Source organism: Paroedura picta, chromosome 9 (assembly GCF_049243985.1).
Source record: "Paroedura picta isolate Pp20150507F chromosome 9, Ppicta_v3.0, whole genome shotgun sequence".
Lineage (NCBI taxonomy): Eukaryota > Metazoa > Chordata > Lepidosauria > Squamata > Gekkonidae > Paroedura > Paroedura picta.
Genome location: NC_135377.1, coordinates 14,713,341 through 15,866,773, shown reverse-complemented (window position 1 = coordinate 15,866,773; position 1,153,433 = coordinate 14,713,341). Strand labels below are relative to the sequence as shown.

At 42.8% G+C, this 1,153,433-nt stretch overlaps 1 protein-coding gene and 3 long non-coding RNA genes across 12 annotated transcripts; 2 read left to right on the top strand and 2 right to left on the bottom strand.

Moving 5' to 3' along the window:
- Positions 1-418,626: 418,626 nt before the first annotated feature.
- CSMD3 (CUB and Sushi multiple domains 3) lies at positions 418,627-1,093,846 on the bottom strand. 8 transcript variants are annotated; one of them, XM_077351631.1, is made up of 72 exons: positions 1,093,605-1,093,846; positions 963,806-964,028; positions 928,826-928,938; positions 882,606-882,800; positions 842,797-843,004; positions 805,586-805,698; positions 781,306-781,620; positions 763,366-763,443; positions 748,264-748,351; positions 746,914-747,038; positions 734,756-734,877; positions 715,645-715,748; positions 712,499-712,611; positions 690,047-690,229; positions 687,047-687,373; positions 682,737-682,931; positions 678,124-678,262; positions 668,502-668,689; positions 664,871-665,059; positions 650,454-650,570; positions 647,129-647,344; positions 646,327-646,515; positions 639,886-640,055; positions 637,655-637,811; positions 633,049-633,240; positions 631,183-631,309; positions 629,352-629,554; positions 618,039-618,230; positions 611,437-611,575; positions 608,993-609,180; positions 606,498-606,692; positions 600,617-600,733; positions 576,076-576,189; positions 570,917-571,012; positions 569,801-570,004; positions 563,328-563,452; positions 560,848-560,944; positions 559,600-559,704; positions 553,941-554,059; positions 550,773-550,842; positions 549,110-549,226; positions 541,177-541,386; positions 539,900-540,088; positions 538,071-538,248; positions 535,226-535,371; positions 532,990-533,070; positions 532,045-532,158; positions 526,709-526,897; positions 525,938-526,084; positions 523,826-524,014; positions 516,067-516,252; positions 512,316-512,510; positions 511,062-511,235; positions 498,625-498,798; positions 495,671-495,844; positions 494,197-494,382; positions 484,643-484,816; positions 479,917-480,099; positions 476,387-476,563; positions 473,575-473,754; positions 468,174-468,347; positions 464,171-464,344; positions 463,014-463,087; positions 454,598-454,709; positions 453,822-454,001; positions 449,912-449,977; positions 436,731-436,889; positions 433,958-434,070; positions 431,067-431,154; positions 427,286-427,421; positions 420,099-422,171; positions 418,627-419,975 (listed from the first exon to the last, which is right to left on the bottom strand). In XM_077351631.1, exons 1-71 carry the CDS (start codon positions 1,093,798-1,093,800, stop codon positions 422,012-422,014), a joined length of 11,145 nt encoding a protein of 3,714 aa, XP_077207746.1. In that variant the 5' UTR covers positions 1,093,801-1,093,846; the 3' UTR covers positions 418,627-419,975; positions 420,099-422,011. The 8 variants fall into 8 exon arrangements, with proteins under 8 accessions (XP_077207746.1, XP_077207747.1, XP_077207749.1 ...); XM_077351632.1 differs by having other exon boundaries at positions 553,941-554,053; XM_077351634.1 differs by lacking the exon at positions 763,366-763,443.
- On the top strand, positions 1,053,428-1,075,661 carry LOC143844479 (uncharacterized). 2 transcript variants are annotated; one of them, XR_013233996.1, is made up of 4 exons: positions 1,053,428-1,053,567; positions 1,056,561-1,056,727; positions 1,062,237-1,062,299; positions 1,075,647-1,075,661. It is a non-coding gene; the product is annotated as an uncharacterized LOC143844479 (long non-coding RNA). The 2 variants fall into 2 exon arrangements; XR_013233997.1 differs by lacking the exons at positions 1,062,237-1,062,299; positions 1,075,647-1,075,661 and adding an exon at positions 1,058,501-1,058,515 and having other exon boundaries at positions 1,053,429-1,053,567.
- A 2,272-nt stretch (positions 1,093,847-1,096,118) lies between the features above and the next one.
- On the bottom strand, positions 1,096,119-1,106,684 carry LOC143844193 (uncharacterized). Its single transcript, XR_013233847.1, has 3 exons — positions 1,106,583-1,106,684; positions 1,101,939-1,102,008; positions 1,096,119-1,096,348 (listed from the first exon to the last, which is right to left on the bottom strand). It is a non-coding gene; the product is annotated as an uncharacterized LOC143844193 (long non-coding RNA).
- Positions 1,106,685-1,106,825: 141 nt separating this feature from the next.
- Positions 1,106,826-1,113,417, top strand: LOC143844191 (uncharacterized). Its single transcript, XR_013233845.1, has 3 exons — positions 1,106,826-1,106,999; positions 1,110,408-1,110,573; positions 1,113,111-1,113,417. It is a non-coding gene; the product is annotated as an uncharacterized LOC143844191 (long non-coding RNA).
- Positions 1,113,418-1,153,433: the final 40,016 nt, after the last annotated feature.

Below are 1,153,433 nucleotides of genomic sequence, written 5' to 3'. Positions count from 1 at the left end.
GTGAGGTGGGTGAGGCTGAGAGAGCCCTGATATCACTGCTCGGTCAGAACAGCTTTATCAGTGCTGTGGCGAGCCCAAGGTCACCCGGAGTGCCAGATTAGAAGTCCGCACTCCTAACCACTACACCAAACTGGCTAACGAATCTCATATGGTCCCCAGATTTAACATGTCACAAAAATAATCACATGCCCCATGTGTCTTCTGCTTTTCCTTATCCACTCTCAGTCCTCATGCAGACAAGAACGGCGGCACCTTGGACCAGCCTGGAATGTGCTGTCTCTATATAGATCCAAAGACTGCAAGGCATCACACTATTATTGTGCTGTCATAACCATTCACTTGTTTATCTCGTCCGCCTGAGAAAATCCAAGAGGTGAGTAATTACGATAGTGCAGTGTCAAACAACGCGTGGCTCACACTCAAGATGTTCTGCCAGAATGGATACTTCTGAAACCATGTTACATTTTATTTAAGCCCATTCCAGACTTCCGATTTGGCACTAAAATATCAAACAAGGGAAGTGACAGCAGACCCAGTCCTCCATAAGAAAAAGAGCGAGTCAATGGAACAAAAAGAAGGCATAGGTAGATTGGAAATGGCAAGCACACAAATCTGTGTAAATAATGAATTGCAATAAAAACTCAATCTTCTCCAAGTTTCTATAAAGCTTAAAAACAACCCTCCTGGGACAATCCATTTTTGTATTTCAGCAATACACTGGGATTTTTTTTTTAACCTTAGTCTTATCATTGCTCTGGTAAAGTTGGAAACAATTCTTCTACTTTAATTCATTTAAATTCTTCTATAACTGCTCCATTGTTCATGGGAAATCATTCAAGGGCATACTTGGGAGTGCTGAAAAATTGTCTCCTCTCAGCAGGCTTTTCTCTGCAGTTTTCTGCGAAAAGTAAAGGGAGGGGGGAAGAACTTTCTTATTTGTCTCATCTAAGAGTTTCCCAGCCCAACCCATCCAGGCAAAGAGAAACCAGGCGATAACATCTATGCGCACAGTGTGAAATCTGATACTACCCCCCAGGAGGATGCTGAACTTTGAGGCGTTGGGAAAGTTGGATTGGATAAAAGGACTGTAGTTCAAGTCTGCTATGAGAAAAAGGCACTGGGAAAGGATGGCATTTGATAAGCTTCACTTGTTAGCCTTGGTCTGTGTGAACTGGGGCTATGTCAAGGTGGATAGAATGGGTAAGCCGGATGAAAGGTTGACTGACACACATATCGAAAAGCAAGAGTTCTACGAGAGGAGGAGGAGAAATGCATGAATGCTTGTCAAGGTTTGACATACCCAGGTAATACTCACTAGAAATATCCTGTAGGTGCACCGCCTGAACAAATCTTTTTTTTTTTTTTTTTGGCAAGCAATGCTTCTCATTATTTCTAATGAAGAGCCAGTTTGGTGTAGTGGTTAGGAGTGAGGACTTCTAATCTGGCATGCCAGGTTCGATTCTGTGCTCCCCCACATGCAACCAGCTGAGTGACCTTGGGCTCGCCACGGCACTGATAAAACTGTTCTGACCGGGCAGTGATATCAGGGCTCTCTCAGCCTCACCCACCCCACAGGGTGTCTGTTGTGGGGAGAGGAATGGGAAGGCGACAATAAGCCGCTTTGAGCCTCCTTCGGGTAGGGAAAAGTGGCATATAAGAACCAACTCTTCTTCTTCTTCTTCTTCTTCTTCTTCTTCTTCTTCTTCTTCTTCTTCTTCTTCTTCTTCATTATTTCTAATAAAGAGGTGATAATGGGAAGCTTATTGCCATGCCAAAGATGGACATGGATAGAAGGTATGTCCCCTAATGCCTCTTAAGGTGTATTCCCAAGCAAAACACACCGAAGACATATGCGGGATCTTGTAACATATATCCTTGCGATTCTAGGACGAGAGAAGAGGGAAATATGTCACTGGATTCTGCTGGATAATCACACCGCCATATACCGTTTTCGCACTGGGAACTTCACTGCCCCAACTCCCGTGCAGGAGCACAAATTGGGGGTGGACGAGGTGCACTGGGCCAAATGCTCCCCCACGTGGGTGCAGGAAGAGGTGGGGCAACCTGGCACGACCCAAACTCCAGCCTGCAGCCTGGCATGAAACCTCCAGTGCTTAAATGGTCATAGACTGGTAAAGGTTTTCTGGCACTCCAAAGGAAACTTCCCAGACTAGGAGAACTCCTACAAGACACTGCACAATTAAAAACCATCTATAAAATGCTGTCCTTTCCTCGTTACTCTTTTGCAATATTTAATTCACTCGTCATACTGAATCACTAGGGTGATTCCACAGTTGTAAAACTATGGATGGTCCTTTGCTTATGATTTGAATGAGGCTTATGTTTCACATCCATAACTCTGCTTAGAGAAGCAAGAGCCATCGGTTAACTGTAGAAAGATTAGCACAGAGAGCGTACTAATTGCAACCTTGTATCTGCAGCAGGGGTGTAAGGATGCTTACAAAATTTCTTTCCCATTCAGAATTATGTGAATATGCAATAATAATAATAACTTCAAAGAATATGGAAATTGATATAAGCGTTCAATCAGTTCACAGTACAGCAGAGTTACGGCCTTCTAAGACCATTGACTTCAGTGGAAATAGGTGTGCATCTGCAGAGGATTGCACAGTTGGTGATGACAGAGGCCGTTAACTTTGCTCCAAGCACACTTGCCAGTCTAATTCACCTTGTTCAATGGCAGCAATCAAGATGCTCAGAAGCCCATATTTATTTGTTACAACAGTAAATGGCTTGATTTTATTTTGTAAACCAACTATGCAGACAATGTGGTTCTAAAAGTCTTGAATTCCCAAAAATCATTGCAATATATAACCGAGCATTTGGAAAATCAGAAAATTTGGAAATCAATTCAAGCAGATTTATTAAAATGGGAGAAAATACTTAGAAAAATATCATGGCTGGGAAGAACCTCTACAATTTAAATGAATATGCTGCCAAAACTGAACGTTTTGGTCCAGTTGTTATCCAGATACACAAAAGAAAGAATACTGAAAGACTGACAAAGACAGATAAATGCATTTATATGGAATATCAACAAAATCAAGAATAAGCTTCAAAATATTATGAGATGAGAAAAAGCGAGGAAGTTTAGCAGTTCCAAATATAAAATTATACGTGTGTGTATGTGTATATTTATATTATATTAAGGTCTGGTCTGGATTATGGACTTCATCAAGATCTGCTGATTCTAATTTTACAATCCTTTATTTTAAGAATCGTAAAATTAGAATCAGCATATCTTGATGAAGGCCAACACACTTATAGATTAAGAAAGCAACTAGAAAGATCATAACAAGAAAGAAGTAATGTAATCAGATATGAACTTTTTAGAATGTGGTCTACATGCTGGAATTTAATAAGCCCTTCAAATGCTCTGCTTACATCCCTTGTAAAAGCTCATTATGATAAGAAATACAAATGATTTTTTTTAATATAGATTTTCACTCAGGGGAAAATCAATTTTTGGCAAAATATTAAAGATGAAGGTGTAAATATCCAATGGCTGATATAGTACAAATTAGTCTCTAAACTAAAAGCAATCATGAGTATTGAAGGTAGAGTTCTAAGAGATTAGACTGAATTTGAGCTGCTGATTATAAAACAAAAAAAATATTTGCTGCAGTGGATATATAAGTGTTTACTACAGATAAAAATAGAAGATGAACAAATGAAATAATGTATGAATAAACTGATGAAAAAACCTTAAAGAATACTTGTCTATGCAACAATGGAAATGACTGTGGGAGATGCCAAATTTACAGTCAGCACAATACTAAGAGAAAATGGTTACAAACTGTTTTTTTTTTCAGATAGTATACAGCTCCTAAGAACATTGAGAAAGCATAGCAAAATGTTAAAGGAAAATGCTAGCCATATAAAGACATAGAAGGAATCTTCTTTCATATGTGGTAGACGTAAAAAAGCAACAGGATATTGGAAAGACATACACCAAAATCCAGAATATATAATATTTTACATTCTCAATTAAAGATTTAGCAGGCTATTAGATGTTCTGCCTAACAAATTAGTACAAATTGTCAAATACATGGTAATATAAGCTAGAAATATTTATGCAGCAACATGGAAACTAGCCATCTGCTTACATTTAGACAAATTGAAAAATAAACTTGTTGAATGGCAAAATTAACAATATATCTGAGAAATAGGTCAACTGCAAGATTTAAGGAAAGATGGTGCCACTAGGAGACAATTTTAAAGACAGGAAATATAATATACAAATATATGACAAATAGGCACTATGCAGGACACTCACAACCCTATTGCTCATCCACTGTAACCTCCCACGCCCTTGAACCTTCACAGAATCAGCCTTTCCATCAGATGGTTATCCAGCCTCTGTTTACAAATTTCCAAAGATGGAGAACCCACCACCTCCTGAGGAAGCCTGTTCCACTGAGAAGCCGCTCTAACTATCAGGAACTTCTTCCAGATATTTAGACAGAATTTCTTTTGCATAAATTTCATCCCATTGGTTCTGGTCTGTCCCTCTGGGGCAAGAGAGAACAACTCTGCTCCATCCTCTTCATGGCAGCCTTTTAAATAATTGAAGATGGTTATCAGATCCCCTCTCAGTCGTCTCCTCTCCAGGGTAAACAGACCAAGCTCCCCCAACCTTTGCCTCATACATCTTCATCTCTAAACCCTTCACCATCTTTGTTGCCTTCCTCTGGACACATTCCAGTTTGTCTACATCCCATTTCAACTGTAGTGCCCTAAACTGAATACAGTATTCCAAGTGGGGCCAAACCAGGGCATAGTAAAGTGACACCAATATCTCCCATGATCTGGACATGATATTCCATTTGATACAGCCCCATTTGCCTTTTTAGCCACCAAGTCACACTGCTGTCTCATGTTCAATGTGTGGGCTACTAAGATCCCTAGATACTTTTCAAACATACTACTGCCAAGACAAGTCTCCCCCATCCTATATTGGTATAAATGGTTTTTCCTATCTAAATGCAGAACTTTACATTTGTTCCTATTGAATTTCATTTTATTTAGTTTAGCCCACTTCTGAAGCCTATTGCTTAATTATTGATTGGATTTATAACCTAACTCTCTCAAAAATCGGCTCACGGCAGGTAACATAAAAGAAAACCCATACAATAAAACTCAATAAAGCCCCCATTAAAACCCAATCACAAAAATCCCATCACCCACCTCGAGACAGGAAGACCCTTGTGAGGGCAGCATGGGGGGGAAGCAAGATTTTTAGAACCAGAAGTTCAGGTACCAGTGCCAAGGGGGACCCATATCATCTGCTCTGTTACTAGTCCCGACCATAAACCTGGCAGAAAAGCTCTGTTTTGCAGGCCCTATGGAAAGCAGTAAGCTCTCTGAGGGCCCACAGCTCCTCTGGGAGCTCGTTCCGCCAGGTAGGGGCCAGGACTGAAAAGGACCTGGCCCTGGTCGAGCCTAGGCGAGCATCCCTGGGACCAGGAATAATCAGCAAGTTGGTACCTGCAGAGTGCAAGGCCCTGCAAGGGGTATAGGGCAGAAGACGTTCCCTCAAGTATGTGGGTCCCAGACCATTAAGGGCCTTGAAGGTCAACACCAAGACCTTGAACCTAATCTGGGACACAACAGGCAACCAATAGAGCTTCCTCGGCACAGGCTGGATATTAGCCCTCCAAGGTGTTCCTATGAGGACCCTAGCATCTGCATTCTGCACCAGCTGCAATTTTCAGGTCAGGGTCAAGGTCAGGCAAGCGTATAGTGAGTTACATAAATCAATTCTGGAGTTGACCGGTGCATGGATCATTGTAGCTACAGTATCTATACAGTATCTGCGTTTGCTAGCAGCCAACCACAGCAGCCAAAAGAGTTTCTAGATAACATTTTATTTATACTTTGAAAAAAATGGCACAATGGTGAGTGAATGTTTGCAGAGACAGTAATCAACAAGGGGGGGGATAACATCTTACTATTTTTAATAGACTCACCCCCCCCACGCACACACATACACAGATATCTGACATTTTTATTATTGAATTCGCATCTCAAATGTTTCTCAAAACACCAATTTTAATCAGAATTCTGATCAAGGAGTTTTATTGTTTGTGATCATGTTCATTTGTCTCTTCCCATTATAAATCAGTCTGTAACAGTGTCTCCGAGATGAGGAAAAGAAAAGGAGGCTGCAGATAATTAAGGAATGGGGCATGGCACAAATATTCACTAAGTCTAACAGCATAAAAGTTGACTTTTGCGATAATTGATACATCTAGATTTTATAAGGCCTGAGGTGATCTTATATTTGCATTAAGTAAACCCAGGAAGCACATAACACGCAAGGTACAGCGAGCTCTAGCCAGCAATTAGCTAAATAATTATGCTTCATTAGAGAGTGAAAAAAGCTATTTGCCAAGGATATTGAAGCAATCTCCCACTGTCATTAAGATAGGCCTGGGCTGTTCAAAGTCAAAATTTATCCCCAAGTTGTGACTGGCCATGGCACACTTAGCAATGGTGAGCTTATAGCACACTGTTTTCTATGGCTGGAACAACTTGAACTAGCTTCTCATCTCACCCCCCCCCCCCATTAATATTTCTGTTAGAAAGGTTGTTATGTGTATTCAGAGTGATGAGCTGTTAGCTTGCTACCTCATGAATCCATAGCCACTATAAGAGTTCCATATCTCCTATATCCTATGTTTCCTTTAGGCCACTAATCTCTGTACTCTGGAGAGGAACTCTAATTGTAGTAGTAGTAGTAGTAGTAGTAGTAGTAGTAGTAGTAGTCGTAGTAGTAGTAGTAGTAGTAGTAGTAGTAGAAGAAGAAGAAGAAGAAGAAGAAGAAGAAGAAGAAGAAGAAGAAGAAGAAGAAGAAGAAGAAGAACCACTTTTCTCTAGTGGTTTACATTTGCCTGCCCTTTCCTCTCCCCACAACAGACACTCTGTGAGATAGGTGAGGCTGAGAGAGCCCTGATATTACTGCTTGGTCATAACAGCTTTATCAGTACTGTAGTGAGCCCAAGGTCACCCAGCTGGATGCATGTGGAGGAGCAGCAGGGAATCAAACCTGGCTCGTCAGATTAAGAGTCAGCCCTCCTAACCACTAAACCAAGATGGCTCTCTGTAGAATTCTAGATCTCACCTGGAGGCTGGCAAAACTTTATCTATCTATAGAATCATAGAATCATAGAATCATAGACTTGGAAGGGGCCATACAGGCCATCTAGTCCAACCCCCTGCTCAACGCAGGATCAGCCCTAAGCATCCTAAAGCATCCAAGAAAAGTGTGTATCTAACCTTTGCTTGAAGACTGCCAGATATCTATCTATCTATCTATCTATCTATCTATCTATCTATCTATCTATCTATCTATCTATCTATCTATCTATCTATCTATCTATCTATCTATCTATCTATCTATCTATCTATCTATCTATCTATCTATCTATCTATCTATCTATCTATCTATCTATCTATCTATCTATCTATCATTTTATACCACCCTCCCATACGGCTCAGGGCAGTTTACATAGTGGGGTGATACATGGAACAACCTAAATAGTCAAAATAACATCAACAACTTGAGGTGTACTCCCTGAGAAATATTGCTAGCTGCCTGGTTTCCTATGACATTCTTGAATGTTTTACCTGTTTTACCTGGCTCTCCAATGTCCATGGACCAAATGTCCATGTCCATTACCATGAGCCGCTGTTGGCTACCCCTGATGGCAGGGGCTCGTGGTAACTGTAGTCCACGGACTTCTGGAGAGCTACAGTTTGGCCACCCCTGAACTATTGTTACACCACTCACTGCTGAACCTCTGTCGTAAGCTACAGCTTTTAACAGCAACAAACAACCTCACTGTAGTTGTTAAGTCTGAGAAGATGCCCAGTCAAATTTATCTCAACAACAAATTTACGAGGCTATTACAAGCCATGGTTTGCTTCCTTAGTCCCTCTTTCATAAATTCTAGGTTAATAATAAAAAACAATAATTCCTTGAAGGGATGGTCTTTGGATTCCCAGTATAATGTGTATGAGGTTCATTGACATACATGTAAAGTTAAACATCGTCTGTGAAAGTGTTTTGTGCTTATTGAAATGATTTGTGTAGCACAACAATTATTCAAAGGTGTTGAACAGAGGATCAGTAGAGAATGGTCAAACTGGTATATGTCATTCTTTCCGGTCCTAATTCAAAATAGTTCGAATAAAACTCTTTATGTAATGTGGAACAAAGGCAGAATATTAAACAGTGCTATCCTGTTCCCTAACTTTCATGCAATTCCATTTTCTATTTCATTAACTTTTGGCTTTACATTTTGGTTCACAGGTAGATTTTAAGCTAGCTGATATTCACACCATTACATTAGGAAGGTGGGATTTGAATTTGCATAGAAATACTTCCTGTGGAACGTTGACAGATTTACCTTCTCATAGCAATGGGCTCTACCCAAGAATGAATGGAAGAAGCAGCTGAAGAAGAGACTGCAGTAATGATGGTTGGAAGTTCTTTTACAGCCGCCATTTTACACTGAAGCTCTTCCATTGAAGGTTGTTTAATGTTACCGTACACTGAAAGGGGATCTGGTGAGATATACGTTATTCAACAGCTAGATGTGTCTCCTTTCTTTCTTCTACCCACTCTTGTCTTCCCTCTCTATACTATCAATTTTTATGTATTCAGATTATTTATATCTGACCTTTTTGCATGACAACATGGCCACAATGAGAGAACATTAATGGAGCGCCGATGCTCTGCTGCCAACAGGAACTTTCTTGCCTTCCTCCAAGTGACAACCTTTCAAATACTTATAGTAATCATGTCCCTTCTCAACCTCCTCTTCTCCAGGTTGAACATTCCCAAGTCCCTCAGTTTTCCTCATAGAGCTTGGCCCCCAGGCCACAGATCATCCTTGTTACTCTCCTTTGCACCCTCTCAATTTTGTCCATGTTCTTTGTGAAATGAGACCTCCAAGACTGCACACGGTACTCCAAGTGTGGTCTGACCAGTGTGGTATACAGCGGGACTATGACATCTAGTGATTTGAGGTGAAGTCTCTGATGATACAGCCCAAAACAGCATTTGCCTTCTTGAGTGCTGCATCACGCTGTCCGTATTTAGCTTACAGTTCACAAATAACTCAAGATCTCATTCACACATGCTGCTACCGAGAACTGTATCTCCCATTCAGTATGCATGCTTCTAATAGAACTCTGCACTTATTGAATTGCATCTCATGTTCTCACTTTTCAAGCATGTTCAGATCTTGTTGAACTCTCTCTCTATTACTGAGTGGTCCCACATGGGAGCCATTTTGAGGCTCCTTTCCTGCCTGCTCATGAGATAGAAGCAATGCATGTTTTTTTTTCCCCCTTACACATGACACTGGAGGCCAGTATCTGGATAAACATGCTTTTGCAGTTACACAATCAGTTGCAAATGTGTCGAATGTAACATGAGAATTACTCAATGGACAAATAAAGGAATATCAAGTGTACATGGAGTTGCTAGGTGTGGGTCAGAAAGTACCTGGAGATTTGGGGCGTGGAACTTCAGCAGGGCTGAGATCTCATGCCAGGCATTAGCCCCTCTCTCCAGGGGATCTGATCTCTGTCACATGAAGACCAGTTGTAATCCTGGCAGGTTGTTATTTTTTTATTGAGGGGGTTGAAGAATTTAATTTTTAAGCTTATATTTTTTGTGGGTTTTATCTTATGTAACCCACTGCAAGACGGCTTTGCTGGTAGCGGCAGGCAATAAATATAAATATAAATGTAAATGTAAATGTAAATGTAAATGTAAATGTAAATATAAATATAAATATAAATATAAATATAAATATAAATATAAATATAAATATAAATATAAATATAAATATAAATATAAATATAAATATAACAGAAGAAGAAGAAGAAGAAGAAGAAGAAGAAGAAGAAGAAGAAGAAGAAGAAGAAGAGTTGGTTCTTATATGCTGCTTTTCTCTACCCGAAGGAGGCCCAAAGCGGCTTACAGTCGCCTTCCCTTTCCTCTCCCCACAACAGACACCCTTTGAGGTGGGTGTGGCTGAGAGAGCCCTGATATCACTGCTCTGTCAGAACAGTTTTACCAGTGCCGTGGCGAGCCCAAGGTCACCCAGCTAGCTGCATGTGGGGGAGTGCAGAATCGAACCCGGCATGCCAGATTAGAAGTCCACTCCTAACCACTACACCAAGCTGGCTCTCAGCAAAAACCCTGCATGTATACTGTACATAGATTGTATGAGCATTTACTGTAACTTGTTACCAAGGCTACTCAGTGAACATGGTTGTTAGGTGACATCTGTATCCTCTGCAGCTTGCCTGCATTCATACCTGCATGTCCACCCCGGAGGTGTTTCTGCCCAGCTGAAGCCATTTTGTTTATGTGTACAGCCATGCTAACTGCTTTCTTGGAATTCTAAACACTTCTCTGCTTACACTTTGCAAATGTGAATTTTAATTGTTTATCAAACAAGGAGGCTTTCTCTTGCCTGAAATTTCACAGACAGCACCCATGTGTCAAATCCTGAGGAGTCTGATCCTAAAATAGTGAGGAGGGGTGACAGGCAGTGATGTATTTCCCATTAGAATTGGTAGAATGAGCTTGAATACCAAATGGCCAACTCGATGTTACATTTTATACAAGTTTGCCATGCAATTCTATTTAGAAACATGGCCAGGGACCCACTTAAGATTGAGAGTGGATCACAGCATGGGAGGAGGGAATCCTGGTTCCTTGCCATGCTGTTTACCTTACCAGAACTGCAGCCAGGGGCTGTCTTTTGCCCCTTCGGTCGGAGGTGCAGTACACTGAACACATGTAATTAAACTCCAATAACGCTTTCAAACGAGGTTGCCATTAGGAAGTAGGAGCTGAAATGTTGCCATTGTTGCAAGATGTTGCAAGACTTCATGGGGAACACCTGTTTGCCTCTAAAACAAACAGCATTAATGAACATAATGAAATGGAATCTATTTGTAATATATACAATGAACCAAGAAATCAAATTAAAAATTGTTCATATGTATTGTTTCCTTTCATTGGGAAGGGGAAATCCAGTTTCTCCTAAAGTAAAATGTGAAGCAAATGATAATGATGATGATGATGATGATGATGATGATGATGATAAGGAGGATGTAATTTATTATCCACCAGTCTGGGACAACTGGCTTGTGGCAGGTTACAATAAGATATCTCCACTACAAAACATAGGAACCCCAGCCATTAAAATACAAGGCAATCAAGCAGATGGCAGCAATCTCATTCCCCACCTCTCCCTAATCTCAAACTCCAGGAACTTGTGCTGGGGGGAATAAGTAGGGAGATCATATAATTGTACGGTGTTGTAGTTATGCAGAGGAGGGCCCAGATCTTAATCGCACTGGCCTCAACCAAATGCCTGGTGGAAGAGCTCTATTTTGCAGGCCCTGCATAACTGAGAATGCTTAAGCAGGAGTCTAAATTCTTCCAGGAGCTGATACCACCAGGTCAGGGCCAGGAACAAGAAGGCCTTGGCCCTGGTTGAGGCCAGACACACCAACTTGGGCCAGGGATCACCAATTAATTTGTACTCACAGAGCAAAGGGCCTTGCAGGGAGCAAAGGCAAACAGATGGTCCCTCAGATATGTAGGAACCAGACCGTGGATGGCCTTAAAGGTCAAAACTAGAACGTTAAACCTGATCCCGAACACCACTGGCAACCAGTGCAGCTGCTTCAGCACAGGCTGGATGTGGGCCCTCCAAGATGAACCTGTGAGGACCCCAGCCACTGCATTCTGGACCAGCTGCAATTTCCGCATGAAGGATAAGGGAAGACCCACACAGAGTGAGTTACAGATATCAAGGCTGGAGGTGACTGTTGCATGGATCATATGGATTTAGAAGCACATCTTAAAAAAACAAAACAAATTCAAGCATTTCAGAAGAACCCCGAAACAATTCAGTGGTGTTATTACAGCACATATAGTATTATATCTCAGCTACAATGGGGAAAGATAATTGGTATCCTAAAAATGGCAAGAGTCAAACTGAATAGAGTTCTGAGTAAGCCAAAGTCTATGCAGTAAAAAAAGATGAAATGAAAATTTTGCTCTGGGACTGAAGCTGTTTCTTTCCCACCCTGATGATATTGTGAGGAGAGGTATTTCCATCTTAGTTCTCCCGGATATTGCCATATATGAAAGAAATAAAAACATAAATATCTGAAGAAGTAGCAGAGAGCTCTTCAGCAAGGTTTTCTGATTGCCGTTTTCCACTTTAGAATAATTGGATTTCAACTGAAGATGTTAGAGTTTACCCTCATGCAAAAAAATAAAAGAAAAGTTTTCTTCATTGTCAAGAAACAAACTTTTATATGTGAAGCAATCTTTAGGTACCTCTGTGCAGATTTCCCCTAATGACTACTCTATCATGAGCCCAAACTGAAAACCATGCTGAAGATTAACACAACTTCAAGCAAACATAATAGAAAGGAGCACAATAAGTCACTGCTCATCTCAAAGATGCCACTCATTTTAGCTCTAAAATTAACTCTACATTCATTTCTCAAGAGAAGATGCTTAAATTCCCTTTTCAAACAATACAGAAGCAGTAAATCCTAAGGAGTATGAACTGTGCTTACAACAAAAGATGGCAGGTACTCTTTTTATAATGTGTTAGAGCTGTGGTTTGTGGCCATATTAGCTTCAAATCATAGACTCATAGAGTTGGAAGGGACCTCCAGGGTCACCTAGTCCAACCCCCTGCACAATGCAGGGACTCACAACTACCTGCCCACCCCCAGTGACCCCAATTTCATGTCCCAGTGACCTCCCCCACCGAAAATCTCCAGGATCCAGCCTGGCCTGGAGGAAATTCACCTATTATTGCACATTGTCAATCAGCAATTCCTTGAGTATGCAAGGAAGAGTCATTACCGTTCATAATTGTGGTTTTATCTTTAAACGAGTCGTGTCTCAATGTCATCAAGTATTTCATATAAACAGTCCCTCAGGCCCAGCGTTTCATGGAGGTCTCTTAACTGCTCTATGGCGCCACAACTCATTTAAAATTAAACCACTGAGGAAGAAGGAAACACTGAAAATGGGCTATGGAGAAAAAATTGTGTTTATCCAGACCCCGTTTTGGTTTGATTTCTGTTTTCATGCCTATAACTATGAAGATATGAAGAGAGCATCTATTGTATATTAAATATTGAAGTTATTGATTTTTTTTTCAATAAATGGGAACAATTAAACCATCTTCTTTATTTTCTGTACTGAGATTTAGCATCTCTCCCTCCCCCCCCAGATTTAGTTTAGTCTGAACAAAAATCAAGGAAGCTCTCCAAATAAATGCATAGAGACTGCACAATGACGAACTGTTCTTAATTATATGTTATCTGAATAGCAAGAAAGACCATATGGTCAAACATACCCCATGTCTAAAGGGCAATGAATACGTTTAATGGGCCCTATTAAAAATCACATTTTAATTTCTCACAAGTCTTGCAATAGATCAAATTAAAACGAATTTAGATGGTAAACAATGTCAGTTGCAGAAGGTCTTTCAAACCTGTCAGCAGGTAGCCTGAGGACCCAAATGCCTACAGTAGTATTTAAGGTAGTACCTAAACGGAAATTTTCATCATCCCATTGTACTGATGTATTGCCTCACAATGAAGACAGGGCCTTCAAAAATGACTGCGACCACCACCACCACCACACTTACTGTCATAGTGGGTGATGCTGTCTGATTTCGAGGAGGAGACAAAGGAATTAGCTTTTTCATGATAATTGGCTAATTTATTCAGATTATTTGCTCTCTGGAAAAATGTCAAGGATGTGTGTGAATCTCTCCACTATGAAAAAAACCGGAGGATGAGCAGAGAGGCTTATCTAAGCCAGCCTCTTGTGATTTACCAGTTGGTAGACCTGGAATAAGGACTGGCTTTTAAAGGCCTGAAGAATCTGTTGATTTACCAATGGGGATAAGCAGCTCTTGACCCTTGTTGGGTCTTCTCAGGACTTTGAGGTAAATGTGCAAAGAATGACAAGGAAATAATAGCTTGAGTCCTATCATTCCTTTCCACAAAGTTGGATCCTATGGCTGTCCTCTGTCAACTCTTCATTCAAGGGAGAGGTAATTCCTCCAATAGATAAATGCAACCATCCCCTCATTGTAGGCTGCCAGATTGTGGCAGCGTAGGTGCCATAAACCACAAAACAGGGTGGAGGGCTGATGAGAGGAAGAAGAGTTGGTTCTTATGAGACACATTTCTCTACTCAAAGGTATCTCAAAGCAGCTTACAGTCGTCTTCCCTTTCCTTTCCTCACAACAGACACCCTGTGAGGGACTTGAGGCTAAGAGAGCCCTGATATTACTGCTCAGTCAGAGCAGCTTTATCAGTGCCATGGAGAGCACAAGGTCATCCAGCTGGCTGCATGTGGGGGAGTGCAGAGGCATGCAGGGCATGCAGGGGCTGCTCAGGGGTTCCAGGTGCTTGGCATGGCAGTGTGACCCTGGGAGAGGAGAGGCCAGGGAGGCCGTGGTGCATGTCCTTATAAGGATTGTGTATGTGTCACTGAGCCTCCAGGGTCATCTAGTCCAACCTCCTGCACGATGAAAGAAACTCACAATTAGCTGCCTATCTACAGTGACCTCAATTATTTGCCCAGATGATGCCCTCCCCATATCCCTGACCAATCTGGCCTGGAGAAAATTTGCCTTCTGACTCCAAAGTGGCAATCGGCTTCTCCCTGGACATGTTGCATAATTTAGCTATGTTTCTATGTATTTAGTGTGATGGATCGTTAGCTCTATTATATGTACTGGTTTTGCTGTCTTTTCTTTGTCACAGCTGGCAGATTTTTTCAAGGGGTGGATCCTTTGGGGGCCAGTCCAAGTCTGTACAAAATGCTCACTATGATGGGGGCTTCTATAAGGGGCTGTGTGTGCATGGAGCTGCTGCAGCGCTACCCCTACTCTGGAGGCTAAGCAGGCTCACATTTCTGGGTGTCAGGGGGAGCCAAATCAGAGGCTCGTGCCACAGGGTTCCCCATGTTGAATGTCACTCCCTGGAGAGGATTCCAGTTGACAGAAGGAGCCATACTCAATGCGAGGGTAAGCACTCTCAGCTAGTCTGGGTCACTGTCGGAATCCTGGTTTTCTTGTAGTCCACTAACTGCAAGAGGACAGGATCCTTCCCATGCTGCATCAATGCTCCTGCTGGAGATTAATAAAGCTGTGGCCTTATTTATGCCCAAAGTACCTTGGTATGTGTGTCTTCTTTGTAGGCCTCTATATCTGCCCTACTGCTGTGCAATTACTTTTCCAGTGGAGGAGGGCTTTCTCTATGGAGTAAAATCTTTCTTTACAACAAGACAGACCACAGTTGACGCGGCAGATGGGCGGAGCCTGAAGACACGACAACGCCAGTTGCATCATCGTGTTGATCGGCATCAGCGTGGCAGGGAGGCGGCCAGGCACGTTATAAGTGCCACACGGTCGTCGCTCACCCTCTTTGCCGCTTTTGGAGTCGAAGGACAGAACCCACCCACCTCATTGTTGGTTTGGAATTCTTTTTAATCACAGCTGCGGAATAGGGAGCACAAGGTTGAGTATATGGCGCAGGGACCAGTTTGCATACTGGGACCTGAGGTGGGGGTCTCCTTAAGAGATCGGCTGACACCGAGCACGGCCTTACCTGGCTGGGAAGGCCAGGGGCTTGGAGCCAGGAGATGGGGATAGTTATATGTGGTGGATGCCCAGTAGCCGTGGCTCGACTCCTCCATGGGGAGGGCGTCAAGGGGCAAGGGATCCTTCCTCCCAGCTGGGAGGAAGGGGGACCCAGGGTGCCCCTTGAGCCCGTGTCACCAGTCGGACCACTGCATGGGGAATACGCTTCACCTCGTTCCAGGCCAACCCCTGGTTGTTATCAGTTAATAGAACTGTGGCCTCGTTCATGCCAAAGCCAACTCTCGTCTTCATTGGCCAAGTACATCATGCCAGTCAACTGTCTAGCAGTCCTAATTGTCTAAAAATTGTTTCCTGCAGTCATCCTTCTGTTCTGGGGGCAAGCAGGGAAGAAGTGAGCTCATTGGAGCAGAAAGTTTCCATTGAGCCAATCAATATTTGAAAAATTCCAGGAAGTTCCTATTCTAACTATGCTAAATATACAGCTTCTCTGATGCCTCCTGAAGGATTTTTTTTTTGTGCTGTTGAATCATGCACACTACAGTTCTTGTATTTCGTAACATATACCACATCAAGACAAGGGAAATCTGCTTAAATTTGCTAAGTGTTCTGCAGATGATATATATAAACAATTGTTTTTTCTGGGTGCTTAGAGGCAACTACACTGTTTCTATGAAGACAATAATCATCAGCAGAGCTTTACAAACTTTCCTCCCCTGCTGGGTTTCTTCCAAGAAACTGCCTGGGATATAAAAAGCAGTCAGTCATTGCATTACGGAATGAATTTAGAAACAAATCAATAAAAATATTATCAGAGACATTTAAAACAAATGTATGCATAACTTTTATAAGGGAAAGCCATCTAGGAAGCCCATCTGATAATAGTCATCCTGTGATGAATGATGGATGATGTCATGAAGACAGTTTGTCTTGATCAAGATTTTGTAGAGCACTTAATTTTTAGAGGAATGCACAGAATGGGAATTCATAGCTTCGATGGTTCTAGCTCTACAGAACTTAAATATCTGAAAGCTACAGTCTATAGCAGGCTTTCTTGAGGGCCCCGTAAGGGTTTCCAAATTATTTTTTAATATATTTAAAATATTTTAAAACTTTGTTAAACATTTATTGGGTGATATGACCATATATGGTCATGTTGACCTGCCCCCCCCTCCCCAATGGCCCATGATGAGTCTGGAAGGGGTGGGGATGGGAAGGGCTCCAGGTGGGCATGTCCACAGCTATGCTTTCCAACCATATTCTGGACAATTACACCGCTTCTTGGGTTTCTTGAAGTCTGAAGAATGTTTCAGGGGTTTCTGAGTGGTAAAAAGATTGTCAAAGGCTGGCCTAAAGATATCTTTTAGTATGTCATTCTGTATGCCCTGTTGTGGCATCCTTAAAGAACTCTTAAATAGATGCTAAGGAAATAATCAACACTTGAAACGAACTTTTAAAAAATATAATTTACAAGATTATTAATCAATAAATATATCTTGCATTCTTCGAACCATACAAATCTTTAGTGTACAGGTATGATAAGCACTGCAATGACATGTCACTGTGTGGTTGTGATATATTTTGCAGGACAAAAGCCCGCCAAATCTTCTTCCTTTTTTCTGAGCTACGAGGAATAAAATTTCTTCTTGAGATTATTTCAGTGAACTGGATTTGTATACATCTAGGGCTTTACTATTTGTCATGCTTGGAAACTGGAAGCAAGTTTTTCATGTGGCTGGTCTAAAAACTTTTTTTCTCTTTGTGTTTCTGCATTACTATTTGGCGTAGTTTATTTTCCCAAATTTCCCCATAAGAATTTGAACCACAGTTTGGTGAAGGGGTTGGTAATTTGGTGTTCTTTCTTTCTTTCTTTCTTTCTTTCTTTCTTTCTTTCTTTCTTTCTTTCTTTCTTTCTTTCTTTTTTGATTTTCTTTTATTATGCCAGATTCCCAACTCCTTTCATAAAATTGAAATCCCTAGATGGAAAGGGTGACTATTGATTCTTTAATCCAAAAGTGTAAATGTTCCCTAAGGTAGGGTTAATCAACCTGTGGTCCTCCAGATGTTCATGGACTACAATTCCCATGAGCCTCTGCCAACGTTTGCTGGCAGGGGCTCATGGGAATTGTAGTCCATGAACATCTGGAGGACCACAGGTTGACTACCCCTGCCCTAAATGTTATGGTCTGTCCTCCAAAAATCTAAAGAGGAATTCAAATGAGAAGAATTTCAGAAGTGTTCCTATATAGCCCTTCCCAAGCCATCATTTCACAATAACTCTCTCAAAACAGACAGAGGCTACAATATATGAGCTGTTTCTCAGTCTTGTCAGCATTTGTGTGGATGACTTCTTTAGAAGCCTAATGTAAGTCACTTTCTGAGGAAAACAGTGGATATGAATAATAATTCTAAACAAACATGCTTATTTGCTGGTGCAGCCAAATAAAGCTATTGACTATATTCTTGTTGACTCAAAGCTTAAGTAAATCCAAAATCCAAATCGAGTCAGTTTACTTTGAATTACTCTGACTTTTCTAGCATAATAGAAACTCACACAATCCAAGGGTGACATCATATTTATTTTGACACACAGCATCTTTGGAACAGTTATCTCATAGCAGGTGATACATTCATCTGCTACTGTTCCCCCCTTACATTCCGGGAATGGGTTTTTTTGATGATGTCATAATTATTTGCCAGGCAGAGAAAGGCAGAAGGACAGGTATGCATACATTTCTGTGTTGCCAGTAGAAAACCACTGTATCAGCCAATTCTTATCAAAAACTATAGGTTTTATAGGATTGTTCTGGAAAATACAGTATAACTAAGCAACAAAGGTGATGAAAAGAGGTGTGTGTGTGTGTGTGTGTTTAAAAGGAGACTTAGGCAAGAAAGTTCATTAGAAGAACCTTCCAAACACCATAACGAAAATGAAAATCGTAAACTGGTGAAAATACAGTGAAAATACAGTCAGCAAGGGAACAGAAACAGGTAGTGTGTAAAACAATTTGTAGACATAAAGAAACTGAACTAATGTGAATACATAATGCTGAGTGCTGAATAGGTCTTTATATGCTACAAATCAGTTCCAAAGAGATATGGAAAAAATTAATTTCCTCCCCTGCAATGGAAAAACCACAAATGGTTCTATTTGATGTTACAGGAATTATACTTTTGTGAAATGATCTTTAATAAGAAGACAGCTCATTGCTGGGAGCCATTAGTACTAAGTGGAAAGACATATAGGTATCAGCCAGAGAAGAAGGTCCATCTGATTGCCATGTTGAGTTTAAGTTTTAATTATTAGGTATTATCAGGAAAGAGTAGAAAAGGGTAAATACAAACTGAAGAAAGGGATGGTGGAAATAAAGTGCAATCCAGTGTAAAGGTACTCTAGTCTAAACCCATGGAAGTACAGAGTTCAACAGATATCACACATGTACAGTATGTGCTTTGTGTGCGCATCCAAACCAATTCACCAAAATGAAAAAGAACATAATATGTGATACCACTCAACTGCTGGAAAGTTGAAATAGAAACAATGAATTTGTCCAACATATTCACTGCTTCTTTCTGGGCTTGAGAGGCTGTCAAAGTCCCATCATATTTCTCACAAGCAGACTCTTGGTACAAAAGAAATCTCTTTATTGAAGAAATATGTGAATAGGTGCAAGGAGTTTCCTTGCTGAAACTAAGTTACAATTATCACAGAACCAAAGGAACAAGCCACACAGGCAGAGAAACAGCTCATGGCAAGAACATTGGTCTTTTGAACAGCCTGGCTGTTTGCAAAACATGGCTGTAAGTATGTTTCTGATCACTGAGAGATAATCAGTCCAATCCTAATCATATTTCCTCTTTTCTAAATATACTGAGCCAGCCAAGTGTAGTGGTTGAGAGTGGTGGTTTATAATCTGTCTGGGTTTGATTCCCCTCTCTTCCACATGTAGCCAGCTTGGTGTCCTTGGGCTCATCTCAGCCCTTATAGTCCTGTTCTCACAGAGCAGTTATATCAGGGCTCTCTCAGCCCCGCATACCTCACAGGGTGCCTATTGTGGGGAGAGGAAAGGAAGGCAATTGTAAGTCGCTTTGAGCCACCTTCAGGTAGAGAAAAGCAAGATATACAAACCAACTCTTCTTCTGAAGTCAGCAGTGGATTTGGAAGGGTGTAACTCTGCCTAGAGCTACAGTGCTTAGCCTGTAACCTCCAGAAATATCCTTCCAAAGAGGCACAGCCTCTGTCCATTATATCTGCTAGATTTATTTTAAGTACAGGTACTTAAATCTTCACCTGGGAGAGGAAGGAGATGAATGATTTTCTTTATTCTTTAGTGCATAATACAGTCCTTTTTTTTCGGGGGGGGGGGATGAGCATCTCATTTGAGCATTCTTATTTCTTAGCCATCCACCTGGAGGAACAAAATGCCGTTTTCATAAATTTGGCATTTGCAGTTCTGTACAGCTATTTGGTAACAACCCATTACCTCGGATAACAACATACAAGATGGCCATGCCCACTGGTTCAGAAGCAAAGTAAAACAAGAGAGCCGCATCTAACTGGATTAAATCAGTGTTCCATTGAAAGGAATGCAAATATGTCTTATTTTCACCAGCTGGGGAGGATCCGGCACTGAGTTTCATCTGGATGCACCTAAGCATTCCTGCAAATTAAATGCTCCAGGCCAAACATCTCCAGTGTGCCCCATTAAATCCTTGTATCATGTATAAAAGTAATATCATTTCTGAAAGAGATGATAACGCAAAAGGTATGTGATATGGCAAGAGATTTTTTTTTTACAGTTTTCCATTTCATTCCCCCTTTGCATCTGCATTCTATTTACATTTTGTACAAGACTCCATGGAGATCTAAATGTCATGCTTGGATCTGAATTAACTGATCATATTTTAGGTATGTCCAAAGTTCTATAGCTTCATTGGCATGCACATTTGAGCCATATTAGTGTTGCTGAAACCGATCTCCTTTATCAGCTTTTGTTTAGGCTCAGGGCTCATCAGGGCTCATCAAAACCTCATTTAGGCCTATCAAAATGCAAGGCTTATTGAATGCTTTGGGAAGATGAATCTGATATGAGCACCCAGGCCCTACAGGTCAGGCCTGCACATCTTGTGACTTACTGTAAGCCAAGATGACCATTGAAGCATTTGACTGCCCCAAAGATTCTACATTTCTAGAATAGCTATAAAAACTGGAGGTTTCTGAAGGGCTGTTGTGTGAACAATGCACTGTACTTGACTCAATGGATTGTAAAATGTGCAGGCCTGCTCCAGACAATCATAGCTGCAATGTCTTAGGTAAATACTTGCCCGTCGATCCTGGCCCTTCTTTTGGTGAGTATTATTGGCCTTTGATACAACAATCTGCAACACAATTTGCAATGTTGATATATATGTTGCACAGGTTTGTCCTTCTAGGACTTTTGGAAGGACCCCGAGTCATGTCCTATTAGTTCAGCTTGAGGGTGTTACTGATTTTATGACTCAAAATACCCCAATCCAGCTCCACTTCTTTCTCATAAAAGGTAAAGGTATCCCCTGTGCAAGCATGTCTGACTCTTGGGGTGATGCCCTCTAGCGTTTTCTTGACAGACTCAATACAGGGTGGTTTGCCAGTGCCTTCCCCAGTAATTACCGTTTACCCCCCAGCAAGCTTGGTACTCATTTTACCGACCTCGGAAGGATGGAAGGCTGAGTCAACCTTGAGCCGGCTGCTGGGATTGAACTCCCAGCCTCATGGGCAGAGCTTTCAGACGGCATGTCTGCTGCCTTACCACTCTGCACCACAAGAGGCTCTTATAAAAGGGTTTTTTTCATAGCGACGTTTAATTTAGGAATAAAAATAGTCAAAACAAAAAAGGCTCCAAATGGTAATATACTATAATAAAAATATTTATGATATGACAAAGGTAAGGTTAATTTTGGATTTAAAAAAAAAATCATTATATTTGATGTGCTGTTTTACAAGTATGGAATAAATATAAACTCAGATTGTATACGAAAACACCTTTATGGGTTTTTACCCAAGAAGCCTTTTGCAGCAGAGGACTGATGTCTAAAGATAAACGGTTGACATATGGTGTTATAGTGGATTTCTCACAGGAGGACTGTAAAAGGCAGACAAGAGAAAACTTGATGGCTGAAGGGCGTTCCTTGTCAAGGTTTCAATGCACAGCTATTAGAGAGGCTTAAGGCAGATAGAAAAGCACGTGATTTTGATCGAGCCAAGACTGCTTTTGAAATACAGTTGTGTACAAATGATGACCATGTTCTAACTCAGCAGTATAAAATGTTGAACTTCCCTGGGTAACCTTACGCACTCATTCTCTCTCTCCGCCAAATCTATCTCAAAAACTTGGAGCAGGGATAAAATAGAGGGAAGGACCATACACGTAGTCCTCATCTCCTTGGAGGAAGAGAGGGATACAAATGTGACAGAATAGATGAAGGAAGCCAGCTGGTGAGACCAGGATGCTACTCATCCTCAGGCCAAACAGTTGGCCAAGGACATCTTTACAGTGAGCAGATATGACAGAAAGTGCAACTCTTGTATGCCTAACACTGAAGTCATCAAGGTTGGGTGAAGGTTTCCACAGAGCTCCTTACAACAGTTCTTGGAGCTAAAGGGCTAGAGAGACCGGACTCCAGGTGGGACCTGGGGATCCTGGATTACACCACATCTTCAAACAACAGAGATTGATCCCTCTATATAAAAATCGATGCTTTGGGAGGTAGACTCTTTGTTGTTGTACCCCACTGAGGTCCGTGTCCTCCTACGGTTCCATCCTGAAGTCTCCAGGAGCTTCCCAGTCTGGATCAGGCAACCCTACCCTCCCATCCCCAATCAGTAGTCAGGGGAACCTGGCCACCCTACTGAGGAAGAATAATAAACTGAAAAAAAACTTCAGCTGACAGCAGTGTTTTTACCAGGGCAGTAAGCCTGGGAAGTCTTTTAATGGAAAAATGTTTCTTTAACCTTAGAGTAATCTCAATTGTACTTTGTCTGATGTTTCTTGTGGGGAGTGAGGATAGAGTCCCAAGGCATAGAGAGGCCTTCTAACCCTGGGAATTGAACTCAGCCACGTATACAACAACAATGTGTAAAGGCCAGATAGATGGGGTTGCCATGCAAGTACAGACTGTTGCCAATCTATTGATTTCTCTTTGTACTCCATTGTGATTGTGTACAGGCCAACAACTTGTGAATGTTCTCTGTTCATGTCTCTAGGTCTTTGCTTGTTCATCTAAAAATCCACATGGGTTTCAGTGCTGCAATACTCCATCTTCAGAGCTTTCCTTTCCCTTTGTGGAATACCCAGGTTGCATTTTTTTTTCTTCATTCCAAGCAAATCCTTTTGATGGGGTTTTGTAAGAACAGGTCAGCCAACTGTCATCCTGCGAGTGAAAGTTTTAAAAGGGATGACAATTGCTACACTGGTGGCTCTACAGACGGCAACTCATTTGGGAATACTTAATTAAATCATAATTACAAAAAATATCCTTGTCAGACTCTACAGGACTACAGGGAAAGCAAAAGACATGTAGAGGAGAATCTCATTATCAGAGATCTGTTCTCTGCAAATTAAAATTGACTTCTTCCAAATAGACTAGATGAATAGGAAAGCTGGTGTCTATGAATTTACAAAGTAGTTCAAACATACCATGTGTAGGGGAGAAAGAGAGAGAGAGAGAAAAAGTGAAAGAGAGAGGAAAAGGAATATTTTTAATTAAAATACAAAAACCGGTGCTTGATTAGGAGATTAAAAAAAAAAAAAAAACCAGGCTGGGAGGTGACCCTACAATGATCTCTAAAAATACAGAAACAACTCCCCCCCCCCCCACATCTCATCAACCTCTTCCTTAATCTTGTAGCGGGAGAACACTCCTGTTTCCTAAGCAGAGTACAGTTAAATTGCATTAATGCTTTGACCTTATGTAATGACAGCTCAGTGGAAAACAGTGTGACTAGCATAATGCCATTGTCATCACTCATTGTAGACAAACATTTAACCATTCGGGGGACTTTAGTCCTGAGCACACGGTCAACAGTACTGACTAAAATATGTGGTAGGGCAGAACAGCATCAAGTTTATTTCATTACTGTCACACTTTAAAGCTGCTCCCCCCCTGAAAGGACCTAAAACATCTTATAAAAGGTAGTGAGTTCAAAATTCCAAAATATAATAGAAGAGGGGTCCCCAATCTGGATGCCATGACACCTGCAGACCCCTTTCTTGGTGCCCAAAAAATGTTTTCAGAAAGTGGCCTGGACTAGTTGGGGATGTTTCCTATCAGAACCTCTGATTGGCTCTGCAGATGAAAAGGAATCCTGTCCAACAGAGATTCTCCAGACTGCCCTGAGATCCAGGCTCTACAGTTCTTTAAGAGAAGAATGTAAACATCTCAACAGACCTTAAAGTATATGCATTAGTCTATACATTTTTTGGTTAATGTGTTAAGAACAGATGCAAGGGTAGAAGTCTTCTTTTTTTCTCTACATGTTGTCAACTATACATAGCTTGATGTAGAATACAGGTCTCTTGTTAATGCACCAACAGTTGACAGAACACTGATCTAAAATGCTGAACAACAATTTGGGTGGACAAGGGCACTGGAGCACTGAACTATGATCTGGAGGAACTATGATTAAGCCCCACTCTCCATAGCAAGTCCCTAGTTGGCTTTGGACCAGGCATGCTTTCTTGGTGAAACCTAACTCAAATGAAAGAGTAGAGTACAATATTGTATGCTGCTTGTTGTGTGGAGGGATACATATCTAAACAAATAAACAAAACCTCTACCATCATGCATGGAAGAGAAGGTCTAACCTACCTTATGAGATTTATTTATTTATTATTAGTCTTGTGTACTGCTCCTCCTGGCCAGCCAACTTGGGGCGGTTCATAGCAATGGGAAATACAATCTAAAGCCAAAACAAGGAAGAACAAACAACCCCAACCATTCCCCCCATCTCTGCTGCCATGCAGTGGTTCAAAACCATAGGTGGGGTGGTTCAGGGGGGAAGCCCAGTGGATGTTCCCCCACCCAGCCTCAAACAAATGCCTGGTGAAAGAGCTCCACCTTCAGGCATTGCAGAACTGCAAGAGCTTTGTCAGAGCCCTCAATTCTTCTGGGAACTCATTCCACCACATGGCCCTGGTGGAGGCCAGGTGGACTTTTCTTGGGCTGGGAAGCACTAGCCTGTTTGGATTTGCAGACTGTAAAGCCCTGATAGGGGCATAAGGAGATAGGCGGTCCCTCAGGCACGCTGGACCCAGACCGCAAATGGCCTTAAATGTCAAGACCAAAACCTTGAACTTCATCTGGAACACCGCTGGCAACCAATGCAGCTGTCACCACACCACACATAAGCCCTCCATGGGGGAGTTTAGAGACAAATCGGTGAAAAGGCATGCACATTTAACTAAGCGATTCTTCTGAATTGTATTACCTGCCTTTCAGGATCTTATAAGCATTTTGGGGGGAGGGTCATGCCCTCTCAGTATAGCTTATATAGTCCTTTGGATGGGTCATTTGGATCTCAGAGAATGGGTTAGACCCAAACAAACTGTACCAATGGGAGAATGGTACTTCCCCATCTCCATCCTCCCACTGCAGACCTTCTCCAACTGGCAGTCAATGGGTCAAGGTACTTACCAAGGGGGGCAGTGATCATCATTGCCACACAATGACATCACTTTTGGCATGAGTTGGAAGCACTGGCATCCCACCCGGGGCAATGCTGTCGCTTTTGCCCCAGTATTTAGGTGGGGGCTAGAGCGTAGCCTTGGCCCAATGCCAACACTTCCGTATCCTGGCTGCAGTGATGTCATCGCACTGTGACAATTATTGCAGCCCTTCCTGGGCAGTCGGCCAATGAGCTAAGAGTCAGTGGGAAACACCTGTAATTTCCATGAGTTTGCCCATCATTAGTAAGTACCTGACATCCCTATGCAGGCCAATGATCTTCACAACACACTGCTCCTAGCGGACAGGGGATGCTGAGGACTCTGTGTGTGTGTGTGTCTGTGGGGGGGGGGTGTCCGCAACCAGAAGAGGAAATAATCGGGAATTGTTCATTTAGTTTGTATCTAAACCAGCTCCCCCCCAATCCTAATTAAGCCTTTGAACTGTAAACAGAGAACAGTTCCAATTATCCACTTTTAAAATATATATGTATATATAAACTCTCAAAAGCATGATAAAAGGATTTTTTTTCTCCTTGTGCAATTAAAACGACCCTCTGACAAGTGCTGCGTGAAGAGGCGCCTTTCGAAGTGACAAGGCTGAGCAACAAGTCAGCTGACGTACTGCAGGTTACAAGAGGCATCTCTTGCCGAATTCAGTAAACTGTTGTTTTTTGTTTGTTTGGTTTTTTGGGGTTTTTTTGCACTGTTTTGTTCTAAAGCTGAGGGAGCCCAAAGCCTGTCTTTCAAGGAAGAGACAGATAAAAGGGCTTTAAAAACGGTTAATTATTGAAGCTAATTGTTTATTAGCTAAAATAACCCCAGGCACAGCAATTCAGAACTCTGGCTAAAGTTCTTGAAATTAGAATACAAAAAAAGGGAGGGTGGGGAGGAATATCTCTGTGAGTTTCAAAGGGACTGTGAAGGGCATACCTTGATAGCACTTTCCAGCCAGTTAACCATACACGTTACAAACACCAAATGGGCAGGGCAGTTTCCTCGATATCATGAGAGACTTCATTGTCGACACTCAGGAATCCCAGTACTGGTAGCAAACCCTGTTTTAAAAATGGGCTGTAGGAGAATGAAGGGCTCCTGCAGAGCCGGACAGCCAATCTGGCACAGCACAGCAGAGTGTGGCTGGCCGGCCTCCCTGACTCTCTCAGTGGCCGTTGGAGTGCAGCAATGCAGTCACCAGGGTCAGCAGTACAGCAGCAGTGGATTGTGGCTGGCCAGCCTCCCCCAGTCTCCTGGTGGTAAGGACACATGGGACCATGGCAGCATAGCCATGGGGACTGGGGACCTGTCCTTCACTGCTGCAGTGGAGCACTGTGCATACTGCCTTCATTCCTGCTGCCATGATGGGCCTCGGGCCACATTCCTTGCATAGAGCCAGCAAGGAGGTGTATGCTGACTCCCTGTGCTGCCTGCCCTACAACTACAGCCCATTTACTTGGCCAGGTGAGCCCCAAGAGAGGGGCACCTATGTGCTTTTGGGGTGCCATGGCATGTGGGCTGAGGGCAGGCAGAGGGGTTCCTGGAGAGTAGGGCAGCCCAGCTGGTGAGCTAGGCTGCCCGTAGGAGAGCAAAGGTAGGAGGGAAGTGAGTAAGAGAGCTCCTATGGCCCAGCAAGTGAGCTGGGCCATCCACAGGGGAGCAAAGGCAGCAGAGTGGAGGGTGGGAGAGATTTTGCAGATCAAGGCAGCCAGCTGGCGAGCTGTTGGAGACAAGCATTGTTGGAGACAAGCAGAACACAATGTGTTCTGGCCTCCTTGCCTGCTCCCCACTCCTACCACCCTTGGCAAATAATAATGGAAAATGTACACAGCCAACCACATTGCGATGGTGGAAAGTGCTATCCAGTCACAGCCAACATACAGTGACCTCAGGGGGGTTTCAAGGCAGAGACAAACAGAGGTTATTTGCCATTGTCTGCCTTAGTATTGTAACCCTGAAAATCCTGGCTGGTCTCCCATCCAAATACTAACCAGGGCTGACCCTGCTTAGCTTCTGAGATCTAATGGGATTGGGCTAGCCTGGGCCATCCACATCAAGGCAGAAAAAAACCCCTACAAACAGAGCACTGTATAATAAAATATTAGAATCCGGATGGTTTGATACTTGATGAAAAACAAAAAGGGAACAAAACCCCTACCTGGGGAAACAAAGCAGGAACCTGAAAGCTAAACATCAAAATAGATTAAAATTAAAATATTTATTGCAAAGTGCACATTAAGGTAAATTGTTTGATACTTACTCAAAAGAGTTTGTCCTTTCTGATATTAACAAACAGGGTGGGGTTAGTTAGGATTTTGACTAGCAACACTTCTAGTACATCTCGGTGATCAGTCTTGTGCATGACTGATGTCCCTTGCAGCTGCAAAACAGACAGAGGTAGACAGACTTCCGCATAGACCACGTCGCTACCCAACCCTTCCTCCAAAATGCTAATTAGTAGAAAGACAGCCTATCAGTTAGTTTTTCTTTTCTTGCAAGTTCTGTGTCACTTTGATCATTGGGAAGCTTGGATATCAGCTTCATGTTTCGTGACTCTCTCCCCCTCCAAGATGGAATTCTCCTTGAAGTTTCCAAACTTGAGGGCAAGGCACCATAGGACAGAGGGAAATAAACTTACTCATTTATCTTTGATTCCCATTTATTCTCATTACTCTAATGGAAGTAACAAAGAGACAAGGGTGCCATTGATCTCATTCATTTGGAAACACATCCAAAGGCTTAGCAAAGTTATTTTATGCAATGTTAGTTAACTTAATTTTTGTTTGTGTGAAAAAAAAAAACCCAGCGATGCCAAATGTGATGTTGCTCAGCGGTGTGTGTGTAAAGCACCACTCAGTCACAGCTGATTTTTGGCAATTCTTATAGGGTTTTCAGAGAAGAAGCAAACACAGGAGGTTTGCCATTAGCTGCCACTGCAGAGTGACCCTGACTTTCTTGATGGTCTCCCATCCACAGAAATTTAAACATAGACCATTTCTGCACGGAGGGGTAAAACACGAGTGGCCTGTTGCTTGCAAAAATGGGATGGTAAACCTCATGTTTGCAGCCCTCCATGCAGGAGACCCCTCCTGTGTTTTCCCACTGCCCCATCAATAGCTTTTTGCCCCCAAGGAGGCTGCAAGGGAAAACAAGCTGAACTTCATCCCCTGATCTTTGGCTTGTCAATCACAGCAAGCCATCCATCACAGCACAGCGGTTCTCTCCTGGACTGAAACTTTCTCCCCCACTACACCCCAGAAAATTATTTTTTCAAAGGCACTTCCACATTGCTATGCAGTATTTCCATGAAACAGATGCATTTTTAATTAAAAAACTAGCACTTCTGCATTGCTATGGAGAAATATCTAGAGTGGCACCTGGAGTTCTATCACTTGATTCCACTCCCGATTGATCTACCAACTGATCTCCAGACAAACAAAATCAGGTCCCCTGGACCAGGGGTAGTCAACCTGTGGTCCTCCAGATGTTCATGAACTACAATTCCCATGAGCCTCTGCCAGCAAATGCTGGCAGGGGCTCATGGGAATTGTAGCCCATTGACATCTGGAGGACCACAGGTTGACTACCCCTGCCCTGAACAAACTGGCTGTTTCGGGCGGTTGGCTGTCTGGCATTATACCCTGCTGAGGTCCTTACCCTTTCCAAACCTCACCCTCCCCAGTTCCCCCCCCCCCAAAAAAAAATCTCCAGGTATTTCTCATCACAGAGCTGATAAGCCTAGTAATCAGGCATGAAAATGAAATGGAAACTCCATATTCAGTAGCAGCATATCTTTGCCTACCACACAGGCAAGAGAGACCCAACAAGGGATAAACAACTTTCAATCCTTGGATGTGTTGATTTTTCAAAGACGAGATGGCCATTGTTAGAACCTCGGACATGGTACTTGATTCATGGGCAATGAGTCATTCTGATTAAGCAGGATTCTTCTCCACTGATCTGCTGATTCCACTTGCTGATTCCAGTTGTGTTTTGTCATTTCCACAGATATTTGGCTGGAAGAATAACAATAGTTTGGGCACGCCAACCTGAGAGAACAGATTGTCAGCAAATTATGAAGAGTGACTCATCTCTCTTGCATTGAAAGTCACTCCATTTACCCCTGAAAATTTGGAAGGATAAATAAACAATTTGGCTACTTGCTTCCCTGTATCCTTTATACCTGAACAGACCTGCGCAATATATAATATTGTAAATCGGTCATTCCTCCCCCCTCCCTATGCTTTGGCATAATAACAGCTTTTAGAAGGTTTGTTTGCCAACACAGAATGAAAGCCTAACAAAATCCCAATAAATGATAACACTTCTTCTTGTTTCAGCTATAACAGTGTCATATTCAAGGAGACGGGGATGGTCCAGGATCATTTCAGTGGATGTACACAAACACACCGGGGGCAAAAAAAAAAAAAAGCTGCTTGTCTCAGAGTCTCTGCCATTCTGTGCAACAACAAAGCACAGAATGATGCACTTACAAATGCCACACATTGTGCTGGTACAGAGAGGGCATTACAAACATAACAGGCCACTGGGAAACAGAACACAAGAACAGCAACTATCACCAGCTGACTATCCCCAGGTCCTTATGCACAGGGCTGTGAATAAAATAATTAATTAATTAATTAATCTTTGAATTTATATACCACTGCTCTCAAACTGTCTCACAGCAGTTTACAATAAAACAATAAAATACAATATAACCCCTAAAAAAATGGTGATACAATAGAGGTCTAAACTCCCACCCCCTGTCCAACTTACGGTCAAAGAGCTCTCTCATTAGGAATGAGGGTCCTGATCTAACCAGATCTAACACTAAGGGATCCCCTGATAGTAACTCCGGGATCTCACCCTGACCTCAACCATTCACCTGGCAGGGCCTGCAAGAGCTCCATCTTGCAGGCCCTGCAGAAAGTTGACAACTCCAATAGGCTATGAATACTGGAGTTTCATTTAGACTTTGGGGGTAATACTTTGGTCACTTTTGTGCCATTGTGTAATGGACTTAAACAACAGCAGACTTCATTTAAGGTCAGATCCAACTGACTTTTGAAACTTAATCTGACCTGATTTCCCTTCTTAGCACAGCCCCTATATGCCGTTTGGCCATGAAAGTATGCATGGAGGGGTTTCTTCAAGGTTGTTGAAAGAACGGTCTTATCTGTTCATGGCTCTATACTTTTGGATTTAAGTATCTACAGATCTGGCCATGTTGGGAAATAGATATATCGATGATCCATATTTTGCAATGTGTGTTGGATGCTGGGAACTTATGTCTGGCGACAGGAAGACAAAATGGACATGCACAACTGTGACACAATTTATAAAGTGAATTCTTCCCCCAACCCCCCAGCCCCCATGTTCTGGAGACTTCCTTTTAAACAGAAATTATGAGGGCTGCAAAAATGTTGATGCGTGCATGTGCACATACACATGCGTATGGAAGCCCACTCACGTCACTCATTTGAACATCATTCTTTCATTCTTCCTGACCTTGCTTAACTTATACTTAGCAGCTGTCATATATTTTTCACAAGACGATAAAGCACAGAAAGTTGCAAACTTTACCTGTTTTTGCTCACTTACTTCAGATTTGTTATATATACACTCACCCCTGACCCCAGAACAAAGTTGGAGTCCCATGGCACCTTTAAGACCAACAAAGGTTTATTCAAATTAAAGACTTCCAAACGCATGCATAGAAGAAGAAGAAGAGTTGGTTCTTATATGCTACTTTTCTCTACCCGAAGGAGTCTCAAAGCTGCTGACATTCACCTTCCCTTTCCTCTCCCCACAACAAACACCCTGTGAGGGAGGGGAGGCTGACAGAGCCCTGATATTACTGAAGAAGAAGAGTTGGTTCTTATATGCTGCTTTTCTCTAACCGAAGGAATCTCAAAGCGGCTTACTGTTGCCTTCCCTTTCCTCTCCCCACAACAAACAACCTGTGAGGTGGGTGAGGCTGAGAGAGCCCTGATATCACTGCTTGGACAGAACAGTTTTATCAGTGCCGTGGCGAGCCCAAGGTCACCCAGCTGGCTGCATGTGGCGGAGTGCAGAATCGAACCTGGCTCACTAGATTAGAAGTCCACACTCCTAACCACTACACCAAGCTGGCATACTTCTTCTGAAGGAGTGTGCATGCACATGAAAGCTTGTAGGAGACTGGAGTCCATTTCAGATCATTTTTTTAAAAATAATAAAGTATGGCAGCCACAGAGCCTCAACGAGATTAGGGACCCCTGATCTCTGGGATCCAACCCAAGGAATTTATAATGAAGAAGAACCAAAACTGGGTAATATGTCTCTCTATTCTCCATATTATTTCAAGTGCACAGTTAGCTTCGGAAGGGCTACTGTGCAGCCATAACAGCATCCCCCTGGTGCAGTAGCTAATTTCCAATGATAAGTGGGAGTAAAAAAAAGAAAAGAAGGAAGGTTTGCATAATTATCCCACTGTACACCCAGTCTATTCCATAAATGTATGTATGACCTTTAGATTTGATCTAGCTCACTGCCTCCTATTTTTCTATGGGGGGCAGTCAGGAAAATGAGTTTTGATGGCAGAGCAAGAAAAGCCTTTTCCCTCTGATCAAATAATGCTAATGTCATAAACACAGGAAAGCAACAGCTACGGAAAATAAGAGCTGAGTTGGTAGGTGCCACATTCTTCTGCCTCCACCTCCGGACGACCTTTGAATCGTGAAGAGTCCCATGATGTGTTATTAAAGATTAAGAGCAGGTTTTTAAGAGCAGGTAGCTGAGCGGTCAGATGCCACCTGAGGAGGAGGCTTAAATGAGAAAGTTCAACCCTGTCAGTGTGAAAGCCTGCTATTTTTAAATATGAAAAAGACTGGGAAGGGAGAGATGAGTTTTTGGTAGAACTGGCAAAATGCCCATTGCAAACTCCGGACTTCATGGTTTAAGCATCTCACAGTCATGTGAGAATATAGGGTTGCTCCCTGAATTCCAGCAACCTGCCCCACCCCCTTTGTAGGAGTTCAGTTGTAGGAATCAATTCCATTCTGCAGATGTTCAGATTCAGATACCTTTATTGGCATAAGATTTGATATAAAGGTAAAGGTATCCCCTGTGCAAGCACCGAGTCTTGTCTGACCCTTGGGGTGATGCCCTCTAGCATTTTCATGGCAGACTCAATACGGGGTGGTTTGCCAGTGCCTTCCCCAGTCATTACCGTTTACCCCCCAGCAAGCTGGCTACTCATTTTACCGACCTCGGAAGGATGGAAGGCTGAGTCAACCTTGAGCCGGCTGCTGGGATCGAACTCCCAACCTCATGGGCGGACAGCTTCAGACAGCATTTCTGCTGCCTTACCACTCTGCGCCAGAAGAGGCAAAAAGACAATAAGAGGGATGGATGGCTGTATATAAAAAAGAAAATTGACTTCCCATAGAGGAGTCAAAGTGCTAGAGTGATTTAGAAGTTATTAGTGAGGAAAAGACTACTCCAAAGTGATCCGAGATATCAGTCTATCTTCCTTTCTCCGGATAAGAAATAAGTAAAGTATGTTGATCAGGGGTAAGGATCACAGATGTAAGGGGTCAGATCCCACCTAGAAAGACCTCATCTCCTGATACAGTGGCAGACCTCCTGCTCCACTGAGCCCCAGTCAGTAGGAATTGGTGGAGGAACTGACATCACAGCAACATTTCTGGCAAAAAACAAGATGTGATGTCACTGTCTTGTCACAAAGCTCTAGGATTCCACCAAAGTTCTATGGTAAAATCACAGAATCCAAGTTCATTGACCAACTTTCTGAGGTCACTTTCAAGTTTGTACTGGAAGGAACATTGTGGCATTGCAGTGATGACAATACAGCATCCAAAACCTCCTCTCAATTATCTGCATTCAGCTGGCAAGCCTAATCCTAGCTAAAATTCCCATGCACACAAAGGAGGAGTAACTGATTCCCCTGTCTTGTGGCCAACCTATAGTTCTTCCCCCAGCTAGTTGGGGGGCATCCCTCAGGAGTCACATTTCAAAAAGCATTTAGGACTGCAGGAGGAGAGGGAAAGTAGAGAAGTTTGACTTCTACTGACAGAAATCCTTTTGTCCATGGAAACTGTAGGCAGGCGGTATCCAAATTGAAGCAGCTTCTAAAATGAAGGCTAATGACACCCAAACCTTTGTAACAATCACATATCTACTGATGAAAGCTGTTCTCTTAAACCCATGCATTTGTTGGTTCTCAGTGCGCAAACCAAAATACATTTCATCTGTTTCAAAGGATTGTTATTAAGTACAGCTTCTAAGTACTGGATGCAAACACGATGCAAACTGTACTCCAGTTTGGTTGTTTACAAATAGCGAATTGGGCCCTCTAAACCAGGGGTAGTCAACCTGTGGTCCTCCAGATGTTCATGGACTACAATTCCCATGTGCCCCTGCCAGCAACTGTGAGATGGGCCACAAGACACAAACACTGGCACGTACCTTCCTTCCTGCTCAATCACAACCTGCCTAATTTCATAAAATCAACATTTCTGTCGGATGACTATCTAGCCTCTACTTAAAAACTTCCAAAAAAGGAGAACCCACCACCTCCTGAGGAAGCCTGTTCCACTGAGGAACTGCTTTGTCAGGAACTTCTGGATGTTTAGCCAAAAAATCTTTTTAATTAATTTCAACCCATTGGTTCTGGAATGATCCTCTGGGGCAACAGAAAACAACTCTGTTCCATCTTCTATATGACAGCCCCTCAGGTATATGAAGATGCTTATCATATCACCTCTTAGTTGCCTTCTCTCCAGGTTAAACAGACCAAGCTTCCTCAACCTTTCCTCATAAAACTCTCTAAACCCCTCTCCATCTTTGTAGCCCTCCTCTGTACATACTCCAGTTTCTCTCTATTTTTCTTCAATATCTTTCTCCTGACACATATGGTATCAGAACTAGGATAGCCGACTCTGGATTCAGAAATATGTGGTAATTTGTGGGTGGTTCTTAGAGAGGGCGGGCTTTGTAGAGGGAGGAAGCTCAGTATTGCCAGGGGTCTGCTCTCCAAACCTGCTATTTCCCCCAGGGCAAGTTGGTGGCAGCTACATAGTCATTGAAACAATGCGATAGATGGGAAGGAACTGTGGTTTGACCCATCGGACTGGACTTACAGTACATTCTTATGCAAAAATAGGGAAAGTCCATAATTCTTGTGTCCATGGATAGCAGGGGTCCAAACCATCATGTGTATAAATCTGATGAAAAAATACTATTGGAGAGGGCAATATTTTAATTCAAAAATTCCAGCATGCAGAAAAATAAACTCCTCCTCCTCCTCCTCCTCCTCTTGTTCTTCTTATTCTTCTGAATCTAAACTGGCAGCTCTAGGCTGAACTTTGAGCTCTTATGGGTTCTTCAGTTTAGCACACTGGAGATGTTGGCTGCTGCCATGTACACACTGTGTGGTTTTTATTTTAGATCATTTTTTTTCCAGAGCATCTGCACTGTGCTTTAGGATGCTTTGGGGTGATCCTGCGTTGAGCAGGGGGTTGGACTAGATGGCCTGTATGGCCCCTTCCAACTCTATGATTCTGTGATTCTGTAATTCTGTGATTCTGTGCTGTTTCTGGCTTTCTACCCAGTTTCTGGTGATCTTTCTCACACCTGCTTTGCTATGTGCTTCCTCAAAAGATCACTGCTGGTCAACTTCTGTCCATTCTGGGCTGGCTACACAGGGCCCTTCCTCTTGTGAGGAGTCCTCTGTGAAGCTGATCCCTCTCTAGTCCAGGACACTAAGTGTTATACTGACACTATTGCCTAGTGCAGGAGTAGTCAACCTGTGGTCCTCCATTTGCTGGCAGGGGCTCATGGGAATTGTAGTCCATGAACATCTGGGGGACCACAGGTTGACTACCCTTGGCCTAGTGTATTAAAGAACAAACATAGTGTTTTACTGGGATTTATACTCTGATAGTCTCTAGTTCTAGCCCTCAAGTGGGGGGAAAAAATCAAAACCTGAGCATCCAAATGAAAAGAAAATTAAGTTAGGCAAATATTTATTGTGCAAGAAACAACCTGCGCCAATTGTACTGATAACAATGCTCATTCCTCGCCTTCTTCTATTACAATTTAAAACACCCTTTTTGAGAACTATCTTCCAGGAAGTGTTGTGAAAGATTATTTTTATTAGGCGCCGTAGTTTAAGCCATATTTTATTGATTCCGCCTTCCTTTGATGGCAATGGTGCGATCTGAGCATTCAGCGCACGAGGATAATAATAGCGTTCAGACACTAAGCAATGCATGCTAATGAAATTAATCAGCACACCACATTTGCGCTTTCGGGTATAAAAGAAAGATTTCCTACTGCTGGCAATAATATGACAATACGACGCTGCCTCAGTGCATTTCTCACCGGAAAATAACAGAAATAGATTTTTAGTTAACAAGGTGTTCAGATTTGTTTCCACAAATCCAGGTAAGGTTTGGATTCGTTCCTTCAGATTTACCTGATTATTGCCAAGACCCAGGGGAAAGAATTAGGTTTGTACAATACTTCATACATATTCTCTAATTACCTGGGAGAAGGAAGTTTCAAGGAAATGTACTTGAATCTTAGTTATTCAGTTAGGGCTGTGAGGTCTGGACAGGGAAATCCTCAGTGATTGGGGAGGGAGGGGAGTGGCGTAGAATGGAGTTTATACAGACATATGAGTGGGGTAAAATGGGCCCCCATAAGATCTGATGGGCCACCCTAAAAGGAAGACACTCCACCACGCTCTGTACTATCGGTGGTCGCCAGAAGATGTTGCCTGTCGCCCCAGTGGGGGAACCATTGCGGAGTGGGGGGAGGGCTTGTTTTTGCCACTGTGCTAGTGTGTTGTGTTAATTTTAATTGGGTTTTAATGGAAATTTTATTGTATTATAAACCAGCCCTCAATATGCATGCTCACTGAGCATGCATGCAGACCATAAGCCACATAAGTGTGAAGGTCCCCATAGATATTGGGACATTGCATTCACACATCCTGAGAGGGTTCAAGAAACAAAGAGGTAGAAGGTGCCCCACCGTTATTTGTGCAGCACAGATAACAGCAGCAATTGTGCTCTGCTAGGACCCCACAAATCTTTAAACCAAGCCTGATGGAGATCAGTTGTAATTCTGGGAGATCTTCAGAGTCCACCTGGTGATTGACAACCTAATAACCTGTGGTCAAGCAGTTCTTATGATGTTAATTAATGATGTAAATCTTCAGTCAAAATTTGGTCCCAAAATGGTTTTCTGGGATCCTGACCTCATAAATGTTGCAAAGTTCAATGTCAGTCATTCCTCGGGGAGGTAGATTCACAGTTGAACTGAACTGAGGCCCAGAAAAGGATTTTTTGGCCTTCTTTCTGGACTGTCTCTGTCATCGACGGAAGATAAATTCTGAATGAAAGACGCATTGCTTCTTAGATGCCTCATCACACTGATCACACCGACTTACGCTGGTATGATCCGTATTGAGTCTTAGTGAGAAAGACGGATTGTCAATATAGCAAAGAAATAAAAGGTGTCAAAGCTGGATGGGGAGGTGGTTGGCTCTTTTCAACCTGTTCCAGTTTGGTACCTCCTGAAACTCATTCTACTTCTTAAAATATAAACTCCGGGAAGCTGTGAACAACTACATTTCCTATGAATGCCCATTGCATCTTTTTCAAGTCCAGAGAAGCACTTCACCAGGAAGTCTTGATCATCTGAATGGGTTCAGTAGGAAACCTCTATATCGGGGGTAGTCAAACTGCGGCCCTCCAGATGTCCATGGACTACAATTCCCATGAGCCCCTGCCAGCAAACGTTGGCAGGGGCTCATGGGAATTGTAGTCCATGGACATCTGGAGGGCCGCAGATTGACAACCCCTGCTCTATATCAATGCTCCCTGGTTTGCGAATAGTCATCCTTATCACACTCTCTGGATTTCGGCAAGTTGGACACTTGTTTCTGCTGGAAACTTTATTTTGATTCTTCGGGTTGGATCCAGCCAGCTTATTAAACTCAACAACATCTCGTTACTACATCCATCATCCCTCTTGCTTTCTGTCCATGTACATCCTACATTCCACAGAATAGCCTTTCTTAGAGGAATCCCCTCCACACACCCTTTTTTAAGCAGTGGAAAAGCCGGTGTGATCCGTGCCCCTTGCCTGCAAAAGCTCTTGAAATAGTAGGTCTGAAATGCTGGCTGGCTGAATTTCAAATGGGCAGCCTTGTTTGCTGCAGGCTAACAAACAAAGCATTCCCTAGGCTTCATGTCCGACAATATATTGCAGCATGCTTCTTCATGAGCTCACTTCTGCCGATGCATAATACCCAGGTACAAACAGAAGAAGGATATCAAAATGAGAGGGGTTATAGAGTCAGGCAATCTTTCCTTTATTCCTGCGGAGTAATGTAAAGCACTTGGAGTGCTGGGTCTACTTGTCATTTGTAACCAGCCAAGGATTTTACACAGATCCCATTTGGGGGAGGGGAGTAAAAATTGTGTGTGTGTAATTTTGTAATAAGAGCCTCTTGTGGCGCAGAGTGGTAAGGCAGCCGTCTGAAAGCTTTGCCCCTGAGGCTGGGAGTTCAATCCCAGCAGCCGGCTCAAGGTTGACTCAACCTTCCATCCTTCCGAGGTCGTTAAAATGAACACCCAGCTTGCTGGGGGGTAAATGGTAATGACTGGGGAAGGCACTGGCAAACCACCCCGTATTGAGTCTGCCATGAAAACGCTAGAGGGCGTCACCCCAAGGGTCAGACATGACCCGGTGCTTGCACAGGGGATACCTTTACCTTTACCTAATTTTGTAATAGCACACTGACCTTAGAATAAGTTCATTGGTTGCTGACTCTGGTTTTCTCAGGTTGCATTATACCTCCGGGTGCCAGGTCAACACCAGCAAATCTACAATACAAACTTCCGTGGTCAAATCAGCAAAAGGGAGCTAAATAAGAGAGCGACACCACGCCAAAACAGCAAAAACAAACAAACAAAACCCAAATACTGGGATGAAATGTTACTCATTAAGTGGCAAAATGGAGCTCTTCTGCCAGGTTTATGGTTGAGACTGGCGTGGCGAGGAAGATCTGATGGAGCCCCTGGGCTAAGAGGGTATGCATTCGCTATGTCATCCGTGCTCCCTCTTCTTACTTCTCTCCTTTATATAGATTTTTTTTGGTTGAAGACTGCCATGGGTTTCTTTTAGGAGTCTGTTTTTCATTGTATGTACATGTGTGTCTGCAATTGTTTCAATGGGGTTTTACTGGGTTTTTATATGGACAGATTGTGACCCGCCACGAACTGGTTCGGGAGAGGTGGGTAATAAGTCTAAATAATAAACAAACAAACAAACAGATGTCTGGCTTATTTTATCTCAATTTCCCAAGAATTTTACTTCAAGCAACATCTGATGCTAATAGGATTTCCTGCTCTGGGTTGTGAAATATCTGGAGGATCTGGAGCAGGGGAGAATTTCAATGGGGTGTAATGTCACAGAGGGGCAGCTGTTTTCTCCAGGCAAATTGATCTCTGTTGTCTAGAAACGAGCCATAATTCCAGGGGATCCCCAAGTCCAAAGCTGCATTGTTTCTGAAGCTGAAGAACATTCTTAACAGTTCATGAATGACTGGTGGATAGCCAGTACTGTGGATCACTAAGAGTCAAACTGCCTTACATTTTTTTAACAAGTTGGATCTGGGTCTTCCCAAGCAGCTTATTTGGGCTCAGGGTGATTGCACAGGAGGAAAGCCAAAGCCTCCTCTCCCCTCAAGCCATCATGTTCGTTTGTTTGCTTGTGCAATTTACTTACTGCCCTCCCAGCATGGCTGACTCAGGACGGTTTCCAACATTCCAGTGCAAACAACATTCAGTTCAAGAAACCAGTAGAACAACATCAGTGTTAAAACATAATAAGAAAACCTATTCAAACAATGAAACCGATTGATGGCCCTTGTTGGTTGTGCATTTTGGACTGCTTCGGTTAAAAAGTACCGGAATCAGGCTTGATTTGGGCATGGATCATCTCAAAAAGGTCTGAATCAGCCTTCCCCAGAGGTTTGTGTGGCTGAATCATGGCCGTCCGAATCACCCAGATCATGATTTGGCACTTTGGAGCCATCCGTTTAGCACTTAAACGGACAGTTTCTTGCCTTGTTTGATTTCTCTTTCTCGCCTTTGCCCTGCTTTCCAAGGCAAGGGGGGAGGGGAGAGGAGGCAGACCAATGGCTAAGCACCCTACTGGAGCTTATTCAATCATTGCAGTACATTTCTGCAGATGCATTGCGATGTTGTCCTACAGCATGCAAAATGTGCTGCATGTCAAAGTCAGGGGAGGTAGGGTTGGTGAGGAGGTTTCAGTGAATAGGGAAGAAGGTTTTTTTGTTTTGTTTTGTTTTTCCCTTTTTTGGGGGGGGGCAACTCTTGGCCAATCACAGAAGGTTTTTTTTTTAAAAAAAAATCTTCTGTGTATGGCCAAAGGGACTATAAGTAGTTAAGGGTCTCACCTGACCTCCAGTTCTCCTTGCTGTCTTGTTTGGCTGAGCTGCTCTGGTGAAGAGGAGATGTACACTGAGCCATCATTACTGGTGATTCCCAGGTCCTGCCTGGAGGCTGACATCCCTGAGCCTTTGTGCAGTGTAATGCCACAGGTCCCCCCCCCTTTCTGGTAAGCATCCCTTCTCTCAAGGGGGCCTGATCTCTGTAGTCTGTAAAGATGAGCTGTCATTTCTGGTGATCCCCAGGTCCCATCTGGAGGCTGGCATCCCTGAGCCTCAGTGGGTTAAGAAGCCATAGCCCCACCCCTCTTCTATTTATCCCTGTTCTCCATGGGGAACTGATGGGAATTGATCTGTGTGAAGATGAATTATAATTTATGTTGATCCCCATTGTATATTGCTTGGAGGACCACATCCCTACCCTGGCCCTCTAGGCTGGTGTACACAAGATTTCCGCCCTACCACTTCAGGACCCTGTGAGACCTAAAACAGTTCCACAGGGCCTGTAAGATAAAACTATTCCATCAGGCCTAGGGTGGAGGCCTACAGAACACCAGTAGTGTATCATCAAAAACTGGCCTCCCTATGGATGAACAGCTATAGATACTGGAAGTAACAAACTGTACACCACTGAATTAACATCAAACTCAGCCCTTTATCCCCTTCCCCCATTAGAATGGAACATTAGAAATAAGAAAAGTGCCCCTAGGTTTTCAAAATGCATTGATCAAATGTTTTAATGTTCCAAGCTAAAATGTTTTAACTTTTAAAATGAATTACTGTGAGCTGGCCTGAGTCCCCGGGGAAAGATGGCATACAAATTGAATTATAAATAAATAAATATGAACGCGTGGTTACGGTCATTAGCTCCTAGAGAAATGGTGCAGAATAGGGGGAAACTGATACGAGCAGAAAGAATACAATCAACCAATTCTCTCCTTCTTGAGAGTATTCCCTGTGAGGATCAGTTTTGCTTGCAAATCAAGAGGAGGAGACTTACACAGGGTCCTGCTCTTAGGTTCACACAGGGAAGAAGGAGGAGAAGAAGTGTTGGTTCTTATATGCTGCCTTTCTCTACATACAGGAATCTCAAAGCGGCTCACATTCGCCTCCCCTTTCCTCACACCACAACAGACACCATGTGAGAGAGGTGAGGCTGAGCGAGCCCTGATATTACTGAAGGAGTGTTGGTTCGTATATGCCGCCTTTCTCTACATGCAGGAGTCTCAAAGCAGCTTACAGTCGCCTTCCCTTTCCTCTCCCCACAACAGACACCCTATGAGGTGGGGTGAGGCTGAGAGAGCCCTGATTGTCCTGCTTGGTCAGAACTGCTTTATCAGTGCTGCAGCAAGCCCAAGGTCACCCAGCTGGCTGCATGTTGGGGAGTGTGGAATCAAACCCAGCTCGCCAGATTAGAAGTCCGCACACCTAACCACTCCACCAAAGTAGATATGTTCCAAACAATATCCATTAAGATACAAGGATGAGAGCAAATGGTTTCTGGACAAGGGGCCTTACACAGTCTGCAATTTTAACTAGTAGAATTAAGGCAGCAGGGACTCCACCCCTATACAATAGACCAACACACACAAATAGCAGCATGGGGAATCAGATTGTAATATTGTAATCCATCCAGTACTTAAACCACATCCCTGAACGTGGCTGTTTTCCTGGAAAGTACTAGTAAGAACACAAACATTGCCTTGCTGAATTCTCTCAAGGCTCCATCTGCTCCAGCATTCCATCTCTAACTGTGGCCATTCCAATGCCATGGAAGGGTAACAAGAAAAAGCATGGTAGAAGAAACTCTAATAGGGGCCAAGTTAAAAAAATAAACATAGTTGAGTTCATGTAAGATTTGGTTGCTGCATTCATCCAACATGAAGATGGAAAGGTCATATTCAATACACTAATCACTAGGGACCAAGCATTCAGGAATACAATGGGCACTAGATTGGGGGGTGGGTGGAGAATTCTGCAGATGGCCTCTCCTCAGAGAACTCACTAGCAGGGGCATCTCTCATGCAGCAGGGATCTACAGCCTCTGAGCCTCAGAAGGAAGTGGAATGAGGAGGGGGTGGTCAGGAGTATGGGACAGAAGGTGATTGGATGGCCACTGGACAGACAGGCAAGCTGGTTGGAGGAGGCAATCAGGGGCAGGACAGCTGCCCTGAGTGAGTGTTAAGTGCTGATTGGCACTTAAATCATGAGACCAGCTCCTCCTCCTACGACTTGCCAGAAATATTAAGTGGGACAGATATTGGTTTTTGAGCTATTGTGCTGGACATAAGGACTGAAATCATTTAAAACAAATCTGCCCCTATCGATAGATTCAAATGAGTAGCCGTATTATTGTGCTATCTTAAAAGTTTCTTGTGGTACTATCCTACCTTATAGAATGGAACCCGGAAAAGTTTTCGCTGGAACTATTTTCTCTGCTTTAGAAATAGGAAATAGTTTCTTGTGGATGCATTTGTTTCCAACTGTTATGTTCTAGCACCTTTTGGGTATGGTTTGAACGATTGAATTTTCAGACGGTGATAATTTTTGAGCACAGTGCGGAAATAGCTTGACATGTGGGGTTTCAGTTATGCTTCTGCTATTAAACATTAATAGGGAAATTGCAGGAGGGGGAAAATGTAAAAGAAATTGCCTAATGGAGAGATTATTTCTGCTAGTCAAAATATTTTGTCCTAAACCTAATTGGCGATGTCTAAAACAATTTCTACCGTAAATATTTCACAAGCAGCCCTTTATGATTTGGCTACAAAGATGTGGATTTCCGCACACAGTGGTTTAAATGCTTAGCTTAATAGCCATCTTTAGCTGCTTCTGTTCAGTCCTGTTAACCTTTCTCCCCACACACACACACCTGATTAGGCATATGCCGCCAATTTAGCCTTCCCTGCTATGTTAAATCGAATTGTTATGGAGCTAGAGCAGTTTGAACACCAAACATGAGCTCTTTGAAAATACACGCGTTACCTCTACCTCAGCCGTCTGTCAGTAGATTAAAGGCTGCCACAAGGGAAGGCTTCAACTGGAGACCAACTTGAGGCAACTGTCTTCAACCATTGGTGAGAAACACCCCACTGAAAGATATATGAACGTCTGGTACCTCAGAGAGCCCAAAACTCCTTACAAGATAAGAATCATCTTTCTCTTATAGTTTTAAGGAACATATGTCACACAACGAGAGCCTGGAATTTCTACTTCTAATTTTAAATTAAAATATGTAATTATGACCAATAAATCCCATCCCTGTGAATGTAATCAGAGTCACCCCTGGTGTTCCCAGTAGGTGCTGAACAGGTAATTATTATAATGCTTTCTGTGTGGAGGACCGGCAGAGAAGATAAAGTTAATTGCCCCAGCTGCCATCATCTGCTCCTGCTGTCCTTCCCAGCTGTGCTTGGTTCTCTTTGTCTCAGAGCAGAGTATGAGGAAGTTCTGGTCTCTAAGGCTCCGGCGACATATTCAGCAAAGCTAATTCTGAAGGACCCGAGAATTGTCTGTGCTTGAACATATATGCAGCTGCCTTGGACTGAGTCAGATCATCAGTCTATCCAAGTCAGTACCATCTACGTTGCCCAGCAGTGGCTGTTCAGAGTTTCCACAGAACTGAACCAATGATCTTCTTCATATAGAGCAGATGCTGTACTAATGAGCTACTCTTCGGACTGTAAATGGGAGGATTCCCTTTTTTCCCGCCCATTCCTTCCTCATATAAACTCTTTGCAAACAAATAAGACATCGGGCTCCCTATCTGGTGGGACGCTTGTCCAAATGAGAGCTGAGCCTGGCGGGACTTTGAACGACTCTGCAGGGCTTGCAAAATGGAGCTGTTTCACCAGGCCTGTGGTTGAGGCCTAAAAGCGTCTCTAACTAGAACTGGCCTCCCTCTCGAAGCTCCATTTACACACCACCTTCCTCCATGCCATTGTAATTCTGAATGAGTCACAGCTTATAATTGACTGGCATATGACCAAACAACACATGACTCAGGCTTGGTGATAATGAAGGCCACCACTTAATTTTGTTTGCGTAGCCCTTCTCCAGCCGGAGGATTGGCCAGTCATGAGAAATAGAGCCTGCCCAACCACAGCCATTCAGCTGCTGTATACCTGGGCTCCAGAGGCACCTTGAGACCCAGCTGGACAGGCAGGTCCCTTGCCCCTGAGGAGGTGGCCTAATTGAGGTCCAACAGGTGCTCACTTCATTCAGCCCCCATAGCTGCCTGGCTCCAAGCCTTCCCAGATGGGTGAGTCAAGCTCATTCAGAAGCCGATCTCTCCCTCCTCAAACTCCACCCTCCTGAGGCACCACTGCCAGACCCCCAGGAATTTCCCAAGTTTATGGCATGCCTAAGCATCTTTCTCTAATGCAGGGAAAGCATCACTCTGGTTTTATCTGCATTTCCTGCCCCCTGCAATATTGCAGCTGAGCATTATTATTTTCAGCTTCACCCTTACCCTTTGGTGACTCATCAAACTATTTCTTGTAAGGTCTTGACACAGGCGCCTCACTTTTGATGGTAGGGGGGAGACCTAGAAATGAACTAGTCTTGACATTCCATATCTAATCTATTGCTTCAGTTTTCAGCTAGGCAGAGTATACAGGATTGAAATCCCTTAATGACCAGCCTTTTTTCCTGAATAATAGAAAAGGTGAGCTACCGGTAACTAAAATATTCTCTCTCTTCTCTTATTCTCCTGTTCCCTCTTGCCCTTGGCTGCGTTAGATTTTCTGTATTTCTAATGTACCCTTATTTCTTCTCTTCTGCCTCCTCTGAAATTATGTTTTAAGAAAAGCACAGTTTGCTTCATTATGATGAGGCCAATAGTTAGGGACTAACCTCAAAAGAATGAAATTACAGGAAATTTTCTTGACAAAGCTCTTTAAAAATCTGTTTTAACTTTGCCTTGGAATTTGGGTTCACTTGAATATTGATAGATTTATTCTGAAGGCACAAAGAAGGAGGATGTCTCCACAAAGCAAAGAGGAATGGCTGAGTGAAAGGAGAACTAGATTTTAAAAGGGCCAGAGAGACATTACTTGTTCCATGTCTGAATTGATTCCTATTCTGCTGGGGGGCACTTCTGTGGTTAACTCGCTAGAAGATTCTAGGAAAAATGCAGACTGGGCAGAAATATTAGGATGAAACACAGGAGGTAGCAGATTGGACCTAGCTAGTGTTTCAAGTGTTCATAAAGGAACAAGGAGGCCTCTTCAGCTACCAGAAGTATTTAGTGGAGGATCATGGAGGGTAGTCAGGTGCTGACTCATAGCTGATCAGCTGGAAGTCAGGTTCTTTTCATCACTCAGCCTGAAAAACTGGCCACCTCCTCTCCTTCTTGCAATGTATGTTCAGAAGACATGCTTCCGTCCCTGCTCAGCTTGGAGGAGGGTAAGGATAACGGACTTCATTCTTTCACATTTGTAATGCAGAAACTGAAAGCATCGCTTCTGACTTTAACCAGCTTGGAAGGAAATAACATGGGAGGAGTTCTTCTTCTGGAAACTTCACTGAGTAGCCACCATGATGAGTGGGTGGGGTCAGAATCTGATAGCCAAGGGCATTCATGTTGTGCCGCTAGAGGTGAAATTCTGGGACTGGTCCAAGATGAACCAGAGCAAAAGCATTTGCCAAGAATGTTTTCATTAATCAAGATGGAAAGTCAGAGATTCGAACCATGGTGCAGGGGGGAGAAGTGATTCCTGCTCATCCCCCCCTCAGTATTGTGTTCAGCAGCTTAAATGATTCAAGAGCAATGGGAGTGGAGTAATTCAGTCCATGGGGAGACGTTGCATGCAACTAAATGCTTGCATTTGCCATTTCCTAATGGGGCAAGCAATGTTTGACCCTGCAGCCCCTGGTTAATTTTGATTGCTGAACTAAATGGGCATGTGGGGGGAGGGGGGCATGAATCAGGATCACATAGAGCAGGAAGAGACCACAAAGGGCCATCCAGTTCAGTCTCCCACCTTGTCAGGGACTTAAAAACACACACCCTCCTAACAGGTGCACATCCAATCTCCTCCTAAAAACTTCCAACAGAGGAGACCCCATCATCCTCTGAGGCAGCAGATTCCATCTATGAACAGCCCTTACAGTCCCAAAATGCTTTGTAATATTAAGTGGAAAATTCCATGCCTATAATTTGAACCCATTTCCTCTAGTCCTTGCAGCTTCAGAGACAAGGGCTGATTATGCACTTACTTTGTTTTTTCTGCTGTGGATCCTGCTGAATTCAGATTGATTTGAACTCAGGTCTTCCTCTGCCCCCCCCCAATTGAAACAGAAAGTGTTCTGCACTTGATTGGGGAAGCTCAGAATGGGAAGAGGTGTCAATTGCAGCTGGGATCTCTTTCTTTTCTTGAATGGGGAGGGGGAGAGGATTGGAGACAGCAGAGGAGGGAGAATAAATCCAAGAAGCAAATCTCTGCTGAGAGAACTTAGAGCTTCTGGAACGCAGTCACTTTACAGGAAGCCTTGCAAGTGAGACCCAGAAACTCTGCTTTGCTTCAAGACACGGAACAGTGAATTAATTTGAAAAAAGCAAAAATCTGCACATTTACTCATGGTGTTTTGTTTTGTTTTTTAAAAAATATTGAGGCTTATATACACTCCAGGATATTGCAGGTGAAAGGTAGGGTCACCACCAATCAATCATGCATGTTGCAGAGGGAAAATGTAAAGAGAAAATTTCCAAAATCTCTAGAAGATTTCAAGAAGAAACAAAATAAATAGTTACCCACTGCCACACATCTGTTCTCATGCTCTCAGCGTGATTCATGTAGAAAGAAATGGCCTTTGACATATTGAAAAAAAGATGGATTAATTCAGCAGTCAAATGGATCTTTTCAAAAAAATCAAGATATGTCCCCTTCCTGCAAGGATCATATACTCTGTCAGACCCAAGCATGGAGTTAATCAGTGGCAGCTGAAGCCATTCTTTTGCACAGATAAAACTAGATGCCCTGCAAATAAGGAACCAGCGTCTGATTTGAAGGATGCAGAAATAAACCAGCCCAAGCATGAAAACATAAAACATAATCACAATTATTAGTACACCATAGTAGAGGGACATTTTGACTGATGAAAGCCATTTCCTGTTTCAACTTGAAATACGATACCTGGGAATCAATCGTTTCATATCTACAATCAAAGGTTATGGCCTGGGTGAGCTAATTTTCACATGAAAAGGCTATTAGCAAAATCTTTAAAAAATGTTAGACTTGAAATACATTCTCAAACTCTCTATTACATAAAACAATATTGTCAACGAAGGAGGAAAGGTCTCTAAACATTATCTTTTAACTGCGTTTAATTGTACTATATAACAGCCAGACATTCACTGAACCATTAAAGTATTAAACTACTATACAAGTAAGAGACCTCGTAGTAGCAATTGGAGCCTCAGGGCTGGCATTTGATAGGTGAATATATGCATAGATGTTACACCACCTGGTGTTTTGCCTAAACACCCATATATCACTGGTGTGATGACATTACTTTCTGTGTATACTGGAAGTGATGCTACCACATAACTGGTGTCATGGCCTGGGCCTTCCTCTCTCTCCCAGTAAGTCTCTCTGCTGGCCAGCTGAGTGGTCGTTGAGGGGTGAGGCCTGTCAGCAGGGTATCTCCACTACCATCAGGGGTTCTCAGAAGCAGTAGGCATATAAGGCATGTCATGGGTCCCATGGTTCCAGGGGCTCCATTGTGCTAGACCAGGGGTAGTCAAACTGCGGCCCTCCAGATGTCCATGGACTACAATTCCCACAGACTATCCCTGTGCTAGACGGTTAGAGGGCCTTCACAATGGGATTGTTACAGCAGCTTCACAATTATGCAGCTATTGACGCAAATGCATGAAAAAAGCATGATACTCATGCTCCATTAATAATACATGTTCATCGCTCATTGAACATCAGTGCTGACCATAAGCCACATTAGTGTGAAGGCTGCCTTAGATATCAGCGCATGCTGCTTGAGCACCCAGCAACACAAGTAGCAGTTTTGCTCTGCTAAGGCCCTGCAAATCCTTAAACAGGCTCCAGTATGACCGTTTATGCACTGGGAACTGTACTGGCCCAGCTTCCATGCAGTAGCACAAATCAGGGGCGGATGAGGCACGCCAGACCAAATGCTCCCCCGTGTGGGTGCAGGAAGAGGTGGGACAACCTTCCACAACTAAAACTCCAGGCTGCAACCCAGCATGAAACCTCCAGTGCATAAACAGTCTACTGCAGGCCCTGTGAATCTTTAAACCGGGACGGGAGGTGTTGGCTACCCCAAAAAAAGACTCTAACCAATATTAAAATCTAGAATCGGCCATGATTTTGATGGGTGTTCATTTGTATCCTGTTAGCAGGTTTCTAGGGGGAAAGAAACTAGATTGCCGGAATTCTCATTATTTCCTTTTCCCCGATCAAATGATTCTCTCCTAGCTTCTCATTAGCGGATCATATGTATTCTCCCCTTTTACTCTAGATTCTTTCCCCCAGATGTTTAATACCTGTAGGGAATGGCTGGCATCTGCCTTTCCTTTTAAGTAAACAGATTTTTGTATGTAAGGCACCGTATCCACGTTTCCATATAAATTAGAATGTTTAGCAAAGCATAGCCTTCTGATGTTTCTGAATATTACACTTCGCATCTCTCATAATGAACAAAGTACACATACACAAGCAGTTCAGTGAGAGACGACACCCCATCCCCACCCTCCCCCATGTGCTTAGAGAGTTTCATATTCCATAACAAGCCCCTTTCCTTTTAGGAGGGGGTCTGAATTGTGGCTGAAGAGATGCGGTGTAAATACAAGGCAACCAGGTAACAAACTTCCTAATGAGCAATCCATCAGCTGCATTTTAATGTCCTTAAGGAATTGTAAGGGTTAGGAAAAAGCTTAGACAAATTCTCTAAAGAGCACAGCTATAAATAAAGGTTGGGGCTGAAAGGTTCTAAGATCTATGGTGTAAATCAGCCTTTCTCAATTTTTTTTTTACCATTGAGAAACCCCTGAAATATTCTTCAGCCATATTTTCCTGGAGTTTCTGGAAAAACTCCAGATGTGGCATGATCATGCAGAATACGGTCAGGAAGCAGAGCTTTATACATGCCCACCTGGGGCTCCTCCCCTCACGGACCCCTCCAGGCCCACCACTGGCCATTTTTGGGGGGGAGCTGACATGACCATATATGATCATATCACCCAATACATGTTTAAATATACAATTAAATATATAATTAAATCAATGCTATATTAAAATAGATTTTATTTATTTATTTATTTAACTGTTATACTGCCGTTCCCTTAGGCTCACAGCGGTTTACAACATAAAACATTGCAATAAAACCCATAGTTAAAACCATTAAAACCAATCCACAATATCAATGTTATCATTGATAACCCCCCCTAGGAGTTGGAGTGTACGCTACTCCCCTATCCTTTCCTCTTCACCTCTTAATAATTGGGGGAGGGATGGGATTTTTAGCCGCCATGTTAGTAGAGTGATGTTTTAATGGGAATTTTAATGGGATTAGTTGTTGTGACCCGCCTTGAGCCTATCGGGAGAGGCGGGAAATAAATCTAATAATAATAATAATAATAATAATAATAATAATAATAATAATAATAATAATAATAATAATAATAATAATAATAATAATAATCAACATTAGGCAACAGGTGAGCACTAACTAACCCCACTAAACACCCCCCCCCCAGCTAGCCCCAGGCCCAGATATCTTGTGAGTACATCCAAATATTTGTACAAGACGTTTCCAACATAATACAGACTGAGAACCCAATGTTGTTAGATGCAATCATGAGCAGAGCAGAATCTTCCCTTTTTAATGGATAAATGTGCTTCTGGGGACAAATGAAGACAAATATCTGGATTTCTTCTCCACACCCGCCTACCTTTCCCATATATTTCCCATTTTATGTTGAGACGAGCTGCATTTAATCAAGCTTTTCAGAACCTTCTTTATTCTGATTGACGCTTGATAAGGCAACCTTGGAGCTGAGTCCCAAGACAATATTAGTACATTTACTTTAATGGATGGATGATCTGCATGCGCCCACTATCTCCTCCATAAAGGAAGAAGACGAAGAAGAAGAGTTGGTTCTTATATGCTGCTTGTCCCTACCCGAAGGAATCTCAAAGCGGCTTACAGTCCCCTTCCCTTTCCTCTCCACACAACAGACACCCTGTGAGGGAGGTGAGGCTGAGAGAGCCCTGATATTATTGCTTGGTCAGAACAGGTTTATCAGTGCTGTGGCGAGCCCAAGGTCACCCAGCTGCATGTGGGGAAGTGCAGAATCGAACCTGGCATGCCCGATTAGAAGTCCGCACTCCTAACCACTACCCCAAAATAGCTACATTCCTACCCACTACACCAAACTCATGCTACAAGTCCCCTCTCGGTTTTCAGAGAAACCCCCTGATGGTGCTGCATTTTTTTAAATCGTCTTCCCTTTGCTGATGCGATTACAACCCAGAGCAAAGAAAAGCACTCTGTCTCCACAAGCAAAACATCCAGATACAGGTGCCTGTAAAGAACTTTCTTCACCTTTTTTTTGTGTGTTCTCCTTTTCAATACGTAGTCGGTGCTTGTTTCGTAAGTACAACCTGTTTCCTCTTTCCCTCTCTCTCAAAAAGACCCTGTGCAGCAGTTACTTTTGTGGGCAGTTTATTATTTCTGACAGGCTAGTCAGTCTGCTGGAACTGATATATCCCCGAACCCTCTGCAGGAGCCCACTGAATATAATTTTTTATAACGTTTCGAATCCTTTCGCTGTGGGTCCTTCTCGCTGCCACCCCCGCTGTGCTCTCATTCTTTCATTTATCGTCCACCGGAGCAAATGGGATCGGAAGAAGTAGCTGGCGAGTCCGGCTCCTCGGTGGGTGAGAGACACCTCCACGTGCCCTGGAGGAGTGAGGAGCAATCAACGCGGAACAGCGGTGGAAAAGAACAGTGGTCCTTTCATTATCCCACCTGTTTGAGTGCATTATTGATGGATGACTCCAGCCCAGATCTTCTCCAGCCCTGTCTTCCTCTTAATGCACGGCAATTGATTTCCTTTGTGTGTTTAAGGCAAAATAATCATTTATTTTTTCATACATTTACCAGCGGAAAGGTGATGCCTGCCGCAATTGGGACATAAATTACCATATAATCGTCAACAGCATCATTAATCCTTCCCTCCCTTTGCTGACTCATTTGTCTCGACTAAATCAAGCACATGGAGGGAAACCCGGCTTTGGAAATAATGGCTGACAATTGCTCATTTGCTTTCCATAGCAGTCTCCCCCTATACAGAACAAAAGAATTTCCACCAGGCTGGTTTTTGCATTGTGAGGAATGGACAGTCCAAGGTGAACCCAGTAAAGTCGGGACCCATGAGCCCTGTGTGTGCTGAACTGCTACACAGATTCCTTCTCCACTACAGGACAATTGCTTCGGCATTACATAAGCAGGTCCTGCATGGTAAATATATTCAGATTCTGCTAGCACTGTGCAGTGAATAAGAGTGGTGACTTTTAATCTGGCTATCTGGGTTTGATTCCCTGCTCCTTTTCCAGATGCAGCCAGCTGGGTGACCTTGGGCTTGTCACAGCTCTGATAAAGCTGTTCTGAGCAAGCAATAATATCAGGGCTCTCTCAGCCTCACCCACCTGACAGGGTGTCTGTTGTGAGGAGGGGAAAGGGAAGGCGACTGTAAGCCGCTTTGAGACTCCTTTGGGTAGAGAAAAGCGGCATATAAGAACCAACTCTTCTTCTTCTTCTTCTTCTTCTTCTTCTTCTTCTTCTTCTTCTTCAGTAATATCAGGGCTCTCTCAGCCTCACCCACCTCACAGGGTGTCTGTTGTGGGGAGACGAAGGTAATTATAAGCCGCTTTGAGACTCCTTCTGGTAGAGAAAAGCGGCATATAAAAGCCAACTCTTCTTCTGGCTCAGTTGCAAGTCGCTGCTCCAGGTTTTCATCCCTGGGCAAATATCTCAATTGCTGTATGACTCAGTCCGCCCAACAGTAAAAGTAGGCTGATGGGGGATGATCCTAGCCTTAGATACAGGATTAGTTCATTCCGATAGATGAGTAGAGGAGAAGTCAAGGAAATTGGTTTGCACAAAAAGGATCAGTGAGGCTTTCTTTCCTCCCACACATATTGGATCTCCACAAAGACAGCTGTGCAAAGGGGTTTACAGCTTGCTCAGATTCAGCAAGAGTAATTTGATCCCGATACAGGAGGGACACACACGTCCTGAAAACTCCAAGAAAGGTTAATGATAAAGTTTGGTAACTTGTTTAAGTGACTGATCACAAATTGGCAACCTGTTTAAGATCATTTCAAATCATCTAATCCAATAGGGAGGAGCAAGATTGTGATCTCAGGGACTGGTCTAGCAGCATCTAGTGATAAGGATCTCTCCATAACAAAGTATATGTTGTAAAATACATCACTCTGTTCACATGTATACACTTACATGATACCTATAACATTCAAAAGACACAAGAATGCACGAATGGCCTTGTTTAATGCAGTGGCTCACCAGTGGCCAATCCAGTTTGTGGATTCGGTGGACCATAGACTTGTAGAATCAGGTATCTTCTCTAAATTACCCATTTTCCATTCCTTTATTGCTCCAGAATTTTAGACTTTTCCACATTCAACACTATCTAAATTCAGGTTTAGCTATGAGAACTGCTGTGTTTCTTTCTGAAGTTGAATCATTCACAGGTTTGGAATTCCTCCAGTTAATTTGTATTTTTGTTCCCTTCTATATTATTTGGGGGAGAGGGAATAAATGAAAAGGAAAGTCTGAAATCTAGGGCACACATGCACACATCTATAACTGATCACACTTTTAAAATTTTATAGTACTGGAATAATGGAACATCCTTTTGTTCCACTTTACAAATCATGTCAAATAATCTGGAATTCTAAAACTGGGGATGAAATTTGGACTGGAAGAAATCTGTAAGCTTCCCTACTACGGATGGGTACAAATCAGCTCACAAAGTTCGTGATACATTTTGGCTGGTTTGTGAAGTGAACTTTGTGGCAGGTCATGAAGGAGGTTTATGAAGGTTTGGGAATGGATTCATTTTCAGACTGTGCTTCATCTAAAATTCAAAGCAACAGGGGGTGGAATTTAGAGGGCATGTAAGGATGCATCTAGGGAAGTGAGTTTGGTGCATCTTGCTTGCACAGGATCCTGAAACGCTCCTGAAACCACTTTCATGGGGGTACCTACTTTTTGGGACTGAAACTCAGACCCATAAGCCCAATCCTCACCAAATTTGAAGAGCAGATAGAGGAGAGTCGGCTGGAGATCTGCTGTGAGTTTGGTGATTCTACTTCATTATGGACTTCATGAACTAAACCAGTTAATCTGGCAGTTAAACATTCTTGACGGTTCATAATTTGTGAGCTGGGCACGACATGAACCATGAAACAAACCAAATGTTCCTGGTTAATGCCCATCCCTAATATACATATGGAAAAGACTCAGGCATCTGAATGAAAACTACTTCAATAATCACATCAGTTTTTCAGGCTGCCAGTTGGCCATCCTGGTACAGTGGAATAACGGGGAGGGTTTTATAATGTATTCATCAAATATTTCTTTACACGTCTCTGGTAAAAGCATTGATGAAGAAGATGGTCATGATATTTTTGAGGACAACTCAGTTGGCTGGTTGGGTTGCTTTGTATTAGGCTTGTTCCAAAGACAAAGGCAATATCTCCATTTTGTTTTTGTTTTTTTGTTTTTTTTAAGTCTTACTGGTTTTGCTGTGAAAGTCACTAAGTGGCTTCTGCTCTGCAGAGGAGACCAGTAGGCATCTTGCAGAGTGGCTGTGTTGTCCTTCCCCTTTGCATTGAACACTTCCTTGAATCTGTATTGAAAATTCCTGGTTCTCCCTTTCTGTCATGGGAATATTATGTTGGTTATGAAACATTGGGATTCAGTCCAGAATCTGTGACAGACATTTTACTCCTCTCCCAAAAAATTCAATGTGGAAAAAAGCACTTGGTCACTCTCTAAATTTTTACTTTTCTGAGTTAATCCACCAATGAAATCATTGTGTTTAGGAAACTGTATGAGAACATTAAAAGATAACGTACCTGGTTGGGTCAAATTCCATCATTTTCTTTTCAACAGTATACATGTTTTTGGCAAGACCTTAAGCAAAACTTGAAGGTAATTTCTCTGTGTTTCTATAACATCTATTATTCAGAGGCATGGTGCCTTTGAATATTGCCTGTAGCTGTCATGGACTTACAGTACAATCCTAAGAAGAGTTATAACTTTCTGAGCCTACTAACTTTAACAGGGACAGTCTTAATGATTCTGGGGTTCTGGCCAAAATTCCATGATGGAATCTCTGCTCTCTTGACCAGGCCAAGCAGGGGCAGCCCACAGCCCAGGTGAGGTGGGTAGTAGCCATTACTGAAAGCTACCTGCCCAGATCTCAAATAATGTGGGCATGCATGTCTGCTGCTACAATCCAATTATCCAAGCCCTGGTTAGGGTAAGAACAACTAGCTGCCACTACAAGCTGGTTGGCCAAGACCCAGATGGAAGAAGAATGAATGATGGTACTGGAAGATCACTGTTTTTTCTCCCCTACTCTTTCAGGGGAGTGGAGCTTTGGGTAGTTTGGGGCCTTACCAGCTCATAGCCCAAAGAATCTGCCCCTGATGTCCATGAGTTTATATTGCCCATGAAAACAAATAGTTCCAGTGTGGTATCTCTCCAACCCCTTTACAACCAATATTATTTCCTTCCCTTGGTTATCTAAAAGTCCTACCACTTCTGCACCTGTTTTCCTGCTCTTGAAATATTTGCCGGGTGCTGCCTTTTGAAACTCGTGTGTCTGTCTTATCTGAGTTGGTGCTGTTCAAATTTTCCTCTTTTGGGCAACATTCCCACTTCGTAAAGGAGGCCTTCTTGCATCTGATGGCTTCCTCGACAGCCCTATTGAAACACATGGCAATCCTCTTGGGCTTGTTCCTACCTTAGTTGATTTGATGTTCGCAAAACAGGTGTTCAGAAATCAGACTTACAACAGGGAAATGCTTGCTCGTTACTGACTGGAGCACCTCGTTTGATTGCCTCGGTGATTTGCTTGCAATTCAAAACAAGCAGCGTTTCAAGTCATTTGGAGCATCGGTGGCATTCTGCATGGCAGCTGGCTGAAAAATGGCTGTTGCCCCATATTCAGATTTTACTGATTGCTCAGAGGACGTGTGCTCAAGGGTCATTGCGAGTGTCTTAGAGTGCATGTGCTGTTTCTGCTCCTGCACCTTTTGCAGCATTAATCATGTTGTTACATGCTCAGATTGTAGTGGAACTAACTTTGGGTATGAGGTGGCAGTGTGAGAATAACGAAAGATGATCCTATTAATACATATGAGCCTGTTCAGCTTTGAGACACAGGCAGAGAGACAAAACAGGCAAGGCTGAAATACTCAAAAGTTAAGCCATGCACCTCTTCGCTCCCATCTCACTAACCCTAACAAGAATGAAGGAAAGGAAAACACCTGTTTTGTAAATTAATACTTTCCCCCCTTTATTAGATGAGAAGGGAGAGCAGAGCCATGGGGAAAGCAATTTAAGAACTTTTACATTCAAAATATTTTAGATAAAATCAAGCCTGAACTCTCCCTAGAAGCTAAAATGATTAAGCTGAGTCTATCAATTTTGGTCCCATTATGGGATGACAAGAGTCAAGGGAAAAGACAACGATGCTAGGAGAAGTTGAAGGCAACAGAAAAGTAGAAGGTGACAGGAAAAGAAAAAGATATGTGATGGATTGCTATGGCCTTAGGCTTGCCAGACTTGAGCAAGGCTGTTAATGATATGAGACTCTGGAGGTCACCAATTCATAACTTCGCTATAAGTCAGAGGTTACTTCATGGCCCTTACAACATGCACACATGTGCAAGATGTTTTCAGTAGACCTGAACACTCTCATGAACCAATGCAAAGGTGGCCAGGCAAAATGGACAAAGGAACAAAAGTTCACACAGATCAGAAGAAGAAGAAGAAGAAGAAGAAGAAGAAGAAGAAGAAGAAGAAGAAGAAGAAGAAGAAGAAGAAGAAGAATTTGGGTTTCCCCACTTTTGACTATCTAAGGGAGTCTCAAAGTAACTTACAATCACCTTCCCTTCCTCTCCCCACCACAGCCCCCCTGCAAGGTAGGTGAGGCTGAAAGAACTGTGACAGGACTACTCTGTGAGAACAGCACTATCAGGGCTGTGATGAGCCCAAGGTCACTCAGAAGACTGCATGTGGCAAAGCGGGGAATGAAACCCAGTTTTCCAGATTAGAAACTGCCACTCCAAACCACTACACCAAGCTGGATCTATCACCCACCTCCTTCAGAGTTTAAATATCTCTGACATTAATAACATATTTTTGGCAGATCAGTTTAAATAGTCCAGAATAGTGTGGGCATGCCAGACTTCAGAAGCTAAGTAGCATTGGCCATGATTAGTACTTGGATGGGAGACCATTAGGGATACAGCAGAGGAAAGCAATGGCAAATCACCTCTGCTCAGCCTCTGCCTTGAAAACTTTATGAGGCATTGCCGTTAGGCAGTTACAACTTTTGTGGCATTTTATCTTTTGCAAATGAGAGATGGGGATCATCTTTGGGGGAAGTACTATAAGCGCAAACAGATGCAAACCATTTGTCATTGCATCCAAATACTTCTGTGAGCATCATATTCCATTCCACCAGAAAATGATAGAATAAAGACACTAAGACGCAAGGCTTGGCCCTTCCAATCCCAGCAATATCGATAGACCCCTTTAATTTGATTTGAATTGATAACAAAAGCGGGAAGATGAGGAACGGTGGGAGAATGTGAACGTGCAAAGCATTTTTGATCCAATTAGGAAAAAAAAATCTTTACAGCCTCCCCCCCCCCCAAAAAAAAAAAAAGAATTCCAGTGTTTGATGGTGAAGTTCATATTCAGAGAACAAACGACAAACTGAACAGAAGGGGTGATTGAGTATTTCTAGATTATATCCTAGCATTTTCTGGTCTACATTTTACTTGAGTGTCTATTTCAGTGACTTTATATAATCTTCTAACTTTCTATCAATATTTCATCCTCCTGACTCTCTCCCTTCCTTTTAAGGACTCTGGCTATTTTTCAGAAAATTCACCATCTGAAATCAAATGTGACGATGTTTGTACTTTGGGGGCATTTTTCACACATTTGCGTGTCCTAGTCACTGTTTGTTGCCCTACTTCAATATCATTTCTGTGAATTACAATTTTAGTTACAATCTCTAGATCCAGCTGTTTGAGCACACTTTTGAATATATTACTCATGCTGCCTATTTAAAAACAGCTGTGAAAATGACCTGGAAGATCCACAAAGATATGAAGGGCAGATAGAAAGAATTAAGGCAGCTTTAACTAGTAGAGCTACTGCACAGTTTGGTGTAGTGGTTAGGAGTGCGGACTGCTAATCTGGCATGCCGGGTTCGATTCTGCGCTCCCCCACTTGCAACCAGCTGGGTGACCTTGGGCTCACCACGGCGCTGATAAAACTGTTCAGACCGGGCAGTGATATCATGGCTCTCTCAGCCTCACCCACCCTACAGGGTGTCTGTTGTGGGGAGAGGAATGGGAAGGCGACTGTAAGCCGCTTTGAGCCTCCTTCGGGTAGGGAAAAGCGGCATATAAGAACCAACTCTTCTTCTTCTTCTTCTTCTTCTTCTTCTTCTTCTTCTTCTTCTTCTTCTTCTTCACATTGTTAGATTTAGGTACACCGTACACCTTCCACTATTATAATACAGGACAGTTTTGTTTCCTTAGCAGGACTTTGCTTTGAATCACACCCATCATCTCAGGAAGGCTTTGCAGATCGGATGGGAATGAAAATAAGGCAGTTCATAATCAGATTATTGAGATCTCAGTAATTCCCTCCCCGTACCAATCCTGCATTATATATCTCAATTAGTCAATTCCTGGCGGTATTCCTCTACTCTTGCCAACCTGTGTGGTATTTACAGCACCTTCTGATTTAGCATAATCTGTTAATTAAATTAATTAATGTTCTGTTTACCTCCTTCCTCGAGATCATTAATGGAGATATTAAATAAGACTAAAACTAACACCTGTCCTTATTAGACCCCCAAGGACACTGCTCTCACATCCGACAGCCCCACTTATCATTAGGAGAACTGGATGTCCCTTCAGCCAGCTTATATGCATCTTAAATGGGAAATTCCGGAGGGTGAATGGAGCTTTTCCAGAAGTTCGTTCAGCTGTAGATTCCCCTGGCTTCCCAACATAGTGACTTGAAACCAAAATTGCCCCTCAGTCCATCCCCTTCCTCAGCAGTACCACTAATGACAGCAATGCTTTCAGGAAATGCTTTCAAGCTGGTGATGGCAAAAACTGTATTCAAACAATAAAAACTGTTATAAGCAGAACGAGTTCCTAGGTACAACAGCCTCTTTTTCGTTTTTACTTCATCCGTGAAGAAGAAGAAGAAGAAGAAGAAGAAGAAGAAGAAGAAGAAGAAGAAGAAGAAGAAGAAGAAGAAGAAGAAGAAAAGTTGGTTACGAAGGAGGCTCAAAGTGGCTTACAGTCGCCTTCCCTTTCCTCTCCCCACAACAGACACCTTGTGAGGTAGGTGAGGCTGAGAGAGCCCTGATATCACTGCTCTGTCAGAAAAGTTTTATCAGCACCATGGCGATCTCAAGGCCACCCAGCTGGCTGCATGTGGGGGAGCGCAGAATCGAACCCGGCATGCCAGATTAGAAGTCCGCACTCCTAACCTCTACACCAAACTGGGTTGTGAGCCCTGCCATTTTCAGGCCTCTTTCCCTGCTCTTCCTATATGTTTGCGATACTAATACTTACCCGAGCATCAGGTTCCTCTTTGCACATCCACCTTTTTGTGGAGCAAAATCCATGGCTTTGAAAACGGAAGGGAGATACTGTGAAGTGTAACTGCTGCTGCTTTCTCCTTCTCCTCATCTTTCTTCTGTCAACAATTTCAGCTGATAAGTGCAAAAGGAGAAAATTGATTGGTGCTTCCCCTATCGATATCACAGTGACCCTTGACTTGGCTTTGAGAGAGCCTTTGTTTCATTGGGTTTCCTAAGCACACGGGGACAGTTTGAGGGCTTTTTTAAAAATCAGGTGAAAGGCTTGAAGTTCACCAACCAGCCTATTACCTTTCCCCACTTGCCTGCATTTTACAGGATTCCTAGATCCCACTTGTTTCTGCATCTTCCTCCAGCCTAGATTACTTGTATGCAGTTTTATCCTCCCAATTTATTTCATTCCCACAACAAACCTGAGGGATATTTGTTAAGCTGAGAGACAGGGGGTTGGAGCCAGACGGCTTCTTTACACAGCCTCACCTGATTCCTCTCCTTGCTACAGCTCCATTACACACGGATTTTGCCCAGGATGGTCCCATGATCCCCAGTACCGTCTTTATGTTGCTCAATGAGTACTGTTTCAAACGTTACTCCTCAGTGGAAAAGCTGGTCTTCTAGCAGGCTTTCTAGCTGAGCTGACTCTCTGCCAAACCAGCCAATCAAACCCCTCGAACCCATTTGTAGTTCACAAAGACATATTAGAAATAAAATATTTTCATTTCTAATATGTCTTTGTGAACTACAAATGGGTTCGAGGGGTTTGATTGGCTGGTTTGGCAGAGAGTTATCATGTGGCTGTGTTTGGATGCTGTGACACAGTTTACTAATGTAACAAGATTAACTTTTGCTTTGATATTCCTACTGTTATGATAGTCAGTTCTTAGTCTGACGAAGAGTGCTTGCACTCGAAAGCTCACGCCTTGAATAAATCTTTGTTGGTCCTAAAAGTGCTACTGGACTCTGATTTTATTGTGTTACTTCAGACCAACATGGCTACTCATTTGAATCTATCCTCATAAAAAAAACTTGTGGGATTAGTATAGGAAGACTGTGACCTGTTGGCCCTTTCCACCATGAAGGGTCAAAGGGACAAGATGAACATCACACATCTGAGCCCATTTCTCCAAACCGTAAGCTCTTTGATTGATTGATTGATTGATTGATGGATTGATGGATTGATTGATTATGTATTATGGTCATTGACCAGCATCAAGGTAAGCTCTTTCAATTTGCCTCAGATCCATGCAGGAGAAGAAGAGGAGTTTTTACTCATCAACCTCCATTCCATTTCGGTATTCAGAACAAGTTTCTCTACCCTGGTATTAGCATCTTAAAGGAGAAAAGATTCCAAAATTCTATTCATTACTTCCTGTTGTGATTGATTTGGGGATATTTTGCAATGGCATTCCAAGAACAGACAGGATCACGCAAATGCAAAAGACCACGATCCATAGTAAACCATTCTGTTTGTAACCACTTTATCTCTGCTGAATGGCAGCACACCTAGCAGCATGCACATTTTAAAGCTATGCCACTTGGGGTTTTTTTTTGTGACTGATGTACAAGCACATCCTGAAATCCACTTGGCAGCACATCAAGGACAGAAAGTGAGGTAACTGAGGTAGCAGATACTTCAATCAAGTTCAGGCCGTAGCTTTCCAACTGAAATTCTTCACAGTGCCTTTAGAGTTTGGCTTTTTGCCTTGCGTAACAAGGTTAGCGCTGTGATAAGAAATGCTGTGAACACTCATTGGCCTACTATATATTATTTATTGTGTCCTGAGTTCTGCAACAAATAAGACAGCCATGGCTATATTTCAGTCTTCTGAATGTCTCGCACAATGAGCCAGGCTCTTCCTGTAACTGCTACGAGGACCCGGGTCATGCAACGATCACATCCTATTATCGAGATATAATAGTATCCTCTGCCTTTCCAACAAATTTATCAGCTGTCTTAGTCGCCAATGTCAGTTGGTGTTAACAATCTGGAAGCTGTGTTTTCCCCATAGTGTGCTGACTTCTTTAACAGGATTCCATAACACCTATCAGCTCAGAATGAGTTATCCTGCTGATCAATACTCTGCCGAGAAGTGAGAGTCCCATAAGCATCCAGACAGCTATATCTGAATGTTCTGCTTTAGAAGGGAAGTCAAGAACCTGATTGTTTCTGTTCTCACTTTGCTCCCTTGTGGGCTGGACTGCTCTCTCAGCATGTGTACCAATTCACAGCATGAATTTCAAATGTTTTGGACCTGTTACCTGCCTTTTCTGATTACGTATGTTCATCTTTAGGGGAATAAAGACATGCTGTTTATGAATGCCTAGTTAAAAAAATAACTAGAATGAGTTCAAGCATTTTTATGGTCTACCTCTTCCATTATACCCCCCCTAAAGTGCATTAAGATCAGGTGATCAGTACTTGCCTAGAAATCATGGCCAGAAGAAGTAAAACTGGTTTTGACCAGGGCCAGGGCCTTCTTGGTTCTGGCCACGACCTGGTGGAATGCTCATCCTGGTGAGACCAGGGCCCTCAGAGGCCTTCAGTAGTTCCAGAGGGCCTCTGGCTGTGGCCAGTAAATTACCACCAAGAAAAAATAGCCCCCCTGCTTGAGAAATCTCATTCACATAGCATCAGTCTGCCCAGCAGAAATTAGTCCCCCCTCTGTAAGGTTTTTAAAAGGTAAAGGTATCCCCTGTGCAAGCACCGAGTCATGTCTGATCCTTGGGGTGATGCCTTCTAGCGTTTTCTTGGCAGACTCAATACGGGGTGGTTTGCCAGTGCCTTCCCCAGTCATTACCATTTACCCCCCAGCAAGCTGGGTACTCATTTTACCGACCTTGAAAGGATGGAAGGCTGAGTCAGCCTTGAGCCGGCTGCTGGGATTGAACTCCCAACCTCATAGACAGACAGCTTCAGACAGCATTTCTGCCGCTTACCACTCTGTGCCACAAGAAGGTTTTTAGGAGACAGCTTTAAATAATATATATTTCAACTTAGATTTGTATAATATCATTTTAATTATGTAAAATTAATTATTTGTATTTTTGTTGTTGTTCTTATTCACCCTGAGCCAGCAGGGAAGGATGGGTTATAAAAATAAAGTTGTTGTTATTGTTATTATTATTCTAAAATAGTAATATAAAACCAGCATGGTTCAGCACACAGCTGGGATAAGCAGCCTGTGAAACCAGAGAGAAAGAGAGAGAGATAGACAGAGTTGAATTCTTTTTGGTCTGCTCTTCCAGAAGACTAATGCCACATGAGCCTTATTCCCATCAGTAAGTCTTCTGTAGAATGTCTGCTATAACACACACAAGTGTATGCTTGGGACAAATTGAAAATGAAGCATGAAGAAATCCATATTAAGAACTAAGAATGATGCTGTAGGAAAGACTGAGTTCTCCTCAATGATCCCCCCCTCTCTTTCCCCCTTCTATGATACCACACTTCAAGTACTATGCAATTGGGTAAATGCATTGTAATTTCAGAGACACTAATTGCCACTTAATAGGTAATTAATTGACTGTTCATTAAGTTGACATACTTACCACCCCTACAGGTTAGCGAAAACCTAATCTTAACTGTTTCTGTTTGATATATAGTTATAATTATATGTCACGTGGCAGTAAAGCACCCTCTACACCCTACAGTACATGACATTTATGTGTGTGCATGCAATCAGGGTATTTTAAAGGTCAATTTAAGTTACCATTGGTTTGGAGGTTGAATTAAAGGCAAGAAAAAAACTCAACAAAATAGTATTTTGGCCAGGGCCTGTCAAAAGCTCCAAAAGCCAGAATCCTTAATGACTTCATTGAAAAACTGCATTGCTTAGCAACAAAACTAGCAGTCCCTTTTTTGTCCCTAGAAGTGCTCTGATCCCCATTCCTGGAGAAATCCCATTCCCAAACCAATATTAAGTTTTAAGATGGCATGCCTGGTCATCAGCTGAAGGCTCTCCGTTCTCACAGCTTTTGGGAGAAGGAGCCCTGACCTGGGTGACCCAGGCTAGCTCAGTCTGTCTCTTGGAAGCTAAGCAGGATCAGCTGTCATTAGTACTTGCATCGAAGACTTCCAAGGAAGTCCATCCTTGCCCCCAAAGGCAGGCAATTGCAAAGCCCCTTTATCCATCTCTTGCCTTGAAAACCCTCTGGGCTTGCCATAAGTTGTCTGTGACTTGACAGCATTTTCCACCACCATTGGAAGAAGCAGCAGTGCTGGGTTTTATACCCCACTTTGCACTACCTGAAGGAGTCTTAAGGAGGCTTACAAATCGCCTTCCCTTCCTTTCCCCACAACAGACAACCAGTTTGGTGTAGAAGTGCAGACTTCTAATCTGGCAAGATGGGTTTGAATCTGCGCTCCCCTACATGCAGCCAGCTGGGTGACCTTGGGCTCGCCACAGCACTGACAAAGCTGTTCTGACTGAGCCATAATATCAGGGCTCTCTCAGCCTCACCCACCTCGCAGGGTATCCGTTGTGGGGAGAGGAAAGGGAAGGCGACTGTAAGCCACTTTGAGACTCCTTTGGGTAGAGAAAAGTGGCATATAAGAACCAACTCTCCTCCTCCTCCTCCTTCTGCTTTAAGGTAGATGGGGCTGAGAGAACTGTGATGGGCCCAAGGTCCCCCAGCTAGCTACATGTGGAAGAGGAGTAGGGAATCTTATCCAGTTCTCCGGCTTAGAGTCCATTAACCACTACACCACCCTGACTCTCGAAGAAGGCGAAGGAGTGTTATTCCACGGTGAACTCCTCCTTTATTGACTCTTCAATAGGCCTCAGCTGGGCCTAGAATTACCCCAAATTCACTGAGGCTTTCTTGAAGAGTGAGGACGAAAGCATTTATCAATCATATTTGCATGCTGTTGGATCAAGGACTGTTCATGTGTCCAGATACATTTTGCTCTTCTCCACATCATTCAGTCACTGGTGCTTTTTCAACTTCATCAGCATTCAAGAAATGTGTTTTTTTGCCCTTAAGCTACTGTGAATTAGAACATGAACTGCACAGTACAAATGAAGATGTGCAAATCACACCAAACGGACTACAGTTTAGAAATTTCAACAAATATAAAGGGGAGGTAGAAAGTTACTTTTCAGTTCCATGTTCCATTCTCTAAATTATATGTTTAGATTCCTATAAATCCAAGGGACCAAGCCCTATGAAGATAGGTTGAGGGACTTGGGAATGTTCAGCCTGGAGAAAAGGAGGTTGAGAGGGGACATGATAGCCCTCTTTAAGTATTTGAAAGGTTGTCACTTGGAGGAGGGCAGGATGCTGTTTCCGTTGGCTGCAGAGGAAAGGACACGCAGTAATGGGTTTAAACTTCAAGTAAAACGATATAGGCTAGATATCAGGAAAAAAAAATTCACAGTCAGAGTAGTTCAGCAGTGGAACAGGCTGCCTAAGGAGGTGGTGAGCTCCCCCTCACTGGAAGTCTTCAAGCAAAGGTTGGATACACACTTTTCTTGGATGCTTTAGGATGCTTTGGGCTGATCCTGCGTTGAGCAGGGGGTTGGACTAGATGGCCTTTATGGCCCCTTCCAACTCTATGATTCTATGATTCTATGATTCTATGATTAAATCAATTTTGATTGTTTGAGACTAGACCGTAGCATTTTGTTGTAGACGGCCATGGTTTAAACGTGGCAACATCACATCCTTTCGGGATACGAGAATTGCATGAAAACCCTTCTTGAACCCAGTTGCTTCTTATTCTTTAATATTTTTGAGAAATCCATGACATTTGAAATTCTTTAACTTGGAAATTGGCTACTACATTTTAATTTCAATTTGCCATGGGAGATTTCCCAGGTTAAATTACTCCTGCAAAATCCTGAACTCCATCCTTTAAATCCAAAGACATAATCTCCCAATAAAGATGTCAAAAGTTTCACTTAAACTTCTGATCTAAGGAGGAAAGCATGTACAAGATTTCCCTCCCCCCACCCCCCTTTTTTTGCTACACATTGCTTTGTCTATCTTGTTCATTTCCTCCTCAGAAAACCTTTCCTCCTAATCACAGCTCTGCGAAGTTTGACTGCAGATTACCTGAACGTAAATATGGTTGGTCAAATTGCCATCAAATCACACCAAGGCTACCAGCTCTTTTTAAAGCCTTTAAAAAAAATAATCGATTTTCCATTTGGGCAGGTCTGAAGAGAAGGTTCGATTCAGTATCCAGTAGGTGGCAGCATTTCACAGTGATTGGTAGGAGACCCACTGTGCAAAGGAATACCACCCATTAAAGGGTTTATTTATATGTCTCCCTCATTGCTAATCTAGTTCAGTATTTTTCTTTTCAATGACTTTGCTGTCTCCGATGAGGGATCGCCGGAAAGTGGGCCCACATATCTGCAATACTGCTCTCCTGTGCACTCACACCAAGAGTGCAAAATGCAATTAGGACTCAGTGACACTATTAAGACTGTGAGACAGCTGATGTCTCTGGCAGTAACTTTAATGCTCGAGATGTGAGCTAAGGACAGCATTCACCAGCTATAATTTCAAAACACGGGCCAGGGTGGATTTAGACTGGATATTTTACACAGATGATATGGAGATGCTCTAATTCTAAACCCAAACTTCCAATTCATATGATTTCTGAGATCCTTCTTTGTATGAATGAAGAGGATGTTCAGCCTGGGGAAGAGGAGGTGGAGAGGGAACATGATTACTCTTTTTAAGTATTTGAAAGGTTTCACTTGGAGGAGGGCAGGGAGTGGTTCCTGTTGGCAGCAGAGGATAGGATCAGCAGTAATGGCTTTAAACTATGTGTAGAATGTCACTGGCTAGATATCAGGGGGGAAATCACAATAGTTCAGCAGTGGAATTGTCTGCCTAAGGAGGTGGTGAACTCCCCATCACTGGTGGTCTTTAAGCAGTGGCTGGACAGATACTTTTCATGGATGCTTTAGGCTGATCCAGAATTGAGCAGGAGGTTGGACTAAGTGGCCTGTATGACCCCTTCTAACTCCATGATTCTAAAGCATGGCCATCTTAAATGCCTCTATAGTGTTGGCTGAATTAGATGGTGGTATGGAATTTGAAATCAGATTAATTATTCTGGCTCAGAATCATTAGGTGTTGGAACAACTGGACCAGATGTTCCCATCTTGCTTGGTCCTGTGGCTATATAACAAGATGCCATCTTTTCAGGCTGATCAATGGGCACCTTTCCCTGAAAACTGTCATTTCTAGATTTGCAGGCAATTGTTTGGCACCGTGCCTGCTGAAAGGTTAAGGAGTGACCCTGAGTTTGCATACCTGCACTCAACTGTCTTTTAACAATGTAGCCTCTCTTTATAGGGTCAGACAATCCCTAATTTCATCCCAGCCAGCCCTCTCATCTCTCCATCTCCTGTATGAGCTTCTCTGTGATTGTTGGGTCCTAAATGGGCAGCTATGAAGCCTCTTCCACTTGCATACAGGATTTATTTGAATACTTCAACCGAAGATGGAATAACTTCCAAACCTTCCATGACCTTCTTTCATATGCTTTAGGATGCTTTGGGCTGATCCTGCGTTGAGCAGGGGGTTGGACTAGATGGCCTGTATGGCCCCTTCCAACTCTATGATTCTATGATTCTATATGTAATTCATTGTAAGTCAGCTGTAGTGTAGCCAGGAGATCTGAGAGTTGTCTGGCAGCCCAGCAAGGGATGTTCAGATGCAGTTTGCCATCTCCTGCCTCCATGTCATGACCCCTAGTGTTCCTTGGAGGAACTGCCCCCCAAATCCTTGGAGGTCTCCCATCTAAATACTAGCCAGGATTTCCACTGCTTAGCTTCTGAGATCTGATGACATTGTTCTTACCTGAGCTCTCCAAGATAAGGTACTTTCATACATGGCCTCATTTCTATCTCATGGTGGAAGTGGCCTCAAGTTAGAAGGTAAGCAATAAGAATGAGAGATCTTAAAGGGATTGCTGCTTCGAACTTTGAGTGGGATTTGAAGTCTAGTCAGTTTTGTTCCCTCTTGTGGTTGATCCAATGTTACATCACTGTATGTCCAGCATATTTCCCTGATTTTGCTCCTTCTAATCAGTGATCAGAAGGAGCCAAACACAGGCAGGAAATAAGAACAAAGAAGAAACAGGGACACAAGAGAGATGAAAATGAGAATGTGGAAGAGTTAAAAACACTGGCGGTAATAGCGCTGAGCTACCACCACTTCCTCAAGGTAAATCTTTGGTTAACCAAGTGTTCCTTTTCCCATTGTTATGAAAGTCTAGAAGCAACTCTACCTGAGTTATGTCCTTTATGACTGAGACAGCTCTGGAGTCTTATTAGCAAATATATAGTTAGAGTGAAGGTCTCCTACATGGTAGTAGATCTACTGTCCCACATGTGCAACACAAGGCACTTTCCCTTCCAGCCAATCAATACTTCTTTTTAAATATCAATAATAATGTTAAAGAAACACTTTTTATCTGACTAGTTTTCTATCCAATCCAAATGGAAAAATGTAATCTATGTGCTCATTCACGTATAAAATTAGGGGCAAAGCCCTTTGCATTCAGGAATACAACAGGCTTTTGATTGGGGGCCTGGGGTGGAAGAACTCCGCAGATGGCCTCTCCCTCCCCCCAGGACAGAAAGGCTGCAAGCTGGAGGTCTCAGGCAGGAAACTCACCGGCAGGGGCAGCTCTCATGCAGCAGGGATCTGCAGCCTCTGAGCCTCAGGGAAAAGTGGAAGGAGGAAGGGGTGGACAGAGGTGGGGGGACAGAAGGCAATTGGCTGGCTGCTGAATAAACAGGCAAGCCAATTGGAGGAGGAGGCACTCAGGGGTCGGACAGCCCCCTGGGTTTTAAGCACTGAGTGGCACTTAAGCCATGAGACCATGCTCCTCCTCCAAGGCCAGTGGAACAGTTCAGGTGGGAAGAGTCATCCATCCTGAAGCTCTCTTTTTAGAATGCCGCTATCAGGAGATTTCCGGCCTGCTGCTGAGGAAATATCCACCAACCTAGCGATCCCCAACCTGTGGGCCGCGGACCACATGTGGTCCTTCGACTAATTGGAGATGGGCCCCGAAGGAAGCCTTCTCCCCCCCCAGCCCTTTTCTTGATCCCCCCCCCCGGCCCTTTACAACTCACTTCGGGTGTCATTGTCTCCTATCACTCCCAGATGGGACTATCTTGATGCAGAGAAACAAGCTCAGGGTTCCCATTGATTTGTCATTGTCCAGAGTTAAAATTTCCATGAAAATGAAATGTTCCTTATGTTCATTGTTGTGGCTTGTCTGTATCTTATTTTGAAGGGATGTTTAAACATTACCATAGCGATCAGAGAGCGTTAGGGCAGTGGTTGAGAGTAGAGGAGTAAACTACCCCCCCACCGGGCCTCAGTAAAAGGCGTTGAGTGGTCCCCAGTGATAAAAAGGTTGGGACCAACCAATGAAGAAACAGTCAATGTATAATACATATTATGAAGGACTGAAAGAAAATGGCTTTCCCATTTCTTCTCTGAGGAATTACAAGCAGCATTTGATGGACAGCAGCACTGCAGAAAGTTTGAAAACCCCGGCTGCTCTCATTTGCAGCTTGCTGAGCACGGTGGGGACTTGAACGAAAACCGACTACTGTAGCACAAATAATATAAATCACAATGGACGGTCTTTATCACCTTGCAAGCCACGTCACTTTCATATCTAGTGTAATTAAGCATTAGGTAGGTCTCTAGACCCCCAGGGTGAACGGATGGTATTTGACTTTAAAGTGCTACGTTAGTTCAGTCCAATTTATTTTTAATCCTTATTCCCTTTGAAATTCAAATAATACAAATTAACGAAATCTGGCTGCGGTTGCTGTATTCCCTCCCCGCCCAAGGAAATAATGCCCAAAGTCTCTTCCCCTACCTTCTTGAACAAATGAGCCGTCCTTTGATTTGTATGTAGCTTGTTATCCTAAAACCGTATCATGTTTCCTAATCTGTTAATTGTCTCAGATATGGTTCCACTGGTGATCCTCAGGACCTGCCATGGGATTTGTCTCCGAGTCAAACAGGATTAACATGCACAGTTAATCTAAGGAGGCCCGATCTACGGATTCTGCTAAGACTGTATTGCTTTAGGAGCAGCCACAGTCTGCTTTTTGGTATTAAATAGCTATTTTGAAAAGGCCTGATGTAAACAGTCAGAAAGTATCTAAGCCGAATCGGCATCCTGCAGTTTTGGGTACTATACTTGTACGAAACAATAAATGAGATAAATTAAAGGTGATTTATGTTTACTGTGAAGATATATGTTTATTCTCATTAAATATAGGAAGAATTACTGCTCCTCCAAGTCCTTCCAGAGACAATAATCCTAATATTGAGTAAAAGCAACCATCATGTCCTTCCCCATTCCCATGTAGAATTAAACCAGGAGAGAGAAAGGAAGAGTCCCAGTGCCATTCAGGTGTGGGCACCTGTGTCCTGTTATTTTTGAAGATTCCATGGCTTCCTGCATTGAGTAAATATATCTCTTTTCCTCCTGCTATTGTACCCGCCCTTTTTGAATGCAATGTATGTGTTTTCATTATCTCCTCATTCAGCCCAGCTAGCCAAAGAGAAATTTGGAGTGGCTACTCATAGAATCATAGAATCATAGAGTTGGAAGGGGCCTTCAGACCATCTAGTCCAACGCCCTGCTCAACGCAGGATCAGCCCAAATCATCCTAAAGCATCCAAGAAAAGTGTGTATCCAACCTTTGCTTGAAGACTGCCAGTGAGGGGGAGCTCAGACCAACTCTGCCCCAGCACAGTAGGCATTTAAAACAAGCTGGACCATGGCTCCTGCTTATTGAAATATGTGGCATTAGCGAGCCAAACACGTACACACACACAAGATTTACAGGGTTGCCAACTTGCCATGAGTCAGAGATGGCTTGATGGCACATTATATAGTTTATTTTTTTATTATTATTCAACATTGACTGCCACTCTTGGGCCAACCAGCTCACAGTGGCTAACAACAAAACCATAAAATCACAATAGAATCACAACTCTCAATAAAACCCAACCCCCCCTAGTGACCCCACTGAGAGCCAGTTTGGTGTAGTGGTTAGGAGCGCAGACTTCTAATCTGGTGACCCGGGTTTGATTCTGCGCTCCCCCACATGCAACCAGCTGGATGGCTTTGGGCCAGTCACAGTTCTCTCAGTGCTCTCTCATCCCACCTACCTCACAGGGGAGAGGAAGGGAATGGTGATCATAAGCCACATGGGACTCCCTCGGGTCGTGAAAAGAGGGATATAAAGAAAACCCAGCTCCTCTTCTTGTTAAACATGAATCTCAGATGTGTTTGTGTTCCTGCAATAAACATATAAAGGTAAAGGTATACCCTGTGCAAGCACCAAGATATGTCTGACCTTTGGGGTCATCTAGTGTTCTCTTGGCAGACTTAGTACAGGGTGGTTTTGCCATTCCCTTTCCCAGTCATTACCGTTTTACCCTCCAGCAAGCTGGGTACTCATTTTACCGACCTCGGAAGGATGGAAGGCTGAGTCAACCTTGAGCCGGCTGCTGGGATCGAACTCCCAGCCTCATGGTCAGAGCTTCAGACAGCATGTCGGCTCCCTTACCACCCCGCACCACAATATTAAGCATGCCTTCCCAACATTCTGATATGGAATCAACATGATAATTTCTGAAGTAGGATGACCATGACAATACCTCTCATCAATATTGACAAAAGGCTTGGGAAGATACTGACCGTATCACAGCAGGAAAAAAAAAAAATTGGCAGAGTTATATCCACATTACAAAACACGCTCTTTGAAAACAGTGTAATCAATATGAACAAAATGGTAACGGTGAATTCTGCCCTTTGGCTTCCCTCTAAGGTATTTCCAACAATAAAAAGGATTATGGCTGTTTATATAGTGGTTCAGGGGTGTAAAACGACTAGAGATTCTATCCCCCAGCATCTGTTTTCCCAAGGGAAACTGCATCACAGAGGCCTATTATGCACGGCCGCTGAAACGGTGGCATGGAGAACGAGGAGGAGGAAGAAGCGAAGCAAACCGATTATGCACGGGACGGAACACAACGGCGGCAAAACCCAGAGTATCCAATTATGCACGCAGATACTCCGGAGTCGCTTCTGGTTTCACCCTGGTCCCAGGAAGCTCCACTTTCTTCCGCATCTCGCTAATGTGGCTTTTTCGGCGGCATACGTTGACTCTGCACCTGGTTGCCGCCTGCAGCGTGCATAATTGGTGATTTTAGCCGCTGCCATTCTACCCCGAATGCAGACTTTCCACTCCGTGCATAATGGGCCAGAGATAGCAACTCCTTGGGATAGGGCCTTCTGCCAAGCTTGCCCAATGTCGGTTCTTAAGTGGTGTAGGAATATAGCCAAATCTGACCACTGTTCACTGGCTCTTTTACAGGTACAACTTTTCTGTTCATGATTAAGCTTCTGTTTAATGCTGCCAGTTCCCCTTTCCCTGCTTTTCCCCTCATTTAGCTTTTTTTTTTTTGTCGTTTGCTGGACAATAACAAGCTGTTCTTGTTCCATCAACCCAATCCACTGAGGACACAGAAAACAGCCCCGTTCACAGGTCTCTGGGTTATTCCAGTGCACGAGGCTTGAAGCATCCTGCCAACCCTCGGCTTAAAAAGAGTTTATTAACTTTTCCATGGTATAGTGCCATGGAAACAACAAAAGGACAGGGCCAGTCTGCTAATGGCCACATCTCCTGCTATTCCATGCTTTCAGTCTATCTGCCATTCAGTCCTGTCTTTACCTTCCAGATGTTGCCATCACTGCAAAAGAAAATATTGTATGCATACAAAGTAATCAGAATAAACCATCACTTCTTACCTATTGCACAATCTGGTATTAGGCTATTTCTGCTTCTTGCGCCTACAAGAAGAGTGGGTTCTTATATGCCAATTTTCTCTACGCAAAGGAGTCTCAAAGCAGCTTACATTCACCTTCCCTTTCCTCTCCCCACAACAGACACCCCATGGGGTGGGTGAGGTCGACAGAGCCCTGATGTCACTGCTTGGTCAGAACAACTTTATCAGTGCTGTGACTGGCCCAAGGTCACCCAGCTGGCTGCATGTGGGGGAGCGTGGCATCAAACCCAGCTCACCAGATTAGAAGTCTGCACTCCTAACCACTACACCAAGCTGGCTCTCTCAGGGGCAATTCAAACAGAACACAAACATCTGCAGAGGTTTTCCCATTTTGCCTTGAAGCTAATACACATTCCATGTCCAAAGCAACCTGTGTACAGATATGAGCTGAAATCCACTGGAAGTTGTCCATTGCCAGTTTGGTGTAGTGGTTAGGAGTGTGGACTTCTAATCTGGCATGCATATAAGAACCAACTCTTTTTCTTCTTCTTCTGGTTGAAGGGATGGCCATTCATAGCATGTGACTTCCCTACCTCCCTTCTCTTACTGCAACCTAAAATCCCCCCAGAAAGATGCTCCAGGAAAATGAGGGTAGACTTCAAGAGGTTCCACGAATGGGAAGAATTGGCACAAGCACACATACATTATCTAGCAAGTCCAATCCATTGTATTTCACATGGCCAGATTTCAGTACATGCGGATGCTTTTATTAAAGCTGTCTGGGGAAAGGTCACAGCAAATTTCATTTTGCAGCGGCATGCCCCATTTTGATCCATGACTGTTGTTGCAACAACTTTGAAATTTTATTTTCCAGTCTTGATATGTTGGAATGTAAGGCATTCCATAGTGGAGACTTTCCTGGGCTTTTAATGACTCAGTCAAAGAAACTAGAGGTGCACATAACAAAAGCTAAAGATATGCACAGATATTGCTGTTTGGCGTCTCATCAGATCTCACCACCCTGTAAAGTCCTCCTAGAAGCTTCAGAATAGAAGCAACAAGATCGGCCTCTTGTTTCAATATCCTGACAAAGAGATATCAGCACTACTTCACCATCAATTCTCCGCAGCTTTCAGCCTGGAGCCTCCTTTTATATTCCACCACTTCTTTCCTTTGTCCCTCCACCATTGCAGTTCTTCAGCTTCCCTAGGTCCACCCCCCGGCCCAGCTGCCTTTTATGTCTAACGTTCTTCCCTTGGGACAGGCACAGTTAGCCTGTTTAGCTCTGCTCCTGTTTTGATGTGCTGATAACGCATTGTTTGGCTGCTCCTCCTTTTCTGGTTGCCCTTCTGTCTACTGGTGCTTGGTAGATTGCTTGGGTTGGATAAGTGCATTCAGGGTGGCTGGAAGCCTTCATCTCGTCCCTTGCTCCCCTGTCTAGTCTCCTCCTGAGGACTCTAGACCGCCTGACTTGTTCCAGGCCACGGCTCCAGGGTGCTGTTCTCCCTGTGGACTCTATGTTGTTGGGATAAATCCCACTTCAAGCACCAACGTGTCATTCTCACTTCTTCTGGACTCAGAGGAAAGGACCTGGGCCCTTCTCATGGAATCAGGATTGACATACTCTAATAGGTCATTACTGTGTTGTTCTGGAACAGTATTAGCAAAGCCGGATTCTTGGGTGAAATAAGACTACTCCCCCTGAAGAAATCTGTGTTCTTCTGTGACTGGATAAATAGAGAGGCCAGGGCAGGATGTACTAAAATAAATGACTATTGAGAATAATGGGAGAAGCCCAAAGAACCATTGCATATAATGAGAGCCAGAAATTCCAGATGACTTGCATGGATTCCATTGAAAATATTATGACACACAAAAGTGGCATCAAAGATCTGGGCATGGAACAAAAACTCCTAGAGTGGAATGATGGAATCTGAACCCAGAAAAACTGCTCTGGGACTAGAATGACAACATGTGGGTCTAGAAACTGAAATGATAGCCCCAGTCATTTCTACCCCAGAGCTTTTTATCTGAGAGGCTACTTTTCCACTTCTAGGGATTGTCATGCCATTCTGGAGGCTGTCATTCCAGGGCAAGGTTAGATTTCTTGTAATCCATTCCACATTTTCATTACAACTTTTGGGAGCTGTAACATATTTCAATGGAGGCCTGTGGTCAGAAGGTCCATGACACCAAATATCACTCTATGAAGGTATCAGTGCAGGGTCCTGCACGTTGTCTTCCGAGAAGATCTGATTGACCCCCATTATGCAGGAATAGATGGATATGAACCTTGGCTCGGTCCTTCCTGGCTCTTCTCATATCATTGGCACCACTGCTGAGATGAAAGTGTACATTTCCTTGTCGTAGATTCTGACCAAAGTCTCAGCCTCCAGCTGGTGAACCGGAGCACCTGGGGACTCTTAAATCCAACCAAAGGCGACATCCTCAGAGGCAGTCAATCCCTAGAGAGGTAGAACTTGTGACAGAATGAGTAGTCAGTGGTTTTATCTGGCCTTTTGAGAACACAGGGACAATTTCTGCTTTGATACTGGGGGGTATTTGAAGCAGCCATGTCTGTTTCACTGCACCATGCACAAATACAGTATATTCTGACTTTGGTTGCTCTTTTCACAATGGTAACCTGGTGGTGTGAGGGTTTTGCTTTGCAGTGACTTTAGGTAAAACATTTGACATTGTGGTTTGTTTGTTTTTCAACCCGACAGCTATATTTCAAACCATCTTTGAAAGGGGTCATCTCAAAGGGAAGGAGCTGCTTTGCGACAGAAGGAAAACCTTCCTTCTACTCCGTCAAAGCCCGTTTAGCTGGCTTGCTAATATTATTGTGCGCATATTCGGTTAAAAAAAAAAATCAGTATTCCGGGTGCTTAACAATCCCAGCCCTCGTACTGCATTTGAATTTTTCACCGTTAATCTTATGAGTTGTAACCCGGGAGTTATTTAAAGTCAGGTCAGATTTTAGCTGAATTCCAAAATTAGACATCGCCATGAATGCATTCCAGCGCAAACTAGGGATTGTGCTAGTACTGCTTTGTCGCCTGGAGCGCTGATAAGGTCTATGACTCCGGTGGCTTCCTTATGAACCAGATGTGTCCTGCCTCCTCTGTTTCCACTTCACTGCCCTTTGTGAAGATGCAGCCTTGACAGGAGCAGCCAGAATGGACAGCAGGCAGCTTCAACGGAGACGCAGCCAAGAGCATGGCAATCAGAAACCCAAAAGCAAGAGGTTTCGGGGAAATCGCGGTGAAAGCATTAGCCGCGAGTCTGCTGTGGTACAATTGATTGCTAGAATGGGGACAGAGGAGGAGAGACTATTCGGTAGACTACTTTTTTCTTCTTCTCCCCAGCCCCTGAAGATTACTTAGGCTGTTTCCAAAAAGGAACAAATTTGGCCCTTGGCTTATAAAAACCAGGGAAATTGGCAGAAACACAGTGTTCACAGACAAATGGTTCAGCATACACGCTGGAATTGTTCAGATTGTGATTTAGGCACACATTGCAATCAACACCATGAACATTCATCAATGTGGTCTCCTTTTTAGACCCTGGAAATGGGATCACAAATTACAGATGCTACGTTGCATTCACTCTGCATTCCCTGTCTTCTTCCTTCCTTCATCTCTCTGTGCTTAGCCCAGTCTTAGCCCCAGTCAGATTTATGCACACCTAGGAAGAGTGGAATTCAAGAATAGGAACCTACACCAATCTGGCAATGTTATCTCCTCTCTGCAATGTTTTCTTGACCTGGAATAGGTCAGGGGTGCTAGGTGGCTGTTAAGGTGGCTGCAGAGGCATTATATGCTTTTTAGGCCCCGCTTCTAAACCTCAAGGAATATTTCCAGACCAGGGACAGCCAACTTCCAGGTGGGGCCTGGAGATCTCCTGGAATTGCTGGTCATCTCCAGACTATAAAGATTGGCTCCCCCAGCCAAACAATAATGGCAGCTTTGGAGGGGTAATTCTTTGAAACCTTCAGCGTATTGTCGGAAGTATGAGTCACTCTTTATGTATATAGATGATGTTATCCTTTTGTATGCTGACCAAGTTGTTAAAATATTTCATCTTTGCTCTATGACTGTAAAGAACTTTGATGTGTTCTGGGGTGAATTTTCTCCCCAAGTTATACTTTTTTTTTGTGGGTAGAACTCAGTGAAAGGACATGTAGAAACCTTTAATTTTTGGTCATTTTCACCTGTTCAGAAAGTAAATCATGGCCCCCAAGTAGAGATACATACCACATTAGTTTAATTTCAGGGTGTGGGGAGGAAGTATCTGAGTGGGAAATGAACACCAGATAAGCTACACACCAAGAGAGCCAGCTTGGTGCAGTGGTTAGGACTGCGGACTTCTAATCTGGCGAGCCAGGTTTGAATCTGCGCTCCCCCATATGCAACCAGCTTGGTGACCTTGGGCTCCACACAGCACTGATAAAGCTCTTCTGACTGAGCAGGATCATGAGGGCTCTCTCAGCCTCACCTACCTCATAGGGTGTCTGTTGTGGGGAGAAGAAAGGGAACATGATTGTAAGCCGCTTTGAGACTCCTTTAGATAAAGAAAAGCGGTATATCAGAACCAACTCTTCTTCTTGTCATTGGGGTATTATTTTTACCACTATGGGGCGCTGAAATACCCCGTTCAGCTATTTTTATTACACTAAACTTTCATGAAACAACATAACAGTAATCCAGGAATCCATTTTAAGTGCTCCGAAGTGATACAGCTTTTCATGACAACCACACACAAATAAAAGTTGATATGGCATTTCAGCAGCACTGCCACAGGGCCTGTGGTTATCTGAACATGACTGTGTAGCACCAGCTCCTGCCAGCCAGGCTAAAATAAGGAGTAAAAATTCTATGGTGGTATAGAAGGTCTTATTTTTTTGTTTAGAACATGATCTGACATTTCAGGCTTTACAAGTCTTTTTTCCGTGGTTACAGGGGGAAAAAAATGCATTACAATGCAGTCATTTTATACAATGCACTTAAATCGGTGCTATACACAATACAAAACCCATTCTTTTATTACAAAGCCAGCTTGCTCACATGGCCTAATAATTTCTAAACAACAACAGCAACAACCGTGTCTCTGAGACTTATTACTTTTAAAATGAAGAATTATTTCTATTCTTCTTCAAATGCTTGGTGCCAACTATTGTATAACAAAAGATCTTATCAGAAAGAAAAACACAGTATGCTTAAAATAATATATACATTTCTTTAGCAGAATGCCTTTCTTGTTTGAAACCCTCTCCAACTAATTTTAATCTGAGTTTAACCCTTACATCTCTTTGACAGACTGATTTGGCTGTTTTGGCTCTCAACTACCTAAGTCTAAAAACCAGTGACTATCTATGAACAGATGACAAGAAAGACCTGAGATCTTCAAAATCCGCTTCTTATCAGAGAAGTTCGTAGATAGCACTGTCCTTGATAGACCAAAAGTGAGAAGTATGTAAATAATAAATGAATGAATATAAGCAGATCACTCTCTTCAGCAGAGTTGGCTTGGATTTTCTGGATTGACACTGGATATGTTGAGCTCGCCACATTGATCTGTGGTTCAGCTGAAATTCACAAATTTGGTATTGGTTCTATTGGGATTGCTTGGTTCTGTTTGCATTGGGAGGCTTTTGGCCAGTCCCCTCTAGCTCTATCTTATGTCACCTCTTCCTGTAGCCAAGTTCCAATTTTCGTAGAATAGCCTAAAATAGAATATGACAAAAGGCAGATGGTTAAAGGTGGGCACGTGAGCCAACCTTTGAGCTGTGTAACTATAGCTGCATATATTATCATCTATGACCGTTTACGCACTGGAGGTTTCATGCCAGGCTGCAGGCTGGAGTTTTAGTCGTGGCAGGTTGCCCCACCTCTTCCTGCACCCACACGGGGAAGCATTTGGCCTGGTGCACCTCATCCACCCCTGATTTGTGCTCCTGCACCGAAACTGGGGCAGTCTATGTGATACAGCTGAAACAAATCAATAGATGTCCTCAAAGTTTTAGACAAGCAAAAATACATATATACTGCTGTCTATTAATCTTGCCTATGGATTTGGTTTTTGTTGTAGATGGCATGATGGAGCCTTTTTGGAGCAATGCATGAATTTCTGTGGCACTATTTGGGAATTTCATACAGATACAGAGAACGGTTGCTTTCTCCAACAGAACATCTCTGTTTCCTGCAAGCTATTCCTGTGAATCCCCCTTCCCATGGGAGCAGCATTTCAGGGGTATTGTGGGCAGTTGCAAGTGGGGGGGCATTGGCCAAACTTTCTGCTGGCATCCAGAATGATTCTAAGCAGGGTCCAAGCTGGGTGCATAAACAAGAAAATAATTTCTACTTCAAAATACTTAGTGGTAAATATAATATGGCGCCCTCACTTTCCACCAGTTGAATCTATTTAAAAAAAACAAAAAACAAAATGCTACACTTGATTTAACAATCTTTCCTTAGAACTGGATTTTGTCCTATACCATTAAACTCATGGTGGGAGAGCTGAACAATGTTTCTCAGTCCTGTTGCAGACAATTGGATTTGGTTTCCCATTTCCCATCTGTGTCTTTTCCCTCCTTCCCCCTTCCCCAACTTATTGCTATGAACAAACTGGGCTAGGGAAGTATTGCTGCAGTCAAATGTTGTTTTGGTGGACATGTTCATCATTCTGACAGATTCTTTCCATTATGCATCTGACTTGTGTGTGCGTGTGCATACATGTTAGGAATAATGGACTGGTAGATTTGAATGTCTGGAAAGCTGTCAACTTTACTTTGAGCTGAAATGACTTGGTTAGCCTTATGCAATGAACAGACCACGACACTTATGGGTATTTTGCAATTGCTTTGTTCCAAGGATATGCAAAACCATTTAGGAATGAGTGAATGGTCCCTATGTCTTTTCATTTTATGTGCTTTTACGGCTTCAGTTTTCCTGTTGGTTTTGTAGATTCCTTTGTATTGCTAATACATGTTGCATGGGATTTATTCTCAATATATATGTTTATCGATAGCTGTCATCCATTTATCTTGCATAATGCCGCTTTATTGTTATTTATTATTGTTATTATTTTTCTTGCATAATTCTGCTTTATTGTTATTTATTATTGTTATTATTTTTCTTGCATAATGCTGCTTTATAATTATGAAAATGTACATTATGGACAACAGCATGCAGAGACAAGGGGCTGAAACCTTTTCCTTCCATGCTGTTGTTCTGACCTCAAATGGTCCCTGAAAGTCAATATTTGTGCCAATGTAGGTTACATGTGTTCAGAATAACTTGGCTACATTTCATTTTTACAATGGAACAAATAATAGCTCTGCTAGATTTGATTTCAGTAGCACCTTAAAAACCAAGATTTTGGGGGTATACGTTTTCAGTAGTCAAAGCTCCCTTTGCCAGAGCTTTGACTCTCAAAAGTTAATATCTTAGAATCATGGAGTTGGAAGGGACCTCTGGGGTCATCTAGTCCAAATCGCCTGAACTATGCAGAAAACTCACAAATACCTGCCCACCAACAGTGGCCTAATTTCATGCCCCGATGATGCTCCCCCCCCCCCTCAAGAAAGCAAAATTCTTGGCCAGTCTGGTCTGGAGGAAATTTGCCTCCCTACCCCAAAGTGGTGATCAACATTTGCTGACACAACCCATCCTGTCCATCCACTCTAATCTGCCTAAGTTTATAGTAAATATTGGAAACCTTGTTGCTTTCTAAGAACCAAATGGACTCAAATCTTGTTGCTCTATTGCAGATATCCACAGCTACCATCTGGAGCTCCCCTGGGCCATACTATCAGCTTGTGATAGTACAGGTGGTCTGCGCACCACAATCCATCCCAAGTTCCTCCTGACCTGTTGCATAACTTGGAGAGATATCTGAGGCAACTGTAATATATGTGAGAACTGTGTTCTCTGTGGGAATTCATGTCCAGTACTTCTTGGTATTGTACTTTTGAAAACCACTAGCCTTGTGTAATTTGATTTAATTCAGTATTCTGCAGCTTCAGGGTTAAGCAGCCACATGGGCCTGCAAGACAGAGCTCTTCCACCAGGTATTTGGTTGAGGCCAGGACACAGGGAACATCTAGGTGCTCTCCCATTCTCTTTCATAACACTCCAGAGATGCGGATCTCTAATTGGACTTGTGAGAAAAAAGATGCCTGACTGCTGCTCCTGATGTCTTTAAGAGACAGAGTTCAATGAGATCTGAACACAATGGAAAAATGGGCAAATGAGAACAAGATGCAATTTAATAAAGATAAGTGTAAAGTTCTGCATCTGGGTCAGAAAAATGAAAAGTATGCCTACTGGATGGGGGATACACTTCTAGGTAACACTGTGTGTGAACGAGACCTTGGGGTACTTGTGGATTGTAAACTAAACATGAGCAGGCAGTGTGATGCAGCAGTAAAAAAGGCAAATGCCATTTTGGGCTGTGTCAACAGGGGTATCACATCAAAATCACAAGATGCCATAGTCCCATTGTGGTCCTATAAACATAATAGCAAATCAAACTTGTGGCTTGGTTTGGAACCAAGGACAGCTCCTTACAAAAGAAAATGAAATGTTCCAAGTTAAGAGGTAGGCAGGATGCTAGAATAATCCGTATGCATAGACAATGGCAAGCCAAGTTTTCTTGTGGGACTAAAAACATCTTCCTCCATATGTGCAGATTTATGCCAGTATGCTAAAAAAATTCTGCAAGGCATTCCCATATATTTTCATAACTTTCGGTGATACCTCATGTATACCACTTCCTAATAACAGACTCTCAACTTCCAGTGTTTGGGCTGTAGAAACGATGTCAATTATCAGCAAGGATACGCTGTATATGTTCAGTATGGACTTTCTCTGATTGATTCTTTGTTGATTTCTTGCTCTGAATTTTGATGCACTTGAGCTCTTTAATTATGAAAGGGTGCTGAACCATGGTTTAGATAATACCCATAAAAACATGCCTATTAGGATATGCACAAAACATTTATTTGGATTCCCACTGCTTTTATTTGCTAACAATTTTATTTGGTTTCTTTTAAGATCACAACAGCATGTGTCTGGATTAATCCACCTCCCTTGAAACTCTTTCGTCACTATTCCTTTTGCTAGTCAACTGACTTGTCTCCCTCGCTGAAAAATTCTAGAACTTGAGGGCATCAAATGAAGCGGACGGGCTGAAGATTCCGGAGGAACAAAAGGAAATACTTCTTTATGCAGAGAGCAAATAGAATATGGAATTTGCTGCCGGAGGATGGAGTGATGGCCACAGGATTAAACAGCTTTGAAAGGGGATTAGAAAGGATTTCTGGGGAAATGGTGTCCTGAACATAGCTGCTTATAACAACTCCTGAATAATCTTGCTGAATGCGTATAAATGCCACAATAGAGAGATTTATCTCTCCATATCATAGAATCATAGAATCATAGAATCATAGAGTTGGAAGGGGCCATACAGGCCATCTAGTCCAACCCCCTGCTCAACGCAGGATCAGCCCAAAGCATCCTAAAGCATCCAAGAAAAGTGTGTATCCAACCTTTGCTTGAAGACTTCCAGTGAGGGGGCACTCACCACCTCCTTAGGCAGCCTATTCCACTGCTGAACGACTCTGACTGAGAAAAACTTTTTCCTGATATCTAGCCTATATCGTTGTACTTGAAGTTTAAACCCATTACTGCGTGTCCTCTCCTCTGCAGCCAGCAGAAACAGCATCCTGCCCTCCTCCAAGTGACAACCTTTCAAATACTTAAAGAGGGCTATCATGTCCCCTCTCAACCTCCTTTTCTCCAGGCTGAACATTCCCAAGTCCCTCAACCTATCTTCATAGGGCTTGGTCCCTTGGCCCCAGATCATCTTTGTCACTCTCCTCTGTACCCTTTCAATTTTATCGATGTCCTTCTTGAAGTGAGGCCTCCAGAACTGCACACAGTACTCCAGGTGTGGTCTGACCAGTGCCGTATACAATGGGACTATGACATCTTGTGATTTTGATGTGATGCCTCTGTTGATACAGCCCAAAATGGCATTTGCCTTTTTTACCGCTGCATCACACTGCCTGCTCATGTTTAGTTTACAATCCACAAGTACCCCAAGGTCTCGTTCACACACAGTGCTACCTAGAAGCGTATCCCCCATCCAGTAGGCATGCTTTTCATTTTTCTGACCCAGATGCAGAACTTTACACTTATCTTTATTAAATTGCATCTTGTTCTCATTTGCCCATTTTTCCATTGTGTTCAGATCTCGTTGAACTCTGTCTCTATCTTCCGGAGTATTTGCCAGTCCTCCCAATTTGGTGTCATCTGCAAACTTGATGAGTAGTCCCTCCACCCCCTCATCTAGATCATTAATAAATATGTTAAAAAGTACCGGGCCGAGCACCGAACCCTGAGGTACCCCGCTACTCACCTCTCTCCAGTCTGATGAAACACCATTGACAACAACTCTTTGAGTGCGGTTCTCTAACCAATTCCCTATCCACCTAACGATCTGAAAATCCAGATTGCAGTCCTTCAACTTATCCATCAGAACATCATGGGGAACCTTGTCAAAAGCTTTACTAAAATCCAAGTAAATGACATCAACCAAATTTCCCCGATCCAGCAAACCTGTTACTTGGTCAAAAAAGGAAACTAGGTTGGTCTGGCAGGACCTGTTGGAGACAAATCCATGCTGACTTCCTTGGATCACCAAATTGTCCTCCAGATGTTTGCAGATCGCTCCCTTTAATATCTGCTCCATTATCTTCCCCACAACAGAGGTCAGACTCACTGGTCTGTAGTTTCCCGGGTCATCCTTCCTCCCTTTTTTGAAGATTGGAATAACGTTCCATCCTTACATCTCCTCTCACAGGGGAAATCTATCTGATAGGTGAATCCATGGTGGGCACCCAAGCTGTATGGATTCCACTGGGGTTGTTGATAACATCAAAACCTGCTGAAACAAGACAGCTTTTAGCTTTTCACAGTCAGAGTAGTTCAGCAGTGGAACTGGCTGCCTAGGGAGGTGGTGAGCTCCCCCTCACTGACAGTCTTCAAACAGCGGCTGGACAGATACTTATCCTGGGTGCATTATGCATGTACAGGTTTTCACTGAAGTCAGCACACTGATCTTTTTAAATTGTCATTTTTCCAAATGATGGCATTTATGCATGTGCTCTAATACTGCATTGTTTTTCTCAGTGCACGGATTATGTATTTGAAAGACTCGCAATAGCTAATCCTCAAGTAGGTGGGCACTTCCTCCATTGTGGCTTGATGCTAATTGGCAGGCCATGGTCAACTGCAATGTCACCTGACCATCACTCTGGCACATGCTGCTGGCAGGGCCTCATGGGAATTCTAGTTCATGGACATGGAGACTTCAACAAGAAATTTCTTTGAGGGCACACAACCTTTTGAATGCCAACACTATAAACTTTCCCCTCACAGGCATAATGTTCCTTGTAGAGAATGGATTGAAATGCCCCTGAGGGAATGAATACATTAATTTCTGTGGGTGTAATGTTGTCATAGCACAGGTGGGAGGGTCTGTGCCAAACAAGTTGTGCCTCAAGCTCCTACTGGTGGATGAAGGACTAAGGGCTACCCCTGCATCCACTGCTGTATGGAGGCACAGGCGAGGAGACAAAACCATGCTAGCATTTATGAATGCAGAAACTGGCATCTTCAGCACCATCATAAAAGAAAAGTCATCATAAAACTAGTTTCAAATACTGTGCAGAAACCAATGGAAAAGGTACACTCATTGCTACAAGGAAGAAAAATGCATAATCAAAAATACTAGGGTGGTGAGAACGGCACCACATGCATAATAAAAAAGGTCCCTCCCCCAGACTTCTTGTGATGTTTCCTGCCATGCATAATATATACTGAATACTTTAGGCTAATCCTGCATTGAAAAGGAGGGTGGACTAGATAACCTAGATCAGGGGTAGTCAACCTGTGGCCTTCCAGATGTCTATGGACTACAATTCCCATGAGCCCCTGCCAGCATTTGCTGGCAGGGGCTCATGAGAACTGTAGTCCATGAACATCTGGAGGACCACAGGTTGACTACCCCTGGCCTAGATGACCCTTTCCAACTCTATGATTCTATGACTTTTGAAAAGGATGACCTCCCCAACATATTTTTTCCTTTTTTTGTGTTCTGTTATTCTCTTTCCTTTTTTCCTTTTTCTGCTGACTCATTTCCAAAGACTAATTTTTGATATATTGGATTATTTTGGCTGCCTGAGTTTTCCTGGCTTCTATGGAGGAATGTCTTTACATGTTCAGGTCCATGGGTAAGGGTGTTTTAGAAAAGGTTTTTCAGACTCTGAGTTGCAAACTGATTTATGTCACTATAAAGATAAGCCTTATACAACCATGGAAGTTAAGCTTTGATCTCCTCTTAATTGCATTCTGAACTGTTTTGAACTGTGCCCATTAACATGGGAGCTTTTAAGGGAAATTATCCATCTAAGACAGGACTCATTCTGGAAACAAAGAAAAGGTGTTTGAAGCAAATGAAATGATTTGTATTCTTGCCTCTCAGGTGGCTCTTATTGAAAAAATCTTGGACATCTGAATACCTTTTAAAATGTATCTATTATTTCATTTTTACCCTACCATTCCCAAGAAGGGCTCAGGGTGGCTTGCAATAAAAACTGGGTACAAAGTAAGTGACATAATACACTTTAAAATTTAAAAACAGGACTTAAAATTCAACTAGTCCAAATAAAAACAAAAAGCCCATGGCCATCTCCTTGTATACATTTCTTCCTTGGGAGGTGTATGGAGTGCTTAGATGTTACCTACCTGTGTACTTTCAGGAAACTGAGACCACTCCCACCTCCTGTTTACATTCTCTGGGGACTGCACTTCTCTTGTGCTGCCCACTGCTGTTTCAGAGCTCTGTGCTTCCTCAGAAGAATTTCCCAACAGAGCAGTTTCTCAGTGGAACAGGCTTCCTCGGGAGGTGGTAGGTTCTCCATCTATGGAGATTTTTAAACAGAGGCTAGATAGCCATCTGACGGAGAGGCTGATTCTGTGAAGGCTCAAGGGGGTGGCAGGTTACAGTGGATGAGCGATAGGGATGTGAGTGTCCTGCATAGTGCAGGGGGTTGGACTAGTTGACCCAGGAGGTCCCTTCCAACTCTATGATTCTATGATTCTTGTGAATTTTGAAATGTAAGCTGTTTCTTAGCAAACAGATGCCTCTATAAGGCTTCTTCATGCAGACCACAGACCAAATAATCATACAAAATCTGCTCTAGGTTTGGAAAACTGCCAAGCAGCACCAGCAATATAGGTAGGAACACCTCTTTTTGGGGACTCTGGTTGTGTTTATAAAAAGCATTGCATTGTGCTATCTCAGATGGCCGAGGTGAAAACATGTTCTCCCCAAACGTTCAAAATGTCCCCATAAAACGTATCAACAACAAGCTCAGCCGGTGCTGGAAGGGCTTGGGCTAAATCGAAGGTATCTGCTGCACAGGCACTGAGCAGCACAGCATGCTTTCCTTCATTAGCAGCTAAATAAACCTCCAGTGCAGCTGCATAATTTCCCCGCTTCCTGGGACATACAGGATTAAATTCTTCCATATGTCCCTGGGTTGTCACACACACCCTGTGTTGTCAACTGACCTGAAACTGTTCTGCAAAGAATTCCCACACAGTCCAGGCAATCACATCAGCTCACCTCTGTACTTTCTTTAGGCTACAAGAAAAAAGAAATCTTTCTGCATGCCTCAGGCTAATCCCACCCTCGTCGCCAGTGTTAAGTTCTCTGAAAGGAGACCGCCAAGTTGATAAAAACAACACCTTTCCTGAACTTCCCAAATCAACCACATTTTTCAGACAGCTGCAGCTGCTGGCAAGACGAAAAGTGAAAAACTGAAAATGAGGCATTGGATGTAATCAGCCCATTGAAGGGCTGAGCTTCAACAACATCAGGTATGGCAAGCCAGAGGGGACAATACACTCCAAGTAGTGGTTTGCATTAAACAGGTGCAGAAACCTGCAAACAACCTGAATCTTGCACTAGGTTCATGTACTTCATTACTTTTCTTCTTCTAGTCAAAGCAAACTAAATTTGATTTTCAGTACAGACTCTTGGATCAGCTGCTACGGTACAGTAAATATAAGCAATTCAGTTTCAACTTTATTATGACGGTCTTAGACAAGCCATGGGGAAACAGCCTCATGAGCCATTGCCAACAAGTAGCTCACCATGTAGAAAGTGCTAGCACACAGAGACCAGTCAGAAATGGCCACTTAGAACCAGCTGTGACATTTGCACAGGCCCAATGTGAAAATTTATTTTCAACAAAACAGCTTATATTCATCGGAAGTCAGCTCATATTATATCAGGATTGACATCTAAAAACTCTCATTCACTCCAGTTGCCAGCCTGCAAGGAAATAGAGACGCGGGCAAGACATGCCATTTGGGGCAAGGGTCAATACATGATATCCTGAAAGTAATTTTTCTATAAAGTTATAATGCTGGATATGGCTCTATTTATTTAAAGGTAAAGGTATCCCCTGTGCAAGCATGGGGTTATGTCTGACCCTTGGGGTGATGCCCTCTAGGATTTTCATGGCAGACTCAATATGGGATGGCCTTGCCAGTGCCTTCCCCAGTCATTACCGTTTTACTCCCCAGCAAGCGGGGTACTCATTTTACCGACTTCGGAAGGATGGAAGGCTGAGTCAACCTTGAGCCGGCTGCTGGGATCGAACTCCAAACCTCATGGACAGACAGCTTCAGACAGCATTTCTGCTGCTTACCACTCTGCGCCACAAGAGGCTATTTAGTTAGCTTCCCAGAAAAGGTTCTTCACTGCTATCATTGGCAAAATGTTTTACAGAAGCTTAATATAGGCAGAAGGACCAACAACACTGAAGGATAAAGGTCACTTTGAAAAGGAGAATGTGTGGGAAATGTGCCTCTGTGTTTTCTTTCTAAAATATGCTTCTTTTTTCAGTTGTCATTTCATAAAATACAAGTGTAATTTTGCCTAGATTTCCATGCTAGCATTTTTGCTATAGATAACAGCATGAGGCAGATTCATATGTTATTTTGGTCTGCCTTATGTTTTTTTCTCCCTAAATTTCCAACTACTTCAACAAGAAAAGAAAAAAAAGAAAGATTTTAACATATGCAGGCAAGACTTGCTAGTTTGCTGCCCAATTTGTGTGAAAATGTGAGATTCCTTCTCTCTTCTTTTCTCCTGTTGGCAAAGTTTGAAGAGATAATGCTGAAGTCATTAGCAGGGTTTTGTTGTTGTTGTCATTGTTATTTTAGAGAAATGGCTGAAAGGAAGGAGAATTAGTACCATTGTTTTCACCTGATGATGAAATATCAAAAACATCGAAACAGAATCTTATATATACTACTCACCCTTGTTTTTACACATACACCGACACACACATTGTGGGGAAAAAACCTACCTACATGGGACGATGAAGATAGTAATAGAGGAAGACTGTGGAATCTCCCTTGAGAAATTATTCCATATTTTTTTATATCCATGAGACTCCATATGGCTAAGGGAATAATGGTCTTCAATTAGGAGACTTTTTTTTGGGGGGGGGGGTGGTCCAGAGACATTAAAATAATAGGAAGATACTGATTTCATAGAGGTGGATTTAATCAAATAAAACTAACAGCGTTGAAACAGAATTATGTTAGCAAAGGTATGTTTTTAGCAATGTTGATTTAACTGTATTTAGATAGATATGTGGAATGTAAGCTTGAGGAAAATTAAGTTATTCAGAAACTATGTTAACACAGAGTTAAACAGGGGCTACAGTTTCATCCCACACTGGGAGAGCCAAAAGCAATATGACTTTGCATCCTGATCTTTCCTAAATATAAAACTTACTAGCATCAACTGATTTCCCAGCTAGCAGTTAATTTCTCTATCATATGATGATGATGATGATGATGATGATTGACTTAACTGTTTCCATTGACTTTCCAAGAAACTTCAGCTTTGCAGAGCAAGGCTAGGAACAGGAAGAGGAGGAGGAAGAGAGTTGGTTCTTATATACCACTTTTCTCTACCAGAAGGAGTCTCAAAGTGGCTTACAATTGCCTTCTCTTCCTCCCCCCACAACAGACACCCTGTGAGGAAAGTGAGGCTGAGAGCGCCCTGATATCACTGCTTGGTCAGAACAGCTTTCTCAGTGCTGTGGCGAGCCCAAGGTCACCCAGCTGGCTGCATGTGGGGAAGCGCGGAATCCAACCTGGCTCAATTCATTAGAAGTCTGCAATCATAGCTACACCAAACTGGTTAGACAATGTTTTGAAATATGACTTTAAAAAGCTATAAAAATCACAAATAAAGACTTTGGTCAATGGCTAGGATGCAAATATTTGTTTAGACTCACACTTTCATTTTCCCAGGATTTTTTTTTAAAGAGAAACATTTTTTTGGGTGAATGGTTGACCATACACAATATTATAAACTGTTTTTGAAACTCCCGTCATTACTAAAATGAGTAGTTGTCCAAAGGGGCTAAAGTCCCTTTGGGCCTCAGGATCTGGTGGTGATACTGGTCAACAGATTTTATTCATTGTTGTCTAACCTTTTCTTGAAGTATCACAACATTTCCAATGGAAATAAATAAGTTAGAATGCTCACATGGTTTGGTTCCTAGCATCGTGGAATGAATAAGAAAATAAAGTTGTCTCTTACATTATTATCCATGGCATTGCTCAACAGAAAGTAATGATGATGAATTACAGTATTCCATTTGTTAGGGCAGCTGGGTGGGAGAAGGAACCAAGGAGCATGTAAATGCATTGCTCTACTTGATGTGTATCACAGAAGTAACCAATAAATATTTGATGGCATTTTCTTACTGGGAAGATGCTATATTGTAACGAGGCTTTGTAAACACTTGGATTACTCAGTTGAACTGTTCATTGCTCAGGAAGATATAAAGACATTCATCTTTTCATGCTGTCTACCTGACCTCAGGGCTACAAGTTGTTGATTCTGAAAATCAGAAACAAGAGGGCAGAGACAGGGGATGATCCTAAGTGGAATATAGCCGTTCAGAAGAGATAAGTAGCAACAAAAGCCTTTAGCTAGCTCCTATGCTAGTTGGCTGAACCTCCAAATGTTTGAGCCAGTTTGGTGTCGTGGTTAGGACTTCTAATCTGGCAAGTAGGGTTTGATTCTGCACTCCCCACATGCAGCCAGCTGGGTGACCTTGGGATCGCCACAGCACTGATAAAACTGTTCTGACTGAGCAGTAATATCAGCCTCACCCACCTCTCTCAGCCTCACCCACCTCACAGGGTGTCTGTTGTGGGGAGAGGAAAGGGAAGGTGACTGTAAGCCACTATGAGCCTCCTTCAGGTAGAGAAAAGTGCCATATAAGAACCAACTGTTCTTCTTCTTGATGTCACAAGACTCTTCAAAGGTGCCACAAGATTCTTATTTGCTTTTGATTTAACAGACTAATACATTTACATGTGTGGATTTTTCTCCCAGTGAAGGAACAACTAATATTATTGATTCATTTCTCCTATGCTTCTGTTTTCTCACAAAGGCTCAAGAGAGATGGGAACAACCAAGACCCCAACAATATGCACTCTATGAACCATTGACAAACTCTCAACAGTACTGGAAATGCAACAATACCCCCTTCACAGAAATGCATTCCTCAAGATTTCCAATTTTTATATTTTATGGAATGCTTTCCATGTAGATGGCTTCCTGACCACACTTGGAAACTTAGGTGGGAGTCCTCAAAGTATGTTCAGGAGCATATAATATGGAATGCTATATTGGGACTAATTTCAATATACTTTGCTTGATATTCAATGTGTGGGTTACCCAGTTTTTATCTTAGTGAAATGATGTGTTGACTTTTATTCAAATACTTTGCCCAACTGGTCCAAATTTCTGCCTTCTGGTAACTTGGATAGGACTGTCAGTTTCCAGGATTGTTAAAAATGTCCCTTCATGAGAGGTTTAATGGGATTTTGTTTATAAGGTGATGTTATTTATCTCCATGCTCTAGAAGCCCATGCATGAATCCCTCATTTCACATACAGGACATTTTTTTTTCCAGGCCTGTTGACAACTCTAAACCTGGACCAGATATAAAGGGCTCAAACACATCCAGTTCAGAGTTTTGGAATGCAAGCACATTTGTTCTAGTGTTTTAGCAACCCTACTGTCTATTCCTGTGATCTCATTTCAGGCTTACATTGTAATATTGAACACAGATAGTGGGGATTTCAGAGAATTTTATGGCTTGGTCTTGTTTTCTGGACAGGACAAAGGTCCAGTGGAGGAAAGTTCATAGAAGGTATTTGTGAGCCTAGTAAGATTAACCATCCATTAGTTCTTCAGCTAATCAGCCTTAATTTAGAAAAATAAGAATTCTCACAACATACCTACAACCATGTAATATAGGCACTGAGAGAATTCAGAGTCAAATCATCTTCCATTGGTACCTCATTGATACAATAACACAAATTTAAAGGCTGATGTTGAGTGGTAGCTATTGAAAGGAAAAGCCTTATATGAATTGCATTGGCATTTATCATAATTCTATTATTTTGTAGATAATGCGAAATTATTTTAGGATGGATCTTACAATCCGATTTTATTGCTCTCCATCAGACTGCTATTCAGATTGAAATTCAGTTTGTGAAAAGTCCAACAAAAAGTCCAAAAGGGATTCAGACTTTTTGGGTTATATTCCCCCCCCCCCCCAAGGTCTGTTTGTTTGTTTTTGCCTGCAGTGACTGCATAGATGCTGAAGCTTTTTCACTTTGACACCAAAATTCAGCAATCACTGGAAAAAATATGCTGGTGTGCTGCAAAACAGAAACCTAGCAGAATCTTAATGGTAGAGGACAGAAAGGCCTGCAGGATCATTGTCCATGGGGTCGTGATGGGTCGGACAGGACTTCGCACTTAACAACAACAAAGCAGGAAGAAAAAAGCGTCATTGAGTGGCAATGAGCTCATGACGACCCATCCATGGGACATTTGGGCAACTGAGGAGCAGAAGTGGTTTGCCATTGCCTTCTACATAGCATTCCCAGTCTTCCATCATGGTACCCAATACAAGTACTGACTATGGCCAGCCCTACTTGATTCCTGAACCGTGAGGATCACTTGCCACACTGGGCTATTAGGGATGCTAATGGAAAGAAGCCTCCTCAAATCCATGCTTTAAAAATTATTTTTGGCACAAATAGGGCTACTGTCTGTAGCAGTAGAAAAGAAGAAGAGTCTAGTAGCACTGGAAAAACACAAAATGTGTGGCAGGGTATGAGTTTTTGTGAGTCATCACTCACTTCTTCAGATATCTGACTCGTGAAAGACTCACATTTTATGAGTCTTTCAGGTGCAATTGGACTCTTACTCTTTTCTACTGCTGCAGATAGACTAACATGGCTACCTATATCAGGCTAGTTTTGATGTGTTGCTGTTATATATAGCAGCAGTGAGAAACTGTAGTCTACTGTACTACTGGACAAATAAACAAATAAAACCATTAACCTTTGAGTATCCAGAAACATATTATATATCAATATTTTCCAGCTAAAGGCTAGTTTTGAAGGCTCTTTATTTTTGGTTTTGTGTTACAATTGAGTATCCAGAAACATATTATATATCAATATTTTCCAGCTAAGGGCTAGTTTTGAATGCTCTTTATTTTTGGTTTTGTGTTACAACTGATAGATGTAATTTTCCAGATCTCGAGTTTGATGGCTTTCCACGAAACGATTCTCCCCCTCTTTGTCGCTGCTTTTGAGAGGCACCATGTGATACGTTATCTCTTTATTCCTTGGATTCTGCTCTGTGAATTTCTGTTCAATTCAAAAGAAGATTAGCATAGCAAAACCCTTGGATTGAAGATGGAACAAATTCTAATCAGGACAAGCCTAAATGAGATTGCTCATCCCAAATTCCAATATTTACCTCTTGTATCAACTGAAAACTTCTTCAGTTCCAAATGGCGCACCTCACCAGGGTTTTGCAAATCTGCTTTTTGTCAATTGCCACAAGTTCTTATTAATTCAAAGCACATTCATTATATGCAACATAGTTCTGATGTGAGCTTTGGGGAAGACATATATTACAGTATTGATGCCCAAGACACTTTTGACTAGAAAATAAATGATACATGAGGTGGAATGTAATTGACACTGGAAATATAAAATGATTTAATTATTCCATTAATTATCTGTAGTGATGGAACCCTTTATTTAGTATATGTATGGTGCATGAATGGGACATTGCACAGCTATGGGAAACCCATACTGTCCTCATGATCACACGACGGGCTGAACAAATGGAAGATATATTCATAGCATTAAAGCTGGGAATCTAATTGTCCCAGTCCCTCTTCACTTACGGAATGAAGCCCCACTTGGACCACTGAATGTAGGCTGTCCAAGGGAAGGCTTTATAGCCAAAGCCTTTGCGGCAGGCTTTTGCAACCTGCTGCTGTCTCACCTATCACCCTAGAGCAGGGGTAGTCAAACTGTGGCCCTCCAGATATCCATGGACTACAATTCCCATGAGCCCCTGCCAGTGAACGGAATTAGGAAGGCACTGTTCAGGAGGACCAGAGAGCACCCTGAGTCACTGGGCATCATGGAAGGCATGACCTGAAGAGACCATCATTAGTTTTATGGGGGGATGTTGTTAGGAAAGGAGTGTCCCTCGTGCTGAGTAATATCTTTCCAAACCTGAAGGTGGCTTTATGGAGCATCAGGGAAAAGAGATGCTCCCTGGCCGGCTGCCTGACGCGGCGAGAGAGGGGCTGCTTGTGAAGGAGCCGTGATCAGCGGAGGTGGCGGGCCCAAGCTCTCTGCCGGATCAATCAGCGGCAGCAGCCGAGGAGCCGCGATCAGCGATGGGGGGCCCAAGATCACTGGCGGTGCGATCGGCGGCGGTGGCCGAGGAGCTGCAATCCGCGGCAGCGGTCCTGAGATCGGCACCGGTGGAGGAGGAGCTGTGATCGGCAGCGGCAGCCCCAAGATCGGCAGCGGAGTGAGCAGCGGTGGCGGTGGCGGCGGCGGCGGCGGAGGAGCCGCGATTGGTGGTGGCGGACCCGCGAGCGGTGCTGGCGCCAGAGCCGCAATCACCCGCAGCCGCACCACCCTGCCCCTGCCCTGCCCGCACACAGACTTTGCTGACTGAGGTAGGCCGTGCCGCGGGCGGGGGGGGCAGGACTAATATCTAGCACCCACTGTATTCCTACTACAGCAGGCCTATTTTCTAGTATCTTTAAACCGCCCGTGGCGCCACGGGCGCCACGGACTATATAATTTGGTAAGGGGGGTAGAGGTGGGATTAGTCCGTGATGAGGAAGGGTCCGGATTGGACCCTTCCTCACGACAGACAATCGGAGGGACCAATGGGCAGGCGCGAATCGCCTGCCGATTGGTCCCTCCGATTCCCAGCTCCAGGGACTGCGAGCCGCGCGCAGCGCGGCTCGAAGTTCCTCCCGGCCTGACGCGGCGAGAGACACGAAGCGCCTCTCACCGTGTCAGGCTGCCGACCCAGGGAGCCCCTGGCAGTCGCGCAAAGCGCGGCTGCCGGGGGTTACCTGCCTGGCCTCTCGCCGCGTCAGCCCACCGCTAACGAAACAAGCTCGCCGCCGCCGACCAGCCCACCGCCGACCAGCCCACCGCCGCCGCCGACCAGCCCACCGCCGACGACCACCAGTCCGCCGCCGCCGCCGACTGAGGTCAGGACCTAGCGCCCGCTGCATTCCCCTGCAGCGGGCTTGATTACTAGTCTGATATAATTCTCCACATAGTTTAAACGCATTATTGCAGTTCCTATCCTCTGCTGTCAATATGAACCCTTCCCTGCAGTCCTCTAAGTCAGTGGTCCCCAACCTTTTTATCACCGGGGACCACTCAACGCTTGACAATTTTATTGAGGCCCACTGCCCAAAAGCTCTCTGACTCTGGTCGCTATGGTAATGTTTAAACTTCCCCTCAAAATAAGATACAGACATGCCACAACAATGAACATAAAGAACATTTTATTTTCATGGAAATTTTAACTCATGGCAATGACAAATCAATGGGAACCCTGAGCTTATTTCTCTGCAGCGAGGTAGTCCCATCTGGGAGTGATGGGAGATAATGACACTTAAAGTGTGTTGTAAAGGGCCGGGGGGGAGATGAAATAAAGGGCCGGGGGGGGAAGGCATCCTTCACGGCCCACCTCCAGTTAGTCGATGGACCACATGTGGTCTGTGGCCCACAGGTTGGGGATGGCTACTCTAAGTGGCCACCTTTCAAGTACTTAGACAGCAATCATGTCCCCTCTCAACCTCCTCTTCTCCAGGCTGAACATTTCCAATTCCCTCAGTTTTTCCTCACAGGGCTTGGTCCCCTGGTCCCAGATAATTCTTGCAGCTCTCCTCAGAACCCTCTCATTCTGTACATGTGTTTGAAGTCAGGCCTCCAGAACTGCACACAGTACTTCAGATGGGGTCTGACCAATGTGGTATACAGTAACTATGACATCTTGTGAAACGTGTATCCCCAGTATAACCAGTGATGTGAGCTCTGTCTTAGGTCCAACTGGATAGATTCAAATGAGTAGCCATGTTGGTCTGAAGTAGCACAATAAAATCAGAGTCCAGTAGCACCTTTAAGACCAACAAAGATTGATTCAAGGCGTGAGCTTTCGAGTGTAAGCACTCTTTGTCAGACTCTTAGTCTGACGAAGAGTGCTTGCACTCGAAAGCTCACGGCTTGAATAATCTTTGTTGGTCTTAAAGGTGCTACTGGACTCAGATTTTTTAGGTCCAACTGTTCATCAAGAACATTTAACATTCACATAGTGCATTAAAAGGCTTCCTTATAATGAATCATTACAACCAGAAGTTGTCTTGGGTTAACCAGAAGTTGTCTAAGATTTCTTCTGATCTTTTATAGAGGTTTTCCAGGGATTCTCTGGAAGACATTCATGCATGTAAATCTCTGGAATTACAACATCATGCCATAGAAGTCAATGGAGCAAATCAAGAATTAAAAAGGGGTCAGAGAACCCAAGTTCTGCAATAGATCACTTTTATAGTCACTACTAAGCACACTTTGACATCTGTGTGTCACTTTATCCAGTGAACTCTCAATGTTAATTGGAATTATAACCTGCTGCTTTCCAATTCCAAATTCATTAGCTCAAAATAAAAGACTAAATACAAAATACAACTGATAGATAAAACCCTTGATTTTATTGGAAGTGCAGATTGAATAATTAAAATGTGATTTTCAAGAGAGGCAATTATATTTTAATTAGTTATTCTGGTGACAAAAGTATCCTCCCTGCTTGGCAGTGATAATAAGACTATGCCGGTAGATAATCTTAGGCTTTTGTGAGCTGTGGCGGACTCCACTTTTAAAAGCTTAGGAGTGTTGCCAAAACAAATAAAGGACTGTGAAGGGTTAATTCTTAACGAACCCAGAGAGCCTTAAATGGCAGGCTGTTCCAAGGGATCTGATTAGTTAGCATCTGCTAAGCAGAGACAGATGTCTGAACTGGATGCTGAAGAGGATTCAGTCTGATTTCAGCTCTGCTGAGAAGAGTCGAATACTGACAGTTTTGGAATTCAGCCCTAACTGAGAGCAGTATAACACAGACAGGAGAACTGGGGAAACTAGGTTAGAACAAGTAGGACCATCACTCAGACCAAAAAAATGGGATAGATGGTCTTGTGGGAGGAAAATACCCTGCCTAGTCAAACAGGAAATCACCTCTGAAGAGTGATCTGGTATGGTTAGAAACTGCTTTTGGATGCCTCAAGAGTCAATTAAAAAGCAAGTGTACTGAAATCTTTGAGGAAAACATGGGAACAAAAGCCTTTCAACATAAAGATTTAAATCACTGTAAAAAGTTTAAGAAATGTTCATTAGTCTGAAACATAAGAACCAAAGAACTGTGCATGTAGTGACATTACCTCAGAGTTATCTAAATCAAGTTTTATTTTGTTTATTTTTAAACATTCATACCCCACCCTTCCTTGGAGACTCGGTTACCCCAAAAATGTTACCCCTGATTTCACCTGACCTTTCCTCTCTGTTGAATTAACTATTTAGTTAATTTGAATTTTTAAAAAATCTTCTCAGATGCCACTTAAGTCATATAAGGGGATTTCAATTCCCTCCCTCAGGTTTATGAGCTGAGCAAAAGCCCCCATATTTACTGTGATGGAAACACAGGAAAGAAGGAAAGAGGAAAGAGACATCTAGGGTGGCTCAGTCACAAAAGGGAAAGAAAAAGTGAGGGCAAATTGAGAGAAGTGGATGGGAGTGTCATATAAGCACTTTCTATTTCTGTGTAAGACTGATGAGACCATCTATTGATAGTGTCAGTGGAAGATAAGTAGTGTGGGATGCCCTTGTTTTTTGCTTTGCTTCGCTTTTTTTTTTTTGTATCAAATACACTTTTTTCTCCTGAACGGTAAGCAGCTATTTGTCACATGTACACTAAGGGTTAGATGCCAGAATTGGTTCTTGATCATTGCCTTATCTGAGGGACTTAAGAAACATTTCAGGCAAGATAAATATGGAGGTAGGAGCTGGGAGGAGACCTTCTGACATGATAACTTAGACCTAATTCCTTTCCTTAGCTCGAGTACAGATGACAGTCTAGAGAGAAAGATAAAGGTGAGATCAGGGTTACTAACAGCACTAAGACTTCCGCACATATCAGGCAATTTCTATATAAAGACTATAAGTTAGATCCAAACAATTTTTTTTTCCAATTTGAGGAGAAAGGAAGACTATATGGATGAATTCAGGTGGAATGGAAGCTGTAATAAGGAAAGAAAAAGGCAGAACATAAGCAAACAAGTTGGTTGGATGCAACCCAAAGTGCATACAACTGGAACATCCATGTGCAAACATGCAAACATACATGCCCCCAGACACATGCACATACCTGCTACAGAAAACCAGATAGAGGCTTGAGAGAAGAATATAAATACAGTATTTACTCCAATACAAGGGCAGTTCCCTTCTCCCAGTTATGACATTAAAAATGTGTTATATTTCATTATCATACAAGCTGTAATAATGTCCATTAAATGAATTTTGGTATCAATAATGTTTGGGGAGAATTCTTACATTCAAAGTCATCTTAATTTTGAGTAAATGTGGTAAAACTAGCTAATTACATTTTTCTAGCAAAAGCAATGGCTATTTAGACATACAAAAGGGATTCTCACCAACTTCCTTGATTTGAAGATTAGTCACCAGAAAATTTCATGTGAAATGACTTTCTGATCACAGGATAACTTCTCAGTGCTTTATATGAGTCTCCTGAAGAAGAAGAAGAAGAAGAAGAAGAAGAAGAAGAAGAAGAAGAAGATGATGATGATGATGATGATGATGATGATGATGATGATAATTTGGTTGCTGTTTTTCTCTACCCAAAGGAGTCTCAAAATGGCTTACAATTGCCTTCCCCTTTCTCTCCGCACAACAGACACCCTGTGAGGGAGGTGAGGCTGAGAGAGCCCTGATATCACTGCTCAGTCAGAACAACTTTATCAGTGCTGTGGTGAGCCCAAGGCCACCCAGCTGGCTGAATGTGGGGGAGCGCAGAATCAAACCTGGCTTGCCAGATTAGAAGTCTGCACTCCTAAACACTACACCAAGCAGGCCAAACCATTGAATGCCACATGTTTGTTTGTTTGTTTGTTTTTGGAAAGCATCTTGATTTGAAGTTGTGGTGATGATTCTAATTTCTCTCATTCCCAATGTATTATCTCTCCAAATTCACACAGTCCTATGTGGAGTTATTCCAGTCTGAACCTATTGATTTCCATAATCCTAGGTAAGAATAACCCTGGATAGGGTTAAATTGCAAATCACATAGGGGTTGAATCTAGATTATTTTTCTACCAAATGGAAAGGGGTGTATGATTGCCACCAGTTCTCTCTTTCCATTACAGACCCCCCCCCAATTTGCCCTGCTTGCCATTCTCAAGGGCCCCCTGTCATTAAGGAGCTACATTTCTGAGAGAGCAATGAGCTACAGTGGAAAGGCAACACAAGGTCCTGCCACTTTGTTGATGGAAGTACCTTCCATTAGCAGAACATTTAGTCCGGATCCAACGCACGGTCCATATCCGATCTAAGGTAAGTTGTAGAATGCATTCATACCATCTTGGAGATGATGTTTGAGGAGATGGGGCACTTGAAGCTTTTAGTACAAAAGCATGTTGAATTTTTTGGAAAAAAGAAAAGGGCAAATGGCTGATTTAATCATTTGAAAGATGTTCTTTGCTCATAATAATGGCCACAACGGCCTTAAATATCTTTTGTACATTACATCAAGTTGCTCACAGCTTCACAAGCAGGAACATTTTAACTTTACTTTGGCTTTTACCTCCCACAGTAAATTCTGATGAGGTGCTTTACCGTGTAAAATGATGATAGATCCCCAGTCAAACATAAGTGGGTTTTTAGGGGTTTTTTTATGGCAAAAGTGCTAGTGGGCTAGGTCCATTATAGAATAATAGCCTCCAGAGCCCTGCTGGAAAATGAAGGGACACAGCCTAAGCTGATGTGACACAACGCAGAGTAACGTGATTCATTTAGCCGAAAAGAGGGAAGAGTTTCATTTTCAGGAGGCCTTATTCTGGGTGTCACGATGAAGAATGAGAAACAAGCCTAATCCCTGTAGTAAATAAATGGCAGATGGCATAAACTACCAGTTTCCTTTTCTTGCTTTAACAGTCTGTCATAAAAGGTTTTATTTTCAGGCATAAAAACAATTTGATGGTGACATATCTGTGGTCGGCCAGTCAGAGTCTGTTTGAAGGATTTATGATGGAAGGTCTTACTTGCTGAATGGTGTCAGTGGATATCAGAAACTTCATGGATATGGACACCAATCAATTGTGTTCAGTTTGTATATGTATTTTTCTGGGTTTTTTAATTGCTCATAAAAACACAGGGAAAAATATTTTAGTTTTCTGAGAAGCCATGCCTTGACTGAGCAAAACTGATGTGCATGGTGGGAACAAATGTGTACAATGACTTGGTATAGGGGGAGATATAGTATAACTGTTCTGTTTATTCTGTCTGTTGTGGACACAAATAGGGAGGACATATGGCCAAAGGAAGAGCCTCTTGTGGCGCAGAGTGGTAAGGCAGCCGTCTGAAAGCTTTGCCCATGAGGCTGGGAGTTCAATCCCAGCAGCCGGCTCAAGGTCGACTCAGCCTTCCATCCTTCCAAGGTCGGTAAAATGAGTACCCAGCTTGCTGGGGGGGGGGTAAACGGTCATGACTGGGAAAGGCACTGGCAAACCACCCCGTATTGAGTCTGCCATGAAAACGCTGGAGGGCGTCACCCCAAGGGTCAGACATGACTCAGTGCTTGCACAGGGGATACCTTTACCTTTACCTTTATGGCCAAAGGAGCAGGAAGTCTTCCCATGAGTCAATCAGGGCACTGTAGGAGATTATTTGAAAAAAAAAAAAAACAGGACGTTCCTATTCTAAATACACGATGCCCCTGTATTCTTCACATGCTGCTGACTCATGCACACTGCAGATCTTACATATTCTAATACCCCTTCCCAAGATCTAGTCCGCAAAGTCCTTCAGGTTAATCTTCTTTTGTAAAGTCCCAAGATAAAGTTGAAGTCAGAAGAGCTGTTGTTTCAATGCAGAATGGTGCATCAGATGTAGCAGTTCGTGTTAGACTAGGATCTGAGAGTCCCAGGTCTACAATCAGATTCATGTTTGAATTCCAAGTCTGTCACAGAAGCTGGCTGGGTAACATTAAGCTGAGCAGCATATTCTCAACCTAAACTATCTCACAGGGTTCATGGATGCTTTAAACTGATCCTGCATTGAGCAGAGAGTTTAACTACATGGCCTGTATGGTCTCTTCGAACTCTGTGATTCTAGGATCCTAAGTATATATGATCCCAGCCTCAATTCCAGGGATCCCATTGTAACTGTAGGCTTCCTTGAAATTCCATGGATGTCTCACCTGAGGAGGAGCTTCAATGTGATGTATTAAAATTCTTATGGAATAAATATGACCAAATCCTGATCATCTTGCCATAGGAAAAGTTTTAGTGGCAGCTGTTGGTAGTTCCTGAAGAGGAGGCATAAGTTTTTCCTAAATAAATAAATACATTTGAATCTCAATTATCATAGCTTGGGCAGATCCCTATCTGGGGCCTTGAAGATCTGCTGATTATTAGAGAAGACAGTCCTAGTCCTAGACCCATTCTGCACACATAGGATAATGCACTTTCATTGTGCTCTGGCAGCTGGATTTACCTGTGCAGGACTGGAAAATCCATTTCTAAAGTGCATTGAATGTGCATTATGTATTGTGTGCAGAATAGGCCCTAGTCATGGCTTACCATGATAACTCGCCCCAACATGGTCTGTTTATGCTTACATGCCAGATGACCTAACTATATTTGCCCATGATGGACTGGTGTGGTGAAGCTATGATCGTGAATAAGCATGCATCTAATACAGGGGTAGTCAAACTGCGGCCCTCCAGATGTCCATGGACTACAATTCCCAGGAGCCCCTGCCAGCGAATGCTGGCAGGGGCTCCTGGGAATTGTAGTCCATGGACATCTGGAGGGCCGCAGTTTGACTACCCCTGATCTAATAGATATCCTGAAGTAGGACTCTAGCACCACCTTGAAAATTAACAAAATATAGTCCAACATAAGCTTCCGTGAGCCACTTTATTAGATGCACAGAATATTCATCCAAAGAAACTACATTTATATTTTGAGTTCAAGCAATGGAGAATGTAGGAGGAGAATTTACAAGGATAGATACAAGGATAGACTACTCTAAAACAAGAACCAACCAAAAAATAATCTGTTGTGAAATTGTGGAAGATCATTGTCACTTCCGTTTGTGCCTGAGTTGCCTTGCAGACCCAAACACTCCTCTCTATACCGCTGCTTAATGGACTGAACTAGGGAGAATATTGTTTCTATCTCTAGGCAACTGGTACCTGGTACATCTTTACTGGATGCCTGTCACATACCAATGATGATTAGTTGGCCTTGGGAAAGTAGTATTTATCACTCCTGTCAAGGTCAGTTATATATTATTAAAAATACTGATAAAATGAATGACTCTTATCTAAAGTATCTAAAGGCTTGGGAGTTGCCCTGGGATTGGAAGCTCAGTACAGATATAAACTGGGGAACAGTGGTGTGCAGTTGGCCATTTCCAAGGGGTCAATCTGATATCACTTTCCAGGAGTTCCAGACAGATAAAGGGACACAAGTGCATTCTTTCTTCTGTAGATGCGATTTTCTTCCGTACCCTTAAGTTACACTTTAAAATGAAGCTATGTTCCTTCACCCTTTGCATCTTCATTGCCTCTGTGTCCCTTAGAACAGGGGTAGTCAACCTGTGGTCCTCCAGACGTTCATGGACTACAATTCCCATGAGCCCTTGCCAGCAAATGCTGGCATGGGAATTGTAGTCCATGAACATCTGGAGGACCACAGGTTGACTACCCCTGCCTTAGAAGAAAAGAACCATTGGCCCCTGGTAAAACATCAGTCCATTCAGAGAGGCTGAGGACCACATCCATATCTCTATAGGCAAGGTAGGGTTAGCATAAAGTCAAATTATTCTGTGTACGATGCATGAAGCCAGTTCAGTAGGGCAGTACAGATTCATATGAAAGCAGAGTTGATTTAATTACATTAATTAATCTGTAAATGGTGGGTCATTCCCTATAATGACTTGCTCAAAGTCCTGTGAACTTTGCAGCTGCTGTGAATTAGAATCAATTCCTTCCATGTTTAATTCTAATAATACTAGCATTGGTACCCTGTGTAATAAAAAATAGTGATTAGCAATCAATATTTATGTTGCTAATACTGCAAAGAATTGACACTATTCTTTTTATTGGCTAGTGCAAAGAATCGTTGGAAAATACATTGCACAATTGTAAGACTATACTCTTTGGCCTCAGCATCACCTGGAGGGCTAAACCCTTGGATTATGCATGAAAGCTTCATTCAAAGAATGACCAGGAGTATGAGAACAACAAATTATAGTGTCAATCAGTATCTGATTGTTTGAATTTGCAGTCCTGTTCCATTCATATTTAATCTGGAGTCAGGGTCATTTTACTTAATGAAGTTTCCTCCTAAGCAAATCTGAAGAGCCAATGATTAATTTTGTTACAATTTAACGTGTTTTTCTGAATGGGCATTCTTCAAAGCAAAGCAAAAAAAGGGAAGGGTCCTTTTATCACCCTCTCTTTCCTCAATATCTGATCAACATTTTTTTAAAAAAAAGAAATAAAAACATCACATGTAGTTTACACATACATATTCAGTGGCTTGGGTATGCATTTGGATACGCTTGAACTGAAAAATGCAAGCCAAAAAGAGCTTATCAGTATTTTCCAGGTATGCATCCTAAATATATCTGGAAAACTTGAAATTGTTGGTTATTTAAAGCAGGGGTAGTCAACCTGTGGTCCTCCAGATGTCCATGGGCTACAATTCCCATGAGCCCCTGCCAGCATTTGCAAATGCTGGCAGGGGGTCATGGGAATTGTAGTCCATGGACATCTGGAGGACCACAGGTTGACTACCCCTGATTTAAAGAATGGACACCAGTAGCATCATGGGAATTTTTGGTCCCTGTACTTAGAAGAAGAGTTCGTTTTTAAATCTCTCTTTCCTCTTCCCAGAGGAATCACAAAGCAGTTTACAATCTCCTTTCCTTCCTCTCCCTACCACAGACACCCTGTGAGGTAGGTGGGGCTGAGAGAGTTCTGACAGGAATGCTCAGCCAGAACAGTTCTATGAGAGCTGTGATAAGCCAAAGGTCAACCAGCTGGCTGCATATTTATTTGTTTGTTTGTTTATTAAACTTTTATACCGCCGTTCCCCTAGGCTCACGGTGGTTTACAAGATAAAAATTGCAATAAAACCCATAGTTAAAACCATTAAAACCAATCCACACTATCAATGTTATCAACGTTAGGCAACAGGCGAGCACTAACTAACTCCACTCCCCACACCCTTCTAACCCCATATAGAGGAACAGGGAATCAAACCCAGCTTGTCAAATTAGAACACCACTCTTAAACATGCAGACAAAAACTTGGCAGGAAAAAAACCACCCAAATCTGAATTGTCATTTGGAGATATTTGGAAGACCAGTATTTTGGGGTCTAATATTCTTACTGCCAGCCCCCCCCCAATGATTTTTTGCATGAACCTAATTAGATTTAGTAATGGGCAAGCAGAAGCATAAAAGGATTTAGTGTAGCTTCATTTGTGCATGATTTTGTCCAACACCCAATGCTTTCCGTGTGGCATATAATATTGCCCAGAAATTGATCACTCAAGATCTTGACCAAAGAAAAATCATGTAGTGATACAATGTTTAACTTAGTGCAAGTGACCCCTAGTCTTTTCTTTGCATTTCTACTTGCATAAGAGCTCTAGCACAAATAGACTATTTTTTTGCACTGGATTCATTCCATTTTTCTCAAGAAATCCTCATGCCCTGGCCATGGAAATCAGTTGGAATTCTCACTTTGAATATGGGGTTCAACATTTGTTTATGCTACTGGATCTCTGCAGCTAAACGAACTGCGCCATCGTGCCCTAGGAATATGCCTTACCTTAACAGCATTCAAGGTTTATCATCCAGAGAGTTATCAAAGCAATTCGGCTATGTCTGGACTGCAGCTAATGGTAGATAGGTTTGCACAGAATATAATTGAACAGTGAAATTCATTTCAGCAGAAGTGGTTGGATTAAAAAAGCAGCTGGAATAATTTTGAAATGATCAGTGATAACATTTGTGATTTTACAGCCCCAGGCAGTAATAATTCAAGGGACCGGCTTCTAACAACAGAGGCCGGGGAAGTCGATTCCAAAGTTGGCCTCTAACTCCTGCCTTAGAAAAAGAAGATGAGTGTTTTTATATGACCGATTATGCATGCGTGCCCCGCTGCTTCCTGCGTATGCACAAGGGAGGGAATTCCCTGGAGTAGGCAGACTGCCCCAGTGTAGCACACACAACACCAGGGCTGGGAAGCCCAGAGTGCTCCCTCGCAGTGGCAGTGAGGGGAGGAGCGGGAGAGAGGGTATTGGGCAAAGCCCCAACTCTTCCAATTATGTACAGCACTAGCCCAACCTAGCCCCTGATGGCATCTGCAGCATCTCAGGAAACATGGAAGAATCTGCATTCCCTTACTGCGAGCCATCCGAGGGTCTGAGTTGGGTCAGAGCTGGATGGCAGCCGGGATGGCAGCAACAATGCCCTGCCACCTTTCTCTACCAGGAATCTCAGAGCAGCTTATCTCCTTGTAAGGGAGGAGGAGGAGGAGGAGTAGTAGGAGGAATTGGTTCTTACATGCCGCTTTTCTCTACCCAAAGGAGTCATAAAGTGGCTTGCATTCACCTTCCCTTTCCTCTCCCCACAACAGACACCCTGTGAGGGAGGGGAGGCTGAGAGAGCCCTGATATTACTGCTCGGTCAGAATGGCTTTATTGGTGCTGTAGCAAGCCCAGTGTCACCCAGTTAGCTGCATGTGGAGGCATAGGGAATCAAACTCAGCTACACCAAGCTGGCATAGGCATTCCTGCCTGGTTAGCAGTGAACAGATGTACGTGTGTGAGCGGAGAGAGTTTTTTGGTGGTATTATTGTCTATGGGCTGTTGTTTCAGTCATGTGTTTTCCTAGGTAGGGCATTATCACAAAGCAGGGACAACACATGGAACACTAACATAGAAAAGTCTGAGTAGCAGGTGAAGTCTATTTCTAATCCAAATGAAATAATTATTCTCAAATAAATGCATAAATAAATAGAATGTTTGCATGAAAAGTCATAAACCAGAAAGGAATTTTGACACAATTGATTAAGTTCAAATGCTTATGCAGTAGTCGCGGCTTACAGTATTAATCCTTTGGAATACATTTATTTATTTATTTATTTATCTCCCTTCCTGAAGGCATGTGCCTCAGTGTTGATTGGCTGAGGCTTGTGATCCCACTTCCTGTATCAATGTTGATTGGCTGAAGTTTACTCCTAAGCAAATCTGAAGAGCCAATGATTAATTTTATTACAATTTAATTTTTCACAGAACCATAGAGTTGGAAGGGGCTATACAGGCCATCTAGTCCAACCCCCTGCTCAACGCAGGATCAGCCCTAAGCATCCTAAAGCATCCAAGAAAAGTGTGTATCCAACCTTTGCTTGAAGACTGCCAGTGAGGGGGAGCTCACCACTTCCTTAGGCAGCCTATTCCACTGCTGAACTACTCGGACTGTGAAAAATTTTCCCCTGATATCTAGCCCATATCGTTGTACTTGTAGTTTAAACCCATTACTGCATTTATATATTCTTGATACTTTTCTTTGTACTCATTCTGCCTGTATATATGTGAAAGAAACAACCATTTATGTATGTATTTTACTTGATTTATAGTCTGCCTTTCTCACTGGGACTCAAGGTGCATTACAAAATCAATACATGAATCAATTCAGATAATCAGTAAATATAAAAATCAATTTAGAGCAACAGCAAAGACCTCCACTAAATAACATGTTAGCACTGGGACTACAGAACCAAAAAATAATGCAAACAAAAACTGTATACTCCAAAAATTACCAACAACAACAAAGAAAACCTCTGTTGAAGGGCTGTGGGTCACTGGCAGAGCATTTGCTTGCTGTGCAGAAGATCTCAGGTTCAATTCCTGGCTTATCCAGTTAGGCAAAAGGTGATGTGAAAGATTTCAGCTGGAGACAATAGACATTGTATGAATTAATCCGTTTATGCACTGGGAACTTCTCTGCCCCAGCTCCCGTGCAGGGGCACAAATTGGAGGCGGATGAGGTGCACCGGGCCAAGTGCTCCCCCATTCAGGAAGAGGTGGGGCAACCTGCCATGACTATAACTCCAGCCTGTAGCCCAGCATGAAACCTCCAGTGCATAAACGGCTTTAGAGAGTACAGTGAGTGATTTCTTATAATATCCTGCATATTCCTTAAAGAATAATTGTTTTATTTGAATTACATATAGTTCCTAGTTAGAGCTTCTTCCCAAGTGTCCCTAGGCAATGGGGTCATATATTTACTTAATTTATCAACTGTCTACCTGTCAAAGACTACAAGTGGATCATAAGATTAAAAGCAAAACAATAAGAAAAGTGTTATACATAATCTACACAATACAACAGGATTGCAAATTTAAAGAACGGTGCAATAAAAGCAATGCAGTATAAACCATCTACTTGCAGATTCATACAGTGCAGAATATACAGGTTGGGTCTGGAGACCCTAGCCTGTGCACCACATAACACATATGAATGTTATGTTTTTCTCAATTCTTATATATGGTGCATCCAACTCAGAACATATTAAAGACTTAGTGTAAGATTACCCATTCATCACTGGGCTTGTTCCCAAGTAAATTCATCAGAATAGGTAGGTATCTAAGTTTACTCATAGATAAGTCCCTCCCCTTCTAATTTATGTTCTCCATCTTTGGAAATTTTTAAACAGAGACTGGATAGCCATCTGTCAGAGAGGCTGATTCTATAAAAGCTTAGGAGGGTGGCAGGTTACAGTGGATGAGTAATAGGGTTATGAGTGTCCTGCATAGTGCAGGGGTTGGACTAGATGACTCAGGAGGCCCCTTCCAACTCTATGATTCCATGATTCTATGATTCCTCTCCAATAGTATCCTGAAATGGACCTGAAACAACAGTAGTATTGAAATCATGGCAGGCACAGTAGTTGCACAAGGAACTGAAGCAGAAATTACGGCACTAAGTACTTCCCCCCCAAAATCAAGGTCTGTCCCGAAGCATGCCCATTCATGAACACAGTACACACTCCAATTTATTGCTAAGATTAAGGAGAAGCTGGATTTTGCAGTCAGCTCTGGGGAATATTTGGAAGACTAGAAACTGAAGATTATTCTGATGGGATAAGAAATACCTCTCCTCTCCTTCGTAGCTATGTGGATGTCATTAACAAAAAATCTATACATGCCTATAAATAAATTGCAATGCAAGAACCGTGAATGGGTTGGCTATTCATTCTATGTATTAAAAATCCTCTGCTAATCTATGACAAATCAGATAAAATTAGAGGGCAGGCCTGTTTGCAATATAGAGAGTTATATCTAGATAACATGCTTTATGATTCTTCGCTGTACAATTATGTGTATGTGTCATTGCCAGGCACTTCCCACTGGCATTCCTGATTCATTCACAATGTCTGTAATCATCGGCTCCAAAGCAAGCGACTGTATAATGCATTAGGCCAGGGGTAGTCAAACTGCGGCCCTCCAGATGTCCATGGACTACAATTCCCAGGAGCCCCCTGCCAGCAAACGCTGGCAGGGGGCTCCTGGGAATTGTAGTCCATGGACATCTGGAGGGCCGCAGTTTGACTACCCCTGCATTAGGCATTCAGTGAGGAGCAAAACACTACTTTGTAGAAACAAGCCACGAAGAGATCCCCATTCATTACTCCTGAAAGAAGCAGTATGTTAGCGAAGGTGAATATATCCTTCCTATCCGGAGATCAAACCATCAGAAATGTATTGCTGCTTGTTAATCAGCCCAGGCCAAGGGACGTTCCTTTTCCCCCCACCTCATTCGGTGATATATTCTAGTGACTTGGGTTGATAAGGATCTATTAACAAAGACCCGATGTTGCTAGGAGCTGCGAATCCGTCTTGAATGCAAACAGAGAGCTCATTTGTAAGACCATTACTAGAGATGAATTCCTGGTCTCAATTAACTACCGACTCCAGTCAGATCAAGCTAATATGATTCATTGGAACATAACAAGAGTAAATAGTTTTTGCCACCAGAACAAATTTATTTCAGAAGCCTGGCAAGCCTTACTTAAAATGTCAGATAGATTATAAATTCATGCTAAATGAGTTAATGAAAAGATTAATATCGGTGCCATCCTTGTTTTCAGATATATGTCTTTATTCTTTTCAGACAGAAAGCCTCATCTTTTCTTTTCTTTCTTTTTTTTTTTTACATTGGATGTTTCTCTTTGAAATATAGAACGTTGTTCCCCTACCAGAAATTAACTGGTGGCTTGCCAGTGGTAGTTGGCTTTTCCAGATGACAGCTGAATACCATGGTGCACACACAGTTGAGAGAAATGTCTTCTCTTTGATAGAAGACCAGGCGTCCCACTTGCTGACGACAGCATGACAGAGAAGAGACCTGTATGCAGAATCAGGCCCACACAACTCGTGTCCCACAAAGCCTTGTAGACAAGAGGATTCATAAGCATTCAATGCATATAATAAGGGCTGGCTAATCTCAACCAACTTATAGTGACACCAACAAGGGGCTTTTGAAATGCGTGAGAAGCAATGGAAGTTTGCTTTTGCCATCTTCTAAAGAGTGTTCCTTGGTGGTCTCCTATGTACATGGTGACCCTGCTGAGCTTCTGGGATCTAATGAGATCAGGCTATATGATGCTCCCTTCTATCCCAGATGTTCTGTATAGGATTCTAAATCTTGCACTGAGCAGGGGTTGGATGAGATGGCCTACATGGCTTCTTCCAACTCTGTGATTCTATGATGCCAAATGAAGAGTTTTTCAAGAACTTTAGAAGGAGCTGTATGTTGACTTACAACTTGCATGATTTTATGCACTGCTCATGCCTAGGCTAGGATATTTGGGCCGACATGGTACCCCACACTGCTTTCATGGTACCCCACACTGCCAAGCGGGGCTTAAAAGAAAATGAATAGAAAGCCAGCAAGGTATGTGGATTCATTTAAAAATGAATGTAGATAGTCTCTTTTATTTGGACATCCTTTTAGAGAGTGAAAAAATGGGAATCAAAGCAAATGAACCACTCCCTCTTTTTAAAAAATCCCATTCATTTCAATGAGAAATCTATTCCCTGTCCTGATCTTCTTGTTTCCATACAGATGAGGTAGAGGATTGTTGGGGGTTGTACTCTGATGCCTAAGTATTTTCTCTGCCAAATATCAGGGAGTTGGTAAAAAGGATCTCAGTTTTAGAGACAATTAAAATAAAGTCTTGTGAATGCAAAAAACGAAACAAAAATAAATAAAGAAGTGGTGTCTAAAAAGCATCTTATCTAATTATTGGGAAAGTAGAGGAAAGTAGAACCTCTTGTGGCACAGAGTGGTAAGGCAGAAAACATGAAGTCTGAAGCTCTGCCCATGAGGCTGGGAGTTCAATCCCAGCAGCCGGCTCAAGGTGACTCAGCCTTCCATCCTTCCGAGGTCGGTAAAATGAGTACCCAGCTTGCTGGGGGGTAAACGGTAATGACTGGGGAAGGCACTGGCAAACCACCCTGTACTGAGTCTGCCAAGGAAACACTAGAGGGCGTCACCCCAAGGGTCAGACGACCCGGTGCTTGCACAGGAGATACCTTGACCTTTTTAGAGGAAAGTATGGGAGAAGGGAAAGTAGAGGGAGGGGGAAATCAGACATCAAAGTAAACAGGAAGTATTCCATGTGTCACCAAATTAAACAGGAAGTATTAAGTCAGCAAACATACTAGAAGACCTGTTCTTTTTCTGACGTATTGTCACAGAGTAAGTGGGAGTGACCATTATCATCATAAGAAATAAAGAGAAATGATCCTGACATACAGGGGCCATTCAGCATACTATCAATATAAACATATGTTTTGATTTAATTGCCTAAAAACCTTGGACCCATCTTCTCATCTGAAATTTAGCAGGCTTTAGTCTTTTCATGAATGATATATTCCTGGATAAGGTCATCCAATTTGGATAGAAAAAAATGTGTTTCCAGTTAGAACTAATGGGGGGGGATTAGTATGGATGCTTAAACATCAAGTTTGAAGCTGCAAATAAAGAACCAGTTTTGCAATGGACAATCTGACTGCTAGAGGAGCTGTTCATGACTCTTCATCAGCAGGTAGTTTCACTGTATTCTTTCCTAACCAAGAAGTATAGCACAGTAAGGTTTTTGGAAGAAGAAGAGTAGAAGAGTTGGTTCTTATATGCCACTTTTCTCTACCTGAAGGAGTCTCAAAGTGGCTTACAGTCACCTTCCCTTTCCTCTCCCCACAACAGACACCCTGTGAGGTGGGTGAGGCTGAGAGAGCCCTGATATTACTGCTCGGTCAGAAGAGCTTTATCAGCGCTGTGCCAAGCCCAGGGTCACCCAGCTGGCTGCATGTGGTGGAGAAGAGGAGAATCAAACCCAATTTACCAGATTGGAAGCTGCTGCTGTTAACTACTACACTAAGCTGTCTCTCTTTTGCACATTTGCGTTCTCCTGTCATAAAATACATCATAAATTCTCTGCTTTAATTAAATCCTGCTCTTGGTATTCATCTAAGTAGTCTCTTACAGTGGTTTGTATCAGTACCATTGCTGTCCATGCTGTGTAACCATCACCACCACAACAAAAATTATTTGGCAGGCTGTTTGGCATGAATCACAAGTCCAGGTGAGAGGCTCAGGTCTGATTAAGATTTTCAGAGGTATTTAATTTGACGGTTGGCAGAGACATCCCTACAAAATGGGTAAACATAATGAATGAAATGAATACATTTGTAACAAAAAAAGGGAAAACAAAAAAATCCCATCTGTACACATTATAAAATAGCCATTTTTGTTTTCAAACTAAGAAATGTCTGAAACCCAGTCTTGGTTTCTTGTGTATTTTACTGTTCATGAATCATAGAGAATCTTGACTGGACAGAATTAGGTGGGTAATCCCTACTCCTGTCACACTGGAATATGGAGCACCAGAAACTTCAGCTAGCATAAACATGGAGGATTGCTCTGGGTGAGCCCAGGGAAGAGCGATGTCTCCTTGTTTTGCTCTGTGTTTTCCAGATTCCATTATGTATACAAGCTGTGTGACTTTTACATGCAATTGACATAGTGTTTCAACACATGTTGCTAATGCATGAAAAAGTATAATATATAATGCAGATCCAATAATGCACAAATCATGTTGAACACATTTTTATTTTATGGGGAAAACTCAGTACAAAGAAACAGAAAAGGGAACAATTCACACCAAAGGGAATCAAAATGGACAGTGTTGACAGAGTGGAGTGGAAAACTGTACCAGTTAATGTAACGCACCAGGGAAAGGACAAAAACAATGTCTCCTCTAAATCCCCCCAACACACACACACATAGAATCATAGAGTTGGAAGGGACCATACAGGCCATCTAGTCCAACCCCCTGCTCAACGCAGGATCAGCCCAAAGCACCCACAGAGTTCACATCCTGAGCAGAATATGGCTGCTGTAATCTTAAAATGAAGAAATTGACCAACCAAAATGGCATTCCAAATAAAAATAAATCCATCTCAAATATAGTCTGGGTCCTTATTTTATTGTGTTAGAATATATTTTAGGTGGACCAAGCCAGAATGGTATCCAGATTTTCAAAAGCAATTTTTCTTCAGTGGCCTGTCCCTCCGTATGTATTTCAATGAGTGCACTTCACCAAAATTCCAAATTCCTGCAGCCTTAGAGATCAAATATTACAGTATAAATTGGCCATTGGCTCTGCAACATAGAGGGGATCCATCTTAGTATACAGGGTCCCTGTAGTTGGTCACTTTCTTCTTTTTGCTGCATCCACGGACCAGCTTCATAATTTTAAAATGGGCAATGGGCGGTTGAAGACTCTGCGTGGCTCCAGAATACTGCTGAGCAGGGGTTCCTGTGTTAATTAATGACCACTCATATGCACACAACTTAGAGGGAACAATGGACCAAACATACAGAATTGCCATCAGGTATCCAAAAAAGAGACAAGTCAATTTAATTTAATGAGATGCTTCTGTAAATACTTATAGGAATCAGTTTCCTTTAGGGCAGGGGTAGTCAACCTGTGGTCCTCCTGATGTTTATAGACTACAATTCCCATGAGCCCCTGTCAGCAAACACTGGCAGGGGCTCATGGGATTTGTAGTCCATAGACATCTGGAGGACCACAGGTTGACTACCCCTGCTTTAGGGAATTTGTTTGTATTTGGCCATCGAATCAAAGTTGGCATATTGCAACCCCATAGGGCAGGTAGTCAGCCTGTGGTCCTCCAGATGTTCATGGAAAAGCAAGAGATGTTCAAATGTGGTTTGCCATAGCCTGCCTCTGTGCAGCAACCCTGGTATTCCTTGGTGGACTCCCATCCAAATACTGAACAGGGCTGAGCCTGCTTAGCTTTCAAGATCTCATGAGATCAGGCTATTCTGGATGATCCAGGTCAAAGGAATCAGTTTAGCAGTATACAGAAATCAATGTCCTTGCTAAATGTGCTGTCATTTTCCATGTGTTTGGGTGTCCTTTCTTCAGTCGCTGCTGTAGCCTTTCTTCATTTCCTCTTTTACCTTTTAATACATAATCCCGAGCAATCTGCAGGTGGGACACAGGTAGATATCTTATTGAGACCACAGAAATTGGAAATAGTGATTCAGGAATTAGGGGAGGATGTTGGAATGGAAATCTAGACAACCCCCCCCTCCCATATCTTGTGATTTGTTTCCCAAATACTGCAAGCACTGAAAGAGGAGTTCTCCAGACTCATTAAATACCCAAGCGGTTTGTATTGCCCCCATTCTTCTAAATGTAAAACATATTGGAATGCTCTCACAAGGTTGTGCTATTTGCAACTTAGATGGAAAAGCAAAGAACATTGTGTTTGGCACCTTCCATTTTTCCCGAACGCTATAATTTTTCTTTGTAAGTTTCCCTATTCCACTGGAGAACTGTGGATTTGGGGGAATGTATTATGCACAGATATTAAGCCTTATTTGTCTTCCTGAAAAAAATAAAATGTGCATATATATTGCCAAGGAAGGCAATGATTCATAGATGACGGCTACCTACCTACTTCAGAAATGAACATTCAAGTGCAAAAAGTGCTCAGGGCCTGTAAAGAGGAAGGTGCCCTACTGTGAACTAGGCTGGAAGGGCAGACCTGAGCTCTTCCAAATCCATCTGAGAGTGACCCATAAGGATAATTTGAAAGGCACAGGCGCTAGGTCAGGGGTAGTCAACCTGTGGTCCTCCAGATGTTCATGGATGACAATTCCCATAAGTCCCTGCCAGCAAATTCTGGGAGGGGCTCATGGGAATTGTAGTCCATGAACATCTGGAGGACCATGGGTTGACTGCCCCTGCTCTAGGTGATGGAAGGCAGGATGCAGGATAAGCAGGGGAACAATGAGCAGATGGCTGAGGACTATAGCTTGTGCACAGGGCTGCATGGGGAAAGGTGGTCCTTTCAACATGCAGGTCCTAGGATGTCAAAGGATATAAGGAACATGACTTGCATCTTCAATTGGGTTGGAAGCAAACTGGCAGACAAAGTAGCTGTTTTAACATAGGTGAGATATTTTTTTCCATTAAGGATTGCTACATTCAGAACCAGCTGCAGTTTCCAGGGTGGCTTCATGGGCAGGCCAACCTGAAGCACTTTATAGTTATCCAGCCCTCAAGGATGGCCAAATCTGCTGAGTTCAGGACAAGGAAAAGTGGGTGGATTAATTCAGCTGACACAGAAGTCACTGGCCACCACACCAATCAGGTTTTTTACAGTGCACACCCCCAGGCAATTAACTTGATCTGCAAAACTTGATCTGGTGCACTTCTTGAGAGGGAAGTTGTGGCCATGGGAGCCTCAGCACAGTCATAATGGGCAGCCAACCAGCCAGCCTTCCTTCCTTCCTTCCTTCCTTCCTTCCTTCCTTCCTTCCTTCCTTCCTTCCTTCCTTCCTTCCTTCCTGATGGCTATTCCTGCGCCCCCACTCCATTCTTAATCTCATTTATGTTTAATCCCTAGGGGACAATAATTTACAAAACAGGTCCTTTTCTTGTTTGTTTCAGTCATGTTGGCCAGGTAGTGATAGGCAGGAAAGAGGACTATTCATCTCTAGCCTTGCCTCTTTTGTCTGCTTGAGTCCCATAATTCTAAATCCTAAATTAGATTAGCAGGGCTTTGTGTATTATTAGGTTGCCACTTGAGATCTGGAGTTTGGTCTAATGAGCTCTCAGCATGCACCAATGTGATGAATGCATGAAATCTAATTGATATTGAATGATGTGTGACCCGCCTATTGTGACAGTGGGGCATACATAACCTCAGAATTCCAGTAAACCGTGAGCATGCACAGAAGCTCTATGACCATCTGTTATGTGCAACTATGCCACTGTGCTGTAGTGGCTAGATTGTTGGACCACAACAGCCTTTCCCAACTTTTTTTTACCATTGAGAAACCCCTGAAATATTCTTAAGGCTTCAAGAACCCCCTAGGACTGGTGCAATCTTATAGAATATAGAAGGAAGCATAGCTGTTTATGTGTCCACCATGGGTCCTTCCCCTTCCCACCCCCTCCAGACCTTTCATTAGCCACTTTGAGAAGTGGGTGGGTCAATGTTTCCAATATGGGTATGATTTTTTTTAATAACAAACTTTTTCCTTTCCTCTTCACTCAAAGCTGGAAACAGCAGGCACAGGGTAGGAGGGCTCTCCCCACCACCATTTTGAAAACATCCATACCATGGTACCAGTGAGGTGCCTTTGTGGTTTTGTACATTGTCCCATTCCCATGGTTGGAAAATCCTGGGTCAGATTCCCAGGTTCAGATCCCCACTCTCCCATGGAAACTTGTTGGGTGATTGTCAACCAGTCACCCACTCTTTGCTGAACCTACCCTCCCAGAATAAAATGGAGGAGAAGGAAATAATGTAAGCTGCTTTGGGAAAAGTTTCTTTGAATATTAAGTAATTTAGGCTGCCATTATATGTTTGGTCACCTGGAAATAAGCCCCATTGAATAATATGGAACTTACATCTAAATAAATCTTCTGCAAATTGCTTCCTCAAACACTTCAAAAAGTGTTTCTTAAAAAATAAAATCCAAGCGTTGTTATTTTGTGGGAGGGATGGGAACACTTCCAGCTCTGTAGGTCTCCATTAAAGAGTTTTAGAACAAGCGTTATAGTTATTTGAAAACTGCTATGTGGTGTTTTTTGAAGCAGAAAACAACGAAACTCAGGAGCTTTTACATTTAGACACTTGTCACACATTTCAGTGATTTGTGACACAATATGAGAAGGTTTTAATTCCAGTCTTAAGGCCTGTCTTTCAGGGAGCCTGAAATGCCTGTTAAGCCAAACAAGCAAAGGCAGCCAGCTGAACAGACAGGCTATCCTGAGATGACTGCTACTAGTTCTGCAATGAGATTACAGAGTGACACCAACATGGATAAGGTTTAGGACAAGTTGTGTGGGATTGGCCAAGCAATGAGTGTTATGTTTGGATTACCAAAGATGTGAAGCTTTCCCATCCGTTTATCTGCATGCAAGGATGTATTTTTTTTATTTGCTCATTTTCTCTGCATTTGTCACAGGAAGAGAAACAACTTTGAATTAAGAACCTGAAAGGTAAGAAGATCTGAATGTCTAGGCCCAATAGTTCTGTGAGTCAAAGTATAAAAACATTAAATATTGACAGATATACAAAAGTATGCATGTATTTATTTCAAAATAGATTAAAAATACATAGATTTGTCCTGGTGATAGCCTCAGTTAAGAATAAAATTGTACAGTGACAGCCAAAAATGACTGGTATTGACCCTTACCATATGTGTTTTGCCTCATTGGTGTAGTGGCTAAGAACAGAGATTTTGGCCAGTCTGATGTAGGTTAAGAGTGGTGGTTTCTAATCTGAACAGCTGGATTTGATTCTCCATGCATCCTCCATGTGCAGCCAACTGGATGACCTTGGATCAGTCACAGAGAGACAGTTTGGTGTAGTGGTTAGGAGTGCGGACTTCTAATCTGGCATGCCAGGTTCGGTGCTGTGTTCCCCCACATGCAACCAGCTGGGTGACCTTGGGCTCACCACAACACTGATAAAACTGTTCTGACCGAGCAGGAATATCAGGGCTCTCTCAGCCTCACCCACCCCACAAGGTGTCTGTTGTGGGGAGAGGAATGGGAAGGCGACTGTAAGCTGCTTTGAGCCTCCTTTGGGTAGGGAAAAGCAGCATATAAGAAGCAACTCTTCTTCTTTCTTCTTCTTTCTTCTTCTTTCTTCTTTCTTCTTCTTCTTCTTCTTCTTCTTCTTCTTCTTCTTTCTTCTTTCTTCTTTCTTCTTTCTTCTTTCTTCTTCCTTCTTCCTTCTTCCTTCTTCCTTCTTCCTTCTTCTTCTTCTTCTTCTTCTTCTTCTTCTTCTTCTTCTTCTTCCTTCTTCCTTCTTCCTTCTTCCTTCTTCCTTCTTTCTTCTTTCTTCTTTCTTCTTCCTTCTTCCTTCTTCCTTCTTCCTTCTTCCTTCTTCCTTCTTCCTTCTTCTTCTTTCTTCTTTCTTCTTTCTTCTTCTTCTTCTTCTTCTTCTTCTTCTTCTTCTTCTTCTTCTTCTTCTTCTTCTTCTTCTTCTTCTCACAGAGCTCTCTTAGCCCCAGCTACTTCACAGGCTGACTGATGTAGGGAGAGGCGTTTTGAAATCCCTTTGGGTAGTTAAAAGTGAGGCATAAAAAATAGTTCTTTGTGTTATACTTCCCAGTGTTCGAGCACATCATATTGCAGAACGGCTTGTGCCACTACAATATAATAATTATTTCTTATAAGTTGACCATGATGCATTATTAAATGATTCCTGTATGTGACTAAAGCCAAAGGTATTCATCAGAAGCTTCATTTATGATAGTTTGCTCCCATGGTCAGGTACATGGTTCAATTGTGTACCTTTCTTGCTTGGTTTTTGTTTGCAAAAAGAGAAAGAACAGGAAACAAGACAGTCCTCAAAAACTGATATATTGACTTGTAGCTAGACTTAGTCCCAAACATTTTGGTTAGAAAGCCCAGAAACCCAAGTGTTGTTTCTTGAATCACAAAATATAACAACAACTGAAAACTCCCCACCCTTTTAATTGCACACCAAAATCAAAGGGCTGGATGCATTATACTAAATAAGGTAGACTCAGACTACCTTTATTGGCATACACTAAATAAGGTCTTGTCCTCAAGTGCAACAATCCTTTTCCTGATACTAGAATTGTTAATAAAGAACTGAGGCAGCATTTGCAAGCAAGCGATGTTTTATAAACTCTTTCATTAAGGGTTTCCATTGCTTTCCAAAGTTTTGATTAGCCTCTGTGTTGACCAGAAGGGGAATTCCCTTGGTCAATGTCTAGGATAAAAGGCACTGGAAACCCTCAGGAGTCAATGAGGTGGTTTTTTTTCCACGCTGTACACAGCCTCCAAAATGAGGTTGATAAAGACTATCCACTGCTATAGATTTTTGCTCATTCAGGACCCTGGACAGCAGTACCTCACATGCAAAACACCAGAGACCTTAGTGATGGGAGATTAACCCTTCTTTTGGTTCCTTGAGACAGAAAGGCTGAAGGGTTTGTTTGAAATGTACAGAGAGCTCCATGTGCATGTGTGGGCTGGGAATTGTAAGGGGAAATAAAGAATTTATTCAGGGTATCAAAAGTAGAATGGATGGATATGAGAAGGGGGGAACATAAGTGCAGATTGAGGAGCTTAAAAGGACTTGGACAAATCCTCAGTAAAATTTAAACACATCAACCAACTGGATCCATTCCCTAGGAATTTTTGTGCCAGTGTTGTTGAATGTGCTTGCCTCACTACGCCATTAGGGTAAACCAGCATAATACAGCTGTAAACCAGGCTGAACAGAATTGTCACGACTAATTTAAAAGTGTAGTGGAAACCATTCACATGTCATCCTAGTAGCTGCCCATGTGATTTTGTACTGCCATTCTGTGGGGTACCTCTGTCTCTTCCCCAGGATATGATAGCATTTGACAACTCCCTGGGATTTGGGTAACACACATTGTCCTGCCTTCGATCCAGAAGAATGGAGGGGGTAGAGAGAAATGTCTGGCCACTTTCCACAGCATCTGAAAAAAAACCTTATCTTAGAGAAGTTTAGGTTCCCTCAGCAGGTATGCCCAGGGGGACAGAGAGGGAGGGAAACCCCTCCCTGCTGCCCCAAGCAGCCCCATCCACAGCCTTGCCAGGCCTTGGGGGGGCGGGAGGGAGGGAGACCATCTCCATCAGCACTTGCCCCTGCCCTGAACACCCTTTCCATGTCCTCACCAGGCCTTGGCTGGCCTGCCAGGGAGGGGGTGGGGAAGGCTAGTGTATGTTATATTGCTGAATGCAACAGGCTTTTTCCCTAGGCTGTTCCACTATATATTTCTCATAAGGCTGTGGAAGAGAAGCAGGTCTCATGGGTTAAGTACCACTCAACACATACTCAGGGTGGCTGTCCCACCCCTGAGTGCCTCCTCTTCCAACTAGTTTGCCTGTCTGTCCAGTGGCCAGCCAATCACATTCCGTTCCCCACCCCTGACCACCCCCTTCTCCTTCCACTTCCCTCTGAGGCTTGGAGTGTGAAGATCCCTGCCGCGTGAGAGCTGCCTGCAGCCTTTCCAGGACCTTTCCAGGCAGAGTTCTTCCACTCCACCCTCCTAATCTAGCACCTATTGTATTCCTGAATGCAATGGGCTTGATCCCTAGTATTGTAAATATTACCTTAATCACTGCCTTCATACATGCCATTTAAACCACAATTAGTTGTCTATCTGATTTGCCATCAATTTAATCATACAGAACATATCTCTTAACTTCTCTAACCACTCTCTCTTTTTAACTAGGGTTATAATTTTCCTTTCAGCATTGAGCAAAGAAAATATGAACAATGGTGTTTGCATATAGGACCAATTATTGAAGAAAAGATAGGATACAAGCAACAAAGTTTGACAATTACAGTTTTGGTGTGTGAACCATCGTATAGCCTATACCAGATCAAACACTTGCTACTATTACTTCTCAGTATTTTACAACTCATGAGTACTCCCACCACAAATGAAAAAGGTAGTCCTATCTTTGCCACAAAACCAAAAAAAAAATATTTGTAGTATTACAAATTTTGGAGAGTCTAGTTGGTGTCTGGTACCATTGTTTGGCCATTTTCATGATGTTCTCTCTCAAAGAGAGATTCACCAAAAAGACTGACCTTCTTATAAGCAAATGGTTCCATAAGACTGGGTTTAATTTATGACCTAAATCAGTCTGCCAATTTTATTCACAGCCTTTTCTGATTTTACAAGCTGAGTCTCTCTCTTGCAGGTCCTCCCCTGTAATTCTTTACATTTTGTGAACCCGCTCAAAAAAATTTACCCTCCTTAGCTGTGCTGCAAGAATGCTTTTCATTTGAAAATATGGAGATACTGCAACAGTGAAACTGAAACATATATTAAATTAGAACCCAAGGGAAATGACAAACAGTAAAATAAACAACAGATGCAATTTCATAATTCTTTCCTAATCAAGGTTCAAAAAAATAAGGGTCACATATATTTGGCGTCTAAAGGCTAACCCTTGTAGCCTTGTCTTTCTCCGGTGGATGAATGCTTTTTATTTTCTCTGGCATTCCGTTGATGACACCTCCTTCCTGCCTTCTGTTTTAATTGCTGTCTTATATGTGTTTTAATTTGGGTTTAAATTGGTCTTCAGTGGATCCCCATGACATAAAGAATGCCCAGGGTTTGTTTTCCCCAATGCCCGGCTCCTACATTTAGTAGGCAGATATATAAAAGTAATGTAAGTTTTACTGTTCCAGCAAGTGAAAGGACGACATATCCCAGGGCCGAAGAATAGAGGCATTATAAATGCATATGATTAAGAGAAGCTGGCAAAGTATAGAGAATGTCAACACTAATTTGATCAAGAAGACCTCAGACTTTGTGCTTGTGTTTGAGCCTGCCCAACATTAATTAAGGGAAAGCAAAGATTGGCAACAATTTATTCATTCTCATTTCAAGGGTGAGGACAGGAATTAAAATGGGGGAAGGGGTTCATATAGATAAACTATGTGCACTAAGATACAACAGTGTTACTCATGTGCAATTGTATGCCTGAAAAGGACCACACCATCTATAGCAATCATTAGAAAAATTACATCAATGTAATGATATGAAAAAGATATATCTGATTCCATTGGAAGGTTTAACGGCATTCTCCTTGGATGGAAAAAAGTGTACTTGTGCTTCTGGAGCAATAGAAAAAATCTCACAAGTATTGTTAACATTTTCCCGTGTTTGTTAGAGCCAGATATGGTGGGAGTTTTTGTTAATAGTGCTGTTCAGTGTTCTAGTTAATTACTAGATAAATAATATTCTATAATGAAATTCTTGTTTTCCAGTGATATGAACTGGTTATTGCTAAATTTCTTGCATGTGGTTTTTAAATAAAATAGTTGTGATATTTAATGATTTATTGATCCCCACTCCCCCTTCTGGTTGGAGGAATAGGACATAATAAAAGTACACTTTTGACATAGATATTGAGATCAAATATGGTGATAATCCTAACAGAAATATGAAGGGATTCCCCTGTTATTTTTATGTGGATAACCCACCTTTGGGAGAGCCAGTTTGGTGTAGTGGTTAGGAGTGCGGACTTCTAATCTGGCATGCCAGGTTCGATTCTGCACTCCCCCACATGCAACCAGCTGGGTGACCTAGGGCTCACCACAGCTCTGATAAAACTGTTCTGACCGAGCAGTGATATCAGGGCTCTCTCAGCCTCACCCACCCCACAGGGTGTCTGTTGTGGGGAGAGGAATGGGAAGGTGACTGTAAGCTGCTTTGAGCCTCCTTCGGGTAGGGAAAAGCGGCATATAAGAACCAACTCTTCTTCTTCTTCTTCTTCTTCTTCTTCTTCTTCTTCTTCTTCTTCTTCTTCTTCTTCTTCTTCTTCTTCTCTCATGGTGAGACCTACTGTTTCTTATCAGACAACTATACTGAAAATAAACACTGTTGTGGTGGGTTAGATGAGTGGTCCATCAAATTCATGTTCTGGTTACATACACTGGGCCAAGTAATCACCCAGCAGGGTCAACCAACAGTATAAAGAGGTCGCAGACTTCCTTGATGTTACCTTCTAGCACTGGTATTCAGAAGTGAACTGCTCTGGAGGACCCATTAAGCATGGGCTGGAATACCTGCACTGGTGGTGGCAGGGCATTGGGGAAAATTCTGGGTTTCCTAGAGATGGGGAGCACCTGCAGAGTAGGGTCTTTGAGTACAAGCTTAAGAAAAAGTGGCAATTATTTAAATTATTATGCTGGCTGGTATGCCCGTGCTACGCCGGGGCATCAGCGTATGCCAGGGGAGCCCTGCCCCCATGCATACACGGGGAATGGTGCGTCATCTTGCCCTGTCATAATGACATGGTGGCCGCCAGGCGTAGCATCCGCCATGCATAATAGGTCAAGGTGGAGCTTCCCTTTGATAGCTGTTGATGGACATCCTCCATGAATCTATCCAGTCTCTTTTAAAGCTGTCTCTGGTAGCAGCTATTATTACTCAGAGTCAGTTCCACAATTTAATCACCATATATTATGTGTGCTTGTGTGCATATCTTTTTACATGGAGAGGCAACTAGAAGTAATTGAAGAAAAAATGTCTCTCCGAGCTTCTTAACAATGATTCAAGAAGAAGAAGAAAAGCTGATTTTTTTTTATATCCTGCTTTTCACTACCCAAAGGACTCAACTGTAGTGGGTGCTCCCACATTCTAGTGTTATGAAAGAGAAAGAAAGTTCTTTATAGCTCTGAAATCCCAATTACTTTGATATGCTAAATATAATATCTTGAGCTTTGGGATGAAGACCTAACAATGTTAGGAAGATGCGGGTTAGCTGTGACATGCCTAATTTACAGGATTAAACAGTACCCTATGATCAGGCCTAAAACTGGACTGGGAGCCTGCATCTGTGTGGGACGAAAGGTATGTGGATAGCAGCTAGACTGCATAAAGGCCTTTGACTTAAACATTGGCCTTCCTACAGCTCAGGTGATGGTACTAAGTCAGACTGACACATTCAGTATTACCCTGCTGCCTTTTCCTTGGCTCAGGAGACTAGAGTCAAGCCCAGACAGAAGTACAGGAGGCTGTATATACATTATTTATAACCCATCAGCAAGAAAATCAATCAAGGAACAGCATGAGACAAGGGGCAATTCATCAAGGAATGGTGGAAGCCATGAAGCTACCTGAGTGACCTTGGGGCAATCTCTCTCTCCTCTCTTTCTCTTTCTTGTGCTTTCTTACCCAGCCTAATAGTATCTCCTGCACAGTAGTTGTTGGTATAAAAGAGGAAAAGTGGGGAATAATGCATATCACCCCGGGTTCCTTGAAAGCAATGCACACCAGGGGCCCATAAAAGAAAGTTGGAATTGAAAGGAGATAGGCAGGTCACTACCACCCAATGTTTAGGTAAATAAAAATGCTATCTGAGCAATATCGGAATGGGTGTGATAAAGGCATTGTGTTAGCTACGAGCCAAAACAGAGAGCTGTCTCTGTTAAGTGCCTGCTTCCTAGCGATGGGGAGTACCTGCAGAGTAGGGTCATTGAGTACAAGCTTAAGAAAAAGTGGCAATTATTTAAATTATTAGGTTGGCTGGTAGCATACTGGCAAAAATTATGGGTCAGCCTTAGAATGAGAAGTGCAAGAGACTAGTGCATGTGTTCATTATTTTTTAGGTATAGTCTATGGTTCTTTCCCATTATTAGTTATTTCATTCATGGGAGAGGTCAGTGATGCAACAAATGACAATATGCTTTGCATGCATATCAGGTCTTGGGCAGCTATGTCTGGGCTAATGAGATATTACTAGATGACCTGAGATGTGAGGCACCTTTATCTGTTTAACTAGCAAACTGTGAAATTATAACTGTTCATGAACGTAATTCCCTCCCCAATAGCTAGAGAGCACCTCACTGAAAGTACTTTGAAAATGCTTGTTTACATCACATTTGAAAATGGTTCTCAATACTGGAGTGGATCCAAAAGCCTTCTTCCATCAGCAGAAGAAGGGGAAACGTCATTGATCCCACCCTCCCCATAAAGACATGCACTTTGCCGCCATACTGTTTTTCTAAGTGCTCTCCCTCTTCCCCCAGAAAAAGTATTTTACTGAGCTCATTGGACTGAAATAGGGGGAGCATGGGAAAAATCTTCCTGCTTCCATGGGTGATGTTCCACCAGTAGAAAATGACCCTTACCTTCAGTCTAATGAGCAGAACCTTTCAAGTAAGACTCTTGTAGGACATTCCACAGACTTCCTCTTTCCTCTCCCCTTGTGTTAATGTTTTCCTCTACTAATATGATGTGAAAGACACTAACACAATTACACTGGTCTATTATATTAGAAAGCAAAAAAAATGCTAATATTCTATCCTACAGTTTGAAACTAATATCATTAAGAGAATTTCCCATTACAACCAAAATTCATAATATATTATGAAGGGGCTCCTTCTTATGCTTTTTCCCCCATCGGTTCATCAGCATTAGCTTTCAAAGCCAATAAGCAATGTTTCTCTCCAAGCTTCTTCACAATGATGCTTACAGAGAAGGAGGAGAAGAAGAAGAAGAGCTGTTTTTTTTAATCCCTGCTTTTCTCTACCCAAAGGAATCCCAAAGTGGTTTACAACACCTTTCCTCTCCTCTCCCCTATTATTATGGGCAAGAGCCCTCATTGTTGGACTGACAAGGCACATCATGCCACTGCATTGAGCTGCCATCGATACCCATACTGGTCTAGGTGAAGGCAAGCCAGATCACCAGCACATGGCATTCTGTAGAGCACCAGTAGCCATGTTTGGACCCATTGACCTTACTCCTGAAAGATACCTTTCAAAGACTGGGTGTCACGTAGACCAGAGGTAGTCAACCTGTAGTCCTCCAGATGTCCATGGACTACAATTCCCATGAGCCCCTGCCAGCATTAGCTCATGGGAATTGTAGTCCATGGACAGCTGGAGGACCACAGGTTAACTACACCTGATGTAGACATTGTCAATCAAAACAAAGAGCACCCGTCCTTCCTGGCACTCTCCCCATCTACCATTGTATTGCTGAACCGTGGCTGACTTCTTTCTCAAACTCCCATCCTGAAGCTAAATCTTTTGCCTACCCAAAGACTCTCTTCATCCCCCAAAGCAGTAAGCCAGCCTGCCAGAGTTTGATTACTCTCATCAACCAGAGATTAGGTATCAATCGTTTCCAGAGTCATCCAGAAACCTTCCATTTCCCCCCTCAAGTATCCCCTTTTGTTAATCCCACCACCGTGATCAGAGAGCAATCACAACTGTTGTCTAACTGTTCCCCCTGTCTGGGGAAAGGGTATAAAATCCCTTCACTTGGACCCCCTAATTTGCCTCCCCAGTGACCAGCGTTCTTGGTATGGATCCTGCCCCACACGCAACTCGATTGTAGGTTCAGTCATGTAGCTCTGCTTTTTTCCAGTGCACTCCACATCTAGATCGCTAATTCTAAACCTTGCTGACCCTCATTTCACCAAATCTAGTCATTTTTTCCTCTTTGTTTCCCCCTTGCATAAATGTAGTAGTGTAACTACATATCTTGGATCATTCTATCCTTCTCCCATATCCACCCCAGAGGTATTATTTTAAGGGGGGAGGGGTTCTTAGTTGTTTTCACGCCGCCGTGTTACAGATTATATATATTACATCTTGGACTGGATAGGAGATTCTGGATTGTGTGTGTGTGTATTAGGGGAATTTTATCCGGGGTTTTTATCTGTTGTAACCCGCCACAAGCCTTGTGGGAGTGGTGGGCTAAAAATCGAATAAACTAAACTAAATTCAACTATCTGTTAGCCCCAGCTATCATTTGTCTTGTGAGTCAGTCCCAATAAAATTGATTACTTTTAATATCTATTGTCTGTCTTGGATTCCTAAAAGGGGACAATCACCTCATTTAATATTGGAAAAGGGTCTTGCTCATTACTCCTCTCTTGCATTGCTATTCCCCAAAATCAGAGCATTTCAGGGAACACCCCACAACAGGCACCCTGTGAGTAAGTGGGGCTGAGAGAGCTCTAACCGAACTGCTCTGTGAGAACGGCACTATTCTGTGAGAACAGTCCTAAGAGAACTGTGACTAGTCGAAGGTCACCCAGATGACTGCATGTGGAGAAGTGGAAAATTCTGCAGATAAGAGCCCGCCACTTTTAACCACTACCCCACACTGGGTCATCTGCTACTCAAAAGTGGTCAGGTCCTGAACAATTGTATTGCCCATTCCTCTGATTTAGGGCAGGAGTCCAAGCACCTGACCCATCTCCTCCTTTGTTGCTGAGTTGTTGGCTGTGCTGTGCTGTACATTGATTGTAACTGAACTCGACACATTCTGCCTGTTCCTTGATGAGCATTGCACACAAACAAATTCTGTGAGACGCCTGCAAGCTGCATGGCATACCCTGTACCCCCTCACCCTTCCTTCGCAATGGGAACTGAGTACAATTCATTGACCTTTGCAGTCGTTCATATTCCACTGTTGGTCACACCACTAACATTTTCCCAACAGCCCCCCCCAACTTGATTTTCATTATTTTTTCATTATTTTCATTATTATTTTCTTTATTTTTCTATGTGCAAGTTGAGATGCAGTTAAACCTCCACTCGAAGGATCCGTTTCAGTTTCAAAAATATCTTTAAGAGTAATGAACTCCCACCCTTTGAATGTTTTGTCTGCGTGATTGTTACGGCTTCGGCTTCAACAATAAAATTCAGTTCATTCATTCAACTCCCACCCATTTGGGAAACCCTTCTAGGGCTGTGAAGAAACCTCAGGATTTCAGGAAATCCTGCTCAGGAAAGCCCGATCTAAGTTGTCAATCCACCCAGTCACAGAGGAAAATATTCCTCGCCATCTGTTCAGCCAATTGATTTCCAGGTAGATGTCTGTTTATAGCTCAAATGCCTGGCAATGGAGAAACACTTACCTGGAAACTATGACTCAGTATTAATAGATGCAGGTGGATTCCAATGGTATGTTTTATGCTCTGGCAGTGCAACTGCAATTCTCATGTGAATGCAATCTTAACCAAAAAAAATTAAAAAATAACCTGTAAATGGGGATTTTGTTTTGTTACTATGCATATATTGGATGGATGGTCACAAGATCTGCTCTGACCCATAGGGCTTTGCAAGGGAACTTTAATGATTAAGTTGCTTCTGGATGAGTAATTACTCTTACTGTGTTACCACACAGAAGACAACCAGTTTTGTGGAACATGAAAAGCTTTGACGATGCACTGTGTCTAGCATATCACATAAGCAGCCATTTGCAGTTGCTGTGACATTCTGACTCTCAGCAAACTGCCCTCAGCAAACTGAAAAAATCAGAATCTCATCTGGCCTTCAACCAAAGTCTGGGTCATTGCAGCAACCATTCGAAGTCTACCAACCAAGAATGATGTAGCAGGTCAGGGGCAGGTTTACAGTGCGTGCCCAGGACTGCAAAACGAGAGAGTTGTCAAGCTGAATCATTGGCCAGGGGATGAACTGTGTTGGTGGGTCACAAGTTATGGAGGCCTGACCAAGAGGAAACTTCAGCACGATCTGAGCCTTCTTAGGGACCTGCGAATGTCCGTGTCTTAGTGAGCCACATGAATTTATTTTATATTAGGATTCTCCACATGCCATAAAAACCAAAAGATTTCCCTAAATGAAAGAAAAATCCAACAAAGCTGGTGCCTTCTTAGACCTTGGGAACGTTCTATTGTTACTGAGATGTATGCAGCACCATGCGCAGCAAGGAAATTTCTGAGCATGCCATCTTCAGGTTGTGCTCACCAAAGTCATTGTGATTGCACGTACATGCTGCAGTGATAGTAATGGGGTAATCATCTCATTTCGGAAAAGAGGGAGATGATGAAGTACCGACAGACCGTAAGTCTGTCAACTTTGAGAGGACATGCAATGAATATAAAAGAGGTAGCACTAGACGTTGAAGAGGCCTTTTGACAAAGTGTGAATGGTAGTTGAATTAAAAACTAAAGAATGTCCTGGCTCAAACAAAGGGAACAATTAGTGGTGCTTTGTTCTTGTTTGCATTCGTTAGTAGGAACTGACAATATGATACCCCGTTTACATGATTCCACCTCCCCCCAATGATAATCAGACTCTACATGTGTGAATGAAAATCAAGGTGTAACAAGAGTAAGTATTAAACAGCACCTTGAACATCCAGTTCATCCATTAAAATGTAATTTACAGAACGTATTCAGATACCCAGATATTCTTTACTTGGATGCTTTCTAAACCGGCAAGGCCTACAGACCCTAGAATTGCCAACTCCCACTTGGGTAATGTCTGGAGATTTGGGAGCAGTGTCAGAGAAGAGTAGATTCTGAGGAGGGAAAGGAGCTCATCAGGGATGTAATGTCATACAGACCACTATCCAAAAGCTGCCATTTCCTCTAGAAGATCCGATCTCCTTAGCCTGGAGATTTACTGTAATTGGTGGAGAACATCAGGCCCCACCTGGAAGCTGGCAACCTTTGCTAACTAGACTGGCTGCTACACAACCACAAGGACTGCTGGCAGGAGGCCTCCTACCATCGAGGGACACTAGACAGCCCTATTGTTTCTTTACCACATTAAATTTGGAAGGGAGCCTTCCTTGGATAACAGCCACAATGCCTGAAAAATCCCCCTTTGGGAAGTGACAAACCGATGCATGTGTTCTTGTTGGAAACAGCTACAAAGCTGATTAATCAGGACAGATGCCAGGAAATGGTGGTGGTTGTGTGTTGTTGTTTTTTTTTTTAATTCTGTAGACCTCCTTCTTTTGAAAGTGCTGCTGGCAACCTTTCCTTATAGCTTCTCCTGCCTCTCCCTGGGCTATTGGACGGCAGTTTCTTGAATTCCATGGCACCACCTCTGTTTTAGCTTCCCTTTGTCTTCCAATGGAGCTGTCTTAATTGTACTTTAATTGTATGTCTGCAATTTTGTGATGGTGCACATGTCTTTGAGTGGTTTCTTCTTAAACCGAAAAGCGACTAATAAAACAGGGCAAACTGACAAAGTGCGACAGGAAAGACGGAAACTGTTCCGAATTGCAATCGCTAGACAATGCAACCCATTGAATGAACATCTTATTCAACTGAAACTAAAAGGAACGCTGGGTACACTCAACAGTTTTTAATCAGTCCTCTGGGGTTCTGCCAAGACATTAGCTAGCACCTTCTGGCTGCAGCGTAAATACTTCTTAATATTGGCACATTCGGCCTTGGCTGTTTATAAAACTGTTCTTTTTTATTTTGGAAGTTGCAGCACTGCAATGTGCCAGGCTGGGTTAATTTTTATTTTATTTATTTTATTTTATTTATTTAGATTTATATACCGCCCTCCCCGAAGGCTCAGGGCGGTTTACATTAAAACTAATCAACGATACATGAAACAGTCTTCGTTAAAACATACAGTAAATAATAACAGTGGTTGTAACCATATAACAGAATAATGTAACAGTATAACAGTATAATAAAATAATATAACGATGGAACGGTGCAATACCACAACAGGTCCAGAGCGCTCTGGTGGAGTTCTGGGAGGAAGGGGGGAGCGGGGGCCCTTCATTCGCTGTTGGTGGTGCCTGGTCTCAACCAAATGCCTGGCGGAGGAGCTCCTTTTTGCAGGCCCTGCGGAACTGTTTAAGCTCCGACAGGGCCCTGATCTCCTCCGGGAGCTCATTCCACCAGGTGGGGGCCAGTACAGAGAATGCTCTGGCCCTGGTCGAGACCAGGCGGACTTCTTTAGGGCCAGGGACCATTAGCCGGTTGGTGGCGGTGGAGCGCAGAGCTCTTTTAGGGGCATAGGCAGGGAGGCGGTCCCTCAGGTACTCTGGGCCCTGACCGTGAATGGCCTTGAAGGTAATTACCAGAACCTTTAGTCTGATCCGGAATTCAACTGGCAACCACTGCAGTTGGTGGAGAATGGGCCGGATGTGGGACCTCCACGGTGTTGCTGTGAGGATCCTGGCCGCTGCGTTTTGGACCAGCTGTAGTTTCCGGGTCAAGGCTAAGGGCAGGCCTGCGTAGAGCGAGTTACAGAAGTCCAGTCTAGAGGTGACCGTCGCATGGATCACTGTGGCTAGGTGTTCCGGGGCCAGGTAGGGCGCTAGTAGTTTGGCTTGGCGGAGATGGTAAAATGCCAGCCGCGCTACCTTTGTGATCTGGGCTTCCATTGTAAGGGAAGTATCCAGAATCACGCCTAGGTTCCTGGCGGAGTGAGCCGTAGAGAGCTGTACTCCATCCAGGGCAGGCAGGCACGCTTCCTCGCATGGGCCCTTCCTACCCAGCCACAGGACCTCCGTCTTTGAAGGATTGAGCTTCAGACGACTCTGCTTCAGCCATCTCGTCACTGCTTCCAGGCAGCTGGCTAATGCTTCTGGGGGGGAGTCAGGGCGGCCATCCATCAGGAGGAAGAGCTGGGTGTCATCGGCATATTGATGACAACCCAGCCCAAACCTCCGTACCAGTTGTGCGAGAGGGCGCATAAAGATATTGAATAGGATAGGAGAGAGGACCGCTCCTTGTGGGACTCCACAAGTAAGTTGACGACGGTCTGATGTTTTGTCTCCAATTGCAACCCTCTGTCCACGATCCCGGAGGAAGGAGATCAGCCATTGGAGGGCTGTCTCTCGTATTCCGGCATCGGTGAGGCGGCGAGCTAGAAGCTCATGATCGACTGTGTCGAACGCTGCTGAGAGGTCTAGTAATATCAGCAGTGCCGACCCGCCTCGGTCCAACTGGCGACGGAGGTCATCCGTCAGGGCGACTAGCGCTGTCTCTACCCCATGGCCAGGCCGGAAGCCTGACTGGGATGGGTCTAGGACCGAAGCTTCTTCCAGGTACTCTGTTAGTTGGTTTGCGACAGCCCTTTCAATCATCTTCCCCAGAAACGCTAAATGCGAGACGGGTCGATAGTTGTTGGGCTCTCGCGGGTCTAAGGATGTTTTTTTCAGCAGTGGGCGTACCACAGCCTCTTTCAGTCCCTCCGGGAATTCTCCCGTTGTGAGAGATAGATTGATTATCTCCCGGAGGGGGCCCTTTATCCTTATGTCCGCTGTTCTTAGGAGCCAGGATGGGCAAGGGTCTAGTGGGCATGTGGTTGGCCTCGCTGTTGCTAGTATCCTGTCCACTTCGGTCAGCGTGAGTCGTCTGAAGTTACTCAAGGTATTCTCCAAAGACGGCCAAGGGGCCTCTAGTTCACTTTCTGTATCTAAGGTTGGAGGGAGGTCATGGCGGAGTGTCGAGATTTTATCCGCAAAATGACTCGCAAATGCCTCACAGCTGATATCCAATTTGCTACTGTTTTGTTGCCCTTCAGCCAGGGCAGTAAGAGACCGAACTACCTTAAACAATTGAGCCGGGCGTGAGTCTGCGGATGCGATGGTAGCCGAGTAAAAATTGCGTTTCACTGACTTCACCGCCATCTCATAGGCCTTCATCTGCATTCTATAAGATGTTCTCGAGGCTTCGTCACGAGTCTTCCTCCAAACTCGCTCTAGCCGTCTCAGTTCCCGTTTCTTGTTGCGAAGCTCCTCGGTGTACCAAGGGGCCCGCTTGAGACGGGGCCGGAGAGGGCGTCGGGGGGCTATCTCATCAATGGCAGCCAGCAGTCTGTCATGCCAGTCGCTGACCAGGCCATTGAGAGAAGTGCCAGGAGGCATTGGCTCCCGCAGAGCATTCAGGAATCCAATTGGATCCATAAGTCTCCGCGGGCGAGCTAAAATTTGCTCGGCGCCCAACTGAGGTGGGAGTGGTAGCCATAGCCGAGCCTTCAGGGCATAGTGGTCTGACCATGGCACGGCAGTTGCCGTGACCAGATCCACATTCAGACCTACGCCGAAAATAAGATCCAGGGTGTGACCTGCTTGGTGGGTGGGGCCAACAACAAACTGCGAGAGCCCTAGTGTCGCCATGGTTGACACTAGGTCCTGCCCAGTTCTAGAAGACGGCAGCTCAGCATGGACGTTAAAGTCCCCCAGGACTAATAGACTGGGAAACTGTAGCGTCCAGGCCGCCACCAACTCTAGCAGGGCAGGCAGGGCATCTGGTGGTGCATTGGGCACGCGGTACACTAACCAAATGGCCACGCTCTCGGTTGATCCCCATCCGAGGCCAACACATTCAATGCCTGGTATTGATGGCGCAGGAAGGGCCCTGAAGGAGAAAGCCTCTCGGATCAGGATTGCCACACCTCCTCCCCGCCCCGCTGTCCGGGACTGGTGGAGGACAGAAAACCCGGCAGGGGCTAGATCTTTGAGGGCGACTGTTTCGCCTTTCCTGGTCCAGGTTTCTGTCACGAACGCCAGGTCCACTCTTTGCTCTGCAAAATAGTTTTGCAGGGTAGAGGTTTTGTTGTTTATTGACCTGGCGTTGCACAGCACCAGTGTCAGAGGCGGGTTATTCACCTTTGCCTCCACCCTAGTGTCGCGAGGGATGGGGCGGAGTCTGGAGGGGGCCCGTGTATGGTTGATTTCCGGGCCCCTTGGTCGCCGCCATCCGCTGTCTCTGCCTCTGCCCCTTATTGTTGGGATCCCTGACCCTTTCAGGGCCCCCGCTTTCTCCCCTTCCTCCGTTCTTTCAAATATGATGGGCTCCATGGACAATGTTGGTTTTAGTTCTTGGTTTTGCGGTTTAGCTAGGGTTGTTGCCCACCCTGGTTCTGTGCTTATTGCTGGTTTCTAATGTAGGTGTAGGGTTTTGTGTATCTGTGGAAGGTTGGTCCCGATCGCTATTTATAGCCTCTCAGGACTTCCCAGTTCCAATTGTGACAGTTATGTGCTATGTGTAGGATGTGTATCTGGAGGGGTAGCCCCGATCGCCTGTTGCGGCACCTCAGGGTTGCCCAGTCCAGGGTGTGTGGTGTATGTGTGGCCTCTGTGTTATTTCATGTTGTGATTTGGGACTGGATGTTTGTGGGTTGGGTGGAATTGGGTTGGACAGTTAGCGTTGTTTGGCAAGTGGAGGGTGGATTGTTAGGTATGGTCTGAATTAATTAGTTGTTAGAATTGGTTGATTGGGGTGGGTTTGGGTGGTTCAGTTGGTAGTTGGGTAGTTCAATTGGTTGGTGGAGTTGATTGATTTGGGGTGGCTTGGGTAGTTCAGGCGATAGTTGGGTAGTTCAATTAGTTGATAGAATTGATTGTTTGGTAGAATTGATTGTTTTGGGGTGGGTTTGGGTAGTTCAATTTTAGGATTTAGTTGATTAATTGGTGGAATTAATTGTTTTGGGTGGGTTTGGGATAGTTAAATTGATGGTGGGGTTGTGGTAGATCAGTTGATGATAATTGTTCGGATGGGTAGATGGGTAAGGTGTTAATTTAATTTGGGGTCAGTCAATGGTCAGATGGGTTGTCGTTAGGTTGAGGGTTGGGGGTTAATTCTTCTCCCTTTTTTATAATTCCTGTGCATAGATTGTTGTCTCTTTCCCTCCCTTTTAAAAATTTTTCTCCTTTTTCTATTCCCCCCCACCACCCCTGCTCTTTCCCTCCCCCCCTCTTTTTCCCCTCCCCTTTTCTGTGCACACCACAATGTTTCCACTTGATTCTTCTCTTAGTTTGTTTGAAGTTTTCCTCTTATTCTCCCCCTCCCCTCCGTTTTCTGTCTGTACAGTTTTTCCCGCCTAAATTCTTCCCGCTTTTTTTTTCCCGCCTAAATTCTTCCTGCTTAATTTCTAATTTCCCTCCCCTTTGAAATAGGCATCAACCTTAGTCAGCTCGGTTAGTCCGTTTGATTTCCCTTCCCCCTTCTGAGAATGTCTGTTTGTGCCTTCTTCCCTCCCCCCTGCAGATGGGATATTTATGGCAATCCCCCCCCCCCCCCAGGATTTGGTATTAATCTTATTCAGTTCGTTAGTCCGTTTGATTTCCCTTCCCCCTTCTGAGAATAAATAAATGGTCCGTTTGTACCTTCTTCCCTCCCCCCTACAGATGGGATAGTTATGGCAAGTCCCGTTCCCCCCCCCCCCAGGGCTTGGTACTTCTCTTTCTTTATTGTTCTGCAGGTGAGTGTTCCTTTTCCTTTCCTTCTTCTTTCTTTTCTGTTTGCTTCTTTTCCTTGTCGCTCGGCTGTAGTGCAGGGTCGGCGCTGGGCAGGCAGCAGCAGCAGAGGGTCAGGCTTTGTTTGGTGGTGGTTGGGCACGGGTGGTGGACACGGCGCAGCTATGGCGAGACGGAATCAGTAGAGGTCCAGGCTCCGTTCCTGCGGGGTCCTGGCTCTGATCGGGCGGCAGCTGTGGGCTTGAATGGAAAGCGAAGCGTGGTAATGGCGTCCTGTCGACCTTCGGCGGTGGAACAGCCGCAGCAGAGGGTCCGGCCCCGTTCACGTGGTGGCCGCGGTGCTGATGGTGGGCGTGGCACAGTAGCAGCGGTCAGCTGTGGCTGAAGTCCGGCTCCGCTTGGGCGGCTGCAGGAGGGTCCCTCTGCAGCAGGCTGCTTCCCGCAGCGACGCTGACAGGCCGCTCCAGTGGATCTGCTGGTCGGCTCTCCCTGGCTGTTCTCAGCAAGCTCCAGGTTCCTCCGGCCGTGGGGCTGTTCAGGCTTGGTAGATGGTCAGTGGGCAGCCCCAGCACAGTCCTTGATGGCAATCCCGGAGGGCTTTGTTGTTAGCTAGCCGTTGTTGTTTTCGTTTGTTTTGTTTTGGTTGGTTTTCTTACCGTTTCTGTTTTTCTTTCTTTGGTTCTTCTTATCTGTTCTTGTTTCTATTTGTAGTGGTTTTGTTGTTTCGATTCTTTTGCGTTTCTTCAGATATCTGTAGTTAAATTGGTGGGGTTCTTTTTGTTTTTGTTTCTTTTTTTAGAGTGATCAATTCTAGGTGCTTTTTGGCGGCTATTTTTGGGCTGGGCCTGTTTAGTTTCAGGAGCAGTCTGATTTCATGACTGCTCCAGCCGCCCTCTTGGAGGGATTTTAGTTCTACTTTCAATTAATTTGCTCTCAAGCAAACTGAAATAGGCTTAAATAGAGTCTTGGTAACCCATATCCCTTCCTAAACCATTTCTGCAAGATTTTATTTTCCTGGAACACATATTGACTTCCTATAATCAGACTCTGGTTTTACCAAGGGAGCACCAAAGCATGACTCTTCTAAGACCTTTTCCTGGAATCCTGACAGACTATTTTCTTAGAGGAGTTTTCAGCCAAAATAATGGCTACATTATATATATATATGTAGAGTCATTTACCTTTTGTGTACCCATCCCTAATTTTCTGGAATTCTTATATGTCTGAGCCCCAGACTCAAATTTAGGAAGACTCTGGCATTTGGTAAAATAAGCAGCAAGACCAGGTACACTATGGCATCAAGAACAGTAAACGTAACCAAGGGAGATGAGGACCAAGATGGTTCAATGAGTCGGCAGTCCCACCACCAAGGGACTGATTCTCACAGAAATAACATTGAAACACCAAAGAAAAGTAGAGAAAGGAAACAGTAAGTAGTGAGGAAATACCCACAGGAGAAGCAAAATCTGGAAGCAAAACATAGTAAGAAATTTGAAACAATCCCTATTCTCATGCCTATACTACATTGGATCTTTGAAGATGTCCAGGACTGGACCACTGTCTTCTGCAGATAGCATCTACATGGTGCCATTTCCCTAAGACCCTCTTCTCAGAATTGAAGAGCTAGAGGTATTGTATTGCATCTAGTAGTTTACTGTATCATGGCTATGTGTGGCTATACTTTTGAAAGAGTTTGGAATGCTCTCTTTCCTCCCCCCATCTCTTCCAAGCTGCCTCTCTCTATTATAATGTTATCTTTGCTTGATATAAAAAAGCACATTATCAGTCTACTGGATTCTGCAGCTGGCATCATTCAGATGGATTGCAGCCATACATCACCAACTTATTGTTGGACTCGTAATGTATTAGTGCAATGCATCATCCGAACGCCATCGTTCTTTTGATACCAGCTCTTCGATGATTCATCAGAACAGCGCAGGCAAGGTACACGGGAACGACTGGCAGATTGTGTACATTACAAAATAACAAGTTATTTTGCAGTTGGGAAGAAGAAAAGAGTAACAATAGGCGGCAGAGGTGGAGTAAGATTTGTGCCCTTGAGGGCAATGTGCATAAAGCACTGGTGCAACATGACCCAACGTGACTGCATTGCATGTTAGATCCAGATCCATGGCTTGCACATGGTCAGCATCATTGGATATTCAATAAAGAAATAGGCAGAGAATGCAATTCTTTGAAGAACAAGGAATTCTTTTTTCCCCAGTGTTGCCATGAAGAAAGATATCTAGTCTCCCCTAATCTCAAAAGGGTAGAAAAGATTCACTGAAATTTTCACCAGGATCTCATTTTACTGTATGAAGCTGGTGTGGTGCAGTGAAAGCAAGAAGAAGAGTTGGCTTTTCTACCCTGTTTTTCACTGTCCAAAGGAATCTCAAAGTGCCTTCCCTTCCTCTCCCCTCAATAGGCACCCTGTGAGGTAGGTGAGGCTGAGAGAGCTCTGAGAGAAAGTGCTCTGTAAGAACAGCTCTAACGGGACTGGGACTAGCCCAAGGTCACCCAGCTGGCTGCATGTGGAGGAGTGGGGAATCAAACCTATCACTCTTAACCACTACACCAAGCTGGCAAGTTTGAAAAAAGGATTAGAGCATTGCTCCCCAATGCTTTTGAGCCTGTGGACATGTTTGGAAGGCTGACAAAGCTCAGTGGGTATACACACAAAGTGCTGGTTGCAGGAAGCAGAGCCAGCCACCAAACAGAAGGAGTTTTGATTTAAGCTTTTCAGCATTTCAGCTCTCTTTAACAGACTACTGTCTAAAACGAACATGTTGTTTCATAGTGTTTACTTGGGCATTCATAGATACGAATAGATTTAAACAGTATATACATTGTAAAGCTGTGGTCTCATTTTATGGTGAAATATGTCACCAGACTGCAATCTGTATATACAATGGCACAGTTCACAAATGGTCCGGACTTGGGGATGCTTGTGTGAATGTCCATGTAGATGTGCTCCCGTAAGTGCCATGTTGGTTGAAATAACATAGGGATTTCCAGTTTTAGTGCACCTGAACTGGGGCTATATGCAAAGGCAAATCCATCCATTCATCCATTCCCAGAAAACACAATCATAGCATCTGGGGGAAAAAGAACATCAACACTAGAATGTACCTAAAATGCTTTAGTAAAACTAGATGATGCAAAGTTCATGTATATTTTTATGGCAGGAGTGATTTTTTTAAAAAAAAGAATCATATAACAGAACTGGGAAAGCCATAATCAAATGAGTATGAATGGTTGCATAATGTCAGCAGCACAATTTCTTCTCTGGAAACCACACAATCACATTTCAGGCCTCTGCTGGAACTGTTATTATTGAAGTCATCTATTTAACATCTCATCTAAAACGTGCTGCCTCTGACTGTGCTTCCTTGACTCCCTTACTGTATTTGACACAGTCAGGTCAATTCTGCACTGCAGTGCAACTCTGGGCTGCTGCTGGTGCATTGCTGCAGAGATGCATGCTCTGCAGCATACTATATTCCCATGGGACACGCAATCCCACCCTTCTGAAAAATAAACAAAAAATGCCCTTGTCCGCCTAGCAGTGCCATGAAGCACCGTGAAGCTGTCTAGGGCAGCGATCCCCAACCTGTGGGCCGCGGACCACATGTGGTCCTTCAACTAATTGGAGGTGGGCCCCGAAGGACGCCTTCTCCCCCCCCCCCCGGCCTTTTACTTCATCCCCCCAGCCCTTTACAACACACTTCTTTGTTGTGACGTGTCTGTATCTTATTTTGAAGGGATGTTTAAACATTACCATAGCGATCAGAGAGCACTAGGGCAGTGGTTGAGAGTAGAGGAGTAAACTACCCCCCCCCCACCGGGCCTCAGTGAAAGGCATTGAGTGGTCCCCAGTGAGTGGTCCCCGGCGTTGAGTGGTCCCCGGTGATAAAAAGGTTGGGGACCACTGGTCTAGGGCATGTTTTGTCCCCTGCAGGCCTCTGTCGGACGGGGTGGAGGCCCGGCAGTTCCCATTCAGGCCTGGCTCTTCCTATCCAGACAGGCCTGCTGCAGGACAAGGCCCTATTGGCCCCTGCAGTGCCAAGAGAGAACACAGAAGAATCCACACGGTTATGCTTGGTACCGGAATAACAGTTTTCCTTCCATTGAAGGGACCCAAAGATCTAGCCAGCCAACGATTTACTGAAGCTAAATTCCTTGGCAAATGTAGCACTTAAAACTGTATTTACTTAAAATGTCAACAGCTTTAATTGTAAACCCATCTGCTATGTCCATTTGCCACTAATCGCTTCAGTTCATTTAATGACAAACCGTCCAAAGTGTCTATGGAACTCCGGGCAAGTGAAGGCTAAAATAAAGGGGAAAGAGGAAGGCTAATCTTTTAAAATGAAATGGTGTGAGAGAGAAATTAACACATGACATTTCTTATATTGATTCAATCCACTGGTCTCTCAAAGTCAGCACTGTCTATTGTGACTGGCAGTAGCTCTCCAAGGTCTCAAGTGGAGGTCTTCTGCATTACTCACTACTTCATCCTCGTAACTGGAGATGCCAGGGGCTGAATCTCAGAAGATCTGTATGCAAATGAGGTGTTCAGCCTGTGAGCCAAACTCAATACTGGTGCAAGTGCATCAATGTAGGACTCAAAACAGAATGGGAAGAAGCAGGACTTATCATCCTGATCATCCATAGCTCATGTATTGCCCTATCTATCAACAGGGCACATTATGCAGTAAGGGCATGATAATATACAATTGGTAGATGGCTTAAGAATATACATTTCAATTGAACTGAATGGGATAAAACACAGCCTTTCCCTCCTGTGTGCATCGCACCACAAATTTGTCCACTCTGCTTTTTGAAGACAACTCAGGTAGGGGTCGACATGGCTTCCTATGACCGTGCATATGGTAAGGCAGGGGTGGACAAACTGTGGCCCTCCAGATGTCCATGTACTACAATTCTCATGAGCCCCTAACAGCACTGTAGTCCATGGATATCTGGAGGTCCACATTTTGCCCACCCCTGTGGTAAGGTATTTACTCTTTGAATGACAAGCAAATTCCTTTTTTCTGTCCTTAAACTATCAACTGCTGCATCCACTGCTGCATCCAGGCCCCACGGTGAGTGGATGGGACTATATGTGCCAGCTCAGCAATGAGGGGAGAGCTGGGATTCCCCCAAGAGTTTTGTGGGGCCCCTTATGCATATATACATCCCTCTTTAGAGTTGTATAAGCCATGCAAAAGCCATGCTGATTGTTCCTCAGCAAGGCTTGTACTTCTTTATGCTTAATAATCCTATTGTTCATAGTAATTCCACAAATGTACTTGGACAAATTCTAGGCTAAAATATCTGTAGTGTCCTGGACCCTTCCCAGGTATTTTTTAAAATAGTGTTTGATTGCTCCCTTCCGGTCTTCTGTCAAGGGCCGGTTTCAATAATCCATTCTAATTTTATTTTTGTCAGAACAGCAACAATTCCACTCTTTCTTTAAGACCTCTTTGTCATGCACCATCTGGACCTGGTGGTGTTAATCTTTAATTAGGCAATTAACCTTGGGAAGTAATTTCTTGCCACCTTTATCTGACTTAGTTTTTCAGAAGCCCTACCCAAATAATTGTCTCAGATATGGGCTTCTCTCCTGCATCTTCTGTAAGCACACAGCTTACATTCATTTAGCTTCGAAGCAACATCCCCACTTTTTTTTCTGCTAGATTTTTTATTCCTTTGCTGTCCAATAGCCTCTCTGACTGGTTTGCTGCTTCTGATGTATTTAAAGATACTGCAAGTGGTGTGGGAAAACACATCTCTGCTTGAATTGCAACTTGCTCAAAAATTGTAGGCAGCAACCTTGAACAATGAGTGCTTTAGGATGCTTAGGGCTGATCCTGCGTTGAGCAAGGGGTTGGACTAGATGGCATGTATGGCCCCTTCCAACTCTATGATTCTATGATTCTATGATTCTATGATTCTATGATTCTAACATAATATTTTAAATTGATTAGATCGCGAATACTTTGCACATGCATGTTCTCACACAGTTGGGACTGTACATTCATATAAGGAGACTAAGCATGTTGTTCCCTGGAATTATTCCACCACTTCTGTCTGTTCCACTTTTGGAGAGGTTCTAAAATTGGTTTCAGAAGGGGCCCATGCACATTTTGCCACAATTTCAAGCCTTCTTTTTACTCCTGGGCACTGGAAACTTACACACATGGAACAAATCCATGCAAAGAGGCAGCCTGATGCACTCATGCTAGAACTGTTAGAAAAAGAAAACTTGTAAGAAAAACATATGAACCGAAAATGGAACTAATTGCATATACTCTGTGGTTCTAATAAAGTATGGAAATAAATTGGTGCTTCTCTAGTAACAAGGTCAGGTCATTTGGAAGCCAATCATTTGTGATGAAATTCGGTAGAAGAGAGATCCTGATGTGATCATCTTAAAAGTACTTATACTTGTTTCCCACGTTTTTTTTTCTTTTCTTTTTCCATATTACAATCCTGCGTGAAACAAACACATTCAAACGGTCTACGTATTCTATAAACATCAGACAGCGGACAGATTTTGCTGCCTACACACTCTATAACAGGGGTAGTCAAACTGCGGCCCTCCAGATGTCCATGGACTACAATTCCCAGGAGCCCCTGCCAGCGAATGCTGGCAGGGGCTCCTGGGAATTGTAGTCCATGGACATCTGGAGGGCCGCAGTTTGACTACCCCTGCTCTATAATCATCAAGCAGCAGATGATGGAGCAACCAACACAAGATTATCATCAAGAGTAATTTTAAACCAATCCAGTCATAATATATTAGGGCAGGGGTAGTCAACCTGTGGTCCTCCAGATGTTCATGGACTACAATTCCCATGAGCCCCCTGCCAGCAAACACTGGCAGGGGGCTCATGGGAATTGTAGTCCATGAACACCTGGAGGACCACAGGTTGACTACCCCTGTATTAGGGGTTCACAGTGATGTCCCCTGCCCCTTCCTTTGTTCTTATGTGAATTCCTTAGCTCACCAAGAAATCCCCCCATTACCCCCAATAGGACCTGTGAAATGCCTCTTCCATGTTTCCATAAATTTTAGGAAGTGAAATGATTCTATTGCTACAAGTACTGTTATGAAAGTATTAAAGCATGCAAAGCAAGCAGGTGCCGAAGCCAAACAAATCTGGCACCTGAAGAAACATTCATTAGGGAGAAGTACTTCTTCAGAATTTTTACATCATTAAGGAATCATCAGGAATGCATCAATAAAGAGACATAACTGATTACTGTACATCTGCTTCCCCCTCTCTCTCCTTTTCTTTTCATGAAGCTTTGCTCTGCCAGCATCCTTGGTAACAAGTGCAAAGTGCAAACACCTCATTGCACTATGGAAAAAGAGTAACACGCCTGCCATCAGGAAGGAAATAGATTAACTAATCAAAACCCAAACTGAAAACATCATGTTCTGTAATATCGTAATGATAACTATTCTAAATTGAGAACAAAATAAAGGGAATTGGCAATATATCTAAAAACATGCAGATCAAGCTGCAATTCCAGCTCCCGGTTCTCTGGCATAGAGATCAAGTAAGTTATGGTGAGGGACAGGGATTATGGGGGTTGTATTTTATTATGTTTTTAGGTTATGTTGTATTTTCATAGAATCATAGACCTGTAGAGTAGGAAGGGACCTCCTGGGTCATCTCGTCCAACCCCCTGCACCATGCAAGACACCCACAACCCTGTCACTGACAGTGTAACCTGACACCCCCTTAAATCTTCACAGAGCCAGCCTCTCCATCCAGCCTCTGTTTAAAAATTTCCAAAGATGGAGAACCCACCACCTCCCGAGGAAGCCTATTCCATTGAGAAACCACTCGAACTGTCAGAACCTTCTTTGAGACGTTTACACAGAATTTCATTGGTTCTGGTCCGTTCCTCCAAGGCAAGAAAGAGCAACTCTGCTCCATCCTCTATATGGCACCCTTTTAAATACTTGAAGATGGCTATCAGATCCCCTCTCAGACGTCTCCTCTCCAGGCTAAACAGACCAAGCTCTCCCAACCTTTCTTCATACGTCTTGGTCTCCAAACCCCTCACCATCTTCGTTGCCCTCCTCTGGACACACTCCAGTTTGTCTACATCCCTCTTCAACTGGAGTGCCCAAAACTGAACACAGGACTCCAAGTGAGGCTGAACCAGAGCAGAGTAAATGAGATATTTTATTATGAACCACTGTGAGCCAGTTTACTGAGAGTGGCGGTACAGAAATTCAAAATTACATAAATAAATAACTGATAGGGAGTGTCACCATTCAGCAGAATTACATGCAGATCGTGCTGGCAAAGAGAATTGCTCTGGCATTCCAAAGAGGTAAATCACATTGTTGGCTCAACAGCTTACAAAAAGCTTTGGGTTGATTGTGTTAAAGCATAGATGGCTCTTGTTCACTTGTATTTTTTATCCTTTATGCAATTGTGCCCCTGCTAGATGCCTGCTGCCTGCTGGGAGACTAAGCAGTGAAATGGCCAAGTTTGCAGATGACACTCAAGTTGTTCAGAGCAGTAAAAACAAGGGAGAACTGTGAGGCACTTCCAGAAGGATCTGTCAAGGTTGGGTGAGTGGGTGTCAACACAGCAAATGAGATTCAGTGTGGGCAAGTGCAAACTAATGCACATCAGAGTCTAAAATCCCAACTGTAAATCCATGTTGATGAGATCTGAACTGGAGGTAACTGGCCAGGAAAAAAGATCTTGGAGTCAGGGCCATTAAAGGTCAAAACCAGTTTCTTCTATTGAACCTAGAAAGAAATAGGGAGCTAGTATACTGGAATACTATTGCCTTAAGATAATCACCACCATAAGAACCCCAGCTACTTTACTTTGGATCAACTGAAGTTTCCAAACATCTTGAAAAGTAACTGCACAATATGTTAGAGAAATTAAGTCTGGATGTTACTAAAAGCATGTGGGACTCTGGCCAGGTCACACATTCTTGGATTTCTCCGGAGAAGGTTGAACCTAACAAGCTAGCTTCTGATTGTTACAGGGATTCTGAGCTACTTCTGATACTTCTGATGCTGCTTTAAGCAAAGTTATACTCTTTGAAATCCACTGACTTCTATGAGCTTAAAAGGCTAGGTCTAAGCAACACAGAGACTTTTTGATACAGAAACACATCTACTGGCATGCTCCTTGTAACACAAACGATAACAGAAGTGACATCTGTTTGTCCTGCCCCTCCCCCTGCCCATGACAGGCAGATGATGGGGAAACAGGGGATGTACCAATACATTCAAGCAAAGACAGGCAAAACTGCAGCTATGTTGGAAATTGCTCTGTTTAATAAAACCTTCTTCAAGCCCCTCAATGACCCTCAATGACCCTCAATGACCGATTATGCATGGCAGCAGCTACGCCGGGCTGTTGCCAAGTCCTTGCATTGGGGTGGCATGCCCTGTGCTTCCCACATATGCACAGGGGAAGGAATCCCCTGGTGTACGCAGACAACCCTGGCACAACACTGGCGCTGGAAAACTCAATGTGCTGCCCAGTGGCAGCAGTGGGCAGGAGCAGGGGACATGGGGCCCCCACCGCACAATGGCAGGGGAGTGTCATGCTGCTCTCCCAACAAGGTGAGAGTGGAGAAATGCCCCGGCCAACGCTGTGGCTCTGCCTAGCTGACAGAGGTGTGTGGTGTCCCTGCAGAAACCTCTGAACAGGGGAAGTAGGTAGATGAAGAAGCTTTCTATGCATCCACCAGTAGGCCACAAGGCCTGATAACTTACTTATTTTGTTGGCTACAGCAACGGCTACCACAAGATAATGGTGTGATGTAGAGGAGAAGGATGGCGAGGGTTGTTCTTCTATTTCATAACCTCAAAATTCAATTCCTCTTTCCACCTGACCTTTCCCTGTACATTAAATGAAATCTTATTTATTTTGTTTGAGGCCCACTACACCTTCCCCTGATGTTCCAGAGCTGAGCCAAAAGCCAAATTATCTTTCTGTGACATGACGGGACAGTCAGCTTTCTTAATCTCAATAAAGAGACCATGTTACTTGGGCTGCTCAGTCAGTGAGGGAACAGCATTTCATTTTGGAAGGGAAATTTGCTTCAGTGTGGGGAACTGGAGAAGAAGCTGCCGTAGCAAGACAACAAAAAGGAAAATATAAATATGTATAGGGGAGGTGCTAGAGCTTCGGGCCATATCAAAAGACCTAAATTGTTTTTTTTTTCCTGGCCAGATTCCAGAAGACCAAGTCAGAAAGCTGGATTTCTAGCTCCTTTCTTAGAGAATGTACATCTCAGTAATGAAAGCCTGGTGAAAAATTCAATATCCTTTCTCATTCATACAAATGTACACTGTGGATAAGAGGACTGCAATTCCTGGGGGGACAGAGGGCACTGTTGTGTAATTTCAAATATCTTGCCCATGTCCCCCCAAAAGAGATGGAGATGACTTGCAGATAAGTAATTCCTATTGCAATCCTTAGCAGGATTATGCCATTCTAAGGCTGTTGAATTCAGTGAATTTAGAAGGGTGCAACTTGGTTTCGGATTACACCATCAGTGGGCTAAGATAATCATGTTGGCAGCCTGGAGTCCAAACATTGCTATAAAAACCAGGATTATTTGCTAATGTAAACAAGCAAAGTTTCATGGAGGATTGTTGAGAAAGGTGGTCCAAAAAAAGCAAACGACTTTAATACATTATGCATCTCTGAACTCGCCTTGGGCATATGGCTGGTTTAGCTTCCATCTGAGTTCTTTTTTTCCCCTCTCCCCCCCCTCTTTTTTTTTAAAGTTAGCCTGGCAAAACAGACATCTCTGCCTTTGCTGCAACCACAAACCGTGACTTTGTGCCTCTGGTCAATCCTGCCCTATGGCAAAACATTTGAATCTTCTATGAGAAAAGGTAACCATGATACATTTTTCAAAAGACAGATGGGTGTGAATGAAGAGTGTGTTTGTTCTAGCATTTGGAATTGTATACTGTTGGTGCTTTTGACAGGTTGGAAGGTTTTTGTGGCTTGCGCGGCGACTAAGCCTGCTGCAATTTAAAAAGTGTCAACTATCGTTCTGTTTAAATAATATTTTGGATTGGTCATTAGCAGACTTTCTTTCTCTATCTGTCTGTAACATCCTGCAAGAGTGTATGCCTGGTTAGAAATTTAGCTTCTACCCCATGCTAGGTCTAACCAGATGATATAGTACTGCCCTTCCTCCTTCTTTAATTTGCTATATATAGGGCTAGATTGTATACTACAGAAAGATTCCCCTATTTTTACAGCTTTGGTCATTTCAGGATATGGTAGAGAGAAAGGTATGGTATAAGATGATCTCCTCAGATCATGGAAGCTAAGTAGGGTGGGAGACCACCGAGGAAGACCATGCAGAGGATAAAAGGAAAGGGAAGCATTCACTCCCTCTTCTCCCTACTGCCTGTCTCTTTGCTCCTGTCTGCTCAGGAACTCCCACTTAGCTACTCCTATCCTGGTCTTCCCCACATCAGGCTTGACCTTGCCTTCTGGCCAAACTCCTCAATGCTCCTGCTTGACTCCTGGCTGCCTCTTTCTCCTAGCCTTCCTTGCGTGTCTGAGTCAGGGCCCTTGCTGTCCTGACCTTAGTCGACTGGGGTGGGGTCAAGTCAAGGCTGGGTGTTGGCTCCTGGCAGCTGATGGCCTCTGCTTCAACAGATCCTCATTTGAGGACCACTTGAGTAGTCCATTAGGTTCAAAAATACATGTTTCCAAATGAACCTGATGATGCTTGGCTTTTGTAACATTCTTGGCTTCTTTTATTAGACAAAATTTCATAAAACAATACTCATACTAAATGCACTATGACTAAGCTTTCTGTTGGTAACATGGCATGAACCAGGAAGCGGGGTTAAATGAACAGTCCTTGCAATGCAGTGAGGGGGCCTTGGATATCCAAAAAGATCAGGATTGGGACCGGTGCTGTTTAATTTGTTCATAAATGATTTAGAATGGAAGGCAAGCATCAGAGTAGCTTAGTTTGCAGGTGATACCCAATTATTCAGTTTGAAAGCCAAGAAGAGTTCCAACAAGAACTCTCTAAACTCGGTGTGTGAGGCAATAGTGTGGCAATTGAAGTTCAACACGAGTAAGTGTAAGGCGATGAATACCGCAACCACAACAAAAAAATGCTGAATGAGGTCTGAAGAGGTTGAGGTTGAGATTGAAATAGATCTTGGGGCTGTCATGAAAAGCTAAAAAAAAAAAATCAACCCAGTGTACGGCAGCAGTGAACACTCTCAGCTAGAAATTATTAGGAAAGAGATCAAAAATGAGGGCCAATATTGTAATGCCCTCACATCGAGCTCTGGTGTGGCCTCATTTGGAATACTCTGGGCAATCCTGGCCACCTAATCTCAAAAATAATATTGTACAGCTTGCAAAAAAAAATAAGATGACTGGGGGTGGTGCACCTTTCCTTTGCGGAAATGCTGAAGAGTCTGAGAAGTTTCCATCTAGAAAAAAAGATGGCCGAGGGAAGAAATGATAAAATTATGCATAAAGTGGAGAAAATGTATGGAGGGAGTTTTTCCTCCTTCACCCATAATACTAGAACTCGGGGGCACCCAAGGCGTTTTGGGGAGATTGGTTCAGGACAGATAAAAGGAAATACTTCTGTATTCAACAGGTGATTTGACAGTGGAATTCACTGCCAATGAAGGTGGTGATAGCCTTGAAGACAGGTACGTTTAGAGGTTAGATTGAATCTTGAAGGAAATGCCTATCAGTGACTGGTACATAGTGAGACCCTCCATATTCTACAATTTTATATTATTTTATTTTACTTTATAGATTTATTGCAAACCCATATCTTGTTGGCAACCTCTAGATACGTAAGGGGCAGGATACAAATGAAATAATAAACCAACAAGCAAACCTCTAAACACCAGTACTGGGTAACACCATCAGGAGAGGGCTTTTGCCTCTATGCTCTCTTTGTTTGGCCCTCCAGGGCAACTGATTGGCTATTGTGTGAAATGATATGCTGAACTAGATAGGCCACTGTTCTGAACCAATCGGCTCTTTCCTACCCCTTTTCCTACTTTCTGTTCCTTAGGAAGTTTGCTTCTCACTACTCTTGTATTCCCTTATGGAATTACTAACATACTCCTCAAAGTGACAATTTCCCACAAAGAATCAGCTGGAAATCGTTGATAACAAAATTGTGAATGGCAAGAGTTTGGGGTTTACAGCTCCTAGCAAATCATGCCATCTGGTCTCCGGATTGATGTACCAGAGTATAACCACTAATTTTCTGTGTTTCTCTGCATTCATTCATTCATCACAAACTGAAGGAGATGGGAACATCTTGGTAGCTTTTTCTATGAGTTTGTATCTGACTTTTTAAATAGGGTTAATTCAGTCATAACACCATGAAGCCCATTTGATTTGCAGTGTCAAAAGCGGCTTTAGATTAATTTAATCAGCTCCAAGGGTTTTTATGTTATTTTCCCCCAGATAATCCACAGGCCACGCTGCTGTGTACAAAATCTAAGGATTTAAGGCTTTTGAAAGTGAAGGGCCTTGAATCAAACATATAAGACCACCTGTACACATTGTGTATTTTCAGATGCTTATGACACGAAATTCTCGTGAAGAATGATATTCCATGACAAATAGCCATTAGCACTCAAGGAATCATAGCTCTTCAAAGAGGCCTAACAGAGTCAACAAATATTGATACTTTCTCTGTGTGAAAGGCCGAAAGCATTTACCCAAGATATTAATACCTCAGTTTCTACCACATGACACAAATTGCTGCCCTGTGAGAGTACAGGATCACTAGAACTGTTAATCAAATCTTCTCTAGTATTTAAACTTGGAAATTGCTTCACTGATCAGAGAAATAATGAGGCTAAAACAAAACTCTTCTACTTCTTCAGTAATATCAAGGCTCTCTCGGTCTCACCTCCCTCACAGGGTGTCTGTTGTGGGGAGAGGAATGGGAAGACGACTGGAAGCCATTTTGAGACTCCTTCGGGTAGAGAAAAGCGGCATATAAGAACCAACTTTTCTTCTTCTTCTTCTCTTCTTCTTCTTCTTCTTCTTGGTGGTCCAACGGGGCCTTCCCTCCACCTTTTTTCATCATTGGCAAAGCATGTTGGATACAATTTCTTGATGGGGAGGGGTATGCATGTGTAAATTCCTATATTATCTATGGATTCCATCTGAAGGCTGTGATGTCTGAAAAAAAAGTTAGAAATGCCTCCCCCTCAGACCCTACTTCATATATTCTCAGAATTGACCTTGTTAGATTTTGGGACATCCACAGTGACACTGGTTCTGCTGTTGGCTTTGACAAACCATCCCTCCCCCCAACTTTACTTTTTACCCGAGATATTCTCTGAAACAATTTTCTTGGCTTGTATTGCATTGCTATTCCCCCACTCCCATTGAAAACATTGGAAGATGGGGGCACCCTATGTGGGTGCCCATAGAATTGGATCCCCTGATATAACCTTTTGGAAAATGTGGGATTCTTTTGAGCAGAAACTCTAGCAGTTAACCTGCAGATTGGTCACATCTGCCTCAACCCCCCCCCCCCACCTCCCCCAAACTACGGAATATACTCCAGAGATCCTGATAAGGTATGGTCCCTATAGAGTATAAGGCTTCAACAAATTTGGGATTAATGAATAGTACTGAATCCCAGTACCAGAATATCATGAATATCAGAAAATACTAATATTTTTTTCAGGATGAATGTACCCAAATCATTTTTTAAACGACTTTTTCCTTATACACCCCTAGCTATGTATTGTTCTTCTACCTCTTGTCATAGTACTGTGGATAAAAGAACAATGTGATCTTATGTGACACCAGCATCACATTTAATATATTTCTACTCTCCATTTTAATAAAATATTAATTAGCATAAAATGCATCACTTATCGAAAGAAATACTTGGATCTGGGCAGCCTTTTTAATTTATTGATGACTTTCCTTGGGGTGTACATGTTCCAACTGATAACTTGTCCAAATTCCACAGACAGCAATTCTTGCAAAGGGGAGTTTGGAATTATTTCATTGTGCAAGGAACAGAAATAGGTTATCATAGAATCACAGCATTTGGAGTACAGTGCCATAGGTTTCAGGTAGGACCAAGAATTTATCATCTTCTTATAGAAAAGTTCCACATCTTTATTGATGAAAGATTCTGCAAAAACTGGACTGCATATGGTTTGTGGAATGATATAAAATATAGCTTTCTACGTTTTGTGAAAAATAGTAGCAAAGTGAATGAATGCAACCACTTTATCCTGTTTTCTGGCAGGAGCTCATGGGAATTGTAGTCTGTGAACATCTGGAAGACCACAGGTTGACTACCCCTGCCCTAAGGAGCATCAAGATCCAGTGAACAACAATTGCTCAGGATCCCCAGCCCGAAAGAAGTAAAACAACAGGGCTTTTTCAAACCTGGCTTCAACCCAGTGGAATGCTCTCCCTGGTGAGATCAAGGCCTTCCAGGACCTTAAACTGTTCTGGAAGCCTTGCAAGACAAAGGTGTCCCACTAGGCCTACAGTTGAGGCCAGGAAATTAACACGAAGGAAACACTGGCGTCCACATCCACAAAAGAACAAATATACCATCTGTAAAACACCAACCTGCTCTATGTGGTTAAGAAGGCAGTTTACATAATTTAATATGAATTGGTTAACATGATTTAGTTGGAACATTTAAAAAATAGTTTAGCAATGTATAATAAATTGTATAAATCCTGGTACCAGTTTGGTGTAGTGGTTAGGAGTGCAGACTTCTAATCTGGCATGCCGGGTTCGATTCTGCACTCCCCCACATGCAACCAGCTAGGTGACCTTGGGCTCGCCATGGCACTGATAAAACTGTTCTGACTGAGCAGTGATATCAGGGCTCTCTCAGCCTCACCCACCCCACAGGGTGTCTGTTGTGGGGAGAGGAATGGGAAGGCGACTATAAACCACTTTGAGCCTCCTTCGGGTAGGGAAAAGCGGCATATAAGAACCAATTCTTCTTCTTCTTCTTCTTCTACTCATCCTAAGCCAACCAGGAAGGGTGGGTTATAAAAATAAAACTGTTGTCATTGTTGTTGTTGTTGATATATTGAATCAGACCATTGGTCTATCAAGGTCAGTATCATCTTCTCAAACTGGTAATGATTCTACATGGCTCAAGCAGAGATATTTCATAATTGATCCTTTTAAACTAGAAAACCAGGGAACTTCTCTATGCAAAGTTGACTCGTATGATCATCCACCCATGTGTGATGCATCCATGGTGACAGTTAAAACCCGTCCCAGTTGGCCCACATTGGGGGACATGCATCCAGTAGGATGAGGGCATTCCTTCACTGAGGGCCAGTTGCAGATCTTCCCCACTCCCATCTTCCTCCTCCTCCTTTGTGCTGCTTCCAGGCACTTGAGAGAAGGAACAGCTGACAGAAGGTAAGCTGGGGACAGGAAAGAGGCTTGCCAGACACAGTCCATTATGGGTGCAGTGCCAGCCCCAGCTGTCCAACTCCCATGACTGGGCCACCAAACCCAGGCCTCCTGCTTGCTGGGGTGTGGAGAGAGGCTGTCCATGCTCCAGAATGCCACAGTGAGCTTGGCAGCCTGAATCAGTGGCTGGGCTGATGCACTCTGTAGGAGCCATCCCACCCACCAGGGAGAGGAAAGGGAAAGCAAATATAAGCCACTTTGAGACTCCTTCAGGTAGAGAAAAGCAGCATTTAAGAACCAACTCTTCTTCAGAGAGCAGGGGAGGGTGGCTGCCCCTTTTAGAGTCTGTATTTAAAATGAGCTTTGATGGTAGTAGGAAAATAAGTGTCAAAAGTTAGAATAGTGGAAGTGAGTGCTTATTCCCATATTGTTCTGTATGCTTATATAGTTAGGAAGACTGTCAAATGTTCACCCTAAGAGAGCCATAGCAGAATTACTTCCACAATCATTCTTGTCTACTGTCATATAAAAACCTAAGAGTAACCATGTTGAATCAGGTCAATGGCCCATCCAGACTAACACTCTGTGTCACCCACGGGCCCAAAACCCATGTGCCATCAGGAGGGCCACCAGTGAGGCCCGATTTCCAGAAGTACTCCCGCTGTCTCGCCCCCCCCCCATGCCAATTAACAGAGTCTCTACTGATTTTCCTGTCCTACAGAAACCATGTTGGGGTCCATTCAGGAATTCTGAACATATGATTCCCAAGTTTGACAGATTTATTTATTGACTTAATTAAATAGTTATACCCCTCTTTTCCCCATGTCTCTGAATGTTTTACTGACCACAATTAAAAACATAGAAAAATACAATAAAAACAAAATAATTCTCCCCTAAAGGTAAAGGTATCTCCTGTGCAAGCACCGAGTCATGTCTGACCCTTGGGGTGATGCCCTCTAGCATTTTCATGGCAGACTCAATACGGGGTGGTTTGCCTTCCCCAGTCATTACCGTTTACCCCCCAGCAAGCTGGGTACTCATTTTACCGACCTCGGAAGGATGGAAGGCTGAGTCAACCTTGAGCCGGCTGCTGGGATCGAACTCCCAGCTTCATGGGCAGAGCTTTCAGACTGCATGTCTGCTGCCTTACCACTCTGCACCACAAGAGGCTCTAATTCTCCCCTACAAATATCTTTTCTTCTCAACAATATATCATCTGTAAGATCCTAGTTAAGGCTATGAGATAACATAGGCCCAAGGTCACCCATGATGGGGAATGGGGATTTAAACTTCTGTCTCCTTTGGCCAAATATAATACTCTGTCTACTCCACAATACTTGCTCTTAGTTGGCTTCCCAAATTCAGAGAGCAGGTTGCCCAGTCACAGCAGCCACCACAATAAATCACAAACAAAAAGATTTTACAACTGGACCCACATTTTATGTCATTTCCAAATGGCAGCAATGAACTGGAAAATTGTTGTACCTTTCAGTGGGAGGCATGCCAGTCGCTGCCATAAATCACTTTGCCGAGGATTATCACATTTTAAATTAAAATCATTTATAATCCAGTTAAGGCAATTTGGGATGGTATTGTTTGATCTCACTGGGAGAAAGTGTCCAATGTGAATGGTTGTTGTGATTACCTATGCTTTGCTATAAAAGGAGTTGTTTTTCACCAGTACACATTTTGTCACAAGACTGAAAGAAACGTTCCTTCGGATGTGAGATTGGTTCCAAATTACTTATCTGCTTGCATTTAATATAATAGCACCCATCCATCCATCCATCCATCCATCCATCCAATTCCGCCAAGCGTTTGGTTGGGGCCAATGAATCTGCTGAACATCATCTATAAAGGCCCTCCTCTGCACTCTTCTCCTTTCCGGGACGGACTATGGGCAAACGGACAGACTATTGTTCTTGGCAGCTACAGTGACTGGATTCATTTTTTAAGGAGTCAAACTTTTCAACTTTGAATTATTTTTTTAGTGTTTATTGAATTGTTTTACTGAACTGTTGTAAAGCGCCCTGAGATGGCTATGCTGAGAGGACAATCATAGGTATTGAATTATATATATTTTTAAAAATGGCTTAAAAGGCAAATGGGATTTGGGGGTGTATCAAACTGAGTATTGTGTCCAGGTCACGGGAAGTGATGGTACCGCTTTACTCTGCTCTGGTTCAGCCTCACTTGGAATACTGTGTTCAGTTTTGGGCACCACAGTTGAAGAGGGATGTAGACAAACTGGAGCATTCTCAGAGGAGGGCAAAAAGATGGTGAGGGGTTTGGAGACCAAGACATATGAAGAAAGGTTGGGGGAGCTTGGTCTGTTTAGCCTGGAAAGAAGACGACTGAGAGGGGATTTGATAACCAAGTATTTAAAAGGGTGCCATATGGAGGATGGAGCAGAGTTGTTCTCTCCTGTACTGGAGGGATGGACCAGAACCAATGGGATAAAATTAATTCAAAAGAAATTCCAGCTAAACATCTGGAAGAAGTTCCTGACAGTTAGATCGGTTTCTCAGTGGAAGAGGTTTCCTCGGGTGGTGGTGGGTTCTCCATCTATGGAAATTTTTAAACAAAGGCTGGGTAGCCATCGGATGGAGAGGCTGATTCTGTGAAGGTTCAAGGGGGTGGCAAGTTACAGTGGATGAGCGATAGGGTTGCGAGTGTCCTGCATAGTGCAAGGGGTTGAACTAGATGACCCAGGAGGTAGCTTCCAAATCTATGATTCTGTGTCTATAGGCCTTCTTCACATACCCATCCACCACTGTGGAAGTAATTCCCGTTACTTTGTTGACACAACAAAGGTAACAGCTCTGCCAACAAAATCCATTCGAACCAGTTCCAAGTCACATGGGATCATTCCACAGGGCAGTTGGTCCAAACTAATAGCTCTGTGTGTGAAGTTGACTTATGTGTCTAGATAATTGAGGCTGCTCTGGAAGCTTCAGGTGGTTCAGAATGCAGTTGCCAGATTGCTGGCTGGTGTAACCTGTGATGCACATATTTATCCTATGCTACTGCACCTATTCTGGCTACATCTCCATTTCAGCATCCAGTTCAATGTGCCAGCACTCACATTTAAAACCCTAAACAGTCTTGGAAAACCATGCTGGGGGAGTTCCCTACCAGATAAGGTTTGAACCCTGCAGGACCTTCCATGCTTCTGTAGGGCTTGTAGGCAGGTCTTGTTCAGGGAGGCCATCTTCCGATCTTGTTCTGTTGGGCCTCCTGGAACTCATCCATTTATTCACTTCTCTATACTTTATTATTGATGAGTGACCAGTGTCTGATTTCATTATCTTACCTATTATGTAATTTAATATGCAACTGTAATTCTATTAGATTTCATTTCCGCCCTTTCTAAAAGGCTCAGGGTGAATTACAACAATTGCATATTAAAATACATAATATATTAGATAATGAGATCAGGCACAGTCATTCATATACCATATATATTCACATATAAGCCGAGTTTTTCAGCCCTTTTTTTAAGCTGAAAAAGTCCCCCTCAGCTCATATGTGGGTATTTAAAAAAAAAACAGCTTCCAGAAAAGACAGGAGGGTGGGAGACAAGTATACTTGCCTGAAGAAGCAAAAGCAGGAACAGCAGAGATGCAGCAAGCGTCTGATGAATATTCCAAGTCCTATAATTTTAAGCAGATATTCTGCCAGAAAAAAAGAGGATGAAAAGAATTTAAGAAGAGGTGGGACTGCCCAACATGGTACAAAAATTAGGAGATATCAAGGAGTAGCATGTTATGGAGGACTCTGGAAGATGCAAGATGTGTGGGTTCCTAAATAGGATCAAGATGCATTGTTCAAGTGAAGAGTCACATTTGGACTTGGGCCACCCCTCCTCTAGATGGAACTGTGAATGGACAGTAATTAAGGATAATATTGTGAGTTGAGGAATAGAAGGCTTTAGAGGTGATTTTGGCTCTTGATTTTACAATTGGTTCAGAACCAATCATTCTGTTCATGTTCTACAGTTTGGCTTCATCCTTCCAATTATCTACTGTAATTTCAAAGAACATCATTGCTGAGGATCTTCACACAATCTACATTTTGCTATGTAGTTAACATTGGTTTATACATTATTACAACCTGTGGTTGCTCAATGATAATTGTATAAAAATGCAGCCAATGCCTAGCTGACTCTTCCAAAAAAAAAAAAAAATCTGAGATACAGCAAAGGGAAATTGGTGAAAAAACACATATGTCCAACTTGAACTGGAACAGCATATGATTATATGAACTTAAATTAGGAAATAATATAGGAACAACCTGCATTCCTCTGTGGGTTTTTATGGGCAACAGTTGCTAAATTTAAAGAAAGTTACTTCCTAATGGTCTTCAAGCAGCAACTGATCCTGCATTGAGCAGGGGGTTGGACTAGATGTCCTGTATGGCCCCTTCCAACTCTCTGATTCTATTATCCTACATTTATGGTGTTTTGGATTAATATGGTGGGATTAACATTGCTACATTGATCAGCCCCAAAGTCTCAGATCCTTGCATTAAACCTTGACATGCCTGCTTATAACGTATGATTCGAACAATGATTATGTATGTCCCTCTGCTTAAGTTCTTTGCCATTCATTAGCAGTGCCTGCACTGCAAAAAAAAAGCACACACACAAAAGCTAGAATTTAAATAAATAAATGAAATACATTTTTAAAAATATGTCGCACGTACAATCAGGAATGCGGGCCAGCACGCTAAAGCCTGTTCTCTCAGAGGAATTCACTCTAGATAACCAGAAGAGATACTCCAATCTGTTTTGTTTGGGGGGGGAGGGGGGAGATCAGCCGCTAACATTACAAGGAGAGGCACTATTGTGCTTTGAAACGGATTATTAAAGGGTGCTAGAAAATGAATTTCCTGAAGTAAGATTAATTAGAAGAAATTTCCTGCTTCCCACTCAGTGCGCCAGCATACAATACAAACCAGCAGTTTCACAGGGGATAATGATATTTTTATTTTCTTTGGCGTAGAAGAAAACTCATCATCAGATTTAATTAGCTAATGTTTATAAAAACCCATTGGATCTTTAGTTATAAGATAGTAGATAAGTACGCCTGTCATAACGAGACATTTTCCACAGAGAGCCCGCTGAGAATCACATAATTATGTCGGCATTTCTGTCCATAGCCATGGCAAAAAAAAAAAGCAGGTTAGAGAGACTGTAGCAATCGGAACATTTTTTAGTATCGCTGTTGCAAAGATGGGGAAGCTCAGGGGAGCTAATTATTCACGCACCACCTGGTTGTCCTCAGAGTCTTCTCCATGGTGGCACCAGCACTTTAGAACGTGGTCCCCAGTGTGATTAAACTGGCCAGCACTGCTAGATTTAAAAAAAACAGTACACACCAACAAAATTAGACCAGATAGGTTCCGCACCCCCCCCCCAATGTTCTTCATTCAACCCAGTTTAATATCACAGTATATGAAGAAATCTGTGTCATAGTTTGTCATGTAAGGCAGGGGTAGTCAACCTGTGGCCCTCCAGATGTTCATGGACTACAATTCCCATGAGCCCCTGCCAGCAATCGCTGGCAGGGGCTCATGGGAATTGTAGTCCATGAACATCTGGAGGGCCACAGGTTGACTACCCCTGATGTAAGGTATTGTAGGGACATTCCAAAGTATATATTGTGGAACAGAAATACTCTGTAGGAGCATTACATCTGGTTCCTGATCTTTATAGACCAACCAAGAGATGGTAGAACCATACTGAATACAGCAGTTCTTTCACTCACAGCGTTCATATTTGTGTTGCATTGGTAAATTAAGAATCAAACTTGTGCTTATAACTTCAGTCTGCCAGACTTACAAAATTGCTCTGTAAGAACAGCACTATCAGGGCTGTGACAAGCCCATGGTCACCCAGCTGGCTGCATGTGGAGGAGTGGAAAAATCAAACCTGGCTCACAGGATTAGAAGCCACCACTCTTAATCACTATACCATGCTGGCTCTATGCATATACCTTTTCCATTCTAATATTGTTTGGTTATTCTAGCTTTTGATAACCCTTTAATCACTGTATCAATTTGGTCACTACATTGAAGTCTAAAGTTACTACAAATCTGATTTTCAGCCTGTCACTCTCTGGGGACTTGTGACAAGATACAATACTCTGTTGTATTGTATCCCTCCACCCTCCACCATAAAACATGAAAAATACCCCATCCCATAACAGAACAACAAAACAAAAAACAAATGTGCAAGGCAAAAATTATTTAAAATAGCATTTTCTCCTACGTTTGACCTTCAGGAAAATATATGTCTTTGAAAGTTTTCACCATCACGGGGGAAATCAGTAGATGCTGCAGTTTTTAAGTGTGAAATACGGCTATTATTATGTGGACCACTGGTAAGCAGAAAGTCTGCTGAAAGCCTGTTTTAAGCAAATTCATCTTTGCTATTATCTTTGTGCACTTTTCTGTATAATAATTATAGCTTTTTAATTTCTCTGTCATTATCAGCCTTTCAGTTCTAACGTTCTAGGGCTCCGACACAAAAATGTTGTCCCTTGACTTTCAACTCCTGTCCTCTTGTTATCACCCTCCATTTATGAAATGATTTCTCTGGAGTGAAAGTTCTGTCTTGCAACTGAGAAGGAAGTAACAGGGAGAGCAGAGTTTGCATGAGACAGTGTTTATTTCACCCATGGAAAGTGAAATGGGGCCTCATTATAACCTACAATGATAGAGTATTCTGTTTTAATTTTAACTACTTCAAATCCTGAATAGTAAACTACTGCCCAAAATATTAGCAAAAGAAAGGAAAGACAAGAACAAGCTGCAGCATAATGTAATGTTTTGTCTCAGGATAATAGGTTTTATGTAAAGCTCTATGAACATTACATTTCATTGTTCCATACGAAAGAAGGTTATGCTCAAGGTCAGTCACAGAATAAACAAATGATTCCAAATGATTGTAATATGCAGATAATTCAGCAAAGAAAAAAATCAAAATTTTAAAACCTCATGGTAGAGAACATAGTTATGTTACATGACACCTTTAAAATAACTCCATAACGATTCTCAGACCCACCCCTCTTTGTTCTTTGTTGAACATCCCATTATTTCGTTTTTGTTCTAAGTTTTTCTCTTTCTGTCTCACCCAGTTATTTGAATGTATATCATTAGATGCTTACTCATCCTAGGAAACTGAGAGGAGAGACTAAAATCTTTATTTTTTGTCCTGGGCCCATTATGCACATATTGGATAATCCACATTCAATGCACTTTAGAAGTACGTTATCCTACTCCGTACAGGAAAATCCAGATGCAAAAACACATTGAAGATGCATTATCCAACATGTGCATAATGGGCCCTGGTTTGAAAATGGCACATGAGAGACTGATGGTAAATGTTAAAAACAAATTCTTTTATTTCATTTTGAGGGAAAATGATGAGGTAGGAATCAGGTTTAGGACTTATGAGGTGAACAGACAATAGGAATGAGGTAGCTTTGTATAAAAATAAACACCAGATAATTTGTCACAAACAAGTATCTGTTTCTGTTATTCCAACTGGTCTTTAAAACATGAGGAAAGATTTTTTTTTTGCAGTTTTTCTTACATGAACTAGCATAAGCTTGGTCTAACAGACATTGAAGTTGGTGAAATTAGGAACATTCACACACAAGTCCCAGTTTCCTTCCTTATCCACTGGGTAGGGATCACCCCATCTTCCCTCAGACTTGTTAGGGATGAGCTAAGTTCCCACTTTCCTAAGTTAGGATCTTTCTTGATCCTCTCCCAGTCTACTTTGCTCTCTCACTGTTGAAACTCAGCACTCAGCTGCCCAACTGACATTCTCAACTGAGGAATTCCATTTGAATCTCCTGGTATTCAAGTTTCTCAAACTGGGTAACCATTTACCGTATGTTATGTCCTGTCTCTAAGAAAAAATGTGATCATAAAAGAACTGGGCTCCCACTATAACAGCACAAGGCATTCTTTCCAGAATCAAAAAAGATTAATGAATGTTTGATGACTATACATAGGTGCTGCAAAATAAGGAATTGTACATTGTCACTATTGTACATTGTCAATGCCAGAAAAGAAACATTTTCTTGACTTCCTTCTTGTTGCAATTCACTTTTCCTTCCACTATTAAAAACAAAGCAGGGACCTAAAGAAAGATCTTTTGTAATAGGGAAACCCAGCAGAAATACGGGATCAAATTAGTTTAAGAATGCATCAATCCTAAACAGAGTAACACTGAAGCCCACTGAAGTCAATGTTATTTAGAAGGGTGTAATTCGGCTTAGGATTGCATGGTATCATTGGTCCAGGAAAAATTGCAGGTAAGAGCCATAAGCATAAGGTCTACACTTGTTGCCTAGGGAACTGGTCATTTAGGACTAGCAAGCCTTGTATGTGATGCTAGACATGCTGGTATCCATAGAGAAAAATCAATTGGTATTCAGCTCTGAAATTCCTATAGACCAAAAATACTTCAGAGGTAACACTGTATTTTGAAGCCAACCCAATGAACTTTGAAAAAGGACCCATGTTGAGTGTGTTCAATTTTTCAATGACTGATTCACACTCCTCTAATATTACCGTGGATGAAATTGGACTCTCATGTAAAATACATGAAAGGTTCTTGTGTGGTTCAACCATGTTGTATTTTTGGGACATCAGTTCTGACCTTTCTCATCTTTTTAAAAATTCTTACAGGGAAATCAAGTCCAGGAAGCTGAGGACAGTCTTCAAGGATCCAACTGCTAACTTTACATCTGTGGGGAAATGGTTCATTGGGGAAAGTAAAGCAAGAAACTTTATTGAGAGAATGAAGAACTTGAAATAACATTTCAAACATTGGGGAAAAGATATATGTTAGCAAAAGGTTTACTAGTGCCATTGGCATCCAAGAGCCAGCTTGGTGTAGTGGTTAGGAGTGTGGACTTCTAATATGGTGAGCCGGGTTTGATTCCCTGCTCTTCCCCCTGCAGCCAGATGGGTGACCTTGGGCTCGCCTCAGCACTGAGAAAGCTGTTTTGGCTGAGCAATAATATCAGGGCTATTTCAGCCTCACCTACCTCATAGGATGTTTTTTTGTGGGGAGAGGAAAAGGAAAGCAGATGTAAGTCACTATGAGACTTCTTCAGGTAGAGAAAAGTGGCATATAAGATCCAGGTATTCTTCTTCTTCTAAATTTCCAAGTTAAAAATCCCATGTTTAGGGACTCTGAGTGCATGCTACAAAATAAAAGCAAGAATCCATACGAAATTTAAAAGAGTCATGGCAGCATAATTAAATGCTCATTTGCAATTATAAGAAAGCAAAATGTAAGTCTTTAATTCAGTGTATTAATCTGTTTTTAAATAACAACAATAAAAATGACGTGAGCCAGCAAGGGGATAGTTGAGAATTTTGCTGTACTGAATCCATTGCTAGATGAATTCATTGCTAGCTTGCTGGGAGCAGCAGTATATAAATCTGATAAATAAATAAATGAACGAACAAATGAACGAACGAACGAATGAATGAAATAAAGTCTGCTACTCTGTCAGTATATTTTGCAGTACATGTGATATACCTGGCTTGCATGACTGAAACCTGGACTAGGGAGAGTGTATCTCACTTGCCCCTCCAGGTTTCCTGGTTCAACATCAGTTGCAAACCTCAGGCCAGAGTGGGTGGTGATTCTGGTTCATGTAGGTTTACACCTACAGGGCACCCCACACACCAAAGATCCCAGAAATTGAATGTGTTGGGCTTGGGTGGGACTCTGTTGAGGGACTGGCTTATACATCCTCCACCTTCCGCATCAAAAATGTGCTCCAGAGCCTTCTAGAAGGGATGCTAGACCACAAATCAGTTCACCTGCTACTCTTTTTGTAAGCTGAAGTCCCTGAGATTTCTTCTTGTGTTCTGGCCAAAGAAAGGAAGTATTTCTGTTGATCTATAATTACTTGTACTAACAATTCTCATTCAATTATTTAAGAAATAGAGAAATAACTAAAACCCCATAACAATGGTTGAATTAGTATTTTTTTTTAAAGAAAACATAGGGGGAAATGTACAGTGAAATGTGCAAGCAGCAAGCCTTCAGGTTTAGTCTCTGTCCTGTGAGCAGATGTGGTTCAGTGGTCTAGCATCTGATTTTTATTCACAAGTTTCCCATTTCAATGCTTGGTATCCCTGTAGAACTGGATCGAGTAGCAGTTGATATACAAAGCCTCTACCTGAGATCCTGGAGAACTGTTATTATACCAACTTTGATAAGCCATTGGGTTGTTTCACTATGGGGCATCGTCATTTGTTCACTGGTCCTAATAAGCCATGTTCCCCAGCCCTGTTCCTACACGGTGCAGCATAAATTATTCATAGAAATTCAGAAACCTTTTACAAAGGCACATGCACAAAAAATCATTAAAGTGTCTGAGACCAATTTGACATCCTTGTTAACACAGATCACAGGGCTGTTCTAAGACCAAAGGCCTTCTGTTAACTGTACTGAAATGAAAGCACTGGGTATGTATTTGAATGAGCCATAGAGAGGGGTAGTTGGTTCCATTTACCAACTCAGCCATATATCCATAACTCCCTCCCCCTTTATTTGCCTCACTGTACTTGTAACAAGTAGCTGTATTTACTGAAAAAGACTATCTGGTATCTGATGATAAAGAGAGTGGGTAGCATATTATTTATTGAAAACATTTACCTTGAGAAGCTCAAGGTAACTTATTTCCATGTGGGGGGGGGATATAACATTCAGTTATTGTTTTACCAGTTGCCTGCCCCCAGCAAGCAAAGTCCCCGCCCCTTCCTCAATCACCTATGCTCTATTAGTTGAGTCAAGGTAGAATCACCGAAAAAAGACATCACAGCATCTGCAACACTCTAGGATCCCCTAGTTTCTATGGTTTTTACCATAGAGTTTGAGATAATTTTGGGGTTATAATGGGAGGGATGTGACACTTACCTTCATCAACCTATATTCCCCCCAAAGGTCCCAGGATCTGCTGATAGAGTATTGGCAGCCCTATAGTGTAGGACAGCAGTTATACACAGCAGATTGTTCATTTTACATTGCTTTCCCCATAGCATATGTCCTCTTTTCACAAGTGCCTCTGCACATTGTAGGAACATAACATGCAAAGAAGCCTCATCCTCCTGAGAGCCACTTAATTACATAAGGGAATTTTCAAGACTTTGTTCATTAGCTTTCATTTCTTATTCAGCATGATCATGAAGCAAAAAAGACCTACTACTACTATGTTCTTATGCAGAAGGAGGATTTGCAGCTCACCTGGAGCTCCTTTCAGATCCTTTTAGGAGAAAAGTAAGAAAAAAAACATTTAAAATGAATTTTAACATTCTAAACAGAACATAGTAGCCCATCACAAGGATTAGTCGGCTGAGATCCTTTGTTCCCTTGTTGCTGGTAAGTCTCTCTTTGGTTCATGGAATCGCTTCCATCTTCATCCTCTAGGCCAGGGGTAGTCAAACTGCAGCCCTCCAGATGTCCATGGACTACAATTCCCAGAAGCCCCTGCCAGCGAATGCTGGCAGGGGCTTCTGGGAATTGTAGTCCATGCACATCTGGAGGGCCGCAGTTTGACTACCCCTGCTCTAGGCTTTTGCCTGGGTCAGTAATCAGAGAGAGGAGAGCTAGAAAACAGCGCAGCCTGGACATCTGCCAGCTGCCTCACTCTCGCTGACACCATGCCACACAGATAGGGTGACACCACAGCTGCTGTGCCCTCCCCCCACTAGCACCCATTGCTAGTGCAATGGGCTTTATAGCTATTAATAATAATAATACTAATATCATTAAAGAAGGCTAGCTGAGCAGACAGTTTACTGCAGCAGTAAAAAAGACAAACACAGTTTTGGGCTCTATCAACAGAGGCATCACAACAAAATGGCAAAATATCATAGTTAGGCTGTTTGTCACATTGGTCAGACTGCACCTGGAATACCGTGTACAGTTCTAGAAACCTCACTTCTAAAAGGACATGGACAAAAATAAAAGGGTGAAGAGGAGAGTGGCCAGGATGATCTGGGGACTAGGGACCGAGACCAGTGAGAAAAGGCTGAGGGAACTGGGAATGTTCTGCTTGGAGAAAAGGAGGTTGAGAAGGGACAGGATTGCTCTCTATTTTCTTCAAGGGAACTCATGTCTGTTGTCCTGGAGATCAGCTGTAATTCCCAGAGATCTCCAAGCCCCACCTGGAGGCTTCCCCACCCCCAAAATGGATTTTCAAACAAAAATGGTTGGGATTTCAAGAATATAAAAAGTTTAAATAAAATGCATATATAATAATACAGTGCACTTAAATAGTTCATTAAAATATAATATTTTGGAATGTAGACTTCTTTCAATTCTTTTATTTTATTAATACTTTTGAAAAGTATCAGTATTAATTTTAAGCTAACAAAATACCTTATATAACTAGCTATGATACAGAGTTGTTCATATACTGTGTATGTGGTATTAAACTGGAGCCACTGAAAAAGGCCTTTGTGACTAAAGATGCTGGTCCCTAGGTGAGCCCTGAGAATCCCCCAGTTTTATAGCTCATCTCCAGGTCACATAAGTCAATTCCCCTGGAGGAAATGGCTGCTTCGGAGGGTGGATAGAATTACACTCTATCAAGAACCCTGCCTGCCTCATATCCCACCCACTCCCAACTCCACCTATAAAGTCTCCGGGTATGGCAACCCTATTGGTCAGCAAAATGCATCTGATCCAATTTTATTGGTTTATTTACTGATTCCAATCAGTGCTACAGAGAGTATTCTGCATTGTATGAAATATGTACTGCTAAGTATACCTGTCCCCCTTCAAGGATCGCTGCCTTGTTGTGGCAAGGGGGCTTGCGTAGTTCAGTGAAGCTATGAGCTATGCCGTGCAGGGCCACCCAAGACGGACAGGTCATAGCTGAGAGCTCTGACAAAAGGTGATCCACTGGAGAAGGAAATGGCAAACCACTCCAGTATCTTTGCCATGAAAACTCTATGGACAGTTCCAATAGGCATAACGATATGACGCTGGAAGATGAGCCCCTCAGGTCGGAAGGTGTCCAATATGCTACTGGGGATGAGCAGACGGCTAGTACGAGTAGCGCCAGAATGAATGAAGCGGCTGGGCCAAAGCCGAAAGGACGCTCAGTTGTGGAAGTAACTGGTGGCGAAAAGACAGTCCGATGCTGTAAAGATTTTTATTCCATAGGAACCTGGAACGTCAGATCCATGAATCAAGGCAAGCTGGACGTGGTTAAACAAGAAATGAGAAGACTGAACATCGACATTTTAGGAATCAGTGAACTAAAATGGACAGGAATGGGTGAATTTAATTCAGATGACCATCAGGTATACTACTGTGGACAAGAATCTTGCAGAAGAAATGGAGTAGCCTTCATAATCAATAAGAGAGTAGGAAAAGCAGTCTTGGGATACAATCCCCAAAATGACAGAATGATCTCAGTTCGAATCCAAGGCAAACCATTCAACATCACAGTGATTCAGGTCTACGCCCCAACCACTGCTGCTGAAGAGGATGAAGTTGATCAGTTCTATGAAGCCCTACAACACCTTCTAGAAGCAACGCCCAAAAATGATGTGCTTATCATCATGGGGGATTGGAATGCTAAAGTAGGAAGCCAAAAGATAACCGGGATAACAGGCAAGTTTGGCCTTGGAGTACAAAATGAAGCAGGGCACAGGCTGGTAGAATTTTGTCAAGAGAATACAATGGTCATAGCAAACACTCTTTTCCAGCAACCCAAGAGACGACTCTACACATGGACATCACCAGACGGTCAACACAGAAATCAGATTGACTATGTGCTCTGCAGCCAAAGATGGAAAAGTTCTATCCAGTCAATAAAAACAAGACCAGGAGCTGATTGTGGTTCAGATCATGAGCTTCTTGTTGCAAAATTTAAGCTTAAATTGAAGAAAGTAGGGCAAAGCACTAGGCCACTCAGGTATGAACTAAATCATATCCCCGACGAATACACAGTGGAGGTGACAAATAGATTTAAGGAATTAGATCTGATAGACAGAGTGCCTGAAGAACTATGGACGGAGGTTCGTAACATTGTACAAGAGGTAGCAACTAAAACCATCCCAAAGAAAAAGAAATGCAAGAAATCAAAATGGCTGTCTGAGGAAGCTTTACAAATAGCTAAGGAGAGAAGGGAAGTGAAAGGCAAGGGAGAAAGAGAAAGATACACCCAAATGAATGCAGAATTCCAGAGAAAAGCTAGAAGAGATAAGAATGCCTTCTTAAATGAACAGTGCAAGCAAATAGAAGAAAACAATAGAATGGGGAGGACCAGAGATCTTTTCAAGAAAATTGGAGATATGAAGAGAACGTTTCATGCAAAGATGGGTATGATAAGGGACCAAAATGGTAGGGACCTCACAGAAGCAGAAGAGATCAAACAAAGGTGGCAAAATTATACAGAAGAACTATACAAGAGCGAGCTTAACATCCCTGATGACCACAATGGGGTAGTTACTGACCTGGAGCCAGACATCCTGGAATGTGAAGTCAAATGGGCCTTAGGAAGTCTGAGCAACAATAAAGCTAGTGGTAGTGACAGCATTCCAGTTGAACTATTCAAAATCTTAAAGGACGATGCAGTAAAAGTGCTACACTCAATATGCCAGCAAATTTGGAAAACTCAACAATGGCCACAGGATTGGAAAAGGTCAGTTTACATTCCAATCCCAAAGAAGGGCAAAACCAAAGAATGTTCAAACTACCGCACCATTGCACTAATTTCTCATGCTAGCAAAGTTATGCTCAAAATCCTACAAGCTAGGCTCCAGCAATATGTGGACCGAGAACTTCCAGAAGTACAGGCAGGATTTCGAAGAGGCAGAGGAACTAGAGATCAAATTGCCAACATACGCTGGATCATGGAGAAAGCTAGGGAGTACCAGAAGAACGTCTACTTCTGCTTCATTGACTATGCTAAAGCCTTTGATTGTGTGGAGCACAACAAATTGTGGCAAGTTCTTAAAGAGATGGGAATACCAGAGCATCTTATTTGTCTCTTGAGAAATTTATATGCAGGTCAAGAAGCAACAGTGAGAACTGAACATGGAATCACTGACTGGTTCAAAATTGAGAAAGGAGTTCGGCAAGGCTGTATACTGTCGCCTTGCCTATTTAACTTGTATGCGGAGCACATCATGAGAAATGCGGGATTAGAGGAGTCACAAATTGGGATCAAGATTGCAGGGAGAAATATCAACAACCTCAGATATGCAGATGATACCACTCTAATGGCAGAAAGTGAAGAGGAACTAAAGAGCCTGTTGATGCGGGTGAAGGAGGAGAGTGCAAAAGTTGGCTTGAAACTCAACATCAAGAAAACAAAGATCATGGCATCCGGCCCTCTCAATTCCTGGCAAATAGAAGGGGAAGAAATGGAGATAGTGACAGATTTTATTTTCCTGGGCTCCAAGATCACTGCAGATGGGGACTGCAGCAAAGAAATTAAAAGACGCTTGCTCCTGGGGAGGAAAGCTATGGCAAATCTAGACAGCATCCTAAAAAGCAGAGATATCACCCTGCCAACAAAAGTGCGTTTAGTCAAGGCTATGGTCTTCCCAGTTGCAATGTATGGCTGCGAAAGTTGGACCATAAGGAAGGCCGAGCGTCAAAGAATTGAGGCTTTTGAACTCTGGTGCTGGAGAAGACTCTTGCGAGTCCCTTGGACTGCAAGGCGAACAAACCGGTCAGTCCTCGAGGAGATCAGCCCTGACTGCTCTTTAGAAGGCCAGATCCTGAAGATGAAACTCAAATATTTTGGCCACCTCATGAGAAGGAAGGACTCCCTGGAGAAGAGCCTAATGCTGGGAGAGATCGAGGGCAAAAGAAGAAGGGGACGACAGAGAATGAGGTGGATGGATGGAGTCACTGAAGCAGTAGGTGCAAACTTAAATGGACTCCGGGGAATGGTAGAGGACAGGAAGGCCTGGAGGATCATTGTCCATGGGGTCGCGATGGGTCGGACACGACTTCGCACATAACAACAACAACAAGTATACCTGTATGAGATTTATCAGAGCACTGAGGAAGTTCAACAGAAGGAGGATTTCCCATGGAATTTCTCAATGAATATCAGTGCTCAAAGAATGACAGCTGAAATGCTTCAGTCAGGTTATGCAAGTTTGTACGCATAACATTATCCGTATCACATAATCTTTCCATAAATATTGTTGTTGTTGTTGTTAGGTGCAAAGTTGTGTCCGACCCATCACGACCCAATGGACAATGATCCTCCAGGCCTTCCTGTCCTCTACCATTCCCCGGAGTCCGTTTAAGTTTGCATCGACTGCTTCAGTGACTCCATCCAGCCACCTCATTCTCTGTTGTCCCCTTCTTCTTTTGCCCTCAATCGCTCCCAGCATTAGGCTCTTCTCCAGGGAGTCCTTCCTTCTCATGAGGTGGCCAAAGTATCTGAGGTTAAATCCATTTGTTCTCGATAAATAGCATGGGAGAAGAAGGGGGGAAATGGGCCACACACCTGTAGTAAGACACTACAACCTTGTCACTCTGAGAAATAAATGTATATTGGGAAGGGATTCAGTCACTCTGAAGCTACTCCTTTCCTTGAGGAAAAATAAAGCTGTCTACCTTCTGTCTTTTAATCAGACATAACTTGGTGAACTTTGCTAAACAATCTATTCTAAGCCTGGCATTCTCTTTCTAATTAAAACTAGTATCCCCATGAGTTCACTGGAAGCCTTGTTAAGATTAAATCTTCAGTGGTTGTCTGTTTCTCTTGTTGACTGTGATTTAAAAAGTGTCAGGATGCTTACCACACTGCAGCAGTTATTTGAGGACGGATTTGCCAGGAACAGATGTTGGTAACAATCAATCATATTTGGTTCAGTGACAGGATTTAATTAGCAGACAAAACGGAATTTTCTCTCAAATGAGTACTAATATTGCGAGCATGCAGAAAATATGCTTTTGCACGTTTTAAAAAGGGGACGGAGAAAGAAACGAATGCTCTGAAACGTCAATTTGGGCAAGACAATTTGATCCATGTCTGGGCTGTGTATGCAGTTAGGGGTGGTTCCTGTTGAGAAGAACATGAGGAGCTGATATCATTAGAAGTAGGATTGCAGCCATCTTTGCACGCTAATAGTGGCAAAGCGCCTGATTGGCATGTGGACGGTCCCAAGTACAGTTCCCAGCATCTCCAATCACAAGGACAAGGTAGTAGAATGATTTTTCCTGAGACACTGGAGAGTTCAAATGGACTGAACTGACCTGGACAGAACAATGGTCTGACTTAGTCAACTTCTACTCTGTGGATAAAATGTTCAATAACTTTTGCTTCTGGATGACCTGGGCTGATTCTGCACTTACTTTGTTTATTCTGTTGTGGATCCTGCTGAATTCAGTTTGGTTTGAATTTGGGTCTTCCTCTATTCCCCCCTCCCTAATTGAAATAGAAAAGTATTCTGCATGATTAGGGAAGCTCAGAAGGGGGGGGGGAGCCAAGCACAGCAGGAGCCTCTTTCTTTATTTTCTTGAACAGGGAAGCAGGGAGAGGATTGGAGACAGCGAGGAGGGGGATAAATCCAAGAGTCAAATCTCTTCCAAGAGAAGTTAGGGCTCCTGGAGCTTTTGCTGAGAGAATTTAGGGCTTCCTCTTTAAGGGAAGCCTTGCAACCTGGGAACTAGGAAGCCTTTGAACTGATACCCTGGCTAATCAGGGCTTTTCTACACCATTGGAGTCTTGGCAGCAAGTTGTTTCGGGGAAAGCAGACAGCTGCATGATTACTGATGGTGGTTTTTTCAATTATCAAGGGTTATATCCACTCCAGGATAATGTGGGGGAAAGGTAGGGTCACCCCGAATCAATCATGCTTGGTGCAGATGAAAAATTTACGTCACACAAAATCAAAATGGAAATCGCATTCAGTGTAGACAGCAGGGACTAAATCGACCTGGGATTGGAACAAAAGCTCTTGCAGATTCAGCCCTGGTCTTTATGAGCGACTAACTATCAACATTTCATATTTGATAGTTATTTACATTTATCCTACTTATGGACTGCATGTGTTTGGCAATAGCAAGACTGGTTGTTCTCTGATGTCTCTCCTAGTTTTGTGTGTGTGTGAGACTGAGTCCTCCAGTTAAAAAAAAAATCACCTATTGGCATTAAACTCCAATTCAAATAAACAGGAGAAAAGTAATTGCAGTACCTTCAAATGAAATACTGGTTCTCCGGGATCAGAACTCAAGAAATGTGGCTTCATGAAGCCACTGCAGAAACTGAAGCTACAGCTCTGATATCAGCTGATATAAAAAAAAAAGGGTGGTATTCTTTTAATAATGATAATGCAATTACAGTCTGTTGCCTCCTCCCCAACTTGGTTATTAGCACTATGTGGAAGGCATTTAAAATAGCTCCTTTGTGTGGAGTAATTATGTATGTTTGTTAGTCATTAGCATCATTTGGTTTATTTTGGGGGGGATCACAACTGTTTTACTGTAGCCTGCTTTCTTTCTTTTTAATGCCTTTTCTAATGGAGAAATCAGACATCCATGCATGCTTGCCAGAGCTTGGACAACACCTCTCTTTATGACAATTTGACTTTTGAACTTGAGGCGTATCTGAAAGATGGCTCCACGCAAGATAAATGCATCCTGACAGGCCTTTAGGGAGACTCAAAAGTATTAAAAGGCAGGCAATGACATGTTAAAATATTGAAGCACGAGAGCACAAACTTCTAACCCAAGAGTGAACAATGTGTAGTCATGAAAAATGTATCGCTCACTTGACATCCTTGAACAAGTTATTATAGTTTCAACCTCAGTTTCCCTCATGTGTACAGTCAAAATGCTAACTATGTGTTTCTGTTGAGGATTTCTCAGGTAGAAAACATGACACAATAGTGTCATATAAATGATAATAGGATAGGCCAATCAAAATTCTGTTCTGCATGGTGGGTCCTGACCGTCCTCAGGGATAGGTTCATGTGGAGCATGGAACCAATGAGTGGGGCCCTTTGCGGATGCAGCTGCAGCTTGTGGGTGGCAATTTCCTTGAACATGGGCTTCAGTTTTTAAGCCACTATGAATTGCTTTCCCACCTCCTTGGGGAATTCAGGTTACAAATTGTTTTCTCCCTGTGAATAATCTCTGGGGCCAGTTGGGATTTATTCATATTTTTTGATGGAAAAAATATATGCGATTTTGGAAACCAAGCCTGAGAAACAATATGTGAATTGATGGTGTATGAATGTAGATTTTAACATGGTAGCTGTTTTCAGTGACTCGTCTCTTCCCCCCCGGGGGTCGCAAACATAGGGTAGCAATAGGAGATAACCATTCACATTGCTGGCAGCTCCACTGTGGAGTTCCGTAAGGAGCAGTTCCCTCCCCAGTCCTATTTAATATCTTAAATGGGATGGGATGTCATCAATATACCGATGACACCCATGATGGACGGCCATCCTGGTTCACCCCCAGACTCATTAGCCAGATGTCTGGAAGCAGTGATGAGCTGGCTCAAGCAAAGCTGTCTGAAGTTTAATCCTGCAAAATGGAGGTCCTGTGGTTTGGTAGGAAAGGACCAAGCGAGGAAGCATGACTGCCCAACCTGGATTTGGTGCAACTATTCGTTGCATGCTCTGCAAAGAACCTGGGCGTGATCTTTGACACCTCCTTTTCCATGGAGGAACAGATCTCAAAAGTAGTCCTGCTGGCATTCTTCTACCTACGCTAAGCCAAGCTACTCACCTACCTGGCCCCAGAACACCTAGACACAGTGACCCAAGCAACAGTCACCTCCAGGATGGATTTCTGCAACTTGCTTGATGCAGGCCTACCCCTATACCTGACCTGGAAACTCCAACTGGTGCTGAATGTGGCAGCCAGGGTTCTTATGAGAACACTTTGGATGGCCCATGTTTGGCACGGGCTACCAGTTGACTACCAGATTATGCTTAACGTTCTGGTAATTACTTTCAAGGCCATATGCGGTCTGATCCCTAAGTATCTGAGAAACCTCCTCTCCACCTGTGCCCCTCAAAGAGCTTTATGCTCCTCCAAGACCAATAAATTGGTGATCCTTGGCCCCAGGGAAGCTTGTCAATGACTAGAGCCAGGGATTTCTCAGTCTTGGCCCCCTCCTGGTGGAACAAGCTCTCAAAAGATATCAGGGCCCTGCCAGAGCTAAAACAATCTGCAAGGCCTGCAGAAGGGAGCTCTTCCCACCAAGCATTCGGCCAAGACAAGTGAACAAGCCACTAACCAACAGCCAGAAGCCCCATAATCTGCACTAATAGAAAACAGGACCACAGTGCAGGAAACCAATATTGAATATTGTTGTTATATCACACTGTTTGATACAAGTTTCATTGTTAAGCAAGTTTTATATTGAACGTTCATTGAGCTGTACTGCATATGAGAGTTATAATGTTAATCACTCTGAGCTGAATGGGACGGCGGTATATAAATATAATATTTGTTTGTTTGTCATATTTATATACCGTATCTGAAGAAGTGAGCAGTGATTCATGAAAGCTCATACCCTACCACAATTTTTCGTAGTCTTTAAGGTGATACTGGACTCCTACTCTTTTCAGTTGCAACTCATTGAAACTTCTATGATAGCAGTCTTAAAGGGCAATCCTAAACAGACACTTCAAGAGAAAATTTTGATGCATTTTTCACTTAAATTTCACCAAACCTGCTTCTAATTGAGACAGCTTCCTGTCCAGAAGTGGCTGGATAAGCTTGCTGCGGCCTGTGGAACACAAAGGGCAGTGGGGAAAGACGTTTTCAGTAATTTCCACCTCCCTTAATGGGCTGATGCACAGTTTCTATGAGACTGGATTTCTTTTATAGCCTTGAAACTCTCTTGCTTAGATCATCATTAAGTCAGTTGTGGCTTGCTGGCACATACATACATTCTTGCTAGGAGTAGTAAATACAATCTCCCATGCAATCCTAGATTTTTACCATTGCTCCCAGGTTACTCTAAGCTCATTGTGATGGGGCCCTGAGTTTCACCTTACAGGGCACAGCAAAAAATCAACCCCAGGGCCTGTTTTCTATAGACCAGACTTACAGCCTGTTGAGGCCTCACTGGCCAGAAGAAAATATACAAACTTTGGCCTAAGCAGCAGCTGAATTTTTACAGCCTAAACTTTAACTTTGACAAGCCACAAGCTTTTAACTCCTGTGGTTCACTTCCTGGTTGGAACAATTAGTTTATTATTGCCTAGCAGTGTGCTTCTTGAAAAGGTGTAATTTGATGAAATTCGGAAACTCGCCTCGAAACAGATTCGTGAAAAGCAATTTCTGCTTTTATAAAGCCATTAGTATTTAATGATTTGCAGTCTCTCTTCCGCAGGAGTTCCAGCTATTGAAAAGCTTTTATACAGCAAGGCATTACATCCATGTTATGTGAATAGTATTTAATCAACTGCTTTTTTAGTATTATTAATAAATAAATAAAGCCTCACCAAGTGAACTAGCTGGGCTTGCAATGTTTCCCACTACATCTTCTTGGTTGTAGTGGGAAACATTGTTGTAGTGCCAGCTTGGTGTAGTGGTTAGGAGCGTGGACTTCTAATCTGGTGAGCTGAGTTTGATTCTGCGCCGCTCGCCCATACGCAACCAGCTGGGTGACCTTGGGCTCGCCACAGCACTGATAAAACTGTTCTCACCAAGCAGTAATATCAGGGTTCTCTCAGCCTCACCTCCCTCACAGGGTGTCTGTTGCGGGGAGAGGAAAGGGAAGGCAATTGGAACCAGCTTTGAGATTCTTTTGGGTACAGAAAAGCGGCATATAAGAACCAACTCTTCTTCTTGTTCTAATGACATTTGCATTCATTGTATTTGGCCATTGTAGTTCCTTACATGCAATTTAAGACAAGGTAGGGGAACGGCTCCTGATCAAGCCAGATACAACAATTTGGATCTGCAAATCTCCATGCAACACAGTGGTGGACCAATACAATATTGTGGTCTGCACAAGCTGGCCTTATTTCCATACACTTTCATGTGACAGGAGCCAATGCTCAGATACTTATGATTATGTTGCAGTATGCACCAAGGCAGAAGTAGCATCACCACAGGAACATCGTCCACCACAGCAGAGAAATTAAGAAATGCCTCCAGATCTTTTCCTCCATTTTCTGCTACACTGGAGTAGAGGGCATGGATAGCATGCACCTACCCTTAGGGTTGATCCAAATTTATTATTCCTCCTCCACTGCTGAATACCTGCAAAAGAAACAGCTTTTTAAAAGCTGGCAAGGAAAACATACTGCTGTTTGTCCGCTGTTGCCAGAACTTTCTTTCAGTACAATTTTTGTAATTGATGTGAATTCCTAATTTTCACCCTGATGCAGTAGACGAGTGTTAATAAAGAAAGACCATTATAAGACAGCATTAGACTATAATGACTTTCAATGCTTTTTAAAAATGCAGTTCTGATGGTTATAATGGCATGAAGGGATTGAAAAAAACTTGCTTGGATCTTACGAACTGGAGCAAAAGGGTGGTTGCATGCACAGATTTTTTCCTACCTGGCTGTGCTCTCAGAATCTTTCCACTATCATATTTCGTTAAGGGGTAAGTGGGCGGAGAGTGGACAGGGCCGGTCCGGGTGAGGGGCCAATCGGAAGGCACGAAGCAACATCAGGGAGCAGGCCATGGACAGGAAATCTAAGGAGCAGTGGAAGCATGATCAAGGTCACAGCCCATGTGGCAATCCAGAGCAGAGACAAGAAATGCTGTATGTCTCAGGGAAACTGGAAGACTGGCAGGGTACTTCTGGATGGAAGCAGCTCAATTGTCTACACTAATTAATCCAATCTCCATCTCGATTCCAAAGCCCCGCCAAATCTGGCATAACATGTTCATGTAGGTTTGCAAAACAATCACTACAAGCCTCTGAACATGTCAATGTCTCCCAGCTCCAAGTCTGGTGCAATTAACCATCTTCCTAAATGCCTGTTGCCCTCCAAGGCAATACAAAACCTCATCACCTAATGGGGAAGAGTTGCTGTACGTATTGGACACCCTGGCTAATATAATCATGTATATTCCAACCCCTCATGGGTTAGCTGATAAGTTTCAAGCATTCCAATAAAATCTAAGAGTTTAAACTTTAGATCCAGTCCCAAAGAGAATCCTAATTCTTTCTCTAAGTTTGGCGATGATATACACCATTGACAAGCTCCAGGTTCAGAATTCATGAAAAAGACCTCCAAGCGTCCAAAAATTCACAGCTGATTTTGCTTCCTAAGCCTTCCATCCCAACCTGAGGTTGGCTCTATTTGTGGACCTATTTCTTGCCGAGATATACAGGGTCAGGCTTTATATTTATATTTATATATTGCTTTCTCTCTTATAGAGCCTCTTGTGGCACAGAGTGGTAAGGCAGCATACATGCAGTCTGAAAGCTCTGCCCATGAGGCTGGGAGTTCAATCCCAGCAGCCTGCTCAAGGTTGACTCAGCCCTCCATCCTTCCAAGGTCAGTAAAATGAGTACCCAGCTTGCTGCTGGGGGGTAAACGGTAATGACTGGGGAAGGCACTGGCAAACCACCCCATATTGAGTCTGCCATGGGCAGAGGGCATCACCCCAAGGGTCAGACATGACCCAGTGCTTGCACAGGGGATACCTTTACCTTTACCTTTACTTTCTCTCTTTTATTTCCTCTATGTGGTCTCAGAATGTCTTGCTCCTAGCCAATATCTTCCCCAGGTTGACAGACTGGAAGGCTTTAAAAAAGGTTATATAGATCTGCTGCTGTTTTATACTAATATTTAGGGAAGGACACAAATCACATTTTTACAGTTTGGTTTGTAGTTCATGTCTGAACCACAAACTGAACCATGAACCAATATGCCAGTTCACAAACTAAACCAGTTTGGATGGATTTGGGGAGCCTTTAAAGTTTAACTCCCTGCTTTCTACTCACAAGAACTCTTCATGGGGAGCAGGGATCTTAAAACAGCTGAGTGGTAGAGACTGTTGCTCATCTGTTTGGATTAAATGGCTCTGAGCCATTAAAACCCCTTTTTTTCTGTTCCCCATGAAGAGCTCACATACTGTTACTGTGGCAGATCAAAAAAATACCCCCCACACATACACCCCTACTCTGGTGGATCAATAGATACAATTAATAATATACAAAATCTTGCTCCTTTCTCTTTCCCCATGAGGCCTTCATAAATGATGCAAGATCTTTTCTGAATATTATCTAAATGAGGGATTTTCTATAAACACCCAGAAATCTGAAATCATGGTCTTTTCTAAAGCAAGAAATATTCCTGAATATAAATGGCAAGTTAACGGAAATAAAACTGACCAAGTTAGACAATTTAATTATCTGAGAGTTATATTTCAATCAAATTTAAGCAGGGAATTACATCTGAAAAGCATTAAACATAAAGCAAAAATATCCAGCAATGTTCTAATTCACTTTTTTCATATCCAGGGTAGAGATTTTATACCTGCAGCAATTAAAGCATTAAAAGCTAAGATAGTATACAATGATATTGGGATGTGATAAATGAAGCAATTGACCAACCTTTAATGCAATTTCTCCATAGCATTTTAGGCATGCAAAATTGTGTCTCTGGGGTAGCCTTAAGAGCATCAATGGTTACTGAGGGCCAGTATGCAAGTATTTCTTTTTCAAATAGAAGATTTGAGTTGGGGGATGGTCATATTGAGACTTTGGCACATGTTTTTTGTTCTGTTGTTCTGGAAAGGATCTGAGGAAGAAGTATTTAAGGCGGCTTATATTTTATCAATTTTATTTTTTCCCTCAGATACTAATTCAGATGTTACTATTAGATACAGACAATAGAGTCACATTATTAGTAGCAAAAATTCTTTCAGTAGAAATGAAATACAGACGAGGATAATAGAAGGCTGTTTCAGTGTGATACTACTTGTGGCCATTTGGGCTCCAGGGAGAATTCAGAACTTCTTAACTAGAAAGACCTGGATGGATCCAATTATCTTTTCCATCACTGCAAAATAGATGACACAGTGCCCTTGGACCACCAAAAAGGCCAATGCTAAGGATTTGACGTACGTGTGGTGTAGTGTTTAAAAGTGGAGGCTTGTGATCTGGCAAGCCGGGTTTGATTCCCCGCTCTCCACATGCAGCCAGTTGGGTGACCTTGGGCTTGTCACAATCCTGAGAGAGGGGTTTTGACCAAGCAGTAATTATCAGGGCTCTCTTGGCCTCACCTACCTCACAGGGTGTCTGTTGTGGGGAAAGGAAAGGGAAGGTGATTGTAAGCTGCTTTGATAGAGAAAAGTGGCATATAAGAACCACCTGGTAGAGAAAAGTGGCATATAAGAACCACCTCTTCTTCTTTATAAGCATAGGCAAAAAGCCCGTTAGTCAAGGTCTCTGATAAGTAAGGGAATCAGGTTATATATGAGTGGAAAAGCTGGCTGGAACCAACCCAATAGATTCTTTCCCTAACTCAATTACAAGCCTAAAAAAATAACCTATATTTGTTTTAAGACTGGACATTTGACGTCTTCTTTTTGCACATTACAGTAGGAGAATATTTGAATAGACACACAAATGATCCATATTTGTGGAAGTATAAATTCTTGTTTCAAGTTTGCCATTGTCACATTTCACAGTGAAGGAGAAACAATGAACAGTGTCAGCTGTAAATAGGGAAAACGAGTATTGCTATAAATTTAGTCTCAATGGCTGAAATTCACTTTCAGATTCAATTTTGCTTCCCTTTTTTTGAAGCAAAAAGATAAAAGAAAACTTCTGTTCTTTTCAAGATTGCGTATTTCATGAATGTCTGAAATAATGCTGCTTTGAGAATTAGATACGTTGAGATTCAATAAATTAATTGAGTTCACGATATACAAAAGGGAAGTACGCATTTTCATTAGCATTTAGACATATATGTGTCCATGTACGTCTTTCACATTACATTTTCACCCCCAAATTTAATTCTCTTTCTGAATTAATTGCTTGCTTGCCAACTGCCTTGTGGGAATCAAAGAGATAAGTTTTCATTAGCTGAACAGCATATCGCTTGTAATAGACTTTTCTTTTGCTTTGATGATGTCCTGAACAAATTTACTGTACATGACATCCATCATGTTTACAAAACACAAAGAGGCCATAATGCAGTCAGAAAAATAAAATATTTATGGCTTATCACAACAACAACAACAAACAAACAAACAGTTGAATATTCTCTATTAAGAATTGTGATGACTAGAAGAAGCTGTTGTTGGTTTCCATGGGTGGTGCTGAATTTCTTCCTCCTTTCTTGCCCCTTTCCACTGTGGCTATTGAGTGAGCTGAATACTGGATTCAGAATGTGTGCAGGATGTAATCTGAGGGTGTGTGTTTCCTTTATTTATTGATTTCAGTCATTTTCTGGCAGCCATCTTGTTGCTGCATTCAAGATGTCCATTAGAATTCCAAATATCTGCATAGACTCAAAAATATTGGAGACTCCCACTTTATGTGCTTGTAACTCAATTAGCTCTGTCAGGGCCCTGATGTCATCAGGGAGCTCATTCCACCAGAGAGGGGCCAAGACAGAGAAAGCCCCAGCCCTGGTCGAGGTTAAATTAACATCCCTGGGGCCAGGGATCACCAGCTTGTCGGTGTTAGCAGAACACAGAGCTCTCTGAGGAGCGTAGGTAGAGAGGCGGCTTCTCACATACTCAGGGTCCAGACCCCATATGGATTTGAAGGTGGTTACCAGAATCTTAAACTTGATCTGGTAGTCAACTGGTCTCCAGTGCATTTGTTGGAGTGCAGGCCAGATGTGGGCCTGGTTTGTTTTTCCCCTAAAGGTTCATGGTGGTTCATGGTTCATTAACTGGGCATGAGACAAACCACAAATCAGACATCATTTTCTCAGTTCTGCCCATCCCTACATTCATCATCCCTTTTATTGTTGTTGTTCATTCATCAAAATATTGGCATCTTTTGTTCAATAATTTGGTGGCAATAATTCTAATCATTCAAGTGTTAATACCTGGGAGTATTCATACCACACATATGGTTTTTTTAAAAGAAAGATGTGGTGTATAATGCTGCTGTTTTGGTTCATGGTTACGTTAACAAGATTCTGCTTAAAGTACCTTTAAGCTTTTCACTTTTTACTACCAGTTGTTACTTTTGTTAGCACCATGGTTATTGAATTAGGTAGAGCTGGTTTTCTTTCCATTTTAAGTGTGAGAAGAGATATGAACATAACTAATGAGCAACTGATTCAGCTAAAACTTTTTAATCCACACGGTTGCTGTGCAGTAATTTCCATTATTATTTTTGAGAGTCTTCTGGGATTATAAGTGGAATAATCATATTAATATGATCAGAGATTACATTCTTGTAATCCTGTGTTTATTAAGGAGGAATCTCAGCAAAAGAATAAATGTATTTACAGTAACAGAAAAGCAGGAGCATCAATACTTTAGGAGTTTGGGGCCATAAACTGCAATTCTGTACAGACTTGCACAGTTATAAGTCTGCTGAAGTCAACAGGTTTGGGAGGCTGTAACTCTTTTAAGGATGGCCCTGTAAATTTTAAACAATCTTAGTAAAATTCAGATTTTGCTTGCAGTTTTCCTAGCCATACACAGTATGGATCCAAGAATATTCCTTTTCACATGGAGTTCATCTCTATCACATTCTATTCTTCCGAAGTGCCTGAAAGGAACAAGATACTGTATATTAAGGGCTAGTATGGCATAGTTGCTAACAGACTGAGATCTAACCCAGGAAATCTCATTTTCAATTTTTACCTGTGCCAGGAACTTATTAGGTCGAAGAGCTGCCATCTGTTTCTCTCAGCTTATTGCTACATATGCAATATGGGGATGATAATAGTTCTATCCAGGATATTGTCCATGATAACTAGATGGATTATCCAAGTACAATGCCAGTATTTCACTAAGAGGGCAAGTTTCTGCTGATGCCTTATAAACCCATTAATTTACGTAGGCTTAGAAGAGTGTTTAGGGCTGAGCTGTAAAGTATCAACTTGGGGAGTGGGAGAACACTAGGAGAGGACTAGGAGAGCCAGCTTTGTGGAGTGATAGGGATGGAACAAGCCAGCTGCTTCACTCTACCCTGTTTAGTCCCCCCGTCTCTATTCCGTAAGTCCATGTGGGTACCATGATCCCCAGTATAGCATTTTTGGTGGCCAAGAGGCCCAAAAGCTGGCATTGTCTCCCCATCCACACTTCCAAGGCATGTGACAGAAAGATTTACTCGGGGGTTTATCCATGTGTTTAACCGTGAAGTTGTAAAGTCAAGTTATTCCCCCATCCATCTGAAATCCATCAATGCTGAAAGCTTTATTACTTTATTTGTACAGCCATGCACCATGTAAGTCTAAGACAAGACCAATGCATTTGAAAATGTCTTGATACACATGGAAATGTTATTCTATAGTTTTGCTCCGGAGAGCATCCAAACAGGGGAATAAAAGGAATAATCAAATAACATCAAGCAAGGCAATCATTCATTCCTGCAATGAATACACAGTGATCTCAGGATCCATCCATTTCATAAATGAAAAGCTTCCAGTCTGGAGTTGTTACATTTTCCTCAGCTTTCAAGTGGCATTCATTTGGAATGGAGAAAATGTGATTATCCTCTGCCCTGGTGTGTCCATTGTTCTTGCTAATATTATGAATGAATGGAGACACTGATCTCCATGGGGTTCATTACTGATTATTAATAACACACATTCCATACCCCCATCCTGTGATATTTTGTGTTCCCTTGCAGGTTTCATTTTAGTTTAGAGGCTTAATGGACTCCTGTTCTATTGCTCTAGCAGGGCACACGTATCTGACATAAGGAAGATCGATTTCTCTCAACATTTGATTTTGCAATATAATTATTGGTAGGTTAATTTCCTGGTTAGCTGCGGCTGAGAATTTTCAGCCTCTCCTCCACAACACGCATATAATGCATCAACCAGTACTGAAAATGCTAACACAGCCATTAGTCTACCGCTAATGCCCTTTTTGTCTTCTGGTGGCATTTGTGGAGCCATCTGTTGTTCATCAGATGTAGAAATAGGCATCATTTTGAACCTGTAATAAGTACTCTTTTTTTCCCGCATTACCTTGTATGACTTTGCTCAATGGACTTTTGATTTGTGATCCTGGAGAGATGAGACCTATTACAATTGTGAACAAGCAGATTGTGAGTAGGTGGGTGGAAAGGCCTGTGTTGGTGCTTGGTACTTGTGGTCCTTTCTTGCATGACCAGGGAAATCGCCAATCGCCACTATGAGATCAGGAAGCAAATTTCTTCCAGGCCAGAGTGGCCAGGGATTCTGGTTTGAGGGGGCTTCTCCCTGGTTGGGCTTCTCCCTGGTTGGGCTCTTGGAAGCTGACTCTGGCTCTTTCTCCTCCTTTCCAGCATTTTCCATCTACTATTTCCTCTGGCCACATCCATTGGCCTGTAGCCCCTGAAGTCTTCGCAGAGCTCTAGTTTCCATTGCAAGCCCGATGGCATTGAATCCAACAAGTGTCTTTATGTTTGTTGGGAAGATGCTCCTAGTTAGCAGCAGCTGAATAATACCAAACTGAGTTTGCTCTCCTGGCTGCACACAGGCACACCCTGGGTTTCAAGGCACAGGGCCAGATCTGAGAGCTAGGTGGAAAATCAGCTAAAAGAGAGAGAAGCCCTGCTTTGCAATTGGAAATCTCCCCTAGTTTTGTTCTGTTGCAGTAATTCTTTCTGTATTTCATGCCTCTGTAGATCCCAATTGAACGCAATATATGTATATAAATATAGTAAATAAATATCTTCTTTTTTTGGCTGATCAGCATGTTCAAATTCAGGTACATTTGCATGGAACATTTATACCATCAGTTGTGTGTATGAGCTCTAACCTCATAATTTACACTTGGAAATAGCGGATTGCATCATCAGAACCAACATGCACTGGGGCTATGAGCATAAGTCACTATGCGTATATGTCCTCCCATGCAGAGTGACTGAGTGTGCCAAAGGGTCAACCAGCATGACCAGTATCGCCAAGCATAAACATATCATCCACAAAAAGTTTATGCACAGAACTGGGCAACTAATTCATTTGGGCTGATTCTAGTTTAGAAACAATGCATTCCCCAACTGTCAGTGACTGTGCTCTAGGTTTTGGGGAGAGGTTTTGTCTAGGGTAATTTGAAGATAGCAATTACGACTACAATCTGCAGGCAAAAGCCAACATTGTTACAGGACAATTTCAGACACATCTGCTTCATGCAGATTTCTACTTAATCGTTCTACAGATGGCTCAGTAAAACCCTGCAGTCTTTATTAGTGACTCCGGTGGTGAAGTCCAGAAATAATGGAATAATGTGGAAAGGAAACCAAAAAGAGTGGTTTGGCCACAGTGAGAAGAAAAGAAATTGACTTGGAAAGAAATTGAAAGCACACTAGAAATGTCGACAGAAAACTGAAGTTGAGTTATGTCACTCAGAAAGACCCATGCATTGTAAGTGGTTTCCGTTTGCCTGCATAATCCAGTTTGATTAGCAGGGTGGCAATTCTGCCAATAAAGACTCAACTCGCTTTTTGGCGTAAATATGGCCACAGCCGATTTTATCATACCGCCCTCCACAGGGTTGGCCTTGCATGGTAAGTAGCCTGACCTCTCAGCCATCCAGCTGCTTAACTCAAGGGTCCATAGACACCTTGAGAGCCACTCCATCCCAGCTGGGAGAACGGGTCCTCCGTGCCCAGAATCCCTCACCAGGAAGCAACCCTATCAAAGCCCACCAGACAACCACCTCACTAAGCCCCATGGGTTGCTTAGCTAGGAGCCCCTGGCCACCCAGCTGGGTAGGCCACATTCAATCTTAGCTGATCTCATTAAGGAGACTCCCAACCTCCAAGAAGTCCAGTACTCAGACTGGGCTCCCTGCCAACAAGCTCTTACTGTGCCTGAACCAACTGTGATGTAGAAACACACAACAGGAACATGCAATCAAACCATTAACAAAGGGGAGAGAGGTAGGGAAGCTTCTTGGCTGCCTGGAGCAGAAGAGCTCAAGGGCTGGCGCACATGGTACCTTTAAAGGCACATGTGTGCCCCCGCCCCCTGTGCATGCTGCCAGTGGTGTGCACCTGCATGGCTCATCCATCTTCATCATCATCAATGGCAGCCATGGTAAGTCCACAGCCACTAATTGTTAGCTTCTCATCTGGAACCTGGTGGAGTTTCCAGTGTGTGGACAAAAGAAGCAGAAACATCTTATGGAACTGTGGGAATACCAACAATTGGCAAGAACAGGATTGCTGAATAGATCGGAGGAGAATTCTGATTGTTCATTCTTCATAAAAAATAGATAAAACTTATACAATATGTGAGCACAAGGCAAACAAATCTGAAAGACAAAGAAATATGAGTTTTTTTCTCTCTCTCTCAATGACAAGAAACCTTTAAATTCACATGAAAATGTCATTCAAAGAAAAATACTGTGACAAATCTACATGGCAGGTCATCATATGCATAAAAGTGGTTCTATATAGCTATCCTTAGCAGGAATGTACAAATGTATATATGTTCCTTTTATTTTCACGCATGGTTGGAAAAAAACATTTCTGGGTAGCGTATTTCCTTTGACAAATTGCCTTTTCGCTTCTTTGTTGTTTGTTTTTCATGCAATTTGAGGCTATTTTTATACCACTCTTACATTATATGCCATTGGTGACTTTTTTCCCACCATTTACCCATTTTATGCCTTTTTATCTATTTGTATACAATTGCTATAAAATGGCATTGGTTTTAACAGCAATGTTGCATGCCATTAAAATGCAGTTTTATAGGATCATAAAGTTGGAAGGGGACATACAAGCCATCTAGTCCATCCCCCTGCTCAATGCAGGACAAACCTAAAGCAACCATGATAGCTAGTTGTACAGCTGCTGCTTGAAGACTGCCAGTGAGGAGGAGCTGACCTTAGGCAATTGATTCTATTCCTATGATAGCAGAAGTATTTTAATTGAAAGCACTAGAGCTGGGTGGTGCCAAAAAGAAGAAGAAGAAGAAGCCGCTGTCCTAAGGAATTGTTTGTATTGATCTGGCCCAAGAAATGAGTGCAACAAGAAGAAATATGGTGCAACTAAACTTCAATGTCACTTCCCAGTAGTTTTCTGAGTTCACAAGCAACCAACATTTCTGGGAAACTGATGATGGAATCAGCGCCTATGGCAACAATCCAACATAGACAAAAGCATACATAAGCCCAATAAAATCAATAGACTCAATCATGTTAAACCTGCGTTGGAAGGTAGCCAGTTTCTGCATTCTAATCAGATTGGCTTCCTCATGAGATAATAAGTGGGATCCCATGGATCTCTGCTACTAGCAGTGACATTTCCTTCCTGTTCAAAGAAGCTTTATAGTGAGCCAGGGATGAAACAAACAAACAAAAAAAAAAAACAGAGGGTGAAATCTGTTGATTTTGACTCAATTAAAATGATGCATTTGTTGGTCTGTCATTCTGTCTGTCCATCTATGGCAGGAACGATTCACCCAAAAATAAAGCTAGGAGGCCCTAAACTGGGCACAAGCTTCAGAAAGATTGCAGGCACTCCAGGGTGAAATCTGAAAGGAACTAGCCTCTTGTGGCGCAGAGTGGTAAGCAGCAGAAATGCTGTCTGAAGCTGTCTGCTGATGAGGTTGGGAGTTCGATCCCAGCAGCCTGCTCAAGGTTGACTCAGCCTTCCATCCTTCTGAAGTCGGTAAAATGAGTAACCAGCTTGCGGGGGGGGGGGGGGGGGTAAAACGGTAATGACTGGGGAAGATACTGGCAAGATACTGGTATTGAGTCTGCCATGAAAATGCTGGAGGGCGACACCCCAAGGGTCAGACATGACTCGGTGCTTGCACAGAGCATACCTTTACCTTTACCTTTAGAACACCTTGGCCCACATTATCTTGAGAATCTCATGGCTTGCAGTGGAAGCTAAGGTTCTTTGTGGCAGGCATAATTCCTCAGAAAATAAAGCAATGGGTCATAAAACCCAATTTCAGGATGATGGTGAGATTGTAATATGAAAAATTAGCTAAATTTAGGATTTTGTTGCCCCAATTTCCATTTACATAGCCTCATTTCATAATCTATTGCCTGTTTATGACGTTTGGAGAGATTTTTCTGGAGCACTTCCTACTCTTTAATAATTCAGTATCATCTGAAACTTTTCCAGATTTAACTAAGAGAACTGGAGTTTTCTGGATCCCCTCTTGATCCCCTTTTTCCCTTCTCGAAAAAAGGTACAGAAGGAAGAAAAAAGGAGCATCAAATTGCATATTTCATTGGAAGACAAGTAATTTTGCATCTAAAGTTCCTTAAGAATTCTCAGATGAATGGTTTCATCTCATCTCCCCTTTATTTGACTCAGTTCTTTCCAAGACGTTTCCTGAAAATAGAGGCTCCAATGTGGGTAACAGCCCTGCATTTCCCTTAGTACTGAATTTTCTCAATGCTAAAATAATATTTGGCAAAGATTCTAAGGAACACTAGATGTGATCTATCTGACAAGCTAACTTGCTAGTCCATGGTTTCAGCACTACCAGAGCCCAGCAGCAAATAGCTCCCTATCCTTCAATGGCCCCCAGCCCCACAAAACAGTATTCTTATAACATAAGTTCATAGGCACAGGTATGTACCGTCACAACTCATCTTTGTCATCCAGCAGAAAAGCATGATAATTGGTCCTCAAGGCACTGAACCTGTGGCCAGAAATAGTAATGGAAGAGAGAGCATGGATGTCTGGAAGTCAGTGGAAGCAGTGTTGAGTCAGAAGGCAACAGGAAATGATAAATCTACCTGATGAAGGGCAGCTGACCAAGGGAACACTCTCAAAATCATTTAAGGCAGAGTGTAAATTGCTACAACCTTCCAGCACTCTGTCATGTTCACAACCAGGGTAGATGTGACAGAAATGAGAAGCCTAGGTAATTGATCCATTAAATTCTGTCTATTGGAATGTTGTTTTCCACTTGCAAGGGAAAAGATTGCTGAACATCCTACACAATGCTAATAAGAAAGTCTAGCAAGCAAACATTGGTGCCGGTACTGTGTTGTCCTCTGGAGGATCACATCACTGTATTCTCAGCATACCTGACAACCTGTGACAGGTACAGTTCAGCTTCCATATGGCTCAAGGGAAAAACCATAAGGAAAAATGTCTGTGTTCCTCTCATCATCTTGCAAAGGTGAATGTTTTTTTTGAAAGCTCTCTTGCTCAGCAGGAAGTAAGTGGATGACCTTGTTGAAAATAGCAGTGCATTGTCACAATGTATTCTTGTTTTGCCCAGGAGCCTAGAGAGATAGACATGGTGAGTGTGCACCAGAACCTTACAACCACACACAATGGGCAACAAAACAGATTATATGGGAAAGTATCATAGGTACAAACTTCACATATCGGAGCTGCCATATGCCACTATTGGGATATTTAGTTAAGATACCTGTTTTACTCAGCCACAGAAGTGTGATGCTAAGTTTGGTAAATAAATCTACCAAGAAGTACATTGCAAAAGGTTAAAAAAAACTTACATTTATTCAAATGGATCCAGTTCTCACTCGGCTTGCAGTCAAAAGACGAGAAAGAAGCTGCATCTAAAGAATACTTCCCCTCCCACAAATGACCAGCTTGTTTGGTATCTTGTGTGTAGGAGTATGAGAGCATCATATATATAGAAGGGACCTGTAGAGACACATGCCATGAAAGGCCATGTAGAGAGACTGAGAGGAAAGACAGGAAGAGTCCAGGGGCAGCTTCCATGTTAAGACACAGACCATTTCCACATTCCTCACTTTTGCTGAACACAAAGTGCTGAACTTTGTGTTCATTTCTGCACCTAATTTTGCCTTTCCAGCCACAGACCCAAATTACATGCTAACTTACCTCATAGTTAAGGATTCCCCAGTTGCAGAAATTTCATTTTTTTTAAGGCAGATACTAATTCAGGGATGCCCAATAGAGAAATCCTTACATTTGGGTTTTTTCAGGCCTCCATTCTGATTTGTTTGTGCACTCCCTCTTCCTTATTGCCATCCTCCCTTATCCTTTCCCCCATCCCTTCCTCCCCTCTCTTTGCCTCCCTCCATCCCGAAACATCTGACTTTCTTTTTTAACAAAAGAGGGTGATCACATTACAACACTTTCTCTAGCTGTAAAAAATAGTGTCTTGTTTGTTACCCTGCAGTGTTGTAATGCAATAAGCTGTTTTAAAAAGAATCGCACCCAATATACTTGGGGAGGAGTTGGGGGGAAGGTGATCAGTGGTTGATAGAGGGCACAGAATGGTGGAATTAAGGGTTAGAGCAACAGCTACAACAAAAATGGTTCAAGCAGGCACTCTTTTGCAACAACAACAAAAAGAGACTCTTTGGCAAAGGGGAAGGGAGCAAAGCATAATGGGAAGCTGCCTCCTTCTGAATCAGATGTGAAAAACGTATGGCAAATTTCAGCCTGGGAAATTAATTGAGAAAGGCTCAAACGTGGAAAGCAAAGTGTCGACTCGCAGCATCCAATGGGAATCCAAGGTATGTTTCAAATACGGAAACAGTCAAAGAGAGACAAAGAGAAGTATCCCTATACACACTCAGTGACACTCAGTTCACCAGCCACACATCTTCAGATTTTTTTTCCCTCACCATTAACTGCTTGGTGTCATTAATTCCTTATATAAACTCTTCAGGTATTAGACTCTTCAACACTGCTTCCACTGCACTGAAGAGGGTCACACAAGCTCAAACTTTAGCCATATTTAGCTGTGTAGTACAATTTTAAAAACCGGACACAATTTTTATGTCTCAGTGTGACTGTATGATCATCAGAATGGTTGTTGTTTTAAACACTCTGGTCTGTGGCTCTGACATCTATATTGTTGTTGTTATGTGCGAAGTCGTGTCCGACCCATCGCGACCCCATGGACAATGATCCTCCAGGCCTTCCTGTCCTCTACCATTCCCCGGAGTCCATTTAAGTTTGCACCTACTGCTTCAGTGACTCCATCCATCCACCTCATTCTCTGTCGTCCCCTTCTTCTTTTGCCCTCGATCTCTCCCAGCATTAGGCTCTTCTCCAGGGAGTCCTTCCTTCTCATGAGGTGGCCAAAATATTTGAGTTTCATCTTCAGGATCTGGCCTTCTAAAGAGCAGTCAGGGCTGATCTCCTCGAGGACTGACCGGTTTGTTCGCCTTGCAGTCCAAGGGACTCGCAAGAGTCTTCTCTAGCACCAGAGTTCAAAAGCCTCAATTCTTTGACGCTCGGCCTTCCTTATGGTCCAACTTTTGCAGCCATACATTGCAACTGGGAAGACCATAGCCTTGACTAAACGCACTTTTGTTGGCAGGGTGATGTCTCTGCTTTTTAGGATGCTGTCTAGATTTGCCATAGCTTTCCTCCCCAGGAGCAAGCGTCTTTTAATTTCTTTGCTGCAGTCCCCATCTGCAGTGATCTTGGAGCCCAGGAAAATAAAATCTGTCACTATCTCCATTTCTTCCCCTTCTATTTGCCAGGAATTGAGAGGGCCGGATGCCATGATCTTTGTTTTCTTGATGTTGAGTTTCAAGCCAACTTTTGCACTCTCCTCCTTCACCCGCATCAACAGGCTCTTTAGTTCCTCTTCACTTTCTGCCATTAGAGTGGTATCATCTGCATATCTGAGGTTGTTGATATTTCTCCCTGCAATCTTGATCCCAATTTGTGACTCCTCTAATCCCGCATTTCTCATGATGTGCTCTGCATACAAGTTAAATAGGCAAGGTGACAGTATACAGCCTTGCCGAACTCCTTTCTCAATTTTGAACCAGTCAGTGATTCCATTCAGTGATCCCATGTTCAGTTCGACATCTATATAGGAAAGACTATTACAACAAATGTATTTTTCTCCATGAAAATGTGCTGCTACATTAATACAAGTGAGCTATTGTTTTTTATACACTAATTTTCTCTACCCAAGGGTGTCTCAACATGGCTTACAATTGCCTACCTTCCCTCTCCCCACAACAGACACCTTGTGAGATATGTGGGGCTGATAGAGCTCTAACAGAATTAATCTGTGAGAACAGCTCTAACTAGCCCAAGTTCACTCAGCTGGATGCTGGTGGAGGAGTGGGGAATCAAACTGAGTTCTCCACGTTAGAGGCTGCCCCTCTTAACCATGACACCAAGCTGGCCCTCAGCATCTCTTTTGTTGACACAGGTGCCCCATCCTTCTTTCTATTTAGGTACTGCTTACTACAGGGAATTTGTTGTGGGGCTTAATTTGTAGTTAGCCATGGGACAATCCTTTTTCATTTGTTTCATAATGTCTTGGGGAAAGGTTTTTGTTATTGTTTGTTTTTTTAAGAATAAACAATTAAATAGGTCATGTCAAAGGAGACTGGTAAGACTCCAATTAAGATGCCATGTTTACCACTCAGGCATATCCTAGGACAGGGAGTGGTAATCCGATCAGATGCTTGAGCTGACCAACTCAGGAACCTAGGATCCTCATTCTGGATGTCAATGCCTGACCTCTTGTGCTAATACAGGATTGCAAGGCCATGGTTCCTGTTTCCTACCACTGTTCCAAGTTGCAGAGAAAGAAACATATTGAAATGGCTGGCAGGCCAAAGGCATGATGTCACTTCTGGGAAACTAACTGAAGTGATGTCAGTCATCTCTAGGAATCACCAGAAACTCTATGACTTTACTATAGAGTTTCCAGAATTTCATAGAGAATTATGACAACAGACCCTTTCCGTGTCTCCATACCCCAGTCTCCCAGTGGTTGCCCAGCCAGACCTCTCAACCTACACTGATGGAACTAGGAAAATGGTTGTGATGGGCAGCACCTCTTGTCCCAAATTGCGTGGTAGGCTGGGATAAGAAAGGAGTGGCTGGATTATCACTCTGGGTATGAGTGGGATTGTCCAAATGCAGATGAACTCATCAGATAGCCTCTTTAGCCTATATGGCCACTCAGACATCAAAATTAATAAATCAAAGCCTTCCTTTAATCCAGTCATTTTGTCCTCCTTTGGAGGGATGAAGAAATAATACATAACAGTAGTGGTAATAGGCATTTGCACAATAGCTGTAGCATAACTCCATATGTTAAAGAGAAATGAGAGGCTCATGCCATAAGACTATTAGGATCTACCCCCCACCCCTACCCCCCACCCCTGCCCCCCTTTATTCACTAGAACAGAGAATCTGATTCCTGCTTTTGTCTAAAAGGAATAACATCGACTAGATGTCTGCTCTTTTCTGTAGGAGCTGATTCACCATTATAGCCTTGGAAAGTGAGACCATTACCATGAGTGACTCAGCAGCTGTCCAGTGGAATGAGGTTTCGATGCCAATAAAGAGCCCTGAATTTCTCATTTCTGGAACATTGACAAATGGTTTTTTAACTTCTCTACTAATGATTCTTGGGCGGACATCAAATACTGCCAGTGCAAACTTAAGAAAAGTTATTCTGCTAATTTTGGCAAATCACGAGAGGGAGGGCAGGAAGAGATAGAATCATAGAGTGGGAAGGGGCCACACAGGCCATCTAGTCCAACCCCCTGCACAATACAGGATAAGCCTAATGCATCCAGGATAAGATGAACCAGCACTCAGCTTTTGTGGTCCTTTCTAATATACCAAGGTAATGTTGATAGCCACTTTGAGTCAGGAAGGAAGGATCCTGGAGGCCTGTTTTTGTGTTTCCTTCCTTCCTTCCTTCCTTCCTTCCTTCCTTCCTTCCTTCCTTCCTTCCTTCCTTCCTTCCTTCCTTCCTTCCTTCCTTCCTTCCTTCCTTCCTTCCTTCCTTCCTTCCTTCGAGCTCCTTTGCCAGCTCTTTTATCCAATTCCCCTTTATAATTTTTATCCTGATAAAAAGTTAAAGGTAAATGTATCCCCCGTGCAAGTACCAGGTCATGTCTGACCCTTGGGGTGACACCCTCTAGCATTTTCATGGCAGACTCAATACAGGGTGGTTTACCAGTGCCTTCCCCAGTCATTACCGTTTTACCCCCCAGCAAGCTGGGTACACATTTTACCGACCTCGGAAGGATGGAAGGCTGAGTCAATCTTGAGCCGGCTGCTGGGATTGAACTCCCAGCCTTATGGGCAGAGCTTCAGACTGCATGTCTGCTGCCTTACCACTCTGTGCCACAAGAGGCTCTTTTTTATCCTGGTAGAAGAACTCAAAAATGTAATTCCCTGTTAAACATGAAAGAAAAACAATTTCTCAGAGAAACCTAGCCATTCTGAGGAAAAGAGAGCACTCGCAAAATGTACACACATGGCTATAAAACAACAAATCCTTTTTCTCCCCCTACCACTCTCCTGAGCACAGTTAAAGAAAGAATTCATACCAAGGTACCCAACCTTTATCAGAGGTCAGGCATCATCCACCAGCTCATAAATCCCAGATTCATACATTGGAAAATTTGCTACAGATCAATTTTCAAGAGCAGGAATGCCAAAAGCCATTAAGAGATTTGGCAAACTCTCGATTGTGTGTGTGTGATGAATTCAGCATGATGGATTTCCCAGTGATTTACCGAAAAGGAAGGGACAGCCAATCTAGTTCTTTTGCAGCCAGTTCTTAAACTATATAAGCTTACATGATGATAAATCCAGATGATGAGATGTATCCTGTGGAACCTTAGAGTTATAAGAAAGCTGAAAGTGATTCTCTCCCCCAAGAATTACTTAGAGAAATTATAGTGAAGTTTTATTTATTTAGTTTATTTAGATCAGTGGACAATGGGTACTTGATAATACACATTAAAAACACAGTTTGACAGGTTTAAAAATCAATTCTAAAACTCTAAATATTCCTCAGGGGTAAGGAACTAGAACCCAGGTCGGGGGTGCAATAATAGAGGGAGGCCAATTAGATATCATCAGTTTTTCTGGCCTCAACCATAAGCCTGGTGAAAGAGCTCTGTTCTGCAGACCCTGTGGAACTCACTGAGCCTTGACATGGCCCTGGTGTTTCCCAGAAGCTCATTCCACCTGGCAGGAGCCAAGGACCTGTCTGTGGTTAAGGCCAGCTAGACTTCCTTGGGGCTGGAGTTCACTAGCTTGTTGATATTGACTGAGTACAAGGGGCTCTCCTCAGGATATATTCAGAGAATTCACAGGGCCTAGACTGTGTACAGCCTTAAATGTTAAGACCAGCACCTTAAGGGGAGAGGAATGTGAAGGCGACTGTAAGCCGCTTTGAGCCTCCTTCGGGTAGGGAAAAGCGGCATATAAGAACCAACTCTTCTTCTTCTCTTCTTCTTCTTCTTCTTCTTGACCCAGAACATAATCATTGGCCAGTGTTACTGCCGGAAGACAGAATGCAGGGCCTACAAAGTAATACATAATTTATATGAAGGGAATACGTTCATCACTATTTTTGACAAGCAATCCAAATTTGTCATTCTGCTTACTATTGAGCATTGTTCCTGCTTGTGCTTCAGCATTGTACAGAGGGCCCTTAATAAGGAGCATGGCATTTGCTATAATTAAGTAGCGCTACTTATTTGTAATAATAATTACACTTATTTATGGTCCCCTGTTGACATCTTTTTACAGTGAAATAAATTACTTAATTAGAGCAATAGGCATGCAATGCTTAAAATACCCCCATTCAGTTCTTTGAACGTTTTAAAACTATAAGTACACACTGAGAGGGAACTGTAGATAAAATACATTCAGCTCATCTTCGAACATCTTTGCGGTTCATGGATAATGTGGGATATTTTGTCATGGAACTGCATTTCAGGTTCACTGAATGTTTGCATGTTAATTGAGCCAAACAGTTGGTATAATTAAGATATTTTATTCAAAAGACTGAAGGCAAAAGTTATCATACAAGAATCAATATAACAACATGAAAAATAAGAAAACTAACTAGCTGGACAAACTCCAACTGGTATAACATCTACCGTACCTAAAAACAAGCCAACTCTCCTTCCCCCATTCTTGACCCGGTCCAACTGTCAAGGCAGTGTGCACATTTCACATCCTCCCTCATCTCTCTTACTGCCTTACCTTTGGTCCATAGGATAAGATGATCACTCAGGACCAATCAAATCCCCAACCCAATGGAAAAAGTCAGAACTCAGATCAAGTCATACCCCCACTTCCACCCTCTTCAATTCACAGGCAATTAACTGCATGGTTTATGACCTAGGGAGAAGCTCCTTAATGTCCTTGCATCCAGAAATAGCATCAACAAGCCCCAGCTGATACTAATTCCCACATCAAACACTTCACAGATCAAAGAACAATGGCAAAAGCCTGAGGTGGAAGAAATCAAAGATGCTTTTCCTTCACAGTGATGTATGAAAAAGACTATTTATAATTATTAAACGTATCTATCACTATAATCACTATCACTAAACATCGTAAAGTTGAAGTTGCATGCGGACAACTTAGTCCCTACCTGGTTGGCCACTAGTAGGGAGAGAGCACTCTGCCAATGAAGGAAAATCAGTTCAAATTGCACTCTGCCAATGAGGGCTCTTCAGTTCAAATGATGTGAAGACAACTCACTCCCTACCTGATTGGCCCTCCTTGGGGGTTGGCCACAAAGAGAGAGAGAGAGCACTCTGCCAACGAGGGCCAATCAGATCAAATTGTACTCTGCCAATGAGGGCCAATTAGTACAAATTGTGCACTCCCTACCTGATTGACCCTTCCTGGGGGTGTGCTGTTAATAGGGAGAGAGCATTCTTCCAATGAGGGACAAACATGGGGCTTATCTGTCTTTTTCTTCCTCTTGCTGCTTCTTGCCAGGTGAAAGGGATGCTGGACTCTCTGAAAGACCCTGCTGCTGGTAAGTTGTCTCATCCTCAGCCACTTTCCGTCCTCCAGCTCCCCCAGGCAAGGGAGGGAAGCCAGTTGCTTTGTTTGCCTCTTGTATTGGTCTCAGGTTTCAGCTTTCTGCTGGAAGGAAGCACAGATGAGCTGCTGAGAAGGCAGAGACAATTTCAAAGACAGAATGCCAAGGGACAGGCAGAATGCAATGAATGTCTTAACGTAGTCCAGTGAGTCAAGGGTTTGTTCAGGTAGTCAAAAGGCATCAGCAAAATGCATCACAGCCCAGGCCTCCCAGCTTCAAGTTAATATAGGCTGTCAGCAGTCTCTCAGTCCTCACTCTATGATGACTCACAGTCTTCTGCAGTCAGCAACTGTCTTGCTAAAATGGTGTAGTGCCTTTTAGACTGGAGTTATCTTCTAGCTTATAGCTGGCATTGCTTAATTGGCTCAGGTAAGCCAAATGGGATGACAAGGAACCTGGGTAGAAGAATGAGGAGTTCCTGAACAACTTTGGAATCTAAGCCCTGGTTTGTCTGCAGCTCCATTCCCTCCTCCTGGTCAGAGCTCTCTTCCTGTTGAACATCTGGCTGGGCTAAGTTTCCATCCAGCTGAGGCTCAGGTGAAGCTGGGAGCTCCTGGCAAGGCTTTTCCCCCAAGGAGTTCTTCTTAACAGGACCTGGGCTCACAACACCTCCCCATGCAGGTGGCCATTGGAGTGCTTTTTTGCTTTTTCCCACCTGCCCTCTCCTCACAGGAGCTGGGGGGGGGTGAGAATCCAGCAGCCATCTCCACCCACACTGGCACTTCGGAGATGTGGGTAGATGGGAAGGAAGCAGCCCTCCTCACAGCCTTACCTGTCCAGCCTGTCCTTTGTGAGATATGGAGGTTGGGAAGGAGACAGCCCCTACAAAACCTTCCCTGCCTGGCCTGGCCTTTGGGGAGATGTGGATGGGAAGGAGGCAGCTCACTGCACTACTACCTTCTCTATCCAGCCTGGCCCAGCCTTTGGGAGATAAAGGGGTGGGAATGAGGCAGTCCTCCCCCTTGTGCCCTTCCCTTCCCTTTGGGGCATTGTGGTGGATTGAGAAGGAGGCAGCTCACCTCCTGTGGCCTTCCCCACCCAGCATGGACTTTGGGCATTTTGGGGGAGAAGGATTTGAACCCAGAAGGTGCAGGTATATGTCCTAGCACCCGTTGTATTCTTGGCTGCAATGGGCTTTGCCTCTAGTTTCTAATAAACACTTAAGTATGCCATCCAGAATTAAGTCAACGCTACCAACAATGAAAACAGTAGTTTAGCACAGCTGCTGTCACACAAATCATAACAAGATAGGGGAGACTAAGCCTTAGCGTCTACCCTTCACTATACCTTTTCCCCTTAGCTAGCATATTAATGTGCATCACGCTAGTACAATACATCTATTTGATTGCTTATTAAAGATCATAGCAGGATATAGATGACCCGTGGCAGTATGTTTCCACAACCAGCTGTGAAGTGTCTTGCCAAATGATGAAGGAAATATGATTCAGCTAATTCTAGAACTATGCATTCTAGAACGAAGTATGCTAAATATTTCCAAGCTTCCAGTCAATCATTTCTCCTATTTGGGATCATTCTGCATAGTCAGACGCCTGTTAGCTCCTACAGAAGTCAAGCTATATGGCCTGAGAAACAACCATAAAACCTTCTCTAGACAGCAGATAACCAAAGTTGGTGGGAGCTGGGTGCTGAGTCTCCTCTGCTTGGTAGAACCTTAAGATTATTATTTTTTTATAAGAAAGAGCATGGAATGAAGCCTGTGATTTTCTGTGTTATCGGAATGCTGAAGCAGGAACAGATGACAAAAAACACTGGCTCTTGTCCAGGTGAAAGGTGGACATAGTTACTTAACCACTGTTGATTAAGCCACTGCATTCACCCTAAGTGCATATGAACCTGCCTTATACTACATTGTTCCATGATGGTCAGTGAAGGCTACTCAGACTGGTGGTGGCTCTCCATGGTCCCAGGCAGAGGTGCTTTCCTATTGGATCATTTTAAATGGAGATGTTGGGGACTGAATTTGGGACCTTCTGCATGCTGTGCAGATGCTCTGCCATTAAGCCATGGCTGAAACAGTCTTCCCTGCATCCTTTTGTCCAAGCATCTCATCCTACATCTGATTCCTATTTTAGCTTTCCAGGTTTATGTTTTCTTAGTGCTAATTAATAAGATGAATTCATTACTATATTAATTATAGAATCATAGAATCATAGAGTTGGAAGGAGCCATACAGGCCATCTAGTCCAACCCCCTGCTCAACATTGGATCAATTAGACTGTAAATTAATTTGGGGATTTTATGTTTCATTTAGACCCCTTGGGATAGTAGATCAGGTAGCTGCTGTTGTGTTCCTATCCCATACACTCAGATTCTTGGGGTTGAGAACTGGCTTAAAAAAATCAGGGCACAAAGGGAACATTTTTTAAGTACTACCTTGTTTTCAGTAGGAAGCGTTTGTTTCCTATGACATTAATGGTACTCTGCATATCCAAAACATTTGACATTATGAACACCAAACCTAAATTCCATTCTGTATTTGGGGGCTGATTCATATCCCTACTTGGTTCTGTGTGCATTATTTATTCTGACAGAAATAAATAGTAAAGTATGCAAGCATACAGTGAGAGAAGGGCACCATTACTTGCATGCTCTGTTAAATTCAGCATTGATATTCCATGAACTTTAGCCAGTATTGGTTAAAAATTAAGATCCCTATTGGGTGTCAAGGCATCCAATGAAAATTTGATCTGGAGTAAAGTCCCGGAGCAGTTATTGAGCTGCCAGACTGAAGAAAGGTAGGTGATTACATGAGTACATGGCACAGCCAAGGGATTACCACATACCTCCTATATGCTTATTTGCCCTCCTGGCTTTTACTACCAAAATACAGCCTGCAGAGATCCTGTGAATGTTGTAGGTACTGGGATAGAGGACTGAGCAGAGAGAAGCATCAAGTGTGAGGTGCAGGAACTCGAGTGACAGAGTAAGTATGGGGGAGCACAGATTCAATTTTGTCCTCAGCTGTAATGGCTGATCTTTGGACAATCAATCTCAGTTCAACCTACTGTTATGCTGATGAAATGAAGGTATCTATGCATCACCACAAGTGCTTTGGAGAGCAAATATAATAGACTAGACTGATTTGCCCCATTAGCCATTCAGATTACAGAGCAGGACAAGACATAAAAAGCCATGTGATTGGCTCTGGTCAGATCTGTCTCATCCTTTATTTCTTCAAAGTCTACACTTTAAAGTAAGCTGTTTATGGCACTGCTGTTTGTTGGAATGCATGTCTTGCTGCCAGCATAATGCTCCCTGAAAAGGTTTTTGTTTGTGTGTGTGTGTGTTTTTCCTTCCTTGGACACTGAGCATACAGTTTACTTTGATTCCAACCCAGATGAGGAACAAAGGGCATAGCGTTGAGGGAACAGTGGCTAGGCTGACCGCACAATTGTCAAATAATAACATTGTGGAACTGTGCAGGAGGCAGTGAAACAGAATCCATCGTAGACCAATCGTGACTTGATGCCTCTCTGTTTTGGGGTAGGGAAAGAAAGTATACACACCGATAATAAACCATTTGGTAAGTAATGATGTGGAGAAAAGACCTGATGACTGTGAAGAAGGGGTAGACACCAGCAGCAAAGCAGGATACAGATGAAGAAATGCCTCAGAGGGAAGGAAAGGTAGCTACTAAGAAATTAGAAAGGACTCACGTTATTATGTGGAGGAAAAATTTGGTTTTTGCTTTCTTCCTAAAATTCTTTTCCTTAAAGATATAGCCTCTGATTCCTCTTATTCTTTTTTTCCTTTCCAAAGAAATATTGTCTCTCCTTTAATTTCACTCTGATTTCTCCTTGTAGCTGTTTAACTTTAGTTTTATAACCCTTTTATAACATTAGCCTTTTCAGGGTTTTTTTAATGTGGTACAACACAGGGACTGTGTATCCACTGGAGGTTTCATGACGGGCTGCAGGCTGGAGTTTTAGTGGTGGCAGGTTGCCCCACCTCTTCCTGCTCCCATATATGGGAACATTTGGCCTGGTGCTCCTCATCTGCCCCCAATTTGTGCTCCTGCATGGGAGCTGGGGCAATGAAGTTCCCAGTGCAGAAACGGTCAGGGTGTTGCTTCAGTAGCAGAATGTGTATATGAATATGAGTGTGTGTGCGCACACACACATATGCATACCTATACACATACATACTCTACCTTTCTACCCTCACAAGGGCCACCAAGGCAGCTAACAAATTAAAATTTACCTAATAAAATCACATTATAAAACCCACTTCTATCCCCTCCAAAGAATGCACATCATAAAAAGAATGAAACTGCTAAAATACAGACATAAACATCAAGAGAGAGCTCATTTTACACCCCACTTTTCACTACCCCAAGGAGTCTCAAAGCAGTTTACTAACACCTTTCCCTTCTTCTCCCCACAACGGAGACCCTTTGAGGAACGTGGGGCTGAGAGAGCTCTAAGAGAACTTATTGATGACAATTCTAAAAGAACTATGACTAGACCAAAGTCAGCCTGCTGACTGCATATGGAGGACTGGGGAATCATGACCAGTTCTCCAGATCTGAGTCTGCTATGCTTTACCACTACACAACACTGACTAAAAACAACAATTAAATACATGGGCAGAAAGGAGGAGCAGTTAAGGGAATACCAAGTGAAAACCCAATGCAGTACATCAAGATGGCAGTACAACTAGAAACAAAATTTTTTCCCAGCCTCCAGTGCAGTTAACCCAATGGGATGGAGCAGTGTAGTGCCTTCCTTCCTGTTCCCTTTTTATACTGCCTTCCTTCCTGTCCCTTCTTTCTTTCTTTCTTTCTTTCTTTCTTTCTTTCTTTCTTTCTTTCTTTCTTTCTTTCTTTCTTTCTTTCTTTCTTTCTTTCTTTCTTTCTTTCTTTCTTTCTTTCTTTCTTCCTTCCTTCCTTCCTTCCTTCCTTCCTTCCTTCCTTCCTTCCTTCCTTCCTTCCTTTCTTTTTTGTCAGACAGAATTGATTGGAAGCAGACACTAAATTTTTTCTTTTTCCTTTCCTTTCCTTTTTTTAGGAAAAGAAGCACAACATTGAATCTCAGGGACTAAACTGGGTAAACTGCAATTAAGATAACTTCTCATATCAATGCTAAATAGGACTTGTAACAAGGAGAATTTCAAAACAATCCTAAACAAAATTTCTTCCTTCTAAACCCACTGCAGCCAATGTGTTTAGAAGGGCACACTTCCATTTAGGATTGCACTGTTAATGCGTAGTCTTTGAAAAAAAAGAAGATCTTGACAGGCAATAAGAGAAAGAGACGTTCTGAAATGCACTTTTAAAAATTTACTTACTAACTTTATTACACCATACTAAATACCGTCTGAATTGCTTAATTGATAAAAATGATTTGCACATCTTTGCATGTCAATTCTTTCACAGTAAAAGTTACTGGAATTAATTATCTTGCAAAGTCTGAAATGAATCTGTCGATTTCATTAGCAGCTCACCTCAAAAGACATAATAGCTCCTTTATTTCTCCATAAAAATACTGTCTGTCCCACCAATAAATTTTTCTAGTTTTCTAAACCCCATAATATCCCTATTAATGAACCTCTCTCTTGTCAGAGACAAATGAAGACTAAAACAATCCATCAATTCAACCACTGGTCCGTTATCCTTCTTCCCTTCATTTTGCAAAACAGACCTATCAATTTCTCAAGTGATTCCGGCCCTCCATAGTTTTCTGTGGAAGAGCTTTTGTCATTATCAAGAGGCACTAGGGGATACAACAGTAACATTTTCCATGCATTGTAAGTCAACATATAAGATGTTATAATCAACACATAAGTGTTAGCAAATGCAATAGGGTTTGTAAGGAAGCCTAGTGTAAATTTTGCTGCCTTGGAGACTGGAAGACAAAACAGGAAGACTGCATTCTGCTCTCCCATCCTACTAAAGGTGGAACATTCCCCTGGTGCCAGGAAATGCCTTCGCCACCCACTTGCAGCAGGGGAAAACTCTGCTGTTAGTAGAAGAGATTTACTGAATGCAATACTGGCTCCTTCATCTCACATAGTAATAACAATGGAACTGCTTGTCTGAACTTCTGCCTCTTACGGAGGGTGGTGTGGAACAGCTTCCCTCTGTACGCAAGTTCTTGGTTCACCAATTCCCATTTCATGCCACAATATTTTGTGTCTTCATTATTTATGTTTTGTGAAAAGTGGTGCATTGCTAGGGGACTACATGGGGATTTGGGGTAGAGCCTGAGGAAGGTGGGATTTGATATATATACAATGATATAGAATGCCACTGTCTATAGTGGCCATTTTTCTCCAGGTGAATTTATCTCTGTCACCTGTTGTCATAGCGGGAAATCCCCAGCCACCACCTGAAGATTCGCAACCCTATTGAGGTCAGCTACTACTACCTATTCTAAAATACATTTCTAGCATCATCAGCTCTGTTGTGGTAGTTGGCGTCCTCCACCCCTGGGTCCAGCCCCCCCCAGCTGTAGCAGAAGAAAAAGAAACGCCTAGGCATCATCACATTGGAATTGATGTCATCATGCCAGTGACATCTGGGTAACACTGGTATTTGGGCAAAATCTCCATGGTAAAAACCTCTATGGTTTTGCCCAAAATCTGAGCATCCCAGTGATGTCTCAGCATGGTCATGTGTGATAACAGCGATGAAGGCTGTGATGATAAGTCTCTTGATAAGTCCCCCTTATCCCCCCACCAGTGGCTAGGAGGGATCTGGTAACTCTACCCAGCATGCTAACTTTTTGGAATGAGCCATAGGAAAGAGAAGGCTTGATGATATTTCTCCTGACAGAAGCTTATATACCTGAACACTCCTAAGTAGAGATTCAGCAGGCACAATTCTTCCTAGCATTGCCTCTCCAAGCTTGGAAAAGTGGTTGACTCCACACCCAGCATGTATCAGTTCTTTCTTTGGAAACAAAAAGGGAGAACTTCATTGCAGTGGAATAGTTGTCAGAGCCAAAGTTGAAGGACTCTATGGCATTATTCATGGACTGATACGTCTTAAAGAAACCATCCTCCAAGAACAATGTACAAGGAATCCAGGTGAAAGAAAATAACACTCTTCAGCTTTGAAGCAGCATTGAGTGTGTCAAACGAGAGGAATGGGATAGCTTCAATGGTCCTTCATTCAACAAGGTTCCATGCATATAACTAGAGATACCTGTCTGCATATGCACAGCAGGAAGCTTTCTGGGGCCTGTGGATTTCATAAAGAATGCATTTATCTGCTGCTTGATGTTTAGGACACTCTAGTCTTCTTGCCAAAAGTACCCTCTGCCAAGCAAATATTGAGAAGCATCTGTAGATATCTGTGACCTTGGCAGTCATTAAATGGCTCTCAAACTGTCTAGCGGGCAAAAGCTGAATAGGTACTCCAGGTGGCAAACGGTTGTTTCACCAACTTGGACCTTGGGGAAAAAATAATAAGGGCAACAAGCATTGTTTTGATAGCATTCCTCTTTCTTTTTATTCTAGAGGTGTCTCAACAAAGCTAAGAAATCTTCACTAGTGTGGTATACCTGTCAGAGCATTTGGGAGACTCGGTTCAAATCCACACTCTGCCATGGAAGCTCAATGGATATGATTGGGTAAAACACAGGTGAAGGATTGAAGTCACCTTGGGCCTGCTTTGGGAAGGAAGGTGTAGCATACACAAAATAAGTCAGTGAACGAATAAAATATGCCAATATGAGTGATAGGGATGCCTGTCCTTAGGTGGGACCTGGGGTTTCCCTGGTTTTACATCTTACTTCCAGGTGACAGAACAGTTCCCCTAGATAAAATGGCTGCTTTGGAGGGTGGACTCCATAGCTTTATATTCCATTAAGGTCCCTCCCTGACCCATATTCTACCCACTCTTGGATCCACCCCCCGAAGTCTCCAGGTATTCCCCAACCCAGAGTTGGCAACCCTAATGACAGATTTGTGTGGTGGTGCCTGGGGACCATGGAGTTTGGGAAGAGGAAGAGTCTCCTGTTGGTAACCCTACACTTGAATACATAGTCATGGGCTTCTTATGATCAAAGATATGTGCAGAGTGAATCAGACAGCAAAGGCAAGAGTGTTGCAAAAGTTTTGTAGTAGCAAGCCAGCTTCACAGATGGAATTGAAGAGGGTCAAAAGGGCAGGTTGGTGCATAGATTTGGTGCATAGACTTGTGGGTGGGTGGACAGAAAGGACCATGTCGATGCTTGGCTCTTGTGGTCCTTTCTTGCATGCCCATGGAAATGCCACCACTTCGGGATTGAGAAGTGAATTTCTTCCAGGCAAGACTGTCTTGGGATTCTGACTTTTGGGTGGTGGCATCATCTGGGCATGGAATTGGGGTCACTGTGGGTGGGCAGGTAGTTGTAGATGGCCTGCATTCTGCAGGGGGTTGGACTGGAGGTCCCTTCCAATGCTACGATTCTAGAACAAAAGATGCAGCTGGAAGACACAACGGAGAGAAGGGGTTGAAACAATGGAGGAGAAAGAAGAAAAGAAAGAGTGGAATGAGGCAAGACAAGTAATTATGAGATGCCTTAACTGTAAAGGCAAAGTGGTTAGAGGCAGATGCCCAAAACAACAAGGAACTTGTGCCTTTCCACTGCGATAAAGAGAGGAGCTATTTTAAGAAACTCATTTTAAGGCAATTAGCAAGATTTCGGCATTCTTAAAATAGAGAGACAGATGTGTGTGGGCACCCAGCCTCTATGCTAGTGCCTCTTCCTCCTCAGTCTCCCTTACTCTCATCACTCCCATACTAGATATTTTGCATCTGTTTAGACCTCTTATTCCTTTTCCATCTAGATTGGGCCAGTGACAGACCTGGGAAACAGGAACAGTGTTCTTTTTTTCTCCTTGAATTCAGTGTATATCTGAAAGTGACTCTAGCCTTATCAGGGTGGGGTCTGGTGATGTTCTGGAATTATAACCAATCTCCAGACCAAAGAGAGCCATTTCCCTGGGGAAAATGGCTGCTTTAGAGAGGACACACTACAGCAGAGGTCCCCAACCTGGGATGTCTTTGAAATTCTGACACAAAATGGCTGCCCCAGGAGGCAGCTCCAAAATGATTGCCACAGCTGGAACTTCAGTCACACAGTGCAGGTCCTTGTGATGTGTTGGCAGCTGCTGTTGGAGTAAGTTTTTAACCATTTCTGCACAGCCAATCAAGAAGAAGAAGAAGAAGAAGAGTTGGTTCTTATATGCCGCTTTTCCCTACCCGAAGGAGGCTCAAAGCGGCTTACAGTCGCCTTCCCATTCCTCTCCCCACAACAGACACCCTGTGGGGTGGGTGAGGCTGAGAGAGCACTGATATCACTGCCCGGTCAGAACAGTTTTATCAGTGCCGTGGCGAGCCCAAGGTCACCCAGCTGGTTGCATGTGGGGGAGCGCAGAATCGAACCTGGCATGCCAGATTACAAGTCCGCACTCCTAACCACTACACCAAACTGGCTCTCAAAACTCCAATAATCAGTCAGAAGGACTCCTGAGTGAAAACCTACCAGGCCCCACCCTCTTCCCAAAGAAACACACTTGGTGGGTGCCAGAAAAGGTGCTGGGGGGAACTGCATTGGGATCCCTGTTCTATGGCCTTATATCCTACTGATGACCATTAGCTCTCCGAAATCTGCCCTCCCCTAAATCTTCAGAAATTCTAAATAGCAACAAGAAATTAGACCCCAATCAGTGGGTATATATGTATATATTAAAACAGTGGTCCCCAACCTTTTTGAGGCTGGGGAAAGGCAGGGCAACTTCCTGCCTGCGCATGCTGTGCATGCGCGGGTGCAGCCGCGCACTGCACAGGCGTGACCCTGATTCCCTCTCCCCCCCCCTCCCACAGTAAGAAGCTTCCCGGGCTGCAAGCTTGTGGCCTGGGAAGTTTTTTACTGTGGGGGGGGGCAGGGAGAGGGAGCAGCGGCCCGGCACCAAGGCTTTCACGGCCCGGCACCGGGCCGCAGCCCGCGGGTTGGGGACCACTGTATTAAAAAACAAGGCTAAGGCTGATGGTGCAAAATAGGTGAAAATCTTTTTTTGCTCAGTTGTTCAGTCTCCCAAATTTCCCTATGCGCTTCACCCAAAAAGGCTTCTCCAGTGGAATAAGTTCATCTTTCAGTGATACATCCTAAAGAATAAAAACAAAAACAAAAAAAAGTAAATAGTTGATTGGCTTTGGCCTGTTTTTTTTAGTACTCAGGAATTTCCAAACATGGAATTGACAACCCTCAGGATGCAGCAACTGCTTCGGATGTAGAACATCCCAGTTTGATACCCAGCATCTCCAGCTACCTCACAAGGTTTCCATTGCGGGGACAGGAAGGGAAGGTGATTATAAGCTGCTTTGAGACTCCCTCAGGTAGTAAAAATCAGGATACAAAAATCCAGCCTTTCTTCTCAGCTAAATGGGCCGATATGAACTCTTGTCTACCCCTCTGCCACAGGCCCCTCCCCTGAGCTACAACCTTCTGAAAATAATGTACCAAAACTTGCTTCAAGTATATGATTCACTTGAAGAACATGTAAGGTTGAAACCCTTTATATTCAGCCATTCTTCGTTACAGACCCTTGTCTGGCCAACCAAGACTTCGGGCAAATGGGTAGCAATTTTTATGGAGTCTGTCATCTCTGCTTTATCTCATGGTGCTATTGTCTGTCATAGATTGTTGCAAACAGCCTGCCTGGGGAATGTACACTGGTGTCACATACGTTTAAATAACCTAAGTGGTCCTACCGCTCTAATATATGTTGCCAAGAGGCAGTCATAAGTAACCCGCAAATCTATCTCTTCCTCTGCTGGCTGTCAGAGATCCTTGGTTTTCCGATATGTGATAAAATGTGTATTTGCTATTTATACCCTGTCCAGGCTCCTTCCTTCCAGCATGATGACTTCTGAGGATGCTCATCGTATGCTTGATAAAACGAGCCGTGTCGCGAAAGAGAGCCGGGAGATTTGGGTGGCTTTGAAAAACTCTCTCAACCCAGGTTGCAACCTAGGTTGAAAAGATATATTATCATCATAAGACTTTATTGTTTCCAGCCATAGGCCATTACAATGCAATGCAATCAATATATCAGTTGATATAAAAACAGTAAAAGAATTAGAACAATACATGCGGTAGTCTATAGATAATAAAAGACAATAAGAATTCAGGTTTCTAGCTCTCTGGTGGCATAAGTTTGGCTCGAATTTTCCTTGCGGCTAATGCAAATAGGGAAACATTATAACTAATTAGGGGGTTGGTATCTGATAATAAAAAGACTATTTTGTCCAAATTCATAGGGAAGTTCTGGCCTCTCAAACATCTCTCAATATATTTGGTTCTTGGCTCCAAGTATAGTGGGCAATCCAAAACATAATGATAAAGGTCTTCAACAGCAGGTTCTCCACAAATACATAGGCGAAGGGCAAAAGGTACACCAGAAAAACGGCCTGAGAGTAGGGCTGATGGCACGAAAAGATATATTATATACATATATATATATATACCGAAACGTGCACTGCATGTACACATCCACTCCCAAAGAAGGACACTGATCGTTTGCCAGATGGGTGCAGGGCTGGAAATTCAATGCAGCAAAACTACAGGCCAAGAACAGAAGAAGTGACATTTGTCCCTCCCTGCATGGAGCAGGACGATGACTTTTCGCAATGTGATCTGAGACCATTTCCAAGGCTTCCCCGTGGCGAGAATAATGTGCACACCAGCTTTAACGTTAAAGCGAACTGAAGCTGAGGAGTAATACTGTTTGCCCCAAACAGCCATAAGCCTGGCTTCAAGGCCTCCCCCTGCCTCTAATCTTTTCAGCGAAAGTGAGCTAAAGCTCCCACAGGGTAATGCATCCAGAGAGTTTGGGGAAAGTTGAACAAGAGACAAATGCGAACACTGGAGCCTTACCCAGATCTCGGCCTTCGCTTCATGCTTCCGTGGGTTTTGCTGCCGCCACTTTACGTTGCAGCCGAGGAGTGTGAACGACAGAAGATTGAACTGAGATTTACTGTTTTCCACTTCGGTCTCATTGGTATAACTTCAGTACAGATGATGGTGGGGCTATTATAGGTGTGCTTTATACAGATGCCTGTAGCAATTATGAAGATTGTTACAAGGTTGCCCCACTGATTGCAACAATAATCCACTAAAATCCAGGGTTGTTTTTCTGCTTTTTTTCATTTTCTTTTCTGTTTTAAAGGAAATGATTTAACTGAACGTCTTAGCAAGGAGGTTACAAAGCATCTGATCTTTCTAGCACGCGGGTTGTCTTTCCCTAAACCGGATGGACCCATGCGTTTTTGTCAATTAAATTATATAGCATACATATCAAGACATAGAATAGTCATGCTGGAGGCATTCCATGACTGTGAGAAATTGAAGCATTCCCTGAACTATAAAAGGAAAAAAAAAACCCTGGTGAGGGAGAAAGGAAATAACCATTGTGGGGAAAATATATTCTGGATGGGCAGGACCAGGGAAACCCAGCCTTTTTCCACCCATGAAGCGGAAATTCAGACTTTGCTGCAATCTTTTGCAAAACTTCAGAGAAAATCAGATCTGGGAAAGATTAGAGACAAGCTCGAGAAAACCTGGAGATTGCACAAAAAGGATCATGAAGCTATTGGGTACCAGAGGGGAAAATTTCCGAAATGCATCAAATTTGGGGTGAATAATAACCAAGAGGGGGGAACCGTATACATTTAACATTCTATATGGTGTTGTCTGATGGAATTAGATGATTCATAATTATTCATGGCACCATTATTTTGTGATACAAAATTGGTGATAGCCACCAAGAAGGATTTGACTGAAGGTCGAGACTGGTTTTGTCCCAAGAGAAAAACTCTTTTTCTATCTGCAGCATTACTGCATCGTGAGCTGCAGTATTTGCCCTACACAGAAGGTCATTATCCCAAGAAAGATATTTCTTTACTCTTTCCAGATAAGGTGAAAACTCAACAAATGCATTTGCTCCTTGCCATTCTTGCAACATGCTTTATGTCCTTGCACAGTGGCTGGATTTGGGTATTACATTAATAACCCATTCCTGCTTCGATAGTTTCTGTGTAGAGATGCTTTCTCCCCATTGACCTATTACTCTGAGGTCAGGTGATTCTTCTCTCATGGTGGTGTCTACAAAATACTCAACATTTGGATGAAAGTAAACTGGCTTTTATTGTATTGAGCATCTATCGGTAAGGTAGTCAACATGGTATGATGATTAGAGTATAGGAGAGACTCTGAAATGTATTGTCACTCTGCTGTTGAAGCTCCCTGGTGGCCTTAGGTCAGTCTCTCTACTTCTTAGCTTAACCCACTCACTTGGTTCTTCTTGTCATGGTATAAAGAAGGAAGGGGAAATGATGTAAGCCAGTGTGGAGACCTATTGGAGGAGGAGGAGATGTCAGTGAGTTGCAGCTGACATATTGTGACCCCATGGAGGTCAGAGTGATATTTCACAACTTTGAGCCCTCTACACCAGGGGTAGTCAACCTGTGGTCCTCCAGATGTCCATGGACTACAATTCCCATGAGGCCCTGTCAGCATTTGCTGGCAGGGGCTCATGGGAATTGTAGTCCATGGACATCTGGAGGACCACAGGTTGACTACCCCCTGCTTTACACAAAGCGACACACTCTCCACAATATATATATTATTTCTTTTAGATTGATAAACATTCCTCTCTATGCAAATGGATGTTTCTTTTAGCTATTACTAAAAAGTATGGGCAACTCGGTTTGATGCCCAGACCTTTCAACCATTTCTTGACTTTTAGCATATGCTCGCCTCTATCCTCTGCTGGTGCTAGTTCCGATAGCCCAGAGATCTAGTTTGCATCATCTATTACTACTGTATGGAGATGACTATATCCTTTCTTCTGCCTGATAGAATTCTTTAAAAACAAAAACCTTGACTGCTTTTTGTTCTCTGCACTGCTATAGCTTCCCCCCACCCCCACCCTGTCTGTCTCCACTATATTAATGGCAATATGAAAAAAATTCCCCTTTTGTGATTCAGTCCTCCTTGAATATCTGCATATGGCCAATTGATCCACTTCATTTGGCAGGGTGGCTCCCAGAACTGCAGGAGAAGGCTGAAGCTGCTGTTATTTATGGAAACAAGAAATACTCTGGTTTAATCAAAAGACACTTCAGCCTCTCCTAACCACCAGTGTGTATCATTAAAAAAAAAAAATTAGCTCAGAGTTTGGGGGATCTCTGGGGAGGAAAGTGGTAAATAAAAATGAGCTGACAATCTACTGTGTGATTGTGGCTGCAGAAATCCCCCCCCCCCCAAAAAAAGAAATAATTAAACACAAACCAGTGTATGGGGTAGAAAGGAGAGGGTTTTATTATCAGGATTTACAGCTCTGGGAAATCATTGCTTCCATCGTATCAACACAATATCTGGCAAAATCGGCATAACTGAATAGTCCACAGCTAGTTTCCCAACTGACCCTCTGTGCAGCACAGTTTAACAACTCGTTATCCTAGCTTCACAGTTTCATAACACTGTTTTAGGTGTTTTAGGAACAGAAGTCAGTCTGTGGCTTGGATCCAGACTACCGTATATACTCGAGTATAAGCCAAGTTTTCCAGCACATTTTTACACTGAAAAAGCCCCTCCCCCTAGCTTATACTCGAATATATACTATGCGGCAGGTGTTTCCAGACATTTCCACAGACTGCCTTCCACAGATATGGGTTATCCTTTTTCTTCTCTCCTGAAGTAGCCTGAAAAGCTTTTATCCCCCCCCCCTCCAGTTCTTGAGAGAGAGAGAAGGGTACCCTTAGAAGCAGGGGTATGGATGACGTTTCAGGGTGGCAGGATTTTGGGGGGTGAGAAAATCATGTTGCATCTGGAAATATTTGCACCTTTTGATCAGCTTCAGCACTGCAATGTGAACCATGGGGTATGCATGGGCAAAAAGCCATAGGGTGAAGTGGGCTGTGCTAAGCGAGAACTTGTGTGAGTCTGAACAGAGAAGGAGGCTGGATCCATTACGTCTATAAGTGAAATCAATTTTTGTAAGAGTTAGCAGTGCTTATTACTCACTGACATTCATAGATATATACTCTAGGGGATGGTAGAGGACAGGAAGGCTTGGAGGATCATTGTTTATGGGGTCGCGATGGGTTGGATACGACTTTGCATCTAATAACAGCAACAATCATTGGAAAATGTTTGGCCTATGGTCATACCATTGCGACTGTGCATGCAACATTGCACAGACTCTGATTCTTCGGTTTTAATGTTGCTTTTAATTTTTTTTAATGTGCCTATTTGTATTTTAATTTTAATCTGCTTTGGAGCTCCAATCCCCTTGCTGCCATGAAAACTTTCCGGATGACCAGTCACACACTCTCAGCCTAATCGCTGCAGAATTGTTTGTTGCTTTTGGATTACTAGGAAACATCTCCAGGTGCCTGAGTGGTTGCCAAGCAACCCCACTGTGCTTTGGCCCAGTCACGTTCATCTGTTGCTTATCCTTACCTTGTTGTGCTCAGCCAGTATGAACCCAGTGAGATGCTCCATGTAGCTGTCACCAGATTGGGGGTGCTGTTGAATTCCCCAAGGCTGTGGATTCCATTTAAGGATTCTTGTTGCCATTTTGATTCCCCCTTGCACACATCCAATCAATAAGTCTTTCTTTTCATGTCATCTCATTCCTCTGTGATACATTTTTCATGCACATTGCACAGTTTTTTTCCCCGGAATTATTTGTATGTTGTTAAATCATAATACATATACTGCATGGAACAAAACTGCATAGATACGCTGTGCGAAGTTAATTTAAATACATAAATGAAACACTGACAATGGGGAAGACTGATGCTGTTCACCATGGCAACATACAGAAACCAAAGTTAAAAAGGTCATATGTATCCATCCATCCATACGCCAATGTACTATAGTTTAAAATGATAAAGGTAAAGGTATCCCCTGTGCAAGCACCGAGTCATGTCTGACCCTTGGGGTGACGCCCTCTAGCGTTTTCATGGCAGACTCAATACGGGGTGGTTTGCCAGTGCCTTCCCCAGTCATTACCGTTTACCCCCCAGCAAGCTGGGTACTCATTTTCCCGACCTCGGAAGGATGGAAGGCTGAGTCAACCTTGAGCCGGCTGCTGGGATTGAACTCCCAACCTCATGGGCAAAGTTTTCAGGCGGCTGCCTTACCACTCTGCGCCACAAGATAAATGATAAAATGATAAATGATAAAATGATAGCGGCACAGAAATTGGGTCAGTATCATCAACCTTCTTATACGGTGACATGCATTCAATGAGTCAACTTCAAGTGTAGTCCTAGACACAGTTACACCCTTCTAAGTCCTTTGAATTCAATTAGAAGAGTGTAATTTTGCTTAAGATGGCACTGTTGGTACCTAGTATGAGTAAGTAGCATGGGGAGTAGGGCCCATTCCGGACATGTAGGATAATGCACTTTCAAAGTGCATTGGGAAAGATAGTCATTGCCTTTGCACTTGATGCTAGATTGGTTTGTTGGTCAACTGAGTAGAGGGCAAGTCCTTAAAACATCTTGCTTTGTTCTCCCTTGGCATCATTCTTCTTTCCTACCTCACCAGTTCTTTGAAAGGACAACAAATAGTGGGAAAGACTAGTCATATAGAGATACGATGCAAGGAAAATGTGATGTTTCAGTCAGTTGAGCACCTCTGAACTTATTCTGTTGGCCTTCCTTTTGTTTTTATTGATAACTGTCTCCCATTTTTATTACAACTCCCCCCCCCCATGACCCACACTCCTAAGGGGGCACATCTTACATGTACTGTTATTTTGAATTTTTTCGTCACTTACGCTCAAATGGAAACCACTGGGGAGCCCTCTTTCTCTCTGTGAAGATTGCTAGAGAAAATCACTTTTCACTCTTACAGTCAAATAGAAGTGCAGTCTTCATGTGTGAAATTATAGGCTAGGTAGAGAAGGAAAGGGAGGGGGACGGTGGTATCTAGAGCACTATAACAACAGGGGGAAAAGAGACCAGAAGGTGGTCTATGTTTGTTTTTTATCTTGAAATAAATATTCTTCAGCCTTGAGCCCAAGAGCTGTTTAAAATAACAACACCAAATTCTCTAATATTGTGGAACCAAGTGAAGAGAGAGAGGAATATGTAGGGAACAAATGCTGCTTCTGTTTAAGTCACTGGAACCTAGGTGCATGTGATGTCAAGTCACAACTGACATAAATCAGCCTCAGCAAGTGGAGTTCAAGGTAAGTGAGAAGCAGAGGATGTTTGCCATTGAAGAGGAAGAAGAAGAGTTGGTTTTTACACGATGCTCTTCTCTACCAGGAGTCTCAAAGCAGCCTACAATTGCCTTCTCTTTCCCCTCCTCACAACTGATACCTTCCTCTGCAGAATCTGCCTTCCCACACAAGTACCTATGCATAGCTTCTGAGATCTACCAAGATCCATCTGTACTCATGCTGCCTTCCCTACAAGCCGATGAATTAGATGCATATCCAGATGTAGATCCAGATAATGTTGAGAGGAATGATAGGGGAGAAGGCTGGTGGAAGGAGAGAGTGGAGACTGGGACAATCTAGAGCAAGAAAAGGACAGATGAATGGTCTGCGGACTGCAGTGAGTTGCTGAGAAATGTTGGGAACCCACAACAGCTGCAGGAGACAGCCAGAATGCAGAAGCCATTGGGCCCAGCAAGAGAACAGGCTCCCCTGTTACAGGAGGCAGGCAAGGGCTTGGGATGGGTCCTCAGCAGCATTTAAACCTTCTAAGTCCAATAGGTTTAGAAGGGTGTATTTTTGTTTAAAATTATACTGTAAATCCATATTGTTTACAGTTCAAGGATTTAGAATGCTCTTTTTATAGAGTTCAGAAAAGCAGAGGAGAAGCAAAGGAAAGAAGGAGGTTTATATTTCTGGCGTCACCTCCTGTCCAAAGCAGGCAGCTGGGGAGTAGTAGGGCATAGCTGTGTGAAGAGGGTAACCAATGGATTTTTGGTATACTTACAGTTTCTGCACATGTTGTACAATTTTGTAACATGTAATACAACATAGAAAACCCACACAATCCTACATGTGATTAGAAGACCTGAAAAGGGCTCATATATTGTAAGCACTGATTTGATAATGCACACTTCATGTATAAAGACCATATAAACTGTAAAAAGACTTACAAAAGACTTACAAAACCAGCAGTGAAAAGCGGAGAATGGGTTCAATACAAAAGGGAAGGGGGAAGAGAGAACCTGCGTCTGCTTAGCCCATGGATTTTTATCAGTTGCTTTCCAATATGCAGTTTCATTCATGATCCAACTATATCAACCATTAAAAATAAAATATCTGTTATCTCAGTGCTTATTTGGTGGAAAGATTGTCCTGGCAGATTTTATAGTGAGTAAAGTTCACATTTTTACTCTTCCATGCCTTGTTAAAGTTTGTGTCTGTCTGTCTCATCCTTTTACATTGGTTATATTTTAAAATATCAACCATAGCTTTGTGAGCTTCATACAGTTCATGAAGCTTTGAGACTACATGGAAATGTTCTTTCTTCCCCCAAAGCAGAGGAAACTATGGCTTCTACTTACATCAGGTATTCAGTGAAGTTGATGTGTTAGTGCTTTACTCTAAATTCTGTGCCTGCACTAGGTATTTCCCCCCCCCTCCGATTTTCTCCCAGGCTGAATTAGAGATTAACACCATGCTCAAGGACACCATGAAGAAGGCAAGAAAAGGCTCCCTCCCTCAACAATTTGAGACTGGCCTCCAATATTCCTGTTTCGCCCCTTGACCTTGGAATCCCCCCAGTTTATAGCTCATCTCCAGGCAACAGAGATCAGTCCCCATGGAGAAAATGGCCGCTTTGGAGGGTCAATTCCATAGCATCATATTCCAGTGAGGTCCCTCCCTGCCCCAAATCCTGCCCACTCCTGGCTCCACCCCCAAAGTCCCCAGGTATTTCTCAATCCAGGGCTGGCAACCTTCGCCCCAACTGCTTCCAAAGGGAGGGCAGATTATTTAATTCAGAAAAAGCCTACAACCAGAGCAGGGCAGAGCTCAATAGCTTTCCTAGCACCCTTCCGATTGGCTGTTCCACAAGGTCGTATCTGGCTCACCCTGAGTCAATCATTCTTTCCTGCCTTAATTAAAACTGAGGGCGGCATAAGGCAGCACCCCTACCATATGGGTTGGGAACTAAATTTCATAGAATAATAGAATCATAGAGTTGGAAGGGGCCATACAGGCCATCTAGTCCAACCCCCTGCTCAACGCAGGATCAGCCCAAAGCATCCTAAAGCAATTCCAGTGCTCTCCTTCTATCCCAACCCTCGATTCAGTGACTAAAACAATCACAAATCTTCCAAATGTAGATACATTACAGATTTAGCCAAGGGTATTACAATACTGGTCATCTTCTTTTCTGTCCCTTTCCCAGTAGCCAGTAGTATGCAATGTTTCTTCTCCCCCCCCCACCCCTTCCACACACATAGAAAATGGGTAAATATCCTCGTCTGAAGTTTGAAATCCATCTGCATTTGAAACTGTAGAAGCAAACAAAATTCTGGGCAACATGAATGGATATCTTGTCTTTTCCACCACAAATTATGATATGGGAAAACACTGATAAAACTCAAGCTTCATTTATGCATGTTTGGCTTTATGTGATGATATTGGTAATTAAATAACTGCCAGGATTTGAAATAAATTAGGTTATTATGCTAAATATCCTACTAAATATTCTAATGAAACGAAGGGGCTGTAATGTGCTGATAATGCGTACAATTATGTTGTGTGGTGAGGCTATAGAGCACAAAATGAGCTAGCAAAATGCAATTTTGCAATGTGTTCTTATTAGCATATAGCCACATCTCTACTCTTTATCATCTTAGTATTGCCAAAAGTTGTGGGGTTTCCCTCTAAGGAAGTCTTCAGGAAAAAAAATCTACCAAAAGAAGTTGGATGAATTCTACTGGTTGACTATTAGGCTCCCAGGAAACATTTCCAGATCTGGAAAAGAACAGCAGTTTCCCAATTTCGCTCCCTGTTGTTTATTCATTTCTCCCCTATGGGGACCCTCCTGGCAGAGTATAAATATGCAAGAGAGTGATGTGCCAGCTGTTGAAAAGGGTAAAATGGTTGTATTGAGAAGAGAAACAAACTTTGTAAGAAAGGAGATAGTCCTAACAGTCCAACGGACTAAATGTTCTCTGGGGAAAGAGGCAGGAAGAGTCTCCAATTGAGCCAATCAGTACAAAGGGGGAGAATATTTGAAAGTATCATTAAGTCCCTAACCTAATATGCTAAGTACATATCTCCTCTGATGCCCCTTCAATATATTCTTCCTCAATGAAGTGATTAAGATTGGTGGCCTCTAGTATTTTAATTCTTCTCCCCTGCATCAAAGGTTCCATTTGTCTATTCCATGTGTATAGGGGGGGGGGGGCTTAATATTTTCCCACTTAAGGACAATTAAAAAATAGTCAGACTTTGCTTTGAGAAAGGAGCAGAGGAAAGCTTTGCAGACACTCAAATACGATGTGATTTTTGTACAAGCCATGTTTTCAAGATGGCTCTATTCAGCCAGCCACCATTTTGTTACTGGTAGATCCCAAGGCTCTTGGAAGAAGAAGAAGAGTTGGTTCTTATATGCCGCTTTTCTCTACCTGAAGGAGTCTCAAAGCGGCTTACGGTCGCCTTCCCTTTCCTCTCCCCACAACAGACACCCTGTGAGGTGGGTGAGGCTGAGAGAGCCCTGATATCACTGCTCGGTCAGAACAGCTTTATCAGTGCTGTGGCGAGCCCAAGGTCACCCAGCTGGCTGTATGTGGGGGAGTGCAGAATCGAACCTGGCTCTCCAGATTAGAAGTCCGCACTCCTAACCACTACACCAAGCTGAGAACTATAATAAGTAGCTCTCAGGAACATAAAGTCTGCCCTCTCAGGACTAAATCTCTAGCGGAGGCATGTATTCATTGGGATCATGTTTCTCAACTATGGACAAGGAAGCACAAGAGTAGGAAGAGAGCCCCCAGGAAAGATGTGGGTGCTGCCATGCCAACTTGAAACATGTTAGGGACCCTTGCTGTAGAAAGTGATGATCAAACACGGACTCCTGTAAATACAAGACACACCCTTCACCTTACTTTATATAATATCTCCTTAAGAAACTGAAGCACTATGACATAGCGTGCATGCAAGGGGGGGAAATCACCATGGAAATGAAGCACCCAAGTGATGAGGTTATTTTTAAATACATGTAATATATTATGTTGCATGATTATTCAGTACCCATAGTGCAATTTGAGGGTTAAAAGGAACTGACAGATTGATAAGGTGTTTAACTCAAGTCTTCTGCTGGCAGTTTAAATATGGCCCATTAAATAATAAATTAATGTTACTGGCATTCCCAGTTAATCATAATGAGCATAGACCCTGTGAGAATTTTAACTAGGCTCCATTTGTTCCAGCACTGAATAATTGCAGAATTAATAATTTAAATTGGTGCTCTTTTGAAGATTGTTCCTGGAGCAGGTAATTGTTGATGTTCAAGACTTCCAGTTATAATATTGATGCCTCATAGTAAGTTTATGGTTGCCAGTATTTTATAGCATCTCCATAAAGCTAATCATGAGATGATACATATCACTGATTGAACTAGGGGTGTATACTCAGTATATCTGAGCTGAAACAATAGCTGAAAAATACCTTATCAGTATTTTCTGGCTATTCTTTCAGCTGGATATAGACTGAGGCTGAATTCTGACTTCCCCAAATGGCTACTCCCCTCAAAATCCAAAAACAAAAATTCAGAATTGTTCAAATTGGCTAGATAGTTAAATTTAAACAACATTGAAAGGGATTGTAGTCCTTCTGGGTGAACTTGTCACCTGCAGGGGGTGTTTAAAGGGACAGCAAGACCCTTAAATGCCTTGGAAGTTCACTCACAATTTGGAAAGGCATTTAGAAGAACCACATTTTCCATCTTCCTTTGAAAGCAATAGAGGATAGGGGACCTTTGGGGGGCATCATAATATTGGAAACCTTGTCCAATATTTTTTAAACTTGAGGATATTTTTGAGGAGAGGTACCAACATCTATCCTGCAAATTTGTTGCCTCTACATCATACAACAAAGCGCCAGATACATGCAGAGCTATAGATAACTCCAGTTTGATTCTCCATTATATCCTGTGTGGACCATTGAATATAATGATTCTCATAGGACATAGTGGAGCTGAAAAATTTGGGTTTCCTGAATATTTACTGAATCTGAATAGCATTCTGGTATTGGAATTCAGGAATAGCGGTAAATACTGATGTTTTCCAGGTTCAGTATATCTGAACCCCCAAAACCTTTTTGAACACCCCTATATTGAATGTCCTGGAAGGTTAAAATGTTTCCCCACTGGTTTTTGAATGTTGTGATTTCTAATGTCCGACTTACATCCATTAATTCTTTGTCAAAGGGAATGGCCTGTTTGTCCAGTGTGGAGGGCAGAAGGGCATTGTTGACAGCTGATGGTGTAAATTCCATTAGAGGATGAGCAGAAGTATGAACCTGAGATGATACGTCTGATGTTGCTGGATCCACTGATGGTGTTGCTAGGAACCATATGGTTTGTTGCAGACATTGGTACCAGAGTCCTTGTTACTGTTAAACCATGTATTATTGTAAGTGATGAGTTGCTTTAGGTGAACAGGCTGTCTGTAAGCAAGAAAATGTTGGCCCCTCAGTGCCTATATGAGGGAAATGTCACTATACAGCACGGGTTGTAGTTAATTAATGATGTGTTGAACTGGCTTGAGTTGTGAGCTGTAGGTGACCACCAGTGGTGTTCTGTGGATATTTTAATTTGACTTGTCTTATTATAAGTTCTCCTTGGATATAATTCTGGCCTTGCCAATCACCCTTCTCACCATATCAGGAAGATATTGTAGTTGGTGAAAGCTGAAGAAGAAGAAGAAGAAGAAGAAGAAGAAGAAGAAGAAGAAGAAGAAGAAGAAGAAGAAGAAGAAGAAGAAGAAGAAGAAGAAGAAGAAGAAGAAGAAGAAGAAGCCACTTTTCTCTACCCGAAGGAGGCTCAAAGAGGCTTACAGTCTTCCCTTTCCTCTCCCCACAACAGACACCCTGTGAGGTGGGTGAGGCTGAGAGAGCCCTGATATCACTGCCCAGTCAGAACAGTTTTATCAGTGCCGTGGCGAGCCCAAGGTCCCCCAGCTGGTTGCATGTTGGGGAGTGCAGAATTGAACCCGGCATGCCAGATTAGAAGTCCGCACTCCTAACCACTACACCAAGCTGGGTTTCAAGCATCCCACATTCTGTTGCACTGAATGAAAATTAACTTTTTCATCTTTGGTGCTCTAACTTTTATTACAGATTATAGGAGAGTGGAGGCGGCATATAAAAAAGACTCAATAGGTAGGCTATAACAAAGCTTACATATGGGGTTTCTGTTATCAATTCTCTTTTGAAGCATCATAGAACCTAACTAGCCCTAAAGACAACTTTCATGGTAACGCTTGGCTTCTCTGTTCCAGCTTAGGGAGCAATTATCTCTTTAAAAGGCATTTCAGAAAACCTGTTGGACCTGTGTGAAAAGGGAGAATTAATAAAATCAGACTTTAAAAAAAATGCTAAGCTCAGCAGCTATACAGTGTTCTTCAGGTATTTATTTCCGCACCCTTCTGAAAAAAAGCGAATATGTGTGATATTGAGTACTGAGATAATTTAATACTTTGAGAGTGTGTTATTAAGTTTGTAATGGCTGAATCCCATCACTTTGATACTATGTGCTTGCTCTATATAGTTGATAGCACAAAACCTAGATGTAGAATGGACTTGGGTACTACCATATATAACATTTTATTAGTCCTAACTGGCTAAAAATCTTTAGAGATTGAGACTTTCTTATCTTACTTTCTCTTGAAATGAGTTCTAACATAACTCAATCTTCTTTATGAAAAGAGGATCTTAGAGAGAGTGGGTGTAGGAACCTGACAACTGCAGCTGTTTGAGAAAGTACTTGGGGAGATAAAAGAGTCTACCCATACAAGGCATGGATAAAAGCATGCATGTGAAACACACTAATATCTTAGAGAGAAAATGATTAAGGGCCAAATAGATGTAATCTGGGAAAACCATGATTAAGATTTCTTGCAAGTTTAAAGGACTCACAGCCATTGGGGAGAGGGAAACATGAATCAAATTTAGCACCTCACTCATACTTTCTCCCAGCGCAAATCATCCAATCTCTCAAAGCTGCCTGTATGATTCTTTCAAAGGGCTGAAAAATAATTTTCAAAGAATTTGTGTTGGGGGAAATGGCTGGGGCTTGTCAATACTGCTTCCTCGTCATTGGCAGCATCACCATCCCTTACTTTTTCTTGACTGCACACCAAGAATTTGCTCAAATGTATTGCTGATCAACAGTATTTCCCTTCATGGGAAGTGTGTGGGTTCAGATGAGGATGGGCAGCAGAGAGAAAGTTCTTATACTAAATACTTGAGATAACTGGCACTGATTACAATCTAGATTCCAAAGGAGATTTATAGTAAACCTTAAACAGGCACAACAATTGCTGCAAAATCAAATAAGGCATCCAAGACCCAAGTCAAAATTCCACTGTCCTACTTCCTGTCTGATAATACTACATTTTCCAGCATGCTAATCATAGATCTTGAAGGCTGCAACATACCTAGTCCATAGCAACCCTTTCTAGGACTTAACCGTTAAAACAAGGCCTATTTAACTACTTCTCTCCAATAGCAGTATGAAGACATTTTAAAAATAGGAAAATCACATGGCCTACTTCAGAGACACTTAAAAAAAATCAATTTCAGCTTTGAAGCAACCATCTAGTTGTACAAGGGTTCAGAAGGGAAGGAAGGTGAGTCAGTGCACTCTTGCAATAGCTGAGAGCAGGAGCAGCCAAGGCTATTTAAAGCCTCAGAATGTCAACTTTGATTAGCCCAGAGTAGCCCTAGCAACCGGGATGGCCAATCAAGTTGGCATCTACATCCTGAAGGGTGGTGCCTTCCAGCAGGAAAGCATCCCATTTACTTGAGATCCTTCCTAACCAACAGCCTCCCATGTTACATTCCACAAATAACTAATAAAAGTGCTGGCAGGATTTGTACTTCTTAGGTTTCCTGTTTGAGAGGGAGTTGATTCATGGGTTTAGGCTTGCTAAAGATTAGACATATTGATCTAGCCCTTTTGACAGAGCCTGAATTTCCCAAGTAAGTGAATCTGATGGACGGCGAAATGTGAGCCACTCCAACCACTGTTTGAATCCTTGAAATGGTTGTCTGACTGAAGTCAATGAGATTGATGCTGTTCCAGAGCAGCTGTGTCCAGCCAGATGAAGTGGGGTTTATGGACTGCATACAGGGATCATCCTCTGGAGGAAAGGGTCCTTAGTTTTGATAATTAATTGCCTATAAAATATGGTTTGTTTTTTGTGAAATCAAATCTCATCCAAATGGCTAATAACAGGAATGGAAACCAAGCAATTGCATGTGTTGTCTTAATAAGAGCCGGCAGAGATGATTTCGTGTAGGGAAGGGAGCACAAGACATTGTGCTAATTAGCTTCATTACAAAATCACTGCTTTAGCACTGTTAATTAATTTGCCTAATTGGGAAAGAGAAGTAATTGTTGTTACTGCAGCACCATTCATTCGAGTGAAGTTACAGCCATTTTGGATGCCTCTTCAGGTGGCAATTTATGACACAGTTGTTAACTTGGTGTTGATGGTCCACTAGTTGTTATTGCACTATGCCTTGGCACAGGGGTAGTCAAACTGCGGCCCTCCAGATGTCCATGGACTACAATTCCCAGGAGCCCCTGCCAGCGAATGCTGGCAGGGGCTCCTGGGAATTGTAGTCCATGGACATCTGGAGGGCCGCAGTTTGACTACCCCTGCCTTGGCATGAGAGATTTCGATGAGGGAAACTTTTTATTGCAAGATTGTTCTCCCTTGTTTCTATCCTCATCTATCCAGCTAGATTTGTTTCATTCCCCCTCATGACCTTCTTAAATAACAATTGTGTATACGCGGCCCTGGGGAAAATCTTCCTCTCTGCAAGCTAGCTTGCAGCCTGCAGTCATGTGAATCAGCTGCCTTGTTTCAGATACAGGTTTCAGAGCATCAAAATTAATATGTGGCTGTAATAATACTGAACATCGGGATATTGCAGCTGAGAGTACTCAGAGTGCTTCACAAACATTGTCTCGGCAATATTTATAGTCACACAGTATGTAAAGTACATAAGGTTGTTTGGATTTAATGAACCTCCTATACAAGAATTTTGCCATGACAAATGCTACTCTCGTATGCTGTCTCTCAGCAGCCCCTTGTGACTTCTGAAAAGAACTTGCTGAAGGCTGAGGGATTCATGTAGACAAAATACCCCCTTCCTCCTTTTGCCACAGGAGGGGGGCTAGAAGACGAAGAAGAAGAAGAAGAGTTGGTTCTTATATGCCGCTTTTCCCTACCCAAAGGAGGCTCAAAGCGGCTTACAGTCGCCTTCCCATTCCTCTCCCCACAACAGACACCCTGTGGGGTGGGTGAGGCTGAGAGAGCGCTGATATCACTGCCCGGTCAGAACAGTTTTATCAGTGCCGTGGTGAGCCCAAGGTCACCCAGCTGGTTGCATGTGGGGGAGTGCAGAATCGAACCTGGCATGCCAGATTAGAAGTCCGCACTCCTAACCACTACAACAAATTGGCTCTCTAGTGCAAGAGGAAGAGAAGGGTTTTTTTTTTTTTTTTACTGATTCTGATTTACTAATTTTACTGATTTCCCCTTTGTTGATGGACCCCCAGCTCATGTGGCAATTTCTTCTACAAGAGTTCCCTGACCCTTGGTCTTCAGTGGCATATAGGAGGTTGCCTGGATCATGGGATCTATGTGAGGGCCGGAAGAAGAGGCTGAGTAGTTTTACTTTCAAAGTTTATGATTTTTGGTTGCTGCAACCTATAGATCCAGCTTGTTCTGCTTCAAATGGAGAAGTTGAAAAAGAATGATTTGTGGATTTGAGGGCACAAGGAATAAATATATAGCTCTTAGAGTTGTTAAGAAAGATTTTCTTAATTCTGTTTACCTACTGTTTTTCTTGAAATCCCACAATTCATTTATCCTACCTTTCTTAGGAATTCCTATCAGTTTCTAATCAATTCCATTTTGATCAAAGGGAAATTCAAGGACAGGAGGGGCTGGGAGGTTCTGCAAAAATACAGAATTTCACTCAATGTTTTACTGTCAAGAAACCCCTGAAACTTCCTTTGGGCTTTAAGAAACCCCAGAAGTGGTATGATTGTGCAGAATATGATTGGGAAGCATATCTGAGCACATGCTCACCCAGGGCCCTTTGCTCCCCACCCCCTTTAACGTCTGCTCATTTGAGAAACCCTTCCAGGACCATCAAGAACCCCAGGGTTTCACAAAACTCTGGTTGAAAAAAAACCTGCATTAGATGCTCAGAGGCAAGCAATATCTTCACAGCCTTTGCAAGAGCATCATTCTATGTTTTGAAACATAACCTTAGGGACTGAAATTGCAAAAGTGTGCACTGATTTCTATATGAAGAGAAAGGAAATGGAAATCTCTTCTTTAAGGAAAAAAGAGAATGAGATAATCCAATCACTATATCTAGAAAAAGCTAATTGCAGGGGAAAAAAAAAAAGAAATTCCCTTCCCTGTAATGAATCTAGTTAATATATTCTGCAAAATGGACAGCTCAGATTGGAATGGAATCTGGAAACATGCCTAATTATATGTCACTCCATAACATTTATTTATGCCTCCATCAGGGTGGGCGTATTTTGCCCGTAATTTCTATCTTTAGACACTTTGTCTCTCTTTGCTTATTAAAATTAGTTGCAATCCTATGCATAATGGGTTGCCAACTTCTTGGTGAGGCCTTGCAATCTCCTGGGATTACAACTGTTCTCTGGATGAAAAAAAATTAGTTCCCATAGAGCAGGGGTAGTCAACCTGTGGCCCGCCAGATGTTCATGGACTACAATTCCCATAAGCCCCTGCCAGCGAATGCTGGCAGGGGCTCGTGGGAATTGTAGTCCATGAACATCTGGAGGACCACAGGTTGACTACCTCTGCCTTAGAGGAAATATCTGTTTGGGAGAGTGGACTTTCTGGCATTATAACTTGCAGAGTTCTCCAGACCTCAGTCTCCCCAAATCTCCAGGAAATTATCATCCCAGAGTTGGCAGCTCTGTAAGCACATGTGCTGAGAAATGAGACCCATTGAATGAAGTGGACCTGTTTTTACATAAATGTGCATAACACTTTAAAACCATGTGGGAAAGGATGTAATGCCTTTTCCTGCTTTTCTACCACCAAGCATTTGAATGTGAATTTTGAAAATATTGGGTTTGGTTCAGCCAGCTTTTCCACTGGTGAGAAAGGAGGGATGACCACCTCAAAAGGCTATGCTGGATGTCATGGGACCAGTATGGTTTAGTGGTTAAGAGTGGTGGCCTCTAATAGGGAGAACTAGGTTTGAGTCCCCACTCTTCTACAGACTAGGTGAATTTGGCTGGTTCTCAGAACATTCTCATCCCCACCTACCTCACAGGGAGTCTTTTGTGGGGAGAGGAAGGGTAGGTGATTATCAGCTGCTTTGAGACTCCTGTTGTCCCAGAGGGTCGGACCAGAACCAATGGGTTGAAATTAATTCAAAAGGATTTTCAGCTAAACATCCAGAAGAAGTTCTTGAAAGAGGGGTTCCTCAGTGGAACAGGCTTCCTTGGGAGGTGGTGAATTCTCCCTCTTTGGAAGTTTTTAAGCTGGGGCAACATAGTCATCTGACAGAAGGGCTGATTTTATGAACTTAGGTAGATTGTTCATGAGTGGGCAGGAAGGGATGTGCCAGTGCTTGTCTCTTGTGGCCTTTCCTTGCATACCCAGGGAATTCCTAATCGCCTCTCTGCGATGATAGATGAATTTTCTCCAGGCTGAATTCTGGAGATTTTTGGTGTGCGTGCGTGTCTGTGTGGGGGGGGGGATCACTTGGGCATGACATTGGGGTCACTGTGGGTAGGTAGGTAGTTGGACAAGATGACTCTGGAGGTCCCTTCCAACTCTATGCTTATGTTGTTGTTAGGTGTGAAGTCGTGTCCAACCCATCGCGACCCCATGGACAATGATCCTCCAGGTCTTCCTGTCCTCTACCATTCCCCGGAGTCCATTTAAGTTTGCACCTACTGCTTCAGTGCCTCCATCCAGCCACCTCATTCTCTTTCTATGCTTATATGAGTCTATAATTCTATGATCCTTAGGGTAGTGAAAAGTGTGGTATAAAAACCAAATCTTCTGCTTGGACAAAAGACAAGGGGGGGGAGTGTTGTAATGAGGAAGGGAATTATATGAGAATCGGTGTAAAAACATGCTGGATCCAGCCCACTCTTTGTGGTTTGCATAGTTCTTACACCCAGTGCTTTTCCCTCTCTTTGAACAACTGGTCTCATGTCATATTACAAAGTGCTTGTGAAAGTCTCCTTGGTTTCAAAAGCAGTTTGCTGTGTAACCAGGGAAGCTGTTGTTTAAATAAAGCAAGCTAAGGGCCCCCTTGGGCACAATGAACTCATTCCTTGGTTCTTTGGCTCCTAGCCCTGAAGTGTTTGTTTCCCATTTATATTTCTGATACAGCTGTAACTAATCTGGATACTACTACGATTGAATAACATATTTAAACAGGATGGTGGGGGTGGCTTGCCAAGTCTTCGCTCTGTGGCTTATTTTACAAAGTCAGAATTAAAAGTCTATGTGTGATCGGGGAGCTTTGCAATCGTCACTCGAATTAAGGGAAATCATATAACACAATCCAAGTGGAGCGCTCAGCAGAATGTATCTCTCCATACCAGGAGCTGCGGTTCAAGTACCCGCATTGTTCAGAAATAGCAAGCCTACATTTCTCCAAGGATTAGAGCACTCTTGGAGGATCCTACGTTTGAGCAGCGGGTGGGATGCGCGCCAAAAAACAAAACAAAAAGGCCTTCACAAAAACAAGTCATTTCGGATGCTGTGCAACAGTTGGAGAGGAAGAAAGAAAACCTGAAATTTTGTTACGGACGGGCTGAGGCGTTTTTTGGCTTCTGTGCAAAATGGAAAATAGCATGAGATGGCCGTGTAAGAGCGAGGAGCCAATGTATTTCTGGTGGAACAATGCATGGAGGTTTTTCAGCTAAAGCTGATAAGAAGGCGTTAGGAGGGCCAGCAGAAAAAGAACACACTTCAGCATGGGATGGGCTGTTCTATAAACAGGTACAGACAGGAAGGGCACAGCCAGGGTCACATTTCAGGGATTCATTACCCATGCCACCTTTTTGTTAATTCCTGCAGTTCTGAGATGAAGCCAAAGCTTCAAGTCCAATGACTAACAGAGCAGTCATAAAGAAGTAATGCAAAATTCAACACTTTGAACATAAAACTGTATGTTGGCACAGTTCTAGTGTTATTGTCCCATATGGAGTTGGACTGTCCAGGAGCAATCTACACCAAGTGGGCCCTCCAACTGTGGCAGGACCAGGGTACCTGCTCATCTCAGCTGTAGTACTTCAGATGAGGACTGTGAGGTTACCCATGGGTCCAGCCTACACCTCTTGGAACTAGGGCTGCCAAGCCACAAGTTATGGCCGATAATCCCCTACCTTCAGCTCCTATTGCCCACTGTCACTCCAAGAGACACAACAAAAATAGAGTCTAGTAACTATTGGACTCTATTTTTGTTGTGCTACTTCAGGCCAACATGGCTACCCACTTGAATCACTCCAAGAGACAGTTGGGAAACGGGTTTCAACTCAATGGTGTCATGAGCATGATGACCTCACTTCTGGGGGAAGTTCAGAAGCATTAGGAAACAAACTGTGAAAAAATAAAGAGTACTTAATTTCAATTTGTATAGAGCTGTCAACTCAGGATTGAGAAATTACTATAGATTTGGGCAGTGTCTATATAAGGAGAATCTGAGAAAGGTTTTTTTTTTTTAACCTAAATCTAGGGTATGCCATAGATGTGTCCTCTGAGGCTGCCATTGCCCTACTTTAGGGAAATGTGGCTATTTCCTGTGTTCCTTTAAGTGTTCCAGGAGCCAATGGGGCCTGGCCCAGCAGAGGCCCTTGTGGAAGGGGCCCAGGGGAAAGGGCCTGGGGGAAGACACAAAATGCCCCACTTGGCTCTGTAGCACTTTGCAACACTGTGGAGCCAAATGGGGCATTTCTGGGGGTTTGTGCAGGAAGGTAGAAATGTGTTCTCATAGAATCCCACCTTCCTGAACATCCTTCCCCCACTGCCCCTCTGTACGACCAAACTGTTCCACCACAGTTGCATTCCCCAAGGGGGGTTACATTTCATCACCAGACCAGGTGTCCCACTGAAATGTGTCCCCCGCAAGACACAGAAAGCAGCAAACCAGCTGTGACACCAAAATGCATCCCCCCCGTGGAGAAACAAGAAATAGTGGGGCTTGCTGTTCTGCAGCACCCCAGAGTGGTGCCACTGGTGTAGAATTGACCTCAGTGACCTTCATAGCTGCAGAATCTGAACTCATATTCTTGTGATTCACATTGTGATTCATAAATGATGTCACTTGTCCATTATTGTGTTAATCTCAAACCCCTTATTTTGGTCCAGTATTTAATTAATGTTTTGTATTCTGGTTAATTCTATATTACTTATTTTGTTTTAAATAATTACAATCTCAGCATTTTCTATATACTGGGCATCTGCCCTGCTAAATCTGTAGACATGTTCAAGGTCAGATGCCAGGCAGCTCAAGAATTTTTTTTAAAGGTATGTGTCTGTAAAATGGTATGAGACCTTGAAATATATATATTTTTTGTCCTGGATAATAAATGCTCCTTAATTCCTATTCAGATTGGGGCATTCGAAAGACTTTCATAGGATTTGAAAGAGTGAGAAAAATATGCACTAAACCTGAATCAAAAAAGGAGCTTATGTTAAGGGACAAAAGAAGGTAAACTGTCAAATCTTTATTTGCCTGACCTGAATGAATGGTTATTATCAAAAGACAAATACAGATGGGACATGTATTCTTATGATACAGATATTGTTTGCAGCAGTGAGAGAACTGGCAAAATTACTCATAGAGTTGAGTCCTGAAGAAACATACTGTGATATATAGAGATAGAGATAGAGATAGAGATAGAGATAGAGATAGAGATAGAGATAGAGATAGAGATAGAGATAGAGATAGAGATAGAGATAGAGATAGAGATAGAGATAGAGATAGAGATAGAGATAGAGATATATCCCCTCCCCCACAAGAAAAGAAATAATATGTGAGAGGAGGTCTCAGAATTTTCTTTTACTACAGTTAACAAAGATTGCACAGCATCCAATGATTTTGCACAGCACCCAGTTGTTCAAGGTGATTCTACAATGAAAAATTATCTCTTAATGTCCACACTCATTTTTGTTCATAAGCGGAGAGGTAATTTTCTTTTACTTCTGTAATCATACAAAAATGTTTTAGTCTGTGGTGACAGTTTTGAAGAAATGGTAAAAATAAGTCTTTCTGAGGGTATCTGTAAGGGGACTAAACAGGGACAAAAGCAGCTGATATCTGCAGGGGACAGAGGTCAACACCTGGAAGGTATTTATGAGGTATACTTGGGTATGTCATGAGGGCACTTTTAACATGCCTAACAATGTGCATCCAGTCCACTTTCCATGCACTTCGGTGACTGGGTTTTCCATATTCTCATTTTCCTCACTAGTTGCTGGCAGGGGGGTGGGGAAGTGGTCTTTTCTGCTCTTGGTCTGCTTCCTCAAGTGGTCAATTCAATATTTACATTGCTTTATTTTATGTTTTATTTATATTTCAGTTTATATACCATCCTCTCCTGACCAGGTCATTTCAAGTCCGTGTACAACATTTAATAATTCCCAATTTGTCATAAATTAAAAGTAAAATTATAGAATTAGAAAACTATAAAATCATTTTGACCTAATGTACATTTACATTGAAAGTTTAAAGAATCAAATGCTATCATCCAGTTTCAAATTGATGGTTAAAATTAGACAGCCCCCCCAAACAAAAATGGGGGAGGAGAAGGTAGAAAAAGGTGGGGAAGATCCAGCTGGATGCTTATAATGTACAATATTTCCTAACCCAGGAAACTTGTGCTGATAGGAGGATATGGCATAAAGAGTTCAAGGTGATTTGCACAGCAGAGACAAAAGCCGTAGTAGAGCCCAATGTAGCTCTGGTTGAATCAAAGTATAGTAGAGTTGGAAGGGACCTCCTGGGTCATCTAGTCCAACCCCCTGCACCATGCAGAACACCCACAACCCTATTGCTGACACTATAACCTGCCACCTCCTTGAATTTTCACAGAATCAGCCTCAGATATAGATGTTCTGAAGTCTAATCCAAAATAGATTGGAAGGGGAAATCCTAAAGTGGATCAGAAGGGAGAATCTTAAGATTTGGCCTTTCCTTTTATCTTTTTTGTCATTGACATGCTGGTATATTGTACTATTGATTTAAGAACGACTCCCAGAGACATTCTGGGAAATTGAGGTTCAGGTCTTTTGACCATCACTGGAGGTGGAGCTACTGCGGCAGAAGAGTGGCCTGTTCTGTTAGTTGACAGTCGAGTTCCATTAAATACAGTTCTTATGACCAGTACTGTTTCCAGCACTGATCTGTTCCCTAAAGATGTAACAGTTGTTAACTGAAGTATTAAGGTGACATAAACAACTGCACATCTTGACTGAAATAAGAAGCATCCAAATTGCATTCACGATTGGCAGCCTTCGCGTATGAAAACAGCATATGGTATTTCATAACTGTTGGCAGTCGTGCCACCATTAAAGGGAGGCAAACAGGGAACAAAGAGGTATCTTTTATAGGCCCGAAATCTACATAGTTATTACATATTGCTGGAAGAGGCCATTTAATTATTTTTTTCATCCCTTTAACTTTGAGAAAAGGCATCAAGTGCTTCTCTTGGTTTATGGCTAGAGTCACATTTGAAAAACTTTGTTTATAGAAACTTTGCCTCAATTACATTTATCTCCCATAAATTACTGGCAGCATGAGCAAAGATGTAGATTTCCCCCCCCCCCTTCTCCAAGGGCATTTTTGCTGCTCAAGAGTAGGAAATGTACCTAGTAAATTTGTAAGGGGCCTTTCAGACACCAGTAGCTCCTGTGGAGAAGGCCTAACCTAAGCTGGGAGATGCTTTTATAGAACTGGCAGTTTGGGGTCACGCACATTACCTAGTTAGGATGGAGTCTGATCTGTGAAACAGAAATATTTCTTTTGGGAGAAATCGGATAAGAAGAAAAGGTTGTCGATGCTGCAAAAGTGAAATTAGTTTCAAAGGGAAAATCCATATATTAACACGTTTTTCCTTTCAAAAATGAAAATGCATTAAAATGTATAATAACCAGTTCAAAACTGTAGTCCTTTTACATTTCATTCCTATTGAATGAAGAAAGGAGACATGGACTATTACCGCACCAGTGATATCACTCAGATCTGCATTTTTAAAAAGCCAACTTTCCCATCCATTACTGAATTAAAATCTGCCTTTCCAGGCACAGACACAAACGGCCCTCTCACTTACCCTATGGTTAAGGAACTCCTGGTTATTGTGATTTCACTTTTTGAGGTGGCAGCTAATTCAGAATGGCTGAATGGAGAAATGCTTGCATCTGGGTTTTCCCCCACGGCTGCCATTTTGAGTCATTTGTGCACACCCCCTTCCTCATCACCACCCTCCCTCTGTCCCAGAAATCTGACTCTTTTTTTATTTATGTATTTTGTTTATTTATAATTGGATTTATATACCGCCATTCGCCAAAAGGTCTCACGGCGATTCACAATAAAATATAAAATCACAGTAGAATCACATAAACCCCCATAAATACCCATTATTACAATAAAAAGATGGCATTCTATTCTATAACTCTCCCCACTTGTTCAGAGAGAGGTCAGACATTAGTTCCATAAGAGAGAGGAGAAAAACTGGCCGATGATTGTGTAACAATTATTGTGTTACAATGATTTTTCTAACTATAAAGATATAACATGAGTTTTGCTCATTACACTGCAGCAGTATTGTAATGTGATAACCTACATTTAAAACATCCAGTATATTTGGAGGGGGGGAGGGGGGTGACTGAGGGCACAGGATGGTGGAACTAAGGGACACAGTGAAAAGAAAGGTGCAGGAAGGCATTTTTTTGCAGAGGGGAAAATAGATAAGGGGAAGAGAGCAAAACACGATTGGCAACTGCCTCGTGGAGAATATATGGTGAATTTCAGCATGGGAAATGAGGGGTAAAGGTAAAGGTAAAGGTATCCCCTGTGCAAGCACCGAGTCATGTCTGTCCCTTGGGGTGACGCCCTCTAGCGTTTTCATGGCAGACTCAATACGGGGTGGTTTGCCAGTGCCTTCCCCAGTCATTACCGTTTACCCCCCAGCAAGCTGGGTACTCATTTTACCGACCTCGGAAGGATGGAAGGCTGAGTCAACCTTGAGCCGGCTGCTGGGATCAAACTCCCAGCCTTATGGGCAAAGCTTTCAGACAGCTGCCTTACCACTCTGCGCCACAAGAGGCTCTTGGGGAAATGAGGGGAGGGAAGTCCAAATGCAGAAAGCATAGTGTCAAATTGCAGCATCCAATGGAAATCCAAAGGTATGTCTCAAATGCAGAAATGGTCATGGTTATCAGAGCTGCATTATACACACATTTGAACTTTTGCTGAATCCTAGTCATTTTTAGAATTCAATCTAAGAATCATTTCTAATATTATGTCCAAGTACAGGAAAGGGTAAAAGAGGGAAAACTTACCCAAGGCTAGACTTGTCCTTGACATCTTTTTCCTTCCTAAAACACTCTAAGACCAAAGTGATAATTGTTTCCAAAAACAAATGTCATAACCTAAGAAACACAGGGAAAATTCTGGGTTTTTTTTCCCTAAATATTGTTGGTCTAGTACCAGCTATAGAACAAAATCTCCAGAAAGATTTAATCTGTAAAAGACTCTGAAGGTCAATATTGGTACTAAGGCTGAAGAAAAACATTGTTTCCCACATTGTTTCAAAAACTACATAAAAACTAACTTCAGAGCCAGGCCTTCAAGCAGGGAGAATATAAAATAAAATTGTATTAATTGGTAAATGTATGGAATTTAAAAGTATAAATGCCTTAGCTTTCTATAAACAACACTGCAACTATGCCAAATACTAAAGTGAGAAAGCTGCCAATTTCTGTGCCCTCTGCTGTCTTGTTTCTCTCTTTTTTTCTGATGGAAAAATGCAGGGGGGGGGGAGTTCTAGACCTTCTTATGCTATTCATTTTGATCAAATAAAAACCTCATATTTCAAAAATAGCAGAGGTAGTTTTTCAGTGCCTTCCTTGGCAAAGTCTTTATGGTGGTCTCCCTTCCAAACACCAACTGTACTTAACTTCTGAGATTGGGCTCTACCATTCTCCTTGGTGGGTGGGTGGGTCGATGGATGGATGGATGGATGGATGGACGGACGGACGGACGGACGGACGGACGGATGGACAGACAGAGTAGGGATGTGAAGATATGTATTTTCGATTTCCCTTAGTTTTCATGAACAATTAATGTCCCCATTTTTTAATAGCATGCTTGTGCTGTTTTGACATTGTGCATTGTATAGATAGTTTTATAATATTATAATTAGTGTTGCACCATTTATGTGCAGATAACTGGCACCCATTTTAAGACAAACATAACTGCTGTATTTCATTAATAGTGATGGCAGGAAGCATAAGGAAACTTTAACTTTCAAACCAAACCAGAGTTATGAAATTCAGTAAGATCAATCATTGAGAAGTTTTAGTGATCTGCTATATAACTTTGTATTTCCTTTTTAGTTCCAGCATCGAAAATCATTTTCTTTTCTTTTTTTTGTACTGCAGAATTGCTACAGAATGTCACTTCAACAGACTCTTCCTTCAGGAAAGTAAGCAATCACTAATAAACAAGCTGGACATTTCAAATGATAATTAGTACAGCTTTAAAAGCAAGATATGCAAATTAGCAATGCTCCAGTAAATTGGCTGCCAAAACTCAGATTTGTGTTTGTTGGGGGGGGGGGTGAAGAACCATGGGGTAAACCACAAAATGAAATGCAAAATACAATTTAGTCACTGAAGTAAGAGCTTTAACAACTGACTTGACAAAGTGACAGGGCTTATTACGATAATTTGATGGCACTTCTTGTTTACAAGGCAATAACCATAGTCTACAAGGCCAAAAGTATATATTAGCGGAATATATAGTTATTATGGAGTCAGGAAAAGTCTCAAATTATTATTATTTTGTAATAACACTAATTGTATATTATTGGAATGTCTAAATGGCTAGACATACTATAATTGACTTAAGAACAACAATGACTTTAAGTAGAAGAAAAATTAAGTCAGCCTTCGGGTTTGTGACTTTCATATGAGACCAGTGAAGAAGTAAGAGCTCAGCAAAAGCTGAAAATTCAGGCAAGCGAGATTTATTCTCATTCAGTAGCTCTGGTGGATGTGGCAGGTATCTGGTGATTATAGAAAACTAGGGGCCAAGCCCGTTGCATTCAGGAATACAACAGGCACTAGGTTAGGAGGATGGGGTGGAAGTACTCTGTGGATGGCCTCCCCCCAGGACCTGGAAAGGCTGCAGGCAGCTTTAATGGAATTCACCATCAGGGGCAGCTCTCACGCAGCAAAGATCTGCAGCCTCCAAGCCTCAGAGGGAAGTGGAAGGAGGAGGGGGGTGGTCAGAGATGGGGGAAAGAAGGTTGGCTGGCCACTGGACAGACAGGCAACCTGGTTGGAGGAGGAGGCATTCAGGGGCAGGATAGCTGCCCTGAGTGGGTATAAAGCCCTGAGTGGCACTTAAGCCATGAGACACACTCCTCTTCCAAGGATTTAACAGACATATTAAGTGGAATAGATTTGTGAACACATAAAGCTGTTTTATACTGAATTCAGTATACTGCTGTTTTATACTGAATTCAGTCAGTGCTCAGACTGGCAGCTGCTCTCAAGAGTCTCAAGTGGGAATCTTTATTGTTAGCTACTACCTGGGGTTGAACCTGATGCCTTTTCCATGCCAAGCAGATGGTCTACCACCATACCATGGCCCTTCCCCAAGTCTGTGCTACCTAGGATTGCTACTACTATGAAGATAATGTCCAGAAGAGTTTTTGATCCAGGGCCTGGAACTTGTGCAATGACTAGAGAGTTGCGAGCCCAGCTCTGGTCAGTGAGGCCTCCAGCTTCACTTGAGGTGTCCTCAGCTGGATGAGAGCTTAGCTCAACCAATGTTCAACAGGCAGAGAGCTCTGATGAGCAGGAAGAAACTGACAAACCAAGGGTTTCCAAAGTGACTCCAAAGTGGTTGCAGAAATTCCTCATTCCTGTGGCCAGTCTCCAGCTGCAGCTCCCAGTCAGCCCACCTGGAGTTGATTAACCCACGCAGGCTATGTGCCCGAAGATACCTCTAGCCTAAAAGGCACCACACCTGGTTATCAAGATGCTTGTTGACTGCAGAAGTCTGTGAGTTGTCTGAAGATGAGGAGTGAGAGGCTGGTGGTGGCCTATATGACCCTCGGGTTAAGGGGGCTCCATTACAGATGCAACTTTGCAGCTTAATTTGTGAACTAGCTTGCCAGTTTTCCTGGACTGCCTAAATTAACTCTTGAACAACTGCCTGGCCTTGAACTCTGTCTGTCCCTCCAGTGATTTCTCTTGGGCACTGACTTTTTGCCTGCCTTCAAGTCAGAGTTGAAAACTGATAGCAACACAAAGATCATGGCAGTATTCTCTTCTCACCTCTGTCCCTTTTCTTCTCTAACTTGGCTCACCTATTATTTTTGTGTAGGGATAGAGAGGAAAGAAAGGATAGAGAGAGAAAAGAGACCTCTGTCTCATCACAAACTGGAAGTTCCTTCTAATCTAACATTCTGCTTGAAAGCCCTTGTGATCTCCTTATTAGCCACTGTATGTAAGTTTTCCTTAGGATTAGTTCCTTTTTAATGGCCTGCAGGCCATAATGTCTATTGTTTCTGTAAACCTTTGCAATTGTAAATGCAAATGATCTGGATTTGGGAGTGCTGCTGCTTTGTGGAACCTCATTATAAAAGAATAGCAACCAAGCAAGAGGAAGTTGATTGAAATAGGCAAGGATTTTTCTTAGAAACAACTCTCTAATAGAATTCTTAGTATTGTGAGGTGTGTGTTGGTGTTTAGTTGGCAAAGAAAATAATTGAAAGGGCCATTCACCAGGATTTAGGGTTGCCATCCTCCAGGTGGTAGCTGGGATTCTCCCCTTATTACAATTGATCTCCAGGTCACAGAGATGGACAAAATGGGCAAATTGGAAGGTGGACTCAATCAGATTATACCTCTTTCCAAATCCCACCCTCTTTGGGTTCCACTCCTCAAATGCCCAGATATTTCCCAGCCCTGAGCTAGGATTGGGGAGGACATGTCTAACTGTAACAAAGAAGAAAACAGATAGTTCCCCTCCATGCTTAAGATGTGGACACAACTTACTGTAGCTGCCGATTGATGACATGGGGGCTGGCAGGCCGGCGCAACAATGCTTGCTGGGATCATGTGCGCCTAGCTGGACGCGCATGGCTCTGGCAGCTGGGAGTGGGCCCAGAGGCACCTATTTAAGGCACCACATGCAAGGGTCTGGCCTTTCTACCAGCAGCTTCCACCGGGACAGCTTCCAACCCTCCCGGCCTTGTTTCTTGGTCGCATGTTCCTGTTGCTATATTTTTCCGTTACACTATGGCCAATGAGGGGGAAAGGCTGGGTGGGCATTCATATGGCAGTGGGGCTAATCCCCACTTCCACATGACATTGCCACTAGCTCAGCTCCCTTCTGGGCCTGGCATGTTTTAGGGCTCTGTTGTCCTGTGTTACGGGAACACAGTTTCCTCATTCCCATAGCCACCCCAGGGTCCAACAGGGCCTACCCAGGTGCAGGCCCATGTGGACACGGAAGAGCCAAGCCTTCCAGGCCTGGCTCCTCTCCACATACAGCATGCCAGAAGGGGGCTTCTTTTTTTGTTTGAAGGAACCTAGGATTGTGTTATCATATACTTTCCTGCACATTAACCCTCCTTCGAGGCATCCCTCCAGACAGCAGAATCTTTTTGCCCTGGCTGTGTCATCAGGATGTAGAAATCTGGGGTGGATCAGGTCCACTGTGGTAAAAGGACCCCCACTGGGACACAGGAAGTGGTGGAGCATGCAGCTCCAGTGTGACACACCACCGGTGGCCAGGAGCTCTGCCGCCATGCAGAATCAGCCTACTTGAAGCAAATCCTAGCCAATACAGATATTTGAAAATTAGCAAGACACAGATTCTCTGTAAGTCTTCAGGAAGTAGCCGAGCTCCTATATTTTGCACCAATTGAAGTTTCTGAAGCACTTCTGACACATTTAGGGGAGAGGCTATGGCTCAGTGATAGTCTGCTTGATATGCAGAAGGCCCCCAGGTTCAATCCCCAGCATCTCCAGTCCTAAAGATCTAGTAGTAGGCAATATGAATGCGCTCTGCCTGAAACTCTGGAGAGTGGCTGCCAGTCTGAATGGACAATACTGACTTTGTTGGGCCAAGGAAAGATAGTTTAGGAAAGGGGCTGATTCAATATCAGGAAGCTCCATGTGTTCAAAGGAGCCAAAAGCGCATTGTTATAATGCAGCATCATGTACATGTAAGACTCAACATTTCAATCATCACTGGCATCACTGGACTGAATGTGAATAGTCTCCCTGCTCATGTGGTTGGATCCATCCATCCATCTTTATTTTTACTGCCATAAGCCAGCACAATATGGCTGAATCTGCTTTCACAGAGATAGGGAAATCTACATGGTGATTAGCATCTCCCTACCTCCTTGCCCTTGTTGTTCTTCAGTAGCTAACTATGCACTGTGAAAGGCCATCCTGGTCACATGTTAGTTATGAAGTGCTGCCTAGCATATCTTTAAAAAGTCAATAGTGGCCAAATGCCCTTTAAATCTTCTACCAAGAAAGAGAGAGAACATGTTGCCAGGCGAGAACAAGTGTTCCAACAATATTAGCATTTCCTATGCTAAAGCAAAGAGCCTCTTGTGGTGCAGTGTGGTAAAGCAGCAGACATGCAGTCTGAAGCTCTGCCCATGAGTCTGGGAGTTTTATCCCAGCAGCCTGCTCAAAGTTGACTCAGCCTTCCATCCTTCCAAGGTTGGTAAAATGAGTATCCAGCTTGCTGGGAGTAAACAGTAATGACTGGGGAAAGGCAAACCACCTCATATTGAGTCTGCCACAAAAACGCTAGAGGGCGTCACCCCAAGGGTCAGACATGACTCGGTGCTTGCACAAGGGATACCTTTAACTTTACCTTTATGCTAAAGCAAACACACACACACACACACACACATATATAAACAAAAACTTTCCATATCACTAGGCATAAATGTAGCAGAATGACAATTTTGGGGGGAATACATGTGTTGCAACATAAGAAGTACAAGCACTTGATCTGATTTTGCAAGGAATATGGTTAGGAGCTCTTCCCGTTGAATTGCAACAGATGCTGTGGCCTGTGCTGAGAATTCCAGATCATTTATTAGAAGAAAATCAGGCAAGTAAGAATCCAGAGCCTAAAACTGCACTGAGCTGAATGTCTAGCTCTTGGTTTCAAGAATGTTATTAAAAGAATGATGAGATTGGGCCTTAACTTCTGCCCTGGGTTATCCATATAGTCGTCATAGCTGCGAGGTCTCCTCATATTTGGTCATTTGTTCTGGAGAGTTCAGGCATCCGATAGGATCAAGTATTAAAAATATTGTGACAGTATCTCATATTCATGGGTGGGGCCAATATGTGTCGAGCATCCAGAGCATGCTCGCCCCATGGGATAAAGCCATGGCTCAGTAGTAGAGCACCTGATTTTCAGGCAGTATGCCCCAGGTTTAATCCCTGGCATCTCCTGTTAAAAATGGGTCAAGTAATAGGTCTGAGACCCTGAAGATCTGCTGCCCAGCAGAACAGACAATATGACTTTGCTAGATGAATAGTCTGGTTCAGTGTAAGTTGGCTTCTTCTACTCATGCATTCACCCTCTGCCCATGGCTGAGCACACTGGCCATAGTATGTGCGCACAGAAAGCACATAAATACAAGTGACACATAGGAAAGCTCCACCCTCATGTTCAGGAAGCATATTTCTGGCCAAATTCTGACAGGCATTTTTTTTTCACCTGTCTCCCTCAGAAAATGGAGGCACTAGATGTTGGAAGTGGGGGGAAGAGGAAAGGTTGCCTTGCACATGAAAGAGCTGAGATCAAAAGTCCAAATCATTCAGTTGACTTTGGAGCACCTGTCTAAAAATGGTCTATAACATACAGAGGAGTATGCAAATGCATACTAATGCTATTCTGCGAGTATAAAATGGAACATAACATATACATATAGCATAAAATTTAATAAACACAAAGGCCCATAGAAAGGCACAAAATAAATGGACAAATTTGGAAAACTAACAACAAAAATAGAAGGAATAAAAATGCTTGTGACCAATATAATGTGAAAGATACTTGATATACGAACTCTAAAAGAAGTGGAATTTTTTTTTGGGTGCATCGCTGTTCTGACGGTGTAGGAAATCTGAATGTATAGGGAGGAACTACCTACAAAATATTGCCCCACTCAGTAGCCTGGTTAATGCTGGCATAGCAGAAAATGTGCACATATTTTACTTTTCCAAGAAGACTTTGGGTTTCCTATATGGAGAAGAGTCCCTGACACCAAATAGTTTTCCTGGATATATGCCCTGTCTAGTTTCTTCGTTGAGTCATCGTGTGGCTGTGTAGAACGTAGCCCTCCCCTTTATGCAATCTTTCAGATCTCAGCATCTCTTTATTTAATTTATTTACGTTTATGCTTTCTCCACAGATTCAGGGCAGATCCCTGATCACAGAATGACTGTTATGTGTGCTGCCATTTTGACTGGGGGAAAAATATTTTACCCATCATTATTTTGTTCAATTGTGGCATTGAAAACCCATCAAATTGCATTACAATGGAAAGGAGATTGCTTCCTTTGTTAAAGCAATTCTTATTCAGCATACAATAAATATTTTCAAACTAGCTTGGAAGCATACGGGAAGGGGGGAGGGGAATAAAACCTTTCCAAGGTGCCCCCTTTGCAAAGTTAATAAAATGTGATTTTTGCAACTTCTTGCGGAACATTTCTGGACTCGTGTGTAGGTACAATTGGAAATTACACAACAGCTGGGAGGGCCTTCATAACCCTACAGCTGTGGGTTCATCAGGTGTGGCTCCAGTAATGCTGATGTTATAGGGCAGGGGTAGTCAACCTGTGGTCCTCCAGATGTCCATGGACTACAATTCCCACGAGCCCCTGCCAGCAAATGCTGGCAGGGGCTCATGGAAATTGTAGTCCATGGACATCTGGAGGACCACAGGTTGACTACCGCTGTTCTAGGGGACTTGGGTGATAGTTCAAGTAATATTAAATCCACACAGAATCTCAGAGGCTCACTTCAGCATCCCACATGCTATTCAGTGTAAGTGCTGAAATGTGGGGTAAAAGGTAAAGGTAAAGGTATCCCCTGTGCAAGCACTGGGTCATGTCTGACCCTTGGGGTGACGCCCTCCAGCGTTTTCATGGCAGACTCAATACGGGGTGGTTTGCCAGTGCCTTCCCCAGTCATTACCGTTTACCCCCCAGCAAGCTGGGTACTCATTTTCCCGCCCTCGGAAGGATGGAAGGCTGAGTCAACCTTGAGCCGGCTGCTGGGATTGAACTCCCAGCCTCATGGGCAAAGCTTTCAGACGGCTGCCTTACCACTCTGCGCCACAAGAGGCTCATGAAATGTGAGGTACATTTACAATAAACATTAATGGAATGACGTTCATAGTGATTGGAGTTTTATGCTCTTGATCTAAGGAAAATCCCAGATTAAATGAATTCTCACTGATTACTTAGAACATACACACTCTCTTTTAGAAGAACGGGCTTGGCAGTTGAAAGCTGATACTGATTAAGTTAGGCCTATAACTAGCAAGTACTGTATTTCATATGAGGAATGCATTTCTTTATTATTGTGATAGTTACAAAGATCAATTCTTTAAGAGAACAGAGTCTACATAGATTTCTAGTTACTAAATGTTATTTCAGAGAAATCTGTCGCTATGAGATAAATGAGCACAGGATTTCACATTCAACGATCTCATTTTTATTGATTGATTTTGAGATTTATATGCCACCCTGTCTTCAAAACCTCGGGGTGGTTTACAAAGTTTTAAAATGCATATACAATTCAAATATATCATAAGCCTTAAATTTAAATTTTGTATTTATTGGATTTTTATACAGCCCTCCCAGTGAGCCAGCTCAGGGCGGTGTACACCATAATTGTAAAAATACATTAAAAAAACTATTTACAGCATCCTAAAAAACCATTATAGAATGCTCATGATTAGCAGCAACGTCAACATGGTTGTCATTTCTGGTCAGATGTTTTCAAGAGAGTAACTTTTATTATTGTTGTTGTTGGTGGTGGTTTGTTCGTTATTTGATTTGTTAACTGCTGCTCATTGGGCTATCTGGCTGGAGGTTCCATGCTCTATGAGAGATTCCCAGAGGCTCCCTGGCACTTGGGAAAATGTGAATTCTCCTCCTTCCCTCCCCTCTTCAGCTTCATGCGCCGTCTGGCCTGGTGGGTAATAAAGCTGTGACCTCTATTAGGTGATGCTTCAGAGGGAGGAAAGGAGCTGAGAAACTCTGGCTTGGACACCTACTGCTACCTCAAACCATTTCTTTTCTCTCCCCTCCTCAGTCTTTCTCACACCTGCCAAATGCTCATTCTCTTTGGATTCAAGGTTTGGATGTTCCTTAGCTGTATTAGAAGTTGGTAAGTTTCTTGTGTGCAGGAAGTAAATCCCCCTCCCCTTTCCCTCCCAACTCCAGATCCTGCCTTAGAAGCCACTGAGATTTCAGTGGGTGAGAAGGGAAGGGAAGGAGGGTCTGGGTTTGGGAGGTTGGCCTGGGGGGAGGCCTACCTACTCTTTTTCTCACCCCTTCCCTCGGTGTCACATGAGGCCCAGTGACAAGCTGTGAGTGAACTTCAAAAACAGTTAAGGGATTCACAGTCTGATTAAACAACTGCTCTAACTGGTGAGGAAGGTGTTTAAAGTGACTGTGATCCCTTTAAATGCCCATTAACTTCAGCTATCTGGCAGTCCTAAAAAAAAAACAAATATTTTTGGGATTCTTGGGTCTCAGCTGTTTTGGATAGCCAAAAAGTACTCAGATCTATATCTGGCTGGAAGAATTCATCTTTTTCTTTTTTCTTTTTGGATCTACCTAAATGCATACCCCTATTGGTAAGATATTTAGAATAAACATATTACCTGAGAGTTTGTATGTACAATGGTCACAACCAGGCCATTATAATAAATAAGATCAATGTCCTTTATTAGAGTATCACAATAATAATAAATAAAAACCCGATGCAAGCATTTTCCTTTTGCTTTCGAAGTGTACACACTGGAATTATCACATAAATACTAACTCCTCTAAACTATATTGAGAAGAAGGTAAGGACAGCAAACCCAAATAATGAATTAATAATGCTGAAATGAAAGGAACTGACCAATAAAATGTATTTTAGAGAAGCATTCAATTAATTTTTAATATGCCATTAAATGTGAGAGCATGTGAGAGGAATACTATTAACCTCTACAGCAGTGGTCCCCAACCTTTCTTCGGCTGGGGACCAGCAGGGCAACTGCCCCGCCCATGCCACACGCATACACAGCCACAGCGCGCATGTGTGCATGCGCGGCCAGGCCGCGCATGCACGATGCGCGCACGCGGCCCTGATTCCCTCTCCCCCCCTCTCACAGTAAGAAGCTTCCCGGGCCACAAGCTTGTGGCCTGGGAAGTTTTTTACTGCGGGGGGGGGGGCGGGGAGAGGGAACTGCGGCCCGGCGCCCTGGCCTTCGCGGCCCGGCACCGGGCCGCAGACCGCAGGTTGGGGACCACTGCTCTACAGCTTAGTCATATACGTTAATCATACAATAATTTTATTATCCTCCACAAGTTCTAACCTGTAGTATTCCAAGCAGGGTCCAATGATGGGTTTTATTGCTGTATTATTTGTTGTTACTTGCCACAAGAGCATAATGGAAGGCTGAGTCAACCTTGAGCCGGCTGGTCAGAGCTCTGCTGGTCAGAGCTCTGCGGCCTTACCACCCTGCGCCACAAGAGGCTCATTTTGAATATACATCTGAATATAAATGGTCATGAAGAATGACACAACCTGTGAAAAAGCGGTGCAGATGCATCAGGAAATGTCTTGGATTTGCAGTTCTCATCCAGTGCTCTAACATTGCATTGCCCCAGTCCTCTTCAGCAAGACAACCCCAACTTTATTGAATTGCAAAAACAAAATTAAAGACAATGAACCATTGTAAATGGATGCTATCATGCTCAGTATACTGGAGCTGAGAAAATAATTACTTATCTTGCTGAGATAACAGCCCCAGGCAATCCAGTGTTTTCATAGTCTGAAGATCTTGGCTCTTGCAGACGATAAACATGAAAATTGAGTTCCTTCTGGGGGAAAATGCACTCTGTTCAGCTTTGGAGGGTAACAGCCTACAAATTTTAGAACTAAATAATTGAAACCTTTATATCAAGTAGAAATTGACGTAAGGATGCCCACATTTATTTTCCTGGCTAGAGCCAAAATGGGTTGTGCTGCTATTGTGAAGAGTAGGTTCCTCTCCCAAGAAATGAAAAACTTCAGTGAAAGAGGCAATAGGATAGCTTTGGTCCAAAGGCAATTCAACAAAAGTGCTTGGATTATATGGGAGATGAAGAGACCCATGGAAATTCAAAGGCACATTTTTACATAGGTATGTCTGATGCTACTTTTCTACATTTCCCCTGTCTTTCCAACATTTCTTCGTTCATAATGTTCCAGTGTGCTATTCATATTCCATTGTTATGCACACAGAATATTCTCACACATTGTCGATCAACTCCTGAATAACACTTTATATTCCTTTTTCTTCTGAATTCATACACCAGTAGCATATGACCACGTCTGTTCTTGAGACATTGTGTGCTGATGGGTTGTTTAAAACAAAAAAAGTCTGAGCTCCTCAGGAGCTGAGCAATGGCAAGAGAAGGGCGAGAGAATCATATAATAATAATTGTGTGCCAATTTCCATAGATAATAGAAGATAGATAGACAATATCTATCTAAAGGAGGTTGAGAGGGGACATGATAACCCTCTTTAAGTATTTGGAAGGTTGTCACTTGGAGGAGGGCAGGATGCTGTTTCCGTTGGCTGCAGAGGAAAGGACGTGCAGTAATGGGTTTAAACTACAAGTACAACGATATAGGCTAGATATCAGGAAAAATATTTTCACAGTCAGAGTAGTTCAGCAGTGGAATAGGCTGCCTAAGGAGGTGGTTATCTCCCCCTCACTGGCAGACTTCAAGCAAAGGTTGGATACACACTTTTCTTGGATGCTTTAGGATGCTTTGGGCTGATCCTGCATTGAGCAGGGGGTTGGACTAGATGGCCTGAATGGCCCCTTCCAACTTTATGATTCTGTGATTCTGATTCTAATATATAGATAGAATAGATAAATCATAGATAGGAAGTCAGGGTAAGTTAGTCTGTTTTTAAGGGGGAGTTGACCAGTTTAATTTGGGATTTTATCTGTTTTACATAACCTGCCACAAGTCTACAAAAAGTGGCAGGATAAAAATCCAGTAAACAAACAAACCTTCTCTGGTGTTATGGGCCCTGCAAATCTTGAACCATTCTTTGTGTGCGTAGGGGAGGAAGGGGGGTTGTTTGTGATTTCTCCAATGAAGAAATGGGCTAATTATGCATCCTTGGCAAAGGACATCTATGCAAGAGGACTATCAAATAAGAACAAGTCAACTATTGTACTCTCTTGCCATAAGGTGAAGAGACAACATAAGCCGAGTACATCTGCAAGCTAATATTTCCAGGCAGATAATGACTTCTAGTGGCATGGCTCATCATAAAGCATGAAAAATAGCAGTAATTAATGAATGCAGCACAAATCTCACGCCACTAACTTGTCAAGGCATGTTTAGTAGCCAGAACTGTAGGGGAGTGCAATTTGACCCATAAACCATGCTAGGGAGCACATTTGACTGGATGTTAACAATTTGATTCATTCAAATGGATTTGGGATTCCTTTTTTATCCACAAGAGAAATTAAGTAAAAGTGACAAATGTAGACTGAGAGCCGACTGCTGTGATTTAACATGTATTTAGCATCAGAAACATGTTGCAGAATCTTCTGGAGCAGGGGTAGTCAACCTGTGGTCCTCCAGATGCCCATGGACTACAATTCCCATGAACCCCTGCCAGTGTTTGCTGGCAAGGGTTCATGGGAATTGTAGTCCATGGACATCTGAAGGACCACAGGTTGACTACCCCTGTTCTGGAGCACGCAGTCAAAGAGACGGTAGTGAGGATGAGCAAAGCAGCACTGAACAGGGGTTAATTAATTTTTCAGATTTTTAAAAAGTTTGTTAAATAGTTATTGGGTTATATGACTATATATAGTCATGTCAACCTGCTTTCCTTCCAACATGGCCAATGATGGGCCTGGAGATGGTGGGAAGGGGAGGGGCTCTGGGTGGGCATGTACTCAGCAATGCTTCCCAGTCACAATCTGCATGATCACATCACTTCTGGGGTTTCTCAAAACCTGAAGAATGTTTCACGGGTAAAAAAGTTGAGAAAGACTGAGCTAGTGACTTACTTAAAACAGAGAGCTGAGAGTTTAGAGGGATTGCAACAACTAATGACAAGGTTCAGGGGGAAAGTGGTGGAAATTTTTTTAAAAATGGTGGAAAGAAGAAATGGCTGTTACAGGAATAAAGTAAGGCAAAAATGAATGCCGTGTGAACTGGAATATCTGAATTTCTCAAAACATGGAGCATTTAAGCTTTATTGACTTTACTAAAACTTCAGGAAAAAAACAGGGGTGAGAAAAACAGAGAACAAATGAGGAAAATCCTGAAGGTAAAGAAAGGTACCATGATACTGTGGCAAAACTGTGTGTGTGTGGCGGGGGGACACTTCTCAAAAACATTGAACTTGGGACAGACCAAGACAACCAAAGTAGAAATGGCCTGAGTTCAGCTGGTCCATTGAATTTGAATTGATGACTTTACACATGTTTAATGCTTGTCATTTTCAGAAGTTAGCATTTCTTGGTTGATTATAATATTCCCTGATGTATAGATTGCTATCATTTTTAATGATTAAACCCTTTGGGAAAATGTCAGTGGAATTTCCAAGCTTCCTTTAAATCCAGCATATCTCAATTATGGAAATAATTTCTTTCCTCCCCCTTGGAGATCTTATCCCTGATTTCCAACCCAGGAGACATTATAGGAGAGCACAATAAAAAGAATAGCTAGTTTAGACAAAGTTTTTTTTTTAAGTTTAAAAACTTTTTTGAATCTCATTCTTTCTGATTGTTCAAAGAATTGTACAGGGATAGTGACTCTAACATTCTCCTTAGTAAAGGTCATTGAGAAAACGTAGCAAGTTGTAGAATAAGATCCTACTGAAAACATCAAGCTATATTATTCTGGTCTATCAGGATTCTTGCCCTGACCTGAATGGCCCAAACGAGCCCAGTCCATCAGATCTCTGAAGATAATCATGGTTGACCTTGGATGGTAGATCACTAAGGAAATCTAAGATCACTGCATAGAAACTTGAAATGGCAAACCACCTTTGAATATCTCTTGTCTTGAAAACACTACAGTCACTATAAGTTCGCTGTAACTTGACAATGCTTACTACCACCATCAGTATCTCCTTTTGGGCAGCATTCCTCCATGTTCTCCAGGTCTTTCACATCTCCTAATACCTGATCCTGTAAATTGTAAATACATTGGACTGATGCCCTACCACTGAACCAGGGCAAAGTTTTCAGGTGGAAACAAATTAAATTATAAAGAGGACAGGGAGAAGAATTTAAGTACAAACTGTTTTCCATGTAATCCAACATCTCCAAAATGCTAGGAGGAGGGAACTTTTTCTTATATCTTCAGGCTATTCTTATGTCCTAATTTATAGTTTAGGAGAGATTTTTGATCATTTCTAGTTGTCAGTATGACAAAACGGCAACAGAATAAGTCAACATAGGTGCATGCGAGGAAAAATGCTATGATCAGCAAAGTTTGAACAGCAAGGCGTCCAAAGTAATGCCCCCCTTTTTTTGTTGTAATGTATAAGTTTATAAGTGTATCCAGCATCAACGTTCATTTCAAATGTAGCTGTCATTTTACTCTTCATCTTAGAAACAAAACACTCAAGCCATCAGAGTGTGAATTGAACCAGCAAATGTGCCAGATTATTTTATATCCCTAATCAAAAGGAAAGCAAGAGGAAGGGAAGGAGAGAGAAAGAGGCTCATACAGGGGTCTCAAAAGGGCTTTATTGCATTAATGATTTTTATCAAAGGCTTTAGTGGAAGGAAAGGGTCTATGGTTCAGTGGAAGATCCTATGCTTGACATGCAGAAAGTCCCATTTAATCCCCAGCTTCTCCAGTTGAAAGAATCAGGCAGACCTCCACCCAAGACTGTGGAGGGCTACTGCTACCCTGAGAAGTAAACACTGACCTTGATAGACCAAGAGTCTGATTCAGCATAAGACAGCTTTGTGTGTGTTCTTGTGTGAAGCAGTCCACTGGTCAGAGAGAAAAACACTTCATGTGATTTGCATCCCATTCCAAAGGTTTTGTTGATATAACAACAACAAGAGCAAATTTCTTATAGCCCACTTGTTACTGGAATTGCACTTACATGTGTCCTGTGACATGTGTATTAAGCCATGGGGAGCTAGCACAGTGAGAGGGAGGTAACGTAGTGTTAAAGGATCAAATGCCAATGTTTACGAAGTAATTGAACCCTTAAGAACTCAAGGCAGCCAATATTTGTAAACTGTGAAAATAATTACAGCCTTTATTAGAAATAAAATAATAAAAGCATAAATATATCTAACACACCTATCAGGCAGTCATATAGAGAAGAATCAGAATTGGGAAAGAAGGTTCAGTATAATTACCGTTCCTGTAGAGTAGAGAGTCAGAGATCAGTGACACGAGCCAGTGTGACGGGAGGTTCCAATGGATCCTGAGTTGGAAAGCACTTAGGGTAGCTGTGTACAGCCACGGTTTATAGAGATTTTTGGGAAGGGGGCTATGTGATGTGGCCTAGGTGAGCACATGATGGAATTTTCCATGGGGCTGGGTGTTGGGTAATGCCAGGTCCTGAGATGGCTGTTGATAGGCTTAGACAAAGGCATTAATGGGTCTAAGAAAAGGGAACCATCATGTCCCAATAGGTCTAGCTGCAGGGTTTGGGGAAGAGATTTCCCATGGCAGAAGGGCCAAGTAGGAGTCATATGAAAGACAAAGAGGTTTGCCTAGAAGGCCCTGGGCAAATAGGTTTTAGCCAGTCCACTAAATCAGCAATACAATGTGGTGGGGTGGGGTGGGGGGTTAGGAGGAGAGCAATCTTGCATCAGGGGGTACCTGTTTCATACAGAGATTGCCATTCAGAACCTGTGGCCAAGAGCAAGCCCTTTAAGATGGAGTCTGACCTGGCTTGGCAGACTTTCATATTGTCATGGCTTTGGCTGAAACCTAGACTATAGAAGGGTACCAGTGGTTGTAGAAGACAGTATGCCAGTCGGTGAGGCAGGAGTCCTGCCATGCATAACACACCCCTCATTGGTAGAATCAATGTGGGTAGCATCATTATCTGACCCAATCTGGCTAGGAGAGACATGAGCATAGAAAGCCACTTTAGTGTTTTTGTATCTCAGTTTAGATAGGAAATTATGCATGGAAAATGCCTCACCTCCATCTTATATGGTCTGAATACCACTCACCTTGAATACTACAAGGAGCTAAGTATACATGCAAATGCTCTTGTTCATAAATTCTACCCAGTCCAGGATGCACCCATTTGGCTTTTTGTTAGGAAATGATGCTGGGGTGCTCGTATAACCTGGATTATTTTAAAGCTCCACTACTTATTTGGTCCTATCAAAGGGGATAACTTGTAACCTTCAGTGGTTTATATCACACGAACTGATTCCACACAAAGGATAAAGGCCAGATTGGCACTTGTATGGCAGTGGGTATAATCCCTGCTTCCACATGATATCAGCACCGAACAGGTCCTGGCCAGGGCCTGGCTCACTTTAGGTCCTCCATCATCCCACATTAAGGGAATGCATTCCCTTTTTTTGCCCCAGGGGCCAATGGAGCCGGACCAAGTGCAGGCCCTTGTGGACAAGGAAGAGTTGGGCTCTCCAGGCATGACTCCTCCCTTGTCTATGGCATTCCAGAAGAGGCACAAAGTGACCCAGTGGTACTTTGCAGCAATGCAGAGTTGACTGGGGCATCTTTTTTTTTTATTTTCATGAAGGTGCAATTGCATTGTTCCAAAGGTGGGATTATATGAAAATTTAAAAAACACTGCCCCCCTGGGTAGTGAAACCTTTTAACCCCAGCTGCTTCATGTGGAGGTGGAAATCCAGAGAGGACAGGGTCTGCTGGCCAAAATTGACCCCCATGAGGACACAGCAAACAGCCCCATCACAAACTACCAGTGACAACCTGGTGCCAGGCTGCCACCATGCAGTAAAAGTAAGGGAATAGTTCATGTAAGTAACAAGACTTCCTGCGGATTGAAATCAACTGGGAATTAGACATGTTGCATCAGCTGCCGCTGTACAAAAAAAAAAACAAGTTCTACAATACAGGTTGGACCTCTGTTATGGAACTCCATCTTCAAGAAATTTGCCAGACATTTGAGATTGTTAGATGATCACTTATAATATATGTATTTCCTTGCTGGCCCTTGTACAGATGCTAACATTATCGATTCGTGTAATTGAATTAGCTACTATTATTCTTACCAATTAGTTTTTATGATATTCTAATTGATGGGCTTTAATTCTGGTTTATGATGTATTAGGGAACAGTGGCTATGTTTTCCGGTATTGATTGTAAGCCTCTTTAAGTGCCTTTATGACAAAAACTAAAATCAGCATTTAAATCTCACCCTAACTATAGGACCACAGCCATCTTTCTTCTCCAGGGCTCCTGCCATATGCTGAAAAGGGGCTTCAAAGACACGAATGGGAGAATAAGTGTTCTCACAAATGGATTAAAGTTTTATGGAATTCATGGCTGCATTGTCATACATCTGTAAACTGAATGAGATTATTTCGGTTTCACTTGGAATGTTCATTCATAGCACATTAAAGGGTTCAAGAGTCTTGATTAGAGTCCATGGTGATCTTGTAAAATCTACTAATGGGGATCTTGGATGGACAGAGCTAAACAGCTTTTGAACATATAATGCCTCTTTTCACCATATTAGCCACCCACCAATTTTCCAGTATGGTGAAGTGGTTAAGTGGGTGTTCTCTAATCCGGAGAACAGGGTTTGATTCCCCACTCTTCCACCTACAGCCAGCTGGGTGATCTTGGGCTCATCACAGCCCTGATAGTGTTGTTCTAACTGAGCGGTCCTGTCAGAGCTCTCTCAACCCCACCTACTTCAGAGGAAGTATGTTGGGAGTGGAAGGGAAGGTTGCTTTGAGACTGTTTCAGGCAGTGAAAAGCAAGTATAAAACCAACTTTCTTCTTCTTCTTCTTCTTCTTCTTCTTCTTCTTCTTCTTCTTCTTCTTCTTCTTCTTCTCCTCCTTCACCTTCTGCTTCTCCTTCTCCTTCTCCTTCTCCTTCTCCTTCTCCTTCTCCTTCTTCTTCTTCTTCTTCTTCTTCTTCTTCTTCTTCAAAGTAACTTCCTTCTACTCTTTGTTCTACGCATTTGCTACAGCTTTTCCTACCCTCACTGTTCCTTTTGTCAGTATTTAAATACTGTATACTTCCGTAATTTGTTATTTATTTATTTGCTTTATTCATACCCCACCCCAATCAGGCTCCAAAGCACACTGCTGGGTCTTTTCAGTGGCGTCCAAGGAACAAGTATACGTGGATATGTGCATGTGTGAGACCTTTCTCCTGAAGAGCACTCAATGTTTGCATAAAGCACATGCATATATGCATGAAATATTTTTAAAACACTTCAGTAACCTTGACGGTAATTGTTAGTGCTGTGTACTTTTTGAGCAACCATATCATTTGGTTGGTAATGGGAAGGGGGTGGTCACGGCCTTTGTGATTATGAGCTAATGGGGAGCAGCTCCCTCTGTTACCGTGCTGCACAGAATAGCTGCAACGGAAAGAAGTGCCCCCTGGGCATTCAAACAGCACGGTGAGCACCTGCTACAAAAGCTTGCAATTAGGGAGCAAGTTAATGGAGAAAGGACAATAGAGCCACAGTATTTAAAAGTCCGAATCCCCTGAAATTAGTTCCGATCTGTAATTTAGGACCAGAGAGGGAATTATGAGCAGAAGCAATCTGTCTGGCATTAAAGCAATAGTTTCCTTTCCTGCAACTACTTTGACCATAGACAGCCCTTAAACTTTATGCGGCATGGACATTTTTTGCATTGAAGGAAATTCATTCTGATCCTTTCCCAATCGTTTGTCAGTTAAGGTAGCACCCTTGATATCCAGGGTGGAGCAGTGATGTCTAGTGTGGCCATCTGCTTCTCCCAATTACTGACGGAGGTAGCGGTACATGATTGTATCCCCCTTTATTGATCAAGGTCAACAAACAAGTCTATAGGACTGATTGTAAAGGATGATGGCTGGCTCAGTATTAAGGTTGACAATTATGGTTGCTAACCTCCAGGTGGTAGCTGGAGATCTTCCAGAATCGCAGCTGTTCTCAAGACTGGTCAAATCCCAATATGTGATCTACTGGATGTCCCACTCTGTTGATTTTATTGACTTTTCTGTGTACTCCATTTCGAGTCCCAGAGAAAAGCTGGACTATAAATGAATATATATATATTTTCCTCCAGGAGAAAACTACACATTTCATTGAAAAAAAGAACTGATTTTTTGAATCCTGCTTTTCACTACCTAAATGACTCTCAAAGCAGTTTAGAGTCCCTTCCTTCCCCTCTCCACAGCAGACACCCTGTGAGGTAGGTGAGGCTGAGGGACCTCTGGGAGAACTGTGAATGACTCAGGATCACTCAGCCTGCTGCATGTGAACAAGACGGGAATCAAACCCAGTTTTCCAGAACAGAGGCCATCGATCTTAATGACGCCAAGCTGGCCTTACTGGAGACCAGCAAAAAGATCTTGGTGGGACAAAATTCCCTGCAAAGTCCTGATCTCAGAGACAATCTATTTTTAATTGCAAAATAAATTGTATTTACAAAATAAAAATCCACCACATTTATCCTAGCTACTTCTTAAAGGTAAAGGTAAAGGTATCCCCTGTGCAAGCACCGGGTCATGTCTGACACTTGGGGTGACGCCCTCTAGCGTTTTCATGGCAGACTCAATATGGGGTGGTTTGCCAGTGCCTTCCCCAGCTACTTCTTAAAGCTTCATAAATGGATTGAATCAGGTTGCCGGCATTTTGAAAGAACCATTGCCTGCGGCTGAAGGGGGTTTACACTGTCCTTGGTTGACTGGCGTTTTGTTCAGAGCTACACAATCTAGACCAGAGGTAGTCAAACTGCGGCCCTCCAGATGTCCATGGACTCCAATTCCCAGGAGCCCCTGCCAGACTGTGCATGAAAACCTCATTTGTTGTGGAGATTGAAGTCTGATGGAACTGAAGTCTGCGATGTGTTGCAGACATACGACAATAAAGGCTTGCTCGGGGTTTTCTACAGGTTCAAAAAAAAAAAATCCAGTAGATCATGTTTAATTATAGCTTGGTAATTAATCAGGCACATTGTGCCTTGTTGTCATGAGACTGAAGTGAGGGATTGGAAGTATTTTCAGCAACAGTGAAAGAAGAGCGAGAGATAATGGGAGGCAAGCAGCTTCTGCTATTGTTAATAGGAAGCCAATGAGTTTTTTTCTTTTCTTTTCAGTGAGGGAGTTGTTCTAGAATTCCTAATCTGACTTCAGGACACTTAAGAGAGACAAATGTTCTACATGTAGCTATCAGCTGCAAAGCAAATGTTGGCACTGTACTGAGAATTTCGCCTTGAGAAGATGTGACGTGGATGGAGAGAGCTGGGCGAAAGGGGAGAAAGCAGAAACATTCAAAATGGGCTACATAGCAGGATTGACTGCCTAAGGCATTGGTGAGTTCCCCCTCACTGGTGGTCTTCAAGTAGCAGCTGAACAGATATTGATCCTGGATGTTATGAGCAGGAAGTTGGGTTTGATGGCCTGTCTGGCCCCTTCCATGATTCTATTATTCTAAGCAGCAGCTGGACAGATACTTATCCTGAATGCTTTAGGCTGATCCTTCATTGAGCAGAAGGTTAGGCTAGATGGCCTGGCTGGCCCCCTCTATTTTTCTATCCTTACGCAATTTAAGCCTCACTCAATGATTTAAGAAACATAGTTTTAAAAAATATGTTTTCAATGAGTTTGGATCTCTAAGTTAATTAAAATGGCATAACGGAAAGGGAGCACTAGCTAGCACCTGAATACTTTTCTCCTACCAAGACATCAGGATTAAACCTTCTTCTGTCTCTTGCATTATTTTAAGGAGTGCAAAGGGAAAATAATCTTGCTCCAAAAGTGGTCTTACACATCAAGGTAACAAAGAGTCCGTCGTTAAGGGAGGGATGGTTTCAAATGTTTTATAGGTGGTATATCAACCCTAAAGTGCTGGGTAAAATGAAGCCAAATGCAGATAGCAGATGCTGGAGGTGTAAAAAAACAGTAGGATCATATTATCATATGTGGTGGAGGTGTGAAGTTGTTCAAAAATTCTGGGTGAATGTACACCAGGTGATGCAAAGAATGATGAAATATATGTTTCCTATGAACGCTAAATATAATTTGTTATGTTGTTGTTGTTGTTGTTGTTGTTGTTATGCATTGGACCATTGGTCCATCAAGGTCAGATCATCTATTCAAACTGATAGCAGCTTTCCAGGTCCTCAGCCATAGGTCACTCACAGTACCTACTACTAGATTTTTTTAACTGGTGATGCCAGGAGTCGAACCAGAGATCTTCTGCATGTCTGTCAGATGCTGCTCCACCAAGCCCCATGAGGATAGTCTGTAGTGGGAATGGGGGGAAAACAATGGAACTTACAAGCTCATCCTAGATGAGCCAGTTTGGTGTAGTGGTTAGAAGTCGGACTTCTAATCTGGCATGCCAGGTTCGATTCTCACTCCCCCACATGCAGCCAGCTGGGTGACCTTGGGCTCGCCATGGCACTGATAAAACTGTTCTGACCGAGCAGTGGTATCAGGGCCCTCTCAGCCTCACCCACCCCATAGAGTGTCCGTTGTGGGGAGAAGATAGGGAAGGCGACTGTAATCCGCTTTGAGCCTCCTTCGGGTAGAGAAAAACGGCATATAAGAACCAACTCCTCTTCTTCTAGATCCAGGCCACAGAATACTGAAGAGGTCTTCCATCCAGATACTGACCTGACTATATATCCGCTTAGCTGCTTCAAGTTGCTGAGCCATGCATCTTTCAACTACACTCTGGAACCATACACTCCTGATGATATCAAAGTAACAAAACCTATTCTACCTTTCCCAAGATGCCTCTTCCCACAATGAAGGGAGTGTCTGTTCCGTGACTAGGTAGAATAGAGTAGGATACAGGAAAATCCTTATGAAACCAGTTAATGTGATCATTGTTAATAGGGGGTGAGGAATGAGGACAATGGCTTTGTGAATAGTTCATGCATAGTCTCCAAAATACCTAAGTGTTCATCATTATTCTTCACAGCACAGCATTCAAACACTTCCAGTGTGTGTGTGTGTGTTTAAAAAAACTCAACCTATTAGTACCATAATTTATTAGAACACTTTATCACATCATGAACATTCGCAATTAAAACAAAATGTTAGCCAAACAGCTGGATTTATATGGATTTGTGTCCACTTTCATTTCTGCCTTGAAGAAAATTAACTGAATATGGTTTCCAATAAAACATAGCATAAAATGTGATAGCTTCCCTAGCATGCCAGACCTCAAAATTAACACATTACGGCTACAAAGAAAATACTCTGCTTTCTTGCAAGAGGATTCATGAATTAGTGGTGAGGAGACATTAACAAAACCACAATCAACAAAAGGCAGGGTAAAAAAGGTTTCTTCTGAACATTCCCCAACAACGATAGGTGCAGTTGAGCTGGGGCTATTGTTCCAAGAGACCCAGTGAGATGTGACACATGGAACAAGTGGAGTGTAAGCTAATGTATTTTTAAAGGAGTTGCATAGAACTCTGAATTTCATTGGGAATGTTCAGCCTGGAGAAAAGGAGGCTGAGAGGGGACATGATAGCCCTCTTTAAGTATTTGAAAGGTTGTCACTTGGAGGAGGGCAGGATGCTGTTTCTGTTGGCTGTAGAGGAGAGGACACACAGTAATGGGTTTAAACTACAAGTACAACGATATAGGCTAGATATCAGGAAAAAAATTTTCACAGTCAGAGTAGTTCAGCAGTGGAATAGGCTGCCTAAGGAGGTGGTGAGCTCCCCCTCACTGGCAGTCTTCAAGCAAAGGTTGGATACACACTTTTCTTGGATGCTTTATGATGCTTAGGGCTGATCCTCCATTGAGCAGAGGTTGGACTAGATGGCCTGTATGGCCCCTTCCAACTCTATGATTCTATGATTCATTGGAGCAGTAGTGGAGCAGGTGGGGCTTAGCTGTTTGCCATGGGCTGTTTCCCCAATCAAAAGTGTGTCACTTTGCAAGGGTAAATGTAGCAGGTCTTTTTCCTTAAGGGTCTTGGTACTCATATAACTCCTGTAATGACCCAGAGCTAATAAGCCCCACAACACAGAATTTCTCATGACTGTCATGACTACAAACAACGGCTCCTTAGAAGGTGAATTTCAAGAAGAATGTGGAGGTGATACCTCCTGATCTTATTCGGCCTCAGGGTTTCATTCAGGTAGGAAAGCACTGAAAGTATAATGACACCTGTTAACTGAAATGAGTACAGGCTTAAAATGAGCTAATTCTGGAAAAATTACCCCAATTTTTGATCTATTTTACGGTATTATTTATTTAATTATTATTAAAGCATTTATATCCAGCCTTTCTTCTCGTTTTAAGGCAGCTTACAATTATAGTTAAGACCAATACCGAATAGCAAACCTCAACTCGCTTCCCTCTTCTTCCTTAAAAGCTCTCTCCCTGTCAAACTACCTCAAAAGCCCTGGCAAATAAACTGGCCTTATACTGACTCTTGAAGATCTTCAAGGACAGTCCCCTTCACCTCTTCACCTCCACAGAGCCAAAGCTACAGTGCAAAAAGCCTAGGCCATGCTTTCTCAACCTTGACCTTTGGCTATTCACAGTTCTCTCAGAGCTCTCTCAGCCCCTCCTACCTCACAAGGTGACTATTGTGGGGAGGAGAAGGGGAAAGTATCTAAGCCACTTAAATGGTAGAGAAAAGTGGGGTATAAAGATCTTCAGATTGCATTTGTATTGGCGGATCTGTTCATTACCTAATGATTAATTTCACTTTGAAGACATCGTTTTACTTGGTGAATTTTGTATTCTTGTGACATCCCAGATCCTACAAATTGATGTGTTTCTTTAAAGAAACCAGCTTGTAGATTATGCTAAAACCACAAATGACTTTTCTAGTTTATTCTGATCATTTCATGTGTCGAAACCGTAGTTGGGTCTCGAAATTCATTTCTTTTTTTAAATCAAAGACACTTTTTATACATTTTAATTCTCATATTCATGGCAATGTTTCTCAGTGACAAGCTGAAATAACCCACTGTTCTTTACCCGAAATAATTAATAGGAAGTCACAGAAAGAAAAAAGGAAAAGGCAGAGGAATCCGGATGGAAGGCATTCTAGTAATAAGTGTAAATGAGCATGCTGCGACCATACAGTATCAAAGGCTATGGTGTCAGCTTGCCGCCATGGTAGTACCCAGTGAAAGTGTGGATAAATGGCTAGTGTATCTGTTTTACATTTCATGCTGTACCTAAAATGTTAATGCAGGGGGGGTATTTTATGCAGATGGGAAAGGCTTTTACCTTCCCAATCTGCAGAAATAACTTTCCCTCCAAATACCAGATGGAGCTGCCTTCTACTGAGCCAGACCTATCTAGATTAGGATTGTCTGCTCTGACTGGCAGCAGCTCTCCCACACAGGCCAGTTTGAACATGCATTTTTGCAGAAAATTATAGACTGTAAATATTCGATTCAGTAAAGAAAATGCAGAGGTATTTTGCCCTTGAAAAGCATGGCGCTTCTCTTAGCTATCCAAGCCTAAATAGAGTTCCACCCTCCTAACTTGAGTAAACTCAACAGGATTGGGCTATAAAACTTCTTGCACAACAGTCATGGTCTACTCCAGGACTGCTTTAGGTCATGTGATCTTAGAACAAGACCCCAGATTATTTATTCTACAATTCTGAAAATAGTGTGGTGGTGGGGGGGGAGGGTTTGCTAGATACATGGGCCCAGGACACAGACACTGGAATCAATGCAGCTCTTCATTGCTGACAGCTCATACAAAGTTCAATACAAAGTAGCACCAAGTCTTCACTGAAAAATAACCCAACCAACCCAACAATAATCAGTAAACAATAGATCGACCCTCGGCTGTGGGTTTAAACTGATGGCATCCACAGAGGATCCTGCCGCAAGCCAACCAGTCAGGTTGAGGCTACCCAGTATGAATCCCCTGGCTCCTGTGGGGAAGTCAGATAGCTACAAGCCAGTTAGTAGCTCTACATCTCAATCCCACCTTGGACCTCAAGCTCTCGATCCTTGGCAGGGCAGCACACACAGCATTTTTATTGTTGAAGTGTTGTACTTTGTGAGTCCTCTCAAGTGACTTTCTGGAGAGGTAGCTCAGACATTTCCCAAAGACATAAATACATGCAAATGCTTCACTAGAGTTGCCAGCTCCCAGTTGGAGATTTTGGGGGTGGAGCCAGTAGTGGATGGGATTTGAGGTGGGGAGGTACCTCAGTGGAATATGGAGTCCACCCTCCAACGCAGCCATTTTCCACAGAGAAAATGGTCTTTTTCATCTGAATTCCTTAAGATGAGTGTTTGCTTTGTTGCCAGGCTCTGTAGAATAGCAATCATCCATATACTATATTTTTAAATTGTGCTTTGTAGGGAGTTTCACAATACTTTTGGTAAGTCATAATATTACACTACTGGTAGACCTGTTTCTCTAGAAAGTGAGAATCATACTAATAATTCAATGGCAACAGGGAAAAATTGCCCATAAGAAGGGTACCCAAACACAACAAGGTGGTGAGACACAAGCAGGAGCACACCTGCACTTCCAGGTGGCAAAGGACCACCAAGCCATGTTCCCCATCAGTACTGCCCATCTTACTCTCATTCTTGCTGTGGCCAGAACTGTACACTGGTAAAATATGGTTCCTCATGCTCACAACCCCCCAGTTTCAATCGTGAACGTTTCTGACCAAAGCACAAATCAAAACCATTGTCAGCATTGGACCGTTTATGCACTGGGAACTTCACTGCCCCATCCCCCTGTCAGGAGCACAGATAGGGGGTAAATGAGGTGCACCAGGCCAAATGTTCCCCCAAGTGGGTGTGGGAAGAGGTGGGGCAACCTGCCACAATTAAAACTCCAGCCTGCAGCCTGGCATGAAACCTCCAGTGCATAAATGGTCTTGGAAACCACTGAAGCATTAGAAACCATTGTCAGCATTGGAAACCTAACATTCTGTTTAGTTGGCTACCCCAAAATAAATATATGTTTGCAAAACTGGCCAATGAGGAGATTATTGCTAATCATGATGTGCTAAACTGAGGCAAGGAGTACACTGACCCCTATCATAATGGAACCATGCAGCTATGATAGACCAACAACACTGCAAAGAAATCATTTAGAAATTTCAGTGCCAAACCACAATGTCTGGTTTTTCTTACTGGTATGAAGAACATGTACTCCGCAATGCCTAAGACTGAAATCAGAGAGCTAAAATGGTGCAGAGTGCACGCCCAGCATTCGAAGTCAAACCCTACAACTCGACTTCAGTGAAAACTGAAAGTAAGCTGTGTGTGCATAATGGCCCTATGCTACTTTAAAATACTGTGCAGCTGGTTTGGTGGCTTATAATTAAAATGCCATTGCTTTAATGATGCTAATAAGAAAATAATATTGCCTTGCATGAAATGTGAATCAGCTTGAATGACACACATTGTGTTTTCGATTAGTAGTTTTGGGGGGGAAAAGAAGTAATCCTGGAGCTTGTGGCAAGAATGTTAGAAGATATTATGGCTTTATCTGCTAGCTTGGTGTCAAAAGCTCCTTCAGAGTCACAGTTTGAGACCTTATTAAGCTCACAGAAAGGTTAAGCCAGCACTAAGGGGTTCTAATTTAAATCCCATGAAGAAAAGGAATCTCCATCATTACGTTGCAAAGAGTTTAAATTGAGAGGGCAAAGGCTCCTAAAGCTAATTCCAGGGCTTGTGATCGTGGGATATGGTATGTCTTTCAGTAGGTCAGAAAGTCAGTTGTCACCCCCTGTTGCCCCTTGCTTGTTTACTATTTGTTTTAATATGGGGCTTGTGCACAGACACTCATTCTGATCAGGGCAAGGAATGAAGAATGAGGAAGCTCAACTGACTTGCATGTTGTCTGTGGCTTTTAAGGCCATGGGGGAAAAAGCCCTTAGAAGAAGAACTGGTTCTTATATGCTGCTTTTTCTCTGCCAAAAGGAGTCTCAAAGTGACTTACAATTGCCTTCCCTTTCCTCTCTCCACAACAGACACCCTGTGAGGGAGGTGAGGCTGAGAGAGCCCTGATATTACTGAAGAAGAAGAGTTGGTTCTTATATGCTGCTTTTCTCTATCAAAGTGGCTTACAGTCACCTTCCCTTTCCTCTCCTCATAACAGACACTTTGTGAAGTAGGTGAGGCTGAGAGAGCCCTGATATTGCTGCTCGATCAGAATTAGCAGCGGGCATGAACCTTGAAAATTTAACTTCAATGGATTTGTGGGTGGTCACAGTTTGGAGGGAAGTCACGAACCCAGAACCCCGAACTTGCACAAAGTCTTCCATGTTCATGAACCTTTGGGTTTGCTTGAGTTCATTAGCTATTTAGTTGTTTCCTCGGGTTCACCTCTTGCCTTGCAGCTGATGATTGCCTGCAGTAAAAGCCTGGTGGGTTGGAGAAAACCAAATTCACCATTTCATCAGAGGTGTGTAGGTATTAATATTGGTGGCAAATACATAAAAGAGTATATCATTTTCACATGATTCCTGGGGAAGAGAGAGAACCCTTGCAGCCATGGAAACAGGTATACTGAATTGTCAGAAACAAGCCTGAAGTTTTCAAAGGCCAAGTGCAAGCTAACCTTTACTCTTTGCTCCATCTTAACAGTCTGATCCCATCTATTTTAAACACTATATACCTGAACTCGAAATAATATGTGCTCTTCAGTACTTTCAGGACAAATCAATGCAAATGAGACAGATCAACAAATTCTTGTAGTAGTTAGCTGCATGTAAATCTTGTGACCCTAAAAATTGTGGAAAGCAAGAATGCTAATTACAAATTTAAAAAAAAACACCTCTTGTTTGTATCTGTTCTATGCCTAAGTAGAGATATCATGAACATTTATGATTTACAATGTTCAAGTTATATATTTGCTTTTATAGACCAGTGTCCTGGATAGACAGTATTATCATTAACAAATGGGCCCATGGCCCATTTCATCCCCCATCTTTTCTCATACGGTGGTCAGCCTATTGTCCTGGAGAGATAAAAAGGCTAAGCATTATAGGTCATGGGCAGCTGCTGTGAGAAATAATGGCATAGGTTTCTGTTGTGTTTCTTACAAAGAGCCAGCTTGGTGTAGTGGTAAAGAGTGCAGACTTCTGATCTGGTGAGTTGGGTTTGATTCTGTCCTCCCCCACATGTGACCAACTGGGTGACCTTGGGCTCACCACAGCACTGATAAAGCTGTTCTGACCAAGCAGTAATATCAGCGCTCTCTCAGCCTCACCTCCCTCACAGGGTGTCTGTTGTGGGGAGAGGAAAGGGAAGGTGATTGTAAGCCGCTTTGAGACTCCTTCGGGTAGAGAAAAGTGGCATATAAGAACTAACTCTTCTTCTTCAAACAGTAGCAGAGTAATAGCTTAGAGTGATGTAACTCTGCTTAGAATTACTCTGTAGGAGATCCATGGTTTTCTAGAAGAGTATAATGCATAATGTTATTTATTGAATCAATTGTAGCAGAGGACTCCAGGAATTGTTCTAGGCTCAGAGTGGCTTCCAGGAACTATTGCTGCTGGGATCTAAAGTGGGTGGTAGGGCTGGAACCATTCCAGGCTTGGAGATGGGGTGGAGATGGGATTCCCCCCCCCATGAGTCTCATGGGTTGTCTCACTTGTTAAGCCTATTGTTCATAATACCGGTCACATAATGCACAACAAAGAATAACATCTGTGGATCAAAACTGCATACGTTCCTCAAAGGACAAAAAGACAGTTTTGCACATCCCTGTTTTAAATAACGCTAAATGGTTGAATTTTTTAAAAAGCATTTTAAAGGCACCTTAATTTCAACGAAGCAGAAAACTGCCCAGCACTTGATAAAATGTACATCACAGTGGCTCAGTTTGCTGTCTTTAAAATGACTGAGTTTCCATCGGCTCAACATTTCCTTGATTGCAGTGCTTCAAAATCCATTACCTCTCCTACATGAGGTAGAAATAATTTTATCCTGATTGTATTGTGTCACAAATTTTACATGCCACTCAGCATATAATATGCCAACATCTTTTTTTTTATGATTGCATTGGCACTGGGAGGGGAGGCAGAAAAGTGATTCATTCAATACGCTGGGAAAAAGCTTGAAAATCCCATTTAACTTTTAACATTAAAAAAAAATCTCATGTGCCTTTCTAATCTTCATCGTGGTATTAATAAAGTATTCTCAATGGGATCACCACTTTTATTCTCTTCCACTTTAAATTCTCTAAATAACAGTAACAACAACAACAAAGCCTTTAATAGCATATTAAAATACAATATAAGGAAGAAAAGTGCAGAAGGATCCACAGAGTAAACAAAGGCAGATACCATGCTTTAGAGTGGGCCAAAATACATTCACGATCTATCATGGTGAAGTCTAAATACTTTGCAACTGTTTCAATTATATCAGGGTCCTGGGATGTCAAAAGAAACTGAATCTTAAGCTCGTCCGAATGCAGTTCTATTTTACAAAGGAGCGAGTTAAGAAATTTAGCTCAGATCGAGAAATAAAATGGACAATGGGGGGAAAAAGTGTGATTGATTCTATATTATACTGTACTATTTTGTTGTTTCCTGTAAACCACCCTGAGCCTTCAGGGAGGGTGGTATAGGAATTAAATAAATAAATAAATACATACATACATAAATACATAAATACATAAATAAATAAACAAACAAACAAACAAATAAACAAATAAATACAGCATTGTCCACAGCAGCAATTGTGGTTGTGGGATAAGTTCTCTACACTCAGAGCTGTCCTTGTCAAACTTTTTTGGGACTTTTTCAATGGATTTCTATGCACAGAACTTGTCAATACTTGGAGAATACAGAATATGTGCCAACATTCGAAAAACACAACTGTATTTTAGAATTCCATACAGATTTGATCCATTTCATCAAGATTTCTTTTGGGGAAATGCAGAGAGAAGGCTTGCTGTATCCACAGATTACAGCACAGAAAGCAATAATTTAAAATTTTAGAAAGTTTTTTGTTGTTGTTTCATAGAATCATAGAGTTGGAAGGGGCCTTCAGGCCATCTAGTCCAACCCCCTGCTCAATGCAGGATCAGCCCTAAGCATCCTAAAACATCCAAGAAAAGTGTGCATCCAACCTTTGCTTGAAGACTGCCAGTGAAGGGGAGCTCACCACTTCCGTAGGCAGCCTATTCCACTGCTGAACTACCCTGACTGTGAAATTTTTTCCCCTGATATCTAGCCTATATCGTTATACTTGTAGTTTAAACCCATTACTGTGCGTCCTTTCCTCTGCAGCCAGTGGGAACAGCATCCTGCCCTCTTCCAAGTGACAACCTTTCAAATACTTAAAGAGGGCTATCATGTCCCCTCTCAACCTCCTTTTCTCCAGGCTGAACATTCCCAAGTCCCTCAACCTATCTTCATAGGGCTTCGCCCCTTGGCCCCAGATCATCCTCGTCGCTCTCCTCTGTACCCTTTCAATTTTATCTTTTCAGCTAAAGACAGGGATTATGAACAAAAATTTCCCAGTGATTCCCTTGATTTAGCAATATTAAACTGTACATAGAAACATGTCTTCTGAGTACTGATCCCTTTCTCTTTGAGTCCCACACAGGTTGTTGTTATTGTTGTTTTTTAATATTGCATCTTGTATTCGGGTCTATGGATGTACTACCCTTTGCTGGATCCAAGTTATACAGCAACTAAATGATTGATGCTGACAGCAATCATCATTTGCTAATTCCCCTGATGCCAGTGTAACACCCAGCTGTTTTAATGGTTAGAAAGACAACCCAGATTGGCTCCTAGAGGCTTCCCTCATAGTCCCACAGACATAAAAATTGTATTGCAATTTGGTATCTCCGAGTTCAGAAAACAAAGTCTGAGCCGAACAAGACGGGACATGCTGGGACAAGCAGTTTCATCCAAAAGACTAGGGTGATCACGAGGCTGTCACGTACTCCTGACACATCTGCATTAATGGGCTATCAAGATAGGCAATCACTCAGTCTGTCCTTCCTGACAGTAATCTCCTTCATCCCCATCCCTGGGTCTGTCAGTATACGCAAACATGCTGCCACTTCATTTCAGAACTATTTGACAATACTTAACAGATATTGTCCTCTCTTGGGAAATGTCCAGTTCTCAGGAATAAACCCATCAGGCTATTGTTTAGGCTTCCAGCATGCAGCCTGAAGACTCGGATTACATTTTTGCTTTAAAAATAGCCTTTCAGCCCCATTTTTCTGTGTTCAGTAATCAGTACACTTTTGTTGCTTGCTGACTCCCAACGTCGCCCTTCACTGCCATGATGCCAATTGTGTGTCAGTCCCCTCTGGTCCTCAGCTCTTCTGGAATAGTTAAATATCATTTGACCCTAATCTGAATCCCCACAGTTTCCTCCGTCCATCCCCCCCCCCATTAGGAACGTGTATGTTTGTTCTTGTGTGCATTTTAATATTTTCCCTAATCAATCTTGGTAAAAGGTAAAAGGTAAAAGGTAAAGGTATTCCCTGTGTAAGCACCAGGTCATGTCTGACCCTCCAGAGTTTTCATGGCAGACTCAATATGGGGTGGTTTGCCAGTGCCTTCCCCAGTCATTACTGTTTACCCCCCAGCAAGCTGGGTACTCATTTTACTGACCTCGGAAGGATGGAAGGCTGAGTCGACCTTGAGCTGGCTGCTGGGATTGAACTCCCAGCCTCATGGGCAGACAGCTTCAGACAGCATTTCTGCTGCCTTACCACTCTGCTCCACAAGAGGCTCTAATCAATCTTGTTAAGTGCCAGTTAAATTGTCATCATTTACAAGGGTTTCTACATGGTGGAAAGGACCCCATAGATACTGGCTAAAATATCCTGCAGTTACCCAGCCTCTTGCTAACATATTCAATAAATATAATTCCCCATATTTCTCCTTGAGGGACCCATTTCAGGTTACACCCTTCTACCCTATAGCTTATTCATGCCATCCGATCTGATACAACCAATTATTTCTACAACAGTAAAATCTTGATATGAATCAATGGTTGGAGCAAAAATGCTGTGTGAATGCAAGCCTTGCTTGGCACCAATGAAAGGTACCCCCAACAGAATAAGATATCCAGGGCAGAAAGTTTTGAACCAAAGGTTAAGCAGAAATACTTAATGGTGATTAGTAAACTTGTCTGTGTTCTGTGAAACATTTAGATGAGAAACGAAGAATTACCTTGTTGGACAAGATCAAGCAGGTACCTCTTAATTCAATCCTTTGTTTACATTGATAATCAAGGAAAACTTAAGTAATACTGCTGATTAACTTCCTTGTTTACAGCTGATTTGGGTTATGTTCATGGAGGTCCGTCTGTCTATTGTCTATCATGACATGTTTACACTGCTCATATATGAACGCTCTAGTGGCCAAGTACAATTTATAGATCAGCTTTAAGAAATTTGGGGTGGAAAGTTTATTTTCTATATTTCTTTGGGCTCCTATTTCACCCTGTTGGACCAGGAGATGGGTGAGGTGATTGCTGGGTGATTGCTGGGAGGATTAAAAAGGGCTGCTCCTCGCCAGAGGGGACCCCCCCACCAAGGCATCTGTCAGTGATTCCATGGCAGATTAGCAATATGAAACTGGCACTCCCAAATCTATCACCTAAAACCACACAGGTAATGTAATCATTGAATATATTAATAAATGTAATTAAATAATTAATTCAGTAATTGATTCATTCCTGGTACTCAGTATTCTGGACTGTGAAGAAGATTAATACGCACCACACAGCAAAAGAATGAAGGCTATGTTCGTAAGATTTCTAAACACATGTTCTGCTGTCTTTGCAAGTTCCTCTGTATCCTTCCCAAGAGGAAGCTGTTTTGCACTGAGTAACCTAGAGAAAAGGAGCTTTTCTCACTTAACTCTGCTAATGTTGAACATTTCCCCCTGAGGACAATCACCGATGTTCAAAAGGCACTGGGAAGTGGCAACCAATTTGTTCATAAATCTTCCTGTTGGCTTCATTTTCTCTTTCTTCTTCCTCCTAGAGCCCAATGGGTGGCTTGAGTTCTTGTTTTAGTATGATGAGAAATACATTTAGTCATGCTTTGGGTCAGAAAACAAAACTTGCCCTCGCTAAGTGTTTAAATATTATGGGCGGACAATATGCTCTAAATAGGAGTACCCCCAGACTCATTAAATCTGCTGATTTGACTGGGCCTTATGTTCTTCCCTACCTTGAATCGTCACAGCTGCTATCACACTCAAGCAAAAGGAGAAAGTTCATTGAATTCTTGTTCTTTGTCAGCTCTTAATAGTTCTGAGTGCCTAATTATCTGCTCCAGTGCGACAGTAAAATGTTGCAACATTTCATTTCCCCCTCAAGGAATGAGCACAATCTCTGAGAACCTGCCATCTGCTCCTTTTCTTTAAATACTAAGGTGAAAAAGAAATGCATCAATGCTGTTACAGTTATTGATTTTGTGTCACTATTTTTTATACTTCCTCCACACAGGACTCACTTACCCCTAAATTGTAGTCTCAATGAGTTTTTGATCACCATTTAACGGTAATGCTTTCAGAATTCCTAGTATGGTAGAAGACCTCCCACCAGCAGTCCTAGTTGCCTTCCACTGCATGGAACAGTAGGAGATGATTTAAAAAGAAAAAAAGAAAAAAAAAGATCAGGTCAACTTTGTCTCCATGTCACTGAGAAAAACAAGGAATAGACATGAGGTAACTCTTGCGCCTCTTGTGGCGCAGAGTGGTAAGGCAGCTGTCTGAAAGCTTTGCCCATGAGGTTGGGAGTTCAATCCCAGCAGCTGGCTCAAGGTTGACTCAGCCTTCCATCCTTCCGAGGTCAGTAAAATGAGTACCCAGCTTGCTGGGGGGTAAATGGTAATGACTGGGGAAGGGAATGGCAAACCACACCATATTGAGTCTGCCATGAAAACGCTAGAGGGCGTCACCCCAAGAGTCAGACATGACTCGGTGCTTGCACAGGGGATACCTTTACCTTTACCTTTAACTCCATAGACCACTGGAAAATCTGTTCTGCCAATGTCTTGACCTAACCTACATCACTTCCAAGTTTTCCCTGGAAGTGACACAATAGTGTCCCTTTTTCAAGGGACAATGGTTTTTTATATGTAAGGACCAACTTCAGCTTATTATGGAATCTCTTGATAGAGTATAAGGTCATACAATAGCTAAACTTAGCTTGTGGCGCTTCAGAAAAAACTGTAAGGCGAAACGTGTCGGGACTTGTGTGAAATAAGAATAAAAGAATTACTGAAGAAAGACGACTCTATATAAGTCCAAGTTGGATATTTTATTGCCATATTGGTTTCCCAGTGCGTCTGTATTTTTCTATATTTGTTTCTTCACTGGGACCCACCCCTCCCAGTTAATTATTTTAGCTTTGGAAGGTCGGCCATATGGCATCACCTCCCTTTTGTCCCCAGACTCCACCTTCCACAGGTACCATCCTCAAATCCCCAGGAATTCCCCAAGTTAGAGCTTGTAATCCGAGACCTGATGGGAATTAATAGAAGTAAAACTGATAAAATTGCTTTTGTTCCTTCTTGTTGTCAATGGTAGTTGGCTATCACATACAACAGTAAAAAAATCAAGGAGAGATGCAGAGGCCAGTCATTAAATGGCTGCCATTCTATATATTAACAATTGCAAATACTTTGCAAAACACCTTTCTTTTTGCTGTAATAATACTGTAGCACTATTCACAATTTAAACATGCACATGGCATATTCATATCCTTTTATGAACTGATACTAATGACGAATCTCTCTGTGACCTTGCTTGAGACTCTCTCTTCTTTACTGGCATTTTAAAATCATAAAATAGCCAATTATGAGCTGAGCTTTAAGGCCAAGCATCTAGTATTCATTATTATATGATAAAATTTTAGAAATTAGATAGAACATTCCAAAGAAAAAATAACCACCACCCACTAATTTTACACTTTCTGGAAACATGTCAGATTTAATTTGGATAACAAACATAGCTTGAAGTAAATGAGATAAATTACCTTTTCTAAACCTTTGACACCTATGTTCGTTACTAGTCTTTGCCTAAGTGAGAATATTTCCAGTTTCTAATACATCCCTTATTTTTTTTTCATTCTCTAATCTGAGTTTTCAGTTGAATACTTCTAATCAAACCTTTTGTTGAACACATCTATATTAAATCCAATTAAGGTAAGAGACATCAGCTTTTCTTTAGGTATCGCCATCAGACAAATTAAACTCTGAATGAAGGTTCGATAGATCGTTAATAATGCAACTACTTCCTAGGACTTTCCATTGCTTTCTGTAGCAAATAGGGGAGGAAATTGAAAAGTGTTCAATTGTTGAAGAGAACATAAGAATCTCTGTATTGTTGAAGGCAACATAAGAAATGCTCTGCTGGATCAGAGCTACATCCCGTCTAGTCCAGTGGCCAACCAGTTGTCCCTAAGAAACAACAAACAAAACAAAGGCCAAAATATTCCACTTATGTTGCCAACTAGTACTAGTATGCCTCTGTAAACAGAGGTTCTGTTTAGACATATTAGTTACTAGAAAGAGATTCATTCTCTGTGAATATATCTCATTCCATTTTTCAAGACATGTATCCTAGTGGAGTCGAAGCAATGGTTAACCTCTGGCATAGCCTAAGCTCATCCTGAAAACACATTGCCATGATATTGCCCAGTTTTGGAGGAATTGAAAGTGATCACTCAAATGGTTGGCAGCCACTCAAAATCCCTGTTTCACTACCCACCCCCCACTGTTAGGCTGATATGGCTGTAAGGCAGTTCAACGATCCCTTTTGCTCCCTGTTTCAGTACTCCTTGTTTCAGAACTCTGGTGATTTGCCAACTTTGATTTGTCCATCAGTCATAGGACCTCCTCCCTCATTACATCCATCCAGCTCAGGTCTTTTGGCACCCCTCTTGAAATTGGCAGTTTTCGAGTGGGCAAATACCTCCAATCTTCCACAGTGAAGACAGAGGCCCAAAATGCATTCAGCTTCTCTGCCATTTCCCTTTCATCCTTTAGCAAACGTTTCAAGTTTGGAAGGCCCATGGTCTTCCAAGGGCCCCACTATCTCCCTGGCTGGCTTTCTGCTTCTAATGTATTTGAAGAAAACTGGCCTTGATGGTTTTTGCAACACATTCCTCATAGCCCCTTTTTGCCTTTCTGATTGCTGACTTGCATTTCATTTGCCAAATTCTTTTATTTTACCTCTCTTTTATTTACCTCAGAACTAGCCTTCCACTACCTAAAGAAATCCTTCTTACCTTTTACTGCTCCTATTGCTTTGTTCATTAACCACGTAGTCCCCTTGAAACACCTGTCCGTACCTTTCCTAACCTAGGGTATCCGTATGATCTGAGCTTCCAGTACAGTCATTTTAAAACTTCCTGAAGAGATTTGACCCTCCTTACCTTTCCTTTCAGTTCCTTCTTCCCAATCCCCCCCCCCACCTTGAGAGAAGTTACCTCTTCTCAAGTTAAATGTTTAATGAACAAGAATAAACACATTTTTTTTTGCTTGGTGAGCCTCTCTTTCACTGTCCTCCTTGTCCTCTGTGGTAAATCATCAGCAGAGCTTTTAAAGGTAACCCTGATAGCACTTGCTTCTATGGAAATTGCCATTCATCAGGTTCATAAGAGAGATGAAATGAAGGAGGATCAGTGCTTGAGGGGTTAAAGGTTGCCATTTGGCACAGGGCTGCTGGTAGCTTATTTGTATAACAGCCTGCCTTCTCGGGAGGAAGCAACTTTTCCCTCTCTGACAGTATAAATGCAGAGAAATGCGTGCTTGTCAATGTGAGATGTGCCAAAAATAGTTGGCACAGGCTACTTTTAATTACCGGGTATGCAACAAACTCTTGATACTGGTATAATTAAAAGTGTGATGTTCTATGAAAGAGGGTTTCATTTCTTCCATCATCATTTCTTTTCTTTCCACAACTGGAAACATTGCTGGGTCTCCTGCTGAGAAGCCCAAAAGAGCTATGAGAGCACATATGGCAAATTCTATTTCCAGCAAAAGGCAGGCGGAAAGAATGGGATGGAAAAGGGTCATGGCTCCCATGGTTGTGCTGCTAAATAGTAGGATTGTCTTCAATTTTCTTGACTTTCCTATTTCATATATGCAAACATCATCTAATCTACAGAAAATACTCAAAACAACCCAACCACAACAGTGTGTTGTTTGTATCTCTTTGTATTATATAACTAGAATTGATTTCACTTGTTCTGTTTCATTTTATGATGAATGAATATGGTACTTGACCTCGGCATTCAAAATCCTCAGTGAATTCAAAGGGAAAATAATGTAAGATTTCCCCTTCAAAAAAGTCATATATAGTTAATACCTGTTTTCAAAAGAGATGTTTCATCATTAGATTGGTTATTTTCATTTCTCTGTACAGGGCCACCCAAATGCATACTGTTTTACAGGGAACAAGGCAATCTTACTTGCTATCATTTGACAAAGGATCAAAAAGAGAAGTTGGTAGGAAAGTGGGGATAAACAGAGAAGTAATGTGTGTTCATTTCTACTAGAAGTGGTAGCATGAGTATTAGCAAAGAATGGAGAATGGTGGGAAACCATTTGGGCATGCAGTTGGGGTCACTGTGGCTAGGCAGGCAATGCTGAGTTCCTGCATTGTGCAGGGGGTTGGACTAGATGACCCTAAAGGGGCTTGCTTGAATGTTTGGATTTATTTCCCACCGCTATCAAAAATCATCACAGAGCAGGTTACAGCCATAAAAACCGCACATAAAAAGTAAAACAGGATAAAACCCTGCAGAAACCTGGCGGCAAGCTAAAAACCCCACTCCAAACCTCTTAAAAGTTCAGAATAGTGGAGAAATCTACATTAACAGATAGATACAGGGGAGGATTTATATACATACCAACACCTAACCTATGGCAAAATTCCCTTTCCAATTTGAAAGGGATGAAGTTTCCTTGGTAGACTCTATACTACTTGAAACCTGTACCAAGGCATTCAGGCCTCATATGACGGTCAGCCAAGCTATTGACCTACCTAAAGGTTACACTTCAATGGTAAGCTAGAGAAATTATTTGCTGACCCCAGAACCAGCTAGTGGCCGCCTAATAGTGGCTTCCTAAACAAACTAATATCCCTCTAGTTGCAGGGAAATCAGTGGGCTGACAACGATATGAATTGTTTTAGAATTCTACTGTTAATCTACGATGCTGCATGAGCTAGCAGAAGAATCTCTGTCGCCATTCCCACAAACCTTTAAGTAGTCGCTCCCCTGAAGGATAGCAAACAATTACACAAAAGGACACAATTCATGTATCATGATGTAGTTAATAGATGGTGCCCAGACGGGAGTAAATGAAGTCTCTGTACTTCACTTTGCAAGAAAAGCCTTGAATTAAAAAAAAAAAAGAAACCAATTTGTATCAAGAAGTAAAAGACATAACTTTTGCCTTCAGCACAAAAGGTGCCTTCAGCAGAAAAATGTAGCTTCAAGTTCTATAACTTTACATAAAGCACACCCGCAAATTCAGAACAAATCCCCTACACATTTTCACAGTTTTCGGATCTCTTTTTTGCCTTGCAAAGATCTTACTTAGCATGCTAAAGAGGAAAGTACAAGCTAATTATGTTAACATATCAGTTCACGCCTCAAAGTAGTGGGTTTTTGTAATACTGAAAGCAGAAATATCACCCAAGCTATTCTAATTAGTTTAATTAGGTCTGCTTTTGTCATGGCGACTCATGTGACAAGCACAGGAAGATGGGGCAGAGAAACCTACAGCCAGGGTGCTGTAATTAACAGCAGGATAAAAACAGGACTTCTGCATGAACCTCACTGATGAAATCCCGAGGTAGAATTGGACCATTCAAGCGTGTCAAGATATGTCCCCTCGTGTCTCCATTCACCACTTTTATGATGAAATGTGCTCACAAGTATGGTGCTTGTTGTGTGGCAGTATGTTTCGAGAGATAACAACTCTTCTTACCAAAAATTTTTTGCAGTTGGTTATGAAGTGATCATCCTCTCCTAGACCGTTTATGCACTGGGAACTTCACTGCCCCAGCTTCCATGCAGGAACACAAATCGGGGGCGGATGAGATGCACCAGACCAAATGCTCCCCCATGTGAGTACAGGAAGAGGTGGGGCAACCTGCCATGACTAAAACTCCAGCCTGCAACCTGGCATGAAACCTCCAGTGCATAAACGGTCCTAGTTAGGCAATAAGAGGCCAGAACTCTGCTATAACTAGGGCTCCCCACACTGCCTCAGGAAACACCAGGATATTTTGGAAGAACAGAATTCCCTTTACCATAGTGACCAGGAGAAATTCCCAGAATATCATGATGGGGGGGGGGGGGCTTTGTTTCTTGTATTCCTCAGTTCCTTGGGGGCTAGAACCTGGAGTAAGGTTCTTACCCCATCCTACACAGGTCAATAGGTGGCCTAGTGATCAAGCAATTCAGCAGATTCTTCCAAGTGTGTCCCAGTTTGGATTCTTTCCATCTTTTATCCCTTTTGAATCCCTTTCCATTCTTTGAAAATTTTGCTCTCGCAATTGAACTTCAAGAAGGAATCTGAGTACTGTAGCACTTCTTAAAAAAATCAAGTAATAGAAAATCCTTCAAAACTATATATTTTTTTTACAAAGGGCAAATTTTGAAAAGAGGTTCTATTATTATTCTTCCTCTGTTGGAAAAGTGCATTTTACCCTCTTCTGTATTGTAGAAATGATGATATAACACTGATCTTCCCAATGCATTGATTTGAGAGCCACTTTTTAAAAAACTACAGAATACTTGTTTTTAGCATATAAATGGGTACTTCTAAAGGATCTCCTTTGCATGGCCCGGCTATACTTTTCCTGAGAATCCTTGTATCGTTGGTTATACCTTTAGGACTTCAAAGTTAAATGGAGAAAAAATTTACTGCCAATGCAGACACTACGGAAATGTTGAGAAAGAACAAAAACATAATAAAATGTGTTTTCCTCTTAGACTGCTCATTGGATTTCCCATATATTGAGTTTCAGTCTGAAACGTGGTCCAATTGGAAAGGATTAGGAGCTGACTGCAAAATCCACCTAAACAGGATTTTGTTTTCATTTTGTTATCATTCCCACCAATGCCATATCAAGGAATAAACCCAGATCACCATTTTCTAGGGATATATCTATATATAGGCCCTTACTTCATCTTATCTATAAAAGGACCACCTTCTCCTGTTTCAACCCATCCATCCACTTCAGTCATCTTCGGAGACTTTGCTTCTGGAGCTATTGCCATATAAGGATAGACAGGTGGCAACCCTGGGAAGGGCCTTTTTGGTCTTGGCACCCAAACTTTGGAATGCCCCCCCCATGAAATTTGTCTGTCTCCCTTTATTGTTAACAGCACCAAGTGCTCACCAGGGCCCTGCTGTCGTGGTTCGGTCCTTGGTGGCTTGGGAACCAGACCGAACCCCGCCATCAGAGGCGCCCGCGATCACGGAGGCAGGGCATGGTGATCACAGGCAAGCCGGCAGCTGGGCGCCCCACCCGATCGTTGAGGTGGCAATGGCCGCTAAAGAACCTCAATGTCCCCCTCCACCTTTTGACAAGGGCCCGGAGATGGCCCTTTGTTCCAGGAAAATGGGCCATCGGGAACCCCGGAAAACCTCGCATATGTGCATGAGTCATGATTGTATCAGCATGTTCCCTCCGGAAGTACTGGGTGGGGCAATACAGCCAAAGGAGGTGGGTTTTGTATAAAAGAGAGCTTCCACCTGGAGTTCGGTGGAAGCTCTTACTCCATACCAGCGGACTCCACGTTGCTGAAATAAAGCTTGTTCCTGTTGTATCGTTCACCAGGCCTGGCGTGACGTTTTCTTCAAGGGGCACCCTGTTTTTTCAGTTAGCAAGCGGGTTCCCGACATCGTAAGAGCTTCCCACCGAACTCCAGGGTCGGCATCGCATCCGAGCGCTTATCGGGACGGATCCAGAGATGGCGTTTTCAAGCAACGAGGCGGTCTCGACCCCCACGAACCCCGGGAACATGGGTTTAATGTCCCCGGGAGATTTCCTCCGAAAATCGGGGGGCCAGGAGCAGCTGTCCGGGACCCCGAGACCCTCGGCAGCGGCGGCCAAGGGAAGGCGCCGGGCCATGGGGTTCCCAAGCACGGCGGGGAGCGCGCCGAGGTCTGGGGGGTTGGCCCCAACCTGGGACACCCAGCTGAGGCAGGCGCTTCGCCCGGTAAGACCTGAGGAATCCCTAGAGGACCTGCGGCGGGCCATGGCGGACTTGGCCAGGCGCTTGCAGGCAGCTGAAGCCCGTGAGCAAGCTCGGGCCGGGCCCGGAGGGACTGGTAATACAACGGCGGAGGGGATCGCGTCGAGTGAGGACGCCTCCAGCGACGAGGACGAGCCCGGCACTGGTGAGCGGGCCCCGGACCCCGACCCGGAGCAGTTTTCAGTCCCGAGTACGCGAGACGGCCAGCGGAGAGGCGAGACAGCAGAGGATCTCGGGGGAGCGGGTGAGCCGACGGGGCGGCGAGAGCCGGACCAACGCAGGAGCGACGTGCAAGGCAGGGAGCGGCACGGCGTCGTTGGGCAAGTTGGTAGCCGGTGGAGCGGAGCAGGACGAGACAGCGGACGCCGAGAATCCCGGATCCGGAGGGGGTCGGACTACTCTCCAAAACGTTCCCCCCCAGAGCTTAAGGCGCGTTTCGACGGGACGCCGGACGACCTCCCGCAGTTCCTCCTCCACGCGCTGACGCATGCCCGGAGATATGGAGACCGGTATGAGGACTCCGAGGACTTGGTCTGGGGGGTGGCCTCGTGTCTCCAGGGCAAGGCGGGTCAGTGGTACCTGGGGTTGGCCGAGCGCGGCGACCCGGCAACTCAGGACCTGCAGGACTTCGTGGTCGCGCTCCGCCGACGATTCCAGGACCCCCAGGCTGAGGACAAGGCAAAGAGTCGGATCAAGGGACTTCGACAGGGTACTAGGGGGGTTATGGACTATATAGACATTTTCCGGAGGGAAGCAGGCAAGGTGTTCTCCTGGAACGAGGAGACCCAAATCGAGTACTTCCGGGAGGGCCTTAACCCGAAGCTCAGGGAATGGGCCGTGATCAAGGGGACGGAAGAAGATCTGTCTACACTGGAGGGGTGGTGTTTTGTGGTCGCCAAGCTGGAAGCCAGCCTGGGTTGGGCCGCCGCACCCCCCCGGGAGGCCAAAGGCGGGTCAGCCGAGGCGCCAAGACCGGGCCCCGACAACTCTCGCCCCAAACGACCCCCGAACCCCGAGCGGGAAAGGAGACGCCGGGAAGGACTGTGCCTGAAATGCGGGGGGGTCAGGACATTTCGCAGCAGCGTGCCAACGGCAAGGGGGGGAGGACCGCGGGCTCTCCCAGGGGGGAGGTGCGACACGCCCCCAGCAGGCACGCCGGGCGGAGGACCTCCGCAACGAACCGGAAAGCGTCCAGGCGACGGGAAACGGCCAGGACCTGCTGTAGACGGCGCCGGGCAGCAGGTCCCGCGGTGCGAGGGAAAACCCCTACAGCATGAGGCGCGACCTCCGAACGTGGTAATTTTAGAGCTCCGGAACCCGGAGAACGGACTAAGTTGGGTGGGGGAGGCTCTTTTGGACTCGGGATGCGACCACAGCATGGTCCACCCCCAGATAGCCCGGGCTTTGGGGCTACCGAAGCGCATTCGGAAGGTTCCCCTGGTTTTCGTCCAGATGGACGGCAGCCCGATTCAGGGGGGACCTTTCGGGGAGGAGGTGGGTCCTATCGCCATCCACATAGGGGACCACCAAGAGCTGCGGTGGCTGATCCAGGTCCCCGTAGCGGGATATCGGGCGGTGTTGGGCCTGGATTGGCTGAAGGAACACAACCCCGTGGTGGACTGGCGGGCGGGGACCCTGAAGTTCGACTTGACGGTGGGTGCACGGCATCGGGTCCCCCGCGAGAATTCCAGCCACAAGAGGACGGCGGTGCGTCCCAGGGGAGCGGCGGCGGCGCAGCAGGAGAAACCAGAGCCCGAGGTCCCGCCAGAGTACCGAGACCTCGCAGCCGTTTTCAGCGAGCGGGAAGCGGACGAGCTACCCCCACACCGCCGCACGGACTGCGCTATCAACATCCCAGAGGGGGCGGTACTGCCCAAAGGGCGCATCTACAAAATGATTGAGGGTGAGCTCAAGGACCTCCGGGAGTTTTTGGGAAAAAATCTGGCCCGAGGTTTCATCCGGCCCGCTTCCAGTCCCATGGGAGCTCCAGTCTTGTTCGTCCGGAAAAAGGATGGGTCCCGACGGCTGTGCCAGGACTACCGGGGCCTCAACGCCATCGCAGCGGGGAACGCTTACCCCCTCCCGCTGATCCCGGATTTGCTGGCCCGGCTGGGCAAAGGGACTCTGTTCACTAAGCTGGACCTAAGGGAGGCGTACTACCGGGTACGCATCCGGGAGGGGGATGAGTGGAAAACGGCGTTTAACTGTCAATTGGGACAATTCGAATTTAAAGTGATGCCGTTCGGTTTAAGCGGGGCACCTGGGGTTTTCATGAGTCTAATTAATGAGGTGTTGCAGGACCTTCTGTTTCAGGGGGTGGTTGTTTATTTGGATGACGTCCTGATCTACAGCCAAGATCCCCAAGAGCACGTGACCCTGGTGAGGGAGGTGTTAAAGCGCCTGCTGGCAAACCACCTATACGTGAAGCTGGCTAAGTGCGAATTCCACCGTCCCTCCCTGGACTATTTGGGCTACCGCATCTCAGCCCAGGGCATAGCTATGGACCCCGAGAAGGTGCAGGCGGTGCTGGACTGGGAAAGGCCCCGCACCCGGAAACAGCTACAAAGCTTCCTGGGGTTTGCTAACTTTTTTAGAGGCTTCATCCCCAGATACTCCTCCGTAGTGGCTCCTCTCACGGACTTGCTAGGTACCAAGGGGAGAGGTCCTCGCGCCACGCGGCCCAGCGCAGCGCTCGGCTGGAATGAGAAATCGGAGGCAGCGTTCCTGGCCCTCAAGCAAGCTTTCGCGTCTGAGCCCACGCTACTGCACGTCGACCCAACCCAGCCGATGGTGGTACAAGTCGACGCCAGCGACGCAGCAGCCGGGGCGGTTCTCCTGCAGCGAGACCAGGCGGGACAGCTGAGGCCGGCGGCCTACCTCTCACGAAAATTCGCCGAAACGGAGCGGAACTGGTCTACCTGGGAGAAGGAGGCGTTTGCGATTAAGTTCGCCCTCACCGAATGGCGGCATTGGCTGGAGGAAACAGAGGAGCCGTTCGAGGTCTGGACGGATCACAAGAATCTGGAGGCGCTCCGGCAACCGCGATCCCTGAACGCCAAGCAGATGAGGTGGGCGGAGTTCTTTTCGCGGTACAATTTCAAGCTGGGTCACATCCCCGGCAAAGAGAATTTCCTCGCGGACGCCCTCTCCCGGCTGCCGCATCATGGGGAGGGGTACGCTCCCTGCACCAGGTCTGTGTTCGGTGAGGAGCAGCTGGGACGGGGGGTCGTCACTAGGCGTCGGGCCAGGGGGGAATGGGAGCCCGACCCGGCGACCGCCCCGCTCCGAGACCGCCTAGTGGCAGCCTACGGGACAGACGAGGAGCTGGCTGAGCTCCGGGACTCTTTGATTTTGGACTCCGGTCTCTGGCGGAGGGGGGAGGCTGTCTACGTCCCGGAAGGGCTACGACGGGAAGCCCTCAGCCTCTGCCACGATGCTAAGACCGCCGGGCACTTCGGTTTCGTAAAATCCTGGAAGTTGGCCCGGCGGCGGTTTTGGTGGCCCAGTCTGCGGCGGGACACAAAAGCTTACGTCAGTGGTTGTCCTGTCTGCCTGACCTGCAAGCCGGGGGTTGGCAAGCCGAAAGGGCTGCTGCACCCGCTCGAGGTCCCGACCCGGCCGTGGTCAGTGATCTCCATGGACTTTATAACAGACTTGCCTCCCAGCAAGGGGAAAACGGTGATCTGGGTGGTGGTAGATCTATTTTCCAAACAGGCCCACTTCATTCCTTGCGCCAGTGTCCCCAGTGCTTCACAGTTGGCTCGGATGTTCCTGGATCACGTGTTCCGACTGCACGGGCTGCCGGACAAGGTGATTTCCGATCGGGGCTCACAATTCGTGTCCCGGTTTTGGCAAGCTTTCCTGCGCCTGTTAGACATCGAGCAAGGGCTGAGCTCCGCTTACCACCCCCAGACGGACGGGCAGACCGAGCGGGTTAATCAAGTACTGGAGCAGTACTTGCGGTGTTTCGGTTCCTATCATCAAGACACCTGGGTGCCCCTGCTCCCCCTGGCCGAGTTCGCGTACAACAACGCAGACCACAGCAGCACGGAGATGTCGCCTTTTGCCGTCGTCTACGGGACAGACCTGAGACACTTCCCGGAGCTTGGAGAGGTCCCCGCCCGGGAATCGGCCGACCTTCGCGAGTGGGGGAAGCGTGCCGGGAGCTGCTGGAAGTCGCTGCAGGAGCAGCTCCACAAAGTCAAGGCAGCGCAGAAAGAGGACGCCGACCGGAAGAGACGACCAGCTGAGGAGATCCGACCGGGGGATCGAGTTTACCTTTCCACCCGGAACCTCCGGTTGAATTTGCCCAGCAAGAAGCTAGGCCCTCGGTTTTTGGGGCCTTTCGAGGTCTTGGCCCCGATCAACGAAGTTTCGGTCAAGCTCAAGCTCCCCAAGAACCTCCGGCACATCCATCCCGTCTTTCACGTGAGCCTTCTAAAAAAAACTCCGGACGGTGACGTTTGGCACCCCGTGTTTTCCCCGCCAGCGCCCGAGGTCCTGCCGGGGGGGGAGCACCACGAGGTGGCGGATATCCTGGACTCTAGACTCCACAGGGGGAAGTTGCAGTACCTCGTGGAATGGAAGGACTTCGCTTTGGGGGACCGGGAATGGGTCTGGGCAGCGGACGTCCTTGCGCCCCGACTCACTGAACGTTTCCACAAGCGGTATCCTGGCCGTCCCGGGGGGTTGGGGAATGGACCTTTGGGGGGGCAGAATGTCGTGGTTCGGTCCTTGGTGGCTTGGGAACGGGACCGAACCCCGCCATCAGAGGCGCCCGCGATCACGGAGGCAGGGCATGGTGATCACAGGCAAGCCGGCAGCTGGGCGCCCCACCCGATCGTTGAGGTGGCAATGGCCGCTAAAGAACCTCAATGTCCCCCTCCACCTTTTGACAAGGGCCCGGAGATGGCCCTTTGTTCCAGGAAAATGGGCCATCGGGAACCCCGGAAAACCTCGCATATGTGCATGAGTCATGATTGTATCAGCATGTTCCCTCCGGAAGTACTGGGTGGGGCAATACAGCCAAAGGAGGTGGGTTTTGTATAAAAGAGAGCTTCCACCTGGAGTTCGGTGGAAGCTCTTACTCCATACCAGCGGACTCCACGTTGCTGAAATAAAGCTTGTTCCTGTTGTATCGTTCACCAGGCCTGGCGTGACGTTTTCTTCAAGGGGCACCCTGTTTTTTCAGTTAGCAAGCGGGTTCCCGACACCTGCAAATCCTTAAATTGGCTCTGGTGCTATGGGACCCACAAATCCTTAAACCAAGCCAGATAAAATCATAAGACTTTAAAAAAGGTGTTTGTTTATCATAACCAGCTGACTGCTTGGTTTGTTGTCTCTTTATTGGCTGGTGATCAGGACACAGCAAAATCAGGTCAGTGATGGGGAGGGGGAGCTACAACTCTCATCAGGCTGTATGAGAATGAATGAAACAGTGCTAAGGCGTATGCTAAAACGTATCATCTGAATACATGAAGGAACCTTCAGAATAGACTTTAACTGTTCAGGAACAGCCAAACCTATTAACAAAAAAAATCTGCTTATTATTATTTATTAATTAATTGTTTATGCTGCTGCCCCTTGGCTGGCTAGCTCACCGCAGCTCACATCAACAATAAATACAGTAAAGAAATAAAACTTAATTAGGTAATCCCTCCCCAATCACCCCCCAAAATCCTTCCCTACATCTTCCACCAAGCCTCCAATGGGCTATTATCTGTATCAGGGATGATGGAGTAGGTCATTGAAGCAGCAGAGGGGAAGGGGGAAAGATCGCTCTCAACTCAGCCTCAAACAAATGCCTGGTGGAAGAGCTCTGTTTTACAAGCCCTGAAGAACTGTGATAGCTCTGTCAGGGCCCTCAGCTCATCCAGGAGCTCATTCCACCAGGCAGGGGCCAGGGCTAAAAGAAGCCCAAGCCCTAGGCAAGGCCAGGTGCACTTCACAAGGGCCAGGGGGGTCACCAGCCTATTTGTTCCCACAAATGCAAGGCTCTGCAGGGGGGCATAGAAGGTTAAGTGGCCCTGCAAATTCATTGGGCCCAGACCACAAATGGCCTTGACGGTCAAAACTAAAACCTTGGACTTGACCCAGAATTCAACCGATAACCAATGCAGCTGCCTCGGTACCGGCTGGATATGGGCTCTCCATGGTTTTCCACTGAGACCCTTAGCTGCATTTTACATCACCTGCAATTCCTGGGTCAAGGGCAAGGGAAGGCCTGTGTAGAGCAAATGACAGAAACCTGTTTGTGAACAGTAAGCAGAAAGTTGGGTCAAACCTTTTCAAGCATCGTCCTCTATATTTTCTATATCTGTTACCTACACGTTGTATGTATACTCTGTCTTTCTCCTAGCATTAAGTACCCTCAAGGTCTTTTCCCTATGGCCGTTGAACAAAATCTTCTTAAAATATGTTAATATGTATTATGCAATATGATACCCAGCAAGAGAATGATGTGCATCTTTATTTAAGGTAACATCTTGGAGAAGATACAGAAAAATGAGAAATCTGATTTGATTTTCATTGAAATCATAATGAGCTGACAGAAAGCTTCTTCATTGAAACTGATTGATGGATGGGAACACTAAGGAAGGAACAGCCTTTTAGCTTGATAAATGTATTAGAACAGGATATTAAGTATTGAGAGAGCATTATGGTAGCTCATTATTCATTTCCATTAAAAGTGCAGGACTGCATGTTGAGACAACGGCTTACAGACATAAGGTAATCCATTCTTTCACAAAATATCAGCCTGTCCTGGCTAGCCAGGAGGATGGCCCAATCTTGAAAGCTACGCAGGATTGACCCTGGTCAGTATTTTGGAGGGAGACCATCAGAGAATACGAGGGTCAAGACACAGAGGCAGGCAATGGTAACCCACCTCCAAATATCTCATCGTGTTGGTGACCTTGTGAAATTTTCAACACAAAAGTCAGCTGTGCCTTGATAGCAGATACATATGTATGTTTGTGTCTACCCAGTCTGTAATCCCCTCTCAGCCAGAGGTAACCCATCTACGATGTCTTGTGGCATGCAAAGCCCTATTCTTGACATTACATCTGTTGGCAGAGTTTAAATATGCAAAGAGAATCACAACATCAGTGTGCCTAAAAGAATACAATAGTTTTATTGTAACGAGAAACAAACTTTGTATAGAAAGATGAGAGAGAATTCTAACTGTTGGTTTCTTTCATTAATTCTGGAGGCAAGCGGGGAAGAAGGGTGCTCAATGGAACAGGAAGACTCCTAATAAGCCCATCAGGACACTGGAGGAGATTTTTGGGGGGGGGGAGGGGGAGGACACATAAGGAAGTTCCTAGTTATGCTAAATACATATGTCCTTTGACACCCCCTGCAGGACAATCTTCATGTTCTTTTCAATCATACACATTGCAGATCAGGCATATTCTAACAACATCTACATGTAACAGGAGAGGAACCCAGCAATGGTATGCATTGAGGTGGTGTGCCACTATGATTCTCCCAATACCCATAATTATCGTGTTCTCTGAGCAGGGGAAAGTGTAAGGCTGGCAAGTGCAAGTAGAAACCTGAAAGTCCCTGTGTTCAGTTAATGAGTCCTGAAGAAGCTCAGACAACATTGCGGCTGTGCACGTCAGGAGAATCTATGCAGGGATGGGAAGTTCCTGGCACGTATGTCTCCAATGCCTGAAAAGGACTAACAATGTTAGATTCAGCTCTTGTAGCCCCAGGCAGGCAGTTCGAACAGGTTTATTAAGCCTCTGGTAGAGAGTTCCATTCAGCTTACAAGAGGATAGACATAGCAGCAGCAGCATATTCTTCAGAGTACATAATAGGTTTGATCCAATAGTTCCTTTCCGTCAAGTGAACAAATTTCAGTGTAAGGAAGAAGTGCCATGTCGCTGACCCCGCCCCCCCAGCTCCATGCTGTGTACTGTAGCTAAAGATAAACCAGAATCTCAAAAGCCCGCAGAGATCGTCTCTTATTCCCTTGCTCCCGTTCCTTTTCCCACTTCTGCTGGGCTCTGAATCTGCACATAGCCTGATCCCAGGATATGTAGTGTCCCTCACTATGTTAACTGTAGTTTGGTATGTTATGACTATAGGCCTTCGTCCTGACAGCCTTTTGGCCACTAGGTGTGAAAGGTGTAACTTCCAAGGTAGAAAGTGCTAATGGCGGAAAATTGAAGTGTTGATAGGGGAAGGGGGGTGCCTACATCTGTCCGGGGACAGGACCTGCCAGTTGTTCTTAGCACTCGATTTCCTATCATTTCCTATCATGACATTTCGAGATGTAGTCTCTTTTTTGTTACAATCAAACTCTGATCTTTTTCACAGAAAAATATATTTCATTATATTTTATAAAATTATATGTATGTATGTATGTATGTATGTATGTATGTATGTATGTATGTATGTAAGAGCCTCTTGTGGCGCAGAGTGGTAAGGCAGCAGACATGCAGTCTGAAGCTTGGCATCACCCCAAGGGTCAGACATGACCTGGTGCTTGCACAGGGGATACCTCTACCTTTACCTTTACCTTTACCTTTATGTATGTATGTATGTATGTATGTATGTATGTATGTATGTATGTATGTATGTATGTATGTATGTATGTATGTATATATGCATGCATGCATATAAAATCTGGCTGGTCATTAAAGTGCTGCTGGACTCGATTCTAGCTCTTCTGTTGCAGACTAGCATGGCTACTCTCTGGAAACTGTCTTGATGGGCAACTTTACAAAAGCATCTTTTTGTCTCTGGTACTCTCTCCTTGCCCTGTTCATTTGTACCTGAAATTTCCAGATGCTCAGGGAAGAATGCTCACAAAGCAACACTATGAAAACGTGTTCTTTCTACATGGAGATTCTCATGTTCCCTTAAAAAAAAAAAACTGCTAAGCAGAAGGGAGGGAAGCAATGACATTCACATCAAGTGAAAAACTGAATCACTAAAGTATGTTGGCATAACAAGGCACAGATACAGCAAAGTGAGCTTAAAGGGGCCAGATGGAAGAATGCTACATAACCAAAGCTATTTTCATGGCAATGCAAATTCACTTAATCATTCTATGACAAAAACTATTAAAATGATGGATAGAGCTAAGAATGCCTCTAATTTCCAACTGAAATTTGAGGAAGCAACTACTTGTTTCAGGTATGGTCCACATTTCAGCTAATATGCTAGAAACAAGGAGCATTTGCACAAAAGGAAGGTATATTACTGAGGGGTGAATTACTTTTTGATTAATGAGACCGTGTGATTTTGTGAAAATCAGGAAGGTTGGCAAAACAAGGCGCAGAATAGAAAATGTTCCACTAATTATAATGAATTACGGATGCAGGTAAACTGTTTATTAATTTTAAATGAGGGAAAAAATATTCAAGCAGATATTGAGGAAAATAGGCCTAATCCAGGGAACAGTGAGCACAGTAGAACACTATATACCCAGGCTCTTGAGAAAAGTGAGATTCTGTTTTCTGTACCCTGTTTTTTACTACCATAAGGAGTCACAAAGCAGCTTCCAATCACCTTCTTTCCTCTCCCCACAACAGAAGCCCTGTGAGGTGGGTAGGGCTGAGAGAGGGAACTGTGAAGAGGTGTCAAAGAAATTATCTTGATAAATCATGTCCTTAGAGCCTTTGTGAAGGTTCACTTCATTGCCACAACAAAGTGTGGCCGCGACTCGCCAGGCGGCTACCATTGAAGCTACAGCAGGTCGGTGAAGGAGGAGGGCACTCTTTGGCGGAGCGTCAGGGGCAGTGGAAGGGGGGCATGTGTGCCCGGCAGCGGGGAGAAGAGGTGCAGGCACCATGTGAGTCAGGGCCAGCTTATAAGACACCATGTGAGTCAGGGCCAGCTTCTTCTCCCGCAGCCGCTGAGCAAGGAGGTTCCCTCCCACCCACCCACCCTTATTTGTTGTTGGTTACTGAATATTATGAAAATGGTTGTTGTTAAGATATGGGGTGTTCATTTATTGTTATAATGTTTGTTCTTGCTTTGATAATGGTCACAACTGCAGGAGGGGGAGGAGACTATAATAAAGAGGGGGAGTATGGAGGGGGGAGTACAAGGACTCCCCAGATAAGCTGTCTTGTTATAGAGGCTGCATATTGGAGTGGGCCTACCTGGATGGGTAGGTCCCAAGACTGCACCAGTAGAAAGGGGGTGGGCTGAAGGAGGTCAACGACTCCTGAAGCATTCCCTGATTCTCTCTATCGGGAGTATGCCCAGTGGAAAGGGGACCTGTGGGCTTGGCTGGAGGCCTGGACAGGATCCCCAAGATGCTGCTGAGGTTAGAAAATTGTCAGACGGCCCAAATAATTAAGGTATCGTCTCCATCTCCCCTTGCCAGCCAACACATGGGTGTTAATATAAAGTTGTGGCCTGTTTGCCAAAAAAGATTGAGTTTGAGCCTTATTCCTAGCCCACGTGCCCACCTGAGAGTCAATGTTTATTTCCATTGCAGAATCAGGGCCAGAAAAAGCACCCAAAACGTTGATTCCTTAGGCAGCTGGAATGTAAATGAAGATTCTGTGCTCTTCTGTCAGCTTAGCTCATTGGAATCAAATGCTTCACTGCCAAATATGCAATACAGAATAGATAGAAATTAAACTTCTTCATGAGTGCTTATTATGCTTTAGGCTGAAGCAGTCTGAAGTAGTCGCTTTGGCTGGCAGATTCTCAATGGGGTGAGATTCTCCTTTTTCTGATGTTCATTTCTAAATTAATTTTTTGAAGGAGTAGATCCTCTGAATGAAGACAGTGATTTCACCCAATTCCCTTTGGATGCAGCTGTTTTTTTTCTGAATGAGTCCCTCAATTTCTAGCAATGCCATTTCAAATATCTTGGGGGACAGCAGAAGAAGGAGGGTAGCTTGAGAAAGCTAATGTTCCATCAGCAGACTGTCTGTAGGATATAAGCCATTATAAATGGGCCTGTGTGTGTGTGTGTGTGTATGTAATCCTTATCCTTACCTTAATCTCTTTATTGACAGGAGGTCTCTTAATTTATATCCAGTAGTCACCTGACATTTGTACAGGATGCAACTCAGGACAGAATTTGATCCTAGCAAGCTGGAGTAGGAGAATAAATTAATTCCAGGGAAATTAAGGGTAGAAAACCACAGGTTACCCCACTAAACTTGTAGCATTTCAGTTGTTTAAATATTAAAAAAGGCATTCAAACATTTTTTTTCCTTATATTTTCCTTGGAGCGAATGTGGTATCTGCCAAATGGCAAGAAAAAGAGAGGGTGGGCTCTTCTCTTCTCTTTTATTGTCAGTAGTGATATTTAGAGCAATTTATGGCTAATTTGTCTACAGTTTTGTGCAGAACAGAAGTCAGTATTTTAGACAATTTCCTGCCAGCAATAGACCTTTGACAACAAATGACTTGCAATGGAATCTAACAAATTTCATATTGATTCTGTGAGTTGACAAAGGACATTTCAGTATCAAAATTGAATGCCAAATTCTGAAATTTGAAGTCAAATGGTTACATCCATTTCTAAAGTTAGAATTCTTAATATTCTCCCTGGGCCAAATATAAGAACATAAGAGAAGCCATGTTGGATCAGGCCAATGGCCCATCAAGTCCAACACTCTCTGTCACAAATCAGGTGCTGTCATGCCTCTCAGCTGTTTCACAAACAAACCTCTCATAGTTGATTTGTACATGGGCATCACTTGATTTCCTGAATGGGTGGGAGTTAATTAGTTTTTAATGTATTTTTAAGGTTTGTTAAACACTTCCAGGCCCACCAAAAAACCCCAGGCTTTCATGAACCCCCCTGGCTGAGAAAGCCTGCCCTACAGTTGTGACTTGACAACAACAAAAAAGAAAGAAATGTTACGGTACTCGAATCTAGCTCAGTCTGTTACTGCATAACCTTAATGTATTCCTGTTGGTTGTAGCCATACTTAGGATTTCACTGGTGATCATTTGTGCTTAATTGGTGTAGTGGTTAGGAGTGGGGACTTCTAATTTGGCATGTTGGGTTTGATTCTGCACTCCCCCACATGCAGCCAGCTGGGTGGCCTTGGGCTCACCGCAGTGCTGAGAAAACTGTTCTGACTGAGCAGTGATATCAAGGCTCTCTCAGCCTCACCCACCTCACAGGGTGTCTGTTGTGAGGAAAGGGAAGGCGACTGTAAGCCGCTTTGAGCCTCCTTCGGGTAGAGAAAAGTGGTATATAAGAACCAATTCTTCACCTTCAGTAAAATCAGGGCTCTCTCAGCCTCACTCACCTCACAGGGTGTCTGTTGTGGGGAGAGGAAAGGGAAGGTGACTGTAAGCTGCTTTGAGCCTCCTTCAGACAGAGAAAAGTGGCATATAAGAACCAACCCTTCTTCTTCTTCTTCTTCTTCTTCTTCTTCTTCTTCTTCTTCTTCTTCTTCTTCTTGTACTACGTAATTTTTGACCTCAGTCCATCCAAGCGCACAACGTTTTGCCTGCCTATGAAAGCTGAAATGCTACTTACAAATCCGTCATATTAAACAACAGTTTTCACAAACTGTTTATGAGGTCAGGTTTCATGTTCCAGCTATATTTAAGTTGAGTGCCACAGTGAGTCAATGCACAAAGCGTGCTTGCTTATTTTGTAGATTTTCATCCCACCCTTCCTCCAAGGCATAACATACCATACAGAGAATCTTATGCAGGATCAGTATTCATATCAGCTCTCTCCCTAATAAACTGGTTTGATGCTGAGATATTTTCCTTCCTTCTTTCTTTTGCAGTAATATGGGAATATCCATTTGCCAGACAATGTGATATATAACCAGCGATATTACATATACAAAGCAAGAGGACATTGAGCATTTTCGTGTATTTGACTGTATGCATTACAGTTCAGTTAACCGTGCATGCTGGCCAGCCACTGATTTCAGCTGGCTCTCTTTCAGTCTGCTGTAGGTGATGGCTTTTGAAACACACAGTAACAAATTAAATCCCAAACATGCCTGTATTTAATCATCGGGAGCCAAAAGATGAGCAGATGCCTAGGATTCATATTGTGCAAGCTGTCGGTCTTCTGCAGGGTATATTCTCCAAATGGCAATAAAAACTTGTATGCCTCAGTAAGGCCCATTATGCACGGCCGCCGAAACGGCGATTTCGGATCACATGGAAAACGCGGAGGGGGAAGACGCGACGCATACCGGTTATACACGGGGCGGGGCGCGACGGCGGCAAAACCCAGAGTAACCGATTATGCACGCGCCGATCCGGGCGCCGCTTCTGGTTGCGCCCCGCTCACCCGGAAGCTGCGCTTTCTTCCGCGTTTCACTGACGCGGCTTTTTCGGCGGCATGCACCGAAGCTGCAGCCGGTTGCAGCCGGCTCCGTGCGTTATCCGTGATTTTAGTCGCCGCCATTCCACCCCGAATGTGCGCTAAAACCCCCGTGCATAATGGGTCTTAATGATTTGAAAGGGGTGGAAGGAGAGCCTTGTAATCGTTTGTTCGGGCTGTTGGTCTTCAGCTGGTTCAGGGCGGTCAAATGCCACTGTTTTCAAGGTCAGAATCTGTCCCATTACATTCAGACTAGCCTGATGGGTAATTACTTTGACTGCAAAACAGAAGGCCTGATGTGAATGTGCTGATTTCTTCAGCTCTCTGAAACACTTCCATCATTTGACAAAAGGCAGGCTCGAGCTCCCCTTCAGTTAACCCACTTGGGAGGATTCATTGTTTTTTTCTCCCTGAAACAAAAGGGTCCTGTAATTGAAAATGGCAGTTTTTGTAGACGAAGGAAGAATGAGAGTTCTCAGCTGAAGATAAGCGAAAAGAAATGTTTGGGCTTTCTTTCAGTCTAGTCATCACAGACTAGATCCGGGACCGGTGTCCACATATGCTCAGGTAGGGCATACTGTCAGCAAGTATGGTGCAGTGGTTAAGAGTGGTGGCTTCTAATCTGAAGAGCTGGGTTTGATTCCTCACTCCTTCACATGCAGCCAGCTGGGTGACCTTAGGCTTGTCACAGTCCTGTTAGAGCTTTTCTTGAAGAGCAGTTCTGTCAGAGCTTTGGCAGCCCCACCTACCGCATAGGGTGTCTGTTGCGGGGAGAGAAATGGAAGGTGATTGTAAGCTGCTTGGAGACTCCTTCAGGCAGTGAAAAGTGGGACATAAAAACCAACTCTTCTTCTTCTTCATATATGATCATAATTATCTTCCCATATTTTCTAAGCAAAGCAGGAAGATCCAGGAAGTGAATGATGACAATAGCACAATGTTCAACTACATGTAAATCCTGTCACAGAATTCTGGGAACTGTAGTACAACAAGTTACTCAGAATTCTGTCTTAGAGATTCTCTTTCCTCCTTTGCAGACTTGTAATTGTTGGCAGAGTTTAAATATGAAAAGTGACCGAACATCAAGCTACTTTGTACCATAGCATTATGGTACATTCATGTACCTCTTAGAGTTTCCCTGCTTTTTCTCAAATCTGTCTCAAGCTCCAGAGGTTTGGGATATGTTGCAATAAAACAATACTGGGCAAATGGGAGAGTTCAGCCATTTTCTTTGAAATTGTCCTTTTGGTGACCATTTCCTCACCCCACCAAGCAGGCATTTTTGATTTGTTTTCATATCTATTTTATATTGTCACAATGTACTGTTATAACTCTATCAGGTTCGGCGAATTCCCAGATTTCAGTGACCCAGCAAGGTTAAAGAGTGGCAGCCTCTAAACTGGAAAGCCGGGTTTGATTCCCTGTTTCTTCTCCACATGCAGCCAGCTAGGTGACCTTAGGCTTGCCACAGCACTGATAAAGCTGTTCTGACCGAGCAGGAATATCAGGGCTCTCTCAGTCTCACCTATCTCACAGGGTGTCTGCTGTGGGGAGAGGAAAGGGAAGGCACTTTGAGACTTCTTTGGGTAGAGAAAAGCAGCATATAAGAACCAACTCTTCTTCTTCTTCTTCTTCTTCTTCTTCTTCTTCTTCTTCTTCTTCTTCTTCTTCTTCTTCTCCTGTTTCACTAGCATTGAACTTCCAATTTCTTTGAAATGTGCCTAGAGCCACAGCAGTGTGGTCACATTTCTCCCTCTGAGCTTCCCTTGAGCTGCTTTTGAGAATCCGTTCTGCCATCAATCCTAAATGGGTATTCAAAGAGTTCAGCAGCTTTGGCCTGTTTTAGCTTCTGACTATTCCTGTCTTCCACTATGGCTCTTCTCCCCCCCCTCCCCCCTTCTTCTTCCCAAAAGGCAAATCTGCGTTTGGGAAAGAAAAACACACAGTACAAGTTTGTCTGTAAACGTTAACATGCTTTTTTGTCAGCTCCTCTGACAATTTAAATTGTATCCTTGAAACGGTTTTATTAGCAGTGCTTGCTAGGCTCTTACAGCCAGTAATTGTCTCAAAGGCCTCAAATGGCACCACAGATATTATTCTCGGGAGCATGTCCTCCCCTTCCCCTCCCTTGTCAGCCAGTCATTTATGATTTACAGCATCTCTGTGTGTATCTCTCTCGGTCTTTGCTGCCGGCCACTCTTCATCGATCAGCTCTCTCCTTCCTAAAGTCCTGTTCTAGCCCATGATTTAAATTTACTGTCCTGGGAAATCTATTTATTTAACTTAAACCCTAGTCTTTGGCTTACTCTGACAGTACCAGAAAAGATTTGACTTTTTCTTCCCCCCTTCTGCTCCTTGGTCCTCTGCTGTCACGCCAGCCGATCTCAGTGCTGTGCTGATATCATGTCTCCCGCCTTTCAGGATTATTTGAAATATGCCGTCAATATTGTCTCATCCGTTCGGCATGGCTGCGTTTGTGGCTTCCCATCTTCCTGGGTGGCTCACAAATTGAGCTGAACAAAGACGTGGGAGTAATTGAGTTAGTAGCCTTGAATTCCCTTAAAAGAGAGAGAGAGGCATGCTGAGTGGGGGATGAAGTCTCTAAAATAAGTCATTGCAATATTCCTTTTGGGTGAGAAATTAAGGAACCAGCAACGATGAGGAAATAATGGTAGGGTTTAGAACGAGGATGTGTCACTGTTCCGAAGGAAGCCTATCAGTCATGTGTTGATGAGCAGAAGCTTTGGAGATATTTAAGACAGGTGCTTACACTGTGTGGTAAGTTTGGTTGCCATTGTAGTGTATATACTTATCAGCTGGTACAAGGCATGGTGTTGGACTTGATGGACCACTGGTCTGACCCAGGAGGTTCTCATTTTATAGATGATGATATACATAACTGTGGACTCTGTGCCTGCGCCCCCTGCTGGCTGGACCCATGGCTGTGTCAGGAAGAGAAGAGGCTGGACACAGTAGTTGCACTGGCGCCCCCTTGGGGCCACTGGTCTTTACTGGAGGGTCTTTGGGAGTCCCAGCAGTCTCACTGAGTGGGGCTTCCAGCCAAACCTTTATGCTGTCCCCTGAGCTATCTGACTCATCAGAGGAGCTGCTCTCCCTTGTCTATCTTGTTGCCCTCTGACAGTAGCTGTCTCTTGCCCTCCACCTCGACCCTTCACAGTCTTAACCCTGTTGTTGCCATACATTATCTTGTCTGAAAGACAGCTTTTGGTACAAGGAAACAGATAACAGCATAAAGACAGAAGATCGGAGTTTGGTTTGCTCAAGGAAGGAACAAAATCAAAATGGCTATTTGCAGATCAAAATATCACAGATAAGAAACCATAATCTCTGAGGTCAATATGTTTTGAAGGAGTGTGAAAGCCAAGAATTTTTTTTCCTACCCATATTTCTCAGTGGGAAATGAGACATTGTCCCTGAAAAATGATGGGGAGGGAAACAGAAGAGGACCTTCTACTTTAGCCCCAGGGGCAAAGGACTGGTACAAGGCATGGTGTTAGACTTGAAGGACCACTGGTCTGACCCTGCAGGGCTTTTATGTTCTCATGATAGAGATGCTGTATAGATTGTTAATCATCTGTGGACTCTGTGCCTGTGCCCCCTGTTGGCTGGGGCCCATGGCTGTGTTGGGAACAGAAAAGGCTGGGCACAGTAGCTGAACTGGCACCCCCTTGGCCTTGTGGCCCATCAATTGGCAGCTGATGATTAGCTCCCCAGAAGCTTCAGCACCACAACAGCCACAAGCTTACATATGATGCTGGTTCTGTCCCACAAGATTGGGAGACGGAGCCAAAGCACTTGAGAAGAAGAAGAGTTGGTTCTTATATGCTGCTTTTCTCTACCCAAAGGAGGCTCAAAGTGGCTTACAGTTGCCTTCCCATTCCTTAGTTAGTACTTAGCTTGCAACAACCAGTGAAGTTTTCTCCAAGTTGTGACTTTTCACTTGATACAAGGTGCTGCATTGACATACCGGTGTTGTAAAGCAAGTGTTCAATAGGAATAACTCTGTGCTTTTAGACTGCTGCATAAATAACAATAAGCAATCAAGAAGGGGAGCCGTGTTAATCTGTCTGTAACAGTAGAAAAGAGCAAGAGCCCAGTATCACCTTAAAGACTAACAAAATTTAGCAGAAGTCATTGCTAAAATACAGATAAAATGTGTCTCCAATCTGTTCTATATTTTGGAGAGTGCAGCAATTTCACATGTTAAAAGACAATAATGAGTGACAATAGCAGGAGCAACTGGGTTAGGTGTGATTAGGCTGGTAGGAACGGAGAAATCTAATAAGCAGTCATAAAATATGCTATCTCTTTTCTAACATGTGGATCCAAAAGGCAGTTGAGATTTTAACAATGAAGCACTCATTTCATTCATGGGAGTAGGCAAGCCACTCTCAATGATTTTACTGTTGAAAAACACCTGAAACATTCTTCAGGTTTCGAGAAACACCAGCAGTGGTGCAATCATGCAGCACATGGTTAGGGCCCATAGCTGTGTACGTGCCTATCTGGGGCCCCTCCCTTTTCCTCCCCCTCCAGGTCCATTATTGGCCATTTTGGGAGGGGGGGAGTCAACATGATCATATATGGTCATATCACCAGATAAAAGTTTAACTGAAGAAGAAGAAGAAGAAGAAAAAGAAGAAGAAGAAGAAGAAGAAGAAGAAGAAGAAGAAGAAGAAGAAGAAGAAGAAGAAGAAGAAGAGTTGATTCTTATATGATGCTTTTCTGTACCCAAAGGAGTCTCAAAGCGGCTTACAGTCACCTTCCCTTTCCTCTCCCCACAACAGACACCCTGTGAGGGAGGTGAGGCTGAGAGAGCCCTGATATCACTGCTTGGTAAAAACAGCTTTATCAGGGCTGTGGCGAGCCCAAGGTCACCCAGCTGGTTGCATGTGGGAGAGCACAGAATCGAATCCAGCTTGCCAGATTAGAAGTCTGCACTCCTAACCACTACACCAAACTACACCCAAATATTCAGGAAACCCTTCCAGGGCCTTCAAGAAAGCATCTCAAAAAGAAAATGTTAACATGAATAACTTTCATGATTGCATGGCATGACTGTATTTGCAGTGGTGGAGGTGTGCAAAACGATCTTCTAAAGCATTCACATACATTGCAACCTAAGGAAATTGCATAATGATGTTCAATGGCTGATGGATTAGAGTTTCCAACCCCTATGTGGTGACTGGAGATCTGCTGAGATTACAACTGATTTCCTGGTGACAAAGATCAAATCAGCCAGAGAAGGTGGTCACTTTGGAAAATGGATTCTAGGACAACCCATTGAAGTCCCTCTCCAAACCCCACCCATTTAGGCTCCACCCCTGAAACCTCAATGCATTTTCTAACGTGGAACTGGTTACTTTATTGTGAATTGAAATCTCAAAATTATGTTGTGTTCATCAAGTGCCTGCATACATAACACTTTAGTGACAATCATAACCCGAGGAAACGTCTGAGCCAGCCTTGATTCTGTATAGGATAAATGCCGAATTGTAATAAAATCATGCTGTCTCCTATCCCATTTTCAGATTCCATGTAATCCAATTAGTATTGTCCTAACACTGTGAAATGGGAGGATTAATGCATGTTTTATCATTTTAGAGGCATGCATGGTGGATGGGAAATCCTTGTGGATCCATCTGTTGACTCTGGCCATTTTCAGCAGTTAGAGAGTCTGTCTAGCAATTTGCTGCTTCAAAGGGGAACATTTATATATATATATATATATATATATATATATATATATATATATATATATATATATATATATATATATATATATATATATATACATACACACACATACATACACACACACACACAAACACACAAAGGGGGGGACCTCATGCGGAAACAAATGCACCCTTCTACAATTTTTATCTGAAAATCAAAGAAGAGCGATTAATCTCTTTATATGGATCCACACAGGCAGAGAACAAATCTGTCTGTTTATGCTAGGCATGCATATAACTTTAAAAGAAAACTGCAGTCATTTTGCTGAATACTGCAACTAGGAAGCTTACAGGGTAACACCCCCACCCCAAACTACATTTTAGTATGTGTGTGTTGGCCAAGTAAATAAAGTTTTTAATGAGTTCTCATTAGGATTGTTGTTTCGGGCTATAGAGAACAGCAACACCAGCAAGTTCTCCTGTCATTTTGCCCTCTGGTTTATTCTAGTTAGACGTGTTACAGAACAATTCTGATTTACACAACCTTTATAAAAAAAAATCTACTGTATAGTCTCATTAATTGAAATTAACCATCCCTCCTAGGGTTGCCAACTGGGAGCAGATGGTGGGCAGCAGCATTCAGTGGAGTGGACACTGAAAATAATGGGGCATGATGTCATGGCATCTCTTCTGGGTGGGTACCTGGAAATGATGTCATACATCATTGTGTTCCTTCTACTCCACTAAGAGGGGGTAAGGGTCAGAGCATGAGGACAGGGAAGTTGCCCATGGTGAAAGACAACTTGGTGACCTAGTTCACAGGTGCCACAATTCAGCTTAACACTGGAGTAGTAGAGGATGACCTGACCTGGATGGCCAAGGCTAGCTCAATCTCATCAGATCTCAGATTATTATAGTCAGCCCTGGCTAGTACTTTAATTGGAGACCACCAGAGTACTCTGAAATTGCTACACAGAGGGAGGCAGTGGTAAACCACCTCTGCATGTTTTTTTTCCCAAAAGTTTCCCATTGATCTGGGTGGAACCTATAGGCAAATAGTGTCTATTTACATAGCTTCTCTGTTGACATGGGGTTGAACATGGTTAGGTGTGTGAGGGCTGTACTTTACAGGCACTGCCAGTGCACTTACGTTGAGTGATTTTTGGATTTCATTATCTCATGACAGATTCTGTCTCTGTAACAGCTTTCTGAATGGCACAGCTGGGGAAAAAAGTAGCCAAAATGATTAAGGAGCTGGAGTACCTTCCCTATGAGGAAAGGCTGAAGAGTCTGGGACTTTTCATTGGAGAAGAAGAGATGACTAAGGAGTGACCTGATAGAGGTTATAACATTTCTTTTAAAAATGTCTTATAAAATGTGGAATGTTAATAGCTCCAACAGGGCCCTCAACTCTTTCGGGAGCTCATTGCACCAGGTTGGGGCCAGGACTGAGAAATCCCTGGCCCTGGTCAAGGCCAGGTGTGTCTCCCAAGGGACGGGGATGACCACCAGATTTATACACACAGAGTGAATAGCCATGGGGGGGGAGACAAGTGGCCCCTCAGATATGCAGGGCCCAGAGTATGGATGGCCTTAAAGGTCAGAACCAAAAGCTTCAACCTGATCTGGAAGCTAATTGGTAACCAGTGCAGCTGCCTCAGCAGAGGCTGGACATGGGCCCTCCATGGTGCAATTTCTGGGTCAGAGACAAGGGAAGGCCCATGTAGAGTCAGTTACAGAAGTCTAATCTGGAAGTGACCATTACACGAATCACTGTGGCCAGGTGTTCTGGGGACAGGTAGGGTGCTAGTTAGCCTAGCTTGGTGCAGATGGCAAAATGCCATGTGGGCTACCTTTGTGATCTGAGCCTCCATAGACAAGGAGGCATCAAAGATCACCCCCCAGGTTCCTAGCTGTAAGAGGCACAGTAGAAGGATGCACAGAAGTACCAATGATTTAGCAGCTACAGTCGTTACATAATAAAGAAAATAAATAGTTTAATTTCAAGAGGGTAAGTAGGAGTAGTCACATCAGTATTAGAATACATTCAAAATCCAAAGACATAGCAGTTTGTTTGTGAATCAACCTGGCACCTATTTAATTGCAACATTAAGGTTTGTTTATTGTGTTTGCAAAAGATAAAATTAAACCCAAGGAGTGTGTTGTTGCTCTCTCTCTTTTAAGAACACATTGCCGATGCCATCCAATAATATAGGGGAAATCAATTACCACAACAGAGAAGTGGGAAGAGAATTGAAGTTTTTACAGTTATGGAAGGGAATAAACATTGATCCAATTAAACTCCAGTTCGTTTGGGAAATGTTAAGATGAAAAGTAGAAAATAAAGAAAACAGAGAAACAATAAGTAGGAGATGGAGCATTTTTTTACTTCCGCAATTTGAAAATGCATTAAATATATGATAAACGGGATTGTGCATTTGGGCCCAAACAGCTGAAAATTAGAAATAAAAGACTCTATTAAGTAACAGAGGAAGTACAAAACATGCAGACACGCACGAACAATTAGAATTCCACAGAACTTAAGGCTTATGAAACTCCTCAAGAACGCAAGGCTTTGCAAAGATAGGTAGGGGCAGTGGAGTTAAGTTTTCTTGGTTAAGAAAACTTAACTCCACTTGTACAGGTTTTTATTGACTAAGTCCCCTCAAGACCATCCAGAGAGGGGCAGCATATAAATCAATATATTAATTAATTAATTAATTAAATATTTGTTCCTTACAACTCTCAAACTTTCATGCTTACCAGATACTTCTCATTCCTGGATGGCTCTCCAAACACTGGCATTCGCGTTTACATCTGTTTCTAGGGTTGCAGCTTCAGTTTGGGAAACATGTCAAGTTTTGGAGTTGAAGTCTAGGAAGGACAGGGTTTGAGAACCCTCAAAGGAGTATAATGTCATAGATTCTACCCTCCATTTATTTCAGCGTACTGATCTCTGTAGCCTGGAGATCACTTGTAATTCAAGATCTCTTGGCCCTTCCTGGAGTCTGGTAGACCCATTGCTGACCTCAAAAATATTCCATTCATATGTGTTCTCTGTGCACATTACAACATAGTGCTCAAAGAAGGGTGTGAATAACGATACATTTTCTGTTTGCTTTCTCTACTTAAATTTTAAAAAGTAGGTGATGCTCAACTCATCCTGGGAGAAGTTGTTAAATCCTATTATTCATTTCCAGGAGAAGTAGGGGCAAATTGGTCAGCCTTCAACTCTTCCCACTTGGGTCAGTACAGGAAACCATTGGTACAAAGTGGGACGGTTTACAGAGGACTTAACTTTGGCTCGATTGTGCCCATAAATTGCTCCCTAAGGATCTCATCAAATCAACTGAAGTCTTCTTGAACATTTTTGGAGGCTTTAAAAGTACAGCTTGGCCCTTCTTCCACTTTTTCTACAGCCAGTGCACTTAGATTTCATTTCATTGTTGGCCTTCAGCACTTTCAGGAATTAATCCAATTTACCACTGAATCATTATGCCGAGGGTCTGATGAATTACAATATGTTCCGAGTGCTAACTGGAGCAGGGGAGGAAGAAGAAGGATGAACCGAGCAATTCCGAATTTCAAGAACGGCATCATCAAGGCAATGAGTCGGAAACTTCTTATTCCAAGATAATTATCAGCTTGAGAAAGGGCAATATTGCTACTGAGATTGTCCAGTGATTTTAGAGAATAAAGAGTTTTACTAATAATTCAAGCATGGTACAGTAGCTCTTCTCAAGCACAGTGGAGAGCTTCAGCAGCTATTTCAAACATTCAAGAGTCATTCTGAATTGCAAGCTGGTACTGAATCAGTAGCCTTATTAGAGCTCCCAGCTTCTGGTTTAGTTTTGTTTTAAATTCTGATACCCGGGTTGGGTTGACAGTAGATTAGCATAAGAATCCAAAAAGTTGGATGGGCAGTTGGACTGAGCTAATGGGAGAATTATAATTTATTTGTTTTTTATTTATATTTTTTATAGTTCTTTTTAACGTGGACTGAAGGTATATCACATAGACTGAATCAATATAATTAACTGGATAGAGCATTCGATAAGCAATGTAATAGGATTCAGGTTGTAGAACCGGTCAGAATACTAAAAAACAGAATGGAAGCAAAGCATAATTATTAACAGGGCATGTTGAATGATACCACAATTACATAGTTCCAGCAAGGTGAGCGCAGTCCCTAATCATTTAGCCAGATACAGGGCAATTCATGTTGTCATAGTTTACAGAAAACCAGGGAAGTGGGAGCCTTCCTGTGTTCTCCATAGAAAGGACAAGATCTCTTGGTCATGTTCTTTTATTGCTCCATGATTTTGCTTGGTATTTCATTCCATTTCTTTTTAAGGATTTTCAAAATCGGTTTTGGAAATGATGGATGTATGGTTTACACAGTTTACAGTTTCCTTCAGTTAATTTGCACTTCTTTTTACCATGTTACCAATGTACATGTATCCATGTTACCAATGTACATGTATCTAATGTACATGTAATCCATCCATCCATCCATCCATCCATCCATCCATCCATCCATCCATCCATCCATCCATCCATCCATCCATCCATCCATCCATCCATCCATCCATCCATCCATCCATCCATCCATCCATCCATCCATCCATCCATCCATCCATCTATCTATCTATCTATCTATCTATCTATCTATCTATCTATCTATCTATCATAGAGTTCGGTTCGAATTGGGACAATAGTGCAAAGTGAAAAGGAGTACAGTCACCCATTGCACCATTTCCCCAAAAGTGAAAGAACCTATTTCAGAGCTGTACATGCAGTATTCAGTGCACACATGGCCATGTAGTGGGTTGGACTAGATGGCCTGTATGGCCCCTTCCAACTCTATGATTCTGTGATTCTATGAAATAATGCCCCCATTTTATCTCAGGAAAACAGTGCAGGCTGAAGACTGTAGTACAACCTACAGTCCTGTAACATACAGGGAAATAAATTCCTGGCAGCTGCTATCTCACTACTGGGAGGCTGAGTTGGTCTAAAGAAAAGTGACCTGACTCAAAGACCAATGTCTCATATAGTTCAGGACTTATCTCCCTTTCATGAGCTCACTTCACAAGTGACCGTGATCGCACATTTGTCTTGCATGCATGTGCCCACGTACATATCTTTGTAAGGAAGACCCAACTCTTTCACTTTACAAATGAAACTGGAGGCCAATACTTCGATAAACATGGGGTTTAAATCGCACATTTAGCTGTACATGTGTTGACTGTGACGTAAGAATCACACGATTAACATACAAAGAAAAGATCAAGTATACCCTGCACAGATCGTAGAGTGCATTCACTGCAACTTGTGAGCAGATCTTTTATGAGCCATTGGTAGGAACGTACAGTAGTGCATTATGCTTTAGAACAGAATAATAATATGAAATCACACATTGTAAGAATAGATATGATCTAGATCCCAACACTTATTTTTCCCCTTATGTCTCTTCTTCCAGATTTATACCTTTATGGAGAAAAGGACAGCTGCCTGGTGCCCCCCTTCACCTTCATAACAAAGAAATGACTCCTCTCCCCAAAACTGTTGCCTGATGATAAATTCTGAGTTAGTCAATCATAGTAAAACACTCATTGATGGGTTCAAGGCTCCAGGGTCACCTGTCTTTAAAAGGCCCTTACGTAGCAGACACAAGGGCCCCAAATGAAGAAAGCTGCTGCCATTTGGAGGAAAACATGGGATGCAGCTAGCTACAGAATGACTATAGATTGCAACACATGAATGCTCTCTCTCTCTCTCTCTCTCTCTCTCTCTCTAACACACACACACACACAGTATTCTGGCTCCCATAAATACTCTGTACTTAGAATTGCCTCTGAATTGCACAGATCAATGTTAGCTAAGCTCTGGGACTGTTTGATCTTCAGAGGATGCTTTCCGAAATCATGCTGAGAACTCTCGTCTTCCGTTTACGGATGACAGAAGGACTGCTTAAGGGGCTTCCTCTTACATAACAACCATTCAGTAGCAATCACCAGTGCCAATGTCTCACTTACAAACCACCCCATTTCACTGCCAGATCCCTCTGCAACGCAGCTACATCTTAGAGTATGGCAAACACTTCCTATATTTCATGTGTTCAATTATTGGCCGTCTCATGTCCCCCGACATTCCATTGATTCTGCTCTGCACTGCATTGTTAGGAGAGGAATTGTTCTTAGGTGTTTTGCAACTAAGTCCCTGAACAATACTCTCTGTACGTATTTATTGCTGGAAGCAAAATTAACTCCTTGACAAATATACAACCCTTTTTGCCCTTTACAGTATGTTGTGTATCCAGTTATGGGGCTTCAGAGTGTGATCACAAGCAGTAAGCTTGAGCAATGAAATTTGTGCCCAGATCTTTGTTTTAATTTGTTCTTTTCAAAGATTTATGTCAATGTCCTTGGAGATCGGAAGCTTCGGTTTCTGTATCTTTATGCTTTCGATGCTGTTATTTTAGATTCCCTGCTCCTCCCTATGCAGCTGGCTGGTTTACTTTGGGCCAAATACAGTTCTCTTAGACCTGTTCTTGCAGAGCAGTTCTCTTAGAGCTCTCTCAGTCCCATTCACCTCAGAGGGGGTCTGTTGTTGAAAGAGGAAGGGAAGGGTATTTGGAAGAAGAAGAAGAAGAAGAAGAAGAAGAAGAGATGGTTTTTATACCCCACTTTTCTCTATCAGAAGGAGTCTCAAAATGGCTGATCTCCATCCCTTCCTCTCCCCACAACAGGCACCCTGTGAGGGAGGTGGGGCTGAGAGAGCCCTGATATTACTGCTCTGGGAAAACAGCACTATCAGGGCTGTGATGAGCCCAAGGTCACCCATGTGGGGGGGAACAGGGAATCAAACACAGCTCACCAAATTAGAAGCCTCTGCTCTTGAACACCAAGCTGGCTCTTCTCTTCTCTTTGCTTTCTGCTATTCTTGAATAGGAAGTGGTTTTCCAAGTACTGCTCCCAAAGGAATGGGCTTAACAAGTTTATAACATAGCTGATCAATATCATTACTACATACCCTAAGTTAGCGATCCCCAACCTGTGGGCTGCGGACCACGTGGTCCTTCAACTAATTGGAGGTGGACCGCGAAGGACACCTTCTCCCCCCCCCCCGGCCCTTTACTTCATCCCCCCCAGCCCTTTACAACACACTTCATTGTTGTGGTGTGTCTGTATCTTATTTTGAAGGGATGTTTAAACATTACCATAGCGATCAGAGAGCGTTAACTACCCCCCCCACTGGGCCTCAGTAAAAGGCATCGAGTGGTCCCCGGTGTTGAGTGGTCCCCAGTGATAAAAAGGTTGGGGACCACTGCCCTAAGTTGTAAGGGTGGGCTGATCTTGGCTACCTTTGGTTTGGACAATACAATCCTAGCTCCAGTCCCAGCTGGCAATGCATTGCTAGCTTTGTGTATTTTCACCTGCCTGTCAAATGTGCTTGAGATGTTGCAAGCTTCATTGACCACATACATTGCACTATAAGAGAACTAAGGTTTCTGTTGACAAGGCAGTCCTGGTCAGCCTATCTCACTGTAGGATGATGGATGGGATGTTTAGGAACACCCTTCATTGTCTCATTGAAAAGTGCTCAGAAACTCCAGTTGGTCCAGAATGCTGCAACCTGGATGTTGACTGCAGCTGATCATAAGGAGCATATCCCTCTAGTTTTGGCCCAACTATACTGGCTCCCAGTCTGTTTCCAGACACCATTCAAGGTGTTGGTGTCAACCTTTAAAGCCCTATATGGCTGGGGACCAACATATCTGACGGACTACCTACTCCCTTATGAAACTGCTTGACCTCTATGGTCATCTTTTGAGGTCCTATTTCAGGACCCCACCTTCCAAGCTTAGGCAGGTGGCAACCCAGGAGAGGGCATTCTCCATTATGGCTTCAAAGTACTGGAACTCTCTTCCCAGGGAATTCGCCAGTCACCCTGTGTTACCACATGACAACAAACTCATCTCAAAATTACATGAATGAAGGATGGCCTCTGGATCTTCCTACCATGTAAAAGCCATTTTTAAATTGTGATCCTAAATACAGCAATACCCTTTCAAGACTTTGATGGATTTCAAAGAATAACTCATCTCAGAAATATTTCCCTTGGAGTAAGTTCCACTGAGTAGACTCCATCAAGGTTTTGTGTAGACCTTCTTAGCACTGGTGTAGACCCTTCTAGTCACTCAGCATGTCTGCAATCTTGGTTATCAATTCCAGTGGATATATCATCAATGCAACTAATATTACAAGACAGGGTGAGTTTGGACCCCAACCATTAAGAAAGTCCCTGTGCTCCTTCAGTTACAAAGTCTGCTGAATAGCAGTATCCTATACTGGATGTATCACCTCTTCAGCTTCAAATTGGTGTAGTGGTTAGGAGTGCAGACTTCTAATCTGGGGAGTCGGGTTTGATTCTGTGCTCCCCCCATGGGTGACCTTGGGCTCGCCACAGTCCTGCTAGAGCTGTTCTGGCTGAGCACTAATCTCAGGGCTCTCTCAGCCTCACCTCCCTCTGTTGTGAGGAGAAGAAAGGGAAGGCGACTATAAGCCACTTTGAGACTCCTTCGGGTAGAGAAAAGCAGCATATAAGAACCAACTCTTCTTCTTCAGTAATATCAGGGCTCTCACAGCCTCACCTACCTGACATGGTGTCTCTTGTGGGGAGAGGAAAGGGAAAGTGATTGTAAGCCACTTTGGGTCTCCTTTGGGTAGAGAAAAATGGCATATAAGAACCAACTCTTCTTCTAACACAGAATCTTTTTCACTCCTTGCTTTTTTTTTAAAAAAAATGCACTGGACGGTCTCATTTTCCCCACTCATAATAATCAGCCTTCTTCTAACCCACATCCTCCTGGTTTATTTTTGTCCTCCTTTATGTTTCCCCCTTTCTGATCAGTGCTTTGTGTATGAAAATGATTTCAGCGAGAATCACAAGCTGTTTGCCGAACTTGAGATAAACCGCTAGTTGCGAGGAACTCGGCACTAATTATGGCTACAGCAAAGAAACGTTTAAGCCGCGGTTCAATGTCGAAATGGTAGAACAAACCAACCCAATGGAATAAAAAATAGGTGACCTATATGTTTTACTGCAGGAATGCATGTCAAAACATATCCAGAGGTTACAGTGAAATGCCACCCCCCAATTAGTTTCATCTTGAAAGACAAACACAATTGTTGCCTTTTGTCTTTAGGAAACAAGCATCTGTGAGAGGGAAATGGCATGGGTTTGGTGCAAGGAGGCCCTCTAATGAAGGCATAAGATCAAATCACCCCATAGAAACAATGAGGAGAAAGAAAATAATACATGATCTGCCATTTCATTGGGTTCATGAGCTTAGGCGGCCCCTTTCTGAAATGTACCATGTTCTAAAAACAATGAAATAGAATGCAGTTCTGGCACAACAAAGCTAGAGATTCAAGAATAGCCTTTTTATGCATATTTTCTAATGCTTAAAATCTCTTTAGGATGCTTAGGGCTGATCCTGCGTAGAGCAGGAGGTTGGACTAGATGGCCTGTATGGCCCCTTCCAACTCTATGATTCTATGATTCTATGAAAATTGCATTGTATTATTACATATGAGTGGGGGGGGGGTGGCTTTGAAATTTGAACCTTGTGGCCCAGTGGCCCAGTTGCTGTGCTTTCAAAGAGAAAAGAGATTGGTATCCACAGATGCATGCATGCATGCATCAATACTTAAAAGAAAGTGAGGATGATCAGACAGCAGGGATAGCTATAAACGGCTTGACACAACCAAGGGAGGCAGGAGCAGCCAACAGAAAGGGAAGGGAATATTAAATAGAAGAAACAATACAAGGAAAACCTATTAACAATGGTATGAGAGAGAAAAATAATAGGAAAAGCGTTTCAAAATTCAAGGAAAAGGGGAAAGAACTAATTCAGACGTTTCACAAAGGTCCTGGGATGTTTCGTAGCCCTTCCCCTTTTTAAATGCTGTGCACAGGACTGCTTGGGATACAGCAGCAGTGAAAATGATATTCAGATTAATATTTATCCAATGCCACTTACTGTATACATCAGTATAAGGACAAACAACATTACGGACTCCAGAAGCCCTAGTTACGAAAAATACCAGCCTTTACTAGGATTCATTGATGTCAGGAGTAAAATACTTGGGAATGTCTGATGGCTTTTAACTGTCTGTCTAGCCTTTTTCAGACATAAGGTACACAAATCAGGAGCCTGGCATCTGCATGGGTGCTAGTTCCAGTCCTACCGATAGACACAATTGCCACATGTTCATTAATGTATTTAGTTAAAACAATTAAAGGGCAATGATTTCCCCATGCAAGTACAGCCTCTGCTTTTTCAGGGTTTGGTGTGTAGTGTGTTTCAGAGAACATGACATCAACCCGTACCAGGAGGGCAATACCCACCCCCTGGACTCCCGATGTGTCTTGGTGGAGGAACAAGAGCAAACATGGGGCAGGGGGAGGACTGACATCATTTCTGGGTATGTACTCAAAAGTGTACTGGGCCAGAATGCAATGTTAGGCATGAAGCAAATATGGAAGAGTAAGGATATCAGCAGAGCCTCTTGTGGCGCAGAGTGGTAAGGCAGCCGTCTGAAAGCTTTGCCCATGAGGCTGGGAGTTCAATCCCAGCAGCCGGCTCAAGGTTGACTCAGCCTTCCATCCTTCCGAGGTCGGTAAAATGAGTACCCAGCTTGCTGGGGGGTAAACGGTAATGACTGGGGAAGGCACTGGCAAACCACCCCGTATTGAGTCTGCCATGAAAACGCTGGCGGGCGTCACCCCAAGGGTCAGACATGACTCAGTGCTTGCACAGGGGATACCTTTACCTTTACCTTTAAGGATATCAGCCTTAATGCAAAGTACCGGCTAGTTAACACTGTTGTCTTCCCCATAACAACCTATGGATGCGAAAACTGGAGCCTGAAGAAGGAAGACAGGAGGAGAATTAATGCTTTCGAATTATGGTGTTGTAGACAAATGCTGCGGATACCATGGACAGCCAAAGTGACCAACAAGATAGTTTTAGAGAGGAGCAAACCAACTATGTCATTAGAAGGCAAGATATTACGGCTAAAGCTCACTTACTTTGGACACATCATCTGATCAAACTCGTTGGAGAAATCATTAATGTTCGGCATGGTCAGCGGCAAAAGGAAACATGGTCGCCAAAGGATCCGCTGGCTCGACACGATCAAAGCCGATACAGGGATGACCATGAACCAACTAAAAGTAGTGGTCATTGACAGGGGGATGTGGCGAAAACTTTCCTATAGAATCGCCGAGGGTCAGGCACGACGAAACGGATAACATCATCATGATGTCACGGCACTGTGTGACTCCAGTTTTCAGTGCCTCTTCCCCCTGAAATTTCTGGAGGGCACTGGACCATAGCCGATCAATACCTTTCTAATATCACACCAAGATCAGCAGAAATGCAACTGACCAATATTTTAGTTGAGAGACACGTTTTCTGTGAAAGTACAGTGCTTAGGGTTGCCATGAAAAACCTGAGAAAACATAACTGAAATTAGAATTGCGTCTATATATGTGTTTCATATATTGCTAGTCTTTTTTCAGAAATGGGGCACAACGATATCATCTCTCTCTCCTTTTTTCATGCATCTGGGTGCTTCAGGCTAAAAGAAGAAGAAAAATGGCTCCAGGCTAATATGCAGTTTTGCAGATATCCACTAGATAGAGCCAATGTGATTCCGTCTCTACGAAAAATAACCTCTGCTAGAGAAACAAACCTTCCCTGTCTCTGGTGCTTAGATATGCATACTGTAGCTTAAATCACCTCTCCCATCTAGTTCATTGTGGGTGGACTGTCTCCAGGAGTAAACTACACCGTTCTTCTAAACCAAGGACACATTTTAATAACAACATGCTATATCATAAAGCTAGACACATACAGACAAAGATTTGGAGGTTATTTCCAATCACAATGTGAGCTATGGTTTTTAACCCCACAGAGCTTCCTGGTTCACAGAGCTTCCCAGCCTGCAGAGCTTTCCAGATAGTCTGCTCTCTTCCACACCGTCCTTCATGTTCCTTGGATCTGTGTACAATTTTCAGATAATTCTCGTTATTTGGTCTGTTTCTTGAACATGAGGCACTATGTTTTATCCACCTTCTCTCATGTCCCTGTTTAGAACCCACTGCCTGTTCTGTCCCTCTTCTTTCTACCATCCTGACTCAGTGCTCATCCTTAATATCTCAAATAGAACTCATTGATGGGCAACGAGCCAGGAGTCCATGGCTCAGTTGATAGAGCATCTGCTTGGTATGCAGAAGGTCCCAGGTTCAGTCCTCAGCTTCCAGTTGACAGGACCAGGTAGCAGGTAATGTGAACGTCATTCTGGAGGGTCACTGCCAGTCTGAGTAGGCAGTATGGATCTTGATGGATTGGAGGTTTGATTGAGTATCATGCAGATTCATGTGTTCAATATTATCAAGGGTCCCTCAGTCCTAAGCACAGGTCTCATTGTTACTTCAAGCTTGGTCCAGTGGTTAAGAGTACTGGCTTCTAATCTGGTGAGATAGGTTTGATTCCCTTCTCCTCCATATGCAACCAGCGGGGTGACCTTGGGCTCATCACAGCCCTGATAGTGCTGTCCCCACAGAGCAGTAATATCAGGGCTGTCTCTGCCCCACCTTTCTTAAAGGGTTCCTAATGTGGGGAGAAGAAAGGAAGAAGATTGTCAGTCACTTTGAGACTCCTTCTGATAGAGAAAAGTGGGCTATAAAATACAACTCTTCTTCTTCTACTATGTCTAACTGCTGAAGAACAGTTTCTGGCCTCAGATTGGTCCAGCGGAGGTCGCCATCTTGAAATAAAGCAGATTTCCAAACCTGACTCTGTCATTTGTCACCAGAAACAGCCCTTTTGCTGTGATAGAACACCAGGCAATGGTTAAGCTTTCTGCAAGAGATATCTCAATGCAAGTCGCTGCAAAACAATTAAAAACACATGTCTTAGCACCAAGAGGAAACTCTTGCAGTGTGGCATTAACTGGGGATTTCTTTTTAGATTCTTCTCTCAGATTAGCAGAGAGAACTTCCTTTTTCTATTGTTTCCTACTAGTTGTGTTGATAAATAGGCCTGGTCTCAGTGAAACAGGACAGAATGATTAGTGGGGGTCAAATGCTTCAACTTATTTACATCAGCAAACATCCTGAGGGATCTATAACGGCGTAGCTAACCAAACCAGGTACTGCAGTGCTGCAGTCTGACCAGTCCATGTGGCCCAGTAAGGGGAACCCTGTTTGTGTTGAGACCTTATTGCCTGAACTTGCACACTGACTAGCATAGGGGAACGGTGATGAACAACGAGCAACCATCTCTACGCTGAGAACTTTTCTCTCTATAATTTGGTGGTTAGGCTAAAAAGATTCCACAAGCTGCATAAATATGAGGACCTCCCTAATAATAATAATTAACATTAATAGCTGTAACAGAGGTACATATAACAGCATGAGTGGATTTCTGGGAGGGAGGGAGCAGGGGCCCTGTAGATGTTGCTGGTTCTGCTAGGCCTCAACCAAATGTCTGGTGGAATAGCTCATTTTTGCAGGCCCTGAGGAACTGTTTTAGCTCTGTCAGGGCCCTGGTCTCATCCGGGAGCTCATTCAACCAGATGGGGGCCAGGACAGAGAAGTCTGTGGCCCTGGTTGAGGCCAGGTGGGCTTCTTTAGGGCCAGGGATCATTACCAAGTTGGTAGTGGTGGAGCGTAGAGCTCTTTGAGGGACATAGGCATGGAGGTGGTTCCTCAGGTACACTGGGCCCTGGGCCCTGGCCTGTGAATGCTGGCAGGGGCTCCTGGGAATTGTAGTCCATGGACATCTGGAGGGCCGCAGTTTGACTACCCCTGATCTATCCCATTGAAGGAATGTGAGAGATAGGAAACAAAAGATGAAGGAAAGAAGTGCTGTTTCTTTAAACCCACTTTTCATGTCCCAAATCAATCCCAAAGCAACTTACAAATGACTTTCCCTCCCTCTCCCCACAACCAATACCTGTGAGGTAAGTGGGAGTTGAGGTGCTTTCAAAGAACCGTGACTGGCCCAAGGCCACCCATCTGGCTGCATGTGGAAGAGTGGGAAAACCAACCTAGATCTCCAGATTAGAGTCTGCCACTCTTCAACCACTATACCACACTGTCTCATAAAATGGTCTGAAGATAACAAACCATGAGTTCAGTTAGCAGAATGAAGAAACAAACTAGAAACTGGAGTTTTCAGATCAAACCAGAGAAGGGTTGTGCCCCCAAAGGAAACTTAACATTCCTTGTTAAAGGTACGCCAAGGTTGCTATCTAAGCATGTTTTCTTGGGGGAAAGTCCTACTGCGATCAATTGAATTTACTTCACAGTAAGAATTGCTTGTATGTAGGGTGGGAGGGGATGTCACCATAGAGAAAGTTACAAAAGATACCTAGTTCATCTTATTTCTGAGCAGACAGGCACTGATAGGTTGATGTTTATGTTGAGCCATAAATTAGATTTGGAAACGGTATCCAACTCCTCCCAATCAGATTCTCGGGGTTGAATGACCCTTCAAAATTAAATATGAAAGGGAACGGCAGAACAAACAAGTTTCTCCTGTCGGTGGCATAGATCTTTAATAATGTAGAATTCATATCCATAAGACATAAATGGAATTTATTTGTAAAGCAATACAATTTATGTATTTGTTTTCTTGCCAAAGGGGATTGAGGGTTTGTAGGATTTGATCATGATTTTTTTTTTTAGCTTTTACTATTTATGCATCCTTCAAAATATGTGACGAGTGAGCTCAGCTTTCAAATGTAATGGTCCAGAATGCTCAAACTTTACATTGAGAATGTGCTTATATTTTTAATGGCCTTTACCTTCGTCTTCTGTTACACTGTGCTGTCTCCACTTTTCCTGTACGGCAAGATAGGTGTCTCATATTTTATTTGTTATGTCTTTGTATTTATTCAGGTAACAAAATATATGACTTCAAGTAGATCTGGTACATTACAGAAGGCAGACTATTGAAAGTACATATCAAAGCGTTGCTTGAGATGACAAATTTAAACAAGGGGATTTTGGGGAAAGAAAGAACAATGCTCTCAATTCCCCACCCGTAGTCTCAAATAGTAAAGTGATATCCCATGAAGCTTTGGATCATAATTTTACAAGGCCAGACTTTGACATTGTACTTATACTCAGGTAAATGAATCAAAACCCAAAATGATTACTATCCCCAAGGCCAGTCAACCTTTAGCCAAAATGCATGACTATTTTATATTGCCTATTAGCTCTGTATCTTTTCAATAAATTCAGATGACATGGGATAAAATTCATCCTCGTGCTGGGCAAACAGAAGCTGATTCAGGCACACGTTGGGTGCAAACATCTCATTCTTAGTCTTCAATCATGAAATTGAACTTGTAAGCATCTGATGGGGTTTGTGTTCTCATTTTTCCTTCCATCCAAGGCCATCCAGGCTACCTATCTGGTTGCTTAGGATACAGTCTGCACTCACCTCTCTTTTTTTTAGCATTACAGGAGCTGCCAGTCCTAAATCAATCCAAAATCAGATGATTCAGAAGTGTGATGGCTGAAGTGCTCCTTTCTGCACTGAATGCAGGCATTACACAGAAATCAGGAAAGGAAAAAAAAAACAGTTTTTGTAGTGGCTGATGTCATTGGTTGGCCAGGTGGTGGCATGGACATTTCTGTGCCCTCTTCTCCCTTTGCTCTTTTCCTGCCTCTCCCTCTTTTCCTACCAATTTTAGAAGAAATGACAATCTATTCATTTAAGGAGAAGTGACAAATCTTCTGGTAGCTGATAGAAATCCATTATCCTTAGTGTTGTTTGTGAGAACATGCACACACATGTGTGCTCATGCATGCACATGTACACACACGCACACACTTGCCTGCAAACAAATCCAAAAGATCTGTCTGTCTCACTGGCCCCCACTATGGTTTATTTTTCCTTGTGTTGACCGTCCTGGAATATTAATGAAGATGATGTATCAGCACATTTTGAGAGCAGAGAAGGGGGAGGGGATGAGACCAAATAAGCAGCAACAGCAAAGCAGATTTCTCAAAGTCACACCATGTCAGGAGGATCATTTGGGGTGGGGGTGGGGGATTCCTGCATTAAAAAGAAGTTTAGCAGCTGTAGTGAAGAAAGATTCATTTTTACTTCTGGCAGTAATGCTCGGCTCAGACCCTCTGAAAGGGGGCTGATATTCTGTAATTATTAGACAAGATGAAGGCTGGAAAGCTCTTCCCTAAAATGATGAACCTGGAAGTCAAAACAGAGCTTTCCTTACAGTTTTAAAAGGCGATCTTTCTGCTGAAACTAATCAATGCCAGTGCTGGAGGTGCAGATCCTCCAGCTTCAAAAGCTCAGGACACCATGTTTTTGGGAGCACCAACATAGAAGTCTAATCCAGCATCCTGTCTCACACACTGGCCAGCCAGTTCCTCTAAAAGGACCAACAACAGGGCAAAGAATTGGGGCTTTCCCCTGTCATTGCTTCCTGGCACTAGGATTCAGAGTTTGATTGCCTCTGAATGTGGAGGTTCCATTTATTCACCATGGCTAGTAGCCACTGATCGATCTATCCTCCTGAGCCAAGGTGTCAAAATAGGAAATTTCCCTCTGTTTGCTACTGTTATTTGCTCATTTAAGATATATTTATCCCACACTTCAATCCAGAATGCAAACAATCAATGCTTTGGGCTGATTCTGCGTTGAGCAGGGGGTTGGACTAGATGGCCTGTGTGGCCCCTTCCAACTCTATGATTCTGTGATTCTGTGAATGGATAAGCATTAAATCCAGCAATACAACAGCATGAAATGTCAGCTACTCATAGAATGATGTTCCTGACACTCTCCTGTAGGGATGGAGATCCAGGGGTTGTCTATCTGGATGGTCCATGGAGAAGACTGTACAGATGCCAGATTGCCATTGAAGAATAAGAAACCCTTACCTGTCTCACCTTTTATCTCAGGCTGCATTCATTAGGGTGGAGGAAAGTCTCATCAGGTCACAGCCGACTTATGGAAGACCCAGTATGGTATTCAAGGCAAGAGAAAAGGGTAGTTTGCCATTGCCTTCCTCTACCTAGCAACCCTGGTCTTTCTTGGTGGTCCCCCATCCAAGTACTAACTATCGTGTTGCCCCTCACTCATGCTATGCCTTCTTTGACAACTCAGGGTTCTGACCTGGAGTTGCTTACTGCCCTTCCACCCTTCCTGTTTCCCAGGCTCTCAAGCTATCTGTTACTGTATCGCTGCTCAGACGTTAGGGCTCCTGCCTTGAGGTATCAAGTGCTAGCTTTGATGATTAGAGATATGTTCTGTGTGATCTTGAATTGTAGGCATAAATGGCACCAGGGGAGGGGGAGGTCTACCCCTATATTCAGTCTGCCTGTAGCTTCAGCAGCAAAGAGTCTTGTGTAACCGTTTGTAGTCTCCAGAATAAACCTCCAAGTTTCTTCCCAGAACATGGAGTTTGCCTTTTGGGGAGAAATTGTCATAAACTCTAATTCATGCCAGCTAAGTTTCGTTTCTTGCTGGGCTCTTCGCTTCTCACCGACCTGATGAAGCCAAGGCCATAAACCAATAAATCTGTCTGTAGGCTCCAATCCTCCCTTCCCTTTCCCAGGAGGAGTTTTCCATTGTCGATGTATCAGTCTTATTATAAGTGTCCTTGTGGAGACAGCCCAAGTCTCAACAATGTGGCCACAACCTAGATTAGATTCCTGGCCATCTGGTGCCCTGTGAATTGACTCACCTTTGCTGCCCTTTCACTCTCCTGCCAAAATGCCTATGTATCCCCTCCCTTATGAACAGGGCCCTATATCTGCCCTGGGTCTCCTATTGCTCTTTGTTATTATCAAGATCTTTGCTTAGGAAGATCTTGGCTTGCTTTAGCATTCTGTGGACTCTGTTTAATAAAGCTCTCTTTGGATTCACAACTGCCTGTTGGATCTCGGATGTGTCTTTATCACGGACTCTGCAGGCTGGGCTCAGCCTGGTTCCTGGCAGAAATGTCATGGGACTTAAGTTTCAAGAGCTGACAATATCAGGCTAGCACGTTCATGGCCACCAAACTCCACAGTTTTAAATTCGGAAATGATTGAGAACATGGATGGGTGGGAAAGAATTCGCATTGTTTGGACCAGTTTTACTGTGAAAGGAGTTGGAACTCAACCAATGAGCATCCTCAGAGTGAAAACGAAACAGTCACAAACCAAATATGAAAATCTTACACTCTTTTGAGGTTATTATGTCAGAGGAACCGCCCAGAATTCAGGGATACCTGAGCTATCAGCAGCCCTGACTCCCCAGAATCTTCCCCTCCCTGAACTGGAAATGAGTCTGAATTGTTATTCCATCCGTTCCATCCGTTCTGTAATGAACGTCAAATAGAAGACCATCAAAGGAATACAAACAAACTCCTCCATACATTCCCAATACGCAGAGTTGTGAAATCCAGTGATAAATATACATGTCAATGTCTTTGCTCAATGGAACAAAACGCAAGGCAACCGGTTTGATCTTCTAAGCAAGCGATGCCATCTTCTTAGAAATTCTTGGAAAGTTCACAGCATAGCTTCCATTTTTACATACCTCCCTCTACCATGGGTTCCCCCCCTCCCTAATATGTGCCATCACCTTTTCCTTATTCTAATGCATTAGCTCTGAAAGGTGTGTGTGTGTGGGGGGGGGGAATCAATATTGTAATAGTTCTGAGTTGTCATTACTTCTAAATTCAAGACATGCACGCAGCTCAGTGAAAGTGTTAGAGGAAATGTTCTCCTGTCTTAAAACCAGTAATGCCTTCTGTTAAGGGTGTACAGATGTGCTTTGTTTCATTTTCTTGCTTTATCTTGTATTCCACTATCTTTTATATTAGCATTTCCATTACGATGCCTGCTAGGTTACAGCGTGATGTTTCAATTCACGTCGGCGTTGATTTTTCTGCTCTTTAAACCAAGCCTACACACATTTACACATCAGCTATAGACATTTGAGACAAATTATATGCTTAGCAGAAATTATTACAATGTACACCCCCTTGAATTTGAAGATATATATTTCCTGGCAGAAAATATTTTTTAACATCTGCATAAAAACATGGTTTGGGCAGACCCATTTTTCATCATGTCTGTTTCTAACACAAGACCAAAAGTGGAATTTGGTATAAAATATCAGAGAATAATAATTTGGAAAGCATCCTACTGTCTATTACCATAGACAAGTCTACCAAATAGCAACAGATGCTACCAGCTTGGGGAGAAATACTGCCATGATTTGCTTGCTTGTTAGTTTTTAAACTTAGAAATCCAAACCATGTGCTTTCTTTAATATTATCAGTGTACAAAATCAAATCAGAATTAATTCTGCCATTCATTAGTAGCTGGCAACACTTCAGCCTGACAACTACTTTGGCATCTCAGCGTCTGGCTTCAGTTTATAGATTTCAGGCAAGGTGAGGATAGAGAGTGACTCAGCAGATATGTGCCTGACACAGATGCCATCCAACCAGAAGAGTCAGCCAGTGTTCCAACACTAAGACAAATAAACAAGTTCCATCATGCATCCCACTGCCAGCTCTGCAAAGCAGACTTTTAATTTCATCTAAAAGAGATATCTTTTTCCTGTTTGTCTGCAATTTGGCAGGGAGTATCCACTTGGCCACCTCATGAGAAGGAAGGACTCCCTGGAGAAGAGCCTAATGCTGGGAGCGATTGAGGGCAAAAGAAGAAGGGGATGACAGAGAATGAGGGGCTGGATGGAGTCACTGAAGCAGTGGGTGTGAAATTAAATGGACTCCGGGGAATGGTAGAGGACAGGAAGGCCTGGAGGATCATTGTCCATGGGGTCGCGATGGACACGACTTTGCACTTAACAACAACAAAAATCTACTTGGTGAAAGAAGAAAATTTCATTCCAATTCCTGGAGGCAATAGTACCCTAGAGTATATGTCCTGTTGAAACCAAAGAACTAGCTTGGTTCAGTGGTTAAGAGCAGCAGCTTCTGCTCTGATGAGCTGATATTTATTCCACACTCCTTCACATGCAGCAAGCTGGATGACCTTGGGCTAGTCACAGTCCTGTTAGAAGCTGTTCTCACAGAGCAGTTTCTCTCAGAGCTCTCTCAGACCCACCTACCTCACAGCCATCTGTTGTGAAGAGAAGAAGGGAAGGCAATTGTTAGCCGCTCCAAACTCAATTTTAATGGCCCCTTATTCCTTAACTCATGGAAGCTCATTAAAATGTAGCTAGTAAAACATTATGTCCTCCCAGCTGACTATAGTACAATTTCATTTTTGTCTATTTTTTTAAATTACTCATCTAGTTTGAAATTATTTCCCTTTAGGTGGCTGGATTTTGCATAGGAGAGATATGGTGACAATTCTTATATAAGTCCCTTCTTATATAAGCCATATTTAGAACATTACATTTAGTCCTGTTCACCCCATCACACAAAAAAGGCATTGTACAACTGGGGAAGATGCAGAACAGGGCAACTGCATTGATCAAAGGGCTGGAACACCTTCCCTATGAAGAAAGGCCAGAAGTATAGCAAATGAAAAAAGATATGACAGGAATCATGAAAGTTGAAAAATAAATGATGAGATATAGGTTTTCCTCTTTCACAGTACTGGAATGTTAGGTCATTCAATGCAACTGATTGACAGGAGGTTCAGAGATGACAAAGAAAGCATTTGCTTTCAACAAAGTTTAGGTCAATATCAAATTCACTAGGACATGGTGGGATGCAGTCTCGAGAACAGGCCTATCAATGGTGACCAGCCAAGGCAGCTAGGTAAAACCTCTGTATTTCAAGAGAGGATGCTGGAGAGTATGAGATTCTGATGGCCATCAGTGGGCCAGACCTGTTCCCTTCTTGCTCAGTCTGTGAGCTTCCTAGGCGCATAGGGTTGACCACTACTGGAAGTAAATGACCTAATCCATTACCAGTCCTTGACAGGATCAATTTTACTGCATATAAGAAGGCCATTGCATTTCTATAGTCCTTATTTTTTCCTCACCAAATATACTGATAAAACTGGCAGGAAGCAGGTGTGCTATATGTTATAGCTGGTTAGCGTCAGATTTCAGGAATATGAGGGTCATGTAGGGTTATATGGCTAGAATGGAATGCAAATGAGCTTCAACGAATCCCAGTCCTGGTCCAATCATGCTTTATTACACTCTGCATACCCCTATTCCTCCTGCATAAGGCTCTGGCATAGTCATAGTGCCAGAGTGGTCAGATGAGTTACAGAATCAGGCCATGCTGAACTCTAGGAGTGCTGTCAAACTATTCAGCTTGGACTCATCCCTATCCCTCACATCACTGGCTGGGTCTGACTAAGTGGCTTACATAAGGGCCACTTGACAGCTTGAGCTGACTTCATGCTCCTAACAAAACGGCATGAAGTGGATTTTCCTAAGAGCTCATGTCACAATAAGTTTGATAGCCTTTAAGGTGCCACAAGGTTTTTTTAGTCATATTGGGAAGAGTAATCATAGATATAACTGGATGGGGCCTGGCACAACAGCTTTTTGACACTGCAGTGTAAGTCTTGTATATTTTGCACACCACAATGTTCAGACTGCACCTGGAGAACTGTGTGCAGTTTTGGAGGCCTCACTTCAAAAGGATGTGGACACAAATGAGGGGCTACTGAGGAGAGGGACTAGGGACCAAGACCTATGAGGGATATGGGGATGTTCAGCCATGAGAAGACAAGTTTGGGGGGGGGGTGACATGATTGTTCTCTTGAAGTATTTGAAAAGTTGTCCCTTGGATAAGGGCAAGGAATGGTTTCTGTTGGCAGCAGAGTAATGGAACAGAAGAAGAGGAAGAGGAGTTGGTACTTATATGCTGCTTTTCTCTACCTAAAGGAGTCTAGAAGTGGCTTACAGTCACCTTCCCTTTCCTCTCCCCACAACAGACACCCTGTGAGGGAGGTGAGGCTGAGAGAGCCCTGAGATTACTGAAGAAGAAGACTTGGTTCTTATATGTCACTTTTATCTACCGAAGGAGTCTCAAAGTGGCTTACAATTGCCTTCCCTTTCTTCTCCCCACAACAGACACCCTGTGGGGTGGGTGAGGCTGAGAAAGCCCTGATATTACCGCTTGGTCAGAACAGCTTTATCAGTCCTGTAGTGAGCCCAAGGTCACCCAGCTGGTTGCATGTGGGGGAGTGCAGAATCAAACCTGGTTCGCCGGATTAGAAGTCCACACTCCTATCCACTACAACAAGCCGGCTAGATATTGGGGAGGGGAATTCAGAGTAGTTCAGCAGTAAAATAGTCTGTCTAAGGAGGCAGTGAGCTCCCCATCACTGGCAGTCTTCAAGCAGCAGTTGGGCAGATACTTCTCCTGGATGCTTTAGGCTGATCATGTAGTGAGCAGGGTTTGGACTAGATGGCCTGTAGGGCCCCTTGCAACTCTATGGTTCTATATATATCCTGTAGCTTCAATTGTTGGTGTAAGAACAATGGTGCTGTACAGCACCATAGCATATTTCTTCTAAAATCTGATATTTGTTTTTCTAGTATACGGGTTGAGAAGGTAAAAAGCAAGAAGAAGGCACACCAACAGGCCATGTAGCTTCCTTCTCTACAACCAGCTGCCAAACCTGTATATATCTCCAGAGGTGTTTAGATACTGATTATTGTTTCACTGCTTATCGGGTCTTTTCCCATTTGGTTTGAGGAGTTGTTAAGTTTCGCTGTGACCTCATGTCTTCATAAATTATTCAGTCCCTCAGAGGCTTTGCATTTCCTGCTATAGATATATATATATATATTTTTTTTTGGTTTTCAGATCGAATTTAACTGCTGTGGTTATTTAACCACTTCGCTTAACAACTGTTTGTTTTCATCTTTAATGTATTTTTGTCATGTTTGTAAGCTGCTTTGAACATCACGAAAAGCACTATAGGAATAATTTGGAGGAATTGATGACTAACAAAATCTGAATAGCTCTTTTCCTTGGCTGCTTCTTAGCCATCTGCAAAGCTCAAACCTTCTTCTACCTCTGACTCAGGGGCCATCCTGTGAATAGGTGAGGGTTTAAGTGCATTCTAAAATGGGTTTCTTTTAAAATAGTGATAGGTACCTAAGGAATTGCTAGCTATCAACCAGCAGCCAATCCTAAAATATATTTTAAAAATGCTCTCTGCATGTCTGGGTTCAGAGGAGACTGACAAGAATGATCCAGGGCCTGGGAACCAAGCCCTATGAGGAAAGGCTGAGGGACTTGGGAGAGATCAGCCTGGAGAACAGGAGGGGACATGATTGCTCTCTTTAAGTATTTGAAAGGTTGTCACTTGGTGGAGGGCAGGGAAAGGTTCCTCTTGGCAGCAAAGGATAGGACCCACAGTAATGGGTTTAAAATACACGGAGAGAGATATCGGCTAGGTATCAGGAAAACAATTCACAGTCAGAGTAGTTCAGCAGTGGAATTGACTGAGCTCCCCTTCACTGACAGTCTTCAGGTAGCATCTGGACCGATACTTTTCCTGGATGCTTTAGGCTGATCCTGCATTGAGCAAGGGGTTGGTCTAGATGGCCTGTCTGGCCCCTTCCAGCTCTATGATTCTATATGTTAAATGCCATCAAATCACTTTTGACTTATGGGGCTTCTTCCACATTCTCATTTTCCTCACTTGTAAGTTCCTGGTTCTGGGGGTGGTGCCAGTTGTGTCCTTGTTTTGCTCCTTCTCTACATTGCATCAATATTTCAGTGGTTAGTGTCCTGTATAAAAGTGCAGTTCAAATCTGCAGGGGGATTTGCAGTACACAAGCCAGTGTAATATTGAATAGGCCACTAGAGGGAGTAAAACATATGTGGAACAGACACCCCCATCCCCAAGAAACAGGAACTTACAAGTGCAGAACATTAGAATGGTAAAAAAGCCCATATTAACTCTGAAATGAATTATGACCTGCAAAATATAATTAACAGACTTGATCAGATTTTGTCAACTGAAGGCCATGGCTTCCCTTATTGAGTCAGTCCATTTTTTTCCTGCTACCTTATACTTTTCCTAGCTAGGCAGGATCAGTCTCCTTGCAAGAACAAGTTTGTTTCCAGAGAGGAATTAGCTTAGAGCTCAATCCTGCTCTTATTTCTTCTTGGTCCTGATTTGCTTGTGCACAGTGATGTGCTGGTCATAAGTTTTGAAAGAAGGACTTGTGGATCTCCCATATCACCTAGTTCATGTGCTCCAAATGACCAGTAATGTATGCAGTGATTCCTCAGATGAGAAAGAGCTGCAGCAATCCACAAACTAAGCAGCAGAACTAGGAAGTGACATCAATATACCAGGGTCAATTATCGAAAGTTTGCTTACACCACAGAAAGATATAACTGTGTGTTCATATATGTGGCTGTGGGAGAGGAATTCTGAGTACCATGATGACCTATATCTATATATGCAGCAAACAGCTCAAGGATTTATCTTGTCCTTTATTATTGCTCTGTAATTTCAGATATTTAAATAAGTGCTTCATTTCACTTTTTCAAATGAATGTAATGGTTGAAATTTGGACATAACACAGAAAAAGCCGCTATCATTCCATGTCTTGTCGATTCTAACTGGAGAAGAAGAGTGCAATCCTAAACAGAATTATTCTTCTAAGCACATGAAAGTCAAAAGTTGTCACTCCATTGGGGATTGCATTGCTAGGCAGTTAAATCTCTCCCACCAAAATCGCCAAAACTTAAAAAACACTTAATCAGCCCCCGAAAAACCTGGATCTGCTTTTAATTTTTATTATACCACTTGTTGCCGATATCTTTTAGTAAGCCAATCGATTTTCAGGAAGTAAATCTGGTAGCCCAAGGGGAAAACTGAGAGTATCAACAATACATATTTTCACTGGGTGTCCCAAATGTCTGAAACCCATAAAAATGGAGTCTAGGAGTTAACCTTCACAAATACAAATGGACAAAATCAGCTGTGATCTAGACCTGTTTTAGATCAACATGGAATTTCAGGTCTGGTAAGAAATGAAAAGAGCTCTATATGTGATGTGGAGGGGGGCAGTTTTGCTTGTTGATTTATCTGCTGTCACACAGTCCAGGAAATCCAGATTTATATTTTCAGTAGAAGATTTAAATGCTAGAAGCACCTGTTCTTTACCTGTCAAGCCATGGACTTTTCAAATAAGAGCCTAGCGTTTATTTATTACATTGGTCATGAAGCTTGCTTAGGATGGAAAAGCTCTGAAGTGTTCTAGAATTTGACAACCGTAAGGTTTCTGAAGGTCATCAACAGGAAAGCAGGCTTTTTTCGTCACCTTTCTTTTCTTTAAGTTTTGCAATTTTTTTATTATGAGCGTTGCTGTCGCATTGTCAGATGATTGCAGTGGGCACAACTGTGATAATAAATATTTTGTTCAACAGTGCGAATTTCACAATTCTATGATAGCAGTTGTGTTGACAGAGAGACAAACATCGATTTGAGTAGAAATTTATCAAAAAGCAATGGTAGGTATGATTGAGTTGGGCAAAATGTGATTGGGAAATATGGGTTATGCTGCTGCTAACATGTGACTCCTGCTCCAGGAAGCTATATGTTTGTAGGAGACACCCACCTATACCTGCTGAGTTGACCATAAATTACAGTGGTATCCACAGTAACTTACTAAAAGTACTATTGGTACTAGAGCACAGCCCTTTCCAGAGTTGATCCAAGCACAACTTGTGTACAGGGTGTACAATATTTGGCAGGAGCAAGATTGCTGCTCATGGAGGTCCATCCAGAGGGAGCCACCAAGCATGGTGGAGGGGTTACCTGATGGACTGTTTTCCAGAGTCCCAGTGTCACTTCTAGTAGAGTGTCAGTTCTGGAGCCAGTTGGGTATAGTGGTTAAAGGTGGCAGCCTGTAATCTGGAGAACTGAGTTTGGTTCCCCGCTCCTCCACATGTGGCTGGCTGGATGACCTGGGATCAGTCACAGTTAGAATCGTTCTCACAGAGCAATCCTGTAGAGCTCTTTTAGTCCCACCCACCTCACAGGGTATCTGTTGTGGAGAGAGGAAGGGAAGGCCACTTGGAGACTCCTTTGGGTAGTGAAAAATGGGGTATAAAAACAATTATTCTTCTTTAATCCATATTCTATTTGAAACCAACAGAATTCATTTACATGTTTTCTGTCTAATGATCCATGGTTCTGTCTGTCTAATGATCCATGGTTTCACTTAAACCATTTGCTTTTTATGTCTTGAGGGGGTGATTAGGATTTCCAACACAGGGTTGGGAAAGTCCTGGAGTTCTTGGGGTAGAGCCTGGGGAAGGCATGGTTTACAGAAGGAAAGGTCCTGTTTAGCAGGGGTAGTCAACCTGTGGTCCTCCAGATGTCCATAGACAACAATTCTCATGAATCCCTGCCAGCATTTGCTGGCAGGGGCTTATGGTAATTGTAGTATATTAACATCTGGAGGACCATAGGTTGACTACCCCTGCTCAACAGGACACAGTGGCATGGTTCACACTCAAAGCTGCCATTTTCTCCAGAGGAACTGACCTCAGTAGCCTGAAGATCAGTTGTAATTCCAGGGTCCCACCTAGAGGCTGGCAACCCCAGATGTGGTGCAGCAGATCACATTCACATCATGCAGAAGATCCCAACCTTTGGGTTTATTGGGGGTTTTTTTGTAGAAAAAGGCCATTCTCTGTCCAAGGTCCTGGAAAAGTGCTGTTGCTCAGATCATTGAAGGATGAAACAATGTTCTCACTCCGAATAAGGCAGCTTCATATAATCCACCACAAAATTTGGGACGATGCACGTATGGTTGCCTGGTTGTCTCCTGTCCAGGCAAACTGGAGGCTGAGTCCCACGTAACTTCAGTCGGAAGACATTCCCATGGACCTTTAAACTTTTTCCTCCGTGTGGATAGTATTAGATACCACTAAAGCTTGGAAGACTCTCTTCCAATAAATGCGTGGCTGTCTTAATTATGGTTCAAATATGTATTTCATTCAAATTTATCCTAAGCTTCATTATCTATCTCTACTGAAGGCTGCCTCGGCTGTATTCAAAGGCTGTTCCTAAACTAATCCCCCTGACTCAAATGTTTCCAGCATCTTAATCTTCTAATCCTGCCGCTTTCCACCAGCCTATTATCGTATTGCAAAGTCAACACCCACCACAATTCTAATGACATCCTTGTCACCTGAGCCTTCCGCAAATGCTTTTGTGCTCTCCCCCCCCCCCCCGTGCATTTTCTACTCCGCAAGTATGGCAGCCTCATCAGTCATAATCTTCCCAGCCACTTCTTTTGTTCCCTGACACATCTCCTCTAAAAGTCTCTTCTATGCAACCCCCCAAAAAACCCTCATCGGTTGATAGCCAGGCAGGTGGTGATTTATGATTTCCCTACCTAATGGGCTAAAAGTTTCACACCAGTGCTCTGCATTAAATACTTTCCTACCCATTCCTGTCACCTGCTGCCATATTCTTTTTGTGCCTGCTTATTATGCCTTGTCTTTCAAAACCATGAGTGTTTTGTCATTAACAACTTCCTTACACTTCGTCAACAGCCAGGGAGGCCTGCTCCATTACAACCTCATCTATATAAAAAAGGTCGAGACCAGCTTTGGCCATCTTTGCTTTAAACATGCTGATCATTTAAAAAAAATGGATTTCTTTTGACAGTTCCCCCCCCCCATGTGTCTGCCATTCAAGGTGACCAGAAACAAAACTCAAAGCCAATTTTGCAGTTGCCTGATAGAATCATTAAGAAGAGAGGCCGGGAGATGCATTCAGCCTAGGCCTCAAGCTCAAAGGGAGCCTTAATGTAGACCAGGGCTTCTTGGTGGCCCTGAATGGGATTCCTGAACAGGTGGGGGATCATTAATTTTAATATAGATTTTAAATTTGTTGAACATTTATTGGGTGATATGGCCATATATGGTCAGGTCAACCTGCCCCATTCCTAGTCGTTAAAGATGGGCCTGCAGGGGGTGGGAAGGGGAAGGGCCCGGGGGGGGGGGCTGTCTACAGCTATGCTTCCCAATCATTCTGGTTTCTTTCTTTCTTTCTTTCTTTCTTTCTTTCTTTCTTTCTTTCTTTCTTTCTTTCTTTCTTTCTTTCTTTCTTTCTTTCTTTCTTTCTTTCTTTCTTTCTTTCTTTCTTTCTTTGAAGCCTGAAGAATGTTTCAAAAGTTTTGCAACAATAAAAACACATGCCGCTTATTTTTATGAGCATCACGTCTTGCGTTTTGGGTATGGCTAGGGGCCTCAGTAGCTGGAAGAGGCCTGGGCCTCTTTTAGGCTTGCCTTTCTCTGCCAAGCTCCTTTGCCCACTGCTGTTCTGAGCAGTGGTGAGAGAAAACTTTTTAAAAGACCAGTAATGTCACTGGCATCACTATGTCACTTCCAGATAGAGCTTATGAGTGACAAAGCAGAGTTCTAGGAATCATCTGGACCTGCCCAACAGCAGCAGTGTCAGCAACATCACAGCCATGCCCAAGGTATTCTCCCTCTGGGAGGACCTGTTTTGTTTTTCTCCCAACAATGTATCTTTCCATGGTATTCTAAACTTATCAGTTGGGAAATTCCTGGATATTTGAGGTTGGATCCTAGGGAATATAGAGTTTGTAAGGCGAACAAACTGGCCTAGAGGAGATCAGCCCGGACTGCTCCTTAGAAGGCCAGATCCTGAAGATGAAACTCAAACACTTTGGCCACCTCAGAAGAAGGAAGGACTCCCTGGAGAAGAGCCTAATGCTGGGAGCGATTGAGGGCAAAAGAAGAAGAGGACGACAGAGAATGAGGTGGCTGGATGGAGTCTCTGAAGCAGTCGGTGCAAACTTAAATTGACTTCAAGGAATGGTAGAGGACAGGAAGGCATGGAGGATCATTGTCCATGGGGTCATGATGGGTCGGGCACGACTTCGCAACTAACAACAACAACAATCGGCTTGCTGTAGTGGCTAAGTATGGTGGCTTCTAATCTGCTGCGCTAGGTTTGATTCCCCCTCCTTCACATGCAGCCAGCTGGATGACCTTGGGCTCATCACAGCCCTGCTAGTATTGTTCTCACAGAGTGGGAAGAACAGGGCTGTCTTGGACCCACCTTCCTCACAGGGTGCCTGTTGTAAGTCGCTTTGAGAATCCTTCCGGTAGAGAAAAGCAGGGTATAAAAACCATCTCTTCTTCTTCTACTGTCTAACTGCTGAAGAACAGTTTATGGCCTCATATTGGTCTAGTGTGGGGCGGGTCACCATCTTGGAATAAAACTAGTTGTCTGTTTTGGGGAAAGGAAGGGAAGGCGATTGTTGCTTGCTTTGACCGTTTACACACTGGGAACTTCACTGCCCCAGCTCCCATGCAGGAGCTCAAATCGGGGGTGGATGAAGCATACTGGACCAAATGCTCTCCCATGTGGGTGCAGGAAGAGGTGGGGGCAACCTGCCATAAGTAAAACTCCAGCCTGCAGCCCAGCACGAAACCTCCAGTGCAAAAACAGTCGTTAAGACTCTTTTGGGCAGCAAAAAGCAGGGTATAAAAACCAACATTACTACTACTTCTTTTTGGATCAGAGAGGGACCTCAGTGCAGCATAATTTCATATAATCCACCCTCCAAAGCAGCCATTTTCTCCGGGGGAACTGATCTATGAGGTCTGCAGATCAGTTGTAATTCTGAAGAACATCTTTGCCCCATCTGGAGGCTTGCAATGCTACACTGAAGTAGCCCCCCATTTTAAGATGGCTCCCTCGCTACCTGCCTGAACCATTCCTCCTTGTTCAGCAATAACAATGAATATTGTTTTTGAAAGACAAGGCTCACAAGCCTTTTAACTTTTGAGACAGAATAGCAAATGCGTAGTTTCTGGAACGAGTTTCCCCTAGGTTACCATGGCCTGACTCCCTATCTGTTAATTGAAGCCAGTCTGCTTGTCAGACACCGTTTCATTCTTTCAGGGAACGAGCAGCCAACACTTGGCAAAAACAGTCCCATCATGAGAGAACTAGATTTCATTTATGCAATACCTCCTTTTCTGCCGGATGTCCGAGGCCTGCTGTAAATTCGGGGAGGGTGGAAGACAGCCAGTTGTCTGCCACAATGTAAAACAGCTCGTTTATATGCATGTTTTCTGAGTTTACTACAGAATGCAATGGGATTTCCTCCGCTATAAGCATGCATAGGTATGTAACCTATGTCCATGTATAAGAAGACAGTTAACAATGGGAAACGTCCTCAGGGGCTTAACTGGTCGCAGCATATTGTCCCCTTATCAACAGCAATAAACTCAGGATGGTCAGCCAGTTGGATATTCCTGGCAAGGCCTTCTGCTGCTCTTGTGGCTAGTCTCTTGGCTGTCGAAATCTGTGTCCATCTTTTTTGAGTGGCATTCTGCCTGCCCACAAGATCCGATTTCCATTTAGCTCAGGGAATATTTGCCAGAGTCTGTGAGTTTTGAAGGGCTGCCTGCATAATAGTTTGCAGCCCAGCTCAGATTTCTACTTGGTTTGTCTCAGTATTGCTTATTTGTTTGGGTTGCATTTTTTTTATTATTCTGTAGATGTAAACTAAAGTGGAGAGGGAGACTCTGTTTACATAGTAAACTCCCTGCCAATAAGACAGAAGGTATGCTGGTGGGTGCATTAAAGACAACCCCTCCCCCCAAAACAGCACATTAGGAACAGTTGTCGTGTCGAAAGGCATGTTGTTCAAGAGGGCGTTCACCGGTTTGTCTGTTGTTGGCAAGTTTCAGAGAAAAACACTGACAGTCTTAAGATGGCAATATGAGAATCAACAAAAGCGAGAGACTACAGGTACCCAAACATGTGTGCAATTATCCGTGCCAGTTTATCAGTCTTATATCAAGATGCATTCTGCTCCTGGACCTGTTTGCACTGTTCCCATTGTTACGATTATCAGTGTTAATAGTATTAATCTTAGGGTTATCTATATGTCATGGATTGTTTCTTGTATGGTTTTCTATGTTTTATGTAAACCTCCCTGAGCCTCCAGGGAGGGCGGCATCGTTCCTCCTTCATAATTCGCTAAGGGCAGTGTGGGCGGGACCAGTCTGGCGCAAAGCACCTTCCGATTGGCCCCTCACACGACTGGCTACACTTCCCACCAGTTGGGCTTTGAAGCCTAGTATAAATATAATAAACAAACAAATACCGTTGCTTATGAATGATCCTATGTGAATACATGTCTGTGTGAGAATGGATCCTTAGATTCTGGCCGAGACTAGATGCTGGACAATGTACCAGCATCCCCGGCTCACAGGAGAAAGAAGAGGTTTATTGAGACCCATTGTATCAAGTCCGAGAGCTTCATTCAGCTTGGTGTACAAGTTGAACTGCCCTGGTAGAGAGCCTACAAAAGGTTTAGAAAGTTGTCAGGGTCATACCCATTGTGTTTCTTAAATAATCATGGTTAAAGAAACCCTCTTTTCCCCAGGAAAAAAAATAAATAATTTGTAGAGCTATTTTCTATCCTAAGCTCTTGCCTTAATTTCATCCTAGGTTCATACACTTAATCTATTTGAAATAGCTTTATAAGGACTGGGGAATTGAAGTCAGAAAGGCAAACAGATGAACCGCAGGAGTGAGGCCGATATGAACAGAACTGAATGGGTCAGCTACGGCTTATAATACTTAATACTGAAATCTAGATTCAGGTGAGCAGCTGCGTGGGTCTGCAGCAGCAGAACAAAGTTTGAGTCCTATGGGACCTCTGAGGCCAACAATGTTTTTTTCAAGGCATAAGCTTTCGTGTGCTTGCTTATTCCTTGAATACAACTTGGTTGCTCTCAAAGGTCCCACTGCACTCAAATTTTGTAATACTTAAACCCACAAACATGTAAAAACAGGCACTGACACTATTATTGCAATGATAGATGTATAGTCATTGGGCGTCACTTGATGGCACTCTGCAGAGAAGCTTGAATAGTCCAGCGAGGAGAGAAAGTTAGTTGTTTTTGTCCCAGCTTTCACATTGAGTGGCTACATGAGAACCATTGTAGTAAGACTAGAGGATACAGAGACTGACATGACAATCTTACATTAACAGTACTGTATAATGCATGCTTTTCGTAGCTTATATAAAAATCAATATCTAATTCTCAACATGGACCCATCTGTGGGTACTTAAATCGGAAGAGTGTAGGCAGAAACAGACAAGACAGATCTTTCCTCAAAGCCAAAGAAAAGCCCCAGGTTTGTTTGTTTGTTTGTTTAATGAGTTCTTAGAAAACGAGGAGGTTCAAGCCTAAGAATGTCCTTCGATGGCCATTGTGGGGGTTGCTAGGCACCCAGAATAATATTGCCAGCCTTCAAACCAACTTGTCTCCAAAGCAACCATTTTCTTCAGGGGAACGGATCTATCATCTAAAGATCAGTTGTGTGAAGGCTGGAAACCCAGCTCTTCATAGCTTTTGTCCATGCAGGTCCCATGATTTCCAGCATAGCAATTTTGACGGTCAGAGGGGTCCTTCCTTTTTCAACTGTGGAAAAGCTGGCTAGATCCAACACAATCCCTGGATCTTTTCAACTGAAGGAACCCTTCCAACTGTTAAAATTAAATTAGCATTACATTAATATTGGTGCACGACTATCTGGATGAGGCCGAGGGCAGAAACTGGACAGACGATGGGGAGCACGGGTGGGACACTGATAGCTAAAACATACGAGCCAACTCACAGCCTTCTTTCAGGATAGAGGAAGAAGGGGAGCAAGGAAATCAGGCATACTGGAGATATTCTGTTTAATTTCTATCCCATTTTACAAAATTCAGAATAATGGAAGACAGATGTCTAGCCTGTCTCAAAAAAAAAAATCTGCGGCACAATCTCAACTATATTTATGCTGAAAATAAACAAGCACTTAATTGATTGTGGCTTATTTCCCAGTAAGTGAGCATGGGACTGCAGGTTTTGGCTGCAAATCTTAAGTATGCTTCCTTTAAACAGATACCAATGCAGCTGTTGCTGTTGTCATTGCTACAAGGCAGGGAACTTACCACTTGCTTTCTTTTCTATGTGTATGCCATTGCTAGGGAGAGTCTAGATCATGGAGAAGCCTATAAACATCTTTCAGGCTGCAATGCTAAGTAAAAATGAAGGTTCGTTTCTGCCCGTTCTACCTCAGCCAGTCAGATTCCTTCTATGGATGAAGTGAGTCACTTTTTCACTCAGCTAGCCAGCAAACTGTGTATGTGTGGGGGTGTACACTGATGTTTAAAATGGCCTTGAGGTCTCACTCGCATAGGCGTCTAGCTCCATGTGCAAAATGACTTCAGAGCTTCTTTTTTCTGGATTATGAAATGGCAAGAGAGGCTTCTAAACGTGTTCTCTTCCAAACAGTAGAACCCCTTCTGGTCCATCAGCATCAAGTGAGTTGCTGCATGGCTCAATACAGGATGGGAACTAACTTTCTGGAAAATCAGATAATTGGGGGACAGTCATTTAACTGGGACAAAGGGAAGAAAACCAGTGTTGGCTCAGATAAATAAGGACTATCGATGCATAAGCTGAGTTTGTGCTGACAAATGAAAGGCCAATAAACTTAATTTGTGGCCTGCACAGGTATTATGTTTGGATTTTCTATGTGGACTGATTTTTTCCCCATTGTAATGAAATGATCCTATGAAAGTCAAGCCAGCTGTGAAGTCAGGCATCCATCTGTTGGCTAGCCTACCACTTGGGATGGCTGGTCTGGCATCAACTAGAGCCCTGGCTTGTTCCACCACAGCCCCAGCTCTGTGGAATGGTACAGGAATTGTAATCAGCAAGAAATTGGGTGAAGTCAACCTTGAAGGGCTGTTGTTAAGTTGTTTAAGCAGTGGAGCAGTACCTGTATGCTCACTGGTGCATCAGTCGGTCACTGGTCAGTTTGCAGGGGGAAAACCCTGAGTACATGTCAGAAAAAGCTGAAGCAAGGGACAGCAGCCATTAAGGATCTCTGCTGATGTGTAGGCATGTAGTCTGCCTGCAGCCTAGCCACAAAAAGCCCCCAAGACTTATCTAAGGGGGCCATTGCTGCTGCGGGGGAGGAACGCCGACAGGGACCTGGCTTGTTGGAGAGATTGCCCAGCCCTGGCATTCTCTGAGCAGTATGTGTGTTGGCATGGCAACAGGGGGTGTGGCTGAACTGGGCGTCAGTTAAACGGATGGCCTGATATTCTTTGGCCTCTTTCCCCCCTTCAGGGCGCCCAAAGACGCACTGATAGACTCACTGATCATCTGAGTTTTGCATTGCAGCCCAGGTCTGCAGATATATGAGATACTGTCTGACCAGGCCAGCCTTGTGGGAGGAGATGGCTGCAAACCTGTCACCTGTCCTCACCCACTCCCCACATAGTGTGGGGGCCTGGGGTTGCTCGGATTCCAGTTCTAGGAGTGATGGGGCCTCTTTTGACTAGAGAGACCAATTTTGTCCTTCAGGGAGGTTGCTTAAATTATGTCGGGGGCTGGGACAAACAAGTGGTTTAGGGGGAAGTGTCACATGGCCAGCATGAGTTCAGGGAGCTGTCTTGGGACTGCATAGACTCCAACCTGGGAAAGTGGCATGGGCCCCATCTGCTTGTGCATTGGAGACTAAGCATATTGCAGGTTCAGGAGGATGTTTCATGGCTGGGCTACTAGCAGATCCAGTCAGGTCTCAATATGCTGGCATATGGGGTTACCCCGGTATGACATCCGTGGATCAGAAGGTGTATGTACATTAGTGGTGGTTCACAATGTCACCACGGACTGCAACCTGTAGGACTTAGGGAACCAAAGGTGGGCTGGGCTTCAGTGCTCAAGGGGAACATGTAAAGGGCTTTGGCAAGGTATGCAGTAGATGCAGAGCAGGGCATTGGCCAAGGGAGGTCTGCCTAGGTTGGGTGGCACAGTACTAAGGGCTTTGCCAGGGCATGTAGTACAATGTTTTCCCACAGATCACAACCTGGTACTTGGTGCTCAGGGGAAACATTTCTAGGGCTCCTGCAGGGTATGCAGTATGCAGAGCGGGGTATTGGCTGAGAGCGGCTGGCCCAGGGCGAGCATGGGACCGTGGCCAGTGTCAATCAGTGTGCGAGGGTGCTCATGTAACTCTTTTCCAGTAACAACCTTTTGGTTTCCTTCAGAGCGGCAGTCAACGGGGGTGCCTGATGCTGGCTACAGAGAATGGCACCATGCGGCAGATGGAATGGCATGCTATAAGACCTGGAAGTGATCCACTTGGGGGTCTGAAGGCATCACCTGGCTCGGACATTGTTTGGATGCAGCTGCCTTCCTGGACATTGCTGCGATGGCAGACTTCCTGTTCAAGCGTGACAGTGGGAGTCCGTATTCCTCAAAGCATTGGCTGACCATCATGGGACGTTGGCTTAGCTATAGTTGTGAACGTTGAGCTGAGCACCAGGAAACATTGTTGCAGTAATTGCCATATGACACTTTGCCAGCATTGGCAGGGGCAATGGTGTTGGGCCCTGGTAACCTCAAGGGACAGTTATGGTCTGGGCTGAGTGGCTAGGATGCCATGTTGCTAAAAGCTATGTCTCACAAGAAGCCCTACTGGGCACAGTGGACAATCACGAAGGAATGGTCCCTGGTGGCGAGTGACCCTTTCACCTGTCGCCCACAGTTCTGTGATCTCAGGTGGAGCTAAAGCCTGGGTATCTAGCTGTATTGGGATGTGTATTACTCAGTGGGGGCCCCATGGTATGGCATTTGCAGTTCTGGGCCCTTTATAAGAGTGATGGGGTGCACTTGAGATGCACTTGTTGGAGTGGGGCATGGACATCTGGCTCCATGGGATCCAACATGTTATTTTGAATTGGCTGCAAAATTGAGCGGTGGCGGGAGCTCGAAGAGGTATATACCTATTCGGGCTCAGTGGCGGAAGTGGAGCATGGGAAGGATCAATTTTGGGGAGGCCAAGCTTGCGCGCTGTCCTCCCCTAGATTTGGGGGGCCCTTTAAAGGGCTGTGTGGATGCAGAGCCTGATTGAAGGCTAGCATTTCCGGGGGGCAGGAGAACCCAACAGAGGCTGGTGCCCAGAGGGGTCACTCCATGGTGCCTCCCCCCCTGTTTCAGCCTGCCATTATGTCCGGGTTTTGGGGCTGGATAGCCAAGGCAACCCGTTGAGGGGCAGGCTGTGGTGGGCTTCCTTGTGGTTGGGTAACCACAAGATGGCATGATTCTCTTCCCATGCTTGCCACGCTCAATGTTGAATAAAGGCTGTGGCCAAATATTTTATGCCAAAATTATGGTTGTCAGTGTCCTCATTAGGTGGTCAATATCCCCCTGCAAGGCAAAAAGCCCCCAAGACTTATCTAAGGGGGCCATTGCTGCTGCGGGGGAGGAACGCCGACAGGGACCTGGCTTGTTGGAGAGATTGCCCAGCCCTGGCATTCTCTGAGCAGTATGTGTGTTGGCATGGCAACAGGGGGTGTGGCTGAACTGGGCGTCAGTTAAACGGATGGCCTGATATTCTTTGGCCTCTTTCCCCCCTTCAGGGCGCCCAAAGACGCAAAACCCACCCTCCCTCCCTGTTTATGAATTGTTTGACTTTTTGTTAGATGTTGGGTTATATTATTGATTAATTGTCACAGCCTGCGGAAGTGGAGCATGGGAAGGATCAATTTTGGGGAGGCCAAGCTTGCGCGCTGTCCTCCCCTAGATTTGGGGGGCCCTTTAAAGGGCTGTGTGGATGCAGAGCCTGATTGAAGGCTAGCATTTCCGGGGGGCAGGAGAACCCAACAGAGGCTGGTGCCCAGAGGGGTCACTCCATGGTGCCTCCCCCCCTGTTTCAGCCTGCCATTATGTCCGGGTTTTGGGGCTGGATAGCCAAGGCAACCCGTTGAGGGGCAGGCTGTGGTGGGCTTCCTTGTGGTTGGGTAACCACAAGATGGCATGATTCTCTTCCCATGCTTGCCACGCTCAATGTTGAATAAAGGCTGTGGCCAAATATTTTATGCCAAAATTATGGTTGTCAGTGTCCTCATTAGGTGGTCAATATCCCCCTGCAAGGCAAAAGGCTTGCAATGTATTTCTTTTGTAACTCTAAGATTTTGTACTCTCCTCCAGTAAGGAGACTGAAGCATATGAATATGATATATATTAAGGTATAATCTTTCCAGCAAATATTATTCTCTCTTTTAAAACTCAAAGTGCTATGAGTGTGTATCATCCATAAAGGTAACTAATAACTGCATCCTTTCAAAATGTTCCCTTAGTGTGCAGCTCTATTTCTCTGGAGAGACTCAGAACCCACCCAGTTCTCCAGATCAGGGTCCTACAGATTAGGGTCTGCAGCTCATAATTGCTACTTCATGCTGGCTCTCTGTAATCCCATTTTGCAAGCAGCTGCTGTCTTGGCAAACTCACACCTTCTCATTGGCTGTGTGATGGTTTCGGTTTCAGCTCTCTGGTGGAGGTGTGCTGAGACTTCAGCATCCCAGGCAAATGCACTGAAGAGTAGATTAAATTCAAGGCCAACCAGTGAGTCAAGAGTGTGTTTCAACCAGTCTAGGGTAGCTGCAAAGTTGAATGTGCAACATAAACCTCTTGGCTCCAAGTAAATACATTCTTCCAGTAGCCTCTCAGTCCTTATTCTGTGATAACACAGCCTTCTGCAGGCAGCAACAGTCTAGCTAACCTGCCATGGTACCTTTTAGACTGAAGCTCTTTTCCAGCACTTAGCCTGAGTTGCTTCATCAGCTCCAGGTGGGCTGACAGGACCAGAAGCTGCAGCTGGAGACTGGCCAGAGGAATGAGGAGCTTCTGCAACCACTTTGAAGTCTAAGCCTTTCTTTGTCTGTAGCTCAGTTTCCTCCTGTTGATCAGAGCTCTCTGCCTAGTGAACATTTGTCTGAGCTAAGCTCTCATGCAGATGGAGCCGGGAGCCCTGGCAAGGCTCTTCCTTCCAATTAATCCTTGTGCTCTTCTAATCTCTAATGGGGGCGGAGGCAAGCCAATCCCTGGCATTAATCCCAGGAATTCAACTTGTATCATTAGACAAATAATATTAGAGCATACCAGAACATCCCCCACCCCTCCACCCCCGGTGAACACAGCAGGGTATCCTAGGCCTGGTTTTAGCTCCTGTCCAGGACTGCATGAGTGACTATTGAGCAGATTCAGGCCACAGGCCATGACTGGTGATCAATATGAAGCTGGTAGATCTCAGGTTCCCTGGGGCTATATAGGCTGTGAGGATGGACCATGGCTCCTTGGTATCATCCATGCTTTGGGAGCTAGATAGGTGTAGTGGTTAAGATCAGCGTCTTCTAATCTGGTGATCAGTGGCTTCTAATCTAATTTATGGTTCCCTGCTCCTCCACGTGCAGTGACCTTGGGCTCCTCACAGTCCTGATAGTTCTGTTCTCCCCGAGCACTAATTTCAGGACACTTTCAGTCCCACTTACCTCACTGTGTGTCTGTTGTGGGGAGAGGAAGGGAAGGAGATTGGAAAGTGCTTTGAGACTTCCTTTGGTAGAGAAAAGTAGGGCATAGCAACCAACTCTTCTTTTTCATCTTTGTTCCCTGCCCCTCATACTTAAGATAGCAGGCAACGGAAAGATCTCTCCATCTGTCCTTGGAGAGCTGCTGCCAATCTGAGTAGACAACTTGGTAGACCAGAGATCTGACTCAGTAGAAGGCAGCTTCATGCTTGCCTCTGTCTGCATTACAGAGGAAAATCTTACAGACATCTGTTTTGCATCAGGCTTGGTAGCATAAACGTACATATGCTAACGGTCAAGTAGATAATTGCTGTTGCTCATGAAATGTGCCGAATGTCATGGACTTGGATCACGGTCACCACTGGATGTTGCTGAATTTATGCCAGCTATGTTGACAATTGTTGCCTGGAGATTGATTGTGCTTATTGGGACTAATATATCATCATTTAGCATTAACATCTGTTAAAATATGTGGTATGTGTTTGGCCGGCATCTCCAGTTAAAAGTATCAAGTAGTAGAAGGCATACAAGACCTCAGTTCCTGGAGAACCATTTCCACTTAGAGTAGACAATACTGACTTTTATGGATCAAGAGTGTGGTGCAGGGCAGTTTCATGCATCCAAAGGGTGTGTCCAGCCAGGAGTCCTTCTGTTGCCCTAGTGGCCATATGCAATTGACTGGAGCCCTTGACACAATAGTTGCACCTTGATTATTCTGTTACCTTTTACAGTGGCTGAGCTTCCCCATAAGGCACTGAGTCATAAGGAGTAGGGAATATGGCTAGAATAGTGATGACACAAATCCAGCCTGAAAAACCTTACAAGCCATTGCAAGGCCCCATCCTGCAGTTGGAACAGGCAGTAAAATGAACCTATTCTTCTCTCCTGCCTCTGAGTCCATAGAATGTCATGCCATGGAACAAATTTCTAGGAGTTTCTAAACCTAGATCTAGCAGCCCATTTCCCCATACCCCAGCAGAAGCCAGGGAGGGGGGTTATCTGGCAACCATACCTCATGCCAAAGACAATGCAAGGCAGCAAATTTCTTGTCGACTATCATTCTACATGATCACATTATAGTTAGAATAGAACAATGTTCACCCATCATAGATCCAGGACTAAATGGGGAAGAGACTCTGTTTTGTATTCAGATAGTTCTGGGCTTAATCTCCACCATTTACAGCTTAAGGGAAAGGAGCATGGATGAAAGTGCTCAGCCTGAGATCCTGGACATCTGCTTTTAGTCAAGGATTGATAGTCGGTTTGACTCAGTATGAGTCCAGATTAAATGGGTTGCAAAATTGGCCCATGAGCATCCATGTATAGCTCTGAATGCTTCCTGGAGTTGTAGGTGAGATATATCAATGGGCGTGCCTCATGTTGTAGGCAGATAATCACATGGAAGCTTTTATATTACACTTCTTGCCCTCTTCATATGCAAAATGTGATCTAATGTCTATGGCCCTGAGAGGATATTGGTCCATTAAAGGAATTTATGGTCTGCTGGACTGATCGTCTATGACATTTTCTATATTATTGTCCCTCCCCATCCTTTCCCCCCTTTGATGTATTTCCCAGAAACACCTTAATGGAACAACGTGTCAGTTTATATGTGCATATCATGGTGGAAGTGAGAAATGTATTTGTCAAAATATGGAAGGCAGCAGTAATTCCCTTCACACTGATTTACTTGCAGAAAAATGTTATTATTAGGTGCTCTGATAACGTGCAGGTGAGGATGATGCAGAAGTCTAGGTAAACAGTGAGGTAAACTGTCTCATAAGATTCTGGAAAGATTTCCAGAAAGTTCTGATGTATGATATCCATAACAAGAATGCTCAAAAGAAATCAATACCATCATAAATATCCACCCTAACTACCTAAGGGTGCTAAACCATAAAATATAGCCGCCTGTATGGAATTATACTTCGGGAAAGTACCACGACAATATCGACACTGAAAAAGAAAACACAAATCCTTTGAAATGGTCATAAACGGAGAAGGGAAGAATCAAAGAGAGCTGTCAAAACAAACAAATGCAATAAATGAGACGGGAAGGTAATGGATACGACCCACATCCACTTCTGAGCCATAAGAATGTGTGTAAAGGTTCAGTTCCTTGGGTTTAGCCATCGGTCTCCAGAGAGTAGGGGTCAAGCTAGTCCGCTTCAGCTACAGGCATAGAGATATCTCTGAATTGCTCACCCCTGCTATTATGACCTATTCATTCATTCATTCATTCATTCATTCATTCATTCATTCATTCGACTTTTTATACTTCCCTTCCCAGGCTGGTTTACATATAATGTTGCGGGGTAGTACATGGAACGACCTAACCACATAACATAGTCAGAAATAACATCAACAGTAATCCAACAGTGGTTTTAAATTAACGTAATGGCAATGGTTTGATCAACAATAATGTAAGCAGGATAACAACTTAGATAACCCCGCCCCCAAGAGGTTAGACTGGTTCAGGACATGGGGGAGGTGTCTGAGGGGGACCTGGGGATGTTATTGGGTTGGTCAGTCTCAGGCAATTTTCATTATGGTTTTGTTTCCCCTTCTATGAATTGGATCGATGATTATTTGAGAACTGTTCCTTCCCAATGAATGTTTCCTATAAAGTAGAAGAATTTTGCCTCCATTGTTCGTACATTGGTAAAACAGCATTAGAGTTCCATACGTCTAATCTTCAACTGCTGGCCTTCTCTGGATAAAAAGGATCTACACAACCGAGCCAGACATAGCTATAATTTTAGGGGTTTGCAAACTCATGGAAACCCCCTGTTTTGTAGGGGGGAAATGCTTAAAAATAATTAAGTTGGCACTAAAAGCTAACACACACAGGCACTGCACAGATGACTCTCCAAGTCAGCAGTGAAAAGCAGAGAATTCAAATTGCTGACAATATAAAAGAATTTCAAAAACCTCCTCCTTATACATGCACAGCTTTACCAAAGTAGTAAACTCTACGAGACTGCTGATGAGTTTCCCAGAAAATTAGAACATACACAAAATGTTGCCTGAAATAATCTTTAGAGGCAAAACAGAGATGTTCTGGACCAAGGCAATTATCTATGAAATTTTGAAGGTATCCCAAAGTGACCTGGATGCTTCAGGATAGCCTGGGCTCACCAGATCTCAGCTACTAAACAGGCTCAGCCCTCATTAGCTTTTGGATGGGAGACCATCCTGGAAGTCCAGGGTCATGACACAAAAGCAGACAATGGCAAACCCCTTCTGAATATCTCTTGCCTTGAAATCCCTAGGAAGTCACCATAAATCAGTTATAGGGATAGGCACAAACTGTCTCACAAACTAAAGTTCTTGACGAATTGTGGCCAGATCATGGTCTGCGAACTGAAGCTTGCGGTAGGTCAACGGGGACAGACTTTCCATGACAAAATTTGCGTCCAATAGCACCACTAAGAGTCACAGAGATTTATTCAAGGTGTGAGCTTTCGTGGGGCAAGGGCTTGGTTACAAGAGCTTAAACTGTTCATCATGTCATGCTTGAGCAGCTACCTGGCATTCTTGAAAGAAGACAGTTATAGGTCAATGTGGCTTGTGGCCTTTGAGAAACTGCTGGCTTTTGATGTGAACCTGGACACTATCCAGGCCCCGGTTTTTCATATGCTTTAGTGAGAAATCATGTAAAATGAATTGATCACCTAAGCTCTGCCATTAGAGCATGCCATGTCTGTTCATCCCAATTTTGGGGTATTCCACCTGCAAAATATCTCTTCTCCACTGATCTGTTGACAAAGGCAAAACCAGTCTTGGAATGTATCATCAAACACATCAAAACTGCAAGATCACAGAATCGTAAAATCAAAGAGTTGAAATGGAAGGGGCCATACAGGCTATCTAGGTCAGCTACCTGCTCAATGCATAATCAGTCTTAAGCATCTACGCTAAGTATCTGTCCAGCTGCTGCTTGCAGACCACCAGTGCTGAGGAGCTCACCACCTCCTTAGGCAGCCAATTCCACTGCTGAACAACTCTGGCTGGGAAATTTCCCCCTGCCCCCTGATTTCTAGCTGGTGCTGTTCTACATGTATCTTAAAGCCATTACTGTGGGTCCTGTCCTCTGCTGCCAACAGGAACAGTTCCGTGCCATCCTCCAAGTGACAAGTTTTCAAATACTTAGAGGAGACATAGTCCTACTACATACAATTTGATTAGACCGTACCAGGAGTACTACAGTCCTGGAGGCCTCACTTCAAAAAGGATGTGGACAACATTGAGAAAGTTCAAATGAGAGTGACGAGAATGATCCAGGGCCTGGGGACCAAGCCCTATGAGAAGAGGCTGAGGGACTTGGAAATGTTCAGCCTGGAGAAGAGGAAGTTGCATAGGAACATGATTGCTCTCTTGAAGTATTTGTAAGGTTGTCTCTTAGAGGAGGGAGGGAACTATTCCTTTTGGCAGCAGAGGATAGGACACACAGTAATGGCTTTAAATTACATGTAGAATGGTACTGGCTAGATATTAGGGGGGAAGGTCACAGTCAGGGAAATTCAGTAGTAGAATAGGTTGCCTAAGGAGGTGGTGAGCTCCCCTTCATTGTTGGCCTTCAAGAAGTGGCCTGACAGATACTTACCCTGGATGCTTTAGGCTGACTCTGCATTGAATAGGGGGTTGGGTTAGATGGCTGTATGTCCCTTCTATCTCTATGTTTCTATTCTAGGATTCTATGACTCCCCAATGGTAGTTAAGGGTGTTCATTTTGGCCATACTCAATGTTTAGGCTTCAGCAGTTAGGTTTATGCATTTACCTTATTCAGAATGAATCTACCCCTTTCCCTTATGTAACATTGATACAAGAGCACATATCCTTCTGGGGTGCCCTCTGAATGCTAATCTCAAAAGGCATTGAATTTATCATATCTGAAAGTTCATTTGGACATATATCCCTATGACTCAGCTACCTTTTTACTTTCTGGCAAGGATCTAAAAACAACTTTAACAGATGCAATTTTTTTTACCCCCTTTGTCTATTCAAGCAGGGGTAGTCACTGTGGCCCTCCAGATGTTCATGGACTATAATTCCCAGGAGCCCCTACCAGGGGCTCATGGGAATTGTAGTCCATGGACATCTGGAGGACCACAGTTTTACTACCCCTGGCTTTATTGGGTGATCAGTGATTAACAACTCTCCACTGCTCACGATTGATGTTTTTATTGGATAAATGGAAAGGAAAACATCTTACGTTTCAATGGCCACAGCCTTCGGAAATCTACAAACCAGATGAGCACAAAGCATGTCCTGTCAAGCTGAACACAAACTGTTGGTTGTCAGTTAAAAGCAATATTTTCATCTTTGCTGTCTAAATTAGGCAACTTACAAGTGAATCCTAAAAAAAAAAAAAAACACAATTTTCTTGGGAGTAATTTTCATTGAATAGTTTTGCCCCAGATTTTGAGTAGACCAGTTAAGGCTTGCTTTCTTCATTGAGTCCTTGGTGGGCAATTGTGGTTCATTGATCTTAGAGAGTCTCAAGTCTTGAATCTCTACTGTGGAGTATACGGATGGATTCCATGGTGGTGATGGTGGTGGGTACCAATAAAGTTTGATCAAGGGATTTAAAATCTCTTTTTCAGTTTCAGTTATTATTTGGAAAGGAAGCCAGAGAAAATTACTTACACTGCTCCACTCCTGTAACGAAGTGAGCTGAATTCTCAGAGATTATTTTTAGCTACCAACTTTTTTTTTTTATTAAAGATGAAGCGAACAGCTGCTATTCAGGTGATAATTTTCTAATATAGGATACAAAAAAGAGATATGCAAAAAATGAAATGGGGGGGATCCAAACTGACATAGAAATAATTTACAGGAATAAAAAGATAAAGGCTACCCATCATGTGTGATGCAGTTGGGGAGGGGGGGCCCTTCCAGGAGAAGAGAAAAAAAAGATAATTGTTTGTACAATATAATAGGGGGGAAACATTGCTGTAGATGAAATGAATCATATAAAATAGAAGACTAACTAGGAATCACAGGGGCCAAATAGCTACCCCTGAACTTTGGTTTGGATACAATTATTCCCTTTCACTTACTAAAGAATCTCCCATTGTAAGAAGAAGACTTTCTCCAATTGAAAATTCTTTTCTCAGTGGTTCACTTTCACTACATAAGAGATCTGAACCCCCTTCCATAGTCTCTGGTGCCACCACTGTGATGGTGACACACAGAATGACCTTAAACAGAAAGATCTATTTCCATATAGATGTATGCTAGCAAGTGACAGTTTCTCATGAAGACCACGTATCTTAGAGCTCAACCATCCCTTACTTTGACCTCATATTTGCTTATTGAAGGAAGGAGTATAGCTCAGAGGTTGATCATATTCTAGACATGCAAAATGGCCCAGGTTCAATTCCTAGCATCTCCAAGTGAATGGATCAAGCAAAAGCTGATGTAAAAAGAATTTGCTTGAGACCTTGAAGAGCCACTGCTGGTCAGAGGAGACAACGTTGACGGACTGATTCAGTCAAGAAGAACCATGGACAGCACCAGGTGACCTTAGGCCAGTCACTTTCTCTGTCAAACTTCATTCACTGGGTAAAACAAAGATGAAATGGAGGAGGGGGTAGAATAATGTGCACGTCTTTGAGCTCCTTGGAGGACAGGGGGTGTAAACATTCACTTAATAAATAAAAAGCAGTGTACACATACTTAAATATAATATGACATCTTCACTTCCCTGCTCCTTCCAAACCCAAAACACTTTCCAAGAATAATAGCACATCTTGGTCATATATACAGGGCCTTGAAGTATTCTCTGTCTTCAGAGGGGACATTAGCCCTCTTTAAGTATTTGAAAGGTTGTCACTTGGAGGAGGGCAGGATGCTGTTCCCATTGGCTGTAGAGGAAAGGACACGTAGTAATGGGTTTAAACTACAAGTACCACGATATAGGCTAGATATCATGAAAAAAAAATTCAGAGTAGTCCAGCAGTGGAATAGGCTGCCTAAGGAGGTGGTGAGCTCCCCCTCACTGGCAGTCTTCAAGCAAAGGTTGGATACCCACTTTTCTTGTATGCTTTAGGATGCTTAGGGCTGATCCTGTGTTGAGCAGGGGGTTGGACTAGATGGCCTGTATGGCCCCTTCCAACTCTATGATTCTATGATTCTATTCTATGATTCATATTTGCCTTTCAGTAGTGTCAGAGTTTCAGTATCCATGGACTAGAAGGCATATCATTCACTCCTCTTTTCAAAGAATTGGCCCCACAGGTTCATTTGCATCTAATGTGGCCACATTGCCAAGTGCAAAAAAGACGTTGTGCAGAGAGTGGTAAAAAGCGGTGATATGCCACAAGGAAAGTCCTTTTGCCCCCAATTTGAATAGTTTCAGGGGACAATCCTAATACGTAACTGAACACTTTGAGGCAACAGAGTTATAGATGTCACGTTGATTTGATTTCCATGCTCACCGTCTGCATAATCAGGGTGGTTTAATAGTTCCATGATGCTGTTTCATTGCATTAATAATTCACATTAGTCTGCTCAAGCAACACATTTTAATGTGTTGTTTACGGAATTCTGCACCCACTTCAGAGGGCACTCTATTGCCCTCTGATCTGTCCTACTGCTGCTTGTTTTCATAGTCAATCATCAGGTATGCGTTCCCATAATAATCTCAGCAGTAACATCAGCCTACCTCCCTGGGGAACAAACATTATATGCTGCTACCTTCTGGGAGCATTTATGCCAGATTTCACAAGGGAGATGTGAAACAACTCCAATCACACACCTTCTGAAGTAAGAGAAGTGACAGTGTATGCATGATTGGTATTTCTATATTTTAATGTATTTGTTGCTGTGTACCATAGCATTAGAGCCTCTTATGGCACAGAGCCTCTTGTGGTGCAGAGTGGTAACCGGCAGAAATGATGTCTGAAGCTGTCTGTCCATGAGGTTGGGAGTTCGATCCCAGCAGCCAGCTCAAGGTTAACTCAGCCTTCCATCCTTCTGGGGTCGGTAAAATGAGTACCCAGCTTGCTGGGGGGTAAACGGTAATGACTGGGGAAGGCACTGGCAAACCACCCGTATTGAATCTGCCATGAAAATGCTAGAGGGCATCACCCCAAGGGTCAGACATGACCCAGTGCTTGCACAGGGGATACCTTTACCTTTACCTTTACCATAGCATTAGCATGAACGCACGCACACACACACTCCTCTGAATGATGGTCAGATGTTACTATCTGTGGGGTGGGGAGAGAGCAAGTTGGATACGTAAGGGAATGAGGTTGCCAGCTACTTAAGAACTAGGCTGAGCTTTTTCCTTCTCTTGTTTCAGGTGTCTGGCTGTGGCCAGATATACAAGTTTTTGACACAAGTCAAAGAACAAGAGTCTAAGGGTTCTTGGCCTTTGGATTTTAGCCCATGTTTTCTAGCTCCTAGTGGACAGCAGTCCTGCCCAGAATGTCTCATGTATCTTTTGCTTTTTTTTATTGTTTATTCACACAGTTTTGCTATTTTTGGCTACATGTTTTGGGTCATCCCCGAGGAGAAAAGTGAGATAAGTAAATACTCTAAACTGGTAAATAAATGCGAGAGTGGGTGAGAAGTTACTGAGATTATTTCTCTGTGCTGTTACCAATGATATTCTAACTAGGGGCAATGTTGCTATGATGACATAAGATCAAAGTGGAAACAATACGAAGAAGTAGAGCAGGCCAAAGTGTTCAGAACTCTTTACGCCTCCTGAAATTTGGTTTCTGACAGTCAACAGACTATCATGAATATCATACATGAGTATTGGGAGAGTCCGCAATTGGAACTGAAGATCATTTCCCCTCCAGAAGCCAAAGCACCCTTCTATCATAGGAAACCGATGGTAGGATAAAAGGCAGTATTATTTCTCATCTTCTAAATTTGTGCTAAGGCTTTGCCACTTGTTCCAGATTGGGGGCATTCCTGCCAACCAAGAATAAAAGCTAACCCAGAAGTTTCTAACAGTAGGTTTCCTTTCTTAAGCTCACTCTGGGCTGCAGGTGAGACCAAACTGTAAAACACACCCCATTCCTACAGACGTGTGCCTGGTGAGTGCAAGTCACTCTGACCACAAATGGTAGCAATCCATGGACCATGCTGTGATAGCTGAACATCGAAGTTAGGGGGCTGTGTTATGAGAATTGAGAGTGATCTCTGAAGTCTGTTCACTTTACAATGTGACTAAAAAGTACATTTGATCTAAGCACAACTAATGCAGAATCACCCACTGGCAATCAGGTGGGTCTACATTCCAACAAGAAGGTACTTGTAAACTCTGTCTTCAACTCAAAGGAGAAACTGTCGTAGACTAAAGAAAACAAGGCTGCATATATAATAGAGAATTATTCCAAGGTCTCACCATGCCATCTCACAAGCAACTGAGAGCATGGTCATTGAGCATAGCCTGAATTAAACTTAAGCACTAAGTAGAACATGTCAGTGTACTAATTGAATGTGAGCTGAAGATTCTGAAGAGCTGCACATAACTTTCGATGGAGAAGAAACTAGCTTTGCGTGATTCATACAAACCACACTTTTGCTGGCACGTCAGTCATCTCAAAGTCTCTCTCTGCCACAAAGTCACTGAATACTTGATTGTCTTCTCTTTATGCAAACATTCTTGTGATTTTCATTTCATTTCGACTTGCAAATTTCCACCCCCATTCTTAACCTTATGCCACCTTTTGAAGTGTTTTTTCCCCTTCCAATGTTTCCCTTTGCAAATTACTTTAATACACTTTTTGCCCCTTTTTCACTAGATCATAAATTAAGTTATTATGCCAGTTGGCACCTACGGCTGACCTCTGTAATACTTTTGCCTGACACTTGCTCTCTCTTCCCGAATAGAAGCATTTGTGTCTATAATTACCCTTTGCTTTGAGTCCTTGAGCCCCTTTGAGCCTGCATGACAGATGCTTGTAACAGACTCACTCATTCATAAACAAGGCTATTGAAAGTAATGGGGAGATTTTATTTAAAAAATATATAAATATTATGCATATGATACAGTCAATGATAAATATGTTATGTACTTTCTGAGTTTCATTGGAATAATTAAACATATGCTAGGATGGAGGGAGCAGGGATGGGGATCGGTAGTTTTTTTTAATTTTTAGGATGTTTTAAATCTATTTATGAATGTTTTTAGAATCATAGAATCACAGAGTTGGAAGGGGCCACACAGGCCATCTAGTCCAACCCCCTGGTCAACGCAGGATCAGCCCAGAGCATCCTAAAGCATCCAAGAAAAGTGTGTATCCAATATTTTATCTATATTATTTATTGATGCTTGCTTGTGGAGAGGGGTGATCAATAAATATAATAATAATAGTAACAACAATAACAACAGTAACAATAATAATGTTGCTCAAATTTATTTGGATTAACCCATACGTTTAGTGAGAGAATACAACAAGCCTTTCTTATACTCCGCAAGGAGTGTGAAACAACCAAAATTCTATGAGATCGTTCATGGAGCTTGACTCTGGTCTTGCAAGAGTCATGGAGCAAGTCTGACTGATTCACTCCTCTTGATACAATCTTCTCACCTGCATACTATATTGTCCTGTGGAGTCCCCCCATCTTGCTGATGGAGCTTGCGTATGTCTGACGACTATCCTCAGGGACCTAACTGTGGTTCAATGCATAGGATAAAACACACTATAATGTACGAAGAGGGCAGAAATGTTTTATGAGAGGACAGGAAAAAATGGAAATGTTCAATCTGTAAAGTGCCATAGGCATCTAACTAAGGCTTAAGGAAACTTGACTCCATGGGCGATGGCATAACCCCTAGGCAGTCCACTGCAGGGAGCATATTCAAGGATTGCATTTGTTTTCACTCGTTTCAGTAATTTATATTCTGTTTTTTTTCTGTACAAAGGCAACCAAGATGCTTTATGACAATGTAAAATACAAAATACATAACACAGTACCAACATCAGCATCCAGACAACAAAACATGACATAATTTAACTCAATGAACAATAAAAATGTTGATTCAATAACCAAATTGTGCTGTAAAGTTGATATCAAGTTGGCAGCACTCATAAAAATCCAGCAGATACTAGCAGTAAGGTTTTATGGCATCAGTAAAATCAGTAAAATCAATGGAACCAGTTTTTTAAAAAAGATAATGGCAGAAAGATAACAGCAATTAAATCAGTGCAATCATTGCAATTAATCGCTAGCCCCAAAGGCAGTGGAGACCCAGCAACCTCACACCAAAGACATCACTCTCGGGCTCCAGGTTGAAACTTTAAGTAAAAGTATTTATCTGGAAAGTCAGCATCCAGAGTCTGCACTTTGCATATGCTCACAGACAAAATCGTTGACAGAGACACCAGGGTAGGGGGCGGCAAGATCTATATACCTGGGCCGCGGGAAAGAGGGCAAGACCAGGGATTTGCATTAGGTGAGAATTGGGCATTCACACAGGAAAGTGGGATCAGGGTGCTCTTTGAAATGGATAGTTGTAAAAACAGTTCACACATCTGTTGTTTTGGGTATCTGGGGGAAGACAGCCTTGAAGGGAGATAGTGAGGTGCCGTGGAAGTGGGATGAGAACTTTGAAATGCAAGCGAGGACCAAAGAAAGGGGTGGTGCTCCTGGGCCCAGCCAAGATGCCACAGCCAGGCGGGAGCTCTGGGAACAATTAGAAAAATAAACACATACACGTAGCAATTGGGGCAGGAACCAAGGATTCATGACACCAACCAGAAATCCTGGGTGGAGATTGGTTGCCTATGGTGAGTGAAAGGCCACTATGAGGCACATCTATGGCACATTGCTCTCTCTTCTGCCTTTTCCAACTGCTACTGAGGAGGATAAAACATACAAAAAGGCGGCTGGAAAAAACAAGATGGCTTGAAGGTGAGGAAGGCCGGTGAGGCACAATATACTATTGCGTGTTTGCATGCAGGATACGTGCAGCTATTTTGAACAATGTGCGGAAAAGCCCTAGCTTAACCCAACCACCCTTCGATTCCTATGTTTACTTAGAACAGTGGTGGCTATCCAGATGTCCATGGACTACAATTCCTGTGTGTTGGCAGGGGCTCATAAATGAATTCTGGGGCCTTGGAAAAGGCATTTCAACAGCAAGATGAAGCAGCACAAAGAAACAATAGGCCAGGAGGCATGGTTTAACTTTCATTCAAAAGAGCACAAGGGGGAAATAGGCATCATGTTGCAGAACTTCAAAGTGAGGTCCAGGACAAAATGAGAAGAACATGAAAGCCACAGATGACAAAAAAGAGACAGAGCATCAAAGCAGGGTCTCATTACACTGCTTCTTTTCCCATACTGATTCCCCCCTTCCAGTTAGTCTACTTATGGATACAAATGGCCCTTGAAAATCAATGAGATTTCCATCAGCACAAATGTGTAAGAACCAAGTTACAAGCCGTGGCAGATCTACTAGTCAATAAACACGGAGGCCCATCAATGTCCCACTGCCCATCTGTCAGGAGGGCCCAGACTTCGAAGGAGGCAAATCACAAGTAATTTGGTTCTGTCAGTCTTCTCTGCATGATGCTTTCTTATCCTTTTGCTGTTTGGGAGACCATTTTTCTGAAGGTATTTTTTGATTTCCAGTGGCTGGAGAAATGCAATGTTCGCGCCACATTGAGGCATGCATTACTCAAAATCTGGCTGATGTCCCTCTTTGATTTGTAATGTTTCACAGGGCAGAAATAAATGTGCCATGTAGGAAAAGCGTGATGTATGGATGATTTTCAAGATAGTTTTTTTTAACAAGAGCCAGCTTGGTATAGTGATAAAGAGCGGGGGCCTCTAATCTGGAGAACTGGGCTTGATTCCTCACTCCTCCACATGCAGCCAGATGGGTGACCTTGGGGCAGTCACAGTATACTTATGGGCAGTCACAGTGTACTTACTCAGAACTCTCTCAGCTCTCCCTACTACAGAGGATATGTGTTGCAGGAGTGGAAGGGAAGGTGACTATATAAACCAGTGGTCCCCAACCTGCGGTCTGCGCCGGGCCGCGGTTCCCTCTCCCCGCCCCCCCCCCCCGCAGTAAAAAACTTCCCAGGCCGCAAGCTTGCGGCCCGGGAAGCTTCTTACTGCAGGAGGGGGGGAAGGAATCAGGGCCGCGCCGCGCATCGTGCATGCGCAGCCCGGCTGTGCATGCACACATGTGTGCTGCACGCCCGAAATCGTGCATGCGCAGCACTTTTTATTTATACCCCACTTTTCTCCCCAAAGTAACTTGCAGCATTGTTCTCCTCACAAGAATCATCAGAGTCATGGCAGGCTGGACAAGCATGACTGGCTCAAGGTCACCCAGAAGCCTCCATGGGCACAGGTGAGATTTAAACCTGGTTCTCTCAGATCCTAGGCCAATCCTCTAAACCTGTCTTTCTCAGCCTTTTTACCATTGAGAAACCCCTGAAACATTCTTCTGGCTTCAGGAAACCCCAGAAGTGGCAGGATCATGAAGAATATGGTTGGGAAGCATAACTGTGCCCAGGCCCACCTGGGGCTCCTCCCCTTCCCACCCCCTCCAGGGTGGATGGGGGCGAGGAGAGACCCAACATGACCATATTACCTGATAAATGTTTAACAAAGTTAAAAAATATAATTAACTTCCACCCACTTAGGAAACCCTCCCAAGGCGATCAAGAAAACCTGCTCTGCATCATGCTAGCTCTCAACTCTCAGATAACAAAACAGTCATATAGGCAGAGAGGGTTGGATTTTAGAGAGAAATTGGGTACAGTGGAATGCAGAAGATTCTTCTTATTGCTGCAGTTTATATGGCACTGCCATCCTACATAGGCACACTCTACTAGAAAGCCACAGTTTCTCCTCAGTTTGGGGTAGTGGTTAGGAGTGCGGACTTCTAATCTAGTAAGTCAGGTTCGATTCTGCACTCCCCCACATGCAGCCAGCTGGGTGACCTTGGGCTCGCCACAGCACTGATAAAACTGTTCTGACTGAGCAGGACAATCAGGGCTCTCTCAGCCTGACCCACCTCACAGTGTGTCTGTTGTGGGGAGAGGAAAGAGAAGGAAATTGTAAGCCACTTTGAGACTCCTTCTGGTAGAGAAAAGCGGCATATAACAACCAACTCTTCTTCTTTAGTAATATCAACGCTCTTTCAGCCTCACCCACCTCACAGGGTGTCTGTTGTGGGGAGAGGAAAGGGAAGGTGACTGTAAGCCGCTTTGAGCCTCCTTCAGGTAGGGAAAAGTGGCATATAAGAACCAACTCTTCTTCTTCTCATTCTGCATAGTGCATAGACACATGCAACACTCCAAGGCTGGTTGTCATTTGAAAAACCATTGCTATATTTGAAAATACACAGAGAACAGGATGTTCAGATCTGTGCCAGTTCTCTAGTTTCTCCAGCACATTATGATTTGTTTTAAGATCCCTGCTCCCCCTCCATGTCCTATAGCCCCACAAGTGCATTGATAATGTTCCTGTGAACGCCGGAAGATTTTCCTGTTACTCACTTCCAGCTACGCCCTTCTGTACTGCATGGTGGGTTGTTCTGCAAGATCCCAAACTTGACATTCTGGAGTAGGTGTTTTTATTATGCAAGGAGCTGTTTTGGGATACAGAACTCTTTGTAGGTTGCCTCTGGGATCCCATCTCATATCTGCTGAACTCGTATAATGCAAAAAGAAAAATGCAAAAAGAAAAAAAATTATTTGCTCGAAATTTATATCGCCGTCATTTCTGAAAGCTGACCTGATTTTATTGACTTGATCCGTATTCTTTTTTGTATTAGACTAGAAATATAGACAGAATTGCCGATTTCAGCTACCACTTTTTATGCCCCTCCCCAAAGAAATCCAACTGCAAAGACCACAGTGTTCTTGAGAAAGTATAATACTATTGAGTAATTTTGTTGTTGCTGCTGCTGCACAGCTAATGTTGCAAATGAATTGCCTCATGTCATTTTAGCGTTCAAAATGTTCTCGGCTCTCTCACACTCTTCCAGCCATCAGAATCTACCCAATATTTCACTATAAACAGCAAGATCTCATTTTACCCTGGATTGATTTCTCTCTCACTCACTTTCTTTCTCTTTGCCCCTCTCTCTCTTCCTCCATGTTTTCCCTAGATTGATCTCTCTCTCTCTCTCTCTCTCTCTCTCTCTCTCTCTCTCTCTCTCTCTCTCTCTCTCTCTCTCTCTCTCTCTCTCTCTTTCTCCATGTCTTCTCTGGATTGATTTCCCCCCCTCTCTCTATTCCTCTAAGTCTCTGAGCAGGAATTTTCCATTGTTTCACTCCTGAGAAACAAGAGAGAAATGTGTGTAATTATATTAACTGGTATTTAATGGAACATTTGGAGATCCGAATACATACAGTGAAATTGTCAAAATATTTGAACAATGGTACAAAGGTCCCCATAATTACCGTATCCATTTGCAAAAAGGATTCTTCCTGTAACGTAGGAGAGGAACTACCTCATCAAACAGAAACAACAACAGAAGGTTTCCGCCAGGAGCAAACCAATTGGCTTCCAACTGTAATCTGAAATGCAGAGACGCAGCAACACATGAAGGAGATCTTCATGGATAAAACCCACGTATTCAGGTCGTGCGGCATGAGCAATGATCGTCTTTTCTTTCATTCCTCTGAAGAAATAAAACCAGTCCGAAAGAACAGAACAAACCTCTCTTTTGCAATATAAGGCTTTAACAGGAGAACTAATAATTCAGGGAACATACTGGTATAAGGAACGTGTTCTTCTGAGCTTTTTGTCATGCTGTTCACAGCCAGGCCTAACAATGAACTAGGAGAACCTCTCACAGAGAAGTGGCTGAGGGTCAGACAAGAAATGACAATGGAGGGCAATTGCTTGTACTCCAGGCGTATCTGTTGGCTTTACGAAAGAAGCTGTGGGGGGATCCTGAGGTGCATGAGTGGTGTGGTTTTGAAGGAGGAGCTTTAACCACTCCCAACATGGTGTCATTTTTTCCCATCAAAATCACCTCAGCCTGCATTTAGCCCAAACAGTGGAGAAGAGACAAGGCTTTTAAAAGTTATGCATTGCACTTTTGCTCCAGAGGATGGAACTGCAGCTAGGATATTGGGTCAAGGTAAAGGTATCCCTTGTGTAAGCACCGAGTCATGCCTGACCCTTGGGGTGATGCCCTCTAGTGTTTTCATGGCAGACTCAATACGGGGTGGTTTGCCAGTGCCTTCCCCAGTCATTACCATTTACCCCCCAGCAAGCTGGGTACTCATTTTACCGACCTCAGAAGGATGGAAGGCTGAGTCAACCTTGAGCCGGCTGCTGGGATTGAACTCCCAGCCTCATGGTCAGAGCTTCAGACAGCATGCCAGCTGTCTTACCACCCCGCACCACAAGAGGCTTATAGGATATTGAGTACATAGCTCCAAAGCTTCCTGGTGCCAATGATCTATTCTACCACCAGCTATAATGTTTCAAGATGTGCTACATACCCTCAGTCTTGGATACCATTAGGCAGCCCGTCCATGCTGATTTTCTCTGCTGTTTGCTCAAAATCAATTGCCTGAAATTCTCCCTGCTGTGATTTACACACAGAAATCTCATTTGAAGATCCAGTTGTTGTACATAATATCACCTCTGGCTTGGACTGGAAAGATGCCCCTTGTTCCAATCCATACCTGTTCTGAAAGGGTTTTTTCCTCTCTGTTAAGTGTTCCATTGGCATCTTTTATAATGATCCGTTGGCATCTTCTAAGTGTGGATGACTTGGTGATGCCCATTTCAGTAATCATATATGCTTTAAATACATTTGGTACTGCAGACCCTTCTGTAGTACTTTCGTAATCACAATGTATATTCAGTTCTCATCCTTCCACCATCACCCCCAAATCCAGATGTACCGAGAGAAATGGAAAGAAAACAGTTGGCTGCAATCTTTTGCTATGTAAATATTGTATGTTTTCTTTCTGCTAATTAATGTGAGGTTTTGATGATGTAGAGAAGGGGTAGTCAAACTGCGGCCCTCCAGATGTCCATGGACTACAATTCCCATGAGCCCATGCCAGGGGTTTGTGTTCAGCTTGTCAGGGCATGCTCTGTGCTTATCTGGTTTGTAGATTTCCGAAGGCTGTGGCCATTGAAACGTAACATGTTTTCCTTTCCATTTATCCAATAAAAACTCTATGATACATCAATCGTGAGCAGTGGAGAGTTGTTAATCACTGATCACCCAATAAAGCCAGGGGTAGTCAAACTGTGGCCCTCCAGATGCCCATGGACTACAATCCCCAGGAGACCCTGTCAGGGGCTCCTGGGAATTGTAGTCCATGGACATCTGGAGGGCTGCAGTTTGACTACCCCTGATGTAGAGAGATGCATTTTTTTTTCTGTGAGATTTGAAGTGAGCATTTTAACAAGTCCTCCACCTGGACAGGAGAGGAGGAAGTTAGGCAATGGCATTCCAGGCTCACACCAGTTCATCTTTATGGAAATGCAAATCAACCTAGCTAAAGGTAATGGAACGGACAATCTCCCCCACTTTCTCTAAGCAGGGATCAGAGATTCAGAGCTTCCTTATCCATGGCTCCAGCCTGGTGGAATGAGTTGCCATCTGAGATTAGTACACAGGGCCTGTAAGATGGTCCTCTTCTGCCAGGCCTATGGTTGAGGTCAAGGTGGCCTAAAATCTTAGAGGCTACCCTCCTGTCCTCTCAGGGGTGCCCTCCTTCTTTGAGATTGGGCATATACACCTACCCTACAGCTGATTCCTGCAGGCCAGATTTAAGATGGGTGGGATAGGGGATAGGGCTTTGTTTGGTAATTTTATGCATGTTTTTATCTATTGATGTAAGCTGCCTCAAGCCAGCTTGCAGAGAGGGGTGGTTTATCAATCAATTAAAAAAAAGATAATAGTTTGATTGCAGACCATTATATATTAGAGTCCATCACAGCAGGATCTGGAACCATGGTTTGCAGTTGATTAATTAACCACAGTCCATCTTAATTATGGTTTTGCATGTCAAGCAAACAAGAGCATTCTAGATTACATGCAGATGTGCCATCAAGTCCCAACAGATTGATGGCAACCTGGGTTTTCAACACAAGTGAGAAGTAGAAGGTGGGTTGTCAGGGTCTTCATTCTCGTGCAGGGTCTTCCTTGGTGGACTCCCATACAAGTACTGCCCCTGCTTAGCTTCTGATATAAGATGAGATTGGACTATACCACACTACCTCACCTTCCCATTCTGGCTTCATCCTGGGTTCATCTTGTTTTGTTCCGCATCGTGCTCCCCGTTTATGCCTGGCCAGAGCAAACCAGTATTTTGTTAAGGCAACCCAGGATTTGAGAGGTCACCTGAGCACTGAATCCTGAGTTCTCATGCTAATCATAGTTAAACCAAAGTTTCATCTCAAGTCTAAGCTGAGCCATTACGTTTAAAAGATAACTAATAAGTTCTGCCATTTTGTGTCCTTGTTAGATCAAAGCCAGAAATATTGTACCTAGATGTCTCGCAAAAACCAGAGGACTATCATTCCCCACACTGATGATTTCTTTCTTTTTTGCAGACTTCTAGATACACATCCCTGCACATTGAATTTATTTGCCATGCTTTTCAGGTGACTGCCCTGTATATCTTTCCTTTGGGAGCCATGTTGTGAAAAAGATACAGTGAGAGCACAGCTACTGAATTAATCAAAGTGAGTGACCTACCCTTTGAGAACGGAGGGGAAATAAGCCAGGAAGAAAAAGAGAGAGCTGGCACTAAAGCTTTCTGGCTGGATTCATACACAGGAGGCTTATTTTTATCAAGCCAATGGGAGAGGCATGCATCCGAAGACACAGTAGGCAAAACATTTGTTTCTGTCATCCCTCTATGGCAGAAGAGGATAACCTGGTAATCGTGGATTAGCACAGGGTAATTTTCAAAGGCAAACCCCACAGTAAAGGAGACGAGATGCTCGTCTTACTGAATTCATTTTGCAAAGGCTTGTAGAGCTGCAGGCCTGACTCGGATAGCCCAGGCTAGCCCAATCTCATCAGATAATGGAAGCTGAGCAGAATCGACCCTGGTAGATATTTGGACCACCAAGGAATACCAGGGTCATCACAAAATATAACTAAACCATCCTGTTCTCAAGGTTAAACTGAGAGGTCGAAGGCAAAAGGTAGTCAGTGGCCAGCCACCCCTGAATAGCTTTTGCCTTGAAAACCTTACAGCAGGGGTAGTCAAACTGCGGCAGATGTCCATTGACTACAATTCCCAGGAGCCCCCTGCCAGCGAATGCTGGCAGGGGGCTCCTGGGAATTGTAGTCCATGGACATCTGGAGGGCTGCAGTTTGACTACCCCTGCCTTACGGGGTTGCTGCAGGTCAGGTATAACTTGACATGCAGGATATGATTGTTTCACTATATGTGAGAGGCAGTTAAGCCACTCAATAAGTAAGGCTAAGTATTCTATGACCTGGATGGATAACCCAGGCTAACCCAATCTGGTCCGATCTCAGAAGCTAAGCAGGGTCAGCCTTGGCTAGCATTTGGGTGGGAGACCACCAAGGAAGTCAAGGGTCACAATATTGAGCCAGGCAATAGTAAACTAGCTTTGAAAACTGTATGGCAGCCCCACTCAGCTGTTAGGAAGAACTAGAACTCAGTGTTATTCGCATATTGGTGACATCTCACTCCAAGTCCTTATATGACTTCTGCGGTTTCATGTAATGTTAAACAGCATGGGTGATAATGGAACCTGGTGGGCCTCATAGCATAAATGCCACAAAACTCAGCAGCAGTACCCCAACATCACCTCCTGGATCACCTCCTCTTTAACTGTTGAGAACCCCCCAAAACATTATTCAGGCTTGAAGAACCCCCACAAAGTGGCCTGATCATGAAGAATATGGTTGAGAAGCATAGCTGTGTACATGCTCACCCAGAGCCGCTCCCCTTCCCACCACCTACGGATCCATCATTGGCCATTTTGGGAGGGGAGGCTGGTTGGCATGACCATATATGGTCATATCACCCAATAAATGTTTAACAAATGTATGTACAGAGATAGAGAGATATATAAATTGACTCCCACCCATTCAGGAAACCCTTCCAGGGCTATTAAGAAATCTCAGGATTTTGTGAAACCCTGGTTAAGAAAGCTTGCCATATGGGGTGGTCATAAGTCAGCTCTGAGCAAAATAATAAAAATAATAATAAAGGCTCAGCAAGCCTGATAGATCAGTCCATATCCCCCAAATTAATAGTGTTCCAGAGGAGAGAACAGAAGGAAACCTGCTGTGCATGACATATCAGTGGTACTAAAGGCTGAAGCATTTTGCCTTAGGGGGTGAGCGGTGACTTTCCTTCTGATTCTGTGGTCTGCGGCGGTAGTCTTAGTATGAGGCAGCTAGCAGAGATGTCAAAATATGTCTGTTTCTATTGATTTATACGTTATTATTGTGAGCCTTTTTGTTGTTCCTCATTTGCTTGTTTTTTGTACATCATTCTTTTGCCATTTATACTCAACCAACACAAACATAGCCTTCTATTAATTTTAATGGGTAAAACTGGCACAAGATAACTAGGTTTTTCAACAAACCTAGAGACAAATGTCACATCCCTTTATTAACAGAGGCTTAGTGTGTAGAGGTGGCTAGTTAAAGCTGTTCATGCCGTGGAGGTCGACACCATCAGCTGGACAGCTTTCACTGCGGGGATTTCCTATGTTTCTGCCATCCAACTGGTGAGATTAATGTTCATATGTCCACATGACACCATCCTTGATTTATGCATAGACAATTGGCAGCCTTTTCTTTACATACACAAAGGGAGGAGAAATGGGGAGAGAGAGAGAATCTGTTTTATGAAAAACCTGTAAAAGTGGTTTCTTGTATTTGAAAGGGGAAGCAGAAGTGGTTTCTTGTATTTGAACTAGCATAATTGCAGGACTTCAGAGATTCAGTAGTCCGCTCCTTTTTCCATTCGTTGATGACTTCAAGGGGGAACAAGTAGGAGGGGGTTAATGATGTGCCTCTCAATTATTTCTTCTAATAGATTTGCATTAATTTAGCGAATGTGTGAGAGGGAGCTACAGAAAAAAGTGATCTTGCATCACTTAACTTACATTATAAGGTTACGTTCTTATTACTATTGTTATTGTAACTTTTTTTCTCTTTCTTATTGTTACTATTGTTATTGTAACTTTTTTATCCATCCCAACATATTGTAAATCATAAACCATAAACTATTCCTTCCATGTCAGCCAGCAGCATAACAATCCACTCTTCTACTATAGGCATTCAGATTATTTCTGCAATTGTCAGTCCTCCTGATTGGCCCCCTGAGCCCTGGACGGCCCCACACTGTGGGGGAGAGGGCTTCGTGGCCAGGGAAGGAGCTAGGCCGGCGCGTCGCTGATGTGCTGGACCAGCTCCTTCCCCTGCCGCAAAGCATGGAGGCTGGTGCAGGAGGGCGGCAGGGGAGAGGGGGGCTGAAGCCGGCCCTGCGCTGATGTTGGGGACAGTGGGGGGCAGGGCAGGCTTCAGCACGGGACTTCGAGCCTCGCATTGAATCTGGTAGAGAGTGGGGGGGCAGGGCAGAGGGACCCAGGGGGCCCTCCCGCACCCACCCACTGCCCACTAGCGTATTTTTTATACAGCGTGCTTAATTTCTAGTAGAAAATAGTCCTGCACAATTCCATCAGCAACCGGACTCCCATAGAAAATAGTTCCATGGGAAGAGTATTAATAAAAAAGTTAGGAATTGAAAGAGGACAGGGGCAGTTGAAGGCTCAGTCATGATAGTTTTCTTATTAATAGTGAGGAGGAGAAAGAAGAGGAAGTGGAAGTGCTGTGATGTCACATCCAGTTTATGACACTCTCTTGCAGGGTTTTCAAGACAAGCGTTAAGATGAATTGGTTTGCCATTGCCTTCCTCTTCATAGGAACACCAGTCTTCCTTGATGGTCTCCCACACATACACTAACCATGGCCAACCCTGCTTAGGAAAGCCAGCCTGGTGTAGTGGTTACTAGCAGCAGTATCTAATCTGGAGAGCCAGGAGCCACTCCTCCACATGCAGCCAGCTGGCTGTATTTGAGCTTGTCACAGCCCTGAGAGTGGTGTTCTCACAGAGCAGTTACATCATCCCCACCTCCCTCTCAGGGTGTCTGTTGTGGGGAGATGAAGGTAAGGCTATTGTCAGCTGCTTTGAGACTCCTTCAGGCAGTGAACAGCAGAATATAAGAACCAACTCTTCTTCTTCTTCTTCTTCTTCTTCTTCTTCTTCTTCTTCTTCTTCTTCTTCTTCTTCTTCTTCTTCTTCTTCTTCTTCTTCTTCTTCTTCTTCTTCTTCTTCTTCTTCTTCTTCTTCTTCTTCTTCTTCTTCTTCTTCTTCTTCTGGGAACAGAGCCCTGACAAGTTTAGACTAGCCCCGGAGTCCAGACCATTCAGGCTACTGCTGGGTATCTTAGCTATAAACTATGTTCATGTCATAGCTTCAGCTCACGATAAGCTGGTAAGGCTTGTATCTTGTTTCTGTTCCATAACTAAAATGCACCCTACACCCCCTGATACAAACCTATATAAGCCTTGAAACATTTTACTTCAGGGTCATCTGACTTTCCTGACCCTTACACCCAGGGTAGTTACAGAAGATCTTCATAAGGATCAAGGGTGTTCACGTCCTCAGCACCAGGCTTAAAAGGGATCAAGCCTCCCCAGGAGATGTTTTAACAAACAAACTGTGATTCCAGAAAGTATCTGCATTTAAATGGACACAGATCATAAAATAAAGTATTTACTGGAAGCATCCAGAGTGTAAAACAGTCACCCTCACCGATGAGGACTGTAAACTGGAATGTTATTTTTTTTAAGACTCACCGAGGTTTTTATGAGGCACAAGGCATCATATTTACTGAACAGACACAATCTTCCAGCCTCTCTAACCAAGCCTGAGCTGAAGGTTACATATGAAGATGACCTGAGCTGTCTACCTGTTTCACTCCTCATCTCAGTGGCCCTTTTCCAACTGTCAAATTCCCCCTTTCTGCACACCTTCCATGGAACTCTGATCCAATTAGATGTGAAAGGATTGTGACAGACACATTGCAATGGTATGATTTCCAGTTCAGGCATCAAGTGTCGGGGACAAAGGATTTCTTGCTGCAACCAGTTGCTTTAGCACTCAGGTTATGTTGTCTCCATCATCTAGCAGGCATTCAATAACACTGAAGAAGAGCTGTTTTTTTTGTACCTTGCTGTTTACTACCAAAAGAAGTCTTAAAGTGACTTACAATCACATTCCCTTCCTCTCCCCACAACAGTCACCCTGACCATTTCTGCACTAGGAATATTGTTTGGATTTGCCTTTTTGAAGGGCTGACTTTTTTGTCAGAAGAAATCTCAAAGTGGCTTACCTTCCCTTTCTTTTCCCACAACAGGCACCCTGTGAAGTAGGTGGGGCTGAGAGAGCCCTGGAATTGCTACTCTTTGAGAACGACACTATGAGGGCTGTGATGAGCCCAAGGTTACCAAACTGGCTGCATGTGGTGTAGCAGAGAATCAGACCCAGCTCACCAGTTTAGATGCCACTGCTCTTAATCACTACACCAAGCTCCAGTGACCCTGGGGAGCTTGATGCCAGTTAGAGGAGACCTGGATAGACAAATGGTGTGACTCTTTCCTATAGTCATGTGTCCATGAGCACACTTAGCAATTTCCAATCAGAAGTCATAAATACCAACAAGACATTTCTGAGTGATCAACAAGTTCATAAAATATGAGTCGTTTTGGAACATGCAGTGTTTCCCCATGACTTCAAAGGAACGGGGGGAGGGTGAAATTGCACTAGAAAATGCTTTGTGATCCCATTAGAAGATTAAAACAATATAATATTCCTTTACAAACATATCCAACTCAATTTATAAAGTAATCCCTCAGCTCTCACAATTTATTATACCCAAAACAAATATTCGTCAGCAGAGTTCGAATCTATCAAATTTGGTCTAAATATAAATCAAAGTCGTAATGTATCGTTTGGGCTTTGGTACAAAAGTTTGCAAGGTGCATTTTGTGAATGAACTTGTCATGCCAACAGAGCCAAACAACCCGATGAAATAATTAGATCAAAATAAGTGGAGGACCACATTGATATGATCCCACAGTTTTCCAGGAAATGATTCAAAGGATGTTTCTCAAAAAAATAACTCAAACTCTCAAGGAAGCTAACAAGAACAGGATGAGCTAGATTGCACATGTTTCTTGATCATTCATGGTCATCAGAAGCATAACAATGTGATATAACAAGCACCATTTGTCACTAGGCTGTGGGAAACATGGGTCTGAACCCCAACCATGTCATGGAATCTCACTGGGTTAACTGGGTCTGGCATTTTCTCTTACTCTGGGCTACCTCACAGAAGTTAGAGAAGAGAATATTTCTGTAAAGAAAATAATCTTATTGCAAGTTGCACTGGATTGAATATCAAGATGTTTGTTATTTAATAAACACTACAGTCACAATTTTCCTCTCTGGTCATATCACTCATTAAGTAACCCTTCTCAGTAGAATCATTTTATCAGCCGCCATTGATGTCGCCCATAATCAAATGCAGAAAGATCCAAATGATTTCCATGCAAGTGTAAGGTGACCAGATGTTAACATTGGTAAAGCAGGACACCATTGACAAGGGGGGTTCTTGATTAAAAGTTTTGGTCTATATGGAGCAACAAAATGTTTCACAGAATGCAAAAATAGTACTGTAATATATATTTTTTAAAATTTCAACATAAGTACAATTTGCCAGGTACCCCCAGATGTCCCTCCAAAAAGTGGGACAATCTGGTCACCTTATGCAAGTGTGAAATACTTGTTGTAACCCTATATTTTTATTTTATAAACCTCTATCATGTACACCCTTATTTGTCTTTTTCCCCCCTGTACAGCAAGAGCCAGCTTGGTGTAGTGGTTAAGAGTTGTGGCTTCTGCAGTATCTTTTTTGAGACACAGAAAATCAAACAAACAATGCTGGACTAGAACCAGGGGAATTTAACCTTCCTATCTCCAGATTAAAATATTTGTGAGAGCTCCTGCCATTCTTAATTTAGGTGGACCAATTCCACCTATTTAGTAGCTTGCTATGGTTCAAATGAAAGGCATAAAAGATATATGAAACTCTTCCCCCCAAAAGCATTCAGTGTAGTTTCTCTCATAAACACTGCTAGATACACCTTTATGGAGTCTCATACAATTATGCTTTATTTCAGGCATCTTATTTTGATTTTTTGTGATGAGTCTTATGGCTGGATTGATATGTAAGTGACAGGGAAATTCTTGGAAGCACTGGACCTGACTCTTTGTAATGCTTCAAATAACAGTGTTTTAAAGCGCCAGACATTCTAAAAGGTGTTCAGTGATTTATCTGGAGCCAGTGATAGAAAAACTTGGCAGGATAAATGACTGGCCTTGAGGAAATTAAACGTAAATGCCTTTCAGGTATAAAAGTCAATCATTCAACTGGCTGAGATCACTGACACCAAGAATGAACCTCACAAAATCACGGGCCACGATCGGTGTTTGAGCAATTCAAACAAAGTCTTCCCTGATGAACCTGAAAGAGAGAAAATAAAATTTGTAAGATATCAATGTCAAAGGATACCTAAAGCAGCTGGAAACATAAGCTGAAGCACTTATCTACCAATGTAGTGGATACCTTGGGAAATGGAACAGACACACAGATAGACGGCCTAACAGATTCACCCAGAGAGATAGGCATTAAGTACCATTTGACTGTCATTTTCTTACTTTGCAGGGGAGGAAATTATAAACGACATGAGACTGAACTTCCCTAAATGCTAAGAATCCTTTTGGGATCCAAGTACCTATTCAGCCATGCAGATTCCAACATGGAACGGCATAAGGAAATGTTCAGGTGAACCCTGGAGGGTTTGCCCGAGAAGCTAGTAGCTCATGGACTTCACCAGTGAGTGCTCAGAAAGTGCAACCCTCCACTGAATTCAGCCTTATAGTAAGTTGGACTATTGGTCTGTAATGAAATAGTACTCTTTACCCTGACTACTAACCACTATCTAGGGTCTCAATCAAAGAGCTTTTCATATCACCTAATTTATATGTATTTTTGCCATCAAGTCCCAGCTTAACATCCACAACTGATTAATTGGACCAAGCAAGACACCCAGTCAGCATCCACCCACTGTTGCATTCTCAATTCCTGCAGTAGAGGTACCCCTCTAAACAACAGTTTCCTGTTCAGAGGAGGAACCCTAACTCATTGATACAGCATTCTACACAAGCCCAATTTCAACCCCCTTCATATCTATAGCCAGCATTGTATAGAAGCAAGAATGTCAGACCAGGATCTGGGAAACCCATCAAGCATGGCAGCTTAATGGGTGACCTTAGATCAGCCACACTCTCAGCCTAACTTACCCCGAAGGGTTGTTATGAAGATAAAATGGAGGAGAGAAAAGTGATGTAAGAGACTTTGGGTCCTGGTTGGGGAGAAAGGCAGGTCCTGATAAATAAATGAAGTAAATAAATAGTTTTGAAAAGTCAGGTAGTAGGAGAAATGAAAGGCAGGCCACCATAAGTCAATTGTGACTTGCTGGCCAACAAACTAATTTAAGCAACAAGCAAAGAAAGTAATGGAAGGAATGGTATTGCCCATTTGCTCAAGTGGAGTGTAGCTGGATTAAAAATACAAGACAGTCATGCCAAACCCTCATGGCCTGTTTAAGTCTGATTTATCACACATACATACGAGAAACTTTGAGACAAACGGAGTTAGAGGCAAGACCAAAGAACAATGGCATCAGCAGAAGGGACTTTACAATCAGCTTTGCTCACTCCCCTGCGTAAAGCCCAATGTGTGATATAAACCAGCTCTTAATAATTAGTTGCTGTTTACTATCCATTCAGAAGTGCTGATCCAATGTCTCAGAACTGATCAGACCTGTCATTAAAGTGATGTACAGTGCCCCATTTCAAGGCTTACTAGCTTAACTTGTACTCCCATGCACCGTGATAGCAAATAAGCAATGTTCAAGTTTATTTGGGCAGGCAAAATGCCAAGAGTGTTTACAGCTTCCCCGAAGCATGAGGGCACTTTGGTGCCCAATTTGGAAGGTGGCACATGGGATGACTGCAAGGGCTACTGCCAGGTGATAATTCTGCACTTTGCAGAGAGGCAAGAAATAATTCTTCCCGTTCAGTTGTTATGCCACTGCTGCTGTCTGGTTTTACATCAATGTAGACTTCTTTTTTTAGGGGGGGGGGGGTAGTGACAACGCAAAAGACAGATTTTAGTTTCAGTCTTGGATTTTTAACTAGTCCAGCTTTATTCTTTATTTATTTGTTTGCTACCTTTCTCTGAAGCTTACATCATTTGCTTCTCTGTTTTATCTTCCTACAAAGTAGGTTAGGCTGACAGAGTATGACTGGCCCACAGTCACACAGCAACAGGGCTGGTTTATCCAGCATGTGCTACAGGCCCCACACTTCCAGGTGCCATAGATCAGGGCCGTAGCCTCTCTCCTCCCCCTTTTCCCCTCTTTAAGGACACTCAGAATAACGCCCCCTCCACTGTGGCGGACCCCTTCACCCCCCCTCTGTCTGGCTGCTTCTGCTACAATTGTCCTCTGCTAGAGCCCCAGAGCCTTTTGTGGCGCAGAGTGGTAAGGCAGCCATCTGAAAGCTTTGCCCATGAGGCTGGAAGTTCAATCCCAGCAGCCAGCTCAAGGTTGACTCAGCCTTCCATCCTTCTGAGGTCGGTAAAATGAGTACCCAGCTTGCTTGCTGGGGGTAAATGGTAATGATAGGGAAGTCCCTGGCAAACCACCCCGTATTGAGTCTGCCAAGAAAACGCTAGAGGGCGTCACCCCAAGGGTCAGACATGACTCGGTGCTTGCACAGGGGATACCTTTACCTTTTAGAGCCCCACAAATCCTTAAATGGGCTCTGGTGCTATGGGCCCCATTAATTCTTAAGCCACTCCTGCCCAGTGAGTTTCCATGACACCAGTAAGGGCTCAAAGCCAGGCCTCCAACACTCTGAACCACTACGTCACACTAACTCTAGAAATGAAGGGGTCTGAAATGGGACATTTGAGTTCTGTTTTAATAAATAAATTAAATAAATGGCCTGTAGTAGCAAGAGCAATTCCAGGAGAGCCACACAGCAAGTGATGAAGATAGAACCATTAGCAGAAAGAAATCTCCCAGCTGTTTCATCTCTTGATCAATTTGAATTACTGGGTATCTCTCTGAATTGCAATCTGGCTTTTTTATTGGAAGTCACGGTCACATGGGGGTTCGGGCCTAAGTCTTTCTTTATGAGAATGGAAAACGGAGGGAAATGTTATGTACATATTGATTCCATTCATATTCACAATATGGATTAAACATTACCAATCCATTCCTAATCCAATTCATAAAATGTATTGATTAGAAATTGTATTTCTGGAACTTTACTCTTGTAAGCTACCAGCAAGACAATATTTTATTATCCCTTTCAGCAAGAGGTGTGGGGCAAAGTACAATGCCTTGCCAGGGGAAAGCAAGACAGCAGCAGTAAATCTATTTCCATCAGACCACAAAGGCTTAAGCAGTAGACGAGTGACAAATGGGACAATCTGCATTTATTGTAGAAATGGGATCTGAAGTGCAGAATTAATGTTCACACCTAAGAGAAATGTTGCCCATGGATTAATGACAGTTCAGGCTTTCTCTTATGTTTAAGTTGCTCTCTGAAAAATATATATCTCTGAAGGCCTGTTTTAAATTTGGAGATTTGTCACTCGCAATATGTGAGAAATGAGAGCACATTCAACTGCCAGCTTGGTATGGTGGTTAAGAGCAGTGGCCGCTAATCTGGAGGACCAAGTCCACATACAGCCAGCTGGATGAACATGGGCCAGTCACTATTCTCTCAGAGCTTTCTTAGCCTCACCTACCTCACAGGATATCTGCTCTGGGGAGAGGAAGGGTAAGCCACTTGGAGACTCGTTAGGGCAATGAAAGACCAGCTCTCCTTGAGTTCCATTCCAAAGATTGTTTAGTTTTGGACCTTTTGTACAATTACCCATAGTATCCAAGTCCTTATTTATTTAAACTGCAACAGTGTGCTTTGCTCCTGCATTTTATTCTTATAACAACAATCCATCAGGTAGGTTAGACTGGGAGACAGTGTCTGGCCAAGAGCATCCAATGAACATCCATGGCAGACAAAGGGTTGAATTTTGATTCTCCCAGTACAATTTTCTAACCACTGCCCACGCTGGCTGATCTTGATTCATCTTATGGAAGGTAGCTTAAATGTGTTGTATATATTATTAATAAAAAGAGTGGTGTTTGACCACAAAAGTCTGTATTGTCTCATGAAGCTGCCTTCGGCAAAATAGGGGACATGGAACTGAGAAGGAAATCTAGGCATCACAACTTGCTGACTTGACCAAAAGCTTTGGATGCAGAATGTAGGAATCAATTCAGATACAGAGACACTACAGCAACACACAACTATTGGTTCCAAATTTTATCAGGGAAATCGTAGCAGCAAGTAAAGTAGCATGATGTGGTGGGTGAGGCCATCTGCGATTGGTGGTGCAAAAGTACTTTCATGAACAATCATCCGATTATCTCCATGGTTCCAAGTGAGATTTGGGAGGCTTGTCAAAGTCCTCCTAGGGAGTTTGTGGCAAAGAAAAGTTTGAACTGGGGATCGTAGCACCATTTAAGAACACAAGAAGAGCCCTGATCAGAACAGTAGTCTAGTCTAGCAGCTTGTTTCACACAGCCATAAACCAGTTGCCTGGAAGGCCAACAAGCAGGACATGGCCACAAAGTATTCAGAGGGAAACTACTTATTCATCAGTTGTGAGCAGCTGGATGATTTTTCAGTCATCAGATCAACTGTTCATGGTGAACCCATTCATCGCTGTTCAACAGATTACTCCATTGGATTCCTCCTTTACCAAGGAGTACAGCACAATTGTCTTTGCATACATACATGTTCTCACACAACACAACTGAGATCTGCTACCTGCTTTTGCTGTTTAACTACTTTGCTCAGCTTACGGTTATCGATCACAAGTCATGTAAATTAGTCATCTAAAAATCCTTCCATTCAGTGTTTGTCTAATCTCTCGTGATGTTAAAGGATACTGATCAGTGTAATCTAGAGCAGGCTTTCTCAACCAGGGTTTCGTGAAACCCTGGGGTTTCTTGATGGCCCTGGAAGGATTTTCTGGATAAGTGGGAATTAATTAATTTATATATTTTTTTAAATGTTAAATATATAATGGGTAATATGACCTAATGTAGTGATATTGACCCCCCCACACCCAAAATGTTGAATGATTCACCTGGTGGGGGTGGGAAGGAGAGGGGCCCCAGGTAGGTATATACACAGCTAGGCTTCCCAGACATATTCTGCATGATTGTACCACTTCTGGGGTTTCTTGAAGCATGAAGAATGTTTCAGGGGTTTCACAATGGTAAAAAAACTGAGAAAGGCTGATCTAGAAGCAACTTTGGGTTTGCAAAATCTCAATACAAATCAGTTCCATGGGCTTCATGGCTGTTTGACACAAACTTAATAGGCTGAACTGACTGTTGAACATGTTCGTAACAAAATTCAAAACATCCTTAGTTTAATGCCTCTTGATTTAGCCCTTTTCTTTAGTAGCTTCTCCTCCTTGACTCAGTCTTTCTGATACCCTTTTAAAACCATCTATAAGTGGATTTGATTCTGACCTGGATGGCCCAGGCTAGCTTGATCTCATTCCTGGAATCTAAGTCAGTTAACCCCTGATACATACTTGGTTGTGAGACTGCCATGGACATCCCAGGTCGCTATGCAGAGGAAAGTAACAACAATAATACATTTATTCTTATAGCCCACTCTTCTTGATTGACTCAGGACAGGTAAAATCAGATAAAGCAATACAAATCACCTATTTTATGATTTTGAATTATTTTAGGGGTTTCAGGATGTTATTCTGTGGGTAGTTAGGTGAGTTCTTAGGCAGGGTTCTCAAGCAGAGTTCCCAACAGAAATCTTGTCAAACCACCTGACTGTCTCTTGCCTTAATACCACGAGACAGCACTCAGCACACACAAAATGCAATTTGATAGATTCATGGGGGGATAAGTTTGTTGGCCACAGTTCTAAACCAGGTCACCTAAGAAACCTTCAAGCCAAATGCAGCCCCCAGAGTCATGTTTTGTGCATCTACAGGAATAGATTAACCATCCAGATGTAGGTGCCTTACTCATACAATTAAAACAGGAGGGAGGCGATCTATGCTATATCACTAGTGGTCTGCTTTCAGCCTGCTGGGTCACAAGTTGCACAGCCCCCAAATTGTCCTCTCTGGGTGATTATGTGAGTTGCAGCAAAACATCCAATTACTTTTTTTTTTTTCCGGGCAGGGCTCATAATGGCATTCCATGATGAGCAGCCTCATCTGTCCTGGGTGCAGGCTCCCTGAGTACAATTTTAATATTCTGCTCCAGTACAAGATCTCTGTTTGTGCAATTCTTTTTGCTGGCAAAATTATATTTCTCTCACTGGCAACGGCTAGTCCCACTGGAACATCATTTTCTTCCCTTGAGAATAAAAATAAAACCAAATCCGTAAAAGGGGTGAGGCCTGGAAAAATATTCAGTTAAGTTCTGAGGAATGTTTCAGTTGTACCATACTCTTCCTCCTTCTCATTGGATTTAACAGCAGGCTGGGTTTTTGACAGTTCTCTGTGGTGTGGTGCGTACTGTTACTCCAAACTTACTCCAAATATTTCCAAAAAATATTTATGTTGTAGATGTGATCCTTCAACAGCCTCCAGCCATTTCAAATACCCTTCTTTGGGGAGTACATCTATCAGAGGATCACGTCGACGACATAAACCATCGGAGAGGACACGCAGTAATGGGTTTAAACTTTAAGTACAACGATATAGGCTAGATATCAGGAAAAAGTTTTTCACAGTCAGAGTAGTTCAGCAGTGGAATAGGCTGCCTAAGGAGGTGGTGAGCTCCCCCTCACTGGCAGTCTTCAAGCAAAGGTTGGATACACACTTTTCTTGGATGCTTTAGGATGCTTTGGGCTGATCCTGTGTTGAGCAGGGGGTTGGACTAGATGGCCTGTATGGCCCCTTCCAACTCTATGATTCTATGATTCTATGATTCTAAATATTTTTGATTTGGAAAATCATCCTACTGCATTGTCAAATAATTTAGCACATCTCAAGGACTTTCACATTATTTTTTATTCTGCATTGTGGCATGTCTCCTGGAGTAATAACATTGTACTAGATATATTAGCAGCTTCTAAAATTACTATAACTGACTGTGTGAGAAAGACATACTTTATTCGCAATTGTTATACTTTGTATGTTTTGTGTGCCCCACCAAAATTTTTTTTCTGATTCAGTAAAAGACAATTCTGTGTATTGAAGTATAACAATCACAGCAGCCAGGACTTGCAAGTGAAACCATTTAAATAATTGTAAGGTTCCAGTCCAGATATTCCCAGTAAGCTGACTTTGTTTAAGAAAATCTCTTTATTCAGGAACAAGCTAAACAGGACATCTCCAATTCCTTGCTAAGAGTGAAGCATGGCTACAAGACTACCCCTATATCAGCATACCTCCTGATGGAGTGACAGAGGTGGCAGATACCAGGCCTGCACTCCCAACCATCGGAACCCTCTTTGAACCTATCCACGCCACTACAGATCTAAGCAGGCACTAATGGCAAAGAAAGACAAAATAGAGTCACAATCCTCCTGGCAAAAGTGTGTAGATACATGGTTTTGACAGTAAGGATTGCACCAACTGATGGCTTAAGGAGGAAGGGTAAGAATTAGAAATCATATGTTGCACGTCCCAATCAGATGATTGGATTGTTCTATTGCACATCCCAAGCAAATGATTGGATTACTGCTCAGTCTGATTTTTGATCTGAGCTTCCTATATGCGGTTTTAGCAGGTAGATTGGCAAATCCTGCTTATTTGCACATCTAGATCTGTTGATTAGATAGACAGTGCAATGGAAGGCAACATATGATTACTACTACGAGCCGCAAGGGAGTGGCGGGCTATAAATCTAATAATAATAATAATAATAATAATAATAATAATACTTCTTACTCTTCTCCCTTAAGCCATCTATGGATGAAAAGGTTAGCTTCTCTTTCCATATGATTGCCTTAAAACTGACTCTTCTCACATGGCTGCTATAATTTAAAAAAAATGTTTAAAAAAACCTGTCAATTTATTTATTTAGTACTGAGTGTATTTTTATCCCACCCTTCATCCGAGGACCTTAGGGCAGCACACAGGGTTTATCTTTAAACTGGTCCTGTATGGAGGATTAGACTGAACAGTGATAGACCCATGGTAGCCCAAGAAGTTCACACCAAGCTAGGGTAATCCCAGGAGTTTTGAGGTGTGAGGTATGGTGAGAGGAGATGGCACCTGATGTGGTGACATCACTTTGGGGTTAAGACCCAGAAGTGACATCACCTTGTCAAGTGGCGCTCTAGGAATCAAAGATCATAGAGATTGCAGAAATTCCTACAAAACTTCCTTAGACAGTAAGATCATTGCGTTAAACAATACCATTCCTCCAGTTTCTGTCCCAGTTGCTCAGTTGGGTGTGAGGGAATGGAAGGTAGAGCAGTAGTTTGCCCTTCAAGGCTGAGCAATTAGTAAGCCTAAAGCAAACAGGTATTTGAACCCAGGTTTCCCCAATTGTCGTCTCACTTCTACATCACTCACAGAGCAGATCTCCTGACATTACATCTCAGCTTGTCTCTTTGTTGCAAATTGATCAATATTATGGCCATGAAATAATAATAATAATAACAACAAACACAACAACAATAATAAAACCCTTTCAGACACCCTTTTCAGGAGGGCAAACTTCCTACAGCCGTATTTATTTGATTTACAGGCTGGCACTATTGCCAAATAAGATGCAACTCACTCCAACCCATAACAGAGGGTTGGCCCAATTTGGGGCACCAGGGAGGAGGCCTGCACCCCATAGCCGTCAGGCTGCACACAACTCGGAGCCCAGAAGTGCCCTATTCCCAGCTGGGAAGGCCAGTCCCTTCCCTTGGGGCTCACCACATGGGAGCCAACAGGCGCCCATCTCATTTGGCTCCCTCAGTTGCTTGGCTTCGAGCCCTTGGCCACCTAGTAGGATCAGGCTGTGCTCTTACCAGCCGGTCCCTTAATGAGACCCACAATATCTCAGGGAGTCCAGTAAATATGCTGGCTCCCTACCAAGTGGGCTCCTCCTTGTGCTGCCTAATCTGTGGCTGTGTCAAGATTTTGAATAGTAAAAGTATCAACTTCCAGCATAGCCATCACCATAACCCAACACAACGGGAAGAAGGGTGGAAAACTGTCCCGAGGGCATTCAGGGTGGAAAGGATGGGCCAGCTACACATGCCGCCTTATAAAGGCACCCTCCATGACCAAGCACACTCCCGGAGCCATCACACCTTTCTTTGGTGGCTCCACTTTGTCATCAATCAGTGACCGCCCTTAATGGCGACCGGTCTATAACAAAAGGCTACAATGTTCAGATACACGGAGTGGTACTGTGAAAATACAGCTATGCTAGATCCATCTTAATCTTTTTCGTACAGGGCAAAAGATGAAGAATTCCTGCAGCATGATAGCTGTGAAGTGCATCCACCTTTCCACCCTCTCAGAGCAAACTTTCCACTCCTGATCTCCAGGGCCAATTCACTTTCCTGGAGTCAGGGCTGTATATCAGACAGGAAGTATTGTCAAGAGGCGCCAGGTGCTTTAAAGAATATCTCTGTGAAACAGAGGATTAGAAGACTGTCATATACTATTTGATAAATTGGGACTTGGCCAATAAGTCATGGCACCTTGAGAGGGCTTGAAATGGTGCGATGCGGAAAATAGAAGGCACAGCATGATGGCAAAAACAACAACAGGAAACCCTCTACAGAAACCTCGTTCTCCTGTACGCTGCAATGGAAAAGCACTCAAGAGAGGTTATTTATGATTATTTATTGTCAAGTGGCACAAGCGGCCCCTTCCTGCTCCAAACAGTCTGAAAATGTTGCTGCTGTAAATGGATTCACCTCAGGAGAGGGCTTTACTAATCAGTGCTGGGTGGGGGGAAGGGAAAAGGGGACAGCAGAAGGAAAGTGAGCAGGCTGGTGGAAGACTTAGAATCATAGAATCATAGAGTTGGAAGGGGCCACACAGGCCATCTAGTCTAACCCCCTACTCAATGCAGGATCAGCCCAAAGCATCCTAAAGCATCCAAGAAAAGTGTGTATCCAACCTTTGCTTGAAGACTGCCAGTGAGGGGGAGCTCACCGCCTCCTTAGGCAGCCTATTCCACTGCTGAACTACTCTGACTGTGATTTTTTTTCCCTGATATCTAGCCTATATCGTTGTACTTGTAGTTTAAACCCATTCCTGCGCGTCCTCTCCTCTGCAGCCTACAGAAACAGCATCTTGCCCTCCTCCAAGTGACAACCTTTCAAATACTTGATGGCACCCAGGAAAAATTCCCCCAATCCTGAAACTTTGGTGCTAGTTATATTATAAAAGCCAGTGAATATAATTTTGAAAATTTGTTTTTCTTAACGGCATGCAGTCTGGAAACTTGCCATCTTCCTGCATGTGGCTCATCTGGTCTTGTTGATCCATGCCACAGTAAACTCAAGGAATGACTACTGCAACACACTCAAAGTGGGGCTGCCCTCTATGTCTGCTCAGTGACTTCAACTGGTACTGAGCTTCAAAAATTCAGCAGTCCTCTTGTTACTGGAATATTCCATTAGGTGCAGAAGACTTGCAATTTGAGATCATTTTCTTGCTGTCTATTTGCAGATCCAATTAAATGAAATGGGGGTTACCATTAATCACTGTCGGAAACGGGGACCCCTCCCCCAAATTTTATTTCTCCCAAATAAAGATGATGCATCAGGATTCAACTAATCTCTAGTCTGCATGTGTTCTTTCACTTTACAGTGTTAAAAAAGCCGAAGAAAATCCTTTTAGCACCTTAAAGGCTATGCACGAAGTGTTGTCCAGTTGCAACCAACTTGTGGTGACCAAAGCAAGGGACTTCCAAGGCAAGTGAGGAGAAGAGGTGATACGCTATAGACTTCCTTTGCAGAATCTTCCTTGGTGGTCTCCCATCCAAGTACTGACCCTATGTAGCTTCTGAGATCTGACCATACCAATCCATATCCCATAGGTTGGCTATAGCCAGCACTTTCAATTTCAGTTTTCAATTTCCCGCATGGTTCCAGCCCCCATTCCACATATGCTCTATTCATGGAGGACGTCTCCCCTTGTTTCCCCCCCACAGGAGGATAAACAATGTTTAGCTCCAACTCTTTTAAATCTTAAAATGCTAATTTGGGCTGGATGGATCCCCCTTTAAAAATAATAATAATAATAATAATAATAATAATAATAATAATAATAATAATAATAATAATAATAATAATAATAATAATAATAATAATAATAATAATAATAGAATCATAGAATCATAGAATCATAGAGTTGGAAGGGGCCATACAGGCCATCTAGTCCAGTGGTCCCCAACCTGCGGGCCGCGGCCCGGTGCCGGGCAGCGAAGGTTATGGCGCCGGGCCGCTGCTCCCTCTCCCCGCCCCCCCCGCAGTAAAAAACTTCCCAGGCCGCAAGCTTGTGGCCCGGGAAGCTTCTTACTGCGGGAGGGCAGGGAGAGGGAATCAGGGCCGGGCCGCGATTTGGCCGCGCATGGCGCATTTGCGCATGCGCAATGCACGGGCGTGGCCCGATGTGGGGCGTGGCCCGCACAGGTGCGGGCTGCGGGCCGTGGGCGCGGCCCGATGCCCTGCTAGTCCCCAGCCTCAGAAAGGTTGGGGACCACTGATCTAGTCCAACCCCCTGCTCAACGCAGGATCAGCCCAACGTGATAACAATGTTTACCATGTTATCCTAAGCAGATTTACACCCTTTTCCCAAAGCTATTGAATGGATTCTATTTAGGATAGCACAGCTAATACTTGTTTTTATGGATGCAATCCCATGCATATTATCAATCCAAGTAGCTTGTCCTAAAATCAGCAGCACCTCTGTTGAACGATGGTGAAACTTAGGCTGCAAATGTTGTTTCCTGCCCTGTGTGTCTGGAGATAAGGAAGGCAGAGCAATTATTCCATTTTTCATTATTTATTTAAGAGTAAATTAAATTATTGAGCAATATAGGGCAGCAGAAATTTGTTTTGGCTACCTAGTTGCCACCGTACGTGCTTCGTAAGCAAGCACATTTCCTTCCTAACCTTTCCTCAAGGATGTCTCCGTTGAAAATAATAAATTTTTCCAGTATCATTTGTCCCCTTCAGTGAAATAAATAAATAAAATTATGGCTTATAGAAGCCTGCTGTAAATCTAAGTGACAATGTTGTGGAGGGTTTTAATTCCTCTGACTGCATTTTATTAGTCATCTAATCTCCTTGCATCTGGTAAAACTGCGATGTAAACTCATATTTCATAATGGTAGAATGGCCATGCCTGCGTTAATGACGGAATAAATTGTCAATCTGAAGGGTCTGATGTGCAGCTCATTCACAGTTACTCAGACAGTACTGCAATCAGATGGAAAGAAAACACTGTATTGATTACCATCTTGAACTCTACGTTAAAAGAATTGTAGTGCTGCCACAACGACCCATGATTTCTGGCTTCCAACACCCATTTCACAATTTTTTTTTTAACGCAGGTAAGTTTCCCAAACAGGCAGCTGGTCTGAGAATGTTACCATCAAAGACGCAGGTTGCTACTGATGCTTTAGGAAACCCAAGGGTGCTTCGATCCACATGGACAGATAAAGCTGCTGCATACTGATTCAGACTATTAATCTATAACATTTAGTCTTGTACTCTCTGGCTGGCAGCAGCTCTCCAGGGTCTTCAACAGAGGGATTGTCGATCGCCTACTACATGAACCCTTTTAAGTGGCAATGCTTGAGGTAACATTTGGCTCTTTCTGGGAACCCATGATATGTAAAACCTGTGATAGCTCCTCTCTGTAGTATTCTGAGATGACTTCCTTAGCATTTCTGGTTTCTTTTCACTGGCACCAAAGCCTCTTGCAGTAGACTTCTTAGTTCAGCCCAAAGAACAGGATGGCTTAGTTATATGAGACACCTACCGGACCTCCATTCTGTTTGGGCATTCACTCACTTTAACACTATTCTTTCCTAGGTATTAGAGGGTAAACATCATTGTATCCCATATTCTGATTGTGTCTACTTTTGTGGTCAGGTTGTAATTGACTGTCTCACAAGATGTTGAAATGGTACATTTTTTTACCACTTTTGGGAACCACTGGATCTCACTGTTTTTTACATACTTTTCATTTAATAAACTTAAGGGGGGTAATATTCTTGATCTGATGCTAGACAATGATCCAAACACAATTGATTTGGTTGCCAATTTTTGGCAAAACATATTTTCTTTAGGTAAATCATCCATTGGTCTTTGTCATTGCCCATCTGATCATATGAGCTTGGGAAAGGACAGGAAAAGAGAATGGCAGAAACATGTGGCAGTGGACCTGAGGTAAAAGAGAGCCAGTTTGGTGTAGTGGTTAGGAGTGCGGACTTGTAATCTGGCATGCCAGGTTCGATTCTGCACTCCCCCACATGCAGCCAGCTGGGTGACCTTGGGCTCGCCACGGCACTAATAAAACTGTTCTGACCAAGCAGTGATATCAGGGCTCTCTCAGCCTCATCCACCTCACAGGGTGTCTGTTGTGGGGAGAGAAATGGGAAGGCGACTGTAAGCCGCTTTGAGCCTCCTTCGGGTAGGGAAAAGCGGCATATAAGAACCAACTCTTCTTCTTCTTCTTCTTCTAAAAGTGTGATCCTTTATTTTAAATTAAACAATTATTTTTTTTCTTAAACATATATGGAATTAATTTAGAAGTATAACAACATAAGTGTTTCAGTACAGTTCATAGGTCTCATGGTTTCAGATTGGTCCAGTTCTCCATTTCATAAACTTCTGTAAATAGACCTAGCCACAAACACTTATTTTCCCACTTGCCAGTTAAGTTAATAACTTTCACAAAGTACAGATTTCCATCACATCCTACATCACTTAATTCTTTATCCACTCAGCTCTCTTCTTCTCTCATTGAACAAGCTCTCTCCTCCAAACTCTGCTCCCTAGGGCATATGTACCATCCAAGCATAAACACACATCCACCCCCCCTCACCCCCTCTCATTCTATAGGTCTACATTTTCAACCACAGCAATATCGGCTTCCTTGGCCAGGCAATACTATTTACCTCCATACCATCCAAAGCTTCATCTGCCCGTTTCCACACATTGTGCCTCTAGTAAAGGGACAGGGCATTTCTCTCAAGGCCTGTTGGCAACCCTATTCTCCCTTGAGCCATAGCCTTGTTCATACCTTCAGAAGTCACCTGTTATGATAGCATCAGTCTTCTCTACTATCTTCTGCTTAATCTTCTGACTGACACACCCCCACTGATGCCTGTTGGCCTTCTGGAAATGGAAAGAAAATAATTTGTCATTTCAACTTTTTCAATTATTCCCCCGTGGAGCTGAAAGAGACACTTGTGTCTACTGCAGAACAACCTCTATACAAATTGATAATGTGCTATTCATTCATCCACTTGTTTACATGCATCTGTTTGGCATCCCCACTATCTCCCAGACTGGTGAACTAATTGATTCAGAGTGCTTTAATTCTCTCCCATTACACATTTCCGTTTCATGCAAAGAGAGACATTTATCATTATTAATTTTAATGAATGTAATTTATATGTCTTTCATTGTAATGCAAACACCTGTCACTGTTTTTTTTTTTTTTTCTCTTTTCAAAATCCTTCTTTCAGGATATTTTTTTGGGGGGGAGGAGTGGTCATTTTAAGCAGCAATTTGTCTTACCTGTGACCAGAACAATGACTTGGTCATAATTTTTGACATATTGGCTCCACGGTGGTTTTTCTGTTGTTACAAGTATTCACTTGATAAATAGCCTTTGGATTCTCGGTGCCAATTATTCCAGAACCAGTTACCCTGTTTTTGAGAGAGCCAATCGGCACCTTGCCGTTTGTAACAGAATTGAGCTGTGCTGCATTCTAAGGAGACCAATCTGACCAGCGAGCAATATTTTTCTTTATAGAAGCCGTGTCAGTTGGGAAATTTTCTAGGCCCCAAGACGTTATTAGATGTTCAGTGTTGTAAGTTGATGGATTCCTTTCCAAGTTGTTGCGCACATTTGCCAGATCTCGGAGTGCTGTGCCGCTGTCATCGCACGAGCAAAAAACGGGTTTGGAGGAAATAACCGTAAGTTTATTAAACCATGAAGGATGGGCAAGCTACGATTGCACTGGCTTAGCCTTGAAATCCTTTCGTACTTGAGAGAACAGGCATGACTTGTAATCATCTCAAATAGCTGAAAATCATGTACCTCTGTAGCACAGGCCTTCCCAGGGCCTGTAATCAATTTCAGTACAGAGTCTTTCTTTCTTTCTTTCTTTCTTTCTTTCTTTCTTTCTTTCTTTCTTTCTTTCTTTCTTTCTTTCTTTCTTTCTTTCTTTCTTTCTTTCTTTCTTTCTTTCTTTCTCCTTCCTTCCTTCCTTCCTTCCTTCCTTCCTTCCTTCCTTCCTTCCTTCCTTCCTTCCTTCCTTCCTTCCTTCCTTCCTTCCTTCCTTCCTTCCTTGCAGTGGCAGTCAAAATTAGGGCTGCAAGATTTCATCCTTTCCCATCCCATAAGTGTCCCATGTGTTCATTCTAAGGTTGCCAACCTCCAGGTAGACCCTGGAGTTCTGAAATTACTACTCAACTCCAGCCAAACCAGAGTTGTTCCTCTGTTTTCTACACTCCTAACAATCTTTTCCCCATGATTTTGAATAGATCATTCCTACTATAGTGACTCCACAATCCCCATTCCTGTGAAGTCACATAGCAGGGGAGATTGCTCCTTAACTCCAATGTTTGGCTTGTTTCTTGCTATGGCATACCTCCCCATACACACACACACACACACACACACACACACAAATTTCTTGGAACATATAACTCTTTTAGTTTGCTGCTCATGATGCCAAAGGATATCAGTAACAAAACAGCTCTGGCTGTCCTCTTGCTATCACACAACTCTCATGAGATCCTTGACATGTACTTCCAGTTAAGTGGATACTATGCTCAGTGGATCTTCTTCCTTGAAAGGCTGGAACCACTGAACTATAGCTCTGCAATAAAAGGTCCTCAAGCACATAAGCACTGGGTACTGAAGGATGAGGCAATTATCTTGATTTTTGAGAATCCACACTGCAAGCTGCCCCTTTATCCTTAAGGAAAATGTTCGCCATCTTCTGTTGGCAGGTCCTGTAACAACATTGAGAAAACAAACATTAGAATGAATCAGCCTAATTTTGAATCAGACCATTGGTCCATTAAGGTCAGTGTTGTCTACTTAGACTGGCAGCAGCTCTCCAGAGTGCCAGGAGAAGGTCTTTCACATCACCTACTGCCTGGTCCTTTTTTACTGGAAACACCAGGGATTGAACCTGCAGCCTTTTGCATGCCAGGCAGATGTTCTACCACTGAGCCACAGCTCTACCCCTGTTCTAGTTGCTTTCTTCATCAGCTGAATGATAAGGAAATAATAGGAATTTAATTCTGCGGAATATGGTTCACGATGGAACATCTACCACAGCTTGTATCCCACAGACCAATCCATTTTCTTTAAAAATCTAAGGCGGAGATGCCTGTGCAGATTCATTGTGAAGCTCACTTGCAATCTGTGACAATGACTGCCTGCTTTGATAGATTTTGAGAGAGGGCTGTAAACCACAGATAAATGTGTGTGTTTTTTTTCCACTCTATCTGGGCCCAGTAGGAGGGAAATTACTAATGTCCTCAAAGAGTATGAAAAGTTTTGCCCAGCTACAAAGGGAGCAGGGGGAGGAGCTGGGATCACTGCTCCTTTTAGGGGATAAAATAGTGTTTGATCTCATCCCAAGCTGCTCTTCATCTGAAGAATAATTCATAAGTGCCAAGGAGCTATTTACACAACAGACTTTGGTTACAGACATCTCAGGACAGATTTCTCTTTCAGCACTGCACAAAGACGATTGTGACTCAATGGAAAGGTGCCATTTTAGCCCATGACACAGCCGCCCTCATTTTGTAGTTCCAGTTGCCTTTCCTTGGAGGCCAGTAGCCTTTTGTTCAACAGGGCTTACTCCTGAGTAAACATTTGTGAGGCAGGGGTGCCAATCACACTTCTCTTTGGATGGTAAATGCTGACTCATTTCCCCCCTTCACAACATCTGGTTCCTTGGCAGGCAATTCTGGCTCCCACCCCCTGGCCCTGGCATGATCCCGTCACTACACTGATGGCTCATCTGGGCTCCTGGCTGTTCCCACATGCCCTTTTCTCTTTTCCTTCCTCGGCTTCTTTTCGCATTGCTTGCTTTGTACGTAAGAAAGGGTTTATTCATCGTTATTACTGTATTAATCAAATAATTGCTGTTTTACTCAGGAAGCTTGAAGAACAAGGTTAAAAATTAGTCTTGGGGAAAAAAAAAACCTCAGCAGTGTGGTGTTTCCAGCTGTGGTGTTTTTCCTTCCACTTTTGAATCAGGCGTGCAGCTGGTAAAAATGCGTTTTCATGTGCCAAGACCAAAAGCTGAAGGGAAAGAGGGATGATATTGAATTCTGCAAATCTTGCGGATAACATCCACATGCCAAAGGACCATCTTCACTGGTGCAGCTGAGCTTGTGAGAAAGGAGTGACATTAGCTCAAAGAAGAAGAGCTGGTTCTTATGTGCCACCTTTTTCTACCCAAAGTGTAGAAAATCTAAAAGTGGCCTTCCCTTTCCTCTCCCCACCACAGACATCCTGTGAGGGAGGTGCTGAGAGAAACCTGAGATTACTGAAGAAGACGAATTGGTTCTTATATGCTGCTTTTCTCTACTGCTCAGTCAGAACAGCTTTATCTGTACTATGTGGAGCCCAAGTTCACCCAGTTGGCTGCATGTGGGGGAGCGCAGAATCAAACACAGCTTGCTGGATTAGAAGTCCGCACTCCTAACCATTACATCAAGCTGGCTCTCTCAAGGGGCTTTAGGGGAAAATGGGGGGGGGGGTAATTGGGTGATGAACCATTGCATTTATTTATTTATTTATTTATTTATTTATTTATTTATTTATTTATTTATTTATTTATTAAATTTCTGCTTTTATTTTGATGCTGCCCTTTCTCAAAAAGACTCAGGGTGGATTACAATACCAATAAAGTGCACCGATTTCAAAAATTTACCAAAAATTTAAATAACTGGAATCCCGTTTCAACATTTTCAAATTACATAGGTAATATTGCCTTTCATATGGGTGGGGGTGGAGGTTTCCATTTAATTAGCCCTCACTGAGGATTACAGCCCGGTGGCTACAGGCAGAGTAGTCCGCTGCTAGATGTTACTGTGGGCCTCAACCATAGGGCCTCAACAGCACTGTTCTTCCCCCATGTGTATCTGTTTTTGAGCGTGTGATGTCGGCCATCATATTCTTTAAGAATTCAGATTACAATGTACACACACATACACACATACACCCCTATTAGTCTTTGTCTTGAATATGTTCCTCATTTTTTAAGAACAATGCATACACCACAATTTTTGACATGTACACTTTTTGGTTTAGTTTTGGTTTTTGGTGTACAAACTACAACAGTTTGGTGTAGTGGTTAGGAGTGCAGACTTCTAATCTGGCATGCCAGGTTTGATTCTGCACTCCCCCACATGCAGCCAGTTGGGTGACCTTGGGCTCGCCACGGCACTGATAAAGCTGTTTTGACTGAGCAGTGATATCAGGGCTCTCTCAGCCTCACCCACCCCACAGGGTGTCTGTTGTGGGGAGAGGAAAGGGAAGGCGACTGTAAGCCACTTCGAGACTCCTTCAGGTAGAGAAAAGCGGCATATAAGAACCAACTCTTCTTCTTCTTATTATTATTTCTAAGCTGAACTATCTAGTTGAGCATGCATCAGACAAGACACATTGAATTGCCAACTGTTGCTTCACGCAGTGGGAAAAACTTTCCTTACCATCGTGGATTCTTGCAGGGCCCATTATCGTCTGCAAAGAAACAAATACGGGAGGGTGCATGAGAAATGCAAAAGGAGTTCACTTCTCTTTTTATTTGTTAGGAGTCCCAGCACAGTTCTCCCCACTGTGATCTTCAAGTGTGGAGCTGGACAAACAAAATAGAATCAGTGTGAGAACTGCTAGTATGCACTAAAGCTAATTTATATGCACACCTCCCCCCCTTTCATCTTCAATAAATATTTATGGATTTTATGTGTTTCTGCTTGGTACGTATGCCATGTGGCCTTCGCACATTGTGAAGGCAAATTGCCATCTGTGTTATATGGTGGTGGTTGATGTTTTCATTTTCCTACATGTGGATTTGTCAGTGCTCCTGGATAGTCATTAGATTGTCTGGGTGGAAGAAGAGAAAAAGAGAGGTAGCCAAGAATGCTTTGCTCCACCAGGAGCCTAGGCAAGGTACATAACGCCATTGAATCCTATTACGATGAAGATTGTGTTGAATGTTCTCCAGTGTTGCTATTTGTTTTGAAAGCAGCACATTCTGTGCAGTTGAAGAGACTTCTGCAAAAAGAATACACCCTGCTGGATGTCTGCTGTTGGACACCCCACTGCAGTGGAGGGAGCTCAAAAGTGCCGGCTCCCCTGTCCCCACTTCTGCTTTCAGTCCTCAGTCTCACTGGCACATACATTTGTGAGATGCAGTTGCCTACGGTGGCAGCCCTGCTTGATTTTGTTTGTGAGCCTCCATAATAGAACCATAAGCTTAAAGGGTGGGCATGAACCAATGAGCATGAATCTTGTGGTGCGGAAGGAGAAGAAAGCAAATGGCATTGAGATGAATGGGGTTAAAACTGCAGCTTTTGCAGCTGGTGGAAAAGGAATCAATAGTTAATGCCTTCCGGATGGTATTGCTGCAATTAATTTTGTGAAAGCCTCTCTTGGCAGACTGGTTAAGAATTGCAACCAGTCCAAAGTAGGAGAGCTGGGAACTTGTTGAAGACCAAGTTGTTGTTGCCACATGGAGCACATGCAATAAATGGTGCTCTTTTGCATGTCATTTAGGTCTTGACATTTCTGCTGCTTGGAGTGGACCCAACCAGCTTTTCAGCTGCTGAAAAAAAAATGCAGAGACTCATTTATTTATTTATATTTATAGCCCACCCCAATTGCACCAGTTGGCCCCTTTCATAGATATGTTATGCTGGGGAAGGACCATGGCTCAGTGGTAGAACATATACTTGGCAAGAGAAGACCTCCATTCCAATCCCCAGCATTTCCATCAGGTAGCAGGTGATAGGAAGGACCTCTACCTGAGACCCTGGACGGCCACCGCCATTTTGGAGCAGACAATACTGACCTTGATAGCATGAACTGGTATCAGGCAGCTTCGTGTGATGAAAATTAAAGGAGACAGGGCTGTGATAAGTTCAGGAGTAAGCCCAAACAGAATGAAATGGCTAGCATTTTTTTTGCTTAATTTGCAATAATAATAATAATAATAATAATAATAATAATAATAATAATAATAATAATAATAATAATAATAATAATAATAATAATAATAATAAATTAAATTTTCAAACCCACTAAAACATGCAGGGGGGCTGGGACATCTTCGAGATAACAAAATCTTCACATTCAAAATAAACTAAGTCAGATGTCTTTAACACAACTGTTAGTGGCATCGATTATTGTTTGCAACACACCAGCATAACTATCGGCAGGGGGGTTTCTGCCCATTAGATCCGGAAACCCTGTGTTTTAATGGCAGGCGAGGGAGGAGGTAAAAGGAAGAGACATGCTCCCTTGCTGAGTGTTCTAATTGGCACCCACCCTCCGGCCACAAATCAGGGGCAGACTCCTTTCCTGATGGACCATCTGTCTGTGACAGAGAAAGCAAAGGCAGATCTGGGCTCTTTAGTCTAAAGACACCCAGCACCAATTAACCCCAACCAATCCAGAACACATTCTAAATTGTAGGGGGTTACTTCGGACAGACATCAAGAGGTATCCCAACTATTCCTGGTTTATTCCTTCAAGAAACAGTTGCAATTACAAACTATGCCATGAAAAATATAACAGTTACTAACCAGAGATTTCTCCCCATTAGTAAATTCTTTCACCAGGCTTTTGATTGAGGCCGGGCTGAATACCGGGTGATAAGAGCGGGTCCTTCCCTGCCCTTGTATGATCTGGATCCCCTAGGAGGGGGCTTACCATCGCCCCCAGTTTACATCTAGTTGCCACAGCCAGGACAAGAGCCACCATTGATGCGGCAGCGAGGTGGGAGGGAAGAAGGACGCTCATTGGGGAGCATGCGTGGCCTGGGGAGCCGTGTCACATGGGAGGCGCAGGCTGGCAGCATCTTTATAGGTGCCACATGCCTCGAGCCCGGCCTCTTCCCCCCCCCCCCCGGCAGCAGAGCGAGCAACATCCCACCCTCCCTCCCTGTGTTTCAGTGCATTGCCATGTTGGCAGTTTTGAGTTGGGATCCTATTTGTCACAGCTGCAGGGATAGCAAGGGGATGGAGCCTGTAGTCAGGTCGGGTCAGGGAATCTGGAGGGGGTAAGGGATACCCTGCATGGTATGCTGCCTCAGGATTGAGGGGCAAATTTGGGGTGAGCTTACCTGGCTGGGTAGAGTAGGTGACCTGGGATGGGCTGAGGGAGGTCCACACCTCCTGAGGCATCACAGGAACACACTCTTTGGGTCAAAACCCCACAGCAAGGAGCCCTGCAGATCCAGAGGATCCTGGGTGGGGTCTCCAGGGAGCTGTGGGGCATTGGATTGTTATTAAGGCCTAAGGGCCTGGGGACAGGCTCCCTTTCCCCTTGCTGGACAACACAATAGTTGGAATTTGTTGGTGTTAATAAAGCTGTGGCCTGTTTTTTGCCAAAAGTGATGAGTGAGCGTCTCCTTTCTGACCAAAATATCCGCCGGCAAGTCTACGGATGTGATTGCCATCTGTGTTGTTTTATCTGTTTTCTATTGTATTTTGTGGGTTTTATGTTTTGTATATTGTGAGTCGCCACGAGCCAGCTTGTCTGGGAGTGGTGGGATAAAAGCCCAATAAATAAATAAATAAATAAATAAATAAATAAATAAATAAATAAATAAATAAAGAAAGAAAGAAAGAAAGAAAGAAAGAAAGAAAGAAAGAAAGAAAGAAAGAAAGAAAGAAAGAAAGAAAGAAAGAAAGAAAGAAAGAAAGAAAGAAAGAAAGAAAGAAATGTAAGGCCAGGAATCTTTCAGCGAATAACATGTATGGCATGAAGCGGACCACATTCCTTGAGAGCACTTAAGGAGAATTGAGTGGGGCCCCAACTCAGTGGTAGGATTCATTCTTTGCATGTTAGTGGTTGCATTTTCAGTTTCTGGTCTCCTGTCGAAGGAACTCAGGTGTTGAGACAGACCAGTCTTTTTCTGTGAGCCAAGAGAGCCAGGCACATTAGATAATGCTCAGCAACTTGGACCAAGGGTTTATATGTTCCCTTCCAAGTCAGGCAGCACCCAGAAGGCAACGTAGTGGAACACAATCTACCCAGCATGCATTGCAAGGCCACTAGTTGAGGGGGGATTCAGATAGCCATCGGAACAATTGGAAAGGATTTCCCATGTTTTTCTTCAACTTTTTTCAAGTTCTTGCCTCACTGGTGAGATGACAATGCCTGCAATTCCAGTGGCACCACCCAAAGAACTTAATAATACGCAGAATGCGTTGCAAAAAGCATGGAAGCCATCATTGGCAGGTGGCATCTAATCTGTTGCCAGCTGTTGAATGGTTTGGAACATATAACCCCAAGTTTTCATTAGTTGCCCATTTGCTTCCCTGTTTAATTCAAGGTAAAAAGGTAAAGGTAAAGGTATCCCCTGTGCAAGCACCGAGTCATGTCTGACCCTTGGGGTGACGCCCTCTAGCGTTTTCATGGCAGACTCAATACGGGGTGGTTTGCCAGTGCCTTCCCCAGTCATGACCGTTTACCCCCAAGGAAGCTGGGTACTCATTTTACCGACCTCGGAAGGATGGAAGGCTGAGTCAACCTTGAGCCGGCTGCTGGGATTGAACTCCCAGCCTCATGGGCAAAGTTTTCAGACGGCTGCCTTACCACTCTGCACCACAAGAGGCTCTTTTAATTCAAGGTACTAGTGTATTTAATGCCCCTAATTAATTGGGACCTCAATAACTGAACTCTGAACAATTGCTTTCCCCTATACATGATCATAGGACAATCCCTTTAGTCGGATAAGAAATTAATAAGAGTTTCTCCACTTATGTTTCTTACAACTGTTTCTGGTAATCATTTCTTGATAAGGGGTTGGGAGGTTTTGGAGTGAGGGTTGGGATAGGTGGGAGATTTTTATTGCTTTATTTACGTAGTAAACTGCTGTGGGGTAGTGGTGCTAGGAGTGGTGGCATATAAATTTAACAAATGAATAAAATATTATATGAAATTGGCTCCCCAGAGATGTGAGGAAGGCCCTGTCTATATAGAGCTATTTTGCAGGGTAGAGCTTTTAATATAATGCATTTGGTTTCTTATAAGTGGAGCTTGCCATGACCAAGGTGGCCCAAGCTAGCTCAGATTTTGGAAGCTAACCAGATTCAGCCCCGGATAGTGATGTTGGCATATGCAAGATCTCTAGTGTGCATGATCGAACAGAATATGGGTTATGTCTGGTAGGGGGCATTGGAGGAGATGCCTAGTTAGCATATTTAGGTCAAGAACCTCCTGGTATTTTTCCAATAATCTCCTCTCTGTCCTGATTGGCTTAATTGGAGACTTCCTGCTCTTTTGAACATATTTCTTCCCTGCTTGCCTCCACAGCAGGCTGAATGGACAGAACCGATAGATGGGACTCTCTCTCTCCGAAATGGTTTCTCTTCTAAATAAAACAATGTTTCTTCTTTTAAGCATCTTGGTGCTCTGCTTCTTTGCATGTCTGAACACTGTCCAGCAAGTTTTTGGAGGAGAGACCAAGGTGGAAGTCCAGGGAAGCCGCAGAGAGGCAGGCAATAACAAACCACCTCTGAAAATCTCTTGCCCTGAAAACCCTGCAGAGATCGGCCTAAATCAGCTGCAACTTGATGGCAATTTCCACCGCTGCCAAGTGGATGGGGCGAACAGCGTGCTTGCTACTTGAAATGTGTATTGCTTTATTTTTGTGCGCTACATAAGCGGCTTTGAGTCAAGTTGACTGGGAGGAAAGTAGGATATACATATCTGAAAGGAATCCATTGTAGTCAATCAATCCAAAAGACAGAAGGCGATGAGTAGGACGGCGATCCTACAAAGGCATCCACGCGGCAGTAACGTTGCCAGCTTGAGTGGCTCTGTGTGAGTGGCTATGCTGTCAATACACAAGTGTTTAAGAATTCCGGCGGGTGATCAGGGGGAGGGGACACAAAACAAAAACACCCACGAGACAGAGAATATGATGTGTGCCTGTTGAATGGAATGAGTCCTCAAGAGAAAGCGATTAAAAATCAAGCGCATCAAGCCAAGGCCCTTGAGATTATCATAAATATTGAATATGTCCCCAAAGAACTGAACAGGCCTTGAAAAATCTTTCCAGCAAGGAGACGCAGACTTGGATTTTACTCTCCTTAACTATTTTTTTTCTTTAATAAAAAAAAAAACTGAGACAGAACTGGAGCAATCTGCTTTTGCAGCATGGAAATCTACAAGACGCTAGACAACTGGGGCATAATACGCATCTCAGGAAAAAACCTCGTCCCACTAGCCCTGGTCTTAATCCTTCTTTGCGTTAGGAATACAACCCCCCCCCCCAAAAAAAAATCAGCTCAAATGACAATGTGAATCCTTGCATTATAATGGAGCTTAGTGGAATGAATTCCTTGTACTAGCAAGAGGGTTCTCCCCCCCCCCTTTGCAACTTTCTGAGCCTAATGCTAAAACATTTATTCCAAATGCAAAGTTTTAATTCAAAGTATAATATCAAATAGCTTGTTTTAAACAGCGCTAACTAGAAATATTTTAAACAAACAGCGGTGCAATCATTATTAGCTTTGCCTCCCTGTCATCTTTCTACAGCATGTGTTAACGTGCAGATAAGGAACATAACATTCAGGATTTCCCGCACAAACATAGACTTTCTGACTAATTGGCAGCAAATTGCACACTGACTTTGTAGGCCCTCAGTTTACTGAAAGGTGACAAAAGCCATTTCCCCCTCCTGACATTCCTTTAAATGAACCATAGTTTTAAAAATCAGCATGATTACTATTTTAAGAGGAGCAAAGCAGGCCTGTATGGTTCAAAGCCAAAAGCTCTGCTAATACAATTTAACTTGGGAATGGAATTTATGCAACAGGGACGCAGGGTGCGGTTAATGCTAGCTGTTCCATAAACTTGTGATAGATTTGCACCACTGAAACCTCTCCTGAATGCTTCTTCTACCCTAGGGCAGGGGTAGTCAACCTGTGGTCCTCCAGATGTCCATGGACTACAATCCTCATGAGCCCCTGCCAGCGTTTGCTGGCAGGGGCTCATGGGAATTGTAGTCCATGGACATCTGGAGGACCACAGGTTGACTACCCCTGCCCTAGGCAATGTTATGCACAAGTCTTTCTGGGTTAGCGTCTGTATTGTGCTAGGTTTGTTACAGGTCGCCTGTTGTGGTTGTTCATTCAGACCTACAGTCGCTGCAATCTGTAGGTGTTCCTGAACAAGTTGTTCTTAAATGAAAGTAGGCTGCATGCAAGCTGGATCTGAGCTGAAATTTTGGCATAAAACGCAAAGAAGATTGGCAGAAAGGTTCAGAAGGCTGACATTGAGTTGGTGAGGTGTGAATGTTGTGGCTCCCATCAAATGTGTTACTTTGCTGCAGATTTCAGGGAAAGACAGAGTCGTTGTCCTTAGCCATGTTTACCACCATTGTTGTGAAGATGGAAAGAAAAGATGTTGATGCCGAGCCTCTTAGATATAGCCCAACAAAGCATCCTGCAAAATAGAGATAACCCAAGGCTAAATACAATCATCGGAAAAAAGGTTGATCTCATTATATAAACACATGCCTTCTAATCAGCTAATATAATCACCAAAATGTAAGAAATAATTAAATCTAAGTGGAGTCTATTAAGCCAGTTTGAACATTCCAAGAGAAATGCATTTTACAGGAATGGGTGTTCAAATCAAGCAAGCAAAAAAAGTTAGTCTGCTCCTAGCAGTCCACTTTGTCCAAATAAAAAAAAATCATACTTTTTTTTTCATTTATTGTTATCACTGGTGGTTTTCCATTTCTTGGACATGGATTCTACAAGCCTATGCATGAGTAAATGATTCTTTAGGATTGCTTTAGGATGCTTTGGGCTGATCCTGCGTTGAGCAGGGGGTTGGACTAGATGGCCTGTATGGCCCTTTCCAACTCTATGATTCTATGATTCTATGATTCTATGACTCCTGAAATCATAAGTACTTACATAAATTAGCCCACTAAAATAAACAGGGCACAGTCACTAAGCATCAATTGTGTTGTGTTCCAGTCGAATTCCCCAATAAGCAGACTCTCCGTTGAAGAAATCTCTTTATTAAGAGGTTAATGAAACAAACACATGAAAACTCTTTGCTGAAATGGAAGATAGCAAAACTTGTCCAGATTTAAGATGCTCCCAGCCCCCCTCCTGCAGTACCCCTTGATGCTTAAACCCCGGTATTTTCCCAAGCAACAAGACCACAAAAGCAAAAGGAAATAAAACATTGTCTGCCACGAGATAGCAAAACAGGCCCTGAAGAGACGTATGGAATACAACTGTCAGGTTTCCTGGTGTCACAAAGTTTGAATAACATTATTGACATTACCCAGATGTCCCTGAGCCTCTGGTCCAGCAAAGCTAGCACAAGCTATTGCTAAGCAGGAAGGGGGTCGGAATGACACAATCCAGATCAAAACAGAGACAGGATACGGATTTAGTCTCATCATGACATGGACATGTGACAACATTCATGACAGATTCACAGAACTACATCTCGACCATGCTCAGCTCCTTTCTACCTGTCATCACATCTCCATAATCCTACATGTGGCAGGGGCTCATGGGAATTGTAGTCCATGAACATCTGGAGAACCACAAGCTGACTACCCCAGCCCTAAAGGATCTCAGAGGGTTGCTTGAGCGTGAAGCAGAAGAAAAAAGCACCTATGCCACTCTGAGACCCTTGGAAGAAAGGTCGGACAAAAATGGAATAAATGATGGCTCCAATCCAAAAAAGGGATTGGCTTCAAAGGTGCCCTACTTCCACATAGAGCAGAGGAAAGGCCACCTTCTGTGAGCCAAGGGCCACCTCTGGATGCAACCTGATGTTTTCCCTCCAATCTGTATAGTAATTCCAGCTTTTCTTCAAATGCACATGTGTCTAGAGAAGGATGGTGAAATTAGTTCCATTCTGCCTGACATAAGGAAATCATTCATTTAGGACCCGGTGCCTCATTTCCTATTTCAGTATAAATTTAATGTGAACATTAGCCTAGTGAGATTGGACCCACGAAAGGGGGTCACCTTCAGCGGTTCACTAAGGCAATATGTAAATGAACGAGTCCCATTTGAAATTACAGGAAAAATAACATGGTACAATTTCCCCTCCATTACTTCACATACTCTTTATAAGACACTTTAGATGTCCTGCCAAGAAATAACCTCTAGTAGTAAATGAAATGAAATTATGTCATATGAATACGAGTTATTCTCCATACCCCTGAAATGGCCCACACCAGGAGAAATACCATTCCTGGCATTCAGTGATTTATTAAGAAAAGAGCTTCTAGATATACAATGCTGTATTCCTTCAAGTATAATTTATGGGCTGTAATTTCTTTTTGAAAGCTTTCTGAGTGCTATACTTTCTATATTTTGATCACAGCTATACGAGATTTACTACCTTTTGGTGCACAAGAGAAGCTATGTACAATTACCCACCAAAAGAAAGGGGGGTAGGAGTATGAATTTATGTTAATATATATCAAACATAATCATGCTGATGTGCTTTCAAATTAAATTGCTGGACAAAGTCCAGTGTGTGTGTGTGTGTTTTTAAAGGAACGTTTTAAAACAATTCCCATGGAAACCTCCAAGGAACGGGGGTGAGGAGAGAAAGCAGTAAGGAAAGCAGATGATTATCTGCAACAAAACAAGATGTTCTAGGAACATTGTGGTAGGGAAGCTCACCACCTTGTTCAAAGGATACAGCAGTTTCAGATAATTCAACAAAAACACAGATTAATATTGTCATGGAGTCCGATCCCCCCTTCAAGGATTGCTGCCTTGTTGTGGCAAGGGGGCTTGCGTAGCTCAGTGAAGCTATGAGCTATGCCGTGCAGGGCCACCCAAGACGGACAGGTCATAGCTGAGAGCTCTGACAAAAGGTGATCCACTGGAGAAGGAAATGGCAAACCACTCCAGTATCTTTGCCATGAAAACTCTATGGACAGTTCCAATAGGCATAACGATATGACGCTGGAAGATGAGCCCCTCAGGTCGGAAGGTGTCCAATATGCTACTGGGGATGAGCAGACGGCTAGTACGAGTAGCGCCAGAATGAATGAAGCGGCTGGGCCAAAGCCGAAAGGACGCTCAGTTGTGGAAGTAACTGGTGGCGAAAAGACAGTCCGATGCTGTAAAGATTTTTATTCCATAGGAACCTGGAACGTCAGATCCATGAATCAAGTCAAGCTGGACGTGGTTAAACAAGAAATGAGAAGACTGAACATCGACATTTTAGGAATCAGTGAACTAAAATGGACAGGAATGGGTGAATTTAATTCAGATGACCATCAGGTATACTACTGTGGACAAGAATCTCGCAGAAGAAATGGAGTAGCCTTCATAATCAATAAGAGAGTAGGAAAAGCAGTCTTGGGATACAATCCCCAAAATGACAGAATGATCTCAGTTCGAATCCAAGGCAAACCATTCAACATCACAGTGATCCAGGTCTACGCCCCAACCACTGCTGCTGAAGAGGATGAAGTTGATCAGTTCTATGAAGCCCTACAACACCTTCTAGAAGCAACGCCCAAAAATGATGTGCTTATCATCATGGGGGATTGGAATGCTAAAGTAGGAAGCCAAAAGATAACTGGGATAACAGGCAAGTTTGGCCTTGGAGTACAAAATGAAGCAGGGCACAGGCTGGTAGAATTTTGTCAAGAGAATACAATGGTCATAGCAAACACTCTTTTCCAACAACCCAAGAGACGACTCTACACATGGACATCACCAGACGGTCAACACAGAAATCAGATTGACTATGTACTCTGCAGCCAAAGATGGAAAAGTTCTATACAGGCAATAAAAACAAGACCAGGAGCTGATTGTGGTTCAGATCATGAGCTTCTTGTTGCAAAATTTAGGCTTAAATTGAAGAAAGTAGGGAAAAGCACTAGGCCACTCAGGTACGAACTAAATCATATCCCCGACGAATATACAGTAGAGGTGACAAATAGATTTAAGGAATTAGATCTGATAGACAGAGTGCCTGAAGAACTATGGACGGAGGTTCGCGACATTGTACAAGAGGTAGCAACTAAAACCATCCCAAAGAAAAAGAAATGCAAGAAATCAAAATGGCTGTCTGAGGAAGCTTTACAAATAGCTAAGGAGAGAAGGGAAGTGAAAGGCAAGGGAGAAAGAGAAAGATACACCCAATTGAATGCAGAATTCCAGAGAAAAGCTAGAAGAGATAAGAATGCCTTCTTAAATGAACAGTGCAAACAAATAGAAGAAAACAATAGAATGGGGAGGACCAGAGATCTTTTCAAGAAAATTGGAGATATGAAGAGAACGTTTCATGCAAAGATGGGTATGATAAGGGACCAAAATGGTAGGGACCTCACAGAAGCAGAAGAGATTAAGCAAAGGTGGCAAAATTATACAGAAGAACTATACAAGAGCGAGCTTAACATCCCTGATGACCACAGTGGGGTAGTTACTGACCTGGAGCCAGACATCCTGGAATGTGAAGTCAAATGGGCCTTAGGAAGTCTGAGCAACAATAAAGCTAGTGGTGGTGACAGCATTCCAGTTGAACTATTCAAAATCTTAAAGGACGATGCAGTAAAAGTGCTACACTCAATATGCCAGCAAATTTGGAAAACTCAGCAATGGCCACAGGATTGGAAAAGGTCAGTTTACATTCCAATCCCAAAGAAGGGCAATGCCAAAGAATGTTCAAACTACCGCACCATTGCACTCATTTCTCATGCTAGCAAAGTTATGCTCAAAATCCTACAAGCTAGGCTCCAGCAATATGTGGACCGAGAACTTCCAGAAGTACAGGCAGGATTTCGAAGAGGTAGAGGAACTAGAGATCAAATTGCCAACATACGCTGGATCATGGAAAAAGCTAGGGAGTTCCAGAAGAACATCTACTTCTGCTTCATTGACTATGCTAAAGCCTTTGATTGTGTGGAGCACAACAAATTGTGGCAAGTTCTTAAAGAGATGGGAATACCAGAGCATCTTATTTGTCTCTTGAGAAATTTATATGCAGGTCAAGAAGCAACAGTGAGAACTGAACATGGAATCACGGATTGGTTCAAAATTGAGAAAGGAGTTCGGCAAGGCTGTATACTGTCGCCTTGCCTATTTAACTTGTATGCGGAGCACATCATGAGAAAGGCGGGATTAGAGGAGTCACAAATTGGGATCAAGATTGCAGGGAGAAATATCAACAACCTCAGATATGCAGATGATACCACTCTAATGGCAGAAAGTGAAGAGGAACTAAAGAGCCTGTTGATGCGGGTGAAGGAGGAGAGTGCAAAACTTGGCTTGAAACTCAACATCAAGAAAACAAAGATCATGGCAGCCGGCCCTCTCAATTCCTGGCAAATAGATGGGGAAGAAATGGAGATAGTGACAGATTTTATTTTCCTCGGCTCCAAGATCACTGCAGATGGGGACTGCAGCAAAGAAATTAAAAGACGCTTGCTCCTAGGGAGGAAAGCTATGGCAAATCTAGACAGCATCCTAAAAAGCAGAGACATCACCCTACCAACAAAAGTGCGTTTAGTCAAGGCTATGGTATTCCCAGTTGCAATGTATGGCTGCGAAAGTTGGACCATAAGGAAGGCCGAGCATCAAAGAATTGAGGCTTTTGAACTCTGGTGCTGGAGAAGACTCTTGCGAGTCCCTTGGACTGCAAGGCGAACAAACCGGTCAGTCCTAGAGGAGATCAGCCCTGACTGCTCTTTAGAAGGCCAGATCCTGAAGATGAAACTCAAATACTTTGGCCACCTCATGAGAAGGAAGGACTCCCTGGAGAAGAGCCTAATGCTGGGAGTGATCGAGGGCAAAAGAAGAAGGGGACGACAGAGAATGAGGTGGATGGATGGAGTCACTGAAGCAGTAGGTGCAAACTTAAAAGGACTCCAGGGAATGGTAGAGGACAGGAAGGCCTGGAGGATCATTGTCCATGGGGTCGCGATGGGTCGGACACGACTTCGCACATAACAACTACAAAGGAGTCCGACCCTGCTCCTATCGATGCTAACTACTAAATTCCCATTGGTTTTAATGGAGCAATCCAGCTGTGTTCACATTCAAGGAGTAAGACCATGGCTAAGTGGCACAGCTTGCAGAAGGCCCTGGTTTCAAGATGGTGAGGGGTTTGGGGACCAAGACATATGAAGAAAAGATGGGGGAGCTTGGTCTGTTTAGCCTAGAGAGGAGACGATTGAGAGGGGATCTGATAACCATCTTCAAGTATTTAAAAGGGTGCCATATGGAGGATGGAGCAGAGTTGTTCTCTCTTGCCCCAGAGGGACAGACCAGAATGAATGGGATGAAATTAATTCAAAAGAAATTCCATCTAAACATCCGGAAGAAGTTCCTGACAGTTAGAGCGGTTTCCCAGTGGAACAGGCTTCCTCGGGAGGTGGTGGGTTCTCCATCTTTGGAGATTTTTTAAACAGAGGCTGGATAGCCATATGATGGAGAGGCTGATTCTGTGAAGGCTCAAGGGGGTGGCAGATGACAGTGGATGACCGATAGGTTTGTGAGTGTCCTGCACAGAGCAGGGGGTTGGACTGGATGACCCAGGCGTTCCCTTCCAACTCTATGATTCTATGGGGTGACTGCACTGTCCCCTAGAGGGGAAAAAACCACAAAATAGCAAGTAAAAAAAAGAATCGAGTTCCTTGTTGTGATCGAATTAACTCTTAAGCATTCCTCAAAAGCGCCACTCAGAGGCTCAAACTGCCACTTCCTGATCAAGTGCCTGCAGCTGGGGTTCTTTTGAAATTATGCTCTCTTCCCACTTCCACTCATCAGTTGATTGTAGAGCAGAGAAACGCCTAAGGCTCTAATCCAAGGCACACTCACTGGGGAAAGCGGCATCATGAAATTGAGTGGGGTATAAGTATGCATGAGCTAGAGCTGCATGAATGTGAAATGACACCGGAGTAAACGTTTCTTGGAAATAGTAACATGTGAAGGTCTACGTGGACAGAAAAAAGACTTACAGAGGAACCCCCCCCCCCCAGTTTACTTCTGGACACACTCTTGGCTCAGAATGGCTTTCTGCTCTTGGGCGGTGGAAAGTGTCATCAGGTTACAGCTGATTTATAGCAACCCTGGAGGTTTTTCAAGGCAAGAGACGAACACAGGAGGTTTGCAATTGCCTGACTCTGTGTTGCATTCTTGGAGCTCACTGATGGTCTCGCATCCAAGTATTAGCCAGGGCTAACCCAGCTTAGAAGGTCAGATCCTGAGAAGGTCAGATCCTGAAGATCCTGCTCCTTAGAAGGTCAGATCCTGAAGATGAATCTCAAGTACTTTGGCCACCTCATGAGAAGGAAGGACTCCCTGGAGGAGAGCCTAATGCTGGGAGCGATTGAGAGCAAAAGAAGAAGGGGACGACAGTGAATGAGTTGGATGGATGGAGTCACTGAAGCAGTCGGAGCAAACTTAAATGGACTCCGGGGAATGATAAAGGACAGGGAGGATCATTGGCCATGGGGTCGCGATGGGTCGGACACGACTTCACAACTAACAACAACAAACCCAGCTTGGATTCTGAGACTCAATGAGGTAAGACTCCTCTGGGCCCTCTAAGTTAGGGTGTATGGCTCTTATTTTAGTTTGTTTTTTAGGGAAAAAAATGGGTTTGGTTCATTTATATAACCACTAGGAGTACCCATGGCAATTTTTTCAGTTGCCAAACACATACATAGCAGCAAAACTCAGTAAAAAAACATCCATTAAAAAACAAACAAACAGTAAACACAACTGAGATTAAAATATAATTTGAAAAGATTTTTCAATAATAAAAGTCTAGTTTGATACCTTCTCGAAGATGTCCATGGCTGCTAATATCTACAGCTCAAGAAACATCTTAACAGTAGACATGCTCAACCATCTTCCTACATCCTACTGTGATCAGCAATGCCACAAAGCAATCAGTGTCCTTCAGTCTTTCAACATGGGGTCCCCAATCAGCAGCCATAGCTCATAGCCAGGAATAAACCTATCCTCCATAAGTGTGTCCAGTCCACCTGAGCTAGTGGTAATCAACACATCAAGTGGCACTGAGTCCCACAAGCCAGCGACTAACTGTGTGAAATTATGTACCAGTTTAAAGACTAGCAAAACGTTTTTCAGTTTGAGCTTTCATGAGTCCGAGCCTAACCGTGTTAGCCTAAGGTTCCATCTCCAGGTTAGGAAATTCCTGAGATTTGGGAGTACAGCCTAGACAGGGAAGGGTTTGGGGGCAGGGAGGTACTGCAGCTAAGTATAATGCCATAACGTCAACCCTCCAGAGCAGTCATTTTCTCCAGGGGAACTGATCTCTGTCACCTGGAGATCAGCTGCAATCTTAGATCCCCAGACCCCACCTGGAGATTGGCAACCATAGCTGTATCTGCATGAGACAATACTTCCTTTTGTCTGTTTTGAACCTAATGCCGGGATGAGCCTGCCCTCTTCCAAGCTCCCCATTCCTCCATATTGATGACAACCATCTATAATCCATGCATATTGATAATGCGATGCCTCGCGCATGCTTTCACTCGGGGTTAATGGTTATTGCTGCCTCCACTTTGGCTACAGCAGATGCCAATAAATGCTGCTGAACATATCTGAGAAGGAATGAGTGCCTTGCACAAGGTGGTTCTCAAGTCTATATAAGAAAAAGGGGCCTCATCAGTCACGTGAGTTGGAAATCGAAGCCAACTGAGTTCAAACAAGGTGCACCTCTGAACAGCTGAGCTAATCAACCACAGGAACTGATTAACAAGGGACGAAGAAAGCTACTTACCACCTGGAGTCATTAAATCAAGAACCTGATTTATAATTCATGCTCTGGTTTGTAGGTTAGCTGTTTTAAGATTTCTGTTTCAGAAACAAAAAAGAGATCAAACTCCCAAACGTTCTGCATCAAATATACAACACATATATTAGGCCCATCAGTGCATTCTCAAAAGTATTTTTTTTGAGAATTTGTGTGGAAATTGTATAACAATCTCGGTGCATGTACCAGAATCTTTATTACTCATTCCCCATTCTGTGCTTGTAGTATATTTTGAATGCCGAGAAACCAGACACGAAAAATCCCATTGACCCGGTTTGATTCCATACTCCTCCACCTAAAGCCAGCTGGGTGACCTTGGGCCCATCACTGTTCTCTCAGAGTTCTTTCAGCCTCACCTACCTCACAAGGTGTCTGTTGTGGGGAGAGGAAGGGAAGGCAATTGCAATTTGCTTTGAGACTTCTTCGGGTAGTGAAAAGCAGGGTATCAAAACAAGATTGGGTTCAAAGTATTGGTGTTTACCTTTAAGGCTTTACATGGCTTGGGCCCTGCTTACCTATGGGACTGTCTATCTCCTTATGCCCCCCACAGGGCACTCCAATCTGTGGGTATAAATTTGCTGAGGGTCCCAGGCCCCCTGGAGGCACACCTGGCCTCGACCAGGGTCAAGGCCTTTTTGGTCCTGACCCCTAACTGGTGGAATGACCTGGTAGAATGTTTTCTTGTCCTACAAAAAAAAGTGTGCTAAGGCAGCACATAACTCCCCCCCCTCTCCTTGGTGTTTCCATTAATGGGCATGCACATTAGGTAGTTTAGTCTGTAATGGAATTGCTCGCTGCCCATTAATCAGCAGGTGGGAACATTTCTCAATTTTTTTGAAAGTACATATCATACCTATTTCACCTTTATACTATCTGCATTTAAAAATAATCACTCAGAAATCCTTGCCATTGTGTTTCTTGCTGGAGAACAGAGGCTGTCAAATGAAATGCGAGTCAGAGAGAACAGCAAGGAAAGCTTTAGCGTATTTCAAACAGTCGGGAGGAAAAACCCTCTTCACTTGCTGGTAACAGGAACCATCCGGGGGGCACGAAGGATCCCTGCAACCAGCGGTGCCAGCACAATGAACTCAAGAACCGGTCATTTCAAGACTTGTGGCAACCACATAAATCCATACAAATGAACCTGAGAATCCCCAAGCTGCATTTCATGGGGCAGAGGAATTCTCAAGAACCCAGCAGTTTGGTTGACTTCCTGCTTGCCATCTTGATTGTGGAGCCAATATTTTGGCAGGCAGTTCAGGTGACTTACCACACATATACAGTGCACATTAACCCGCTGCGCCATTGCCGCTGCCTCATGGCACTCCACCTAAAATGACTTAAACGAACAATTAAGAGAACAGTCATCCGTACATTCACACTATTTTTTTCCTTTAAAAAAGTCTCATTTGATGTTGGCTGAGCCTAATCAATAGTCATTGCTGCCAGTCTGTCGGAACCCGCAATGCTCCGCATGTATGTATTTTCATGCAGTCCCATAGGAGGCATCGTTTTCTATAGCCTGGGGGGAAAGAGATTCCCCCTACCAGTGAAGGCACATAAGTGGCCACATGACAGATGTAAACAAAACTCTGTGTCCACAGCTAGTTTCACTCTAATTCCACTCTAGTGATGATACATCTACTTGTCATCCATAACATCCCTAATTCAATCCCTAGCATCTCCAGTTGTAAGGGCTAGGTGGCATGAGATGGACAGATTAGAGAGATGCTGTCAATCAAAGTGAGCAATACGGACCTTGCGAGAGCATTCAGCTCAAGCCAGATGCCTGACCTGAAATCAAGGGTGTCCCCTCAAGCTATTTATTGATTATTAAGTTTGCATAATGCCCCTCCCCCTTCAAACGGCTAGGGACATTTCACAGTCACAGCATATATATATATATATATATATATATATATATATATATATATATATATATATATATAATAATAAATAAAACCCATAATCAAAAATGAATAAAATCATCCTAAAACTATAACATCCCCCTGTACTGCCATTCCCAGCAGGAAACTATCAAATACCAAGTTAGTTAAAGGGGATACAATCTGGACCCATGTATAAACTCATCCAAACTAGGCTTGCCAGTCCCTTGGCAGGGGTATATAATTCCACACCAGTTGTTTCCTGTCACAGCATAAAGTGGCGGCCGGCGGGGGTGGGGGGGATAAAATGGCTATTGGCACAATGACCTGATGGTACTTCTACGAACGCCTTAGAAATGACATCATTCCTCTCTAGGAAAAAACACAGTGGTTTTGGTATTCCTAGAGAGGATTGATATCACTTCTGGGTTTTTATTCAGTGACTAGATTTTAAGCCCATTTTAAAAAGGAAGAAAATGGGCGCTAGAAGAGGGAGATAGATGGCACAGTGATGTGCAAAGAGTTCTGTGTGGGCAGGGAGGCAAGGAGAAGAAGGGCAGAAGAAGGGCAAGGGGAAGAAGGGTTAGGGTTCCGGGGGGAACCTACCTGGGCGAGGCATCTGCGGCGTGAAGGAGGCGAGGAGGCGTCCGCGGCCATGTTGTGGTGGACGGGAGAGCGAGGACTGAGCGCAGAGCAGGGGGCGGCGCGGTGGATTGCGGGCGGCGAAGCAGAGGGTGTGCGGCGATGTCTGGGGCCGCGCGTCCCGCAGAGCGGCTCGGCGGCGGCCTCCTCCTGTCGGCGGGCGGCAAATCAGAGGGCGTGCGGCGATGTCTGGGGCCGCGCGTCCCACAGAGCGGCTCGGCGGCGGCCTCCTCCTGTCGGCGGCGATCTTCGAGGGCGTTGGCTGGGCGCGGCGGCGTCTGTAAAGTGCTCCTCGTTCCGGGGGCGATCGTGGAGGTCGCAGGCTGGGTGCGGCGGCGCCAGCGAAGGTGGGACGGCGTGGAGCATGCAGGCTGGTCCCGGCGGCGTACAGGTTCCCGCGGTGGGGCTCGTCAGGGTCCAGGCTGGGCAGTGGAGACTGGCGGAGGTCAGGGAGCGTGTTTGCTGAGCGGCCATTGAAGCTGGCAGCGGGTCGTCGGCGCGTTGGTGGTCGGCGCGGCCATTTTGAACTGCGGGCGGCGGCTCGGCAGCGTCATTGTCTTGGCGGCGAGCAGGCACCGTAGGCGAGCAGGTAGGACATGGGGTCCGGCGTCGGGCGGTTGGTGGCCCCATCATGTCGGCGGCGGCCTCTCCGTTGTGGTGGCGAAGTCGGAGCGCGGGTCATTCGCAGGCGGCTGGGCTGTGCGTCGTTGTTGGAGGTCGGGCCGCAGCGGCGGCAAGCGCGGTTTGAGGGGGCGAGCAAGGAGAGTTTGGGAAGGGCCTCCTGTGGGCGGAGGGGAAGCGATTTTCCCTGAGCCCAGGGAAGTGGGGTGAGGCTCCTGCGTGGTAGCCATCCGATCAGGATGGCTGCTCGGGGAGGACTGGAGTGTGTGGCGCGGTGTCTGGGAGACGGGCCAAGTGTCCAACAGGGAGGCGCGCTTCGCGCGCCTCCCAATTGGACACTTGGCCCTGGAGTGCCACTCGGAGGAGCCAATCAGGAGCCGCTTCGCGGCTCCTGATTGGCCCCTCCGAGTTTTTATCCCGGACCGGTCCCGCCCTAACTCCTCCCCACTACCCCTTACTCTTTTATTCAGTCCGTGGCGCCCGTGGCGCCACGGGCTGTGTACAGATTCTGATAGGTGCAGGGCATAACTAGAGGGTTTTTTCCCCAGGCGTGACATCATGACATTGCTGATGACCACCCTTTATGTCCCTGGTCCCCTCCCCCTTCCTGGTGGTCTACTGCTTGGACCTTCTAACTCCAACTCAAGCCTAGATTGCTAGCTGAGGAATATTTATGGTCACAAGATGGTTTGCTTTTCAAAAGTGAATATGAGTTAAATATATTCAGGAAAAACAACAAAACATAACTGAAGTAAACATTGACAGCTAACCAGGAGCTGTGGAATGCCTCAAGAGAACATTATGTCAACACAGCCCTTGGCTACTACTCAGTTGCTAATAAGACCCAGCAAAACCCTCTGGGCCTCCAGTTAACTCCGTGTACGCTCAGAAACACAGAAATTTAACTAAAAATCTAATATTCCCCAAGATATTTAATTCACAATTCTGATAGGCTAACTCTTCTCTCTCTACGCTCAAAACCTCACTTCTGACTAAGTGAAGAAGAAGAAGAAGAAGAAGAAGAAGAAGAAGAAGAAGAAGAAGAAGAAGAAGAAGAAGAAGAAGAAGAAGAAGAGTTGGTTCTTATATGCCGCTTTTCCCTACCCGAAGGAGGCTCAAAGTGGCTTACAGTTGCCCTGCTCAGTCAGAACAGTTTTATCAGCACTGTGGCGAGCCTAAGGTCACCCAGCTGGCTGCATGTGGGAGAGCACAGAATCGAACCCAGCTCGCCAGATTAGAAGTCCGCACTCCTAACCACTACACCAAACCACTACCACACACACACGTACACCAAATCTAGTCTTCTCCTGGAGTGGCCCCTATCAGCTGTTCCAGATCACTTTTCTGATTGGCTGATGGTTCTCTGGAGGACATTTCTTGCTTCTAACCAACACAAGCATTTGGTATGCTCAGAATGAATATATGTCAGGAATGACAGGTTTAGGAAATGCAAGAACAGATATTCTTAATGCGGTCCTGCAGTCCTGGAGGTGATCTACACTTCTGGGAGGTACATCTGGCTATAAGGAAGAAGGAAAATTGAAAAAAAGAATTGAAGAGCAGGGGCCGATTTGGAGGAAGACTCAATGTTCAGAGTGGTGTTTAGAATTTTGAGTTTTCATCACTACATTTAGGTCTATACAACATGCTATAAATGGTTATGAGCCACCCTTTGGGAAGGCTGAAATTAAATAAACAAGTCCAAATATTATTTTAAATCATGGGAGACAATGTAATATAACAGGTGAATGTGACACAACTTTTGATTGAATGTGGGTTTTTAAAAAAAATCTAATAATAACTGTGAGCATTAAGTCGCAAATTGACTCATGGAGACCCCAGGACTATGGGTTTTTCAAGGCAAGGAATGAGAAGATGGTTTGGCATGGCCTTCCTCTGCATAGCAACCATGGTCTTTCTTGGTGAGTTCCCATCTAAGTACTCACCAGGGCTCACCCTCCTAAGCTTCCAAGCTCTGATGAGGTCAGGTAAGTCAGATCTAATCAGGCTGCATTTTTAATAAAGATCTACCCTTCTCAAAGTCACGCAAAATATGATCACTAGCTAGTCGGCTCCTGTGCAACAGTTGCAGTGACAATCTGGAACATGCAATCAACGTTGCTTCCGGAAGCCAGAACGGAACAAGACCAGATGAGAAGAATATTGCAGTACGTCTGGTCAATCCATCCTACTTGGATGCTGTTGGTTCAATTATGTTAGATTGGCGCGGGTTGGACTCAGCATAATGGATGGGCTTCTGCTGCCTGACTTCCCAGTCCTAGGAGTTAATCACCCTGCAAATTAGAGCTGTTAACTAACAGAACAAATTAAAACATTATTGCATTTCCATTGTATAAATGAAACCCTTTATCCCTGTTACGTTTTCATTATAGTACGTCAAGTTTGCTTGTGGAAAATTCCAGAATGAGTATGATGCCACAGTGGGATTGAAGAGGAAGCCATTCTTGACTCCCAAATGCTCACCTTTTTCCCACTGTGTATGGGACTGCTTTTCCCACTATGGCCCCCAGCGAGCATGAAGATCTAGATTGGCCTCAACCAGAGACAGGATCTTTTGGCTCTGGCTCCAGCCTGGTGGAATGCTCTACTGATTTCAGAGCCCTGCAGGATCTCAGGTAATTCTGCAGGACAGATGTATCTGGGCTGAAACAAGCCCAAAGTCAGCTAGCTGGCTGCATGTGGAGGAGGGGGAATCAAACCCACTCACCAAATTAGAAGTCGCTGCTCTTAGCCACTACACCAAGCTGTTTTGATGAGGGATGTTCAAAGCAGTTTGAGAATAAAAAGCCCCCCCCCCCCCCCCCCCCCCCCGTGCTACAATCTGTGATAGGCCTTTTCCTCAAACCAAGGGGACAGACACTGTTTCTCTCATTAATTTGGGGCACCTGCTTGGTTTTGAGCTATAAGCCTTTCCTCCAGTTATAAGAGGAAGCCTGTGGAAAGGCTTTGGGTTGCTGCCGTGAAGTAAGTTTTGTACTGAGCATTTAGAGTACAGAGATCAATGAAACAGGAGACTTAACAGAACAACAGGGAAGATTTATTTATGTACTGGTTGTGCGGTGAATTCTCTTTAAAGCTTGAAGTTATCAGGTCTGTTCATCACCAGAGACAGGCCTCACAACTCTTTCCTCTCCCAGAGGTAGAGTTAAACCGCTCTACCAGTCAGAGCTACCCAGGAAATTATCTGTTTCCTTATTGATACAGTTCGCCTTTTCCTGTCTTTGCTGCCCCTCAGACGGCCCTCAACCCCCCCCCCCTTCCCCCTGGAAGGAGATGAGATGCTGAAGTATCACTGCCATAGGTACAGGTATGTAAACAACTGAGTGGCTGTTTTGTATTTTTGGAGGCAGGACAGAATGTCCATCACACAATACAATTTCCAAAATTCAAAAGTAAGCAGAAGTTTGAGGGTACTGCATGCAAATGACTATCAAATTGCAATTAAAACTGCGTATCCCTGACGAGCACTTCCTAAGCATTATCATATTAGCTGCTTCCTGGTGTGTCTTTATGCTCACAGTTTCCTAGTGGTAGGGAGGTCTTATAGCTGAGCCCTAAAGGAACATGTGAGAGCTACAGTGTGCATGATTCACCAGCATACAAAGACTATCCTATAGGGGGCATTGGAGGAGATGCGTATTTAGCATAGTTAGAATAAGAATTTCTTGATCCATTTTTCCCCAAATTATCTTCTCCTGTGCCCTGATTGGCCCAGTTAGAGACTCCCCACCCTTTTGAGCACATTTTCTCCCCACTTATCTCCAGAATAGAATAAATCAGGGGTAGTCAACCTGTGGTCCTCCAGATGTTCATGGACTACAATTCCCATGAGCCCTGCCAGTGTTTTCTGGCAGGGGCTCATGGGAATTGTAGTCCATGAACATCTGGAGGACCACAGGTTGACTACCCCTGGAATAAATGATGGAGACAATTAGGGCTCTCGCCCTTCTCTGCTTCACAAAGTTGTTTCTTTTCTAAATAAAACTACATTATTCTTGTAAGTAGTCTGGTGCTTGGGCCCTTTGCATATTTAAACTCTGCCAACAAAGGGTGGCCTTTCCCAAGCACGCTCAGAAATATCCATGGCTGTCAGCAGCCATAGAAACTGTACTTCCCATATCCTTGTCAGCTCTGAATTCAATTGCACATCGTTTGCTTAGAAGCCTACGAGCTGCTGCTCGACAATTAAAGGCAAAGCTGGTGGAGAGACCTCTATCCTGCCCCGTGATTCATCACTGCAGTGGCCTCGATTTGAAATCAGACTCTCACTTGAAGCTCTGGGTTGGGAAATACCTGGAGATTTTGAGGGATGAGAAGGGAGTGTGGGGATTTGGGGTGGGAAGGGACCTCAGTAGAATATAATGCCTTCCAGAGCAGCCATTTTCTCCATGAAAACGAATAACAGTCACCAGGAGTTGAGTTATAAAAATGGGGATCTCCAGGTTCCACTTGGAGACTGGCATCCCTACTTGAAGCTAATCATTTGAAAATCAATTTGCAACTTTGAAATCAATTTACTTGAATTAAGTCCACTCAAAATTGGACCGGTGTTATTTGCTGGTCTCTACAACTTGATGTCCTGAACTGCAGTGGTTCCCAACCTTTTTATCACCAGGGACCGGTCAATGCTTGACAATTTTACTGATGTTTGGGGGGGGGGGGAGGCTTTTGCCAAAGGATGTCGCTGCCGCCTGAGCCCCTGCTCCACTTGCTTTCCTGCTGGTGCCCCTGACTTCCCGTCGCCCACTGGGGGGCGCTGCCAGCAGCAGCTGTGCAGTGCCACATCAAGGGGGAGCCCCAGCCATGGTGGTCACCAAAGGTGAGCTGGTGGCAGAGTGGCAGGGCAGCCCCCGAGGCAGCAGCCGGGGAGGAGGACAAGAAGGAGCCGCTGCCCGGTACCAATAGATCCATGGACCGGTACCGGTCCCCGGACCGGGGGTTGGGGACCATTGCTGAACTGGATAGGGCATAGTCATCATGTTTTGGAAGCTGGTCAAGGTTGGTCCCGGTCTGTATTTGGATAAGCACAATCAAGGGAAAAGCAGGGTCGCTATGCAGAAGCCCTCTTGGCTCAAAAACCACAGGGTTCTCATAAATTCGCTGTGACTTGATGGGGAAATAAATGGTTTGATATAATTAAACTAAAAACTTATCAATATAAGCTGCCTCAAGAAGGATTCCAAAGAGGCAACACAGGAATCTCCTGAATAATATTTTTCTGGCTTGAATGTTTGGCAAAGTGCCCAAGGATATATTTCTTTTTTCCTGCAGAAAGAATAAGATTCAGCTTTTTGTTCTGACAGTACATGCATAGAAATAACAAAGCTTAGCTATCGTTGAAGTGGGGAGTAAAATACAGGGACAAATGAACCAGGTTTTGCACCCGGTGGCACCTTTATGACCAACAAAGTATAATTCCAGGTATAATGGTTGAGGCCAGGGCAGTAAGGAAGACCACCCCCCCCCCCCGCCATTGAGTGCCCTTTCTAGTGTTATGGTCTCCTAGCACTGGGCTACGGAACATCAATGGACCCCTCCTAACCACGTGATTAGATATTGGTAGGAGGGTTGGGTTAGGTTTCTCCATCTCTGGTTTTTTGTTTATTGATGAATGTCCTGTTTTAATGGGGTTTTTATCTGGGTTTTATGATAAAGGTAAAGGTATCCCCTGTGCAAGCACTGGGTCATGTCTGACCCTTGGGGTGACGCCCTCTAGCGTTTTCATGGCAGACTCAATACGGGGTGGTTTGCTAGTGCCTTCCCCAGTCATGACCGTTTACCCCCCAGCAAGCTGGGTACTCATTTTACCGACCTCGTAAGGATGGAAGGCTAAGTCAACCTTGAGCCGGCTGCTGGGATTGAACTCCCAGCCTCATGGGCAGACAGCTTCAGACAGCATTTCTGCTGCCTTACCACCCTGAGCCACAAGAGGCTCTTGGGTTTTATGATGGACTATTGTAAATATAATAATAATGAGGAGGAGGAGGAGGAAGAGGAGGAGAAGGAGAAGGAGAAGGAGAAGGAGAAGGAGAAGGAGAAGGAGAAGGAGAAGGAGAAGGAGAAGGAGAAGGAGAAGGAGAAGGAGAAGCTTCTGTGGGCATGGATACTACTTCTAATAGGGAAGTTGCAACAAATGATTTAAAGGTAGAGTTTGTACTGTCCATGGACATCAACCATCATTTCGAAGGAAGGGGGATGTTATTATTTTATATTTGGAAACATAACAGGCGGACTCCAGTGTTGGGGTCACAATGACAGCTTGGCAAGGCACTTAGTGGCGTAATAGCCTTCGGCACTTACCCCTCCCTCCAGCTGAGAACAGATGTGCATCTTTGAAAGTGTTCTGCAGGAAACTAGCGCCTCATTTCACTGAATTATGTCATTACCCTGCGTTTTGACACCCCATGAAATATTGCTTCCCCTGTTAAAACCGTAGCAAGAGAGAGAGAGAGTGGGAAACCAACCAATTTTCAGAGGAGGAAAAAAAAACTGCTAATGCCATTATGGGTTTAATACAGCAGATGTTCCAGCTAAACTGTACATTTGAAGTGGCTCCTTGCTGCTAGTGAATAATCCTATCCTGGGTAGATCGCAAACAGGAATAGCAATGCGGGAGGGGGGGGGTCCAACCCGCCTGTGCGTTCCCTCGGCCGTGATTTGTATGGCATTTGTGGGCATTTGCACAGCACTTCAGACGCCTGGGGTAAGATTGCCCAAAGCAGTCGCGTTATCTGCCTTACATGTTTATTTTTAAATGAACATGATTAGCTACTGGGGGGTGGGGTGGGGGTGGGGATTCCCCCAGAAGCAGCTTTGAATTACTGATGAATCACATTATCAGGATTAGTGAGAGGGGAAGCAAAGTGCTTTGCTTCCATGGCTCAGACAACTTTCCCATGCATATATTTATGGGCCGTCCGATCATCGGAGCTCAGGGGACGCGAGAACAGAAAGAGAGACAATTAAAACATAACCCGGGGCCCTTGGCATGGCAGGAACTGACAGCATTGACTCATTGCTCTACTAAAAGGGAATGGCGAACAGTTCCTGGGCAGCAAAAAGGCAGGCCAAAGCCTTGGGCAAAACACAACCTCATGGTCTGCTCCTGCACCCACCTGCCTCCCTGTGCTGTCAGGAGATAATGTGTGTGTGTGTGTGTGTGTAAGTGCCTTCCCACTTATGATGACCCTCTGAATTAATAACCTCTAGAATAAGGTGGCCAGTTTGTTCCACTTTTGGAGGGACATCTGGAGGCACCTGGCAAATTGTACTTATGTTGAAATTTATATATATGCCTCTTAAAGTGTGTGTGTGTGTGTGTGTGTGTATATATATATATGTATGTATGTATGTATGTATGTATGTATGTATGTATGTATGTATGTATATATGTATGTATATATATATATATATATATATTACAATACTATTTTTGCATTCTATGCATTCTATGAAAAATTTTGTTGCTCCATATAGACCAAATTTTAAATCAAGAACCCCCCCCCCCCTGGTCAATGGTGTCCCACTTTACCAATGTTAAAATCTGGTCACCTTACTCTAGAACAGGGGTAGTCAAACTGCGGCCCTCCAGATGTCCATGGACTACAGTTCCCAGAAGCCCCTGCCAGCATTTGTACATCTGGACATCTGGAGGGCCACAGTTTGACTACCCCTGCTCTAGAACAACCAGCACATCACACACTAAAGAAATGTATGGAGGCGAAGAAGCACTATCACCTCCAATCTCCTGCGCTCGTACCCACCTCCCTCTTCCTTTTCCTGGGATGGGATTTGTTGTTGTGGTTTTTTAAGCCAACTGCCTGGAGCAACGGCTATGCATACAAGCATGCAGGCAAAGCCAAAAATCATTTTTTCCCCCAAAGTTGTCACACAAAGTTGTCACACAAAGTCCTCCCCACAAAAAATCAGGAATTAGATTAATTTTTTTTAAGATTCAAGACTCATGATTCAATAAGGGGTGGCATTATAAAAAGCATTAAGGATCTATGATTAGATGCACAGACGTTTAAACAGAGAACTATTAATTTTAAAAAAATTGGTGGGGCCTTTCAAAAAAGGAGAAAGGGGATTGGCTGCCTGGCTTGATAGGCAGAAGAGAGTCACATATAAACCATGTTGCTCTATTCCAGGGGTAGTCAAACTGCGGCCCTCCAGATGTCCATGGACTACAATTCCCAGAAGCCCCCTGCCAGCATTTGCTGGCAGGGGGCTCCTGGGAATTGTAGTCCATAGACATCTGGAGGGCCGCAGTTTGACTACCCCTGCTCTATTCCGTCATTTCTAGCAGTGCTTGCGCAGTGTAAGAAGCATGAAAAGGTGACAGATTACAGCGAGATGGCAAGAAAGTGAGGAATGGCTGGAGGCACAGTAATATTTAGTGCTATGCCATTCAGCTGGCTCTGCACAGTATCATTTGCCTCTTTCCGATTCCCTGCATTATTAGTTATGTAAGATCGGATTCCTAAGAAGAAATGCAAAGTAAATTCAATGTGTGTTGATTTGCTAGACAACAAAAAAACTAGGAAGAGATGAACCAACTGTGGAGATAAAGGAACTCATCTTCTTCACAGCCTCCTTGCTTTATTTGTGTAATTTATTCTAAACCCCCTACACATTTTGCAATACGTTTGCTAATTAATGCAGTTCAGCAGGAGAAATCGTATCATACCCATATTATCTAGCAAAAGCAATATCATCTAGCAAAAAGAAAAAAAAAAATAGCCATCGTTTCCCAGAGCCAGGAAAATATGAGCTGAACTTCTCTTGAGACCCAACCTCTGCTAGCCAAATTAATAGAGGCAAACTTCTAAAATTAAAAGACTCCATGGGTTATGGTCATAATTCCCGGTTTTGTTTTAAAAATCAGACAGTGGAATACTGATGCCAGACCAGAAAATAATCTAATTTCTCCTTGGGCATGGATGAAAGAAGACCTTATGAAATGTTAAGCCGCTATGAAAGCATGCATGCAATGCAAGAGCCATTTTCAGCTCTCCTCGTGTGCCACCTTTTTGGGCCTGTAAACACCTTTAGTATTCTGATGCACCGTGGTGCATGTGATGACAAAATGGCTGCTGCAAAAGGAGGAGCAAGCTTAAAATGTTGAGGAGTGAGGCCATGCGTCACTCTAATAATAGTTCTTCAATGCATCAAGCAGACCCACTGTTCGCCAGAATGCCTTTAAAAGTAAACATGTTGTTTTAAAACATATTTTCTTGTATACAACAGCATACTTTCAGACACGTAGCAAAGATCCCCGTGCTGTGATGTCAGCTACTGACAAGGAAGCTTCTAAACAACCTGCACAGAGAATCAGATCTCCAATGGCCAATCAGAAGCCCTACTGGACACATCTAGACCCACCCACTTTCTAAAAGTACTTGGCAGGCACCAGGAAAGGTGCCAGTGGGTGACACAAAGCCCATGGATGCCCTGATCTATATGGTTACTCACAAGTCAATGACTCATCTCAATTAATTCAGATTAATTGTACAGCTGTGGGCACACACATGACTCCATGGTATTCTAACTTCTTTATGGCTGACTTGGAACGGTGCTTCCTAAACTCCTACCCACTCAGACTTCATTTATACCTGTGATACATCATTGACATTTTTATTGTCTGGACAAATGTCAAACAAACCCAGGACATATTCTTCCAGGCACTCGACGACTTTCATCCCACTATCAACTTGACAATGAACCAATCTACACATGAAATACAATTTCTGCACAGTACTGTAAAAATACACAATGGATTCATAAACACTTGTACTGGGAAGCTACTGACTGACAAACATCGCTCCATGCCTCCAGCTACCATCCTAAAGATAGCAGGTGATTCATTGTATACTGTCAGCTCCATCTGCTCCAATCCTACAGAGAGAGATTCTCACCTGAGGGATCTACAAGAAACCTTTATGGAACTAAAGTACCCACCCGATGAAGTCAAGAAGCAGACTAAAAGCCAATATGGTACCCAGAGAAAACGTGTTGCAAAACAGGCCCCAAAGAGAGAATAACAGAAAAACCATTAGTGGTCACATATGGCTCTCAACTCAAAACAGTCTAATGAGTTACAACCTCTACTGGATAATGACAGTTTACTTTTACAAGTATTTTTTTTTGGGGGGAGGACATTTTCTTGCACACAGACATTCTCCCAATTTCAAACTAATCCTAACCCATAATAATACAACATCTAACTTAACATGGACCCTGGTACCACAGCTTGCAATAAACCCAGATGCCAGCTTTGCTGCCACATAGGCTCAGACAACATGATCACGGGACCTGACAACATCAACTACACCACCATCTCAGGCTTATTCACATGCTCATCATCTAACGCTGTATGCACCATTCAATGCTAATAATACCATTTGGTGTAGTGGTTAGGAGTGCGGACTTCTAATCTGGCGAGCCAGGTTCGATTCTGAGCTCCCCCACATGCAACCAGCTGGGTGACCCTGGCCTAGCCACGGCACTGATAAAATTGTTCTGACCGGGCAGTGATATCAGGGCTCTCTCAGCCTCACCCACCCCACAGAGTGTCTGCTGTGGGGAGAGGAATGGGAAGGCGACTGTAAGCTGCTTTGAGCCTCCTTCGGGTAGGGAAAAGCGGCATATAAGAACCAACTCTTCTTCTTCTTCTTCTTCTTCTTCTTCTTCTTCTTCTTCTTCTTCTTCTTCTTCTTCTTCTTCTTCTTCTTCTATATTCTGCTCAATTATGCACACTACAGATCTTGCATATTCCAACAGTAGCATCCCAGTTTGCAGAATGGATATTCTGGGAGGGTAGAAGAACCAGAGCATAATCTTCTGCAGGGGCCAAGAAAACTGGTTTTAGTTAAGAAGAACAGAATGAAGCACAGGTGTGTCCATTCTGTGCAAAAAGGACAAGCAAGTCTAATGCTCTTCCTTCAGTGCTTTTATTTCATGCCTTCCCATTTCACCAAGTGGCAGAAATCGGCAGGCATAACTTCTGCAAAGCCAGGCTTCTATGCGTGGAAGAAAACACCCAAAATTTATGGTGCCTTCTGTAGGATATTTGTTTTCAAGCGTACAAATTCAGCATTGGGAGAAGCAGAAAACATCCAGCATACTTTATGGGTCTCCTGCTGGCCACAAAAACTCAGATTTCTTTCTCTTTTGCATTGCTGTGTCCCTCCTCTGCAAAACTCTTTCCACCTGCATTGGTCATGTTTCTAAAACATGTTTTGTTATAGTAGTTGTTGTTGTTTCAAAAGCTTTAATTACTGGATTGCATAAGGGTTTGAGTTGTTTTCTTTTTTTTAAGGGAAAAAAAATATAGGGTCAAAAGATGGATAAACAAATATGCATTAATGGATTCCATTATTGATTTCTGTTCCATTTTCAGACTGTGAACATTAATATGTTGAATGCGCTGCTGTTAACTACTAAAGTAATGTACCTTTAGAAATCTGATGTAGCCATTTTGTTTCAGAGAAAAATGGTTCTGCCTTTTCGGACAATATTGGTGGTAATAGTTATAGTTATTCTGCAAGCACTGCTTTTTTAAGGACTTTGTTCTTTCTTTTTTCTTTTCTTGTGCTGTTTTAACCCTAAATGTACCCCTTATAACAGTGGTCCCCAACCCCCAGTCTGAGGACCGGTACCGGGTCGTGGATCAGTCGTGGATACCAAGGAGGCTGCGGCTCCCGTCCTCCTCCCTGGCTCCTGCCTCGGGGGCTGCCCTCCCACTCTGCCGCTGGCTCACCTTTGGTGATCTCCAGCAGCCACCATGGCTGGGGCTCCCCCTCACCGTGGCACTGCGCAGCTGCTCCTGGTAGCACCCCACAGCGGGCGGCGGGAAGTCAGGGGCGCCAGTGAGAAAGCAAGTGGAACAGGGGCTCAGGCGGCAGCAACGTCCCTTGGAAAAAGACTATCCCCCCAGGCCTCAGTAAAATTGTCCAGTGTTGACCGGTCCCTGGTGATAAAAAGGTTGGGGACCACTGCCTTATAAGACAGTGGTAAAACACCTGGTTGTTTGACACCATAGTCTCGCGGGGGCCTATACTTGGGTATGGTTCTGCTTCCTGCAGACAGATATCCCAAGTGCCAGAGGGTACTGATATTTTTTTTCTGTAGACTTTTGAGACCGATTTTCTTTAGAAGGTATCATAGAATACAGATAGCTTTTGACTTCTTGAGATTTTAATCAATTACAGTATAGAACTTCACTGAAAGTTTTCACTGAAAGTTTTGTGGCAGGAGCAGCAAGTGGACTGATCTTTCTTCTCTCCTGCTATATTCACTTCTAAGCAACACCCACCAGAATTATTTCTGGGTGCTGAGTAATGTGGTAAATAAAACTTCTCATCAGGTAGCCGGAGACTGTCTCATGTTCTGCCCACCGTGACAAATTTGCTACCTATCAGCTATCCGAATCTATCAAATGTGGAGTGACTCCCAGCTGTAACACCCAACTCAACCTCTCCCAGGGCTCAGAGGTGCAGGTAGATTAGGCAGTCATAGATTCATCACCCATCTTGTCCATATTTTTAGGAGAAAGATGACTCTTTTATAGGTTCTTCCCCAGAGAATGTACAAGAAAAGGCATCCAAGTTTGCTACTTACCCACCCCTCACTCTGATATCTATTCCTGAAGAGGGCAGGTCCATACCCTTATGATTACAAGCCTTCTATTCCTTTCATCCTCTCTCTCTTCTGATTACCTAGAGGCCACCCACTATGCCTAGAGGTCCTTGCATGGGAGTCTGCATTAATCACTGAATGGCTTCATGCAGTTTTCATAGAAATCTCAGAATAGAAATGTCTTCAATGAATAAATGTCAACAAGCTCATAATTTAAACCTGGATGTGTCTAAAGAATTTAGATAATTTAATATTTGAATAAATAAGAGATCATTCAACATGGCCCTGAAAACAGTAATAGGATCAATGAGCTACCATGTTTATGATAATAGTGGCTCTAGTGCCATTTCCTCTTAGGACCTTGTAATCTGCCTCCAAATTATAGCCAGTTACATTTAATTTCTGTAAAACTAAACAAAATAGCTTGGTAGAAAATAACCCCTATATAATCTATGCATTATTTTTTGTCTTACTCTAAGTTTATTTTTTCCTGCTCCATGAATTAATAAATCTATTAATCTATTACTCTATTAATTAGCAGCATTCCACACAGTTGATCATGAGCTTCTAGCTCACCACCTTGCCGATGCCAGGATAAGGGGGGTCAGCCCACAAATGACTGCTCTTCTTTCTCCGGAGACGGAGACATCTAGCCATCATCAGCTTACTTGTGGAGTCCTACAGGGAGCAGTCCTCTCTCCTATCTTGTTTTTCTTCAAGCACTCTCTTGCTCAGCTGGTGAGGAGGTTTGGGCTGGGATGTCACCAATATGCAGATGACACCCAGCTCTTCCTCCTGATGGATGACCACCCTGACTCTCCCCCAGAATCTTTAGCCAGATGCCTGGAAGCAGTGACAAGATGGTTCAAGCGGAGTCATCTGAAACTCAGCCTTTCAAAGATGGAGGTCTTGTGCTGGATAGCAAGGGACCAAGTGAGGAAGCACACTTACCCAGCCTGGATGGAGTGCAACTATCAGTAGCTCACTCCACCAAAAACCTGGGTGTGATCCTCGATGCTTACCTCTCCATGGAGGCACAGATCATGAGAGTAGCTCAGCAGGCCTTCTACCACCTACACCAAACCAAGCTACTAGTGCCCTACTTGGCCCCAGAACACCTAGCCACAGTGATCCATATGACAGTCACCTCTAGACTGGATTTCTGCAACTCACTCTACACAGGCCTACCCTTATCCTTGAGCCGGAAAATCCAACTGATTCAAAATGCTGCAGCCAGGATCCTCACAAATACACCATGGAGATCTCACATCCAGCCTGTACTTCAACAACTCACGTGGCTGCAGTCAAACTTCAGTTCAGTCTTAAAGTTCAGGTCATACATGGTCTGAGAATGTATCTGAGAGACCATCTCTCTGCCTATAGCCCCAAAAGGGCCCTATGCTCCACCACTGCCAACTGGCTGGTGATCCCTGGACCCAAAAAAGCAAGTTGGACCTCATCAAGGGCCAGAGCCTGTCCTGGCCCCCACCTGGTAGAATGAGCTCCCTGAAGAGATCAGGACCCTGACTGAACTCCCATAATTCTAAAGGGCCTGCAAAAGGGAGCTCCTACACCAGGCATTTGCCTGAAACTGACCAACCTAACAACATCCACTGATCCCTCCCCCAGACACCCCCTCCATGACCTGAACCAATCTGACCTCCCTAGGATTTCTTGTTAAAGTTGTTGTTCCTGCTAAAGTTGTTGTTCAACCAAACTTTTTGTAATATCCTATTAATCTTGGAACACTGTTGGAATTATGGATGTGTTAATGTTATGCTTGTGACATATACCCACGACGTTTCATGTAAACCACCCTGAGCCATATGGGCAGGCGGTATAGAAATCTAAGGAAAAAATAATAATTTATTATCAGAGTGATCCATTTTGAGTGCATTGGATTTTGGTTGGATAATGAACGGATCGTCAGACCATGATCCGGTTTTAGGTGCAATGCAAAGATATAACCCTTCATGACAACCACAAACAAACAAATGGACCAACAACTTTTGTGGGACCTGTTTTTTTACCTGTAGATACATGGGAATTTGGTTTGAAGTGGAAATATACCTCAATACATGCACATTTTTCTTTCCAAAACAGAGGTTGAAGGTTAAGAGAACTGTGATATTTGTGATTTGGGAATAAATAAGATTGAAAACACAGGCTTTTAATATATGAACATTTTATGCAACTTGTGTAATATACTTTCACTGGAGCCATATGGATGGGCTTAACCTTATTGGATGCATGCTGTACATTCAAGGGCACTAAAGCAGTGGAGGGGAGAAAAAACACCAAAATTATATCAAGCTGCAGTTTGAAATAGCAGATGCGGCATGCGATGTATAGTTAATGCATGCAAAATCACTCCCAGCACTTGATCAATGTAAACAGAGGCTCGTGCCATGAGCCAATATGAATGAGGTTGACAACTGTTCTTTCAGATAAAACGTGAGTGATAAAAATTATGCTCTTCATTGTTAGCTTGCTCAACAGTTCAGGATGCGTTCCAGGCGGAAGCAGATTGCACTAACACAGTGGACAAATGTACCATTAGTAACCTTGTCCATAGCTATTCATCATTTTTACCCATCTGCCCACCAGTTAGCCATCTGTCTCTTCAACTTCAGGGATTATAAATACCAAAAAAATAAGCCAATATATAGCTCCGATGATTGGAAATATCTCAAGGAAGAAGATGCATTACATATGGAATGCTTAATTTTTCATAACAAGCTATCCTTTTAAAGGAGTCAAAGACAACCCTTCCTGGCTACTATCTCACTGTGTTCCTTCCAAGCTGCTTTGACAGCACAAGCCTTGTGCCAGTGCATTCAGAGTATCTTTTGAAGTTGGAATCCCAAACCATTTACAAGTTCAAAGAAGCCCTGTTCTACAGACCAGCCAAGTTCCCAGATTTGCTGCAGTGTCTACCGGAAGTTCTCTCTTGGAGGTAAAGGACATCCTGATTGACAAATGATTACTCCTGACATATCAGAGTTTTAAATTCCATTCCCATGGTGAGGAGAATCCCCACTCTGTTGGTTCATTTTCTGTTTTTGATAGAAGAGTGGGATTTCAACACAATATAAGAACGTAAGCTATGTCCTGCTGGACCAGACCAGTGGTCCATCTAATCCAGCAACCTGCTGCACAAAGTGGCCAACTCTGGAGGACCAACAAAGAGACCACAGAATACAAGGCCTTTGGTGGGAGAGCTTTTCTGTTTGTTGATCAGAATCACACAGAGCTGAAAGAGACCATCCAGTCCAGCCCCCCAACTTTTCAGGGACTTAAAAATCACATTCAAATGAGTAGACGTGTTGGTCTGAAGCAGCACAATAAAATCAGTCCAGTAGCACCTTTAAGACCAACAAAGATTTATTCAAGGCGTGAGCTTTCGAGTGCAAGCACTCTTCCTCAGACTAAGAACTGACCATCATAACAGTAGGAATATATAAGCAAAAGTTAATCTTGTTACATTAGTAAACTGTGTCACAGCAACCAAACACAGCCACATGAGAACTCTCTGCCATATCAGAGAGTTCTCATATGGCTGTGTTTGGATGCTGTGACACCGTTTACTAATGTAACAAGATTAACTTTTGCTTATATATTCCTACTGTCATGATGGTCAGTTCTTAGTCTAACAAAGAGTGCTTGCACTCGAAAGCTCATGCCTTGAATAAATCTTTGTTAAAAATCACATGCGACTGACAGGTGCTCATCCAAATTCCTCCTAAAAACTTCCAATGTAGGAGACTCAATCACCCTCAGCATATTCCATTTATGAACAGGTCTCACCATCACAAAATGCTTTCTAAAATTTAAGTGGAACCTGGTTTCCCATAATTTGAATCCGTTGCTCCTAGTCCTCTTCTTTAAAGCTGCAGTAAACAATTCACCTCCTCTTCAACATCTATCTTTTACATAGTTGAACACAGTTATCATATCACCACTTGCCCTCCTCTTCTCCAAGCTATATATTGCCAATGTTCTCAACCTCACTTTGTGAGGCAAGGCATGATTTCCAACCCCTCAACCATCCTAGTCGTCCCGCTCTGAACCTCTCTGATGGTGAGGTTCCCATTAGCTGCCATGGCTAGCACTATTGAAAGACATATGTATCTGTTGAATACCCCCTCAAAGCCATTCACCCACATAATCAGTTGTTGAATAGCACATTTCATAGGAGTTCATGGTAAACAGTTCTCATAAATGATCCTTTTGAGATTTTTAATCCTTTCTTCCAATTGCCATTTGTTTGCTGGACATGGATCCTCAACCACATCAAACAAGGTTTCTTGTTTATTTTGCTTGCCCTGTGGGATTGTCGTCAATTGGAAGAAGGTAAGTGGAGACTGGAAACATGGTAGGATACTGGAGACTTTGTATATGTGAATCATAGAATCATAGAGTTGGAAGGGGCCATACAGGCCATCTAGACCAACCCCCTGCTCAATGCAGGATTAGCCCAAAGCATCCTAAAGCATCCAAGAAAAGTGGGTATCCAGCCTTTGCTTGAAGACTGCCAGTGAGGGGGAGTTCAACTTGTTTTTTTTTTACATGGTAGACTAGGCAGCCCCAACTCTCGGGTTAAAGAATAACTGAGTTGGTGCTGACTGTGAGAATCTCCGATCACTTCCAATAACCAGCCTTCTTTTAGGAAAATTAAGTCCTTTATTTAAAAGAGATGATAAGCTCATCACAGAGGTCCTTGCTAAGACTGGGGATCTTAGACAAGCACCCCCTTATCAACCCAGAGCATGCAACCTATCCCAGAGCCAAATGGTTTGGAGTGGGAAAGACATTTGTTGATGAATTGGACATTTTGGCTTGGTGCACCAAGATAGTTCCCTAGAAAATGAGGCAGGGAACATGACCTTTTACACCTAGAGTCTAACACAGGATATAACCATATAACCAGCTGCAGCTTCATAGAATCATAGAATCATAGAATTGGAAGGGGCCATACAGGCCATCTAGTCCAACCCCCTGCTCAATGCAGGATCAGGCCAAAGCATCCTAAAGCATCCAAGAAAAGTGTGTATCCAACCTTTGCTTGAAGACTGCCAGTGAGGGGGAGTTCACCACCTCCTTAGGCAGCCTATTCCACTGCTGAACTACTCTGACTGAAAATTTTGTTCCTGATATCTAGCCTATATCGTTGTACTTGAAGTTTAAACCCATTACTGCGCGTCCTTTCCTCTGCAGCCAACGGGAACAGCATCCTGCCCTCCTCCAAGTGACAACCTTTCAAATACTGAAAGCGGGCTATCATGTCCCCTCTCAACCTCCTTTTCTCCAGGCTGAACATTCCCAGGTCCCTCAACCTATCTTCATAGGGCTTCAAAGGCAAAACATTGTGGGATTCTCTATCTTACAAGCTAGTGATCCTAACCAGGGTGCACGCAGTAAAACAAAAGTACAAGGCCAGATCAAGAGAAATGGCAAACATCAAACATGATTTTGACACTGATCAGCATAATTCTTTACTACATACTTTCCGTATCATTGCAAAATTTTCAATTAAAGTTTTGGCAAATCTGTGTTCTTTTTTCGAAAACAATAACAACAACAGATTTTTCACATTAAGAAATTCTTTGGGCATTTTCACATTTGAAGTATAAATCAGTCTCCACTTAAATCACAAGCTATTTCAGTCCTAGTCATGTCTAAGGGAAATGGAAAGAGGAGGGGAAAAAGAAATTTGGTGTATTGCTGCTAGGGAAAGGAAGTCTTGTACTGTTTGTTTTGTTTTCCAAAGGACAACACCCACAGATATGTGGATATGGGGACAAGAGGCCAGCCTTTCATGTACTTAACATTTCAGGAAGTCCCCAGACTGCTCCACTCATGTATGCTTCAAATTACCTTGATCTCTGAAGTGCAGCACATTGCTGCTTCTGATTTAAACAGGAGCCATTTTCTGGTTTCACTCGGCGATGCTGAGAAATGTCACCATGATTGCCAGCAAGGGACTTAGCAAGCAGAAACAAGGTTTTAAGGCGGCAGCAGGATGTTGCAAAATGTAGAAGCTGCCACACAAAATGCTAGTCTTGTGCCCGATTCCTCTTCCATGATGACTAGTATAATTTCCCTGTGTCCCCCTACAGTTATGGCTGCTGCACACATAAGGAAAGGCTGGGCGAGCTTGGACTGTTTAGCCTGGAGAGGAGACGACTAAGGGGGGATCTGATAACCATCTTCAAGTATTTAAAAGGGTGCAGAATTGTTCTCTCTTGCCCCAGAGGGACAGACCAGAACGAATGGGATGAAATTAATTCAAAGGAAATTCCGTCTCAACATCTGGAAGAAGTTCCTGACTGAATGGTTTCTCAATGGAACAGGCTTCCTCAGGAGGTGGTGGGTTCTCCATCTTTGGAAATTTTTAAACAGAGGCTAGCCATCTGACAGAGAGGCTGATTCTGTTAAGGTTCAAGGGAGTGGCAGGTTACAGAGGATGAGCGATAGGGTTGTGAGTGTACTGCATTGTGCAGGGGGTTGGACTAGATGACCCAGAATGTGCCTTCCAACTCTATTATTCTGTAATTCTATGATTCTACTTGACGGGGAGCAGATGAACAATCCATCTTCTCAGGACACAGATAAATATTTTAGTATATATTGAGGGGATGAGTAGTTAGACATATGGCAGCTGGATCATGCATATTGTCATACTGAATTCCAGACTAAGTATGTATATTCTTGTTAGCAGCAATAGCTTATCTTCAGGGTACTGTGGCTCTAGTGCTATGCAACATAACATTGATATGCTTCTGCAGGCAGGAAGCCTGGTGTAGGACTGAGTTGTTTAAATGGAAACCTTCATCTGCTTGGAGCATGGGAGCTATCTGTAACCTTTCTATCCACGCTCTGAATAGATGGTCACCATAATTTAGCACCATTTGAATCAATCCATGTTCTGTTCTGGATCATGCTTTCAGCCTTCAGAACTGTCCTGTGATCTGCGGGCAGGCCCAATCAGATCTCCTCTGTCTAGGCAAGGCTTGGGAACATCCCCGAGAGATGGCAACCAGGAACTGGAAGCAAAGACGGAGCTGGAACAGAGGCAGGCCTTCCTAAGCCTAGCCTAAATAAGCTACAAGGTAATCAGTCTCAGATGCCTTGTGTGTTGAGTTCTGGTGGCTGGACTGGGCTTTAGCCAAGATCCTGCAAAGAAGTATTTGGGATCACTGCCTGGTTCCAAGATGAGTTTACATGCAGTCAGTCTTGCATATTGCCTTCTTTTGGCCACTTTGATTTGTGCCTTCAGTTGCTGCCCTTGGTACACCAAGGGGGTGGGTCTCAGAGGGCTGTGGGCCTGGGTTTGAGACCTGTGGAGTCATGATGGCTATCTCAGAAGCCAGTGGTGACATCTTGCCAGCAGGTTCCATCAGGGAGGCCTCTGGCTCTGAGAAGGGATTATCCTCATGTGGCCCTGCATTACTGGGCCTTCTCTGGACCTCCTCAGTCATTGGCCTTCACTCCTCTAGAAATTCTGAGTGGGAATCCCTGAAGGGAGTCAGGGTTTTCAGGGCTTGGGGATCTCCTAGACTTACATCTCCAGACTACAAGGGAAATGGATTATTTAGAGGATGGGCTCTTTGGCATTGTAACTCCAAATGGGGGGGGGGGTCTGGAAACCCTACTTAATCATCAAACCAGCATGCCTGAGTCATGTTTGGTCTTGCTTTCTCCCTTTAGTCTCTGCCTTTCCTCCCATTTTGACCAGCATTGTTTGTTTGGCTTCAATTCAAAATGTAGAAGACAGCAAGCCATTAATGTCGGGACTAGGACTAGGGCAAAATGGGGTCGGCAAGGTAACAACAAAATGAACTCCTTGGCTTCTTATGATGTGCCTGCCTGGTAGCCACTTTGTGAACTGAACCTTTGGATTATATCATTTTAAAGCTGTGACATTCCTTTTATTTTAATAATACCTGAGCGGGTGAGGTTGCTGCCAGACTGGTCCGTCGGCAATCTGGAATGCTGTGCAAACTAACTGATCTTGTTACCAAAACCATTCCTTTTTCAAAACTGGAGACTAGGGGGAGAGAACAGCTCATCTGAGATATATTCTTAAACCGCCATACTGCGAAACAGCTTTTGTTGATGGAACAATACGCATTTGGAGGAGACAGTTGGCCATCTTTTGGGTGATTTATCAAGGCTGAGTGTTGAGGGGAGAATAAATGACTCAGAAGCTGTTAGGAGATTGGCTGGTCAAATGATCTGACCCACATGCAGAGACACAACTCAACAATTTCCCAACATGATGGCATCATCAAGGGAATCTCTGTGTGCTCAGAGAACGCTATAAAGAAAATTATTACTGAAGCTTAACGGCAAGTTCTTCTCCAGGAAGGTTTACAAGGGATGAGATAATTAAAGTCTTTTATTGTAAAGGCTTTTGAACGTTTGTGAAACAAGTAAAAATATTCAGTAGGGGCTCATAAAATAAGGCATTTAAGGTTCACGTTGAAAGAGTATATAATATTTCTCCCCGACTGCTGTATCAATTATGCAAATCAAAGTTTAGCATTTTTCTGTGCATTTTTCTCCTGTATAATAAAAGGCGACATATTTTTGGGGAAAGTGCTTCCCTGGGGATATCGTGTTTTACACCCTACATATAAGAAAGTTAATTATGTCACAAAGCATGGATTCGATACTTGGGAAATTCTATACTCCCCCAATTCTTTGCCAAGCTGCCAAGCTCTTATGCTTAAGAGCCATAAGGACAAAGCTCCCCTGCTGTTCCTAATTTGGCATATTGCATCATCTTGGATGCTTTAGGACAATGGTCCCCAACCTTTTTGAGGCTGGGGACTGGCAGGGCAACTGCCCGCCCGCACATGCTGTTCATTCGCGTCCGCGCCCGTGCATTCACGGCCGCGCCTGCGCATTCGCAGCCGGGCCTCCCATGCGCACATGCGCCATGCATGGCCGAAATCGTGCATTCGCGGCACTTCCGTGCATGTGCGCATGCACGAAAGTGCCATGCATGTGCAGTTTTGGCCGCCCATGTGTAATGCACGGGCACGGCCCTGATTCCCTCTCCCCCCCTCCCACAGTAAGAAGCTTCCTGGGCCGCAAGCTTGCAGCCTGGGAAGTTTTTCACTGCGGGTGGGGGGCGGGGAGAGGGAGCCGTGGCCCGGCGCCATGGCCTTCGTGGCCCGGCACTGGGCCACAGCCCGCGGGTGCGGACCACTGCTTTAAGATGCTTTGGGCTGATCCTGCGTTGAGCAGGGGGTTGGACTAGATGGCCCATATGGCCCCTTCCAACTCTATGATTCTATGATTCTATGATCTCTGAGATTGTTGTCAGTATCTTGTATCAGCATGTAGTTTGGCTTCAGTATGACAGCTGTACAGGGTGACTGTATCAGGGTTAGCCGTGAATCATGCCAAGGGTAACTGCATGGTGCCCTTTGCATTGGGCTACCTAAAGCTACAGAGCAGAGGAAGAAAGATGGGTTCTTTGATGTTCTGCGTTCCAAAAAGGGTATTCCTTAGGCAGCTTGTTGGTTCTTCCAGGTTTGGGTAGCTTCCAAGTTCTGGTATGTGCAGCCCTGGTTTAGTACCAGAGACAGTTTAGGGATTTACAGGTCCACAAGCAGCGTTAGCATGAAGACTCCCTTACGATCACAGTGTGATGGTCCCCTAGCCATACAGCAACACGGGCCCCCGGAAATCTCAGGCCTGGAGCGCATGCTACCTGCGCTACTAGGATAAGCCACCTCTATGTATGTGCCCCAATTAATCATTGAGGCAGACAATCACAGGAAATAATGGATGGTAAAAGCAATTCACAACAAGCATTTGTTGATGAAGGGAGCATTAATTTGATAGTGAGAGATTATTGGCAGGAAACAAAACCCTCCAGCAGTACGTACATTGGCACAGCCTCATGTTCACTTAACTAAGGAGGACTTACAGGCTGCTGCTGAGAACGTAAGATAAAGGAAATGTTGTTGTTGTTGTTGTTGTTGTTGTTAAGTGCAAAGTCATGTCTGACCCAGTCATGTCTAATCAGCTTGTGCATTTCAACCAACCTGTGCACATCCAATTTAACACCATTCTTTTCTATGCAGGTTTCAGCTGAACCCGATGGTGCTACCTACGTTTTTCAAGGATTTATCCAGGGTAAAGATTATGGGCAGTTTGGACTTCAGAGATTAGGTAACTAGTAAACATTACTGTTGTCATATTTTGTTGTTGTTGTTATGTGCGAAGTCGTGTCCGACCCATCGCGACCCCATGGACAATGATCCTCCAGGCCTTCCTGTCCTCTACCATTCCCCGGAGTCCATTTAAGTTTGCACCTACTGCTTCAGTGACTCCATCCAGCCACCTCATTCTCTGTCGTCCCCTTCTTCTTTTGCCTTCAATCGCTCCCTGCATTAGGCTCTCCTCCAGGAAGTCTTTCCTTCTCATGAGGTGGCCAAAGTATTTGAGTTTCATCTTCAGGATCTGGCCTTCTAAAGAGCAGTCAGGGTTGATCTCCTCTAGGACTGACCGGTTTGTTCGCCTTGCAGTCCAAGGGACTCGCAAGAGTCTTCTCCAGCACCAGAGTTCAAAAGCCTCAATTCTTTGACGCTCGGCCTTCCTTATGGTCCAACTATCACAGCCATACATTGCAACTGGGAATACCATAGCCTTGACTAGACGCACTTTTGTTGGCAGGGTGATGTTTCTGCTTTTTAGGATGCTGTCTAGATTTGCCATAGCTTTCCTCCCCAGGAGCAAGTGTCTTTTAATTTCTTTGCTGCAGTCCCCATCTGCAGTGATCTTAGAGCCCAGGAAAATAAAATCTGTCACTACCTCCATTTCTTCCCCATCTATTTGCCAGGAATTGAGAGGGCCGGATGCCATGATCTTCGTTTTCTTGATGTTGAGTTTCAAGCCAACTTTTGCACTCTCCTCCTTCACCCGCATCAACATAATGATTACATAATGATAAACAGGTTTCCTAACGAATGAAGCAGAAGGGCATTATTCTTAGCTTAGTTCCAGAACGGAGTTTGGCATGTTAACCAACCTATACCAGCTGTTAGTGAAAGAAACATTGAAAAAATGTATAGTTAAATCTATGATCAAATCAAGGGTTTTTCTTTTCTGTTCTGTCTAGAGAAGTGTACAGTTGATACATAGGAAAAGAAATACATGATCGGTCATAGTAATATTTGAGCGTCTGTGAAATAGATGGCCCTGGAGGTAACCTAATACTTAGCTGGTTGCTACAGATAGCTCTGTCTAACCATCCCTCATTTGCTTATACACATTTGGGGCAAACCGACTATAAGAATCTTTATTGCTGATACAGTGGCTAAGTTGTTTCCCCTCCCCAGCCACCAGTATGGGGAGAAGAGAGATTTGCCAGCATCAGGCTGGAAGATTTGGGGGTGGAGCCTCAGGACGACAAGAATCTCAGTGGGGTATAATGCCACAGGGAAACTGATCTCTGTAGTCTGGAGATGATCTGTAATTCTGGAGGATACCCAGGTCCCACCTGGAGACTGGCAGGTTATCAATGAAGAGAAATTGTGCTTCTGTAACCATAGATTTTAGTCATATGCTCATTCTCCTGTCCTGGCCTAACTCCTCAATGACACGGGTCCAAGTTTCAAACTTGCCAATAGTAGCATGTGGTCAGCAAAGACATTTAGAAGAGAAAGCGAAGAGGCATAGCTTTTTTAATGTATGCAAATGTTTTGCAATTTGAAGAAAATGGGGTTATCTTTTTAGTGATGCTATAATAAGGTGACCAGATTGTCCCACTTTTGGAGGGACATCTGGGGGCACCTGGCAAATTGTACTTATGTTGAAATATTTATATTTATATTTATATTTATATTTATATTTATATTTATATTTATATTTATATTTATATTTATATTTATATTTATATTTATATTTATATTTATATTTATATTTATATTACAATATTATTTTTGCGTTCTATGAAATTCTTTGTTGCTCCATATAGACCAAATTTTAATCAAGAACCCCCCCCCCCCGGATAATGGTGTCCCGCTTTACCAATGTTAAAATCTGGTCACCTTATGCTATAATGCACTTTTCCTCGTGACACAAGGCAGGGTTCCCCTGTTAATCTATTTTGCATCTCAGCCTCTTCTTCCCAGATGTGCCCCAAGTGCTTAATAACAGTGTGAAAAACCAAACACTGTGCATAAACACTTAACAATTAGATACAATTACACGGCGCAATAAATAGAACGCCATAAAAACATATTGAGCAGCTTCAACCAAATGGAGAAAATAAATAAAGCAGCTGCATAAAGACCCAATATAAAAATGTCAACAGGCAGCAGTGAAATGATTTCTGTGAAGGCGGCCCATGAAAGAAATGCAACCCTATGGACAGGACAGCCACGCAAACAGACGGGTTTCTAACCCAAAACTTGCAAGGTTAAGCCCCACACAAATGACTTGAGGCTGGATATTCTGGAGCTGAGGAACCGCCACATAAAAGTCTTTGACTCGCAGGCTGACACTTTGGCCAAATAATGCACGACATTTTGGAGTGGCATTAACATGGCCACAGCTTTATTAACTCAACAAAAGAAAAGAGGTTGGCCCCAAGGACATGAAAGAGGAAGGCTCGCAACCCATAGCTATCCATCTGCACCATAACCCGGAGACCAGAGGTGCCTTGGGACCTGTCTCTTACCTGTTGGGAAATCAGGCCCCCTGCCATCTGGAGTCTTCATCAAGGGAAGTGACCTGCTGGGGACCAAAGGGTGCCCACCTCATTTGGCTCCCAGGTCACCTGGCTACAAGCCACTGGCCTCCCAGCCAGTGTTTTCACTCCACAGCCGGTCTCATATGGAGACTCCCAGACCTGCAGTCTCAGTAGTGTTATAATGGAATAGAGTTCACACTCCAGCACACACACAGACACCCTTTGGGAATTGATATCTGCTGTCTAGAGATGAGCTGCACTTGTGGGAGATTGTCCTGGCCCCATCTACAGGCTAACAATCTACTGGTATTGCTTAGGGGTGGTGGGAGCAATCAAGGATATGAGCAGCCTTGCTCCAGCAAGATAACAAGGCAAGGAAGGACCTTTAATGAGCCTCAATAGCCATGCGTCTCCAGGGCCTTCATCTCAGAGGGCTCTGGTTCTCAATCCTCTGCTCAAATTAGAGCACTTGTTTTAGCCATCTGTGTAGTCAAAGCTTGCCATAACTCCTGAGAGTTGTCCCATGAGGCAGATGAGGCTGAGAGAGCCCTGATATTACTGAAAAGGGAATTGGTTCTTATATGCTGCTTTTTTCCATCCAAAGGAGTTTCAAAGCGGCTTATAATCGCCTTCCCTTTCCTCTCCCCACAACAGACACCCTGTGAGGTGGGTGAGGCTGAGAGAGCCCTGATATTACTGGGGAAGTAGAAGAATTGGATCTTATATGCCACTTTTCTCTACCTGAAGGAGGCTCAAAGCGGCTTACACTCGCCTTCCTTTTCCTCTCCCTACAACAGACACCCTGTGAGGTGGGTGGGGGCTGAGAGAGCCCTAATATTACTGTTCGGTCACAGCAGCTTTATCAGTGCTGTGGCAAGCCCAAGGTCACCCAGCTGGATGCATGTGGGGGAGCAGGGAATCAAACCCAGCTTGCCAGATTAGAAGTCCACACTTCTACCCACTACACCAAACTGCCTATGAAAAGAACCACTTTGTTGAGGCCGGAGCAGTGTATCATGCATTTTTGAAATTCAGTTCTGTGACATGTTCTGAAAAGATATTTTTAAGTATAGATAACCTTGTGTGGTGTTTGAAGTTATAAGTTTAATGAGTTAGCCAAGAATGTGCACCATAATCAAGAGGGTAGTTAGCGATTGTTAGGAGATAATTTTGAAGTCCTATAAATGGGGGAAGTTGTATAGAGATTGAGAGCTTCTTTTCAGAAAGGACTCCTTACCTCTGACCTGCTTACTTTTGGGGTCAGAAACTCTTATGAATTCATGCAATTGCTCTCCTTTAATTATGTATTCAACAATGAGGGATGCTATAATATTTTGTGGATTTAGCCTGCAATAACTATGCTTTAATTTAAAATAAAGCAGATATTGTCTCATGGTATTTACTTGTGTACTAGACCCAGAACATACATATAGGGGTACCAAGTTAAATAATCAGGTTAGGAGTTATTTAAATAATTCTGGTAAAAGAAGGTTAACTAGGGCCTAGTCTGCATACAATAGATAATGCACTTTCAATGTGCTTTCGCGGCTGGATTTTCCTGTGCGGAACAGGAAAATCTACTTCTAATGTGCATTGAAAGTGCATTATCTTTTGTGTGCAGACTAGGCCTAGGTGTCTAGGATTTTAAAAGTGCATGTCTATACCTGAATCAGACCAGATCAGAGTAATCTGGAACATTCTGATTAGACTGGTTCAATCTTGATGCTCTCTAGAGTGTTACTGAATAAAATTTATCCTTTTAATTCTTATGTTATCTTTTGTGGCTCAGAGTCCACTTCATCAAATGCAATCATATATTATCTTAAATGGGGCAAACTTACATGGTCTCTGAAAATCTGTTAGAAATAATTGCAGGTTGAATTCTGGTTTTTTTTTTTTCATTGGTGGTCATAGGGGTGGGCATTAACTGGTTCATGAAATAAAGTTTATGATGAATTTTGGCCAGTTCATGCTTCATGAAGTCAAGTTCATAGCAGGTCCCCCGGCATGAACTTTCCACAAACTTTCAAGCCATTTGTGGAGGTTCATGAGCAGAGACATTCCTGAACAGACAGTCTCCGCTCAATCAAAACATTTACATAACTTCAAAGCAACGACTTGGTGGGCATGTAGAGGAGCATTCAGGGGATTTCCCCTGAGACTTTGATGTCTGAAGCTTGCCCAGGATTCATTTTGTATGCTCCTGAATCTCCTGAACCTGCATCTGTCAAAATGACAGCCATTTTGACAGATGCAGCTGCAGGAGTTTATAGAACAAATCCTGGACAAACTAAAGATACCAAACTTGTAGGACATGAAGAGGAGCATCTGGAGGAGGTCCACTACGAGCTCAGTTCCTCTAACTTACACAGGGTCTATCCTATATGCTCCTAAATATCCAGAATTTTCACCGGTTAAAATGACCAAAGTTCAGGAGTACATAGTATGGATGCTTTGCAAGCTAGAGTCACCAACCTTGCAGCAAACCATTCCTGGATGCTTCTCTATATGCCCTTCAAGTTCAATGTTTCTATCTTGCACAGAATATGTTTTAGACATTCCTAAACCTCTTGAACCTGAGCCTGTCAGAATGACAGCATGTCAGTTGTCCTTTTGACACCTACAGGTTCAGGAAGCTCAGGAGTGAAACATTGTTATGGAGAAGTGTTTTGGAGATACCATGGACCATCAAAAAGTCAAATAGGTGGGTTCTAGATCAAATCAAGTTTCAGCTCCCCCTAGAAGCTAAAAAGACTAAGGCTATCATTCTTTCATCAAGAGTCACTTTAAAAGACAATCATGCAAGGAAAAATTGAATGCAGCAAGAAAAGAGGAAGATCCAGAATGAGATGGATTGATCCCCAAATGAAAGCCTCAGCTCTTAGTCTGCAAGACCTGAGCAAGGCTGTTAATGGCACAGCTTTTTGGAGGACTTTAATTCATAGGGTTACCATTAGTTGAAAGCTGATTGATGGCACTTAACATAGACCACATGCCATAAACTGAGTGGTGCAGAAATTGTAGGAAATAAAAGGAAAAGGGATGGCTGCCATATCTGAGGGGGCTGATTATTTTCACCACCACAGAGTGGATGGTGCTTTTAACATATGGATTGTTCCAAATTTAGGGTATAGTCCTTCCCTAAGATTTCTGCCTAAGACTCTCTTTCCAGACTCAGCCTGTAGGATTGCCATTATGAATCTTGACATAGAAAGGTTAAACGTCCATATCAATTTATTGGGCTATCCAAGGCAGATGTCTCAGGAGGGGAAAATGGCAGTATTTTTAATAGTGCTTAATAGTATTTGATGCCTTTTTAAAACGCTGACCTTTCAAAACCCTGTATTGTTAGGTCTGATTTATTTTTTTTGGCTGTGCAATAAAAACACTCTTTTATGGACAGCCATAGCTCATCCTCAATGCACTTAATAACACTTAACATTAATCCTTCAATCTTTTAGCATTGGGCATGGGGTATTCATACTGCCCCTTGTTCTTGCACCTTGCATTGATCTGCTAAAGGTCGTGTTGCAATTATGGATCAGCTTACAGCAAAAAAAGGGGAGGAAGTGCATCTTGGACCAATTACTTGATGAAACAATGTCAGCCACTATGAACATTATTTCTGGTATCTTAAAAAAAAAAAAAACTTAATCCTGTAGTGGGTGCTTATGATCTCATAAAGAATACTTTGCTGTTATCAGCCAACACAGTGGCAAATGCTGGATCCAGCATGCTGGATTTGAATCTTACATATCCAAAATATTATTCATAAATGTGAATCACATGAATAACTGGTTCATATTTTTAACTATCTTTTACAATTAATATTAATAATTTGATTTATATCCTGCCCCTTACTCAAGAGTCTCAGGGCATCTAACTAACATAGTTAATATACAGTATAATATACGTTAAGAACATTATAAAACCGTAGATCCGTCTAAAACATAATCGTCTGTAAAACTAGAATGAAAAAACCTCCAAATACTGAATGGTCACAATTGCAATTGGCCCAGTGCTTCTTAGAGTGTAACACTGCAAGATCAGGCTTTTTCAAACTTTTGACTGTGGATAATTTTTCAGGCTTTGGAAGTGATGTTGTCTGGTCCTGCCTCTCTGCCATATGCCCCGGAAGTGACATCACCACCCGTGTTAAGCGGCAGACTCGAGGATGTTTGGGTGGGGAGAGACAGGAGGTGGTTTAATGTAGTAGTAGGTGTAGTACTAGTAGGCTCTACTAATGTAGTAGTAGTAGTAGTAGTAGTAGGCTCTGCCCTCTCCCAGGTGCAGAAACCAGGAGAGACACACAGGAGGGGGTGAGGGGGGGGAATAGAAGCAGACAGTTCCCAAGCTTATGGCTGAGTTGATTAAAGCCAGAGGGGAAAGTTGTGGACCACCTCTGGAGCCTGCACGGATGCTGGGAGCTCCCACAAATCCCTGGGGGCCTGCAGACCCCTGGTTGGGAATCCTTGATCTACATGCTTAGCAACACTCATTTTATTAACCTGCTTTAAAATGGTCAGGTTAATAAAGTAGCCGCGTGCCAGGTACAATTCCTGTTTTCAGAATTATTCTAAATCTTGGAAGATTGTTTTTAATTAACCATACTTATAAGAAAGAGGTGTGTGCATGGGAATCTAATGTTATACAAAACTAGAGTTGCCAACGTTGGGTTTGAAAATACTTGGAGATTTTGGGGGTGGAGTTTGGGGAGGCCAGAGTTCGGGGAGGAGAGGTACTTCAGTAGAAAAAGAAGAAGAGTTGGTTCTCATATGCCGCTTTTCTCTATCCGAAGGAGTCTCAAAGCAGCTTACATTTGCCTTCCCTTTCCTCTCCCCACAACAGACACCCTGTGAGGGAGGTGAGGCTGAGAGACCCTTGATGTTACTGCTTTGAGACTTTGAGAGAGCACCACTATCAGTACTGTGGCAAGCCCAAGGTCACCCAGCTGCTGCTCGTGGAGGAGTGGGGAATCAAACCCGGCTCGCCAGATTTGAAGTCCACACTCCTAACCACTACAGCAAGCTGGCTCTCATAGTGCCAAGTGGGTCATAGTGCCATAGAGTCCACCCTCCAAATCAGCAATTATCTCCAGAGGAACGAGTCTCTGTCATCCAGAGATGGGTTGTAATTCCTGGAGATCTCCATGTGCCACCTGGAGAGTGGCAACCTTATAGGAAACTGTCAAATTGTCTTGAGTGATCAGACTATTCACCAAGTTCTACGTTGAGCATGCTTGCAAATCTTCTCTTGTAAAGGACACTCCCTGTTACAAAAGCAAGTATCCATTTTTATTTTGTTTACATTGCACTGAAAATTTACATCATACTTTTACAAATCCCTTTTTTCCATAAAAATAGACTTCTTTACAAAAGTGTATGCATTAATATAAGAGGAGTAGCCAGTTGCAGAAGAAACAAGATTTTAAACAAGATCTCAAATGTATTAACCTTAACATTAAATGGGTGAATCATTGTTATTGCAGTCATTGGAATAAAGAAGAATAAATAACAAATTGATGATATAAAATATAAAAAACAGAGTTCTTTTTAGTAGAAGACAGTTTTTGATCAGACCCCTATGAATTCTCAACATAAAATGTTGTAAAATGGTTTATAAGAAATTCACGAAATATCATAGAAATCCAAGCAGCAATCCTGGGTACAATGAAAGGGCGTTTTTTTGGGGGGGGAGGGGGGGTAGGCACTCTCTATAACAATATTTTTTAAAAAAATTCAAACAATTATTCATGTCTGGGGAAAGAATGTAATAACAGATAATTTGTACCGGCTAATGTACAGCAACAATGAGTCCAAAATGATTTCATGCTATAAAAGGAAGACAATGAACTATGACATGGAAATTACTCAGACTGTCATTTGATAATTAATTTATGAAAGTATAATCAAAACTAAAAATTGCATTCCTTTATATGAGTGAACAAAATGGGACTGCAGTGCCTAAAACTAGCCTCGAAAGGAAATTGGGTTTCGGGAAAAAACAGCTTTTCCTTTCATTCTCCTCAGTGTTATGGTTTTCTTGTCACCTTATTTTCAGGGCACTGTTGCAACGGGACGAATGATATAAATTAGAATTAATTGGCATTCCAAAACAACATCATCGACAACAAAACGCCTCCCCAAATTACAATTGGACACGATCTGTTTGGACAAAGACCCTCAAGTTCAGCAAGAAACCTTGAACTGATCCTCAGCTTACCTGGCAATTCAATTATGCCAACGTTTTTAGCTTTGTCTATATGACACATTCCGATTCAGTCCCGAGTGCTTTGGTTAGTCTGGGCTGTGCATGGGGTGACCTCTTTCTTCAAAACCGATTTGTGCTGGCATAACCACTTGCAACCCCATAGCCAATATGCCTGACCCTGCTCTGGCTAAGCACTCAGAACACTCATCCCCACTCCCTCTTAGAAACAAACCATTGCTGGTGAAAAGCATGAACCCAAGATCCATGGTTGTAACGGTCAGATTTCCTTGCAAGAATTGCACATGTTAAAGCTGTAAGTCCATACCTACCTGTGCACTGGATAGAAGAAAAGGTAACAGCAGACAAGATCCTTGTATAGGGGCTGATCCTTGTATAGCAGGGGTAGTCAACCTGTGGTCCTCCAGATGTTCGTGGACTACGATTCCCAGGAGCCCCTGCCAGCAAACGCGTTTGCTGGCAGGGGCTCAGGGGAATTCTAGTCCATGAACATCTGGAGGACCACAGGTTGAATACCCGTTGTATAGGATCTTGTGTGCTTAAAAACAAAACAAAACTAATCTAATCAGCAGCCCCTAAGAGACATATTGAAGATCAGTGAAGGATCACTGCGTGAAGTGTGCCTCTAGGCCACTTCCATGATTCAAGCTGCTGTAGAAAATCTAGGTAACAAGCACCCAAACCTGTGTTTTCCACCAAGCCAGGCAAAGTGCAGTGACTGAGCAAGGAAGAAAGGGTTAAATGCCCTCTCACCCAGCAATCTCTCCCAGATCTTCAGAGCATCTCAGTTTGCTAATCTTAAAAAAAAGTCAGATTTCCATCCTAAATCAGAGCTGAGGGGAGATGTAATCCGCATAGTTTGACCATTCATTTCAATGGGGTGGGGGAGAGTGCTGATGTGTGTTCCTGGCATGGTGTCCACAAGAGCTCCTTCCATTTCAATAAACAAGGGGACATCTGGTGGGCAGGAGAGCTTTCTGTTTTATTCCACATCTGGGTGCCTTTGTGGTGTGCCTTTTAACGGCAGCCCTTTTGCTGGCCAATGTGGTGTAGTGGTTAGGAGTGGCAGTCTCTAATCTGGAGAACCGGGTTTGATTCTCCACTCCTTCACATGTAGCCAAATGGGTGACCTTGGGTCAGCCACAATTCTTAGAGCTTTCTCAGCCCCCTCTACCTCACAGGGCATCTGTTGTGGAGAGAGGAAGGGAAGGTGACTGCCTACCACTTTGAGATTCCTTCAGGTCATGAAAAGCGGGGCATAAAGACCAACTCTTCTTCTTCATTTGTGTCATGGGGACAGCATGGAAGCAGAGGGATTATGGTGTAAGATCTTGGATTTAGTTTCTGGTATTTCTGTCAACTGGTTTTTCTTCCCTTTCCCCTCCCTTCTTAAACTTTCAAGAAAAACAAATTGGGGCTAGTGGGCTGTAAACCAGCGAGAAGGGAGAAAGTGTGGGAAAGGATTCCTTCCAAAGCAGACCCCTGCATCATTCCAAAGGCCAAGGGGCTAAATAATAGGGCACATCCCAGATTTTTTTTAATACTGTTGTCAGATTGGCGGCAGTCCGTAAAAGTAGTGTGAAGTGGAAAGGGATGGGGGAATGCCGGAGCTACCCCCCTAGCTGAATGCAGGACCAGTGCCTCAAGGAGGCAATGAAGGTGAGAATGAAGTGGGGAATTAAATCTGTGAAATAAAAGAACCTGAGAAGCTGACACTTCATTATCCCACTGCAGTATGGAAATAGTAGGTTGTACTTGCAAGCTTAAACCTATTAACGGCCATGGCATAATCTTAGGAATTCATAGGTACAAACTGGGGTGGAGTAAAAAAAAAAAAGAAAAGTCCTTAAAAGAGAAGGTCGAATTGAGAGAACGGGACCAAATCCTTACTGCGGAGGGGATGATGCGGTGTGTGATGGTCAAAGGACAAGTCAATGACTTGCTGTGTCCTATGAATCTAACTCTTAATCTCTACCATAAATCTTTTGTATTCTTCTTTTAAACCCGGTCCCTCTAGCACAGTTTATAAAGCACAAACGTACTGATAATGGATGCTCCTCCAATATATGCAAATAGGTTTTATTTTTATTTATTTAATTTTTCTCTTTTTTTTAGAATAATCTCCTTTTTTAAAAAAAGCAAATAAACTGTGAGTAAGCACTCATGGAGTGCAGCAGATTTCTTCTGTAAAATACTCCACGGTAGCCATGAAGTACATTTTTTTTTCCAGTTCATGAAAGAAAAAAGAAAAGGGAAAGGGGGAAAAAAAGAAAAGAAATCCACTCTCGTCTCTCTCGTCCTCAGGAGAAGGTGACCCAGGAAATCCTGAAAAGTGTGCTTTAATATATAATTTTTTTTTCCAACCAGTGAACTAGGCGCGCACTGTGTTGTTTCGATTTTCGGATCACCAAAGTCAAGCCGTCGCCATGTTATACCATTGTGCAAACCGTGTTCAGGTTGGGATCAAACCGTACGGCCTTCCCTTCGACAGACTTTGCGTTGGTGTCGTACATGGGGTTTTCAAAAGCAGCTTGCCCATTGTTATTTTCGTGTACAGAACATCCTGTATACTGCGTTTTAGGGGCAGTTCTGTAGGGGGAAAGAAGAAAGGAAAATGAGGTCATGGAATGTCCAAGTCAGATCATGGAATGTCCCAGTCACAGGCCTTTCTGACACAAACAAGTTCAATGGTAAAATCCAGAGGAAACTATTACGGTGCCTTCCTATACACTATAGTGCCATGGTATACTATCATATCTGTGGCTGTGTTGCAGGGAACACATGGACCTCCTGCATGCACATCTGTACATCTGTTTGTAAGAAAGAGTCAACACTAATTTCACAGTGTCACCTTGGATTGATGTCTGGATAAATGTGGGTCCTAAATCACATGTTCATATCCATATATGAACATGTGAGGAGAGCGACGAGGATGATCTGGGGCCAAGGGACCAAGCCCTATGAAGATAGGTTGAGGGACTTGGGAATGTTCAGCTTGGAGAAAAGGAGGTTGAGAGGGGACATGATAGCCCTCTTTAAGTATTTGAAAGGTTGTCATTTGGAGGAGGGAAGGATGCTGTTTCCGTTGGCTGCAGAGGAAAGGACACACAGTAATGGCTTCAAACTACAACGATATAGGCTAGATATCAGGGGGGAAAATTTCACAGTCGGAGTAGTTCAGCAGTGGAATAGGCTGCCTAAGGAGGTGGTGAGCTCCCCCTCACTGGCAGTCTTCAAGCAAAGATTGGATACACACCTTTATTGGATGCTTTACGATGCTTTGGGCTGATCCTGCGTTGAGCAGGGGGTTGGACAAGATGGCCTGTATGGCCCCTTCCAACTCTATGATTCTATGATTCTATGATATATGTTGAATATAATATGAGAATTGTTAAATATTACATGAGAAAAATCATGTTTACACAGATGGTACATTTATTCACTGTAACTTGTGGACAGGACATGTCTGCCTTTTTGTGTTTTAAGCAGTTTTATCAAAACAAACTGAAAGAAGATGGATTGGACAGCCAAGGGAAACCTAAACCCTGGACCCTTCAAAATGTATCCTATTCAACTGTATTGCATGAAAGATTTTTCTTCCATACTAACTCACTTCTGTTACTGAAGCTGGAAGGAAAGCTTCTACAAACAGTGAAGATGTGATTCAAGTGGGTAGCCGTGTTGGTCTGAAGAAAGACAACAAAATTTGAATCCAATACCACCTTTAAGACCAGCCAAGATTTATTCAACAAGTGAGCTTTCATGTGTGTGCTTCCTCAGCTTTTGTAAGGTGTGCATGCACACGAAAGCTCACACCTTGCATAAATCTTTGTTGGTTACAAAGGTGCAATTGGACTCAAATTGTAGTGGAGATGTGAGTTAAAGCAAGGTTTGTTTTCAACTTTATGGCCCATTTTTTGTAGTAAAGTGTGTTTTTTGGGGGGGAGAACCATCCTCATCCACATCTGGCTGGCAAACCTGTGACTAATACACAGATACTTCTATCAAGTTTTGCTCTTAGATATATATCTAAGTGGATGGAAGCCTTAATTAAATATTGACCAATACAATTCTTCATTGGTTTGTCAGTTACATCTCTATAGACTTGTATGTGTACAAAACATGCAAATGAAACAGCTGGCACCACCTTCGAGCAGCCATTTCCTTCTGGACCTTTCTTGAAATGGCTCCTGACACCCACACCATGAAAAGTTTAAACAAACAAACATGCCACCCACTAATTTGTGGCCATTAAATATATATATATATAATCAAAGTGTTACTAATGGATTCACCTAATGGGTAACCTGACTAAATTATACAGCCTTTGTTTTTGATGATACAGAAGGAAATCCACTTTCAAATGGGTTGAGTTCCAGATGTTCATTTAGAAGTCGGCCACTTGGAACTTGGAACCCATTTTCCCACAGTGATATAAATATATATGGTGGATAGGTTCCCAAGTTAGCCTATAGAAGGCTGTCCAGCCCCTAATGCAGATGAAGTGCCATCAATTAATGATGAGCAACAGAGGGAAACTACAGTGTTCTAATATTGTGCAATAGTTAAGCAATATAGGCAATAAAATCATTGCAGACAAAAGGATAGATCCAGACTAAATTTTCCAAATGAAGAGCAGAACTTTTTTGCCTCCTGTGTCCCACTGCAGATCTCCACAAAATGTTGCTCTTGGTGGATGGGGGACCCTGGAGGATTACAATGAGGGGATTTACAGCGATAAGCAGGAATCGGTGGGTGCTGCCATCTCACTCTGGTTCTAACATCTGCCCCCACTCTCTGATTTCCCTTGAATGATGATGTTCCCTTCCTCATAGGAAATGAAATCTAATAAGAAAAAGACTATAGAAGGATGGCGCAAATCACACATTGTGAAAAGATGGAGATGGATTGCTTTAACTCATGCCTGAAGCTAAGATTTTTGGATTTTTGGATTTTGGAGTGGCTTTACCATCTCCTACCAGCACTTGGATTGCCAGCTCTGGCTTGGGAAATTTGTGGAGATTTTTGGGAAGTGCCTGAGGAGACAAGACGGAGCACAGGAGAGATGTGATATCTCTTCGACTTCCATTTCTCCTAGACTCTATAGCAGTGATAATCAACCTGTGGTCCTCCAGATGTCCATGGACTACAATTCCCATGAGCCCCTGGCAGGGGCTGGCAGGGGCTCATGGGAATTGTAGTCCATGGACATCTGGAGGACCACAGGTTGACTACCCCTGCTCTATAGTATACTTTAGGCTCTGTAGCTGCCTTTTCCTCCAGTGGGAATGATCTCTGTAGAATGGAAATCAGTTGTAATTCTAGGAGAACTCTTAAGTTCACCTGGAGGTTGGTAACTGATCCATCACACAGCTTCACCTAATGGAGGACAAAAGAGCAAACGTTGTAGGGAACTGCATATCAAAATTCCCCAAGTCAAAAATATATCCAGAAAATAACATTCTGTGTATTTATAGCAAGGGTGACCAATTATAGCAGGAGCTCATAGGAATTGTAGTTCATGGACATCTAGAGGTCCACATCCCTAATTGACAGAATGAAAAATGGAATTAAAGAACATTCTGGAATTAAAGAACATGGGAAGGGGAAACCCAGGCAAATGTGCGTGGAATATGGCATCTGCTATATTTGAGGGGTTGAGAGGTGGTATTTTATTAAACAAATGTCACCACATTTTCCATGAACCAAATCCACCCTCTTCTCTAAAGACCCTCCAGGTATGAAGGGGATTTAAAGAAAAGAGTCCAACTCTACAGCCTCCTGAACAAGTTGCCCCACCATTTTGGTCTCTTGGATAAAACATAAACACTTTCGATTTCCATGCAATTATTTAGCCATTTAAGGGAAAGGTTTTGCCTTTATTGAACAGACAAATTACCACTGTAAATTGAAACTCAGGAAAATTGGGGTCACCTCTATTCACTCCCCTCGCATAGCAGGTAGGGAAATGTTGATGCATTTTACTATATTTTATATGTGTCTTCAAATTACTCATATAAACCATGAAAATTTAAAACAGAGGGACATACAGTGCTTTTCAAGGCTTTGCACAAAAGCGATTAGTTAGCTAAGGACAAGTGAATGAATCTCTGGGAGATGCTGACGATATCACCGCAGCCTAATTGTGGTTGAATTATCAATGACTGAAGAGGAACAACTGTCTGCAATAAAACTTTTCATAGGCACAGGACTCTGTGGAGCATTTACAACCCGGTAAACTGTGCGGGACGTAAGATAAATTATACAAGAAATATGAGCTGCAATACTGTAAATGTCAAAAACAAAATATAGGCAATATGCCAAGTACACAGCCACCCCTTTTTATTGCAGTGTCCTGAGATGCCAAGAAATTTGAATAACCTTGCTCCTCTCTGGGAACAAGTAATTTACAACAATAATTTGAATAGCGGAAAGTAAAGGTATAATGTAGGAAAATAACCTTACCTATCAAGCATCCCTGACAGTTCTAAAATGAGGTTAGTGTATGCATGCACTAGACAGGATGTTTTTTTTTCACAGGAACACTTCATTTATCTTGAATGGAATAATGGGGTGTGCAGGCATTAAATTATTCAGTTTAGTGATAATACTGAGGATAGGCCAAAGCCATCCATGACAAATATCGTTTTCTTTAGTGTGCTTACGCTTCAGCCTCCAATGGCCTGGGATGTGAGTGATTACAGTCTTGGATGTGTTCCCACACAAAAGACACCTGCCTAAAATACTGTCCCTTAAGTCATTTTTATCTACTGTTAGCTAGAATCAGAATAAAGATAAAGGTAAAGGTATCTCCTGCGCAAGCACCGAGGTCATGCCTCACCCTTGGGGTGACGCCCTCCAGTGTTTTCATGGCAGACTCAATATGGGGTGGTTTGCCAGTGCCTTCCCCAGTCATTACCCAGCAAGCTGGGTACTCATTTTACTGACCTCGGAAGGATGGAAGGCTGAGTCAACCTTGAGCCGGCTGCTGGGATCAAACTCCCAGCCTCATGGGCAGAGCTTTCAGACTGCATGCCTGCTGCCTTACCACTCTGCGCCACGAGAGGCTCTAGAATCAGAATACTTTGAGGCAAATTCCCTAGGGGTAAGTTTTGTCCTTGATTTCTCTTATTACCCTGAACCTTAAATCACAGGTGCATCTCGCAGACCCTCTACATTAATTTTGAGCACAAAGGATCCTTCTGAGATCACCATAGGTTGGTCTGTGATTCCTTGTCTGAGTTAGGATCAGGATGCGTTAGAATTAGGATACGTTAGGATACTGCCTTCTGAGAATGTAAGGTGGTGGTGCCCGTACAGGTTATGACCTTTGGGATGGTCATAACATACTTAGATCATTTGTACAGTTTTCATATAATGGTGCTGTTTCCATACCACAATAAGTTAGTCTACAAGATCTAGGGTCACCACATCCCTAACATCCCAAATCCTGAGGACTGGTTTGTGTAAAGTAATGTATCTTGATGGTGGTGATTTTAGCATGGACTGGTGATGTCACATTCATAAGCAGGAACCAAAATAGTTAATAAAATAGCAAATGTCAACTGGCTAAACAGGTCTAATTCATCTGGTCCTCCCTTGGATGAATTTAGAAATCAGCACAGAGAAATTGTCCTAAATATTCAGCTCTCATTCCAGATTCCTCCAACATAAATATATATAAGTTTTGTACTGGCACCTACCTTTGTTTATAAAGGTAAAACCCAAATCCTGCTAGTATAAGGGCAAAGAAAGGCACAAGAATAGCAATAGCCACAGAACTGCTGTTTGTACCATGTGGTTGGTTTGAAGAATTTGAACCTTCAGACAGGTTAAGTCCTGAAAGGATAAAAACAAACAATCATTTCCTTCTGTTCCAGTCATTCTTCTAACTCTAAAATTTCAAAATATTAAAGTGTCAATTATAAAGTAGAAAAATGTGTTTGTGTGTGTGTGTGGGGGGGAGAGGGATCGGCAAAGTTGTGTCATAGATTTTTGTGCACTGAAATGCTCTCAGAATTCTTCTTATCCCAATTTCTCCCTGGCATTCTGAGTTATGGATTTTATTTCCAAAACGGCACCAATGCAAAACAATTTTTGATGAGATTGTGCATGTGATTTCACAGATCCTTTTTGTGCAATGCTTTACAAAATGGATTCTGGTAAAAAAAAAAGTTACACAAAGAATCTTGTCAAAATGACTATGTGGTATCAATGATGCAACTCAACTGAAGTCTATACCAGATTATATATGCTCCAATTGGTAAATTAGCTTTCGAATCAGGAGTGGAAAACAATGGAACTGGGGAAATTTCCCTTATCCTTAGCTGGCAGAGACTATCTTTTCAGAATTAGAGTCTGCACGAGAACCTCATGTCACATCTCCATTTTGCTATATTCTAACAGTGTGATAGTGCAATGCAGAACTGGATTTAGGAAAGCACTTTAATGATTAGATCCCTTAGAAATATAAGTTTCTTCTTTTGTAGAGTGGATTTTTTAAAAGTCCTACTAAGTCTAAACACATCATAATAATCACAAAACAATGCACGTACATATGAAAGTGTGGTTATCAAAACTGGTGGTAGGTGAATGAGCAAGCATGTGATCCTCCCACCTTCTGTTCTCAGCTGGCTTTATCCTTTATACAGTAATATACATTATAGTGAGTGGTTCTCCAAGGTCTCAGGCTGAGGTTGTTCATATTACCTCTCACCAGCTTCATTATTTGGAGATTCCGGGATCTGAACCTGGGAACATCTGTGCGCCAAGTAGATGCTCTGCTATGTGACTGGCCACTTCTTTCTTAGTAAAAAGTGTTCACATCATTTCATTTGTCCAAAGCCCTGGATATTTTGACATTCTTTGGGAGTCCTTTCATGCAGTTTTCTATCTGTCCTGTTGTGGTGCTGGATTTTATGCATGTGTATGTACCAATATTTATTCTTATTTCTGAGAGGCTTTTCTTTATTTTTGTAGGGAGGGGTACTGTATCAGTTTCTCCATTATGCAGTAAACTGGATGCTAAGCATTCAGATCTCCAACAAAGGTGGAAATTAATGTAGTGCCTCCCGTTGTCACAGAAATACTGATGTTTTGCTCAGTTTCAAGCAAAGGAAAGAAATTTTATTCAACTCTGATGCTTTAAGAAGGAACATATCTCCTGGTTAAAGTTGCAGGTTCTTCTAATGCAGCCCACGAATTCTATTATTTCTCAGCTTTCTGGCAATATTTCTCCCACCCTTTTTGACAAAGTCAATTCAACAGGCACCCAGAAAGACAGAGCCATTTGTAGATATATGGGACTTAATTATATGGTTATCAAATATGCTCCCACATATGTACACAGCACAGTCATTTCTTTGATGTGATGTGTGCAACTGTAAGAATGAACCCTGAGATATCTTTGTAAGAAGAGAAGATAGCTTGTGTTGGTCAGAGCAGACATTTACTAAAAGGACAGCAAACAGCTGAATAAGAAGGGCAGGGTGATGATGTTGAAGCAGAGGGCCTAAGACCCTAGCTGCAGCATCATGCCACTGTCAGTTTAAAAAATTAGAAGTGGCATGGGTAGCTCTAGAAATATCCAGAAACTCTATGGTAAAACCATAGAGTTTCTGGCACATTCCTAGAATGACTTCTATCATTCATTCATTTACACACATACACATTTGTTTTTAACTTGAAGTGACTCACCACAGCCCTGTCACAAATTACTACACACTGCCTGGCAACTTTTTGTACAAAACTAGATACAATCTCTTTTTTTTCCTCCCAAAGAGCATTTCATAATGAACACAGTCATATAGGAGAGTGGCTGAGAAGCAGTTAGATAATTTTGTAAAACCCATATCCATTTAAAGAGGAACTACTCTGTCAAAAAAGCTAGAAGTGTGAAGTGCTAATCAGGATCAGTCAGCAATGCAAAATAAGAAAAGAGAAATTCATCCTAATAACTACAGGAAGGTTTTCACTTACAAACCTCCTGAAAAAGGGATTGCAGCCCCAACAACTAATTCTTCTTGTAAAAGTGTACCTTGGTCTAAAGCTGCCAGAACACTAAGAACATTTAATGATACTCCAGCTTCTGTCTTAAGGAAAGAAAAAAAATACTGCAGTACTCAAGAGACAGTCTCCGGTAATTTATAGTGCAATATTTTCTTTTAGTTACCTAATATTTTCTTTCTTTTTTATATGCTTATTGAGAAAAGCAGTTAGATTTTTATTAGCTGCAAAGAATTTGGGGAAAGGTGAGAGAACAAAGAGATGGGTACACAGCAACAAAGATGAATATCGACGTCTCCCCAGCGTCCTCCGTACAAATTATGATAATAAAAATTCTGTCTGATTCATCACCCAGTTAAGTCATGATACTTTAAACATAAATTGATTGAGGACAACCTAGGTTATGGAACTGAAGAGGGGCTTGGGGATGTTTATGGGGATTAGGATATTCTGCTTGGCTTCAAAAGCTGATGAAATGTAAAATGCTAATTGCATTCAAAATCTGTCATGAAATGTTAGCTAAGTAAGGTTCCTTCCCCCCTGCCCGCTAAAACTCATCAGAAGAATTTGTTAGGGAGTGAACCACTACTGCTAGCTAAAGGAAAGAAATACTCTACTATACAAAGTGAGGAATGAATAGAATGGCGTTCAAGGGCTCAACTACATCTGACAAAAAGACAACATTGCCAGTCCTTCAATGGTGATGCCCTCGGAGACTTTCAGAAACAGAACCTCATGGGATGGCATTCAACCATGTGATGACATTACTTCTAGCTACACCATCAGAAGTGACATTGCAACATTGCTGGAAACTCTGGCACTCAGTGGAAACTCTATATAACAATAGAGTTTTCTATGCATATGGCAGCAGGAGGACATTGTTTCTGGTTACAGAACTGGAAGTGATGTCATCATGTCTTCTAGAGCTACTCTGGCCCCCACATCTGCCCCTCTACTGTCCCTGGAGTGAGACAACCAGGACAAGAATTTCCTCACCCCCTTCCTGGAAATTACAATCCTATAAGCGTGAGATTTGTGAATGGATCTTATTCAGGAATTTTTAGGTTTCACAGGAGATACTGAGGAGGAGTCATTTCGGATTAGACTGTAGCATGTGCCATATTCCTGATGAAAAAGGCAGGAGGACGTCCACTTTGAATACCCCAAAAAGCTATGTTGTGGATTATGGGACCTAGCTATATAAAATGGAACTGCAGGAAGAATTAGGTTAGGTTGAGTGGGGGAGGTGGGGAACTGGCTTGGGACAACCCCATATGTGGTCATGCAAACAGACATCTTGAAAAGCAGGAGTCAACCTTCTTCCTATAGCTATGCACTGAAAAGGCTGTAAGAACAGGACATGCGTTGAGTACAGACTGCCTACTATCCTCCACACCCAAGATTTAAGCATTCCATCAGATGCAATCATTTAATCATGAAGCACCACTAAATATGACAACAGTAATGTTTACTAGTTACCTAATCTCTGAAGTCCAAACTGCCCATAATCTTTACCCTGGATGAATCCTTGAAAAACGTAGGTGGCACCATCGGGTTCAGCTGAAACCTGCATAGAAAAGAATGGTGTTAAATTGGATGTGCACAGGTTGGTTGAAATGCACAAGCTGATTATATCCAGGTTGGAGTGAGGCACTTAAATCATTTAGCTACCTGCTACTATTCTGTGTTTGTTCACGGAAACGTCTTTTCTGAACAAAAGGTAGTTGGGCTAAGAGGACGTTCGGGCCGTTCTTTGCCTTTGTGATGCAACGGTATTTATTTTTTTATTAACATCTAAGATTGTTATGACTAAAGATTCAAAAGAAATCTTCCACCCCCTTTGTGAGGCTGCCTTGCATGCTTGCCACAAGGAGTTCTTGAGAACACTTTAGAAAATAAGTCACGTGTGACTTGGAAACCAAATAAGAAAACCGAGAGGTGTGTTATCCGAGGCTGCTTTTGACTCCTTTTGCAAAGTGATGACTGTTCATCTAGCTCAATTTCACTCGATGTGTGCAAAGAACATGGGCAAGCTGACATAAGTCAGGTGACTCTTATCAGTGAGCTGCTGACACCCAGGAAATAATCTGTGCTGTGTTCGAGCTCCCAAAACAGAGCCGCACTGACTTCCTGTGATCAGGCTGTGACGGAATGATAAAAAGTGTGTCAGTTCAGCAAGTGCCGACAACAACCAGACAACCCCCTTGCTGGAAATGAAAAGCCTCCAGTGACACCTCTACGCTCATGTTTTCATGCAAACGGGGTGAGTCAGTAAAATGTTCCATATACCACTGACATGAGTACAGCTCAATTATCAAAGTCACCTGGCAATCAATATTGGATTGTTGGGTTGATCTGCAGTAGAACAAGACTTCCGAGGTATGAGCTTTTGAGAATCAAAAGCTTTCTTTGTCAGAAAGCTCTCAAAATTTCCTACTGAAAATATCTGGTTGGTCTCTAAAGTACGACTAGACTTGAACCAAGCTGAAAACGAATAGACCATCTGTAAGGCACTGTGAGTATTACGTGATTAGTCATGCAGCAGCATGGGATTGTCCTGTACTCTTGTTTTGGTTGACGCCTTAGAAACTGGAGGATGGGACATCCTTTTTTGTTAGCAGGAAGCTTCACAAGCCCCATTCTTATCTCATTTGTGGCCAGCAGCAATCATTCTTACCGAATAGACACACAAAGAATTTGTTCATGACTTGTCCTAGCTGACACGGTATGGATACCAGGAGTCAATGACCCAAACATTTAATTCCATACAACCAAGATGACAGCTGGATTACTTCCTGAACCAAGTGTAAGAATGTGATAAGGCATAAAACAGGGCAATCGTCAACTTTTTGACAAGGCAATCATTCCTTTACTTCCACAACAACATGGACATTTGAAAGACAACAAGAAATGGTAATGCTGTAAAAGATAGACCCTCTCAGTTACTGCTCCCAAATGGACAAATTTGAGAGGGGGCAGAGGAGAATAACAAGAATGATCCAGGACTTGGGGACCAAGACCTGTGAGGAAAGGCTGATGGATTTGGGGATGTTAAGGAGGAGGTTGAGAGGCAACATGATTGCTCTCTTTAAGTATTTTAAAGGTTGTCACTTTGAGGAGGGCAAGGAATGGTTCCTGTTGGCAGCAGGGGATAGGACTCACAGTGACGGCTTTAAACTACATGGAGAACTGTAATGGCTAGATATCGGGGGGGGGGGGAATCACAGTTAGAGTAGTTCAGCAGTGGAGGAGGTGGCAAGCTCCCCCTCACTGGCAGCCTTCATGCAGTGGCTAGCATCATGGATACTTTAGACTGATCCTCCATTGAGCAGAATGTTGGGCTAGATGGCCTGAATGGTCCCCTCCATCTATGATTCTAAATTACACAATTTCCTCCCAGTGCAGACTTACTATATGGTTGAAACAAACATCAAAAACTGCATAAATATTTTGGGGGCAGTTCATAACCAGTTAAGCAATTAATACTATTCCCATTTATGCTATGATGGGCACAGATCTTGTTTCTACTGCCTCATTTCATTCTATAATGGTCCTGGGGACATCAACCGCCTCTTTTCCTGATGGAAAAGCAACCACACCACCAATCCTTCTTGCCCATTGCCAACTGCTTGAAAAAGAAGGGCCTGGCACAAATCATTCCCAGCAAGCCTGAAGGAGCATCTGTGGTGCCATCCCTCCTCTCCTCATAAGATCGTATGAGGCAGGCGTTTGTATGAAGTACTATTGCCATGCCTCAGAGACTCTTGGTATCTTCTGTCATGCAAGTCTACGACACCACTGCTGCTTTGGACTCCTGGATCTGTGATCTGTGGCACGGTGCAGCCTGATGGTGGGGTTAGTCCTATGCCTTTGGTCAGGAGAGTGCCAGGCACCACGCAGCAAAAACAAAAACTGAATCAATCGATGGGAATTTTATAAAGAGAGCAGCTTGTATTGTGTGGCCTAAAAATGCAAGTCACCATAACTCTCATTTGATATATTATGGGGTCATGGAAGCATCACATACTGTTCCAATAAAGCAAAAATGAGGAGGATTTTGGAAAGTAACAATGAAGAGTCTGCTTGTACTATACCCTGAAAATTGCTGTTATTTCCCCAAACACCCAGTGGTGCTATTAAAGATTATTTTTACCTTTGCAATCACTGAGTGGCATTTCCCAAGACTCTTTAGAATGTCACTATATGGTAGTACCAGCATTACTCAGTGACCCCATCAGTAGCCACATGGTCCTTTTCCTTGACACTGCTAATTATCTTTCATTGTATAACGCCTATATTTTTTCAGGTCTCATGCGCAAGCCTTCATTTGCTGTTAAGACAGTATTGTATTTTCCCGAAACTATACTCACAAAACCATCCATTGCCCATTTTTCCTCCTTCAGTTTGTTCAGCGAAGTATGGGATGGTGCTTTAATGAGATATATATGGAGCATTAAACGGGCTTCTTGGCTTTTATATACCCCTGTAAAATATAAAAGTAGTTGATCTGTGCCACTTATAAGTAACCGGAGTTATTGGAAGGGGGGGAAGTGATGTCCTTAGAATTTTTATGTGAATTCCTGATGTTCACACAGGAAAAATGTGAAGGTCAATGGTATACAACCTCTTCAGATACTCAACGACAGACCAGAAAAGATATCTCATTGGCCAACTATGCATTGAAATCAGCAGCATAGGTCCTGATCTCTCCCCAGCTTCAATCATCCTCAACGTTCCTCCCATTTCTCTTTCACCCTTGTTGGAGTTGACTACAAAGCCAAGGGTCCTTTGGGCAACAAGGAACAGAGTCGACATCATGTAAATTTCCCTGGCATGGCTAGGTGCTAAACACAAACTGTGATCTCCCTGTGTATACATTAAAAGGTGGCTACCAAGCTTATATAGCATGGCTCAGGGCTAAATCCTATAAAAGGTAAACGTACATATGTAGACAGTTCTCACTTTGCCCCATAACAGACTCACCTTTGCACTACATAGTTCCATGATATTTTTCAACCCAATCGTGAAATACAGACTGGTGGAAGAGGAAGTTTTCACAATCGAATAATAGCCAACACCATAATAGCAATAATATCTACATCCTTCGTGTAGCATTTTCTTATGGGGCAGATCTGAAGCAATATGTTTCACATCACTTTTATTCTGTTAAAATATCTTATATTGCAGGGATTAGCCTCCCAAGGCAGTTCTGCATTGGCTAAACGAAATTGCTCGACTTTTTAAGTTACCTGAGCTCTACTCACTATCTGGTTCTGCACCATTTAGGAGGTGCCTATGAGAGCCTCTTGTGGCACAGAGTGGCAATGCAGCAGACATGCAGTCTAAAAGCTCTGCCCATGAGGCTGGGAGTTCAATCCCAGCAGCTGGCTCAAGGTTGACTCAGCATTCCATCCTTCCGAGGTCGGTAAAATGAGTACCCAGCTTGCTGGGGGATAAACGGTAATGACTGGGGAAGGCACTGGCAAACCACACCGTATTGAATCTGCCATGAAAACGCTAGAGGGCATCACCCCAAGGGTCAGACGTGACCCAATGCTTGCAAAGGGGATACCTTTTTTATGGTGCTTCTACAGTGTGTCCGTCTATGATCAAGACTTCCAATGCACTGCTGACATATTCTGTATTGTTTAGACTGCCAATGGAACATGATGTGATGGTGCTGAAGCCACTGACTTGTAGGATCAGGCCTGAAAACCACACTGTAATCTGATGTTTCAAAATTAATTGATTGGTTGATTGCCCGCCACTTCCAGATTGGCTGGCTCATGGTGGATTACGGAATGAAAAACCCCACAATAAAATCACAGAACCCGATCCTTACAAAATCCTCAGTGGGGAAAAACTACTCTAACCCCCCTCCCCCCAGCTTGACAAACCCCCTTCACCTGGTGCCTCAGGGGGAAGTGAAATGGGGAATCAGCTTGATGTTCCAGCTGTGACAAGGAGGAGCCCAAAATATTATCCACATCTGTCGACAAGTAATAGCATGCATCCAGCTACTGCCAGATGTCTCCTATCATTGCCAAATGATTACTGTGCTCATGAAAATATTAAAAAGCTGAAGCTAAACTGATATTTTGTATTGATTTATTTATTCCATTTTTATAACTGCCCCTCTTCGCAAAGCTCTGTCAGAGTGGTTTACAACCATTCAATTACACAACAAATGAGTAAATCTCTTCAGATATTTTCCAAGACAAACACTCAAGGACCACTCTCGCTAGTTCTAGCAGTAGTTGAATGAACATGACTATTTGTGTAAAAGCAACTACTGATGTTCTCTGATGGGAACTCAGAGAGAAACTTAAGCAAAAACACTGGTCTCACCGTCTTGTTTTTAACCAATGAAAACGAGTATTTGCGCAATACAATATGAACATGTTAAGATATTAATAATCTTAAACCCCGCCCACGGTGCCACAAGCGCCGCACACTAAATAAAGTCGTAAGGGCTTAGGGGGAGAAGTTAGGGCGGGCTCTGTCCGGGATGAGGAAGGGTGCTGATTGGCCCATTCCTGTGGACTGACAATGGAAGGCCTGCCGATTGGCCTCGCCGATTGCCGCCCCGCCGCCAAGGGAGCAATTGCGAGCCGCAAGCAGCGCGGCTCGCAGTTGATCCCTTGCCGGTGGCCTGATGCATCGGGAGGCGCCAAGCGCCTCTGACGCTTCAGGCCGCTGGCAAGGGAGCCCCCGCCAGCCGCGTGCTGCGAGCCCGGGGCTCCCTTGCCGGCGGCCTGACATGTTGGAGGCGCTTGCCGCTTCTCGCCACGTAAGGCTGCCGGCCAGGGAGCCTTTGCCAGCCGCGCACAGCACAGCTGGCGGGGGCTCCCTGGCCGGCGGCCTGACGCCGCAAGAGGCGCCAAGCGCCTCCGACGCATCAGGCCGCCGCAAAATATTTATCTAGCGCCCACTGTATTCTGAGTACAGTGGGCTTGATTACTAGTCAATAAATAAGACATCAATCACATGCTATTCAGTACGTTGCCTGTTTACATTGGTGGTCAAGGAGACTGTTTCAGATTGGGGTACGTAAAGCCATTGTTTTATGGAAAAATACAAGTATTTAAATTGCAAGGACTAAATGGAGAATTGTATGCAATTGTTTCCTGCCCAATACCATACCTGAAAGTGACAGCTCCATATTGCTGTTGGTAAGCGTGGCATTCACTCTTCCTGATGTTGCATTGAAACTGGTCACTGTCAAGGTCATGGGTTGTTTTCTGCCTTTGTAATTGTAGGAGCCTTTCCATATGTAATTTTGGGCAAAGACGTCATCAGGAACTGCACAAACATCAAAACCGTTAGTTGCCTTATTTGGACTGCAGTAATGCTGACTGCAATGAGAACCTTTCCTCTCCAATAATTTTGTTTTGCTATTGGAAATTATATTAGTGATTTTTGTAGAGCTCAGCATCCATGTTCATAATGCACAGAAATGGTGCAGAGAAACCTTAGGATGCTATGGGCTGATCCTGCATTGAGCAGGGGGTTGGACTAGATGGCCCCTTCCAACTCTATGATTCTATGATTCTAACTCATCACAAAACTAGCTTTATCTTTACCTGCCTTCACTGAAAACTCTAAGAATATCACAGGCCTTTTTAAAAGGATACATCCAAACAATCAGATTTTAGGTGTTACTTAATGCTTTCACATAAATCAATCAAAACTATAGGCTTGCCCTTACTATGAAAATTGTGGCTCAGATTCAGATATACTTTACCAACATCTCCGTGCTATTTTAAATTCTTACTGGAACTGAGGTTATTATAACTATAGAATTAAACCATTATATATAAGAAAACAGGATTACACATATTTTAAGAGATATTACTGTTGGATGGTTCTGTTACAAGAATCTATGATAGAAACAAGTATCCACTGCAGATCTAGACCACTTCTAAGTTGACTGTCAGCCAATGAATCTCATGGGAATCATTGGTGTCTCAGTCAAGAGATGAGTATCTCCCACAAATAATTCACAGTGTCAACAGAAGCGACATACTTTCTGATGAACAATCATGACCATTAAATCAATTTGAAATTCATTACAATATTTACAGCCCCCAAACAGGAAAGAACTGGGCATGAAAACACTCGATCACATGAACATACTGGCCAAGAGGGCTCTGCCTAAACCATCTGTGTGACTGCACAGAAATCATGATCAACATTCTTTTCCTGAGAATTCGTTCTGATACATGAACAACTTCACCGAATTATTATAGACAGAACTTTCACTAACTAGTTCCATATTACTGAATTGCACACTAAACACTGAAGAATATATAGTTTTTCTGATCTGAAATACTGTGGCATAGTTCCATATAGGCAAGACCGTTGATAAATAAGGCACATTAGCTCATTCACCATGTCACATATAGCCCTTGCAAGGAGGTACAGTTGGAAGGTCCCCTTTGAACACTATCCTAGGTAATAATTATTTATTTAGTCATACAGTCTTAGACCAGAATACTTGAAGGCTATCAGTCCCTGCTTAAACCACAAAGTAAAATGGGAAACTATTCTTGACCATTTGTTCCAGCATAAAAACACTGGTGTCAAGCAAATCATGTTTTAAAGATATTTCTTAACACACGCATACATGCACACACATATGTACTCTCCATCCATCTGTTGTATCCACCTCTCCACTGCTCACTGGTTATTACAGGCTATCTATCTATCTATCTATCTATCTATCTATCTATCTATCTATCTATCTATCTATCTATCTATCTAGATTTCTATACCGCCCATTTCTTTGCAGCTCTGGGCAGTTTACATTGAACATTCTATAACTTACATGGAACATTATACAGACTATAACATCGAAGCAACTTTCAGCATCAAAAGATTACAATACCACATTTATAAATAACAATTAACAGCAACATTGGGAGGTTAATTATTTCAGTCATGGGGGAGCATCTGGGGGGACCAGCAGGTGTTCACAGTTGGTCAGCCTCAAGTGAATGCCTGGCGGAAGAGCTCCCTCTTGCAGGCCCTACGGAACTGTGGAAGTTCGGGCAGGGCTCTGATCTCCCCAGGGTGCTTGTTCCAACAGGTGGGGGCCAGGACCCACAAGGCTTTGGTCCTTGTTGAGGCCTGACATGCTTCTCTGGGGCCAGGGATCCGCAGCCAGTTGGAGGTGGCTGAGCGTAAGACTATTTTGGGGGTATAGGCAGGGAGGCGGTCTTTCAAATACACTGGGCCCAAACCGCATATGGCCTTAAAGCTTAATCCAGAATTCAACTGGGATCCAGCCAAGTTGTTGGAGTACCAGCCGGATGCGGGATCTCCAGGATGTTTTAGTGAGAATCCTGGCCGCAGCATTCTGCACCAGTTGTAGTTTCCGGATCAAGGATGAGGGTAGGCCTGCATAGAGCGAGTTGCAGAAGTCCAGTCTGGAGGTGACCATCGCATGGATCACTGTGGCTAGGTGCTCTGGGTCCAGGTAGGGCACTAGTAGCTTGATTTCACCTTCCTTACTTCAGAATTATAACTTCATATATCATCTTTATTTAAGACCCTTATCTGAGTCCTTCTGTAGCATTCTAACAAGCCAATATTTCTAGGCTTGGCTCTCAACAGATCAGTCACAGAAAAAAAACATAATGGCTTCTTTGAGCCATTTGGGAATGAAAATGAAGATGCAAAGGTTACAGTCTGAAGAGAGTATCTGAAAAAGTGAGTTGTGACTCATGAAAACTCCTCCCCTGCCTCAAATTTTGTTAGCTTTTAAGGTGCTACTGGACTCTTGCTCTTTTCTACTGCAAAGGTTACTGGATTCTTCACAAGGCAATGGCTATCAAAGCCAGACCACAGTCAAAGGTCACTGTATTGGCATGCATCCATCTCACCTGAATGTTAAAATGCTGTGGATCCTATACTTTTGTTTCAGCTTGGGTGCATTTTTGACAGATGGAGACATTGAACTCCACTGCAGGAAACACATTCTTCTAGCACTAAGCACTCCTTCTCATGCAGGATCAAAAGCTTCCAAGGAGCTTGAAAGTGCTTAGCATGAATGCGCTCCACAATACAAGACCACCTCTACAACAGAGAAAGAGCCGGGCTAACAGAAATCAAATACAAGATCCAAGTCCATGTATCCACAAAGACATTAGAGCAGTGGTCCCCAACCTTTTTGTTACCTGGATTGGTCAATGCTTGAAAATTTTACTGAGGCCCGGGGGGGGGGTAGTCAACTTCTCTCCTCTTGACCACTGCCATAACTCTCTCTGATGCTGGTCGCTATGGTAACGTTTCAACGCAAGGTCAGACACTGTGTTCATTGTCTGACAAGACCCAGCTGGGCCAGACTCTATCTTCTCTTCAACTTGTTCTTCGCTACAGATTTGACATGACAGCTGCAGCCTGAGACGTGTCCTGCCTTCCTCTCCCCCCCTCCCAACCCCATTGCATTGCTGATCAAGTGGCCTCCTTGTAGTTTAAAACAGTGGTCCCCAACCTGCGGGCCGCGTCCCGGCGCCGGGCCGCAAAGGCCATGGCGCCGGGCCGCGCCTCCCTCTCCCCGCCCCCCCCGCAGTAAAAAACTTCCCAGGCCGCAAGCTTGCGGCCCAGGAAGCTTCTTACTGCGGGAGGACGGGGAGAGGGAATCAGGGCCGGGCCAAAGCCTTTGTGGCCCGGCTCCGGGCCGGGGCCCGCAGGTTGGGGACCACTGTTTTAAACTACAAGGAGGCCACTTGATCAGCAATGCAATGGGGTCGGGAGGGGGGGAGAGGAAGGCGGGGGCGGCTCGCGGGTGCGGCCCGATCTGCGGGCGCGGCTTGAAGCGTGGGCGTGGCCCGCGCGGGCGTGGTCCCCACGGGCGCGGCCCGATGCCCTGCCGGTCCCCAGCCTATTAAAGGTTGGGGACCACTGGTTTAAAACATCCCCAGGGAACGTGAGGTTGAAATGGACTCTAATCTGGAGAACCAGGTTTGATTTTCCACTCCATGTGAAACCTAATGGGTGACCTTGGGCCAGTCATAGTTGTCTTTCAGCCCCACCTACCTTACAATTCCCTCCAAATGCTGCCAGCCTCTCCCATCTACTCTCTGAGCCTCGTCTATGACGCCTCCCCATGAATCCTTCAGGGTAACCATGGGCCATTCACAGTTCTGTTAGAACTCTCTCAGATCCACCCACTTCACAAGGTGGCTGTTATGGAAGGGAAAGGAAGGGAAAGGTAATTGTAAGCTGCTTTGAGACTCCTAAGAATAGAGAAAACTGGTGGTATTAAAATGAACTCTTCTTCAATGGCTTCAAGGCAATTCTACATTAATTTGGGACCCTCTTCGACATGTGTGTGGCTGGAAGTCAACTGCATGAGATTTGAAAAAGACTAGGTCTGTTAATATGACAGTTTGGTGTAGTGGTTAGGAGTGCAGACTTCTAATCTGGCATGCCAGGTTCGATTCTGCGCTCCCCCACATGCATCCAGCTGGGTGACCTTGGGCTCGCCACGGCACTGATAAAACTGTTCTGACCGGGCAGTGATATCAGGGCTCTCTCAGCCTCACCCACCTCACAGGGTGCCTGTTGTGGGGAGAGGAAAGGGAAGGCGACTGTAAGCTGCTTTGAGCCTCCTTTGGGTAGGGAAAAGCGGCATATAAGAACCAACTCTTCTTCTTCGTCTTCATTTCTTTTAAAATATACCTTCCTTATCGTAGAGTAGTGATTAGGCACTCCATACAACTACTACCTCAAAATAATACATTACTACTTGCTAGTATTGGGCTCGATTATGACTTGAGTCTAAGAAAGGGTACTCAGGTTTGTAACCTTGGTGAATTTAAGCTGTGTAAAACCTTCAAGATAATTTAGAACTGTTCTAAGCTAGATAATTGTTGAAAGTGCATTCATTGGGTTTAGAACACAAAATCTTTCTTAAAGGAAGACAATGAGTCAACAGCTTCTTTTAGTGCCTCCTAAGCATTTCTCACATTTTTAAAGCTTACCAAGGAATAAATGAATGTTAATCATTATAAATTGAAGCTCAGAACGATGAGGTAAGCTCTAATGCCAAGCTAAATCAATGGGGGAAATTTCAGTGATCTCAATAAGCAGTCGGTTTAGGCTCTTAAATCTGAATTGATGCGTACAGCCTCATACTCAGTCATGAAGATTAAAATCTCGGGATTCTGAAATATTAAAAATGTAGGGACACTCCAATAAACATACAGAGTGAAAAATCTAAACAGCAATCCAGCACAGCAATAACACATATTTTTTTATGTCCTGCTATGATTGAGGCTACTTCACTCCACATATAAATATGTGCTTACACTTCCTGTTGATTTGGGCTTTAATGTCTTTAGTGAAATTCTGTTTTCTCGCTTTTAGCCCATTTGATTGCCTCCTTGTACAATGTGCATTTTTAGAAAGTAGCCACAATCTCTTATACATATATGCTGAGGCAGTAAATGGAATAATAACACAACATCATTTGAGAAACTTGCTTGAAAGTTTGGGAAAAGAAAAGACAGCATTTTTGGAGTACAACTTTAATCTTCTTGGACTTACAGCAGGGGAGGGAGTGCATAGAATGCAACTCCTTATCAAGAGTGGATCGGAAAGAAATCTGATAGTATCTCAGAACAATGTTCCTATAGACTGATTAAGGTAGCTAACAAGCTCCATAAGGAACAAAGGCAGCTAATAAATCTTTTAACTAACAAACTAAAATCATTACGGCAACTGCTTTGTGGAAGGGAAACCTGAATTTTAAAGTATTAATTTGCGAACCTCTCTCCCTTACTATTTATTTATGTATATTTATTATATTTATATACCACCCTACCCTGAGGCTCAGGGCGGTTTACAGGGCGGGGAAAAACAATGCAGATAACACAGTACACTGAACAGTAACAAGACAATCATAACAATAGAACAATATAATGGAACAGAAGAACATCCATTCAACTATGACATACTGATGGCCCCATGGGTTGGATGCTCCGGTGGTGGTTTTCATGGGAAGGAGGCTGAAGGGCCAATGGAAGGTGATTGGATTAAGGTTGACCTCAACCAAATGCCTGTAGTGACCAATCAATAAATCAGTTACGGGATCACTTGCAGGCATGGCTGTTCTCTCATGTTGTAATTTAAAAACCTTCCATGGCAATACTAAATGTTATAAATTTAGAGTTACAGCCAGTAAACTCTCCCTAGAGAGCTTAGATGGCCCTGGGGCCTGGCATTCCTCAATACTGTATGTTACTCCCTTTTGGCATTTAACCAGTCCTAGCTTAATGTCCCTCATTCAAAACTCGTAGGTTTTGCCTCTGAATTTAGTTAATACTTTGGACATGTATCATTTGTATGGTTTGGTTTTCATTGGAATGGTTCGTTTTCATGGGTATTGCTCAGCTTCTTTTATGCAATTATGAGATAACCCAAGCCCAACGGGTACTGCAATTAATGACGGTCGATTCGGTTCAACCACTGGAATGACTAATTCCCCACAAACAGCAATCATCCACTGAGCTCAATGGACATAGAAAGGAAGAACTCTGTTTAGAAGAAGTAGAAGAAGAGTTGTTTCTTATATGCCGCTTTTCTCTACCCAAAGGAGTCTCAAAGCGGCTTACAGTCACCTTCCCTTTCCTCTCCTCACAACAGACACCCTGTGAGGTGGGTGAGGCTGAGAGAGCTCTGATGTCACTGCTTGGTCAGAACCGTTTATCAGTGCCATGGCGAGCCAAAGGTCACCCAGCTGGCTGCATGTGGGGGGCTGTGGAATGGAACCCGGCATGTCAGATTAGAAGTCTGCACTCCTAATCGCTACACCAAACTGGTTTAGGATTGCATTGCAAACCACCTAGTCATTCTGAAGGATCAGAGAGTACCCAAGATTCGGTTTAGTCCAGCAAAGTTGCTGGAATGGAAAACTTCAGAAAAATCAGAGTTCTGCATGCTTAGCAAAGCAATTTGATGCAGAGTTACTCATGCGTAAAACCACTGAAACAATGAGCTTAATCTTGACTAAGTTTGCAGAAGATTGCATGGAAGGGTCCGAGCTTCCTGCTCCTTGAGAATATGGCCAAATTACTGTTGTTGACGTTCGATTTCCAGCTGAGAGACTGCCTGTTTCAATCCTAAGACTTGCTGTTTACTTTAATGCCTGCATATCACAAAATTCTGGCATGCAAATGAATGTGGCTTCATCTGTCTGGGTGACGTTTCCATTTTTTCTTTTCTTTTCTTTTTTCCCAGGCCCATGGAGAAATTCAGAACAAAATTACCCGCTCACCACTAATTCTTGATCCTAATAGCAGCAGAAAAAGTATGACGTACAAAGAGTTATCATAATAACGCAGCTGTTCCTGCAAGCCATTATTTCTTCTTCCTGAATTTATAACGGTGTGTGTTGATGTATCTATTTTCTAAAGCATTCCTTATTTCTTATCTAAGCAAATTAAAGAGGGCGAGCAGAGTGGAGGGGGGGAGGACTGACTTTGTTCATGTGCTGCAATATAAGCAGAAAACTAGGACAACACTTAATTTTTTTGCATCTGGCTGCCTTGTTAATTTTCTTTTTATAGGTCTTTGTCACAAGAACATAATATTTGCTGTGTCTCCCCAGTTATCCATGCTCATGTATCATTTGTTGTATCCATATTGACCTCCCCTCCAAAACAACAACAACAACAACAACAACAACAACAACAACAGCAGCAGCAATAACTCAGTTCAGAGTCATGGTAACATTTTTTATTTCCTGGGGATGTGCATAGGTCAGGCTGAGGGATATGTCTGGAGTTCCATACTTCACTGTCTTGCCTGGGCTTCATTCAGGATTCTGGCATGCAGGGAACAGAAGGTTGCTTAACGTGTCAAACTAGGACCTGGGAACTCAGGTTTGAATCCCTATTCTGCCAGGGAAGCTTGAGAGGTGATGCAGAAGAAGAAGAAGAAGAAGAAGAAGAAGAAGAAGAAGAAGAAGAAGAAGAAGAAGAAGAAGAGTTGTTTCTTATATGCCGCTTTTCTCTACCCAAAGGAGTCTCAAAGCGGCTTACAGTCACCTTCCCTTTCCTCTCCCCACAACAGACACCCTGTGGGGTGGGTGAGGCTGAGAGAGCCCTGATATCACTGCTCGGTCAGAACAGCTTTATCAGTGCCGTGGCGAGCCCAAGGTCACCCAGCTGGCTGCATGTGGGGGAGCGCAGAATCGAACCCAGCATGCCAGATTAGAAGTCTGCACTCCTAACCACTACACCAAACTGGCTCTCCCACAGTCCCACAGTCTTAACCTAACACAAGCAGTCCCACAGTCTTAACCTAACACAAATGGGGCAAAATACTGGGTCCCAAGTGTGATTGTGGTGCAGCCCACCAAACTGTTTTCCATCTGCCACAACAATGTGAGTCCCATGCTTTCCAGGCACTCTTGCCAGCTGTGAAAGAATGGATTGAAAACATAGATATTGGTATTCAGGGCGATTGCCCAGTCTGTCTGTATAACCATTGGACCAACTTGGTTACATATTTTAGGTCATTACATGCTTCCTATGTAGAACCCTGCCATATGATAAATAAACAGCCTCACACACCTCACAGGATTGAGAACAATAATGTAAGCTGCTTTAGGTGTCCATGCAGGAGAAAGGCAAAGTATAAATGAAACAAATAAATATGAATGTGATTTTCTTGAAAGGATCTTGAAGACCTATATGGGGGCTCTACTTGTACTGATGGCATACATGTAACATCCCCCCCCAACAACTCCCAAGCAGCTGTTCAGTTATGACAATGACTTGGGGGGGGGAGGTCTAAGCACTCTTTACCCTTCATCCCAATGCCAATGGGTTGACGAGCACCTAGGAAGTGCAAAACTCTAGGATACATCTTACAACTCAAGCTGTGGACATCCATGGGTAGGGGGTGGTAACATGTAATTGGGCCTTAAGCTCAACAACATTCGTGCAGAAAAGGGGGCGGGAAGAGAAGCACTGAACTCTTATCAGTCGTTAACACCCAGCCATGCTCAGTCCATCTTGGTGTTCCTTTCTTTCTATATTTAGTGTTCAGATGTTTTGGAGTAACCACACTGGGATGCAAAATGATACCTAAATGACGGCTTATTGCATTATACTTTATATGTACATAATTCATCATGCTGAATAGTGGTGACACTGCCAACTGCATACTCAGCTGCATAATTAAATGCAAAATCGCTTCTCAGTAATGAAAAAAACAAGGGGAACGATCCAAGGGGGGGCATGTAGTGTTTCTGCAGGAAGAGTGTGGCTTGTATATAAGCCACTATTTGGTTTTATAATATCTCAGGGCATTGCTATAGAAATAAAAGTGTTTAACAGTTCTATAAGCTTGCATATTTGGCAACTGACAAAACGGAATTCATTCATTCATTCATTCATTCATTCATTCATTCATTCATTCATTCATTCATTCATTCATTCATTCATTCATTCATTCATTCATTCATTCATTATTTGATTTCTATACCACTGCTGCCAGAGAACTGGCTCTTGGCAGTTTACAACATCTATATAAAAACATAGTTACATAAAATTCTGATAACAATAAAATCCCCACATCTTACACTAATAAAATAAAACACAATAAAATAAAATAGAACAAGATGGCGGCACTACTAGAAGATCTCCCCAGCCTCCAATGCAGTTGATTCAGTGGGCTGGAGTGGCTAGGGATATGGAATATAGCAGGGTAGTTCTATATGGTGCAATACCAAAGAACCGGAGGGGGGGGGAGTTTGAATTTCCCTGGTACTTATTGCACCCAGCCTCAACCAAACACCTGGTTGGAGAGTTCTGTTTTGCAGGCCCTGCGGAACCTTGAGAGCTCCAGCAGGGCTTGTAGATCTTCAGGGAGCTTATTCTACCAGGTAGGGGCCAGGACTGAGAAGGCAGATGATGAGCAGCAAGAATGTCCTAAATTGGTAACTACTTCCACTAACATGGTGCAAAAGGAACACAAGCCCTTTGGTTCTCGCCCTTTAGCTTGAGCTAAAGGCTCACAGCTCTGGCCAGGGCCAGGCTGGGCATTATTTGCAGAAATGTTCAGGTCAGGTCTTATTCAGCAGGCCTAGACAGTTGCAGTTCCTTCTGCTTTTCATTCACATCAGTCTGGGTTCTGGATGAGCATTATCTAGAGGTAAATGAGACAACTTGCAGGTACATGGGCAATTAATGCTTACACAAAAGGATTGTCATTGTCGTATGAGGTGAATGTGTGAAAGAACCCCAAAATATAAAACCTCCCGGGAGACAAATAAATAATCCAATAAATGTTCCTTTGCTCCTCTAAAGCTACACAAAGAAAGCAGTTTTGCTGAACTTTAAAATATATATTCATAATCCATATGTTGTATACATCTCCCTTATGTTTTATAATATCACAATAGCATACTCCAGAAATTTGTAAAATGCACATATGGATGGAATTTGCAACAAAGGAATACAGCTTGTGCTTTAATTTAATTGCTTTCAACATTGTTTAAGCTTGCAAACTTTCATCATGGGCCACATTTGACAACATTTGATGACAGCCATTTAATTGCTTTCAACATTGTTTAAATTTGCAAACTTTTGATGGGCCACATTTGACAACATTTGCCACATTTACTGACAGGAAAGAACAAGCATAGTCTGAATACAGCTTCTCAGGGACTATACCGAAAGGTGATATAAGATTAGAGCATATTTTTAAAAGAATCTTGCCAGGTTAGATACAGCTATGGAATAATGGAACCCAGTTTGTGCCTGGTTCTTGCCTAGGATTTGTGCTCTCTTCCCAGTTCTGATTCAGTTCTGCTTCCAGGTCCATCTAGCTTCACATGCGTAATAGAAACTTTTGACTCCCTAACTCTTTGTGGCAGAACTACATGTTATTTCCACAAATACGCAGAAGGAGAGGTGGCATTTAAAGATGACAGATGTGTAAGAAGGAGAGATGATCCCTTTCTATACCCATCAAATACTCTCCCAAGGACATTCTTCCCTCATTGAAGCTCACTAAATTGGCACACCTAAAAATACCTTTAAAATCAATGTTGTGTGTGGGGTGTTTTTGTAAATAAAGACGTTTAGGCAGGGGAAGGTTAAAGAACCCCCAAGCTCTGTTATGGCTGGCATCCATCTTGTAATTCTTCAGTGACCTAGAAAATAGGTGCTCTGATATCAACAAAGGATACAAAAGTGAAGCTGAATGGTGTTCTGACCCCCTTTCTAGTATGTTTCCTTCCCTTTCATTTGGTTAGATACACTAAGAACCTAATAAGCTTATTCCATCATGTCTTATCAGGAGTTGAGGCTTTTTGAAATGGATGTGAGGTCCCTTCCATGGACTTAGCTGGAACCTCTCGACTCCTTCCCTCCAAGAGCTTTCTCCTGCACTGGCCCATTCCACCAGGCTATTATGTAAAAAAAAAATTATCTAAGAACTGGAAATTGAATATTTATTTATTATTTATTGCTTAGATTTCTATACTGCATCTTCCTATTCCTTCTCTGTTTCCATTCTTCTAGTGTGATTTTTTTTTTTAGGTAGCTATTTTGAAGTGCAAACTACCTTGAATACAATGGCAGAAAATACAGAATTAGTGATACTTGCTCTTCATAGCATGCTTACAACTTGCTAATAACTTACTGATTTTATGTAATGGCAGCTCATAATTAAAAACCTATCAAACAAAACTGTTCACATTTTCTTGGTGGTATCACAGACCATATCCCCAGAATGAAAAGTGAACAGCCTTTTAGAACAAAATTTGGGTGGCTCTTAGCTTCTTCCATGATCTCGCATTGCTTCCCATTCATTTCCATGAAGCTAGGCAGGAGAATCGGCTCCTAGAGCATGCTCTGATGTCTAGACCATCATATGGGATTCCCTTCTCTCCTCCCTGTTTTTTTCTTCTCCTTCCACTGCTGGCATATGGTACAGACCAGACGGAAATGGGGTGGGAGGTTGCTGTTAATTAACTATTAATGTTAGTAGTTTTATGCTATTTTAATCATTTTATTGATTGTTTTAACCTACTGTTGTGAACTGCCATGAGCCTGCCTATGGAAAGTGGTGGTATACAAGCTGAATAATAATAATAATAATAATAATAATAATAATAATAATAATAATAATAATAATAATAATAATAATAATAATTATTATTATTATTATTATTATTGGTGGTGGTGGTGGTGGTGGTGGTGGTGGTGGTAGTAGTAGTAGTAGTAATAGTAAACATCATCATCATATTGCATTAGCCAGATCAATATATTCAGGTGATCCAGTTTAGTTATTTTGTTTAATTTGGCATAAAAGTATGTTGCAAATGAAACTAATTTACTTAAGTAGCCTGTTGGCTCTGTCAATTAAGAAATATAATTTCAACTAATTTAGATTTTCTGCCTTAGTATTTCCTAACTATTTCTTCCACACAACTGTGTTTCCCCAGTTCCTAGCAATTAATAGTCCGGATATTGTCAATTAAAGGTACCCCATTGGATTTCATGAGAGTAACTAGTGATATAAGATACATCGTATGATTTCAAATGCTTATCTATTTCCATTAAGTGTTCCAAATCATGCAGTTGGCTACCTCTTTGCCAGCAGCAGCAGGTTTCTTCTTATCTTATACAATGGATAAATATGAGTTGGTTTAAGATATCAACAGTACATAACTCGGGGCGGGGGAATTTCTTCATGATGTTACACTCATTTGTCACCTCGTATCAGAGTTGTCCACTTCCTTATCTTGTCTCTTACCCCAGTGGTCCCCAACCCCCGGTCTGAGGACCGGTACTGGTCCGTAGATCACTCGGTATCGGGCCGTAGCTCCTCCTTGTCCTCCTCCCTCTCCCTGGCTGCTGCCTCGGGGGCTGCCCTGCCACTCTGCTGCCAGCTCACCTTTGGTGCTCTCCAGCAGCTGCCATGGCTGGGGCTCCCTCTTGGTGTGGCACTGTGCAGCTGCTCCTGGTAATGCCCCCCAGCAGGCGGCAGGAAGTCAGGGGCGCCAGTGGGAAAGCAAGTGGAGCAGGGGCTCAGGCGGCGGCGACGTCCCTCGGCAAAAGACCAGCCCCCCTCCGGGCCTCAGTAAAATTGTCAAATGTTGACCGGTCCCAGTGATAAATAGGTTGGGGTCCACTGTCTTATCCTATTTTATCTCATGTCACAGTTTAACATCATCTTCATGGTTCCATATCTCTGTACTCTTGTAGATTTCTGCTATCTCTTTTTATACTAGCAAGAAGTCATTTTGATCTTGGTGGTTTTTTTCTTACTGTATCTTAAGTTTATGAAATCAATATACTCACCATTTAATTTGGGACTGGGTGTTCCCAAAGCTGGTCTAGGGTCCTTCACCAGTATTTTGGAACCAGCTGTCGATATAAGCAACACCAACAAATGAGCAGGGATACATTAACAGAACCATAACATAAAATACAAGCACAAATATGATATGCACAGTGACACCTATATTTGATACCATTAATTCAAGATATCTTGAATTATCTTATCTTGAATTATGCCTTAGTACAATACTACGCAGTTTCTCCAGTGTAAACTCAAAAGTTAATGAATTTACACTAGATTAATTCTGAATAAGATTGCACTTAAAAAAAACCCCCTAAAGATAACTTCCTCCCCTAATCTTTATTGAGAATGGGAATTTTGCAATTTGTCAGAGAGCTTAAAGGGGGAAATTATAGGGCATGGGGGTGGAGATTGATTTTGAACAAGTATTTGAACCAAATATTTCCTGCTGAGCACAGCCTGGCCCCAACTTTCCTTCATCCCTTGGAAGTTTGCATTCTAGCTGCTATGATAAAAAGGAATGTTCTTTATGCTGGAAATCTTTCCAAACACAAAGGTATCTGGGAAATGTAGTTTATTCAGTCCTTAATGAAGTATCAAAAGCCTTGGCAAGGTAAGTTCCATGAGATCTTTCTATTGAGACCTTAATTATTTGCAAAGGCTTCACAACTTCAGAAAATCTGAGAAACCTTTTATACCTTTGCCCCATTTGAAGAATGGGAAGTAGACAGGGAAAAATCAGTGGCTTTTATGTGTGTATATATATTAATTCCCATCAATGGATGTTTGACTCATGACAGCTTCATGAATCAATCACCTCCAAAACATCCTACTGTCAACAGCTTGAGACGCCTTAATATTGAAAGGTACTTGGTGGGATGGTAAAAAGAGTTCTATTTCCATTTGCGGAGGAGGTCATTTTGGACTCCTTCGTGTTCTCTTGGTGGGCTTCACATATGTGACTCCAACAGCACCTTTGAGACCAACAAAGATTTATTCAAAGCACTAGCTTCAAACCCATTTTATACTAACAAGAAGTCATTTTGGTCTTGGTGGGCTTTGGAAGGGGTTGGGAGGTTGGAGGGCTCGTACAGAGGTGCCACTGCACTCGTATTTTGTTTTTTAGTATTCTTTTTGTGGGGAAATCTCAGCACATGAGATGAGATATCTTTGGTGGATGCAAAGTATTGTCAAGTGATCCCATAGGACAGCCTTTCTCAACTTCTTTACCTTTGAGAACCCCCTGAAACATTCTTCAGGATTTGTGAAACTCCAGAAGTGGCATGAACCTGGAGAACATGGTGGAAAAACATAACACGAGACGCGCCCAAGTGGGGCCCCTCTCCTTCCCACCCTCTCCAGACCCATCACTGGCCATTTTGGGATATATGGTTGTATCATCCAATAAATATTTAACAAATTTTAAAAATGTGTACCATTAATTAACTCCCACCCATTCAGGAAACCCTTCCAGGGCCATCAAGAAACCCCAGGGTTTCACAACCCCGTAATTGAGAAAGCCTGCCATAGGATTTTCATGGTGGTTTGTCACTGCCTGCCTCTCCATAGCAACCTTGGACTTTCTTGGTGGCCTCCCATCTAAGTATTAACTAGGTCCAACCCTGCTTAACTTCTCTGAGATCTGTCCCAATCAGGCTAGCATGGACCATCAGGGTCAAGGTGTAAGGATTTTGTTGTTGTTGTTGTTGTTAGGTGCGAAGTCATGTCTGACCCATCGCGACCCATGGACAATGATCCTCAAGGCCTTCCTGACCTCTACCATTCCCCGGAGTCCATTTAAGTTTGCACCTACTACTTCAGTGACTCCATCTAGCCACCTCATCCTCTGTCGTCCCCTTCTTCTTTTGCCCTCAATCGCTCCCAGCATTAGGCTCTTCTCCAGGGAGTCCTTCCTTCTCATGAGGTGGCCAAAGTATTTAAGTTTCATCTTCAGGATCTGGACTTCTAAGGAGTAGTCCAGGCTGATCTCCTCTAGGACTGACTGGTTTGTTCGCCTTGCAGTCCAAGGGACTCACAAGAGTCTTCTCCAGCACTAGAGTTCAAAAGCCTCAATTCTTTGACACTTGGCCTTCCTTATGGTCCAACTTTCACAGCCATACATTGCAACTGGGAATACCACAGCCTTGACTAAACACACTTTTGTTGGCTGGGTGATGTCTCTGCTTTTTAGGATGCTGTCTAGATTTGCCATAGCTTTCCTCCCCAGGAGCAAGTGTCTTTTAATTTCTTTGCTGCAGTCCCCATCTGCAGTGATCTTGGAGCCCAGGAAAATAAAATCTGTCACTACCTCCATTTCTTCCCCATCTATGTAAGGATTTAGGAAATATAAATTTAGAGGCTTCTGAAAATGTCACCAGTTCCATTCCTCCTCAAACCTAGGGCAGTCGGACTATTTCTTAAATGCTAGGCATGGCAAAAGCTAAATATTTCAGGAATGAAATGAACCTATTAAATGGAAAAGAATTTTATGTATCACTGGCTAACTAACTTTATAGCCTCTCTATGGATCCTTATTACCGAGCTGTCTTTTGTAACTTGAATCACTCTGAGACAGATGAAAGCAATGCATTTCTTTATTTCTTTATGATCATTTTTTTTCTGAGAAAACTATTTTCCTCCACAAGAGAGAACGGGAACACTGTTTTTTCTCCTAACAACATTTCCTTCTGAAAGATTTTACAGGTTTTCAGTATATATCAATAAGATTTTAAAAACAGGCTCTGCCAGGGAAGATTTCTGGAAACCTTGACCTTCTTGACAATAGCCCAGGCAAGTGAAAATAAGTCTATGAGGCCTTTGTTGCTACCTGCTTGTCAATTAATTTACTTCACAAATGCCAAGGTTTACAACACAAAACAAAATATCTGCCAAATGTCTAAGTGGAAGGACCTGCAGAGAAGCATGCAAAACAGAGAGAGAGTGTGAGAGAAAACAAAGACATTTGTCTCTGTTAACTCTACATTTCCTGATTTTTAAAAGGATGGTGTATTAGATGTAAACTGCATCCATAAATAATGCTGGGGATTAAATTTCTTGAGAGACTTTATCCTTCGAAATCCTTTGGTTTACCAGATGAAAGGACTGGCCTAGATGGACTAGGTGGGTCCGTGGCTCAGACCATCTGCTTTGCCTCTCCAGGTTAAAAGGATCTGGTAGGAGATGATTTGAAAGCCCTCCATTGAAGACTCTAGAGCACGGGTAGTCAACCTGTGGTTCTCCATATGTTCATGGACTGCAATTCCCATGAACCCCTGCCAGCGTTTGCTGGCAGGAGCTCATGGGAATTGTAGTCCATGAACATCTGAAGGACCACAGGTTGACTACCCCTGCTCTAGAGAGCTGCTGCCAGTCAATGTAGGCACTATTGGCCTTGATAACCCAAAGGTCTGACTCAGCAGGTGACAGCTTCATGCAAAGACTCAGACTGACAAGGGCTCTCCAGTGTCCCGGGCACTGATCTTTCACATTGCCTACCACCTGATCCTTTTAGCAGGAGATGCTGGGGATTGAACCTGGGACCTGAGCCGCAGCCCCTCCTCCAAAGGGACCTCTAATATTATAGCGCCATCAATATGGATCATAGAAACTCAGATTAAGATCCCATTTAAGCCAGAATGCTCAATGACTCACAGACAGCCTCAGTAATTTAGCAAACCCATTTACAAGTCTATCAAAGCAATTGGAGATAGGACAGGAAAAAAATGGCAGCAATACTTCTAGCATAGCTGCAGCAGGCAAATAAACTGTATGATGCTGTATCATGTGTTATGTTGTGATAGATATTACATATGCATGAGGAAATGTGAGCGGAAAGGGACATGAAGCAGCTTTGGTTCCACACCAAAATTCTGCCTTAAAAAAAGCAAGTAGGAAAGGCAAGAGGTTTACCTTCACAAATAGGAACCTTCCCTGTCCAAGTGCCATCAGATCTGCAGACTCTGTGTTCCGATCCCCCTGCTAAGAAATACCCTGGTTGGCAGGTATATATCAGAGTGTAGCCAAGAGAGGGGAGATCCATTCCTTCCACATTCAAATGAGCTGGAGATTCCGGCTGTTTACAGCTGTGAGCTAAAAAGAAAGCCATATTTGTGTTTTCTATCAAAAATTCAAATAACTGGAAGAAGATCGATCAAAATAAATTTAAAAATAATGTCTGAGATGCTAATTGACCTGCAAAACAACATGTCCTTGCAGAAAGTTTGGAGTCAGTTTCTAATCTAGTCCATTTTCGTAAAAGAGAAATTCAAAGGCGGTGGGGAGAGGTTGTGCAAGATTTCAGAATTTCACACTGAAGCAGGCAATGTCTTCCCATACCTCCCTATACTTCCTGTCAGGGCACCACCCTGTGGTGTGCAACATCAAAAACAATAAAAACTTGCAAGGGCAGAAGTTACAAAAAGCTTATCTGATTTCTCTTTGAAGAGAAATGAAAGACAAAGCTGTCTTTGAAAAGAGAAAAAAAGAGAATCGTTCTTCTTGACCTGATTTGTCCCTAATAATCTTTAACACAGTGCAACCCCGTCCTAATAAACTTGCTTAATTTTTTTCAGGCCTCGAAGCAACAACCCTTTTGCCTTTATAAAATATTAATTTTTAAAGGTCAAATATATAATAAATCCCTTGCATTCTAGAGATCTGCATTTGGTGCTCCTTTTGTTACTTACGTATACATTCTGGCTGTCTTCCACTCCACATAAGATCGGGAAGGCATGTGCGAGTTGTGGAGCCTTGAAGCAGGTATCCTTTCTTACACTGAAATTGTACCACATTTCCTATCTATGAAAACATGAATCATAAATCAGTTTGGTCAAAAGGGAATAAAACATTTTTAAAAATTCTGATTGCAGTTATACCTAAACTTGTATTGCTTTTTAATGTCTGGTCCTTTTTAAAATAATTACATCCTGCCACATGAAGAGGATCCATAAACAAAAATATGTGAAACTAATATGCATTCTGTTTTGTTTTTTAACCCTTTTTCAGATGCAAACCTCTGGGATAGTGGTTCTCAACCTGGGAGTCAGGACCCCTTTGGGGGTTGAATGACCCTTTCACAGGGGTAGCGGCAGGGCGAACAGCTTGGCCAGGGTAGATTGAGATAGAGCATTTGTCTGTTTGGATCAGCGGAAAAGAGTGAGATCGGCATGGTGGGACAAGAGGCAGAGCTGAACTGAGAAACTCTGGGGGAAAAACAATTTATATACAATCATGAACAATGGATCTTCATGCCATTGGTCAGTTTTGGTTTAATTTCTGTGAAAGAGTACTTGCATAATTTTATGGCTGGGGTCATCACAACATGAGAAACTGTATTAAAGGGTTGCGGCATTAGGAAGGTTGAGAAGCTCTGCTCTGGGAGATTCAAGAGTGTTGGAGGGGAGCAGGAGCATGGTAGTAAGCCCTCTTCCGCACTCATTCAGTACATTTTGTGAACAGATTCTACTCCTGTGCTTTTTCTCAATACATTTAGGCTTCATATGATCATGATTGGTTTTCACAATATACTGCACTTGGTTCGTCAGACTAGTGGAGGAAGAATAAAATAAGGAACTTAACTGACATCACTATATAATTTATGGGTACAACCCAAAAGTGACATGGGATGGTTGTAAGAATCACCAGAAACTCTATGGTAAAATCAGTGATTCCTAGAACTAACTGTAGTCACTTCTGGTTACAACCCAATGTTATGACCTTGGCAACATAGCATCTTCATCCATGTCCCTGCTTCTAGTCCTTCTGCTGGTTGCCAAGCTCAGTCTGACAACCCTACACTGCACAGAACCTTCCATGATGATCCCATCCCCACTGCATGTATTCTGTCTCCTTAGTCTTGAAAGGGTTTTCCTGCTACATGTTCAAGGATTGTGGCTGGTGAACATTGTAAACAGAAAACATTAGTCTTAAAGCCAATTCGTATCTTGAAGGCCACATGGACCCATAAAGCCTAGCTGAAAGTTAAACTCAATTTCAAAGACCTGGGCTGGTCTGAAGTAGCACAATGCTGGAGAGGGGTTTATTTCCTGCCATTTATCTCCTGACTCTACAGCCAAAGCGGGGGGGGGGGTGGAGGAAATGGAGCACAAGGCTGCTTCTTTATTCTTCTTTTCCTGAGCAAGCGAGGGGGGAAAAGACAATCAAAAAGACAAATCTTGGCACATAGAAGTGTGGGCTTGGAGCACAGTTACTTTAGAAATGAGACAAAAATAAGTCTTGTGAGGGAATGGCAACCGGGAACCAGACAGTCTTTGAACTGATGCCCTGACCAATCAGCAACAGACTGCTTTGCTACGTCAGCATTGGAGGCATGGGGAAGTAAATCCAGTATAATGCCGAACATCTACACTTAATACTGGGGCTTTGGGAATGTTTTTCTCAAATGTAGCGAGTTATCTCTGCTCTTGGACATCGCAGGGGAATAGTAGTGTCACCGTGGATCAATCTTAGATTGCCAGATTTCTTTAAATATCTCCATGATTGGTGGTAAATTTCATGAATTTTTGGGCAGTGTGTTAAAACATTTCTATCTTCCCATGCTTTATTTAGGGATTTTCTCAACATGGGCATTTCTACCAAAAAGAAGAAATCCCAGTTCCGATTTTGCTTCTCCCTTGGTGAGAATCAAATCCATAATTCTGTATTTTCATACCACTGTTTCCTAGCACTGAATTTTTAAAAAATAAAATATGTGCATTTTTAAGCATTTTTATATAAATAAAACAGTATTATATGCATTTTGAATGTTCAGATAATATACATTTTCATCTTTGAAATGCACAACACATATAAACAATGCAAACCAATCTGCAAAGCCAAATGTAGAAACTGAAGACAAAAATATAAACAAAGACGTACTCAAAAAAACTTATAGAAGCACCTCATTTTCTCTCCCCCCCCCCCATTTCTTCCTCTTTCCATTCTCAGGAAGAGCCCGTAGCCTCTCCCCATTTCCTGCTTCCTTTTCTCACGCCCCCTTCAGCAGCCAGCCTACTTGTATCTTTCCACCCCTGTCCTCATGTCTTCAGATCTTCCTCTTTCCCTACCAGTGGGAAAAAAACTGGCAAGTTGCACATCGGCCACCAGTTTTATACTGGGCCCAGTGACTGCTGAGGCTGCTCCTTCTCTCCTTCCCACTCACTAGGCAACCTTCCTATATCTGTCTCCATGTCTTCAGCTTTCCCTTCTTCCCTATTTCCAATAGCCTCTCCCTGGAAAAACTTTGGAGCTAGGCTAAGTTGCATAGTGGCTGGGCCCGGCAGTGCAGTAGCCAGGCCCAGCTGTATGATACCTGCTGCCAGGCCTGTCCCAGTTGCATGGTGGCTGATACTGCCTGGACAGGCTGATTTGTTTATGTGTAGTGAGTTTCTGGAAGCCTGTCCCTTGCAAGTCTTTCTCCATCAAAGGACATGACAGTGGAGGGGAGGCTTTTATAACCTACCCCAGTTCACTCCTAATTCCCCACCCAACACACTTTGCTATACAGAAACAAAGTCTTGGCAATACTGTTGGGGTTACCTAGCAACCCCCAACAGGCACTGACATTTCAGTGGCCATTTTTTTCTGCCTTAAACTTACAGACATTGTTTCTGTTTATGGGGGGGGGGGATTCCATCCATCCATCTGATTTCATTTCTTTCTGCAACCCACAGATGGCTACAGTTTCAATGGGGAGGGGGGATTCCCCTGGGGCTGGGGCTTGTATGGCAAGAGAGGGCAAAATATGCAACTACTGGACAATTATGGTCCTTGGGCCACTTCCTAATATCTGCCATCCTGAGAAGCCTGGGAAAGGGTAGGGGAAAGGGAGCTGGAGGAAAGCAACTCAGCAGTGGAAAGTAAGAGAACTTTCCCAATAGGTGAGCCTGTTCTCTAAACTGTGGATAGGGTTGCCAGCTCTGAATTGAGACATACCTGGACACTATGGGGGTGGGGCCAGGAGGGGATGGGATTCTGGGTGGGAAGGGATTTCAGTAAAGTATAATGCTATGGAGTCCACCCTCCAAAGCAGCCATGTTCTCCAGGGGAATTGATTTATGTTGCCTGGAGATCAGCTATAATTCCAGGGAATCTCTAGATCCCACCTGGGGTCTGACATATTTAACTGACGGATGGCCAGCCTATAACTCGAATGTATAAATCAATAAATAAAATAAACAAAAGTTCTATTAGTGAAACTGCAGAATAAAGAGAAGCATGCACTGTACCTCCAGGACTGATTGGCCTCCCAAGCAGTCAGACAGAGCCATAGGTAAGTGACCATCCCCAGCCTGCTGTGCCCTTCAATACTCACATCCCAACTCTTTGCCACCCTTTCTCATTCTTTGCCCCTCCCCCAAGTGTTTGTAGAGGACAAAGGGGGAGAAAATCTAATCCAAGCACTCCAAGGATCTGATCCAAGCATTCTCCAAGTGCCTGGATGGAGTCTCAGAAAGGGGAAGTGTAGTTTCCCGGGCTCAGGGAATAGATCAGAAATCTACTCATACTCCTCAAAGTGTGCAGTTCTGGGCTCCAGGAAATAGCTAGGATCTAACAGTGCAAAGACTATCAGACTTGAACTTGGGTCAAATATGAAGTCGTCTGGAATGGGATTCAATGAGTACCCCAAACACCCTGTTTTGATTACAAAATCTGATCAAATTGGGATTCGGTGTTGCGAGTCTGCTGGGGACAAGATTATAGTCATTTTGATTGCAGGCAGCAGTGGGCTGTAAAACTGGGCCAATTTGCAACTAGCTTTCCTATCCAGTTCCCTATGCATACCATAAAAGGGCCTCGGCTCGGACGTGAATCCGAACACATATTGCTAAAATTGACTGTAAGGCAAAACTTGACACAGCTGTCATTTGAATTGATGTCATGCTCCCCACATTCAGCAAGCATATGGCAGAAGGGGCAGTCAAAGGCAGTGAAGACCCTCTGGCAGTTTGCGAGTCTGACTCTGCTACCTGATTTTGCCACGTACTTAACAAACTCAGATCACACAAAATTAGCCTTAAAGCAGTCCTGTGTTGTGACAATCTGGGATCAGTTTCTGATGTCTGAAATAACCTTAATTTCTGGTCGACATGAGCCCAGTGAACACAATGGACGCAAATGCATTTTCCATCCTTGCTGAAGACCTCAGTGGAGATTTACAACCTTTTAAAATCATTTCCTGAAGGGCTGGATCAAGCAGCAGTAACTGTGACAGCTTTTCATCTAAGGCTGTTCTTTTCGATGGACAAACAAACTCATCTTCCAGTAGTATCAGCTTCCTGCTTTTAACCTTGTAGATATTAACAGGCTGAATTTGCTCTCACTCGCCTGTACTTTTTCTTTCTTTCTTTTATTGCAGAATGAGTAACTAAGCGGCTGTGCAGCTTTGTTCTCTAAAACACGGTCAGCTATACAACAGTAGCACAGTCCAAGGTACAGCCAGGTACCACTTACAGTTTACTTTCTCTCTGCCCCACTTTTGTCTCGAAAGAAAGAAAAAGACAAAGCAATTGGGCACAAAACAACCCTCAAATATATGCATTTTCAACCATGGGAGGAAACCTACAGCAGCAACCATGCAGCTATGAAGAAATACTGACATAGGAAGCCATTTTATGTGGTCTGGGGAGATAAAATCCTGGTTGACTTTCCTGACCATGGAGATTGTCTTTATTCCAGAGTCACTTTATCTGGAGATTTACTTTATCCCAGAGAGATATGCCTGGGGTAGGAAAATATGTAAAGATACAAAAATTAATTGTATATTTTTTTAGTTGTTTTCCTTTAGGGCTAATGAGGATTATGTTAATTGTCTAATACAGGCTTTCTCAACCAGGGTTCTGTGAAACCCCAGGCTTTCTTGATGGCCTGGGAAGGGTTTCCAAATGGGTAGGAGTCAATTTTAGACAGACAGACAGACAGACAGACAGACTCATTAAATGTTTATCAGGTGATATGACCATATATAGGCATGTTGACCGGACCCACCCCCTCCCAAAATAATTAATGATGGGCCTGGAGGGGGTGGGAAGGGGAGGGGGCCTGGGTGGGCATGCATACAGCTATGCTTCCCAAATAAATTCTGCATGATCACACACTTCTGGGGTTTCTCAAAACCTGGAGAATGTTTCAGAGGTTTTTCAATGGTAAGAAAGTTGAAAAAGGCTGAATATCTTAGGTTTAGTTGCTTAACACCTTAGGTGGAAGTTATTCAATATGGTGAATCAAAGAAGTATCTGTCTTCTGTTAAAATATCTTCTGAAGCTCTGAATGTTTTATTACTAAGAAACACTATGATTCTTGTCACCCAAAAACATTTTCTACCACTTATAAGTTAGAATATGACTTAGGGTAGAAATATGCCTCTATACAATATGCATTTTTTTTACATAGAATCATAGAGTTGGAAGGAACCTCATGGGTCATCTAGTCCAGCCCCCTGCACTATGCAGGACACTCACACCCTATCGCTCATTCGCTGTAACCCTTGAGCCTTCACAGAAGCAGCATCTCCGTCAGATGGCTATCCAGCCTCCGCTTAAAAATTTCCAAAGATGGAGAACCCACCACCTCCCGAGGAAGCCTGTTCCACTAAAAAACTGTTTTTAGTAAGCATTAAGAGAACTGGAACAGTATAGTATAGCCTGATCTTGTCAGATCTTGGAAGCTAAGGAATACCAAGGAAGACTTTGTAGACTCCACAAAGAGGAAGGCAATGGCAAACCACCTCTATTTAATCACTTGCCTTGAAAACCCCTTGCTGGGGCTGGCTGCAACTTGATGACATTTTGCACACCCACATAATAAGCATTAAGCTGTCAGAAATAGGGGGGTTTCTATGCCTGCTCCTTACCCCTATGCTATCTTTACAAAGTTTCACAAAACTGATCCGTAGGTCACGTGAGGAACGGCTATTTTTTTTCTTTCTCAGTTCCCATTGTGCTTTGGTTCTTTTCAGGTTTAATAGAAGAAGAAGAAGAAGAAGAAGAAGAAGAAGAAGAAGAAGAAGAAGAAGAAGAAGAAGAAGAAGAAGAAGAAGAGTTGGTTCTTATATGACGCTTTTTTCTACCCGAAGGAGGCTCAAAGCGGCTTACAGTCGCCTTCCCTTTCATCTCCCCACAACAGACACCCTGTGGGGTGGGTGAGACTGAGAGCGCCCTGATATCACTGCTCGGTCAGAACAGCTTTATCAGTGCCGTGGCGAGCCCAAGATCACCCAGCTGGCTGCATGTGGGGGAATGCAGAATCGAACCCGGCATGCCAGATTAGAAGTCCACACTCCTAACCACTACACCAAACTGGCTCTCTAAAGGAAGGTGTTCCATTTCTAGTGACACAGTCAAATGGACAGACCTTCCAAATAAATTGGACAAAACAATAGGGCTTAAAAGTCTTGCATACATGACAGATGGTTCAAAATAATTCCCGGTCATTTCCACTCAGTAGTACCTTGCCTTGTGGTCTTGTAATGGCTTATAGCCAGAGTGCTATGAACAATTTCCCTTGTTCCCAACCATATTGCTGCATAAATATGTCATGCCCCCCAGTTCATTTCAAGGAAGCAATTTTTTTTCTTTGAAATCTGCAGATGAAGTTGGGCGAAAACTGACATCTGAATATACCTTATCTTTATAAAATCAGCATTTTTGTTCCGCAAATATCTGCCACAAACTGCAAGAAAGGTTAGTGAAGTCATTAAATAGAGAGAATTGTTTTGGCAATGTTATGGTTTCATTTGTATCTGACAGATGGAATGAAAAGGAAGGCTAAAGTAGGAATGCAACTGTCTGGAAGGATGCCAATGACTTTATTTGCACCTATAGAAAACCACAAGAGCAAAAAGTGGAAACGGAGACCAAACTAAAGATAAGGTTGCACCCACCTTTTCTTCTTTCTTTTACAAAATGGAGCTGGAGTGGTTGTGACCTGCAGTACACGATCCATGCAGGAAGGATTCTGTTCTCTGACTATTTTGTTCTCTGAGAGTTTTTCCACCAAAAATCTTTCTTCCAGGACAAGTACTTTTTTGGGAAAGGCACATTTTCCTCCAGGAAAACCATGGGTCAGGGAAACAAAAAAGTCTCCTCCCAAAATGGCTGAATTTTATAAAAGGAAGAAAAGTCAGGTGGCACCTATCTGACCGTTTATGCACTGGAGGTTTCATGCCAGGCTGCAGGCTGGAGTTTTAGTTGTGGCAGGTTGCCCCACCTCTTCCTGCACCCACACGGGGGAGGATTTGGACTGGTGCACCTCATCCGCCCCCAATTTGTGCTCTTGCACAGGAGCTGGGGCAGTGAAGTTCCCAGTGCATAAACGGTCTCTGCCATCATGTTATGGATTAAAATTGTATGGGGGGGGGGGTGGGTTTTATATCATTGTATTATGGGATTTTATAGTAACCTGCCACAAGCCGGTTCACTGAGAGTGGTGGGATATAAATAAAAAAACCACATAAACAAACTAATGAATAAATAAAAAGGGAGAGGAAGGGACCCTTTCAAATGCTGAACAATGTGGGAGATTGTGGGACCCACATGAACAGAATCCACACAGGGCAGATGCTGCACAGAGGAAGGATATTAAGGCAGATCAGGAAGAAAGGCAGGTATGATTCAGTTCTGGTTGTTATTCACATTAAAACCCTTTAACTCACTGTTATAGAGGCTATCTTGGAAATGCCTGTGACATTCTTGCTAAAACTTCAGTGACTTTGAAACTGCATTTAGTACTCTGTATAGTTCCTGGCTCTCCATCCTTGCTACTGTTTCTTGTATTTTGCATGTGCTGAACAGCCCCATCCTTCAAAAGAGCAGGAGGACTCACAAACAATGGGATGGGCTACTGGACCCTGCCATTTGTCCACTGATGTCATCAGGAGCATGAAAAGGCACTTGCACATAAAGAACTACGCTCATAAGGGGAAAAAAATTTTTTCCCAGTTTTTGGGGGGGAACTAGTTTATTTTAGTCAAGCCCAGTTCCCAAAAGGTTCTTTTAACACTGTTGCGATTTAAGCAATTCATGAAAAATTCTATCAGACCCGAATGACTTTCCCCAAATATTTCAGCTGTAGAATGTAACAGAAATCCAACTACACACAACCTACCTGATAACCAAATGTATTGTTTTGTGATCCATGACGGGGAATTCCAGGGTTTTCACATGCTGTTCGAGTTGGTTCTGAGAGACAAATATACGAAAGTATTTTGAAATCACTCTGTGTATTTTCAGACTGTGAATCGGTTTTAAACCAACTTAAAGTCCAGAAGTGTCAAAATTTAACCTTTAAAAGAGTCCAATCTGAATTTCTGAAATGCATTTATGTTATGTTCTGATAATAGAACAATGGCACAAAGAAAATCTACTTAAGCAAGCCCCTTCTGTCCTCGTGTGCAAAAGTCAATCCATAAGGTTGAACATTCCTCCCAAGTAAACTTCCATAAGGTTGAACATTCCTATCCAAGTAAAACAAAGCAGATGGATACAGATTCCAGAGAGGAAACTGTGTCAAATAAGAAAGAATCTTGTGGCACCATCAAGACTAATACTTATTTTGAAAGTAATCAGTGCTGATCCTGGTTAGACCTTGGATGGAAGACCAGCAAGGAAGTCCAGGGTTATTAGATGCAGGCAGGTAATGTTGGTATCATGCCTTGGAAACCCTATAGGGCTGCTATAAGTAGACTGCCACCTGACAACATTTTATATGCACAAAAGCTTTTGTGAGTCTTGTGTGTCAGATGCACTACGAGGACACTTCTGGCACAAATCACATACACGGCTCCCTCTCCTCCCATAAACCCTCTTTATGCAGCATTTTGTGTCCACCTGAATAATGGAGATGCACTGTTATCTAAGTGTTCCCTCCTCCTTTACAGCCTTTGATCTCTAGCTATACACATTGGACATAGCATGCCAATATCCTACATATGCCAATATCCTACATATACACATTGGACATAGCATGCCAATATCCAAATATGCCTATATCCTACATATACACCTTGGACATAGAATGCCAATATCCTACAGCAGATCCTGCTGCCTGAATAGACAGTACTTCTGTTAATGCAGAGGCTCACTGGTTGTTCACTACCTTCCAATGGCTCTGGGGATCCCCATCCACTGAAGCCAAGCTTCAGGAAGCTGTAGATAGGGTATATATGGAGGGATGAGCAACTGTTCTTTCACAAAGAGATTTGGTACCCAGTAAAAACATTAGAAATTTAAAAAAGGGGGGGAACATCACCAATCCCATTGTACCTATGCAGCGGGAAGATGACCCACTCCAAGTACCATCTGCTTGACATATACGAGTACTGGACCCAACCAACACATACGGAAGATTGCAGCTGAAAGAGACTTCGGACTGGTAGATGAAGCTCTTGCCTTCTCTTTTGCCTTGTGCAGGTACGCCTGGATCACCGCAAAACTTTGCTGTAGGGATAGACAATATAAAGAAAGTGAGTCTACAATGCCCCTGGTTCCCTGATCTCTGTGCTTCATAATGTCTGAAGAAGAACTTTAGCATGTGTGCTCTAACACGGGTCAGTACACAGTTCAGGGACGGGCTCCATGTATCAGTGGTAGATCATCTGCTTGGCATACTGACAGCCCCAGGTACGATCCTCAGCATCCCTAGTTAAAAAGACCACAAAAGGTCCTGGAGAGCTACTACTTGTCAGAGTGGGCGACACTGAATTTGAAAGGCCAAGGGTCTGATTCAGTGCGAGGCAGCTTCATGAGTTCATGGATGCAAACCAGTAAGAGCACAAGGTCTTCATCCCTGAATGGCCAGTGATGTGTATGTCACGTCAAGCTAGTATCTGGAGCAGGGGTAGTCAAACTGCGGCCCTCCAGATGTCCATGGACTACAGTGGCAGGGGCTCCTGGGAATTGTAGTCCATGGACATCTGGAGGGCCGCAGTTTGACTACCCCTGATCTGGAGGGTCTAGCATCCACTGCTCACTCCTGCTTTGAATCAACAAACGCATCAAACTTCCAAGGACTATTTCACAACATTCGGTGCACAAATGAATCCCGAGTACTGTGGGAGTTGAGTTACTTTTTCAGGGAAGAATATGTCGAGAAATGCCAGCCTTCTTTCAAGTATTTCTCCCTCGCCTTGCTATTGTTGGGCGCTTTGTAACTCCTGTATGAATGGGGTAACCATGGAAACTAGAGACCATGGCAATTTGCATCAGCCTTATTTCATCCCAGAATGTGGAGGTATGCCGAGGAAGCATTAGCGTCGGTTGCAAGGCTAACATTCTAGCATCCCATCTTTTCCCAGCAGAAGTTTGCAGCCTGCTGTTTTTCAAAGCATCCTGACAAGTCTGAAAGCAACAATTAACAATATATCTGTTTTATGCTGGGCAGGCCAGTATTTGGGGAATGGCAGTCATCCTTGCGGATGCAGGAGTGAAGCTCAGCAATGTGGGAGAAAAGAGCCTAGGATGAGAAACAAAAGGGCTGAAAGGCACTGATTCACAATGCTCCATGCTAAGTAGCCCTGGGAGTGCAGCCAAGGGGAGGAAATAATGTCTTGAACTGACATGTCTGTGAATACAGCAACCACTTCCCAGCAGCCATTGGCTTGCCTGTGGCAGCTAGAAAATATGTCATTGCATCCAGACAAACTGCTACCATGTAGAACTTATCAGTGATAGCACTGACTAAGGCATTACTTCCTTGATCTTCTCTAGGACTGTATTCACAAGCTGCTCAAGTAGCAACTGGGAGGTTTCTGAACAGGCCCTTAGTCTGGGCTCGACACATTCAATACAATACAGATAGAATCAATGAGAAAAGCCCATTCATTCATTCATTCATTCATTCATTCATTCATTCATTCACTCACTCGCATGCATGCATGCATGCATGCATGCATGCATGCATGCATACACACACTCACACATACACAAAAGTTATTGTATCTTCAATGCTCTGAATCTATAACTGTTATTCAAAAGCAAATTGTAAATCAATTCAGCTTGGAACTTGTGTAGCATAGTGTAGCTATACAATGAATATGAATCTGGGGGAGGGGGAATATTACAAAATTTGCTTCTTCCAAGATCATAATAAATACCTATTCTATCTCTCAGCTTCAGCCCTCTTTCCACTGTTATATGGGGAAAATAAAACTGACCTCAATTGTAGGACACTTGAAATGGTTATTGGGAATCCTTAAATATAGCTGTTCACATTAAACTTAGATTTCATTTCACTAACTATGCAGATCTCCTCTGACACTACAGTGAATATGGGAGTCTGTACCCATTCGGATAGGCTTCCTCAGCTAGAGTTTCATGAAACCTGGGTTTTCTTGGTGGCCCTTGAAGGGTTTCCTGAATGAATGGGAGCTAATTAATGTTAATCTATTTTTAAAATTTGTTAAGCATTTAGCGAGTTATATGCCTCTCATAAAATGGCCAATGATGGGCTTGGGGGGGGGGCAGGGATGGGAAAGGATGAGCATGTACACAGCTATGCTTCCCAACCATATTCTGCATGATTGTGCAGAATCATGAAGCCTGAAGAATGTTCCAGGGGTTTCTCAACAGAAGAAAAGTTGAGAAATGCTGCATAAGGAAGTCAAGTATATACATGAGTACCTTCGGAGCTTTGGATCAGCGTGATGATGCAAAAGCCTATGATTAAGATCCAGTTTTCTCAGCAGGGTAGCCTCACTTATAGAATCATAGAGTTGGAAGGAGCCATGCAGGCCATCTAGTCCAATAAGGTCTGACAAAGTCAATCCAGAACAGTCCCATGGAGATTTGGGTCATGTGTTGCAAGGTCAGACTATGCTCTTATGTATATCCAATTCCAGAGTGAATATGACAGGACCCACTTCTGAGCCAGCAAGCACAGGATGGGACTGGCACATCAGTCTAAACTCATATTGAACCTCATCAACATAATACCATTCATACTTGCAAAGCCTCTCGTATGCCAATGCATGCGTAGCTCTATTTCTCATTTCACTTTTTAGAAAATCAGATCCACTGAATTCACTTTTAAAAAAAAAGATTAGGGTTTTCTTTTAAGGAGGGCGGGGAAGAATCTATGCAAGAACCCTAGTGTAAAGAGCCAGCATACATTTGTTATTGTAATGAAATCTGCAGCCGTGAAAAATCCATCAATGTCAGCAATTTTATGATAATAATAATAAAAAAATCTGTATAAAACAGGTAATTGAATATAATATGGGAACACAAGTCCAATTGTCAGACAGACAGCCTGCAGTCTCTTCTGTACTCCTGGCAGGCAAAGTCATTACCAATGTCAGCACGAGTTTTGCCTGGGCAAAGAGAGCAAACAGTTTTGAACTTCCTTCTGGTAGCATTTTTGTCACATTTGACAAACTTGCAGTTCAGCTGCACACAATGTAAGATGAACGCTGTCACAGGTCTTTCTTCGGTGTCAACACTCTGCTTAGAAGCTGGGAAACTCGCAGCTGGCAAGAGCAAGAATATCAAAAGGCAACATTTGCTTTTTGTCTCAAAGAAATTAAAGTACAGTCCCGTCCCATCGAGTCGCTTCTCATTTATCCGGCATTAAATAGGAACAGGGAAAAGCACTACCTTTGCAAATGTCACAGCACGCAAGAACGACTCGGTTTACCTGAAGGAAGACTGCTTTCCCCCCATACTTGTGACAACCGGAACAAGAGAGGGCATCTCAAATTTCCAGAGAAGTTCTAGTTATACACAATGGTGATAAAAAATGAATGTGTGGTTTATAGGGGGGACTGGCTTATGTTCAAGGCTGTCATCCTTTCTGGTAAATATAGCCTTGTAGCAGAACTCCAGGTTTTGGGCCCCGAAGCTGGGCCTTCCCTTGGTCCCTCCCCTTCCCAGCCCCAGGTTCCCCCTGCTTGTCCCACGAGGCTGTATGAGACTAATGTTAACTGTGGTTGACAATCATCAGCTTTTTTGACTGGTATTTTACCAGCAAAATCACATCAAGATGGAACCACTGATTGGCAAGAACTGCACGTTACCACAGCTCTGGAAAAAAAAAAAAACAACATTTAACTGGGGTGCAGAACTATGGAGAAGGTGTGCCTCTGTAACCTACTCCTTATTTCATAACTGTAGCCGATTCTCAGCATTAGGTCTGCCTCTGTACCAGCTCAAAGTAGGGGAGGAGATAATGAGAAGCATCCACAGTGGTCCTCTGATGCATTACCGGATATTTTAAAGAGACTTAATGGAAACACCTGCCAGAATAAAATGAAAACATCAAAGAACTACTTACGTAAACATTGAGGCACTTCGCCGCTCCACGTTCCATTACCAACACATGTCAAAACAGCAGGAAAGGACAGCTCATAGCCAGGTGAGCAGACATAGCTGATGCTAAAGCCCCAGTCAAAATTGGTTCCTTCCTGTCTTCCATTAGATATTTGGGGTGGACTTGGACAGGTAACCGCTGCAACAACATTTACAGTCATTAGGCACAGCAACTGCAAATGTCCCTAATGCCTACAGTTACTGAGCCCCTTGTGGCGCAGAGTGGTAAGGCAGCCATCTGAAAGCTTTGCCCATGAGGCTGGGAGTTCTATCCCAGAAGCCGGCTCAAGGTTGACTCAGCCTTCCATCCTTCCGAGGTCGGTAAAATGAGTACCCAGCTTGCTGGGGGGTAAACGGTAATGACTGGGGAAAGCACTGGCAAACCACCCTGTATTGAGTCTGCCATGAAAACGCTGGAGGGCGTCACCCCAAGGGTCAGACATGACCCAGTGCTTGCACAGGGTAACCTTTACCAGATGAGCCATATGTGCTAGATGAACACTTCTGGAGGACAGAAGAATTTCTCACCACCCCTACAGGTAAAACAGGGTTGCGCTTACCTGTAATTGTTGTTTATCAATGTCTTCTGTGCAGACCTGCATTAGGACTAGGCTTGCACAGGTTGTCTGTATTTTTTTTTTTACTAACTTAATAGCTTGAAAGAGGGATGTCCCACCTGGCAGGAACCACACATGTGCCTATTTTCCTGCTTGCTGCATCATGCGTTCCAAGGGCGCGATGCCCCTTTCCCTCGTTCTACTCAAACTACCATGAACTCTTATGGAACCGAAAAAGATGACATGTGCGATTGAAATCACATCAAAAATAGACTTACACCTATGAGAGCTCAAAGTGCGGCCAGAGGGAGGGATTGTGTATCTACACGGAAGACATGGATGGGCAGGCAAGTGCAATCGTCTTTTCATTTTCCGTCTTCCTGTGCAGCCCCACATTAGGGCATTAGTGAGCTGTGTACCACAGGAATTTAAAGAAAGACCACAACACCACTCTCCCCAACTCCACCTCCTTCCTGGAATGAGGGTTGAGGGCATACGTGCTGTCCATACGTGCGAAGTATTGCCAAGAAACTGCTTTACACTTCTTAAGGCCCCAATAATAAACAACTGACTTTGATTTCCGGAATTGTTTTACCTTTCTTAGGACCCCAGTAACAAATTAACATTGACTTGGATTTCCTGAACTGTTTTGACCTATGTAAGTAATAAAGAATTCTCATCTAACACTGAAAGAGTGAAGTTCTATTTCAGAACTGTAAGTGAGATTGGGGAAACTTCTTGGGATATAGATCCAAGAGATCTTACAAAAACCCTGAACTAGTACCTAGAGACATTTTTATAATGAGCGTGGGTCCCTCGGTGGGATGGGGATTTCCTGGAATTACAGATCTTCTCCGAACTACAAGGTCAGACCTCCAGGAGAACATGTTCTTTATGTCATAGAATCATAGAGTTGGAAGGGGCCATACAGGCCATCTTGTCCAACCCCCTGCTCAACACAGGATCAGCCCAAAGCATCCTAAAGCATCCAAGAAAGTGTGCATCCAACCTTTGCTTGAAGACTTCCAGTGAGATTCCTGTCTACCCCAGGCTCTACATCCAAATCTCTAGGATGTTCCCAATCTGGATCTTGCAGCCTTACCCACAATACCATGCCTGGTGACTGAGTGGGATCTGGCAACCTTAAGCTTAACCCCAACAAGACAGTAGTGCTACTGGTGAGTGGAAGATCTGATCCAGAATTTAAGGTGTCACTAATTACAGATAGGGTTGTACTCCATAGCCCAGGGATCTAGGTCTATTGCTTGATAAGCAGGTGGTGGCTTTGGCCAGGCATGCCTTTTAATTGCTTCAACCCATTAGCTTGTAGGAAAAATCTGGCATCTGTAGTATCCTGAGTTATACTTTTAAAAAATCCATTGAAATCCCATTTAGGATTGACTGGAATGAGGGGAATCTATTAGACGGATCTCCATTTGTAATGCTGAAAGGAGTCATAGGAGGAGGAAGAAAGAGTGATCTAGATCAGTGGTCCGCAACCTTTTACAGGCTGCGGACCGGCGGAAGCAGGGAGGGCGATTGCATGCACTATGCACGTCCGAAGTGCCGCGCATGCGCGTTTTCGGCTGCGCATTGTGCATGTGCGCATGCATGACCCGGCCGTGCATGCGCATTGCACGTGCACGGCCCTGCTTCCCTCTACCCACCTCCCACAGTAAGAAGCTTGCCGGGCCGCAAGCTTGCGGCCTGGGAAGTTTCTTATTGCGGGGGGGGGGGCGGGGAGAGGGAGCCGCGGCCTGGTGTCAGGGCCTTCACGGCCCTGTGGTTGGGGACCACTGATCTAGATCATGGCCATGGGTCTACCCCATGCCATTTGTGTCTTGGCTTACTTTTATGGATACTGTATGATTTCCTCTATATGCCTAACCGCTTAGGGGCAATTAAGTCATGAAAATGGCATAGGGAGAAAATGCTAACTTCTGCCTCTGAGCTACAGCCATGACTCAGACCCTCTTATTTTGAGGGGGAAAAATTGACCTGAATAAAGCATGACCATTTTTTTACAGAGCTTTGCAATGTTCTTTTGTCAACTGTGGATTTAGCTCTCTTCTCATACTGCTTCACAAACTAGGCAAAATGTTTGCCTTTGATTGCAACTCCTTTGTGAGTTGGTCCCTTTGTATCAGTGTGTTGTCTCTGATAAACCGCTTGATTTATACTGATACCGATATTCAGTTTTTACATTATTTTAATGCTTTGCAATTGTTTACTGCATTTACAGCATATCACTTTGGAAGCACTTGCTCCAGACTCTTGTAAATTTAAAAAGGTGGTAAAAGCAACATTACTCCCCCCCCCAATAATCTAAATGTATGTGTAAAAAGAAAAATATAAAGGTGAAAGGCCCCAACAAGACCAATCTAGGCAGAATTATACCCTTCTAAGCACATTTCTAAAAGGATCTAGAGGGGACAGGCTACATCAGAAACAAGAATGCATGAATAATGTGTATTATAACAGAATTCAGCAGCAAGAGAACTGGAGTCAATCAAGAGTGGGAGCTGTAGATACCCCGCCCATAAACTTTGATTGACTCATTTCATTTACAATGCTCTGAATTCCTTATTTCACTCATTTCTAAAAAGTGAACAGAAAACGTGCCTGCAAATGGAAGAACAAAAAGCTTTTATGAAGAGGCCCTTAATAAAATTTTAATTTGCCTACCAGTTATTTTTCAATTACATGATGTTAGAGGGCAAATTACTAAAAAGGCACAATAAAGAGCCCACGAGAGGTGAGAGGGAGATCCATATGTGTTTATCCACACATCTACCTGTTAATGTGAAAAGTGGAGGGCGGGTGGGGATCTCTCATTTCACAGCGCACAGGAGTGGAGAGATTCCATTGGGCAGCCACAGAGTTTTGTTCGTATAAGCGTTGGTGTACGTGCGCACTTCATCAGACAGGGGAAGAGCGTTAAGCCCTGTCATCTGCACCTCACTGTTCTGTGTTACCAGGGCCGGATTTACATGAAAAGAGGCCCTAGGCTATTCCACTTATGTGGCCCTTTCACCTCCCATTTTTAAGTTTGTAAATTATACGAGAGATATTAAAATACATCATTACTGTGATATATATATATATATATATATATATATATATATATATATATATATCAATATGCTAAATTAAACATGTGATTGGTACTAACCTTTATAAAAAATGTGGAATATAGGCCCATCTTGATCTTGAGGCCCTAGGCTGAAGCCCAGTTAGCCTATGGGAAAAGCCGGCCCTGTGTGTTACCTTTAGCATGTATGTATGCATGTATGTATGTATGTATGTATGTATGTATGTAAAAGGTAAAGGTATCCCCTGTGCAAGCACCGAGTCATGTCTGACCCTTGAGGTGATGCCCCCCAGCGTTTTCATGGCAGACTCAATACGGGGTGGTTTGCCAGTGCCTTCCCCAGTCATTACCGTTTACCCCCCAGCAAGCTGGGTACTCATTTTACCGACCTCGGAAGGATGGAAGGCTGAGTCAACCTTGAGCTGGCTGCTGGGATCGAACACCCAACCTCATGGGCAGAGCTTCAGACTGCATGTTTGCTGCCTTACCACTCTGCACCACAAGAGGCTCTCTGTGTGTATGTATGTATGTATGTATGTATGTATGTATGTATGTATGTATGTATGTATTTATTTATTTATTTATTTATTTATATTTAGCCATATAGGACCACCCCTCTCAACCCCGCTGTCTCGGACCGGTGTACACCATGTTAAAATCACATAAAATAAAACAGTTAAAACACCATAAATTAGAACAGTAAAGTAAAACAGTAGAATTGTCCCTGCATCCTTACCAGCAGCCTCTCCTGCATTAATTCTTATGTGTGTTAGAATATAGGTGTTACAAGGGAGCATGTGTGTGTGTGTGCATGGGGGGGGGATCTTAGATTTTCTTCCAGCCCAGCTTATTTTTATTAACAAAACTTGCTTAGGAAAAAAACATGCTTGAAAAAGTAGTGTAAGTGCAACATTTTTCCACAACTTGAACTGAACAGCATTTATGGAAACGATATGCAAATTGCACATAATTGAAACACGCCAATTGCGTGCAGTCACCACTTAGGGTAAATTGTCCAGGTCCTTAAAAAAAACATAACACTACCCATGATCTCTAAGTCTACTGTGACTCATCCATATGTAAATTAGTATAAATAACACCAGTTGTAAGGCAGCATTTTGAGAAAGAAAACAACTACCAAAGCCTGCAGAAGTGACCCACTGAAGTGAATATGTTTCCCTCATCTCTTATCCTAATGGTCCTCTGATAATTTTTTATTTATTTCATTCAATTTGTAGGCTGCTGCTCCTAGTCAGCCAACTCGGGACAATAAAGGGGTGATATTTTCATGACTTTTTCCAACCGTGTGCAGAATCCCAACCCTGCTCCAGAAATATCCTGAGCATGCTGTAGGGATCTCTATCCTATGTGTCTGCTTGTGAAAAATGGTGTTCCAGATGGGATATTCATGGGGATACAATGCCAGTTCTTTCCATCCTTATTCACTCGCCATTATGGCAAGTCATCAGGAACTCTCCGCCCTCCCCAACAAATAAGCAAATAAACAAACAAACAGGGGGCAGTCAAGTGTTGGCTACAGCAGGGGTAGTCAACCTGTGGTCCTCCAGATGTTCATGGACTACAATTCCCATGAGCCCCTGCCAGCAAATGCAGGAGGACCACAGGTTGACTACCCCTGGGCTACAGTATAAGACATGTATTGTACTGGTCCACTAGAGAAAATATACTATAAAAGCACTGAAAACCCAAAATTGTACCTTTACACGTAGAGAGCATTCCACTCCATGTACCATTGGTAGTGCAAGTCCGGATCTGGGAACTGTTGGGTTCCATTGCGTATCCTGGCTGGCACATATATGTAACGTTTTGTCCCACTACAAAATCATCACCGTATCTTAGGCCATTGGCTGGGACACCTGGATCCCCACAACTGATTACTATAAAGAAAAATAAAACATTGACAGACATGACAGCAGTCCGTCCACACCAGGGGTAGTCAAACTGTGGCCCTCCAGATGTCCATGGATTACAATTCCCAGGAGCCCCTGCCAGCATTCGCTGGCAGGGGCTCCTGGGAATTGTAGTCCATGGACATCTGGAGGGCCGCAGTTTGACTACCCTTGGTCCACACTATTACATCAAAATGTTCTGTAATAAAAATGTTTGGTAATAACAGAAACAATGTTAAAATTAATTATTTATTACACAAATATTTATTCAGAAAACAAATGCAAACCGCAGCTAGAATATAACATTTGTATACGATTTATTTTGTAAATGACTGAATCTATAACTCCTTAAACATCTCGCATTACCATATTGATTAATCTTTCATATAAAATGTTTTGTGTAGAACTGTTTGTAAAGTACACATTCACAACTCCTGAGGAATGTTTCTCACGGCTTCCCATTTTGTAGGGGAATGATTTAAATGTGTGTGTTTTTTCCCTGTGCCAGAAATTGTGATGGGGAAAGAGAATGATTAAATGTAAAATTGTATTTGAAAAGAGGCTGTGCTGTACACATCTAAAACGTATGGCGGGCTCAACATCAATTAGGAAAATAATGCGATGACTTGCCCCTCCCTTCTGCTACTCATGGCTCTTACACCACCATAAGATCACGGTGCCAATAAATTTATCTGCTGGTAGAAGAAACGTACCAAAGTATGCATAATCCTGCCAATTTCCATCTCAATGATTTTTTTTTAAATCCCTGTTTTGCAAGTCCTCCTCCCTGTCCATTTGGTTTCCACTGAATTTTTGACCACTGATTTATGTTTGTTTTATGCCTTTCATGTTTATTGCTTTTCCAGTTGATTGTAATACATCCCAGTTGGAACAACCATTAGTAGTAAATTTAGTAGCAGTAACTTAGAACAATCACATCAACAGTTGCATAATTTATTATTAAGAAACCAGGTTAAAAAAATTAAGCCTGTCTGAAAACTGTTTTCCCTTACCCCAACATTTCCAAATTGTGAAATGTAGCCTGGAACTCTCATCTAAATTGCTTTTGCAACTCGTTTTTGTTGTTAGGTACGAAGTCATGTCTGACCCATCGCGACCCCATGGACAATAAACTCATTACCCAACTGCAACAACTACTGTGTCATTGCATTAATTCCTCGCACCAGTAAAGTGGTTCTCAAAATCTTACAATAAAGAGTGTTACCATATATGTAACCAGAAATATGGAATAAGAAAAGGAAGAAACACTAGAGATCATATTGCAAATTTATGTTAGTTACTGGAGCATACGAGAGAATTTCAGAAGAGAATCATCCTGTTTTTTGAAGCATACAACAAAGTTTTTTAGTGCGTGGATCATAAAAAGCTACGGCTGCTTTTAAAAGAAATGGGTTTTAAAAGAACTTGTTTTGATGCTCAATCTGTACTCTGAACAAGAGGCTACTGTTATGACAGCACATGCAGAACAAATAATAATGAAAGCTGGATTAGATTTAGATGAAGGCAGAGTGAAAATGGGTAGAAGGAACATTAACAATTTGAGATACACAGATGACACCACATTACTAGCAGAAAATAATGAAGACCTGAAACACAACTGCTGAAGGTTAAAACAGAAATTGCCAAAGTAGGTGAACGTCAAGAAGAAAGATATAATGACTAATGGAGAATTACACAACTTCAAGGCTGATAATGAGATTATTGTCCGAGATGTTCTATTCCTTGGCTCCATCACCACCCAAAAGAGAGACTGCAACCAACAAATCAGAAGGAGAATGAGATTGGGAAGGGCAGCCAAGAAGAAGCTAGAAAAGATTCTTTACTTGTAGGGATATGTCACTGGTGACCAAGATCAAATTAATTCATGCCATGCTGTTCCCCATTACTATGCATAGGTGTGAAAGCTGGACAATGAAGAAAACTGACAGGAAAAAAGTTGATTCATTTGAAATGTGGTGATGGAGGAGAGTTTTATGGATAACGTGGATTGGCGAAAGAACTAATAAGTGGGTTCCTAGATCAAATCAAGCCTGAAGTCTCACTAGAAACTAAAATGACTACACTGAGGCTATTGGATTTTGATCACATGATGAGAGGACAAGAGTCACTGGAAAAGACAACCTTTGGGAAAGGTGAAGGTTGCAGGAAAGAGGAAGACCTAAAATGAAATGGATTGTCTCACTCAAGAAAATCACAGTCCTGATTTTGCAAGTTCCAAGCAAGGCTGAACAACAGGACAGTTTGGAGATAGTTAATTCATAGGGTCACCATAAGTCAGAAGTGCCGTGGGACTTGACACAACTCACTCACTCAGTCACTCACTCACAAACAGAAACATGGGCAATACCTTGGAAAGAAAGTATGGATCCTTTTCCTTGTGTATTTGAACAAGATGGATTCCATTCCAGCCCACTTAGCCCTAACTCCTTTTGTCCACATTTAAAAAATGTCATTATTATTTTTGTTTTGGTTTTGTATTAATTTTCCTGTATTTCCATCATCGAATAATAGCAAAAGATCATGATGAAAATTTTATAACAACACATATATTTGTTGACTTACTTCCTCATCAAGCAAAACATCTTCATGCAATACTTACTAGTACAATTGGGCAAGGAACCAGACCATGTTCCATTAGCAGTGCACTGTCTCACAGAAGTTCCAGAGAGAATATAGCCTTCCATGCAGGAATAGATTACAGAACTAGCAAATGTTGTGCCGTCAATCCGAAAAACCTTCCCATTCGCTGTTGTTCCAGGGTTACCGCACTGCACAGCTGGAAAGTCAAACGCAGAAATACAGAAAAGTCAGTGGTGCATGACACAAAAAGTGATAGAACCAAGTACCAAATAATATCCCCATGAATTTAAGATGGAATTAGATTAAACATATTCATAGTAGAAGTGTGCAGATCCTCTTGAGAAATGTTAAAGTCTCATCAAAATTCCTTGGCTTCTTTCTGAACTCTTCATTACAGAATGGAAAAAAAAAAGCCAATGTGAATCTAGAGGAGACATTTTCCTGTTAGTCGTTGTTCATATTGAAGAATCACCTTGTTCATTTTGATATCGGTTTGGGTGGAATCTAAAGGCATGGCCAACTAATACGAAAAATCCAGCTGAGAAGTATCACTTGTTTTATTGTAACTCTCAGGTTTCCTTTACCAGTCCAGCTCTTTCACCTGAGAAGGAGCCTTAATATTTGTTTCAAATGACGTTTCAGATGAAATTTTGGTGCTGGGTTGTGCCTTCCTACAAAAACCTGAGAAGTGATGCTACAAGGCAACAACACAGTGTCATATTGTATAAAATAGAGAGAAAAAACAAACACTTTTATTTTTATTAAACTAATTACGTGTAGTGATATTTTGTTGCTCTGGTGAGAAAAAACACACTGCTAAATGGCAAGAACTTAGCTGTATAGCCTCTGGACACAACAAAAGTTTATGAAAGATTACTGTGTATCATAAACCAAAAACATACCTAGTACTAATAAATTTTCACAAGCAAACAGTTAATTGCAATGGGTGATCCTGCTTTGGAGGGTATATGCAAATGCAGCCCGCAGGATATTATTAGAATTCACACGATACCTCACCCTCTTCTTTTTTCTTCCAGTATTAATTTTATTTCATGAGACCGTGGCCAGTTCAAAATGTTCCACCATCAGTGCCCAGCCTGACTTTTGTGCCACAAAATCCAGATTTTTTAAAATCACAATTTATTATTGTTTCAAGTCATCTAAAGTCATTTAGAGATAGTGTCTTCACTTTCTGCTAGTGTTAGTTTCCAACTAGATTACAACCAAGGGATAAACCAAAGCTTTTAATAATGACTGTGGTGGCATTGACCAATGATGATCATCCTTTCCAGACTCGGTGTCCTGACCTGGAGAGCCCAGTGTAGCTCTATCTCATCATATCTTGGAAACTAGGCAGGTTCGGCCCTGGCTGATATTTGGATGGGAGACCTCCAGGAAAATACCAGGGTCATGACATAGAGGCAGGCAATAGCAAACCACCTCCAAAAGTCCCTTGCATTGAAAATCCCATGGGATCACCTTATGACATTTGTGAATTGATGGTCCTTTCCACCGTGACCAGAGAGTATCCATTTTTATCCCTTAGGTGGTAGTATATGTCCCTACAAGAAGGTGATGCCACATCACATAAGGGAGAGGGGGTGATGCAGAATTATGACATTATGATGTCAAAACCAGGACAGTGCTCAGCACTGCAAAACAACTGAAGGTAGGGAAACACAAGCCAACTACAAGGAGGTACAGTTCACAGGGTAGTGAGGAACAAGAGCTCTGGGTCTATCCTGCTTACCACTGAGTCACCTTGCCCCAAGTTGCCAACTCTGGCTTGGGAAATTCCTAGAGCTCTGAGGATTGTAACTGGGAAGGAGTTTGGGCAGGGAACAGAGGTCAACAGAGTTGTCATACCATAGAGTCCACCCTCTGAAACTGCTGTTTTCTCTAGGGGAAATTGATCTATGCAGTCTGGAGATCCTTTGTAATTCTGGTAGTCTCCAGGACCCATCATGAAAACAAAAAGTAGCTGTGATGTTTATGAATGCAGAAGTCCTTTCAAGAAGTTCCCCCAAAGTGGTTCTATGGGGCTTGAACCACAACAGGTGGCATCTGCAGTGAACTTGAGAATTCTGATCCATGAGCTGAAGAGATCAGCAGTATAACCCTTTCAGATTAATCTCCATACAACCTCCTTTCTTTAAACACCATAGTATGAAACGAAGCCTAATTTTGGACCATTTGTTCCCCCAGGAAGACACTATACATAGTTAATGTTTAAATTATGCATTCTCAAGCTCAAAAGATATTAAGGAACACTTCTGTGACATAAATAATTTTATTTAGAATGAGAAAAATATCTGCTTTGGGCAGATCAAATCACTGAGACAGATAATAAAATATGTGAAAAGAAGCACTCAGATTGTTTTTTTTTCTGCAATTCAAGAAGCTTTTCTCTCATGAGGAATTATGCTGGGAATTATTTCCTATTTGTTATTAAACTGAAGTGACCAAACTACTTTCCATAACTACCAGGCAGCATCCTGCTTTTATCACAACGCATATTGTGCTTTACATCATTTGCTGGAGGTAACTAGGCTGGACAAATTTCAGTCATTTCCTTTTATCCTCATTGTTTTGCTGTGTCAATGGTTCTATTTCGTATTCTTGTACATATTCAATGTGTGTTCTAATCTGTACTTCTACAGTATGACACCAATAGGTATCCCCAATGTCTATCTAATGCATACTCTCCCCCTCCCACTATGTCATGAAAATGAAAAGGATGCCATTCTTGACATTTTGATACAGAATTGAAATTCATAGAATCATAGAATCATAGAGTTGGGAAGGGATCTCATGGGTCATCTAGTCCACCCCCCTTCACTATGCAGGACACTCACAACCCTCTCGCTCATCCACTGTCACCTGCCACCACCTTGAGCCTTCACAGAATCAAAATTATACTTTTGCAAGTGCACACTCTTAGGATACACAGGGGTTCCAAATGCATACTTAATTTTGCAGAGAAATAGTTGACTCGATTTCATCCCTTTAAAGGAGGGGGAGCAAAAGAATTGTGCGAACATCATAATCCACTCTTGTAAACAAGGCTGGTCAGCTGCATTATCAACTGGCAACATTCATCCACATTGATATTTTAGTGTCCATGAACAGGTGCAGCAACACTGCAATACTTCGATTAGGACAGATCCACAGGGCTATATAAGTAACAGAACATTTTGGGGGCTCTCTAAAATGATACAGCTATTGATCAGCACTTTGGCCTTCTGTATGTGTTCTAAAAAGAGCCTCTTGTGGCGCAGAGTGGTAAGGCAGCCGTCTGAAAGCTTTGCCCATGAGGCTGGGAGTTCGATCCCAGCAGCCGGCTCAAGGTTGACTCAGCCTTCCATCCTTCTGAGGTCGGTAAAATGAGTACCCAGCTTGCTGGGGGGTAAACGGTAATGACTGGGGAAGGCACTGGCAAACCACCCCGTATTGAGTCTGCCATGAAGACTCTGGAGGGCGTCACCCCAAGGGTCAGACATGACTCGGTGCTTGCACAGGGGATACCTTTATGTGTTCTAAACGAATTACCTTTACACTCCGGTTGCGTTCCTGTCCAACTTCCATTTGATAGACATGTCCTTTCCTCTGATCCATGTAGGATGTAACCAAGCTCACAAGAGAACTGCACAATGCTTTTAATTCTAAAATTGCTTTCTTCTCTCGAACCATGACCTGGGGTTCCTGGATCGCCACAAGATCCTGCATTAGCCCCTAGAACATATAGTGCAGGGGATATTTCAGAGAGCATAAAAATTGGACACATGGCACTGATATATGTTAATGTCATACCAGACACTGAGTGCATATACAGACAAATAATATGTTATGAGACAGTTTTTTAAATCAACGCAAAATTGAAGTGCACTTTGAAAAAGCACACAGAAAAACTACGTGTTCACATTTTTAAAAAAAACATGAAATGTGTAGCATCTCATTACATCCCAGAGAAGTATGAAGAGGATTAATAAAGAGTGCTATCATGAAGAATACCAGGTTTCAATCACAACATGTAACTGATGTTTGCTCTTTCCTTGTAGCTCACAGCAATTAAAAGAAAACATAATCTAAAATTCACTCTCCCACCCCCAGCACACTGTGGTACTTGTAATTATACACATAGGCAAGAGGTGAGCTAGACTAAATAGAAATAACAGCAATATCCTGCAGGATAATTAATACTGAAATCTTTATAATAAATTGACCTGTATTGCCCAGAGTAAAGTGTGCTATTAAAAATGCAGAAACAGAGAACATGTTATATTGGATATATACCACTCATCCAGATGACTCATGTTGAAAATGTTTAAAAGAAAAGTGAATAAATCCCAGAAACATCAGCCACATGGAACTATGTACAGTGGTTAGGAGTGTGGACTTCTAATTTGGCAAGCTGGGTTTGATTCTGTGCTCCCCCACATGCACCCAGCTGGGTGACTTTGGGCTTGCCACAGCACTGATAAAGCTGTTCTGACCAAGCAGTAATATCAGGGCTCTCTTAACCCCCCAACTAACAGGGTGTCTGTTGTGGGGAGAGGAAAGGAAAGGCGACTGTAAGCCGATTTGAGACTCCTTCAGGTAGAGAAAAGTGGCACATAAGAACCAACTCTTCTTCCTCTTCTTCTACGAGGATAGTGCTCTTCAGCAAATGGGTTTACACTGGTCAATATCTGATTTTTATTTAAATCACCAGTTTGGAGACCCAAATATAATGAAGAGATGGTACATGATCATTTTGTAATGTTTGAATGCCCCCTTATAATCCCAGGGAACAGCCATGGTCCTATCACTACTTATTAATTAAATAAGAGCTTAGGGCCCTGATGGAGCTATCACAGATTCTCAGGGCCTGGAAAATGGAGCTCATCCACCAGGTCTATGGTTGATGCCAGAGGGGGAGATCTTGGGGGCCCTCAGGTGGAGCCAGGTCATCAGCCTAACTCCTCCCCCCTCCAGGCAGGGGCCACCACCTGGAAGGCAGGGTTAGGGGTTTCTCGCTGCTGGCGAAATTGATTATGGGAGTTAGAAGGGAGTTTAACAGGTTTTTATGGGGGGTTTATTGGGGGATAATTATCTGTAATCCGCCATGAGACACTTTTCAGGAGTGGCGGGCTAAACGTTGAAATATAAATAAAAGTAAAGGGTCCACATATATGGTTACTGTTTATATTGAAATGCAACTTGATCCAATGCTCTTCAGTTTTCATGTGTGGCTTATCTAACTACTCCTAATCGGGTAAAAGTAAGAATGAATGAATGAACTAACCAACGAAAGAACTAACCAACGAATGGAAGAACGAAAGAAAAACCTTCCAGCGTATCAGTCATGGTTCCTAAAAGCTTAACTGCTGCAATGGTAACAATGATGTAACTTAATGTCTATATCAACCAACTGTAACTACAGTGATACCAAACAGAATTGAATGTTAAGTAAGAGATTAAAAACGTTTTAGATGTATTGTAACAACTGGTTTCTGTTGCGTGGAGATCATTTGATAAAAAAATGCAAACTACAAATCTCAAGAAGAAATAATAATGAACACATCATTTATAGGAGAGGCAGAAGCAGAGCAGTCCACGGACCCTTCCCAGTCTCATAAAGACTATTCAGAGATCGTCACAGGGGCATAACGTCTTGAAGTTCAAAAAAGCTGTCCATCGCCACATCTCTTTCACACACTCCAGTCTTATGGTTTGCTTCGCTCAACCACAAGACTGACCCCCCCACACACACACACACAATCAAATAATATAGCAGGATCCTACTGGCCTCCATTCCTAGAGATGTGAAAAGTGGGAGGGGCAGTTTTATGCAGAAAGTGTAACAGTCAGTGTGGAAGCTTCAATAGTAGCCAAATTGGCTCAGTTACAGAGACAGGAGGAGGTCTAAGTGTAGGGGTCAAGAAGGTTATTGTCTGCTGGAGACTCTCTGAAGCAGTTATCATTCATTTTCTACTGCAAAAGCACTTAGGGAAAGTCTTCCCACTAATGCTTTTTTTTTTTAAAGAACAGATTTATGTGTGTCTTTTTTATAACTGTGATGTAGATGAAAGCACACAAAGGAAGTATTTCGCAAGGAAGATATATGATTGATGCTTTTCAGTGGCACAAAATCTATCATTTACTTTCAGCACAATAGAAGGAATGACCCTGGTAGGCGAGTTTCAAATTAAGTCACAAAACATTCCTGCCAAAATACCAATTACACGTTTGAAACGCAAAATTCCTAAACGTGCAGAATGTTGATTGTGTTTACTGTCCTCTAAGTTTGGGAAGTCAGGGGATGATAGTAGATGTTGTTGTTGTTGCTGTTGTTGAAGGGGAGGGGATCAGATATGGTAGTCTTCAGGATGTCTAATATTTCTTAGATCTCATTCAAATGAGAGTTACTGTCCCCTACTCATGTGTTTATGATGGCTTTTAAAGAGGTTGGAGAAACTGGCTCAAGAACTACTAATTTTGTAATGACCAAATGGGCAGACATGAGCCTGAGAGACGAATTTGCAGAATGTTGAGCTGTTTTTCCGACAAACGTGTCAAACGACACTTTCTGTTTTTCCTTTCTGAATATTAGAAAGATGCCCATAATTATGACCAATGGGATGCGCATGTGGAGTAAGGACTGGTATACCAAATCAAGGGTAGTAAACCTGTGGTCCTCCAGATGTCCATGGACTACAATTCCCATGAGCCCCTGCCAGCATTTGCTGGCAAGGACTCATGGGAATTGTAATCCATGACCATCTGGAGGACCACAGGCTGACTACCCCTGTACTAAATCATCTCTGGGCCCAGTGGTCTGATTTCATTTCTCTGATGCACTTCAAATTTTTCCTTGGGGATGACTGGCATCTATTCACTGGCCAGGGGGAAGCAAAATGATTCCCCCAGGGAATCCACTGGGATGAGGGTGCATTGCAGTGGTTCAGTAGAAGAAAACTGCTTTGGCTGTGGAAGGTCCCAGAATCAATCTGCAGAATCTTGTTCAAAGGAACAGGTAGGAGATGATGTGAAAGACATTTACCTGAAACCGTGGACAGCTGCTTCCAGTCAGACCAGAAAATACTGACCTTGATAGGCCCATTGGTCTGACTCACCGGACATTTTCAGATATAATAATGAAACGGCTGTAAGAATGCAGGCATTTTGTATCATATGTTCAGCTGCACATGCATTGACTATAAGAATTATTCAAGCCACATTCAAAGAACAGTCAAGTGTACATTCTATGTGGATTATCCATGCATTCACTGTAAGGCAGCTCCATGTGTATATGACAGTTATGTTTTTTCCTTGTCTTTGGTGGCCCAAGACTTTGAGAATCATGATGAAACCGATCCTTTCATTTGCATAATGCCATCTGGTGTTATGTGTTTTGTTCACTGATGTGTGTTGCATAGTGGTACAGATAAACTTTACATACCTTATAGCCTGCATAAGGACCAATTCCGTTTTGTGAATGCCACCCCTTTAAAAGTGAATCACTGCAGAAATAGTTTAAAATCCACCCTGAATGGCCCTTTCCATTAAAATGCTGTCTTTATTTTGTTTTTTTTTACAGAAAATAAGGTATCTGGGGTGCTGCTGAGAATGCACTCATATTACATCACACCGGTTCACTATATCAAACAATTCTCTGTGTTAAACAACACCAAGTCAAGAGAAGGAAATCAGAATGCAGAAACACTCCATATGGAATTCAACTTCCTTCTTGGTGATATGTAAAAAGCATTAAATATAAATATTCATCACCAACTGGTCAGCTGTCCTATCCTACTCTGTGTTCATTTATCATTTTAAATATTAGTAGAAACATCTCCCACACTGGTGTTTTTTGCAGGCATAAAGTAGAACTTAGCGTTGGCTGTAGCTAAATATCTTTTTTTTTTAAGTATGTGTTTACTTATTTATACCCCACCTTTCACCCCAGTGGGACTCAAAGCAGCTTATGTCCTCCTCATCTACATTTTAACCTCACAACACCCCTCTAAGGTAGATTAGGCTGAGATAGTATGAATAGCTCAAGGTCACCCATTGTACAAGGAAGATTCAAACCCTTGGTCTTCCAAGTACTCATCCAACACTATTAATTGCTATACCACAATGGTTCTCAAATATACAAATTATACACTTAAAATCTGTACATTTAAAATATTTGGGGTTTAAGTTTTGGTCTCCAAAAAGCCAATTCCAGCCCACACTAATATAAGCATAGAATGGCATTCAAAAGCACAATCACATACTTCAAAAGTGGTACCTGAGCAATGAGGCATAGATCCGCTCCAATGTCCATTTAACTGGCACGTCCTGGATGCTTGTCCTATAAGAGATCGTCTTCCCGTACAGGAGTAACGGACAGTGGAACCAAATGTATATTTTTCACCAGACAGGATTGCATTGGGGGGAATGCCAGGATGACCACAGTCAATCACTACGATACATAAATATTGGAGATAAAAATTACGTTATAATCTAAATTCTTCCGTTGGCCTTCACCATTGCATTTTGCATTCTTTACTGGACACATTTATTTGAACTATGGCCCACTTACCTGGCTTACCTGAGATGAAATTCAACAAGCAACTGTTGGTTACATGGGTACCTTCATTTTTGCATGTATATTTATCAGCATATGACTATTCTATCTGGGCTTCAGACAGGAGTGCAAGAAAAAACATCGGAAAGTATAATATAAACATTCCAAGTCCCCCTTTCTCAATTTGTTTATGCCTTGTTTCATGGAATTGCTTCTCAAACATTTCCTAGTGTGATTATGGATAAATTATCAGAATTGATTCCTTTACTGTGCCATCGCTAATAGATATCCTGTTATGCTACCCCACTTCTTTCTGTTCCAGATGAAATTTTGGAAAATTGGGAAATGTTAGTAAATGAGGCTTCATTTAAGATAGTATTCACAAGTGCCATAGGCATCTGTGAGGTTATTATGGGTTCGGTATGTTGCTTTAATATAGCTTTCTTAAATGTTTATAAGAATGCACCGGCAATCAATGCCGTCTAAATCACTGGATCCCATCCAAATTATTTCCTACTCTTTCAAAGACTGATTGTGATATATATTTGAGGGTTTTTATTCTTTAAAAACAATGGACAGTCTTCCGAATTGTTGGCAAGCATGGTAGTTGTCCTCAACTATGCAAAATCAAGACCGTTTATGCACTGGGAACTTCACTGCCCCAGCTCCCATGCAGGAGCACAAATAGGGGGCGGATGAGGTGCACCAGGCCAAATGCTCACCCATGTGGGTGCAACCTGCCATGACTAAAACTCCAGCCTTCAGCCCAGTATGAAACCTCCAGTACATAAATGGTCCAAGTGACACCAAGCATGAGCAAAGCATTTTTCAGTTACTGCACTATGATATTTATCATCTTCTACATATCTTGTCAAGGTGTGTACTTCCATACCTACATTTTAGAAATGAACCACTGAGTCACTTTAATGGACTTTAGACATTGATCTTTTTACATATTATGCCACAACAAATTAAGATACTTTACCAAGGATACATCCAACAGAATCACAGACAATCGTGACACTACAATAAGTGAACAGGTATGATACTTGGCATGGCAAAGATGCTTCAGTAGCATTTATGTGTTACGTTGCCCACTGATCCCTGAAATGAAGACGCCACACCCCATCTGGGATTGCTTTGGGTTTAATGAAACAATGGATAAGCACACCTATTGGGCTGGATCCAGACTAAACTGGGAATTTCCATTGATTCCCCCTTCCCTCTACAAGCATGTCTCATGTCATTCCTCAGGGACCCCTATCCTTCATGATCAGCACAACAGCCAGCCCTTGTTCAGCAGGGTCAGGGGGCATTTTCAGGCATATAGTCTATTCAACTTAAAATCTACATATAAAATAAATGTATGAAGTGGACCAATTAACTCTGATGATGATGATGATTTGATTTATTTCCCGCCACTCCCTAGGTAGGCTCGGGGCCGGTAACAGTTGTCTTAAAAACCCCAATTAAAACCCTATTAAAAGACATTAAAAGTCATAACATAACATGGCGGCAGCCAATCACAATCTACTCCCACCTACCAAGGCGATAGAGAATGGGGGGAGATGATGTATACTTCAGACCCCCCAGGGGGCAATAATACCTAGAACATTGCTCGGCTAACCTCCAAAAAGATCCCCCCCCCAGGAAACGAACCTTTGGAAATTAAGATCTGGAATGAAATCAGAATTATCTCAACAGCACCTATGGCTAAGATGTGCCATCAGTTGATTTAGTTGTTTTAATAGGATTTAATGTAACATTAATGTGGAATGGTGTTTTATTGCTTTTATGAATTAAATGTTAATTAAATTTCAAACTGAAATGTTGTAAATTGCTCTGAGCCAGCTATGCTGGTAGGGGTGGTGAGTGAGTGAGCGAGTGAGTGATGGATGGAAGGAAGGAAGGAAGGAAGGAAGGAAGGAAGGAAGGAAGGAAGGAAGGAAGGAAGGAAGGAAGGGGGAAGGAAGGAAGGAAGGAAGGAGGGAGGGAGGGAGGGAGGGAGGGAGGGAGGGAGGGAGGAAGGAAGGAAGGAAGGAAGGAAGGAAGGAAGGAAGGAAGGAAGGAAGGAAGGAAGGAAGGAAGGAAGGAAGGAAAACATGCTTCTCTAATTTAGGGAGGAAAATATTAAGAAAATCACAGCTATATAATGCTTGCATTATATTTTTCATACTATTTATTTTCTTGGCTTTTAAATGCACCAGAATCCAGTTTGTTAGGGACAAAATTACATATAAAGCTAGTGGGAATACATTTAAGCTAGCTGAACCTGAAAGAAAATACCTTTCAAATAATGGCAACATTGCTAAAATGGATGAACAGTCAAATATCTATAGAGGAGCTTTTAAAAAGAAGGGACAAGTGAGCCCTACAAAAGCAATGGAATCGCAGCAGTTTAGACCGACAGGTGCCTTATTCACCGAGAACAAAAGACACAAGAAGATGGAACTTTTGCAGCATTATGTATAATGTTATCCACATGGATAATGTATGCCTTTGGAAAATACCAAGGTTCTTTATTTGCAGTGCCAAAAAGTAGCAAAGATAATGCTGAGATATGTAACCAGTCAAAAGCATGTGCAGCATTACACGTGCAGCACTATGGGGAAGCATCTTGTTCTGGCAGTGTGTGACACACCTAAATGATTCCCAAAACTCTGAAGGGAAGACTCGGGTATGGTGGTCCTAGGTGACCTCAATTCTGCTCACCTCATGCTGGGTCAACCTCCCACCAAAAGTTGAACATCTAGTCATAGTCCAGTCTGGGAGAAAAGGGCACCTCCCAAGTGCTGCCATGGTCACATGACCACCTCTGTTGTCAAATGCGTGCTACATGTGCTGCATAGATAAACCAGTACTGGTCCTGCTTACTCTACGATACCACCTTCACATAGCAAAACTGCAGGGGAAGAGCCATGGACACCAATGTGGAAGTGCCTGCCAACTGGCTGGGCACCTCTTCCACCTTTTCAGCCATTGTATAACCTTTCCCTTTGAGAGGTGGCTAGTGGTGCCACAGTTGTGTTGTGGCACAGGGATAGCATAGGGCTGTTCTGTTAATTGTCATTGCTTTGTTTGCTTGGCCAAACTAAAGGACTAACAATGTTATATGAGAAAAATCTTTCTACTTTTGCCGTGCAATCCAAAGACAGATACCTCTTGAAAAATGCACACAATTCTACAAAGTGCCATGGGTAGATAAGGAAAATTTACTTCCTTAATTCTGTCTCTAGAAACTCTCCCCACCTTACCCCCCTCCCCCCCCATGCATTACGTCTAGTCACAGGAGGTGATGGTACCACTTTACTCTGCTCTGGTTAGGCCTCACATGGAGTACTGTGTTCAGTTTTGGGCACCCCAGTTGAAGAGGGATGTTAACAAATTTGAGCATGTCCAGAGGAAGGCAACAAAGATGGTGAGGGGTTTGGAGACCAAGATGTATGAAGAAAGGTTGGGGGAGCTTGGTCTGTTTAGCTTGGAGAGGAGACAACTGAGAGGGGATCTGATAACCATCTTCAAGTATTTAAAAGGCTGCCATGTGGAGGATGCAGCAGAATTGTTCTCCCTTGCCCCAGAGGAACAGATCAGAATGAATGGGATGAAATTAATTAAAAAGAAATTCCATCTAAACATCCGGAAGAAGTTAGAGTGGTTTCTCAGTGGAACAGGCTTCCTCAGGAGGTGATGGGTTCTCCATCTTTGGACATTTTCAAACAGAGGCTGGATAGCCATCTGACAGAGAGGGTGATTCTGTGAAGGCTCAAGGGGGGTGGCTGGTTACAGTGGATGAGCGATAGGAATGTGAGTGTCCTGCAAGGGGTTGGACTAGATGATCCACAAGGTTACCTTCCAACTCTATGTTTCTATGTTGAACATGTGTTTTTTAAGGATCTGAATACAGTCATTCACTCCCCCTAACCTATGACAAAAAGTCACTAATCTATTTCAATACAGACTTTAGCGTCACACTTTCGTTATCCAGTAAATCTGAGAAAGTCTTCAGTTGCTGGCACATTACATTTCAAAATGGTCAGTAGACGGCGCTTGTAGGTATGATGATACATGCTTTTACATATAATTCAATGCATATGCAGCATGTAACAACCTCAAAAGTCTGTTTTTGTTTTTGTTTTTTTTAAAAAAGATGCCATATTTTGAATCACTTTCTGATGGAAGAAGAGGCGAGCTTTTGATTTACAACATGCACTAAAAATAACCTGAGATTCCTTAAAGCAGGGGTAGTCAAACTGCGACCCTCCAGATGTCCATGGACTACAATTCCCAGGAGCCCCTGCCAGCATTCGCTGGCAGGGGCTCCTGGGAATTGTAGTCCATGGACATCTAGAGGGCCGCAGTTTGACTACCCCTGCCTTAAAGAGTAATGGATATACTGTGGTGTGAGCTTTCAGAGTCCTTTCCCAGATTCATAATGTACACAGTGAAGATGCTGCGTGTAAATTCGGTGTGTGTTCTCAGAGAGCAGTTGGTTACTTGGCAAGATGAGATTTAAGACATGGTGAACATAGGGTATATCAGTCAGGTATATGTCAAGTCTGTAAATCCAGTCACTGGGCAGAGCCTCAGTCTGCATTAATGTCATTCCTTGTTAGACAGTTTCTGATGTTAAAGAGACAACCATCATATCATGGATGAAATATTTCAGATTGGTATCAAACTATGCCATCAGAGTTCTATGCTTTGGTTCCTGCTTTCATCATCAGAGGTTGATATAACCATGGAGAAACAACATTACTCAAGGCAAATTTAACAGTCTCCCGAAATTTCCCAGGAGACACAAAGTTTTGCCCACAGAGATGAGTTCCTTATTCCTGCTGAATGAAAAGAACAGCTGCTAAACTAGACTCCAGTGGCATCCAAGTCAATCTATTAGAAAAAGGAATTTTCATACTCTACTCCAAGGCTTCCTCTGAGATTGATGAGTATGGTGTCTCCAACCCCCCCCTTCCCCTTTATAGCCTGTTTCATATTTCCTATGCAAATAAGATATGATATGAATAGGTTTGGTACTGAGGGACTGGTTAGGCCAGCCTTTTAACCTTTTGACCATGATTTTTTCAGACTTTAAGGCATCCCAGAAATAATGTTATCTGGTCACACACACCCTGTCACACCTCCAGAAATGACATCACTTCAAACAACCTTTGCCCTCCTTTTGCTTCCTTTCACCGCCTTTACTTCTGCTATGGTGACTCTGCCTCACTTTGGCCAGAAAAAACAGTATTAGTAGAAGAGTTGGTTTTTATATGCCACTTTTCTCTACCTGATGGAGTCTCAAAGCGGTTTACAATCACCTTCCCTTTCCTCTCCCCACAACAGACACCCTGTGAGGGAGGTGAAGCTGAGAGAGCCTTGATATTACTGAAGAAGAATAATAGTTGGTTCTTATATGCCACTTTTCTCTACCCAAAGGAATCTCAAAGCGGCTTATAGTCGCCTTCCCTTTCCTCTCCCCACAACAGACACCCTGTGAGGGAGGGGAGGCTGAGAGAGCCCTGATATCACTGAAGAAGAAGAAGAAGAGTTGGTTCTGATATGCCACTTTTCTCTACCCAAAGGAGTCTCAAAGCAGCTTACAGTCGCCTTCCCTTTCCTTGAGGAGACTGTCCAGACCTCCCAGCCTATGCCACACCACTTCAGAGCTCCTGCGGAAACTCTTCAGAGCTCCTCTTGGTAGGGAATCCCTGGATTAGGCCATAAGTAGAACTATGAGGGGAACAGTGTAGTTGCAAGTCTAATGCAAAATTGAAAAGCAACCTGAGGCAAGAAAAGAAAGAAAGAGGCTTGGCTCCCCCCCCCCTTCTGAACTACCCTAAGCACGTGCAGAACATTTTCCTGTTTCAATGGGGGGGGGGGGTGAGGAAGACCCGAATTCAAATCGATCTGAATTCAACAGGACTGACAATGGAATAAACAAAGTAAGTGCAGACTCTGCCCTAGTTTGAACACTTTTTTTGAGTGTGCAGAGATCATTGCACCCTGTTTGGGGCTAAGAACATGTTGAAACAGAACAAGCTGTTATTTACTCCAGCATCTTCCTTCCAATGGTGCCCAGCAACATGCTTCAGAAACTATAAGCAGGGTATGAAGGCCCTGTGGCTGTCCCTGTGGTTTGTCTCCACAATGTGGAGTTGGGACAAAAATACTGCCTCTGAACAACAATACTGCATTCGGCTTTCAAATAACAGTGATAGGCCTGCATTACATAAAATTGTCAAGTTTCCTTTTAAAGTCATCTGTAAAGGCTATCACCTCATGCCTAAATCTTCTGACAGCAAATTCTGTCCGAATTATGCCTTGTGTCTTCATTTTGGCTGACCTAAATATATTGCGGTGCATTAGTCAATCAATCCTATAACTGCATGTTTTTTAAAGTGGTTTTACAGACTCCGGAGACAGATTACCAAGATTCAGCTTGAATACCATTGCATAGATTAAGGCCTAGTAGTGCTGAGCTATACAGAATGAACATTAATACAACTTTTGTTGTTGAGAAGCCGAGTTGGGGGGGAGGGGGGAGGAGATGACTGCATGGAAATCAATGAATGTTTTGCTGAAATGTTGCTGGAACCAATCTTCCATGCTAGAAAAGCAAAGATTGAACAGATGATAATGACCAGTTTTAGCTCACCTGTTTTTAGACAACATAAATTAATCACACAATAAAGGTTCTTTCGCCTACTGTTACAGTACTAAAGCATGTACCACCTAGTATTCAGTGCCTTAAACATGGATCGCTGCAACTATTTACAATCCAATACTCCAATCTTAAAGATTGTGAACTAGAATATTGACTGGGAAGAAGACAGCAAAAGATAACATTCACATGCCGTTAACATGTGAAATAGGCAAAATTATCTTTTAGCCTGGCATAAAAGTTGCAAAAATATACTTGGGGTTTCACTGAAAAATTGTATTGTTAGGAACTGGGCGAAAAGGCAAAGAAAAAGGATGAATGGTTTAGAGCAGTGGTCCCCAACCTTTTTATCAGTGGGGACCGGTTAACACTTGACAATTTTACTTAGGCCAGGGGGGTCCCTGCTCCACCTGAGTCCCTGCTCCACTTGCTTTCCCGCCGGTGCTCCTGACTTCCTGCTGCCCGTTGGGGGGTGTTGTCAGGGGAGCCCCAGCCATGGCGGCCACTGGAGAGCTCCAAAGGTGAGCCGGTGGCAGAGTGGCAGGGCAGCCCCCGAGGCAGCAGCCAGGGAGGAGGACGAGGAGGAGCTGCGGCCCGATACCAACTCATCCATGGACTGGGACCGGTCCTCAGACCAGGGGTTGGGGACCACTGGTTTAGAGCATTATTCCTATGAAGCTTTCACTACTCTTTAGCCTAGAAAAAGCTGACTACTCAGGAATAAGGATACCATTAATTTCTCAGTGAACCTAATCTGCTGCGCAATTTACCAGCATTCATAATATAATTGTGAGATGATCAGGGATATGTTCAGATTGCAGTGCACAACCCGAACACCAGCTGAACAAGTTTCTAACTGCCTGTTGGACAGAAGCCAATTCATAGCTGGTCAAGGGATCAGCTGGGAGTTGGGTTCTAATCTCCACCCCTCCTGAGTTCACCTAACAAAATAACTATATAGTGAAACTGTGAAAGGGAAGGTAGAAGGAACGCTGTTAAGGGGGAGGCAATTTTCTTTTTTTTTGAAATTCACTTTTGTAAATATAGTCACTGAGTCCCCCTTTTCTCTTTTCCCCCCTCTTTCAATAGGTTCTTGTCTTTCATTCCTTCTTGCAGAGAAATCAATGTCCTTTTTGTAACTTCAGCCCTTCAGCCGTATTACGTTGCATATAAAAAAGAGTGGTGCTATAGCAAGAAGACAGGACATTTTAGGGAGACATTGCCTGCCTCTGAGCCTCTACAGTAAAATTCTGAAATTTTGCAGCATTTTCCTGCCCTTCAGCTCTTCAGGTATCTCTTTGATGAAAAGGACATTAGATAGAAAATCCAATTCCTACTAAGAGGAGAAACGGGTTGTTGGATTTGAGTAAAGAGGAATTATGTAAAGAGGGATTAAGAGAATATGTTTCAGCGATACATCATCATGGACCCTCGGACTCATTCTGGCTATACAAAGGGTGCTTCTACTCACACAAGATTTCCCCCTTCCCACTGCAAACCCCATGCAGCCCCTATAGGTCTACCAACCCACCCTGCTCAGAGCAGAACATTGGGTGACATGAAAGGCTGCAGTCAGATGGTGAAGATAGGAAAGTTCTGTTCCACAAGCACTGTTAGCCTGTGAGATTTAACCCATAGTTTTTAAAGGTAGTTATAAGGGATGTTGCTAAGAGCCATTATTATAAATATCACAAAGATGAAAAGGGGGTAACCAGCTAGCCAAGATGTATCACTATTTTGTAAACTACTTAAAATACATGTAGCAATGAACGTTCTGGATCCATCAAGCCTTTTTATTCAATCTCACCTAATTCCCTGCTTTACTCCATCCCCCAGCACACGACCTTTTAAACATGTGTGTAAAGTGCCATTGTCACAGATGATTTATGATGACCCCAGCAACAGGAGTCTAAGGCAAGTGAGAAGCAGAGAGGGTTTGCCATAGCCATTCACAGTTGAATCTCCCTTGGTGGTGTCCTTTCAAAGAACTGGTCCTGTTTACTCGGAGATCTGATTAGATCAGTCTATCCCTCCCTTCCTTTTTAAACATGCAGGTCCCATAATACCCAAAAGGGCCTTTTTGGTGGTTAGTGGGGACCCCCTCCTCCCTTTTGTATAAGTGGAATAGCTGGATGGATCTATCCCAAAAATATTTGGCAACACCAATATTATTATAGTCAAAATATGAGAAAGGGATTCAACTGGTACCAGACCTTTTCTATTAAAATACCTTTAAACCTTGTAATACATTTAAACCTATTTTCTCTGCAGTACAGCTGTGATCCATAAACAGTTTCCAAAGAATATTTCCCATAACACTGGTTGTGTGGTCATAGTGAAGAAACAGAAGGGACGTGATCACAATGAAGGAGGAGAATATTAGATTATGCATTCACTATAATTGATGAGAAGGAATGCCCAGTGACAAATGACGGTGGATGATCTTAGATGCAACAGATTTTTGATACAACTAACCATTCTGTGTAGGGAAAAATGATAAACTTTGCATGGGATGATCAGACCCCATAATTTTGCTGCCTGGACATGATGAAAAATGCTACAAAGCTGTCCTGCTCACTTTAGCAAGCAATTATGTACACATTTCTAAAATACTTACTAATGCATTCTGGCAAAGGTTTATCCCAGTGACCATTTGGTTGACAGACTAAAACTGAAGATCCAAATAAAAAATATCCAGGATTGCAGTCATAAAAAACAACAGTGCCGTAAGTAAAATTCCCATGCTCAATTTTACTTTCTCTTATGGAATTTGCAGGAATTCCTGGATCAGTACAGTTGACCACTGGAAAAGAAAAAAAATAACCACACAAGAGTACACATATATTAAACCCTGGACCATTTCCACTCTCAGAAAGGAATTTTGACTTTTTGACAGTGCAATCCTAAACTAAGTTACAGCCTTCTAAATCCATTAATGGGTTTTTGATTGTCGTGTGAAAGATTTGATAATTATGTACATGAGAGTAAGTGGGAAGGTGATTCTGTCCAAAGTGAAATTCCAGCAATGGGTAACTGTATCAGTGTTAGTCCCAGCCTATTAGGAATGTGAATGTTTTGCTTTTCAATTGTAATTTTTTGTATCATTTTACTTTGATTCAACCTTACATTTCCTAGACTTCACTGTGATATAGGTTTTTACTTCCAGTAATTTTAATGGAGCTTTCCAAAATAATAAAAAAGTGAATCTTCTAAATAGCAGAGCATTGGAGTAACTCCAGAATGTCCTATAGGCATCAACTCTGTAAAAGGGGAAACTTCAGAGGTCATCCACTGCAGCTTATACAGAATCAAGACAGCTATCCCTGAACCACTGAGCCAGCAATGATTGATGGAGACATAGTGCAAAGAAAAAGTATCAGCACAATTCTCTTCTATTGCAGAATTTCTTTGACTTGGAGGAATGGGCAGTTGTAATAACAGTTTCATATTTCCTGGATGTGTCCCACTCCCTCTAAACCAGATGGCTGAGTTCCAGGGAGCTGATTGAATGAAACTCAATTCCTTCATTTGCTGATATTTCCATTAATTTTCATAACGAATGAATTTCACAAATGATTTCCCCCCTTCCTCCTTCCTTTGGAAATGAACATTCATACAAATGACGATTTTACATTCAACATTATCTTAAAAATCTACCACAGGTTATACATAGTCCTTGTTGGAAGTAAAAAAATATAATCTATAAGCACTTAATTCATTTTAACTAAAAGAGCCTATGTTATCAGACCAAAGTACTTCAGTTGACAACACAGAAGTCCTTGGACCAATTTTCTGCATGTAGATTTAGAGGGTCTGACAGGGTCTTTTTCCCCTTCATTTTCAAGGGGCTGTTGTAATAAGGGGAGTAGAAAAGTCCTGGTATCCCCGTGGCACTCTGCATGTGACTTTCAAATCCAAGCCATTATTTTTGAAGAGCAGAAAATTTTCCATCTTCAAAGACCTGTTGCCTTCCCCTGCCCCAAGCTGCTTTTTAAAAGAGTGCTTAGGACAGATATTCACAGCATGCTTTCCAATTTGCTGTCTCTTCTTCATCTAAAGCAAGCCGTCCTTCCCAGATAATCAGTTCTTACCTTTACATATCGGGGGTGGATGACTCCACTGTCTGTTTGCTTGGCATTGGGCTTTTGTTGGTCCCTGCATGACATAGCCAGTGTTGCAAGAGAATGTCACAACATCGTGGAAGTTGAAACCGTTCCCACTCGTTCGTCCGTAAATGGGACTACCAGGATGACCGCAACTAACAGCTAGCATCAGAAACAATAAAGCAAGGAAGAGTATTGTTATCACTTTTCACTGTATCAAAAAATTAATAGTGATTTTGCATTGTTTGTTTGTTTGTTAGTTTTTTTGTGGTGCAACAAAAATGCCCTATCCTCATTTCCGGTTTCATGCTCTCAAACAGAAAACACATCTATGACCATATGCTGGAAAGTAACAAGTGCTGAGAAAGGAGGCAAACGAACTACAGGGTTTTAAGACCATGGATTATGCCAGCAATAGCTCTCATGTCATTTTTGTAGAGGTTCAAGATCTTCCGAGGTTGCGCCAAAATTTGAGGAGCTGCACTCCACAACCTCCCTTTTCTCTTAGGACTGGTCTGTGGCTGTCAGATGATAGCATACAGTTTAATAACTTAGAGGTGAGGGGAAAGAACTATTGAACCTGGTGTCTTATTTCGACTCCTCTTGGTACCTTGAGCATGAAGCAGTTCTCATCCACTTTGTGTTCCAGTCCCTCTCTTTCATTTCTGTGAGAAATGGCACAACCATGCTTATATGGAACTGAAGAAATCATTATGATTTCTTCAAAACAGCTTTAACCTCTGAGTTCTCCATGAGAATCTTCCCAAAAAATCTCAGGTCTCTTAATCCACAGGTTACAGCTGAGTGTGTGGATTCTATTCAATTTTCATGTGCCCAGTGTCAAATATGGATCGAGGTCATGACTTGGAGAAGGGGTTTCAGCCTAACCCAATTTTCCTGATCAGAAACAATTGGGAGTGGGGCTGAAGAACGGCCTATGGGAGAAACCCATGTGTACATGCAGGTTCCAGTCTTGATCTAAATGGGGCACCATGTGCATGAGAACTGAGGTTAGCCCACAGCACACATCTGTTACACAGGGTGGGGACCTGGGTCCAATTTATATTTTCCATAACATGTGAACTGGATTATGTGAGAGGTCTGATGGAACCAGTGGAAGAATTTCTAGGGGACTTAAAGGATTTTTTTTTAATTGGGAGTCCCACTTCTCCTTTTTTTTTTTTTTAGTGATAGCTGGGTTAATCTGTCTGTGTTACATTTTCATTTTGAGGCTCAGATTATATGGTCAGAATTATTAGAACAAAGAGTTTGGAGGGATGCTATCGATCCTTCCAAGACTGATTTATCTAGGTGCAGGGTTAACAAGGCCTTGGGAAAAATTTTAACTGGGTGGTGTTCCTATTATTAGACATCCTGATATATCTCACCAACTTGAAGCAATCTATCAAACAAATGGAGGGCATTTATCCGACTGGGGATGTGACTTACGGTTACACAGCATGAGGACGGCTTTGGTGGAGTGGCTGCAGCTCTAGGAGGTTGGCAGGAACACAGGCCTTATGGCCTGCGGTGGGTTGGAATGGAGAGAATCATTTTGGGGGAAACAGGTTTGTGCATCTGCTTCCCTCCGTCTTTGGGGGTCTCATTAAGAGATCGGCACGTATGCGAGCGGAATGCCAACCCAGCTGGGTAGGCAGACTCGCATTGCCAGGTGATTTGGGGAGATAGACAGAAGCTTACACCCATTGTATCCCCGTTAAGCCACCTTCCTGGGGTGGGTTTCAGATGGCAAGGAGTGCCATGCTAATAGGCTGACGCCTAGGCTGGTTCTCCAGGGCGCCATCTGATTCCTTGGGTTATTCATGGTCAGCTGACTGGTTCACGGTTGGATTCTTCCTCATGCCATGCCAACTCTCCTTGCTAGGAGGGAAATAAAGCTGTGGCCTTATTATTCCAAACATCTTGTGTGGTGTCTTCTTCCTGTGAGCTACACATCTGCAATCTTGCCAGGCAATAAGTAACTGAGACAAACTGTTGCTGGTTTCATTTCCCAGTACAGTATTAGACTGGCCCGGTTCCCCAGATTGTTCCATCCTATGCCCAATTATCCATCTGCGCCCTTTTGCCCATCCAGTGGGCCTGTGTGGGAACAGCTGTTATTTATTATATCATCACCATTGTGAGTACGTTTATGGGGTTTTTAATGACTGTCTATGAGAGCGGCAGTCATACAAATTGAAACAACAACAACAACAACAATAATCCTTATCCATTGTTGTTCCTCTATATATTTATGAAACAGCCAAGGGGGTGGGACGTGTCCGGCTGTCCAAGTTAGAATACAGCCAATCAGGGTGCAGCCAGCTTTGCCGTGATTGGGCCTGACCCTGCAGCTCCTGCCCTCCGTCCCTGGACTCTAGCTCCTTTGCTCTCAGATGCCTCAGTGCCTGGAGCTAGCAGCAGGTAAGGGGAGAGGCCCTGGGCAAAGGGCCGTGGTGGAGGGCTTGCTAACGAGGGCCTCTTGGCCTGCTAGGCTGGGCCTGCTGATGAGGGCCTCCTGGCCTGCTGACTGCCTGCTAAGGAGCCCCCCTCCCAGGCCTCCTAACAAGCTGCCCAGCCCCCCCCCCCCCCCGCCCACCCCACTTGATCTGGCTGCGAGCTGCAGCCCAAAGCCACCTTAAGCTGTCTGGCTGGGGGAGGGGGCCCTTTCAAGGCCCGTTCTTAGGAATGGGCTTTGAAGCTAGTAATAATAATAAAGGCTAGGCAGAATCCCAACAGGTGATATAATGCTAGAGAGAGGGTTAACGTTTTTTTTTTCTTTCAAAAATACTGTTATATAGGCTGATCTACTGAAACATGACGTTTCCTGAAAAACAGCCTTTAGTATGCAGAACAATAAACTGTTCACTTTAACGCCACCCTTTTACCAAATTAGTAGAAGCAGAACATGCACCATGCAAACTGCTGCCATCCTTACTTACGCACACAGGCTGGAAGTTGACCAGACCAATTGTGATCTTGCTGGCATATTCGTACAGATGAACCAATCAATCGAAAGCCAGGGTTGCACTGGTATACCACGGTGTCTCTGTACCCATAATTTTCTCCAATTACTTGACCATTGACTATAAGATCTGGAATGCCACAATGTCCCGCTAAAAGAAAGAATGATAATGATAGATTAATATGCATATGCACTGAAGTTTTAATCTTACAAATATTGGTCTTGGATTACATTCAGATTCTGTTTTTATTCCAAGAAGATCAGGGCAGAATGCAGTTTCCAGTGAAAAGGTGGACTAAAATAAAGCAAATAAAATTGTCCTCACAACCTTACAAAGTGTGTTGAACTGAAAGACTGCATCTGACTTAAGGCCACCCAGTGAGCTTCTTGGCTGTACTGGAATTTGAAGCCAGGCCTCTACCGTCCAAGGTGAACATTCAAGCTACTACACCAAATCTCCTATGATTTCTTTGAAACATCTTCCTTGAACAAGAAACATGAAAGTCAGTGTTTCGGAGTGGTTAGGGTGCTGGATTTAGATCAGTGTGTCCCACAAAGACAATAATTAACCATGGGCTGGTCCACTCTCAGGCTAATTATTATTATTATTATTATTATATTTATATTTATACCCCGCCTCCCCCCGAAGGCTCGAGGCGGCTTACATAAACCCGTCCCCTAAAACCATAAAATGACAATAAAAACCAATTATTTACAATAATTGTAACAGCGATGGCGTAGCCTACTCATTTGCTCTCCGCATCCTCATCTACGGTGGGGGGTGACGCTCTCTACCACCAGTTTGTGAGGGGGGGGGCTGATCTTCTTTCCGCCCGGCCTCAGTTATAAGCCTGGCGGAAGAGCTCCGTCTTACAGGCCTTGCGGAATGCTGGTAATTCCCGCAGGGCCCTCAGCTCTTCCGGGAGCTCATTCCACCAGGTTGGGGCCAGGACCGAAAAGGCCCTGGCCCTAGTCGAGGCCAGGCGGGCTTCCTTGGGGCCGGGAACGACCAGTAGGTTAGCCCCCGCAGAGCGTAAAGCCCTGCGGGGGATATAGGGCAAAAGGCGGTCCCTCATATATGCTGGGCCTAGACCACGGATGGCCTTGAAGGTCAAAACCAAAACCTTGAACCTGATCCGGAAGGCGACCGGTAACCAATGCAGCTGCCTCAGAACTGGCTGGATGTGAGCCCTCCATGGTGTAGCTGTGAGGACTCTAGCAGCCGCATTTTGGACGAGTTGCAGTTTCCGGATCAAGCCCAGAGGCAGGCCGGTGTAGAGCGAGTTACAGAAATCTAGTCTAGAGGTGACCGTCGCATGGATCACTGTGGCCAGGTGTTCAGAGGACAGATAGGGCGCTAGTAGCCGAGCCTGGCGAAGATGGAAAAATGCCCGGCTAGCTACCTGTTTAACCTGTGCCTCGAGTGTTAGTGAGGCATCGATGGTCACCCCTAAATTCCTGGCCTGAGATGCGATATTAAGTTGCGTCCCGGCCAGAAAGGGTAAGCGCGCTTCCTGATCTGCCCCCCTACGGCCCAACCACAGAACCTCCGTCTTGGAGGGGTTGAGTTTCAGGCGACTCTGCTCGAGCCATCCAGCTACGGCTTCCAAACATCTGGCAAATGGATCTGGGGGGGAGTCCGGGTGGCCATCCATGAGGAGAAAGAGCTGGGTGTCATCAGCGTACTGGTGGCAACCCAGCCCATAGCTCCGTACCAGTTGAGCCAGAGGGTGCATAAAGATGTTAAATAATGTAGGAGAGAGCACCGAGCCCTGTGGGACCCCACAAGGGAGCCGGTAAGGGCCCGATACTTCCTCTCCCACGGCTACCCTCTGTGTCCGGTTTTGGAGGAAGGAGCGTATCCAGCGTAACGCTGTACCCCTTATCCCCGTACCGGCAAGGCGGCTCGCTAGCAGCTCGTGATCGACCACGTCAAACGCGGCCGACAGATCTAAAAGAACTAGCACAGCAGAGCCACCTCGGTCAAGCTGGCGACGAAGGTCATCCAACAAGGAGACCAACACAGTCTCCACCCCATGACCAGGGAGGAAGCCAGACTGGTATGGATCGAGTGCCGAAGTATCTTCCAGGAACGCTAGGAGCTGGTCCGCCGCAGCCCTTTCCACCACCTTACCCAGGAACGCTAGATGCGCTACTGGGCGGTAGCTTGCAGGGTCATGTGGGTCCAGGGATGGCTTCTTGAGGAGAGGGCACACCATCGCCTCCTTCAGCACCTCAGGAAACTCCCCCAACTGGAGAGAGCAGTTAACAATATCCCTGAGCTGCTCACCTATCCGTCCATCCCTCCCCTTAAGGAGCCAAGACGGACAGGGATCAAGGGGGCAGGTGGTTGCCCTCATCCTCCCCAGCAACCCGTCCACTTCGGATAAAGAGAGCCGCCTGAAGCCATCAAACGTTACCTCCAAAGGCGGCCAATGGGCCTCTAGTTCATTAACTGTATTAACTGTAGCTGGAAGGGAGTGGCGGAGCGACAAGACTTTATCCGCGAAATGGCTCGCAAATGCCTCACAGCTGATGGTCAAATTCCTACTATTTTGGCGCCCATCTTCCAGGGCGGTAAGAGATCTAACAACCCTAAATAGTTGAGCTGGGCGAGAGCTAGCGGATGCAATTTCCGCGGCAAAGAATTCACGTTTAGCCGCTTTCACTGCCATCTCATACGCCCTCATAAACGTGCGATGAGATGTTCTTGTAGCCTCGTCACGGGCCTTCCGCCACACTCGCTCTAGTCGTCTCAATTCCCTCTTCTTCTCCCGGAGCTCCCCAGTATACCAGGGTGCCCGTTTGAGTCGAGGGCAGAGAAGACGTCTAGGAGCAATCTCATCTATGGCAGCCGACAGGCGGGACTGCCAGTCCTCCACCATGGCCGCTAACGAGATGCCGGGAGGTTTCGGGTCCCGCAGAGCATTCTGGAAACCAATTGGATCCATGAGTCTCCTTGGGCGGGCAAAAATGCGCCCGCCGCCCAACTGGGGAGGGGGTGGGGTCTTGATCCGAGCCCGCAGGGCATAATGGTCTGACCATGGTACGGCCAAAGCTGTATCCAGAACCACCTCTATCCCTGCCCCAAAGATCAGGTCGAGGGTGTGGCCGGCCTGATGGGTGGGCCCAGCAACAAATTGCGAGAGCCCCAGCGTCGCCATGGCCGACACTAGGTCCGAGCCAAGTCCTGGGGGCAGCGCGTCCGCATGGACATTGAAGTCCCCCAAGATTATAAGCCTGGGGTACTGCAAGGCCCAGGCGGCCACCGCCTCCAGCAGGCTCGGCAGGACATCTGGTTGGGCGTTGGGCGGACGGTATACCAACCAGATGGCCAAACTCTCGACCGAGTCCAACCCAATACCGACGCACTCCACTCCCCTGATGTCTGGGGCCGGGAGAGCCCTGTAGGAGAAATCCTCCCGGACCAAGATTGCCACCCCCCCTCCCCTCCTATGGACCCGGGATTGGTGCAGGACCGCAAACCCTGGGGGGGCAAGTTCCTTTAAGGCGACTGTTTCGCCACCCCTCGCCCAGGTCTCAGTCACACACGCAAGGTCGGCCCCAGACTCCGCGAAAAATTGTTGCAGAGTTGAGGCCTTGTTGTTGATTGACCTTGCATTGCACAGGACCAAGACCGGGTCCACCCTTGCCTCCTCCCCCGTATATTTGGGGATGGGACGGAGGTTAGAAGGGCAGCGAGCACGCCTCGGGCGTCTGCCGTGTAACCACGGCTTGGCCCAAGGACTAACACAAGTGCTCTCTGACCTTCTCTTGTCTAACCTCCTCCCCCAGCCATATCGCCCTTGACCCATTATGGACGAGATCCCGGCCCCAACTTGGGCCCCCCCTCGTGGTGGTACCCCTCCAATCATACTCCCAGGGGAACAACCCTCAGCTAACTAGCTGCCCTAGAACCCTAGCACTAATACTCCTAGGTTGCACTGAATATCCCACCCTAGCCCCCCCAACCCACTTCCACCCACTAAACCCACCCTAACCTCCCTCCCTAACCTTATCTCTGCAAGCCAGCAGTCCTATTTCACCAGCAGGCTAGGGCCTAGTCAGATCCCGCCTCGAGGGGGTTCTCACGACCTTGCCCCCCACTGGTTCCAATAGATCCCTGCTAGGGCACCTTAACTTATCTAATTCCCCGTAGATGACCTTGAGTATGCCCGTATTCTTATCCTTATCTTGCCCCTCCCCCTCAACCCCCTAATGAGCTGATTCGTGCAGGTGCTGAGTCCAATTTCCACTTTAGTCGGTCGCCTGCTTCCAATGGTAACTCCAGGAGGCAGCTGTTTTGCTAGTCCAGCAGAATGATCCTGATAATCTTGAATGATTATTCTGGAGGCCAGTAGATGACGCTGGAGGTCCAGGGCTGCGTTTCTAACCCCTAATCTAACCCCTTACTTTTTTTTGAGGATGAAATTCGGCAACCTTTCTGTACTCCATCCTCGGGGCTGTGGACACAGGCCGAGCTACAAAAAACAAGCATGAGTTTGCCACTTTAAGCTCAATCACTGTTAAAGTGCTACCTTTCCAACTGATACAGGTGACAAATCACAAAGTTGGTACCAACTCCCTTATATTTAAGGCACATCTATACAACTTGTGAATCCCACACAGACAGAAGCTATTAGTCATGTAGAATAACTAATTAGGGTATCAGGAAACCTCCTGCTGTCTGCCTGGCATCAGAACAAACAAACAAAAAAGGTTGTTAAACACCTGGCGGATGCTTACCTGGTCTCTTGTACGGTTTTCTAGGTCACAACATGTCTCATTTAAATACATATCTTTCTGTCCCTTGTGGTATAAAGCCTCAAAATTGTGGATGTGAAAGCATATAGCCATCATACATATTTATTCCCTAAAATATACTCGGAATTAACACAGTTTGGGGCTTTGGTCATTCAAAACTAAACTTCATTTCAGAGGGTTTCCCACTAAGATGTTTCAGGAAACTACAGAACCAGCCCTCTGTCAATCTCTCATATGTAACACAATCACACGTTCTGTCTCTCTCTATATATATCCAAAGATATAACAGCCTGTCCTAATGAATGGAGAATTTGTGGATTCTCCATTTTGAAGACAAGATCTGGCCTAGGAGAGTGAAGAGAGGCGTTTCTGAAAGGAAGGGGTTTGGGGATTATGGGAATCACTTCCATTTAGAGTGATTCCCATAACCAAGGAAATTATGTTCTCACTCTGCATGTCTTGGGGAATGCATTATGCATTAGGCACTGAAAAAGATGCAGAAAGATTTTAAACAATGCAATAATAGAATTATTACAGATATCTGCTGTTTATTGCTTTGCCATTGCAGTATGGCTTGTTCAGTTTCCTTGGATTTCAGTGTCTTGGAACTGATTCCTCTCTGCCTTTTCTTTCTAAGCTGTCTGTGTTGAAAAGAATCTCAAAGTGCCACTGTGACATTGTCGGGAATACGAAAACACCGGCTACAGTAAAGCATGGCTGCACACCACACGTTTTATGGTCTCGTCTGCTGTTAATGGTCTTTCAGTGCTTCCATTTTAAACTCTAATTTTCAGATCTCTAAAAATCATTTGATTCCTAACGTTTAACTCCATTCTACCAGGATATTTTAAAAGTTACACAACTATTGTTCAATTTGAAAAATAGATGCTCAGTCTTGGTCATTTCTTTGTTGGCCAATAGAGCCTTCTCACAATAGAAGTTTCAACTTTATATGACAAAGATATTTCTACAGTACAGGGGTGGGGGAAAGAACAAATTATTTTATTCAGTAATATGGAGAATGCACATACCAAATAACTTTAAAAAAATAAACATGCCACTTCATATAACCAGCATTAGCATCTGGAAGGATGCCGAAAAGCAGATCAATTTTATTCATAATTTAGACAAGAAAATTCCTTTCTATCCAGCTGAGTTTTCACTGCCTAAGCTATCGTTCTGACCTCAAAATGTCTGGTGGTTCAAAGCCTGATTCGATGGGATGACGGGTGGGCAAATCCAGCAGCTGGGGTAGTCATTTTTAAAGTCAGATGTAAGAAATGCAGTCTCTCAAAACTCTCAGAAGTATGTTGAAAGCTTTTTTCCTGGGTAATAATGTACCATGTTTGTAATCGAGATTGACAAATGCACAGTATCTCTCATATTATTATTTCAGGCTTTGCTTCAGGGAGGTAAGGGTAAACCATTTCGCCTCCCCTGTTGTCTTCCGACAGCCACACTGTGAAACACTTTAGGCTAAAGGGGAGGGGGGAATTGAGCCCATCAATACCCTAAGTTCATGGGATTTGAACCCAGGTTTTCCCAGTCCAAGTACAAGTCCTTACCACACTAGATCATTACCCCAACTATCCTAAATAGAACACTCATTTGGAATAAAAAAAACCCAGACTTTTACACCCTTCAAGCTATCACAACGATCTTTCAGCTATATTCAGCTGGCCACTAGCACCTTACAGACCAACATTATTTTGGGTGAATAAGCTTTCAATGTCAAAGTTCCCTTCATCAGGGAGTTTTGACTCTTGAAAACCTATACCCCCAAAATTGTGTTGGTCCCTAAGGTATTACTAGACTCAAATCTATGTATTCTACTGCAGACAGCCCACTACCCTCTGAAATCTTTGAAGAGTCATATTGGTTAGGTGGAAAGTAATCTAGTTTACAGCAAGTGGTGTTTTTTTTTTAATTGACATTAGCCTGGTATAAGTTATTATCTGTAAATGGTTAGTAATGTGATACTGTAACTTAAAAAAACAAAAAAACCCTGTATTAGATTCTGGCCTATCCACATTTAAAAAGAAACCTCCTACTTAGCAGCAAAATGTGCAATACATTTGAAACAGGAAATTTATTATTTATTCTTGTATTTCAGACTATATATGTGAATGTATATGTTGGCAATCAAAACAAATCTCACCCCTCTCCTTTATGCACACGTTGGATAATGCACTTTCAATGCACTTTAGAAGTAGATTATCCTGTTCTGCACAGGAAAATCCAGCTGCAAAAGCACACTGAAAGTGCATTATCTAATGGGTGCATTATTTATTCACAAGTTGGAAACAGTGGATATTTTGAAAACAGTGCTGAGCAAATCTGTGCTGAGCAAATCTCTGCTGAGCAAATCTATTCTTTATACAATTGATGCTGAGGATGAAGATATAGAGCAGGGGTAGTCAAACTGCGGCCCTCCAGATGTCCATGGACTACAATTCCCATGAGCCCCTGCCAGCATTCGCTGGCAGGGGCTCATGGGAACTATAGTCCATGGACATCTGGAGGGCCACAGTTTGACTACCCCTGATATAGAGCATAGGGTGACAATCATCCCATATATCCATCTAAATGTTTGGGGAAGATAATTTTTTTGCATTAAAATTCCACAGGCCCATTATGCACGAAGTGGAAGGTCCGCATTCGGGGTGGAATGGCGGTGGCTAAAATCACCAGTTATGCACACTGCAGGTGGCAACCAGGCGCAGAGTCAACGTATGCCGCCGAAAAAGCCGCGTTAGCGAGATGCGGAAGAAAGTGGAGCTTCCCAGGACCAGGGTGCAACCAGAAGCGGCTCCAGAGTAGCCGCGTGCATAATCGGATACTCTGGGTTTTGCTGCCGTTGCGTTCCATCCCGTGCGTAAGTGGTTTGCTTCACTTCTTCCTCCTCCACGTTCTCCATGCCGCCGTTTCAGCGGCTGTGCATAATAGGCTACATAGAATGCAAATTGAGATTGCTTATAATTCACTATATTGCATCAAATGCATTAAAAATGTTTCCCAATGTTCAGTTTTCCAAGAGAAAGAGGGAAAATGCATGGTTCCTTAACGTACTGATGCAGATTTAGGAATCCCCACATCAACACAGGCACTTTAATGCATGACATTTGCTTTATGGCAGGGACATGAACTAAAGGTATACTGAAGGACAATATGACATGATACCAGGAACCTCAGTATTGGTAGGGGAGAAAATACAGCATGGAGGATTTAGTGGGATACAACAATGTACTACTGCAGTTATTTTTGTTAGTATCTCTAACGTGTATAATAGCCAAGGATCTGTCCTTGTGTGGATAAGCAAATCTATAGTATGGGGCCAGCCAGAGCTTTCACATAAAGCTCTGTGCGTCCAGAAAAAACCCTAAGGGGGGCAATGAAGCATGTAAGTCCAAAACGACCCCAGCCGTGGGCTCCCCATGTCTGTGGGCCTGGTCAATACCTGCACTGCCCTTCAAATCTCCCTTCTAATCTGCTCATAAACCAATAAACAGAATACAAAATGATAGAGTTGGAAGGTAACTCCAGGGTCCTCTAGTCCAGTCTCCCCTCCCTCCCAGCAGAATGCAGGGAATTCTATCTTTCTGGTAAAGGTAAAAGTAAAGGTAAAGGTATCCCCTGTGCAAGCACTGAGTCATGTCTGACCCTTGGGGTGATGCCCTCTAGCATTTTCATGGCAGACTCAATATGGGATGGTTTGCCAGTGCCTTCCCCAGTCATTACCGTTTTACCCCCCAGCAAGCTGGGTACTCATTTTACCAACCTCGGAAGGATGGAAGGCTGTCAACCTTGAGCTGGCTGCTGGGATCAAGCTCCCAGCCTCATGGTCAGAGCTTTCAGACTGCATGTCTGCTGCCTTACCACTCTGCGCCACAAGAGGCTCTTTCTGGTAACAACAGCCAAAAATCCAGCATAATTTCTTTCCTCCAAGAGAGGCCTATGCTAACTATCTCAAGGATTTAGCTGTGTGTCTCATCTATTTCATAGCTCAGGCAGAATACCTTGCCTGTCTCCAAGACTGACTCATCTATGTCTTTCTCCACACTCAGTCTTATAATCTTGTTACTTACTTTATAGCATTGCTTGATGCTTCTCTGTGAAAGGTTTCATGACTGATGGAACATTAAAAGATGGGGAAGCGACTATTTACCCTCTAGATTGCCCAAACATGTATTTTTGCTAGAAATGCTAAGATCCATCACGTTTTGCAGGCCACATTTATTTTTAAAAACTATCTTTTTTACTCATACTACATGATGCCTTTGCAGCAATCGTGTTTTTCCCCGGAGGAATCTGTTCATCTTCCTTGATTTATTATAACATTTATAAGCTCGGAGAACTGGAACCCAAGGAGAGTAACAGCAACCACAAAATCAGCAGCAGATCCTAGGGCTTTCTATTTTTGTTATTCTTGCCACAACCCTCCCCCCCCCCCACTTTATTACAACAATAAGCTAAAATAGACAATGTACAATCAAGGCTTTAGGGATGGAAGAAGACTGTTGCAAGTTGTACCTTATGCAATAACTCTTGTCTCAGCCCGCAGGAAGAGTACAATAAGTGCTGCAGCCTGCTGCAGTGCCTCCCTCATTGCTATTGAAAATCTGATCTCAGAAATGTGCACATTTGTTTCAGACTCAAACAAGGAAGGCAGGGTCTCTTTACCACCTGCCTCCCAACAATCAGGCCCAGTTGCATGAAATACTGGTGTTTAATGGTGATGGAAAATGCTGTTTTCAAGTTGCAGCCAATTTATGGTGCCGTTGAAAGGTTTCCAAGGCAAGAAATAACAAAAGGGGTTTGCCATTGCCTGACATTGGCTGCCCCTTCTTAGCTTCCAAGATCCGATGAGAATGGTTAGCCTGGGCCTTCTAGGTCAGAGCACTGGTCTTTATTACAGAATTTTTTTTTAATACACACACACAGATCATTCTCTCCATAGCATGAGCCCATGAATTTGCCTTATATGGAATCAGACCATTGGTCCACACCATCAACACAGACTGGCAGTATTTTGCTAGGGTTTCAGGTCACCACATGTACTCAAAGCCTCTTATCCGGATGCTCCAGGGATGATACCTGACACACTCTGCATGAGATATAATTTAAAGCAGAGTTGGGCGCTTCGACTTCTGAAGCAGCCATTCGCTCCCAAAGCAGCCTGCGCCACAGCCCCCTGTCGGGTGCAAACACGCATGCACGGCAGGTCTGCGCATGTGCGTTTGCGCCGCCGGTGTGCCAGCAGCAACGCTTCCCTCTCCCCTCCCTCCCGCAGCAAGAAGCTTTCGGGGCCGCAAGCTAATCAGCTGCTTTGGTGGCCGATTTTCTCGCAGCCTGGTAAGCTTCTTGCTGCGGGGGGGGGGGGGGTAGAGGGAGCAGTGGCCCACTAACGAGGCTCTCGTGGCCTGGCACCAGGCCGCAGACGGGGGTTGGAGACCACTGCTGTAAACTACTACGAGCTGGCAGGGTCTGGGAGTGGGGGTAATTACAAACAAATATAAATAAATAAATAAATAAATAAATAAATAAATAAATAAATAAATGAATGAATGAATAAATAAATGAACGAACGAACGAACGAACGAACGAACGAACGAACGAACGAATGAACGAATGAATGAAAAGTAACCCAGTTTCTAAAGGACAACCTTAGTTGGGTGGGAGGTGCCACCATCTTAGATGGTGGGAGGTGCCACCATCTGGACTTCTTGCTTATAGATTTATAGATTAACTCATTATCATTTTGTTCATGGAAGAAAAGAACTGCTTTAGCTAAAGGCTAATGGTAAAAGATTAATGGCACTGCAGAAGGGTGGTTACTCTAAAGGGGGGGGGGATATGGCAGGCAAATGTTTTTAGTAAGCTGGGCAAACAGAAATCTCTTTTTATCCCTGATGGTGGACGGAGGCCTCAAAAGTAAACTTATATTTCCTTCTGTCTTTTTGCTGCATAGCCTTGCACTCTGCCTCAATAATGATAAATGAGAATGGAACTATAATGGCTAACTTCAAAATGCTATCACCATCTTAACCTCGGCTGGAAAGAAAATGTCAACCGCTTGTCGAGCCCTGAATTGATGTCTGCTATAAAGTCAACACAATAATCCAGAGCAAAATATGTTCCATCATAAGCCTTTGCCATGTGGCCACTTGGTTCCACCTTTGAAAATGAAACAGGACCTACAGAAGCTGAGTTTCAGGCAGGAAGTTTTTGGAGAATGAACTCCCATGCTTGGTGGTATATGTGCATACATGGGTTTCAGTAGGACGTGCATCTGACAAATCCAGGACTGGATCCTCACTCTGGCGTGGAAGATCACTATGTGACCTGGAGCCAATCATGCTCTCTAAGACTAACTGACCTCAAGGTGTCATCATGAAAATAACATGGAGGCAAAGAAAATTATGTTCCGAAACTGCTTTGGGTCCCCACTGGGAAGAAAAGATGGGTATAAATATCTGAACAAAGAAACAAATCCAGAAGTTTTAAAAAGCAGTTCTCCGTGTTTCCATGCAGTCCCACATAAGGGAAAGTACTTTAAAAGAAGATTGAGAGTACTAGTCCCTCCCTTTAATCCATCTGCAATAGTTATACTTGCCAGGCACAACAACAACAACAACAATAACAACAACAACAAAAGAAGTAATGTGAGAAAAGTCAAAAGTCCCACTGGATGGGTATATGAAGCTTTATATATGACAAAAGGCAATTACCGTATTTGCCGGCATATAAGACAACTGGCCATATAAGACGACCCCCCAACATTTCCACTCAAAATATAGAGTTTGTTACATTACATTACAGTACTATGGGCCACTATGGGCAGCTATGTCTATCCCAACTGAAGTGCACTCGGCGTATAGGACGACCCCCCACTTGGAGGCATGTTTTTCAGGGGGGAAACATAGTCTTATAAGCCAGCAAATACTGTAATCATTTCTGGCATCCAAACAGCCTACAATCTGAATAACTGGGACCCAAAGAAGTTCATCAGGGGCAACCAACTGCTTGTACTTGTCTACTAGGATTTTTGGCTTGGTTTACTTCGCCACAATATGTTGCAAAATGTTTCTGAAAAGCTTCCTTTGCTAAAAAGTAGTCTGTGTCATGGTTCACACTGCTCAAGCAACACAAACTTGCAAACCATTGCACGGTTATTTTGATCATGGCATACACCCTATTTAAAATTAGCTAGTCCCAAAGGATGTCGCATCTCACACTTTAATTAACAATGCCCTGGAATTAATGTACTTAATCCTAGCATACTTTATTCATGAAAACTCCAGACGCAAATACAATTGTGTGTCCATAAACCACTTTGAAACCAATAGGGCCTCAAGATATGCATAGCTCATCAATCAAATAGAAGTTCCTCTCAATAATTACCAGAATGAAATAGACCAGGGGGAGTCAAACTGCGGCCCTCCAGATGTCCATGGACTACAATTCCCTGGAGCCCCTGCCAGCGAATGAATTCGCTGGCAGGGGCTCCTGGGAATTGTAGTCCATGGACATCTGGAGGGCTGCAGTTTGACTACCCCTGAAATAGACAGTCAAGATAGGGTCTACTGGTAAAGAACTCACAAAGGATAGTCATAGGTATACAACTGGTATAAAAGAAAACAATTTCCTTACCTAAACATCTTGTTTCAGTTCCACTCCACAGTCCAGATGAGAGACATTCCCTTACAGCTGAGCCAACCAGCATGAATCCCAAGTCACACGTAAAAATTGCTGTTGAGCCATATGTGATTTGCGTTCCAATCTTATTCCCATTTGGAGGTACTGGAAGTTCGCCACATGAAATGACTAAAAAGTTGAAATGAAACGAAGCGGGTTGCATGCAGAATTCAAATGCAAGCATTTAATATTCATGTCCCACGGAATTAAAATGTGAGGTGCCTTAGAAGCATTATGTAGTCACAACTGCATATAAGAGTCTGCTAACAATTAATATGACATCAGATTGCTAGGAGGAAAAAGGATAGATCATCCAGCCACAATGCAACTGAATACCTGAATAGCTGGAATGCTCACTTTGTCGTTATTTATGATTCATCTTTGAACTTGCCTTCTGAAATGCATGAGGCTCTCCTTGAACACAGTGCAGAAGCTACAATTTGTGAATAATCACTGCCATGTATCATTGTGCCGTCTATGGGTTGGATCCAGCCAATGTTTTCTCTTCCTCTCACTTAATTCTCCTTACTACAATTCCTTTGTCACATGGATTTTTTCCATGCAGGACCCCAACATAGCCTTTTTGGTGATGAAAAGGATACTGTGTTATCTGTATCTTTCCTTGTTCCGTGTAAACCGCCCTGAGCCTTTGGGGAGGGCGGCATATAAATATAATTCCTTCCTTCCTTCCTTCCTTCCTTCCTTCCTTCCTTCCTTCCTTCCTTCCTTCCTTCCTTCCTTCCTTCCTTCCTTCCTTCCTTCCTTCTTTCTTTCTTTCTTTCTTTCTTTCTTTCTTTCTTTCTTTCTTTCTTTCTTTCTTTCTTTCTTTCTTTCTTTCTAGTGGAACAGCTGGTTGCATCCAACACTGTATATGTTTGCTGCCGCCCTATAAACATTCACACTGAGTCACTTTGGATTTGTTGTGTTTTCAAGAGGACTCCTTGAGGGCACAGCTAGGTGATACAATGTCCCCAGGGATAAACACAAGCATTTTTAAAGCAAGAGAATGTCTGCTGTAAAATGGCTGTGATTACCCAGGGTTGCCATGTCATCCAGTTGTGCCCTGAACCTAAAGAAAAGTTTAAACCAGTGCCAGATCCCTGGCTTCTAAGAAATGTGGTAAGGAGATGCATGTGCTAAGTAATGACAATGTGGAGACAGAAGGCCTGTGAGCAAAGCAGATCTTCAGTGGACAAACTAAATACTTACTTTGGCAGTATGGTCTGTCATTTCTCCAGCTCCACGTTCCATTGGCAAGGCATTCAATTGATTCCGGTCCCAACCCATGGTACCCAGGATCACAGCTGAAAACAACTTTTGTTTTGTATTCATAGTGAGAGCCATTCACTATTCGCCATCTCCCATGTTCCAAGGTGAATGAATTGATGCTTGGACATGTAACGACTTGAGAGAGACACAGAGAGAGTTTTTAAAAGTGGCATTTTTGCCCTTTCATAAAAAGGGAATTAATATGCATTGGGGGGAAAAAGAAGAAATTGCCTTGAATCCTAATCAGATGAGTTCATGCATTGTGGATAGTATATGATCTCAGTTTGTAACCTAAACAGATACACAGTGATCTACAGGCAGCAGCTAAATTAAATTCTTGCTTACTGTAACTTCAGCATAAAAATAAAAAAATGGATTTAACTTCTTATCTTTGGCTATGGTGAGCATGAGGCAAAGCACCCCTGATTCCTACCAAGGGTTAATGCATTGGATTTGTTCCACTGTAGGGTGTGGCTAATTCTGCCTCTCTGCCTAAATGGCTCTTACCATTTTCAAGGCCAGGGTTAAGACTGGGATAACTAGCTCATCATGAGAACCTATAGCCCACAGGGTGGGAGGGGAAGAATCAGGAGTGATGAGGTAATTTTCTAGAGGGTTCCAGAAAGAGCACATCCTGATTGGATTGTTCTCAGCACCTGATGCTGGTTGGCTAAAAAAAATATATAATTGGTCTAAGAGCCAGGATTCTGATGGACAAAAGGCTTGGACTGTGATATGCTTCTATTAAAATGGTAAGCGACATAAAGAAGATGTGAGCCATGACCTTTGGTACCTTAAGTAGGCAGACATTAAGTGTGTTACAGCGATAAGCTAGATTGTCTTGTTTTCTTTGCTGTATGATTTTTGAGCGCTGTGTTGCCTGGAGACAAAACTATTTTCTGAATGTTTTTCATTCAACACAAGCAGACAAATAGGGAACACAGTTTGGGACCCCTGGTGAAAGAGAGAAACCTGCACAGCCACTGGATTTTTATTAAATCATGATTTATAAAGGGATATCATACAAATGTCAAGATGAGGATTTTGTGCTAAAGACTTTAACAGCTACTAGGATACGCTGATTGCCAACAAGAAAAAAAATGTTTGATTTGGACGGAGGAACATTTGGCTAAATTTATCATCCTATTTCGGTGAAGTGATCATTTAAGATTGTAATAAAAGGAAATTCCTGAGTATCTAATGTTTCTAACCTGTTCTATGACCTTATCTCCAGTACATCATTTATGGGAATGCCAACTCTTAGAAAAGACCATCACTTTAGATTTTACAAGTATAATTGATAATCTATTCTATTGACAGTGTTGGTTAAAATATTTTAAATATCTTTGAAGGCCAATTCCAGTGCAGAAAAGTATGGTGGCATCACCTGCATGCAACAGAACAGGGGTCTCTAAAAGTCCTAATTTAGGTGGATGTCCATTTATAGATGATAAGGGTTGTTTCATGTTGCTCAGGAACAGATTGAAAAAATGTGGGGCCAAGACAGAGCCTTGTTTGACCCCTTTTGGGACTGGAAAATCAGGTGATAGTTGGCCATTAGAGGGAAGCTTAACTTGATTTGTGGTGGCAACATGTAACTTTTTAAACAGGAAAAGTAAACAAGGTTCTATTTTCAACGTCTACAATATTTTTCATATAAATTCTATATATTTTACAACAATTGCTTTTTGTGCACAATAGCTCTGGGAACCCATGGGATTCAGGTAAGGAGTACTTGAAAGTGTGTGCTTATTCAGTTTTATATTAATGCTCAGAATAATTAATGGATTATATATGACAGTCAACAATTGCTGTATTTATTTGGCTACTGATTTAATCCTTGGTTCTTTCCGGATTATAGGCATGATACCATTGTCTTCCTCTTACATACTGAGAATTCCTGTTTTTACCTTCCTACATAGTCTTTATACTAGATGAAATATATTTAAGAGGGACATTAAAAATTGCTCTTGAGTATGATCCCATTATGGTTCTTTGCCTTCTACATTGCTCTTTGGATGGACTGTGATTAATTCATTTGCCTTAACATATTGTCATCTCCTTTGAATTCACCAATGATGTAACAGAGCCTGATATTTTATCATTAACTCAGGCCTATCTAAATAGCTTCTAAAGATCTGACAGGCCCCTTTTCAGCGCTCTTTTCCATTTTGCGACTCCAACAGGTAATTTTCTTGGATGTTTTAAAAAGATACATTTCTCTCTTTAAAATACTAATAACCAAGCAGGTACTCCAGGTTCAAACAGCAAAAATGGAATGGACAGTCAAGGGTTCAACCCGTTCTTCTTTCTCTCCATAGCTCAGGAGAAGTTGTGGTTGCACAAGCCTGCAATTTGCATTTGAGCCAAGAGTGAGTTGCATGGTGTTTGTTCCCTCTGTTCCAGCCCTGCCAGCTGCCTGATGCAGCATTTTTATGTGTTTCAAATGTTACAAGATACAGCCCAGAATACTAAAGCTTCACCATAATTCTTTAGGAACTTTTCCTGTCCATGCATCAACAGCTATGTAATTCTGAAATTTCCTGTCCATTTGGCATCCCCATCCCCAGCTTTAATATTTCCCCTTATATGTGTACTTTCAAATTCCCAATTTTTACAGAATGCTTTATGTAATAGGATGTCTTTTTAAATGAACATATTATTTTAAAATATTTTATTTCATACACACAACTTCCTTTAAATTATGCAGTGGTGGCAGCTGCTTCCCAGAACAAGTAAAAAAAAACTTAACCAAATAATCCAAAGCCCCGTTGAGCAAAAGCGCCATACCTGGCGGGGACTGGTAAAAGCACCTGCAGGCTTGATGGCTTTCATGGATGACTGGCCTTGACCTGGGCCAGGGCCTTCTTGGCCCTGACCCTCACTTTGTGGAAAGAGCTCCCAGAAGAGCTAAGGGCCCTTCTGGAGTGACTCAGTTCTACGGTGTCTGTAAGATAGGCTGCTTCCACCAGACCTTTGGCTGAGGCCAAGCTGACAGAAGATCTTGCCCCTCCACTGGAGTTTGGAGCCTCTCACCTGTAACATCACCCTTGTGGACTTAGATGATCTGGCAGAATGGGGGGCATAGGGTGGAGTGGTTAGGGTCATATTCTGTATGTTTTTTTCCCTGTATGTTTTATTGTTGTTACTCACTGTGAGATGGTAGGTCCAGGAGTTGTGGCCACTAAATGAAATAAATAAATATGTGCCCTAATGTAGCGATCCCCAACCTGTGGGCCGGGGACCACATGTGGTCCTTCGACTAACTGGAGGTGGGCCCCGAAGGACGCCTTCTCCCCCACCCCCCGGCCCTTTACTTCATCCCCCCCCAGCCCTTTACAACACACTTCATTGTTGTGGCGTGTCTGTATCTTATTTTGAAGGGATGTTTAAACATTACCATAACGATCAGAGAGCATTAGGGCAGTGGTTGAGAGTAGAGGAGTGAACTATCCCCCCACCGGGCCTCAGTAAAAGGCACTGAGTAGTCCCCGGTGAGTGGTCCCTGGCATTGAGTAGTCCCCGGTGATAAAAAGGTTGGGGAACACTGCCCTAATGGACAGCCCAACTTTCCCTATACCACTTGCTCTTGAAAATACATCTCTTGAATGATCAAATGTGATCCCATGAAATATGCATTTTTAATTGGCAAATTAACACCGCTTCTTGTTTGAACCAGGATTGTCCTTACCTACACAACGAGGTGTTTTGTTGTGGTTGCTCCATGTGCCATCTGGCTGGCAGGCAGCAGTGGTCAGTTCCTTGGACGATAGCCTATATCCATCATTGCAGAAATAAGTAACTCTTGTGCCTACTAGATAGTCTGTCGTCAGTATCCCACCATTCAATGGTGCTTTTGGAATTCCACAAGAAATAGCTGAAGATTTAAAACAAATGGAGAGGTGACTTGTTTTGTCTTACCACATCCTGAATTTTGTAAATAATAGCTACACACGTAGGTGTTTGTGATGAGACAGCATTCATTATGAGTAGGAACAAAGACCTAGAGGGGGCATTAGAGGTCATGGCTGCTGGCCCTTCCTTCATCATCTCTGATGTTGATGTTGAAATCTGTACACCGTGCTTCAGAGCATATACCAGCAGCAGCATAGTTTTCCAAGTATATGACATCAAAGGAAAAAATAGGAAGTACCGAGTAACACTGGCTTATATGTAGTCAGTTTTTTTCACTCATCTAATTCTCATTTCCAACTATAGCCAGCATCTCCCATGCCTTTTGTCCATGCAGATCCCATAATCCCCCAACATAGCCCTTTTTTGGGGGTAGTGAAAAATGGATCCCTCGATTGGATCCATCCTATTGTGTACAGGAGCTTATATGCATTTGAATGTTCACAGGTTAGATCTATACAGAAGCAAACTTAAAATACATTAGGTTAGGGCTGGTGAAAGCAGGCCTGATGCTGAGTGACAACGAATCTTACAAGACATATCGCTCTGGGCATGACCCTCTTCCCTTCCAGTTTACCTCTGTAGATAACTAAAATAATTATTCCCTGCTCTTTTTCAGTAAATGTTTCAATGAAAGCATAATTTGCATGATATCCATGCATATTAGGTACAGAAAACATACTACAAATGCACTGATTTCTCAGTTACTAAACTGTGAATTTCTAAGCCCTGTCCAGCAACCTCTAAGGGCACAAAGACAAATAACACAAACCCTCTCTGTGTGTGTCTGTACACACACAAACTTCTAAGCCTTTTATCCTAGACACTCTCATTTGGCCATAACTGCTACTGGGATAGATCCAGTCAGTCTCCTAGGACGTTGCCCTCATCCTAAGGAGGCTTCCTCCAACTGAAGAAGTAACCCTGCCTCCAATGGAAGAGCCACTTAAATCAGAGGAAGGCCCCTTAAATTAGGTATATGTATTTAAATAAGGAATAAATACATAAATGCATAAACTTTGCTCAACACAGTGGTAGGATAAGGAGAGGAGGTGCCCCACTCAGTTCAGAGATACTTCTAAGTAAATATGCATAGAATTGAGAATTCTTCTTTGCCCATCAGTTGAGCATTCTATACAAACCCTCCTGCTTCTGTTAAGCCTCCAAAAAACAAAACAAAACACAGCAAACGTTAACTCTGGCTTTCCAAATATGGCATGGAGGGCCAAGTTATTATCAAAACCAAAATCAAACAAGGTATTTCCACAAAAAACTGATGGTGCCCATAAAATATTTTGTGCATACCCCTTTTGTGGGATAGTCTGTTATGGGTACTGTCAGTCTTTTGTGAAAATATCTTGTTGGATTTTGATCTTGGGAATAACTCACCCCCCTCACACACGCACAGATGTGCATGAGCACACACACACCATATTTTTGTGCATACAGCAAATGTTGTTGTTAGGTGCAAAGTTGTGTTCGACCTATCGCGACCTCATGGACAATGATCCTCCAGGCCTTCCTGTCCTCTACCATTCCCCGGAGTCCATTTAAGCTTGCACCTACTGCTTCAGTGACTCCATCCAGCCGCCTCATTTTCTGTCGTCCCCTTCTTCTTTTGCCCTCAATCGCTCCCAGTATTAGGCTCTTCTCCAGGGAATCCTTCTAAGGAGCAGTCAGGGCTGATCTCCTCTAGGACTGACCAGTTTGTTCGCCTTGCAGTCCAAGGGACTCGCAAGAATCTTCTCCAGCACCAGAGTTCAAAAGCCTCAATTCTTTGACCTTCCTTATGGTCCAACTTTCGCAGCCATACATTGCAACTGGGAATACCACAGCCTTGACTAAAAGCACTTTTGCAATTACTCCTGCATTTAGCTCAATTCAGCAATTACTCCTGCATTTAACTCAGTTCAGGATCTACCCCTTCCATCTATAGGCAAATTCCATAATCTTTTCACACTTGAATGTTTCCAAGGTCCCTCTGTATTCATGCAATACCCTATCTACACTTGTTCAGAATAAAAAGGATTTCCTGTGTTCTTTTTCTGGCTCTTCATTATATTGGTCCCTTGACTAGAACAGGTGTGCCGCTGCTGTATCTATATGTCACCCCGATCTTTTGTGAATCTTCTTTCTCAGTTCACTACTTACTTCTGTTCATTGTGCTGTCTGCCATCAGCTTGCTCTGCTCCACCCACATCCCTGCTACTCTTTTATCAAGGCTACTCTTCCTCAGTCACCTTTGTCGACACTGGCCCAACAGTCTATAAGCTCTCTGGGAGAGCTCTTTGTCATTTGTTTGTTCTCTACAGGACACTGCATTCTCTTGGTGTTAAGTAAATGTTAAATCACTGCAGCAGGAGTAGTCGCAAGAGGAGAAGTGGCAGCTCCAAAACATGGTCACCCACAGCAAGAGAGTCAGGGCCAGCCATGTACAAAGCCTTGATTTTGTATTCTGCTGTTGTCACACTGTTTGCTTGAAGGTTCCTTAATAAAGTCGTGGCACCCTTTCTTCTTTCCAATAACCATGGCTCCTTCTATTTCCTGTCCCGGTTCTCATAGAAAGCTAATATTTGCCAGATATTGTTTCACTGTAGATGTTTTCTCATAAAGGTTTCTTTTCTCACTGTTCTGCCTGTCAAAAGTGCTATACGTTTGAGGAGGAAAATACATACTGTTGCAGCAAACTCCATGGCGTGGGGAAAATTTTAATATTACTCAGAACTATATATCCTGCCTCCTCCCCTTTATGGTCTTGAATAGCTCAGGCATCAATCAATGTGGAAACCTTGATATATAAAGGAGAGTCTTGTGGACCAGTTGCAAACATGATGCTTATTTTTGTTTGCTTCAAAGCACTCTTAAAAAACAACAACTCAGCTCTCTTTCCAAAGACCCAATATATGCTATATAATCTAACAAAAGAAATATTGGTTTGCTAGGGGCCACTGACACAACATTTATCCAGAAGGGAACTAGGAACAGAAAGAACACTGTAATCTAAAAGACGAGCCTCTTGTGGCGCAGAGTGGTAAGGCAGCAGACATGCAGTCTGAAAGCTCTGCCCATGAGGCTGGGAGGTCAATCCCAGCAGCTAGCTCAAGGTTGACTCAGCCTTCCATCCTTCCGAGGTCGGTAAAATGAGTACCCAGCTTGCTGGGAGGTAAATGGTAATGACTGGGGAAGGTATTGGCAAACCACCCTGTATTGAGTCTGCCATGAAAACGCTAGAGGGCATCACCCCAAGGGTCAGACATGACTCAGTGCTTGCACAGGGGATACCTTTACCTTTACCTAATCTAAAAGATAGCAGGGCAAGGTAAGTACAAGTTGTAAAAAGCACAAAGTATATTTTGGATATTCAAATGATAAAGCCTTCCCTGAAAACCAGCAGCATTAAGAAGAAGAGCTGGTTCTTATATGCTGCTTTTTCTACTCAAAGGAGGCTCAAAGCGGCTTACAGTTGCCTTCCCTTTCCTTTTCCCACAACAGAAACCCTGTGAGGTGGGTGAGGCTGAGAGAGCCCTGATATCACTGCTCAGTCAGAACAGTTTTATCAGTGCCTTGGTGAGCTCAAGGTCACCCAGCTGGCTGCATGTGGGGGAGTGCAGAATCGAACACGGCAAGCCAGATTAGAAGCCTGTACTCCTAATCACTACACCAAACTGACCATCATCATAAATATAACCACCCAACCTGAAGAGATGTGCAGGACCTTTTGGTGGATTCCACAATACGATATTCAACTTCTTATAGAATCAAGTCAATTTTCTCCATCTATGTGTCAGTATAGAAGCCACAAATGGGGATACAAGAGCACCTCTTCAAAAGGCTTGAGGGCTTCATTGGAACTCTAAGAGATATTTCCCACAGTGCTGCCTTAACACTCTTTAACAATAAAAAGGAGGCATGCCTGGCAGGTGGTAAGGACATGCCCCTCACTTAAACACATTGAGTACTCAGAGGGCTCATCGTTCTATGCCATTTTAGACTTGCACAAGACTTGCACTTTTTAAAAAGGGCATGAAGGGGATGTACATTTGAAAGCCAGAGTTTGGAATAGTTCTCTTTGCATGGTAGCAAGAAGAGATCTGAAGGAATAGTGCTTCCTCTCCCTCTGTCACATGACCAGTTGGGTGGGAAACAAGGGGGAGTGCTCATCCAGGAGCTTTCCAAAAGCTTGCACATTTCTTGCAAATTTCTCTCTTCCATGGCAGGCCCTGCATCAGGGTAGCCCCATGTGGAACTGCACAGAAGACACAATGGTGAGCCTTTGTATCTCAGATCAAAAGTTCATTCTTTCAAACTACTGATGAGAATTAGCATGGATGAAATTTCAATCTGACTTCAGTCTAAAGGTCAAGAAGATCATGTACATGGGCCTGCATTTAAGAAGGGGAAGTACTTGAACAGCATAAATAGAGGACTGCATTTCTGTACGTGTGCCACCAGACATGTCCCAGGAACAATCTCAAAGAATACAAATAGCACTGATGACTTGTCTTAACGTATGCAACCAAACAGCAAATGTCCTTGCTTTTACAAAATGCACAGATGGAAATTTATTAATAAAAAAGTCAGTATTAATTATTCATCAAGCCCCAAGGTTATAAAATAAGTATTATAAAAATACATGTCAATTACTCGTATATACTTGCATATAAGCCGACTCCCATATATAAGCCGAGACAGCTATTATTACCACAAAATCTGGGCAAACTTATTGACTTTCATATAAGCCGAGGGTGGGAAATGCTCCATCATCACAGGCTCTACCATGCAGCCCCCTCCCCCCCGCCACAACAAATACAGAAAAGTCAAGAGGATGAATAGCTGCTGGTTTTTGTACCCCGCTTTTCACCCACAGAAAATAAAATAATAGTTTGGAAGAAGTGATGAAGAAGAGGAAGAAGTGAAGGCAAAAGGAAAAAAAAGATCAGAGTCCCTCTGCCAGAGCAATGATTGGCTGGATGGAGCAGGCTTTTATTTCAATTACCATATATATCCGTGTATAAGCTGAGGAGGGCTTTTTCAGTGTGAAAAAAGGTGCTGAAAAACTAGGCTTATATGTGAGTATATAGGGCACTATTACCATTTCAGCACTATAGAACATATACTAATAATTACATAAGAATCATTTTAATCCACAGAATTTTGATCAAAGCTGTAATGCTGCATGATAAATTTGAATCCATAAAATCATTAGACAGATTAAGCTTTTTTAATATGAATAAATAATTCTTTAAATATGAAACGTCTGTTTTAGGAGCTTCAACGGTAATAGAAACTTAAAGGAAACAAATGAAGAAAATAAACACATAAATGAACTTTTTTAAAAGTGCAATAAAAATGTAATAGCCATTATTTATCTTGACAATATAATATTACTACAGTGGAAAACTATACTGCAGACTTTGAAGGGACATGCATCATACAACATACAATATTTAAGCCAAAAAATTAAAGAACTTTGTTAGACTCAGCTAGAGTCTGGTATACACCTTAGGCAACATTTATTTCAAAGTAATTATGTCCTTTGATCGTTACTTACTCAAGATGTCAGTCAAAAGTAAATGATCATCATTGACCCAAACAATTTAAGGAACCACAGTTTCAGAATCCTTTTAGCATATCAATGTGAACACTATTTTCAAAGGAAATACTCTCAGGACACTCTTTTTTAAAGGGAGGTTCTATGTTAAAGTAACAATATATTTTTTTAATCTAGATATAGACAAGGAAGCTATACAAAGCAGGATTTAACGTACAAAATCCAGTTTATATTGGGCAATTTAAAAAACATTAACAGTGGAATAAGTCACAACAATCTGCATACAAAAGTGAATTGACCCATTTTCTCAGGGCGGCCTTTCTCAACTTTTTTTTACCATTGAGAAACCCCTGAAACATTCTTCAGCCTTCAAGAAACCCCAGAAGTGGCAGGATCATGCAGAATGTTTGGGAAGCATAGCTGTGTACTTGCCCACCTGTGGCCCCGCCCCTTCCCGCCCCCTCATTGACCATTTTGGGAGGGCAGGTCAATATGATCATATACGGTCATATCATTCAATAAATGTTTAATACATTTTAAAAAGATATTAGCAATTAATTATCCCATTTGGGAAATCCTTCTGGGGCCATGAAGAAACCCATAGGTTTCATGAAACACTGGTTGAGAAAGCCTGCCTTAGGGCAATGATGTCCCTTAGTCCTGAGGGAGCACTAATTAATGCCTCCTACCTTAAGTTTTAGAATCAGTTTAAAGGTAAAAGATATAGGTATCTCCTGTGCAAGCACCGAGTCATGTCTGACCCTTGGGGTGACGCCCTCTAGCGTTTTCATGGCAGACTCAATACGGGGTGGTTTGCCAGTGCCTTCCCCAGTCATTACCGTTTACCCCCCAGCAAGCTGGGTACTCATTTTACCGACCTCGGAAGGATGGAAGTCTGAGTCAACCTTGAGCCGGCTGCTGGGATCGAACTCCCAGCCTCATGGGCAGACAGCTTCAGACAGCATTTCTCCTGCCTTACCACTCTGTGCCACAAGAGGCTCTCTAGCCTAATAATAATAAAAATGTACCAATAAGCATCTCTTTTTTCGAGTCTTCCTTTCCTGATGTTATCATTAGAAAAATATTTTTCTGTGTTCAGATGCCCTGTAGGCTCCGAGACTCATTTACATGCCTATCTGCTCTAGAGTTCTACAACGTTACCGATCTGCGAGGAGTAGGCATGAGAAACATAGAAAAAATTAAACCTGTTCATCAGGTTGTCTTCTGTGCAGACATACATTTGGCCTGCACATGCACAGTCTCAATGATTGAAGGCTAACCTTTGTGCCTAGAGGTCTGTATGTCAGCTGAGACTGAACCTTTGTGCCTAGAGATCTGGGTGTCAGCTGCCTCGACAGTGATGTAACTTCCTCAAAAATATCTGCAGGTAAATATTGCCTAGAAGTGCAGAGTCAAGTGTAAATGTGCAAGTGGCAGCCAAAGTGAAACCAAAAGTAACCCCTGAGAGTTGGGTTCAGATAATCTCAAACCCTTCCCTAAATCTGGTTTCTTTGACGGATACACAGAGCAGATAACTAAAAATAAAAGATGGGATTAAGGGCTTTAAAAATGCATGTTAGCTCCAGTGGGTATATGGAACTCATACATGAATTATATCTTTCCTACCAATGTTGTTATTAGGAATATCCTACGGACTGCTTTCATGGGTGGAGTAGTGGTGGCAGCAATTCTTGTGAACTCCTCCCTACTTGCCGAAAGCCTCTTTGTTGTCCCTTGGTATTGTTTCTGTGAATACCCTGGCTCCAAGGAGCAGCACTGTAGGGACAGTAGGCTGCAGCAGGAGGAGGGAAGAAAGAAAGCACCTTTCCATGAATGGAAACCCCTTTCCATCAATGGATCGTTTCAGAGGATCTAAGCCTTGTGTTCCTTGTGTAGAGCTGCCTTCAACTGTGGTAAACTGGAACATCTGTGGAACCACTGGACACAGATCCAAAGTATTTTCATAGGAAATGAAGTAAGAATTTACCCTGACAGGCTGGGACAGGCACATCCCATGCATGATATCCATTGGACGATTTCCTACAAACAGCGGTACTCTTCCCAACGAGCCGATATCCTCGGTCACAAGCCCAGCGGACCACACTGTTGAGTTGCCCACCTGTCTGACTGACAATGAATCCATGAGGAGGGGACTCTGGAGTACTGCAATAAAGAGCTTTAGAAAAAACAAAGCAAACCATGCATTTTATTCCTTGCACCAAATTATTTAACAGAAGCATCCTGCTTATGTGGACTGGAGGATATATGTGTGGCCCCTTTAGAATCAGAGGAAAGGGTTTTCTAATAACTGATGTAGCCACTGGCCATATCCCAGTTCCTTTTCTCTGAACATTATATTGGGGGTCTTGGACACCTTCGTGGCATTATAGAACTGCAATGGGGTAACTGCTGGGCTGTGCTACAATCTGGGTCTGGTGCTAGGCCAGTATTACCATGGTTCTTTCACCAAGTTCCACCTGCTTTGGGCTTCAAAATAAATGGATCAAACAAATGTGCCTAGGAGGGGAAAGTTGGGAAAGCAAAAAGGCTGCACAATTACCCATAGTTCACAATCATCACAATGGGGTGCCTAATTTGTACTATTCATGCATATCCTATACTTTGAAATATACTGCTTGGGACTTCATTAAAAAAGTCATTATTACTGCACCAATTAGCACTTAGACTATAATTTATTCTCCTGTTCAAATACATGATTTGTGAATCTTATTTCTTCCTGTCCGAAAAAATTTGCATGTGATAATTACAAGCATAATCTAAATACACTGTGTCAACTTCTAACCGCAATCTTCTGTCTGAGGATCTTGCAAACCATAATTAAGTCTTGTTCTAACATGTATCCAGCCTAATTAATATTGGTAGGCCGATCAAGAAAGATTATGTAGGGCATTTGCTGGACAAAAAGAATGTGAACTCACCTGACATGTAGCAGGGGATGGGAAGAACTTCAGACACATTGAAAAGATGCAAATGTAAGTTGCTTAACTTTGTTGTACTTCAAAAGGCAGGGCTGGCTAGTTCTACATGGCTACACACTTCTGATAACACCTGATTCCTTTATGCCTATTCTGAGAAGCTAATGGGCCTTTGCTTCCTAAAAAAAATATCTTGATTGTAACATGACTAGTTTTTCTTGTTTTCCTATGGCATGAATTTCCCGATTCTTTTAATTAGATTTCTATTATAAATATATATCAAGGTCCATATCTCTGACTCATTATATGTTACTGTCATAAGAGCCTAGGGCTCTTAGAGTATTTGACTAGGTCATGGGCTCTAAAGGAGGATGAAAAACATAGGTAAACCGCTAAGTGCATACCTTTCAGATTTATAAAACAACTTTAGTAAGGCTTTGGAGCATGAACACATCCCATCACACGGACTCTGTAACAGACTGCAAATATGTCACAAAGCTTGTCTGTGACACAAACTTGGAGAGGGATGGGATTCAGCTTCCTGATTCAACTATGACATCTTTGAGTCTGTCTCAAAAGCTGATAACATTTTAGAAATTGTGATCAGCTCACACATCTGGAAAACAGTGGTCTATTTCAGCTGTAAAGTCCCAAAAAAAATCTTGTCTAAAGGAAACATAATAAAATTGATTTTGAAAACTGCCAAAGTGGTTCAATTGTAAGTAAAATTCCTCAGGGGGAGAAGAGCATCTGTTACTTCTAAACTAGATGGGAACATTCTTTGAATCATGGACATCTTTTCAACAAATTGCTGAAAGGTCAGAACTTTTGATGGTCTTGATCAGGCCTGTGGAACAGAATTTCCATATAAGCTAGACACAAACTACCAAAGTTGACTCTCTTTTACTATTGATAGCCTGAAATACTGGAAGAGATCCATTTGCACATCTTGGAGGGTGGATTTTTTCCTAATATGCATACATGATTTTGACCATACAGGGTCAGCTAGATTCGGTAGGAAATCAGGGACCAGCAAGATTTTGTAGGTATAAGCTTTTGAGATAACTTCCCTTCATCAGTTACCATGCTGGGTATAAGCATTTAAAACTGACCAGATCAATTGGCTGGAAAGGTAGAAAAAACAATATATTTTGTTTACATACCTATATATCTTATCCTGAAACCCTTTTTATTGGTGCCGTGGTCTGCTGACCATCGGAGGAAAGCTTCATGGCCACTGCTGGTTACATTTAGAGAGGACGAATAATCTCCACTTAGGGAGATTAGCAGTGGGCTGTGACTATTTGGTCCTTGATCACAGGCAAAAGGGGGAAGGAGGCAGAAAGAAGAAAACAGACAGACTCAAATTAGAGATGTATCAAAAGTGAAATAACACAATTCAATGGAGCTATTCATCGACTATCACAAAACTATGTGTGTGTGTGTGTGTGTGTGTGTGTGTGTGTGTGTGTGTGTGTGTATGTATTAGGGTTGTGTGCGGAAGTGTCCGAATTGGCTGTTCCAGGCTGACGCAACCAACCCCATGCTGCGGGGGGGGGGAGGCACAAGCGCCGGTGCATCAGCGCATACATGCATGCATGGAGCTCTGTGCCTGCATGTGTGCACCGAGTTGCGCACCATTGCCCACGCCTCCCCTCCCTCCCACAGCGTGGTGCTGGCTGCATCGGCCTGGAATGGCTGATTCGGACACCGCCACACAACCCTTGTATGTATGTATGTATGTATGTATGTATGTATGTATGTATGTATGTATGTATGTATGTATGTATTGTCAATGATGGGGAACAATTGACAATGACAACATATCCCAACAATGGCAATGGAACTCTTGAATAGGAGGCTTATGTCAACTCGAGTAGCTGAAAAACAAGCCCGTGTACTGCACAGATGCACTGAAAGCTGCATATAGTTACCATCAAACACCTCAAGTATATCAAATTCCTTTTCCGTTTGAAAGAATTCAAAGTAAAGGCTAATATTATAGCCCTTTTCCACAGTAATGGTCCATGCACACATTTGGAGGTTCGGGTAACTGTCTGGGTAGCCAGGACTCAATATCACTCCAGTTGAATCGAGGCGCAATTCGTTGGCAGGACAAAGGACTGCAAAAAAGAGAGAAGAAACACTCTCAAATTTAGAAGACTGGAAAGTTACAGGATTCTCCCCTGCCCCTCGTTTTTAAAATCCTAAACATGCACATGAATCATTTCATTTCAAGGAATACAAAAAGCTTAAGGCATATTAATGAGCCCTTAAAAAAATACACCAATGCATGAGTAAACAGTGCTTCTGATTCTACAAGGACACTTCCTGTCTCTCCTAAACTGTGTCAATAAATTCTGCTTAGATTTCAGTCTATTTTCTATAGTGCCATTTTGTGAGGAGATGCATAAGATGTAAGCAAAAGTAAAAAAAAAAAAAGTCTTATCTTTGGTGACTTTGTTAAATTATTCAATTTACCAAGCCATGAAACAAACAATTGTAAAGTAAACACATTGCGGCTTTTCTTTGCAATAGTTCCAAATGAATCAAGTTTGGGTGAAAGTTCTCCTCAAATAGTAAGATCCCACCAGATCTATAGATTTTTATCATTTGTTTCTGCGGTTATTATACTGCAGTTATTATACGGCGCTAACTAACCATGGTTGTCCCCTTTCACGCATGTGCATGCAGATGGTACGTCTGCACAGATTCTCAGCTTATAGTTCAGGTTGTGTGGGCATGCAAACACAAACGGACACAACAACCACTAATCTGGTGCTGAAAACACCAAAGGGGTGTTTGAATAATAACTAGCATCCTGTATGCTGGAGCAGTAAAATATCTCTCTGCAGGGTAGAGCGACAAGAGCACAGCGGGGGAAATGAGCATAGTGCTGATGTCACTTGTGGCATGAATCTGGAAACAATGTCACCATATTGGCATGCCACTCTAGGATACTAAAACTATAGAATTTCCGGTGAATCCTAGAGAGATGCACTGGTGCAGTGACATCACTTCTGGGCTCAGAACAGAATTGACATTGCAGCATTGGTGTGACAGCATTCACTATATCTCTGTCCTCTCTTCCCCAGGGAATGCCAGGGTTCAGCATATTTGCTCCACTGGAAAATATATGTGTTGTTAAGGCTATAGCTTTGGCCAACAGAATAGCTCTTGGGGTCTATTTCAGATCTGGAAAGCAGCACAGAGAGTAAGCAGGACGCCCCTCGTCAGTATTGGATCTGTGCATGCCTAAGAAGCACAGATCTCTCAGCAGTTGTGTGACCTAGAATCCTCACTGTGGATACAAGGATGTTGTATCAGCCAACCCTCAAAAAGATAGCTAATCATATTTAGTAAGCAGCTTGCTTCATGGGTTGAGAGGGCTCTGATAATTTGAAGGAGACTGTATGTAAAGAATACTTCAAGGAATTTAGGCCTATTAAGGAGGCAGAGCAGAACCTTCCAAGAGCCAGTTGCTAATGCAAACCTGGAGATAATTTTTGGTTCAAAATGGAGAGACCTGGACTAATGTGCCTTGTGAGCCAATGACTGGAATGTCACCCCATGTACTGTATATACTCATATATAAGCTGACCCACATATAAGCTGAGCCACCTATTTTTACCACAAAATCTGGGCAAGCTTATTGACTCGCATATAAGCCGAGGGTGGGAAATGCTCCATCATCCCAGGCTCCCCCATCCAGCCTCCCACCACAACAAATACAGAAAAGTCAAGATGGTGAACAGCTGCTAGGTTTTGTACTCTGCTTTTCACCCATAGAAATCAAAATAATAGTTTGAAAGAAGTGATTAAGAAGAGGAAGAAGGGAAGGCAAAAAGAAAAATAAGATCAGAGTCCCTCAGTCAAACCGTTGATGTCCTACAAGCTGCCAGAGCAACAATTGGCTGGCTGGAGCTTTTATTTCAATTATTGTATATACCCGCATATATGCTGAGGAGTGAAACTCAAATACTTTGGCCACCTCATGAGAAGGAAGGATTCCCTGGAGAAGAGCCTCATGCTGGGAGCGATCGAGGGCAAAAGAAGAAGGGGACAACAGAGAATGAGGTGGCTGGGTGGAGTCACTGAAACAGTCTGTGTGAGCATAAATGGACTTCGGGGAATGGTAGAGGACAGGAAGGCCTGGAGGATCATTGTCTATGGGGTCGCGATGGGTCGGACACAACTTCGTAACTAACAACAACAACAACAAGCTGAGGAGGGCTTTTTCAGTGTGAAAAAGGGTGTTGAAAAACTAGGCTTATACGTAAGTATATGGGGTAAGTCAAGACTACACATAGATTTCTGTAAAGATATGTTTAGATTTCCTGGTTATCACATCACAAAAGATTATAAATCAGAATTGTATCTGTTAATTTAGCCCTTCTTTCCACTGGGCTAGTTGGACAGCTCAATACAATACTTCATTTCCCAGATACTGAAATCACAAGGCAGTTTCTCTGGAACATTAATTAAAAGCAGTGGTTCTCAAGTCTAAAAGGAACAGAAGTACTTTATTCTTAGACCTGAACAGTGTGAAAGGAAACAGAAAATGAGACTGCTTGCTTTTTGAAATGATACATTATTCAGATATGAACTAATAACAGATTGTGAGAAGCAGATTTTTTTTCTCCAGGTTATTCATATTTGTGGTATGAAATGGAAATAAAACACGATAAATACAGTGTTAAACAGATACTTGGTAAATGCTGGGTGAACTGATGCATCTTTTAGCTATAATGTGTCTGATTTTATTAGCACCTCAGTTCAATTATTTATAAGTACATCCCTGCAAGCCTCCTGCGTTGAAAAAACTCACTTTCAAATTATAACCATGTATTTGCCAGTTTTCACCTTCTCCGAACATTTAATTTTATGAGCTCACTAAAAGCTAAGAAGCTACTTTTAACCTGTGTGTATGAGTGTGTGTGCACAAACTGTTTTCCCTTCAACCGTTGCATGCAAAATGGAATCAAGTCATAACTTTTTCACTAACCGATCATCGCAAGGAAATCTCTATCCAACCTATCAAACACAAGACGCCTGTTAGCCTGAATGTTCTTATGACTATAAAAATTGTCCAGAAACTTCATCTGGTCCTAAATTCTTCATCTGGGAATGGGTCATAGGGATGGATCATAGGGATGCACCATAGGGATGATACCGCTCCATTCATGGCCCATCCACAATGGCTCCTAACTTGTTTCCAGGTAAATTTCAAGGTAGTGGCAATGCTCACCTTTAAAGCCTTATATAGCTTGGGTCTAGCACATTTGAAGGACTGCTAATTCCCTGATGAAGCTATGAGACCATTCTGGTCATCTTCTGAGTCCCTGCTTCATTTGCCCTTGCCTTCTGAGCTTAGGTGGGTGGCAACCTGGGACACGGCCTTTTCAGTAACGGCATCAAAACTCTAGAACTCTCTCCTTAGAGAGTCTCAACTTTTCCTTTCTGTGTCATCTTCCAGCAGCAAGCGAAGACTTTTTGTTTGTCTGGGATCCTCTCTCCTTTCCCTATGTTTAATAGCTGGTTTTGTGCCTTGTGTATCTATTTTACCATTAGTTTTGTTTTAATGACATGTTTTCTTTGTTTTTAAGATGTGCATTTTTAATTTGTTAGTCACTTGGTGGTCTTGATGAGGACCGAAAGTCAGGGCATAAATTGCATGAATACATTGAAATGGTATTCCTATTCTCGGAAAGATCGCCTGCACTAGATATGCTATCGTTGACGCTTTAGCTCACTAAGTAGCTGTTAAAACCTGGCCCTGCATGTTCGAATACGATTGGCTCCAGTCTCAGTGAAAGTGGATATTTTCTGCAAGTAGCTTTCCAATTAAATGCTGGATATGTCTATATTGCAATATAGAATGACTCCAGTTTAAGGCTGTTGAAACCAGTGGGCTTAAACTACACTGTTCCTGCATAGGGCTGCAATTTGTAGTTCCAATTGAGAAGGAATGTTGTAGTTATATGACAAATTTATTTCTCCTTGCTGCCTCTTTACTAGGCACCAACCTGCAAAGGGACTCTGAAATGTTAGGAAATTAACAATGCAGTCCTAAGCAGATTTGTCTGTGTCTAAGACATTTCAATAAATGTAGACGGATGGTACTGTTAGCCAAGGCTTACAGTTATATCTTGCCACTGTCTCTGTACAGATGAGGGCAAAGAAAGTTATTCCTTTTTTGCCAGATTTTGCAGTATTTCTTCTCTTTCATTTGCCATACGCTCTTTTGAATTCTTAGCAGAAAGTTCATTATGCTCTTTCACATTAGTATTTCTCAGATGTTGTTGTTAGGTGCGAAGTCGTGTCCGACCCATCGCGACTCCATGGACAATGATCCTCCAGGCCTTCCTGTCCTCTACCATTCCCCAGAGTCCATTTAAGTTTGCACCTATTGCTTCAGTGACTCCATCCAGCCACCTCGTTCTTTGTCGTCCCCTTCTTTTGCCCTCAATCGCTCCCAGCATTAGGCTCTTCTCCAGGGAGTCCTTCCTTCTCATGAGGTGGCCAAAGTATTTGAGTTTCATCTTCAGGATCTGACCTTCTAAGGAGCAGGCAGGGCTGATCTCCTCTAGGACTGACTGGTTTGTTCGCTTTGCAGTCCAAAGGACTCAGATAGTCTACCTTAAATCCATCCACATGGTGGTTGATCTGTGTAATACTGATAATCAGATTTTTGCTTCAGGATTTGAAGGAACCTCAGCTGCCCAGGAAAGATGGCAGAATGGTTAAGATGGCTAAGAGCCAGTGTGGTGTATTGGTTGAGCGTGGTGGGCTCTAATCTGGGGAAGCAGACCTGTCTCAGCCAGAGGTGGTATTGTTATACTTGTTTGTTTCACATCTGCGCATCTGCATCAATGCAAGACCATCTTACATCAGCAGATCTCTAGTGACAGAGGATCACATGGGAACCAATGGAACAAAATGGTGGACTGAGCCAAACATTATTAATCTGTGACCAGCTCATGCTGGGTAGCCATCAGTGACGGACATTACCCTGGGTGAGGAAAGAACAAGTGGAAACAGGCAGATAAATTGTGCTTGGTCTAATCTCTGAGAAAGGTAACCAAAGTATAGAAGTGCCTTTTAAGTGGAATACAGTTGCATATCACCATTGTTAGCTGCTTTGAAGGTCTGATGGGTATAAATGCATAATACAAATACATGAGTCCATTTGAAACAAATCTGAAGACATGTCACAGCAACATGCAAATACATTTAAAAAAAAAAGGAGAAAAAATTCCAAACACAAAACCTTGACAAGCAGGCGGTGCTCCATCCATCTGCAGCCTTTCTCCCAGTCTACATGTCAGAATCTCATTACCAACTAATGTAAACCCTGGTAGACACTGATACCTTATTATATCCCCTGTGATAAAAAAAGAGAGTGTGCAGTTAAACAACAATTAATGAGGATTTTTGGCATTGACAGCAACACTGATTAATGAAGCACCCGCCATATATAATGTGTAAATGACCACTGGTGCAACTCGTTTTGATTAGACAGAGGAAATGTTGTGGCAAATGAGCAGCCACATTTATCATTTCTTGCCAGCTATACTATTAGTGTGAGTCATAAGCATCGGCTGCTTGTTACTCTGCAGAGCACAGCAGCAGGCTGGTTGAGTTTTAAAGCTCAGTATTTTGTAGCAGTCATGACAGTAATTAAAGGAACGGCATCAAAGACATTTATTCCTGCTGTCTTTTTCCAGACACCCAAATATTGTGGTTTGGAGATGGCTTTTCTGCTTGAAAATCGCAGGACAGGATTCAAAAGTGATTTGAAATGCACTTTATTTCATATTTAACTCAACAAATGCAATGATACATAGATCTCGGTCCTACAGAACGTACGGCTTTTCTCTTCCCCAAGATCATAACGTTCAAACTCACATGGTCATTACTACCAAGCACACCCAAAACTTTGACCTCTTACCTCCTCAGCCAGTTCTTCCCTATTAGTGACAATCAAAATAGCAGACCCCCTGGTTGCCCCTGGCAGCAGTTGTAGCCTCCATTTTTTTGAAGCGCACATAATCCATGTATTTTCCAAATCCTCTACAGAGTGGTTCAATTAACCTGTAGATTGTTTTAACGTGTAAAGCTGTTTGTTCGTACAAGCTATGAATACCAGGGAGTGCTGCAGATTTAGCACATTTCTTTAGGTGAAAAGTGTTATTTATGCATGGATTGACTTTACCTATTTCAAATTCGTCGTCCTCAGTCAGAATTTCAGCATTTGGTATAGTAGGTGGAGGCTGACACACTCGAAGTTGGTATGCTATGGAAATTCAGAAAGGATCATAATTAATATGGTGTTCTTTTTAGCAGGATGACATCAGCATTTATCACTTTATCTTTAAAAGATTGGAATCTACAAAGTAGACCATCTGGACCCAACAGTATTGAAATATTTGTTTGTGAATTTTCACTTCTGGCAATCCCTCAATTATTATGTATTTTGGATAAACTGATGTTGGTGAGAGAAAAAAAACAACTTTAAAGGATTCTGGAGAAAACACTTTTAAGAATCCTTCCAAACCTATGTAGTCTGTCAGGGCCCTGTCTCCAGAGGGTGCCTCTGCACCACTGTCTGAGCTCATTCTGCCAGCTCCCTCGGAGGAAGAAGTGGAGGAGCTGGAGCAAAGCAGCAGGGTGCTGCTTAGAGAGGCAAGTCCCGATAGGGAGCCACAACCAGGTCCCAGCCGGACAAGCACCATGCCCTCTGCACCAGCATTATCTCAGCCTGCAGCAACACCCCTGAACAGCCCAGACTCATCTCCAGAGCACAGGAGGGAAGGCAGGAGGACAACGTTGGCAACACGCAGGCAAAGTGCTCGGCTTAGACTACAGCAACAGGCTAGGTTGGGCTCAGGTGGGGCTCATTCATCGGAGGAAGGCTGAGTGCCAGGTGCAGCTACTTGGTGTGACAGCTCAGCTTGTACTTAAGCACAGCTGAAGTGCTTCCCAGTGTGGCTGCAACTTTGTGCACATGTCCACCCATTGCCTTGACTGGTTTCCTGCTCCCCGACGCTTCAGCGAAGCTCTGTTTGATTCCTGGCTTGACCTTGGTAAAGATAAACGACAACTCTTTCGGTTCTCCTTTGGACTTTGTCAGCTAACAATTCCTGATAAGACCTGGACTGAACTTTTGACTACTCTCTGGTATGCGCTTTGAACTTGCTTGACTTGGTAACTGTGCTTGCCCTTGCACTAACCCTGTGTGTGCCTGGCTAGGGCAGCACATAGTCATATTAACAGGCAAAGAGGCAGTGCTCTTCCAAAATAAGATGAAATAATGAGAAGTACATTTTCCTAGATGTAGACTGTATTGGAAGTTCATTGGAAGTAATGTGGCTATGCCATATCATTGTTACTGTAAGTGTAGGCATCAGGACCTAAAGACAGTGGACCTTAATCGAAGAAGATTCTCAAAAAAATAAATTAAATAAAAGCATCCTGATCTAGGGGACATACTTCTGTAACTTATTGAAAGTTCCCAACGAGCAAGGCCTGGAGAAAGCACATTCTTGACCCAAACATTCCAGATACTTTTTTTCTCAATAACTTCTCAGTTTAGAAAGGAAGAAGGTGGCCATGGATTCCAGGCCTTAATTTAAAGCAGGGGACTGCTGGCATTGGAAGAGCCAGGCCAGGGGTAGTCAAACTGCAGCCCTCCAGATGTCCATGGACTACAATTCCCAGAAGCCCCTGCCAGCATTCGCTGGCAGGGGCTTCTGGGAATTGTAGTCCATGGACATCTGGAGGGCTGCAGTTTGACTACCCCTGAGCCAGGCGATAGCATAGTACTACTGAACGTTTAATTATAATTACAATTGCAATTATTACTGTATGCCAACCTCCCCTATCTGCCTCAGGGCGGCTCACAACAAATATAAAACCCAGGTATTTTTGAAGTAATTAATGGGTCTGATGTCATGTTTTAATTCACAGTCAATAAATAGCCTCCACTTATACCAAGCAATATAGCTTTTTGGAGTAATAGGTGACTAGTTTCTACAATTACTTTTAACAAAACATTTCCCAATATTTATTCTTATTCTTATTCTTATTCTTATTCTTATTCTTATTCTTATTCTTATTCTTATTCTTATTCTTATTCTTATTCTTATTCTTATTCTTATTCTTATTCTTATTCTTATTCTTATTCTTATTCTTATTCTTATTCTTATTCTTATTCTTATTCTTATTCTTATTCTTATTCTTATTCTTATTCTTATTCTTATTCTTATTCTTATTCTTATTCTTATTCTTATTTATTTTCCACAAGTAGGACCAGGACACTATTACACTTCTGTTATGTAAATACGCATATACTGATGTGGCTTTGTTACATAAAACAACCTCTTGCTCATGTGGAATTGAGCAGGGAAATATTTTCCACAAGTCACAGTCAATGCATATAAACCACTAACCATGATAACTGAGCACAAAGAAGCCACTTGTCGTGAAGTCACTGTGGAACTTGATGAGTATTTGGTTTGATGTGCTGTAGACTGATTCCAATGCGGTGTTGCCGCTAAACTGTCCAATCTGCGGAGAACTTTGGTCTGGACCATCCCTAAAAAGTAACAGTAACAAACATTGTCATCACAATTCAATGCCTTTTCTGTAGGCAAGATCAAGGCTTGTGAGGGGAGTGGGAATGAAAAGTCTGAAAAATGATAATTCTAGTTAATAGGGCCTTTCAGAAAGACAGAATGTAAACGTTTTAGAAAAGCAAGGAAAAATTGGTTCTGATATGCTGCTTTTCTATATCAAGAAGAGCCTGAAAGTAGCTTACAACCACCTTCCTTTTCCTCTCCCTACAACAGAAATCCCATGACGGAGGTGGGGCTGAGAGAGCCCTGATATTACTGCTCGGTCAGTATATTGATCAGTGCTGTGGAGAGCCCAAGGTCACCCAGCTGGTTGCATGTGGGGGAGCAGGGAATCAAACATGGTTGACCAGATTAGATGTCTGTGCTCGTAACCACTACACCAAACTGGCACATTAACAAATTAGTACACAGCAAGTCAATACCCAACTGGCATACTTCACCGAGAGCTAATATCTAGTTTTTTCCCACTTCAATGGCATGTGAACAGAAGACGTATTGAAATAAATGATCGTTGTAAAATGGCAGTACACGGGGAAAATAACCTTAAAGATAGTATGCAACTAAAATAAATAAAAGGCAACATTTTTCACAGTTTTCTTTCCAGCAAATATTCCTTTAAAATGTCTCAGATCAAGTTCCTGTTCTTTCCTTTTTTTTTCTTCATCCATTTTCACCCTAAAAACTAGATGTATTTGGGGGAAAAAACAGTATCTTTCCATTCTTCTCCATCATCCTCTAAATCTCTTACCAGCAAATAAATGTATCAAATAACAAGCAGCCCCTCACAGTTCAAAGGCTGGTGTTTATAGCATTTGGGACTGCCTCCATCCTCCTGCATGGCGTCAAACCACCATAAAACATGTGCACGCTACATTTTTAATGCTCGTAAGATTTCTGTCAAGTTCATTTTACAGATATTTAATGGCCAGGAAACATTTCTTTGTTTATGGAGCACTGAAATGCTCCCTCTAATGGGCAGGTGCAATTAATTGCCGCTACAGATGTTAACATTTGGTCACAGACATGTGGTTTGTCGTTGGAGTTGGACACTGAAATGATGACACTGGAATGATCATAAAATTACGGGCCGTTTAGAATTATGGCTCGCTTAATGTTCTAGCAGGTTTTTTTGTCAACAGAATCCTGGGCAAAATAATAATACAAAATCTACTAGCTATTACATCTAATTTTGTTCTCTGCCTCCTCCTTCTCAAAGAAAGTTCAAACACAAAAAGAAGTGCCCTTAAAGCACTTCTTTATTTTTATTTTTATTTTTTGTGTACTTCTTCAAGGCATTCATTTAAGTAGCTTTTGTTGCTATGGCAAAGCAAACAAATGACACAGTCTGTGTTCCGATGCCACTTGCAGAACTGATTCACAAACAAGAAACTGTTGTGAAAATGTTGGATAGGTTCAATTCCACATCTCGTTGACCAATACATTGTAGATGAATGAAGGGTCATTTTCATGGCCATTCTGGTGAGCTTAGCCCTGTCCAGTACCAAGCTCCCTCTCTGCAAAAAGACACCACAATATTCATGGGGTCTGCAGGACCAGACCAGATTAATGTGTAAGTCCTGGAAAATGACAAAGGCAATAAAGGTGCAATGAATGTATCTTCCTGTTTTCCCTAGGCTTTGGTGCCTAGAATTTTGATATAACAGAAAAGGCCTAATATCTTGGCAGACTGAATCACAGAATGACAGAATCATAGAATTGGAAGGGGCCACACAGGCCATCTAGTTCAACCCCCTGCTCAATGCAGGATCAGCCCAAAGCATCCTAAAGCATCCAAGAGAAGTGTTTCTCTTTGCTTGAAGATTGCCAGTCTATCAGCTGACACAACCAAGTATCAACTGAACTTGCTAAATAGCCACTAGCTTGTGAACTGGTTTTACAGAAGAGATGATGCAAGGAGAACTAAACATTGTAAAGGTAAAGGTATCCCCTGTGCAAGCACCGAGTCATGTCTGACCCTTGGGGTGACGCCCTCTAGCGTTTTCATGGCAGACTCAATGCGGGGTGGTTTGCCAGTGCCTTCCCCAGTCATTACCATTTACCCCCCAGCAAGCTGGGTACTCATTTTACCGACCTCGGAAGGATGGAAGGCTGAGTCAACCTTGAGCCGGCTGCTGGGATTGAACTCCCAGCCTCATGGGCAAAGCTTTCAGACGGCTGCCTTACCACTCTGCGCCACAAGAGGCTCTAAACATTGTATCAGGCATGTTTATGCATATGGCCCTTTCACTCAACTCATTCATCACTTGATGTCACAGTTATAAAGGGCAGGAAGCATTCTTCAGTAAGGATTTCCTTGTGACACTTGCAAGGCATTGTTTGCATTGTACAATGTTGAATACTTTTGCATGAGTGTGGAAAGCAATTACTCATAACTGCCAACTTACACTTAATGACAAATGTATGTACTATAAACACACAATGGGTAAGAGCGTTTCCAAACAATGAAATTCCAAAGAATGACATTTTCAATAATGAAGTACATTTACCCTTCAGTGAGGTATATTCTTTTTAGTCAGCTTGGGAGACAATTTAGTACTACTAGTACTAGGGACATTAAAACAGGCCACAACTGGTTATCTGCCTTGTTGCTCCATGTGGTATGCCATAATATAAATCAAGAATATTCATTTTTGCTTACCAGACCGTTATGAAATCATATATTGGCTCTGTTTGAAGAACAGTAAAATTGATATAGATGCCATTTCCTGGTGGTACTCTTACAAGCCAAAAACAGTCCTGGAAATTAGGATACTCATCAGGGTAGCCCGGAGAATATATGGTGCCATTCATTGAAGTTATATTTCCTCCACAAAGAGCTACAAAAAAAGAGGAAAAGGAATGATGCTTAGGTAGGTTTATGCCTTAAAAATATTTAAAACTTACTTGAGTTGATAGCTACTAAGGATGAAACATCTGACTGAACTAAAACCCCATCTCATTGAAATATAGAATTGTAAGGGATTATTATTATTATTTATAAAATGTAAAATAATGTAAAATCACAAACCAAAAGCCATTTGTAAGAGCAATCAAATTAACACAACACAATACAAAACACAAGAGTTCATGAGAGCAGGTGGCAAAAAGTTCAAAGTGAAGTTATATTGGATGGATCTAATTGATAGACTTTTTCAAAGATGGACAACACTCAGGAATCTGAAGTAATTTTGTGCAGTAATGGCAGAAACTTGTCACCTAGTGATAGTCAGAAGGAAAGCAACTGTAAGCCACTTTGGAACTCCTTCTGGTAGAGAAAAGTAGCATATGAAAACAAATTCTTCTTCTTCTAAAAGATTATTACAAATAAGCTTGATGTCTCAAGGCACCCATCTTCCTGTCCTTTTTTATCAACTGGGGTGGAATGGGATCCAATTCTTTGCTTAGCTCGCATTTTTCCAGCTATTTAAGAGGATGGCGCAGGATGGGTGAAAAGGAAGGAAGAGGGGATGATAAAAGAGCACCTGAATGTTTTTAACATGCTAAAATGAACCCTTGACAATTTGCAGTGTGCTGCTCTGAATTTATGGCTTTCCTAACATATACCCAAATCTGTGCATTTTTAATTGTTCTATCCAGTTCTAGTCCACAACCTCCACTTGATCTGAAATTCCCAATGTATACAGGTCACTGCATTTGCCATCTCTAGGATTCCCTCCAGAAGTGTGAAGGTTACTTCTGACAGAGAGCAGAAACTGGAGACTGAGAATACAGGCTGTTCTAAGAGGGCAGACATCTTTGCTGCTGGGTAAACGGTTATAGACTGAGCCTTTCCCCATAAAGCAGCTATGAGGCAAGTGGTGAAACAGCTCTGACTTTTGGAATAAACTGCAGGCAGATATTACATACCAATACATTATGGCTGTTCCCTAGGCACAAGAGTGCTCATCCATTCTCATCTTCTTTGTTGAACAAGAAGGAAAGTTTTTGAACAACAACATTTTGTTTTGAAGAACAAAAATAGGAGCTAACTAAGAACTGTTCTTCTCCAGCAGCAGAACGCGGAGGAGGAAGAAGCGAAGCAAACTGCTTACGCACGGGATGGAACGCAATGGTGGCAAAACCCAGAGTATCCAATTATGCACGCGGCTACTCTGGAGCCGCTTCTGGTTGCGCCCTGGTCCCGGGAAGCTCTACTTTCTTCCGCATCTCGCTAATGCGGCTTTTTCGGCGGCATATGTTGACTTTGCGCCCGGTTGCCACCTGAAGCGTGCATAATTGGTGATTTTAGCTGCCGCCATTCCACCCCGAATGCGGACCTTCCACTCCATGCATAATGGGCCTGAGGGAGAATATGGAGTCCCTCCCTGGACCACGTGACCAATGTGTGGGAAAATAGCTTCAATAATTCCTTTTGGGATGGGATTCTTCTGCTCTGCTGCTAATGTAGCTACAAAAATCTTCCAGTGGCTGTATGCCTGTGCAGACCCACAATGAAGATGAGCTGATATATCTCTACTGAAAACATACCTTCACACCTTGGAAGAGGATGGTTCCAGTTCCGACTGATCCCATGGAGGCAAGTAAGTGCTGAGTTCCCAATTAAGGTGTATCCAGGGAAGCATTCAAATGAAACAGTTTGTCCTACAGTAAAGTCTGTCCCAATGACAAAACCATTGCGAAATGGACGTGGGTCAGGACAACTCTGTAGTTGATATGCTGAAATTAAATGAAACCATAAGAATTAACATAAGGTTCTTTCTTTCTTTCTTTCTTTCTTTCTTTCTTTCTTTCTTTCTTTCTTTCTTTCTTTCTTTCTTTCTTTCTTTCTTTCTTTCTTTCTTTCTTTCTTTCTTTCTTTCTTTCTTTCGGATTTATATCCCACTACTCTCAACAGACTCGTGGCGGCTTACAATTATAAAATTTCATAGATCAATTAAGCCCCAATTCTAAGATATAACTTCATATTTCTAAACTACTAACATTGGGAAGGGGATGATAAAAGAGCATCTGAATGTTTTTTTACATGCTAATGTGAATCCTTGATAATTTACAGTGCGCTGCTCTGAATTTATGGCTTTCCTAATATATAAACAAATCTGTGCATTTTAATTGTTCTATCCAGTTCTAGTCCACATGCTCCACTTGATCTGCAATTCCCAATGTATAAAGGTCACTGCATTTGAAATCCCCCTTACTCGCAAAATGTTGGTCATATGACAGATTGTTATTTGTGAAAATATGTCAAAACATGTGCCCATGTTCTCATAGTAGTAGTTTCACAATTATTTTGGCTCTGACATCTATGATAAGTAGTATACAGGCCTGCTTAAATTTTCATTTAAATATATGGTGGCAGTAGGATTTTAAGGATCAAATGAGCCACATATATTGACATGCACACATGCTCAGTACATGTACAACATTGCACACGTTGATGGTTTGGATCTCAACAGTCCACCCCCTCCTCTCATGTGGATCTTGAATTTCCCTGATGCTGTTTCTGTAAGGGTCCTGTCCCTGGAGGTATTGCTGGGGAATATTTTGGGCTGTAACAGCGAGAAGCAGCGATTACCATCTGCAGCAATCTTCCAATGGATCCAGCCTAACAGCAGGTCCATACAATATTTCAATATTTCCCACTGGGTCATTTGATCCTAACTTGAACTGAAAACGGTTTTTGCACTCCAGTTGGGACAAAATTATACAAACAGCAAGTATATGTTCCTTATAAATGATTCCATAGACATCTTCTTATAGCTTAAAAAGAGACACATAATCCATATAATAAATATTTAAACACTCACCTTGATACACAATATGAAATCCCTGTTTGTTCTGAGAATAGTCGCTATGAAAATATAAGTTAGTTTCGTGGGTCGTACTGAAAAGAGAAGCTGGTAACTGGGGGCCACTGAGTCTCCCAATAACAGAACTTGTATCTGTTGATCCGCTTCTGACTTCCAAGTAATCATGTATGGTCTCCGTTGAAAAATTAACAAACTGCAAGTGCACACCTGGAAAAACATTATTTGATACCTAAGAAAATACGATAAATGATATCAAGGTTTTTCAATACAGTAACATTTACTGAATCTTTTAACAAATCATTTTGACCTCATCATTGGGTCATGGTTGCTTACAGCACTAATTAAAGAAATATTTCTAAGTAAAACCAAAAGAAAAGAAAAAGAACAATCTTGCAATCCCTCTCCCTTAAAAGATGCTTGCCATTTAAACACCATCAAAAAACCCTGGCAAACAAGGAAGCCCTACAGTGCCTCCTCAGAGAAGACATTCTACAAAGCAGGGATACCATAATATTGCAGGGTAAATATGTAAATACTGGAAGAAAATACCACATATGAAGATGTCCTACTACCAGGGCAACATGGAGCCATATTCAGATTTCTTAGCGCATGGACATGTTTTACTCTGCCACTGGGTGGCTGTAAAAGAATCACTGGGTCACTTGTACAAGTTCCCACGTAATGCCAAGGGCAATCTGTGTCCATTCAACCCACTTGTCACCCACCTGAAAGCAGTCATGCACAAGTGTTCTAGGATTGCCTTGAATATGAAAGCATAATATTAATGGCATTGTAAACTGTCAAATGCTGGAGCACCACAAATCTCTTAGACACAATCTTGTTGGATGTTGGTTTTTCCTCTCCCTGTGTTATTTTGCCTTACTGTATTCTAATGGAAGACAAAAGGTGCTTTCCCTTGGTCAAATTTATGCATTGGGGCAAGCTTACAAGTCTAAGTAAGAGTGGTAGAGCTGTTAAAGGCCTATTATGCATGGCCGCTGAAACGGCAGCATGGAGAACGCGGAGGAGGAAGAAGTGAAGCAAACCGCTTACGCATGGGACAGAACACAATGGCGGCAAAACCCAGAGTATCCGATTATGCACGTGGCTACTCGGAGCCGCTTCTGGTTGCGCCCTGGTCCCGGGAAGGAACACATTCTTCCGCATCTCACTAACGCGGCTTTTTCGGCGGCATACGTTGACTCTGCGCCCGGTTGCCGCCTGCAGCGTGCATAATTGGTGATTTTAGCTGCCACCATTCCACCCCGAATGCGGACCTTCCACTCCGTGCATAATGGGCCAAAGAGTGTCAGAACACAATGAAGGGATCTCTGTCCCTCAGCCTGACAAAATGGTGGAGAGAGAACCATGAATAAGCTCCTTGGACCAAGGGCAGGATGAAAATCTGATAGATACACAGATGAATGAGTCAAATAGACTGCGCTAATTTGGAAGCATTTTTGGAAAGAGTTCAATACAGAGATAAAAGTAATGAATATTTAATTTATGTCTCCATTCTAAAAGATACTTTTTTAAGGCATACTTTCCGTATATCACACTGAAAATGATGCAACCTTTATTTACAGTCCTCAGAAAGCTTGGTGAACTATGGTAAAACACTGGAAATAATGGGACTTATACACCTAGCTAGCATTAACAGGATAAAGTGGGAAGAGAGGGGAATTACATAAGTTGATTTGGGTCCCCATTTAGGGAGAAAGATGGAGGACCAGTGAGGCAAATAAACAAAAAAATAACTGTATTATTTCCACAACAGGCTTTCTCTGGTTTTGACTGATATTCAGTAGGATGCTTTTTTGTAAGCCAGTGGCCCAAATCTAGCAAACTGTGAGCTTTCATCCCAGTTGAGGAAGAGAAGGAAGTGCTGGCATCTCTTTCACTGATTATCTGCTAATGCACAGGGAAGAAAGAGCCAGAGCTCTGAAAACTTCAGTGCTCAGAGACTCTGGAAATGGAAAGACAAGAGTTTAATGTTTCATTCAAGAGGTGAGACGGCTGAAATCTGCCGTTTAGAGATTTGGCAAAATTGTTAAGAGAGAACGGGAAAAAAGAATGAGCATTTATTCTGAAAGTGCAGCAAATAAGGTAAAAGGACTTCCTTTTGGTCTGAAATAATGCAATGTTAACAAAGAATGATCCATCATTGTTTTCGTTATAAAGATAACTGAGTCATATTGAATGGTTCTGGCAGGGACAAGCATAAGGATTTCGAATAATATTCAGGAAATGACATCCAATGTCAATTTAATCCTTGAGAAGTGAGGAACAATACTGTAATTATCCAATTTAAATTATTTTTGTGGCTATACAATACAGATGCTTTCATATATCCAGCAGCAGCCTTGCAAATAATTTTCCAGGTCATATTAGTTATATCCAAGATGAACATCTATGCTACATATTTAATTTCAAATTAAGACTGACTGTTCCTGCTTCCTGTAGAAATGTAGAAACGTGGAACAGATCTGAGGGATGGGGAAATATGGAATATTGTGTGAACAGATGCACAGACTGTAAGGCGGCCAGGTCCTAACTAGGGTTGTGTGTGGCACCATCCAAATTGGCCATTCCAGACTGACACAGCCAGTGGCGCACTGTGGGGGGGGAGGAGAGGCACCGGTACATAACTCGGTGTGCACATGGACCTCCACACCTGCATGTGTGTGCCAAGTTACGCACCAGCACCTGCACCTCCCCTCTCCCCTGCAGTGCGCCACTAGCTGCATCGGCCTGGAACTGCCGATTCAGATGCTGCCATGCACAACCTATTCCTAACCTCTCCTTTCAAACCACATCTCATTTTCACATTTATTCAGCCTACTAGCAAGGTCTGTTTTCATTCAGGCATAGACCTAGTTGTGTTCAGTTTGATTCCCCACTCCTTTACATGCATCCAGCTGGGTGACCTTGGGCTTACCCCAGCACTGAAAAAGCTGTTCTGACCGAACAGTGATATCAGGGCTCTCTCAGCCTCACCCACCTCACAGGGTGTCTGTTGTGGGGAGAGGAATGGGAAGGTGACTGTAAGTCGCTTTGAGAATCCTTTTGGTAGGGAAACGCGGCATATAAGTACAAACTCTTATTCTCCTGCTTCCAGTGCTGAATCTTTCTCTTTTTAAAGTTACTACATTCCTCCAAGCTTATCAATTTCAGCTGGATATAACTGTTAGGATGCATTAATAGAATGTGTTCTGGTATCTCTCTCTGCCTCAGTTCCCACATGCAATATTGCTTATATATTACATTTTTATCACACATATTCTCCAAGAAATTCTTGACATGCATGGACTCCTCCCCCCCTGCCTCTGACATGTGTTTTATTATCAAAACAACCTTAAGTTGGTTTCATTAGGGCCCATTATGCACGGCCGCCGTAACGGCGATTTCGGGTCACATGGAAAACGCGGAGGGGGAAGACGCGACGCATACCGGTTATACACGGGGCGGGGCGCAATGGCGGCAAAACCCAGAGTAACCGATTATGCACGCGCCGATCGGGCGCCGCTTCTGGTTGCGCCCCGGTCACCCGGAAGCTGCGCTTTCTTCCGCGTTTCACTGACGCGGCTTTTTCGGCGGCATGCACCGAAGCTGCAGCCGGTTGCAGCCGGCTCCGTGCGTTATCCGTGATTTTAGTCGCCGCCATTCCACCTCGAATGTGCGCTAAAACCCCCGTGCATAATGGGTCTAAGAGAGGGGGGTGCCTCATTAGCAAAAATGAAACCTGAACATCTTTCTCTGCAATTACAATCCAACTCTCTAATCCAGCCTTTCTCGACATTTTTTCAGCATTGAGAAACCCCTGAAACATTCTTCAGTCTTCAAGAAATCCCAGAAATTGCATGATTGTTAGGAAGCACAGCTGAGTACACATCTACCCATGGCCTCTCACATTCCTACCCCCTCCAGGTCCATCATTGGCCATTTTAGGAGAGGAGAGTGGGTCAACAGGATCGTATAGAATCATATCACCCGATGTTTTTAAATGTTTATAAAACACATGAAAAATGAATCAACTCCCACTCATTTGGGAAACCCTTCAAGGGTCTTGAAGAAACCCTGGGGTTTCATAAACCTTGGTTGAGAAGGGCTTGCTATAATCAATACAGCACACTGGCTGTCTACAGTGTACCACATCTGGAAATATATAATTGGCCATATGACTGATACATAATTCTCTTATGGATCTATATGGCACTGACTGTATATTACACTTTGCATTTATTAACAAATTACTTCAATATTTTTACCCAAACACTTTGAAAGGTGAATGCTCTATGCAAGTAGCATATTTCACTGTAAACTGGTTGTGAAGTGACAGGGATCGTGGAAGAACACAAGACTGCAGAGGGAGTCTTGCCCAATGAGCTTCACCTAGGATTGCCACCTATAGGTTGGGAAACTCTTGGAGATATAATGGTGGAGCCTGAGGGGCCCATTATGCACGGCCGCCGAAACGGCGATTTCGGGTCACGTGGAAAACGCGGAGGGGGAAGACGCGACGCATACCGGTTATACACGGGGCGGGGCGCAACGGCGGCAAAACCCAGAGTAACCGATTATGCACGCGCCGATCCGGGCGCCGCTTCTGGTTGCGCCCCGCTCACCCGGAAGCTGCGCTTTCTTCCGCGTTTCACTGATGCGGCTTTTTCGGCGGCATGCACCGAAGCTGCAGCCGGTTGCAGCCGGCTCCGTGCGTTATCTGTGATTTTAGTCGCCGCCATTCCACCCCGAATGTGCGCTAAAACCCCCGTGCATAATGGGTCGGGATGATACAATTTCATAGAAACCACCGTTTGAAGCAAATATTTCCTCCAGGGGAACTGATCTCTGTGATCAATTTAAATCCCAGGAAATCTCCAGGTTCCACCTGAAGGATGGCAACCCCAGACCATGTCTGCCTGTAAGGGGTGTTGTCCACTGCTCCCCCTTTTGGAAAAATGAAGAGGCATAGCTGGTGGTTTCAGCTAAGCCTGAGGTGCAAACTACCTCTTTTACCTGTGGAGGCTTTGCTACCTTTAAATAAATGGATGGATTAAAACCAAGAAGAAAAATGTTAGTAAGATTCTTATATGAATGCTGATTTCCGTGCGTGTAGTGGTCTTGCTCTCTAGATAATTCATTTTGGGATATGGTTATCAGAGTACTGACAGCCAGTATTAATTCCCTACACTCCAGAAGTTCTCCTTCTTAATTACATGAATTTTGTTTCTCAAGAAAAGGAAGTAATTGCTTTATATGTGATTAAATTAACCAGGATCATCTCTGTGAAACTGTAGAAGCAAAATGTTATTTCTAAGGGGGGAAAAATACCGAGTGAAGAAAAAGTGAAGACTTATACTGAAAGTGAAGGACTATTATTGTATGCTTAAACCAACAGCTTTTCAAAAATTCTAAGATGGATACAAACTAGAAGGTATTTGGAAAGATTTGATAGCCCATATGACTGATATGCAATTCTCATATGGAGACATCTGTATAGATGATATATTGTCATTTAAACTTAATATAAAACAAAAGAAAAAGTAAATTAGCTGGGTATGGAAAAATAATAAAACCTTCAAAATGAGATCAACCATAGACAAAATAAAGGTTGTTATCTACTCAAGGGACTGTCTGCTAATTAATTAAAAGAAGGATAAAGGAAAAAGAACATAAAACCACCCGGATAAAACAAAATATGTTCCCAAAGAGATATCATGTTAAGACCAGCTACAGAAAAGGGTGGGGGATGAATTAGTCTGCTTATGTCCCTGAGAGCTTAGTGAACCAAAGAGGATAGATTGGGGATCAGGGGGAAGAGATGTTCCAAATGGTTCCCCCTGAGATTCCTCTCTAGACTCTAATTATTATTCTTTTTTCATCTCCAATATATAACAGTTTTTTTACCTAAGTACTTTTGATGGTCCTTAAGGATTGTTTATGAGTCATTAACATATGAAAAGCATGGCTTTAATACAAGGCTGCTAGGCCTTTCTTGGCAACCAGAAAGAGACTGGGGGGGTGGGTGGGCAGAAACATAAGAGTCTGACATTGTGAGTCTGGGGGAAACCCTTTTGGGATGGCTGAAAACTTTACCATAGGATTTTACCACAGAATTTCTGGAGGTTCCTAGAGTTTTCTACAGAACTGACATCATATTGCCCAAAAGCCATTTTTTAAATTTTTCTCCTCCTACCATTTCCATTGGTGGAAGGAAACAGGAAACAGGGTATCCCTCACCCCTAACAGGGGACTGGCATCCCTAGTTTAATATCACCTTCCTTCTTTTTAGATCTGAGGGTATAATGGGTACAAAATACTCTGCAAGAAAGGGCATATTATATGTTTTGACACTAAATGTGCTAAAATGTATGTCATGGATCATAATTTTTGAAGCACTGCTGTTTCAATTTCCAGGTTTTTTTTTTAATCCTCAAGTTAATATTTGACGTGTCATAATTTGTATTCTTCATAGAAATGTAATGTTTTTTTAAAAAATATATCTTTAAATGTAGATTAAGAGTGAATGAATCAAACCCTCATGTGCACACACTGGAATCTCAGTGGGCATGTGTTTTTTCCGAGTACATGAAATATTCAAGGTCGGACAGCTTCATAAGTGGAGTGAAGTGGTACATGCTGAATTACCACCAATACTATCAACAATAGTGGAAATGTAAAACCCAACAGAAGTTCTATGCAAACAAGATTGTCACATCCATGTAAATAAGACAGACCACCATGTCTACCTGTCAGGTTTCTGTCGAATTCTCAATAAACAGACCTGTTGGTGACAGGAATCTATTTAATGAAGTACACAACAGAGACAGCAAAGTGCTTCCTAGCTAGAACTAAAGAGCAGGCTTATAAACATTTCTTTATGTTTCCCCTGTGACCTCTCTCACCATTATGAATTTTGGCATGCTAGACAATGTACCAAGCACATAAAGCGTGAGCTGGGCCTAGACTCTACAAAGCATTCCTACGCTGTATTTCAGAGACATCAAAACAAGCTCTGAGAAGGAAGTCCTTGAGCCTCTGGTCTGCAGAAAATTCCTAAAACATGAAAGATCAGAACAGATAAGCAGATATCACGTGAACATGGCTCAAGTCCTGGCAAGACCATGGGAACAGCTGAACAGGTAATCCATGAACATAGGACCAGAGTCTTGACACTCCTAAGTGTTATAAATTAAAGCAGCCATAAAACCTACAAATTGCGGCCGCGTCTCGGCGCGGCCCGCTGTTGACACGGCGGGGCGCCCAGCGGGGACGTGGCTCTCAGCGGCGTCATCAGGCCGCGCCTGAGCGCGGCTGAAGAGGGGTGGGGAGGCCGGCTATAAGAAGGCCGGAGCCGGCGCGCCCGCCCTCTTTCGCGCCAGCCGCTCGCAGGGACAGACACCCGCCCACCCTCCCCGTGTTTATTGTTGTCTTTCTTGGTATTGTGGAAATTTATTGTCGCAGTCGGATATGCCAGGTAGGGAGCCTGTTGGCAGGGAGCCCGTCTACGTGCGGGACTCCCTGAGGTGGGGGTCTCATTAAAGAGACTGGCGTGTCCCGGGCGCAGCCTACCCGGCTGAGGGGCCAGGGGCCCGGGGGGCCAAGCGGCGGAGGGACACCAATGGAGGCAGACGCCCTTTGGGTTCCTTGCGGCCACTTCCCTGGATTCCGCGGCGGAAGGCGTCCCATCCTCCCGGCTGGGAGTGAGGTGTGGAGCTGGGCGCCGCGGTTCAAAGCAAGCAGCCGGACGGCTGAAGGGGTCAGGCTCCCTTACCTACATATGCCAACCCTACGTTAGGGTGGTTTGTTAATAAACGGCTGCGGCCAAGTTATACGCCAAAAGCTGGAGTCATGTCTTCGCTGGTTGAGTCGCCACCTGCTAGTCAACAAAAATACACTTCTATTATTTTAAAATAGGAATAAAACATACCAAAACCAATAGGCAGCATGATCGTCCATGTGCAGTCCAAACTGCTAGGGTAATTTCCAGGGAAGCCTGGGCTTAGAATCACTCCACTGAAGTCTGACATAGAACCACCACACTGTGCTAAAAAGGAGAGATTAACATAAAGAATAATTTAAGACAACATTAATGTGGGGAGGGGGGGACAGTTCAGCTTTAAGCTTTCTCGATTAATTTGCTAAATAAGTACCCTTTAAAATAAAAAGTTGGTTATTATTTTACATTAGGATAATACTTTACTTTATTATAAGCTAAAATCACCACAATTGAGAAATATAATATAATTTAGAATGTCCTAAGAGCTTCCTCCAATAATATATCCTATAATTTAGGTAATTTAGGTAAGGCTGTCAGCATCTGTGGGAGAATTCATAATTATTTGGAGCATTTCCTCTAAGTGAACGCCAGTTTGTGGTGCCCACATTAAATCTTCTGAGTCTTTTTACACGACTGAGGTTTTTTTTTTTAATTTAAAATCCACCCAAACTATACCACCAACTGCTATGCCATTCAGTGTTCTTAATTTTCACATACTTTTCTTTAAACAATTTCAATTGTTAATAGTTATATAGTTTGAGTCTTTGCTTGTTCTATATGTTCTCATTTGTTCAGTATGCCATCAGGGGTTTTTAGTAAAGGTAAAGGTAAAGGTATCCCCTGTGCAAGCACTGGGTCATGTCTGACCCTTGGGGTGACGCCCTCCAGCGTTTTCATGGCAGTCTCAATACGGGGTGGTTTGCCAGTGCCTTCCCCAGTCATTACCGTTTACCCCCCAGCAAGCTGGGTACTCATTTTACCGACCTCGGGAGGATGGAAGGCTGAGTCAACCTTGAGCCGGCTGCTGGGATCGAACTCCCAGCCTCACGGTCAGAGCTTCAGACAGCATATTGGCTACCTTATCACCCTGCGCCACAAGAGGCTCTGGGGTTTTAGTAATGCACTACAAAAAACTAAAAATAATAAGTGTGGTTCTGTGCCAGGCTCCTGCCTAATGCTTGAGCCAGGCAGGTTGCCCTGCTTCTTCCTGATCCCGCACAGGAGAGCTCATTTGGCCTGTTGCACTTTGTCTGCCTCAGATTTGTGCTCTCGCATGGCAGCCAACGCAGTGAAGTTCCATTGCACTGTAAGGTGGCAGGGGGAGGGTGGGAGCTTCTATGTTTGTTTAAAATCGTGGTATTGCATACCAGTGCAATACCATGTTCTTTAAAAAAAAAAAAACCCAAAAAAGGAACACAACCCAGCCTTAACACGTGGGAACTCAGAAGTTGAGCTGTACAATAAAATATTATAAAAACAGTAATTATTTATTGTGGTGCACAATTTAAAAACAGAATAAAAACTACATAAAAACTATACAGAACTAACTGCACATAAGACCAAAAGCGTTTCGACCCTACTGGGTCTTCTTCAGTGGTCAGAATTATAACAATATACTCTATATACAAAGTCTGAACTAATTATAAAGTGTAGCTGAGTGGGATCTGTAGATTATAGCTCCAACCAATATGTATTTTTTTTCACTTTTTGGAGACCACCTTCTATGGCATTACAACTCTTCATGTTACAACTCTTCATGTTTAATTTTTCAATGGTTTTCAGATTAAATACATCTTGTATTCCAGAGACGTACCTAGGCAAATAGGAATAGGATAATTCCATCTTCTTACAGGTCCAGGCATACAGGTGATATGCGAATGTCCCTATAATGACATGTCATAATATACAAATGTAGCAAATTAGAAACAGTGCAACCCTATACTGCCAAAATGACAGTGTCATGCACTAATAATTCATTTGAGTAGGAGATGCTGGCTCATTTTTTTCATTTATTCACTATTGGGCACATTGGTATCAACTTGGAAATGTAGACTGGTGCCATATATGAAGACGTAACCTACCGAAAGAAGGAAGCCATGATTGTAGCTACTGTTGCCCTAACTCTCCCCCAGTGAGACTTGTGTGGACTGTACTCCAAGATCAGAGGCTAGAGTTGTGAGGAAACACATTCAGTTTGAAAATTAAATAGGGATTTTTTTTTCTTAAGAAAGGAAAGCCCCTAGGCACACTCAAGAATGAGTCTGACTTCCTGAAAGCTCCAAAAATAACAGTAAGTATCACTCTTGGTTTCACCCTCCAGAGTTTCTCTCACGAAGTTTAGCTAAATTTTCAGAATAATCCCCAAAGCTTTCAGGATTTCTCTCTCAATATCATTATCCTTGGTCATAAATCTAGGAAGGGCCATGAATTCACCTCTAGGCCTCTGTCAAATGAACCTTAATCAGATTACTAGCCAGCAATTTAATCATCTCACCTAGATCATGTTGCTGCCCCATATTACTTTACCTGTTAAACACCATTCTTTCTCTCTTTCTTATGCCCAGATCTGGGCACCCAGATACCCTGGTTAACGCATCATACTCTGCTTCATACAAATGCAAACTGACCAGTAGGAAGCCAAATGATGCACTTTTGGTTCCAATACTATCAGGAAATGCAGTGCTGCAATGAATTTGGCCAATATAGGATGCTTCCTGCTACATAAGAGAGGTATCTCCAGTGTTCACCTATCTCTTCTCTACAGGTTGGTTTGCTCTGCAATAGCCATGGCAGGGAAACATAACTTGCAATGTAAGAATTGAGGATTTTCCCAAGAGTAATGCGACTACGCACTAGGACTGTGCAAACATTAATGTTTTTGATTGGTTTTTCATGCTGAAATTAATGTGGTACTATTTCAAAAGAATAATCCAGTGTCCTTGGCTTCTGCTTGTATCTCAATTCCCAATTTTCTATTATTTTTCTTGGACAGGGCAATAAAGTTACTTGCTGATAAAGTGCTTATCCCCTTCCATCTGTCTTTTCCCAAGTATTTATTGTGCCAAACTGGGACCTGTGGATGTAGCAGAATTCAAATAAAGCCCCTTTTGGCCTGGAACTCATGTTTTTTTTTTTTGTTTGTTTTGACATGTAAGAGATGCTCTTCACATAGCAGGCCTGACATGGGTGTATGATTTTGGTAACGCCAAAGAAGGGAGGCAGAGGAGTGAGTGGATGAAATTCACAATCTTCATTGTTATCCTTGTCATGCTGCTCCCATCTTTTTTCGATTATGCCAATAAAGGTACTCTGAATCTATTATGTGTTACTTTTTCATCTCTCTTTCTTTTGCTGGTGTTTTTGTTTTGTTTTGGTATTTTTGCCATTGAAGTTTAGACTATAACCTCCTTGATATCATGGACCATCACAATTATTGGAAAAATTTTAAAAAATTGTTACAGAAAAAAACCCGAACACTTCCGTCTTTCAAAACATGTTCATAAGGAGACAATTAGTAACAGACAAGTTGATGGGAAGGAAGGAATTGCTTCAACATTCCCTGAGAGTTGCTTTCCCCATGGAATTTATCCTTGTCTCCTTACTGAAGCACAGTTATTTTTATATTTTTAATCTCACCCTTTTCCTTCCAATTTTAGGATGACAAATATAGCACTCCAATTCCCACTCACAATAGCCTTATGAGATAGGTTAGGCTGGGAGAGACTGACCCAGGATTATGGCTAAATTAAGATTTAATCTTGATTTCTCCAGTCCTAGACATGGTGTTCAAATTAGTATGCCAAGATGGTATTTCATCACCATGAGGTTCAGATTCAGAGTCCATCACAGAAAGAAGGAGGGTGACGTAGCTCGGTGACCTAAAAGTACTAGGAGAACAGCAGTGATTCCCATCCCTTCTAGCCTAGAAGGAAGGAAGGAAGGAAGGAAGGAAGGAAGGAAGGAAGGAAGGAAGGAAGGAAGGAAGGAAGGAAGGAAGGAAGGAAGGAAGGAAGGAAGGAAGGAAGGAAGGAATGCAAAGCACTGTCTCCCCGGAATACTTTGCAAGGGAGATGGATCCATCAGGAATGTAACAGATGCTGCTGTAGTGTAATGTGTTGTTTTTCCAATAACTGCTGTTTACAAATCCTTCACATGTAAACCTCCTTGTATAAAATCATGATTTAGAAAGAAGTACTATATTGTCACTTTTTTCCTGCTTTTTTCACCTCTCTTATTGATCAGACTCTGAAAATCATTCCCATATGGCCATTAAAATCTATTAAATAAAATTAGCACATCCTTATGTTGGGTGTGAGATTCTAACATGCTATGTTTGGAAAGAGTTAAATTCCATCCAAAACAAAACCATCCAACTTTACCAATGCTCATCTTCTAGAATTTTCAACTTGGGTTGAGAAATTGCAGATTTAGAGTTGGGAAGGGTGGGGTTTGGGGAGGGACCTCAAGATATAATTTGATAGTCCATCCTCTAAAGTAGCCATTCTCTCCAGAGAGACTTATCTCTGTAGTCTGAAAATCACTTGTAATTTCAGAAGATCTCATAGCCCCATCTTGAGGTTGGCAGACATACTTGCTGCTCTTTTGAAAAAAAGGACAATAATATTAAAACAAATGTTCAAAAACTACAATATTTTAGGTCAGCCTTTTTGAACTTTCCTACCACTGAAAAAACCCTGGAAAATTCTTCAGGCTTTGAGAAACCCCAGAATTATCATGATCCAGATCTATCATTGGCCATTTTGAGGGGGGGGCAGGCTGGTCATATCACCTGACAAATGTTTTAAATTTTTTTAAATATATATATATATTAAAAATTAATTAACTCCCACCCTTCCAGGCCCATGAAGAAACCCCAAAATTTTATGAAACCCTGGTTGAGAAAACCTGTTTTAGGTTATGTGACTTTGCCACATCATAATGACTATATATATATTTGGCAGTTTTATTAATTCAAACTTACCTGAAGAGAATATCCCTGATCACACTGGAAGGAAACCACATCTCCAACCATGTACCTGTCTCCTATTTTAATACCACTGTTTGGGGTCTGTGGTTCAGGGCAAGAGTCCAAACCTATAGCTGTGAAAAGTTAAAAAACTTAACAATGACAAAATATATTCCCTCAATTATTAGTCAAGGATTCTTAAACACACAAAGAATGTTGCTATTAATTTTTCATTAGATGGATGAGTGTTTACTGAGTGAGAGTGTTAACAGATGAAAAGCTAGAAAGTAATTGTTTTTAGACTTTCTTGCTTCTTGTAACCTGTTCCGCACCAAATTTCCCAAAACAATCTCCAAATGCTGCCATGGATCCTATGATCTCTTTCAGGCCATATAACCTTAATCTGCATGCCACCAAGATCTAGTGCATCTCACAGCTAGCCTCACATGAAATAAAGATAAAGAATTGTCTACTGAATTACTGCTCTCTCTCTCTCTCTCTCTCTCCATTTCATAGATTTCATAAGGGAAAACAAAATCCTAGAGCGATTTCCAAGGGAGAAAATAATCTGGGAAACAAATTTCAAGCAGTATTTTGCAGCATATCCAAAAACTGCAGGAACAAACTCTTTTATGGAATACAAGCCTCAGAAATGGACTTAAACACAATTTTAATAATCATAAAAATAAAGAGCTTGAGTGTTTAAAATTTAACACGATGTTTAAATATTCAACACAAAAGATGACTTCTGATTGTTAAGCCAGCATTAAAGTAGGCTTAAACTAGGCAAGCACACTTGCAAAAGGATTCCCACGTTGACTATGTCAGAAAAAATTGCATGAAAAGTACCTCCTGGTCAAGTCATAGATGCCAATTAAAAAATGAAAAAAAAGACATTTTTCAAATATAGTTTAGACAGCAACAAATACTTAGGACTATTTGTAACTTTATAAATATAACCTAGGGAGCTTTCATAAAGGTTCTTTTAAACTATTTATCTTAATGTCATTTTTGAAAGTTAGCACAGCTATTACTAAAACCCTATAAGGAGAATAATGTTTTACAGCACTCATTTAACAGAATTCCACTTTAATTCTATTTGACTTAATTGTAGCTTCTATTTGAATTAATTGTAGCAGTATTTGAGTTCCTTGCCCAAGTTACTGTATGGTCAGTTCTTGGGGGGGGGGCACACCAAGAGGGCTTGTGGAACCCTGCTATTCATTTATTTATTACATTTTTATACCGCTTTTCACTTGTGGGCTTAGGCTGATTTACAAATTACTTCCTCAGTAGAACTTACTTCATGCTGATTTCACGCATAAAGTAAATGAAACTAGTAAATGAAACAAAATTTTGAGGTGTCACCCACCTGCACAAAACTAGCTCAATATATTGGAGAGGACAGAGGCTTTGTTCTAGATCTGGTACACTTTGGCTCCCTGGATATTGCCTTACTACCTTCTGATCTAATGACCTCAGGTAATCAGCTATGAATTATTATAGACTAGGGGCCAAGCCCATTGCATTCAGGAATACAACAGGCACTAGATTGGGGGGTGGGGGGGTGGAAGAACTCTGGATGGCCTCTCCCTGCCCCCAGGAAAGTCTGCAGGCTGGAAGCCCCCAGGAAGGGAACTCACCGGCAGGGGCAACTGACACCCTTGATGTCCAGGGTCAGAGCTGGTTATGTGAATTGTTTTATTTACTAATATATATGAAACATCATAAAGCATAGTGGAGATCATTGTTAAACATTATGGAATCTGACAACACTTGTATGTCTACTACGGTTTATGACAGCAAATGTATTGAGTTCTAACTAATCTCTGCATAGCTGAACAAGTTACTTTATATATAACTTGCCAAGGGGCTCATGGGAGTCATAGTCCATGGACATATGGAAAGCCACAGTTTAGGCAAACCTGCACTAGGGGGTTGTGAGTTGGACTGCAGCTCTATACAGCAGATACTTAAAAATACTGTTTTTACTTATAATTCAGAACTTAGTTTGCTTCAAAAACATGGATGTTTGCTTCACCGTCCTTGTGGCAAATGTGATTGCCGGATTAAATGTAGAATAAGTGTGATTTGTCCCTTGAGCCAAAAACAAATCAGAAGCGAGTTAAAGAGCTGGCATTCTGGGATAATTAATCTATAAACAACCCATTAATGATGTCAACGTTTTCCCACATAATTGTATCTTGTAAAAATTGTCATCAGATTTAATGGTCACAAAGAAACCTAAGCTTCCTAGAACAGAAACAAGAAGCCAGGGAGTTTGTAGGGAAGGAAGAAAGATATCCCTGGATCTTGAGACAGTAAAAGGGATATGAACACACACCCTGACTCCAAACTGAAAGTGAGAAAACACACATACATACAAAGGACATTGGAAGTCCAACGGGGGGGGGGTGATTACAGATCACAGGAGAGGTTTCAATTCCCAAAAGTCTATCATTGTGATTGGTCAAATATCTCAATGCCAGTTATGAGACACATACAAACACAAGGCTGCCTTATATGTGCCATGTTCACAAGTTACAGTGAATACAGTCCAATCCATGTACAGTGTATATTTGATTATCCTTTATGAATAATGTTCATGTTACTTTCAACACATGAACAGCAGAATGTCTAATTTAAATTTCAGATTTACCCAGGTAGTGGTTCATGGTTTCATTTGTAAAGTGAACATGTGTTGGCTCTTCAGGATATATGTGTGTTCACTGTAACATGAAGAAGGCTACTGCGTCAGGCCATTGATCTATGAAGATCAGTACTGTCTACTCTGATTGGCAGGTCTCCAGGGCAGCCTTCAACTTTTTGACCATGTAAAAACCCCTGGAATAGTTTTTTTAGACTTTGAGGAGCCCTGGAAGTGATGTCAGCTGATCACACCCCCAGAAGTGACATTACTCCCAGCTCCATTAGCACTCCTTTTGCTCAGTCTCCCTGCCCTTACTACTACTGTAGTGACTCTGCCTCAAGTAGCCTAGAAAGAAGAGCAGGAGCTAAGAAGACAGCCCAGACACCTCCCCAATACCATTCACTTCAGAGCTCCCACGGACCCCCTTGAGAACTCTCATACCCAGGAGTACACAGACCCGTGGTTGGAAATCCCTGCTCCAGGCTCTCTAGTCATTCACATCACCCACTAGCTGGTCTTTTAACTGGGTTCCACGGATGGACCTTCAACTGTTTGCATGCAAAATAGGTAGCCTGCTACTGAGCCACAATCACACTCATTGGGATATGTTCTTTATGAAAAGAGAGCTGAACACAACACATTTTTGGTCACCATGTTTGTGATTTAGGGGTCTGATGCTGTGCTGGCAAAAGCTTAACTTCTTTTCATGGAGAAAAAGAAAGAGTTTCATAAAACACTGAGAAATGTGCAGGTATCTTTTGCTTTTCTCCTCTCCCAGTAATTGTTCACAAATATCCTTTTCCATTATTCCATTATTAATGCCGTCAGTAAAAATGAATAATTCCAAATGAAACAGGAGGAAGCACAGTCAAGCTACATAATTCTTTAAACAACCACTTACTTTTTAATTTTTTTTAGTCATTATCTGTATTTTTATGGATGTTCTTGTCAGCTGGTGATTGTTAAAATGACAGATATTAACTGTGTCGTTCTGCAGCAGTTTGTTTTAAAAATTCATATTGGCAGCTCATACCCATTTCAGCTGAAAAATAGGTGATCAAAGGGCTGCAAAGCAGCTACAAGGACATTAATATAGCTTGGAATCCAATTAATCTCAAAATATGATTGCTGCTAGTCCAATTAGCCAGCTGCTACTGATTAACCAATTTGTTAAAAATACAAAACTGTTGCGTAAAAGAAAAAGATATCAATGGGATCCCCCAGTTTGGTGTAGTGGTTAGGAGTGTGGACTTCTAATCTGGCATGCCAGGTTCGATTCCGCGCTCCCCCACATGCAACTAGCTGGGTGACCTTGGACTCGCCACAGCACTGATAAAGTTGTTCTGACCGGGCAGTGATATCAGGGCTCGCTCAGCCTCACCCACCTCACAGGGTGTCTGTTGTGGGGAGTGGAAAGGAAAGGCGACTGTAAGCCACTCTGAGACTCCTTCTGGTAGGGAAAAGCGGCATATAAGAACCAACTCTTCTTCTTCTTCTTCTTCTTCTTCTTCTTCTTCTTCTTCTTCTTCTTCTTCTTCTTCTTCTTCTTCTTCTTCTTCTTCTTTTCAATGGAAATCTATGGCTCAGTGTCTGAGCCATCACACAATTTCATCAGAATGAACAAGATCCTTATGCTCCTTTTTAGAAATTACTTTGACTGATTTCTTTAGGTACACTGCTATGTATTCATAGCAGCGACAGCTGAAAGTCTCCTCATGCTAACTGTACTCCTCTTCCTTCTCCAAATCTGTCTGTCCTGCCCTTCTCTTCCTTGACTCATGATAGATTCAAGTGAGTAGCCATGTTGGTCTGAAGTAGCAAAATAAAATCAGAGTCCAGTAGATTTATTCAAGGTGTGAGCTTTCAAGTACAAGCACTCTTCCTCAGACTATGAACTGGCCATCATTACAGTGGGAATACATATGTCATGATGGTCAGTTCATAGTCTGTGGAAGAGTGCTTGCACTCGAAAGCTCACACCTTGAATAAATCTTTGTTGTCTTAAAGGTGCTACTGGGCTCTGACTTTATTGACTCATGATGAATGCTTTTCTACCATAGTAAGTTTTAAGAGCATCTGGCCGATAAATTGCAGTGTCAACAGTTGCACCGATGAAAGCAATGGTCTGAATAGATAAGTTAAACACAAGTTGGGGTGAAGGAAACCCCAACCAAACACATTTGGCATGTGACTCACTTAAAAACAGAGAGAGAGAGAGAGAGAGAGAGAGAGAGAGATGGGGGTAGATCAGCAACCAAGTACAGTATGGCAGCAGGAAGGGCTACATCTTTCTCATACACTTTGGCTAGCAGGTAAAAAAACACTGTGAATGGGGGTGGGCTGTTTTGTCTTACTATTGTTGCCACAGATCTCCTGGCAGACACAACTCAGGTGCCATCCCCCCCACCCCCGGCACTATTTTTAAAAGCAATTTACATTGGGGTTTCCTGAAATCTAATAATCAGCAGAAAAGGAAGATGCCCCTGAAACGCTGTTGTTACATTACAAATATCACAACTACAATCCAAAGTTCAGTACCAACAATAATCGTACAGCGAAATAGATAATAATGAAGGCGATATCTCTCGGACAGATTTTTATCCTCCAATAATCTTTTCTTTGCTCACTGCAAAACCCAGCATGCAGTGTTCCATTTCATTTTTATTGTATCTTATATGCCATGAATACACATGTCATGAATACTTTTCCCCACCTACATTCAAGCGTATGGCTACTTAGCGATCGCAGTGCTGTATTACTGATCGCCAACTGCATTCCATAGTTGCAGTCTGGCCCAGACTGTTCAAAACTCATTCTGGGATTCAAGACATTATACAAAGTCTCTCGCTTCAATCATTATCTTTGCAGGACTCCACTTCTGTTTCAGAGGATTCATTTCAGGTGGCCTGATGAACACAGGAAGAGCCACTTGGGCCAAGTGGCTGTCCAGTCAACATCTGGGCAACTGACTGTTCTGTCTCCGAAATGATTATCCAGTTGTAATATATATTGCAAGTACATTACCTGTATACTCCAGGTGGAATCCGGCAGCCGACACACTGATATCCGATTGAAAGTTTAAGTATAAGTTGTTGGATGTACTGTTGAGAAGAGGAGGTATTGTTGTTCCTGTGGAAACAATGGTCACGTATCTGTATACCAGTGCTGCAATGAAGCCAGCTATATGTCATTGCAAAATTTTGTGTATGAAGACTTCATAGAATCATAGAATCATAGAGTTGGAAGGGGCCATACAGGCCATCTAGTCCAACCCCCTGCTCAATGCAGGATCAGCCCTAAGCATCCTAAACTTGAGATCTGGTAGAAATACATACTGTCTTTGGCAAAGTTTTGCTGTGTAACTGCTTTGTCTCATTTCCTAGCCTGGGGAGCTTTTAATATGAAGCATCTATGGATGAAAAACTTGTTTTTGCTGATGTAAACTGTGCTGTTACCATGTGGTTTGCTACCTTTTAGCTACCTTATCCAGTGTAAAAGGGTTTGTTAGATCATTTGGTGTCATTTAGACTTGGCATCCATTATTATTGCTGAATAATCAACAGAAATAAAATTAGATATTTTTTACTTAAAGCCTCGGGGGAGGGTGGTATATAAATGTAATAAATAAATAATAAATAGGTCCCATAACAAAAATAAAAGAAAACTCAGGGGGGGAAAAGAAAAAAAACAAACATTGGTTCTATTAAGCAATCCAGAGCAGGGTGTTCCAAATATTCAGTAGGACAACTGGTGTGTGTGTGCGTGGGGGGGGGGTGATGACCACAGAATGAGGGTGATCAAAGAGACATCATAAGGAGGGGGAAGTATTGGTGGTGATGAAACTTTGGCTGTCTCTGGCAGGGTGGGTTGTTGTTTTTTTTTAACAACAATCTCTAAAAAACTCAGCTTCTGCTTAAATGTTTTATTATTGGTCAAGGAGGTATACCACAGTAGACAAATACTGGAAACATAACACAATGCCCTGTATTCACAATATGTCTTGTGGCAGATGGCAATTAAATCGGATATTTTTTTTCCTGCAGACACCAATTTATAGTCCTGCTTACTAATTAAATCGCTGAGATTCCAGGAACATGCCATGCCTTTAAAAAACGCTAACTTATTTTGAAAGATGGTGCGTTTTAACACCTCTCTACATTTCATGAATATGATTTGAGATAGATCATAGCTAGTAGCTTCAAATGTAGCACAGGCTGATTGTTTATCATAATGAAGAGTTTTGGAAATATATTCTTCCCCCGCCCCCTTCACCTGAATAGCTTCCAAGCCGTGGAGCGTTATTGTCAGCACCGTCATAAAAATCCAAAGAGTCCCAGTTATGTTCTGTTGCAAAACTTATAACTTGAACCTGTGATTAAGAGGCAATGACAAGAGAATAGGCAATTGCTGAGTTTCACATTCTGAAATGACTGTATGCTGGGAGGGTAGTTGGGACTGAGAACATATTTAAATGAATGCCAGACTACACCCGGACCAATGGATTAGACCCAGCAACCCTTTTCATTCAATGCCACCTAATTCCCTCGGTCCCACATGGCTTTTGTCCATGCAGGTCCCATTGCCCCTGCCAGCAAGGCCTTTTGGGTAGTTTTTCAGAACATTATTTCCCTACTTCCTAGTCATTAAACCCTCAAAGCAGAAGGTCCATGGGTTAATTACAGAAACATTATTTATACATACAGTGCTAACAACCTCATGCTCTGTAAACCAGATACCAACTAATGGGAGCATTAAACAAAATTATGAGGGAGCAGACCGTTCCTCATGATTTTCTGCTACAATATTTCTTCCATCTTTCTGTAAAGCATCTGGTATCAGGCACTGTTGCAGATCTGTAACTGGGATGAATGCAGATTTGCACTGATCTAGTAAGACAATTATTGTGTTCACATACCAAGGGTGAACAGATTGCTTTCTGAACTACCAGCTGGTTGATAACAGGCTTAAAAAATTGTACATACTGCTTTTATCTACAGAATTGGTACTATTTTTAAAGGGTTTTTTCCCCTCCCATTTACAAAGGTAATCTTATACATTTGTATATATTTGCCTGTGTGCAGAACTGGGAAATAGTCTCTTGTTCATGCTCTGACTATTTTTATACTGTCTTTAAAGGTAGAAGTATAAAGCTCTATAATCCATATCGTTTTTTGATAGTCTGAGCTCTGGCATAGTCAATAAAATTTCCAATGAATCAGACATTTCCCATTATTAACAAACAGCAAACATCTAGCCTTTTGATAATATGTGTTTAGGGTAGGGTCGCCAACTACTAGCTGAGGCCTGAACTGATCAGCATTTAAGCAAAGAATGATCATACTGCATGATTTGGATGTTATGACATAGTTTACAAATTTGCTACTAATTGACTTTTTCCATACAGCTACACTCTTATGATCCTTGTTTCTTTCTCTGAGTGCATGCACTCAAAAGCTCACATTTTAAAGAAATCTTTGTTGGTCTTCAAGGCACTATTGGACCCAAATTTAGTTGTACATTTACTTCAGGAACTCTGCCTGACTCCAAGTGGTTGAGAATTTCTACTGGCTTCATTTATCCTTGCCTGCAAACCCTTGCCTTATCCTCCCTCTGCCAACAGTCTGTACAGTCAACTAGAGAGTTAGTTGATGCCACTCAACACCAAAGACATGGACAATGACCAGCAATTCAATGACACAGTGATTGGCTAGTTCCATGTTTCCCCTACAACGGCATGTAGCAAATATCTGCATGGGAGAGATACTGAGCCTTTACGTGTCTTCCAACCATCATGTCCATTAGTGGGGCTATTGATAGCCACAGCCAATCTTGTCCCATGCCTCATTCAAATTAGAAGGGGCCAGACCAACAACATCCCTGGCCCTTATGAGCATGAATGAAGTTCTCGACATTATCAAACTCTTGAGAATTAGGTAGCATGCAACACTGAGGGCTGAAACAGTTTACCCCAACCCCCCCACTCATCCCATGCAGAGGATGCTGGATCTAACCCACTGTCTTAGTTGTAAGAATAAATCAACTTTCACATAATTTAGTTTGTAGAATATGGCTGGCTTCTATGGGTTGCAAAGTATAAATGGGATATATTCTAAGACATGGGTCGGCAACCCCCGGTCGCCTCGGTACCGGGCTGCCAGCAGCCGCACCTGCCTCTCCCGCCCCCCCCCCACAGCAAGAAGCTCGCCAGGCCCCGAGTGAAGCGGCCGCCAAAGCAGCCAATTCGCTCGTGGCCCGGCTAGCTTCTTGCTGTGAGAGGGGGGGGGAAGAGGCAGGTGCAGCCTCCGGCACGCCAGCAGACGCAAACGCTGCCGTGCATGCGTGTTAGCGCCCCTGCTGGTGAAAACATGCATGCGTGGCTACTCTGCACATGCGCATTATTGCCACCTGCTGGCAAAAACATACAAGTGCGGTGCCCGGGCCAGTAGCTCTCCCCCACCCCCAGAGGCGGTCCTCAACCGGAAAAGGTTGGGAACCACTGTTCTAAGAGATCATAAGAATACTTGTCAACAGAAACATCTTTGACAGTGAATTGTCCCATGGTATGAGTGGGGGGGGGGGAGAGAGTTTACACTAGAAAATATCATCACAAAGAACTGTGTGACTAGCTTACTGTGACAGCTGTTAATTAATTAAAACTTTTCCCCCTCAAGTATTCAATGACCTTTTGATACTCAGAGCTTTTTAGAAGTGGCCCTTAGGTGGTATAGGAAGAAAACTGTGCAGGTTCTTACTTGGATTCCAGCTCCTTCTGGTACTGTGATCTTCCATATGCAATTCAGGTTGTTATCGTACGGCTCAGGGTAACCAGGAGACAAAATGGTGCCTTTGCGCTTAGTTAAAATTCCTCCACACGGTACTAGAAACAAATGCATAAAACATGGAAAGAGGTTTCTTGGTGCATAATGAATTAGAGCAGGGATAAGATAGAACATTATACAATTAATATACAATAGATCTGAAACCTATTAGAATACCATCCTATAGTTCAAGTTGAATCAGGGGAAGAAATCTCAGCAGTAAATCTGTTTCTGAAAAGTGGAAAATGAACGAAGTGCTAACAATACAAAATAATTTAAATACATTGATAATAGTCACTTTACAAAATTCATTTTGTCCATTCAAAATTTAAAGTGTTATACATGTACAAATATGGTACTCCAGAGATGCTTGTTAAGGACATTAATTTGTCTTGGCACACTGGATATATTTACTAGCTGCCTTCCATAAACACTCTTCCTGCCTTTCCAATAACAAAACAAAACACTAATTACCACAATTCAGGCACCAAGAGTCCACAGACCATGAAATAATTATGCATGTCAAGATGAAGAAATGGGGAAATACTAAACAAGCTGCTTTTCAAAATTATCCCAAACCTTCCTCATATAATTTGTTTTGAGTTAGCCCATATTTCTGTGAGTCAGTGTGTCTTTTTTGGCTCAGAACCTTCTTGTTGTTAGGTATGAAGTCGAACATTCTACAAATAGTCAAAGGCATGGGTAAGTAGAGACATTGGGAACCTAGATACTTGGCAGGGGGGAAAGGCTTGTCTATCCCCAAGCAACTTCCTATCTGGTACCCCACCAAACTTCCTGAAATAAGTTATTAATTTTCTGTAGAAAGGAGAGAGACTAAATCAATCAAACCTGTAACAATGAGAGAGAAAAGTACCAGAATATTGAATACTGTTTTGCTGAAGTTCCTTTTTGTTTGCATGTATGAACCATGACGAGGGAAGCAGTCCAAATGAAGATGAAAACCTCTCCTTAAGGAATCACTTCAACCCTTGCTTCCCTGCCTTCTCAACTGTAATGTATACTCGTGTTTTAACTTGTCATTACTCTAAAATCAAGGGGGGGGGAAACTTTTAAGAAGTAGTCTTGTAATGAACATACTCTAATCAACATACCTACAAAGTAATGCTGGTATCTGTTGGCATTAAAATTTAAAACCCTCAATTATGGACAGAATATATTTACTTGAGCAATTCCACTATACAAATATATCCAAGGAAGCCACAAATTTAATGAAATTCTCAAAAGAGATACCAAATAGGACTCCAGTTATTGAGAAGTCTTAATATGGTGAGTCTGGTAAAAGTTTGGACTTAGTTGTTCGTCCTTGAACCCAGTAGTGATATATGTTTGTGGCTGGGTAAGCATGAGATAAAAAAATGGTGGAACTGGAATCTGGATTTAAAAGATTCTTAGAAATGCATGGAGCACCCAAGGGCTTCAAAATGTGGTCCATCCTTTTAGTCCCATCGAAGACACATATAAGCAAAACAGATTTTTCTTAAGTCGAACGACTTCTTGTCAGTGGCATTAATGAAGCCAGTTATCATCCTTAGGGACTCCTCAAATTAAAAGAGGCCTCATTTGTATTGAGCACAAAATAAACACAACAGCAATGACAGACATAAATGGAAAGAATTCAGAAGGGTACTGCATTGGCTCTTGAGGCTAAACATGAATGATACTTTTGGTCAAGACACTAGACGGCCTAATATAATCACATTAGACTGTCGTCTAAATACAGATATTCCGCTGGTATTTTAATGGCTTGAAGAAATGATTGATGAGAAGTTTTATCAGTACCATTAGCCGCCAATACATCATCCCCTATGAAAACATTATCAACTCCTTGAGCTCATTTCATTAGATACAAATATGAGGACTTGGAGGATACGCAGAACGAAACTTATCTGAGTAATGAATACAGGGGGCTACATTTTGTAGTGCATTTAACTGATAGAATCTGTCAGGGACTACATGAATAAACTAAAGGTCAGTGTCACTTAAACAGTTTAAATAATTACTGGTAAAAGCAGGAGCAGACACAATGACTGATGGCTGATATCAGTAAGGAAACGCTAAGACATTTGCTACATGGCTATGGCAATTTAAAATTGTCATGTCTAGCATTTCAATTATTAAACTGATTTTGTTCAATGCAGTTTTTCACCCCATGCATATTTATAAGCTTTATTAAAACAGTGATATGCATTTATGAGGAGCAACTGATGTTTTGGCTTGGAAACCTCTCTTAGATCAGATGATCAGTTTTATCTTCTGTTTCAAATTTATATATGATACTGTTGTGTATGTGGTTTTCAATGGATGTAAGAAATCCTGAGCTTGGACCTAAGGCTAGGATCCTGTGCCCTAAGAATCCACCAGCCCCGAATTCTTAGCCAATCTGACTTATGGACCAATTACAGGCCACCGTTAAGGCCAATCAAGTGTCTTGGCGGGATCCCCAAAAATGCATATAAGTCCACAGTTCTGATTGTTGTTGTTCAGTATTTTCTTGTGCTAGTAAAGTTGCTGGTTATTGGAGCTGAGTATCTGTATCTGTATAGATAGCCTGATACATTAGCAAAAGATCAGCTACTAAGGGCTACATATGAACTGTGAGATTCAGGACAGAATACTCAGATGCACTTCAGAGGAACAAGCAACCAGAAAGGGCCTGACATGGACCAGGACAGCAGCATCAGACATGGTAGTTAACTCTTTCCCTCCATGTCATTCCAATGATTAAGCCCACCACCACCAGCAGATGGTTTAAGATCCAGCTGGGGAAAGATGGTTGCTAATATGATGTCCTACCTCATCAGAATTTCAAGTAGGCTTCAGCTTCCACAACTGCAATCTGGGAGACAGGGATGAATTCTCATCCAGTTGAGAATATAATCTGAGTTGGGGGAAAATTCTTAATGTTTGCCTTGAATTAAATTATGAGTCACCACAACGAAAATAACAGTGCAATCCTGAGTAAAGTCATGCCCTTCTAAATCCATTGAAGACAATGGACTTAGTAAGGAGCAATTCTCCTTAGGATGACACTGTAAATTTACTAACTGTGAAATTCATCAGCAGCTGTAGTTGAAACTACTTGAATATTTTAGGCTCAGCATTGTTATAGGGATGAGGACAATGGCAGACCTGGACAATCTCTCAAATTCAAATATGGATGGAATTTGCAGATGTTCATATGGTCATGTCACTCTCTCTTCTCTATAAAGTGCCTTGCAGTGAAAGGAACCAAGTCCCCACCTCGGCATAAAGATCCCCGAAGACTAGAGGGGATTGGACAGAAGAGTCAGACAAGGCATACCCAGCAATCCTAGTCTCTACTGTTTCTTATGGGTGGAATGGGGATTTTATGAGGTTCTGGAATGGTGCTCATAGTGCAAATTACACCAAGACTGCAGGGTACCAAGTCCACCTTCTCTCCTAAAGACCCCTATTTTTAAAGGAGATTGGACAAATGCATTCAATGTTTCAGACCCAGACATATTTTTTCCATTATTTCCTACGAGGCCTGAAAATTTGGGGTCAGAGCTAGGGGATGGCAGAATTGGGGGATGAGAGGGAGCTCAGCAGGGGTGTGATGCCACAGAGACCATCTTCTGAAGCTGACTTTTTCTCCCAGTGGGACCCAGATTCACCACCTCCCACTTGGGAATGTGTGGAGATTGTGGGAGTGGAACCTAGGAAGGGGGAGATGTGGACGGAAGGGACCTCAGTGGGGCATAATATCAGAGAATCCACATTCCAAAGCAGCCATTTTCTCCAATGGAACCTACCTCTGAAATCTGGAAATCGCTTATAATTCCAGGGGATCTCCAGCCATCATCTAAAGGTTGGCAATACTATAACTGAGCTCTGAATTTATCCACTCCCCCCTCCCATTTCTTCTCCTTAAAGACAATGGAAATGAGGATGGCTGGGAGTGTTTTGTCCAGGCCCCTGTATTCCTGTGGGAGGGGGGACTTTGGGGAGAGGATAGACATTTCCCCTGCAAATTCTGTACAATTTGCTCTTAAAAACAAAAAAAAAACCTGTTCTAGACCCCTGTAAAGATCCCCTATTCCACCCAAATTTATTTTTTGTAACATTCCATAATTCTGCTTTCCAAGCTATAAAAATATACAGAATTTCCCACCCCATAAAAGACATTTTCAAGTGTATTTTCATCTCATGGATTTCAGTATGCATATCCATATTCCTCTCTATACATTATTTATGGTACACTATGCAGTGTTTTTAAAATCAGTAATCCTAGTCCTGATGTAAGGCTCCTGGATTGGCTAACTAATTTTTAAAAATTGTCTTTAGTCTCCATGGGGAAAGTGGATGATAAATGAAGCAAATAAATCAATGCATAATTTTTTAGATACAATCTAGAGGAATTTGTGCTGAAAGATTAGTTAGGCAGGCACACAGTTTATGAAAAAATTACATTTAGCTTCGAATAATAATTTAGTGGGGATATCAACTGGCATACCACTATCAGTGCAACTCTATTTTCTTGGGATAAACCCTGTTGAAAAGATCTCCATAGGGCTATGAATAGTTCTGCTTAGGGTTGCTTTCTTCCAAAGATTGTATGGATGGATTTTTGAACAGAATATTTAGAATTAATGCTTTTGATTTAGGGAAAGACAACATGCATACAATCACTGCATACAATATTAAAACAAGAAGGATTACAGACAATTTAGAGTATTACTGGTAATTGTATCCAAGAGAAAGGAAAATAACACAAACAATTAAAAAAGCTAAATGTGCAGATATAAAATTAGGATAACTGAATTAGTACTACTTCTGCAAGCCAGATAGAAGATATTAGTATATTATAAAGAATTATACTATGATAAATAAAATGTTGTAAAAAGGTGGGATTAATAGGGTAATCGTTACATGAAAATAAAAGAACAAGGAAAATAACTGTTTAAGAAGATACATTTAAAATGGTGACAACTTAGAACCTAACTAGCAGCGATGGTACAATATGAAAAGGTCAGATTTTGCCATAGTAACTGGGCCAGCACCCCCTTTCTATGGTCAATGGATTGAATCCGGTTCCAATGGGCCTTTAATTAAAAGTATGGCCAAGTTTTCGTCTTGGATTCAATTCAGTTAGAGTTGCTTCTGGAAGTGCCTAAATTGCGTATCTAAGGCCTGAAGTATGTATTTTGGACTATCAGACGTGATGCAGAGCAGAGCATAAATACTGCAAACAATTTTACAACATTAAGTTAGTATGATATCACCGCCATCTACTGCACAGAAAAGTACAGCAGTGGTGTGAGACTTGGTACTATATTGCATTGACTAGCAGGAGAGCAGTTTTTGGCAGGAAGAAGACACAACCACCATATGGCTTTTAAGATGACCACAACCTTTATTAACAAACCATGGAGGGTTGGAACAGTGCGAGAAGGAGCCCAACCTAAGGCAGTCCACTGACTGTTGGGTCCCACCAGCTCCAAAAGTGACCAGGGACTCTGCCTCAGTTCTCCGCTGGGCACGTGGACCCCCATTTCCTCTGGAGTTGGCATACTGTGGGAAACTACATCATTAAGAGGGGCCAAAGGGCACATACCTCTCTGTTTTCCCCCAGGCAGCTTGGCCAAGCGAGCACACATGACTTCCCCACTGGGTTGACTTTTGCCTACTTTGGCCCACCTCTTGGCTTTTGCCTACTTTGGTCCACCTCAGAGCAGACCGGTCACCCACTGCCTCCCCTCCAATAGGCTCCCTCTCATGCCAAAACCTGTGGTTGTGACAAACAGTACTTACAACCTGAGAACACCAAACAAGAATATTATTAACCTTGCACAACATTAAACTTGTCTTTTTTTTCCTCTTTTAAACAGGGGTGGGTGGGCGGGAAGCTGTCCCTGCTGTGGTCGGTGAAGAGGCCCGGTCTCAGGCACATGGCACCTTTTATAGGCACCTCTGGGACCCATCTACATCCCAGCTGATGAATCCCTCTTCCTGCCATCCTCTACCACATAAAAAGCAGATGCAGAAAGTTACAGTTGCATATTATATTAGGGGTCCATAATATGTTGTCTGTAGGTATCATGGTGCCTGCCAATACTTTTTCTGGAAGCCATCAAGTGTTTTTAGAAAGTGAGCATGGAACAAATTGACCTTTTACCTAGGAAAACACAGACTTTTAAAAATGTTGCTTTGGAACAGACTGCCACCATGGCACTGGTATTTTCACTATAGGTCTCAAGATAAGTTCCAGCATCCATTTTATGGTTGGTCCCACCTCCTAGGTCCACTATCTTGTGACAGCCATTTTGTGCCAGAATTCTAAAGACTCATAAAAGGTCAAAAAGGTCAGGAACCTCTGCATCAGATAATAACTGGACCACCACAAACATTTGGCTTTAACTACTTACCAACACATGTAGGAAGAGAATCATTCCACTGTGCCAGAGCATTGGGCACGGTGTCACATCTAATTGCTATTGATCCATAGAGTATATAGCCTGGATTACATTCAAAAAGAACCAATGAGCCAACTGCAAATTCATTTCCAATCCTTTTCCCAAATCTTGGTTCAGGCACTGAACTGCACTGTGTCGCACTCGTCCTTGGGACCGCTAGAAAAATACATAGAAGAAATTGTGGCAATTCAATGCGTTGATCCATTGCAAAGCATCAGATGGTTTGTTGAACACAAATTTTCAAATTCAATTTGTTATGTAATAGATTTTCATAACATTGATATAGTTTGTGAATTCCAAAAATGGGACTATATCAGAGGCTTAAACTTCTGAAATTTAAATAAAGCTAAAATTCTAGTTAGCCTAAGGAGAGCCACCACTTCAAGCCCTTTAAAAATTGCACAGGAGTTGTAATAATTTGCTATTTATCATTTCAAGTTCAAGTCATATTGCTCTGATGGGTTGATATTTAAATTTATTGGTTATGGTTTTATGAATGTCATATTGGTATTCAAGTCTTATCAAAGTAACAACTGTTGACATGCCATTGTTTAAATGTGTGACCCTTCACCAAAGGGGAATAATGCAAATTGAGTGAAATACCTTAATAATTAATAGCAACATTACGTATTCAGATCAATTGTGATACGACTGCCAGAATACTCACTCTGATACAGAAAGATGTATTTTCAGCAGCAGGCTAGACTGAATATTAATAGAGCAGATTCTCTTTTGAATACCCCTGCCCCCAAGTTTTGCAATCTGTCTTAGGTTTTCTAAAGATATGGTTTTAGATTTATTAATAATTCTGTCTCCTTTAAAGTGAAAACAACAAGCAGAAGGATGCAAAATATACAGACAGATGGAAACATGACACATTAATAGCCAGCTGGTATTTTCCCTATCCATATGCAACACTTTTAATCTCAGTCGTGTTAAATATAGCTTTGAAGAATTTTTTTTGTTGTTGTTTAAGAAATTTCTTAATATATGAATGGAGAATGAGAGGTGGAAGATTTCAGCACACAGAATTAACTGAAGCATCTTTGAGGGCCTCATGTCTCATACCTTGATATACAAAGTGAAATCCTTTAGCTGTTACGGGTCCGACTGAAGTAAACCGAATCGTAATCTGGTTACCTGAGCTCAAGGGAAGGGATTCTCCTACTCAAGAAAACAAACATTGCATCTCAGAAACCATTTTCTGCTAATAATAATTTTTAAATAATATTTCTTTCTCATTCTGTTTGACAAAGCAGGCCACAGGAAAAGCCTTGTGCCATAATAATAGTCTTTATGGTGACGAAACAACTGCATTGTTTTTTGCTACACAGACTAGCTAAGCTCCCCCTCTGGAAAGTAATGCTGTTTGGCAAAATGGATGCACTGCTGAATTAGGGGGTTTAAAAGAAATGGTTTAAAAGTAAGTATATACCTGAAGGTTTTAAAGGTTTCTGGAAAGAGAGGCTAGGGGTGAAACAAGGGCTCATTCCGCTCCTGTAGGATAATGCACTTTTAATGTGCTTTTGCAGCTGGATTTTCCTGTGCAGAACAGGAAAATCCACTTCAAAAGTGCATTGAAAGTGCCTTAACCATTGTGTGCAGAATGGGTCAAGATGAACAAGCAATATGTGTTTGTATCTCTCTGTTGGGGAATCTTCTGTTTTATTTTCAAAGGCCCATGTAGTATCCAGTTTCAACTGGGATGAGGCACTGAAGTGGGAAAGTTACTCCTTGCCCCTCTGTCCATTCCAGATGCTATTAGGCTTAGAAGGGTAACCTATTTAGACTAATAACAGCTTGAGGGGGGGGGTCAATTTAGAAAATGGCAGAGTGAGTGGCCATCATACTGTAGGATCTCCTTTACTCGAGCTGCTATTAAGCTATTTTGTATAGCATCTAGTTTTGGAGGATGAAGATAATACTAATAACAGCATGGAACCTACAAAGACTTCTGACAATACTTTCATTTCTCCTTGTATTCCTTTTTTCCACACTGCTCCCTCTTTCTGTTCTCCTTGCAGCTCCCATCTTATCTTCCATTTTCCTGCTTCTTCCTCTCTTCCCCATTCACCAACCAACTTTTTATTTGATCTGCTTCCCATTCTTCACCATTATTTATTCACTTCATTTATACCCCTCACACCATTCTCCTCAATCGGGACCTCAAGAAGCTTACATCACTGTATTCTCCATTTAACTCTGTAAAGCACAGTATAGTGAACAATAATGTCTGGCCCAAGGTCACCAAGCAAGCTTCCTTGGCAGAGTGGGGATTTGAACCTCGTCTGACAATCTAACTATTATACCACACTGTTTTCCAGTTTTATATCCTTCCCTCCACCTGGCAGCCTTTCCCTGTGAAAAGTCTAGCCAATTGTAAAAGTAGTATGGTAGCTGGTAAGTTGTGCAGAGGCACTGTTGTGCTCGACAAAGTCAGGCCAATTGTGTGCAGGCTGCTGCTGAGGCAAGGTGAGGTCTGTGGCATCATAGCCAGTACTAGTTGAGGCCAGGCCTGACTCTAATGAGTCCTCCGTCCAAGACAGGAGGAAGGGGGTCAGGTTTGGTCCGGGTGGCCAAAGTACACTTGGCTTTTTATTTGTGGCTGCCTAGCAACCCCAACATCATCACTGAGATCACCTTTCTTAAAGGTACAAACACTGCTTCGATTATTTTGATAATCTTTAACCCTCCAGTGTTTTATTTTAAATCTTAAGATTTTTCCCAAACTTGGGGCTTTCACCAGAACTGTTGAAAGATCTGTCTTTTCTGTTTGTGGTTCCAGTGTCTGAATTTACATATCCACAGGCCGGTATTATTATCATTATTAATAATGTTATATTACAGCTAAGAAAGTGTAGCTAGCACTATGTCTTTTTAAAATAACAGCTTCAAGTGGACCATGATGGTAAAAATCATCCTCTGCTTTGTTTTTTTTCCTTTGTTCCCAGCATTTGATTGACAAAGTATATTCCTATAAGCCTACAGGTCTGTTTAAAGTTCAAGAAGTTCTAAATTTTCTTGTCTGTTAGATAATAAACCAAAAGTCCTATTTATTTCATCTTTACCCCCACCTCCTTTCCTGTATATTTGAAGTGGTCTACAAAGAATTCCATTGACATCTTTCTCCCAGGCTCTAAATAAACTCCAACCTGTTTATTTCCAATATAGCTGCTACATTAGAATCTTTCCAGCCATGCACAAAAGTAATATTTAGAGGTCTAAAGCTCCTTATATCTTATGATTACTTGCAGCATATCCTCCAGCTTCCCATTGCGAAGAAACCACTTAGCCAACAGACAAGATATTCTGCCCTAGTCTATCTGCACAATCCAGATCACGGTGTCACGTGTAGAGAGCAGTGGCAATCATAAAGAAGTTAATAGTATTAGAAGAAGCAAACCAGTGTGGGAGGGGGCAGCCACAATAGTAAATGGCAAGACAAAATGGTGAATACCTAGATTCACTGGGAAATGTAGCATGTACGGTGCGAACAAAACCCATTCTTTGAATCTACACTGTATTTTTTTAATACTTGGCTCTGCAGTAAATCCCACAAACCTCAATGGGTCTTACTCTCAAGTAACTGTGCACTGAACTGTGCTCTTAGCCAAACTCATTAGTGTAACTCCATTATAATTAAATCTTTTCTCTAGCCATGACAGTTCTTCCACAGAGAGAAGGCAAAACAATGATGCTCAAAGGATTCCCACCCCAAGCCCTTTAGAATCTCAATCAATGGGCTGCAAACGCCAAACACTATGATGATCTCTATAGATTAAACTGTCTCTAAAACCAAAGTACTTCCTCGGTTCCTTTAACTGTTCCTGACAAACACTATAAAAAGCATACATCTTTTTTTGTCGTTGTTGGCATACTAAAGGAGCTGATGCCATTGCCACTGCATTCTGGTACTGCAATTAAATTGCACTATAACTCCAGGTCTGGAAACAGTAGACTCTGAATATCAAATGCTGGGAAAGGATATCAGGGATGTTGCTTTCATGCACTCTGTAAAAATGTCCCAGAACAACTTCGGTAGCTCCTTTTGGAGACAGAAACATTAGCACACTGGTCTGATTCAGTACAATTTCTCCCATGTTTTTAGGAATCCATTATAGCTGTTTAAAATAATTTCTAATCATGATGGGGGAAACATACCATAACCTTATTCACACAGGGGGAAAAGGTTGGGCGGGTGCTCATCTGGCAGTGGGGCTAAACCCCGCTTCCACATGACATTGGTGCTGGCCTGGCCATGGCCTGGCCCTGGCCCAAATCATGCCCTCCATTGCTCCATGGCAAGGGAACGTGGATGAGCCAATGGAGCATATCAAAGGCCAGGCCCATGTGCCTACAGCATCCGAGAAGGGACAAAAAATGCCCCAGCCACGGTGGCACAGAGCCAACTGATGCATTTTTACATTTTTCATGAATGTTGGTGAAATTGCCCCCCCCCCAACCACCACAAGGCATATAGAGGCGGTAATCTGAGGCAGACCAGGTCTGGCAGGGATAATCTCCCCATGTCTGCACCCAAGAACTGGTGGATCTAGAAGTGAATCAGCTCAGTATAAAAAAACCGATATTAACTTGATGTGTTGTTGAAATCTCTCTGATTTAAATTGGAAGTGTTAACTGTGCCCTATTCCTCACTGCCATGTACTTTGGCTGCAATGTGTTTAATTTGTAATATAGCTCATCGCTGCCTTTCACACCTGACCTTTCTTACGAGTACCTCAGAGCAGCTTGCATGGTTCTCCCGGGCTTTTTGTTTTGTTTTGTTTAATCATCACAGCATGTCTGTGAATTGGGTTGAGATGCTAGACGCAGGGGTAGTCAAACTGCGGCCCTCCAGATGTCCATGGACTACAATTCCCAGGAGCCCCTGCCAGCATTTGCTGGCAGGGGCTCCTGGGAATTGTAGTCCATGGACATCTGGAGGGCCGCAGTTTGACTACCCCTGTGCTAGAGAGTGGCTGGCCTAAGTTCACCCAGCACACATCATGGCAGGATGAGGATTTAACCTGGGATCTTCAAGATACTAGCCGAGCACTTTAGTCAGTACACCACACTGGTTTTCAATTTTTAGTAACACATTTATATTAGGTTTCTTATCAACATTTAATATACCGCCAGTGCAGAGTTAGACTCTTTTAAAACCCCTAAACTTCAATGGATTTAGAAGGGTGTAACTCTGCTCACAACTGCACTGTCCTTGAAGTAATTATTTTCATGAAATATGTTCATGGAAATGCTGGCAAGGAAAAAAAATATATAGATCATGTTTGAGATTCCTTAGAGTATTTCAAGAGGTAGAAGGATGTCTGCTCACAGAGTTCAACTTTCTCACTTTTTCCCTTGCATAGTAGCCTAAATGCCCACCAAATCCTGATCCTTGGGTCCCCTGTACCACAGAATATGATGGGGGGGGGGGCAATTTGAGCCATATTGGTAGGGCAATATAGAAATTTAATAAATAATAATTCAGAAAGATGCGGGGGCGTGAAAATAGCATTTCATGAGTGCCATATCTTTCCACCTGCAGAAGCACTCTGCAAGATTTTGTCTAGATCCTATAATTAATCTACATGTAAAGCACCCACAGTGGAGAGAACTTGTTTAAAGAAATTACTTCCACAAACAGTTGTGACATTGCAGATTTTAAAAGTGTGTTTTTACATGATTGGTTGTTGTTTCTTCTAATTATAGCTTTAGATGTGTTCACAGCTCTGCCACAAAGGATTTCTGGCTTGTGTGGATGCCTAGACCATAACCCCATTTAACTGATTACTCAGTCTGAGTCACATAAAACGTTTACGCACTGGGAACTCCACTGCCCCAGCTCCCGTGCAGGAGCACAAATTGGGGGCAGATGAGGCACACCAGGCCAAATGCTCCCCCGTGTGGGTACAGGAAGAGGTGGGGCAACCTGCCATGACTAAAACTCCAGCCTGCAGCCCGGCATGAAACCTCCAGTGCATAAACGGTCATAGGTAGCCAGTGACAGAGATGAGAAATGATCAGCTGTGGCCTGAAGCACATAACACCTCTCTAAACATGAGTCCCTCACAATCCCCTGCTATTACACATAGTTGCGACTTCCACATTTATAGACAGGCAATAATTTGGGACTTTCAGATCCGAATCCAACAGTCTATCTACTAGACCATCCAGCAGTTATTTTCTGTCCAATAATAACATAGTACAGTTCTGTGATGAGATACCTGAGTGTGATCCTGAGAGTGAAGATAATAAAGACGACTGTTGAGTTGGGCCATCATATACCTCAACCACGTCGTGAAGTGATGTCTGGAAAAATACAAACTGGCCAAATACCACTAAACACAACCGTGAGGGGGAAAAAAGGAAAAGAAAAAAAGGTAGGGAAAGAAATGAAAGAACAAAATATCTAATTTCTCATTTCATGATAATGCACATAGTACATTTATAATCAAACTCGTTTTTTTTCCTGTCACCATTTTCATACGATCATTCACAAGAAGGGCATTCAATGAAGTCGGGGATGAAAGAAAGGCAGTCACATGGCAGAAATATATTTGTGGTCCTATGCCTTCATGCCCATTGTGGGCATACAGTCAAATGCTAAACAACGTGAATCTTTTCGCAGAAATATGCTGGAGTGGATCCAGACGACATTTTTTATCAACAAGGACATAACTTTCCAACCCCTGCCTGCCAGTACAGCCTACTGCTTTTTACAAAATGTTGTTCTGAGACTACAGGCGACCCTGAGAAACAACATGGGAAGGATGTCTACACTGAAATAGGAAAAGGAGAGGAAACTGCCGATTTAGTCTAGATAAAAAGTATTAGTTTTCACTCTGTCATTGTGCACAGCACAATCTGTAATCTCCCTCCAGCCTGAAGAACCTTCCTCTGCTTACTTTGAAAGAGGACTTCAGACTCTGTTGAGCTGAACGGTAGCTTTAAAAACATGTAATTATTACTCTTTGGAAGTTTAATCAGCTTCAGTTCGCCCAGGCTGCCTTTTAATTCGGAACCAACCCAAAACCATCTTTTACCTCAGGGCTAATTTAGGCATGATCAGACCTACCGCATGGCTGGATAAAGCAAGCCCCCTCCCTCTAGCTTTTCAAATGCTAAACAGACACAGGGGTTGTGGCCCTCACAATGGTCTCCAAAGATTTTAAATGGTCTCCAAAGATTTTAAAATGGTGTCATCCTGGGAGGGACCCTGGAATGCCATAATGTCTAGTTCGGCCCTTAGAAATTCATAACTTCATTCATGAATTCATCAGTGACCAATGTTAGGCAACAGCACCTGTTTTTGGAAGAACAACACTAATTGAAATAGGAGGTTTCTGGTTGAAACAGAACTGAAATGGAATATATTTCTCAAGATGGAAGAAATGTCAACTCTGTGGAATCAAGGTATGAACAGATATGGGGGGAGGAAGGGTAGAGTGAGACTGTGGAATAAGGAATAATGAGAGCTGGTTAAAATGTATATCACAAACGTATATCACAAAATGTATAAACTTAATTAGAAAAATAGTCAAGGAGAAAACGGTGGTATGCAACAACTACACATTCCCCCTATTCCTCAGGGGGAAAGAAAATGCGGGTCAGGAGGGAAAAGTTGATTCTCCTTTGAAATCTTTATTTCAGAGATTACTTGGATGTGGAAGACTTGGTGACCTTTGATGAGACCTCAGCCTCAGCTAGACCCTGTGGACATCTGGTCTTGGTATAATTGCGAGATTTATAGTTCCCTAGAAACTTCGGATGTGATAACAAGCGAAGTCTTTTAATACATGCACAATTTCTCCAGATTGTGTTGCTTTGCCTGTGGTCTTATTCCAATATCATAGTGAGCTGTTTTTTGTTAAAAAGTCAACACAACATTTTCATTGATCCCTAAATACATGCATAAAATGTTCTAAGGTGTTCTCCAGAGTCCTTCCAAATAGAAGGAGAAATGTAATAACAGCAAAACACAACAGTCCCTAGTAGCTAGTTCCCATGGCCATTTAACAGGGAGAAGTCAAAAAAAGGAGCATTTTGTGATTCCCCTCCCCTTGCAAATTTTTGTTTGATAGAAAATCAACATAAATTTCTAAAAGATACCTTGCTTCTTTTCATGTTACTGTTCACATGTGTCATCCATATAAATTTGCCTATAATATTATTCCCCTTGAGTGAGACAAATCAAACAAAAAACAGCTGGGTTCTCATCACCCCACAAAGTAAATCACTGGTTCCAACAACCTAACGATTATCCATTTCCCCCTGGTAAAAAGCAAGTTTGATAAATTCAGACACATATAAGCCCTACCCTAGAAATGATTAATCTTTTAGAACAGCAAAGGAATTTTTACCCTCTCCCCCCCATTTGAATCCTTTGAATAGAATCATTTGAATAGAATTTTTGCGGGGTTGTCCCTTTGATGACCCTTCCCCCCCTTTCAGATAGGAAATTCTCAAGGAAGAATAGAAAAGCAGAAACTGAATCACTGAATCACTATAAGAAAGCTTTCAGACTTTGAAAATACATTGGGAAAGGAATATATGACTTCAGGGAAATAATGTCAGTGAGCTGGATGCTACAAGCCACTTGATAGAAGAGGTAGGTGGGGTGATTCTGCCAAAACTCTCCCTCCTCAATGCATCCCCCTAGTACCCCTTGGCATTTCATCCATTAATCTCTTGGTCCTCAGCACCAGTTGTTTAGAGATCACTAGGGGCTTCTAGGTAAAGGGGGAAATGGGAAAGTGTGAAGCTCCTCTAGCCGTCCTGCACCATTTATTTATTATTTATATTTATAATTTATTTATAATTTAATCTATGACCCGCCACCTCCATAACTGGCTCACAGTGGCTAACAACAGATAATAATAAAAGCCAGAAAGTTGGCACCGGACTAAAAGCCTATCCCCATTCCCTCTTACAGAGAATGTAAAAAACATAAGGCACACTAGGGGTTTAATGGGGGCTAGACAGATAATTGTCCATGGGGTTGCGAAGGGTCGGACATGACTTCGCAACTAACAACAACAAGCCAGATCTTACTTGCTCAGGAGAGGGGAGTCCAGATCTTAACAGTCCTGGCCTCAGCCATAAACCTGGTGGAAGATCTCCATCTTGCAGGCCCTGTGGAACTGCAAAAGCTCTGTCAGGGCCCTCAGCTCTCCCAGGAGCTCATTCCTCCAGGTCAGGGCCAGGACCGAAAAAGCCCTTGGGTCCCTTGGACCAGGGATCTCCAGTAAGTTGGTACCTGCAGAGTGAATTATTCCTCGGGGGTTATAAGTAGGTCATAACTGGTTCCTCAGGTAAGTAGGGCACTGACTGTGTATTGCCTTGAAAGTAAATACCAAAATTCTGAATCTGATCTAAGCTACAACTGGCAGCCAATACAGCTACCTTAGCACAGGCTGGATACAGGCCCTCCAAGATAGGCCCCTCCATTGCACCAGCTGCAATTTCCCAGTCAAGGACAAGGGTAGGCCCACAAAGAGTGAGTTACAGAAGTCCAGTCTGGAGTTGACCATTGCATGAATCACTTTGGCCAAGTGATCCACAGACAGATAGGGTACTAGTAGCTGTGCCTGGTGGAGATGGAAAAACACAGAGCAGGCTACCCCTGTGACCTGGGTCTCCATAGATAAGGAGGAAACCAGAATCACTCCCAAGTTCCTTGCCGAGAAAGCGATGTTGAGTTGCATCAAGGCCAGATGGGCAGGCACACTTCCTGATGCGAGTTGACGCGAGTTCATTTAAATCAAGCGTTCTGCCGGTGCTGTTTGCTATGAAAACATATGGAGAGAATAGATTTATGGATCTTTTCGCCTTTCATCTCATTTGACCCCAAGATTAAAACATAAACTTTGCTCTGTGTTTCTCTCTGCTCAAAGAAATCTCCCTAGGAGCTCTGGGGAGGTTCATGAAAACATTTGGGTTTTTTAAAATATATTATTTTTTCCCTAATTTTATTGACTAGGTTTTAATCTTCTAAAGTAGGCTTTTATAATATTATGATTATTTAAATTGTGATGTGTCAACTGTGTTGGTTTTGCTTAAAGAACAACAGAACATATGTCTTTTATAGAGTGAGTCAACAGTTGACAAGTAAACAGGGAACATGGCTTTATGGAAAACTGGGATAAAACACTGGGTAGAGTTTATAAAGTATGAATGCAAGGTGGAAATTTTCTCACAGCAGCCTCCAAGACTAAAGTGGTGGGTGTCAGGGGAGCCTCCTGGATAAAGCAATGTCATGTACAGAAGATACTGTGAAGAAGGTTAACTGGCAAGAGCACCTTGCTGTACCAGTTCTGTCAGGAGGAACAGGGGGTGATTTCAGCTGATCTCCTCTCCTCACTTTTGTCATATGATTTAAATGAATATAAATGAATCACATTTGGGGCACAATGCCCACCAGCTGGCGGTGTAAAGGGCTGTCAATCTGCAGTCAATTTAGCGTGACCCCACAGGGTTTTCAAGTCAAGAGACAAGCAGAGGTGGTTTGTCATTGCCTGCCTCTGTGTGGCGACCTTGGACTTCCTTGGTTTCCCATCCATGTTCTAACTAGAACCGACTCTGCTCAGTTTATGAGAACTCACAAGATCAGGTTAGCTTAGGACACCCACCTGAGGGTGCCCCAACAGCTAAAAGCAGCTTATTTAGTGAGAGGTTGTGGGCGCTGATGTATATAATTCAGAGAAACTCAAAAAGGAGGGAGGGAAATGACAGGAGGAGGAGGAGGAGGAAGAAGAAGAGGAAGAAGAAGAAGAGTTGGTTTTTATATGCCACTTTTCTCTACGAGAAGGAACCTCAAAGCAGCTTACATTCGCCTTCCCTTTTCTCTCCCCACAAGAGACACCCTGTGAGGTGGGTGAGGCCGAGAGAGCGCAGTCAGAACAGTTTTATCAGTGCTGTGGTGAACTCAAGGTCACCCAGCTGGCTGCATTTGAAGGAGCGCAGAATCAAACCCGGCTCACTAGATTAGAAGTCCACAGTCCTAACCGCTACACAAAACTGGCTCTAAAAAGACTATGCTCTTGTTCTGCCTACCCTGATGCCAGAAAAGTTTTGTGTAGTGGCCAGTAATAAAGATGTACGTAGAGGTTCCAGACCTTTCAATGAATTGTGTCCAGTGATAATGTCTCTTTGGAGCCAAGTGCTTCGTTTTCCTGACTTCTCTATGCAAGCACCTTCAAGAAGTGCCATCTCCACAAGGCTAATTTCAGGCCAGCTGCCTTATGTAGCTCGGGGTTTTAAACAGAAGATTCATGTTACCTATTAAAATAGATATTTAAAATGCTTTGTTGTTCACAATGGTATGTATTTGTCCAGTTCTTTATGGGTGTCATTTTTATGTTCCTTTCCCAACCATTATCTCGGAAACATTTAACATTCATCATTTTTATTTTGTCCTCCCCATCACCTTTTTTGTTTCTCTCTTTCTTTCTCCCACTCCACTATGTTCAGATATATTTGTCTCAGGCCCAGTAAATTTTCAATATTAATAGGTTTTGCACCCTTGGCAGGAAACTGCAGTAACAACCAGTGCTGAGAGTACAATTTGTATACCATGCCGAGGACCTCACCATCTAATTACAATGAGATATAGTCCATCGCAGCATAGCACAATATGTACCATTCATCTGCAGACATAAAAGTAGCTGCTGAGCGACTAGCTTTGAACTTGGAAATGCTGGCATTAGAAGTCAAAGCCTTTTCTCTTTTTAATTTTGTTTAAATAAATGTCCCTAACTGCACCAAGCTTTGCTTCCAGCACAACCATTATAAAACCATGAGAGGACTGGGGTTCGGGATCAATTACATTTCTGTATAGGGGTCAGTGAATTCTATCCAGTGGTGTTGGGAGCTAGAGTTAAAATGTTCTTGCCAGCTCTGTGTTCTGCCTCCCTGACCCCCCTGGGGGTTAGGGTTAGGGTGTGTTGGGGGGGGGGTGAAGCTGACATTAGCTGCACAATCAGCCTCCTTGACAGCCCCCCTTGGCAGTGCTGACCATTCATCCAATGAAGAAGGTGAGCTAGCTTCTCAGGGAGCTGAAACATCTGCGAGCTCAGTAGAGGAAGGAATGTAGCACCTATGTCAACCAAGGCTGATGAGGCACAGCCCCAACAAGGAACTTCAAGCTGTGTTTGTAGAATCACCACACCTGAAACAAGTAGCCTGGATTGGCCCAGTTGAGGTAGGCAATGTGAGCTCATGTCTGAGCTTCCTAACCCTGTTGGGGCTAGTTCAACAGACTCCAAGCCTGTCTACTGCCCCCCCCCCACACACACATAGCCCACCTAGATCCCTTTAAATGCCTCCAGAGCTGTCAAGCAGCTGATCCCAAAATAAGCTTCTCTCTGGGGATCAGCTGTTTGGCTTTGCAGGGGGTGGGGTTTGTGCCTCCCTACAGCCCACCAAACAGCTGATCCTGGGAGAGAGGCTTCTCTCTGCTGATTTGATTGGATCGGTTCAAGTTTCCCAAACTGGCCAAACTTTGTTTTCCCAAATCAGTGATTTTGTTTATTTGAGTTTTACCAAATCAGGAAAATTCAAAAAAGTACAGATTTTTCCCACCCCCCACCCCCAATTCACATCCTTTTTTTCTGGCAAATGTTACACAACCTGATAATAATTAACAGCTGGTAGAAATTTCATTTACTAGTTGAGGGCTTTGGCAAGTGAGCAGATGCCTATGAAGAAGTCAGTATTGGGTGACTTTTGAAGAGATTATTTTAAAATACAGACGTCAACTGTATCCATGACCTCAAACATACTTTAAAAATATTTGCCTGCTGTGGAACTTGAAAATAACTGTTGCTTTCTTTCAGCTTCAAGTACTGGAAATAACTGTGGATATCAAACCTTAAATTCTCAAACACCAAATATTCACAATGCATCAATGTTTTCCAAATCGTTTTCGGGTGCTCCTCTGGGAGCATTTCCTGGCCATGGCACACTGAATGAGAACTATATAAAATGCACAGCTACCGTTTGTTTACTGAGCAAAAAGTTTTGAGAATTCAGTTTGGTGTAGTAGTTAGGAGTGCGGACTTCTAATCTGGTGAGCCAGGTTTGATTCTGCGCTTCCCCACATGCAGCCAGCTGGGTGACCTTGGGCTCGCCACGGCACTGATAAAGCTGTTCTGACCGAGCAGGAATATCAGGGCTCTCTCAGCCTCACCTCCCTCACAGGGTGTCTGTTGTGGGGAGAGCAAAGGGAAGGAGAATGTAAACCACTTTGAGCCTCCTTCGGGTAGAATAAAGCAGCATATAAGAACCAACTCTTCTTCTTCTTCAGTAATATCAGGGTTCTCAGCCTCACCTCCCTCACAGAGTGTCTGTTGTGGGGAGAGGAAATGGAAGGCGACTATATGCCGCTTTGAGACTCCTTCGGGTAGAGAAAAGTGGCATATAAAAACCAAATCCTCCTCCTCCTCTTCTTCTCTCTGTGATGAGCTGCAGTCTAGAATAAGTTTTGTGTGTGTGTGTGTGAGAAAGAGAGAGACAGAGAGGGGTACTTAATATCTTCCCTGCTCTAAATATGCAAGAATCTGTAATGTAACCCCCCCCCCCAACATATCCTGTCAAAATAAGCAACATAATTTGGCATCACGATAATTTATCAAGCACCTACTTGGCATGTCCTGGCATGTTTTGGGGGGAAATTGCTTAAAAGTTCAATTTTAACACAGATGAGACTATTCCTTATCCCGCTCATACACTTGCCACATAACACATACAACAGCTACCTAGATCGGCTCCAGCTGATGAATGGAGTCCATCTTATCTGATTTGTACCCTCCAAATGATAGTGTCTTTGGGCAGTGATTGAGAATAGCAGCCTGTAGTGCCCATTGCTGGAAATGAACAGCTGATTGAAAGGATGGGCAAAAGTGGACACAAGATGGTGTCCTGTCCCTGAGAGATAAAACTCCAGCTATTTCATGCATGAGCCTTTGGGGTGCTGCTCCAACATCCAGAGGGGGGATGGAAGGAGACGAGGGAACAAGAGCAGGAAGGAGAGATCTGCCTAAGGGAGAGGGAAGAAAGTTGGGGGAATTGTCTCAGCAGGGAAGCAAATATTTCCTTGAGTAGCTCTGCCTGGTAATGTGTCAGAGAAGTTTAACTCTGCCTCTGGGAGAGGATAGAGTTGTGAGGCTTGTCTCTCTTTATGAGCAGACCTAGTAACTTCAGGCTTTAAAGAGAATTCACCACATTACCAGTGCATAAATACATTTTCTTTGTTGTTTTATTAAAACTCCTGCTTTAGTGATCTCTCTATTCTTTATGCTCAGTATAACATTCACCCCAAAGCACTGACCCCAAAGCCTTTATACTGGATCTAAAACCGTCTTTTAATAGAAAAGAAGTCTCATATCTTAAAACCAACCAGGTTCCTCACATTCATCAGAGAGGGAATGTGGTTTCCTTCCATTTCAAGAAAGTGCCAGTTCTACCCTCTTTCTAAATTTATTTATTTTTATTTATCATATGGCAGATGATCCTTGGATTGTCTGACAGCCAGGCAAGAGATGTTCAAAGGTGGCTTTCCGTTGCCTGTCTCCTTGTCATCACCCCAGTGTCCCTTGCAGGACTCCCATCCAAATACTAGATGGACTCAACCCAGCTTAGCTTCCCCCACATGCAGCCAGCTGGGTGACCTTGAGCTCGCCACGGCACTGATAAAGCTGTTCTGACCGAGCAGGAATATCAGGGCTCCCTCAGCCTCACCTCCCTCACAAGGTGTCTGTTGTGGGGAGAGGAAAGGGAAAGCGACTGGACGTGAAAAAATCATATTCCATAAATGGAAATTATTTTTAAGGGAAATCCTTTTTAATAATGGGATTCTTTCACACAAAGCTGCCTGCTAAGGAAACCATCATAGGAAAGTATAACCTTTGCAGAACATCAGAAGAATGTTGCACAAAACTTTGCTCCATACTTATATGGAGTCTTTAATGTGCTATTTCTTCTGTCTGCTGTGATATCCAAACAAAATTTTCTGTTTGCATTTCCTGTTTGGCAAAAATCCTTAGCAGCTCTATTTTGGATGTTTTCCAATGTAAAACACAAATGCTAGCTGGTAGGTATGTGAAAAGAGTTTCTTTCTTTCTTTCTTTCTTTCTTTCTTTCTTTCTTTCTTTCTTTCTTTCTTTCTTTCTTTCTTTCTTTCTTTCTTTCTTAAGGTTAAGCTTATGAAAGCAGACTTCTGAATACTGCTGTTAGCTACCCCAAGACTGTTTGAAGAGAAAGACAGCCTAAAAACACCAGGAAGTGTTCATGTGTGGCTTGTCTAACTACTCCTAAAATGGGAAAGAAAGAAAGAAAGAAAGAAAGAAAGAAAGAAAGAAAGAAAGAAAGAAAGAAAGAAAGAAAGAAAGAAAGAAAGAAAGAAAGAAAGAAAGAAAGAAAGAAAGAAAGAAAGAAAGAAAGAGGCTGCTGCCCCCAAAACAAAATCCAGTCACTGGATGTGCCCCGGACAGCAGACAACCCCCTAGTGCCATTTCCAGATTACAGATTACAGATTAGATGTGGCATTTTAAGGATATAGTATAAATATAAATGCAGACAATATACAGGAACACCTTTATGCATTTCTACACAAGAAGTTTTCTGCAGGAGAGAAATGATGATTAAAGATAAATGGTTGACATATGGTGATATACTGAATTTTTCACAGGTGGATTGTAAAATTAAGACAACTGTGGTATTTTTAAATAGTTTGAAACCTTTTATCGACTTTCTGCATGCTGCAAATAAAAATGAAATGATGGTTTATGGTTTAGAGAACAAGGGAAAATATGAAAATATAGAAACAGTATTTTATATTTTGTTTGTTACATTAGCATAGTGTAATATAATATTTTGATTTATAATACTCATAAGATTGGAAACCTCTTTATTTCTTCTTTTTTCCTTGTTTTGTTTTATCTATTTTGTAAACTTTTTCTCTAAGTCTATGTTGTATCTTTTTTTAAAAAGATAAATTCAGGGCATCTTTCTTGAAACTCTTTCTACTCCTTATGAAGTAAGTTGGGCTGAAAGATAAACAATCTCAAATCACACCCAGTGAGGTTTGTGCACAGTCCAACATAAATAACAGCTACAGATTCTATCCAGATTAATCTGTTATCAGTTCTAATATATTTAACCCTATCTGAGAGATTAGCTAGTATTCTGAATCATTAATTTCATAATCTAGGCATTTCTATCTACCTCTGAAATATCAAGAGTACAAATAGTGTGATGCTAGCCTGAGATCTTGCCTTAACTTTAACTAGTGTACCTGCAAAGTCACAAAGAGGGCTTGAAATTTGGACAACAGGATAACTAATTTCCCCCCTGATCAGAAGGTTCATTTATATGCTGGGATTCCACTGATACCAAATATATTTCAATTAAGCTTGCCTGTGTAGAAGACAGTTGGTACCTCCTGATAGTAAATACGCTTTAGAAATGTGTTCATGCATCACAGCGGAAACATTTTGCTTTAGGGCTGGATAAATATCATGGTGTGTGATTTGTTGCAACAACAGGAGTGAGCCTCATCCTTAGCATTCATTTCTGGCAAAGCAGTTATCAAAATCACAGTCTTATTTTCTGTTTTTACAAGTATATTGGTTTCCCTATTCCAAGGTCACATTTAATAGCCTTGCTAGATCAATAACAATAAAAGTTAACTGATTTCTAAGTGAGAAGTATCAGTGGGTTTAAACTATTTTTATATTATGACATCGGCACAAAGCGCTGCTTTGGTAGCATGAATACGTGGTTTCCTATTGACTTGCAGTCATGGAGTTGGGCTAAAGATGATGCTCACACCAAACTTCATTGGCAAACAGGCCACAGCTTTATTTAACTTTACATAACATGGTGTTGGCCAACAAGGGGAAAGGGAGCCTAACCAAATTCCCATGGGTCATCCAACCTTTAATACTGCAACAGCGCCCTGGGCATCTTGTCCTGTATCCCTGCCAGGCCCCGAGATCCCTTGCTGTGGGATTAATTCTCTAGGTGATGCTGAAGCGGTTCATGAAATAGTACAGATGCACTGGGACAACAATATGGCAATAATAAGGCTCCCTGAGCCTCCGGGGAGGGCGGTACATAAGTATGATAAATAAATAAATAAATAAATAAATAAATAAATAAATAGATAAATAAATAAATCCAAATAGAGTCATCTCTCTTCAGTTTCAGTTGTTTTTTAATTCTTACTTCATACAAGTCAAAATGCGTTTCGCCTACTGGCTTTGTCAAAGGACAAATCTTAGGAAATACTAATATGAAATTAGTAGTTCATGAGGCATAGACCTCTTCCACCCTCCTCAGCCCACCTGTCCTTTGTTATCTGGGACTACCCAGCAGGGCTGGCCCCATATTCAATTGCTGCCTCTCACTGTGGCCTCCCATTCAAGGAATTCCAAATAATACCATCTATCTTTCTTCCCTGGTTAGGCTCCATCCCCTTGTTCCCCACCAGCTGTGGCAATTTAGTATTATAAACCCCCTCCTTTATACAGACACCCCCAATAAACATGGTCACCCAACTGTCTTCCTAATGGACAGGTGGGCAGGAACTGCTTGCTGTGCCGGCCAGGGGAGAAGAGTATGTGGCAGCTTTTATAACACAACACACTTGCTCTCGCCCTCTCCCTTCACTGATGCGGCACATTAGCACCAAACATGCCCCGGCCCTCCTTCTGTGCTCTTTGAGAGTGCCATCCCTTACTGCCCATCTACGCTGCCACTTCAATGGCGGCCCCTGCCATTGCAGGCCACTCTTTGTTGTGGTTGAGTTTTGTTGATATAGAAACCAACAAACTGTTTACCAAGTAATGAAACTATTCATGTAGGAAATTGGCTTATATCAATTAGTACAACTGGTTCAGTTATGTCTGCTCAGAGTGAAATCAATGGCCCCCTGAACAGGGTTGTCTAGGGCTGCCAGCCCAGCTCAAGTGGGAAGTATAGGGGGCAGGGAAATACATATGTTATAAGGATGCTGCAACATCCCTTCTGGCACAAACCCAGAAGTTATGTCACCATGTTGGTGTGACACTTTAGAATTCCAGCAACATTAATGGAGGTTTGATGGAATCCATGCCGGAAATTCCTGCTAGAAGTGACACTGTAACACCTATCCTCCCCCCCTCCTTCCCCTTTGCTGTACAGAAAGGCAACTGACACCTAAGTTCCTGACCATCCAAATTCTATCTAAGGCTCAAAAAAATTTCATTTAGAACAAAAATAGAGTTGGTTCTTATATGCCACTTTTCTCTACTTGAAGGAGTCTCAAAGCAGCCTACAATCTCCTTCCCTTTTCTTTCCCCACAACAGACAACCTGTGATGGAGATAAAGCTGAGAGAGCCCTGAGATTATTTCTCAGTGACAACAGCTTTATTAGTGCTGTGACTAGCCCAAGGTCACCCAGCTGGCTGCATGTGAGGGAGTGCGGAATCAAACCTGGATCACCAGATTAGAAGTCCGCACTCCTAACCACTACACCAAGCTGGCTCTCTCATTTAAGATGTGATGGCCATGTAGGCCAGCTGCCAGTCCCTAGTGGGAACTAATTCTAAAATATTGTAGGATAGGCATTTTAAAAAAGAAAAAAGGACCACTTTGAACTTGGCCCTAATTGATTTGGCCCAAATGTGAAGCACCCAAAACCACCCTTCCCTAGCTGAGCTGATTTGGACAAATCCAAAGTGATTCAGCACTATTAAGTCAATGGGGATTTTACTCTTTCCATCTATCCCATGGTATGGGGGAGTGGGGGTATGAGATAGTCACCAAATTTTCAGCATAGGTGAAGAAGTCTCTCATCAGAAGAACCCCCAAGTTTCTAAAATATTGGGTCAAGAGGTACAATTTTACAGGTACCCAAAGAGGGTGTCCCTATCTGACTTCAATTGTTTCCAGTAGTGAGTAGGTGGAAATTCCTTGTTCTTGTCTCCCCCACCACCACTGGAAACCCTAGAGGTTGGAGGGGGCACGCTTTTTGGGTGCTCGTACAATTGGAACCCCCTGGTCCAATCTTTTCTGAAAATTGAGGGTTCTTTGAGGAGAGACTCCCATAGCTATGCTGCAAATTTTGTACTCCTCCCTCAACTCCTGCCCCTCCCTAGATTACAGAATAGATGGGGAAGTAAAATTTTCATCCCTTTCAATTGCCTGATTTCTGCATGGCCAAATCATGACTGAATCGTGGTTCGGCAATTCAGCCAAGGCTGAGTCGGGCAGTTTAACTTAAGTGCAAGTTTGATTTGGACCATAGTTGTCAAACAGATGTCCAAATCGACATTGATGTTAGTACTTTTTGGACTATCTGAAAAGATGCACACATGCCTACTGTAGGGTCTCAATATGGATCGGAACCATGGTTTTGGGGAAGAAGGTGCTTCTGCTTCCTTCTACCATTTCCCCAATCCCAAACAGTTCCAAACAGTTTGCCCCATTGGCAGGTTGCATGACTGCAAATGCAGCCTCTCCACTTTAGTTTTGAGTCTCCCTAGAAAACTCACCACTTGCAATGGTTTTAAAATGCAACATGTTGTTTGGGCCTTTTGCCTGGAAATGCCAGGGAAATGCCAGGCTATTCGTATTCAAAGCATGTGTTGAAACTATGGACTCATTCTCCATATCACCAGGAAAAAAATATTATTCGCTCTGAAACTTGTTTATTTCCTTCCTTATTCCTAGGAAAATAGAGAGCCATAGTCATACAACAGAGCTGCTCTTGGCTTTAGAAGTATAGAGAAATTGCAATCCCTGGTTGATACTTTTTATGAGTCATATATGAGTATCTAGAGACTTAGTATGTATTACAGAATGCTCAAATATATTTTCAAGAAATAAAACAAGGATCTGTAATATCTTTAAAATAATCTTTTGCAATTTCGTCTTGAGGGGTATTTTCCCTGGAATTAGATATAACCAGGAAAATTGTAAAGTGAATCCTGACAAAACTCATCGACAGAAGATTTGTTTTTCAAATGTGGCTAGTAAAGAGTCAAAAACAGTAAATGAAATTTTATCGTCAAAAATGCTTTGCTGGATGAGATTACTTTACAAAACTAATCTATTTCATGTAAAAAAAAACAGGTGGAGGGAAAAAATCAGCTCTATGCAGAATGAAATACAAATATATCACATTTGATTACTGAATTGTTATAAACATTAAATGTAGCAGCACTAACAAACATAGTTTATTGCTGATCAAGGCATCAGCTGGGAAATAGTTCAGAAATACCTCCCCCCATCAAGTGCATAGGCTCAGAAAATTTTTTGAAGGATTTCAGTCAAGAGGAAAAGTCTTCAGAAAATATTTACCTCCCCCTCAGCGTTGTTTTCAGACAAGACTGCAATGACAGTTGAAGAGTTTTGCATTATCCTGCTTTTTCCAAGATAAAGAGTATATCTGAGAAACTTAAATTGCTTCTAAATTACCAATTGTTGAAGACATAGCGGTCTATTCAACCAAGTCACTTCTGACTTAGTGAGCATACAGATGCCAGTTCACAGCAAAAGACAAATATGATATGGGCTTTTGCTTGTCTCTAAGTATTATTCCTGAGTTATTTCAGCAAGGCATACTGCTGAAATTCTTCTCAACTCTATTTCTCTCTGCTGGGGACAGAAATACAATGCTAAATTATCCCATCTTGTTCCCAAGGGGGAGCCAATTCATTTGGTATTTACTTCCAAATTTTGTACAGGACAATACACATGTGTTGTTTTCTTCCCTCTTCTACATGGCTTACCCACTCTTCTATACAACCAATAGGTGCATGGACTGCAAAAACACAAATTTCATGTTACCGTATGTATGATTACATGAAGGTTGTTATTGTATGATAACTTAACCATGCATGGAAGCACATGTGCATATCAGTGAAACACCACCCAAACCCCCCTGGACATATTGCCATATCGAGATTGCTTTCCTGCAGTATCAATGTGTACATTTGTACCTTGAGTACAGGGTGGGGGTGGCGGTGGGGGTGGGGTGGGGGGGATCAGAAAATGTGAAGTCTATTAAATATTTGCAGTTTGTTTGAAATTGGCTGTCAATGAAAGAGGTCCGTCCATATTACTTGATGGTAAAACATCATGTTTACAAGAAATAAGGGAACAGCTCATGTTATCAGTTAAAACACACACACACACACACACACACACACAGAGAGAGAGAGAGAGAGAGAGAGAGAGAGAGAGAGAGAGAGAGAGAGAGAGAGAGAGAGAGAGAGAGACTTAATGTCTTCCCTGCTCTATATATGCAAGAATCTGCAATGTAGTTTCCTTTGATAGCATGGCAGAGTGGTTTAGCTCTATCTCTGGGAAAGAATCAAGCAACAAAATGTTAGGTCTCTGGTAATGAGCAAACCTTGTACATTTAGCCTGACTCTTGGGAAAAAGCAGACTGGCATGATTGTCTGTGCATGATAGGCTCCAATTTTGTGGCTTGCTAGTGAATGCCTGATTGTACATGTAAATTTAAAGAGAATCCAACCCCACTCTGAAGTCCGAATCGTCTTATGTGCCTCAGCCTGGTTTCTCCTTTGACAATCTATGCTGCTTATGTGTTTTTTAAAGCTAACTTGTAAATAAATGTTAAATTCTATAAGGCCGATTCTGCATGGGCGGTAAAGGCTGGGGTGGCATCTATATAGACTTGGAGTGAATCCCTGCGTCTGTATGATGCCACCACCAGGCCGTGCCCTCCTGAGTCTGGCACGGACCAGGGCCCAGTAGCACTGCGCTATGGGAATGCAGACTCTTCCACATTCCCTTTCGGTGCTGCAGGGGCCAACAACTCCCTATGGAGGACTGCAGGTGGCAAATAATGCCCTGGAATCGAACCTGGCATGCCAGATTAGAAGTCCGCACTCCTCACCACTACACCAAACTGGCTCTCTAACCACTGGTAGTAAAGGTTTGTCACAATGTGCCTTACAATTAAACCTTATGAATGTGTGTAGCAGTGTCAAGGGGGAGCGGAAGCCACATTCTCATGAAAGCATACCTCTTTTCAACTTGCATCTAGTTTTGATGGAAGAATAACTTCTACCATCCTTCAGCCATTTGTAGAAAAGTTAGATTCTTTGACTAAGGTATACAGACTTGTTCTTGATCCTCCTTCTTGCCTAATAAATTTTAAATATAGCTTTGTGGAGAGGAATCCTACTCAAGATTTCTTCATCTCTATTCTGAAGTGAAGAGGCAATGTGCCTCTTTCTCATCCTTTCAATCTGAAGTACTGTGAAATCTGGAGTCGTTGGGGCTACATTTGCCCGACAGGAAAGTTACAGTTCTTATGTGGATTAGAAACAGTCTCAAGCTATGAGAATATGAGAATACTTGAAAAAAATAGAACCCCAATCTTTAGCAGTTTGAAGTTTGTCCATATTCAGCTGTGTAACTGTAACTGATGAAAAGATCGGATCAATGGCTGAGAGCAATCAGAAAAAAATGAAATATTTATAAGAATGAGATAGGGGAATAATGGGAAGGAAATTGTCTTGGAAATCAAGACAATTCCAGCAGAGAGCCAAACAATGAAGAATAAATATGATTCCACCTTTGTTATATAAGAGGCCAATCTGGATAGAAGGGGGTACAAAGAAGAGGCAAATGAAAATAAGGGAAGTTCATCTACAAATGTGGCTGCATCATCAGACGCACATCTAAATGTCTGTGGAAATGAAGATGCTTCCAACTACACTGTATAATTTTCATTCAGCAGTCTGAGGCAAAGTGAGGGAAGTTGTTGGATGTGACAGTTAGAACAGCCCTGGGGCAAAGAGGGCTGGTGCAGCCTTGTCCAAGACTCCATCCTCTCCATCCCTACTGACCTCCTCTCTCAGCGGTGGTCAAGAGCAGATTGCCCCTCCCTTTACCCATGAGGCCCACATACTTCTGTCTCAATCAGTGGCTAGGGGCAAACTGGCTGTGATGTCACCAGATTGCCCCTGGCAGGGCTGGGCGGGGGGGGGGCGGCGGGACCTGTTTAGAATTTGGACTGATTGGCACAAAGTTTTGAGAGGCCCCACCAACTCTCTGCCCATCTACCCCCTACCCTTTTATTTATACAGCACAAGCTGTTACAGATACTGCTGAGGGGGTCAGTGGGATTTACAGAAGCTTTCTGATTTTTTGGTGATCTACTGGATTCAGTTTCTGAAATGGATTTTCTTATCCCATTGGTATGTACTGTCATGAGAAACCTTTCTTATGTCCAATTTACTTGTCTGGAAAACACAATCATCAAAAGGGAGGGGATGCAAACTACTTGTACATAGAAGAAGAAGAGTTGGTTCTTATAAATTGTTTTCTCTACCTGATGGAGTCTCAAAGCAGCTTATAATCACTTCCCCTTTCCTTTCCCCACAACTGATACTCTGTGAGGTAGGTGAGGCTGATAGAGCCTTGATATTACTGCACCATAAGTACAGCTTTATCAGTGCTATGATGAGTCCAAGGTCACCCAGCGGGCAGCATTTAGGGAAGTGTGGAATAAAACCTGGCTCACCAGATTAGAAGTCCTCACTCCTAACTACTACACCAGGCTAGATCTCCACACCAAGGCTTTCCATGGATATTCAGATTTGTAGAGAGGTAAAGAACTTCATGGGAGGGCTGTGGGAGAGGGTTTTTAAGGTTATAACTGTTTTCTTGTTCTTCTTGTATTTTTATATTTATTGAAAATTGTTGTGGGCCAACAGGTCTGGGAGTGTGGCGTAAAAGTGGAATTAAGTGGAATTAGTGGAAATAAAGAGAACAGATATTCTCACATCTCTACCACTGACCTTCTGAAGTGATAACTTCAGTGATTTGAAAAGTGACTGCTTACTGAATGGTAAGCTTTTGATGATTCAAAGATGGACCTTTCATATTTTGACCCTCTAGGACAGAGGTCTCCAATCTGCAGCTTCACAGCTACTGGGAGCTCTCTGGCTTCTGCAGAGTAGCTTGTGCCTTCCCCACAAAAATACTGTGGAAAGATTTTCTTTTATTTCCTAGGATTTTTCTCTGTGCTGTTCAGCTCAGAGCTTCATTTCTGGTGTTCTTCATAATCCACATTCTGTTTTAAAGACAGAACAAAACTTAGTAATATTGGAGGGGGGGAGGAGCTAACGTATTTTGTATTACTCAGAAGTAAAGAAAAGATTAAAAGATCTGGGGCCATGGGACCTATGAAGATAGGTTGAGGGACTTGGGAATGTTCAGCCTGGAGAAAAGGAGGTTGAGAGGGGACATGATAGCCCTCTTTAAGTATTTGAAAGGTTGTCATTTGGAGGAGGGTAGGATGCTGTTCCCATTGGCTGCAGAGGAAAGGACACACAGTAATGGGTTTAAAGTACAAGTACAACGATATAGGCTAGATATCAGGAAAAAAAATTTTCACAGTCAGAGTAGTTCAGCAGTGGAATAGGCTGCCTAAGGAGGTGGTGAGCTCCCCCTCACTGGCAGTCTTCAAGCAAAGGTTGGATACACACTTTTCTTAGATGCTTTAGGATGCTTAGGGCTGATCCTGCATTGAGCAGGGGGTTGGACTAGATGGCCTATATGGCCCCTTCCAACTCTATGATTCTATGATTCTATAAGATTGCTGACCCCTGCTCTATGTGAAATATCCTCTAATCACTCACTAATAAAACACTGCATTGTACAAGGAGGGAGACGTTAGGGGTTGCACAAGGTCTTGCACCAGCAGAAGGACACTGTCTGTATCCCATATCACTGGATTGAAGCCATTCAATTCCATAATTCTCTCCCACTGGCTTCTCTCTTTCATTCTCTCTTGCACTCACACACATGCAGAACTGATCCATGAGTACTTCCCCAGGAGAATTCCCATGAAGACGGACAAATGTCCCCCCTTACCTATGAACTCCTTCCAGAACCCACCACCCAGAAAGGAACTGAATCACAACAAAGTGTTACCCCAAAACCCGAATTCTGTGAGGGGTGTCACAAGGATTTCATGACCAATGCTATCAAAAATCACAGAGATCTAAGACAATCTATTTTCTGATTCATCAATAAGGATGATCAAGACTGCAACTTGCCGAAACGTTGCTGAACACCAAGATTTAAATAGAGCTATACTAGATAGTCGAGCCTCTTGTGGTGCAGGGTGGGAAGGCAGCTGACATGCTGTTTGAAGCTCTGACCATGACGCTGGGAGTTCAATCCCAGCAGCTGGCTAAAGGTTGACTCAACCTTCCATCCTTCTGAGGTCGGTAAAATGGGTACCCAGCTTGCTGGGGAGTAAAACGGTAATGACTGGGGAAGGGAATGGCAAACCACCCTGTATTGAGTCCGCCAAGAAAACGCTAGAGGGCGTCAGACATGACTCAGTGCTTGGGATACCATTACCTTTATAATAGATAGTAAGTTCCATCCAAAAGCAACTGAGAAGTCTCTGTAATATTTCCAGATATTTTACATGGAAATATATTGCTAGATAAGTTTGTGTGTGTGTGGCAAAGTACCTGTACGGAACAGCAACTTAGAAATTTTGCATTATAATAAACATGAATGTTTCTGGACGCTGATACATATTTTTCTTACCTTCTTCTTATATTTTTAATGTAAGATGCTTAACAAATATACATGAAACTATCCTCCCGAATACATTTGTGATACTTCTGAAATGCATCAAGGAGGCTTATGCTTCAGTAGATCTGCTAGTTTTTATGTTCTCCAAGGATGAGATTTTTTTTCCTCCCCTACAGCAGGCTAACTCAGCTACCCCACTGGAATTTCTAACAGTGCTGTTACATAGAGATGCAAATAAAATATAGAACTTTAACACAATCAGCCACAACATTAAAGCACTCCATTCCCCCCTCCCTTTTATTGGTCTTACTGGATGTAATTATACATGAGTTTCAATCACTTAATCAGCTAGCCATGCTGATGCTGTTACCTTTTGAAAAATGAAGTGCATTTTAAAGCAAAACTGACATTGCCAAAACAAGTGTGTAATGACATGGCTTTTAAACTGTCTGTAGATTCCGCACTCAGTGAACTGTCCAACAGGCGTAATGTGCATTGACAACATTGTTTGGTTGGCTTTGCTCAGCTGGCAGAACAAATTTTGTGCCTGCATTTTCAGGACTATGCAATAGTCAATCTTTTAAAGGCTGCTCGCCAACAAATTGCTAGTGGCCTATTGATGCGAGCCTGTCCATTTATGTCAATTCCAGAGCTAGAACAGAATGTCCCCCCAACATGCAAGAAAAAAACAGATGCCAAAGTGTCAGCATCTGCAACAGTGCCTGCTAAAACATAGTGATTTCTATCCAGTGGCTTAGGAATTAGAAGGGGGAGATTGCCTTGTGGTGCCGCTCCAGACTTCCAGGGATAGGCACTATTGTCAAAGCACCGTGGGCAACTGGGAAATACGTTAGTTCTAAAGTCAGTCATCAAAGCACAAAAACAATAAGGCTCCGCCTCCCAATCTGAAACTGTTGCTATCAGCAGGCTAAAATGTTGCATGTATCATCCTGTTTGTATGTGGGAGGTTCAGGTTCACATCCTCACTCAGACGCAGAGGCAACTCATTATATCTCAACTTAATCTAGTAGGAATTATGGGACAGTCCTCACAATGGAGGGAAATTAGCAGTTGGGGTCCCCCAAGGATCAGTCTTAGGGCCAGAACTAAGGGGTGAGCAGTATGGTGGCCAAGTTTGCCGATGAGCGGTGGCGGTGGGTGGTGGTAGGCGGCAGGTGGTGGCAGCTGGCAGCGGCTGGCGGAGCCATGGCACTGGCTGGCTCCACACTGCCTCCAGATTGTTGTGCACCTGCGCGGATGTGCATGCCGCCTCCACCGCCACTGCTGCTGCAGTTGAGGTTGCAGCGTTATGGCAGTTGAGAACCGCTGCTCTAGGGATTCCTTCTTAAAACAAATGGGCAGAGTTTCAAGATGAAGGAAGGCAGCAGAACATAAAAATGAGTATTAAGCACAACAGCAGGCTCCCAAGCACAATCAAATCCCCCCCCCCCCAAAAAAAAAGAAGAAGACTGAAGGTTGTAAGTGTGTGTGGAGGGGGGGGATCATAAGTAGTCTTGGGGAAAACAGACCATTGACAATTTGCATATCTTCAGTTCAGGGGACTAGAAAGAGCAGGAAAGGGATGTCCAAAAGAATGGACATTTAACCCCTGTTAAAGATCTGGATATGAGTCCAGTCCCTACCTAGGGGCAAACATATAGCAAAAGGCAGGTTAACAGGAAGGGTACATGCTGTTGAGAAGTTCAGAGAAATGAATACATTTGAAGACATGAAGCTGCCTTACACTGAATAAGACAATTGGCCAGTTTAGAATTGCCTACTCTGACTGGCAAATGCTCTCCAAGTCCTCAGGTAGAGGTTTTTCTTATTGACCATTTCTGCACTGGGAGCTTCACTTCTCTGGCTCCCATGCAGGAGCACAAATTCAGGATGCATGAGGTGCACGGGGCCAAATGCTCCCCCAGGCAGGAGCAGGAAGAGGTGGCTCAAACTCCAACCTTCAGTCTGGCGTAGAGCCTCCGGTGAGGAAACGCTCATTGACTACCTGATCCTTTTAACTGGAGGTACTGGGGATTGAACCTGAGATCTTCTGTAATCATCGTAGAAGCTCTGAGCCATGGCTCCTCCCCAAATAAGTCTTTGAGTCCATTACTACTACTACCCACCCCCACACTACTAGTAATAGTATTACAGACTGTACACATACAGTTTCCCGTTATGCCGTGTATTGTTAAACATAATTAGATCATGCAAGTCATCAACAAAGAGATGAAAATTAAATGTCTGTGTTTTAATTTTAATCAGTGAAGGACTGCAGTGTTAAACAATTAGAGATCATCGTGCCCTTCTGCAAGATCAGTGGGAGAGTGTCAAAGATGATGAGCTTTCCATGTTTACAAAAGATTCTGCCTCTGACATGCTGTGTCCTTTTGTGAATCATTTATCTTCCGGCTTAAGCCTGTCATTGTTTGAAATATTGAAGCTCTGATTCTGCACGACAGAATAATGAAACAGTGAAAAAGGGCTACACTGAAGTGATTTTTCAAAAAAAAAAAATTAGCAATGAAGCAGCTATTCTTTCCACTCCATCAAAAGTTTATCAGTCTAATAATCTGATTAGAAGATTTGTTGTTTCTTCCTGTATGTTCAATAAACTACTGCAACAACTGACTTGACTTTATACATTGTTATGGGTTAACTCACTTCAAAACAGATTTTAGAACTGATATTTTTGGCAGGGATGTATGTACTCTGAAACACTTCCATTAACCGTCGGTGGAATTTACATGGGTTCATGGGATAGGTAGGTTTTCCATAGCAATGACATCATTTTACTTCCTCCTCTACTCAAAGAAGGCTTAAAACTTGGTTGAACGGAATGTTGCTCATGACTTTGATTTATAGTCCAAGATACAAATCTGGCTCTTCCAGATTCTAGTCCAACATCCCAACATCACTCTGGCATTGTAAGTACAGACTCTCGCATGGGTAGAAAAAGCAGGTCAGGGTTGCTATGCAGAAGAAGACAATGGCAATCCACATCTGCACATTTTGTGGCTTGAAAGAAGAAGAAGGAGAAGGAGGAGAAGGGTCACCAGAAGTTGGTTGTAACTTGACAACACTTAACTGATCGATTCCAATTAAATTTGGCATGTATAGCATATATTTTTTTGGCCTTTCCAAGTACTTTTGTTCTGCAGGAAAAGCATGGACGTGGTGGATACAATTAAATAATGTTGCCGGTTGCTGTGGAGAAACTGCTGTTTACTAGCTTGACTGTGACAGGTCCTCTGATGCCGCAAATTTGGCTGCATCTCTGTCATTAGACAAGCATGGAGAAGAGACAGCTTGCATGAGTATGGCAGGCAAGCAGGTTTTTTTTTTCAATGCTGTTATAAACAAACTAATGTTGTGACATCTGAAAACAGACATAGTAGTACTGCTGAACTGAATTTTGGTGAGGGTTGATTTCTCCTGTAAAAAATGTTGTTTCATGAAGATCTTTTTCAAAAGGCATCTTCTAGTCTCCCACATATGCAGGTAGTCTCCACAATCCCTCCCATCTGCTTTTGTTTCAGGTGTTCTCAGAGCTCTCTCAACCTCACCTACCTCACAGGGTGTCTGTTATGGGGAGAGGAAGGGAAGGAGATTGTGAGTTGCCTTGAAACGCCTTCAGATAGCGAAAAGCAGAGTATGAAAACCAACTCTTCTTCTAAAATTAATGTATCCCTGAAGTGGTCTTTGGTACACTAGCCACTGTTTAATTGAAGAAAACACTTCATTTATGCCTTTCTTCCCAAGGGGATCCAAAGTGGCTTACAATGTTTTCCTCGCCATTATCCTCATTACAACCTTTTGAGATAAGTTTAGGAAGAGAGTGTGGCCCTGGCTTAAGGTCACCCAGCAAGCAGAATGGTGATTTGAACCTTAATATCCTGGATCCTAATATAACACTGTGATTACCTACAAATGTGGATTATTGGATTGTGGGAGAAGAACACATGCAAAGGATCATGGATCCTTGGCCTATGATGCACATGCCACTCAGAAATGTAAATGGTCACGATTACCTTTCAGATCTTTGCAAAATATAACCATGCACTTTAAATCAATTATCTGGTTAATTAAGCAGATGACAATTAAAAGCAAAACTATTCCAACCTGTTTGTAAATCTGTTGCCTGCCTGGCTGCAAGCCATAGACATCCTTATAATAAAATCAGATGGATACTCCAGTTCACCAGCGGATGATTTACTGAAGTTAGGAAACATATTTTACAAACTTGCCGGACTGTTTAACTCCGATGCCTGTGCCTCCTCCAGATAAATTATTCACAGACACTGTAACTTTCTCATCCCATCACACAGAGCTGGAAGAGACTACAAAAGGCCATCCAGTCCAAGACCCCCCACCCCCTTCCTGGGGCTTTAAAAATCATACTCTCCTGAACGGTGCTCAACTGATAAGTGTTCACATCCATTGGTCTTTCATTTACTTTATAATAACTGCTCATCTACTCTGTCTTTTCATATATATCTAGACTTCAAACCAGCTACTATTTAACTGGTATTTCTAATACTATTTACCCTACATTGTTCTGGATATCAGATAATACACATCTTCTGTTTGTATAGCTTGTTATATGCAGGAATGTTTAAGACACCAAGCAAACAAAGGGGCATATCTTCTGCAAACTGTTTTCTTATTGATTCTTTAAAAGAGGTTTACCAAAACTAGTACATAATTTGCAATGAAAAAACAACCACACAACTTTATCCAAATTGTCGTAATACCAAGGCATATGATAGAAAGAGTACCAAAATCATTCTAAGAATTATTATTATTATTATTATTATTATTATTATTATTATTATTATTATTATTATTATTATTATTATTATTATTATTATTATTATTATTATTAGATTTATTTCCCGCCTCTCCCGACAGGCTCGAGGCGGGTCACAACAACTAACCCCATTAAAATTCCCATTAAAACATCAATCTACTAACATGACGGCTAAAAATCCCATCCCTCCCCCAATTATTAAAGAGGTGAAGAGGAAAGGATAGGGGAGTAGCGTACACTCCAACTCCTAGGGGGGGGAGCGAATTAAAGTTAAGGGTACAAATGATTTTACCTCAACGTAACTGCAATATCCAACGCAAGATATCAAACTAATACTGGTTAAATAATTCAGATAAAAATGCATGAAGCAAAGACTACTCACCAAATTCCTTAGGGACAGCAATGGAATAAATGCAGTTGTGTCCTATGCTGTAGTTTTTAGGATAGTTTGGTGATAAAACTGTGCCTTCAGAACCCGTAGATCGACTTCCACAAGGAGCTAAAAAGCAAAGATTGCAAAACAAAAAAGGTACTGTAAAATTAAACAACTGATTTCAACATATGTAGCATACGTTCAATTAAATATATTTTCATTCAAATGCATATTGGCACACAGAGCAAAATGGCAGAAGCTCCATGGGTAAATAGTAAGGCCTCTAATTTGCTACAGAAGTTTTCAGGTTCAGTTCCTGGTATCTCCAGGGAAAAGGATTAGACAGCAGGTTTTATGAAAGCTGTCAACTTTGACACCCTGGAAGACCTCTGCCAAGCAGAACAGAGAATACTAATTTTCATGGATTGACTCAGCAGAAGGTAGCTTGATGTGCTCATGTGTGTACTGCTTCAAATGACACATCTGTTACATAATATTTACAGTACGTCCAGGCTATGTATTCAAAATCGATACATTGATTCTCATTTTTCTAAATTCTAATAGTAGTGGTAGATAGATTTTATTGTATTGGCCAAAGCCCTTCACAATGAAGTTAAAATATATATATACACACACGTGTACATATCATTCAGCTAAAAAGACAATAAGAGATAAAATTCCATTAACCATTTAGGTACAGTATTTAGAGTTCAGAAGTCTTAGGGTACCATATTTTCCTTGCTCGTTATGGCTCTTATTTTCCTGGCTGCTTTGGCATAAAGAGCTAATCTGCTTGAAATGTATAGATCAGTGTCAGACAATAAAATATCACTTTCTCATTCTCAGACATTGTGGGCACATCAAGAATTAACCTGAACATACATTTCTTCCCTGGCTTGTTGTATAGCGAACAAGATGAGATATAATGGAAGAGATCCTCAATTTTCAGGTTCCCACATATACATAGACACTGGGATCTTGGTACATATGGGAACTGGCCCAATAACTTCTAATAACTGCAGCTCCACTTGGTGTGGTTCTCTGGCCAGAACAGAAAATGGAATTCTAAGACAATCCTTCAGTGTGGAATACTCCCAAAGTAATTCCCCCTGAGTCAGAGTTCAGTGAATGCGCTGATGAAGACATGAATCCATTTTGTACAGAATTTCATTCATTTCAATAACAGTGTGTCCCATTCTAGGATATCCTCCCATCTCAGGAGTCACTGAAGTAGTGGGAAGACTTACAGGTCAATGAAACATCATGGCTGTTTTCATGTGAGGAGAGGGGAGTGGAAGAGAGATTTGCATGCAATGATTACAGAATTAGACTAACACAAGACGTATTCAAAACTCCAAAAGGCCATTGTCTCATTGCACTGCAGCAAAATCTCTCCCCATTTATGGCATATATTTTTCCCCAGATGCTGTAGTTAGGACTAAGCAGGGATCTAAGCAGGATCCCTGCTTAGTAGTTGGGATCTAAGCAGGGATCTAAGCAGGGATCTGCTGAAAGCCAGCATATGATGCAACCATACTGTGGAAAGTTGTGGTGGTACATAAAACATCATCACTTTGGCTCACTTTATATAAACTCTTAGCTGCTATCCAGATATGCTTCCATGCTAACCTGTTTTTCACACCAATCCCACACTTTCATGGGGCCACTAAGGTAAGCATGAAGGAAGTTCCCAACAGAAAAAATTGTATGTGTGTGTGTATGTGTGTCACCCTTTCATTTGTGACCTACCTCAAGAAAAGACATGAACAGATGGTCCATGTTTCCCTTTCTAATTCTGATCATTAGGCATCAAGGCCATATATGCTATAAATTGAAATATTTTGTATTTATATAGAAATTAAACAAAGGCAAAAAGTAAACTCATCAAGAAACTTATTTAGGATTTTAGGTGTACAAGTCTTACAATGTAAAGTGAGAGAAAGAGAAATGAAATCATTTTCACAAAAGCATTAATTCTCAAAAGAGGTAAATCTTATATGCAAATTCTGTTCTATTTCTTGGGCTAAACCTATCAGCAGTGAAATTACGTGTCAAATTACATATGGAATTTGCAATAATGTTGAGCATTATTAAAGATATAATTACATTATCTGAAAACTCAGTCTCATCTGTAAGTATCCATTTCAAGAAAAATTGAGCTCAGAAGTATTTTTGCATATTTCTTGCAAGCTTATGTTATATCTATCAACTCCAAGAAAGTTTTGCCAATCTTAATGAGTCACAACATGGGTAGTATTATACTTTGTTATTATGCCCTAAAGGTGCTAATCAAATCATGTTCTGAAGCTGCTATGAAGACAGAATGCAGGGGTAGTCAACCTGTGGTCCTCCAGATGTTAATTGACTAAAATTCCCATGAGCCCGTGCCAGCAAACACTGGCAGGGACTCATGGGAATTGTAGTCCATGAACATCTGGAGGATCACAGGTTGACTACCCCTGCAATATATGATAAATAAGAACAAAATAAGAGCCCTGCTAAATCAGACCAAAGTTACCTCTTAATTCAGCTTCTAGATTTCTGCAGTGTCTAACATGATGCCCTGGAAGGACACAATAAGGAACACAGTCCACTATTGCTACAGCCCTCCAGGAAAAAAAAATACTTAGGTGTATTGAATTTGCACATTGAAGCAGTAATTCCTAAAACCTATACCGCTAAAGCAGGGTTTAGTACCACATGGTACTGGTCATGGGGGTTTTCAAAAGGCAGCTGAGGAGAGCCATCCCACTCTGTACCTGCCATTTCTGGCTCTGAGTGAAGACGATTTTTTTTTGTACTGTTTTAATTTCTACCCTTATCATGGCAGGATGATATGCCCCCTCCCAAAGTGGCCAGTGATGGGAATGGAGGGAGTGGGAAGGCGAGAGGACCCAGCCATTTAAAACTTTGCTTGCCAAGGCTCCTCTCACCTCTGGGGGTGTGGCAGGGAGGTGTGTCCAGGTGACATCACTTCCTGCCACCTTGAAGTCTGAAAAAACATTTCAGTGGTACCCCAACAGTCAAAAAGTGGGAAAAAGCTGTGTTCTGCCTTAGTAAAAAAAAAAAAAAAGTGCCACTCAGGCTGTGCATACTGACTCACAATGAATTAGCAGAAGAACCTTTGCTAATTCAATATTACTTTTGTTAATAGTGTGCGTTCACACTTTCAGAAAGAGTGTGAAGAGTGAATTTATAGCATCTCGTCTCCCATTTCACATAGGAATCAAAGAATCATAGACTTGGAAGGGACCTCCAGGTTCATCCCCTGCAGAATGCAGGAAAGTCAAAACCACTTGCCCACCCATAGTGATCTCAATTTTATGTCTAGATATCCCCTCAAAGAAAGAAAGAAAGAAAGAAAGAAAGAAAGAAAGAAAGAAAGAAAGAAAGAAAGAAAGAAAGAAAGAAAGAAAGAAAGAAAGAAAGAAAGAAAGAAAGAAAGAAAGAAAGAATGAATCCCTGGCCAGTTTGGCCTTGAAGAAATTCACCTCCCAATCCCAAATTGGCAATTGGCATTTCCTTGGTCATGCAAGAAAGGGCCACAAGAGCCAAGCACCAATCTCTTCTGCCAGCACTCTCACAATCTGCCTAAGTTCACAGAATCAGCATTTCTGTCTGATGGCTAAAAACTGTGGGGGGAAATTTTTGCCACTCACATGCAGCAACCTCTTTCCATGCTTCTTTATGCCACACAATGGATTAAAATGACTGACTGTTCTACTGTTTCACACCCACCCCAAGTTACTTGTGCAGGTTCTTCCCAGACAAAGTTTTTCTAGTGCTGATCATCATTTTAAGAAAGTTAACAGGTAGGTTATAATGCATACACAATTAGAGTTGGAATGCAAGCATTATATGAAGATTACTGGCTCTTTAGTGGCAATAACAACTAAATTGTGAAGGAAAACACATTTTTACATGTATTTTTCTCATCACTGTCAGAATTATTTCCATTTAAGATAAGATGTATGTTCATATTAGTAGAAAAGATGAGCCTACTTCTGTTTTAATCTTGCATGGGTTAGACTGTCTGGCATTTGCAGCAGAATAACTTGTCAGGCATTTCTATGAACAGGAGTCTGACACAAACATTTGTATATTTTAAAAACCAAATAAATAAAATACAGTAGATCTCATTAAAAAGAGCACACAAGGCCTTTTTTTTTTGATGTTGCTTTCAGGTTGAAATTGAATTGCAATTATGATCTGAATTCTGCTCAGCATGAAATGGAGTTTTCCACCATGCTGAGCAATAAAGTACTAACTTGTAAACAATAGATATTGGTTATGCGGGAAGCTAAATCTTGTGCAATGCTATTGGAATGAAGTGCGTTTGGTGAAGCTGACAAAAATCATTACTTATTATCCTTTGTCACGTGAAAAGTTTAATCTGCACACCTTAATTACACTCTGCTCTTAACAGCGGCCATCAAATGCCAAATGGCTTAGTGTATTAGCCTGGTTAATCTTTGCATTCATTCATATTAGAATGAGACTGTGGCCTTGGTTCATGTCCCACACTTATTAGAGAGGCTTCAAGGGCATCTGAAATAAAGGCATTCGCCAAAGGAAAATGATATGAAACACAGGCATTTGAGAAATGTAAAAGCTTTCCTTCCATATTATATGTTCCACTTAATATTTCTGGTAAGGCCCTGGAGAAGGAACATGTCTCGTGGTTTAAGTGCCAACACCCACTCAGAGGCTGCAGACCCCTGCTGTGTGAGAGCTGCCCCTGTCGGTGAGTTCCCTGCCTGGGGGCCTCCAGCCTGCAGCCTTTCCAGGTCCTGGGGAGAGGGAGAGGCCATTCACAGAGTTCTTCCACTTCCCCATCTAGCACCAGTTGTATTGATGAATGCAATGGGCTTTGTCCATGGTATTGTATATAATTTTGATCTAGCATTCCTTGAACTTTTCCGCACATGGAATTCACCCCGACCCAGCGCTTGTCTGGTCGCAGGGCTAATTCCTGCTTCCAGCGCCAGCCTGCGGCAATTCCAGGTCTGACACAATGCAGGCTCTCAGTCGGTGAGCAGCAAGGGAACATGGATAAATCACAGGGACCATTCCAGGCTAGGTCCAATGCCATACATCAAGAATTAGCCCCATCACCAGACAAACACTGGGCCTAGCTGAATTCAGGGTGTGGAGAAGGTCCTTGCCTGAGTTAAAACAAAACAACAACAACAACAATGAATTATGTAATCCAGGAGTATGTTTATAAGCAACTAAACCCTATACCTCATGAGCCTCTTGTGGCGCAGAGTGGTAAGGCAGCCGCCTGAAAGCTTTGCTCATGAGGTTGGGAGTTCGATCCCAGCAGCCGGCTCAAGGTTGACTCAGCCTTCCATCCTTCCGAGGTCGGTAAAATGAGGACCCAGCTTGCTGCTGGGGGGTAAACGGTCATGACTGGGGAAGGCACTGGCAAACCACCCCGTATTGAGTCTGCCATGAAAACGCTAGAGGGCGTCACCCCAAGGGTCAGACATGACTCGGTGCTTGCACAGGGGATACCTTTACCTTTACCTTTAAACCCTATACAGACACCCTGTGAAGTGGGTGAACCTGAGAGAGCACTGATATTCCTGCTCGGTCAGAACAGTTTTATCAGTTTTATCAGTTCCATGACGAGCCCAAGGTCACCCAGCATGTGGGGGAGTGCAGAATCGAACCCGGCATGCCAGATTAGAAGTCCACACTCCTAACCACTACACCAAACTGAATGAGAGAGGGATTAAAAAAGCACAGGGATCACTTTATGCAAGAAACCGACACTCATAGTGGAATAGATAAAGCCTATATGAATAATAAGAAATTTATTTTATCACACTTGAGGTATAAATTCTTTACTTCTTGGGAATCAAGAACCAGAATAAAGAAGTCTTACCATGGCAGCTGGGTAAGGCTCTGTTCCATCCAGGTCTCCCATCATCTCCCATGATACAAGTGAGCGTAGAGTAACCTTGGAGAACATAGCCCGCATCACAATAATACGTGACTGTTGACCCCAGTTTATAATCCATTCCAAGTCTTGTGCCATTCATTATATTGCCAGGATCAAAGCAAGACTCACGGAGTTTGGCTGCAATCAAAAGAAAGACATGCCTTTAATTTTCAGGATCCCCACACTCTGAGAACATTTCATCTTTGTGTATCTTTCTTGTACTAACCTGGATAACCCAGGCTACTTTTATCTTAGTACTTGGATTGGATACCCCAAGGAAGTCTAAAGTTGCTAAACAGAACCAGGCTATGGAAAGCCACATCTGAATGCCTCTTGCTTTGAAAACTCAACATGGCGGCCATAAGCTGGCTGTGATTTGATGGCTCTTATACCCATAAGAATGTCTCCAGCTTTAAATAACTTTTGCGGGAATAATATAGGTGGATGCTAGTTCGAAACATACAATTCAGTCGAAGCCATCATATGAAGATATGATCTGCCCTTAACTTTAGATAGGCAAAGAGTAGTGAAACACCAGGCTACTTAAAATAATAAAATAGTGTTATTATGAAACAACTATGCATAGAAATAAAGAGAGAGAAAGAGTCCTGCAGTCTTTCTCTGACTAACGTTCTGTCTGTTGTGGAGGCAAGCAGGGAGGAAGTGTGTTTAAAGGAGCAGGAAGTTTCCAAAGAACCAATCAACACTTAAAGGGAGTATTAGAAAAATATCAGGAAGTTCTTATTCTATGATAAATACACATCTCTGATGCCCCCTGCTGAATATTCCTTATATTCTCTTGAATTATGCACACTACAGATCTTGCATATTCTAACAATCTTAAGAGTCAGGATCCAATGAAACAACCCTAGATGTAATTTTGATGCTTAGTATGAAAGAAGGCAGAACAATCATTAAGAATTATCTCCAAGAATTTCCCAACCTGGAGCGAGCAATCATAGATACCTTGATAGGTCTGAGCTAAACTGAGCTTTTAAGTGGATACAAAAGAAAAACCATAACTGCAAAAGGGAGGGGGGATCTTTCCTCGTAAAGTGAAGTCTGAAGAAAAATTGTCTAATTACTACTGAGCAAAGGAGAAAGTAAACAAGCAATAAAAGCAATTCTCTTTCCTTAGGTCAAAAAATGTATCAGTCCAGGACAGTCAATTAAGAAAAAGGAGTCATCATTTCCCAAATTTGTTTCTGTTTAGTCAGTGTGTGTGTGGTTCACTCTAGACTTTCTTGTGAAGCCATTTCATTGCAGTTAAGCTATATATTGGCCTATGCCATTTCTAGTATTTTCCAGTTAAGACTCCCACTCCTATACATCTTTTATTAAACAAATCATCTTTTCATTTTTTTAAGCCACAGAGGGCCCTTTCTCTTGTATGTATCTCTGGGCTGAATAAAGTTCTCCTAAAATTTGCTGGCTACACAAAGTTCCTACTTTCAAAGGGGGAAAAAAAAACATATTGTTTGACTACTATTATTATATGAGTGGTCATTCTCAAAGCCAACTGAATGCCAGCTAGAAACAGCAAAACAAAAACAGTCTACTGCCTTTTGCCAACTGTGAAAGTAGTTTAAGGTTTATCTCCAATCATTAAACATTTATCGTTTTTTTTATTTTACACAGATATCATGGGATAAAGAGTTATTTATCAACTGGAGGAGATTCCATTTATTTATCTATTTCTTTATCTAGGATCTATGAAAGAACATAAAATCATGAAAATCATATGAGGCTTCCTCTGGAGTCTGAAACATTAAATCCCAGACGTAGGCTTACCATCTGAGTGAAATATAGAACGAAATTAACGTTATAAACTCTGTGGTACAACTTGAGACAAGCTACCTTATCCAATAATCTCCAACTGAAAAACAACATCAGGACAGTGGTTCACAACCTTCCTAATGCCGCAACCCTTTAATCCAGTTCCTCATGTTGTGGTGACCCCCAGCCATAAAATTATGCAAGGGTTCTTTCACAGAAATTAAACCCAAACTGACCAATGGTGTAAGGATCCATTACTCATGATTGTATATAAATACGTTTTTTTCCCCGGGGTTTCTCAGTTCAACTCTGCATCTTGTCCCACCATGCCGATCTCGGTCTTTTCCACTGCTCCAGACAGATGAACACTGAATCTTGATCTACCCTGCAAGGCTGTTGTGTGGATAGTGCCCCCCCCCTGGCCAAGCTGCTTGCCCTGCTGCAACCCCTGTGAAAGGGTCATTTGATCCCCAAAAGGGTCCCGTCCTCCAGGTTGAGAACCACTGGCTTAGAATGTATTTTACTGATGACTGAATAAACAAAATATCATAAACCTTGAATTAGTGTAAACATTGCATGGATAAGGTTCAAAAATACATATAGCATGGACTATGGGAAGAATAGGATGCTAACATTTGCAAAACGTCATTATGAGCATTTACCTTTATATTCCAAATGGAAACCTGTAAAACTAACAGAGCCGTCGCTTCGAAAAGCCAGGTGCATGGAGTTGGAACTGCTTTCAATCCTTTCTGGTAGTTTGCTGTCCTGAAAGCTTCCTATTAGAGGACTGTTGCTGTCTGGCCCATCATAGATATAGAGAAAGTCATAGTTTGGTTCTATACTGAAGCTGGGAATGTTTAAAAAGTGAGAAATGTTAGGTGGAACATGGCTTGCTCCATGTTTTTAACCTAATAAGTTTTCCTAAGTGGTCAAGTTGTTCCATAAGAAAGATTCATCACACAACTGAGCATTTGGGTTCGTGCTTCCCAACACAGAATCATAAAATAATAGAGTTGGAAGAGACCTCCTGAGTCATCTAGTCCAACCCCCTGTACTATGCAGAACACTCACAATCCTATCACTCATCCACTATAACCTGCCACCCCCTTGAACCTTCACAGAATCAGCCTCTCCGTCAGATGGCTATCCAGATTCTGTTTAAACATTTCCAAAGATGGAGAACCCACCACCTCCCGAGGAAGCCTGTTCCACTGAGAAACCGCTCTGTCAGGAACTTTTTCCAGATGTTTAGATGGGATTTCTTATGAATTAATTTCATCCCATTGATTCTGGCCAATCCCTCTGGGGCAAGAGAGAACAACTCTGCTCCATCCTCTATATGACAGCCTTTTAAATACTTGAAATGGTTATCATTTGTATAACATTTTGAAGAATACCATAACTATATTGTACAATTTTTAAGGCCATCAGATTTACTGTGGACTTTTTATTTGCATTTGTTTTCACAATACAAACCTTTGCTCAAGGTTGATTGTTATAGGTCAGAAATACAGTTTAGATATAATAATTGCTTTGCTTAATCTATGACATCATTTCAGATATTGAAGCCTACCAGGAGAAAAATCCCTGTATAAACTGCATTTAATAGCCAGGACAGTATTGCTCATGTGAGCCTTACTATTGTGTAAATAGACTGCTTAAAGAATGGACTATCAATATGACTTTGACATTTCGGTTTAATCTCATGCACACATTTCCTGTACGTTTTTAAAATGTTAACTCTTATCACCAGCATTCTAGGTTTAGGGTCAACGACATATTTTCCGGTGCAGAACACCAATAACATTCTGAAGAAAACCTTTACGAGCTGCAAGGTTCAAAAACACCATCGATTTCAGGGAACATTTACAAGACTGAAATGTTTACTACTTTTGACATTAGCCGCAAAAGGGCTTCCAAAAAGGTCTCATGTGGCTAACTTCATGGTGTGGCATGACTGTGCCTTTATTAGGCATAAGCCTAATCATATCTATGCCTAAACAAATTCTGAATGCACATGCAAACACTCCAATTAATATAACAGCTCATTAGTGCTATCTATAAAATGGTTTTAAACTTTAACAAAATCTTAACTTTACAAATAGTAGAAGTACTAAGGTAGAGGTAGGCACGTACACATTCACAGAGAGAATATTTTGCTTGTTACCCAAGACCAGATCTTTGACTACGCAAATGAGGCTCTGAGGGTCGTGATGCAGCACATAATGGCCTCCCAGACCTGCACAAAGACTAAGTAAATCCAAGTTAATTTCCCAAGGTGTGCCGGGAGAGTGAGATTTTGTGAGATGTCATTGCCAATTTTGGAACAGGAGGTAAAGGAAATTCAAAATCTTCATATTTTATCACAGAGGATTTTAAAATTCCTAAATGGTTACGCTGCCACTTCTTGCTCTCAAATAGGAAGTGATGTCCAGGCATCAATCAGCATGTTCCCCCACCTCTTTTTCTCCTAATTCCACAACTGAAAGAGGGTGGGGGGTTGGAAACATGTCCAGGAGGTCAACTGGCATTTAGGATAAAAGACAAGACTACAGTGCCTTGAGATGCTGGCAGAACTGCTGGAGCTTGGCTTGTTCCAAGCATGCCTGACCAAATACAGTCTTCACCCACAGCATTTCCATAGACAAACTGTTTTTTTCTTCTGTTGGATAAAAAAAAAAGATGCCTAGTCCTATTGTAAAGATTTAGTTTAGACCAGCTTTCACAAACCACAATTTTTTTCACACTACTAAGAAAACACAGAAGGACTGATATATTAGTAAAGCTCCTTCTGCTATCCAGATTAGCTTTAAATTGCCTGAACAGACCAGTTTTCACTCCCACCCCCCAACAGATATTCAATAGGCCCTGGTTTTTCTCTCCTTTGGCAACCAGGGCCCAATCTGCACATGTTGGATAATGCAATTTCAGTGTGCTTTTGCAGTTAGATTTTCCAGTGCAGAAACAGAAAACTTGCTTCTAAAAGGCACTAAAAGTGCATTAGTGAATGTGTGTGGAATGGGTCCAGGTTACCACAGTTTAGGATGCCCAAAGTGACAATGCCATGTTGATATTTTTAAATTATGTACAGCCAAACACTTACCTGATAAATGCTAATGATATGACATAGTCGTTATTAACAGTGATGGTCCAGTCACAGTCTCTGCTGTGGGGATAAGGATGAGGGAAATTTGGTGAAAGAATAAAACCTGATGAGCCTGTCAAATTGCCTCCACAAGGTGCTGTGAATAAATCAAACAACAACAAAAAGAAACCCTAAGTGATCCCCAACAATCTTTCATTGTATCCTAAAGCAGCCAAATTATTCTGGTTTGTTAACTACCACAAGCAGCCACCCAGATGATATCCAATGCTACTCTTTTCGGCAGCTTTAAACAAAACAAACCTTTTTTGGGGGGGTTTCAGAAATGGGAGGGGGAACTCTGAAACACTTTTAACCCTTTGCATTGTGTTGACATTGCTTGAATTTTATGGATGGGATGTTACAATGTGTAAGATACGTGGACGTCACACACCTAATTCTAAACACATCAATGGGTCTAAAAAATACAGCTAGGGACAGATAAGGAGAATTTCCTCTGCGAAGGAAGGAAGGAAGGAAGGAAGGAAGGAAGGAAGGAAGGAAGGAAGGAAGGAAGGAAGGAAGGAAGGAAGGAAGGAAGGAAGGAAGGAAGGAAGGAAGGAAGGAAGCCAGCCAGCCAGCCAGCCAGCCAGCCAGCCAGCCAGCCAGCCAGCCAGCCAGCCAGCCAGCCAGCCAGCCAGGCAAAATCATGGTGTTTGAACCTCCTGAAATAATAGAAACAATGCCTGCAGCTTTAAAAGATATCCTCAATGGTCATTCTGGAGGTTGGTTTTAAGATGATTTATTTATAATTACATTTGTCTGCTGCCGCTCCCAAACCTGCCAGCTCGCGGTGGCTATTATAAACCCTGCAGGATCACCAGTATTCTGTCTCATCCAGAATCCTGTTTCAGAGTCACCAGCCAATTGTTCCGATGAGTACCTTGTACATATACTTCTTTCAGCATTGAAATTGAGTCATGGATTGAATGGAATCAGGTCCTCAGGACAAATTAAATGCAAACACTTGAGTACAGATTACAAGGAGAATCCAACATTCCTTTGCCATTATAACAAGGAAGAGGAGAGACCGGAGGCAATTTGTAATGTCCATCGCATTGCTGATGGCAGAAATCAAATAACTGAACATTTCCCTTCAAGTTATAAGGCACTCAGCTCATGTACTGAACGGCAAAAGAGGACGCAACAACCTAACTCAAATGTTCCTTTGCAACCCATTTAAAATGAACAGTGTGTATGCACGCACAGGTGCATGCACTCTAAAGTTTCAACATACATGATTTGTAATCACAGCGCCTTTCTCAACAAAGGAATAATAATGTTTCAAACAAACAGAATAATTCACACAACAATTGCCCTTAACCTGACAAGGAAACTGCAAGTAAATCAATATAATTGTAGATTTGCAGCAGACAAATGTAAGATTGATGCAATCCAGTCAGAATCAGATGTTTTACCTTGGAATTATCCTAGTATTTATTTTTATGGGCTTCCTGAATAGGGCGCAAAGGATAAATCATTTTACTTGGAATCTAGAAGGACCCTGACCCAAAATAAGATAATTTGGTTTTTACTGCCTGCTTTTCACTGCCTGAAGGAGTCTGAAAGTGATTTACAATCACCTTCCTTTCCTCTCCCCCCAACAGACACCCTGTGAGGGAGGTGAGGTTGAGAGAACTGCTCTGTGAGAACAACACTATCAGGGCTGTGACGAGCCATAGGTCACCCAGCCTGTCTGGATAAGGAGGAGGAGGAGGGAATCAAACCCAGCTCGCCAGATTAGAAACTGCCATTCTTAAACACTGTACCAAACTGACTTACATGTGTGAACACATTATTTTTTCTTTAACAACTGCTGGCTGACTTGCTACTGCACAATTTGGATCCCTTGGCTTGTTACTATTCAACAGCAACAGCCTTCCCCCTCCCCAACAAAAGCCAATGTGTGTGTGCGTGTTAGTGGTTACAGTTTCAGATTAGGATCTGGGACAACCAGGTTCAAATCTCCATCCGACCACTCATGCATTTTCAGTTTATCCTACCTCACAGAGTTATTAGTGAGGATTAAATGGCTGAAAGGGGACCCATATAGGCTGATTTGTGCCCACGCTGGGGAGAAAGGTGGGGTATATGAGAAGTAAATAAATAATACACATAGCTAAATGAGAGGGAGAGATAAAATGAAGGTTGGTTGGTAGTAAGGAAAAAACTGAGGAGAAGGAGATAAATAGTGTGGAGAGGATACAGAGGGGAAGTCAAGTGCTCCACACAAGTCCTCGCAGGTGCCCCACCATGCTACTGGGTCCAGAGCACACAGCACAATATATCTCAGTCTAAAGCAGCATGCCATGCAAGTGGGCTAGATTTGTCCCAGGGACACATTGCCAGAAGGAAGACAGGAGGGGAAAGCTGAAGACGGGGACCAACAAAGAAAGATTGACTGGTGGGTAGGAAGAAAGAATCAGGAAGAGAAGAGGCTGTGGGGACTTTCAGTGAAGGAAAAGATGACCCTTCCCCCCCCTCCAAGTCCCTGGGGCTCTCCACTTGTACTATTCTTACCTTCCAGTGTTGGCAGAACTGGGTTGGGAAATAACTGGACACTTTGGAGGTGGAGTTGGGCTGGAGTGAGCAGGATTTGGGGTCAGGGAGGGATCTCAGTAGAGAATAATACTATGCACCCTCCAAAGCAGTCATTTTCTCCAGGGGAACTGATCTCTGTCATCCGGAGATGAGCTATAACTCCAAGGGATCCCAAGATCCCACGTGGAGACTGGCATCTCTACTACCATCACCAAAAAATGTTCCTTCAAATTAAGACTTTTAAAAATGGAATGGAAATTTTATGTTAGGAAAAGAACAGCAGCAACAACAACAACAAACCCTGCTAATACAAAGGGTATCTTAAATACAGAAACTGTTAGTTCTGATCAATGCCAAAGAATTATAGAGGAAGTTGATGTGCCTACATTTTGGATATGTTTTGACTGTTGCAAATGCATCTTCTAAAGTGGAGAGTGGAGAGGATCAAGCCACATTGCAGTAAGGAACACAGAACAGTTAACACACGGCAGTAGCCCCTGATAATAGGTATGAGATTTATTTGATTGCTCATTTTTTAAACCCATCTTAAAGCATCCTATATTAAATAAATGTTTAAGATAGAAAATGTGCCAGTGTACAGTTTCATAAAAGATGAATCTGAACAGATGCTCCAAGGGCATTGCTCAAGTGAATCCAGACACACATGCTGCTGGAAACTTTAGAAGGAACCATAACACTCATGCATTTTAATTTTAACAGGCAGACTACAATGTGAATTTCTAGAACTCATTTGATTTCTTTTTGCACAATGTCTTTTTACATAGCCAGGAGGAAAGTGCATGGTTTCATTAAAGCTTTTGTTCATTTTTTTTAAACATCTGGGGTAATCATATTTTCCAGATCTTCACAGAAATCTAAGCTGTTAGATGTTTGCCCTTTCCAGAACCATCTGATCCTCCTAGACATATTAAATATTTACAAAGAACACTGCCACAACACATTCTACACACAAAACGTCTAATAAGGCAAAATGATGCATATTCATAAAGCCGGATTTCTGTAGTGTATGCTTTATCTTTAAAATATCCTTTAACAAGCAATTCCCTCTATAATTCCAGTGGCACAAACAATTTGCTACAAAACCCAACTGTATTAGTGTTATAGTCCATTTGGTATCGGATCCAAAGAAAACTGAGTTTCTAATCAGGTGACATGGCAATGAGGATTTTCCTTTGCAGCCGAAAGAGATATATACGCATATGCCTTCTTTCAGGGGTTTCCAGTGTAATGCCTGTGGGTGCCATAGTACAGGACAGCTTTACAGGACCCCACCAAGTGTTCTTAGAAAGTGGGAAAAGCCAGGGGGGGGGGCACTGGTGACTAGAGATTTGATTGGCAGTGCAAATTAAAAAAAATCATTTTCCAGCAACTGTTGTGTATAACTCTAGGATCCTTTTGGTATGACAGAAGAAGAAGAAGAAGAAGAAGAAGAAGAAGAAGAAGAAGAAGAAGAAGAAGAAGAAGAAGAAGAAGAAGAAGAAGAAGAAGAAGAAGAAGAAGAGGAGTTAGTTCTTATATGCCACTTTTCTCTACCCGAAGGAGTCTCAAAGCGGCTTACATTCACCTTCCCTTTCCTCTCCGCACAACAGACACCTTGTGAGGGAAATGATGCTGAGAGAGTCCTGATCTTACCGCTCAGGCAGGACAACTCTATCAGGGCTCTGGTGAGCCCAAGGTCACCCAGCTGGTTACACGTGGAGGAAAAGTGGGGAATCAAACCCGGCTCCCCAGATTAGAATTCGGCCCTCCTAACCACTACACCAAGCTGGAGAAAAACTGTGGCAGCTATTGGTGGCAGGGCTGGCCTCTTGCTGCAGCCATGTTGGGCTATGCATACTACATGGGATCAGTATTCCAAAGAAGGTTGGGGGCAGGAACCCTGCTTTATCTTGTTTTCATAGTGCACCTTTGCATTTTGCCTATTTTTAGTGCTGACTTCCAGATTGTTTGCTGCAGCTCTTTGAAGTGTTTTTACTTTGCGAGTCGTACTCCGTTTTTGGCTCATTTATACAGAACTGATGTAAAATTAGCAAGATCCTCATGCTCCCATGACTATTCTGTTCCACTAAGCCTGATATATGCAAGCCCTGACTATCTCTCTATTTTGGAAGCTAAATATTATAAGAAGGCATTTAAGCTAGCAAGGTACTTGGCCTTACCTTCCAAAATTCTGGAGGGCTGCTCTAAGACAGTTCCAAGAGCTGAAAGACTCTCCCCTTTTAACTCTCTGGAGTCCCTTGAACATATTTTCTTCAGATGTCCTATTTTTACATCTGCAAGAACCCAGTTCATCCTCCCTTTACTCAGGGATGCCCCCAGTTCTTTGTAAGAAGCAAAAATAAAATTCCTCCTATAGAGAGGAAAAGCTCCCCGCTGCCATACAGGTTGCTAAACAGGAGCTCACGTATTCATTGTATGCAAAAACAGTTATGCAGGAGAGACCTCTTATCAAATTGTAATTTTTTAAAATTTTCCACTGACTAGCATGATAGCATTCTGGGTCAGAAGAAAGACGTGACTCTTTTGATGGATTTATAACATGGCCACAACCTTTATTTCAAACAACCACCCACTGGAGAGTTGGGACAAAAGGATAAGCCTGGCCCTCAGCCATTCAGTTGCTTCATCTGGTTCCCTGTGGTGCCCTGGTCCCGCCACATTCCCAGCCAGGAGAGAGGACCTCATGGGAATCCTTTCCAAGGGAAGTGGCCTGATAAAGGAGGGGGGGCAATGGGTGCCCACCTTGTTTGGCTATCACCCCAGCCACCCAGCAGAGGAGCCCCTGATAAAGGAGGGGGGCAATGGGTGCCCACCTTGTTTGGCTATCACCCCAGCCACCCAGCAGAGGAGCCCCTGATAAAGGAGGGGGGCAATGGGTGCCCACCTTGTTTGGCTATCACCCCAGCCACCCAGCAGAGGAGCCCCTTTTAATAGTCGCCTGGTCCCCCTACCTGCCCCTGATGCCAATGCACCCAACACACTTAAACGGTGCCCGGGCTCATTGCATCCTCCTCTGTCCCACTCCCCACAGCATCAATTGGTGGCCCCAGTGACTCACAGCCACTCATTTTAAATTTTAAGAATCTTTTAATTTGTTTATTTTGTTTATTTTCTTTATAGAGAATACTTGTATTTTTCTATTGTATATGTCAAATAACGTTTCTGGCCAAAGTGCTGCATTAAATTATTTAAATTGAAAACAACAACAGGATTCAAGTCCAGTAGCACCTTAAAGGCCAACAAGATCTTCAGGGTATAGAATAAGCTTTCAAGAATCAAAGCTCCTTTCATCAGATAGCTTATACCCCGGCAAAACGTTTATACCTACAGAAATCTTATTGGTCTTTAAGGCATCCCTGATCAGAATCTTGCTGTTTTACTGCAGATCAACATGGCTACCCACACAAATTATCTGGTGTAAAAACAGGTGCCAGCTTGGATCCAGAAATTCCTTCCATCAGTGGAAATTTCCAGCAGAACAAACATTGATTCCATCAAAATTTTGTTAGTGTTGTGTATGTGTGCATTTGTGAAAGACGGGATGGCTGAAGATATGGCCTGATTGGGAAGAACCCCTGCCAGAAATTAGGATGTCTGAAGCAAAATGGTAGCATTTATGAAACCCAGTGACATTCCTAGATATTATGCTTCAAAAAGCCACAACCAAAGGATCACCCCCAACTTTCTGAACTAGCTTTTTAGGATGCAGAGGTCTGCTGCAGAAAGAAAACCTACTCAAGTTTCTTAGACTCTCAGCTGGCTAACCCTAATTTAAAGAATAAAGCTTTTGAATAGATTGTGAAACCATCCACTGAGTTGTTAACGAGGCATGAAGGAACCCAGACCTGACCGGTTAACTGTCCTATGGAGGATTAATGAGTTGATCTCATATTTGTAGTAATCAACTCTAAGAATATTGAGTTTCGGCTTTGTGATGGGGTAACTATAACATGTTTTTCGAGTCAGAAAAGCAGTTATCTCTTCTCTTGATTTCCGCATACCTATACAGACTGGTGGGTTGGGCTGCCAGAAGTACCGATTTTCTACCTGAATGCAGGTTATTCTCTCATCTCCTTGCAATTCATAACCAGGGTCACACTGAAAAATGACTGTGTCTCCAGGTTCTCTTCCATCCCCATTTCTGGTTCCATTCATGGGGACACCAGGATCACGACAAGCTGTTGCTACAGAGCCTAAGAGATAACAAAAGAAACATAACTTTAATTTCATATTAAGCTATATAAATATATATAGTACTGCCAATATGGTGGCTGGACTCTATAGCATCATATTCTTGCAGAGCAACTTTTCTTCTCCAAACTGTGTCATCCCCACTCAATGTCCCCAAATCTGTCTGTCCATGACGTTGGGAGTTCGATCCCAGCAGCCGGCTCAAGGTTGACTCAGCCTTCCATCCTTCCGAGGTCGGTAAAATGAGTACCCAGCTTGCTGGGGGGTAAACGGTAATGACTGGGGAAGGCACTGGCAAACCACCCCGTATTGAGTCTGCCAAGAAAACGCTAGAGGGCGTCACCCCAAGGGTCAGACATGGTGCTTGCACAGGGGGTACCTTTACCTTTACCTTATCCAAGGATAATTCAGCTGGCTTTCTATTCTTTTCTTCCAAAATCCAAACACATATTTCGCGCCTGAAGCAACTGAACATATCAAAATCTATGGAATGTGAGCGCTATTTTCTTAGCCCTGTTAGATCTGGAATCGGGTTTACACTTAGTCAACGTTATCTTCCTAATGGCTCATTGGATCTAGATATCATAAGGATATTTCAGCAGCAAAAGTGAATCAAAAACAAAACACCCTTGCTGAGCCTGTTTCGGATCCAACATACTTGCATTTGACATTTTATGTCAAAGCTTTGCAGAGGGGTCAAAACTGAGCAGCATAGCACACACTTTAAGAAGGGCTCAATTGCACTCCTGATATCTCCAGTCAAGTAATAGGTGATGTTAAAGATCTCCATCTGAGATTTTGAAAGCCATTGGCAGAGCAGCCAGTACTGAACTACGGGGACCAGTGATCTAATTCAATACAAGGCAGCTCCATGTGTTTACTGAACATATGATACAGGATACAAAAGCAGCATATGTGTGACAACACTGTGAATGATTATCAAGACTTTTCTTAAGATCTGTGCACCCCCAAGACTCCACTGCAGTTCAACCAGAAGCTATCACCGTGTTGACGGAGGGCATGACAGTACAAGAGGAAGGTGAAACACTGTTAAAAAAGTAACCATAAGAACTCAGAACAACAGCTGTGCATGGATGAAATATGCATTCAGTTTCCCTCGGTACTTTGTTCTTAAAACTGAGCATTCCTGTTCTTTGTCTGCTATTTTGACGTGCATTCCCCCCACCTCTATAATATTATATGTTAACTTATTGTGAGCATTTCATTGGATTGTGTTTCAAAAATGGCCTCTTGCCTCCTCACTCTTATTTTGTGTCATTTCGATCACCCGTAGCCTGCCTGCCTGTACTCAGTGTATTTGGTTCTTTAAATCCATACTATTATGTGTGCTGAACGCCACTGATTCTCTATATATCTTTCCTTGCTCCCCAGGAAAACTTGTGGAGTAAGCACAAATTCCAATGTAGACTCTTACAGCCTTGCATTCACACCTGCAATGCAGTATTGACAGAAAACTTCTTGCATGGTAAAGAAAATTAAGGTAACTGAACTCTTTATGGGCATAGTGTTTTGCAGTCTGGATTACTATTATTGTTACCATTAAACTGTTAAAATTGCAGAGGGGTAGCCATGTTACCGTAATGTAGCAAAATAAAACAGAAGTGGTACCTTAAAGACTAACAACAGTTATTCCAACATGTACTTTCCTGGGTCAGAGCTCATTTCTGCAGATGCTTGTTCAAGCTGAATCTGCTTTGATAGCGACAGAAGTTTGTTTCTGAACTTGCTGGCAAAGAGAGCAATCTGTGTACAGTTATTTAAAGAATAAAATGGCTGCTCTGCAGTCAAGAACCTTTTCCTATTGTGCAAGGGCATGTCGGAGGCCTGGAAAAAGCCACAAAATACAACATCCTTTATGTCCCTACTCAGAAACTATTTTTTTTAGCAGGGCCCAAGGCTAGTAACATTGATCCAGTCACTAACTCATGACTACACAAGCTGAACCCCACACAAGGGGGCTTTTTAACTTCTGTCTTCAGCACGTACGGCGATAGAGGTTTTGGTAGAACAGACTTTAGCAGAACGTTTCCTACTCTTTTCCTATGTGAGTTCCAAGGAAGATTATGAAGATGATGGCCAAGTTGTACATGGTGCCGGCTATTCTATTCGTTTAGACACAGAATGTAGAAAATGAGGGGGGGTCTGATTTAAAAAAGGGGGGGAAACAGAAGTTGTTCTGGGGATTAGTGTCTTCGGTCCATCTCCCCAAAGCTACTCCCTCCTCTTGTTGGCTTCAGTACTATAAGTATATTTGGACAGGAGGTAAGAATGAGAACAGAAGATCACCAAAAGGTTGTTTCATGCACCCATAGGGTCTTCTCTGTTTGTCTATCCATAACCAACTGATTTTGCTTTTCAAAATCAGACTACCATTCTCATCTGTATCAATGAGGCAGCCCCAAATCTTAAATCAGTCCTCCAACTCTCTGATTAAGCCCAAGGTTGCTTACAAGAAATATTATTCTCTACTGTTATTCATACTGCAGGGCTACCCTCTGTCCTTATAACATAGTCACCACTAAGCAGTAATTGGCATGTTAGCAAACACTAGATATCACAAAATCAACATTGATGTTATTGGGAGTGCTTTGGCAGCATGGTAGTGTCTTTTAAGCCTTGTGGCAAGTTTTAAATCTCCATATTCCGCTCTCTTGAAAGCTAAACCTAATTACATTCTTTATTCCATTTTTTTCCTTTTATTCTGACAGGTTGCTCATGTTGCACTTGTTCTGGTTCTGAATTTTAGCTTCAATCTGAACTGTATGAGACACTTTAAAAGCTCTGCACAAGCACATTGTTACTTTGTGTTGCTTTATATAATCTATCTTGGAATCACATCTGCCTTCCTCGTAGCTACTTCACATTCATGACTCATCACCATTCACTGATGAATAGATCGCCAAGTTTCTCTTTCTTCTCTAAAATATGAGTTTTGTGTAGACAGGGGAGGGGGAAAAAATCAAATTATTCTCCAAATGCTCTTTTCTTATACTTTCAACTATCAAATGTCATCCCATTTCAATTACATGAATCCATGAAGCTCTCTAGTTCTCTCTGTATAATCTTCCTAGTCTGTCTATTCCAACAATGTCTTCATTAGCAAATTTCATGAATCCAATGCATTATATATGGCAGGTCATGCCAGAGCAATATGATAGGAGATGTTTTCAAGGCTAATTTACAATCTTTTCTAGGCAAAGCTAAATACATATTTAGCAAGTTCTTTATCTGCTTTATTATTTGTTTCCTAATTGCCATTGACTCTGCTTAGTATGGTGGAAACTGTCATCATGGGCCTAAAAACTGCATCTTTAGCTTCTAAAAAATGAAGAGTGAAAAACAGTAAGTTGATCAGCTTCATTTGTTTGTTTTAAAATTGTTTTGTTTTAAAATTTTCAGATCTACGGCATGTGGTGTGAGAATGTCATTCAGTAGAAGACCTTATCAAAGTACAGCCTGGGTCTGGGACAGGTGTATCTACAGGACCACCTTTTCCCTTGTATCCCTCAAAAAATGCTAAGATCATTAGATCAACATCTGTTCGGGATCCCCGATCCAAAGGAGTTGAAATTGGCTAGTTTGATTAGGTTTTTACAGCCCTGCCTTGGGCTAGTAGAATGCTTTGCCAAAAGAGACCAGGGCCCTGAGGGGCCTCAACCAGTTCACAGGACCCACAAGATAAAGCTGTTTCCACAAAGAAATTCTGACCTTGCTACTGGGAACGGAGGGAAGACCTGCTCACAGAACTCTGAACCCTTCCATCTGCCTAACTTATCAGGGATAATTTAGAATGATAAATTGGTTTTATCTAATTGTTCTTTTAACCATGTTGTCACCCACCCTGAGCTATAAAGGAAGGCAGGGTTTCAGACTTCATGTCTGCCACCTTACCACTCTGCGCCACAAGAGGCTCGTGGAAGAGATATTCAGCTTAATTTTTCTTAAGTGATTCAATATTGCAGGGAAACCAAAATCCCTGTGAAAATTCAATTGGTACTTCTGCTATGCCTAAACATATGTTAGTTTACTTTCTCACTGGATATGCAACCATTGCTTTTATGATGATTTGTGATAATTTTATGATAATTTCTTGGCTAAAAACCAAAAAGGAAACACTTGAGACCACAACCTTATCAAGCCAGTAAATACTCAGCCAGGGGAATTGGGGTGGAGGAACAGTTACCCAAAGCTTCCCTATTAATTGCAGACTATTACAGTCTGGACAGATCCATAAAATACACATAATGAGGACTGAACTGTGCTATATATGAGAAATCCATATATGCATCTCCAAATATCATCTAAACCAAGAAACAGCTGCAGAGGGGGCCATTTTGTCCAGGGTCATGGTAAGGGAAAGAGGAATTTATTAATTTTTGACATCATGCCATTTTAGAACAGAACTCTGTTTCTCTGCCAGCTACTATAAGCTTGACTGGGGGAGACAAAGACCCCAATATTGCCTTGACCTATTTTGAGAGGGAAAGATTTCTTTCTGAACAAAGTGTTAAACTCTCCATGGCTTCTCTTTGACTGCTTTGAACATTAATAAAATACATCGGAATTCAATTATGGATCCCTTTGGTAACATTTATCCCATTTTAAACCTGACCAGAGCAACCATCACAAGGAATGAGAGTAAAGCCAAATCAAGTTGTAGCTGTCCACCTAGTCAGGAAAAGGAACCAGGGAGACTCACAAAACAGCATTAACGGGCTCAGATAGACAGTTTACACACTGGAGGTTTCATGCTGGGCTGCAGGCTGGAGTCTTAGTCATGGCAAGGTGCCCCACCACTTCCTGCACCCACATGGGGGAACATTTGGCCCGGTGCACCTCATCCGCCCCCTATTTGTGTTCTTGTATGGAAGCTGGGGCAGTGAAGTTCCCAGTGCATAAACGGTCATAGCTGGAAACCCTAGTGTTCAAGCTGAGATTACTGGTGACTTGAACCAGATGTCAGCAAAACTGGAATCCTGAGGATATCTTTGTCTACCTAATTCAGGCCTCTCAACCATTATTTGCATAAACTGATATGTAAAGTATATGTGACTATCTATCTACACACACAGAGAGAATGTCAGTCAAGATTGACTAAATGGGAAGCCGACCAAAGCTTAAAATCTAGATTGAGGATTCATATAATTGATATAATCCATTATAATCCATGAGTCTGATGTATTGTTCTGTTGCATTCTATGTGAACCGCCCTTAGGGGAGGGTGGTATATGAATATAATAAATAAATAAATAAAATAAATATATTAGATCACTTCTGACTGCCAGTGTAGCCTAAAAGGGCTCAAAAGCTTATCCATAAAGGCACAAGATCACTGAAAGCTATGTAGACTCAAGGGTTGAAAAATAAAGTTCAAGGACCCATGTAAATGTACAAGGACTTTACGACCGATCACGCTGCAGTACTTTAAGCTCATAAGTAGCCCATCTCAAGTAGAAGTTCTGTGGAACAGTCAATAGAATGGATCCTTATGTAGTCTTAAGAACTGAAAAGTGCTTCAACTTATATTATCACATCTGGAAATGTTGCCTTGGTACAAGAATGCTCACAGCTTTGGTTCAAGAATTCCTGACATAATACATTTCTCTGGGTATTTGTAATAGTGGGAATGGGGGTAGAATACATTCGATAATCCAAATCTTCAAAGAATTTTAACTGTCAACAATTCAAAGCTGAATCATCCTAACGATCACCATGGCAACCCTTTGACTGTCTTGCACACCATTTGGATCAGATGTCAACTTTAAAAGAACTTAATGAAAGGGAAAGGATTAACGAAAGGGAAAGGATTAATGAGAAAGATAAAGACAATTCTCTCAGAAATGGAGTGTAAGATTATTTTTACCCTTTGATATTATGATTCTGCATTTGGGTAAAAAAAAAACATTTCTTATGGTTGAATGTAAAATATATATTTTGCTTCGTCAGAAAGGAAGGCTGAGTATTTTGAATAACTTCAATCAGATGGCAAGTAAAAGTCCCACTAATATATAGAACTCATTAATTTCACCTTGAGAGGACAACTTTCTAACCTCAGAGGTGCGTTGTGCATTCCTGCATTTTATTAATAAGACAAAAGCAAACTCCTTCAAATGTGGAAATGACATTAACATGACTGGCATTAGAATTCAGTTTTTTTAAAATGCTGCATAAACATTCTGAAGGACAAAGATGCCCTCCATAGTGACCTGAAATACCCTAATGTTCGCATTCATGTTTGATGTGGCTCATAACAGCACAGTGGGATCAGGCATTCTTCTTGCTTCTTTAGAAATAGGTGAATAAATAAAAAAAACATTAACCCTGTCCCATTTACCTGTTGTTGTACTCACAAAAGTAAGAAATGTAAAGTAACAGAAAATATTTTAAGACATTTTATGAGGAGAAAAACGGCATGGTTCTTGGGCAGGGGACAGGACTGTGTCACTGATCTTCTACAGCAGGGGTAGTCAACCTGTGGTCCTCCAGATGTCCATGGACTACAATTCCCATGAACCCCTGCCAGCATGATGGCAGGGACTCATGGGAATTGTAGTCCATGGACATCTAGAGGACCACAGGTTGACTACTCCTGTTCTACAGTGTCACGGACATGATTCAACTAATTTCATCCAATGGTATTTAGCACAGCATTCACCATGAACTGGCTCAACAAGTAGAAGCGTTATATTTCTCCAGGGATTAACATTTTTTATTTGAAAAGTGGGATGCAATGCAAAGCCCGGCACTTGACAGGGTCTGTCAAACACCTGCAACCACTGTCAGGCACCTAGATGTGACTCTGGATGCCTTCCTGTCTACGGAGACCCAGGTGACAAAGGCTGCTTGTTAGGTGTTCTACCACCTTTGCCAGGTGTGACACCTGACTTAAACAATGTGATCCACTCAATGGTCACCTCCAGACTAGATTTCTGTAACTCGCTCTGTGTAGGGCTGTTCTTGTAGGTGATGAGGGGGCTCCAGCTGGTCCAGAATGCAGCAGCATGAGCCTTTACCAGGGTTCAATGGAGGGCGCATATTACACTGGTGCTCTCCCAGCTGCACTGACTGGGAGACAGAATCAAAATCAAAGTTTTGCTTCTGAAATTTAAAGCCCGAAAGGGACCACCTCTTCCATTCTACCCCTCAAAGATCAGATGACTCCCCCTCAACTAAAAACAACAACACACACCAAAAAAACCCTGATCTGCCCAGTATAAACTACCCCACATAAGGTTTCTTGGTGTAGTGGTTAGGGGTATGGACTTCTCATCTGGCAAGCCGGGTTTGAGTCTGCGTTCCCCCACATGCAGCCAGCTGGGTGACCTTGGGCTTGTCATGGCACTGATAAAACTGTTCTGACTGAGCAGTGATATCAGGGCTTTCTCAGCCCCACCCACCCCACAGGGTGTCTGTTGTGGGAAGAGGAAAAGAAAGGCGACTGTAAGCCACTTTGAGCCTCCTTTGGGTAGAGAAAAGTGACATATAAGAACCAACTCTTCTTCTTCTTCATTAATATCAGGACTTTCTCAGCCTCCCCTCCCTCACAGGGTGTCGGTTGTGAGGGAGAGGAAAGTGAAAGTGAATGTAAGCCCCTTTGAAGCTCTGTGGAAGGAAATGTATTCACAGACATTCCTTTATTCTTACTCAAGCACCATCTTGTGCCAGGTAATATCATGCAACTGCGAAGGCTGAAGTTACAAAAGGAAAATTTCTCTTTAGAGATAACCTGACCTGGATAGCCCAAGGCAAGCAAGGTTGACCCTGGCTAGTGTTTGGATGGGAAACCTCTAAGGCAGGGGTAGTCAACCTGTGGTCTGCCAGATGTTCATGGACTACAATTCCCATGAGCCCCTGCCAGCAAATGCTGATAGGGGCTCATGGGAATTGTAGTCCATGGACATCTGAAGGACCACAGGTTGACTACCCCTGCTCTAAGGAACACTAGAGTCAAGATATGAAGACAAACAATGGCAAATCACCTATGAACATCTCTTGTCTGGTTGCCAGACAATTCTAGAATCTCCAGGCTATAATAGAAGAAGTGTTGGTTCTTGTATGCCGCTTTTCTCTACCAGGAGTCCCAAAGCGGCTTATAGTCACCTTCCCTTCCCACTCCCCACAACAGACACCCTGTGAGGGAGATGAGGCTGAAAGAGCCCTGATATTACTGCTCAATCAGTACAGATATATCAGTACTGTGGTGAGCCAAAGGTCACCCAGATGGTTGCATGTAGGGGAGTGCAGAATTGAACCTGTCTCACCAGATTAGAACATACTCCTAACCACAAGATGGCTCTACCACACTCATGTTATATGATCAATCAATTTCTTTAGAGGGAAATAAATGGGAAATATCTCTTGAAAAAGAAAATAGGAAGAGACTAAGAAGAAGCAATGGATATATCTTAAAAATGAATTTCAAGGGGCGGGGGGAAAGGACCTGTCACTGCCTGTAACAACATTTGAGAAAGCAGAGAGAACATTTGCCCAGTGGTCTTGCACAGCAAGTACCATCTACAGTGGTCCTCTCCCGAACCTCACCATATATAGAGCCAACTGTGGAACAAAGTGGGAAACAGCTCTTGCGCCACAAAAAGCCTGTGGGGAAAAGGATGTGCTTGTTGGAGCAGCTGTCTTTCTCTTTTTATGGTTTAGCATGAAAGCATTGAATTGAAAGCACAGCCAACTGCTGACAGTCCTCATCCTACGGCACTTCCCAGCATGCTGTGGAGATTAAGAGCTTATTTGGCTCCAGATTGCACTTTCTTCTGTGGAGAAGCCTTCAGAAAACGAGCTGCATTTCACATGTAAAAAATGGCAGCTTGCAATTTGTTTTTTTGTTTTTGTTTTTGTTTTAAGCATTTTTAGCAAGATTGCTGTGAAAATACAGAAATCTCCTCACCAGCAAGGATAACTATGAGGAATCTATTCAGAGGCCAGCCATACATTGACAATAGGAGTCACAGTCTGTGACAGTGAAAACTGCAAATAATAATAATAATAAAGTTGAGACATCATCGTTTTTCTAATTGTTTGAAACTGCACTGGTCCCCAACCTTTTATCACCAGTGACCAGTCCGTGATTGACAATTTTACTTAGGCCTGGGGGGGGGGAGGTAGTCTTTTGCTGAAGGACGTCGACGACGCTACCTGAGCCCCTGCTCCACTTACTTTCCTGCTGGCGCCCCTGACTTCCCACCACTTGCTGGGGGGGGGGGGCGCTGCCAGCAGCAGCTGTGCAGTGCCACACTGCGGGGGAGCCCCAGGCATGGCGGCCGCCAGAGAGCACCAAAGGTGAGCTGGTGGCAGAGTAGCAGGACAGCCCCCGAGGGAGCAGCTGAGGAAGAGGACGAGGAGGAACCACGGCCCGGCACAAACTGATCCATGTACCGGTACCAGTCTCTGGCCCGGGGGTTGGGTACCACTGGCATAACAAGTTGCATTTGGGTCAGGATATTTTCTCCTTTTTGTGCCTTGGGTAAGTTACAGACTTTAGAATCAACATAATCTCCAGACAAACTTACCTTGTTCAGTGCTTGCAACTGGATTAAAGTTCCTGATCGGTCCCGCTTGTATCCAGCGGTTTGGAGCCTATTTAGTATCTGTACAGGGTTACCTTTGTGTTATGAACCTGTGATGTGGTTGCTACTTTTATTTATTTATGTAATTAATTGTTGGAAATGTATTTATTTATTGATTGATTTATTATTACATTTATAGACTGTCCCTACTGAACCTGCCATCTTGGGGCAGTTTACAGCATTCAATAAATACAATCGACAGAATCAATAATTCCCTAATGAAATCAAGGCCCTAATGGAACTTAAATGGTCTGGTAGGTCCTGCAAAAGAGAGCTCTTCTGCCAGGCCTTCAGCTGAATGCCAGCAATGGGAGACATCCCTGCAACCAGATCCATCTATGTCAGGCAACTCTTTTAACACATTATCCAAACTCATGGTCTCCTCCATGAGCAAAATGTGAGTGGCAGGGCAGAAGGGACTGTGTTCATGCTTGGCTCTTTGGGCCCTATCTTGCATGCCCAGGGAAATGCTGATCGCCACTTTGGGGTTGGGAGGCAAATTTCCTCTGGGCCAGACTGGCCAGGTATTCTGGTTAGGAGTATCATCATCTGGGCATAGAATTGGGGTTACCATGGGTGGGCAGTTAGTTGTGAATTTCCTGCATTCTTCAGGGGGCTGGACTAGATGACTCTGGAGGTCATCCAACTCCATGATTCTATGATTCTTCTCCAAATTACCATAGTGCCTGTTTCATTGTTTCCAAATTACACATTGATGTTGCTATTATGACTGTTATGACTCTTTGATTGGATCTTTTTATACTGTTAAAAATAGTTCAAGGTATGTTTCCAGCTTTACTGGTTCGATGTACAAAATCTCAAGACGTCATAGTGAGAGGCTGTATATAAATATATTAATAGTAACAACCATAACAATATCATTAAACAATTAAAATCAACCAAACAATTGGTGCCATCCCCATTGTAGTTCTTTTCATTAAAGGAAGGCGGACAGAGAGAGCTCTCTGGATTGCGACTGTACCACTGCACTGCTTCTCTTCTTAGTCAATGTTGTATTTCTAACAGTCAACATACCGGATGTCATGCTCAAGCTAAACGGAGCCAACAAAACACAGATCAGGTAGCCCCCCTCTTTGTTCTGTATATTAGATTTATTGTTTCTTTTCATTAAAGTATTGTCACAAAGGAATAGCAAAGGCCTGTTCAAAATCTTTAAGTACTGAGGGTCCGCAATCCTTACCCCCATGCCATAAGAGGTCATCATTTACATCACACAGAAAATTCCTTCCTTCATATTTCAAAGCAATTATGAAATTCAATCATCTGCACAAACAAAGAAGTTAAAAGATGACCTGGCTCGATCCTGGACTATGCAGTAGCCTAATGCAGCGGTAGTCAACCTGTGGTCCTCCACATGTTCATGGACTACAATTCCCATGAGTGTTTGCTGGCAGGGGTTCATGGGAATTGTAGTCCATGAACATCTGGAGGACCACAGGTTGACTACCCCTGACCTAACGTACAAATAGTTGAAATGGCAATATGTAGCCATGAACTTACTTGAAAACTGAATGGCAAATCCTGATTTGCTGATATAGAAGTCTGTGTCGAACTGGATTGTTACAATGTTGAGAGTGCTGTGGATGCCTTCGGGAATAAGAGAACCGCTGATTTCTTTTAGTAACATGTCATTTTCAGGTGGACCATCCCAAACACGAAGTATATCGTGTGATGCTTCCGTATCGAATGCAAGAAACTGGAGGCTGTTAAAAACACCAAGGATTTATCTTTCCATTGCACTAATAATTACAAGAGAATAATTGAAATAAGTCAATAAGTTTACATATTAAGGCTTGGGTTGCATCTAACGTAGTTGTAGGCAGAAGGTTTTCCATTTGCAGTAATTTTCTTTCCTCTCCCTCCCACTGCAGGCTCCAGGTATGGTCCAGTCACCTCAAAACTTAACCCTGCAAAGAAGGTGAAGTGGCTTAAAGCCATTCCAGAACCTGGGCTAAAGCAGGTGGAGGTGATAATTGGGGAACTTCCCATCTGGCAGGAGTGGGATTGCTAATTGCATGTGTTGCCTGTTATAGGTGATGGAGCAATTAAAGTGGCATCTCTGCCATTCCTTATTGTTGATTTTTCTGTGCTGAAGAAGCAGGAAGATGGGGGAGCCGTGGCTACAGGTCCTGGGGGCTTCTCATACACCCAAATAAATGGATGACATGTCAGGGATGTTATCGTCCACTCACACATTTGTTTAACACTCTGCCAATGGAGACTGCTCGTGCCTGTCGGTTGTGCTTTCATTCTATGTAGCATCACTTGCATTACTTATTAGCTCCACACAAGATTATCAGTAACAATAGCCCCTCCAATAGGCCTTCCATCATGTGAGAGGAGACATAAACAAGTTTAGATTGGGTTCAGTTGTATCTCTGGCATATGTTATTGTTTAGATGAGTGGTCCCCAAACTTTTTATCACCGGGGACCATTCAACGCCGGGGACCACTCACCGGGGACCACTCAACGCCTTTTACTGAGGCCCGGTGGGGGGGGGGTAGTTTACTCCTCTACTCTCAACCACTGCCCTAACGCTCTCTGATTGCTATGGTAATGTTTAAACATCCCTTCAAAATAAGATACAGACATGCCACAACAATGAACATAAGGAACATTTTATTTTCATGGAAATTTTAACTCATGACAATGACAAATCAATGGGAACCCTGAGCTTGTTTCTCTGCAATGAGATAGTTCCATCTGGGAGTGATGGGAGACAATGACACCCGAAGTGTGTTGTAAAGGGCCGGGGGGGGGATGAAGTAAAGGGCCGGGGGGGGGGCAGAAGGCATCCTTCGAGGCACACCTCCAATTAGTCGAAGGACCACATGTGGTCCACGGCCCACAGGTTGGGGATCGCTAGTTTAGATTACGATGAGTATCTATGGCTTTATTCTTTCCCCCCATGACCCCCAAAAAGGAATCATACATATGCTGTCTCATACTAGTTTTAGGGATAATCACCTGAAAAAAAATGTATTTGTTTACAACTGTGAAACTATCAGTTTACCTACTATTGTACCGGCAATAGTAAATATACATTGTTGTTAATTTTATGGAACAGTGAATCTTTTACAAATTGAAATGTTTCCAAAGAGCAGGAGGAACACTAGAAAAATGTCTTCCTCCCATATCTGGATGTCCACAGTTATCACTTAACTACGAAGGAAAATCCTATTATGCTTGATAGTAAATCCTCTGGTGTAGATGTGGCTCAGGAAACCACACATAATGCTGCAGCCTTACATTGTTAATCTGCAGTATCATACAGGCCAGAATCTTTCATTTCCCCCCTTCCCTCTATGAGCCAAGATAGTATGGGAGTACCTGACAATATTTCCTGGATCAACTTCAATCATCCACATGCAACGGAGATTATTGTCGTAAGGAAATGGATAGCCTGGAGATAAGATTCTTCCAGAGGATTCTCCCTTAAAACGACCTCCACATTCAGCTGGAGAAAATGAAGTGGCAATCAAGAAACAGCAAGGTAAAAAAAATGATATGAGAACAGCTTATGTGGAAGCCACAGGGAAAATCTTTAATGAAAAATGCAATGAAAATCCATTACGGAAGTAATCGTCAACCAGCAATATTTAAAGGACGTGGAGACACAACATACAGGAGGTCAGTTACAAGGGGTATACTTCATCAGGGAGCCATACTGTGTATGCTACGGCCACAGACAGAGAGCATAATGCTCTAGTGTTGCACCATGTTATCTTCATTTTTTTTGTGTGTGGATTATTTCAAAACTTTTTTTAAAAAAAAGGCCAGCTTCATCTCATCAAGATGCATTGTAAACCACCACGAGTCTTTGAGAACGGCGGTATAAAAATCCACAGATAAATAAATAAATAAAAATAAAGAACTTTAATTTGACATAAAATAATGTAACATAATTTTTTAAAAATAAAACATTCAAAAAAAGGTGTTTTAATGCTTGATGTCTTCACATACAATTGCAATCCGATTCTCACAACTTTTTTTGTTAATATTTCAGGCAAAATGTCTGTTAGTCCTGTGCTGCCATGAAAAGAACAACAACAACAGTAAATGCATTTGTTTCACTTCTTATAGTCTGGGGGACAGGAGAGAGAGGGAGGAGAGAGAAGAATGTCACAGGCACTAAGGACTGGATCTATCATGTTAAGTAGAGTATAGAATATTCACAGTGCAATTCTACGGAGAGTTACTCCAGTCTAAGCACCTTGAGGCCAATAGATTTAAGACTGGAATTACTCTTCATAGGACTCTACAGTTAATCATTTTCTAGAGGTCATTTGAATTTTTTTTCTTGAGTAGGCAATTGTAGAGTTGAGACAGCAATCTTAATGCAACAATGGAGAGACAAAGGGCATATTCTGAGAAGGCAACTTCAGCATCATGACTGACAAATCATTCCAAGCCTCTTTGTCACAAGATATCTACAGAGGTCCCTACTAGGAGAAGGCTACATAAACAGTAAGGGGGGAGGGGCATGGGGCAGAAAATGTCAGAGCTGTGAAACATGTTTCTTAAAAATATAACAATAATAAAATGATCCAGTCATTAATCATGAATAATGTAGAGCAAATGGCTCACAAGGGATCCTGTGCAAGGCAAGGTGTCTCCTTCTGTCCCACATGCTTCTCAGATCTTCTGCATCCATCATCCCACCATACTTTTGCCAAGGCCAAACTGCATAAAATCTACAATTATTCTGAACATATTGGATAATACACTTTTGCGGCTGAACTTTCCTGTGCAGAACAGGAAAAGAGATTTCTAAAGTACACTGAGATTACATTATCCAACATGTGCGGAACAGGCCCAAGATGATAAAGCTGTTCTTAAGTAGTACTCATATTCCAAAATAAGCAACCATGGTTGGTCCACCTTTTCAACTCTTCCCCATATCAGAAGAAACTCCAGCACGGTAATTCCTTCCTACATGGGATTTCCACCCCCACCACCACTCCTGAATTCCCAATAATAGCACCAACAACTCATTGTTGCTCTAGTGAATCTCAGCACTAAATTGAAAGGATAAGTGATCAACACAGCCTTTGTGTGCCTCCAGCATTTTCTTTCTGCTGTCCAACATAACAACCCAACTGGCAGTCTCCTAGTTACATTTCCTCTCCATCTTTACAAAGTAGAATCTGTTCATTAAAGCTTTAAAAGGAAACAAAAGGAATACAAATCTCTTACCAATACAAGATGGCAAAGGATAGTCCCACGCCCTTCTTTCTCCTGTCATGCACTTAAGTAGACTGCTTCCGTGGAGTGTGTACCCGGGATTGCATCCATAAATAATGGTGCTGCCGGCAAAGTGGCCTTGATCGCTAATCTTGTATCCAAATTGCGGCACACCTGGATCCTCACAATGAGAAAGCTCAAAACCTGGAGTAAGAGCAAAAAAAAAAGTATTATCAAAATTAAGAAAATGTCTTTCTTTCAATTATGTTTTCACCGGGAAGGGAGAGAAAAAAGATGTTTAAAAATGTATATGCTGTTAACCTGTCAGAAAGTCCAGTGGGGGGATGTTATCTTGTTGATAAACAGAGATATGGCACAAGTGTTCAGGGAAATTTGCTACACAAAGGAATATGTTTGTTTAACTGAAAATACAAAGCTGCCTTATAGACCACTAGTTTACCCTTGTCAAACAACCCTTTCACAGGGGTCGCGGCAGGGCGAGCAGTTGGCTGGGGGGGGGGGGTGCCACCACTGTTGCTGCTTCTCCTGCAGACACCAGCACTTGGCCACCAGCCTCTCTAGCAGCACTTCCAGTGGGGTAAATCAAGACAGAGTGTTCATCTGTTTGGAGCAGCAGAAAAGAGTAATATCAGCAAGCTGGAAATCCCAGGAAAAAAAAACAATTTATATACCATCATGAACAATGGATCTTCATGCCATTGGTCAGTTTCGGTTTAATTTCTGTGAAAGAACACTTGCATGATTTTATGGTTGGGGGTCACCCCAACATGAGGAACCATATTAAAGGGTTGCGGCATTAGGAAAGTTGAGAACCACTGGTCTATTCTGCCTGGCAACAGCTTTCCAGGGTTTCACACAGAGGTCTTCCACATCAGCTGATACTTTAGATGGCGGTGATGGGGACTGAACTTGGGACCTTCTCCTTTCAAAGCAGATCTTCTGCCACAAAGCTACAGATGCACAACCATCAATTAAGTGCAGAGTCAAGAAAATCAATAGTGGTCCATCTCACGGACTCGCACGTGCAGTAGCATGCTGCAGATCAGCTGATGCACGTGAGGATTTCTATGCAAGGAAAACTTTGATCACTTGCTGAGACGAGAGAGGTAGATCCTGAATTCAGCAGCTTCACAAACAGGTGATTGGTGTTTCCAACACCGATCATTTGCTGGATTCAGTCCAGCGACAACAAATGTGCTAAACATTTGAATTGATGCAACACACTCTTTGCCACATATGGATCACATTCAGTAAGATAATCTGCCTACTTCCAGACTCCCTTTTTCTGGACTGGGGCAACTGTGTTTAGAAGTACTGTAAACCGTAGTTTTGAAGTACTGCATTGTCAGGTGCATATACAAATTATAACCTCAGCAAGCCTTCAATACCAGAATGGCTAATAAAAAATAAAAGCTTTAGAAATTATTCATAATTACATGTAGTAGATGAGCATCAGCTCTCTCTTTTTTATCCACTCAATACTCATTACCCCAAAATCATCATACTATAATTTGACAGCATTTTGCTAACCATTGCTAAATGCATAAAATGTAGCAATAATTTGTCAGCTTGAAATAAATACTGCATAAATGTGTGACAATAGCTTCAGTTATAAACTGCATCACAATAAAGTTTAGTACAAGATAACAATGGGTATATTATTCATAACATTTACAAAAAATTATATCTATCAGCTTTCAGGCCTTAGAAAACCTTACCAGCTGTACGGCCCTTTCTGTCTGATTCTGCTTGTAAAATCTTATTGAACAAAATTTAAATGACTTGAATGTGAAGGAAAAATAAAGAGAGACAGAGAGAGAGAGAGAGAGAGAGAGAGAGAGAGAGGGAACTGATTTGGTTTAGCAGCAAATATTTTTGTCCTATTACTAAGAACAGTAGAGTATCTACTTGGTTTTCCACTGATTCCCTTTTGTTCTTTCTTAGGGATCCCTTCCAAAATGAAAAACACTGCATGGCTATAGTGGGAGGGAAAATTTAACCTGGACCCAACCCACCATCAAAAAGGAAAGAAGGAAATGTTTTTTCTCCTTGAAAAACTCAAACGATTTAGCATAACCAAACAGTTGGTAAAGTTGCAGAAGTCTTTGAGGTAATACCCAGTACAAAACCTCAAGAACCAACGGCTTCCCTTGAAGGGCTAGTTGTTTTTGTAGGTGCAAAACTAACATAAGGAAAGTAGAAATAAATTCCAAGTAGTTTAGACCTTCTTGGAAAGTTGATGATAATTGAATGAGTTTCATTTAGTTCCCCATTTGAGGAATGTGATAGATAGAAACACAGGCTAAATGTTCAAAAAAGAGCAACACCTATCAAGATCCAGCTGCCTGAGGCTGGACACTTTGATCTTCAGCAGGATCATCTATCAAATGAAAAGGGTGATTTTACCGCACATTATGTATAGCTGGGGATAGAACACATAGCAAAGAGAGTCACATGGACGGGTGTTTTTTTTTTGGGGGGGGGGGTAACAGACAAGGAAAGTTATTAGAAATAAGCTGTAATGGAATCATTCACCATTGATATTATACTGGACCTGTGTGTTTAGGACAGCATGGAGGTTTTTCAAATTAACCATAGTAATAACCTCTTATACACAGTAATTAATGTATGTTTTTATGTATCTGTACATGTATGTGTGCGTATGCAAGGCGAATAAACTGGTCAGTCCTAGAGGAGATCAGCCCTGACTGCTCCTTAGAAGGCCAGATCCTGAAGATGAAACTCAAATACTTTGGCCACCTCATGAGAAGGAAGAACTCCCTGGAGAAGAGCCTAATGCTGGGAGCGATCGAGGGCAAAAGAAGAAGGGGACGACAGAGAATGAGGCGGCTGGATGGAGTCACTGAAGCAGTCGGTACGAGCTTAAATGGACTCCAGGGAATGGTAGAGGACAGGAAGGCCTGGAAGATCATTGTCCATGGGGTCGCGATGGGTCGGACACAACTTCACACCTAACAACAACAAGAGTTTGGTTCTGGGAATATTGTAAAATGATCCTCTGAGTTCCTTAAATCCTGCATAAAGAATGCCGGGGGTGGGGGTGGGGAGATATATTCTTCAGCAAGATGGGATAGAATCAAACCAAGTTGGAACATCCTTTTCTAAAACTAGTTTGCTCCCAGCCTAAAGCCCTGCTATACTCCATCCATTCCAAGAAAAAGATTTAAGAAATAAGAAATAATGCTTTTCCTAAATAATAAACCAGTAAGCTAATCAGGTGAGAACATGCCTGATCAGTACAATGCCCCTTTTGTGTATAGGAACTATAGTGGTTTGCTTCCAAGAATATGGGATAAAGCCAGAAGAATTAATCATTCTAAAAACTGGAGTTAAAACTTCAGCCCACCAGACAGGATTGACTTTAAATAAGTCAATTGGAATCAAATATATACCTGGATCCTTCTCACTATGCAGCAGAGAAATGAGTTGATCTACAACTTTAGGTGTCACTGGAGGCCAGACAAACAGAGGTTCAGGAACAGCAGATAACGCTGAATTTTGCTCCACAGAGGAGAAACAGCAAATAAAATGCCTCCACCAGGCATTTGCCTGAGACCATCAACAGGTCCCCCCTCAGACATCCCTCCATGGCCTGAACCAGTCTGTCCTCTTGGGGGGCCTTGGCTGGGTTCGGTTCCTGTTGTATTGCTTATGATCACTGAGATTGCATTATTGGGTTGTTATTGTTGTTGTTGTATTTGTTTATGTTATGTACTAATTCGTTCCATGTATCCCCCATGTTGCATGTAAACCACCCTGAGCCATATGGAAGGGCGGTATAGAAATCAAATAAATAAAAATGCTTTACACACTCAGTCAATGCAATATGTTTTAAATATTACTTGCTAAGTTGCACTTAAGTATTGGATAGAGACACTGAAAGATCCTCTGGTAAGTATATGGAAGTAAAAATGAGGGGGGGGGGGAGAGATGTCTGAGGTAAAACTGGCCAAGGGGTCTATGAGCATTTCTATTTGATTTCTTTCATGGATAGATAAAAGGAAATAGATTAGATTCTGGAGGGACAAAAGGAAACTTTTCTTTACAGAGACAGTGATTAAAATGGGGAATTCTCTGCTAGAGGATGTACTGATGGTCACAAGAATAGGCAGTTTTAAAGGGGGATTTGATAGATGCATGGGGGATATATCAGTAGTAAGAGTCGTAGTAACATAAGGAGGCCTCCATGTTCATAGGCAGTCTGATTCCCAGTGTCAGGAGGCAACATCATGGGGAAGTCTCAGCCTCTATGATCTGTTGTTGGCTCTCCAGAGGAACTGGTGGGCCACTGTGTGAGAAAGAATGCTGGACTAGATGGACCACTGGTCTCACCTAGAAGGGCTCTTCTTATGTTCTTTCTGACTAGAAAAAAGGAGGGGGTCTTATGTAAAGTCATAATTAAGAATAGAAACTGCTGCTTGAAGCAACATGCAAAGGCAATCCATAGGAAGACAGAAAATGGAGTGGTTAGGAACTACTGAAAATGTACTTCAATCCCTGACCATTTTCACCAATAGGGACAGAAAGCTTGTCACTCCCGTAAGCAGTATCTTGTTCCGCCTTCTGAAATACTTACTGGTATATACGAGTTGAAAACCTTCATCTGTCCCTTCAGAATCTGAATTGAATTCAAGCCAAAGATGATTTGAAGTGCTGCTGAGAGTCAGTCCTCGCAGTGATGCTCCAGTAAATGCTCCCAGCAAGTGTGCTGTATTGTCCCTTCCATCATATATCTGTAAAACAAATTGGCCTTGGATAATTTCAGCACTCATAACAGTAATAGCAAAGCAAGCAAGCTCCTGTTTCAATTATGAGACAGATCAGGGCTGCTGCATCTCCTTATTATATGTTTATGCGTAGTGTTTCTTATGATACTGATGCCTTTTAAACTAAGTCAATTTGCTATGATTTTCTTTTTAAAATAACCAAACCCTGCAGGACAATAGGCACAGGCAAAGCTTTCATTTCAAAGCTTTTAAACATCTGTGTTTACTTTGCCACTGCCAATATTTTAATGGTGGCATCAACACATAATAAATGATCATTTGATGTACCCATTTCTATACTTGTCATAGAAGTGGCATAATGAAAAAAATGCAATCTCTTTGCATCCATAAATATTAAAGCAACTTATGTACAATCTTGGTAAAGAAAGAAAGACATATTCTCATTTATATCAATACTATAAAAGGGAACCCAAGGATCTTAGATGGAACAGACTAACTGCGGTTGTAAGTCATAAGAATAAGTTATATGCATATTTTGAATCTATTTATTATATATTTTATTTCCTGCATTGCTAAAGAGTTTTCCTGCCTCACCAGCAAATACCCTTGAAATGGAACAGAGAAAAATAAAATATATCAGATGTAATAGCATTTAGCCAGTTTCAAACTAGAATTTCAGGAATAGGAAGAAATAAACTGCAGTTTGGTCCACTATAGAAGTTATATTTAAATCTTATACTCTTTAAGTAGTAATTTTATTTGTAGCTACCTGTTGTACTTTATCTCAAATAAAGAGTAAAAAAGTTCACAGCGAAAGAACTACTATTTCAGTTATGTCAACACAAAATGAATGCTAAAATAAAAACAAATCACTTTCGCTTTTAATTTTTATAACACAAATATAATTTTAGAACCCAAATAACATATGACAAGTTCTCTGTATTTTGCAAGCATTTCTTATTTAATCTTATTCAAAGAACTTTTAAATAGAGAGAGCAAAAAATAAAAATACTTCTAATGTTTCTTTTTCTTTAGCCATTGAATGTCATATGACTAAACACCTCATACTAGGCAAGTCTCTCTGACCTTTATATTCAACTCTTGACTAGCAGGGGCTTTCACTTTGCTGATAACACTTTGCTGATAATTATTCAGAATAGAGAAAACTGAGACAGACCGTGAAAAGCTCCAATATGACTTTTCCAAACTGGATGAATGTGCAACAGAATGACAAATAAATACAAAGTAATGCATAGACAAGAAATATTCTGCCAGTGGAAGAGGTGGTGGATTCTCATTTATTTTGCAATTCTGAAGTACAGAACTCCAGAACATACCTTGATAGTCCTTCCTCCAAGTTGGCCCAGTGCTTAAGTTAAAACTGATATCTTCAAAGGAGCTATTTAATCTCTTTCCCATATACTCTTTTTTATGGTCAGTGATAAATATTAAGCATGTAGAACAAAACATTGGTGCATTTAGTGTTGCACTTAACTGAATTCTGGGCAAAGGGGGAGGAATATTTTGCACTTCCCACCCTTCATTATGGACATCTGTTCATAGTAGATGGATTTTATCCCTCTACAGGATATGGATAGTTTGAAATCTTACTGGACACAATATGACAGCAGGAGTACAGATTAAGCTTTTATTCTTCCTGAAAACAGGGAGTTTCTTTCCATCTCCCTATCTTCTATCATCCCTCCCTGCCTCTCTCCGCTCCTCCCCATCCATCCATCCATCCATCCATCCATCCATCCATCCATCCATCCATCCATCCATCCATCCATCCATCCATGCATCCATCCATCCATGCATCCATCCATCGTCTGCCTGCCTGCCTGCCTTTTCCCAAGATTACTGTACTAGCCATGAACTACAATTACATTTATCTAGGAATGGAATGAATTAAACCACAAGAGAGAGAAAAGCCCACTCAGCAGTAACTCCCTAAATGTGTATTACACTCACATATACATACCTAAATGTATTTTTTAAGTTGAGTGAAATGTTCCTTTTCCAACAATGAAATAAACAGATTGATATCATATGTTTTGAAATAATGGATGTTGCAACCCACCTTAAGAACATCTCCTTGTGCTAAATGAAATGTCCTGGCAGATATATTGATGCCCTTCCCTGCTTGTACTTGAATGCTGTAAATACATTCATGGTTGTTTTCATAGTTGAGTGGGTAATTGGGAGACAGCAAAATTCCTTCATTATTTGTAGCAGAAGCTCCACATTCAGCTGCAGGTAAAGCAGAATTTGAGGTATAGCTCAATAGAGAACATAAATTATTTCAGTTATGGTAATGAAGGGACTCTGAAAAGCCACCTAATACCAAATGGTTAACATCTAGAGGTGAATTATAGAGATAAATACTTTGGTCTCCTAGACTCTCGCCAATCCTATTAATATGCCATTGCTTGTTTACTCATAGTCATTGTTATGTAAAAAAAATATGACAAAACTACAGAAATGGATGTTTAGCAATTTTAACTATGTGATAATCAGTGATGTGGCTTTTTTGAAAGAAGGAGGGGGAGAACTCAATCTCTTTTCCCCCCTGGAAAACCAACCAATCCCCCAATTAGAATTTGATTAGATTTATCATTTATATTTCAACTTATATTTCAAACCACTTATAGCCCTGTCATCCAGGAAAATGTGTAAATATTTTAAATGTTGTTGTTATGTGCGAAGTCGTGTCCGACCCATCGCGACCCCATGGACAATGATCCTCCAGGCCTTCCTGTCCTCTACCATTCCCCGGAGTCCATTTAAGTTTGCACCTACTGCTTCAGTGACTCCATCCAGCCACCTCATTCTCTGTCGTCCCCTTCTTCTTTTGCCCTCGATCGCTCCCAGCATTAGGCTCTTCTCCAGGGAGTCCTTCCTTCTCATGAGGTGGCCAAAATATTTGAGTTTCATCTTCAGGATCTGGCCTTCTAAAGAGCAGTCAGGGCTGATCTCCTCTAGGACTGACCGGTTTGTTCGCCTTGCAGTCCAAGGGACTCGCAAGAGTCTTCTCCAGCACCAGAGTTCAAAAGCCTCAATTCTTTGACGCTCGGCCTTCCTTATGGTCCAACTTTCGCAGCCATACATTGCAACTGGGAAGACCATAGCCTTGACTAAACGCACTTTTGTTGGCAGGGTGATGTCTCTGCTTTTTAGGATGCTCTCTAGATTTGCCATAGCTTTCCTCCCCAGGAGCAAGCGTCTTTTAATTTCTTTGCTGCAGTCCCCATCTGCAGTAATCTTGGAGCCCAGGAAAATAAAATCTGTCACTATCTCCATTTCTTCCCCTTCTATTTGCCAGGAATTGAGAGGGCCGGATGCCATGATCTTTGTTTTCTTGATGTTGAGTTTCAAGCCAACTTTGGCACTCTCCTCCTTCACCCGCATCAACAGGCTCTTTAGTTCCTCTTCACTTTCTGCCATTAGAGTGGTATCATCTGCATATCTGAGGTTGTTGATATTTCTCCCTGCAATCTTGATCCCAATTTGTGACTCCTCTAATCCCGCATTTCTCATGATGTGCTCTGCATACAAGTTAAATAGGCAAGGCGACAGTATACAGCCTTGCCGAACTCCTTTCTCAATTTTGAACCAGTCAGTGATTCCATGTTCAGTTCTCACTGTTGCTTCTTGACCTGCATATAAATTTCTCAAGAGACAAATAAGATGCTCTGGTGTTCCCATCTCTTTAAGAACTTGCCACAATTTGTTGTGCTCCACACAATCAAAGGCTTTAGCATAGTCAATGAAGCAGAAGTAGACGTTCTTCTGGTACTCCCTAGCTTTCTCCATGATCCAGCGTATGTTGGCAATTTGATCTCTAGTTCCTCTGCCTCTTCGAAATCCTGCCTGTACTTCTGGAAGTTCTCGGTCCACATATTGCTGGAGCCTAGCTTGTAGGATTTTGAGCATAACTTTGCTAGCATGAGAAATTAGTGCAATGGTGCGGTAGTTTGAACATTCTTTGGCATTGCCCTTCTTTGGGATTGGAATGTAAACTGACCTTTTCCAATCCTGTGGCCATTGTTGAGTTTTCCAAATTTGCTGGCATATTGAGTGTAGCACTTTTACTGCATCGTCCTTTAAGATTTTGAATAGTTCAACTGGAATGCTGTCACTACCACTAGCTTTATTGTTGCTCAGACTTCCTAAGGCCCATCTGACTTCACATTCCAGGATGTCTGGCTCCAGGTCAGTAACTACCCCATTGTGGTCATCAGGGATGTTAAGCTCGCTCTTGTATAGTTCTTCTGTATAATTTTGCCACCTTTGTTTAATCTCTTCTGCTTCTGTGAGGTCCCTACCATTTTGGTCCCTTATCATACCCACCTTTGCATGAAACGTTCTCTTCATATCTCCAATTTTCTTGAAAAGATCTCTGGTCCTCCCCATTCTATTGTTTTCTTCTATTTGTTTGCACTGTTCATTTAAGAAGGCATTCTTATCTCTTCTAGCTTTTCTCTGGAATTCTGCATTCAATTGGGTGTATCTTTCTCTTTCTCCCTTGCCTTTCACTTCCCTTCTCTCCTTAGCTATTTGTAAAGCTTCCTCAGACAGCCATTTTGATTTCTTGCATTTCTTTTTCTTTGGGATGGTTTTAGTTGCTACCTCTTGTACAATGTTGCGAACCTCCGTCCATAGTTCTTCAGGCACTCTGTCTATCAGATCTAATTCCTTAAATCTATTTGTCACCTCCACTGTGTATTCGTCGGGGATATGATTTAGTTCATACCTGAGTGGCCTAGTGCTTTTCCCTACTTTCTTCAATTTAAGCCTAAATTTTGCAACAAGAAGCTCATGATCTGAACCACAATCAGCTCCTGGTCTTGTTTTTATTGACTGGATAGAACTTTTCCATCTTTGGCTGCAGAGCACATAGTCAATCTGATTTCTGTGTTGACCGTCTGGTGATGTCCATGTGTACAGTCGTCTCTTGGGTTGCTGGAAAAGAGTGTTTGCTATGACCATTGTATTCTCTTGACAAAATTCTACCAGCCTGTGCCCTGCTTCATTTTGTACTCCAAGGCCAAACTTGCCTGTTATCCCGGTTATCTTTTGGCTTCCTACTTTAGCATTCCAATCCCGCATGATGATAAGCACATCATTTTTGGGTGTTGCTTCTAGAAGGTGTTGTAGGGCTTCATAGAACTGATCAACTTCATCCTCTTCAGCAGCAGTGGTTGGGGCGTAGACCTGGATCACTGTGATGTTGAATGGTTTGCCTTGGATTCGAACTGAGATCATTCTGTCATTTTGGGGATTGTATCCCAAGACTGCTTTTCCTACTCTCTTATTGATTATGAAGGCTACTCCATTTCTTCTGCGAGATTCTTGTCCACAGTAGTATACCTGATGGTCATCTGAATTAAATTCACCCATTCCTGTCCATTTTAGTTCACTGATTCCTAAAATGTCGATGTTCAGTCTTCTCATTTCTTGTTTAACCACGTCCAGCTTGCCTTGATTCATGGATCTGACGTTCCAGGTTCCTATGGAATAAAAATCTTTACAGCATCGGACTGTCTTTTCGCCACCAGTTACTTCCACAACTGAGCGTCCTTTCGGCTTTGGCCCAGCCGCTTCATTCATTCTGGCGCTACTCGTACTAGCCGTCTGCTCATCCCCAGTAGCATATTGGACACCTTCCGACCTGAGGGGCTCATCTTCCAGCGTCATATTGTTATGCCTATTGGAACTGTCCATAGAGTTTTCATGGCAAGGATACTGGAGTGGTTTGCCATTTCCTTCTCCAGTGGATCACCTTTTGTCAGAGCTCTCAGCTATGACCTGTCCGTCTTGGGTGGCCCTGCACGGTATAGCTCATAGCTTCACTGAACTACGCAAGCCCCCTTGCCACAACAAGGCAGCGATCCTTGAAGGGGGAAATATTTTAAATACCTAAAGCAAAAAAAAAAAATTAAAAGCACCCATGTGGTACCTTTGTTCCAAATGTAATATAAACAAAACAAAAAAACCTCACCAAAACTTGGACTGAAATATTTTATTGTGGAAGAGGGAAGAGATGAAACAAGTGTGGTTTAAATGTTATATTCAACAAAAATTCAAAACTTTATATGTGAATTATTTCCATTAGAATAGCATTTCCAATAAATAAATATGCGCTTCTTTGATATTGTTTAATATTGATATTGTTTAAATGTAGATATATATATATATATATATCCAAAGACATGGGCATTTGTTGCCATCTTAATGTTATTACATCCTGAAATACACATGGAATATCATGTATAGCCTGCCAACTCATCTATTTCAACATAATTTAGATCTCTTTCACATAGTATCAGTTGTATTACCTAATAGTTCCACAACAGATTGATTTCAATAGCTTTGTTACCATGTGAAAGAAGACACATAAGTAAATACTTTAGCTTTGCAGTTAGATCCATCCAGAGTTTCCATTCAACCCAGTCCAATGCTTCTTACCACTTGTCATTCAGTTCCCATGATCCCCAGCATCATATTTGTAGGGGTTAAATGGGATCCCATTGCTTTCTGAATGGCAGAAAAACAGGCAGGATCCAGCCCTTGTTTTGATTTGACCACTTGACCAAGCAACTTTATAAATCACATTTTAAATTAAGATCATTATATGTATTTGTAATTTTATATGCATATTCCCACCCTGTTTACAGAGCCATGCTACATACATATAGTCTCCTGAAAAACTCATTGGGGAAATCAGCTGGAAAAAAAATTCCGTGCAACTTAGAAACTCTCTAGTCTGCATAGTATTATATTGGCAAAAGAAAGCATTCATTATTATTAATTTTATGAAATGAAGATTCTTCAGTTTGTAGGCACTAGACAATTTTCCATGGGGAAAGAAGCAGCACTAGAAATTGTTCCTCCCCATCACACATTTAAACAATTATGTCACTTAACATGATTGAAATCAGGAACATTAACACAATCCTGAGAATAAGGGAGGGAGTAGATTGCACAGTGGTGAAAGGAAAGTTTAACATTCCAAATTGATCAATGAAATCATGGGGAGGGGGATCCAAAGAACAAAATAACTTAAGGAGGAAACCATTTCTATGCCAAATACTCATTATAGCAGAATGAATGAAAATTGTGCATACTTAAATAAGGCAAGTGAACCATGTTACAAGGGTGAAATACTGTAAAAGGGAGGGAGTAAACTGTAGATCACAGTTGGATACCATGTTGTGTCACCCTTAATGATGAGACAATTAAAAGTAAGAATGAAGAGGCACAGAGCTGCAGAAACTCATTTTGCCCTATCTACTACCATTAAGGGGCCAGGAGTACAGGCTTTAACAAAGTATGTATTCCACTTAATTATGAATTTCTGTTTCCTAAACACATGGGATTAAGTCAGAGGGTTGCAGTAAAAGGCATCCCATGGATCAGGTGTCCCCACAGGAAATCAGAGCCTTGGGTCACCTGACAATCATTCTTAAAACTAGAAGTTGCAACCACCAGCCTAAAAAGAAACTAGCCATAGCTTGAGCCAAGGGTAAAGCAGGAGAAGTAATTTTTTTTTCACACTGAGTCTTTCACATTATGTTTTAAAGACCTAAATTGGAAGGATCAGGTCTTTATAACCAAAGACCCAATACATACAAGACTAAGGTAGCCTAGCAAGCTCCCTCCCTAGATATGATTATCTCTTTTGGAAGAGTAGATGTTCTGAAAATCTTACTAGAAACAGCTGATTACCATCTTGGCTAAGTGTGCTTTTTCCTCTGCATGTAGGTAGTTAATCTCCAGGGCATAGCCTTGATTCCTTGGTTCTCTCTTTCTCACAATACGTTCTGAGCGCTCAATGAAATTAATGAGCAGTAGGTTTAGAACAGATAAAATGAAGCATTTGTTTCACCCAAAAAGTAATTAATATGCGCAGGAAGTGGGGGAGGCTATAAGCATAGACAGATGAGGTTATTTGATAAACATCTGGGACAGAGGTCCAACACTGGCTACTAGATACAAAATATAGATGGAACATTGAGCTGATTCTATAATGTGTTTCGATACAACATCTCTCTCTTTTTTTAACTTGTTTTAATTACCCTGGATAGCAGCAGTTTTACAAATTATTCATCGTGGCTCTATTAAGCACAGATCTTGGAAAGCTTTCCCTAATTATCAAGAATAATAGTTCCAGAAACCTCAATAAAGAAATGATACTTTTTTCTGGTAAATGGGCATTAAAATACTAAGGCCTACCTGTATTCTGAGCTCCTTTTTAGATTTTATTAGATAGAATGTAAAATGTATCGAATGGCTATTTAGTGGCTATTCATCAAAGTCTCTCTAAGCAGTGTGCTAAAGTTCAACGGCAGCTATGTACAACTTCCCCTGCCCAAAATCTGCTGAAAGCACATGGGTAAAGTATAGAGTATAACTGTATCAGAAATAAGTGGTGCGTTCCCAATCTTATCCATGCTGTATATTTGCAACTCCATGGACAATGACTACACGTACAAGCAAATGAAAGCAGCTGACCACGTACCCACACACCTGGGCAGAGGTGCACTCCACACACGTCGGCCGCCACCGAGACAGATAATCTCTGAAGCTCCTTCTAAACGGTATCCAGCTGAACAGGAGAATGTTAAAGTGTCTCCGACTCCAAAGTTAAACCCTATTCGGCTTCCAAACTGCGGAGTCCCAGGATCCTCACAAGGTTCAAGGTTATACTCTGTGAGAGAGGGGAGAAAAAAAAAAGTCAGCTTCCTTCTCCCAAATCTCTTCATGGTTTTACTTCATACTTGGTTCTCTGCCATTATCGAGAATACGCAATTGTACCTGAGAATCAATTTAGGCTTGAGAGGGAGAAAAATTCCAAACAAATGCCCTATAAGTAAATAGGCAATTGAGCCACAATTTAAAAATCATGCCTATAAAAGTTCATAGCATCTGCAAGAGGCATGCTTGCCATTGTTATAATAGCTATAAATGTCTCTAATAGTCTGAATCCGACACATAAAATGAACCTAAATTACTGTGTGGAATAAAAGGATGACCAATTTCCTCACACGCTTCTTTTGAATACTACTTCTGGAAATAAGGCTGAAAATCACTTTGGTGCAACATGATTTTCTTCAGGATACATTACAATTGCCACAGCAGACAAAGTAAGATTTTTTTTATTATTATTACACCAGTGACACAAAATCGATCACCAAAGCCACATTTTAAAATGGCATTTGTCAGAATACATTTTCATCTTTGGTCTTTTCCCTTTCCTTCCAGGTCATGTCCCCTAAAACAGCACACACGCGTTGTACAAATACCTCGTTTTGACCCCTTACCAGAGAAAGTGATATTAAATCCCTCGTACGATATCGAAAAGTCAGAAATGAAACGCAACTGAGCCCTGAAATTTCCATAGAGACCAGCGTTGATTGCCAGCGGAAGTTCTGAGCCCGTCAGCCGCGCCAGTGGCCGAGTGAAGCTGCCGTTCTCGGTGATTAGCAAGTAGTCGTGATGATCTTCCAAATGGAAGGTGTGAAAAGTGAACTGCACTCCTATTAGGGGGGAGAAATAAAATTAGAACTCCTATTGCATAGAGTTAACAGGAAAGCAATTCAATCATTGATTAAACTCACACATCTCATTACAAACGTGGACGCTGAAAATTAAAAAAAGGCTTACAGGATCCTGGCCCTCATTCCTCCATCTGGTGTCCCCCCCCAAAAAAAAAAAAGCCGCACACATTGAAACTAGATTTTTAATGCATTTCTAAGTATTCTTTTATGTTTCACTGGAGGGCGGGAAGATGATTGCTTAAAGTGTCACTACTCCTTTATAGAATTAAAATCAGATGCTACAGCTCGCTCTCACCTTTTTTGCTTTAAAAGAAGTATAAGACTGAATACTCTACAGTGGTTTTTTTTCCCTCCATAGTTATTAAATGGTATTTGAATCTGAGAGCACAGAGAAGTTCCAGCAAGGACTGCATGTCTGAACGCAGGCAGATTGTGAGAGGGTGGGCAGGAAGGGATATGCCAGTGTTGGTCTCTTGTGGCCCTTCCTTGCATACCCAGGGAATTGCTGATTGCCACTGTGGGATGGGAAGTGAATTTCCTTTAGGCCAGGCTAGATTCTGGAGATTTTTGGTGGTGGTGAGATCACTTGGGCATGAAATTGGGGTCACTGTGGGTGGGCAGGTAGTCTTGAGTTTCTGCATTGTGCAGGGGGTTGGACTACATGACCCTGGAGGTCCCTTCCAACTCCATGAGTCTATGACTCTATGACTCCGTGACTGCCAGGTGCCGTCACATCTCTATACCCACCCTGTCACACTTTCCCTGTAGCAGTAACTAAGTTTAGGCATGGTAAGGGTTTGGGAGTTGTCAAATAAGGCAATTTTGATGAATTACTGAGCTGGAATGTGGGCTGCTATTATAGAGGAAGCCCGGAGGAAGAATAGGAAATTGAGTAATTCTACTGCCCCCCCTTCCCTGCTCTTCTCCTCAAGTGCTTTACACCCACACTTTCTTTTAATATCACAAAAAGATACGTTTCTTGTGTCTTCTTTAGAAAGGCTCAATGCTTAGTGGTTTGGTGGTTAAGACAAGGAATGCAACAAGTCACTAATTAATCCAGCAAGGAACAGCAGAACTTTGCTTTTAAACAGTGACAACTTTACTAAGCTGACAGGTGCCTTCTGCCTGGGAGAAATAATGATTTCTTTTTGGAGCTCCTTAAACCCAAGAATCTCAACCTGCTAAGAGAGGGTGAGCTGGTCTCTGGAACAAATTCCCAGTGCAGAAAAGGACCCTCACTGTCTCACTATCTGTGGTTGCCCTACCACCCTGTATAAGAATCCCAAAGGTGCCTGTAGTCTCAAAAATGTCAGGACCCCTATCCTACAGCACTGTGGCATTGTTGTGATATCTAGGGTTGCCATCACTGGGTTGGGAAATACTTTAGGAATGGAGCCAGGTGTGGGTAGGTTTTGGGGTGGGGAAGGACTTCAATGGAATAAATAGTTCCGCACTCAAAACAGCCATTTTCTCTAGGTGAACTGATCTCTGTTGTTTGGAGATGAGTTGTAAAACCAGGGATCCCCAGGTCTCAACTGAGGACTGGCATCCGTAGTGATATAGCTTCTGAGTATGCTCCTGGAAGTGATGTTGTAATCTTTTTTGTTTGTTTGTTTTGTTGTGCTGCTCACTGAACAGCAGCAAAGGACCGGAACAGGTGGAGCACAGTGAAAATAAGGGAAGTTACACACGTGCTGTGCTTTCTTGATTCACACTCATGCTACAGACTTTAGCATTGCTGCCACCCCTGAAATCCTAAAAGCAGAGGCATCTCAGGAAAAGAACAGGGAAGAAGGGCAGAAATTGCCCATCTCCCTGTATGGTCAAAAGTGACCTCTGGTTCACGTTGTTGGAATATGCAAGCTCTGCAGCATGCATGACTGAGCAGAATATAGTGTCCTGCAGGGGGCATTGGAAGGGATATGCATTTAGGAACACTTGATTATTATCAAACAATCTCCTCTTGGGCAGCTTCCTGCCTTTTTGAGTATACTTCCTCTTGCTTGCAGATAACAATTAGCTAAATAGGTCTCTCTGGCCCATTCTGCTCTGGCAGCACCATACTAGGCCTCCTCCAGTTCTTTGTGATGGGGCAGTTAGCCCCGCCCCATCCAGGATCCAGACAGGGGAAGATTTTCTCCATTGGACCTGGTCCACTCCAGATTCCTGCCTCTACACAAGGCAGGAACAATAGATATGTATGAAATATGCAGAATGTGATCTAGATCAGTAGTTCTCAACCTTCCTAATGCCGCAATCCTTTAATACAGGTCCTCATGTTGTGGTGACCCCCAACCATAAAATTATGCAAGTGATCTTTCACAGAAATTAAACCAAAACTGGCCAATGGCAGCCAGAAATTAAACCGAAACTGACACATAGGGAGCCAAGGCGGAGAGGTTCTGCTGCACTTTGTGGCATTTTTTTAAAAAATATATTTACACAAAGGTGGGATTGTGTAAAATTGTGTGGAAATTTTTTTAATGCCCCAGTTGGCTCCTCACCACCACAAAGCACTGTAGAGACGATTGGGACATTTTTTGTCCCTCCTGGGATTCCACCGGTGGGGGAGGAGCCAGGCCTGGAAGGCCCAACTCTTCCCATTCAACATAAGCATGGCCTGAGATAGGCCCCATTGGCACCCGGGGTGAAAAAGGGAATGCAGAAATATTTGTGTTCCTTTGTCACCATCATGAACCATGGATCTTCACGCCATTGGTCAGTTTCAGTTTAATTTCTGTGAAAGAACACTTGCATAATTTTATGGTTGGGGGTCACCACAAGATGAGGAACTATATTGAACGGTCGCGGCATTAGGAAGGTTGAGAACTACTAATCTAGATCACATTCTGCATATTTCATACATATCTATTGTCTGAAAAGCAAAGTGTCCTGACAAATCCCCACAGTGATCGCGCTGGAAGATTTATTTATTTATTTATTTATTTATTTATTTATTTATTTATTTATTTATTTATTTATTTATTTATTTATTTATTTATTTATTTATTTATTTATTTATTTATTTAGGGGGAGTAGCCCCACTCCCCCTAAGTACTAGAATGTAAAATAAAAGTAAGTCCTTTACCTTTCCCATGGGTAACATCCACAGTCCATGTACAATTCAGCGAATTTGGATAGAGTTCAGGGTAACCTGGAGATAAAATAGTTCCACTTGGCCCTCTAACATCTCCTCCGCACAAAGCTGAGAATGAGACACACACACACACACATGATGTAGACACATAAATAACAACTGTTCATATTAAAATTAAACACGGGAAAGATGTTGAAAATCTATTATCTCTGTTTAAACAATAGTCTGTATGTGGGAGTGCCACCGGTTCTCCTGGGTGACAAATCTCTAATTGCACCCAATATTTACACAAAGTGCTTGGAAATGAAACATGATTAATTAATTGTTGAGAGGCTTTGGTAATAATGAAAACGAATTGCTAATTATGCCGGTTGATTCCGGAGAATTCCTAATGAAAAAAAAATGTATTATTCACACAACAAATGATTTACATTTTCAGTATCAAGAGTGAGTATTAAACACAAGTGTAAGTCATAAACGGGAGAAACAAATGTAAGCAAGGAAGAATGAAAAGGCAGGACTCGGAGAAACAAACCACTCTCTGTGCTTAAACCAACTTTTCATTTTTTCCTGTGCTGGCATCATATAACTGAGATGTGTTTAACCCATTGTTTACACAATGCATAAGTTTGTCCGACTGCACCGTGTAGTTCGGCAGGTGTCCCATGCTTCTGAAACAAAACGAAAAGCTAAATTGCCTGTATTTCAGATATGAAAGGCTGAACAAGTGTGCAATGTTAGTAGCAACATTCAGCTGTGCACAACTATCTCTATGGGGAAGAAGACACTATGGGAAACTTCAGAAACAAAAAAGGCAACAGTTTCAGATGTCCTGCATGGATCAACTACCCCCCTCCCCAATAAAATAAACCCTCTATCTTGCTAGTGGCCTGTTCATTAAAACCAGAGGTTTACTAGCATCTGAGCTAGCTCTCTGAAGACTTATTGCTTTTTTAAATGAACTAATCTGCAGTACTGATGCTCTGTTGATAGTTGTTTGAGGTGTTTCCGTTGAATCTTGAATAGCCTTGAATAAATTCAAATGAGTAGCCATGTTGGTCTGAAGTAGCACAATAAAATCAGATTCCAGTTGCACCTTTAAGACCAGCAAAGATTTATTCAAGGCGTGAGCTTTCAACCCTTTGTCAGACTATGATCTTCTTACATATTCCCTGTCATGTAAGAAGATCATAGTCTGAGGAAGAGTGCTTGCACTCGAAAGCTCATGCCTTGAATAAATCTTTGCTGGTCTTAAAGGTGCTACTGGACTCTGATTTTATTGAGCCTTGAATAAATCATTGTTGTTCTTAAAGATGCTACTGGACTCTGGTTTTGTTGCGCTACATCAGACCAACATAGCTACCCATTTGAATCTATCCGTTTTATTTTGTTATTGTGGTTTTATTGGCATTGATGCTTTTAGGGGTGTGTGTGTGTGTGTATTTTCCCTTAATGTTTTTCATGAAATTTGTAAGAGTCCTCTTAAGTATTTGTACTGATAAAGGACAGGATGCTCCTTTCCTAGGAACAGATTTCCCCCTGGTCTCTACTCATTTTGTGGATCTGAAGAAGCTGCCTGAACATCTCCCTTCCCCTTGTGGAAAAGGAGCCCTTTGCTGATGCATCTCAGCCCCCTCCTGTTGCTAGAATGAGAACGGGAGGGCTAAGTGATGACTTTTCCCCCCTCTACCTCTGCAGCGCTTTTCTGCCCCTTCTACTATTTACTCAGTAATAAGTTCCATTCTGTTTAATGGGATTTGCTCCCTGGAAGGATACACTTCAGACTGCGGCCGTTGATGGAAAATGGTCTCCCGACTGACTGAATTTAAACTTGCTGCTACATCTCATGCCCACTGGCATTATTGATATTGGACCTTTAATTACTCATTTCAGGAACCTGTTCCTTTTGGCACCCCGTGTTATTGAAACTGGCCCTTTTATTACCTGTATCCTGAATGGTTTTTCTCCCAGCTACTGAATCTGCAGCTTTGACAGTGCTCTCATTTGCACATTCATTTTTTGATTTAGAGTGCTTAATTAGAGCCCTTCAGCTTCATTCCGAATGAGAATGCACACATATGCTGGGAAGTCAAAAGGAAAAGGCCAAGTGTGGAAATGCAGTGGAACAACAGGGAAGCAGTGCAGAAGGGAAGGGCAGCAGTAACTATGTCACCCACTGTCTCCCAGACCACGGTTCCACCAGCTGCATCAAAATCACTTTACCAGTTCAACTGGACCCACAAGTCTTTTTAATCAGCTGTTAACACACAAGTCTTTTTTTTTTTAGCAGTTAGCCATTGCAATTTGTGACAAATTATTACTTACACATAATCTGCTTTAATTGTAGCTCTGCCCATAAGGCTGGGAGTTCAATCCCAGAAGCCGGCTCAAGGTTGACTCAGCCTTCCATCCTTCCAAGGTCGGTAAAATGAGTACCCAGTTTGCTCCTGGGGGGTAAACGGTAATGACTGGGGAAGGCACTGGCAAACCACCCCGTATTGAGTCTGCCATGAAAACGCTGGAGGGCGTCACCCCAAGGGTCAGACATGACCCAGTGCTTGCACAGGGGATACCATTACCTTTACCTTTAACCATGGATTTTAATTGTGTATTGCTTTGAAAGCTTCATTGAAAACCAAGAGCTAATAGGTCTGCCATTTACCTGTCCAGGGCAGGAAAGTATCTGCTCCCAGCTACAATTTCCCATCCCTGAGGAACTGAGGAGCAAGAGAAAACAATGGCTTTCATATAATATCACTTTAGGAATTACCACTAGTCTCTGTGGTATAGAGGGCACACCCCCTAGAAAGGGACTTGGAAGTTGTCTTGGACCATGAGGAAAGGCTGCTTATATACCTTTTGATTGGATAAATGAAATAAGAGTGGCTTGCACATAGCACATTTTACTAATATATAACATACATTAAAGTCGGGACCAGGGTAACTGTAGTGTTGTCAGATGGACATGCCTAAATATATCCTTAAAGCCTTGCTGTAGGGTCCTGTTCACTAATTATAGTGAAGATATAAAATCAGTCTTTTATTGTTTTGTATACATGTGTTGAACAATTTTTAGATTACCGTATTTGCCGGAGTATAAAATGAATGGGCGTATAAGACGACCCCCCAACATTTCCACTCAAAATATAGAGTTTGTTACATTACATTACAGTACTATGGGCCACTATGGGCAGCTATGTCTATCCCAACTGAAGTGCACCCGGCGTATAGGACAACCCCCCCACTTGGAGGCATGTTTTTCAGGGGGGGAAAGTAATCTTATACGCCAGCAAATACTGTACATATAATGAATGTACAGCTGAATGTGGGATTGAAACCCCACATCAATCGAGGTTCTTGTCTCTGAGTTCCTTTGTGAAGTGAACCTGTGTTGTGTCTTTCTCACAACCAGAGGCACATATGCACATGCATGATGTAATGTACATTCCTTGTAACTTGTGAAGAGGGCTTGTGTATCTTGTCTTCAGAAGAAGGGTAGGCATTTTTCTGTTGTTGTTCTTGATCTTTGCAACATTCTCCCCCTGCCAATGTGTGCTTGGTGCCATATTTGATGACCTTCAGATACAAACTGAAAGCACTCTCATTCCTTCAGACATTTATGGGCTGACATTGGAAGATTATAGATCATCTTTCATTGCTTGGGCCTCTTTCTGCCTTTGGATCATTTATCAACTGTGTATGTATAAAGTGCCATCAAGTCACAGAAGACTAATGGTGAACCCATAAGGTTTTCAAGGAAACAGACATTCAGAGGTGGTTTGCCATTGCCTTCCTTTGCACAGCAAAGGTGGCCTCCCACCCTTGGTGGTCTCCCACCCAAATGCTAACGAGGACAGCCCCTGCTTAGCTTCTGAGATCTAACAAGATTAGGCTTGTCTTGGCCATCCAGGTCAGGCTTTATAGTTCAGGATATGCTGATGGTTACTTGTAGCCCATAGTGCTTTTGCTTCAGTTTTGTAAACCACCTTTTTAAGTTCCTTAGCTGGGAGAGTCAGGTAAACATGCCAAAAAGAAAATAATAAATAATGAAACCAATTCTTTGGGATCCAATTCTGAGGCGACCATGTGTCTGAAGGAAAATGGAAGCACAAGTTTGGGCTCCTTCCACACATATCAGGCACAAGGTTTGTTTTGTTTTATTAACATATTCAGGTTCTTGCACATCTCTTACTGTGGGAACTATGGAATGTTGACTGCTATTGCTCAAGAATTCTGAGGAACAGAGGTCGCAAAACATCTGTGCACTTTGCTCCCTCACTTTCAAAATATTTTGTGGAAGGGTTGGTTAACATCAGCAATTTCTAAATGCTACTGTCCAGCAAATTGCCTTAAGAGAGAGATAACCTATTCGCAACTTCCAATGCCCTAAGTATTTAATCTTCCCATATGAATTTGCCCAACAGTTGAACTTCATCCTAGGAGGCTTTTTGTCAAGGAGGCTTTGTGCCATTTTGTGCCATCCTAGGAGGCTTTGTGCCATTTTGTCAAAATAAACAGGTAGAGTTTTGATAGTGTCTGTATGTGTTTAAATCAATGGGCTTCGAAAAGCATAACTCTGTTTGGGATTGCACTGCAGATTACTGTCTAAAATGTGTGCATTTTTTAAAATGAAGTTAGGACATCCAACACGTCCTTTTCTTAAATCTTACCTCTTTTCTCAGACATTTAGCTTCCCTTGCTACCGTTGCAGTTCAGTAATTTAAATTAAGGACCTGTCCGAATGGAAAACTGTTCCTCTACCCTTTGGTAGTATTTAACCAACATACATAATTTGAAACTTGTTGATTGCAGTTCTTAATCAACGTGAGTAATTCCTACAAATTAAAAAATGCAGAAGCTCCGTTGTCAGGTTCAGGTAATCAAACTCTCAATCAATGAGGTCATCCTTTAAAAAGTGGGAAGTCTGCCACAATGAGCAGAACAGAAGAGGCTACAGGACTTGGCAAAAAAACAAAACAAAAAAAAACACAAGTAAGTTATTTATCAGGCATGCAAAAAGAGGTTTTGATGAGTGGGTTCCTTAAAGCAGCGGTCCCCAGCCTATCTGTGGTCAGGGACTGCCTCCGGGGTGAGGGGAGCACCGACGGCCCGGGCGTCGCGCAAGTGCGGCAGCTGCGCGCAGACGCGCATGTGCAGTTACTGCGCATGCACATTTTCACCACCAGGGGGTGTTATTGCACGCACGTGCAGTTGCTGCACTTGCATGTTTTCGCCATCAGGAGGCGCAAGCGTGCATGTGCGGCAACTGCGCATGCACATTTGTGTCGCCGGCATGCCGGCAGCCGTGCCTGCCTCTTCCCCTCCCTCTCGCAGCAAGAAGCTAGCCGGGCCTGGCAAGCTTCTCGCTGTGGGGGGGGGGAGGCAGGCGTGGCTGCCAGCGGCCCAGTACCATGGCCTTCGCAGCCCAGTACCAGTCTGCTGACTGGAAGTTGATGACCCCCGCCTTAAAGTATCAAGATAAGCAATAAACATTTATCTAAATATGTCGAAAGCAGGAAACCAGCCAGAGAAGCAGTTGGGCCTTTGGATGACAAAGGAATAAAAGGATTACTACAGAAAGATGGAAAGATAAGAAGATCAATTAAATGTTTGCTTCCTTCCCCTTTTTTCAGGAAGGAAGTCAGTTAAAATGAATCAGATTATGGTGACCAGAAATAAAGTTTTAGACCTTGAGGAAAATTAAAAACTGGAAATCTCCAGGTCCAGATGGCATACACCCGAGAGTTCTTAAAGAACGCAGATGTAAATCAATCTACTAACCCATATATGTAATCTAGCAATATGTTTGTACTGTAGCAGAAGACTGGAGAGAAGCAAAGGTTACACCTAGAGAGAAGCAAAAGAGAGCCAGCTTGGTGTAGTGGTTAGGAGTGTGGACTTCTAATCTGGTGAACTGGGTTTGATTTTGCGCTCCCCCACATGCAGCCAGCTGGGTGACCTTGGGCTTGCCACAGCCATGATAAAGCTGTTCTGACCGAGCAGTAATATCAGGGCTCTCTCAGCCTCACCTCCCTCACAGGGTGTCTGTTGTACTCCAGCAGTGAAAAAGGCAAACTCTAAATTAAGGATTGTTAGGAAAGGGATTGAACATAAGACTCCTGCATCTATGCTGTGGCCGTATATAGAATACAGTATACAGTTCTGGTTACTGTATCACTGTACCTCAAAAAGGACATTGCAAAGCTGGGAAAAAAAAACATTGAGGAGTGCGACCAAGTTTATTAAGTGGTTGGATCACTTTCACTATGAGGAAAGATTGAAGAGTATGGGGCTCTTCACTTTAGAAAGGAGATGACTATGGGGGAAGGATATAGTGGAAGTATATACAATAATGCACGAGATGGAGAGAGTTAACCAAGAGACTTTTTCTCCCTCTCCCAAAATACTAGAACTTGAGGGCATCCAACGATGCGAAAGGACAGTAGATTCAGGATATAGAGTGATAAAATGCGGACTTCACTGTCAGAGGATGTAGTGATGCTCATAGGCACAGACAGCTTTAAAAAGGGACTGAATAGATGCATAGAAGAGAAGTTTATCACTGACTACTAGCCATGGTGGCTGAAGGGAACTTAGACATTCAGGAGTATTAAACTCAGAATCCCCATGCAAGGCAACATTAAAGAAAGGTCTTGGCTTGTATGCTCTATTGTTGGGCCCCAGAGGCACTAATTGACCAGTGTGTGAGACAGAATATTAGTATGCTGCGGGGGTGTGACAATTAGAGTAGATTGACTACTGGTCTGAACCAGCAGGTTCTTATATTCATATTTTCAGAAGCAGGCAATCAGAAGCGGGGAGGGGAGAGGGGGGAGGGCCTATCTACTGCGGTGGAAGCACGTCCCGCCTTGTGGCCCCAGAAATCTGTTCACGTTATATAAGACGGTTCATTTCAGATCTCTCCAAGTTGGGTCAAAAGTCCATTCTTAGCTGAACCTCTGTCAGCTTCTAATCATCCTCAAAGCTTTCCTGTTGTTGTTAGGTGCGAAATCATGTCCGACCCATCGCGACCCCATGGACAACAATCCTACTTCCCAGCAAAGAAGGCTAGAGAACTGCAGAGTAGAAATGGACTCAACCTATGACCAAACTGACCAACAGACAGCTGCAAATTTGTTTGATAGCTTCTTGGCTTCCCACTGACTTCTAACCTCATAAAGATAAATCGATCTTTAATGCATTTATGATTTGCCTGAAATATTGGCAAATTTTATTTATTTTCACTTTTTTATAATTATGGAAAACACTATCACATTCCAGCATTTAATACATATCCTGTTTTAAATGAGTGTTTTTTTACCAGTCAACTGTGGTGTCTGGCTATAAATTTAATCAGGGACAACAATGTTGTTTTCTCCTTGGAAAGCCAGTCAGTGTGGTCAAAGCAGCAAGGAGCTTGCTTTCAATGTCTTCTTCTTTCCCTTTTCATATTTCACGGCTTCTCATTTTTAAGCGCATAGTGTTGGATGTATGACCCCCACAGAATGAAAACCATGTAGAATGAGATTAATAAATCATTGTGCTGCCCTCTTTACAAGAGAATGCAGCTCTTTTGAAACCAAGCCTACACACATCCCCTTCCTACAACCTTACTTTGAGAGAATACCTTCAAGCGCTAAAAGAAAATACATTTGCCTTAACTGAAATTGTCTCCTTTTGTCCCATTCTTAATGCAGATTCCAGCAGGCTCCTAAAGTCTGGTTCTTTTCATTATTTTACATCAAGATAAAATCACTGTATTGATCTGGCAGAACAGAAGCAATACCATTTACAAAGACTAACCAAGAATCAAAATTCAGAACGTGAAGTTTCAGAATGCTGTTTGAGATATTATTTCATGTCACTTTTGGGAGTTCAGCATCAGTAACAAAGGACTCAATGAAAATCTGGCAATTTTAGGCTGGGACCAAGAATCGTATGCTGCTTTCATTGTTACTATCATTATTTTGTCAAGCGACCTAAACTATCCTATGGGATGGATCAAGATTAAATTTTGCATCAATGAAACAGAACTTTCCTGCAGCCCACTGAATGCTTCAGGTAGTAGGGTGATCTACGTTAGAAAAAGAGAAACAAGGGAAATTGCCAATTTATTCTCAGCTTAAACAGATATATTCCACTGTATTTTGCTTGTGTTCTCAGATGTTCCATGAAGTTATAGCTCAAATCACTTGAATTCTTCTTTTCCCCCATGCCTGAAACACAAGTACCTCCAGGATTCTGCATCTGCTGAACCTATAGCTGCTGCTTGGCCACATAATTACACAAAACTAAATCTTCTTCTAGACCAGTGGTCCCCAACCTTTTTATCACTGGGGACCGGTCAACGCTTGACAATTTTACTGAGGCCTGGAGGAGGGTAGTCTTTTGCCGAGGGATGTCTCCGCCTGAGCCCCTGCTCCGCTTGCTTTCCCACCGGCGCCCCTGACTTCCTGCCACCCGCTAGAGGGCGCTGCCAGCAGCAGCTGCACAGTGCCACGCTGAGGGGGAGCCCCAACCATGGTGGCCACCGGAGAGCACCAAAGGGGAGCCGGTGGCAGAGTGGCAGGGCAGCCCTCAAGGCAGCAGCTGGGGAGGAGGATGAGGAGGAGCCGCAGCCCGGTACCAACTGATTCACAGACCGGTACTGGTCCCCGGACCGGGGGTTGGGGACCAATGTTCTAGACCAGATAAAGTAGAATAAAGATAGATAGAGGGTGAACCTTTCCAACCTCCCATGACCAGGGGTGCTAGACCTATTTTAGCAGTCTAACAGTGCAATCCTGTATGTCCACTGAAATAAATAGGCTTAGCTTGGTGTAACTGCATAGGAATTCACTTACAAGGGCAGCTATACCAAGAGACTGTGCTACCCCTAAAGGCAATGAACCATAGAATGGTTCCAACGTTAAGTTCATACAAGGGACAGATGATTCTTTCCCAGATTCTTTTCCCAGAATGATTCTTTACCCAGATTTAATCCAATTCTTTTTTTATCATCACACTGGAAGACCTGCTAAAGTAAGAACAGTAACATGAGTTACCATAAATGGACCAGAATAAATATACTCAATCTTGCCTTCAGAGGATATTTATTCAGTGGACAATTGCCATTTACTGATGTACTCTGGGGGATGGTGGGGGGGGGGAAAGAAACTCATTTACTTAATGAACTGCGTACTAGTCAGCATCTCAAAGAAGAAATTTGTCACAATCTGTAATGTTATTGCACAGCGGAGAATACTTTTCACAGGGAGATCCTTAATAGTGTTTATTTTCACATGGTATGGAGTTCCTAGTAGCGTAAGAAGAATTGCTTCTGCACACAGGCTCTATTCATGAAATAGGATCCATCTCCATTAACTGTGAACTACACTATCATCAGAATAGACGGTTACAAGCTGTGTAAAGCAATCCTCTGCTGCAAGGGCAAGATAGCTTAGAAGAACAAATTTAACAGTCACCAGTCCAACATCCCGTCACATGGTATCATGTAACAGAACTCACCCCTCTCAATGGCACCATGGAAACCATCCTTCAATGCTAATCCACCCATTCCTTGACTTCTAAGTACAGCTGACAGTGGAAAGTGCTCTTTAGAATGTTAGCATCATAGCATTGGAAGGAGCCATACAGGCACTGAACCTAACCCCTTGCTCTATGCAGGATCAGCCTAAAGCATTCCGTATAAATTAAGGTGACCAGATTTTAATATTGGTAAAGCAGGACACCATTGACCGGGGGGGGGGGGGGTTCTTGATTAAAAATTTGGTCTATATGTAGCAACAAAAAGTTTAATAGAACGCATAGAACACAAAAATAGTATTGTAATATATATATATATATATATATATATATATATATATATATATATATATATATATATATATATATATATATATATATATATATATATATATATATACACACACACACACATATATACACACATATACATATACATATACATATACATATACATATACATATTCGCAGGTTCGCAACATTGTACAAGAGGTAGCAACTAAAACCATCCCAAAGAAAAAGAAATGCAAGAAATCAAAATGGCTGTCTGAGGAAGCTTTACAAATAGCTAAGGAGAGAAGGGAAGTGAAAGGCAAGGGAGAAAGAGAAAGATACACCCAACTGAATGCAGAATTCCAGAGAAAAGCTAGAAGAGATAAGAATGCCTTCTTAAATGAACAGTGCAAACAAATAGAAGAAAACAATAGAATCGGGAGGACCAGAGATCTTTTCAAGAAAATTGGAGATATGAAGAGAACGTTTCATGCAAAGATGGGTATGATAAGGGACCAAAATGGTAGGGACCTCACAGAAGCAGAAGAGATTAAACAAAGGTGGCAAAATTATACAGAAGAACTATACAAGAGCGAGCTTAACATCCCTGATGAACACAATGGGGTAGTTACTGACCTGGAGCCAGACATCCTGGAATGTGAAGTCAAATGGGCCTTAGGAAGTCTGAGTAACAATAAAGCTAGTGGTGGTGACAGCATTCCAGTTGAACTATTCAAAATCTTAAAGGACGATGCAGTAAAAGTGCTACACTCAATATGCCAGCAAATTTGGAAAACTCAACAATGGCCACAGGATTGGAAAAGGTCAGTTTACATTCCAATCCCAAAGAAGGGCAATGCCAAAGAATGTTCAAACTACCGCACCATTGCACTAATTTCTCATGCTAGCAAAGTTATGCTCAAAATCCTACAAGCTAGGCTCCAGCAATATGTGGACCGAGAACTTCCAGAAGTACAGGCAGGATTTCGAAGAGGCAGAGGAACTAGAGATCAAATTGCCAACATACGCTGGATCATGGAGAAAGCTAGGGAGTACCAGAAGAACGTCTACTTCTGCTTCATTGACTATGCTAAAGCCTTTGATTGTGTGGAACACAACAAATTGTGGCAAGTTCTTAAAGAGATGGGAATACCAGAGCATCTTATTTGTCTCTTGAGAAATTTATATGCAGGTCAAGAAGCGACAGTGAGAACTGAACATGGAATCACTGACTGGTTCAAAATTGAGAAAGGAGTTCGGCAAGGCTGTATACTGTCGCCTTGCCTATTTAACTTGTATGCAGAGCACATCATGAGAAATGCGGGATTAGAAGAGTCACAAATTGGGATCAAGATTGCAGGGAGAAATATCAACAACCTCAGATATGCAGATGATACCACTCTAATGGCAGAAAGTGAAGAGGAACTAAAGAGCCTGTTGATGCGGGTGAAGGAGGAGAGTGCAAAAGTTGGCTTGAAACTCAACATCAAGAAAACAAAGATCATGGCATCCGGCCCTCTCAATTCCTGGCAAATAGAAGGGGAAGAAATGGAGATAGTGACAGATTTTATTTTCCTGGGCTCCAAGATCACTGCAGATGGGGACTGCAGCAAAGAAATTAAAAGACGCTTGCTCCTGGGGAGGAAAGCTATGGCAAATCTAGACAGCATCCTAAAAAGCAGAGACATCACCCTGCCAACAAAAGTGCGTTTAGTCAAGGCTATGGTCTTCCCAGTTGCAATGTTTGGCTGCGAAAGTTGGACCATAAGGAAGGCCGAGCGTCAAAGAATTGAGGCTTTTGAACTCTGGTGCTGGAGAAGACTCTTGCGAGTCCCTTGGACTGCAAGGCGAACAAACCGGTCAGTCCTAGAGGAGATCAGCCCTGACTGCTCTTTAGAAGGCCAGATCCTGAAGATGAAACTCAAATACTTTGGCCACCTCATGAGAAGGAAGGACTCCCTGGAGAAGAGCCTAATGCTGGGAGCGATCGAGGGCAAAAGAAGAAGGGGACGACAGAGAATGAGGTGGCTGGATGGAGTCACTGAAGCAGTAGGTGCAAACTTAAATGGACTCCAGGGAATGGTAGAGGACAGGAAGGCCTGGAGGATCATTGTCCATGGGGTCGCGATTGGTCGGACACGACTTCGCACATAACAACAACAACACACATATACATATATACATATATACATATATACATATATACATATATACATATATACACACATATATATATATATATATATATATATATATATATATTTATTTATTTATTTATTTATTTATTTCTACATAAGTACAATTTGCCAGGTACCCCTAGATGTCCCTCCCAAAGTGGGACAATCTGGTCACCTTATTATAAGTGTTAATTCAGGCACTGCTTGAACACTGCCAGTGTGCCTTACAACCACACATCTACCTGTGACAAAACCCCAAGTGGTACTACCTCTAGGAAATAGTTTGGGAAATAGAAATGTGGCATGAGGGGGTGACTTTGATCTTTCCAAATTCATTGCATTTGTCCTGCAGCTTCCTGCTAGCTACCTTCCCCCAGAGCACCACATCAATGCAATGACATCATCCCCCGTTTTTTGCCAGAAGTAATGTTGTGCCACTGGCACCATGTCTTTCCTCCCATCCCTGCCCCCTGCCAGTTGCCACCCAATGTTCAAAACTGATATCTATCTTGAACGAAGCCAGAATGGAAAAGTCCAAGGGGAGCTGTGGCAGGCCTCTTCTACCAACTGAGAGGTCCCACATAGCTTCTTATCATTTTGAGGAACCAGGTTTGTTCTGAACTTTAAACTTTCTCCCGAGTTCCAAGATGTTCTTCGGGTTGCAAGTGTAAAGGTTCGCTGAAATGAATAATCTTTTGTGGCTAGCAAACGGAGCAAGGAAAGCACCAAGGTAGGCATTGCATGAAAGAAGATTCATTCCTTTGTAGGTTGGTTTTAAAGAACAGATCAGTAGCCTGAGCCTTCACAGTTTCTTAGAAGAGAAGCCTGGCTGAGGCACATTAATTGAAGCTAGTTATGGCTTCAGAGTTTGGCTTAAATTCTCTTTACTGCTTACAGGTACAAAGAGGCTTTCACTGACCAGCCACTAGACTTTTATACACAGGATTCCACCCACACCTGTCTGTCCTTCCCAAGGATTCCTGACGTGCTTCGCTCCAACATGCTATCCCCTGTCTGAAAGGTGACTGGATGTTGGGGCATCATTCCCATAGGTTCAGCTGAGTTCCCCTCCGATGTAGGACCATCATTGTCATCATGTGACAGGTCATACCGCTTTCTCCATGCAGATTCAGTACAGACTTTCTCATCTCTCAGCTCCTATCCAGCCAAATATAATGAGAATATGACCAAGATGAAGCCTAAGCACAACGTCCACACGATAACAAGATAATAATAACTCTCCAAAGAAATCACTAGCTTTTTAAACAAATGCTTTTTGTGGTTTAATTAAACCATTTCTAGACTGCCTTCGTCACTGAGACCCAAGGCAGATTACACAGTGTAAATCAAAGCAATCAATAGAGCAAGACACCGAATAATGTGGCAGGGCCAGGATTAAAGAAATCTGAAACAAAGCACAAATATTAAACATGGTGTTAAACAATGCAGAAAAGGGTATTATGTCAGGAGAAAACAACACAGCCAGAGCAAGGTAATACCTACGGGAACAGATTATTTCAACCTTCTAAAATATGAGAGAAACCTGCAACAATTAAAAAATAAAATGCTGTGAGAAAAATGATAAATTTTTAATCATATTAAATAATCACTTCGCACAAGGACAACATGAGGTGTCAACTAACTTTACTGGAGACCAAAAGATAAGATTATAATTATAAGGAGACCTATAATTATTTACAAACATCTGGGCCTGGAACACACTGCTAACTGCAGACAAACTAAAATGATTAAGCCAAAGCAGAGCCACTGAAACTGTGCCTTAAAGGCAAAGTAACACCACTTGCAAAACTGTTTCATATACCTACGTCACCAGCCCCTGTTCAGCCTATGGTGTTGTGTGAACCAGTCTTCATTATAAAGCATCATGGGATACTATAACAAGACTATGTACAGAAAACAAATATACCGAGAAAGCTGAAAAGCAACAGGTTAGACACCTCTGGAATATTCACAATATCCAACCCAGTTCCCCTGCTTACCATAATCTCTGGCACATGTGACTTTTGTCCATGTAAGTCCCATAATTGCCAGCGTAGTTTTTTCTTTTGGTTATTTTGGGATGTCCTAAAAGGGACCCAACATTCATAAGGTGTAGCCTGGGCCCATTCTGCACACACAGGATAATGCACTTTCAATGTGCTTTGGCAGCTGGATTTTCCTGTGCAGAACAGGAAAATCTACTTCTAAAGTGCACTGAAAGTGAATTATCAATTGTGTGCAGAATAGGCCCTGGACTTCTCCCAGAATTACAAGTGATCCCCAGATTACATATATTAGCATCCCTGGAAGAAATGGAAGCTTTGGGGGAGTACACTGTATGGCATCATACCCTTGCTGAGTTCCCTCCCCAAATCTCCAGGTATTTCACAGTCCAACTCTACATATCATCATATCAGCTCCATGAAATCTTACCATCACATGTTGGAAGTGGGTGACTCCACCAGTGATTCTTTTCACACAGCAGAGGCTCTTCATGGCTCAGTCTATAACCTGGGTCACATCCAAATGATACTGTTGACCCAATGGAAAAATCATGTCCATAGCGACGGCCGTGAACTGGTATGCCAGGATCCAAACAAGAGTAGGTATTCACTATTACACCTGAAGTGCAAGACAGAAAGTTCCAAAGAGTAAATGAAGAATAATATCCTTCAGTCTAGGGGAGGGGAGGAATCATCTTGTTGCTGTATACCACCATCTTGTTGTTGTACACTGTTTTTATTGTTAACATGGGAGTGTATTGTTTCTTGATCTTACTATTGTATAATGGTAGGGCCATTGGGCCCATTTTATATTGTAAGCCGCCCCAAGCCAACTTGTTGGGAGGGGGGGGGGGATATAAATTTAATAAATAAATAAATAAATATAAATAAATTATAAATACTGAGATTTGCATTAATCTATATGCCAATATATTTTATTTTGGCAAGAAACTAGGTCATTTTTGTTTGGAAGGGTGTTTGCAGGAGTGGTATGTGGCATTAATGTATTTAATATATTGAGTAATACAAACTGGGGTATAAATATGTGTGTTTGTGTGTGTGCATATATGTGTGTGTGAGAGAGTGGGCTTCTCTCCTTGTTTCCTAGAAATATCTTTTCAACACAGAAATATAATATTCATATTGCTTTTCACTACAGTTTTTCCCGTATGTTAATGCAAGGTCTCAAAACAACACTAACACAAATCTAATAGAATGCTGACTCTCTCTGAGACAATGCCGGTGAGATTAGTTCCACAATAACTCCATATATATATATAGTACGTGAGTGCAATAAGACCACAATCAAGGAACATAAATCCATTCTTAATCTTACAGGAGTACTTAAGCCTGAGTATGATCAAGTACTTAATTTTTAATTTGATTTAGCATTTCAAAGTCTCACTGAAAGATGTTTTCAGATCCTACTGGTTCACCAAGCACAGACACCTTTGTGGTTAAACTACGGCCATGCTTCCACAGCATGCTCTGCCTCCCACCTGGGAAATATCTGCAATTCTTCCCTCATTTGTACAGACATTTGCTCTGTACGAATCTCTCCTTTGAATGGTGGGATCATGGTGGTGGTGTGATTAAGAGTGTCAGCATAGGCGGTCCTAATTCAAGTTTTACCTAGTCCATGGACTGAGTGTTAAGGAAGCCACTCCTCAGTCTCATAATCATATTCAATATAAGAATAATACTTTTCATGCTTAAAATTGCTGATAATGCGTATGAGCTAATATGCATGCTCTACAAACTCTCCGGTCCTTTAAAAGAAATCCCACCCATCCTCTAAGGCAGGGGTAGTCAACCTGTGGTCCTCCAGATGTTCACGGACTACAATTCCCATGAGACTCTGCCAGTGTTTGATGGCAGGGGCTCATGGGAGTTGTAGTCCATGGACATCTGGAGGACTACAGGCTGACTATCCGTGCTCTAAGGTAGGGGTAGAAAGCCTATGTCCATAGACTACAATTCCCATGAGCTATTGGGAATTGTAGTCACATCTGGAGGACCACAGGTTGACTAACCCTGCTCTAAGGAACTCATAATGGTCTCCTCTTGAAGAAGAGTTGATTTTTATACCCTGCTTTTCACTGTCTGAAGGAGTCTGAAAGTGGCTTACAATCACCTTCCTTTTCCCACAATAGATACTCTTTGAGGTGGGTGGGGCTAAGAGAGCTTCTGATAGGACTGCTTGATCAGAACAGCATTATCTGAGCTGTCATAAATCCAAGGTCACCCAGCTGGTTGCATATGGAAGAACAGGGAATCAAACTCGGTTTGCCAGATTAGATGCTGCCACTCTTAACCACGACACCACACTGACTCTTCCACATGCTATCATTACAGTAACCCAGTGAGGTAGGTTAAGCAGGAAGATAGTGACTTTAATTATTTATCTTTGAATTTTATTTGCAGCCTGCCTTTCTTGTTGAGACTCAAGGCAGATTGCATAGTGTAAACTGATGCAATCAAATGTACTTGATATATCCAACAAGCCATACAATAGGACTAGGAACTCAATAATCATGCAAGCGAGCAAAAAGGTATCAGGCGTGATATGTCATAAACAGTGCAAAAAAGAATGGGATTATAAAATGTAGAAAGCAATATAGTATGCAAAATAATACATAAAATAAACCGAAACAGACATGTTCCGTTAAAAAACAAAGTGTCTTCCAGTCAGTTAAATTACGGTCTTCTTGTCTGGTTGAAGGTTATCTAGTGAGCTTTGTCCTCAATGACGATTTGAACCTGGCTTTCCTCAATCTTTATCCAGTCTAACCAATATTCTGCACCAGCTTTCACCACCCTCATTTAAGCACTAGGTTGATAGATGATGATGATGTTGTATAATACCAGCATTTTAATTATACAAATCCCAAACCAGTTTTACCTTGAGACCATTGTGGCTTTTTATGGCATGTTAATTGCAGGAGAAAATTAACTCTCTTCCAAAAGAGGTCTCTAGGGTTGATACTAAACAAAACTGTGCAGAAAGAAATGGTCAGGACATCCCCTCCCTCAAAAAACCGAAGAACATTTCCAATCCTTAGTTTTGTGTCTAGTTCAGTTGCTGTGAGTTTATTGTTTATACCAGTTATAGATTTTTAAAACAAGCTTTTAGTATTTAATTAGTTTTACAATAATTGAATTAGTGTTTGCCACTTTTGGGAACACTGCAGAGGTGGGAAAATTAAAAAAATGGAGGAAAACCCTTTCTTCACTGTTACTTTTAACAACTGACATTAGTGTAGTATAAATATCAGCACTGTATTTCTTAAAGAATAAGAATACTGGCTAGGTAAGTTTAACCCTAATTAATATTTTTCTGAAATATATGGAATACAGGACAAGCAAGCTACATGGAACTTGTATGTGTGTGTGTGTGTGTGTGTGTGTGTGGGGGGTCAATTCCTTGTTTGGTAAAAGAACAGCAAAAATGTCCCTCTTGTTTCAGAATCATATCTCACAGACATAAAAAGGTGCAGAATGACCATGTATATTATACTACCCTCCATATTTATGAATGCAAGTGTAGCTTTCCCTGAATACATAGTTTCCCCTGAATACTGTGCTTTGGTTGTCCTAATATTTAGCTGAGAATATAGGATCCCACAGTAAGTGGATCAATACTGTTCTCCAGAAACATCAGCCAATCAACACTGAGACAGGAAATGAGACCACAAGCCTCAGCCAATCAACAGAAACAGGAAGTGAGATCACAAGCTTCAGCCAATCAACACTGAGACAGGAAGTGAGACCACAGGCCTCAGCCAATCAACACTGAGACAGAAGTGAGACCACAGGCTTCAGCCAATCAACACTGAGACAGGAAGTCTGATCAGAAGCCTTAGCCAATCAACAGAGACAGGAAGTGAGACCACAATGAATGAATAGACTTTAATGCTAACAAAAAAAAATACTGTTCTCCACTATTGCCTCATACAAACGTGGAGCCCTAAACACATGGTAAAATACTAATATATATATACATGTTTCAGACTCAGGCAAAAGAGGAAACTCTCACATTAAGGGAAGTGGTATTCACTTACTTTCATAGTGGATCTTGAATCCATTATTAGAACGGCTATTGTCTGTTGTAAAGAGAAGGTAAATGAAATTGCTGCTACTAAACAAAAACTGGGGGACTTGTGTGCCGTTGTAAGATCCTAGAAGAGGTGACAAAAGGTTGGGTCCATCATGCACTTCTAGAACATCATAATTGAGTTCTGTCTGGAATCTATAATGGAGAAACATAACAGACATAAAATATATCCAAAGGTTACATGCAGAGGAAACGGGCACAGCAGATAACAATCATCATCTGCCAGTTGATTGAAATGTCAGCTTACATTCTAAACATTACTCATTGTAAACTACCCAAATATCAGTGATGATGTGTAGATTTTGTCCCTTTACTTCCATTGAGTTGCCACTGTTCTGCCACATGGGGGACAGATTCTTCTGAAATTCTGTAGATTGCCTCAGATAGCCCTGGAGTATCCTCCCCTCTGATCTTTGCAGAATGAGCTGGGACACTAGATCATGTCAAACATGTAAAAAACACATTTTGTTCTCCTGGATTTTTTCCTCTGGGATTTAGAATACAGAGTATATCCCCCCCACACACACACACAGAAATATTAAAGTTCCTGAGATGTAAAAAAAAGTGAAGTTCAAATAAAAAGATCAATGTAAAAGGGCACACGGAAAATGAAAGCATTTCTTTAAAACATTTCCTAAATAAAAGCATTAATCACAACAATGTATCTCACAAAAGACAATTCTTAAGGGTAGACATTGGTTCACCTTCAAATAAATTAATAAATAAACAATATAATCTGACCTCTCACTTCTTGTGATAACTATATGACAGGACATTTCACCTGATTTAGGTACAGTGAAAAGAGGAAGAGCCTCCCTATGTAAATTTTAAACAACTTGTTATTGGAATGGGTATTTGTTAAATGTGGTCTTGTCACTTTTAATGTAAAGCAACCTTAGGGATAAATGACTTCCCAATCATCCTAGCATTAATAGCCTTGCTCAGATCTTGCAGACTGAAGGCTGGGTCTTCCTTGATGGTTATTGGAACAGCTGGCTATTAATAGTCCTGTTCTTATAAACAAAAGTTTAATAGTCCTATTAATAGTCCTGTTCTTGTAAACTGTTCCCAGTTTACAAGCAAAAGTGTCAAAATGCTTCTAACAACATCTAGGGTAACTTCAGATGTCCATGGCCTTATGAAGATAATGTTTGGCTGTGTCTTTCTTCTTTTTAACCATGATTTAGTATTGTCTGTCTAGCTATACAACAGTGAAAAATTTCCTGCAGATGAGAATGCAAAATTATGGTTTGAGATGTTAGTCTGTAATGATTAACATATTGAAACATTGCCTATATACCAGAAAACTATAATAAAGTCTGTGGTCTTACTTTTTCACCTGCATGACATCATGTGGGTCTTTGAACATCTCTACCTATATCGAGTTCTTCTGACTAGGCCTTACATTAGGAAAATTAAGCCATGGTTTCACTCAACAGGGATCATACAAAGTTCAAGAAACAAACGGTGAGAAAACAGAACCCATAGTTAAGCTTGATGGGTATTTATATATTAAGAATAAACTCTGCCCCCAATCTGGGAATATCTAAATCCACAGGTTGGGGCCACACTAACATTAAACAGGTTCTTCTGTGGACTTGGAAGCCCTCCCCAGGTTTGCTGAGGAAAAGAAAATATTATTACTTCACTGGGGGGTTAATTTCCTTCCAAATTGAGCCTAGCATGTGCTACTTCCTCTATGTGTTGTGTGTGTGTGTGTGTGTGGGGGGGGGTCAGGAGCCACAGCAATCTGGGGGATGTCAGGAGTAGTGGTCACTGTCTGTACCAAAAATTTAATTAAGACTAATTAAAATTGCCTACCAAAGCCACATGTCAATGATCACATCAAGGCTGCACCAAACCCACCCTCTACTTCCTCATTTAGAAATATTCTCAGGATCTTGAATCCTCTTTGGCCAGACACAAAAATCATTTTACCAAACTCGCTTGACCTTCCAAGCCTAGAAAGACTAGAAGAACGTCTTGTAACTCACACATTTTGTTCTGGACCCGGTGCCCACCTTATTCCCCAACCTTAGATCATATCCCTGCCTAGGACTACCAAATCTAATGCGTAGAAAAATCCCTGCTTTGAACACCTGTCATATTTCTCTGCTTTTCTTTCCCTCGGGATTGTTTTGGGTTATTTGCTACCTGGAACCAAGCTTTGAGAATGGGAACTTTGTCTGGTCTTCCACAGACTGGTGGGCCTGTCTTCTTTCTTGTGCTTTTTATCTGTTAGCCTCTCTCCCTTGAGTCATGCTCTTAGGACTGAGAGGTGACAGAAGAAAGGTTCTGTTCCTTACTATCTATTTTGATGTGAATATGGCTTGAATCAGACAGTAACACTGACAAATGAGCTATCATTTAGATGTCTCCCTGATCTCGCTTTCACCAAATAATAGCCTCCCCTTCTTTTCCCAAATATTAACACCAGTGCAACCAGACTGGATTTATTTTTTTTAAAACACTTTCTTCAAAAGCAACCTTTTTCTTTCTGACAAAGGGTTCTGAGAGCCTAACTAAACAAACACTCCAGTAAATACGTGTTCAATGAAATACACTCTTCAACATATGTGGAGAAAACACAACTGCTCAGCCATACATCATAGGCTGGAACAAGGGTCAAATGGCAAGAGAGATCAGCACATACCCTGCCACCAAGCTCTTCAGAGTGGTCCCCCTCAGCCAATGTCTTAAAAGGTCAAGCGCAAGCAAATTTGCGTTCTGCCTCTATTAATGTGGCCTCCATAGGCCCTTTCACTTTGATCTTTTGACCATATTTCTTGTGGCCACACATTTTGTCTATGCTATCCAGACCACCTCCCTCATGTTATGCCCACAGATTGTACTTCAGGGAACTGGCTGTCAGCTCCTCCCCCATGAAACACTTGGGCCCATTATGCACGGCCGCCGAAACGGCGATTTCAGGTCACATGGAAAACGCGGAGGGGGAAGACGCGACGCATACCGGTTATGTATGGGGCGGGGCGCGACGGCGGCAAAACCCAGAGTAACCGATTATGCACGCGGCGATCCGGGCGCCGCTTCTGGTTGCGCCCCTTTCACCCGGAAGCTGCGCTTTCTTCCGCGTTTCACTGACGCGGCTTTTTCGGCGGCATGCACCGAAGCTGCGGCCAGTTGCAGCCGGCTCCGTGCGTTATCGGTGATTTTAGTCGCCGCCATTCCACCCCGAATGTGCGCTAAAACCCCCGTGTATAATGGGTCTTGGGGAGGAACTAGATGTCAGGGTTTTTGCAGGTCTGGCCTGTTGACACAACCACCATTTTAAAACCCAGTGAAAGCACTTTAAAATGCCAAGATGACCCAATCAGGGCTGGAGCATGGTGAGGTGATACACTCTTGTTGCTTCCATTTGTGCAAGCAAGTTCAAGTGCTAAAAGAGCCACGGGAGAGGTATGGACATCCCAGCACTTGAAAGGGTATGTGGGAGCAAAGCACATCATCCCACTGCTCTGAGGGCACTATTAGGACTGGTCCCCTATTGCCTCACAGTCCATAATAATTACTGGCTGAGTGACTACACTATCTGGGGTACTATCAGAACCAAAAATGATGTGATGGTCCCATGATCCTAGCTAAATAAATAATCAGACAAATTGTTCATCAGGAACCACACAGAGGAAGGCTGGATTATGCTTTGGGAAAATCCAGAATAGGGAATGAAATCAGTTCTTTGATTTCTGACAATTCTCTGGAATTAAAGCAGTAGAAAGAGATCAGGTTCCACCCAGAACATCATCAGCAAAACTAGGCCAAAGCTGTCACTGTGTAAGGCGAGTCTAATAAATGAAAGGATTCTTCGACTGTGTTTCATTATCTTCCTGAACCATCCACCTTATTTCTCAGTGGATACCCTCTATGCTGTGTAGCTGCATTTGTCTACTGCAGCCAAATGGAGAAATCCACTGGTAATTTAGATGTGCACAGTTCATCCTATGATACTCTTCCATGAGTCAAACTCACAAAAATTTATGCTGGAATATACTTTGGTAGTCATTAAGGTGCCACTAGACCACTACTATATTTTGATTTGTTGTTGTTAGGTGAAAGTCATGTCTGACCCATCTCGAGCCGATGGACAATGATCTTCCAGGCCTTCCTGTCCTCTACCATTCTTCAAAGTCCATTTATGTTTGCACCGACTGCTTCAGTGACTCCATCCAGCCACCCCATTCTCTGTCGTCCCCTTCTTCTTTTGCTCTCAATCGCTCCCAGCATTAGGCTCTTCTCCAGGGTGTCCTTCCTTCTCATGAGGTGGCCAAAGTATTTGATAATAATAGTATTTGATAATATTTTGATACCTCTATTTATTCCACCTGCCTCAAATACAGCAAGAACAAAGGAGAAGGAAGAGGGTTTTGCAGTAGGTGTAGCTTACAAGAAGTGGAAGGAGCAAGTTGAGGGTAGTCAGGAAGTGGGCAAAGTAAATTTCTGATATTGATGTCACTCTAAAAGAGTGATTGACTGAAGTTTTATGGCTGGGTTAGGACTGGAAACTGGGTTTCTCTTTACAAAGTCCAGGCATTATGACACACTGTCAGTTAGTGGCATTTGTTTCAATTTGGAATAGTTTTCCGAAAGAATTACTCTGCCATATACTGTGGGAATCCAGGATGCTTTGGTTATGAAGAAACATAACCCCCCATTTTAGTGTAGTTTCTCAGAAGCAGCAACTGGGAAAATCCGGAGAACATTAAAGCATGCATATTTGAAACATACAGTGTTATTTCTGGAAAATAAATTAATGGTATGGTTTGCTAGGTCTAAGCTTATTAGTCTGGAGCGGTGCTTAGCAACAAGATGATTAACTGATGGCATTTCAGCAGTAAGAATTAGGCTTTGACATCAAGCTTCAAAATATGCCTAATTTTCATTTTTGTCACTGATATCGTTGCCGCTCGGTCGGACAAGGATTGTGTCACTGCTATTCTTGTAGCCAGGGAGAATAAAACCCAACCTGAGGAACTTTGAAGGTTGAGGAATGATATCCAGAAATCTGGCTCCTCATTACAGATGATGGATTTGACAAAGGAGAATCAAAAGTGTGATTCACAGAATCACAGAATCACAGAATCATAGAGTTGGAAGGGGCCATACAGGCCATCTAGTCCAACCCCCTGCTCAACGCAGGATCAGCCCAAAGCATCCTAAAGCAGACCAATAGGAGACAGTTCACACTGCAGACCATGTGAACTGGCTCCTACTCTGCCTTCTGACTTGGATAATTCAGTCAGCTAGTCAACAAAGGCAATAGACCTTTAATCGTTTATCACCACTTAAAACGGTGCAGTTTAGGAAAACAGGTGTTTTCTCTATGCTTTCAGCAATGGCTACACTTCCTGAGAATTAAATTCTCAAGAAGGAGAAAACACCAAACAAACAAAGAAGAATGTTTGGAAGGATTTGTCAACATGAGTGGAACAACCAGGGAAAAGACTGTTTAGACAAGGTAGCAATTACCCAGTTTGATAGACCTTGTGAACCACTTCAAATGTGTGTTAAAATAAAGACTACCAAGTGATTCCATTGGCTCTCAGCCTGCAAAAAAGAACTGTGGGCTTGAGGTGACATTTGGACCTTTCTAGACTCTGGTGTTTTGTTTTGTTTTTCTTAAATGAGATGCCCTTCCATTTTTGGTACTTCTTCCTAGAATGCAAATGCTGCAATCTAACACCACAAGCAAACAAACTGTGAGCTGTTCAGCATCCAGCATCAAAGACTGGTACAACAATATCTTAAGATGAGGAAGACATGAGGAATTCAGATTTTCCTTTATGTTGGCTGGCTGGATCCAATCCAGTAACCAGTTTGGTGTAGTGGTTAGGAGTGCGGACTTCTAATCTGGCATGCCGGGTTCGATTCTGCGCTCCCCCACATGCAACCAGCTGGGTGACCTTGGGCTCGCCACGGCACTGATAAAACTGTTCTGACCGGGCAGTGATATCAGGGCTCTCTCAGCCTCACCCACCTCACAGGGTGTCTGTTGTGGGGAGAGGAATGGGAAGGCGACTAAGCCGCTTTGAGCCTCCTTCGGGTAGGGAAAAGCGGCATATAAGAACCAACTCTTCTTCTCTTCTTCTTCTTCGTTTTGAACAGGGAAGGGCTACTGTTTTGCTGGGAGGGCGGTATACAAATGTAATAAATAAAGAATAATATTAAATAAATAAAACCATTCATTTAATTTATTTCTAATGGAACCCAGAGTGGTATAGTGGTTAGAGAAGCCATACTCAACTTTTTTACCATTGAGAAACCCCTAAACGTTCGTCAGGCTTTGAAAAAACCTAGAAAGGGTGCAGTCGTACAGAAGAATTGTGCTGAGGCTCTCACAATTTCTATTTTATAAACATATTATTATCGTATTGTATTACTGTCACTGTTACCTGTTACCATATGTTAATTGTATCCTTTCCTGAGCCCTCGGGAAGGGCAGTATATAAATAAATAAATAAATAATAATAAAATGGTTGGGAAGCATAGCCGTGTACATGCCCACGAGGGGTTCCTCCCCTTCCCACTCCCTACAAGCCCATCCCTGACCATTTTGGGAGCGGTGGTGGGTCAAGATGACTATATGTGGTCATATCACCCAATAAATGTTTAATAATTTTAGTAATAAAATTAATTAACTCTCACCCTTCCAGGATCATTAAGAAACCACCGGATTTCACAAAAGCTTGAGTTATACTGTCAAGCTAGGAACTGGGAGTCCCAGGTTGAAATCCTCACTGGGTTCTCAAAGCTTGTTGGCTGACTTTGGGCCACTCATACACTCTCAGACTCACCTGCCTCCTAGGGCTTTTGTGAGGACCAAATATAGGAGGGGAATACAGTTGGAGACAGCTTTGTGTCCATACCAACAATAAAATGATAAACTAAATGCTTGTAAAATAGGTGATTTAAAAACTAATACCATTCATCTTTTTTATCTTTGTTTATTTTAAACGTTATGTTTCCTAAATATGCAAACTCATCCAACAAAGAAAAACTCAGAACATCGAAATGAGCCAGATTTACTTTTAGGCGTGTCCTCAAGTTGTTGCTGTGTCTTGATTATATAAACTAGTTATTTGGTGAGGAGGGAATGCGTAGCAAGGTACATTAAAACAATAGAACTCTAAAAGCTGGTGTCCTGGTTTGATGAATCCTTATTCCTCTTCCAGTATGAAACATATTGCACTGCAGCACAGTTTTCTTACGAAGAAAGTCATTATGTAAAATATTTAAAAACTTTGCATGTCAATAATTTAGAAGCATCACATTTGTGATCCCTTGTAGATGTCCTAGCTAAATAAAGCTTTGGTAATGCAGAAGAATCCTGCATGTAAGGAACTGCAGTGTTCTTTATCAACTGCACTATTTTACATTCTGTCAGATGATTAAATGGGATATCAAAGTTCAAGAACTGATACCATTTAAATTAACACATATTGAAATGTATAGGGGTGTGATACTAATAAACTGAATTATCTGGTCATGCTTTGATGGTAGGATGGGATGGTAGAGATCTTACACAAATTCGTATGACTCACAAACTCTCTGATGACTATAGGGACAAACTGGCATCTCACATCTGTGTACAATTTCATAACTGGTGTAGTACCAACACAGTTAATAATCCTATCTGTGAAACCAGGAATTATACATCTATATTCTATTAGCGACCTGTGGCCCACATCTGTAGATAACTAAATCTGCAGATTGGGGCTAGGTGGACATTAAAGAGATTTTTCTATACACTTAGAGACCCCCCCCAGGTTAGCAGAAAAATCTTCAAACCAATAAATAGGGGGGGGGGTAAATTCCCCAAAAGCAGAACGGTGGAAGCACAGAGAATGCACTTGCCTCAGCAACTGAAGGACCCCAGAAGCCATGCTGGGACCAACAGAAGCAGCAGCACACCTCAGGGTTATGTGATGGACCTGGCGTTGGTAGCTGTGCAGCCTAAGAGCTGTGCTGGACTTGACAGTAGCAGTGATGCCCAAGGAGAGCATGGGGGCCATGCAAGGCCAAACAGTTCAGGGCTCCACATTTGGACTGGCAGAAACTGCTTGAGAGCTCAGGAGCTAGACTAGGCTTAGCAAAAAAGCATGACAGGGAGATGGATTGCCCTGTGAGTGTAGCCCTAACACCATCAACCACGTTATACTGAACTGCTGTTCATGTCCCATGAAAAATCATACTTAACAGCTAGGGAAGACGAGGAGATATCAAGTCCGAAAGAGATAAAGGCAGAGAAGAAAGGGATATGGCACAAAAATTAGTCAAAGGAAGAATGGTGGCACAAGATCGAAATGGGTAGTGACACAGAAGAGACAGATGAACAATGTATGTACAGGATGATGACAGAACAGAAGGTGGGAGGAGAAAAAGTGATGAGTCACACTGAGAAAATGTATCAAGATGGACACAGGAGACAAAGGGTCCTCTCACAGTACAGCACTGCATATAACAAATAGTATTTTTATTATACTATTATGATGACTACATCTGTCTTCTGATCTAATATATTAATTTCTTATAATGAAGCATCAATTGCAGTCTTTAAAGATGACCAGTTGGTCTAGTAGAGAAGCAGACCTTTATCACTCCTAGCCCAGACTGACAGCAGTTTCCTGAGACCACAGCTGAGATATTATGGATTGAATTTGTTACGTAACTCTGCTCTTCCCTTTATCAGGAGGGGCTAGGAGTCAAGCCTGATTCTATAGCTCATTCTGCACACATTGAATAATGCATTTTACCTGCACTTTAAAAAAACAGATTTTTCTGTTTCACATAGGAAAACCCAGCTACGAAAGCACATTGAAAGTTCATTATTATTTTTATTTTATTATCAATAATCGTTTTATCAATATTTTAATTACATTAATATCTAACTGAGGGGTTTCCTTCAGTTGTTTTATTATCTACTCATAGCCTGAGTGCTGTTTTATTAATAGTATTTTGAACCGCTTTGTTTATGTGGCCCTGGTTTTTAAATTTTTATTTCCGTGTTTCACTGGCATGTTTATATTGATCATGAAGTTTTTTGTTGGCTTTTTGTTCTAAAATCTGTTTTAGTGATTTATTTGTATTGTCTTGGTTAGTTTTCTTTTACTATTTTCATTATGAGCTACTGCAAGCACATCTGGAAAGATGACAAATGTTTCCTAAGTAAACACATTGAAAGCCACACACAAAGGAAGAAGAGTGCATTATCTAACATGTGCAGAATGAGCCTATATGAATGCCATGACTCATGCACCGCTACTACTGAGCTGTGTATCTCCAAATGCCAATACATACAGACAAACAATTTGAGGACAGGATTATATTTGTACTGATGCATCAGTAAGCATCTTAAAGCAATGAATCAACATGATTAAAACTGGGTTACATTCCAACAAATCCCTCAAAGGTCTGTTGCTGTTCTCACCCAAACTGCAGCAAGAATGTGTATTAAAGGAAAATTAGTTTTCTATTTAGACAACAGTGGGAGGAAAATAATCTCCAGTTCATAAGTACGAAAGTGAAATAAGGAGAAAAAAAGCTTTTGTCAAGACCTTTCAAACGTAATTTTGATAGAGTGTCCTGGTTCAGCTTCAATCACCCACTCACAATTCAAGGAGTCTTTATAATACCCAGGCCAGCCTGGAGAAAGGATGACTCCACTGGGAGAAGAAAAATGCCCACCACATGGAGCTGCGGAAAAAAGAAAACAGAGAGTCGTTTTCAGAGTGGGATCACTGCAGTTATCATGCTAACATGTAAAGGAAAATACAGTCATGACTGCACATGCGTCTATAGCTTCATTCTTGTAGTCATGTTCTTGGTTCAACTTTAAAGCTTTCACAGGCATGATGCTGTCAGGTATGAACTGTGCCTCTGTGATATCCAGAAAACCTGGATACAATTACTCCCTTAATAGTAGGTCTCTCATGCACAGAAGCAGCTGAGGGAGCCCTTAAAGATTTGGCACACTTCCTGATCCTGAAGGCATGCTACATGTACATATGTAGCAATAGGATGGGAGATGGTTGTGGTGGAATGGATTTGGGGCTGGGAGTTTCAATTGTAGGTTGTTTTAAATTTTGATTGTGAATGTCTAAGCTATTTTGTGAACCACGCCAAATCTGCTTGCAGAGAGGGGTAATCTATGAATATCGTCATCATTACCATCCTCAATATGTAAAACAAAAGGGGGACACAACAGGGAAACTGAAAGAAACACAGTTCATCGAGTCCACCATGTTCCCAATGATGTTATTGTTCATGACGCCACTTCAAATGTTTTGGTATTGCTATATATTCTGGTCTGACTGGATCTACACACACGCAACTTCCCCTGCAATTATAGGATTCAGACAAACAGAAAAGGCAGAACTACTGTTTGTTTGTTTTTTGAGATGTTGAATTATTAAGTCATAAAGGTATCCCCTGTGCAAGCACCGAGTCATGTCTGACCCTTGGGGTGACGTCCTCCAGCATTTTCATGGCAGACTCAATACGGGGTGGTTTGCCAGTGCCTTCCCCAGTCATTACCCTTTACCCCCCAGCAAGCTGGGTACTCATTTTACCGACCTCGGAAGGATGGAAGGCTGAGTCAACCTTGAGCCAGCTGCTGGGATTGAACTCCCAGCCTCATGGGCAAAGCTTTCAGACGGCTGCCTTACCACTCTGCGCCACAAGAGGCTCATTATTAAGTCATACATATATATATATATATATATATATATATATATATATATATATATATATATATATATATATATATATATATATATATATATATATATATATACATACATACACACATATACACATACACATACACATACACACACACACACACACACACACACACACACATATATATATATATATATATATATATATATATATATAGAGAGAGAGAGAGAGAGAGAGAGAGGATTGCTATATGAGAGCATCAGCCACTCAAAAATTTGTTCTCGGGAAGAATCAGATGGGTTTCTGAAATGGCAAAATCTCTTTCCAAGTGTTTACATATTTTTCTCAGATAACAGGGGTTTTTGAATTCAGCACAGCAACTCACTTTGTGTAAAGTTCAACACACTGATGGCATTTTTTATAAATTGGTTCTTAGATAAGGACATCTTGTCTTGAATCAGTCCTAGGAAATTCCTCCTTTATCAGCTTGGCTAGTATTTCATATGCATTGAATGGTTGGCCAAGTGAGTCTCACAAAGGAGACATTTTGTTTCTTTCTTTTGTTCATGTGGAACATCTATTGGTGCAGTCCCCCTAACTGAAATGATAATGGATGTGACGTCTGTTGTCTGGCCTTAGGGAGCATGTCAGTAGATAGCCCACATCGGCAACAGTGGCACTAGAGCAACAAAGCCCAGCCCTGAGGCATGCTCACTGCTCTGATCCTGGTGTCAGTCTTCCGAGGCTGCTCCCACCCTCTGGAAAGCAGGAGTGACCTCAGAAGACACTTGGCAATGGCTGTGAAACCAGATCAACGTGTGGGCCTCAGTGCTGGGGCTCGTTGCTCAGGTGCCATGGCTGCCAGTCTTCTAAGGCAAGACCCACCCTTGGGAGAGCAGGTTTGGCCTTGGAAGACACTCAGTGGCAGCACCTGAGAGATGAGCAGGCCTCAGGGCTGGGCCTCATTGTTCATCTGTTGTGCTTACCAGTCTTAAGAGGCCCAAAGGTAAGGAGGGAAAGATAGTGGGGCATGGGGGAAGGGAGTCTGAGTGGTGTGTCCAAGAGGGGTGGGTGGGCAGGGGCCAAGGATTCTTGCCCCTTATGTAGATGTTCCACATAAGCGGTTAGAATCCTTGTCAATAGATTTTTTCTGACTGTGGAATTACTGATGTAAAATACAGCAAATTGAAGCATGCTTGCATCATCTTCAAGCTGTTAAAAGAAAGCAAGTACTTCCCCAAAGCAAGGACAAGGCTGCAAAAAGAAATTGCCATAGTAAAAGGATTTTAAAGATTCTTCAGTTGGCGCAGAGAGGTAAAAGGCATTGCTATTATGGTTCTGCTCAAGAACACCCTTATGGGAAGGAGGATGCCTTTACTTAAGTATCAATTTCCTAAGAAACAAAAGTACCATATTCTACTACATTTCAGGGCAAATCCACCTAATTATACAGATGCATTTATTTGCATGTCGTTAAATGACAGCCCAACAATGCAATCCTAAACATATAAGAGCACTGACTTCAAGCAAATTATAATGGTATAACTCTGTTTAGGATTGTGCTGGGTTTAAAAAAAATCTAAGAAATATTAACTGGAGGATTTCCAATGGCTCAGTGAGAAATTTTAACAATTCAGATATCGTCCAATTACAATCAGTTTCCACGACCTTTCTGATGTAAATGAAAAATAAACAATAATATTTCTTAAATGAATTAAATCTACAACCAATTATTACATTAACTGTACTGTTAAGAATTTGGTTCTACTAATATATTCACCTAATAGTGAAGTCTGGCATCCATATGTAGGAGTTGGGAGTTCTCACTACCCCCACTGATCCAGCAAGTGTGCTCAACTGACCACTGAACTGGAAACCAATGGAAGTCCTTGGGAGAGCCTATTTGGTGTGGGAGAGCCAGCTTGGTGTAATGGTTAAGAATGGCAGCCTCTAACATGGAGAACTGATTTTGATGTCCCACTCTTCCTCCACAGACAGCCACCTGGGTGACCTTGGGCCAGTCACAATTCTCTAAAAACTCTCTAAGCCCCAATAACCTCACATGGTGTCTGTTGTGAGGAAAGGAATGATAGGCAATTATAAGCTGCTTCAGGTAGTAAAAAGTCAGGTACAAACAGACAGCTCTTCTCTTCTTCTTTTGATGCCCCCACCAAGCCCCACCAGAGAGTGGGGGAGGTGCAGCAGTCCCACCCCCACCAAGCTGGCAATGAGGAAGCCAGGCAGCAGTAGAGGCAAGGAAGGGAGAAGCCATGGAATGGTTGCCATCGGAGGAGGGGAGCTGGCCCAGCAGTGGCAGAAGTTATGGGAGAAGGGTTTCCCTCCCATGAGTATCATGGATCTCCACTTTTAACATTATACTTGATAGTCTTATTAGCAGAATCAAATGCTGCTTTCAGCCAGAGTTTAATCCTGATAACGCATTAAATAGCAGATTAAACATGAACAACTAATTAATGTCTTGAGGAAAACCTGATTTTGCATTTCCAAAACAAGTACAAAGATCACAAGCAGAACACTTTGTTAAAGAATGTGTATGCAACCTTTAGATTGCTTTTCTGTGTAAAATCTTTCTATTTGTATAATAATCAGACAAGGGGAACACAAATGCAATGCCAGATCTCAAGATGATATCATTAAGTTATGAGAGGGGGGAAGATTAAATAGGCAGAAAAATGCATATACATATTGAGGCACAGGTTGTGGAAAATGGGGCTGAAATGTACTATTACGTTAGGCAAAAATAAATAAATTAAAATGAATATATTTTCCAAACATATCGATTTTCATTTTCACCATCAAGCCCTATGGAATTGCATTAATTTATTTTGCGATTTATGTATCTTTTTTGTTCTGAGAAATAATTTACCATAGTCATGTGCAATTAATTTCAGCAAAGCACACATCTCTAAGGAAACTACAATGTGATGACCACAAAGAACCATCACATGGAAGTAAACTGGCCATGCTTTCATCTTTCCAGACTGATTGCTATTTAAAAGCTGTAATGATATTGTATAGCCTGTATATCAACAATACTTCATATGATAGATAGATAGATAGATAGATAGATAGATAGATAGATAGATAGATAGATAGATAGATAGATAGATAGATAGATAGATAGATAGATAGATAGATAGATAGATAGATAGATAGATAAAGAGAGAGAGAGAGAGAGAGAGAGAGAGAGAGCATCTTGTGGCACAGAGTGGTAAGGCAGCAGACATGCAGTCTGAAAGCTCTGCCCATGAGCAGCCAGCTCAAGGTTGACTCACCCTTCTGAGGTCGGTAAAATGAGTACCCAGCTTGCTGGGGGGTAAACGGTAATCACTGGCAAACCACCCCGTATTGAGTCTGCCATGAAAACCCTAGAGAGCCGGGTCAGACATGCCCCGGTGCTTGCACAGGGAATACCTTTATAGATATGACAAAAAACCCTTTAATTAAATCAAGATACCCATCTTACCTCCACACTTAGGGATTGGTCCACTCCACATAACCTTCCCATCCATCAATACACAAGTGATCGTTTCAGTCCCTTGAGTTTTAATAAAACCTTCTTCACAAATGACAGAGATGGAACTTCCCAGCTGAAAGTTGTCACCGAAGCGTCGTGCATTGATTGGTATACCAGGATCAGGACACTCATTATGTCCAAAGGCTTTGAAACAGAAAGAAGGAACAGGTGATAAATGATTGCCAGGTGAAATTTGGAACTCTATTCTGTTGAGAATCAATGTGCTTTACTAGAAGCTCCCCACCCCCCACCTCCATTCCCAGATTAACAGAGACTCTTTACACATTTGCTGGAAAACATCAAACAGACAAACCTTCGTGTCTGTAAAATGTAGAGAGACATTGGAGAAGGCAAATAAAAATAGGAAGGCTTTTTTTTTTAACTTGCCCATATGTAGAGTAGCAAATTCTAGGCTGGGAAATTCCTGGAGATTTTGGTACACAGTCTGGGGCACATGGAGTTGGGGGAGGGGACCACAAGGTCCAACATACAAAGCTGCATTTTCTCCTAGACAGCAACTGTAGTTCTGGCACAATGCCAAGGCTCACCAGGAAGTTAGCATCCCTAATAATATTGCTGCATCCAAAATGTAATATTGAGGCCCATTCCACACAACTTAAATGTAGCTGAATTGTAACACTTTGTAAACGCTACATTTTTGACATTATGCACGACGCCGTGCACCAAACGCAACACTCCAGCATCACTCCCACAACATTCACCTTTTTATAGCGCTTCAGGGGGAATGGTAAAAAGTGGATTCCCCCTTTAAAAAGCACTTGACTCCTAAGAAGAACCTGCAACACATCAGCAAAAGACATGTGTGTTCTCATAATAGCATTAGGAAGAAAGTCTCTCCTCTGCTCCTGCCCCCAAACTTCTGGGAGATGGGAATGCCTCCCCCCCCCTACAAACCATATAAAGCAACAAACACACTTTTCATTTGACAGAAGGCTTTAAACTTTCAACTTTCAAAGTGAGTACCATAACGCCATGCCTTCCTGCTCTGCTTGCCGCCATCTCAGTAGCCCGGGGAACTTCCTGCCACCTCCATTGTAAAGAGACAAAATGGCTTTTGGGCTATGGAGCCTCTCCCCTCAGCGGGCTTTTTTCCATCTCCAATGAATACCTCCCACTTGGTTTAGCCTTGTGTAAAAAGCCATTTTTTGGGGGGGGACTTACAACAAAATACTGTTCCGTGTGAAGCAGGGAAGCAATGAATTAACTCTTATTTGTTGCCACTTATGTTTTTGGATTTTTTTAAAAATAAAATTTAAAAGGAAAGGGGCATTTTGGAGCCATGAGTGCAATTCTCCCTTTGATTGGCTCGTCAGTTTGGTTGACGGGCCGAGGCAGGAAGAAGCCCCACAAATTTAGCAATTTCTGTAAGACTGGAAACACGTGTGTTACCAAAAAAAAAAAATGCACATTCCGCACATCTGCCAATGTTGCTGGATGTCCGTGGCAGCCCGAACTGCTACAATTTGTAGTGGGATTTTGACATTTCACACAGTCCTGATTGTAGAAGAAGTGCAGGTTGTCCATGCTTTAGGCTTCTTCACCGCCTTGTCAGGAAGGGAAAAGCCATGATGAAGCGGCGGGATAATGCAGGAGGGGTTTCCCGTCAGGAAGCATACAAATGCATGGTATCCTATCGTACGTTTGCAAGTAGGAGGCAGCATGCATTTTACGCCTCCATGCGGAAATGGTCTAATTGACTGATTGATTGATTTTTCCCAGAAGGAAAATACAAACATGATTTACACCCAGTAGGACTTTAAGGACCAACATTATTTCCATGGTGCAAGCTTTCAAGAGTCAAAACTTTTTTTTAATGTGAGGAAGGTAAGATTATTACCCTGGAAATCTTGTTGGGGTTTAAGGTGTTACTGGACACAAACCTTGCTCTTTCACTGCAAACCAACATAGCTACCCATTTGAAACAAACAAAAATAATGAAGGAATACTGATTTTGCTGCAAATGTATGCTTTGCTTTAACCACACTGCAAGGAAACACTACAAAATTCCAAGTTAATTGTCATCATGGTATGCTTCATGTATTCTCTAAGCTCGCCCCGATGTTGTGGACTATGGAAAAGCAAAACCAGCTTTCTAACACAGCTAGAAGATCCTGTGCAGATCTTACAGATGAGAGTTAGGAACTGATGCTAAAATATCTATTCCATGGTTATATTTTTTAAATGAAATTTTAGGCTATTGGGCACTACAGGTAGGGATAAAAGTAAAAGCAGACAAAAGAAATATGAACATTAGTAGCAGGCAGAGACAGGTACAAGCAGACAGTGCCTGTAAGGCAGATTCTCCCTGAAGCTCCCTTTTGCTAATTAAGATCTGTTTCTGCCCAGAGTGTGCACATCTTGGATGATTTTATTCTGGAGGGCATTGGGTAGATGGCAAACTGTTTTGACAGAATGTGACAGCATTTTCAACTGTACATTGTTAACTACGTATTGTTTGTATATTGTTGCTGGACCCTTATGATGTATTTATGCCCCTGAAGCCATTTCTGCTGTGTTGGCTGTCTGTTCTTGAATCTGAGGATGTGAAGTGGGATATAAATATTCTTGGTTGCATAATTGTGCACAATATCAGGAAAAGAATTAATAGTAACTATAAGCAGAAAACTGCAGAATTGGCAATTGACAACATGTGCCTCATAAGTTGTTCATCCTTATTAAGACCACTAAATAATGAAATAGTTACATTTTGGCTTTGGATAATTAATTATGTTGAGAAACAGATGGTCCAGCTACAGTTTCCATAAATGGTTACATCTTTATTTATAATGGGTATGTATGTTGATCTGATGTGTCAATCAATGTGGGGGGAGGCTTCAAATTCATTGTATTATAGGACTTTCCCAGTCTTCCCCCTGTATCGTTAGCATTGGCTCCAGAGTTCTCCAAAGCCTGAACTATCCCCAATGGAACAATGTCGGCCCCATTGCAGTCATCTACACCAAAACCTTTACCAAGCCATAGGAGCATGGAAGGGTTTTTTTAGTGGCATCATCGTGGAATACAATTTCCAGCTCTGGGTTAGAAATGCCTAGATCAGGGTTGGCCAAACTGTAGCTTTCCAGATGTCCGTGGACTAAGTAAAATGTCCATGGACTACAATTGTACCAGAACTACAATTACAGTCCATGGACATCTGGAGAGCTGGATCTAGATATGTTGGTGGTGGAGCCTCAAGAGGATGGGCCTTGAGGAGAGGACGGACTTCAATGGGGTGTAATGCCATTGAGTCCACCTTCTAAAGTGGCCATTTTTTCCAGGGAAAATGATCTCTGTTTCCTGGAGATCAGTTATAATCCAAGAAAGTCTCCGGCCACCACTTGGAGATAGATAAACCTGTTTTAGAAACTTAGCTTTAAATGGTCCTGCAAATGGGCTTTACGTTCTGATGCATAAAATATAGTCCATACAACAGCTATGCAAATTTCTTGGATTTTTTCCTGTGAGTCTTGCAAACAGTCAAAACAACAGGTATGTAATGAGTAATCTAAAATGACCTGGGGCGGTGGGAGGGGGGGAGACCATCCATTTATTGAGCTACTGCATAAACATATGGTGAAGAGTGCTAGTGGGATAATTAATGTGGCTTCCATATGGTCATTCTATAATATTAATATTCTTTAAGCATTATGAAGTTGGAAAATAGCTCTGTACAAATGGGAAACATGATTGCTATCTTTAAGTATTTGAAAGGTTGTCACATGGAAGAGAGCAAGGGGCGGTTCCTGTTGGCAGCCGAGGATAGGACCCTCAGTAATGGGTTTAAACTACATGTAGAATGGAACTGGCTAGATATAAGGGGGGGGGGTCACAAAGTAGTTCAGCAGTGGAATAGGCTGCCTAAGGAGGTGGTGAGCTCCCCCTCATTAGCTGTCTCTAAGCAGCAGCTGGACTGAAAATTATCAGGGATGCCTTAGGCTGATCCTGCATTGAGCAGGGGGGTTGGACTAGATGGCCTGTATGGCCCATTCTAACTTTGTGTTTCGACGAATCTAAATAAAGTAGTCATACAAAATCTTGACAGGAGCACATCACTAGAACAAGTGAAAGCATGTTGCTTTAGCCACTTCTTTCTGTATATCTCTGGAATTGACTGGCATCCAATGAGTGACACCCATGAAAAAAGGCTTCCAGAATCTTTTTGAAATACACAACTTTCATAGTACTGTAAATAATGGCTTACATCTGGATTTTAGATTGTGATGTTTGAAGCTACTCACTATTGTATGTGATGTTAAATCCACGTCCTGACATTGAGTGGTCAGCCTGAAATTCCAGACGTAATATATGACTGTTACTGGTCAGGTGGGAGGGCACTTCGGCTCCAGTGAATGTGCCGAGTATTGGAGAATCTGGAGAGTCACCATCTTTAATTGCAAGGAAGTCAAACTGGGACTCCAAGTCAAAGTCATTAAAGGAGAGGTGGATGCGACTTCCTGGGTCCGAAATGATTGTCCAGATGCAATTCAAATTGTTCCCGTATCCTTCTGGGTAATCCGGAGAAAGAACAGTCCCCATTGGTGCCGTGAAATTAGAAAGGCAAGGAACTATCAGGAAAGAAATTGAAAAAAAAATCATAAATTATTTTAAGTTGGCCTTCCAAGACACACACTACCCAATAAAAATCTTGTTTTTAGATTTCTATCAAATGCTCTAGATATTTCAACTCAAGAACTAATGACACTGATCCAGAAAACCACAAGTTCAGCAAAAGCCTCTTTTGGCTTCCAAGAGAAGCAGGAAGGGGGTGGAAATCAGCTTTGCTCAGTCCGAGGGACTCTAACTCAGTTCTATCCTCCCAAGAACTGACTGATACTGCAGAGACCTTTTGGATACCTGGGAGTGGGGAACAGTACCTCTCTTGATGAAGTCAACAGAGCAGGGACACCAGGATTGTGCTACTTTGGATAGCTGTGCTAACTATAAAGATTGATGGATGTGATATCCCTCTTCTCCCATGTTATGTCCCCACTGCAGGACCACTTGAGGGCACACACACAGCTACTTCTGTGGAAGGACGACTGTAGCTATGTGCTTAGCCGCAAAACTAGTGCACATTATTTCAAATGGGTTATCTATCTCATCTGCTTCTGTCGTCCTTACACTCTTTCCTATTGGTGAGGATATCTGCTAACAGCAGACCGTTGGGAAGAATAAAGACATTCTGGAGCGCTGAAATCACAGTAGGCCTCAGGATTTATCCTTGGCCAACGGCCCTTACTCATTTGGTAATCCTTATTTCCCTCTTTAGGGAACAGTTTGGATGAACAATTCCACAACGGAGATTAAGAGTCAGAAGGTCAATGATGTTTTGATAATCTGTAGTTCTCAAATAAACTGTAGAACTGCACACGCCACAAAGGGTCCTCCTCTCCCTGTTAGCCATACAATATTTTCTATTTAATAATACTATTTCACTAACATTAATGCAACTCATAACCATTTAATTGAGGCACTGTGCCCTATTGCTCTCACAGTGTGTTCCTCTAACAATGTTTTTTTGTAGAAGCACTGGATGATACATTCATTACAATATCATAGACAATATATTACATAATTGCTAAATTTCACACTGTGTGATAATAACGTTAGACAATCAAAATATATATCTCTATGATTATGAATGTACTAAAATATTCATGCATAATGCATTGGGAGGGGGAGAGAAAAGATCCGTAAATAATTTAAACAACCTTGATTACAATTCAGCCACTACTAACTTCATGAAATATAATTGGCTTTTAACAGCATCTATAAAACAGTGTAAATGTGAGATAAAATATAAATATAAAATCTACTGCATTATACAAAATCATAACATGTCAATATTATATGAATGATCCAGCTTCTGCACTAGTAATAGTGATAGGATGGGTCCAGGTGATTAATCTCATTCATCCAAGGCTTTGTTGTTGTTATGTGCGAAGTCGTGTCCGACCCATAGCGACCCCATGGACAATGATCCTCCAGGCCTTCCTGTCCTCTACCATTCCCCGGAGTCCATTTAAGTTTGCACCTACTGCTTCAGTGACTCCATCCAGCCACCTCATTCTCTGTCGTCCCCTTCTTCTTTTGCCCTCGATCGCTCCCAGCATTAGGCTCTTCTCCAGGGAGTCCTTCCTTCTCATGAGGTGGCCAAAGTATTTGAGTTTCATCTTCAGGATCAGGCCTTCTAAAGAGCAGTCAGGGCTGATCTCCTCTAGGACTGACCGGTTTGTTCGCCTTGCAGTCCAAGGGACTCGCAAGAGTCTTCTCCAGCACCAGAGTTCAAAAGCCTCAATTCTTTGACGCTCGGCCTTCCTTATGGTCCAACTTTCGCAGCCATACATTGCAACTGGGAAGACCATAGCCTTGACTAAACGCACTTTTGTTGGCAGGGTGATGTCTCTGCTTTTTAGGATGCTGTCTAGATTTGCCATAGCTTTCCTCCCCAGGAGCAAGCGTCTTTTAATTTCTTTGCTGCAGTCCCCATCTGCAGTGATCTTGGAGCCCAGGAAAATAAAATCTGTCACTATCTCCATTTCTTCCCCTTCTATTTGCCAGGAATTGAGAGGGCCGGATGCCATGATCTTTGTTTTCTTGATGTTGAGTTTCAAGCCAACTTTCGCACTCTCCTCCTTCACATCCAAGGCTTACTAGGGGCATTTTTTTTTTGGCCAGAGGTCAGATACTTGAATCAGTGAAAAGATTTCTGTGTCAAAGGAAAGTATTGTAGCTAGCATGATCAATTCCGGCACAAAGACAGAGAACATTTATTTTACTCAGAACTAAGGTTTGAATTCAGACCGTCATTTGTTGGCTATATTAGGAAAACATTCCCTAGGGCAGTAGTCCCCAACCTTTTTCAGGCTGGGGACCGGCGGCAGCAGGGAGGGCGATTTCCCGGCCGCGCATGCGTTCATGCGCCGTGTGCGGCCGAAATTGTGCATGTGCATCACTTTTGTGCATGCGCTCATGCACGAAAGTGCCGCACATGCGCGATTTTGGCCGTGCATGCACGATGCGCGTGCACAGCTCTGCTTCCCTCTCCCCCCCTCCCACAGTAAGAAGCTTGCCGGGCCGCAAGCTTGCGGCCTGGGAAGTTTTTTATTGCGGGGGGGGCGGGGAGAGGGAGCCGCAGCCCGGTGGTTGGGGACCACTACCCTAGGGTATAGTCATCTGCCATTTTGTCATCAATGTATTCCTTGAAAATATATCTTGGTAAATTATTAAGTACTCACAAATGCAAATTGGTATGTTTGCAGACCACTGGTTGTTCTCTTGACAAACAATAGACTTTTCTCCGATCAGTTCAAATCCAAATTGACACTCAAACCTCAGCACGTCACGATTGGAAAATCCATCCCCTTCTCTTATGCCGTATAATGGAGTTCCGGGATCCCCACAGCTTTCTTTTTCAATCTCTGTGGAAATAACAGGGGCATATTTTATTGTCAGATAAACAAATTAAACAGTCAGTAGCCATTTTTCCCAATATGAAAGTGGTGGGAGAGGGAGGAGACAAAGAGAACACAAACTTCTGACTTTTCTAGACTTTATGCAAGAAAGCGTATTTTCAGATTTCTGGAAAGTCAGGTTATTACAAGCTCATTTTGAAAATCAGAGCCATACCTTCATAGCTATTTAGTCATAGGGCAAAAATTTATTACTTCCTGAAAAGTATATTGTTGGGTTGCCATGTTCCTCCTGGCTACTGGCAGGGGATGGAGGGGTAGGGTTCCCAGATGTAGGTTGGGAAGCTCCTGGATGGAGCCTTAGGTGTTCAAAGACCTCAGTGGGGTATGCCATGGTCCACCCTCCAAAGCATCAATTTTCTTCAGAAGAACTCATCTCTGCAGTATGGAGATGAGATGCAGTTATGGGGGATCTTACCTGGAAGCTGGAATCCCTAGCATTTTGTCTTGAATCAGTCTAAAACAATTATTATCAAAATAAAGTCATTTGGACAGGACAGTATCAGAGTATTGTCTGGAGTCTAGATGACCCATACAGATTCTTTACACAAGAAAATTCCTGACCTGGTTGGCTCAGGCTAGCCTAATCTTATCTGATTTTGGACGCTGAGCAGTGTTGGCCATGGCTAGCAACTGGATTGTAGACCTCCAAGGAAGCCCAGGGTCACTACACTGGCACACAATGGCAAACTACCTCTGTTCATCTCTTGCCCTGAAAATCCTACAGGGCCACTGTAAGTCAGTTGCAAAGTAAAGGCAACTTAAACCACCACTACACAAGCAAAATTCAATTAACTGATGATGATTTTATCATACAGTGGTCAAGACTTCTCATGTTGTCCTGGACCGCAGCCAGCGTGAGAAGTCTTTTTCTTCCAAGAAAAGAACACTTTGAAAAGGAGAATGAAAAGACTCTGGCCAATTACTCAACAAAATCTGGAATACAATTGTTTTTTTTTGGGGGGGGGGAATCATAGTGCATTGTTCATGGCCTGCTTCAGTATTATTTATTTCAGGGCTGTGCTCCTTTCAGTGTAATGGGCGCTTCACAATTTCATGTAAATATATACAGTTTACCTCTTAACAAGAAACCACTATGTTGTATAAAATCTACATTTTCCACTACAAGCTTCTTCCTCTTTTTAAAAAATCAATACTATTAAAATATGCACATAATTAAAAAAAAAGTATACACATTAGGTAAAATGTGCAGCAATAACAGCAATAAAATTAGGTACATCCACCGGTACAACCATAAAAACCCTGTGAAATTAAGAGTTATATTTCTTACATTTTGCTGCAAATCCCATTATCTCAACAACCATCCAACGTAAAGAGTCTAATCTGGAAGCATTTCTATTTTGTGTTAGTTTCACCAGTTTGTAATAGGTAGGTAGGTAGGTAGGTAGGTAGGTAGGTAGGTAGGTAGGTAGGTAGGTAGGTAGATAGATAGATAGATAGATAGATAGATAGATAGATAGATAGATAGATAGATAGATAGATAGATAGATAGATAGATAGATAGATAGATAGATAGATAGATAGATAGATAGATAGATAGATAGATAGAATTTCGGTTCTTAACAAAGGGGATAGTTCTACTGGAGTGGAGAATCTGGAAAGGGGTTTCTCCTACAATCTCTGGCATATGATAGAGTTTGCCCTCTGAAATGTCCTTTTATCCCAAGAGAACTGATCTCTGTAGTCTGGAGATTAATTGAAATACTGGGACAACTTCAGGCCACACCAGGAGGTTGACAACCCTAGTAAAATTTATCCAGTTGTGGTAATCACATCTAACACTACTGCATGATTATTTTTATGCATATCAGCTACACATTATAACAATCACTCTCTGATTTATTAGGAATCCATCTCTCTCGTTTGACTGATATAATATCCATCACTGGTTTCCAGTAATCTGTTGCCTGTTTACATATCCACTAAATATCTGAAAAATCCACCATCTCTATCCCATAAAACTACTAATTGCCACACTCAGTTCCATAGGTCTTGGGTAGCTTGAGAGGGATTAGCTCATTTTCATCAGATTTTCTCTATAAAAGAGGCAGTTCCGTAAGGTGGATCTTTATGTAAATAAATATTTCTACCTTCTTAATCAATCATCTTTTAATCAAAACAGCAGTCTGATGTTTCACCTCTTCTCTTCACTCATCATGATCTGCCTGGACAAATGGGTATCAAGCCTGAAGAAAACCTCTTCCCTTTACAGCAAACAGAGCCATTGTCAGTTCTCCCTCTCCATATTTCTTTTCTTTTCTAATGTATTGTCTAAACCAGTGGACTCCAACCTTTTTATCACTGGGGACCAGTCAACACTTGATAATTTTACTGAGGCCCGGGGAGGGTAGTCGAGGGACGTCGCTAACGCCTGAGCCCCTGCTCCACTTGCTTTCCCGCCAGTGCCCCTGACTTCCCGCCTCCCGCTGGGGGGTGCTGCCAGCAGCAGCTGCACAGTACAATGCCGAGGGGGAGCCCTAGCCCTGGCAGCCACCAGAGAGCACCTGGCAGAGTGGCAGGGCAGCCCCCCCGAGACAACAGCCAGAGAAGAGGACAAGGAGGATCCCTGGACCGGTAAGGTAAAGGTAAAGGTATCCCCTGTGCAAGCACCGAGTCATATCTGACCCTTGGGGTGACGCCCTCTAGCGTTTTCATGGCAGACTCAATACGGGGTGGTTTGCCAGTGCCTTCCCCAGTCATGACCGTTTACCCCCCAGCAAGCTGGGTACTCATTTTACCGACCTCGGAAGGATGGAAGGCTGAGTCAACCTTGAGCCGGCTGCTGGGATTGAACTCCCAGCCTCATGGGCAAAGCTTTCAGACGGCTGCCTTACCACTCTGCGCCACAAGAGGCTCTTCCCTGGACCGGTAGTGTATTCCAAAAAAAAATTGTATTCCATCTCTCCTCATAGACAACAACTGGGAGGAAATTGTGGAAGCACCAATGAACCTACCCATGTAACTTCTGTTTCCAGACAGCTAATAGAATGCCAAAGATGTGACTGACTATTCTGAAGTAGCAGCCATCCTGGGAGATTCTTCCAAAGATGCTAAGGTTTGATAGTTTAAGTGTTGCTTGAAAAGCCCTGGAAATGTTTGTGCGAATGAATAGCTTTCAGAAAATAGCTTGTAGATATTATCCCAATTCTAGAATGAAAACTATAATGAAATATTTCAACATGATCTATGAAGAATATTCTGTAATATTTTCTAGATGTGAACAGAGTCCTCTGGATAAACAACACAAGGTTTTGATCACATTTTGACCATGATAAATTGAATTTATAAATGACTACAATTCAAAAAATAGCTACAATTTACAAATGACTACAGTACATAAAATAACTACCAAATAACTACTGACAGGGAGGGCTGATTGTGGATGGAATGTGCCACCATGGAGGGTGGTGGAATCTCCTTTGTTGGAAGTTTCTAAGAGAAGACTCGATGAGCACCAGAAAAACTGAGTTATATTTAAGTCCTCCAGAACAATGGTCACCAACCTTTTTATCACTGGGGACTGGTCAACGCTTGACAATTTTACTGAGGCCAGGGGAGGTAGTGTTTTGCTGAGGGATGTCACCATCGCCGAAGCCCCTGCTCTGCTTGTGCCCCTGACTTCCTGCCGCCCACTGGGGGGTGCTGCCAGCAGCAGCTGCGCAGTGCCATGCCAAGGGGGAGCCCCAGCCATGGTGGCTGCTGGAGAACACCAAAGGTGAGCCAATTGCAGAGTGGCAGGGAAGTGCCTGAGGCAGCAGCTGGAGAGGAGCACGAGGAGAAGCCGCGGCCCGGTACCGACTGATCCATGGCCGGTCCCAATCCCTGGACCGGTGGTTTGGGACAGCTGCTCTAGAAGATGGGAGGCTGAACTGGATGGCCCTTTGTGGTCTCTTTGAATTCTTTGGGATTCTGATAATACCAAGAACTTGCTATATACATATATACTATGCAACTATATGGGACTGGAGGGAGGAGGAAAGAATGAGAAACCAGTGCAAATAGTGCTTTGAGGGAAAACCTATATCATTTTTACAATTTCTGTCAGAATAATTTATATTCTCTTAAATGCATTGTTGTGGTGCCCAAAGAGAGGGAGAAGAGTTAATAGGTAATCCCTTTATGAAATGAAGTATTTCTGCCCTTTGCATACTCGTCCTAGTCTTAGAGGTCAGACATGACGTGTAGGTGACTCACTTAACCCGTAGGAGGTAGGATGGTCACTTGCTGCACAAAAGTGTTTTGACAGAATGACTGTGGCTTCAATCCCTACAGAGGTAACTTGTCTATCCAGTTTCTCCTGTACAAGTAAAACAGATCAGACTGTGGACATCACAATGTGTTGGATATAAAAGCAATGGAAAGGTTGCTGCAAAGCAGAATGCTTCTTTCACCAGAAATATTAACAGATACATTCAGATATGTAGTGTAAATGGATATTTACTAAGAGAAGAAAAGAACAAAAGGTGGACTTGATTGAACCATTTTTATAAGTCCCTTTAAGTGTACATCTCCATTTTCATGAAACAGCATACAAAATTACAATTTCCCCAATACCCTTAGCTAAAATATGTTTACATGGACAAATCTTTTTTACGGGAATGGTGGCAACCATGGTTTAAGAAGGGGTCACCTTCTTTGATGATGATGCTTGTACTTCAGCTCAGTTTTCAGTCACCATCACATCAGGATGGTGTGTCTTTTGGTCCTCACTGTCTAGTATTTTATGTGATACTTTTCACCCCTCAAGATCAGAGGCCACCATGTTTCTAAAAGTACAAACACCCTATGAAAGCCAACATGGGGTAGTGGTTAAGAGCACTGACTTCTAATCTGGCAAGCTGGGGTTGATTTCACGCTCCTCCACATGCAGCCAGCTGGGTGACCGTGGGCTTGTCACAGCCCTGCTAGTGCTGCTCTCACAGAGCAGTCCCGTCAGAGCTCTCTCAGCATCACCCACCTCACAGGGTGTCTGTTGTGGAGAGAGGAAGGAAAGCCAATTGTAAACCGGTTTGAGACTCCTTCGGGTAGAGAAAAGTGGGGTATAAAAACCAACTCTTCTTCTTCTATTCCTTAATAGATTTTTCCCCTGTGTGTTTCAGTTGCCTTTATTAGAAGTAGCTGGACACATAACTGGATTTGTATCTAATATAACACACCTCCCCTTGTGCTAAAGAGGCACTATATAAATATCTTCAATAAATAACATATAACATACATTTGAAAGAGATGCAGTTTTGTGTCCAGCTAACTGCTCAATAAATCCCCTTGATGAAGACAGCAGAAACATATTGCAAATGATCTATTAAAGAATAATTGCAACCCTTTCAGCCTTTCCTCCTGCATCTTTCACTTTGATGGAACTTCCTCAAGAGATTTCACAGCTAAGCAAAACTGCTTATCCACCTAACATACAGTAAGCAGCTGGATCTTACAAGGGCCAACGGCACTTGAGCATCAAGCTTGCAAAGGGAAAGGGCTGCTTCTACAAATAGCCAGCCAGGCTAGCTTGAAAGAAATCCAAAAGAACATGTGGAATCCAGTAACAACAACTAGGTATTCATTGGTAGCACAAAGTAAACAAAGGAGACTTGGAAGCAATTGTATGAGATTTATTTATTTATTTCAAAGGATACTAGATGACAGACACTTGTTAACAATGGGAACAGCTTTTTGTTGCAAGTATGCTTTCAGGAGCAGGGAAAACATATCTGATATTAACATTAGCAATAGAAAAAGAAGGGTAGAACAGTAGGCTGTATATCAAGAATCCTTAATCCTGATTATATATATATTAGTCACATGAGGCCACCATCTGTTGATATAACCAGATTTGCAGAAAAATCTGAAAATGGGAGGAAAAGTAAAGGAGAGTTCTTTGTACTTGCACAGAGAATACTGTTTCCTTACCTATGTAGCAGAGCCAGGGAGCTATGGCAAGCCATTCAGGAGCTGCTCTGGGACCTGCCATGGCAGCAGATGCTAAGAACCCTTCAGAACAATGCCAGGGCAGTGACAGACACCAAACACACCTCCAGACCCTGCTACCGCAGTGACAGATGCCGGGAGCCACTTGGGGTCCTCCCATGGCTGTGGAAGACCCCGGGAGCTTCTCCAGACCCTGCACCACTGTTGTGGATGATGGTAGCAGATGGTAGAAGCTGCTCAGTTTGTTAGTAGCAGACTCAGGGAGGTGATTCAGGCTCTGCTGTGGCAGCAGATGCTAGGAGTCACTCCAAGTCCTCCTACAATGATGGTTGACATTGGGGGCCACTCAGGCATGTCATGACCGCAGTGAACACTGGAAGAGACTAGGGGCCCTGCTGCTGCCACATATGCTGTGATCTGATCAGGGTCCTGTCACAGTGCATCAGATGCCAGGACCAAGGGGGCTTGTTGTGGGGACGGCAGATGTCAGGAGCTGGTTAGGGCCCTGCTGCATCAGCTGAAAACAGGAACTGCTCCAGGGCTTGCCACAGACCCTGCTGTTGGGGCCCTGCTGTGGTGGCATTAGATGCTAAGAGCTAGACTTGGTGGGGTCCTGATGTCACTCCTGCCGATCATAGGACTTTTTGTGGTCCTGCCATGGTGGCAGATGATACTGGAAGCTACTTGGGCCCCTGTCACCATGGCAAAGTACAATAAGGGTCAATCCAGATTTTGCCACCATGGTGGATGCTTGGAGTCATTCGGAGTTCTGACACAATGTTGGCGGACACCTTGAACTGCTTGAGGCTCTGCTGTGGTGGCCACTCCAGGCCCTGCCATGGCAGGCATTGTGGGGGGGCACTGTGATTTAGGGTGGGTCATTAGTCTGGACTCACAGAAGGGGTTGGAGATGGAATTTTCCCTACAAGCTTGTGGGGGGGGGCATTGTCTAATCTATTTAATATGTTAGGCATGCAGTGCATAAAACATAGCACTACAAGGAAAGTATAATGTTATGAATTAAATTTTAATTCCACCACACAGAAATTAAGTATTTAAGTAATTAAGTAAAACAGTCCTGATTAGAGAAAGTGTCCAATTGAGTTGCAGGAGAAGCAGAGAAGATTGAAACCCTTCCCTGTTTTTTAGGGCAACTCTGGAGACAGGACATAAGAGAGGTCATGAGAAGGAGCTGGCGGAGTGCCTGAGAGGTGAGTTTCAACACAGGGGAACAGGGGGTCAGGTAGAAGAAGTCAGACAACTCTCCTGCCCAAGAGATGTTAATGGAGCAATCCCAATAAAATGTGAATTGCGGGTGAATCTGGCATCTGTGTTTGTAGGAGACCATGGAAGTTTGGCTCCCCCCCACAGATAGGTCCCAAGAAGATCCCAGGATAGAATCATGGAATCATAGAATCATAGAGTTGGAAGGGGCCATACAGGCCATCTATTCCAGTCCCCTGCTCAACGCTGGATCAGCCCAAAGCATCCTAAAGCATCCAAAAAAAGTGTGTATCCAACCTTTGCTTGAAGACTGCCAGTGAGGGGGAGCTCACCACCTCCTTAGTCAGCCTATTTCACTGCTGAACTACTCTTGACTGTGAATTTTTTTCCTGATATCTAGCCTATATCGTTGTACTTGAAGTTTAAAACCATTACTGTGTGTCCTCTCCTCTGCAGGATCTACACTTGCACTTTAGAAAGTTGATTCTGGGTTTTATAACTGAAGTTACAAGGCATCACAAGTTTAGTGTCACTATGACTATTACCTTTTAAAACATCTCCAGACAAAAAGAACATAGTAAATATAACACCCTCCGAGAAGTCACACATTTGATTAGCAAAATAGCACAATGTCATTTTATTTAATGTTATTTGTCCAACGTTAATTAGATGTAAGCAGATGTGTCTAAAGTCACATTTAATGGAAACAGAACAGGTGAATCCTCTATACTTTTATCATACTGGTGAAAAGTAGGACACAAATCTCACAGAAGGTTGTTAATCCAGCACTAACATGTATGGAAGCCTCCAGCTGATTGTAGCAGCTGTTGGCTCTGACAGTGACATCCAGGTAAGAAGCCCCATTCTATCTCTCTTGCCATTGCTGCTGTCACTCATCTAGTCATCCTCATTAACAACGCTTGGCTTCTTCAGGCAATGATGGAATTCTCCCTCTATGCACATACACAGGAGTACAAACGCAAGCTTCAGGCGGTAAGGTAAACTTGGTTAGTTTAATCAGAGGACATTTCTCCAGAGAACAGAGGAAGATGTGTTTGACATGTCTTTGAACAGTCTTATATACCCTTTAAAAATCACTCAGATCAGCTTTTCATGTTGTGTACGCTCTTGCTTCACAAGCAACATGGCATTTATACCTGAGACAAACTTGGGACAAACTCTAGTATAATTCATGCCTCCAAACTTCTATATTTCAGTTTCCAGCATTCAAACAAAGCTAGTTTTCACTGAGCTGGAATTAGTTGTAGATTATTTATTTTAGTATAGTCCTTTCTCACTGAAACTCAAAGCAAATTAAATAGAGTGGGTCCATAAAATCAATGGGAGGGGCATCCAATTAACAGTCAAGTAGAAATCTGAATAACTAGAAATCTAAAAACTAGAATCGAAGCAAATCATAAGCATTGACATGACATTAAATGATACAAAAATTTATCTACTTATAGCAGGCTACACACAGTACTATGGACCACAGTCCCTAAATCATTTGTCCAAGTAACTTTATAAACTATTTTGTACAGTGGAACCCTATTACCTGGGTAGAGTCTATGAATATAAGGCCATATTGACTATGGATGAGCTTTATATGATTCATATGCAATTATGGCTTGCAAATATTAAACACAGCTCCATACAGGACATCCCAAATTACCATATTCATAAAAAAGGGGGAATCCACACAGGTTGTTGTTTATGGCCAATACCCCACTAGAAGAAGAAACAAAAGGGCCATGCCAAGTCCAACAATAAAAACAGAAAAAAATGTTGCTTGTAGGGAAATATCTTTAATACATGAGCTCATTCAGTTTAATACTTACAGAAAGGAAAGTAACATTATGCTGAAAATCTGAAGTGCTATCCCCCTGAAAAAACTTTGATATCAAAGGAATGCTCACTAGAGCACTGGCTACCATAATGTGTATAGGTCTCTAATTATAGTGGAGAATCTCCTGATAGAAGACTCAACTCCCATGGTCATGGGTGGACTGGCGAAAATAATGTGGAAAAACTCCATGGTCCAACAGTGTGAACTCACTTATGGAGAGAACACAGAGGTGGTATAATGTGTTTACATGATGGTCTAGAAATCACCCTAGGAATCCTAATACACTTTAGTGAATCCTAGAATCTTGTATCACTTTACCCTGAAGTGATGTCATGCTGCGGGTGTTATGGCACCCCATATTCCTGCTCACACAGTCTCTTGCTGGGTGCTAGCCAATGACTGGCAACCCTAACTTTTAGCCAAAGAAAATGACACCTGCTCTTATTCTGACTGCTCCTAGCTCTGTCTTTCCTTGAAGCTTTCAAACTTTCCCATGTTCAGCCCTGTCCTCCCCCAGGTGCATGAGGTTAGAGTCTACCCACAACTACAAAGTCCTCAAGGAAAAGTTCACCCACAGCACTCTGCAACAGTGCTCAGATCACTCCTGTGTCAGAAGGCAACTCATAAACAGACTCCTTAGAGGCAGAACAGGAACATTCAGGAACTACTCTCAGTTCACACCCAGTATTGCCAGAGTGAACCCAGTCCAGAACTTTTGGACTCTGAGGCCAAAGCTAAGGAACCTGTTTCTGAACCATCTCTCAAAAGGGAGTTGACAGTTCATCATACTGAAATAGCTGTCCTTCTTCCTTTAGAGCTAAACTCCACACCACCATCCCTTCAGGTTCTCCTTTCAGCTAGTAGGAGTGGTGGAGTCAGCAAACTCCATCTGAGCCCATGCTGATGAAATCTGAGCAGGAGATGGGAACTGGTCCCTATTTTCCAAACTTCCATTAAATCAGGAGCCAGTTCTGTGAGAAAAGACAAAGACACCCTGCATTGTGTAGGAGATTAGACTAGATGACCCTGGAGGTACCTTCCACTTCTATGATTCTACATATTGATTGAACACCATCACAAATACTGTTCTACCAAAAAAGGAAGATGACTGTGAATGTAAAAGTACTAACATTATCCCTAAACATAGAGAAAAATAACAAGGGGAGATGAGGGAAGACCGGCAAGTAGAGCCTGATCTCATCAACTTAGAAACTAATCAGGGTTGGTCCTTGGATGGGGGACTGCCAAGCAAACCTCTGCAAAGGAAGGGAGTGGAAATGTCCCACTTCCCTTGAAAGCCCCTTGTTGGGAGGGCCATCAAGCAGTTGTGAATTTCAAATGGTCCCATTCTCCACCACCACCTCTTCTGACATCAGCAGCATGGCATTTTAGCTGGTGGGGTGTACCACTCTCTGCTTTCATGCCTTCTGGGGGCTGCTTGTAGTCTCACCACCCAGCTGATGTAGATATTGCTCTCTATATCTTCGTACCTCCTGAGTAGTTTAAGAAGGACTGAGGCAACCAAGGTTAACACCTTCTGTAGGTATACCCAAGTAGCTGTTTCCCAAATTTACCTATACATTTTGAATGGCATCACATTAACCTGTAACAACAATTACATTTTAAAGGGAGGGGCGATTCAGGCCCTTGAAGTCCCTGGATTGTAGAGGATGCTAATAGCGCAGTTTCAAAAATTCCTTGATGAATGTATCACCCATAGGTGTGGATCCTAAGAAAGTTCTGAGTGACTACAGTTTCATCCACCATCTGTCTCTTTTGAAAACAGTCAATTAGTAGCTTAATTGACTTGGCACCTTGTGCAGTGTTGTACATATGCTGTGACTGATCAAGCAATTCTGTTTGCGCAAAATTGTAGAAAAGCTGCCTTGCGGATTTTTTTTCCCCCCGACTGATCTTATTTCATTTTATAAACATTTTGGGTTTCTAACAGGCAGGGAGAAACTGTAATAGCAATTATGCCCAAGGGTTAAAGCCTTCTCTCTGCAATGTTTGGTAGTACGGACACATTCCTTCAGGAGGAATCTGTGCGCCATACTGGCATGCCAAATGTTATTTATTATTTATTACTCCCTTTCTTTGACTTGTTTGTGAGCCTGGAGTATGACTGTTCAGGCGTCATGGAGGACTGTTCAGGCATCAGGTGTTACAAAGGCACTTGAGATGAAAAGCCAACATTTGAGCTCTCATGTGACACAGTTTGCCTTTTTATTCATTTCAAACTAGTGACTTGATAAGAAACCCCCCCCCCCCAGTCTACCCTTTCATGCTTACAGGAACAAAAGGTGATTTGATGATCCCTTTTGCTATATGAGCTGCTTTCCCTTTCCCCGTTGCTACCGTTTAATATTTCATATTGTTGGTGACCAGTTAAATAGGAGGATTCAGAATCCCTCAAAACATTCTGACTGCTTGTACATATTCTAGTCTGGCTTCTTTTCTTTGATTCAAGGTGGACAGGAGGCTATAAACGTTGCAATCAGACAGTATGAAACGAGCACAATGCGATATGATTAGGATTGCAGAATTAAGGAGCAATGTGAACAACAAACTAAGAAAGGTAAACTATACAATTATTACAGAAAATAAATTACCAGGTAAAGGCAAGGTAGAAAAATGCAAGGAATAACCTACAATAATTGCTGCAAAGGAATCTTCCATTCCCAAGTTACCCTTCTGGATTGTTCATTCTACAATATTTATTTATTTATTTATTTATTTATTTAGATTTATATACCGCCCTCCCCGAAGGCTCAGGGCGGTTTACATTAAAACTAATCAACGATACATGAAACAGTCTTCGTTAAAACATACAGTAAATAATAACAGTGGTTGTAACCATATAACAGAATAATGTAACAGTATAACAGTATAATAAAATAATATAACGATGGAACGGTGCAATACCACAACAGGTCCAGAGCGCTCTGGTGGAGTTCTGGGAGGAAGGGGAAGAATAGAGCCAAACTCTTCTTTTTAAAAAACATTATGGTTTTGTACATTCTACAGAATGACAGTAGGGAAGCCTTCCCACTGCAGAAAAATGCATGCACATTTACCCCTTAAAACTGCTTATTCAAAGAAGAAACTTAACAGATGGCAACAAAAAATGTTTCCCGGGGATTTGTATCACTGGAGCAAGAACTTAATATTTGACTTGCAAGAAAAAAAAATATGAATCTCAAGTCTTGGCTTTACTTTCTTTTTCATGATATATTCTTACTGTGCAAATCAGAGCCTTCTGGGATTCCTGAAAGAACCTCACACTTATTTTCATGTAAGAACACAGTGTCTCTTATTCGATGGCACAACTGTCAATGAAGCCCTGACACTTGGGACATCGCTTTCATGCTTTTGACTTCTTGTTCCTTAATCACAGATAACCATAAAATGATGTGTACTGACACTGCAGAACCCCAGACACAAGGGTCAGGAACCAGTAAGCCTCCAGCTTCCCCAGTGGCTGTGTGCTCATCAACCCTATTTCTCCCTCGTCTTCCACGTATAGATATTTTAGGACTGGGTTGGGGTGGAGGAGGAATAAGAAATAGAATGGCTGTTTCCCACCAGATGGTGGAGGAAGGTTGACAAGAAAATGAGTTGGGGATATCTTCCTTGTTTATTTTTCACCCTCTCCCATTGTCCTTTGCTTGGCACATTTACTATTCCTCCCTCCCTGTGGTAAGAGTCCTGTGGTCCCTGATATAAGGAAGAAAGTAGGCAAGAATGAAGTGTGGACCTTGTGTTGGGTGGGGAGCAGGGTGGTAGAATATTGATTAGCACCTTATTCTGATGGACCCGCAACATCGAACTACACATTACAAAGTCAGAACACAGGGACAAGGGGCTGTTTTCAGCTGCTGGCAGCAGCTCTGTGGAGCAGTTGGATGATGTGAAAAGAGCAGGGGGGAGGCTACAACAGATTCTTCCTTTGTGTTGTGGTTAATATTGCCAGCCTCCAGGTAGCACCTAGATCCCCTGCCATTATAATTGGTCTCCAGGCAACCAAGATCACTTTTCCAGAGAAAATAGCTGCTTTGGATGGTGGACTCTATGCCATTGAACCCTGCTGAGGTCCCTCTTCAAACCCCACCCTCCCCAGGCTCCACCCCCAAAATATCCAGGTATTTCCCAGCCCAGAATTGGTAACCCTAGCTATGATCATGAACCGAAAAGAGTTGGTTGTGTGCCTGGAAGGCACAAAACTCTCATTGCACATTTGATACAAAGTCCTCATATTGTTTCTTTAACAATCATGAAAATTGTGAAATGTGCTGATCGTCTAGTCCACCCCCCTGCACAATGCAGGAACTCACAGCTACCTGCCCAACTCATAGTGACCCCAATTTCATGCCCAAGTGATCCCTCCAACAAATATCTCCAGATTCCAGTCTGGCCTGGAGGAAATTCACCTACCATCCCACAGCAGCAATTATCAATTCCTTGGGTATGCCAGGAAAGGCCACAGGAGACAACCACTGACACACAGTACAAGCACTGACACATCCTGTCCACATACTCACAATCTGCCTAAGTTCATAAAATCAACATTTCTGTGAGATGAATATCTAGCCTCTGCTTAAAAATTTCCCAAGAAGGAGAACTCACCACCTCCTGAGGAAACCTGTTCCGCTAAGGAACTGCTCTGTCAGGAACTTCTTCTGGATGTTTAGCCAAAAGCTCTTTTGAATTAATTTCAATGCATTAGTTCTGGTCCAACTCTCTAGGCCAACAGAAAACAACTCTGCTTCATCTTTATATGACAGCCCCTCAAGTATCTGAAGACTTGAGGTTATCATATAACCTTTTGGTTGCCATATCTCCAGGCTAAAAAGACCAAGCTCCCTCAACCTTTCCTCATATGTCTTGGTCTCCAAACTCCTCACCATCTTTATAGCCCTCTTCTGGACACACTCCTACTCTTTTGCTTCCTGCCATTTAACCAATTTTTAATCCATAAGAGAACATGCCCCCTTATCCCATGACTGCTAAGTTTACTCAGGAATCTTTGGTGAGGCACCTTGTCAAAAACTTTTTGAAAGTCCAAGTGTAAGGTGACCATATTTTAACACTGGTAAAGCGGGACACCATTGATGGGTGGGGGTGGGGGTCCTTGATTAAAAATTTGGTCTATATGGAATAACAAAAATATTCATAGAACACATAGAACGCAAAAATAGTATTGTAATATATATATCCAAGTGTGTAATACCTACTGGGTCACTGTACTTAGGGGTGCCAGTCTTCAAGGATATCTGAGGATGCCCTGGAAATACAACTCATCTCCGGAGATCTGGAGAAAATGGATGTTTTGGAGGGTAGAATCTACAGCATTGCATCCTCCTTTGATGCCTGTCCTCCCCAGGCTCCTTCCCCCAAATCTCCAGGAGTTTTTCAACCTGGATCAAACAACTCTACCTCCCATTCCCCACTGGTGGGCAGGGGAGAGCTGGCAATCTTACTACAATAGCTATAATAGCTCAGAAGGCCTGTGATTCGAGATGCAGAATTGTATTCATCTTGGTAAAATGTACTGAATCAAGGTGGATAATGCAGGCTATAAAATGAAGAACTCATTAATATTATTGCATTTGTCCAGTCCTGTCCTGCATGTCTGGCCAACATTGCTGCAAATTGCTTAAAAACACATCTATACTGTTTTAAAATAAAATAGTGACAGAAGGTCCACTATGGCTTCTTAATAGTATGATATCCTCCTGACCCTCCTTTTAAAAGTCCAGCTGATAGTTCAGCAACACCACATACTTCCAGGCAGACTCCAATGAATTACATTGGAAAACGTGCTTATTCAAAAATATGCAGTGCTCTGTACTTGATATGACCTTTCTTAATGCAATGAGTGATACAGCTTTTGTTCTTGAGCAGCCTGGCATTTTGCTTGGCAATACAACCCAAGCTGATCATTATCCTGCCCAGTTAATGACTTTGAATGCAGATCCCTTTTAAGTATCTCAAAATAATGTTGCTTTAAAAGCTGAGAAGGCTTGTGTTTCCCACCAGTGGACCAGTGGTTTGACATTGGCCAGATCATGGGTGGCCAAACTGTGGCTCTCCCAATGTCCATGGACTACAGTTATCATGAGCTCTGCAGAGGCTCATGGAAATTTTAGTCCATTGACACTGGGAGACCCACAGTTTGGCCATCCCTGGACTAGATCCTTGTGCCAAGGGAAGGGAAATGTAGAACAACTTGATGCCCCAGATTTATATGACCAGATTCTCCTGTCTTTTTGAACAGTGAGTTGTAATTGCTATCCTTGCCTTTGGTCTCTCTCTCTCTCTCTCTCTCTCCATTAAATGTTGTCAAGTTGCTTCCAGCTTCAAGTTCCTTCCTCTGAAATGTCCTGTTGTTAAAAGCCTTGCTCAGATCTTGCAAACTGATTGCTGTGGCTTCCTTGATTGAATCAATCCATCTCCCATCTTTTCCTGCTGCCTTCAACTTTTCCTAGCATACTTGTCTTCTCCAGTGACTCTTGCCTTCTCTTAAAATACAATAGCCTCCGATTAGTCATTTTATCAGCTAAGGAGAGTTCAAGTTTGATTGGATCTACAACCCATGTATTGGTCTTTTTGGAGGCCCATAAAACTCTCTTCAAACACCACAGAGGTCTCTCCATATTCAATTTTCCATCACACCTTCCTCCATTAAGTTGAGGGTGGCCTACACTATTTTCTCTCCAATTAACTTCGCAACAGCCATCTATGGTAGGCTAGAGAGCGAAAACATAGTAACAGAAATAATCCTGTGCAAACATTAAAAATCTGAGCAAAACCAGAGGTACTTTCATGGACACTTTAGTAATCCATGTCTAATTTTTATTAGTTCATCTCATTACTTCCTTTTTCTGTATGTTATTTAATCTTGTTTCTGATCTTCCTCAACCCTCACTAAATCTCTTCACTCTATATTCAGAAGATCTCAAAGAATCATCTGGAATTCTGCAATGTCTGCGGTCAGCACGGCAGGCTGATAATCTGCAGGTGCACGCTTGCTTATTCATCTTGGTTATGCCACTTACAGATTTGGACCTGCTTTCTGCTTCATATGAAAGCTCAAAGGGTTTTACATGCTGCCATTTTACAGCGAGTTACTTATTTTCTGACGGAAACCAAAGTTATGCTACACTGCTTTCTAACTCCATTAAAGCAGCTGCAAGATGTAGAAACGAACCGGTTATTTCAACTCCCCTTTCTAGAACATTAAATAATAAAAGTTGTGACTCATTAAACTTGCTTGGAAGAGCACAAGTTCGTCTTCGCAAATGCTGCCGTACAGGCTCCCCAGTCCTATATTCACTCAGGATACCTCCCCTAGATCTAACTTGATTACATTGCTCTGTAACTGGATATTTTCAGAAGTTGCAGCATCTGTTGATCAGCATTTCAAAAACGTTTCCCTTTGCTGTGATTCTGTTTTACATCTGTGCTGTGACAGAAGCAGCAGGAGTGTCCAGCATTTCCATGTCTGACAAAACAAGTTGCGAGGGGGGGAAGAAAAGACTCCTGTGCTGTATGTTGTTATCTACTGAGTACAAAGGCAATCTGCAGCATTTGAATTGTGTGCAATTGAATTGTTTGGGGAAAATAAGCCGATCCCCTTAAGAATGTAATACTAGAACAAGGTTATCCATCACAGACCACTATGTGGGTGAACTTTTTGAGGGGTTCTTACACTGAACTACCATTTGAGGGGTTGACAGTTACTTCCCACCCACCCCTATCAACACATGACGATTTTGAGATTCTTGTGTTTTATTTTCACTCTCACTAGGTTCCTTCAGTTACCTCCAGTTTTGGGAATGTGCTTCATCACTTCCTCAAGGATCATTATTGCTGGTGCGTAGGCTTTTATTGCTTTGCATCTGTTTTTGAGAGTTCTTGGCTCTGGGAAAGTACACAAGAGTACTTCCCTGGGGGCATTTTGGTTCAGCCAGTTTTCCAATGAAATCCAACAATTCTCTCTGTTCCTCTTTGCACAATTTCTCCCTGAAATCCAACTATCTGTTTCTTCTCTTTTTAGGAACTGGGAGTCTGTTCCTAATTCATTCTATTTTGATCCAAAGAGTCATTTGGAGAGAGGAGGGGTTGGAAAGGAAGGTGGTGTGAATTATTTCAGAATTTAAGTTTGCAGATCATATAATCATAGAGTTGGAAGGGGCCATACAGGCCATCTAGTCCAACCCTCTGCTCAACGCAGGATCAGCCCAAAGCATCCTAAAGCATTCAGATGGTCAGAAGCAGACAATATTTTTGGAAACCTGCTATAGCTGACATTACAAAAGGATGCATAAGTAAGCATAACAGATTTATAAAGAGAAATCAAGGATAAATTTCAGGAATCTGCCAAGAGTGTTGACCAGCCTCCCAAATGCGCCTTATTGTCGCTGGGGAGCTGACTCAGGGTGGTGTGCTCTGTTCCAAGGAATGGAGCAGATGGCCAGTGATTTTCCCTATCTGTTTTGACTAGGCCAAGAGATATCTTTGCACTCCCCTGGTCAAAGGACAGTGTGGGAACATTGTGTTTTGGAGATGGGGATTGGAAATTCAGTCCAGAGGATTGAGTTGGCATCTTTGAGGGGTGGGGGCTGAGCGTTTTATGTAGAGATCCAGCGTGACACAGCTATAACAGGAAGAGCCAGCAAGGTGTATATGCCCTGATAGTCCTTATTTTCTGGAATCTGACCTGGCAACAAACAAACCATCCCTTTCTGTGCTCATGGGAATTGTAGCCCATGGACATCTGGAGGACCACAAGTTGACTACCCCTGCTGTAGACTATTTTTAACCCTCATGATACACCCCTCTTTGGCTTTGAAAATAGTATACGACAGGTTAGGGATGAATGTACTGCATCTTCCGTATAAAGACACTAGTTAGAAATATGGACGTACGTGTGCCTGGATATGCATACAGTGGCAGATGGAGCAGAGCCTCCAGCACTCTTTAATGAGGCCAGTGATCCTTGGTATGAGCATAGGGGTATTACAAGCATCTGTGCTACGTCGGTGAGTGTGAAGTTCATTGGCCCTGGAGCTGAGATAGGAGAAGGTAAGCAACGGCAGCCTGTCAGCGTCTGGAGGGACAACAAGCTAATTTAAAGGCTTTAAGCATCAAACGGTGTTAATTGCACGTGGCCTTTTCGCTTGCATTAGCGGCTTCCTCACTGCTCCCTCCAGATATATTGTCATTCCCCTCCCCATTTTTTTTATCGCATTGATTTCATCTCCCATTAACTTCACTTGCCTAGTTTAATGATGATAGAGCGAGTCTTCAGCTGGCCCAGTCCGTCATCACCTGGAGATAGGTAATGGCACCTTTAAACGCTTTGATAAAAAAAAAAGCAAGGCAGGATGCAGCTGTTGAGCCTCCCTCGACCATCCTCTGTGGATGCCCACCCTCTGGGAAACAAAGCAGAAAGCTCACCCTTTGATGTGGTAATTTAACTCAATTAATACAACATGCTGTCGACATCAGAGGCTGGGATACCGGCAGGAGTTTCCATAGACATGGTTATCGTGCGCTATCAAAGTTAGATCGTTACAAAGATTCTTAAAGCAAAGCTGCATGTGTAAGTTTATCTGACTGGCAATCTGTACAGTGCATTCATCTGGTAGCTATTATTTAAATAGCCATAGCCAAGCCCTGCATTTTCCCCGCAACAAATAGGCTTACAATGTCATTCCTCACCTCCTTTTCAACAGGACAACAACAATCCTCTGAGGTATGTTAGGTTGAGAGAGTGTGGTTGATCAAGAGGACCCAACAAGCTTCTACAGCAGTCTATTTGAACCTGGGTCTCCCAAATCCTCAGCTGACTCTTTACCCGGATACCAAACGTGCTGGCTTTATCGGTCTGTCTAAAACAGCCTTTGTCAACTCTTTTACCATTAAGAAACTCCTGAAACATTCTTCAGGCTTCAAGATAAACCAGAAGTGGCATAATCATGCAGAATATGGTTCCCTATCCCTTCCAGGTTTATCAGTGGCAATTGAAATTGTCATGTATGGTCATATCACCTGATAAATGTTTAACACATTTAAAAATATGTAAAAAAATAACTCCCACCCATTCAGGAACCCCTTCCAGGGACATCAAGAAACCCCAGGGTTTCATGAAACCGTGGATGAGAAAGCCTGGTCCAATATATAACCACTTGGATATGCACCCCTGCTCTGTTTTTGTGAAAGGTTCAGCTAATGGTCTGATCAAAGGTCAACTGACAACCCAACTAAATGTGGCAATGGGGAGTCCGGTGACTAGATGCCCCAAATTTTGCAATAAAAACTGTAATAGTGTATGGGCTCAATTTGGACTGAGAGAGTGGTATGGAAGGAAAAGGGTGAGGAACTGTCCCTTTCATGCCATTGTCAAAATCTTATGTCCCATATACACTTGGGATTGATATTTATGCCCCAAGAGGAAACATACCATACACCGTACCCATACCTTTTCCTTGTGGGACAAATGACAAACAAAGAAATAAAGAAAAAAAAAGGGGAGGCAGACAGAGAAAATGTGAAAAGGGAATAAATCCTGTTCTTTGTGCCACAATATACATCTGAACATTATGCATCAAAACATACTACACTTCTTTTTTAGTGCTCTGATAGATTTCTCCATAATGTTTCTACTTGTTCAGTTTGTCTTCTTTTTAATCTCTCCTTTTTTAATGGAACAAGATAAAGTTATGAAGTTCTGTTTTTCGAATCATTTTTTTTTTAATCTCAGGAGATCAGGAATGCAAAAAGGATAGATGGTTTTGATAAATTAGACTTGGATGGAACATAGCAAAATTCAGTCAAATGGCTTTTGTAAAGTAGACGCAGAGTTAAAACCCAGTCTCATCATACTGATTTGAATCTGGCAATTCAGCTAATGTTCTAGCAACCTTCTCGTGCCAAGTGCCCCCCCCCCCATCCAATTCTTTAAAGGTATAGAAGAAAATCAGCAAGAAGCTGCTAAATAGTGATTTTATTCTTCCTTGATAGCTCAGTATTTCAGAGGAGAAACTGGGTCTCTGGCAAATGTATTTTGAGCAAATGGGTATCCTTCACACCAGCTCCATAAAGAAAATATTGACAAACTTTTATAGATAAACACTGCCAAAACAGGGTACAAAAGATTCCCCCATATTCTTGACATGGTGTCACAAAGTATTAAAACGAACGGTGCAGACAAAGGATGGGTCTTTTACCAGTCCATGCACAGCAGACAGAAGTCAGGTCAGTACATGGTCCAAAGACCAGGAGGCAGGTAGCAAGGCAGCGTGATTGTAGGGTGGTCTGAGGGTCAAGACAGGCAGCAATCTGTCAAATCGTGGTCAATCTGAATTGGGAACAGGCAGGAGATCTGGCTGGGCAGGAGTCTAGATACAGGCATGTGGCCTAGGCAGCAGCCTCACTTATTGTACCGAGACTGAGCACTCAGTGCCTCAGCCTCAAATATCCATGGCCAGAGAATGAAGGCAGCATCTGCAAGGACTTACTCAGGGAGTCCAGGTCTTTCAGTCCTCATCCTGCAAGGTTTCACATACATCCTCTAGCCTTTGGTGATAATGAGCAGCCAGCCGGACACTTCTCCTGCAACATAGGTTTTGTCTCTGTCTTTGCTGTCATTGTTCAAGAGGTCCACCACTTCCCTGTGGCTCCCTCCTGCTCAAGGCTTCTTGACTGGTGCTCGGCTGAGGCTCCTCCTCCTCTGATTGAGCACCAGCTTTCATGGGTTCCACAGACTGATTCCTGACACTAGACTTTTCGGACACATGGTGTGCAAAATAGCATTCAGCTCATCTCTGAAAGCCTCTTTTCTACGTATAACTGCACAATGTTTTCTTCTATTAGAAAGCGATGTCATGCAGCACATTTAATATTGTTCCCCTGATTGGCCAACTTGTTTTCAAGACTGATTGCTTTTCAGTCTTGTGCTCCTGATTTAAATGTTGTCACCGGCCATCCATATATATATATATACAGGTTGAGTGAAGAGGAATTTCTATACCCATATAATTCTAGCAATGTTTGCCAAGCAGACAGGACAGGATCAAACACTGACATATCCATTAAAGAGCAAATGCTCCAAATACCTTTCTTCTGTTCGTTTTGTACATCCAGACTTGGTGTTATGTATGGTTGGCCATACTTCTCATATCCTTTCGGAAGGAGGAAAACAGACATCTCAAACGGAATTTAGTTTTAATATACAAAAGATGTACTCCCCATGTTTGCATAGGTGTGGTTTCTATGGGAAGTTCAGTTTTTGATTCAAGGAAACCTACAGTATTCCTTTTTCTCTCTCTTATGCATTTTCATTCTAGCCCATCCCCAACCATTCTCTACCTATAGGAAATGGTTGAGGATATTCTGTTTCACTGTATTTGAGGAAGTGTGCATGCACACGAAAGGTTATTCCTTGAATACAACTTTGCTGGTCTTAACGGTGCCATTGAACTCAAGCTTTGTTTTGTCAATACAATGCTGTATAGAAGAATAAACTCAAAGTAGGAGCACATAAAGACTTTAGGAACAAGGCCTTTCCTTCTCCCTCCACCCCATTTTTACATTTTAGATTGCCTAGAAAGTCACAGTCAATCAGTTTGTTATTGTCATGGATCAGCAGTATAAAACATAAATTAGCTGTCAGAATCTAGCAACTCAATCCATGGCTCCAGGTTAAGGTTTACAAGAAGAAGGGAGGTAGACCATTCCCCCCATCTTCCAGTTTTTAATTTTGTTTCATTGTACTTGTTTATTAGGAGTGGAAGAAGAAATGCATATCTGATATCATCACGGAAGGAACAGAGAAGCAGAACAATCCCAACCACAATCTTCCAAAATAGGCAGCCACAAACAGTGGCACTGGTGATGCTTCCTTAAAATTTAAGATTTTTCTTCAAATCTGGGAGTTCTCCAAGGTTTGAAGAAACATCTGTCTAGTGGATTCTGCACTTAAAAAGAAAACCTGCATGGTAAGTCCATCCATCAAAAGAAGATTTATGATAGGACTATTTGGGGTCATGATATTTCTGTGTCCATAACAAATGCACAATATCCTTGCAACAAAACAACCAAACAGGGTGTTCATATTCTTACTTATGCAATTATATATAGCATGGCTTGCACTTATGTCATTTTACACATCTGCCGGATAGTTTATTTGTTTTTACCTTTGTAGTTCACTTTGAAGCCAATTGAACCCACACTTTCATCCGTCTGAAGATGCAGCCACATCTGATGGTTCATGCTGACAATTAAATCTGGCACGAAGCTTCCTGTTAACCTAATCATAAAGGAAATAAATATCCCATTAGCAGGAGATTGGCTTTAAATAACAGATATTTTAAAAAATCAAGCAAGGGATCCTGATTATAGCACTCTGAGGACTAGAGCATCACAGCACATTATGAAAAAGTTATTTGGAAAGATGCTGTCTGTTCAAAATAACATTTGAGCTCTGTTTAACTCAGCAACATTCAAATTGTTACTACTGTATTATTGTTACAACTATTGAGTTACTTGCATTGTTCCCCATTTATGTAAACTGCCCTGAAATTTAGGGGAAGGCAGTATATAAATATAAGTAAGTAAGTAAATTAAAAAAAATAAGTATAACAATTCTATATTGCATGGAATATGGTTTTATGAGAGCCAGTTTGGTGTAGTGGTTAGGAGTGCAGACTTCTAATCTGGCATGCCAGGTTCGATTCTGCGCTCCCCCACATGCAACCAGCTGGGTGACCTTGGGCTCACCATGGCACTGATAAAACTGTTCTGACCGGGCAGTGATATCAGGGCTCTCTCAGCCTCACCCACCCCACAGGGTGTCTGTTGTGGGGAGAGGACTGGGAAGGTGACTTGTAAGCCGCTTTGAGCCTCCTTCAGGTAGGGAAAAGTGGCATATAAGAACCAACTCTTCTTCTTCTTCTTCTTTATGGATTTTGTCTTTTATTTAAATCCTATTGCTTGACACTTTGAACACATCATGAAGAGCTATGACACACACATTCATATACATGTTATTGCATACATAATATGATGATACTTATGGGTGATCAGTGCTGCTTCATGAATGAGTCTTATGAGCCTGCTGTCATGATCATTTTGCAATGTGTTTTACTGAACATATAGTATAATCTAATTGGATGTGGAAGGGGATACTCATACATAATACATAAACATCAAACAACTTCATGCTAAATTAAACCACACAAAAGTCTATGAGGAAGGTCAGTCTTATTAAGTTCATATAGCAGAGGGGAAGGATGATGATGACTGAGAAGAGTGAATTCATGGCAGAGCCAAAGTAATCCTGCATTCTTAGTCACCACAATACCCTATTTTGGAAAAAAAAACAGATGTAAGATGCCAATTTTAACAAGAAATGGATTTGAGACAATCATGCTTAGACAGACAAGACTATAAACTAAAAGGAGTACTGGTGGAAATCTTCAGCAAATAACTTGCATGCTTCTGCCCACTACATAATATAACATTGACTTTCCTCTGAAGTCTTCAATAATTAAAGTAATGCAGTAAGAAGAGAATATGATAGAGGACCAATTTGCAGTCATAACAAACAATTGCCATTTTATCAGGTTTCCTCTCCACCACATACAAGCCTTACCTTAGATGGGCTGCCACAAAACAGTAGCATCTTAAACTTGATTAGATATGTGAAAAAAATATTCACATATCATGGAAGGGAAGGGAAGGGAAGGGAAGGGAAGGGAGGGGAGGAAGGAAGGAAGGAAGGAAGGAAGGAAGGAAGGAAGGAAGGAAGGAAGGAAGGAAGGAAGGAAGGAAGGAAGGAAAACTGTGGGCAGTTGAATTTAAATTGATGGAATTCAGACCTTGAGATCATAATTATCTGAAACCAGAAAAAGTACCCTAAATATAATAACTAATTCTCTCCTGCACACTTATATTCCAGCTTGGGCAGTTCTTGGAGTTTTGTATGTAGTGCTTGGAATTAGGAAACATGGGATTTAAGGAGAAGAACCTGAGTGGGGTTGTTGTACCATAGGCCTATTATGCACGGCTGCTGAAATGGCGGCATGGAAAACGCGGTGGAGGAAGAAGCGAAGCAAACCACTTAAGCACGGTACGGAACACAACGGCAGCAAAACCCAGAGTATCCAATTATGCACGCGGCTACTCCAGAGCCACTTCTGGTTGCGCCCTCGTCCCAGGAAGCTCCACTTTCTTCGGCCCATTATGCACGGAGTGGAAGGTCTACATTCAGTGTGGAATTGAGGTGGCTAAAATCACCAATTATGCAGGCTGCAGGCGGCAACCAGGTGCAGAGTCAACATATGCGTAAGCGGTTTGCTTTGCTTCTTCCTCCTCCGCGTTCTCCATGCCGCCGTTTCAGTGGCCATGCATAATAGGCCATCCGCATCTTGCTAACACAGCTTTTTCGGCAGCATACGTTGACTCTGCACCCGGTTGCCGCCTGCATTGTGCATAATTGGTGATTTTAGCTGCCGCTATTCTATCCCGAATGCAGACCTTCCACTCCGTGCATAATGGGCCACAGAGCCCACTTTCTGAAACTGCTGTTTTCTCCAGGGGAACTGGTTTCCATAGTCTGGAGATCAAGTATAATTCTAGGAGAACTCTAGACTCCCCTTGGAGGAACAGTCCAAGTCCCTAGTTAAATATTTAGTCCTTCATAGCTTGTGCCTCCATGGCCACAAGATGAATGGTAAGAGAGAGCTTCTTCCTTGAGTCCTGATAATTTATAATTTCCTTTAGGGAGTACTCCCCACTCTGGGGTCATTCTGGTCTACCTGCCTGATAAAGAAGAAATTATTACTCAGCAGTTTGGCTGTTCCAAGTTTCTGTCCCTTTTAGGTGTGACTGTACACAGTATAACTAAGAGCTGGTGTGCTGGAAGAGAGCCATAAGACATATCCGGTAATTCCCCCTTTTGCCAGCTACATGTTTTCAGCCAACCTCCAACTCATAGACAGCGTGTATTCCCAGTGGCTGAATTGCTGGGGTGAATTCCAGGGTGGAGGGCATTTCTCTATAGGCAGAGGGGAAAGTTGACGCTGTACAAAGGAATGAGTTGCTTGTGATCTATTCAAGAAACTGAAATAGTGTTTGGCTTTTAGTCAGTATCATTCACTCTACCACAGACCTGGACATTTTCCAGGATAGTTAATCTAAGTCATCTGAAATGAAATACATTTATTTATTTTTCATGTGAGAAGAGAAGTCGACATCAGCTTGTCTGGAGCACAATCTAACTTTATGTATCACATCTTGTAAAGACAATTAAAACAATAGGTTATAAATTCAAGTGACTCACACTTGGAGGACTGTTCTGGGATCACCCACTTCTCCTCCATCACCAATTGTTAGTGTGTCATAGCCAATCTCCAGATCAAATTCTTCAAAGTTGATCTGAATCACCTGATGGGGAAACACACATAACAAAAACCACCTTAAGAATCTACATTTCCCATGTTTCATCATAAGTAGTATACACAGTAGCATGGAATCTACCCAAGGCCACGAAGTTATTTAATCTGAATATACTTCGGGGTAAACATATCTCTCTCTCTTTAAGTGAAATATTTGCACAAAACAAAGCAACAAAACATCATGAAAGAGTGGGACAATAATTTACCCTTGCCACTATGGAGTTTCTCACAACACAATACAACCCCTAAGGCCAATATTCCAATTTAAATGTAAAAGTTTTACTTTAAAAAATATCTCAAGCTAAATTAAAGCGCCAGAGGCAAAACATTTATTATGCACCAGTGGTCTAGACTACATTTCTGGTTTTCACTATATTTTGCGTACACATTTGTGAATTCTCTCTCTCACTCACACACGCACACACACATGCACACACACAAGATTGGAATTCACATAAATACATATGCAATGTTAAAATGTAGCTATACACCTGCGCTCAATAAAGCTATAAAATATGTATATACCTGTATATATACATAAAAGTACCTGTCAAAAGCAAACTAACACTGTTTCCAAAATGGAGATTTTGTGTTGGGCTACAGCCTGGAGTTTGAGCCGGGGCAAGTTGCCCCCCCTCTTCCTGGACCTGCACAGGGGAGCATTTGGCCCAGTGGACCTCATCTGCCCTGGATATGTGCTCCTGCACAGGAGCTGGGCAAGCGAAGTTCCCAGTGCAGAAATGGTCTAATGGGGCAATCCTATAAAGAGTTACTCCAGTCTAAATCTATTTCCTGGAACAACTTCTTCCTAGGTTTTCACATAAGGTATATTTCATCACAGAGGGTAAAAACAGCATCACATGCTTCCAGGTGGCACCCACAGATCTCCCAGAAATACAACTGACCTTCAGACTACAGCTTTACTCTTCAGTTTCTCTGGAGGAAAATGGCTACTTTGGAAGGCAGACACTATGGCCTATTATGCACGGCTGCCAAAATGGCGATTTCAGGTCACATGGAAAACGCGGAGGGGGAAGAAGCTAATCAAACCGCTTATGCATGGGATGGGACGCAGAGTAACTGATTATGCATGCAGCGACTCCAGCGCCGCTTCTGGTTGCGCCCTGGTTGCCTGGAAGCTCCACTTTCTTCCGCGTTTCGCTAACGCGGCTTTTTCTCTTGAGTCTCCACCGCCAAAATCTCAAAAAAATTTCCAACCCAGAGTTGGTGACACCGTTAATTACTTAAGCCATAAATAACTATTGCAAATGCAAGAAGAGAATATTGACATTCATGTTTTGTTTCAAAAAATATTATTGGATATAGCTCACAAAGTGTTCACAGTTCCCCATGAACTCTCCACAGAAACTTTGCTGCCCTCCCCATCTTGTTTAAAAATGGAAAAGCAGTCCAGTTTCCCACATATTTTAAAATACAAAATGGTTGCCTCAAATTCTGCTAATTGTGAAGAAAACACATTTTCTTCCCAGCCCATTTTAGTGACCAAACAAGTTAGAATGAGTAAATGCTAGGAGACATAGCTCTAGAGTCACACGGGGAAAGTCGTAAGTTTACCAAGAAATTGCCTTGTATACAGAGGTCTTAGCTTTGCTGATTTTTCTTCCTTCAATTTTGCCTTCTTTCAAGGCTTGCCAATTTTGAGTATGAACATCCCTGTGGATTTGGGGGACAGCCTGAGGAAGGTGGATATGGGAGGGAGAAGAAGGGCTGAAGCAAGTTTTAATGCTGTAGAATCCACCCCATGAAGTTGTCTCAAGGAGAACTGATCTCCATCACCTGGAGATCGGTTGTGATTTTGGGAGATCTCCTGGCCCTACCAAATAGTCCTTAATTTATTTATCATTTCATACCACCGTTCATTTTAATGAAAATGAACCCATCAATTATCAAAATAAACTGTTTGAAAGTTGTTCCTGATTTAAAAAACAACCCCTCCTTCCTCCCAAGTGCAACACAGGGGTCTCATGTTTAAGATTATAAACCTCTCTAGGCCTCTGGGCATATAAAATTAGTTGTGCAGCCCTTGGGATTTCTGCCAAAGCCTAGAAAGCCAGTCAAATATGTTGATAACTAATGTCCTGATGCTGCTCTGTGCCAGGGGACTAAGCCATTCAGAACCACAAATTCAAGAGGAAAATGTAGAGGAAGAGGCTTTTGATAGAACTTGATATTTAGTTACCCAGCACAATCTTGAACTATTGTATGCATCTAAACTAGCCAGGTGTTACAGTGAAAATGAAATTGCTCACCAACTGTTCAAATTATTGAAGGGTATCAAGGTATGCACAAAGCTAACTGCCTGTAACCTACTGATGAATGCCTGTAACTTAAAAAAAGTGTCCTCTCTAAAAAAAATTACAAATGATATTGAATTTTCCTAACCATATGTACCTATGTAAAAAAGGGATTTAAATAATTAGTGGGATTTTCGGCATGTAACTTCCCAAGAACAGCTTTTCTAGATCATTCTTCTCTTGCTTCATAATGTGTCTAGCTTAGAACAGGGACCTTCCAGTTATATCCCTCCCCACAGCTCAACAACTATGAGGAACTATGTCTGCTACTCACAGTGTTGATGCATGATATTTTACCATCTTGATTTTTACTGTGTTTTTGTGTGTGTGTGCCCATCCCCCCCATATCACTTTCGCTGTTTCTATGGTATTTTATTGGAAATTGCTTTTTATGGTGGAATTATATTATGTCTTTCGCTTTATATAAGACTAATAAATAAGCCCGCTGCAGTCGGAATGCAGCGGGCGCTAGCAGGGCTGGGGCTGTTGAGGCTGGCGGGTCATGCTGGGACAGGGGCGGGGCGGGCTGGGGCCAGCGGAGCGGCATCATGGGTGACCTGTTACCCGTAGCAGGAGGCGAGTCCGAAGTGTATGCTGCGGGTCCGTGGTTGCTGGCGTCAGCGGGAAGTCGAGTGGGGGCGCTCCGCGCAACTGCCGGGGGTTCCCTTGGGGGGCGTCCTGACGTGGTGAGAGGCGCTTTGCGCCTCTCGCCGGGAGCAACTCGCCGGGAGCAACTGCGAGCCGTGCTGCGCGTGGCTCGCAGTTGCTGAGGCTGGGAATCAGAGGGGCCAATCGGCAGGCGCTTCACGCCTGCCGATTGGTGTCTCCGATTGTCTCTCCTGAGGAAGGGTCCAATTTGGACCCTTCCTCATCACGGACACATCCCGCCTCAGAACCCCTTACCCTTTTACTTAGTCCGTGACGCCCACGGCGCCACGGGCAGTGTACAGATGTGAGGATGTCTGGATGATATAAATAGAATGACCATTCTATCAATAGAATGTTTCTTTTTTGCTGTGTGCCCACCAGTCAGATGTGTCACCCCAATCTGTATATATCCCAGGAGTGTGGAAGGCATAGTTATGAGTATACTGTTGGCTTGTTGGGTTAAAGAGACAACTTCATGCTTGGAGTATGTGCTTGCATTACAGTATGTTAGCTGACTTCCATACATGGACGATATAGAAGGGTAGTCAAGATGCAGCTCTGTGACTGAGGAGTAACTTCAGTGTTGCTATGTTTTGTAGTGTATGCTCTCTGGAACTAAGTCTCTTTTATGCTTTGCTGAGTGATCAAAAGATGCTTGTCAGCATCAGGACATGTTGGTAGGCTTAGCATCATTCTGAGTTCAACATTGCTGATTTCTGCTAAGAAACAGATCTTCTAGAAATAAGGATAATTCTAAACAAACAAACAAAAATTACTCCTATTAATTAAAAACCAAGATAATGGCCACATGGGGAAATAAATTAAAACAAAGATTAAAGTGATCAAAAACATAATGCAAATTGGGCTGCCTTTTGTTATACAGCAACAAAAAAGTATTTTCCCTCCTGTAGTGCCAAATGAATCAATTACCTTTTGTTTTATAAAACTGGAAGAAATATTGTTGGAGTTAATGTCTTCATTCTTTAGTCTTTAATAGGACGTCTTGGTTTAATCATAGATTTCCCTAAAAGCCTTGCATGCATTAACATTTGTAATGTGTCATCTATAAAGTTGGAGCTGCCAAATTACTATATAGTTGTTAAGGCATTTTCAGGCTATTTCTATTCCACACAAAATACATCACGTAACTTTAAACTCACTCATGGAACTACACATTTAAAGGTCATTTATAGCTGATGTATGTATGCCTATACATCTCTCAATATTTCTTATGGTTTGCCATTTAAAAATTGCTTCTACTGAGCTGAGATAAACTCTATCAATTGAGTTTATTTGATGATAGCTGCTCCAAAAACACAGATTTTATTCTCTTTTCATTAAATGAGAAATTTGCCTGGGGAACTTAACCTCAGGGCTGAATCTTGCTTAGCATTTTTTTAAAACTGCATCCCTATAACCAGATGAAATTTTCTAGTTGTCACTTTAGGAGGGGGAAGGTGGGTGGAAGAGATAAAATAAGGCAAATCTGTTTGCCTTGTGTTGCTGACCTTTGTACTCTTCAGAATATTATTTAATTTTTTTTATCCCAGGATGTTCTGATTACTTCCAAGTATTTATGACAGATTACAAAATATAATGTCGTCCTGTTGTCACATCAGTGAATCTGGCATCCTGCATAGTTTCTTTAAAAAGGCATTTGCCACAATGAGAACAATTGTATTTCTAATAAAATTGATTACTTTTATTGGTATTGTTATAAACAAGGGTTCCAGATGGCATCCTATTGAACTGATCATTCTTTAGAGAATTTATAGGATTTTTAGGAATTGTGATTAAAATTAGATTAGGTAACCCTACCATATTTCAGCAAACAATATCTGTTGTGGAATTGCTGTCTGAATAAAGTGAGCAGTCTGGTATAAAGGAACTGGGATCCAAGATGATGGGCAAATTATTCATTTTTTCCCCTCTGGGACACTATTTGTTAGGAGATGGTATACTGTATGTAAAGGCCATGCTGTCACAACTGATTTTGGCCAACCCCAGAAAGTAGCTTTCAAGGCAAGGGAAAAGCAGAGATGGTTTGCTATCCCTTCCTCTGCACATGCTTCCTCAATGGTTTTTCATCCCAGGACCAATATTGCTTTAACTTTTGAGATGTGTGAGATTGGGCTATACCATGCCACTTTCTGTCCCTGGTATCCTTATAGCACTACTGAAATGCCAATCTGGATTTGAATAAGACAGTGCCTTCCAGGTGAGGGAAGAGACAGATATATTTATACATATTCATTTCTTTCAAAATTTCTATGTCACTATCTTCACAGACTCAAGGCTGTTTGAGTATGATTCCATGTGTTTGAGCACATGCTCACATGTGAATGCATGGAGTAAAAGAAGAATTCAAGACTGTGAGAAGAAGCTGATAATGGAAGTGAGAGAAAGGTGAGAAAGTGAAACACCTTGAGATGTAGGATGTTCCTTCATTGTGAATTACCTGTGTCCTACTTGCATATTTTCAAATAGAGTATAAGTATTACAAAGATACTATCTATGCTTATCTTGTGCCCCAAGAAATTCTGATCACTCAACAAATTGTAGAACATCACACACAAAAGCCATCTACAGTAATATCAGATTTAAATTACTAGGATAGATTAATAAAAAGGTGAGGATACTGGGAAACCTAATTAAAGCCTTTGATATTGTGAGCCGTTTCATAATTATCTTTATTTAAACATTGTAAAGAAATAATGAAATAAGACAGCAAGACTTGAAAAAAATGTGTCATAGACTTTAATCCCAGCTGGAAACTGAATCAGAACAACCAGTAGTATCATTTCTTGAGCAAATGTAAAGAATGAAAGAATGGTGGCAATTTCTTTTCTTTCTTTTGTAAAGCAACTAAAACACAATTCAAAATGAAATCTGAATGTCACAGCAGCTGAAACTTTATCAAACTCTGATGATTAAGAATTTGATTGTGATCTTCAAACTCATTAATCCTGATTGACTTCACTGGTATCATATCAAATTAAATTCCTCTGATTTATGTGGTTTGTAAATTGGGATGTTAGATTACAATACAATTCTTTGAGCTATAAATTATTTTAGTACTCTCTTTAGTACCTTGATCTCTCATGCACCCTCAGCTATGCAATCTATCATTTCTATTTTTTTTTAAATAGCATATTCATGAACCTTTTGGGTTCTTTTCTTCCTAATTTCAGAGGCATAGCCATGTTAGCCTATTCCAACAAAAAAAACAAAAGGAGTTGTGTAACTAACACATTATTGCAGTATTCGTTTATGTAGGTTAGAGCCAATGTCCACAATCAATATATTATAAGGAGTACCAAGCTCTCACTCATGTAATTTTTTTTTTAAACTCACATTTCCATTAACAGGCTGACTGTTGTGAGGAGAGGAAGGAAAAGGTGCTTGCAAGTCACTATTGGGACTCCTTCAGGTTGTGAAAAGTTGGGCAACAAAAAAAGCCCAACAGCTCTTCTTCTTAGAAAAATGTCATTGTTAATATAATATACAATTAAACTGTATGTCTGGATTTTGTTCTGTTACAATTGTTGTTATACATAAAATACACAACCATCTCTTTCCCCTTTACAACCATGGATGCAGACATCCTTTATCAGTGTAATTAACTCTTAATTGAATTCCCAGTTGAATTTCGGATCAGACTAAACGTTCTGGTAATTACTTTCAAGGCCATACGCGGTCAGGGCCCAAGGTACCTGAGGAATCGCCTCCCCGCCTATGCCGCCAAAAGAGCTCTGCGCTCCACCGCTACCAACCAGCTAAGGGTCCCTTGCCTCAAAGAAGTCCACCTGGTCTCAATCAGTGCCAGAGCATTCTCTGTTCTGGCCCCCACCTGGTGGAACAAGCTCCCAGAGGAGATCAGGGCCCTGATGGCGCTTAAACAGTTCCGCAAGGCCTGCAAGGAGGAGTTCTTCCACCAGGCATTTGGTTGAGACCAGACATAACCAACAGCGACTGAAGGGTCCCTGCTCCCCCCCACCCCCCCTCAGAACTCAGAACTCCACCAGTATACTCTGGGCCCATTGCACTGTTGCATTGTACTGTTATATTGTTATATGGTTACAACTATTAGTTATTATTATTGTATGGTTACTCACATGTTATAGTCTGTTTCATGTACTGTTCTTATGTAAACCGCCCTGAGCCTCCGGGGAGGGCGGTATATAAATATAATAAATAAATAAGTCACCTTTGATGTACTTGGACTCCTAAGGAAGAGAATGAGTTAGCCAAAACTAGATGGTAAAGCTTTACTTCCCAGGCCGAATTGTGATTGTATCATCACTATTATATTTTAGTCACTGAAAACCTATGTCAGTTCAAAGCCCTCAATATATCTTTTCAATGACAAGTCCAGAAATATGTGCTTGTCCTGGCAATACAGTTCTAATATTGCTGTAATACACAGTCACACACACATATGGGGCAGGATTTGAGGCAGGATTTTGAAACTTGAACTAAAAACAGGCACCCCACAGTCGTGGATAGACTGGCCAAAGTTATTTAATTTCATGTCAGAGACAGCTTGTCCGTGTGTTAGAGGACATTCTGTGACAGTAGACTGGAGCTTGCTGTTTCACACAATATCTTTCAGAGCAATGTTTGACTTACGTTGAAACCTGGTATTATAAGATTGGGAGACTAGACTGCACTCCCAGGGGCCTGGCTGGAACAAGATATGTATTATGAGGTAATCGCAAATACAGAAACTAATTTTTTTAAAAGAAAAGAAAAGTATTGTATTCAAAAATTTCAAGATGGTTTTCAAACACCTTGAGTTTTATGTTTTCAAAATCCTGTTTCCCAAAACCCTATATATGCTTTGGGGATTAAAGTGTTGGACTACAATCTGGAAGACTCATGTTGAAATCCCTACTCTGCGTTGGAAGGTTGCCAGTAACCGTGGGCAAGCCTAACCTAGTTTACTGGTTTATTAGGAGAAAATGGAGGCATGTAGAACAATGACTCGGGAGAACGGTGGGTCATAAATTAATATGAAGAACTATAAAGAATGGCCAGTACTGGAGTTCCAGAAAAGTTGTAAGGACAAAACTGCACTTGGGAGACTGAAGAAATGACAGGATACTGTATTAAATGTGTTTGACATTCACAGATCAATAAGTTGTTTATTATTCTGATCTGGCCACTTTGAGCTACTTAATGCTGATTTACTACCTTCAAGTAAACGCATACCTTCAAGTTAACATATGAGTTTGTCTCTCTTTTTTTGGCATGAGAGGAAATATTAATAAATTATAGAAAATATTTATAATCACACAGCAGGATATTTTTCCTCCTATATAAATAATTCTTTTGGTCTGTTCTCTGTTTGGTATAAAATATTATCAACACTCTGAATTATTCATACTGAGAAAAGTCACTGAAGATCTTTTCAGTATATTGTACTTCTGCATTCACAAAATAGCACAGCTTCTCCTGAAAAGAGCTATTTTATTAAGCTACTTCATTGATACTCCATTTTTCCCCCCAAGGTCACCCAACAAGCTTCCATGACAGAGTGGCGATGCAGACTTGGGGCTTCCAGAGCTTAGGATGATACTAATTCTGCAGAATAATAAAGCTATTATTATTATTATTATTATTATTATTATTATTATTATTATTATTATTATTATTATTATTATTATTATTATTATTATTATTATTATTCCACACACTGATACAATATGGGCTGCTTTCACACCAAGGATTCTCCACATTCCAGCTACCTGACTGGTGCATGTTCCCTCCCTCATTCTTCAAGCTCGGGCCATTATCAGCACATTCCTGTCACCAGAATTGCTTTTTAAATGTTTTTACCCCTCCCCCCAAAAAAGGTTTTTAGAAACGGCAAGCAGAACAAAAATCCCTGTGATTCCTGGGCAGGGCACAGTCAGCTGCCGTTGTTTCCTATGTCAGAAGGGAAAACAACATAATTGCAGGATTTTAGTGAAGAGTTAATCAATTACTCATCAATTACTTTTTTCTATAGGTTGATGACCTATAGAAGAGGCCAGTCCCTTGTAGCAATTAGCATATCAGAATTCCATGCCTTTTTAAGCAATGGGGAGAAGATGTTCAGAAGTACCACTGTAAATACAAGAAGGGTTTTAAAAAATGCTTTTAAAAGGAAGTGAATTATTTCTATTCAGTGGTAGCCATGCTCGGGGAAGGTTTTAAAAAGTTTACAGATCCAATTCATCATGTAAGTTTGAGAAACCTTTGCCCGCTGAATTCTCTTTATCTCCATAAACCATACATATGTATAACGTTGGTCTCCTTATGTGTATACATGTAAACTACAATAGGGAGAGAAATCCTCAGGCCAAGAATGTTGACAGATGGCTAAGAGTCCTCATGTAAGCATCAGCTGGAATAGATTAAGATGTCACAACCGTTTTACAGGCTTCCAAAGGAAAAAGCAGTTCAGGACACAAACATCCCTTGAAGGTCTAATTTCTTAGCAGACGTTTTCTGTACAAGGAAGCAACTGGGAATACAGGCTGGGATCTTAATGTTGGCTGTTACAAGGCATGAAAATGGGTATTTATAGAAAGTACTGAGGTGAACACGGTATTTTATTCAATCCATCCTTTTCTTAACCCAAAATTTCATCCATACATACATTAAAAAGTCACATTGCATATTTGGACCATTTGGTGTGCAAGAGCTCTGTAAATTCACATAATCATTTGCCCTTTTATAGCTGGCACATGATCCACTTGAATTCACTTTGAGTCCTTTGCTGTCAAACTGATATGTGCAGTATCACCTGTCCATCCATAAAAGATCCTCTTTTTAACAGAAAGGGTTCAATTTTTAAACAGTATGGATTAGACTTAATTCAGCTGGGAAAGTTATAATTGCTGAAAAATAATTACTTTAGGGGGAAAAGTACTTGAGGCTTGATATCTAGAATATTTAAAGCTCTGAATTATAATTTCTATGATAGTTCAACTGATTTAAAGGAATTATGTATGTACAACTACTTTTGAGTACCCATGAGATTCACAGGGAGAGGGCAATCCCATCCATTCCATACTGGCCCCCAATCAAACTTCTCCCTTCATTGGCTTGTTTTCTTCTCCCCACTAGGCTTGCCAGTCCCCAGTTGGGGCAGGGGATCCCCTGGTATGTTATGGAGCCCCTCCCCTGGCCTCAGAGCTATCAGGAAGCAGAGGAAAAGATCTGCCAAAAGGGGATGCTCTATCGTTCCTCCCTCTTAGTCTCTATGGAAGTGAGTCAAGTTTAAAGGCAGGACACTTCCGATGTTTAAGAATTGGTCTGTGCAGTTGGCCAGCACGTCAGCCTGTCCACTCTATCCTGGTCAGCACATTTTCTTTACAAATTGTTGGTGTGAGCATGGCTGGGCTGGGGGAGGGGAAGGAAGCAGCAACTTACACCTTAAGAGCCTGCCTACAGCCACAGAAATGCCTCTTCACCTTTGCCACCTGCTTTTTTAACCAAGCTTCCTGGCAGTCCTTCAGTTCAATTTTACACTCAGCAGGCAGCTATGGGCTCTTGCCCTACCTCCCACTCATCCCCTGGGTGTGCATGCACCTGACTTCTAGGGCAAGTTGCTGCCTGGCTCCAGCGATACATCGTGAAGTTTCCAATTCTGTTCAGCATATTAAAGCACCAAGAATACACTTGAGAAACACCAACTTTATTCGTTATCATCCTTTGAATGACAATTTGACTGTCCTCTGCAGGCAGTCAGGGGGGGAACCCAGCAAACCTAAGGTTGTTCTATCACATGACGTTAACTAGATCTATTTGTTAGGGTTTGGGGCAGGGGTAGTCAAACTGCGGCCCTCCAGATGTCCGTGGACTACAATTCCCAGGAGCCCCCTGCCAGCAAATGCTGGCAGGGGGCTCCTGGGAATTGTAGTCCATGGACATCTGGAGGGCCGCAGTTTGACTACCCCTGGTTTGGGGCAAGAGTGATGTTTGCAAACCTTTGATTATGTACTCCTGCCCTCCCAATTGTCAGACACAGAGGAGCACTAATGAATCCCAAGAGGTATAGAGACCAATAGGATTTTTTTGTGGTAGAAGCTTCTGAGAGCTGAAGCTCACTTCACTGGTCTCTAACCTGTGATTGGATTTGAATCTAGCTTTTCCCCTGCAAACCTACATGGCTACTTGATAAAATGTAGCAGCTCTTAAATAACCTCAGATATATTTTGGCATCCCAGATGTATCTGCATTTTATTGTTATTATTATTATTTATTAAATTTCTATAATGTTCATCCACAACTGGCTCAGGGTGGTCTACATCAGGGTGGTCAACCTGTGGTCCTCCTGATGTTCATGGTTGTAGAGGAGAGGACACGCAGTAATGGGTTTAAACTTCAAGTACAACGATATAGGCTAGATATCAGGAAAAAAAATTCACAGTCAGAGTAGTTCAGCAGTGGAATAGGCTGCCTAAGGAGGTGGTGAGCTCCCCCTCACTGGCAGACTTCAAGCAAAGGTTGGATACACACTTTTCTTGGATGCTTTAGGATGCTTAGGGCTGATCCTGCATTGAGCAGGGGGTTGGACTAGATGGCCTGTATGGCCCCTTCCAACTCTATGATTCTATGGTCTACAATTCCCATGTGCCCCTGCCAGCAAACACTGGGAATTGTAGTCCATGGACATCTGGTGGACCACAGGTTGATTACCCCTGGTCTATATTATACAGGAAAACTCAGAAATACTGGGAGAGGGGGAGTGGAAGAGCCTGAGAAAATCCTAGATATATTCAGGAATTACTGGCAGATCCGGAAATAGCATGAGGCAGGCACAGATCACAACCATCTCTGAGGTGACTTTAGACTAAGAGGTTGCAGAAGACATGCCCTGCCAGCTCACCTTGGGGCTGGCTGGCTTCTCCTGCAGCATAGTTTAAACATTCTTTCCTTGGTTAATTTTCCTGTAATGGAGGGCATTAAAGATTGCTTGACTTCTATAATGACAAGGAGAACCAGTGAGGCAATTGCAGCACAGCTCTGCAGTGTGCGATAGAACAATGTTCTCTGTTGGGTCAGACCGTCGTCTTACATTGCTGACAACGTTGCAGTGAATTTTGGAAATCACAAGTCAGTGTTTCAAAAATTTAAACAGCTTAACAAACAACTGCCCTGTCCTTTACTGCCATGGGCTGCAAAAGCCACGGTCTTCACAACTGCTTTAAAATGGGGAAGAGATCACTGAGTTTTAATGTAGAAATATTTGTCACACAAATATACAGTGAGTTCTCATGCTCCGCCAAAAGTACAGATTCTGTGAGATCCTTCTTGAAGTTTGTAGTTATTTACAGAAATCTGACTTGGCATGGTTCAACATGGCAGTTGTCACATATACTGGCTGCTGAATAAGTTCTTCAGTGCTGGTTTGGACTGAGGGCATAGTTACTGTCAGTGGGGAAGAAGAATGTGAAAAAAATGTGTGGAAAGGATTCAGTTCAGAAGAGGAGTCTTCTCTTCCTCTCTATGATATGTGCTCCCTACACAATGTGATGGCCTTGTTCAATCCCATTGTGGGGGGGGGGGGGAACTGAAAAGTGTCAATGTTAGCTGCACAGAACTCCCCAGAATCCTAGATGATTTTAATGAGAAGAGACAGAAAGAGTTCTAGGGAAGATCGGCATCTCAAAGGACAAAATTCCAAACAGAAACTGGCTAGACATTCCCAAGGTTCCTTCACTACCTTGAGAAATGGTAAAATGCTGATACGTCAATTTCCAAAGGTGCTGCCCTATGATGAGGGATCCATCAGAGAGTCTTGGCAAGGCCCTTAATTTTGGCCCTGACATAATAGACACCGAGAAGCTGTTTGATGATTTCTATATTGTGTCAAAATGCCAAAAGAGATTTTCTCATAGGAAGAGAAGAGAGAGCAGAGATGGGTAAAGACATTCGGGTGTATTTCAGACAGTGGCAACAGCCATCTGTTGAAGTCGGTCTTTTTTGCACTGTCTGTCCCTGCGTCCAATGCCTACTGTGAGAGAGTCTTCAACTTAATAACACAGCTCTGGAGCAATGGGAAAAAACCAGCTGAGTGATAGCCTTGTCGAAGCAGAACTCCAGGTGAAACCAAATTTCAGGATGCACTGTGAAGATTTCTGTGAGTCAAGAGTTGCTGAAAGCAGCAAGAAACCCAGATAAATATCACTTTCCTTCTTGAAACAAAAAAGACAGCCTAAAACTGGAAAAGAGCAAACGTTATTCCGATCTTCAAAAAAGGGAGGAAGGATGACCCGGGAAACTACAGACCAGTGAGTCTGACCTCTGTTGTGGGGAAGATAATGGAGCAGATATTAAAGGGAGCGATCTGCAAACATCTGGAGGACAATTTGGTGATCCAAGGAAGTCAGCATGGATTTGTCTCCAACAGGTCCTGCCAGACCAACCTAGTTTCCTTTTTTGACCAAGTAACAGGTTTGCTGGATCGGGGAAATTTGGTTGATGTCATTTACTTGGATTTTAGTAAAGCTTTTGACAAGGTTCCCCATGATGTTCTGATGGATAAGTTGAAGGACTGCAATCTGGATTTTCAGATCGTTAGGTGGATAGGGAATTGGTTAGAGAACCGCACTCAAAGAGTTGTTGTCAATGGTGTTTCATCAGACTGGAGAGAGGTGAGTAGCGGGGTACCTCAGGGTTCGGTGCTCGGCCCGGTACTTTTTAACATATTTATTAATGATCTAGATGAGGGGGTGGAGGGACTACTCATCAAGTTTGCAGATGACACCAAATTGGGAGGACTGGCAAATACTCCGGAAGATAGAGACAGAGTTCAACGTGATCTGAACACAATGGAAAAATGGGCAAATGAGAACAAGATGCAATTTAATAAAGATAAGTGTAAAGTTCTGCATCTGGGTCAGAAAAATGAAAAGCATGCCTACTGGATGGGGGATACGCTTCTAGGTAGCACTGTGTGTGAACGAGACCTTGGGGTACTTGTGGATTGTAAACTAAACATGAGCAGGCAGTGTGATGCAGCGGTAAAAAAGGCAAATGCCATTTTGGGCTGTATCAACAGAGCCATCACATCAAAATCACAAGATGTCATAGTCCCATTGTATACGGCACTGGTCAGACCACACCTGGAGTACTGTGTGCAGTTCTGGAGGCCTCACTTCAAGAAGGACATCGATAAAATTGAAAGGGTACAGAGGAGAGCGATGAAGATGATCTGGGGCCAAGGGACCAAGCCCTATGAAGATAGGTTGAGGGACTTGGGAATGTTCAGCCTGGAGAAAAGGAGGTTGAGAGGGGACATGATAGCCCTCTTTAAGTATTTGAAAGGTTGTCACTTGGAGGAGGGCAGGATGCTGTTTCTGCTGGCTGCAGAGGAAAGGACACGCAGTAATGGGTTTAAACTTCAAGTACAACGATATAGGCTAGATATCAGGAAAAAGTTTTTCTCAGTCAGAGTCGTTCAGCAGTGGAATAGGCTGCCTAAGGAGGTGGTGAGCGCCCCCTCACTGGAAGTCTTCAAGCAAAGGTTGGATACACACTTTTCTTGGATGCTTTAGGATGCTTAGGGCTAATCCTGCGTTGAGCAGGGGGTTGGACTAGATGGCCTGTATGGCCCCTTCCAACTCTATGATTCTATGATTCTATGATTCTAATCTTGACAGTTCCTCTTGTTTTGGTCACTTGCTTTTCATGTGATATTACTTGACCTTTGACCTCCAAGCAATGTAGTAAGACCATGTAATCACAAAAGTGAAGACACATCCTTGCTAAGTGTCACTACCAAGGTCTCTAGGTATTTCCTGAGTTGGACCTGGCATCTGCCACTTTTGTTTCTACCTCCCACCTCTAATTTCTTTCCCCTTTCTGCTCCCTACCCCTATTACCCCAACCCTAGTTCTTCCCTTTTTGCTGGCCCTTCCATCACTTCTTTTCCTTGTCTATGCTTCTAGGCAATCCCAGAATACCATCAGTGGCCTTTTTAGGGTTCCCAGCATCTTAATCAGTTCTCTCCATTTGGAGGACATTACCTCTCAATTTTTTTGTTGTTTCTTTTCCTCTTCCAAGTTCATTTTCCATAGGTGTGCATAAATACGTACCATTTGCTCTTGTCACCTCCATGCTAATTATTTTAATCTGCACGTGAGGATGAGGGTCCAAATAAGCCATAGGATTGCTGAAGAATGACCGTGGAAAACCTTACAATAATTCATACATTATATATCAGCTAGACATGAGTCCAGTCACAATTTAGAGACCAGCCAGATTTTCCAGAGATGAGCTTTTGATAGTCAAAACTGTCTGATGAAGGAACTTTAACTAACCAAAGCTCTTAAACTGAATATCTTGTTGGCCTCTAAGGTAATACTGAACTTGAATCTAGCTGTTCTGCTACAGATCAACAGGGCTACCCTCTGAAGCCATAAGTGATATATCACACAATGAAATTGGACTGGACCTCCAAATTGATCTAATCCAACCTCCTGCAGAATGCAGTAAACTGACAACTACCTGCCCACCCACAGTGATCCCAACTCCATGCCTGGATGATGCCCCCTCCTCCCAAAAAAATCATCAATTCCCTGGGCATGCAAGAAAGGGCCACAAGAGCCATGCCCTGACATAATCCCTTCTGTCCACCTGCTCACAATCTGCCTAAGTTTTCAAAGCCATAATGTGCCATATTATGAAAGAGATGCTATAGCACTGAGAAGGCAGCCGGGATCAGCTTCAAATATACACAGGAGTAAACCCTATAGTGACTTCCAGATTTTTTAAAAATACACTATTCTTAACAACCAAAGAGAAATTACCATGTCTAAAATAAGAAAAGCTAATGCAAGGAATCTGCAAGGCATTGGTGAACACACACTGGCCTCAGTGATAACTGTAGCCTTTGTGCTGTGGAATCAATGAGTATTAATTTCTGTCTCTCATCCACAAGCTTCTTCCTCCAGGGTTATTTTTTTTCTTTTTTTAAATTCATTTCCTTTGCCTCTACCTGTCAAAACATGGAAACTGATATGAAAGTCATTGCAGCCTCTCTGACCATGTTTCAAGCATTTATTGTGGGATCAATAATCCCTATATGCTCCTACAGGCACAGAAGATTCCTTGAGAAATTGCCTTTCATTAGAAACAGGCAGTTGAAGAGCTCAGCGAACGAGTTTAAAAAAGGGAACTAACAAATTGGACTCAAATGAAAACTGGAAGTAGCTCTCACAACATTAAATGCCTTTGTTTGCATGAGCTCTTCTTGTGTTCTTCTTATGTTAGCCCAAGCCAGGCACTGTTTCTCTATGCCTGCAACCTGGAGATGACTGGTATCAATTTGGTATCAATGCAAAGACTGGAGCCAATAGCATTGCTGGGGTGGTATTTTGAGACCAAAGACATTTCTCATCTCTGTGCCACTCTGATACCATTGAAGCCATGCAACACTGAAAGAGATGCTTAGGATGAAATGGAGCCACAAGAACAGAATGAGCTCAGGGGATTTCCACCTTTATATAAACTGGGAGATAATTGCATTTGGGGATATGGACAATTACACCTTTTCATTCATAACACAGGTTTTATTTTATTTTTTTTAGAATGAATTCAAGATTGACAGGTCAATAACATCTTACTGTATTGATGCCCTCAGAACAGCTATTAGGTTTCATATTAGGTCTGAGCCCATTCCTAGCAGAGCTATAGAAAAAAATAAAGACCTAGATAGTTGAAGGAAGATACAGAGGAAGGGTAATTCAAAAAGGAAGAAGATAAGGATTGGTAAACCTCACAAAAGGATAAAATGCATCAGTTATGCCACCAAATTGGAAGTGCTATGAGGGGAAAAGAAAAAAAAACCCTACCTATCATTCCCTGAACAATCATTAAATAATGCAATAAGGAAGGAGGTAGGAACTGCAGTTTCTTCTCTTTCAAACAGGGGAATATTATTTTTTATATTATTATTACTGGGGCATCCCAAACTTTCTCCAAAATCTCTGGGCAGCTTCCTCCCACCATCTTTCTTGTACAGTTCCCCAATATAGTTCCTACAGGCACCACAACACCCACTGCTACTTTTCCTGGCATACATCAAGTGTTTTTAGAAAGTGGCTGGGAATTTTTCTCAGCAAGGCTTCTAGTTGGCTGTACAGCTTCTAGTTGGCAGCCGCGCATGACGCAAATGCGCAATCGCACATGTGTGACCCGGACACGCATGCGCGGGAGTGCTGTGCATGCACATCTGCAGCTGTGCACGGCGCAAACGCACATGTGCGGCCTGGCCCGGCCCTGCGGAGGTCTCCCCACATTTCTGATTGGCAGGATTCTTCTCCAAGAGCACTTCAGTGCTATCTGAACTGAGTTTTAGTTTATTTGTCTCAACTGAGCAGAGGAAGAGAAATCCCCATGTCCTTGTGGGGAGGGAGTGCTGTTTCAGACCAGTACCTAACCTTTCAAAAAAAACAACAACAACACAAAGGTCTCAACACTTTAAAATCTGAAATGTCGTTATTAGACCTGACCAAATTCAGTTCAAGTTACTGTGAAATCACCCTAGTTCTAATGCGGTGCTGCTGTCATCATCAGAAATGTTATGATGTCTGGCATACTTGATTCACCACTGTGTAGTCACAGATAAATAAAAGATCTAAACTAGTTCTTGGATCATAAAAGAGAGAGAGAGAAAGTTCAAAAAAATCTGCTGTCTCTGTAGAATCCTGTACCAAATTTACTAGAAAAAAAGTTCAGAGAGAACATGTCAGTACTCACTTTATAGCCAGCCTTTAAAGGCAGACTCGTAAAAAGCAAGAGTGCAATTGGGCAGTTTGGTCATATTGGCAACAAATCACTGATTCATACAGCCATTGTTCCACTTTCAAGTGCTTTGTTTTGGTTCTTGTCTCGGCTTGAATATATCACGTAGCTTTGCAGAGCTTTGTGCAGAGAATGTGCTGAGAGTACAGAAATTTCCTCATCTGCTAGAACCTTTCTAACCCAAATGCACATTAGAGAACTGCATTTTACTAAAAAAAAATTGCATTTGTCATAACTGATGAACATGTGCATAAATATGCATGTAAATATGCAAGAGCTTCTTGTGGCGCAGGGTGGTAAGGCAGCAGACATGCAGTCTGAAGCTCTGCCCATGAGGCTGGGAGTTAAATCCCAGCAGACGGCTCAAGGTTGACTCAGCTTTCCATCCTTACAAGGTTGGTAAAATGAGTACCCAGCTTGCTGGGGGGTAAACGGTAATGACTGGGGAAGGCACTGGCAAACCACCCTGTATTGAGTCTGCCATGAAAATGCTAGAGGGTGTCACCCCAAGGTTCAGACATGACCCGGTGCTTGTACAGGGAATGCCCTTAACTTTTATATACATATACCATCAAACATCAAACATCTTACATCTTCAACCCGCTCCGAGCGTAGCGGATTAAATAATCGGTTAAGGGCCCCGAGGGTGGGCCCTGTCCATGATGAGGAAGGGTGCCCATAAGCCCCTTCCCCTGGACTGACACTCGGAGGGCCCAATATTATTATTCTAGAAGCAACACCCATGATATGTTCCAGACTCTATCCTTGGAGAGTCACAGCCATGGAAATCAATTGAATGGAAGAGCAGTGTAATGGAAGAGCAGGAAGAGCAGTGTAAAGTAAAGGTTTAGATATCTATAGATTCACTGGGCATTTCCACACATTAATAAAAATAGTATCACATCCGTGGAATGGCAAAGCACAACATTTGAATGGAGAAAAGGATAAAAAGGTTATGCCTTTTTGTATATTCAGGTTTGTCTGATGCATACTTGTGATATAACCAGAAGCCTTGAAGAGACAATTCTACCTTACACAACAGTTTTACATTTCATGGGAAACTCTTCAGGTCTAGTTTGTCCTCTTTGAAACTAGGTGCAGTGAATTAAACAATTAAAATGACAGTGGAAATATAAAAGGCAAATCTAAGTCATGTTAAAGTACTTGGCCCTTCTGCAGTTTAATTTCTGTTATTCAATAAAGGTCTTTAAACTATCCTTCAATTTGAATTTACCTTATTTGGGTTGATAGCGGTGATGACCCAAACACACTGAGCATTACTGTCATACTGGAATGGAAAGTTTGGGGATGTAAAGGTTCCACTGGGTCCCTGAAGATTAGATCCACATGTCTTTACTGTAAAAGAAGGAATAACACATTGTAATAGTCATACCACAATATTAGATTCAAGAGTTGGTCTGAAGCACTCGATGGTTTGAGGAAGGGTGCTTGCACTCGAAAGCCCACACCTTGAATACATCTTTGTTGGTCTTAAAAGTGCCACTGCTTTGTTATACCACAATATTTTTATACATAGCTAATATTAAGATGTGCATGTCCGTTAGAATTACTGCATCAGCCCCAAACTGGAAAATGGTTTAGACATAAGATTTATTGGGAGGTCGGAAAGATTTAAGACTGATCACCACTGACACAGTCAAAGCTGTGGAATTAGCCAATTATATTATTATTATCATCATCACTATTACTAGTATTATTATTGACCAGTCTTGGACAGGACTGGCTTGTCAACACTTCTTAGCAATGACCCATCCTTTGGCCAATGAAAGGGCATCATCATTCTGCCTCTACTTTGTATTACTTCCTGTAAGCTTTAAGGAGAACTCCAGCCCTCTGAACCCAGGTCTTCAGTATGTAAACTAAAATTATGTATAGAGTACTAAGTAGGCCGTAGCATGGAGGAAAAAATGAAACCATTTTGGATTATGCTGGATTCAATTTGGGCTGAATTCAAATAACCCAAACCACCCTTCAATGGTTCAGATTCGGTTGAATCGATTCAGCCGAATCTGAAATAGTCTGAAATTATTTCCAGTTCACACGCCTCCCCCACCATCCCCTGGCAGTTGAGTACCTGGGAAAGTAGGGGGAGGCATTTAAAAGGCATGCCAAGCAGCTGATCATGACATCTGAGCTGCTTGGCATGCTCTCTCCCACACATCATCTCAGGTGCGGCTTGAGAAAGATGGGAGAGGCATTTAAAGGGCTACCCCATCAGCTGATGTGTCATGATCAGCTGCTTGGGGGCCCTTTAAATACCTCCCTCCCAGTCTTATCTGGCAGTGGACAGCAGATGATCATGACACATCAGCTGCTTGGTGTGATCTCTCCCCCACCCAACCCTTCGTTTAAAGTGGCTGAATTGTGACTAAAGCAACAAATCATGATTCAACCACTACTGAGTCATCCCATATAAATTGAAGGGATAGGTTATTTGGTTTGGATAGGTCTGAAAAGTACCCAAAGCAGCACCACCACCCAACCTTAGTTATAAGTGGTTAGTGCCTTAGGCTTCACAAAGCCTTTTGGCCTTGGACCTTCATGTTTTGTGAGAACTCTACCTTTGTGAAAAAAAAGAAAAGACAAGGACGGATAGATATATATCCCACAAATTAACTGAGATACAGGTTATTCTGGATTTCTGGGAGCTATTCTGACTGCTGTTAGGGAACAGTAGGTCCTTGGTTTATTTTTTTAATGTTCACATATTAAATGATGCATGTAACAAACATCTTGAGCCAAATCAATTTCTTGTAAGAATAAGCTCAAATATTTGATTTAGATCAGCAGAACAACTATCACACTTTATTAACACACTAAAACATGGTATACATTTGAACTGTGGTTAGGTCTTGCCACTTGTAAATGAAAGAGCAAATATTCCCTTTTATGATTTGCTTTTTATACACATATCTGACAGCTGCTGTTATTTATATAAGGTTTTAGTTATTAGATGAATTGATATATCCAGAAGGCATATCCCACGGTCACTTTCCTCACTACCATCTGTTATTATAAAGAAAATCTAGGATTTTAATAAGGAAAACTGCATTTTATAAATATAGAGATTACATCCTGAAACACAAAAATTAAAATTGTATTAGAGTAAATACATGCACAATTTATGCATGCCTTTGCATAAAATATTCAAACATTGATACCCTTGCATTATTACATTCAGAATAAATGAGTATTTTTATTCCAAAGGGGGGGAGGCTTAGAGGAGAGTTCGCCACAGGAAAATATATATCAAGACCATTTACTTATTTGTTTAATTGTTGTGATGAGATAGAAACAAATGCAATTTTAGAAATCACACATACATCAACGTGGATTAACATTGGTGACTTCAGAGCGGATGATCTTAACCTGGAATCCACACAAGTTCATTTTTTTATTTAATGCATTAATAAAGAAATATGTATATTATATTAAAGGTAAAGGTATCCCCTGTGCAAGCACCAGGTCATGTCTGACCCATGGGGTGACGCCCTCTAGCATTTTCATGGCAGACTCAATATGGGGTGGTTTGCCAGTGCCTTCCTCAGTCATTACCATTTTACCCCCCAGTAAACTGGTTACTCATTTTACCGACCTCAGAAGGATGAAAGGCTGAGTCAACCTTGAGCCGGCTGCTGGGATCGAACTCCCAGCATCATGGGCAGAGCTTTCAGACTGCATGTCTGCTGCCTTACCACTCTGTGCCACAAGAGGACCCGTATATTATAGAAGAAGAGTTGGTTCTTATATGCTGCTTTTCTCTACCTGAAGGAGGCTCAAAGTGGCTTACAGTCGCCTTCCCATTCCTCTCCCTGTTATACCTGAGGGACCGCCTCTCCACCTACACTCCTCAGAGAGCCTTGCACTCTACTACATTCAACCTCCTGGTGGTCCCTGTCCCCAAGGAAGCCCGCTTGACCTCAACCAGGGCCAGAGTTTTCTCCATTCTGGCCCCCACCTGGTAGAATGAGCTCCCAGAGGAGATCAGGGCCCTGACAGAACTTAAACAGTTCCACAGGGCCTGCAAAAGGGAGCTCCTCCGCCAGGCATTTGGTTGAGGTCAACCAAACCATCGCTTCCAGTTGGCCCTAAAGCCCCTCCCCTCTACAACCAACACTAATCGGTTGCCCACAGGGTCCAGTAAGAGTTGAGCTGAGGCTCTCACAATTTCTATTTTATGGTGTTATTGTTATGATGTTAAGTTATTATTGTTATAATATTACTGCTGTTACCATGTGTTAATTGTATCCTTCCCTGTTTTCTGTAAACTGCCCTGAGCCCTCGGGGAGGGTGGTATATAAATATAATAAAATAAACAAATAAATAAATAAGTAAATAAGTAAATAAGTAAATAAATAGATTTGGTGAAAATCTCATTTTATGTTCTATTGTTTCCATATTTACAATTCCTTCATGACCCTCACAGTTGGAAGCAACTTGGCAAACACATAGACTCTCTCTCTACAAATTCTTGTTGTTTGAAGTCCATGTTTGGCCCTCCTTTTTAGGCCACAAAAGAAAGTTGTAGACATTCTAGGCCAGGTCAGGGAAGTATCCAATGCAGCCCTTCCTCACTCTTCATCATCTCACCATGAAATTATATATAAAAATAAATAAAATGTATGGAGGCCTTGATACATGATTATGTTGAAGATTCCATGATACAGGTTGCAACGGTAAATGAAAAAGAGGCCTCAGTGATACCTGCCCCCCAAATACTGCCGATCCAAAAACAAATGTAACCAAACAAAATAATTAACTTTTCCTTTGCAGTTTATAGAGTAACTGCATTAGGTCAACAAACTCCACCATAATAAAATAAATTAACATCAATTTTCTGAAGGTAGGATGATTCCAGCTAACTTAGGGCCCTGAATTTTGCACCCCTAGCCCCCCTCCCCCTTGTGGCACCTACCAGTGATTGTGATTGGACATTTAGCATTGGGTGTTTGACACTCACTTGATTTAATGCTGCACCAATCAAAGCCTGCAGATGTCTATAACTGAGCACAATACCTTTCTCAGTTCCAAATGCACACCAGCAATCATTTTTTTAGCAACAGTTATTTTGAACTGAACGAAAAACGTGGAGGATTTCAGATGTGAAATAGCTATCTCCCACTGTCTTCATAGTGTTCTGCAGTTTCATCCATTATCCATTTAAGCAGCCTCATTACAAAGAGAAATCCTTTCTCAGGTTTTACCCCATTAGCCTGCGCAGCCTGTGTTAGTTAAAATATTACTTCCCAAAGTTCCTCTGCAGTCTAATTTGGTACATTCGCATTAGGAACACTTCAAGGGTACCAGTCCCAGCCATGTTTCCGTTCTTGAGGACAATCAGCCTTGTTCGCTACCTTTAAACAAAATGGCCTTATGCTTGAAGAGTTCAGTTTCTCTGCCAGTAGCATCATTATGTTTAGCTTGCTAATGACCCTGCGGTTTTACTGGTTTTGCATTAATAATTTTCTTAAGCACATCACAAGCACTGTGGGTTTATTTATTTATTTACATCATTGTTTTGGACTGAAATGAACTCCAGTGATATATGAGGATTGCACAGTATGTTTTTCGAAGTACAAAAACATCGGACATATATCCCAAAATTTAAATAATATGTACATGGGGAAATGGGAGGAGCACTCCCAGAATTTGGCACTTAAAATAATGTTCATATACCTTTAGAAATAGATACTGCAGCATGTCAGGTTCTGCTGGGGGTAAGTCTGAGTCCAGAGCTGTCTTATCTTCCAAGGCTGCTTTTATTTGGGCAAGTGCCCCAGAATACTGCCTCAGAATACAGCAAAATGCTGAGGCTTGTGGTCTCACTTCCTGTCTCAATGTTGATTGGCTGATGCTTGTGAACTCACTTCCTGTTTCCAACCTTGATTGGCTGAGGCTTGTGATCACACTTTCTGTTTAAGTGTTGATTCGATTATTCTTCCTAACCTAATTCTTTCTAATTACAGCTTTTATGTTTTATTCACATTTTAATTCTTGTTTAATTCTTGTTTTAATTATTTTAGTTTGGGTTGGTTGATTTCAATTATTTAAAAAATGTGTTTTTGCCATGTATACCCTAAATTGTTAGATACCTTGGTGCTCCTTGTAAGGGCAGTCAAAGGGGATACATATATATATATATATTAAATCAGTGTATAAAAATGTCCATGTATAGAGTGACTGACATATACCCTCCTCATCTGTGCATTAATAACTCATTTGCACTTTAATTGTAAAGCTGATTTAGACTGAAGGCTGGCTAGAATATTTCATAGTATTGTTAATAGAATTACTGAGATAATGTATGTAAAGTATTTTAAGTATTATATAAATCCTAATAGCTCAGCCCTATTCCTGTTCACTTGGCAATAAATAATGCTGAGTTGAATTGAATTTATTCCTAAATAAGCATACATAGCAGGCTAAGTATTATTATTAGTGGTAATGCACTAGTTGACTAATCTTCAGATTAAACCAGTTAAAGAAGTTAATACAGTTTGCAGATCTGAAAATTGCAGTTGTGCTAAATGCTAACATCCAGTTTTGTTTTGCTGACATTTGGCAGCCCTGTAAGGTTTTCAAGGCAAGACATTTCAGAGGTCATTTGCAGTTGCATGTCTCTTGTCTTCAGTTGTATGCCTTAGTGGTCTCTCATAGACTGTTTACGCACTGGAGTTTTCATGCCGGGCTGGAGACTAGAGTTTTAGTTGTGGCAGGTTGCTCCACCAATTCCTGCACCCACATGGGGGAGCATTTGGCCTGGTGCACCTCATCCACCCCCGATATGTGCTCCCGCATGGGAGCTGGGCCAGTGAAGTTCCCAGTATGTAAACGGTCATACTGTGTTCTCAAATACTGACCAAGGCCCTAATGAAAGCAATCTAGGCCAAGGACTTAGTAGGATATAAAACTGGTTAGGATGGCCCAGTGAGGGGATAAATTCAATGGATCACAGGCAATCTGCGAATGGTGCTGGAGGTTAGAGTCATGCTTTTGCCATTTATCAGAGTTTGCATTTTGGTCCTAAATTGCAAACAATCAACTGGAAACAGCTGTCACTGGGGATCAAAAAGCCCACAACTTTTGTAATTGACTTCTTCTAGGAGTATACTTCAAATTGAAGTATATCATCCAATTATAAGAGGATATCCTATGTTCAAAGGCACCAAGGTACTCAGCAACTGGATAATGAGCGCTCTGACACTGTAGAAACCTCTGATTACCAACATTCAGGAAGAAGTTCACACACGGACAACAACTGTATTTAACCTGCTCTACAACATCAAGACACCAGACCTTCATTACAATTTACCATTATTCCATGGACATGTTTACTCCTGCTTTCTACAATGACTCCTGCATTATTTCATGTTATTGTTGTAAAATGGTAAATAACCAACATCGTTCACAACTGTGACTATGAACCATCACATATTGTCATATAGCTTGCAGGGATACTGAAGAACCATTGAGTACCCCAGGAAAAAAAAATGGTCCACGCTGGGAACTCCATTGGAAAGAGCCATGAAAGCTCTGCAGCAGTAACAAAATATGGGACACTTTCCAGATGATAAAATTATCTCTGATTTAAATCACAAACCGCAGCTCTCAAATGAAAGGCCTGCAACTAGCAATAACAAATCAGTAGTTCTGAAGGTTTGCTTTGCTGATTTGCACACAACTGGAATCTTCCTTATTTGTAAAGTATGTCTGCAGAATGCTATCATATTTCATAGTATAAAGCATGCTTCTCTCCCCCTGCACACATACTATTTAAAGTAATTTATGAACAGTGAAAATCAGGTTTTATTAAAATTAATTTTATTGTACAGAAATGTCAGTCTTAAATGGACTCAGTCATGTTGGGAACACAGGAGTTTTGTAGTAAACGTATGTTTTTTTAAGAAGAAGAAGAGTTGGTTCTTATATGCTGCTTTTCTCTACCCAACAAAGTCTCAAGGCGGCTTCCAATTGCCTTCTCTTTCCTCTCCCCAACACAGACACCCTGTGAGGCAGGTGAGGCCGAGAGAGCCCTGATATTACTGCTAGGTCAGAACAGCTTTATCAGTGTTGTGGCAAGCCCAAGGTCACCTAGCTGGCTGTATGTAAATTATTTTAAAGTGAGATACCTGATAAAGAGATCTCTGACCTCAGAAAATCTAACCACAGTTATCTATGTGACAATCACCTCTGATGTATATGGGTCTACACATAACCTAGACCTGGAAATTGCAACTGGTACAAAAGGCAGTTGCACAGGTCCTCACTAGGAAAATGAGCCCAACAAGTAGGAGCACAGGAGGCAAGTGAGATCATGCTGAGAAGAGAGAGTGCCAGTTGAACAGCTGTGGAATCAAACTAGATTGTGTAGGATTCTGGCCTAAATGAGACCACATCAAGAGCTCCAGAAAATGTCTCTAGCTGGGGCTGCTATGCGTTAATCTATTTAAGCTGAGGGCAAGGAAGGGAGGTCTGTCGGATGAACCCGTTCACAAGGCTGAAACACCCTGCTACTCTGTCCCAGACTGTGCTGAGTGGTAGCCTGCAAGTTCTCAGTCTGAAAGAGACCAGCGTAACAAGGAAGCCCGAGGCCAATGATCCCAAATCACTAATCTACAAAAAGGTGGAAAATAGGCAGCCCACTAACTGAGAGCAAACTGAAAAGCTAACAAGTCGAGAAAAATGAATCACAAAAACATAATAATAATAATAATAATAATAATAATAATAATAATAATAATAATAAGTAATGCCAAGAAACAATCTTGTTAGAAAAGTAAAGGGAGATCAAAACAAACCAGAGCTTAATCTGCACAGAAACAACAAGAAGAATAACACCTCTCCCAAACTACCTTACCCCAGAGACCAAATAACACCTGCCTTTACTACCCCCTCTCCCAGGAAACGGTCAGAAGAAAGTCTAGCTAGTAGTAATGAACTGGTCATTTAAATGAATCCAGCCAGCCTGTTGAGAAAACAATCCAGCAGAGTCTAGGCAGCATGCATCTGGCCAAGCAAAGCATATCTCCCAGGACACAAGGAATAGCACAGCACAGACATGGCACAAACATCTTCTCACACCTAATGACTGCTGCTTAAATTTCCCCTGCCCTCCAAGGAAGACTGGATAATTGGCCAGAGCAGCTCTTTTGAATGATCCCAGGGCTAAAGTTGACTGGGAGAAATGTTGTCTCCTAGGCAATGGGATGCAGGCAAGTCTGTTAAATTCTTGACAATTCATCTACAACGTTAACTGATCTGGGAGTCATTCTGCGAAAATGTTTGTCTGCATCATATATAGCCTACACCGCCAGAAGCCAGGTGGTTGGATAACTTTTAGGGTCGTCAATATCTGCCAGCATGCCACTAAGCTAAATACAGAAGCCTAAAGCAAGGAAGCAACTTACCTGGAGGTTTAATTACCATAACAGTTTCATGCCAAAATTGCTTAAAAAATTAGAAACTCAGAAGAAGTTGGAATGCTATAGAGTTGTGGAATGGTTACAACTTTCAATGCTGCCAGAACTTGGCTTGAAGAGATGAGTGTGATACTAGGAAGTCATAACGAATTTTGGCTCAGATAAAATAGCCGTGGGAAGGCTGGTATTATCAGTGTCCAAAAGACAGAAAGACTAAACATGGAATGGACTTTTATTGAGTAATATATTATTAGCTGATGGGAAGTTTAGTATACAATAATGAAGGATTCACTAAAAGAAATATGGTTGTAAATAATCTGGTCTACAAATGAAGCTACGGGGAAAGGCTTCCAAGTGTTCTACTCTGGACATGGATTTCCATGGACTTTAAACAATTGAAATTGCTATATTTTACTAAGCAAGTGCAAAAACAAACAAACAAACAATACAGATGCGTACAGTTTCAGATTCGGCCAGAAATGATTCGGCCAAAACTAAAAGGCACAATAATCCTTCATCTTTTGGGGTTTCTTCTGAAAGGAAGGGGAAAGAGATCACCTGCCAATCAGCTTGTTGTTGTTGTTGTTATATTTATTACCCGCCTCTCCTCAAAGGCTTGGGGTGGGTTACAGTTTACAGCACTCAGATAAAAACCCCAATACAATCCATTAAAACCCATATAAAACCCAAAATACATGCAATACAAACAACCCCATAAAACCAAGATGTTGCAGTGAAAAAACTCCTCCAGGACCTAAAACCCCAAATCTACTTCACCTAGAGGGGAAGGTGCAAGAGGGTGCTGATAGACTTTGCTACCACCACTCCTATGGGATGATGGTGGGGCCCTCCCACTGTGTAAATCCCTCCCAAGTTGGTGGGGTTGCCTATCATCATCAGTTGTTAGATGCACATTCTCCCCCCTGTCTTCTCAGGCACTGCCTAAGAAAATTTGTGGGGGGGGGGCATTTGAATGGTAGCTGGATCATGATTTGGCTACCCTGATTCAAACCATCTGAATACAGGGAATGGGCGGCTTGGCTCAGATGAGCCCAAAAAAGTATCAGAATCAGCACTGATTCTGATCAGCAGAACCTCCAGTACCTATACTTTACTAAGGCTGTTGAAGATGAGCATTGTGGAAGGTACCATGACCTGGATGGTTCAAGCTAGCCGGATCTCATCAGATCTCAGAAGCTAATCAAGGTTGGCCCTCATTAGTACTTAGATGGGAGACCACCAAGGAAGTCTATGGTTGTTCTGCAAGGATAAAGGTAAAGGTAAAAGTATCGCCTGTGCAAGCACCAAGTCATGTCTAGCGTTTTCTTAGCAGACTCAATACAGGGTGGTTTGCCTTTCGCTTCCCCAGTCATTACCGTTTTATTCCCCAGTCATTCCCCAGTCATTCCCGTTTTATTCCCTTCACCAGTCATTACTGCAAGGATACGCAATGGCAAACCACCTCTGTTTGTCACTTGTCTTGTTAACCCCTATGGGATTGCCATAAATTGGGTGTGGCATGGCAGCACTTCCCACCACCATCAAAGTAGACAGTGGATGCTCATGGAGGGCATGTAAACAATTTTAATGAATATGAATGACATAACAACAGGGCTGTTTAAATAAGTGTTCCCCTTAAAAACAAAACATCCCTCACTCCCCAAAATTACTCAACTTCCTTGTTGCCCTGTCAAGTTTCTACCTACAGACTGATGCTGTTGCACTGGTTGTTATTCCTTGTGTTTCCCTGCCAGCATATGCAAATGGCTGAGCAATACAGACACTTTGGGACTGAGCTTAAAGGTAAGCCAACAGTCAGAGCAGCTCCCTCTGTCTCCTTGGGGCCATTATGCCCATAGTAGGCTTGGGATGGCATTCCCCACTTGATGCTGTAAATTTCCAGGCCCTACCAGCGTATACTATCACCACTAACTTCCTTCATCCTCAGAACGACCAAATACACAGTTGGTAGAGTAGGTTGCTGGAAAAATTGGCCCTGAGAATGATACTTTTGGAAAGACTTTTTTTTTTAATAAATGGCATCGAGTCCAATGCTTTGGCAAGGGTAGAATGCCTTGGGCCTGGAATTATCAACAGCAGAGTGAGAAGGGGAAGGAGTGCATCTTGCCAAGACTATGAACCGTCAGAACAATTGGCTGCTGGTCTTTCTGTGCCCAAGGCTTAGTAAATCACATTAATATACACAATAGTCAGATACTGAGTCAGAATATTGTTTATCAAGGCCAGTATTAGCAGTTCTGCAACACTTCAAGGGCTAAACTAAAACCTCTTCACTCCCCACTACCCTAAAATCTAGAAATGCTAAGGATAGAACTTTCCACATAGAAAATATGTGTTCTACAACTAACTTCTCAAAATATGGAATGCTTTATGAATGTGTAAGTCATCCCTTCATACGGACCATGTATGTCTTGACTTGGATCCAGCCACTTTGTTCACTCAATTTCATACAGTGCCACCTAGCCTGTGTCCTGCAGAGGTATTTTTCATGTAAATTCCATTTGTCAGTATAGCCTTCTTGGTAGAGTGATGATCCCTTCTTTCCCTTTTTTCACCAGCAGAAAAGCCAGCTGAATCCAGTTCCATTTCTGTACTGCTACAATTTTAGTTCATGTACAGCTGAAGTAAGTCAACTTGGAAATAAACAGGTATTGAAAACATTCAAGCCCAACTAGGTCTCCACAACTTGTGGAGTCCAACACTCTGTCTCACACAGTGGCCAGAACCCAGGTGCCATCAGGAAGTCTACCAGCAGGACCAGAATTCCAGAAACCCTTCCACTATTGTCCCCCATTTCTCCAAGATAAAGAGACCTAACCTCTTTATCCTTACTTCATGAAGAAGGTGCTCCATCCTCTTAATCATTTTAGTTGTCCTTTTCTGCATTTTATGTCATAAAAACCTATATGTCATGAAAAGCTTCAAAAGCCAATTTTTACCCACTAGGTTTTAATTACTAGGGCAGAATATTTGGTGGTACTTCCTCCTCCAGAGCTATTAGCAAATTTAGCATAAGAAGAGACAACATGGAGAGCTAGCTAAGGAGTCAAAAAAAGAGCCAAACTCAGAATGCAAAGCTGTTTCACATTTACTGAAAGCTATTATTATATATCCCTAAAATATATCCCTATAAAGTAAGCACTGTAACATTAGAATGCATGAACTAGCCTGAATTGTTTTATCATATTTTGTACTACACTCTACAAAATAACTTTTCTCAAACAAGTAATCTGCTAAACTCCACTGTATTCTTCTGCTTTATTAGGAGGAATTTGTTGTTAGATTAAAATCATTACTCATGCACAATTCATTGGCTGAATAGTTCTTATTATTATTATTATTATTAGATTTATATCCCGCCACTCCCCGTAAGCTCGTGGCGGGCAACAATAGTCTTTGTCCCCATTAAAATACCCATTAAAAGACTTTAAAACAACTCAACATGGCAGAAAAAAACACCCAGTATTCCCACCCGCTGCTATCAGAGCGCCATGGAAGATGGGAAGAAGATATAATCTATTAGACCCAAGGGGGGGATTTTTAGGAGGGATTTTTGTATTTGTAATCTGCCTTCTCATGAGAAAGGCAGACTATAAATGAAGTTCAGTATGGTACCTTGAGTATGTGAATGTTATTGGCAAATTTAGTGAACCAACATTGCCTATTCCACAGACACTGGATGATGCACTTTCAGTGGGCTTTTGCAGCTGGATTTAACTAGGTGAAACAGAAAAAAACCAACTTCTAAAGTTCACTGAAAGTGCATTATCCAGTGTGTGAGGAATGGAAGCAATCAGAAGAAGAAATAGCAAAAATATTCTGCTGATTTCATTTGCACAATACACCCAGGTGTCATCATTACTTCAAACTGAAACAGGAGAAACAAGAAATACTGCAAGATGGCAATCCGCATCTATCATTTTGTTTTTACCTTTGCACACTGGTCGATGATCACTCCAAGCAGCAAAAACTTCTGCTATTCTCTGACAGGTGATACTTTTTGCACCTTGTAGTACATAGTCTTCATCGCAAGAAAACTGTACTGTGGAGTCCAGGCTAAAATGGAAAACATAAAAAAGGGGAGAGGAAGCAATTTAATAGAGACATAATATCAAACTTCAAAGAGGTCTAGAAATATATATATATATATATTAATTGTTTTCATCAGTTGCCACAGATCAACTCATATGGAATAATCGACTTGAGTCTTATTCCGATAGTGGCTGAAATGCAGATGCTTGTACTGTAAACTTGGGGGATGTGTGGTCAGAAATCTATCCTTATATTTGCATGTAGTTTCTTACTTTTCTACCCAGAGTCTACCCATTTGAATCTACCCACAGATTTGAACATGCATGGGAATTCCATGGAGTCACTCAGGTTCTCTTGTATACAGACATAAACTGAAGAAAGGTAAATTGGATTCACACTCTCATACTTTAAAACAAAACTGGTTTGTGCAAGAGTTTGCACAATGTACTCAAGAACACATTTTCTTTCCCCTGGCAGGAAGTAAATCAGATAGAACAGAACAGAGGCTGGGTTCCAGATAATTGTTCTATACCTGCAAAACTATAATAATATCAGAAATAGAACCTGGTGGATTACTGTGATGCCCTTGGTAAATATAAATCCTTTGTATTTACAATAGAAGAAAAGAGGAGACTGCCGAACAGAAGCCTTGAATGCTTCTAATGAGGTAGAGATGTTAATATGCATTTCAGGAGAGTATTGTGTGTCAATGTTAGAAAGTATTAAGGGCTAATGTCAATTAAACTTAATTAACGTACTCAAAGAAGCTTAAAGTGTCTCCTAATAATTGTTTCTGAGAAATAATGGATTACAACCTTAAATAATTTGACCCATATGTTTCCCTTTTAATCTAAATAACAGTTGTTGTAGAAGAGGGTTTATGCCAAAGTAAATGTGCAGTGCCATCCTATGCAGAGTTCCACCTATGTGAGCTTCAATGAGCTCAGAGGATGGCACTGCTGGATTTCCATCCCTCTATCAGCCAGGTGAGCTTAGAAAGTGGATGGTTGTGCAGGAAATTTCTGGATTTATTTATTTACGTTTTCTTGATGAGCCAGCAACGTTTGGCAGAATCTTTCCGTGTAGATTATCCAGTACATGGACAGCCTTTGTACTGGCATCTACCAGGAATATTCTCATTGTGACTCTCCATTTTGTTATGCTAACCTGATAGATAAGTCTTTATAAAAGTTGCAATTAATTAAAAAAATATATACATATGTATTATTTCCAGTGTTGTGAGTGTTACCTAAAATCTGAGCCTATTCGTTTTCCATTCTCAGGTTCCCCAGGATCAGGACACAAATTGGATGCCTGTTTAATACCGCCTTCATTTACTGCAAAAGAAAAAGAAAGGCTTAAGATACGTAGAGAGATACCTGTGGGAAAACACTTGGTTCCCTTAATACATAGAACAGCAAACAGAAATAAACAGTGTCGCAATACATTAATATTTTTAAATGATGCAATTTTTAATTATACCCCACATTTATAATTGAAGTCTGCACAACTTTTATCTGCCAAAACCTCCCACAAATACTAGAAAATCTATCTATAATCTATCTATCTGTCTATCCATCCATCCAGAATTTAGTACCACAATCTCCTGGCTTATTCATTGAAAATTGGAAAGTTGGAAGTTCCAGGGCATTTATCTAACTCTTTGCCACTCAAAGTTTCAGGGGGACATAGAATATGACGTTAGGAGTTCCTTAGTTAATTCTGTAGGTCCCAGAGACTGGAGATTGTGAATTATAAACAACACAAAGAATAATACTTGGTGGTAGGTTTTGGATATGAACGGTTATTATGGCAATATAGAAACTAGGTAATGCCCCTTTGTGTTCACCATTTGTAATGTACAAAGGTTTTATTTACATAGCCCTGATATACAGAGTAGAGAAGATTCAGACAATGGCCCTGTAACCTTCTTATTTCTTCAGTGCCAGAGATACAACTCTCCTACTGCCAGTGTTATGCCAGAGTTAGGATCACTGTGCAAACACAGTGACCTTAGATAACAACAGAAAGCTCATTTATGCAATGATGGGTCCAATATTACTAACATGTGTTTTATAGAATTGGTATTTCTTCCTAATGTGTGTGTGTTTGTATGGGTGAGTGTGCACACACACACACAATTTAGGTTTTCTAGCATCTGGTTGGAGATGTTTAGAGATCTCCTTGAATTATAACTGATCTGTAGACTACAGAGAGCAATTCACTGGATAAAATGGAATCGAAGGAATTGTTCCCGTTAAGGTGCCCCCCTCCCCAAACCCAAGACTGTCCCTCCCAGATCACTAGGAATTTCTCAACTCATAGTTGGCAACCCTAGTATACATACACTCACTATCCGTAGACTCATTACTAACAGAGTTTGCATTACCCACTCATGTTCACCATACCAGTTCAAGCAAAATTGCTAGGCTCTATTCATAAACTTTACTAAAAATTCCAAGAATATCATGTTATGGAATTAAATTCAAGGAAAGTTTCAACAAAACAAGAGGTCAAATAGGCAGTCATCTAAAACCAGACTAGATGTGATCAAGCTGTCCAGAAGTACAAGTCCCCCATACTTATGAGTTTCTCTATATGCAGTGTAGAATGGCAGAACTTCAAACACATGGTAAAGAACACATACTATATGTGTACATCTCCTTTTTATTTGCATTAAAGTATACTTCATTAACATAATTTCTGAACCATGTTCCTTATCAGAGTCTCTGAGACTTGAATTTGACCCTTTGGGACTGTGTGTACTTAGACATGATAGTACTTTTCAGGTATGGTTCATCCAATGTCTGACAGGCAGTATGAAGTCCCTGGACTGGCCATACCTAATACAAGTCTACCTAGGTTTAGAACGTGGACATTTCCATTTATCTAGCCAGTAAAATATTACTTTTGTCTTTGTGAACTCCTGTTTCTTATCACTCACATATTCCAGATCTACCTTTTGATAGAGCTGTAGCCTCACCTTGAAGAATATGCCATCAAGTTGCAGCTGACTCATGGTGTCCCTATCCATAGAGGATTCAAGGCAAGAGATGAGCAGAGGCGGTATATTATTGCCTTCCTCCATATTGCAACCCCCGTTTTCCTTTGTGGACTCCCATCCAACTGGGGCCAAAACGACTAAATTCACAGATCTGACGAATTCAGGCTAGTCTGATCTGTTTGTGTATGGGGATGCTATACCCACAAAACCTCTAAGGAGGAGGCTACTCTCACCTCTTTTGCTGTGAAAAGGTCTGCTGGGAGGGAAAGGGCATGACAGAAATTAATGGCTACAGTTCAATGAAATGTCCCCTCAAAATTGTCCTGCTGGATGGACTGTAGTTGATTCACTTACTTTGCTTGTGGGCAATTCAAGCTCCATTCCCAGTGTTCCCACCCAAAGACCCCTTTAAAATTTCAGCTGATCTTTCTTGTGACCACACTATCGAGGAAATTTGGGATTATATAACCCAAACAGCAGCAGCAAAGTAACATGGCTGCCTGCTGTACAGAAACTTTATCTGGGAATCTACTGGGAATCCAATTTAAGGTCTAAATAGGAATATACTGCTGGATACATGAGAGAGGTCCATTCTTCATGGCCTCAAATAATAACTGACTCTTAATTCAAATTCCCATCAAAATAGATCACACACATGGAAAAGGGGGGGAAATGACAAGTCTGTACCTTTCATGGTTGATGCACTTAATTCAGATTAAAAGATTAAGGAGTATGATAATTGCTATTTGTGCACTGTAGGTGAAAAGTATATTAGAAACATTTGACTTGGCTTTTGGTGCCAAATCTAAACCTCCAGCTGTGGACCTGCCAGAAGACTTGACTTCCCCATTAAAAGCACCATTGCTTCATTTTCAGTTCCAGTCTCCAGCTTTGTTTCCTTCTCTTGAATCCTGGCCATCTCCTTTTGATTCTTTAGTTTGTCTTCAGTTCTAAAAACTGGATGGTCTCCATATAAACAAGCATGACAAACATAACGCTGCATGATGTCTGATCCACCCAGCTCAATGCAGCCTGCCAACCATGTACTATAGCCTGCCAAGAATTTGATAACTATCCTGATTATACAGTTGCCAACAGGTAGCAAAACTAGGAACATAATCAAGTCTCTGGTGGATCACCATATGTACCTTAATAATGACGGTCTCAAGGTTGGGAAATTTAAAGCTTACTGCCAAGGGGAGAAAAAAAATGAAGCTACCCTAGAGAACAGTTTCCTATTCAAAAGAAGGCATTTAGCACCAGGTGACCTACATAAAAGTCACAGAAAGTCACTATTTATTCTTCTAAAGAACCCAAAGAGAAAGTGACGCTGAGAGATAACAGGAGATTGATCTTTAGTAGTTTAACATGAATCGATGAATTTCTTTGTTTTTGAGCTATGAACACACTCCCAGACTCTTTATTTTGAGGATTAATGAAGGTCATCTATCTTCCATTTGGAGGTTAATTTCATAAACTAATAAATATAACTTGGCATCTTACAAAAGGAGGGAGGGCTTGAGATACAAAATATCTTTAATGCTCTATTAGTGTTGTTGTTTTGCTATTATTAGAAATAAACTGACAAGTAAAATGGTAAATTCATTGCATACTATTTTGTAGTGGAGTGAAGATTTTCCTTGTAGTTTTTTTTTAAGAATTTAATATCATTCCATCAGAACACACAGACACACACAGACACATATGTGGAAGAGTACAACTACTAAATTATCATGTAAAATTACAAACATTGGAGTTTGATGTGTTCAAGAACAGCTTCTACTCCCAAACAACACTTACTGCAATGGAGATAGCATCCATCAGCCCTTTCTGCATAGGAGCAACATGACTTGAGGGCTGGCCTTCCAACAGGTGGGAAATGTCAGCAACCTCCTTGAAGGTAGGACAAGGTGGGAGGAGGGGAGAGGAAGAAGGGGCTTGGCTCTGCAGCTAGTGAACAAACCACCAGGCTATCAGCTTGCAATGTACTGGGAGGAGGGAGAAGCAAGAACAAGGCCCTTAAGCAGACTCAGCCAGGCCTGAATTACTAACATTTGATAGTTCCCTGGGAGGCAGGGCTGGGGAGGGAGAAGTCCAGCCTGCCACTTCATTGGTCCAAAGCCCTGCTGATCAGGAAGGATCCTGCCTTCTAAAAGAGGGGATTAGAAATGTCTGGGGATGCCCCCTCTCCAGGAAGGCCTTTTAAGGACAGACCTGGAGAGAGTTGAGGAGGAAGAGTAAGGTCTGTACCTTGCTCTGTATGGGAAACTCCTGGCAGTGGTGAGAGAGTTGGGTGAATACAACTTCCACTCCTCCTTTTGCTTAACTGAGGGACTCCTAAGAATCCTCACCAAGAAAAAGGGAATTTGGGGTATGGGGTCTCATAGCCCCATGCCATCCCAGAACTGTTCATGGCTTAATCCATAATTTCTAGATATGTCCAATGGAATATATCTATTCAGGGGAAACGTAAGGTGTGCCTGTAACCTGACAAATGTCAACATCTGCACAACAACACACAACCAAACCAGGAAGCAGGATACTACACTTTCTCGGGTGACAATCAGTTCATTTTTATTCCAATAACTGTTATGTTCTTAAATTAATTCTCCCCATGCCTTGTAATCTAAATGCAATAACATATACAATCCCCATCACATGGGAATGGGGAGGGGGTTATAAAAAAGGGCTTCATTGAGCTTGAGCACAGCCAAGCCTCTTTCACCTCAAAAACATGTATATTAGTTGTGCACAAAGATGTTGAAGCAAGGCACACTTCCAATAGTCTCATGTGATTAGATCACTACAAGCCATTGAGTTACTTAAGAACTGGATGTCTGTACAAAAAAATCTGCTGAACATTCCAAATTGACTGTTCTAGCTTAGTACGTGGAGGAGCAACTTTCTTAAGTGAAAACAGTCTTTCAAAATTTGATTCCAGCTTACAATCTGGACTGGTATAGTTCAAGTTGAGCAGTTTATGTACCACGGTGGTGATCTAATTCTAAATGGATCATGATCAAGTGGATAATCACAAATAATGTGCTAAAAATTACATCCATGATGGTCATGATGTCTATTTCTCTTAAGCTGACCATCCCATCCATTTGTCTTGCTGATTTATGCACAATTTGAAACAAACATTTCAAGTGTATTTTTGACTATACTGTTGGCAGCCTTCTCTATCACATAGGCTGCCAGTTGGACTGATAGCTGCTCTTGGTCCTTACCCAAAATGCATGGGATTGCTGAGCATGATACAAATGTAGCTTTCTTCCCTGCATCTTTCTGGATCTATCTGTAAGGCTGCTGAAGAAATTAAATCCTTTCTGGCAGAAAGTCACACCACTGAAGATTGAGAGGAGTCATTTGCAGGAAAATTAAGTTGTTGAAAGAAACAATAGCCTATTGTTTGTTTCAATGGCCATTCCCTGTGGCAGGGTACTCCCTGTCCTTGACAATGAAGAACATTTCCAATTATATCAGTATTAAAGTATAGAGTGTATTATCTTCTCAGTAAATCTCACTGTATTTTCAGTATGAGATTCTTTTAAAAATTTAGTTGGACCAAATAAATATTGATAAATATTATTTACTGGAAAAAAATATGGAATCCAAACACACATGTATACACAAAATAAAACAAAAAATAGTATGAGAAAATAACAAAGATGGGAAAGAATATTGAATTCTTTGGAATTTTAAATTCCAGAGGAACATGTCAGACCTCAACAAGCGCCAGAGCCTTCTCGGTCCTGGCCCCCACCTGGTGGAATGAGCTCCCTGAAGAGATCAGGGCCCTTCCAAATCTCTCACAATTTCTCAGTACCTGCAAAAGGGAACTCCTCCACCAGGCATTTGCTTGAGGCCGACTGACCCCAAAACAGCTACTGGTTTCCCCCCACAGACACCCCTTCCATGACTGAACAAGCCAACCTACCCAAGGTCTTATCAATGTTACTGTTCCTATTAAAATATTATTCTGGTTGAAATGTTATGTTATGATTTTTATATTTGTTATATTGTTACAATGTTCTATGTAATTACCATGACATTCGATGTAAACTGACCAGAGCCAATGGAAGGGTGGTATAAAAATCTAAATAAACAAATAAATGAATTTGATTTAGACTATCTTCTACTAATGTAAAACAGCTGTGATATTTTATATGGGTCATAATCCAGCTTCAGTTATAGATTTAAGAACAATGTTCAAATCCATTTACTTCCTTTAGGGGTAAATGAAGTGTGTGTTTCCCATTGAAATCAAGGAGTTACACTTTGGTTGGATTATGTCCACACTGTATAACACACATTGGCTACATCGCCAATTCACTTTTAAGTCTCCTTGTTTGCTAAGCACAATAATGTCTTCCAGGGATTTCTGAAATTCTCTTGTATCATACAGTTCTCCCTGTGTGCATATAGAAATTTGGATCAAGTATTATACTTTAATATAACAAAAAAAAAACCTGAAACAACATATATGTGTGTATACTGTGAAAAAAGGTACAAAGGTTAAAAATGCAATAAAATAAACAGTACAGTAAGGTTGCTGCCTTGCAGGAGATTTCCTGGAATTACAGTTGATTTCTAGGATAAATACATTTGTTTCCTCTTTTTCAGGGTAAGTTTTTTTTCAACCAGGCAATTGATAAGTGATAGGAAAGCAGGGCCTGGCAGCAGAGACTCCCACTTCCACTGAAACGGTCTGGCAAGATTACATTTGTCCATTAGCAAGTCTCAACCTTTATTTCACCATCTATCTGTCATTGTTGCAACAAGGATCTACCCATATAAATGATATAGCTGGACCTCATCACCCCTATAGCTTTCAAAAAAAGCGCCTTGAGTCAGTAAAACTCTTTATAAAGTTATTCTATTATTAATGTGCTCCATTCTTGACTCATACAAGAAAATAAATAAAATAGTTAAAGAGAGAACATCCAAAAACAAAGGGAGAGAAAGTGATTTTCTGACGTCTTGATAATAAGGTCTTTCCAACACATCTACTTTTAATTATTAATCTGTATACATCTGCAAATGTACTCCATTTCGTGACAATTTGATGAAATGGCAGCCGTTTATTTTCAAGATCAAGGATCATCCTGTCTGATTGTTTTTAATCTTTTATTCCTAAAATGAGACTTTGAAAAACAGTAATGCAATACAATTTACAATGACTTAAAAAAAAAACCCTCTACTTGCTTGATAAACAGAACTAGCTTAAATATTCAGGTAATCTGAACCAAAAAATACATGAAAAAATACCTTATCAGTATTCTGGGAGGTATTAGGTCAGCTGGATAGATTTTGATTTTTTTAGCTACCCAAAATGGCCAAGCCTAAAAAAACTTTAAAATATTCTGTTTTTATGGGACCACCAAGTAGCTGAATTTGAAGGGTATTTAAAGGGGCTGCAGTCTCTTTAAACAACATCCAGGTAAACTCATAGCCTGGGGAAGGTTTTTAAAGAGACTGCAACACCTTTAAACAATCTGGAGTTCACTCATGCTTTGGTTTGCAAAAAGCATTTAATTTTTAAAGGGACTGCATTCCCTTTAAATGCTTTCCCTCACTTTCAATGGAAAGTGGGGAACAATGGAAGATGAAGGCATCGTTTTAGATTCCCACAGAATTGGACCACTTTGGTCCAATCTTTTTCAAACGGGGGGAGTGGGAAAGGCACCATCAGCTATGCTGCAAATTTGGTGTCTCTACCCCAAAAACAGAATCCCAGAGCCCCAGTTACCCCAAAATCAATTCTCCATTATATCCTATGGGTACTATTGACAGTAATGATTCCCATAAGGTATAATGGAACTAGAAAAACCCAGCATTCTCAAATATTTACCTAATCTGAATACCATACTGATATTCAGAAATATCAAGAAATACTGATATTTTTTTCAAGTTCAATATATCCAGACCTGAAAAATACTGTTGTGTGTGTAGGGTGTGTGTGTGTGCGTAGGGTGTGTGTGAACACTTCTTATGCCTGAATGAACACTGTTCAAAAGACTACAGTGATTCCCATATACAATTTAGCAATGGCATAATTTTAATCTGCTTTAGAATTTAGTCATGTTGTTGTGAGATTTCCGTCAGTATCGAAGACAGATATATCAGTATTCTTTGTGAACAAGGCCTTTGACAAAAGGATTTTAAAATTTCTCAATGACTATTGATCCTCAGCAGGAATGAATTATAATCTCATGGCTATCTTCTCTTTGTTCAACAGACCTGCAGACATGCACAAAAAGGCAGGGTGGTAGGCTGCCAGCAGGCTGGAGAAAAAAGCCAAGATCAAAATCAAATATAATGAAGTCTGTACGTGTGCAAAAGGTGTGCAAAATTGAACACACTTGCAGTTGCTTATAGAGTAGCTCCAAAGCAGACTTGAGCTCCCTGGAGCCTTAAAAAAAAATACAAGGCTGACTTAAATGGAATCATGCCATTGGTAATGTTTTCATTATTATTTCCTCTGATTGCAGTAGTTCTGCAGGGTCTCTAAGAAATAGCTGTGGTCCCAGGGCCTAATAGGGACAGGCTTTGAAGAGGAAACTTCATAAGTTTGCAAACTTAAATGGACTTGCAAACTTAAATGGACTCCGGGGAATGGTAGAGGACAGGAAGGCCTGGAGGATCATTGTCCATGGGGTCGCGATGGGTCGGACACGACTTCGCACATAACAACAACAACATGAAGAGGAGAAAAAACACAACAACAATTTTGTGGAAGGATACTGTCCGCAGCTTTATTGATTACAGATCAAGGAGCATTGGCACAGCATGGCGACAGCTCTTGGAATCGGGTGACCCACCTGCCCCCTGATGAGACCCAACTCCCCTGCCTCCCTACTGGGTAGTGAAACCAAAGTGGCAAGAATTGTGGTTTCCACATGGGAAGGTCTCACTGAGTGATTCCCCTTGCCACCTGGTTCCCCTTGCCACCACCTGCTGCATCATGGCTCAGCCCTCTAAATCCCCAAACAGGGGAAGTAGGCCCGCAGGCCCGTCTCTCTCCAAAGAATCCACACCAATGCCCAAATCACCCAAGCTGTGACAAGATAAAACTTTTAAAACTGCAGAAAAACAAAACAAAAAACCCTGAAAGGTAGAGAGGGAAGGTAGGATAGCTGAGAAAAAAACCAAGAAAAGAAGCACTCTGCTGTTCACAGCGGTGCTGTTTTAAATCTGCTGCCAGGCTCTGATGTAGCTCCTTGCATCAGAGTCCAACTCAAGCTGCCCCATGTAGAAGACTGGCCCACCTGCTGACAAGAGTGGCCAGCCATTCAGATGCCTGCTGGTAACCACCTTCCGGGTGTCTCTGCAGTCAGAAGCAACCCCTGCCTCCTTCTCTTTCTCCCAGCCCAGATAGTAATCATAGCCTATGGGAAATCATGGCCAGTGTTTCCCAATACTTACTATCTGAGATCCTGGCCCCCACCCATCCACTGAGTCAACACCCATCAGATATAAAGAGATGTGAACCCTTACTGGATTGAAACTGCAAGGAGTTTAAAAGGGTCTAGAAGCCAATGGCAGGACATCCTGTCAATAGCGGCTGCAGGAATCTAGATAAAATAATTGATGGGTTTGAAATACAGGCTTTGTGCACTCAGTAAGGGAAAAGCACGAGCCTTTTGAAGCTTGCTAGTCCAGCTGTGAGTGAAAAGGCAGGGGAACATCTCTGGAATTAAGTAAGGTGCTGCGGAAGAATTTGCAGAATTAACTGCAGGCATAGAAGTAAACATCCTTATTGAACTCTTCACCGCATGTCCTCTCAAAAATCAGACAGAGAAGCAGAAAAAGTTGGAAATACATGAGATCATTTCCAGCCAGATGGGATTAAGGAATTTCCCACAGGTGTGCCCCAGAAAGGTCACTGTGATACAGATGTCCCATGCCAGTGGAACACCCCAGATACAGGACACCATGAAAACAGTAACCCAGGAGTCATAAAGCCAAAAGTAACGTGGAAATCAATCTATTTCAATTCAAAATCTTATCCTGCATAAACAAATGAGATAATATTCGGAAAACAAAACTGTTGTTCCTGCAGAACCTATTCCTAGTTAAAGACTCTGAAAGTACTTAGGTTTCTACTTTGGACCAATACCTTTGCTGGAATCGGCTTAGGAATGATTTCTGAGCAACAAAAAGAAAATCAATCGAACCTTTCCATAAACTGCAAGTGAGATAAATGTTGTATAGAAGATTTGTTAGACTTCCATAGAAATGTGCTTGCCCTTGGATGTGTCCCACACATATCAATACCTTGGATGTTAGATTAAAACAAACACACAATCTGCAAGGATTTCCTCCACTATTTTCTTTTTCCATTTCCTGAAAACCCCATAGCTACTCCATGTATCTTCATTCTTTCCTCTCCCTCCCAACTCCCAGCCAACCTGCCTCTATTTGCCCTGTCTTCAGTTTTCTCTCCTTCCCTCACCATGGCAGCCTCTACTAAGCCCTAGTGGTGAGAAGCAGAAGTGACCCAGTTACCAGGCATGGCCCTCACAGGACTTCCAAAGGACAGCTTCAATTTCCTGTGTATTCACCCCTCTCCAGTGCTTTTACTCCTCCAGTCAGCCTCCTCATCCTCACTTTTCCTGCTTCCTTCTCTCCTTCTTAGCCATCAACCATGCTGTCTTTTATCTTTCCCTTACCTTCAGCTATATTTATTATGCATTTGTTTCATTTATTTCCCACTTATCTTCACAGCTTACATCATTTGCCTCTCCGCCATTTTTTATAATTGCAACAATCCTATGAGATAAGTTAGGATGAGAAAGTGTAATTGATCCAAGCTCATCTATAGTAAGCACCAAGGCAGAGTGGGAATTTGAATGTGGGTCTCCAAGAGCCTCTTGCTACTACCCAATACTGGATGTCCTGGGTCAAACAAGTAAGTCACATGGCAGCAGGTTGCCTGGTAGTTGTTGCCAGGCTTAGCTTTGATAAGTCCTCCCCCAAAGGCCAAAACAGCCCTGGAAGGACCCCTGTACCTTTCATCTTTTATGGATAGAAACCAAGTCTGCAAGGCTGACAAAACTGTTATTGCCTAGAAAAGGGAACTGAGGGCATTCCTTTTGCAAAGCTCCAGGTGCTGCCTTTATTATTTAGCACCACAATATTTTGTTTTGTTTTGTTTTATTATTTTCTGCAAATCTGAACCAACTGTTTTTGTCTGTAGAAAGATCTGCCTTGTCTGTACGCAGCTCCATTCTCTGGATTTAAGTATCCACAGATTTGACCAAAGGGAGAAACAGATATTTTGTATTTCAGTGTTACCATATCTTGCAATAACCTGACTGAATAGTTTTATTGTCCTTCTAATCTGCCTTGAGTCCCTCTGACAAAAATGGACTATACATAGAAATAAATAAAAAGCCACCCTGTGTGTATTGCTAACTTCCTATTAATTATCCTAGATGGGTGCCTGTATTCTAGATCAGAGGTAGTCAACCTGTGGTCCTCCAGATGTTCACAGACTACAATTCCCATGAGCCCCTGCCAGCAAACGCTGGAGGGAGCTCATGGGAATTGTAGTCCGTGAACATCTGGAGGACCACATGTTGACTACCCCTGTTCTAGATGGCTTAACAACCAAGTTATTTGGGCCAGATCACCCAGTGCCTAGTGGACTAAATAAGTATCTACAATTAAAAGTAACAATAGCAGTAGATGACATCATCAAATTTAGTAGTACCAGGGTTGGATGTTAGTAGCAATGGCATCAACAAATGGAAACGTTAAACTATGAATAAAATGACTTTAGCTATAGCATTGCAAAAAACAAAATCTATGTTCATTTACTGATCTATGTTCATTCACTGATTTCCAAAACAGAAAGAGGAGGCAATATATTTTGTTCTGTTTTATGTTTGAAATATTTCAGCTGACTTTTTGGTCATCTAGAAGCACGGGGTGGAAAATCAATGCATCGACTTGTCACATCCTGTTCCACGTGCCCAGAGAGGAAAGAAATAAGATAGGAAAGGGAAATAATTTCTCCTTCCTTCATCTCCTGCTCTTCCCCTTGTAATTCAATGCAGGCTTTCCTGTTCAGAAATTTATTACACATCTTAAATATTAAAACAGTTCTCAGGGGATTGTTTAGCAGAGTCTGTTTTACGAACTGAGGTGGCAATATTAAAAACTGCTATAAAAGAAGAGAGTCATAGTTTAGTGGGAGAACTTGTCCTTTTGCACATCTGGAGCCCCAGATTCAATCCCTGCATCTCCAAGTGGGGCTGAGAAAGACCTTAGGCCTTGGAGAGCTTCTCTCCCTTAGACCTAAAATACTGGGGCAATAGAGATTAGCTATTTGACAGTACATATGTTCACATTAAGAAAAAAATACAGTGTGGTCTACTTTGTTCCTCCTTCTTGGTCAAATTGGCACCTGCTTGGTCATGTAGGGCATCTGCTGCAGACATTCCACTGAAGTATAGCTTCTTAAGGACATGATCTCACCATGCAAGATCTGGAAAATTGCTTCCAAGTCAGCTGTTGCTGGTGCAGAGAACTGACACAAACAAAATCTGCTCAGGTTGCACACAGGCTCAACAAATTTTGTTTCTTTGTGCAGAAGAAAACACAGTATACACATGTTTATGCATATCAAACATATTTACATTTTTTGAAAGTGGTTCCACTCTGAAAAGTGACTGTACAAAATGGTAACTGTTGACCAACAGCACCGTCCTTTCAAAAGTTGTATCTGTTGACCTCACACACTTAAATGAGGCCCTTCTAGTTTTCTTCTTAGCTTTGCCCACTAAACAGAATGTTAATCATGCCAATGAAGTTGATTTCTCCTGGTCCCTTACAGACTTCAAACATAAGGCTCGCTGTCCATTTTCTATCCTGTGTTTAGCTAAGAATAGCAACATGCTATGGAACTAAATTTCCTTCCTTCCTTCCTTCCTTCCTTCCTTCCTTCCTTCCTTCCTTCCTTCCTTCCTTCCTTCCTTCACCAGACCAATGCTAGTGAAGATAATAGGTCTGATCCCACTGACCTTTCCACTAGTGATGGCACTTTCTATCAGTACAAAGAACATCAGAACGGGCATAAATAAGTGGCCACAAAATCATAGGGGAATGTTTTGTGGATATTTTTAGACAATCAAAAAGCTGCTTTCAGGAGTCAATAAGGGATCTGAATATATGGTGAAGCCGTCAGACATACACTTCCTTGTCACCTGTTAAGTGTGGAATGACAGAGGACCAATGTGTCTGGTAGGGATGCCTGCCTCTATGTGAAACCTGGAGAACCCCAGGAATTACAGCTCATCTCCAGAGATCCCTTCCCTAGAGAAAAATGAATGCTTTGGAGAGTAGATTCTACAGCATTGTACCCCACTGAGTTCCCTATTTGTCTCAGGTTCCATCCTCTAATCTCTAGGCATTTCCCAATGTGGATCTGGCAGCCCTACCTTGAATTCACCCCCAGTGGCCAGTGGGGACCTGTCAACCATCTGGCCATGTTTTTTTGGTAGCAGATCTAACCAATACCAGCCTTCAAAAAACTCCAGATTCCCTTCAGCTTGGTGAACTATGACTGTGTTTTTGAAGGTCAAGGATCTGTAATGTGTAAGGTCAGATAATTATTATGTAGGAGAATTATCAAATTAATGTATTATGCCCTTTTTCTGATGAGAAAAGTCTGGTATGAAAAGTAATTGAATAGATCCTAATTTGACTAGCCTTCCTAGATCCTAGCTTGCCTTGTCACCCCAAAAGGGACATCTGTGGCACTGAGACGTGCGCCATAATCAAACCCTGAACATTTACATGCCACCTCTTCCATGTGGATGATTAGAGCTATGATTCCAATACTCATCAACTGATGAAGTAAAGCAATAGTAAAAGTGTTAATATCTTTCCAGAAATGTAAGTTGCTAATTATCATGATTCAGTCAATTCAAGTTGCCACAAGTGAAGAGTTAACCTAAGCAATGAGCCCAGAGATTACAAGGCAGCTGTGTTGGTTCAGAGCATCATTTAAAACCAAGGCCATGTAATACCTTTCTAGGAGGGCTCTCAAAATAACACCAAACAAGATACATGCATTCCTAATTAATGGTTCAAAGGAATTCAAAAAACCTTTGTGTTATTTGGATTGCTCTTAATAAAAGGTATTATATAGCTTTAATTCCTGGGTGGCCAAATGCCCTTTTGTTGAGTTGAAACTAAACTGTTTAGGACTGATTAGTGTCCCCGTGAATGAGTGGATCAGTGTTTTATAGTTTTAGCTCTACCTCTAAGTAAGTTAGAAAACTGTTTTCTAAAAAAAATCTAGGTAAATGCAGCCAGGTGCCAGGAAACTGCATCTCTTCTGCATTGACATATGCTATTCCCATGACTTCTTTGTCCTTCTCTAGAACCAAATTTAATTCTTGTATTGCCCTCTGCTACAAAAAAGTTCTATTCGGTTTAGCTGAATATTAATATTCCCCAGTAACTTGAACAGGCTGCATTTAGGAATGGAGATGTGATATGTGTGTTTATATACTGTTGACTGGCATGCCATTTCTATGCATTAATGCAAAAGATCTTGAATCAACTCTGGAAGGTTAACATTCTAAAAGAGAGTAAATCTAAGAAAGTTATGACTTTCCCAATGTCATTCAATTGTACATTAATCCTTTCATCCTTAGGCATTAACCTATCCATGTATTATTACTAGCTACAGGGGGGAGATAAATACACATATTTTGTTCATCTTTCTCCCCCAACAAGGGCTAACCATAGCAGGAAGGAGGAATTCTTGTTTGTGAAAGGAGCCAAACAGGAGGTAACTTGGCACTATTTTCTCTTTATATAGCTCAAATTGAAACTGAGTCTGCTCAGAGAATCTATTAGCATTTCAAAAGCACTGGAAAGATTTGATCACAAATCTACCATCATCTTGTCTTTAGATATTAACTAGGCAGTAAGTCCCAAGGTACCCACGTTTGCTTACTTCTGCTCAGTCATTGCAAAGATTCTTTTTCTTATAAAAATAGGACATACAAATCAAAGAAAGATTAATGTAATGTCAAATGAAATCCTATTATTAAGAGAAGGGAAAAGATTTATTTGTAAAGCCATTACATTTTTATTTGGACTAGTAAAGCCCCAAAGAACACAGTCCAATGACCCCCATTTTGTACAAAGTCACTCTTCAGAGTACAACGGAACTTTCATATTAACCATGCAGGCTGAAGAAGAAATATTCAGTACAGGTTACCTTTCCAATATATGTTAACAATATTGAAAACATCCACAAACAACACAGACAGCACAAACTTCACTCTTTCACTAGAAAAAAGTAACAAAAAGGAGTACACTCACAGATAGAAAACTTGTTGCTGTTGTCTTTCCCTGGGAACAATTTAAATCCTCTAGATTTAAAATCTATGGCCTTTTTCACTAGTTAAGAAAACAAACAGAAACACGTATCAGGTAATACAGTCTAACAAGAGTTCATTTCAACTGACATTTTTTCCCCCTCTTTTAATCATGGAGGTACATATTTAAAAGTAAATGATTCCCAACAATATTGTGTATCCATAGAGGGAGGAAAATACTGCAAAAGAGCACTTTTACACAAAAGGCAAATATTTAAACGGGATTGTCTTTTTAAAAAAAAAACCTTATAGGAACAAACAAGGAATATCCATCACCTTTGTCCTCTTTTTACAAGATAATGCCTCTTATGCAAAATGTAAAGACAGACTGAAATATGCCAATTTCCATGTGCCATAACTGACTTGTGTGTCCCTAAATTGTGCAATTATGGAACCTGGAAAACGAAGGCTTTGGGATGCAAGAGCATTCCCCAAAACTTTATTGGCATTTAGCGGTAGTTTATTGCACTTATTAATGGTTATCTCAGTTCTTTTACTTTAAACTCTTCTCTGACATTTTCCCCATTAAAAAAAAAAACAAACAAACAAGTGCCCTTCCCAACCTGTAGTATAGTTTTATATACACTCCAATTTTGATCAAGAGAAAACTATACAAGGTGGTCCCTGATTATCCCAAAGCAAGCGATGGTAAAGCAATGACAACATTAAGTAAAGCATGGCAATATTGGTTTCTCTCCTGTCTCTGTCTCACTGTCAACCATATTTAATTACGTGGGAGAAAAGCAGTGAACATAAATGTAACCTTTTAAAATATATAATATATATGGTAAGAGTGAATACAGACAAAGCACAGGTAACCTATCTGTATGGAAATCAGTTCAGTAAGTCAAACCCTTCTCTAAAAAAATGTTACCTTGATGGATTCAGTCACAAGTACTTTTCTAGCAGGTTTCAGATGTAGTTACACTGATACAGCATAGCAAATTGGTTGTGCATTGTTCCAATTTGTCACCAAAGTGTCCTTGCAAATATACAGCAAGTAGGATAATGCATAAGGATAATGTGAGATGCAGTCTGAAGACATGTTGGAACGGTGGCTGCTTCACCGTATAGAAAAGTCAACAGGTTTATACTTAGCTTGGAATGGGAAGTTTTCATCTTGTTGGGTTGGGAATATGGCTGCTAACGAGCTGCCCAGCCCCCACCCACCCCACTTGATCTGGCTGCGAGCTGTGGCCCAAGGCCACCTTAAGCTGCCTGGCCAGAGGCCAGGGGAGGGGAACCTTTCAAGGCCCATTCTTAGGAATGGGCTTTGAAGCTAGTAGTAAATAAATGCAGAGATTCTAGTATATGGGAATTGTGGCTCTGTGGATTCACACTAACCATCTTTTTGATTGGATCAACCTCTTAACATAGGGCCTACAATTACTGTAAAACAAATAAATGACAATTTAGTTAGACATTATGTCAATACCAAGAATGCCTCCACGGTCTAACAAAGGGACCAATTCTGCACGGAGGCCTAAAACTCATGCCACCTCCTGCTTGCAAACATGTGGTTGGAAACCACATGTTTGCAAGATTCCTAATAGGAGACCCCTCCTATGTTTTCCCACCGCCTCATCATGTTTTTTTGCCGCCCGATGAGGTAACAAGTGCAACCAACCCAAACCTCTTCCCCCCCTCCCCGCTTCATGGCTCGTCTATCACTGCAAGCCACCAAACCCTGCATAGTGGTTGTTACACATCCGCATTGATTCATTGAACAATAAAACATTCCCTCCTTAGATCTCTTTTTGGGATTCTTGGCGTAATGGTCTCTCTTTATGTTCTGTTATGTTTGTGATAGGCTGGCCATGATAACTGGACCCTAATGAGTGACTGTTTCACAGTAAAATTTTAAAACAAAGAATATGGACACCAAGGTGGTAGGGAGAGGGCTGCTCAATCACACATACACCCTTTCCTTGTTCATACCCCACTGCCAGAAACCACAAAGAGGAATGTGTTTCAGCTGCCCAATCTCAAAATTACAGTGCACAATGAAGAGAACATTTTATTTTTACATAGGGCATGTGGCTCTGTGGTGGCACACAAATGCAGACCGCACAATTTTTTTTTTAATTCTCAATCCAGAAAAGGAGAGGGGAGGGCAGGTGCAAGGGTGGGTAGAATGCTAATGAGACTGTCACACATTTCTCCTTCCACACAGGCTTGCCCCTGGTTGCTCCCCAATTGGAAGCACGACAAGAAGTGGCAAATCATGAATTTGCAATTTCCTTCATCTTGAAGCAAATCTGCCTAAAACTTGTGCCAGCCACGTGAGAGCTCCAGGTTGCTGCCAATGTCATAGTGGAAGCTACACTAAAACCCACAAGTAATGAGAGGCTGTTCTGGGGCCAAATTCCTTGTGTGGAATTGGGGTGTGAGGAAGGGGACCATATTTTGTTTCAGATCACAAGTTTTCTAGGAATACCATCCTATGCAAGTCCCAATAAATTCAACATGGTTTACTATCCTGCTTAAGGACAGAGACAACTGTCTCTGCCACAAAGGGTCTGTTCATGTTTAATGTGCTTTTTTTTTTCTAAATTAGTTACAGTCTTTAACAAAACAAGCTTTACGTATATCTCTTGTCATCATGTGATAAGCATCATAATTATACCAATATTTAAACACTTTTAATTGGCTAATTTTTATTTTCCTTTCTTAAATATATATGTATAACATCAGCTACTCTGGTTTTTAATTAGACCGTTTCTCCTCTCTTCTTGAAACATATGTGTTTGTGCTATAATTTGACAAAAGGGTGACATTTCTATTTTTCAGCAGATTTTTTTTCCCTTTCAACACTGGGAATTAGGCATTCTGCAGCTGTTTTAAAACAGCTGTGAAGCAAAGAATTCAGAATAAGGAGAGAAGACAGGAATAGCAAGAAAGAAAATGAATTAAAGAAAAATAACCAAAATAATGTTAGAAATCTACAGAAAATTAAACAGTTTAAAATCCCACAGATTTTACAAAGAAAATTAAATATGTGCTTATGGCTGAAGTTGAATGTACACTTAAGTGGAAATACACCACCGTGAAAATAAAAGCTGTATATAAGATTGGACATAGCATCTGTAACAAGATGATATAGGGATAATATAAAATATAAGAAATACTGGCTGGCTTCATTGCATTATCTCAATCATGTGATTAAAACAGCCTGCAGAATCATTGCATCTAATAGTAAAATATCTGACACCATGCCACTCACAAAAGAAATAAAATCAGACGACTCACAGACAAGGGAGAGATCTCTATACATTTTTATGGCTTTGTAAATTCATTAAAAAACCTAAATAACAGCCTGATGAAGACTAATGCAGTTCCAGGAGCACAAAATGTTCAATACAGTTGAGAGTCAATTAATGTTAAAATTTCACTGTCCAAATAACTAACTCAAGTATAGATACTGATGATTGATAGAGTTACACACTGCCCCTCTTCCCTTCACTGAAGCCCTTTCATGTTGTAAGATAAAATGTAAATAAAAGAAGTAAAAACTGGTATAAGGACCAATATGTCTATGTGTTTGTAACTATTGAGTATAGTTTTCTAAGAAATGGGTTTTCTCTCTCTAAACTTTATAATAATTAACCCTTCCTCCCTGTTTCACCAATAGATGCTAATCTCACACTTCAATAAATGAACGATTTGAAGAATTCCATCATTCAGGCAAAGAAAGAAAGAAAGAAAGAAAGAAAGAAAGAAAGAAAGAAAGAAAGAAAGAAAGAAAGAAAGAAAGAAACCCCAATAATTAACACAGCAGTGTGTTTACCCCTGTCCCCTATTCCAGAGTATAATATCTACAGTTTATTCAGTAATGATGTAGGTTTCAACTTAGATACAGACTTTTGACCCACATTCTTCCAGTGATAGATAGAGGTGTGAATTTGCATATATAACACAAATGATATGATCTTTTGTACTGTATATATTATTGGGGGGGGTGTACATCTTGAAGTTTCTAAATTGTAGGCCATAGGCTATGTATACAGCATAGGTGAGATCTGAAGATGCCCTTCCTCCTTGGCTATTAATTCTCACCTAACCTCACATGCTTGTTGTAAAGAAGAAATAGAAGAGAGGATACACATGTAAGCCACTTCCAGTCCACATTAAGGATAAAAGCAGGAAATAAATTGAGTAATAAATAATGAGTGAACAAAAATACAATAAACAATATACAAATATAGTACTTCTAATAATATAGAATGATGAATATAGAAACAATGATTTATAAAGACATATTACATTTTGCCCTGATCTTACTTCTACTGGGCTGTCAAAGCTTTCATCATTTGCAGTTTAAATATATGGGTGGCAACCCAAGTAGAAGCTATGCTCTTGGTCTGCCTGCCAAATCATGATGTGAACCCTATCATAGTAAAGTAGAATAAAAAAAATCAAGAAAGATTACACATTGGGTTTAGAAGCTGGCCACACAGCTTAATTCACAAATGATTTCACACCAAATAGATTCCGTACCAACAGAATTGAGATTTTCCCTACACAACCATTACTCCTTTGGAATTGCTGCTGGTAAAAAGGAATACCCTGCATTTGTGCAATTAATTGTGCAACATAAGGTACACTAAATTTTGGTGTGTCTGTAAAATTTTATTAGTATCTGATGTTCAGTAACTATAATGAAAGCATTTGGGAATTGGTACAAATGAGACAAGAGGCAGCCGTTCATTAGTAGGGCAACCTTAAGCAATCATGCCCTTCTAAAACCATTAACTTCTACTTAATCAAACTACTCATTTGACCCAATGACCCTGAGAAGTACTGTACTGATGAATTTAAAAACAATCCTAATAACCTAACTCCAAACTAGGACTATTTATCCATATTACCATAACTTGCTATAGCTTGGGGGGAAAGCCTTCAACCAATACCTTCTATGCACGTTCTTCTCAATATTTATCCTTCCTTGAAGAAGAAGCAAAATCCATAGTTCTCCTATATCCATACAGAACACACAGTCCAAAAGACAATTCCCTAATGCATCAATTAATCCAAATTGACACAAACACAATTTGTTTGAATAAGCAAGCTTCTTATAGTGACTATCCACTACCTGATAACATATTGCATTTAATATATTGTGGGAGGGTTCAGGAAAGGTTCTTGGATATGACAAACGTAAATAAAGGGGGGAGCAAACATTATGTGCTCTATCGTATGAGTTCAAGAAATCCAATTCAAACAAACTAGGGATGGACACAAACCTAACATTTCCAGTTTGGTACAGCTCCTGAACTGTACCCTGAACCAAGCTGGAAATTCCCTGAAGCAAATGAGCTATTCCCTTTCTCCCAGCCATGGCTTCCTGCAGTAGAAAAAAGGAGGGATCATCCAGGAAGAGGAGCCATTTGACCTATCTTGAAGGGCCCATATCCAGCCTGTGCTGAGGCAGCTGCATTGGCTGCCAGTTGTGCCCCAAATCAGGTTCAAGGTCTTGGTGTTGACCTTTAAGGCCCTTCATGGTTTGGGACCCACATATCTGAGGGACTTTCTCTCACCATATGTCCCTTGCAGAGTTCTACGCTCAGCTGGTACCAATCTGCTGGTTATTCCTGGCCCCCAGGATGCTCACCTGGCCTCAACCAGTCCTGGCCCTTACCTGGTGGAATGAGCTCCTGGAGGAGTTGCAGGCCCTCAGAGAGCTTTCTGCATTCCATAAGACCTGCAAAATGGAGCTCTGGCAGGTATATGGTTGGAAACAGTGCTAGAGCAGGTGATATGGGTCCCCCCTAGATATTGGCATTGGACATCTTGATGCAGGTTGGTCTCTCCCTATGCCTTCCCCATATGAAGTTTTGTCATCTGTTTGGAGTTGTAATACTGTCAATTGGAGTTTTAATAGGGTTTAATAGGGTTTTAAAAGCTGGTGAGTGGACCTGACCTGCTCAGCTGTTGGCCCAAATAGGTTAATCAAACCAGAACTGGGCCACGTTCATGCTGAAGTCTGGCTCATGAACCAGTTCACAAACAGCTTCTATCCCCAATCTCCTCTGGAGCTTGATCTGAATTCCACAAAAGTGGATTTAGATTCAAACAATTGTATCCAAGGACTTACCTAAGAGTCCTCCCTCAACAAGGAAAGATAACCATTCAACTCATTAATTTCAATAGTCTTAGAAGGGTCAGTGGAAGTTTCTGCAACATTCACAGAGCGGAATCCTATCCACTCTTGGAGGTTCCCACTGCTCCACCTATCCACTTGCAGCAGTGCCTCCACCTGACTGATACATGCTGCATCACTTCCTAATCCCACCCACCCACATTATAACTATCGTTACCTTGTCCTTTGTCTCTTGTTATCTTGTATCAACACAGCCTTCACCTACATGGCCCAGACAGTTGTGTTAGCTCCACCTGACTATAGCTTTACTAAGCCAGATCTTTCAGACAACTCTGTGTTTCCTTTAGTATCTATGGAACCAAAGACTAAAATTTAAAAGTAATACATTTCTGCCAGAGAACTGTGAGAGAACAACCTATATTCATATAATCCTGGGTGTTTTTAAAGCAAAGAGGTTACAAGCAAGATATCATGGGTGGTTCAAGTATTTGCCTCCTATCCAGGGTCATGATGTGAGATTCCAGTATAAAACCTTGCAAGAAGCTTCAAGGCTACCACTGTCATTCAACACTATCACTTACTAAAAGCATTAAAAATAACAGAACAGCAGACAATATCCATATAACCTACTTACAGCCCTTCCACCCTAACTTATCTGGTACAGAAAAGAAAAAAAATCTTTAAAGGAAGCAGGCAACCAGAAAAAGAAAAAAAAAGTATAGATGAGAAACACAAGGACATCGGAATACAATAAAGAGGCAATGGGGAAATTCAGCAGCAAAGGAACCTAGACCACATTTCAAGTCACTATTGAAAACAAAGCAATATTATTTTCCCTATACATAAAACAGGAGTGATTCCTCCCACCCTTAGCCCAAGGATCCAGCATTTCACTCATTCAGAGGACACTAATGGAACTTTGATATTGCAAGAAAAAAATATTTGGCCACCAAAGCCAAAGAAGAAAAGAGCTGTTTTTTTTGTGCTCAAAGCAGCTTACAATCACCTACCCTTCCTCTCCCCACAACAGACACCAAGTGAGGTATGTGAGGCTGAGAAAGCTCTGAGAGAACTGTGACTGCCCCAAGAACATCCATCCAGTTTTAGGTGGAGGAGTAAGGAATCAAACCCAGTTCTCCATCTTAGAGACCACTGCTCTTAACCACTACACCAAACTAGCTCTCAAATGGTCAACGTAAATGGAATAATCACAATGTACCAAAGTTCTCAAATATGTCATACCATAATTAGTTGGAATACAGTCATGCTATTACTTACTTATGAATACTCTACCAAAATGTCAAATGAATTTCTGTCTATGAATCAAAACTCAGTTGACTACCCATCACATGACAAACCAGAATAGCAGCTTTAACCTTAGTGCTATATTTAAAGACTATCTTTTATCCCTCTAGTTTGCAAACAGATTGGTTTGTGGATTGAACAAGAAATAAATAGTTAAGGAATGGCGACCCTTCCCAGGTAAGAGCATCCCATCTGTATTAGTCTCCTTCATAAGCTTAGAGTGGAATAACTCTGTGTGGGACTGCACTGATGTTTGGTCACTGACAGAGCTGTAAATAACCATTCTCCCTCCAGGGATAGAAACTACTGAAATTACATTCCATCCATTTTACACCTCAATCCCAACAAAAATATTCTAGTGTTGTTTGTTTTTTGTCAAACAAAAAATGATCATCGAAAAAGGAAGTGATGTGCAACAGCTCTAGGAGTCACTTAGAACTCTATAATTTTGCCATAGAGGTTTTGCAGATTCCTAGCGCTATCTTATGTTCTAGTTTTCCTTAGAAGTGACCCAGTGGGGTAGACTCCCTCCAGTTGTAAAATATTTTGTTTTTAAAATACATGTGAAACTTGAATTTTATTTGATTCTTGGTAGGAAATTTATGTGCCAGTTGTTCCTCCTGGGGGTGCATTTGCACCCTCTGCATCATTGCTATTTACAGCACTGCTTATTGAATTACGGTTATTACTTCCCCAACTGTAACATTAAAATCAGCTCCATACTATCTATTTTCATAGAATAGATAGCAAATCATAGTAACTCTTGACTGTGAACAGGAAGCAGCAGGAGATACATGGGTGAATGCCCATAGGTCACATCTTACCAACCCTCTGTACCACAAAGATGTACTGCTAACTAGTCATATCATAAAATAAAATACTATTATAGCTCAGTAGGCAGTATAGCATGGCTCAATAAATTACACTATCTGAATGGTCTTATTTGCAAATACCTACATTTTAAATATATCACAATTTTCAAATATGGCATTTTTTATTTAGCTCTAATGAGGACAAAATGTTATAAGAAAAGACACATCAAGAATGATGAATAATTTTAAAATGATCCTCTCTCTCTCTCTCTCTCTCTCTCTCTCTCTCTCTCTAGGTGTGTGTGTGTGTGTATGGATGGATGGATGGATGGATGGATGGATGGATGGATGGATGGATGGATGGATGGATGGATGGATGGATGGATAGATGGATAGATGGATAGATGGATAGATGGATAGATAGATAGATAGATAGATAGATAGATAGATAGATAGATAGATAGATAGATAGATAGATAGATAGATAGATAGATAGATAGATAGATAGATAGATAGATAGATAGATGATAGATAGATAGATAGATAATCTGTAGTTCTGAATATCTCTCTTGACTCCTGTTTTTGTTTAAGGAACACTACTGAGTAACTTCAGAAGGGGAAAAACAATTTGTTGTTTAGCCTATACAGGAAGGGACTTATAAGGGGGGAATTAACTGAAACAGTAAAGAATATCATTCCACTCGGTTGTCAACAAAACCATACATTATAAATATTGCCACTCTATTGCCTTTTTCAAATGAAAACCTGCTGAAAGTTATAACAAATATGCTGAACATTATTTTGATATAGTTCAATACAAAATGTATTTTATTTAAAAAAATGAAAACCTGTATCCAACCTCTATAACAAATCCAAATAAAGATGTATGCTTGTGATATCTTTTACAGGTAATGTCTGGTACAAAGTTTGCACACTGAGTGGCATTATTCTTTGTGATTGTTAAGACTTTTTTAAAAAGTCCCTAAAGACATTAAGAAGAAGAAAGGAAATCAGGGCTTCCATCAAGAGTATGTTCAGATAGATTAAATGCAATGACAGTTGTGGCTAAAAATATACACATCTAAACAAGGAAATGTGGGCACAGTGGTCTCAGTACTTAGTTAATCTCACTTAAATTACATTACAACTAGAGTAATAGAACCATAGAATCATAGAGTTGGAAAGTGCCAGACAGGCCCTCTAGTCCAACCTCCTGCTCAATGCACAATCAGCCTAAAACTTCTAGGATTTGTCTCTGTCCAGCCACTGTTTGAAGACTGTCAGTGAGGGGGAGATCACCACCTCCTTAGACAGCCAATTCCTCTGTTGAGCTACTCTGAGTGACCCTTTATGCATGACGGCAGCTTCCGCGCACAGGCGCCATGCCATTGCAGTGGGGCACAATGCCCTGCTGTTTCCCGTGTACGCATGGGAGCAGGGCATGCTGGAGGGCTGGATCGCTGCCGGCTGAGGTAAATGAAGCAGTGGGGGTGGGGAAGGGAGGGAGGGGCCAGGCCCCCTCTACACACACTGGTGGGGCTAGGGGGTTGCCCCTGCCAGCTCCGTGGCTCCACGGAGCCCGCAGGAGTGTGCGGTGTCCCTTAAGAGGCTGGGCAGGCCGACAGGCCTGGTACTAGCGATTATGCACAGCGCCAGTCTGCCGCAGCCCCGGCTTACCCAGGAAACTATGGAAGATCCCGTGTTTACTTAACGTGGGCCTTCCGTAGCCATGGGCTGGGAGGGGCCTGTGCTGGCAGCAGCAGCAAGTGTTATCTGGAATTTTCCCCGAAGCGCTGCTGCCGCCAACACAGGTAGTACGGCCCGTGCATAATGGGCCACTGTGATTTTTTCTTTCCTGACATCTAGCTGATATCGTTCTCCCTGTAGTTTAAACCCATTACTGTGGTTCCTATCTTCTGCTGCTTAATTTGTCCCATTAGCTCATATTTTACTTTTGTTTTACAATGTAATTTTTAAAATTTTATATTCTAAACTGCATAGTGCATAATGTAAAAAAAAAAATTGCGCTAACACAGAATATTGGCCTGGAAGGTATACGGAAATTACCTATCATGAACACATTGCAGATCAAACTCATCATCATCAACACATTGCAGATCAAAAGGATCCCATCCTTTCCCAATCTCTGCTTCTCTCCCTTATGCACCACCTGTTCTTGCCTCCCCCCCTTTCCTCCCACCTGGACTTCCTGTATGCCTGTCTGTCTTCTTACCTGACCGAGTGTTTCTTATGCTCAGCCTCTTACTTCCCGATTGTGTATTCATGATTTGCATCATAAAGTATTTGTGGCTAGTATACACATGCTTACGTAGCTTCGAACCTCAGTAAGGCTCAGCAGCTGGTCAGGAAAATAAAGGACCGCCTCCTAGCACAGCAGCTCATCATTCATTCATTCATTCATTCATTCATTCATTCATTCATTCATTCATTCATTCATTCATTCATTCATTCATTCATATTAATATACCGCCCTCCCCGAAGGCTCAGGGCAATTTACATATACATTAGTGCAGATGAAGTGATTAGTGCAGATGAAGTACACGGTTGGCCAAACTGTGGCCTTCCACATGTCCATGGACTACAATTCCCATGAGTCCTTGCCAACACTAGAATTGTAGGTTTATTGCTCACTGATTGTAAAGGTAAAGGTAAAGGTATCCCCTGTGCAAGCACCGAGTCATGTCTGACCCTGGGGGTGACGCCCTCCAGCGTTTTCATGGCAGACTCAATATGGGGTGGTTTGCCAGTGCCTTCCCCAGTCATTACCGTTTACCCCCCAGCAAGCTGGGTACTCATTTTACTGACAGAAGGATGGAAGGCTGAGTCAACCTTGAGCCGGCTGCTGGGATTGAACTCCCAGCCTCATGGGCAAAGCTTTCAGACGGCTGCCTTACCACTCTGCGCCACAAGAGGCTCTACTGATTGTAAACAAGTGCCAATTTTAACCGTGCAACTTTGCTTTGCTTTGATAATAGCCAAACTCCAGGGGGCACCTGAAGATCACCTGATCTCCAAACAACCAATATCAGTTTTAGTGCCTCACTGCACTTCCACTAGTCCCAGGGGCAAGGGCAGGTTGGTTGGCCCAATGGCAGGAGAATTCCTGGCTGAAGAGGGCAAATATATATATATATATTATTGTGCAGAAAGGTGGGATCGGATTTCAGATAATCCCAGCTCCCTGCAAAATAACCCCCATGGCTGCCCTGTGTGCCGGAACCATTCCACCGCTTCTGTGTTTCCCGGGGGGGGCACATTTCAGTTCCGTAGCAGATCCGGTGCTGAAATGTGTCCCCCACGAGGACACAGAAATCTGTGGAGCATGAAGCTTCTCAGCAATGCAGTCCAGAGCGCCACCGCTGGTGCAGAACTGGCCTCTACCACAAGTGATTAGCCCTGCAACCAGACGAATTCTGGCCTGGGCCTAATTCTCCCTTTGGAAAAGGTCTGACTTCCTACTTGAATGCAACAAAACCAGGATGAATTTTGCATATATTTTCAAGGTGTTCCATCCAAAGTTTGTCTACATAGATGTATAGCATGTGAGGGGACTGAGTTCCCTGGCTGTGTAATTCCACAAACAGGACAAATGTCCCAGTGACGTCTTAAAATTTTCCACCTTCCCCATGATTTTAGTTCTGCATTATACAGCTATGCCAATTATTTCCTCCACACACTATCTGTGGACACACCCAGAAACCTTAATAAGGTTTGTGGAACACACTTTCCATGATCTCTGAATTTCAGAATCCCACACCCTTAGAACCACTCTTGGTGAATGAATTTGGCCAACATCAAAGAACTTTAACATCCTACTTCTTTTCTGTAATCTACCTTCAGTTTTAGCAAAAAAAAAAAGCCATCAATAAATGAAATAAATAAAATTTGAGGATCATCAAACTACTTATTCATGGAACTAAAAGGTAGATACAATGGAAACACGGTATTCAATGTGAATCAGGACTGAGTGAAAGAAGCCTACATTCAAAAGATGGCAGTCTTCAAACAAAGGTTGGATACACACTTTTCTTGGATGCTTTAGGATGCTTAGGGCTAATCCTGCGTTGAGCAAGGGGTTGGACTAGATGGCCTGTATGGCCCCTTCCAACTCTATGATTCTATGATTCTATTATTCTATGATTCTAAGATGATGATTGAATCAGAATTCAGGGACTAAACAGAATGACCCACATTTGGAACAGAACAAAAAGTATCTGCACTCCCCTGGTTATGGTTACATCATACATGATAATGTTGCAGACAGAAACAAAGGAAATTACATGCTTTATTACAGCTCGCTGAATTAAATGGCAGCATGATAAAAATGAAACTGTGGACTATCAGGCAGGAATGAATGAAAATAGTACTGAAAAGCAGGCTTGGGTGGTAAGAGAGAAAACAGCAGAATGTAAACAAATGTTAATGTTCAGTGAATGGAATAAATTTTATTCTGTAATTTACTACTTGTTAAGATGCAATGCACAAATCCTATGTATGTACTGCTTTAGTGTCAGGGGGTTTAACAGATTAATGTTATTCTCTCTGTTTCTTAGAGGAAGTTTTTTTTTTTTTAAGAACATACCTCCCCCATTTTGTATGATGAGAAGTATTTATTTGTTTCTTGAATGAAAGACAAAAGAAAGGCAACTAATCACTAATGAAACATGAGGTTGACTAATGAGAGAAGGTATGTAACTCCCATTGGTTGTGATCTGTCTTTAGGAAATGTAAGGCTATCACATTTGTCATCCTGCACTACGTGGCAGTCCATTTCATTCTATTTTGTCTCTGTGCAAGGTTATGCACATGTAATTATCAGAATTTTGCCCACAGGGCAAAAAGCATCCTTAATCCTATCACCGTGTCTGATTTATTACCTGAAATGTCAATGACTTATATTTGCTTCTAGAAATCTACTATTTCCAGAGAAGTCTAAAAAAATAATAATAATAAATAAATGGTTGCTTATTACTGTAACATGTTCTAACAATATTTTATGTATTTCCTATGGAAATACATCTGTATGCATTGGGGAGCTATGACATAGAGTTAAGATTGAGAACATTCTCAGCTGTGGAGCTAAATGGATGTTCTTGAATTACTCTTTTCTTTCTCAGTTTACATGATTGTTGAGATGATATATTGAGGTCATGCACATATACACCACCCTGAGAACTTTGGGGAAAGTATAAAATAAAAATTGTATGGACATTGGTGGAACAAATTAAGAACCTGGAGATGCTCATGTAGTCAGAAAGTAGGACGATGCAGTGGCTGACAGCTTGACCAACTCTTACCTTCTTAGACTAGCTAACCATGACCAGCTTATCAATGCTTGTGTAAGCTTGAATTTAGGCAAATCAGAAACTGCAGCTAGTTCAGAATACAGCAACATGTGCCAACTACTGCATTCTGGCTGGCATTTTTCACTTGTTCCCCTATTCAAAGTAGCCAGTTTAGCATCTAGTAGAGTCCATTATTTTTCTATAGTTTCCCCTGTCATTAATGAGTAGCCGTTTGCCTCAGGAAAATATGCTGTGTAAACTCCATCATTCAAAAATCTTTAAGTTACACAGGCAAGAAGGTAGTGAGTGACATATATGGTAATCAATGGGATTAGGAACTTTCACCCCCCCACACACACACACACAAACACACAAAAACAACACAACAACATTGTGCCATATTTATCACCGGGAAGATTTCTTCTAGTTGTAAGCTGGTGTATTTCCCCCCATTTTACCTGTGTTGGCTTTTCTGTACGGATATTTATTTTAAAAAGCCTTTTCTTATAATGTAGTCGGAATGCACTGACCCTCTAATCCAGGTACCCAGCTTGCTTTTATATGAGTCAGTTTTCCGGTGACTCAAGACATTAGGATGTTTTGAGGGGAGTAGAGAAACTGGGCTATTGTGAGGTGTGGAAGCAATGTTCCATTACCTCAGGGAGAGGATGAGATTCTCCTAAAGGAGATGGGATCCCTGACAAACAGACTCTCAGAAAATTGAGCTTTCTTGGCCACTTGATATATTGGAGCAAATGATGAGAAGTCAAGAGGGTGATGAAACCTGTGGGGGTTTTGATAAGACCCACTTTCTGTTACCAGTTCCCTGTGGAGTTGAGGAGTTCATTGTCTTGAGAACCTCACAGTAAGGCTATTTTATAGAATCATAGAGTCATAGAATTGGAAGGGACCTCATGGGTTATCTAGTCCAACCCCTTGCACTATGCAGGGCACTCACATCCCTATCGCTCATCCACTGTAACCTGCCACCTCCTTGAGCCTTCACAGAATCAGCCTCTCCGTCAGATGGCTATCCAGCCTCTGCTTAAAAATTTCCAAGGATGGAGAACCCACCACCTCCTATCTATGATGTTTTTTTTTTTAATTGAGTTTAAGCTTCAGTAATTTCCTTTAGACTCAGGATAAAAAGGGTTTCACTGTGTTTGGCATTGGGTTAGTTGGTTGATTTTACTTTATTATTTATTTATTTATTTATTTATTTTGGAGTGGGGAGATTGTGTCTTGAGCTTCAAGAGGAGACTGGGACATATTTTAGAGAATGCTAATAGGTAAGTGGTTGCCAGAAAGGTACAATCAAATGAAAGTGTAAATCCAGTCTGATGATATGCTATAATTTTTATTCAGCATCCAAATGAAGATTATTGCATGTACTCAAATTCTGATCCATTAGGTTGGGTCTCATAAATGCACTCTACTATAGGTAGTATACTTGGCTTGCCTTATTTACTTTGGTTTTACATCTTGTTCTGCATGTGTATACCTACATCATCCCTGTCACTTAATAGAATGGAATGTGTAAGAGCCTTTGTTCATGATGTACACAACTGCTCTTCAAAATTTTGGTGTTCTCCATGGTTTTTGGAAGAAACATGGCATGGTATAGGCCAGTATCATCAGATCTCAGAAGTGAAGCAGGGTTGGTGCTTGGATGGGGGACCTCCAAGGAAGGCTCTGCAGAGGAAGGCAATCGTGAACCACCTCTGCTTCTCACTTGGTTTGAAATGCCCTTGCTGGCATCATAATAAGTTGGTTGTGACTTGACATCATTTACATATGTATGCACCACGGTTTCTTTTAATACAGATTTTAATTTTAAATGTAGTTTTCTGCAGAGAGAAAATTAGAGACATGTCACACTTCATTCACAACAAAGTGTATGGAGGAAATCCCTCTGATATTATGTGATAATTGCTGCTATGGTTATATAATTGTGAAAATTCCCAGTGTAGGATCAACTATCGGGACATACAATACTCCTTTCCAAATATAATTGGCATATATCCATTGAACAAGAAACCTCCCAAACAGAAAATCTGTTGACTAAGTAAGTTGATGGGGAACTTGATACAAATTACCCAAAACTGAATTGAGTAGAACTATTAGAATCCTTAGCTCATATGCAGCTAACCCCCCCCCCTGAATTCATTTGTACATTGTGCCATAAAGTGTGAGCATGGAAATGTTGGTCAAAATCCCTCAATCAATATTCACTGAGCAGAGTCCTAAAACACCATACACAACCCTCTTTCTCTTTTTCCCTCTCCCATTTCTGTCAGAGTACTACGTCTTTCAGAACTGTAAAGTCAACACAGTGCTTTTGTAGATACATCAGTTAAAATAGCATTCCAGAAAAGAAAGCCCCAGAAAGCACTGGCATATCAAATAAAGAAGCAATCACCACAATTCTACAGGGAGGTTTTAGACTCCAAACTTCCTAAGAAGCCATCAACTTCTTAATTCTAACTGCACAGTGGTAGAGATATTATGGGAATATATTTTTTCTTTGTAATTATTACATATATATTGCAGAAATCTGCTCTGGAGACCCAAGCTGATCATGAAACCATTTCCTTGTACAATTTGTTACTAAGGTTGACGGCTGGTGGGAGACAAGGGCCTGGGGACATAGGTGCCAATGGTGAACCTGGAAGTGAAATCAAATATCCACGAGAAGCACCATGATTTTACTAGTCCTAGAGCAGGGATAGCCAAACTGCAGCCCTCCAGATGTCCATGGACTACAATTCCCAGGAGCCCCTGCCAGCGAATGCTTCCCCAGGCAGGGGCTCCTGGGAATTGTAGTCCATGGACATCTGGAGGGCCGCAGTTTGACTACCCCTGTCCTAAAGCATTATGTCAATAAAATGTTGCCACTTCCAGGTTCACCTTATTTCAGCTTATTTTTCTTTCCTCTGCCACCCTACCAAGTGGCAGCGCAGGTCAAGATTTGCTGCTGGGAGGTTTATCTCAAAGTAAACAAGTTATTTAAATATAAATAAGTAATTTAAATATAAATCAATGTTCTCAGGAATTATTCTCATAAATCACAAACAGGATGATGCCAGATGCCGTCTGACAAAAATTTTCACTGTGAAAAATCCCTCAATTTGGATGAACAATTTACCTCAGTGTTTTAATTTCTTTGTTTTAAAAAGGCCTTAATTTTAGATAATTGAAACTGATTATTTAATTTTAGATAATTTAAGCAGTTTAAATTTAAAGCTAAAGTGGACTTTGAAAATATTACAGTTTGAATATTACCCATTTGAATAAAGGTGGGTATTTTTGAAAATGGTACTAGGTTTCCTGCTCATCTGTTTTGTTTCACCATTAGCTTTCCTCAGGTTACTTGACAAGTAAGGCGCAACAGTGACAAAGTGTTGGGAGATTTCTGATACTACCATATTCAGTTGAGTACTACAGAACACAGCATTATGCAATCTCTTTCTGCCAATTTCATCATGTGATATTATTTTTAAGCAGAGCTTAAATTGCTGCCCCCCCCCCCCCCCCGTCTCAATTTTGCTTGATTTACCTGGTGTCATGAGTTTGGGTAATGCATAAACTTGAACCTCTCAAATCACAGCAAAGATTTATCATATGGAGACGGCCTATATGGTAACTCATCCATACGCAAGCTAGTTCCATGTTTACCTGTTGACCTAAAAAATATGTACTGTAAATAGTTTGTTTTCATGAAGTTAGTTTGAAAGCAAACCATAAAGTGCTGGAACTACCTTGCTTTTTGTTGAAACTGCCAGATGGGGACATCTCGTTGGTGTCTATCAGTCAGCCACCCCGCTGAAAACATGTCATGTAAAAACAACATGACAATCCCCTATTGTTGTTTTTCTAAAGACTGTGATTACTGTAGAGCAGCTAGATTCAAGTCCGGTAGCACCTTAGAGACTGCTCATATTTGCGGATTATGAACTTTTGGGAGCCAAAGCTCTGACAAAGGGAGTGTTGAAATGTGAAAGCTCATACTCCCAAAATAATATTTGTCTATAAGATGCTACTGGACTCATATCTAGCGGCTCTACTGCACACCAATTTAACTACCCTCTGAAAGTTCACTTATGCTACTATGCCAGGAGAAGGCTTCACTTGACCTAGCTCTATGACTTACCAGCATGAACTACAGCTATTTGTAAAAGCAAGCCTTCCATTCCCTCCAATTAACAGACCCTGGGTGAAGGTGTCCTCATGTTCCATTTTACTTTCTTACTGGAACCTGTCTAGCCTTTCATTTTATGGAATCAGAAAAAAAAAAGTTAGTGTGCAGGTGACACATCTGTGGCTATAGACTAAATGGGCACAAGTAAAATAATATCCAATACCTCTATGAGTAACAACTGCAAGCTCTTTAGTTCTTTCTATCTGTTCAGCATTTCTTGGCCGTCTTCTTGTACTTTGGGTATCTGCTGATTGAAGGGAGAACGACTCCTTGGAAGTGGCGAATTCCAGGTCAGATTTTCTGAGATTCACAGCTTGCACTTGCTGTTCTTCGGATATTCTAGGGCTGGTGACAGCAGTGACACTGGATACAGTAACATCAGCAGATGTGCTAGCAACAGTAAAATCACCAGGAGTAGCCGCAATATCCTCCTCTAACTCACCAGTGGAGGCAGTTTGGGTCAAAGTGGAAGAAGAACCTGTGGGATACATAGTAGCACTGGATGCTAACTTTTTTCTTTGGAATTGTGATTTTTTTTTTCTCTGCTCAATTTAATCAGATAAAATTCCCTTCTGATTACCACATTAAAGACAACTGATGTGGCAACTCAATCGTGGTTTATTTTGATTTTAAATAATATATGCAGTACTCAGAGAACATACTTGCACATTAGTAAACATCATGTACCTACAACGATAGAAATCACAAAGCACAGTTTAACAGAAAAATATCACTAAAAATAACACAATCCGGTGTTTTAGGGAGAAGTACCAGTAGGTCAGCAACAAGGTGGATGTTACTGCTCACTGAGAAGCTCATCTGAGATGCCATTTTAAGAGAAAAACTATGGATAAAATCACATGACAAATAGTTTCATAAACTGTAAAGAACAGTTCTCGCTTTAGAGCGAGGTTATTTTTCCTTAACAGATATTCTTATTTTCCTTACACACAGATAATTACTGGGTTCAAAGTTATCTGTGTTGAGTTCTATTAGGATTCCTTCTTGGCCAGAAGGAAGGATCTTAATAATTCCATTTTATGAAGGATATATTATGCTATTAGATATGGGTGATGAACAAGTACCAAGCTGTAGTTTTAATAAAACAGTTCTCACCTGCAATTATATCTGATAAGCAAAGCATTTTTTTCTATATGAGATGCTTAATCCTTTCCTCACTTTTTTTTTCTTTCCAAAATTGATTCCAAAAACATTTAATGGCTTTTGGGGGAGAAATATGCTTTCTGAAAGAATTTTTAACACTACAATGAAATAATGGATAGATTTGTCGAGTATTCCTTCCTTCCTGAAGTAACTCTTGTGACTAAACATATATAAAATCTTAATCCAATACATTATACCAGGACTTTTCCTTCTAATTTGGATAATTGGGTAGACCCATAACACAGCTACTCTGGTTTCATGTTGGCTGCATGCTGACATCATCAAAAGCACAATTCTATGTGCCGTTTTTTAACCAAACTGAATTATTGAGGCATTTATCATATAAGAATAAGAATAAGTAAAATATAAATCATAACTGGTTCAAACATTCAAGGCTCTGGAACCTTTCTTTTGATCTTGCTTTAAAGAAATCAGCGATTCAAATCTACCAGCTATCTAAAACAGGAGAAGAAACAGTCTGATGGACACTTGCCCCCTTTTCTCTATACTTCTGTCCCTCAGATGTTTTTTAACCAACAACCAAAGCAAACACCCAATCAGGGAAAGTTGCCAGGAGACAGGAACACAGAGACAGAACAATAGTTGAGAAAATAGACAAGGACTTCCCTCAACTTCTATCCTGTTTCTTCACAGCATATTGTTTGAGAGGTTTGGCACGGACATGGTTTTCCAGACTCGAATATGCTTTGGAATGTGAAATTATTAGAAAGCGGAAAACAACAAAACACAGGATAAAATGTGTGTGTCATAAATTCCAAAGGGAAATTAAAAAAGAGTATTTTGGTACCCCAAGACCTAATACATTTCTTGATGAATAAGCTTTCATAGGGCAGAGCACACTTAGTCAGATGTGCCTTATGAAGTGGTCCTTAGCTAAGAATACATATGCCACAATAAAACTATTTATATATTTTATTTATTCTTTGATTTATATACCGCGGCTCTCAAAGACTCGCGGCAGTTTACAATGAAATAGTAAAAACACAGAACCCTTTAAATCCCCAACACATTGATGGTGTCTTGATGGTGACACAGAAAGCTTTCTGTTTTGATTTGTAAATAGTTAGATATCTGGAGTCATACCCATTTTTATCCCAACTAAAACAGATCAAACATCCGATAGTGAAAGTTGAGGAAACAAATTACTAGAAAGATCAGTATAACCAATTTTGCATGGTGGCAACCACACCAAGCTGCCACCAGGAGTTTGTGACAGGTCTGTTAGCCCCACCACTTCCCGGGTCTTCACAGGGGATGATTTTCCCTGCCAGACCCAGTCTGCCCTGGATTACTGCCTCCACATGATGCACTAGAGTGGAGGGGTTCCTCTGCATTCCACGGAGGTGGGGGAGTGTTGTTTTTAATTGCAGGAAGGTGGGTGTATTAGTGGGATTGCATGACAATGCAATCCTAACTTCCTCCAAATTAAAAAAAAAAGAAATGACCCAGTTGGCCCTGCACCACTGCAAAGTGCCATGGAGCCAACTAGGACATTTTTTGCCCCTTACAGGATGCTCCTGGAAGACCTGACTCTTCCCTGTCCACACGGGCCTGCCCAGCAATAGGCCCAATTGATGCCTGGGGCAAAAAAGGGAATGTGAAAATACCTGCATTCCCTTGCCCTGGGGCAACATAAACTCTAAAGCAGTGGTCCCCAACCCCCGGTCCGGAGACCGTTCCCGGTCCATGGATCAGTTGGTACTGGGCCGTGGCTCCTCCTCGTCCTCCTCCCTGCCTTGGGGGCTGCCCTGCCACTCTGCCGCCGGCTCACCTTTGGTGATCTCCAGCGGCTGCCATGGCTGGAGCTCCCCCTCGGCATAGCACTGTGCAGCTTCTGTTGGCAGCGCCCCCCAGTGGGCAGCAGGAAGTCAGGGTGATGGTAGGAAAGCAAGTGGAGCAGGGGCTGAGGCAGCAGCGACATCCCTCGGCAAAAGACTACCCCCCCCGGGCCTCAGTAAAATTGTCAAATGTTGACCAGTCCCCAGTGATAAAAGGGTTGGGGACCACTGCTCTAAAGGATGCCAAATCTGGGCCAGTTCCAGGCTGGGACCAACATCATGTGAAAAAAAGGATTAGCTCTGTTGTCATAAAAGTGCAAGCTCAGCCTTTCTACCATTGTGGAATCAGTCTATGTGTTCATCTTGAAAGCCAACATTACCTCAGGACGCTAAAATCAAATTTGTGAAAATGTCACATGGTGTGACCTGCCAAGCTAAACACAAGCTGGGCCTTGCCTTGAAGCAGAATACAAAATGGTTGAGGATCTGGGCCAGAAAGGAACTGGCCATTTTAAGATAATTATTTTCTTTTTTAAATGCCTTTCTTAGCTGAAATCCCACAATCTATTTTTTTCCTTTTTAAAAAATTAGAATTCTGGGTCTGTTATGAGTCTGATGGGGAAAAAGGCAGAGAGAGAGAGTCTGCAAAATGACACAATTTCACTTCGTAGATGCTCAGAGGCAGGCTATATCTTCCATATCATATTTTCCTCCTTCTAGAGCAGACACACACACACACACCCCTGCAAGGGCTGAAGTTGCAAAAGGACAGAGAAATGTTCTAAGTGAAATCAAAGAAAAAAATCCTCTTTTGAAAGAGAAAATGAGAATGAAGAATTAGCATGAATTTTGCTCAAAAAAAAGAAGAAAGAGAGGGGGGAGGGAGGGAGAGAGGAAGATAGAGAGAGAAGGAAAATCTGTTCTTCATAACAAATGTATATGAAGCTCTGTGCACAATGACTCAATCAATGGCATAACTGATAAATTAATGCCTGATTAAAACAGCGGGGTGGGGTGGAAACCGCATTGTGAGTTTGAAAAATATAACTTTGCAGAGAATTAAAGGGGTCACCTGTCCACACAAGCAGAACTTCTATTGTTTGTACAATAACTCACCCACACTTTAACATCTGTTTTATTCACCAAAGAACAGTTGGCCAGAAGCCTGAATATCCTTCTACCTTGTCCTGAACAATGTCAAAGGTGCAATATAATTAATTATACAGCAGGGACATAAGTAAAGTTGTTTTAGACATATTGAGAATGCTTATAATGAACTATGGGGACCTTGACTTAACATCTGCTCCAGAGTGCAACATTCTCAGCTCTGCAACAGAATTTTGCCCTGACCTTGTCAAGCTCAGCCCAACCTTTTGCTCAGGGACTGAGCCTCAAGTCCTTCCAGGAGAATGGCAAAATTGCTCATTTTAAATGCAGACAGTCTGTCAGCTTTGCCCACAAAACTTACAGGCCATTTTCAAACTGTCTTTGTGTTCTCTATGGGTAACTGAGTGTCAGTGGCTTTCCCCCTGTCATTTCAGATAGGTCCATTTTAGTAACTAGCAGAATTAATTTACTCATTCATACAAACCCGCTTGCATTGGGTTAGCCAGCATGGTTGAGTTGCTTTTGTGGGAAACTACTTTTTTCCCCCATTTCCAAACCCTTCACTGCACTTCTGAATCACTGTGGTGTGCTGGTTAAAATATCCAGAGCATTTCTTACAATTCCACTCCACCCCTGCTCTTTCTGACCACGCAATTGCCTGCAGATTTTTTAAACATTCTAAGTTGAACGCTAGAGCAACAAACCAATATAGCGTGGCAGTAGCATGGTTTAGTGCTGTAGAGTTCAGCTTAGAATGTTTTTTTAAAAAAAACACCTCTGAGAAAGATTGTGCTGCAAAAAGGCGGGAAAAAGCGGCACTGTTTGAATTGTCTACAGCAGTGACCCCCAACCTTTTTATCACCAGGGACCACTCAACGCCTTTTACTGAGGCCCGGTGGGGGGGGGATAGTTTACTCCTCTACTCTCAACCACTGCCCTAACGCTCTCTGATCGCTATGGTAATGCTTAAACATCCCTTCAAAATAAGATACAGACATGCCACAACAATGAACATAAGGAACATTTTATTTTAATGGAAATTGTAACTCATGACAATGACAAATCAATGGGAACCCTGAGCTTGTTTCTCTGCAACGAGATAGTCCCATCTGGGAGTGATGGGAGACAATGACACCCAAAGTGTGTTGTAAAGGGCCGGGGGGGATGAAATAAAGGGCCGGGGGGGGGGGAGAAGGCATCCTTCGGGGCCCACCTCCAATTAATCGAAGGACCACATGTGGTCCGCAGCCCACAGGTTGGGGATCGCTAGTCTACAGTACTTCAGAGATGGCTCATTAACAGAAGGGAAATCGCTGTATGAACCCCTATTCTTGCATCACTTTACTTGAAATCAGGTCAACAACAAATAACATCCTGTTCAAGCAAAAGCACAGCATAAATAAACAATGGATGTCGATGATTTAGAACTAGCGGAACAATCACACACTATTATAGAATGAGGCTTCTGAAGGGAGACATTTTTGCTTCTTTTGAAGCATCATAAGGTAGCATTAAAACAAGGAGGGAAAGTCATGCTGCCATACTGAAACAGTGACAAACAAAAAGCTTTCTTCTTCAGCAGTGTGAGGGCCTTAAGTGTGACTGTCATAAAAATACCCAGGGGCTTATTTGTTATTTGAGATGTGCCTTTGTTCCATGTGCACTTCTGTCTGGGTACTACAGGATCAGTTCTCTGATGTACTGTTCACAACAGCCCTTTCCAGAGGGTTCTGACCTTGCTTTTTCCAATGGCCCCCCACAGTGCCTAGCATGAGAGGATATGACCTCTGCAGCAGAGACCGATTTTTTCCCAGGGCAGAATGGCCACACTGGTAGCAGCAGGGCTAATCCCTGATTGTGCATGAGGATGATGCCATCACAGCCAACACCCAGTCCTGGCCTAACCCAGCACCCCGGATGGCCTGTGGCAAGCAAATGCACCAACTATGGCCCTGCTGGACCAGTCCTATGCATAATGGAACAGATAGGCCCAAAGGATTCTCCCCCTGGCCTACAGTGTCCCTACAGGGACACCAAATGCCCCTGTCAGCTGTGTGGAGCTGCAGAGCTGGACAGGGTAGTCTCCCACCCCCACACTGCCCCTGCCAGTATGCAATGGACCCCCCATGCTCTCCGCTCCCTCCCTGCTGCTGCCTCCACCATGCAGCACGCTGGGCTCTCCCAGTCCCTGCATTGTGTGCATGTGTGTTATGTCAGGGCAGTCCGCATGCACCAGGGGATTCCTTCCCCCATGCATTCTCCGGATGTGGCGGGGAATGTGGTGGGGTTGCTTCTGTGCATGATCAGTCAGAGAGAACAAAGGCAGTAGTCAGCTGGGGTGAAAAATGCCTGATATAAGAAATGTGTTCTGTCTAGATGGAAGGTAGAAACCCCCCTACCTAGGCTGAGAAAGGAGGAGGGTTTTATCAAAACTTGAATTACTCATTTCAAAACAAGCTTCTGTTACAGGGAAAGGACGTTCCTTGATCTGGCCAGCTGGCAACTTGAAAAGAGGAAGTGGCTTTTATCAAGGGGCATCCTCATTCCAAAACCTCTTATTCAAACCCACAGGTCACTTAAGATCCCCCACTGAGGTTGTTCAGAATGTAGTGCAACTGCAACAAAGAACTTAAGCTAGATCTTAATTCTTTCATTTTAGAAATAAAACATATTTCAGATAGAAATAGTTTTAAAATTTTCAGGGTGCACTCCATCTTTAAAAAAAAAATCATCATCATCAACATCCTTACCACCGTTCAGAAAGACAGGTAGGGTCTGTTGGTGAGGGACCCCTGCCTTCATCAGGGGATCTGGCAACCCTACGTTACCCCTGCCTTGTGATTGGCCTTCTTGCTAAGTGGCCTTCAGCAAACTATCAACCCATGTTGTATGAAAAGCTGTAAAATGTCATTGTTTATATTTATTTTTCACTCTTCGTTACCACTACTACTTTGTATCATGGACTCAACACAAAGTTCCTGGAAATTATGCCATTCAAGTCCTGTCTAGCCTCAAAGGTGATAATGGAAAGGTTATTGACCAATTATATATGGAAACTTAATTGGATTTTCATATCTACCATTTCCAGAATTTCAGTTATTAATGGCTTGGGCAGACATCATTTATTCACCACCAAGACATTATTGTTGCATATATCTGCATGCATCATTCTATCGCACCCTTCACAATTCAGTTGCAATGTTCCAACGTTCACCATCTCTCGGTAACCTTAATACAACTTAAACCGTTCAGTTTGCGTAACTTCTTTTTATTTTTCAGAGTTCCTAGTAGAAAAGACAGATGGTGGCCCTAATACTAACACGCAAATAGGAATCTAATAATTTCAATCATTTCCCTCCTTCAAACGTTTTAAGTCTGTTGAGATTCAAAGGTCAGATAAAACCGTGCCACCGATAAAAGTAAGCCTTTACTCTCCCACAGAAAAATCAATAAATGTGTGAATTTTTAATCATGCCAAAGTCTTTAGAACCAAAGGAAATGCTTATTTTGAAAATCCTACGCAGTGTTCACCACATCGACCTAAGTACTTCAGCCATATGGGAGTCATTATGATTCAGCTAAGCCTTGTTTGTATATCCCCATAGGAGTATATAATGCTAAAATGGCAAGTGATGCCTGAAATGGAGTTATTTGCATGTTGCATCCTGCTTCCTGTCACCAGGGCACCTTTGATGTATGGTTCAACATGGATATCTGGTAGACTCTTACAGTATACAACCTTCTCTTTCCCCCCCCCCCCACTTATGCATCCTAAAAGCTAGAAGAAGAGTCTTGTCCTTTAACCTTAGGCACAGGTATACAACCACCAACAGATGGGTTGAAGAGTTATCTTGGAATGTATGTTCTCTTTGATGCTAGTGATGTCAAGCTTTTCTCTCAATTAGTGTGGTATATTAGGTTAGATTGAAGTGGTAGGGAAAGCACTGCCCAGCTGCCTGTAAGGGAAGAGATGTTCTTATCATTTTGTTATTGTCAGAGGACAAATTCAAGGAAAGGAGAGGTTAGCTGGAGAGGTGTTCCAAAGAGTGTTTATACTGTAAAGCAGGGATAGTTTGCTGGCAGGGCTCATGGGAATTGTAGTCCATGAACATCTGGAGGACCACAGGTTAACTACCCCTGCTGTAAAGAACAGAAACCCTGGAGACACACAGTATGAATAAAAATACTAGTAAAAGAAAATCTTGAGAGCAAGCTTGGTGTAGTGGTTAGGAGTGTGGACTTCTAATCTGGTGAGCCGGATTTGATTTTGCACTCCCCCAGCTGGGTGACCTTGATCTCACCTCAACACTGATAAAGCTGTTCTGACTGAGCAAGAATATCAGGGCTCTCTCAGCCTCACCCACCTCACAGGATGTCTGTTGTGGGGAGAGGGAAGGGAAGGGAAGGCAATTATAATCAACTTTGAAACTCCTTCAGGTAGAGAAAAGTGGCATATAAGAACCAACTCTTCTTCTTCTTCTTCCTGAGTGGATTTCACTTTTCTCCCTTTCTTACAGAGCAAGGCAACTGTTTCATTATTGTGATTACACAAAGTAAAAAAAATTCCTTGCATTTACACACAACAAATAGGCGATGTGAAGAACTAAACAATTGTCCATCTTTGGCTTCCACTGAGGTTGCTAAAGCAACTCCAAAAAGTTTCTCAATCTCATGAGAGTTGAAGTGCTTATCTGAGACCTTTGCAACTTCAGTGGCCTGAAGTGTATCACAGCTGTCTGTGTAGACCCAATTTGGAATCTTGTTTTTATTGTTGCCCAATTTGGGAGTTAACAGGGGAAGTCATCTTTTCCTGTAATTCTTTGGATTCCCCTAACTATGTAGAACTTTATCTTCACTTTATAGAACTTTCTGTTCAATATGTTCTACTGCAAAGATTTTCCTATTACACAGAACCAAGACTCTGAAAATAAAACAGTGATATGTAGGATTCCCTCCCTATCTACTAAACCTTTGAGAGAGAATATTAAAATTCACACCAAGGTTTCATTTCTACTCTTCTAGAGATAACATCTCTTCTGTCAACCAGGTTTAGTCTCTCTACAAAATTACTTGTAGGCTCTTTAATACTCAAGGATGTTCCAGGATTTCCTCCCAATTTTTCTTTTGAGGAATGATATATTTGAATTTCTTTGGGCTTTGAAACATGCAATTGTAATGCTTGAACATTTCTTTTCCAGAAGAGGGTCCTTTTTTTGGATTGTTTCTTCCCTTTTCACTGCTATCATGGCTTTCTAATTCCACAATATTCTACCTTTAAATGTTTCAGACAATCCTGTTCCATTTGAAAATGTATAAATTATGGTTCTATGCTGAGTTTCTTCTGAAGTCACTCGGAAACTTTCATTGGTATAAAGTGTAGTAACAAGAGACTTAATTGACACATAGCATAGCTTGTACATAATGCCAGTGTTATATGAGATGTACTGATTGCCAGCTTCTTTAGGGAGTGCAGTTTCAAGTGCTGGTCTTGTCCTTCAAAGTTCTGTGTCAATGTGTTCAAGCATTGGGAGCCAGAGAAGGTGTCTTTTTGAAAGAACCTAACCTAACTTCAGGTTGAGAAAAAAAAAAAAAAGCAGTGGATACTATATGGCTCCCTCTATTTCTCCTCTTTCTCCAAGGAGAAGGAGGCAGCTCTGAGTGACTTAATATTTTTAATTTTTTTTTTTAGAATTTTAATAATATTTAATATTTTTATGTTTAAACTGCTCCTTGGGAGCGGATTAATTAAAAGGGTAAGGGCTGTCTGGGAGGAGTTAGGGCGGGCCCTGTCCGGGATAAAAACTCGGAGGGGCCAATCAGGAGCCGCTTCATGGCTCCTGATTGGGCCCTCCGAGTGTCCATCCAGGGCGCAGTAGCCAATGGGGAGCTGCACGAAGCACAGCTTCCCATTAGCTGCTTCGCCCGGCCGGGGACTCACTGCACAGACTGAACTGGCAGCCGGCACGGTGAGTCCTCTGCCCCGGGTGCTCCTCCACCTTCTGAAAGGAGCAGGGATGCCGCGTCGAAGACGCGGCATCCCTGTTCCTTTCCAGCCCTGCTGACTGTCACATGGCCCGTCCTATCCCCGACAGGTGGCTGGGTGGTTGGGCCCGCCTTCTCCCGGCCGCTACTACGGCCGCCACAAGCCCCAGCCACGCTCCGGGGTGGGGATGGCCCTCCCTGCCTTCTCCCAGCCCTGCGTGCTGCCTCCCAGCCGCACTCTGCGGTTGGTAGGGCAGTTGCCATTGCTGCCTTCTTCCGGCTGCAGGATGGCCTTCCGCCTCCACCACGCGCCGAGGCTGCAGGAGCAGCCGGGAGAAGCCCCATTTATTTATTTATTAGTTTAGGGTAGGCTGCCTTTTCCCTCAGCTGCTGTGTTGCTGTAGGGAAAGCAAGTCAGGTCCAGGAAACCAAGTCCCAGCCTGTAACATAGTTTGGCCTATAGCTGATCTAAGCCAAACATAAAAAGGTCTACTCTCTACTTAACCTGGAATTCTTGTTTACCATAAAAGATAGTTTCAGCTGTTGTTGGTAAAGAGGTCACTGCCTTATTTAGGGACACAAGATTACTGATTGTGAACAGAGAAATGCCCTGGAATTAGAGTATCATTAGAGCTAAAACAAAGGATGTCAGGACATGCTGGCAGTTTTGGTCAATATTTTCATCAATGCTAAAGCACTCCCTTTCAGTGGTGGGGAATGAATGAGAAGCAGCAGAAAATTACTTTGTCTCTGATTAGACGATAAAAAGAGAGAGAGCTGTTTTTTGTTGTTGTTGTTACCTGAAGGAGTCCCAAAGTAGCTTAAAAACACCTTTTCCTCCCTCCCCCCACAACAGACATCCTGTGAGATAGGTGATGTTGAGATAGCTCTAACAGAACTGATCTGCAAGAGTAGATTTAGGAGAACTGTGATTAGCCCAAGGTCACACAGCTGGCTGCACGTGGAAGAGTGGGGAATCATACCTGGTTCTCCAGAATAGTGGCTGCTGTTCTTAACCACTACACCATATTGATTCCAATCCATTGAACCTGAGTGGTCATAGAACACCATGACTCTAATGAGGCCGCACTAATGCTACCTAGTGTCATAAATGAAGTGTGTGTTTTTGTTATAAGGCCCAATAAATGTCTGGAACCAGCTTTTCATGCTCCAATAGTGGCCTTTCCAAAGGACATCAAAAGGGAAGTTGTGTCCCTGTCCCAGGGGATCCTGCAAACATATAAAGACTCTTTAACACAGTGTTGTTTAGGCTTCATGCTCAGTTGCAAGTATTTGATGAGCATGGTTCCAATGAGATGACCAAATGAGGTGCTGCATATAATTTTAACATGTAACCTAAAAGGATGGCTTGTGTACCCCTAACCAGGGTTTAGAACAGTGCCTGAAATGTGAGAAAAGAGAGTTTCAAATAGCTATTTCACTTACGCATGGGAATTGCACTCAATCCTTCCATATGCATGTATTGCACAGACCGTTTCCACATTAGGATTTTGACTCAGATTTCTATTTGCATAGGGTCAAGTTGTTTTTTGTTTGTTTGTTTGTTTTGTCCATTTCTGCATTTAAATCCAACTGTCCTGGTAAAGACCCAATTTGCTTCCTCAGTTGCCCCACAGTCAGAAAATCCTCAAAAATCCAGTTCTTTATTTTGAACTGGGAGCTAACAGGGAATGAATCAGGGCTGGTCAATGGCGGGCATGTTTTTATTCGGGGTTTTTACTGCATCACCATTTTGAGAGTTTTGGGATGCCCCTTCCCTCATTGCCATCCTCCCTCCCCATCCCTTCCTCCCCCTCCCATGGGAAAGATGTTCTAGCACTCATCTCTTCCATACGTCCTGCATCCTTCCCCCCTTCATTCCATTTTCCTTCAATAAGCTGCCCCCTTTCACCCCAAGGTGTTTAAAACAACAGCAGCGGTGATCGCATTACAACACTGCAGCACTTTATCTTGCCGGTAGACAATTTGATTTCTTATACAGTGGCAAAGATCTGCTATATTGCCAAAAGAGAGTGGAGATCCTTGGTTAATGTTAAGCAACTTCATTGTTAACTTGATAATGTTACTGAGTTTTTGCCTATGTTTTGATGCAGGGCAATGACCATAAATAAACAAATGACAAGGAAGTGGGTTTCTTGGCCCCAGAGAAGGCAGGCTGTGAGCTCCCCCGGCCACTCTTCTCCCATCTGAGACTGCAGGCACCTCATGCCATGGTGAGGCAGCTGCTCTGCCCTGGCATGGGGCTCAGATCAGTGTGGAAAAGCCAGGTCTCCGGGGTGCCTGGCTTCCCCAATGCAATCCAAACCCTGTGCCACCTTAATGCGACCTGAAGTCTGTGGCACCCTGGATACCTGGCTTTGCCACCCCAATCTTTCGTGGGTCAGCTGCCCTGAGGTGGCACAAAGTTTGGATAGCTTTGGGAAAGCCAGGCACACAAGGACACCTGGCTTTCCTACCATGATCTGAGTCCCATGCTACAGTGGGGCAGCTGACCTGCCATGGCATGAGGAGCTTACAATCTTGGATGGGGGAAGGGGAGGTCAAGGGAGTTCCCTGCCTGCCATCTTTGGGATAAACAAAAAAATCTGCCTTGTTAAAGTGCCCCAGTGTTAGAACATGATCACTTTGGATTTTTTAAAGCAGTGGTCCCCAACCTTTTTATCACTGGGGACCGGTCAATGCTTGAAAATGTTATTGAGGCCCGTGGGGGGGGGGGGTAGTCTTTTGCTGAGGGACGTTGGCGTCGCCTGAGCCCCTGCTCCTCTTACTTTCCTGCTGGCGCCCCTGACTTCCTGCCGCTCACTGGGGGATGCTGCTAGCAGCAGCTGCGCATTGCCATACCAACGGGGAGCCCCAGCCATGACAGTCACTGGACAGCACCAAAGGTAAGCTGTCAACAGAGTGGCAGGGCAGCCCCCGAGGCACGGCCTGGTACCGACTGATCCACGGACCGGTACCGGTCACTGGACCGGGGGTTTAAGACCACTGTTTTAAAGCAACTTGGAGTAGAAGACGGCAGGTAATCGAAGGAACATGAAATGAAGAGAGGGGAGTGGACACAGGGCATATGGAAGAGCTGAGAGCTAGGACACTATTCCTATGGGTGGGGGAGGAAGGGAGGAGTGAGGGAGCATGGCAACAAGAGAAGGGGTGTGTCTGAACACTCAAAATGGTGGACACTGTGAAAACCCAAATGAAAACATTCTGGCTTCTCGCCCCATGCAGAAAAGAAACGGCATATTGCAGCCTGGACAACTAGGGGAGGAAAGCCAAAATGCAGAAATCAGAAACAGTCCAAGAACGATCCCTAACCCCCCCCCCAAAAAAAAAAGAGTCATGGGAAATGATGGCTAGGTGAGTCAGTGCAGAGATGGTCACAGACAGGAGAAACAGTAGGCAGTAGGTCCAAATCCTTTGCTCACCCACTCACAAATGCTCCTACAGATGATAATACTTCAAAGCAACACTAAAGAGGATTCAACACCATGGAAGTATAATCAATGCCTTACTTCTTAAGGTGATGCTGTGTTCTTTGTTGGTTTTGGTTATAAGCCTGTTTATCTTGCTATGCTAATTTAACACCTAAAGAGAGACAATTATTTTATGTAGTGGAAAAGATAATCTTTCACACCTAAAGAGAGACTATTACTTTCTGTAGAAGAAAAGATTATCTTTAGTAAAAGATTATCTTCCCCACTACAGAAAATAATTGTCTCTCTTTAGGAGTTAAATTAGCATAGCAAAGGGGGGAAAGTATTACTGGTAACTGCAGTTATGAAGGGGTCTTTCTTTTCTTATCTTGTATACATTGGGGCTCTCCATACAAATGTGAGAGACCTATTGCATTACAGGTGATAATCAGCTTAATAAAACTGAATTGTATTATCCCCAATTACTGCTATTATGAATGGTCTTGGTCTCTGCACTTTGAATGTGACAAAATTACACGCCACCCTCAACTTCCAAACAAAAGCGTGCAGGTAGTTATATTTGTTAATTACTAGAGTCAAAAACAAAAGCCTTTGAAGCAACTCTCATTGCCACAAACCAAAAAGAAAAAAGAAAGAACTGCAAACTTCTCCAGAACTCTCAAGCAGGTTGGTTATTACAAAATGGGGGTGGGGAATGATATATACTGTTTTTAAGATCACTTATATACATCCTGTTGGGTAGATTTACAGTGTAGTCCTATATATAATTGTTCCAGTCTTTTTTTTTTTTTAATGAAATCAACACAACGTTAGTTCTGCCAAATCCAGGTTTGGACATTCTTGAAGAAGAGGGAAATACCAGGGGAGGGCAGGCTTGGAGATGACAGGGACCTCAATGGGATATGAGGCCAAAGAGTCATCGTCCAAAGCAGCCATTTTCTCTGGAACCAACCTCTGTAGTCTGGAGACCAGCTGTAATTCTGGGAGATCAGGAAGCCTCACCTGGAGGTTGGCAACCTCACTTCTGCACAGGATTACCCTGTTAGTGGTGCTCGATCTCGATCCTGTAATTCCAGCATTTCAACACATTTTCTACCTCGCTAATAACTCCCCCCCCTTCCATAACACTGTTTAAACCACCATCGCCTAAGTGAGAAAGACCAATTATAAATAAATAAAATAAAATAACCTCACACATGCATATTATAAAGGCAGAAAGGAACATCCAGACGATCTAGCCCAGCCCCCTGCTCAATGCCAGATTAGCCCATAACATCCAGGAGAAGGATTTGTCCAGCTGCTGCTTAAAGATCACAACTTCTTTAGGCAGCCAGTTCCACTGCTGAACTACTCTGACTGATAATTTTTTCCTGATAACTAGCCAGTACCCCGCTTCCCCACGTGCAGCCTTCTGGGTGAAAGGATGAGAAAAATAGAAGACAGAGAATATTTTCTAATGATTCAAGACTGGGATGCACCAGGAATGTTCTAAATAAGGAGAGAAATGGCAGAAACAGAAGAACAGGACACAGAACAAGAGCTCTGAAACAGGCTACGACTTTATTGAAAAAAAATTAGCAAATGATTAGGTTGTGATTATTAATTAATTATTTATTATCACTTGGCATGTATGTAGTATAGCTGGAACATCCTGGGACTTGTCTGGAAGCCAGGCAAGAGATGTTCAAAAGTTTGACTACCTCCACATCAAGACCTTAGTATTTATTGGAGGTCTCCCATCCAAATTCTATCCAGGAGCAAATTCTGCTTATTTTCTGAGATCTGATGAGATCAGACTTGCCTGGGCTATTCAGGTCTAGGTGGTGGTATCTCACTTTTATAATAATTTGACCAGTCAGTCATTATGACCTGCAGAATATCAGTGCAGGCACAAAAGCCCCCAAATGGCATGGCAGGTGAATGTGATATGGATAAAGACACCAAAATGAGAAGAGCAACAGGTGTGATCCAAAGAGGACTCAAATGGAGGCATAAAACTGTTCCCCAGCTAGGCAGAATTATGATAGGTGAAGCTTAACTTTGAAAAAAAACTGGAATTGCAGTTTACGTCTCATATGCAAAAATGTATGTCAGAAATAACTGAAAAACTGGAACCCCAGTAAGGAATAATCAACATGCACAGTGAGCTTAAATGGGAGATGAATTTGTGAACATTTTCAGACCCCGCCCCTCCACCACCAAAGTACGTTTTTTGTCACCCTCTATCTGAAAGTTCACAAGGTATAGATATTCCGTATCCAGAATCAGCTCTGCTCAGTTGACTTCCTGGGTCAGAAAGCCGAGTGAGATATGCATCCCACTGAATGCAATGCAGTATGGTCACAACAGCTGAGTCATGTACCTGAATGTGAGTGTTCTCCATCTGCAATGCATTTTATTCAGTGGAATGAAAATTTAAATGTGCATTCCCATGCATATGTTGCCCCTACTAGTCACACGTAAACTCATGGCTGCATCTAGATAGGGACAAGCAACCATTTATACAGCATGTCCAGACAGAGAGTACTGCTATTTGGCTTTGCAATGAGGATTTATCGGGGCAGAAGACCTTTGCTTTTCCCCTCAGAGTCAGGGACTAAGGTCAGCTCCATTCACTGTAGTGAAACCATCCTACAGCTGACTTTGATGGACGATGTATCACTACATCATACTGATGATCATGGCTGAGATCATGTAGAAGTTAGAGTTGCCAGCTCCAGGTTGGGAAGTATCTGGAGATTTTTTGGGGAGAGAGCCTTGGAAGACGGGGGTTGGGGAGGGGAGGGAAACCAGCAAATATAATACCATTGACTCTACCCTCCAAAGTAGCCATTTTCGTGAGGGGGACTGGCCTCTACTGCCTGTAGGTCAGTTGTAGTGTCAGGAGATCACTAAGTTCCACCAGGAGGCTGGCAAGCCTAAGAAATGAGCCCTTTAAAGGATTCTGAAGTGGGGATAGACACAAACTTCACAAAGGATCTTTATGAGTTCAGGGGGTGTACATTTTGGGGGCAGGGCTGTTCCCAACCCTTAACAGCCCAGTTTTCACAGTGAAAATGTGCAGAAAAGACTCACCGCAGCCACCGGTTGAGGCTGTGGAGAGCAAGCTGTAGGCGGATGTGACTGCCCCAGTGGCCCATGCAGCATGCACAGAGTAAAAATAAGAGGCAAGACTGTGGGGCCTGTAAAGGCGCCACATGTGCGGGTCCCAGACTCTTCTCCAGGACACCATGGAGCAGCTTCCCTCCCTACCGCACTATGTCAATGTTTGAGGTAGATGTTCTCAATATTTCATCACAGTTGTGGGTTTGCATGCGATGGAGCCTGTTGGCAAGGAATCCAGTGTGCAATAGGATTCCCTGGGGTTCGGGACCTCCATAAGAGGTGGCATGTAAACTAGCGCGGCTTACCCAGCAGGGAGGACAGGGGCTTGTTTTGCCAGGCAGGGACAGCCAAATGAGGTGGATGCCCATTGGGTCCCCCGCATAGGTCATTTCCCTTAGGGCAGACTTCAGTAGGCAAGGGGTCTGATCTCCTGGCTGGGAACAGTGCAGGTCCCCACCTCTGGACTCCGCAGATCATGGTGCAGTCTGCTGACTGCTAGGTCAGGCTCCCTCTCCCATGCTGTGCCAACCCTCCCATGGGGAGGTAATAAAAACCGAGGCCTTGTTTATCCCAACACTGGTGTGTTGCATCTTATCCCAGCCCAAAATGCCCTCCTGCAAGTCAATCCATCCACACAATGCTTGGGCTTGTTTTTAAAAGCCATCTTGACCCATCTACACTCTGTCCCAAATCAGTGTTTTCCTCATCTCTTCCCTCACTGAATCCAAGCTCGAAACTGTGACAAACCACACAAAAGTGACACAGCTAGGCAATGGTCCCTCGTACAATGATAAAATGAGCAAAGGGAGGAAAGTACGAAGGTTAAAATATCTTGGGACACCCAGGATCATTTTCATTCCTTCCCAACTTTAAAAGAAAGCAGCTGCTGGTAGAAACCTATCATGTCTGGTTTAAGAGGGTGAGGAATGGGCAATGAGAAAGTGGTAGAGAAAAAGGCAAGGGGAAAAAGTCTGGCATGCCAGTCCTCTGATTGGCTAAATAAAGTGACTGACTCTCCACCGGGCTAATCAGACTTGAAGGGCGAGACCCATTTATGCCCAAGAGCACCTTTTCTTTTTCGATCTCCTGAAGCTTGCCAGCAAATATCACCCACCAAGATACAAATAAGCAGCAGCTGGCAGACCCCTTTTAAAATAATGCATTTCAGTTACAGTAAGTGCACGTCATAATAGAACATGGGGATATTTAATGATCATATGGTTTATTTTAGCAGTATATTCTGAATAATAAGCACAGAAGATTATGTGCAGGAATTATCTGTTGGGTGTTTAGAGATGCAAAAATAAAGGCAAGTCTTTAAGATAGCAACACTAAGCCACATTGCAGGGATGCAACATTTTCAAACTCATCTTTTTTCAATAAAGGAAAAAAACAACAACCAGGGGTTGTGGAAGCACCATTCATATCTGTAAAAAATATTCTATAGCTAAGCAAGGCTATATTTCACTCATGAATGTACTTTTGATCCAATATTCAATGTATTTTAGATAAGCATTGCCTGTTAGCTTTGATGTTAATGCATCTCTCTCATCAATTGGTTTGAAAGATTTCTGCATGCACGATCTTCCCTTTTTTTCCATTGTTTGCTTTCTTCGAGCTTATATTGATAAGCCTCTGTGTATTCCACAGGCAAAATCATTTCAATGAATTGCCCTTATATAGAAAACGGATGCATGGCATAGACTTAGGTAGCTACCCAGGATAGCAATTTGCACCCATGAGTATCAAAATGTCCCTCCCAATATCCAGGAGGAGGAGAGATATATCTGAGTAGATGGGTTAAAGTTATGAATATAGATTGGAAGGATTAAAGACAGGATTAAAGCATGGCATGGCAGGTGAATGTGATATGGATAAAGACACCAAAATGAGAAGAGCAACAGGTGTGATCCAGAGACAGGACACCCAGCACTATAAGGATAGGCATGAGACAGCCTAGCATTAAAAAGCATTAAGTGAGCCTTTCTCAACCAGGGTTTCATAAAACCCTGGGATTTCTAAACATCCCTGGAAAGATTTCCCAAATGGGTGGGAGTTAATTAATGTTTATACATTTAAAAAATTATTGGGTGACATGGCCGTGCTAAATCCCATTTCCACAATGCCCAACGATTGGCCTGGAGGGTGTGGGAAGGGGAGAGGCCCCAGGTGAGCATGCCCACAGCTATGCTTCCCAACCATATTCTGCATGATTGCACTACTTCTGAGGTTTCTTGAAGCCTGGAGAATGTTTTAGGGGGTTCTCAATGGTAAAAAAAAAAGTCGAGAAAGGCTATATTAAGGGAATAAAGAGCCTCTTGTGGCGCAGAGTGGTAAGGCAGCAGACATGCTGTCTGAAGCTCTGCCCATGAGCCTGGGAGTTCGATCCCAGCAGCCAGCTCAAGGTTGACTCAGCCTTCCATACTTCCGAGGTTGGTAACATGAGTACCCAGCTTGCTGGGGGGTAAATGGTAATGACTGGGGAAGGCACTGGCAAACCACCCTGTATTGAGTCTGCCATGAAAACGCTAAAGGGCGTCACCCCAAGGGTCAGACATGACCCGGTGCTTGCACAGGGGATACCTTTACCTTTCCCTTTATATTAAGGGAATAGTGAAGATGGTGAAATTCAGGAACAAGGATGAGGAATAAAGGAACATAAAGTCTGTGCATCCAGAAACACATGAACAGTGGGGGCAGCTTAAATTATTTATAAAGAACTACAGGGCAGTCTCCAGTTCCTCTGAAACATCTCAGGTTATATGCTATTTACTGTAAAATAAGTACTGTGCTTTGAGAATGAGTCATTTGACAACTGCATTTGTTCAGTGTTTCAAGAAATGTAATAGATGGCTCATTTGCCTTTGGACAAATTAATTTTAAATACAATAGCATATTACCAAATCTCAATATAGGAGGCTTATTGGGATCTTGAGAAACTGTGAGACAGAGTTTAATAAATCAAAGGCTCTGCTCATTATTGGAAGGAAAGGTGTCTTTTCGGGTCATGTTCAACTAAAACCAAAACAGCAACCTCAAATTAACTCTCAGACTTATTGATTAAGATTTGGCTTCACTGATTAAAATTTGCTTCTTGCTGCTTCATCAGCTAAAGCCTTACTTGATTAATCTATCCATGAAATTAAATAATATTCACAACCGAGGCCAAGAAGAGATGAAGTTTTTAGGTATGAAATTTCAAGAGGTTGCTTGGGTCGCTCTGGAGCCCAAGGAGTAAGACAAACCACTACAAGAGGGCAATAGCTGTCTGGCCTGTTCTAGGATGCATCAATGAATCATTTGGTATCGTGCTATGAACCTTTTCAGATTCCCAACTGTCCACTAAGGAAAATCTAGGGTTGCCAGATCTGGGTTGGGAAATACCTGGAGACTTTGGGGTGGAGCTGGGAGTGGGCAGGATTTGTGGCAGAGAGGGAATTCGGTAGAGTATAATGCTATGAAGTCCATCCTCCAAAGCAATCACTTTCTTCGGGGGAATGGATTTGTTTCACCTGGAACAATATATATTGTTGACAAACTATAAAACCAGGGGATCCCCAGGTCACACTTGGGGATTGGCATCCCTTGGAAAGCCCACCTGTGAATGAATGTTACATGGAAACAATAATGAAATATCCAGTGTGCAGATGCAGTCCTGACCAAGCATCCGGTGCTTGTTCTTCTAAATGTGAGACAGAAGCCCATTAAAATCTTGGTGTGGGGTTTCATAATAGCTATTGATGGCCTTCCTGACAGGTCTACAGGCAATGATCCTCTTGGCAGATTGCCTATGCAGACGTCAGTTGGGGTACGGAACAGATGAGAGAGTGACAAAAGCTTTATTTATGGAACTAACAAACTGGATAGGAATGAGAAATGATAAACCTAGCTGCCTTACTAGCAGACAGACAGAAAGTCAGCATGGTGTAGTGGTTAAGAGTGGCAGCCTCTAATCTGGAGAATCGGGTTTGTTTCCCCACTCCTCCACCTGCAGCCAGCTGGGTGACCTTGCCCTGATCACAGGCTGTTCTTACAGAGCAGTTCTGTTATAGCTCTCTCTGCCCTGCCTACCTTACAGGGTTTCTGTTGTGGGGAGAGGAAAGGAAGGTGATTGTGAGCTGCTTTGTGACTCTGTCAGATAGTGAAAAGCAGGGTATGAAAACTAGTTCCTCTTCATTCTAGAAACTAAGCCTAACCATAGCATTCTATTGACAGACAAGCCCCTCCTCACAGTCCCCATATAGAATCTTCTTTCATCTTCTTCACAACACTATAGTCCAACAAATCCAACACAGTTGGTGATTTGCTCAAGTCAATGACCTTAAGCAAACTAGCTCTGCACCAATTTAGCACTACGACAATGGCACAACCACCACCACAAAACAGTTGTGCACTCATGTAGAAGCGACCAATTCACTCGGTCTGTCTAGAAGAGCCATAGCAAAGTAGAACATGCAAACCAAATCCAAAACATATCTGATATTGCCCCTTTAGGCCTAGCTTCACCTGTGCCCTTTTAAATGTAACTGCAACTGTCCAGTAAGACTGAAAAATGTTGACCATTTATAGAAGCTTTGTAGCATTGTTGAATCACAATGCTGCAAAGGTTCTATAAAGGTTTCATGAACCATACTGCTGAGCAATGCAGCAAGGCCTAGCAGTGCAATATCATTGTGTGTGGGTTTTTTTTTCCTTTCAAGATAGTCACCTGCTGAAAAATTCCTCAGTTGTTCCATAATCTGAAAAGTTATGATGCATAAGGACACAGTTGATCGCACCTGCTCCCTAAATGACCATGTTCTATTAAGATACTGGTATGCCCATTTCTTGATCAACATAGAACAAAACCCACAATGTTCTAGCAATACAGTATTTCCATACGACTGGCTCTGCTCTAGAGAAAAGGGACTAGAACATCTACAGACCTCATTTTACTTACAATCACATTTGTTATCAGAAAAAATTAACTTTGTTCATCATAGAAAGTTGTATGACTGAAATAATCTACTGTACAAATTGTTTACTATGACGTACAATATTAAAAAGAAAGTTGTGTAAATGTAGCATGAAACTGTCCATACATAAAAAGGTATTGTCCCAGTTATTTTAAAAGAATTTTCCAGAGAAAAACCTGCAAAATTATTTCAAATGCTTATATCCCACCCATTTATTTATTCGTGTAAAATATGTGTATTGAGCTTCAACAGTAATTTCATGAGTTACCTGCATTTGGTTGATTACAGTCTTAAAAGTTCACTCCACAAGGGCCACAATTATAGCAAGGCATTTGACATGGTTATGGAGGTACAGCACACTACAAAATACTCAGTATTTTAGTTTTAGTTTTCATTCTGCTCATTCTCCAAGGAGCTCAGAGCACAGCTGCCTTGCCCATTCTCAAAATAATGTTGTGTGGTGAAGTTAGGCTGAGAGAACACAACTTGAACTAAAGTCACTCTGTGAGCTTCGTGGAATTGTGTGGATTTGAACAGCCATCTTCTCTGTCTCAGCTCCAAATTTTAACACTGGCTTCCTGACCTGAATATATTCTCAACAGACAGAAATGTATCGATTCAGGGTATAACTGAACAATACACCTGTGTGGTGGGATGAGGGGCAGATTCTGTGACAATTATGGTGATGGACAGTGGAGATGGGAACTGATATACTTCACAGAATAGAGAGGGGATTTTTTTCCCCACCCAAAGGTAAAGCATGTCATCCCTTTGATGTGTAGAAGCCTTTTGATTGGAGAGACTATGTTCTGGCAGAGTTGAGCCCCAGAGCCTGGCACCCAGATTGGCTAATGTCCTACAAGCCCATGTGGGATGGGTTCAAAAAGAAAACTGTCCATTAGATGAAATCAAGGTAGATGGGAACAGGTAAGGTGCGGTCAGGCTGGTGCTCTCTGTATCCACCAGCAGACAGCTTGCCACAGAGGCTGGATCAGAGATTCAATGACTGTAAAGTAGCCAGTATACTTTCTTTCATGTTCATTACTTAGCTATATCCTGAACTGTACTGTAGCTACTCACTGAATTTGTGCTTTGTAGCAACTAAGTAGTTTAACTAATGAGCCTTGCTCAATTCCTTACTGATGGCCAAAATTGCTTATCAGTGCTACTGTAAAAAAATAATCTTTGGTGTTGTGTCTTTAGGTGTGAGGGGCAGTTCCTGAAACCTGGCGGGCTGTCAGAGACGAGTCCCAACATCCTGTAGTTGAAGTTGGAGAGGGCAAAATAGACATGTTCCTGCCCCAGCTTCCTATCAGGGCTGCAAGCTAGCAAAAGGATCTTGCTGGAGAAAGTGCTGCAGGCTTCTAGAGCCTGACACATGTGAGGTGACAGGTCTGTGATCAGATTCACAGATGTACATTGGGGGGGGGAACTGACCATTCAAAGTATTTTTTGGCTCTGTGTTAGAGTGTTGTGAGGGAGAAGAAGGAGCTTCTCCACTTTCACTAAAGGAAAGGGTTGAGGGCTTTTTGCCCTTTTCCTCTTGGAAGGACCTGTAGGGCAAGAAAAAGAAAGAATCCCCCCCCCCCCATCACTGGTTCTTCTGGTAAAAGAAGGGTAGGACAGAAATAGAGGCTCCTTCTCAAATGCAGCACCAGGACCGTTTACGCACTGGGAACTTCAGTGGCTTCAGTGTGCAGGAGCACAAATTGGGGGCGGATGAGGCACACTGGGCCAAATGCTCCCCCGTATGATTACAGGAAGAAGTAGGGCAACCTGTCACAATGAAAACTCCAGCCTGCAGCCCGGCATAAACATCCAGTGTGTAAACGGTCCAGGTGAATATGTGATTTTCAAGGGGAGCACTCTGATTATCATCTACCTGTGAGTCTGATCACCACTTGTGTCGGGTATACCATGTTGTTACACCTTCATATACTTTTTTCCCTCAAGAAAGGGTATTATTGAGGAATGTCATACTATATAAATCCTTTTCAAAATTACTTTGTGCAACTGGAAATAAGTTAGTACATATAGGGAGTCTAAAATTCAACCTGTGAATGGAGATTCTACAAATTGGTTGTAGTTGTAAATGATTTCCGTATGTCATTGAGTCCTAAAATTCTGAAAAAGAGACCCCCAATAAAGCCTCCCCCCACCTGGGTAAATAATATAAGAATATTGTTTTGATAAATGAAGAAGAAAAAACACAACTCCGATGTCCGGAGAGGTTATTATTTCCTGGAGATGACAACACAAAATGGAGTCTTAAATGTATTTACAAAATAGTGTGGTTGGAAAGAGCAGACAGCTGTGTAACACATTGTACAAAATTTCATCTTTCTTTCATCTTTCTAATGACCTTATTCTAGCAGTGCAATCCCCAAGCTAAATTCTTCTCTGGTTTTGCTGGTTTCCAAGATACTTCCAAGAACAGTATGCAAGAATCTGAAAGCCAATGTGCAAGGATATGTCAGCCAAATAAATAGATAATACCTGATAAATAACCCATCTGAGAATTAAGTTACTAAGCACTGTTTTTGCAAATTGATGCAAACATCAAATTTTCAATAGATAATGATGTGATTCACTAATATTTAGAACTGCTTTGCTACGTTATTATTTTTTCCCTACCCAAATGCCTCTTAACTGCTCAGAAATGGCACAGGAAGGAACTGCTATAGTCTGTATTGTAATTTTACAACTGCCTTGTTATTCCCATGGCAGGAGAATGATTGTTTATGTATATTTGAACGATCCATCTGTAACAGATAAGGGTACACCCCATCGCTGGTTTTTTTAGTGTGAGAAATACTCATGTTTATAAACTCTTTTTTTCTGGGTCTGAAAAGGGGGGGGGAGATTCACATTAAACATACCTTGATAAGGAGCACTAAATCCACGATATCGGTGGTTGCTGTCTGTTACAAAATGAAGTCGGAGCCAGTTTTTGTTGCTGATAATTGGAGGAGGTATATTCATTCCAGACAACCTGATTGAGAAAATGGGGGGAAAATGTTGAAAGGGTTAGAAAATTGTGTCCATATCCTACCATCTCCACCTGTCAATAGTAACACAATTGTCTATGTGTTTCTTTGTATATACAGGTTTATGTACATATGAGTTTAAATACATACACTTTTATATTACCCAGGGTTGGAAACTTAAAATAAAATAAAAATGTCCCTAGATAGAACTAAGAGGCTGAACCTTCTGAGTCAAAATGAAAAACCAAAAATGATCTAATGTCAGGTAGAAATAATAATAACAACAACAACAACAGCAGCAGCTTATTATTAATTATTAAATATCAATTATTAATTATTGATTATTGATTATCGTTATTATTTAATTTATTACCCACTACTTCCAAACTGACTCGTGGCAGGTTACAAACGTCCAATTAAAACCTCCATTAAAACCCCATTAAAAGAGGCACAAAATACATAAAATACAATCAACCAGACAACATGGTAGAACACCATCCCGCACCCGCCCCAACCTCTAGAGCAGGGGTAGTCAACCTGTGGTCCTCCAAATGTTCATGGACTACAATTCCCATGAGCCCCTGCCAGCATGGCTACTGGTCTAGTACCATAACAATAAGGGCTTGACTTGACTTGACTACCCCTGCTCTAGAGGGAAGAGGAAGGAGAATTTTTGTTTGGCTCAGGAGATGAAACCAACTCTAATGTCACTCACATAATGTGATGGTGGAAATGCCATCAAAACCCAGCTGACTTATGGTGACCCTGTGGGGTTTGCAAGGCAATAAATGTTCAGAGATGGTTTGCCATTGCCTGCCTCTACATCATCTTAATTTTCTGAGATCTGATGACATCAGGCTAGGCTGAGGCTATCCAGATTAGCCCCTCCCCCCCATATGACAAAATTACTTCTGGTAATAATCATGAAGTAAAACAAATAATAATAATGGCCAGAAAAGAAGTGCAGAAATTAATTAAAAAAAAATAACTTTGTTTATATAATCATGCCACTTTAAAAAAAAATCAAATTCAAACATGGTATTCCATCACAAGAACTAGCATGATATAGTGGATAGAGTGCCGGAGTAGGATTGAATCCTTGACTTGTGTTCGGAGCAAGTACTTGGGAGGGCTTCTGTCCTCCATTTTGAAGCCCAAAGTTTTACCATACAAATATCTACAAGTCATTTTTGAGAACTAGGTTTCTGCCTTCGTACTAACATTAGTCAAAATATCACAAAACAGTGATTGCAAGCTTCACCAGACTGAATGCTAACAAGCACATTACCCCCCACCCGCACCCTGAAGGTGTCCCCATCCCCCGTAATTCCCAAAGGATTAAAGTCAAACCAGAGAATCTTGGCAATAGAAAATGAAAGGAGACATTTTGCAAGCCTAGCAGAACCAGAATCAAAGAATCACAGAATCATAGAGTTGGAACGGGCCATATAGGCCATCTAGTCCAACCCCCTGCTCAACGCAGGATCAGCCCTAAGCATCCTAAAGCATCCAGGAAAAGTGTGTATCCAACCTTTGCTTGAAGACTGCCAGTGAGGGGGAGCTCACCACCTCCTTAGGCAGCCTATTCCACTGCTGAACTACTCTGACTGTGAACATTTTTTTCCTGATATCTAGCCTATATCGCTGTAGTCTAAACCCATTACTGTGCATCCTTTCCTCTGCAGCCAACAGGAACAGCATCCTGCCCTCCTCCAAGTGACAACCTTTCAAATACTTAAAGAGAGCTATCATGTCCCCTCTCAACCTCCTTTTCTCCAGGCTGAACATTCCCAAGTCCCTCAACCTATCTTCATAGGGCTTGGTCCCTTGGCCCCAGATCATCCTCGTCACTCTCCTCTGTACCCTTTCAATTTTATCTACGTCCTTCTTGAAGTGAGGCCTCCAGAACTGCACACAGTACTCCAGGTATGGTCTGACCAGTGCCGTATACAATGGGACTATGACTTCTTGTGAGTATCTACATAGTACTCAGCAGTACCAGTGCAGTCACAGAGTACACAATAGAACACACAGTCACTGTGGCAATGCCAGTTCAACAGGACTGATATCAAGCACAGAATCACAGTGCAAGCAAAGGGAGGGGGTTGATAGCCCAGCAGAACCACAGTCAAAGTGGGAATGTGGTTGGAAACCCAGCAGTACAGTGCCCAGTACAGTGCCTTCTCTTCAAAATATTTTTTTTGCTATTATACTTCTCTTAAATACATTTGGTCACCAAGCAGGATAGGAATGAGAAGTTCTTGAGATCAAGAATTCAAAATAAGGGGAGGGGACATGGAAAACTAGGTGGAGACAGAAATGCATGGCGAAAGTGTGCGAACGAAGGAGCAAAATTAAGACAGGGAAAGGTCGTTTTACCTTGCTGCAATACCTTAACTACTGCTTTGCTATATCTGGTTGAGCCGGGTGCAAAGAAAGGAAAAGAAAAAGGCTAGACTACTGGGTGAAATGACTGGCAATTACAGTAGCAGCTAACAGCATGCTGGCTCAGTTGTTGTTAAGTGAGTTTGCTTCAGTCTTGGAGAAAGGGAAGTTTAGCCAATCCTAGAGTGCTTTTTTCCCCATTTTGCTATAAGACTTCCCTGCATCCCAAAGAGTTGCAGCCAGAACTTAATGTTTAAAATAAAAGGAAAGACATTTGGCTGGACACAGCATGACACTGTCTTCAAGGTACCCCTTCAAAGGCCTTTCTCAAAGCCTGGGGAAGACCACACCCCTTGCCCTGTTCTTGGAACACCACTGGAGAGGATTCCCATATTTGAAGCAGGGTAACCTTGATTTGAATCCTAGGGCCCTTTTAAGCTCACAGCCACAGTGCTGGTAATTAAAATGCTCAGAACACCGAGGCTTCATACAATACTTAAAACTAGTGTATTAAGAAATATTAACTGAAATTACACATGGTGATTAAAACCAGTGTCGGGAGAGAATAGCAGAAAACATTAGCAGTCCTGTTATTGATGGAAGCTGAGTAGCAAAATGTTCCAAATCACCTCTCCCCCCCCAATGTAACTTTGTACAGCTGCTGTTAAACAATTTTGTGAGCCAATATATATTTTCCCCAATATGTTTTAGAAACTCTTTTGAAGTTGATGCTTAGGCAGTCCACATCTTTATCCGTTTCCTTTTCCATCTGGTGCAGGCAAAGAAGAGATGCATTTAAAGTCTGGGGCAGATGTCACCGTTCTTACAATGAATGAAGAGCCATGTTCCATATTTCGTTTGTACCAAATCAGCAGCAGCCTGGAACAGTTGCCATTAAGTCCTGTTCATTCAACTATGGGACTCTGACAGAAGTGGGCGGTTCTGATTTATGAAGGAGCAGGGTATCCCCCTCCCTTCCCTTTAAAGAACAGCTCCATACAGTACAAGGTTAAAACTCTTAAGCATTTAATATCCATAACAGACTCCCCTGCTGGCTAATCTATCAGGATCTAGGGCTAGCCAAGAAACAAGGACCTGGACAGTCATAGCCTGGTAAACTAAAATACAGGGGGAAAAGAAGTTTACATCTTAGATTTAGGGCAGAACTGCATGTTATGTGTAATTCTGGGATCTTTGTTAGCATTTTTTAAAATACTTTCTTTCCCATCCACTTTTATTTCTTTGGAGAAGGTCTATTGTTATAGAGGAGAGATAGTGGGCATGGTACAACCCAAACTCATCAGATCTCAGAATTTATGTAGGCTGGTTCTCGGAAGGGAGGCTACTAAGAAAGACTATACAGAAGAAGGTGATGGCAAACCACTTCTCATTTGCCTTGAAAGCCCTTAGCTGGGGTCAAAACACATCAGCTGAGACTTCATGGCACCTTACACATGCATACAATGGGGCCAGGACAAGGTCTCAAATGATGAGGGAGGAAGTAGTGGATTCCTTAGGGAAACCCGTCTTTGGGCTGCCCCTGATTTTAACACCTGCAGCTAGGCATCATAAGCCAAACCCTCAACTCCATTCTAAGAAGACACCGTCCAAAGAGTTTGTGTTCTTCTGAGCTCATTGTGAGCACATTTATGAGGGCACTCGGGCACACAAAAAAGTGCTTTGGAGTTCTGTGCCCTCTTAGTTCAGACTATAAACTCTACCATGATCGACAACTCCATGTTTCTATTTAACCACATAGGCATGAGATTACTGTCATCAGAAGCTCTGTTTTAAAAATCCAACAACAGCCTCTTTTCAATGACCCCTTCCCTTCTGTTTTCATTGTGCTTGTAAGACATAGGCCCCAGGCAGGGAAACATTCCCAAGGCTGAGCTCACCCAAGAGACTCCACCGGGAAAGGTGTCATAACTAGAGGCACACTGAAATATCCCTTTCGGCCTGTGAAACTTCTGTATTAATCTGCTATCTTCAGCATGCACTGACAAAATAACATTTGCAGTGATCTCATCCTGCTTTTTGGCTGAAACCTACCGTTCTGCCACCCTCTTAATTCCAGAAAGGAATTGCCAGGTGCATCACTTTCATTCCCCATTCTGGATTGTCACAAAACAGTTCTGCCTCTCCTTCCTCCAACAGGGCTCCCAGCTCCAAATAGGGCTGACTTAAGTCCTGCTCTGTGCGGTTCCTGAAGCCAGCGTGATTTGGCAACTGTTCAGCTCTCTCCTGCTCATTCCACTGCTGGAGTTCCAAACTATGCTATGCCCCCCTTGGAGGCAGGATTGTTTTTGATCATGGCATTGACACAGATAGAAGTTACAGAGTAGTTAATGGGATACTCTCTGTTTGGCCTCACAGTCACTTCAGCCAGTGTTGGCAGTAACCTCTGCAGTGCTGTGACTCATGGGATGCGGCAGGAGATTCTGACTGGCAGGATGAGGTATCCAATCAACGTATATGAGGAGAAAGGAAAAGGCAGGCTGCTGGCCAGCTAAAAGGAGATTCTGCCCAGGGTCTTATAATATGATTGGCTTTGGATCATGGAAGCAAAACAAGATCAGAGTGCTGTCCTCAGCCAGGCTCATAGCTGCAGAGAGACATGGTGGGGAGATCCAGCCTGGGAAGATAGTTTTTAAGTGAGGCAAGGGAGGCGAATTATTCCCTTCTAGAGAAGTCTTCGATTGCATTCTACCACAAGAAGTAGGGGGGCAGGGCCAACTACCTCAGTAATTGAACACTAGCCAACAAAACACTGATGTCATACATTGTGTGCTTTTGCTCTTATATGCAGTGCCTGACAACAAGTAGGAGGATAGCATCCCAGGTAAAAAAAATGAAAAATAAGACCTCAACTTCAGTGTAACAGTAATGTAGGCCTTCAATGTAGTTCTAGGAATCACCATAAACTATGGTAGAACTAGAGCTAGGTCAGGCTCCCTCTCCCATGCTGCACCAACCCTCCCTAGCTATGCCCTAACTTTGGCATGACACGTCTTGTCCCAGCCAAAAATGCCCTCCTGCGAGTCAAGTCCTAGAGCTACCCTGTCACTTCTGGGTACCTCTAGGAATCAGCAGGGACATTATGGTAAGAATTCCTTGTAAGTAAATGATGCCTTATTTTTCTTTTAAATTGGTCTTCCATTACTTGGATACTTGGCAGCCCTAGAGGAATGCCAAACAGGTCTACTAGAAATCCTAGTTGTATGTATTGAGGCTTACTCCTGGGAAAGCCTTATTAACACTATTATCCTGAGCCACATATTCCTGGGGGGATAAATCCATCAATGAGTACTAGGCATGGTGAGTAGAAAGAACCTCCATATGCACAGGCAGCAAATCTATGGATATTAGCACTAGGAAACGGCATCAAGGGAAGGCCTTGGCTTCTATGCAACTGGCAGGGCACTGTGTGAAAAATGATTCTGAACTGGATGGGCCATTAGTCTGATCCAGGAGGGCTTCTTATGTTCCCTGCCAAAAGAAGATGTAGTGGGAAACAAATTCAAATTATAAATATATTTTATACAAAACAAAAAAAGCTTCAGCACCTCAAATGATGGTTTCCTGTTAATCCTGATGGGAGAAAAAGAGCAGCTTCATTTTTAACACGACTAATATCTACTTAAGTATGTCTATCAAGGCAGTTATTCATTATCACTCCTTAGACCTGACAGCTGTGGGTTATGGCGAAGACTGTTCTAATTAAGCACATGCTGATATCTGCAATGTTCTAGCTAAAATCACCCGTTTTTAAAAAATCTGATCTCTGCGGCTCATGATTTGTTTAGGATTATTTCTCTGTAAGTAGTTCTACAAAGTGTCAGGATTTGCAGTGGCTACTGGCATGAAATCTTTGCTCATTCTACCCTTTCTTCTCATGTCAATTTATCTTCTAAGCAAATTATAAAGCTGTTCGCCATTATCATAATGCATTGGCAGGACACCCTTTACTGCGTGCCAGATTCTGTTTGAAGCACAGCAACGGCTTGCATTCCAGAAGATTTTTTAAAAGAAGAAATTTGTATTTATAGATCCAATTCATCATAGCATGAAGAAGAAGAAGAAGAAAACTAGGATAATATGTGTTGGGAACAATGTGCTTCTCTTGTAACACCAATAAGGGAGCCATCTGAGAAAAGGCAGATGGGATAGAACGTTTAACCCTTAAACTACTACTACCAACTCGTCCCTGAAAATGTCTCTGCTAGAGCATTTTTTAAATTCTTTCCCCCAACTGAAGAAAATTAAAAGGAAGCCCTTTCTTTTTTTCTGGGGGGGAGGAAAAATCTGGGAGGGTGGAGGAGAGCCACTGGCAGGGGAGATAACACTGGGCAGGGGAGAAGACAGCCTACCCGCCAATATTCCCATGCCGGTGAGTCATCTCTCCAAACGCAAGCCTGTGAATATGAATCTGCTAAGATACCATGTGGTTCTACCCTCAGTTCTAACACAGATACTCCATAATTAATCTGTATATATGCAGATTGAAATCTATTGCTCATTAATGAGGGGAGAAGTCAGAAGCAGAGACCTATTACGGCAAATCCTCCTCTAATTAGAACATGAAATGAGCTGAAGGAGCCAGAGGATTCTCAAGAAGAAAATGCTACAGATTTTTCTTGTCCTGACAATATTTCTATACGGGCATCAAACTGGGAGATCAACATTTAAATGAATCATTTCTAATGCATCTATAAGAGATTATATTTTGAGAAAATGTAATAGTCCTCGTAATCCAAGCCTATCCTCAAAAATAATATATATTTTAATTGCTGTTGCTTAAAACCTGTTTCAGTGATTGTGTTACCATTTCTGACATCTTGCACATATAAAGTATGCCCCTTATTGTTGAAATAGGCTATTTCCTTAAATTGTTAATTGGAATATAACTGGATGAAGATAAAACATATATGTAGGTATGGCCATGGCACCATGAGCCACCTGTAGGGTAAGATGTGCATGGTAAACAGGGGGGGGGGTGCCAGTAGCCAGGAATGCAAATCCCTTTTTCACCCCAAGAATTCCACTGACATCCTTATCCATAGTTCCTCTATATATTTGCGAAACAGCCTGGGGGATGGGACGTATCCGGCTGTCCAAGTTGGAATAGGGCCAATCAGGATGCAGCAAAGCTACACTTCACTGACTTGTCCCCTCCTGTCCATCTCAGGCTGATATACCTTTAACAGCCTCCTCAACAACCATTCCTGCCCCCAGTTTCTTACATAGTCTATTGGAGTCTACAGACACAACAGGAAGCATGAATACATTCACAAGAAGGTAAATTGTATTTGTTAATTCAGTTATGCCATGCCTTTCTCCCAAACGGGAACCCAAAGTGACTCACACAGTTCTCCTCTCCTCCATTTTATCCTGACAAAAACTTTTGTTAGGTAGGTTAGATCGACAGGCTGTCAAAGTCACCCATCAAGTTTCCTGGCTGAATGAGGTTTTGAACCTGGGTCTCCCAGATCCCAGTCCAACAATAAGGTTATCAACCTCCCAGTGAAGCCCAAAGTTAGAATTTCAAGTGCTTTCCAGACTAAAGAGATTAGTTCTCTGGGAGGAAATAGCAGTTGGAATCCAGGGCATCACCTCTCTGCCTGAACTCCTTCCCTTCCTTCCCCAAACTCCACCATCCCATACCCAGAGATTTCCCAAATGAAAGTTGGCAAACCTATACAATACACAAATCAGGAAAGGAAGAACTCTCTGTTTTTTCCTCGTATTATCTCTGCGCTAGCTCACACATATTGAGACTGCGGTATCAAGTGATATATGAGTCGGCCATCACTGATGTAGCAGAAAAATAAAATAAAATATTTGTAGTAGAATAAACTGAATGTAATGTTACTCCACAATAACCATAGCCAATGTCATTTCACAACAGCCAGTATACAGAAGAAAAATAGTTGGGTTTTATATCCTGCTTTTCACTACCTGAAGGAGTCTCAAAGTGTCTTACAGTCGCCTTCCCTTTCCTCTCCCCACAACAGACATCCTGTGAGGGAGGTGGGGCTGAGACAGCTCTGGCAGTTCTGCTCTGCAAGAAGAGCACTGACAGAACCAAGGCTCTTAACCATTACACCAAGCTAGTAAATGCAATGTCATGTCTCAGTATTCCAATGGAGATAAGTGAAGTTATGTGCATGTATGTTGAATCAAATCTGTGGTGCTACGTACATCACAATTTTTCTTTTATTTTTTTCCGGGGGTGGGGGGGGAGCTCTCTCTATATCATTTTCCCTGATGTAGGCATCCACACATACATCTCATCGACAAAATGGCTGCCAGACTCTGGGTGGGGCCTGAAATTTTCTTGTAATTACAACTGATCTCCAAACTAAAGAAATCTCTTCTCCTGGAGCAAATGACAGCTTTGGAGGAGGGACTCTAGCAAAATACATGACCAAGGTCCCTCCCCTCCCCAAATCCCACCATCCCCAGACTCTGCCCCCAAATCTCCAGGGATTTCCTGGCATAGTTGACACCCCTAAATCCAAATGCACCCTCCAACACACACCAGAAAGGTAAAGAAACTATAGTGATCATACTTAAAGGCATGCATATAAGTCCTAGGAAAGATAAGTAATAAACCTTGCTAGAAAACCACTAACCAGTTGTGGGTTTGAAAGACAAAGATATGAGTCAAATCATGTCACATCATTTCAGAGCAAGGACATCGTGTCGTGCAATGTCAGAGAGACAGCCCAACACTCATCATGTTTTGTAAAATCCATTACTGTTTGCGAGACGAGATGTGAATTTGGTGCACAATACCAAATGAATAAAGCTCTTTCAGAAAGACTGTCTGTAGCCATCAATTGCTAATCCAATTACGGGCACGCCTCTAGTTAAAAAACAGTGACAAAAGTGTATATTATGTAAAAAGAATGTTAGATTACTTCAACAGAGTATGTACGAATGCGAATGTGGACAGTCACTCAAATGCAATTCAGCTGTCGATCTCCAAATTACACACGCACACAAATCCATCTTGTATTGTCTATGTATTTAATTGGGCATTGTGAGCAGGCACACATGCATACACTTGTGCAAAATGGCAAGGTCGCAACAAAGCTTGGAGTCACGTCTACAAGCACTGCCGTAGCGCCTTGCATTCATATTTTATATATACATACAGGTAGAGCTTCTGGTTTTAGGCAACAGCATAGCTGACAGGACAGACAGATACAAGGTTTCGTACACCGAGCAAGTTAAAAACCTGGTCAAGTCTGCGGTGTACCAAACAGGTCTCAAAACATATTTGTATTCTGTGCTGCACAGCCAGTTACCTACTGAAATAAATTATGTATGGTTGGTGATCTGATTTATCAGCCTGCCAGTGTAGTTCAGAAGCAATATAGCAGAAACAAAAAGACTGCCACTGTTTTAAATAGGAAAACAGCATTCAGGAATAAACTTCCTCTTCTAATAACTGAAGAACAACGCAGCCCCGAACGCTGAAGTCAATCCGTCTCAGGCACAGATATAAAAGGCTCGCCTGCCCGTCCTTTCATTTACAGAAGCACCGAGTGGTTGTTATTCCTTGCACATTCTCCACTGCACTTCCCGGGGCTCAGGCTTCGCTTTCATGTCATAAACATGTGTCTAATAGAGATCAACCTTGGGACGAGTTAATCTCTCCAGAGAAAGTTTTATTTAAATCAAATCAGCATTGAATAGCTCAGATTAAATCCAGAACATCTGATCTGCAAATTAATCTGTTTAAACACTCTCTGGAGATCAAAAAAATAGGCTGGATGCTTTATTTGTGTTTCACTCCTATCTGTCTCAGCTGTAATCTTGGAACTAACGTATAGCCGCCTTGAGTTAACTAAATTATCCAATCCACTCAAAGTTTCATTTTGTTGAAGAACTTCAGAGAGTTTATATTCGATTAGGAAACCAGGGGAAGGAGAAAAGGGATATGTCTCCCTCGCAAAGGGTTATCTGCAAACCTTAATTTAGACGAATAAATATTCTAGCGCAGCTGAAGTCTAGAAGAATGGGGGAAATATTGAGGATGCAAAGCAATGAATGAGTAGTGAGCGTAATCCTTTTTTATGGACTTATCTTTTTTTTTCAAGCCAAGCTACCTTTTATCCCATCAATTCAGTTGGTTTTTGTACACAGTGACTTCCTGTGAGACGGATGCCACAGAACACATCCCGTATGACTCAGAATGGGCTGTGTGTTCTTTGATGTATGCTGGATGTTGAACAAGGTCTCTAAAAAAAAGCAAATTAAGACCAAGCTGGAAAATAAAGTGGGTTGGAATACATTTGTATTTGTATTCTGCCACTCTCAAATGTCTCACGGTGGTTTACACAATCCATAAGAACAATAAATCCCATAAGACCCCATTAAAACATAATTAAAATACAATACCCAATATCAAGATGGTGGGTAATAAATATATAACCCCTCCCTGTCTGTTCAGCATGGGACTATCGCTCTCTATCTGGGAGCAAGGAACTCAGTTGGCTTCAGCTAGAGATCCACAGCAGACCATGCCGGGAACCACTCTGGCCTCAACCATATGGTGGAAAAGCTCCATCATGCAGGCCCTGCAGAAAGCTGACAAACCCCGCAGGGCCCCTAGCTCTTCTGGGAGTTCATTCCACCAGGTTGGGGTGGAAGCTTTAATGTAATGCCTTAGTGTTTAAAAATGAGGCTCTTGCATTGTCTATACTCAGAAAGCTTGTTTCCTCCATGTTTATTGGCCTGTCTCAGAACTGAGTACTTCCAAATTCCTCACTCTTAAGAATTTTCCCCGTAACATGTTGTTTTGACTTGGAATTCCCACATCAAGGAACTATTCCATATCTTGCTACTCCATTTCTATATGGATATCTGGGGAGTGGGAAGGTATTCAATTTGATACCCTGTCTTGGATGGCCCAGGCTAGTCCAATCTTGTCAGATCCCAGGTTGGCCCTGGTTACTCCTTGTATGGGAGACCTCCAAAGAAGTCCAATTTTGCTATGTGGAGCCAGGCAATGGCATTGTGCAGGGGGTTGTACTAGATGACTCAGGAGGTCTCTTCCAACTCTATGATTCTATGAATAAACCATCAATGTTTGTCTCCTGCCTTGGGGTCAACAAAAATCAATTTCAACTTCATGGCTCTTTCCATCACCATGTAGATATGGTGTTGGTGGTGTTGTCAGCCATTCAGATGTGTCCAACCTTTGGTGAGCCCATGATACAGGTACTGCCATGATCCTCAATCCTGCACTGCCTCCCACAGCCGTGCAATCTTCTGGCCAGTGTCCATTTTGATCATGTCTAACCACCGTGTTCTTTGTCGGCCTAGTTTTGGATATGCAATACCATTATGGAAGTACTGATTCGTGACCTATCCGATATTACCTTGGCGGCCTTTGTGAGCACAGAAACATGATATACAAATTTTGTAAGTACATGAAAATAAATCTGAAACACATAAAATATTTATTGACATGCATATCATACACATTCATAAAAGTGAAGTACACAAAATTCCCCATGTGTAACTGGAAGAATGTGAACACAACCCAATGAAGTACGTGGTTGTGCATTGCAGGGGAACATTAACAGTGGCAGAGGAGATGTTTTTTTTTTTTTTTACAGAAACTTTATGAGCAAGAACTATTTCTGACATAGTAAGACTGACCCAGACTTGGACCCAATCCCAGCAGAACTTGAAGAACTTGTTTGGTTTAATCACATAGTATGCAACCAATTCAGTGAGAATTAAAAGGCAGTTAACTTTCAAAGGTTTGAGTTTACTAAAAAATAAAAAAAAGTTTCAAATGCTGAGCCTAAAGTATTGAAGATGGTTCTAAATTTAAATCGGGGGGGGGGGGATTGCACCTCTTCCAATACTGTTTTAGAAGGTTTGCTGGTTAGACAGTTTTAAATAAGGAGAGAAAGGGGCAATTTATAAATAAAGCTGGATGCCTACAATGGTGAAACAAGCAATGAACACAGCCACTGGTGTAAACAGAGGCATCCATCAGCTATCTCAAAGACCATTATCATAAGCAATTTTTATCTATAGACAATTTCATACTTCTCTGCCTTCATACATACTTTATGCCCAGCATGCTCATTTCCTTGCAGTCTGCCATGCCTGGATGACACTGACATTGACTGAGGTAGACTGTACTCAGTTTGGGATCATGCAAATTGTTTTCTTGCTGGGCAGAGGCTACACATGGCAGAGGAGCAACTTTCCTGCCCACCAAGCACACCTATCACATTTTCAAGTTCACCAACCACAGGATCTCTGTGCTTAGTTTAAAGAATGCAGTATGTGTAGGCCTGAATCGTATACAGGGAACGGCTGGCTTTCTGCGAGAAAGTGAATTAAAGTGAATTTACTAATGGAAGCTGCCTTAAATAATAATCAGCAAAATACAATCAATGATAACTCTTTCCATCTGAAGTCAGTAGGGACTGAAGATACAGGATTCTAAATGCTTCTATTCAAGAAATGCTTCTATTCAGGTTTATTAAGACCAGAGATGTCAAATTCATTTCTTACGAAGGCCAGATAGGACATAAAAGTCGCTTTGTTGGGCCAGACCATCATAAAATGCAACTCCAAGTACTGGAGGAATAAACTTCATAAAGGACCCAGGCAAACCCAATTAACAACATATTATACAGGAGCCCCTCACTCCGCCCTTGAGCTGAGCAGACTGCAAGCCCATGTTTCCACCTATCAGGCCACTCCCACTCTGCAGAAATGGCCATTGCTAGTGTCCCTAGCTGATGTACCCTAGTGACAGAGGCACTGAACTCTCAAGAAAAGGGGGGGGGGTAACATGTCCCAACTGCCTTGTGACCCCGTTAAGGCAAGTAATATTAAAAGGAGTTTTACCTTCATTAACAGGCAGACCTGTGTAAAGAACAACTCTCAACTTCCTTCATGGTCTCCCATCAAGTACTGACCAAGGAAAAACCTTGCTTAGTTTTCAAGATCTGATGAGATCAGGCAAGCTTGACCTAACCAGGTCTGGGGGAGGAACACCTTGTTAATCCATGAGGTCACCCTCAAGCTGCTGGCCAGACCCAATCCAGCTTGGCTTCTGACATCTCCTGAGGTTGGGCTGGTTTGACCTATGCAAAGGTCCCCTGATGAGAGTAAGCACGTTGATGCTGCTTAGAAAGGATTCAGTGGAAGCCCTGTGCTATTTGAAAACTGCCATGTAAAACCACTGGCAGTCTTCAAGCAAAGGTTGGATACACACTTTTCTTGGATGCTTTAGGATGCTTAGGGCTGATCCTGCATTGAGCAGGGGGTTGGACTAGATGGTCTGTATGGCCCCTTCCAACTCTATGATTCTATGAACCATCCTAGCCATGTCGCAGCCTTGGCTGCGTCGCCCATGTCCCCTTGCTAGCCGAGTCCTCCCATATGCTTGAGCAACAAACCCCTGGGACTGCCATGTGCCAGACCACTCCACAAGCGAGCCAGCAGTAGCCAGATTTGGGGGGGGGGTCACAGCAAAGCTGAGGAAGGATGATGTAAGAGATGGTAAATCCAAGGGTTTGCAAGGCGAGAGATGCTCAGAAGCAGTTTGCCATTGCCTGCCACTCATAGGATGGATGGATGGATGGGGGGGGGGAAGAGAGAGAGAGTCTAATTAGCAAAATCTTTATAGTGTGCACAGCTCCCTTGAGTATATATATATTTTTCATTATTCATATTTAAATACAGTTGCCCAAATTAAAAGAGGAGTATCCTTTATTCAACATAAAAGGGAGAAGGGGGGAAGGGTGGAGAAGGAAGCAAGGGAATGGAGAGAAATTGTTATACTGTGCTTCAAAATGTTGCTGGTTAATCTGTATAACTTGTTCAAATTCAATCTAGTTCAAATTCAGTCAGACCATCAGAATATTAAACTACGAAGCTTCCTTCCAAATCTCCACCAGCCAGAGAGGAAGGAGTGAAGAACTCTAATTTGTGCTGAAGTAGGAATAAATCTATATGTACATTCACTTTCTTCTGCACATTTCATTCTTTCTTTGAATGTGCTGAGAAGAATATTGCAGCCTGCTGCATAGTATTACCTTCATTGTTTTTTTTCTGTCAAAAATTTGTGCATTTATTCATAAGTTCCTCTCCATTAATATTCTCTCAGCAGTTATCTCGACTTGCATGCATTTCATACCAAGAGGGAAGCAAGAAATATGGGAGGAGGGGCTTCTGGGGGGAAGCCAGCGCCCCCTGCAACTTCTTGTGGGTTCCACACTGCACAGCTACACCTGACCTGAAAGACAGCATCACACTACTGGGACTGCCCCAACCCAACAGCTAGAACTAGGCAGAATTTTTCCAAGGAGATGCTGCAAGGGGGAAGGAAGAGGAGGTCAAAAGCTGAAGGAAGGGGGACAGATGAAAGTAGGTTGGTTTGTGGATGGGAAGGAAAGAAGGAAGCAGGAAAATAGAAGAGGCTATGAGCGCTTTCAGGAAAAAGAAAGGGAAACAGTGGAGGAGGGGAAGTGAGATGCTCCGGACTTTTATATCTCTACATAATAGACATAGAATTGAAGGACAAAACACTTCCTATTCCATCACTGTGTCTTCCCCTGGCTAAATTAACATCTGGATGGGAATATTGTGAAGGACAGCATCAGGAGACCAACAGAGCAATTTAATTCACATTATTGCAGAATTATAATTCACATCTATATACTTAATTTCTTTGTAGGATCCAACTTCCAGTTATAGAGTTCCTACATCACATCTGTTTTGTCTGATAGATTAGCAGGTTTTCCTTAAAGGAACATGGATAATGTGAAATGCCTTAAATTATTTGAAGAATCCAGCTCACAAAGATTTAAAAACAAATGGGCACCCCATATATGATTCCATTAACTGACCAGTCCAGATAGATTAGTATTTTTTTTTTGCCATTCAATAAAACTATTTCAAAACAGTTTTATACATTATGATGAAATCCACACCAGTATTTGTTACTGGTTCAGCCAATCATAGTGCAGAGCTAGAAATTCAGGGCTGCTTCTTTCAGAACTTTCTGATTTTAAGTCTGCTCTTGAACAGCCATACTTAAACTGAGAAGAGATTTTTGTTTAGTCTTAGGAAACACAAGTCTAAATAAACAATGGAACTTTATAGAAAATTCAAACTAAAGTAGAATCAAATTGCCATTTAGTGAATGGGAATATCAAGAAGACAATGCACAGGAATCTTCTGAGTACCAGAAAAAGTATACACATAAAAATTATACAGGAATATTCATGCATGACAGGTATGTTGCCAAGTTAGATAGAGTTATTCAGAATCAAAACTTTTAGGCAATTCTGTTTGAAATGGTTCCTTTTAGAATGGTGAATGCCCCATCTGCTGGTCAAAAGCTCTGCAGAGAAGATCTACTTACACTAGAGACATATTGGTTTAACTGCTGTCATAGTTTCTCAACAACAACAACAACAGAAACAGTTTCCCTCAAAGAATCCTCCAAGCTGTACAATGGCATCCTATCCAGAACAGCTCCAGTTTATGACTTCTTGAGCCTAGGTGCTTAGATAGAAATAATTGTGCACAGAATTGAACTGGTAGTCTGGTGAGCAATCTCAGTTAGGGTTCTCTAGTTCTATCATAGCATGGCATTTCCCAAAATTTCACGGTGCACAGGGAATAACTATTTAAACAGCTTAAAGCTGTTACATATAAGCATTTGGTGAAGGTATTATTGAGCTAGCAATTGTTCCAGATGCAGTCAGGTTATTGTTAAATTCACACTTTTGCAAGATTTTCCCTGTTGTTGTTAAACAGAGTTATCTTTATATCTTCAAACAGTTTTCATTAAAAAACAAACAAACATTTTAACTGAGAACAGCTTTTGTTGATAAAACAAAACCTCAGTAGTTATTTCAAACATAGCCATCTCAGGAAAATCAATTGAAGACATATGAAGTCACCTATTGTTTAGCCTAAGGGTAAAGGAAATGTTTTTTTTTAAAAAAACCGAAAGCTGTGTAAATCAACATTTGTTCAAAATCTCTGCACAAAATGTAAGAGTGGGAGGTTAAGTCTTAAACACTCATCTAGCCTATGAGACTCAAGAATCATTGATATCTATTTGAAGGCAAATAATGATCGAAACTAGGAATGTAAACAGATACATATTCTTTTAGGTTTCTATTATGTTTCGCAATAATAGTAACTGGATTGGTCAATAAGGTTCCTGAAATTAGATTAAGCGATGCTACAACCCTTCCCATGCCTTCATCCCTCTCATTGGTGGTGATGTTGACTGCTAAAGATACACATTCCATGCATCTGATAGACTGAAGCTTGACTGATGAAAGCTTGTGGAGGAAAGTTTTGTTGTTGTTAATCTTTATGCTTTCACAGGACTTCTGCCTCAGATTAATAAGACTATGTCTATAGAACACACAGTAGTTTCTTTCAGAAGTCTGTTTTTATTTGCTTAGGAGCCTCTTGTGGCGCAGAGTGGTAAGGCAGCCGTCTGAAAGCTCTGCCCATGAGGCTGGGAGTTCGATCCCAGCAGCCGGCTCAAGGTTGACTCAGCCTTCCATCCTTCCGAGGTCGGTAAAATGAGTACCCAGCTTGCTGGGGGGTAAACGGTAATGACTGGGGAAGGCACTGGCAAACCACCCCGTATTGAGTCTGCCATGAAAACGCTGGAGGGCGTCACCCCAAGGGTCAGACATGACTCGGTGCTTGCACAGGGGATACCTTTACCTTATTTTAGATGCAAAACTAAATATCGTCTTTAGATTGAAGTGGGTAGCCATGTTGGTCTGAGGAAGGCCCATTATGCACGGGGGGGATAGCGCACATTCGGGGTGGAATGGCGGTGACTAAAATCACCGATAACGCACGGAGCCAGCTGCAACTGGCCGCAGTTGCATCAGGTGCAACTGCCGCCGAAAAAGCCGTGTTAGCGAAACGCGTAAGAAAGTGCAGCTTCTGGGTGACCGAGGTGCAACCAGAAGCGGCACCAGGGTCGCCGTGTGCATAATTGGTTACTCTGGGTTTTGCCGCCATTGCATCCCGTCCTGTGCATAAGCGGTTTGCTTCGCTTCTTCCCCCTCCGCGTTTTCCATGTGACCCGAAATTGCCGTTTTGGCGGCCGTGCATAATGGGCCGAAGAGTGCTTGCACTCGAAAGCTCACACCATGAATAAATCTTTGTTGGTCTTAAAGGTGCCACTGGACTCAGGTTGTGTTATATCTTCTTTAGGTTACTGAAAGGAATTCTGCAAATGTAATGAAATTGGGGAGGAGATTGTGTGTTCTTGGTTTTGCGTGTTTCTTTGAAGAGCAAATACCAAAAGATGTACCACAGACTGTGCAATTTCAACTCCCCTCAGTTCTAGATGCCGTTTGCCATGCAGCATGGAAATTTGCTGTTCCATTGCTGAATGGAAATTTGACTCCTGAATCTAATATTTTAATGCATTATTATATAAACTACATTTTTTTGCTGTATAAAGAGTGTTATCCAGTTTGAGCCCTCAGCAAGAGACCAGACTATAAATTGAATAAATAATGCATTAAACATGCCGTTGTGCTTTTTGGTAGGTCAGCAGATTTTTTTTTTTTTTAATGGAGATCACACATAAAGGTTGAAATTAAATGTTATGTTTTCTGAACAAGGCTGTATAAAGTTAAAGGATAGAGGCACAAACTTTATCATTAGGCATATGTCATTTATTATTATTATTTCCCATTCAAACATGTTTGGGGAAGACACACATGTGAAAGTATAACTTGCCATTGACTGGCATGATGGTACTTGGCCAATGAGATGTGACTCGGCTTTTGGCATGAACAAGGCCACAGCTTTATTAACAAAACAATCCAGGGTTGGCCTGGCACGAAGAACAGAGTAACCCCTTCGCAGCCGTCCAACTGCTAACTTGGGCACAAGGGGCGCCCTGGGCCCTCCTTCCTCCCGGCCGGGAGGAAGGTTCCCTTGCCCCTTGAAACCCTCCTCTGGGAGGAGGCCAGTAATGGCTGCTGGGCGTCCACCTCATTCAGCCATCCTTACCTCCTGGCTCCGAGCCCCTGGCCTTCCCAGCCAGGCAAGGCTGCGCTCACTTTTAGCCGACCTCTTATTGAGATCCCCTCCTCAGGGCCCAGTACGAAACTGGCCCCTGAACCAAATACTCTGCCTCGTGCTCCTACTCCGCAGCTGTGACGAAAGAAAAAACAACAACCAGTAACATGACGGGTTGGGGGGTGAGGATCCGTCCTCCGGCTTGTCTCGGGCGGCGAAGAGGGTGCCTTCCCCCTCCCTCTCCAGTGCCCTGATGCACTACCAGTGCGCCGACGCTCGCCGGGCCCGCACGTCTCCATGACCCGTCCCCCCTCCGCCACGTCAATTGCAGCCTTGTTGAGTCTCGGCCGCACTTTATTGTGGAATTTGGAAGTGATTTGTTCTTTCATTTAAGTAAAATGCATTCTGATATCCCAGAAGGTGCAATCGCATAATTGTGGCTGTGCATTATCAACAATGAAAAAATAAAAGAGACAGTCACAGATGGAATGATGCCTAGTAATTACCATTTTAGAGTGGGGAAATGATCTCTCTCATTCTGCTTGGAGAGGTAGAAACCATTGGATGTCAGCATATATAAATGAGGAAATAAGGAAAATACAGAGGGAAAGAGAACAGTGAAACATCAAGATTACCTCCATAGTGGTATTTCTGTTATCTTCTGTCAGATTCATTTATACTATTTCACTTAGTTCATTTCCAGGTTTCCTCTCATGGTATCTTAAACAGTTAGGACAGATAATACCATACTTCAAACACTAATGTATAAAATACAGATATTAGTAATTTATCCCTTCTAAAAGTTTATAGATGCTTGTTATAAATTCCTGTATGAAGGATTCATATATTTAATTTTATTTCTTTAAAATATTAATGTGCCTGCCTTTAGAGCATCACATATCCTAGATTCAAATGAGTAGCCGTGTTGGTCTGAAGAAGCACAATAAAATCAGAGTCCAGTAGCACCTTTAAGACCAACAAAGATTTATTTGAGGTGTGAGCTTTCACGCCTTAAATAAATTTTTGTTGGTCTTAAAGGTGCCACTGGACTCTGATTTTATCACATATCCTAGTTATCTTTTGTGTGTGTGTGTTCCTTTAACTGTCCTTTCATGGACAACATTTCAGTGTATCGTAATTTCATAGCTAATACATTACAGTGGGAGGGAGGAGGAGAGACAGAACAATATCACTTCTGGGAAAACCTGGAAGTGACATTTCATTTCTCTAGGAAGAAATTTAACACATTCCTGTCACTGAAATGAAGTCATGATACATTAGATGTTCCACTAGACATCTAAATGATAGTTTGGTGGTGAGAAAACAGAAACTAGAAAATGAGTAGGGGGGTTAGATTCTTAGGCTCTAGAGGCTTCTGTGACATTTTTATGGGTTTGAGACAGGAAAAAGAAATAGCATAATGTACCAGCAGCACCACTCCAGGCCGCTGCTGGTTTGTTGCAATGGGGCAGCATGCCCCGCTGTTTCCTGTGCCCCCACGGGGGACCATTGATGGTGGTGCACACTATCTGCCCCAGATTTATGCATCCCCACAACACATTCAGAGTGGAAAGGTTCCACCACGTGGGGTGGGTGGCATTTTTCTTAATTTGCAAATTAATTTGCAAATCCTAAAAAGAATTATTCCCTCCCTTTTCTAGTGAATATGCTTAAAGGTAAAGGTAACCTCTGTGCAAGCACCGAGTCATGTCTGACCCTTGGGGTGACGCCCTCTAGCGTTTTCATGGCAGACTCAATACGGGGTGGTTTGCCAGTGCCTTCCCCAGTCATTACCGTTTACCCCCCAGCAAGCTGGGTACTCATTTTACTGACCTCGGAAGGATGGAAGGCTAAGTCAACCTTGAGCCAGCTGCTGGGATCAAACTCCCAGCCTCATGGGCAGAGCTTCAGACTGCATGTCACTGCCTGACCACTCTGAGCCACAAGAGGCTCTATAGTGAATATGCTTAGAATCATCCTAATCTCTTTAGGATGGCAGAGCAAATCTGCCACTGCTTGAAACCATGAATTGATCAGGTTCCAGAACACACATATGTTTTAAAGATAACTCAATATTAGTTTAGGAAGCTAAATTACTAATGGAAAATAATTTTGTTATGTTTTTTTTTCAGCAGCCACTGGTATTTCAGTTGTTTTATAAATGGTGTATTTCTTAAACTGTCAGCATGAGTCACCTTAAGCCCTTCATAGAAGAGAGAGAAAATACATCTTTAATAAAATAAAAGATCTCCTTGGTCTTGGAGTCCTACTCACAGCTCTACAAATGGTCAGGATGCTCTCTCCTTCCTGGCACTGGTATTGAGAGATTCACTCCTTGTGAATATGGAGGCTGTATTTAGTCGCAGTGGGTAGTATCCAGTTGATAGATCTATCCTTCATGGATCTATCGAAACCTCTTTTAAACCAGGAGGACAGGAGGACAGGAGGACAGAATATAAATTGAATTAATTAATTATTCAATCAATTAATTCAATCAATTAATCCACCTATGCCTGTGACCATCACTACACCTTCTAGCATTGAATTCATCATTTTAATCAACACGAGTGGCCTTTGGTTTGTATTTTGATTGGCTTGAAGCCTAGATCCTCAGAGCAAATTGATTTGGAAGCGGATGAGGGAATTAAAATGTTGAAGTATATCTGTACATGTAGACATTTTACAGTTTTATTTTTTCTCCAGGTTGTTGGCATGGTATTTTAAGGGCACAGAGATATGATGCTCTAGTTTTGAATGTTGCTATTGTTAACACCATGCTGCTTTGGAGGAGTTGCTGTCGTTTTAACCTTGTTGTTTTCTTAACACGAGTTTCTTTGTTCTCCGTATTTTTATCAATCACCTTGAGAACTTTGTTGAGAAGTCTGATGTCAAAGTTTTAAATATGTACGCTCACAACTCCATCTCATAGCTTTTTACTGCCAGTAATGACAATTAGTGAATGTCTTTCTGCAGCACAAATAATTCAACAAAGGTATAATGAGAATTTAAGTGAACATGAGTGTTTCCTTCTCATGGGTTTTTCATTAAGGAATTAATTTTATATTGAAATCACAGCTGTCCCCTTCATTGGACAGATGTGATATGTGTCTTGGGCACTGGCCCAGAAGTGGAAATGTGGCATCTAAATGTACTCTGCAGCTTTGGAGATTTAAATAACTAAGCTAACAATAAAAACACATGTAAACAATAACTTAATTAGATGTTATAGGCTTACTATGGCCAGCAAATAAAATCTTCATAATACAAATCGCTGTGATAGAGAATAATTAAGTTCAATTTATGCACCGATTAAGACATTGTCCTTTGTAACCAATTCCTGAGAAGGATAGTGTAATGTAACATAATCATTAGGTGTGAGAATTTAGATACAAATTAAAAACCCATGAGAATTCATTTTACCTAATCAGCATTGGGCAATTAATATTTTGCTATAACAAGGTAAAGTTATCAATCCATTGCATTCTATTTTCTTTGTGAAAGGGAACAGGGAAATATAAAAAAATTATCCAATGGAAACTGAGGTTACAAGCAGATTTCTTTCTTTCTTTTTTTCTTTCTTTCTTTCTTTCTCTCTCTCTCTCTCTCTCTCTTACAAAACCTTGTGTCAAAGGCTGACTTTGAAGAGATTGCAGTGAGGGAGCTGCTCTGCTACGTACAAAACCCCAACACAGAATCAGGTCATCTACGAATGGTTTAGCACTGGGTTCCCCACGAATGTGTGGTGTGCCATGAGTGAGAGGCAGCCCACTTCTAGCCATTCTCTGCTCCCAAGACGGATACCTCTTTGCAATGGGTAGCCCAGCAATCTGAGGCCAAAAAAGGTTCCTTGGCACTGCACTATCATTACACTTAGTGGAGATTCTGATTTAGAGGCATTCAATCATAATCTCACAAATTGTGGCTTCACCCCATTGGCTTCTCAGACAAGCAAACACCCCAAATGTCTGAACTTGTGGTTCCTCTCATACTAAGCATGATTACTATGGCAACAACTGCAGTCTTCAAATTTATTGTTTGAATATTTACTACTACAATCAAGAACTGCACCTGCAGTGGCTCCACCTGGGCCCATGCCCTAAGCTTCAAGGCCTATCATGGTGGCCCTCTTACATCACAGCATAGCCCCCGGTGATGGCCAGGTATGGGCCCAACACTCTGGCACCATCCATTTTCAGGGATAGATATTTTTACTAACGAACAGAATGTATGATTAGTATTGCTGCGAAACAGGAATGAACTCATAGATTTCAGATGACACCAAACCGGGAGGACTGGCAAATACTCCGGAAGATAGAGACAGAGTTCAACGAGATCTGAACACAATGGAAAAATAGGCAAATGATAACAAGATGCAATTTAATAAAGATAAGTGTAAATTTCTGCAGGTGGGTCAGAAAAATTTAAAGCATACCTACTGGATGGGGGATACGCTTCTAGGTAACACTGTGTGACCGAGACCTTGGGGTACTTGTGGATTGTAAACTAAACATGAGCAGGCAGTGTGATGCAGCGGTAAAAAAGGCGAATGCCATTTTGGGCTGTATCAACAGGGGCATCACATCAAAATCACAAGATGTCATAGTCCCATTGTATACGGCACTGGTCAGACCACACCTGAAGTATTGTGTGCAGTTCTCGAGGCCTCACTTCAAGAAGGACATAGATAAAATTGAAAGGGTACAGAGGAGAGCGACGAGGATGATCTGGGGCCAAGGGACCAAGCCCTATGAAGATAGGCTGAGGGACTTGGGAATGTTCAGCCTGGAGAAAAGGAGGTTGAGAGGGGACATGATAGCCCTCTTTAAATATTTGAAAGGTTGTCGTTTGGAGGAGGGCAGTATGCTGTTCCCATTAGCTGCAGAGGAAAGGACACGCAGTAATGGGTTTAAACTACAAGTACAACAATATAGGCTAGATATCAGGAAAACTTTTTTTCACAGTCAGAGTAGTTCAGCAGTGGAATACGCTGCCTAAGGAGGTGGTGAGCTCCCTCTCACTGGCAGTCTTCAAGCAAAGGTTGGATAAACACTTTTCTTGGATGCTTTAGGATGCTTTGGGCTGATCCTGCATTGAGCAGGGGGTTGGACTAGATGGCCTGTATGGCCCCTTCCAACTCTATGATTCTATGATTCTATGATTTCCATATGCAATATCTCCACTTTATATAGAACAAGCAGTAAATCTTGTACAAAAATTACAATGGACTCTAGGCCACCCATTCTCCCTTTCAATATTCCTTCCCAGCCTGCTGAAGTAGGGGGTATATTGAAATGGATCAGGGGTTGCCTAACAGGTGATCATGGCAGCTACAGTGCTGTCATGGTCAACTGTAATGTGCAAGTAGGTGGTTCTTTTAAATGCTCCCAGCCTTAGCAAGGAGCATTTAAAGGCAGCTGGATATCCCACCCACAATGTTACAGCTGATTCTGACAGCTGCATCTTGAATGTTCCAAAACCTCCAGACATGGGTGGGGCTCTGTCTGGAGGTTTTGGAATGTTCAACACATTGTAACATGAACAAGCTACTATAATGGAATCTTGCATTGATTTTTGAAACTATTATATTATTAAGAAACTAGCTGCTGTGATAACTGCATTTTCCATTCATTCGGTTAACCCAATCCTCTCCCCTTTCCACATCACCAATAACACTTATGAAAACTACTGCAAAAATCATTCTTTATGTGACTCAAGATTCTGATATACGAGGATGGCTATATGCCTCGGGAAAACCCTATACAAATGAAGTCTTGATGCAATCATGCATATGATCATTTCAGAGTTGCTTGTTTTGCAGAATTCTATCAGTGCTCACAGAGCAGAGGCAACTGAAAGCTATAGCAAATTATGCAGGTTTGATTAATTTAATTAATTTAAGAGATTCTTGGATAAATAGGAAGAGCAATAGGACATGACATAGAGAAAATTCCACTGAAATTCAGTGTATGAATTGGGGAAAACCTGGTCATCTTTAATTATCTACAGAACAGAAGTAGGATAGCAACAGAAGTAGGAAAGGCATTCACAGGAGAAAACTCAGTCCCCCACCCCCCAGACACTTGGATCTTCTGCCTTCTGCTCACCTGCCTATTTCCTCTGCCTCATTCCTATTTTCTGCTTGCTTTCCCACCAAGTCTTTTCTTCCTTTATCTGCCTGTTTGTCCACCTGGTAATTTCTTTCCATCTCCCTCAATAGATTCACCCTTCTCGTCCTCACTGGTATGGCAAAGGGACAGTCTAAGAAGCACTTAGTAGAAGAGGTAAACCATAACTGGCTGTAACTTTCCTTCATCCCCTGCTTGGCAGCAGCATTCCTCACCATGTTTTCATGCTGTACCTTACATTGTGGTAGCAACCCAATCTCCTTCTTTGCTTCTGTGACTTCTAATGATGAACTATTACCAGGGGGATTGGTGCTTCCCAGGTTTTTTTAACATTTGGGGCAAATCTGGGATTTCTTCCTGGTTGCAGAATTTTGTAATTTAGTCCAGTATGGCCACACTGTGGTGACTTTTTGATCCACATGAAGGGCTGCATACATGACTATTATATATGCAATAATCATGTTAAAAATAGTTTCCAATTTCTGTTAAGATAGTTGTTTCATGAATGGCACAGACAATAATGCATGCTGCTAAAGAAAATGCACTTCATTTAAATGAGCCACTTATGTATGAATCTAATTTTCTCCATTGTTTTTTTTTTCCTTTGGTACTTAACTATGGGATATCAGAGGCAAAAAAGCAATTTGAAAACTTTCATATTTCTCTGAAACTTTACATTAGCATTGTGATCCATACAAAATTCAGAACTTAAAACAACAACAACAACAAAAAACAGAACAACTGGAAATTCTTCAAGCATTGAAAAACAGGCTAACTGTGGGTACCACAATTGTGGGAGATGTATGGATTGGAAAATTTCAGAATAATCTCTGTATTTACCCATGTGACAGCATCTCAATTAATCACTCTTAGTGTTCCACAAGTGGGGATGCATCTGTCCATGGTATCTTCATATTTATTTCCTTCACTCTATGTTTCCCTCCCCAAGGTTGAACTCAAAGAAATGATAACTTTATATGCTTAGCTTGTTATTTCTGTATCGTCCTTGAATCTGTCATTATGTTGTGTATTAATTTACTGCTCACCGTCTGCCTATATGTGAGGACTGCTAAATTCCCATCTCATTGTGTCTGAGGAAGTGTGCATGTACACAATAGTTTTCACTTTGAATAAAACTTGGTTGGTCCTAAAGGTGCTACTGGACTCACGCTTTGTTCCATGTTCTTATGAGAACCAGTTTGATGTAGTGGTGAAAAACAGTGGTGTCTAATCTAGAGAACCAAGTTTGATTCCCCACTCTACTGCATGTACCAGCTGTGTGACCTTGGGCTAATCAGAGTTCCACTAGAGCTGTTCTTGCAAAACAGTTCTGTCAAAGCTCTTTCAGTTCCACCTACCTCACAGGATGTCTGTTATGTGGAGAGGAATGGAAGGCCATTGTAAGCTGTTTTGAGACTCCTTTGGCTAGTGAAAAGCAGGGTATAAAACCCAACTCTTCTTCATCTTATGGTTAGGATCAAGATAATCTTTGCCAATGGAACATCTATATTGTCTATGTAGCACTCTGCATTTATTCACATGGCTTCCTTTGAAAATTAAAAGGCTGTCCTTGAAAATAAGCAAACTGTTCAGGGACACCACAGGAGGCTGATGGTTAGCTTCATGCTGCTGCCAATAAATCAGGCTGCAAAGTAGTGATCCATGTTACTGCATTTTAACCTCTCCAATCTTTGGAAATGAATGTCTCTGTCCATCATTTCCAGGATAATGTATCCTGCAAAACTAAAACACAAGATCTATAAGAAGAGCGGGTGTGGAAAGTTAAATTTAGTGTGCTAAAACTTATTTAAAAAAATAATGTGTTAACTAGGAAGACTATGTAGAAATACCTTGAGAATAATATAAGGCTCACTTTGTGAGTTGTAACAGGAGGAGTTGATCAGCAATAAGTAGTGTGATTGTCCCTGTTGTCCATTAAAAAATTGAAGTGTCGTCAACTGTTCGCTAACTCAACTGAAGAGGTACAAATATACTTTTTATGGTTTCCACGGTAAGCCTTAGTGGTCATTCCCATTTTTGCTCCCGATGTTCCTGATTTTGTTCTTTTTGCATGATTAAAATGAAGCTTTGTCATTTGACGTGATATGTTTTGGCATTATACAGTTGGAGAATCACTGCTCGAAAAGCTTTGCTCGAAAAGCAAACTTCTGTCTAGCATCAGGACAAAACTCACTGATAAAGGTACTTCTACTTTGGAGAGCGAATTGCCTCACCCTACTCCCAGGTTTGTACCCAAACCATACAAACAAACTTAAGAACCATGCTTGGTGCAGCCAGCATAGTGTAGTGGTTAACAGCAGTGGCCTCTAATCTGGAGAACCAGGTTTGATTCCCCACTTCTCCACATGGACCGTTTACGCACTGGAGGTTTCATGCTGGGCTGCAGGCTGGAGTTTTAGTCATGGCAGGTTGCCCCACTTCTTCCTGCACCCACATGGGGGAGCATTAGGCCCGGTGCATCTCATCCGCCCCCGATTTGTGTTCTTGCGTGGAAGCTGAGGCAGTAAAGTACCCAGTGCATAAAGGGTCATGCAGGCACATCTTGGGCTAGCCACAGTTCAGAGCTCTCTCAGTCCCCCCTACTTCACAGGTGTCTGTTCTGGGGAGAGAAATGGAAGGTCATTGTAAGCTACTTTGAGACTCCTGTAGGTTGTGAAAAGTAGGGTATAAAAACCAACTCTCCTTTTCAAGTCAGGACTTGAAGACATCACAGCAAACTATGGTTATTGCAATACATGTATGTCAGTTTGCCAACCTACAGGTAGCACCTGGAGATCTCTTGCTTCTCCAATTGATCTCCTGATGACCAAGATGAGTTCCGCTGAAGACAATGGCCACTTTGGAGGGTAGACTCTGGTATTATTCCATGATGAGAACTCTACCCTCTACCCAAGCCTTGCCTTCTCCAGGCTCTATTCTCAAACTCTCCAGGTATTTCCCAGCCCAGATCCTGCAACCATGCAGGAAGGGAGGGAAGTGAGTGCCTTTGTCTGCAGCCCATTCCACAGCCCCACAACTTAGTGATTGGGCCAACATTTTTTTTAAATGTCAACCAAAGCCTACCAAGATAGCTAATGTGGTTTGAACTGGGCCAGAATAAGGCTAGTCCTTTATATCCTTAGAAACCATTCCCTTTTATATTTATGTATGCGGTTTATGCACTGCTGAAGCAGTAGTATGAAATATCTCTATGCAAACACAGCCTTGGGCTTTCGTCTTGCTTCTAGATAGAGAAGTTTATAGGTTTAGTCCCACGCAATGCTTCCAAGGGCTTCTGACAGTGGATCAAGACCTTTTACATTCAAATCTGAACTCTCTTCTCTTCCCCTCCTCCATATTAAATATCTTAAGACCACAGCTGCAGTGATAAATATTTCTTTAATCTATTGTGCAGGAGTCGGTTTTCTTTTCTTTTTTATGCCTGATTCAGAACTGTAACACATTGATTCTATTTTCTTATTAAGAAAGTTGCCCTTAATTATAATTATCTCTCTAAAAAAGAAAAGTACAACAGCTGCATCTATTCTGGGAATGGCTCCCCAGACAATGTAATTAAGTTAGATTGGTCGGGAGCTGCCTGTCTAGATTTGAAAGATGCTAAACATAAGTAGTATCTTAATTTCATATGTTTATAATGGAATTGGATCAGCTACTGTTGAGCACAGCAATAAGTAAGCAATCTACGCTACAACTCCTGTAAACCACATTCTAAAACCTACTGACATATGCTTACTGATTACACAAAGTGAAAGGTATGCCTTGCAGAATTAAGGCTGTTCGGTATGTTTGCATCACACACACACATGGGCATACCATGTGGGGGGAAAGTTCGGGGCCATTGCAAGGCTCTTATGCATGAAACCTGAGGAATATGATTACATTATTCTACTAGTGGCAAAATGCTTAGAAGACTAATTTGACACAAGAACCTTGTTTCAACACTTCTGTCCATGACTTTGCCTTCAGACCAGAATTGGCTCACTGGTAAGTTTTCAACCAAGGTAAGGTTGAATGATGGTGCCAGTTGTTTGTACTGGCATCTTCATGTAGGAGTGCAACAACTGTATCTATTCTGGGAATGCAATTTTCACGCTTTCAGTGGTCCTTTCTCAACTGCCCTGACTGCAATAATTGTGTTAGATATGTTTCTGCTGCACATTGAGGCAACATACAAACATAAGGTTGATCAGATCCCCCCTGGCAACTGGCAAAGGATTGGGAGAGTTACCAGGAGGCCCAGGATGATGTCTATGCCAATTTGGTGTAGTGGTTAGGAGTGTGGACTTCTAATGCCGGGTTCGATTCTGCACTCCCTCACATGCAGCCAGCTGGGTGACCTTGGGCTCGCCACGGCACTGATAAAACTGTTCTGACCGGGCAGTGATATCAGGGCTCCCTCAGCCTCACCCACCTCACAGGGTGTCTATTGTGGGGAGAGGAATGGGAAGGCGACTGTAAGCCGCTTTGAGCTTCCTTCGGATAGAGAAAAGCAGCATATACGAATCAACTCTTCTTCTTCTTCTTCTATATCACTTCCAACGTGATCCAGAAATGACCTCCTCACACAGTGACTTGATGAAACACTGGTATTTCAGCAAAACTCTATGGCAAATTTGCCTTTTACCACAGTTTTTGCCACATACCAGAACATCACTGATGTAATGATGTCACTTCAGGGTCACTTTGGAAGTGACATAGATATGTAGCTGCAACATTGGCCTCCTCTTTTTCTGAGTAAGTCCCCTATGTCAGCCAGCTGATTGGCATTGGGGAAGTAGGACCTGGCAGCAAGGGACCCCTGCCTCCATGGAAACCCTACACAACTTCTCAGATGAATAGTACAAAAAATTAATCATGCAGAACCAATGAAGGCTAAGATTTAAAGGAATATTACCTTACAGTCTTGATTTAAATCATGGCCATAGATATGGGGCTTTACTAATGTACACTAGCACACACCAGCATCATGCTTGTCACTCTGAAGCATTTTGTTGTTATATTTCAAGGTTTTTTTTTTTTTTTAATTGCCTTGGATGTCACTTTCTTTGGGACTCCAAGCACAGAAATTTTGTCTGGAACCTATTATCCACAATCAACCTGCACACAAATTGTGGATATTATCTATTCATTCAAATTAATCTCTCAAAAAAGAAAAAAAATACTCAAATATCAGTATTCTGTGACAAATCAAAAAGCTCACTAGAAAACATCCTATTCATGTGGTGACATAAAAGGAACTGAGGGAAGGGGTGACCAACCTTTGGAGTTTATGATATATTCAGCAGGAAAACTTGCCTATGCATCAGCTCTGAATTGGGCAGGCCATCATAGATTTTGGAGATTTTAAAGCTAGAAAACTACATGTCCATGGCCAACCTGTATGAGTGCAGCCCCAATGTGAGGCAGAACAAATGCCTTACATGTCATTTACTTTTACGTTAAAGGTGGATCTCGATCCTTCTCTCTGGTTTCTGGACTAAGCCAACAGCGATACCATGCTGTAACAGGGTGGTACAACCAGGATACTTCATAAAAGAAGAAAACTGAAAAGTAGGGCAGCTCAGTCACAAAGGGAAAGAAAAATGGAGGGAAAATCACCTCTGAGGAAGGGAAGTGGAATGGGAACATCAAATCATCCTACAAAAGACCTGAAATGGCATATTTCAGATAATAAAACTGCCACAGATAATAAAACTATCAAGGGCATGTCTCTATATTGCATGGATGGCATAAAATCTATCTTTTTGTTTGGATAGAGGGTAGGAGACCATATGCATACTTTGTGTATATTTTTTGATTTTACTGTTGTTTTTGACTAAAAAGGCCATGGATAGAACTAAGCCGGGACCTGGGGAGTTATAGATGGATCCTGGCATAATTTTAAATTTCCTTGGCCTTGTCCACTGGTAACTCACCATTAGGATCACAAAAAAATATTGGTTGTTTACAACCATATCTTAAGTCTAATTAACTAAACCTATTAATTCCAAATGTACTTGAGTTCAGGGAGTCTTATAAATAATTCATCATGATTACTGGGGCTGAAGTGAGCTTCACCACCACAACCACCAAACAGTTCTGCAATCCTGGTTGATGGCTGTGACTGAAAACAGGGGGGAAGGATGTTTTGATTATGGTATTTGTGGATGTGGATTTTAAGAAAAGTAAAGTTTCTACCAGCACAGTCCTAAAGTTACACCCTTCTAAGTGTGAATAGGGTTGGGAGAGTTAAACTGTGTCTAGACAAGAAACTCATCAAGAAAACAGAGAATGGGTACATACATTCTTTCCCACTTTTAGCTCAGTACTCAAATATTTATTTGAATTATTTGAAGGGGTTGCATATTTTTAAGTGGACGCGGATGGTAATACATAACTCTCTTTTAAGACAGAAGCAGCAGCAGCAGCGAAATGAGATTTAAGACAGACTCAAGAGCATTACTGCCTGGACAGAACTCTATAACCTTTCTTATACTTTTAATAGAATTTTAGAAGATAAGTTCCAGCAGTCTCCTACAGTAAGATAACGTATGAGGATCCCTGGGTTTAGTCTTTGATATAGAGAATTCCGTGAAGATATAATCAACGAAGCTATTAGGAGCCGAACCTCAATACTATTCTAAAGGGATAAAAAGTATTAACATAATAAATCTAATTAACAAATCTCTGCTAATTAAGTTTCGTAGATCTATTTTTCCCAAGCATATGGAGAGGTGCTTTTGCATAACCAAGTACATCAATCTAATTCCACAATATGAATGACAGGCTCAGAAACCAGAGCTCTTTCAATCTGCTCTTTGAAATTAGCAATTATTAAATTAGCATTTTAATGTTGCACTTTATTTTATAGTTTGCACTTAGGTAATGACAGTATTTATATCTTTCTATGTTTTCTCTGGCCTGTCATTTAAACACAAAGGTTTTTTTTTTCTTTTCTTTTTTCTTTTGTATTCAAACAAAACAAATATGAAGTGTGTACATACACATATGAAGTGTGTGTGTACACATTCACTTCATATATACACATAAACATTTATTTCCAATTTTATTTATTTTATTTATTTATTTATATTTATATACTGCCCTCCCCCAAAGGCTCAGGTGATAACTACTTACAGATAACTACACAGAATTGCTGCATAGAAATCTAAATACCTAGTAATTTAACATGAACAATGTTAGTTGTATTACCTTAATAATAAATTTTGGGGTTAACATAATGACTCTGTTAATAGAACAATCACTGAGAAATCTGCAGCTATCACTACAGATAATTAACTCGTTTTAATTTTTTTTAATGTATATGCTTTCTTTCTTCCAAATGCTGGAAAGTGTCTTACAACAAATATGCTAATAGGCACTAAAATTGACCTTAAAAGGCAGCTTACAGTGGATGAGTGATAGGGTAGTGAGTGTCCTGCTTTGTGCAGGGGGCTGGACGACCCAGGAAGTCCCTTCCAACTCTATGATTTTATGATTCCATGATTCTAAGGCTCAAATACACTATACACAATAATAGCATCAAGCACCTTCCTCATGAGCACTGTCAGAAAACCTCAACCATCACTGAAATGCTTTCTCAAAAGGGTGTCCTGCTTCTGGCTGTGATAGCACTGCTATGAACCCAGTAGGCAAGGCATTCCAAAAGGTTGGAGCTGCAACCAAGAACACCCATATTTGGGCTGAAGAAGAACAAACATCCCTGAGAAAAGGGATTAAACAGGAAGTTATTGAGCTGAGCACAACTGGCATGCAAATTCCTATGAAGAGATACAGTCCTACACACATGTGAGTTCCAAGTCAGGCACGGCTTTAAAGATAAGAACAGACATCTTTGTTCAAACCAGGTGACAAGTAGCAGACATCATGGTGCAGCCAGCTGGGTGAGGAGAGGAAAGGAAAGGGGTTTGTAAGTTGCTCTGGGACTCCTTTGGGTAGTGAAAAGTGGGCCAATAAAAACCAGCTTCTCTCAAACTTGTTCCAAAACAGCTATCATGTGTTCACAAGCACCGTCTCGCTCAGTGAACAGAAAGCCATATGTAATACTATTTGAAGGTTGGGGTCACCTCTCAAGACAGCCCCACTTAGTAATATGTTACAATAGTCCACTGTGGTGTCTTATAATAATGCCTCCTGTTTAATTCCAAAACTCCTTTGTTCAGTCAACTGCAACTTCATGGAATGCAACACACTAGCAGCATAAAACACACTCCAAACATGCTGCTTGCCTCATCCTCTCCTTCATCCTTCATATACAATCCTTTGAAAGGAGCATACATACACCACATTTTCCTCTCTCATAATCCATAACATAGTCCTTCGTCCAAACAGGCAGTTGTCTTGTTCTTCCGCTTCTCTCGGCTGTTCTAGCAGATAGTCCCTCCTGAAGTAATACCGATGCCTCTCGTAATCCTGCATTTAAATTATCTTCCTCAGATTCACCCTCATTTGGGACTACTAGCAAGAAGGGCTCGTGCAATTCATGCCTCATATCCTCTTTACTCGCATGCACAGGTACAAAATGAGAAGCATTCCATACATGACCATCTGACAAACTATATGGCCCTTTCTTCTCCATTACTTTAAGAGGTGAGGTAAATTTATGCTCCACTGTCTGTAAAACCACAGTTCTTCTCACCCTAACAAATGAACCGTATTAAAATTTAACATCCTTAGCACCTCTATGACTGTTTACGCACTGGGAACTTCACTGCCCCAGCTCCTGTGCAGGAGCACAAATTGGGGGCGAATGAGATGCACAGGGCCAAATGCTCCCCCGTGTGGGTGCAGGAAGAGGTGGGGCAACCTGCCATGACTAAAACTCCACCCTGCAGCCCAGGATGAAACCTCCAGTGCATAAACAGTCTATGTTTATCTACATCAGCCTTCTACTTCTCCCACTCCTGACCCAATCTTTCTCTCAAATCAGGTTCTAACAACACATCCAACCTTTCATGTACACATCTCCCTCCCATGCAGTCATCCCATTAGTGCCTTCTGTGTTAGGTATGCCTTCTTGCTCTGTAAACTTGCAGAAATTCAGCCATAAAAGCAACCTATGCCTTTCCTTATAACTTAGCTCTTTGCAAACTATCTTTCATGGTCCTATTAAAAGGGTTCAATCTCGCCATTTGCTTGCGGATGGTTTACTGATGACTTTCTATGTACAATATGCATTCCTGTGTACGATACTGCTAAGCTACTGCCTCATCTTTTTTGGGTATGTATCAGTTACGCCCCGAATAAATCTTTGTTGGTCTTAAAGGTGCTACTTGACTCTGATTTTATTGATCTACTTCAGACCAACACGGCTACCCATTTGAATCTACCCTTCTGATTGCATAGTTCTTGGAGCAGTTTTCCAAGACGTGATTGTTAATGAGTTTCTTATAATTAAACAAATGCAATTTACTGTGTTTAATTTTTAGTATACTAATTGGCTTAGCTCCACTGAAAAACCGCAAATCTAACTAATAGCCATAACTCACCATGTAGCACAAGGCCCTAGAGATATCGCTTATACAGAAAAAAAATATAGCTCGTGTAGCTATCCTATAAAAATATTAGTATGTTGCTGTTATGACTATATTAAACCATCATCAAATATACCGGCCTGAGAGAATACAACATGATTGAGGAGGAAGCACAGAACCCCACGGACACATGAAGCTGTCTTATAATGAATCAGACCAATGGTCCCTCATGATCCAGTATTGTCTACTCTGACTGGCAGCAGCTTGCCAAAGTCTTTCACATCTCCTATAACCAATTCTTTTAACTGGAGACGCCTTCTGCTTGCAAAGCAGGTATTACAGCACTGAGCCACTGCCCATCTCCAGCCCTGCCTCTTTCCTTAGCATTCTTTGTGTTCAGAAAGGGAAACCAATGCCAGCCAAAGAGGTAGATGGAAATGAAAGAACACTGGACAACCATGTTTCCAAAAAAAGAAAACAAAATGGAGCACCAGCCTTGACTATCCTCTCACATGGAAGATGGTGATCTCAAGTGAATTTGAGAACCTAGATGAATTAATTATGGTTCTAAATAACAGACTGCCATGATGCAGTGGTGATAAAGGAATTCTAATTGAGCATTCAGTTATTGGAAATTGGCTTTAGTTCCATAGTGGAGACCAGAAATGCTGCTTGTTATGTATAACCTTTTACCTGCAATGGAACATAGTAAAAATGATTTATCGAAGATAGAAGTACCTCCCAGGTATGCTAAGAAATTATGTTTTGATTCTGGTAAGATTCTAGGTCACTATGATTTTACATCCTTAACAGAACAATGCTGGTACAAGCAGGTGTCCGGAGTGAAGGATTTTTTACAGAACATGTTTTGTTTATTATAAGCTTGAAGTGATAAGTGTTGACCCAATGAACCCATGCCTCATCAGGGGCTCCAGGGCTGGCCTGGAGATTTGGGAAGGGGGATAGTCCTGAGGATGACACTGAAGGAATGACATTATTGCATTGGTCCAGGCAGCTGAGCCATTCCTATGAGGCAGACATGAGGTAGATGTATAAAACCCTATGTTACCCTCCATTCAGTTTGGTGCAGTGGAGTGCAGACTTCTAATTTGGCATGCCAGGTTTGATTCTGCGGTCCCCCACATGCAGCCAGCTGGGTGACCTTGGGCTCGCCACGACACTGATAAAACTGTTCTGACTGAGCAGTGATATCAGCGCTCTTTCAGCCTCACCCACCCCACAGGGTGTCTGTTGTAGGGAGAGGAATGGGAAGGCGACTGCAAGCCGCTTTGAGCCTCCTTCGGGCAGGGAAAAGCGGCATATAAGAACCAACTCTTCTTCTTCTTCGCACAGGTTTTTGATGAACAAAAGTTAGTCTGTGACTTTTGATTTTTGTTGCAGTTAAAATTAAAAACAAATCATAAAAAGGCTTTCCAGTTGGGTGTGTATGTGGATAACTCAGGTTAGTAAGGACCCTTGGCCCAGGGTCAACAAACATACCATAAGTATTTGAAGCATTAGCACTGACAGATGGCAAGAAAGGAAAACAGAGTATATGCAAATTTGAGCCATTTCAGATTAGGATTTTTTTTGTACAAATCCTACACATTGGGAATCTTTGAAATATCCCTATATGCAGTTTTAACGCCTTATCATAATATCCTTATAACATACACTTACATAAAAACAATCAGGACTTTCATTACTGTGACTGCAGTTTGAAGATAGAACCCACTAAAATATTTCAGTAGTAACATTTATTTTATGATGTGGAATGATTCCAACAGGGGCAGGAATGGTAAAATTGCAGATTTATTTAGATAATCAAAAATATTATTTATGGGAAAAATGCAATCAATAACGTTTAAAATGTAGACTATTCTGAAAAACAAAACAAAACACAGAGACAGATCCATCAGGGACAGTCAATATAGAAAAGCAGGTTTCTGCAGAAATATTCCTATCCAGATGAGGAACTGTGCCCCACCAGATGTTACACATTCAGATCTTGTCTTTAATTCTGCTTCTAGAGTGCTTAGTATCGGGTGTTCTGTACGAATTTAAGATAGCAATATTGAGTTGTTTGGGAGGTGGATTGGGGAAACTGACTAGGGACTGAACCCCCCATCTTGTTTCTTCATCCTTGCCCAATGGCTGGATTTTTTTTTTTTAAGCACTCTCTATGTGTGATCTGTTGGGTCAGGATGAACACGTACTGCCTTAGTCAATCTAATTAATTCTTCCTGATGGTTTCTTACTGATGGAAGTAATTCTCAGTTAATTACGTTTTCTAAGTCTGTTGTTTTTCCTATCATATGAAGAGGGGTTTTTTGCATAATGGAGTACAACAAACTGCTGGGCAGAATTCATTATCACCCCAGGCCATGATCCCGAATGCCTGCGCCCACCACATGCTCATTCCAGACTACCAGCATTTGCATGGAATATTATTTGATGAAAGTGAGATTCTTGTGATAAAGGATCCTGGAGAAGAGATATTCTCTTCACAAGCCAACTATAGCCAGTGTAGCTCTCCTTTTCCAAATAGAAGAGTATTAGATTTTTTCATTAGTTTTTGCCTCAAAGGGTTATCTCTGAGCTGCTTCTTCTGACTATGTGTTTTTGAAGCAAGTTAAAATAACCTGAGAGGGCTCTCCAGTTTATTCTCAAAATGGGATTGGTGGACGAGAGTGCCATCAAGTCACAGAAAGACACAAATAGAGGTGGTCTGCCATTGACTGTCTCTCTGTGGCAACCCCAGACTTCCTTTGCGGTCTCCCATCCAACTACTATCAGAGACATTCCTGCTTAGCTTCCAAGATCTGACCAGATCATCATAGAATGGGCTGCCCAGGTCAGGGCTGAAGTAGGATTGGTGGCAATAAATTGCCCTTATATTTCACCTAATCTGGCATTTATAGCAAAGTTAAAAGTTCCCACTTGCAAGAATTGTAAGGGAAGATAAAGGAATGTTGATAAGATTAACAGCACTTCCGGAGCAGCAACTTCACAGAACCTTGTAAACAAAGGGACTCACCATATTGTGGGTGGTTCTGAACCTTCGATTTCCAAGTAATCATATTTCTCTTCCATTTGAAAATCCGTAAATATGAGTGAAATAGTGTCTCCGGGCTCGGCCACAATGGTCCACGTGCAGTCTGCATTATTGTGGTATTCATTAGGAAAGTTAGGACTAGAGATGATGCCATTGGATCCCCTCATGGTCCCTCCACATGCGTCCTCCGCTGTAAAAAGGAAAAAAAATAAGGAAGGAACAATAAATAAAAACAGACAATTAACTGAGTATAACTGTTAAAGAAATAATGGTGCTTCCTGTTCATGCTAAAATCATTTTTAAAACCCTGTATGAATGTCTCAGACATGTCTCCAAAAGATTAACAGAGTTCCAGGCCACCAGGTAGCTACAATTTGCAAAACAGGTTGATAAAAAAACAGGTTAATTACTCAAAAAAATAAAACAATGGGTTTGTAATCTGTCCCTCCCAGCATGCTGGCTCGGGGTGGCTTGCATTATTTTAAAATCACTTACATAGTTATACAATAGATTTTGTCTATAAATTAACCTTAAAATAAGATATTAAAACTGAAAACACTAAAACCATTATAACTGAATATACCAACTCATTCACCAATATACATTACTGCAGTTGATTTCTGGTTTCAGGGGGATAGAGGGAGCCCATCAGTGTTTCATTTCAGTTGTCATGGTATTCATTGGCCTCAACCAATGCTTGGTGGAAGAGTTCCATCTTGCAGGCCCCTTGAAACTGAGCCAACTCTTGGGGGGGGGGGCAGCTCTTCTGGGAGCTCATTCCAACATCTGGGCCATGACTGAAAATGCCCTTGCACTGATTGAGGCCAACTTTTGGGGATTGGATGATTGTAATGTCCTTTGGAGTCACCCAAGAAGTCCCTTAGATATGCAGGAATGTAATCTGGAGTTGACCATCACAAGGATCACTGTGGCTAAGTGTTCTGGGGCAGGTAGGGAGCAAGTAGCTTTGCCTAGTGAAGATAAAGTGCCAGTTGAGCTACCTTAGTGACCGGCATTTCCACTGACAAGGGGACATCAAAGACCATGCTCAGATTCCTAGAGGATTGTGCAGCAGTATGCTTCACATTGTCTAGGTAGGGCAATCACATTTCTTTGCCCAATATTTTCTTACCCTATAGCTCCTGTTTTATGTTATTTTTTTACATTGTTATGAAGTTATAACATCACTGCATACAGAAAAAAGGAGATTCCATCAATGACGAAGTACATGAGGACACATTTAGTATGCTTCATAATTACTGAATTTGTGTATTCAGTTTGATGCTCACCAGGAGGCATTGGGAAGCTATGAAATCGCAGCAACCTGTAAGTCACTTTGAGACTCCTTCGGGTAGAGAAAAGCGGCATATAAGAACCAAGTCTTCTTCTTCTTCAATCATGCTACTCCCCATGATACAGCCAGCCGGTATTTTTACAGCATTACAATAAACCACCACATATGCAAATAAATAAATACACCAATAAACAAGATCCAAATTCAAGAAAAAAGCTCTCCCAAATAAGTGTTGTTTTGCAGGTGTGGTGCTGCAAATGTGGGGCATAATGCGGGGACTCAACTTGTCAGGAAACAGCAGCAACATAGAACTGTGGAAAAGGTCTCATAAACAAGAACAACATTTTATACTGCTCTTCCATACATACCTGGCTGGTTTACATATAACATTATATAACATATAAAATAATTACATAGAACATGGCAACAAATATAACAAATATTTATATAACAATATAAGAATCATAACATGTCAACCAGAACAATATTTAACAGGAACATTGGCACATCTTTGGGTTGGTCAGATTCTTTGGTCATGGGAGGGGGTGTCTGGGTGGGCAGTGGGTGTTTTGGGGCTAGTCGGCCTCAATCAAACATGAAGACATGGAGCAAGTCAAGCTGCAATGAAATCAGAATACTGACTCTTCTAGTTTAGACTTGAGAGAAGGAGCACTTTTCATTGTACTCAGAAATACAAATATGTTCTTACAGAATAAAAACTGTGTTTCCTAGTACATATATATTTAAGAATAGTTCTTTTTAATAAAAAGGAAAACATCCAAAATCCCATCACCCCTTGATTCCCAGTTTTTACTCTGCTAATTCTCTACTAAGTAATCTGCTTTACATTTTAAAATTTGCTATTTCTCAGGGCCAAACTAGACATAATTGTGGTCATGGATCCGTGGGCAACAACATGACTTTAAAGCACTTTAAAAATCCCACAAGGGCCTGATCAGAATTGGTTGCACAATGTTTTCAGCTGAAGTACTCTGTTCCTCTCAGTGCTTTTTCAAGTGCTGAAACCGCCACAGGAGCCAGGAGCACCTGGTTCAGCCCTTGATAAAGTGCTAATAAAGTGAGAGGGTAGCAGCTATAAGGTGTATGTATGAGAGTATCATATGAATGCTTTATACTTTAAGCACTCACAATTAAAAAAAAGCGGGGAACAACCTTTAAAAATTAAGATTGGCTGTGAGTACTGTAATAGGGGAACCTGCTCGACAAAAGCTGTGCACATTTGTGAGGTAAATAGAGCCTCCTGTTTCTTAGATTTTTGACTTGACAGACAAGACACAGATGAAGATGACTAGCAAAGGTTTATTTAGCAGAAATTAAAACACTTTGTAAGGTATATATGATGTGTGGATAACTTAGAGATATCAAGTAAAGCTGGCTCTCACATAAAGTATCTGTGAGGAGAGATTTGATTCCCCTTTTGCTGGACCAATTACCTCAGAAGAAAAAAAAGGAAATCACGAGGCACATAGTAGTCTTCTCTATGTTTATAGATGAAAAGATTATAACATAAAGTCTAAATGGTCAAACATATTATCTGTAAACAGCCCGTGGCGCCACGGGCGCCACGGACTGTATAAAGGAGTAAGGGGTAGTGGGGAGGAGTTAGGGCGGGACCGGTCCGGGATAAAAACTCGGGGGGGGGCCAATCAGGAGCCGCGAAGCGGCTCCTGATTGGCCCCTCCGAGTGTCAATCCCGCCCCAAGCAGACTATGGGGAGCCGCGCAAAGCGCGGCTCCCCATTGCCTGCTTCACTCGCTCGGAAAATGGCGGCCCGCCTGGTGAGAGCCTCGGCTGGGGGGTGGGCCGGGAAGCCTTCTCTCGGCCGGCGGAGCGGCCTCGCAGCGTTGTGGACGCTGCGAGCCCGCTCCGCCGGCCGAGAGAAGGCTCCAGAGAGCCTCGGGGGGGTGGATGGGTGGGGGGGGGGAAGGGAAGCCTTCTGCCGCCGGCCGCAGCGGGCTCACAGCGTCGTAGACAGAAAAAAAAACCCTGTAGGAGCCTTTCGCAGATCCAAGCAGCAGAAAACAAAACCCTGAAGGAGCCTTTCCCAGCTCCAAGCAGCAGAAAAAAAAACCCCTGTAGGAGCTCCAAGCCGGCACGCCAACGAGAGCTAGCAGAAAAAAAAAACCCTGTAGGAGCCTTTCACAGCTCCAAGCAGCAGAAAAAAAAACCCTGTAGGAGCCTTTCCCAGCTCCAAGCAGCAGAAAACAAAACCCTGAAGGAGCCTTTCCCAGCTCCAAGCAGCAGAAAACAAAACCCTGAAGGAGCCTTTCCCAGCTCCAAGCAGCAGAAAACAAAACCCCTGTAGGAGCTCCAAGCCGGCACGCCCACGAGAGGCAGCAGAAAAAAAAAAACCCTGTAGGAGCCTTTCCCAGCTCCAGGCAGCAGAAAAAAAAAACCCTGTAGGAGCTCCAAGCCAGCACGCCCACGAGAGGCAGCAGAAAAAAAAAACCCTGTAGGAGCCTTTCACAGCTCCAAGCAGCAGAAAAAAAAACCCCTGTAGGAGCCTTTCCCAGCTCCAAGCAGCAGAAAAAAAAACCCTGTAGGAGCCTTTCCCAGCTCCAAGCAGCAGAAAAAAAAACCCTGTAGGAGCCTTTCGCAGATCCAAGCAGCAGAAAACAAAACCCAGAAGGAGCCTTTCCCAGCTCCAAGCAGCAGAAAAAAAAACCCTCAGCTCCAAGCAGCAGAAAAAAAAAAACCCTGTAGGAGCCTTTCGCAGATCCAAGCAGCAGAAAACAAAACCCTGAAGGAGCCTTTCCCAGCTCCAAGCAGCAGAAAAAAAAAACCCTGTAGGAGCTCCAAGCCAGCACGCCCACGAGAGGCAGCAGAAAAAAATTAACCCTGTAGGAGCCTTTCGCAGCTCCAAGCAGCAGGAAAAAAAACCCTGTAGGAGCCTTTCGCAGCTCCCAGCAGAAAAAAAAAAAAAAAACCCTGTAGGAGCTCCAAGCCGGCACGCCCACGAGAGCTAGCAGAAAAAAATTAACCCTGTAGGAGCCTTTCGCAGCTCCAAGCAGAAGAAAAAAATTAACCCTGTAGGAGCCTTTCGCAGCTCCAAGCAGCAGGGGAAAAAAACCCTGTAGGAGCCATTCGCAGCTCCAAGCCGGCACGCCCACGAGAGCTAGCAGAAAAAAAAACAAACCCTGTAGGAGCCTTTCACAGCTCCAAGCAGCAGAAAAAAAAAAAACCTTTAGGAGCCTTTCCCAGCTCCAAGCAGCAGAAAAAAATTAACCCTGTAGGAGCCTTTCGCAGCTCCAAGCCGGCGCTCCCACGAGAGCTAGCAGAAAAAAAAAAACCCTGTAGGAGCCTTTCGCAACTGCAAGCAGCAGAAAAAAATTAACCCTGTAGGAGCCTTTCGCAGCTCCAAGCCGGCGCGCCCACGAGAGGCAGCAGAAAAAAAAAAACCCTGGAGGAGCCTGTCGCCGCTTCAAGCCGGCGCCCTGGGAGCCCCGGCAGCCGCCCACAGCGCTGCTGCTGGCGGCTCCCTGCCCTCATGGCCCCAGAACACAATGGAGCCGCCGGGAAAGCCGTAGAAGAACAAAAAAATGCAGAGGAGCCGCCGCAGCCCAGCGCACCACACCTGGTGCTCCTCGGCAAAAACTACGAGACGCCGAGGAGCCGCCGCCCGCCTCCTCTTTCAGGTAGCCTGTCCCTCGCTCTGTCCCTCGCCTGCCGCTCGCTCTGGTCCCCACCTGCTAGCGCCCATTGTCTTCTTCATACAATGGGCTTTTTTACTAGTCAAACATAAAGAGACAACCAAAACGGGATCCTAGGTTAAGTGACCCGCTTTCTGTTCTATCTTCGTCAGTGGTTGCTCTGTAAAATGAATAGACAAGTAGACAATATATGCATGTAGAGTTTCAAAACATAGTTCATAATTTTACAATTTTACAAAGCAGCATAGCATACCTTCCAATATACTGTCACAGTAGTGGTCGTAGTATCACATTGGCAAAATGCTCATAATCATCTGGGGATTTCATAAAGTGCCCATGAGGGCTACCTTCAGTTAGTATTTATAGAGAAGCTGGCAGTTACAGGTGTAGTCAATTCATTAAACGGGCCAGATCCATTAAAGTAAATAACCAAAACAGATTTTTACAAAAAAACAATTGTGCCTCGTGATTTCCTTTTTTCTTCTGAGTTCACATTGAGGAATCCACGGTTCTATATCTGATTGCGGACCAATTACCTCAGCAGGTCTGAAGTTACAGAACCTCACACAGAGAACCCACAGGTTCCCAATTAGAACTGATGGGCCCTTACAAGGTACTTATTTGCACCACTGAAGTAAGCTTTCTTCCCTAAACTGACCCCCAAACTATAACTAAAAAGCCAAATAAAAGCCTGGCTACATGTACGCTCTTTCCTAGAGCCACAAAATCCCTCCCCAAAAGTAAAACAGGTTTCTTCCCCCTTCTTAAAGCTGAGGCTGGATCACCTCTGCCCACCCATTGGCATTCCGTGGGCTCTGATTGGATTCGTGTGAATTCCAAACCACAAGGATTGGTTCAGAGCCCCGGAGGAAAGGCGGGACTTTTAGGGATGATCGCCCACAGGGACATGAGCACCTCAGCCTGCCATGTTGTGAGCTCAGACAGGATTAGGTCCTTGAGATGTGTTTACCACACTTTGCAATGGGGATGGTATCCACATGTCTCACCCAAGGATGCTGTCCCATCTAGTTTAGCCCAGACCTGTTATTCTTAAGCTTTGGTTTTAGATTCAGCCACTGAATATGTACGGTGGACACAAATGTTGCCATGGATTGGATAGCTGACTGGTAAGGCCTGTGGAGCAATCGTTCATCCACATCCTTGCCAATAAAGGTAGTATAGTGGAATAACTGTTGTGTGACATTTGGACAAAAATTGCCCATTGAACTATAACGATGCTATATTAAGTGATGGACGGTCGTTTTGGAAAGAATGGTGGTTGATCTGCACAGATGCAGACAGACCACTGGCATGCATACAATCAAACAGCCTTTGCAACTCATGCATGCAATTTTTTCTGAAATTCTGTCACTGGAATGAAGTCCCTTGTGAACAAGCCCTTTGCTTTAATGTCCTTCAGTGGTGTTTTAGAAAAGCAGCAGATTTCTACAGTAATTGATACAGAAACAATGCAGCTCTACAGTCATTTCCTGTCGTTTCTTTCAGGAGCGTCTGGTTGGAGGTCCGGATTTTGTTAGGCAGGATGGAGTCTATGCGGGATGGATCTAGTAATTTCTATTGCTATGGAAATTCAGTCAGTCCCCATTAGTCTGTTCCCTTCCTCGTCTATTAAATATTACACTCTAATCTACTAGTGTTCCGATGAATAGTTTGTAGTTATTATCTTGAATGTCATGTCCCTGGCACTATCAGGCTTCTGCCTTTTATAGCAGGGACATTTTTTAATAAGGATCCTTTTCAAACCGAGCACATAATTCAAAAGGTGGTCATAGAAAGGGATGTGTGCTTCATTTTATAATTAATTCAGGGCTGAGACGTCTGGCGGTAAATCAGTTTATTGTGAAGCAGTTTAGGGTCCCAACTTTGAGAAGAAAAGCAGAATACACATTTGATAAACCCAGTGCAAATCATTATATGGTTGCTGGTGGGCTTCATTTACGCCTTGTGAGAGGCCTGGATTCAAGAACTCTCTGGAAGCCAGGGATTTTGTCAATGTATGTGATATTGGTGGTGTGAGGAATGATAATGAGAGACAACTTGGTGTAGTGCTTAAGAGCAACCCACTCTCTACATGCAGCCAGCTGGGTGACTTAGAGCTAGTCAGAGTCCTGTTAGAATTGTTCTCACAGTGCAGTTCTGTCAGAGCTCTCTCAGTCCCACCTAGCTCACAGGGTGTCTATTGTGGGGAGATCACAGAATCACAGAATCATAGAATCATAGAGTTGGAAGGGGCCATACAGGCCATCTAGTCCAACCCCCTGCTCAACGTAGGATCAGCTCTAAGCATCCTAAAGCATCCAAGAAAAGTGTGTATCCAACCTTTGCTTGAAGACTGCCAGTGAGGGGGAGCTCACCGCCTCCTTAGGCAGCCTATTCCATGAGATGAAGGGAAGGTGATTTTAAGCAGCACTGAGTCTCCTCTAGGTTGTGAAAACCAGGATATAAAAAACAGCTCTTCTTCTAATGGGAGGCTGTCCAACACATTTCTAATCAAGGGTGTTTCTTACTTTACAGATCAGATTTCTAGCCTTACCAGTTCCAAGACTCTGGAAGAATGCAGCCAAGTTTTAAATATACACCTATGCCTTCTAGCTAAAATCAGCCTTAATAGAATAAGTGTCTTCTTCTAAATAAAACCCACACAATTTGAGAAGATTTTATTTCTTCTATTACTATTTGCCAGTTACAAACTTTACTTTCAGGTGACCTGTTCCAGGTGAGATTTTCTTCCTTATTTGTTCCCCATTGTGCTATTTGGAAACTTTCAGGGGGGAAAGACTTTTATTCCCAAGTGCTCTCCATTGTTACCTGCAACTTGCTAAATCTTTTCTAGTTTATGCATGCAGAAGTTTTCCTGCTGCTTGAATATTTGTGGCACCATCTGTATTAGAATTGTGAATATGCATACAGATAGCCCCTCTGTCTTTTTCATTAGCGACATAACAAGCTGGAATTAAAAGGCAGAGCTTTTATCACAACAACATTTATTCTTGATGTGTATGGGGGAGGGGAAACCTCCTACTTATTCCTGTCCATGGATCTTTTTTAAAAATGAGGGGAAACATAATATCGGCACATAGTTGATTCAGCGTTGCTTATACTTACAGTAAGCAAAATATGCAGGTTTAGTCATTGCAATCTTCTCAAAATCCTGTTCGTAAACTATACTATATGCATGTAAAAAACTTTGTTTAGCATCTACTTGATTTTTCTTTGTACATATGCTGAGCAAATCTCATGTCATATACAACAGCGGTCCGCAACCTTTTTCGGGTTGCGGCCAATTGCCAAGGGATGGGGGGAGAGGTCGACCAAGGGCCCCGCGCATGCGTTTGTGCCCGCTTTGGCGGCCGATATGCTTGTGGCCTGGCGAGCTACTCACTGCGGAGGGGGAGGTGGGGAGAGGGAGCCACGGCCCACTGCCAAAACTCTCGTGGGCCGACAACGCGGACCGGGGGTTGGGGACCACTGACATACAACACATGTACAAGTAAATTGCACACTTATCCTAGTACGAGTTCCCAAGTAAAGTGAATGCTCATTGGCTCTTTCTGACCAACAGACGTACAGATGCACATGCAGGATGTAGGTACAGACTTAGAGATACCTAGTTTGTTATACTTTCAAATAAAGAGATTTTTTTTTCCAACAAAGTCTGCTTCTTGGGAGTAATCATTTGGAGTCTTACAGGGGGCTTACATAGCTTTCCCCTTATTTCTGAAATGAAAACATGATTTTTCCCCAATTTTAAGACATTGCAAATCCTTTCTCCCCCCCTTCCCTCTCACAATAAGCACTCTATTCCCCTTCCCCTTGTATATCCTGCATTTCTGGTCAATTTTCATGTAGTCCTCTGCTCCCGTCATTTTGTTCTGAGAGACAGCCATTAGACCAAGAGTCACCTACTGAAGTTCATGCCAGAGAACTGACTTAATCTAGTACAGTCCTATGCAGAGTTACTCCATGCTATTAATTTCAAGGGACTTAGGCCATAATAACTTTGCACAATCAGAAGGGACACCAGCCAGAACACTGCATGGCTGAGGGAGGGGGAGCGGGATCGACAATCATGGTGGTGGCTGTGTAATGGGTTCGCTAAGAGTCAGACATGTCTGAATAGCTGACAACAATAACAACAACTTTGCACAGAGTTGTACTGTGATTCCACTACAACAGTGATCTCCAACCTTTTTATCACCGGGGACTGGTCAACGCTTGACAATTTTACTTTTGCCGAGGGACGCCACCGCCACCTGAGCCCCTGCTCTGCTTGCTTTCCCGCCAGTGCCCCTGACTTCCTGCCGCCCACTGGGGGGCACTGCCATCAGCAGCTGTGCAGTGCCATGCCGAGGGGGAGCCCCAGCCATGACGGCTGCCAGAGAGCACCAAAGGTGAGCCAGCGGCAGAGTAGCAGGACAGCCCCTGAGGCAGCAGCCAGGGAGGAGGATGGGGAGGAGCACAAGGAGGAGCCGCCGCCCGGTACCGACTGATTTATGGACCGGTATCGGTCCCCAGACCGGGTGTTGAGGACCACTGCACTACAACACACTGGATTTGGCTGCAACATAGCAAGGGCAATATAAAAAGCAATACAACTCCAACTGGAAAAAATAAAAAAGAAATATGGAAGAATCATTCTTTTATTCATTTAACATGGCCCAATCTGTAGGTGATTGCTTAAATGAGAAAATAGGCACGTAGGTTGGAACTCAAAAAAGACACAGAACAGCAAATTTCAAGCAGCACCCTGGAAGTCTTCTTAATCTAATAATGTTCGGTATTATTGTCAAAGAAGCCTTACTTTCATCTTCAGATAAAGAGTCTTATATAACAAAGTGCTTTCAAGATTCCAGTCGCCTTTCATTTTCTGTGGGAGTGTAATTATGCAGGGAACTTTAGATGGTGCCCTCCATAATGTGAGTTTTTATTATTATTATTATTGCTTCTCCCAGAAGCTAGAAACAGGACTTGACCTATCCAGGACCGATTTTCTCTCAACCAAATTAGTGATTGCTCGGTCAGCAGGGTGTTTTTTTGTTGTTGTTCTGTTTTCCCCTTCAGCCAAAAAATGTATTAGCCAGAGTCTTGTCTGGTTTACAAAAGTTCATGGCTATGTAAACCCAAAGTGAAAGGTAGAAAATGCTTACAGTGTTGTAGTAGGCCAGGCAATACGAGAGGGGAAAGAAAACTTTCTCTGTAATTTAATTGAAGCTCAACAAAATGTATGCAATTGTAACCCAGTTCAAGAAATCGACCTAAAAATAAATGTAATACTGAAGTTGGAAAGGGGAGAGTGTTTTCCTTCCTGTATAGACCTGTCAGTGTGCCATATTTAACTGCACCGGACTAAGTTGTACCTTTTCCTCCATAGGTCGTCCAGTGCCTCTACATCTTTGTCATTGAAAACGTAACTATATATATGAAAAAGAACTCTCAGATGAACATTAACTTTCTTGCAGACTCTCAGTCTTAAAGGTTCAAAAAGGAATCTTTTAAAAACTATAGCAGAAAGAGGTGTGCATTTGGTTAATACGAGTCGGAAGGGGATGGGGACCCCAAATACCTTATTGATCAGAAATACATATTCCTGGTATGTGTCCACAGTAAAAACTAAAAGGAATAGCCGCTGAGATGTCACTTATTAAAAATAAATTCATGCACAACCATCCTCTGATAATGCATTGGAGGAGTTTTTTCTACTTTGATGATGAGGACCCATCATTCCCTAGACCAGGGGTAGTCAACCTGTGGTCCTCCAGATGTTCATGGACTACAATTCCCATGAGCAAATGCTGGCAGGGGCTCATGGGAATTGTAGTCCATGGACATCTGACTACCCCTGCCCTAGACAATCTGTTGTGTCATGACAAAGAGCAGCTTTGGTTGCTCCATGTGCTAAGTCTCACTTTTGAGGAAAAGGAGCCAGAACCCTATGACAATGATATTCTCTCACTGGATCACAAGCTAGAAGTGGCTCTTTAATGTGGTACCTTCTCAATGTTGGCACCCTCCCCATGTTCTTAGAAAGGAGCAATGCCATTGCCTGGTATGACTTGTGGTTCTCAGGTAATTCCTACCTTAAAACAGCCACTGCTGGAAGGGCAGGAAGACAGGTCAGCAATGAGTCGTAGACCTCCTTCAATGGACAGAAGTAAAGGATTTGTCCTGTCCAACACTTTCAACCCCATTCTTTGCATCCACTGTGCTCCCAAGTAAGCACAGGGGTAACTGCTGGGATGAGAGCAAGCTCACTGCTGAGAAGAGAGAGTAAAACCACCACAACAGCAGGAGTGAGAAGGCAGAGAGGGAAGCCCTTCCCTTCATTCCATACCATCGACTGACTAAATTTCAGCAGTGATGGCAAGCAGCCCTACATTAGAATGTACATCACAAATGTGTGATTGAGGAGAGAAGAGGTACCCTGGCAATTCAAACAGTTACAATAGCATACTTTATAACAGGGATGGGCATGAACCATTTCACAACCTTAACAGGGCCACAAATTTGGCCAGTTCATGTCCCCCCCCCCCCTGAACCCAGCATCGGAGGAGGTGCCTCCCCTGAACATTTCCCAGACATTTCATCTGGTTGGGTTCAGCATTTGGGCCTTTTAAACCTCACAGCTGAGCAGGGCAATATGTCCTTCGGCTGCTAGTTTTAAATGGCAAGACTGGCTGTTAAAATGCCTGCCCAATTTCAGCATTCCAGATGGCTTTCCTCCATTTGGAGGAGTGATCTGGTGCACAGGAAAGGCTCACAGCCCTTTCTGCCCGGCACCAGGGCCCTTAGACCTCTTGGCTGTCAGACCGGGACAGCTGCAAGCCATTTCAGCCCCCTTCCCTGTTTTACTACCCCCCATTTCTAAGCAGGAGGATTGAAATGCCTGGGTTCAGGCGTTCCCTGAACCTCAAGCCCTGAATCAGAATGTTCTGGTTCGTGCTTATCCCTACTTCTTCATAGTTATATTAAATATATGTACAGGGCAGCACACAAAGTTTCTTTGGGTTGCTGATAATTGCAAACACGGTTCTATAGTTGCTTAGGTTGTATGGCAGGACTAACGCCGCGGCATGAGTCCTGCCATAAGCAATTAATTTGTAGGCTCAAAGCCGTCCAGCGTGATATTCAAGCTGAATACTGAATAACAACATCAAGGCAATCCATCAAGGGGGCTCATCCTGGCAATCATGTACACATTACAGTACTCAGCATCCCTGAGTTTCAGTCTCCCTCTCTCTTTGTATAAAACAAAATTATGCAGTGTAACGTACCACTGCATTGTCAATCAGTAAGCCAGACGTTTGGCTATTTAATTTAAAAGCTGACACAGGGTCCGCTTGCTTTAAATCATTGTCTATAAAAATCACATTGCCCTTCTTTAAGATATAGATTGATTAAATCATGGGTGCCCTCCACTTTACTGTTGTAATGATTTATCGCTGCAAATTGGATTTGGTGAGTAATAATAAAGTGTAATTTATTATACCAGTTGTAAAGGGCACATAGCGCAATTAGGGTGGGGCAAAGCATCCCCCCCCCCAAAAAGAAAACAGTTCCCCAAATCACAAATACCGTTTTCTGTTAGGTAACTCATCCTCTATGTTCCCTTGCTGCCAAGCTACTAACAATAACTGAGCAAAATGTCCTGCATACAAAATGGTGGAATTCTTTACCATACTGACAGTATTGAAATGAGTGCAATACATCAGGTTTCGGACTGGGAAAAGACCCCATTACCTGAATGAAAGAATGAGGGCAAGAGAATATAAAATGCAGAAGACACCATCACAGGCACTAGGGTGGGGGGAGTGGGTAGAGTCTAAAAAAAAGGAGACATGTAAGTTACATTGAACAACAACCAGTGGCAATCTTTCTTCCTTAGTTTGCCTTTCTGACAACATTTGCCAGTTGAAGGATGAACACTCCTCATCTCCAAATGCAGATTATTGACAGCAAAACAGGGAATGCCAGGGAATCAAATTGCAGAAACGTGACGCGGCAGAATGGATTGCACCAGTGTAGACTGACGGCACAGAATTATTTAGAATGACATTTTGAAAATGTTCCTTATGCTTAAAAAAAGACTCTGTAAATAGAAAACCTGCATAGCAAGGGATGTGGGGTTTATTCCATGCTGTGTTACTTTCCATTTCATGGAGTGATTTTCTGTTGGTGTTGTTTTCTTTTTAATGCATAAGATCATTCAAAACTGCAGGCTACAGCAATGGTATATTCCATTCTACCGCGGGCATACAGTTGCACTCCACCACCACCTGGCACAAGAACTTGAAAATTCCCTAAAAGTTGCTTGGGTCATGGTTCACAACCTGAGATCCTTGAAGCCTTGCCTGCATGAGCCTTTCACTACTCTACACATGATTTTCCAACCAAAGTTGTGATGGGATGTGTCCATGGTGCTGATCAATAGATCATTAAAGCAATGGACGGGATAGACATCTAAAGCCCTGGGAACCCCAATAGTGGCCTTGCAAAGCATGACAGACAGCGCTGGCTGCCAGTAAGAGAGCTCTCATTCTGCTCTATGGGAGCTGAACATAGATAGATAGATAGATAGAGAGAGAGAGAGAGAGAGAGAGAGAGAGAGAGAGAGAGAGAGAGAGAGAGAGAGACTCTTGTAGCACAGAGTGGTAAGGTAGCGACATGCTGTCTGAAGCTGTCTGCCCATGAGGCTGGGAGTTCGATCCCAGCAGCCGGCTCGAGGTTGACTTAGCCTTCCATCCTTCCGAGGTCGGTAAAATGAGTACCCAGCTTGCTGGAGGGTAAAACGGTGATGACTGGGGAAGGCACTGGCAAACCACCCCATATTGAGTCTGCCATGAAAATGCTAGAGGGCGTCACCCCAAGGGTCAGACATTATATATATATATATATAATATGCCCAGCTCACCCACAGCTGTTGTTTCCATCCGCACTATTTGCAGTGCCGCCTCTACTAGTCTTCTGAGCCTGCTCCTGTTCTCCAGAGTGCGGGAATGGCCTTGGAAGACTGGCGGCCATGGTGCCAGAGCAGTGGGGCCCAGCACAGAGGCCTGCTTGTTGCTTTGGTGCCGTGGCCATTGGCGAGTATCTTCCGACGCCACTCCTGCTCCTTGGAGGGTGGGAGCAATCTCAGAAGACTGGCAGCAGAGGCAGCGGCACCAGAGCAACAAGCAGGTCTCACTGGTCTGGTGCCGCTGCTGTGGGCCATCTATTGGCATGTTCCCTAAGGCGGACCAACGGACGTCATGTCCATTATCATTTCCGTTATAGGAACTGCACTAGTAGATGTTCCACATCAAAAATGTTTCACAGATTAAATGTAGAAAGAAGGAAGGATCAATGGAAATTACACACACATACACACAAGCAATTTTTATGGGATTAGAAATATTTTTCCTTTAATGTTGCTATCTCCATTTTTTTAACAGCGTATTTAGCATTCTGGTTTTCAACTTAGTGCTCTAATGCAGAGTTGCCAAATGACCAGGATAAACAAAGTCCAGTCTTATGTTTAACATCAGCTTGATCTGAAACGATCAGCTGGTAATGCTTTCGGTGGCACTGGAATAAGCTTAAATCTGTAGTGCCCATAAAGGCCTAAAGATCAAGTTGCTATTATACAGAAGCAGGATAAAGTTTGATTTGTATGTAACCCAGAGAAAACCCCTAAGATTTAACACAATCCCAAAATGAATGCGCATGAAGCTGCCTAGTAGTGTGCCAAGTATATTTGATACTCAGAATGGATACGTTTTTAACACCACACTCCTTAATGAATTAATCCCAGTATGAATTGCAAATGCATGCAGAAATCTAAGCAGACTTTAATATATGTTAGATGTCCATTGTTTTGATGGCTACTGGTATTTTAATCTAGTTCTAAACAAGGGCATAATTAGAGTTATAAACTTTTAAATTGCTCCTCTAGCTGTCATGGCAATATCAGTTTAATTTGCAGCAAATACCAGATGATGTTATTTAAAGTGATAACATGAAAAACGTCCATAGTCCCTTTTCTTTCGTTAAATCTCTGTTAATGGGACAGGACATTACATTTTTCCTGGACAGCTAGCAACCTCAGACATAAGCAAGACAAACCAAAAGTACTCTTGGCTCCCATTGAGTGCAGGGAAGGAGTTGCCTGCCTATTAAAATCAAAATTAAAATTAAAGATTGCCAGTGAGGGGGAGCTCACCCCCTCCTTAGGCAACCAATTTCACTGCTGAACTACCATGACTGTGAATTGTTTTCCTTTCTGATATCTAGCTGGTATGATTCTACATGTATTTTAAACCTATTCGTGTGGGTCCTATCCTCTGCTGCCAGGAACTGCTTCCTACCCTCCTCCAAGTGAGAAGGGAACAATCATTTTGCCCCTCAACCTCCTCTTCTCCAGGGTGTATTATGCATGGCAGGAAACATCACAAAATGTCTTGGGGAAAAATACTTTTAAAAAAATTCTGCTTATGGGGCTGTTTTTGCCACTGAAAACCCATCATAGTATTTTTGATTATGCATTGTCCTTTACCCAGATAACGGCAAGTGTGCCTTTTCCATTGACTTTTCTTTTACAATAGTGCCAAAGACGCCTGTTTTTACATGCATAAAATTAGCATATTTTGGGTCTCCTCCCCTGTGCCACTGTACACCAATGGGTGAAAGGACAGCCCCTCGTCCCTCATTCACCTATGGGAGCTTGAGGCATCCCTTGTTAGGCTCAGAGTTTCCCTCCTCTGCTATGACTATGTTATACCAACATAAATTATTCATTCCCTCAGAAGCATAGCTCTGAGTGGAAACAATTGTAGTGTTTTCAAAAGGCTGTGTCTCCCCATTGAAATTTCTTGTTGAGGTCTCCATGTCCATGAACTACAATTCCCATGAGGCTCTGCCAGCAGCATGTGCTATAGTGGTGGCCAGGCGACATTGTAGCTGACCGTAGCACAAAGGAGGAAGTGCCCCCCCCCTTTTAAGGATTTGCCATCGTAAATCTTTCAAATGTGTGATTGTATACAGGGGGGGGGGGTTCAGTATCACAGCACAGGCATAAACACAACTGTTTTAAAAACTGATTATTTAAAAGGGCCAGTGTGCTGACTTCAGTGAAAACCTGTACGTGCATAAAAGCTGCAGGATGAACATTTCCAAGTCTCTCAGCCTGTCCTCATAGAGCTTGGTCATTAGGGTTGAGATCATCCTTGTCTTTCTCCTCTACACCTTCTCAATTCTGTCCACATCCTTTTTGATGGGAGGTCTCCAGAACTGCCCACAGTACTCACTAGAAAGTCTGTTGTTTTACCTGAAAATGATGTGGTGATGGGACCAATGGTGTGTGTGCTCCCATTCCCACTCTCCCTTACCTTCCTGCTGGTTGGCTAGGCCTAACACAGTTACAGCAGCCCTTCCCCTTTCAGTAGGCTACACTGATGGGGACCTTTATCTCTTTTTCTCTGGCAGCTATTCTGAATGTGTGCAGCACGTTCTGATGATCTTACCCCTTTTCATATGCCAAATATTACAATCTTCAGCCTCTAATTCCTCAGAACACTAATTAAGATGTGCCTTTGTTGTTTTCTCTCAGGTAAACTCATTTTATATTGATAAATGCAAAGCCACACCGAAACTGCAGTATAGCAGGTTTACACGTCTCTTTTAGTCCACTGAAAAATGGATTGAAAATGGATACCTCTAGGTGCTACGGAAAGGTTTTAATTATGCCCTATCTTGATTGATAGCCATTTCTGGTTTCAAAATGCCACGCAATGTGGTAATCAACTGTGAACAAATAATTAATTCACAACAATGTTTTGTCAAACAGCATACATTATGATGGAATTCACCCTGAGACAAGGGCCTGATGGAAGGGAAGGGAGGGAAACGTGTGTGTGAACGAGAGAGAGGGAGTGGAAATAGACACCAGAGATCCAGTGTGGTGTAGTGGTATGAGTGTCTGATGTTTCAATCTCCACTCTGCCTTTTGTTGGGTGACTTTGGGTTAGTCACACATTCTTGGTCTCACCTGCCTCAGAGGGCTCTTGTGAGGATAGTGTAGAGCAGAGAAGAACAACATGAGTAGCTTTGGGCCCCCACTAGAGAAAAAGGGTGGGTATATATGATATAAATATATGACAATATATATAAACTAGAAATAAAGCCCATTTTATATGTGAATAAAATGGGCGCTAGGCCACCCTGAAGGTGGAGGGGCCAGAATATGCTGCCTACATTCAGCAAACATTACGCTACATTTTATCGTGTGCAGAAATGCTCTGATTATTCCTCAACGTCTGAGGAGCTACATTCAAGTAGTAGAACCGTAGAGACCAACTAGAATTTCAGAGTATACGCTATCAAGGGTCAGTCCCAAACACTTAATAGCTCAAATATTGTGTAGATCTGTAGCTGCTAGTGGGCTCTACTGCAAACCAACAAGGCTACCCTATTGAAACTAGCTGCCTGATTCTAGAGACTATTCCATATCATTCCTCTTTTAGCTGATGGTGGTATATAAGTTATATTGTGTGGTTTTGAAAGGGAAATTGGCTTGCCTGCACTGCTGGCTATGCTTGAAAAAAAACCTTTCAAAATACTCCACATGAGTTTCTTTTTTGCCCTCATTAAGGATCTCTAAAAACCATGCCATTGCTTTCTGGGGAAAGTATTTGGTAAGCTATGATTATTGGATTTATTTATAAGCAATTCAAAATTAGAACACTCATTTTGAAATGATGATTGTTGACCAGGCCAGCTATATTATATATAGCCAACATCAAAATTTGATCCCATATGTTATAAATTTATAGAATTTGAACAAATGAGTCATTTGAATGCTTGAGCATTTTCAGTATTGCTTCCTGGCTTGGAGTTTTCTGTAATACATGCAGGGAGGGATTTGCAGTAGTTATGTATGGTTCCAGCTCTTGAAAATGAACACAGGGCATCTGGAAAAGCAAATAAAAGAAATCATAGTATCTGAGCTGTCACATTGCATGAAATGGCAACTTATGTGGGACATTGGACAATCTACATATTAAGAGTAAGGTGCTGCTAGATAAGGATAGGCATGATTCTTTAAATTCCAGTATGGTTTGCAAGTTTGAGTTTGTCCCTGAAACGAATTCTGAACCTGGGATTTCCCAAACTGGCCAGTTCAGGCCAGGAAAATGGAAGGCACTGGCAAACCACCCCGTGCTGAGTCTGCCATGAAAATGCTAGAGGGTGTCACCCCAAGGGTCAGACATGACCCAGTGTTTGCACAGGGGATACCTTTACCTTTATCCTATGATGTAGACTGCTCATGTTTGCATGATGTAGAGAAATGAAGGGCAATGTTGGCATTTAATAACCTGTACAAAGCAAATACGCTTGAATAACCCTGAAATGGTGTAACTGATATTGTTACTGAGTTGTCTGGGTGTATGCGGCGGCACACCTGGGTTTACTGCAAGCTCTGGAACAGGAGACTGCTGAATTACAAGTTCTCCCCATCCCAATTGTGAGGTCAAGTCATAGATCTTGCCAGTGGGAGGCCAGGTATACTTATCAGAGGACTCTTTTATGGATACCTTTTCTGCCTGCAGTTGCACGCTACTTTAAACCTTGTGTATAATGACTGTTTTTATGGCTGATTATGATTTTCTTGTAATCCTGGTTTTATTATTCATGGTTTTTTTACAATCTTGTCCAGGTTGTTAGAGAGTCAACATATATATTTTCTAACGCAAACCAACAAATACTGGAGCCAGGTTGAAAAGCTGGAGAGGCTTCATTTAAATGTGGTTATTTGTCATTTCCCCCCTTCATTTTAAAAGTAAACAAATAGCCATCCCGGTGGCATCTGTGCAGTATCTTTTGAACATATGCCAGTTAATATTTGTCTGTTTTCCTACCTGCTGGAGGCAGCTGAGACTTTAATCAGTTCATTTGTCTTCATCTCTTGTGTTTGTCCCAAACACCCACCCGCACACACATGCATACACACTTTCTCTGAGCTAAAATGTTAACTCTGCCACAAAAAAAGGCTTTTGGAGACAACTATTTTAGTTTGGATGCTGGCAGTTTATCATTAACAACCCATTGCTCAACATGAGCTCTGTTTCAATCTTTTTTTCCTTTTCATTTTCCAACATCAACATTGTTTCAGTTTCCTTGCCTCTTCTCTCCTATGTTGTCTGTATGAATCCTAGAATCATAGAGTTGGAAGGGGCCATACAGGCCAACCCCCCGCTCAATGCAGGATCAGCCCAAAGCATCCTAAAGCATCCAAGAAAAGTGTGTCTCCAACCTTTGCTTGAAGACTGCCAGTGAGGGGGAGCTCACCACCTCCTTAGGCAGCCTATTCCACTGCTGAACTACTCTGAAACATCCCTCCCTTGCTAGTTCAGCTGCTAGAGATCCATGCCACTGGAGGTAGATACAAACTGTACTCAGCAGAAACCATCCAATCCTAGGGCATCATGAACTTATGAAGGACCATTGCTGGGAATAGCTTTCCTCTCTAGAATCTCAGCGACTGGTATACATTTCATCCCACTGCTGAATTTCAGAGCCAGGATTTAGAAACATTTAATGATTTCAGAGCCTCTTGTGGCACAGAGTGGTAAGGCAGCAGTCATGCAGTCTGAAAGCTCTGCCCATGAGGCTGTGAGTTCAATCCCAGCAGCCGGCTCAAGGTTGACTCAGCCTTCCATCCTTCCAAGGTTGGTAAAATGAGTACTCAGCTTGCTGGGGGGTAAACGGTAATGACTGGGGAAGGCACTGGCAAACCACCCCGTATTGAGTCTGCCAAGGGTCAGACTCCCCAAGGGTCAGACATGACTCGGTGCTTGCACAGGGGATACCTTTACCTTTTTTTATGATTTCAGAGGAGGAGTTTCACCTAAAACAGCAGATACAATTACTACCTGTTGAGCCCCTGATGGTCAATGATTTTATTGACATGACAGCTGAAAACAAATGCTAGGAGGATGCCTCCCATATATTCCCAAATCAATCTAAGTTTATTTTAAACTCTAGTTCTATTCTGATTGTCAAAAGGGGGAAGAGGATGACAAAATCATAGCCCACTCATCCATCCTCAGCATCAACATCATCAGTCAAAGGCCTGAGCAGATGTGTGGGGTATAGATCAATGCTACGGCTCCCGATTCAGTACACAGCCTCTTCGGATTGAAGGATCAGATAGTAGGTGACGTGAAAGGCCATGACCAGAAACCCTCCAGAGCCTCTGCCAATCAAAGGAGACAATACTAACCTTGACAGACCAATGGCATGGTCCAGTATAAGGCTAAAAACCTGGTCCTGATTGTCCATGTCAATTCTATGCACGTACAGCTGTACTCATGTGAGGTTCAGTCCGGGAGAACTTTTTAATTATTTAATTTTATTAAGTGGTTTCTATGCCATCCCTCTAGCCAAGTGCTGGTTAGCTTTATAGTTTTTTAAGAAATGTGAAAAGGGCACTGAGAGACATTTTGGAAGAGGCCAAATAGGTCCCATCAGAGGAAAAAGGAAAAGAGCACTTATCGTTCTCCGTAATCCAAAATTATTATGAGAACAAGAGAAGAGAGAGGGTTTATCTTTCTTTCTGGACATAATAAAACTGAAAACAGGAGATAAAGCCATGTCCAGCACAGAAAGTAATAAAATGAGTTAAGAACAGTGTCAAGGGCAGTCAGACAGAAGAGTAAGAGCACTGGAAGATTGTATTTCAAGAACATTGTGCCTGATGGGGAGAGAACAAGAGAGAGAGAGAGAGAAAGGGAGGGAGAGTATGTATAAAGAAGAGCTATCAGGTCACAGCTGACTCATGGCAACCCCAGCAAGGGGGTTTTCAAGGCAAGTGAGAAGCAGAGGTGGTCTTCCACTGCTTTCCTCTACAGAGTCTTTCTTGGTGGTCCCTCTTCTGAATAGTGACCTTGCTTAACTTCCAATTGGGCTATACCGTGCTGTCTTCCCTCCTTGATGGAATATAAGAATCACAACATAATAAGAATCTGATTTTATGAATTGTGATGGGAGACTTGATGCCCATGACCAAAAGAATGAAAGGAAGATTAAAAAAAAAAAAAACTAATTCCACTGACAACTAGAAGTGCAAAGATTCAAAACTAGGTTGAAGAGTGACATAAAATGTGGTTGTATTTTGTAAATATAAATAAATGTTTGCTATAAGCTATGGTAGCTCCTTCCCATTTGTTGGAATTGCAATCAGAAAGTAATTTGGTGAAGTCTGTCTTGAAGTGCTATTGTTAAGCTATTTAAGCTGGGGTCAGTGAATGAGTGCCAACATTCCCCCCCCCCCCAGACTTAGCATCTCCTCCCCACCCTCCCTGCCGCTCTGATAGCAGGGGTGGGAATAATAAGTTCCGCCATGTTGGGATTGTTTTAAAGTCTTTTAATGGGTATTTTAATGGGGATAGGACTGCTGTGACCCGCCACGAGCCTACGGGGAGTGGCGGGATATAAATCCAAATAATAATAATAATAATAATAATAATAATAATAATAATAATAATAATAATAATAATAATAATAATAATAATAATAATAATAATAATAATAATAATAATAATAATAATAAGCGGCTGAGCTGTAACTGTATGCTCACTAGTGATGTTGGGTAATTAGTTCAGGGATTGCAGCCATGAGCAATGGAAAAACCACAGTACATAGTCTAAGGGCTCCCTTTGTTTGAGCTGGCCATCGCTCACTTCCTCCTTCAGGAAGAAGCTTAGTGTGTGCTTTTGGAGAAGCAAGGAGCAGCACCATTTAAGCTCTCTGCTCTCTCCATTTTGCTGATGTGTGGGCATGTAGTCTGCTTGTAGCCAGGCCATTGAGGCTTGCAATGTGCTGTCCTTGTAACTATTCTTTAAGCTTTTGTACTCTGCTTCAGTAAGGAGATTAAAACAGATGAATACGTTATATATTCTAAATAAGCTTTCCTGTAAAGATTACTCTCTCTTAAACCACAAAGTGCTGTGAGTCTGGATCTGTATCTCATCCACAAAGATAACTAATAACTGTATTTTTCAAAATGCTCTGTTACTCTGCAGTTCTATTTCTCTGGAGGGACCCAGAGCCAATCCAAGTCCAAAAGTCCCAACACTGTTAAAGTTTGGACAGAGAGCTGGGAGGTGAATCTGTCACTGTTGCCCAGTCCTCACGAATGGTGAACTTTCATGGGTCAACAGAGAACTAAGACCCCCCCCCCTAGGGTTCCAATTGCTTTCATTGAGTCTGATTGGATACCTGGTAATTTAACGTGGGGGTCTACCAAGGGAGGGAATCCTGTACTAGAGCATCATATTAAGAGCTTCACCCATAAGTGGGTCAGATCCTGAGCTTTAACAGTGACTCTCCTAGGAAGAACTGCAATTCTTCTGTAAGTATTCCCATGTCTAGTCGGGCTTACACAAGTACAGAATATGGCACTGTCTATGAATGATGCTAAGTCCAGTCATTAAAATATTAGATACAGATTAGGACTGACAGTTTAGCTTGCAGAGAATCTGAGCAAGATGGAAAGCCAATCTCCAGGGAGGTAGATTCCAGAAGAAGGGTATAGATCAGCCCTAATATGGCAATCTACTTTCCAGAAAGAGAGAAAGAGCGAGAGCTGGCAGCCCTCATTTATCCTGACAGTAATGTTTATTCTGTGTACAAGAGGTTCATGAGCAGATGGCAGTTGGATACGGCTGGGAAATGAAATGGCATTAAGTTGACACATGCCGATCTAAAGGTCAAGCATTGCTGGAGGACCAGCTTATCTTGCGCAGCAGCTCCAGAAGTGTATGGGCCAACTGGAGCATTAGTTCATTCTCCAGAGACACAATGGGAGAAGGCTGCTCCCTTTCGTGTTGGCTTCCTTTCTGTGGACTTAAGAGAGATTGCTTTGCTTGTTAAAACAGAACTGTCCCCAAAAGACCAAGTGACTCCCTTGATGCTGTGCCAACAAAGCACATAGCATGGGGAGCATAGTTGCTGTGGGCTTCATTATGGAAAGCTGATGGCAAGATTTGAGACGAGCACGTTGGACTTTTGCCTCGCTTTATCCGTGGGCTGCCGCTTTTTCCTGCTTTTGGCAGTAAATGAGGCGGAAACAAAGGCTGCATGGGAGAAAGGGCAAAGCCCCCATATTTCTGATTAACCACTTGGAAGGGGAAAACTTCATCTGATTTATTTATACTGCAATTGTAATTATAATTACACCGTCCTACACAGACCAGTCCCATAGCCACAGTGGCAAACAGAGGAACAGGGACCCAGCAATCATTTGTCATACTCCTTTAATCAGCACTGGGGGGGGGGGGGGTTGGAATCTCTCACAAGTCTTCTGTCAATGAGAGAGTCTTTTGCCAATGGGTGAGAGATTCTCCTTCCCTCCTCTCATGTCACTCCCAGGCTCTGCCAATGAGAGAGTCACTTTCCCTCTTTCTAATTCCCCCCTGGGCTTTGCCACTGAGGACAGAGTCTCTTTCCCTCTTACTTTTCTGGGCTGTACCTTTGCACTTTGCTTCCTGCAAAAAGCAGTTGCTCTGAAACATGCAACACAGTCCCTTCCCCATCTTATCATGCTAGATTGTGCCAGTCATGAATTCCTCTGGTCTGCAACACTGCAGCACATTAATATAGAAGTGGGGGTTGGCTTTATTTCAGCTGTTATGGGAAGTGTACAAAGGTGGTTGGAATAAGAGGAGTTTGGTGGAAGCAAAAGCTGCCTCTCTCAAGTGGACTCATCATCCTTTACAGAATCTGTTGGTGCCCATAAACACCGTGTGTGTGTGGTTCTGAACCACACGCCCACGGTAGATTGGGTCATTACAGCATTTAAAAATCTCTGCAAAATGGTGGTAATCAATTGGTGCTGCCAACATCTTTGTCTTCTCTTTTAACTGGGCCCAACAGGGCAGGAGGAAGGAAGGGAGTCAATCTTTGTATCTGTAGAGTGGAGACATCCCAGTCAACCTTCCCCTGCAAGCCAGTCAGGCTGTAACTACGAAGGAAAAGTGTGTCTGCACATGGTCACTAGGGGTGCCAACTCTATGTTGAGAAATTACTGGATATTTGAGAGATGGAGCCTGGGGAAGGTGTGGGAGAGACATTAATCAGATATAACACCATAGAGTCTGTCCTCTTCAGTAGCTATTTTCTCCAGGGGAAGTGATCTCTTTAGACCAGTGATTACTTGTAATTCTGGGAGATCTCCAGGCACTACCTGGAAGATGATAACTGTGTTGCATCCTCTCTACAGCAAATGGATGCTTTGGAGGTGGTCCCTATGGTCCAGATCTGACAACCCTACTCCTCATTTGCTTTTGGTGGCCAGAGGGGACCTGGCAACCTTACCTGCATGGCTCACTTGAGGCAAAATCCAACCTCAAGCATAAGCAGTATTCTCTGTAAGGAAGGAATTGGCACTTCTGTCTCCTTGACCACAGGAGAAAGTTGTGCACCATGGCTTTCGGAAAGAAGACAGCTGGATTTATAGGAGATAGGCAAGTTACCCAGAAAGAAAAGAGTCTTATGCCAGTCCTTAAAGGTTTGGCCATGCATACACTGGAGCGAATATATGTCCATGTTCCTAAGTTATAGCAACATTCTTTCCTTCCATTACTACTTATCTTTACAGCAAAGTCCAATACAGACCCAAGATAGATTAATGATGGAAACAGTAGGCCAAAGAGAAATGCCAGGGAACATCCTAGGCAATGGGTGAAGTTAATTTGTGCCCCAAAGCTACATCTCCTCAGAAGAAAATTAAATATTCATTGTTGAGAAGCGACAAAACCTCCATATGAGTTTTGCATTCTGCTGCTGCTTTGCTTGATCAGAAACATTGCTCACTTAACATGGCTATTATGCTCCCCTGAAACTATTATGCCCAACAAAATTAAAAATACATACTTGTATAATCTTTAAACTTGGAACTCGCAGCAGCGCATACTTTTTGGAAGCAGTGCTGGAAGAAAAAGACATTCACAGAGAAAGCTATTGACATTCTTTTCAACTGTTGAGAGATTTGGCCTAATCAGTCACCTATGCCCTGACTCATGCGGCCCAAGCTAGCCTCATCTGGTGAGATTTCAAAAGATCTGTGAAGTTGGCCTTGGTTAGTTTTTGCATAGGAGACCACCAAGGAAGACTAGGGTCATAACACAGTGACAGGCAAAAAGAATCATAGAATCAGACAGTTGGAAGAGACCTCCAGAGTCATCTACTCCAACCCCCTGAAGAACGCAGAAAAGCTACCTGCCCACCTACAGTGACCACAATTCCATGCCTAGATGATACTCTCCCCCAAAATAAACAGAATCCCTGGTCAGTCTGGTCTGGAGGAAGCTCACCTTCTGACCCCAAGGTGGCGATCGTCATTCCCTGGGCATGCAAGAATGGGCCATAAGAGTCAAGCTCATATGCAATACCTTCTGGCCACCCATTTACAATATGCCTAAGTTCACAAGCAAGTGACCTCTCAACATCTCTTGCCTTGAAAGCCCTACAGCACGCTTTCTCAACTTTTTTTTTTTTTTACCATGGGGAAACCTCTGAAACGTTCTTCAGATTTTTGGAAACCCCAGATGTGGTGCAATAGGGTTGGGAAGCATAGTTGTGTATATGTCCACGCTGGGCCTCTCCCCTTCCCACCCCTTCCAGGCTCATTGTTGACCATTTTGGGAAGATGGGCAGGTTGACATGACCATACATGGTCATATCCCCTGATAAATGTTCAACACATTTATTTAGATATACATATAATAATTCACTCCCACCTATTCAGGAAACCTTTTTCCAGGGCTGTCAAGAAACCCCAGGGTTGCATGAAATCCTGGTTGAGGAAGCATCACCACTAGTTGGATATGCCTTGACAGCAACAAGTAATAATAAGATGACATAAATAATGAACCCCAGATCCTGCTGTATGTAAGGAATTCTTATTTGATAATAAAACAACCACACTGGAATCATATGTACTTAATTTCCACCTTGTTTCATGAACTTGTAAGTCTTACAACAAAAGGTTCTTGCTGTAGGATAATTCCTGCACATTCACCACTGGATGACCATAGCATGGAGTTAAGTCATTTATGTGTGCATGAACATTCCCAGATCTAACTGCACATATAAAACCAGAACACAGTGTCCCTCCAAGTACAATGAGTTCACATATTCAAGAGCTAGTCATCAGCATCATCAATTATAATAAAGTGTTAAGGTAAAAACAATAGTACCTCCCCCACATGCCTTATTAAGTGCTGCAATATACAGCTGTATCTCCTCATCTGATACCACTGAAGTTCAACAATTTTTAAATGAATACATTTTCCTCTGAAATCGTATTGTGGCTACAGGCTGGACAGTCATGATAACATATACTTTGGCTCCAAGTCTTCATGCTACTTTGAAGGCATCATAAAACTCTTTGTTGTTTTGACATGTCTGGCCTCTAAATATCAAAGGGGGCCAAAATAATAAGTATGACAGAATGGATCAGAAACTATACATATTAAGAAGTGGATATTCTTTGCAATAAACACTACCCAAAGCCCATTAAAAAAATTAACTCTCCAAGAAGAGCGCCAAAGACACACATGCATTTTATGTTTTGTAAACGTATTAATATTTTGAAAGGCAATAAATAGTTAAATGGCTGAGCTATGCTAAAATGAAGCCTGGCACACATAACATCCCCTTCTGGCCTTCTTAAGCAAGAAGGAGTCCATAATCCTCCAGAATACTTTAAACAACAGACGGAAAAAAATGTCAGCATTAAGATATGGAGGGAAGGAACACCCGTGGTTATCAAGGCTTATAGGATTAATGGCAAAGGTTCTATCGCTAATGGAGAAGGAGGCAGGGAAGCGATTGTAAAAGTTGCTGATTTCTTCGCTAGAGAACAAAATGTAATGTCAGGTCAGAAAGTTAGAAGCTTGGCTATAAAAGGAATCTTCCAAAAAACAGTTTGGGTTGGTTTTCTCATGTTCAGTACATAAGCAACTTGCAGTTCCCAAATATAGATTATTCAATGGATTTCCAAGGGCAGCTGAAAACAGGACACTGTTCCTCTGCAATCCATAGTGTTGCTCCACACCCTTATTTGTTGAAATAAAATGATCTGAATACAAGAAATTAGTGTAGCCTTGCACAAACCCGCAAATCATCAGAGCAAACATAGTCTGCTGGTACATATGACAGCCTCCAAGGTTTCAATAATCCTCAAACCTTATGCATGCATTCAGAGACACAAAGATAAACACTAAGCACATGCACATAGATCATAGAATCATAGAATCATGAGTTGGAAGGTGCCATAAAGGCCATCTAGTCCAACCCCCTGCTCAACGCAGGATCAGCCCTAAGCATCCTAAAGCATCCAAGAAAAGTGTGTATCCAACCTTTGCTTGAAGACTGCCAGTGAGGGGGAGCTCACCACCTCCTAAGGCAGCCTGTTCCCCTGCTGAACTACTCTGACTGTGAAATTTTTTCCCCTGATATCTAGCCTATATTGTTGTACTTGTAGTTTAAACCCATTACTGCATGTCCTCTCCTCTGCAGCCAACGGAAACAGCATCCTGCCCTCTTCCAAGTGACAACCTTTCAAATACTTAAAGAGGGCTATCATGTCCCCTCTCAACCTCCTTTTCTCCAGGCTGAACATTCCCAAGTCCCTCAACCTATTTTCATAGGGCTTGGTCCCTTGCACACACACGCATGCACACACACCCTTCTTTCCTACCTTTAACCCTATGACTCACCTGACTTGATCTGCTGGCTGTTTTTTCTTTCTTTTTTTTTCTTTTGCATTCCAGAGACCAGACTTGGCACTTCATGCCACCACATGGGCTATGTTCTTGGTAGGCAGCTACCTGTACTGCCAACCACCCCGTTCAAAAGTAGGGGAAGAGTAAACAGAGGAAGAAAACTAGAGAGGTAGAAGAAGAAGAGCTTTTTTTTTGGATCCCAGTTTTTACTCCCCAAAGGAGTCTCAAAGTGGCTTACAATCACCTTGCCTTCCTAAAGTAAATAAAGAGAAGAGATTCTTGGGTGAGGAACTGAATACTAAGGGGGGAGGGGAGAAAAAGGACACTATCAAAGAAGTATAGACAGACCTCCCTTTTGGATTGCCAACTCCAGGTCAGGAAATTCCTAGAGATCTGAGGTTAGATCCTGGGGTAGGCATGGTTTAGGAATGATGAGAACCTCAGTGGGGTCCAATGCGATAGTCTACCCTCCAAAGCAACCATTATATCCAGGGGAATTCCATGAAATCTCCAACCTTGGAGGTGTCATTCCATTCCTTATCCATACAATCACAGCACACTATCCATGATCACTTTAACCGCATTTTCCAGAGGCCTCATCAACAACTGCAAAGGACAGGGGATCAACAGAACTCCCCAAACTCTCATCAGATTGCTTCCTCTTCCCAGTGTTCAGTGACAGCTACACCAAGGATCTTGGGGCAAAGTGTCATATGGGACAGGACTGCAGTGAGGGAAGGAATAAAGCAAGATAGCCCCGCACACCCTCTTGCATTAGCAAATAAGCTGGTAAGATCCAACCCAGGGCTTGGGCTTCTGCTTGTCAAGGATCTTTTGGCCACCTGATTCCACTATGCCGGAAAGTCAGCTGTTCTTTTTCTGCATTCCTCATGGGTGACTATTCAGTGTTTGAACCTCAAAACCTTTTACCACACTCTTTTCTATAGCGAGGGTTTGGAATATTTCTGGAACAAGCCACACACACAAACACACACACAAAAGGCCAGGAGGAGTGTGCAAAGGAGTTCTGTTCTTATGTGAATATGCTACCTTCGCTGGATGAATTTAAATCTCATTTTATTACCACTATAAAGTGCCTGACACATAAAGAGCAAGCAAATAAATAGTGTGTGTATGCCATTCCACGGGGGAAAAAAAAATAAAACAAACCCTCGATACTAAATAACATATTGCTGTGAAATTCAACCATAAAAGAGAGATAATTTCTCACCTTGCACTGACAGATGTAGACAGAGTAGCTTGGGTGGCATTTTTAAGAGTTCTGGCAACTGACATGAGAAAGGGCTGACAAATGTTTTCTAATGTACAGATTTAAGTGACAGGAATCGCAGGCAATCTATGTTGCAGCAGTAGAAAAGAGCAAGAGACCCGTTTCTGCACTGGGAACTTTGCTACCCTGGCAAAAATCCAGGGTGGATGAGGTGTACTGGGCCTAATGCTCCCCCGTGCGGGAGCAGGGAATGCGGGGCAATCTGCCTTGACTCAAACTCCAGATCATGATATGGAGGCAGGAGATGATAAACCAACTTGAAACGTCCCTTGCCTGGCTGCCAGACAGTCCTCAGATCTCCTGGCTATACTACAGACACCATGTGATAAATAAATAAATATGCAAATCCCAACATACATTCTGAGCAACCTGTTGCTCTTGCTTATTAACACTTCTTGCATGACCTTTCTGTCATTTATGTCATTATACCTCTTTTCATTCATTACTTTTTGAGACGGCAACCATATATACCATGAGCCTTCCAATGTAACCCATCTGAATAGGGAACCACTCATACCTTCAGCCAAATGTGCATATGGTGCCCTATTCAGACAAAATGGCGGCAGCACAGATCAGAAGTACTACTCTTGGTTTTCTATTATGATCAGCACGTCGGGTATATAACTGTATGGTGGGAGAAAGTACTGTCAAGTCACAGCCAACAAATGGCAACCCCTTGGGGTTTTCAAGGCAACTGTGCAGAAACTCCAGACTACCATCTGAGTCATAACTGGGGCCTAGGCTCAGAGATCTGATGATATCCTTGGCCATCCAGGTCAGGGTGTCTAGCTGTACAGTTCAAAAGCACATACCCAGTTTATAAAAGTGTTGACTGCTGGATGATGGTGAACAGCCGGAAAGAATGTCATAATAATAACATCCTCCCAACTAGGACACACAAGTGGACAGGGAGCAAATTGCTAAGGTGCTTCAGGTGAGAGAATAACTGGATAAGTAAGCCCTGCTGTAAATTGAAGTGCCCCATTTCAAGAAAGTTGACTGCTGACTACACTAATGAAGCTGCCTTGTATCAATAGACCACTCGTCTGTCAGAGTCAGTATCGTCTAGTTTTGACAGGCAGGTTATTGCCTGATCCTTTTCACTACAGATGTTGAACATTAGACCAGGCAAGGGCGAACTAGAGCATTGGGATCATCTAGGAGCCAGCATGGCTGAATGACCACTGAAGCACTGGCAGAGAAATTGCAGATTGGTTCTGCTTTTTCCCCATGAGGTAGTTTGTACATAACTCCAGGGCCTTTCAACATCAGCGAACCCTCTGTGTGCAAACCAGATGCTCTATCCCAGTAGCTCCCCTCTGTAGTCAGGCATTATGGCTTTCTAGCTAAGAAGGATGAGCAGTGATTTATAGGGTTCCCTCAAGTCAGACAATCCTTTTTCAGACATTTATTCTAGAAGTAAATCTTTGGAGCTATACGGATGTTCTGGGCACCCAATTTCAAATCAGGAAAAGTGGATCTCAGTTATAACAGGTTTTCTTCTTAATGATAAAGCAAAGCAATCTCCTCAACTGTGTGTTTCTGAAGAAAAATAGAGTGGTTTTTTCCTTTCTTTTAAAAGTTCCACACTGCTTTTCTTCAATTGCACAGCCATTCCTGCACTAGTCCCTGGGCTTAAGTGCAGAAACAAAAAGGAAGGTTCACTTCTGAAAAGAGGAAAAAGGGAGGCAAATGCTGGACAACAGAATTGGAAATGATCCTGAAACAAATGCAGGGATAGTCTTCAGTGCGGAAATGGTCAAAGTGCTGAATAGATGCTGTAATGCAAGTACATTTAAAAGCAATTAGAAATGGATGAAGAATCCTCCTGAAGGAATGTGTGGCAATCTAGAATTAATCAAATATGTCACTCGCTTGAAGCACCATCATAACCTCCTCCCCAAAAGTTGCTCCAGAAGCACCATCATAACCCCCCCCCCCAATCAAGTCCTTCCAGAAGCATCATGTGCTCTTGTTCACGCTATTGGGGTAATTATTCAGAACATTTATTACTAAGATATTTTTCCCTTGTGTTTTGTTAGTGCCTTGAAGGCTTAATTTTAATTGTTTTATCCCAGAACACTGTTGGAATGTTGTACAAATGCTACAACAGATAATTAATTACCATCTGCATTTATAAACATAAAGCAATTCTATGCAAGTTTCCAATGTACGCCACCCCCCATCTCTATCATTGATAAAAACACCGTGTAAAGTTTTTTTTTAAAAAAATGGATAACTCATTTAGTTTATTTTTTATTTAGGAATTTATATCTTGTACCTTCACTCAACAATCCCAGGGCGGGTCATGAGAGTTTGGAATAAAACATTTAGAAATGCAACCCCCACCCTCTCACCCTCCCTCCTACTATGGCAGGACAGCACCCAGAGGAAACTAGGAATAAAAGGCCTGAGTGAAGAGGTGTGTTTTTACCAGGTGCCAAAAAACAGATAATGGCATCTGGAGAATCTTGAGAGGGAGTCTGTTCCATGGTCTGGAGGCTGCCACGAAAAAGGATTTATCTACTTATGTCATGCTAAAGCCTGTCTAAGTATTCTAAAGTTCACTTTGTCCACAGACATGCAAAACTTGTTTATCAGACCACCCAAGGTGGCCAGCTTGGTACAGAGGTTAAAAGCAGCAGTTTCTAATCTGGGGAGCTGGGCTTGATTCCCCACTCCTCCACATGCAGCCTGCTGGGTGAGCCTGACCTAGTCACAGTTCCCTCAGAGCTCTCTCAGCCTCACCTACTTCACAGCTGCCAGTTGTGGAGACAGGAAGGGAAGGCAACGGTAAGCTGCTTTGCGACTCCTTCAGGGTCAAAAAATGACCTTCTTCTTAAACCCCAAACAAATAAAATTGCCTATTAGATGTTTTATAAAATAGTTTAATCAAGTTCTAAGGCTACTGCCTATATGACAACAAGAAGAAAAGTACAGAAAGGCATTACATTTTTTTAAAAATCATAACAAATACCCCCTGAAACAAAAGTGTGTTTAATTTGTTCCAGATTGCTTAAAGTGATGGTGCAGCTGCACATATCGCTCCATGGGTCAAGATTCATATCTTTGGGCTCTCCTGTGAGTCCCTTCCAATCTAACTGCAGAATTCAGGCTTGGGTAGGAAGATCCCATTGGTGGATCTAAAGACTTCTTTATTAGAAAGACTATGGGATATCTGTTGATCAGGCTTATGGACTTGGACCCACCAGGCTCAGAGAAGCTCTCGGTTATTGTTGCACTGTTGTAGAAAACAGAAAGGGATGGAAACATTCTTTTTCTCAATAGAAAAACCAGTGCACCAGTAGATGTGTGTAACTCTTGAGAATACAATCAATTCCCCCATTTGTGTAAGGGCTTCAGAGCAAATCTCCTTCAGCCTTCTACTTAGGATATGGCTTCAGTTTTTTAGAACACCGGGGTTTCCAGTAGCCTACTGGAAATTGGCCGTTAGATTTATCAAATGGCTATTTTGTGCTAAGTATGCCATAAATACGGCAACATGGGGATATTACGTTAATGAAATGCAGACTTTCACATGATAGATGTCTGTTGTGGGGAGAGGAATGGGAAGGCGACTGTAAGCCGCTTTGAGCCTCCTTCGGGTAAGGAAAAGCGGCATATAAGAACCAACTCTTCTTCTTCTTCTTCTTCTAAAGTGCAGGTCAGACAGGTTTATTAAAAGATCTCTTGAAATGTTTATTGACATGCCTTGGCTTTTCTCCCATTTGGACATGCATACCTTACACCTAAAAGTTATCCTACATCTCAAAATCAATGCTGTATGAAGCTTGGTATAGTAGTTAAGAGGGGTGGCCTCTAATCTGGAGAGCCAGGTTTGATTCCTCACTCCTTCACATGCAGTCAGCTGTTAGCTCTTCTCACAGAAAAGTAATATCAGGGCTCTCTCAGCCCCACTTACCCCACAGGGTATCTGTTGTGGGGAGAGAAATAAAAAGCAACTGTAAATTGCTTTGAGACTCCTTCTGGGGGAAGAAGAAGAAGAAGAAGAAGAAGAAGAAGAAGAAGAAGAAGAAGAAGAAGAAGAAGAAGAAGAGTTGGTTCTTATATGCTGCTTTTCTCTACCTGAAGGAGTCTCACAGTGGCTTACTCTCACCTTCCCTTTCCTCTCCCCACAACAGACACCCTTTGAGGTGGGTGAGGCTGAGAGAGACCTGCTCAGTCAGCTTCATCAGTGTGGTGGCGAGCCCAAGGTCACCCAACTGATTGCATGCGGGGGAGCACAGAATCAAACCTGGCTCACCAGATTAGAGGTCCGCACTCCTAACCACTACACCAAGCTGGTAGTAAAAGGCAGGGTATAAGAGCCAACCCATTGTAGACAAGCTGGTTGTGGAAAGGCAGCAGAAAAGCTGGGGAAAATCCAGGAGGTGCATAAAAGCAGCACAATCCTGTGGAGAAGTAGGAAGAAAATCAACCTCCCTTTAGCTTCCAAGATAGGACAAACAATGCACATGTAAGACCCATAATTCTGTGGTGGTGATGTGTCTTCAGAGCATGACAGTAAAATAAAAGCATGTCTTCCTTTGCTGTTTTTGTGGTTCCACAACAGTATCTAGAAAAAGCAAGTGAGCATGGTTGTCCTAAAAGTAATGCATTACAACAACAAAAAATAAGAGTTACCCCTGGATTATCATCCACATGTAGCTCTTTTTTTGTCGCTGTGATGCATTACTTCCATATATATATATATTGGCTGCTGCATATGGTAATTACTATCTTTAGCTGCTAAATGACAGCTCAAGGACCTCAATCCAGCCAAGCACTTCTAAATTCTACTGGATTCCCATTCCTTTCCTATTGAAATGACTAGCTGGATCATGGACAGTTTGTTTTTGCAAAGAAGATAGCTACTACCTAATTTCACTAGACTCAAAATGTATCTTGAAAATGAAGCAGCAGGACTTCACAATCTAGCTGCTCTCCAGAAATAGAACAACCTTTTTAAAATTATAGTAGTCAGAATATTATCCCTGATTATCAAACCATCTAATTAATATAACCTTTACGGAGTGACAATATTATATATAACTATGACCTTATTTATTAGCTTTCTGCGGAGCGTTTCTGCTACTCTGCAGTATATTGCAGTGTCTCAAAAGGAAAAGGTGCTATGACAAAGCTGCTGTCAAGTTTCATTGTTCAAAATATTCCAATCAAATTAATATGTCAAGACCGGGAGGGGGGGATGTGTTTAAAACCTGGTCATGGGCTGTGCACAATGTAATTGACCACGTCACAACACAATAAATCTATATAATTTTAAATCCATTTAATGGGGGAGGGTGTGGCATTTTAATAATATTGCATTCTTTTCATGAGCCACAACATCTCTAGTAGAAATTAAGTGCAACTTCTCAAGGATTATGAAGTCTTCAACATGACAAGCATCCTTACCATAAGTGGCTCTTGTAGAGTTGAAAGAGCCATGCAGGCAGCCCTGTCCGGGTCCCGGAGGTCCACCCTGTCCGGGTAATGTCCAGGTGGTTTCCAGGTCAGTGGGTGAATCCGGATGGGCGCATCCGGATCGGGCCGACCCCTGGAGCGCCTGCCTCCAGGAGCTGACCGAGCGGTCCAATCCGGTCCAAACCTTCTGGCATTTTCCAATTCTGTATTAACTTCCAATGACAACCCCATAACAATTCCCTTTTCTTTCTGCCTTCTCCTCTTCCCATCTACCAGCTAAACTACCTGGATCTGCCCACTTTCCTTCTATTCCTTCCCTTGGTGGATTCTTCCTGGGAAAACTTTGACTCAGTTGTATGGTGCTGGCCCATCAGCCAGTGGTGAATTTGCAAGGACATGTGGGAGACACCTCACTTGCTCCTGAATACCCCTCCACACACTATCCCCATGCCTGTAAACACATATTTGGCAGACCACCAGACACTCCACATATGAATAGTATAACTCAGTGTAATTTCAGTCCATGGAACAGAAAATTACAGTAACTGGGCTGTGATCGTTTGGTGGTTTGTTTCAGTTCATTTCCACGGCACTTTCTAATCTGATATGCACTGTGCGGTGCTGTAACTTCTGGAACAAGAGTCTTGGCCTTTCAAACTAATCAGAAGAGGTCAGGGATGCTATTTGCCTGTGATTGTCAAATCACAGGCAAATAGGACATCAACATTACCTTAAAAGGGGGGAATGACCGCTTGTCTTAAGCAGATCCACAGAGAAAGTAAGTGAGAAAGAAAAAGCAAAGCCACTCCTTACTTAATTTAAAAAGTTATAATGTTTAATTAAGAATGTATTCAATCCAGCTTGAATATCTTGGTTGGGAAAGGGGGGGAGAGGTTATATATTTTCAATAAATAAAAGATGTAGAAAGATTTAGGACACAGTTATATTGCACTGCCTTTCTATAGATAATTATATAATCAAGGAGAATCATCACCAGAGACTGGGAAAAAGTAATGAGCTTATTACAGACTATTCATTCACTATGACCTCCAGCAAAGGAGCACAATGTGTGCATCAAGTGGTATGTGTTCTGCTAACACAGAATCTCTTTAAGTAAGAAAAGCTGCACTTTACATAATGCAAAAATTTATTATATTGATTTCAGCTGGACTTGCTTCTCTCCTTCTAGTTTCCCCTCCCAACTTGATTCTCAGAGCCAAACCACATGGTACATTGTTGATGAGTTTGCTACAGGGATACGCAACCAAAGGTCCCCATGAGAATTCTATTTAGAAGTCACTATGAGGTTGGATTCTGTTTCTCCATTGTCATTTTGGGCCTGGTAAAACAGCAGGGGGGAAAGTAGGGTCCCTCATCCTTCCACACTACAGTCTCAGCCAGAATCAGACCTCTTGGTGGTTGCTAAAGAACGTTCCCATGGGGAGCTTCCAAGTAGCTTTTGGCTGCAAATCCCCATGACAAATTGTCAACAGTGTAATGCATAATTTGGCCCTCGGTAACAATCCAAAGTCATGGTGAACTTTTATTTGTATTCATAGTTTCACATGACAAGGCCTTTCCATTCATTTAAGTGCAACAAATGTTCACAGGGTAACATCAGAAAATGGCAAAAAAAACCAAACTTTATTTAGGATTGGGCAAATGCATTGATCAATGGAACCCTGAAGCTTAACTAGGAGGGAGAAAGTATGAATGAAGGAAATAGTACAAGAAGAACTGGAATAGAAGTAGAAGAAGAAGAAGAAGAGTTGGTTCTTATATGCTGCTTTTCCCTACGCGAAAGAGGCTCAAAGCGGCTTACAGTCGCCTTCCCATTTCTCTCCCCACAACAGGCACCCTGTGTGGGAGGTGAGGCTGAGAGAGCGCTGATATCACTGCTCAATCAGAACAGTTTTATCAGTGCCGTGGCGAGCCCAAGGTCAACCAGCTGGCTGCATGTGGGGGAGTGCAGAATCGAACCTGGCATGCCAGATTAGAAGTCCACACTCCTAACCACTACACCAAACTGAAGAAGAAGAAGAAGAAGAAGAAGAAGAAGAAGAAGAAGAAGAAGAAGAAGAAGAAGAAGAAGAAGAAGAAGAAGAAGAAGAAGAAGAAGAAGAAGAAGGATGACAACGACAAAGTGACATACATAATAATGAGACCTCCCACACATAAGATCAGTTGTGCAGCTCTAAGCAAACATCCTAAACTTCAGTGAGTTTAGAAGTATTTAACTTAAAACTGGGTAACAGAACACAACATTTCTAGCAAAGGGAGTATTTTTTACAGATTCTACCAACACAATAAAATCCAAACCCTGGATGTGAAAGGTTTATGTGGAAGATTTTATGCTACCCATCTTAGAGTAAGTCATCTCACCCTTAGTAAAAGTGGGACAGTCAGATTCATGGAAAATAGGTCCATCAACGGGTATTAGCCACACTGAATAAAGGAAGCTGACATATACACAGGGGTGACAGACTTCTGAATCCCAATGCTTGGAGGCAGTAGCTGGTGAAGGCATCACTCTATGCCCTCTATGTGAAACCGGACACTTCACCAGATGGACCACTGATCTGATCCCGCAAGCTGTCCTTATATTCTTTCATTCTAAACTACTACTTCTGAACTGGACACGACCTGTCTCAATGTCCACATTATTTTTCCTCTCCTTTTATCTTACACCCCCCAACGATTTCGTGGTTTGTTGCTCCCTAAATCCCAGCAGGAAGTACATGTCTAATTCTCCAGTTGGCTTTACTGGAAGCTCCACTCGTGCTACTGTATATTGGTATCCAGCTCATACACTGTTAAGTTGTTTGCCAACTTTACTCCGTCAACATGAGGCCTCAGTCCATATTCCATGTAGCTCAGTTTTCTGTTCTAAAGGGTAACGTCACAACTTGCCAAGTAACAAGCCAAAAATAATTGAAGATCCAGAGCAATGTAGCTGGACTTCAATTTACTTGACTCTTTGACTCAGTTGTATGGTGCTGGCCCATCACACAGTGGGGAATTTGCAAGGACTTGTGGGAGACACCTCACTTGACCCTGAATACCCCTCCACACACACTGTGAGCACAGTTTTAACAAAAAGAAAAGAGTTATGATTGAAATATATATATGCAAATCATATAGGCTTCTGTATTATTTTTCCCCCCGCATGGGTAGCTACTAAAACAGAAACTGCTAGTGAAAAGAAAGACTGGTCACAAATTAGGCTTTTAAATATTTTTTACAGCTGTATTTATATACAGAGTGTGAGTGATTTTTATGGCTTTGTTTTATAATAGCCATTTAGCTTGACGGGTTTTAAACATCGCAAAAAATTTAATGTTCTCACTGTTGCCTAAAACTGACATTTTGTAATGTCTGATGCATTTCTTTTTGTAATATTTTTTATATATACTGTGTGTTGGTTTATGACAAACCCATTTCAATAAAATGTTTGATCTGCATGTCAAATCAAATATGGTAATAAATATATTCCCTTTTCATTGTTGGGAATACGTACATGGTATAATAGTTCAGAGGAATGAATTAGCATACTATCGGAGTAGTTAATGCATACAAACTTAATTCACAGTTTGGCTTTGAAAAACGGCATTTATATAAGTTGTCTAAATTTAGAAACATTAAATATCTTGAAAATTACCAAAACACTGGGGCCAAGTCAAGCATTTTTATGTACCCATTTTTTCAGTCATTGTGATTTTTGTGCTTTTACTTTTCCTACTGGGAGAGGGGCCAATGTGCAATCCCTTCAATATGTGCCATCATCATTTTGTGTGAATTTGCAAACACATGTACTTTCCAGCTTTATTATATGCAGTAGGAAATCTAGATTTTTTTGGCGAGTACATACTTGCAAGCACTCAAGCTAGAAGATGGAACAGATAAAAGGAAGTACTTTACCCAAAAAATAGTTAACATGTAGAATCCACTGCCACATGGTGGCAGCTACAAACATAGACAGCTTCAAGAGGTGCCTAGATAAATATATGGAGCAGGGATCCATTCTGTGGCTATTAGCAACAAGATATAGGTGGAACACTGTGGGGTTTTTCGCACGCCTTCAAAATCGCACAATGATTGCCAATTGAAAACGCTACTGATTTGCCATTATGCACAACGTTGTTGACAATCTGCCACACACCTGAAACCGATCCGCAAAAAGCGCTTCCTTGTAGCGCTTTCAGGGAAATCCCCAAAAGTGGATTCACCCTCCAGAAAGCACTACACTCCTGCAACCAATCTGCAACACTAGCGGGAAAGTTCTGTGTGTTACCATTGTTGTGGTTTCTACAAAGTCCCTCCCCCTGGCTCTCTCCTCTGATCTTCCGGCGAACCGATTGCCATTTTTTTTTCTCCAAGCGAGCGAAGTTCAACCCACCAGCAAGCCTGTTTAGAGGCTTCCCCGGCTTCAGTCCTTCCCCAGAGCTGTTTAGTCACTAAGCACAAACAACAGAGAAGCCTGTTTGCTGATGTATTTTCCCTTTATTTTTTACACTGTTTTCGGCCGAAAATCGGGCCCGTGAGGGGGGGGGGATTTTTTTTTCACTCGGGGGGAGCGTGGCAACGATGAAACGACAGCTCAAACACACCGGGCAGCTGATGGGTCTCTCCGTTGCAACGAATCAACACATATTCGTTGCAATGGGTGTGTTTTTTTTTAAAAAAAAACCTTTCTTAAAGGGAAAGGGGCTGTTTGGGAGCATGCTAACGGCTGCCCATTGGCTGCTTGACGGCCAGGGGCAGGACGAGCTTGGCAATAGCGCTTCCTTTCTAGCGATTTTTGCTGAGACTGGAAGCTTGTGGGAAACGATAGAAACGCAACTGGATTCCACTACAAAGTCAGGTATGCATAATGACGAATTGCACTATTTTAAATGGCGATTTTTCGTTCAGCAAACAATTTGCTACAAGGATCCCGGTGCGGAAAGCCCCTGTGCCTGGGAAAGAGATGTTCTATATTACTGGTGCTTAGAGGACAACAGTGGGAGGGCTTCTGGAAGTCTTGTCCTGCTGGTAGATCTCCTGATGACATCTGAATTCCAGCCACTGTGACACAGAGTGTTGAACTGGATGAGTCATTGGCCTGATCCAACATGTCCTCCCTTATGTTCTAAGACAGACACATATACACACTAAATGGAGATCAAGCATATTGAGATGACTGTACCACATTTATGTGTAGCACGTGAAGTAGAAGCTCCAAAACTGAAAAGAGCTTAGCTCCACCAAGGGAAGTTAAATTGTCCCTTCTTTGGAACAAATTGTACAATAAATTATTCAGTTTGTTTATAGACCACTGTGAATCTTACCTCTGCAGATAGGAACTGGGAAATCCCAGGATGCTGTGTTTACTGAGCTGGCTATACATGTGAGCTGGGGGTGTCCATCCAAGATGTATCCTGTCACACAGCTGTACCGGATTTTGTCACCAACATCGAACCTTGCACCGTACAAGATGCCTTTGGGTGGAATGCCAGGATTTCCACAAGAACTGCTCTGTAATTCTATATATAAAAAAAGAAAAGAGCAATGTCATATGACTGTGTGTGTATTCATGTGTGCATGCACTGACATCAAGTGTCATCAGGTTGCAGCCAGATTGTGGAGCCTTCAGCAGGAGGCTTTCAAAACAATAAAAAGCAGAGATAGTATGACATTACTTTTGTCTGAAGAATCTTCCTTGGTGGTATCCCATACAAGTATTGCCCTGTTTAGCTTTGGAGATCTGGTAAGTTTGGGCCAACTTCTAACCTGCCCTCCCTCCCATCATGACAGGGTACACTGAGACAAAAAAGAATGAGACTAGTTCAGTAAACCATAAGCAAGACTTGACCAGAATGCCCTAGGCTAGCCCAATATTATCAGATCTTGAGAAGCTGAGTTGGCCCTTGTTAACACTTGGATGGAAGACCACCAAGGAAGTCCAGGCAAAAGAAAATGACCTTTGTTCCTCCCTTTCTTGGAAAATGCTATGCCACAAACTGACAGCAACTTGACAGTATTTCCCAGCATTACCAATAAAGCAAACATGGTTATAGTTTGCAGAGCTCTGCATAGTGTTATAGTGTTATACAAGACAGGAAACAACCGGTGCCAAATCATATCAGATAAAGAAATCAAGAACCATCACAAGAAGAAGCTCTAGAGCAGGATTTCTCAACCAGGGGTTTGTGAAATCCAGGGGTTTCTTGACAGTCTTGGAAGGGTTTCCCAAATGGGCATTTTTAAAATTTGTTAAACATTTATTATGTGATATGGCCATATATGGACATGTTGACCCACTCCCCCCAAAATGGCCAATGATGGGTCTGGAGAGGTGGGAAGGGGAGGGGGGCCCTGATTAGGCACGTTCACAGCTATGCTTCCCAATCATATTCTGCACATCACACCAGTTCTGGGGTTTTATGAAGGCTGTTATTAATGGTAAGAAAGTTGAGAAAGGCTGTTCTGGAGAGAAATCAAGGTTACTAGTAGTAAAGCCAGATAAAAGAAATTATTAACCTTTTGAACTACTTTAGAAATAATGTCACCATTTTTCTGAAGGCAGAAAAATAAGAGTCAGAAGCACAAACTATTAGTAGGTAATGAAAAACTTTTACATGTACCTAGTTGGAAGTTACCAAGAAGCCAATTATGCTGCAAAAAACGGCTCAATTTTTATAACAATACGAAGTCTAACATTATTTACATTCTCTCTGCCTTCCTTGCTTTGGGGGCCATTCGGTGTAATTAAACATGAGGAGTTCAACACCTTTTATCACAAAATGCAGACATACACCTGCTGGGAAGCTACCAGATCAAATGCCCTCAATTTTCACAATGTCAGAGCAAAAACAAGCACTTTTTATGTCTTTATTACAAGACTCATTGGCCACAGAAATAAGTTCAGGGACGGGGAATCAGGATTTCTGTTTCTTAAACAGCAGTTCCTTTCACCCCATTCTGCAAACCGCTTTTGAGGGGTAAAACACGAGTGGCCTTCTACTTACAAACACAGGATGGTAAACCTCGCCTTTGTAGCCCAACCCATGGGGAGACCCCTCTCACATTTTCCGTCTGCCCCATTGCAGCTTTTTGCCTCCTGATGAGATTGCAATGGAAAGCAACGCAAACTTCTCCCTCTACTCCTTGGCTTGCCAAATATAATCTCATGAATTTCCATGAAATTTCAATCAGCAATAGGGCTCCCAAAGAGCACTGGTTGGTAAGGACTGCAGAGCAGATATTAATGATCATGCCATGACATAATATCACATCTGGATTCATACCTGGACATGAGGTCAAAGCATATCATAACACTCTAGGAATTCCCCAAATCTTGGAGTGTGTGTGTGTTTTACCATAGAAAACTGGGGAATTTTTATCGCATCATTTCTCTCCCTCCATTTTGCCTCCACCAATCTACAGAGCAGCAGCCAGAGCTAATCAACCAGAGGCTCCCTGTCTATATGCCAAGCCACATCAACAATCTTCTTTAGGGGCCATTTTAATACCCTCATCTTTATGTGTACGTGTGTGTGTTCCTCTGCAAGCCTGGGATTGCTTTTTGTCTGTAGAAAGATATCCCTTATCTGTGCATGGCCTTCTTTTGCAGATGTGCTGATCCGCGTTTTGGGGGCATGCTCAAGATTTGAAATAATGACACTGGATAATCAGGCAGGTCTGAAGCCAAGAGGAACTTGCTAAGGGAAAGGCAAACAGTCAGCTCCAAATAATAGGAAACTAAGTATGCAGAGTCCAATTAATTATTTCTTATTAAATATTAAACACTCAAATTTTAATGTATAAATATAGAAATAAGCATTTATTTATCCCACTGGCCCTTACACTAATGGAAGGGCAAAGTACAGTATTTCTTAATAGGCAGCTGGGTTTAAAAACAATAACAAAAACCTTGTTTAACCTTCTAAAACATATCAATGTATCTTTAAAAACAGGATATGGAGCACACTATTATTACATTCTTCAATTTTGTTGGAAGATTCACAAATACCATTCAAAACTAAAAGGAGAAAATACCCTGATGCAAATCGAAGTAAAAAACCCAGAAAGGTCAAAATAAGGAGACTGAATTTAACCCTATGTAGTAAAATGAGTACCCAGCTTGCTGGGGGGTAAACGGTAATGACTGGGGAAGGCACTGGCAAACCACCCCGTATTGAGTCTGCCATGAAAACGCTGGAGGGCGTCACCCCAAGGGTCAGACATGACTCGGTGCTTGCACAGGGGATACCTTTACCTTTTAGGGTAGAACACAATATTAAAATTAAGTACTAATATTCATTAAAATAAGGACCCCGAGGCTTATTGCAAAGCCTTAATAAAATCAGTACATACATGCATACCAGTGCCTCCACTGGCCAGATGCATGAAATAAAAATGGCATAAATGAAATACAAGAATTACAAGGATTGTTATACACAGTTAGCTCCTAGACATAAAATGATAGAGGTTTGGCTCATAAATATCTTTCTACACATATTCCTTTGAAAAAGAAAATTAAAGTTCTCTTAGAAAATAGCAAGTTATGTAATCATTCAGTCCTGCTATTATGGTTCATAATTAGTTTTCCCCCATGTATTTCAGATTATAGTTTTCCAAAAGTACTATTAGTTACCAGCAGTGTCACTGTTACAAGGATGAGGGCAGGGCAGAATTTGTCTCTTCACAAATTGGCAGAAGGCAATGATAGAAGGAGACAGAAAAATCTCAATGGGAAGGAAATTCCATAGTTCCCATCATCTCATAAAAATCAGGTTTTTGGCATTTAAACGATGATACATTCTATATATTTCGCAAGGCAAGCAAAACACCAAGGCTGCTTGCTTTGAGTGCTGAATTCTTAAACAACTGGATTGATCAAGAAAATGCTATTTCTAAGCGGCTTGCTTAATCACTTTCAATAGACAGAAAAGGCCAGTGGCCCTATGAACAGAACTGGCCTGCCAGATCAGACCGAATATTAATCTAGCTAATTATCTAGTTTCCAAGAGCAGCCAGTCGGATATGCCCAAGAAGCCAAGAGGCAGAGCAACAACTGCCCTCCCCCATGACCCTCACCCCAAAGTTTATTTAGAAGCAGTTAGCATCCTTAAATAAATCCTTCATCCCTGATTTATTTCTTCCACTGATAAACTACATAAAAACTGTCTCAAAGCAACTTAAATCTAAACAGCAACCAAAACAGTTCATTCAGAAATCTCTTCTTCTCATCCTAGAAAAAAGTAAGGCCATGGAACCTTAGGGCAACCCTACACATTAACAATACCCAAAGGCACTTAAATACAAGAGAACATCTCTAATTCTAAATTCAATCACAGATATCCCCCATGATACAGTAGTAGTTTTGCCAGGCCCCAGCAGGGGGAACCCCACTCCGGAGGCCCTCCCTTTAGTGCCAATCAGCTGCTCAGTGGGGGATTTACTAGTAGCAGCTAGAGGCCTATGAGGGACTGCTCCATGGAAATATCACCATGTTAGCAGCAACACAGGGACTCTCTGGCATTTTGCTCAAAATCTCTCAAGTATGAAATGACTTTTGCTGTATGGGCCCAAATTCCAGAGCAGCCCATGCTGCCAGCAACCTGATGGTGCCATTGTGTGTCCATACAAGAAGTCATGTCACAGATGATGACAGCTCAGGCCTTTCTTTGTTCTCAGGGCCATCTTAGCCCAAAGAGAGAGGCAGACAAGAACTAGAAGCACAGGTTGGAAAGAGTCATTGCAGCAAGGGACACCGACACCTGGCCCACCTTTATCTGGCCGCATCATGGGAAGGAATAGCGTGCACCTTCCTGGACCTCACCCCAGAACTGGATGAGACAGTCCTGCCAGCTTCACCCTCTCTGGCTGTCCAGCTTGAGTGGGTACCCCCTGTTCAGCACTGGCAGGGAAGACTCTCCATACTTTTGAAAGAGAGTCTTATTCCATGGCCATTTCCTCCTCAATCCATTTGTTGTTTTAGAGGACAATGGCAAGTTATAACGAGAGCACCGGGCATTGCACTGCTGATGCAGGTGGTTATGATCTGACATTTTTATTACTGTTACTGCAGACACTCCATACACCGCTCACGGGCATTACCAGTTCCTACTTCCCTCCCCTACTATAGTTCTCAAGGCCCCTGTGTAATTTTCTTCCTGAGGATCAGAGGTGGCAAAATGGGTGATTCTCTTGCCTGCTGTTCCTTCTTCCAAAGACTTGTACCCTAAAGTGGGAGTCATCAACCCCCGGGCTGTGCCCAGCACCAGGCCACTGGGGGTGGTTGGGCCACTAGGGGTGGCTGTGCCACCCTCTCCTCCCTGCACATGCACGTTCACGCGGAGCTTCTGCATGTGCACGGCACCTGGGCAGCTGGCTCCCCACCACCCCCGCAGGCGGTTCCCAGCCTTACAAAGGTTGGGGGCCGCTGCCCTAAAGTATTTGCAACTGTGCGGTTGGATACATGTCATTGAAGTTTTAAACAGTAAACTGGTCCAAATTTTTGGAAGAATGTACTTTTTTAAAAAGTGTTCAGCTTATATAGGGTGCATCTGGGTCTGTGTTTTCAGAACATTTTTCCCTCCTGGGAAATGTATCCTTTTGCAAATTGGGACAAAAGAGAACAAGCTCTCAACAGCACCCACTTATTAGTAGTAGTAGTAGTAGTAGTAGTAGTAGTAGTAGTAGTAGTAGTAGTAGTAGTAGTAGTAATATATATTAGAAATATATTATTGTATATTTGATTTATATATATAGTAGCAAGAAAGGCCATTGAAAGCATGAATGCAATGTACGCTAGGACCCAGGGGACACCGGGAGGTGCATCTCTCTCTCTCTCTCTCTCTCTCTCTCACTGCCTGTCTTGGTGTGCCTCCCAGCAGGAGGCATAGCAGGTAATTAGGGCTGGTTAATAGGAGGGAAAGAGGGCTGGTGTGCAGTTTGGAGCAGCTTTCTGTCTGTGTGTCTCTCTCTCTTCGTTGCAGAAGGGGCAGCTCTCTCAGTATCATTGTCAGCAGCTTGGGGTAGCTCTCTGTGTGTCTCTCTCTGCCCCCTTCACAGCAGGAGTGATAGGAGGGAATGAGGGCTCATGTTCAGTCTGGCAGGGCTCTGTGTGTCTCTCTCTGTCTCTGGCATGTCTGAGAGGAACGTGGCTAGCTGCACCGATAGGCCCTATTCCAACTTGGACAGCCGGACACATTCCACCCCCAAGGCTGTTTCACAAATATATAGAGGAACCATGGATAAGGATATGAGGGTAATGCTTCCAGTACTATCAAGTTATATAAACAAATATCATTAGCTACAATGTGATTCATGACTATTACTGAGATCACCATTCTGGGAAGAAGAAGCAGTTAACGTCAGGAACTAAACAGTATTTGCACAGCAGCTCTGTCAGTCTCCAAATACCAGTTAACAAGCAATGAAATGACCAATATGAAGTGAGCCAATCCTTAATTTTACACCATACGTGTTTGCCAAGGAATACTGAGCATATATCACAACTAATTGCGCACAAACATATTCAATATGCTCCAATATGCAATCTGCAAACATCTGGAGGACAATTTGGTGATCCAAGGAAGTCAGCATGGATTTGTCTCCAACAGGTCTTGCCAGACCAACCTGGTTTCCTTTTTTGACTAAGTAACAGGTTTGCTGGATCGTGGAAATTCGATTGATGTCATTTACTTGGATTTTAGTAAAGCCTTTGACAAGGTTCCCCATGATGTTCTGATGGATAAGTTGAAGGACTGCAATCTGGATTTCCAGACAGTCAGGTGGATAGGGCATTGGTTAGAGAACCTTACTCAAAGAGTTGTTGTCAATGGTCATCAGACTGGAGAGAGGTGAGTAGCGGGGTACCTCAGGACTCGGTGCTCGGCCCGGTACTTTTTAACATATTTATTAATGATCTAGATGAGGGGGTGGAAGGACTACTCATCAAGTTTGCAGATGACACCAAATTGGGAGGACTGGCAAAAACTCCAGAAGATAGAGACAGAGTTCAATGAGATCTGAACACAATGGAAAAATGGGCAAATGAGAACATGATGCAATTTAATAAAGATAAGTGTAAAGTTCTGCATCTGGGTCAGAAAAATGAAAAGCATGCCTACTGGATGGGGGATACGCTTCTAGGTAACACTGGGTGTGAACGAGACCTTGGAATACTTGTGGATTGTAAACTAAACATGAGCAGGCAGTGTGATGCAGCAGTAAAAAAGGTGAATGCCATTTTGGGCTGTATCAACAGGGGCATCACATCAAAATCACAAGATGTCATAGTCCCATTGTATACGGCACTGGTCAGACCACACCTGGAGTACTGTGTGCAGTTCTGGAGGCCTCACTTCAAGAAGGACGTAGATAAAATTGAAAGGGTACAGAGGAGAGCGACGAAGATGATCTGAGGCCAAGGGACCAGCCCTATGAAGATAGGTTGAGGGACTTGGGAATGTTCAGCCTGGAGAAAAGGAGGTTGAGAGGGGACATGATAGCCCTCTTTAAGTATTTGAAAGGTTGTCACTTGGAGGAGGGCAGGATGCTGTTTCTGTTGGCTGCAGAGGAGAGGACACGCAGTAATGGGTTTAAACTTCAAGTACAATGATATAGGCTAGATATCAGGAAAAAAATTTTCACAGTCAGAGTAGTTCAGCAGTGGAATAGGCTGCCTAAGGAGATGGTGAACTCCCCCTCACTGGCAGTTTGCAAGCAAAGGCTGGATACACACTTTTCTTGGATGCTTTAGGATGCTTAGGGCTGATCCTGCGTTGAGCAGGGGGTTGGACTGGATGGCCTGTATGGCCCCTTCCAACTCTATGATTCTATGATTCTATGATCTTTTAATCTTAAAATCATCATTATGTCCAAGATACCAATATAATTTGGTTTCCTTTGAACCTTTCTCATAGCTGTCAATAGTGATAGCTGCAGCAGCTGAAATAGGAGCAGCAGAAAATTATGTCCACTGAGAATTGCATCATGCACAGGGTTTGATGTCCTTTCCTCATCCATAATATTGCTTGCTACATTTGTACCATTCCACAGATCAAGCGGGTGGAAACTCCATTTTGAGAATTGCAATTTCTCTTCTGCTACATTTGAAAGATTTCCCATCATGGCAACAATTGAGGGTCAATGAGGCAAAAACCTTTTGTTCAAAGCAGGGCTGTCAACTAATTGCAAGTATTTTAGTTGATTAATCAACTGGCCTTTAACTGATTACTCAATCAATCAAGTACATTTAAAATAAGTGTGCATGTTATCAAGCCATCAATACAGAGACCTTTTTCCCCCCTGGAGATCCCACAGGAAACCGAAGATAACTTGTTTTCAGGAAACTCAACTTCCATTCCCAGCTGAGATCTAAGTAAGAAATTACTTTATTATGGCCATGGACCAGCAGAAGTCTTAACAAAATGCTATTCTACCACAATGAGTAAACGAAAGCTTAAAATTAACCCCCAAAGTGATAATTCACTGGGAGGTACATTTTCTAAAGAAAATAAATCTTTAAAAAGACAGTAGGTGAACAAATATTATTAAAATTCTACAAGATATTTTATATAAGACTTAAGCCACCAGTCTCTGGCAGATTTTGCAAGTAATGGAACAGAACTTTCCAGTATGTGCTGATACCAGTGGGTTTTTGATATATGTAGCATTCTAACATATGCAAAATCTGGTTGCCCGGGGAACCTTGAGAACCATTTTATATCACCCCTCTAATACCACTGAAGGAATTGCATGACATCTAGCAAACAAAAAAGCCTTCCTATGACTAAAAGTCTCTGATCTGGAGAGGGAGGCAGCTGGGGAAAGTTACATACCTAGAGTTTTCAGTAGACAGGATAGCTGGAGTCCTCTCTATATCTGCCTGCCACTCAGTGCCCATTACCCTCTGCTTTAGAACTTATTTTACCTGCTCATACCCCAATTCCAAGAAAAGTGAGAGAAAAGCCCAAGCCCAATCATGATCCCATCTAGAAGAAGAAGAGTTGGTTCTTATATGCTGCTTTTCTCTACCCAACAGAGTCTCAAAGTGGCTTACATTCACCTTCCCTTTCCTCTCCCCACAACAGACACCCTGTCAGGTAGGTGAGGCTGAGAGAACCCTGATATTATTGCTCAGTCAGAACAGCTTTATCAGTGTCACAGCAAGCCCAAGGTCACCTAGCTGATTGCATGTGGGGGAGCACAGAATCAAACCCAGCTCACCATGCTTCTAGTCACTACACAAAACTGTAGAAGTCGAGCCAGCACCTTAGCCTGAAATGATTTAAGACCAGCTGGAATATGATGGCCAACCTTACTTCTTAAAAATTAATTATGTTATGTAATTTTGTTCCCAACATTGGCTACATATTCACAATTAGCTCTCCTCAAGCCATAAGCATGCAATACCACCCTCGAGAAAACTGGCCACCTATTCTACCTTCTGACCATTTATGGTCCGTACTCAGGTTTTAGGCCTCCTACCAAATGCCATAATTTTAGGGGTTTTGATAAATTACTACATGACTTTACTACAATAGTAAGCACACTTAGTATCCTTTTAAGACTTGCTAGAGTCCCTTGATAGGACTACAGCATCATCTGAATACTCTAACACAGAAATCCTATTATGATGATGGAAATCTGCTTCACTTAAACATCTAATCCTGTTGTTAATATAAAAGATGAAAAGCAGTGGGGCCAAAATGTAACCTTGTTTGACTCCCTTTGATGTTTTGATTGAATTTGTAAGATGACAAAGATGATAATTTATAACATGCCCTTCCCTGAAGAGTGAGGACAGATAACAACATAGATAATAATAAAGTAATACATTATGGGCATATATAATATGTAAACATAATCAACAATCATAAATTCATTGTCCAAGATGGTTTTAATGTATACGGCATGGATTAGGTAAAGAAGCTTGCAATCTACTGATGTTGCTTCTAGCTTTTCCCAAAATTTAGTCCTAGAGATGGAATCAAAAACTGCTTTCAGATCTTTGAAGGCAGCATAGAGGGAAGCCAGATTTTTACATTAATATGTTCAATTAAATGTTGTAAGATTAGGAAACAATCTATGGTGACTTTTCCTTCCCTGAAGCTAGGTTGCTCTTCTACAGTTATATGTTCTTGATCTAGCCAACTGAGATGTCATGTTGCCCACTTGTCCAAACATGGCTTGTTGGTTGGGAGGAGCTTGCTGTTCTTAGGGCATTTATGCTCCTCCTCTCCCTTGTTCTTCCTTCCTCCTTCATCTCACAAACTTTCCCCCCTCTTTATGTGTAGCAGTAGAGACAAGAAGGAGCAACAGGATTGTATGAATTCCCAGTTAATTTTCTTCCTAATTGTTCTAGCTTGGTAAGTGGACAACCTTAAGTCTCACTGGGCCATTGGTAAGAATGGAACATCAGTGCTTTTTTTGTTTAATTGCCTAGTAACATAGTAAAACTTGAAAGTACTTTATTTATAAGCCCAACTGCTTAAATTGACCCTGAGTGATTAAAATTTGACCTGGGTGAGACATCAACTAATAGTTGATGTCTATTGATATCTAGAGAGCCAGTTTGGTGTAGTGGTTAGGAGTGCGGACTTCTAATCTGGCATGCCGGGTTCGATTCTGCACTCCCCCACATGCATCCAGCTGGGTGACCTTGGGCTCGCCACAGCACTGATAAAACTGTTCTGACCGAGCAGTGATATCAGGGCTCTCTCAGCCTCACCCACCCCACAGGGTGTCTGTTGTGGGGAGAGGAATGGGAAGGCGACTGTAAGCCGCTTTGAGCCTCCTTCGGGTAGGGAAAAGCGGCATATAAGAACCAACTCTTCTTCTTCTTCTTCTTCTTCTTCTTCTTCTTCTTCTTCTTCTTCTTCTTCTTCTTCTTCTTCTTCTTCTTCTTCTTCCTTCTTCCTTCTTCCTTCTTCCTTCTTCTTCTTCTTCTTCTTCTTCTTCTTCTTCTTCTTCTTCTTCTTCTTCTTCTTCTTCTTCTAGTGTTGTAGATAAATCTACCAATTAAGCTAAAGATAGCTTATGACTCTACTTTTGGTGTAGCCAGTTTGGTGTAGTGGTTAGGAATGTGGACTTCTAATCTGGCATGCCAGGTTCGATTCTGCGCTCCCGCATATGTAGCCAGCTGGGTGACCTTGGGCTCGCCACAGCACTGATAAAGCTGTTCTGACCAAGCAATATCAAGGCTCTCTCAGCCTCACCCACCCCACAAGGTGTCTGTTGTGGGGAGAGGAATGGGAAGGTGACTGTAAGCCGCTTTGAGCCTCCTTCGGATAGGGAAAAGCGGCATATAAGAACCAACTCTTCTTCTTCTTCTTCTTTTAAACAGAAACAAACAGAACAAAATGGTAGGCATTAAATTTACATTTGCAGTGATTCTGTCCAAATAGTGAAAGTTTAGAATATAATTAATTGGTAATATATTGTTTATGCATAGCTATCGAAGATCAAAAGAAGAACCAAAACTTGTCACTGTGGACAATACAAAATGTGAAGTTTTACCAAGACCCCAGGAAGTGTACTTTATTATCAGCAAGGGAAGTCTGCTTTCCATTGTACTGGAAGACCCCTTTGTGTCCAATTGATTAGTGTCAGTCCAACAGAAAATAACAATAATGGGACTAGATTTATCTTTCCAGATTGGACACAATGAGAAATCAATATTCATAGATCAGAGAATCATAGATCAGAGAATCTGGTTATTCATAGATCAGAGAATCTGGAATATTCAATTTTTGAAGACTGAGGTAGTTAGTTCATGTTTGCCAAAATATTGAGGAGTATCAACAGATTATAGAAAAATGCATCCCTATCTCTTTGTGTTGGAGAACCCACTTCGGCAAAGAGATTTTTGCTAGCTGGAATGAAAATCTTTCCTTTTAATCTAACAAAAGGCAGGTTTAATAAGATCCCTGTTTAATATAATCCCTGTGTCTGCATGGATGTTCTACTCCAGATTCACAGGAGCATTTAATCAGATTGTACACATCTTGAGGTTGGAGCATTTTCCTTTGCAAGGCATATTACCCATCTGAATGGGAAACACTGTATTGGGATATTATTGAATGAGAAGGGTCCTGTTAAGATGCACACAATTCCACTGATTTTAGTGCAGAATTTACCTATTAACTTGGAATGGATGAATGCTATGACTGTTGATAACTTACCCATAATTATTTGCCAGTCATTTTGTTTAGCAAACTTGGTTTTGCCCTGTGACGGTACTTGTTTTCGCCTTACTCTTTTGGCTATGCTAATAAAGTCTTTGTATTTGTATTTATTTGGGAAGCTGGGGGAAAACCCTGGTACAGCAGGTGCCAGAACGATAAATAACATGTATTATGCAAAAAATATGTAACACTTAATTTGTATGTGTATCCAATTATGGCAAAAATAAGGGTTATGTGGCATATGCATATGTAACTATGAATAATTAGTCAAAGGATATAAAAGATGAATGTTTGTGTCAAACCATTTGAATTTCTAGCCCCTGTGCTACATCTTCTCTTTATTACAATGAAATACTGTTTAACTTCAGAACCTATTTGTTATATCTGTCTTTGTGCACCAGGTTGTGAGTCCCCATATTTGTGTCTCATTACTGAAGGAAATATTGCATTTGGTAGCCACTATGTTGGAATGATGGTCCAGGCTAGTTTGATCTCATCAAATCTCAGAAGCTAAGCAGGATCAGTCCTGGTTAGTATTTGGATGGGAGACCACTAAAGAATTCAGGTGTTACTATGCAGAGGAAGGCAATGGTAACCTGCTTTTGTTTGACTCTTGTTTTGAGAAGCCAATGGGTCACTGGAATTCGGTTGTTACTTAATGCATTTTACCCACACAAAACCCAACTTGGTCTACCAAGAACAATAAGCTACAATTGTTTTAATAAAATAACAAGTACCTGTCCAGTACAGAATCAGTGCAGGTCCCTTGACCCCTAGTATGGAAAGACCCTGAATCGCACACCACAATTGCAAAAGCATTACTGGATCTTATGCACTCTGCATTCAGGCAAATATTAATTCCCCCAACTAATCAGAATGAAGAAGATGAGACAAGCTTGTACTTTTTCACCAATTACTTTTCACCTGAGATACAACGCTGAGCCCCAAGCACAAATAATTAGACTCAATCCATTAATTAAAGGTGTTTGTACAGAGACTTTGAACGTACTGTAAATTCTAATTGCCTCTAGCAGATGTAGTAATTTATCTCCCCAAACCTCATCAATCCATCCTTACTTCATTAGACACCGCACACAGTAAAAGCACAAGTCCTGAAAGCATAAGTTTTCTTCCCTCTAGCTCATAAATTATGGTTTAATACGTGTCGATATTGAAGGTTCCAAGAAGACTGTCCTCTAGAAAGGTCAGATTGCTTGTCTGTACTTGTTTCTGATAGCCAAGAGCCCGATGCATGTCCCCTCTCTCCCTGGAACAGGATTTTCCAGAGGTATTTCAATGACCGTTTATGCACTGGGAACTTCATTGCCCCAGCTCCTGTGCAGGAGCACAAAGGGGTGGATGAGGTGCACCAGGCCAAATGCTCCCCCATGTGGGTGCAGGAAGAGGTGGGGCAATCTGCCATGACTAAAACTCCAGCCTGCAGCCTTGCATGAAACCTCCAGTGCATAAACCAGGGGTAGTCAAACTGCGGCCCTCCAGATGTCCGTGGACCACAATTCCCAGAAGTCCCTGCCAGCGAATGCTGGCAGGGGCTTCTGGGAATTGTAGTCCATGGACATCTGGAGGGCCGCAGTTTGACTACCCCTGGCATAAACAGTCAATGTGAAGGGGGAGCCAATTACATCACCCTCTGTGGGAGGAGGTTTTCCTCCAAAAGAAACCATATGCTGGATGTATCCATCCCATAATATTAAAGTGTCACATCATCCCAACCAACTCATGATAACTCCAGGGCCATGGGGTTTTCAAAACAAGAGATGAACAGAGGTGGGTTGCTATGAGGGAACCTAAAAACCCTCTAGGGATGCCCAACTAGTTTTGCAATTAAACCTTGACCAAAGTGGCATAAAATGATCCATTGTGTTTCCTTTTCCATTTATTTTAACTCTTGTCCCTGGTAACAAAGACTACTTTCATGCCATCTCTTTTGACAAATTTCATCATGTGTGTTTCCTTTCATGGCATTTTACCCCCCCCCCCCAAAAAAAAAGGTCTTATATGCAATTAATGCTAAAATATGGCAATTTCTATAGCAATACTTTTGATAGATTTTTATTAATATGGCCAGAAGAAAAGATGGCTGAGATCATACTGAGATTAGGAGAGTGATGTTTAACAGAGAAGAAGGTCTTCCATGGTCCTTTTTGAACTCAAAAGTTCTCTCCCCTCTTTAATCCCACCAACGTTGCCTCATTGATCTGTGGTCCTATAATGCCTGGATGAGGCTACTGTTAAAAACACTTCAGGGGGCTTCCCTTGGAAGGTGACAAAACCACACCTGGTACAGAATGCATGCCTTTGTCTCCTTGCTGAGGGGAAGAGTGTTTATGCAGGTGATACCACTTTTTTACTTCCAGTTTGTTTCTGGAAGTGATGGCTTTGATAATTTGTGTTTTGTACTTCTGGCTTTTTTTTAAGTCACATATTGATTCAAAGAGGTGTTATAAATTAAGCAAATATTTGACTAACATCACTATTTACTTGCATTAATGGCATCTGACAGTCCAAGTACCCAAGGTTAATAGACACCAATGGTATGACAAAGACTGCTAAGCTCTCAGGGGGGGTAGGGGATCCCTAATCCCCAGATCTCATAGCTCACTGCCATTCTGAGCACCAGAGGAAGAGAAAAAATGCAGCCTTGTATACTTACCAGCAGTTTTTCCTGGAAGTGACAAATGGTAGTTCTAGGAATCACCAAAAAAACAAAGAGTAAAACCATAAGCGAAATCATAGAGTTTCTAGCAATTCCTAGAGCTACCCTTTTCCACTTCCAGTAAAGCGGCATTGTTTTGTGACATTGTGGCACCCCACAATAGAACCCTTCCACCGGTCATCAGGCACTACTGGCAACCCTTGTAAGAACACAACTTGAAGACCTCACTCCCCTCCTCAATCTTGCCAAGAAGCTGTCCTCTCTGATAACTAAAATTGACTTTAGGCTTTCTAAATAGCACTGTAATTTTAAAAAATGGTCCTGTTCTGTCTGAAGTCCAGAAGTCTAATCCTCATCATGAAACAGCCATACAGTTGCATGGGTAACACGCTGCTGCCTCCCCACAACCTTACTATGGTTCCCAAGCCACATTGCTAGACCATGTCTGGACCAAACCCACATGAATCGATGTAGAGCTATTGAAAAAGCAGTCTTACTTAATTGTACCTTGAGGAATCATATAATTATTGGGCCATGTAATATTTAAATGGAAAGGGTATTACTATAATAATGCAATAATTCCCGAACATAAAAAAACGAAGCAGTATTTTTTACTTTGTCAGGACTTCTAGAGAATCAAACCTTTGGCTGCTTGATGCAGATCCTTTATTATTCTTTTAATGAGTTGTAAAAGACATCGAGATGCGTATGACCCAAGAGATGACATTATCTGAGAACACAATCATTTGAAGCTTAATGGAGTAGCATTACAAATCAACTAAAATGAAACAATAAGTTTAAGAAATGGGCAATCAATGGCCAAAAAAAAAATGGTATTATAGCCGTATTTCTACAATATTTGATGAATGTGTGTGAGCAGCACAGAAGGGAAAAGGGCCTGTTGTGGCAAAGGTTCAAAGCCTTCATGTGTATTGCATAGGTCGATAATACTCAGAGGTTTAGAAGCCACATGTGGTATTTAACCTGCCACGCATGGAGACCTCCTATCACAATTGATCTCCTGACAATCAGATTTTTTAAATTCATTCATTAATTTCATTTATAGCCTGCTACTTCCACAGACTTCGGAGTGGTGCCTCAGGGCATATGGGGAGCCTGATGACCTGGCTTCATGAAGGGGCCCAGATCTAACTCGTCTACCAAGGACTTGGTGAAAGAACTCCATGTTGCAGGTCCTGTGGAACTGTGAAAGCTCCGTCAGGGCCCTCAGCTCTCCCAGGAGATCATGCCACCAGATCATGCCACCAAAAAGGTCCTGGCCCTGGTTGAGGTCAGGCGAACCTCCCTGAGGCCAGAGATGAAATAGATCTGACTATTTTGGTTGATTGTTAGGATTCCAGCAGTAGGCTGGGAAGTACCTAGATATTGTGAGGGTTGGGGCCTGGGAATGCAAGAGGCTTCAGAATTCACCTTTCAAAGCAGCCATTTTCTCCAGGAGAACCGATCTCACAGGAAATCTTCAGCCACTACTTGGAAGTTGGTAAGACTATTAATACTCATTGTGAAAGTGGTTTTGTGAATGAAACTAAGTACCACAGCTGTCTATATGTAAGGAAGGCAATATTTGCATTCCAACATTACAAGTATACAGCACAGGAAGAGAGATGGTTTGCTGGTTTCTGATACTATTTGTTCCACATAATATATTTCTGGTAAGGCCTTGGAGGAGGAGCGTGTCTCATGGCTTAAGTGCCACTCAGTACTTAACACCCACTCAGGGTGGCTGTCCCACCCCTGACTGCCTCCTCTTCCAACTGGCTTGCCTGTCTGTCCAGCAGCCAGCCAATCACCTTCCATCCCCCCCTGACCCCCCCTCCTCCTTCCACTTCCCTCTGAGGCTTGGAGGCTGCAGATCCTTGCTGCATCAGAGCTGACCATGCTGGTGAGTTCCATAACAGATGCCTGCAGCCTTTCCAGGTCTTTCAGGGAGGGGGAAGCTATCCACAGTGTTCTTCTACCAGATCCCCCCCCCAGTCTAGCACCCATTGTATTCCTGAATGCAATGTGCTTGGTCCCTAGTATACTACATAAATACTATTTCAGCCATATTTCATTTATAAATCTTAATGGGTTTAGAGAATCAATGTATTCATTGTTTATTTTTGACCAAAGCAGGCTCTTCTCACTAAACCTTGCAGATGGAAGTCACGGACATACCAGACCTCAATGATGCAGTAGTAAAACTCTGCGGGCAAATCCCTCATATAAAATCTCCTGCATATTTTGCATTTCTTATTCCTTTCTTGTTCCGCATGAAGGACTCTTGTTAATGTCAATGGGAGTTTTGAGAAAAAACTTAGAGTAAAATATCCTTCAGAGATTGCTTCTTAGCAGAGATGGGCAAACGTTCTGCAAACATTTAATTAGCAAAGGGGGGGAAATGCTATTCTATTTGTAAATATTAAAGTCTTTCAAATTAAACCTCTTTCAGAAAGTATTTGCTCGAGCTAGCATTAAAGTCAGAAGGAATCTCAATTAATTTCTAAAATGTATATTTGAGATCTGGAAACACATTGATCCTTTTTTTTTGTCAGAAGATTTTCAGACTAGAGCTCCCAAACAGTACTTGCACTTAAACATTTGGTGATGATAAGGAAGATATATGCAGAAGTGTTCCTTACTGGCATTTACAGTTAACAGCTCTCAGTGGGAAAATACCTGGAGAGTTAGGGGGTGGAGCCAGGAGAGAGTGGGGTTTGGGGAGAGAAGGGAGCCACAGGGAAGACCCCTTGGAAATGCCTGGCACTAGAACTTCCATTGGAGTCCTTCTGCTCCTGCAATTTTAAATGGAGTAATGGAGTATAAAGATACAGTTAAAGATAAAGATAAAGATGAATGAATGAATGAATGAATGAATGAATGAATGAATGAATGAATGAATGAATGAATGAATGAATGAATGAATGAATGAATGAATGAATGAAGCTACATCTGGCCATTTAATAGTGCCAAGTTGTTCCAACCCAATCACCTCCACATGTCTTCACAGGTAGAATGCAGATTTAAACAAATACATAAACGCAAATACTTTGTCACTTGCAGAACATATACAGGATATTTGGGGAGGGGCATTGTTGGGGGGGGATGCAATCCTAGGAAGGGAAGACCCAGCCAAGATGTCTTTCTGCAGACTTTCTGAACTGATAACCAGAAATATTATTCTGGCTGTAGAGACTGCAAATGAACCCAGTAATGGAGTCAGTTTTTATGCAGAAGTTTTAAAGTTTAAAAGTAGCATGCAGATAGTTTTCCGAAAACTTTTTTTTTTTTTTTAAATGGTGAACAGTGCATCTGATAACCAGCCCCATCTGTGGAAGGGAGATAACAAATATGGAAACGCCGAGAAATAATATAGCAGTCTGACAGTATAAGCTGTTGTTATAAATATTCATATTCATTTAAGCCCGAGAGAATTCTATTCAATGATGTTAACATAATTGTTATGGGTTCCCCCCACCTTTATATTCAAAATGCCCCCCCCCCCAATTTCCCATTGTTTACAAAGGAGATAGCTAAGAAACAAACAATCAGGCTACATCCTTCTTATAAAATAATTGTAAATTGGCATGAATGAGTTTCACTTTCACAGGCCACCTTGGTAATTTTATTTCCGAAGCTACGAATTCAGCCACCTTTCTCAGCTGAACTCTGTCTGCTACGATTGATCATAGGCTTGGTTTGTTACTAACAGTGATGATTTGAAAGAAAAAAAAGATTTTAAAAATAATAATAATATTTAAAGACCATCCTTTCAAAGGTTGTTAAGGTTTCTTTTTTCCTGTTTGTTTTTCATTTCTGGACGGTTGTCAGGTGTACAATTTTGGTCCACCCAAAATCTCAGCGCTATAGCTTTCCATTTCGAGGCAGAGATGTGGAAGAGGGGAAGTGAAGATGAAGTAAAAGCTATGATGCTAAGGAAGATGATGTAAGGCCTTATTTATTTCCATCGCCCTGCTGCCCTTAATTGCTGCTTCTATATTAAGAAGAAGAAGAAGAAGAAGAAGAAGAAGAAGAAGAAGAAGAAGAAGAAGAAGAAGAAGAGTTGGTTCTTATATGCCGCTTTTCCCTACCCGAAGGAGGCTCAAAGTGGCTTACAGTCACCTTCCCATTCCTCTCCACCACTGCATATGAATAGCTGCAGTTACTCCGTTGAGTCTCTCTACTGTTCAGAAAAGAAACTGCATTTCATAAAGATTAACTTATTGCCCTTTGATTGGCAGTTCTCCCCATATTCTTTGGGGCATTTATCTTTTCCCTTATAGAAACCGTCAGGGCAAGCTGATTTAACAAAGGTGAATGCTTAGGGGATTAGATATGTGTTTATGTAGGAGAGACTCTCTCTATACACACACTCACACATACACACAAACATGTGGGCTCAGAAAATCAAAATAGACCCGCAGAATTTCACGGTCGACACTTTATTTGAGAGCAAGTAGACAAAAATAACTTTTGTGCCTTTCCCTTCTGCGTTTTTGACATGGGTGCCATCTTTATTTATAGCACTAAAATAATGCCTTATGCTCCCTGACGAAATGCCAGCTTCAACATGAAATAAGTTTAATCATCGCCCACGCTAAGTAAGTGTTCCGATTCTTCCCAAAGAACCGGAACGCTTAACAGCTGACTTCCATGTTACATGTTTGGAGATGTAAGCCAGCGCTCCTGTGCAAACACCGTGTGTGTTCTGAATTCATTAAAACACTGAAATCGCTTCTCTCTTAAAAATTCCCAGCGTTGTACACATCCTTGCAACAAATATGCACACAGAAAGGTTGTAAGAAAGCATCATGACAAACAAGAAAGAAGCAGAAATTATTTCCTCTAAAACCACTGTGAAACTCAGTGCTGGTTAATGACAGACAGGTGGGCAAACCTGGCTTCAATAAAGATGCAGACAGTGTTCTATGAATTAATGGCATAACTTAGCCATAGCTTATTTATTAACCTAGGTGTGTTGGTTTGGCATAGTATGGAGCCTTTGGCCATGGTCAGCTGACCACACCAACCCCCCCTTTTAAAAATTCTGGAAGCTCCCAGGTGGGAGCCCATGTTCCTTTGCTACCAGGACCATTCCCAGGGAAGTGTCCAATTCAAGGTACCTCCGGGGGCACACACCACCACTGGTCCACCTTGAGCCACCCAGCTGTGTGAGCCCCCTACCTGTCCACTGGAGACAGGCCCACTCACACCCAGCTACCTCTAACTCTTCCCTAGCCCTAGAACTCTCTCTAAAACTACCCCCTCTCCAAGCAGAGCCATACTTGAGGTATCCCGAGTGGTAACCATTCCCCATCCCGAGCCACACCTAAGCTAACCCTTAGGTGAGAAGCATAACATGTCTCTATATTCTACCATCCTACGTATGTTCCCTTACACACAGCCATTTTTTAAAAGAGCAACTGGTGAGTCATATACCATGAAATAATGAAGCAAGGTAATGAATTTATTCATTTTTTTTTTACCAGGCACACCAGGAACTGTCCCTTTCTCTAAAACAGGAAAGGATGTTCCTATTACAAACACTCAGCCACTGCTGTCTCTTAATATTAGTTAAAAATCATGTATGCTATGATTTCAATTGGACTTTACCACTGACAATGCTTCGCAGTCTCTCCTGTGCACAGTGAAATCGGTGTCATTTGCTATGGCTGGTCTGATTTCTCATACACTAACCAAGAAAGAGAAGACAATGATCACACACCTGTACACAATCTTAGGTTGTGTTTATACTCGCATGCACAAACGCATTGGTGCAGGCAAACTTTGAATAAGACTATGGACAACGTTTGTTGTCCAGTTCTGTGCAAAGCTGCAACATAAGGATATTCACCCAGATTATAAATGAGCCTTTCAAAAGGTGGGGAAAGGAAATTCACTAACCAACACAGCCGTCCCCAAAGTCTTCTCTAAGGTAAGTTGAAAGAGTTTCAATAAGACTAGAAAAAATTCTCAGCAGTGTTTTGCTCATGGAAGACTTCTCTATGCATTGGATTCAAACAGCTCCCCCACTGGCTACAAGGGGAGGAGAAGCTTTCCTTTGGCCACCAAAAGGACTATACACTGTATAGCAGAGGCCCCTAAACCCCTGGGCCGGGGCCGGTGACCAGTACCGGTCCGTCGATCAGTCGGTACCGGGCCGCAGCTCCTCCTAGTCTTCCTCGCCAGCTGCTGCCTGCCACTCTGCTGCCGGCTCACCTTTGGTACTCTCCAGTAGCTGCCATGGCTAGGGTTCCCCCCTCATTGTGGCACTGCGCAGCTGCTGCTGGCAGCGCCCTGCCAGTAGGCAGCGGGAAGTCAGGGGCACCGGCGGCAAAGCAAGCGGAGCAGGGGCTCAGGCGGCAGTGACATCCCTCGGCAAAAGACTACTCCCCCCCCAGGCCTCAGTAAAATTGTCAAGCATTGACTGGTCCCTGGTGATAAAAAGGTTGGGGACCACTGCTGTATAGTATACAGGGGGTGGGAGGTATCACAGAATCTTCATGAACAAAAGGCGTATGTATTGGAAACTCCAGTATTATGGACAAAAGGCATATACATTCCCTAAACAAAATAATATTTAGCAACATGGGGATTAATGAAACAAAGTGGAAAAGCTGGCTGGGTCCACTAGATATAATTTATGGGAGGAACACATAAATGAGGGTGTGGCCTATTTTAACAACTCATGCCTGAAGTCCAGTATGACTTTTGATAGCTGTAATGCTACAAGGAAGCTTTACAGCACCATTCAGGATAGTACATTTCCACAAGATTATGCTCCAATGAAGACAGAGTCTTCTGAGGGAACATGACTGAATTGAGCTGTACATATATTAAGTGAAAATATGGATCACTGTGATAATCATACATTTCCTACATTCTTTGACAAAGTGCTGATTTATGGAGTGATTTAACATGATAAGTATATCTGCTTTCAATTCCTAACAAATATTTCCTTGCAAGGAAGATGGGCTAGATAAATTCAAGAATAATGGCTTTCGAGAGCAAAGTAATGCCCAAGAAATGAAATTTTCTGTGTTAATGGAGAGAGTGAAGAAAGTATTTATTCTAAAATATCAATAGCCATCTTTATAGCTACATAACAAATGCAAACAAAAACAATGATGTAATCAATCTTTTCAAGGCCAGACATTCCTCAGCTGCAGGATTAAATACAAAGAATGCAGTTGACTGAGCAAGCGATAAATTTATTCAATTTTAAAAGGAGAAAAAGGCATTCCGGTTCAAAAAAAAAAAACATCTTAAAACAGAAATGCAGCAATCATCTGGGAAGAATATTCAGATTAGCTTTCAAACTGGCTTTATTATATGCAAAAAAAGCAAATTCCGACAAAAGTTTGAAAGATTATCCTTATCTAAACAGCTTCCCTGAGCTAGCTGGGATTATAGGCAGTTTTAAAGGCTTTTGCTTTGATCCAAAAATGACAGCGCCATGGAAGGAAGTACATTTCCACCTTTAAAGCGGTTTAAATGTGTCATTCAAGTGGGTAGTCATGTCGGTCTGAAGGAGCACAACAAAATTTGAGTCCAATGGCACCCTTAAATCGAACCATTCTTGAGGAAAAACGGTCGTTTCTTAGAATGTCTGAATCTTAAACGTACTGGTGTTCAGACAAATCTATTCATTATTGCAAAAGCAGAATGATTTCGTTACAGCATCTGAGGAGTCTGTGTAAAGGACATATAGGCTCAAGTGTCCAGTACCATACCATTGTAGAGGGGTGATGTGCAGCTGGCCATGAACCTCAGGGCTAGTATTTTTCCATAAGAATGCCCTGGTTGATTCTTGCTCATGTAGCTTCACACAACATGCCCACGTGAGGCAGGCTGGTCCTGCTTGCCCTCCATGATCACGCTGAGTCCTCTTTATGTAGCTTTCGTAGCCCCAGCATGGGTGCACTGTGATGCTTCGTCTTTTTCTGCCTGGCAGATTCCTTGAACGTGGAATCCTCCAGCATTCTTCCACCTTGGCGCCCTGGAAGTCTTACCCATTTTAGCACTCCCTTTAAACACCACAAGGTTTAAAATCACACTACAGGGTAATCCAAGTTTATCTTTTTGCTTATATGTTATCAGTTTGTTCTCTAGTAGAGGACATGTGTCTGTCTGAAGCTGGGGGAAAGGAGGGATTGTACTTTTTGGCAGTGGCACATTAAATTGGCATCGGAAAGTTAGATTTGAGTGTTTAGATAATACAATTTGGGTGTGTGAGCACCAAAAAAAGAAAGGGCCACCTTGGAAATGAGCTCTAAAACAGACTGTGCACATTATCTCTGAAAGATCCCCAAACTAGTACCCATCTAAACCTGTGCATTTAGTGCACATAACTATAATACCTCTCCAGACACTCTCATAGTCCATAATCATTGTCTTTACTAATATCAGTTGATTTTTTAAAACATATTCCTCATTGGATGTAGTCATCTATTGTGTGCATTACAGTGAATAACTGAAGTGTCTTGATTGTGAAAAAAAACACAAAATAAATATCATGTGTATGCCGACAGTGAGTAATTTTTTTTTTGGGGGGGGGGGGGGAAACTGTAGTGTTTTTTTTGTTTTTTTTTTAACCCAACTACCTTCTCCCCATCCTATTTGTTTGATATAAGCAACACTCCCAGTAATGAATGCAAACATGCGTCTTAACAAAACACTTGATTTTTTTATTTTGCAGCCTTCTATATATAATATACACACCATTAGCATTTAGCAGATAGGGAGTGCACTTAGCTGCATTTACCGAGTTCCATGAAACAAGAAACACAGGTTGTAGCAAATGACTGTGGGTGGATTGAGATAATCTATTGTGGATTGTGGATGGATGAAGACAATCTATTTGTGGCAATGTCGAGCAGTATATGTAAACATCTCTCCACATTGATGGATCCTGTTTGCATGTGTTCAAACAAGTACCACCAATGTAGATGCATGATCATTGCAGGATGAGCCAGGAACACAAATCCAGCCTCTGTTGTTCTTCAAGAGAAGAGAACACTTTCCAGCAAAAGATTTCTCTGCACATTTAGGGAGATATGGAGAATTTATGGCACTTGAGAGCACGTGGCTTAAGCTTCCTTGCTTGCAGCAATGGGATGACTTATCTGTCCTAACGGCAGCGGGGTAGTAACCCTTAGTATCATCCACTTATCTCCGTTTCCAGAACTGCCTTCATTTCTATATAATTCCTTTTCCTTTCGACTATGAATCACTTTAATAACATCCTCAGGTAGAAATGGACTCTACATGCCTCTCGGTTTTCGGCAGAGGTGGATTCTTTTCTTCTTTTAAATCTCAGATGGCATTTATCCCAGATAAAACGAGAAAGAATTCGGATCATCTGTACTTAACGTACAATGTGGCTGCAGAACCCAGAGAGGGCACAGGGAGCCGTACCACTTCATGCTGCAGATGGGGAAAGTTCTTTCCCAGATAGAAAACAATTCCCCATGGAAAAAACACAAATCTCCCTCAACCATGCAATTAGCATATCAGAAGAAAGGGGGCTATCACAGCTGCTTACCTGCTGGTTGCTTACCGAATGAAGATTTTCAGGGGGAAACATTTAATAATATGATTTCCCTCCCTTTCTTGGAAATCCACCAGGCATTGGCTTGAGGCAGTCTGAATTAAAGCATCTGCTGGTCTCTCCCCCCCCCCCCGGATGAACCCTTCTATAACTCAACAATCTTACCTACCCAAGGATTTGTCAATGTTGTTCTGTTAAAGTACTGTTCTGGTTGACATGTTAAGTTACGATGGTTAGTTGTCATATTGTTATAATGTTCGGTGTAAACTGCCCAGAGCCATATGGAAGGGCGGTAAAAAAATATATCTAAATAAATAAATAAAATAAAAATAACTAAATTATACTGTGCATCTCAGGATTCTTCTCCCTCATTACCACTGCATAGCCATATATCTGTAGAGCAAGTCTAGCATTATGTCAGGGTAGAATATTTCCCTAATGCCCTTTAGATTGGGGAGAGGAGAGCAAACCTTTTCTGTCACCAAGTAGTAAAAATGATTAAACTAGGTAGCGTGGGGAGGACCTACAAGTGATTGACTTAAGGCACCTTCTTGTTGACGAACTGGGAAACCCTGCCTTATTCCATCAGTGGTAGCCAAAAGAGAATAGGGTGCTGAGTTACTTTAGACAAACCACTTCTACATCTCTATGCCCTGGTGACTAGGAAGCTTATTGTGGATGCAGAAATATGTTAGAGAACTGAACGCACCTCATGAGTCATGCAATATTTTAATGTGTGAAGTAATGTATCAGACAAGAGCCTCTTGTGGCGCAGAGTGGTAAGGCAGCAGACATGCAGTCTGAAGCTCTGCCCATGAGGCTGGGAGTTCAATCCCAGCAGCTGGCTCAAGGTTGACTCAGCCTTCCATCCTTCCGAGGTTGGTAAAATGAGTACCCAGCTTGCTGGGGGGTAAACGATAATGACTGGGGAAGGCACTGGCAAACCACCCGTATTGAGTCTGCCATGAAAACGCTAGAGGGCGTCACCCCAAGGGTCAGACATGACGCGGTGCTTGCACAGGGGATACCTTGTATCAGAAGTATATGTAATGTATCAGAAGTATATTCCATATAATAACCTACAAAGATTGGGAAATGAAGACATACCGCCAATCCATATGCCCTTGGCTGAAAACAAAGTCGCATTACAATTGTGTGTGTGTTTTTAATGTTTCTTTTCTTCCTAGTATTAATCTCCGTGTCACAGAAAGTGACTTATGTCAATGACAGAACTGTATAATTTCCCATGTCCCAAAATACCTCGACCGACTTAGATGCTGGAAGTCCTATTTAGAAAGATACTGGTCTAATTTCCGAGCTTGTTCGGCCGGCGTTTGTTGTTAAAGCTATTTGATTTTTATTCCACGCATTTTCCTCAAGGTGATGCACAGAGCGTTCGACCCCACTGTGTCTTAACAAGCTTATGAAGTAAGTTAGGCTGAGACACAGTGCCTAGTCTAAGGTCACACTGTGAGCATCATGGCAGAAGATTTAGCTCTCTTCCTCCAGCGTAATCTTGCTTCTTCACTACCTTGGCTGTCTAGTTATGAGCACTATGTACAAGTGTGATGCAAATATGCATCAACAAATACAGCGAATGTATGCAACAGACTCCAATGGAGCTGAATATGTATAATGTGATTTTGATAGATACTCAGATGAGCTTGAGCATTAGCTGTGCATGAGAGCACTCCTTGCTAGAATGGAGCAGATGTCTTTGTTTCACACCTTCAGCTGTTCATTCACACTGCCAGCCAAAACCCCTCTATTGTGTTTTGTTTTAATTTCGTGTCTGTACTGAAGAAAAGAAGGGCTGTTTTTTTTTTTTTAATACCTCGCTTTTCTCTACCCTGAGGAACCTCAAAGCGGCCCATAATCACCTGCGGCTCACAGGCACACTGTGAGCAAGGTGGGGCAGAGAGAGACCTGAGAAAACTGTGACAGGCCCAAGATCACCCAATCACATTGTCCGAGGAAGTCTTTAAAGAGGGGAACAAGGCTTTAAGTGTCACCTACTAGTGTCATCTACTAGTCCCCTGGTAAAACGGGAATACTGCACAGGATTACCCTGGAACCCCATTATTGAAAGAACTACTTTCTTTTCTATTTCCTAAATCTATAGCCAGTTTCAAACCATGTGCAGGGATGTGCATGAACTAGTCCTAGCCATTCCAGTTTGCAATAATAGGTCAGAAATGTCTTTATCCAACGATCTTTAGGACGTATTACTGACCCCTAGGCTGGCACAAAATACATTATCCTTGAAAATTCCTACAAATATCTCTCCTCCCTTGCTCTCCGGCCACACTCTTCCTGCACTTTTTGCATTGCTCATCTTTTAATGCACAATTTAACTGAAGAGCAGCATAAAGAAATGGGACTCTGCTCTTTTTCAAGAGAAGCTGAGAGATTTTATTTGGCATTATTATATTAGTTTGGTTATATGGGTTGTATTTAATGGAAGCATGCCTGGGAGATAACATTTAACGCTCACTCTGGATTGTAAAAATAAAACAACAATAAATTAAGCCTCTATTTGTTGCGGCGCATATCCCCAGCAATATTTAAATCGACAGATCAGTTTCAGGAAGCTCTTTAAATAGCAACAAAATGTTTCATTTCTATTTTCAGGAGAAGCAATGCCTGATCCGGCACTTGGGTTTTACGCTTGTCTCTACGATGGGGCGATGCTAACTATGTTGCATTTATCGCCCTACCTCTAAGGTTTGTTCCAGCAGTCTCCAGGTAAGCAGAAGATGCTTGGCTGATAAGGTCAACAGTTTTCCTCTTGAGTCCCCAATGGTTCCAACTGAAGTCAATAAGAAGCCTCGAATTAGAAACAAGGGCAAGCTACACCTGCAAATGTTTCCACTGCCAACGGGCGTTACAAAATAGCTATTCCCATTTCATACCAGTGTGCCATGTGTGTTACGATCAGGAGCACAATGGAGTAGTTTGATATGTCTGGAGACTATTTGGGAGAGCTATAAAATAGGGCCGCTGGGGAATCAATCACTGCAATTCCTTAAAGAGGGGAAATGCAGCTTTGGGATTCCGAGTCTCATTCTATTGTGAAGTCAAAATGTAAGGCTTAATGTGTGTGAGGGTGAAGGGGAAAGGGCCTGAAACAGACAAGTCTGGATTGGCACAAGGCTATACAATCATGAATGGCATGAGGAAGTCCACAGGATTTGCTGGTGGGGGTGCGAAAAGGGTCTGCCAACAGGACAGATGGGATTACCCTGCCTCATCCACAAATAATTCCCAGCATAGAGAAAATCAGATGTCAAAGAGGAAGGCTTTAGCCAAGCTTCCCTGCTACATGCCTAGTTACCATGTGAGTTTTGGAAGGGATTCCACTCCACCATTTTGAGTTTTAAATCCAGTTTTACAGCTAAAACATCAGGCAGGCATAGTTGCAAAGACTATTTTCCCCTGCCCAATACATCTAGGGAAGATTAGGTGTGATTGTTTGTCCTTGCATCACCTACTGTCTGGGGATATGTTTGGGGGAGCAGAATGGGGCAGGAGAGAGTGCCATGCTCAACAGGGTGTGAAGTAGGGGAAGATATGACGGGAGGGAGGAGAAGAACACGACAGGTAAGGGGAGATGGAAACCTGGGTGACCAAGGCTGTTTCATTCCCATGACCCAGCATGAAATCAGATTGGGATGGATCCAAACAACCTGCTTCTTTGAGGGCTTTTTGACATGCAGTTTCATCACCAGCCTTTCTTCCTTTCTATATTCCTCAGGTCTGTCTCTTCAGCTTCTTGCAGTGATTCTTTCAGAATGCCAATAGCTACTGCATATTTCTCTTCTCCCCAAAATCCACTTTTTTACTGTCTTCAGTCTCATGCCCTTCCCAAAGAAGCTAAGGATCCTTGGATATAGACTCCATATTTTGGGTAAGGATTGGATGATTCTCCCCCTACAAGACTTTTTTTCCCATTCCCATTTCCCCCCCAGGGAGTTACAGGACAGCAGTGCAAAAAAGCAGTCTCTCAGTATTTATACTAGTTAATACCCACCCAAAAGCTATCTGTCAGTCACAGGTGGAACTGACGGCTCTGGTTTGTGACATACCTGGAAGCATTGAGGGCGAAGCTGGGAGCGGGCGGGATTTGGGGCAGGGAGGGACCTCAGTGGCATATGATGCTACGGAGTCCACCCTCCAAAGCAGCCATTTTCTCTGTTGCCTGGAGATGAGCTATAATTCCAGGAGATTCCCAGGTCCCACCAGGGGACTGGCATGCCTAATTACAGGCTCTGATGCTGTACATTGGTTTAGTGCTTGTTGTACAAATGTTGGCATATCATAGTTAAAAGAATTTTCCAAAGAATTCAAAAAGTGACTGAAAAATCCATACAGTTTTAGCTGTACCTGATTCCAAATACTTTCAAAGAAAGCACAATAAAATCAGACCAACAAAGACTGGTAAAATGCATGCCTCATTTGGAAATCACACTTTTGCTACAGAACAGTTTGGTTTGGGAAGAGTTTTTCTCTACAACGGAACAACAACAACAAAAAATGCTTAGAGGCCTTCCTGAAAAAAGGAAGCTGCAGGAACTGTAGATTTAGAATCATAGAATCATAGAATCATAGAGTTGGAAGGGGCCATACAGGCCATCTAGTCCAACCCCCTGTTCAACGCAGGATCAGCCCTAAGCATCCTAAAGCTAAACAATCATAAAAAAAAGAACCCAAGGCTGATTTTATGAGTATCTCCTTCAAAGAGAGGCATGAATGTTTGTGAAAATCATGGACCGTATTTTGCAGCTGCCAGAAAAAAGCAATCAGGATTTCCCACCCCCTTATAAAAGAGATGCATTCATCCAACACAGCTCTAATTCTGCAATTTCAGCACTCTAACAGCTTAATAAATGCTTAGCATTCCCTATCTTATTTTTCACAATTTGACAACTGTACTTAAAATACGTTATTTGTATTTATTTTTACTTTGGGCATGTTTGCAAATTTTAAAATATATATATATATCACTGCTTATGAATGGCTGAATTATTCCAAATACTGAATACTTGCTATTTTCTTCTCCCCATTCCCATATTAAAAATACCTAGAGAGTGACAGGCCCAAACTCACATTGCTCAACAGGAATACTTCAAATCCAACGATACTAAACACTTTATCTATATACTCTAAATTAGTGCCCCCCCAACCTTTTTAAGGCTGGGGACCGCCTGCAGGGGTGGAGGGAGAGGGCAGCCTGGGCGCCGCGCACATGCAACAGCGCAGTGCAAACACACATCAAGATTAATTGCTTTCCTTTTGTTGAACAATTGCTGGCCAGCCTTCTGACATCACAACAGATAGAGTGAGAAAGACAAAATCATCTGAACGACCAATGGGTAGAGTCACACCACCAGGACTGAAGTGTAGCTCTTGCACTAATGCAACGTTGGACATGTGGGTCTAGGAATTTTAGATCATCATAGTCTTATGATGGTTACTCTGGCAACCTTGATAGGAACCATATGTCCTGTTAAATGGAGCTCATGTGATTCAAATTATTTTCAAATACCCCATCGCATGTTACTTACAAATAAAGATATATGTGAATTAATTAAGATTAGTTTAACAGAGCAATCCTAATAAAAGTTAGAAGAAGAGTTGGTTCTTATATGCCACTTTTCTCTACCCAGAGGAGTCTCAAAGGAGTCACCCTGTGAGGTGGGTGAGGCTGAGAGAGTCCTGATATCACTGCCTGGTCAGAACAGCTTTATCAGCACAGTGGGAAGCCCAAGGTCACCCAGCTGGCTGCATGTGGGGGAGTGCAGAATTGAACCCTGCTTGCCAGATTAGAAGTCCCCACTCCTAACCACTACACCAAACTGGTTACTCCAGTCTAAGCAGTCTGTTTCGGATTTCACTGTGAAGGGGATGCTGCTTCATGGTTAACCACACTATTGACTTTTGCAATCAAGATATTGCACGACCTGAGAAAATGACCACACACACAAACAAAGGTATAGAAGAAAAAAAGAATATACCAATGTAAGTTCCTTTGCTTTCCTCACCTCAGATTCCCTGTGCATTACCACAAACATGACAGATCCATCATGTTGTCACTTATGAGCAAATGGTTTAGAAGGCCATTGTGCCTCAAGCCAGAAAGCCAGCTCTTTGATTTGCTTCAGAATTCCGTCTAATGGCCTTGCCCTCTAAGGGCCATGCATTGTTTGAGCATGCAATGTTGTCAATGAAGGATATTGCACTGAGAACCTAGTGTCCCCTGCTAATGAGAAGATAGCTAACCATTTCACCATCAATCATGGGAACGTTTCTGAGTTCTGGGCAGGTGCCCAGGCTTGGGTATCAAATCAGCTGAAACATAATTCTAACAGGGAGAAAACACAACTCTGTGTATTCTACATTGTAGCGGGGACATGGGAGAAGAATCCTGTATGTTTACCTTCAGAAATTTCAACTCAGAAAGAATCCCTATACTTTTTTAGAATATTACTTATAGCTATTTTTAGCAGTCACATCAGGGGAAATTAGTTTATTGGCTCGCTAAAAAATATGCATTTATGAAAACTCTGCACTTAAAATTCACAAAATTAAAATATTATATGTCCATAAGGATGCGAGCGAGTCTTCAACTACCACCACTTATGTTAATTTATTTAAATTCACATAGCTTTTAAAGTTGTAACATGGATGAAAACTCCAAACATGCTCTCTTATTATTCTAAGCTAAAATGCTTTCCATTACTTCTTTTATGTTCTGTGTTCCTTTTTCTGTTTCCACCATTTCCAGTGAACACTGACAAATGGTGACCATATGACTAGGGAGCATTGTAGTTAGTGTGCACTTGTACTCCCAGTTCCTGATCTAGTTCATCCTCAAAATAAGTAAGGTCTTAACTGAGCTCTTAATCCACCTCTTGGGGATCTTATGAAGATAAAGGGCTAACTCCTTGTACTATCAGGAAGGAAGGAAGGAAGAAGCAAGCAAGGTAGCAAGCAAGCAAGCAAGCAAGCAAGCAAGCAAGCAAGCAAGCAAGCAAGCAAGCAAGCAAGCAAGGAAGGAAGGAAGGAAGGAAGGAAGGAAGGAAGGAAGGAAGGAAGGAAGGAAGGAAGGAAGGAAGGAAGGAAGGAAGGAAGGAAGGAAGGAAGGAAAGAAAGAAAGAAAGAAAGAAAGAAAGAAAGAAAGAAAGAAAGAAAGAAAGAAAGAAAGAAAGAAAGAAAGAAAGAAAGAAAGAAAGAAAGAAAGAAAGAAAGAAAGAAGTTTCCCGTGTAGATATCATTGGTTTAACATTATAAGATACCATATAGCAGGTACTTATCTGACTGCATGACAGCTGGCTTCGTATGGAGGAAAGGGTCAAGGTGGGAGAACTGAGAGCAGCAAGGGCACTTGACTACTATTTCACATGATTCATAGCTACATTCTGGCACTCAAAAATTGTTCTGCAGTTAAGCTCAGGTAATCCTGTCTCAAATGAAGTTTGCTATTTTCCCATTTCTCCAGAAGGCATTTCTTATCTGCTCTCTATCAGTAACCTCTGAACGTCCCCTCAATCTAAGCATCTCCCCAGCACAGTTTCATCTCCTCATATTCTTTCTGTATTTTCCTATATTTGTTCCCCTCCTTTGACAGACTAGCCCACTTCCTTCTCTTCTGTAGGAAATGACTGTGTTAGAATCCTGCTTCCCCCTCCCCCTTTATTTTCTTTTTTAAAAGGCTATCATATCTGTATCTGTCTTTAAAGTAACACTCAAATTATATCAAGTATTATCTGGGCCACTAACTAGGAGCTTTCTCAGTTGGCTTGTATTGTTTTGGTGCAGGCATGTACTTGCATTGCTGCTTGGGAACTGGGCACTGACTATGAAACTATACCTAGATTCCCTATTCCTTCCAAGAGTGCTGAACATCACAGTGCCACAGGCCCTAGCCTGTGGAAACTGGCAAGCAACCAGGAGGAAAGCCCTCCCCTCATGCCAATCACCCCATCATGCCAATCACCAAGGTTTTGGTGTTAACCTTCAAGGCCATCTACGATCTGGGCCCATCATATCTTTGGGACTGCCTGTTTCCTTCTGCCACTTGCAGGGTGCTTTGCTCTAGAGTGCAAACCTGGCCTGAGGGCCTCAACCAGGGCCTAGGCCTTTTTGGTTCTGGCCCCAACCCGATGAAATTAGCTCCTAGGGGAACTGAGGGCCCTGATGAAATTTCCCAGTTATGTAGGGCCTGTAAAATGGAGCTCTTCCACCAGGTCTTCAGTTGAGGCCAGGCCATAAGATCTGGCCCCCTCCCTGATCCAGCCAGGTCATCGGGCAACCCTTCCTGATGCATCCCCTGAGGCAGTGCTATAGAGCAGGGGTAGTCAACCTTTGGTCCTCCAGATGTCCATGGATTACAATTCCCATGAGCCCCTGCCAGCAAACGCTAGTAGTCCATGGACATCTGGAGGACCACAGGCTGACTACCCCTGCTATAGAGCCTATGGAGTTGGGGAAGAGTTATATCTTGCCATCAATTGGTGGGTTTTATTGGATTTAATTGTTTGGAGGATTTTATTGTGCATTATTTTTTTTGTGACCTACCATGAGCCACTGTGTAGGAGTGGGAGGATATAAATAAAATAATCAGTCTGTCACCAGCTCCCATGTATAGGAGAGATGTCTAGTCCAAGGTTTCCAGGAAAATGATGATGGATTGATTAACTGCAGTCAGAACTGGGCTGTTGTCCTGTAAATTAAAACACCTTAAAAAATCTCAAGTCAATTTCAGCTATCGAGAAGGAGAAGAGAGTTCCTTATCAAGCAAGAGATAAAGCAATCAAGTCCCGAGCTTGCACCAACAACAGCTACCAGCCTCAAATACAATGCATGCTGAACACGTTGGCATTAAAGTGGGACATCAACTCCCTATCAATTACAAAAGGTGTGAGAGAATCAGGACAAGAATGCTCAACTTGGAATAAAAATGACTGTTCACATTACAAAGCCTGTTATTTATGAATATCATCATCTCTCCTGTTCTGCTGGGTCCTGGCTTTAAACTGCCCTCTATTAGCAGTCTATTCTCATACACTGTACAAATAGTCTACATCTGCTTGCAACATATTGTCTACCCATCCATCTAGGTGCACTTAGTTGCATTTTGTTGCTGGTTTAACTTATTTACTCTAGAAGAGCCTTTCTCGACTTTTTTACCCTTGAGAAATCCCTGAAAAACTTCTCAGGCTTTGAGAAACCCCAGGAGTGGTGCAATCATGCAGAATGTGGTTGGGAAGCATAGCTGTGGACATGTCCCATCAATCTGCTAGGTTAAAATGGCTTCCCCCCGCCTCTTCCAAATGGAGGAACGTGAAAAGGATTGCTTTAGGATGCTTAGGGCTCATCCTGTGTTGTGCAGGGGGTTGGACTAGATGGCCTGTATGGCCCCTTCCAACTCTATGATTCTATGATTCTTCTTCTATGAAAAGGACCTTATAGCAGGGTAGCCACGGTCCCTCTCACTTCCCTCCGTATGGAAGGGAGGGAAATGAAAGGGAGGGTTTAAATGGCCAGCAGATCTTTCAGTGATCCTTTCGGTTCCCTATTGCTTGGAAGAGTTTGTTTGGGGTGGGGGTGAAAAAGACAGCTGATAAGTATAACTGAATATGCTCAAATAATAGCCAGAAAAAAATCCAGCTTTTATTCCAGTTAGCTTTACCGGAACCTGATACAGATGAGAGAATCTGTGTTTGGTTCTAAAATACAAAACAAAAACAAAACACACAAGCTAACAAACAAACAAAAACCCCCAAAAGAACTTAGTAAGGGATTTCTTTCCCCCTGAAACTGCACATTCCTAACATGAATTTAATGGATTGTTTCAGGTATAGTGTTAGGTGCCATGGCATATTAGCACTACTGCTCTCTGGTGGACAAAAAAGTCTCACTAGATGAGGAATCCTTACAGATTCAGCTACCTTCATGACAATAAAATCAGAGTCCAGTAGCGTCTTTAAGACCAACAAAGATTTATTCAAGGCGAGAGCTTTCGAGGGCAAGGACTCTTCGGCAGACTAACGAAGTCTAAGGAAGAATGCTTGCACTCGAAAGCTCACATCCTGAATGAATCTTTGTTGGTCTTAAAGGTCCTGCTGGACTCTGATTGTATTGTGCTACTTCAGACCAACACGGCTACTCATTTGAATCTGTCTTCATGACAAGGCTTTCTTATTTGGTAGTTTTGAAAGTTTACTTTTTGTTATCAAGGCATCAGTGTGAAATCTTCTGAAGACCTTGTGTTTTTCCAACCCCATTTCCTGATCTTGGTCAACGACTCATCACAGAGATAAGTGAAACCAAAGCAAGGAATTTCACTAATCCTGTCGGAACGGCCTTTGCTTTCTCTCAAAATTCCTTCAAAGTGTCACTTGAGGAGGAACTTCCATTTTTTTCATTTGCCTTTTTCGCTTTAAGCAAAATCCTGTAGGCTTCCTAAGGCACGTCCATATATTCCTGGGACATGTTGCAGAGGTTCTTAAAACTGTTCTAGGAGAGGCTCACTGCTTGGTATACTAAAAGTCTCAGATTCAGTCCTTGGCATCTCCAGATCATCATCATCATCATCATCATCATCAACATTTATTAAATTTATTATTCGCCTCTCCCCGAAGGCTCATGGCGAGTGCAATGCTAAAACCCCAATAAAAACCCCAATACACAATAAAACACAGTAGAAGAAGAAGAGTTGGTTCTTATATGATGCTTTTCTCTTCCCGAAGGAAGCTCAAAGTGGCTTACAATCTCTTCCCCTTTCCTCTCCCCACAGACACCCTGTGAGGTGAGTGAGGCTGAGGGAGCCTTGATATTACTGAAGAAGAAGAGTTGGTTACTATATGCTGCTTTTCTCTACCCAAAGGAGGCTCAAAGCGGCTTCCAATCGCCTTCCCTTTCCTCTCCCCACAAGAGACACTCTGTGAGGTGGGTGAGGCTGAGAAAGCCCTGATATTACTGCTCATTCAGAACAGCTATATCAGGGATGTGACTAGCCCAAGGTCACCCAGCTGGTTGCATGTGGGGGAGTGCAGAATTGAACCCGGCGTGCCAGATTAGAAGTCCGCACTTCTAACCACTACACCAGACTGGCAGTACAAAGATGTGGTGGTAAAAACAATGGCTAACTACAGCCCACCCCAAAGAAACCATTGTAGAGGATAGATAGAGGGCGCTTGTTAGGCATTCGCTACTGCTACTCCGATCACTCCTATAGGGGGTAGGAAGTAATGTGAGGGAGCTCAATCTGAGAGTGTAGGTAGTTGCTGCCAGTCTGAGTAGACCAGGGGTAGTCAAACTGCGGCCCTCCAGATGTCCATGGACTACAATTCCCAGAAGCCCCTGCCAGCGAATGCTGGCAGGGGCTTCTGGGAATTGTAGTCCATGGACATCTGGAGGGCCACAGTTTGACTACCCCTGGAGTAGACAATACTGTTGTTGAAGGATGGAGGGTCTGATTCAGTGCAACGCTGCTTCATGTATTCCGGTCTTCTTCAGGGCTTCCTTCAACATTCCATGAATGGTTTAGCCAGGGTACTTACTTCCTTTCTTAATATGATTTTCGTATACACAAATTACAGTTAAAGAGCAGTCCACAGAGATGTTAGAAATACTGCGAAGAAGCATCTGCTGCTAAACCTTTTGCACTTTCTTTTACCATTGCTGTCCTGGTTGTACGTGTCGTATCAGTGCAGTGTGGATTTGCGCCAGAGAGATTATTCAGAAGGCAGAGCGAGCATAAAACATTCAGCAGCATTGCTTAATGCTCAGTATGTTAGCCCTGGGCTCCCCTGAGCAGGCATTGATGCAACTGGTAATACCATGAGAAGGATCAGAAGAGAATGCTCCATAGTGAGCAGCTCAGAGGAACAAAGACACACAAAGCCCAAAGTAGTAGGCCCAAACTTTAAAAGAATTTACATCAACTGAAAAGAAGAAGAAGAAGAAGCAGAAGAAGAAGAAGAAGTTGGTTCTTATGTGCCACTTTTCTCTACCCGAAGGAGTCTCAAAGTGGCTTACAGTCGCCTTCCCTTTCCTCTCCCCACAACAGACACCCTGTGGGGTGGGTGAGGCTGAAAGAGCCCCGATATCACTGTTCTGCCAGAACAGCTTTATCAGTGCCGTGGGGAGCCCAAGGTCACCCAGCTGGCTGCATGTGGGGGAGTGCACATTCGAACCCAGCTTGCTAGATTAGAAATCCGCACTCCTAACCACTACACCAAACTGGCTCTCCAAACAAAGTTTGTGTATGTGTGTGTGTGTGTGTGCGTGCGTGCATGTGTGCAGGGTTTGTCCTTTATTTCAATTTGCAGAGAGGGCAATAAAGAAATGGGAATGAGGTTGGAAGGCTGAAGTCTGCTGTAGTAAATAACCGATATATCATTTCAACCTCCTGACATATTACACAAGGCTAAAAAAAAAAGGAGAGAGAATTCAATTGGCTACAAGAGTCCGATCAAGTGCAATGCAATGAATCACCAGCATTGCAGCCTCCAGCAAATGGTGTCTTATCTACACCGAGACCCTTTCATACAGCTATAGATATTTTGTAATTCTGTACACATGAAATTGTGTTATACTAGCCGGAAACTAATAGCCCTGCTTCCATGCAGGGGACAACAAGCACACTGGGGATGGCCCTTCCCCCCGCCTTTGTGTGATTGTTTGATGGTCTGCAGAGTACAACCATGCAAAGGAGGTCGCTGTGTAAGCTCTTCTTTCCTGTGATCAGCAACATTCTGGAAGTAGTATTGCTGACCATGGGAAGGGGACATATGTGATTGCTTGGTCACAAGCATGATGTAATTTGCATCTGGGTGCAAGCCTAGTTCACATACTTTTCCCTGGGAACAGGGGAAAAGCCACCTCTTTTCAGTTGGGGGGTGGGGTTTGCGGGTTTATATTGGTTCTGTCTACACCAGTGGTTCTCCACCTCCACTTTCCCAATGCTGCGACCCTTTAATACAGTTCATGTTGTGGTACCCCCAACCATAAAATTATGCACATGTTCTTTCACAGAAATTAAACTGACCAATGGCCTAAAGATCCATTGTTCATGATTGTATATAAATTGTCCCCCCCCCCAGGGTTTCTCAGTTCAGTTCTGCCTCTTGTCCCACCATGCCGATCTTGTGCTTTTCTACGGCTCCATCTCGATTTACCATGCAAAGCTGTTGTGTGGATGGTGCTCCCCCAGGCCAAGCTGCTTGCCCTGCCACAACCCCTGTGAAAGGGTTGTTCAACTCCCAAAAGGGTCCCGACCCCCAGGTTGGGAACCACTGATCTAGCAGAATCAGCTGCTAGATAGAATCAGCTAGCTGAATCAGCTAGAAACAAGCTTTCACCTCCAACATAATATCAACACTCCAGGTTATAAAGTGTTCCTATTTCCTATCTGGCCACAAGAATAAAAGTCCTCGCTATATGCTCAAATCACCATTTATCCACCCCTTCTTTTAATCAAAACACAATTTTAAGGGGAGGGGGAATCTCATTTGGCATCTGCTTTTCTGCTTCTGCAGCTATCACAAGACTCACTGGAAGAAAAGAAAACCCCGTAAAAGCATCCCAGCTACATAAGTGCACTCTATTGTACGCCAATCCCTCAAACATGTCCTAACTAACTTTGGAATCTGGCCATCCAGCACCACTGAAATGAAATCCTACAAAGAGGGCGGGATATAATGTTCCACACATATGTAATCTTTGGCAATCTGTGACAATGTCCCTTCTCTGGGATAGAAGACAACATCTCATAGTCCAATCTCATTAGATCTTGAAGGGTAAACAGGATCAGTACTTTGGTGGGAAACTACTGAGGAAGACTCTGCAGAAACGCCTTGAAAGCCCTTGGCTGGGTTGTCATAAATTGGTTGCAAATGGATGACACCTAGGTACATTCTTTCTCTGCAGCCATCCTTTTTTCTTTGAAATGAGTGCAACAGATCGGTATCATCCATTCTATCCCATAACTATTGGACGAAAGGTTTAACACCCGCCTCCAAGGCAGCATGCTGGATCTCGGTACTTCTGTCAATCTTTAGCATTACCAGCAAGTTCCATTTTGGTTTGTCCTTCTACTTTTCTCTCCATCTTGACATGAGATCCACTCTACCTCTCTGTCTTTATGTAGACCAGTAAATAACTTTTGGTCCACTAACATAACAAAGGCAGAGGAGCCACTAGAATAAATCTAATCTCATCACACTTTGTTAAACAAATATATTTTTAAAAACCTGTTCCAAAAAACAGTGGCCTCAACCAATATCTGGCTATATGATCATTAATCAAGGCCTCTGAGTGAGTAATCTGTGTGCCTTAGACAGAAAAAGCTCTTGCTGTATTAGCATTCCACCAAAGAGAGAACTGACCCATATATGCATTTTCAATAAATAGGCCGGATTGTTCCAGTAAAACAAAGTTTGACCCCAGAGGCACCTTTAAGTTTAAATCTGGGTATAATTCTAGGCTTTTGTGCAAATGCACACTTTCCATTGTGCACAGTGTGCATGCAAACAAAAGCTTGTATCTGAAATTAATGGTGCCACTGGATTCAAACTTTGTTCTGTTGCTTCAAAGTAACATGGCTACCCACCTGAACCTGTCCCAGCAAAGTAATTCTTTGCCCATTAAATGAACATATAACTCATTATCTAGGCCAAAACTTTCTCTAAACACACCCTCTCCCCACTTGGAGATATCCCCCCTCTGTTTCTTTATTTGGAAATACCCATCAAACCTACAAATTTGATTTTTTTTCCATTTAAAATATGACTAATGCAAATATATTTAACCTCCTGAATTTTGTCTAGATCAAGAAAATACTAGTTGAGTCTCGTCAGATCTTGGAAGCCAAGCAAAGTCAGCCCTAGTCAGGATTTGGATGAGAAATGACCAAGGAAGACCAGGGTTGTGACGCAGAGGAGGTCAATGGTCAACCACCTTTGAATATCTCTTGCCTTGAAAACCCTACAGCACTTTCCGCCATGCAAATGATCACCCAACAAAATGGGCATGCCATCTTCATGTCCACATGTATAATTGTCTCATCTCAGTGTCCCATCTCTCCCACCCAGGTAATCTCAAATGGCTGCGCATTTCACCTGGTCATCTGCAGAGAAGCAGAGGTTGTGGGCTTCTAAACCTCACTGCTGCTGCAAGTCAAGTCCAAAGCTGAGATAAGTAGACGATGGACTTGAATTTTACTTTGGATCAGCGTTTGGGTTTCCAAACATTCAACTTTGTTTGAAAGAATTTAAAAAGAAACACATATATTGTAAATAAGGCAACGTCAGCAGCTGTTTCCATAGTGGAGATCTCAGATAAGCAGCTTAGCTGATTTTAATTTTTGGCTGCAATCTGTAATGAGAGGTCTGTGGGATTGTCCTGGCCAGAGTCCAGAAAGTACAGACGAATGGTATTCCCTTCAACACACGCCAGTCAGGTAGGAAACCACGAAAACAAGCTTTGCCTACAGCTGTTTCACAAGACCGCTATTGATGCTTTCAGCCCTCATTAGTGGTCTTACCCTTCTGAAGAGGACCTTTTTTCATCTAGGTACACTTCCGCTGCTGTCCCCATTCTTGAAAAAAAAATCATTCCTTGAAATAACACTGAAGAAATACTTTAATTACATGACAGGTCTGCTAGCAAGCTGCTGAAGCACAGACCTTTTTGTGCAGAAGCACAGAAAGAAAATAATAATAATAATAATAATAATAATAATAATAATAATAGTATTATTATTATTATTATTATTATTATTATTATTATTATTTGGATTTATATCCCGCCACTCCCCGTAGGCTCGTGGCGGGTCACAGCAGTCCTATCCCCATTAAAATACCCATTAAAAGACTTTAAAACAATCCCAACATGGCGGAACTTATTATTCCTACCCCTGCTATCAGAGCGGCAGGGAGGGTGGGGAGGAGATGCTAAGTCTGGGGGGGGGGGAATGTTGGCATTCATTCGCTGACCCAAGCCTCAACCAAAAACCTGGCGGAAGAGCTCCGTCTTGCAGGCCCTGCGGAAAGCTGGTAAATCCTGCAGGGCCCGCAGCTCACCCGGGAGCTCGTTCCACCAGGTAGGGGCCAGGACCGAAAAGGCCCTGGCCCTGGTCGAGGCCAGGCGCGCTTCTCTAGGGCCAGGAACGATCAGGAGACTCTCCCCCGCTGAGCGTAAAGCCCTGCGGGGGATGTAGGGCGGTAGGCGGTAGTAATAGCAATAGTAGTAGTAGTAGTAGTAGTATGTATGTATGTATGTATGTATGTATGTATGTATGTATGTATGTATGTATACACACATACACACCCACTAAGGCTTTTTAAATAGATATTTCCATCCCTTTCTCTACATGTTGGGAAAAAACAGCAAATATCCTATAAATACACTATTCCTGTAAATGTCAGCAAGATCTGGAGACTTGTGATAGCTCTGTGATAATCCATGCATTTACAAATGTGCAAGTTAAGGGTGATTGATAGAGGAACTGTGCTGTTATTTCGAAAGCAATATCGAGAAAACCTCCACCTCCCAACCCAATCTGATCAAAGGGCACAATTCCCAAATTTCCTTTTCAAGCTCCTGCTTCCACCAAGCCACCCCTTTCCATCCCCTGGGAAGGAAGCACAGAAAGAAGACGAGAGTAACCATGCAGATTTATAACAGTATGGGAGATTATCAAAAGAAGGAATGAATGTCTACCGCTCCGTAAATTTGTGTGATCACATGCACATAAATGCTAATTGGAAAAGCTAATGGTTTGGCATTAGTAGGAGTAATGGGGCTGGATGCATCATGCTGCCAAGGGGCCAGGAACATTTATGGGAGCAGCTGAGATGGGCGTGTGGCAAAACAGCGGTGGTCCAGTTATCTCTAGATTCTTAAGTGTACAAGGATGTACGATTCTCATGGCTAGAACAAGAAAGAACAGCACATATTTCCTTCCATTGCTCAGGGAAGGATGTTTTACTGGCGGCTTTTTAAAACTACAGTTCTGCATCTGCCAGATCTGTTGGACCAGCCGGCAGGGGGTGGGAGTGACTTTACCAAAAGTCGGAAGGGAAGAAGCTGGAAATAAATAAGACGTGGGCAAAATCTCTATGGCAGCATTCGCTTCAACCATAGAGTTTTGTCCACAAACCAGTATCCCCACTCCCCATCACTGATGTGCCTACATCACTTCGGGGTAATGTAGGTACGTTATGTTTATTTCAGAATTCCTTCTTGTTTGGAGGAGTCATTCCCCTCGATGGACAGCTGGCCAGCAGCAAAGAGGAGTACCTGCAAGCAGGGACCTCCCACCCCCACCAGGGGATCTGGCATCCTTACTTTCAACTTATTATCATATGAACATCTGAATACTCTCACTTGCAGTGGCTCTTTTGATTCTCAGGTAGAGGTCTTTCTAAAACCCACTTGGGAACCACCAAAGTAAAATTCCTGCACACTATAACTTCTGGCTAAATCAAAAGGCTAACGAGGCATGAAGCCTCTAAGAGTAATCTTGCTAGACTCACAGGCTGAGTGCACTCCTAAAGAAAGAGTTACACTCTGTGAAGCCATTGAAGTCAAGAGGCTTCTGCCTAGGACTGCACTGTTTGTAACTTGGTGATGTGCTGTTTGATGTCGAGCTATTTAAAACCGCTTTGTATTCTCCACATCACTATAAGCTGAGAGGGAATCTTGCTAGTGACCTAGAATCCCGGCAGTCAAAAGCGCTGTTGCAAAATCTGATGGTTCTGTTTTTCTATTTCTAGATCTTCTAGAATCAATGAAATTTGCTATGTAGCTAGCATTTTAGAAATGCTATAAATATCACATAGATGGAAGTTTATCCTCCTCGGTTTTTTCCTCTTATGACAATGATGTTCTGATCACTTCCAGGTATTGACAGTCCTGAGCACCTGGATCAATGGTCCACCTGTTATGAACAGCTGCCAACCAGATACATGTAGAAGGTCATCAAGAGCAGGTTTAGAACCATGGTTTGGTTCCAGCATCTACAACAGTCTGTCTCAACTTTTCTTTTTTTTTTTAACATTAAGAAACCCCTGAAACATTCTTTGGGCTTCAAGAACCCCCAGAAGTGCCACAACCATGCAGAGTACATTTGGGAAGCATAGCTATGGACACACCCACCTGACGTCCCTCCCCTTCCCACCTACCTCCAGGCCCATCATTGGCCATTTTTTGAGGCGAGGGTGTCAAATATGATCATATATGGTCATATCACCCTATAAATGTTTAACAAATTAAAATATATATATATTTAAAAATTTATTAACTCCCACCCATTTGGGAAACTCTTCCAGGGCCATCAAGAAACCGAAACCCTGGTTGAAAAAGCCTGTTCTACAGAGTTATTGATTCAAATTCAGTTTCTTAGCATGCATGTCTACATAACTCATACGCTTCTAGATCTAGGCTCCCCGGTCTGTTTGAGCCTGTCAGCACCTTTGGAAGTCTGATAGAGCATGGGGATTCAGCCACAAAATGGCTGACACAGGAGGTGGAGCCAGCCACAAAATGCCACAGCTGAACTTCTGTCCAGCAATGAAAATCTACTGCAATGAATGTAGATTGAGTGAAGTTCCCTGCTGCGTCTTACAATCTGCTCTTTTGCTCTCCTTCTTACAGCAGCATCTCTCTTTCACGGACACATGCTGAGTAAGCTACACTGCCTTTCACTGGGCTATCGCAAATGGAAGAAATGGATCAAAGTGGAACTAATTTGAGTTTTATTCTAATCTGAAAGAAGGCTCTAAAAACAGCCGATTATGGCTGAATACATAGACATAGACTTGCTAGAAATGGGTGGGAAAGCTGTAGTATCTCATCCGTTAGCTCACATAAAGCCAAGTATTTTTCGCAAATATGTACTTAGAACTCTGAGCTGCCCCCATCAATCTGCTCCCACCAAACAGAGGTGCTTAGCTAATGGGTGCCTTGGCTGAGCACCCACATTTTGATTGTGAATTCCTCTCCCCTTCTGGAGGTTGGAGGGTATGTGGACTCAAGACTCTAAGCCACCCCATCTCTCTGCTCATGAAAAACCAATAGATTCAAATGGGTAGCCGTGTTGGTCTGAAGTAGCACAATAAAATCAGAGTCCTGTAGCACCTTTAGGACCAACCAAGATTTATTCAAGGTGTGAGCTTTCGAGGGCAAGCAAACTTCCTTGTTGATGAAAAGCCAAGACACTCTCACTTATCTAGTCTGCCTATACTGCAATTTGATTGTTTCATTGATTGATTATTTTTAGATTATTTTAAATGTTAATAATTGTTTATAACTTATTTATTGCATATGTTTTTATGTTCATGTTGGAAGCCACCTCAAGCAGGCAATGCCAGGAAGGCCAGGACACACACACACACACACATCTTTACAGACAACAGAGGTAAAAACATCCTAGCCAAATATGAATGTATAACAGAAGGAAAAGGTCTAGAGATAAGCAGATGCCTGCCAATCTACACACAATAGTTAACTGCAGACATAGACTATGTCAAGGAAAGAGCAGGGCACACAAATGAGATTCATGCTCACAGGTTTCTGTAGCCACTCCCATGCCCAAATAGGGAAAGCTTCTGTAGACAGACTGGCCAGAGTAATGCATGGAGGAGGGGGAATCAAGGAAGAAGATGGCTCAGTCCACATGATCCAGGTACAGTCATTCCAAGCCCATGCAGAACCCTACAGCAGGATGATCTGGAACAAACTGATACAGCCTTAACCGGCACAGAACAAACCAAACAAGATGGGTCCTTTATAACTGTCCAGCAGTATCTGGACATTCTCTGTTGTTCCTCAAGAGTCACACAGCAATAGTGATGGGATATTCTACTAATCTATTTGCTGCAATTCAGCTATCAATAAAGGACAAAAGACCCCAGGAGCTGCAAGATTGAATCAAGAAAAGACTGCAAACCACTTTGCACCCAACGGGTGCCGGATCGTTTTGGGTGCCGGATCGTTTAACCAGTTGCATGGAAAATGTCTTTGTACAAATCTCACAACACGTGTGTTAGCTCGCAGTCCATTGAATAAACTGAAATGGGCCCGTTACTGTTTCAGATGACATCAGACTATTCCCCCCCCCCCCCAATGCAGCTACCTGTCTGGAATCTGAAAACACACATTAAGACAATACATCCCTGATAAAAACAGACAAGGGAACAGAGAAAGGAGGATGCAAGCTGGCTAGACAAGCATTTAATATCATTGTTGGAAGAATTTGCACAGCTGCCTGTCAGTACAGTTGCAAAAGCAAGAAGACAATGTACCTGATGCAAAGGACTAAAGTTCAGTGTTGCTTTTGAACATCTGGAGTTCTGTACAATTATAACGTTTTATGCTTTAACTAAAGGAACGTTTGAGACAAGCTCATTACAGCACATCCGTTGGAACCGAAGTTATAAACAAAACAATTACCATAACCCATCTAAGAGACATGAGAGGTACAATTTAATAGCTCTAAATTGTAAGCCTGTTTGTGAAAGGAAGGAAAGATTGTTAGGTAGAACATGTAAATAGGTCACTCCCCAAAACACTCCAAAGCAGGCAAGCATGCAGGCAAATATGCATTAATTTCTTAAGCAAGGATATACGTTTTTATTTTTCAATCTGGTCTACATGATTATTTTTATTGATTTATCATATTTCTATACTTCCTTTCCTCCTAAACATTCAGGACACCCATCTTTCAGGTTACCCTGTTTTGTTCGGTGATGGTGGAGGACCCTTTGGGGAGAAGACAACATCATGGGCAAGAGGGATCTCATGTTCACACTTCAAGTCCAACACATTGGCTCGGATGCCGAGATGCACCTGTGTCAGGGCTGTCATGGAAACAGAAACTAAAAATACCAGGCTGGCAGCCTATGTAAAGAAACTCATTATATCCCAACTTGCATTTCTACTTACACAAGTCATTACTGGTTATGTGTCTATATGGCAGTAGACCTAGAGATATTGATTGCACAAGCAGAACTGAACAAACTGAGGTTGCATTTCTGTCACTGGATCAAACCCATTATCTGCTACAAAGGGTGAGATGAAGAAAATTAAAGTTCTCAAAAGAACCAGAGAAGCAAACAGGGCTATGAGCCCCCATTTTCTTATATGCCAAAGATGATTTTCCTTCCATACTTGCCTAAGAAAGAGGAAGAGAGAGGAAGAATGTTTAACATTTTGGGCCCTAGATACTGGGTTTCCTCTATGCTCTGTATAGAGATGAGGAAGGAAGGCTAATGAAGGAAGCTGAGATGGCATTAATGTATTTGGGTTTCCCCAAGTGTCTCTTAAGGTCTCAACTGTGATTTAAATAAGTCACCAGAGATACCATAGGGACAGGGAGATGAGTGGGACAAAATGGCTACTGAATCTATGATTCGCTATGATCAGGTGCAGTAGAGAATGTTAAGGTGTTGGCAAGCCAAGGAACATCAGATGATCCAAGTCAATGTTGCAGGGGAAAGAAAATTGCCAAGTCCTGAGCAATGTTGAGAAATCTTCTTTCAAACTCCAGATGTAGCAATCAGACTCTGAGCGAGAGCCGAAATTATTATCTGAGTGGCAATTTGATTAGTTATCCCAGGCTGAAATAGAATAGCCATTTGAAAAAAGTTGCCTTCCAGGCTAATATTTAATCAGTCCATTTGGTTGTGCACACTTTCAATATCTCCTATCATATCAGTTTATAACATATTCCATCCACATGTTACACAGTCAAATATTAAGGCTAACCCAAAACAAATCATAATTTTTGGTTAAAGTTTTTTCCCCCCCGATAGCATAGAAAACGTTCCCTATTTAAATTTGCTTTCAGGACAGTCTCTCACATAGACATCAACCTATCTAATTTTGCTACTCTCACTTTTTACAACCTTAATGGCTTTCATTTGGCATCAGTGACATAAACATGTAACTAAATCAATGTCCACATAGATTTTCAACAGCCTTGTAGCACCAGAAAGCAATGACAGTAGCTTTGATTTTATTAAATGTTTGAATTAGAGTTGCAGAGGGGAAATCGTCCACCACTTAAATTCCTAGCTTCCATCCAAAGATGTAACATGGAGAATAATGTATGGCTTGCTAGTATTTTCTTACCTTCATAATATACTTTAAATCCATGAGCACTCACTGCAAAGTCACTGGTCAATCGTAGAGAAAATACAGACTTTGTACTGGTCACAGGTGGAGGAAGATGAAAACCCGTTAACCTAAAAAAAAAAAAAGACAGGTTGTTTCCTTATCAGTTTTGTAACAAAGCAATAAACCAGAGAGCTTTGATTTGATTTGATTTTTTAAAAGTGATGCTTAGGAGTACAGTTCTGCAGTTCTTTTTGGTTCCATCATCCTTCTCAGACTTTTCCCCCCCATAATCTGAATTCAAATTATTATTATCTAATAGAATTATATTTGTGTTATATTTTAAAGCACTTTTAGGATAAGGTGACCAGATTGTCCCACATTTGGAGGGACATCTGGGGCACCTGGCAAATTGTACATACGTTGAAATTATATTTATTTATTTATGTATTTATTTATTATATTTATATACCGCCCTCCCCAGGGGCTCACATATGTGTGTGTGTGTGTGTGTGTGTGTATAACAATACTATTTTTGCTTTCTATGTGTTCTACGCAACTTTTTGTTGTTCCATATAGACCACATTTTTAATCAAGAACCCCCCCAGTCAATGGTGTCCTGCTTTACCAATGTTAAAATCTGGTCACCTTATTTTAGGAATATGATTTCAAAAGTCTGTGTGTTTAATTGATAGATTCATTTAAGTGAAATCATCAAAATAGAGTTTCTTCCCAAATTCAAGCTACTTCCCAAAGGGGTGACATGTTTCTTGCCTCTGTTATATCCCCACAATAATCCCTTGAAGATGGACAGGCCCAAAGTTTTCATGGTAAGGCACAGATTTGAACTTTGGACCATTTTGCATAGGCTATCTGACCTGGGTTTACTACTGTGGAGAAGTGTTTCTTCCCCACAAAATGATGGTTCATTTGTGTACTTCTCAGAGTTTTCCTGGTTTTTCTTTCAATCCTGCTTTGGTCTGAAGTTTTAGGGAAACATACAGTTCCCCGTACATGTGGCAGTCATTTTCATTATTTAAAGTGGTATCATTTTGTCAATAGACTTTGGTCAAAATAGGTATAACAGGTTTTCTGAATTCTCAGCTTTCACAATTTAAAAAAATGCTTCTATCCCCTTCCCTTGTGGAGATATAAAGGGAAAGGTATATCTTCACAACAGAAGGGACAAGAACATTGATCCCCAGTATCACACCTGTGTGTTCCGTATCATCTGCCAAGACTTTGTTCAGTGACAACCAAGTATTTTTTTAGACAGACCGCCTTTTGTCAGAATTTCAAAGATGCTTGGAGGTTCAAAAAGTTTGGGGACTTCTCCGTTACAGATATCTTTTTTTAAAAAAGTGAAAGCTGGGAATTCATAGAACCTTTCACATTGTTACAATGATATATAGCTGAATATATATATAGCTATAACAATCATTTAGAGCCTTTTTTCTTTATTACAAAAATCAGGAAATGTGAGTAACCATTGTTGGAGGACTGTGTTAATGGCCGTACCCCTCCTCAGCCTTCATCAATGTCACTTGCACCTCACCATTATATTAGTTTGCAATCATCTTGCCATACTAGAAATGCACAGATAGATTAGATTACAAATTTAGGCAGATTGTGAATGGGAAGAAGGGATTGGGTCCATGCTTGGCTCTTGTGACCCTTTCTTGTATGCCCAAGGAAATGCCCATCGCCACTTTGGGATCAGAAGGCAAATTTCTTCCTGGCCAGAATAGCCAGGGATTCTGGGTTGATGTTTTTGGGGGTTTTTTTTTGGGGGGGGGGCATCATCTGGACATGGAATTGGGAGGTCACTGTGGGTGAGCAGGTAGTTGTGAATGTCCTGCATTCTGCAAGAGTTTGGACGAGATGACTCTGGAGATCCAATTCTATGATTCTACATCAGTTTCACTCAAGGTCACAAAAATGCCTTGTCTGCCATCACATAAAAAACAGAAAATGTAGAATCATAGAGTTGGAAGGGACCTCCTAGGTCATGACTAACCACTAGCCTCACCCAGTCCATTTCCCATTCTCTGATCCTAGGGTCGTCAAGAACAACACATTAATTTTTCCATATTTTCTAAAATACCAATTTTCCCTTATGAAATCTGGATACAATCTCAGTCTGCACAATCGTGACTCACCAATTTGAACATATTTCCCCGGAGACATATGGCAACCTGTTAAAATTTCAGTAAACTATTTTTTTCTCCCCTGCCTGGTATTGAAAACAGATGCTATTAAAACAGCTGGCAGGCCACCACACAGTTGGTGAGGCTCACTTGGCTGCGTGACACAGAACTTGGGCTGGCCTGAGGTCAGCAATGAAACTGTGAAATCTGTTATCTGAAAACCAACCAATGAGATTGGGCTCATACAGAAATGATAAATTACACCTCGAGATTGATATATGTGTGTGAGTATGCGTGTGTGTATTGTTTTAGATGTTTTATGTATTAGGGGTTTTATGGTGCAAAATCCTATTTTTTACATAATTCTTACAGGTAAAATATTGTGAAGGCAAGGAGGGAGGGTGGGAGCTGGAGGGGGAGGGCCAATCAGGGTGGACCTGGACGGACAGGGCCCCGGACAGTCTCCTCCCAGGAGGTTGTTTCCCAAATATATAAGGGAGCGAGATAGTGTTAAGGATAGTCCTGATGATGTCTGTGAACATCCCCACATGGCTGATGCTACATTTGTATCTGATATACCATAATTATGAGCCTCTTGTGGCGCAGAGTGGTAAGGCAGCAATATGCTGTCTGGAGCTGTCTGCCCATGAGGTTGGGAGTTCGATCCCAGCAGCCGGCTCAAGGTTGACTCAGCCTTCCATCCTTCCGAGGTCGGTAAAATGAGTACCCAGCTTGCTGGGGGGTAAACGGTAATGACTGGGGAAGGCACTGGCAAACCACCCCGTATTGAGTCTGCCATGAAAACGCTAGAGGGCGTCACCCCAAGGGTCAGACATGACTCGGTGCTTGCACAGGGGATACCTTTACCTTTACCTTTATACCATAATTATTTGAAAACTGTACAGAGGAGGCCAGCAGCTGCCACGGGGATCATTGTCACTGCTGGAAAATATGCACCCTCGATCATAGAAATGGTTCCCTGTCTCCCATTATGTACAGCCTGATTCTCACTACCATTTTTCATCCAGACCTTCACAATGTCCACATGGCTCCATATATGAATATCTGTTCTGAGGAACCTGGATTTCCAAGGAAGCTTCTCAAGCTTCCTGAATGAGATCAGTGATGTTGGCAAACTTCCCTAAAAGAAAATCACTGCCGACATTTTCCTGCAATGTACACCTGCGAGGCGAGTGTGCTTTACACGCTGGCAGGGGCTCATGGGAATTGTAGTCCATGAACATCTGGAGGACCACAGGTTGCCTACCCCTGCTTTAGAGTTCTGCAATTTGTAACCCTGGCAAGTGCCGTGCATAAAACGAACGCTCTCAAAACTATCCTAGAGGTTTCAGACCAGGGAATCTGGCAGTAGGGACCTTGTGCCACCGTGACATCTTGCAAGCAGGGAGTGTTACTGGCTTCATCTCTCCTGTGTTCAGTGTCATCTCTGTGCCGCATTTGCAGTTCTCAGCCCAGCAGGGAACGGATAGATTTTGGTCCCATCTGGCTTCAGAAGCTGCTGTCTTTTTTCTCTTAGTCCTCAGCATAAGCCTTGTGATTCCCTGCTTTCCAGTTCCAGGACAATATGCATGCATCCACTCCCCACCCAAATATGCTGAAATGGGCATCAGTAGCAAACTATCATAGGAATCTTACAGTTTGTGGTAAAATTCCCATTTTTCAATATTGCAAACAGTTCTTTGAGTGGTGGAAGTTGAACATTTTGTGTGGGTGGTGAAATAATCCCGCCCCAGCTTGGTGTAGTGATTAAGAGGGGTGGCTTCTAATATGGAAAACCGGGTTTGATTCCCTGCTCCCCCACATGCAGCCAGCTGGGTGACCTTGGGCTTGCCACAGCACTGATAAAACTGTTCTGACTGAGCAGTAATATCAAGGCTCTCTCAGCCTCACCTTCCTCACAGGGTGTTTGTTGTGAGGAGAGGAAAGGGAAGGCAATTGTAAACCGCTTTGAGACTCTTTTGAGTAGAGAAAAGTGGCATATAAGAATCAATTCTTCTTCTTCTTCTTTTCTTCTTCTTCTTCTTCTTCTTCACACTATACCAGGACAAATCTTGGTCCAGATAAAACCAACTTATTTTCCATTCAAGAGTGCTTCCTTCACAGCAAGATTCCTTACCTTGCAGAAGGTAATTATAGAATCCCACTAATGATTTCCTATTATTTTGTTTCCTGCATCCTTTCCCAGTGAAATTACAATGTACCTTCTAGAACATCATGGACAGGATTGCCAGGCACCTGTTGGCAACTGGTAGGGAACAGATGGGACTTACTGACACTGGGGGAGACCTACTCTAGCATTTCAGCCATTTTGCCAGTGACATGATGACATCACTTCTCACACAAACTTTAAGCCATGTCACTGCTGTGCCAGCAAAGTGGTGATGTTCTGGTGTCCATGGAAGCTCAATGTCACTAGAGTAGCTCAACTGGCATTCTGCCACCTTCACCATGTCAAGCTACTACCACCCTACCTGGCCATGGAGCACATAGCCACAGTGATTCATGTGATGGTCATCTCCAGATTTCTGTCCTTGACCTGGAAACTGCAACTGGTCCAAAATTCAGCATCCCCGGTCTGCATGAGCCACATTCAGTATATTCTTAGGCAACTTCACTGGCTCCCAGGTATTCTCCAGTTCAAGTTCATGGTTTTGACCTTCAAGGTCATATACGATCTAGACCTGGAATAGCATTATACTCCACTGAGGTCCACTCCCAGCTCCACCTGCAAAGTCTCCAGATAGAACTGATGACCCTAATTCTGATGCGACATTTTGCCCTGTACTACCAGTATGTACTAATCAGCCCAGAGTTGGCAATCCTACCACCAAATATTAATCCTTTGTCTCCCCTTAAAATACTATGAGACCTTTTTTATTTCAAAACATTTTGTTCTCTAAAGTTGGATATTTTTTAATTTGCTCAGAGCCTTGGAGAACACAGTGAGCTAAGAAGTGTGCACATATTTTTTTAAAGTATCAACACTGTTCAGATATTCCATTTACTAACTTATTTATAAATGTCATATTTACTACTGTTTATAATGCCTTACCAGGTTATAAAAGTAATAATGGAAAATTAAGGATGTCATGAAATAAAATCTTTAGCTAATAGTGTGATCATGTCAGATATCCTTAAATATTTAAACACCAGCTAAATGAAGACATTCATTGTGCTCCTAGAACAACAGAAGGCTACTTTTCAATAGTACATGAGTATAATTCTCGGAAATACAAAAAGGAATAAGGAATTTGTCATTCTCAGAAATAAATTGGCTAGGTGGCTGGACTACCTGAGAGATATTGATTATTTCCCCCAAAAACTTCTCCAGCTGCTTTGCCCTAGACATTACTGATTACTTCCAATTCTGGATGTAGGCAAAATCTTGTAGAAAATTAATAACTCTACTCTGACAAGTGTTGGCCTTATTAAAACATTCTGGCTTTCTTTCAGTGTTCCTCAGAAGTCACACTTGACAAGCAATTGGCAAAACCTTGCTTAATTTTACTTAAGTTCAAGTTTCCGTGTCAGTTCAAGTTATAATCTTCCACCCACATACGGCACAAGCATCTCACTGGAGTTAATATTGTTGAAGGTTATAGAAGGTCATTCTTGGGCTATGATCTTAATATGCGCTTTGACAGTAGCAGTTGTAGCGATGCTGGTGAACTAACCGGTTTAATGCACCTTGCTACGATGCAAGGGAATACAAGATGATTATCACGGAGGCTGAAATCTGCATGGCGGTGCCCCCGCCGGGCCACCAGCGTTGCGCAGCTGTGTAGCTGCATGTTTTGCAGCTTTTTGTGTCCTTCCAGGAAGAACAGCAGTGATGGATAGGTTCTGCCATGTGGGGGCGGTAGGGGGGTTATTTTGCAAAATAAAGAAATGCCCTAGTCTGCTCCAGGGTGCGGTGAAATGCTGCAAAGCTGACTGGGGCATTTTTATCCCCCTCTGGGCCACCATAAGTTGGGGAGGAGCCAGGCATTTAAGGCCTGGCTATTCCCTGTCCACACAGGCCTCCCAGGGACAGGCCATGTTGGCCACCTCAGTGGACTAAAGGAACCCGAATTCTCCTACGTTCCCTTAGCCCGAGGCAAATGAGGACCCAATTGGCTGCTGGCCCAGGAGGGGGCCAGCCCAGAGGCTGCATCATGTGGAAGCTGGGGTTAGCTCTGCTTCCATATGAGCACCCTCTTGGCCTTTTCCACCCATGTGGAATTGGCCTGAGTCACCCTGAGTTCAATGGTAGCCTCCAATGTAAATTATTGCAAATTGGGTTTCTGCCGCAAAATGAATTTCAGTGAAAATCATTTGTTTGTACCATCTTGCAGTTAGAGATGATCAAAGAAATCACTACTTATTCTGTGCCAGATTTCTGTGTTAAAATTCCCTGGTGAAATTTCATGTAAGACTTCCTATGATCTTGAATGTATATGCATGTACGTAAGTGTGTATATATGATACACACACACACATGATTTCCATCCTTTCTTTCCTGCTTAATTGGTGAGTTACTTTGGCCTTCAGGCCCCACATTTCCATCAAGCTGTATTTTCAAAGCTACACTGAAGTTATGAGGATAAACATTTAATTGCATGTCAAATGAGCAAGCTGCTCCCAAACTGGACTCATTAGCCCTTAAGGAAAGATGCACTTCCAATTGCAAGATCAAATTAGCGCAACAGCTACAAAACTCCTGAGCCAAAATGATGGGAAACAGTCCCGATTTGTCACAGCAAAATGCTTCCAGAGAAACTGTTGACATTAGAGTGGAATGATGTAAATAATCTGACAGCCCTAATACAGCTGGTAATTACTATATTCTCTGAACAGAAGGATTTTAAAACTGAAATCATTCCTTCAGTTTGTTGAAGTTCAATAGTTTAAAAGTTGCCTGCAATGCATGTCAAGGTGAATACCGAGGAAGAAGCCTAAACTTCTTAAAACAACAATAACAAAAAACACACCCTACAGCAGTGGTTCTCAACCTTCCTAATGCCGCGAAAATATACGACAGTTGCTCATGTTGTGGTGACCCCAACCATAAAATTATGAAAGGGTTCTTTCACAGAAATTAAACCGAAACTGACCAATGGTGTGAAGATCCATGGTTCATGACTGTATATAAATTGTTTTTTTTTTTTTCCGGGGTTTCTCTGTTCAGTTCTGCCTCTGGTCCCACCATGCTGATCTCGCTCTTTTCTGCAGCTCCAGACAGATGAACATTCTATCTTGATCTACCCCACCAGGCTGTTGAGTGGACAGCGCCCTCCCCTGGCCAATCTGCTTGCCCTGCTGCGACCCCCGTGAAAGAGTCATTCAACCCCCAAAGGGGTCCCAACCCCCAGGTTGAGAACAACTGCCCTACAGTATAATTAAGTCTTGTGCCAGATTATGATCTTGTTGATATTTTCCTGCTTTTTAGTCAGGCACTTAAATAGCTTCCATTCTGAGGATGGATGGATGGATGGATGATAGATGGATGACAGACAGACAGACAGACAGACAGACAGACAGACAGACAGACAGATAAAAGTTTCTGGGTAATTCCCAACCCAAGGAAGTCCAGGTTACTCCAGTTGACAGAAATCAGTTGCCCTGGAGAAAGCGGCTGCTTTGGATCCATAGCATTATACTCCACTGAGGTCCCTATCTATCCAAAATTCTACCCATTCCTGGCTCCTAAAAGTTTCCAGGTATTTCCCAACCCAGAATTAGTGACCCTAATTCTGGTGCAACATTTTGCACTGTACTATCAGTCTTTCCTATCACCTTCAAAATGGGTACAGGCTTTACAATAGTAAAACAGTACAGAGGATGAAGTGCGGCTATCTTGAGTCAGTATTCCATCTGCTGGACAGAGCTAGGCCAGGTCCTAGCTTGGATTCCTTGTATTTACTTTCTTCCAAGGAGCAGAAGAAAACCCATTCTCACATTGGTGAGAATGAGACGAAAGATTAGTGTACCAAGAGCCACAGCACTTGATTGGCTAATAAGTGCAGTGACCCAGGGTATCCTGATTTCATCAGATCTTGGAAGTTAAGCAGGATTGGCCTTATTTACTATTTGTACAGGAGACTCAAGGAAATCCAGGTTACTGTGCAAAGATAGGCACTGACAAACCACCTATGACCATTTATTGCCTTGAAAACCCAATATGTTTGCCATAAACTGTGACATCACAGCATAACTGCCATTAGATTCTAAGTCGGTTCCTTGCTTTAGACCAACCTTTCTCAACTTTTTTTTACCATTGAGAAACCCCAAAAACATTATCCAGGCTCTGAGAAACCCAAGAAGTGGTGTGATCATGCAGAATAGGGTTGGGAAGGCGTGCTCATGTCCACCCAAGGCCCCTCTCTTCCACCTCCTCCAAGCCCATCATTGGCTATTTTGGGAGGGGGGAAGATTGATATGACCAAATATGATTGGTGGATGATAGATGATGGATGACAGATAGACAAACTCCAGGAACATATTCCGCATGTGGAAATGGTCAAAATGTTTGCAACTATTTCATTTATTGATCAAATAGCTCCATACATATATTTCAACTACAGTGGTATTGTCAGGCCAGGAGGTTGTTTTTTTTTTGTCTCTTTACCTTGACTCAAAGTGCAATCCTGTGCAGAGTTACTTCAGTCCCATCCTATTAATTTGAGGATGTTAGACTGGAGTAACTATTTACAGAACTGCAATGCAAAATGCATTTAGTGGGGTACAACTTGCTCAGTAAATGATTTTAATTAAGAATGACAGTTAAAACAGCCTGTTATTCCAAACCCTTCTGCTTTCCTTTTCTTTCACAATATGAGTTAATGTTTCTCCTCCTCTATGATATAACTTATTGGCAAAAAGTATAATGTTCTTCAGATTCTGAGTACAAATTACAGTGACACAGTTGTAGCATTTAATCACATACTACAAAATGCTGCTTCCATTTTCCCAAATTTAAGTTGCTTCAGCATGGAGAGAGCTACTTTTCTATAAGGATTTTACAGGGAGTCATCAGTTACTACTCTCTACTGTTATTTTTTTCTTCTTCTAGATTTAAGCTGATTTTGGCCTTCTGATCTCTGTCAAATCTCAGTTTCAGTAGAGCTGACTTCCCTGGCATATACAAGGCAATGGCATTTGCTTTTTTCCTCATGACTGAGATATCAGGCAGGAGATATGATTACTTCATGAAGTAAGCATTTTAAAAGGTCAAAGACTGTGTCTGTTTCGACGCCTTCCGCCAAGGCAAAATTATACATTTCTGTGCCATTCACATTTATTGACAATGAAAACCCAGCTTCACTTCAGTACATTTTTAGTTATGCTTCCATTCCTTTAGATAGAGGCCATCTGGTAGGCTCCACATTGTCATTCTGAAGCCTCAGTAAATCCACAGAACTGAACAAGTCATCTGCCAATAGCGTCCAGACTTTTATACAAATTCAAAGGTCAGACAGTCAAGAATGTTATGAAGCCATATTGACAACACTAAATCAGGACAGGCAAACTTGGTGAGAGAGCTGTTTCTTCTTCTAGCTAAGAGCTACCTCTCACTCTGACTGTGCTTCATAACTTTGTCAAGTTATACTGCTTGCAGCTGATCCCTTCCTTACAGATTTACTCACTTGACACTGCTATTGTATTCACTCCTAGCAGTTCTGAAATCCTCATAATGATGTAATGTCTCTCTTGACAGATGAAGGAGACAGTACGTGTGGCAGTTTTCCTTCTTTTTAGAGTAACCCTTGGAAGAACTGCTGAGGGGCTACTTGCTACTCAACTCCAGTCATGCAAAACAATTTCCAAAGGAAGTGCAAGAGCTGCAAAAAATCCCCAGACCACCATCTAATTCCTCTAATACTGACATTCTAGAGAAATTTAAAGGGCTGGCAGGAGACCAGTGGCAGCCAATTAAATAGGGAGGGCAGGTAGGAGGAGCAACCTGTACTATCCCAGCTCCACCACCCACCAAGATACAAGCTTCCCATGCTGACCAGCCTCTATCTTCCCCTACTGGACTTTGTCTTAGAAACAAGACCATGTGACCAGCCATCTCCCCCTTTGTTCCCCAGGCCTGGGCTATAAAGGATGCTAGGGGTTAGGCCTTGCTGTGGCTTTCATCAGAACACCAAATGAACTTTGAGGGAAGTTAAAGGGATTCTGAGAAGACTAATGAAATTTCTTAGAAGGTACTAGAAATCTGAAAGGACTAAAAGATTCCTTTTAAAGATAAGCCATTAGGTTAAGCCCTTTTTATAGCAAAAATATCCTCTGATACATTTAATAAGATGGACGCCTTCCTAAAAAGGCTTTTACCACAATATATTTTTCTAGACTTTAAAGTGCCACTGGACAATTTTAGTCCTGCTAATAGGAAAGGTCATGAAGCGGCAATTTCTCAGTCTGATTTCTTGTAATCAGAAGAAACAGAAATGTCAGGTAAGGAGACACCACAAAAAGTTATGAAACCTCAACAATTAACTTCAGCAAACAAGAATTAGATCCCAAGTTTGCATTCCACCAGAACATAAGAAGACCCCTGCTGGATTAGACCAATTATCATTCTGATCAAGAAATCTGCTTCACACAGTGGCTAACCCTTGAGGGCCAACAAACAGAGCATAGAGGCTAAAAGCTTCTCCTGATGTCGCCTTCTAGAACTGGTATTCACAGATTTACTGCCCCTAAATAAGGAAGTTTCCTTTAGTCACTATGCCTAGTAGCTGCTGATGGACTTATCCTCCATAAATCTGTCTAATCCTCTTTTAAAGACATCTAGTTATGGCCATCACTACATAGCAAGGTGGTGAATTTCAGTTTGATTAGTCATTGAGTAAAGAAGTATTTCTTTGGTCTGTCTGGACCTTTTGTCCATTGGAGATCTTGGCTCACACTCCAACTTGTTCAGTCCTATGGAAGTGGTTTTATAGAGAAGTCTAGGAAGCGCCATCTCTGGTGTTCCTGAGCAAGGGCGTGTGTGTGTGGGGGTGATTGTAAGGTTCTTTGAAAAATCATCCTGTTGTTTGCCACTGTAGGTTTTAATAGAGGGAACCCTGCCATAAAAGCAGTATATAAATATTTAAAATAAATAGAGTTCAGACAAGCCAAGGGATTCTCATCCAAACTCGTATTCCTATATAGTTCTGTTCTCTTAGCTCTCTACATATCAAAGATGTGTGTTTGTTTCCAAATAAATTAGTCTTGTAGTGGCTATAAAACAATGCTGTTCTGCCAGACTTACAGTTGAGGCCTAGAAATGACATAAAGATGCTGGCTTCCCTGCCTAAAAGTCCACCCAAAACAATTTCTATAGGAACTTATATGCCCCCACAGTTCTGCAGCCATCTAGCACCCATGAAGAGGAAGCAGCCTGAAGGCTGAATAAATTAAATTGACTTTAATTATGCATTTAAGAGTTTTGAAACTTTTATATTTTAATTTTTTGTAAGCTGCTCTGAGCCTTTAAGACAGTGGTTCTCAACCTTCCTAATGCTGTGACCCTTAAAATACAGTTCCTCCTGTTGTGGTGACCCCCAACCATAAAATTATGCACGTGTTCTTTCACAGAAATTAAACTGAAAGTGACCAATGGCATGAAGATCCATTGTTCATGATTGTATATAAATTGGTTTTTTTCTGGGGTTTCTCAGTTCAGTTCTGCCTCTTGTCTCACCATACCATCTCGCTCTTCCGCTGCTCCAGACAGATGAATGCTCTATCTCAATATACCCTGCAAGGCTGTTGTGTGGCTGGTGATCAACAAGCTGCTTGCCCTGCTGCAACCCCTGTGAAAGGGTCGTTTGACCCCCAAAGGAGTACCAACCCCCAGGTGGAGAACCATTGCTCTAAAAAAAGTCAGGGTATAAATGTAAACATGAATAAAGAAGTGGCAAATAAAATGTGGGGGAAATTAAAATGAATGAAAATTTTGGAAAAATCCATGTCACTAGTTTTCAATAGTTTCCCTGGAGCCTGGCAGATAGTTTGGTTTAGAAAGTTCAAGGACATCATAGGAAGAAGGGGAGAATAAGAAGAGATGAAACAGAAGCTTCCCAGTGATCATGTCAAATAGTTCTTGAGACAGAAAATACATTTTGCTAAACAAGAGGGCATTCTGTAAATGAAATGTTCCTCCTCAGGGACTTGGGGAAACTTGGATGATGATACAACCATGTAGACCAGGGGTAGTCAAACTGCGACCCTCCAGATGTCCATGGACTACAATTCCCAGGAGCCCTTGCCAGCATTCGCCAGCGAATGCTGGCAAGGGCTCCTGGGAATTGTAGTCCATGGACATCTGGAGGGCCGCAGTTTGACTACCCCTGATGTAGACCATCCTGACTTGAAGTGACAAAGGTGAACTATAAATACATATGATTCAATGTCACCAAGTAGCATCAGGTCATAATCAAAGTAGCACGGAAATGTACCATCAAGACTTAGCGCAATCAGATGAATAAAAATTAGCAGTGAAATCAGACATTACTAAAAGACTCAGAAGAACTGTCAGGAAGGACAACCAGATCAGTAGTGAAATTGACAACACCAACAGTAACGAAGTACCAAACATATAAATGACAGCAGCAAGTATTTAAAACAGCAAGAAGACGATGGGAACATAAGATTAGATTTTCACATTGCACTTCAAGGGGACATGATAGCCCTCTTTAAGTATTTGAAAGGTTTTCATTTGGAGGAGGGAAGGATGCTGTCCCCATTGGCTGCAAAGGACATGCAGTAATGGGTTTAAACTACAAGTACAACAATATAGGCTAGATATCAGGAAAAACATTTTCACAGTCAGAGTAGTTCAGCAGTGGAATAGGCTGCCTAAGGAGGTGGTGAGCTCCCCCTCATTGGCAGTCTTCAAGCAAAGGTTGGATACACACTTTTCTTGGATGCTTTAGGATGCTTTGGGCTGATCCTGCGTAGAGCAGGGGGTTGGACTAGATGGCCTGTATGGCCCCTTCCAACTCTATGATTCTATGGTTTTATGATTCTATTCAAACCCCGGCAAGTGTCGGAGAACCACCACTGAGACACAGTTTCATCTGTGCCAAGCACCAACTTTACCTTTGCAGACAGAGGGGCAAAAAGGTAATGTCTCTTATCCGTAAAAGATTCCATGAGAGGAGGCAGGCTTTCAGGTTTTCAGCTACAGACTGAAATTGAAGAGCTCACCTGTGCATTCTAATTCCGTTTGTTTCAAAAAGGCTTAGATGTGTGTCTGACTTGTCTACATTGTGCTCCTTAGGTTTAACAATCCAGGCATGATTTATGAAGGGTTTTCTTTTTTTTTTCCTTTTGGTTAAATTATCATTTTTCCCCTGTCAAAATGTAAAGCCGTCGAGTCAATTAATGCATTACTTAAAAACAATGATCACAGGCCAAAGCTGAACGTTCTATAATTGCACAGTGGCTTTGAACTAAACAAGTAATTTTACTTGTCAGTCCCGGTACTAATCATTTATATATTCTTTATAAAACACAGGTGGGGGAAAAAAAAGCTGCTTCATTATGATACCCAAAGTTTCATTACACAAGGCTCTCTCTGTCAACTGGGGATTTAATTGATTACAGAGCTTTTGATTTTGCCCTCCTCCCCCCACCCTTTCATTCTTTCAGCAGATACAAGCACATATATAGGCTGAAGTCAACGGAAACTGAAAGAATTTCAAAACAGTTCATTACTACAATTTGGTATTCCAAACTGAATTTGGAATACCAGGTTTGGTATACCCTGGAGAAAATGGCTGCTTTGGAAGGCGGACTCTATGGCATTATACCCCACTGGAATCCCTCCACATGCTATACCCTGTTCTTCTAAGCCTCCACAACCAAACCTCCAGGTATTTCCCAACCCAGAGCTGGCGCTACCTGTGGCCCTCTTAATATATTTGGTAGACATATTGTAGTAGTAGTAGTAGTAGTAGTAGTAGTAGAAGAAGAACAAGAACAAGAACAAGAACAAGAACAAGAACAAGAACAAGAGTTTGTTCTTATATGCCACTTTTCTCTACTGGAAGGGATCATAGAATCATAAAGTTGGAAGGGGCCATACAGGCCATCTAGTCCAACCCCCTGCTCAATGCAGGATCATCCCAAAGCATCCTAAAGGAATCTCAAAGAGCCTTACAATTGCCTTCCTTTTCCTCTCCCCACAGCATATACCCTGTGAGGTAGGTGAGGCTGAGAGAGCCCTGATATTACTGCCTGGTCAGAACAGCTTTATCAGTGCTGTGGCGAGCCCAAGGTCACTCAGCTGGTTGCATGTGGGAGAGCAGGGAATCAAACCCAGCTCACCAGATCAGATGTCTTTGCTACTAATCACCACACCAAGCTGGTAAATAGGTCAATGCACCAGCCTTTCAGTACACCAGCCTTTCTCAACTTTTTAACTGTTCAGAAACCCCTAAAACATATTTCAGGCTTTGAGAAACCAGAAGTACAACAAACATGAAGAATATGGTTGGGAAGCATAGCTATGTAAACACACACCTGGGGCCACTTCCCTTCCCATCCCCCTCCAGGCCCGTCCTTTATTGGTGGATATAAATCCATCCATTATGTCTAGGGTTGCCTCCTTTGTGCTATCATCAATTAAGCTAGGGAAACAGGGTGTGTGTGTGTCTCAAAATAGATATTTCTGTATTTTATTCCTTTATGACTAAGTTTACTTTGCATTTCCATAATGGCAGTTTTATTTCAGTATTTTTACTGCATGTTACTGTCCTCCACAATATGACCTGCAGAAGAGCTCAGTCTTGCAGGCCCTGCCAAAGTGTGTCAGATCCATCAGGGCCCTGACGTTCTCCAGAGTGGGCACAGGACAGCTAACACTAATGACCAAGAATAAGTCCCACAGGACCTCCAGCTCAGCCAGCAGAGTGTTTCACCAAGTTAGTGCCAGGGTCTTTTCAGTCCTGGGCCTGGTTGACGAAACCAGGGACCACCAGGGACCACCAGGAGGTTCACTGTTTCAGACCAGGGACCACCAGGAGGTTCACTGTTTAAGAGAATAAAGCTCTAAGGGGACTTTGCCAGCTATAGGTTGGGAAATTACTGGAAATGTTGAAGTTAACCCTGGATACCACACCAAGGAAGTCCATCCTCCAAAGCATCCACATTTTACAAAGAACTGAACTCAGTAGACTGGAGATAAGCTGTAATTCCAGGAGATCCCTAGGAAGCTGGCATCCATAGCTGTGGTGGATGGGAAGCCAGTAAGAGAAATAAATGGATTTCCCCTTCTTGGAAAGAAAGGGAACAAAGCTGAAAGGCTTTGTGACCAGCCCAAGAAAAAAGACATTTGGGAAAAGTTGGCTTGCCAGAAGTTCAACTTCCTAATTGCTGCAGAGGCTAAATGGATTTAAGCACAGCAGTATTGATTCTTATTTAAAGTCCCATTGTCGTTATGGGGAGTGAGACTGTGTGCCACAGTCCCCAGGACTGAGCCACTAGGTCTGCCTTATAAACTTTTGTCACAAAGGACTTCAAGCAACAACGATAGTGATGAAATGTATACTTTAGAAACATACCCTTCTATTTAGCTTCTTTAGGGGACAGGTAATTTGTAGGCTTACCCTAAGATCATGTGATAGATCAAGGCTTAGAGATATTCTAGTTGCTCTTTATATTAAAGTTGCTTCAAGCTGTATCTCACTCTAGTAGTCCTGTAGAACTATCTACAGTTTAAAGGAAGATGCAATCCTAAATGTGCTTCCCCTCACCAAATAGACTGGAGTAGAATTCTGAGAACTGATTAGGATTACATTCTATGTAACTTCCAGTAACTCATGTATCTTAGACACTATTTATTGCCAAATCCACAGTTAATAAGTACAGCATCACCCCAGTCTCTGTTCTAAATCTACAGAGGTTAAATCTAGTGATGTTAAATATATACATGACAATGGCAAAACAACCCCGCATATAAAATGATAGAAATGGGCATCTTGGGTCCAGTTCTCATTGTCCCCAATGTGCAAGTTTTACAGGCCGTGTAGGCTTACATTTACAATGTTCTTTTCTGCAGTGGATGGAACATGTGAACAAGGCACCATACAGAATTCATGTAGACTCAGATTCCTGCTAGAGATTTCTATGCATCTGGCTTGACATTGATGTTGAGGCATGATCTCATTGCTGGCTATGTATGCAACCATCACACAAAGTTACTGTGTGGGCTGGAACATTGTTGAATTTGAATCTTCAGTGGTTTTGTTCTTTGAGATGACTCTTATGTATTATTGTATGTTTCTAATAGCCAAGCTCCAAATCAGCAAAAACTGTTCACTTACCTTCAATATTGGTTCATAATAAAGTCCCCAGGTATGTAAGGGGGAAGAATAACACTGTAAACTATGCATAAGGTAAGCAAAATCTCTAAAAAACAGCCAGGTTTTTAGTAGGCATGTCACAGAAGGCATGACATCCTGGATGGTCCCATGATCCTCAGGAACAGCTTTTGAGTGTCTTCAAGTAGCACTTGAATATAAATATTTCTATCATCAGAGATTTCTGTTCTCTACTTTTCACTCTACTTTTCATTTTGTGAGTTCTGTTTCAGTGTACAGATTGTAATTTTTTATGTAATATAAATGTGTAATATCATATATCTAATTCCGAATTTATCCACAGAACATGTATTTAAAAATCTGTGCTAGGAGGCCATGTACAGACAGACGAGACATTCAGGTTTTCAGAAAAATATTAAACCTTTCTTTAAAATTTCAAACACACATGCATGCACATGTAAACACCCAGCCATGAGATCAAAATCCAACAAAAAAGAAGCCCAAATGAGATCTGCAACATTATGTTACAAGATTTCAGCAGCAGTCTGGCCAGAGATGGTTTGGTGCTATCCTGCTTCATTTCTTCTCTAAACCCTCTGCCAGCTAGTTGACCAGGAGCATGAAACAGAAAGCAGATTCTCTCATGCTTTCAGTTCCAAGTCCAGCCCCTAAGCAATTAGCCAGCAGGGGAGTGGAGTCAGATGCTTATAGGGAGGGGCCCAGGGACAAGCAGGAGAAAATAAGACATCTGCAAGTCCTTGTGGGTTTCTCACTTGTAAAGCCAAAAGCAAAAACCACTGCAAGGCACAAAAATCTAATGTGAAGAAGCAAAGAAAAAAGTGTGAAAATAAAGGAAAAATAAAATCTGCTCAAGAAGTGAAATCAAAATGGAGAATTGTGGCTGATACAAGAATGATAAGTTTGAATTCACCTTTTAAGGTGGGGGAAGGAAGAAATGGTAAGTTGGCCTACTCAAGCTTCTGATATAAACCTAGAGAATGAGATCTGAATGCATGGGGTAGAGATTTTGAAATTTACCCCCACAGGTAGTAATTCCATTCATCTCCCCATCTTGCCTCTTGGCATTTGTAGCATTTATTTTAATAATTTAATATCAACAAAAAGACAATTGAATTGAGCCAGCCAGGTGTCATCACCCCCCCCCAGTCCTGCCCAATCTTTCTTCTTACCTCAGCCCCCACCCAATCTTTCCTGACTTTTTTCTGTTCAGATCCCATGATTCCTGGAGTAGCATTTCTTGGTGTTCAAAAGGCTGTTCTTTTCCATCAGGTAAAAAGCTAGTTGGACCCAAGCTAATTACCAATCAGGTAATTAGGATGCTTTAGGATGCTTAGGGCTGATCTTGCATTGAGCAGGGGGTTGGACTAGATGGCCTGTATGGCCCCTTCCAACTCTATGATTCTATGATTCTATGAAAAAGCTAGTTGGACCCAATCCAATGGCTATTTGTATGAATGAAAATGATTTCTGCTCAGGTATGGAGTTGGAGGCTCCTATGATCCTCAGGAACAGCTTTTGAGTGCCTTCAAGTGGCAGTAATGAGAAGAAGAAGATGAGAACGTTCAATAGCATTTGCAGAACACCCCACTCATGTCTAGAGCCAATCTGCCTCTTTTCTCATTTAAATTGGAGATCTTTTGTATGCTTCTATATGAAAACAGTCAACAGGATCACACCATATCTATGAATGACTGCAAACACTATCAGAATCAGTATCCCCTTCTAAATTCTCTTTATTCTCTACACCCGCACAGTATAATCCCTTCACTGAGCAAAACATGCCAGCAATGTGCCTATGGGACTGTGAGGCAGAGAAAGGTGGCACATTCTTTCTGCCATCATGTGTGACTGCTAGAGGCCATTAGAACAATATGAAGGGCTGCCAAGCACTCTGTGAATTTATAAAGGGCATCCACAGGCAAAGTGCCAGAGGCACCATCCCTGCCGAGCCAATGTGAAAGAAAGTGGGCAGAAAGAATGAGAGAGGGCCAGTGCAGATGGTCCAAAATGGATGGGTTTAGAGTCAGAAAGGGCCTACATCTTTCAAAGAGACTTGGAAGGATAAATGTGAAGCGTTTACTTTCCTCAAAAGAAAAAAAAATAAAGGATGAGAGTAACACAGCCGTGAAATTCTGTGGCTCAGAAGTGGTCCTGCTGTGAAATATATGGACTGTGAGATTTTCTCCTGTTGGAAACAGCTGACGAATTCTCCAGTGGATGCAGAACTTGTGCATTTAGGTTTTTCTTGTCTTGGTCTGTACCGTTTGTGATCCATGCTTATCTTAAAGAGCTCAGAGAAGCATACTCAACTAGAAGGCTAAAGGCCAAAATCCACATTACATGTGACATGAGTCCATGCTTGGGTGCCTGACTAGAAACAGAGAGTTGGGAGGGGCCATACAGACCCTCTAGTCCACCCCCCTGCTCAAATCAGGATCAGCCTAAAACATCCAGGATAAATACCACCAGTGCGGGGGAGCTCACCTCCTCCTTAGGCAGCCTATGCCACTGCTGAACTACTTGGGCTGTGAGAATTTCTTCTCCCCCACCCTGATATCTAGCTGATACCATTCTATACATGTTTTAAAGCCATTACTGTGGGTCCTAGCCCTCCTCCAAGCTACAACCTACTGTGTGCCCTCCTCCTTTTCTCCTAGAGTTTGGACCCCAGGTCCCAGATCATCGTCATCTTCCTCTGCCCCCTCTCAATTTTGTCCACATCCTTTTTTAAGTGAGGCCTCCAAACCCCACACAGGTGTGGTCAGAACAATGCAGTCAGACTGACCTGACTCTGTTCATGTGGAAACTAAGTTTTAAATCCTCTTTGGGTCTCCATGCAGTCCCAAATACTGCAAGCAGGAGAAGGGGCTTCAGGCTTCCCTCCCCTGCCCAGGTTTGCTTTTTCAGTTATTTGTTAAAACATTTATACCCCACCCTTCTGTTTGACTCAAGTCCCAAGCCTAATCTCCACTCTAAGAAGCCTTCCACCAGCATAAGTGCAGCAAATCCCAAAGGCTCGCAGCAACATCCATATGGGATCAAAATACGTATGAAAGGTCACATGCATACACCCAAATGACTAGAACAAGCAACTCCAATGAGGGTTCCGACGCCAGTATGGTGTAGTGGTTGGACTGTTGGACTAGACACCAGTTTGAATCTCCACTCTGCCACAGAATTTTCCTGGGTGACTTTAGGCCACTCACAGCCTAACCTACCTCACAGGGTTGTTGTGAGTACAAAATGGAAGAGGGAAGAACAATGTAGGCTACTTTGAGTTCCCACTGGAGAGAAACGTAGGGTATAATAATAAGCATTGTTTTTATGCACTGCTTTTTCTCTATCTTAAGGAGTTTCAAAGCAACTTACAATTTCCCTTCCTTCCTCTCTCCACAACTGGCACCTAGTGAGGTAGCTGTGGCTGAGAGAGCTCTGAAAGAACTGGGACTTGCCCAAGGTCACCCACCAAGTTTCATGTGGAGGAGGAGTGGGAAATCAAACCTGCTTCTCCAGATTAGAGTCTGTCGCTCAACAGACCAGTGAAATAAGTAATTAAATAATTGAAACAAGCAAATGGTGTTCTTAGGGCCCACCAGTGCATTTCCTTTCACCTATATTTTTCTTTTCCAAAATATACCTTCTCCCAAATCACAGAGAGCAAGTCCTGGCTTCCCTCTGCCTCACCAGCTGATTCAGAAGATCCAAGAAGACATTGCTTGCCTTGGAACCACCTGACCTACTGTGACTGGGTAAGCTCTTGTGGCAGCCATTTTATGGTGCTGCCTGCTCTGTATTTTCAGATGGCCAAAAGTGCCCACAGGTTCAATGAGGTTAGGGCCTCCCGGGACACAAATGATTCGAGACATTTCTCCGGGAAGAGTTGAAGTCGAGACGAAAACATGTTTCTGTTTAAATCTGTAAGTAAATAACAACACAGCTTTGGAAATGTTTAATTCTAGAGTCTCTAAATCTGACCCTATAAGCCCTTCACAAATCGCTATGGTGACTGATAAATTGTGTGTTATGCAGAGACACAAAATGTCTCATTTCCATTTCCTGACAGATGCCCTCTGAACTCCACTGCACTTCATTAATCATGCAAAGGTAACCGATAACAGAGCTCATTTCATTGGGATGAACCCTGTAAAGTTCTTGAAGAGTGACGTGAAAAGGAAAAAAATATCTGAGGCAACTTCATATTGGACTATTTTAGGTGTCTGCGTGTATTTTTTTCTAAAGAACACACCTAATTATGCAACTCATGAACAGTACGAACAATCGGAAACACATGACTCCACCCGTCGTTGTACTAAACAAGGAATGGCGATAAAGGCCCATATTTAGTATGACTTTACAGACTACTAAAGAACATGAATTTCACGCATAAAAACAGGTGTCTGCTTTCTAGAACCTTATGTTGCCGTATGAAATCTACATGCATTGTGATGTACTGATTCCTAGCTTGTACCGTGCCAGGGCACATCAATTGACAACTCCAGGTGGGGAAATACCTGAAAATTAGGCACATGGAGCCTAGAGACCTCAGTAGGGTATACTGCAGGGGTAGCCCCACTATGACTCTCCAGATGTCCATGAGCAACATTTCCCATGAGGCCCCTGCCAGCTGGAGCCACAGTTTGGCCACCCCTGGTATAGTGCTATTGAATCTGCCCTCTAGACCAGCTTAGATTTCACCTTTAGTATTTCTCAGTAAGAATGGCATCCTAAGAGAATCACAGAATCAAAGAATTGGAAGGGGCCATACAGGCCATCTAGTCCAACCCCCTGCTCAACGCAGGATCAGCCCAAAGCATCCTAAAGCAAGACTGCTTCTCTGAGGGTTCAAGGGGATGGCAGGTTACAGTGGATGAGCGATAAGGTTGTGAGTGTCCTGCATAGTGCAAGGGGTTGGACTAGATGACCTGGGAGGTCCCTTCCAACTCTATGATTCTAAGATTCTAAGCTAAGTTACTCCCTTCTTTGAACTATAAATCTCTAATGCTGTTGTTCTATGCATATTCACTCAGTGGGACTTAATTCCAAACAAATCCACCAGATTGTACTGGAGGCAAACAATACCAATCTGAGTCAATCAGTGGGATGAGGGTATTATAAACAGTAGCACGTATCCAAACTCTGTGTATCCTTCCTCCGAATCAAGTGGCTTTTCTGTTGGAGAATGCACCACTTGAGTTGGAGGAAGGCTTCAAACTTTGCTCAGTGGGGCCCCATTTCTCAAACAGAAGCCACCCTGGAACTGAATTGTACCTGCCAATGGGGAAAATCAAGCAGTTAGGTGTGCTTGTTATCCTGTGCAAGAACAAACTTTCTCATCACTACCTTAAGCCATGCATGGGGATGCTAGGGCACCAATAGACTCAGCTATTTTGCACTTTTCCCCAGCCCATGGATCTTGTTTTATAAAACACACGTCAGACACTATTCTAGGAGATTATACAAACTGGGCAGAAAGAACCAGTGTTTGGAACAAATAATAGCCATCAGGTTCTTTAAGCACTAATGAAGCATCCAACTGCAGTTGGGACTAGATGCTTACAAGCCATTCGCAGGCCAAGTTCACTGCATCGTACGTGTCAGATTGCCATAAACTGCCTTTTATGATGATGATGATGATGATTGTCTCATATTTATGATGTGACATTTTTGCTAAATACTGCTAAGGAAAAATCCATCATGGAAAGGTCTGTTCGATTATAGGCTCCAAGAAGCTGCCCTTTTAAGCACAGGCATAAATGTGCTTGAGCTAATAACATGGCCCGTTTGGAATATAATCAGCACACGCCTAGGTAAGGAACTTCCAGAGAGGTTCATTTATGGCATCTGAAGCTGGAACAATTCACCTTGAATTAGCGAAAGGGAAAATAACTACAGAGCTTTGCTCTCGCGCATATATTTTGCAACGCAATTTCAAAAAAAAATGTTCCTTTTGCAAGGTCTTTGGGAGAAGCTACAAATGAAAAGGACACTTCATCCGGAGAAAGAGAAGCTTAACTTCTATTATGAAAGACAGAGATAAATAATCAGGGTGACTTAAAAGGTACAAACTGTGAGTCACTGGGGAGCTGTGAAAATGCATTTCTCATTAGTCAAAGAGTTCAGAGAAGATTTTGGGCTCTCAAAAGCAAGCAGTCCTAAATATCCTCCTATTAACAAATGTAACATTGGCAATGGATTCAACCCACAGCAAAGTTCTGTTTGTGAACAGCAAGAGATATAGCTGACCTTCATGTGCAGCTAATTCATGTATCCCAGAGATCCTGTTTCAGTTTTACCTCGCACTGCAGGTGGGAATGAATATGTCTGGATGCTTTTTATGCCAATAAAGGTATCCTGACTCTGTATGGGGGAATCAAAACCAGAAAAGCTAGAAAGTTTCCCACTGATCTGTCATGCTTATATGGGAGAGGAGCATTTAAATACAGAAATGCCTGAAGTGGTAGATATTGAAGTGGTAGATACTGTGTGCTATATCCTCCAAACATGGAGGATACTGAGGGAATGGATTTGATGATGCAACCATAGTTTATAACATAACATATAACACAGCATAGATATAAGATATAAACACATCAAATACATCATGAGTTGGGTACCTTCTGTATCTTAAGTTCCCTGAAGTTTAGGGTTGCCAGCTCTTGATCGGAAAATACCTGGATATTCTGGGGGTGGAGCCAGGACTGGGTGGAATTTCTGGGGGAGGGACCTCAGTGGAGTGTAATGCTATGGATTTCACCCGCCAAAGCAGCCATTTTCTCCATGCGATGTGCTCCCTTTAGTCCGGAGATGAGCTATAATTCCAAGGGATCCCCAGGTCTCACCTGGGAACTAGCATCCCTACTTAATTTATTTGCAATGAAATGGGAGCTGGGTTGTATCTAGGTTAGCCGTATGTCCTTCCTGTCTGAGCTATGTTCAGATTCTGAGTAAGTTTATTTGATGCCTGCCTGAACCACATAACTTAGGTAAAGGTAAAGGTATCCCCTGTGCAAGCACCGAGTCATGTCTGACCCTTGGGGTGACGCCCTCTAGCGTTTTCATGGCAGACTCAATACGGGGTGGTTTGCCAGTGCCTTCCCCAGTCATGACCGTTTACCCCCCAGCAAGCTGGGTACTCATTTTACCGACCTCGGAAGGATGGAAGGCTGAGTCAACCCTGAGCCGGCTGCTGGGATCGAACTCCCAGCCTCATGGGCAAAGCTTTCAGACAGCTGTCTTACCACTCTGCGCCACAAGAGGCTCTTTCCACATAACTTGGACCAGGTTATCAGATGTCATTTTAAACAAAGAACAAGATTTGGTCCAGCAGGACTTGAAAGGCCAATAAGATTTCCAGAGTATACACTTTTTGAGAGTCAAAACTCCCTTCATGAGATCTGACAAAGGGAACTTTGACTCTCACTGGAAATATTGTTGTCCCAAATCATTTGCCAGTTTGCAGGGGCTGATCTTGCATACTTCAGTTACTGTCCTTACACAGAGAGGATTCTGAAGTTGTGAAACAGATAGACCTTTGTAGTTTCAAAGGGCTGTGTACATATGCATGTATTGGCCATGAAAAAGAGGTAAGCCACACAGACATGCTAGCCTCCAAGTGGGACCTGGGGATCCTCCAGAATTACAGTGCACCTTCAAAATCCAAAGATCACTTCTCCTAGAGTACCTCTCCTAAAGTCTCTATCCTTCTTAGGCTCCATTCCCAAATCTTCAGGAATTTCCCAAATTGGATATGGCAACCCTAGCCCCCCCCCCCCATCCTGCTCCAACGGCCAGAGTGCACCTGGCAACCCTAATTCCAAAAGCCACAGGACAGAATAGAACCTCATCATGAAAATTAATGATACGAGAAGCCAGGCTTAGATGGAATTTAAGACAATTATAAAAAAGAAGGAATAAATACTGCATCTGCATTACAATTTCACATGCCAAGAATTTCACACAGAAGGAGAAAGAAAGAAAGGAAGGAAGGAAGGAAGGAAGGAAGGAAGGAAGGAAGGAAGGAAGGAAGGAAGGAAGGAAGGAAGGAAGGAAGGAAGGAAGGAAGAAAGATCCTTAAGGAAACATATTCAAGCACTGTTATAGAGTGTTAGCAGAACCGTATTTATGCTGTTTACAAAGCAACAGATAAACGTTATTGTTTCACCCAACAATATTTAAAATATGGGGATAATTTACTTGTACAAGTATGATGGTTCCTTTGTCATTTGAGGACAAACTCAATTTCACCGTAAAACGTATTTTCTCTCCCAATGAATATTTGAGTTCTGTGTCTGACATACAGATAATGAACAGAAAATTGTAGTCTATTAAGGCAGTAAATCTGTCGCACATGATCTGATAAACCACCCGAGCTTTACCTAGGAACATGTTTTACAATGTCAAAGTAGGCAATGAACCAAAATCACTTCATGACCTGCCAATAAAAGTCTGATTTTCAAAGCAGCCATGAGTTGTTATTTGGAACTAGGATTTAATCCACACATCATGTGTGTGGCATTATCATAATCCTTTATCTCATTGATTTCCCTCTCACTCCACACCGAAAAATCCAGGTGGGAAATGATTAAAAAATTCAACAAAGTGTCCAGTGATCTGTGGATTTTGTCCTTGTATGGAAAATGATTCTAAAGCTTATGGTAGAACCCATCTTCTAAATGTGGTCTGAAAGGCCCAAATAGTTTGACATGACATCCACACATTAGGGCCAGTATTTACACCAAACAGACAAGGGAGAAATTTTATGAGAGCTTGTGTTTGGTCATTGTCTTGACATATCATTCAATTAACCTTCTAGCACATGCCCTACCTGTACACAAAGAAGGGTGACATGGTGAATTTTACCAACTTTCCATGTTTGTTCTGTGCTTGTTCCATGTTCTCCCAAGGTATGTTTCTAAAATAGTTACAATAACCCTTCTTAACAAATAATTTACAAGCCAAATGTCAACAAGTCAGAAATATGTGGGGTTTGGGATGGTCACTGTTTTCCAACCTATTCATAATCAACTATTCATTAACAAATGTAGCTGCCATACAAATTGGGCAGAAAGTATACCTTAACTCCTTAAAACAATAGGGAATAAGTAGAAAAGTGAATCTATTGGAACCAGGTTTCCTTATGGCCCATTATGCATGGCCGCCGAAACGGCGATTTCGGGTCACATGGAAAACGTGGAGGGGGAAGACGCGAAGCACACCGGTTATGCACGGGATGGGGCACAACGGCGGCAAAACCCAGAGTAACCGATTATGCACATGGCGATCCCAGTGCCGCTTCTGATTGTGTCCCGGTCACCCGGAAGCTGCGCTTTCTTCAGCATTTCGCTAACACGGCTTTTTCGGTGGCATGCACCGAAGCTGCGGCCAGTTGCAGCCGGCTCCGTGCGTTATCGGTGATTTTAGTCACTGCCATTCCACCCCGAATGTGCGTTATTCCCCCCGTGCATAATGGGTCTTAGTATAAATTATGTAGCCTAGGTAGAAATATAAAATTTCCAGAAATTTTGAACCCACATGAAAGTGGGGGATCTGTCCCCACTTTGAAAACACTTTCATAACAAACTATATTTCTTTTACTGATTGAACAACATAGAAGATATTATTTATAGTTTAGCATTAAAAACTGTGCCTTTTGACATACGTATGAAATTTAAAACTACAAACCTACTTGAGTAAGAAAAATGGCTACTATTCCCATTGCTCAAGAAAGAGTGGCAAAGGGCTAAATCTTACAGACATCTTTAATTTGCATCATTTGTGTGGTAAGACAAAAATAAAACAGTCGAAGGCAGAGAACAGATTTTGTAGTAAACAAAAGAAAATTTATACTCACAGAGCCAAAACAGGCAGAACTGCCAGCATGTCAATTAATTTTATTAAAATACTGCATTTTTAATAATGTATTCTCAAGTATATTAGAATTGTTTCCAGAATTCTTTCATTTGAAAAAAAACAATATAGAGACCCCAGAAGTGGCGTGATCGGGCAGGATATGGTAGGGAAGCATTGCTGTATACATGTGCACCTGGGGACCCTCCTCTTCCCACCTGCTCCAGGCCCATCATTGGCCATTGGGGAGGGTAGGTTAACATGAGAGCCAGTTTGGTGTAGTGGTTAGGAGTGCGGACTTCTAATTTGGCATGCCAGGTTCGATTCTGCGCTCCCCCACATGCAACCAGCTGGGTGACCTTGGGCTCGCCACGGCACTGATAAAGCTGTTCTGACTGAGCAGTGATATCAGGGCTCTCTCAGCCTCACCCACCCCACAGGGTGTCTGTTGTGGGGAGAGGAATGGGAAGGCGACTGTAAGCCACTTTGAGCCTCCTTCAGGTAGGGAAAAGCGGCATATAAGAACCAACTCTTCTTCTTCTTCTTCTTCTTCTTCATGACTATATATGGTCATATAAGCTGATAAATGATTAACCAATAAAAATATATATTTAATTTACTCCCAGCTATTCAGGAAAAATCCCAAGGTTTCATGAAACTCTGGTTGAGAAAGACTGATCTACAGTAAAGAAGTTTTTCTCTCCAGTGAAAATGTATCTCACACTCTAATTCTGCACCAAGGGAGGGAGGAAGGCCAGGCCAGCACTCATATGGCAATAGAGCTAATCCCCACTTGATGTCGGTGCCCACCCAGCCCTGGCACAAGCCTGGCACACTTTATCCACACCTGGCATGCCTAGGCCATTTCCACATTCTCTTTTCTGCACCAGGCGCCAATGGGATTATCGCAGGCCAGGCTCATGTGGTCAAAGAAGAGTTGGGCCTTCCTCCTCCTCTATAAGGGACAAATATTGCTCTCAGCCAGCTCTATGGCATTTTACAGCAGTGTGGGCTCAAGTGGGGCAGTTTGTTTTGTTTTGTTTTTTATTTGCAGGAAGGTGGGATTACATTGTCACCCAATCCCACCTTACTGCAAAAAAATAAAATAAATACTGTTGCCGCAAAGCTTATCCAAACCCCTCCACCCCAGGTGCCTCATGTGCTGGCAGTCATCCAGGATGCGTCAGGTCTAGTGGGGAAAACCATTCCCTGTGAGTACCTGGTAAGAGGCAGGGCTAATGGCCCTGTTGCAAACTCCCAGTGGCAGCCCGACACGACTGCCACTGTGTCAAATCTGCAACACAGGTGTTGTCTTGTTGACCCAGGAGGCCCAAATGTGTCAGCAGGCCTGTACTTGAGAGATTAAATTTTAGCCAGTTCTGGATATTTGCAGATATTCCATTTAGACCTAGTATTGATTTCTATCTCATCATTCTTCCAAGGACTTCACAGTACCCATTTGTTGTCGCTCTCCTGGTTTCACCTTCCCTGTAAGAGGGCTCTGGTCTAGTGACGTTGAAATTTTCTAGACAAGCTACCCTTTCAGAAAAATTAGACTAAGAAAGAGACACCAATTCCAGATTGCCAGGTGATTGGCATGGCCTTCTGGGATTGTGAATTTGGGTCTCTCCAGTCCTAAACTGATCTACTACCTATGACACCACTCCAGGCAGAAACCTGCTTCTACTAACGTAGCAATATATAGCTCAATCAACCTTAGCGATTAAGTGGACTTGAATCTAATTGTTCCATTGCAGACCAACAGAACCACTTTCTCAAAATATATAGCTTGTGGATGCTTCTCTGTACATACTCCAGCAAGAAGTGAACCAAAGTCCCAAAATTCTCTTGCTTCTCCAAGACTGGAAAGGAAAGATGTTCTTAGCAATAGATTTTTACCATGGAGGTTCCAGATGTACCCTCTTGGACACATTAAAACTGTGAACTTTCTTCTAAAAAAATCATCTCAGATTTTCTCGTCTCCTGCGAGAGAGTAGCCTTGGTCTGTGATGCTCAATTTTTACTGTGGATTTGTTTACACAAATTTACACACTTAACATTCTTAATTTATATGTTGCGCGGTCTAGCTAATTGGTGATATATGATCTTTCAGAGTCACCTGAATCTTTTTTTTGTTTTGTTTTTTGTTTTTTTGGTAACTGCTATGCATGACATTTAGAGTCCTATTCTTGCTTACTATTTTGCCTGAATCTGCATGGTAAATGTTATCTGTTAAGTCTGCAGGTTCAGTGAACACAGACTCCAGTTCTTCAGAACAGCTGTTTTTATTTAGCAACTCCAGCAACAAACTCCAACTACTGAACAGAGAAAAACAGGCAAACTCATTCACTTTTATACCTTTCAGGCAGCCCGCTGCTGCCTCTGATTGGCCCTAAGCAGAGCAATCAGATTGGCTCTAATAAGCAGAGCGATCTGGTTGGACCTTAACAGGTTCATTTGATTGGTTAGTTCCTTGGCTGGCAGAAGCCCTCATTTGCATCAGTGGCCAAATGCCCACAGACATAACATTATGCTTTTTCTGTGCTTTCCATTTCCCTCTAAACGGCAGACTAAACTGCAGCACTGTGTGAGATTGTTTGAAGAAGGTGTGTGTGGGGGAGAATCAATGAATCTGCGAACAGTGGCTCAAAGTTGTGTCAAAAATACTGAGCCCCTAATTTGTTCCTAATCATTTCAGACTGCTATTGCTCAGCTGGTCAATTTAGACAGAGAAGGAGCAGTGAAGAGAAAAGCAAATTATCTGAACCTTATTGTAATGAATGCACACTTCTTTTCAGAGAAACCCTGAGGACCTTGAAAGGCTCTGGAGGCCTCTGTTTATAAAGGAAACTTTGTAGGGATCAATAAGTTCTCTGAAGCCCAGGCAGAGAACTGCAACTCTTAAAGGAGTCACAGGATTGTTTTCATTGCATAAAACAGGAAAAAGTCAAATTTATTGGGTGTTTTTTTTTTCCATTTTGCTTTTCAGCTGCTGAAGGTTGTTATTCCCCATATCTGAGAATGATAGGCTTACAAAACACTGGCTACGTTACAGGTTAGTTTCAGGTACCAGAGCAGAAGGGGACTATCACTGTCATCTTCCCTTCTCAGGTTGAGCACTCTACAACGTCACTCTCACTTTGGGTCGTTAGTCCAATGCTTCAAACTGTCTCCTGTACCTCCTTAAAAAATTGTATGAGAAACTTCCCAGCCTCACACAAGTCAAGAGAGAGAATTGAAGCAGAGGGACAGCATGAAAGTATGGATGCCAGTCTCCAGGTGGGACATGGGGATCCTCTGGAATTTCAAGTAATCTCCAGACTACAGAGATCAGTTCCCCTGGAGAAAATGGATGCTTTAGGAGGTGGACTCTACTGATGCAGTCTTTCCCAGGCTGCATCCTGAGATCTCCAGAAGTTGCCTAACCTATATCTGGCAACCTTATCCCCATTCCCTGCCAGTGATCTGGGGAGGGGGGGAACCTGGCAAATCTATATGAAAGACAGATAGGGAGTCATTTGGATGATATATGCAATAACTTGAGCACTGATTTCTCTTGAGTCGTATATTGGGAAGGGCTACAGTGTGGCAAAAGAAGGACATTTGCCCAGTTAATTGAGTGTATATGTTTTGTATGGCGGGGGCTATATCAATATTGGACCCTGCACATACATACCGAAGAGAATGATCATTATTCTGAATTCATTAACTCTGAAGGAAATATACTGATATTATTTGAAATAGGGAATCCTACTTAAAAATCCAAGATAATTCTATTTCTTCATCAAACAGCAGTTTCTTTCTTTCAGACTGCTAGTTCAGGTCACTGATGTTCTGGTACATAAGATATTATGCAGCGATCATTGGGCAAGCCATGGATAAAGATTCCAGCTGATAAATGGTCCAAAAGGGAGAAAAGTCCCATTCAGTGACTCAGTCTAATGGTATCAGACTTCAAAGTCATCCCTACGTTGTAGAGCAGGGGTAGTCAAACTGCGGCCCTCCAGATGTCCATGGACTACAATTCCCAGGAGCCCCCTGCCAGCGAACGCTGGCAGGGGGCTCCTGGGAATTGTAGTCCATGGACATCTGGAGGGCCGCAGTTTGACTACCCCTATTGTAGAGGTTGTATCACCAAAAGGCATAACCCTCTTGAGGGCTAATATTGCTGGAAATAAGGTATGCACCTGCTTAAGAATAAACAAGCATCTAGTTGCTGTTCATTACCAGATTCAGATTCAGAGAGCAAATATACCCTCGGAAATCTATTGTTAGAATCCATGCAGTGCAACAGCAGAAACCCGCTTCCCAAGCTGGTGACTCAAACTCGTGCTGACTAGGCAAGTGAATCAATAAAATGCACCAAATAATTTCCTCTTCTTTATGCCACTGCTCAAAAAGGTGTAAAAGATACCGTTTGCAAAGCAATTTCAAGCGCTGATATATGTTTGTGTAACATTATACATTTGTATGTATTTTTTGCTTCCCTGAGTGTGTCCTTTTGAATTACTGCCTATCCTTAAACCAATTTGTTTGCAAACTGAACTGCCTTACAAGAAGCCAAGGCTGATTTCTCAGAGGTATGTGTAGTTCTGCTACAGAGACATTTGTAACAGAGAAGAGAGCCCATACTGGAGTACTCTGCCATAGTGCTGTCTCCTACATGAATCATAGAATAATAGAGTTGGAAGGGATCTCCTGGGTCACTGAGTCCAACCCCATGCACTATGCAGGTCACTCACAGGGCACTCACAAGCTCATCTACTTTAGCCTTCCACCCCCTTGAACCTTCACAGAATCAGCCTCTCCGTCAGATGGCTATCTAGCCTCTGTTTTAAAATCTCCAAAGACGGAGAACCCACCACCTCCCGAGGAAGCCTGTTCCACTGAGAAACTGCTCTATATGAAAGACAGGGAGCCTGAATCTCTTGTGCTTTTACACCTTTTATCCCAGAGCTTTCTTTTCACAGGCTGTCCCTACAGAATATCCAAACTGTTCTTTCAACTTACCTGTCACTGCACTGGGGGTTGTAATTGCTTCTTAAATGCAGAATGGGGATTCGGTGTGAACGACTGTTGAATAGGATGATCATATTTTGAAAAGCAAAAAGGAGGACATCTTTCCCAACGGACGAGTTCAAACTAAGTGTCAATTGCAACTAACTAGGAATGCTCCTAACCTTCCAACCCTCAAAGAGGACATTTTCCATCAGTTTTTTTTAAAGAACCCCCAATTGGATGGACACCACAAAAAGAGGACACCTGGTAACCATACTGTTGAAACCAGGGTTGCCATTTCTCTGGGGATGGGAAGAGTGGAAATCCAGCCTGCTTGGGTCCTTTGGTATAACTACAAACGTGGCTGAGACCTTACCTCTGGTCACCCATTGACACAGTGGAGGAGACAGACAGAGAAAGAAGATGTACTGGGTGGATGCGCTCGGTGGCGCATGTATGAGGAATGGTGGCATTGCATTGTCCTGGGGCAGGGTGAGGAGGCATGAGCATGGGGCACCTTAAAAGGTGCCATGTGCAAGGAGCCCAGCCATGTTTGCCTGAGTTGCTAGCAGGGGAGCATGCTCCTGCAGTGGTGAGGACCTGTGTAAGTTGGTTCCAGATGCTGTGGCTGCCCGGAGAACAAGTAGGCTCATGGCGGTTTACAAAAGCACAATAAAACATGAGATTTTACCATAGAGATTCCTAGATTCCTAGAGCTTCTTGACTGCAGTTCTTATTGTACTGAGAAGTGACATCACACAATGTCAGACCACTCCCATTTTTGTTCCCGCTGAAACAAAAACAGAGCTGGACAACCCTAGCTGAAAGAGGAAACAGCAAGTGTTACAGCTTCCTCTATATTGCCACCGCAGCACAAGTATAGAATGATGTATGCAGGTGTAATGCATCTTTAGCCACCATGTGCACACATTGGCAAAAGCATGCTGGGCTAGACTCATTTGCACAAGATTTCGAACAGTGTATACAAGCCATGTGTGATATATGTAACTGCAATAAACACACTTGCAGAGCTCAGCTATATTTTAAAAACCCTTTGTCTATTGGGACCAATGTCGCTGAACAGCAAGCTAAACTGAAATATGTAAACTTTGTGAAAGTATGTTTGGTGCAGTAGGTAGTTTTGGACCAAGAATGGAGTCATGAGGATTCAAATTGAACCTGGGGGGGGGGGTCCAAGGATGTCCCCCTGAGCCCCTTTGCAGACTAAAAATATAAAAAAGACTGTTCCTCCTCCAAAATCACTGCTAAAAAAGTGGCTCACAGAAGTTTGTATATCTCTAGTTATATAATGCTGGCAGCGATTGAGGGCAAAAGAAGGGGACGACAGAGAATGAGGTGGCTGGATGGAGTCACTGAAGCAGTCGGTAAAGCTTAAATGGATGCTGGGGAATGGTAGAGGACAGGAAGGCCTGGAGGATCATTGTCCATGGGACCGCAATAGGTCAGACATGACTTCGCAACTAACAACAAGTTATCTCTACATTGTGCAGTCGTGTTTCATGACTTAAGTGAACGTGCAAACCGAATCAGTTGTGAAATGTGGTGCTACACCGGTACTTTGGTAAAAGGCTTTCAACAAGCATAACTATGAATTAAAACTTGTGAGATTTCTTTTCACACCAACCATTTTTTTCCTCAAGCACTACCCAACACTTGCCTTTGCACTCAAGACCCTTATGAAATGTCTCCCTAGCAGGAATTCTCTGTGCAAAATGTCATTTGAATCACAGAGTTGGATGGAGCCATACAGAACACGTCGTCTAACCCCTTGCTGAATGCAGGATCAGCCTAAGGCACCCATGTGGATCTTTTATCAGGTCAAGGCTCCTTCTGTAAGGAAAAAAGTGCCTCTTCTAGTAGAAGAGATCCACAAGATTCAATCCACTGTGAATTATATCAGCCTCAAGTCTACATTAGTCTGTGGAGAATTAACTTATTCTGTCTGTTGCCTTCAGATACATGTTGGGGTCCCAAGCATTCAGACAATTCAGTCATAGATCTCAGGTTATGGTATATTACACTGTCCTATTGCTTGTTTGATCTGAGCTTCTCCCACGAGACAAATTGCAATCCTCTAAAGTAGTGGTCCCCAACCACCGGTCCGGGGACCGGGGCCAGTACCTGGATCAGTCAGTACAGGGCCACGGCTCCTCCTCGTCCTCCTCCCTGGCTGTTGCCTCGGGGGCTGCCCTGCCACTTTGCCGCCGGCTCACCTTTAGAGCTCTCCGGCGGCCACCATGGCTGGGGCTCCCCCTTGGCATGGAACTGCGCAGCTGCTGCTGGCAGTGCCCCCCAGTGGGTGGTGGGAAGTCTGGGGTGCCGGTGAGAAAGCAAGTGGAGCAGGTAGCAGCAACATCCCTCGGCAAAAGACCCCCCTCCCCCGGGCCTCAGTAAAATTGTCAAGAGTTGACCGGTCCCCAGTGATAAAAAGGTTGGGGACCACTGCTCTAAAGCAGCTTTGCTCTACTTTTTACTATTGAGAATCCCCTGATATGGCCTGTATGGCTCCTTCCAACTCTATGATTCTATGATTCTATGAAACATCCTTCAGGCTTCGAGAAACCCCAGAAGTGGTAGAATTGTGTAAATATGGTTGAGAAGAATAGCTGTGTACATGCCCACCTGGAGCCCCTCTCCTTCCCAGATCTTCCAGACCCATCATTGGTCATTTTGGGAGGGGGGGTGTAGATGGACTTTACCATACATGGTTATATCACCTGATAAATGTTTACAAAATTCAAAAAATATATATTAAAAATAGATTAACTCCCACCCATTCCAGAAACCCTTCCAGGGTCATCAGGAAACCCCAGGGTTTCATAAAACCCTGGTTAAGAACGTCTGCTCTAAAAGATTAGAAAAGAGTAAGAGTCCAGCAGCACCCTGAAGTCTAACAAAATTTGTGGTAGGGTATGAGCTTTCATGAGTCACTGCTCACTTCTTTAGATACAGCTAGAATGTGAGTCCACCTACCTTAAGGTGACCAGATTTTACCATTGGCAAAGCGGGACACCATTGACTGGGGAGGTTCTTGATTAAAAATTTGGCCTCTATAGAGCAACAAAAATTGTACATATGTACAATTTGCCAGGTACCCCCAGATGTCCCTCCAAAAGTGGGACAACCTAGTCAACTTGACCTATCTATATACTGGAAAGCAAAGTGATTTCCTATTTATTTTGAAAGTGAAGTCATTTGAGATGTCAACAGTGGTGCTCTCCCCTGGCTCAAAGTGTCTTCTGCCAATCAAAGAGGTTGATTGCCATTAGAAACCAACCCACAATATCAAACAGTTTTCAGTGTCAAGTCAAACAGGCAGCATTGGTGAACATCATTATGTAATATAAGGCTGGGTGTGGCAGAAAACAGTGCAAGCAATATTGTTGGGGAAATGTAGATTTGGTTCTGCTCCTGCCAGCCATCTCTGCTGTTGCCGTAGAGCTGGGGTAGTCAAACTGTGGCCCTCCAGATGTCCATGGACTACAATTCCCAGGAGCCCCTGCCAGCGAATGCTGGCAGGGGCTCCTGGGAATTGTAGTCCATGGACATCTGGAGGGCCGCAGTTTGACTACCCCTGCCGTAGAGATTCGTGAATCAAATCTACAGTTTTAACCACCTGGATTTTGATAGGTAGCTGCATTATTTACCTTGTCCTGAAGTTCGTAGGATGAGGATGACCATCATATAATGATAAATAATCATATTCTTCTTCTAGAGCAAAAGACTGAAATACTATCTGTATTCTATTTCTTTCTTCTGCAATTATTACCCACGTACAGTTTGCACCATTTGGATATCCGTATGGGAAGCCAGGGCTTTCTATTGTACCGTTAAGTCCTTTTAAAGTTCCACCACATGTATAAATAAATCCTGAAAAACAAAATAAAACAAAGAAGGAATTAGAAAAGCACAACATAAATATGCCGACATGTAAAAGTCGTGAATCAAATGCAGAACCCAAATTCACATTTCAAATCCAATCCAGGTATCCCCTCTGTTTAGCAAGGGTCAACCAGGAAATGTTTAGTCATACATAACAGCAAAATCAAAGGCGTTAAAGCATAACAAGAAATACTAAATAAAAACTATAAAATATCCTAATCGAGGTCACTGACTTGACTCAAAGCTGCATGCGTCCCCACCCATTACCAAGTAGCCAAACCCAAAACCTGCGGTGCTAAGATATTCGTGAAGATTGTTTTGACTACAGTTGCGGTTTATTGGTTAGCGTTTTGGACTAGAAATTGAGAGACCTGCACCGTTTCCACACTGGAGGCTTTGCACCAGGCTGCGGGCTAGAGTTTGAATTGGGGAAGGGTGCCCCACCCCTTCCTGTTCCTACATGGGGGAGCATTTGGCCCGATGCACCTTGTCCGCCCCAGATTTGTGCTCCCACATGGGAGCCAGGGCAGTGTAGTTCCTAGTGTGGAAATGGTCCTGGTTTCAAATGCCAGCTCAGGACAAAGCAAGACATATGTTGGGAGTTTCAATTCCTGTTTAACACAACAGAGTGAGAGAACAGTCTGGGGCCAATTCAAGTAGGGGGAATAGTGCAGGGGAGGCTAGTGATACCCCCCCCCACACACACACACACACACTGTGTACCACAGAGCTTACTGAAATCAGACCTTGCAAGCCTTCAAATAAATGCTAAACACAGCTCCCAACACACATCTGGCTTGGCCCTGAGCCATGAAGATCTTTGGGTGACTTTGGCTAGTTCTTCTTTTTCTCTAGATGATTTGATCATTGCAACTAATATAGAAGATGAGAGAATCATCTATGCTGCCCTGAGCTCCAGTGAGGAAGACTGTGATAAATACATTAACCTGACACAGTGGGCTGCCTTAAGGCATGCCATTTGCTACTCTGGGACTATATTTAGGAAAAGCTAATGTTGCTGCTGTACTTATATTCATATCATTGGACAATACAAGGACTTGGATCCTGGCCAAAATGTCTGTAGACAGAAGCAATTGCTGCTTGGGGGTGAGGAGTCAGAGGTCTGTCACAGGTAAGGGGGGGGTGGGGTTCAACAAAAATGCCTCCCCTTCTAGCCATGAATTTCTTGCTATGGCAGATCAAGAAAAGGAACACAAAGAGCCACGACAATTGGAGCAGCCTTTCTCTTTTCAGTTGCAGAATCCCTGAAACATTCTTCAAGCTTCAAGAAATGCAATAAGTGGCGCGATCGTGCAAAATATGGTTGGGAAGAATAGCTATAGGCATGCCCAACTATGGCCCCTTCCCACCTCCTCCAGGCCCAGCATTCGTCATTTTGAGATGGGGTGTCGGTTAACATGACCATATATCACCTGATAAATATTTAACACATTTAAAGTATAAATATTAAAAAACTGATTAATTCCCACCCATTCAGGGAGCCCTTCCAGGGCCCTCAAGAAACTCCAGGATTTCACGAAACTCTGGTTGAAAAAGTCTGAACGAGAGCAAAGAAAAAAACATGGTGCTGAGGAAAGAAAAGTTTCTTCCGAAATATTAAGAAGAATCTCCAGCACACATTTCCTGCGAAGCTTCTTCATGGAGATTGATACATATATTTAAAAATGAAAGAGAAAAGACAAAAGTATTTTTTCACTGTTTCTCTTATTTTTTATAATTACGTCCTTTGCATATGATCAAAGATTCTGTCTTTTTAGACACATTTCTATCATTTCTTTGATATATTTTAACAAATAATAAAGGGAACCAGTGAAAATATGTTTGTTAACCTCCACCCCTCTTTTTAACCCTTTTTTTGGTCATCCAACTTAATTTATCTCATTTCCCCTTTGCTTTAAGGGTGCTGCATTTGCAAGTCTCCCTAGCTCAAACAATTTAAATGCTGACTGAAGAATTCCGCTTCTCTTTATGCACCTGTGAAGGATAGTGCACTACATCCCCCCGCCCAAGTTGTAATGCTAACACTTTGAAAACTGTTTTCTTCCACTCCTGTTGGTATGATGAGCTGAGAACTCCACTGGGGTTATATCTTACGTCCACTTCAAAAACACAGGTTAGAGCAGAATGCTGTGACCTAGTTGTTAAATAGAGTTTTCCAAGTTGAAAGTGGAGCACATTACACCAGTGAGCACTGGATACAAATAGGTTTCTTAAAGTGTTATTATTAAGGAGTAAAACCCTAAACAGTTTGAAACCTGATTGCCAAAGAGATTGTCCTTTTCTTCACACAGTACCCCTGCAGTCATGATAAACAATTATTAACTCTTAGGGGGGAAAAAAGACCGTAGCATTTTCACAAGGAGTCAGGATTTGACATTGAAATTTGTCCCCCACCTTCTTGGTCCACTACAGACGGAGTTTACAAAGCCACCTCTGGGAGATATATAAATCCCTTGACTGGATTTCTTACTTTAGATTATTGAGCATCTCAGAGTGGACCTACGGATACTACATGAATAAAGATCACAAGCTCTTCTGTCACCTCACATCTTTTAGAGCACGACACTTCTCAAGGGCAAATGGTGTGTTATTCTTTTATTCTTTATTTACAAAATTTATATCCTTCCTTTCTGCCCAATCAGGGACACTTAGGCTGTTAACAGGTAAAAGCAAAACGTTATAAAACACATAGCCAAACCAACCAAATAACAACAACAAAAAACCTTCAAACCTTTCTGTGTGTGTAGAATTTCAAGTTGCAACAGACTTCAGGCAATCCCATAAGGTTTTCAAAGCAAGAGGCATTCAGAGGTGGTTTGCCATTGCCTGCTTCTCCATAGCAACACTGACCATTTCCACACTAGGAATTAGCCCTGCCTTACCACTTCTCCAGTGGTGAGACTAATGCTCACATTGGTGGTGAGTTGGGCCCGTCCCTAGCATGGACTAACTCAGGCTCTCCGGGCGGCAACAGGGCCTCAGTTGGGGTAGGCCCATGTGACAGTGGAAGAATTGGGTCATCCAGGCCCAGCTCCTCCCCTGATTACGACATCCCAGAAGGGGCAAAATATGCCCCAGCCAGCTCCATGGTGCTGCACAACACTACCAAGCCACCTGGAGCATCCCCCCCATCACATTTAGGAATGTGGCAGTGCTACCATATTCCTAAACAAACCAACAAAAATTCCTCCCAGTGGTGGAACCTCTTCACCCCCAGCTGCCTTATCTGGAAGCAGAAAACCAGGGTGGATTGGGTGTACTGCTGAAAATGGTCTCCCATTGTCCCCAATGGGGACACAGGAGATGGTGGGGCAAACTACCCTGTTGCAATCCAATAGATCTAAACAGGGGGGGAAACCAAATAAACAGAACTGCACACCCCTAGGACAATTCAGTCCCCAGGGGAAAAAGAAAAAGAAAAAACTTTCTCTTTCCTCTCTGGGATGTTATCTTTAAATCCCCTATGAAAAATTATCTGTTTTTATTTATTATTTAAATCTGACTGAATTACGTTAACTCCCCAAAAAAACCTCTGGGATATGCTTGGTTGAGATATCACTTCTTAGAATGATGTTTAAATTACTCATGAAGAAGGATTTTAATTATTTACCAGGCCTATGCCTCAGGGTCCTGGAGGGAAGTCTCTGAGTTTTGACAGGCAAGCGGGATCCAGGTTTGAATTTTATTTTTAAAGAAAGCTAGTGGACTCTTCTGTACATCACCTTTGGTCTCTGGTGTTTCCACTGGAGAAGCTAAACAAATTCCCAGCATTGCTTGCTCACCAATACTCCCCAGCCCCAATGGACTGCAGCTTATGTATCGGCACAAAGGTTCTGCCTCATTACTTTCTGTCTTGTTCCCCACTTATAAAGAGTGTAGAACTTTCTTCTGACAGATACTTATTCATTCACCTCATACAGAGTGTTGTTATTTGTCTTGGCGGCCAAGAAAATGAGAGGCCAAAGTTATTTCTGTTGGGTGAGACGTTACCTCAACTCGTCGAGCACTTTTAAATTGAATTCTTTTTAGTAATTCTGTTTATGGTTCCTATTTTAATTTGATGTTTCCGTGACTGAGTGCAACAGCCTTTGACCACATGCAATATATGCCACTACTACTGACTTCAGCCATGTGTCAGTTCATAGCAGTTAAAACTTCTCAACATTATAAAATATGGACTAGCTATTATCTTCCCTGAGGTCTTCCCCCCCAAAAAAAATCAAAAACAAAAGAGTAATTTATTTAAAATAATCTTGGTTCAGATGTATTCGGCCAAAGGAATGTCAGTGGCTAAGCAAGTCCTTTAGGGCAGGGGTAGTCAACCTGTGCTCCTCCAGATGTTCATGGACTACAATTCTCATGAGCCCCTGCCAGCAAACACTGGCAGGGGCTCATGGAAATTGTAGTCCATGGACATCTGGAGGACCACAGATTGACTACCCCTACTTTAGGGGAAAATCCAAGCATCTGCATGGTAAGGCGGAAAGAAGAAAGGAGAAAAAAGGAAGAAAAATATGATCCTTATATTAGCAAAGCTAGAGATTAATTTCAGATGGTACATTGCTCTCCTCCTTGCAAGGGCCTCATGTGTTCCAATTAGTGCAAAAGACAGATCCAAATAAATGCTGGCTTTTATATTTTCAAAGGGCAGGCAGCCAGCATTCTTTTATTCCTGCATTCTTTGCTGCAGCTTAGGGTCTTAGGGACAGGCAAAATATCTACTGATTTCTGGCTGATTTGCTGTAGATCCTCAAAGGCTATTGACTCTATTCCTCAGCCAATATCACTTATGCTGATTGGTCGGCTGCACACGAGAAATGCCACGCAGTTCTGAATCTCTTTCATCAAGTGCCCTTTTCTCTTGGTGATCTTTTTAATAAACTTTTCCTGCGCAATCTCTTATGCTCCAGTTATAGGTATATTCTCTTCTTGGGACTTGACCAAGACCATTTCCGCATGGAGGCAGACAATGCACGCCAACTTCTGCTTGTAAAAGCACAATTGTAAGCCATGCATCTGGCCGCTTCCTTTTTAAAAAAATAATATTATTTTTATTTTTATTATTGCATACCAGAACTAACAACATAAACAAAATACAAAAAATATATACTTTTTCCCCCTTACACATAGCTTCCCTTCGTCTTCTCTCCACCTTTCCCCTCCGACCTGTACTCTATGCAGCTAGGTAATCCAGGTATGTCTTCCATTGCTTCAGAAATTCACATTTTGCTCTACCATTGACTAGTGCTGTAAGTCTTGCCAGTTTTGCAAAGTCTGCCAGTTTATCTAGCCGGAGTTCGATAGTAAGAATCTCCCAAACTTTCCTGTTCTTAGCCAGTAGCAGTCTGGTTGCTGTCGTGGCGTAAAAGAACATGGTTCTTGCATATACAGGCAAAGATTTAGGAAAAAAGCTTAACAACATGAACTCAAGCTTCAAAGCAAATTGAAATGTTAACAACTTTTCCAAAACAGCACGGATCTTGGACCAAAATCTATGCACCCTCTTGTACCTCCATCACATGTGGAAGAATGAGCCAACATTGACCATACACTTCCAGGCATTTGACCACTTCCTGATGGGACACCCAGCCCAAGTTATCATGCCATCTCGTCACAGTTTTTCCCTTCCAGATGAGGCAGCGGAGAAGCCGGAAGTGTGGACAACCCACAGGTTTCCCCCTGCTCCTCAGGTTGTCAATCATCATAAGCCACCAATCCCCTCTCAGCAGTGATTTTGGGGTCTCAAATGCCCCCCCCGAGTCCTGATTTTTTTTTTAATGAAACTTCTGCATTGCTGCAGGAACTCATAACAATAAAACATTTTTATTGATTTATTTCCTGGATTCATAAACATCTATTGTGTGTTCACAATACAAAATAAAAATACAGAATACAGATGTCATGCTAATTGGAAGGTCTGCTTCATGACATGCCCCCCCCCCTATCCCTGGTCATGACCTCCCACTGGAAAACAAAAACATTAATGTATTTTAGATAGGGTTGCTGGAAACTCCCAATATATAGCTGTGTACTTGGAAGACATGTCCTCTAAAGCAGGGGTAGTGAACCTGTGGTCCTCCAGATGTCCATGGACTACAATTCCCATGAGCCCCCACCAGCATTTGCTGGTGGGAATTGTAGTCCATGGACATCTGGAGGACCACAGGTTCACTACTCCTGCTCTAAAGGGTGGATATCTGGTAACTCTAATTAAAATCATCACAGGTAGAAAGGAAAAGAAAGTGAGAATGATCACACAGACCTTTGCCCCATCTACGTATGACCAATAGAAGATGAGCATGATGTTTATAAGCAAACAAGTACATACATAGGCTGCAAACACAAAACTGGAAATTTGGAGCGGGGAGGGATGTCTATTGACAAAGCTCTGGAGTCCATCCTCCAAAGCAGCCATTTTCTCCAGGGGGAACTGATCCATTCAGTCTGGAGATGAGCTATCATTCCAGGTGATCCCTATGCTAAACATGTTAATATTTGGATGGGAGAGCAGCAAGAAAGCTCAGGATCTCTATGGCAAACCATCTCTGGATGTCTCCTGACTTGAAAATCCTACAGGGTCAACAGAAGTCTTCTATAACCTGATGATGGCATTTTCCACTACAGAGGTATGGGGAATTACATGGTTGAATATTCCCCCTTGCACATTAAAATTACCTCTTGCATATATTAAAAAACTAGACTTTTTACCTTGCCAGCATCTAACTTTCCTGCCATGATTGTTTTCCAAGGACTGTGAGTCTTAACTTTTCCCCTCCTCTTTACTCCAATCCATGAGAAAGCAAAGTGAAAACAAAACAAAGCAAACACTCTGCAAAGCCATCCAGAACAACACAGGCAAGCTGAACAATGATATGCAAATTCATTTGATTTCCATAATCCATTCTGAAAGCAGATTTGGCAGTGTCTATTTTTAGAATAATGCAGGGCGTTTTAGAATAGGTTTCTAGGCTTTCCTTGCTTTAAATGGCTCAGAGTTCCATGCATTGCCAATGAACGAGAATCAGAGTCTACTAGGACACGTAGTAAGAGCTCCATTTTAGTTTTCAGTGGTCAGGAAGAAGGCGTAGGGAGAACAATCTCAGTGAAGGGGTAAAGATTTATCCTTGGGTATATTTGAATTGCAAAAGAACGGTGCATGTAAAAAGCTTTGGTGGTGATTTGTTTAAAGTGAGAAAACAAAAGTTTCAAAAAAAAATTCTACATGATTTGAATTGGGGAGCACATTGACTCTATCCATCTACAAACAGGGGGGGGGACGTGTTGGATCCATGGTTTACAGATTTTGTGCTTGCCTTCCCTGTCTATATCTTAGCAAATAGCTTTGGAGCCAGAACTACAAATCATAGTTTGATCAATAATTTTCCAGATCTAGTTCTCAGGATTATATTTTAGATTGTTGCCAAGAGATAGGAAGTGAGGGAGTGTATCTAAGTGCTCAACAATAGAGGAATTGTGCAAACCCAGAGGACTTTATTAATTAATTGATTTCCTGCCACTCACAGGACTGGTTCATGGTGGGCTACAATTTGTTCATAATAACCCCCCCCCCCGTAAAACCCCATTAAAACTCACTAGGTTATAAAACCATACAACAAGCATCACAAATCTCAAGAAACATGGTGGTGCCTTCAACCTCCTAACCCCCACCCCGACATCTGAAAGAGGAAGTGGGAAGAGGGATCACAGATGACACAAAGCTTGACACCGCTTGGCACAGGGGGACCCAACATGATCTTCTTGCCACACCAGCCTCAACCATAAACCTGGCAGAAGAGCTCCATTTTGCAAAGCCCTGCAGAACATTGAAAGCTCCCACAGGGCCCACAGTTCCTCCAGGAGCTCATTCCACTAGGTGGGGGACAGGAATTTGGAAGATCAGGTTATAATGAAGATCTGTAGTTTGGTAGACTGTACCAGCTTTACAGCCTCCAACTTTTGCTATAGAACATCAAACCAGAGCAGAAGAAGATCCCAAGCAGGTGTGCTCAGAGATGGAACTACATAAACTTGTACACATGCATAATGCCGTCAAAGTCCCAAAGGCATCACAATGTGCACATGACATTTCAATAAATTCAATTTCAACTTCTTACTCACAGATTCTTTATAAAGTTCTTCAAGCATTACTGGGTCCAAGTGCAGTTAAGCTGATGCAGAAAACATCTTTCAGAGCACTCCTATTGAAATTCCCTGGCATCTTTATTAGCTACATCATTAAATTACACCAGAAGAAGCTGCTCACATGATGAGCATGACCTCCAGTCCACAGCTTATCAACTGTTCAACGGGAAATGTTAAGCACAGCAGAAGATGGGCTCCATTCCATTAGCTTGTTGCTGCTAGCACATATTTCGACAGTGTACTAAGCAGAAAAAGAAATTCATTGCACATCCACGCACAGCAATTGGTCTATCATTTGATTATACAACAATCCTTGAGGTTTCACAGCTGAAGTGTGAACTGACTAGTTGAAAGAATTGTGTTAGGTGAGGTAACAACCTTGGGGCTGTTTATCTTTATAGCCAGCCTCACCTACGAACAAGGTTCAGGCTTGAATTTTCTGTTTTGAACAGACTAAAATATGATCTGGTTGAAAGATTAGAATTTTGTAATTGATCTTGTATAATTAACAGGAAAATTCCTCAGAGGAAAAGGAAAAAAATATTTTATTTTTTAAAGAAAAAAATGTTATGCTACCTCTGCAGGAACCTGCCCAAAGCAGCTTACAAAATCAATACAATAAAATGAAAGTCACATGGGATGCGGCAGAATATAGGTACTGTCATGTTTCCAGTCAACATCTCTAATAAAGAGGCTTGGCATGTTTGGCAAAAGCAATTTATGGAAAAGAAACAAACAAAGATCGTGATTCTTTTTGTTAAGACTAAATTGCAGTACCTATGCTGACCAATATATTCCCCATCGGCTCCACCAACCTGTCACCCCACTTTGCTAAGTAACCTCCCCACTTTCCAAGACATGTTTGTTACACCCAAGTGTGAACCCCAACTCCCAGACTCCAAAGCTATGCAGATAGCACTGAACCTTCATCTTCTCCAAGCACCCCTAGCATCAGAGAACATAGGCTCAGCGCGGTTTACATGGAACTGAGAACTATACAAAGAACCATACATATAAATAACTATAAAATTAATAATACTAACTGATGATAACAGGGTAACAGAACAACATTAAACAGTAGTAATACAAACAAATCCAGGAGCATAATGCCTTGATGGATTTCTGGGGGGGGGAGGGGCGGGCAGGGGCCCTGCAGATATTGTTGGTTATGCCTGGTCTCAATCAAATGCCTAGTGGAAGTGCTCCCTTTTGCAGGCCCCGCAGAAGGGTTTTAGCTCAGTCAGGGCCCTGATCATGCCTCGCCCGCCCCAAATAGCCAATGAAGGGCCTCAGAGGGGGAGGGACCCCAGGTGGGCATGTATACAGCTATGATTCCAATCATTTTCTGCACTATGGCATCACCTCTGGGGTTTCTCGATGCCTGAAGGATGTTTCAGGGATTTCTCGAAGCCTGAAGGATATTTCAGGGGTTTCTCAATGGTAAAAATACAATTAAGCCATCCTGTTTTGCGGCCCCAACTAAGATAGCCTTTCTCAACTTTTTACTGTTGAGAAACCCCTGAAACAATCTTTAGGTTCCGAGAAACCCCAGAAGTGGTGTGATGATGCAGAATATGGTTGGAAAGCATAGCTGTCTACATGCCCACCCAGGGCACCTCCCCATCCCACCCACTCCAGGCCCATCATTGGCCATTTGGGGAGTATATATATACTCCCAAAATGGCCTTAGCAAAACTAAGGAATGTGAGGAGGCCGCATAACACACATCACCTCAGAACACTACAGAAAGGTACCTTTACATACAAGACCACATGTAACTGTATTGCATGTGCATGAGCCAAAGAGGAAGGGCAGTCTATAAAAATATATGATGATGATGATGATGATTACAGCTTTTATGGGTACCTCCTATTTTGCCCTCTTTGGGGCAAAATTTAATAGATTTTCATGGGCCCTAATTTTTTTTTTCTGAGGTGAGAAAAAAATATTGGATTGTAAGTGTTCATTCCCTCCCACGCTTTTTATTTTTAAAAAGAAGTGGAAACATTTTCATGGGCCCCTAAAAGGATGGTGGGCCCTAGGCACTGTTCCCTGCTGTGCCTAATGGATCAGTCAGCCCTGATTACACGGAGCATTAAGATATAGTAATTAAAATTCAGCATTAAAAACTGAAGCGATGATATAGTCTTTAAAGGGCCAGGAGATTGTGCTAGCCCAAGGCCCCTAACAGATTAGAGACCAAGTGTAGAGCAGCACTTTCCTGGAAACATGCAATGGATTTATTTTCCTCATTATGTAAGGCAAAGCAAGTGTTCAGCACACCAAAAAGTCATCTTGTGGTGACTGTATGCCAATGCAACACGATAAGCCATGCTTCGGAGGATAACGAAGTGCCGCTCTGCATATCATTAAAATGTATGGTTCTAAAGAAAGTGGGTAATGCATTCACTGCTGTGTTGCATAGAGTGCCTCCGCATGCCCGGTGGCAGCGTTACTTGATTTATTGGAATTGTATTCCACTGTTCTGTAGCCAGGCACCAAACAGCTCACACGCATTACTAAAAAGACAAAATTCCACTCAAAACAAAATAAGCACATCCTTCTATTTAAAAACTGCTATCATAAAGAGAACAGATCTATGAAAAGGAATATGCTTTCTTTGGGGGGAAAGGAGAGAGAATTAAGCAGACATCAAAATGTTAAAATATTAAATTTATCATCAGAATAGTGGCCTCCCCTCCTGGAAACCACCCAAATTCTAACCAACCTCCCCCCAAGAATTTTTTTTTTTACTATTAAGAGACAGCTTTTAATCCTAATTAAATAATTTTAAAAACCTAATTAACTACATGATGAAGATTTCATTGCTTATAATTTATGTATCGATTGATTGTTGTTTGATTTTGTTGTTACCTAACCCGAGCCTATAGGGAACGGCAGGCTACAAAAAATATAGTTACTATTGTTATTATTAATAAATAATAATAATAATTTAAACATAAACATAGAAGGGCAGCATATAAATATGAGAAATTACTTAATATTATTATTAAGAGGAGAAAGTCTGAACTGAGCCTTAAATAGATGTTAAAGGATTTCTTAACGACTTCCCTGTGTATGTGTATGTAAAACACTTCAAGAGAAGAATTTAGTCAACAGATTTCTCAACTAATCAGATGAAAACCCCAGTGATTATTCATCTGAAGCACCTTTAATTCAGCCACCTCACTTGTTTGTTCATTTGTTAGATTTTTATCCCGCCACTCCCAGACAAGCTGGCTCATGAAGGCTCACAATACAGTAAAAACATATATATCCCATATACAATATCATAAAAACAGATTTAAAAGATTTAAAAAACCAATGCAGATGGCAGCCACAGTTCCACATTAGACCCATTATTCCTGAAAACATCCATTTATTGGTTATGGCAATCAGCTATAATATCTAGGGGCAATGGTAGCCCCCCCCCCCCAGGGGAAGGACCCACTCTTATCACCTAGCGCACTGCCCAGTATGCAGCCCAGCCTCAACCAAAAGCCTGGTGGAAGAGCTCCAACTTATATGCCTTGCAGAACCCAGAGAGTTCTGAAAGGGCCCTCAGCTCTTCCGGGAGCTCATTTCACCAAGCAGGGGCCAGGACCAAAAATGTAGGATGTTCTTCTCCCACCACAAAATAGTAAGATATTCTGTTTTCCAGGTGGATCCTGGAGATATCCAGAAATGGCTATTTATCTCTAAACTTCAGGGATCAGTTCTCCTGAAGAAAAGATGCTGATCTGTAGACTTGCCAGCTTGCGGTCTGAGGCATGATCAAAAATCTGCACTGCTCTACAGGATCCAGTGAGCTTCAAGTGAACCTGACCAATAATGTGCACTGGCATTTGGAGCCTTCGGAATATAATTTTGAGGGGTTTTTTGGAGGGATTTTTGGTTCAGTTTTGACTCTAGTACCATCACACTGGGGTCACAATAAAGAGCTTATTGAACTCCCAGTGTCCTGGCTTCCTTCAAACCCACGGATTTAACAAAATGACTGCTGTGGACAGTGGACTCTATGGTATTATACCTTGCTGAAGTCCCTCCCCTACCCGAACTGAATGCTCCTCCCCCAAATCTCCAGGAGTTTCCCAGCCCAAAGTTGGAATGCCTAACTCTTGTACCTTCTGCTACGGAACAGAAGACACAGGAACACAAAGAGATACTACAAGAAGTCTGAAAAGCATATCAGGTGGTGTGGCATACTCCTCTGGAGCTATGGCAGAGGAGAAAGGGGGTATCCACCAGACAGCTCACCAGACTTCAAGCAGCCCAGTGAGCCAAATGTTGACAGGGACAGGTGAACATTCTTCTGTGGCTACCATAGAGGTAGAGCGGTATCTTCCAGCTCACTTGATGGACTTTCAGTAGCCCAGTGAGCCGGACCAGAAGGGGGAGGGGGTAAGGTGGTGAGAAAGAGGCACACTTTCTTCTGTCTCCTAGGCTTCTGGACAAGGCTCTGTAGTGAGAGGGGACAATGTCCACAGAGTGTATAACAACCCTCACTACATTTTTTGTGTGTGCAAAGCCAGTAAGGCAAATATGGTGGTCTCCCTTTTGAATATATAGGATGGTTGCTTGAATGCAGAAACAATGCTGACAGTTGTTTTATATTTTTTATATTGTATCGGTTCTACCTTCAGAGTCACCTCAGGCAGATCTCTGGAAAGGCAACATAAATTCTCTAACAAATGGATTACACAGTGGAAAGGAAGCAGCATGTTGCCAAAGGAAGGCCTGGTCAGCTCAGGTTCCAGTTCTGCAACCGAACATGTATTTGCAGAGCTGCATCTAGCTGATGCAGGTGGGGAGCCGCATTGGACTGAAACAAGGGATCAAGCTCCAAGTCCAGTAGCACCTTTAAATTACACAAAATCTGGACATAGATTTTCAGGAACTGGTGAGCTACCTTGTTGCAGGGCTTTGCGGTGATTCGTCGGAACGTTCAAGAAACAAGGTAACCACAGGTCACTACCATTAGTTATTACTAATTTTATTTTTTTTTACATTTGTTTTGCAAACCCCTTAGGAGGAAAAAAAAATGCAGGAAATCTGAAGTGTCTGTTTGTTGAAATAAGCAAAATTTGTGCAACTTTTCCACATTTCAAAAAGCAAGGGTAATTCAGGATTAAGGACTAATCCTAACATTTGGCGGCACACATAGCAAACTTTTTTCACCGACTGTTATATAACTGCTTCATTAGACCTTGGCCTGTAAATCTTTAATGAGATTTACACAGATATTTCATTACTGGTGATAACGCACCCACCAAATACATCCGGATTGCAGAAGCGGTATCAGAGAGCTGGTGAATGACAGGATTTTGAAGTGCAGTGACTTATGTTAGCTAGTTAATGTTTTGAGGCGGTCCCCCCCCCTTTTTTTTAATCACTCAAGACTTGGAGGGGGGATGAGAAACAGCTAATCCCCTCCGAAGTGTCATAAAGCTACAGGGGCTCAAAGAAGGAAAGAAGCAACAAGATTAAACTAGCAGAAAAAGACACAAAAATAAAGTTCCTGTAAGCACTCAAATATAAACTAGGTATCATTAAAAACAAACAGAGGGAGTGGTTTGAAGTGAGTGTCAATGAGATTAGAAAGGACTTCAGTGTCTTGGCACTGGAAAACTCCGCAGAAACAGAGGAAACACTACTTTGGGCCTCAGTGGAAAGCAGCCCAAACTGTCAATTGGATTTTCTGTAGCTTCTTGTGCTCCTAATGACACGTAAGTGACATCAGATTTATATTAGCTGCGGAGGAGCCTTAAATATATATAAAAAGTACTGTAGTGACCTTGCATAGCATGCCTATACGGTAAAGTGACCAAGATTATCCCACTTTTGGAGGGACATCTGGGGGTACCTGGCAAATTGAACTTATGTTGACATTAAAATATATATATTACTGTGCTATTATTGCGTTCTATGTGTTCTATGAAACTTTTTGTTGCTCCATATAGACCAAATTTTTAATCAAGAACCCCCGGTCAATGGTGTCCCGCTTTACCAGTGTTAAAATCTGGTCACCTTACTATACAGATAAAATCAGAGGCAAAAGCTGAAGATAAAGGCCTAGCAACATTCAGTCTCTATAGTATTGGGTTGTAAATGTAAAGTTACCCCCCAAAAAACAAAGGAACACCTTAATGAGGTAAGTACCACTCAGACCAGTTTTGGGATCTTTCAAAGGCAGACTCTGCCCCTCCCAGGCATGGTTGCTGTCAAGAGCTGAATTGAGGAGGACACTGCTCATGCTTAGAACTTCCAGGACTTTCTGGGACGGAAGCAGGGAGGGCCAATATATATCACCTTCTGGTCCCAGGCCTCCCCCCCCCCAATCTCCATGTATTTCCTAAAACAGAATCCTGAGTACACACAGCTTTAGGTTGAAGTAACAAAACAAATTCAACTCTTGAAATCATCTCAGTTTTGTACCTGGGGCCAGAAGGTGATATATATTGGCCCTCCCTGCTTCCGTCCCAGAAAGTCCTGGAAGTTCTAAGCATGAGCAGTGTCCTCCTCAATTCAGCTCTTGACAGCAACCAGTTCCATTAGAGATTTCTTCTGAATGTAGCTCTTGCGTGTCTGCCTTCTCGTAACAGTTAACCGCAGACATAGACCCAAAGCAATTCAGGCAGTTTGTCCAATAGAAAACTGTGCTTAAATGAGCAAGTGGTATTATCCCATGTACCCCCAGCTTCACCTATCTGTGTGTAACTTTTACTAATACATGCAGGGTACTTTCAGGGACTTATCAATGACAATGAGGGACAATTACAGAAGCATACAAATAAGAAATGTATTGGTACAGATTAGGATAAAATCATGTTAACACCTAAGTTCCTTTTCCTTTTTTATTTAATATTTAGATTTATATGCTGCCTCTCCCGAAAAAGGTTTGGGGCAGATAACAACAAAATAATTACATAGGGTTACGTAATCTGTGTGGCTTGTTGAAGTATCCTAAGGTCGGTCAAACTTCAACTTGGTAGCGTTCTGCTGCATACACTTGAAATAAAACCCCACTGCAGAAAAAACAAAACCAAGAGTGTAACCACAATATTACCACTGCACAATTGCAAACCTCTCTTTACTTCACGCTGACTTGGTTCAAGGTGCACAGAGTCGATAAGATATCCTTCAAGGTATGTTAGATAACTTCCCCCGTTACTCTTCAGAAACTGGAATCTCTGGTGCAGCTCCGTTCCATCCTCCCTGCCTTTTCTGAAGTCATAAAGGGCACAAGGCTCTGCTGCTTAGTGATATCATGGTTGCCATGCGTTCAACTGAATGATGGCACAAGGCCTATATCCAGATTATGACAACTGGGTTGCCAACTATAGGCTGGGAAATTACTGAAGATTTTGGGGAATAGCCTGGAGAGGGCAGAGTTTGGGATGGGGAAGGATCTCTTCAAGGCATAGCCAGAAAGTCCACCTTCCATTGAAGACATTTCTCAGGAACAGACCACTGGAGGACATTTAGAATTCTGGGAGGTCACCAGGTTCAATCTGGAGGTTGGCAGATCTACAAGACACTAACATGGAGACTTTAGGATTTGCTTCCATGTCAATATTAACTAAGATTCAAAAAAGCATGACTCAAATTTCATCTACTTATAAGGTTGCCAATTTCCAGATGATAGCTGGAGAGTTCCTGAAATTGTAACTCATCTTTAAGATGACTGAAACTAATTCCTCTAGAGAAAGTAGCTGTTTTAGAATGTGGAATGTATGGCATTACACTCCTCTCCCCAAACCCCAGTTCTCCAGGTATTGCCCAACAGAGTTGGCAACCCTATCTAGTTATAGTAAACCCAGCATGAGTCAACAAGGGGACTTTCTCTGGTTAGATACTTCCAGATGCCATCACAAGATTATTTCAAGAATAACTCTCCCAACAGGAATGCTAAAGTCCTTGGCGAAAAAGACAAAGTAAAATGTTATCCTTCCTACGTTAAAGTTTCCAGCCTTGTCTGTCCCTCCTTCTGCCTCACTTGTCTTGAAAATACATTGCTATTTCTTTAATGATGGCCGCATTCATAATAAAACATTTTGAGACAACTGCCCTGCAGGTAGCTGTAAGAAGATACTTTACACTCTGTCAGTCTGTACAGCAGGATTTCTTTCATGAAACCCTCGGGTATCCGGAATGGGTGGGAGTTAATTAATTTTTTATATATTTTTTAAAAATTTGTTAAATATTTATCGGGTGATATGACCACATATGGTAATGTTGCCTCCCCAATGGCCAATTATGAGCCTAGAGGTGGTAGGAAGGAGAGGGGTCTTGGGTGGGCATATACACAGCTATGCTTCCCAACCATATTCTGCATGAGTGCATGACTTCTGATGTTTCTTGAAGCCTGAACAATGTTTCAGGGGTTTCTCAATGCTAAAAAGTTAATAGTCTCTAGAGACTCAAGTAAGGACCATTATAATCCAATCCTTTAATTGTAGATGCTGAGGTTGGACTCTTAGAAGAACACACCAGCTTACCCGAGGTCTGGAGGAAGTATTCCTCCAGAAGTATCTGAATTGCAAAAATACAAGTTACTTGATGGGAAAGATAAACGTGCCAGTAATGGTAAGCGGATACAGCCCTTGTAACTTCTCTCAAAAACAATAACATCATTTAATTTAACATCCTTGGAAATGTCAGACTCTTAAGGCTGATGAGGCAGCTTAGACCACAGCACTTTGTCACTCATTTATGAATCCCAAAGGCAGTAAAGCACCTTTCATTCAGCTCTAAAGGACAACGAGACCTTCTGCCAAATGATTCCACACATTTTCTGATTCTTAAAAGCTGCGATCCCCAACCTGTGGGCAGTGGACCACATGTGGTCCTTCGACTAATTGGAGGTGGGGCCCGAAGGACACCTTCTCCCCCCCCCGGCCCTTTACTTCATCCCCCCAGCCCTTTACAACACACTTCATTGTTGTGGCGTGTCTGTATCTTATTTTGAAGGGATGTTTAAATATTACCATAGCGATCAAAGAGCACTAGGGCAGTGGTTGAGAGTAGAGGAGTAAACTACCCCCCACACCGGGCCTCAGTAAAAGGCATTGAGTGGTTCCCAGTGAGTGGTCCCCAGCGTTGAGTGGTCCCCAGTGATAAAAAGGTTGGGGACCACTGCTTAAAAGGAGCCTATTCTTTAGCTTATTCAACTGTAAATGTATTATATTCTAAGACCACATACAGAGTTTTTCATCTCGGATGATCTCTGAAGTTATACTGGGATACAGCAAACATGATAGGATTAAAAGGGGTTTCAACAGATTCATCTATTAAGGGTTATTAGCTTTCAGATGGAGGGGAACCTCCACATTCAGCGACAAAAAAAACTCTGCATCCCAGAGCCAAGAGGCAACATCAGGGGAAGACTTTGGCCTCTATAACCGATTGCTGACTTTCCAGAAGGATGAGTTGGCCACTGTGTGCAACAGGATGCTGGACTAGATGATAACTCAGTGAACGTATCACCCGATGTGTTGCAGCAGTGAAAAAGTCAAACTCAGTGTTGGGGATTATTAGGTAAGGGACTGAAAATAAAAATGGCTGATATGAGATTGCCCCTAGGGCAATGTGGTGTAGGGTTAAAAGTGGTGGACTGTAATTTAGAGAACTGGGTTTAATTTCCCCCTCCTCTTGCACATGCACACAATTGGGTGACCTTGAGCTACTCACAATTCTCTTAGAGTTGTTCTCACAGAGCAGTTTTCCTAAGACTCCTTTCAGCCCCACCTACCTCGCACCTAATTATACTTTTCTGTCTCTCTCTCTTAAGAAGAAGAAGAGTTGGTTCTTATATGCCACTTTTCTCTACCTGAAGGAGGCTCAAAGTGGCGCTCGGTCAGAACAATTTTATCAGTGCTGTGGCAAGCCCAAGGTCACCCAGCTGGTTGCATGTGGGGAAGTGCATAATCGAACCTGGCATGCCAGATTTGCACTCCTAACCACTACACCTCCTAACCACTCCTAACCACTTTGCACTCCTAACCACTACACCAAACTGGCTCTCCCGATGTGGGAAGAGGAAAAAAAAGTGTTTATAAGTCACTCTGGAACTCCTTCAATTAATGAAAACTGGGGTATAAAAAACTCCTCTTGTAGTCCCTATGCTCCTAAGCATAGACCTACGGTGCAACCTCATTTAGAATACTGTGTGTAGTTCAGGTCATGGGATCTCAAAAAGAACTAGAAAATGCCTGTCTATGCATTATTGACTTCATTTGTAGCCCTTCATTTTCTCCAATTGGAGCCCAAAGAAGCTTACATTATCAGGCTTTTGTACATTCTTATCTTCCCCATTTGAAATGTCCTGTTTCTCTGGTGTTGCTGTTTGCTATTTTTCAGTTTGTTTGCTCCCTCTAGGGTTCAGTTTCATATCACAGCAGTTTATTTTCCAGCAAACCCCTCCCCCTGCAGATTAAATCCGCAGTCAAATATGCTGGATTGGACAGACCTTTGTGATACCATAATAACCACTAGGTGGAGCTAAACTTCCCCTGACAAAACAGGAACTTGCAAGGAAGGGAAATGACACCGAGGAAACACCCTTCTTCTCCTCCATTTTATTCTCACAACAACGCGGTGAGGTAGGTTAGGCTGAGAATATGTGATTGGCCCAAGGTTACCCAGCAAGTTTCCATGACAGAGTGGGAATTCAAACCTGGATTTTCCAGATCCAAGTCCAACACCTTTACCACTACATTGCACTGTCTCTCATCTAAGAGATTCAGGTTTGAATCCCTACTCAGCCATGGAAGCTGGCTGGCCGGCCACAGGCTAGTCACATGCTATCGGCCTAAACTACCTTACAGGGCTATTGTGAACAAGGAGAGGGGAGAATCTTTTATGGCACTTTAGGCCCCCATTGGATAGAAAAGTGGGGTGTAAATGAAGCCAGTAAGAAAGTGAATAAATTTAGGTAGAGATATTTCTGAAGATGTACTTCTCAGACTGGTAATAGATTCTGACAGGGTATCCATGATCTTCCTCTGAAGTGGTTTGAGGGCTACATCCTTCTTGGTAAAAAAAAAACCAGCTCATCTTCATCTAAGCATTGCTTTTAAAGTTGCTTTCAGATTTCTCTTTGATTGCTCTCAGAAGTTCCCACAGCAAAGAGAACTCTATTTCCCTCATTTTTATTTATCGTCTGTATAATTACGGATGTATGATTTTGTTATCAGTGCCGCAAAACGAATATGAAATCCACACCCAGGATGAATAATTTACCCAGTGTATATGGAAATAGCAAGAAAATTCAAACAAAAAAATTAATTATACTTTTCTGTCTCTCTCTTAATTACTTTGTGGTAATTTAAGAGATGTGACTCAGTTATTAATGCAGTGTTCTAAACTGAAGCCCGGGCCTAGCAAACTGAACAAGTTTCAGAAAGAAGAAGAAAAAAAGGGGGGGGGGAAACATCTAGCATTTTCATCATTAGTGTTTAGGATGTGTTGACTTTGTTGAATTACTGCAGTAAAGTGTGAATGATTTACGGAAGAAAAAAAGTCACTTGGTGCATTAAAACAAAGTACTAGGGCTGTAATTGGGTGTTAAAGAAACAACACATTACTTAACGCTGGAAAGGCAATTTGAAATGTAATAGGAAGTGTGGTGTAATAAAGGCTGGGTTTTATTAATATTATGGGTGAACGGCTAGACTATCTTGTAGGATAGTTAATGAGTAGCCAAGGATGCTAATGTAAAGAAGGAAAATGTTAGCTTGTTAGATTCAGATCTTGGAAGGGGCATAGCTCCACGCCAAAAAGATGCATGATTGGATTGTTGTTCACTAGAGCAGTGGTCCCCAACCTTTCTATCACCGGGGACCACTCAACACTTGACAATTTTACTGAGGCCCACTCCCCTAACGCTCTCTGACACTGGTTGCTATGGTAATTTTTAAACATCCCTTCAAAATAAGATACAGACATGCCACAACAATGAACATAAGGAACATTTTATTTTCATGGACATTTTAACTCATGACAATGACAAATCAATGGGAATCCTGAGCTTGTTTCTCTGCAACAAGATAGTCCCATGTGCGCCTGCCGGATCGTGGATGAAGTAAAGGGCCTGGGCGGGGGGGGGGGGGGAGAAGGCGTCCGCGGCCCACCTACAGTTAGTCGACGGACCACATGTGGTCCGCAGCCCACAGGCTGGGGATCACTACATTAGATGACTCTGGGTTGGATACACACTTTTCTTGGATGCTTTAGGATGCTTTGGGCTGATCCTGTGTTGAGCAGGGGGTTGGGGACTAGATGGCCTGCTTGGCCCCTTCCAACTCTATGATTCTATTATTCTATGATTCAATGATTCCCTGAAGCCTACTTGTTTTCCCTAGAGTCACACATCAGCCACAGAAATATAATTAGGCTTGAATGGTTGCTGGGGTAGGGGGCTCCTGCCTTCCCACAGCCTATCAGACCCCGAAGGGAATTATTTACATAATTTGGGAGCAACATGTGAACTCACCCCAACGCAGTTGGTCCCACAGCAAACCAGCCGCCTTTAACCATGCCTACAAGTCATGTGAGAGTCTCTTCCTTATGATTAGAGATGCCAGCCTCCTGGAGGGAACTGGGGATCCCCCAGAATTAATGCTCATCTCCACATTACAGATATTAGCTCCCCTGAAGAAAATGGTTGTCTTGGATGATTCTATATTTTAATTTTATTTATTTTTTCTCTCCTTTCTTTGAAAATGCAGAGTGAATCACAGTCATATAAAATACATATACATTTCATAAATGCAAAATAAATGTTAAGCATTAAAACATTAAAACCCCAAATTAAATACTGAAAATTAAAATATTAGTTGTTAAAACTGCTTCTAGTGCAGGTATAGAGGTGTGTGTATATATGTGTGTGTTCTCAGTAAGATTTCAGCCCAACAGAGTCAGTCAGAGAGGCCACTGGCCTCTGATGTTACTTCTGGCATCAACCATAGCAGGGGTAGTCAAACCTGTGGTCCTCCAGATGTCCATGGACTACAATTCGCATGAACCCCTGCCAGCAAATGCTGGCAGGGGCTCATGGGAATTGTAGTCCATGGACATCTGGAGGACCACAGATTGACTACCCCTGAACCATAGGAGCAACTCTTGCAAGCCCAGCAGAACCATCTAAGGTCCCGGCAAACTCTGATCTCACTTGGCAGAACGTTCCACCAGGCCAGTGCCAGAGCCGAAAAAGCAACTAGAAACATGATACTACAGGAAACATTATTGACAGTGCCAATTGCTTTCAATTTTTTTCACCCCAACTGTTGCCTTTTCACCTAGCTCAGCAACTTTTGGATGGGAGAGATGTTGGGCATACCCATGTGGCTCTAGCATCTGTATGGATACTGCATCCTGAAGGGACTGCGCTTCATGGAAGCAATCATCATCAAATTTATTTGCGATCATAGACCGAAGACAAAATATTTCAACAAAAGGTCAACATACATCAATACAGATTTTTAAAATTATCAAAATCAGAATAAAATGTATAATACCGATACATAGAAACAGAACTAAAACCAGTTATTTGATTTAAAAATCACAAGTCCTCATAGTTTGCTATTTGAACCTTTATGGAGGCAGTCCTCACACTCTTCCAGCAGAGTTGTTAAAGAAGCTTTACTAGATAATTTGATTGCATTGTTTTAAATTCTCAGGTGGTATTGGACTCAAATCTTGCTGTTTTAAATTCTGAGTGTTCCTTCTTATGAGCCAGGACTGCAAGGGTAGTTCACAGGACTGCAAGGGTGGGTCACCAAAAATATTGTTCAGATGCCCATCTTAATCTATTAGTGATTAGAAATATATATATTGTCCTGGTGCCCATTGTTATCCTTTAGGTATGTATAATGTCTAGAAATGAGAATCACCTACTAAATTGCCCAGCAAAATGTACTAAAGGACTCTTTAATCTGCAGTACTTGTAGCAAAAGAATGAAGAACCATGATAAGGTGAGAAAAATAAAACTGCTTTACAGAAACTCAACAGGTTATTTAAAAAAAAAAAAACAAAGACTATTAGCTAGAATCCCATATTAATAGAGAAGGTTAAAGGATGACAAGAGCATCAATTGCTACCAAATATTTTTAGCCACCAAGACCAGAAGCAACACAGTATCTTATGTGTCAATGTTCTTTTGTCTCATACCATGGTGAAGCAGAACTGGTTTCCATTTAAACCTACTGGGCCCACTGTTTCACTGCTACATCCATCAATTTCAATCAGGCTCAGAAAGAACAGCCTAATTCACTAGGAATCTGTGTTATATACTAAACTAGAAGAAAAGCCCATTTATAAAAATGTTTTTTTCTAGGCGAGCGGGGAAGGCGGGGTGGGGCCTTGCACTCACCGGCGGACGCGTTTTCAGAAACTTCTTTGAGATGGATTCCCTCAATAGTCTTGAATAAACTAAGCAGCCATGGCATAGAAGGGTGGATCCACTTATCCGTTAATAATGGAGAAGACAGAGATGGGAAAGCTCAAGGGGAAAAGCATAAAAAATCTTGGGGGAAAAAAAGTGTTTCCCTTCTATTCCCACTTCCAATTTCCAATGAGAAAAAATTCTGGTCGGGAAAATACTCCTTTGAAACATATATATAATGAGTAAAATGTTTCTTTAGGCAAGAAGTAGAATATATCGCAAGAAGAAAGACTCGGTATTTACTGAATGAAGAAGCCTCGGCACTTTTTCAAGTTCTCCCCATGAAAAAAAGAAATAGAAAATGGAGGGAATATTTATCTGAACCTTTAAAAACCTACAAGACAACATCAAAGAGCTATAGTTTCCTCCTCAACACATGTCAGAATTACAGATGGTATAGTGCTTCGGCAGGCATGGGCGAAACTGCCTTTCTGAAGACATGCTGGTTATTGTAGTCTCATGTGGCCAAAAGATTACATGATGAAATTGCAGTTTAAAATGACCTGGCTTTGTTTCAAAGTCTAAGTTGGCATGCTGTGCACAGATCCTGTAGTATTTGTTCTGTGACAATATATTGGGATATAATCCTTCGTATTTTCAAAGTGGGTACCATAATTAACTTATTAGGTATATCTCTTGTGTTGTTTTTGTATGGTATATAGAGTTAACAAAACATTTGATTTGAATTTTGCCAGAAATGATGGGGAAAAAATAAATGTCAGGCCCTGCTACAACTTAATTTGTTATTTAAAAGTTGAATAGTTTGCAAGAAAAAAAAATCAGAAATACTGTAAGGTGGTGGAAAGGGTTGTCAAATCACAACCAACTTATAGCTAGGAATGAGTACGAACTGCAAAATGGTGGTTCGTGATCATTTCTAGCTATAAGTTGGTTGTGATTTGACAATCCTTTCTACCACCATCAAATATTTCTGACCTATTCATTTGTTAGTAATTCATGGCCAAACCACAAACCAAATTGAGAGGTTCATTGTAAATGAATCACAATCCCATTAAATGGGCTTTACAGAAAGCCAAAAAAAAAAAAAAACCCAGCTAAGTGGCAGGGAGCAGGCTGCTTTCCACTGCTCAGCTATATTTGGGCTGTCTTGTCCAATACCATGAAACTGCATAAGAAAGCACAAAAACAACTGTGTGTCTGCTCCCTGCAGCTGATCTCTTTTTGCAGCTTTGGTGGGGAACAGAAAAAAAGGCCTAAAAAGGATTTAGAGACCATTTAAACCCCTGCTTTCTGCCATATCCGCGAATCACCATGAACAACCACCAACAGCTTTAAAAGTTCGTGGAAGCTCCTGATGGTAGACTCATCACGATTTTTGGTTTGCAAACCATGAACCAGTCAACATTTGTGAAAAATTTTGTTTCATGGTCTAGTTCATGCCCATCTTACTTATAACAACCCCATAGCATTGCCAAGGCAAGAGACATACAGAAGTGTTTGCCATTACCTGCCTCTGTGTAGTGACCCTGGACGTCTTTAGTGGCCCCCCTCCATCCAAATAATAGCTGGGGCTGACCCTAGCTTCTGAGATCTAACAAGATTGGGCTGGTCTGGGCCACCTAAAGTCATGGTATAAGATATTTACCCTGCATATTTTTCAAAATATATTTATGCTGCATATTATACTACATTCCCTATTTCTTACATTTTTGGTTAGTAACAAAGCAGGCACAGTTGTAGCGAGAATAATATAGCTAAGGTTGTGCCTCGAATGATGACTGTCATTGGCGCTAACTGTGATCGGCATTCTCACCTGCCTTGGAATGTCAAAAACAAAATTACAGTGAAATAGGTAAATAAGTTCCTGATCCCCTGAGCCTCACACTTCACTGAGATGAACGACCTTCCAACAAATAGAATTTTAAGCATCATCACAGTGGAATCTCTGTATACCTTCCCACACAAAGATGGATTACCAGCCATAAGGAATATGATTTTTGGCCACATCATGGCTGACTTTGCCACCAAACTTTGTCATTTTGTTCCCACCCCTAATCACTTATCTGGCCAAAACTTGTTCCTTCAGATCAGTGGTACAGCCATGGGCATTTGCATGGCCCCACAGTAAGTTGATATCTTTATGGCTGACTTGGACCAATGTTTCCATAACTCCTTCCCACTCATGCCTCTGTTATACCAGTGGTACACTTATGACATTTGTATTGTCTGAACATATTCCATTAGGCATTCAATGACTTTCACTCCATGATCAACCTGACAATGAACCAATCTATGCAATGAATATAATTTCTTCACGCTACTGTAAAAATACACAATGGACACATAGGTACCACCTTATACCAGAAACCTACTGACTGACAAACATACCTACATGCCACCTGCTACCATTCCAAATGATCCATTGTACACAGCCAGGCTCCACGCTACAACTGCATCTGCTCCAACCCTACAGATAGATATTCTAACCTGAAGGATCTGCAACAGACATTTTTGGAGCTACAGTATCTACATGATGAAGTCAAGAAACAGATTAACAAAGCCAGAAAGATACCCAGAGAAAACCTGTCATAAGACAGTACCCAAAGAGACAATAACAGAACACCACTAGTGGTCACATACACCTCTCAACTCAAAACTGTTCAATGTGCCATCAGCAACGTACAATCTCTACTGGATAATGCCAGTTCTCTTTGACAAGTACTGGGTGGGAGTGGGCAAGCGTTTTCTTGCACACAGATAGCCCCCCCCCCCCCAATTGCAAAGAACTCCTCACACACAATAATACAACTTTGAATTTGAACATGGACACTGGTACTAGAGTTTGCAATAAACCCAGATGCCAGCTTTACTACCACGTACATCCAGACAGCATAATCACTAGACCTAAGAAAACCAACTATGCCATCTCAGGCTTATTCACATGTTCATCTTCTAAAACTGTATATGCCACTAAATGCAAACAATGCCCTTTGGTCCTCTACATAGGGTAAACAGATCAAACCCTATGCCAAGGGATAGGTAAAGGTAAAGGTATCCCCTGTGCAAGCACCGAGTCATGTCTGACCCTTGGGATGATGCCCTCTAGCGTTTTCTTGACAGACTCAATACGGGGTGGTTTGCCAGTGCCTTCCCCAGCCATTACCGTTTTACCCCCCAGCAAGCAAGCTGGGTACTCATTTTACCGACCTCGGAAGGATGGAAGGCTGAGTCAACCTTGAGCCGGCTGCTGGGATAGAACTCCCAGCCTCATGGTCAGAGCTTCAGACAGCATGTCTGCTGCCTTACCACCCTGCACCACAAGAGGTTCTATGCCAAGGGATAAATGGACACAAATCTGACATCAAGAATCACAAGACTGAGAAACTTGTAGGAGAACACTTCAGCCTTCCAGGACATTCAATGGGTAACTTCAAAGCAGCTGTTTTATTGCAAAGAACTTCAGGAACAGACTAGAAGGGAAAACTGTTGAGTAATATGTTATTAAAATGCTCAGATTGATGGAATCCCCAGAACTTAACAGGGATACTGGTTTCTTATCACACTACATAGGCTAACCTCATTCAGCCCTTACATCTATATTTTCACCAATCCTCCAGCAGAGCCATACATCCTCTTCACTTTATTTTCTCATTTGTAATAATACATTAGAACAGTAGATTGTAATGTAATTTGGAATGGGAGATTGGAATGCATTTCTCTGGTCTGGCTGTGCAGCCAATCGCCCCACTTCAAAGAAGAAGATGGTGTAAAGTCACCTCCAAGCTTGAGAAGAAATGGATGGAGCATAATGGCAGATAATTACTCCCAGTATCCCACATTTTTTGACACACCTGCCTAAACGTATGGACTGGTAATTTCCAAGCTTATATCTTGAATAAAGCTTTGTTGATCTTAAAAGGGCCCCTGGACTCAGACTTGGATCTGTTGCTTCAGACCAACACATCCATCTGCCAGAATCTATGGTGCAGAAAAATTGCCTCAATTAATGTACTAAGGAATCGGAGAGCGAGATTCGTGTATCTGATATGTGACTGACAAATTAGGGTGACTGTGGGCAAAGCCTAAGGAGACAGGGATGAAGGATGGGCACACGAAGCAGCCTCCGCTTAGCAAACGGCCAGGTGCTGCTGCAACATGGTTTCCCTGCTATAATACAACCGCGAAGCTAAGAAGCTCGAAAGGTAAACCATCTCCCAATAGGCCCCTCTGTCCTTATAAACAATTGACCTCTAAGACTATTTTGCCACAGACGGTGCTACTGAACTCTAGTCCAGCTGCGATTCTGCCACAGGATCGTTATTTGGAACAGGACTGTTTCATGGTGTTTTCTCAAGTTTGTTTATTAGCATTTCCACCTCACCAATCACCTGAGAGAACCCTCAAGGGCAGCTTGAAGGTTCCCACTAGAATAATGAATGTCCGCTTGTGTGATACGGCCTTGATTTCCATTAAGATCTTGTGAGCAGCTCGGCTCACAATTTGCAGAGGAAACATTCCTGTCTTTCCGCTTCCTTGGGTGCATTTTATATTTTATTAGGAGTTGTTCATTGTTTTTCAGCTTTCTAGCTCGCCTCAGCAGCCCTCCGTGAAGTATATCATTTTGTTAAAAGAAAATCTTTATGTTTTTAAATTAAGGTGATGAGATTGTCCCACTCTTGGAGGGACATCTGGGGGTACCTGGCAAATTGTACTTATGTTGAAATTTTAAAAATATGTATTACAATAGTATTTTTGCGTTCTATGCATTCTATGAAACTTTTTGTTGCTCCATATAGACCAAATTTTTAATCAAGAGCTCCCCCCCCCCCCGGTCAATGGTGTCCCACTTTATCAATGTTAAAATCAAGTGAAGAGCTACAAGAGAAACTTTCAAAATGCCCCCAGTGGTGTCCATTTGTCCTCCATTTCAGCCATTTCAGTCTGGGGATAGAGCTATAATTCTAGGAAATCCCAAGGTCCTACCTGGAGGCTGGCAATCCTAGCATTTGAGCAGGGATAGCCAAGTCCTATGGACATAGAAACACTAGAGCCAGTTTGGTGTAGTGGTTAGGAGTGCGGACTTCTAATCTGGCATGCCGGGTTCGATTCTGCACTCCCCCACATGCAACCAGCTGGGTGACCTTGGGCTCGCCACGGCACTGGTAAAACTGTTCTGACCGAGCAGTGATATCAGGGCTCTCTCAGCCTCACCCACCCCACAGGGTGACTGTTGTGGGGAGAGGAATGGGAAGGCGACTGTAAGCCGCTTTGAGCCTCCTTCGGGTAGGGAAAAGCGGCATATAAGAACCAACTCTTCTTCTTCTATTCTCCACCCATAGTGCAGAACCCTGCATTTTTGCTATATATCTCAAGCCTTTTTCAAGTGGTTAAACTCTGTAACAGTCAATGCCGCCAAATAGTTAGGACCATTGTTATGAAGCCCATGTCTGTGGGGATTCAGGATCCATGCAATGGACATAGTCAAAGATATGTGATTGGGAGGAACCTTTTTGTTAACTGGTACTGGTGAAAACCAAGAAAAATGCGGGGAAATTTATGTATTTCATTCATTTTTACCCTGCCTTTCACCCTAACGGGGATCCAAATCCATACTTCATTTGCTGCTACTCCATTTTATCCTCACAACAACCATAAGCAGTAGGTTTGGCTAAGAGATTTTGACTGGGCCAAGCTCACCCATTAAGCTTCCACGGCACATGTGAAGATTCAAACCTGGATCTTCCAGGTAATAGCTCAACACTGCTAACGAGTCTACCAAACCTTATTTGGCATGCAATGTTTTATAATTTGCTCGGTTAACAGAGTTCATTTAAAGATCTAGAAATGATGGATTTCTTCTTGCTTTTGCAAAGGAAGCTAATATTGTACTGAGACTTCTTGAACCCAACCGTCAAAGGCAAGAACGTTTGCTATGGCATGGTGGACTTTTTCTGACCATTCTGGTAATAAATCTCAAAATTTAAATATGACATTAATATTATTAGGTTTACGGAAATTCTATTGGAAATGAATTAAAGACATTTCTGGGCTTATTTGACCTCTACCTTGCCCTTTCTGCTGCTATTACATTACCTTGATGCTTAAATGCTTCTGAGTTTTCTCTGAGGAGTATGTTTCATAAATTTGTGTTGACGTATACAAACATATTTAAAACGTTCTGTTCAGAGGCAACCTATATAACCAAATATTTCAGAGAGCTTTTCTCCTGGTAGTAAGCCAGCAACAACTAAGGGTTTTTAATCCCTGCTAGGACACTCTGAATTTGAAAGAGATCTGCAAAAACTGAGGAAAATCCACAGGCAAAATGCCCCATTACCAAGTAGAGAGGGATTCTTGGATGGACAAAGTACATTGTTAGACATCATTTGTGGGCCAACCTCCAGGGTCCAAAGGTTGAAAAAGAAACACCTTGGCAATAAGGGATCTACCTTGAAAACACACAACAACAAAAAGCTATTCAGAGTGCCAATTATCAATCAACTTTAACTCAGCTTTCACGGAATCCTGCATCACAGCTCTGAGCACAACACAGAAGCGGTTTCTGTTTAAATAAATACAAGTCCCCCAATACTAGCTCTAAAATTATTCTGAAGACTTGCATTGCTTTGACCTTTGTGTATTCTTAATCATTCCTGTTTCACCGTCACGTAAAGATACCCCGGGCACCACATTTCTATGTTATTGCATTTTGTCGGGTGGCTAGAGCCAGTGTGCTTCGAGAAGCCTGGAGTTAAAATCTGCCATCAGACCCATAATGCATCTTGGGCACCTACCAGTCCTGAAGACATGAGCTGCCTGTCATTTCTAAGGTTTGCTCTCTCTCTCTCTCTGTCCCCACCCCTTAAAATTTGCTTGCTTTAACATCTTCAAATGCACTGAGATGGAAAGGGCAGGGAAGAACCACTCTCTTCAAAGTGACAGGAGACTGCTATGATGGTGAGAGACAGCACAGACTCTGACACACAAATTACAGAGAAAGAAGCCAGTCAGTCAGCCCAAAGTCCCTTCTCAGTCTCGCTCATGACACTGCTGTTGTCGTCATTCCCCTCAGCAAAGAAAGCAGTGGGGTGACTCTTCCCCCCCCCTTCTCCCTCTTTTCTTTTTTACCACCATGCCATGATCTCTGTCGCAATTATAAATGTGACAAGATCCATGGTAAACTAGGCACCTCTGCGATGACAACTAGGAGTCCAAATTTATTCCACCGCGTTTCCCCAAGCTTCAGACATACCTGCTGGAAAGCAGGAAGCAAGCCGACAAATCTTGTGGCACAGTATAATTGTGTTACCTTTAAACTTGTCATGGGACTTCACTGGGGAAGGGGGTTGTCGTCACATAGCTATGCCTCTAGAATTTATTGTGCAATTTGATGTCATCTGGACTAGGAGGACCTTTTGTTTGACCAGCAGGGCTCTTTTGCCCCCCCCCCCAAAGAAAAGATAGTGATTACCAATTAAATTAGAGGATGGCAGTGACATGAAGTCTGGACCTATGAACGGGATGGAAGATGGAAGAACTAGTTCACAGTTAGAGATATGGTAATTTCAGAAGTCTTTGGCCTGGATGGCCCAAACCAGACCAATCTCACCAGACCATGGAAGCAAAGTAGGGTTGGACCTGTTTAGGACATCAGACCATAAAGGAAGTCCAGGCTTGCTACCCAGAGGTTGGTCAAAGCAAGACACTTCATGGAGACCCATGGAGACATCATAAATGATTTGATGGCACTTTCCTCCACCAATTTCAGAAGGGCCCCCATGACCATTGGTTGCTAGATTCTGCCTCCCACCCCCGCCACCAAAAGAAATCTGGCACCTTAACAACTAGATAAAATTGTGTCACTCTTTGAATTTCTACTAGATGTCTGAGGAATTTCAGAGTTAAGGACACTTTAAATTGTCAGATGTGTCTATTAATGTTGAAGTTTCTTCACTTCTTCCCAAACCTCAATCTTTTTATGTCATCGGCACTTAATCTTCGTGTAGAAGATGAAGAGTACAAAAGGCATTAAGACAATTGACTTTGTTCTCTTGTTGCAAGAGATGAACAGCGCCACTTCTAATAAAATTAGCAATAACAATGGAGCATAAGGAATGGAACTAGCCAAAGTGCCACAGGATATGGTGCCATCGGGCAAAATCCCCTGCAAACAAGTAGCCATCACACCAGTAGACAAAGGAATTAAGGTGCAGAATCTAATAGCCTGCTTCCTTTAAGGGGAGAGAAACCAATCAGCTGATCCCCCTATTTTTACATAGTGAAGCAATTGTAGATTGACTTTATCAACAGATTTTTGCAGCAATATTGTTCAGATAAAAATGTACTCTATAGGCCCAGTGAACGGCCTACATCAGCCCTTTTTCAACCTTTGGACCATGGAGGAGTCCCTGAAATACTTTTCAGGCTTTGAGAAGACCGGGAATTGGGCTGGAAATGATGTCATCTGGCCACACCCCCTTTCCACACCCAAGGAGGATGAGGGTGGGAAGAGGCAGCAGGAGTAGATGCCCAGGCTTCAACTCCTTTCCCAGGTGTGATACCCATGTGAGAATGTTACCCCCAGGTGAAGCCACTTTGGGTACCCACTGGGAAGAACAGCAAGGTACAAGTCAACGGAGTGAATACTAGAGCCACTGATTACTGTATATTATCTGTTTGCTTCCATGACCATAACTTAATCCCATTTGCCTAGCATCCTTTCTATACTGAAGATTTGCATTTCAGCTATATTTTGTATTCTCCATTAATAGTTTGCACAAAGCATCATAAATGCTGTAGTTCAGGCTGTGCCCATAGTACATAGATACCAATGATACAGGCTGAAGATTATAGAGTCTACAGAACCACAGAGATGGAAAGGTCCATCCAGGCCATCTAGTCCAACCTCATGCTAAATGCAGGATCAGCCTAAAGCATCCAGGAGAAAGATCTGTCCAGCTGCTGCTTAAAGAACGTCAGTGAGGGGGAGCTCACCACCTCCTTAGGGAGCCAATTCCACTACTGAACTACTGTGTTTTTCCCCCGATACCTAGTTGGTACCTTTCTACACATAGTTTAAAGCCATTACTGTGGGCTTTCTCCTCTGCTGCCAATAGGGATCCTTCCCTGCCCTCCTCTAAGTGATAACCTGTCAAATATTTAAAGAGAGCACGCAGGTTCCCTCTCAGCCTCCTCTCCTCCAGGATGAACATTCCTAAGTCCTTCAGTCCATGACGCCTTGTCTGTGAAGGAAATCAGCATCTGCAAGAAACTGCACAAGCTGAGTATGCTTTCCCATTCAGTACTAGTCCTATAGAACTGGTCCTACAGCTACACAGCTTGTCCTTAGAGCTGAAGCTTACTGGCAATCCAATTGGCAAGACCAGTGCCAAATAGCCAAACACAAGCATCAGTGACCACATCAACCTGAGCGCATTCAAGCAGGGAGGGTCATGTGGAGCAAGAGAACTTGTGTTTGCTGCCATCCTATCATTCTCTCTTGAGCAATTTGTAAGGCCCAGCTTGAGGGACAGATGAGAGATCTAGCAGTATCCCAGGAACTGTATCATGGTGGTAAGGTGCCATGGTTATCGAGGAAGATGACAGTAAATGGGATCCACTTCCACAACAACAATGCTTTTGAAACATGTAAACCATCCACTGAAGCTTGTGTTTTATGAGCACAGGACCATACTTCTCAAGGATACTGAAAATTCCTTCCAGACTGCTAGGAGTACGTGATTGGGGGGGGGGGGGGGGTAACTGACCCCACACAGCCCAGCATTTCATTCAGACCCATGGGTTGTTTTGGATGCTGTGAACTAGCCCAGCGTGACTTCTTACTGTAAAAATAACCCCTTTCTCCGTCTTTTGTAGCAGGCTCCTTTTCATGGTGTGCTCCTTAGCTCAGCCCTCTCCAGATGGAAGGAAAAGAAACAACGATGGTCTCTGTCTCAGGAGCTGAATTCTTTCAAAAAATCGCCTGGATCGCACAAATCCATCCTCCTGTGGATTATAGACTCTATCCACCACTGGGTGGCAGTCAAAAGCCAGTTCCAAGACTGAAATGAAGATACTGGTATTACATCAGGAGTATCTTGCTTTCCTATCATTTCCTCAGCATTGGTTTGTCAGCTTTACTTAACTGTATCCTTTAAAATATATCCGTGGAACTCCAGTTACTGATCTGGCATCATTAGAGGATGCATTTTTGTGTTGATTGCTAATCTGTTCTTGAAACCAATGAAAATGCCATTGGACCTATAAAACCAAAAGTCAAATGACATTGCAGTTGTGCTGTAGACCCTACATCCCAAGTGATAAAATGGACACGCACCCACTTAATTTCATTTTTGAGAGCAGCGTTGCAGGAATAATGTGTGTTAAAAGAGAAAAAGAGACTTTTTTTATACCCCACTTTTCACCACTCAAAGGAGTCTCAAAGCGGCTTCCAATCACCCATCTGCCCCCCCCCCGACTGATCTAAAATATTGTAACAAACAAACCACATGGTTTTATTACTGTGAGCAGAATAATAACTGCATTAAGTAGGACGGTTCCTACTTAATGCACAGTTATTATTCTGCTCACAGTAATAAAACCATGTGATTTGTTTGTTACCACTGGATTTTGGGGCTGCTGGGGGTTGCTTGGGAACCTCAGCACTCTTGCCAAGCATTCTATACCTTGATTTCTGGAAAGCAAAGCTGTGGGAGGAGAAGCAGTAGTAGACCGAGGCCAAAATAGTCCAGGAAAGGCCCAGTGGTTACTGTATTTTGTAGTTGATTCCCGCTTTACGTACACTGTCGCCGGAGGAGCAAAAGAGCTTTAAGGTACAGATCTCATGCCAGTGATAACAGTAGACATGACTCCTTCAGCTGATGGTATTTATGGATGTGGATCTTTACAACTTGCAGAGGGAGTGCTGCTATTCTATCATCCCTGTAACTAGCCCTATTTTGCAGACTTAACTTTCCTCATGAGGGTAGGGTTGCCAACCTCCAGGTGGAAGCAAGAGTTCTCTTGGGATTACAACTGATCTCCTGGCAACAGAAAATAGTTCACCTGAAGAATATAGCCAATTGGAAACTGAAATATTCACTTAAGCCATCCAGTATTCCACAGTTAATACATCGCAATGTATATAAAGTGTGTGTGTTTGGGGGGGGGGAGGGGCAAACACCCTTGCACCCTTGGGGGTTGGACTGGATGACCCATGAGGTCCCTTCCAACTCTATGATTCCATGATTCTACTACTTTGATAGAATCTTGGGATCCCATAGGTTTAGGATGACCCTGCAGGGGGTTGGACAAGGTGGTCTGTATGGCCCCTTCCAACTCTATGGTTCTATGAAATACCAGCATGGCACCTTGTCCCCTTACCAATCTCCTTCTTCTTCTATATTTTGACTGGTAGGGTGGGCAGTACAGGATATGGTGATCCTTTAAATATTCAAGCACCAAACACTTAGTGGCCGGAAAGACAAGAACCAGCACTTCAAATTGTGCCCAGATACAACTGGGCAGCCAGTAGAGATCTTTCCATACAGGTATGATATGATCCTGCAGTAGCATACTTAGCCATACCTAGCTGTCCAGGAACATTTACTTCATGTAGAAATGGCCTTATTCTTACTTCTTAAACTCATTCACTATACCTATTTTGACTGATTACATTTCAAGCTTCTACATCACTTGCGTTAGAATTTAGTAAACATGGTGAGAAATGGGCTACAGTTTGTGTCTTATATATCTGTGTAATTAACCAGATTTTTTTTTCAGTGCTATGGTATTAGCTTTAGCCTTTAGGGAAATACGACTTTGCATCACCAATTTTTTTAAAAGCAATATGCTTTTCAAGCAGCATTTGTTTTGATGCTTATGCAGGAGTTATATTTGGAGAAAAGCAGCTCTTCAGCAGCACTGAAAATCTGTCAAAGGAATAAGGGGAGGGAAGTAGAATTTCAGAATATTAAACAATGTGTCAAAGATCTGCTCTTTAAAAAGGTCAAGCTTACTCTTTTCTTTTCTTTTTTTTTCCCTTCCAGAATTTAACACCCCCAACATTCTGGTCTGCAGTAAAGAGCAAATGATAAAATTGCATGTCTTTTGAAATAATGGATACAAGATGCACCTAGATTTCCTATAAAATACCTTGTTGGCAAAGTGATACAAATAAAGGGTAATTTTTAAAATATATATATAAAGGCAATTCAATTTTAATAAAATCAAATATTACTGTAAATCCCACTGTTGTTTCAATGGGGCTTAAATTTCCCAGATGTTTGGACACATGGTCAACTGTATGCTCCCAAGCCTTTCAAAGTTATTCTGAACCTACATATTGAACTTGGCCATCCAGCTCAATATCTAGTACATAGATGGCAACAGTTCTTCAAGATCTCAGGCTAAGAAACATGTTCAAACATACACTATTCAAGATCTTTTAGCTGTAGATTTTAGGGATTGAGTTTTGAACCTTTCAGATGCCAGTTATGTGCTCTACCATTGAGCCGTCTCCATTCTTTGTAGATATTTCAGATCAAAGGGCCATAGTCTTCCAGTGCTGTAGGCAAGGCAATTGCTCTACAAATATATCAGAGAGGAAATTTAGAAAAATTGGCTTGTGTGTCAACAAACAAGCTTAATCCACTCAAAGCTTGCCTAACATTGCAAAGTTAACAGCAGGGACAGCAAATTATCTGAATCATACAGTTGGAAGGTATCTCCAGGGTCATTTAGTCCAATCCCCTGCAGAATGGTGGAAATTCACAACTACCTGCCCACCCATAATGACCCCAATTCCGTGCCCAGATGTTGCCCCCCCCAAAAAAAAACCCAGAACCAATCTGGTCTCGAAGAAACTTGCCTTCTGGCCCTAAAAAGGTGAACAGCATTTCCCTGGGCATGCAAGAAAGTGCTACAAGAGCCAAGCTCGGACACAATCCCTTCTGCCCACTCACATCCTTTCACCAAATCCTACCCTTCTCAAACTCTACTTACAAAAGCTCCAGGTATTTCCTGACATAGAGCTGGCAACACTTGTGTAGCTATAAGTTTCTGATGAAGGAAGTGAAAGGATGGATTATAGCAGAAAAAGAAGGACATGATCATGCAGGGGATCCCATCCTCCTCCCCTCAATATGACACCTTGATGATGCTTCCAATTTTTAATATTTACTACTTTCCAAAGGAAAATAAGCAGATGTCAAATAAGATAATTTCACCACAGTTTTAGCTGAATTTCACTACTATTTTTGTTGCTTCTTTGAAGTTGGCCTCAAGTAATTCTGGCTTATGTAAACAAGTACGAATAAAATTTAATTTGCACAGATGCCTTGCCATTACTGCATCAAACTGTAGACTGTTCATTTGTCAAAACACTCATCATTAAAGCGGCTGCATGCTGGCTCAAAAACGGACATGTATTGCCTGGTAAAGTTTTGATACGTCAGCTCTGCCCCCCTCCACCCCAAAGTAGTTTTCTCCATTTATCTTCACAAAAGGGGCTGGCAGCTTCATCAAGGTACCAACAACGAAATGTCTGACAAACAAGAATGGGGCTTTGGCTGATAGGGTAAAATGACAAAGAGAAATGTTAATGAAAGCTGGGGCTTTTAACAAATGGGCAATCCAGTATACTTCTTAACTCCATGTGCGGAAATGGCCCATATGTAGGAATTGAAAGATGCCACCTCCTTGACCTTCCTTACATCATCTAGCTACCCCCTTACTGCAAGTAAAACATTCAGCTCTGAGTAGATGGACTCTCAGTGTGATCCAGAGAACCTCCTACATTCTTAACAAGCCATTGGCTCTGGAGGATAGAGAGAGATGGCTGTCTTTGGGAAACTAGCTGGGCACTATTTTCTCTTCCATTCTCTGAAGTCACTTGATTCATCGAGGCATTTTGCCTGTTCTTTCTAACCACAGGTCTCATCCTCAAAGCTCTGCTGATCGCCAAGGGGTAGCTAGAGATCTCCAGCTATTGCAACTTAGAGATGACCAGGAGAAAAAGGCTGATTTGGAGGGTGGACTCTATGTCATTGAACCCTGTTGAAGTCTGTGTCATTATACTCCACTCAAGTTCCTCTCCTCTTCCAAACCCTGCCAACTTCAGGCTCTAGTCCCAGACTCTCCAAGTATTTCCAAAGTCAACTCAGGTAACCCAGTTCAAAGCTACATGACTAGCAGAGTGACAACAATCTAGTGGACTAAGAGACAGCCAAATGGGGTGGGAAAAATGGATATATACTGCTCCTGTCCCTTTCTTTCCTCTCCTCTCCACAGACCTGGAACCAGTGTTGTGGTTAAGAGCAGTGGTTTCTAATCTGGAGAGCTGGGTTTGATTTCCCTCTCCTCCACGTGCAGCCAGCTTGGTGACTTTGCAAATCACTCCAAGTCTGCTTGGCAGGGAGGGGTATGTAAAGGTATGTAAAGCTAATAAAGGAGTAAACCCTTTGAAGGGTAAAACAGAAAGATTTAAAGTAAAATGTATCTGAAACCATTATCAACACACTTCTGATTTCCACATGTTGACCAAACTTTGTTGCACTGGACACCCTCAATAAAAAAAAACTGAAAATGAGAGCCACCTACTTCCAACATGACTTGCTACCATCATACCTTCTTGCAGTCATCCCATGGGTGAAATATGGGAGACCAAAGCGAGAAAATATGGACCTGTTGTTGGCTGTCAAGCTCAGCCAGAGGTGTCAGGTTTCAGCAGCTGTTCATCATCAGTCAGCAAGACCAGGTCGGAAAGCCAGAGGTTCAATCAAGCAGACAAACAAAATCCAAAGAAGATGATCAGTGTTCCAATCCAGGGTCAGAGTGTCCAAGCAGGGGTTGGGCAAGGTGAGTGTCGAGTGCTGTGCACATTCGTGTCCATGCAAGCCTAAGGTCTCAGTTCCCCTAATAGGACTGATAATAGGGATTCCAGCTCTCATCTTGTAAACAGTCTCCCTGTTCCACTAATTGCCAGTGGGACCACATACAGATGCTCCTCGTTCCCCTCATCATCACCCTTGGTGGCAACAAGCCACAGCTGTCATGGAGGGCCTATCAAGAGAGCTTTCAGTCTGATCACTAGCAGTTGATCCCAAGTGGGGCTGACCGCTGGACAGAAAGGCTTCTGCTGGTATGTGGTTGCCCTCCAGCTGCTCTACCTTGGAGTCTGATTACTGTGGTTGACTCATGATAGGACCTCTGGACTGACTTCTTATGCACACCATGTCTGTAATGTTGTTTGGAACTGAAAGAGAGGGTTCCATGTCAATAATGTCCGGGGGAAAATAACCTTCAAACTTTTCCTTCTGGTTCTTCAAGTTCAAGGAAAAGAGCTGCCGTTTCTCAGCTGGAGTATCTCTCCTGCACTGCCTCTGGGCATTTATACCAAATATGAAAGTCTTCAAGTGCTCTTTTTATATAATCAGTGATTTATTCCACTTAATTCTGGTAAACGTTTTGCTTTCCTCGACAATTTTTACCAACGCTGCTAGGTGCTATTGAGTATGGGCGAATTCAATCTCTGGACAACATTTCCTTATCTTTTTCTTCCCACTTACCCCTCTGAACTTCTTCCAGCACTCCACTTGTCTCTGAAAATACCAACCCATGCTTGAACCAGTTTCTGATGCAGATGTTTCAATTCTGCACTGATAGCCTTCCTTAAACAACCATTCTTCTCCAAGTACAACCATTCTTCTCCAAGTACTTACTAAGATTTTTCCCAACAGAGCTCTTTTTGGCAGTATTAAGCAGTCTATCTGGGTTGCACAGTTAATCACCTAGAATGCCCACTGGTCACTGTGAAGGGAGAAGAAAAGTATAATTGATACTTTTCTGCAAAACTACTAATTCAAACCTGGCTAGGCCAATCTCATGAGTTCTCAGATGTGTCCATACACACAAAAGCTTATCCTTATTCATTGTTGTTCCTCTATATATTTATGAAACAGCCTAGGCGGTGGGACGTGTCCGGCTGTCCAAGTTGGAATAGGTCCAATCAGGGTGCAGCCAACTTTGCCCTGCCACTGCACAGCTCCCGCCCTCCATACCTGGATTCTAGCCTCTTTGCTCTCAGACACCTCAGTGCCTGTAGCCAACAGCAGTTAAAGGGAGAGGGCCCTGGGCAAAGGATCGTGGTTAGCCTGCTGTGCCAATGAGCTGCTCAGCCCCCACCTGCCTCACTTGATCTGGCTGCAAGCTGCTGCCCAAGGCCACCTAAGATGCCTGGCCAGGGCCAGGGGAGGGGACCCTTTCAAGGCCCATTCTAGTACCTTAAATAAATGGCTAGTACCTTAAATAAAGGTTGAGGCTAGTACCTTAAATAAAACATTGTTGGTCTTAAAGGTGACATTGAACTCAAACTTTGTTTCACATGTACCTTTTATACATTATGTTCCAGCACAGAATACCTACAGATGTGTATTTTATTACACATAGTACAATGGTCAAATCCATACTTAAATTCAATGAGGCTATCCCAGAGACTGAACATAGGGAATCAAATAAATTATATCTATATCTATATCTATATCTATATCTATTAAAATATTAAGTGGAACAGATACAGTTACACATGACCAAATAATCAGGCTGGGAATGAGAACTGAAAACATATTGGCTGCTTTGTAAATTGGCCTGAGAGACAGTGGACAGTTGACACCTTAGAAAATATAGTTCAAGGCTAGATCTTTGGTGAGGCATTGACTTACCCCTGTTATTCTTACAAAGCATGATTCTCATCCTAGAAATTTATAAATATCCCTTTACAGAAAAGGCTAGTCTTGGGTTTATTCAGACACTGGTAAAATATATGCAAATCAAAGTAGTCAATTCAGTTGATAACGCTGAAATGAATTTGTATGAATAAGTATAGTCACAATCTCGCCTGTGGTATCAGTATTTTCAAATAAATTGTGCAGTGAGCTCCTATCGCCACTAAATTTCTTGAAGGCATGTCCTGAATTTTTTATATAGATGTGCTTGCGCAGTTAAAAAAAATCTTACAACAATTATGTGGCCTGCCATTCTTCTATACATTTCGAAGCAGGCCTGGTGAATAACTTATCTTAGCAACTGGAAAGCTCCATCTGGTGGATTTCAGGTACAAAGCAAAAGCGGCCATCCCTTAATATCTGCCCAGACAATCAAACAGCAAAATCCACTTTACTATACAACAATGCTATTAATGCCAGTTGATTAAAAAGCAGAAACCTAATAGACTATTTTTCCGTAACTGCAGCAACAATGCAGGGCTTGCTTTTATTCTTCATAGCTACACAATAGTACAGACGACATACAAATTGGATATATTCACTCATGTGCGGAATACTGTAAGGCTTTTGCCAGCTAGAACTGCACAGTTGTATACCAAATTCATCATAGGCCACGTAAGGTCAGTACAATGCACATTACTCACATTAAAGCAGAGCTTCTCGACTGGTACGCCTTGCCTAGACATCTCTTCAGGCTAAAATTCAACAGTAATTTCAAAGTTATAGGAATCCTTCCCAGGGCCATTTGTTAGGAATACGAGAAACAGTCAGGAGGCACACAACTTGCCCTCTTTTAAGGTCTCCTCGGTGTGCTTGATAAAAGAAAAGAACGGCATTTTGACTTATCCTTTCTGAACCTTGTGGGCTAGGTGTGGCACAAGTCCACATTCCACAAGATAAGATACACAACATTCGGTGTCCTGTTTTATTATAACTAATGGCTTTGTGCAACTAGAACTAACCACCTTTCCACATGAACAAGTGGCTCTGTCTTGAGTCAGACCGCTGAGCCATCCTTTATTGTGTACTCTGAAGAGGAATAGCAACTTTCCAGGGTCTCAGGCAGAGGTCTTTCCTGCCATCTCCTCCCTGACCCTTTTTAACTGACGTTAAAAACTGAACTCGAGAACTTCTTAATGTAAAGCACCACTGAGTCAAAGCCCTACTTCTAAACACAATCTAATTGAATTATCTATTCTAAATCGTACATCTTTATCCCATCCTTCCCCCAAGAAGCTCAGAATAGCCTATGTGATTCCTTATGCAAGCAATCCTGGAATTTTGAGAAAGGGTAGCATGTGCCATCACAAAATGGCTGCCATAAGAAAGGCAAGAATAGTCACAAAATGGCTGCCATGTGGCCAATTACATAGTGTGAGGAGGTTTTGAGGGCAAGCATCCTCCTTTGAAGGGGGACGCCATTTCTGAATGGGTCCTCTTGAACCAAGATAACATTTCCTAGGGTTTTCTGAAGCATCCCCTGCTCAAATATGTTTATGAATCTTGGCTTTCAGGGATAAAACGAGCACATGTATGAGCACTGTGATTCTCGAGTGCCACTTGGGCAATCACCCTCTTAATTTACTGCAACAAATGTGAAGGGATACTACTATGACATATTTCCACTGCCTTCATCAGCTGACAGCACTCCAACAGAGTGCCCACAGAAATAATAAGGTGGCAACCTTAAAGCAACTCCTTTAGACCCAGAATTATTTCTGGAATGCCGAAGCCAAACACATTTCAGGGAATTAACTTAAAACTTGGGAAAACATTGGCTGTCTTTTCTCCTCTTTAAATTAAAAAAAAAACTCCAGCTTCTTTGCAATACTCAATATAATCCCCATGTAATTAATTTTTTTTTATGAAATTGCATCCAACCCACAATATTTTCTTCCTAATCCTACTTGAAGGAGGCAATCTACCCAGAACCATGACAGACTGAGAAAAGTGAAAGGTTGTAATAATTAGACATAAGAGATACAGATGCCTGTTTTGCTGCAAGTCAGCGATTTATGTATTTGAAACTGAAGTCGCTGGCCTGAAAATTAAAAATGGCATTTAGTTGCTTAGGTCTGAAGCCATTACAAGATTGCTGCTAAAGCTAACCATGCTTATTATTATGGAAATGTATTGTTTTAAAACTTGACTTAGTGAGTTCTAAGACTAACAGTGAAAGAGGAACATCAGTTTTTTATCTGTGGCATCTGAACATGTACAAATGCTCCCTCCTCCCACAAGGAAGAGTTGGGGAACATTATTGGTTGCCACAGAAACCCCAAATGATATATAAAAACAGCAATAGCCAACTGACAGTCATGAACAGGATGAAGAAGGATAGGAGAAATGGGGAATACGGTGGAAAAGGTTAGGTCACAGAAGGAAATAGAAAAATAGGGGGTTATACCCTATTTTTGCCCACCATAATGACCATTTACGCCTTGAGAACTTCACTGCCCTAGCTCCTGTGCAGGAGCACAAATCGGGGATGGATTAGGTCCACCAGGCCAAATGCTCCCCCATTTGGGTGTAGGAAGAGGTGGGGCAACCTGCCACGACTAAAACTCCAGACTGCAGACTGGCATGAAACCTCTAGTGCGTAAATGGTCAAAGCAGCTTAAAATTGCCTTCCCTTCCTCTCCTCTCCCCAAACCTCTCACTTTGTGAGGGAGGTGGGGCTGAGATAACTCAGTCACCCGGAAGAGTTTAGGTGGGGGAGTGGGGATTCAAATCTGGTTCTCCAGATCACAGACTACCTCTCTTAACTACTACACCTTCCATCGTCTTTGCAATTCTTTCTTGGTAATGTTGAAACAAGCTCATTTTCAGGCTGTGTTTGGGGGAACACAACAAAAGCCAGGTCTATACATGCTGCAGAATACAGTAGAAGTGATGCAGCTAGGGTTCTCAACCTTTAGGTGGTATCTGAAGATCTATTACAATTTATCTCCTATCCAGATCAGTTCCACTGGAGAAAATGGCTGCTTTGAAGGGTAGTTAATACGACATTGTAGAGCCTCTTGTGGCGCAGGGTGGTAAGGCAGCCGACATGCTGTCTGAAGCTCTGACCATGAGGCTGGGAGTTCGATCCCAGCAGCCGGCTCAAGGTTGACTCAGCCTTCCATCCTTCCAAGGTTGGTAAAATGAGTACCCAGCTTGCTGGGGGTAAATGGTAATGACTGGGGAACGGAATGGCACCCTGTATTGAGTCTGCCAAGAAAACGCTAGAGGGTGTCAGCCCAAGGGTCAGACATGACTCGGTGCTTGCACAGGGGATACCTTTACCTTTACCCGCTTGAAGTCTCTACCCTCCCCAAATCCTGCCCTCAAGCTTAAACCCCCCAACAACCCAGAGCTGACAGCCCATTCTACTACCTCATTCTGTGACATTCATTGGCCAAGCCGAATATTCATCTCAGGAAATAGGCAAGAGGCTGTTCTGCCCTTCTTTCCCTCTGCCTCCTGAGTAAACCTGTTGCTTCAATTTCATTTCTGTATTGCTGTTAAGGTGATTTTGTGTATTTATTTTTTTCTGTCAAATGCTGCACCCTCCTCACCTCAAGACGCTAGCTGTCTGCATGGAGAAATATTCCATCTGTACACATCCAGTTGTGTACGCCGGCTTTGGCAGATTAAAGGTCAGCGCTTGGTCGGCAGTAATTATCGCCATATCATTACAGAATAATCACATGTAATTATTCCTGGCATCTGAAGTGCTGTGGAGGTCAGGCGGTAATTAGTCGGACTCTGCTAAGTGTCGTTTTCAAGAGTGGCCATAGCAGAGAACGAAATAGAACCCAGAGAGGAAGGAACGACAAGGTGGCAAACAGTAATAGGAATGGAGATTGAACATTCTGCACAGCAAGGGGGGAAGTCAGGGTGCGGGGTAAGAAGCCATTTAATCAAGCCATCCCCATAGGCCTTTGCAATTTACTGCTGCCTCCTCACAGCCATCCTTCTGTTCCTCTGCAGCCCAGACCGGACTGTGGAACAGAGCACCATGACAAATCCTGTCACCTGCCTTTGTTCATCCTTAATAGATACAGGCACTTAACTGTGTTCCTGCAAAGGAGAGGACAGTAAATCCATCCCTTAAGTACCAGGTGTTGGGTCTGCTTCATACTTTCCATTTACACCTGTAGTTAGCCTCTATACAGGCAATTCACTGGGAGGGGGGGGGAGATACACAATTAGATCATGTCAACAAGTAACTCTCACCTTCTTGAAATCCACTGCTTTTCCTGCAGATTTTTTAAGGAAAGTCCAATCTGAGCAGAAGTAGTTTAAGGATTCGCAGGGCCTGTAGCACCAGAGCCAGTTTAAGGATTTGAGGGGCCCTAGCTGAGTACAGTGGCAGTGGGCGCAGTCTGACTGGGGATGGGGGTCCTCTCCCACAGTGAATAGGGGTGTCATTCCACTTGTCCTTAAAGAGGGAAAAGGTGGGATGGGCTGGGCTATGAAGAAGATGAAGAGTTAGTTCATATATGTCACTTTTCTTTACCAGAAGTCTCAAAGTGGTTTACAGTCGCCTTCCCTTTCCTCTCCCCACAACAGATACCCTGTGAGGGAGGTGAGGTTGAGAGACTGCTGAGTCAGAACAGCTTTATCAGTGCCATGGTGAGCCCAAGGTCACCCAGCTAGCTACATGTGGAGGAGGAGATTAGAAGTCCATACTCCTAACCACTACACCAAGCTGTCTCTCCATGACTGATACATGGGGGAGAAAGGACTGTGTAGGCCCCCTAGAAGCATTGGGCCCATCGCACACGCTGTATGTGCTACATGGATAGACTATCCCTAAATCTAAGGCAGGGGAAGTCAACCTGTGGTCCTCCAGCATTTGCTGGCAGGGGCTCGTGGGAATTGTAGTCCATGGGCATCTGGAGGACCACAGGTTGACTACCCCTGATCTCCATTCAGATGTCAATGCCATTCTCGCTTTCACCACAATGCAGGGGTGTGGGTTTCTGATTCTGTCCATTGCCTTAAGCATGCCTTTGGGGCCATTTGCCCGAAGGCAACCTGGAGTGTCTGGGACTAATTTCAATGCTGGGCACCCAAATCCTGTCTTCTTCTGCATTAGTGGACTTGAAGACCTAATGTATATGCATAACATTGAGGCGAGCATCATTATTTTATGCAGGCTCAGTGCTCGTTATCTCGGTCGCTTCTAATTTAAGTCGTTGCAGATGGTTTGCAAGATTCAGAACAGTATAGGCACTGCCTGTACTCAACATTTGTTCCTGGGCTCTAACCTAGGTGGGTGCAGTTAAGATTGATGTGTTTGAGATGGTGACCCTCACCTAAGTTGGTGGCCTTGTTATGGTGAGCTAGAGTGAAAAAAGTATATGGCTGACAGGGATGGTTGGTCTCTCCCACTGTTGCAAAATCTTGTGAAACAGAAGGTCGTTTTTTAACTTAATTAAGAATCTTCCCCCACTCATTTTTTTTAGATATAGCCACTGTTTAAAAGGGACGTCTTTTTCATTTCTCTTTGAACAGGAATCACTGCACCCTCCATGCCTTGCAGTTGGTTCATGGTACGCACTAGAGGTTAGTGCTCTAGCAGAAACACAGAAGAAAGAAGAAGAAGAGTTGGTACTTATATGCCACTTATCTCTACCAGAAGAAGTCTTAAAGTAGCTTACAATCGCCTTCCCTTTCCTCTCCCTACAACAGACACCCTGTGAGGTAGGTGAGGCTGAGAGAGCCCTGATATTACTGCTGGGTGAGAACACTGGCAGTCTTCAAGCAAAGGTTGGATGCACACTTTTCTTGGATGCTTTAGGATCCTTAGGGCTGACCCTGCGTTGAGCAGGGGGGTGGACTAGATGGCCTGTATGGCCCCTTCCAACTCTATGATTCTATGATTCTAGCTCTATCCAGGCTGTGATGAGCTCAAAGTCACCCAGCTGGCTGCATGTGAAGGAGCAGTTGATTATAGGATTTAAAAAGAATGCTTGTAGTATGTAGATTATTTTCATACCATTTACAGTATTAAGTAGACATTACAACTTTTACACTTGATTTTGTTCCTAACCCCACTGCATATTTTTATGGCTGTTAAATCTGGTCAGAAGAACTGAGAGATTCATATTTCAGAGAAACATTAGAGATGGTTGCAGCAACTCCGAAAACAAAAGAGTCTTATAGCACTTTAAGGACTAACAGATTTACTCTTGCATACACTTTTGAAGATTTATGAAATGGGCTATAATCCATAAAAGCTTAGTCCACAATCTATTAAATCTTCAAAGGTGCCAGGCTGCCTTTCTAGAATGTATAGCTATTAGAGATGCATTTGTACATGCCATTGGGGGAGGAGGGGTAGAGTTGTCTACTTAATTGTCCAACGTTAATTGAAGAACTGTACAATTTCACTTCTGGATTTGTATATGCTTGCTTGTTCCACTTTGATTTGTCCTATATGGCGAGAAAGTGCTGAACAGCCAATCCCTTGGTATTAAATAAGGATGACATTTCTTTTGAAGAAGCTACTCTACCAGCTAGGTACATCCAGAAGGACAGGTATGATTATTTATCTTTAATAATTGCTGCTTTCACTGGAATGTACGAAACTGGAGAGGGAAGACTTTCCATGATAAAGGGGGTGAACACTCCACTACTGGCAAGTCTATCACTGTGACAGTGGTGTAGGACTGGGCGAGACTGTTGTCTATACAAACCCATACATTGGGACTGCCAAGCCGTGTCTCCTTCTTCTCTTAATATGCACTCAGAATAACAAGGCAGTGAAGAAAGGTCACTCAGTGGCTTGAGAGGATTCTTCCATGACACCTTTTTCTCATTACATTATACTTTTGGGCCTGTTGTCTAGAGCAGGGGTAGTCAACCTGTGGTCCTCCAGATGCTCGTGGACTACAATTACCATGAGGCTCTGCCAGGAAACGCTGGCAGGGGCTCATGGGCATTGTAGTCCATGAAGATCTGGAGGACAACAGGTTGACTACCCCTGCTCTAGAGGGTTGCCAGCTCTGGGTTGGGAAGAACCTCGAAACTTTGGCGGTGGAGCCAGGAGTGAATGGGATTTAAGACATCAAGGGACCTTAGTGAAGTATAATGCTATGGAGTCCACCCTCCAAATCAGACATTTTCCCCAGGGGAGCAGATATCTGTTGCCTGGAGATAAGCTATAATTCAAAGTGATCCCCAGGTCCTGCCTGGGGACTGGCATCCCTATGTTGTCTATTGCCCTGGCATTGACACCAGTGAGATCTTAAAGCTGACTTTCCCCTTCCTATCATATGGCTCTAGTGCAGCCTTTCTCAACTTTTTGAGAAACTCCTGAAACATTCAAGTTTCAAGAAACCCCAGAAGTGGCAGGATTATGCAGAATATGGTTGGAGTCATAGCTGTGAACATACCCATCAGGGACCTCTCTCTCTCCCAACCCCAACAGGCCCATCACTGGCTATTTTGGGAGGGATGGGTAGAATATCTTAAAAATTAATTACTTCTTACCCATCCAGGAAACCCTTCCAGGGCTGTCAAGAACCCCCATTAATTCATGAAACTCCAGTTGAGAAAACCTGCCCTAGCGTTTTATAAATCCTCATCTCAGTGTGCCCAAGCCCCATGGAAACCACACCTAGAATTGAGGTCCACCGGTTTAAGAGACTGTGCTAACAATCTGGAACAATATGATCTGAATCTCACTTCTGGCATAGTCCAACCATTCAGCCTTCCTCTTCCCTACATATCAGCAATACGGGAGTGGGAGACAGCACTGAACAATCAAACAGTGTTTATTAATCTTATGTAATGTATTATTGCAAAAAGAATTTGTCTTGCGTTTAACAACCCTCGAGCACCTGCGTACATTACCTTATGAAACATAACTAAATCTCTTCTCTCTTAATAAGAGGGAAGTAGATCAGCAACAGAGACAGACCTGCCTGGACTAGGTCAGGAAGGCTCCTGCATTCCTATTGTTCTGGAAACTGAGCAAAACAGAACTAATAAGGCCATCTTTAATATTAGCAGAATTAATTGTAGATTATGCATTTACGACATTGTTTTCTGACAGTTTGGCACAGTGGTTAGGAGTGCGGACTTCTAATCTGGTGAGCCGGGTTTGATTCTGCGCCCCCTCCCCCCCCCATGAAGCCAGCTGGGGGACCTTGGGCTTGCCATGGCACTGATAAAACTGTTCTGGCTGACCAGGAATATCAGGGCTCTCTCAGCCTCATCGACCTCACAGGGTGTCTGTTGTGGGGAGAGGAAAGGGAAGGCAACTGAAAGCTGCTTTGAGCCTCCTTTGGGTAGAGAAAAGTGGCATATAAGAACCAACTCTTCTTCTCCTTCTCCAATCTGCATGATTACATTGTCTAGTAGCATAGAATGTTGTGCTGTTCTCCAGTCCTGCAACTCCTATATATATTACTTCAAGTGCAGGGCTCTCTGATTTTGTTGTATGCATTACCCTGTTTCTTGCTGCATTGTTTTAGCTGCAATCCACCTTGCATCTCAGCAACACAGATCACAAAAGAAGTAAATACGCACCTCAGCACAGAGAAAAAACGGCCAGTGAACTTGCCAGAAGACGCAGTGGGCGCGGCGGGTGGGCGGGCCAGAGTAGGCGCAGCTGCATTAGCCCGGCAGGGAGCGTGGACGTGCTACAGTGGCACACTTGGGTGGAGGCGTGAGGGGCGGGCTCTAGGTGGCGCCGATGTAAGGCACCACATGCGTGAGCCTGGCCCTTTAGTCTCCCACCCTGTGCTTCTGTTTATGGTTGTTAATCATCACAGCAGTGGAATAGGGGCAAGAGGCGAAGTAATTTGGTCAGTGACCAGTCTGCATGCTGGGACTCTGGATTAGGGGGTCTCTGTAAGAGACTGGCTAGCACCGAGCGTGGCCTTACCTGGCTAGGAAGGTCAGGGATTTGGAGCCAGGAGGAAGGGATGGTTGAATAAAGTGGATGCCTGGCAACTATCTATCGGCCTCCTCCTGGAGGAGGGTAATCAAAGGTTCAAGGGATCCTTTCCTCCCGCCTGGGAGGAAGGGGGATCCGGTATGCCCTTTGAGCCCATGTTAGCAGTCGGACAGCTGTGCGGGGTTTACTCTACACCTTGTGCCAGGCCAATCCGCAGTTTGTGCTGGTTAATAAAACTGCGGCCTGTTTTATGCCAAAGAAAGATGCTTGCGTAGTTATCGGCCCGCATACCACCCTGCCAGGCAACACAAACCAATAGGAGCATTGTAGGGCTTACAATGAACCAATGTATATGAAATACTTTGAACATAATGTTATGTGTGGTAGGGATGCCAGCCTCCAGGTAGAATCTGGGGAATCCCTTGGAATTATAGCTCATCTCTAGACTACAGACATTTTCTTGTGCCTTTCTTGCTTCCCAAAATGAAGTAAAATGGGCAGGAGTGCTTTATGAATTGCAATGGTACAGTTCACGACTTCTCTGCAGATACTGTATCATTCTGAGCACCCATTATACTATGTGTTTTATAATAGGTTAGCAAATTAACCTGACATTCAGGTTAATCCATTCTCTTCTGTCCCATATATCTTTCCTAAGCCATTTGGGTTGTGTGACAAGATACAGTATTTAAATAACTACTCTGCGGCATATTAATTTTTAAAATTTAGCTTCAGCACTTGGACTTTCCTCTTGTGAAGTAGATTTTTAGTGCATTTGTATGCACAACTCTCAACACCTCAAACTTTAGGATCACAGAGTTGGAAGGTACATCCAGGTTCATCTAGTCCAACCCCCTGCAGAATGCAGGAAATTCACATCTACGTGAATTGAATCATGTATTTATTGGAAGCACAACAAAAATGAGCAAGCACAGTATATTATATGCTATGTATATGACTGGGGAAGGGAATGGCAAACCACCCCCGTATTGAGTCTGCCATGAAAATGCTAGAGGGCATCACCCCAAGGGTCAGACATGACCCGGTGCTTGCACAGGGGATACCTTTACCTTTATGTATATTATTGCCAAACATGGGCAGCTGCATTGGTCAGCAGAATAAAATTTGAGTCCACTGGTCTTAAAGGTACCATTAAACTCAAATTTGGCTACACACCCAAATCTGTATTGGTCAATAATGTACAGGTGATATTGTGTGTACTAGGAACCAGGTCTAGTATCTCCATTTATCTCCATTCTCTGGAAGGGATTGGGAATAGGGTATAAAGTTTAAGTGTGACTAGCAGGCAGCAGGAAAACTCTGAAATGTACAGGATCAATATAAACGTTGAGCATCTCATCTTCTTTGTCATCTGAAGCATATCTTCAAGCTCAGATCAAGGCCTTCTCATTGATGTCAAGTGACACAATTGGAGAACATGCTCTCCAAGTCTATGATCGGATTAAGCCACACACAACCCTTCTTTGACACTGACAGGCACTCCCAGAGGGATTTGTTTGTTTTTAAATTGTGGAATCATTTCCAATCCAACCATTGACTCTGGCTACTTACATGGGACAGCATAAGCATTAAAAACAGAAGTACTGCCTATCTGCAAGAAGAAGAAATAGTTTTAATAGTTGCCAGAAGGGTGATAAATAAATTGGATGAATGAATAAATAGGAAAGTGAGAATTCTTCTTATAATGACATAGGGATGCCTGGGGATGTCCTAGTTTTACACTAATCTTCAGTTGACAGAGATCTATTCCCCTGTAGCAACTGGCTGTTTTGGAAGGTGGACACCATAGCATTATACTCCACTGAGGTCCTTCTCCACCCCAAATTCCCATCCACTTTTGGCTTTACCCACTTCCAGCTCCTCCCATAGCTTGGAAACCCTATCTTGGCACCATTTCCCCCCTACAAGTTTAGTATATCTGTCTTCTTCCTAGATTGTCACATGGCTGATCCTAGTCCAAAAGAAACAAGCTGATATCATAGTGTTACATACTAGATCAGATTTGGTGACACAGTGATGTCATTGTTGGTAAGTGGTGGCCAAACAATGAGACCAAGTCGGGCTGATATTTTCTAGCCTTTTTTCTTGATTGATCCCAGTCAGTCATGAACCCCATGATGAACGCAGGCATGGTTTAAGGATTTGCCATGCCCACAGCTCTAGAGTCAGAGTGGGGCCCTTGTTAGTTGTTGAATTTTTCCTCCACTCCTGACCAGATTCTAGCTAACCCTTTACTATCAATTTTACTACATGCCTTGGGGGAAGGGGGTATTTATCCTGCCCTCAACCCCCAGCACTTGAACGAACATACCATTTTTGTCCAGTACTTAGAGGTAATGTAGTCATTAGTACTTACTGCAGAGCACTACAAAGGAAGCAAGATGAGACAATATCACCTGAAAGAAGAAGTTCATGAGAAGGCCTGTGGACTGCTTGCTTCACAAGTAAGAGGCTTCTGGCAGTGAGGAAAGTTCCTGGCATACAGGTGGCCAAACTGGCATTCTTGTTATTGCTCCCCAGGACAGCACATTTCATAAATGTTTGTGTGTGGGCATGCATTGCACTGTCTCCAAACAGGCAGTAGTTGGGGGCTGGGAAGAGGGCAAAGGATGTACATCAGTGGAACAAAGGCTACAGCCTCTGAAATCTCCTGCACACAGCAACAATGAGGCCAAGAATCCCCACCCATTCCCAGCTACCACAACCAATCAGAAGCTGAAGGTAGTAAGTTAGGACAGGCTGTCTATTTTTATTGCTCCTTATCAGCCACTGTAGAAAGCTTGTAGAGGGCTGTAGCCCTGTTGTCTTCAATCTCCCTCCTCTTGGAACTGGGAGATCAATGCCCCTTTTGGCAGGGGAAGGGGAGACACTGTGCAGGGCACTCAAAAGCATGGGGCCCGTAGCAAGTGCCATGAGGATAAACCAGTTATGGATGAATGCCTACCAGCATGGCATTACACAGCCAATCAGATCCGGCTCCGTGACAACATGACTGTATCTCACAAAGAGAGCTTTGATTCTTGCAAATTCATACCCTACATTCCTCATTGGTTTCTTTTTAACTCAAATCCACCCGTTCTACTACAGACCAACACAGCTATGTCCTCAAACAAGCAAGGGCAATGCAAACGAAGAAGCAAACCTTGTCACAAGAAAGGCCAAACAAAAATGAAGGAAAGCACATGTGACAAAATGATCCAACAGAAGCCGAGTACTTGCAGGTCCAACCTGTTTAGACTGCATACATTCTCATACTTCCCCCCACACCCATTATAAACCACTTCTTTATTATTATTATTTTTCATTCAGAAGAGTAATGATTTGGGGCATCTATATATATGTATTTTGAGGGATCAAAGCTAGTTTTCTAGGCATCTTGCTCTAAGACTGCCGATGTAATTACTTGCACAATTGCACATGCTTATAGCTAGCATTCTCCAAAGTGCAATCTTCCAGGCGCTTAATGCAGTTGTAATAGAAGTCTGTGCTCCTCTCCCCATGCTTAACTGAGCATTCAGCAAGGCAACCAAGAATATGCACAAAAGAACCCCAGATTTTTAAAGAATTTGGCACAATTAAGTGCTCATCACTGCCTGCGATCACCACTTATCCCCCCTATGATTTGCAGTGTATAAACAAGGACTTTAAGAGCTCGTCGTTACAATGGAAAATGGGCCCGCTGACAGTGGAAATCTGAGCCAATTACACTTGTTCAGGCCTGGGCATTGTTGCTTTCCAATAAGACTGTCTGCTTTTGAATGCCTCGTCGGTTTGACAGAATTGTCAAGACCTTTCCCACAGACCACAGATAAGAGGCTAGATCGACAAGCTTTTTGGCAAAATCTCACCTAAGTCTCCTCCGCATTGCAGCTTCTGCCCAGGCCAGGTTTGGTCCACCAGGAATCCATTATCTTGGTCTGCCCTTTAAGAGGTTAAAAGGGACCATTTCTCCATTTCTTTTTCCAAGAGTGAAAAAGCTGGTAGGATCTAACCCAATATTTTGGCTGATTCTGGACTGATCTTGCTGATCTTAATCTTGTTTAGCAGCCAGTAATTTGTGTTAAGGGTTATGATTCCCATGCTCTTGGGTTAGGTGGAGAGATACAAATCTAGGAATATTTTCTAGAAGAATTGATTCACAAAACTGGCACCCTAAACCTTGCCTACACATTTATAGTTTTGATCCATTTTATCGGACATGGTTTTCCTCAAATACATTTATTAAAACACTGTAACCAATGGAATTTGGAATTTTAGACTGAGGGAATGCTGATTAATCTATCTGAAATGCCTAATCCTTACCTTTCTCTGGGTTTTCTGTAAGCATGGCTATTCCCTGAATATGTAGATGTCCTTGAGCAATGTTGCATGTAGCATTTCTTGGTCCGTAGATGAGGAACAGCTTAAGATAATTTCAAGAGCAATTATGGGATCAATCCTAAAACCAAGGAGTCAGAAATAAGTTCCTACAAGTAGGAAGTCATGAGCTCACAGGGAGATTCCCTGATCGATCCCTGTTGTACCTTCTGTCTCTTGTTGCCTTTTCTACTTTTTCCTCCCACTGACAACCTTTAGAGCCATTGTAATTTAGTGGTTAAGAATGGTGGTTTCTAATCTGGAGAACCAGGTTTGATTCCCCACATTCCTCCACATGCAGCCAAGCTGGATGGCCTTGGCCCAGTCACAGAGCTCTCACCTATCTCACCAGGGGTCTCTTGTGGGGAGTGGGAGGTGATTGCAAGCTGCTTTCAGGTAGTAAAAAGAGGAGTACAAAAAACAACTGTTCTTGTTCTCCTTCCATGTTGTGTTGTCTCATACTATTCTTCTTCCTCAATACCGTCTCATCTCTCCTTGAGCCTCCTGATGCCTCCTTTCTCATTATGACCACCCAGCCATCTTACCACTGTGCCTATTCAGTCATCCACTTCCTCCCCTCTTTGCATGCACACCTAGCTCTTTCCACATTTGGAGGACCATTCACTCACCAGCCAAACTGCTATCACTATGTGCCTACTAAAATGACTACCCCTCCTCCACAGACCACAGTCAGTGGTAAAAACAGCAGCTCCTCACCCAGCTTGTACATAGCGAGAAGGAACAGTAAGTGCTTCTCCCGCCTTACTCACCAGGCCCTCCCTCCTTTGTTCTTCCCTTCCATTGACTTGTCTTTTGCCACACTGCCTACCTTTCCCCTTCCCTTAACCATATATTTTGCCCCCACCTCCACCATCAAGAAGCAGCTTCAACAGAGAACTGTTGTCTATACATGCACAAACAATACTACTGTTATGGTAGATTCACACACACACCCCATTTTGTCCTGGTGTTCTTCTCTGAAAACCTGATGGATCCCCCATTTTTAGATTGAAGTATCTCTTGGTGTAGTGGTTAGGAGCATGGAGTACTGATCTGGCAAGTGGGTTTTGATTCCTTGTTCCCCACATGTAGCCAGCCACAGCACTGATAAAGCTGTTCTGACCAGCAGTGATATCACGGCTCTCTCAAACTCACCTCCCTCAAAGACCGTTTATGCACTGAGAACTTCACAGCCCCATCTCCCGTGCAGGAGCACAGATCGGGGGCAGATGAGATGCACCAGGCCAAATGCTCCCCCATGTAGGTACAGGAAGAGGTGGGGCAACCTGCCATGACTAAAACTCCAGCCTGCAGCCTGGCATGAAACCTCCAGTGCATAAACGGTCAAAGTGTGTCTGTTGTTGGGAGACGAAAGAGAAGGCAACTGTAAGCCTCTTTGAGACTCCTTCAGGTAGAGAAAAGCGGCACATAAGAACCAACTCTTCTTCTTCAGTAATATCAGGGCTCTCTCAGCCTCACCTCCCTCACAGGGTGTCTGTTGTGGGGAGAGGAAAGGGAAGGTGAATGTAAGCCGCTTTGAGACTTCTTCTGGTAGAGAAAAGCAGCATATAAGAACCAACTATTCTTCGACAGGGCCTTGATGCAAAGATTTAAGTATCTATGGCTGGGGCTAAAGTTAATATATTTATCGTACTGAGTCAGATTTCCTGCCATGAAAGTGTTTCTAGAGTTGCAATATAAAACATCTTGTGCTCCAATCTGTAGACCTGTTCCAGTACTAAGTATGCAATCTTAAAGCAAACCCATAAATCACACGTTCTTTAACACTGTAAAATATAAGGGAGTGTCACTAAATTATACTTTCTATCATTACAGTACTCAAAAAGCTGAAAAAAATCAGGAGAAACAGCTAACATGGCCAAATAGAAAGGCCTGACTGACCCCCCCCCCCTCTGTTTTAAAATAAATAATTTTGGCAGGTAGATTGCCATGCAGGTGTAAGAATTGCTGTACTTGCCAAAATTCCCACCTTATACAATTATCTAAATGTTCTCAATAAATTACTGAAGACAAAACAAAAAATCACAACTGTCTTTCTTTGTACCTTAAAAATTCATATAGGTAGTAGCTCATAAATTCACTCAAGAGTCTCTCTCATACAAAACCTTTGGCTGACTCAACAATTACTTCCCTAAAAGTCTTCAGTATCCTGGAGTAGATTTATCTTAAGCACATATCCCTACATAGGAGCCACCATGGTGTAGTGGTTAAGAGCTGCAAACTCTAATCCAGAGAACTGGATTTGATTTCCCATACCTCTGCATGAAGCCTGCTAAGTGGCACTGGACGTCACCATTCTCTCGAACTCTCTCGGTCCCACCTACCTCACAAGGTATCTACTATAGCAAGAAGCTGGGAAAAGCAATTGTGAGCTATCTTCAGACACCTTAAGGAAGATTTAAAAACTCCTCTTCTTTTTCCAATAACTGCCCTGTAGTGACATGAAACATGCCTTCCAATTTGACATCCCAAATGTAAAAAAAAGTAGGAATTTTAAAAAGCATGTGGAAGTTGGCTACTTCTGGAAGAAAAAGAAAGTTGATCCATTCAGTCCTGTACTTGCAAAGGTAAAGGTATCCCCTGTGCAAGCTGTCATGTCTGAACCTTGGAGTGACATCCTCTAGCATTTTCATGGCAGACTCAATACGGGGTGGCTTGCCAGTGCCTTCCCCAGTCATTACCGTTTACCACCCAGCAAGCTGGGTACTCATTTTACCGACCTCGGAAGGATGGAAGGCTGAGTCAAGCTTGAGCCGGCTGCTGGGATTGAACCCCCAGCCTCATGGGCAGAGCTTTCAGACTGCATGTCTGCTGCCTAACCACTCTGAGCCACAGGAGGTTCTGTGTTTGCAAAACCAAGCCCCAAAAAGCCTATCAATCATGTATTGATAAAACTCAGGGTTTTGCTGCTTAATTGAAAAAACAAGGGAGCATGGGTGGTTCTCTTCTGGGGGGGGGTGTTTCAGATTTGGCCAGTTTGCCCCATTCTTCTTGAGACACGTTAGATAAGCCACTGACAGATTTCAGGGATCTCCCATGGGTCTTTCAATGTCAATAAGCAGCAATTTGGGGGGGGGAAGATTTTGTGATGTTGCAATATGCAGCACTGGTTGGACTGAACTCTCTTGAATTCAGTCCCCAGTGGTGGTGGTGGAGTTTTTTCTTGTATGCCACTTTTTTCTACCCAAAGGAGTTTCAAATCGGCTTACGTTCACCGTCCCTTTCCTCTCCCCACAACAGACACCCTATGAGGGAGGTGAGGCTGAGAGAGCCCCGATATTCCTGGCTGGTTAGAACAGCTTTATCAGTGCCATGAAAAGCCCAGATTAGAAGTCCACGCTCCTAACCACTACACCAGGCTGGCAGTCTACTGTATTCCACTTGTAAGCCTCCCTCTGTGAGGTAAATCACTCCAGGAAGGGGCTACTGAAGCATCCGTGGGTGAGACATTCCCAAAACCTCTCAAAATTAAGGCCTGACCTTACATCAGAGGTAGTTTCTGACTGGGAGACTAGACCAAACTACTGCATATTTGTTGTGTTGCATTTTCCCTTGGTTTGGATCTCCCCCCCCCCACACACACACACACACAAGTAGTAAAGGTTATATCCGATTTATAAAGACCTCAGTAAGAATCAAGAGCAGGGAAAAGCACTCACCCGCTTTAGAGATTAAGGCTGCAATCCTAATCTCCCTCAGAAAGGAGTAAATCTTGTTGAACTCGCTGGGTCTTATTTCTGAGTAAACGCTGCAAGCACTGGAGTGAATGGCTGGCATCCTATTGACATTTACCCAGAAGTAAGCCTCACTGAAGACAACAGGCCCTCCTTCTAAATAAACAGGTAGCGGATTTTGGCTGCGGCTGATGGCAGGAGACAGGCAACCTGCTTCATCAGCCGCCCCTCAAAAGGCTGTTCTCGAGCCAAAGATTGGGAAAGATGGCACTTTCAAATAAATCATAATTGCCATACTTACATATGCAAATATTTCAACGTTAAAGGAGCCATGCAATTAGGTATTTTCTATGTTAAACATGCAGGTGTGTGCTTAAAAATACCACGGTGATGCCTGCCTTCCATCTTCTTTCAAAGGCATCTTCATTTCTATTTCCCTGCATATTGTGGCTGTTTGATATTTTTGTGCAATTTGAATTTGCGAAGGGACGCATGACCTCAATCTGTAATTTTGTATTCATCTAAAGTACCCCCAGTCCTTTCAAGATGGGTAGGCAAAATATATGCATTTTTTTTTCAGAATTAAAAACAATCCCTTTACAAATCAAGAAAAGCCTTTGTGGGCTGCTCGCATCAACATATCCCCATGCTCTGTCTCTGACTTCTAACAAAAATGGTTTCAAATGTATTTGTGCTTGAATATAAAGTTGCCACTGGAGTCATAATTGCTTTTAATCACCTAAAAACTGAGGCTCATCCATGTTTGTGTTAACTCCGTTAGTTTCTTTCCTAATGCGATAGGCTTCTTTTCTGAGCCAGAGGAAAGATGCATTTTATCTCTGTTTCCCCTGGCTTTCTCGTTGGGAAAAAGCCCGAATTTTTTTCTGTCCCAACTGGAGAAAAATATGAATACTAGGGGTGCCAGACAATTATCTTGGGAGGTCAATTGGCGGAAATGATGATAGATTATGCACCAACATCACATCTGGGCAAAAATCTTGGCTCGATGTCCACATGTTGATCTACGGTCAAGAAACTTGTCAATATTCTCATACAGCTTCTAGAGCAGGGGTAGTCAAAACTACGGCCCTCCAGATGTCCATGGATTACAATTCCCATGAGCCCCTGCCAGCGAATGCTGGCAGGGGTTCATGGGAATTGTAATCCATGGACATCTGGAGGGCTGCAGTTTGACTACACCTGTTCTAGAGTATCAGGTGACACCACAGCCTTTCCCCCTGAAATTGCTCAGTTGGTAGATGAAAAATAGTTTTCAAGCTAGCAATGGCAAATGAACAATTTACTCCACTATGAACAATTCCTCAAACTTCCAAAACATCAAACAAACTCCTAGGTATTTTTTTTCGGTATCTTCGTCAGTGACATAAGATACTCTAAATACAAAATATATCTTATGTAAACAAATGTCTCCATGCTAGGTGTAAGTAAATAGTAATAGTAAGTTAAAAGAAAAAGAAGAATGCCTTTAACCTTTAACAATAGGTCCTCTTTAAATGCATTCCTGTCATCTATCAGCAGGATGAAATCCTTTACAGGAACACAGCTTAAAAGAAGGAAGCTTGCTTTGCTTTGGAGAAGGAAGTCTATAATGGAAAGTAGGAAGTCCTAGACTTTTCCTTAAGCATGTATTACATTCAACGACAGACTTAACTGTAGAAATTAGCTGCTTCTTCAACTTCTTAGATCAGTGAAAGGGATGAAGAATAATATATGTACGCGCGCACACACAAATTGCTGCAGCTTCAGTGTTTCACTGTGAGAGTGGGCTGTCAATGCATCATTATTACTTACCCTACCCTAGCAGCTTAGAAGGAGAACTGAGAGGCAAATGCTAACCCCTCCCATATCACATGTCCTTGGACAGGAAATTCAGTCTCAAACAGACCTTTTTGTCATGCTTCTAATAGGTGACTATTGATTGTGGGCTGTATTCAGCCAGGTGGAAGAAGAATAAGAAATGGTTTGTTTATACCCTACAACATTTTCAGGGGACCTTCATTCTTTATTAGAGGTTGACAACAGCTGCTTCCCCTGAAAACATCTTTAGAGCTGCTATATTTCCAAGGAGTCAGAGTGATTTCTAGATGCTTTGTGTGCACACCTTGCAGCATTTATTTGGGCCTGCTTGCTGGCTCAGATTCCCAGCCTTCTTAAAGAAAAAACAGCCTCGTCATCTTTTTTAGTGATCCAAAGAGGAAATGCAAGTTGTGCGGGAAGTACTCTGCCCAGTGAGAAACCTGTTCTCCTGACCCTGTGCCAATCACAGGTATGGTGGATGCACTTCCAATATTGGTCTTTAACAGTTCAATATTAGTCTTTGACAAAGTTCACTATTATCTGAAATGAAAGGAAGAGCAAAAGCCAGCAGTAATAAGGTGGAGGGGGGGGGGGGCGGAAAAGGACTGCTTTTGACCCCAACTTTTTTGTGGTAGTTGCCAGGATCAGATATGTGGAAAAGTCCCAAACAAAATCAATCCAATGAAGTCCTGCAATGAAGAAAAAGACCCAAACCACTGTGCAATAAAGTTCAATCCATTCCCAATGCACTTGTCACTTTATCAATATACAAGTGTGGCAATCAGGTTAAAACGCCAAAACGAGGTTCTGGATTAAATACTCATTTTCAAAATCTTCATCAGTGACATGACATTTCAAAAATGTTTCAAGACTTCACAATGTAGAATTCCCTTTCCAGTATACCTTCTTCCAGTATACCTTTGATGAGCCACAGGCTGATCAAAGTAATGGAGGTCCCAATGACAATCACTTGACAAACCACGCTGTCTAGAATAGCTACCTGCTAAAATCACCATAACTATTGTATATGGCTGCCAACTTCCAGATGGGGCTTGGAGTATTAGAATTGATCCCTAAGATAGAATGATCAGTTCCCCTGGAAAGAAAAAAATGCCAGATTTGAAGGGCAGTGTTGGCCAAACTGTGACTCTCCAGAAGTCCAAGGACTTCAGTCCATGGACATCCGGAGAACCACAATTTTGGTCACCCCTGCTCTATGGCATTATGACCTCTGGAGAGTCATCCTCTCCAGGCTTCACTTTCAAATCTCCAGAAATTTTCCAGCCCACAGTTGGCAACCCTATTAACACAGATTAGATGCTGGGCTTTGCTAATGAGCATGCACTGTGAGCATAAAAAAATAACTGGAGCTACTCTTTAACCAGTTATTCTGATTTCACCAGTATGATTCCAGAACTTTAAGGGATAAACAACCTGTATTAGGTTAAGGTCACCAGATTTTAACATTGGTAAAGTGGGACACCAGTGACCGGGGGGGGGGGTCTTGATTAAAAATGTGGTCTATATGGAGCAACAAAAAGTTTCATAGAACACAAAAATATTATTGTAATATATATATATATATATATATATATATATATATATATATATATATATATATATATATATATATATATATATATATATATATATATATATATATATATATATATATATATATATATATATATATATTAATTTCAACATAAGTACAATTTGCCAAGTACCCCCAGATGTCCCTCCAAAAGTGGGACAATCTGGTCACCTTATATTAGGTGATTTTGAAATTGGCATTCATATATCTCTACGTAAATGAATTTATGTTTAAACTACACCATACCATGTGTTCCATTTTAGAAAGGAGATGAGGACTGGCCTGTTTTTGATCTCTCGTTTGTCATTCCTAAACACTCCAAAGGGCCACCCACACGATCTGGGATCCATCTGTTATTTCCTTTCCTTGTGTGAAAGACAGTACAGATTGTACAAGAACTTCTGATACGCTTTCTCTGTTTGGTCTATGTCGACAACATTCCAAGAAAAGCTTTTGCTGACTTGGTTGTCCTGACAGCTGATAATAGCACTTGTAAAAATTCCAAAAGGGCAGGAGGAAAAATTATGACACACACTTCTCTTCCCCATTGATATGATTGTACAAAGAGAGAAAGGAGAGAGGTGTGTAGGCAGTTACTACTCTTTGTATGTTTCCGTCGACATGGTCCTCAATCTTGGGGGAAAAACTTCTGCATCCTTCACACACAAACTGCTTAACAGTGTCAAAACAGGATTTTACAGAAATTAAATAAAAATTCCAGATCAGAAAAGAAAGAGAAAAACAGATAATTAGAAAAGTAAAGTTCCTATTAACTCTCACTTTAATCAGAAGATAATCCTGAAGAACCTGAGGACACCCCCCCCCCTTTGAGATGCCTTCTGGCAAAGAAGAGCAACAAATAAAAATCAAGTCTTTCGCACAAGAGGCTGAAAATACTCTTTGGCAGTATTTAGTTCTTCTCCTTCCCCACTGTCAAGGGTTAGCCAGCAGAATTCTGATGTCCTGCATAGGAGGCACAGCAGGAAGGGAATGCAGATGCACTTTGAAGGCAGAGAAATCACATGTGGGTCATATTCAGAATAAATCCAGGATGAATTTTAAAAAAAACAGAGATCTTTGGGCTGCTGCTTCACAAGCCTGGTTGTTAGCCTTAGTTATGAAGCAGCCCACACTCTCACTCCTAGCTGCTTTTTCTACTTTCTAGGCTCTTCCTCGGCCTCATGCAAAGTTGAAAATAAATGATAATGTGTTTCGCAATAAATGTGGTAGCTAGACATGCCTGGGAAGAGTTTGCTCAATGAAGCACACAGAAGAGATTTTTTTTTGCCAGATACAGCATTTCCCTTTTCAATGGACCAGCCACAGCAAAAAAACAAACAAAAACAAAAAGCCCTGACGCTCTTTGCGTTTGGAGGCAACTCTTAAAGGTTAAGGAGACCTATCAGGGTGTCCAGGTAACTTTGACAAGCCCAGGTGTGGGTGGAGGGAACACAAGGATACTTAGGCCAAAGAGGAGCCATTTTAGATGGCTACACACAGGGCCATTTCGCACGGCTTCAAAATAGCAAAAAATGGTTGCTAATTGGAAACGCTACTAATTTGCCATAACCCACGACGTCGTAGACAATCTGCAACAATCCTGAAACCAATCAGCAAAAAGCGCTTCGTTGTGGCGCTTTCAGGGGAATCCAGAAAAGTGGATTCACCCTCCGGATAGCGATACACTCCTGCAACCAATCTGCAACAATAGCGATAAAGACCTGTGCGTTACCATTGTTGTGGGTTCTTCAAAGTCCCTCCTCCTGAGCCTGTCCTCCAAACTTCCGGCGAAGCGATCGCCATTTTTTTTTCCCCAAGCGAGTGGAGATCAACGCACCGGCGAGCCTCGGTTTAGCCAGTGAGGCTTCCCAGGCTGCAGTCCCTCCTCAGAGCAGTTTAGTCACTAAGCACAAGAAGCCCGCAGAAGCCCGTTTGCTGATGTATTTTCCCTTTATTTTTCACACTGTTTCGGCTGAAAATCGCGCCCGTGGGGGGGGGAGGGGGGATTTTTTTTTTCCACTCGGAGGCAGCATGGCCACGATCAAATGACAGCTCAAACAGAGGCTTCCCCGGCTTCAGTCCCTCCCCTTCAGTCACTAAGTGACCTTCAGTTTCACACATTCCATTCAGCCGAAAATCGGGCCGTGAGAGGGGGGGGATTTTTTTTTTCTCACTCGGAGCCAGCGTGTTAACGATCAAACAATCAAACGGAGCCAGCGTGTTAACGATCAAACAATCAAACTACAGCTCAAACACCCCAGGCAGCTGCATGGGTCTCTCCATTGCAACGAATCTACTCAGATTCGTTACAAATGGGTGTGTTTTTTTTTAAAAAAACCTTCCTTAAAGGGAAAGGGGCTGTTTGGGAGCATGCTAACGGCTGCCCATTGGCTGCTTGATGGCCAGGGGCGGGACGAGCTTGGCAATAGCGCTTCCTTTCTAGCGATTTCTGCCGAGACCGGAAGCCTGTGGGAAACGCTAAAAAACGCAACTGATTCCACTACAAAGCCAGGTATGCAAAACGACGAATTCCACTATTTTAAATGGCGATTTTTCATTCAGTGACCAATTTGCAACAAAGATCCCCGTGCGAAATGGCCCACAGGCAGAGCAGAATACATCAGCTGATCTGCTGAAAACTGAAGGCCATTGTTCCATGTCAGGCTGTGCTCAAGGCCGCAGTGTTCGGTTGCTAAGTATAGAGACAAGACAAGATGAGGAGGGTTGTGCACAGGCAGAAGGAACTCATGAGAGGCCCAGAAAAGGATGATAAATGTAGGCTGACTACGTAACACTCATATCAGGAGTCATATAACCCAGTGAGTAGTGTGCATGTCCTAAGTATCCCATGTAAAGTCGCCCTACAGAGGTTGTATAAGCAACAATTAGAGTGTGCATGCTTGAAAGTTGTTTATTACAGACTATAAAGGCTAATGCCATGATGCCTTGGATGGAGCACCCCTGGCTGTTTCTGCTGGGATCACTTTTATTGCGATAACATTTCACTCAGCTTGGACAGAATCAGCTCCTGTTGTGTTTTTATTGGACTAAGGCACACCAGGCATTGACCCCATTTAGGCTACATTACATCCTTTTACGACTGCAATGAATGAAGTCTATATGACCTAATTTTCTCAGTCAATGCATGGGCTGGGCTACATCTTGCAGTCACCACAAGGCTGTAGCTGAAAACGGCATCATTCTAGAAACTTCTGCCTTGTCCCTTGTTGCCACATCATCTGATGTATTTTGGCCAAGCTATGAGCTCTTTATGACATGTGCCTGCCACTACCAATAAGAGGATATGGTTGGCAAGAGTCAGCATAGACTCCTGCCCCAAACTGACCGGTTCAAGAGTTGGTATAAAAATAAGAGGGGGAGGGGAGTGTTTGTGTTAAAATCCATTTATTTTTATATTTATTAGGTTTCTTGGCTGCCCCTCTCCTACATGATCTTGGGGTAGCTTAAAACAGACATAGATAACCATAACCCCAGATAGACACGTGTCAGGGGGAAGGGAGCCTGTACCAGCAAAGGAAACAAAAGGGTCAAACCAAGTCCTGGAGCAAGGGAAAGTGAACAGGTAGACCATTTAGGTAAAGATTTTTGAGTAAGGGAATTGGAAGAGGAGAACTGCCCTGTAGGAGAATTGGATATGGTTGTCATAGGAGAGGGCAACATGGGCTCCCTTGCTACTGGGATCCCACCCAAAGGAAGTGTTCATCAGCACCCTGGGGCACACCCAGTTCCTCTGCTGGGAACATGGGTTCCCTTGCCACTGGATTCACACTGTAGGGAAGTGTCCACCTGTGGTGCCAAGAGGAAGCGCACACTTCCCTTGGTCCCACCCCAGGCCACCCGGCACTGTAAACCATGGAGTGCCAAGGAGAGGGGCTCACCTCCCTTGGTCCCAACCTGGACTACCTGGCACCGCAAACCCCATGCCGTCCCTGCCGGATTGGGCCTACTTGCAAACTTGCCACCTCATAAGGAGGCCCCTAACCTGGGGAGTCCAATGTGCAGATCGAACTCCCCCCCCCAAAACAGACTCTATCCCATGCCAAAAACTGCCAGCTGTGACAAAATGCATTTCAAAGACATTTGACAGCAGCCATTCAGACAAACAATATTATCCAACACTTATAGGATGTGTGGGGAGGAAGCTGTTCCTGTGGGCAGGTGTGGCCTGCACACCACCAGAGCTCCCCACCCCAGCGCATCTTCCTGCTGCCTGCTCGTCCTCAGCATCAATTACACCTGCAGGTCAGTCTTCACCACTTTTTACAACATCATTTCCCCCTCCTCCATTTCCACAATCACCCTGTGAGATGGGTTAAGCTTAAAGAAAATATCACCCAGTTACTTTCCATGGCATAATGTGTATATGAACATGGATCTCCTAGAGCTTCGTCCAACACCCTAACAACCAAACCAATAACTTTCTGATTCTCCGATTTGCAAGTGTTCTCCAATTTGCAAGTACATGTTGTTTTGTACATTATCTTGGAAATGCTCAGTAATGCTTGCAAAGATGTACCTGCACAAAGAGAATAGAGCAACATTCTGAGGAACAGAACAAGAGATGTACACGATTTTTGAAGTGGCATCAAGGAGTGCCTGCCAAAGCCATGATGAATGTGTCAGAAAATGTCTAATGAAAAAAAGAAAGAAAACAAACATGGAAATGGCACTGAAAATGACAATATGACCGCTTTCTTTTAAATATTAAATATTTCTGTTTGCCACTTTTTAATTGCAGGCAATAAACCTTGCAGGCATGCAACCCGATTGTACGAATATTGATTGGGGAAGCAGGTCCCACAACATTCACCTATCCTATTCCCAAGTGAGAATAAGAGTTGTATACTAACATTCTTAGCAGATTTACTATTGAGCGATTCCATTGGGGTAGAATAGGCAATCTCTAGATGGAGCCTAGGTTGCCAAGCTCAAGGGGGTGGTTGGAGACCTCCCACTATTACAGCAGATCCTCAAAGTCAGTGGTCCCCAACCTTTTTGGGGTTGCGGACAGGTGGGGAGGGAGGGTGATCCGGGTGTTGCGCATGCGCAGCAGCCCCTGCGCAAATGCGCATGCACGGTAGATTTGTGCATGCATGTTTGCACTCCTGGTGGGGCCACAAATGTGCATGCGCGACAGTTTCTGCGTGGACCTGTCATGCATGTGTGTTTGCACTCCTGGTGGGGCTGCAAATATGCATACCGGGTGCAAATGTGCAGACCTGCTGCACATGTGCATTTGCACCGCCGGCCATGTTTCCCTCTCCCCGCCCACAGAAAAAAGCTTGCTGGGCCGCAAGCTAATCGGCCACTTTGGCAGCCGATTTGCTCGCGGCCTGGTGAGTTTCTCGCTGGGGGGGCGGGGAGAGGGAGACGCAGCCTAGTACCAAAGCCTTCATGGTTGGGGACCACTGCTCTGAGTGACAGAGAAAATGGACACTTTGGAAGTTAGACTCTATGGCATTATGCCCCAAGCCCTAACCCTTCCTCAGGTTTGAACCCCAAAATCTCTAGGGTATTTCCTAACCTTAATCTTCTGGAACAACAACTGGCCTCTAGACTACAAAAATCAATTTTCCTAGAGAAAATGGCTGCTCTGAAGGCAGGACTGAATGGCATTATACTCTGCTTCCCCATGCCCCATCTTGACCAGCAGACTCCATTGCCAAAACTTCAGAAATATTCCAACCAAAAGTTGGCCGCCTTTGATTTACAGCTATCTATATATAGAATAACAGGTTTTTGTACCCTGCTTTTCCCAACTCAAAGGAGTCCCAGAGCAGCTTACAAACTCCCTTCCCTTCTTCTCCCCACAAGAGACACCCTGTGAGGTCGGTGGGGCTTACAGAGCTCTGAGAGAACTGTGACTGGCCCAAGGCCACCCAGCAGGCTTCAGGTGGAAGGAGTGGGGAATCCAGTGTGGTTCTCCATATTAGAGTCCACCACTCTTTAACCACATCCTGCTGGCAAATTGCTGCTTTCCCATTTCCAAGTCTCTGAAGTAATTTTCCCTGTTTAAATATCCCATTTGATGAACTTAAAAATATAATTAAACCCATGTTAATTTGTTAACGGACATTTTAACTATTACACATTAGAAACTCTCGGCTTTTCATATATATTGAAAATAAAAGTAAAGACTGAATTTTCATAGGGTTGCCTCCTGGCCAGGGGGAACACATCCTGTCCCTGGAACAGGTTTAATATATTAAACAGGCAGTTAACAATTGTCACGGCACCTGAGCCAACTGACTTTAAGGTGTTTAAAAGTTGGCAAACCTGGAGGAAAGAAAATTAACCACTAGGTGGAAGACCCGGGTTCAAATCCCCTCTCAACCAAAGCAGTGTGTCATCTTGGACCACTCAGTCTTGTCAATGCAACCTATTTTAAAAGATTCTGTATTTAAAACTGAGGTAAAGAGCAAAGTGTACATACATATACAGTTTAGTATATCTCAAAATAGATCCTGTCTGGATCATTGTCACCTGAAGCATGCTCCAGGAGCCCAGGGGGGAGAAATGCCTTTAGCGATAGTTTTAACCGTACATGTGGTAAGGCGCTTAAAGTAGCATTACTCAGGAAGTTATTTAAGAAAGCCATTCATTATAAGCAGGCAAATGGTTCTGAATGCAAGAATGATGATGTCTACACACAAGCAAACACTGAAAGGAATGGGTGACATTTGGGTGACATTTTGTTGCACCCACAATGAGAGATGGAATGTAGGGAGAGTAAAATGGGTATCAGGAATAGCTATGGTGAAGCATCCAAAGAGGTTGTGGGGTATGAGAGGCAGGAGGGGTGGCAAAAGCCACACCCAGAAACAACGGGTGGGGAGAGAACAGTACAGGAAATGGGGGCTTGGAGGAGGAATGATGCAGGGCCACCTGGGTAGGTAGATGGGTGGATGGTCTGGGGAGAAGTGCCATCAAAAGTTGGTGGGAGAGCCAAAGAAAAGGAGAGGGGAGGCAAAGTGAGGTCCAGTGGAGAAGGTGATAGGGATCCCTCTTCTGAAAAAGCCCTTGCAGGTCACTACTTGTGTAAGACAAGCACAAAAATGTATTGGGTGTACCTAGTTTTCTTAAGGCAAAGGAAAACAAGGAGAAATACTCTCCACGGTCTGTGCCTACTGGCAACAACAGATGCACATTTACTGTCCTTTATTGGAAGGCCTCATCACCAGGAGTTTATCTCCTTAGCTGGCTGTGAGGTTTTGGTCCATAAACCCCTCCGTTTGCATAAAGGAACCAGCTGCTTTGATGCCTTTCCCTATACAATTTCCTTCCATCCAAGGACGTGGTAAAGGACTGTAGCAGAGTAAAGGTCTTCCCTTCAGTGGCCACCACCGGGACCATCTGTTTTCCTGAATGGGTTCTATCCAGTTCCAAGAGCATCTGTGATCAAAAACAGATGGTTAAGCAAGGTCTATTGGGCATTCTGCAAGAGAACACGACTTCGCCAACATGCTGTATTTGCAAGGCTGAAGCAAGGATGGAACCACTGGAACAGCTCCCAACATGGAGCATTGCTTTGACCACCTAAGACATTTTTTTTTTGTTTAACCGGCCAATCCTGATTTTTTTTTAAGGGAAGGACTGAATGCTGCAGATTTGGGCAATGATCACTGGGAAACAGGGGAGGGGGCCAAGCCTTTGAGAACATGAGGAATGATAATGGGGGAAATGCAAGCACTGTTGGACTTTTTCCTCCTCTCCAAAGAGATCTACTGAAATGGCCAGTTGCCTTGCAGTTGGGAGTTAAGGATAAGGGATCAAGCAACCTGAGTGTGATCAGCAGCCAGAGAGAATGAGAACTGATGAGACAGCACAAACTTCTATCACTACCCCACAAGTGGTAGGCGCTATTGGCCATCAACCTGTCTAAATGCAGAAATCCCATGGCTTTGCAACAGCATTCATTCAGTTTAAAATTATACTCTATTGAATTCCCTCCCCTCCCCCTGCCCTCTGCAAGCTCCACCCCCAAAGTCCCCAGGTTTTTCCCAACCTACACCTGGCAACTCTGGTCATGCCAGAAGATATTGACCTTGACAGATGGGTGGTTTGACTCAGCACAAGGTGCCTGCCAGTTTAGTATATCTCAAAATAGATCCTGTCTGGATCATTGTCACCTGAAGCATGCTCCAGGAGCCCAGGGGGGAGAAATGCCTTTAGCGATAGTTTTAACCGTACATGTGGTAAGGCGCTTAAAGTAGCATTACTCAGGAAGTTATTTAAGAAAGCCATTCATTATAAGCAGGCAAATGGTTCTGACTGTAAAAATAGCCATTCTTACTCAGCTTATATACCTTTTTTTGCAGTTTGCAGACAGTTAAATGCACAGTCATTCAGGTTCTGCAGCAGAGTTCTAGACATTTCCACTGATTAGGAGAAACAACTGGACCTTCCTTCCATGAAGGGAACAGTCACCACCACCAAAATGTTTTATTAGAAAAATCTGAGGCAAATTTGAGGTAACTTTTTCTTTTTTAGGGCAAAAGGAGAAGTATTTCAGGGGATGGTAAAAGTAATTAGATAAGCTGAGCAAAATTCCTCAGAAAGGATAACTTGGTGTAGCAGTTAACAGCAGCAGCTTCTAATCTGGTAAACTGGGTTTGATTCCCTGCTCTTCCACATACAGCCAGCAGGGTGACCTTGACCTAGTCTCAGTCCTGTTAGAAACTGTTCTCACAGAGCAGTTTATCTCAGAGTTCTCTCAGCCTCATCTACCTCAGAGGGTGTCTGTTATGGGGAGAGGAAGGGAAGGCGATTGTAAGCCACTCCTTTGGGGAATGAAAAGTGGGGTATAAAAACCAAGCTTCTTCAAAGTTGAATTTTGCCAAAAGCAAGGCAAATTCTAAGTTCCTTTTCCACCAAACCACCTGAAGAATTTAGGAGGAAGATAGGGATGCCAGTCCCTGAGTGGGACCTGGGAATCTCCTGGAATTATAGGTCACCTCCAGACTAAAGAGATCACATCTCCTGGAGAAAACAGCAGCTTTGGAGGATAGACTCCATAACATTCTACAACACTGAGGTCTCTACCTGCTCTAAGCCCCACCCACATCTGGCTCACCCCCCCCCCCAAAGAAATCTTCAGGTATTTCCCAACCTAGAACTAGCAGCCCTAGAGTTCAAGATGCCAGATTTCTCAATAGGGTTCTCACACCCCTGCATTTCTATGTAATTCATTTTCTTGTGTTTATTAAAAAAATATTATTATTTAAGCATAGTTTGAAACTTCAAGATGATTCATGCAGTGTAAACTTGGAAAGGAAGGGTTTAGTCATACGATCGTGATGAAAACAAGAACAGAACTTATGGCAGAGCTTGAAAGTCAAGCATCACTGGCCTATCTAATATGGGGATAAGCCTTCCTAGTTTTAAAAAGCCATGAGGCAAATTTGCCCAGCGTTGTGTAATACAAAGAGTGGGGGGAACATGATCAAAGTATATAATTTTTTCTCTAATTCCAGCATACATGAAATCTCCATTTCCATGCTTCAGCCTAGCACATGGGAAAGGCACTATGCATCAATATTTATGTCCCAGCTACACAACAAGTGAAAGTCAGACCCTTTAAATCAGGGGTAGTCAAACTGCGGCCCTCCAGATGTCCATGGACTACAATTCCCATGAGCCCCTGCCAGCGTCCGTCCATGGACATCTGGAGGGCCGCAGTTTGACTACCCCTGCTTTAAATCAATGAGAAACCAATGAGCAGCATCATGCCTGCTACCCAGCAATTTCCCAATCCTTCTAGACTTTCCCCCCTAGCCTTTTCCCCTGCAAAGGAAGCCAATTGAAGTCCATCGTATTGTATCTATTTTACGAACCAGATTGTGATGGTCAAACCTAACAAAACCAGTTGGGAGGAACGCTGGAATCCAATAATGTCACTTCCTGTTCAACTCATACAAAAAGCTCCAAGCAATGTTCTTCTCAGTCAACCATTCCAACAGTGAGTGTTCAGACTTTGGCCTTTGGTCTAAACAATGTCAAGTTGTGCCATATATTACAAATATGCTACACAGGCAAAATCTAATCGCTGTATCCACCCAACCAGCAACTTCATTTCACTGAAGGGTGTGCTCACAAAGCAAAGTTATCTTCAAAATGCAACGTACAGTATTAAAACTCTGGGTGGCCTTTCAGGCAGATCAGTGATCCTCAAGGATACTAGGACATCCACCAATGGCTTTCCTAGTGCCCATTTGCTTCTTCAACCATGTGCTTATTTCCCAAAGCAAAGAGCAGCCTCCCTTTTCTTCCATGGTAGAAGAAGGCGCTCCAGAAGAATCCAGTGGGCATCACCTTGGGATCCATAGGGAGTACACATTCAGAAACAACTGCCTCTATCCTAGCAGGATGTTTGGCTTGGAACTTCTCAATATGCTGTGATCAATCTCAGCCATTTTGGGATCGCCCCCTCATCGCGGCCATTTCGTGGTGGCAGCCTTCCCTGCTCTCAAATTCCAAACGTATCCACGGTCTTGGGGACTCTTATTATTGACAAGCAACACTGCTTAGGTGGGTAAGTTTAAATGCTGCCAAAGGAGATCAGATCCAATTTGGGACTGTATTTTTCATTTTGCCTACTAATGTTGGTGTACATTCTACGGGCAGCTTGATATAGCGGTTAAGAGTGACAATCGCTAATCTGGAGAACTGAGTTTGATGACCCACTCCACGAGAAGCCAGCTGGGTCACCTTGTGCTAGTCACAGTTCTCTCAGAGCTCCATCAACCTCACAGGGTATCTGCTGAAGGGAGAGGAAGGGTAGGCAGTTATAGGCTGCTTTGGGACTCCTGCGGGGGGTAAAAAGCACGGTACAAAAAATCCCAACTCTTCTTCTCTTGTTTAAGTTAGAATATCTGCTGTATCAAATTCCTTCTAATATACGTGGCAAATGGAGAGATACAAGCCCTGTTCACAAATTATAGTAAATACATTTCCAAGCTGTGTTCAGCGTATACCTGTTTTTTCTTTAAAGGGGCATTAAGTAATTCTTGTGTTACCTTCAGTACTTGGATAGTTCCACATTTATTTTATGTCCTAAATTTCGTCAGGTACTGGACCATAGTTGGACCTTTAAGGTGTGTTCTGGCTCTTTTTTACACATGTGCATGCATTGGCTACCAAGTCACACTGTATGGCTTCCCCTTGCAACTCGCTTCTTGCTAGCAATGACACTCACTTGTTGCCCATTGTTTGCTCTCTAACCCTTGGCAGCCATTCCAAAGTGCAAGTTTCAGTTGGCAAAACCCTCAAGAGATTGGGCCGATACACAACATTGCTTCTTCTTTCTCACAATCTCTATGACTAATCAAAAGTACATCCCAAGGGCATGTAGATGGATATTTCCAAACAGCACTGGGAGTAGGGAACCAAGTCCTCCCTCTTGCAAATCCAATTAGCATTTATACTGCTACTTGCAAAGTGGCTGAGCAGTTTGGCTTTGTAACGTGACCTTGGGACATGTGCTGGAAATGTGCAGAGTTGCACTTCCATCTCTCCCAGGAACAGTCTCCACCTGCCTTGAAATGCCTGTCGCCACATTAAGAAACACTTGCTTTACATAGAAAGCACCATCTAATGTAATTACCTGCCTTGGAAATAAGGATTGGTAGCTGGGCCAACTCTTTGTCTTGCTATCAAGGGACAACGGTGGCAATTATGTCAGCACTGCAAATATTCTTATCTCAGGTACTGTGCACAATCTTTTGAGGTCTGCTCTGTGAGATTCATGGGACTTACGGGAGGGGGAAATAAATTTCAGAAAATGGTTAGAATTCTTTAATAAGGTTTACATTAGAGAGGATAGGTCAGAGACATGCATCACCAACCACGACTAGTATTAAAGCCAGTTTGGTGTAGTGGCTAGGAGTGCGGACTTCTAATCTGGCATGCCAGGTTAAATTCTGCACTCCCCCACAGGCAACCAGCTGGGTGACCTTGGGCTCACCACGGCACTGATAAAGCTGTTCTGACCGAGCAGTGATATCAGGGCTGTCTCAGCCTCACCCACCCCACAGGGGGTCTGTTGTGGGGAGAGGAAGGGAAGGCGAATGTAAGCCGCTTTGAGATTCCTTCGGGTAGGGAAAAGCGGCATATAAGAACCAACTCTATAGAGCCTCTTGTGGCGCAGAGTGGTAAGGCAGCCGCCTGAAAGCTTTGCCCATGAGGCTGGGAGTTCAATCCCAGCAGCCGGCTCAAGGTGGACTCAGCCTTCCATCCTTCCGAGGTCGGTAAAATGAGTACCCAGCTTGCTGGGGGGTAAACGGTAATGACTGGGGAAGGCACTGGCAAACCACCCCGTATTGAGTCTGCCATGAAAATGCTAGAGGGCGTCACCCCAAGGGTCAGACATGACTTGGTGCTTGCACAGGGGATACCTTTACCTTTACCTTAAGAACCAACTCTTCTTATTCTCCTTCTAAATAACAATAATAATGATAATAAGATTGATGATGATAATGATGATGATAATAATAATAGGGCTATGTTTTACAGGGGACTGTGATGGTGTGTCGTTTTACCCTTGAAGACCAAGTTGATGCTGCAAGATGTTTTGCTGACATTTAAGTACAACACAGACATACTCAAGCTTCACAATGGGCACCGTCCAGAGAACATAGAAGCTAGGCAGTGGTTCTCAACCTGGGGATGGGAACCCCATTGGGGGTCAAACAGCCCTTTCACAGGGACCGTGGCAGGGAAAGCAGCTTGGCTGGGGGGGGCAAGCACCACCACTGTTGCCACGCCTCCTGAAGGCACCCACCAATTTATATACAATTTATTGTTGTTGTTAGGTGTGAAGTTGCGTCCAACTCATCGTGACTCCATGGACAATGAACCTCCAAGGCCTTCCTGTCCTCTACCATTCCCCAATTTATAACCAATTTATATACAATCATGAACAATGGATCTTCATGCCTTTGGTCAGTTTCGGTTTAATTTCTGTGAAAGAACACTTGCATTATTTTATGGTTGGGGGTCACCACAAGATGAGGAACTGTATTAAAGTGTCGTGGCATTAGGAAGGTTGAGAACCAGTGCTATACAGCATGGTCACTTTCTGAACTTGATGGAACTATAAAAAGGCATCTTCATCCTGGAACCAAGGTGACTTTTTCTTACATGTTTGCACCAACTCAGTCACTTATCTACTTAACACTGTCAGAAGACCCAGCAACACCAGCTGTACCTTCAAGAGGGTATTCATGTGCATTCTTCAACAAGACATGTTCCTTTTCAGATATTTGATGCCGATGCCCAGCTGTGCATAACGGGGACAGATGCTGTGCTGGATCCTTCCAATACACATGGTCACTATTTCATATGAATGGGACAATACATCTATTTCTCATGCTCACAAAACTTTGTTATAAATGAATAGAATCCTTGGAATTCTCTTCACAGGCCCCCGTATGAGCACTGCCAGTCTCAATGTAATTAACTTTCCAACTCCTTAGTTGAAGGACTCATTTTCTATGTTGTAGAATAACACAGAGCACAAATGTATTTTGCCACATGTAGAAGTCAAAGCATTTCCCTAACAATACAAGCAACCTGAAATAGATTTAAGAGTTACTGATTTCAAAAGAAAGCTTTCAAGAGTAACAATTTTTTTTCAGAAGCTCAGGTAACAAAACAATTGAGAACCTGTGCAGGATGCCTTGACTTTACCAGTAAAGGTGCATGTTTATCAGAAGCAATCCCTTCTATATTGAGTAAACCTCACTTTCAAAGGCCTGGGCACAAGAATATAGCCTGTAACAGGTTTGATTTTCTTTGGACAAGGAAGTTTATAATGAAAGGGAAGAAGATCTCCATTATGAGAATTTATGAACAGACCAGAGAATCTGTTCCCCTTCCCCATCATAGGAAATAATGGAAATTGGATGGGGGTAACCTCTTTGGGTCAGCCCAGAATTGGACCCCCTGGTACAACCTTTTAAAATTTATTTTCTTTTGAGGAGAGGCTCCTGCAGTCATGCTGCAATTTCGGTGCCTCTTCTCCAAGCCTCCATCCCACTCAAGAGTCTGTGGAAAACACAAAAAGGGGAACTTTCCCCCTTTCTCTTTCCCTTTAAAGTTTAAACCACCACATGTTCAAATCGCTGAACCGCACCGAATCAGGATTTGGCAATTCAAACTTGATTGATTCAGCGATGTAAGCTTCTAGAAAAAAAACAAACAAACACAAATTCAGACTGGATTCAGCCTCTTTGTGCCCAATCAAGGCGGATTCAGGTACATTTCAGCCTATCCAAATCATGTTGCACATCCCTACGCCAACTTCTGCTACGGTTGCCAAATCTGGAGGGAAATATCTGAAGATTCTGGTTGTGGAGCTGATGGGAGACAGGGTTTGAGCAGGGGAGGGACTTCATTGGGATACAACACAATAAAGGCCAACTTCAAATAGCCATTTTCTCCTGGTGACTCTAATCTGGAGGTCAGATCTCCAGCCATCACTTGGAGGTTGTCAAACATAACTAGGATGCTTTGGGCTGATCCTGCGTTGAGCAGGGGATTGGACTAGATGGTCTATATAGCTCCTTCCAACTCTATGATTCTGTGATTCTATGATTCTAACTACTAACCAGTGCAGCAGCAGCATGCAAACGGCAGAGTGTTGGCTTAGCAACGTGACAGTCATGTGTTCATGTAACACTCTAGCAATAGAGGCTTGGAGAATTGCTAGAGTGTTGTGGTGATGCCTGAGGCTATGCCAGTTATGCTTTTGCTTCTAGTGTAATGAGATACTAAATCAATGAGTGTGTGCCTCTTTCCATATGTGAAATATTGAATGGGTCAATAAATGTCCCTACATGCTGCTAGCCATCCAATATCAAATATTGAACTCAAGTGCTGCCAAAGATATAAAAGTTATTGCAGACTTAATATATTCAGAAACTATTTTATTTGCAGTGGAGATTTTGGTAGAGTTGTACATCACATATTATACACACTGATTGTTCAACAAAACATTTAAGGTTGGATTGAACAATACCTGAAGATTTTTGAGGGGGATAATATTTGAGGACAGGTTTGGAGAGGGAGGGAGGGACTTCAATGGGGTATAATGCCACCAAGTCCACCTTCAAACACAGACTTGTTTTTGCCAGGTGAACTGATCATTATTGCTTGGAGATTAGTTATTCCCAGGAGATCTCCAACCACCTTTTGGGTAACGGCAGCCCTATTGTTCTCCCATGTTTTTTTAAAAAAAGGTCTTAAAATAGTATATCATGGTGAAATATTATATATTAGGTCTTTGCATGCTGTGATAATTTCTCAATTTATAAAATGGAGAAACTTTGCAGAATTTAACCCCTCCATTTCAGTCTAAAATTATAAGATTCCAGCACTGTTTTTAACAATATCTAGGGTGGCCAGCTCTGGGCTGGAAAATACCTAGAGATTTGGAGGGTGCATGGTTTGGAGAGGGGAAGGACCTCAGCTGGGTATGATGCCATAGAGAGCACCCTCCAAAGCAGCCATCTTCTCCAGGGGAACTACTCTTGGTCATCTGGAAATCAATTGAGATAGTGGGCCTCCTCCTCCAGGAGCCCCCAGATAGATGGTAACAGTACAAACCTTGCATATTTCTGAAAAGAACAGGGATGTTTAAGGGGTTTCGCTGTGTGTGAAAACCTAGAGTCATAGAAGCATGAAAATCATGAATCACTTCTCATCGGTGAATTATATATAATGAATAGCACAATATTGAATGCTGCTCACCTGGCTTTCTTCTTGGCAGACCGGCATGATTTCCAATTAGAATGGCTAATTGGCAAACGTGCAATTTACTCCTTTTGCTTTTCCTTCAATTAGATTATACCCTCCTAAACCACTCCCAGGGCATGCTCAGTGCAATAATGAATAGCCACAATCTTTTTGCAGCTTTTCTAAAGACAAGACAGAGCGATTTGCATTCCTGCAGACAGCAAAGCCGATATGTTTGCTTTTGCAACCAGTGTAATGAAATACTAAATCAACATACTCTATAAGCGCACTTACAGAAGGTTATTTGAGCCATGCCAAATGACAAATTAATGTAATTTGCATTGTGGCGATATTTAAAGACCCAGGGAATGCTAGATCACACACAAAACCACGATCCCTGAATGGAAAAAGCATACAATCCTAAAGATATTTGTTCTATGGTATATACCAGGGGTAGTCAAACTGCAGCCCTCCAGATGTCCATGGACTACAATTCCCAGGAGCCCCCTGCCAGCGAATGCTGGCAGGGGGCTCCTGGGAATTGTAGTTCATGGACATCTGGAGGGCCGCAGTTTGACTACCCCTGGTATATACCTTCCTTGAAATCTGTTCACAAAGAGTAGTATAAAAGAGGATGCCTGATTACTGTGGGTACCACAGGAACAGCTTGCTCACTCCAGTCAAACACTGAAAGAATTCAATGAAATCTGGACGGGTTCCTTGTGCGGAGACCGAAAACACATTGGGGGGGGTGGGGGGGAGAGAGACTGCACATGCTATTTTTCTTATTCCCTTGTGCCCAGTTAGCATAATGTTTGCTAGGGAAAAATTGAGGATCAGGAAACTTCACCCTGAGTTGACCCACCCGCCTTAGGAATCATCCAACAAAAGGAAAAGAGTTTTGAATCAGAGAAAAAGAATTGTGAGACAAGCAAGCATGGATAAGAATGTTTGGCCACAGCAGGGGTGATCAAGGGAGCCCCTCCCCCAAATCCTAACTAATTGGTTTGCAGTGACAATTAACAGATCCTCCCAAAAAGAACTGCAAACACTCCTAAGGCTACTGGGGACAGGACAAGATGCATCTTCGGCTGTAGCAATGAAAAAAAGTCATATTCCATGGATAGAAATATTTGCAGAAATGAAAAATTTGCTGCAGTGGTTAAGGCTGGCAGCTTCTAATCTGGTGAGACAGGTTTGATTCCCCGCTCCTCCACATGCAGCCAGCGGGGTGACCTTGGGCCAGTCACAGTCCTGTCAGAGCTGTTCTCACAGAGCAGTCCTGTCAGAGCTCCCTCAGCCCCACCTACCTCACTGTGAGGCCATTGTAAGCTGCTTTGAGGCTCATTCGGGTAGTGAAAAGCGGGGTATAAAATCCAACTCTTCTAGTCTGAATCCAAGCCATCCGGTGACACCGATTCAGCCGTAAGCTTTGAATGTTCACAAAACTGCGATTACTATTTTCCTTGGAGTGAAGCATCTGCAATATTGTCATGGAATAAATGCTTCCGTGTAGCTCAAGAGGGTGCAGAATTAAATGCCATAAGCAACCTATGGATTGATTTGTCTGTATGTCAGTATAAACATAGCAAATTTGCATCAATGAACTGCAGCAGTTCACCGTTCTTTCCTAATAATGAGTACAATTCAGAAGTGCCTAAGCCAGGGGGCAGTCAAACTGCGGCCCTCCAGATGTCCATGGACTACAATTCCCAAGAGCCTGGGCTCCTGGGAATTGTAGTCCATGGACATCTGGAGGACCGCAGTTTGACTACCCCCTGGCTAAACCAAAGCAATCTGAGTAGCTCTTACGACCTTGGAAGCTGGGTAGCCATGTGGAGGAAAGTAACAGCAAATCTCTTTGGCTCATCCCTTACATTTGGAAACTTCATGAGGAGCTGCTGGGGGTAAAATGGTAATGACTGGGGAAGGGAATGGCAAACCACCCTGTATTGAGTGTGCCAAGAAAACGCTAGAGGGCTTCACCCCAAGGGTCAGACTTGACTTGGTGATTGCACAGGGGATACCTTGACACATTCTGAAGTAAAAACAGGGGTTGTTACAAGGAGAGAAAATGTAAAGCAACTGCCCCCTCCCCTACTGCTGGGGTTTAGAAATGAAGACATTTTTGCATCTGCAAGATTGGGCTAGCAAGCCACCACCCCAAAATAGGCCAAGAAGGGGAGGGAAGCCTGCTAGGAGATAGCTCTGAAAATCCATCGGCTTTTTGTTCAATGCTGAATCATAAAAAATATATATATATGGAAAGCAGAAGGGTAGAAATCTCTTTCAGGCAGAAAGGACAATGCTGGCAGGACTCCACAAATGGGATTATCTATAATGAGATTAGTCCTGTGTCTGTTCTAATCTTTTGTACTCTGTTTTTGACCCATGCCAGTCGCGAAAGCAATACAGTCTGGAAATGCTGTCCTTCAACACATTTCCACTTCCAGCTCCTTATGTGGCCGTTTTAGAGGAACTCCTTTCCATCCTATCGGTGAAAGCGTGAAGAGATCTCCATCTGGCACCTTGTTCGCAAGGTTAAATATCACACTGACTAAATTGGGTGTCTATTGCTACAATGCTACATAAACTGTCCCTAAAAATGGAAGCATGGAGGGTGTTATTAGATTATCCAAAGCCCCTGCAATGCTGTATAGAAAATGTATTTGTTTCCTGCATTGGTCGCCTGTTGTCCTCTGCCAAGGCGCTTGGAATGAGTCTTGTCATTTCACAAAATATAAATAGAGCCTTACAGCACACATTGAAAGGTTGGTCAGCCTGCAGTTGAACATCCAGAACATATGCTTAACAGGCGTCACCCAGAGGGCAAACTGCTGCCCCCTTGCCACAGTACCCCCACATCTTTCACCATGTACACACTCTACTCCCACCTCTCCTGCAGCGACAACTGTAACCATGCTGTCAGCTTATGTCATCCTTGAGTACACCACATGAAGCTGCCTGATATATGGTCCATCAAAGTCAGATTTTCTAGACCAGGGGTAGTCAACCTGTGGTCCTCCAGATATCCATGGACTACAATTCCCATAAGCCCCTGCCAGAAAATGCTGGCAGGGGCTCATGGGAATTGTAGTCCATGGACATCCGGAGGACCACAGGTTGACTACCCCTGGTCTAGACAATGGCTTCCTGAAGCTTCAGGTAGAGGTCTTTCACAACATTTCCTGTTGCTGTGTGAGCCATAGACTGCCTAGTCACAAGAGGCTTGCAATGTGTTTTCTTTGTAACTATCTTTTAAACTATTGTACTCTGCTTCAGTAAGGAGTCTGAAGCAGATGATAGGATCTATTTTCTGTAAATAACCATGCCGCAAAGATTCTCTCTTTGAAACCTCAAAGCACTGTGAGTCTGGATCTGTGCCTCATCCACAAAGGTAACTAATAACTGCATACATTCAAAACATTCTGTTTCTCTGCAGCTCTGTCCTTCTGGAGGGACTTAGGACAGCCTGCAAAAGGGTGCTCCTCCACCAGGCATTTGCCTGAGGCCGACCAAACCCAAATAACACTCACAGGTCCCCCTCAGACATCTCCCTCCATGGCCTGAACCAGTCTTTGGGGCCTTAGCTAAGCTAACGTTCCTGTTATATTGTTGTTTAAGATTGTTGAAATCGTGTTATTCAGAACCACTGTTAGATTATTGTTGTTGTATTTGACTATGTTATATGTTAGGCCGTTCCATTTATCCCCCCATGATGTTATATGTAAACCGCCCTGAGCGGTAGAAGAGTGGTATAAAAATCTAATAAAATAAATAAAAGCCCCAACAGATACACACATAGCTCTGGAGAAATCTACAAACTGTGGGACCCAAAGAATCATAGAATCATAGAGTTGGAAGTGTCCATGCAGGCCATCTAGTCCAACCCCCTGCTCAAGGTCATGAAATGCAAGAGGTCATGAAATACAAGAGGTGCATTTTTATTCGAAGCTCTGATGAAAGCAAGATCAGTGACCCTTTGCAGTAGCAGTAATTGGAGATAACACAAACCCTCCTAAGCTTTGTTATGCTAATTTAAGACCTGTGCTGGGAGAGATCTCTATTGAGACCTAAGCAACTAGAAGGGAACTTGCTGATCAATTCTAATTCAATAGTTTCAGAATGAAGCCCAACCCACTGCAGTTTTTCAGCAGAACTTAACCTTCCGAGCAAGCAAATGGACAAGCTTCATGATGGAGCAGGGGTTTGAAATCTATGGATTTCCCACACTCAGACTCAGCACCATAGCATATATATCACACAGAGAACACATCAATGAACCATGCTGCGTTTGATAAATCCTTTCCCCCCTTCCCTGCTCTTGTTGCTCGGAGGAATGAGGAAACAGTTCTTGTTGGAAAGGAGGGATGGGAGCTTTGAGGTGAGCTCATGAATGCACATGAACACAGGAAAGCTGCCTTATCCTAGAATCATAGAATCATAGAGTTGGAAGGGGCCAGACAGGCCATCTAGTCCAACCCCCTGCTCAACGCAGGATTAGCCCAAAGCATCCTAAAGCATCCAAGAAAAGTGTGTATCCAACCTTTGCTTGAAGACTGCCAGTGAGGGGGTGCTCACCACCTCCTTAGGCAGCCTATCCCACTGCTGAACTACTCCGACTGTGAAAAACTTTTTCCTAATATCTAGCCTATATCGTTGTATTTGAAGTTTAAACCCATTACTGCGTGTCCTGTCCTCTGCTGAATCAAGCCCTCAGTCCAGCAAGGGAAGCATTATCTACTCCAGCCTTTCTCAACTTTTTTTCACTGAAAAAACCCCTCAAACATTCATCAGGCTTCAAGAAAGCCCAGAAATGACACAATCGTGCAAAATTTGGTTGAGAAGCATGGCTGCATGAATGCCCATCCGGGGCCCCTCCCTTTCCCCCTCCAGATCCATCACTGGCCATTCAGGGAGGGGCTGCGTGGGTCAACATGACAATATATGGTTATATCATGATAAACATTTAATTATCTGTCTACTTATAAATTAAACCCCACCCATTCAGGAAACCCTTCCAGGGCCAGTAAGAAACCCCAGGTTTTCTGGAAACCCTGGTTGACAAAGCCTGATCTACCCTGATTAAAGACAGTTCTCCTGGGTCTCATGCTAAGGTCTTTCGTATTACCTGCTGCCAGATTCTTTAACCAGAAATGCCAGTGACTAAACCTGGCATGCCCCTGAGTCACATCCCTGCTCTGTATTTACACAGTCCTGCTAGCAGTGGTAATGCTGGCCACAGAACAGAAGAATTTTGCAACAAGACAAAGACAATATATGCAAAACACACACACACACACACACACACCAGCCGAACATTTCCCATTAAGAAGTGTCTGCACACCAAGGCAAGGATGGGGTCTTCTTTGACTCGGTTGCCATGGATATCACAATCCCAATGTTCCACATAACAAATTCACAGCATTAAAACTTTTAAAACTTCAGGGTCACCATTTCAGCAGCCTGCCTGTATTAGAAGATTAAAGATCCTCATCTTCCTCGAGCCCTAAAGGGACAAGTCTCTAAAGAGGAAGGCAGCCAAAATACTTTTAGGTTTCCTTTTATCTATTTCCCGACAAGTTAATTGTGATGACCCAGATAGTCACTGTATATTACTGTCTTTTGTTATTTCATGGAGCTGTATTTAATGGCAATTGCAGAGAAAGTGGAGGGGGCAGTGCTTGACTAGAGATATCTTAGCAAGCAGCATTACTATAGAAGAGGGCCGCCAGGTCCCCTCGCACCACTATTGGGGGAGGGGGGATGAGGGTGCCAGATCCAGATGGGGAAACTCCTAGAGATTTCAGGATGGAACCTCAGGAGGGCAGGGACCTCAGTGGGGTACAATGTCATGGAGTCCACCCTCCAAAACATCTATTTTCTCCTGAGGAACTGAACTTTATAGTCTGGAGAAGAGCTGTAGTTCTTAAGGATCGCTAAGTCCCACCTGGAGGCAGGCAGATGTGCATGGGGAAATAAATAGTATGGGACTAATTGGATGATTATATATATATCTGCTAATATTGGTTGTTCAGTGTCCAATCCCATGACTGACTGCCAATGCTCCAAACTCTGCTGTCCTTCACTAATTTGGCTACCCTTCTCAGATTGCATACTACAAACCTCACATGACTTACTTTTGATAAACAATCCCAGGGCAGAATCTGTCCTGGATCCCAGCAGGGGGCTGTTTCTTCCACAGCTCCCTCCTCCAGAAGGCACACAGAGTCTGCCCCAGAGCTTGCTTCCACCATGTCCTCTGAGATCAAAGAGGACAGGATGTCAGGGCAACTTACCAGCAACAAGGCATTCTCTGAGGCTGTCTCCTCTTTCACCCAGCAAACTTCTGATACCTTCAAGAAGTTGGAGAGCTGTTCTCTCTTTAGCCCTTTCTGGCCAAGGGCTCTCTCCTGATTGGGACTAAACTACCAGGGCATGTCTTCCTGGCTGAAGGCTATCTCTTAGTGGGGGAATATTTCTGAGGGTGCCAATCAGGTAAGGAGTAAATTGGCTGCATGTAATTTGAGCTGATTGGCCGTCATTGGCAGAGTACAATTTGAACTGATTGGCTCTGGCTGGCAGAATGCTCTCTCCCTATTAGCAGCACACTCCCAGGGAGGGCCAATCAGGTAGGGATTGAATTGTATGCATGCAATTTGACCTGACTGGCCCTAACTGTCAGAGTGCAATTTGAACTGATTGGCCCTCATTGGCAGAGTGCTCTCTCTCTCTATTGGTGGCACACTCCCAGGGAGAACTTATTATGATGTATAACTAGGAAAAGAGCCCATTGTAAACCAAATACAATGGGCGCTAGAATGTGGGGGCAGAGGGAGGGACAGGGCAGCGCGCGGGAAGGAAGGGCACCTTATACAGGAGGCGTCGTCGACGGCGGGCAGTGGGGCATCCTCGGCTCCTCCTCCGCATCTTCGATTGCGGGCGGGTCTTGCGGAGGTCCGTTTTCGCTAAGCATGGGAGTCCCCGCCAGCCGCGCTGTGCGCGACTGGCGGGGACTCCCTTGCCACCAGGCAGGGAGCACCCGCGTAGCACTCCCTTGCCCGCGGCCTGACGCCTCGCGCCTCCCCAGGTGTCAGGCCACCGGCCAAGGAGCAACTGCGAGCCACACTGCACGCAGCTCGCAGTTGCTCCAGCAGGGAATCGGAGGGACCAATCGGCAGGTGCGAAGTCCCTCCGATAGTCTATCCGGAGGAAGGGGCCAATCGGCACCCTTCCTCATCCCGGACACAGCCTGCCTTCCAAGGGCTTACTGTTTTATTTAGTCCGCGGCGCCTCAGGCTTTTGTTAAGATAATGATGATGAGGCACCCCACTGAAGCTTCTAATTCAACTGAAGCCCTGAATAGTTCTCATGGATTACATAAAAACAACATGGGGAAAATTGTTATCAGGGAACTCCTGTATGCCTAGTTATTATTAGGCCTTATAAATTGCTTTGGATTTCTAACTGGAATCACATGAGCAGGTCCTAAGAACATAATAATCCTACTAGGCCAGCAACCTATTTCACAACAAGTTGGTAACAGGGCACAAAGACTTCCCCTTATGTTTCCTCCTACCACTGGTATTCAGAGGTTAGCTGCTCCTGTAGATTCCCTTAAACATCACAGCCACTGATGGACCCTTCCAATTTGGTGAGATGTGTTGGTGATTCATGAGTGTTAGAGCACTCACAATAGGGCTAATTTAAGTTTGTAAAATTTGCAGATTCACAAATACGCTTGCATTTTGAAAACCATCAGATGGTCTCAGTGCCATACCTATCCTTAAATACTACTCAAAGCAGTGTCCAAGGTGATCCAGACTTCAAGTTTCTACTCTCTACCATCTTCCCTTTTATTCTTTAAATCGCTGGCTTTGACAAAAACACTTTTCTCTACCACAAAATAATCCTTAATTCTTCCTTAAAAAAAAAATCCTCCTTGATTTTCAATTGACTGGATGATCTGTCTCAACTGAGATATTTTCATACCCACCCTTACTTCAATCCCACAGCATTCCATCCTATAACAACCTAAGTATTGTGCAAAAGTCATATGCAAACTAAAGGTGTGTTGGAATAGCACATGTTTGCAGAAGAGAAATGATCAAAAGAAGCAAAAGAACAAGGGAGCTTCCTCCAGTCACAAACTAAACAGAAGAGAATGTTCTTCAGCTGAATGTTTTCAGGATCAGCATTTTAGTACTTAGTTAATTTAAAAAAATGTACCGTCCCATTGTAGGTGGTCTGCTCCCACATTCCAGGTTTGCAAATCAAAATGGCAACCAAAGACAGTACTTTTTAAGAGGTGTCATTTCTGGTGCAGCAGTGAAGAAAACATTCCCTTTCTAGGAACCTTGATGGTGAACACATGATTCGCCCATCCCTATAAACTAAAGAGATGCAAGGACATGCTCAGCAGCTGAGATGGGTGGCTTCAGTAACAGGACAGAAGAACAGGTGAGCAGGCAAATGCAGTATTAGATCCAACCAGCTTTTTCAGTCTATCTTCATCAACTCCCCCACCTTACCACAATCCCACATTATTTTTGTTGATACCCATCCCATGATATCCAGTACAGCACTTAGGGTGATCAAAGGTCCATTTCCTTTTTCAGCAGCTGGAAAGCTGCTTTGATCTAACCCATAGAGTACAAAGGGGCAATGTCTCCTGCTTCTTTACAAATACGCTCAGAATAAAAGGAGGATGACAAGGAAATTTCACTCACTGGCAGAGATTACCGCATGAATCTCATTTAGCTTGTTCTCTACCATAGTACAGCTCCTGGTGCTTTGTTTGTATTTCTTGTCTCTGACTCTCTTGGTCTACTGCTCCCTTGACAACAACTGAGGTAATCTCACCACTTGTTGTGACATCACATAATTATGATGTCACAGTACTTCTGATCACATGCCTGCAGCTCAAAAGTCCATACTTATGAGTAATGGGTCTAGAAGTGTTAAACAATATGGGTCTCATGAAAAACAGAGATTAATGAGGACAAGAGCATTTGCAAGTTTGTAAAACCTGTCCATTCAAGTGGTAGATCTTTTCTTTGTTACATCAGGCAAATGTTAAAACTGGTGGCAGAAGCATGCTTGAATGTGTCTCATACTCCAATCTGGTCCAGGACAGAGACAGGGCATCATGTCAGGCTCTCTGTTATAAGTGGGGTGAGTAAATTAACTGTGCTATCACGCTTTCCTGAAAACACACCCCAGTGAATGAACCTAGGTAGGACTCTGAGAAGATCTGCTTAGGATTGCTCTCTCACAGTGGACAAAATTGAGAGGGTGCAGAGGAGAGTGATGAGGATCATCCGGGGCCTGGGGACCAAACTCACTGAGGAAAGGCTGAGAGGCTTGGGAATGTTCAGCTTGGAGAAGAGGAGGTTGAGAGGGGACATGATGGCTCTTTAAGCATTTGAAAGGATGTCACTTGGAGGTAGACAGAGAGCAGTTTCTGTTGGCAGCAGATCCCCAGTAATGGGTTTAAACTATTTAACACACATGCACACATATATATCTGAATGTCTCAAGAAAGCTTATGCCACCACTAAGTAATAGGCAAGGATCTGATGTCACACATGAAATGAATGAGATAGGAGAGCCAAGGGCTCACATTTCCCCTTCCTTCATTCACACAGAGCTCTATAATGAAACACTTCTACATTAACAGTTTGATCACAAGTATTATCTTCCTACCCAATCATAACTGGGATTTATAAGGAGACTTAGCCCTTACAAACGGTTGCCATGGGGCACTGCATATGGCTCACAGGATTTCAGATGATCCCAACTAAAGGGGATCTCTGTATTCCAGTTTTTCAAGACAGGCACAATCTGCTTGCATTGAAGAAGATCTACTTCTTTAGTTGCTTATTCCAAAGGTTTGTGCTATGGGCAATTTTAGATCCCATGCAGGTTGGTGATGAATTGCTCATGACCATCCAGTCTATCTTGTTATACCAGAACAATGAAGAGTTCATGATTACCAGGCTCTCACACACACACAGTGTTACCTTTTGCATTCATTCAGTCTGATTTTTTAAAAAGGAAGGTATCAAGGTACCATTGGTACAAATACCAAGGGCATTTCTAATAAATAATTGCAATTCAGACAGGAAAAGGACATCAGAGAGATGAGATAGCTGGGCCCATCATACTTCAAAAAAGCACTGCCTGTTTCAGGACAAGCCAATTCTGAATACAGATACATGGCCTACGATAATTAAAACACTCCCTGGAATACAAGATGACCCCTTGCAACTGAAAAGATGCATTCAGTGGTTTATTAAAGATTCTGAAAACAGTTGCTAGAAGTCCTGAGTCCCTTGACACAGAACTTCAAATTAAAAGTGAAAGAACATATGGTATTAGGAAAAAGAGAGAAAACCTTTGCATGTGCACACATACACACAAACCCTCAACCAAAGGCACATCTGAAAACTCCTTATCACTAACCATGCATTTCCGGGGGAGGGAGGAACAAATTAAAATTGCTATGGCTGTAATTGTCCTTGCAATCAAGACAATTTCATTCCAAATTAGAGGTTTTAATGTACGTTATTACTTTTCTTCTCTCGTTGCCCTTTAAAGCTCTCGTAGCAAAAGAGCACAGGAAGAAATGAGAATTTGTAGCAATCCTAATCATACTTAACCAGCAGTCTGAAATACCATAGAGTACAAACAGATGACTGCACAGTAAAACGATGCCTAGATTGTACCACTTCAGACTGTGGGGCTATGGCATTTCACGTTCATATGCCCCACAGGTTAGCCCAGACTAGCCAAAGCTCATCATAGAATCTAAGCAGAACCCATTAAGGTCAGTACTCAGATGGGAGACTAGCAGGGAAGACCAGGGTTGCCACACAGAAGCAAGCAAGGCCAAATCACCTCTAAATATCACTTATCTCGAAATCCCCATGAATGTGGGCCATCCTGAAAACTTTGTGCAATTTAATGTCACAGTTATTCATGTATGGGGGAAATGATACCATATCTATAGAAAACCAGTACTGCAAACCTACTTAATATGCAGGACATCTGCCTATATGTGATAGGCATTCAACTAGGGATGGACACGAAGTGGAATACTCGGGTTTTTAAGGATTCGGATTGTTCCCGGACCAAACTGAAATCAACCTAACCAAAAGCCTCCAAATTAACAGGGCAGTTTGGGCTGGTCCATTTTGCTTCCACCCCCCCTCCCCATGGAAGGAAGTGAAACAGAGCTCTGAAAGAGATTCAAGTAGGCAGCTGTGTTGGTCTGGAGCAGCATAACAAAATTTGAGTCCAATAGTTCCTTTAAGACCCACAAAGATTTATTCAAGGCGTGAGCTTTCATGCGCATCTTTGTGGGTCTTAAAGGTGCTATTGGACTCCAATTTCGTTAGACCTCTGAAATGGCTTGCAGCCCCCATTTGCAGTTAGGCTGTAAGCCATTTTGCTGTCTGTTTGGCTTCACTCCATTTGGAAGGGAGGGGAAGCAAATCAAAGTGATTTAAAACAGGGGTAGTCAACCTGTGGTCCTCCAGATGTTCATGGACTACAATTCCCATGAGCCCCTGCCAGCAAACGCTGGCAGGGGCTCATGGGAATTGTGCTCCATGGACATCTGGAGAACCACAGGTTGACTACCCGTGTTAAACATTTATTGGATGATATGACCATATACGGTCATGTCGACCTAGCCCTCCACTTTGCTGGCGTTTGCTGGCAGGGGCTCATGGGAATTGTAATCCATGAACATCTGGAGGACCACTGGTTGACCACCCCTGATTTAAATCACCCTGCTCAGCACTAGATTTAGGTGACCCAAGCCCAACAAGACAAAAAGACCAGGAAATATTCAGGGGAAGCACCTCCCGCAAACTTCCATTTGGGGGGAGCCCAATGGCCAAATCTGTGAGGAACCTAGGGTTGTGACCGGATTCTTGCTCATCCCTATATTCAGCCACACAAGCTGAACCCTAAAGTGGTACAGTCCAGAAACAGCTGGACCCCATGTGGTTTATCATTTTAGTAAAGGGAGCCAGAGCCTAACAGACAGCAAAATGGAGTAAATGATACTAGGATGAGAGGCTGGAAGTCTCTTACATTTCTCAGTACAGCTGCCTCACTTGGCTAAATTATGTACATTTAAAGGAAATTACCAGTGTTTATTTTAGAAAAACAAACAAGTCATTTTGAGAAGGTGAACTTCATTACATGGCAAAGATAAGTGGCTGGCGCACAAGGACTTCAAGTGAAGAGAGGTGGGTATGTATTCTAGCCATGACACACACGGGGTGTTGTGGGGGAAGTGAAGGGAAAAACAGATCAGAATTTATGCAACACCAAAACAAACACTTTCCTCGGGGCAGCACGTTTTATTGACATCAAGTGTTTTTAAACATATGCTAAAATATTGAGTCACGGCGCGCAACTATAACACCTCTTCAAGTCTGACTTTGCAAACGCTCCCCAGCACGCCTAGCCTGCTCTGCTAATTTAAACTGCGCTCCTTGATGCCAGTATAATTTGGGGAAACAGCTGTCTATTTAGACCCAGAACCAACATAGGAGGATATCAGCGGCCCAGGGAAACATGCCCTACCCATTTAGCAGATGCTTAACAAGCAGAATGGGCCAGTGAAACTTTTCATGGCATGGAGACACATATTATCACCTTGTAACTAATACTCCATTAATACACTGTTAAGGTGACAGGACACTTGTTTTCTTCCAAGTTCCTGGCAACCTCTATTAACTCTTCATCCTGCAAGCAGGGGCAAAGTTTAGTCACAGAACTAAGGTCACCACCTCTGGGTGGAGGAATTCCTGAACATTTGAAAGAGGTGCCTGGTGAGGATAAGAGGAGGAACTTCAACTGCCAGGGAGATTCCACTCTTTAAAGCCACCTTGGTGTTCAAACAGAACTGGTCTCTGTAGGCTAGAGATAGTTGCAGTTCTGGGAGAACTCTAGCCCCCATTTGGAGGCTGATAACCCTAGGTACAACGCATATTTTGTATGCTAATACCTAATTAATAGCAGCAGTAACTAGCAAGGAGTTAATTCCTACATTCAGCAGGGGGGTGGACTAGATAGCCCTGGAGATCCTTTCCAACTCTAGGATTCTATGAGTTCACCCTGTGGAACCCCAAGGCAAGAACGTGCAAAGAGACATTCTTTAAGGATATAGCTAAATTTGTATTAGAATTTAGAATTATTTAGTAAATTTAATTAAGCATAGCACAACACTCTAAATCAGCCTAGTAAATGAACCATTGGACTCACCTGAAGGTTTCTTCTTTTCAGTGGGGCGAAGTCATCCAGCCTGGTTAGGTCCTGCCTCCGCTCGCTCAGGTAGGGCAATCAAGCAGCCCAGTAAATAGCAACACGAGCTGCCTGCCTTAAAAGCCAGCACTAAGAAGCACATTCTTGCATATGCCGGCCATAGTTCAAGTGTACTCCTACTTCTCTGTGGCAAGTCCATAGACGTGAACCTCTGGACATCCAACCTAGCATAACCCTTTCTCAGTCCCCAGGCCAGATATCATTTTAGACCTACCTGAGTTAGATGATTACTCTGAACCAATTAGAACCCATCATTGTTAGAATTCTCTAGAAAATTACCTCATCCCTCCAGCTCACTCCCTCCTACCCTAAGATTCCATGTTTCTCACTCAATCAATTATCCCATGCAAGGTTCTGAGGATAAGAGAGCCAATCCTCAATTACAAACACCTGCTGAGTGGAGCCAATTTGACAAAACACATAAGCCTTGGGAGGACTGAGGTTGTTTTTTTTCCTGACTGGGGCTCATGTGCCTGGTGTGTTTGCTGGGGTTCATGCTCCCTTACTTAAAGACAACTGGGAGGTGTCAAGAGACAACTGTTGAACGATAGTATCCATCAGCAGGTCACCGTCTGTGACATCATCTGGCTGCCCTGGGTTTCATTGTCTACTCAGTTTGTCCCATGCTTGTGTGACTGCCTCTTAACAAAGGCCACTGCTGGTTAAAAATTTTTTTGGACTTATGAAATCTCTGGCAGCAGCAGCAGGTAGATTTGACTGATGGGATTAATGTATAAAAGTGATCTTTTTTTTTGTTTTGCTTATGTCACATCCTTAACAATACTCTGCTCTTTCCCCAAATGGTGGCTTTTTCTTCGTCTTAACAGTCAAAGATTGACTCCAGCTGGATCAATATAATTACAGAAGCTGTTTGCATCCTTCTAGGGTTGCTAGCTCTGGGTTGGGAAATACTTGGGAGAGTTGGTAGTGGACAAGATTTGGGACAGGGAGAGGGAACTCAGTGGAATATAATGCTTGGGAGTCTATCCTCTAAAGCAGGGGTAGTCAAACTGCAGCCCTCCAGATGTCCATGGACTACAATTCCCAGGAGCCCCTGCCAGCATTCGCTGGCAGGGGCTCCTGGGAATTGTAGTCCATGGACATCTGGAGGGCCGCAGTTTGACTACCCCTGCTCTAAAGGATATGCTGGCAGGGGCTCATGGGAATTGTAGTCCATGGACATCTGGAGGACCACAGGTTGACTGACCCTGCTCTAAAGCTGCTATTTGTTCCAGGGGAACAAATCTCTTTAGCCTGGAGATGAGCTATAATTCTAGGGGAATCCCCAGTTCCCACCAGAGGACTGGGATTCCTATGTAATCCTACTCAGAAGTAATAAACTGTCTCCCCACCCCTCTACCCCCTTGTTTTCTGTTGTTACTGATTATTTTTAAAGGTATATTTCACCATTGCAAGCTGTGGAGAGGATTCAGATTTCTCTCACACACACTTATATCCTCTTAACTGCTAGAATGAGTACTTAAGATTTTATGAGTGTGGGCGAATTAAAGACAGACACATTAAAGCAAAGTATTAACACACTATGTAAACATGAACCAGCTGTAGCAGAAGCAATAGCCCTGTCAGCCAGTTGTTTCTTTCCCTGTGCATCCCTCTCCTTCTTAGCTGCTATTTCTTCTGAGTAAAGTGGCACTTGTTTTACATGAAGATAAACAGATTTTTTTTTTAAAGGGCAATTTCAAAATTGTTACTTCGGGGTTGCTGGCAGGGGCTCATGGGAATTGTAGTCCATGAACATCTGGAGGACCACAGGTTGACTACCCCTGGCCTAGAGTTTATTCTAATGAATAAGTCAGCTTGGTGTAGTGGTTAGGAGTGTGGACTTCTAATCTGCCAAGCCGGGTTCAATTCTGCACTCCACCACACGTAGCCAGCTGGGTGACCCTGGGCTTGCCACAGCACTGATAAAACTGTTCTGACCGAGCAGTGATATCAAGGCTCTCTCAGCCTCACTTCACAGGGTGTCTGTTGTGGGGAGAGGAAAGGGAAGGCAACTGTAAGCCGCTTTGAGCCTCCTTCGGGTAGAGAAAGTTCCTGACAGTTAGAGTGGTTTCTCAGTGGAACAGGCTTCCTCGGGAGGTGGTGGGTTCTCCATCTTTGGAAATTTTTAAACAGAGGCTAGATAGCCATCTGACGGAGAGGCTGATTCTGTGAAGGCAAAGGGGTGACAGGTGACAGTAGATGAGCAATAGGGATGTGAGTGTCCTGCATAGTGCAGGGGTTGGACTAGATGACCCATGAGGTCCCTTCCAACTCTATTATGATATGATTATATGATTCTAAAAGTGGCATATAAGAACTATCTCTTCTTCTTCTAGTCTAGAAAGAAAATAAAATGTGCAATAGGAAATAATGTTTTGTGCAGCTGTCAATATGGGCTTTAAATGGGAACAAGGTTATATTTTAAGACTGATGGATGGGAACAAAGATAGATTAAGAAATTGAGAGAACAGCTGTTTTTATACCTTGTTTTTCACTACCCAAAGGAATCCCAAAGTAGTTTACAGACACCTTTTCCTTCCTCTCCTCACAATAGACACCCTGTGAGATAGGTGGGGCTGCGAGAGCTCTAAGAGAATTGTTTTATGATAATAATTCAAAGAGAACTGTGACTAGCCCAAGGTCACCTATCTGGCAGCACGTGGAGGAATGGGAAATCAAACATGGTTCTTCAGATTAGAGTCTGTCGCCCTTTAGCCACTACAGCTCACTGGATGATTACGCTGATCTCAGTCTTCATAAACATATATTAATAGTACTCTCTTGGGATCAACTACTTGAGACACATCAAAAGTATTAATAAACTCATATTGAACTCAGAAAATGAAATGTTTTATAAAGGCGACAGTTACATAGCAGTTCAGGTGTGGAAAACTTCTATTGAGCCATGTGTTGCATCAGAATCTCCTTTGTTTCAAGATGGTTGGATCATCACCATCTGGGATGGGGGTGAGATGAACAATACTGATTGCCAGCCTCTGAGAAAATTCCTTTGAACCACATCCACTCTCTTGATCTACCTGCATCTTTCATCCTGTGCTCTCAATGATTCATCCATAGAAGCATTGATGCCATTTTGCAATAATAGCCTTGACCCACACACCAAGCGAATGCTATTCTTTCAGTGTCAACAGCTTTGAGTTTACCAACAGTGTCAGCTTCTCTACATCAAGAATGGTGACAGCATCTCCTTGAATCTGCTTCTGGTACCTACTGAAGACAGTAAACCCATCTGCCAGAAAGGACCTAAATAAGAGATTATTTTAATCTAGGAGGAATGTATGAAACCCGTGAGCTGCCTTATCCTCAGACTTCTTCAGGAAGAGGGCTAGAGAATGCCAGAATACAAGGACTGAATGTACTAGTGAGAAGGAAAACTCTGTCCACCTGTCCTCAAAAAGCTTGGGGGAGAGCAAGGAAAGAATGCTGGTTGGCTTCTGCAATATCCCGAAGTTCTCTCGATGGAGTCCAGATGTGTGGAAAGATGTGCTCAGCCCTGTAAGCTTCTTGAACATATGCTCATGTTCACAGGCAATTTTATTTGTAGGTTTCCATGCAAAATTTGATCGGCGGACTCCACACCAGGTCTTCAGAAGAGGGGCAGAGGGTTCTTAACCATTATCCTTCATTTGAGATTGGAAGAGAATTTAAAAACCTGCCTTATCATTTGTGTTGACAGATGCTCCATCTGTGACCAAGGAGAATGCACAGATGAAAATACATGTAGCTGCTTTGAACCCACCAGTCTTGCAGCAGGCATCCTCAACTGCACCCAGTACTCTTCTTGCACCATGACTCCAGACTTCCATGGCACCTAGAAAGTGCTGCTTTTCATCACCGAATCTGGTAATGGCTGTCACCATTAAATAAATGTTGATTCCAGTTCAACGCACAGTGCCATCACACCTCAGTGATAATGCCAATATATCTTTCAGTCAATGTCTTGAGAAGGCCATCACTGTCCCTTTCTATAATGCACTGCAGGTATTCCTTGTGGGCATTTGAAGTCAAGTATTGAGAGTCCATTTCAGTTTTGTGTGCCATTTCTGCAGTGTCATGGGGGGAAAAAAACAACTCACAACTTCTTTTGCAGGAAATAAGCAAGCCGAGTCAGTTTCTTTGTATCTCCATAAGTCTTCAAGTGGAGGTCACCACCTTCGTCTGCCAGTTTTTAATTGGCATTGCATGTTGCTTTACCCAGAGAAGAAATATGGGATGTCTCAACAGGACTCAAGGTTGACAGAGAGCTTTAGTGCTTTCCATGAGAGTGGACTGTTCCAAATGTTTTTGAATTGTCAGACCTGTAAATAGTTCTACATTCTTTTGAAAAATGTGGGGGAAGCATCTGAGTAACCCTTGAAAATAATTTTACTGCTTCAGAGACTTGAAACATATTCTACACTGCGTGTATAATGTTGGCCATTTCAATGACAATCTACTGGACTCTGATTTTAATGTTCAGAGCTGTTACCTAATTTGCAAGCTGGTTTCATAGCACCCTCCTGACATGAAGCTCCACCACAAGACATAGTTGGCTTGGATGCATTGCTTTCAGCATCAACAACACTGTGGGTGTTCCCAGTTTCTTTCTGGATATTGGCAGATGAAGGGCAATGAGAGCATTCCTTGCACAGCAGTAAGTGTATTTGCATCAGTAAACACTAGAGGTTCATCAGCAGGTACAGAGCAGAGTGGAGTTGTGAATGAAGTGCCAGCAAGTGGTCCATGAAATGTGTAAGCTAACAAAAGATGAGGCATTCTTGGATGGTACAAGCCAGGGCTTCAGAGGGCTTGGTCTTGCATTAGCACTCTTGGATTGATGGGCTTCCCCCCCCCCCTATTTTGGCACAGAATAGTACAATTGGCACCAAAAAGGAACTTTAGGGAGGGAGGATGTACACAGGATTAACAATGTATGTGGTCTGTAGATACTTTGGTACTGGTCAATGACCGTAATAAATAAATAATCAATCAATCAATCAAGGGATTAACGACTGACTCACCTAGTAGGGTTAAGAAGGCAGACCAATTGTGTTTTCCCATTCCTTCTAGGTGCATCCTTATGGATGCATACAAACCTTATACATGCCCTACTCAGCAGGAGACCCTTTCCAAAGGCAGAGGGACTGGGACTGTGGGCCAGTAGGGGAAGGGAGCCCCTGCCAGCACTCCCGCTGCCCTGAGCAGCACCAGCAGCAGCCTGGCCAGGCCTTGGTAGAGCTGATGGGGTGGCAGGAGGAGGAATGGACTGCCCCCCCAGCGCTCCCACCCAACACCCCAAAAAGGCCTGAAAAGGCCTCTGCAGGCCTTGGTGGGCCTTTTGGGGCAATCTGACCCCTAGCGTTTCCCCCTCTGCCCACCATCTCCAGGCCTTGGCTGGCCTGACCAGGGCAGAGGGGGGGGCGCTAGCACCCATTGTATTCAGATATAAAACGGGCTTTTCTCTAGTTATCAATAAGACACAAGTTTTATTGCCTGAATTCCTAGCCTTCTAACTCAGACTCCTTCCATTCTGTGAAGTCCTCGGTTTCTAAAAAGCTTTCTACCAGTTCTGGTAGATTTATTCCCTAATGGTTTTGTATATAAGCTAAAAATGAGATGTTTTTGTTTCGAGGACAGGTCTGCTTTCCCCGTTGCACTTAGAGAAGGACTCTCTAGTCATCTAGTTCAAATTAACTACTGCCAACGAAGGCAGCCCACAGCTACAGTGTCCACTATAGATGGTTTCCTTGCCTCTGCTTAAAAACCATTGATCGGTCTGCTTAAACTTATTCCCCCCAACATCTTAAAACAGACAGACAGATAAACTAAATAAAGACAACACTGAGCAGCCATCTTTTTTCTTCTCCCCCTTCCCCCCTTCCCGCTTTAAAAATAAAACTACTGTTGGGCTTGGGGGGTTCTTTTAAAATGCTACAGTGACGTCCACAGCAATAATGAAGCAAATTGGACTGTTTGAGACACAAGGAAATGACAGCCATTGAGCTGCCTCCTCTGACACACCTCGGAGCAGTGTTCCGTGATTTTCTGATTGTCGAGCTTTATGATTAACGCAGGAAAACAAATGTAGGAGATTTGCCAATCACAGCAAGCTGAGGGTTAGCATTCAGGGGAGAGATGATTTATCTTTGCTTTGTGCAAAGGAATTAGCGACAACAAAACATATGTACATCTGCTGTGTGCGGAGATGGAAAAGATTCCAATTTTGAAGCAAAGGTCATGAATATTTCCTCTTGTATTTTGCTAAGAACTCAGTCCAGCAGTTCTAATTTCAACCAATGCCATAGAAGAAGAGAAATATGCTTTCTTTGTCACCAATACTGATGACAAAGAAGCCTTCCCAGGGTAAAGCGAGCTTATTATTTTAAAAAAATACAGTGTTGCCTGAAAGAGATGTTTTAATCCCTGATCGCCCAATGGGGTCTGTTAGTAAAGATGCTGTGAGCAGGAAACTAGTAGTCACTGCTTTATGTTTTTAAAAAATGAAACACAGAAACTCGAACCCACCAGAGCATTTCCGCAGGTGGAACAATCAACAGATCCTGTTCCTGGAATCTCCTTAAGATTGCCAACAACCTGATGAAAAAACATCCATCTGTTTTCACAGAACAGTTCCATCAGAGCTCTCTCAGCCCAACCTACCTCACAGGGTGCTTGTTGTGGGGAAAGGAAAGGCGATTGTAAGCCACTTTGAGATTCCTCTGGGTAGTGAAAAGCAGGATATAACAACCAACTCTTTTTCTTCTAAAACAGCCTTTCTCAACCTTTTTTTTACCATTGAGAAACACTCTTCAGACTCTGAGAAGCCCCAGAATTAATTAGTATTAATTTGATTTCTAGCCTGCCACTCCCACAAGGCTCGTGGTGGGTTAAAACATTGAGAAACTCCTGAAACAGACTCTTCAGACTCTGAGAAGCCCCAGGAGTGGTGTGATCATGCAGAATATGGTTGGGAAGCATAGTTGTAGACACACGCACTCAAGGCCCCTCCCCATCCCACCCCCTCCAGGCCCATCTTTGGCCATTTTGGGAGATGGGGGCAGGTTGACATGACTATATATGGTCGTAAAGGTATTCCCTGTGCAAGCGCCACAAGAGACTCTTATATATGGTCATATCACCTGATAAATGTTTAACAATACATATTATTATTATTAATTTGATTTCTAGCCTGCCACTCCCACAAGGCTCGTGGCAGGTTAAAACATGCATAAAAATATACAAAAAACAACCAACAATAAAACTACCCCTACAAAAAAACTACTCAATATATATAAAATCACCAGAACACCCACCAAAAGTCCAAGGCTGTGGAAGTACAATAAACTAAGCCTAGCCCACTAACAACCATGGGGGCAAAGGAGGGGTTGCTGACCATTCGTCTGCCATAAGTATAACCCAGAAAGAGAGGAGAGGGTCCAGATCTTTCTTAGCACGCTGGCCTCAACCATATACCTGGTTGAAGAGCTCCGTCTTACAGGGCCCTTAGCTCTTCCGGGAGCTCATAACACCAGGTAGGGGCCGGGACCGAAAAGACCCTGTCCTTAGTATATATAGACTAGATCTAAAGCCCATTTCACTTTTAAATGAAATGGACCCTAGATGGCCTGAGAGCAGGACCACCCCCCACCCGTGGCTGTCTGAGCGGGTGAAGCAGCCAATGGGATTGGCTGCTTGGGGCGGGATGGACACTCGGAGGGAACAATCAGGAGCTGCTTCGCGGCTCCTGATTGGCCCCACCGAGTTTTTATCCCGGACAGGGCCCGCCCTAACTCCTCCCACAGTGCCCTTACTACTTTATTCAGTCCACGGCGCTCCATGCCGCGGGGCTGTTTAAAGATAGATAGAGAGATAGAGATATCCAACCCATTCAGGAAACACTTCCAAGGTCATCAAGAAACCCCAGGGTTTCACCAAACCCTGGTTGAGATAGCCTGCTGTAATATAAGAATAATTGGATGTTATTCTACCAGGCACCATTATACCTCTATGCTATGAAAACCTTCAGTTACCTCTGTCTAAACTGGAAGCATTTGTTATTTTCTTTATAGTTAGCGGCGCCATGGCTCAGTGGAACAGGCTCTGTTTTATGTTCAAAAGTTTCGATCTCCAGCTTGTCCATTTAAGGATGACGTGAAAGGCCTCTGTCTGAGACTCCGCAGAGCTGTTGCCCATCTGAGTAGACAGCGCTGGCCTTGATGGATCAGTGGCCTGAGGCAGTATAACAAGCCCAATGATCCCATACCACTGACCATCAGCCAAAGATGGCTGGCAAGAGTCTTGGAATGGGATCAAAGTCTTTGTTGAAGCAGAGCCTTCAGGACCTCAATGCCACAAAAGACCGGTCTATCCACTGTGAACAACAGTAGATCAGCCATTGGCCTGGGGCTTATTTTTGATAGTTACAGCAAAACAAATTCTTCTTCAAAAATTCTGGAATAATGAGTTCATAATGCTGCCCACACAGGGCCTAAATGGCCTACCCAGCTCAGTTCGGGAAAATCATAAGCTCAATTGCGTTCCAGACTCATTAGGCGTTCATTATTCCAGCCCTGAAACCCTTTCAGAAAGTTTTCTTCCTCTATAACTATAGAAAATAAGCTGCAAACCGTTGGCTATTCTGCCATTACTCATAGTGGATAGACCACTCTTTTGCAGCATTGAAGAGTTGAAAGCTTTGCCCAAATAAAGACTTGGATTCCATCCCACAGACTCTGACATGTTGCTGATTGCCAATGGTACAGGATCAGTTGACTTGCTGTGTCATTCTGTACCTTCCCATAATTTTTGGACTGTACTGAATCAGTATAAGGCCGTTTAAATGTATCTTTGTTTGGTTTGCTTCTGACCAGTTGGTCTATGAGCCTCAATAAATGGAATGAAGTAGACAGGATATCCCTCCCCACCCCTGTTGTTGGCTACCGTAGGTTTCCTGTCACTCGAGAACAGCATTTTGAGGAACATTCCAGGTGGCAGTCGGAGATAGGCCATTGTGCTCCATGACAGAAACCGTTCCATCCCTGGATCTAAGCCCTAAATAGTTCTTTCATGACCAGTGAATGAAAAGGCTTTAAAAATAGGGGAGGGGGATAGAGAATGCCAGAAAGCATGCTATAGTATTTTCCTTCAAAAACCTCACCACAGTCAGCTTGCTGAGTAACAACCATATCTAGCATTACAGTATTATGTAAACATTACTTAGCCACAGGAGAAACTCTGACTTAAAATCTATGATTAAAACAGATTTTCAGTTCACCAAAAGAAATGAAATGTCGAGAATTGCTTTGCTTTAACGAAAATGAAAAGTGTCATGCAGATATTTAAAAATATGTGTAAATCTGCATTTTTGTTTCAGTGTACAGTCTTAACGGGATCGGGGAGATGCTGAATCTGATGCTGGAACTTTTTTTCTCCAACGGTAATAGCAGTGCTGCTTTTTTTTTTCCAATTTATATCCTGCCATTCTCCATAGACTCATGGTGGGTTCCATAAATAGGCAAAGTGGTGTGTGAGGGAACTATCCTACTCTCCACCCCTGTGGCCCCACCATGAACTAGTGTTTTATCACAGCATTAAGCTTAATGAGGCTGGGGAAATCCAGCTGCAGATCTTCCAGCATGTCAAATACCCCCTCCAAAATTAATGCATTCAGCAGGGGTAGGACTAGATGACCCTGGAGGACCCCTTCCAACTCTATGATTCTGTAATGCCATTCTATTCCAACCTCTGCTCCTCACTGTCTTTTTCTCACTGCCTTCTCTTAAACATCCACCCCACGCTGGCTCTTCCTGCCTTTAATTTGTTCACCCTCCATGACATGAAATTGAATTGTCAAATACACAGCTTTTGGATCTAGGGAGGATCCATGAGTGTAGATAGTTTTAAAACAGATTTAGACAGAGCCATGAAGGTTAGGCCCATCCATGGGTAAATGTTTGAATGCCAGTAGAAAGACAAAACGCAATCAACGAAAGGCCTTGGTCTTTAGGCCCAGTTTATTGGCCTTCCATGGCAACAGGTTGGCCATTGTGTGGTGCATGTTGCTGGACTAGATGGACCACTGGTCTGATCCATCATGGGTCTTTCCATTTGAGAATGGAGGGGTTAGATCACATCAAAGATGCTTCTACGCCCTCCAGGTCATCTCTGCTCTCCCGTTTGGTGCTCAGAATGTAAACCAGGGGGTCCTCTTGAGCCCGAAGCTGCAAGAGTTTAAATATCCTCCCATAATGTTTACAAATCCCACCCCCTTTTACCATTCCTGCAAGAACTTCCAGCTCCTCTCTGCATTTGTTGTCCCAGTGACGTGACTGGCCCTCTTGTCCTGCTTGCTACCGATTGTGCAACTTCTGTGTCTCGAGGTGCCTGACTTTCAAGAGGTTACATTCACTATTACGACAGATAAAACAGGTATTTTAAGAGGCTTGCCAGGATTGCTAAAACTCAGCCTGGCTGAGTCAGGGCTCAAGAAATCAAGCCCCATTCACTGCTTTCCACAGAATTCACTTTACCTTTTGCTGGATTGAGCTTGTAAGAGTAACTGCTGTGCCAGAATTTGTAGGAGGAAATGTGATGAATTTCCCTGTGAAGTGTAGCGTAATGCAGAGATAGTCAACCTGTGGTCCCCCAGATGTCCATGGGCTACAATTCCCATGAGCCCCTGCCAGCATTTGCTGGCAGGGGCTCATGGGAATTGTAGTCCATGGACATCTGGAGGACCACAGGTTGACTACCCTAATGTATTTATTTTACTAGGCTTGAACACATGAAGTTGCCTTACACTGAAACAGGCCATGGGTGCAACAAACTCCGGATTGTCAGACTGGCAGCTGCGGTCCAGGGTTTCAGGCAGAGGACTTTCACATCACCTACTACTAGATCCTTATGACTGGGCGTGCTGGGGATTGAACCTGGGGCCTTCTGCATACCAAGGAAATGCTCTACTACTGAGCCCCAGGACCTCCCCTTGATCTCTGTAGCCTGGAGATAAATGGTCATTTCCAGTCTCCAGCCACAACCTGGAGGTTGACAACCACAGATGCAAGTGAAAGTGGTCAGAAAGTGAAGGTGTCCTGATGTGTAATCTGTAGCATATTTTTAGACGGTTCTCCCCAGAGTCCTGCATTATTAAGGGGCTAGTCCCAGGAAATCGGCTTTAGGTTTGCAGTTTTAAAAAGCACCAAGGTTTACCACTGAGCCAAGGGCAACATAAAGATTTAGCATGACACATCTTACAGTTTCAAGACAAACAAATCTTTTCATTATCTCTGTTCTACTAACACTGCAGACGATGAGAAGTTAAGCTGTAATATCTTCAATAATATCTCATATCATTTGAAGGAGCTTTTTCCTCTTGTTCGTGTTTGTTCTCTCTCTCTCTGTCTCTCTCTCTCTCTGTCTCTCTCTCCAACCATAGATATTAGCAGTTCTTCCACTACTTGCTCTTTACCCCCCCTTTTTTTAGAAACTTGTCAGCAAACTTCTATGTTAAACCAATTTATTTTTTTCTAATCTACCAAGCTACTGTATATCGTATACATATACATACACTTGTGGGCATGATTCAACAGCATGTATGAAGAATATCTTACAGGGGGCATTGGAGGAGATGTGGCTGAATAGTTAGAGCATAGTCACCTGAAACTCAACCCGTCCAAGATGGAGGTCTTGTGGCTGGGGAGGAAGGGGGCAGCCCAGGAAGCGCATCTCCCTACCTTGACAGGAACGCAACTGACCATTGCGTACCAGGCCAGGAATTTTGGAGTGACCTTTGATTCCTCCCTAACTATGGAATCTCAGGTCAAAAAGGTAGCTGGCCAGGCATTTTTCCACCTTCGCCAGGCTTGGCTACTAGTGCCCTACCTGTCTCCTGAACACCTAGCCACAGTGATCCATGCAACGGTCACCTCCAGAATAGATTACTGTAACTCGCTCTACGTAGGCCTGCCCTTGAGCCTGACCCGGAAATTGCAGCTGGTACGAAATGCAGCAGCTAAGGTCCTCACTGGAACACCATGGAGGACCCATATCCAGCCAGTGCTGAGGCAGCTGCATTGGTTGCCAGTTGCAGCCCAGATCTGGTTCAAGGTTTTGGTTTTAACCTTTAAGGCCCTATGCGGTCTTGGACCCGTATACTTGAGGGACGGCCTGTAGCCCTATGCCCCATTCAGGGCCGTGCGCTCTGTGGCCACAGATCTGTGTGTGTGTCTGGCCTCAACCAGGGCCAGGGCCTTTTCAGTCCTGGCCTAGCTCCCGGGAGAGCTACGGGCCCTGCGGGAGCTTTCAGCATTCCGCAGGGCCTTCAAGATGGAGCTCTTCCGCCAGGTCTATGGCTGAGGCCAGCATGCTAAGGAAGATTGTTGTTGAGTTGTTTTAAAGTCTTTTAATAGGTATTTTAATGGGGACAAAGTCTATTGTTACCCGCCACAAGCCTACGGGGGAGTGGCAGGAAATAATAATAATAATAATAATAATAATAATAATAATAATAATAATAATAATAATAATAATAATAATAATAATACGAAGAAGAAGAAGAAGAAGAAGAAGAAGTAGTAGTAGTAGTAGTAGTAGTAGTAGTAATAGTAGTAGTAGTAGTAGTAGTAGTAGTAGTAGTAGTAGTAGTAGTAGTAGTTGTTCTGCTAACCCCCCACTAGGATGAAATACTATCAGTGTACGGTGGACTTGGAGTCATTGACCTTTCCTTACCCCCTCTAGGGGATAAATAAATTGAACTGGGAATCTAATGATTTTACCATCTCTGGAATAGATTGGAGAACTTATTGTCTGCTGCATCTTATTTATTTATTTATTTATTTGATTTCTATACTGTCCTTCCATATGGCTCAGGGTGGTTTACATACAACATGAGGGATACATGGAACAACTTGTGCTTTTACTGTTGTATTGTTGTCTGTGGTTTTAACTGGTGTTTTATTGGGGTTTTAAACAGACTTTGTAACCCGCCACGAGCCGTATGGGTGTGGCAGGTAAGAAATCTAATAAATAAAAAATAAATAAGTATGTTTAGTTAGCATATATAGATCAGGAACTTCCTGTTATTTTTCCGATAATCTCCTCCTGTGTCCTGATCGGCTGAGTTGGATACTTCCTGTTCCTTTGAGCACACTTCCTCCTTGCTTGCCTCCACAACAGACCCAACAAACTGAATGAAGACAACAGAACAGTTAGACTGCTAGGTCTGGCTCCTTTCTATTCAAAAGTGTTTTTATTCTAAATAAAAGTATTTTATTATTTTAAGCAGCCTGGTGTTCGGCCCCTCTTTGCAAATTTAAACTCTGCTGACAACACCTTCCTGGGAATGCATCATCCTGAGCTTTGGCTATGCAGTCTTAAAGTCAGAGTGCTCCTCAAGAAAATGCCAGGTCCATTCCGCACAGCGCTAATATTGATGGAGTCTAAACATTGTGTAATGCTATTTTTTTTACGTTTTTCGTACACAATCTGCAATACTCCCGCAAAAATCACTTCGTTTAGCACTTTTCAGGGAATCCTCAAAAGTGGATTGCCCCTAAAAACACCACTAGAGTCTTGAGAACAACCTGCAACACATCCAGAAAAGACATGTGCATTCTCAATGTAGCAGTAGCAAGCATGACCCTCCCTAAGCTCTCACGTCTGAGCTTCCGGCGTCGCAATCACCATTTCCCCCCCTTAAACATGCAAAAGCAACGAATAAGTGATGCTTCTTTGGCTGAAATCCCTCTACAAACAATTGTCTGTAAATACAGCCCCCTGTTCGACACTGCCCATAATTTTGGCCAGAAATTCCACGGGGGGGGGGGGGGGATTTTTTAAACTTTAAGAGCATGTAAACGATTAAACACTAGCTCCCACGCCAGCAAAAAAGATCTTTCTGATGCATCAAATGAACAATTATACGTTGCTACAGGTGTTTTGGAGTTTTAAAAAAAAGTTTTTAAAGGGAAGCACAAACACAACAGGTAATTGGCTGTTCTGTTTGATTGATGGCTAGGGATGGGAGGAAGCGCGGAAAAATATTGCCTCCTTTGTTGCGATTTCGGCGATACCGGAAACTTGTGCGTTACAAGAACAACGCTAGTGGGAGAGCCTTTTTTGGATAGAAACGGCTGTGTGAGTTAATGAGACCTGCCGCTTTTGATTGCAGCGCTTTTCAATAACGCACAGATTTAGCGGCATTGCCCGTTGTGCGGAATGGCCCTCAGAGACTGTAGGAACAGTCAGGTTTCACTTTGAAAAATTTAGATGCAGAGTAGAAAGTTACATCTTACCTGCCGTCACAGTCTACCACATATGGCCCCAGTCTTGTGTAGGCTAACTTTGGATCCATTCAGGGAGACTGAGCAAAGCTGTTGCGTCAGCCTGCAAGGCATCATTTCTCAGAAGTGCTTATCTTATTGTTGCACAGAACAAAAAAAAGGAATTTCATGCTTAATGCTCTTAAAAATGTTGAACACATCCAAGACCTTGTCTTTGACCTTTGCTATGAACCTTGCACCTCACCAAGATCTTTTCATTAGGGGGAGCTGCGGCTACTCACTCTCCAGGGTTATCAGTGCAATCCTGAACTGAGTTACCCCCTTCTAAGACAATCTGTTCCAAAACACTGACTGCTGTTCCAAAACAATAGTGCAGATGTCCAAAGCTGTGTAAAGCCTAAGAAAAGAGCCAGCTTTGTGTATTGGTTAAGAACGGCAGACTCTAACCTGGACAGCAGAGCTTCATTCCCCATTCCTGCACATGCAGCTATTGGGTGACCTTGGGCTAGTCAAAGACCTGTTAGAGCTGTTCTCAGAGAGCAGTTCTGTCAGGGCTCTCTCAGCCTCACGGACCTCACAGGGTGTCCGTTGTGGGGCAAGGAAGGGAAGGTGATTGCAAGCTGCTTTGAGACTCCTTCGGTTGGTGAAAAGCTGGCTATAAAAACCAACTCTTCTTCGTGAAGCCACATGTTGACCCACAGGGATTGATCTACTCTTAAGAAATTCAGTTAGTCTGAAGAACAGAAAGAAATGGGGTGGGGGGGGGAGAGAAGTCTAGCCAAACTCTACATTGGTGAAAGACTGCAGTCCCTTCTTCCTAGCCAAAGAGAGGAGAGAGCACATAAAACTCTTCTCCACAAGTAGAAATGGCTGCTTGGGGCTTTCCTCATTGCCTCTTTTCTTTTCCTAAATAACGCAGTGCTCTGTCAATGGCACAGATTGTGTCCTAACTCGATTGCCTGTGTTTGAACTAGACTGCACAGCCCTCTGGGCAGGGACAATGTTGTCTTAGGTTTGTCATGGGAAGGAAGACTACACTTGGATACTTAAAACAAAAAGAAGACATTTCTATTAAAATAAAATTCAGAGGAAATTGTATCTGGCAAGCCAGATTTGAAATATGGGACAAAGTCATGGAAATTGCTGCATATCTTGCAGCAGTGGGAGGGGATCCTTCCTGTGCTAGGTTTACTAGTTGTCCATCTGTGATTGGTCCAGAGGAGGGACAAGGTTTTGGCCTTAACCAGCAGGGCCCTTAGCTCTTCTGGGAGCTCATTCCACCAGGCAGGGGCCCTGGCTCAGGCCAGATGTACTTTCCATGGGTTCAGATCAACAACTTATTCAAACCCACAGAGCAGAGAGCCACAAAGGGGGCATAGGGCAGGGGTAGTCAAACCGCGGCCCTCCAGATGTCCATGGACTACAATTCCCAGGAGCCCCTGCCAGCGAATGCTGGCAGGGGCTCCTGGGAATTGTAGTCCATGGACATCTGGAGGGCCGCAGTTTGACTACCCCTGGCATAGGGTGAAAGATAGTCCTTCAGGTACCCTGATATACAAAAGTATAGAAGTATATGCCATGTTTTCCAGCTAGGAGTTATTTACCATCCAAGACATGTAGGCCATTCACTCAGTCTAGCCCTGCAATGGCAGATGGCCCATTCATAGAAGAACAAAGATTTTGCACTATGTATATACAATCCAGCCTGGATAGCCCAGGTAAGCCCTATCTGGTCAGATCTCAGTAGTTAAGCAGGGTCGGCCCTGGCTAGCACTTGGGAAGATACGACAGCCGGCAATTGCAAATTACTGTGGAAGGCCTGGCTGCCAGAACATCTTCAGATCTCTAGGCTCCATGACACGCATGCCATACGATAAATAATTAAATATTGCATATATATAATTCAGACTCTTGGAGCGTTCACCTTTCAGTATTGTCCATAGGGTTTGTTTACCGTTTGTGTGATATCTGTACTTTTAGCAACACAGACATTAAAGAAATCACATTGTTTAGAAATCCCTAGGCTATTTTGAGCTGAGCCCAGCACTACTTACTAACCCCTCGGAATTCCACTTTTGCTTGCAGTGATTCAGCTCTAGCCTCCGCATCTGCTCTTCTGCCCACTCCACACTTCCCCAGAAAAGAAGCCAACAGCTGAGATTAAAGCAAAGGACTCTTCAAAGCTATTCCTGTACTGCTAAGATAAATTTGGGGAAGCATAGTATTTTCTTACTTTAGACTCATTGGCCAGGAAGGATTTTTTAAAAAAATCACCGTTCCCAGAATTATGCTGATGGCTGTCTAGGACAGGGGTAGTCAGACTGCGGCCCTCCAGATATCCATGGACTACATTCGCTGGCAGGGGCTCATGGGAATTGTAGTCCATGAAAATCTGGAGGGCCACACTTTGACTACCCCTGGATGTTCCTTGCTCTGCAATGGGGACTTTCAGGCATGTTGAATGCCTGGTTTAACATGTCTAGGAAGTGTTAATTTTAATTTATTCCTACTTAGGCATTATCTAATACAGGACAGCTTGTAAGTAAATAAGAGCCACACAGGCTGAGGGGAATCAGCCAGGCAACTTGCCCGGGGCAGACAAGGCTCATTCATCTATATTGTCAGTCAGTCAAAACTTGATGGCATGGCTTCATTTCTATAACACCCTACCATAGGCCATTACAATTTTCCATTCCGAACACACATGTAACTATCACACCTGTATTTACACACCTATATCTTTCTATATTGTTTCTATTTCAAATGTGGCAGTTGTGTGTGCTGCTGCTTGCCCTCTTAAGTCCCCTCTACAGACTGGGATACTGAGAGAGAGAGAGAGAGACGCATGCATGCAGAACAGTTTGGGTCAATACTGTCATGAGCCACTTCAAGTTCATTGGTGAGGCAGGGCCGCCGGCGTGAGGGCTGTTGCCTAGGCAACCGGAAGGGAGTCTTGGTCCTAGCTGGGCCAAAGGAAGCCTGAGCAGGTGCCTGGGGGTCAGCGGGTTCAGCTCGCCGTTCTCAGTGCCGCAGGCTGAGATCCAACTCCATCCCCAGGTCAAGCTGAGGCCTCCAGTGTGCCCATGAATAGGGGGCATGACCCACCCAGTGCTGCCCTGAGCAGGGCTCCCCGGCCCCCCTTAAGGCTGCTCCCAGGAGAACGCCACTAGTACCGTGGCAGCCTCACCTCAATCCACCTTGAATCCGAGTGAGAAGCATGCTGAAACTCAATGTAACTTAATTCCTTTTCCTCTTGTTAACAATATTTTATTTGTATGCAGCTAAGGAAAGGTCACACTCAATTAAATCAAATGTGTGGGTAGTATTCCAGGCCCAACCTGGAAGAAAAAATCCTGACAATGCCTCAGGGAAAGACTGGCACCCAGAGGAGATCAGGATACAACTGGGCATGCATTTTACCACCCACTAGACCAGGGGTAGTCAAACTGCGGCCCTCCAGATGTCCATGGACTACAATTTCCAGGAGCCCCTGCCAGCGAACGCTGGCAGGGGCTCCTGGGAATTGTAGTCCATGGACATCTGGAGGGCCGCAGTTTGACTACCCCTGCACTAGACCATCCTTGCTATCATTATCATCTCCCTGTGTATACAGTTTTAACTGAATGCCCCTAAGGATAATTATCAAGTCCATTTTGTCACCCAGTTTGGAAACCCATATTTGGGCCCAGCTACCTCCAGATGTTTTGTAATTAACCCCTTAGCCCAAGAGCTTGTACACCCTTACCTTTTGTTTCCAAGAAAAGAACATTCAGTTTCAATGACCTTGTCACTGACTATCGAATGCTTCCACAAAGGGTGATTTTCACTATTTTAAAACCACCTGTCTCCTGAGAGTTACAAACCCCCAGTTTGGCGCATGAAATGCAGCCCTGCTTTCCTCTTAGATTTACGAAATCGGAATTGTCACCTATGTTTACGTTCAATATCTCATTAATCCCAATCATCACTGTGCTGAAGATCTCTCAAAAAGCTGCTGACAAGCAAGATAACTGTATAGAGACAGGGCCATGGAATCCCTTTGCACTCTCTGCTGCTGCCACTGGCCAATATCCACCCGGGACTGTGGGGCATGGCTCAATTGCTCTGGTGGCCAGCAGACAACAGAAACACCAGTGATTGTGCCTTATCTACAACTGCCAGTACCACTGTAGCTCAGGGAAGCAAAGTGGGAGCAGCCCAGAATTGCCCAGCAGCCTTGGCCAGTCCTTCATCTGAGCTTGGGTGGGAGAAGAATACATTATTTTTCCACTGCTAAACACTACTACAAACTTTAAGTGCACAGAGTTAACATTCCCACTCCACAACATCAAATGCTTTCTCAGCATCAATAGTTCTTCCATTTTGCATTCATCATCTTTGTGGTCATACTGAGGTGATGAATAAATCCACACCCTTTTGTGGATGAATAAATCTACACACATACCACGATTTCTGTTATAAATGATCTGACAAACCTTTTTGACTGAGTGTGTAGTATTTAAACATTATAAATAGCACACATAAACCAATGTTTTACATTGCACAATCAAATGAAGAAGCAACAGGTTAAAGAAGTCAGATTGTGAGGGCCCATAAATATTACTAAATGCACACATACAAAAGTGTATTTATTACAAACTGCATAAAAATAAATGTAGGCCCAAATAGTAGCCTCAAATCAAAATAAAGTCATACATAGATGATTTTTGATACCAAACTCAAAACTTGGAACAAGATGCGATCATAACACAGGATCATTTTTGACAAAGAGGAAATATATATTGGACAGAATGGAAGTTATGTTGCTTATGCATACGCATGAATCAGATGTTTTATTATCTGGGAGGGGGAGTTCCAGAATCAACCAGGAACAGAAATAATCACTTGTGGTTTCCGTATATAATACATAACATACAACGAAGTCTGAGCTGTATTATCTCAAATATGCCAGGCAAGAAGGAAAAACACAGCTCTTTTTTCCAGATTCCAGTCCATGGTGGAACAGCCATCATCCATATTTTGGGGAGCAAAAAATGTAATCTCTGATCTAATGCATTGCACTATTCAGAAATGTCAAACATTGACACTTGACAGCTAAGCATATAAAAACAGTGGAGAGAAGTTTAGCTGAAAGATGTTTAGGCAATCAAAAAATGACTCAGAAGATTAACATTTATAGCTAATCGCTTGGAGCAAACAAGAACTATTGGAGACAACTATTAGATGACTCTGAACTCAGATTAGAGAATCTGAATCATGTTAGCCTTTTCCCATGTGCAACTGTTATGGATACAGTCATGAATGCTTATAAAATAACAACGGGAACATTTCAAATATTCAGGTAATTTCATATATGTCTGTTCTTTTTTTCTTTTCTTTTCCTTTTACTTTTGTGTTAACAGAACACTGTATGTTAGAAGCAGGAAATGCAAAATACTGATTGCCTCCATCTCACACACATTTTTTTTTTAATTGCATATAACACTGGGGTTAAAGTCCTTGCTCAGTAAAATTATAAAGAGAGCCAGTATGACGTGTAGGTTAAACAACAGCTTGAGAAGACCCAAGTTCAGATCACTACTTTATTTCATGAGGATGCTGTGAAAATTAAAATTAAAAAGTAAACCCATGTACATTGGACCAAGCTTCTTGAAGAAAGGATAAGTTTAAAATATCAATATTGGGAAGATGTAATTTTGATTCCCCTAAAAGGATGAACTGTTGACATGATTGCAGGTCATCTTGATTTTTTCTCCCTTAAATGTATAGCTAACAACTCAAGGAGAGCTAGACGAAACCATCCATATCAATCCTAGATGCCATCGTAGTGAATCCAATTTATTATCCGTAGGTATCTGAGGAAATCCGTCAACCTTGAAAACAAAACAGCTGGCAACCAAGATACATGACATTAAAGGGAGTATCATCTGCAAATCCAGCAGTGCAGTCATAGAATGCTAATGGATGTCTACACCCAATATGCTGGCAAGGGAGCTCCAGACCTTTGTGACCAGTTCAGGAGTTAAAACGAACAGCCAAAAAAAAATGTGATAAGAGGTTTTAATGATCACTGCCAACTGGAAAAAATGATCCTATGATATCAGAAGCAAGACAGAACGTCAAGATTTACAGACCAAATTCATATTTAATGTACTTATTTATTATTTAATGTATATACCACCACTCTCAGTCTGGCTGGCTCATGACAGTTTACAATAAAAATATATAACATTTAAAAACCACTCAATATATCCAAACTCAATAAATCATATACAATCAGAATTACAACTGACAGCAACCTGATGGTGACAATCTCTTCCCATTATGCCTAAAATCTTCCATTTCCAGCTAGTTCCCCATAGCTGAGCTTCATCTTACAGGTCTATCAGGGCCCTCAGCTCTTCTGGGAGCTCATTCTGCAAGTGGGGAGCAGGACCGAAAAGGCCATGGAAAGCATGTGAAGCTGATTTATATTAATAGTCCACTTACTCCCATGTTGTCTATTCAGACTTACAGAACCTCACATACTTTGCATGGAATGCTAGAGAATGCAACTGGTGGCACAGTAACAGATCAAGCTGTCTACAACTGAATCAAGTCCCACAGGTCTATCGAGGTCAGTATAATGGAATCTGACTGGTAGGGGCTCATCAGTGCCTCAGCTTGAGGTCTTTCACATCACCTTCTGCCTCATAGTTTTATTGGGAGGTAGTGGGATTGAACTTGGAATCTTATGCAGGCAACGCAGATGCTCTACCACTGAGCCCCAGCCTCTCCCCAAAGTATGTCCTCCATCAATGAATCCATCCCTAGTCAGAGGACAATCATTGCTTTTAAACATTATTTTTAATGCGATCTTGTGCTGCCATAGCAAATGTTGCCTTCCTGGGAGTTCTTCCTGTCTATAGCATCCTCAGAGCTGAACTTTCATCCCAGGGGATATGCTGATATCCCGGTGCCAAAAACACAGTCTAAACTTTTTACCCTTTTAAACATCTATGATCCAATTTGGGACACTTACATTTCTTTGGTTGTCTTTCAAATCAGGCTTACATGCTAATAATTCCACAGTTATATCAGAACACATGAAGGTACCTTATATGGAGACTCTTTATCAAAGTCAGCATTCTCTACTCTGACTAGCAACTGCTCTCCTGAATTTCACAATACTTCCTTCCTGCTTTGTATTTTTATCTGATGATATCAGTGATTGAAACTAGGACCCTCTGTGTGCAAAGCAGATACTCTCCCCCTGAGTCCGAGCCATGTGTTGGTAGTGTTGGATTATCCCTACTCTGTGTACACTTGAGGCAGTCTTAAACTGAGTGAGGCCATTAGCCTATTATGGCTAACTCTCTGTTGTCTTCTGCAGAGGTCTTTCAGAACACGTGTTATTTGACAGCTTCATTTGGAGATGTCACGGATTGAACTTGGGACCTTCTGCATAGAAAGCAGATGCTCTACCATTGAGCAGAAACCGGCACATTCATTTGTGATAGAAATTATTCATTAGATAGGATCTCCATTTTGAACAGGGAATATGTTGCATGAAATACCTTCTAATGTCAAGGGAATACGCATTTGGTTTTCTCTGGAGGAGTAATTACCAATTCTCACTATACGTTTGTGGTGCATTCATCCAAAATATGGAATTAGCATGGTGAAATCACTTTGCGGTGACTATCCATCAAAATAAATAGACTCCTAACAACATCACCATGATAGGATTATCAGCTTGAAGGGATGTAAATGATTGCTCAACAGCAACACAAGGAAGAAGCTGCCTTGTGTTGGTCAGGGTATGACACTGAGTCACTTCACGCTGAAGCAAACTGAATAGAGGCAACCAAACAAAAGCCTCACTCTAAGCCTGTAGGACAGTTTCTGAATCACTGTCATAAGATGAACTTAATCATCCTCCACCTAGCAAGCAGAAAGATGTTCTGGCCAGGTGAGTGCAAGTCTGCTCTTGCCCTCATCTGAATTTAGAGCAAAAACTCCCACTGAACTCAATGAGACTAGGCTATAACCCAAGATTTATAAGTATCAGACAGCTATGTATTAACTAGACGGATTTGTGATTTTTTGCTTACCTTTATAAAAAAGGTACCCGGGGAATGTTAACTAGGCAAACCATGTTATCCACTGTCTAGACCAGGGGTAGTCAAACTGTGGCCCTCCAGATGTCCATGGACTACAATTCCCATGAGCCCCTGCCAGCATTTGCTGGCAGGGGCTCATGGGAATTGTAGTCCATGGACATCTGGAGGACCACAGGCTGACTACCCCTGCTATAATCAGTCCACAGTTCTAGACTTCACTTTCATGACCCATGAAGTGTACAACACAGGAGCCTTTCTACTGAATTATTTAACCAAAGGATGACAAACTGTGTTGCTGGCATAATCAGATATGATGGTGTTTTCAGAATATTGGTTGATAACTTGATGTTGACACCTAGCATGACACTATTTCCACCCTCACCCCCACTTTTGTCTCACCAGCCTGGAAGCAAGAGCAGGTGGGAGAAGCAGGCCACCAGGAGATAGACTTCCTTCCAGGAGAGCCCTCCTGCATTTTCCCTCTGCCCCGTCATGGCTTTTTGCCTCCTGATAAGACTGCAAGGGAAAACAAGCAGAACTTCTCCCTCCACTCCTTGGCTTGTCAATCACAGCAAGCCACCAATCACAGCACAGCAGTTCTATCATGGACTGAAACTTTCTCCTCCCCCCAGGCCCGAAATTAATATACATATTTTTAAAGGTACTTCCACTTTGCTATTTGGTCATGCCACAACACAGTTACATTTTTAAATAGAAATCAACACTGCTCAGTTGCTGTGGAGAAATGCCAGAAAGATACAGCATCCCCCTCCCTCCTTTTCGGAATTCATGTTCTTTTGCATTTTATTTCTGTCTGGGTGGATTTCTGAGATGCTGAACATGGCCCCTGGAGCCCAAAAATACATTTTGTGCTAATGGTTGGCTTTAAAACAGAGCACTCAGACCACTGTATGATCAGGAGAAGGCTGACAGATCACTCAACCACCCCCTTCTTTCCCAGGTCATTTCCCACCTCCAGAAAATGCAAATGGTACTGCCTGAGTTTTTGCCTGCCGGAGTTGTTAGAAGGCTGTGCAGGTAACTGAAGCCCAAAAATGCATTTTGTGTAAATGTTTGGCTTTAAAACAAGGTGCTCAGACCCCTGTATGATCGAGTGAGGGCAGCCCACCTCCTCCACCTCCAGAAAACAGAAAAGGGGTTGAGTTTTGCCTTCCTGATCCCCAAAAGACTGTGGACACTTTAAAGATTTTATTTCACCGTAGACAGTGCAGGTTTGTGGTCGCATTGTAACACGGACTGTATCATTTTTTTTTAATTAGCTGGAACAGGAAATTGAGAGGGGAGAATGGGTACAAGGGCAGGACAACACTGCAGATACTATCATGCATTTCCCCTTCCATACAGTGAGCACTGGTTGCTCATTGATGGGAAGTAAGATTTAGGGTGGTGAATTCAATTTTGGCGATTCCCGAAATCTCGAGTTAATAATGGCCAAAACATGACCTAGCTACTGGACAGCCTTGGGATCCAGGCAACGTCATATGCACGGGGCTCTAAAAGCTGCCAACATTCGAAGGTTGTCCAGGAACACATTCCTCATGCGGAAACGGTGTTGTTTTTACTGTTTAGTGTAAATGTTGTGTCATTAATCATTAAACCTTTCCCCAGAAGGCACTTTTGTTAGCACTGCCCAAGTCTTGGAAGGGTTTTACATAAGCAATGACTGCAGCAGTCCACATACAGAGAAAACCTTCCTTTTATCTTCTGTCAAAACCCTTAAGAAGAGCAGGCAATTATCTCCTAACAATTAACACTCATGGAGAACACATCAGCCAGCCATCAGTAGTTATAATCATTATATATAGATGCAGTGCTGCATCAGGGAAGACATTAAAAAAAATTACTTCTAACTCACCAACTGAACAGGTATCATTACTGATCTCAGCTCTAGGGCTGAAGTTTGTCTCCCAAGCAGACGTGGTTAGCAGCCATGGTTTTGGCCCACAAATTAAAATAGCCCATTTAAATCACCAGCGTTTGAGTTGAGCCAGTGAGCTGTTCTCCCTTCTTATATAGTTTCGCTGCTATATCTTTTTTCATTGGTACAATGTAATAAATCTAATCATACGTTCACAGCTGCATCTTGGCTTCTGTTTGCTTACTCGACACTTTCATGAGAGTTCTTCTAATAAATGTTACAAGCGTCCGTCCGCATCCGATTTCGTAATCTGATTTACATTCTACGTCTGTTTCGCAAAAGAACTTTATGTTAAATCGATCTTCGACTTAGCGCCACCTTTCTTCCACCTAGCAAACATCACTTGGGGAATAATTTCTCAGTATATTTACAGATTGTTTGACAAACTGAAATAGTAGAGTTATCTGCTGGTTAGGTTAGCTCAGTGGAGACCCTGGTGCAATGCATTCTGCTCTAGCATTGCCAGCTCTGGGCTGGGAAATATTTGGAGATTTTGTAGGTGGAGCCTGAAGAAGGCAAAGTTCAGGGGAAGGACTTCAATTCAGTGTAATCAGGAGTGGTTTCAGGATTCGTGGGGCCCATAGCACCAGAGCCAATTTAAGGATTTGTGGGGCCCTAGCAGAGGAGAATTGTGGCTGGAGCAGCCAGACTGGGGGCAGAGCCCCCCCCCCCAGTGGAAGAGGGTGTCACTCCAAGTGTCCTTAAAGAGGAAAAGGGGGGAGGAGAGAGGCCACAGCCCTGATCCATGGACGGGAGGCATTGTGCAGGGCCCCTGGAAGCATAGGGCCTGTAGAATGTTCTACATGTGCTACATGAATAAACCATGCAGTCCACCTCCCAAAGTAGCCCTTTTCTCCATGTGAAAAGAGAATTGTAGTCCATGGACATTTGAGAGCCACAGTCAGGCCACCCTTGCTCTATGGCATGAAGTCCCTTTGGGTTTTTCATGGAACGAGTTCCCTTCTCAGGTAGAGTTTCCAAGTTCAGGTTGGGAAATTCCTGGAGATTTTGTGGACAAATCTGGGGGGGGGGGTAGAGAAAGGGGGAATCTCTGTGAGGCATAGTATGATAGAGTCCATTCTCCAAAACATTTTTTTATCCAAAGGAACTGCTCTCTGCTGTTGGGAGATCAGCTGAAATTCCAGGAGATGTCCAGACCCTGCCTGGAGACTGGCAACCCTATCCCCAGGCTCTGAGACTAGTCAGATGGTAGCATCTGTTTGCTAACCTCTCGCCATCTGTAAATACCTTGGGGCTGTTGTCAATCGAATGAACCTTACAGGGGAAAAACATTACATAAATATTTTAATAAATAAACCTCTGGTACTCCTATCAACTTCCACTTAAGGTTGAACACAGTCTCTGTGCGGATTTGGCCTAATTTAATTACATGCTGTCTGAAGGACACAAAAGTCCTTCAACAAGCTAAATTGGGGGGGAAAGGACCCCAAAATTCCTTCTCAATCCTGAAGGGATCAGCAACTCCCAACAACTTACATGTGAAAAGGTGGTTGAGTGGCGGAAATACGGATGCCAGACTCCAGGTGGGACTTGGGGATCCCTTGGAATTATAGCTCATCTCTAGGCAACAATCAGTCCCCCTGAATAAATTAGCTGCTTTGGAAGTTGGACTCCATAGCATTATATGCCATTGAAGTCCCTCCCTGCCTCAAATCCTGCCCATGCTCAGCTCTACTCCAAAAATCCCTAGGTATTTCTCAACTCAGAGCTGGCGACCCTAGGCGGAATGCTAAGTGAACAAACAGGTTTGGAAGAGTCCTCCTGACTGACTGGCCAAGATGCTTGCTTGCCTCCTAAATTAGCCATTGGCTGGTGCCCCTCTTTTTAAAAGGAGAGGAACTCGGAAAATAACAAGTTCCCTTGTGTGAAGGCAGGAACTGTTCACCGCTGCTTACCTGCTCATAACTTTCTCCCCCCTCCCTCATTTTTAGGATTTGCATGCTGAAGTCCATCAGAAAAAAAGGATGAGTTAGAGCACTATTCATTGACCCACAATGCAGGTAATTACAGCTCTGTCAGAATTTCCATTATGCACTCCGGTTAGCGTTGGGGGCTCAGTGCTTCCATCATCTCCCCCAGCGTCAGATGGAAAGCTGGCATGCCGATTAGCAGCCTGCATACAAATTTGTTTACACAAAATATTTAAATCTGTTCAGCAGCTTTTGATTTAGAGATCTGCCGGAAACTCTCAACTTCCAGGCTTTCTCTCTCTCTCTCTTTGTTGTTGTTCATGGGATTCTGCCAAATTCCACATCAAGGTACAACAATCTGTAAGTGTCTAATAATAAAACTGATCTCATTTTGCTCCCCACCCTGCCCACCCCCACTTTCCCCGAGCCTGTTAGCCGGCTTTCGCATAAGCGAAATAATATTGGAAAGATCATTTATTCAGAACTTGTAATGGCGTCCTGCTTTAGCTGATGAAAACAGTCGTGGAATGCCTTTCGGCAACCGGGGAACAAGACTTTGCATTTGTGTCCTGATTTTATGAAAAGGTTTGTAGCAAGAGATACAGTGGTGAAGATTTGCCCGGAGCTGGGGCCAGCGTGTAATCAGGAAATTTGGAAATTTATAAACAGAGGCTGGATAGCCCTCTGACAGACAAGCTGATTCTATGAAGGCTCAAGGGGGTGGCAGGTTACAGTAGATGAGTGATAGAGTTGTGAGTGTCCTGCATAGTGCAGAGGGTTGGGCTAGATGACCCATGAGGTCCCTTCCAACTTTATGATTCTAGGATTCTAGGTGGGGTAGCTGCCAGGGCTTGGGGCTTCTGGCTGGGTTCATTGCTGTTCCACCCCCACCCCCATCCACTCCCTTGCTAGTGACCCACCACCATGCTTCCAGTTGATTCTGCTGATAGGGCAACTGAAGCAAAACACTGCAGGCCTCTGTGAGGATAGGCAGTGCTGAGAGGGAGGCAGGCAGGCAGGCAGGCAGGCAGGGGAAAGATGCACTGGTAAGTAGGAGGTGTATGGATGGGTGGGAAAAAAGGAGGGTGTGCAAGGAGAAGAAGAAGAAGAGTGGGTGTTGTGTATCCCACTTTTTACTACTCAAAGGAGCACCAAAGCAGCATACAATTGCTTTCCCTTTCTCTCCACACAACAGACACATTGTAAAGTAGGTAGGGATGAGAGAACTGTGAATGGCCCAATGTGGGTGCATGTTGAGGAGCCGGGAATCAGACCCGGCTCTCCAGGTTAGAGGCTTCCATTCTTAACTGTGAGCTAGCTGAGTAAGAGTCTCGGGCTGTGCAAAAGAGGGAAGGGGCCCTGGGGCCTCTTTGCCCTCGGCCCCCCAAAACCTGGACTTTCCCATCTTTTCTTCTCCCGCCCCCCCTCTTTTGTTGTTTGCTTTGGTTTTGTTAGGGTGTAAATTTTGCTATATGTTATCCCCCAAAAGCTGGAACCAACCCTGATTCCCCCTAACTGAAAAACAAAACAAGACCCTCTGGAGCCTTATGAAGGAAAAGGTGGACATCCCTGAAAAGGTGCCCCCCAGCTATCTTCTGCAACAAAATCAATAAAATACATATATTAATAGCTACCCTTTCTCAGGGTCCAGCCTGTGAAGTGCAACGGGGAACTCTCTGTGACAGACATCGTTAGGCATTGTATCACTACTCATGATTTGAAGCACATCACAGAGAGAACATTTATCATAGAATCATAGAGTTGGAATGGGCCATACAGGCCATCTAGTCCAACCCCCTGCTCAACGCAGGATCAGCCCTAAGCATCCTAAAGCATCCAAGAAAAGTGTGTATCCAATCTTTGCTTGAAGACTGCCAGTGACATTTCTTCCTTTCTTCCACACAGAGCAGCAATGCTGTGTGCAGGCACATCCTTGCAAGTGCACACACACTGTCTCAAAGATGTTGGTTTGATTGCCAACCATTTTAGGAGGGCATGCTCAGACATGTGTGAGAAGTCAGCACTGCTGGAGCCAATGGGAAGTCTTCCATTTAAATCTGTCTGATTTCAATTCTCATTTCTCACACACACACACACAATGCTTGCCATAAACAGAGAAATGGTTTGCTTCCAAAAGGTCCCTGCAGAGCTAATGGCTGAAGCTTACTTGAACAGGGGGAGGCAACAGACCATGGAATGCCACCCTGAAACAAAATCCAGAATTTTTTAGACAATGTGACCTAGCTAATTTCCTAAGCAGTGCGCAATTTTATATTTTTGGGATCCAGAACAGAGAAAGAAGGGGCAGTGCTGGAGAAGTGAAGAGAAGATGAATCCCAGGAACAAAGGCACTTAAAACTTGAGAAAGGTTTTGAAGGACAAAGGTATTTCACTGGTAACAAAGATTGACATCCTCAAAGCAATGTTTTGTACATGCAATGCATGCATGTGAAAGCTGGGCCCTAAGGAATTGTGAGAGAAAGAATATGCCTTTGGATTATGGACCTGGAGAACATCATGGAAAAGACCATGAACTCCAAGAAAAACAAGTTGATTTGTTCAGGACCCAACGTAACCCAACTGTTATCTTGAGGCAATAATCTGTAAACAGAAACGTTCATTCTTTGGTCACTTAATGTGTGCAAATGATGGATTAGAAAAAAATGATTCTGCTTGGTAAGACTGAAGGAAGCAGAAGAAGAGGTAGACCAAGAACAAGATGGAGGGATAGAATCAAAGACAGAAGTGGGATAGGCCTTTCAAAAGAAGAAATAACTGCAGGCAGAGCCGGATGTTTTTGCTCATAGTCACCATGAGTTGGAAATGATTTGATAGAACCTCACAACAGCAACAATTTCCTAACTCTAAATGTGGTGTACCACTTATATATAATGCCTGTGTATCTATATGTATGTGTGTGTAATATTCAGGACAAATTGAGGGTGATGAAATAATAATAAAATAGAACTCCTGTTTATTCATGGAGCACTGAATGCCCTCTGATCGTGTTTGTTTTGAGAAATAGCAGAGCTATTGGTTTAGATCCTATGAAGCACGCTTTTTTAACTCCCTTTCCTTCTTTCAGCAGTAACTCCCCAGTCAAAGAAGCACTATGAGCAAACTAGTAAAGGGGACTAAAGCAAGAAAAGACAATTGGGTGAGATAGTTCTGCTTTCATCTTCCATTGCTGGAATCTCTTGCACCAACAAAAGGTAGTGGAAGAGGGAGGAAGGGTGGCTTATCCCTGATTCCCCAGCTCACTAGAACACCTTCATCCAAGCCTCATAATATTTTATCCATGACTCTTCCAACTTGCTGGGGAGGCATGGAGGGGAGATGCATGGAGATGATGGGAAAGGAGAAAAGATCTGCTTCCAAGAGTGCCCTTGTTCTCACAGTTTAAGGACCCAAGAAACCTAAGCAGCATACAGACTAAAGACAGGCCTTCCTGCCAAGTGCACAGGAGCTTGTGAATAACCAGAGAACAGGAAGCAGGTGTGTGCAATGTCACAGACCCAGGATTACTTTACGCCTCATCTGTCATCGTTCTTCCGTGTCCTTTCATAGTTCCAGATATCTAAGCCTGTCATTTTCAAAAGACGTTTTGCTCCAGCCAGGTGGCTTGAAAACTTAACAGGGATTCTTCAATTAAAAAAAAAACTAGTGATAGAAAAAAGCAGGGAGAGGAATGGGAATGGGAAGGAGACTGTAAACCGCTTTAAGCCTCCTTTGGATAGGGAAAAGCAGCATATAAGAACCAACTCTTCTTCTTCTTATCATCAATAGTTATTACCAGTCTTCCCATACAATGTATGACTACAGTGAAAAAATAGGAGCAAAGGGGCATACTTTCCATAGATGTGGGCAAACACTAAGGACTAAGACCTAGGCCATGTTCTAAAGATCAGATGGTGGATTGGATCTTAAGTTGAGGGATGATTTTCATCAATTCCCCATCCTTATGCTCATGCTCTTCCTGGAGGTAAGGGTTGGATATCTCCACAAGTATCATCATAGATAATGTAATGTTGCTGGTGGTGGCAGTGGTGGGAGAAGAAATGCCAGTTCTGCTGATAAGAATCCCTTCTATCACTGGAGAATTTATAGCAGATTCCAAGCCACTGAGTCCTAGAACACAATCTAGAGTCTGTAGTAATCAAGTCAATTTGGGAAGTGTTTGTTGGGGATACCAAGCTCAAAACCACCATATTCCACCCATCCATCCAAACATATTACGAACTGTCTTCATAAGATCGCTCTGTTCCCATCCTTTTGTGGTTTGCAGATTTAAGCACAAATTTATCTCCTATGCCTATATATTCCAACACATCTGATGAAGCAAGATACAGCCCACAAAAGAATGTCTAGAACAGGGATTCCCAACCAGGGTTTCGAGGAACCCTGGGGTTAAACAAAAGCTCCCCAAGGGTTACGCAAACTGTCTCTGAAGTTTGAAGGACTGCTGACCTCATTAGACATCACTGGAGCCTACTTCTCCTGTAGATCTACAGGCCTTGTCCCTTTCTCCACAATGGAAGATCAATCGATTGGCCAGCTCCTCCTCCTCATTTCTGCCCCCATTTCTCTGGAGGGGCACTTCACCACTTCCAGGGTTCCACAAAGCCTGAGAAATATTTCATGGGTTCCTCCATGGTCAAAAGGTTGAAAGAAACATGGTTATTGTTTAAGGTTCCTCTGGACATCTCCTGACTTCCATCACAAACGAGTAACATGGCTCCCCCTCTGAAACTGTTTTTTTTCACCAGTACCAACCAAGTGCCCTGAGCTGCATAGCGAGCTCTGTCTGGTCAGAGCGTGAAAACTAAGCAGGGTTGACCTTGTTCACTACTTGGTTGGGAGACCTCCAAGACTACCAGGATCATGGCACAAAGGCAGGTAATGGCAAACCACCTTGGAATGTCTCTAGCCTTGAAAACTCCACTGGGGTTGCTGTAAATCATCTGCCGCTTGATAGCAAACTGGTAACAACAAGATACCCAGTCATGCGTGGTGATATCTATTTCTAAATGTGTATCTTTTATCACATAGGCATCCTATTCTTGCTCTGCAGAGCTCATGGTAGCACCCGTAAGGTTCTCAAAGTTTGTGCTCAGCAGAAACCGCAGAGGTAGGTCAGGCAAAGAATTAGTGATTTACCAAGGGCAGCCAGTAAAGCCGAAGTAGAAATTCCAACTCAGCCGTCTATTGCTGAAGTCCAACACTGTCTGCAGAATGACACCGTCTCATACACAGTGCAGCTGTATTGTTCTGCCAACAGACGTAAATGTGGTTGATGAGCAATGCATGATACCGTTACAAGCACTCGCCCCTCTCCCTCGGCTTCCCTCTTTGTTTCTAATCCCTTCCCTTGATGTTCTCCAAAGGGCTCCCATTCTCTGTATCTCCGAGCCAGCGAGAAGCGGAAATATATTCCACTAATGTAATTAAGCTTAAAAACATTTTCATTGCAGGCTTTAAAGGAGTTCCGTGTAACGGCAGCCTCGTTACTTGCGACAGGACATTTTTATTGCATAACCGAGATTTTAATCAGAAAAACATTGAAAACAGGTTGAAACCTGGCAGCCGTCCCGCAAAAGTCCTGCCAAAGATTTGGGTTTTCCGCCCACCCTCTTTAAAAAGCAGGCGCTCTGCAGCCTTATAGATATTAAATAAAAGATTATTGCTGCTGCATTACATTGAGCAGCCCCCGCCTCCTCCCATGCTTAGGTGGATAATATAGGGATATGCAACACTTTCTAATATATGGGCTCTGGTTCGCAACTAGGTGCTGCAGCTTGTATCACTATGATCGGGGGCAAATAGCCCACCCTTTGGATCTTATTGGCTCTGTTCTGGCTTGCTCCATTCTGTTCTTTTCAATGGAAGTTTACCTATGGCTCCTGGCTCTAACTGGGCGCCCACATCAGAAATAGGAAGGTACCCAGAGAGAGAGAGAAGAAAAGGAGGAGGTGGAGCTGGTTTTTGAATACTGTGCTTTTCAATATGCAACACAGTCCCAAAGCGGCTTGCAATCGCCTTCCCTTCCTCTCTCCACAACAGACATCCTGTGAGGCAGGTGGGGCTGATGAGCTCTGAGAGAATTGCTCTTTGAGAACAGCTCAAAGAGAACTGTGATTGGCCCAAGATCACCCAGCTAGCTGCATGTGGGGAATCAAACCCAGTTGTCCAGATTAACATCTGCTGCTCTACAGCAGAGAGAGAGAGAAACAGAGACAGAAGGCAGTAATATAATTGGGCAACAACTATATTGAACTATATTGAATCTGTCTTAGTATAAGACCATGTGACTCTGCAAGGTCCGAGGCAGAGATCTTTCACATGATCTGCTAGCTGATTTTTTTTCAGCAAGGGTGTCAAAACTCGAACCTGACACCTTCTGTGTGAAAAGCAGACATTCTACCACTGAGCTGTAGCCCTTCCCCATAACAGTGAGCCCCACAGAGGCTACGGAAAGCTGCAAGAGTGTCATGGCAGCCACAGCTTAACTACGTCAACAGATTCACCAACTCCAGCTTGGACAATCCCTGGAGCCTAGGGAGGGTGAGGTTTGTTGAGGGGATGAATGTTAATAAGGTAAAATGCCATGGTGTACAGTCCAAAGCTGCTGTTTCCTCCAGGGTAACCAACCTCAGTTGAAATTCCACAAGATCTCTAGGCCCCATCTGGAGGCTGCTGTATCTAGAGAGACAATTTTGATCCAGAGAGTAGATATGGCAAAGTCCACACTGAATACTAGTGGTGAAGGTCTGGGCTACTAAATGTCCACATCTTGCTGGTAATCCTGAAAGAGGCTGCTCAGTTGGCCATTAACACATGCCTGCCCTGGTTAGAAACTTGAACACCATACCCCATACTCATTCCACCCCATGGGGGGATGGACATAGTACACATTTTGCACCTGGATCCATAAATGTACATAGAAATACTGAGATCTAAAATGTGTTGAATATCTCTAGAAAGTTATCTTGACTGATGGTCATAGTGAATTGTGTTTCTTGGAATTCCTTTTCAAAACATGATAGAAATTGCATTGCTGAAGTTTCACACACAAATGGCTGGGAAGCTGCTGTCCATGGTCCTAAAGTGTTTGCTGTTGAAACCATGATGATCCATTAAACTAGCCTTTCTCAGCTTTATTTACCAGTGAGAAAGCCCTGAAACATTCTTCAGGCTTTGAGAAACCTCCAAAGTGGTGCAATCATGCAGAACTTGGTTAGGAAGCATAGCACTATAAATGCCCACCTGGGGTCCTTCCCCTTCCCACCCCCTCCAGGCCCAACATTAGCCATGGGGGGGGGGGGGGAGGCTGGTCAACATGACCATATATGATCATATCACCTGATAAATGTTGAAAAAATTAAAATCTATTAAAAATGAATCAACTCCCACCCATTCGGGAAACCCTTCCAGGGCCATCAAGAATCTCCAGGGTTCAATGAAACCGTGGTCAAGACAGCCAGCATTAAACTATTCTGAAGCCTTCATTTCACATATTAGGTGGCGTTTGTTGGTTTCTTTGGGCCAGCAGACACTTCTGAATCAAAACCTGTGGCTACCGCAGTACACATTACAGTGGCCCATTGGAGTGCCCTGTTGTGTGATCACCCTTATTGGAACGTTTTACTTTCCCCTGGTTAGCTTACGGTGAGTTGAATGCCATCAACATGACTCTTCTTTTGACGAGAGGCCAGTCTTTCCGGGAAGCGACACAGATAACTTCCTCCCAGCAATAAACAGGGGAGGGATGTCAATTTACAGCCTCCAAACGGCACCTCTGAGTGTCGTTTTAAAAATGAGATCCAGTTCATAATAAGTACATGGGGAAGAGTCTTAATGACAGTTGAGATACACACATTTCATAGACCGAAAACGGACACGGACAAAGAAGAGGTGATGGCTGTGCGTGAGCATTATTTTGGAAAGACTGGATTGATTCATCTGGTCACAGATATATTCATTACTCTCTCGGGAGGTGAATCGGGGGGGGGGGGTAATAAGCAGCTGGTTCCTGATATAATCACTCTGAAAAGTGGGATGCCTGGAAATGAAGGTAGCAAAGACATTCCACTAAGAAGAAGGAGAGTTGGTTCTTATATGCTGCTTTCCTCTACCTGAAGGAGGCTCAAAGCGGCTTACAGTCGCCTTCCCATTCCTCTCCCCACAACAGACACCCTGAGGGGTGGGTGAGGCTGAGAGAGCCCTGATATCACTGCTCGGTCAGAACAGCTTTATCAGTGCCGTGGCAAGCCCAAGGTCACCCAGCTGGTTGCATGTGGGGGAGCGCAGAATCGAACCTGGCATGCCAGATTAGAAGTCCGCACTCCTAACCACTACACCAAACTGGCTCTGGGTTGTTTCACCAATCTACAGAAGGCAGAAGAAATTCCAAACCCTGTTTGAGCTTTGAAGTAGCAACACCACACAAATCATGTTCGCAAAGGCCCTGCTGGACCAGATTCAGTGGCTCATCTCAGCCAACATCCTATTTTTCATGAGGACTACAGACTGCAAGATCAACCTAGATCCATGCAAAGACTCACAACTGTTATGGATATCACTGAGGATCATTGACAAGTAAACATCCTGTATCGCTGCCTTAGGAAAATTTTACCTGTAGAGAAAGCTAGAATCAATCCATTGGATAAAATGTCCCGCACCAATGGTCCCAGGAAATTTCTCATCTTTCTCATCTTGACCTGTTTTTATCCGAAAGCCTTCTGTCTCCATCATTTGCAAAACAGAGCGAGACATCTGATTTCTTTCCTTGGTTTTGAAGGCGATTCAACAGTAAATTGATTCATACTAGGACCATACCACATTTCCCCTAATTCCAATAGTCACCTCAAAACCATCACGCTTGATATGTCTGAGCAAATCAACTTCTTATCCAGGATTTATCCTTTTTCAACAACCCTGCCCCTCATCTTCTCAGGTGAGTTCTTGGAAGGACAGTCCTTGCCTAAAAAGGCCACACTTAAGTCCACTGACATATAACTCTGCTTAGGATGACACAGTGTATGATGAACCTCTCCACTCCCTCTCTACAATCCAATTGGCATTCTACCGTTCCAAACAGAAGTCCTGAAGAAGTGCAAGAATGTATGTAGAGGTATATAATCAGGTACCATTTGGGGACCATCAGTTCTCCATTTGTACTATAGATACCCTATTAAGGTTGGTTATCTGGTTCATCACATTATCCTTCATCTGAAAGTGAATTTTCCATGAACTTGCAGGAAAAAATACAACTCCCCCAAGTCCCTTTCCCCTCTTTTGCTCTTTTTCCACTGGGTTTTCTTTTTAACGGTCCTCCCTTCCATTTTACCACTTCTGACATATCTAATATTCTTTTTAATCCTCCTGCACCCACACTGATTGACGTTTTTGGGTAGCAGCTCTTCCGACTGTCATGCCACCGAGGCAGCGCTGAAGCAAATCAGGCTTCAAGGCACTGGAGGAAGATATAAAATATGCATACGGATGTGTCTCTACCTAGTTGTGGGTTGATAGGCCCTCTTCTGCACACACGCATACAGATGAATTCTACTATCCTGCTGTAGAATGTGTTAAAAGTTTTGAGCTGGTGATCACGCCAATGGCTGATGCAGACTCCATAACGAATGTTGAAGCCAAGTGTTCAGGGGCATTCCAAACCCTGATGGTTTTGAGGTTGAGATACTTCATTTGCCATGCTCCTCTGCACAAAGTGCTGTCAAGTCACTTCCAACTTGTGACTCCCCTATGAATTAATAACCTCTCAAATGTTCTATCTAGCCTTGCTCAGGTCTTGCAAACTACAGCTTCCTTCATGGAGTCAATCCATTTCATGTTGGGTCTTCCTCTTTTCCTGCTGCCTTTCAGTTTCCACAGCATTATGGTCTTTCCTAGTGACTCTGGTCTTCTCCTAATGCGATCACAGTGAGATATTGTAATCATTTTAGCTTCTAGGGAGAGTTCAGGCTTGATTCTTCCCCCTCCAGAATCCCCCCTTTTTGGCAATCCCCAGTATTCCTAAAACTCTCCTCCAACACCGTATCTGAAATGAATCCAAGGCACCCATGCCTCTCTACACTCACTAATTAAATGGGATGCTAAGAATTTGTGAGAATCAACTCCCAAATCTTGTCATCAATACTATCCAAGGGTCTGAGTATACACCTGCAGAAACCAAAAAGAATACATATTTAATTTCAAATTTCAGTGTCACGTGTCAAGGGCCCAAGCACTGTAACTCAGACCACTCTTCAGCACTAACACACATGGGTTTCAAATTAGTTCAGCTGTCTTTTCCTGACCAAGAAATCCTGGGGATCATGAGTTAGCAATGGGGTTGACAATTTGTGTAGAGATCCCTAGCTCTGTCCACATAAACAATAATTTATAGGTTTATTTGGGCATGGGATGGGATGATTTCACCCAACGTAACCTGCCATGGAGATAGGCCTCTTGTTTCAGTTCAACATGTAGGACACGGTGACTCTATCAAGCCATCCCTGTTCCTTCAGACAGGATGAAGAAACTTCTAAAAAGCAAGGGGTGGAACTAGATGGTCTGTCCAGCCCCTTACAACTCTCTGATGCTAAAAGACAGACATCCCTTTTTGGTGTTCAGTCAAGACAGATGAGGTTTTGTACGGCGAACACCAGAAATGACTTCATATGGAGTCAAAACACTGGCCCATCATAGTTAGTACAGGAGTGGCAAGTGTATCTCCAGCAGAGTTCTCTTCCAGCACCTGCTGTGGAAGACCTTTTGAACTGGCAATGCTAGGGATGGAACCTAAGATCTTCCACAGGCAAAATGCACAATACCCCACTGCTGCCTTTCGCAAGTGGGATGTCAGAAGGGACTTGCCAGGCTTTTGAAACAGAAGGAAAACAGGCCAAGATATCTTTGGTGAAAGCAGGCCTTTCTGGAGCTGTTGTCTTGCTGCATTGTTCATACTGTAAGAACATCAATCAAGCTCCCCAGAGTCCTGATAGTAGGGTCTTCCTAGTCAGGTATACAATCACCATGACACTGAATAGGGATCCAGAATCTCCAGGACAGGGGCAGGTGGTAGTGAGGGGACACACAATCCCAGGGTGCCATCCACGATCCCTGGTTGCCACAACAGAACATGTTTTGGTGGTTATATAATGCCAGCAGTTTATTAGACCTCCTGGTCTCTTTCAGGGCAGACAGAAGGAACAGGGAAGAATCTAGGCTGTATCTCCCCCCACATTGTTGACCACTCTTCAGGGAATTGTAGGGGATCTTGACGACAGAACTCCGGATGCAACTGCCTCCCAAATGCTTATGACAGAAATATTTTTTGTCTTTGCTATGCCACAGGACTTTGGATACAAGCAAACACAGGGAGCTACTGAGCACCCAGCCAGGCCAGACATTCATTCATCGATGTCGGCATCCTCTCCTATAGCTGGCTGGAGGTAGCTCTCCAGGGCAGAGAGGGCTCTTTCTCAGCACGTGTGGTCCTTTTAACTCTGAGAGCTGAACCTTCAGCGTGCAAAATGCACACCAGGACTCAGAGCTGCAGCTTCTGCTAGCTAGCGAAGTTTGAGCGATGCATGAACCTCATCTGAGGCAGATCCCTGCCACCCAAGAGGCTACGTTTATCCTTCACAGCTCCTTGACTCTCCAACCAAGGCTACATTTTTCCCACTCATCCCAGCTGTTAGGAATTTTTTAATAAGGATTCAGGCACGTCCTCCCTGACCCAACCCTTTCCCTGTTCTTCCCCGAGTTCCCCTTCCCCCATGCATGCCTTCTTCATTCTTCCCTGGCTTTCTGCTTGGAGGTCCCTAAACACTTCTTCCCCTCTCCCCTCTAGCAAACCAAGCAATTTAGCTGCAATCGTCTGTTTTCTCCAAAGTAAAGCTTGCCGCTCGGATGGACTCCTGCAGGTTTAGGACTTGGTCGTTTTCTAGGAGGGTCGGATCGAGAACACCAGACATTCACAGCAAGCCCTCACTTAAAATGTTTCCGAACCCTTTCTCTCCCTCCTCGTTCAAAGACCCAGAGGGCTTTCGGCTTAAAGTGACTGTTTCAGCTAAGCTGGATCCTTGATTTGCTACACTTTTCTCTTTTTTTTTTTTACTTTCACCCACATCTCTGCTAACCTCCCAGGGGTTTGGACCTGGCTTGCCCAGGGGCTCACACATGCCTGCACACCCCTGGCAGTGCTTGGTGACTGACAAGCCGATGTGTGAACGGAGTTCACTGGGGAGGGTGTGAGTGACACAGGGGGAGGCAAGGGGAGGGTTGGTTCCTGGCCTCAGCTCTGAGATGGCCACCCATACAAATCAAGCCTAGGTCTTGCAGCCATCAGGGTTGCTATTCAACAGGTGCAGCACCCAAGGGTCTGTCTCCCCATCCTTCTGTCCCTCCACTCTTTTCCTCTGTTCCCATCACTGTCACATGGGGTTCAGTGACAACCAGTGTCCCTAGGTGTTAGGGGACCTGGTTGAAAAGGGGTCACTTGTTGAATCCAAGTGATTGGTATATATATATATATATATGTATGCATAACAATTTGTGTGTGTGTTTGTGCAATACATTCACCTGCACCCTTGGTTTCTGTGGGATGCCACCCCCACTCCACCCTTGGTTACAAAGCAGGGTTCCCTTCCTGCCCCTACTCCATGGCCACCCCATAGCAGGTAGGGGAGGGGGGTCAGCCCCCAGAGCAGAACATCCCTCCAGTGAAGCCACAGACTGCACCTTCCTCCAAAGCAGGGGTGGGGGGCTGTGTAGCCCTGGTTGGGTATCTTCCGGTAAACCAGTGGTGGGCAGGGGGAGCACTGTGTATTCGTGTGAAGGGGGAAAAGGAGGGAGGGATTCTTAATGAGCTTGGCTCCTGTGCTGACCTCGCACACCTACGTGCCCCCTATCCCCCCCCCCCCATGATCTCCCCGCTGAATCATTTCCTCCCAAAGAATCGGGCCAGAGGCTGGAAGTGCAGATTGCGTCAGCCCCCCCCCCCCCAACCGCGGCCAGTGGTCGATCATTACCGGCTGCATTAACATGCCAGACATGTCCCCCTTCCCCAGCCCGGGTTGGAAGAAGAAGAGGAGGAGGCGGCGGCGACCGGGTGTTGGTGTGGAGGGGAGAGAGATGATGAAGTAAATCCCTTCAATTTGCCCCCCCCCCCAATTCCCTTTCCCGCAGCAGCCGCCCTCGGCAACCCTGAATGCTCCCGGTCCTCCCTCCCCCCTCCCCCCGTGGCGAAGAGGGACTGAGCCAGCTGCGAGGGGAGGACAATCGCGCGTTTCATCGGCAAGACCCAGCTCGGGGGGAGGGGGGGGGGAGAAGGCAGCCCTTTGGCCAGCGGCAAGGCCAGCCCGGCCCAGCCCGGGCGAACGGACGCCTCCGCAGGCAAGAGTCTCGCAACTCGCCAGGAGAGCCCCCGGGATATGGGGGCGGCGGTGTATTGGGGGGGGGGGGGGAGAGAGCAAGAGAGAAGGGAGATCACGCACGTGATGCAACTCCGACGCCGATTTCCCTCCTCCTCCTCCTCCTCCCCTGCCCCCTCCCTCCCTCCCTCCTCCAGGGGGCATCCGTCTCTCCCTCCGCCTTCGAGGCGACGTCTGGGAAGCCACGGCTCCTCGTCTTCCCCCGTCCCCTCCTGCCGTGCCTCGACGCCCTCCCTCCCCGCGACCCCCACGGCGCTGTCCTCTCCCCCCGCCCGCCCGCCCGCCCGCCTGCCTCTCCCCGCCAGAGATGCGATCCACATTGTGCTGGGGGAAGGGGGGACGCGGTTGAGCCTTCCCCATAGACGCGCCCCCCCCCCACGCAAACACACACACAGGGAAGCCGCTTAACTTTCCTTCCGCACATCCCGCGCGGGTGCGCGCGCTCTCGGGGCGCATGGAAGCACATGGGCGTCGGGCGCTTCTCCGTCCCAAACCTTCTCCCACCCCCCTGGCCCCAGCCAACCATCCGTCCCACCACGTCCTCTTGCAAAAGGCCCGGCGTATCTCCCCTTCGGCCAAATCAAAAAAGAGAGACGGCCGCGGCGAGGCTGCCGGCACCGCCAAACTGGTCGGCCGGACTGGCGAGAGAGAGAGCGCACGGCTCCGGAAAGCGAGCAGCAGCCAGCCAGCCAGCCGGCGGGAAGATGTAGCAGCCCTGCAGCCCAGCGACTGGCACTGCTGCCCGCAGAGGACACGGAGCCTGGAAGGGGAGCGGGGGGAACAGGGTGGCTAATTCTCTCCCTCCCCCCTGCCGCTTCCAGGCAAAGCGGCTCCAGCACCCCCCCCCCCCCACCGAGCCAGCCCCCCTTTGCGGAAATCAGAATACCAGCCCCCCCCCCCCCCCAAACCTTGAGAAAGGGCAAAGCTGACAAGGCGCCTCTGGCTCCGACCCCCCCCACACACACATCACCCCCCCCCCATATTCGTGCTTCCTTTCCCCCTCCCCCAGGTGTGTATGCATAGGGCGAAGGGGTCAGGCTCCCCCCTCCCTTACCTTTCACGCAGGAGACCATCCAGAAGAAGACGAGGTTCCCCACGGTAAATCCACTTTTAATTCCCATGATCTTGCCCCAGGTGCACAAGTCCGGGCGCTGGCTTGCCCCACATCCCCTCTGCTGCCTCCGGTCTGCGGCGGCGGCGGCTTCCTTCGGCCAGGTGGTCCCTTTGCAGCCGCAGCAGCGCCTTTGCATCTTCCTCTCCCCCCCTGGTTCCTGGGCGAGAGCGGCGAGAGCTCCCCCCCCCGCCCTCCCCCCAATTCGGATCTGCCTGCCCGGCCCGGTCCCCCTCCCCTTCCCCCCCTCCTCCTCCGGCTCGGTCCAAGGCGCAGTGGACGAGTTTGTGCGGAGCCGCCGGGGTTGCACGGAGGGCTGTGTGTGCGGATGTGTGTGTGTGTCGGTGCGCGCGTGTGTGTCTGGATGGTGCGCGGTCACAGCTCCGAGTGAACGGCGTTTCTGGGAGACCACGGCAACCTTGACGAGGAGGACTCAACCATCTCTCCGACGGGGGCAGCGAGGCTCTCGGCTCCCAGCAAGCTGGCGGTGGGGGGGGGGGGTGGAGAAGGAGGGGGGCGCTTCTCGGCTGCCTGCCGCCGAGCCCGAGGCTGCCCTGGCCGCCTCGCCACCAGCCGCCGCCGTGCGCGCCCCCTCCTGCGCCCGAAGCCGATCCCCCGAAGCCCGAGCGCCGCGCCGCGAAATTGACCAGCCGCGCTGTGATGAAATTGACCAGCCGCGCCGCGAAATTGACCAGACGCGCAGACGGCTCGAGCATCCAACTCCCGCCGCTCTTGTGGCGCTGCCGATTCCTTCCTTTCTTCCTTTCCTTCCTTCCTTCCTTCCTTCCTTCCTTCTCTCTCTCTCGCCTCTTTTCAGAACAGCGCGGTGGGGGGGGGGGTGGAGATGGGATTTCCCCCCTCCTTTTTCTTTTCTCTTTTTTTCCCCCCTTCCCTTTCTTGCCTTAGGAAAATCCGGTCTCAAGCAATAATCGAATCGCAACGGCGAAGCGGCGAGCGGCTAATCCGGCGGGTTCTCCGTCTCAGTCGGAGGACGGGCGAGGAGAGAGCAGCGAACGCCGGCGACGCTTTGAAGAGTCCCCGCCTCGTCGTGTTTCAAGCGCGGCGATCGCACGCCGCGCGCAGACCACTTTCCCCCGTGGCCAAGCACATGTCTCGCTCGCGGAGTTGTGCGGGGGGTTCCTGCTCGACCCGACCCGCTTTGCAAAAAAAAAAAAAAAAAAATGCAGCCAGGTACGGAGCAGCTCCACAGACAGCCAGTAGAGCCGGAATTTCGCAGGAGTTACAACAAAACCCCTTTATTGCCCCCCTCCCTCCCTCCTTAGTTGCCCCCTTTTTGCAAGGCTGGCTGTTGCTTCCACGATCGCCTTGGGTATTTTTTTTTCCCTTCCCACGGCCTCTTCTCTCTCCTGTCCCTGTCGACGTCGAGATCCAAAGATCACAGGGACGCTTGTCTTAATTTCGCAAGTAGCCAACAAAGATGTAAACGGGGGGGGGGGGGGGAGAGATTGAGAGAGGAGGAGAGTGCGTTCTCTCCAAACACCCGCGCAACCAACGCTCTACAGCCCCAAATGCAAAACGGTGCCGTAGCCGGGAAGGGTTAAGGCCAAGCAAGGAAAGAGCGCTTCCGCCATCTACCGGCCGGAATAGGATCACGGGCATTTATTCGGCATCTGTAGACTCGGGCGGCTGCTGTTGCGGCGGAGGGGGGGGAGGGGGAGGGTGTGGAGGCGGTTGCTGCTCTCTAGGAGAGAAAACCACGTTTTGCTTCCCCCCCCCCCTTTAAAAACAACAACACCACCGATTTTATTTTGTGTCATGGTGGTTCTACTCCGGTGTGCAAAGTGAATGTCAGAGGCTTACGCGGGGGGGGGGGGGGGGGATATCCACACCATGAAGATCCGCCATCCCTTGGTTTGCACCTGCTGAGTGCCTGAAAAGGAGGAGGAACCGGCCGGGATCCGGACCAAGGGAGCAGTCATAGTTGCCTGGTGCGTGTATACGTGTGCGGGTACTTGTCCTCGCCCCGCTTCCCACACGGGCTGGCATCAGAGACAGCAGGCTGATGGCTCCATGGAGGGGCGAGGATTTCCTCCAACGGAGCGTGCCCGCAGCCGACCCGCTCCGCTGGTCTGTAAGTAAAACAGGAGATGGGGAAGCCAGAGCCAAGGTTTCCCTGCAGGGCACCTCCGAGAATTGTGTTTGGAAAAAATATATATAACAGATCCTTTGGAGTGGCAGAAATGTCCATCAATCAATAAATAAAATACTGAAGGAGCTGGTGCCCTTTGTAATGGGGGGGGAGCTATTAGTATGGGGGTGAAAGGGTGTGTGTGGAGTTCTGTCTGGGGTGATCGGGGTCCCCCCCCCCCACTAGGCCAGATTGGACCAGGTTGCACCTTTCTAGCGATCTTGTGGGACTCACCCAGGACTTGTACCATTGACATGTACACACACACACACACACACACACACACCAACCTCTGATCTAAGCACGTGTGCATCTTTATCATGCAGGTGCACATGGCAAGACATTTGGACTGAGCAGCAAACATGAATTTCTCAGTGGGAAGCAGCTCTTGAGACCATTTGCCGGTTGCCATAATGCTTATGGGAGCCATGTAGCTTCCATTTCAAACTATTTGTTTATTTTCAAACTTTTAGCCTGCTCTTCCTCAAGGGCCGGGAGCGGGTGACAAGTAAGAATACAGTCCAACATTTCATAAAACCTGCATGAGAAATCAAAACATTAAATTACTTAAAGCAGTGGTTCTCAAACTTCCTAATGCCGCAACCCTTTAATCCAGTTCCTCATGTTGTGGTGACCCCCAACCATAAAATTATGCACGTGTTCTTTCATAGAAATTAAACCGAAACTGACTAGTGGCGTGAAGATCCATTGTTCATGACTGTATATATATATATTTTTCCCTGGGGTTTCTCAGTTCAGTTCTGCCTCTTGTCCCACTATGCCGATCTCACTCTTTTCCGCTGCTCCAGACAGACAAATGCTCTAACGTGATCTACCCCACAAGGCTGTTGTGTGGATGGCACTCCCCCCCCCCCGGCAAGCTGCTTGCCCTGCCACGACACCTGTGAAAGAGTCATTCGATCCTCAAAGGGGTCCTGACCTCCAGGTTGAGAACCATTGATAAAATAGATTAGAATACCTAACTATAGATCTCTCTCTCTAGATCTCAGACGCATTTTTAAAGTTTATTTTATCTATTTATTATTATTAGAAGAGGAGTTGGTTTTTATACCCCAGTTTTCACTACCCAAAGGAGTCTCAACATAGTATATATCTCCTTCCTTTCCTCTTCCTAACAACAGAGGTAGGTGAAGCTCAGAAAGCTCAGAGAGAACTACTCAGCAAGAACAGCTCTAACAGAACTGTGACTAGCCCAAGGTCACCCAACTGGCTGCATGTGAGGAGTGGGAAATCAAAGCTGGTTCTTCAGATTAGAGACCACCACTCTTAACTATTACATCAGATCTCAGTGGTGGGGCAGGTCTGTATGGGGGTGGGGGGAGGTATGCCTTCAAATAACAAGGGCCCAAACCATTTAGGGCCTAGAGGGGGTGGGGAGGGGAGGGGCCTCAGGTGGGCATGTCCACAGCTATGCTTCTCAACCATATTCTGCAGGATCGCACCACTTCCGGGGTTCCTCAAAGCCTGAAGAATGTTTCTCAATGGTAAAAAAGTTGAGAAAGGCAGATCTAGTCCAACCCCTACTCCAATGCAGGATTGGCCTAAATATCCAAGATGAGTATCTGTCCAGCCATTGCTTGAAGACCACCAGTGAGGGGGAACACCACCTCCTTAGGCAGCCTATTTCACCACTGAACTACACTGACTGTGAACCTCCCCCACCTTTAGTTCTTCATTAATCCATTGTGATTCTTTCTCAGAGTGTGATTATTACCTGTCATTCTGGTTTTTATATGGGATTTTTAGGACTGCAAGTTAATTAAATACAGTAGTTTTTTTTTTTAAGTACCCTTGACTGTATGCAAGAGTGGGGTGCACCCTGCAACAGCATCCCTGTCCAGAAATCCTTGTTGAAAAAAAAAGAGCTGGGGAGTGCAAATGATGGGCTATATTATCTTTCTAAAATACTTGGCAGACAAAGGTGCTTGTCTCTTTGCTTTTGGCATGGCCAACAAAAAACCTATTGATCCCCTGGGTAGAGGTCAAGGATGGAAACATCTTGGCAAAAGCCACCGAGTCAATCATGGTGATTACTCCAGAGAGTTTTTAAAGAGGGTTCAGATGAGAAACGGACAGCCACTTAAATATTCAACCTGTCAAGGACATGATTACCAGTAGAAATCGAGGAGGTTTTGCTGCTTCATGCGGGAAGACTTCACAAGTCGGGAATGGGCTGGGACAACTCAGTTGCTGGCTGAATGCTTTTGATGACTTGGTATTTATTTATCTATCACATTTATCATATTAATCTCTGCTCTTGTAGAGAACAAATGCATCAAGGCAGGCTTCTTGGAGACCTTGTAGTCTTCTACAAGTTTCCTTTGAAGAAAAGCTTGAAAGCAAAGGAAAGAGTTCCTTTCCATGGCCAAGGTTGTGTTGGTGGAGCTTAAGTGTGACACCTTGGTCTTGAAATCTTACAGCCCAAGAATAGTCTGGTTGACCCAAAATTAGGCATTTTTGCCATTCCTTAACATCCCATTTTCACCACCCCAACATTTTTCAGTTTTCTGTGTTTGGGCCCACTTCCTCAAACCAGCTTGTTTTTTGGCCCATTCCATAGGATATCTGTCATTTCATGCTCTCTTGGCTTGAAAGTATAAGGCTACCTCAGAGTCCCTGCTTCTATTAATCTCAGTTTCTCATATCTTCAGACCTTCCATCACCCACTTTTGCTTTCCCTAGATTTGGAAAAGGTCCATGGCTTAGTGGTAGAACATCTTCTTGGTCTGCAGAAGATCCCAAGGTCAATTCCATGCATCTCCAATTAAAAGCATGAGGTGATCTGAAAGATCTCCACTAGGGATCTTGGAAAGCCACTGCCAGGTTGAGTAGCCTCTACCGTCTTTGATGAACCAAATGGTCTGATTCAGTATTAAACTACGTTGTACATATATAGGGTTTCTTCTCATCTTCTTTCCACAAAGCTTTTCTTGACTTCGGAATTTATAATGGATTAAATTCAACAAACATAGATAGTTTGCCTTTTCTCCATAGAAACTCAATTTCAAGCAGTTGATTTTCATTAGAATGTTTATGAGTATCCCATACATTGTACCAGCTCAGTGTGAAGGTCTCATTACCAAAGCACAAGACAGCCAATGTGGTGGTTGAAACTAGGATCTGGGTGTCTACAGAAGTGATCCTAAGCAGCTCTACTCAGAAGTAATGCCTATTTTATTCAGTGATGTTTACTCCCAAGATATGGTTCTTAAGAGTGGAGTATGAGATCAAAGTCCCCATTGTACCTTAAAGCAAACGGGGTGATCTTAGGTTGTCTGCCTCACTTGCAGCCTAACCCCCCCCCCCCCCCATACAAGGCTGATGTGGGATGAATGAAATAAGCTAGAACCATGCATGTGCCCCAGAGATCCTTGAAAGAAGGGCAAGAGAACAATGTTCTCAGATAGAAAATTGAACAAATAAACTGCAGACCGTTATTCCTCGTGGATTGCCAAGAAGATGAACTTAAAACAACTCCACAAGTCTCTCTATGACTGTCAACAATGCTTAAACTTTGCTTCTGATTGCCCCTCCACCCAGTGATCCAGACTTTTGCTGTGCCTTCTGAATTTCAAGATGTGCTTGCAAGCATGTCTAATGACTGGAAATATACTGGTATCTACAAAACCAACACAAACACCTAGTCCCTTCATGTGCATTTTTAAAGACAAGCTTGTTTCAGAACATCACTATCCAATGAAACATCTCTGTCTGCTTAGAGATCCTAGAACCATCCATTCTGTGTCATGCAGACTTGTGGTTTTTTCTCGTATGGCCTCCAGATTATGCAGGGACACCACAGGTCTTGACACTAGGGGCCTTTACGCACGGGGATCTTTGTTGCAAATTGTTTGCGGAATGAAAAATCGCCATTTAAAATAGTGGAATTCGTCGTTATGCATACCTGCCTTTGTAGTGGAATCAGTTGCGTTTTTTAGCGTTTCCCACAGGCTTCCGGTCTCGGCAGAAATCGCTAGAAAGGAAGCGCTATTGCCAAGCTCGTCCCGCCCCTGGCCGTCAAGCAGCCAATGGGCAGCCGTTAGCATGCTCCCAAACAGCCCCTTTCCCTTTAAGAAAGGTTTTAAAAAAAAAAACAGACCCATAGCAACGAATCTAGGTAGATTCGTTGCAAGGGAGAGACCCATCCAGCTGCCTAATGTGAGCTGTCGTTTGATCGTATGATCGTTGGCACGCTGCCTCGAGTGATAAAAAAAAAATCCCCCCCCCTCTCATGGGCCCGATTTTCGGCTGAATTAATGTGTAAAAAATAAAGGGACTTTATTTCAGCAAACGGGCTTTTATGTGGTTTGTGCTTAGTGACTAAAGGTAAAGGACTGAAGCCAGGGAAGCCTCTAAACAGAAAGAGGCTCGCTGGTGCGTTTATCCCCGCTCGCTCGGAGAAAAAAAAATGGCGATCGCTTCGCCGGAAGTTTGGAGGACAGGCTCAGGAGGAGGGACTTTGAAGAACCCGCAACAATGGTAACGCACAGGTCTTTAGCGCTAGTGTTGCAGATTGGTTGCAGGAGTGTATCGCTATCCGGAGGGTGAATCCACTTTTTGGGATTTCCCTGAAAGCGCTACAACGAAGCGCTTTTTGCGGATTGGTTTCAGGAGTGTTGCAGATTGTGTACGATGTCGTGCGTTATGGCAAATCAATAGCGTTACCAATTGGCAACCATTGTGCGATTTTGAAGCCGTGCAAAAAGCCCCTAGATTACTGGAAGCCCATTTTAGTTTGAGAGTGAAAGTATGCTTTACAAACTTCAAATGCTAATATGCTAACTAGAATGAGACCTCTCTATGCATGACAGGGACAGAATCTCAACAGCAAGTTTAATGCCTCGTGTGATGGGGCTGAAGGCCTGCGGCAACTTGAGAAAGGACCATCTCAGCTGTCCTGCTGAAATCTGAAATTCCTTCATCTGGGAGATTCCTTGCTCTCTGGCTAGCATTGCTTCCCATCTGTGGGTGAAGACTGTTTGTTTTGTGTTCTCTCACTGAGTCTTATTAGTCTCCCAGCCAATTTTTGTGTCTCTCGGTGTTTGTGTTTGTGTTTCAGTTTTCTAAATATTTTAAAAATATATTTGTAATTTAAATCCTTTGTAGTGTTGGCATTTTAATGAGCGCCCACTTGGTGATGCTGAATTGGGTGGGAGGCTGGAATAGAAATGTTTTGAAGAGGTAATACCAGGGGTAGTCAAACTGCGGCCCTCCAGATGTCCATGGACTACAATTCCCAGGATCCCTTGCCAGCATTCGCTGGCAGTGGCTCCTGGGAATTGTAGTCCATGGACATCTGGAGGGCCGCAGTTTGACTACCCCTGGGTAATACAATAAATAAATCGGCACACCCTCAAGTTTCACACTAATGTTTTGGGGAGGGAGCAACTACATGAATGGTTCTTACGCACATCATTTTGTAGACATGGTAGAGGCTCATGCACATTCATAATTTCCGACTGTATATATAGTGTACCTTCCAACTGCAGTAAGATTATGAATCATCACCAAGACACATCCGTGTTTTTATATGTTTCAAATGCCGTTACCCACCTGAGCTATATAAATACGGATATAAATTAAAAATCATATATTATTTTATGGGAGAGAAATGCTTAGATTTATTCTATTTCTCTTTGAGATTATCCAAAGGGAGGGGCCATGACTCCATGGTAGAACATCTGTTTTGCATGCAGAAGGTTCCATTCAATCCCTAGCATCTCCAGCTGAAAGGACCAGGTACTAGGTGATGTGGAAGACCTCCACCTGAGACCCTGGAGAGTTACTGCCTGTCTGAGTAGAGAATACTGACCTTGATGGACCAACGATCTGATTCAACATAAGGCAACTTCATGGGTATCCAATGTGTTCTTCAAAACACATCAGTGAAAATTCTTCCAAGGAGACTTGTTCAGGACTGTGGTCGATATTTGCCTTCTGGTATTTGTCAATCAACCTGGAAGATGGTTGATATGGGAGTTTTGTTTTGTTCCGTCATGAACTGCTTCTGCTTGTCCACAGAGTTGCTGAATCCATTTACTCTTGGCACAAAGCAGACAACCTTTTCTGATTTATTCCTTATTAATATTTTCCATTAACATAATTACCCATGTCTTTGTCACCTTCATACCGGAAGATTATGATGAACGTCGTGTTGTGCCACTTCTGAAAAGTTACCTGGAGATATTAGAAAAACTATTAGAGATGTGCTCTATGCTCTCAAGCATGATTGCCCAAACTGATTTTCACAAATTGGCAGCTACTAGATGTACTTGTTGGATTTAATACTCCAGGATTGGGTCAACTTGGGTATGGGCCAATTGAAGTTCCCTTGGACTTGGTTCAAAGCTCATCTAAAAAGGCACAGACAGACCATACCTCAGTGGTAAGCCATTTGATTTGCGCAATGGAAGACTCATGTCCAGGTGCCTTCAAGTTAACAGATGTTAAGTTGATGAGTTGGGAAGAGTCACTGGCTGATGCCTTTGCAAGCTGTTGCCAGGAGCTTGGAAATGGGTGAATTGGGCAGGCATACTCACTGAAACTAGGGTTGGCAGTGGATCTCTACAGGAGGAATACCCAGTGGCCAACTCATTGTTGCTGTGCAATGTGTGGAATAACCCATCTTTTTGGCATGTTGCCCAAGAAATTTGATTGAAATTGAGTGTCAATCAGAGAGATCCATAGACCTTGGGAGGTGGTTCATGTGAGATTCAATATTGTTCATTGTTCATCTGTTGAGTGTTATGGGTTGTTAATCAATTTGGTGGTAATAGTTTGGGCTAGCCTGGGCCATCCAGGCCAAAGCAGGCACACATTTTTTTCTAGCAACTTGAAGTATATTCGTGTCCCAGGAACAGCCCTGAAGTTACTTGAGTTATCCTTCTTCTTTGTTCTCAGAAAATATCAGATGGCATAGCCAAAAGCTGAACACTATAATGTAAAACTTTAAAGGGTTGTTCATTAACTTGCAATCTCTTCTTGACACATTGTACTAATGGTGATCATAGCAAGCTTCGGACATATTTTCTTTCACTTCAAGTTGATGCCCTGTCAAAAAACTTTTATCTCCATGGATAGACATTCGTTCTTAGCACTCAGCCTGATGAAGAGACCTGGGAAAAGGAGGTTCATAGAATCATAGAGTTGGAAGGGACCTCCTAGGTCATCTAGTCCACTCACAACCCTAACACTCATCCACTGTAACTTGCCACACCCTTAAACCTTCATAGAATCAGCCTCTCCATCAGATGGCTCTCCAGCCTCTGTTTAAAAATTTCCAAAGTTGGAGAACCCACCACCTCTTGAGGAATCCTGTTCCACTGAGAAACCACTCTGACAGGAACTTCTTCCAGATGTTTAGATGGAATTTCTTTTGAATTAATTTCATCCCTTTGGATCTGGTCCATCCCTCCGGGACAAGAGAGAACAACCCTGCTCCATCCTCTATAGTGGTCCGCAACCTTTTAAAGGCTGCATACTGGCAGCGGCGGGGAGGTCGGTTGCCCGGCAGCGCGTGCTGCGCATACACAGCTGAAAATGCGCATGTGCGGCACATAGAATCATAGAATCATAGAGTTGGAAGGGGCCATACAGGCCATCTAGTCCATCCCCCTGCTCAACGCAGGATTAGCCCTAAGCATCCTAAAGCATCCAAGAAAAGTGTGTATCCAACCTTTGCTTGAAGACTTCCAGGGAGGGGGAGCTCACCACCTCCTTAGGCAGCCTATTCCACTGCTGAACTACCCTGACTGTGAATTTTTTTTTCCTGATCTCTAGCCTATATCATTGTACTTGTAGTTTAAACCCATTATTGCGTGTCCTCTCCTCTGCAGCCAGCAGAAACAGCATCCTGCCCTCCTCCAAGTGACAACCTTTCAAATACTTAAAGAGGGCTATCATGTCCCCTCTCAACCTCCTTTTCTCCAGGCTGAACATTCCCAAGTCCCTCAACCTATCTTCATAGGGCTTGGTCACATTGTGCATGTGCGGCCCTGCTTCCCTCCCCCACCCCCCCCCACAAAAAGAAGCTTGCCGGGCTGCAAGCTAATCGGCCGCTTTTGCGGCCGATTTGCTTGCGGCCTGGGAAGTTTCTTACTGTGGGGGCGGGGCGGGGAGAGGGAGCTATGGCCCGGCACCGGGCCGCAGTCCCGTGGTTGGGGACCACTGCTCTATACAGCAGCCCTTTAAATACTTGATGGTTATCAGATCCCCTCTCAGCTGTCTCCTGTCTAGGCTAAACAGACCAAGACCCAAAACTGAACAAAAGTTGAAGTTTGTGATGTCACTTCCAGTGATCCCTTACTTCTGGGATTGTGACAGGAAGACATGGCCAGCTGATATCACATCCGGGGTCCTTGAAGCTTGAAAATTTATTTCAGGGGTTCCTCCACAGTCAAAATTTTGAAAAAAGGCAGCTCTAGCCTAAAGAGACCTCATCTGGTGAAATGATTCTTCTTCTGTAGGAAAAGCCATTTTCATTGCTCTAATGAATTCATTACATACTTCAAACTTTGTTGACTGGAGTGGAAGGAGACATACCAGTCTGAGGAGAACTGAAACTAAAACCTTTCAGCTGCAGACATTTAAGCACCAGGAGAAAGAAAGAAAAAAAGACCAAAAACAATCAGAACTGACCTGATCAGTTCGGGTCTTAATGTTGGTAGGAATTTTATTCGGATTAATTAGCACGTATAAATGAATAAACTAAACCTTCTGAGGTTAACAGACAGAATATGCTCAGCTTATTGTTTTTTTTATTAGTTCCTCTTTGAATGCCTACCCCTAGTGGCCAATGTAGTTTACTCATTGACAGCTAATGTCACCATTGAAGTCTGAAGGGGGGAGAGAGGAAGTCAAGCACAGAAGTCAGGCAAGCAGAAACAACAGCCAGGTTAGACAGCCAGAAACTGAGGATTTTCCTTAAATGGGTTATGGGAATGTTTAAAGAAGGGGCGTAGAAATGTTAATGGTTTTAATTGCTCCCCCCACCCCCCTATTTGTTCATTCAAAATATTTCTTGGCTGCCTTTCTCGGCCATCGACGACTCAAAAAGAAATTAAAACACTACCGATTTCCAGATACTAAAATAACAAATCATAACAAAGAACATCTTTATTAAAAAAAAAAAACTCTTCAAATATCTTCCTGAAAAGACTGACAGTGAAAATCAGGAGGGTGGGTATCTTCCTACTTACCTCCAGAAGGCTATTGCAGAATATGGAATCAAGCAGAATAAAATGTCTGGGAATGTGGCAGTTTTCCACCCAGGGTGAGTCATCATTCTAAAGTATTTTTCGTCTCACGGTTCTCTGTTATCCCACTGCAGTATTTCCCAGTCTCCAGGAAGGGCCTGGATTTCTCCTGACATGACAACTGATCTGCAGACTTCAGTGGTCAATTCTCCTGGATGAAACAACCGTGTCAGAGAGTGGCCCATAATGGCATCACATCCCCTCCAAACTCCACCCTCAAAGTATGCTTTTGGATCTCCAGGAATTTCTTAAATTAGAGATGGCAACTTTAACTGGGTTCTCAGGGGGATTTTTGACAGCTTTAATGGGATAGAATCTGGGCCTGGGTATAAACCCTCACTCAGGCCAGATTGATAATTGAGGGATGACAGACAGGGATGATATTTTCGGGCGGGGAAGGGGAGTGGTGGCAAATTTGGTCAGAATCGGAATCACACCGAGCTAGAAGATACCAGAAAGGGCCACCGAGTACAGCCCGACACGTTTTCGAGGACTTAAAAAACACACATTCTGGACAGATGTTAATCCAATCTCCTCTTAAAAACCGTCAATACTCCACATCCCTCTGGGGTAGCAGATTCCATCTATGAAGAGTCTTCAGTATCAGAAAATGCTTTCTAATATTTCTGTAATTTGAACCCATTGCGCCTAGTCCTTGCCTCTATAGCTGCCGTACACAAATGGAATGGAAGAGCAAGATACAAGGCTATTAGCATCCAAAAAACAATAATGTTGTCCAGGGTATCAGTTTTTGAGAGTCCAGGGAAATAGAAAGCCTCTGGATACAGAGAATTGAGAGCCAGCTGGTGGCGTGGTTAAGAACAGCGGCCTCTCATTTGGAGAACCGGGTTTGATTCCCTGCAGCTCTACAGGTAGCGAGGTAGGTGACCTTGGGCCAGTCCCATGTCTCTCAGAGCTCTCTCAGCCCCACCTACCTCACGGGGTGTCTGTTGTGGGCAGAGGGAGGGAAGGCGATAAAGGTAAAGGTATCCCCTGTGTAAGCATCGGGTCATGTCTGACCCTTGGGGTGACGCCCTCTAGCGTTTTCATGGCAGACTCAATACGGGGTGGTTTGCCAGTGCCTTCCCCAGTCATTACCGTTTACCCCCCAGCATGCTGGGTACTCATTTTACCGACCTCGAAAGGATGGAAGGCTGAGTCAACCTTGAGCCGGCTGCTGGGATTGAACTCCCAGCCTCATGGGCAGAGCTTTCAGACTGCATGTCTGCTGCCTTACCACTCTGCGCCACAAGAGGCCCTTGGGTAGTAAATAGCAGGGTCCAAAAAGCCAGCTCTTCTTCATTACATGCAAGTGACAGAAATGAGATGGTTTGCTTTTAAAATAAGTGAGAACAAAATATAATCAAAGATAAACGCACCACTGCAATCATGTAGGAGCTGTAGGATGTAGAATCCTCCCTGTCCCATCCCCCCCATGGGGAATACTGTAACACCTTCTTACATTCATGCAGGAGAACTAAACCAAAGACCTCATACCTCTACAGATGTTTCTTTCACAATCTTGGTATAACAATCCTTCTCCTCACTTCTAACCTCTAACTCTCAGCTCTCAAATCCTAACTGATTAAACATCTCCCATCAGACCTTTAACTTTTTCCAGGACACAGTTTCTATTGGCTGGATTAGAGTAGCTCTCTCATTGGCCCTTGTGTTGCTAGGGTACATTTCTGAGCTCTGTGTGTCACAATGGTCAGTCATCCTTTTGATGGATCTCCAAGTAGGTGTGGATCAAATGCTGTCCTGGCAGGAAAGGAGCAGGTTACGGATCCAGGCAGGAAGGACTTTGTAGATCTGGCCAACAGTCCTTGCTGATGTTTTCATCTCATGGATGTGCTGGATTGTGGCCACAAGGAACAGAGCTGCCCCAATTTATGGAATTCCCTCCCAGAAGAGGTAAAGAGTTTTCTGTGAAGTTTGCAAAACCCCCTCCTCTTACTTTGCTTCTGACTTTTGGGTCTCAATGGTGAATTGTTTATGGTGGGTGGGTTGAGGGAGTTCAACTGACACTAGAATTGGGATGTTTTTCAACCTGTTTAAACCATTTAAAATGGCTTCAATTGTGTTCATTTTAGATTAAGTATTCATTTGTCTTTGTATTTATGGATTTAACTAGGAAATAAGCCCGCTGTAGCGGGCGCTAGCGGGGCTGGGGGGGCACGCTAAGGCTGGGGCAGCTCAGGCTGGGCGGCACGGTCTGGCGGTGCGGGCTACCTAGTATTGCTGGAGCCTGGGTGTGGGTGGCTGGGTCGGCGGCGAGGCGGTCGGTGTCGGCGGTGGAAGGTGGGAGGGCGGGCAGGCCGCACGGCCGCAGGGCAGGGTCCGGTGCCGGAGCTGCTGGAGTGGCAGCAGGTGGTGGCCGGCGCGGCGGGTGGGGTGGCGGTGCACTGGCATTGGTGCGGTGGAGGGGCAGGCGTCGCGGAGGCTGCGGGCGGGCCGCGGCAGCTTGTGGCAGCAGGGTGCGTCGGGAGGCAGCGGCCGTCCGGACCGCATCAGAGTGACGAAATGGCAGCTAGTGTCGGCAGGTAGGGAAGCTGGAAGGGGGGTGGTTCGGAAGGCGCTAAGTGCCTCCCGATTGGTCCCTTGCTGGCGCGCCTGCTGATTGGGCCTTCCGAGTGTCAGTCCGGAGGAAGGGGCTTATGGGCACCCTTCCTCATCACGGACAGGGCCCACCCTCGGAGCCCTTAACTGACTATTTAATACGCTCTGCTAGGAGCGGGTTAAAGATGCTGCTGGTGGCCATGAGTGCACAAAAGTACAAATCTCTCTCCCATGGCCCCTCATCCTTTTCCAACTTCTATCTAACATGGTAAGGTCAGTTTTGATCCAGGTCAGCATTGTGTAGTAGGAAATCCAAGGATGCTACAAGACACCTGGCAATGACAAACCCCCTCTGTTTCTCGCCTATCTTGGAAACCCTCTGGCAGCCTTTCTCAGCTTTTTTTCTCAACTTTATTCCAGATTATTGATCCATAGAGCCCACCCCTGGATATTATGCCTGGCCATGGATGTGGGCAAAAGTGTCCCCCACCTTGGTATCTCTTTTTATTGGGGATGCTAGAGACTTGTGGGAATCAAAACTAAGGACCATCTATATTTAATACATGTGCTTTCTCATGGATATATGGTCCCTTCCAATTATATAAATTGTGCCAATATATACATTTTTAAACATAGTACTGTAGAGCAGGGGTAGTCAACCTGTGGCCCTCCAGATGTTCATAGACTACAATTCCCATGAGCCCCTGTCAGCAAATGCTGGCAGGGGCTCATGGAATTGTAGTCCATGGACATCTGGAGGACCACAGGTTGACTTACCCCTGCTGTAGATGACAGGAAGGCCTGGAGGATCATTGTCCATTGTCCATGGGGTCGCGATGGGTCAGACACGACTTCACAACTAACAACAACAACTGTAGAAAACCACCTTCTCCAATACATCCCCCAAGAAGCTTAAGATCTAGTGAGCAAGATTCCCAACCCGAAAGAGTTTAACCTGACCTCAACCAGGGCCAAGGGCCTTTTTAGCCCTGATCGAATGCTCTAACCCAGGGGAGTCAACCTGCGTTTGCTGGCAGGGACTCATGGGAACTGTAGTCTATGGACATCTGGAGGACAACAGGTTGACTACCCCTGCTCTAACCAGTGATATCAGACAGTTCTGCAGGGCCTGCAAGACGGAGCTGTTCTCCCTATGGTTGAAACCTAGAAATACCATCAAAAATTCTGGCCTCCCTACTTAAAACATCAGCTGATATATCCACTTAGTAATCACCACTATGTGCCCCTCTCTTGCTAGTGAGGGTGGCAGCCTTTCTGGATACGCTTGATTTTTATTTTAAATTAAACATAATTCAGGATGTTATTTAATTATTTTATTGTTACTGTTTGTATAATTGTTGTGAGTCACCGTGAGCCCTCGGGGAAGGGTGACCTATCAATGCAAAAAATAAGTGACTAAATAAAATAATCATACTTTGTCACTTGAGATGTTTGTTCTACTGCTTGAAATAACTGCAATATTTGTTGCTGACGATTATTTCCTAGGCTGCGGGATTTGCTGATTTCCAGTCCTTTCTCTGATCTGCTGGACTTAGAAAATGAAGACATACAGCTGTTGCCATCTGCTTTCATTCATCTATTTTCTTCCACGGGTTTTGGCCTTGGACTTTTCTAATTCATTAATGGAGAGTGAAGAAGGCTAGCAGAGCCTCACTGTTATCCAACAGTAGGCCTTAATAGCTTTCTTTTCTTGGAACTCGGTGGTACATTGCCTCTCGTGGAGAGCTTTGAATGATGGGCAAATTAGAAATGTAATGGATCATTTTCCAAGTGCTTGTTTATGGATTCGGAAAGAAACTTCATGCGTTTCCTGTGAGCATTTGAGAAAATCAGAAGGGCGCCATAAAAACCATTGCATCGTACCATGGAGTGCATCTTGCATTTTTTAAATAACAGGCCTGCTTATTTGGCTCATAGTCCAAATCTAGATAGGGCAGACCGCTTGGGGAAAAAAATACAACTCCCAACAATGATATGCTTGACTCCTCATATAGAACCATTTGTATGCTGTCCTTGTTTTCCAGTGTGCCTGCATTATCCCCCCAAGCTGCTTCTGAGGGGTGAGGGACTTTCCTAAATAGGGTGAGATGCAGCAGAATGAGGATGTCTCTTGACTTGGAATAGCATGAAGGATCTGATACAATGTGGAAATGGAATGCACTCATGTGGCTTGCTCGCTATTCACATTGCACACTTCTGTTTGTTGCTGGCTTCGGTCATTGCCCAAAGAGGGAACATGGCATGGTGCAACTTGATCTTGTCAGAGCTCTGAAGCTAAACAGGGCCCTTGGATGGGGGACCAACAAGGAAGGATCTGCAGAGAGTCCCTCTGCATTGGTACATTTGGACCCTCACTCCCAATGAGGAAGAGCTCTGGTCCTCTATAGTTGGACAGAGGGAAAGGGTGGGGGTTAGAAATCTGCATCACCATCTTTTAATGCTTAGTGTTAATGTTAATTTTAATGGGTTTTGATGGGGTCATACTGGTTTTTATCGTTTTTACTGTGAACCGCTGCAAGTCCGAATGGAATGCTGTGGTATATAAATACAAAAATAAATAAATAATACATAAAATAGAGGAAGGCCCCCTCTGCCTCTCACTTGCCTTAGAAGACCCCTTTGCTTGGGTTGTCATGTCAGTTGTGACTTGATGGCACACAGGTATGTAAGTCTGTCCATTCTTTTGTGTCCCAGAGCTTTCAGACAAGCCCTAAACAATGTATGTTGTGGAATCCTCCCCAGACTCAGCTGGAAACATGCAGTAGGATTTCTAAGGAAAGAGGACAAGCGTGGTGTAGCTGTCTCCCAATGGCTTTAAAAATCCAACCCATTTGGCCATGATCGAATCCAAAATCGAAGTATCTGGTTTCAGCGCTGGAGAGGATCCCATCCCAACCAGAGAGCTCAGGTAGCTTTCCTTCTTTTCCTTTTGCAAATGGTTCATCGTGCGCCTGCAAATGAGTCCGGGGTAGGGCTGCTAATCATCATATGGGAATAGGCTGGCTTAGCGGTCATGAGAAGATTGATGGAGCCCATAGTGGATGAAGACAGACTGTAGAGCTTCTCCAGGTCGGTCTTTTGGGGGGCTTGCAAGATGGTCCCCTGGAAACAGCACACATCAATTTTTCCAGCATCCTGCTTTGATGGGAAAAATGTTATTTTATTGAAAGGAAGAAAACTTTTGATGTGAAAATCCAAACGGATATTGATGTTAAGATGAGGATCATCAAGATGCCCAAACCTTATAGCTATAAACTAGCAAACACTGAATGCATGGAGGGCCATTGGACTGCATTCCTTAAGGAGGCATTGCTCATCTTATGGGGGTCAAGATCTCTGTCCATTGCTGGCTTTCCTGAATTGCTTGCTTGCCAAATTCCCTCCACTGTCCTACTGGAAGTAGTCCAAGAAATATGTATGGCTACTTGCATTTGCCTGAATTAAGAGTAAAGTATCCCCCCTCCCAATTTGTTTTATTCATGCTGGATGAATTGAGTGACCTTGAGTTAACTCAGTTTGTTCACAACTGACCGTAAAGCTGATTTTGCACTGAGTCAGTCCGGTGGTTCTGTAGGTCTGTATTGTCTATTCTGACTGGCTGTGAAACTCCGTAGTCTCAGGATGAAATTAATTCTTTAATTAGGGATATTTGGGATATGAAATTGGTGCTCTACTATTGGGTTATGATGCCTTCCCCTGGTAATACACCCATGCATGACTCTATGATATGCAAGAGCCAGGAATTAGGATGGTGGGCTAGGATCCCAGGCAGGGGTGGCCAAACTGTGACTATCCAGATGTCCATGGACTACATGCTGGCAGGGGCTCATAGTAATTGTAGTCCATGGGCATCTGGAAAGCCACAGTTTGGCCACCCCTGACCTAGGAGATCCAGGCAGACATTCCCACTCCATCCTGGAATTTTGCTGAGTACCTTGGGGCCATCACTCTCAGCCCCACCCATCTCATGGGGTTGCTGTTGCAGGAAGGATAAAGTTTTAAGTTCATTTTGGTCTCTGTTGGGACAATAAGTGGGGTAAAGGCATCTAAATAGAAGAGGAGTTGGTTCTTATATGCTGCTTTTCTCTACCTGAAGGAGTCTCAAAGCGGCTTACAGTTGTCTTCCCTTTCCTCTCCCCACAACCGACACCCTGTGAGGTGAGTGAAGCTGAGAGAGCCCTGATATCACCGCTCAGAACAGCTTTATCAGTGCCGTGGTGAGTCCAAGGTCACCCAGCTGGCTGCATGTGGGGAAGCGCAGAATCAAACCAACTCGCCAGATTAGAAGTCCGACCTCCTAACAACTACACCAAACTGGTGTACATCGTGTGTACATTACATGACTTCAATTACAGGTGAAGTATTTGGCTTAGACAAATGTTATTGCTGGATCCAGCAATACCTCTGGTAGTGATTAGAGCAGCCTTTCTCAACTTTTTTACCATTGGGGGGTAGAGGGAGGTTGATGACCGTATATGGCAAGGATGGCCAAACTATGGTTCTTCAGATGTTCATGGTCTGCAATTCCCCTGAGCCCGTCAGCATGATGCTGGAAGGGGCTCATTGTAGTCCATGAACCACTGGAGATCTACAGTTTTAATCAATTAACTCCCATCAATTCCAGAAATCCTTCCAAGGCTATAAAAGAAACCCCAGGGGTTCACGAAACCCTGGTTGAAAAAGCCTGTGTTAGAGTTTCCAACTAAGATCTGGGAGAACCAAATACTGTCACAGAAGTTCACTGGGTCACCTCGGGCCTGCCACACATTCTCAGTTGAACCTGCCTCATGAGGTAGATGTTAGGATAAAATGGAGGAGAGGAGAATGAGGCAAATCTTGCTGCGTCCCCAGTGGGGAGACAGGCGAGATACAAAGGAAGTTAAAAAAATATACAAACAAAAACACCTCCCTTGCCTTTGCCTCAGAATCAGGACTCATTCAGAATCAAGGCTGAAGCAGATGCAGAGAGCTGTTTTGTTGTAAAAAGACTGAACAAGAATGTGCATATGTGCATGGGTGTGTGGGGGTGTGTGTGGGGATGTTGCAAGAAACACTTTGCTCCTGCATTTGCAGAAGCAACAGAAATGAAGACGCATATGTGTGATATAAGAGAAGGGAAGTGTGTATGTATGTGTGTGTGTTTATATCTTATCATGTTCTGCAGCAGCAACCGTATTCAGAAAATAATCTGCAGAGCCCTGTGAAAAACCCTTCTTTTACTTGGGTTGCATCCAGCCAGCTTTCTAAATTCAATTTCGTCCATTTCCTCTCTTTATTACTTTGCTTGTCACCAATGTTTTTTGTCCATGCGGGTCCCAGCATCCAAACAATACCCTCTGGGTTGGTCCAAGGGGAACCCCTCCTGTCTTCTTTTGCAAGAGGAAAACCTGGTCGGATCCCAAATCCTGTTTTCAAATGTGGTGACTAAGGTTCCTAAATTTGCAGAGAGAAGATTTCCCCTCTCAGGAAAGTGCTGCTGTTTCAGAGAAAATGCCACATCCCCCTGAAAACTTCCCTTTCGCTGGGGGACAAACAAATGAACTTCATGAAAATATGGCTCGGTCCCAATTTTAAATGACGACAGCTGGTCCAAAGAAGCATGTACATTGGGCCTTAAGGAAAACTATCGTGCACACCTAATTCCTGATTTCCACGGCCCATCTGCTAACAAGGAAGTCTGCCAATGCACATACTGTTAATTTTGTCTACAAGAACTTCTTCCATCAATAAACAGCTTCTTTGGATTCCTGAATCTGTGCTCTCCCCCCCCCCCCCCATCCCCAGTTCAGATCCCCCATAAAACGAGGCTCAAACTCTTCTCTTTTACAGTCATCAGACATGCTTCTGGTTTGGAGTCTGGTTTCTGTCACTATAGATTTCCATAACCATTATTAGAAAGGAATGAAAACAGGCCACGATTTTGACTTGTGTTGTGGAATGCTCAGGTATCACAGTCTCTGTTTGGCTGCCTCATTAAAACAATCGCTCCATTTGTGAGAAAACGGCCGGGGTTGTGACATCCACATGGCCTCTGGCAAAACTATGTCAGAGATACAAGAAGCTACATCCCAGTGCATTTTATCCGACGTGATGAATAAAGCTATATTTGCGCGGAATTAATCGCACACAAATCTGTCGACCCAAAGCAATTACAAGGATGTTTGTAGACCAGTTATCTGAACTAGAATTGGTCATTGCTCTAAATTGCACTGTACAATCCCAGCAATCTCAGACTGTTTAGTCACCACAAGGCTCACAGGCTCCAGTTGCTACCCATTTTATTTTGGTTCACACATGAGGGTGCACACACAGGATTGAACCTCAGTCGTGGACAGAATGGCAGTTCTTGACTAATTTGGTGACAGCTAGTTTGGTCCATTCCCAGTAGTGGTAAACAGTGGTGGCTTCTAATCTGGAAAGCCAGATTTGATTCCCCACTTCTCTACATGCAACCATCTGGGTAACCGTGGGCTAGTCCCAGGCCTGTTAGAGTTATTCTCACAGAGAAGTTCTGTCTGAGCTTTCTCAGACCAACTTCTCCGCCCCACAGCGTGTCTATTGTGGGTAGAGGAAAGGAAGGCAATTGTAAGCCACTTTGAGACTCCTTTGAGTAGTGAAAAGCAGGGTATAAAAAACAAATCATCTTTGATGTTTGATTGTGAGCTCCCCATCTGAAATTATTATAATCACTGTTACTAAACATAAAGTTGAAGTTGCATGAAGCCAACTCATTCTTTGCCTGATTGGCCCTCCCGGGGGGGTGCTGCCAATGGGGAGATACCACTTTGCCAGTGAGGGCGAATCAGTTCAAATTGCACTCTGCCAATTAGGGACAAGCAGTACAAATTGCATTCTGTCAATGAGGGGCAATCAGTTCAAATTGTATGCAGACAACTCAATCCGTACTTGATTAGCCCTCCCTGGGTTGCCTCCTTCCCATCCCCCCTACATATTCTAAGGGCCTAGCTGGGTGGGGAAGGATGCTGGATCTCATATGCCCCTCTGAGGAGACAGAGGGTGCGTGAAAACAAAGTGCTCTAATGGCCAGCTGTAGGACCATGGGGAGGTGTTGTGAGCTCAAGTCCTGTTAGGGAGGACTCCTTGGAGGAACAGCCTTGCCCGGAGCTCCCAGATTCACCTGAGCCTTAGCTGGATGAGAGCTTAGCCCAGTCCGATGTTCAACAGACAGAGAGCTCAGACCAGAAGGAGGGAATGGAGCTGCAGATACACCAGGGCTTAGATTCCAAAGTTGTTGGAGGAGCTTCTCATTCCTCTGCCCATCCTCCAGCTGCAGCTGTTTGTCTTGTCAGCCACTTGGGTCACCTGAGCTAATTAAGCAATGCCAACTATGTGGTGGAAGAGAGTCTAAAAGCCACCACACCATGTTATCAAGACAGTTGCTGACTGCAAAAGTCTGAGAGTCATCACAGAGTGAGGACTGAGAGGCTGCTAACAGCCTATATTAATTTAAGGCTGGGAGGCCTGTGTGTTGTACATAATTTATGACCTGCTCTTTTGCTGATGCCCTTAAAGTGCCTGAAGAAACACTTGACTCACTGTATTGAATTAAGATATTCTTTGCATTCTGTCAGTCCCTTGACATTCTTTTTTTAAATTGCTGATTATCTCTGCCGTCCTTACAGCTCATTTGTGCTTCCTTCCAGCAGAGAGCTGAAACGAGGCAAAAATAAAGCAGCTGGCTTCCCTCCCTTGCCTGGGGAGATGGAGGGTAGTAAGAGGCTGAGAATGTAGCAACTTACCAGCAGCAGGGCCTTTTAGAGAGGACAGCACCTCTTCCACCTGCAAGCATCAGAAAGAGGAAGGACACATAAACCCCATGATTGGCCCACATTGGAAGTGTGCTCTCTTGCAATTGGTGGCACACCCACAGGAAGGGCCAATCAGGTAGGGGTGCATTGTCTGCATGCAATTTAAACTAATTGGCCATCACTGGCAGATTTGAAATGACTGGCCCTCATTAGCAGAGTATTCTTTTCCTGTTGGCTGCACATACCCAGGGGGGCCCAGTCAGGTAGGGATTGAGTTGTCTCCATGCAATTTAAACTAATTGGTCCTCAATGACAGATTTGAAATGATTGGCTCTTATTGGCAGATAGCAATTTGAACTGATTGGCCCTCATTGACAGAGGGAAATTGGCACTGATTGGCCCCCTTTGGCAGAGTGTTCTCTCCCTATTGGCTGCAGACTCCCAGGGAGGGCCAGTCAGGCAACAATTGAGTTGTCTGCGTGCAGTTTTAACTGATTGATCCTCATTGGCAGATTGCAATTTGAACTACTTGTCCCTGATTGGCAGAGTGATATTTGAACTGACTGGCCCTCACTGGCAGAGTGCTATCTCCCTATTGGCAGCATACCCCCAGGACCAATCAGGTAGGGAATGAGTTAGTTGCACACAAATTCAACTTTAAAATGTTTAGTGATTAATTTTTGTGTGCATATATTTGACTTGACCACCTTCTGGGTTGAATTGCATTTGGTTTATTGTCGTTCCATGGGCAGCGATTGTGCTTGTACATGCAAAATTGCATAGACTGTGATCCTTATGTTTTAATATTGTTTTTAATCTTCTCAAAGTGCATTTAATAATTAATATTTGTATTTTAATCTTTATAGATATTTGTTGCTCAACATTTGGGTTCCTGACCCAGTTGCTATCCAGCCATGAAATCAATTATGCAACCTTGGGTCGGTTACATCCTGCTGTGAGTGTAAAATGGGGATGAATGAACCACACATGGTCTCCTAAGCTCTTGGAGAAAATGCAGGATACAAATTTTGCTGGTTGAGCTCAGCATTATCTCTATCATATGGAGGAACTTAGAAGCTTTGTACTTATCACAGCTTGTCTGTAGTGCATGGCGTAGAGTCTTGCTGCTTGAAAAACAGGTTGGTGGAATGGCCAACAGTGACTTATTTAGCAGCATTAAGTCCTCCAATGGTCTCCTTTCTTAGACTTGGTGGATCTGACCATGCTGCTTTTGTAACCTTGCAGTTGTCTTACTGTCATGCGCACTATACTGGGTAGCCCTGGAAGAACACCCAAAAACTGCAGCTGGTTCAGAATGCAGCTTCCTAAACTAGCAGATCGGGATATAGTTCACCCATCTTAAAATAGGTACAATAGCTGCCAGGTGGTCCAATTTAAGATGCTGTTGACAATCTTTAAAGCCCCTCAAAGCTTAAAACCCTTATATGTAAATGACCATCTCCTCCCTTTGGTTGTTACTTTAGTTAAAGTGTCCTGGTATAAACTGCAGGGGGATAACTAGGGTTTATTTTAAATTATACTGTTATAGTTGTGATGTATAAGTCTACTTGAGCCACATGGAAAAGTGAAAGTACAACTAAATAGTAAGTCAATTGTTGTTATTATTGTGTCAAATGAAGGGGGGGTCTAGATTCTTACATTCTTCTAATCTCTGCTCCAGTCTCCAGGTTTTCCTTAAACCTTTTTGACTTTGCTTCCCTTTTCTTCAGTTCCAGTTCTTCCATCTTTTATGTTCTCTCTAAAAACACATGCCCTGCTTGTGCCAGTTATTTCAGTGTCTAGATGGATATTGCTCTCTGTCAGTCAGGGATAACCAGTTTGAATGCTCTGTGTTGCTTACCTGGAAAGTACATTTGTACAGCAGAGGGCCTGAAATATCTATATCAGGGGACATGGGTGATCTTTCTCTGAGCATGCAATCACTTAAGCTTTGTAAAGGAGACCAATTATCCTTCCAAATATTTACAATTTTTAGCAAAAGACAAACCTATTTTTTTTAATTAATATATGCAAGGGAAAAAGTTTCCCTTTGACCTCTCATCGCTTGTTCAAGCAGAGGTTGACGTTTAACTTTCTGTCTCTCTAAAGAAGTCCAACTGGTTGGAGAAGTAATTTCCCAAGTCCTTTATTTATTTTTCAAATGTCTGTTCTTTGGAGAAGAAAAGGAAACAGCTGCAGTTAGACCTGTCTCAGCTGTGAGCTCATTCTTCCAAGCTTCGCGAATATCTTCATAGCTTCCGATGCCATATTATTAAACAGCAGGAACTTCAAAGGCCTCTCCCAATAGCAAGATCTCTCCAATGGGTTCTTACTGCATGAATATTGTGTGAAAATATTAGGAGCTCTTAAAATGCAAATGTAAAAATTCTTTCCTTGGACATAATCCCCACTGAGTAGGTCGAAGTAGGACTCTGAGCAGATTTTCTTAGGATTCGTCTTTTAGGGCAGGGGTAGTCAACCTGTGGTCCTCCAGATGTCCATGGACTACAATTCCCATGAGCCCCTGCCAGCAAACGCTGGCAGGGGCTCATGGGGATTGTAATCCATGGACATCTGGAGGACCACAGGTTGACTACCCCTGTTTTAGGGTACACTCAGCTCTTGATGCTTAGTTTGCCAATGTGTGCTGGCCCCTTGCCTGTTCACAAAGAGAAGAAGAGATCCCTGCAGTAAAACCAGCCTTAGAGCAAACTAACTCAGTAAGAACTGGAGAGTTTCTTTACTTGTCCAGCTGCACTGATCCCCTTCCTGGCCTGATCGGCACCAATGCCATCAGGAGCTTTAGATCAGGGGTGGCCTATCTGTATCTCACCAGATGTCCATGGACTACAATTGCCATCTCCATGGACATCTGGAGAGCCATAATTTGGCCACTCCTGTTTTAGGCCTTGACACTTGGCCTGACCAGCATTCTGTGTGTGTTTGTGTGTGTGTGTGTGTGTGTGTGTGTGAGAGAGAGAGAGTTTTCCACAAAGTTTACAACAAAGAGTTGGTATCATCATTGGCAGAGCCTACATCGTTGGACTGGCACCCTATGCCCTCGCATCAGCCTGCCACCAATACCAATTCTGGTCGAGGCAAGGAGAAGCCAGACCAACCTCATAAAGAAATATGGGAGTGTCGGTCAATTGACTCAGCTCCTGAACATGCCTCGTTAAATGGAAACTGGGTATCATGCACACATTTTTTGTCAAGACAAAAGAGCACCCACCCTTCCTGACATTCTCCCCCCTCCTGGCCATTGTATTGCTAAATAGTGGCCAGCAGACTTCTTTCTCAATCTCATTCTGAATCTGAATATTTTGTTGATCCTAAGTACCCTTCCTAAGCCAGCTTGCCAGAGTTCAATTACTTTCCTCAGGGAAATGTTAGTTACCAGCCCATTTCCAGAATCTTCCGGAAGCTTCCCATTTCCCCCAAATTTCCCCTTTTGTTAAATCCCATCATCTTGATCACTGCTATTCCTGGGGCAATCAAACCTTTTGTTTACTCTCCGGGAAGCCCACCCAGCCTATGTGACTTCCCACCATGAAAACGGCTGGGAAAGGTTATAAAATCCCATCTTTTGGGCTCCCAAGGTGCCTCCCCGGTGACCAACCTCTCTGGTGACCATCTTCCTTGGTTCAGATCCTACCAGATGCCCAACTCAAGGGCAGGTTCATTCACGTTGTTCTGTTTCCTTCCCAACGCACCCCACGTCCAGATTGGTAATTATGAATCTTGCTGACTCTTCCTTCCCATATCCAGTCATCTCTTACTCTTTGTGTCTTCTTGTGTAAGTGGGTTAGTCCAGCTGCATATCTGTTAGTCCAGTCTATTATTTGTCTTGTGTTTGTGCCTTATGGCACTGAATTCTTTTACAGTTAATATCTGTTGTCTGCCTCGGATTCCTAAAAGGGGACAATTACCTTGCAAAACATTGGCAATAGGTCTTGAAAGTTGCCCTCTCTTGCTCAGCTAGTTCCCCTAAGTTAAGAGCATTCTGGGTAATGAGATCATAGAAACACACAAAAATCTGAACATTAAGAAGTATTACCAATGGTCATTACAAAAAAGATGTATAACAGTAAGTGTATTAATGAAAAACATGTTTTTTTTCTCAGCTCATTTTTCATTAGTTAGAATTGATATTTGCAAGCTTATGATCTATTCAAGTTTTTTAAGGACCCTTTTCTCTGCAAGAAATACGTTTCATCTGCAGTCACCCACAACAGTAAGAATGTGGTCTAGGAATGTGTCTTTAAGTAGGGCTGGCTATAAGGATAGCAAATCTCAGAAAGCATTTATATAAGCTGTGGGGAATTAGACAATCCAGCCATGCCAAATGCATTCATATTTCTGGGCTGAATTATTGATATTTTGGGGGACTACAACGCTCCTTTCCCAATGAAAACATTATTACATTCCGAGGCAAGTGTGACTTGCATTTTCCAGGGACATCTCAGGTGCAAGTCACTCTCGGTCACAGAGTGATAGATTGAGCTGGCTGCCAGTCAGAGATGGTGACTCCTGTGCATTTTGATGAAAGAAATCTGAGTCACGTAGCTGGAGCAGATGCTGTTTTGTAATTTAAATTGGTAAATGAGTGCTATTTAAAAAAACAAGTCATTGTATGATCATGATAGGATCAAGGGAGAAGCAACATCTCTAATTTATAAAGCAGCTAGCATTTAAGCAGCCAGGAACCTGTCATTGTACTTATGAGTGCGGATGCTTTAATACAGTTATTTGGGCCACGTCAAGTTTCTCCAGACTTCCATGTATTCCTAAGAGGGGTTAGTTTTGAAATAAAAAGGTCAATTTCAGCTTATGAGTATACTTATGGGAAGTGGAATTCATATTGCCAGTGGAGGAGGTTGCAATCTGCTGTTTGTCTTCCTCTGTGTGTGTATGGGGGGGGGAATTTAAAGCTGAAATCACTTTGAGTGCAGGGCTATGTGTATGGATGCTGATGGAGTTTTTCTTTAGGCTATGATTTTTTTGTGTGGGGGGGCACTGGAAAAATGAGGAGATAATTTTGGCGTGAGCTGGCATTAGAACTGAGAACCTATCTTTCTTGGATCAGGTGAAAGGTCCATCTAATTTAGATTCTCTTTCCAAAAGGGACAGTCAAGGTTCCCTGAAAAGCTCCTAAGCAGTCAGATTAATATCTCCATTCCCTGTTCCTTCATTCTGCTGTTTGGTAATTAGAGAATCATACTTCATCCAAACATGAAGGCTTCTCCGCATTGTAACTATTATGACAATAGTTTCAATGAGTTGTTTCTTGGCGAGTTCCTACGCTCAGCTGCAGGTTCATATTCTGGATGAAAACTGGGGGAAATGCAAGTGAATGAATGTTTCCTCTTCACCTGTCTGTCCCCCCCCCCCACTATTATCCATAAGGGATCTCCAAGTACCATAGACATGAAGCTGGGTTGCCAGCCCAATGGTTAAGTAGGCATGTAAAAAGGAATCATGATGTCCCTTCCGGTGCGACTCCAGAAGTTATGTCATCAAGTTGGCATGATGCTCTAGGATTTCACCAAAACTCTATGGCTTTACCATAGATTTTGGGGGGATCCTAGAGCATCATGCAAATGCAGTGATGTCACCCCTGGATTCATACCAGTCATGATGTTGCAGCATCAGTACAGTGCCTATTTCCATCCTGCTGCTCTGCTGAGTGGCAATGGGGATGGAAGTTGTCAAGCAGGAGGTCTCTTGCTGGAATGGAAGACCGGCAGTCCTAAAATCAAGACGATAATCTGTGCCACTTGTAAAACTTCCAGTCTGAACAAAGCCCACTAGCCAGACCACCAGAAACACAAGAAATGCATTCATTGTGTCTTTCTGGTACAGATAAAAGAAGGGGTGGTGGTGGTTGTCAAATACTTACTTAACCACAGTTCATGCCTTGTAGCTCACAAGTTGCATAGGCCAGCTCTAGAGAAATGACAGACTGATTTTGATGTAATTTGGGTAAATGGAAAGCTTCATGGGCCGTCTATTCTGAGCTAACTTTTTCTGAGTATCTGCTATGTTAGGCATGGAGACGGGCTAGGCACAAGAGTTCGAAGCCCAGACCATGTGGCTTGGAAACCCTATCCATTTATCCTGATTTGGCCACACCAACCTATACTTTACTGCTGTATTGGTTTGATAAACTAAAGGAACTCTTGGTCTGATATCAATCTGTAGTATTTTATACACACACAGACACACAACTATGTTTTATTTTCCTGAGGTTGTCTAGTTGGAGGACTGAGGGATGAATTTCCTATTTTACGGTCCAGGGATCTGAAAAACGGGATATAGAACTAAGGTGGAAAAGTTAAATATGAGTAGAGTTCTCTAGTTTAGGAATAAAAGATGCAGGAAAGGGATCCTTGATTGCCATCCATCTTCTACTATGGAAGATGTTCAAGTAAATACAGTCTGCTGAACCCTCTACCAATTGAATTAGTTTTGAAATGGAAATCATCAGAAGATCAGGTGCTATGGAACTCTGACAAACCACATCCACTTTTGGATGACTTCACTCTTCTTTCTGTTTTTGTGAGGAGAAGCAGCTGGCATTTAAGGCAATTATGTGGGTAAAAACCGCCTACATAGGAATACGTGCCCATCCAGCTCAACTTTCAGGCAGATATAAACTTCAAGTCTCCGAGTAAACTCAGGGGAGAGGAGAATCTCTTATACCCATCCAAGATCCTAGTTATTGCTGAAAATACTGAGTTCTTGAAGCAGTATTTCCAGGATATAGTTGATCATTTATATTTGATTATTAGGGTTACCAGGCCCCTCCTGGCAACCAACCGGGGATGGGGGAGGGACTCATCAGGAGAAAGAGGAAGGCCCTGGTGACATGGCTGAAGACCTCGCAATGTAACTTTGATGCTTACAGGAAGTGATATCATTATGCTGTGATGTGACACTCTGGTATATGGGCAAAAAGCTCTATGTTACAAATGGCTTCTGCCATAGAGTTATATGGACATCACCATTATGATGATGTTACTTGCTGTACACACAGGAAGTAAGGATGCCATGTTGCCAGTGATGTCAACTGGGTCTTCCTGGTAGGTGACCCCATTGGCCAGCTGATCATAAAGAGGGCTGGTGTTAGGTGGGCCTCTCCTTAACTGGGGGGAGTTTGGCAATCGAATCATTTATACATTTTAAAAAATCATGAGTTGGCTCCAACCAGCTTTTTTAAGATGCTGAAAAATGGATGAAGGCCCCCAAAATCTGCTACTCTGGGAATCCTGGGACTTGCATGAACAAAAATCATATAAAACAGGGGCTATAGAATAGGAGCAGGATTTAGCAGGAGTGAATGAAAAAGCTGGCAGGGTCCAAACCAGCATGTTTCTGCTTGCTCATTAGAATGCTTAAAATCTGCTTGCTGGCAACTAAATGGAGTGTTTGTGTTATGCACAAACATTGTTCAGAGCCTTTGATCATGCAGCCCAGATGTGCTATACTCACTTGGTGGCAAGTGGACAGCTGTGAAATTCTTGATTTCTATTTTACTCTGTGTACTTGCAAGAAAATGCACTAAGCAAACGGGTTACTTGAAAGTTCCATGAGAACCCCAAGAATTAGGATCAGGACCCTGGGTCCTATAGGTTTGCTTTTGTCAAACAGCAACTTGCCACTACAGGGGGGCCAAACGTTGGCTCTCCAGATGTCCATGGACTCTAATTCCCATGGACATCTGGAGAGCGACCATCTGGCCATCCCTGCTCTACAGCATGCCAATTTGCTTTTGAAATGTATAGGATTTCAAACTCTCTCTCTCACACACACACACAAAGAAAAAGATAGGTTCGACTCCAATAGTACCTTAAAGACCAACACGATTTTGGGGGTAGGAGCTTTCAAGAGTCAAGGCTGTGGTCTAACCCAGGGGTAGTCAACCTATGGTCCTCCAGATGCCCATGGACTACAATTCCCATGAGCCCCTGCCAGTGTTTGCTGGCAGGGTCTCATGGGAATAGTAGTGCATGAACATCTGGAGGACCACAGGTTGACTACCCCTGGTCTAACCTCTTGTGGGTCTCAAAGGGGCATCTAGTCTTGAATCTAGCTCTCGTACTGCAGGCTAACCTCGCTATCCTCTGAAGCGGATCTCAAAAACAGTTTGTGATATCGCATGGAAAGCTGTTCAATGGAAGCGTCAAGATTTATCGACTGCACATAGCCAAAGGCCATGGCAACAAGCAGAAAGGTGAAAAAAAATGCTAAGATGCAAGCCCCATTGTATGAGCTTGCTGGATTCTTGCCAGAGCCCCAAAGCTGCCAGAGGCAAAGACAGATGGTTCCGAACGTGGATAATGAATAATAATGATGGTGATAGGGAGGGGGCTGTGCCTTCATGGCCAAGCATCTGCTAGAAATGGGTATACAGAGGGGAGGCAGTAGAATCCATCAATGAACACGGGCCAGACGCTTTTGAAATCTCGGACTGACTTCCTGTGCAATATTGTCTTGTGTTGCCATCTCCTTGCCTCCCTCCCTTCTTACTCAATCTCAGCCTCCCCGAGTTAAAGCTGCCGTGTCGTGGCCTGTATGTTAATGGTATATGCCTGCTGCCTTTGTACTGCAAATTTTGTGCATGCAAATAAAATCTAGTCAAGGGAAGTGGAATCAAGAGCAAGAAACAACAACGCTGACGGATGCGTGGAATTTGGCCGCAAATGTTTAAGCAATATTTAATGTCTAATAGCAGCGGATCCATAAGGAGAGGCGATTAGCTTCTCGGTCCCCTGAAATCTTCCAAACGGGTTGACTCCATCACAAAGTAGAGGAAACAAATTGGCACGGTCCTCTCTGAACAGCGTGCATGCTGCTGGCCACCTGTTCGTCACTCCCTAGGCAAGCTCCTCGGATTGAACCTAATGTTGGAGCAGCATACATGGTCACATCTCCGATACCGTTCATCATTATGGACGTAGCACCTCAATCAAAAGCAAGTAGGAGAGCTAGAGGGTTTTTTAATGTCCTAGAGATGGACATATTTTTATCAGGGGGATTTTGCAGGATGCATTACACCTAAGGGCTCCCTAGTTTACTGCAAGTCAGAACTAGGGACAAATGAGCATGGAGCAATTCTCCTCCGCCCAATCTTCCTGTATGCAAGTCCAAGGAAAGTTCAGAGGGACTGACTTTTAGAAAATCACACATCGGATCACGCTCTCCATCACAGGATTTCCTCCCTTTGCAATAGAATCATAGAATCATAGAATCATAGAGTTGGAAGGGACCTCATGGGTCATCTAGTCCAACCCTCTGTACTATGCAGGACACTCACATCCCAATCATCTACTGTAACCTGCCACCCCCTGGAGCCTTCACAGAACCAGCCTCTCAGTCATATGGATATCCAGCCTCTGTCCAAAGATGGAGAACCCACCACCTCCCGAGGAAGCCTGTTCCACTGAGAAACCGCTCTAATTGTCAGGAACTTCTTCCGGAAGTTTAGATGAAATTTCTTTTGAATTAATTTTATCCCATTTGTTCTGGTCTGTCCCTCTGGGGCAAGAGAGAATTGCCCATTAGGGTTGCCAGCTGGCAGGGGATGGGGAGTGAGCTTCCTGGGAGCAGGGAGACTTACTGGATATTTCAGCATCGCACCCATGTGTCTTCCAAAATGACCCGGAAGTTATATGTGCACCCTGGGGTCATTGGGGCAATGCTCTAATTTTTGGACAAAAACTCTGGTAGAATTAGCTTCTCCCACAGAATTAGCCTCTCCCAGAGAGGCTCCCACCAAACCTCAGTGTCACCTCAAGCTCTGTGATATTTCTATGCCACTTCTGGATCATATTGAAGTCATGTTGCTAAAAATGTCAGATGTTCCCTTTTTTTTTGCAGTAAGTCTCCACCCCCTTGCTTGCCAGCTGATTGTTAGTGGAAGGGGGGGGGTCTTGGAGAAGGGGACCTCACCATTATCAGGGGTCTGGCATCCCTATTGCCAGTCTCCATGTGAGGCCTAGAGATCTTCTAAAATTACAACTGGTCTCTATACTACATATATATGTTCCCCTGGAGAAAATGGCTGATTTCAAGGGTGGATTCTATGGCATTGTACCCCACAAAGGTCAATGCCCTCCCCAAATCCCTTCCTTTGAAGGCTTCACCGCCCCCTTCATCTCCAGAAATTTCCCAATCTAGTGTTAGTGACCCTACTTTGCAATGAATTAAATTAAAAATGCTAAACTTTATATTATGCCAGTGATTATATGACCAGATAAGAGTAAGAAAGGAAGTAGTAATTAACATAGGTGGAAACTCTAAAACAGCTAAATCTGCCGTTAATAAATGGTAAAGACATCAGCAATCAGTGCAGTGATCTTTGAATGGCCTTTTCTTATCTCTTAATGAAAAAAGTTAGCCTGGAACTTTTTCATGACCCCCAAACCATCAGAGGCACACAGAAGGTAGAAGGACAAACACAATAGCTTGGCTAATTTAATGCATCACCTATGCAGGAGGAGTCACTAACATCCAGGAATTTACCATGACAGCTGGTAGCAGGGAGAGAAGTGAGGAGCCAAAGAACTCGTAGCTCTTTTGAATTACTGATAGGGCGTGTGTAGGAACCAACAGTTGATTCGGAGCTGACCAAGCCATAGTTTTCTTTTTTACTTTGTCTTTTCAGTTCTTGTTAGTCCTCTTGGCGAGCAAGATGGGCTACAACCAGCCAGCCAAACAGACCAAATGGTAAATATAGGAAGGCTCTGGAGTAAGACATTATGGAACTCTGTGGACATCAGTGTGTCAAATAATTTCCCTGTGTTGTGGAAACATTGTCCTCTGTCTCATGGGTCTGCCAAGCACAAGGAGACAGGATTGCTCTCTTGAAACAGCTGAAAGGTTGTCCCTTGGAGGAGGGCAGGGAGTAAGTTGGCAGATGAGGATAGGACCTCCAGTAATGGGTTTAAACTATGTGTAGAATGTCACTGGATAGATATCAGGGTGGGAAATGCACATTGTAGTTCAGTAGTAGAATTGGCTGCCTAAGGAGATGGTGAACTCCCCATCACTGGCAGTCTTTAAGCAGCGGCTGGACAGATCCTTATCCTGGATGCTTTAGAGCTAGTTTGGTGTAGTGGTTAGGAGTGCGGACTTCTAATCTGGCATGCCAGGTTCGATTCTGTGCTCCCCCACATGCAACCAGCTGGGTGACCTTGGGCTCGCCACGGCACTGATAAAACTGTTCTGACCAAGCAGTGATATCAGGGCTCTCTCAGCCTCACCCACCCCACAGGGTGTCCGTTGTGGGGAGAGGTATGGGAAGGCAACTGTAAGCCACTTTGAGCCTCCTTTGGGTAGGGAAAAGCGGCATATAAGAACCAACTCTTCTTCTTCTTCTTCTTCTTCTTCTTCTTCTTCTTCTAGACCAGGGGTAGTCAAACTGAGGCCCTCCAGATGTCCATGGACTGCAATTCCCATGAGCCCTTGCCAGCGTTCACTTCTCCCACAGAGAAGCATTCGCTGGCAGGGGCTCATCAGAATTGTAGTCCATGGACATCTGGAGGGCTACCCTTGGCCTGTGTGGCTCTTCCAACACGTATAGTCTCTGCCCAAATGAGATGGGTTTCTGCTTTAAAAGATGACTCTTTATGGCACGATCCAAGTCCACATTGGAATACAGAAATGAAACAGTACAGGAGACATTTGTCTGCGTACCCTCCCCCGCCCCATGCTTTCATTCAAACTACCAAATTCCGCAGAAGATTGGTTTTGAGTTAATTGCTTTGGGAGGCACTTCTGGGATGGCAGTATACTTTTAATTCCTTTTGGGTTCTTTGTATTTACTTTGTCTTTTTTTATGCTTGCTTATTCTAATTTTGACTGGGATATAGTTTTATATGCCAATAAAGGATTTGGATTTGGATTTCTAAGTCATCTCATCAGAAAGCTGTGTGTATCAGGGCTGATAGAAGAATTCTGTCTATACACAAAGGCTTGGCTTTATGGGAATGTCAAATTCATTTGACATTTTTCGATGAGAGCAAAGGGAGAGCAAGGGCAACCCCTCGACAAAAAAACCACATGGTCTTCATAAAAGGATATGTAAATGTTGCCATTTTTATTGTCCTCTGAGGTCCATGTAACAACTGGAACGTTTAAAGGATTTCTGCTCCAAATTTTGCTCATGACACACATTAGGAAAGATGTATGCAGTAAAACAAAAGAGGATTTTTAAAAAGAAGAAGAAATGAGCATTGCACTTATTTCAAAGACCCAAGTGCTTGATCTAGGATTTAGAGAGGCCTTGTTGTTAATGACAAACTGTAATCCTACCCAGAGTGATTTCCCAAATCCACAGATGTCAATGGGATTAAAAGGGTAGAATTCTGCGCAGGATCACATAGTTTGTGATCCAGCCTTGTGGTGGCCAAGCTGATGCCTCATTAGCTGTAAAGCCCCCCTGGGCATGCTGCCTGTCTGCTCTCTTGCACCTTCTTCCTTACTCACCATTTTACATCACCATGGGCAGCCCCTTGCCCCACCTATTACTTGCCCCAAGCACTAAATAGGCTAGTTATGCAGCTGCTGACCTAACAATACTGGCCTCACCTAGCCAAAGGTTTGATTCTAAATAAGGTACCTTCATGTGTACTCCCCCACCCATCCCCACTGAGCCCTTGAGAAGGTCTAGTCAAATATTTATTCACAACACAGTTAGAAATTCTTAATTAATCCAATTAACCACGGGCAACAACAATTAGCAACAATTGACCATTGCTAATGAGCAATTAAGAATTTTCAGTGCTCAATGGAATCAGTGGGTTAGATCCAGATTAAAGTGGCCATTTCTGCCAATCCTGCCTTTCTGCTGCAGGCCCTCCCTTGCCATTCTTCAGGATTTCCCCTCCCCAAAAAAGCTGCATATTGTGGAGATAGGGAGGGGACTGAGCAGAGGCAGAAAAGTTCTATTCTGCGGGTGAAAATTCAGTCTGGGAACCAATAAATGCTAGAATGGTAAAGGCTCCAGGATTGTGAGGTTTCCAAAAGTTTGAAACATTCTAGTCTAAGGGTTATTCTGGTGCCTTCCTATCTGGATTTATTTCTCTGGGCATCAGGATGTGGGAACGGGAGCAAATGGAAAGAGTGAGATAAGTGTTGGTCAGGTACATTTTCTAATCAGAACACTTCATCTATTTATTTAGATACTGTACTTAGCTTTTCCCCCAGTGGAGACCCAAAACAGATTAGAACATCATGTCTCCGGGTCCCGCCAGGCAGCTGGCAGGGAATGGGGGGTGTGAACTTATTGGGAACTGGGAATTTCTTTGCACAATTCAGTGACATGCCCATGTGACTTCCAATATGACCTAGAACATGGGTAGTCAAATTGCAGTCCTACAGATGTCAATGGACTACAATTCCCATGAGCCCCTGCCAGTGTTCACTGGCAGGGGCTCATGGGAATTGTAGTCCATGGACATCTGGAGGGCTGCAGTTTGACTACCCCTTAGAGGTTTTGTAAACACAGTGGGGACATCATGGTGACACTCTGGTTTGGGGGCTAAAACTCTATGGTTATCCCCAATGTCCCCAACATGCATCACTTCCGGGTCATATTGAAGTCACGTAGGCACATTGCTGAAATGCTCAATATTTCATTCTTGTTTTGAGTCACAGGGGAGGGCAGTATATAAATGTAATGTAATAATATAAATTCACAATACAACAATTTGCCAATAAAAAAGGACAGCTAGTAATGGAAAAACAGTGGCAAAGAGGAACGGATGTATCCAACAGAAATTAAATACAGCCATCAAAACAAAACCAAACAAAACAAAAAAAGACTGGCCAATGAAAAGCTTCTTTCTGTTCTAATACAAAATCCTGCCTGAAATAATATGGGCTTTGCAATTTGTGTTTTGTCAATCCTCACATTCTCATTTAAATCCGTTTACAGCTGCCTGATTTGTCAAGGATTACTTATACTTGGGTCCATCAAAACTGTTTTAAGAGTATAAACCTGAGCATGGTTTTCGAAGGAATATTAGGTTCACAGTGTGCTCCAGGCACATGATGCAGCAGAGTCTGTCTGGCTTGTGTGTGCTGCTAAGAAACAAAATTACACAGGGAAGTTTTCTGTCTCTGCAAAACTAATGCCAGTCCTTGATTGTAAGGTACTAATCCAGTCTAACTTCCTGGATTGGATAGAGGTTCAGGAAACATGTCCTGCCCTCATGATACCAAAATAGAAAAGAGTGGAAAGGAAGGAAGGAAGGAAGGAAGGAAGGAAGGAAGGAAGGAAGGAAGGAAGGAAGGAAGGAAGGAAGGAAGGAAGGAAGGATGTTGGCAAACTTTGAATATGCAAAAGGATGAAGCAACAGGCTGACTGAAGAATAAAATCATTTTATTTATGAAGAGAAACGATTATGTACAGAAAGAACAAAGAAGAGACCTAACTAACTGTTCTAACTGTTGTCTGCAGTCATTCTTCTGTTCAACTGCTGCTCCAGAGGCCTATTTCAGAAGAATAGCTTCAGAGCAGTAGAAAGCCAAGACGTGCAGGATCCTGACACCCGACCGATCTATCTCTTTGAGTCTCTGTAGTCTCTCTCTGAAATCTGAGGCTAAGCGACACTGCAAAGTCCTTCACTTCCAACCGTTTCGACTGCTGTCTTGAATTACAGATTCCCTTGGGGACATAGGATCCTTTTTTCCAATGGCAAGGAAATCTATTTGAATTGAGAAGTAGATGCTTTTAAAAAATATATGGGTGCTGAAGCATACAAGTTGAGGATGTACGATGAAGCATCAAATGAACCCATTTTGTAACCTGACAAGAAAGGATTGGGGGAAGTATTGATCCTTGACTGCAGAACTGCTCACTTGGGTTTGGGAAAGTGCAATACAAAAATAAACCCTTGGCACATTTTTTTTTCCAGCCTGTTAATCTCATTTATGCTCCCTCGTTGTGACTGAACAATCGGATCTGGGCTTGCATGCATGCAAGTATGCGCCAAGGATATTACGATTTACTTCTCAGTTCTGCCTTCCGCACCTGGGGATGAAGTACAGAAGGAACCAATTAAGCTTCCCTGGAAGCTTCAGGTCGGGTCAAAAGAACGGCAAATGGACTTCTGCTCATGGAACAGATCTGTCCCTTTCCGCGGGGCCTTCTGAAGCTCGGCTGTGCCATATGAAAAGCTGCTCCCGAAGGCGAATGCAAACTTGGAAACTATTTGGGATTCAGATCCAGGGCTCGAAGGGAAGATTTGCAGTATCTGGATTCTCTTCTTGCACAAATACCAAGCCCCTTCCACCTGTGTAAAGGCTGCTTTGGATTGAAAACTGCAGACAAGGAAGAAAGAAAAGGCTTCCAATGGGCAATTCCAGAATATCTTAAAGATCCGGCCTATTTATTCCATCTCTTTTAAATACGATGCTTGCACATGAGGCAGGGTATAAGTATAGTTAGACTTGCAACATCCATTTTTAATTTTAAAAAACACACAAAATTACTAAGGTGCTAAGAAGGAAACGGTGTAGAGCCATGAGGCCGTGTATTCTGCAGATGGGGCAGGAAATGTACCTCCTTGACCAGGTTGTTGAAAAACTTACATCCTGCTTTTGTGGTTTCCAGAGACACTGGGGGTCTAACGCTGGGGCTCTGCATTGAGCAGGGGGTTGGACTAGATGGCCTGTATGGCCCCTTCCAATTCTGTGATTCTGTAAACATAGGGGGCCCATGCTAAGCTCTGTATGTATCAATAGTTTGTGATGTGTGAATCGACAAGTTGTTTATATAAACTGTGGAAATTGTTGGAAGTACCAATACATATACATTTCTTTTTAGCGATACTTTATGTTTTTAATCCCTGCGAGTGATTGTGTAGGTAGCGACCCAGGGCCCTGTTTTGCCCGGGGACCTAGAATGCCCGGACCAAAGGGGATACTATTTAGTTTGATTCATAGCCAAATATCTGTTTAATGATTTTTCTCATTTCCCTGCCTCAATGGTCTACTATGAAGTTAACTTATTATGTATAGGCTTCCATACATTTGTCACACACCCCCTCCCAGGTCCATGAGTTGTCATCCTCCAGGTGGAGCCTGGAGATCTTCCAGAATTACAACTCATCTCCAGACTACAGAGATCAGTTCCCCTGGAGAAAATGGCAGTTCTGTGGTAAGCTCTTCCCAGATCTCTGATATGACATGTGCTACCTCCCAAACCTCCAGGGATTTCCCAGGTCATAAATGGCAGCCGTAGTCAATGAGTTCTACCAATGCTGGAAATGGTTAACGAAACAGAAAGGGGAATGAAGAAGAAACCAATGGGTCTATTACGAGCATCCGAAGAAGGCCTCAACCCCATCTTCAAGATTTAGAACTCACAAGCTCATTTATTCTTTTTGTGACCTCGGTGTTGCATTAATGTCATACACACTAGGCAGGATTACACTTGATGATGGCAAAGGGGCTTCAGGCAGTCGTGAAAATAAGTGGAACCTGCCATATGGTGGGGATAGGCTGTCAGGAGCTGTGTACACCAGTGATGGAAGGTCAGCCAGGGGTGCCATCAGGGGCAGCCGGGGACCATCTGTATCTGTAATTATTATGAGGGATGAAGCAATAGCCGCTTTTTCCTTTATGACTTGAACATCCCAGGCGGATGGCCTTTGAACTGCAGATTCCACCCCCCCCTTCATATTCACATTGAAATCTCTTTCATCCTCTCCTCCCCCTCTGGAAATAGTGCTCCTCCAGCCTTTACAGGACGGGGCTGCAGTTCAATGTGCTCAGAAGGTCCCAAGTTCAGCCTCCAGTGTCTCCAGTGAAAGATAGACCGATGGTCTGATTCAGTAGTCCTGTTTACATGCCTGTTGGTGCATGCATGGGTTTGTAAGAACGAGCCAATGAGCATTCACTTGTATGAATGAAATTCCGGACCAGTCCCTGGATCAACGTGCACTTTTAATCACACGTTCACATATGTGTGTGTGCTGTCATGTTGATTCAGACTCATGGTGACCCTATGAATTAATGTTCTCCATAATGCCTATTGTTAACTGTATTGCTTAGGTCTTGCAACTGAGGGTCATGGCTTAATTGGTTGAGTTAATTCATCTCATGTTGGATCTTCCTCTTTTCCTGTTGCCTTTCACTTTTCCTAGTACAATTGTCTGTTCCAGTGACTCTTGTCTTCTCTTGCTACGACCCTAGTATGATAGCCTCAGTTTATTCTTTTTACCTTCTAGGGAGTTCAAGCTTGATTTGCTCTAGAACCCACTTATTTGTCTTTTTGGTGGTCCACAGTATCCACAAAACTCAGTTGTACTTAGACCACATTCAAATGTTAGCAAATGGAACAAGTTCATGGCTTCTTCTTCTGTGAATCCTTCATGGCTTCCCTAACACCCAGAACTGAAGAGCTGTCCCCAAAAGCCAGGGAACCCTCCGGAACAGAGATCCCCAATGTTAATGAATCTGTGAACACTTCTGAAATGTTGAGAAAAGTTATCAGCACCCCAATAAAATGGCTGCCATAGGTAGGGGAATAAATGACAAATTGGTTGTCCAAAGGGCTGAGGGCAACCACAAACCATTCTAGTGTCCAACAAACTACTTGGAGTTTCCAAGTGAGCATACTCTGATGATGGAGGGCTGCAACTGGCAACCCCAGTAGTAATTGGGGACCAGGCCTGGCAGATGAGCGTCATGCCAGTGTGCTGATGTCACTGGAAAAAACTGGAAGTGTTGTCGTTAGCTGCTCTACCATTTAAAGGAATGAATGGTTAAACCACAGAGTTTTTTGTGAAATGCTAGAGCGTCCATCCAGTCACTTCTGGCTTTTACAATGGCATGCAGTCTTCCTCCTGCCTCTTCTTTCTACCAGTACTGGCAACAAGCCAGGATTCTGGGGCATGAGATGTTAAGGGGCATTCCTCTAGGCAGCGGCTTCAAATAACTAAATACTTCCTAAAAGCAGACGGCAGGGGGGGGGGGAAAGGTCATGTAATGCAATCCATCAAATAAATAGGTTTTCATCAATTGTTCATTTTCCAGTTCCTTTTCTAATTTTTAATACAAGATTATATGCTGTTCTAAGGGTGGGGGTGGAGAGCATATCTCTTAAAAGGAATATAGAAGTCACTGGTTTACAAATTGGCCATTAAAGAAAGAGGACATAAACCAGACAATGTTATGTACATTGGAGAAAACTGGAGGACTGAGCTAAGAATTTGGTATTCTGTTGCTGCAGTTATTATGAGACCTACAAAACTTGTGACACCCCCACCCACCCAATGGCAAAGAAGTCAACAACAACAACTACTACTACTACTACTACTACTACTACTACTACTACTACTACTACTACTACTACTACTACTACTACTACTACTACTACTGTTGTTGTTGTTGTTGTTGTTGTTATTATTGTTGTTGTTATTATTATTATTTCCCACCTCCCCCCCGGAGGCTCTAGGCGGGTCACATAAAATCCCCCCAAAGTCCCCTAAAACCAATAAAAATGAATACAATAAAAAACCTATCAAACCAAGAAGTTGCAGCAAAAATCATCCTAGACTAAAACCCAACATCACATCCCCATCTAAAAGGGAGGTGGAGGGGTGCTGGTGGAACTCACTACCACCATTTTATGAGGGGGTGGGGGCAGATCACTACCACACTGAAACCCACACCATTTATATTCATTGCCTTTTTCATTTCCCACTTTTCAACCATCAAGTCCTGAACACAAATTACATTCTACCTATTCCTAATATATTGATCTCCATTGTCAAGTGAACACTGTCTTATCTTCCTCCCAGGTTGAGAGGTCTTTTACAGTTAGGGTTACTAGCCCTCCCCCCCAGTGAAGACAGGGATCCCCCGCTGCCAGGCCCACAGGCCCAGGCCCTCTTCCCTCCTTCCCAGCTCCCACTTACTGGGGTGGCACTTCTTCCATATGTTAGAAGTAGGGGGATGCAACCAGGGGAGATCCTTCCTGATTGGCCATTTGTTGGATGGAAGGCCAATCAGGGTTGTCACAGCCAGGACAGCCTACCTGATTGGTGATTAGGCAATGAATCCCCACTTCTCCCAGCACCCTCTTACCATTTCAATTACATGTTCAGATGGGTGTTATTTCCTCTGCTGCAAAATGGCAATGTAACAATTTTCTCTATTCTGTTCCGGGCACTCAGTAAATTCATGGACTGTGCCATATTAAACTAAGTTAATTACTTAGTAAAGCTACATTTGCATATTTCAAAACTACCTTGGCAGGCAGCGTCAGGAGAGTTCCATAAATAATAAACATCAATATCACTAGAGAAAGAACTTGAAAAATGTTGTAGGGATGTTTTTGACATCATGCATAACAAGAGCTGGGGATTGCTGGTATTTTTGCTAAATTATTATTCAATTATTTAAAACAAAAGTTTTTTAGAGCCATGTTTCATAGTGTTTTTTGAACTTTGGGCTTCCCTTCTGAAATATATTCAGTTACAATAGCTATGCCCCAGGTCTAGGTGCCTTTGTGGGCATCTAATCATGCATAAGATCAAACTGTTCTGGATGGTGATGAGTTTTCTTCTTGTATCAAAACTCACTTCCTGATGCTTCAGTAGGGCTAAAATGATATGGATTGAGAAGTGTATGGCATGGGTGATTATAGTAATTCTGCATCCCTGGACAAAAGTCTGAGATGGAGCCCCCAATCACTGCCACCCTGCTAGGAAGAAACCAATGGTGGCCTTCACCCTATGTGAAGTGGGTAGAAACTGTTGCTGTCTCCAGAAGTCAGCTGCCCAAGTCCAATACAGAGAAGTCTTGATTGGCAGCAGGGACCTACTCTTCTTCTCTTCCCTCTTGGAGATACAGAGCTGGGGATCATTGGAGAGAGGCTGTGGCACACCGGTAGTGTCAGCTTGCAGATGGTCTCAGGTTCCATCTCCAGCTAAAAGGACCTGGCAGTAGTTTCTGTGAAAGTCCTCTGCTTGAGATGCTAGAGTCCTGCAGCCATTCTGAGTAGACAATACTGACCCTGGTGGACCAGTGGTCTGATTCAATGTAAGGCAGTTTCCTGTGTGTTCATGTATGTTTTTGGGTTCCAGATCAGTTTTCCCTTTCACCTATTGGCTTAGATTGCTGCTAATTTATAGAGATATACATCTGAATCTACACCAACAACATATATGAATGACCATTTTGTACACATGAGGAACTCTCTGGCTAGAAGACAGGGTGTATTTGGTGGGTGTGTTCTCATGCACCAATGAACACCTGAATCAGTGGATCAAACAGGTTATTTTAGCAGGAGAGCTACCACTTTTCAATTGCTTTTACTACCTTCTTTCATGGTGCCTGGCTTGAAGGGCATTAAATTAGCATTTCCTTCTTTCAAATGGTGAGTCAGTGTGGTGGTAGTGCTTAGAGTTGTGCTGTAAGCTGGGAAACCCAAGTTCAGATCCTGCGCAAAGTGACACTCTGTGGGTTATCTTGAGCCAATTGCCTTCTCTTAGATGACCTATTTCAAAGAAAAGTTTCATTGATGTTACCCTGAGCTCTTTGAGAATGATTTTTGGAGAAAGGCAGCCTTTCTCAACTTCTTTACCATTGAGAAACCCCTGAAACATCCTTCAGGCTTTGAGAAACCACAAAAGTGGCAAGATTGTGCAAAATATGGCTGAGAAGCATAACTGTGTATGTGCCCACCCGTGGTCCCTCCCCTTCTAACCCCCTCCAGGCCCATCATTGGCCATTTGGGGAGGGGTGGGTTGACAGGGCCATATAATGTTCATATCGTCTGATAAATGTTTCACAACTTTAAAAAATATTTAAAATTAATTCCCACCTATTCAGGAAACTCTTCCAAGAAAGTCCAGGTTTTATGAAACCCTGGTTGGGAAAGCCTGATCTAAATAAATAAACTAGAGAGATAATGCTATACTAGATGGTTTTGTCTGCTGATCAGGGCTACTCTCAATGGCTCATAATGTTCCAAGTCCGACTATTTACATCCTCCCATTCCAGGTGTCTTGCAACCCTTCCTTCCAGCAATGGTCACAAGCCCGGGTTTTAGAAGTAAGGTCCAACCTTCCATTTTGAAGACTTTTGAGATGAACTCGAATGCAAAGAGTGCACCAGGCAAATGCAAAAGCTTGAATGAACCTTATAGAATTTTTTCGAAAAAATTATTGTCCTTTGAATAGAGGTATCTCACCTTTGACCCAAAAATACTTTATGAAAGTCCTCTCCATCCTGACAGTGCTTTGTCATTTGGAAAGGGGAAGGAAGGGGGAGAAGTGGGCACTTGGGAAACACAACCCCCTACTTACTCTGTAAAAATAGTCATGATTTTTTAAAACCCTGGCCAGATTGGAAGTGCATCAAGGCCATGCTGGAGATAATTGATTTCCACTAGACTGTTAAAGGTGAATTGCATGCTCAGCCACAGTTTGGATAGGGATGCCTAGGAAGGGAAGAGGCAATTTAACACTCCAGTTCCAATTTCGATTGGTTTACTGGGCTTCCTAGGATTGGATCAAGCAGTGGTTCCTTTTTTGGGCCTCCTTAATGGTGTTTGGTGTGTGTGGGGGGGAGGAGTTTATTAATTGAACCAGTTAGGTTATCACCTGGGATGGCAGGAAAGAGGCAAGTTGTTAAACACAGGGCAGAGGAAATTGGCACCCACCCCAGGCATCAGAGGACAAGGGGTGATTCATTAAAAAGCCCATAATTCATTATATGGTGGAGTGGGGTTGGGAAGGAACAGACTTGGTATAGCTGAGCAGCATCAACTGAACCCTTAGTTGTTTGTGTGTCTTATTGGAAGAGGGGGGTGTAACTGGATTGCATGATGAATGGTCATACTAAAGAGAAACAAAGATGGCGAGAATGGTGGCTAGATTAGGAGTTGGGGTGGAGTTGACCCCAAATCAGTAATCATTGTTGCAACGAAATGTGTGGATTCCGGTGAGCAGCTGTGTTGGCCTGAAGCAGCAGAACAAAGTTTGAGTCCAGTGGTGTCTTTAAGGTGCATTCAAGGTATGAACTTTCATGTGCAAGCAGACTTTCTCAGAAATTTGTGGTGAGGCAGATCTAAGGTCACCAACTCTGGTTTAGGAAATTCATGGAGATTTTAGGGGGAGGGAGGTTTGGGGAGAGTATAATGCCTGCTGGGTATAAATGCCATTGAGTCCACCTTCCAAAGAAGTGTTGTTGGGTTTTTTGGATTTCTGTAGTCTGGAGATAAGTTGTGATTCTAGGAGATCTCTTAGTTCACCTGGAGGTTGACAACCTTGTGCAGATCATCTATTCAATAAAATAGTTCAAGCCAAACATGGCCCTCTTATCTAGGAACAAAAACCAAAATAATGCAAAAGAGTGTGCAAACTTTTGAGAACTTCATAATTCTTCATCAGGCTGGATTCCATCCATAGTGTTCATATCTCTTTGTGCATCACAGAAGATGCCTGTGGGTTGCTTAACTGACCAGTGCCATCGTGTCTTAATTTGTGTGTGTGGATGTGTCTGTGCTGGGACAACTTGTCCCTGATGTCAGGCAGCAAGCTCTTTCAAGTTCAGAGCCATCAGCTAAACTGATGTTTTTTGGTTATACATCTTCAGCTAGATTAATCATCTGGTTATTTCCAGAGAAGTCTTAGAAAACTTTAAAGAAATCAGAGGCCTGTTCTCCTGGAGTGGTTTAAGGATTTGTGGCACCTGTAGCAGCAGAGCCAGTTTAAGGATGCTTAGGATGCTTAGGGCTGATCCTGCATTGAGCAGGGGGTTGGACTAGATGGTCTGTATGGCCCCTTCCAACTCTATGATTCTATGATAAGGGTTCACAGAGTACAACTGCAGTGGGAGCAGCCAGACTGAGGGTGGAGGAGCTTCCACAGTAGAAAGGAGTGTCACTCCAAGAAAGAGAAAGGGGGAGGAGGAGAGAGACTATGGCCATGATCCATAAGGGAAGGCACCACCGGGGGCCCCTGGAAGCACATGGCCCTTAGCACATGCTACCTGCGCTACATGGATAAACTATCTCTGCGGCTCTCTCTTTCTGAAATCTCAGGATACTTCTTAGCCAGGTGCCGTGCCAATATCAGAAACGTTTAGAAAAGCAATTTATAACATGCTAGGTGGTGTTCTGCTCATCATTGCCAGGAAGATCAATGAAATGAATAATGGAAATATGGATCTTCGGTCGGATAGGGCAGCTTTCAGAAAATGGCATGAGATTAAGATGGAAGCTACAGAGCTTATAGCACATGATGCAAAAAAAAAATCTGGGAAATTTGCAAGGGATGAATTTAATCCACTGGCAGATTTAACAATGCCTTGATTTTGCATGGCAAAGACATCCAAATGCTCCATAGGGATAATAAATAATTCATAAAATGATCTGTGCATGTCAAATCACCTACACCAAAAGCGATTTTTTACAACCTACACAAATCATAAAGCACTACGTACATATTACACAAAATAGACAAGAGTCTCAAATGCAGTATTTATTTTTACCCTTGTTTTATCTCTTTTCCCCGAAGAAAGCACACAGAGACCATGGGGTCAGAAAGAAGGAAAGACATTCAAAGAAGCAAGGAACAGACTCCCTTAGGCTCTCAGCTCTCTCGGTCCACTGATTTGTAGGCATGCAGTCTGCTTGAGCCAGCCATAGGGGCTTGCAACGTGGTTTTTTTTTTTGTAACTATCTTTTACGCTTTTGTACTCTTCTTCAGTAAGGAGACTGAAGCAGATGAATATGATATATTTCATAAATAATCTTTCCTAGTAAAGATTCTCTCTTTTAAACCTCAAAACACTGTGAGTCTAGATCTTTGCCTGATCCACAAAGGTAACTAATAACTGCATCCTTTCAAATGCAGCTCTATTTTTCTGGAGGGAATCGGGACCAAGTCTAATCCAAAAGTCCCAACTTTCAGCCATCCTCACTCAAGGTATAACTGAGTGCTACTAAAGTTGCACTCAACAGGGAAGAGCAATTCAATTGTTACTTGTTAAATCTAGCAATATAATGCATGTGTTTGTTATTGACTGATTAATTCATATGATGCCATCAGCACTCATAGCACTGTTTGCGGAGTTCAAATGTTTACGCATGCAAATTAAACATCTTAGTTGTACATCTAAAGTTATAATGCTAGAAAAGGCTGTGTGACACGTGAGTCCGTACAGTCCCTTTATTCTGCCTTTTTAGCCAGGTTGTGCTTTATAGCTCGGTCCTGTTTTCATCAGTTTCCGTGTTCATCCCTTCAACCAAAACGTTAAGCAGATACCCGAGTGAAAGATCTTCCACTGACAGTATAATCACCGATGGAGTGGGAAAGTCTTATTTTATTCTAACTGAGTATGAAAGCCTATCCGCTGACAACATCATCCCCGCAAACAAAAGAATGAAAAGGACTTATTTCATTTTACTGTGTAAGAATTCAAGGCTGCAGCCTGCAGGAGCAGTTTTTAACATCTCGTCCAGGAAATTTATGAATGCAAATTGAACAAATGACCTGTTAAAGAAATCAAGGTCTGTTTTCCTGCAGTCAGCTTGGCAACAATGTGCGAAGGTTAAATGTATATATGTGTGTATGTGTGCATACAACAGATTATAGCAATACATCAGTTGTTTCTGAGCTAAACATCCCCCAGGGAATGCTCTAATGAATCAGTTGCAAAGGTTTATCAAAACAAAGTCAATAAACAAATTTGAGAATTTGGAACTGAATTGCTGTTTCGGATTACTCAGAGTAGAGTGAAACAAAAGGGATCCAGAGTTGTTTGTAGGCAGACATCTAAAAGTCAGAAATGTTGCATGAAATAAGAGATTATCTTGAAATAATTCAGACTAAAGCATGTTTACGATAACAAAAGGGCAATTTTTTTATCACCTTTCTCTGCTTTAAGGAGTCTCAAAGTGGCTTAAAATTGCTCTCCATATTATTCTTTTAGCCTGTCCTACCTGGGTAGCTTAGGGCAGGTAACAACATACATAGGTTAAAACAATCAATCATAAGCGTCAGAATATAAACATTAAAACATATTTATGCATACATCCACCTCCATTTCATTTGAACTCAGAGGGAGGGGTATTCAGCATCTTCCAACAGTGAATCCAGCACTTCTTGATGTTCTATCTGGGCCTCAACCATAGGCCTTGATGGAACAGCTCTGTTGTACATGATCTGCAGAACTGGTTACGTTCCTGCAGGGCCTGAGTCTCTTCCAGCAGAGCATTCCACCAGGCCAGGGCCAAGGCAGAAAAGGCCCTGGCCCTGGTCGAGGCCAATCAATCGCACCTCTTCTGGCCTGGGGATTCTAAGCAGGTTTGGGTCAGATGACCTCAATGCACTTCTGGGGCCTTGTTTCATGTTCCTGAGAAAGTGGGATAGGCTGAATGCCTTCAGCTTCCTTCCAGGTTGTCTGAATGGCTGTCCATGAGAAATTTCACTGTTGTTACCCAAAACTTCCCTCAACATTCCTTAGATACTTTACCTGACAAGAACCTACACGTGCATCCAAAGGATGTATAAACTGCCCCTCTAAGAAATATTGTTAGCTTCCCTACAACTTTTACCCTCCATTGCAATTTCTCTGACATTTTGTCCATCTAGGAAATTCTCCTCAGAATTTCACTTTAGATGTTTCGTAGCGACAGGGGCCGGCTCAAAATAGGCAGAACACAACACTGAGTTGTGTCGTCCAAGCTAAAACTCTTGTAATCTGCATCAGTTACATTGTTTGCAGTCACTTTCTCCAAAGTAATCTTATTATTCAACAAGAGGCCACTTTGGATAAAAACTGATTTGACCATTATTTGTTAACATTATGTTGCCTACTTAAAAAAAATGAATGAAGCTGAATGTAGAAAAGAAAGCTGAAAAGGCACAACTGTGCTGAGAAAGCAACACAAATGCCATACCGTATGGCCCCTCTACACCTAGGTGTTGTTGTTGTTGTTGTTGTTGTTATTATTATTATTATTATTTGCCATGACTAATTATGGGAAAGCCTTGGGAGACATATGGTATTTTCATTTAAATTATTTTTTTTACCTTAACTGTGAATTTCTTGGCTCTCTCCCTGTGTATTTTACTACCCAATCAATATTTAAAGGCAGTTCTTAAAATGATCAATTAATTCGAATTTCATTAGCATGGTGCTGACTCAGCAGGGTAAAACACAGACACAGGAGGAAGAAGCTTTAATTGCTTTTAATGCCTTTAAGGAAAGGGTTGTTACCTGTGAAGTACCTGTTTACTGACATTCTGGGCATCATAACACCTGCCAGAACTGTGTAAGAAAACCCCAGATGGGAGACTTCTAATGGCTGAGATCCTGTAGGGGTTGTACTGCTACGCTTGATGGGTTAAGTTTGTCCCTATCCAATTCCATTAAGAACTAAGCAGTGGTTTTAGACTTGGTTCTTTTACCTGCCATTTTTTTTTGTTATACCTATTTCTGAGGTCAACACCTTTCTTGGAACTGACTGACTTAGGTATGCATTGCCATCTGAAAGTAAAGTCAAGGCTGGACTACAGTAACCTACCCTGGAAGAAGATCTGGAAACACTTGGGGCAAAATGTGGCAGCCCATTGATTAGTTGGAGCTTACCAATACGCATATAGTTTGCATGTTTTTGACCACACTGCATTGGTTTTCCATATATTTCCATTTAAAGAGGTGCTGCCTTCAGTTCCTCTGCCTCTCGAACCAGTGAAGCAACATATGCAGACCATTATGGAAGGGGATCCTGGAAGAGATTAAAGTGGCATTGTTGCCCAAATTAGAATTGAGTTGGGAGATTTAACTTATGAGAAGGGGAACAGTGGGATTCTCCAGCTGTTTGTACCAGGGTCTTGTCCTCAGAAACTTGCACAGAGACCATTTTGAAATGAAATGAGGATATTTTTATTGAAAAACAAATTAAAAACAAATCTAGCATACATGTACACTAAGTAAACTAAGTATTCACACAAGAGGAAAGAGAGAGATGAAATGGTGTAATGGTGGGGAGAAAATTATACCTACTTATGTGACATGCAAAAGTCCACAAAGAAACAGCCAGCATTTCTGGAAGAGATTAAGAGGCTACAAGTATGTTGGGATGCACCAATTGGATCTAAGAACACACAGAGAGAGATGGACTCTGGCATGTGCCTTGAACAGCCAGATCTGTATCCTGAGGCTATGATTGGGTGTTGCAGCCCGTAAAACAATGTGCTTGATTAGATTGTATGTGTATAATACAGAAATCTAGAAGGCAGGTGATACTCTTCTCTGATGCGGACAAAACATTGGATGAAATCCTGGGGGTTTCCCAGGACAGAGTTAACATCTGTGACTGCCCTGGATAGACCCTTGATGAATTTCCTGGGCAGAAGAACAACAAAGTGGTTGCATCACCTGAATATGACAAAAATACAAATGGTGTCTTGACAACCTTGCGATTAGAGTACGGGAAGTGGACTGGGTGTGGTAAGTAAGCTAATCATGATAAATCAACTTCTATAGGTGTGGCGGGAAGGAAGAACATGTAAGGGATATTACGATTGGTAACATTCTCAGGTGCACCACTAACCTGCAGATGAACATTGTTTTTATAGAGGGGAGAGGAAATCCAGTGGTTGAGTACACTGAGGGCACATAATGTCATGTGAGGGATCCAGGCAGCACTTGGAAAGCATGACATCTGGCTAGAGAGTACATTTCCTGCTTGTATATGTGTGCAGACATTGGTGATCAGTCTTTGGAGAAACCGTCATACATTTGACATTTGTACATTTTCAGCACAGAGATGCAGTATTGCAGAGAAATACAATAGTAAGGTGCAAGCAAGGTTGACAAAGAGTGCTTGCAGGCAAACTCCCCCTCAAAGCGAGTAGGGTCTGACCATTAACAATGTACCTTGATGATTCAGAGCTCGTTCACATATCTCCCTAACACAATATTATGGAGAAATAGGCACATCATCATTCTAATAGACTGTGAAGCAGCTCAATCTCATTGTTATACTTTATGAGCTGCTTAAAATTACTAGGTGCTGTTAAAAAAATGACAGTATTATAGCATGTGGGCGGTGGAGGGAGATCACCTATCAGAAAATCATCAGCTCAAATAAGCATGTGAGTAAGTAAAGACTTATGACACAACCTGATCCCCAGGCAAGTCATCCAAGAGCATTTATGTCATCTGTGCTTGTTTCACAACAGATTGTCAACTCAGAAGGTTGCCATAGCTCATTCTTCCTCCTGTAGGTGTGATCTACGTATATCTATGCCAGTAATTTTTATTATGAACTAGGCTGATTCCACTGATGTTTCATACAAAAGGAAAAAAATTAAGGCCAAAACATTAATTTTTGCATGCTTAAATGTTCAGTTGCTTCTCCTTCCTTAAAAAGAAAAAAGAATACAAGGAATTATGCAAGAGCCAACTGGAAATAACCATATATATCTCCCTTAAATTATTCCATTTTTTTTAGTCTTGGTATTCCCAAATTTCAAGATGTATTGTGGTTGAAAGACCTGTATACCAACAACCATGTTGGCTAAATCTTGGGGGTATTTCAGCCTGGTGACTGGACCCCCGAAGGGCCAAGATGGCCCTTTTGACAAACCTGAAAAGTACCACCTAAAAAAAAAAGCTGCTTTGGAAGGTGTAATCTATTGTTCTAAAATTTTGCCAGCTGCAGATGTCAAGCTGATGGGTTGATAATTACCCGGATCCGCCTTTTTCCCTTTCTTGAAGATGGGGACAACATTTGCCCGCCTCCAATTGTCTGGCACCTCATCTGTTCTTCAAGAAGTGTCAAAAATAATGGACAGAGGTTCAGAGATGACATCTGCAAGTTCTTTTAGTACCGTTGGATGCAGTTAATCTGGCCCAGAAGGCTTTGTTTCATTTAGACCCATTATGCACGGGGGGAATAACGCACATTTGGGGTGGAATGGCGGTGACTAAAATCACCGATAACGCACGGTGCCAGCTGCATGCCACCGAAAAAGCCGCGTTAGCGAAACGCGGAAGAAAACGCAGCTTCCGGGTGACTGGGGCGCAACCAGAAGCGGTGCCGGGATCGCCGTGTGCATAATCGGTTACTCTGGGTTTTGCCGCCATCGCACCCTGTCCCATGCATAACCGGTGTGCTTCGCGTCTTCCCCCTCCGCGTTTTCCATGTGACCCAAAATTGCCGTTTCGGCGGCCGTGCATAATGGGCCTTAAAGAAACTAGGTGTTTGTGGATTGTTCCAACAGTGATCCTAGGCCATCATTCCTGTCCCCCATGTTATGTTACGTTTTTGCCAAATTGATCACTATTTCCCTCACAAGAGAAGACTGAGGAGAAATAGAAGTTAAGCAGTTAAACCCTCTCTTCATCATCAGTTATAATTTCACTTTCTTATCCTCGCAGTGGTCCGATGGTGTCCCTATTCTTTTTCTTGCTTGAAATATAACTAAAGAAGCCTTTTTTGTTATGTTTATCATTTCTTGCTAGCCTAAGCTCATATTGAGCTTTAGCTTTTCTAACACTCCCCCTACAATTATTGGTTATTTGTTTATACTCATCCTTGGTAATAAGGCCTTCCTTCCACTTCCTAAATGAATCTTTTTTATTCCTCAAATCTTTTGACAACTGTTTATGGAGCCAACTTGGCTTCCTTAGGCTCCTTCCATCTTTTCTTCTCAAGGGAATTGGTTGTGATTGAGCCTTCAGTATTTCACTTTTAAGAAACTCCCAGCCCTGTTGGACTCCCATTTCTTTAAGTCTTTCTGACCACGGGACTCTACGCAACATACCTAAAAGGTAAAGGTATCCCCTGTGCAAGCACCGAGTCATGTCTGACCCTTGGGGTGACGCCCTCTAGCGTTTTCATAGCAGACTCAATACGGGGTGGTTTGCCAGTGCCTTCCCCAGTCATTACCGTTTACCCCCCAGCAGCAAGCTGGGTACTCATTTTACCGACCTCGGAAGGATGGAAGGCTGAGTCAACCTTGAGCCGGCTGCTGGGATTGAACTCCCAGCCTCATGGGCAAAGCTTTCAGACAGCTGCCTTACCACTCTGCGCCACAAGAGGCTCATAACATACCTTTAAGTCTGTGAAAATCAGCTTTTCTGAAGTCCAGTCTATACATGCAACTACATAAAGGTTTTCTCTTTCCCACGATTGAAAATTCCAAAAGCACATGGTCACTGCTACCAAGTGTGCCCACTGCTTCCACCTCATCTACCAGTTCTTCCCTATTGATGAGAATCAAGTCTAAAATAGCAGAGCCTCTGGTTCTCCTCTCTACTTTCTGGGAAATGAAGCTGTTGGCAAGACAAGTTAAGAATTTAACGAAGTTTGCATTTTTAGCAGAGTTGGTCTTCCAACAGATATCTCGGTAATTGAAGCCACCCATGACCATTGTTTCTCCCTTTTTTGAAAATTGTGTAATTTGGTCTAGCAGTATCTCTTTCAAGTCCTCTGACTGGCTTGGTGGTCTCTAGCAGAAACCCACAATAATACCACTCTCATTTCCTACTCCTTTTATATTTACCCAAATACACTCAACTGAACATATACACTCAACATATATTTCTTATTTTTGCTTCATTTTCGCAGTGGTAGATTTTCTGTTTGCTTACAAATAATGCAAAATATCAGTCTTTGAGTATCCTTGCATCATTCTTAGATGGCCTCTGCTATTTTTACTTTTCTCCTAAGGAGTCTAGCAGTGCTGGCTGAAAAAAAATACCTTATTTTTTTGTCCTGCTCTCTCCTGCCTCTACCAGTTGGTGCCTATCATCTTTTCTTTTTTCTTTCTTTTTTATTTTGCCTTGTTTCTTCTTGCCCGCTGAGCTGTTATGCTTTCCTGAAATGACGGCAGGACAGGTTATTTGCCATTTAGCAGCTGTCTTGGTTTTTAGACTGTTCTTTCACATCCTCTTTTCAATGGCCCTTCAGTGTTAAATGAACCTGAATGATCTTTAGTTTGTATCTCGTATTGATTTTCATGATGAGTTGGCAAATTCTACCAAGTGCAGAATGCTTAAATTATCCCCCATGCAACACAATGCCTTGGGTTGACATATTCTCCTCTCATTTGATGGGTGATGGGATGGCTGCTCTGTAATTTAAGGACTCTGTCTTCTCTCCATTTCACTTCATTCCAAGTCTTCACCAGGCCTGTCAATTTTCCTCCCCTTGGTGCTTCCATCCTTGTAATTTGAATTGATTCGTTTCCCAACTGACATTTTCGTCTTTTAAATTTTAGTAACCAATGGCCCTCCATGAGAGGCCTCCATCTTGATTTTATGTGCTCCCGAACTGTAGTGGTTAAAGAGCGGCAGCCTCCAGACTGGAGAACCAGATTTGATTACTCACTTCTGCACATGCAACCAGCTGGGTGACCTTGGGCTAGTTATAGTTCTCTCAGAGCTCTCTCAGCCTTACCTGCCTTACAGGGTGCCTGTTATGGGGAGACTCCTTCAGGTATTGGAAAGCAGGGAGTAAAAACCAACCTCTTCTTCTTAATATACACATTTTAAAAGCTCTAAATAAGTAGAAACTCCAAGAACTCAAATCTGCTTCTTTACTTATGCTTGAGAACTGGGGAAGGGATAGAGAAAGCTGACAAGTCCTCACCTGCAGCCCCCCAGTAATCCTTCTGTTGACACAGGCCTGTCCAGAACCCTGGGAATGTAGCCCCTTCCATATATGGAGATGCTAAGCAACTTGAGCAACAGATGTCAATAGTCTGTGGAGGGATTTGTCTCACAGAAGCCAGACCTCAAGCTTCTACTTGCTCTTCCCTACTTCCTGGGGAGGGAAGGCAGACCTGTCCTAAATCTGAAACTCTGCCCTCAAGTAGTCCTTCTGCTATAGCTGCTGCTGTTTTGGTTTTTTTTATCTACCCCCTGGCTCTAGATGTAAGATTTGATTTTCATTCTGGAGGAAGAAGATTCCCCCCTTCAGAAGCTGCTTTGGAGGGAGGGGGGGGAGTACTGCGGTTCCCAAAGCAACCAGACTTCAGCCAGTCTGCTTCTCCAGCTCTGAAGAATGTGACCTTGCCAGTTAGTGCAAAACCTGGCATCAAAAGAGGCAAGCTGGAGCCCAGAGAGGTGAGAGGGGGATCGGAGAGTGAAATCGGCAACAGGGCATAAAGATGTGCAAGTCATTCTAATTCCCTTCATTATAAAACAATAAAAGTTGTTATTACCTAACATGTTTTTATCTTTTTTAATCATAACGCGATAATATAATATAGTATGATAGCATTTTTAAAAGCTCCCCTGCCTAGTTGCAAGAGTTTGGTTCTGTATTAAATTCTTCCCCATTGCTGATCAGCACTGGTATCTGACGCACTGTGATGTTACAACAACAGGTTTTTATTCCCATGGTTTATATCGCTGTTGTAGGCTCCCCAATCCTTGAGCTTCTCTCTCTCTCTCTCTCTCTCTCTCTCTCTCTCTCTCAAATGGACTCGTGTTCTCTCTCTCCCACTCAACTTGTGAGAGAAGCTATTTCCTGTGTTGATTAGGAAAGTGGTGTTTCCATTTCAGGCATCTTGCCTCAGATTTCCCGTGTGGTGGCCGATGAGAACTTGCTTCATTGGTGGTGGTGGTTTCCTTCCTTATTATGCTTCTTCTGCTGTCCTTTGGCAGTCTCCGGTTTTCCCCTTTCGGTCTCTCCATGGTAATATATGTAAACAGGGTATATTGTTTTGTTCTGCAACACGTATTTGTTCTTTTCAAAAAATTCCTGTTGTCATTTCACATTTCCCTAGAAAATAAGATAAAAATATTGTATATGCTTGAGTATAAGCCAACTTTTTCAGCCCATTTTTTAATGCTGAAAAAGTCCTCCTAGGCTTATACTCGAGTGAGGGTTCCACTTACCTGTTATTGTTGAGATTGTGGTAAAATTAGGCTAAAATTCAGGTCAGCTTATGGTCGAGTATATACGGTAACTTAAATTTGTACTCACATGGGTAGCCATGTTGGTGGACAATAGTAGAACAAAGTTCGAGTCCAGGCGCACCTTTAAGACCAACAGGGTTTTATTCCAGGTATATGCTTTCATCTGTATCTGAGGAAGTGGGTGTGCACACAAAAGCTTATACCTGAAATAACAGTCTGTTGGTCTTATCGGTGCCCCTAGACTCAAAATGATCCATTGCAGGATCCATTGCAGAAAATTAAATCCCTTAACTGTCTGTCTTGAAGGGACTTCAAGCAGAAGATGGGAGCTACTACTTTGGCCATTTTGTATGTACCAGCCGGTACCAGCTAGCTTTCAAGCATCACTTTCCTGAACTGAAAAGGAGGAAAGAAATCTTTAATTCACTGTCTGGAGGCTATAGTTGTGAGCTATAGGAAAGTGAAAATGGATGACCTGCAGTGTAAAACAGCAGAAGCATGCAAGACATACAGCTGGTTCACATATCCATGAAGGTCACCTGGCATTTGATAACTGATAGCCAAAGGTGCGAACCATCCCCAGTGAATGGCATTGTGTTCAAAGTGATGGGAACTAATTTAGAAGTTATATCTATGTCTGTTTCACCTGCAATGGATCATTCACACACCTTGGCTGCCACTTCAAACTACAGTAATCAAGTGCTACTCGTGCATATGGGAACAAGACTGTAGATATTACAACTGGAACGTCAGTCGTTTCAGTGTTTGGATGGCTTCATATAGAGTGCCTTTAATTGCCTACAAGTTCACAGCTGGTTTATGGTGGCCCTATGTGGTTTTCAAGGCACAAGATGTTCAGAGGTAGTTGGCCATTGTGTGCCTTTGCATTATGACCCTGGACTTCTTTGGTGGTGTCTTATCCAAATACTAGCCATGGCCAATCTGCTTAGCTTCTAAGATCAGACAAGATCAGGTTAGCCTGGGCTAGCTAAGTGACCAACCCCCCACCATTGCCATGTTGACCACCTGCAATGACAGGCAAAGTTTTACCTAGTGAGAGAGTAGGGTTGACTGCCCAAAAGGTATTTATCTCCCCAGTTCAAGCAAGAACCATGTATGCCAGGGGTAGTCAAACTGCGGCCCTCCAGATGTCCATGGACTACAATTCCCAGGAGCCCCCTGCCAGCGAACGCTGGCAGGGGGCTCCTGGGAATTGTAGTCCATGGACATCTGGAGGGCCGCAGTTTGACTACCCCTGGTGTATGCTGTTGCTTCGATGTTTCCCATTAAAGAATTCTGATTTTTACAATTCACGGGTCTTTCTAGTGTCTACTGAGCAATCCTCCCAACAACCAAGGAGGACTCAGTGGAAGGCCATGGCAAACGACCTCTGTTTCTCATTTTCCTTGAAAGCCACTTGCTGGTGTTGCCGTAAATGGGTTTTGACCAGACATCAATTTATATGCACACAAGTAAGGATGATTTTGAATTTCTCATCCCAGCTGTTTTAATCTCAAAATCCTTCCTTTGATTTGGGCCTCTCTCCTTGTGCAACAATGACCTTGTGATTGTCTAGTTCATGCCATGTTATGTTTCTGGGCCTTAACTTCCCCCTAAAAGTACCTATATTTTCAGCACTGTGCATCAACCAATCAGCACCATACATTATTTCGGTAATATCACATGCGTTTGTTCCTCTTACGTGGCACAGAACAACCATACATGTGTATGCAATACAAATAAATCAATTACAACAACAACAACAACAAAGCAGAAGGTAGACAACTGAAATTCTATAGGGATAAATAGAATGGAATATGCAAAGAAAAGAAACTGGGAACATTTGTTCCTCTGTAGAATCGGACAAAACGTTTTGCTTCAGTAATATTGAAGTTCACTGTTTAAGTCCTGATCGTCTGGGGGGGGGGGGCGGAATCATATACCTCGTCGTACCAGAGGGGCTTCCGAATGTCTCCTAGCAACCAAGGCTCCAGTTTCTCTGGGTTATGAATTGCTCTGGCCAGGACAGCGTTAGCCTGTGCATCCGAAACCATGGAGGCCGCAAGAAGTCGATCAAACGAGAAAAGAAAACGCTGGCAGAAAGGAAGGCATGCATAAGTTGTGACATATGACTAATTACAAACTTGAATGGGGAGTGGAGGGTGAAAGTGAATCTTCTGCCGAACTTTCAGATTCCAGGGAAGGCAGAAGGGCTGCATCAGACAATTACCGCAGTTGCCATGGAACCAAATGGGACTTTGCCAATGGGATTCAATGAGGAGTGCATTTGTTATCGAAAGATTTCAAAGATAAGGCTTTTCGAGTTGCCAAGGGCTGATCCTGGTGTCCCCAGGGTTTGAACAGCCTTTGGGCCTCAGCCATTACCAGACTGATTTATTTATTTGGGATAGTTGCAGATCCCTGCCTTTTCTACTGAGACTGTCAAGACCAAAGATGGGCCAAGGATAGATGAGAATCGTAGATACAATACAAAAAAACCCCAAACAATTATAGAGTTGGAAGGGACTCCTTGGGTCATCTAGCCCAACCCCCTGCACTATGCAGGACACTCATAACCCTATCACTCATCCATCGTAACCTGCCCACCCCCTTGAATCTTCACAGAATCAGACCCTCCGTCAGATGGCCATCAAGTGTCTGTTTAAAAATTTTCAAAGATGGAGAACCCACCACCTCCTGAGGAAGCCTGTTCCATACCTGCTGGAACATTCCTTTTGATATTAGCAGGGTAGCAGTAGGAGAGACCTGGTTATGGTCTATCCAAGACTATATCTTCAAGAGAGAGGGAACTGTTAGGAGACCTTGCTGTGAGGAACACAATCACCACATGACTCCATACTAGGAGAGATAAGATATATAATTTATCTTCTGCCAGGAAACATTTCACCGGTGAATTCCTCGATACCATGTGGTCATAGATAATGAAATGGAACAAGATAAGGCCAGGATATTTTTGGGGTGTAACCAGCGAGCAGTTTTATCTCTTCCATTCTGCACATGTTGGATAATGCACTTTCAATGCCTTCTAGAAGTAGATTTGCACAGGAAAATACAGTGGCAAAAGCACACTGAAAGTGCACATCACGCAATGTGTGCAGAATGAAGCTCAGTTGTTCAGAACAGGAAACATTCAGTGAGAAAAGACATCCTTTGTAAGCCTGACTTCTGTGAAAGCCATATTATTGAATCGTAGAAAGGAGAAAGGGCTTTTCCCAGCAGAGCAGTAGAATTGGCTCACATGAACAAAGATCCCAGGTACTTTAACACTATTGCTCTTGGAGTGTCTTCTGCCTGGGTGATATGCAGCACAGAATACTAGATAAGTAGATAGAGGAAGGCTGTGATTACCCCACCTCTGCCAAGGATTCCCCATGAGTCCTAGAATGAATCACTGCAATACTATTCTGAGATTCCCATAGAGTCAAGGTTGGCATCTGGGTGTGGGAGGGTAGGGTTGCCATCTCTGGTCTGGGAAATTCCTGGAGATTTGGGGGAGAGCAAAGCATGCCATAGAATCAAGGCCCCAAAGCTGTCATTTTCTTCAGGGGAACTGATCTCTCTCATCTGGAGATTATTTGCAATTCCAAGAGAACCCCAGTCCTCGCATGGAGTTTGGCAACCTCGATTGGCAGGTAGGTGATGTGTCCTCCAGTGGCATCCCACTAAACATGTTGCCTTCTCACTCATATGCAAATAACCATTTGCTGCAGAGGCCATTGTTCTAAATTTCATTAGCACAAACAGGGCTAACTGTGGTGTGGAAGAGCTGTCACTGGGCTCTTTCCCCAGGCACTGACAATGCCCAGAGGGAAATGGGCAGACAAGCCTGGCTCAGCCCACCCGATCCTCAGATTTGGATGATTTGAGAATGAGATGCATGGATGATACCACATGAAGGCTACTTTGTTCAATGGTGTGATAAATGTGTATGATGGACACACATGATCGTAATGTGCATGGTCAGCTTTATGCCCCCCTACAGAGAGTTGCACCCTGCAGGGACCAACTTGCTGGTCATACCCAGCCCTTGGGAAGTTCAACGGGCCTGACCATGGCCAGGGCTTTTTCTGTCCTGGCCCTGACCTGGTGGAATGAGCTCCCAGAAGAGCTGAGGGCCCTGCGGGAACGTTTTGTGTTCCGCATAGCCTGTAAGATGGAGCTCTTCTGCCGGGTCTTTGTTTGAGGCTAGGGTGTGGGAGGTCAGATGAGCTCTTCTAGGCTAGACCATCTGCAGTGGAGTCGGCATCCACAGGTTGTCCCTTGAGGTGCGGGGTGGGAAATATTGGATTGGGAGGCTGGAATATAGTATTTAAGGGTTTTTTATGGGGTATTTTTATGTAACCTGCTGCGAGATGGCTTGACCGATAGCGGCAGGTAATAAAACATCATCATCATCATCATCATCATCATCATCATCATCATCTTCATCTTCATCTTCATCTTCTTCTTCTTATGCCTATTTGTGTGTAGTGCAACACCTGAGTGTTTCAGCAACCGTCACAGGGCTTTATACATCCCCCCCCCCCTCAAAAGCATTTAACTTCCATTGACTTGTGCAAAACAGACGGATGACACATATGCAGAACCTCACAGCATCTCCTTTTACTTTCTGAGCTGGAAAATATTTGGAAGGGAAAAAATGTGCTTACGACCCAGTTGACGGGGCGAATTCTTATTCCGAATCAGCTTCAGTGAAAACATGACTCTTGGGTGGCAGTTGGGGCGAGAAATGGTATGGATGACATTGGCATCTCCCACAGCTCCCACAAAAGGCTTCTGAGCATCTTTGTCAACCTTAGAAAGACTGAACTCTGAACAAGCTGTATTGTTTATCACTGCTTATAATGATAATCATGATCGTTAGGGGTTGAGCATTAGAACGCACGCCCCCTTGTTCGATCTCTGGTATCTCCAGTTAAAAGGATCAGGTAGCAGGTGATGAGAGAAACAGAAGACCTGGTAGAGTTACTGCCTATTCTTAGTAGACCATTCTGACTTTGGTAGACTAATATATAAGGGCATGTCACATGATCTGTTTGTCTGAGAGCCAGACTCTAACCTGAAGAACCAGCTT

Coding starts and splice junctions, on each gene's coding strand:
- CSMD3 (XM_077351631.1), bottom strand. CDS start 1,093,800: ATGCAAAGGCGCTGCTGCGGCTGCAAAGGGACCACCTGGCCGAAGGAA. Junction 576,190..600,616: donor TGCTGTCCCTAAGGAATTTG/GTGAGTAGTCTT, acceptor GGTTGTGTTTAG/TGGTATTTGGCCAGTTTGTA. Junction 473,755..476,386: donor TTCCTTGCCCAATTGTACTA/GTAAGTATTGCA, acceptor TTTTCTTTATAG/TAATCAGTTGTGGGGATCCA.